Here is a 1,153,433-nt window from a genome sequence, read left to right on the forward strand (position 1 = left end):
ATTGGGGACTCATGTTTGATTGTGTGGTGTTTGCCTGAGGGTTCGTCACTTTGTTTTATTGAAGTGATGAAATATTCCAGTTGCCGATGTTTGAATTAAAGTATGTTTGTTTGGTCTGGTTTAAGTACCGTGGGTGCACAGATAGTTTGTTTATTTGCTACATTTATTGAATTGAATATCTCCAGAGCTGTGGGTGAACAAAGAGGTCACAAAACTAGGGAAAGTAACATGAGCATGGAGGTGGCACCAACGAACCTGGAGTTGGAGCTCGAAAAACAGAAATTAAAGCTGAGGCCAAGACTAATCTAACTGAAAGTCTTTAAAAGGAGTATGAAACAAATGTGAACAAAATTAAAGGTTTAATACCATCAATTAATGATCTTATGAAAATTAAGTGCAATCTCATCTTGAGGACTTGACTAATCTCTGTGAAGCTGTTGCTAAGCAACATTGCATGCTAATCTCATTACTTTCCAAGTCCAAACAAGAAAAATAGAAACACAAGGAAATCTGCAGATGCTGGAATTTCAAGCAACACACATAAAAGTTGTAGATGAACGCAGCAGGCCAGGCAGCATCTATTGGAAGAGGTACAGTCGATGTTTCAGGCCGAGACCCTTCATCAGGACTAACTGAAAGAAGAGCTAGTAAGAGATTTGAAAGTGGGAGGGGGAGGGGAGATCTGAAATGATAGGAGAAGATGGGGGGGGGGAGGGATGGAGCCAAGAGCAGGACAGTTCATTGGCAAAAGGGATATGAGAAGATCATGGGACAGGAGGCCTAGGGAGAAAGAAAAGGGGGAGGGGGGAAACAGAGGATGGGCAAGGAGTATAGTCAGAGGGACAGAGGGAGAAAAAGGAGAGAAAGAAAAAGAATGTGTGTATATAAATAAAGAACAGATAGGGTATGAGGGGGAGGTGGGGCATTAGCGAAAGTTTGAGAAGTCAATGTTCATGCCACCAATGTTCTTCAAACATTCATTGCTATTGCAGTGTATTCACAGAGGATACAAAATAATGGTTGACCCAAACATGTTATATTGAAGTTTATGTTGCTGCAACAAGTGAATACGTGTCTTACCTTCCATCAGACAATGTTTCTTAAATTCTAGGACATGTTTTGACTATGCATAGAGCTGGTGATCCACAGGATTATGTGAAACTGAACGAAAGTGTGTTTAATGTCAGTGCTCAAAGTTCTGTTGCAAGAAGGAAATTTTAAGTATCTACTACCTCCTCTGCACACAACAAAACAGGCTGATTTAGCTGCATTAATTGCACATCAAATTATTGAAGGACAAATGTGTTTGAAGATCAAGGAGAGCATCTAAGGAAAAGGAAGGAGCTGCTATGGAAAAGGAAAGAACAACTTAAATTGGAGGAAGAAATTGCTTCACATATGGCTAAAGTTAATGTGCTAAGGGTTTCAAGCGTGGCAAGTGCTAAAAGTGCTCCAGCAGGACAGTCCTATGGTCTGAGATCCTATATTGAAAAGGCACAAAGAAAAACAAAAACATCCAATGTATATGCTGATTTATTCATTCCTCAGGTGTCTGTGAAACATGCACAACATGCCAAGAGGTAATTCAGGATGTTTACTCTCAGCCTGAGCTAATGAAGCACTCTGAACTTATGTCTTGTCTAACAGCTCAGGGTGCTCATGTAGACATTAACACAGCATGGAAACACTCTCGCTTTAGATGTTAACGGTCAAAATAATACCATTGATATTATGAGGAAGCAAAATGAAATAACAACCTTATTGGTACACTGACAACACCTTTCATCTTTGCCTAAAAGAGAGATTCAAATCTTCTATGGAGATCCATTGCAGTATCATGCATTCATGAGGGATTTTGAAGGCAAGAATGAGAGTTATAGTGACTGCCTTTATTTCCTTGAACAGTACACTCGAGGTTGTCCTATAGAACTTGTCAGAAGTTGTCAGCATGTTGACTCAAAGAAAGAATATCTAAAACCTAAGGCTTTACTACAAGAACATTCTGGTAATGAACAGAAAATTGCATCCGCCTACATCCAAAGGGCTATTTCTTGGGTATCTATCAAATCTGAAATTATGAAAGCTCTTCAAGACTACAGTCTTTCTCTTCATGGCTGTTGTAATGTCTTGGAAGAAGTGCAGTACATGTGCTTGCTAAAATGTTGATTATCATAAAGAATTGCTCTATATGTTTAGGGATAAATGGAGAACAGTGGTCTGTAAGCTGCAAGAAAGGCACAAATATAAGATTATTTTCACTGACATTGCTGCATTTATAGAAGGGCAAGTAAAGATTGCTGCACACCCGATGTTTGGGAATATACATCACCAGCAATAAGCATAAGTCTGAACACAAATCACGATTTCATTATAAGGCTAAAGGAAGGAGCTTTGCCACTATTGTGGCCAATCTGAGAGGTAAAGCTAAAACTCAACCTGAACCTAATGCAAGGGAAATGGTCTTATCGGCCAAAAGGACTTGTCTTTACTGTGAGGGTGAACACACATTGGATTTGTGCCCTCAGCTAGAGAAAAGGGCTCATGGTGAGAAGTTTGCCTTCCTAAAAAAAAATTGGTACCTGCTTTGGCTGTTTGTGTACAGGACACATCAGCAAAGATTGCAGGAAACGTCTTTCATGCAAGGTATGCAGTAGCAAGCACCCCAGCATCCCTCATATTCACTTGAATGAAAAGGGTGCATAATCAAAACAAGCTGTGAAAGAATCAGACACAGGAGTGAGTAATGCCTTGGTATCTAATGGGCTTGTAGGGGCTGGTGATCATTATTCTAAACTTCCCATAGTTCCAGTACAAGTGAAGTTTAAGAAGGGTAACAAGACAGTGGTTCCTTAAGCTTTCCTAGATCAAATAAGTGCAGCAGGTTCTGCACAATGGGCCTCATGAACAAGCTCAACTTGACAGAAGAAAGGACAAACGAGAGAAAATCTGCAGATGCTGGAAATCCGAGCAACACACACAAAATGCTGGAGGAACTCAGAAGGCCAGGCAGCATATATGGAAAAAAAGTACAGTCGACGTATCGAACTGAAACCCTTCGGCAGGACTGGAGAAAAAAAAGCTGAGGAATAGATTTAAGAGGTGGGGGAGGGGAGAGAGAACCACAAGGTGATAGGTGAAACTTGGAGGGGGAGGGATGAAGAAAAGAGCTGGGAAGTTGATTGGTGAAAGAGACAGAAAGCCATGGAAGAAAGGAAAAAGGGGTAGGAGCACCAGAGGGAGGCAATGGGCGGGCAAGGAGATGAGGTGAGAGAGGGAAAAGGAGATGGGAAATGGAGGTGGGGTGTTGGGGGGGCATTATTGGAAGTTTGAGAAATTGATGTTCATGCCATCAGGTTGGAGGCTACCCAAACAGAATACAAGGTGTTGCTCCTCCAACCTAAGTGTGGCTTCATCACAACAGTGGAGGAGACCATGGATGGACATATCAGAATGGAATGGGAAGTGGAATTAAAATCAGTGGCCATAGGGAGATCCTGCTTGTTCTGGTGGATGGAGCACTGATGCTCAGTGAAGCGGTCCTTCAATCTATGTTGGGTCTCACTGATATACAGGAGGCCACACTGAGAGCACCGAACACAGTAGATGACCCCAACAGACTCTCTGGAGGAATTGTTGCCTCACCTGGAAAGACTGTTTAGGGCCCTGGATGGTAGTGAGGGAGGAGGTGTAGGGGCAGGTGTATTACTTGTTCTGCTTGAAAGGATAAATGCCAGGAGAGAGATCAGTGGGGAGGGACAAATGGTTTAAAGGAGTTACGTAAGGAGTGATCCCTGAGGAAAGTAGAAAGTGGGGGGGGGGGAGATGTGCTAGGTGGTGGGATCCTGTTGGAGGTGGTGGAAGTTTTGGAGAATTATGTGCTGGACAGGGAGGCTGGTGGGATGGTCAGTAAGGCCAGGAGGAACCCTATCCTTGGTAGGGTGGTGGGAGGATGGGGTAAGAAGAGACATGCATGAAATGGAAGAGATGTGGTTGAAGGCAGTGTTGATGGTGGAAGAAGGGAAGTCCCTTTCTTTGAAAAATAAGGACATCCCCTTCATCCTAGAATGAAAAGCCTCATCCTGAGAGCAGATGTGGTGGAGACAGAGGAATTGAGAAAAGGGGATGGCATTTTTACAAGTAGTAGGGTGGGACAAGGTGTAGTCTAGGTAGCTGTGAGAGTCCGTGCGTTTGTAATAGACATCAGTGGATATGCTGTCTCAGGAGACAGAGACAGTGGGATTGAGAAAGGGAAGGGAAGTGGTGGAAATGGACCAGGTGAATTTGAGGGAAAGCTGGAAGTTGGAGACAAAGTGGATGAAGTTGATGAGTTCAGCACGGGTGCAGGAATCAGCACCAATGCAGTCATCGATGTAGTGCAGGACGGTCACCAGCGTAGGTTTGAAACATAGACTCTCCCACATAGCCAACAAACAGGCAGGCATAGCTGGGACCCATGTGAGTACCCATGGCTATCCCTTGGATTTGAAGGAAGTGGGAGGAGCCAAATGAGGAATTATTTAAAGTGAGGACAAGTTCTGCCAGACAGAGGTGAGTCGTGGTGGAGGGGAACTGCTTAGGTCTGGTGTCCAGAAAAAACGGAGAGCTTTGAGGCCTTCCTGGTGGGGGATGGAGGTGTATAGGAACCGGACATCCATAGTAAAATAAGATGATGGGGGCCAGGGAACTTGAAATCCTTGATTGTAAATCTTTTTTTTGAGAAAAAAGAACAAGTATTTTCTTACATGCATCAAGGGAAGATTATGAGTAACTACATAGTCTGCCTGTCCACAAATAAAACATTTCATAACAGAGGAATTTCCAGGGATTGTCTCACCTGAAATAAAAGGTTCCAAAGTTCGTTATATTATCAAAGTATGTGTGCAGAATAGAAGTAAGTTGAAAGAAAGATATTAATCGCACCCCCAACTCAAAAAGAAAAAGAAACAAAAATTTGCAAACCCCGAACTTCCCCAACACCTCCCTCGCACCCACATGGGGAAACAACAAGAAGAACATCAAACCCCAACCCTCACATCCTGACAATCGGCAACAAGAAAGCACAAGTTTATTTGCCAGGGACTGATTTAGAAATTGAGCTACTGATAGGGACAAACGTGACCAAAACATTGGAGCCGTTGCAAGTGATTCACAGTTTATGATGGACCCAATGCAAATAGGACAATGCTGGGTTGGACTGTGAATGGGCTACTGAAAGGAGATGATGGTGATGGAAGAGACTGTACACAGCCAGAGCTGACAGTTAACAGGATATCAGTTTTGAACTTGGATGAGTTTTGGCAGAGGCAGTTCAAGGTAGAATTCCCTGAGTACAGTCAGGATGAACAACCTGGTTTGTCAAGAGAAGATGACAAGTTCGTGGAGCTGGTTATGAATTTTGCGCAACTGGTGCATGGCCACTGCCAGATTAGTTTACCTTTGAGAAAGAAAGAGGTTAACATGCAAGATAATATGAAAATTGCTGAACAGCATGCTCTAAATCTAAGGAAGGGGTTTGAGAAGAGTTTGTTATTTCACACTGACTACACAGCTTTCATGAAGGATGTCATCTCCAAAGATTATGCTGAAAGAGTGCCAGTAGAGGATCTGAAACACAGTGAAGGGAACGTCTGGTATATTCGACATCACATTGACTATCACCCCAGAAAAGGGGAACGTTGTGTTGTGTTTGACTATGGAGCGACTTTTCAGAGAATATCGCACAATGCTTAGCTTTTACAGGGACAAGATCTTACTAGCTCAGTGATCGGAGTCATAACCAGATTCAGAAAAGAACCAGTGGTGATCATGGCAGAACTGAATCAATGTTTCATCAGGTTAAAGTACCAGTGGAAGATGCAGATTCACTGAGGTTTCTCTGATGGCCCGATAGTGACCTCAGCTAAGATACGGTGGACTTCAGAATGGTGGTACATCTCTTTGGAGCGACTTTATCACCAAGCTGTGCCAACTTTGCTCTTAGAAAATGCACAAAAAACAATGAAGAACAGCTCAGCTGTGAGACGGTGGATAAGGTTTTGCATTGCTTCTATGTTAATGACTGCTTTGTGTCCTCTGAGGAAGAAATGGTGTCACTCTGTCTCAACCTATTTGTGCTAAAGGTGGCGTTTGTTTTTTCAAAGTGGATAAGCCACAGGCATAGTGTGCTAGCTGTGATACCAGAAGAGCAAAGACTGAAGGACATGAAGGATTTGAATTTGGATTATGATATAGCTTCATTAGAGAGAGTATTGGGTGCGCAATGGTACATTCAGTATGATACTTTCAAGTTTAAGAGCACGATCTAAGATAGACCACTCAGTCGAAGGGGGATCCTCTCCACAGTTAGTTTCATCTATGATCCTTTAGGAATCTTGAGTCCAGTGGTGCTATCTGCTAAGAAGATCCTACAAGATCTGTGTAAGAAAGAGCTTTGCTGAGATGACACTATACCAATATCAGTTGCTAATGAGTGGACAAGCTGGCTGGAAGAACTCTGCCAGTTGGAAGACTTCAAGATTGTTAGATGTTTGAAACCACTGAATTTTGGAGAAGTTACTGCTGCACAGTTACTCCAACCAACATACGCAAGCGAAGATAGTTAGATGCAAGCGAAAATGGCTATGGAGCAGTGATCTATGTTGCACAATACACACTCACAGGTTCACAGCGATTTTATCATGAGAAATCTAGGGTAGCCCCACTGAAGTCAGTTTCCATCCCTCGTATGGAACTCACCACTGCTACAATGGCAAACTGATTGGACATATTGTGAAGGAAGAGTTGTACACACAGCTTCAGGACTCAGTGTCTTGGACTGATAGTACTTCTGTGCTGTAGTATACCAAGAATGAAACGTTCAGGTTCTGAACCTTTGTTGCAAACAGAGTTTCGGAAATTCCCAAGGTCTCACAAGCATCTCAATGGAGGCATATAAACACCTCAAGCAACCCAGCAGATGTGGCCTTTAGAAGGTTGAATGTGAAGGCATTCCTGAAGAATGAGATCTCGGTGTCTGGGCGTCAGTATCTTCTTCAGCCTAATAGGGAATGATCTGTGAATTCCAATTGTTCTGGAGAACTTCTGCTAGATGATCCAGAAGTCAAGAGGAGTGTTACAATGAATCCCACGCAGGATGAAGAGGAGGTGGACACAGTAACACGTATAATCCATTATTTCTCATCTTGGAACTAGTTGAGGAAGACAGTGGTCTGGATTCTTAGATTTAAGAACCTGCTCTTGTTTCTTAGTCAGAAGATGAAGCAAGTGAGCATTGCTCTTGCTCAGTCTGACTTGGATGAAGAACAACAAGTGTATTGTTTGGAGAGAGAGAGATTGAGAACGCCAAAAGTCAGATCAATCAAGATTGTCTCTCACTGGAGGAACTCAGAAAGGCTGAAATGGAGATAATTGGGTTTTGTCAAAGAAAGAGATTTCCAAATGAATTCTCAAGTTTGCAAAGGGGAGAGAGTGTGAAAAGGAACATCCATATTTTCAAGCGTAATCCAGGACTTGAAGATGGTGCTTTGAGAGTAGATGAATGACTTAGTAGGGCAGCTATGCCTGAAGAATCTAAATATCTTGTTATACTGGCAAAGGATCTTCATATCTCAGACATTATTCTGAGTCATGTATATCAAGAGGTGGGACATGGTGGCTGTAACCACGTTATCCAGGTTATGCCAAAAATAATCGATTCCCAGTGCTTGTTCAGCTATAAGAAGGATCCTATCTATGTGTGTTGTTTGTCAATGTTTGCTCCCAGATCCAGGTTGCCAGCACATGGCAGATCTACCTCTGGATAGGGCCTCTCCAGATGAACCTCTGTTTAAACGTGTAGGAGTGGACTACTTTTGAAGTGACAAGCAGAAAGATTACAGTGAAGAGGTACGGGGTCATAATTACCTGTCTAACTATATGAGCAGTTCATATTGAAGTGGCATTTTCTTCAGACACAAATTCCTTTGTTTTCACTTTGACGCTTTACAACAAGATGAGGACACGTTTGTGACTTGTGGTCTGATAATGTGACAAACTTTGTTGGAGCTGAGCACGAGTTGCAAAAAGCCATTGAGAAGTGGAATTAGTCACAAAGTAGTGATGTCCTTCTTCAACAGAAAGTATGTGGATTTTTAACCCTTCAGCTGGCTCACATCATGGAGGAACATGGAAAAGATTCAACTGGTCTGTGAAAAAGGTCCTCAATTCCACCATGAAGGTACAGAATCTTGACGAGAGCATTTCCACACAGTACTTTGTGAAGTAGAAGCCACTATCAATGGTCATCCAATTACGGGTGCCTCCTCCAATATCAATGATTTGGAAGCACTAACACCCAACCATCTGTTGCTTTGGAAGACCTCACTGTCCTTACCACCAGGAAAGTTCCAAAAGGAAGACATTTATGTTCATTGTAGATGGAAGCAGATCCAATACATGTCAAACTTGTTTTGGAAACGGTGGGTCAAGGAGTATTTACCACAGATACAGGAGCGTCAGAAATGGTTAGGTATTTAATGCAATATCCTCCCAGGAGACATTGTATTTATAGTTGATGTCACAACACCTTGATACCTATGGATCATGGGAAGAGTCATTTAAGTATTCAAGTCAAGTCAAGTCAAGTCACTTTTCATGCAACACACATAAAAATTGCTGGTGAACGCAACAGGCCAGGCAGTATCTACAGGAAGAGGTACAGTCGATGTTTCGGGCCGAGACCCTTCGTCTAGTCCTGACGAAGGGTCTCGGCCTGAAATGTCAACTGTACCTCTTCCTATAGATGCTGCCAGGCCTGCTGCATTCACCAGCAATTTTTATGTGTGTTGCTTGAATTACCTCTTCCTATAGATGCTGCCTGGCCTGCTGCATTCACCAGCAATTTTTATGTGTGTTGCCTGAATTTCCAGCATCTGCAGATTTCGTCGTGTTTGCGAAGTCACTTTTTATTGTCATTTCGACCATAAACTGCTGGTACAGTACGAAACAACGTTCCTCCAGAACCATGGATTTCCAGACAGAAGAGGATTTATGCGACAGGCGCACGTCAAGACCAAGACGAGTTGTAGACAGGCCTATAACCAAGATCTGTCTACTACGGGAGGCGGAGATTTGAGTAGCTTCAGCTCCAGAAGCTTCCTGACTTTGACTTGACAGAGAATGGTGGTAAAGATTGCTCAGTACTGGGCTAAGTGCTGGCAGTCTCTGGCCTAGATGACTGTTGCATGACTTGACCAGAAGAAGGAAAAAAAGGACATTTGTATAAATGTTAAGATGTTTGTCGTTGAAGATTTCATGCATCCTATTTTAGTATTTTTGTATTTATAGTGTAATAATGAAGGGATTGGAATATAGGAGCCATGTATCTATTTTCTTTCTGTCTGCATTGTACTTTGAATCAGATTTAAATCACCAGCATACAGTAAGTTGTTAACTTTGTTGCAGCAGTATGTACAATGCAATACATAATATAGAAAAAAATGAATTACAGTAACTTTACATGTATATTAAACATACATATTAAAATAAGTAGTGCAAAAACACAGAAATAAAAAAAATAGTGAGGTACAACGCAGTGAGGTTTAATGTGCATTTAGAAATCGGACGGCAGAGGGGAAGAAGCTGTTCCTGAATTGGCGTGTGTGTGCCTTCAGGCTTCTGTACCTCCTCCCTGATGGTAACAACGAGAAGAAGGCATGACCCCACCACCCCAGACAGTGATGCAGCTAGTCAGAATGCTCTCCATGCTACGTCTGTATAAGTTTTCGAGTGTTTTTTGGTAACAAACCAACTTGTGGCTCATTTATTATGATAATCCATAACGTGGGTCGGTGCGTGGTAGAAGCAAATTAGCATAGATACGTATTCTCGCTTTGTTTTCATTGTTTAATTTAGTCTGGTGGAGAGAGGCTGAAGCAAGGGAATGGTATTTTTTGTTGACCACTTAAATACGCAGAGAACGCTAATTCTGATAACACTTAAGTACGCCAACTTCGTTAATTGAACATTAATTTAATTCGACCGCCAATTACGCTCTTTGATCGCCAGTTGGAACACTTAATAATCGCTAATTTGAACCCTAAAATCACTATATCATTAATTTAGTTTCATTAGTTTTTTTTAACGCTATAGAGTTGCTGGTTTTATAATAAAGGATTCAACATACCTTTGTTGATTTGGAACTTAGTTATTCGGAAGCGCATCAGACAGTGTAGATTACCTCAGTCTCTCATCAGTTTTAGCTTGTTTTCGAATAACTGCTTCACTCTCCTTCAAGTCAAATTTTTTTTAAAAAAACCTATGCTTTCAAAACATTACGAACTATCTCCCCTTTGCAATATCGCAAGGAAATAGAAGTAATTCACCTGGCCCCTCAATCCTACCCTGCCACTTAATATGTTCGTTGTTTATTTACAGTACTGTTCACAACTCTTGTTCTGTATCCATTCCCCAGAAGTGTCAATTCCCCAATTTTTTGAAAATGCATCTATCTGCACTTTAAATACTTCTAAGGATCTTGGTTTCACCACCCCTTGGGACAGAGAACTTCTGATATTCACCACCCTCAGCAAAATGTCGACACACCCCATATTCAGTGGCAATCCCCGGTGGTTTACCTCTAATAAATCCTTGACATGTTTATCTTAATCAGACTTTTTCGTGAATCCCTCTTATCAGTGGTGTACTCCTGCCACAGTACTGGACTGTTCTGAGATTGCAGTATATTTTTCTCCATATACTTCTGAGTCCATAGAGTGCCTTTGAACAGGTAGATGCACCATAGTCTTCTGAAGCCTCTTTATTGTTATCCAGCTGAATGAGACTTCACACGTATCTGGTCTCACCCTTGCCTGGTTCTAATCTGAGATACAAAATGGCTTCCTTTCCCATGGCTGTAACTTTGTTTCTGATGTCCCCAAGAATCAATCTTTGCCTCATTTCTGTTGCCCATTCTACCTGCTGACACTCAGCAACATTATCTGAAAAGACAACTTTACACAGTTACACCAGTGCCATCCAGGTTTACTACCTTATCTGTTCTCTATGCTGTTAGATGATATTGTCCACATCCAATACAGGATAAACAGGGGTTTCCTCCAATACAAAGCCAAAGTCAACGGTCCCTGTCACAGATTCCATTCCATCTAAAATGAAAAGAAACTGCCACATTTTTGTCATTTGAACTTTAAATTTGTACCATTTCTAACAGCACCTTTTGACATCTCACCTTATCTTTACTCATCTGCTGCTAGAACCTTCATTAATGTCCCAACTGCATCTGTTTAGTCCCTTCTCCATAATCTTAAAGTTTATGTAAGCCCTTCTGCTCATACTTCCCATTTAAAGATAAAGATTGTAACAATTAGCTTTATGTACATTGAAACACACAATGGAATGTGTTGTTATATATTATTATTATCTGTTTATTTCTGTTAACTCATTATCTCCATATTTGCTGAGCAATGTTTTGAAAATTCCTATATTTTTTCAAATTCTTCCATTTGCTCACCTCAGTTTAGCTTGTCCCCTTTCATCTAGGCAAGTATTGTCAAGGCCTTAAGCTATGCATTTCTCTGTCACTTTTTCACTCCTTGGGGGAAAAAAAACTCACTAAAACCAAACTCTTTGACCAGTCATTTCATCAAATATCTTAATATAATCTTCTGAAACTTGTTGCTTTTCTTGTTTGAAACTCTTCTATATAAATGTATGAGAAAACTTTTGCCACGTTAAATGTGTTTTATAATTGGAGTTGTTGTTTATAGATCTTCCTTCATGCATTTATAATCTAGGCTTGTAATGAATATAAGAAACAGCATCATTTTCCTTTTTTTTTAAAAAAAATGTGTTTGTTTATGGATTATGTTTAAATACAACATATTGATTCATGGATACCACTAATGAGTTATCAAGTATCCACAGCAGAAATTTACCCGGCTAAAACACATCTATATATTTTGCCGAGATATTACAATTAACGTACTACATTATTATGAACATATTTTTCCCTTTGGCAGTGGGAGACCTAAAGACTTCTTAAAACTGATGCTATACCACCTGTTAAGAGACCATTGACTCGATGATAGTAAAATTAATTAAGAATGATAGATAAAGTGTAACACGATTCTCTTGCCCACAAAAAAAGCTCAGCATTAAATAATAAGACAATTCTGTAAACCTGAAGGTCAAAACCTCTTAATCTACTCGTCCAAATAATGCACTATTTGGAATGTTTTTTTATCGTAAAACAAAATGAAATATGAAGTTAAATATTCGAAACCCTACATATTGCGAACTCGGTATTTTTTCAGATTACCGTCCCAGGATAAAACATTGTGACAAATCGATGAAGCCCATCCGACACTTTTAATTTTAAAAACATTTCCTTTTAAAATGAAACCAACATTGATTTCACAATGTTTTATGTTTATCTCTTATTCTTACTCACAAATTGTGAAGACACTAACAATGGTACAGCACCGGCTACGGGGCCTATTTCCGTTGCCGTAGCAACGAAGCGCACATTATAGTCGCACGGGAGCGTCAGTAACAACTGGGATTGTTGTCAAATATCCTGCTATTTTGATCCTTCAGCTTATGTCGTTGCTGAAATGAATTGTTGGTACTGTTTGCTAGGTCTTTCAAATCCCATTTCCGAGGAAGCATTATTGAAAGTTATTTAGCCAAGCTTGTCGCTTGGCAACATACTAATCGTTTCGTACATACTTCCTCGGGAGTGTGCAGACTGTATTCTTACCGAAAGCCCCATCAACACACAAAATGCCGTTTCTGAGACCTCGAAAGCCAAAAGAAAGCCCCTGGAAAGAATGGGATCGAAACGCGCAGAAAAACGGATTGAGAAGCACTGTTTACACGGTGAACGGGGATGAATACACGGGAGAGTGGCGGGACAATAAGAAGCATGGTATGAATTATAATCATCCTATGCATTTGCTTATAAACATGGTGTTAAAAGTAGAATGAAAATAATTTGCAGCGAGTCCGTGCAATGTTATCTTCCACTTCTTTGTTTTCATTTCTTGGGACTTGGGCGATACTGGAAAGGACATGAACACACACAAAATGCAGGAGGAATTCAGCGGGTCAAGAGGAAAACCCGATGAAGGGCCTCGGCCGAAATGCTGTCCGACCCGCTGAGTTCTTCCGGCGCTCTGCACACATTGACCCAGATTTCCAGCATTTGCAGATAGCCCTGCGTCATTAGAAAGGATATTGTACCCATAAAAAAATGAGTGAACTACCAGGCTGTTTCAGAGGGCAGTTTACGACACCGGTGTGGCTCTGGGATCAGATACTGGTCTGGAAAGGAAAGCAGATACTTTTAATTTTTTTGTTTTCAGATGTGGTGAGCCTATAGCCTCCAGTGCACTCAGCTGCTTTTGATATTAAGTGGACTGAAGCATATTGGCTTAAAATTGGCTCATGCTGTTAGACTCTAAAGTGGATGGATCATCGCTAATGATTTAAGATTCATCTTCAACGATCGTGTGCTGGGTCCTGCAACTTCAGTGGACGAGGATGTATTTGGATTGCCTTATTAGATGTTTAATTGTTCCCTACCATTCACAAATAGATGTGTTGGAACTACAGTATAGAACTTTGACTCGATCCGAAGGCTGTACAACTGGGTTAGTTCTGTCTAGTCACACTGTTTGGCACGGAGGTAGTTCCGTGTTGCGATTTCACAAGGTTGGCACCTCTTTTTTAAGCATGTGGTGTGCTGCATTAGACACGTTCTTCGGTATTCCTCATTGAACTAGGGTTGATCCATGACAGGATTATATTAGTAGCGTTCAAAGTTCAAAGTAAATGTATTATCAAAGTACTTGCAAGTCTCCATGTACCAACCCTTCGTTTGATTAGTTTTCTTGCGGGTATACACAGTAAATCCAAGAAACACGACAGAGTCACTGAGTTATGCGCCCAGCAGGTCGGATAAACAACCGATGTTCAAATGACAACAGATTCGAAAGAGATTAATAATAGACATCAAGAACACGAGATGAAGAGTCCTTGAAAGTGAGTCCATAGTGATGTCCAGTGATGGATTGAGTGAAATTATCCTTTCTGGTTCAAGAGATTGGATTGGGATTGGACAGGCTAGATGCAGGAAGATTGTTCCCGATGTTGGGGAAGTTCAGAACGGGGGGGTCATAGTTTGAGGATAAAGGGGAAGCCTTTTAGGACTGAGATTAGGAAAAACTTCTTCACACGGAGAGTGGTGAATCTGTGGAATTCTCTGCCACAGGAAACAGTTGAGGCCAGTTCATTGGCTATATTTAAGAGAGTTAGATATGGCCCTTGTGGCTAAAGGGATCAGGGCGTATGGAGGGAAGGCTGGTACAGGGTTCTGAGTTGGATGATCAGCCATGATCATACTGAATGGCGATGCAGGCTCGAAGGGCCGAATGGCCTACTCCTGCACCTATTTCTATGTTTCTATGTAAGAGCCTGATGGTTGCGGGGTAATATCTGTTCCTGAACCTGGTGGTGCGGGTCCTAAGGCTCCTGTACCTCCTTCCTGAAGGCGGCAGCAGTGAGAAGAGAGCGTGTCCTGGGGGGTGACGGTCCCCGATGATGGATGTTGCTTTCCTGCGACCACGTTGCTCAGTGATGGGGAGGGCTTTACCTGTGAAGGTCTGGGCCATGTCCACTATTTTTTTTGTAGGATTTTCCTCCTCGTCGTCGTCATCTGAGATTATACCAACAACAGTGGTGTGATTGGCAAATTCACAGATGATGTTTGAACTTTTTGTTTCGCTACACTGTCATGAATGTGGAGAGAGCAAAGCAGAGGGGTAAGCCTAGCTAATGATGATCATTTTATCATCAGAACCAACCTGGTGTCCATGGCTAATTGGTAAGGGTCTATGGCATAAAAAAGCACGGGAACTCCTACTTTAGAGGTAGGCCCTCTGGCCAGTAAATATATATGTTAATTTGTTAATTTTTTTTTGTGGGGGGAATTATCAACCAAGTAAATAACGTTTTTTTTTGCTGTTTCTATCTTCCGATCACTTTAACCACTTCTGCATTTTCAAATGATTACGTATTTAATACTATCATTTTAAATTTAGAGTTAAGAGTCAATGGGTCACTTGATAATGCCTCAGTGGAGAATTGTGGTGAATGCTCAAATGCTGAATATTTTAAAAGAATCAGATTGAAAGCTATAAAAGAAGATAGCATTAATTCCCAAATTTTAAATCATTTCCCATTATTTATATTTTAATGCAAACAGGAAAGGGAACACAAAAGTGGAAATCTAATGGCGCCATTTACGATGGTGACTGGCAGAATGGAAAAAGAAGTGGCTTTGGAACCTACAGCTTACCTGATCCAGTCAGTGGAGAATATAAAAAAGTATATTCAGGCGAATGGAAGAATGACAAAAGACATGTGAGCAGTGTTTCAGATTTAAGCTATAGTTATTTGTTCAAAATACAAACCCCATTTCCTGAAAAGTTGGGATATTTTCCAAAATGCAATAAAAACAAAAATCTGTGATATGTTAATTCACGTGAACCTTTATTTAACTGATAAAAGTACAAAGAAAAGATTTTCAATAGTTTTACTGACCAACTTAATTGTATTTTGTAAATATACACAAATTTAGAATTTGATGGCTGCAACACACTCAACAAAAGTTGGGACAGTGTTAAAATAAGATTGAAAAGTGCACAGAAAAGTCATGCTACTGTGACAATTATAGCCACCTGGGCTTGGGAGTACTTCGGAAAACCATTGTCACTCAACACAATCCGTCACTGCATCCAGAAATGCAACTTGAAACTGTATTACGCAAGGAGGAAGCCATACATCAACTCTAAGCAGAAATGCCAGCGAGTTCTCTGAGCCCGAGCTCATCTCAGATGGACCGAAAGACTGTGGAACCGTGTGCTGTGGTCAGATGAGTCCACATTTCAGCTAGTTTTCGGAAAAAGCGGGCGTCGAGTTCTCCGTGCCAAAGATGAAAACGACCATCCAGATTGCTATCAACGAAAGGAGCAAAAGCCAGCATCTGTGATGGTATGGGGGTGCATCAGTGCCCACGGCATGGGTGAGTTGCATGTATATGAAGGTACCATTGACTCTGAGGCATATATTAGGATTTTAGAGAGACATATGTTGCCATCAGGGTGACGTCTCTTCCCGGGACGTCCAAGCTTATTTCAGCAGGACAATGCCAGACCACATTCTGCACGGGCTACAACAGCATGGCTCTGTAGACACAGAGTGTGTGTGCTTGACTGGGGTGCTGCCAGTCCAGATCTATCTCCTATTGAAAATGTATGGTGCATCATAAAGAGGAGAATCAGACAACGGAGACCACGGACTGTTGAGCAGCTGAAGTCTTATATCAAGCAAGAATGGACAAAATTTCCAATTGCAAATCTACTACAATTAGTATCCTCAGTTCCAAAATGATTAAAAAGTGTTATTAAAAGGAAAGGTGATATAACACAATGGTAAACATGCCTCTGTCCCAACTTTTGTTGAGTGTGTTGCAGCCATCAAATTCTAAATTTGTGTATGTTTACAAAATACAATTAAGTTGGTCAGTAAAACTATTGAAAATCTTTTCTTTGTACTTTTGTCAGTTAAATAAAGGTTCACGTTAATTAACATATCACAAATTTTTGTTTTTATTGCATTTTGGAAAATATCCCAACTTTTCTGGAAATGGGGTTTGTAGCATCATATCTGATAAGGAAAAGGAAAGTTGAATGTAGAGTAATCAAAGCAAGAAATTTAAAAACAGCCAGTAAAAGCTTCTATAGATAAGTAAAAATATCAGCAAAAGATAAGTTTCACAGTGAGATAGTCAGGAAAAATTATATTGGGAAATAAGGAAATGATAGAGAAATCAAACAAGCATTTTGCTGCTATCCCCGCAGGAGAATATACAGAAAACCTCTCAAATAGGAGTAGAGAAAATAAGGAGCTGAAAGAAATTAGCTTTGTATTAGTAGGACCGGAAACCAATAAATCCTATAATTGTGTGCAGGATTCCCTAAAGGTCAACTTGCAAATTGAGTTCGTGGTAAGGAAGGCAAATGCATTAATTTAGATAGGTCTAGAATATAGGAGCAAGGGCTGATGCTGAGGCTTTATAAGGCATTGGTCAGACCACACGAAGTATTATGAGCAGTTTTGGGCCCTTATCTAAGAAAAGATGTGGTGGCATTGGAGAGAGTCCAGAGGTGGTTCACGAGAATGATTCTAGGAACGAAAGGGTTAAAGTATGAAGACTGTTTAATGGGGCCTGGGCTGTTTCCTATGGTGGTTGAGTCTTGGACCAGAGAGCACAGCCTCGGAACAGAAGGACAGCCATTTAGAGATGAGGAGAAATTCCTTTAGGCAGGGTTGGTGAATCTGTGGAATTCATTCATTGACAGCTGTGGAGGCCAAGTCATTGAGTATATTTAAAACGGAGTTTGATAAGTTCTTGGTTAGTCAGGGTGTCACTGGTTATGGGAAAAGACAGGAGACGGAGGATGATAAATCAGCCATGATGGAATGGCAGAGCAGACTCAATGGGCCGAGTGGCCTGATTCTGCTGCTATGCCTTATGGTCTTATCTGACACCATTGTCCTTAGTTTTAACTAAAATAACTTTGAAGGCAGTGGATGCAATGGTTATCCTTACAAATTTTATAGATTTTAGAACTGTGCTCAAAGGTTAGAAGTAGGCAAATATAACCCCACTTTTTAAGTAAGGAGAGAGAGAGAGAAAATGGACAATAATGGATAATTTAGTCTGACATCAGTGGTAATCTAAATGCTAGAATCTATTAAGGAAGAGGGAGGCACTGGAAAATAAAAGATCTAGCAGAATTGACATGGATTTATGAAAGGATGTCATATAGAATGGGATTATTCTACGTACTGTCATAGTCTTGATGGGCCTAATGGCCTCCCAATAGTTTAGTAAAAATAGAAGATCTGTAGGGACAATGTCTCCCCTGGATTGAAGTCTGGAACCAAGAGTCAGTCTCAAGATGAGCTGTTGTCAATTAATGACTGAGATGATAATTTTTTTCACCGAATTAACAGTGAAGTTTTGGAATTACCTGCCCAAGAACTGAGCAGACTTAGTCACTGAGTGAGACCAATAGTTTTGTATAGTTAAAGAGTCAAAGGCTATTGCAGGGTGGAGATATTAATAAAAAAGATTAGCCATGATTTTCCTGGATGTCAGCCATGAAGGGTTGATTATCATTTTGACTTTGCTCTGAATTATTTTTGTATATCGGCAGGGCCTGGGAACCAACTTTTATTCAGATGACGATATTTACGAGGGCCAGTGGTATTATGACAAGAGGGATGGCTGGGGTAGAATGTACTATGCAGATTGCTCTACTTATGAAGGTGAATGGTCTAATGACTTGCCCAGTGGTCAGGGAATGCTCCGTCTTGGTGAGTAGTGTTTTACAAGGTACTTACTAGGATTATTTCAGATGATCACTAATTTTCTAAACTGCACAATGGTAACTTGAATACAGTTTTGAAAAAAAAGTTTGCATTAAGAAAAAAACAATTAAATGAATCAAATTCATTTCTAGAGCTCATCTATGTTTGTTTCATAGTGAATGTCTTTTACCTTTTCCTTTATCTTTTAGCCACTTATACAGTATTCCTCAAAATCAACAGGTGTTTTTTACTAAAGCTTTCCTCCAAAAATAAAACCATTACAACATTAATATTTTTATACTCCTTGGTTCCACGTTACAACATCTTTTTTGATTTAGATTTTCTCAAATTAGAATCGTACAGCACAAAAACCAGGCCATTTGGCCCAATTCATCCATGCCAACCAGTGGGTACCCTTCTGCATTAATTCTGTCACCAGGCACTTGATCCATAGCTTTCTATGCCTCACAAATTAACCATATAACAATTACAGCACAGAAACAGGCCATCTCGACCCTTCTAGTCTGTGCCGAACTCTTACTCTCACCTAGTCCCATCGACCTGCACTCAGCCCATAACCCTCCATTCCTTTCCTGTACAATTATAACAATACATCACCAATAAAAAGTGATATTTCCCTTTTTAATTACCTGCTTTTTGCATTTAATGCACACGAACACTGATATCCCTCTGTACTTCACTCACTTGCAAACTCTCTCCAATTCAAGTGCTTACCTAGACATCTCTTAAATGCTGTCAGTGACCCAGCTACAACCATGCTCTTGGGCAATGCATCTCAGGAATTGCAACTGAATGAAGAAAATCCCCTCTACTGCCTTACCCTAGACCTATGTCATTTAGTTCTATTCACTTTGGATATGGGGAAATTAACTCCATTCTTGCCCCCTCCTAAATTATAATATCTCAATCGTATCCCCTTTTAACCTCCTCCACTCCAGGGAGATGCTGGCCCGTGGTATAGTAGTGTCATCAGCACCGGACTTCGAGGTGAATGGTCTCAGGTTCAAATCCGGCCAGCTCCTTGCACGCTTTCCATTCGTGCTGGGTTGAGCGTTGTGCAGGCGACTTGGCCTCGTAAGAAAAAAAAAGACAGACAAGTGCTAATGAAAAGGCAAGGTTACAAGGCACAGAAGGGAGCAACAACTCCAGGCAGAACAGACTTAGCTTCTACAAACTGATAATTGAACTGTTTCATCCCGGGGTAACATGCAACCAAATTTGGCACTATTCCCTCCATCACTATTACATCTTTCCTATACTTTGGTGAACCAAACTACTCCAGCTGAGATCCGATCAAGGTTTTATAAAGTTGTGGTATAACTTCTCTACTTTTGTATTCAGTGTGCAGACCAAAGGAGGCCAGTATCCCACATGCCTTTTTAACCATTTTATCTATCTGTGTTGCTACCTTCAAGGAGGTAACACATGGACTTGTGCTCCAAGACCCTGCCATTCAAGTTGTATGTCCTAATGTCATGACTGGTCACTTCACATAATGTTTGGATTAAACTCCCATTTCACTAATATCTGCAACCTAATACCTATCACACTATCTACAACGCTGCAAATTTTGTGTCATTTTGTGAACTTATGTATTTTGCCTTCTGTGTCTACATCCAAATCATGCACATATATAACAAACTGCAAGGACCCTTTCACTGATCCTTGCTGATGTTGCCAGGTCTTCACCCTATCTCTGTCAGCTATTCTGCTATTGTCAGTTTATTATTTTGTTTATCATTACTTTGGATTGCACTACAATCTTCACGCTATTCTGCTGTTTTGTGCTCGTTGCTGTATTTATTATAAACCTTGATACCATTTGCTTTGTGGGCTTGCTGCAGGCAAGGGATTTCATTGCACCCTGGTGTATATAATAATAAACTAAAGCAACGAACAAAGTACTGGAGGAACTCAGCAGGTCAGGCAGCATATGTGGAGGGGAATGGGGGCAGTCAATGTTTTGGATTGAGAGCCATCATTTGGATTAAATCTAAGGCTTTGGATCAGACAGATAGGTACTGTATTGATCCCAAAGGAAATTACAATGGTACAGTAGCATTGTAAGTGCACAGATACACAAATATTAGAAGAGAAGTAAGAAAGAAAGAATGAAGAAAGTTACCTCAAACAGTCTAACAGGAGGGGGGGGTCATCACTTCCCCAGCTATAGTTTGATTCATTGTAGAGGCTAATAGCCAAGAGTAGGAATGACCTCAATAGCCGCCTTTGGATCAGCCCCAAACACACATTATATCTGATTTGGTTGTAGCATCTGCCAACAGTGCTTTAAAATAGACCTTGGCAATTTATGAGAATGTTTATTGTAAATTATACCTGCGTGTACCATTAATATAAATAAATGTAGAAAATCCATTTGTCTTATATTAGTCTATCTAGATAATTGACACAAATAACTTTGTTAACATATTTAGTAATGCTATCACTGATTGGGTTTTCCTTTCACACTATGAATGAATGTTTTCATCAAGCTTCTTTCTTGGAAGATTTTAAATGCAAACAACAGGAATTCTGCAGATGCTGGAAATTCAAGCAACACACATCAAAGTTGCTGGTGAACACAGCAGGCCAAGCAGCATCTGTAGGAAGAGGTGCAGTCGATGTTTCAGGCTGAGACCCTTCGTCAGGACTAACTGAAGGAAGAGTGAGTAAGGGATTTGAAAGTTGGAGGGGGAGGGGGAGATCCAAAATGATAGGAGAAGACAGGAGGGGGAGGGATAGAGCCAAGAGCTGAACAGGTGATAGGCAAAAGGGGATACGAGAGGATCATGGGACAGGAGGTCCGGGAAGAAAGACAAGGGTGGGGGGGACCCAGAGGATGGGCAAGAGGTATATTCAGAGGGACAGAGGGAGAAAAAGGAGAGTGAGAGAAAGAATGTGTGCATAAAAATGAGTAACAGATGGGGTACGAGGGGGAGGTGGGGCCTTAGCGGAAGTTAGAGAAGTCGATGTTCATGCCATCAGGCTGGAGGCTACCCAGACGGAATATAAGGTGTTGTTCCTCCAACCTGAGTGTGGCTTCATCTTTACAGTAGAGGAGGCCGTGGATAGACATGTCAGAATGGGAATGGGATGTGGAATTAAAATGTGTGGCCACTGGGAGATCCTGCTTTCTCTGGCGGACAGAGCGTAGATGTTCAGCAAAGCAGTCTCCCAGTCTGCGTTGGGTCTCGCCAATATATGAAAGGCCACATCGGGAGCACCGGACACAGTATATCACCCCAGTCGACTCACAGGTGAAGTGTTGCCTCACCTGGAAGGACTGTTTGGGGCCCTGAATGGTGGTAAGGGAGGAAGTGTAAGGGCATGTGTAGCACTTGTTCCACTTACAAGGATAAAGTGCCAGGAGGGAGATCAGTGGGGAGGGATTGGGGGGACGAATGGACAAGGGAGTTGTGTAGGGAGTGATCCCTGCGGAATGCAGAGAGAGGCGGGGAGGGAAAGATGTGCTTAGTGGTGGGATCCTGTTGGAGGTGGCGGAAATTACGGAGAATAATATGTTGGACCTGGAGGCTGGTGGGGTGGTAGGTGAGGACCAGGGGAACCCTATTCCTAGTGGGGTGGTGGGAGGTTGGAGTGAGAGCAGATGTACGTGAAATGGGGGAAATGCGTTTAAGACCAGAGTTGATAGTGGAGGAAGGGAAGCCCCTTTCTTTAAAAAAGGAAGACATCTCCCTCATCCTAGAATGAAAAGCCTCATCCTGAGAGCAGATGTGGCGCAGACGGAGGAATTGCAAGAAGGGGATGGCGTTTTTGCAAGAGACAGGGTGAGAAGAGGAATAGTCCAGATAGCTATGAGAGTCAGTAGGCTTATAGTAGACATCAGTGGATAAGCTGTCTGCAGAGACAGAGACAGAAAGATCTAGAAAGGGGAGGGAGGTGTCGGAAACGGACCAGGTAAACTTGAGGGCAGGGTGAAAGTTGGAGGCAAAGTTAATGAAGTCAACGAGTTCTGCATGCGTGCAGGAAGCAGCGCCAATGCAGTCGTCGATGTAGCGAAGGAAAAGTGGGGGACAGATACCAGAATAGGCACGGAACATAGATTGTTCCACAAACCAACAAAAAGGCAGGCATAGCTAGGACCCATAAGGGTGCCCATAGCTACACCTTTAGTTTGGAGGAAGTGGGAGGAGCCAAAGGTAAAATTATTAGGAGTAAGGACTAATTCCGCTAGACGGAGCAGAGTGGTTGTAGAGGGGAACTGATTAGGTCTGGAATCCAAAAAGAAGCGTAGAGCTTTGAGACCTTCCTGATGGGGGATGAAAGTATATAAGGACTGGACATCCATGGTGAAAATAAAGCGGTGGGGGCCAGGGAATTTAAAATCATCGAAAAGTTTAAGAGCGTGAGAAGTGTCACGAACATAGGTCGGAAGGGATTGAACAAGGGGTGATAAAACAGTGTCGAGGTATGCAGAAATGAGTTCGGTGGGGCAGGAGCAAGCTGAGACAATAGGTCGGCCAGGATAGGCAGGTTTGTGGATCTTGGGTAGGAGGTAGAAACGGGAAGTGTGGGGTGTTGGAACTATAAGGTTGGTAGCGGTGGATGGGAGATCCCCTGAGCGGATAAAGTCGGTGATGGTGTGGGAGACAATGTGGCCACACATTTTAATTCCACATCCCATTCCCATTCTGACATGTCTATCCACGGCCTCCTCTACTGTAAAGATGAAGCCACACTCAGGTTGGAGGAACAACACCTTATATTCCGTCTGGGTAGCCTCCAGCCTGATGGCATGAACATCGACTTCTCTAACTTCCGCTAATGCCCCACCTCCCCCTCGTACCCCATCTGTTACTCATTTTTATGCACACATTCTTTCTCTCACTCTCCTTTTTCTCCCTCTGTCCCTCTGAATATACCTCTTGCCCATCCTCTGGGTCCCCCCCCCCCTTTTCTTTCTTCCCGGACCTCCTGTCCCATGATCCTCTCGTATCCCCTTTTGCCTATCACCTGTCCAGCTCTTGGCTCTATCCCTCCCCCTCCTGTCTTCTTCTATCATTTTGGATCTCCCCCTCCCCCTCCAACTTTCAAATCCCTTACTCACTCTTCCTTCAGTTAGTCCTGACGAAGGGTCTCAGCCTGAAACGTCAACTGCACCTCTTCCTACAGATGCTGCTTGGCCTGCTGCGTTCACCAGCAACTTTGATGTGTGTTTCTTGGAAGATTGCTGATCACTTTTCTTCAATAAGCACATTCAACCTGATGCTAAAATCTGTCTTTTATTGTTCAGCAAATTCTCCGTTCATTTAATATAGACAGTGCCTTTCATTCCAAATACCACTTATTTTTGTATTGTATAAGGGAAATTTGTTGTGTCTTTGAAAAAAATAGATAAACCAACTTTATTTAATTATGCACTTTGACTTAATTACCTTGTTAAAAGGATCCCAGCTGGGTTATCTATTCTTTGCCAAACATCATTGACTGCAAATGATGATCATCAACTGTCTCTATTTCTGTCAGGTATATTTCTATTGAAAGATATGCCCTATTAAAATTGAGAATTTTCTAAACAAATGAGTGTAAATATTGCAAGCAGTTTTTATAGTTAGAACTCAAGGTCAAGGTAGTCTTGGTGGTAAGGAATTCATGATTACACGTGCCTCCAAGTCTGAAAATTATGGGTACATAGTTCAACACTAATGTTTTGAGAAAACACACTGGCATCACCCTAATTTCTTACTGATGGAATGCTGCACAGTTGCCTGAATTATCTTTTAAATAGGGCAAGAAAGTCCTTTTGTAGCATTAGGGTGGAAAAGACACCAAAGCACTGTTGAAAGTAGATGAAAGGAGCTCTCACCCAAGACTTGGTCAACAGTTGTCCATCAAGCAAATTTCGGAAACATTACCAGGTGATCGTGGCATTACCATCAATGGTTCTTGATTGAGGTGATTTAACTAAGGATAAAGAATTAAATATATCTTTTGGGGTCAACCAATGACCTTGGGTCTCCTGTCTCACCACCAGTCTCCTCTTTATATTTCTCATCTCTCCATTCTATCCTGATGTAGCGACTTTTCAACCTGAAGCATTGACAATTCGTTTATTCACACATATTCCGACCTGCCTAGTCCCTCCTGGAGATTCTTTGTTGCTACAAACACCTGCATATCTTATTTCTGATAGGCAATGTATTTATTGAGTAGATTTGGTGTGTTACAGGAGACTAATGATAAACATTAAAGAACTATTCCCCAAAAATTCAAATTACCCAATTAATACTAGATGACATCTGCCAATTTTCCTTATTTGCCATTTACTAATTAAAATTCTAGTTTTGAGTTTGCAGGCCATTAAGGCTCATTAGGTCTCTAAATGTGATGACAGTATACTTGTGCTATGATGATGCACCCTGATTAAACAGAACTCCTGCTGTAATGCCTAGCATAAATGTTTGTATCATTAGATGTGTAAGATTTACTTTTCCTTTTGGCCAAGCACTTCCATGTACCTATCGTGGATAATCAGGCTTCAAAATCAAATCTGTAATTTGCTTATATTGACTTAATAGAATGTGATACCCTAATGAATAACAGTGGGGTACAATATATGTAGTGGTTATATAATCCTATGACAAGCAATGCTACAAGTGTATTTTATTTATATGTACCACTTAAGTCCTGTATTTATTTAGCTAATGAAAATCGCTATGAAGGTTTCTGGAAAAATGGAAAAAAACATGGATCAGGAAAGTTTTTCTTCTTCGAGAAAGGTCAACTATATGACGGTGTGTGGGTAGACGACATCCCAAAGTGTGGTAAAATGATTGATTTTGGCCGAGAAGATGCTAGTAATCCTACTCGCTATCCAATACCACAGGTACCTTTTAGTTAGCTTACTTGATCTCTCCTCGCTTACTTGACCTGTGCTTTTGGTTGACTTTTACAGACGATGTGTGGCACAGCTATGTTTACCATGCATTCTTCTAGTTCTTTGCTGCTGCAAGTAACGTTTCAGAATCTTTAATGTTGTTTAAATAATTAGTCCATAAACATCTTCATAATTGAGTCAGTTAAATGGATTCTATTACCAGACCATTATGACACTTCATTCCAGTTCCATTAGTGCTAAATTAGAACTTTAACATTTTAATCTTTTGCTGTTTGTTGTACATGTCCAGGCCAAGGGTCACCCCAGTTTAATCAAATTACAATATGCAGAGAAAAAGCATCTAGTGCCTTCCTGGCATATATGACGAATAAACTTTTCTCGGGCATCAACTTCGTGAAAATGGCATTTGCATCAAAACATCGGCCGTAATCGGTACCTGTACCCAGCTGGAAGTCCGAGAAGTGTTTATTTGTACTCTATGCAGATATTCCCTGTGGTTGTGGATGTTCATAGGCCAAGTTCCAAGTCAGATGTGACTTACTTCTTGAAATATAAAAGAGAATGGATCTTACATTTAATGCCTGTAAAACACAGATCCTCTACCAGCCTGCCCTACTGTACATCTCCAGGCCCACCAGAAGTAGTCTACAGGTCCCATATTGGCTTCATCAGCCACCTTAAAATCCACTGAAAGAATCCAGAGAAACTTCCTGAGAATACTCCATCATCATCTGATTATGTAGTAAATAACTTTTCCTTGTACCATTGCATACCACCTGTTGGTTTATCATGCAATATACTGGATTCCTTTTCAATTCAGGAACATTGGAGATGGAACAGGAGACAACATGCTTCACCCTTCAACAAGACCTTGCAGATCTTGATCAGGATCTTCTATCTGACATACATACACTTTTTCACCTATTCCTCATAGCTCATGATTCCGGTCAAAGTGTTAATATCATCAGACTTTTGTACTCAGTATATTTTTGCTGTACTTTAATGCACCGGAGAAGTTTCAAAATCCAGGAACTTTAGAAGGTTGTTATTGAGGATATCATTTCTTTCCAGGCAACATTCTGTAGGACTTCATGATGTTTGGTTGATTTTTAGTTTCTGCATTATGTTGAATTTGTGTTGATAACTTTGGGTCAGTTAAATAGCTGCTTCCTGTGCTATAAATTTGTGATTTTTATTCACATTGTCATTGGATCCCACAATTAGGTCCTTACATTTTTTGTTGCATTCCTATTCTCTACTGGTATGAAGAGCAGTGCAAGGTGCTTAGTGTCTTGCTTAGATTTTCTTTTTGCAGTATATTTATTCCTATCTCTACCACCCAAGGGTTCAAAGTTTACCTATACTTATGTTATTCTTTCTGTCTACAGGTAATTCCTGTATACATTTTTTTTGCTAATTTACTCACTCATCACCAAGTTCTGTTGTCATCCTATAGAGGCAAGTCTCCCATGGTGCTGAGGGCTTGCCTCTGGCTATGCTCCCCAGGGGAAATCCCTTGCCCCACCAGAACAGAATCCTGGCTAGTGGGGTGACCTCATAACTTTTTTGTAAAGAGACAAGATACTGCAGATACTGTAATATAAAGCAAAAAGCAAACTGCTGGAGAAACTTGGTGAGCCAGGCAGCATCTGGGGAGGCAGAGGGGATGGGCAATGTCAAGGCCGTGCATCAGACCTTGTTGGGAGGGTTTCATATGGCATTCCATTAGTCTGAGGCTACGTTCACACTAGACTGGATAAATCCGTAACCGAAGCTTTTTCTCTTCTTGTACCAACTCGTCTAATTGTACTATTTATCTACTTGTACTGACTCATCTAAAAAAGACTAGTTGTAAAATACTGTTAGGTTACTTCCCAAATACTTGATACTCTTAAAGCCATTGAACAAAAGATGTAGCAACTCAGCTTTTTCAACAACTAATACAAGATTTTCAAACTAAATGAATACAGTTTAATAGCCACTCCCTATTTAGATTAACCATGAATGATTATTCTTTTAGTACACATGTGATAATATGGCAATAAGAGTCTTATTTCATTTCTTCAGATAAAGCTAAGAAACCCTGCTGCCATATTAAAGGAAGCCAGATCACACTTTCTGGATGAAAATAATAAGACCTCCAATCAACATTTCATCTCTTCTACAACTTAAAGACCATACAATTCAAGCTTTGGAATGTTCCTGGCATATATCTAGCCTTTGAAGAATGACATTCTGTCTAATCGGTCTTTAAATAATCACAAATAGCGCATTTGCAATTTGTGAAAAGCTTCTGAAATAACGCTAGCAGAATATTGCTGTAGCATTAATTTTGCAACATGGGATAATCTAAAATTTTAACACCTAATGGTTAAGCACTATTGCTGTGCTGAGGATTGACATCGTGTTGGTGGGTTGGTTTGCATTGTGGCTGGTGAACATAATTGATAACCAAGTCTCAACAAGTTTATTTGCAAAGCAAGATTTTTGTTTATGTGTTTCCATTTTACTTGCCTTATTTACTCTACACCTTCACCAAAGTCCATCAGCTATTCATGTGACTAACACATTTCTTTAGGACAATAAGATGGTAGATTTCATGATTTCTTCTAATTTCTTTTTCGGCTTTGCTAGAGTACGAGTTTTTAAAAAGTATTTTAGCACATCATTCCGACAAATAGATTCTTAACAGCTTTCAGTACTAAATTAGAACCTAATTAAGTATTGAAAGCTATGTTTAAATTGCTAAATGCAAGTTTAATAGTTCAACATTAGAGGAAACTATGTTTGAATTGCTAAATGCAAATTTGGGGGGGGGGCAGAGGGAAGGGTGGGACAGAAACAAAAGATCCATTGTGTGTCCTCAATATCCAGTTGGTGTTTGTGAAGGCATCTGTGGAGAAATGTTATGTTACTTGACACAGTGATGGCCATGTGTCGAGAAATCTTTGAAGGATGATGCTATTGAGTGAGCCAGGATTAGCAGGATCAGGTGTTACTGTATAGAGGAAGATAAACACTGATACAATACGAAAAGAAACATTAACCTCAGGCCAGCTGAATATTTTAAGTAGATTAAAATGGACACAGGCAAATACACAAATTTTAAACAGTCTTCAGGATCCAGAAAATGTTTCGAGGGGAAATAAAATTAGCAGTAAATGTCTGTAGAAGAATAACTGGCAAATGCTTTCAAGAACAGAATTTAACCCCACTGTTCAAACAGCACAACCAAAAACATACAGATGGAGATGATTAGCTTTATTTGTCGCATATACAGTACATCAAAACACAGAGCAAAATGCATCGACCAACATAGCCTGAAGATGGTGCTGGGGGCCGCCTGCAAGAGTCACCAGTCTTTTGGTTCCGTGTACAGTAGCACACCCGTAACTCTGGAATTTGTGGGAGAAAACCTGAACACCCAGAGGAAACCCACGTGGTCACAGGGAGAACATACAAACTCCTGACCAGACAGCAGAGGGAATTGAACCCTGAGTGGGTGATTGCTGGCGTAGTAGCTTTGCAATAATCGCTCATGGCAAAGGGGACCGACCAAGTACACTCCAGATAATTTCATCAATCCCAATTGCTCCCCTCACATGCACATTGCCCTCCCACCATTTCTCTGCGATCTACACCATTTACAGTAACCAATTAACATAACAACCTGTATGCCTTTGGTCCAACATAAAATTCTCTAACTTCCGCCATCTCTAATGGGATCCCACCACTAAGCACATCTTTCCCTCCCCCCACTTCTGCTTTCCACAGGGATCGCTCCCTATGCGGCTCCCTTGTCCATTCATTCTCCCGCCATCCCTTCCCACCGATCTCCCTACCGGCACTTATCCTTGTAAGTGGAACAAGTGCTGCATATGCCCTTACACTTCCTCCCTCACTACCATTCAGGGCCCCAGACAGTCCTTCCAGGTGAGGTAACACTTCACCTGTGAGTCGGCTGAGGTGATATACTGCGTCCGGTGCTCCCGATGCAGCCTTCTATATATTGGCGAGACCCGACGCAGACTGGGAGGCCGTTTCGCTGAACACCTACGCTCTGTCCGCCGGAGAAAGCAGGATCTCCCAGTGGCCACACATTTTAACTCCACATCCCATTCCCATTCTGATATGTCTATCCACGGCCTCCTCTACTGTAAAGATGAAGCCACACTCAGGTTGGAGGAACAACACCTTATATTCCGTCTGGGTAGCCTCCAACCTGATGGCATGAACATTGACTTCTCAAACTTCTGCTAATGCCCCACCTCCCCCTCGTACCCCATCCATTATTTATTTGTCTTTTATTATTAATATTTTTTCCTCTCCTTTTTCTCCCTTTGTCCCTCTCACTATACTCCTTGCCCATCCTCTGGGCTTCCCCACTCCCCCTTTCTTTCGCCCTATTCCTCCTGTCCGTCCCATGATCCAATCATATCCCTTTTGCCAATCCACTTTCCAGCTCTTAACTCCATCCCTTCCCCCTCCTGTCTTCTCCTATCATTTTGGATATCCCCTTCCCCCTGCCACTTTCAAATTTCTTACTATCTCTTCTTTCAGTTAGTCCTGACGAAGGGTCCCGGCCCGAAACGTTGACTGTACCTCTTCCTATAGATGCTGCCTGGCCTGCTGTGTTCACCAGCATTTTTTTATGTGTGTTGTTTGAAATTCCAGCATCTGTAGATTTCCTCGTGTTTGTGTATGCCTTTGAGATGTGCGAGGAAATCACAGTATCCCAGGAAAACCCAGGCAAACAACTTACACACAACTTCAGAAGTTAGGATTGAAGCTGGGACGCTAGACCTTTGAGGCAACAGATTCCTTCCTCTCCAGCCCTTTATCTTCCGTACCCACCTGGCCTCACCTATCACATTCTATGCATCCTCCTTCCCCTCCCCACCCCCAACCGTCACCTTTTTATTCTGGCATCTTCCCCTTCCTTTCCAGTCCTGAAGGAGGATCTCGGCCTGAAACATCAATTGTTATTTTATTTCCATAGATACTGCCTGACCTGCTGCGTTCCTCCAGCATTTTGTGTGTGTTGCTTTGGATTTCCAGCATCCGCAGACTTCCTTGTGTTTAACATTACCTAGTGCACCTACAATTTACCTACAAGATTATTTTAAGTGCGTTTCAGGTTTTCTGATTTTTGCCAGTTTATAATTGGGATTAAAGATATGACCAGCACAGGGAAAAAAAAGTCATTCACGATTGTATTGCACTACACATTTGCATTCAGTTACATCTCAGTGTTGATTAGAAAAAGCAAATGCCTCAGAAATATGACAAATATCGAACATTTTATCAAAGATTCTTTAGAAAAATTGAGGCCATTTAAAATTCTGATAAACCTATAATCCATCGTTTGGAAATCTTAATGGTTTGGCATTTGCTCACTGGGCCCTATTTCCATGTTGTTTAAACTCACCTAATATACTTGGAAAGTGTTTTCTTTAGACTAATTAATTATGTATTGGCATATTGAAAGAAGTGATTTGGAACATCTACTAGTTCAGCACCAAAAAGAGTCAAAGGTGCTGGATTATTGGCAGTTCACTATACAAAACACAATTATGATTTGAGAATTAATTGTTGTATTTATATTGAAGCATTTGCTAAACTGCACATTTTAAAGCTGAGTTAATGTATGCTGTAGAGATACAAGTGATCCTTGGAGTCATTCCATATTTAAGACCATAAGATACAGGAGCAGAATTGGGCCATTTGGCCCATCAAGTCTGCTCCACCATTTCATCATGGCTGATCCTTTTTCCCTCTCAGCCCCAATCTCCTGCCTTCTCCCCGTATCCCTTCATGCCCCGACTAAGCAAGAATCTATCAACATCTGCCTCCACGGCTACATGTGGCAAAGAATTCCCGAGATTCACCACTCTCTGGCTAAAAAAATTCCTCCTCATCTCTTTTCTAAATGGACATCCCTCTATCCTGAGGCTGTCCCCCCAGTCTTAGATTCCCCCTCATTCTTCTGAACTCCAGTGAGTCAAGGCCCAGAGCCATTAAACACTCCTCATATGATAAGCCTTTCAATCCCGGGATCATTTTCGTGAACCTCCTCTGAACCCTCTCCAATGTCAGCACATCCTTCTAAGATAAGGGGCCCAAAACTGCTCACAATACTCCAAGTGAGGCCTCACCGGTGCCTTATAAAGCTTCAGCATTTAAGGCAGTGTTCTCCACAAATTACAGAGCATGTCAGAAATACTGGAGTCAGTTAGCATTTGTGGCTGAAGCCTGTCAGGGACTTTGACCTTGACCTCAAACATGTACACTGTTTCTCTTCCTGCAGTTGCTGCCGTGTTTTCAGCATTTTGTGCCTATTTAAGGTTTCCAGGTTCTGCAGATTTTGTTTTTATTTACATTCTTCATAATGTATGTTTATAATAGAAACATAGAAAATAGGTGCAGGAGTAGGCCATTTGGCCCTTTGAGCCTGCACTGCCATTCAAAACGATTATGGCTGATCATCCAACTCAGAACCCTGTACCTGCCTTCTCTCCATACCTCCTGATCCCTTTAGCCACAAGGGCCTCATCTAACTCCCTCTTAAGTATAGCCAATGAACTGGCCTCAACTGTTTCCTGTGGCAGAGAATTCCACAGATTCACCACTCTCTGTGTGAAGAAGTTTTTCCTCATCTTGGTCCTAAAAGGCTTCCCCTTTATCCTCAAACTGTGACCCCTCGTTCTGGACTTCCCCAACATCGGGAACAATCTTCCTACATCTAGCCTGTCTAATCCCTTTAGAAGTTTATACATTTCAATAAGATCCCCCCTCAATCTTCTAAATTTCAGAGAGTATAAGCTTAGTCGATCCAGTCTTTCATCATATGAAAGTCCTGCCATCCCAGGAATCAATCTGGTGAACCTTCTTTGTACTCCCTCTATGCCAAGAATGTCTTTCCTCAGATTAGGGGACCAAAACCGCACACAATACTCCAAATGTGGTCTCACCAAGGCCTTGTACAACTGCAGTAGTACCTCCCTGCTCCTGTACTCGAATCCTCTTGCTATGAATGCCAGTATACCATTCACCTTTTTCACCGCCTGCTGTACCTGCATGCCCACTTTCAATGACTGGTGTACAATGACATCCAGGTCTCGTTGCACCTCCCCTATTCCTAATCGGCCACCATTCAGATAATAATCCGTTTTCCTGTTCTTGCCACCAAAGTGGATAACCTCACATTTATCCACATTAAATTGCATCTGCCATGAATTTGCCCACTCACCTAACCTATCCAAGTCACCCTGCATCCTCTTAGCATCCTCCTCACAGCTAACACTGCCGCCTAGCTTTGTGTCATCCGCAAACTTGGAGATCCTGCATTTAATTCCCTTGTCTAAGTCATTATCATTGCGTCTCAAACGAAATTCACATGATGAACATCAGGCAGGACTTTTTCCGAAAAACAAGATTTTAAATATCAAGAGCATATATAAATTGGAAAATTTATGAGTTCTGCCAATAGACGTCAACTGAAAATACAGACGGAAACCCAAATTCTAATGATCAGACATTTTCATGGAATTGCACTGTAAAAATTGAGTACATTCATTTTTAATTATTAATATGAGAAGAATAATAGGTTAATTTCAGCAAGTACAAATGCAAACTGCAGTGGTACTTGTATTATAAAATGTATCCAAGCTTAGATATTTAAGGTGTAAACTGAAGATTGTCTTGCTGTAAACCCATTTCTATTTTCATAAACTTGAATTCTGGTATATTAAATTATTCAATTTCTGATTGATTGTGTGTTGAATTGTTTTAGAGATAGCTTAGACTTTCCCATTTTGTATTTTTGCCTGCATTGGACAAAAAGATTTGTACAGATAACAATTGAGGTGATATAGATGGGAGTTAGCTAAAGAAGGGGGAATTTTTTTTTTAGCTACTCCTAGCCAACGTTTAAAAAACAAGATACCAACCATTTTGCCGGAAATATAAAACAGAATGGTTTGCTCAGGAGAGCCAAAGCCATAATAATTTGAGAAAGTTAAAAAGCGAAGTAACTAAGGCAGTTGAACTCATTGGACTTGCAAACAGCATGGGACATGACATCCATGCAAAATAAACCATCTTGCATGAATTGTTAAACATCAAGGATGCCATCTCTCTGAAGCATAGATTATGCTTGCATGGTAGAATCTGTTTAAAAACAACTGATGCAGAGTAAATTATAGGTCTGAAGGGTGAACCAGCAGGGGCCTATCTTGCCAGTGTATGCTCTCTATAATTAGACAATGGGTATAAATCAGTGACTGGTCAAGTGGACTTCCACAGACTTGTAGAAAGTATGAATTACTTTTAAGAATCTCAAAATCTGTGCAAAGGGCAAGTCCAGAAAGCACATCGCAAAGGCCCACAAATGACTACTGGATGTATCATTGGAATTGCAGGGTCAGACAAGTAAATGCAAACTATAGCCAAAACGTAAGGTAATATAAATCCTAACTATACTTTAAAAGTTACAATTTTTTAAGTAAAACTTTTCTTGTCCAGTATAAAAGTTTAAAACTGATATCAGTCAATGCCAAATTAGTTAGTGGATTCCGGTTAATTGGAACACATCAGGACTAGTCCATTCTGGCCTAATTAAGTGCCTGTCCCATTTAGCTGAAATTTCACGTAAATAGTTAAAAAGGTATAAAAATGCAAACTGCTAAGCAACAAATTATGTATTTAAATGAAATAGAGAACAAATTAAAATGATATCAATACTACTGGTGGCTGTCCATCGTATCCAACAGTAACAGAAAACGTGCCGGATAATTTTTTTAAAGTGGAAAAGCTGTTGTACTGGGATAATTCCATTCTCTCGATCTCAGAGGTCTAGGTCCAGTGGTACAAGTAGCTGTCACAACTGGGGTCTTCCCTGTCGTGGATGACTTTTGACATTTTCTGTGCTTCGTCATGCCCTTCGCTTTCCAAGTAGTGTTGCAGAACAACATTCCTGACCATTGCATCTCACTGTAGATCTCGTCTGGTAAGTACACCAGAGCTGACTCGGCAAACTAGGACCGGCACGTCCCCATCTCGCTGGGGTATGTGACCCACCGGCTCACCTCGCCTGGTTCAGCCCGCCTGTTGAAACGGTGTATGTGGTGAGGCATGCAAAACAGCTACCTGCAGTCACAGGTTGAGAGCCGAGTGTCCACTGGGGACTAAAGGTAACATTCAAGATGATTGCCGATACAGTACCTTCAAATCCTCCGTTGTTGAAGTAGTGAAATAGTGTTACTTTCCCACCTGGCTGTTTTTGGCATTTCCAAGTTTGAATGCTTAAAACCACAGTGGGCGAAACAGTTCCGAATTGGCTTACTGCTTAGTTCTTGCCAACTGTCAGGGATAAAAATTCCTGCGTTTTGAACACAAACACACCAACTGATCTTATTTAAAAAATGCTCGCTCTAGGCATGGTGTTATGTCTAATGGCCACACAAGCGCACGTGTCCGACGCCAGTTAGAACCTGTCAGGCAAGTCTCCTGACCCAATTAAGCAGCATCATGTTCCAGATAAACAAAGGGAATCCCAGCTATTTGCTCAATTAATTTTTTTCTTCAAGAGTTGCCCCAAATAAGTAGCTGCCCTGATGACCTATGGCCCAGTTAACCGGAATCCACTGTACTATGAAATGTACAAGCTATTGTGTAGTTCCACTCCCCCAAAAGGTACTGAATTAGAAGGTAGAAAAATACTAAGAATATAGTCAATCTGGTATCTAATCATATTCAGCAATTTTAAAGAAAATTTTCCCCAAACATTAATCCTACCTTTGTAAATTATAATCTTAATTAAATTTCACTGTACTTAATATTGTCAAATATTCTCATAGTTTGCAACATGCATATTGATAAGGGAAAGATTTGATTTGCACACAGTCTCAAATTATGCTACGTATTAACTTTTGAGGTATGTAGTGCTTTTACATTAATATCCAGGGCAGGTTTCCCTTTTCTTGCCATAGGATTGTTTGATGCAGAATGGCTTCTGATAGAGCCCTTCGTTATAAATAGCTTGCATTCTTAGAAAAGTGTTTTGCTAAATGAAAATTCAAAGTTGAAAAGACATTTACAATTAATCTCAATATAAAAATTTTGTTGCATTCTAGAGGTCCAAAAATTAAAGCAAAGCAGAATACATTAACAAAAGTATCTGAAATAAATTATATCTGAAGATAAAATATAGCAATTTAATCCTTTTGAGGGACTCAGCAAATGATATACAAGATCCAGTGGGATCTTGACAGCATAAACATTCTCCATTTTTGGAGAATCAAGAACATCCAAGACAGAAGTGAGACATTTTTTTCGAGTGAGTCATAAAATTTCTCAAAAGGCTAGTGGAAACAGAATCGTTATTGGGGCACATTCTTTAACAGCAAGGTTATTTCAAGTGGGAAGGAATACAGAATTGAGATAGCAATATCAGCCGTGATCTTATTAGATAGTGGAGAAAGCTCGAAGCTTGTGGTCTATTCTTGTGCCTCATATGTTGGCTTTACGTATAGAAGGTGGAGGGGGGAGAGGAGGAGCGGGCTTATCACAGGTGAAGATGATCCTAGTGAACTTAATGGTGCTGGCACGAAGGTGGGCATTCTTCCTGTGACTGTTCCTGGGTGGTTGATGAATAAGCTTTAAGGAAGGGCATTGGGGTAGCTCTCTTTGTCTGCTGAAGCTCCTTAAAGGCAAAGCAGAGCTCAACATTTTACACAGTATGGCAAGCTATAGCAGATTCAGATGTGTTTATTGTTCATCACGTGTATATCGAAACATAACAGTAAAATGAATGCCTCGTTTCTGTTAACCAACACAATCCAAGGATGTGCTGGGTGCACCACGTACTCTGACGCCAACATAACATGTTTGCTGAAATACACAAGCAGCAACAGCAAAACAAGCCGCTTTCTCTCCTCACACTGACCCACCCATGCACACACATATACGGACAGTCCTCTAGCCCTAGGACGGGCAGTCTCTCGGCCTGCAGCAAATTCGTATACTCAGAGACATTGGGCCTGGGCTTCAAACTTCAGATTTTGTCGATGAGGTCCCAAGCTCCATTCCTCGATCTCTGGACTTACTGATGACAGGACCTCAAACACCGGGCCTGGAGCTCCAGTCTCACTGACTCGCGTTCCGGGGTGGGGGGGAGGGGACCAGTCCTTGTGCCTCCTACCTCCTATCTGATCCTGGAGCTCACCAACCTGGGGAGAGGAGAGGGGGTGCCTCATCCTCACTGGTCTGCCAGCCCGACATCGAAGCACGGACATCCTTTGTCACACATCCATGTCGCTGCCTTTCAAATACAGAGTGAAAAGCCTAGACTTAGGCCTGACGTCTAACTGCCCTACATCCCCATCCCTAAACATTAAGCTGACCCTTAACTCTCCTCTCTGTCCCCAAAATCAGCACTACAAACCTAAAAAACATCAATCAAGTCTGAGTCATGACCTTGACGGAGACCACAGCAAGGTGTCACCTTGATTGGAAGGTTGACTGGAAAAGAAGACACTGCATTTCACATTAGGGCTGTTATCTTTCAAGGTGTTAACTACTTTCTCTTTATACTAAGGGATTGGTTGGGGCAGAATTTGTTAGGTGTGTCCAGAACATTTTTGGATAATTAGATGTAGGTTTTTAGTTCTAGATAGACCTGTTAAGGAGCTACTTTTGACCTCTCCTTAGGAAAGGAGGCTGAGTGACTGGCTGATGTGTCAGTGGGGTAACATTTTGGGACCGGTAACCATGTTTTTTTTTCAATGAAGTCATGAAGAAGGTTGAACTGACTCTCACGTTGAATTCCTAAATTGGGGCAAGGCTAATTCTGATGGCATTGGAGAGGGACGTCTGGCAAGTGGGAAGTTTATTAAAGCAAAATAGGAAGAGTTCAGATCCAGCATGTTCCCGTTAGACTGGAGTGAGTAGCAAGCCTCCAAGATGAAGAAACCCTAATCAGCAAGGGATAAAAAGACATGTCAGGTATAGGCAGCAGTGATCAAGCAAGTCCTTTGATGTAAGAGTACACTTAAAAAGGAAATTAGGAGGTCAAACAGAGAACACAAGATATCCCTGGCAAATACAGTAAAGGACAATCGTAAAAGATTCTGTAACTATATTAAGAGCAAAAGGGTAATTAAGGAGAGAGTGGGTTCCCTCAAGGAATAGTTTGATAATCTATGTGTGTCATACTTAGGAGTTCCACCGGACGTCCTTGACATTACTAAGCCACAAGGATCTGGGGCCCCATGCTTGATGTATTGGACTCATTTGTCAAAGAGCTCCTTGGGCCTTTACAAGAGGCAGCACTCAGTATCGTTCAGATCTGGTAAAATAATACAGATTAAAACTCTCCTTGGGATACAGCTGTTACCAGACAATAGAACATCCGGGCCACGGAAATTGCTCCTAATCATCATCTTCTGAGAGGGACTGTTCTAAGTGCAGATACTCCCCCGATTATGCAAGGTCTCATCAGGAACGCTGTCAGCTGTGATTGCAAATGTTAAATAGTTACAGGTTAGTACAAATCTTGGTTAAATTTTAGATCTTAAACAGACCTTAGAATATTAATTAGTACAGATCTGTACTACAGGATCCAAAGCACACTGGATCACAGGACTTGACCTATGGAGCAGAGTGTTTCAAACCACAGTGTGATATTAAGCTTACATATACTCTATACACCTGGCAAATTACATAAATGAGCTGTGGATATCACAACTATAAAAGAATGAGCATATCGATAACCTATGTTATAGTGTTTTAATCTGAACATTAACGATTGGGTAATTTTAAAAGTACCCCTTATTTGCTGTAAATATAAGGTTAGCTCTGTCACATGTATATTGAAACATGCAGTGAAAGGCATTGTGTGCATCAGATCAAATCAGCGAGTATTACACTGGGCAGCCCAAAAATGTGGCCACGATTCTGGCGCCAACATAGCATGCCCATAACTCACTAACCCTGGAAGAAACTGAGTGCCTGGGGGAAACCCATGCAATCATGGGGAGGATGTACAGACAGCAGTGGGAACTTTTCCCCGATCTTACAGCTGGTGTTACTGCTACTCTGCTGTCTCACCCTTTGCTAAAACTGTATCAAGTTAGAACCACAATTCAAGTTAACATTCCAGTAAAAGTTGGGAATACTCAAATCAAGGCAGTATACTTGAGAAACAAAATCTATGGGACAGACCAATTTTGGCAAGTTCTCTGGTTTTATGTTCATAGAAAAGTGTGTTTTTTCCTCATACGGTGGCCTTCTGCTTGGATGCTCAATGCCAGTGCATCAGTGTGGATCAGCACAATACAGTGAGAATAGCGCTTCTCCCAGCAAAAGCCAACAGCACTCATAAAATGGTCTTGACAAGATGATCAACTTCAACACCCAACACATATCAACTGTAAAAGTGGTCAATGAACTTGAAACTTTATATCTTCCACATTCAAAAACACTACAAAATATTAAATAACAAAAAACAAAAATAAATTCACATATCAAAAATTAAATATGAAGTAATGAATTGAAGTTAAATTAAGAAGTTCTACTTACTATTTCACTGCTACCCTTTTTCCCTGATCTCAATGGAATTGGAGCTGTGAATTGTTAGTACACGTTGCTGGACTAGATGTGTATGGAAACCCATAGCAGCTTGGAAGGTAGGCTGAGGCAATGAAAGACCTCAGGAGGGAAGCATAGTTAAGTTCTGGTAAAGGCACAGGCATGAGGGGCAATGATCTTTCCCAATGGTCAACTGATTTCCTTTTTTAAAAAAAGTTTTAGAATCTGAATGTTCCCAATTATTTTGTTTCCTTTTACATTTCCAGCATCTGTTGTGCTTTGCTTTGTATGGTCATTTTGGATTTTTAAACAGGAAGCAAAATGCTTTACTCTTACATCATTCTTCTCTTTGCTCTGCCATCCCTGCTGATGAAGTGTGTCATTAACAAAACCACCAGAATCACAATGGTTGGAGGCTGTAGGAAGACTATTTGGCCTGTAAAGCCGGACTAGCTCTGTGCAAGAACAATTCTCCTTTGAAATCCTACTGCAGGTAGGAAGTTCATCAGTTTGGGTTCATCTACATTGAATATCTCTGTCCGATTCACATGCAATCTCCTCAGTTCCAAGGAAAACCATCTCAGTTTCTCCACACAATCATGGATCCTCATTTGGATGATTCTCAGCGATGGGGAAAGTCTTAGAAACAATTACAGTGCCAAATAAGAGTGAGAAAGTTGAAGCCAAATAACCACCTAATTTTGAATTCATGATGGAGTAACAGAAGGCAAGTAAGTTTCTTCTGCATCATCTCAAAGGGCTTTTCATTGGAGACTTGCCCAAGAAACTATGGTTTCTCGATTGTTGCACTTGATAAATGGCAGGATCTTAGGTTCATTCTAAATCTGCCTTGCCAGTTTCAACAATGTGCAAAAACCCCCATCTCTTCTTATACCCCTTTAGAATTGCATCCTCTTCATTTCTTCTTGCAACATTTAACTTTTTCCAGCAATAAAAGTTTTGTCTCCTCCTATATCCTTTCTACCAGCCTGTTTATATTTTCTTGAATATTACTATCCTCCTGTCAATTCACTACACCTCAAAATTTTTTACATCATGTGAAAACTTGGAAATTGTATCTTGTCAGACCAATACTGTTACCAATCCCTGGGGAACTCAGCTGTTCACTTTCCTACACTGCCCATAGGAAACACGACTGGTACTTATCCAAGTCTTCTATCCTTACAGTCCCTTTCATTCCATAGCCTTCAAACTTGATAAGCTTATTAAGTGGTATCTTATGAAATGCCTTCTGGAAGTGCAGATGAACGAGATGCAATTCCTTTAGCTGCCTTCTGTTACTTGATCACGAATTCAAAATTAAGTGATTATTTGACTTCAACTAATCTATACTTTCTCACTCTTGATTTCTAATTTGGCACTGTAATGCTTCTAAAACTTTCCCCATCACTGAGAATAAACTGAATGGTCTTTAGTTGCAGGGTTTTACCAAAACTCAGGCACCACCCACAACACAAGGAGAAAGAGTAGGCTGTTTGGTCCTCATGGACACACTTCACAGTTACACAAGATCACGGCTTATTGTCTATTCAACATTGTCCAATTCTGTCCCCAGCTCTACAGCCTTTGAGGAAAGGGAACCCCATTCACACACACTTCCCTCCTTATAACACTGCTACTCATTCTTAGTTTCCCCTTTTGTTTCCTTACCCAGTTCTGCACTGGCCTGTCATTGAGATGTGGGAGAAAACGAGAACACCCAGTGGAAGCCATGTTGTCATAGGGAGAACATACAAACTTCACGGACAGCATCCAACCATCATGACTGAACCCAGATCCTTGGAATTGTGAGGCAGCGATACTAAGTGCACCACTAAGCTGACCATCAATAATAAAGTCTAACAACCAATTTACCTTCCTCATTGTCTATACGTTGGCGTAGAGATCCCCAATCCCTTTGAGCATCTGCACATCCCAGTTTCTTCAGTTAAGGAATATGCTGCATTCCTGTGTTTACTTTTCATTAGACATACAACTCACTCGCTACAATATCCTCACCCGACTTCTTCAGCATTACTCACATAGCTTCACGTCCTCAGCAGACTTGGTCCCCTTTAGCAAAAAATTGATACAGATTGTCAAAGGTTGTGGCACACACACACTAATCCCTGCAGTACTTCACAGATCACAGCCTGTCAACCAGAACCCTTTTATTACCATTCTACGTCTTCCATCTGTTCACCCATTGTTAGATTGTCTTCAATTCCATACAAGCTAACCTTGCTCTCCATCCTCCTGTAAGGGGCTTTAAAAGGTCTTCTGAGAATCTAATTAACCACATGCATGGTCGTCCCTCATCTACCGTATTAGATCCACCCTTAACCCAACAGTTCTCTTGTCAAAATGGAATGCATCCCATCTGATCAATGAGACGCAGATAGCTTTCCTGTTATCTTGTCTCAAGTACCCTTTCAGAATCTCAATGACTTCTTCCTGAGACTACATTAATCATCATCAAAGAGGTAACTAATGCTGCAGTGTTCATTTGTTACCATGGCTACATCTTCTATCTCCATGAATACATTTCCTTTTTAGTCTCTGAGGAGACCCATCTTCCTTGTGGAAATGTTCTTTACTTGTAGTAACAAAATTACATTTTTTGTCTGCAACAAAATGGAACCCGTATTCTACCAGAGTGCTTTGCTACTAGCGTTAATGCAACATTATTCTGATGAAACCACAGTCCTTAACTGCAGACCAGTGGATTCGGTTGTCGTAAGAATGCCAAGGACACTGATCAAGTAGACAAACAGAATACATTCCATCCTTGAGCTGAAGTAGAGCAGCTGTTTATGCATAAAAAGGGAGTGGCTATACTATACTTTATTTTGAAGCTATCACCGGCTCTTACGTGGTGCTCGTCTTCCCTTGCAGCAAACAATATTGATTCACTTTGAGTTAATTGTTGATTGTTGTAAGCCATTCAAAAAGATACTCAGCACTGTTCTGTGTCCACATGTCAATTTTTATGTATACTGATCACTTATGTATACTGCTGTTTTATCATAATACACTTCCTTTCTTCCTTCCCTCTGCAGCATGACATCTGGCAACAGCCTTGAATAAAGTAGAGGGAGATAAACTAGAAGTTTATGCTCAGTAAGCAGTGTCAAATATGTGAAAAATAAAGTTCTGTAGAGTTAGTTATGGAAGTTTTTTTTCTAGACTAGTCAGGGAATGCAACATGATGACTGTTTTCAGAGACATACAAAGTAATTGATAATGAAGTGGCAGGAGCGGGATTAAATACGTCAGGTTGATTTAATGTCCTGTGTGTGTAAAAAAGGGGAAATCGGAATATCTCAAGAGGTCTATCACAGTTAGGATAGATGTGCTGTATGCAAACAACAGGCATAGGTGACAGTAACAATCAATTTCTTTGGATAAGGAAATAGCAAGCATTTGAGAAGGACAAACAGCCAAGAGACACCTTTGTCACACAGACCAAAGTGCGATTATTTTCCCCCTCACAATTCACCAGCAGATTAACTAATGGCACTGGCTGCTGCTGAAGGCCAGCACTGCATGTCCCATAAATAAATGCTTTATAAATGAAGAGAAACTTGCGTATTACATTAAAAAAAATTGTTATTAAGACATGCCTGTAAAACACACGTACACCCGATTTCTTTAATAATGAAAGTTTAAACAATCCATTTAAAATTCCATACAAATCCAAAGTTAATACATGCACTGTCATTTAATCTGAATTTAAAAGTGAAAACAGAGGTGTTCTCTGCTGGTTATTGACCCAAGGTATTCCATAGTAGTACTGAGGATCAGCTAGCACTTGTAGATTTGTGTAACAGTCATCTCATGCACAAAGTGCTGTAAACTAGTCATAAGGCTATTCCAATAAGCTTACAACTATTCTTATCCAAAATGAGACGCAGTTGGGTGCAACGTGTCCCCTCTGTCCAACTGGTCCTGCAGCTGTACAAGTACGTCCAGTTCTCTTTCAACTCGCTCTGTCTTGTGGCTCACTAACGACCGGTAAAAGTGAACAGCAAATAGGATAAAAATTATTCCAGAAGGTACCATAATTGCTGTGGATGTAATAGCCGCTGCTTTTCCGGGCGATATCGATGTCGAATTATCTTTCGTAGAATCCACAGGAGTCTTCTTTAATGGAAGAAATTTAACCCAACACAGTAGCACGACTTCAGCGAGGAAAAGAAAGGTCCCAATCACGGTGGAGAAAGCCCACGCAAGTTCAATATGCCTGTGCATACGCTCGTGGGGCGACTCGTGGACAGAGTTGAGGTTGTGGACGTTGCTCACGGCCTCGATATTGGGAAGAATACAAGTGCTAATCATGAGAGCAAAAAGGTGTACTGCAACCAGTACTGTCGTACAGGCACTGAAAGCAATCAAGAGACCTTGTGGGTAATCCTGCCCCGATTCAAGCTGTACCTCCACCATGGCTACCTAAAAAAAGAAAACAAGACAATTACTTGGAGTACAGGAGTTAACATTCTGGAACCTGTTTCTGTGCTGTACAACTTCATGATTCCTGAGCCTCTTTGTGTGACGTGTAAAATTTAAAATTTTCAGGTCAAATCCTCAACTCTCTACAGTTCACTGTGTAGTAGTCTCTAATTAAAATACCCCTGCTTCTCCCAGTTTACGAGTCCTGCCCAAGATCTTTAGTGTCCCTATCAGAGAAACGTATACAGTGGCCCTATTTCTCCCAACAAACTGCCAAAATTATCCCGGTTTTCAATATTGCACTTACAACTGTAGTTTTGTTTCTCTCTCATCTTCCTTTCTGGAATTTTAAAACTTTAACACTGTGCCTGCATCAGCAAATGACAAACAAAGGGACGATAATCAAATCCATTTGTGCTCATTCCAATGCAGTTCTCCCGATTAAAAGGATTTAATGCCAGTGTTCACAATTACGGAGACTCTTGATAGAATAATAGTGTGGGGTGGCACGGTGGCATGGTGGTTAGCGCTCGGCTTTACAATACCAGCGACCCGGGTTCAGTTCCCACCACTGCCTGTAAGGAGTTTGTACCTTCTCCCCGTGGCCGCGTGGGTGCTCTGGCTTTCTCCCGTTATCCAAAGATGTTCCGGTTAGTAATTTGTAAACTGCCCCGTGATTAGGCTACGAATAAATCGGGGGTTGCTGGGCAGTGTGGCTCGAAGTGTTGGAAGAGCCTATTCCATGCTGCATGTCCATTAAAAAATAACAAATAAGTAGACAAATGGTAATGAGTTCAAAGGTTCCATTTAATACCAGAGAATGTATGCAGTATACAACCTGAAATTCTTACCCTTCACAGGCATCCACAAAACAAAAACCAGAAAGAATGAATGATCGAAATATCAAAGCCTCCCATCGCTCAAGCAGAAGCAGAATCGACCTCACCCCCACATAGCAAAGCACCGCAAAGAGACCTTGATCCAGAGATCGTTAAAGACTAGCCCGTAACCCAGCTCTTCAGCATCTCAGACAGTCTCTCTCTCTTGCTATCGAGGGAGAGCGAAGTCGCTCCTGCAACGAGGGCGGAGACCAGCAGCTCCCTATTCTGATGTTACAATTTTCCGCATCGCGTCTCCAAGCACCCTTCCCCACCCTCGTCTTGAGAACCCACAGGCTCTCACTCTGCATCAAAAGAGAGAGCGATCTCCTGAGTACGGGTGGGTCATCTTCCGACAGCAGCCGGTGATTAGCAATTAGCAGGGTGCAAGTATAGATAAAATTAACATTTTGTTAACTATATATATTACATGCAATTGTGTTCTATGAAATATCATACAAGCAGGATCAGAACATGGAATTACGATGTTGTGGCCATCACAGAGACTTGGTTCTCACAAGGGCTGCACTGGCTGTTTGATATTGCAGGGTCTGGAGATTGCAAAGGAGATAGGAAGTTTGGTTTAAAAAAAGGGCGGAGGACTGCATTGCTAATCACAGAGAATATATCACAGCTGCAGAAAGAGGACATCTGCTGAGTCAGTGTGGGTGGAAGTCAGAAACAGGAAGGGAACAACTACTCTGTTTGGAGTATTCTATAACCTCCCCCAACAGCCTTGGGAAACTGAGGTGCAAATAAGGCAGCAGATTTTTGAAAGGTGCAAAAGGTTTAGAAGGGGCTGCGTTTGTTAGGTGTGTCCAGGAAGGATTCCTGACACAAACAAGAGAAAATCTGCACATGTTTGAACATCCAAGCTACACACACATACAAAATAGTGAAGGAACGCAGCAGGCCAGGCAGCATCTATGGAAAAGAGTACAGTCGACATTTCGGGCTGAGATTCTTCATCAGGACTGGGAAAAAAAGATGAGGAGTCAAGAGTAAGGAAGTGGGGAGAGGAAGGAACACAAGGTGATAGGGAAAGACCTTTGAGGAAGTGAAGTAAAGAGCTGGGAAGTTGATTAGTGGAAGAGATACAGGCTACAGAAGGGGGAATCTAATAGGAAAGGACAGAGAGGGGAAGCTAATAGGAGAGGACAGAGAGGGCAAGCCAATAGGAGAGGACAGAAGGGGGAATTTAATAGGAGAGGACAGAAGGGGGAATTTAATAGGAGAGGACAGAAGGGGGAATCCAATAGGAGAGGACAGAAGGGGGCATCCAATAGGAGAGGACAGAAGGGGGAATCCAATAGGAGAGGACAGAAGGGGGAATCCAATAGGAGAGGACAGAAGGTGGGGGGGGGGAATCCAATAGGAGAGGACAGAAGGTGGGGGGGGGAATCCAATAGGAGAGGACAGAAGGTGGGGGGGGGGGAATCCAATAGGAGAGGACAGAAGGTTGGGGGGGGAATCTAATAGGAGCGCTCAGAAGGGGGAATCTAACAGGAGAGGACAGAAAGGGGAAGCTAATAGGAGAGGACAGAAGGGGGAATCTAATAGGAGAGGACAGAAGGGGGAATCCAATAGGAGAGGACAGAAGGGGGAATGCAATAGGAGAGGACAGAAGGGGGAATGCAATAGGAGAGGACAGCAGGGGAAATGCAATAGGAGAGGACAGCAGGGGAAATGCAATAGGAGAGGACAGAAGGGGGAATCTAATAGGAGAGCTCAGAAGGGGGAATCCAATAGGAGAGGACAGAAGGGGAATCCAATAGGAGAGGACAGAAGGGGGAATGCAATAGGAGAGGACAGAAGGGGGAATGCAATAGGAGAGGACAGCAGGGGAAATGCAATAGGAGAGGACAGAAGGGGGAATGCAATAGGAGAGGACAGAAGGGCGAATGCAATAGGAGAGGACAGAAGGGGGAATCCAATAGGAGAGGACAGAAGGGGGAATGCAATAGGAGAGGACAGAAGGGGGAATGCAATAGGAGAGGACAGAAGGGGGAATCCAATAGGAGAGGACAGAAGGCCATGGAAGAAAGAAAAAGGGAGCAGCACCAGAGCAAGGCGATGTACAGGCCTGAAGATAAGGTGATAGGGGTAAATGGGAATGAGGAGTCATGAAGGTCGGGGGGGGGGGTGGGTGGAATTACTGGAAGTTTAAGAAATTGATGTTCATACCATCAGGTAGGAGGCTACCCAGATGGAAAGCAGGACACTTGAGAATTATAAGGTAGCCAGGAAGGAGCTAAAGAAGGGACTGAGGAGAGCTAGAAGGAACACGAGAAGGCCTTGGTAGCATTAAGGACAATCTCAAGGCATTCTACACATACGTGAAGAACAAGATGATTACACTGCTCAGTGATAAAGGTGGATAACACGTACTGGATGTGGAGGTGGCAGGGGGCTCCTTAATGAATACTTTGCTTCGGTGATCATCAAGGAGAGGGACTTCGATAATGTGAGCTCAGCGCACTGGAGCACATCGAGATTAAAAAAGAGGTAGCATTGGAGCTTCTGAAAACACTAGGATAGATAAGACACTGGAGCCAGACGGGATAAACCCCTGGTTACGATGGGAAGCGAGGAAAGAGAGATTGCCAACAAGATTTACATCCTCATGGGCACAGGAGTGGCAGTGAAGGATTGCAGGCTGGCAAATGTTGTTCAAGGTAATAGGTCTCATCCAGTGGTGGGCAAACCGAAGGAGAGGATTCTTAGGGACAGGATTTATGAACACTGGGAGAATCATGGTATTAATAGGGATAAACAGCATTGTGTGGTGTTTTGTAGAGATCTGTTCTGGGACCGCTGTGTGATTATTTTAATAAATGTCTTGAGTGAGGAAGTGGAGGGGTGGGTTAAGTCTGCAGATGACACGAAGGTCGGTGTGTTGTGAAGGGTGTTGTAGGGTACAATGGGATATAAACATTGGAATGGAAGGAGGAGTGGCAGGTGGAGATCAATTGGAAAAGTGATACACTTTGGAAGAGCGAATTTGAAGGTGGAATCCGAGATTAATGGCCGGATTCTTGGCTGTGTGGAGGAACAGAAGGGTCTTGGAATCCAGATGCATAGGTCCCTCAAAACTGATGGGGTGATTAAGGCAGCATATGATGTGCTGGCCCTCACTGGTCGTGGAATTGAGTTCAAGAGCTGTGAGCTAACGTGGCTTTAGAAAACTCTGGTTAGACTGTGTTTCGTTCTGTTCGCTTCATTACAGGAAGGATGTGCCCAGATTTACCACGATGTTGCTTGGATTAGAGAGCACGGCTGATGAAGATAGGATGAGCCAGCTGGGGCTTCTCTCTTTGGAGCGAAGGAGGATGAGAAGTGCCTTGATAGAGGTGTACAAGATGATAAGAGGCAAAGTTAGAGTGGGCAGCTACCATCTTTCTCTCCTAGGGTGGCAGTGGCCAATACATTCCTTTAATTCGAAGAAAGTTTGGGGGAAGATATCAAAGGGATCTGAAAACAGAGAGAGCTATGGGTGTCTGGAATGCACTGCTCATGGCGGTGGTACAACGGGGTCATTTAAGAGACTCTGAGGCACATGCATCTAAGAAAAATGGACGGTTATGGACTGTGTCAGATGAGCGCCTGGATTGATCATGGAGTAGGTTTGTATAGATTACCATAACATCGTAGCCTAAAGGGATCTGCTGTACTGTTCCACTGTATGTTTTAATAATTATATAAAGATATATTATATAAAGTAGCATGAAATAAAAAAAAGAAAAACAAAGGGACAAATTGGATTCGCTATTAAGAGACAAAGATTAAATGGCCATCTTCGCTTTGTCACTACAGACAAGACTAAACTGGTTACTAGAAGCCTGGGCCACTCCCCCCACCAGTGCATAACTGCCCCTAAAACTGAACAATTCCAGATCATTAGACCTATTGCTAACATTTCGCAAGATCATTTCCTAACGAAGATCTCCACAAACACAAGTTGGCCTATCCGTTCTAGCCCCGTTCTGTGACTCATTTGGAACTTCCGCCAATCCATTCTTCACCTGCACAAATTTTGCTCTGTGTCTTTTCCATACAGAGTTGCAATCTAAAACTGATTAGCCAATTGTTATAACTGTCTATGCAAAACCTGGGTCTGCATTTCGTACATTTAAGCAAGCAGGAGCTACACTTCAAATTTATGGAAGACACAGTAGCACTATTTAAAAGCAGCCCTTATAACTTCCTGTTAAATGTTTCACTCTGCGTGCAGCTTCACATACTGTAAAGCAAACCATTTCCTGACTTGTGAAAACACCAAAACTTGGACAAAAACACCACCATGGAAATCAACTGTTATCTAAAGATAAGCCAGTGGAGATCACAGCCAAGGGACAGGCTTCATATCAGTATTAATCGACTAAACTCGATGGTTTAGGAGTACATGTTTATCTAAACCCCTGTTCAAATCCAGTGATTGAAAAAATATGCATGCAGTTTTAACAATTATAAGCAATTCTGTTTAGTTTGAAGCTTACAGCACCAACTCTTTTTGCAATGAATTAAAAGTATCTCTCCAATGAACTATAACATCAAATGATATGGCAACACACATCAAAGTTGCTGGTGAACGCAGCAGGCCAGGCAGCATCTCTAGGAAGAGGTGCAGTCGACGTTTCAGGCCGAGACCCTTCGTCAGGACTAACTGAAGGAAGAGCTAGTAAGAGATTTGAAAATGATATGGCCTGCAATATCTTAGCAATGACACACACTGCTCTAAATGTAATCAGGCTGCAAAGCAAAAACACCAATACTTCAGGGGACTTCATTTTGCATTCTATTTTCATTCTAATTAGGTTATTTACTCAATTTCCAGCATTAATTGCTCATGCCCAGTTTGCCTCAGAAAGACAGTGGTGTGTGGGCTTCCCGAATGAACCACTAAGCTTTGTAGACATTGTCCCAGTGTTATTGGGTAGGGAGTTCTGAAATTTAGACCTGTTAGGGTGTATCCTGGAGTTTATGGAAATATAGCAAATATTAATTTCAACAGCAACCAGTCTTCAGATCTGAATGTGGATTGTAGATGACAGTTTAAAAATGCTGCTCAGAACAATGGTGTTCTTGAAGTTGCAGATTGGGAATGATAACACTGCATAGACCTGAGATGTCTGCATCTGCACGAATGCAGCAAAGAGACAGGGTGATTAACATTCATTTTGGGCATCTGGAGTGTGGATGTAAAGATGGAGGTATTTGAAAATTGTATGTAATTCAACGGAAGCACTGTAGATGCACAGTAACTATAGAATTGTCCTGTCATTACCTTTGATCTTTAGCATATAATAGGTGATGTAATGTTGGGTCAGTAAGCCTCTATCCAGAGTGACTCCAATGGATGTCGGCTTGTATGTGCCGAGTAAAGACTTTTATACTACCAGCATTGTGTCTCACTGGTAGCTTTCACTGACGGTCACAACAGACCCAGCAATGAAGAAACGTATTTCTACAGATAGGATCGTGTGAGACTCTGCCAGGGAGCTGTATAAAGTCTTCAGGTAGTTGTGTCCTTGAGCATCCGTTGGTGGAGATTGTTGATTTTGCAGGTGCTTGTCAGAGTAGCCTCAGAATTAACTGCCACACATCTATAGCTATATCGCAGTTACAACAGGTTGGAAGGTGATATGATAATAGAGGGTTTTTAAAAACAAGCACAAATGAAGATTATTAGAACATTAGAACTTCTGCCATCTTCAATGGAATCCTACCACCAAACACATCTTTACCCCCCCCCCCTGTTTTCTGCAGGTATCCCCTTGTCCATTTGTCCCTCCTAATTGTCCTCTCGGCATTTACCCCTGCAAACCCGAAGAAGTGCGACACCCGCCCCACTCACCTCCCCCTTCACCCATAATCAGAGCCCCAAGCAGTCCTTTCCGGTGAAGCGACACACCACCTGCAAGTCTGAAAGGATCACCGACTGTGTTCGGTGCTCCTCAACATCGGCGAGACACGACGTAGACTGGCGGCACCTTTGCTCCGTCCATGACAGGCAGAATGTCCCAGTGGCCAACCATTTTCATTCCAATCTCCATTCCTGTTCCAGCATGTCAGCCCATGGCCTCCTCTACTGCCACAAGATGGCTACTCTTAGGTTGGAGGAGCAACACCTCATATTCCGTCTTGGTAGCCTCCAACCTGATGGCACGAACGACTTGCAGTAATTTCTCCCCCCCCCCACCTCTCTCTGGTGTCCTTCCTCCTTTTTCTCCCACAAACCATTCTCCTCCTCCTCTTCAGCTCTTTACCTTTTCCACTATCACCTCCGAGCCTCTCACTTCACTCTCCTTACCCCCTCACCTGGCCTCACCTATCACCTTTTAGCTTGTACTCCTTCCTCTTACCCCCACCCCCCCAGTCTTGACCCAAAACGTCAGCACTTAATTCCTTTCCTGACCTGTCGAGTTCCTCCAGCATTTTGTATCTGTTACGCTGGATTTCCAGCATCTGCAGAATCTTTATACTTTATTGTCGCCAAACAATTGATACCAGAACATACAATCATCACAGCGATATCTGATTCTGCGCCTCCCACTCCCTGGATTACAAATATTAATTATTAAAAATAGTAAAAATTAGTAAATATTAAAAATTTAAATTATAAATCATAAATAGAAAATAGAAAAATGGAAAGTAAGGTAGTGCAAAAAAAACCTGAAAGATAGGTCCGGATATTTGGCTGCTACTGCCCAGATCCGGGTCAGGATCTGTTCAGCAGTCTTATCACAGTTGGAAAGAAGCTGTTCTCAGATCTGGCCGTATGAGTCTTCAAGCTCCTGCGCCTTCTCCCGGAGGGAAGAGGGACGAAAAGTGTGTTCGCTGGGTGGGTCATGTCCTTGATTATCCTGGCAGCACTGCTCCGACAGCGTACGGTGTAAAGTGAGTCCACGGACAGAAGATTGGTTTGTGTGATGTGCTGCGCCGTGTTCACGATCTTCTGCAGCATCTTCCTTTTTTGGACAGGACAACTTTCATACCAGGTTGTGATGCACCCTAGAAGAATGCTTTCTACACTGCATCTATAAAAATTAGTGAGGGTTTTAGGGGACAGGCCAAATTTCTTTAGTTTTCTCAGGAAGTAAAGGCGCTGGTGGGCCTTCTTGGCAGTGAACTCTGCTTGGTTGGACAAGTCAGGTGATTTGTGATATTGACCCGAGGAACTTAAAGCTTTTGACCTGTTCCACTTGTGCACCACCGATGTAAATTGGGTCGTGCGGTCCGCTACTCCTTCTGAAGTCAACAACCAATTCCTTCGTCTTGCTGACGTTGAGGGATAAGTTATTGTCTTTGCACCATGCCACCAGGTTCTTAATTTCCTCTCTGTACTCAAACTCATCATTACCCGAGATATGGCCTACAATTGTTGTGTCATCAGCAAACTTATATATTGAGTTTGATGGAAACTTGGCTACACAATCATGGGTGTACAGTGAGTACAGCAGGGGGCTGAGTACACAGTCTTGTGGGGCACTGGTGCTCAGAGTGATTGTAGAGGAGAGCTTGTCCCCTATTTTTAAAGCCTGGATCCTGTCTGTGAGGAAGTTGAAGATCCAGCTGCAGATCTGAGTGCTAAGGCCCAGGTTCCGGAGCTTAGGAATCAGTTTATTTGGAATGATGGTATTAAAGGCAGAGCTGTAGTCAATGAAAAGGAGCCTTACGTATGCGTCTTTATTCTCCAGGTGTTCTAAGGAGGAACGTAGGGCCAGAGAGATGGCATCTGCCGTTGACTGTTGCTCCGGTTGGCGAATTGCAAAGCGTCGAGGTTGACCGGTAGGCTGTGGTTGATGTGTGCCATACCCAATCTCTCGAAGCACTTCATAGCAATTGATGTCAGAGCCACAGGTCGACAGTCATTCAGGCATGCCACCTTGCTCTTCTCCGGCACTGGGATTAACGTTTTTATTATAGGAACACCTCCCGTGAAAAATATATGACTAAGCAAGATGCCAGTTTAGACAAAGACAGTGAGGGAGCTGCCAAGGGCGGAGAAGTACAAGACAGAATAATTAATCTCAGAGAGGGAAAGGAGGCCAAGCAAGAATAAAGAAATTGAAGTTGTGTGCCGGAATAAATGGCTGAACAGAAGTGTAGCAGCAGATATCGTGGAGAAGGTGCAGGGCAAGGAATTAAAATTTTGAAGTCTGCTAGTATACAGGGAATGTAGCAAGGTACAAGTTTCAAAGTTCCACTGACCTTACACAAGAGAATAAAATACATAGGTAACCCTTGGTTGTGGGTGTTAGAGGTTGCAGTCCCAAAAAAATTATCCACATTGTGATTTTTGCTAAGCTGCATCTTCTGTGCATGTCACGAAATGCAAGTGAATGTAAGAGTTTATTTACTCCCTTCCCCCACACCAGTGAAAAAGAAATAAGTGCTTTCCCAGCGTCTAAGATGGGCAAACTATTCTTGGGCTTCCAGCCTGGTACAGGTATTGATTCTGACAGGCATTTCGATGATAAACTCTGCCATCTTCATCAGCGATGATGCCTGGGTATGTCTAGTCTGGTGGTATTTACACCCCTCTAGTCCAGCCCTTCTGATTGGTTAGTCCTTATCCAATCAGGTTTCCGCTCTCCCACCTTGTGTACAATTGAAAAAGAACCTAGTGCTTTCCAGGTGTTAATGATGAATAATCGATAAGGTCTGATTGGATGAGGACTAACTAATCAGGAGGGACGGACTACGGGGGGTACAAATACCACCGCACGAGAGATGCCTGGGCATCATGTCAGTTATAATCGATACCTGTACCCGACTGAAAGCCTGAGAAGAGTTTATTCAGCAAGAATGAATTTAATTTTGTATCTCAAATTTGAGTTATAATTTATGAATTTGTAAGGGCAAATTTTCATTACTCCAAAGTCCTAAAGCAGGTGTTTCCTGCATACCATCCGTGGAGGTAAATTTATTAAAACTTCAGACTTCCCCAAGCCTGGATCAAAATAATCAAAGTTCAAACTTCAAAATACATTTATTATTAAAGTACATATGTCACCACATGCAACAGCGAGATTCATTTTCTTGTGGGCATACACAGCAACTCCAGGAGACATAAACAGAATCAATGAAAGACCAAACTCAACAAGACAGACAGCAACAAAAGACAACAAACAGTGTAAAAGAGAGAAAAGAAGTAAATAAGCAATAAATATCGAGAACACGAGATGAACAATCCCTGAAAGTTAGTCCATAAGTTGTGGGAACAGTTTAGTGATGGGCCAAGTGAAGTTATCCCCTCTGGTTCAAGAGCCTGATGGTTGAAGTGCAATAACTGTTACTGAACCTGGTGGTGTGCAAGGCCTGAGATTCCTGTAACTTCCTCCTGATGGCAGCAAAAGAGATCATGTCCTGGGCACTGGGGGTCCTTGATGATGGATGCTGTTTCTCTGCAACAGCGCTCTGAGTAGATGTGATTTTCCATTCAAGGGCATGGGTGTTTTCATACCAGGCTGTTTTGCAGCCGGTTGATATACTCTCCAACACGCATCTATAGAAGTTTGTCAAAGTTTTAGATGTCATGCTGAAACTTGGCAAAGTTCTCAGAAAGTAGAGGTGCTACTGTGCTTTCTTCGTAATTACACTCAAGTGCTGGGCCCAGGGTAGATTTTCTGAAATGATAACACCAAGGAATGCTAACTCTCGCCACCTCTGATCCCCTGACGATTACTGACTCATGGACTTCAGGTTTCTTCCTCCGGAAGTCAGCAATTAGTTCCGTAGTTTTGCTGACATTGAGTGAGAAGTTGTTGTTGTAGAACCCCCACTCAGCCAGATTTTCAATCTCCCTCCTTTATGCTGATTCGTCACCACCTCTGATTCCGCCAATGACAGTGGTGTCGTCAGCAAATTTGTATTTGCGGGAGGAGAAGATGGCAGCGCGAGGCAGCTCTCCGGTGAAATGATATCTTATTTGTACGTAGGATGCCGTGCACAGTTCTGATTTGATGGAGACAGACGTGAGAAAGCACAGAGGAACATCTGGAGAAATTTCTGAAACGCCCGGTTCGCTGCTGCTACTACTGTGTGATCAAGAATCTTCGGAGGGAAGGCCCCAAAATCCCCGGCTTTGCCTGCTGCTGGTGACCGAGGCTGGGGTTGAAGCGTTCAACAGAGATGGTGCTCGGTACTCAGTGTCAGAGGGCTGATCGGAGCTCGAAGTTTTCCGATGACTCAGAGTCGGACTGTGGTCGGGCATGGCAGGGAGAGTTTTCTTCCTTCTCCCGTCTGCATGAGATGTGGGACTTTCAAGAGACTTTGAACTTTTTTACTGTGCCCATGGCCTGTTCTTCATCAAGTTATGGTACTGTTGCACTGTTGTAACTATATGTTATAATTATGTGGTTTTTGTTAGTTTTTCAGTCTTGGTCTGTCCTGTGTTTCTGTGATATCACACCGGAGGAATATTGTATCATTTCTTAATGCATGCATTACTAAATGACAATAAAAGAGGACTGCATGTCCTCATAATCTAATCTAATATGGTATTGGAGCTGTGCTTAGCCTCACAGTGAGAAGAGTACAGGGTCTAAGCACACAGCCTTGTGGAGCACCTGTGCTGATGGAAATTGTGGAGGAGATATTGCCAATCCAAACTGACTGGGGTCTGCAAGTGAGGAAATTAGGGATCAATTGCACAAGGAGGTATTGAGGTCAAGCTCTTGAGTAGATTTGAGAGGATGATAAAGTATATTTTGAAATTAAAAAAAGATAGTACTGAATGCCAAGCCGCAGTTGATAAGGAGTATCCTGATGTATGCATCTTTGCTGTCCAACTGTCCCAGGATTGAGTGAAGGGACAATGAAATGGCATTTGCCATGCAGCTGTTGTGCCGGTAGGCAAATTGAAGCAGATCCAAGTCACTTCTCAGGCTGGAGTTGATATGCTTCATCACCAACCTCTCAGAGCACTTTGTTACAGTGGACAATAGTCATTGAGGAAGGTTACCACAATCTTCTTAGGCAACAGTATAATCGAAGCCTGCTTGAAGCAGGTGGGTACCCCAGACTGTGAGAAGTTAAAAGATATCGGTAAACACTCCAGCCAGTCGATCAGCACAGGTCTTTAGTACTCAGCCAGGTATCCCAACTGGGCCGGATAGTTTCCATGGTTCACCCTCCTAAAAGATGGCCCTCACCTCAGCACCAGAGGCTGAAATCACAGGGTCATCATTGGCTGTGAGACTTTGCCAAGGCTCCTGCAGGTTTTGCTGGTCAAAGTGAGCATAGAAGGCACTGAACTCACCTGGGAGCGAAACCTTGTTGTCACCCATGTCACCTGGTCTCACTTTGTAAGAGGTGATAATATCCAAGCCTTGCCATAGCTGTCAAGCATCAGTGCTTGAAAATTAATAAGTAAGTTTCTACCACCGAAGATAAACTTGCAGAAAAATCATACATTGCACATCTTGAATGCATCAGTTTCAAACAGTCAAAGTGTCCCTTTGAATTCAGAAGCTCAAAATGCCAAATAAAGTGCCTAATATTGGACACTATTTTGATGTATGAAAACATTTCAGTAAAGATGAATGGTAACTGTAAACAGGATCAACGACAGAACAACAGCATTGAAGCCAACAAGCTGTGCAAATGCAAATATAAATAAATAGCAATAAATAATGAGAGCATGAAATAACAAGATAAAGACTCCTTGAAGTGAGATCACTAGTTGTGGGAATATCTCAATAGACGACTGTAGTTATCCTCTTTTGTTCAAGAGCCTGATGGTTGAGGGGTAGTAACTGTTCTTGAACCTGGTGGTGCGAGTCCTGAGGCCTTTGTACCTTCTACCTGATGGGAGCAGCGAAAAAAAAGAGCATGGCCTGGGTGGTGAGGATTTTTGATGATGGATGCTGCTTACGACAGGTACAGCAGGACATACAGTGAAATGTGTCATTGCATCAAATCAAATTCCTAAGGATTGGGCAGACCGCACGTCAGCCCGCTTCCAGCGTTAACACGACATGCCGACAGCTCACTAACCCTAACCGTATGTCTTTTGGAATGTGGGGGGAAACCGGAATACCCGGAGGAAACCCACACGGTCACAGGGAGAATGTCCAAACTTATTACGGACAGCAGCGGGATTTGAACCCTAGTCTTACAGCAGGCGCTCTAAAATTGTCCGCAAACTGCTACACTGCTGTGTCATAACAGATTACTGGGAATGCGGCAACATTACTGCAATGAGAAAAAAAATCAAAATTACTAATTTTCCCACAAAGTATCTTAACGCATAGATATAAACAGCTTCCCAATGCAGAAGGGAAACTACTGTACTTGTATCAAAGTGCTCATTGGAACAATGCCTGCGGCTTGCTATGTTGGTCAACGTGTTCTAGGCCAGCTTGAACCGTTTGCTTTTGGGGGGAAAATACTAATTTAATGGCCTTCCCACAACCACGGACCACAAACGAAATGGTTACAGCCATTAGCCTATGTGAAATAGATGTTGTTGTAATGTTGGAAAATTGATTGGTTAACCACAGTTCAGCTCTAGATGCAAATACAGTGGATTCCAGTTAATTGGGACACATCAGGACCAGTACACTTTCGCCCAATTAACCAAAGTTTTAGGAAATCATTAAAAGGTATATAAAAAGACAAACTATCATTTAACTGAGGAATAATTTATGTATTTACTGTAAATAAAATACAGAACAATTTTAGAATACTACTATCTCCCAACTTGGTGTCCACGGACCCCTCAGTCAATGGTAGGGGTCCATGGCATAAAAAAGGTTGGGAACCCCTGGTTTACGGTACTATAAAACCCTGTATTAGTTCCTAATAGTTATCCATGGAGGAATTCACCTGTCATGATTGCAAGCGAGCAAAATCATCACAGATACCTAGTGTGGATAATAGAGTGCCTTCATACAACGTTTTAAACGATCACATCCTCCAAATCTTCATTTTCATTTTAACATTTGAGATGATTGTCAATACCTTCAAATTCTTCATAATTACTAACTTGACGTACTGAAATTGTTTTCACTCTCAGCCATTTCTGGCACCTCCTAAGCTGAATGTTTGGAACTACAGCAAGCAAAAGAGTTCCAAATTGCCTTTGAAAATGAATAAGCAGTTGGTGTTTCAGACAGAACTTCTTCAGCACTGCTAATGAAGGTTGGTGGGGTGGGGGGGGGGGAGATGTCAGAATAAAAAGGTGGGGGGGAGGGAAGGAGGATTGCTAGAAGGTGATAGGTGAAGTCAGATGGGTATGAAAAGGGCTCAAGAAGAAGGAATCTGAGGAGAGGAGAATGGATCTTGGGAGAAGGGGAAGAAAGAGGGCGAGGAGAAGAGATAAGAAGTCAGAGAGGGGAATAGGAGTAGGAGGAAAGGGGAGGGAAAACATTTTTACCGTAAGGAAAAATCAATGTTCATGTCATTAGGTTGATGGCATGAATATTGATTTCTCTTCCTGGTTTAAAAAAAAGTTTATCCTTTCCTCTTCCCTTTTCTTCTATTCCCCACTCTGACCTCTTTTCATTGCTCATCACCTCCCACTGGTGCCCCTCTCCTTCATCCCTTTCTCCTATGGTCCACTCTCCTCTCCTATCAGATGCCTTCCTCTCCAGCCCTTTATCTTTCCCACCCACCTAGCTTCACCTATCATGTTCCAGCTCTCCTCTTTCCCCTCCCTCCCCCAACTATTTATTCTGGCATGTCCCCACCTTCCTTTCCAGTCCTGAAGAAGCGTCTTGGCCCGAAACATCGACTGTTTATTCATTTCCATAGATGCTGCCTGACCTGCTGAGTTCCTCCAGCATTTTGTGAGCGTTGCTCTGGGTTTCCAGCATCTGTAGAATCTCATGTTGCCAAACTGCCTTACTTCCTATTTCTTGCCAACTATCAGTGACAAAAATCAGTGCTTTTTGAACATGGACGCAACTGACACTATTTTAAAAACTGATCGTCCTATGCACAGTGTAGCATCTAAAGACCACACAGTGTAGTATCTAAAGACCGCACAATTGCATGCAATAGCTGCTACTTAGAAACTGTTTGGCAACAGTCTCCTGTCCCAATTAAGTGGCATAGTGTCCCAAATAATTTAGTCCCGTTCTCTAAGAGTTGTCCCAAACTGATTAACTAACCGATGGCCCAATTAACCAGAATCCACTATATTCTTAATACTCTGTACTAATGGAACCAAAGGGTAATCTGTTTCTATGCACGACTTTACATCCTATATTTTTAGAGAGTGGAAAACATCAGGTTCCTTGGGGTGCAGATCTCGGACAATCTCACCTGGTCCAGGAACACCACTGGGATTGTGGAACAGGCCCAGCAGAGATTGCACTTTCTGAAGAAGCTTAAACAAGCATCACTCCTCACTAACATCTTAACTACATTCTACAGAGGCGTGGTTGAGAGCGTGCTGACCTTTTGCATCACAACCTGGTACTCCAGCTGCAGTGCTGTCGACAAAAAAGCCTTGCAGAGGGTGGTTAGGGGAGCAGAGAAGGTTATTGGGGTCTCCCTACCTTCTGTCCAAGACCTCTTTCAGAGTCGATGCCTCCAGAATACACGGTACATCATTAAAGACCCCTCACACCCTCTCCATGAACTGTTTGTTCTTATGCCATCAGGCAAGCGTTACAGGAGCATCAAAACTAAAACCACAAGGCTACTAAACAGTTTCCTCCCACAGGCAGTCAGACTGCTAAATAGCTGCTCTACCTTGGACACTTTTAACTTGCACTGGACACTTATAACTGATTTAACCGACATATGGCTGTTGTGTTTTACTATTTATTGTTATGATTATCATTTGGTATGTTATGATTGCACTGCCCCTGAGAAACGCTGTCTCATTCTGCCCTGCAGAGCTGATGTATGGTTAGAATGACAATAAAGTTTTTTGAATCTTTGAATCTTTTTGAAGAACTTCAGTACTCTTGTATCATTTAAAAATAATTACTCTTATTTTGATTAATTGCCATTTATAACCTCTGCATTTGCTGTCTTCTTTCTTTGATTCTCTGTCCACCAATTAACTGTCTCTTGTAGTCTTCCACTCTGGTATCATAAATCCTGCCCATATCCTAAAAAGGATTCCTTTCCTGTTCTGGAGTTTCTTATTAATTAATCATTAATTCAGAATTTTCACTTCAACATGTTAATTCAAATGATTTTACTTGCTCTATTCCACAGATACCATCGTTTCCCTGCCAAATTTGCTTTCTATGTTTGGCTTGCCAAAGGAAAAAAGTGAAAGTTCCAGCATATTCAATTTGTGATCTCATACTGCCTCAACTAATTCCACATCATCACACATTAATAGTTTAGTGCTTCAAATAATCTAACTTGAAATTCCCCTCCAGCTGTACATTTTGCTTCCACTTTGTACTTTGTAAAACAGCAATCTACCATTTAAACCCATGTTCTCTACCAAAATCTAATTTCCCTCGTACTCCCTTTTTTAATCAAGTAGCTCACAAATTTCATTAGCTCAGACTTTATTCCAACTGCACAAGTTTTTGAATCAGATTAATACTGTAGACATGAAAGTTCCTTAGAGGAATTTACTCATAAAATTTACACTGCAAGTTTGAGATTAAAACAAAAATCAAAATATCCTTATTCTATCCTCCCTGAGAGACCCCTGTTTTTAACCAAAATTTAGCTTTGGTTGAAATTGTCAGCAAGGTTAAAGAATCTAATTATTTTGCTCAATTGTTGTTATGCTTGAGAGAAAGTGTCGCTCTAAATGAATTTCACAGCAAACATCATTTTACAAAAAAAAATCAAGATTTATCTAGAAGATTAAATTACTACCATTTTCCTTCCCCAATGCTTCACTTTTTTTCCCCCAAAAGTTCAACACATTTAAGTATCTATCAAAAAATATAACTTGCTTGCCTTGATCCTGGAAATTTTAATCATCAATTTTATCACAATTGGTTTCTTCTTTGTGAACCCAAGCTCAAAGTTATAGATTGGATGTTTCAAATTCAATTAGAACTTAGTACAACATGGGATCCAGGGAGAGTTAGCTAATTGGATCCAGGGAGAATTAGCTAATTGGATCCAGAATTGGTTTGAAAGTCAAAAGCAAAGAGTGACAGTGGAAGATTATATTTCAGAATGGAGACCCCCGATTACTAGAGTCTCCTCCCGCCACCCCCCCCCATGCTAAGCCCATTGCTACTCGTCATCTACATCAATGCTGTGGTTGAGAATGTACGAGGCATGGTTAGAAGGTCTGCAGATGACAGTACTAGTTATTGAAAGTGAAGCTAGTTATCAGGAATTACAGAGGAAACTTGACCAGCTGGCTAAGTGGGCCAAGGAACTGCACATAGATTTTAATTCAGACAAGTGCAAAGTGTCACATTTTGAGAACATAACTCGAGATGGGGCATTCAAGTCATTGTTAGGGTTCTTAGGACTGTTGTAGAACAAAGGTATTCGGGGTTATAAATACATGATTCCCTGTAAGTGACGTCACATGCAGACAGGGTGGTGAAGGTAGCTTTTTGCGCTGGCTTTTATCAGGATATTGAGTACTGAAGCTGAGATGTTACAGTGTAGTTGTACAAGATGTAGATGAGGTTGCATTTGGAATATTGCGTTCAGTTTTGGTCACCTTGCTAGAGGAAAGATATCATTAAACAGTAAAGAGTGCGGAGATTTAGAAAGGACGTTGCAATACTTGAGGCACTGAGTTACAGAGAGGGGTTGGGACTTTTTCATTAAAGCGTAGGAGAATTAGGGGTGATGTCATAGAGGTGTATAAAATCATGGGGAGCAGAGATGGAGTGAACATGCACCAGTTTTTTTCTCCCCCAGGGTTGGGGAATCAACAACTAGAGGAATTTAAGTTTAAGGTGAGAGGGGCCCCAAGAGCGAGGAAAGACCAGAGGTGTTTTTAGGCTGAATTGGAAAGGTCAGGTATGGGCTGAATTGAGGTGGCGGACCACCGGCTCGAGAGCGTATTGAAGCAGTGGGGCCTGGGTCTGAGAACAAGGAACAACATGAGGTTTGGACAATTTAAGGGCCGGGCCAGATCGAAAAGGTCAGGGTGTGGGAAGATCCGTTCCTGGATCGGCTGCAGCGGTGACTGGCTTCGTGTCCGTGGACTCCCTTTCATGAACTTCAGTTCTGATTGCTATTTGCTTACTTTTATTGTTTTTTTCCTTCCCTCTCTGCACATTGGGTGTTTGACGGTCTTTTTAAATAGGTTCTATTAGGTTTCTTAGTTTTGTGGCTTCCTGTAAGGAGGCGATTCTCAAGGTTGTATAAAGTATTGGAGGTTGAATTTTAAACTTTTGAGATTTAATTGGAAGCTGAGGGATAAATGGAATGAGCTGCCTGAGGAAGTGGTTGAGGCAGATGGGTTAACAATATTTTTTTTATAAAACGTACTTGGACAAGTACAGGGAAAGGAAAGGTTCAGAGCAGGGGTTCCCAACCTTTTTTATGCCATGGAGTCTTACCACTAATCAAAGGGATCCATGGACTCCAATTTGGTTTAGAAGGAAGGAAGGAACAATGACTCAGACCATGAGAGGCCTGCGTTGGGCATTTTCATGCCTTACAAGGCGCAGATTGGAAGTCTGTGGGGCGCCACTCCTCGCACAGACCAGAGCATTGTGTGATTAAGTGCCTTGCTCAAGGGCACAAACACGCTGCCACAGCTGAGGCTCGAACTAGCGACCTTGAGATAACTAGACCCAACTAGGCCCACTTGCCCCAACGTTTAGAGATATGGAGCAAATGGGCCGAGCTCAGCTCGGAATCTTGGTTGGCATGGATTAGTTAGGCCAAAGGGCCCGTTACTGTGTTGTATGACTAACTCCAAGAAGCCACGGAACGACAAAATGCATCTATGAACATTGGAACTGTTTTGAAAATTTAAAGTCATTGTTAAATACTGAACATTGATGCTATTTGATTTCCTGCCAACAGATGGTGCTGTGTCAACAAACCATTCGCCATCAGGAACAAGCCAAAATGATGTCTCTTCCCAACCCCACCCTCTATTTAATCACACCACACGGAAGGGCATGAATTAACCAATCACACCTGCTCTTTGAAGGAGGTGCCCAAAAGAGGTGCTTTCCATTTCAGACAAGAAGCCCGACAACAATGACAATTAAAGTGTTTACACAGATGGTGAAGTAGGCAAACCCATGTCATTGGAACACTCGAACCTCACACATTGATGTGAGAGGTTTAAAGTGTTGATTGTTGTAAGAGTGTGGGGGCAGGGGAACAAGACTACAGAGAAGGTGGCACAGGTAAGGCCAGGCCATATTGCTGTGTTGGTTATACCTGGCTGATCAGACAGAGGCATTGGACAATGACTGTCTGGGCTGCCAAAGACTGCTGTGGTAAATAACCAGCAAGGCTGTTTCTGTACTGTAGAATGAAGAGATTCAAACTAAAATTTGATATTCAGAAGGGGAAAAAGCATTATTAGAAACAGGCTAAATTGTACTAACATGAGTTAATAAGGCAGTTAACATTCTGTGTGTTATTTGTTTACACAATTTTTTCTTTCCACACACCGGGTGTTTGAGTCTTTGTTCCGTGGTGTTGTTTTTAAAAATGTGTACTATTATGTCTGTCTTGTGGCTGCCTACAGAGAAGATTAATCTCCAGGTTATATACAGCATATGTACATATTTTGGTAGTGAATGTATTTTACTTGATGTGGTCCTAATCTATCTGGTGATGAACAGTTAAGCCATTTCTGTAGCAAAAAAAAACAAATCTGTACCAATGTTAATTTTAAAAATTGGAGGCTCTCATCTGAATCAGGTTGAGGGTTCAAGTCCCAGTACAAACCTTGACATAAAATAGCTTTGATAGTTCTGTACAATAGAAGGGCTTCTACACTATGTGGCAAGACATTAAGTTGAGACCCCATTTTGTCCTGAAGTGAATGCCAAAGCTTTCAATGTACTATGTTAAAGAACAAGAGTCCACCACTACAAAATAAGTTCTATAATCACCAATTCTGATGAAAAATTATGCATCTTAAATGTTAACTCTGTTTCTCACTTTAAAGTTCAAAACTCAAAGTAAATTTTATTATCAAAGCACAAATGTATCTCCTTGTACAACCTCAAGATTTATTTTCCTGTGGGCATACTCAGCAAATCTATAGAATAGTAACTTTAACAAGATCAATGAAAGATCAACCAGAGTGCAAAAAACAATGAACTATGCAAATGCAAATATGAATAAATAACAACAAACTATGCAAATATAAATAAATAGTAATAAATAACAAGAACAAGATAGAGTCCTTAAAGTGAGACCACTGTCGTGGGAACATCTCAATGATGCACCCCAACTTGCTGAGTATTTCCAGCACCTGATTTTTTAAAAAAAGTTTACAATTTCATTATTATTTTTGGAAATGTAGAGGAGTGCCTCATTTCATCCATTACAACAGGGGCTCCCAACCTCAGTTAATGGTCGGGGTCCAAGGCATTAAAAAAGGTTGGGAAGCCCTGCAATAAATGCAGAGACCACATTTCCCAAGTACTTTATTGGCTGCTGAACAATTTAGGATTATCCAAGTACACAAAGAGATAAAATAAATAGAAATCTTCCTCTAATGAAGGAAAGCAATTCCAGAAGGGAAAACTACAATATTTAAAATTCCCTCAAGATGTTATCACATTAGCATTGACCATCTTATCCAAGCGCAAGTAGGGTTAAATTTGATGGACAGGCCTAAGAAATTATTTACAATACAAAACAAATGAAGAAATAAAGGGCTAAAATTTGAGGTTCAGACATCCTGTACCAAGTGCAGGAAATACTTCCATCTCCACTGAACATTTTATTTAGTTACTAAGATACAGCGTGACCCTTTGAGTCGCGCCGCCCAGCAATTCCCCAATTTAATCCTAGCCTAATCACGGGATGATTTACAAAGAGCAATCAACCTACCAACTAGTAGGTCTTTGGACTGTGGGAGGAAACTGGAGCACCCAGAGGAAACCGGAGCACCTGGAGGAAACCCTCACGGGTAAAACGTGCAAATTCCTTATAGGTACCGGCAGGAATTTAACCCAGGTCCCTAGTACTGTGAAGAGTTGTGCTAACCACTACGCTATTGTGCCCGTTTTGTTCTTCATAACTCACAAACAACTGACTTAATTATGAAGCGCATTGGGGTTCACAAAAGAAAACCCCCCCGCAGATAATAAAGGTCATGTATAAAATACTGCAGGTATCGAATATCCAAAACAGAACAGAATACGTTTTGCAGCTGCAGTAACATCTGTGCTGACTAAAACAGAGTTAATATTTCAATCGACAGTAATTGTGCATTACTGTGATCTTCTGGTGCTGCTGCGACTTATTTTCTGCTACTTATCTATTTAATACTGTCTTTCTATTACTGTCTTATTTTTACCTACCGCTTTATTTAATTGCCTGACAGGAAGCCAAACAGAGTTTCATTGTACCTATGTATAATGACAATAAAGATCGTTCTATTCAATTCAAAGTTTTGTTGGAAAATCACCAACCCAAAATGCTGGCTCCGTCTCCTTTATTGGAAATATGTCCCTCCTAAAATCATTATTAAGAAAAATAGTTACACTTAGGAAATTTATATTTAGGAACCTGGGGGCCAACCTTTTTAAAAAAGATTTAATGATTAACTCAACTGTTAAGTTACCTTCAAAAGAACTTGGCAATCCCAATATCCAGTTAACAAACCCATTTATGAGGAATGGTACCAACAGAATTGTTCTCTATGGAAACCTGACTCAATTAACTTCAGAAAGTGAGGGAGAATGGTGTAGTAAATTGAGGCGTTAGGGTCAGATTTCTATACGATAAATATTTTGTACAGCTGGCCAAGCTGTCAATGTTATTTCCATGGTCCAGTAATTGAAAACATATAATATCCAGGGTCAGGAATATTTTGTACAGTCTTTAATTAGAAACATATTACTGTATTTAAAAATGAATTAATGGCCAACATTGTATTTGTTCTGATGTAACGATTGAATACAATCTGTAGAAATGATCAAAAATCCACCGAAAACTTGAAATACTGTGCAAATACAATAAAAAGGCTCTTCCTCCCTGCGGAGATTTTAATTGCTAATATCCCAACCAAAACGATTCTACAAATAGGCTCAAATTAAAAACATGCAAAGACTAAATTAAAATCTCTTCATTTCGATAGAAAAAGCAAAAGTTAAAAATAAAATGAAGGAACTTGTAAATGTATTTGTGGTTCATAGCAGCCGTTTAAAAAGCCAAGTACACACGTGGATATCTGCTGCATTACTGCAGCTTTTTTTTGTTCTGGAGAGGGAATGCGAGAAGAATTACAAGATCGATTTTCATCAATACTTTATCTCCAAATTATTATTTTAAACCTGTCTGCAAATGATACTACATTAAAGTCAAATCTTGCTGATCCCAAAGATTTGGTCCCACAAAACCACCATTCACATTTCCCCAGCTGTGTTAACTGGATTGCACGTTTGCTGTGGACCGATGTCCACATTTTGACGATACAGTAAATTACAGACACTCACACCGCAGTAAATGGTGCTTTAAAACTCCCGTGCGGAAACACCCCACTCCTTTTTACTCAACGCAAATCAAGCGTATGTTAATTTGTAACATTATTAGTGCAGAGCCTATCGCTATTTATAACTGGTCAATCTGCAAAATATGCTCGGAGTGAAGGGTTCTTTAGTGCTTAATTATGTATAAGTGAGTTTACAGGAAAAAGAGGACATAGATAATAAATATTAAAACGGGGGGGGGGAATCAGATAGTTAACTGACATAGCAACTTGGTGAATTCTTCAATCGTTCTGCGGCTGTACAAACTTACCATGGCGAAACCAGAAAGTAAAGCCGACGTCCTGCTGGAGGCTTTGAGTTTTGCCCTGCTGAGATAGAGCTTCCTCCAGGATAGAGCTTGCATTGAATGCTCGTTCAAACTCATTTTTTTAAAGATTAGAGGGGGGAAAAGAAAACACCTCTCCCAATTCAATTCAGGTTATTTCTTCCTGGCACAGTGGGGAGAGAGAGAGAGGGAAAAAAAAGTAGTCCCAGCTACGAGCCAACAGCCAAAAGTCTCTCAGGTGAGGCTTGCGCAAATTTCCTCGAACTCGTAAGTAAAAATGTTGCCTCGCGGTAAGGGTGAATCTCTGCTTCAAGTGGTGTACTGTATCATGAGAGAAACCACAGAGGCCCGCTGCAGACTCGAGAGGAGCTGAAGGAGCCGAGCTCCTGTGCCGGTAGCTCGCCGCGTGTACGTGTGCGTGTGTGTGTGTCTCCCGTGAACGAGCCGAACCCAGACCTCGGCTGTCAATCAAGCAGTCCGGGATCCGGCTGACACTCAGTGTCGCGCCGCCCCCGTGTCGGCCAGATCGATTCAAGGGCTGACCCACATTGCCATCGGTTCGCTGCACAGGACGCCAATGATCCCTTCGCAACCTTCCACCCCCCTCCCTCCCCTCCGCTCCCTTCCCCTCCCCTCCCCTCCGCTCCCTTCCCCTCCCCTCCCCTCCCAATCCAGAGTCATTGGCGCCTCTGCCAGTTTGTGGTAAGCAGCATGCAGAGATGCTGGTAGGAAGGACATTAAAAACTGTTTTGCATATAAACGGCTCCAGAACCTGGTAGTGGCGGGGGTGGACTTCTTTTTTTTAAAAAAAATTTCTATTTTCGCCCCCATCCAACACAACACACAAAAATCTCCCATTGCAGTTCTCATATCAGAAGGAAATCGACCCGCTATCGAAGTAAGTTAGACGATTAATGCGCTTTGGTATATGGTTTGTACACAGGCCTGCAGGCAGTGTCACTTTAAAAATTCACGTAATGAAGGGGGTTAGAGGGTTTAAAACGAGAAAAAAAAACAAAGTTTATTCTAAAGCTTTTTTTCTCCATTTTTGATTTTATTTGGTATTAGAAGTGCGTGTTAACAAATTAGAGCTGTATCAGAAAAAGTTACAAATGGTCGCTTTATATTTATTACAAAATATAGTGACTGCGGGAAGAGGTGGTGGAAGAGAGCATGGCAGGGTGCGGGTTGGGGAACCGTGAGGCCCCCGAAAGAAATCATTGTGGGAAGCTCTTAACGTGTTCGTGTAAATTAATTTATCTTTTTTAATCTTATTGAAGCCATAATTCTCTCTAATAATTTGTCTTCTGAATTTTATCTCGAATCTGTTGAATTATGCTGGTATTCTCACAACTTCAATCTGTTAGCTTTTTTTTGTGTGTGACTGAACGTTTCAGCGTAATATTCATCCCCATCAATGATTGGCTGTAATGTACTGCTGATCTCTAGTTAGACCTCACGGAATATATTTTAATTAGCTCCCCACCCATCCCTTTAATTATTTTCTGCCTTTTATTAAACGCAGTACAAAGGGTAAAAAGGGCCAATGCCTTCATTCTTATGTGTGCCTCCTGGTGCCCAACATAAGATGGCAGCCACAGTGTTGTCTGGAACCCACTCTTTCTCACATGCGGGAGAATCTGGTAGTTAGTGGATTGGCAAGGTAGGGGTAAATTCACATTGTTAATTGTGGGATTATAATAATGCAGTTACTAATAATCTATCCACAGATTTGGATGTGTTTATCAGGGGTCATTAGAGAGTTGACAAAGTTATAAATCTGAAAGCAGTTTAATTTCAACCTTTTTGACACTTTTTCCTGCAGTTGCTTGAAATTCTGATGTTTCATTTGGGTAACAGTTTTTTTTAATTTGATGAACAATCTCTGGCTATCACATCTTTGGTTTTTGTGGGGGTTTTTTTGCTGTTGTTTAAATTGACTCTGGTGATTTGTTTGAATTAAATACTTACAATTGGAGATTTACCCCCAAGTGATTATTTTGCATGTATATTTATAAACGTGTCTCTCCATACTCAGTGTTCTTAACAGGACAGCAAACTCAAGTGCAGTGATCACTGACGAGGTCAGCACCAGATTTCAGAATGCCGAAACTGGTGAAATGGGCAAATAAATGCTGTGATTTAAAGTGGAGAAGTGTACAGCGTGTATTTTGGAAAGAATGAGAGGTGATGATATGAATTAAAGAGTAACAATTTAAAAGGGGATGTAGGAGCAGTGAGAACTGTTGAATGCCTGTTTTCAATAAATCATACTTGTATGTGAAGGGATTTGGTGCAAGTATGAAGGAAATTATATATTTCAGTCACTGTTGTATATTTCTGTGTCCTACGCTCAAGGGAGATGGGTAAATAGATGGTCATGAGTTTCTTTCCAGGGATAACATTGTTAAAGGACTTTGGTTTTATGGAAGGATGGAAGCTGGTATAAATATTAATGTTGATCAGAAGTCGATATTGTTTTGTACAACCGCATTGACTAGTGTGGATCTGAATAGCTGGAAAAGGACAGCTTTCCTGATTAGCGATTAAACCGGAACCATAGTGAAAATGTGCTGAATCCTAAGTCAGATCTCAGCTAAGTAATGTTTTGGATTTGGTTAAAAGGTGATAATTGTATGAATTAATGTGCCATGTGAGGTTGTGTTTCTAGTTTAGCATTTTGCTGATGCGGTTTAGGCTTGGAATAGAATGGATACAAGGCTGAAAGATATTTTTCTATTTATGCTACTTATAAGAAATACTGGAATGCCTGGGAGCAGGTCATACTGTGGTCTCTACTGTTGTTTCAGGATAAATTCATTCATTTGTGAGAGATTAATACATGAGAGAAAATAACTACTTTTTTCTTATCTGGCTTTATTGGTGAAGTCTAAATCTGAATTTCTACTTAATTGTTTTTGTATTTGATTTCTACATGATGGTTAAATGAGAGAGATAATTAGAGGGAAATAAGTGGAAGAATTGGATATTTTGGGAATCACCAAGGATTGATTTTGAATAGTGTTGCACAGACCATGCATTAAAAATATTACTTTTGTTGTGGAATCCAACTTTCCTAACTTTTCTGATAATCTGAAAATGTACACAGCAGTTGGTATTTTAGATTTCAAGATGACTTAGATGGGAAGATGAAAGGTCCCTTGTTGTATACATCACACTGGTTGTTAAAAACCAGTGTGATGTATACAACAACACGAGAGACTGCAGATGCTGGACATCTGGAGCAACACACCCAATGCTGGAGGAACTCCTTGGGTCAGGGGGCATCTATGGAGGGAAATGAACAGTTGATGTTTTGGGTTCAGACCCTTTATGAAGTCAGAACAGTGACTTCTGGTTCTCACGGTGGCATTATAAGTTTGTAGCGGTCTCGTGTTTTCCTTGTGACTGTGTAGGTTTTCTCAGAGGTCTTGGCCGTTGACAGCTACGTGACCACCGTGCGGTTGGGTAGTGGAGGAATCGGAAGGGATGACAGTTATGTGAGAGAGATGGTTGATTACAGGGAAATAAACGGGGGAATGGGACTGCTCTGAGAATTCGTGGGCTAAATGGCCTCTTCCCAGACCACACAGGAAATGTGGGGAATATATGAATGTGTAATACCATAAATCTAGAATTAGAAATTTTTCATAAGCGTAAGATATTCTGTAGATGCTGGAAATCTTGAGCAACACACACATAAAATGATAGAGGAACTAAGCAAGTCAGGCAGCATCTAGTCATAGTCATACTTTATTGATCCCGAGGGAAATTGGGTTTCCTTACAGTTGCACCAACCAAGAATAGAGTATAAATATAGCAATATAAAACTATAAATAATTAAATAATAATATGTAAATTATGCCATGAAATAAGTCCAGGACCAGCCTATTGGCTCAGGGTGTCTGACCCTCCAAGGGAGGAGTTGTAAAGTTTGATGGCCACAGGCAGGAATGACTTCCTATGACACTCAGTGTTGCATCTCGGTGGAATGAGTCTCTGGCTGAATGTACTCCTGTGCCCACCCAGTACATTATGTAGTGGATGGGAGACATTGTCCAGGATGGCATGCAACTTGGACAGCATCCTCTTTTCAGACACCGCTGTCAGAGAGTCCAGTTCCATCCCCATAACATCACTGGCCTTACGAATGAGTTTGTTGATTCTGTTGGTGTCTGCTACCCTCAGCCTGCTGCCCCAGCACACAACAGCAAACATGATAGCACTGGCCACCACAGACTCGTAGAACATCCTCGGCATTGTCCGGCAGATGTTAAAGGACCTCAGTCTCCTCAGGAAATAGAGACGGCTCTGACTCTTCTTGTAGACAGCCTCAGTGTTCTTTGACCAGTCCAGTTTATTGTCAATTCGTATCCCCAGGTATTTGTAATCCTCCACCATGTCCACACTGACCCCCTGGATGGAAACAGGGGTCACCGGTGCCTTAGCTCTCCTCAGGTCCACCACCAGCTCCTTAGTCTTTTTCACATTAAGCTGCAGATAATTCTGCTCACACCATTTGACAAAGTTTCCTACCGTAGTCCTGTACTCAGCCTCAGTTCTATGGAAGGGAATAAACAGTTGATATTGTCTCAGCCTGACACTTCAGCTGTTTATTCCCCTCCCTCGATGTTGCCTGACTTGCAGAGTTCTTCCAGCATTTTGCATGTGTTGGAAAACTTTCAGCGGGTTTACACTTGATTAGATATTTGGAATGGATGTTCTGCGAAGAGAGAAGTGCTTGGAGGGTAACACTCGTGCATCAGCGATGCGTGCTGATGGTTGCGTCAAAGACTTGCTTTTGCGTTGTGTGTTTCACACCAGCTCAAAGCAATTTTCAATTGGTAAAGTAATCTTGCCGTGTTACAATATCAGAAATATGGCAGAGAGTTTGCACAGAGCAAATTCTACAAAGGAGATTATAGTGGAGAATTAACATCTTTTGGTAAAGGTGATAGATGGTTTGGAAACGCAAACATGAGAAATTCTGCAGATGCTGGAAAGGTCTCGACGAAGGGTCTCGGACTGAAACGTCGACTGTCCCTCTTCCTAGAGATGCTGCCTGGCCTGCTGTGTTCACCAGCAACTTTGATGTGTGTTACTAGATGGTTTGGACTTGCTTTTCATCTGAGAAGGCAAGTAGGGCTTTGGCATTACCACTGACCCAATAGACAGCATCTCCAACACTGCTGCATTCCCCTTGTAAAGTACGGGGGTATAAGATTACATTTTTGTGCAACTGGTGTAGAATGTTAAAAGGCATTGCAAGTTAGTGAGACATTAGAGAGGAAACAATTCAGTTCACATAGAATGGGGAAATTTAAATGTGAGGCAAGTGTTGGAAAATTGTGCCATGATACTCATTTGTCATGAAGGAGGTAATGCAAAGTCATCCTTGCCAGATGATTAAGCCTAACAGCAGAGATATTCATGTGGATGTTCAAGAGGAGGAAGGGGGGGGGGCATAAAGCAGCATTGAATGTAGATAATCTTCATTATTGATTAGAGGGAGATGATTATATAGTCAATTTGTTACAATTTTTTTTCTTGCAAAGAATTCCCATCTCCAAAAGTGGTCACAATTTGAACAGTTTGGATATGTCGGAGAACTGTTGAGTGGGAGGAGGTTACTCATACGGGAAGGGGGAGGGCCCAGAGGGATTTGAAAGCAAAGGTGGCCATTTTAAAAGTGAACTGCTGAATAATTGCAGGCCAAAGGAGTGTTGGAATGGTGGACAGATGGCAGTTTTGTACAGTCCCAGTTTTGTAGAGGATGATGTATGGGGAGGTTGAGCAGGAATGCATTGTCAAGTCTGGAAGAAAGAGGCATGGAAGAGCATGAGTCTGACAATGCTACAAAAGGGGGAATAGACAGTCTTAATAATGGTGCAAATGTGCTATCGTAAGTATAATATCAGCAATGGGAGCTGTCCGGCTCAGCTGTGGATATAAAGGCGTGGTCAGTGTCTAATGATGGGAATTGAAGATAGTGGCTTCAGGTTGTGTAACAAGAAGTCATGTAAGTATGGAGGAAGGATTGAAGGAGATGGTGGTAGTGGATGTAACCATGTGCTGTTAGCCTATATCTACAGCATAATATGTTCTAGATGGACAACTTGCTAGTGAGAAATAGTAGAGGGCCAAGGACAGATGCATCATGATACTGGAGATGAGAAAAGTACCAGAAAGAGAAGCCTATTGCAGATAATCCCGTGGTTCAGTAGATGAGAATGAAAGCAGGCAAACTGGGCACTGAAAGAGCTTTGCCTGTTGGAAAAGCTTTTGAGTTTTGCTCTAAGTGATGTGACAGGGGTGGTGTGATTATTTCTGCAGGTTGATTGGGAAATAAAGTAAGAACTTGAACGGTACAACGCCTTCTGCATCCATATCGCATTGCAAGTTTTGACAACCAAATCGGTGTCTGTGTTTTGCATAATGTAGTATGACATCAAGTTATTTAATCTGGTGGAGGTATGAGAAGGAAAATATTGGCCTGGATTGTTGAACTTTATATCCTTATCATGTCTGCGAACTCTGCAGCAATTTGCCCCGCTAATATGATTAATTGAATACTGAGGCTTTGGGACTACTCTAGGCTGATCCGGGGAGTTGGATCTAAGGTTTGGAATGCTGTTGTTGTTGCTCACTTTTATTGTTTGCATGATTTGTGTGTGTGTGTGTGTGTGTGTTTTTTTTTCCCTTTTTCTCTGTGCATAGAGAAGGCTAGGGGTTGGTCTTTTTTTTGATAGGATTCTTTCAGGTTTCTTGCTTTGCGACTGCCTGTAAGCAAACAAATCTCAGGGTTGTATAATTTATACGTTCTTTGATAATAAATGCACTTTGAATCTTGAATCATTTGTATTGTGTTAATGAAATGATTAACATGCTGACAGTTTTGATTAAAATCTTACCCAGTAAGTGCTGCTTATTACAATATTGTTGTATTGTCACCTCAAACTTATTTGTTTAGGCCCTTAGTGACGTGTGAATCCACCATCTCCTCATTTTGTAATTTCCCCTTGGTTAATGCTGATCTGAAAGCAACATATCTGGAGATTCTGATCAATGATTTGAACAATGAATTTGTTTCTGCTACTGTAGGCACTGCCTGAACTGTTGAGTATGTCCTTTTTCAGTTTTAATCACCGTAAACAGTTTGTCCAGCAGTCTGATTATAAAAAAAATCACTTCTTGAGAAGCCTACATATTCTAATATATTTTATTACATTTCTGCTTATTGCTTTAAAATACTGTTTACTCTTTTCTATGTTTAACAAAACATTAGAGTTTTAGCTGGTTGATTTTATTAAATGAATTGCTGTACTTTGTTGTTGGTTATTGTTCCTGATTCCCACTATAAGGAGTATTTTGAACTCCTTGCCTCAGTGGTTCTTCCATTAAAGCAGGGGTTCCCAGCCTTTTTCATACCGTTAACTGAGGGGTCCGTGGACCCAGGTTGAGAACCCCTGCATTAAAGGGTCTTTTGGCGATTCATTTTATTCCAAACTTTGGTTCCTCTAAAAATTTGGAATGTCACAGCCTTCTCTGTTTGAACCACAGAACTCTGATCCTTTTATTTAAAATGCCAGTTTAGGGTTATTTGACGGCCTCCAAAACCTAACAAGCTAAATGTGATCAGTGTAATATATAGCTCCAAGAAAGTTTGTGAACCCTTTGCAAATATCTTGTTTTCTGCCTTAATTACTCATAAAATGCGGTCTGATCTTTATCTAAGTCACAATAATAGAAAAACACAATCTGCCTGAACTAATAACACACATTATTGTACTTCTCATCAGTACTGAGTACCCTATTTAACTAATCTTAGTCTAGGTTTAAAAAAGTATGGGAACTTCTGGGATAATGTCTCCTACAAAAGCTATTTGGAGTGAGGTGTTCTAATCAATGAGATGAAATTGCGGGTGTGGGTTGGAGAGGTGCCTAGCCCTATTTAAAAAAAGGACACACAAAGTCAGGTTACTGACAAAGCCTGTTCTTCTCAAGAAAGATCTGTTTACGTGCACCATGCCTCGATCAAAACAACTTTCAGAGAACCTTAGAAGAAGAATTGTAGATGTGCATGAAGCTGAAAAAGGTCACAAAACACTTCTAAAGACCTGAGTGTTCATCAGTCCACTGTAAGAGAAATTGTCTACAAATGGAGGAAATTTAGTACTGTTGATACTCTCCCAAGGAGTGGGTGTCCTGCAGAGATGACACCAAGAGCACAATGTGCAATGCTGAAGGAGGTGTCAAAGAAGCCAAGGGTAACAGCAAAAGACCTGCAGAAATCTCTAGAACTTGCTAAAGTCTCTGTTCATGTCTCCACTGGAAGAAAATCACTGAACAGGAATGGTGTTCATGGAAGGCCACCATGGAGGAAAACACTGCTGTCCAAAAAAAACACTGCTGTGTGTCTCAAGTTTGCAAAAGACCACCTGGATTTCCACAATGCTTCTGGGACAATGTTCTGTGGACAGCTAAGAGAAAAGTTGAACTTTTTGGCAGAAATGCACACCACTATGTTTGGAGGATAAAGGGCATTGCACACCAACACCAAAACCTCATCCCAACTGTGAAGCATGGTGGAAGGAGCATCATGGTTTGGGGCTGCTTTGCTGCCTCAGGGCCTGGACAGCTTGCGATCGTTGAGGGAACAATTAATTCAAAATTGTTATCAAGACATTTTACTGGAGAATGTCAGGGTAGTGGTCCGTCACCTGAAGCACAATAGAAGGTGGATGATGCTACAAGACAATGATCCAGAACACAAGGGTAAATCAACAACAGAATGGTTTAAAGATTTTAAAAAATTGTGTTTTGGAATGGGCAAATCAGAGTCCACACCTTAACCCAATTGTGATGCTGTGGTATGACCTGAAAAGGGCTGTTCATACAAGGTATCCCAGAAATATTGATGGAACTGAAACAATTTTGTATGGAGGAATGGTCTAAAATTCCTCCTTACTGTTGTGCAAGTCTGATCAGTAGCTACAGGAAATATTTGGTGGAGGTTATTCCTGCTAAAAGAGGTTCTACCAGTTATTAAATATAAGGGCTCACAATCTTTTTCCACCCTGGACTGTGAATGATTAAACAATGTGTAATGTTACATGAAAAGTACAATCGTTTGTGTGTTATTACTTTAGGCAGATTGTGTTTCTCTATTATTGTGAATTAGAAGAAGATCAGAGCACATTTTATGAGTAATTAATGCAGAAAACTGGGTAATTTGCAAAGGGTTCACAAACTTTTTCTTGCAACTGAGTGTATATGTATTAAATGATTCAGCCTGTTCATTGCATTTATTGTTCTGGAATTGCCATGGGATTAGCTTTCTTTTAATGTGGTAATTAATTTTTCATGGGCTCAAGTTGCCACAAAGCAATTCTTTTTGAAGCCTGGGATTTTCCTCTCCTTCATAGCCACCTATACAAAAACATATGTAAATTGGGGTGTGGTTAGACAGGATGTTTTGTATTTGATCAGAAGACAAAATAGTGGCTAGCTGGCGAAGGTGAATTTATGACGATGTTACTGTATAGAATTGCAGATGAGGTACAGCTCAGAAACAGAGTTTGCTTCGTAATTCTACAGGCTGATCTGATCTTGGCCTCAAATCTCTGGAACTCTGGTCCTCTGCCCCGTTCATCCTTGGTTCCGTAGTCCCAGGCCAGCATGGTTGCTGGGTCTCTTGTTTTTCCATGATCGTGCCCTATCTGAATATTGGGTGCAGTGGCTCCGCTCCCAGAACAGGTCTCGTGCCTGGGTCTCTAGCCCCTAGTGTTATTAAATCTGGTTCCAGAGCTCCTGGTCTTGCCCAGCATCAGGTGGACCACAAGGTCCTAGAACTGGGGTTGTATACACTGGAATTTAGAAGGATGAGAGGGGATCTGATTGAAACATATAAGATTATTAGGGGATTGGACAAGCTAGAGGCAGGAAACATGTTCCTGATGTTGGGGGAGTCCAGAACCAGAGGCCATAGTTTAAGAATAAGGGGTAGACAATTTAGAACGGAGTTAAGGAAAAACTTTTTCACACAGAGGGTTGTAGTTCCGTGGAATGCTCTGCCTCAGAAGGCAGTGGAGGCCAATTCTCTGGATTCTTTCAAGAAAGAGTTAGAGTGCTTAAAGATAGCGGAGTGAAGGGATATGGGAAGAAGGCAGGAAAAGGGTACTGATTGTGGATGATCAGCCATGATCACAGTGAATGGTGGTGCTGGCTCGAAGGGCTGAATGGCCTCCTCCTGCATCTATTGTCTATAACTGCAGTGGATGGGACTGGCGAGCTGGACCAGGAATTGGGTGGCACTGGGCATTAAGTGGAAGGTGAGAGGAGTCAAGTACTCTTTAAATCACTTAAACTCAGCAGTCCTCCTGGCTGTTGTTCCCTTCTAATTCAGTAATGATGCCTGCAGGTGCTCCTTTTAAGGAGCTGTGACTGTCCTGGGGACTCCTAGTCCTACCCTCCAGGTATCTAAATGCGGAGAAGTTTCAAACATCTGAGGGGACTTGGGAGTCCTCATGCAAGACTCCCATTAGGTTAATTTACAGGTTGCGTCTGTGGTAAAGAAGGCAAATGTAATGTTGGCATTTATTTCAAGGGGAATAGAACATTTAAAAAAAAAGGAGATAATGCTGAGCCTTTATAAGACACTAGTCAGGCCACACTTGGAGTATTGTCAACAGTTTTGGGCTCCATATCTCAGAGAGGATGTGTTGCCATTGGAGAGAGTCCGGACGAGGTTCACGAGGATGATTCTGGGAATGAAGGGGTTAACGTGAAGAGCGTTTGGCGACTTTGGGCCTGTACTCACAGGAATTTAGAAGAATACGGGGAGATCTCATTGAAACCTACTGAATATTAGAAGGAATAGATGGGTGGATGTGGAGAAGATGTTTGCTATAGTGGGGTTTTTGGAAGTGGGGGGCACAGCCTCAAAATTGAGAGGCCACCCTTTAGAAGAGAGTAAGGGGGAATTTTTTTAGCCAGAGAGTAGTAAATCTGGAATGCTCTGCCAGAGACTGTGGTGGAGGTCAAGTCCGTGGGTATATTCAAGGCGGAAGTTGATTGTTTCCTGATCGGTCAGAGCATCAAAGGATGTGGCGAGAGGGCAGGTGTATGGGGTTGAGAGTGGGATTTGGGATCAGCCATGATGGAATGGCGGAGCAGACTTGATGGGTTCAAAGGCCTAATTCTGCTCCTATCTCTTATGGTCTTGTCTACATGTATATGGGATACTTACTGGTTGTAATGGCAATGGTATTTAGGGCAGCAATGAAGGTCCTCCGTCTCTGGCGGTGTCCGGGGCTTCCTTCATCGTGTCACTAGCTTCCTTTCGGTTTTCACTACTGTAGTCATACAAGTCCCGCCTGGAGACTTGGGGACTACTGTCACACTCAGATGTAGAAGGATTCTGTGTTGCTGTTTCTGTAACAGTTTTGTTTTACCAGTCAGGGTCTGAACCCCCACACCTGGAGGACCGGTGGACCACTCTTAGTCTGGCCTCTGCACTTTGACCTGTTTGGCATTGGTGACCCTTCCAAGGGTCAAAGAATAAAGCCCTGACTCCAGCCAGCATAGCTCTCTGGGTCACTGAGGCATTCAAGTCTCCAAACCACAGCCCATGTTATCTTTTCAAATGTGGAAAATCCTGTACCATATGGGGTTGTTGACTGCCTGATGGTAAAGTTCTTCAAAATCTTGCAGAGTTCAAAAGGTGGCTTCCAACTCCTCGAAGCTCCAATGAAAAATATTGCCCACCCTGTTCAGCCATCCCCCACAATGGCCCCAATTGGTGTTTAAGCTCCATTCAATCTGTCTAGTCTTTTTTGAACCCAGTCATTCACAAGTTATTTGTATCAAGTTTAGTGATAATTTGGAACTGATGCTAATGTAACATAGCACCAAATATTAAGAGAATAGATTAGCTGTAGATTGGAATACTGTTCTACATTGAAAGTTGGTAAATTCTAGGATTTTAAAAATGCTTAGCTGCCTTTAGCAATCTGAATTAGTGCTTCATTGGGTTTCTAATTGGCTTTGTCAGAAAGCTTGTGTCATACACTATGAAAGTAGTTTCATGGAGACACATAATGAAGAATGCATTTTTCCACACAGCCTGGAGGAACAAGATTTTTCTCATAAGCATTTTTTAATCTCTTCTGATGGCCCAGTAAAGTTCTGTGTAACTAAACCACCCAGATGGGAAGATATCAGGTTAAATCTCAGAAATTACAAAATATCTTGCTCGTGGCAAATGTGGATTAGGAAAGGCAAATTACAAAGGTGTTCGTTTATTTGATTTCACAAGGGTTTGAAATACTTATTTTGAGTTGGCAAACAATGGACTCTCTGGAATCTTCATGTTGCAATGTTGTTAAAAATAGTTACAGGACAATTGTGCTAAACATGATTTATATTCCATTGAGGAGCAATGTCAAGCCTATTATATTATTGTGTATTAAGTCAGCATAGATGTTTGGGAGTTGCTGCCTTTTCAATGATGCTTTCAGCCTCTCAACCGTGCTATAAAATTCAGATGTTCAATTTCATGTGGGGAAGTGTAATATATATTTATGTGTGTGTATGTGTATATATGTATGTGTATGTATGTGTGTGTGTGTGTATATATATATATATATATATATACACACACACACAAAATAACAATCTACGTATTGAAGTGTCATAGTGTAAATCCAACAGATTTCTTTGTGATAATTTCTCCTTCTTCTGGAAAGAAAGCATTTTGCCTCTTTTTCTTTTAAAGAATAAGGAAAGTTTTCATCAAGTCACTTGATCTATTAGACCAGGGACTCCAAACCTCTTTAATACCATTAAGCAAGGAGTCCATGGACCCTGGGCTGGGAACTCCTGTATTAGACCATGTTGGGTACCTAGTATGGTAATTGCCTAAAAAGAAGAGAGCTACTGCTCTGTTTTGATTTGGTTGGATAGGAAATTATTACTCCCACCTTTTAGACTGGCCCAAAGTCACAAAACCAAATAAAACTTTTTAAACCACACTGCCAATTCTATTCATTTAAGTAAGTGGCATTAATTAAATGGCATTAGTGCATTCATAGTGCCTTAAGTTATCTTTTCAGTTTGTCATTGATGTGTGAACAATTTTGCACACAGCAATATCCCATAAAGAGCAGTGAGCTAATGACCAAAAAAAAATTTAACAAATCCGATTAAGGGATGAATATTTTCTGGAATTCTCCTGCTATGAGTTTAATAGCTCCCTTGCATCCACCTGGGAGGGCAGGTGGGAACTTCAGTTAACTTCTCAGCTGAAAGATGACATCTCCAACAGTACGATACTTATTCAGTGGTGTATCGAGCTGCAAGTTATTTTCTGTAATGTGACCCATAACTTGGGTGACAGACCTACTACTGACTGAGTTAAGTGTGAAGCTGTAACATAGAAAATAACAATAGACCTTCTGAAATTATAGTCGTAAGGGGATAGAGCACTGAAACAGGTAATCAAATCCAGTCACCACCTACTTTCTCATCAAATTTTATTTTATTTTGAGACTCAGCAAGGTAACAGGCCCTTCTGGCCCAACAGGCCACCCACATGCACCCAGGTGGCCAACTAACCTACTAACCCTTATGCCCTTGGGATGTGAGAGCAAAAGTGGAGTCAGCAGAGGAACCCCACGGGGTCACGGGGAGAACATGCAGGCAGCAGTGGGAATTGAACCCTGGTTGCTCGCACTGTGAGGGATTACACTAACCAAGTTCTACTCCTCACCTGCACACCGGGGAAAACTCGGTGGGCAGTTGCCTTACAAACCTGTAAATCTTTGGGATGCGGGAAGTAATTGGAGGAAACCCAACAGTCACAGGGAGAACGTACAAACTTCTCACTTAACAGCTCCCTTGGGCTGTGCTCTACCTTTAGGGCTGCCCAATCGGTCAGCCTTAACCTTGGGGAAAGTGATCTCACTTTTGATTTTCTACATAAGTTTGGGAATTTTTATACTGGCCATCACAATGAATATTTGACGTCTTAGCTCATCATGAAACGCTTAAATTTAGGGACGAGGATGAAGTTTTCCTCATACTGATGCATAATATGTCCGATATTTACTGGAATTTTTCCAGTACACTTTTCATAAGGAATCTGAATTCATGCTTCATTGGATTTCTGTACTGCTTTTTAAAAATCAATTAGCATAAATTTAACCCAAGCTGAATTTAATTTACTGACGCTGATGTAAGAAGTTACAGTGAAAACCTTCAGCCATCAGTTGTCAAAACATAACCATTGGCTATTTTTTTGGACAGCTTTCATCCAGGAAGGAGGAAAACTGTGATATTTTCAAAAATGTACATAGTTTTCATCTTGAACTTTTAGCACGTGTTGACAGATCTGCAAAGGATAGAGGGGTTCTTTATTGACTCATTTACTCCTTACAAATGTCAAGTTTTAAACAACTTTTGCTTTTTTTCTAGCACACATGGTAAGTATATGATTCATATAAATTTTTTAAAATTGAGATACAGCACGGAATGGGTCCTTTGAGCCACGTTGCCAAGCAATTCCTCCGATTTAACCCTAGCCTAATCATCAGACAATTTACAATGACCAATTAACCTACCAACTGGTTTGTCTTTGTACTGTGGGAGGAAATGGGAGCACCCGGAGGAAACCCACACGGTCACGGGGAAAACACACAAACTCCTTATAGGCAGCGGCGGGAATTGAACCCTGGTCACCTCTACGACAAAGCTAGCGACTATCTATAAATCAATCTCTCCTTACGTTTTTAAACATAAATGAGAAAGTATTCCAGTGTACTATCCAACATCTATTCTTCCTCCAGCATAACTCAAGAAGTTCACTAAAGTCCTTCGGGGAAGACATCTGCATCTTTGCATGAGGTGGCCTGTATCTGATTTTAGGAGCACCATTGTTGATTTTTAAAATGACCTAGCGCACTACTCAGGAGTTTAGTGGACAGACCATAGACAAAGGCTTTGCCAGTGATGTCTGCCTTTCACAAGCCAATAATAAAGCTTAATATAACCTTGATTTTGTACATTGAATTTCAAGCCATGGATTCTGATTGCTTTTTTTTTCAGTAGCCCTGTCAATTCTGGTCCTGAATGTACTGTTTTTGAAAATGCTTAATTCCTTTTATCTGTGAGACAGCAAAGATGTTTTCAGAGTTTTTTTGGCTAGAAAAGTTCTTGTGTTGTTTTCTGATGTGCAAAATGTTTGACAAGGTCAGAGAAACTTCATTCCATTGAAGAAGGTTTTTTATTCTCTGGTAACTGATTAATGTCAATAGTTGAAGGAAATCTTTGGGCAAAGCAGACTCTTCCTAGTATTGGGCATTGTGGCACATGAAAGAACAGGTTTCTTCTCTGCTCATGATGACCTTCCTGCCATCAAGGGAAGATTCTATTCTTAAAATTTTGGTTTCTATGGTTAACAGAAAATGGGCTTCAATATTGAAATAAAATGTTTGGCTGAGACTATTAGTTTGGCTTATAAGCTTGAGAACAACTACACGTGTATGAGGTAACTGATAGCATATTGTGGTGTTTAGTTTGACATTAGGTAAAGAATTACAAGCTTAATATTTAATATTCAATATTTAATTCAATTACACAATGCATTATCTAGTAGCTTGACAGACTGAGCTCTATCACAAGTTTGGTATCTTATTCTTACTTTTTTTTTACTCATTATTTCTAATGTTATCTCTATTTGGAGCAAGAGATTTAGTTTGTGAAATGTTTACGTTATTGAATAAGAATCAGGTTTAATATCACCAGCATGTGTTGTGAATTTTACAGCAGCAGTACTATAAAATACATGAATTTTAGAACTGGAAAAGTTGGAGAAAAGTGCTGATGAAGGGTCTTGGCTCGAAACATTGACTGTTTATTCCTCTCTATAGATGTTGCCTAACCTGCTGAATTCCTCCAGTATTGTGTGTGTGTGTGTGTGTGTGTACTGATGACATATGTTCATTGGTTAGGTAAATTGGTACAATGAGATTAGCCATTGATAGGTTCTTATTTAAAACATACGTTGCCTTCATACTTCATTTAAGGCTGGAAAGTGAGAACTTTTATGTCCTGTCAACGATGTGAAATAAGACATCCATGTTTGTAGGCTGTAAGGTTAACTGAAGGATCTAGAAAAATATCTGGACATTTAGAAATCTATCTTCAGAAGCTGGCTGTTTTTGGACGGGATTCACTATCTCCAATGAAAATGTATGAGAAGTTAAAATGATAGACTGCTGTCAATAGAAAGATGCTTCAAGTTGTGGCCATTACTTTTACAGGTGAATTAATTCCTGCAAACCAGATGATCATGCGTTACTAAGATGACTTATTTTTAGCACTGATTTGATACAATCTGGTCATTTTTGCGTGGAGTTTCAAAGTCTAGCATAGAGGGAGAGTTGCTTAAAGTTGAAATTGTTGTACAGTCATTAAATAATATTAAAACCAGATATGAAGGAGGCCCTGCCCCATGTAATAGTATCAGTGAGATATGGTGCAATCAGGTAGAGAAAACTTGACAGATTTATAGTAGGTTTTAGGTTTGACTTCCTGATGAACCAGAGTTATCCTGCATGAAGACGAAAGAAGTGATAATATTATCAGCAGCTGCTATAGATTTTCAAGTCCCTGCGTATTTCCAATCATCACTTATTTCTCGACTTGTTTTGACAGTAATATGTTTTGATTTTTCAGGCCAAATGGGCCTTCTGTTTTGCAGTAAGATAAATAAATTAAGCCTCTACCCCTAAAGCCAGTCACCAGGAGGTGCTAGCTGTCACCACGACTAAAGTGTCACGAGTATGTGTGCTGCCAGAGCAAGATCCCACATGATGGTATCCATTAATGAAGCAAAAATTGTAAAATAGGTGGAGTGAAAACTATATTAATGCCTAATTTTAAAAAAATCAGTAATCTGTTGTGATTAAATATTCATTAAGAAAATGGAAACTGCATAACTTACTGATATTCAAATTAGTAAATTGTTTTCATTCCTGAAGCTCTTCCAAAGACGATTTTTTTCGTGCTGTCTGACATAATTTTGTTGTTTTCTAAACAAACGTTTCCGTACTGAGACAAAAAAATAAATATTTGCTGCTTCACCACAAAACTTGCTTTGCAACAAGGCCATTACGAATTCATCGACAGTAAATTATTAGGAAATTAAACACGCGTTGAGATTATGACAGTGGCGTTCTCAATACCTAATGTGCCCATGTAAAAGATACTACTTAAAAATGCCACCTCCGCGAAGATTTGAGACTTTTAAGGACGGAGCATTTGTGATGTGCGAAACTTTTGATTTGAACAAAACAATGTAGCGTGAATTCAATGCGGGGGGGGGTGAGAACTATCAGTTATTAATAATTGACATTTACGTCGTAACATTCTCCCACGCCTCAAACGCTCAAGTCCCCCTTCCACGTCTGTATTTATTAAGGGATATCCAGAATAGAGTGTACTTCTCCAGTGTCATTTGATTGTTTAGTTGACCCCCCCCGTCCCACCCACCTGCCCCCGAACACATGCACACAGGTCTGTCATCACACACACATACACAGGGGATCTAATCCTCGCAGGCACACAACACACACACACACGCGTACAGAGCTGTGGAAAGACGGTGCAACCTCTAATCTGGTTCTCCAGTGTCAGCCCGCTGTTCCTGCTCCTTGAACTTGGAGAAGGGGGAAGATGCGGGCGGCCAGTTGGAGGTCGGTGGGCAGTGCGGCATGCGAGCGCTGGGGGTGGTGGAGGGTGGGTTAGGTTGGGGTGGGGGAAGAAGCCGTGCACAAAAAAAAAGCGGCGGCGCTGTGCGTGTGCGTGCTCCTCTCCCACAATCCGTGCCCGACCCGCGGGGACGCGCAAACGCCCCCCCCCATGCAAATGTGTACGGGAGGAGGAGGAGAGAGAAAAAAAAACACAGGGCTGATCCCAACAGCCCGAAAACGGGGCGGAATTTTATTTTGTTTTTTTTTGCAGGTGGGGTCTGGGCGGAAAATGCTTTATATATTAAAAAAAGAAAGGGAAAAAAAGGGGAAAAACGGCGTGACGTAAGGTGTTTTCTGGCTTTGGAAGTGTATGACGTCATATGCAATAGAGTCCTATAGAAAAATGGTGTCTTTTTACACGGGCAGTAGAGTGACTGAAAGTTATTTGGATTCACAAAATCCTGGGTGATGCATTGGTGATTTAGAGTAATGCTCTCTCAAAAATGGATGTAGAGAAAGAGTCTGGACGAAGATTGGTCTGTAGTTTTTTGTAACGTAACGAGTTTTTGTGCCATATTAAAGCAGAGAGAGAGTGAGAGGATCTCTGTGCAGCTACTAGTAGTAATATCGAGGGGAGGGGGAGACGAGTCACCGTGTGACTAAGGCTGAAATGGCCTCTTGTTTTTATTTTATTTTTTGAGTAGTGACTTCCTGTTTGATTTTGAGGGTCAGTGGGGGTGGGAGGAGGGGGACTTTATTAAAAAAAATTTGTTTCCACCTCCCCTCTCCGCACCCCCCCCCCGCCTCCCTCGTTTGTGTGTGTGTGTGTGTGTGTGTTTTTTCCAGCTACGGTTCCAAGTTGTGAGGGAAGTGGCTGAAGTGAGGGGCTGGGATGTGTTTACAGTGTCTGCGGGAGGAAGCGCTGCTTCCCGCTGGCCTCTGCCATCCCACCGCCAGGCTCTTCGGCCTAGTCCTGCCTCCTCACCCAAAACAAAACATTTAGAAATCGCCTCTTCTCTTCTCGCCTCGCCTCCGTGTGATTTTTTCCCCCCCTCTCTCTCTCCCTCGTTTTATTTTGAGGGGAGACGTGCCTCAGAGACGAGCGGAAAAGCCGAATACCGAAGGATTGGATTTGTGCTTTTCGAACTCACGCCTAGCGACGAGAGAGCTGGGCACAAAAAAAATTGTCCGTGTTTACAAACCTCTGGCGCCTAAAATATGCAGCTTAAAATCAGGAAATCGAAACTTCACCTTTCCGTTTTGATTTTTAGTTTTGCATGAAAGCTCTCCCGCCCTCATTGATGTGTAATTGTATTAAAATAATTTCAAATCTTGCTGGGTGAAAGCTCGCCTCGGTTCACATTATTTGGACCAGGCGCCCACTTGGTCCCAAGTCTTTGATGCTTGTAAAAGTGTTTACAGAAAATTGAATTCCAGCACTGTTTGCGTCGCGATTTCCCCCTTTTATTAGATGTAACCGGTCACTTAACGGAAGAGCCAATTATCCGTATTTGTAACACAGCAGGTCTGAAGGTGCCTCGACAGCAGGAGTCTCATTCAAGTTGCTTTTTAAAAAAAAACGGACCACGAGTTATGAAGTTATTCTAAAATTGTAATTTTTGTAACCTTATGGGATGAAAATGCACTTAAACACGATTAAAATATAATTTTACGAAGGAAGGATCCCGGTGGGACGGCTTCATTAAAATTCATATTTGCATAAGAGTTGTAAATGTCTTTGAATTGATAAATGGACGTTTATGAATCTATTATGTTAAAGGAACTTCAAATTCATCTTCAAAGAAGTTAGTGCTAAACATGATATGTTTACATTTGAAGTTCGTTGTGTTCCTGCAGTCAGTGTCTCCGTCTCATAAATGTAAACTGATTATTTGTATAAGTTGATGCTGTTTTCGGGCGGGGGGGACGTGCACATTCATACGGTTAAATTTAATATCTAGGCAATACACATATAATGTTTCATTATAAAATATATTATTTGAATTGGCTGTAGGTTAAACACTGGTGTAGCGTTACATATAGGTCTGGTTCTCTTCTGTTTATAGCGCACATTTTGTAGAAGGCGGTATGACAATGAGGACCTCTCAGACGATGACATAGCCAGCATGAGGACTTTTGATGTGGAGGAAAAGCTTAGTAGTGACTCATACAATTCAAGTTACGTGCAGTTTATGAAAGGAAAAGGTAAGAATTGTAAGAGAGGTGTTCTTTGTTTTTAAAATGTCTGTGTATCCCGTCCAGATTGCGAGTGCAGCAGCAGTACTGCGGCTTGGCTGGTCAGTGGGCTCTGCCTCTCGAATTTCCCGCCGTTCAGGCAAGGGATGAGTTTGACGAGTTTCGTCATGGTCTCAAATTCGCCTCTTATTTACTGTGTATAAAAATATTTTGTTAGGTAAACCATTTCAAAATGAAATGTCATTCGAACCAGAGGGAAGTCGTTGGGAGACGTGTATTTTAATTTAAAAAAACGCTTGCCTGGAAAGGGGAAAATCTAATGTTCTGTATGTAGCTGTGTGGATTGTAAATGATCGTAACCTGGCCACAAAATAAAATAACCTCAAGTAGACCTGCTGATATCGTTTTATTTTCTTTTGTAATTTGCATGTTGTTATCTGACCCGTTTAGATTTACAGAATTTTATTTAACAGGGATTTGGCCAGTGTTAGATGGGAGCGGGGTATAGGGCGGGGGTGGGAAAGAACGAATCACAGCCAAAGTCAATTGTTATTTTAAACAAATGGAAGCCAACTTGTATTCAATGGCGAGATACTGTTAAACAACAGTTGTATTATTGGCTCCGCGGATTCACGATTCGTGATAAGTACTGTTTTGATTTAATATAATAAGACCAAAACTTAGAACCCTGGGTAAATCCCTGTTTAACGTGGTACATGTATGAAGGGTTGCATCTCTTGTTTATAATCATTGTTGGGATCTTTTTCTCACTTCTCGTCCTAAAGTTAAGTTTTACTGTATGTTGCAACAGATTTTACCCTTGAATATGTGCAGAGAGAGACTATCAAGGTCCCCATTATCTTCAGGGACAAAGATGGTTTAGGAATCAAGTAAGTTTGCAAATAGATATGTTTTGATTACATTTACTGTTTCTTAACATTTCAGCAAATGCCATCAATGTGTTTCTTTTTTCCAGCACGTATCAAACACATTTATTAAACACTCAATATGAGAAATTGCCTGAAACCGACGTAATGCAGAACGTCGGTATATTCTGGATCGTTAACGGAGGATCATTCTTCCTCCGCCTGCCTCAAATTATTCTTGACCTAAAGGAGGGAGAACTTGCTTTGCTATGGAAGAGCAGCTAAACAAATGAATACTACCCGTTCTAGAGTAATATTTGATATTAACTTTCCAGGGTGTACCGTATTTCTTTAGCAGGTATGGCTCATTAAGCCAATTAACTACCATACGTCTTTAATACTTTAATAATGAAGATTAAAAATCAATCTTCAGTTGTGAATGGTATAGTTCTTCCAGCTCTGTATCCGTAATGCAGGAACTCTCGTTAACCCTTTGCCCGACTGTCCCCAAGAAAGAATGCCACACGAGGTTGAAAAACGGGAACTTCTCTCCTCTCCATTTTCAACGGACTCGGCAGTTCTAAAAGTTTAACTGTTCTTCAGCATACATTGAAAGAACGTCCACTGGGTCCCTTAAATTCGCAATATGCCGCTTCTCCGTGGGGAAAAAAAGAACTGAGAACGTGATTCTCGAGGAGGGGGGTGGAACACGTTTTGTTTCGCTGACATCTTCACATGTTTCACATCCAAATCGGGCACCCGTTGCGTCCGGGTCCATAATCGGTTCATTAGAGGCCTTGTGAGCATAACACGAATATGATTTGTTTTAAGACGGTGATAATTCCGAATCTTAATTTTTGCTCTCTCGGAAATTAAATTCCCGTGTCTGTTATCCTTGCTGGAGGGAAGACAAACGTTAGTAACATCGGTCTTTGAATTAGGGTTGAGAAAGATCGTATCTAATACGGGGTTACTAACACGCTTCGCAAGCATTTTCATTCGCCTGAAGTGGAGTAGCTTTAAATATACCAATTAAAATATACAAGATGGTTGAAAGTCATCGCAGACTTTGATAGATGTGGTAACATTTAGCTAATGTCCCATCCACTCTCCTGGTAGTTTGTAATTAGAGGGATAACAATTGGCCGCCGCCGCATAAGGTTCTATTTAAAACCTAACTTGTAAGTTTTCTGTTTCAAACGGGTATCTTTGAAAAGGCAGGACGGGGGGCGAAATCTTGTAATGTTAGTACTAAAACAAGCCATAAAGGTATAAAGTTTCGGCAGCGTTCGCAGAAAATCTTAGTTTTGTCAGTGAGAGATCGTGTTTCATTATACAACCCTACGCCAGACAATACCAGTGATGAAGGGCAAGGACAACCAAGCTGAATTCGTGCGACTTAAATACCATAGCGTAAATAGATAGACTTGTACCATTGTCTGAGATGGTACCTGGGTGGTCAGTTTTAATTCATAAAGCGGCCTTTACACATCCTGAAGCTCCCGGGTTCGAAATGGAAACCTCCTATTGGATAAAACACAGCGCCATTAGTGCAATGTAAAATTTTAACATTATGTTGATAGAGGCTTCGTAAGCCTGACTATAACGGTGAACTATGTCACGGCGCATCACTTGTTTTAAAGCATTTTTAGCGGGTAGAATGTGAGACTAAAATTTAATATCTTGTCTTCACCGCAGAACGCCAGATACCGATTTCAGTATCAGGGATGTAAAACTCTTCGTTGGTAAGTGAAATTTGAAGCGTATGAAATTGCGTTGTTTATTGAATTTAATTTTGTTTAATTATGAACTCTGAATGTCGGACGTTTGAGAATACTTAAATGTCATGTCTATAGATACGTTATCCAAGTTTATTTGAACAAAATGGGGTAGTGAAAAATTCTTAAATTATTGTTACAGATATTATTCGAGAAGATCTTTATAAATGATGCCGCTTAAGAATTAACTGGTTATTCATGTTTCAAATGGAGTTTTAATATTTGTATGTACACCAGGAAGGAAAACATCGATATAATCTTGTTGATATGGAATCTTGGCTTTAATAATTCAATAAAAGTTTGCATGCCATGATTTCAGATGTGTATGAACAGTATAAATAATATGGTTTATAGTTACTGGAGATTAGGTTGCAATAAAATAACTGCTTGTGATCATGCTGGATCATCGTCGTGTATTGCCAAATAATACAATACTGGAGCAGGTCTTTCAGCATCTCAGATCTCTTTTGCTCTTCCTGTAGATGAGGGGTTTCCCATCTTTTTTTTATGCCAGGGGCCCCCTCCCATTAATTGAGGGGTTCCTGGACCCCAGGTTGGGCCCCTGGTGGAGATGAAGGCTGGTTGGTGCTTGAGCTCTGAGTTCCACTTCACCCCATTCACTCATTTAATATTCTGCCAAACTCAGTATTGAAAAATCAATTCACCAGAATCCTAGACTTTCTCTACTCTCAATGTTAAAACCAACCGTTTTCGCCCCTAGATGGCTTAGACTCTTATGACTCTTCCTCCACCCACCACCTTCCAATGTATCTGTCATACCAGAACTTTAACCACTCTCTGAGTTATATCTCAATTGTCTAGGCCTCTCCAATGCAAATAACCCTTATAAATAACCCTTATAAATTTACCCAATTTCCCTCGGGATCAATAAAGTATATCTATCTATCTGAATATATACCTTCATATCATTTTGTTGAATTGTGCTGTACTCTTCCTATGTTGTTGCTTTCTGTGCCTTGTGGTGCTTTGGCCGGTAACCTTGCCATTTCTTGAGCGTTTTTTTTTGTTAATATGAGGTCAAGTTGCTAGCTTGATGCTCATCCCAGTGTGGATGGGAAGCATGCAAGGGAGCTGGCAGGATTCGAACCTTGGGACCGCTCGCCCTGAAGTCCGGCGTGGATGCCACTGTGCTTTTTCCATGGCAGTACATTCTTCCTGAAGTTTAATGCCCAAATTGAATGGAAAGCCCCACATGGGATTTGATCAAGGTTATCTGAACCTGAAGCATCACTTCCTCAGTTTTGTGTTTTAACTTTCTTCAGGCGAAGACCAGCATTCCATTAGTCTTTATTGCTATTTAGACAAACACTAGATTTTCTGAATAAAATCTGCATTACTTCATAGTTACTGGTCCACCTCAGCTAAATTTAAGTAAGGTGGTCTGTTTTTCTTCCTATTTTTTTTTCCCCTCATGCTTAGAATGATATCATTACTGGTAGGACCAGGCATTGTGTGTTACAGAGCAGTAGTTTGTTGTGAGGCTGGGCATAAGAAGTAGGAAGGCTTTCCTTTGATCCCCTTGGGCACTTCATAATCTTTTTCCAAGTCTTGCATCCCCTGCTTCCCCCTCTCCTGTACATTTTAATGTGTGTTGCTCTGCTATTGTAAAGATGCTCTCCACTAGTGGATTAGTAAAATTCACCTTAAAGCAGAATCGTGATGACTCCATATACATTGTTTCAGGAAGAAGACTTAATTTCTTTTTCAATATTCTGCTGTGAACTGGTGACCAGCTGAGTTGCGAGTGAACATTAAATTTGCTAGTGAATGTTTAATTTGCTGTGTGTTCAAATGTTCTTAATGCTTGTGAATGTTCTTTAATTGAAAGAGAGAACGCTGGTCCATCCATTTATTTTCTAATCAAAACATTTGGTTGCAAGGCAGGATTCATTCTGTTTTCTCATTTAACCCAATTGCAAGGTTTCAATTTGCATGAATATATTCTTTATTCTATAATTTTCCTAAATGATTGTTTTCCTTTGACCTTTTTGTTTATGTTCTTATGTATTTTTGACAGCCCAGTTGTGTTTATACATGACCAAGCTATTGTACTGAGAAACCAATTCTGAGGAGTAACAGAAATAAGATGAAGCCAGATGCAATGATGAAGTGAACTGAAATTGTAGATTGCACGAATTGTGTGATTAAGGGAAGGGGTGAAGTATGTGATGGTTTTGATATTCTGGAAAATGTATAAACATATTTTCACTGCATTCCAGAAAATAATTCACTCTGTAAAGCGGTTTAATGCATTTTAGCATGACAGACATTGATAAATACCACTATTGTTAAGAATAACTAGTGTCATGAGTGAACTAAGCACAGTGAGGATGCAGGGAGGCGTGGTCTGTTGGATGGTATATAAAAGTTTAAAAATGAAATAGAAAAGAACACTCTAAAGCGTGTTGCCTAGTTGATGTTCAGTAAAGTATAATTAGTAGTGGCAGAAAGCCAATTGAACTTCACTTTTTTAAAAAAAAAGTAAGTTGGGACTGCAGACTCTCTCAGGAACCAATTAATAGCAGGTCAGGTAATTAACTTCAGTCATCTGGGACAAAGTGTTAAATAACATTAGCTGTTGATTTACTTTTGGAAAACAAACGGAAAGTGTTCTATTGGAATTGAAACACTTTTGCTACTTCATTGCGTAAAATTGCATGGTGATGATTTTTGATGTTTGCTTGAAATCTTGAAAAAGCATTCAGATTTTTAAAATTAATGCAGATAGTTAAGCAACTTGATTCTGCCTACACAATTCCATAGTTGTATTAATTGAGAAAGTAACCTTGAACAAATAGTTCTGTATTTCTCCAATGATAAAGAATTTTGAATTTCAGAGTGAGTTTTAAGAGAGATATTCTATTATATGAAGCATGAAGCCAAGTAGAGGCAGTTTTAAGAATTTTTTTCAATTTGATTAGTATCTGAAATGAGGACCACCCCCCCCGCCTCTTGGATCATCTCCATTAATATGATTGCTAATGTGGACGATGATTTAGCTTTTTGTGACTGGTTAGCCTCCTTCTATGTTTTATGGAAATACAGACATTATGTCACTACAATCAGAAGAACAGGAACACCTTAAATTTCAAAGTAAATTTATTATCAAAGTATATATATGTCACCATATACAACCCTGAGATTTTTTGTGCGCGCAATCACAGTAAATACAAAAAAACTTCATTGAATCATAACCTAAGATTGGCATTGGAACAGTGCTTAGCCTCACAGTCGTAAGTGTAAAGTAAGTGGAACACAGCCTTGTTCACCTGTGAACATTTTGAAGATTTTGAAGGAGATGTTGCCAATCTGAACTGACTGGGGTCTGTAAGTGAGGAAACTGAGGATCCAGTTGAAATAGTAAGTATTGAGGCCTAGGACTTGAAGCTTATTGATTAGTTTTGAGGGTATGATAGTATTGAATGCCGAGCTCTAGTCAGATGAAGAGCATTCTGATGTATGCATCTTCACTGTCTAGATGTTCCAGGATTGTCAAGAGCTATAAATCACTGGAGATTGCAGTAAATATAATGACACTGGCACAGCCAAGCCCTTTTCCTGCTTGCCAACAAGCACAGTGTACTTCAGTTGCTAGGGAACAGAAGATAGTAAAAATGGAAATCCTTTGTGCAGATAGGGTTCTTTTTGTATTATATGGCACTTCCTTTGCAACGTGAATGGAATGGACTTCACAGTGCTATTGCTTTGACGTGTTAAAGAACTACTTAAAATATTCTTTTAAGATCTATCATTCGTGGATGAGGAAGGAGAAGGAGTTTTCTTAAAGATGGAATGGAGTGATGTTTGCTTGAAAGAGAAATCAGCAGCTCACTTCCATGTAAGAAGGTTAGTTAATGCTGTGCCCTTTGAAAAGAATCTGAGGGAGCCCTCTGCTTTTCCTACTAGGAATGCAAAAACAGGAAGTAAGTTCATGAACTTTATCTGTCAAAGCTTGCTTGATGATCCATTCTAAATATCTGAATCTTGTGGTTATTTGCTGGGTAGCAGCAAAGAAGTATGTTATTCTACAATTAATCTTTTAGTAGACTCTTGCAACAAATGTTAACATAAGGTCTGTTTTCCTTTGATACAATTTTATAAACAATACCAATTAGTCCAGAGCTTGACTACTTTTGTGTAGTTCTTGTCTTCATTGATCTGAAGTGATTGTAAAGTAGATTTACCAGGGCTGGAAAATTGTTGCTTTGTAGAAAGTTGAATAAGTTATGATTGTTTTCTTTGGAACGGAGAAAGCAGGGGTGGGTGTGCAGTGGAGGAGAAAAGACTTGAGTATATAAAAATGATGAGAGCCAAGGGAAATAAGTAGGAGCTATTTAATTTAGCAGTTGAGTTGAAAAGGTGATTGTTAGGAGGATTAGAAGGCAGAAGAGGAAAAAATGTTTTTAACTACCAGATGGCTGGCTATCAGGAATATGCTGCCTGTAAGAGCGATAGAAGCAGAAACTTTCATTACATTTAAATAGTTCTTGAAGATCCATGATCTGCAGTACTATGGACCAAGAAATGGAAGGTAGCTTTAAATGGAACAGCTCTTTTTTTTAACTTGCGTACAGACACAATGGAGCAAATAGCTTTCTGTATCTTAATTTTTTTCTGATTGTTTGCCACATTCAGAAACTTTACGGTGGTTCAGTTATTACCTCCAGGTCAATAGCTGTGAGATTACATGATCAAATCCCAGTGTGGTATACTGTGAAAGTATCTGTGTAGTGATGTAATAATTTTGGTAACTTGTACATTAGCATTAGGAAAAAAAATCATGGAAGATGTCAGCAGGTTATTTTTTTAAAAAAAGATACCAGGTTCACTATTTTATTTCTATCCAACATTTTTACAGCCTTATTAAAATTTCTGCTTTGCATTACTGTACTTGATTGATACTTAAATACCCGATAAGGGGTGGCTTAATTTGTCACTAGGGGCAGGTAAGGTTGGGCAGCAAATGCCAACTTGGAAAGATGTGTTAAGTTAAAGATTAGAGGCAGGGCTGTGGGAAAGAAATGATAAAAGTGTAACAGGCAGGGTTAGAGAGTACAGATCTAAAAGTAGCTAATGGAGATTATAAAAACATTAAAAGGGAAAAATTTAAAACTGTCTGAATGGGTATAATATCAAAGCAAAACACATGAACTAAAAGTGCAAGTAGAAATGAACATAACGTGATGGCGACCACAGAGTCATGAGTATGCCATGTCTTTGGATCTGAATATTGAAGGCTACCCAACGTTTATTTATTTATTGAAATACAGTGTGGAACAGACCCTTACTGCCCTTTGAGCCACGCTGTCCAGTAGTCCCCCATTTAATTCTAGTCTAATCCCGGGACAATTTACAATGACCAATTAATGGATCAACCAGTATGTCTCTTTGGACTGTGGGATGAAACCAAAGCATCTGGAAGAAACCCACGCGGTTACGGGGAGAACGTGCAAACTCCTCACAGGCAGCAGTGGGAATTAAACTTGGGTTGCTGGTACTGTAAGGCGTTGTGCTAACCAGTGAAGGTCTTCGAGCAAGGGAGATGGGGTGACCTATGACATAACATAAAGTTTGTATCGCTGGCAATGAGAAATAACAGTTCAAGTCACTTGTGGGAGTAATATGTAAGACCCTCTCCCCCCCCCCCCCAAACATGGTGGGACAGAGTACAAAGGGATAAATAATGGGGGCTTATTGGGGGTTTGCGGAATGGCACAGTGGAACTGCAGGTAGTGTAGTTGTTTAATAGCTTTGGCATTCTGGGTTTCATTTTGTTCCCTGGATGTGCTGGTCAGTAAGATAATTGGCTTCTGTAAATTCACCTGGTAAGTGGTTGGAAAATCAGAAGAGTGTTAAATGAGCATGTTTGAGCTTACAGGGAAATGATGGAAGATTGATTCAGCCCATCAGTCCTGTCTGCCGTGTGGCGAAATATGGTAGGTTATAATAATCATGGAAGATTCTAGTCTACATATAGACTGGAAAAATACTTGGATAAAGGAAGATTAGATGTCGCATTCATAGAATACTTAGAGTAATTTTTTTTCAGTGAACAATTATCTAGACTAGAGTTAACTATATTTTGCTGCCAGCAGTATTGAGCAACGAGATAGGCTTAATTAGTGATGTCCAATTGAAAATGCTGCAAAGTAGCAATGATCGTAGCATGACTAAGTTTTACATTTTCTTTGAGCAAGAAGAGATTTGGTTGAAGATTAGTAATTTAAATAAGTGAAAACAACTCGCTAAAACCTGGTAAATTAGTTAGGTTAAGGTAGGTCAATTTGGATGCAGGAGTCAAGATTTGAATGGATCTTTCAGAGTGCACAATGGATATGTTCTGACTAGAAATAAAACTTGCATGGATGGAGCTACCATTTGTAGTTAATTACAAGTTTTTTTTTAAGTAATGAGTTTAAAAAACATAATTGTGCAGACGAATGGCAGGTCAGGAGATTAGACATAAATTAGAAGCAACAAAGAGTGACCAAATAAATCGATGTAAAGAAGAAAAACAGAGTAAAGCTGGCCAAGAATGGAAAAATTAGAGTGAAGCTGGCCTGAAATGGAAAAAACAATAGAGTAATGCTAGTAGAACTGTAAAAACACATGCTGTGTTTCAACTGACCTTCTTTAAAACGAAGACTAACAAAATGAGACTGCAAAATTAATCGTGGAAAACAAGTAGATAGCAAAGAATTCAACAAGTGTTTTGCATATGTTTTCACTGTAGAGTAAGCAAGTACCATACCAGAAATACTGTAAATTGGGGGTAGAAAAAAAAACTTGGAGAAATTACAATTTCTGAGGAAGTGGTACTGAGCAAAATGTTGGAACTGCAAGCTGACAAGTGTCCAGCTCCAGATGGATTTCATTCCACTGTCTTCAAGGATGTAGTTAGTGAAATGGATTTGTTCTTAATTTTCTGAAAGGTTCCATTTGATTGTAAAAAGGAGTTACATTTGCTGTTCTCCAAAAAGGGAGACAGAAAGTACATCAACACACATAAAAGTTGCTGGTGAACGCAGCAGGCCAGGCAGCATCTCTAGGAAGAGGTGCAGTCGACGTTTCAGGCCCAGACTCTTCGAAGGGTCTCCTGACGAAGGGTCTCGGCCTGAAACGTCGACTGCACCTCTTCCTAGAGATGCTGCCTGGCCTGCTGTGTTCACCAGCAACTTTTATGTGTGTTGCTTGAATTTCCAGCATCTGCAGAATTCCTGTTGTTTGCAGAAAGTACATCAGTTAGGTTAACATAAGGAAAATAATATAAACTAAGACGAAAGACGTTATGGCAGACCACTTACAAAATTGAAGCTAATCAAGCAAGATCACTGTGGTTTTATGCAAGGGGAACCACACGAGCATCCTTGGTTCATATGTGGCACTGTCCATAAGGAGGCTTTAATGTTCTCCCTGTGACCGTGTGGGTTTACTCCGTGTGCACCAGTTTCCCTCCACATTCCAAAGATATATGGGTTAGGCAAATTGGTCACATAGGCATAATTGGGTGGTGCAGGCTCATTGGGCCAGAAGGGCCTGTTACCAAGCTGTATCTCCAAATAAAATAAATGATGTGAGGCTTAAAAGTTAACTGGTGGTATCTGAGTTGCCAGAAGGCACTTATGGTTATTAAATGGAAGATTTTATTAAAACTATATAGCTATACTGTTGTGAAATCAGGGTTCTTTAAAAACCCCATTGGAGTCGTTCTCCTGGCACTTCTTGATTTGAGTCTCTAGTTCCGGACATACTGTATCATTAACATTAGAAGCAGTGAAATAGGAGTGGGATAGGTGAAAGTTGCAGCAGAAACTCTCAGCTTGGAAAAGAAAATGTTTATGAATGCTACAATTCTAGTTAGTGAACAAATGGAAATAATGTATTCTCTTTTTGTGTTCACTCAGTACATTTGAAGGGATGTGTTTTAAAATAAGTTTGTGTGGGGATTTTATTTGGGAAGGTCCCTTCCACTCCAAATGAGCAAAAGTAAGAAAGCTCAGTGTGCAATTTGTCTGCAGCATTAGGCCTTGGTGAAAGCTGATGCATAAGAACATGAAATTAGAGGTAGGTGTAGGCTATTCAGTAAGATTATAGTTGATCTTGTATCTTAAATCCATTTTGCCTCCTGATTCCCCCCTATTTCTATTGGTATCAGTCATGGCCCTGGATTTGACTGAGCTACTAGAGTCTAAGGAGGTTTTTCCATCTCAGTCCTGAATGTTGTTCTCTGATCCTGAAACTGTATTCTCTGCTTTTGAGAACCTTAAAGCCAAAGTAAATAATAAATGTTTGGAATCCACTACCCCAGAGAACCATGGAGTCTGCTTATTCGAGTACGTATATCCAAGGCTAAATTTTGGGCTAGACACGAGTCTCTCCATCTACCTAGTCAGTATCTTTCAGAACCAAAAACGGATCAATAAAATTGTTCTCAATTACAAAGGCCACAGGCCAGTCTTACTGATCCAGAAGGCAACTGGCTTATCCCAGGAATCAGTCTGGTGGATCAATGCTGCACTAACCCCAAGGTAAATGTATCCTGCCTTTACAGTGGCCAGAATTGCACAGAGTGCTTCAGATTTGGTCTTCGCAAAGTCCTGTGTGAATACAGTAAGACTTCCTTATACTTCAACCTCATTACATTAGAATACTAACTGTACATTTTTCATTCTGTTTTTATTTATTCAGTGTTTGAGATGTGGGCTTCACTGACAGCTCAGCATTTGTTGCCCGTGTGAGGTTGCTGCTGAACAACATTCTTGAACTATCACAGTCTGTTTGGTGAAAGTTCACTTGCAGTGTCCCCGTTTGAAATTCCAGCAATTAGATCTGGTGATGATGAAGGAATAATATATTTCCTGGTATGGGGGACAAAGTTGATGTTTAGGATTGTAGATAATGTGTAGATTATTCCATCATGGTCCTGACTTGTGCCTTCTAGATTGTAGAAAGGCTTTGGAATATAGTGAAGTAATTTCTATGTTGCAGAATACTTGGTCTCTTATCTTGTAACTATTTACGTACTTGTAAATCAAAAGAAATGACAGATTCTGGAAATCTGAAATGTTGAGGAACCCAATTTGTGAGAACTGAGTTAAAAGTAACTGAAATTGAAATAAGTTTAAGGAAGTTATTGGTTCACCTGAAAGTATTATTAGGCCCATAAATGATGGGAAAGGAAGAGGTAAAATGGTAGGTGTTGCATCGATGGGTGCTGTGAGGAGGGATGTGAGTATTGTGGATTTGGAAAAGGAGCATTATGTGATAGTGCTTGTCTTATTTATGTATTGAGTCTAATTTGCCAATTATTTGCTTGTGCTAATTAATACCATCCTATAGTCATTATTGATTAACAGTTTCAATTCTGTATTATTTTATTTTCAACTACCAGTTTCAATTTCAATCCAGTTGGTAAGTTGTGAACAACAAAGTTTTGGCTCTGATTCTTTCAGAATTGTACTTTCACCACTTCCATATTGCGCTATCAGTCCGAACTCTTTGACCCAAACACAGTTAGGTATTCTGTCTGTTACTTGTTGGTTGAGTCAACAGTGTTGTGAAGCCATGTGAATGAAAGTGGATGGTTATATGGGCTGGGCAGTACAGTCAACAGACATATTTCACAGACTTTTCTAAGAATTTTCAAGCGAAACCTTTTTGTGAATTGGCAAGCCCTTTCCTTGCTTGAATGGTAGTCTTATAAACCATGTGGAAGCTCTATGTTGTTTTTGTTTGCATGGCTGATTTTGGCTTTCCATGCAAAGTAACACAAAATAAGGACTTTGCTGCTTTCATAAGAAAACAAAAAAACAAAAATCACAGGTTAACTTTCCTTTCAACAAAGTAAAATATTCATGCTGGAGTTTTATTTTGGATCAATATTCCAAACTGCCATTGGTTTTTAAATGAGGGATTTATTTTATTGCGCATTTTCAAACATAAATCTTTTAATTTAGATTGTTTATTTCATTGTTGCTGAAGTCTTTTTTTTAGTCAGCTGCTAAACTATTTGTTTGGATGTCATTTAAGCAAAACTACCCACCTCCTGTTACTGTATAAATCATAGGAGATGATTTCATGCCCAATAGTAGACTCCCTGATAACAGTAAGAGCAAGCAACACACATCAAAGTTGCTGGTGAACGCAGCAGGCCAGGCAGCGTCTCTAGGAAGGGGTACAGTCGATGTTTCGGGCCGAGTCCCTTCGTCAGGACTAACTGAAGGAAGAGTTAGTAAATCTCTTACTAACTCTTCCTTCATTTAGTCCTGACGAAGGGTCTCGGCCCGAAACGTCGACTGTACCTCTTCCTAGAGATGCTGCCTGGCCTGCAGCAACTTTGATGTGTGTTGCTTGAATTTCCAGCATCTGCAGAATTCCTGTTGCAACAGTAAGAGCAAGTTTTTTTTAAAAAAGCACATTACTGAACCAGTCATCTTCACTTGCCTACATGCTCTATTAGTTTGTAAAATTATACACATTCTTAAAAAAACACAAATTTCAAATATATATATTGAAAAACTTAATATTTAAGCAACCTGTCAGGTTGTTTTCTGAAAGAGATGAACTATGAAATATTTAGTTTTGAAATATCCATTGCGTTTCTCCAGCCAAGTGGATGAATTTAAGATGTTCTCTCGGGAATTTGCCGGACTTTATGACTCATTAACGGATCCACAGAACAGCCTAGTATGACTGACATTAGATTAGTACTTCACAGTTTCATTTGTCCCCCTCCCCTTAAGGGAATAATTGAATTTAGCAATTATATTTTTGTTAAGCAGTATTATAATTGTGTGTAGTTCCTTTCTGTAAATAGTTTAGTTATGAGTAAATGTAACAGGGATAGAGTTCCTCTTATCCTAACCTGCCACTCCATGACCCTCTGCATTCCAAAACATTATTCTCTGCAACTTCCATCTCCAATGAGATCCTACTATGAAACATATCTTTATTCTCCCCCCCCCCCATTGCTTTCCACATTCTGCAGGGATTGCTCCCTCTGTTATTTCCTTGTCCATCCGTCCCTCCCTACTAATCTCTCTCCTGGCACTTATCCTTGCAAACAGCACCTCCCCATTCATCTCCTCCCTCTCCTCCATTCGGGCCCCCAATCAGTCCTTCCAGGTGACGCAACACTTCACCTGCAAGTCTTTCAGGTTTGCCTGTTGTATCTAGTGCCCCTGATGTTGTATCTGCATTGGTGAGACACCATCATAAATTGGGAGGCCGCTTAGTCAAGCACCTCCACTCCATCCACCAAAAGTGGAATTTTCTGGTGGACAACCATCTTGATTCCTATTCCCATTTCAACATGTTGTTCCATGACTTCCTGTTGTGCCACTCTCAAGGTGGAGCAGCAATACCTTGCATTTTGTCTGAGTAGCCTCCAATCTGATGGCATGAATATCACTCTCTCTTTCCGGGGAGGAAAAAAAAATCCCTTGCCTTTCCCTCATCTTCTATTCCCCATGCTGGCCTCTTGCTTTTTCTCACCTGCCTATCAGCTCCCCCTGGGTCCCCTCCCTCCCCTTCCCTCTCTCCTAAGTTCCACCCTCTTTTCCTATCAGACTCCTTCCTTTCCCACCCAAGTGGCTTCACCTATCATCTAGCTATCCATCTTCCCCTCCACCCACCTTGTTATTCTGGTGCCTTCCCCACCTTCCTTTCCTGTCCTGTAGAAGGTGTTAGCCTGAAACGTTCAATGTTTGTTCATTTCCATGGATGCTGCCTGACTTGCTGAATTCCTCCAGCATTTTGTGTGAGAGACTTGGATAGCTCAGCATTTAAACTTTTATTTTGCGTTTGATGTTGACATCCTCCTACTCCCAGCAGTTGGGCATAACCAGTGCCTTAATATATATTATTATTTTCTGTGTTCAGTTTAGCGGGTTGATGTCTTCAACTGTATTAGTGAGCAAGAGCAAACTATTTATTTGTTCTTTTTGTTTATTGATCGAGGCTTAGAATTGCACATTTGTTACAGTCATGATATGTGATTTTGTTTTAAGACTTATTAGTATTTATATTTGGAAGACTTTTAAAAATGGTCCCTGATTATGTACAGTATTTAACAGATAACTGTCATCCAATACTGGTCAATGTTGTACACTCCAGAAGTGTATTGACCTTTGATCTGGAAGTAATATCTGAAATTCATCCCAGGGTTTGCAGTGCTATAATATATATCTCATTAAAGCTCTTGTAAGATCTTTGCATTTTTCACAAGTAAGAGTATAGCATCAACATGTGAGTGTATACATATCTTCTTGTGCCTGAGAGAAAGTCGACACAGTGAAATGTTTACGAAACGATTGCTTGACTAGCACTGGTAATCATGCAGTTTGACCTAAAGGGGTTGTTGGGAAGTGTTTGGCCTAAGAAACAGATAGTTGATTAGAGTCATAGAGAAGTACAGCACAGATGCAGGCCCTTCAGCCCATCTAGACCATGCCAAAACCATTTAATCTGCTTATTCCCATTGACCTGTATAGCCTTCCATACCCCTACTATCCATGTATCTATCCAAACTTCTCTTAAATGTTGAAATTGAGCTCACATACACCACGTGCTGGCAGCTCATTCCATACTCTCGCAACCCTCTGAGTAAAGAAGTTTCCCCTCGTATTCCCTTTAAACCTCACCTTTCTCACCCTTAATCCATGGCCTCTGGTTATAGTCCCACTCATCTTCAGTGGAAGAAGCCTGCTTGCATTTACCCTATCTGTACCCCTCATAATTGATTTTATTTCGATTGGGCTTTGGTTTTCTGCATGTATTACATGTGCACTTTCCCAGGACCATATCAGCTATATTTTAATAAGATCAATAATATTGAAGTGAATTTAAGAAATAAAAATTATATACAATTGTATGTAGAATGAAAAAAAAATTCATGCCCTCCCTTGCCTGAGGGACTACAGTTTCTTCAGCAATGCATCCTATTAAAATTTTTGCACAGTTTGAAAGCTGTATTAGTCAGGCTTAAGTATTTTCTTATTTTTAAACAGCCACACGCAATCATCCTGCCTGTATTTTTTTAACATGCAACAGAGAAATTGATTTCCTGGTTTAAAGTTACAGAGTCATAGACCATAGGATGAGGCTTCCCAGATTTCTCTCGTGTCTTGACCAATTGTTATCTTCAGTCAACATCACTATAAAAATCACCACTTAAACTTCAAATAATAAGTCCTGGAAAGCAAATTGGGAACAGGCTGTTTATATCATATAATATGTTGTAATGTGACAGAATTAAAGCTATTGAATCGTCATCTGGATACAAGTGATCATACTGTTGGTGGAATTTCACATTGAATTTGCGACACTGGTCAAAAGCTTCTGTCTTAAAACAAATGGAATTACAGAGTCATGAAAATAGAGAGGGTTGAAGTAGACTGGGGAAATGGATTGCAATATATGACAATGGATAAATTCAAAGTACATTTATTATCGAAGTATGTATAAATAATACAACCTTGAGATTCGTCATCTTACAGGCAGTCACAAAGCAAGTTACCTGAAAGAACACAATTTAAAAAAAGACTAATACCCAATGTGCAGAGAAAGAGTGGAAAAATACAAATCATGCAAACACTAGAAAATACAAATGGGAGGCATTTAAGAAGATAATTCATAATTCACAACAAATATATAGGTACTGACAACTGAACAAAAGTAACAACTGAAAAGAATGATTCATCAGTAGGGTGGGTTGTGTGGTCAAAAAAATAAGCTTGTGAACTATGATGAATGGAAATATGAGGTTATCCAGTCTGGTAGAAAGAAGATTAGTGTGAGAATTTGTTTATGAGAGAATATAGAATGCTGTGTTACTGAGGAATCTGACTGTCCTTAAACATAAAACATGAAGGTTAACAAAAAGTCATGAAGGAAAATTAAACTTGTGGCATATGAAGGTAGGGAAGTGCTATATTATAACTGCACATCAAGGCCACATTTGATAGGTTGTGTGCAGTTCTGGTGTTCTTTTTAAAGGAGAGATGATGTTGCATAGGAGGCAAACTTGTGAAGGTTCACTAGGGTGATTCCAAAGATGAGAGTTGCTTTCTGAATAAAGATTAGTGATAATAGAGCTATAAAACTTGTTGGCCTTGTACTCACTGATGTTTAGAAGTTTGGCCTTGGCAGGATAAGATACTAAGAGAATATTTCTGTTGATGGGTGAATCTGGAACTAAGGAAGAATAGTTTTTAAGTAATGAATTGTCCATTGAAGGTAATGAATTTTTCTAACCTAGAGTGCTATGGCAGCGATCAGTGGATATTTTCAAGGCCAATATAGTTTTTTGGACTGAAGTTGAGAACTACAGGGAATAAGTTGGCCTATGTCCTGTTGAATGGTGGAGTGGAGTCTATTCTTGCTTCTATTTCCTTACGTTATTATTCACAAAGCCATTGGTGAGAATGTGTATTCAAATGAGCAATAACTTAACAATCACTAAATTAAAACAACTGACAATGCTTCAAGGAATACTTCATTGTTTATAAATCAATTTGGATGAAATGTTTTCTTAGTGAACCAGCAAATGGTATTGCTTCTTTTTGGAAGCCAAAGTTGTCCGAACATGTTCTCATTTCATTGAGGTTTATTTTTCTGGACATGCTCTTTGTTTTTGGCATTGTGAGGGTGGTTTATATTTTGTAGAGCTCTGTATCTTTACCTATTATTTATGTTCTATTTCCCATGAAGTTATCAAGCTAATTTCACAATTGTGTCATCTTAGATCTATTCTTTTTATTTATAGTAGATAAATTTGTTGTAATTATGACTTAACTGTTATCTATTATTTAATTTAAGGTTTGGAAGAATAAAGTAAAATTATTCCTTTTTAATAATTTGTGAATACTAATTTCAATGGTCATTGGATAGGGTAAATGTAAAATATGGCAAATGCTGGGAAACTGAAAACGTTCAGAAAATGCTGGAAATAGCTATCATGTCAAGCAGCAGCTGTGAAGAGAGAACAATTAGCATCTCAGGTTACTAATCTTTCAGCTGAACTTAGTTTTTTTTGCTTCCCCAGTCATTGAGGCAATTTAAAAATTGGCATATAATAAAATAAATCATAAGTGACTTGGATTTTGTTTTCATGAGCAATTCCTCATAAGGCCATAAGACTTCAGGCAAATGGAAAATTGCTAACCCCTGTGATGGTGGAGTAAGGCTGTAATATGAAGCGTGAAGGAATGGTTCTCTGAGTGATGGGGCATAAACTTACTTCACAGTGCAGAAATTCATTACTTATCAGGAACCGAGAACTTTCTGAACCACTTATTAGATTGATGCAGATGCCTCTCTGTCCTGTTGCTTTAAGACATGGTTAAATCTTCGACCAAGTTTTTCATCGCATCCTAGCCTTGTGTGATTCAATTTTGTTTAGTAATTTCCTGTTAACCACCTTAGGATGCTGTTTCATTGAAGGTATAATGTAAATACATCTTTTTATTGATTCCTGTAACTCCTTTCCGTGGTGCTTCTCAACTTCCCTGGCCCTGTATTCCTTCAGTTTTTCTTACATCTCCACATTTAAGGTGTGATTTGACTAGAGTTCTTGATGTTTTGAGTATAACTTGTAACTTTTCTATTTTAGGTTCTTTATTCAGCATTTTTATGAATTGATTCCCAGTATTTGATGTTGTAAAAAGCAGTAGCCTACTAATTCCTTGGATCATTCATTCTTGTAGATCTAAATTTCAGTGTTTTTCCCTGTGTTCAAAGTTGTTCAATTTTACCATTTACACAGTAGTTTAAATTTATCTGGATGAAGAGTGGAAATAATGATCGATGTAACTAATCTATCACATTGTGTTTCTCAGTTTCTTAACACAGACGGCTGCTTTCATTTCTCTGGTTTTATAGGGTACATGATTCTGTACCCAAGGCATTAAATTAAAAATAGCAACTCACACAAATATCCCTTCCTTGGCTTGTTCTCTGTACTTAAACTTAAGCCAATTTCTGAGTTATTTTGTGGCTTATCTTGAATCAATGCCATTATAATTATAATACAATTGCATGCAATACTTTATCAAAGGCATTTTACAGGATTTTTACTTGGGGTACCATTTCCTCAGGAACAAAATCTATGTTGTTAGCCATAATGTGGTATTTTCTTTTAGAATCTGATATGATTTAACTTAGTAGCTAAAATTATTAAATAATCATCATAAAGCTACGATAAGAAAATTGGATTAAAGATTTTATAGAGTTTTCATCTTTTATCAAATTTATCACCAATATACTTGGCATCTTTATGCTTGGTTCAATATTTTCTTTGCCTGTCTGACCATGTGGAGAGAGCTAGATGTACTTGCACAAGCCATGTCAGAAATTAACGCAAATAATTAGGAGATCTTGAACCTTGCCTTTTATTCACTGTACTTGCACGGTTCCTCCATGGAGAGAGTTAGGAGCACCAAGTTTCTGGGAGTGCACATAACGGACGATCTTACCTGGTCTCTCAACACCACCTCTTTGGTCAAGAAAGTGCAGAAGAATCTCTGCCTTCTGAGAAAATTGAGGCTAGTGAGTCTCCCGCCATTTTAACCAATTTTTACAGGAGCATCATCGCAAGTGTCCTGACCAGACGCACCATTGTCTGGTAGGAAATGACCAGGCATCTGACCATAAAATCCCTACAAAGGATTGCGAGGGCTGCTGAGAGGATCATCGGAGCGATTCTTCCACCCATTAGAGATATATAACAGGAGCGCTGTGTACGCAGGGTTCTAAGTATTGTCAATGAACACCCATTCGTAAAACAATATCTTTGATCCCCTACCATTGGGCAGGATAGGGAAGCAGCTTTTTACCCCAGGCCTCAAAACTACTGAACTTCCCTGCACCACGTATGAATCGCATCATGTATGAAGCGCCTGTAGCATTATACTGTTACATTTTAACTTTCATCCTATGTGCACCTTATTATTTGTTAATTTATTTATGGTAGTGTTGCTTTATGTGTTATGTGTGTGATTTGTATGTACTGTGCACCTTGGTCTGGAGGAACCTTGTTTCATTTGGTACATGTACAGTTGAATGACAATAAACTGAACTGGATCTTATTCTAAGAGAATGGAGTAGAAAAGCAGTGAAGTACACCTGCAGTACTGTGTATTTTTTTCAAGGAAGGAAATACTTGCTTTGCAAGCAGTGTAGAGAATATTCAGTGGACTGCTTCCTGGGACAAAGGACTATCTTATCAGAAATGATTGAGTAGCCTGGGTTTGCATTCTCAAGAATTTGTAAGAATTAGATCTTTTGAAACACATTGTGAGTTGGCTTGATAGAGCATTTTCTCTCAGTCTGTTTCACCTGGTAGGTGTGTCCAGTGTAGTCTCAGGATAAAGAGTCAGCATCTATGACTTAAATGAGGAGGAGTTTCTTCTCTCAATCGATTGTGAATCTTTGGAATTTTCTCTATCAGCAAGGTGCTGATACTAAGATAAATTTTTAGAAGATTGAAAAAATTAAGTAGGAGGACACAGAAATAGGTGAACTTGAGCCCACAATCATGTTAGCTAATATCTGATCTAATGGCACAGCTGACTTGAAAGGCTAAGTAGCTGGCTTCTCAGATTTCTTTTGTATCTACCATTATCATTCCTTGCTATTCTGTCCAGGATGCAGCTTGTCTTTCATTTGAATCTATTAATTAATTTCTTTTTCATTTGGTATATATTTGTTTTTTTAAGATTATGCTCCAGAATTAGGCAGGTTAACCAAAAGAAGATGAGACAAAGTTTGTAGGTTTTGGATTGGAGCAGAAGTCCGTGGGACAAAACTGCTGACGTGCTAATGTACAGAAGTTAATGGATTGTACAGATGCATCAAATTAAATTCAACCTTCATATGATGCCATTTGGGGCAAATTCTGTTGCATGTGTAAGGTCCACCGAGAACATTGAAATGTGTCTTAACCAGAATTGACTACTTTTATCCTTGGCCTGAAATAGCTAATATATTTCATTTTATCTGTGCTGCTACCTGGAACTCCAAGGCATTTATCTTCCTTCAGTTAAGTTCTTTCCTGAACTTTGTATTGTCACAGGTATCTCCCATTCATGTCCTCAGTCTTCTGCTCAAACTGACCCTACCTGTCATATGTGCCCAAAATGTCCACTCTGCCCCCCAACCCCATACTCATTTTGCCTTGTCTGAGTCATTCCTTTCCTAAATCACTTCTTTATAATTGGGTCCTGCCAAAGGGTCTTGGCCTGAAACATTGACTACTTTTTTTCCATAGATGCTGCCTGGCCTGCTGAGTTCCTGCAGCATTTTGTGTGTGTGTTGCTTGGGTTTCCAGCATCTGCGGATTCTCTTTTGTTTGTGATTCACAAATGGCAGACCTAATTTCTTTCCTTGGACTTCAGGTGTAGTATATTATTGTTTTCCCCTTTCATGAATGCTCTCCGATAGAATGCCAAGTCAGGAGTTGCTGAGGGTTGAGGAGATGTTCTATCCCTGATCAATGTGAATCTGTTATTAAGTTGACTAATTCACTGATCCATTTTGAGAGCTATTTTGAAGCAGTGAAACAGTATTGAAATTGCAGGAACTGGAGGATCAGAATTTAAACCAGTTTAAGCACCGGTGTTATTAATTTAACTCAGTACGTGACTTGTTCATGATGGCAGATGGAGTTCAGATTCCAGGATACACAAAAGACAAGGTATCTCTCACTTTGGCTGTCCAATTAAAGCCAGAAATAATTGTGGAGTGTTCATTTATCATTGCCTGGCAGCCACGGTTTGTGATGTTTTGGAAACATCATCTTTATATTTCCTATAGTGAGTCAAGCCTGTAGTGTGCTCTGGAGCAGCCACTGATTTCAAATAGTCCCTTGGGAAAGAAAGCTTAAAAACACAGAAAATATGAAGTGTCAAGAGCTTAGATTCTCATCATAATTTGCCCTATCTATAGCATATGAATACTTGTAAGTCAACTGGTCTGAAAGTTGTCCAAAGTTCCCAACTCCTGAAGGAATCTTTCTAAAGGACTCTGCCAATGTTTTTATTCTCCCATTTTTTAACTTTGACAAATGTTTTCTTTGGCGGAGTTCAGCTGATCTTGTCAGCATCTGACTGCAATAACACACAAGGGAAAAAATAACAAAAGTAAAATCAGCATGGTGTCCAATATGGAAAGCAGACAAAAATGTGAATGTACTCAGGATCTGCTCGTCTTTTTGATAGATACGCATGGACAAAGAAAACCAGATGTATGACACAGGAATTATACACGACAATTGCAACTAATCTTAATGTTGACTTTTAAAATTTTGTTTTTCAAGGTCTGGGTGTTGCTGCCAAGTCCTGTGTATTTGTTCATCCCAAATTGTCCCCGAGTAGATGGTGATGAACTGCTTTATTAAACTGTTGTAGTCCTTCTAATGAAGTCACTCCCACAGGATTGAGTCTCAATGATGAAGGGACTGCAGTATATTTCTAAATCAAGGTGGTGTGTATCTTGGAGATGAAACTGCATGTGTTGGCTAACAATACAAACAGAAAATCTGCTGGAAATCCAAAGCAACACTCAAAAAATACTGGAGGAACTTAGCAGGTCAGGCAGCATCTATGGAAAAGAGTAAACAGTCGATGTTTTGGGCTGAGACCCTCCTTCCGGACTCGACCCTTATTCAGGAATTTAATAGTTTGGTTAGATGCACTGTGATAGGTTGGGTGACTAACTGCAGTGTACCTAGTGGATGGTTGACACTGTAGTCACAGAGTGCCAGTGGTGGAGCATTTAACTCTTGATTTGTGCTTTGTAGAGCTGGTGGAAAGGCTTCAGGGTGTCAAGAGGCACATCATTCAGCACAGGATATCCAACCTTTAACCTGCACTTGTAGCTGTGATATTTATGTTCTGGTCCAGTTTAAGTTTTTAGTCAAAGGTGGTATGAATGCTACTTGCTATGCCTGGCTGGGCCAGGACACTGCACAGAAGTTGGCCTGTTATGATGTATACGAGTTGTATGACTGATCTCCAACTACAACCATCTTTCTATGTCTCCAAACACCAGAGTGTTTTCTCTTTGATTCTCATAGTTTTTGCACTACTCCTTGATGCTGCTCTCCAATCAAATACTACCTTCACGTTAAGAGGGGTCACTCCTGCCTCTTCTATAAAATTCAACTTGGTTCAGCTTGTAAAATTTGTCATTCATTCATTTTTGTATTCAGATTAAAATCAAAATGTATTGATTAAATAGCATGTAAATAATGTGTAACCGAACAGAAAATGCAGGAAATATTCACAAGTCCAGGCAGTGTCTGTGGAAAGAGGAAAAAGCGTGAATATTTCAGGACCAAGACCCTTCCTAAGAATTAGGAAAGAGAAAAGAGGGAAGACCGAAAGGACAAAATGTATAGGATGAGGCCAGGTCAAATGGATTAGTGTGTAAAGCTAAAATGTAATTTCACTATGCCTTTTTGTGGGATATGTGGTGGTCTTTGTTTGTCCAATTAGGGACCCATTCCTCAATTCTTTATCCAGTATATTGGAGCTGTTTTCATACACAATGTAATAGTTTCATTACTTTTGCTGCCAGTTTCCGTCCTGTTGACATGACTGTTGGTCTGATTCTCTTCCTGTTCTAAATGCCTCTGCCTGAATCTTAGGAGGTAGATCATTTATAAGATCCAATGCAAGCTTACAAGCTCCGACAGTAGTTTGACTGTACTTCCACCTACTTGTAGTCCCAGCTCCTCCATCTCTGCTGTATTTGTTCTGATAATGAGATGCTTTCTGCCCTACCATCCATGGACCCAAGAATGATAGAATAGTGATTAATTTACATTCCTTCCAATTTAGTGTACTGCACTCAGTGTACACGATGTGATCTTTATATTATTATCGAAACATAGATTGCATAATTGCTTTGCAGAGCACCAGTTACCACCACTATAATCTCCATCTCATTCCTTCTCAGTCTGTGGCAATGCACATGGTGGAAACTTGCCTTTTTCTCAGAATACCAAACCTGTCCTTTTTTTTTCCAATAAAACAATAAAAGTTTATTGTGTCCAAATCGATAGGATATTTGTACTGATAGCAGTTTTGTTTTACATTACTCAAGGGGCATAGTTCTGAGCTGCAATGCAGATTGTCTTTAGTTATTTGACTAAGGTGGTATCTCACTAGTTACTGCTAAATGTTGATCAAACCTGCCCATACCTGTAGCAGGTCTTACTTACTGAACTGATCCATCACCATAGAATTTGGTAAACACAAAATAATCTGCAGGTGCTGGGATCAAAGCAACACTCACAACACGCTGGAGGAACTCAGCAGGTCGGGCAGCATCCGTGGAAACGAGTCGATGTTTCGGGCTGGAACCCTTCGTCAGGGCGGAAGAGGGAAGGGGCAGAGGCCCTATAAAGAAGGTGGGGGAGGGTGGGAAGGCGAAGACTGGTAGGTCCAGTTGAAAAACCAGTAATTTGAAAGACAAAGGGGTGGGGGAGGGGAAGCAGGGAGGGGATAGGCAGGAAAGGTGAAGAAGGAATGGGGAAAACAATGGGTAGTAGAAGGAGGTGGAACCATGAGGGAGGTGATAAGCAGCTGGGGGAGGGGGCAGAGTGAAATAGGGATAGAGGAAGGGAAGGGGAGGGAATTACCGGAAGTTGGAGAATTCTGTGTTCATACCAAGGGGCTGGAGACTACCTAGATGGTATATGAGGTGTTGCTCCTCCAACCTGAGTTTAGTCTCATCATGGCAGTAGAGGAGGCCATGTATGGACATATCTGAATGGGAATGGGAAGCAGAGTTGAAGTGGGTGGCTACCGGGAGATCCTGTCTCTTGTGGCAGAAGGAGAATTTGGTGCATTGAGCTGTAGTCCACATAAAGTTGTGATGAAGGATCTTGGCCTGAAATGTAGGACTGTTTGTTTCCTGCTATAAGAAGCTGCTTATTGTTGAGTTCTTCCGATATTTTGTGTGTGTTGCTCAATGTTGTTTAAGCCATTTTACTTTCCTAGTAGGGGTTACGAAGTAACACCATCTAAACATATTTTAATGACTTTATTAGATGAGGCTAATCAGTTTAAATGGTTTGGCGTGAACTAGATGGGCAGAAGGGCCTTTTTCTGTGCTGTAGTTTTCTAAAAGGTCATTTTCCCTTTAACTTTAAAATTACAGATATTAGTAGATATAAAGGTTTTTAAAGTTCTAGTTTCTCTCCTGAGTAACAAATACACCTTTGAATTTGTGTGTGTTATTTCAATTAAAAGAATAGTTTCCTCAGTCTTGTACATCTTGTGGGCAGCTCTTCATAATCTTTTAGTAGTTCATCCTGCAATTTCGACAGAATTTTAATAAGGAAGGACTATAAAATACTTGTGCTGCATTTCATCTAAGATGAGGCTGGTGAAAGGATAAGAAGAAAATTCAAAGTAACTGGTGAATTGAATGGGAAGCAGAGTTGTTGTTGGGCAATGAGGAATAGGGAGTAGGGTGTTCGGGAAGTGGATGCGTAACTGTTCTCAGTTTTAAATATGAAAACATCTGGAGACTTTTTCTTGCAATGTGATGGATATTCACTTCTTGGCCAGTAGGCCTCTTTCTCTTGGTTGTTTGCTAATCTTGCTTTCTAAATAGCAGCGGCCTTTTGAATGGTCACAAACAATTGTAAATAACTTTCAACTATATTGAAGCAACATACATCAAAGTTGCAGGTGAACGCAGCAGGCCAGGCAGCATCTCTAGGAAGAGGTACAGTCGACATTTCAGGCCGAGACCCTTCGTCAGGACTAACTGAAGGAAGAGCTAGCAAGAGATTTGAGAGGGGGAGGGGGAGATCCAAAATGATAGGAGAAGACAGGAGGGGGAGGGATGGCGCCAAGAGCTGGACAGTTGATTGACAAAAGGGATATGAGAGGATCATGGGACAGGAGGCCCAGGGAGAAGGAAAGGCGGGAGGGAACCCAGAGGATGGGTAAGGGGTATAGTCAGAGGGACAGAGGGAGAAAAAGGAGAGTGAGAGAAAGAATGTGTGTATAAAAATAAATAACGGATGGGGTACGAGGGGGAGGTGGGGCATTAGCGGAAGTTTGAGAAGTCAGTGTTCATGCCATCAGGTTGGAGGCTACCCAGACGTAATATAAGGTGTTGTTCCTCCAACCTGAGTGTGGCTTCATCTTTACAGTGGAGGAGGCCGTGGATAGACGTATCAGAATGGGAATGGGATGTGGAATTAAAATGTGTGGCCACTGGGAGATCCTGCTTTCTCTGGCAGACAGAGCGTAGGTGTTCAGCAAAACGATCTCCCAGTCTGCGTCGGTCTCACCAATATATAGAAGGCCTAGACGAAGTATATCACCCCAGCCGACTCACAGGTGAAGTGTCGCCTCACCTGGAAGGACTGTCTGGGGCCCTGAATGGTGGTAAGGGAGGAAGTGTAAGGGCATATGTAGCACTTGTTCCGCTTACAAGGATAAGTGCCAGGAGGGAGATCAGTGGGGAGGGAAGGGGGGGACGAATGGACAAGGGAGTTGCGTAGGGAGCGATCCCTGTGGAAAGCAGAGAAAGGAGGGGAAGGAAAGATGTGCTTAGTGGTGAGATGCTGTTGGAGGTGGCGGAAGTTACGGAGAATAATATGTTGGACCCGGAGGCTGGTGGGGTGGTAGGTGAGGACCAGGGGAACCCTATTCCTAGTGGGGTGGCGGGAGGATGGAGTGAGAGCAGATGTGCGTGAAATGGGGGGATGCGTTTGAGAGCAGAGTTGGTGGTGGAGGAAGGGAAGCCCCTTTCTTTAAAAAAGGAGGACATCTCCCTCGTCCTGGAATGAAAAGCTCTTCCTTCAGTTAGTCCTGACCAAGGGTCTCGGCCCGAAACGTTGACTGTACCTCTTCCTAGAGATGCTGCCTGGCCTGCTGCGTTCACCAGCAACTTTGATGTGTGTTGCTTGAATTTCCAGCATCTGCAGAATTCCTCGTGTTTACGTGCTGAACTAGAATCCATTTCTCCAGCTTTGGTTTCTGCAATGGACAACTTGTTTGTTTGTATTTTTGATATCTTTTTAGGAATTGTACCTGTGGTTTGGAAAACCTTTGTCCTCTACATTTATGTTTAATCCTTTGAGTTTTGGAAATGGTTTGTAGGGAGAGGGAACCCTCTGCTTGAATAGTGGGTATTGGCAGCTAAACTCACTGTGGAGAATAAACAGTGAAATAAACTAGTCTTTGAAGATTGTGTAGTTACAGTATAATCTCTGTTTAGTGAAAGTACTCGTGGCTAATTATATCCGATAGGGTTTAGTCTTCATTTGAGTTTAGAACTTTGCAGTCAGCAAACCCAATACCATCACAGCAGGATGTAATGATTGATATCAGGAAAATAAATCTAAAAATAAGAGCTGCCATATTTGTGGGTTGATTAGAAAAATATCTATTTAGATATGTATAATATACCAGTGACACAGTTCAAGACTTTAAAAAGCAAATAAGAAAATCTAGGTTAATGTCGACAATTCTGAAATGTATAACTTGCTTGTTGGCCAGTTGGAGGAAGTAATGACTGAATTGTTTTTTCCTCAACTTCCCTGTACTATTTTATGGCAGTAAGAAAGATGAAATGTACCAGAGTGATTGTATCTCTTTTGTGGTGGAAAATACTTTCCAAAAACAAATGTTTGTATTAATCTTGTTACTTAATTGCATTCTCTTTGTTTGAAAGCTTTAACTTAATAGTAGTGTAATTTTCAAATTGCTACATGTCAAGGCTGTCTGCATTTGCCATCTTGGTGCAGAAACAATGGAACAACGTGTCCTTCTGTTATTTGAACAAAATAGATTTGAGTTAGGTGTTTGGTGTACCCTCTGACTTCAGAATTAATATATTTTAAGCTCTTCCTGTAGGTAATGTGAGTTCTGTCACAATAAGTGTATATGTGTTTGACTCTACAGAGTTGAAAGTTTCTTTAAAGTTGAGCAGATGCGTCAAAATTTGATATAGCAGATAGCCTGCAGTGAGTAACATCTTCCGCCGTCTCAGCTAAAATGCCTTTAGAGAGGAAACTAGCTGACCCACGCTTTCCAAATTTGGATTGTGGTCAATACAATGCTCTCATGCAGCATATTAATATTTTCCTTTGTCTTGATAGTGCAGCGGGTTTTATCAGCGTCTGATAAAACATGTTATGGCTGCCTCCACTTGGCAAAGTGCCAAGGGATCTTTCCGATTTCTATCATGATAAATGGAGTTTTTGCTTGAGCACTCATTCAGGAAAAAAAAATCGCATCTGAATATGAGCCTGGGTGTGATGTTCTTAAGCCTGGGGAATGGTGCCAACGTTAAAATGAATTTGACACCTATCGTTCAGGATTTCGGCAATGATTGAAACAGAGAGAGGCTGCTGGGAATGTGATATCATGGGAGTGGAAGAGGTGTAACAAAGAAGGACCAAATCATGAGCAAGCTCCAACCAGGCTGTTTGAGGTCGAGGTTAGGTCTAATGAGTGAGATTGGTGGCACCTCATTACTGTTAGGAGACAAAGAGAATTAAAAAAAAAATACAGTGAAGTAAATTTTGAAAGCAAAAAATGGTAGCAAGTCAGGCAGCATCTATGGAAAGAGAAGCAGTTAATATTTCAGGTTGAAGACCTTTCATCAGAATTTTGGAAGACAGAAAACAAGGGAGTCAGAGTTGTACAGCACAGAAATAGACCCTTTGGCCCATATGTGTAAATGTTGACTAAGATGTACAGGTATAATTAAGCTTTCCTGGCCCTTGGCCCATATGCCTCTAAAACCATTTGCCTCGGTGTTAACTTTGGGAATTAATTCTTAAAATTCATCTTTTCCAGAGGTATCTGATTTTACTCCATTTTTCCAGCAAATGCATGTTATAAAATTTCATTAAATTTCTATTTCTTCTTAATTTTAGCAATTAACAAGCAATTGGGAATTGTTGCAGCAACCTTGTGACTGATGGAGAAATGATGCTTGGATGTAGTTGAAAGCTTCTAGTTTTATGGGTTAAGATATAAACACACTAATAAAAAGGAGGAGGTAAGGGTGCATAATGAACGTCCTGAGAGAGAGTAGCACTCAGTGATCAAGTACATAATGAATGGTGAGCAAAGAGCATTACTGAAGTACACTGTAAAGGAGAGCAACACAGTAGCTTGTGATCTGCGAGATTGTGCATGGAGCCTAATGGGCCAATATCAGAGCTACTTAAAATACATCAGGCTTGTGATGGTTAAGGGAAATTTGTAAGACTTAATTTTCTTAACTTGGGCACTCCTTATGTCCCTGAATCAAAGATATGAATTCGTAGTGAAACAGAGGAATCCAGCTTATGGCTTGAAGGGGTTCTTGCGTCTACTACTTTGTATTCTGAAAGGGAGCGTTTCCTTAAATCCTTCAGTTGTGAAAGTGGCCACACTGTAGGGTGTCCAAGATTTTTGGCTTGACATGGTAAGTCTGTAAACAGCTGCTTTAGTTTAGATTTTCAAAAGGAAAATGCTGCATCTCTCTTTGAAGATACAAACAAGAAACAAAGATTCAAGCTTGCCAATTCCTGCCAAAACGCAGTACAGTGAATTGTTATGATCTGGAATGCATTCCCTGGGAGATCCTGGGAAACAGGTTTAACAGTAGCTTTCAGAAGAACATGACCTTGAAAAAGGAACTCTTAGAGGGTGATGGGGATAGAGCAGAGTTTTGTGATCAATTCCACTACTTCCAAACCATGGCCGCAAGCAACTCTGGTTTAAACTGCTTCTGTAACTTGTGAAGCAGTCCTATCTGCGGTGATCCCCTGCCACTGTGGATGATGATGACACCATGGTGGGAGAGGATAGCTCATGGAGGTTGTGGTCTCGTAGAGGGTGGGGAATGTGTGTTGGGCATGTGGTGGGGTATGGTTCTCAAGTAGATAGCTAATCAGACATGTGATGGGTTGAGTGAAGGGCTAAGAGCATTATCAGCAGAGTAGGGCTAAGGAGTTGCAGGTGTTCAGTGATGATGGAAAGTTAAAGCAGCAATATACCTGAAGGAGGATACAGTTAGAGAGGCTTAGGTTAGTTGGAGCCTTTTTATAATGCTGAAGCAGACATTAACCCTTAGGTTTGATATTCTCAGGGGCCTCATACACACGATAGGACTGTGATTGCATTCTGTTTTACATCATTGCTTGTGCCAAGTGACCTATGTATGCTAACATGCAGAATTTTGGTGAGTGCCCCAGTCTGAAATTGACCCGTCCAGCACAGATGTTTAGCCACCCTGAACTAATTAGTTAGCCTTTCGTGCCCACACGGGCATAGTGAGTTGATTGGTTTCTTTCTGCACTGCACTGTTTTAATTTTACAAATGGCAAAACAAGATTTTACAATAGATGACTTAAGGTTGTGTTAATCTTTGCAAATAGATTGCCCTTGAGTATTGACTATTGCCAAATGTCATGGATCATATCTTTGCAACCCCGTTCAGTTTGGCCCTTCAGTTTTCAAAGTAATGTCACATGCTGAGCAATCTCCTCAACCTCAGAAAATTGAAGCTATGGTTATGAATTTTATTTACAACTCAGATTTAATAACTCTGGAAAAATAAAAATTGTAGCAAAGCCCAATAGCAGACAAATTGTATTGGCAGACATACAAGTTGACCTTGCAATAAACATTTCAAGGAGAAAGAAAAGGAATCAGGAGGGGTCTTGATTGATGTGAAGTAAAGATGATGTCATACCTGATGCTGATAATTATGGAAAATAGTATTAGTTTAGAAAATGCTGTGACTGCAAGCCATTTCAATGCCCAGGGTTTGATGGATAAATATTGGTGAATAAATATTGGAATATTACATCTTCCAATATTCTATAGATTATTGAACAGTCCCTACAGATTGGAGGGTGGCAAATTCAACTGTATTTAACAAAATTTGTGGAGAGAATTCCAGGAACTATAAATATGTTAGCCCAACATCAATAATAAGAAAATTGCTGGTCTATTTTTATAAGGAATGTAATAACCGCTCACTTGGAAATTATCATCAGGATTAGACAAAGTCAGCTAGATCTCTGAGAGGGAAATTGTGTTTGATTAAAATTTAAAAAAAAGATGAACAAAGTCTTTTGAGAATGTAATTATAGGTTATTTGAAAATAGATAAGGGAGACAGTGGATGTTGAATTTTCAGAATGTCATTTGTATGGTCCAGAGTAAAAAATTAGTATCCAAAATCTGGGGGTAATGTCCTGGCATAGATTACTGACAGAAAACAGAGGAGGAATAAATGGATCTTTTATATGGCGGTATGTAATAATTAGTGGGTACCACAGAGCTGTGAACATCACAATACGGTAAAGCTCCAACAATCTACCATTGAACCATTCAGAAACCCCAATTGCTATTTTGGCGCATCGGGTGCTGATTCCTGTTCTTCCTTTAACCTTCCTGGGGCCGTGGTTCCCATGCTCCCTTTAAACTCACCTCATGCTCTGAAAAATGTATCATTGTAATTGTCCAGAAAATTTGTTAATCCAGCACTATTGTGCGGCGGATGGCACGGTTTCTCTGTATCAATAATATAGTTGTTGTATCTGAATGCAATATTTCAAAGTTTGCTGTCAACACGGGATTAAATTGCGAAGAGTTTGCAAAGTGGATTTTGAATCAGTTTAGGCAAGTTCAGTAAGTGACAAATAGAAGTGGCAGATTTAGATGCTTAGCATTTAAATGTGTATGGATTGGGAAATGTTGATCTTGAGTGCAGCCATGGAGAAGTGCAGCCAGCTGTTCAGATAGCAAGTATTATATTAACATACATTTTGAGTGCAGCAATAGGATTTTTGTGAATATTATAGAGGATCTTGGTGACAACAAATGGATTATACTATTCAATTTTTGATCTCCTTACCTGAGATGGATATACATCTAATGACCACTTATTAGGCACCTCCTGCACCTAATAAAGTGGGCACTATTTTTGTTGCTTTCGGCTGCTGTAGCCCATCCACTTCAAGGTTCCATGTGTTGTGTGTTCAGAGATGCTCTTCTGCACACCACTATTGTAATGCATAGTTGTTTGAATCACTGTTGCCTTTCTGTCAACAGTGATTGAACCACTCTGGACATTCTCCTCTGACCTCTCTCATAGAAACATAGAAAATAGGTGCAGGAGTAGGCCATTTGGCCCTTTGAGCCTGCACTGCCATTCAATACGATCATGGCTGATCATCCAACTCAGAACCCTGTACCTACCTTCTCTCCATACCCCCTGATCCCTTTAGCCACAAGGGCCTTATCTAACTCCCTCTTAAATATAGCCAATGAACTGGCCTCTACTGTTTCCTGTGGCAGAGAATTCCACAAATTCACCACTCTCTGTGTGAAGAAGTTTTTCCTCATCTCGGTCCTAAAAGGCTTCCCCTTTATCCTCAAACTGTGACCCCTCGTTCTGGACTTCCCCAACATCAGGAACAATCTTCCTCCATCTAGCCTGTCCAATCCCTTTAGAATTTTATACGTTTCAATCAGATCCCCCCTCAATCTTCTAAATTCCAGAGAGTATAAGCCTAGCCGATCCAGTCTTTCATCATATGAAAGTCCTGCCATCCCAGGAATCAATCTAGTGAACCTTCTTTGTACTCCCTCTATGGCAAGGATGTCTTTCCTCAGATTGGGGGACCAAAACTGCACACAGTACTCTAGATGTGGTCTCACCAAGGCCTTGTACAACTGCAGTAGTACCTCCCTGCTCCTGTACTCGAATCCTCTTGCTATGAATGCCAGCATACCATTTGCCTTTTTCACCGCCTGCTGTACCTGCATGCCCACTTTCAATGACTGGTGTACAATGACACCCAGGTCTCGTTGCACCTCCCCTTTTCCTAATCGGCCACCATTCAGATAATAATCTGTTTTCCTGTTCTTGCCACCAAAGTGGATAACCTCACATTTATCCACATTAAATTGCACCTGCCATGAATTTGCCCACTCACCTAACCTATCCAAGTCACCCTGCATTCTCTTCGCATCCTCCTCACAGCTAACACTGACCTCCAGCTTCGTGTCATCCGCAAACTTGGAGATGCTACATTTAATTCCCTGGTCTAAGTCATTAATATATATTGTAAACAACTGGGGTCCCAGCACTGAGCCTTGCGATACCCCGCTAGTCACTGCCTGCCATTCTGAAAAGGTCCCGTTTATTCCCACTCTTTGCTTCCTGTCTGCCAACCAATTCTCTATCCACATCAATACCATACCCCCAGTACTGTGTGTTTTAAGTTTGCACACTAATCTCTTGTGTGGGACCCTGTCAAAAGCCTTTTGAAAATCCAAATATACCACATCCACTGGTTCTCCCCTATCCCCACTACTAGTTACATCCTCAAAAAATTCTATGAGATTCGTCAGACATGATTTTCCTTTCACAAAGCTATGCTGACTTCGTCTGATGATTTCACTGCTTTCCAAATGTGCTGTTATCACATCTTTGATAACTGACTCTAGCATTTTCCCCACCACTGGTGTCAGGCTTACTGGTCTATAATTCCCCGGTTTCTCTCTTAATAAGGTATTTTTGCCTACGAAATTACTGCTCACTTTTCTTTTTGTTTCTCACACCATTCTCTGTAAACTCTAGAGACTTGTGTGTGAAGAGGTCAACAGTTTCTGAGATACACAGACCAACCTGTCTGGCACCAACAATCATTCCATGGTCAAAATCACATTCTTTCCCATTCTGATGTTTGGTCTGAACAACAACTGAGCTTCTTGACCATGTCTGTTGCTGCCACATGATTGGCTGATGAGATATTTGCATTAACGAGCAGATGTACAGGTTTATCTAATAAAGTGGCCACTGAGTGTATTTGCCATTGACGGAGTGCAACAGATGTTCACAAACTGGACCCTGCAATGTAGGCTTGCATTCATTAAAGATTAGAATGAGAGAAGATTTCATTGAATTGTACTAAATTCTGGTACAGACTCAGTTGGATGCAGGGAAGATGTCTTTACCGGCTGTGAGGTCTCAGCATACGAGGAAATACATTTTGCATGGAATAATGGAGAAAATTCTTTAAACAGTGTGTGGCAAACTTCGGTAAAGAAATGAGAGTCATCGCCTGGGTTTTTATTGTAAATAAGTTTTATTCTTGACTAAGGTTTGAGTCAATGAATGATTTATTGTAAACATCTTTATTTTGAATAAGGACTGAGAGTCCATGCATGATTTATTGTAAATTATTTTGTAATAATTCAGAATAAAGTATATTTTTGAAAATAAAATTCTCTACCACTGAAGGCAGTGGAGGGCAAGATAGTGAATATATATAAGATGATAGATTGGTTTCTAGATACAAAAAGTATCAAAGGATGTGGGAAGAGAAAAGGAGTATAGTACCGACGTGAAGAGTCAGCCAGAATCGTATTGAATGCTGGAACAGACTTGAAGGACCAAACAGGTTTCTCCTGAGTAATTTTTCTGTGCCTCTATGTCTAAGGTGATCAGCAGGTCAAATGATTGGACAGTTTGTAATAGAAGCAAAAAATGATTTAGGATCAATGGAAAAATCAGAATGCAAGTTAAAACTAGCCAGATAAATGAAAACAGATTTTAAGAGTTTCTCTTGCTATTTTAAAAGAGTTTACAAAGTGAGCATTGTATTTCTGGAAAGTGGTTCTCGTGAATTAATAATGGCAAGCAAGGAGATGTCAGATTTATTAAACAGATATTTTGCTTTGGTCATGACTTTGGAAAATACAAGTAACATTCTTAAAATCCTTGTAAATCAGGAATTGGAAGTGAGGGAAGGACTGAGGAAGATTACAATTAGCAGGAGAAACTGTTGGAGCTACAGGTTGACTCATATTTGGGGTCTGATTGTATGTTCGGACAATAACTAAGTTGCTAATGAAATAGTTTTGGTGTTGGTTTGAGTGTTTTTAAAAATCACTATGTTTGGATTGATTCCATTAGTTTGGAAATCTGAGGGAGTTGCAAGCAGGACATGTTTATTTTCGGGAAATTGTTCAAATCTATTACTTAAGGTGTTATAGCAATGCACTTAAAGGTAATCAAGGTAACTAAGTCTTTGTGATTTTGTGAAAGGGAAATAAAGTGTGGCTCTTTTTTGAGTTTTTTGAAAAAGTAATGGTGAGTTGTGGATAAAGAAACCTGTGGGTATACTCTCAAGTAGGGAAATTATGTTTCAGTTATAAAATATATTGGTAAGCTAATTATATTTGAATGAATTCTGAATTGATTCTGCCTTCTTCCTCCTTCCTTTCCAGTCCTGATGAAGGGTCCTGGCCTGAAATGTTGACTGTTTATTTATTTCCATAGATACTGCCTGACCTGCTGAGTTCCTCCAGCATTTTGTCTGTGTAGCTGTGGAATTCCAGCAGCTGCAGAATCTCTTGTGTTTATATTTTAATTAAAATGATCTTTTAGTACTTGTAGAAGTTGGTTGCTGTTGCACTAACTTTCTTTGCTCTGTTGGAGCGTTAACTGGTAAGAAATTAAAGGGTTGGAACAAATTAGTTAATATGTTGTCTGTTTTTCTCCTGATCCGCTCTTTCCATATTCTAGCCTGTTGTGATGGGTTTTCTCCCTCTCCAGGCTACTTGTTCAGGCTCCTGTTGCCTTTGTTTTACTGAATTTGATCAGTAACTCTGCGGCCATTTCGATCGGTCATTGGCACACGCAGGTGTGTGAGAGTTGTCAAAGCAAGCCGATTGTAAAGTTTGGTGAAGTTCAAGAAAAGGATTTTTTTAACAGATGTATTTCACAAACTCATAGGATATTTTAAAAATAAGCACAAAGACATATTCTTGTTGCATCTCAGAAGATACACAGCACATTTTCAGTGAGGTGGAGCGCTATCTAATGGGTCCATTGCTAAATGAAAAAAATGGCAGAAAAATTATATAAATTGGCTTCAAGTGGTTTTGAAAGAGAAGCATGGGAAATTTGATTTTATTCAGTTAATGTTAAGGGATGTTTGTCATCCTCCTGAATTGATGTAAAGACTAATGTAACATATTTCATGAAGGATGGTACTTCAGACAATCTTAATGCCCTTTGCTGTTGGATTAGGTTGTTGGGCTGATTTCGTGTGCTGTATTCAACGTTGAAATATCCATAACTGAGCCAAGCTGCTGTGTGTGATTGAAGTCGTACATTTTGCCATATTTTCTGGTTCAAGCTGGCAAAATTCAGTGGCATGATTTCTTAAAGCATCAGAAGAGCAACCATTAAATATGAGTTAGAAACTTTTAGAAGTCGGATTACCATCTTTTAAGGATAAGCAGAAATTGGCAGTGATATTTAGCAACATAGGTTGTGAATTGAGTCTTGTGCCAAATGAAGTTCCTTCCATGTTATAAAATAGTAGAACATTTAGGCAAAAGTGAATTTGAGATTAGTTAAGCAACACACATCAAAGTTGCTGGTGAACGCAGCAGGCCAGGCAGCATCTCTAGGAAGAGGTACAGTCGACGTTTCGGGCCGACACCCTCTCGGCCCGAAATGTCGACTGTACCTCTTCCTAGAGATGCTGCCTGGTCTGCTGCGTTCACCAGCAACTTTGTGTGTTGCTTGAATTTCTAGCATCTGCAGAATTCCTCGTGTTTGAGATTAGTTGATAGTTGGAGATCTTTATAAAGGCAAAGGGGAACAGAAAGCTCGGAAGGAAGGGAGCACCATTAATGAGAAATAGCATCCTGTAAGGGAGAAAGGATATATACAGAATTGGGAATACCTCTCAGAAAACTGGAGCAAAAGTCCACTCGGTCAATTACTAAATGTTGACAATACCATCCCTTTGTAAAAGGTACCAAAGCCATGTATTTCATTAGTTTCAGTCGTATACCAGACAAATGCTGGAGCGGTTTTAGCCAGGTTCCACCACTATGTCTTTACTGTCTGCCTCTCAACATAGCTACTTGCTCTCTGAAGATTAAGAACACGCACTTCACCAAGTAAATAATTCACTTTCAGCTGTGTTTTCACCCCCCCATCCCCCCCACTCCACATACCCTGCTATCTTCTCATGCTTTACCCTCATGACTTCTGTGGTTCCAGATGCAAGCACAGTCATGTGAAGCATCTTACATATAGTTATTCATTCCTTCTGTAAGCTTTATGTGACGTAGAAGTATAACTATCATGTAAAAAATGTGAATTTTAATTTCAAATTGCTGCTTTTACCAACTGTCAAACCAAAGATAAATTAGCTGTAAATTTTCAAATAGTCAAGCTTGATGAAATTCATAATCTGAAAGGGAAAATACACATAGTTTTTACTCTGTTGACATTATGCCTGGAATCATCTATTACTTTGTGGTTTAGTCAGTAAGTTTTACAGAAGTGGTGAAGCTGCAAGCTGCTTTTTTTCCCCCTCACTTCTGCAATCCAGGGGCTCAGGGCCAAAGTTACTTCAGCTTCCCTTGCATCCATAACTAATGATTGTAACTTCTTTCATTTTCCCCTTGTTTTCAGTGAGCAGATTTTTTCATGAATTCCACAGCATCATAATGCTTTGCGAAAAGGGTTTTAGAGCACTAGGAAAGAGTTAAAGCTAATTCCTAGCCTTGTGTAAATTACACCGATGACAGTGAAGTCAACAGAATACCAAAAAATATATCAGCAATTCCATTTCATTATTTCAGTTGAGTATAATAATCTTTTTTAAGAAAGTTATTTTGTGCAGCCAGTGCTGTAAACATCCATTATTTGGAGACTGAAGGCTGTACTAAAGGTGATGCAAAATGTTGGGACTCTATTGGAATTGGTGCATGTAAAATTGATAGAACGATACTGATAGTTTGTAAGTTATTAATGCAGAGAGCTTTGTAAGAATGGCTGTGCTAACATTTTTTTTACTCATTCTGCCCCAAAAATCTATCTTCTTTCTCATTGTCCAATTGGGTTGTCTTTTCTGATGCACCACTGAGATCAGAAACTGGATAAACGTAGTGCTCAATCTGTTAAATCATCTTGATTGTGTTCAGTAGATGCATCTGATATAATACATTGGAATAGTTGTGCAGCATATCGTTTAAGTGGCGAGAGACTACTGAATATTGTAGTACAGAAAGCTACCATGCAGTACAGCAAGCAATTAGGCTGGCATATGGAACTCTTTGGAATAGTTATACATTGCATCTTCAAAATTTAACCTATTGGAGGATCATATTAAAATTAGTTGTATCATGGAATGTAAAGCATCATTGCTGGGGCCTGTTATTTACCATGTTAAGGCATATTCTGGAGTTAGGGTATACAGATTTCCCCCGCTATCCGAATGTAGAGCGTTCCTATGAAACGATTCGTAAGCCAAAATGGCTAAAGCGAAGAAGCAATTACCATTAATTTATATGGGAAAACTTTTGAGCGTTCCCAAACCCCCAAAAAAACCTACCAAATAACACATAAAACCTAAAATAACACTAACATATAGTAAAAGCAGGAACGGTATGATAAATACACAGCCTATATAAAGCAGAAATAACGTACGTACAGTGTAGTTTCACTTAACAGAATCGGGAAGTTCGAGCCAAAATTGATTTGTTGAAAAAAATCAGCACGTACACGCATTCGCATGTCATGCATGCACACACATCTGCCTGCACAAGGCTTCATGGTCATGGTAGTCTTGGGGTAAACACAAGTTTAAAGCGAGCGTCTTTTGTTGTAAAAGCGAAAATCCTCTTTCGGTTAACAAAAACATGTACTAATGTAGGTCTTTCGTAAAAGCGAAATGTCGTAAAGAGAACGTTCGGAAAGCAGGGGATACCTGTATAGCATTTGTTAACTTCAGCCATCAATCTTCAGACCTGAATATGGATTGCAGTTTAAGTTTAAAATGCAGCCCTGTACATTGGTTTCCTGGAACTGTAGACACCAGTTGATTGAAAACCAAATAATGCTGATTAACATTCACTTTGGGTGGTGGAGTGTGGGTACGAAGAAGGAGATGTGACAATTATACGTAATTCAAAGGAAGCATTGTAGATACATTGTAACTATAGATTTGTCCTGCTGTTGCCTTTGATACTTAGCGTATAAAATCATGTAATATTAGATCACAAACGAGAGAAAATCTGCAGGTGCTGGAAATCCGAGCAACATACACAAAATGCTGGAGGAATTCTGCAGGCCAGGCAGCATCTATGGAAAAAAGTACAGTTGACGTTTTGACCAGAAATGTTGACTGTATTTTTTTTTCCATAGATACTGCCTAGCCTGCTGAATTCCTCCAGCATTTTGTGTGTGTTTCTCATGTAATATTGGGTCAGGCAGGCCTCTTCCTCCAAGAGTGTCTCACTTTGTCGAATAAAACACTTCTGTACCCAATAGCTTCAGTGTCTCTGGTGACTTTGTTCATGTTACAACAGACCATCTACATTAATGAGTTGGATGAATGGACTTTGTAACTGCTGCAATTTGTGCTGGCGATATAAAAGTAAGTAGGAAAGCAAGATAGAAGGAGAGTGTGGAGTTTGCAGAAAGATATGGGTAACATTGGCAAAAATTTGAAAGATGGAGCATAAAGATGGGTGTGATAGGAAGAATAAAAATGCAGCATATTGTTAAAGTGGAACGACTGCAGAATGCTGCAGTACCGAAAGATTTGGATGTCCTTGTACATGTATAATGTTACCATGCAGTACAGTGAGTACTTAGGAAGGCACATGGAATGTTGGTCTCACTTGAAATAGGGATCGTATAAAAAGAGGAAAATCTTGTTACAGCTATAGAGGGCACTGGTGATACAATATCTGGAGTACTGTATGCAATTTTGTTTGATTTATTTCAGAACGGATGCTTGCAATAGAGAAATACAGAGGATTTTAACCTTTTTGAATGGTGTGAAACTTTCAGATATGTTTCCACAGTTTCTGTATTTATTACCTTGCTGAAAGTAGAGGTCGTGCAGTCCCACAGAGTTGTCTTGATTTAGTTATTATGTAAAAACAGGATTAGCATTGAAAGCTTTCCTGTGTGAGTGCCAAGTCTTCTGTTTTCCTCTTCTTTCTAACTTTTAAAGTGATTATTCAGTATCATAAATCAGAAGCATCTTCTGGAGGAATTTTATTAAAACTTGTACAAAACCTTCCAGGTGCACAGAATATAGTTTGATAGGTCGGTCCAAACTGTAGCATATAGTTAGTAATGCATATTTAATTTGTAAATGATGGTCAAAACAAAGTTACTTGTAACATTTTCTTAATGACTCAAACCCATTCTACACAAGTGCCCATTTTCAATCCCTTTCCTTGTAGGAAATTTGTGAGCAGCACAGACAAATTTTGACTGGAAATGGCAAAGGCAAGTAACTGTATCTGAAGAAATCTCTCGAGAGTTTGCCTGTGAAGCTTTAATATCCTATTTGACTTTTTAGTCCATCATCGTGACCACTCCAATTTCACATTATTTCCAAAGTTTTTTGTATGTTTCCACTTTCAGACAGTTTTGTATGTTCTGCTCATTTTCTTGAATTAGTTCCAATTTGTTGAAAGTGTTGATGACAGCATCCTATTTTAGTTGCTGATCCTGACTATTCTTCCTGTTCTTCAACTGGAATGGTTGTAAGTTCATTCCAGTCCAATGTCTTGCTCCTCCCTTCAGTTCCAAACCACTGTCCACAGGTGTTGACCATTTTGCCTCCAAACTTTAAAATTCCCTTCCTAAATTTCCCTGCTATGTATCACTACAATGTCTATAAAATGCATATCCTCAAAATAACTTATTTTCCTTCCTCTTATTTTCAGATAGCTCCAATAACCCACACGCCTCAGAAAAATACATCATCCTTTTGATAACCAGAAACATTAGTTAAGAATAAATTCCCTTACTGCCTTGTCTTACTTTCTGGTCACACCAGTTCTTTTAGATTTGTTTTGCAGTGCACTCGGAGATTCTAAGGTAAATAAGTTAGTCCTCTTCGGTATTATCATTCTATCCAGAGAGGGGATTGATTAAACCAGGAAGAGCCCAACTGATTAAGTATCATGGAATATGTTTGTTGATGTCAAACTGGATTATGTTCCATTCGATGTGCGTACAGGTACTGGTTCCTAGCTTTATATTTGCTTCTATTTTCTTGTGATAAAGGAAGGGGAAAAATAAACTCCTAGAATCTTAGTTTTGTTTTCTCACATTATAGTTGCTTATTTCTATGTATTTATATTTATATTTGCACAGTTTGTTGTCTTTTGCACTCTGGTTGATCTTTCATTGATCCTGTTATGGTATTTTTTTTCTATAGATTTGCTGAGTATGCCCGCAGGAAAATGCATCTCAGGGTTGTATATGGTGACATGTATGTACTGTGATAATAAAATTTACATTGAATTTTGGATTTCAGTAGGTTTTCATTTCCATTCTATACATGTCGAACTTTAAAGGACTCTTTTAGAGCGGTCCATGTTTTTTGGATTTGTTTTTGTGTAGCCAGACTTGTGCTGCATTTGATTAAATGTTATAGCTTTGAGCAAGTGTTTGAATTTCACGTTTGCCAGTCTTAAGTTTTCTATTATGAGTGTATTTTAACATACCTGTTCAGGTACATTTAATTGAGATTTGAGAACTTTCTCCAATTTTAGATTTGCGTGAAAAGTTGAGAGCTTTTCAATCAATCGTTAAATTAATTTCCAAGAGCTGCTTTGTTTTCTTAAAAATATACAGGAATATTGCGTGAATAATGTAAAGACAAATTTCAATCTGAGTTTATACCACTAGTGTGTGGTTATACTTCCATTTACCTTGCATCTCTGTGTTTTTGTACATTCATTTCTGATTGATCCAAGGGAAATTTGCAGCTACTTAATGAGCCCATTTGCTTTATACAAACAAATTATGCTTCTCAAGGTCAAACTGAATAGTTGCTGATGTCTTGCAGGTCTCTGGGGTTCATCATGTAGACGGTGTTTTCTGTGACCTACAATAACTTCGGTTTGAGTGGCAATTCAATTCACAGAATTGGTGTTCGAGTTAGTGGTGTACTAAAGTTCGGATGAGATCCAGGATCTCATCCGCACTTCGCAGAAGAATTAGTTATTATTATTGTCAGTTATTATTATTTATCCTTGGGCAAATAAGCCTAAGAAAATAATTGTCCCAAAACCTTCTTGGTGCTCCAAGCTTCAGACAGCAGTTACTGTACCTAATAATAGTTTCACTCCCTAAATACTAATTCCATTCGTGAAAGGGTGGTGTAAGCTGTGCATTTGTTTTGGATACATTATGCTCCTAAGCAAAAGAATGCCTGACTGGGTATAGATGGTTCCTGTTTTGCAACTTACCTATTTCATACTGTAGCCTTTAAAATCCAAGCCTAAACATTACAGTAAATAAGGCAAATAGTAAGCAAGATTATAATTGTTAATCTTTTTCACTGCAGCAGGAAGTTAAGTATTTTCGGGAACTGCTGGGAGAAAGAATTAACAATTACATCATAAGCTTTTAAAGTACATAAATTCTGAAAGTTATTGTAAGGTTGAGAGATACTGACTAAATACTCATTACATATTCAGTATTATATAATAACACAAGTGTGGGGTAAAATGTCATCGTGTAAATTTATAGTTCGTTTAACAGGTTATTTACAGAAATATGCACTGCAAAGCTGGACCAGTCAGTATTATTAATATACAGCACAGCGCAAGAAAGAGTTTCTTTTTATGGAATATTTTTATTCCTTTTTTTTAAAAGTCCTGAGTGCTTTGGAAATTTGTTTTAAATAAACATTTAGTTTGCAGATTTTTAAAAATTGATATTAAAGCTTAGTTGTTCATTGATAACACAAGTAGATAATCAGCTTTATAATCACTGACATGATATGACGTTTGTTGTTTTGTGGCAGCTGAGGCAGAAAATTACCATGGATTACAAAAATAAATGTATATTTGAGCCTTCTAAGCACAACATAAAGCATACATTAAGTGTGTAACTGGAGTAAGAGCAAATAATTGGCTATAACTGTACTTAACAAAGCCTGATTGTGCCGAAGGAACAATATATTAATGCTAGATTGTAGTCAAAACCCTGCCCAGGGGTGGGGTATCCCCCACAATAGTCATGGGATCATATAGTACAGAAAGGGGTCCTTGGGCTCCTATGTCCATTGTAGTGGCAAGCTCTAAGAAACAACTGCCATGGCTGGAGACCAATGTTATCATTGTATGATGCGTTCTCCAATCAATCCAATAATAATGTCCAAAAAAACAAATGCATTCAGTCCTTTATTAGCAGTAAGTAAAGCATACACTCTTAAAGCAATAGAATGTCTGAAACTATAAGACGAGTGATATTATATGTACTTAAGCGGACTTAATCGAAGTTAAGTAGAGTTAATCAATTTCAAATGTAATTAAATGAAGTTAAGAAGCATTGGTTAAGTGGGCAACAAAAGGAATGGCATCCATCGGTTCTCAGTACCAGACTAAACTGCGGAGAACAAAGCCAGATACATAATTAAACCCTACGCTTTCGCCGCGCCTCACCCGCGTGACTAGCTGCCATAATAAACGTGCAACAGAGAGTACAATGCAGATAGAAAACCGATGCATGGCTTGTGCACTCATGTCAGCCATTAAGTACTTTTCTACATAGTCCTGCAGCATTAAGCGTGTTGAGAATGCTTATACACATGAAAATAGTATGAGTGAGTTCATTATGCCTCCCAAAGGAAGCTGTAAATTGATTATCCTTTCCATTCCAGGGCTAGAAAGAGAGGTATTTGCACTGGATCTTACTTGTTGGAAATTTGAGGGGCACAAATGAAGGCAAATTGGTCATTGATCGCCTTCAGTGGTCAAGTAACTTGTGAGCACATGCTGTCTACGCTGCTCTCGGATAAGTCCCGGGAAAACCACTTTCAGCAGTTGAACCATAATATCCTAACAGTCAACACTCACGAGAGAGAGAGTCAGGATATTTAGTTTTAAATTACAAAAGATGTTTAGTGTCAAATTTTAATTATGTTCAAAGTAAACCTAATTAATCCAAGTGAGGTTACCTCAATCTTGCATTTATTCAACAGTGGTCCGTTTACCAGTGGCTCCTGATGCAAAGTTTGTTATTAGCTTTGTATCAGAGCTAATGGACTACTTTACATTTATTTCATTGTCAAACTACATTTCTTTATAAATAGGTAATAAAAAATAAGATATCCTCTTTTTTTTTGAAAATCCAATCACTTGTACCTTCTATATATTGGCGAGACCCAACGCAGACTGGGAGATCGTTTCGCTGAACACCTATGCTCTGTCCGCCAGAGAAAGTAGGATCTCCCAGTGCCACACATTTTAATTCCACGTCCCATTCCCTTTCTGATATGTCTATCCACGGCCTCCTCTACTGTAAAGATGAAGCCACACTCAGGTTGGAGGAACAACACCTTGTATAACGTCTGGGTAGCCTCCAACCTGATGGTGTGAATATTGACTTCTCAAACTTCCGCTAATGTCCCACCTCCCCCTCGTACCCCATCCATTATTTATTTATATACACACATTCTTTCTCTCTCTCTCCTTTTTCTCCCTCTGTCCCTCTCACTATACCCCTTGCCCATCCTCTGGGTTCCCCACCCCTCTTTTCTTTCTCCCTAGGCCTCCTGTCCCATGATCCTCATATCCCTTTTGCCAATCACCTGTCCAGCTCTTGGCTCCATCCCTCCCCCTCCTGTCTTCTCCTATCATTTTGGATCTCCCCCTCCCCCTCCCACTTTCAAATCTCTTACTAGCTCTTCTTTCAGTTAGTCCTGACGAAGGGTCTCGGCCCGAAACGTTGACTGTACCTCTTCCTAGAGATGCTGCCTGGCCTGCTGCGTTCACCAGCAACTTTGATGTGTGTCACTTGTACCTTCATTTCACTTAAAAAGTGTACAGTTATTCATAAGAATTTAGTACATCCAGTTTACTGGTATAGGCATAAGATTCTGAAGATGCTGGAAATCTTGAGCAACAGACATTGAAAACTAGAGGAACTCAGCAGGTTAGGCAATATCTATGGAGAGGAAATGAATAGTTGAAGGGCCAAGGTCCTTCAGGGTAACTATGGAGTAGGTATAACTGACTCATTGTTCTACCTGTAACATAGGATGTATGGTCAAGAGCAAAGAACCCAAAATGTCATTTCTGATGTTTAACACCACTTCCGCCCACTCACCCATTCCTTCACACCCTCCACCCACACCACCACTTCTTTATCACTTCCTGTCACAGTCACCCTTGTGTCAAGTATCTCACTTTATGAACATACAAATAACCTATGTGTATAAGTTTTGTTATATACTTATTGTGTTGTTTTTTGGTGCTGCATCAGCTCTGGAGTAACAATTATTTTGTTCTTGTTTATACTTGTGTACGGGAAATGACATAAAGCAATCTTGAATTTTGGGGGGAAAAAATTGTAAGCTTATGGTTTGCTCAGGCTCCAGCAATCTTTTCTCATTTAGTTATTTGAGAAGATAAAATAAATTTGCTGAGAGTTATGGTAGTGAATTGATTTATAGTAGTATATTATAACATCTGAATGTTTTACGTGTTTTGATTCCAGTCATAGCATGCAGTCTTACCCAGCTTTCAGCATGGATGTGGGTGAAGTCAGAGACGTACAGTATGGAAGTGGGCCTTTTGGCTCAACTTGTCCCCATTGACTGTGTTCCCCAGTGAATTAGTCCCATCTTCCTGTGTTTGACTCATACCTCTTCTAACCATGTACTTATCTGCATGTTTTTAAATGTTGTTAATGTGCCGTCTCATACAATTTCTGGCGGCTGATTTCAAATACCCACCACTCTTTGCATGAAGAAGCAGCCCCGATGCCCCTTTTAAATCACTTGCATCTGAATTTAAACCCATAGTAGTGCGGATTCTAGTAGTATTGATTTATTTTTATAATTGTCTTCAGTTTTTTCCTAGGTATTGATAGACCTCTTGTGGCCACACTTAAAATTACAATTCTTTGTTTTTGTAATCTGCTGAGTTTAGAGCATTCATCAGCTCTGAATGTTAAGATATTAATAATTTTTGAAAATTGAGTGCTGATTGCAGATAGGGAAATTCATTAGTAGAGCTCTTGAATACCACTGTTAGGTGGTGACTAAATTAGCATAACTTGAAGCTACTAAATTAATTTAGATTAGTATTTAACTCCCCCCCCCCATCTGTCTGTCCCCCTCAAGATAAAAGAGTATTTGGTGCAGTGCAACAAAAGGTCATCTTATGGAGCAGTTGTCTTAAACTCGAATTGTTTATAATTTCATGAAAAATTGTGATTATAAACATCAAGGCAGGGAATGTGTAAAATACTCATATTGGTTAATATCTTCACAGAATTTATGCTGCAAATGTTAACACAGATGCTATGTGTATCTTATTTTCATTTTGCCATTATTTAAGCCTTTTTAAAAAAAATTAGAGCCATAATTTGCATTTGTAAACTTTATTTGTTACAATTACATAGGCATTTTAGGCAGTTTAATAGGGTAAGCTTTTATCTTCTGCAAATTCAAGGTTGTCACAGTTGTAAAGCCTCATAGATTAAGCAGTTTAAATGAACATTAATAATATTTTAATCAAACACAAGAAAGGCCTTATTAATGCACTGTTTCCTCAAGTGGATTATTGAAGTTTTAAAAATAAAAACTGCAAAGGAAAATTGCTGTTTTTTAATAACAATTAATTGTATTGTGTCTTCTTCCAAAAGCAATCTTTTAAGAGTTGTATTTTTAAGCTAAATATTTTCATTATTTTCTGAGCATTATGTGACTAATGTTCAACATTCTCAGAATACAGTATTTTTTCTCTTTTATTCCATTCGGTGTTATGTTACTATGCATCATTGTTCAGAACAGCAACACAAAAAATGTTAAACAGTAAGTAATTTCTGATCTAGCTAAAAGGTGTTTAATGTTGGTGCCTTTGCATCATCACAAATGATTAGAAGCAGCAAATGTCATAAAGATTGAATTGTATTCAGCTGCAGAAAATACATTATGCATATCAGCAATTACCTGCCTGCATTATAAACTTATTTACTGATATGAATGTACATTAAATGGAATAAATGCATGAGAGATCACTGAGCAATTTGCCAAAAAGGTGCATTTGTACTCAGTAAGTGCAAAGTAAAAACAAATTGTTAGATTGGTGTGATTTCTCATTCTAATGCACCAATTACAGTTTCATGTGTTGCAGAATCATTTTAAAACAAGCCCTGCTTTGAGTGTTTTGTAAGACCCCTGACTGGATAACTTGTCACTCAAAGTCCCGTATGAAAGTGTCAAATTTGCAAAGGGACATTGGTGTCATCTGCAGTATTTTCATTAAGTTTTCAGTGAAGTAGCAATTGTTTGACTTGGGGAGGAAGGCCAAATTCTCCTTTTTTTGATGTTGAATTGCAGGCTGCCCCTGGGTAACAAATGGGTTCCGAGATTGTTAAGTTAGAAAACACAAAAATTGCTTCAGAGCTCCAAAGTTTGTAATGAATGACATCACAAAAAGAAAGAATAATTACTTCTGCGGAGGATCAGAGGAAAGTAGTTCTGATGTTTGTAGAAACGAGCATGTGTAAGAATGTTGGACTTTTGAATTTAATAATATTACGGGAGCGCTTTTGTACGCAAGGACCATAGTTCAGATGTTTGTAACCTAGGGACAACCTGAGCTGTTTACTGTTTTGATGGTTTAATGGGGATCACATCATCCTGGAATGCCCAGGTTTACTTCTCGTCTCTCAAATAGATCATTGGTGACAAAGTGAAGAGTTATACTAGGCCGCCTCCTCCTGATTGTTGAGAACATAGACAAATGAATGTGAGAGTATTGCTGAGCTTATTTTCCAAACACAATAGTTTCTGCAGATGCTGGAAATCCTGAGTAACACACAGATCCCAATGAAAGGTCTCTGCCTGAATTGTCAACTCTTTGTACCTCTCCATCGATGCTGCCTGACCTGCTCCATTTTGTGTGAGCTAATATTACTGATGGATGATTGACACTTCACCAATAAATCAAGATTCCTTAAGTCATCCATCTGCAATATTAACTCATTTTTATCTTTGAGCAACACACATCAAAATTGCTGGTGAACGCAGCAGGCCAGGCAGCATCTCTAGGAAGAGGTACAGTCGACGTTTCGGGCTGAGACCCTTCGTCAGCCTCGTGTTTTCATTTTTACCTTTCCTTATTTTTCCCTCAAGAGTGGATTATATATCTAGCGCTGACCTGTTGGACGTGTCCTCCTCCATTACCTTTCTTTACAGTCTGATGAAAGGTCTTCGCCCAAAACTATTTATTTCTTTCTGTCGATCAGGGGTTCCCAACCCTTTTTATGTCAAAGGCCAATACTATTAAGCGAGGGGTCCATGGACTCCATGTTGGGATCCCCTACCATAGCTGGTGCCTGGCCTGCTGAGCTCCTCCAGAATTTTATGTGTGTTACTTTACATTTCTTTTGTCTAGGTTCTCGCCCTCTAATTGCTCCCATTCACTCATTGATCAGATAACTATTTTTAAACAAATGATCTCCTGATCACTCAGATTTTACCTTGTCAGAGACATTCCCACCCCCCTGTCTTTCTTCAGCTTTACTGACTTGTTTGTTTCCCCTTCTGATGGATGGTCAGCCGAGCTCAAACATTAACCTTACAGCTAGCTTCCTACCCCCCCCCCCCACCTTCTTATTTTGGCATCTTTCCCCTTCCTTCTCAGTCCTGAAGAAGGGTCTTGGCCCAAAATGTCAACTGTTTATTCATTTCTGTAGATGCTGCCTGACCTGCTGAGTTCCTCCAGCATTTTGTGTGAGTTGCTTTTGTTTTTCTTCTTCCAGATGTGTCCTAAACTGTAGAGTATTGCCTGCATTTTCTGTGTTTGCTTTAGAATTTCAGCATCTACAATTTACAGGTTCACCTTTTTTAAAAAAAAATCATGCTGGTTGCAGTAGCATTCACAAACCCAAAATATGGTTAAATGGCAGAAAGTAGAGGGTAGGTCAGGTAATCACATCATGTTGTTAGGACTTTAAGAAAACACTTTGCTTTCAAATTGATGTGCATGAGGATCTGAAATGCTGGTTCAGGGTTACAAAAACTAAACATGCACTGCAGTAAGCAATAAGGAAGGCAAATATTCTGTTATCCTTTATTGCTAGGGATTACACAAGTGAAATTGTCATTTGGAGATTCTAAAGGGTTTTTAAATTCTTATTTTCGGTGTGTAGATTAGTCTTTACTGAAAGAAGAATGCATTTGTCACAAGTATATGCAGTGTAGTTTTGATACTAGTGGGGCTATAGTTTGAGGGCATTATATGTGATTGATATACTTTGAATGGAGTTAAAAGAATGTGGGATGGACAGTGAGGTACTTGATTGAGATTTCTTTCAGAGGCTGTAAAACTTTGGAATGCTCTACCTCAGTGTTATAATTGCTCAGTTGCTGAGTATGTTTTTAGATGTATTTTGGAATTGGAAAACAAAGTGGACTTCCAGGCTCAGCCATAATCTCAATGAGAACAAAATAGTTCTGAGAGTGGAGGAACTCAGCAGTACAGGCAGTATCTATGGTAAAGGGCAAACAGATGGCAATTCGGGCCTAGACCCTTCATCAGGAAGAAGGTCCTGCTGAGTTCCTCCAGCATTTTGCGTGTGTTGCTTTGGACTTCCTGCACTGCAGGTTTTCTCAGTGTTTTTAGTTTTGAGTGGTACATTCATCTTCCGTTTCTTGTATTCTTGAGTTTTCTGTTTGTATTAATGAAAACTTCAATATGGCAATGATGAACCATGAGAGTGTGCAAGAGTTAAATTGAAACTAATAAAGTTGTTTACCTTGTGTGTGATTCAGGGAGTCGTCGTATTGTTGATGTTATGGATGTCAATACACAGAAAGGGATTGAAATGAGTATGTCGCAATGGGTCAAATACTACGAGACACCAGAGGCTGAAAGGGAGAAGCTCTACAATGTCATAAGCTTGGAATTCAGTCACACAAAACTTGAGAACCTGGTCAAGCGGCCTGATGTGGTAAGGAAGTTGTATTTGTAATTAAATTATATTTTAACAAGATTTGATCATTGCTTGATAGTTTGACCATTGTTTCATTACTTGCCTCTTTTTTCCTTTTGAAGGGCTAATCGTTCTTTTACAGAAATGTTATACTTTGTAATGTTTTAACACTGTTATCAACTTCTGAGCACTAATATAGTTAGTGTATTTAATGTGCATGATGATGAAGCTCTTAAATTGAAGAAATTCACTTGTAATACAGTGGATTCCAGTTAACTGGGCCACATCGGGTCCAGTACATTTTGGCCCAATTAAATATCTGGCCCAATTAGTCAAAGTTTAATGAAAATAATTAGAAAGGTATTTTTTTAAAAAAAGACAAACTACAGTTTAACTGAGTAACAAATTATGTCATTTAATGCAGGAGAAATTAGAACACTACCAAGTACTACTACAGTACTATAAAACTGTATTAGTTAATACTGTAGTTAACAGTGGAGGGATTCATGCAGTGTATGCTGCTGTGCTCATTTGATTGACTATAAATTAACAAATCCGCGCAGACACGTAGTGCAGATTATGGACTGTCGTCTTGTGTGTTTGATGATTGTGTCATCTAAATCTTCTTTTTCCTTGTTACATTCAAGGTGATCAATTATGCCTTAATTCTTTGTTGGTTCTAATTTGTTGAAGATTAGTTAGAAATTGTTCGGCAATAGTCTCCTGTCCCAATTAAGTGGCATAGTGTCCCAAATAAACAAAGGGAATCCTGACTATTTTCTGTTGGTTTTTGTTCTTTAAGGGTTGTCCAAAGTAAGCTACTGTACTAATTAATCAATGGCCCAATTAACTGGAATCTACTGTATTTACAAATCCAAGCGTAATGTTGATTAAATTTTAACTCTACACTTTTTGGTTTTAAGGTGTTCTGATAAATCAACTTACTCCCCATTGAAGGTATTTTGAAAATACTTCAAATAAAAGTTATCCAAAGCTTGCAAGCTTCAAAATTTGTAGATGCACTTAACTTGGAAGCGTGTGGATCAGTTGGAGTATTAGCAACACACAAAATAACTGGAAGAACTCAGTGGGTCGGGCAGCATCTTCAGTACAGTGGGAATGTGTTAGACTCAGTTTACAGATGGGTTGTTACATGTACCCCAGTCCCAGCTCTTTCCTCCTCCTGTCTTTCTATCTGTCCATCATCCCCACACTCCTCCCACTAGTTCCCCTCCCGTATAATTCCAATCTCCCTTCCCTACTACCATCCCTTGACTCCTCTTCAGTCAAATTTCATGCTTCGAAATATCAGCTCCTGGCTTCTCATGTTGTTTCCACTCTCCCTGCTCCCATTTCCCTGGCACTCCTTCTCACTTGGATCCACCTATCACCTACCAGCTCCTATCCCCCCCCCCACCTCTAGCTACCTCTCTTCTATCTTTCATATCGGATGAAGAGTTTCGACCCAATACTTTGACGATCCATTTTCCTCCATGAATGCTCCCTGAGCTGCTGACTTCCTCCAGCTTTCAGCATCTGCAGTCTCTTGTGGGTCCAGGAGAGAATTAGCAGGTGGAAAGATCAGATGATGAAATCTAATGGAGAGAAGAATAAAGTGATAAATGTTGGCAGAAGAATAAATCGAGTCAATATAGAATAAAGGATACGTTTATAAAGGAGGTACACCAAGAGAGAGGGAGAAATTGATATGTGAATAAACCTTTTGATGGTGACGTGGTGGGGTTAAAATGATGAATAAAGCATTTTGTATCCCTAGGCTTCTTAACTGAAGATATGGTATGAAAGCAAGTAGATCAGGGGTTCCCAACCTTTTGTATGTCATGGACTAATACCATTAAGCAAGGGGTCCATGGAAGCCAGGCTGGGAAATCCTGAAGTAGATAATTTTGTACCTTGATGGAATTGGTTAGGCAAAACCTGCAAGTTATTTTTGTAATATAAGAAACATACTAACTTGTGTAATTATTAGGCAACAGATTTTAGTAATATTTAGCGGGAGATTAATATTTTCCAGAGCGATGGGTTAATTGAGTTGCTTGTCTTTAAAATTGTACCATGAGATGTTTTATATCCATTTAGGAGACTAGTGTGGGCCTCAGTGTAACAACCCATCTCTAAACCAGTGAGTCTAACACCTTCCCACTGTACTGTATTGGGATTTCAATCTGTTTTATTGCTCAAGTTTCTAAATTGGGAGTTGAACTTGCAGTATGACCAAGTGAGCCACAATTGGTAACCATGGTATTTCCAACAATGCAGCATTGATTCACGACTGCACTGGACTTTATGAGCAAGTCTTAATGTGGGACAGGGGCATAACCTTCTGTTTTGCAAGCTGAGAAAAGTTTTTGTAGTCCCGGTCAATACACATCTACTATTACAATGTCTTCCAACCCCAGGTGACTTATTGAGGTTGGGTCTTTATTTTTGGAGGGTTTTCTTGCTCAGATTGGCAAGGTGGGTACTCTTGGCAATAGATGTTTAATGAGCCTGATATAAAGCATGTACTGTTGAGAGCTTTCTTTCATTTCTTTGAGCCCGGGCAAGCTTCCTGATTGTGCTGAATAAAACTGGTTAAACTTCACTTGTCTCAAACTGTTCTGATAGGTGTCTCCGAATTGAATCAGTAGGATCATTAATCTCATGGAAGTTTTATTATTGCATTAATTTTTGAACACGGTTGTAGCCTGATGAAATCCACACTACTGTACATGGTTGCTCCAGCACATTTAATTTTATTTGGGTTTACTTCCTATTAGTTGTTATGTCTTATTTGTATTTCAAAAAATTGGACATTAAAAAAGGTTTTTAAGCTGGGGGAAAGGTCCTTAACTGGAAAAGTATTTTCAGTTAAATGAATATTGTTTGGAATATTGTTGTAATTTAGCTATAAATGGGATTCTGTAAGGCAGCTTGACAGTCACATGAGAACATACACATCCTGATTTATTTTCTAAATAAAGGGTGAAATTTGCCTTCCAATGGGGGGGGGGGAATATAGTTAAGTAAGTAGTGCAAAAATAGAAATCAAAAAAAAAGTAGTGAGGTAGTGTTCATGGGTTCAATGTCCATTCAGAAATCAGATGGCAGGGGGAAGAAGCTTGTCCTGAATTGTTGAGTGTGTGTCTTCAGGCTCCTGTCCCTCCTCCAGGATGATAGCAATGAGAAGGGCAGAGGGAGGTGTAAAATTCCTTAGGAGCTTTCTTGCTCCCCTAAGGTTCCAAAAAACATAACAGACTATTCCCTTTGTGGATTTCTTCATCAATAAGCAAAGTTAGCATAAAAATGTAAGATTAACTGGCATCCTTGCAACTGTTGGATTACACAGTAATGTTAATATTCTAGAGCTAAAATCTGAACATTAGCTCTGTGTTCTATTCTTTCCAAACTCGAATTAATATCTGAAAAAAAAATCTTGACAAGTTCATTGTGGAAGAACATTTTCTGAATATTTGATTGGATTCCTACTTTCTAATTAAACTGATTATTTGTAAGAATAAACTGTTAAATAAGCTAAGGTCAAACAACAGGAATTCTGCAGATGCTGGAAATTCAAGCAACATACATCAAAGTTGCTGGTGAACGCAGCAGGCCAGGCAGCATCTGCAGGAAGAGGCGCAGTGGACGTTTCAGGCCGAGGCCCTTCGTCTGACGAAGGGCCTCGGCCTGAAACGTCCACTGCGCCTCTTCCTGCAGATGCTGCCTGGCCTGCTGCGTTCACCAGCAACTTTGATGTAAATAAGCTAAGGTGTAATTTTTGACCAGTTTCTTGGATTGATGTCATTTAATGTTTCAATTAAAGATTTAAAAAGATTCATTGATTGTTTCAGGTGGACTTGGTGGACTGGGTCGACAATATGTGGCCACGACACTTAAAAGAAAAGCAGCTCGACTCCACAAATGCAATCGCAGAGATGAAATATCCCAAAGTTCAGAAGTAAGTAGAAGTTTTCAGTGTTGAAAGCAGACAGTGGAATCTGTATATTTTGGTTGTATGATGCAAGATTTGTTGTTTTGTGCAGCAATACAATGCAAGGATATAATTTTACAATAAATTACAAAAATAAGTAGTGCAAAGAATTTGGAATGGTGATGCCGTGTTCAAGGACTGTTATGAAATCTAATGCAGGAAGAGAGAAAACTATAACTTTCTCCATAACTTCCACCATCTACAACGAAATCCCAACCCTAGGAAATCTTTCCCTCACCCTGTTCTCTGCTTTTCATAAGTGATCACTCTCTATACAATTCCCTTGTTCTCTTGCCCCTCCCCTCTGATCTCCTTTCTGGCTCTCACTTCTTGCTCTTGCACCTCCTCTCTCACCACCATTCAGGGGCCCAAACCATCCTTCCAGGTGAGGCAACTAATCCTCTGTGAGCCTGTTGTGATCATCTGCTGTATCTGGTACTCACTCTACATTGGTGAGACCTGACATAGATTTGGTGGGGGGGGTGACTGCTATGAGTGCCTTTACTCTGTCCACAACAAAAGGTGGGATTTCCCAGTGGTTAACCACTTCAGATCAACATCCCATTCCCATTCCGACATGTCGGTCTATAGCTTCCTCCACTGCCACGATGTGGCCTTGCTTGAGTTGGAGAAGCAGCACGATTTCCATCTGGGTAGCCTCTGATCTGATGGTGTGAATATCAATTTCCCTAAGTTAGGGCAATTTCTTTCTCTTCTGCCCCCCCACTCCACCCGCCAGCTTTTTTGCTAAGCCCCATGCTGGATCCCTTCTCACCATTAACTCATCGCATTCCTCTGGTTTCCCGCTTCCTCCCCTTGCTCTCCTATCAGATTCCTGCTCCTTCAACCCTTTATCTCTTCTACCAGTCAGTGTAATGCTGAAGCTCTATAAGGCATTGGTCAGACCTCACGAGGGATATTGTTGGAGTCTTCTTTCATACAATGAACCTTTCTGTTTCTTCAACACAAAGCTAACAATAAATGAAAAACAACGGTTTCAATTGTTACAATAACCTCCTTTAACATTTTGAATAGTAAATTACGGAATTACATATTTACAATGGTAGCACATCAATACTTGTTTCTGTATCCAAAATATGTCCCTTTAGGTATGATGTTGAGCAATGGTTGTGCATTCATGGAGCCAATCAGAAGTTTGAAGCAAAATAGACCTGTCCTAAACTATGCATTAAGTGGCAGGGATATACCTTCAACAATGTGCTAATAGCACGGATGTTAATCATTTGTCCTTAAGTTGATTCAGTGGGACAGAATCAGAATGTCCCATTAAATTGGATACAGGTTTTAGTTCTTGAAGACGGGTTCTTACTTTAGTTCATCCATAATTATGTGACCATAATGTCAGAACTCCAGAATGAAGGTTAAACCAGTTTCAGCCAGTTCAGACAGGTTTTTAGAAGGCTTTTGACGAGGCGGCTAAACAAGGTAAGAGTTCATGGTATGACAAGAGATACTAACATGGATAGAAGATTAGCAGGAGGCAAAGGGTGGGAATGAAGGGGGCCTTTTCAGGTTGGCTACCAGTGACTAGTGGTGTTCTGCAGGGTTTGCCATTGGGAACACTTCATGTTATGTTTCAATAGTTTGGATGATGGAACTGATTGATTTGTGGCCAGGTTTGTAGATGATACAAAGATAGATGTAGGGGCAAGTAGTGTTCAGGAAGCAGGGAGTCTGCTGAAGGGCAGATTAGGAGAATGGACAAAGAGGTGGCAGACAGAATACAGTGTAAAGAATTATAGGATTGAAGGAATAAAGGCATAGACTATTTTCTAAACAGGGAGTAAATACTCAGAAATCAGAGGTGCCAAGGGACTTGGGAATCCTTGTGAATGATTCCTTAAAGTTTAGCTTGAAGTTTGATTTGTTTGTAAGGAAGGTAAGTGCAATGTTAGCATTCATATCGAGAGGAATAGAATATGAAAGCAAGAATGAAATGTTGAGGTTTTATGAGGCACTGGTCAGATTATTTTTGTAGTCATTATTCATGCAGTGAACCTTCAGGAGAGAGAGTCCGAGAGAATTTCTCTCTCCTGACACAATATTTTCTTCTACTTGAACACAAAGATAATAAATTAAAAACAACAGTTTCAATTGCTATAATCACCTACATTTTGAATAGTCAGCTAAATTTACAGCATTACATATTTACAATGGTAGCACATCCCAACTTTGAATATTCGATACTTAAATCTGCCCCCAAGACGTAAGCCTTTAATTACAGTGTTGAGGAATGTCTCCATGAATATACAAATAACTAGAAGGTTAAGGGACAAAACAGACCAGCTCTGAACTGGCTAGCATACAATGTGTGAATAGCAGGAATATTTATTGTCTTTCCCCTAAATTGTTTCAAAGGGACAGAGTCAGAATGTCCCATTAAATTGTATACAGATTTTACTTCTTGAAAACTAGTTTTCATTTTAATTAACCCATAATTATGCTACCTATAAAGTCATAACTCCAGAACTGGCTTTGGTCAATTCAACTGCTTCAAACTGGAGTTTAAGGTAAGGTAACCCTGAGGAGGAAATGCTGTTGTATACTATATTTCTGAAATGTACTTTGTTTTTTAGAATATCCTGAAGGATATGTTGTGATATTTTGTACTAAATTAATCTTGCAGTTGCTTGGAGCTGCCACAATGCTTCTCATTCGTGGGTTCTGAGTAATAGGATTAATTATGAAGGAGAGCTGAACTGGTCATCCAAGTGAATTGAATTTGCAGTACTCTGCCTTGATTGGAGGTGTTTCTCTTTTAGTCATTGTATCCAGATGACTTGGACGGATTTTGATTGAGGTTGAATTCAGCTAACTTTCCATAAACAAGGAATTGATGACAGAAGCAGAGAATGCATAAAACCATGTATTATAGTTCTGAAATTTTGATGTATTGATTAGTCAAATCATATTTCCACTATTGTTGACTCAGGGATTGAGAACGTTAGTATTAATTTCACTTACTTCACTGGTTTCTTGCAGTGAGTTATTAAAGCACAGGTATCTGAAAATATTCTTGAATAACATCACTTTTTTAGCATTACATGCCTCGTAAGTTTTTTTTTCTGGAATGTAATGCAGCAATAATTTTGGGGTCATTTTGCTTCTCTTCAAAAATTTGGCTGTGCACAAGGATGCAGTGGACCTTTGTATGCCTAATGTGATTTCTGCATGACAGGGCAACACTTGTTTTTGCATTCTCAGGACAAGTAGGTCTTCACAACACTGTACTAAGACCTACATTTATATTTTTTTTCATTGGCCAGCCACCTATTGCCAATGCTTTCGTGACTGCCATCTAGCTACTACTAATGCTGTTCCCAAGTCTCACTCCCAACACTGATCCCTTTTCACCCAGTCCCAATCTCCAATCTACTCTGCTCTCCCCCCCCCCATGTGATTTAGTCTCTACTTAATTAGGCTAAACAAACAAGTGAAAATCAATGATGTGTATTAAAATATAAAACAAAATATGAGCATCTAATTTGCCTCTCTTGATGGTTGTAACAGGTTTAAGCTTGTTTACAAGAAACAACTTCTTTTTCAAATGATGCCATCAAAAAGATAAGAGTTCAGAATTTATAATGTTCAAACCTAAAATATAAAATTCTGCTGAATGCAGAAAAAAAAGTTTTCTGGGACTATTTTTCTGCTGTAAATTCTGATTGATTTAGTGAATAGTCATGTCAGTCCTGGTCATATACATTTGTAGAAGTTGTTTGCAGATTTGCGTCTGGGAGCTGCTGCATGTTAGCTCGAGCTCTTCAATAAACTGTAAGACTTTGAAAATTAAGTGAATAAGTTACAAATATTGGGTACAAATTACTAATAAACAATATTAGAGAAATTTACAGTGTAGAATGTGAAATTTGATAAGGCCAGTATTTTTAGACAGCCCTAACTTGTCATCAGTCTGTTTACCAGGGCATTGTTGTTTGGCAAATTGACTTCTACCCCACAATATTGACTGCCAGCTCTTACCTTCTCATGTGCTCTTCTGGGCCATGCTGCCACTGCTATCTTTTGGATAGTCATTGTCTCCATTTCCTCCTTTCCAGGAGCCACAATTGTTTCACCCTGCACTTTCTTATTTTGCTGTTTTAACTCTATTCTTTATCTTCTTATCCATTCTGTTCCCACTTAAATCCATAAAACCTATTGCATCCATCTCCAGATTGACATTTTTCAGTTTCCCAGACAATTTTCAAGATTAACCAATCCCATTGTATCTCCATTACCTTGCCAGGGTTGCCTGAGAATCTTTAATTTCTTGCTTGGAAAAGTAGCTCAACTAGGCCCACGCCAGTGTCCATATTGCATGGAAATTAATATTGGTGCTACTGTATTTTCCAACCTTCTCTTATTTAAGTTGGTATTGAAACTTTGTTTCAGTGCCATCCAGATAGATCATGCCATACATAAATACATTGATGCTGTAAAACAAAACAAGGCAGAATATAGTGCAACAGGAAAACACATGAGGAACTCAGCAGCATCTATGGAGGGAAATGTTTCAGGTGGAGACCCTTCATCTCGACTGAAAGATAGAGGGAAGATAGCCAGGATGAAAAGCTGAAGGGAAGGAGTGGAACAAAAGCTGGCAGGTGACGGGTAGTTTCTTGAATAGTGGATGAGGAGAACTAGTGGGAGGAGTGTGTTGAATATAGCATTGCTACTACACAAAGTGCAGTATGGGCAAACAAATTGCTAAGGCAATGACAAAGTAAGATTGGGAGATCAATAATTCAACTTTAGCATATGAGAGGTCCATTTGAGAGAGTGGTAACAGTGTATAAAAGTCTTTTGAATCTGGTGTTTTGTGCTTGAAGGTTTTGTATCCTCTGGTGGGAGGGAGAAGAGAGAATGATCAGGATGGGAAAGGGATCCTTGATAATGTCACCTGCTTTCCCCAGGCAGCGTGAAGTGTAGACAGAGTCAGTAGAGGGGGAGGCATCTGTGCATGATGGACTGGGTTGCATTCACAACTCGGCAATTTCTTGCAGTGTAGAAAAGAGCAGTTGTTATTCCAAAAAAAAGAATTCATGAATCCAGATAGGATGAATTGATAAGAGTCATCAGGACCGAAGTTCCTTAGCGTTCTGAGGATTTTCCCAATGTGTTCCATATCCAGCATATTTTATCTCTTGCCTTTATATTGTCATTCACCTCCCTCTACTTACACTTCCTCCAGACAGCTAAGCAGAAGTTAACAAGCCTTTCAAAAAAGAGTTAGATAGAGCTCTTAATGATAGCGGAGTGAAAGGATATGGGGAGAAGGCAGGAAAAGGGTACTGATTGTGGATGATCAGCCATGATCACAGTGAATGGTGGTGCTGGCTCGAAGGGCTGAATGGTCTACTCCTGCACCTATTGTCTATTTCCCCATCTACCTTCTACCTTCTTTCTCTCGATCAGAGGGCTGCCTACAGGTTTGTAGGAATCATTCTCAATATCTGTTTTTATGACTTACCTCTTTTTCTGGTACATTGAGTGTATTGGTATTATACATTTTTTTGTTTGAAGAACTTGAAAGTTCCTTCAACTTTCTGTCCTCTCACTTTTACATGGTCCATCTGACACTCCCCTTTTTTGGCTTCTTCATCGCTGTCTTGGATGGAATAGTGACCAATATCTATTACAAATAAAAACACAAAAAGTTGGAAAGGCTCAAAAGGTCAGGCAGCATCTGTGGAAAGAGAAGCACAGAAAAGGTTTTGGGTCAATGATACTTTGTCAAAGCTGAGGCATATAACTCTGCCCCCGCTCCCCCAACAGCTGGTACCTGACTTGCTGCGTGTTAACAGCGTTCTGAAATCCGTAGAGTATTTGAAAGTGGGAGCTTCAGTTATCTCAGTGAAAACTGGGTCAGCAATAGAGTTAATGGACAAAGCTCAAGAGCTTTAAAATATGTCCTAAATAACATTCTAGAATAGCATGTTTTTTTGTCTAGTAAGGAAGGAGGCTTAACTGAATGTGGCTCTGGGTGATGAGGTGAGTCAAAAATACCAAATTTCTGTATGGGTAGATTTGGAAGATGATTGTAATAAAAGGGGCTTTTCTGGTTGGCTGCCTGTGATCAGTGGTGTTCCTCACTGGTCTGTATTGGAACTGCTATTTTTCACATTGTTTGCCAATGATTTGGATCATGGAATTGATGGCTTTGTGGCAAAGTTTGCGGATGATACGAAGATAGGTGGAGGGGTAGGTAATGCTGAGGAAGCAATGCGATTGCAGCAGGACTTGGACAAGTTGGAAGAATGGGCAAAAAAGTGGCCTAAAAGGATATAGTGAAAAGGCAGGTGTATGGGGTTGAGTGGGATCTGGGTTCAGCCATGATAGAATGTCGGAGCAGACTTGATGGGCTGAATGGCCTAATTCTGCTCCTATGTCTTATGGTCTCATAATATCTTAAGAGTTAGGTTTGGTATAGAAAAGGAGAAGGAACAATCCAAAGTTAAAAAAAAATAGTTACAACAAGGTCAATTTCAGAAAGATGAGAATGGATCTAGTCAGTTAAATTGGAACTGAAAGATGACAGGCAGGACTGAAGAAAGACAAATTGGCTGCCTTTGAGGAAGGTTTGTCTCAGGAACAGTTGAGGTATATTGCTGTGAAGTGCAAATTGTGATTGCACAAATCCAGAGACAAAAGAGATTCAGAAGAAGTGAAAAAGGTTGCTTCTGATGGAACACACACAAAATGCCAGAGGAACTCAACAGGTCAAACAGCATCTGTGGAGTGGAATAAAGAGTCAATGTTTCAGGTCCTGATGAAGCAACTTAGCCTTTTTTTTTCTCCCCTCTCTGTAGATGCTACCTGACCTGCTGAGATCCTCCAGCATTTTGTGTGTGTTAGTTTGGATTTCCAGCATCTGCAGAATCTCTTGTGTTTATGGTTATGAAGTGGCAGGTTGTTAGTTTCCGAGAAGAGGAAACTGTAGAGAAGCAAGGAGCTATGAAGAATGTTAGCTGCCAGAAGTGGTCTAAAGGCATCAACCATGCTGAGGTTGTGAGGGTCGAGAGCTTCAGGTTCCGAGGAGTGAATCCGAGTAATGGGATTAATTACAAAGGATGATGATAAGGTGCTAGGTGGAAGGTTTATCAGCCAAGTCTAAGCATATGGCATAAAAGGGATATTGATTACATGGATATGAAGTTGGCCAAGTAACAGATGACAGAATGATTGTCCGGTGGTTGGCCAAATAACGGATAAGGTGACTGGTTTCTTTAGACAAGTGGAAAGGTGAATACTGGCATTCCACGAGATCAGTTTTGGGGCCATTGATTCATCTGATCTATAATAACCTGGATTTAGGGGTCCTAAGATGCAAGTTTTAAATCTACAAGTGACTCAAAGCTTGGTAGAACAATGACAATCAGGAGGATATAGCGGACTAGTGGAATGGATAGATGCATGATGAAGTGGAATGCTGGGAAATGAGGTATTACTTTTGCTGGGAAGTAATATATGTATTGTAAAGGAGACTTTGAAAGGTGCTGCAGGGTCTGAAGGATCTGTGGGTGCTGGAAAGTGGCAGGGCAGATTGCGGAAGTGGTTTTTTGCTGAGGGGAAGTTTGATGTGTGAAGTGATGAGGATCTGGACAGAGTGGATATAAGGAGGTTGTTCCCTTTGCTGGGGTGTTGAGGACTGGAAGACAGAATTATACAATAAAGAGGAAGAAAATTTAAAATGATATGAGGGTGTTTTTTTTTAACTGGAGTTCAGAAGACTCTAGTTTTGGTGTAGTTTGAGGGAATTGGATGAATATGTTGTGGAACAATATTTGCAAGGTTCAGAGAAGGAGGAAGGATTGGGTTGAATTAGTGCATTGTTCTGGTAGAGACAAACATGGACATAACTGGCTTCATTCTGTGCTGTCACCATGTTATGATTCTGGACTGCTTTGATTTTTGAATCCTAGAAAAATGTAGCATCGAAATGGGCCCTTTGACCCACCACGTGCCCACTGGCTATCAATCACCTATTTACATGAATGCTACAATTCAAAAGTGCTTCACTCTGAAAGAGCCTTTCATAAAAAATAGGGGAGCTTGGTACGTCTCCATCGAAGGACGTGTAAGGTTCTCCTTCCCTCCACTAGCCTGCAGGTCACTCTTGTGCAAGGTGTAGCACCTTAGCCCTCCCTTCGCCCCCCCCACCCCCCCAGCCAGGGTCACGTAAAGTGATGGGAGCAGATGTTCGTATGCGCAGCTGGTGCATATCACAAGTCCTGGTTATGCGACCACTGATGCCAGGCAGACAATCTCTGAAGAGAATTAATAATGGCTAGGGATCACTCGTCTTATAAAGAAGAAGGCAATGACAAACCACTTGTATAGAAAAGTTTGTCATGAACAATCATGGTAATAGACCATGATCACATGACATGGCACATAATGATAATGAATAAAAAATGTTTGTATTAGAACTGATCCTCCACATCTTCTGTATTCTTGATATGTAGATTTTGATTGAGAATCAGAATTAACCAGGGCATTTTTGGTGACTTTATTTTGGTGTGTCCAATAACTGAAACAAAATAAAACAGATTCCTTAGGCAAAAAAATAATTTTTGTTGTACATGATTCTCTGTATTTCTTCAGGAATGCATTATTTTATAAAGGATTGTCAATGCTTCAAGCATTACTTAATATTACATTATCTGATGTTAAATAGAACCATTGAATCATTAATATAAGACCAAAAGATATAGGAGCAGAATTAGGCCATTTGGTCCATCAAGTCTGCTTCGCTATTTCATCATGGCTGATCCAATTTTCCTCTCAGCCCCAATCTCCTGCCTTCTCCCCATATTCCCTTACGCCCTGACCAATCAAGAACCTATCAACCCCTGTCCTAAACATTCATGAAGATTTGGCCTCCACAGCTGCTTGTGGCAAGTAATTCCACAGATTCACCACTCTCTGGCTAAAGAAATTCCTCGTCATCTTCATGCTGAAAGGACACTCCTCTACTCTGAGACTCTGTCCTCTGGTCTTAGACTCTCCCACCACAGGAAACATCCTTTCCATATCCACTCTGTCGAGGCCTTTTTCCATTTGATAGGTTTCAATAAGGTTACCCCTCACTCTTCTGAATTCTAGTGAATACAAGCCCAGAGCCATCAAACGCTCTTCATATGACATTTTCGTGAACCTCCTTTGAAACCTCTCCAGTTTCAGCACATCCCTTCTAAGATAAGTGGGCCAAAACTGGACACAATACTTCAAGTGAGGCCTCCCCAGTGCCTTATAGAGTCTCAGCATTACATCCTTGCTTTTATATTCTTGTGTTCTTGAAATGAATGCTAACATTGCATTTGTCTTCCTTACTATAGACTCAACCTGCAAATTAACCTTTAGAGAATCCTGCACAAGGACTTCCAAGTCCCTTTGCACCTCAGTTTTTTGTATTTTCTGTCCGTTTAAAAAAAAGTCAACCCTTTCATTTCTTCTACCCATGTGCATGACAGTACACTTCCTGACACTATATTCCATCTGCTATTTCTTTGCCCATTTTCCTGATCTCTCTGTCCTTCTGTGGCATCTCTACTTCCTCAAAACTGCCTGTCCCTCCACCTATCTTCATATAGTCTGAAAACGTTGCAAGAAAGCAAACAATTCCATCACCTAAATCACAGTCGTAAAAAGAATCGGTCTCACCACAGACCCCTGTGGAACAGCACTAGTCACCAGAAGCCAACCAGGAAAGGCCCCCTTTATTCCCACGCTTTGCCTCCTGCCAGTCAACCACTGCTTTGTCGATGCTAGAATCTTTCCTGTAATACATTAGGCTCATAGCTAGTTCAGCAACCTCGAGTGGCACCTTGTGAAAGGTTTTCTGAAAGTGCAAGTACACTACATCAACTGATTCTCTTTTGTCTATCCTGCTTGTTGTTTCTTCAAAGAATTCCAACAGATTTGTTGGGCAAGATTTTCTCTTGAGGAAGCCATGCTGACTACGGCCTATTGTATCATGTGCCTCCAAGTACCGAGACCTCATCCTTGATGATCGACTCCAACATCTTCCCAAACACTGAGATCAGACTAACTGGCCTGTGATTTCCTTTATTCTGCCTTTCTCCCTTCTTGAAGAGTGGAGTGACATTTGCAAATTTCCAGTCTTCTGGAACCATTCCAAAATCCAGCGATTCTAGAAAGATCATTACTAATGCCCTCATGATCTCTTCAGCCACCTCTTTCAGAACTCTGGGGTGTACACCATCTGGTCCAGGTGACTTACTACCTTAAGACCTTTCAGTTTCCCAAGAACCTACTCTCTAGTTATGATAACTTCATACACCAGAACCCCTGACACCTGGAACTTCCACCACACTGTTAGTGTCTTCCACAGTGAAGACTGATGCAAAATACTTATTCAGTTCATCTGCCATTTCCTGTCCCCCACCACTACCTCTCTCTCCAACATTGTTTTCCAGCAGTACGATATCCACTCTTGCCCCGCTTTTACACTTTATATATCTGAATGAACTTTTGGTATCCTGTTTAATATTTGCTGTTGAATTGACTTTGTTACTTACATCCTTCACATACATGAGGAGTAAAAATCTTTACGCTACATCTTTGTCTAAATGTGCAATTTATAGTAATTAATAATAAATAGTATGTACAACAATATAAGACAGAAATACAGTTGTGTCAGCTTGAATTAACCAATCTGAAGTTGTCCCGGAGCCTGTTGGTCCTGGCTTTTATGCTGGAGTACTGTTTCCTGGATGGTAGCAGCTGGAACAGTTTGTGGTTGGGGTGACTCGGGTCCCCAATAATCCTTTTTACACCCCTGTCTTTGTAGATCTCATGAATAGTGGGAAGTTCATATCTCCATGTGTGCTGCCTGTCCACACCACTCTCTGCAGGGTCCTGCCATTGAGGGAAGTACAGTTTCCATACCAGGCAGTGATGCAGCCAGTCAGGATGCTCTCAATTGTGTCCCTGTAGAAAGCTAGCTTACTTTTGTATTCCATCTTTTCCTCCTTAATGACTTTTTTGATGTCTTCTGTTTGTTTTGAAAATCTTCCCAATCCTCTAACTTCCACTGAATTTTGCTTTATTATATGCCCTCTCCTTTGCTTTTATGGTGGCTTTGACTTCTCTTGTTAGCCACAGTTGTGTCATCTTTCCTTTAGAATACTTCTTCCTCTTTGGGATGTATATATCCTGTGCCTTCCAAATTGCTTCCAGAAATTCCAGCCATTGCTGCTCTGCCATCATCCCTGCCAGTGTTCTTTTCCAATCAATTCTGACCAACTCCACTCCCATGCCTTTATGCCCCTGGAATACTGATACATCTGACTTCATCTTCTCCTCAAATTACAGGGTGAATTCGATCATATTATGATCATTTTCCCCAAAGCGTTCTTTTACCTTAAACTCTCTAATGAATTCTGGTTCATTGCACGACGCTCAATCCAGACAGCTGATCCCCTGGTGAGCTCAACCATGAGCTGCTCTAAAAAGCCATCTCATGGCACTCTGGAAATTCCCCCTCCTGGAACTCGGCACCAACCTGATTTGCCCAATCTACCTGCATATTGAAATCCCTCATGACTATTGTAACAATGCCCTTTTGTCTGCATTTTCTATCTCCCGTTGTAATTTGTAGGTCACATCCTTACTACTGTTTGGCGGGGGGGGGTGCGGTCTGTATACAACTCCCATCAGGGTCTTTTTACTTTTGCTGTTCCTTAGCTCTATCCGCAAAGATTCAACACCTTCTGACCCTATGTCACCTCTTTCTAATGATTTGATTTCATTTTTTAGCAACGGAGAAAGCTGCTTCCTTCCTGTCCTTTGGAATAAATGTGTATCCTTGGGTGTCAATTTCCCAGCTATAATTTGCTTTCAGCCAAGGTTCAGTGATACCTACAACATCATACCTGCCACTCTGCAACTGTGGTACAATTTTGTCTACCTTATTCTATATACTGCACACATTCAAATGTAACACCTTCTCTCCTGTACTCGCTCTTTTTGATTTTGTCCATCTTTTACGTTGTAACTCATCTTGTTGACTGCAATTTTGCCCTATCAACAGCCTGTCCTCACTACAGATTGCCTCAGCTACCTCATCTTCAGCACTAATATCTGCCTTTCCTATGATACTTCTTGCATTGAAAGATACACAGCTCAGGACAGTAGTTGCACCATGCTCAACCTTTTGCTCTGCGACGACACTGGTGCCAAGCTGTATGGGTCCTAATGCCCTTCCCTTGGACAACATTGGTGTCGTGGAGAGGGGAGACTTACAGCATAGGCAACTGCTGGTCTTCCATACGACCTTGCCCAGATCTGCGCCCTGGAGAGTGAAGACTTTCCAGGCGCAGGTCCATTGTCTCACAAGACTAACGGATGCCTTTATTAGAAGTTGTATATGGAATGTTTCTCTTAGACTTCTGCATAAGGTTAGGAGACAATATGTGCTGTTTCTTATGTGATGCTGGACGATATGCGTTCCAAAGAGACTAGTTTTGTATAATGAGTGACGTGCTATTTTGGGAACAAGGTGGAGTTGTGTTACTGTGCAGTCTGTTATGTATAAAGGATTCATTAATTAATTTAAAAATTAAAAGTAATTTTATATACACGTAATTTACTTTAATTGAATTTGGATGAACATTTACCTTTTGTTAATATGTATGCTTTGGAGCCAGCTTAAGGGTTTGTTATTATAAATGTGTAGAGGCCTAAAGAGTGCACAATGAATGAGGGATATAACAAGAGGCAGAGAATGCGTAAAGCCACAAAATTTAATAAACAGATTAACATATTAATGCAAGTTATATTGTTGTTGGAGAGAATTTTGCACATAAGGATGTTGGGCTTGCAATCATTTAGTATTTCATGTGGATTTACCTTTACCAGTGACTCTATACAGTTGTAACATTTTTACAACTGAATATGTATGTATGTATACATTCCTCTTGCCTTTTCTCTGCTCTTTTCATAAACAAGTTTTCTCATTTTAGGACACAGTTTGTGCTTTGGTATTGGACCTAAGCAGGGATTTATTTTGTTTGGTAGGTTGGGGAATGAAGGATAACAAGCTGTTTGATTGTGAAATAGATACCAAGCTGACATCAGGTGGGCCAGCAAATGAACAACAGATGTAGCATGAGCAGATACTAGAGCCGTTGAGGCCATCTACAACCAAAACACTTGGGGCCTGGTTTTACTGAGAATGAAGAATGGAGGTGAACTTAACCAGGACAAAAAACCTTCAGGGGTGGGGCAGTGACGGTGATCTTGATGAGAGTGCCCTCGACTCTATCACGTCAATCTATTCAGTCCAGCATGATAATTGCCCATACTGGGGAAGAGGTGATGGGTGAGATAGTGGAGATAGGATGCTTATTGAAAAGCTAAAGAAGAATGAATACTTTGCTGACTTTCCTCCACACTGCCATCTTCTTCTGAGGATCTTCTTCTCAGATGTGGGTCTTGAGGCTGTAGATTTATAACTCAAGTGTTTTATTGTGGAGTTTTAAATTTAGTAGGGATACCACATTCTTCCAAGGTTTTTTTGTTTGTTATGTGGACTTCCTAACTTGGTCTGGGGTGGTGGAAAGCCTTGAATGGGTAGACTATTTTGTGGTAGAGCTTGAATGCCCCTCTACCATTGATAAGTTCACCTCCATTCTTCATTCTCCGTGAGATTCGGCTTTGGGTTTTCTGATGGTACCTCTGAAGTATTTGGCAGTCAGCTATTTGCTGGTCCTCCTGAACTCTTTTTTCAGTGATGGATTTTCTACTGGAGTACAAACTTTGGATATCTGTAGAGGTTTTGCATTCAGCACTTGCAAGTCAAAGCTCGACAACCAGGCTGAACTTGTCATACAGCCCATTGACATGTTCATGCCAAGACGCAAGCTCTCAAGATATGGATCTCCTCACATATCTTGAGAGCTACTTGTCAGCCAAGTCAGACATCTGTGATCTTTCAGTTTACCAGTACAATTTTCACACCACTAATAAACAGGTAGCTTAAAAATCAGAACCTCAAACCTGATACAAAATTTGTGACTTACCAGGCAGCATGATCCCTCTCCTCTTTTATGCTTCTGAGGCTTGAACAACTTGTGCAGATGTCTCAAGAAATAAACCCACCAAAGCTCCCCTTGCAAAATCCTTGCATCCACAGGAAGGATAAGCAAGCCTGTAGCAGTTACTTGAAAACAAATCAAAACTGCTGAGAGGCTGAGCATGGGAGTTGACACTAGGACACGTTTCCAAAATAACTAAGTTCCAAGTTGAGAAAAGTATTTTTGATCCTTTATTACAAAACCAACGAAGATGGGCAATCTTTCAGCAATTTAAAAAAAAACTAATGAAACTAAATTAGTGCTATAGCAAAATGATAGTAATTAGTTTTCAAATTAGCATAATTAGCAAAATAATGAAATAAGAGTTCAACAAGAAAATCACTCGCTCTCAGTGAATCTAAAACAAGCATGAATACATAACTCATTTGCTTCTACCATGCCCTGACCCACGTGATAAATCACGCATAATAAACACTCAACATAAAATACAATACAGACAGGCAGAGACTAGATTCATGGCTCCTTGACAAGCCAAAGTGACTGTTTTGTCCCAGGGCAACTTGCTGACACTGAGACCTAATTACAGTCTCAACATGCAAGCTACTTCTTTTCAGCCCATACCTAACTCCCCAATGTGTGTGCCTTGTTCAAAGGAAGAGATTATTGTTGGATAGAAGAAGAGATTCAAAATTTTCTAAAAGCTTCCTTTAAAAAATGCAACATCCTTGGCCCATGACTACTTAAAGTGGAGAAGAAGCATTCAAGGTGGCACTGAGTACTTTGGGAAAATGCGTTGAGAGCAGCTTGAATGGAGGTAGGGATATACAAGTTACCCAACTGTGTGTCCTGTCAGATACCTTCAGCCTCATCTGTGGAAAGGTCTACAAGTCCCAGAGAGGCCTCATCAAATACCCGATCGTCAAGAAGCTGCCTAAGAGAAGGCCTGGTATTCCAGCTTAACCAATTTAAATTTTCCATCTTTCATACTGAGGATACTTTGCTCAGTGTGGACTTCCTGGAAAAATGTTTTGGTTCTTTTAAAATCGTGAAAGAAATGTTCCTATAATAACACGTGTGTACAAACTCAGAAGGGACACCATGAGAAATCAGTAAGTAGTCCTCTTTAAATAAATGTGTTGGCACCCCTACTATCTTTCTTGACTTGCAATGGAGTTGATATATTTCCCAACTGGGCCCCTAGTTCATCCGACATCTGGATCTGACAAAAAGCTGAAATGACTTCTAGTTCAGTGTTTTCTTCATTAATATATTGGGTGTATTAGCCATTTGAATTGATTTTCTGTAGACATGTTTGTATTTATTGTGTCAGGAACAGTGTAAGAGCTGGGTAACTTTTTTGAATTGTATTATTAAGGTCCTATTGCTGACATTGATGTATTTATCACTTGATAATGTAAACGACGAATAGGGTGTTTGTATGATAGAACCCTTAATTCCTATTTCCAGCTGTGGTGAGTTATTAAATTATTAAAGTGCAGCAGTTTGTCGATGAACGCGTAGAACATTGCGTACAATGATCTGAACAATAGGATTAAAGGCAGCAGAAACGTTATTTGTCTTCATCCAGCCTTATGAAAGATGCAAGACAGATGGCAGAGTGGCAATAGAGGTGGATGCCAGTGTGTTAACAGTTGTGTTATACAAAAAAAAAACAACAGAAATGTTCAGGCATTGAAACCAGTTTATTTTTGAGTTCTGAACTGCATGCAGCTTTTTCTAGCTATCTTTATATCTAGCTTGGTGTATGTGGTCACGTTATCCCTTTTGCTTTATTTAGAATATTGGATTTCTCAAAATGTTCATTGTTTGGGAGATGGGCATCACTGGCAAGACTAATGTTTATTGTGCATCTTTAATTGCTCCTGAGAAGCTCGCCATAAGCATTTTGCTATCGGCACATTTTTAAAAAATGAAATTCTAAATATTGTTCTGTAAAATTAATGTTATCTGTATACTTATTCTGTTGTTCTGATTACCATTTTAAAAATAGAATTTTGCATATTTTGTTGTATGGTTATAAACTCCATAAAGGTTTCTAAACATTGCCTTTTATCTTGTAATACGAGTCATTAAATTCCAATTAGAATTAAAATTTCAACACTATCACCTGCAAGCTTGCATACAGAGTCTGACTGTGTCTGACAGAGCTGAACTACATGAAGGCTGCCTCTTTAATCATGCCACAACAGAACCTAAAACAGATGATTATGTAAGCACCAGCTTGTTTCCTGAAATAGGTTATGCAGGTTCACACAAGTTGTGGTATGGATGGGCAAGAGGGCTTCTTTGATAGTTGCTTTGCAAAGAACATGGAGGGTCTCCTTAACAAATGTGACTGGGAGAACTGTAGCAGTAACAATGGGGAACAAAGACTGTTAGACCCTGCAAATTGCCCAAGCCGTCTTCATGACATCAGTGCATATCTTTCTGTCAACCTCAATCCTGGATCCTGTTGCTAGGCAGCGGACTTCTCCTTAACCAGAAGCAGCTCTGATCTGCAGACTGCTGCTGTTGCCACCTGGTACAGTCCTTCACAGCCTATCAGCAGACGAGTGTGTGCACAGCCTGCATACTGCCTAGATTCTATCTTTAAAATGAAGGCAATAAATGAAGAGGAGATGAGGCAATAAATGATCCTTAGAAGAGTTCACCAACGCTGACACAACATAACCCACAAAAAGCAACATCGGAGTAATGGTGGGTTCAGATTAACAGCTGAATTATTTGTAAGGTGCATGAGACATCAGTCTGATTCTGCCATTAGTTACAGCTGATGGCTGCTGCTGAATCTAAAAGGACTGGGGATTCATGCAGTGAGTGGAAAGCAACAAATGTTGGCAGTAGGTTTAATTTATTGACCTATAGATTGGGAATCAGATTGTGTATGGTTTTGTTTAGAAATACTTGGGTGTAGATGTTGACCTCTGATGAGGTTGGATGAGTGCTGGAATATGATTACATTGTGAATATCTAGCCTGATTGTGTGATAGCATAAGCAGGGCACTAATTGGCATTTTCTATTCATTTTTGAGACTGAGTACAGCTGTCTTAAGATATGCGATGGCTTTGCATAATATTATTTTCCACTCACAATATGTGTAACAAAGTTCATACGCTTGCGAGCCATACATTTTTGGCTGGATGCTTAAACTAGCGGGGACATGAACAAGTCGAATCTGCGTGTTTACAGAGGGAATTAATTTTATAATAAATCTACTGTTGCCATTTGACAGTACATTACGAGAGCACTTATTTTCCTTCAAAAAGTAGGCATGTTAAAGCTGAGTTTTTTAATTTGAATTTTAGACTGATGGGATTATTTAAGGCTGTTATCTTTTTTTTGGATGCATGCTTTGTAAATGTTAAATTAATTTTCATTTGTCTCTTTAATCCATCTACTTATAAGCAGTAACTAATTCTCATTTGTAAGTTGGTTCATGGTTTAGACATTTTTTTTCCCTAGCATTTCACTCATAGTCTTTGGAATACTGTACACCTGCATTATGGTTCTCAGTGATGCAGCATGTGGCAAACATGATTTACTGTTTTCCTTGGGTGACAAAAATGTATATTGAAATGCAAAAACAAAAGAATTAATTATCATAAAATTTATTAGTGTTAGTAACTGAAGACACAAGACAAACTGCAGATGCTTGAAATCTGGAGCAATGTATACAAACTGCTGGAGGAACTCAGCAGTCAGGCAGCATCTGTGAAGGGAAATGAGACCTTTCGTCAGGAAAGGAAAGCATACAGTAAGTCAGAAATAGAAGGGCAGGGGAAGCAGGAGTAGCACAAGCTTGCAGGAGATGGGGAAAGGTAGGAGAGTGGAGGGGAGGTTGAAGGGGATGATGTGAGAAGCTAGGAGGTGATAGATAGAAATGCAAAAAGCTGAAGAAGGGGAATCTGGTAGGATAGGGTAATCGCCCATGGAATAAAAGGAAGGAGCTGCGAAATCAGAGGGAAGAACATGTTGGTAATGGTGGATCATGAGGATGGGGGAGGGTAAAGTGAATGGGTAAAGGAGACAGAGGAATTAAGGAAAACAAGGGGGGGAGGGGAAACAGAGGGGAGTGATTAGCAGAAGTTAGAGAAATCAATATTGATGCGGTCAAGTTGGAGACTACCGAGATGGAGTATGAGGTGAGTCCCTCCAATTAGCATCTGGGCTCAACATGGTGGTTTAGGAGACTGTGAACTGACATGTCAGTATGGGAATGGGAGGTGGAATTAAAATGGCAGGAGGTTCTGGCTATCATGGTGGATGGATTTCCCCTGATCTATGTCATGTCTCACCAATGTGCAGAGGGTATAATAACCCGATATTTATTTTCAAAGTAGGAGCCTTGCATTAAATGTTCCATTCTTGTTGACCTTCATCATGTCATTAGAGGATATAACTTGCTGCTGTTTTTGGTTGCAATGAATCCCCATTTAGGCTAGCAATTTATGAGTGTTAAGGCTTGAAATTATTAATTGTTAAATGCTTTCCCTGCAGGTACTGCTTAATGAGCGTCAAAGGTTGTTACACCGATTTTCACATTGATTTTGGCGGCACTTCAGTTTGGTATCACGTTCTTCGAGGAGGGAAGGTGAGTAGCATACTTATTGTCTTTCGTTACTTCAAAATTTGATAAACTTAAATGTTGATTGCTTTGTTTATATGTCTTCTTATTTGGAGGGACTGAAAGCAAAGATTTTTTGGAATAATAACAATAAAACAGTTAATTTTATATATAACAAATCAAAACCAAAACCGTTGGGCCTTTCTGCTGGTTAAAGAGTATGCCTGCAGTAATTTTGAACCGTATAGGTCCAGCTTGATTCATAGACACTGCTGGATTGGTCAATTGGTAGCAATTTGAAAGGTGACATGTTTGGACATCAGGTAATAATAGGTTATGGTTGAATAAGATTCTGCATGGTTAAGAGTATTGCCCAAAGCCTCTGATGCTCATTATATAGGTTCTTACATAAAGAATGGTTGGGTTGGATAAGATCTTTTGTGGGATCAGGTGATACTGGGCTGAGTAAATTGTAAACTATCGTTGATCAGCCAAACAGTGTTAAAAATGGGAAATCAAGTGCTGTTCCGTAGCTTAATAGGTGAGTGTTGTGCAGATATACTTTTCTAAAGAATGCGTCAATTACAAATCAGAGCCATGGCAACCTTTGAAGAGTGTTTTCTGTATTTTCAACATATTTACTATATTTTAATATACAAAATAGTATATTAAAATATAGTTGGCTGGTGGCATAGTGACATCAGCGCTGGACTGCGGGGCAGAGGATCCGAAGTTCAAACCCAGCTGGCTCTCCCCCGGCATGCTTTCCATCCGTGTGGGGTTAAGAGCTGGTGAACTCTCTTTGGGGGGGGGGGAGAACTCACCCAGCAGAAGGCAATGGCAAACCACTGCTGTAACTTGCCTCGTACATGAATTCCAACTACGTCAGAACAGCGTGGGAGGAAGTCGTCCGCTACCTGGAAAAATTCCGGATGTGACCTACGTTATTATTATTAATATACAAGAAGCAGTAACAGTATATCTTGGTGGAAACCATATTCTCTAGTACACCTACAAGAGGTTTTGGACGAATATTTTTGGGTGCATGTTTCACAGAGAAATGTAAATTTTCTTTGAAATCAATGTAGCAAATATCAAGCATTTCTATAAATGGACCATTTCCTCTGCCTTTTTCTTTGAAACCATATGAACTGTGCATTAGCCCTCAGGAAAAGGAATGGAATTGATACTCTTGATGGAGATCTGTAGTGAAAAAATCTTGATTGGACTGGAGCAAATGATACTGATCTTGTGTTTCTTCTTTATAATCCTCCAGCCCTACCCCTCAATACTAGCTTGCCACATACCTCACCCAGATTGTAGAACAGAAATTAGTTCTCCTTGAGGACTAATGTGAAATGTGCATCTTGTTTTCTGATGGTATAGTTTAGCATCCACGAGTTTGTTTTGGAAATGGTATGATTCAGTAGCATGCAAAGCAGTGGGATCAGGAAATTGGGATGTGATCTTGCCATTTTATCTATTAAGTTCAGTTGAATATTCTGTTTACTCATGGTCAGAAAATTTGAAGACATGCAGTATTTAATCACAGCACTTTATTGGATTGCGATGTAGAATTGTTACTTGCCTATCTTTTTCTTCTAGTTCAACTTTCCTGTGTTTGCTTGCATTTTTATGTTGCTGTTGTTGTCCCTTTCCCCACCTTGTGGTGCATCAGGCGGCAACTTTGCCGTTTCTTTAGCAAATTTGCCTATTTTTTTTATGATGCTGAGTTGATAGCTCAACCAAGCACGATGGAAAGCATGCAAGGAGTCAGCCAGATTCGAATCCAGGACCGCTCGCCTCGAAACCTGGTGTGGATGCCATTAGACCACTGGCTGGCTGCCATGTACTTTTATATAATCGCCTATGTACATGTAATTGTTCAGTGGATTTTTCAGTGATTATGGTACAGTTGCTTTATTTTTCTAGAAACTTGTTAGTTTTCTGTAGTAGGTGTCACACTAATTTAATCTAGCTATTTTACAGGTGAATTATCACTGGAATTTTGTTAACCCCGTCTGAGGATGAGATGGCCACAACTGCTTTTTCCTTTGTCGTTTCTTTGTTCTTTCCGCTCTTCTTCCTTGTTCGTTTTCTGCTCTTGTAACACTTAATAAAATGATTGTAAGCAATAAGTTTATGCCTCATTCTTGACTTCCGAAGAACTTTTGGATCAGAAAAGTATCAACATCCAACACCGTGTAGGCGAAACTGATATTGGGGAAAATCACATGATATTATTAGGATATTATGTAAAAGTGCCCCTTTGTAAATGTGGCAATTATTCACTTGTACTTCTGAATAATTTTGAATTTAGAACCAGAAAACTATGAAAATTGCCACGTAGAATTTTACCACCTTGTTAAACAATTACTAATTTGTTCAGAGGAGGTTGTATTTTATTTGCATGACTTTGACTTTTAATAAAGTTCATGTACATCAGTACTGCATATCAAAACATTAGAATAATTCTCAAACCTTTTAAATTTGAGCTAATTTTTAATGCAGTGGGAAATTTAATTGTTCTAAAGACACTCAGTTTTACAAGCAGTCTTTCTCCTCAGGTATTCTGGTTAGTTCCACCCACATCGCACAATCTGGAGATTTATGAAGAATGGGTTCTGTCAGGAAAGCAAGGTGATATTTTCCTTGGGGACAGAGTGGATGGATGCCAGCGAATTGAGTTAAAACAAGGATATACCTTTCTGATCCCTTCAGGTAACTGAAGACAGCTGTTATCTATTAATTAAATATTATTTTCATAAGTATGTTAATGGAGAGTAGGATTGTTTGTTAAACCTAACTGAATTTGGAAACAGCAATTTTGCTATGATACCCTTTTAGTTAGGTTGTTAAGTGTGGGGAGGTTTGTGTGTTGCAAATAACTCAGTAAAATTGAAATACCTTTTCCTGTAAGCCATTTATTCTTGAGTAAATAGCATCATCTAATATAATGGGCTTTAGTATAATCACGATTACCTTTGCTATATTTGTATGCAGTTCATGTGCGTACTTAACATCTTAGTGAGATGCATTCTACTTGGGTTACTTGTGATATTCAATTTGATCTGATTTACACTTGAGGGAGGGTCAACCTCTTACTTTCCAGTAGAAGTATGCCTGGAAATTGAGTTTTAAATGAAACTTCATCTGTCGTACTCAATTTGTGAATTTTTAGAAAACTGCTTCTATTATCATTTGCTAGATAGAGATTTGATGTATTTTTAAGTGGCTCATAATGAATAATTCTAAAAGATGATGCTGCTTTGGTTCTATTATATGCACTTCATTTGACATTACTGCAAGACATTATCTCCTTATTCCTCCCCTTCAAACCTAATTTTATAGCTATAAATCCTGAACATTCATCTTGCTGCATACCCTTGTGGCAGGTACAATGAAATATTCTCAACATTCATCTTGCTGCATACCTTTGTGGCAGTTACAATGAAATGACTGATCAGAATATTTGCAGAAATATAAATCTTCTGACCTCACATCAGCATCATGTAAAGGTTATCATTACAGCTGTGTCCTGTTGGTCTTGTCCAATATCTGGATGCTGGCATTGCTAGACTGATGTACCTTGCTGATTTGAGAGATTCTTCTTCTTAAGGCCATCACACTTACTTGGGGCATCGGCCACCAAAAGCAGCTCGCCACGGTCCCGTGGATTCCACGGATTTACGGCTTTTGCTACATGACTTCATAGGTCTTCTAAGTGAAGATCCTTTCTCTCCCAGGGATTAAGGTCTTTGGAGCTTCTTTTGGCATTTCTGTAGCTCTGGGATTTTACAGGCTGTGGTTGATGGCCCCATGCCGAACCCTCCTCCTCTCTCATCTGGACTTGGGACCATCTACTGTGGAGATGATTTGAGAGGTTACAGGTTTTGGTATTTCGAAAGTTTGAAGAAATATCAGAAACTTATGCTGGTGGTTTCAATGTGTATTTAATTAAGAATGTGCTTATTTTTGGTTCCCTATGTATCTATCAAACATCATACAAGCCAGGGAATTGGGTTATTTTAAATCATGACATCCTCTTAAACAACAATGAACAATAAACTGTGCAAATGCAAATATAAATAAGAATCAATAAATAATGAGCCTGAAATAACAAGATAAAGAGTCCTTAAAGTGAGACCTTTGGTTCTGAGAACATCAGAAATAGGATGAGTGTAGTTATCCCCTTTTGTTCAAGAACTTGATGGCTGAAGGGTAGTAACTGTTCTTGAGCCTGGTGGTGTCAGTACTAAACACTTGCACTTTCAACCTGATGATAGCAGCAGGAAAAGAGCATGGCCTGGGTGGTGAGGATCGTTGATGCTTTTCTATGGCAACATTTCATGTAGATGTGCTCAATGGTCAATTAATCTGAGGGACAAGATTAATGATTACTTGGAAAGACAGGAACTAATCAGAGATCGACAACACAACTCTGTCAAGGGCATCTTGTCTAGCCAACCAGAATGAATTTTTTGAGGAGGTAGCAATGTGTAGTAGATATAGTTTACTTAGATTTAACAAGGTTACACTTGTTGACAATAGGGTGATAGTAGAAGTTCTTTTTCTGATTGAATCCCTGTGCCATGAATGATTTGGATGTCGGTGTAGGTGGTATGGTCAGCCATTATGCAGGTAACACTAGGCTGTGGAAAAGAGTCTTAGATTACAGGGTGATATTGATGTATTAGTGAAATGGACTGAGAAATGGCAGGTGTAGTTTAATCCTGATAAATGTAAAGTGGTGCATTTTGTGAGTAGTACTAATGGTAGGATATACACTGTGAATGCTGATGTCTTGGGGTACTGAGGAACAGAAGGATCTTAGTGGGTAAGTCCAAAGAATCTTGAAGTTGGCATTGCAGGTAGATAATGGTTAATAAGGCATTTGGATGCTGCCCTTTAGTTGGGATATTGAATACAAGACCAGTGAGCTTGCGTTCCAACTTGATAAAGCGTTAATCAGACCTCATCTGGAGTACAATATGCAGTTCTGGCCACTTTATTTTGGTCTCATTCAGTTTTTTTTTGGGTGTTTATTTTCTTGTGGCCGATAAGCAAATGGGTGATCTGTTAATTGTGTGTGTGTGTCTGTGTGTGTGTGTGTGTCTGTGTGTGTGTGTCTGTGTGTGTGTGTGTGTGTGTGTCTGTGTGTGTGGGGTTAGGGGTTTTGATACTTTTTTGTGAGTGAGGGGTTTGGAGATTGTTATTGTTGCTGTTTTTTTTCCTGCAGGGGAGGGGTTGGGGATTTGTTGCTATCTTCGCTGTTTTTCCTGTGGGGAAGGAGGTGGGGGATTTTAGGATTTGTGAGTTTTGTTTCTGTTTATCATGCCAGAGGTGGGGGGGGGGGGGGAGAACTTGATGTCTCCTTTCAACAACCCCATGATCTTTCTGCATTTCACGGCTATCTGGAGAAACCAAACATTGGAGTTGTATTGTACATGCATACTTTGACAATAAAATTAACCTTTGAACCTTTTATAGGATGGATGTGAAAGTGCTGGAGAGGATGCAGAGGAGATTCACTTGCACGTTGCATGGGATGGAGTGACATCCCATAATTTTAGTTGTGAGGGTAAAGGCTTGATCTTTTTCCTTTCATCAGAAGAGAAAAAGAAGGAACATGATTGAGGTGTACAAAATTAGGAGGGATGTAGATTGGGTAGACTGCAGAAATCCTTTAACCTTATCAGAGTTAAATAAAACTAGATGACAGAGATTGAGGGGAAATAGTAAGTACCTAGATGAGTGGGAGCAGAGTCTCTAACAATATTTAAGAGGGATCTAGACCAGCATCTAAACTGTCTAATGATAATATTAAAATACAAAAACAGCAACAGAGCAGAATTTGGGCACAAGTAATGTGGCTCACAGAATCGATGTGATGTTACATAAACATCCTAGAGAAGAGATTTTCGACCATTTTCGGCCAAGAGCCAGATGCACATTTCTAAAGAAGGCCAGGAGCCTCAAAAATATACATGAATGTGAAATCCCACGTGCACAAATACAAGACTTGCAGGGACAGAGGTGAGATGCTCTTTACCACACCAAGTAGAATTCTTAGAGAACCGTGAAGACTGCTACAAAGAAAACTGAAACTCTGTATTTGAGAAAACAGGATGCTTCAGTGCACCAAAATATTTAAGATCTTTCTGTTCCAGAAAATCAGTTTACCCTCCCTACTCTTCCTTTACTCTCCTTTTGCCCTGGAATTTCCTTGTCTTTTCTGATTATGAAAAGATGGTTAGGAACTTCAGCGCTGCTGTCCTGAGGTTGTATGGAACTTGAAGGAACTGTAAAGATCAGATCATACGAAACTGTCATCACGTTCAGCCTGCAAACTATTATATTGTAATGATCTGTACTTAAAGATGAAAGTCCTTTTATTTACTGCTTAATGAACTCTAGGTAACAGCAATGTAGCTACAAATAGAATTTTGTGAATATTTCCCAATGTAGCCAACTATCTTCTCCTGTCAGACATGCTATAAATCTTTTGCACCTTTTCCATTTTTCTCCCAGGGCCCTAACTGATCAATGCAAATTATACCCATTGCGTTAGAGCTTTAATAAACCCTCTTAAAATGCCTAATAGCCATTCTTCAAATTGCAACAAACTCAAGTTAATCTGTTTTTTTTCCCCCAGGATGGATCCATGCAGTGTACACTCCAGTAGACACGTTGGTTTTTGGTGGAAATTTCCTGCACAGCTTTAATATTCCCATGCAGCTTTATATTTATGGGATTGAGGATCGAACTCGGGTAAGTCATCTCCGTGGTAATTCCTCTATAATGAATGCAGACTTAAAGCAATTTTTCAACCTTTACTTGTTTGTCCTTATTTCTTTTGAGGTGAATTCTCCATTACCTGCAGCATTCCTATTATCTAGGCTCTCATGTTTTGTATAGTTTGTGATTATTAGTGGGCAACTCAGCTGGTGGGGACCTGGGGCAGGTAGATCGCTTTGCAGTCAACACTGATCCTCTTCTCAGTAGAAGTCAAAGTACTTTGCTGCATTTCACTAAGTATGATTAAAGCCTGTGACATTTAGTTTTTTTTACTCTAATAATGGGAACATTCTGAAAACTCCATTGATATTGTAGCTGTGATTAACAAATGAGATCGACCAAAGAACTCAATGCATGAGTTTTCTTTTTTTTTGTATTGCAGTATGATCCTGGTTGTGTGATTAAATACTGAACACTAAAACTTTGTACTATACGAGGCTCTTTGCTGTGCTCTCCAAATTTTTTCCCAGTACCATGCATCATCCTCTTAAAAGTGGATCACTTTGCTAATTTTTTTGGTCTAGTTGAGCAACGTAATGTTGCAAAATTCTATTTCTATATATGCAGATTTTTTTGTCAGATTCAAAGATTCATATACTATCTGTATTGGTGATTGTGATATTTAGTTCTGCATACTTGGTTTGTGTAAAAAGATGCTCCCTTTTGCAAAAAAAAGTCTTGTTTTGAAACACTTAATGCTGCAATTGGTTTAAAAGTACAGGTTTATATGCTTTACTGAAAATTCTGGTTTGGTAACATTTTTGTTGCATTATCCCAGCAAATGGTATGCTACATCATAGGCCTAAAATTGGAGACCTACAACCTCATAAGACATTCCATTTCCATTTTTATCACATGATACCTGGTTAAAATTAACAAATAATTTTCTTTGAACTTGGTGCTCTTTAATTGACCCTGTGAATAGTGTACTTTGTCGTATGAGAATCATTGAAATTTATCAAGTCCAAAGAACCCATTCTGTCATTTTGGCAACACCAACCAACAAGCGCTGTTCAGTGTACTTCTTCCAGATGTTGGTTCATAAACATGAGGTTCTGGTTTCAAAGGCTTATCCAAGTACTGTTTTAATGCATTGAAGAATTCTACCACTACCGCCCTTTTGCAGTGTGAAGGAGAAGCATTCAGCTATCCTGTATTCACTTATACAGTTCTCGATACAGCATGGAAACTTTAGCTCACCAAGTTGGCACTGGCCATCAGTCTCTCGTTCCTCTGTGAATAAATTTTGTAGTCCTTAGTTCTGAGTCTCATTGCAAATATAAATACACTTGTCCAAATAACTCTGGAGAGCTGGCTCAGTTTTATACAACTCAATTAAATATGTTATCACCCTGCTCTGATTCAAAGAAAACAAGCCCATTGTTTCTCCAAACTAAGATTTTCCTGAAAACATGCTCGTAAATCTCATCTAACCCATCTCTGCATGGAGCTATCACATCTTTCCTTATTGCAATTATACATGGTCCTGGTCAGAGTGCACCTAAAGTTTTGTGTGAATTTTTGGTCTTCTCAGAGGATATGCTAGCCATAAAGAAGCACCTTCTGCTGCAATCCTAAATTTGTTTTCTTTCTTATCAGTGTTGATGTGCGCTAGTGTTGCGTATAGTGCACCAATCCCACTGCAGATCATCATTCAGATGTTTTCATGTGAATGTCTGATGAGATGTGATAAGGTTCAATTGCACATTTTATCACCAGGTTCTTGCATGGGTAGTGACCATCTGATGAAGTGCTAGAAGCCTGCCATTGCTGCTGGTACCTATTCATGCATAACCAGAGTTGATATCTCTGGGAGGAAAGATTATAAATGGAGTTGTTTGGATTATGTTGCAGTAATTTGTGAGAATGACAATTATGATCTAGTACTTTTAAAACTGAATTGTTTCCTCAATTGTTTCCTGCTTCCCCTCTATTTGTGCATGTAAGAAGTGTTACCCTGCTCTATGTACTTAGAGCTAGGCACCTATCTCAAACTGGAAACCTTGCAAATGTTTTTGTACTGTTTTAAAAGAGTAATGAAGTCATTGTAAAGATGATAACTGCAACAATATCAGATGTGGCAATCTGCTAAATTATTCTCACATGTACAGAGGTACAGTGAGAAATTTGCATACAGATCAATTCATTGCAACAGTGTATTAAGGTAGTATAAAGTAAAACAATAACTGTGAGAATAACAATAAGTGTGGAATAAAGTGTGACATATAAGGTTTTTATAATTATCATTCCAGCAAACTGTTCAAAGAGTCTTATAACAGTGTAATAGAAGCAGTCCTTGAGCTTGGTGATATGTGCTGTAAGGCTTTTGTATCTTCTGCTCAGTGGGAGGGGGAGAAGAGAGTATGCCTGGGGTTGGTGGGGTCTTTGATTATGCTCAGTGCTTTACTGAAGCACTGAGAAGTGCAGACAGAGTCCATGGAGAGGAGGCTGGTTTCTGTGATGTGTTGAGGTGTATCCACAACTCTGCAGCTTCTTGCTGCAGTGGGAACAGCAGCTGCCGTACCAAGCCATGATGCATCCAGATAGAATGCTTTCTGTATTGCATTGATTAAAAATTGGAGCGGGTCGAAGGGAGTGGAGATATGCTGAGGAAGCAAAGTGCTGGAGAGCTTTCTTGGCTGTGGCATCAGAATGGTTGCACCAGGACGGGCAATCGAGGATGTTCACTCCGAGGAGTTTGAACCCAGCCCTCTCGTCCTCCTCACCATTGATATAAACTGGAGCATGTATATCTCCCTCCTTCCTGAAGATGATGATCACTCTTTTATTTTGCTGACAGGGAGGGAGAGGTTGTATGCTTCTACTAAAATATCATGCCCACTACCAGATACTGAAAGGCCTCAAAGTAGATGTATAGAGGATGTTTCCATTAGTTGGAGAGCCTGGGATTCGAGGCCACAGCTTCAGAATAAAGGGATATCCCTTTAAAACTAAGATGAGAAATTTCTTCAGACAGGAGATGGTGAATCTAGAGGGCTGTGAAGGCCAAATCACAGTGCGTTTAGGACAGAGATTCACATCTTGAATGGCAAGAGGGTTAAGGGTTATGGGGAGAATGGGCTCAACAAAAATCAGACATGATTGCATAGCAGAGTGGACTTGATGTGCCGAATGGCTTAATTCTGCTCCTATATCTCATGGTTTTATGCAAGTTTTGCTCACACTGCATTAAATTATATTTTTGTACAGGGCAATATGGTGCTGATAAGATCATGTTAGGTCATCTTAGCCACTAAAATGTGCGCTTGCTTTTCCAAAGCAAGATGACAAATGATGAGATGGATTTGCCATCTGTAATTGATAACCTGTTACCAATCTGTCATTAATCATTGTGAATACCAGCTGAAGTCAGAGCTAATAGTGATGGCTTTCACTATCAAACAGACAACCATTAATTATTCCCAAAGTTGTAATGTGATGAATGATGACTAAGTTACCATTTGATATCTGTGGAATTTTACACTGTCATGGTTTGGCCTATAAAGTAATGAACCCATGTACACTACCTTACGATTTTCTTTAATTCTCTCTTGTACTGCTTATTTATTATATATAATACACATACTGCTTATTTAATTTATTATATATACGCACACATATACATACTCACACATACACACACTGCCAATTCCAGTTAATTGGGACACACCATGACCGGTGGATATTGACCCAATTAAGCAGCTGCTCCAATTAGCTGAAGTTTCATGGAAATAGTTAAAAAGGTTTTTCTTTAAAAAAAAAGGACAAACTACTGTTTAACTGAGTAACAAATTAGGCATTTAAATGAAATGCAGATCAAATTAGAATACTACCAATACTACTACAGTACTATAAAACTGTATTAGTCTTTAATAGTTGTCGACGGAGGAATTAATCCTTGATTGACTGAAAATGATCAAAATCAATGCAGACACCTAGTGCAGATAATGCCTTTAAAATAAAATGATTGAAAATCACAGCATTCTGAATCTGCATCAATTGGCCCAAATCGATGTTTGCTCTAAGCACAGTGTAGTGTCCAACAGCTACACAAGTGCATATGACTGACGCCAGTTAGACAACAGTCTCCTGCCCCAGTCAAGTGGTATAATGTCCCAAGTAAATTAGGGGTATCCTGGCTATTTTCTCTACTAGTTTCTGTTATTTAAGAGTTGTCTGAAATAAGTGACTGCCCCAGTTAACTGATGGGCAAATTAACCAGAATCAACTATATTACTGATTGTATTTTATAATTTTTTTTAAATGAAGTATTGCACTGCCGTAAAACAACAGATTTTACAAAAATTGCCAGTGATATTAAACCTGATTCTGAAAACCTGTTAAGTACTTCAAATAGAACATTTTCGATATAGGGTCCCACTGTGATAACTAATGATTCAGAATAATTTTGGCATCAATCACAATGTTATAGTAAGATACAAAAGCTGAGATTAAAAAAAAATTCTGGATAAAATTCCATCGTGGAATTAATACAGAGTTATCTGTTTTGATTAAATACATAACTAATAGACACTCTTCTGGCATAATTTATTTGGTACTTCAAGCAGCCTCTGCCATTCATACGATCATGGTGGATCTTTTATCTCAGTATTCGTGATACCTTTTGTGTGTAAATATCTGCTCACTATCTTGTTGAGTATATTCAGCAATTCTGCTTTAACTGTCTATTGAGTTTTGGATAGTAAGTTTGTGACCTTTCCACCACTTTATCATCCAGACGTTGAAGGGATATCAGAGTGGATGCAGAAAGAGAAAGGTAGAAAATCAGTAGGGAAGGCTGCCTGGATCCAAACTGCTAGGTAGTTTGGCCAGTGCCTTGTCTAGGTTTTTGGTGGCCAGATTGGACACCATCAGTACAGGAGATGAGTAATGTTTTAAATGGTGGTTCAGGCGATTCATTTTCAAACTCCTTATTGCCAGGTGCAGGCATTTAGTTGAGATACAACTGAGCAGAATTCTAACCCTGAAGTGACCGGGATTTTACACTTCAGCAGCACGGTTTTAAGAGCTGTGCTGAAAAATTGATTTAATCAATGAGCTAACTGTATATCACCTCTGATAATTAGTCTGTTTTCTTGTCTCATAGCACGCAAACTCCACCAACTTCCAGTATCATTTGAGTCTTGGGTTTTTCAAAAATAAAAAGTCTATTTCCTAACTTTTAGACATTATTGGCTTAGTTGTATGCCACCACCATCTACCATGCCAAAGAAAGGAACAGAAAAGGACAGATTCTAGAGGAGAGAATATGAAGAGACAGACAAATGTAAAGGGTGAATAGAAGGTATTATCAAAATGACAGATATGTAAGAGAGCCTTGCAGCGCCATGGGAGATTCACCAGTATATGTATTATCTTTTGGGAAACAGATTAAAGGCAAAAGTATCACATCCATACTGTGAAAATCAATTCATCAGTGTAAAATGCCTCTCAGGTTTTTATATGCTTGTCAGATGGGCAGCCTGGTGAGTCTTTTTGATTCTAATCTTCCCATGGGATAAATGCACATAAAATTGTGATATACCATCACGTGAAAGGTAAAATGGAGGCAGTGATTATCCTCGCTCCTTAGGGTGCATGAAACTGATTATAGTAGTTAAGGATCACAGATAAGACTAGTTTGGCTTATTCACAGGATTTTGATAATTTAAATTTCAAATGAAGGATCTTTCATGTAACCTCGGGTCTGGTCTGTATAAATTCTCATGCCTAGTACAACTAGTAAGTTATATTACAGCATTTTACAAAGGAACTGGTTATATATTCAATATTTCAAAACATTCATAGTTTTTTGTAAACCCCTAGGAAAATACAAATAGCATTGTGCTACATCAAGAAAGTGGCATTTCATTGTGAGTATGGTTTTCGATGTGCATATGAGATATAGAATGAGATTTGAGATTAACCTTCATTCTTATGATTGTTTCCAATAATTAATTTGTAAAGAACTAATACAAACAAATCATTACAAGGTTCTGCTATTTGGGAGCCTTGAGGAATGGCTCTAGAGCAGGGGTTCCCAACCTGGGGTTCACGGACCCCTTGGTTAATGGCAGTGGTCCATAGCACCAAAAAAGTTGGGAACTCCTTTTCTGGAGCTTTGACTCATCAGTGTAACAAAGGAACAGTAATTAGAAGCTTATTGAGAGTGCAACAGATAGGGGCAGAGAACAATGCCTTTCAATTTCTCACAACTAAATTACAAGTTAGGGCACTTTGAAGTGATGTACAAAATAAAGGAGAAGTCAGTAAGACTTGGGTAGCAAAGATCGTTTTTGACACTGATCAACAGCAAAGAGTCTTTTGGGCCAAAGTGAAAACAGATTTCTACAAATTATTCTGAATTTATTACAATGATTAAACACAAAATAATTGATTTCATAATTAGTCACCCCCTTCAAGTCAGTATTTAGTAGATACACCTTTGGTAGCAATTACAGCCTTGAGTCTGTGTGAGTAGGTCTCTATTAGCTTTGCACATCTGGACACTGCAATTTTTCCCTATTCTTCTTTACTAATTGCTCAAGCTCTGTCAGACTGCAGGGGGATCATGAGTGAACAGCCCTTTTCAAGTCCATCCACAATTTCTCAATTGGATTGAGGTCTGACTGTGACTTGGCCACTCCAGGACATTGACTTTGCTGTTTTTAAGCCATTCCTGTGTAGCTTTAGCTTTATGCTTGGGGTCATTGTTTTCTTTGAAAACAAATCTCCCAAGTCACAGTTCTCTTGCAGACTGCATCAGGCTTTCCTCCAGGAATTCCCTGTATTTTGATGCATTCATTTTACCCTTTACCTTCACAAGCCTTCCAGGGCCTACTGCAGTGAAGCATTCCCACAGCATGATGCAACCACCACCGTGCTTCACGGTAGGGATGGTGTGTTTTTGATGATGTGCAGTGTTCGGGTTTGGTCTGATGGCCTAAAAGCTCGATTTTGGTTTCATCAAACCTTCTTCCAGCTGACTTCAGAGTCTCCCTCATGTCTTCTGGCCAACTCTAGCTGAGATTTCATGTGAGTTTTTTCTCCCAACAGTGGTTTTCTGTTTGCCAGTCTCCCATAAAGCCGCGACTGGTGAAGTATCTGGGCAACAGTTGTTGTCTGTGCAGTCTCTGTCATCTCAGCCACTGAAGCTTGTAACTCCTCCAGAGTTGTCATGGGTCTCTTGGTGGCCTCCCTCACTAGTCCTTTTCTTGCACGGTCATTCAGTTTTTGAGGACTGTCTGCTCTAGGCAGATTTACAGCTGTGCCATATTCTTTCCATTTTTTGATGATTGACTTAACTGTACTCCAAGGGATATTCAGTGACTTGGAAATTTTCCGTATCCATTGCCTGACTTGTTGTTTTCAATAACCTCTTGCCGAGTTGCTGGGAGTGTTTTTTGTCTTCATGGTGTAGTTTTTGCCAGGATACTGACTCACCAGCAGTTGGACCTTCCAGATACAGGTTTTTTTTACTACAATCAATTGAAATACCTTGACTGCAGACAGGTGATCTCCATTTAACTAACTATGCAACTTCTAAAACCAGTTGGCTGCACCAGTGATAATTTGGTGTGTCATATTAAAGAGGGTGAATAATTATGCAATCAATTATTTTGTATTTTATATTTGTAATTAATATAGGTCACTTTGTAGAAATTTGTTTTCACCTTGACATGAAAGAGTCTTTTTCTGTTGATCAGTGTTTTAAAAAAAGCCAAATTAAATCCATTGTGATTCAATGTTGTAAAACAATAAAACATGAAAACTTCCGGGGGGGGGGAGGTGTTGAATACTTTTTATAGGCACTGTATGTTGATTTCACTAAAAGGATACCTTAACTTTGTTTTCGTCTATAATGTTGGCATTTTTAACCATCGGCTGCAAACCTTTGTCAAATAGAGTTTCAAGCCATATCACTTGAGCATGTAAAAATGTTGGAAATGTCCAGCAGACCATATCACATCTTTGGGGAAAGAAATATAAGCGGCTGAATGGCGTAATTCTGTTCCTATACTGTGTGCGCATGTGTGTTTGTTTATTTCAGGGTCATTAAATTTTTCATCAAAACTTTAAAATGTAAGAATATAGCTTTTAAAACGCAGTAAAAGGGCAGAGAGAAAGAGATGATCTTATCTAATTTTTTTTTTAAAAACTGCACAATAATAAGCCTACTATGCACAAACACAAGAAATTCTGCAGATAACACACATAAAAGTTGCTGGTGAACGCAGCAGGCCAGGCAGCATCTATAGGAAGAGGTACAGTCGACGTTTCGGGCCAAGACCCTTCGTCAGGACTAACTGAAAGAAGAGCTAGTAAGAGATTTGAAAGTGGGAGGAGGAGGGGGAGATCCAAAATGATAGGAGAAGACAGGAGGGGGAGGGATGGAGCCAAGAGCTGGACAGGTGATTGGCAAAAGGGATATGAGAGGATCATGGGACAGGAGGCCGAGGGAGAAAGAAAAGGGGGAGGGGGGGAAGCCCAGAGGATGGGCAAGGGGTATAGTGAGAGGGACAGAGGGCAAAAAAGGAGAGAGAGAAAAAGAATGCGTGTGTGTGTGTGTGTGTGTGTGTGTGTGTATATATATATATATATATATATATATAATGGATGGGGTACGAGGGGGAGGTGGGGCATTAGCGGAAGTTAGAGAAGTCAATGTTCATGCCATCAGGTTGGAGGCTACCCAGACGGAATATAAGGTGTTGTTCCTCCAACCTGAGTGTGGCTTCATCTTTACAGTAGAGGAAGCTGCGGATAGACATATCAGAATGAGAATGGGACATGGAATTAAGATGTGCGGCCACAGGGAGATCCTGCTTTCTCTGGTGGACAGAGCGTAGGTGTTCAGCGAAACGATCTCCCAGTCTGCTTCGGGTCTCGCCAATGTATAGAAGGCCACATCGGGAGCACCGGACGCAGTATTTCACCCCTTCAGCGAAACGAAGCGAAAGTCTGCAGATGCTGGAAATCCAAAGCAACACACACAAAATGCTGGAGGAACTCAACAGGTCAGGCAGCATCTATGGAAAAGAGTAAACAGCCGAGGTTTTGGGCTGAGACCTTACTTTGGGACTGAGAAGGAAGGGGGAAGATGTCTGAATAAAAAGATGGGGGGTGAAGGGGAACGAGGCTAGCTGTAAAGTGATAGGTGAAGCCAGGAGTGTGGGGAAATGTCAAAGGCTGGAGAAGAAAGAATCTAACAGGAGAGGAGAGTGGACAGTAGGAGAAAGGGAAGGAGGAGGAGACTCGGGGGAAGTAATAGGCGGGTGAGAAGAAGTGGAAATAGAGGAAAGCGGGTTGGGGGGGGGTGGGGGAAACGTGTTTACCGGAAGGAGAAATCGATATTCATGCCATTAGGTTAGAAGGCACCCAGATAGAATATAATGTGTTGCTCCTCTATCCTGAGGGTGGTCTCATCTTGGCACAAGGACGCCAAGGATTGACACGTCAGAATAGGAATCAGAGTTTAAACGTTTGGTCACTGGGAAGCCTGTTATGCTGCAGGGTGCGATGCTTATGACAGGATAAAACTGGGGTGATCATGGGGATAACTTGTAAATAGAATCATCTGAAAGGGAGAAGTTATAGAGTGAGAACTTAGACGAACGAACATGTAGGATTTGCCAAATGCAGAGCAGGAAGACATCTGGCAGATCAGACTGGGTATGTCCTCCATTTTCTGAAAGGGAAGAATAAAGAATATGAACTAGCATCACTGATGGATGACATGAAGTTGTGGAAATTAGGTATTGAATTCAGAAAGCTGTAGTATCTCCAGACAGAAGAGGAAGTAGTGTTCAAGATTGTGTGGGGCCTCATTATAGCAATATTCTTATTAAGTGATTAAATCATTTCTCTTTTCCTAATAACAGGCCTTTCCTTGTATTCTCTCATCCTTCACCCCAGTCTCTGTATCTTAAAACTTTTTTTTATCCCCAACTTTCCCTTTTTCTGATGTTACTTGATTTAAGTGTTTCTTGAATATTCTGTTTTCAGTTTCTGATTTCTGTCATCTGTTGTACTCTGGTTTGGTTTGTCTGATCTCATTGTTTATCCTCAGGAGTTGGATTTGCAGAACAGCATGCCTCAGGATATTGCCTTTGACTGCTTTGAGCACTATTGAAACAAGCCTAGGAGAACATCACTTGCTGTCCCTTTTGTCAAAGGGCATCTTTTTAACTTTCCATGCAGTGGAACTGGATTTATCCTTTTGTGCATGTTAGAGGGAGATATGAGTGTCCTCCTTGTGTGTTGTAGATTAAAATTGTAGAGAAGTAGCTTATATTAAAAAGGAAATCCTCTAGATACAGTAAATTCAGAATCAGATTTATTATCACTGGCATGTGATGTGAAATTTGTTAATTTAGCAGCAGCAGTTCAATGCAATACATAATCTAGCAGACAGAGAAAAAAAATACAATAAATAAACAAGTAAATCAATTACGTATATTGAATAGATTATTAAAGAATGTGCAAAGACAGAAATACTGTATATTAAAAAAGTGAGGTAGTGTCCAAAGCTTCAAAGTCCATTTAGGAATCGGATGGTAGTAGGGAAGAAGCTGTTCCTGAATCGCTGAGTGTGTGCCTTCAGGCTTCTGTATCTCCTACCTGATGGTAACGGTGAGAAAAGTGCTTGCCCTGGGTGCTGGGTGTCTTTAATAATGGACGCTGCCTTTCTGAGACACCGCTTCCTAAAGATATTCTGGGTACAGCAAGTACAGAAATCCTTCAATTTCTTTTCACAAGAATTTGATTTTTGCTTGCACCTCTTCAGTTTAAGCAAATGTAACTTTGACATTGTTAAGTGATGTTGCAGTAATATTGATGATTGTTTCTCTTTGGGAAGATCATGAATTCCCACAGAGGGAGATGTTGAGCAAAATCCAGGCAATTATCCACAGATAAAGAATCGCTAGGAAAGATAGTGCATTTAAGCAATGTTGTCACAGGGTAATGGGTAGATCACCTGCTTGTTCTTCTTGATCCAACTACTCATCTGGATAAACTTGGGTAAATCATTGTGTCTCTTCAGTCCGTTGTCCTGCAAGTGAAAATTTTTTGGATCTAATTTTTAAATTCTTATGAAATTGGATACATTCTCTGAAGTTAAATTTTCTCTTATGGACCAATCAATAATTGAGCCTCATGGACCAGAAAGATCCTACTTTTAGTATGAATGTGATTATTAATCACAACTCCAGTAGTATGTCAGTTAGCTTTTGTGACACCAGTTACAAAGGGAGCCCTCGCTCACGATCATGATTGTTGCCAACCTCTTTTATTGGAAGTCTGTGTTGGATGAAAAGAGAATTAGGCTTGGCTGTAATGACTGATAGCATTCAGAAGTTTACAGAAACCTATGGTCAATACTGACTGATAATATTCCTGCCAGATATTAAAGAGCAAGTTTGAATCAAATCCTATTTAGTAATCAACAACTTTGGGAGCAAGAAGTGAAAACGTATGAAGAAGTGAAAATGTGGATTATATATTAATTAAAGATAATCCATGGCTCTGCTTGGAAGATTAGTGTTATCAGTACATTATTAACAAATTTTTAAATTTGGATTTCTGTTTTGTGATATTTAATTGGTAGTCTGGGATGGAAAATTTGTTCTGGAGCCAAGTCAATTAACAAAATAATTGGACATAAAAGCAGACCTATAGTAGACTTTTGAAGTAGTCTGTCAGCAGTGATTAACAGAATTCAGCTTCATTTGTCTGGTAGTTGCAACATTAATCCAAGTAATTAATATAAAAATAGCTCTCTATTGTGCAGCAGATACTGTTGCAAAAATGCTCACAGTTTTGTAAATTATGTTGCTCTTGAATAAAATTCCAATCCAACGTCCCTGGTAGAACCTCCTGAGAATTCTCAATCCTTCATCGACATTTTGAGGAAAACCCTTTCCCTCAACCTTTGAGATTAATCTCTTTCACTCTCTTACATTTTTAGCTGGTACTCCCCTGGAAATTTCATATCAGAAGCTTGTCAGATAGACAATGATAGACGACGGGAATGTTCTCCCATTATTTTTGCTTTGGAACTTTTCCTATCTATCTCTCTCTCTATGTTACTAACTTACCCTCTGCCTATTACATTTTTAATGTGTAAAGTGGTAACTTGCTTGGGAAGTGTTTTATAAAAAAAAAGTCAGGACTGAATTATATTAATTTTTTTTCAGGATACCCTATTAATTTGCATGTCTCTTCAATCCTTCCATATTTTTTATTAGTGAAATATGAATACTGAATGATTTGGGCGGTGGATTCGAGAAAAGGGTCACAAACTTGCATGTAGTATTCTCACATTGTCTTGTATCCAATAGACCAATTCTTGCTCTTAAAGAAAATGGTTGCAAAAAATATAACTACTTTTAGGTCCTTTCAGGAATTATTTGTCATTATAAACTGTTAACCTAAAATATTCACATATAGTAAATATTAACTATTTATTAATCACAGTTATCAATACAATAATGATTAAAATACATATTATTCTTTACCATCTTTTGCAGTCGTTAAGCCTATATTGCTTGTTTTTTTTTCCAGGTTAATGCCAAGTTCCGTTATCCTTTCTACTATGAAATGTGCTGGTATGTCTTGGAAAGATATGTGTTCTGTTTGACAAAACGGTCTCATCTCACCAAACAGTACCAGAGGGAATCGATGTTAATTGGTAAGCAATATTAATGTGTATATTCATGTGCTGTGTTACAGGGTATTTATTTTGTCAGTATTTATAAACACAAAATGTCATGAACAAATTCAATAAAACATGCAGTGTCTTTAAGTGGACTAAAAATAGCTTGATTGTGTGGAAATAATTAATTTAATCCCTTGTCGCCCAGCTGGTTTCTCATGTGATAGTTGATCCATTTTAACCAGTAAGGTTCCTGGAATATACTACGTCTGATCTAGGGAGGGCATAATTAGCCGTTACTCTTGCTCTTTGATGGTGAGTAACCCCTGCTGGCACCTTGTATCCTTGTAATTAGTGTGAATTTAGTAGGATGCTACGACTGAAAAGCCTTGATTTTAAGATGTGCCAATGAAAAGTAGCATCTTGTTCCAGCTTAAAGTAGAGAAAACAAACAAACAAAAAAAAATATATATATACACACACACACACACACACACACACACACACACACACACACACACAAAACTGGGAATTAAAAGAAAAGGGGAAAGATTCTAGTTCAGACAAGCTTTTTAGTGGAGCTAAGATAATGGCATGGGGTAGAAAACACTGGTTGGAGTAAAATGTAGGTCTTCACACAGTTATGATAATGTAGGACATAATATAAATTAGAGAGTCAGGGAGTGTTTAATCTACATATAGACTGAGTTTATAGACAAATATCTGGACCTGCCTCTCGGTTTTATTGCACTACCTTACTTTCTTTTTTCTATTTATGATTTATAATTTAAATTTTTAATGTTTACTATCGACTTGTACTCCAGGGAGCACGAAGATCAGAATCAAATATCGCTGTGATGATTGTACGCTCTGGTATCAATTGTTTGGCGAGAATGAAGTATAAAGTATTCAACATGAACAATAATAGTTTGGAGGATCAATTTACCAAATGTATGAGAGATGATTTTCAAGTTCAGGTTGTTCGGGAAACAATGAAAGAATAGCTCTGTTAGTTCTAGTCTTGTGTAATAAGAAAGAGTCTATTTGGTCTTGCAGTTAAGGGCATTTTTGGGACCAGCGATGATAATAAGTTAAAATTTTATATAAATATTGAATGTGATTTAGTTTAGTCTGGATCTGGGGTCTTAAGTCTGAATATAGCAAACTATGGAGACATGCGATGTGTGTTGCCTGTGGTAAATTATGAAAATAGGCTAGCAGGAAACGAAAACAGATCATAGTGACTCTAATTGGGTAAAAATGAAAAAATTAAAGTTATGCAGGTCATGTACAGACTGACTGAGAAGTTTATATTATACTGTAAGATATGTGAGCAGAATTAGGTTAATCAACTCTTCAAAGTTCAAAGTAAATTTATTGTCAGGGTACATATGTGTCACCTCATACAATCCTGAGATTCTTTTTGTGCAGTCATACTTAGCAAATCTATAGAACAGCAACTGTAAGCTGTAAACAAATTGTGCAAATGCAGATATAAATAGCAATAAATGACAAGCATGAAATAACAATATAACAGAGACTTTAAATGAGTATAGCTATCCCCTTTTGTTCAAGAGCCTAATGGTTGAGAGCTAGTAACTGTTCTTGAACCTGGTGGTGTGAGTCCAGAGGCACTTGTACCTTCTACTTGATGGCAGTAACGAGAAAACAGCATGACCTGGGTAGTGAGAATCTTTGATGGATGCTGCTCTTTGAGTCTGCGCTGGCATTCATTCATAGCTGATTCTTTTTCAAACTCCTTCTCCTGGCTTCTCCTTGTTATCCTTTAACTCCTTACCCCAATCAAGAAACTTCCAATCTCTGCCTTAAGTATACCATATGACTTGGTCTCCACAGACCTTCGTGGCAATCCCACAGATTCACCATCACTGGCTGAAGAAACTCCTTCTCATCTGAGTTCTAAAGGAACATCCTTGTATTCTGAGGCTTTAGCATCAGATGCTGGACTTTTCTAATAATGAAAATATCATTTTCATGTCCATTCTATCCAAGTCTTTCAATATTTGCCGTTTCAATGAGACTTCCCCCATCCTTCTGAACTCCCAAGTACCAGCTCAGATCCATCAAATATTTCTCGTGCATTAAGTGTTTCATTACTGGAGTCATTATGAAACTCCTCTTCAGGGGCAGCATGACTTTCCTTGGATACAGGTCCCAGAAATGCTCACAGTATTCCAAATACTGTATGACCATCACCCTACAAAGCCTCAGCAGTACATCCTTGCATGTATTCTAGTCCTCTTGAAATTAATGCTGACATTGCATTTGCCTTGCTTACTACCAACTCAACCTGCAAGTTCACCTTAAGTGAATCCTGAACTAGGACTTAAGAGCCTCAGATTTCTGCATTCTCTAACTGTTTACAAGATAGCCTACATCTTTATTATCTGTCAAAGTGCATAACTTTCCACTTCCCTATGCTGCATTCCATCTGCCACTTCTTTACCCAGTCACCTAACTAGTCCAAGTCCTCTGCCTCTGCAACTCTACCTGTTCCTCCATCTTTGTATGATCTACAAACTTGGCCACAATGTTATCAGTTCCTTCGTCCAGATTAATGTGAAAAGTTGCGCTTTCAACACTGATTCCTGCACCACTCTGCTAGTCATCAGAAATTACCAATTTATCCCCAGTTTGCCTTTAACCAGTCAACCAATCTTCTATCCGTGCTACTACCTTGCCATGGGCTCTGATCTTGTTATCAGCCTCGTGTGTGTTACCTTGTCAAAGGCTTTCTGAAAATCCAAGTAAATGAAGTCCACTGATTTTCCTTTGCATAACCTGCTTGTAACCTCTTTAAAGAATTCTAACAGATTTGTCATCTCCACTTAACAAACTGTGGTGACTTTACTGTATTTTGTCATGTAATCCCAAGTACTCTGAAATTTCATCCTCAAGAATGGACTCAAAATCTTACCAACTGCGAAAGTCAGGCTAACTCCTGTCTTTTGCCTTTCTCCCTTAAACAGGGTTGTTGTATTTGCAATTTTCCATTTTTCTGGGATACTCACCGACTCCTTTGATTCTTGAAAGATCCTGCTAATGCCTCCGTAATCTCTTCAGAAACCCCTTTCACAGCACTAGGCCAGATGGTTTATCTACCCTTAGACCTTTCAGCTTCCCAAGCACCTTCCCCTCAGTAATAACAACTACACTCACTTCTGCCCCTTGACACATTCAAATTTCTGCCATATTGTTAGTGTCTTCCACAATTTTAGAATGGCCACTACACTCAACTCTTTTCCCCCCTTCCTCCCTCCGCCTCACTTGAGCATCTGCCATGTCTGTGTTTGCCATTATCCTTTTATATCATGTTCCTGAGATGCTATGTCCACTTATGCTTTATATACCTCTGATATATTTTATATGATTGGCTAATTTACCTTCATACTATATATCATCTTTTCTCCCCTTGGGTCTCGGCCCGAAATGTCGACTGTACCTCTTCCTAGAGGTGCTGCCTGGCCTGCTGCATTCACCAGCAACTTTGTGTGTTGCTTTTCTCCCCTTTTATTGGTTTTTAAAGGCTTCCCACATGCATCTTTTCTTTTGTTTTCTGCTGTCCCTAGCTTCCTTATCAGTAATGGTTGCCTCATTCTCCCCTTTGTCTGCTATTTTTTCCCCCGAAATGAAATTCTGCTGTCTCCAGAACTGCTCTCAGAAATTCCCACTGTTTCTGCTCCACTACCTTACTTTCTGGGGTCCCCTTCCAATCAACTCTGACCCTCATGTCTCCGTAGTTACCTTAACTCAACTGTAAACCAGTCGTACCTAATTTTGGCATGGCTGTCTCAAACTGCAGGGTGAATCCCATCATATTACGTCACTGTTCACTAAGGATTCCTTCACAAGCTGCCTAATCAGATGAAGGCTGTCTACCTGAAACATCGACTGTTTACTCTTTTCTACCTGGCCTGCAGAGTTCCTCTAGCATTTTGTGTGTGTTCCTCAAATTCCTTTTCTTGTTTCCACCACCAGCCTTTTTTCTTCCCCCCAGTGTACGTGCATTTCAACATCCTCCACGATCACTGTAATATTGCCTTTCTTACATGCTTTTTCTTTCTTTTTTCTATTGTAATTTATACCTCGTATCCTGACTACTACTCAGAGGTCTGTATATAACTCATTGGGATCTTTGTACCTTTGCAGTTCCTCAATTCTATTCACAAAAACACTAAATCTCCTGGTTTGTTGGTTTAATTTCATTTTTTAACCAAACAGGGACACACCTGCCTACCTTTTTGATAGATTATTTTCTAAATTTCTATTTTTTCGTTCAAACCTCTTCCCCCCCACCCCCACATTGTACTCTGTCTTCTATGATGTTGCCCACTTGCTGAACTTGTCCCTTGGAGCTTTGTCCTATCATTACATTCCCACTTTTGATGGAAGGTTTCAGACCTGAAACAACAGCTGTTTCTCTGTCCCCAGATGCTGGCTGACAGCATTTTCTGTTTCTGTTTCAGACCCAGCATCTACAGTTTTGTTTCATTTGTATTCCTTCTTAGTTTTGTTTCAAACTTGGAAATACATTTGGATCCCTCAGCCAAAATATTGATGTAAGTTGTGAGTAATTGGAACTGAAACACTAATCCATATTTATTTATTTAGAGATACAGCACTGTACCAGACCCTTCTGGCTCAACTAGCCTACAGCAGCCCCAGTAATCGCAGCTTGCAGAGTTGAGAGGAATCCATTAGTTTTTTTTTGTCAGTGCTGTTTTCTTCCCCTCCTTGCTGCCTTAGTCATTTAGTCTTTAGATAGGGTGATGTTGAGATACTTAATTTAAATTCTGTAATCCTTTATGTTCCCCGCTCTAGTTCAATCGACGTATCTTAAAAACATTTTTTGTAAAGCTGCTCTTGAACTGTCCTAGTGTCCGCTTCCTCCCTTTCAACACCTGATTAATATAATTTTGCTATTAGTGAGCCTCCAGAACCATTTTTAGCCTTCAAAATTGTCACTAGTTTTGATGGGGAGAAGATGTCCTATAGTATGCTACTAAAATAGTGATAGGTAACTCTCAAGATCATAAATGTTGTATCTTGAACTTTCGTGAAGTATCTAAATTGATGCTTGAAGACTGCTAATGAATACTTACAAGAAACTGCATTAAGATCTACAAGATTAAGACACTGCAGCTCACTCCTGTTGACATCCAATGAAGAGTAGCAGTTGGTTACGAAAAAATCTATTGCAGCATTTGTCTTCACCAATTTTGAAGATGCCTTGAAAATTAGACACGGTGTTGTTATTTTATTGTTGATGTTAATTGGGTCTGCATGGAGTGAGTAAGTAATTCAGTGGAAAAGCATTCATGTGTACAGTACTTTGATATTTAATCCAGATTTTGCATGAGTGGTGTCTACTTTAATGTTTTATCTAATCTATGCATACAAAACATTTCAACCTTACTATGTAGCCTCTTTGAACAGAGCAGGTTGAGTTTTGATTTGAATTGCTCTGCAAAGAAAATTTGAGTGCAGCTAATTTGAAATGAAAATCAGTTTTTCATGTCAGTTTTTTTTTATCTTAATCACATACTGATGGGCTGAACTGGCAGTGGATTTGCTTTTGGGGGGGGAATAAAAGAGGAAGTTCATCAAAAAAGAAAGTGGGTCTTTCTATCAATTGCTGTGCTTGGCCTGTTTCATTCAAGTTCAATCACTTTTGCTGTGGATTGATGACCATTGACGTTCATTTTTGTTTGCTGCATTACAAGAAGGATGCAGCATAGCCAGTGAAGATTTTAAAATTACTCACTCACCATATGTGGGCAACACTGGCAATACCAGGAATTGATGCCTGAGGCCAATTAACCCTGAACTAAGTAGCTGTTAACGATCAGCCATGACAGTGTAAGTGTACCGTAGTCACACTAAAAAACAGACTAGAGAATTATGGTAGATTTCCCATTCTAAAAGACCTGGTAATCTAGGTGGGTTATATGATTTCCATTACTGATACAATCCTTTAAAATTTAAATTCTAGAGAATAACATTTGAGATTGTTTCAGGATCAAAAATCCGGATTTCTAGTGGTTATTCCAGGAATTTAACCTCAGCAGCTGTACTCAGAGGCACAGATTGATTAGGAAATTGACAGGATTTGACAATCTTAACTCCGTGGATTATTTTTTTTAATGGAGTGAAGTAAACTGACAGGTATGAAGTGGCATCACTGAGTCGTGGCTGAAAGAGGATCGTAGGTGGGAGCTTAACGTCCAAGGACGTTATATCAAAAGGACAGGCAGGTAGGCAGAGGGGATGGGGTAGCTCTGTTAGTAAAAAATGAATGAAAAAGTGAAAAGTTAGTGGAAAAAGTGACATAGGATTGGAAGAATGCGAATCCTTGTGAGTAGAGTTAAGAAACTGCAAGGGTATATAACTCCTGATGGGAGTTATATACAGGCCTCTGAAATTATAATGGGAGATAGAAAAGGCATGTAAAAAAAAACACAATGTTACGATTGTCATGGGGGGCGGGTGTTTCAATATGCAGGTAGATTGAGGGAAATCATGTTGGTGCTGGATCCCAAGAAAGGCAATTTGTAGGATGCCTACAAGATGGCTTTTTAGAGTAGCTTGTGGTTGAACCCACCAGGGGAGAGGCAGTTCTGGATTGGGTGTTGTGTAATAAATTGATTAGATTAAGGAGCATACAGAAAAGGAAGCCTTAGGAGGCAGTGATCATAATATGATACAATTCTCCCTACAGTTTGAGAAGGAGAAGATAAAATCGGATGTATCAGCTTTACAATGGAGTAAAGGGAATTTTAGAGGCATAAGAGACGAGCTGGCCAAAGTTGATTGGAAGGGGTCACTATCAGGGATGGTGACAGAACAGCAGTGGCTGGAGGCTCTGGGTGCAATTTGAAAGATGCAGGATAGATATAACCCAGAGATGAAGAAATATTCTAAAGGGAGCATGAAGCAACCATGGCTGACAAGAGAAGTCAATGAGACCGTAAAAGCAAAAGGGAGGGCATATAATATCGCAAAAAAAAAAGTGGGAAGTTAGAGGATTGGGAAGCTTTTTAAAACCAACAAATTCAACTAAAAAGGCCATAAGAAGAGAAAAGATGAAATATGAAGGTAAACTAGTCAATACTATGAAAGAGGATACAAAATTTTCTTTTCAGTTATATAAAAAGTAAGAGAAATGTGAGTGGATATCGGACTACTGGAAAATGACGCTGGAGAAGTAGTAATGGGGGACAGAAATGGCAGATGAACTTGTTAAGTATTTTGTATTGGTCTTCACTGTGGAAGACGAGCAGTATGCTAGAAATTTGAGAGTGTTGGGGACAGAAGTATGTGTTGTTGCTATTACTGAGGAGGAAGTGCTTGGGAAGCTGAAATGTCTGAAAGTAGATAAATCACCTGGACCAGATGGACACCCCAGGGTTCTGAAAGAGTTTGTTGAATAGATTGTGGAGGCATTAATAATGATCTTTCAAGGATCACTAGATTCTGGAATGGTTCCAGAGGACTAGAAAATTGCAAATGTCACTCCACTCTTCCAGAAGAAAGGAAATTATAGGCCATTTAGCCGAAGTTGAGAAGATGTTGAATTAAGGATGAGGTTTTGGGGTACTTGGAGGCACATGATAAAATAGGCCAAAGTCATTATGGTTTCTTTAAGGGGAAATCTTGCCTGACAAATTTGTTGGAATTCTTTGAGAAAATAACAGGCAGGATAGACAAAGGGAGAGCTTGTGGATTTTGTTTTCTTGGACTTTCAGAAGGCTTTTGACAAGGTGACATAGATGAGGCTGCTTAACAAGATAAGAGCCCACGGTATTACAGGAATGATACTAGCATGGATGGAAGTTTGGCTGACTGGTGGGAGGCAAAGAGTCAGAGTAAAGGGGGCCTTTCCTGTTTGGATGCTGGTGTCTAGTGGGTGTTCTGCATTGGTCAGTATTGGGACTGCTTTTCACATTGTATATCAACGATTTGGATGATGGATTTGATGGTTTTGTAATCAAGATGACTGCAAAGCTAGGTGGAGAGGCAAGTACTGTCGAGAAAGCGGACTTTGTAGAAGGACGGACATATTGCGATAATGGGCAAAGAACTGAAAGATGGAATATAGTGTAGGGAAGTATATGTCATGCACTTTAGTAGAAGAAATAAAGGCATAGGCTATTTTGTAAATGGGAAGAAAATTCAAAAATCAGAGGTGTTCAGTTTTTGTGCAGGATTCTCTAAAGTTTAACTTGCAGGTTGCGTCAGTGGTTAGGAAGGTAAATGCAATGTTAACATTCATTTCGCGAGGACTTGAATATAAGTGCTGAGGCTTTATCAGGCATTGGTCAGACTGCACTTGGAATATTGTAAGCTGTTTTGGGCCCCTTACTTCAGAAAAGATGTGCTGGCATTGGAGGTGGTTCACCGGACATTCATGAGAATGATTCTGGGAGTGTAAGAGTTAACATACGAGGAGTGTTTGACTCTGGGCCTGTACTCAGCTTAAAAAGTCCCTAAGTAATTATCACCAGCATAACACTTGTGGAACCAGAGAAGCCAGCACACTAGACCACTGTTATACTACCATCAAGAATGCGTACCATGGCATCCCATGCCTCACTTTGGAAAGTCTGATCATCTGGCTGTACTTCTACTCCCTGAATATAGGCAGACACTGCAGACCACAACACCAATAGAGAGGACCAGGAAGGTATGGACAGGGGAGGTGGAGGAGCGCTTACAGGAGTGCTATGAGTGGACGGACTGGACAGTGGCTAGGGATTCATCTTCAAATCTGAATGAATATGCCACAATTGTCACTGACTTCATTAAAACCTGTGTAGATGAGTATCTGCCTATGAGAGCAGACCGTACATACCCGAATCAAAAGCTGTGGATGAAACAGGATATTCAGTCTACTCAGGGCTAGACCTGTGACATTCAAGCCTGGTGATTCAGGGCTATACAAGAAGGTCAGGTACAACTGATGGAGGGCTATCTCAAGAGCAAGAGAGCAATTCTGATTGAGGTTAGAAGTGGAATTGGATGCACATCTGCTCTGACAGTGTTTGTGGGCCGTTGCTTCTTATACAACGAAACATAACAACGTGAATGGCAGTCATGCTTCACTCCTAGATGAGCTCAATGCCTTTTCTTCACGCTTTGAAAGGGAGAATAAAACTACAGTTTTGAAGATCCCTGTGTCATCCAGTGGCCCTGTGATCTCTGTCTCAGAGGCTGATGTCAAGCTGTCTTTCAAGGGGGTGAACCCTTGCAAGGCGACAGGCCCCAATGGTATACTGGTAAGGCTCTGAAAACCTGTGCCAACCAACTGGCGGGAGTGTTCGAAGACATCTTCAGTCTCTCATTGCTACAGTTGGAAGTTCCCACTTGCTTCAAAAGGGCAACAATCATACGAGAGCCCCAGAAGAACAGGGTGAGGTGCCTTAATGAGTATTGTCCAGTAACTCATATCTTCAGTGATGAAGTTCTTTTGAGAGTTTGGTGATGGCTAGAATCAACTCCTGCCTAAGCGAGGACCTGGACCCATTGCAGTTTGCCTATCTCCACAGTACGTCTGCAGCGGATGCAATCTCATTGGCTCTTCACGTGGCCTTGGATCATCTGGAAAATACTATTACTTGCGTCAGGCTGCTGTTCATTGACGACTGCTAAGCATTTAACACAATCATTTCTGACCAAAAGACTCCAAAACCTGGGCCTCTGTACCTCTTGTCTGTACGACTTGTCTGTGCAGATTGGAAAAAACATCTCCACCTTGCTGGTAACCAATACTGGCAGATTTCAAGGATGTGTGCTTAGGCCATGGCTCTGGTCTTGTTACTACCATGACTGTGTGGTTAAGTACAGCTCAAATACCATCTATAAATTTGCTGACCACACAACTATTATTGGCAAAATTTCAGATGGTGACGAGAAAGCATACAAGAGCAACAACCTTGCACTCAAAGAACTGATTGTGGACTTCAGAAAGGGTAAGATTAGGCTGCACACACCAGTTCTCGTGGAGTGATCAGGTGGAATGGGTGATCAATTTAAAGTTTCCGGGTGTCATCATCTCTGAGGATCTATCCTGGGCCCAGCGTATTGATGCAGTTGCATTGAAGGCATGACGGCCACTATATTTCTGTACAGACTTTGAGGACATTTGGTATGTCACCAAATAGACTTGCAAATTTCTCCATGTACAGTAGAGGGCATTTTAACCAGCTGCATCACTGTCTGATATAGGGTCGGCGGGGGGAGGGGTGGACACGGCACAGGATTAAAATTAGCTGCAGAAAGTTGTGAACTCAGTCAGCTCCATCATGAGCACTAGCCATAGTGTCATAGTCATACTTTATTAATCCCGGGGGAAATTAGTTTTTGTTATAGTTGCACCATAAATAAATAGTAATAAAACCATAAATAATTAAATAGTAATATGTAAATTATGCCAGGAAATAAGTCCAGGACCAGCCTATTGGCTCAGGGTGTCTGACCCTCCAAGGGAGGAGTTGTAATGGCCACAGGCAGGAATGACTTCCTATGACGCTTTGTGTTGCATTTTGGTGGAATGAGTCTCTGGCCGAATGTACTCCTGTGCCCACCCAGTACATTATGTAGTGGATGGGAGACATTGTCCAAGATGGCATGCAACTTGGACAGCATCCTCTTTTCAGACACCACCGTCAGAGAGTCCGGTTCCATCCCCATAACATCACTGGCCTTACGAATGAGTTTGCTGATTCTTTTGGTGTCTGGACATCTTCAAGGAGTGATGCCTCAAAAAGGTGGCATCCTTCTTTAAAGACCCCCATCACTTCTTCTCATTGCTACCATCAGAAAGGAGGTACAGGAGCCCGAAAGCACACACTAAATGATTCAATAACAGCTTCTTTCCCTCTGCCGTCTGATTTCTGAATGGATATTAAACCTACTATTACCCTCTACCTCACTTTTTTCTCTTTTCACACTATTTATTTAATTCTACTTTTTCTATAAAAAATCCTATATATAAATAATATCAATCGTGTGTGTGTATGCATAGGTATTTATGTGTGTTTGTGTATTTACTATAATTTAGCGCTTTTTATTTATGTATTGCATTGTATTGCTGCTGTGTAACAACAAATTCTACGACATCGCCCGGTGATATTAAACCTGATTCCGATTCTGCACTCACTGGAGTTTAGAAGAATGATGGGGGTATCTCATTGAAACCTCTGGAAAATTGAAAGGCCTAGATGGGGTGGATGTGGAAAGGATATTTCGTATAATGGGTGAGTCTAACACCAGGGGGTGGTGAATCTGTGGAATGCATTGCCACGGACAGCTATGAAGGCCAAGTTATAGTGTCTTGAAAGCTGAGGTTGATAGGTTTTTGATTAGTAAGGGCGTCAAAGGTTGCTGGGAAAAGGCATGAGAATGGGCTTGAAGGGGATAATAAATCAGCTATGATGAAATGACGGAGCAGAAATGCGTCGTTTTGCCCAAAGTCTTAAGGAGATTTAATAGATGTGAATCATATGATTTTATATATTAATTAATTTATTTAAAATCTGGGGGTGGGTCTGGACCTAGATAAGATTGGTTTCCTTTAGCAGGAAAGTCAGTAATTAAGCTAATTGATAAGAGAAGGAGTCATGTATTTAAACTGATTGGTAAGAAAATTAGAGGGAAAGTAAGGAATTTTGTACCACCTGAAGAGTGGCAGGCACTTGCACCATTGTGCCAAAAGAAACATATTACAGAAATCCTTGTTACTAACTCATGGTACAAGCACTTGAAATGTCATGATCTCCAACACTGAAGACTACAACCAGGCAAGTGGCATTAGCCCAAGTATTTTTTGTGTTTGAGTGGCTTAGGCACGTTGCCCTGAATGTACTGGAATTTGTGGTTTTAATTTTGTTTCTAAATTCCTTATAGTAATTGCCTATCATTGTGTTTTAATATAAATAAAATATTTTCCTTTTCTCAATTAATTTTGACATCTTACATTAGAATTTAAATGTTCTCAGATACAGAGAAGAAACCAAATACAGAGAGTCCTTCATCAGATTCCCGACTCGACATGGATGAGGAGTCTTCTGATATGCATGTCAAGGAGGAGAAAGATGAGACAAAAGATAAAATGAGCACTCAAAACACGAAAGGATTTGATGATGATTTGCCTTCTCCAGGCAGTGCACATTCAGAAGGAAACGATAGCACTGGAAAGACACAGAAACCGATGAGGCATTTAAAGCGGACTTTATCTAATGACTCAAACGACAGTACTAAGTCACCAATGCTGACAGACTGCCCAAAGACCCCAAGCGGATCTCCTGACCCCTCTCAGCCGGTATCTGAGGGGTCTAACAAATGGATTCACCTGACTGAGTTTGAACTGAAAGGGTTAAAGGCACTTGTGGAAAAACTGGAATCCCTACCAGAGAACAAGAAATGTGTCCCTGAAGGAATAGAAGATCCTTATGCCCTTCTGGAAGATATGAAGGTTAGTTTTGTAAAATTTTCAGAGGCCTTGACGCAGTCATTCAGCCATTTAGGAAGCAGTTTTATTCAAATGGAAGTTGCCATCATTTCTGATTATGTGGTGTATATTTTGTGTTGTGGGTTATATTTTGCTAATGATATCATTCTAAGTTTGATTAAGTTTAAAGCTTAATGTGTCAGTTATCTTTGAAGATTGACAAAATGAATACAAAATTTCTGTAATAGCTCCATGAATTTGATACAGGAGAGTTAATCTGGGAGAGATAATTAAGAAAACCCCATTAGTACACTAAAGATGGTTGTAAAAGTGTTGTCCCTTATTGCAAGAGTAGTTTGAAGAGATGCATCTGATTTGTATACAGTGGAATTCTTATTTAATACTGTTGAGAATGTATACTTTTCAGGGGTATTTTATAATTGAGGGAAACAATGGTGGCTTACTGTTAAACCCTGTGCAGTTCTTAGCTAAGTGTGACTTTACTGTTTCGTACAAATGCCTTGTGAGAGTAAACAATCAACACCATTGAGCCTATGCTATCACTTGGTCAGGTTATATCTAATCTGTGGGATAGCCTTCGTAACCTGTCATTCTTCTTTCTTACTTACTTACCACCTGTTATGCTGCCGGAGTTTAGAGCAGCAATAAGGTCTCCATCTCTGTGTCTGTCCATACTGTCGCACATGGATATAGAAGGATTCTTCAATGCTGTTTCCATAACAATTCTGTGTTACAAGTCAGGCTTGTTGGTCCTGAGCTGAACCCCCAAACCTGGAGGACCAGTGGGCCACTCTTAGTTTGATCTTTACCCTTTGACTTGTTTGGCAATGTTGACCCTACCAAGAGCCAAAGCATAAAGCCCCAACTCCAGCCAACGTAGCTCCCCGCGTCATTGCGGTATGCACGCCTCCAAATCCTACCACAAGGTTGTGATCTTCTTGGAGGTATTATTCAATGCCCCCTGGACATCTTTGGTTTACAAAAATGAGCAATTAACCTAATATGCTATATGCTGAAGTTATACCAGTTACTGAAAATATGATTAAGAGAAATTTCAAAGTTTCCAAATTATCAGAGAATTGGGGGCTTTTATTCTCCTGTCCCTATCCATAACTTTAGGTGAAAATGCACCTGTTATCTCGCTTGTTAATAAAGGCTTTTAACATTGTACTGATTTCAGCATGCCATGCAAGCAGATGTTTGCAGTAGCTCTTGCGGAGTGGATAGTAATTCCATCTTTGATCAGCTACACAAGCTTCCAGCTGTAAATTATATTTTCCACTCCTGTTGCTTCAGACCAGTTTGAAGCTAGTGGCTAATCCAGAAAATCACCAGTGTCTTAGATAACGCAGTAACTTGGTGTGATTTGGTGTCTGCTACTACTACTACTACTACTACTACTACTACTACTACTACAAGTTTTGCACGATATTGGTGTGCGATGTGATGGCCAACCGGAGCAGAGAGCCACCTGGAATTCACCTGGACTGATGAAACCAGTGGATGCCTGCTTGCATAAAGATAGGCATTCACTGTCTCCATGGACAAATTCTTTACAGAAAGTAACACAGCATCCTTTATAGGAACAAAACTAGAAAATGCCCAAAGTAAATTATAAGTTTTGTTGTTAAATATGTATGAAGTAAGTGTTTTTGGAACATCAGCAAACAGTGGAGAAGGATAATACAGTCTCCCAATTTCAATCTTTTCAACTGTTGCACACTCTGCCTTTAATGCTCTGATTTATTATTGCTTGTCAAAGTTCTTCATTCTCCCTTTGGCATTTCTTCTAAATAAACATTGTTAAAAAAAAAAAATGAATTCAATGTAAAAAGTCTATGCCAGAAGCTCCTTTTCATGGTCATCAACTTTGCTACAGTCTGGTGCTACACCAGATTTTTTATATCTTTGACATTCTTTTTAACGTAAGCTTCCACCACACATCCATTGCATCACGGTAACTTTGCTCATTTCCACCCCTGCCTTATCTCACTGCTACCGAATCCTCCACCCATGTTGCTTCTCAACTCAGTTTTTTTTCCCATTGCTTTCCTGACCAGCCTCGCATCTCAAAACCTGCCATAAACACCAACATTCATAGCTCTATTGCCTGCAGCCTAACTTACACCAAGATTTATTCACCAATTGCCCCTATGTTAACAAAGCTAAAATTGTATTTGTTCTAGTCATACCTTGATTTTAAAATTATACTGCTTGTCTAGGTCTGTAACCTGTTCTACTTATATTTCATGTTCTCTTCAGTACTGATCTCAGACACAGTTTTAAACAGTCCAATTGTGTTTTTAACTTTCTGCATCTTAAACATTAGATTTCTACCCCTCTTTAGATGACTCATTTTTTTTTTACATTCAGTCTCTTAGATTCTAATATACCTATTTAAGCAACAGTAACTTTTTCAGAAGGGTAAGAGATTTTTCTCTGTATATTTTCACTTTGTAGCTATCTCATCAAAACTACTGTTCGTGTGTAATTGACTACAGTGACTTTATAAAGTGATCCCCTTCCATCTAGCTGGAATGTAGAAGAGGTTTCTTCTGAATTCTGCTCACTTCAGTTTCACATCTTAGTTAGAGGTACTCTGGTGACAAGACATGGGAATCACAAGATCAGAAACTATGGTTGGCAGTAGAAACACATTTGAGATGCTAATGGAAGATGTCAGTCATTGTAGTCATTTTTGTTCAGTGAGAAAGGTGCTCATGGCATATTTTGCAAATGGTTATTCTGTTTAGTAGGGAATCTTCAGAAGTATTGGGAGGGTGGTGATTTGTAAATTGATTTTTAATCAACTTAAAGTTGCTCAGATCACAGCTTGGCTGGAATTGTGTCATGATTTCTGTCACAAACTGTTCCAAGTGAGGCACAGCTGAAAAAGATAGCCCACAAAGTACCATCTAACATGATGAATTTTCCCCATTCAAAACGTTGCACCTAACTTAATTGCTCTATTGCTCTCCATTCATGAACGGTTAATTACTGCCGTGGAAAGTACCCGAAAATCATAATGGTGAAAAACATCTGCCAGGTTTGGAAATTCTGTGAATCTCCATTTGGAACTGAAACATGACTAACGATGAATTCTGGGAATTGGCAATGATCATGAGGTGCATCAAAAAGCATAATGCCCACTAGGCATTGATATTGGGTCGTCTTCAAAAACTATCTGCTGTCTTTAGTTGATTATTCAAAGGAAGAAAGGACAGATTTGTCTTCCAGGCAGCCCAGAGCACTTTACAAGCAGTGAAGGATTTTTGAAATGTTTTCACTTGTTTTGAGATACGAAGTTACACATTTCAAAAGGTGCTCAGAGAAAACACATTTCTACTGATGTCTTCCTAGTTCTATGTGTACTCAATTTTTACAGTCTGTCCCTTCAGTTCCTTAAACTTAACTACTGAAATTCTAGTTATTTACTTTTAGTCGGCATCGCCAGCAAAGCCACCTTTCCAATTCTGGTGATGACTCTGCTCCCTGACCTGCTGCAGTCATTCTGTTGTTGTGAGTGTGGATATGCCATATTTAGACTTGGTTACAGTAAAGGAGTAGTGATGGGGTTCCAAATCAGTCTGGTGGTACACTCTAGAAGGGAAACTGTAGGTGAAGATCTGTGTGCCTGCTGATTTTGACTAAGCCCATGTACATCTAGTGAATTTTTATTCATGTCTAGTCATCTCCTGGAATTTAAGATTTAAACTGTTGATTTCTTGATTCATAGTGATGGGTAAGATTTTTTTTAGGGCCCTTAAATCTTGACGCGTATGAAAACCAGTAATTGACATAATATTCTAGATGTACTGAGCAGTTAACCAAGCTGAACTAGGGACTTTGCACAAGGACGTACTTGGCCACAGTCTCTTAGTACTGGCTGTGAGTGCTTAGGTACTCATGACATCAGTATTGCTTTCCATCTCACCAGACTTGGTTGCCATTTCCTATCCAGATAAATTCCATTATATTTTAAATGTCCATGATATGCAGACACATTCCCCAAATGGGTTTCCATGCCTTGAATGACAGTGAACCTAGAGTAACACACACAAAATGCTGGAGAAACTCAGCAGGTCTGGCAGCGTCTATGGAGAGCTCTCTGTTACTCTGGATACTCAGCTTCTGCAGAATCTCTTGTGTTTCTGCAGGAAAACTGATTTTTTTTTTAAAAAAAAAGAAAGGGCTTCTTTTGATCACTCTGAAATTGACTGTGGTCTTTGCTTTATATAAAGCAAAGGTTTCCCAACCTTTTTTTTTTAGCATGGACCAATATCGTTAAGCCTGGGATCCATGGGCCTCAGATTGGGAACCCCTGCTTTATACAGAGGCTGTACCATAATCAAGATCCCTTTAATGAGAAGGTTACCAACTTCTTATCAAACCCAGGATGTGTTCTTGAGTGCAACAGGGCTTGGAGAAGAGGTACAGGAGAATGTCGCTTGGGATGGAACAGTTCAGTTATGAGGAGATGCTGGAGAAACTAGTAGTTTGTTCTCCTTGGAGTCGTGGAGGTTAAGAGGGGAAGTGAATAAGAGGTAGACTACAGGAAAATTTTTTCCATATCAGAGGTAGATAAAGCTATGGAGGTCATAGGTTTAGCGTGGAAGAGACTTAGAAGGGAACGTGGGGGACGACTTCACCCAGAAAGTGGTAAGTACCTGAACTGCACTGCTTGAGAGTGTGGTTGAAGATGGGCTGATGACAGTATTCAAGAAGTGTCAAGATGAGCACTTGAATCACTTTGTCTTAAAGAGCTATGGACCAAGTGCTTGGTGATGAGATTTATACGGAAGAGTGGGTGCAGGTCAGTATGAACGAGTTGGGCCGAACAGCCTGTTTCCATGCTGTATGTTTCTATGATTTTATGACTTGTATCATATATATTTTATAAAGTAGTATACCACGTTGTACCTAGCCAGAGACATTTTGAAAGTTCAGAAATGCAATCACCGAAGGTAATCAATCAACCAATTAACTAAGGCCAAAACTTAAAGGTATTAAAGCTATATTTTGCAATTAAGACTCAAGCTAATAGTATTTGGGGCTGACTACAAAGAAAACAAATTACAACACAGCTTGTGATCTTGATAGCACTAATCTCTTGTTATCTAATGTTGCTTAGGGTTAGATATCATTCAACAGCAATAATGCTGGCAAGTAGACTGAGCTGCCAGTCAGATCAAAGATTCTGCAATACAATTTTTACTGAGAACATTTAAACAGGCAGATGAGTATAAGGTAGAAGTTGAAATAATAGAGAGTGGAGAGGGGTGGGGAGTGAAGATCTCAGCAGAAATGTTATCTCTTTATTCCCCTCCACAGATGCTGCCTGACTTGGTGAATTTTTCCAGCCTTTGGTTTGCGTTTCTCGAGAATTCCAGCATCTGCAGAATCTCTTGTTTATGTGACAAAACTAACATTTAAAATCGAACATATTTGAAATGTGTGAGGGAATTGTTTATTAAATTAGATTTTTAAAACCAGAGAGATTTGTAAGCAGTCAGTATGGATCAGTATATAGTAAAACTGATATGCATCTTGAGTATCAAAACTTTGTCAATCTTTTCGTCTGATTGATGTAGAGAAGAAAGTATGAAGAGAAACTCCCCGGTAACATTTCCCTTCCTTGTTTAAGAGCTGTAATGTGCTTGGGCTTGGCAGCCTGCTTCCCTTGTTTCATAGAGCCATAGTCATAGACTAAATGGGTTGAAGGGCCTGTTTATGTGCTGTAGTGCTCTGTGATGATCTGTTATTTTGCCTAGTCCCATAGACCCATACATGGATCATAGCCCTCCATACCCCAACTATCCAAATTTCTGCCAAGTATTGAAATGAACCTGTATCCAATGCTTCCACTGGCAGCTCATCCCACGCTTGCACCACTCTCTTGAGCAAAGAGTTTTCCCTCTTAGGTTCCCCTTAAATATTTCACTTTTCACCCTTAACCCATGACCTCTAGTTTTAGTCCCAGCCAACCTCAATGGAAAAACGCCTTCTTGCATTTACCCTATCTATACCCCTTGTAATTTTGTACAACTATTTAATCTCCCCTCATTCTCCTACACTTCAGGGAATAAAGTTCTAACCTATTAAGCCTTTTCTTTTCACTCAGATTCTCAAGTCCCAGCAAAATGCCTGTAATTTTTCTCTGTACGCAATCTTATGATTTTTCTTGTCGGTAGGTGACTGGAATTGCACACGATACTCCAAATCAGGTCTTACTAACATCCTATACAACTTCAACATAACATACATAAATTTAATTGAGAACATGAGCATGGCAGGTTTTTCCGTCTGAAGGAGCAGTCTGCATTACATGATACAATCGTAGAGAAACATGATGGTCTTCTGACACTCAGATCGGCAAATCTGGCTTGTAAATTGAGTTAGGCCTCATCAAATGGCAACAAAGCATGATTTGATGTAATATCAGAATCAGATTTAATATCACCGGCATATGTCGTGAAACTTGTTAACTTTGTGGCAGCAGTACAATACATAATATAGAAAAAAACAAATTACAGTAAGTTTTATATACATACTTTCCACAGTAAATCTGTAGAAATTTGCAAGTGTTTTTGGTGATGTACCAATTCCCCTTAAACTCCTAATGAAGTGTAGCCGCTGTCTTGCTTTCTTTATGGCTGCATCAATATGTTGAGACCAGGTTAAGTCCTCAGAGATGTTGATACCTATGAACTTAAAATTGCTCACTCTCTCCACTTCTGATCCTTTTATGAGGATTGGTTTGTGTTCCCTTGTCTTGCCCTTTCTGAAGTCCACAGTCAATTCTTTGCTTTTACTGACGCTGAGTGCAAGGTCTTGCTGTGACACCACTCAACTAAGCTGGTATATCTCACTCTTGTACATCCTCTTGTCACCATCTGAGATTCTGCCAACAGTGAGCTTGGAGGATTAAGTGAATATGAATCAAAAAATTATTTTCTTGTATCTTTTGTTTAATTTTGCTAATTAATCAATTATGATGCCTAGAAGACAGTTCTCAATTTGTGAAGCCATACGTTTCCTTAAAGCATGGGAAGATATGCAAGTCTATAAGATGCATAGGTTTGTGGCTGATGTTGTACTGAAATTCTATTTTTTTTGGTAGGGCCCTGCAGATCGTTTGAATCACATTGTGTCCAAAAACATGTTGACCTCAGTATTGAAGATACTCGGTGGTGATTTCCAACCCTCTAAGATGGAGCATTTCAAAAATTTTAGTCTTTTTTTTAGCATGTGCCTGCATGCGTGCAAGTCTGTGCGTGTGCGTCCGCGTATCTGGGTGTGCGTCCGCGTATCTGGGTGTGCGTCCGCGTATCTGGGTGTGCATCCGTGATGATGGGTGTGCGTCTGTGATGATGGGTTTTTCATGGCATTTCACAAGGCACGGAGCGAGAGAGTGACTGTGTGGCGTTTCACGAGGCACGGAGCGAGAGAGTGACTGTGTGGCGTTTCACGAGGCACGGAGCGAGAGAGTGACTGTGTGGTGTTTCACGAGGCACGGAGCGAGAGAGTGACTGTGTGGCGTTTCACGAGGCACGGAGCGAGAGAGTGACTGGCGTTTCACGAGGCACGGAGCGAGAGAGTGACTGTGTGGCGTTTCACGAGGCACGGAGCGAGAGAGAGACTGTGTGGCGTTTCACGAGGCACGGAGCGAGAGAGTGACTGTGTGGCGTTTCACGAGGCACGGAGCGAGAGAGAGACTGTGGCGTTTCACGAGGCACGGAGCGAGAGAGTGACTGTGTGGCATTTCACGAGGCACGGAGCGAGAGAGAGACTGTGTGGCGTTTCACGAGGCACGGAGCGAGAGAGAGACTGTGTGACGTTTCACGAGGCACGGAGCGAGAGAGAGACCGTGTGGCGTTTCACGAGGCACGGAGCGAGAGAGAGACCGTGTGGCGTTTCACGAGGCACGGAGCGAGAGAGTGACCGTGTGGCGTTTCACGAGGCACGGAGCGAGAGAGAGACTGTGTGGCGTTTCACGAGGCACGGAGCGAGAGAGAGACTGTGTGGCCACTCCTCACACAGACATTTTCACAGCATTTTCCCTTTATTTTACGAGGTCGAATTGCGGTCTCGACACTCAACCTGGCACAGATGGAAAGCGTACTCGGGGGCGGACCCGACAGGTTTCGAACCCTGGAACCTCCGCTGCTGGGTCCGGCACCGATGTCGTTGCGCCTCCAACCGGCCCTTACTCCTCTTCTTAAAGGAATTTCTTCTTCGTGAAGGAGACAGCATTCCCCTTGTCAGTCCCTCTCAGAATTGTGAATTTCTCATTAAGATCACACCTTACTCTTTGGAGCTAAATTATATCTAGCAGAAAGCTTTTTCCCAAATGATTGCAAATGGGTTGAACCATCCAGACTTGCAGCTATGTATTTGCTTTCATGCATGCAGGAGTGAGATGTCTGGGTGATTTTGTTCTAACTCAGTCCCACTGCAGTACTTTAAATTTTAACCGAGGCTGAGAACCCATCCCAGATAGACCTGGCCTTAAATCTGGGGTTTTATTGGTTGGTATTGATGAAATTCATATATTAAAAAAACTTTTGGTGCTCTCCTTTTTAGGATATCCTCAAATACAAGAAAAACTATTGCACTCACAATCAATAATATAGTGTGTGTGTGTAGGAAACTCCTTACTTGATTTATAGCTGATTCTTGTCACTTTTATCCATAGATTTTTTTCTACTTTTGATTCATTGTAGGGGGTACAATGTGCTTTGTCCAGAAGATTGTTGTTCAGCTGTATTTAAGATTTGAAGTGAGGATTCACAATTGTGCTTGATGCGGACCTTGCTCGATAGGTCACTGAACAATGTATATGATTGCTTCTCCTAGCCAGTTTTCTCCTTTTTAATCTAGTAACTAGTGGCCAATCAGCTTCTACTGTACCCTTGCATAGAACATCTCAGCTGATACACACAATGGAGTTCCAATTGAGAATTTATGCTTTTTAAATCTGGCACCTCATGGGGGAGCCTATCATTTTAGGCAACATTGCAGTATAGATAGACTCAGGATCAAACTAGGGTTTAAAAAGGAATTTTTTAAAAAAAATTGTACATTTCACAATATTGTCTCCTTTATTTTCTTAAGCTGATTCAGTTTCGCAATGTTTCGTAAATTACTTAAGTAACTTAAAGTTGGGTACAGTTATTGGATTCTTGAAGCTTCCCAGATCGCTAGCCACTGAATTTCCTGGAAGAATAATTTGTAAAATAGCTGTTGATTCTATACTGGAAACATAAAAGTCAATCATCATTTAGTTCTATAATTTCTTATGATTATATTACTTCATCAATGGCCAGCTACAGCTCAGTTGATTGCACTTTTATTTCTGAATCAGAAGCTTGTGGTTTCAATTCCCACTCCAGATACTTAAGCACAATAATCCAGCTTACTGGTTCAAAGGCAGCATCGTCAAATGTGTTATCATTCAAATCAGTTTTAAACCTAGCATGTGTCTGCTCTTTCGTGTGAATAAAAAGGATCTCATAGCATTATTTTTGAAGATCAGGACAATGGGTCCCTGGTGCATTGTTCATAATTTTATCACCAAGTAAATTGCATAAGGTAAACAGATTTATTTGTAAGAGATTGTTGGGTGCAGTTTGATTGCTATGTTATCTATACTTCCAAGAATTATTTCATCATTACAAAACATTTTGGGATAACCTAAGACCATGAAAGGTTTAAAAACATCTGTGTTTCTACTTGGCACTGATGTATGAGGCAATCAATAAGAAGGCTAAATGAAGATAGATGGACTGTGTAATTTTCCACTACTGATATCGGTAGTTTTGATGTAGCTTATGTATGTAGAGATTTTTTTCTCTTAAAACTATTCTGCCATTATCTAATGACTGAGAATTTTTTGAAAGATGTTGGGCAAAGTTGAGTTTAGACTAGAATGTAAAAAACTCTGCTCCTTGGCTGTACTTGACCGATGATTATTGAACCTCTAAGTAGGCAAGCTTTTACGCTATTGATGAGCTGGATGACAAATGAGTTGTTGAACTAAAGATCACATATTTCTTAAATGGAAGCCTTGAGGACTTACATGATGAATTTGCAAGCTTTGTAGTGTAACCAACAAGGTTATTCTGGAAGGAAAAAAGGAGTGCTCCATGAAGCCACCTCAAAGCCAGCCTGTGCATATTAGGGAAGATAGAGCAAAAAAAATGTCTTGTTCTGAAAGAATTCACAGTGTAAACAGTTAAAACTTTGATTCATGTGTCTCAGCCTGGAATGTTGAACATCCGTTTGCCTCCACTGATGCTATGTTCCTGCAGCTGTCTGTTTTTTGCTCAAAGCTTAAACTTCTAGGATGTTCAGAATATGCAAACGTCAACTAGGGAAGAGAAGGGCAATCAATAATCATAAGAAGCTCTGCTGATTCACCAGTTATTTAGAAGGGACTGGTAAAGGGTGAACTAGCTAAACTGATTCCTATCCTAACCAAGTCTGAGGACTTATTCTTTTGATCTTTGAACCTAAGCTGTACAGTTAAACCATACGTTGAGAAGTTATTTTCTTCGACCGTTTTCTGTGTGACCTGGGTTCTTCTACATAGTTGCAGGCATTCATGTTTTTCCAACAGCAGCAATCACTTTGTAATTTAATTTGTAAAGATTCAGCCCAGCCTGATCCAACCCGAGCACAGGGGTATAGGTTTTGATACCCAACAGCCATCGCTCCATTGGTCTTGGACAGTTGGTATTTACAGGCAACAAAACCTGTATTAAACTTGAACGTGGTTCTCCAGTGAGCTCTGTGTGCTAACTTCACACCATCCTGAAGCATTTGTGGTATAAAGCAATTGATCACTAACACGGTGATATCCATGTGATAAATTGGAATTAGTAGTCTACAGATATTTTTTAAGAGTGTCAGAGAACATTAGGATGAAATAAGACACTTATTCACATTGAGCAAAGCTACTATGACCACCCCAATATTTTCTCTGTTACCATGGCAGCAGTTTCTTAGGTTTATCCTTCAGAATGTTAAACCTCTTACTGTTTGCTCCATTAAACAGCCACTTGACAAAGTACATGCAGCAAAAAAGCTTTTAAGCGGCCAACTGATATAATAACTCAGGCAAAGAAGACATGTTTATATATTGCCTTTCACTTCACTGTCAAGATGTCCCAAAGCACTTTACATTCGGTGTTGTTCCATAGGAAACCTAACAGAAAGTTTGTGTCACCATACTGCCACGGACTGCAATGTGATAATGACTGGATTGGCAAAAAGCGTGTATGTGGAATGCTCAGGAATGTTGCTGAGGGTAAGGCAGAGAGAAAATCCCAAGGAGAGACAGACGAATGGACACACAAAACTGGGGATGAAGAGGAAAATAAGCGACTGAAGCAGAAGGATGCTCAGTTACCTGGGCAGCATTTGGAACAAAGTTGCCCATAATACAATGGTTGAATGTCCTAATTTGTAATGGAAAGAAATAAAGCTGCTTGTTCCCCGTTAATAATTAGGTACTGAAGTTTAGTATAAATTGTTTCAAGAAAGCTGTAAGAAAACTCCCAGCTATCAAAGGAAGAATGGTTCTAAATAAAATAGAGAGCATCTCCCTTTGTAATTTGGATTTATTTAAATAGTGCAGTGCCACTGAAGTCAAATGTATCAAATAAAGTATCATGCTGTGGATAGACTTCGAATATTCCCAGAAGCTGCTTTGGACATAAAACTGATACTGTCAGTACTTGCATTAGTCATTCTCCAGAATTTTATTATGCTTGCGACACACAAAATACTTGAAGTCCTGATGAAGGGTCTTGGCCTGAAACGTCAACTCCTTATTTATTTTCATAGATGCTGCCTGACCTGCTGAATTCCTCCAGCCTTTTGTGTGTGTGTTGCTTTGGATTTCCAGCATCTGCAGACTTTCTCGTGGTTTTGTTCGTTATACTTGCATTTATTTTCTCATTTAAACTATAAATTTTACACAGAAATTCTAAGATATGAACCTCTTGTTCTCTACACTTGTTGCTGCTTCGTGCATTTCATGAGTAAAGACATTCCAAAGTTATTTTTTGGATTTTGGTAATCTCTGCCTGTTTTCTGTGTTGCTTTGTATGCCTGTACAGAATAAACTTAAATTAGCTACTTGGTTTAAGAGCTTGCTGAGATGAAAATTCTTTTTCCTGTATTATTTTTGTACAAGTTCAGAATTTTGTATTCATCTGTTTGAGATTTTTGTTTTGCTCTTTTCTTTAATTTCACCTAGCCAAAATTCTGTCATGTTATAAGTTTAATGCACCTGCTTGATTTCATAAGTTAGCCCACACTGCCTGACATATTTAGAGTGACTAGAAAGCGCAAGGAAAAGAGGAAGATGTAAAACTGATGAATAGCTTAATTAGTTTGTCACTCTTGATTTGGAATCAGATTGTTCCAAGTCAGTACCTAACAATGATCTTTGAGCTTCTGATCCAAGCCATAAATTCACTGGAAAAAGTTGACATCTTAAGTGTTAGACTGAAATCCAACCACATACTGAGATGGGTCTAAATGGCAATGTTTTCTTGGGGGCAGAGAGGGGTCTGGTAGTTCAGTAATTTACTGTGTGCCAATTGGATGCCTCATTTGCAGAATGTCTTCAAAATAATTATTTGGTTAGTGGGTTCTTTCTTGTATAGTGTGGGGCATGGTAAGGTGGTATAAATGTAGATATTGCCATTACATTTTTAGAAAAGTAATCTATCAAAGTTGTTGCAGGAGTAGCACCAAGCTGCTGGACATTGAATCAAGAATATCTAATACCATGATGTGAAAAATGACTATTACACTGATCTCTGCTTTGCTTCTCATAGTTGAGGCAATGGATCCACCCAATCAATGAACACCCTGATGTCTGCTCCATCACCATAAGCAGAACTTTCCATTTTAATTCCAATTCTTGTTCTGACATGTTGGCCCATGACCTTCTTGTGCCATGATGAGACCACCCTCGGGGTGGAGGAGCCACACCTTATATTCTGCCTGGGTAACCTCCAACTTGATGGCATGAATATCGACTTCCCCTTCCAGTAAATAAATCCCCTGCTTCCTCTCTTCCACGCTCTGACCATTTACCTCTTCTCACCTGCCTATCACTTACCCCTGGGTCCTCTCCTCCTTCCCTTTCTCCTACTGTCCACTCTCCTCTCCTATCAGATTCCTTCTTCTCCAGCCCTTGACCTTTCCCACCCAGCTGGCTTCACCTATTGCCTTCCAGCTAGCCTCCTTTCACTCCCCCTACCTTTTTATTCTAGTGTCTTTCCCCCTTCCTTCTGAGTACTGAAGAAGGGTCTTGGCCCAAAACATCAACTGTCCATTCATTTCCATAGTTATTGCCTGACCTGCTGACTTCCTCCAGCATTTCGTATGTGTTGCAAGATTCTCTCAGCCTATTTGAAGAGATTGGTTCATATAGTAATTGTAACCATCACACAATCAAAAACTACTCTTATTTGTATCCATCTCTTTCAGTTTTAGATGAACAAGTGTATTTTTATTACATGGAATAAATTTAGTAGTGGTGATCTGTCAAGAGGTTAAGAAAAGCAAATAAAATGGTGATAGTAGGTTAGCAAGAAATACTGGTAGCACCTGTGAGGAAAAAACAGTGTTACTGTTCCAAATGGCTTTTTTTCGTTTTTTTCAGATTTCCAGCATAAATGCTATTTTGAATTTAGATTAATTCACAAGAAAAAATGAAGGGTTATGACATTGCTATGTGGAGTAATACTGAGAACAGAGAAGGTTTTAGGAAGCAGAATTGAATGACTAAAGAGAGACAATTCATTGTGAGAATGAGTTAGCAAGAAATAAAATATAAACACTTAAAGATCTGCAAATGCTAGAGGAATTCAGCACACACAAAATGGTCAGGCAGCATCTATGGACGTGAATAAACAGTCAACATTTCGTGCTGAGACCTTTCATTGGGACAGGAGGAAGGGGTAAGAAGTCGGAATAAGAAAGTGGGAAGAGGGGAAGGAATGCAAGCTAGAAGATGATAGATAAAGCCAGGTAGGTGGGAGAGGTAGGATGAGGTAGGAAGTTGGGAGGTGATGGGTGGAAAAAGTAAAGGGTTAGAGAAGATGGATTCTGATAGGAGAGAATAGTGAGCAATTGGATGTGAGAAAGGGAAGGAGGAGTGGCACCAAGGGGAGGTGATAAGCTTGTGAGGAGAAGAGGTAAGAGGAGGGCCAGAGTGGGGAATTATAACAGAGTGAAGAGGGAGGGGGAAAATTACCAGAAGTTGGGGAAATTGATGTTCATTCCGTCAGGTTAGAGGTTATTCAGACAGAAAATGAGGTGTTGCTCCTACAACCTGAGAGAGGCTTCATTATGGCAGTAGAGGAGGCCATGGATGAGGATTGGAATAAAAATGGTTGGTCACTGCGAAATCCAGCTTTTTGAGGAAGGGGCGTAGGTGCTCGACAAAGCAGTCCCCAGTCTACATCACATCTTGCCAATGCTGAGGAGGCTGCATTTGGAGCACCATATACAGTAAATGACCCCAACAGATTCACAGGTGAAGTGTTGCCTCACTTGGAATGATTGCAGCAGTGAATGGAGGCGAGAGAGGAGATGAATGGGCAGGCATAGCATTTCTTCCACTTACTGCGATAAGTGCCAGGAGGGAGATGAGTGGGGAGGGACAAATGGGCAAGGGAATCACAGAAGGAGCGACCCCTGCAGAAAACAGAGTAGGGTGGGGTAAGATGTGTTTGGTGGTAGGGTCCTGTTGAAAATGGTGGAAGTTGCGGAGAATGATGTGTTAGAAGGTCATTGGGTGGTATGTGTGGTCAAGAGGAACTCTGTTTTTATTAAGGTGGTGAGAAGATGGTAAGGCAGATGCCCTGGAAATGGAAGAGATGTAGATGAGGGCAGCATCAATGGTGGAGGAAGGCAAATCCTATTCTTTGAAGGAGGATGTCCTGGAAAGGAAAGCCTCATCCTGGGAACAGATGCAGCAATGACAAAGGAATTGAGAAAAAGCAAAAGCATTTTCACAGGAGACAGTGTGGGAGAGGTATAGTCAGGACAGCCATGGGAATAAGTAGGTTTATAAAAGATATTGGTAGACATCATGTCTCCGGAGATGGAGACAGAGATAATCATCCAACCCACAGAAATCCCGTCCTCACCATCAAACCCACAAATAGGGTACTGTTGTAGTCTAGCGGACTGGCATCTACCTTGCTGAGGCAAAGTAGCAACTCTCAGACATCTCCTCTCAGGACTATCAGGACATTGTCTCCGGCATTATTATCAACCTTATCAACTCTGGCCATCTCCCATCCACTGCCACCAACCTCAAATGTAGTTTCCTTACCCAGCACTACTAGTTTATATCTCCTACCTAAGAGTCATTTAATTTGCTCTGCTTGTTTCTACCTCCTACCCAAAACCTGACTGTCCAGGAAGGGCCATTGTTTCCACCTCACTAAACACATGGCTGCATGCCTCGCCTGCACTTTATCCTCCACCCCGCCCCCCCCCGTTCAGCCCCTTTCTAACCGCATCCACAACACTTCACGTGCTCTCGATCTTCTCAAAAGCTTTCAATTTCCTGGCCCAGATCGCCTCATTTTAACGATGGATGTGCAGTCCCTGTACATTTCTACCCCATCAAGCAGGCCTTAAAGCTCTCCATCACTTTCTCGACAACCAACTTGATCAATTCCCCACCACCACCACTCTCCTCTGTCTGGCGAAACTGGTCCTCACACTCAACAATTTCTTTTAACTCTTCCCACTGTCTCCGAACTCAAGGTGTAGCCACAGTCACCCACACGAGTCCCAGCTATACCTGTCTTTTCAATGGCTACATGGAACAGTCCATGTTCCAAGCCTTCCCTGATAATGCTCCCAGCTCTTTCTGCGCTACATTGGCAACTACATCAGTGCTGCTTCGTGCACCCATTCTGAGCTTGTCAATTTAATCCATTTTTTTCTCCAAAGTTGAATTAAACACGGCCCTTAAATTAATTTGACCAATTTCTGACCCACCTCTCCCCTTTCTCAAGCTCTTTGTTTCTGTCCCCGGAGACAAATTGTCCACTGATATCTTTCATAAACCTACTAACTCTCAAGACTATTTTTGACTCTATCTCTCCTACCATCTGCTCTAAATAGGCAATTTTCCCTTTTTTTTCCAGTTCCTTGGCCGCTGCTGCATCTATTCCCAGGATGTGTGTTTTTTTTCCCAGGACATCAGTGATGTCCTCCTCCTTCAAAGAATGGGGTTTACCATTGATGCTGCCCTTACCTGCATCTCCTCCATTTCCCGGACATCTGCCTTCACCTCATCTTCCCTGCTGCCCTAAAATGGATAGAGATCCTCTTGTCCTCATCTGCCATCCATGAAGCTCCGCACCCAGCACTTTGTTCTCTGCAACTTCTATCATCTTCAACGGGATGCTAGCATGAAACACATCTTTACCTCCACACTACTCTCCACTTTCCACAGGGATTGCTCCCTCTGTGATTTCCTTGTCCATTTGTCCCTCTCCACTAGTCTCCTTCCTGCAAGTGGAAGATGTGCTACACCTGCCCATTTTCCTCCTCTCTCACCTCTATCCAGGGCTCCAAATAGTTCTTCTGGATGAGGCAGCACTTCACCTGTGAATCACAAACACGAGGAATTCTGTAGATGCTGGAAATTCAAGCAATACACATCAAAGTTGCTGGTGAACGCAGCGGGCCAGGTAGCATCTCTAGGAAGAGGTACAGTCGACGTTTCGGGCTGAGACCCTTCTTGATCATAAGCGGGCCGAAACTCCTGAAGACAGGTGGCAGATCAACTGATGATCCCACTGGTGACAGCACAGGACAGTTAACATCTTAGTCCATGTGTGTTTTGTAACTCAGCAACCATTTACCTATCATCTCCCAGCTTGCACTCCTCCCCTCCTCCACCTTCTTATTCTGGCTTCTTTTCCCTTCCTTTCCAGTCCTGGAGAAGGGTCTCAGCATGAAACTGTAACTGCTGATTCATCTCCATAGATGCTGCCTGACCTGCTGAGTTCCTCCAGCTTTTTGTGTATGTTGCTTAAGAAATGAAATCTAATCTTTAAACAGCGATAACTATAAAAACTCTAAAAATTCAAATAATGACAGGAAAAATTAAAATTAGGAATAAAAAATGACTTTGACAATAAATAAAAGATTTTGCTCTGCCTTTAATGTGTAAGACTATAAATATGGTGGAAATGAAGAAGGAACAAGGGTTGAATGACAGTATGAAACATGACATTACTAATGTCAAGGAAAAGAAACAACGGCAGGAATTGAGACTGAAAAACATACATGTCTCCAGGGCAGAACAGTCTGTAATTCAAGCTCCAATGGTGACGAAGCAATGATTTTTCAAAACGCTTATGAAAGGAAAAATAAAATTGGTTAATCAAATAGAATTTTTAGGAAATTTAACAAACAAGATAAGGGAGACCAGTCAAAACTGATTTTAGGAAGTATTTCTTAAGAAACAAGATGAAATTCTCATACAGATTAGGACCTTGCATGATTCAGGGTTAAGAGAACCAGTTAAGAGAAAACAAAAACAAAGCATTTTTAAAAAAAAACTGGTCTACTTCTGCCATTGGTGTGACAGAGAACCTGACCTGAGCATTCAGCTAATCACAGTCCATTCATAAAAATTCTTAAAGTACAAATAAGACACGTCCAACACTACAAGGGTAAATTGAAACGTGGGTTGTGAGATTGATGGAGGAGGGTACAGACAGGTTGTGTAAGTCAGCAAGAAAGCGGCAGGTGGGATACAGTCTGACAAAATGTGAGGTGGAAAGATAATTAGATGATTAATAAGGGTTGGTCTATAGCGAGGTCTTGGTAAGCTGACTTGTGATTTAAGACGGCACGGTAGTGGGTAGGTAAAGATCATTATGCAAGAGGTACAAAATTAGAGAAATCGTGCTGTAAATTCTAGAATTTGTCTTTAGATAACAGGTTTAGTCACTTGGAGTTGGTGAGGTACAGATTCACTGGATTGATTTCTCAGAGGAGAGTATTAAACTGTGGGGAGAGCTTTAGCCATTGGGAATTAAGAGAACGAGAGATCAGCATTTAAGGATATACAAAATTCTCAGACAGATTGCCATGGCACATTCCAAAAGGCTGTTTTCCCATCTGATGAGTTGAAAACTAGCATATATAGTCTGAAACTTCTAAATTGAGGAAAATTGTGTTTTCAGAGGGATGGTGACAAGTCCATGGATATTGTGTCAATGTGTGTTCAAAGCTGAAATCAATAATTTTTTGAATGCAAAGATGGACTGGGACAATGGATGAGTTGTAAAATCAGCCATTATCTTTTTTAAATAATGGATGAGGCTTGAGAGACCATATGGCCTACTCCTTTCCTCTCCAATGTTCATGTGTAACTTGAACAGCTTGGTTAAAATAGCACCACGTATATTGTAAAGTATCTCAAGGTGTTTACCGTACATACGCTTGGCAGAAAAATGAAATTGTTATTTTATTGTGCACTTTATGCAGTCCTGGGTAGGTCTGTAGTCTAGTGTAGTTTTGTGTTGTTTTACACAGTTCAGTGTAGGTTTTGTATTGTTCATGTAGCACCATGGTCCTGAAAAACGTTGTCTCGTTTTTACTGTACTAGCAGTTATGGTGGAAATGACAATAAAAAGTGACTTGACTTGATTTGAACCACTGAGTGATCAGGAGATTGGTTGGTCATTGTGGTAGCTTGTCAGATGTATCTTAAAAAGGAGAAGATCGAGGTGCAGGGATTGTGCATAAACAAAGAAATGAAAGGTTACCAGAGAAAGTGGGAATCATAGAAACATAGAAAACCTACAGCACAATACAGGCCCTTCGGCTCACAAAGCTGTGCCGAACATGTCCTTACCTTAGAAATTACCTAGGGTGACCCATAGCCCTCTATTTTTCTGAGCTCCATGTACCTGTCCAGGAGTCTCTTAAAAGACCCTATCGTATCCTCCTCTACCACCATCACCAGCAGCCCGTTCCATCCACTCACCGCTCTCTGTGTGTAAAAACAAACAAACAAACAAACTTACCCCTGACATCTCCTCTGTACCTACTTCCAAGCACCTTAAAACTGTGCCCCCTTGTGCTAGCTGTTTCAGCCCTGGGAAAAGGCCTCTGACTATCCACACGATCAATGCCTCTCAACATCTTATACACCTCTATCAGGTCACCTCTCATCCTCCGTGGCTCCAAGAGAAAAAGGGCCGAGTTCACTCAGCCTATTCTGATAAGGCATGTTCCCCAATCCAGGCAACAACCTTGTAAATCTTAATGGGAAAATAGATCTGAGATTGTGGTCCAAGTAGCTATGAGTTTATGCTGGAAGGTCTCCTGTGAAGTTGAGTGTTTTTGTACTGCTTTCGTGATAAGTCTGGCGCAGTGTGATGTAAAATGAAGACATATGAACATGTCCATTTGTTAAGTTATTTAATAATCAATAAAGATGATGAAACATAATAGGAATAATTTTATATACACTAAATCAAACTTTTTTGGTTGATACACACAAAATGCTGGAGGACCTCTGACAGGGTCAGGCAGAATAGTCACCATTTCAGCCCGAGACTGGAAAGGTAGGGGAAAGAAGCCAAAATAAGAAGGTGAGGAGGGGAAGGAGTATAAGTGTCAGGTGATCGCTGAAACCAGGTGAGGAGGAAGGTGGCTGGAGGAGTGTTGAATAAAGCAGGAAGCTGGGAAGTGATAGCTGAAAGGTAAAAGGTTGAAGAAAAAGAAATCTTATAGGATAGGAGAATGGACCATGGGGGACTCTTTTTTTTGGTCTGCATTTTCATCTAAAGCAGATATCTTATTATTTGAACCAGTCTTTTGTTTTGCTTTTTCTTGTCACTGTGCACTTGTGTCTTTTCCCTCATCCTCACATAGCATTTTGAGCTTGGCCTGAACTTTTCCAGGAGTGAAACTTGCCAAGACTCATAAAGATGTGATTAACTGGTCAGGGCAGAGAAAGGATTCACAAGGATACTGCCTGATCTGTAGGCCTTGAATAGGCTGGAACTGTTTCCCCTGGACTGAAGGAGGAGGCTGAGGGGTAAAAGTCATGAAGAGTACAATTAGGATAGATGATCATCCATTTCCCCAAGTGGGGGAGTCTAAAACTAGAGGGCATAGATTTAAGGTGAGAGGTAAAAGATGTGAAGTGAATCTGAGGGGCAAATTTTTCACGCAGTGGGTGATGGGTATATAGAAAGTTGTCAGGGGCAATGAAAGAGGTGGGTACAGTTGACTGTTTAAAGGTCATTTAGGGAGGTACATGGGTAGATAGTATGACAAATTGGACAGGTTAGATTTGCATCTTGTTCAACATAGATGAGTTGGCCTAAGAGGCCTGTTGCCATGTTATATAACTCTGTGAGTCCTGGGTATGACTCTAAACTGCAACCGGTGATGAGGCTCTGATTGGGGACTTTCAGAGCTTTGGGGAAAGTGGAGTTACCCCTTAGTCATTTATTGCTCCCATGGCTGCTCTGACCCGGAACGGTAGCACCTGCAAGGGTTCCTGCTCAGGATACGAGCGAAGGCCAATGGCAGATCCGGCAGGTTCAGTAACTGAACTTATGACGGAGAAGGCAGATGAGCTAGGACCTCAAATGTCAAAGGCTATAGCATATTTGGGAAGAGAAATGGCAATTTCTTTAGTTCGCCCAACGGTAGGCAATAGCAAACCACCGTTGCAAGTTGCTAAGAAAACCATGGTCAAACTCTCAAAATGTATCACACAACAGCGTACAACTCTGAAGATGTTTCGCTCAGTAGGATTGATTCTGGCCAGCAGGGGATCCCCAACTGTCATCAAGCTACTGCTCATAAAACTCATGTAACACAAGAAAATTATTGCCACTTGGAATGTAAGAACCCTATATCAAGCAGGAAGATTGGACAATGTGATAAATGAAATGGAAAGACTAAAGACTAACATCATGGGAATTAGCAAAGTTCATTGGATAGGTGCTGGAACATATCTGGAACACTAGTTTATTCTTGTGGAACATCCCATACTAATGGAGTAGGAATTCTTATGGCTGAAAACATGGCAAAAAGTGTTTTAGAACATTGGGCAATATCAGAAAGAATGCTCTTTGTTAGATTCAGAGGACAACCATTTGACTTAGCAATTATACAGGTATATGCACCAACAGATGGAAGAAATGAAGATATACAAACGTAGATAAATTTTATGAAGAGCTTTAACAAGCAAAGAATGGATGCAAATCTCAAGATATTGTTATTGTCATGGGAGATCTAAATGCTAAAGTAGGACAAGGTGCTGATGGAAATACCACAGGAAAATTTGGACTAGGGGAAAGAAATGAAAGAGGAGAGAAATGGGTAGAATGGTGCAAGATGAATAATCAGGTCATTATGAATACCTATTTTAAAAGCCATCCAGGACGCTTGTGGACCTGGAAAAGTCCAGGTGATAACACTAGAAATCAAATTGACTTTATTACTATAAACCGAAGATTTAGAAACTCAGTGACTCAACGCAAAACATATCCAGGTGCAGACTGTAATAGTGACCATAACCCAGTAGTATGTCATGTAAAAGTAAAACTTAAAGAACTAAAGCAAAAACCTGAACAATCCCTTGACTACTTGCAATTAATTAAAGAAGAAAACTTAAGACAAGAATTTACAATTGAAGTAAGGAATAGATTTCAAAGTCTAGAAATAGAATCTGTTGAAGATGATAGCAATCATGTAGAAATGAAATTTAACTCTCTAAAGGATGCCTTGGTAGAATCAGCGAAGTCAGTGATTCCTAAAAAAGAAAGAAGCACAAAGAATAAATGGATGACAGATGAAATCAAAAATCTAATGGGAGAAAGGAGATGGAAGAAGGCAAATCCTATAGAATATAAGTCCTTAGATAAAAAAAAGTTAAAAGGTTATGTCAAAAAACCAAAGAAGAATGGTTAAACCAGGAATGTGAGCAAATAGAAAGAATCCCTATTACTGATCCAAAAGGGTTACATCAACAACTCAAGAACATCACTGGTAAAAAGCTGCTCTGTTCTTCAGGTGGATGTTTGAAAGCAAAGGACAGTACCATTTTCATGGAAAAAGATGAGATTATGAACAGATGGACTGAGTATATTCAGGAATTGTTTGAAGACGATCGAGGCGAAAAACCAGAAATTAAGAAAAACATTGAAGGTCCAAGTATTTTAAAATCTGAAGTTCGTAATGCAATAAATAAGATGAAGAAAGAAAAGGCAGCAGATCCTGATGAATTAGTAATAGAACAAATTATTGCCCTTGAAGATTATGGAATTGTAAAACTTCCTGATTTAATCAATGACATTTATGAGACTGGAGTAGTACCAGAAGAGATGAAAAAATCAGTATTTATCACTCTTTCTAAGAAAGCTGGAGCAATAGAATGTGAATTACATAGGACCATAAGTTTAATGAGTCATATCACCAAGATACTTCTAAGAATTTTGATGACAAGAGCTAAAAGTAAGATATAAGCTGAAATAGGCAAAGAACAATGTGGTTTTGTGAAAGACAAAGGTACAAGAAACGCAATATTGATCTTAAGGATGCTATCAGAACGAGCTATTCAAGTGCAAAAAGATTTGTTTGTTTTATCGACTACACAAAAGCATTTGATAAAATGAAGCACAATAAGTTATTTGAAATATTACAGAAAACTCTAGATCTAGATTTGAAAGACCTCTGCCTAATCAGAAATCTGTACTGGGAACAAACTGCCACTGTAAGAATAGATGGAGAAGTGTCAGTTTACGAAAATTGAGTGAGGCATTAGACAAGGGTGTGTTTTCTCCCTGATTTATTTAATGTGTACAGTGAAACAGTATTACAAAAAATAAGAGACATCTTGGGAATCAAAGTTGGCGATGAAAATATCAATAATTTTAGATATGCAGATGACACTGTGTTAATTGCAAGTACGGAGGAAGAACTACAAAACTTAATTGATATAATTGTTGAAGAAAGTGCAGAAATGGGTCCATCTATCAATTGCAAAAAGACAGAATGTGTGGTGATATCCAAAAAGAAGGAGAATCCTGTCTGTAGGCTGAAAATAAATGGGGAAGACATAAAACAAGTAAAAAACTTTTGCTACTTCGGAAGCTGGGTGACATCAGATGGCAGGTGCGACTTGGACTTCAAAAGAAGAATAGGGATGGCAAAAGACACCTTTACGAGAATGAAGAGTATACTGACCAATACTAAACTAGGCATGACAACCCGCCTCAGAGTACTGAAATGTTATGTTTATCCAGTTATGTTATATGCCTTATGCCTTACAAGGCGCAAAACGAAAGACTGTGTGGCGCGCCACTCCTCACACAGACAGTAGGTGGCCGTAGACTCACAAAGAGTTCATCCGCCCTCTGACAGGTTTTGTTCTTAGTCCTGCTGGGTGCCTACACGCCCTCCTCCCTGGTTAACTGAAGTGCACCAGGGGGTGTGCCGGTTGAGAGTCACCGACAACCCGGCCCGAGACAGGTAGTACTGGGCTACGTGGTACCAGTAGCAAGGTAAGGCCCTGACCTGACCTGACGCCGGCCCCCTAGGCCTGAGTTGACGTCGTAGTAGCAGCAGTTATGTTATATGGCTCAGAATGTTGGACAGTATCTAGTAACATGAGGAAATGAATTGTAGCAGCAGAGATGTGGTTTTTGAGGAGGATGCAAAGAATATCATGGACGAAACGAATATCTAACGAGGATGTCATGAACAGAGCAAACACAAAACGAGAAATAATGTATGAGATTATGAGAAGGCAACGTAACTTCATTGGACATGTGATTAGGAAAGAGGAGTTAGAATGCATGGTAATTATGGGAAAGATTGAAGGGAAGAAAGCAAGAGGAAGACAGACAAATGACGATGGAGACAGCAGCCAGAGAACTGGAAATGAATACCAATAAACTGATCCACTTGACCTGAAACAGGAGTGTGTGGGCCATGGCAGTCAAAGCTCAAACTGGGCATGGCACCTGATGATGATGATAATCTCTGATTCTAAACTGGTTTAGTAGGATTCATTTTTAATTTGCATAATTTGCTGAACAAAGTTTGATTTATTGTCCATTGTACAATCGTGCTTCCTGTTCATAATTGCTCCCCGGCAGCCTCTGCAGGAATATATGTTTGCCTAGGTCATTTGAAAGGACTTGGGCAGTGGAACAAAAAAAACTGCTGGAGGGCACCAACCAAGGCCCAACACCAGTCCTAATGCAGGGCCTCAACCTGAAAAGTCAGCCCTTTGCTTCCACAATGGCCCAGCAGTTATTTTCGCCTTAGATTTCTGCATCTGCAGTGTCTGACTAGATGGTAGATTGGGCATGCCTGTGATGCTGATTTCTGTCAAACTCACTCAAATGTAGAATGGCCATATTAGTAAAATTTAAACTGTTGATACTGTATATGAACCTCATAATCTCTTTAATATGATTTACCTTGCTGCTAACTTGCTCATACCTTATCAATTTACATTAATTTAATTAGGGTAATATTGTCAAAGCCATACAGATATTTAATGATAACAGGCATATACAGCAGAGCTGTGTTGATTAATATTTAAATTACGGTGAAAGGGCCTAGCAAGCAAAGATCAAAAGAAGACGGCTGTGGGGAAAATATTTTGGAACATGGTGAGGAGGAGATATGGAGAAACAAGTGGGACTAAGAAAGGTTTTACCCCTTGTGAATTACTGGTTCCAAAACAACATACATACTTCACTTCTGATAGAAGCAGAGACTCAAACTTGGTTAATTTGTTATGTACATTGCGCATTGGTGTTTGAAGTACAAGACAATAAGAATCATTCCTGTTGACAATTTTTTGTGTAAGCTTATGCCAAGCAGATGTGATGGTTTTGTTTCTTTTATGTTAATATTGCCAAGAAATGGAATTTCAAAATAAATAGATTGTGCCCTGGAAGTACAATTGCTTTGTTTTAAAAATTTATATGAATGATTTACAGTACTGAAATTATGAATCAGGTGTATGCTTTTGACCCTGTATATTCAGTCTCTGGTTCTGCACCTGCTTCTTTCAGACTCCGTGGAGCCATTTCTCTTTGTTGCTTAATGGCTTCTAGAAAAGAAGCATGTGACAAACGCTGGATTTGTAATGATGTAGTTAATGTTTTCTTCCCCATCGTATTTGTAAATATAGTAATGTTCTATATTTATCAGGCCAGAGTTCTACTCATTTTAATATACAGTACAAAGGGTACATTGGTGTGGAACTTAAAAGGATGTACAGAGTTCACATTTATCCACTTATCTGCTTGATCTTTGAAATAAACACTCTTGAGGCTAATGCTTAACAACGTGTGGCAGAAAAACAATTTAACACTAAAAATTTCACAAGATAACGATGTGTGGTTCGTAAGAGCATTCAGCCCAGCTAAGATAGTTCAACTGCCAGCTGTGGCATTTTTCGAAGTGCTCTATGTGGAATTTTATACTTAATGTTGATTAGTTTATGTGTGAAGAAAGATCCAAACCTGCACCCTAAAAAGTACCATCCTTTAGGCATCTTACATCTTATATATTAGTCATTTTGAACCCTGACCAGTTTTGTAATTGATTGAAACGCATGTCTAGTCTTGAGCCTTAGTTGTGTTGATAACCTTTGAGTCAGACTGTTGTAGGTTCATTTCCACCCTAGAGACTTAACACTAAAATCAGGGCCAAGAAGGTGCTGCACTGCTGGCAGTTTGTTTTCAGATGAGATGTTAAACTGGAGTCCTGATGAAGGGTCTCAGCCCAAAACATCAGCTCTTTATCCCTCTCCTTAGATGTGCCTGATCTGCTGAATTCCTCCGGCATTCTGTCATCTTGTGTTTCCAACATCTGCATCATCTCTGGCGTTTATGCTGAATTGGAGAGTACATACAATTTAATGCCACGATTTTGATGAGCTGCAAAGTAGTCCTTAGAGTATCCTTGTCAATTTGTACTTGTTAATCAACATCACTACCTAGACAGATTACCTCATCATTATCATGCAGCTGTTTATGAGATCTTTCTGTGCAGTTTGGCAGATACATTTCCCATGTTATAGTCGTCATAGCGCTTAAGTGTCTTCAATGACTGTAAAGTTCTTTGTGGCGTCCTGAAGTTGTGATAAATGTATGTGAATAAATCTTTATCATCATTGTTTATCCACCCATTTTTTCAGGTAGATTTCTATTCTTCAGATGCCAGGGGTAGTGTAATTTCTGTCTTGAGCAGTGAATGCCCCTTCGTGATAGGAACTGGATGCCACATTGAAACCCAGCCTAATAAGTAATAAAATGTTATTATTGTCTCACCATTTGGTTATGTGGTTTTCCATCATGTTGGTTGTCCTGATTGCTTTACTGCGTGAGCTCAACTTGTTCACCAAATCTAATAATCCTCAGTTCCTTTCGCATTTCGTTCATCATTGATATATGTTTTGTCTACTGCTTTGCGCACAGCTTTAATTTGATCTGTATAAAATTACCATTGGTCTGCTTATTTTTAACCATGTCTACCAATATAGACATGGTTAAGAATATTGTATAATTTGCAAAACTTAGCACTTAACATTTGTGTTCTGAATTGTGGCTCTGTGTAAGTAAGAAATAAAAAAAAATGCTCCCAGCATGATTCTGAAAGCAGGATAATAATATTTCTTCTTTTTCTCTTTCCTACTCCTTCCCTAGCTCCATAGATGGGCATTCTTTCTCATTTGTATTCTTGTTTCCTCTCCTTTAACTAGCTCATTACTAATTCATTCTGTTTACCTTTTGAGGCTAAATTCACTTTGCCAAGGGTCTTTTGAAAGTTGGAATACAACAGTATTCCCATGTTGTCACAACTTTGAAATTGAAGAAACTGATCAGGCAGAAATTTTTCTCCTCATTTGAGGAACAATATCAGGGGTTTCTAACCTTTTTTATGCATGGGCCAATACCATTAAGCAAGGGGTCTGTGAACCCCAGGTTGGGAACCTCTGAGTTAGATGGTGCCTGCACCTTGCCTGCAGTGTTTATGTATCTCTTTAAAAATGCATTGTGCCTCAAGGATGATCCGAGCCAAAATAATTCATATTAGTAAAGACGTAAGCAGTTGCAAACAGACAATGGCTTGCATGTTTCTAAACAGATTCCAAGTTGTAGAAGAGGGGGATTGTTTGACTTTTAAAGGAACAGGCTAGATTAAGCATTGCTCTATTTTGAAAGCTACTGTGTTTCAAGTCACCTCCAAGCAATGATGTACTAGCTTCTTTCGAAAAGTCAACAACAGCAATTGCATTTGATGTGAAATGAAATAATAAAGTACCTAAACATTTCACAGAAGGATGGGAACACAATTTTATTTCAGACTCTACCCATCGTTTAACCAGGTGTCCACATGGGTTAACAGCCACGGGGTTCATGAATGAATTGGATATTTTTGTGTGTTACCGTTTGAGCAGTGGAGTTTTTGATAGCTAATTTACAGAAATATGAATGTGGTCAAGGATATGTTAGAAAGGTTGAGCCTAAAGGTAATAAGGCCATGGGTGGGGTTTCAATAGCAGAGGAACTGAGGGAAAAGTGAAAAGTAAAAGAAAAGTCACCAAAATTGAAATAATGTCGTTGAGAATGACGTGTCAATTTACTTTTACTTTCTAGCTAAAATATATGTATATATAATCAAGCTTATTGTGGTTTGATTCCAAAATATTCTTCTCTTTTCTCTGTTGTGAATCTAGACTGTTCTGGAGGAACATGCTGATGATGATCAGAAATTGGCTATTACTGGAGTCCCGATTGTAACATGGCCAAAAAAGACAGTGAAGGTAAGGAGAAATACATGAATAATAAACTGAAAGAAATGCTCAGTTATACTTTTTTTCAGTAATTGTTTCCAGTTGAATTTTTTGTGGTTGTAGAAGAGCAAATGTCTCATTAATATGACCAGGATGTTGTAAATTACAAATAGTCTATTCACAGTCTATGGAATTTGCAAAGCAACATTTTTTTTTGCTTTTGAAAACTCTGGAGTAATTTTGTAAGCCAGTTATGATGTCTTCATTTGAGTTCTTGAGCTGGGATTTATGAAGAAGCATTAAACAGTTGTGATTTCAGGTACCTTTCAAGCTGTGTTGCTTTTTTAAAGATTTTATTTTTGGTAGCACAATTTTGATTTGTGAATTCATAAATTAATGTGATTGAATAAAATATGTTTTATGCAATTTTTAATTTTGCACGCACTGACTTGTACCAACTATTGCAGTGTTAATATATGTTCAGATGTTGTGTTGTTCACTTACACTTTGGGAAAGAATGTAACTCTTGGAGATTGTTAGCTTCAAAAGTCATGGATTCATAATATTGTACAGCGCAAAATGAGGCTGTTCAGCCCACCGTGTTAATGCCATCCTGTTTGTTCAGCTACACTAATTCAATTTGGATTTGTTCTGCATCCTCCTATGCCTTACATTTACAAGTGTCTTTTTAACTGTCTCTTAAACTGAGTGATTGTATCTGGCTCTACTACCAGTATGTTCCAGACATTAACTATTCTCTGTGTAAAGCAAAAACAAAGCTCTCAAATCCCCTTTAAAACACTTCTTGAAGGTCTGTGCCCTCTTGAGTTTGACTCCTTGCCATGGGAAAATTATTATGGGTCTGATAATTTTATATACCTCATTTGGGTTATCTGTTTGCCTCCTTTGCTCCAGAGAGAGACAAACCCAGCCTGTCCAATCTCTTTCCATAATTAAAGTCCTCCAATGCAGGCAAGATCATGGTGAATCTCCTTTGTACTTTATCAATACAGCGGTTGACTTCATTTGTATTGAAATTTACTGAAGGGAATTCTGAGGGAGAAGATCTACCATCACTTAGATAGTCAAGTCTGATCAGTAGTAGTGACAACGGTTTTGTGTGTGGAAAGTCATGTCTGAAAAACCTTTTGGAGTTTTTCCAGAGGTAACTAAGGGAATGGATGAAGCTAGGGTAGTGGATGTTGTCCTTAGGGACTTCATTAAGGCCTTTGACAAGGTTAATCTGGACGGTTAGGTCGCATGGGATTCAGAGGGAGTCAGCGAGGTCAATTCAGAATTGGCTTGGAGATAGAAAGCAGAGGGTTATTCTCCTGGAGGACAGTGATGAGAAGGGTGCCCCATTGGTCAGTATTGCCATCTCTGTTATCCAATATCAATGTATAAGTTTTGGATGTGAATGGACATGGCATGATTAGCAAGTTGCAAATGGATTTTAACTTGGACAAATGTGAGGTGATCCATTTTGGACAGTCAAACCAGGTTAGGACTTGTGTATTTATTTATGGAGATACAGGGTGGTGTACCCCTTTCCGGCCCTTTGAGCCACACTGCCCAGCAATTTCCCAATTTATGGGACAATTTACAATGCCATTATAGGCAACAGCAGGAATTGAACCCCTGTCACCTTTACTATAAAGCATTGTGCTAACCACTACGCTACCATCCTGCCCCAGAGATTGGCAGGGAACCGATGAGCTTGTGGAATGGAGGGGCCTGGGAGTACAAGTACACAGTTCGCTGAAATTGGCTGCATAAGTAAGTAGACAGGGTAGTGAAGAAGGATGCTGGCCTTCGTCAGTTAAGGCATTGAGTTTAGGAGTAGGGACATTATGTTGCAGTTATATAAGTTGCACTTAGAATATTGTGTAGAGTTTTGGTCACCCTGTTGTAGGAACGGTTGCTAAAGAATCAGTTACCAAAGGAGGGTGATGAGCAGCTGTGGAGAGGAGTGGCTGATGATGTAGCAGGGATGGAGTGGGTTAATGGGTGTACACGTAACTGAATTTCTTCACTCCTGACACCGCTATAACAAGTGACTGCATTTTAAGATCTTCATATCCTTCCTAAACTGTGTTGAATAGAATATAACATGAATATAACATCTTGCTCTTAATAATTTCTCCTTTGGCTCCACCCACTTCCTCCAAACTAAAGGTGTAGCTATGGGCACCCGTATTGGTCCTAGCTATGCCTGCCTTTTTGTTGGCTTTGTGGAACAATCTATGCTCCGTGCCTATTCTGGTATCTGTCCCCCACTTTTCCTTCGCTACATTGATGACTGCATTGGCGCTGCTTCCTGCCCGCATGCAGAGCTCGTTGACTTTATTAACTTTGCCTCCAACTTTCACCCTGCCCTCAAGTTTACCTGGTCCATTTCCGACACCTCCCTCCCCTTTCTAGATCTTTCTGTCTCTGTCTCTGGAGACGGCTTATCCACTGATGTCTACTATAAGCCTACTGACTCTCACAGCTATCTGGATTATTCCTCTTCTCACCCTGTCTCTTGCAAAAACGCCATCCCCTTCTTGCAATTCCTCTGTCTCTGCCGCATCTGCTCTCAGGATGAGGCTTTTCATTCTAGGACGAGGGAGATGTCCTCCTTTTTTAAAGAAAGGGGCCTCCCTTCCTCCACTATCAACTCTGCTCTTAAACGCATCTGCCCCATTTCATGTACATCTGCTCTCACTCCATCCTCCCGCCACCCCACTAGGAATAGGGTTCCCCTGGTCCTCACCTACCACCCCACCAGCCTCTGGGTCCAACATATTATTCTCAGTAACTTCCGCCACCTCCAACGGGATCCCACCACTAAGCACATCTTTCCCTCCCCCACTTCTCTGCTTTCCGCAGGGATTGCTCCCTACATGACTCCCTTGTCCATTCATCCCCCCCCATCCCTCCCCACTGATCTCCCTCCTGGCACTTATCCGTGTAAGCGGAACTAGTGCTACACATGCCCTTACACTTCCTCCCTTAACACCATTCAGGGTCCCAGACAGTCCTTCCAGGTGAGGCGACACTTCACCTGTGAGTCGGCTGGGGTGATATACTGCGTCTGGTGCTCCCGATGTGGCCTTTTATATATCGGCGAGACCCGACGCAGACTGGGAGACCGCTTTGCTGAACACCTACGCTCTGTCCACCAGAGAAAGCAGGATCTCCCAGTGGCCACACATTTTAATTCCACATCCCATTCCCATTCTGACATGTCTATCCACGGCCTCCTCTACTGTAAAGATGAAGCCACACTCAGGTTGGAGGAACAACACCTTATATTCCATCTGTGTAGCCTCCAACCTGATGGCATGAACATCGACTTCTCTAACTTCCGCTAATGCCCCACCTCCCCCTCGTACCCCATCTGTTACTTACTTTTATACACACATTCTTTCTCTCACTCTCCTTTTTCTCCCTCTGTCCCTCTGAATATACCCCTTGCCCATCCTCTGGGTTGCCCCCCCCCCACCTTGTCTTTCTTCCTGGACCTCCTGTCCCATGATCCTCTCGTATCCCTTTTGCCAATCACCTGTCCAGCTCTTGGCTCTATCCCTCCCCCTCCTGTCTTCTCCTATCATTTTGGATCTCCCCCTCCCCCTCCAACTTTCAAATCTCTTACTCACTCTTCCTTCAGTTAGTCCTGACAAAGGGTCTCGGCCTGAAACGTCGACTGCGCCTCTTCCTAGAGATGCTGCCTGGCCTGCTGCGTTCACCAGCAACTTTGATGTGTGTTGCTTGAATAGAATATAACATGGTATATTGGGGGTGGGTGGGGGGAGTGGCTAAGGTGTGCGTGTGTGCGCGTACACACATCTTAAACTGTGCAGAAAAAGTGGTTACCCTCTACCTCGTTGGCATGTTTAGTATATTTCACAATCGTACACAATCACATTTCCTTTTCCGGTTTTTGATGCGGATCCTGTTGACAACGTGGAGTCTTCGATGGCTTGTCTGCAGATTTTAGAACTGGCTTATTTATAATGTTTTTATTGAAGAAACTTTTCAGTGCGCACATGTTGTTGTCACTGGGCAAAATATTGCATGGCAGAAGATTTTTGCGCACACTGGTTGTTACAAATTAGAGGGAACATTGGTGTTAACCAGGATTTTATAAAGATTTGAGGGAATTTCTAGCTTTTGTTTTGTATTCATAAAGCCAAGCACCTCATATGTTTTGTTTTTGTCCTTAAGTTATCCTGCCTCATGTAATGATTTGACAGGAAAATAGGGAAAGATAATTGAAGTGTGTTCAAAGCCTAGAGTCATAGAGCATGGAACAAACCCTTTGGCCCAACTTCTCCAGACCGACCAAGATGCCTATCTAAGCTTATCTCACTTGCCTGCATTTGGCTATATCCCTCCAAAAACATTTCCCATCCATGTATCTGTCCAAGTGTTTTCTCAGGTCTCTTTTACATCTTTTCCCCCTCTCGTATCTGTGCCTTCAAACCTTGGACTCCCTAATGACTTCTCCATACGCTCATGATTTTATAAACTCCAATGATGTCACTTCTGTTTCTCCTGTGCTCTGAGAAATAAATGTCAAACATGGCCAGCCTCAGGCCCTCTAGGCCAGGCAGCATCCTCAAATCTCTTCTGAACCCTTTTCAGCTTGACTATCTCATTCTTGACTCAACCGAAAACACTTACCAGGACTGGAAAGGAAAGGGGAAGATGCCAGTATGAGAGATGGAAGGGTGGGGAAGGGAGTACAAGTGAGAAGGGGAATAGGTGAAGCCAGGTGGATGAGGGAGGGGCAATGAAGTAAGAAGCTGTGAGGTGATGTGTGTAAAAGGTTAAGGGCTTGAGAAGAAAAAAAAGCCTGTACGGTGAGGAGAGTGAACCATGGGAGAAAGAGAAGGTGGAGGGGCACCAGGTGAAAGGTGATGGGCTATTAAGATGAAAAGAAGAGGTGGGGGGGCATCACCTGCCTATTACCTCCCCAAGTTCTCTGGCACCCCCCCCCCCACCTCATCTCGTCACCTGCATATTAGCTTCCAGCTTTTTACTCCATCCCCCTCCAATCCCCCACCATCTGGCTTCATCTATCACTTTGAACTCCTTCCCCTCCCCCCACCTTCTAATTCTGGTATCTTCCCCCTTCCTTTCCAGTCCTGATCAAGGGTCTTGGGCCCAAAACGTCAATGTCTATTCATTTCCATGAATGCTGCCTGACCAGCTGAGTTTCTGAAGCATTTAGTGTGTGTTGCTCTGGATTTACAGTATCTGCCAAATCTTTTGTGTTTATAAAGTTGGACCAGCAATGAGAGAAGTCAATACACCTCAAATTTGGCTTAAACAGACTCGTACTGAGTACTTACCAATGCCCTGCTTTCCTGCTTAATGACAAGGAAGCCCAGCCAACTATTGATTATTTGGTGATGTACTTTGAATAGACAGAATATTAAGTATAAGCGAGAGTAAATATGCGATTGGGGAAGCTTTTGTGACTTTGAAGGGGAGGTTGTGATCAAGGTGGAAAATATAGGTGGTTCATGTAACAATTTATGCCAACACTTTTGCTACTGTTTTGCAATTGGTGTAAATTATATAGTACCATTTCTGAGAAGTTTTGATATGAGGAACATTATGTTATTCATTCGCTCCTTAGATAACAGATACTTAAAATGTATCTAGAGCTTAATCTACTACTATCTACTCACCCAGGCAATCCAGCTATTAAAAGTTACATGCAAAGATTATTAGAAATTAACAAATAAGGCTTTGTTGATGTTTAGCTATGTGTGACCTCACTTTTTGACTAGTCAAGAACCTATCAACCTGCGCTTTGAATATACTCAAAATGACTTGGCCTCCACAGCCGTCCATAGCAATGAATTCCACAAATTCACTACCCTCTGGCTAAAGAAATTTCTCCTCATCCCTGCTCTAAATGTATGTCCCTCTATTCTGAAGCTGTGCGCTCTGGTCATAGACTCCCCAACTATAGGAAACATACTTGCCATATCCATTTCATCTAGGCTTTTCCGTTTTGGATAGTTTTCAATTAGATCACCCCTCATTCTTCTAAACTCCAGAAAGTACTGGCCCAAAGCTGTCAAACGTTCTTCGTGTTAACACTTTCATTCCCGGAATCATCCTCGTAAGCCTTCTCTGGACTCTCCAATGCCAGCACATCTTTTCTTAAATAAGGGTCCCAAGACTGCACTCCAAGTGCAGACTGATCAATGCTTGATGAAGCTTCAAAATCACATCCTTGCTCTTGTATTCTAGTCCTCTTGAAATGAATACGAGAAAATCATTTGCCGTCCTTACCTTCTTTACTCAAACTGCAAATTGGATTTTGGATTTTCTCCCCCTTTAGAAAATAGTCTACACCTTTATTCCTTCTGCCAAAGTGCATGACCATTCACATCCGTACGCTTTGGTATCTGATATCTTCTTAAGAAGGCTCAAAGGTTTTCATGCTGTTTTGAATGTATGACATCATATTCATATGACTAAAATTGGTTTAACAGATCTAATATTTTATATTTTTACTAAACGATTTGTTATTTTAGAGGGAAAACAGCCAGGAAGCATACACATGATTAACTTTGTGAGTATTACAGGTTTCCCCCGCCATCCAAAGGTAGAGCATTCCTATGAAACGGTTTGTAAGCCGGAATGTGGTAAAGCGAAGAAGCAATTACCATTTATTTATATGGGAAAAATTTGTGAGCGTTTGCAGACCCAAAAATAACCTACCAAATCATGCCAAATAACACATAAAACCTAAAATAACAGTAACATATAGTAAAAGCAGGAATGATATGATAAATACACAGCCTATATAAAGTAGAAATACTTTTCCACAATCATTGCCGGCACTGTTCTCCGTAGCGAAAATCTCGCGCAAGCGCCGTCGGCAGAAAATCTCACGCAAGCGCTGTTGGCAAAAACACAGCGCAAGCGCTCTCCAGTAACCTTTAAGCTATGAAGCTGCCAAATCATACCAAATAACATGTAAAAATACACAGCTGATATAAAGTAGAAATAATGTATGTACAGTATCACTTACCGGAATTGGGACAACGTCGAGCACACTGATGTTGGAGTGTTAGGCTGAGTCGTCGCAGGTTGGGGTGGTGCAGTGGCCCCACCCTCCAGGCAGCGATCAGATACCGATCCGTGAAGCATGCAGCAGTGCAGCGGTAGCCGGGATGCACACAGCACATCTTTAAGAAAAAAGCCGAAATAAACATGCTAATTAATTAGGTGCCGCCCGGCCCATAAATGTCGGCCCAGATCAGAGGCGGCGCAATTGGCAATGGCCTCTGATCTGGGCCGACATTTACGTGCTTGGCGGCAACTAATTAATTAGCTTGTTTATTTTGGCTTTTTTCTTAAAGATGTGCTGTGTGCCTCCCGGCTACCACTGCATTCTCCGCGAATCGGTATCTGTCCACGGCCTGGGGGTTGGGGTGGTGGGGCACTGAGGTATCATCTCATCGTCGTCTGTTTCCATGAGGGCAGGAAGCTCATCTTCTTCCATGTCTGCCTGCCTCGATGTCGAAGGTCGAGGTTCGTCGTCTGCTGTGGCTGAGGTGGAAGGCTTGCTTGACTGCTGAGCCTCGCGCATTTTTCTATCATACAGTTCTTTGTAAGCACTCAAACCATCTTGCAAATATGCCCTAAACCGACGTACCCTTTCAAAATTAAAGTCGTACTTTATCATTGCAGTGAAAATGTCACACAGTTGCTTCACGTTCAGTTCCTGGACGACTTCACTTTCGCTACTGAATTTGGTTTCGATTGTTATCCTTTCCTCTTCCAATTGCATCAGCTGTTCATCTATCAGTTCTTGGACATGGGATGCCAAAACCTCTTCAACATCATCTTCGTCAGCTTCCACAAGCCAAACTCACTTTGTCCTTACTTCATTCACCACGATCGAAACGCTTAATTATGTCTAGTTTTACGCTAAGTGTAACACCCTTACGAGCTCTTTTAGGCTTTTCCAATAGCTTAGAGCTCATCTTGCAAACGGCTGCTCACAGTCACGTGTTTAAGCAATGCTGGCGAGAATGCCGTTCGGAACCCAGGGGAGAGCGGCTGCTCGGGGTGCGTGCTGCCTTTTATTGGGCGCTGATTTTTTATCGCGCGCTGCTTTTTTTACCGCGCACTGCCTTTTCTCGTAACAGTGAAAACACCTCCTGTTAGCAAAAACAGGTAACTAATGTAGGTCTTTCATAACAGTAAGGTTTCGTAAAGCGAACGTTCGAAAAACGGGGGACACACCTGTACTAGAGTAGGTGTTTGGTTCCCCCTTTTGTTGGATTAATTTATAAATTTAATTGATTAAAGAATTATATTTTTCTCTTCAAACTTATTTCCAAAATTTAGAACTATTGGAACAATCTCTTGTTTCTGTAATTCAGTTGTCTTGTTGAGAAAAGATTTGTTGGAAAGGTTACAGATTCATAGAGCTAAACAGCCCAAAAAACAGGCCCTTCAGTCCGGCTGAGCAAGTTACCTAACTAAGCTAGTCCCATTTGCCTGTGTTTGGCCTATATCTCTCTAAACTAGTGGTTCCCAAACTTCTGGGGTTACTGCTACTTTGGCTTACAAATCACTTCCCCAGTCCCAGCAACATACTTGTCAATCTTTTTAATGTTCTTTTTCAGTTTAAAACCTCCTGTGGTTGACTTTAATTGACAACTACAGCTGGAACCTTGAAAATAAACTATGAGTTTCTGGAAATCTCATTGGTAGCACTCTGAACTAAGATTTCATTCTTTGATACTAAATTGATGAGTGAGAAACGCAGGCAGTCAGGGTAAGTATGTTAGAAACTCGTAGTTACCAGATGAGAAGCTGAGAACTTTTATCCACTGCTATTATTTTCAAATATTCTGTCATATTTCCTTGTGATATGCTTGTCTGACTGCAGATCTGTGTGTAGTTACATTTACAGGCACAGAGTTGAAATATAATTTTCAGTTATGGAAATGCAAACTGATTTTATGAAAAGGAACTAGAAAACCCACCATTTGAGGCACAATTTACCAGCAGTTTTCTAATATTAAATGATGACATTTTATGAGATGGTGGAGTGATTTTTAATACTGAAAATTGTTGTTTTTGGCTTGATATTTAGATGCTTATGGAATCTCTTCTGTTGATTGGTAGGTTTCTCCATTCTGATTGCATTTCTTCTTTCTTTAATTAAGTAAATCTGCATGGTTAATTTAACACCTGAGCAAATCAGAAAAGCATTGCACAGATCTCCTTCATTAAATCTGGCACACAATAAGCATGACTGTAATCTGTAACAGACGTTGTATACAGCTCGTGTATAGATAGATGATTAGGTCAATTAAAAAATCAGTTTTGAATTTCTCTTTCCTTCTTTACGTAATGTCAGTTGAGTACTTGAATTTATTGTTCTGCAACATCCAATATAACAGGTAGTATATAGTTAAAAACTTCATTATCAAAAGAAAAAAAAAGTTATCTTTCAGAATAATACTTCTTGAAGAAAGGCTTTCCATAAAATAAAGTACAATTAAAATGAGACTTGACCCTCATTTTTTTAATCTGTTATTAGCATGCTGATAACCATTTTCTTTACAAGTTCTTTTTTCTCTCTTTAAACAAAGCAGTAACTTTTGCCACCGCTTACATCTGACTTTTGTGAATATTGCTCGTATTTCTAGTTCAGTGAAAGTCCAATGTGCAGAGGGAATGGTGTATAGTATGATCTAAAATTGCTGGTTAAAAAGAATCATGATTCTGGTTTTGTTTTTAATGTAGATATCAGAAATGATCGTCCACAAAATTGCACATACCTAAATAAAGATGGAAATCGGGGAAGTGTCTGACATGTCCCATTCCACCAAAATATAATGACACCCTATCAAGTCTCATTGTTGTTGTACTTGCATAATAAATCCACTGAAAGCTGGCTGGAATGGAACACATTGTCCATGCCATTAAATAAATCTCTCATGGAAATGCGAAACACGTTTAACCCACAAGAGCTTCTAATAGCCTGTAACTTGAATTCTCTACCCATTGTCATTCTAACTTCGGTTTTACGCTTTCTACGTTATTCCAACAAAGCTTGTCAAAGCTAAGGAACACTATGTCGTCTTCTGTTTGGCATGTTTATAGCCTTCAGTTCTCAATTTCAAATTCAACTATTTTAGATGATCAGCCATTCCAGTTTTGACGATGTAAACATTAGAAATAAAAGCATTAGTAAGTCATCAGTACGTCATTGCTGCTCCACTGTTCAGTAAGATTGCATTGAATCTTTATCTCAACACCATTTTTCTGCAGAGACTCCATGTCCCTGGTTTCCATTGCTAGTACTATTAATATTGTATCCCTGTATCCCCCCATTTTTACCATTTCAGCTATTTGTGTCACGTATTTCAAATTCCTTTAGTGCTCTTGCATTTACACCTATTCCAGATGTACCTCTATCCCACTTTCTGCCAGCACAAGGTATGAGTAACTGAGTCTCACCTAGTGTCCATCATATCCTGGACTCCTGTAGTTTTCTGTCTCTTCCCCTCTCTGCAATATGAAATTTGTTCTACTCTTTACAATTCTGATAGTTCTGTTGACCCAAAATGTAAACTTTTTTCTTTCTCTGAAAATGGTGCATAACAGATATTCCAGATTTTCTGTTCTTATTTCCACATTTGTCTGGTTTTACTTCAGATTTTTAGCAACTACATTATTTTGATTTTGGATTGCAGAATTATTGATCAACAACATGCATGTGTTTTTGAATCAGTTTAGATATTACCATGGTATTGGTATCGATAGAAGACTGGTTCACCGGTAGAAGTCAGGGAGTGGGAATAAAGGGGTCCAGAGTTTCAGTGTCCGAAGTAGTCCAGAGGAGGTTGACAAGAAAGATTTCAGGAATGAAGTGCTTAATGTTTGAGGAGCATCTGATGGCTCTGGCCCTATCCATGATGGGGGTTCAGAAGGATTGGAGGGATTTCATTGAAACTTACCTGATATTGTGTGGACAGAGGATGCTTCTATTTGGAGGAGAGTCTAGGATCTGAGGGCACAACCTCTAAATAAGGGGATGTGCCTCTCGAACTGAAATGAGGAGAAATTTCTTTAGCCAGAGGATTGTGATTCTGTGAAATTTGTTGCCACAGAGGGCTATGGAAGTATATTTAAAACTGAGCTTGATAGGCTCTTGATGGATGACATCCATCATTAAGGACCCCCACTACCCAGGATGTGCCCGCTTCTTGTTACCCATCAGGAAGGAGGTACAGAAGCCTGAAAGCACACACTTAGCTATTCAGGAACAGCTTCTTCCTCTTTGCCATCTGATTTCTGAATGAACATTGAACCCATGAACGCTACATCACTACTTTTTTTTATTTGTTTTTTTTTGCATTACTTATTTTAACTGAACTATTTAAAAGACATATATGTATTCAATGTAATTCAGATTTTTCTCCTCTATATCTGTTTATCATGTTAACAAATTTCACGGCACATGCCGGTGATATTAATTCTGATTCTGAGGTAAAGGGATAAAGTCAGCCATGATTGAATGGCAGAGCAGACTCAATGAGCTAAGTAGCCTAATTCTGGCCCTATAATCTCTGGTCTTATGAATTAACTTCTCTAATTGGCATTTCGTGGTTCAGACAGATCAGTTTAAAAAGAATTACATAGTTTCATTCCTAGTTCATAAAGGTTGCAAATCCTGAGTGAGAGGCACTCTACCAAAGTGGCTTTTAAATTACAAGTACTAAAGCCAGCAATGTCTGGGAGCATGTTTGAATACAATACAACGTGGCATATTCATTGCTCTTACGATCAAAAACTCATAGAAATAGGAGATGCCTTGGTTAATTGATTTGGTCATGGATATTTTGTAGATATTCAGCTTTAAGCTACAATGATGGGATTTTGTTGTACTTTATTCTAAAGCTGGCAGTTTATTTTGGAAGGAGAATGGATAGTGGACATGAAGTAGTGCTAGTGGAAAAACCGTGCCCTTTTCTCACCAACACACACTTCGCAAGTAACTGGATAGCTTTGGGAACAGAGATCCTTTTCTTTCCACAACTTAAATTGGTAAATTAGTTAACTGTTAATTGTACTGAGGTACAGAGAGAAACTTGTCTTGCATACAGAGCAATTTGTTACAACAGTGCATTAAGCTAACAGAAGGAAAAACAATAACTGAGTGCAGAATAAGGTATTACAGTTATGGAGAAAAGTGCAGTGCAGGTAGACAATGAGGTGTAAGTTCTTAATGAGATGGATTGAGAGGTTAAGAGTCCATTCTTGTACCCGGGAACTGTTCAATGGTCTCATAACAACTAGATGAAAGTTCTCCTTGAGTCTGATGGTACCTACTTTCAGACTTTTGTACCTTCTACCTGATGGAAGAGGAGAGTTAAAAAGAATGTCCAGGATAGTTGGGTCTTTGATTTTCAATTCTGAAATTTTCACAGTTCTTATCTTCACACTATTCGAAGAAGGAGTCTGAGAGTCTGAGTGGGAGTGCCGAAAAAGAGATTTTTGAAATTTTCGTTTTTTTTTCTCCAACGGCTTTCTGAGAGGCGGGACTGCGCAGGCGTGTGACGTCGGGCAGTGCAGCGCGGCAGATTTAAAAGGGCAGACATCCTGCTTCGGATTTGATTCGAAGAAGGAGTCTGAGAGTCTGAGTGGGAGTGCCGAAAAAGAGATTTTTGAAATTTTCTTTTTTTTTTCACCAACGGCTTTCTGAGAGGCGGGACTGCGCAGGCGTGTGACGTCGGGCAGTGCAGCGCGGCAGATTTAAAAGGGCAGACATCCTGCTTCGGATTTGATTCGAAGAAGGAGTCTGAGAGTCTGAGTGGGAGTGCCGAAAAAGAGATTTTTGAAATTTTCGTTTTTTTTTCTCCAACGGCTTTCTGAGAGGCGGGACTGCGCAGGCGTGTGACGTCGGGCAGTGCAGCGCGGCAGATTTAAAAGGAACAGAGCCTCAGAGAGCGGGCAGCGTAGTTTGCGGGCGGCGGAGTGAGCCGGGAGCAGAGTGAAGACTTAAGGGCTTCGGCTCACCGGGCTTAGGCGGAAGCGGGCGAGGCGAGGAAGGTTTGACATTCATTTTCTGTTGCTATCTGAGGAGAGGGGCATTATGACTGTGAGGGCAGTTTGCTGTTCTCGGTGTCGGATGTGGGAGGCCCTGGAGTCTCCAAGCCTCCTGGACGTCTACATCTGCGCCAAGTGCATCGAGATGCAGCTCCTAAGGGACCGCGTTACAGAACTGGAGCTGCAGCTCGATGACCTTCGTCTGGTCAGGGAGAGTGAGGAGGTGATAGAGAGGAGTGGAAGGCAGGTGGTCACGCCGGGGCCACGGGAGGCAGACAAGTGGGTCACGGTTAGGAGGGGGAAGGGGAAAAGGAAGGTGATGGGGAGTACCCCGGCGGCTGTGCCCCTTAACAACAGGTACTCCTGTTTGAGTACTGTTGGGGGGGACAGCTTACCCGGGGGAAGCGACAGTGGCCCTGCCTCCGGCACAGAGTCTGGCCCTGTAGCTCAGAAGGGTAGGGCAAGGAAGAGGAGGGCAGTTGTGATAGGGGACTCGATAGTAAGGGGGTCAGATAGGCGATTCTGTGGACGCAGTCCAGAGACTCGGATGGTAGTTTGCCTCCCTGGTGCCAGGGTCCGGGATATTTCTGATCGTGTCCAAGATATCCTGAAGTGGGAGGGTGAAGAGCCAGAGGTCCTGGTACATATAGGTACCAATGACATAGGTAGGAAAAGGGATGAGGTCCTGAAAGAAGAATATAGGGAGCTAGGAAGGGAGTTGAGAAAAAGGACCGCAAAGGTAGTAATCTCGGGATTACTGCCTGTGCCACGCGACAGTGAGAGTAGGAATGCGATGAGGTGGAGGATAAATGCGTGGCTGAGGGATTGGAGCAGGGGGCAGGGATTCAAGTTTTTGGATCATTGGGACCTCTTTTGGCGCAGGTGTGACCTGTACAAAAAGGACGGGTTACACTTAAATCCTCGGGGGACCAATATCCTGGCAGGGAGATTAGCGGGGGCTACTGAGGTGACTTTAAACTAGAATGGTTGGGGGGTGGGAATCAAATTAAAGCGGCTAGGTGTGAGGAGGTTAGTTCACAACAGAGGGATGGGAACCAGTGCAGAGAGACAGAGGGGTGTAAAGTGAGCGTAGAAGCAAAAAGTACAAAGGGGAAAAGTAAAAGTGGCAGGCCGACAAATCCAGGGCAAGCATTAAAAAGGGCTAAGAGAGTTGTAAAAGAGTGCCTGAAGGCTTTATGTGTCAATGCAAGGAGCATTCGTAATAAGGTGGATGAATTGAAAGTGCAGATTGTTATTAATGATTATGATATAGTTGGGATCACAGAGACATGGCTCCAGGGTGACCAGGGATGGGAGCTCAACGTTCAGGGATATTCAATATTCAGGAGGGATAGACACGAAGGAAGGGGAGGTGGGGTGGCGTTGCTGGTTAAAAAAGAGATTAACGCAATAGAAAGGAAGGACATAAGCCGGGAAGATGTGGAATCGATATGGGTAGAGCTGCGTAACACTAAGGGGCAGAAGACGCTGGTGGGAGTTGTGTACAGGCCACCTAACAGTAGTAGTGAGGTCGGAGATGGTATTAAACAGGAAATTAGAAATGTGTGCAATAAAGGAACAGCAGTTATAATGGGTGACTTCAATCTACATGTAGACTGGGTGAACCAAATTGGTAAAGGTGCTGAGGAAGAGGATTTCTTGGAATGTATGCGGGATGGTTTTTTGAACCAACATGTCGAGGAACCGACTAGAGAGCAGGCTATTCTGGACTGGGTTTTGAGCAATGAGGAAGGGTTAATTAGCGATCTTGTCGTGAGAGGCCCCTTGGGTAAGAGTGACCATAATATGGTGGAATTCTTCATTAACATGGAGAGTGACGTAGTTAATTCAGAAACAAAGGTTCTGAACTTAAAGAGGGGTAACTTTGAAGGTATGAGACATGAATTAGCTAAGATAGACTGGCAAATGACACTTCAAGGATTGACGGTGGATATGCAATGGCAGGCATTTAAAGGTTGCATGGATGAACTACAACAATTGTTCATCCCAGTTTGGCAAAAGAATAAATCAAGGAAGGTAGTGCACCCGTGGCTGACAAGAGAAATTAGGGATAGTATCAATTCCAAAGAAGTAGCATACAAATTAGCCAGAGAAAGTGGCTCACCTGAGGACTGGGAGAAATTCAGAGTTCAGCAGAGGAGGACAAAGGGCTTAATTAGGAAGGGGAAAAAAGATTATGAGAGAAAACTGGCAGAGAACATAAAAACGGACTGTAAAAGCTTTTATAGATATGTAAAAAGGAAAAGACTGATAAAGACAAATGTAGGTCCCCTGCAAACAGAAACAGGTGAATTGATTATGGGGAGCAAGGACATGGCAGACCAATTGAATAATTACTTTGGTTCTGTCTTCACTAAGGAGGACATAAGTAATCTTCCAGAAATAGTAAGGGACAGAGGGTCCAGTGAGATGGAGGAACTGAGCGAAATACATGTTAGTAGGGAAGTGGTGTTAGGTAAATTGAAGGGATTGAAGGCAGATAAATCCCCAGGGCCAGATGGTCTGCATCCCAGAGTGCTTAAGGAAGTGGCCCAAGAAATAGTGGATGCATTAGTGATAATTTTTCAAAACTCGTTAGATTCTGGACTAGTTCCTGAGGATTGGAGGGTGGCTAATGTAACCCCACTTTTTAAAAAAGGAGGGAGAGAGAAACCGGGGAATTATAGGCCGGTTAGCCTAACGTCGGTGGTGGGGAAACTGCTGGAGTCAGTTATCAAGGATGTGATAACAGCACATTTGGAAAGCGGTGAAATGATCGGACAAAGTCAGCATGGATTTGTGAAAGGAAAATCATGTCTGACGAATCTCATAGAATTTTTTGAGGATGTAACTAGTAGAGTGGATAGGGGAGAACCAGTGGATGTGGTATATTTGGATTTTCAAAAGGCTTTTGACAAGGTCCCACATAGGAGATTAGTGTGCAAACTTAAAGCACACGGTATTGGGGGTAAGGTATTGGTGTGGGTGGAGAATTGGTTAGCAGACAGGAAGCAAAGAGTGGGAATAAACGGGACCTTTTCAGAATGGCAGGCGGTGACTAGTGGGGTACCGCAAGGCTCAGTGCTGGGACCCCAGTTGTTTACAATATATATTAATGACTTGGATGAGGGAATTAAATGCAGCATCTCCAAGTTTGCGGGGACACGAAGCTGGGTGGCAGTGTTAGCAGTGAGGAGGATGCTAAGAGGATGCAGGGTGACTTGGATAGGTTGGGTGAGTGGGCAAACTCATGGCAGATGCAATTTAATGTGGATAAATGTGAAGTTATCCACTTTGGTGGCAAAAATAGGAAAACAGATTATTATCTGAATGGTGGCCGATTAGGAAAAGGGGAGGTGCAACGAGACCTGGGTGTCATTATACACCAGTCATTGAAAGTGGGCATGCAGGTACAGCAGGCGGTGAAAAAGGCGAACGGTATGCTGGCATTTATAGCGAGAGGATTCGAGTACAGGAGCAGGGAGGTACTACTGCAGTTGTACAAGGCCTTGGTGAGACCACACCTGGAGTATTGTGTGCAGTTTTGGTCCCCTAATCTGAGGAAAGACATCTTTGCCATAGAGGGAGTACAAAGAAGGTTCACCAGATTGATTCCTGGGATGGCAGGTCTTTCATATGAAGAAAGACTGGATGAACTGGGCTTGTACTCGTTGGAATTTAGAAGATTGAGGGGGGATCTGATTGAAACGTATAAGATCCTAAAGGGATTGGACAGGCTAGATACAGGAAGATTGTTCCCGATGTTGGGGAGGTCTAGAACGAGGGGTCACAGTTTGAGGATAGAGGGGAAGCCTTTTAGGACCGAGGTTAGGAAAAACTTCTTCACACAGAGAGTGGTGAATCTGTGGAATTCTCTGCCACAGCAAACTGTTGAGGCCAGTTCATTAGCTATGTTTAAAAGGAAGTTAGATATGGCCCTTGTGGCTACAGGGGTCAGGGGGTATGGAGGGAAGGCTGGGTTCTGAGTTGGATGATCAGCCATGATCATAATAAATGGCGGTGCAGGCTCGAAGGGCCGAATGGCCTACTCCTGCACCTATTTTCTATGTTTCTATGTTTCTATGTTTCTATTGATATACATATTGATGTGCTTTGATTTTGAAGATTCTTTTCATATTTTTATTATTTCATATTTTCTCAAACTCATGCCATTTGGCACGTTGGTCCATGCCAGCCCTTACAGCAATCCAGCTCCCTAATTTCCCTGAAACGAATTATCTATAAATGGCCCTCAACTTCACTGATTCTCCTATCACTCACCTACACTTGAGATAACATATAGTAACCAGTTAACCTTCCAACCAACACATCTTTGAGATGATTTAGTAGACTGGAGTACCCAGGAGAAATCCACATGTTCACAGGGACAACGTGTTAACTTCTTGCATATAGCAGTGGATGTCATGTTCGATATTGGTGGCTGGAGCTTTGAGAGAGCCGGACTACCTGTTATACCACTGTGTCACAGCAATGTTGATTCTGTTCAGATCCCATGTTCCTCCAGGTTGTTTCACCTCCACTTTCTTTCATGCCATACTTGTGACTTCTATTATCGAGATGTCAAGTTCTAGAATTTGCTCCCGGTGGCCATTAAGTCTTTCTAACGTGCCTTGACAAAATCTTTTCGTCACCTTTACTGCTTGCATCATTAGTTGCAAATGTGTCTGATGATGCCGTGCAATGTACAGTTTATGCAGTTAATACAGACTGTTTTTGTGGTGATGGATCTTTAATATAGTGTGTTTAGATTTGCAGTGTGTGCACCACCATCATCTTTTGATGTACAATCTAGTTAGGCAATATGGTGCCTATATTCATTCCTCTGAGCTAAAAAACTGCATTTTTAATCCCATCAAAACTTAATGTTTGATTTCAGTTATTAAAATGGTCTTTAAAATGAAATTTTAAAGCCTAGGTCTTACTTGATATGTGAATAGATGCACAAGGTACCATTGCACTATTTGGAAGACGAGAGAAAATTCAATTTGCACAACATTGCTATCTTGGTTAACAACACATCACAGCAACTCGGGGGGTGGGGGGGGGGGCAGGGGTGAAACAGACCTGCTGGTACTTATTGAAATCTGAAGCAAATCTTCAGGAGCTAAAGAACAGATGGTGCTTGGAAAGCAGAAGCACTCAACAATTAGTCTATAACCACAATACACATGCATTCTGCTGTGCTGTCAAGGGCATCTTGAGTTCAAATACCTAAAGACATTCTCTGTTGAAAGCCAATCATAGAAGAGGGCATAAAAGGAATTAGTACCTGCTGGAAGAAGCACTTTGAAAGTTCTGATGAAGGGCTTTGGGCCAAAATGTCAACTGTTAACTCTTTTCCATGGACGCTGCCTGGTCTGCTGAGTTCCTCCAGCTTGGATGTGTTGCTTGGATTTCCAGTATCTGCAGATTTTCTCTTACTTTGAAAGTCTCCTCACTTAAGACTGTTTAATGCAAGTGTACTTGACTCCAGTTCTACAGCACACTGTGCACTGCAGTCTCAGCACTATCCTGAATTGGTAATAGGTTGAGAAGCTCATCTGACAGATAAAATAATGTTCTTTGGTTCCTTAGATAGGTTCCCTGCTAAAGGCCTGAAACATGATGGTTAAGCACTGCTGGAACAAATTGTTAACTTCATCTTCAGTCGGGTGGAGAAGAAAATGCCATGTGATATTAAACTTACTATATCATGATCATTTTCAAGAATTGCAGTAGTCACAGAGAGAGGTCTTCCTGGTGTCTGCCACAAAGAAAATCATCACAAGGATCATCCCCATTGTCACCTCACAGGGATGGAAGGGCAGTTTCCTTCGTCCCACTTCAGATTCCAGCTATCAATGGACATGATTTCCACAGAGATGCAAAAATCAACAAAGAATAATAAGGAGAACGGTGTCAATCATTAAACACACTTTTTTGTTTTAACCTCCACAAAAGTTTTTGACTCCATTAACCAAGAAGAATTTTGAAGAATGCTCTTCTAATTTTGCTGCCCCCAGAATTTGTTTACGTTTTGTGTCTGCTACAGTACATGAACAAGTTAACATGCCCATTACAGACCTAAGCCTAGGCTCAAACATTGCAACATCATTATACTAATCCTTTCCAATCTTTCTTGTAGTGGTGTACCTCACCTCCAATGAATTTGCAATTAAAGTAGAATTAATCTGGGGGACAAATAGTAAATTATTCCGGCCAAGGTTATTTGAATTTTCAGCCAAGGTAACTTGTATATTGTGACATTCAAAGCTTCTAATAATCATTGACTCTTTCATTGAAGAGAACAAGAAGTTGTGTCAAACACTTTAATAGGCATCCGTCTCATGAGACCATGGATTTGCGCCTTGGAAGGTTTCCAGGACGCAGGCCTGGGCAAGGTTGTATGGAAGACCAGCAGTTGCCCATGCCGCAAGTCTCCCCTCTCCATGCCACCAATGTTGTCCAAGTGAAGGGCATTAGGACCCATGCAGCTTGGCACCAGTGTCGTTGCAGAGCAATGTGTGGTTAAGTGCCTTGCTCAAGGACACACACGCTGGCTCAGCTGAGGCTCGAACTAGCGACCTTCAAATCACTAGACGAATGCCTTAACCACTTGGCCACGTGCCAACACTATCAAAGCAAATGACTTCTGTCTGCTTATTCCCACTGCTGAACAGTGTCCACATTCACCGAGATCCATGACAGGACCCTGGGGGGGATAAAATTATCACCTTCCATTATGCCAGAATCACCTCTAAGGAAAGGTAGATGTCAACAACAAAATTTTCCCCTGCTACTTGTGTTCCAGTGGAATCTTCAGTCTACCAAGAATATTCTTTGAAAATCAAGTCATCAAATATGGTCAGAGCACCAGTAATTTCTCCTGTGCTTATGCAGACATGTGGCATGTCAAAACTTTGAAGAAACACTGACACTGTTTCAACAAGATCTTCTAAAACTAGTAGTAGAATTGACAAATTGTTGCTAGCATCCTCTCCCAGGTGAACATTCCCAGAAATTATGTTTTGTTACTCAGTTATGGTAGGCATTCCATACCATCCGCAATGTTGGAATCGTACAAGGAAGCACTGTACCTCAGCTCTGAAGGAGGAGGTTCTCAGGTATGGGAAGTGCTCATGGAGGTTTTGAAAGTCTTCCTGAAGGAATGCCAGATCCTCCTTGATTTATTAAAATCAGTTATCCATCACTGCTCAAAGTGGAGGTGCATTCAGAATGCATTAGTGCCTCGTGTTGCCATGACACGAATATTTGGAGGCCATAAGTAAACAGCAGAAGGATAGCACAACATCTCATTGTACCCAGCTACCCCATCAAACATCTTATGGCACAGTCTGCAGATCCCCTTGCCTTAGGACTGGCAGACAAAGGTTTAACTTCCAGACTCGTAATTCAGAAGCTGATTTCACCTGGCAGCTGTGCAATCTAAATTCAATGATGTCTTTAAAAAAAATTGTTAACGATAATAATGATCATGGAACCACTGAATTTTGTTAAAGGAAACTGGTTCACTAATTACCTTTTGGAGTGGCCTATGCTTAGACTGGCTTGTCTGTGACTCCAGACCCATTGATGGTATTCACTCTTAAATGCTTTCAGTGAAGTGGCCAGTCAGTTCAAGCTTTTCTTCTCAATGACTGCATTAGGACTGGTCAATATATGGTGCCGCTGCTAATGATGCCAGTTGCCCACCCCCACAATAAAATAAAGCACAATACTGGAGTTGTGACAAGTCATCTTCCACCCTGAGAGATAGAGGGAGAAAGAGGAAAAGTGTTTGCACAACTAGGATGTGTTTAATACTGGTGTGCTTCTTGGCATTCAGAGATAGCTCTGAGACAGCTAATTTTCCTTATTAATCTTGTATTTTTTTTCTTTGTTTTCAATCTGAAATTAAATTGAATCCACAGCAATCGTTATTTATAGACTTTAAAATAAATTCGCTTCCTTGCTTTGTCAGCACTTGGCAATGAACTGCTGCCAAACCACTGAAGCTTTATTTCATTTGGTAACTTCGAAGCACCATATTTTGCAGAGAAAAGAATACAGTCAAGCTGCATATTTCTGCTGTATGCTGTAATTTAACCCTTGTATGAGTTGCTGTTTCAGGCGGCAAATGCTGCGCGTAGCAATGTTTACACAATGGCTGAAAGGACACGGGAGTATTTCATTAATGGAAAGACAGATAAAGCTGTAACTGAAGTGTGATTACATCTTCACTCGTTTTATTTGCTCAGTGCATTAAACTCTTTGAGGCTCACTTGTAAATTAGTATTAGTAATTGTTGGAGGTGAAGGGGGCCGGGGGAAGAGCTCTAAACTCATTTTAGTAGGATGATTTGTTAATGTGTCGCGTGTGTGCCCTCACAATGTCATTCTTCCTGCTGACTGCGGAGTATAATCACAACCAGCAGCAGCCCTGTTGTAGGCTTTTCAAAATAAAACATCTGCTTATTTTTGATTGGTCAATTGAAACGGTTCAACCCTATCCTGACCTTCCCTCATGAATATTGATGAATCTTGAATGTGGAAGCTGGGTTTATGGTGGAGGCTCGTTACTACAGCAGTCCAGCCATGTCAGTTTGTTTCTGCCTGGGCCCAGACTGAGAAATGGCCATGTCCCTGAGTGCAGATGATGAGGAGTATGATTCAGACCCAGAGCAGGTCAGCTTTCAGCTTTGATTGTGGGCACAGTGGAAACATTTTCAGTTTTTTTTTAAAGACTGGAAAGCCCTTACTGGGAAACAATGTGAGAGCCTAAAGTAGCTAAGCTGAATCCAGGCTCTGTTGTGCTGAATAATGATGGTGGCTGTTCATGTTTTTTGAGAATAGCTGTCAAATAGCTTGCTTTTTCTTCCCTTCTCCTTCTGATACTGTTACTTTTAAAGTTGAAACGTGTCATTAAAATCCTGTCTGTTTACAGGTATCCGTTACTCAGGTCACAAAGTAAAGTACTCTCATCCTTTAGGGCATTTAGCCTCATCCTTTAGGGCATTTAACATCCATTTTTAGTAAAACTGCCGCTTGGAATTCATAAGCAATACATCGTACTTATCACAAGCAAATCGACACATGCTCTTGCCAGGGATATTTTAATATTCTCTTCACTATGTTTTACATGCTTTATTAGTTCTTTATTTTTTAACAGTATGCAGGGAAAATGCAATATTCTACTGTATTCATCTTTATTTTTGAGATCTGAATTTGTGTTTTCGCGTAAAGCTGAATTTGCAGCGTTGCTTGGTTCAAAGTGCAGCAGTTCCTAAATGTTGGACATAAGGTCCCGTGGCCCGAAGTAGAGGTACAGTTTTCATACTGGATATTACCTTTGAGGAGTAAACCTATTAAACATGAAAGCCAGATCTGTCTTGTTAGTGTATGAATAAAGTGGGGGAGGGGGAGAGAAGAAATCTTAGGGTTTAACAACGAAGAGTTCTTTAAATGCCGTGATTGTGGGTATTGTCTGAATGATGAATGCTTGAAAGTACTTTGGCAGAAAAATGTTAAGTAACTGGGTAGTGTTTACCTAAGTTGACCCCGTTACCCACACCACTGTACTAGTTTGCTGACTACTCGGGCCTAAAACAACTTTTTGTGCCTAAATATTTTTTTCTCTAACTTATCTGTCTAGTATACATAGGTTTATGGCAACATTGCAATAATGTGGGTATTGTGGGAGACGAGCTTCCAGTGCGCAAGTTTCAGCTGATAAAAGCAGGCCTCTCACTTGTCTGTTGTTCTAGTATTATTTAATATTCGCACCGATTTCATTGAAACGTACGCCGCTCTCTTAAGGCCTGGTCTCATGTAGTGTACAATAGCTTCTTTGTAAGTGCCGGAGGAAGTCTGATACCAAGCGCCAGCGTTCCTTTAGCCTGTCCTCATTGGAATCTGTTACCTTAAACACAGAATGTCTGGCCTAGGAGAAGCGCGATGTTGAGGTACTGTACCTAAAACTTATTATTTCCATTCTTTCTTACATCTTTGAACCTATCATTACCATGTGCGGGTTAGAGTACATAGTTGTAACATCGTCGCGCGCTTCTGGAGCCGAAATAAGGTCAGAATTTAAACGCACTTTCTGTTTATATTGCAACTGTGGGTGGCGGTTGACAACCAGCGGAGGTTTGTCTTTGTTGACAAGCTATTATACGCTCGGAGGTAAATGCAGACTCGTAACTCATTTTCTTCTCTTTGTTCCCCGAGTTCCCAACCCTTTCGACAGGGATTACCACTGTCGAAGTTGGCACTTTCGTGAATCATGGAAAACTGTATTTACATTTTGGTGTGCATACGTTGCACAAAAGGAAATTGGCTACCCGACCCCCATCTCGACAGAACCACGACGGGGCGGGTGTTTTTTTTCAGTCAGGGCAGACGCTGCTGACTCGGCTCAGTACTTTATCCAGGTCTGGATGACATACTGCTCTGTGAAAAGTGTCAGACGTGTGAAGTTCGTTTTGCTTCCATTGTCAGCACCCTCCTCCCCCACCAAAAAAAATCACCCCGAAGCGCTGACTTTGTACGGCGGCGCAGTTCGGGATGCCCCCGCAACAAACTTTGACATGAATGACGTGTTCAAAGTTCCTTCAGGAGTGTCTGAATTTGCGGAGTGGGCGGTTGAGGAAGTGAGGCACCCACTGAGGAAATGATTAACTTAACTTACCGCAGTGTGACAAACTGGTCTTCAGGGGTCATTGAAGGGAACCACAAGTGGAGATGTACCCAGGGGTAGGGACGTGTTCAGTATGCTTGAAAGCAGGCCAAAGCGAAAATGAGAGCCAAGAAGGAAAACGACGTTGGGCAGCGTGATGGCAGTGAGGTGATAAATGAGTGGGATAAAATGTAAAGTTCCATTTATACTGTAATGGGATTTTAACTGTAACATAGGTTTACAGTTCAAGGTTCTGCTAAGTGAAGGAGCCAAATTACGATTCTACCTTGGACGATCTCCTGGTTTACTTTCTAAACACAATGATATTGTACTAGGTGGGCGCTGCAAAAAGTCCAGGATATTTCTAAATTATAAATTCTGAATGTTGTCCCTGAGAAAAGATAAGACTGAAATGGTTCTCCTTGCAGGAAAACTTCGGATAAATTTAACTCGTGTATCCGAGTGTATGCCTAGCTAGAGTGTGTGGAAATGACCTATTTTTCCTGTCAGAAAGGTCAAATACCAAGCAAACATAGAATTCAAATAATTTGTAAAAAGATAAAAGGTGAATACAAAGAATTGATAATGACAGAGGCTCTTAGCACATATAAAATATAAATGGATATACACTTGTATCCTGGAAGTGAGATTAAGATGTATTGCTCTGCTACTGGCATGAATGTGATAGAATGAATTGAGAAAACAGATGGCAGGGCGTAGTTTGATGAAATGGGTCAGATTATGCTGGTTTGGCTAGATTCAGTACTTTATCTAAGTCAATGTATAGAAATACTTACACACACAAATTTAGTTTTGTTTTTATTTGTTCTTCCCCACCCCCTTGCCTAAAGTCTTCCTACTGAGCTGCAGTTCTGGAAGCAGCCAGTAGCAGCCTAAACCAACATTAGTGATATGTCCAAATATCTGTCATGGGCAATAAATTTCTGTGATTCTGCAGAAAGATGGAAAACAGTGCAAATAATAATGCTTGGTGAATCACTTGGGTGTCAGCAAGGACACTGACGTTTTGCCAGTTTGAGCAGTGAGATAGGTGGATAGAATCAGGCAGAGGTCTGGATGTAATTGCTTCAGGTTTGCTTATGCTCATTGGGAAATGTCAGGAGGGCATAACGCAATCTAACGTTGACATTGTCAGCACAATTGTATGATCACTGATGGAGGTGAAGCTCATCTGTCAATCAACTGAACATCACACAACGCTTTACAGTATCATTGACCTGGGTTCAATAGCTGTCGTGGCCTGTAAGGAGTTTGTATGTTCTCCCTGTGACCATGTGGATTTCCTCTGGGTTCTCCATTGTTCTCCCATAGTCCAAAGACACGCCAGTTGGTAGGTTAATTGGTCAGTGTAAATTAAACCACGATTAGGCTAGGATTAAATTGGGGGATTGCTGGGTGGTATGGCTCGTCGGGCCAAAAGGGCTGTTTCGAGTAAATAAGCACCCTTGATGGCTGGGGTATGTATGGATGGGCAAATATTGGACAAAGAGAAAAGAAAGTTTGGTCCTGTTCTCATTTGATTTTAACATAAATTTCAACAAGTTCTTGAATGACAGTTGAGGAAAATTGCAAGTTCATATAGCACAAACACCTAGCCAATATACTTATCCACTCCATCAATTGAACAGCCAACTTTTACATCCTTAAAGCTAATAATCATCTTCAATTGTATCTCAGCTCATCTGTTAATACAATCTTGGTCCAGGATTTTGTGATATCAAGGCACAATTATTCCTTCTTGACCAGCCATTCAATTTTCCACTGCCCTTGAATTTGAGATCATCCTAATCTGTATTTTTAATCCCTGTGTTCTGGGCACTTATTGATATTGGCTACCTGCCCCTCCCCTCCCCTCCCCTCCCCCAAAAATGTCTCAGTTGAAACAATTCTCAGTGTTGCTTTCAATTCTCACTGTTTTCGCACCTACCCTTTATGGTTCTTTAATTTCCATCAGTCCATTAATTTTCTGAGATCTCTGAATGTTAATATTCCGGTGTCTTTCTTTATATCTACTTCTGTGATGTTGAACGTGGCTCCAAGGCAGGTTCAACAATTTAGATTTTTTTTAAAAGTTTGCCTTTGGCTGCAGTTTTTAAGAAGCGTGCATTACATACCCTGATGACTCAGCTTGTGAAGATAGTTTGTAGCTTGTTAGTTTATTGAGTAACATGGCTATTAAAATGTTCTTTTGCTATTTCTATTTTGATTCACTTTTGATTACCTAAATTCAGGCCTGACTTTCAGTGCTGATTGTTTACTTCCTGTTATGCCCCTGGCATTTAGGGCAGCAATGAAGGTCCTCCATCTCTGTCTGCAGAGAAGGATTCTTCTTCATTGCTGTTTCCGTACAATTTTGTTTTATCAATCAGGGTGTTGGCCTTGAGCTGAACCCATGACCCTGGACAACCAGTGGACCACTCCTCTACTCTTTGACCTGTTCGGCATGGGTGACCTGCCAAGGGCCAAAGCCACAAGGTCCTAACTCCAACCAACAAAGCTCTTCAGGTCATTGAGGCACGCAAGTCTTTAAACCCTATGGCAAGGCTGTGGTCCTCTTGGAAGGCTGATTGTTCTGAGCTTGAACATTTTCCCTGTGACTGCATTCAATTGCTTCCCAATTCCTAAGCTCCAGAACCTGGGCCTTAGCATTCAGATCTGCAGCTGGATCTTCAACTTCCTCACAGACAGGATCCAGGCTGTAAAGATAGGGGACAAGCTCTCCTCTACAATCACTCTGAGCACTGGTGCCCCACAAGGCTGTGTACTCAGCCCCCTGCTGTACTCACTGTACACCCATGATTGTGTAGCCAAGTTTCCATCAAACTCAATATATAAGTTTGCTGATGACACAACAATTGTAGGCTATATCTCAGGTAATGATGAGTTTGAGTACAGAGAGGAAATTAAGAACCTGGTGGCATGGTGCGAAGACAATAACTTATCCCTCAACATCAGCAAGACGAAGGAATTGGTTGTTGACTTCAGAAGGAGTAGCGGACCGCGCGACCTAATTTACATCGGTGGTGCGCAAGTGGAACCGGTCAAAAGCTTTAAGTTCCTCAGGGTCAATATCACAAATGACCTGACTTGGTCCAACCAAGCAGAATTCACTGCCAAGAAGGCCCACCAGCGCCTTTACTTCTTGAGAAAACTAAAGAAATTTGGCCTGTCCCCAAAACCGTCACTAATTTTTATAGATGCACTGTAGAAAGCATTCTTCTAGGGTGCATCACAACCTGGTATGGAAGTTGTCCTGTCCAAGACCGGAAGAAGCTGCAGAAGATCGTGAACACGGCGCAGCACATCACACAAACCAATCTTCCCCGTCCGTGGACTCACTTTACACCGCACGCTGTCGGAGCAGTGCTGCCAGGATAATCAAGGACACGACCCACCCAGCCAACACACTTTTCGTCCCTCTTCCCTCCGGGAGAAGGTTCAGGAGCCTGAAGACTTGTACGGCCAGATTTGGGAACAGCTTCTTTCCAACTGTGATAAGACTGCTGAAGGGATCCTCACCCGAATCTGAGCCATACGCTCCAAGTATCCGGACCTGCCTCTCGGTTTTTTTTGCACTACCTTACTTCCCATTTTTCTATTTTCTATTTATGATTTATAATTTAATTTTTAATATTTACTAATTTTAACTATTTTCAATATTTGTAATCCAGGGAGTGTGAAGCGCAGAATCAAATATCGCTGTGATGATTGTACGTTCTACAACCCCATTTCCAGAAAAGTCAGGATATTTTCCAAAATGCAATAAAAACAAAAATCTGTGATGTGTTAATTCACGTGAACCTCTATTTAACTGACAAAAGTACAAAGAAAAGATTTTCAGTAGTTTTACTGACCAACTTAATTGTATTTTGTAAACATACACAAATTTAGAATTTGATGGCTGCAACACACTCAACAAAAGTTGGGACAGAGGCATGTTTACCATTGTGTTACATCACCTTTCCTTTTAATAACACTCTTTAAGCGTTTTGGAACTGAGGATACTAATTGTAGTAGATTTGCAATTGGAAATTTTGTCCATTCTTGCTTGATATAAGACTTCAGCTGCTCAACAGTCCGTGGTCTTCGTTGTCTGATTCTCCTCTTCATGAAGCACCATACATTTTCAATAGGAGATAGATCTGGACTGGCAGCAGGCCAGTCAAGCACACGCAGTCTGTGTCTACAAAGCCACGCTGTTGTAGCCCATGCAGAATGTGGTCTGGCATTGTCCTGCTGCAATAAGCATGGATGTCCTGGGAAGAGACGTCGCCTTGATGGCAACATATGTCTCTCTAAAATCCTAATATACGCCTCAGAGTCAATGATACCTTCACATACATGCAACTCACCCATGCCGTGGGCACTGATGCACCCCCATAACATCACAGATGCTGGCTTTTGCACCTTTCGCCGGTAACAATCTGGATGGTCGTTTTCATCTTTGGCACTGAGAACTCGACACCCATTTTTTCCGAAAACTAGCTGAAATGTGGACTCATCTGACCACAGCACACGGTTCCACAGTCTTTCGGTCCATCTGAGATGAGCTCGGGCCCAGAGAACTCGCTGGTGTTTCTGCATAGAGTTGATGTATGGCTTCCTCCTTGCATAATACAGTTTCAAGTTGCATTTCTGGATGCAGCGACGGACTGTGTTGAGTGACAATGGTTTTCCGAAGTACTCCCGAGCCCAGGTGGCTATAATTCACTAACAATTCTCTCACGAATTTTGGCACAAAGGGGTGAGCCACGACCCATCCTTGCTGGCAAAGACTGAGCCTTTGATGGACTCTACTTTTATACCCAGTCATGATACCTCACCTGCTACCAATTAGCCTGCTTAATGTGGAGTCTTCCAATCCGGTGTTACTTGAATATTCTGTGCACTTTTCAATCTTATTTTAACTCTGTCCCAACGTTTGTTGAGTGTGTTGCAGCCATCAAATTCTAAATTTGTGTATATTTACAAAATACAATTAAGTTGGTCAGTAAAACTATTGAAAATCTTTTCTTTGTACTTTTGTCAGTTAAATAAAGGTTCACGTGAATTAACATATCACACATTTTTGTTTTTATTGCATTTTGGAAAATACCCCAACTTTCCTGGAAATGGGGTTTGTAGTACCAACTGTTTGGCGACAATAAAGTATGAAGTATCTAAAAGACCACTGTAAATTACCTCTGATATGCAGGTGACTGATAGGATCCGGGGGAGTTGATTGGAGCATGAGAAGAGTAAAATGGGATTTGTGCAAGTGGGTGCTTGAAGGTTGGTTCAGACTTGATGTGCTGAAAACCCTGTATCCATGCTGTTACTCTCGGACCCTATTTCTTTGTTGGAACTAAGTCAGTAGATCCCATGTTGGACTATGGCAGGATGCTGCATATTCCTTTACTTGTGCTGAGGGAGATAAAATTAAGCAAGGGTTTCTCTGATTCAACTGTGGTCATTGGGATGTATAAGTATTGGGTTGCTATCTTTGGTCAGGAATTCAATATGGTGGTAATATTAATTGGCATCTGCTATTTGCTATTTAAAGACTTGGGTATTGATTCAGAATTTCAATTTGAGGAAGATTCCAAAAAATATAGTGTTCGTGAAACTCATCAATAGCTTAAGGGAAGTTTTTAAAAATCTGTGTTTGCAATTCAAAGAAATTTTATGTACCACAAACCACCATTCTTTTTGGAGTATATAATACAGAAATCTATTACATTGTTGTGTATGGTTATCGTTACAGTAGAAGATGGTAGAAGCACAATTTGAAATACATAGATTTAAAGATGACTGAATTTTGTCATTTTAAGTGTCATATACCTAATGTAATTCTTATATTAATTAATGCTGTGCTTCCTATGAATAGTATTACATGTATTTACCCCAAATACGAAAGATCCAATAGATTTACATGAAAACACGTGATCCAGAAACACGCAACACACATCAAAGTTGCTGGTGAATGCAGCAGGCCAAGCAGCATCTGTAGGAAGAGGTGCAGTTGACGTTTCAGGCCGAGACCCTTCGTCAGGATCCAGAAACACGTATTCCTTTTAGCAGGAATCCAAAGTACAGGAGCATTTAGATTTTAGCTGTTGGTTTATTCATGTTGGAGATCTACTGAATATTAGAAGGGGAGAAAGATGTTAATGTAATATGTTTCATAATATTTTTATTAGCCAAGGAAGTGTTCTGTACCTTCAATGAAAGTATAGCTTGAAATTGCCAGTGAGTAGTATTTGAATTAGTATTGATTTTTAAACAGTTTAAAATTCAGAGACTAAAGATTTTAAATTATCTGAACCAAGATAAAATTTAAATATATATAATTTTGTGTACAAATATAATTTCTTTCTACTGAGTTTTTTTAAAACAAATTTTCCAAAAAAACAAGTTCACTCACAAGAAGCAGCAACATCCTTAGTGTTTGATCTGGGACACAGTAATCTGCTGTTTTTAAAATCTGTTTTTTTATTTTAATGGTAGGGTGCCACACATGGATCCTGATCCTTCTCAGAATCAGGTTTAATATCACCAGCATATGTCATGAAATTTGTTTACTTAGTGGTAGCAGTACAATGCAATACATGATAATATAGAAAAAATAAATTAATTACAGTAAGTATATATTAAATAGTTAGATTAAAAGTAGTGGTGCAAAAACAAAATAATAAAAAAAAGTGAGGTATTTTTCATGGGTTTAATGTCCATTTAGAAATTGGATGGCAGAGGGGAAGGAGCTGTTCCTGAATCGCTATGTGTGTGCCTTCAGGCTTCTGTACCTCCTTCCTGATGGTAACAATGAGAAGAGTCCTGGGTGGTGGAGGGCCTTAATTATGGACGCTGCTCTTCTGAAGCACTGCTCCTTAAAGGTGTCTCGGGTACTATGGAGGCTAGTACCCAAGATGGAGCTAACTTTCTGTAACTACTTTTGATTCTGTGCAGTAACTTCCCCATACCAGATGGTGATGCAGCCTTTCAAAATACTGTCCACGGTACATCTGTGGAAGTTTTCAAGTGTTTTGAGTGTCAAACCAAGTCTCTTCAACTCAATGAAATATAGCTGCAGTCTTGCCTTTTTTATACTGTAGCTGCATCAATATGTTGGGGCCAGGTTAGTCCTCCGAGATATTGGTACTCAGAAAATTGAAATTGCTCACTCTCTCCAATTTTGATCTCTCTGTTCGTGTTACCTCGTCTTACCCTTTCTGAAGTCCACAATCAGCTTTTTGATGTTACTGACACTGAGTGTAAAGTTGTGGCTGCAACACCACTTAACTGGCTGGTATATCTTGCTCCTGTACGCCCTCTCGTCTCCGTCTGAGATTCTACCATAATGGTTGTATCATCAGCAAATTTGTAGATGGTATTTGAACTATACCTAGCCACATAGACATGGGTGTTATAGAGAGTAGAACCGTGGGCTAAGCACACATCCCTGAGTGTGCCAGTGTTGATCGTCAGTGAGGAGGTGTTGTTACCAATCCACATAGACTGTGGTCTTCCGATTAGGAAGGTGAGGATCCAGTTGAAGATGGAGGTACAGAAGCCCAGATTCTATAGATTTTCAATCAGGACTTTAGGAATAATGTTGTTAAATGCTGGGTTATAGTCAATGAACAGCATCCTGACATAGGTGTTTGTATAGTCCATGTGATCTAAGGCCACATGAAGAGCCATTGAGGTTGTGACTACCATAGATCTGTTGTGGCGATAGGGCCCAGGTCCCTGCTGAGGCAGGAGTTGGCTCCAGCCATGACAACCTCTCAAAGCATTTAATCACTATAGATGTGAGTGCTACTGGGCGATAGTCATTAAGGCAGCTCACACTTCTCTTCTAGGGCTCTGGTATAAATGGGATTTTCATGGAAATTTCTCTGTCTGTATCTGGCAAACCAGTTACTGGGCCATTTTATTTTGATTCATCTTCCTAAAAACGTGCTAAGTATATTCACAAACAAGAGAAAATCTGCAGATGTTGGAAATCTAAGCAACACACACAAAATGCTGGAGGAACTCAACAGGCTAATGAGCATCCATGGAAGAGTACAGTTGATGTTTCGGGCGGAAACTCTTCAACAGAACTGAAGAAGGAAAAAAGAGGGAAGAGGAGTCAGTGTTAGAAGGTGGGGTGGGGGGAGAGGGGAGGAAACAACACAAGGTGATAGGTGAAACCGGGAGGAGAGGGGTGAAGTAAAGAGCTGGGAAATTGATATAGGGCTGGAGAAGGAAGAATCTAATTGGAGAGGACAGAAGGCCATGGAAGAGAGAAAAGGGTGAAAGAACACCAGAGGGAGGTGATGGGCAAAAAAGGAGATAAGGTGAGACAGAAAGGGGACTGGGAAATAGGAATGGTGAGGGGGGCATTACCGGAAGTTAGAGAAATCGATGTTTATGCCGTCTCCACTGTAAATGTTCTCAGGATGTCTCAATTCCTCTGTCTCTGCACATCTGCTCTCAGGATGAGGCTTTCCATTCCAGAATGACGGAGATGTCCTCCTCCTTTAAGGAAAGGGGCTTCCCTTCCTCCACCATCAGTGCTGCCTTCAGCTGCCTCTTCCATTTCGCGCAAGTCTGCCCTCACCCTGTCCTCCCACCACCCCACGAGGGATAGGGTTCCTCTTGTCCTCAATTATCACCCCACCAGCCTCTACGTCCAACACACAATTCTCCATTACTTCCATCATCTCCAATGAGATCACACCACCAAGCACATCTTTCTCTCCCCCACTACTTTCTGGTTTTCGCAGGGACCGCTCCATACTCGACTCCCTTGTCCATCCATCCCTCCCCTCTTATCCTTGCAAATAGAACAAGTGCCATACCTGCCCCCTCATTTCATTCAGGGTCCCAAACAATCCTTCCAGGTGAGGCGATGCTTCACCTGAGAGTCTGTTGGGGTCACCTACTGTATCCAGTGCTCCCGGTGTGGCCTCCTGTACATCGGTGAGACCCAAAGTAGATTGGGAGACCACTTCACCGAGCACCTACGCTCTGTCCCGCCAGAAAAACCGGGATCTCCCAGTGACCACCCATTTTAACTCCACTTCCCATTCCTATTCTGACACGTCAGTCCATGGCCACCTCTACTGTTGCGATGAGGCCACACTCAGGTTGGAGGAACAACACCTTATATTCTGCCTGGGTAGCCTCTAACCTGGTGGTAGAAACATTGATTTCTCTGATTTCTAGTAATTTCCACCCCCTCCACCATTTCCCATTCCCTTTTCCCTCTCACCTTATCTCCTTTCCTGCCCATCACCTTCTGGTGCTTCTCCCCCTTTTCTTTTTTCTGTAGCCTTCTGTCCTGTCCTCTCCTGTCAGAGTCCCCCTTTTCCAGCCCTGTGTCTCTTCCACCAGTCAACTTCCCAGCTCTTTACTTCACCCCCCCTGGTTTCACCTATCACCTTGTGTTTTTTTCTCCCCATCCCCCCACCTTCTAACTCTGACTCTTTATTGCTCTTTTTATCCTTCAGTCCTGATGAACGGTCTTGATGCGAAACATGGACTGTACAATTTTCCATAGATGCTGCCTGGCCTGCTGAGTTTCTCCAACATTTTGTGTGTGTGTGGAAAGGCGATCAAACTTCGTCTGTGCAGTATTATTTTTGAGAGACTACTTTGTGAAGGTGGACTTGGAATTGGAAGTTACAAAATGACCCTGTTTCCTCACCTCGCACACAAATAGAACCACTTCTTGCCATTTGATCCCTGCCATCTTCCTGAGAGCAATTGGACTTTGAGAAGAACTCAGGAAAGTCTGGGTTGTTGAGCCTCAAGAGCAAGATCACAAAAACATTAAAGAATATATTTGGGTAGTTAATAAGATAAAGCAGACTAAGTGGAAAAAAGATGAGGATCCGCTCCAAGTTCAAAGGAAACTTATTATCAAAGTACTTGTTCGTCACCATACAGTACTCTGAGATTCATTTTCTTATGGGCATGCTGTGTAAATCCATATTAGAATATTAACTATAATAGAACCAACAATGAAAGACTGCACCAACTTGGGCGTTTAGCTGGTGTGCAAAAGACATCAAACTGTGCAGATACAAAACTAAAGAAATAATAATAAATAAATAATAAATATCATGAACATGAGATGAAGAGTCCATGAAAGTGGATCCACAGATTGTGGGAACCTTTGGTTCAAAATCTGATGGTTGAGGAGTAATAACTGTTCTTGAAGCTGGTAATGTGAGGCTCATGAACCACGTTGTTGATGGCAGTAGTGAGAAGAGAGCATGATCTGGGTGATGGGGGTCCCTGATGATGAATGCTGCTTTCCTGTGACAACACTTCATGTAGATGTGTTCAGTGATGGGGTGGGCTTGACCCGTGATGGACTGGGCCGTATTCACGACTTAATATGGGATTTTCTGTTCAAGGTCATTCGTGCTTCCATATGAAGCTGTGATGTAGTCAGTCAATATATTCTCCACTACACATCTGAAGAAGTTGGTCAGGATTTTAGGTATCACGCTGAATCTTCACAGAAGGCTAAGGAAGTAGAAGAGCTGCTATGCTTTCTTCGTAATTGTACTTGCGTGCTACCCCCAGGAAAGATCCTCAGAAATCATAACACCTAGGAATTTAAAGTTGCTCATGGACATCTGATTTCCTTCTCCTGAAGTCAATAATCAGCTCCTTGGACTTGCTGACATTGAGTGAGAGGTTGCTGTTGTGGCAGTACTTAGCCAGATTTTCGATCTCCCTCCCATGTGCTGATTTAGTGCCACCATTGATTCAGCCTACAACAACGGTGTCATCAGCGAACTTGAACATGGCACTGAAGTTGTGCTTAGCCACACAGTCATAAGTGTAAAGCAAGTAGACCAGTGGAGTGGGGGGGGGGGGGCTAAACACAAAGCTTTGTGGTGCTTCTGTGCTGATGGAGATCATGGAGATATTTTTGTCAATCTGAACTAACTGGGATCTGCAAGTGAGGAAATCAAGGATCCAATTACACAAGGAACTTTTGAGGGCAAGGTCTTGAAGCTTGTTTAATTTTGAGGGGATGATGGTATTGGATGTTGAGCTGTCATTGATAAAGAGCATTCTGATGTATGTATCTTTGTTGTTCAGATATCTCAGGGTTGAGTACAGAGCCAGTGAGTTACCATTTGCCGTGGACCTGTTGCTCTGTAAGGCAGTTCGAAGATGCACATCAGGAAGACTCAACCCAGAAAGCCAATCGCATTTGAAAAAGCAAAATGCTAAAATGAGAAATCTTGGGATTGATTAAAGTTACAAACTGGTTAAGAGATCAGGAGCAGGATGCTTTGAAATATTAGTTACATCGCAAAACAAATATATTCCTACATCTTTGGATCCTGTTCTTGCAATATGGAAAAACTGTTTTTAAATCTCTCTGTGGATTTGTCCCCCTCTAGATGTGCAACTTTGCCTAGACTAAAAACTTGCTGTGACCTCTGACTGTTGTCTTTTCTGGTCTCATGCTCCACTACTGGTGGCGTATACTTCAGGTTTTCTGGGCCTGACCTTCTGATTCTGTCCCACATCTTTGTCTCTTTTTATTTCTTTTGGTTTTACGTACTCTGTCTCTTCCCAAGCCCCCCCACCCCTGCCAATCTCTTAAGATATTGCTCAAAATGTAACTCTGAAGAAGCTTTTTTTTTATTTGTGAAGTCCTGGAGTGATGCAACAAGGTAACAAATGCTAACCACCTCCCATCGAATTGCACTAATCCAACACAGTGTAATTTTTAATTATCCCCACATTCTCACAATTACCTCCAGGTTTTACCACTAGTCTGTTGTAGTAGACTGGCAGTAAGCTTACAGTGGCTAGTTAAACTGCATACCCGCACGTCTTTGGGATGTGCGCAGAAACTAGATCTACTGCCTTTGCAGTGTGTCTCTACACAGCTACATAGCGAGTTAAACAACTTCTCAGAAACCACCTGAGATGGCAACTTTCTTCAGGGTTTTTTAATGAGGTCTTTTACAGTACTTGTGAAACTGCAGAAAGTTGAGTAAAATACATATTAAATTCAATACAGAATCATTGAGCATCTGAATATACCAATACTGTTGATTATTCTCACAAATAGTGTTAACCAAGATAATGCACATAGCCCTGATGTGTAAACAATACCTTAATAATGATAAAAAAACAATACTTCAAAATATACCTAACTAAATGTTTACCAATATTAACAAAAACTTAAGACTTAGATATTGCTGTTTGAAGGGCAAATAAAGAGGATGGAGTTGAACGTCTTTCCACTGAGTGCTTCAAATTGTACCCCACTCAGGCAGTGATATAAAAAGCAGCTTACATACAGGAAGTGATGTCCATACAAAACAAATTGTACCTCCTGAGGCCAGAACATTAGATGTGGTCACGAGAAAAATGTGCAAAATCCACACAGGCAGCACCTGAGGTCACAACTGAAGCAGAGTCTCTAGCTCCTTTGCAGTTTAGTGTGAAATCTGTTGCTTCAGTTTAGCACTCTGTGATGTCTTGCAGCATTAAATATAACTTTGTAGTTAATATTGCTTTACTATTTTTGAATGAGTGTTAAGAGTGCAAAATAGTTACTATATTGTTTTTAACATAAATTGGTGAAATTGAAAACTTGAGGATAGAGCAGTCAATGGATTTCATTCCAAAGGAAACTAATTTTCGGAGACAAAAATTAGCAGGGCACAAGACTGGGATGTTACCAGGCCTTGAATATAATCTATGGAAATCAAAAGGGATGGAAAGCAATAGCTTTAATGACAATTTGAAATTGAATTATTGTTATTGGCATACAGTGAAAAGCTTGTCTTGCATAGTGTACATACAGCTCAGGTCATTACACACTGCAATTAGATAAAACAAGGTAAAACAATAATAGTGTAGAATAAAGTGTAACAACTACAGAGGAAGTATGCGCAGTAAGGTGCAAGGTCTAATGAGAACATTGTTTGGTTATAGGTTCATCTTGTCATACTAGGGAACCATTTAATAGTCTTGTATCAACTGGGTAGAAGCTGTCTCTGAGCCTGGTAGTACATATTTTTGGGCTTTTACATCTTCTGCTTGATGGAAGAAGGGAGAAGCAAGAATGTCCAAGGTGGATGGAGGTTTTGGTTATGCTGGCTGATGTATAGACAGTTCATAGAAGGGAGGTTGGTATGGAGCTGTGTCCACAATTCTCTGCATTTTCTTGACATGTGCAGAGCAGTTGCCAGACCAAACCATTATGCGTCCAGATACGTTACTTTATATGGTACCTAAAAATTGGTGAGAGGAATATCCCAAATTCCTTTAGCCTCCTGAGGAAGTAGACACATTGGTGAGCTTTCTTGGTCACAGTGTGAATGTGGCTGGTCCAAGATGGGCTATTGGTGATGAAGATCTCAACCGCAGCAACATTGACGTATGTGCACTGTATCCCTTCCTGAAGTCAATGATCAGCTCTTTCATTCTCTCTATCTCCTTCCTTGACTCTGACTCATTGCTATTTGAGATGTGGCCCACTACAGTGGAACCATCTATAACCTTGTGGATGTAGCTAAAGCAGAATCTGGCCAGGCAGACATTTTTGGACAGAGAGTAGAGTAGGGGGCTCAGGCACAACCTTATGGGGCATCAGTGTTTAGAATAAGTGTTGAAGGCATTGTTGCCTATCCTGTCTGATTGGGTTCTATTAGTCAGAAAGTTGGGGATCCAGTTGCAGAGGGAGGTGTTGACTCCAAAGGTCTGGAGTTTGGTGATGAGTTTGCTTTCAGTTGCAATTGCAAATCAGTGTTCAAATTGGATATCATAGTTGCAATTTTTATATCGTCCTTGTATACAGTTTGTGCCATGAGGCACTAAGCTAAAGGAGGATAAGCAGGTAATTGTAGAACAGTCGACATGAAGTCATATGTGGGCCTGAGAAAAATGCACTGATGGATAAATTCACTGGAAGGCCAGTAGCATTTAGGTTGCTGAATTTTGTAGCCATTTAGTATAATAGAAGTAATAGAGAATTAAGACAAGCAAATATTAAGGCCACACGATGGCATATTGATTATAGCTTTAAATGCCCCATTCAAGAAAGAATATTGCTCAGGAAGGAAGGTGGCTATGAGAAATGAATTTTAAACAGAGTTGGTGGAGCAAGATTGTTTTGTCATGGAGTACCCAAGGCACAGATCACTGTGTCTGTAATGTACATATAATCAGATGAAGTAGGATGAAGATAATCAGATGTGCGTGTGAAGTAGAACAAGGTGTAAAGCAGGAGGGAAATAATTGGGCAATATTTATTTTGGATTTGACTGATCTTCTGTGCTGAAACTTTTGTTGGTTCTATTAATGTAGATGGTAAAAAAAAGGTTGGCGTGGATAGTGGGCTGAGGGTCTGTTCCTTTGTTGTGTTCAACTCAATGACTTTATGTAAAAATATTTCTTTAAAATCTTACTGATTGACTTTGCATGTGGCTGAATGTGGTAGTTTTGGTCTGTGGCCAGTTTGATGTTTACATGCTTAAGTTGCTCTTTGATGCAATCTGCTCATTTTAAGGTAATTAAAATGTTCTGTCATCAGGGGATGTCATCCACTCAGGCACACAGAAAAGTCAAACAAAATGGGTGTAGATTTTTCATATTCTTACCTGTTATTTTATTATTGTATTGAAATTATTTCAATGTGTCATTTTATTCTCAAAGCATGTCTTTTCATTTTAGTGAAACAACATGATAGGAATATAAAACCCCATTACAGACAGATTGATATTTTTTTTTTAATTTCCATTTTATGCCCAGATTTTCATGTTTCAGTATTGCCTCAATGCATTTAGCAGCCGATAAAGTACTTGTAAAGTCTCTGTTTTGATCAGGGAAGCATACTTGCCAATTTATGCACAGCACTGACTTTCAAAAAGCAATGTGACACAAGCCTTTTTTTCCTTAATTTAGTGGATAAATCTTGGCTAGGATATCTGGGAGTCATCTGGTCTTCTTTCAGTAGTGTTTTGGGAATTTCACATGCACCTGAGAGGATACAGGAATCCTTGATTTGAGGAATTATTTGAAAGATTGCTGCTCTGATATCGACCATGAATTTATTCTGAGCATGAAGTAAAATAATAGGCAGTGATGCAAGACTTGGGGGTCTGTTTAGTAAATATCTAGGATGGCTGGAAAAGACACTAACATTGGTAAGGAATATTGAGGGAAAGAGCGTAGAGGAAGAAGGGAGAAGAGTGAGACTGGAGAAATAATCAAATCAGATGCAAGAAACCAGATGCAGACTGAATGATTGCCTTGCAGTATGTGTCTATTCAATCAATGAGGGAGACAAAGAGCCTTGAGTTTACCTGTTGGTTATCCTATTCTCAATCTTAACTGTGTTCTTTGCCCTCTTGTACTTTTTCAACAAAGCCTGACATAAACTCCAGGAGCAACACGTAATCCTCTGTTTAAACACATAGCAGCCCTCTGGATTTGATGCTGAATTCATGAATTTCACATAACCGACCTCTCTGACTCCTTCATCTTAGAGAGAGGCACCCGACAGGGATGCCCAATTTCTCCTCTCCTTTTTGCGCTATATATTGAACCGCTTGCCCAACTAATAAGACAGAGTGAAATCGTAAAAGGTATCAAGGTGGCAGGGATTGAACAGAAAGTGACGTTATTCGCAGATGATGTTTTGGTCTATCTGAGTGAACCAGAAAAATCATTTATAGGATTGTTTACACTGTTGGATGACTTTGGGAAAATATCAGGTTATAAAATAAATGTAAAGAAAATGCAGGTTATGTCCCTAAATTATACACCATCCAAAAAATTGCAGGATACATACGATCTTAAGTGGGAAGCTAAATCATTAAAATATTTAGGAATAACCCTGCCGAAGGATCTTTCAACACTGTCACAGGTAAATTATGGGCCATTAATCTCAGAGATAAAAGCAAATATGCATAGATGGAATCTTATCCCCTTTTAAAGTTTAAATTCAAGGATAAATACTATAAAAATGAATATTCTTCCTCGGTTATTGTATCTTTTCCGTACTTTACCGGTGGAGGTGGATGATAATCAATTCAGGGAATGGGACAAATGGATTTCCCCCTTCATTTGGCAAGGAAAGAAACATAGAATTCAATATAACACCTTACAGTTAGGGAAGGAAGGAGGAGGTATGGTTCTTCCTTGCCTGAGAAATTATTTTTATGCCTCACAGATAACCCCTCTGTTATATTGGTGTAATAGGGAATATAAGGCTAGATGGAAGGAAATAGAATTTGGATTAGTTGACAGTTTTCCTCTACAGGCCTCAATAGCTGACAAAGGATTGATGGCCCAGTTGGAAAAATTTAAAAACAGTTGGATAAATCTTACATTAAAAGTATGGCAGAAGGTGGTTAATTCATGTGGAATTATTAACATGTTAAAACTCTTTAGATGGTGTGCATATGATACCGAATTCCTTCCCAACAGAGGAGATAAAAGATTTGAGCTATGGATAAAGAAAGGTCTTACAACCTACCTCTCATTTATAGATAAAAGAGTATTACAAAGTTTCCAAGTCCTGCAGGACAAACATGGCCTAGAACACAATGACTTTTTTAGGTACCTTCAAGTACGAAACTATGTTAACCAGAGTTGTAGATATACAGACCTATCAACAGTAGAATTAGAATTTTTCAAGATTCTGAATTCGGCTTGCAGTTCAATACCTAGTAAATCAGTTTCTCGATTATATAATGCACTCTCCCATGCTAAAAATGTAAATACACTGTATATTAAAGAGAAGTGGGAGAAAGAAGCGGAGTTGGTACTTTCAGAGGAGGCTTGGGGGAAAATCTGCAGCTTTCAATGGTCCTCGACTAATTCTTTGACTTGGAGAGAACGTTGTTGGAAAAACATTATAAGGTACTTCAAGACCCCATATCAGGAAAAATATAAAGATACAAACGTGATGTGTTGGAGAAGATGCGGCTCCAAGGAGGCAAATCATTTTCATATTTTCTGGGACTGCCCTAAATTAAGTCTATGTTGGGAAGGTATTCATAGAACATTAGTTAAGGTACTTAGGTCCCAGATACCTCTGAACTTTGAGATGCTCTATTTGGGGCATGTATTGTTCCTTGAACAGAAGGAAGATATAAAGTTGCTGCAGGCCCTCTTAGCGGCAAGTAAGAAATCAATCACTAGAAAGTGGCTAAATCCAATACCACCTACATTAGAAGATTGGCACGAAATTATCTTGGAAGTATTTAAAATGGAAAAGTTGACTTACTCCCTGAGAATTCAAAAAGAAAAATTTTATCAAATCTGGAATAAATGGATTGAATATATAACCCCAATGCGAGCAGACTTTAGATGACTCTCCTAATGATTTATACTGCTCTTCTCATCAACACAGTAATATTGCTAACGTAAGCACCCCTAGTCTAAATGCCTTTTTTTTTGGTTTTCTTTTGGAAAATAGAGAATTAACACAAGTAAAGGGAAAGATTTGGGAAAGGGATAAAAAATGAAAAAATTAAGTAAATAAGTACATAGGGATTGGATAATTATGTCTGCGGGCAGGAGCAAGCATGAACAAATTAGAATATAAACACCTACAATGGTTGTTACATAGGCTTACATACAACATTTTGGACCAGTGGAAATGGTCCAGAAGAGTTATATGGAAACTATTATTACCATTTTTCTTAACAACTAATACCATTACTTAGCCTAATAGATTAGAATTACCACAGTACATAATTATCTATTTAAGTGTCTAATTTTCTTTTATATCATCTCAATGTGTACTTAAGAATGTATAAATAATTATAGTTTTATACATATAAAAAAATGGAAAAGGTTATATGTGTGAAAAAAAGTACATGATATTTGTGAATTCCTTATCCAAATAAAAATAAAATTTAAAAAAAAAAGAATTTCACATAACCAGCTTTTCCAGTTAGTGTCAGGATTGGCCAGTAAAAATGTAATGGTATCCACAGTTATATTAACATGTTTTTTGCTTCTCAAAGACTTGCTGACATTTCTGGCATTCTTGTATTCCTGCAATATCATGTTTTCCTGCAATATTTTGTTTTTCTGTCCTTATTTATTGTGCTCTATTTACACCTCCACCAGACATTTGCTGGGATTGACCATCTCTCTCTCAAAGTACCGAAGGCATGGATTATTTTTGTTTCCACCCTATTGCAGACGTTTTCATTATTTTGCCCACACTTTGTCTTCTTTGCAATGTGCTAAAGTGACTGGAGTGGTGCCTAACATCCTGCACCGTTTTGATTCAGATTGGGTCTCCTGTTCGAAATACCCGGAGTTGATGGGAGTATTTGAATTGATTAGGGTATCATTTAAGGATGAATGATGGAAATTGCTAATAAACTTCAGTTTGTACAAGGGAAGGATCTGATGCCAGTGAACATCCTGTCGAGTGTAGAAGAGAATCCTGGCAGGAGTGTGGAAGAGAGGAAAGAGTCAGGGAGAGTGGTGGTAGGGAAGCCCATCATCTGGAAGAAAGCACCAAAGCAGACACTAGTTTAAGGCATTTACACACTTCATGGTCCATTTAAAGAAAAAGATGACTACTTGTAGTGCCTTCTTGTTTAGCTTATAAATATGCTAGCTTTTGCTTTAGACAAATTTATATTGCCCATCTCCAGGGGGTTGTCCTGACATTGGCTCAATTTCTACTCAATTGAAAACATCCATATAACTCTATAAACGAATTATCTGCTCATGGCTATAAAGCTTTGTATGGATTTATCCCTGGTTCTGTCATTGACATCATCCATATATTGGTAATATTATTTGCAGGCTTGGGGCAAGCTACCTTATGCAGGCTGACTGCATTCAGCTCTTTCTCTTGTGCCTCTGTGACCTAGAAACAGCTCCAACTGTAAGTTGCATCTCATTCAGCTGCAAGAAATTTGGCAGGAAACTGCAACTGAATAGATTTGACATAGGAAGTGTGTTTTGATCGACAGGAAATAAACAATGTTGTATAGTTTATAGCTAATAATAGGAATGCATATTGAATCCCAAAGTCCTCATACTGTGAGTCGTTTTGTTTTCAATTTAAAAAATCTGAAATGAACAGCTTTTGGTCACCTTTCTTGGTTTACACACCCAGAATTCTAGTTTAATTATTACTTGTACAGTGAACTGTGTCGTTTGTGTTAACCTGCACACCCAAAGGGTGTGTTGGGGGCAGGCAGCAAGTGTTGCCACATATTCCAGTGCCAACGTAACAGAACAACACAATGCAACAAGCAACAAAACAACAACAGCAGAAACAAGCCCTGTTCTTCTCTCCGACTCTCACACATACACAGTCCTATAACTCCAAGTTAGTCCATATTCTTCAGCCCCCAGTTGGTTCTGATTCGGATGCAGAGATGCAGACATTGGGCTTTTGAATGCCTCAGCAGACTTACTGAGATTTGCAGAGCAGAAGTTCTGGCAACGGACCTTGACTTGTGGACTTTTGATTCAATCCTTGGCATCAGCTATAGGACCACCAGTTACCAAATACCCAGATCTCGAACTCTGGATTCGCTGACCACAGGACCACAAACATTAGTCCCCGCACTCTGGGCACACTGATTCGCAAACCCAGAGGGTCATCGACCCTTGTTTCTCCTGCTCACACAGGATTCCAACTTCAGAACCACCTGACCCTGGGCTACCCATCACATTTCAAGCTTTCAAAATCATGTATTTCTTCTTACTTTTAATTTTAAGCAACTTCAAGGGGAGGAATGAATTCCAAGGGGAAAGGGGAGTACTTAAGCTTTGATACAGAGTTCCTCCAGTATTTTGTATGTATTACGCTAGACCCAGCATCTGCAGAGTCTCTTGTGTTTAGAAAATTAGCAATGTGTTTTTCAAGATTCTGATGAAAAAGGAAAATTACTTCATTTCACCTTTTATGTGCTCGCTTTCTTTCATGAGGGATTGATACTCCTCGTAATTTCTGACTGTGATTCCTGTGTCTGAGATTACTTGCCATGATTTTCCCAGTAGAGGCAAAACCTAGCAGTTAAGAAATACATTGATGAAACCTTTGTCAGGTAAAATACTGTGGCAGATTTGTTGTACCTTTGCCTAGTTTTGAAGAATTTAGGTAGCATACATTTCTAGGTGTTCAGTCAGTCAGGTGCTGTCCTGTCAGTAAGTAATTGATATTGGACTGCTAGTTAGCCTATTGCCACAAAATGCTGGAGGAACCCAGCACGTCAGGCAGCGTCTATGGTAAAGAGTAAATGGTCGACATTTTGTGCAGTGACACTTCCTCAGTTCTGAAGCAGAGTCTCATCCTAAAACATGACTGCATACTCTTTTTCCATGGATGCTGCCTGACCTGCTGAATTCCTCCAGCATTTTTTGTGTGTTGCTTTAGATTTCCAGCATCTGCAGACTTTCTTGTGTTTGTAAGCTATTGCCAGCTGTTTTCTGAAGGTGCTGTAGAGGCATAATAGTACATTGATCCATCCTCCTATCTTCAGTTCTTTTAATATTTCTCCAACCATGTCATTCCTAAGTTAGCATATTAAATTTTATTCCACTTGTCCTTAAAGAATATTCTTTCTCCATGCTTCTCCCATATATATGTACAGCTGCCAAAGCAATTCCACAAGCATTTTCCAACCAATTCATTTCTGTAGTTCTGCATATAGACCTAGAAAATAGAACTGTAAAGATTTGAACAAACCGAGCTAATTCAAATTTGTTTTGATTATTTACAGCATAGGACAGTAGGCCGGCCAAAAGGAAAGCTTGGAACCTCTGCAGCAGTGAAGCTCGCTGCTAACAGAGCTACAGCTGGAGCACGTAGGAGGAGAACAAGATGTCGGAAATGCGAGGCATGTTTAAGAACCGAATGTGGCAAATGCCATTTCTGCAAGGATATGAAGAAATTTGGAGGACCAGGGAGGATGAAGCAATCCTGTATCATGAGACAGTGCATTGCAGTAAGTCACAATGCTGAAACGTTTCCATATAATTGTCTGTGTAACCCCCTCGCGAGGCTTGTAAGTAAACTTGGGTCAATAGCTAACTCTGTTAACATACACATGGCTCAGTGGTGAGAAGGCCACCTTGACAACAATATACATCTAGGGTTGTTTTAACTTGGGGATCAACAAAACTGGGAAGTTGGGATGTTCCGATCAACGAGTCTGGATTTGAGTGAATGCTGTGTAAATATTGCCCATAGACAGTTAATGGTTGCCAGGAAATGACAAATCCTATACCAGCATAAAATTATAAAGAAAGTATATTTACCAATTTCAGTTTTATCAAACAGTTATTAAGAGAAAGTCTATTACGATTAGACCAGTCTAAATATGTATGTGACCATTGGAGCTCATCTCTTCCAAAAGCTGGGTATAACCGCTACTCAGAGCGCTGAATTCTCATCACCAATCACCAGTAGAACTTCCCATCTTGGACTCTTTCATCTCGTGAAGCACTTCTTGCAATAGCATATTCCCGTTGGATCAAATCCTACAGGCGTCTTTCCGATCTTCTCTTTGCCTCTCCCGCCAAAAGGCCATGAACCATACCACTGTCCATCGCAAATCTCTCTCTCTCTCTAGAACCTTCTCTTGATCCCATTATCCTGATTGGCTGACACAACATTCCTAAGTTGAACAACATGGCCCCTTTAGCCAAAGCCAAAACATTCTACCAGCAGGACACACTGTTTTTACAGAAACTACTAAAATGAAATACTCCACAGCATAGGAGTAGAAACCTTAACCAGGGCATTACACGTATATGTTAATAAATATAAAAAATGACAGGAACCCTTTTGAGCTCCATTGTTTGGACTTTTCTTATAATTCCAGCTGCTCCAGAATGGATTAATAACCTTTGGCATAAAGGTCACAGTATGTTTCAGTGATAGTGAGCATATCCATAAATATTCCACTCCTTCAATCAAATTAAAATCTGAGCATTTTACTTCAGTTCAAACTGACCTTAAAACTATCAAAGCATACCTGACCACTGTGGAATAACAGGTCTCCCGGTTACTTGACTATCCACTGAATTAACAAGAAGTTGGAAATTATTCATGTAAAATGTCAGTGAAGCTAAGTAGCAAATGGTTAGATAGTCTTTAATTCTCAGTTTTGTTTTTAAAAAAAAGCCCAGTCACTGTTAGCTTGTGTAGGCATCTCCTGGTACCCTGATTAGTTACCAGATCTATTTTATTGCAGAGTATCATTTATAAAAAAAAAAGTGAAGACTGACATTTAATACTGAATATCAAAAAAAAAGCTGAATTTGGAAGCCTGAAATACAGACTGCTGGAAATACTTAGCAATTACTGTGTAATTTAAACTGGTGAGAATAATTAAAATAATCTCCCACTTTTACTGCCTCCCTTCAAAAATATAACAAACTGAAGTATTTTCACAGATTTGGGAAAATTTGAGGAATCTGAAATATGCTTTCATGCATCTTTATCAGCAAAACAATTTTAAAATGCCTATGAGATTGGAGAACAAATCAGGCAAGCATCTGTTGAAAGAGAAACAGATAAAACTGCAGGTTAAAGCCATTTTAATAAAACTAAGAATGAAGAGAAACAGTTTAGCTGTAAGTTACTGAGTCATTGAGGGAGGCATGGATAGGACAAATGGAATGCTGTGTATCTGGTGAAGTGATATATCACAACAGTTGATCTTTCAGAGCAATGTCCAAGGCCCTACTTTTAGTTGTAAGTTGGAGCAGGTAGTGACCACGTGTACTAACAGTGGACAACATTAACATGTAAGTTGATAAGTAGCCATTAACATACACATCATGTTTAGGTTTTGGCTGTTTTGAAGGAAGACAACTAACTCTTAAAAATAAAAAAATTAAAATGAATGAAGTCCTTATATTAAACAATTGTTTAAGGTGTATATAAAAGTCTACTTAAGAATTTAAAGCATTATTGAAGAAGAAAGAAAATGCTGGTGCCTAAGATGCGGCAGTTACTCTGCTTGATACAGCTGTTTCTGACTGCAAACACTCACTCTACAGTTGAATGAACTCTTTGTTAATTTGCATTATAATTAAACTTTTATCTTGTCAGTAGCATCAGAAGGGCCAGCTATTTAATGTTTGGGAAACTTAACAACCCAACATCTCAAAGAAGTCCTACAATCTATTAAAATTGGTGTTCCCCATGCATGTGCCTACTTCGATTAACTGGTTATTCATCCCTTGACAGGCATTGCATAGAGCTATGTCTTTTCCTTATCCAATGCTTTTCCAATGTGTATCAGACAATAACGACCAGGAATATCCCAAGTTAAAATTTATCCCATCGTTTCCTCTATCTAAGGGCACTTGATGTCATTTGTAATACTCCATCTTTGCCTTTCCAATGAGTGAACCTGGACAGTTTGCATAAATCAGAGACTTTGTCAGAAAGAACATCACAAAAATTTGCATCGTCTCTAAATTTTACCCTACAGTTATTACTGGTCAGGGTTCCAATCTCTCCTTTCTTCCCTTGCACTCCTATGTTTTATTAAATTCCTGTTCTCAGGCTCTTTAAAACTTCGTAAACTGGTGAGAATAGTTAAAATAATCTTCCACTTTTTCTGCCTCCCTTCATAAATGACAAATTGGTGTATTTTCAGTGACTTGGAAAAATTTGAACAACCAGAAAATTGCTTTCATGGATCTTTTTCAGAAAAACTATTTTTAAATGCCAAAAAGATACCTACCTGATCGGTTAGGTTTCAAATGGAATTAATGTTTTAGGCAACGTTATTATCAAAGTCACTTGGGAAAATATTTGCTCTGTAGTTGAAGCATTATCATAGTAACATTTGCAGGGATATAGGTAAAAGTAGTTGAATAGAACTAATTGGGTTTTTTAAAAAAGTAAATCAAGCACAATGAGCCAAATGTTGGCTGTTATCAATATCAAGAACTTGCAAATAAAATATAATGTGATTTGGAATTTCTGTTGACATTAATTTTCACCTTTATTAGAAATAAATAAACAGTATAAATGAGCGATTGTGATAGTGATGTAATAAAAAAAAGCCATGAGAATTAGGAACAGCAATAAGCCATCTCACCTTCCTAGCCTGCTGCTCCAATCATGATAGGTCTAAAAAGCATTTTTCTGCACTGTTGCCATGTTCCTTAATTCTTTTAATATTCCAGGAATCCATCAAACTATGTTTTGAATGAATTCGGAGAATGAGCATCCACAGGTCTGTGCCTGAGAATTTCAAGCTTCATCATGCTAATGAGTGAAGACATTTCTCATTATTTAAGTCCTAAAAAGCCTACTCTCAGTTCTTGACTCATTAACCAAGGGACTCTTCCTGATTCCACCCTATCAAGCCCTTTAAGAATTTTAGTCTAATCCGCTCAGTTTCTCATGACCAGTTGGCCATTCCAAGTTTAGTGAATGTTTGCTGCACTTTGTCTATGGCAAGTGTGTCCTGTAGAGGAAGAGGCCTAACTGTATGCAGTACTTTCAGTATGGCCCTATATAATTGCAGTATGATTCCTTTACAGCTATACTCAAATCCTTTCACCATTAAGTTCTGCAGCTGCATTTTAGCTTTAGGTGATTGTTATAGAAGTCTGAAGTCCCTTTGAACATTTCCTTAACTGTGACCATTTTTAAAAATGCTCTGTTTTTTGTTTTAGTGTACCAGAATGGCAACTGCTGACGTTATATTAAATAATGGATTCTTTCAGTAGTAATTATCAGCAGAATTAACTCAGTTCCCTGGTTCCTCATGCATAAAGCTTTCTTGTGGTAAAGGGGTCATACTTTCTTTCATATCCCACGGGAGCAGCTACCAAGTAGAGCCTGTAAAGAGATGTTTTACAACGGTTGGCATCCATCCGTATTATCATATAAATGATTAGTTCATTAAATTGCAGCTAACACTTTAAACATTTCCCTCCTGAGCATTTTTTTTCTAATTTCTTACAAAACAGAACCATTGTCAATAATCCTGCTGTTGGCCCAGAACTCGTGATGAAAATCGGGTAAATCAAAAAAATGCATAAGGGCAACCAGATGCATTCGTGTTTAATGCTAAGTTCCCTCGGGTCCAAATTCAGTGAGTTTGCTCCCACATTGGAACACGTGTGGTTATTTTAATTTGTATATCATGCACTTCCATGATAACAATGAAGCCAGGAATTCTCTCTAATTCAATAAATCTCTAATTGTGTAATCTGAGTGTTAAATAGTGTTCAATGAACAAGAGTTTGTAGTTGAATGGGGTAAATGATTCATTGAATGCCTTCATTCTATTACCGTCCTGCTGTATTTGCTCAACATAAAAAAAATCCATAACTGTCATAACCATCGCTAATGTCACTTAATTTGAAAGTATTTTGCAGCATTTAGTGATTAAGACATAGCTAAAGGGTTTTGCAACTTGATGTTCAAAATTGTTGAAATACTCGCTATTTATTTTCTATAAATATTCTCTCCAGTAGACTGAGTCGCAGCACTGGTGAAATTTTACTGAGTGTTTAACAGTGAGCATTCTTTTCACTGAGACTAATGCTAATGCTTTGAAATTTTTGCAACAGCACGATGAAGTTAAAACCAAAATAAAAGTTCCTGTATGTTGCCTTTGCTTTGCCTTCACTTTCAGGAGAGCGATCTCCCACTTTCCTACAACAAACTGCATTCAACACAGTGAGACAGAAGGATACGAAATATTGAAAGTAACTGCGTTATTGTCCATCAAGGATGTTAAAAGTTGGTTTTTAAAGTTGGCTAAATGATGGGGTGGAGAGCTCATTAATGTCTGAGTGGAGAAAGGTGTCACTGCAGAGCTAGCACAAAGAGCTAGACAAGATTGCAAAGCTATATTGGCGAGAAGCCGTGGAGAGAATTGCAAGCAAGAACAGGAATTTAAAATTCAGCCAGCTCATGGTAGGACATGAATGAGCATTGAAAAGTGCAAGAGATTTGGTACAATGAAATGACAATGGCAGCAAACTTAGAAGCAAGTCTAGCCAAAATGATGCAGACCTATATATTTTTATAGTTTCTTGAACCTCATTTAGAATTGAGTGTGCAGAGCAATTGAGAACCACAAGAATTATCTGCACATCTTGATGTGAGTTTTGCACAAAGATTTGTCTGTATCATTCCGTCAGACAAATTAAAGACAAAATACTTGCCAGGAAATGTAAGTAGGGGAAAATCAGTAAGATAGATACAGACTGTAGGAAATAAAAGTACCAGGGAAAATTTTTAAAGTACCTTGGAGTGAAAGTGAACTTAAGGTTCCGATGAAGGGTATCTGTTTTATATTAAATTACCAGCATCTGCAGTTTTCTTGACTTTCGTTTAAGGTTAAGGGATTGTAAAAGAGCTACTTGTTTTAAAGCATACTATGTTAGAGATACTTATCCAGAAAAATGGGAGTCTGGATCTACAGAGATGATACTGAAGTGGAATGGGAATAATTATGGTTGGTCTTGATGAGAAGTACCACAAACAGGATTTTTAAACTAAGTATCTCTTTTCTCTGCAGCCAGTCCTGCCACACACAGCAGTCTGTCTTATCTGTGGAGAAGCAGGAAAAGAGGACACTGTGGAAGAAGAGGAGGCAAAGTTCAATTTCATGCTGATGGAATGCTCCATTTGTAATGAAATTGTGCATCCTGGCTGCTTAAAGGTAAAATAGTCAAAGTTGATTTTCCTCTTCCCCCCACCCCCACTTGCCACTAATCTTATCCTTTTGCTGGTTTTTTTTTCATCTATAATTTGAGTAATGAGTTCCACCAGACTGTCAATTACATTTAAAAAGAAATTGGAAGGAAATGCCTCAAAAATAATCCAAGAATTTCAGCATCAAGTAGAATCTATAGATATTTAAATTGAAATTTAGGCTTTTACTGCGGTGTTTTGATCATCACATGGCATTTTATGAGTAATTAGCTTTCAACTCATCAACAACTTGCATTTATAAAGCATATTCAAAGTTGAAATAGATCACAATAGTCATGGGGATGAGGAAGGAAGAAGAATTAAATTATCTTATGTGAGGTTGATCTAAAGCAGAGTCTATATGTAAATCTATTTATGACTGCATAATTAAATACTTACTTTTTTAATCATAACATCCAGTTATAGAGATTAACAGTTAAATAAAATCCCTTCACTTTACTAAATTACCACATGTGGAGAGGATGTTTCCGGCAATAGGGGAGTCAAAGATCCAAGGACAAAGCATCAGAATAAAGGGACATCCCTTTAAAATTGAAGTGAGTAAGAGTTCCTTCAGCCAGTTGGTGGTGAGTCTGTGGAAATCATTGCCACAGAGGGCTGTGAAGACCAAGTCCTTGGGTTAATTTAAGGCAGAGATAGGTATTTGATTGGTTAAGGGTTACAGGGAGAAGGCAGGAGAGCGGGATCTTAAAAAATCACAGCCATGATTGAATGTCAATGCAGACTTGGCTGAATGGTGTTATTTTGCTCCTATATCTGTGGTCTTATATCTGCTCTGAACATATTACATGCATTTTTAAAAAAAAATCCATTTGACATACTGCTATATTTTTGGGGAGAACTGATAAATTATTCAGATTCAAATGCATTTTATGTTTAACTGAGAATTGGCTTTGATCTGAGATTTGGAGAAGTGTGTATTCTGGACTGGAACTCAGAAATATGACCTGAAACTTATGACACTTTGTGTTCCACACCAGAAGAAATTAATTTAAAACAAATTGGTTAAAGACACTGATGTGAGACATTTTGTAATTAGGCTCATGTACCAAATGATTTGTGAACTGAAACACTCATTTTGTTTGTGAAATGTATTTGTTTTCTGTATGTTAAATTGAGAAATTCCAAATACAGTATACAATGTTTTTATTTTCGCCAATTCAGAGTTATTGTTTAAGCTAGTATTGTTCAACATTGTAATTTTATTCATAAACCAACTGGTTAAGCAGATTTTAGAGCTATATAAACTCCCACTCAGTCTTCATTACTCTAAATAATTATGCTATAGCCCCATTTTTCTTTCTTGATCATGAAGTATTTTTCTGATTCTTAAAATAGTCTGGCTCCTGCAACCTCACCATTGTCAATAGGTCACCATTTTAATCCTCTTTTTTTTTTTTAAGTGTTTTTAGAGCTTTAAAATTACCTGTATTTGAGTCCCTATCACTCTACCTCTAGAAAATGGTATGTGATTTGGCTGCAGCCATGATTCATAATTTTAAAACTATGCGGTTTGAAATGTAGTCCTGTGACCTGTTTGTTTTCTTCTCTGGATACCAAACCTTAGTAATCAGATCATGTTACCATTACATGGTGAATATTATGCTGAATTATTTATCAGTTGCTTTCTTTATATTTTAGAACTATAGTACGTTACAGCACAGAAGCAGGCCTCTTGGCCTTTCTTGGCTGTGCCAAACCATTTTTCTGCCTAGTCCCACTGACCTGCACCTGGACCATATCCCTCCATACACCTCTCATCCATGTACCTGTCCAAGTTTTTCCTTAAGTGTTAAAAGTGAGCCCGCATTTACCACTTCATCTGGCAGCTCATTCCACACTCCCACCACTCTCTGTGTGGAGAAGCCCCCCCTAATGTTCCCTTTAAACTTTTCCCCCTTCACCCTTAACTCATGTCCTCTGGTTTTTCTCTCCCCTAGCCTCAGTGGAAAAAGCCTGCTTGCATTCACTCTATCTATACCCATCATAATTTTATATACCTCTATCAAATCTCCCCTCATTCTTCTATGCTTCAGGGAATAAAGTCCTAACCTATTCAACCTTTCTCTGTAGCTCAGTTTCTCAAGTCCTGGCAACATCCTTGTAAACCTTCTCTGCACTCTTTCAACCTTATTAATATCCTTCCTGTGATTTGGTGACCAAAACTGCACAGAATACTCCAAATTCGGCCTCACCAATGCCTTATACAACCTTACCATAACATTCCAACTCTTATACTCAATACTTAGATTTATAAAGGCCAGTGTACCAAAAGCTGTCTTTACGACCCTATCTACCTGTGACCCCACTTTTAGGGAATTTTGTATTTGTATTCCCAGATCCCTCTTTTTTACTGCACTCCTCAGTGCCCTACCATCTACCTTGTATGTTCTACCTTGGTTTGTCCTTCCAAAGTGCAAAACCTCACACTTGTCTGTATTAAACTCCATCTGCCATTTTTCAAGCTGGTCCAAATCCCTCTGCAAGCTTTGAAAACCTTCCTCACTGTCTACTACTCCTTTAGTCATTGTATCATCAGCAAATTTGCTGATCCAATTTACCACATTATCATCCAGATCATTGATATAGATGACAAATAACAATGGACCCAGCACTGATCCCTGTGGCACATCACTAGTCACAGGCCTCCACTCGGAGAAGCAGTCCTCCACTACCACTCTTTGGCTTCTTCCATTGAGCCAGTGTCTAATCCAATTTACTACCTCTCCATGTATACCTAGCGACTGAATCTTCTTAACTAACCTCCCATGTGGGACCTTGTCAAAGGTCTTACTGAAGTCCATGTAGACAACATCAACTGCCTTCCCTTCGTCCACTTTCCTGGTAACCTCCTCGTTCAGGCTGACTGGAAGTGCACTGAGAGCGGTAAGCGTAAAGGAGTTGGGGCTTCCTGTTGTGGTTAACAACGGATGGTGTAATCCTAGTCATATTACGATCGAGGAACGTGTTTGTAGCCTGGATATTGAACTTTTTGCTGTTGGACTCCGGCCATATTCCACCGAGATACAACACTGGGTATCATGGGAGGTTGTTCCTGCCTGTGGCCGTCAAACTTTGCAGTTCCTCCCGTGGAGGGTCAGACATCCTGAGCCAATAGGCTGGTCCTGGACTTATTTCCATCTGGCATAGTTTGCATATTGTTGTTTGATTGTTTGTGGTTTTTGTATTTCTGTATTTATGCTCTATTCTTGGTTGGTGCAGCTGTAACGAAACTCAATTTCCCTCGGGATCAATAAAGTACGTCTATGTCTTAAAAATTCTGATAGATTGGTTAAACGTGACCTACCACGCACAAAGCCATGTTGACACTCCCTAATAAGTCCCTGTCTATCCAAATACTTGTAGATCCTATCTCTCAGTACTCCTTCCAATAACTTACCTACTACCAACATCAAACTTATTGGCCTCTAATTTCCCGGATTACTTTTAGAGCCTTTTTTAAACAACGGAACAACGTGCGCTATCCTCCAATCCACTGGCACCTCACCGGTAGATACTGACATTTTAAATATATCTGCCAGGGCCCCTGCAATTTCAACACTAGTCTCCTTCAAGGTCCGAGGAAATACCCTGTCAGGTCCTGGGGATTTATCTACTCTGATTTGCCATAAGATAGCAAGCACCTCCTCCTCTTCAACTGTAACTCCGACTTTAGCAACGTCGACTGTACCTCTTCCTAGAGATGCTGCCTGGCCTGCTACATTCACCAACAACTTTTATGTGTGTTGCTTGAAATTCCAGCATCTGCAGAATTCCTCTTGTTTGCGTCCTCTTCAGTCTATGTAGGTTCCGTGACCTCACTACTTGTTTGCCTTATTTCCATAGACTCCATGCCAGTTTCCTTAGTAAATACAGATGCAAAAAACCCATTTAAGATCTCCCCCATTTCTTTTGGTTCCATACATAGCTGACCACTCTGATCTTCAAAAGGACCAATTTTATCCCTTACTATCCTTTTGCTCTTAATATACCTGTAGAAGCTCTTTGGATTATCCTTACCTTGACTGCCAAAGCAACCTCATGTCTTCTTTTAGCCCTCCTGATTTCTTTCATAAGTTTTTTTTTGCACTTTTTATACTCCTCAAGCACCTATTTGCTCCCTGTTTCCTATACATGTCATACATCTCTCTTTTTTTTTCTTTATCAGAGTTCCAATATCTCTTGAGAACCAAGGTTCCTTATTCTTATTCACTTTGCCTTTAATCCTGACAGGAACATACAAATTCTGCACTCTCAAAATTTCTCCTTTGAAGGCCTCCCACTTACCAATCACATCCTTGCTAGAGAACAACCTGTCCCAATCCACGCTTTTTAGATCCTTTCTCATTTCTTCAAATTTGGCCTTTTTCCAGTTTAGAACCTCAACCCGAGGACCAGATCTATCTTTATCCATGATCAAGTTGAAACTAATGATGTTATGATCACTGGAACCAAAGTGTTCCCCTACACACACTTCCGTCACTTGTCCTAACTCGTTTCCTAACAGGAGATCCAATATTGCATCCCCTCTAGTTGGTGCCTCTATATATTGATTTAGAAAACTTTCCTGAACACATTTTACAAACTCTAACCCATCGAGACCTTTAACAGTATGGGAGTCCCAATCAATATGTGGAAAATTAAAATCCCCTTATGTCACAACTTTATGTTTCCTGCAGTTGTCTGCTATCTCCCTGCAGATTTGCTCCTCCAATTCCCACTGACTATTGGATGGTCTATAGTACAACCCCGTTAATGTTGTCATACCTTTCCTGTTTCTCAGCTCCACCCATATTGCCTCGGTCGACAAGCCCTTTAATCTGTCCTGCCTGAGCACTGCTGTAACATTTTCCCTGAATAGCAATGCCACACCCCTCACCCTTCATTCCTCTGCCTCTATCACGTCTGAAACATCGGAATCCTGCAACATTAAGCTGCCAGTCCTGCCCCTCCTGTAGCCAAGTTTCACGAATGGCTATAATGTCATAATTGCATGTGTCAACCCACGCCCTCAGCTCATCTGCCTTCCCCACAATACTACTTTCATTGAAATAGACACACTTCAGAAGATTATTACCACCACACACAACCCTTCTGTTTGTGACTTTGCATGAACTTTTAACATCATTTATTTTCACCCCCGCTCCACTATCTGCTCTGGCACTCTGGTTCCCACCCCCCCTGCAAATCTAGTTTAAACCCTCCCCAAAAGCACTAACAAACCTCCCTGCAAGGATATTGGTCCCCTTGTAGTTCAGGTGTAACCCGTCTCTCTTGTACAGGTCCCACCTGCCCCAGAAGAGGTCCCAACGATCCTGAAATCTGAAACCCTGCCCCCTACACCAGTTCCTCAGCCGTGTGTTCATCTGCCAGAGCATCCTATTCTTATCCTCACTGGCACGTGGCACAGGTAGCAATCCTGAGATTACTACCCTCAGTGTCCTGCTTTTTAACTTCCTACCAAGCTCTCTATACTCTCTCTTCAGGGCTTCCTCATTCTTTCTTCCTACGTCACTGGTATCGATGTGTCGCATGACATCTGGCTGATTACCCTCCCAATTCGGAATGCTGTGCATGCGATCAGAGACATCCCTGACCCTGGCACCCAGGAGGCAACAAACCATCCGGGATTCTCTGTCACGACCACAGAACCTGCTGTCTGTACCTCTAACTATTGAGTCCCCTATCGCTACCACTCTCCTCTTCTTCCACCCTCCCTTCTGCACTGCAGAACCAGACTCAGTGCCAGAGATCCGGCTGCCACAGCTTGTCCCAGGTAAGTCATTCCCCCCCCAACAGTATCCAAATCAGTATACTTGTTGTTGAGGGGAATGGCCACAGGGGAACCCTGCTCTGCCTGCCCTTTCCCCTTCCCTCGCCTGACGGTAACCCAATTACCTGTGCGCTGTTCCTTTGGCGTAACTATCTCCCTGAAGCTACCACCTATAAACTCATTCTCCCGAATGATCCAGAGGTCATCCAGCTCCTGCTCCAGTTACCTAATGCGGTTTGTTAGGAGCTGCAGCTGGATGCACTTCTTGCAGGTGTCATTGTCAGGGACACCAGAGGTCTCCTTGACTTCCCACATCCTGCGAGAGGAGGATTCCAACATCCTGCCTCGCATTCTCTCTACTCTAAACAAACACAACAAAACTTACCGGAACCTACCCTCGCCTCTGCCTGTTCACCCCAAAGCCTGTTGAGCCAAAGCCCGTCCCACTCTGCTCCCTCTCACTCCGCCGCCTGCCGTATATGGTGGTCTTTTTTTTTAGCCTTTGGCGCTCTACGTCACGCGCCAGTGCAGTCTAGCCTCTTTCCCCCGAGCAGTGTTTAAAAAAAAAAGACTTCTCTCTAAGATTACTTCTTCGCTCTCAACCTCTTGCTCTGATTTAAAAAAGACCATTGAAAATTCCTCTGTAGTCAAAGTATCATTCTGTCTTTTCTGTGTTGCTTGAGGATGATCAATTTTAATGGATATTTTTTCCTTTGCTTGTCAGCTACAGGATGGAGATGGAGTTGTCAATGAAGAGTTGCCAAACTGCTGGGAATGTCCAAAGTGCAACCATGAGGGTAAAACAGGGAAAGTAAGTTTAACTAGAGTTTTCTTTCTGGCCTGTCTTGCATTGTGAGGGGATTGTTGTAATCAAACCTAACCCTGCCCCTATACACTTAAAAACAAAGGAAGTAGAAGAAAACCATTTGACCTTTAGATCCGGTACTGACGTTCAACATAATCCTGTGCCGGTCATCAGGGTGACAAAAGCCAGCTTGGAATCTCATTTGCAGTTGTAGTAACATCTCTCTGTTTCTCTTATAATGAAATCTTATCAATGTAACTGTCTTTTGAACTTTGCACCTACACATCAGAGTTGCCTGTGCTTCTACGTTTGGCATACCTGAAAAGGCAGCAGCCGCCTCCTCCATTTAAAAAGTGGTGATAGCAACTGCACTACCTCATGTCTTTCACAATACCTTGCATTCACTCATTCCCTTATTGGTTGTGACTGTAGTGTGGCTAGATCTCTAAATGCACTATCCACGTACCTGTTAGGTTTGTGGATACTCCAAATGAATACATATTATAGTGTACTTAACCACTGCTTGCAGTTGGATACACTCCGTACTCGCAGTTTATTGTCAATACTCCTGCAGGCTATCAGTGGGCCTTCTAAGTTCTCCAATCTCTGCTTCCACACTTTTTAAACTCACAAAGATTCAACTCCTACTCCTTTTAAATTCTCTGGACCTTTGTTCCTCCGGCACTTTTCCCACTTGATTTAAAATTACAGTAAGCATCTCTGGTTTAAAAGCAAGGATGGAAGCTCAGGATGATTCTCTATCCGTTGCAGTTCCCACCATTAATGCAAATCTCTGCAAATTGTTAAACTTCCCCCAGTAATGGACCTGGAAGTCCATTACTGTGCATCATTATGAGAGAAACTGCATCTTAATTTATTGACAAGCTAATATTTTCTTTGAGACCTTTTTTTTAAAAAAATATTTCCAATATGAATTCCAATAAAGTCTTAACTGCTTGTGTTCTACCCATCAATTGAGGATGTTCTCAGTGAAATTCAGTATTATCTGGTTCAGCCAATCAACAACTTCTCTTAAAAATGCCATGATAAAGTGTGGCTAATTCTATCCATGCGAAATTGTTGTTTGTTCTTATTTACATGAGCCTTTTATGATGCACTGAATACTTCTGTGCTGGTTGTGATTATGCATCCTGATGACACTATGTTGGTGTCATAATCCCTTATAGAATCCTGTGTTTGGCACTGTTCCTATATGTTCACATGACAGTTTTCAAAGAGGGCATGTAGTTAGATGCCTAACTCTTAAACATCTGAACAAACCTGCTTATTGGTTAGCTCACACGTGGACTTTGCTGCTGTGCGTTTTGTAGCAAATAATGGATGTGGCACATGGTTCTGTTCAAGAGAGTTTTACTAAATTATGGTTAATCCTCCATAGATCGGCATTTTTCCACTGTGTCTCTGCGATCACTTGTTCTATCAATGTGAAACTAGTAATATCATATACAGAACAGTGAGTGAAATGCACCTATTAAAGGTCATGGATAGTTTTTACCAGGAAATAAGATACGGGTTTTGTCTAATAGTGCTGTGGGCTAATAAGCTCACTGCCAGAAGGATGGAAACAGCTTTATTTCAGGGTGGTGCATGTCAGATTAATTTAGAAGATTAAGGCAGTAAATATTTCTGAAAAGGATAGACCTGTGGCTGAGATTTTAGTTAATGAGCAGTGTGGAGCTTTTCTGTTAAATGTAACTAGATTTTTGGAATAGAGATATGGGCAGCAAATGTTTTGTTAGGACCCAATAGCTATCTTTGACCTGATATACTTTCCAGCCTACTAAATGAGGAATCTGGGATTTTTATTGGATTCATAGAGATTCCGTTGGTTCAGTAAAAATTATACACAGGGCTATCAATTCCCTTAATCAGGACCAAATTATTTTAATGACTAAATAAATCAAGTTTTATTCTAGTTGAGATATTATATTCCTTTAGATTGTGTTTAATGATTCAGTTCTTTGTAATACTTTGAAATATATTCAACATTATATATATTGCAGTGAAACAATAATGGGCCTAGGGGATCATGAAATTGAGAATGTGCATTGGCCTAGTACGTCATGGGTTAAACCCTCCCAACCATTGTGTGCATCTACATGAAATGTTGCCTTAGAAAAGCAGCATCCATCATCAAAGGTCCTCACCTCCTTCCTCGCTGCTGCCATCAGGTAGAAGGTACAGGTGCTTCAAGACTCACACCACCAGGTTCAAGAAAAATTATTACCCCTCAACCATCAGGCTGTTGAACAAAAGGGGATAGCTACACTCATGTAAGGACTCTGTTATATTGATGGATGTTATATTGTTATTTCATGCTCATTATTTATTGCTATTTATTTATATCTGTGTTTGCACAGTTTGTTTAATTTATAGTTCCTGTTCTATAGATTTGCTAAGTATGCCTGCAGGAGAAGAATTTCAGGGTTGTATGTGGTGGTATGTATGTACTCTGATAATAAATTTTACTTTGAACTTTGAAGAATCTGACTGTGGTAGGGATAAGTTTATTATATCGAGCATATGTGAAGTACTGCTGACTTCCGATCATGTAATTTCCTTGCTAGTCAATATGTCTTAAAAATTGGTTTATTGATCATTTCAGAGGTTGTCTCTGGTGCATCTCACTCCCTTCCCACTCCCTTCCTCTTTTCCCAACCATGATTCCCCTCTCCCTGCCCCCTTCCCACTCTCAGTCCACAGTTGAGACTTGTATCAGAAACAGGTTATCATCAACATCATTCACATATGTTATTAAATTTGTCTTTTTGCGGCAGCAGTGCAGTATATAAAATTACTGCAGTACTGTGGAAAAATCTTATGCAACCTAGCTGTATATATGTGCTCAGGACTTCTGCACAGTTCTGTAAAGAAACAGGAAGATGGGACAGAGGAAGAGGTAGCTAAAGAACTGTACAGCAGAACATGCTGAGGTTTTTGTATCATTGGGAAGAGCAAGCAGAGAGAAAAGGGGAACATGATAGGGTGATAGGTTGGTTTAACTGCCCTGCAAGGAGACGTCTGAAATGGGTGGGTATGTTGGACTGCTGCTGATCAGGGAGAACGTTTCATCAGTACTCAGAAATGTTACTGATAATCCTGCCCCCACCCCTCCTTTTTTTTTGCTATATGGTTTTAGTAGTAAATCAGTAATGCACTGTTTTGGGAAACAATATGTATTGTATCTGTGATGAAGAAAAAATATAATTATTTTTATAAGTGTTCACATCTACAAAACATTGCTTCCTTAACCACGGAAGCAGGGCTCGCTTCTTTTCCAAGTATTTTACGATTTGGAAGAGGGGACCAAGTTTAACACATCCAAGTTTGCCGATTGACATCAAATTGAGTAGAAAAACAAATTGTTCAGACGTTGTGTAGAGTCTGCATTGATATATGGACAGCCTAAGTGAGTGGGCAAGGGTCTGGCAGATCGAGTACAATATTGGTAAATGTGAGTTTATCCACTTTGGAATGATAAAATTATCTAAATGGTGAGATATTACAGCATGCTGACATGCAGAGGGAAATGGGTGTGCTTGTGCATGAATTGCAAAAGGTTGGTTTGCAGGTGTAACAGGCTATTAAAGCAACTACAATGTTCAAAGTTCAAAGTAAATTTATTATCAAAGTACAAGTATGGCACAATGTACAACCCTGAGGTTCATTTTTTTGCAGGTGTACACAGTAAAGCCAAGAAGCACAATAGGTTCAATGAAAGGATGGATGTGCAAAAGATAACATACTGTGCAGATACAAAAGAAAAAAAAATAAAGAGGCAATAAATATTGAGAACATGAGATGAAGAGTCCTTGAAACTGAGCCCATTGGTTGTAGGAGCAGGTCAGTGATGGGGCAAGTGAAGTTATCCCCTCTGGTTCAAGAGTCTGATGGCTGAGGGATCATAACTGTTCCTGATCTGGTAGTGTGGGTCTTGAGGCACCTATACTTTCTTCCTGATGGCAGCAGTGAGGAGAGAGCACGTGCTGGATGACGGGGGTCCCTAATGATGGCTGCTCCTTTCCTGCAACAACACTGAGTGAAGAGGGCTTTACCTGTGATGGACTTGGCCATATCCACTACTTTTTGTAGGATTTTCTGCTCAAGCGCTTTGATGTCTCCATATGAGATGTGATGCAACCAATCAACGTGCCCTCTACCACACATTTGTACAAGTTTGTCAAAGTTATAGATGTCACGCTGAAACTTTGCAAACTTCTAAGGGAGTAGAGGAGCTGTCGTGCTTCCTTTGTAATGGCATTTACATGTTGGACCCAGGATGGATCTGCTGAAATAACAACGAGGAATTTAAAGTTGCTGAACCTCTGATCCTCCAAGGACTGGCTCATAGACCTCTGGTGTCCTCTTCCTGAAGTTAATAATCAGCTACTTAGTCTTGCTGACATTGAATTAAAGATTTTTGTTGTGGCACCATTCAGCCAGATTTTCAATCACCATCCTATATGCTGATTTATAACCTCCTTTGATTTGTCCAATGACATTAGTATTGTTAACAAACTTGAATGTGGTATTGAAGCTGTGCTTGGCCTCACCGTTATAATGTTGACTTTCACTGCTAGAGGGATTGTATTTAAAAGCAGAGAGGTTATGCCACAACTGTACAGGGTACTGGTGACAGTGCAGCTGAATGACTGCATTCAATTCTGGTCTCCTTCCTTGAGTCCTTGCTGAGGAGGTTCACCAGGTTGATTATGGAAATGAGGTAGATTGAGTTGGCTGGGACTGTACTCTCTGGAATTCAGAAGAACGAAGGAAGATTTCATAAAACATAAAATTATGAACTGGATAGATAAAGTTGTTTACAGTGGTAGGTGAGACTAGTACTGGGGGAGAGAGCCTCAAGACTCAGTGGAATAGATTGAAGACAGATGAATAGAAACTACTTTTCCCTGAGAGTAATGAATCTGTGGAATTCTTTGCCCAGGGAAGCAGTGTATATTTAAGTGTATCATTAAGTATATTTAAGATGCTGTTTGTTAGATTTTTGTGTAGTTTGGGAATTAAGGGTTCTGCGGAAAAAGCAAGTGGGCAGAGTCCACGGCCAGATCAGCCAAGACCTTATTGAATGGTGGAGCAGACTCAACGAGCCATATAGCCTACTGCTGCTCCTATTTCTTATGTTCTTCTGTGAAGGTGTCGGTTTGAGGCTTTCTGGGTAGAACTGAATAAGAAAGCAGCAAACACTTTCAGATTGTACTGCGGACTTCCCAATAGTGGGAATGAGAAGAAGAGATCTGCAGGCAGATCACAGAAGGTTAGAAATGCAATTAAATTGTATTGGTGGGGATTTTAACTTTCTAAATATTGACTGGGATTTCATTAGTCCGAGGGGTTTGATAGGATAGAATTGGTAAAAAGCATCCAAAAAGGTTTTTTGAAGCAGCATGTAAAGAGTCTTGCATGAAAAGGATAAAGTTGATCCTCGTGAAAACTGGGGAAAGACAGGATCTGGTGTAAGTTGATTGGAAGCAGAGTAGGTAAACCATGTCCCATGTAGAAGGCATTTTAAAGGCAAGATGCAAAGAGATCAGAGTCAACACGTCCTGAAAGGGGAAGTTTAGTGAATCTTAGTTAATAAAGGACGCTGGAGGTTTAAAGGAAGCATTCATCAGGTATGTTGGTATCAACCAAGGCCTTTTGAAGTTTATAGAGTCTAAAGGAGAAAGGTTAAGAATAAAATCAGTAGGGCAAAATGTGGCCATGAAATATTCTTGGCAAGTAGGAGATGAAGAAGATATATTAGAATTTTATATTAGAAGCAAGAGGGTGCCAAGAAAAGAGTCGGCCTTCCAAGGGGCTGAAGGGCTGACCTATATGTGGCATTATGAGCAAGGTCCTAAATAAATACTTTGCAGCAGTCTTCACTTGAAGAGCGAAGGGTGGGGTGCACTGTTACATTGCAGTATATGTCAAAGTGGTTGCTCTGTATATTCTTTCCATTTCAGGAAAGAGGAAGTGATAGAAGTATTGGTGCGTATTATTGTGGATAAGATCTCAGGTTCTGACGGGATCTTTCCTGGGATGCTACGGGAAGAAGGGAGAAGATAGCTGAAGCACTGACAGGATTTTTTATCTTCGTTAGCTAGAGATGAGATACCAGAAGACTGGACAATAGCTAATGCTGTCTCTCAATTCAAAGAGGGAGCAGCCTGGGAACTATAGGCCAATGAATCTTGAAAGTGGATAGAGAAATTTTTGGAGAAGAATCTGATGGACCCGATTAATGTATACTTGGGTAATCAGGGGCTGATTAGGAGGAGACATCTTGTAGCAGAGATCAGGTGGAGGTACTGAAGAAAATTAATGAAGTTAGAGTGGCAGATCTGGTTTACGTGGACTTCAATAAGGTCCCGAACAGTGGGCTGGTCCAGAAGATTAAGGCAAAAGGGATCTGAGGCATGATAATAGTAATGGGAGGCAGAAGGTAGAGAGGATGGATATTTTTCTGTCTCAAACTGTATAAATAACTGATGTAACACAGATATATACTGTGTGTTTTTTAAATATAATACAGTGTATATGTGAGGTGGATAAGAATGTGGATGGTTTGATTAACAAGTATACAGACTACTCAGAAGTTGTGGATAGGGAAGGAGGTTGAATAGGGATACAGAGGGGCATAGATCAGCTGGAAGGTTGAGTGGAGTAGTGACAATTGGAATTTGTCAGTCCTGACAAGGGTGAGGTTTCCCTCCTCTTGATTTTAGAAAGTCAGATTCTGATAGGATACATAAATGGTGAAGTACAAAGGGACATTGGTTTGCAAGTCCAAAGCTTGCTGAAAATGGCGACACAGAGAAGGATGGAGAAGTGGTCTTTTGTATGCTTGCTTTCATAGGCTGAGACTGTGATAATAAGAATTGGAAGCTTGTGTTGCAGCTGTATAAAACAGTGGTTAGACCATATTTGTAATATTGTGTACAGTGTGCTCCTCACTTTGCGGGATGGCTGTGGTAGCCTTGATGTTATCATTTCAGAGGACCTGTCCTGGGCCCAGCACGTAATAGTAATTCAAAGAAAGCCCAGCAGCACCTCTTCTTCCTTAGAAGTTTGCAAAGATGTCATGCTGAATTTAATACTTTGACTTTGAGATGTGTGATGGAGAGTATATTGATTGGCTGCATCACAGCCTGGCATGGAAACACCAATGCCCTTGAATGGAAAATCCTACAAAAAGTGATGGATGTGGCTCAGCTCATCACTAGAAAAGCTCTCCACTCCATTGAGCACAGCTACTTGGACTGCTGTCGCAGGAAATCAGCATCCATCATCAGGGACCCCCGCCACCCAAGGCATGCTTTCTTCTTGCTGCTGCCATCAGGAAGAAATTACAGGAGCCTCAGGACTCAGACTAGCAGGTTCAGGAACAGTTGTTACCTTGTAGCAATCAGGTTCTTGAACCAGAGGGGATAATTTCATTCAACTTCCTTTGCCCCAATACCGAACTGTTCCCACAACCTATGGACTTATTTTCAAGCATTCTTCATTGTATTTGGACCACTGGCCAATCCGGACATCAGAAGTTTTGAGAGGAGAGGGCTTCAATAAGGTGGACTGTCTCTTCTTTATATCTGCTCAGCTAGTGCAGTAGAGATGCCAGGAAGGATAATTGAATGTTTTTGCAGGATGCAGGGAGAAGTTCGGTGTCCCTGATGACTACAACTGCCAGAAGTGCATCTAGCTGCAGCTTCTAACAAACTGCGTTAAGGAGTTGGAGCTGAAAGTGGATGAACCCTGGATCATTTGCGAGGTTGATGGGGTGATAGATAGGACGTATAGAGAGGTAGTTAACACCTCTCTAATGCAAGACACAGGAAACTGGGTGACAGTCAGGAAGGGGAAAGGGGTTAAGGAACCAGTGCAGAGTACCCTTGTGGCCATCCCCCTGAGCAACAGGTACATTGATTGGATGCTGTAGCGGGGGGATGACTTAATGGAGGAAAGTCACATTGGTTGGGCCTGTGGCACTGTCTGCCTTTGTGACTCGGAAGGGGAGGGAAGAGGGATTCGTTAGTTAGTGGAATGGACAGGAGGTTCTGAGGACGAGAAAGAGATTCCCAGATGTTACGTTGCCTCCTGGAAGCTGGGGTCCAGGATATCTCGGATTGAGTCCTCGGCATTCTTAAGTGGGATGGTGAACAGCTGGAAGTCATGGTCCACATGGGTACCAACAACATTGGTAGGATGAATGACAAGGTTCTGCACAGGGAGTTCAGTGTTAAGTTAAAGGGCAGGGTTGTGATTTCGATTGCCACTCTTGCCAGGTGCTAGTGAGTTTCTGAACTAGGAAGATTATCCAGTTCAATACATGTCAAAGAATTGGTGTAGGAGGGAGGGCATAACATTTTTGGATCATTGGGCTCTCTTCCAGGGAAGGTGGGACCTATACAGAAGGGAGAGTTTTCACTTGAACTGGAGGGGGACTAATATCCTAGGGGGAAAGTTTGTTAATGCTCACCATGGGGTTTAAACTAGAATTACAGGGGGATGGGAACCAGAATGCCAGAACAGTTAGTGGAGAGGTTGTGGAGGCAGATGTTGGTAAGAACTCAAAGTCAGGTATCAAAGAGTTGAGTTTGATGTTACTGGTATCCTGAGCTGTGTGTATTTCAATGCAAGAAGTATCATAGGAAAGGCAGATAATGTTAAAGATGAGGTAGCTAGTTTACAAATAGAGGCAATATGTAGTGAGGCGAGGCTGTTGATAGGGAAAAAATTGCAGTCAACAGGATGAGTTGCAATGTAAAAGATGGACAAAATCAAAAAGGGTGAACACAGGACTGAAGGTGTTGCATTTGAATGCAAACAGTATACAGAATAAGGTCGATGAACTTGCAGCACAGTTACAGATTGGTAGGTATGATGTAAACATCACTGAATCGTGGCTGAAAGAAGATTATAGCTGGGAGCTTAATGTCCAAGGAGATGCACACTGTATTGAAAACACAGGCAGAAGGGCAGACGGGGTGGCGTTTCTCTGTTGGTAAAAAATGAAATCAAAATTATTAGAGGTGACATAGGGTCGGAAGGTGTTGAATCATTGTGGGTAGAGCTAAGGAACTGCAACAGTAAAAAGACCTTGATAGGAGTTGTATGGAGCCCCCCCCCCCCAAACAGTAGTAAGGATGTGGCCTACAAATTACAATAGTCATGGGGGATTTCGATATGCAAGTGGATTGGGAAAATCAGGTTGGTGCTGGATTCCAGGATGGGGAATTTCTAGAGTCCCTACGAGATGGCTTTTTAGAGCAGCTCATGGTTGAGCTCACTAGGGGATCAGGTATTCTGGATTGGGTGTTGTGCAATGATTGATTAGGGATCTTAAGGTAGAAGAACCCTTAGGGGCAAGTGGTCATGATATGATCAAATTCACCCTGAAATTTGAGAAGAAGCTGTAGACAGATGTATCAGTATTAAGGTGGAGTAAAGGGAATTACAGAGTCATGAGAGAGGAATTGGCCAGAATTGATACGAAAAAAACATTGACAAGGATGACGGCAGAGCAATAATGGCTGGAATTTCTGGAAGCAATTTGGAAGGCACAGGATGTGTACATCCCAAAGAGGAAGAAGTATTCTAAAGGAAAGATGACACAACTGTGGCTAACAGGAGAAGTCAAAGCTACCTTAAAACCAAAGAGAGGGCATATAATAGAGCAAAAATTAGTGGAAAGTTAGAGGATTGAGAAGCTTTTAAAAACCAACAGAAGGCAACTTAAAAAGTCCTTAAGAAGAAAAAGATGGAATGCAAAAGTAAGCTAGCCAATAATATTAAAGAGGATACCAAAAGTTTCTTCAGATACATAAGGTGTAAAAGAGGCGAGAGTGGATATTGGACCACTGGAAAGTGATGTTGGAGGGGTTAGTAATGGGGGATAAGGAAATGGCGGACAAAATATTTTGCATCAGTCTTCACTGTGGAGGACACTAGCAGTATGGTGGAAGTTCCAGGTGTCAGGGATCATGAAGTATGTGAAGTTACCATAACTAGAGAGAAGGCTTTTGGGAAACTGAAAGGCCTGAAGGTAGGTAAGTCACCTGGATCAGATGGTGTACACCCCATGGTTCTGAAAGAGGTGGCTAAAGAGATTGTGGCAGCAACAGTAATGATCTTTCAAGAATCACCGGATTCTGGAATGGTTCCAGAAGACTGGAAAATTGCAAATGTCACTCCACTCTTCAAGAAGGGAGAGAGGTAGAAGAAAGGAAACTATAGGCCAGTTAGTCTGACCTCAGTGGTTGTGAAGATGTTGGATTATTAAGGAGGAGGTTTCAGGATACTTGGAGGCACATGATAAAATAGGCTGTAGTCAACATGGGAAAATCTTGCCTGACAGATCTGTTGGAATTCTTAGAAGAAATAACAAGCAAGATAGACAAAGGAAAATTGGTTGATGTTGTCTACTTGGATTTTCAGAAGGCCTTTGACAAGGTGCCACGCATGAGGCTGTTTAAGAAGCTATGAGCCCATTGTATTACAGGAAGGATCCTGGCATGAATAAGACAGTGGTTGATTGGCATGACGCAGAGAGTGGGAATTACGGGAGCCTCTTCTGGTTGGCTGCTCGTGACTAGTGGTGTTCCGCAGGGGTCCGTGTTAGGACCAATTCTTTTTACATGATATGTCAATAATTTGGATGATGGAATTGATGGCTTTTTTCAAAGTTTTCAAACAATATGAAGGTCGGTGGAGGGACAGGAGGTTTTGAGGAAGTAGGCTACAGTAGGACTTAGAGAGATATGGAGAATGGGCAAAGAAATGGCAGGTGGAATACAGTGTGGGAAGTGTATGCTCATGCCCTTTGGTAGAAGAAATGAAAGGGTTAACGATTTTCTAAATGGATAGAAAATACGAAAAACTGAGGTGCAAAGGAACTTGGAGGTCCTTGTGCAGGATTCCCTGAAGATTAATTTACAGGTTGAGTCAGTGGTGACGACAGCAATTACAATGTTAGCATTCATTTCAAGAGGACTAGAGTATAAAAGCAATGATGTAATGTTCTATTAAGTACTAGTGAGGGCTCACAGAGTATTGTGAGCAGGTTTAGGCCCCTTATCTTAGGATGTGCTGAAGCTAGAGGGAGTTCAAAGGAGGTTCACGAAAATGATCCCAGGATTGAATAGCTTGTCCTATGAAGATGATGGTTTTGATGGCTCTTCGTCTGTATTCACTGGAATTCAAAAGAATGAGGGTGACCTCACTGAAACCTATCGAATGGTGAAAGGCCTTGATAGGATGGATGTGGAGAGGATGTTTCCTATGCTGGAAGAGTCCAAGACCAGAGGGGACAGCCACAGAAAAGAGGGGAGTCCTTTTAGAATGGAGATTGAGGAGGAATTTCTTTAACCAGAGAGTGTTGAATCTGTAGAATTCGTTGCTACAGGCAGCAGTGGAGGCCAAGTTTTTATGTGTATTTAAGTCAGAGGTTGATAGATTCTTGATTGGTGAGGGCATGAGGGGATATGGAAAGAAGGCAGGAGATTGTGGCTGAGAGGGAAAATGGATCAGCCATGAAGAAATGGCGGAGCAGGCTCCATGGGCCAAATGGCCTAATTCTGCTCCTATATCTTATGATCTTATGGTATGTTCTTGAGATGTATATATTCCCTTTTTTACTTGCACTGTTTGTTGTCTTTTGCACATTGATTGCTTGTCCGCCATGTTGGGTGCAGTCTTTCATTTGATTCTATTATGGTTCTTGGATTTACTGAATATGTCCACAAGAAAACGTATCTGAGGATTGTATATGGTGACTTATATGTACTTTGATAATAAATTTACTTGAATTTTGAATGCACAAGGTATTTGCAGGAAGTTGCCTAGAATGGAGGGCTGCAATTATCAGGGAAGGTCGAATAAACAGTGGGTTTTACTCCTGAGGGGTAACTTCATCGAATTTATGAAATTGAAGGGGCACAGGTAGAATAGGTAGACTTTATTTCCAGTGCAAGGAGTCAAGATTTTGAGGGCACAGGTTTAAGGTGTAAGGGGAGAAATTTGAAGGGGTTCTGAGGGGTAAAATATTCAAACAGGGTGATGATTATCTGGAATATGCTGCTAGAGAAGGTGGTAGAATCAGTTGATTGGTGTGGGCAAGGTGTATTGTGGATCCATCCTTGAAAGCATTCCATTCAGTCAGATTAGGACAACTTGCATACCTAGATCTCTGAAAGGCAGCCAGTGCAATGGAACATCAATTCATCAGAATAAATAATGACTCAGATATGCTTCAGTTTGTATAGATGCATTTTTAGTTTGGATAAGGAGTACAGCATAAAATGCCTGCCGTTGTTGAGGAACTAATGTCACGGTGAAGGTTTCAATGTACCTTTATATTGTAAATTGTATTGTTAATTTCGTGTATTTCTGGGCACACAGTTCCTTAATTTAAAAAGATAGGAAGTAAGTTTTGAATGAGGGTCATTAGTCCAATGAAGTAAACCAATTCCTTTCCCTTGAACAATCATTTTCTATTTTGTTTACCTTTTCAGAGGCTAGTCTTTCTGTACCTTTAACCAAAAGTTCGAACTGGTGACCTTTCCAGAGCTCACTGGCAAGGCTAATTTTAGTCCATTTGCCAAAAGGTTAATCTGGTGGGCAAGGACTGATTCAATTCTTAGCCTCAACTCAGATCTTTTCCCATGTGTTGTGAAAATCCATCATAGCAGAAATTACCAAGTGCTGCTGCTCCAGCTATTTCATGACTTCTCGCTGCATCAGTGAGTAAGTAACACTCAAACAAGTGAACCAAGGAAGGATGGTGGGCATTCTGAAGGGTTAAATGAGTTAATGAACTGAACAGAAAAAATATGATGCCTAATCAGTTTATAGCTGGAGTACAGTATAGTTTCAGTGCTCAAACATGCTTCAGTGGCATCAGCAACATTTAGTTCTGAGCAGTGTCTAACACGTTAATAATTGTTTTGGAAGGACGCATTTATAGTCAGTAACCATGTTGTCATTTGAACAAGTCTATTTCTTTACGGCTCAACAGCCAGAGGCTGGAATTTGATTTGATCACGTATTTATGCTTGATTTCTGAATAGCATGTTAAAGCGATTATTTTGTGTACTTACAGCACATCAGATTTGGCAAAATGGGCAGTAGGTTATTAAATATACTGCTTCAGTTTTTGTCATTGTGCAAGAAATTAATATTTGCAAGCAAGATAGAATATGCTGATATATTTCAATTTAAACAATTGCAGAAAAACGATCGTTGGACTTAAATTCTGATGCTGTAATGTCATTATTTTAGTTTTTTGTTCTATATCCAAGTTGGAGTTTTACATCAATTTTATTTTTAGTAGGTATTTATCTAAAATGTAAATTTCTGAAAACATTAGTTTACAACCAAGACACTAGGAGTAAAACACATTTTGTAACAACCATATTTTTGTTGGGCTGTGGAGTAGAGCTTTATGACTATATTCTGTTTTCAGTTTACTGATCATTTGATTGGTTAAAACTGAAAAGATAATGATTTGCTGGTGTTGACTATACTATATAAAGGATTGTTGATAAATTTGACCTTGATGTAGATGATAATTACATTTCAGTTCTGATGTAAGTACCAAAAAATGTGCTGGTTAATGCTGTTATTCACTTTATAATTGATGTCTGATGTGGTCTAAGGATGCATACGATACTCATCATCAGAGTGCTCTCAAGATTTTATTAGGCTTTGTTCAAAACATTATTTTCTGAATAATTTGGTAGTTCTTAAGCATTTGAACATCTAAAGCTAGGATTTGAGTGTTATACCGAAGACTTAAATTTGTTTTTTTTTAAGGATCCCTTTTTGTCCTTGCACATCTTGCAGGCTCTGTTGGTCAAAGTAATGTTTGAAAGGATAGGTAATCCATTTACAGACTGCCACCATGTGGCATGAAACATCAGTCAGAGAAATAATGTGCTCTTTGCTCCAATTTGGCTAAATGGTAAGGTATAAATAAGTAGAAGGAATGGGAATGACACATGCTTCTGATACAAAATTAATCGTATGAGATGATTAGACATATTTGCAATGCAATGTTCTGATATTGCATATTGCATTTGTATTATCCAACACTGTCACAGCTTAAATAAAATCGGATCCTTGGAGCAGCATGCTCCCTATCTTCAGCCAATAAGTATGAAAAAATGGCTGTATTGTTTGGAATAGTGATTGCTAAGAAGTTAATCCTGCAAATGTGGGAAATGGACTCTGTGCCTACGTACACTCTGTGGCTGAGAGAACTGGCAAATACTTTACATTTGAAGAGACTGAGACTATGTAATGAGGACAGAGGGGACATCTTTGAAAGGATATGGGGCCCTGTATTGGACTTTCTTATGGGGTGAGGACTGAAGTTTTTTGGTGTGGTGCACCTCTGCTGTGTATGTTTACTTTTGCCTTTATAGTTTTCTCCCTTTTGCTGCTCAATATTTAATTTGATTTTGTTAAGGTCGTGGTTTTTGTGGATGTGCTGTATTTTTTTTTGTTTGAAATAAACAAAAATAAAAAAAATACTTTAAAAAATCAGAATTTACTGGACATTCTCACAGATCATGCACTGACTTTGGAAAGAGAAGCAGGTTCACATTTCATAGTAGTTTAACTGTGATCATCGCAGATAGGTCCTTTCTACATTTAGAGACACCAAACACAGATTGGGTCACTGCTTGAACATTCTGCTGGGGTGTTGTCTGCCATTACATTCTCCATCATGTTCTCATCCATCTGCCTGTTATGATAGGGCCCAGTGTAAGCTGAACAACTGCATGTTTCAGACTTCCAGACTTAACGTCGAACTCTACAGCTTTACACACCCTGTATCAGAGCAGCCGAGATCATCCGTCTTTGACATGGGCTCAGCCTCATCATTCACAATGCACCCCTGCATTTCAAACTCCTACATTCCCTGCTTTGTATTCTTAATCTAATTGCCCTCATTTCATAATATTTATGAACAAAGGATCATATTCTCCTTCCATAATTGTCCACATTGACATATCAAATGGATTGCCTGCTCTACAGTTTACTCCCAAGGCAGCACCAGCTTTGCCCTATCACACACATTCACTGTGTTCTATCCACTCTTCCCCCATCCAAAACCTTGATGTTAATTTGTTTTCCTTTTCTGCTATTTGGACAAAGAGAATTTTTAATTAAAAAAAATATATATACATTTTTAAATAATTTAAGAGTATTTCAACATTTTTTATATTTATTTTTAAACTATTGAGAAGACCTTTAACTATCAATTCCATCAGATGAAAGCTCATCAACCTTAAGCACTGGCTTTATATTTCTATCTACAGATGTTAAGTATTTTTACCATTTGCAGTTTAATTCTAAAGAGCATCTGAGTGAACTGGGGTATGGGAGATGCAGGACCATGAGGCATCTCAATGAGTATAAGCTTATATTTGTTGGATAACTCTGCTTTGTGGGACTACTGCATGAGTGAGACTGGGATCTAATTCCATCCCACATACTAAAGTTACTGAACTAAGTGTGGCCCTGGGGTTTGTATGAGGTGCAATTTTGATTGAGCACAAGATGGCTTGTGGTATGTTGGTGGCTAATCTAAAGAATTTCGGTTCAAGACAATTATAAAATGTGAAAAATTCTTAGACTTTAACAGGAGGTTTTCCCCACTTATGGACTCCTAAAGAAATTAGCCAAAGGTTGAACTTTACATCCCAGAGGTGTATGACTGTTCAGTCAACATTCAACATAGAGATTAATAGATTTCTAGATATTAAAGGAATAAAGGGATCTTAGGAAAAGGGCAGGGAGATGGTATTGGAGATAGATCGATCATGACCTTGTTAAATGGTGGAGCATAATCAGTGCAGAATGGCGTACTCTTGCTTCTATTATCTAAGAAGGCTTCAAAGAGTATAGTTAAATCAACTGTTAACTTAATTCTTTCTTCCCTTAGCAAGCCCTGGACTGTGTCATTACTTCAATTTACAATTCCTCATATTTTGCAAGTATGTGTGCAAAGTGTTTTTAATATTTCAGCCGCACTTCCTGCCACTGAAGTACATCTCCATTGTCGATGTTGACATTGGGGATAGGATGACAGCTTTCCGGAAAGCCCCCATTCAGTCTACGGGGGCATCCCGGTGACTTTAATTGTCCATCCCACTCGCACTCTGACTTATCCTCCTTTGGTCTACTGAGGTCCAAAGAAATGTACTATCAACTTGAGGAGTTAACAAGTTATCTTTCAGCTAGACATGTTACACCCTTTGTGTTGACTTAACAAATTCATTAAAATGGCCATTCTTGCTTTTCATCTCACATTTCCAGCTTTCAGCTTTCTTCATCTCCTGAAGGTAAATTTGGATTTCATTTGTCATCTCCTGTTTACAACTCCCCAGATATACATTACGTTATTCACCTGACCACTGCGCTCATTCAGCCAAAGACTCTCTATTTATGTCATTCAATCTTGCCTGATCATCGGCGTATTGCGGATCTTCCATTTTGTCCCCATTTCCTCACCCCCATCCTTTCTACACAGTTTACAACTTTTCACATTTCTGAGAAAAGGTCATCATTCTGAAACATTACCTCTTCTTCCTCTACCTCCACAGCTGAATATTTTATTGCTTCTGCCTTTCTTTTTACCGCTGAAGGAAAGTCCTTCTGTTACATGTTATTTTCTCATGTACAAATAGCCTTTTAAATTTCCTTTTCCTATTCTCGTTTGTACTTTCTGCTTTCAGCTAGGATCCCTATCATGTTGGAAGCCTGACATTTGTGCTCCTTTCTCTTGTATTTTAATTTAATCTTTTTATCACAATTTTGGATTCCTTTCCATTCACCTGTTGGGAGTATTTCTAATTTTAACCATAGAACCGTTCAACATGAAGGTTTCCCTTTGCCTAATTACAGTTTCACTTTCCAATTTTTAATTCCAGTCCATTTGGTCAGATTCCCTTTCATCACATTGGAATTGCACATTTTCACTTTTTTTTTCTTGTTCTCCTCAACCACTCTAAACCTAATGAAATTATTTCTTAGGTGCTCCCCAATTAAAACTGCACTGCTTTTTCTAGTACTAGATTGGCATAGTTTCCTTCTTGTTGGACCAAAAGTTTCAAATCAAGAACAATCTCTTGTGCACCTCAGGAATTCCGTGCACAATGTTATTTTAATCTACTTCCAGAAAAGCTTTCCTTTAATCACTTAAGCATAAGATTCCTGTATCTTTTTGAATTTTGCTTGAAAATTTCTTTCTGACTTTTTCCCCACTATTCGGCACTGTACACCCTTCATAGTTCTTTAAATCTTAATAAGTAGGTTTATATGTTGACCTGGAAAATCTCATTCATTTCCTCAGTTTCTAGAGAGTTGCCACTTGAAATTCTTTATTAGCTTTCTCTTTCCTTTTTCATGAAAATGGCGCCTAGAAATATAACTTGCAGCTATTTTGTGTGATAGTCTGATTTCCTTTATTCCTATTTATATCATAATTCAACTGTACAGACCCCTCTGTATCCACTTGAATTTGAAGCTCTAGGCTGGTGCATTATTTCTCCAGCCACATGTTTTACTGTTTCTATGTTGCTTCACACACAGCACTCCATGAATTCCAGAGATATCCATCTTTGAGGATCTGCTCCTCAGTTCTCAACAATCTCTACAAACTTAGCAGATTTGAACATGTCCTGTTTTTTTTTAAATCAGTGGTTCTAGTATGCACTGGAGTTTCTGTTTTCTTCTGTGGAATATTCTTTAATTATCTGTAATATGGTTTATTCATGTGTGTGTTTATATAAAGGCACTGATAATATGGGGTGGTCTGGCATTTAATTCATTATGAGTTGTGTGGAGGCAGTATAGGACAATTAACATTACATTATGCTGAAGTACAAGAGGTATAAAGTTGTATCTGTTTTTTCTCTTCTGGTCTATAAGCAGAAAAGAGGGCCAGGATTTAAGTATGCCTCCAACCTCCCAGGTTCACTGCTAAAAGAGCAAAGGCAGAACAAAGAGCACAAGGACAACATGGAAACAGTCAAGAAAAAGGGTGAGCGAGAGGAAAATTCCAAGCGGAAATCCGAAGAACATTCCAAGAAACAATCCGATGACTCTGTTCCCAGGAGGAAGTCTGAGGATGGGCTTGTGATACGGAAGCGACGAATTGCAGATAGATCATCAGACTCAATTGTCAGAAAAAAGGTGCAACGTAAAAATTTGACAAATTTGTCTGAAGTTTTTAATATTCCATTATCACATAGCACACATTTAAATCCAGTAAAATTAATTCTGTGATTTTTTTAATATATTGAAAAATAGTAATCAAACAACATTTTCAAAAAGCTTAAATTTTCCAATGAACAGTGCAATGATTTATTTTTCAATAGAATGCAAAGCTGCTATTTATGTGCTATAACATGTAACCATTCTTTAAAAATATCTATTCTGCTTTGTATGGTTTAATTTTAAAAATAACATTAGCAATAAGGTTCCAATTTTTAATTGCTGGTTTACTAAATATTCAGTGGACTCTATAATTATGAATTTAGCAACAGCTGTTATTAAGTAGTCACTGCAGAATAATCGCATCACATCACTGAACAGGTGCTGTCTGCATTAACAGGGTAGCAGGGCAACGTTTCACTCCTGATTTGTATCAAGAGTGAAATGTGGAAATCTGAAATAAACAATGGGTATTTTTTTGAAAAGTTTATTACATATTTGTCAATATTTCTTGAAGCTGACTTTGTGTTCTTTTCTGGCAGTTTAAGATTGGAAGGGAAGAAAAGCTGTTAAGGAGAAAGGTATTTGTGGTTATTCATATTTTAAAACATTTGACCACTGTACAAACGTTTGTTTTCTTAAGTCTGATTTTTTTTCTCTCTCTCTCTCTCTCTCTAAATTACCAGTTCACTCAGAAACATTAAATTTGGATGTCATAGCATTGCTCTGTTCTGGCTGGAGCTTAGAGTAGATTAATGTTCATTATGATGGATTGGAATCTCTCGTCCATTCCACCAAATCCAGTAAAGGCATTTGCTGCTGTTAGAAGATAGCCGTGATTATGTCTTGTTATGAGGAATTAATCCGGTGGATAAATCAGCTCATGCTTGTAGAGTTCAAATTTCCTCATTGTGAAGTATAACTAATCGATTTTTTTTTCTTATGATTTTAATCCCCTTCGATAGACAGTTTTATCCCTTAGCAATGGGGAATTTTGGATATGTTAAGACAAGAGAAGGTGGCTTATTTCTCCTTAAGTAGGAAAGCTTAATGGAAGATTTGGTGGAGTCACTCAAAATTATGTACAATTTTGAAATTCTAGATGGGCAGAATAGTTGGTAAATCAGGGACGCAAATTTGAGATAATTAGCCATGATAGCCCAGAAGGTGGGAATGAACAGAATGCGCTGTCTGAGAAAGTGGTGAAATTGGATTCAACACAAACTTTTTAAGGGAGATAGATATGAACAAAGAAAGAAACTGCAGGGTTATGAGGAAACACAGCAAATTAAATTAAATAGGTATTTCTTTCAAAGCACTGTCATTAGCATGATGGAGCAAACAGCCTGTATATGTGATGCAAGATCTAATAACCCATTCTAGCTTCAATACTACACTAAATACACTTGAGCACAGTGATTAGATTCAGACACAAATGTGACCTCTAATGACATTGCACAGCCAAAATACATTGCGCTTATCATAACTGTATTCTACTGGTTTGATTTTATTTCTTTCCTTACGTTTTGAGGTCCAAAATCAGCTGTAGAACTTTCATCCCCTTCCCTACTGTACCAAGGTCAGTTAACTCTGATCAGAGGGATGAAACAGCGTGCTTTCTAATGCTCCGTTGCCAGACAATGCTACGAGGCAGTGTGTTACAAAAAGACAATGAGCACAAGTTATCTGCTGTTCTGAAGGAATTCAATAGGTACCTGTCGATTGTCACTTTATTAAAAAGTCTTTGTAAATGGAATTGGGGTAAAAGGTAGGGGCAAGATTTCACTTTGGAGCTGTGATTTAGAACAGGCATCAACACCTTTCATAAGTTTGACATATCAGTCCTCAGAATACAAGACTTGGAACATCAGCTGCTATTCTAGAATTTCATGTTTTGCACAATCACTTCACTTCAAGATTAATTTTGATTTCATTACATTTACCACGTTAAGTTATGATGTCGTATCGGTAATTTCAAGATGGTTTTCATCATCCAGAATCTCTACCTGGTGTCTGTTATGGAACCTTGCTAAGTTATTGGCAGAGGATATAATGTCAGGCTTGATGAAAAAGAGCTTCTGTAGTCACAACTCTAAATAATCCTGCTGAACGGTCTTGGCCTGAAGTCAACTGTACTCTTTTCCATAGATGTGGCTTGACCTGCTGAGTTCCTCCAGCATTTTGTGTGGATTTCCAGCATCTGCAGATTCTCTCGTGTTAGCAAATATTTTGTTGTTTTTCCAGTCCCTTGCTTTTTTAGCAGCTTTTATAAATGCAGTACTCATACCAGGTCACATTCACTTTTTAAAAACTACCTTGAATTTCACATTGCTATTTTAGCAATTTTCCTACACATGCTTTCATCGGGCATAGCCTGGGTCAGGATTTATTTTCATTTAGAAATTTAAATTAAGTATGCGCTTTGCAGAAATAAAACACACCGTGTGACATATTAGACACATTTAATACATCCTTTGTGTAAACCTAATCTAATTTTAGATTATTTAACAGATTGATTGTCCTGTAGTAGATGGTAAATCTGATAACAGATGACAAGAATGCATCAATTGTCTCTCTTGCTCCTGGGTAAAACAGCTTGTGCATCTATTTGTTTTGCTGAATTAAATTTCTCTTTAGTCTGCAATGCTGTGATAATCTATTGGGAATAGTTATTTCATGGGTCTTATCTTTAGTTCATGATTTGCATTAGGGTTGATAACGGTTGGTTTCATTTAATAACATGGGGGAAGGGGATAAGAGAAGATATTCACAGAGCAAGACAGCCTAACTAATTATCTACAGCAATCTCTGACAAGATATCTTATTGCTACCTTGTAGGCTTTGAATAACAGAAGTCTGTTGTAATTCACTTCACTGTTGTCATATCATTTTCCTTAGATCTGTAAGTTCTTTGAAATACTAAAAATGTCAAGTTAAGATTTCAATCCATTTACTTTTCTAGAAACGATCCTTGCATCCAACAGATGACCGTCCAACACCTGTCAAATTATTGCGGAATATCAAACAAGAGCCAGAGGATGATGCACCTGAGACTCCTCAGAAAACAAAGGAGAGTGACCAGTCTCGGTCAAGCTCTCCGAGAGCTGGTCCTAGCACTGAAAGTGCAGAATCCAAGGAGAAGAAAAGCGAGAGGTTTAAAGAAAAGCGCAAAAAGCGATTGCACAATAAAGAACTCAGTAAAGAGTTGAGCAAAGAACTCAATCAGGAAATTCATAAAACTGAGAGTAGCCTAGCCAATGAGAATCACCAACCTATTAAATCTGAAGGAGACAGTGAAAAAGTGGAAAAGCCTAAACGACTGCTGGTGAGCAGCGAGCGGCTGCACAAGTTAAATGGAACTCCTAGGTTTAGACACCAGCTGACAACGAGTTTGAGGCGGGCTCCCAGGGTTATTACCCGACCACCACCTTCGGTGTCCCCGACAAAATCCATTCAGATGGAGCGACACGTGGTGCGGCCTCCACCTGTCAGCCCACCCCCAGACTCATTGCCCCTCGACGATGGCGAAGACCACGTGATGCAGAGGGAGGTGTGGATGGCTGTGTTCGGCTACCTCAGTCGCAGAGATTTGTGTGTTTGCATGAGAGTCTGTAAAACCTGGAACAGATGGTGAGTGTTATTTCCTTTGCCCTGATATTGGGATACTTGGGTGGATAGGAATGGGTAGAAAATTAGTATACCTTACTTTAACATAAATTTAAAGAAAGAAGGATTAGCTTTGTACATGTACATTGAAACATAGAGTGAAATGAATTGCTTGTGCAACAACCAACGCCTTTTGAGGATGTGTCGCCATTCTTCTTGCACTAACGTAGCATGCCCATAACTTATTTACCCTAACTGGTGCATCTTTGGAATGTGGGAGGAAACCAGAGCACCCAGAGGAAACCTACGTAGTCATGCGCAGATCATACAAACTCCTTACAGGCAGCAGAGCTGGAAATGAATCCCGATCTTGCAGCTAGTGCTGTAAAGCCTTTCACTAACCACTACGCTACCATGCTGTCGTTTACTATTTCAACTTATTTACAGAATGTAATACTATTGTGAATAAAGGGTACAAACTTACGCCTGAAATGTGGTCATAGTGAAGAAAAGTTGTGCAAGAAAACTGAAGGCGCAAGTTGGATGGTTCAGTGGTTCCATTTGATATCAGAGAATGTATACAGGATACACCATGAAATTCTTATCCTCCGTGGACATCCATGAAACAAGAGAAAAACACAAAGAATGAACGACTTTGAACCCCAGAGCACCGCCCCCCCCCCACATGGACAAGCAGCAGCAAATCATCAACCTTCCCCCTCCCCCGCCTGCCTCAGCAAAAGCATCAGCCTCCCCACCACCACCACCCCCCCGTGCAAGCAATAGCAAAGCCCCCAAAGAAGCCATGATCTAGAGTCAACTGAAAACCACTGTTCATCCCAACGATTCGACAAGCCACAGGCTCTCTCTCTCTTACTAACCAGGGTGATCACGCGAGATAGATAAGTTAACAGGACAAATAGAAATAAATCAGTATGGTCCATAGGCATTACAGAAAGTAAAATAATATTCATAATGTTTGCTGCAATTTCTTGATATAGCAGGGCAGATCAAGGGAAATCAGTGGACGTAGTTATTTTTTTAAGAAAAAAATCATGAAGGTGCCACATTGAAGGTTGTCGTGCAAGATAAGAACACGGGATCGAGAGTAAACTGTTAGCATGGATTGATGGATTAACAGAAGATGGTTGAGGTGAATTGCAGTGATGAGATGGCAGCTGTCTACAGTACTAGGCTCCAGGTTGGAGGAAGGAAATCCTAGTAGTGGAGGCAGTGCAGCAAAGATTGACTTGGTTGATTCCTGGAATGAAGGGATTGATGTGTGCACAAGGTTGATCAACTAGACCATAAGGTTCATTGGTGATTAGAAGAACGATGGGTGATTGTACTAAAAGATAAGATTCTGAGGGGGCTAACAGGGAAAATCTTGAGAAGATGTTTTCATCTAATGTGGAAATCTAGAACTAGTTTCAGAATAGGGCCATCTATTTGTGATGGAAAAAGTAATTTCTTCTGAGGGTCGTGACTCACTGCAACACTCTGTCCCAGAAAGCTGTGGGGAGGCGGAGACGTTGAATGATATCTCGACTTCCTTGTAGTTCAATTTTCTGTCATTCCTTATCCTACAAGGAAGTTGAGTATGGCAAAGTGTTGTTGAGACAAAGACTGATCTTGTGGAATGGCAGAATGCTCGAGTTGACGGGGTGACTCCTTCTGTTTTTAATATTTGGGATGTAGGCTATTTTGCATTAATTGTTAACTCAGATTTCTCTTAAGTTCTGATAGACTTGCTATGTACTTCCAGCATCTTCAGTTTTTATTTATTTACAGATTTTGCAGTTTGTCATTCAAATGTTAAGCTACATATTTCATTTGCATCATTTATTTAGTTTATTTCTGAAGAGATAGAGCATAGAATAGGCCCTTCCAGCTCTTCAAACTGCACCACCTAATGACCCATTAATTTAATCCTAGCCTAATCACAGGACAATTTACAATGACCAATTAACCTACTAAGCGGTCTTTGAAGTGTCTTTGGAGAAAACTGGAACACACGGAGGAAACCCAAATGGTCACAGGAAGGACGTACAACTTTCTTACAGTCAGCGTCGGAATTGAATTCTAAACTCCAACTGTAATAGCATTGTGCTAACCACTACACTACCATGGTGCTCTAACACTCATAAAACTCATAATTGTCTGCCTATTGAGCTATCGTAAATTTCTAAATTAATAATTGAAGACTATTTATACCTAAACCACAAAATGAAAGACTTAATGAATTCATTACTACACAGTATGGTTAAATGGGATTGTGCACTGATGTAATGACACTGCAGTGATACTGTGTTCATGAATTAATTTAGCACGAGACAGCATCTCCAAATAAAATTGCTGAGATATGATGCTTTCCTTAGCAGAGACAGAGCATTCAAAGAGAAATTGTCTTACTCTGTAGATCAAATTGTCTTGTATCAGCAGAGGCTAGGAACAGGTCTACTCCTACATGCACTGCTAAGGTGAATGCACGTTGGTAAGATTCTTACACAGGCTTGAAATGCATACAGAATTTACAATGAATAGAGCTGTGTTTTCAGATAGGAAGCTAAATGATTTATTGCACCCATTCAATTTTGATTCCACTGCTGCCAACAGCATGGTGTTGATATTTTTTTCTAGAATACAATTTGCTGTTGATTGTCAATGAACATTTTAGCCAAATGGTTAACATTTATTAATGAATCCAGGAATGAGTTTGTTGTGCTCTGACTGACAGCGATCCTGCGTAATCATTGGTCTTGTATATTAGGGTTATATTAAGCCTTGTATTTACCCTTAATGATTTATAGTATCTTATTGTACAGTGAGAAAAGAAAATAAGACTAATAGTTTCATGAAAGCATTTTTTAAAACTGAAAAAGATTTACAGTCTCATGCACCAAATATAATTTGTTTATACTGTCCACAAGTAATTAATTGGATCATTCCCAATATAGCACTGCATGTAAATTTCCTGAGAATCTCTAATTTTGTTACACAAATATTCACAGTTTGGCTAAATTCATTATTACATTTTCGTCTTCCTAGGTGTTGTGACAAGAGGTTATGGACCAAGATCGACTTGGGCCGATGCAAGTCAATCACGCCTCTGATGTTGAGTGGAATCATTCGGAGGCAACCTGTAACGCTTGACCTGAGCTGGACAAACATCTCAAAGAAGCAGTTAACTTGGCTCATCAACAGGCTGCCAGGTAAGTGTCTGTAAAACACAAGTACAGTTAAAAGAACTCTGGCTAAAAATGAATTTCATATGGCTTATAGAAACTTAGAAACGAATGAACATGATAAGAGATCAGCACCTTGTGACAACTATGATATTGTTTATGGTAAAAGAACAAAACAGGATACGCTCCATCGTCTGTGCTGGATGACCACAGTCATCCACATGTGTTTGCCTTATTCTCCACTTGAACAGAGTTTGACTGCATCTTTCAAAGTGTGGTTCAGTCTTCACTGTTACAGGTTTCCCCCGCCATCCGAAGGTAGAGCGTTCCTATGAAACGGTTCGTAAGCTGAAACGCCGTAAAGCGAAGAAGCAATTACCATTTATTTATATGGGAAAATTTTGTGAGCGTTCGCAGACCCAAAAATAACCTACCAAATCATGCCAAATAACACATAAAACCTAAAATAACGGTAACATATAGTAAAAGCAGGAATGATATGATAAATACACAGCCTATATAAAGTAGAAATACTCCTCTACAACGATTGCCTGCACAGATCTCCGTAGCGAAAATCTCACGCAAGCGCTCTCGGCAGAAAACCTTACGCAAGCGCTGTTGGCATAAACGCGCTCTCCAATAACCTTTAAGCTATGAAGCTGCCAAATCTACCAAATAACATGTAAATATACACAGCCGATATAAAATAGAAATAATGTATGTACAGTGTAGTATCACTTACCGGAATTGGAAAACAGCGCCGAGCACACTGATGATGATGTATTAGACTGAGTTGTCGCAGGCTGGGTGGTGCAGTGGCCCCCACCCTCCGGGCCACCGACCTGATACATTGCCACAAAAAACGCAGCGGTAGCCGGGAGGCACACAGCATATCTTTAAGAAAAAAGCTGAAATAAACATGCTAATTAATTAGGTGTTGCCTAGCACGTAATTGTCTCTGATCTGCACCGACATTTACATGCCGGGCAGCACCTAATTAATTAGCATGTTTATTTCAGCTTTTTTCTTAACGATGTGCTGTATGCTTCCCGGCTACCGCTGCGTTCTTTGTGAATCGGTACAGTATCTGTCCAGGGCCCAGGCGTTGGGGTGGTGGGACAGGGGGGTGTCATCTCATCGTCGATCAGGGCAGGCAGCTCATCTTCTCCTATGACTGCCCGCCTCGATGTCGAAGGTCGAGGTTCGTTGTCTGCTGTGGCTGATGTGGAAGGCTTGCTTGACTGCTGAGCCTCGCGCATTTTTCTATTACACAGTTGTTTGTAAGCACTCAAACCATCCTGCAAATATCCCCTAAACCTACGTATCCATTCAAAATTAAAGTCGTACTTTATCATTGCAGCGAAAATCTCACACAGTTGCTTTACTTTCTGCATTCGGTTTCAGTTGTTACCCTTTCCTCTTCCAATTGCATCAGCTCTTCATCTATCAGTTCTTGGTCATGGGATACCAAAACCTCTTCAACATCATCTTGGTCAACTTCCACAAGCCAAACTTTTCCGACACCTTAGAACTCATCTTGCTAACGGCTGCTTAATGCCGTTCCGAATCCGGGGCAGAGCGGCTGCTCAGGGCACGCGCTGATTTTATTGCGCGCTGCCTTTCTTCGTAACAATGAAAACACCTTCTGAAAGCGAAAACAGGGTACTAATGTAGGTCTTTCGTAACTGAGGTTTCGTAAAGCGAACGTTCGAAAAGCGGGGGACACCTGTATATTGAGATAGTTCATGAACCAGTGATTTTGTGAACAGGGATTAAAAACAAGATGTTTCTTTCCAGTAAAAGAAGTATGCCATGAACCCCTCCTTTATACCTCATCATCAAAATTAACTGTGAGGGTCTTAAGCTAATTTCATTTAGAGTTTTATGAGATTTTTATCTTGGATTATTTTAAGTGGTTGTGTGGTGGAATCTTTGAGGGTGTTGGCTCTGAGCTATAGAGGTAAGATGTGCATGTGTTTCCTAGCAAGCTGAGTCACTGCACGGTGTGGAACCTGCACTGTGGTGGACAGGAAGGCTCCACAATAGGTAGTCAGAACTATCCAACGCATCACTGGTACCAACCAGCCTGCCTGCCGTCAAGGACGTGTATACAGAAAGGCGTCAGGAAAGGGCCAGTAACATCATGAAGGATCCCACACACCCTGCTCATGGACTGTTTGTCCCACTCCCATCAGGGAGGAGGCTACGTAGCATCCGCACCAGGACCACCAGACTCAAAAATAGTTACTTACCCCAAGCAGTACGGCTGATCAACACCTCCGCCCACTACTTTATTATTTCCCATCAGTCATCTTGTGTTCAGACTAGTGTGACTTTATGGACGTACAATCAGCCTATGTGTATAAACTATCTTATGTATTTATAGTTATTGTATTTTGGGATTATTATTTGCATTCTTTATCTTTTGTGGGTTTTTTTTGAGCTGCTTTGGGTCTGGAGTAACAAGTATTTTGTTCTCCTTATGGGAAATGACATTAGACAATCTTGAATTAGGTTGTACGTCAGTCAGCAGAAGTTGATCTGAACATTCCTGACGCTGAATACGTTGATTGTCAATTCTAGAGTTGTGTGACTGACACAGTGGCACGTAGCACTCCACTCGTACCACTGGAAATCATTGCACTTTGGAGCACGTAGCATTCCACTCGTACCGTTGGAAATCATTGGTACGAGTTGAGGGTCCAAGGAGAAGGAGCCCCATGATCTTCTTGTCAGCTTCCTGAAAACTGAACCATGACCTGACCTTTTCAACTGAGCTCAGCAGTCACCAGAAGATCAAGCTCCAGTCTAACGTCACATGAAATTGTTTAGCATTAGACACATTCAATCTAAGATTAAAGTTAGCTGTACTGTTGATCAGGTAGAAATCAGTTGTCGTTTTTCAGATGAGGCTTAAGTTTCCATCACTAGGAGTAATCAACTTGTACGTTAAGGTGTTAGGTTTCTATATTTAAGTTAAATTAATATGTGGAATCAGTCAAGCTATATAGTTAAGCTTAATTATGCTGCTGAATAAGCATATTTCCCAAACATGTATTTTTAATAAAATATCATCCATAATTTTGAGAATGAACTTGTTGCACAAGTTGATTTTATAAATTTAGCAAAGTAATTAAAGATTGTTAGATTATTTAAAACTATGTGTTAAAGAATCAAATTATACAAATATTTATTGGAAATTTTAAAAAAACTTAACAACTATATTTACCTAATAAGATTGAAGATAAATTTTTAAATGTTTGTCTTTTAATATTTTATCGCCATGTGTGTTCCTTAAATCTTTTGAAGAAAGTAAACTGAAGATATTAGTTATTTTGGGGCATATTATTTAGATTTCCCTTCTGCTTGTGGGAAGCATGTAATCAGTGCTCAATAACAAATTTTATCTTTTTTTTAAAAAAATTATCCGTCCCACATTTTGGCTGTCTACACAGTTTAATAGTCACTTTACAATTATAATAACAGAATTCCAAGTTGGTAAAAACCATAAGATATAGGAGCAGAATTAGGCCATTCGGCCCATCGAGTCTGCTCCACCATTCAATCATGGCTGATCCTTTTTCCCCTCCTTAACCTCACTCCCCGGCCTTCTCCCTGTAACCTTTGATGCCATGTCCAATCAGGAACCCATTAAGCTCTGCCTAAATACACTCAATGACCTGGCCTCCACTGCTGCCTGTGGTAAAAAATTCACCACCCTCTTGTAAAAGAAATTTCTCCACATCTGTTTTAAATGGACACCGCTCTATCTTGAAGCTGTGCCCTCTTGTCTTAGACTCCCCCGCCATGGGAAACATCCTTCCTACATCTGCTCGGTTTTTTAACATTCTCATTGTTCTCATTTCAACACCCGAAAGGTTTCAATGAGATTCCCCCACCATCCTTCTAAATTCCAGTGAGTACAGGCCCAAAGCCATCAAACGTTCCTCATATGATAACCCTTTTATTTCCGAATCATCCTTGTGAACCTCCTCTGAACCCTCTCCAATGCCAGCACATCTTTTCTTAGATGAAGAGCCCAAAACTGTTCACAATTCTTAAGGTGCCTCAAAATCACATCCCTGCTCTTATATTCCAGACTTCTTGAAATGAATGCTAACGTTGCATTTGCCTTCCTCACCACTGATTCAACCTGCAAGTTGATCTCTAGGGTGTTCTGCACAAGGACTCCCAAGCCCCTCTGCATCTCAGATTTTTGGATTTTCTCTCAGTTTAGAAAATAGTCTGCATATTTATTTCTGCTACCAAAGTGCATGACCATGCATTTTCCAACATTGTATTTCATTTGCCACTTTCTTGCTCACTCTCCTAATCTGTCTAAGTTCTTTTGCAGCCTACCTGTTTCCTCAACACTACCTGCCCCTCCGCCAATCTTTGTACCATCTGCAAAACTGGCAACAAAGCCATCTATTCCATCATCTAAATCATTGATATACAGCATAAAAAGAAGCAGTCCCAGCACCTGCGGAATGCCACTAGTAAATGATGCAATTGTGCTTTAATATTGATGGGTTACATGAGCATATACATCTGCCTTGAAAATTATAAATGTAGCTATCGGTAACATTTTGTAAACACGACAAAGTCTACAGATGCTGGAAATCCTTAGTCCTGACGAAGGGTCTCGGCCCAAAACTTTGACTGTTTATTCATTTCTATAGACGCTGCCTGACTTGCTGAGTTCCTCCAGTAACAGTTTGTTACTGCTCTGACGTTCAACATTGTTCCCTTCTTATCCATACTTTCTGATGTGGGAGACTTTTATCATCTCTTAATTAAGGTCAGGGTGATTAACGTAGGACTGCTTCTCTTCCCATTCAAAATGTACAAAGAAATACCTGCATTCCTGAACCCAGTGCGGCCTTCAGTAAGCAGTGGTGGTAAGGAGGGGAAGAGAGAGGTAGAGAAAAGAAAGAAGTGCATTAAGCTGACTGAATGCCCTCCCTCAAGGATATCACTTCAGCTCTACAAAAAATAAGAACAAAAGCTTCTGCTGTGACAATTGGAACAGTTTGTTGAATTGTGCAGTGAGCTTGTACACTTCATGGATTATTTGTTTTCGTAGAGAATGGATTGGTAATGAAAATGATTAACAAGCATAGGAACACAAATTCTAAATTAGGGGTATGGGCTGGAATCCGAAAATTATAGGTTCATTTTAATAAAGGTATAGATTTTGTTTTTGAGTGAGCACTCTTATCTCAGATTTTTAATTCAGAGCAGTGATTTGAATCCTTCCACAGTGGGCCATTTAATGAGGTCAGTGTGACTTCTGCTGCATGAGTCTTTATCAAAGGTACTTTCTTTGTCTGAACCTGTTGTGCTTTGAATGATTCTGGTATCGTGAGCATTGATGTACAGTGAGTCAGTGCGCCTTCAGATGCCATTTTTGTTCTGTTCAGTGAGGAAATATTTTCAGTTGCAAAATACCTTTAGCTATTGTGCTGTATATATGTTTGGTTTAAGGAGCAAATGGATCTTTTTGGACAGGTTTGTATGAAGAGATGAAATTGCAAAGACTGGAAGTTGCTTGTTTTTAATTGACAAATGCTGTGTTATGGATCTTGTCAAAATTTTCTAAGACTGAATGTTGTCTTGAGTATCATATTGAATAGAATAGATATGATTATGAACTTAGTGTAGTAACTGTTGTAAGCTTTTTCCGGTTCCATTATTGAAGGGAATACTTTATTTATGGGATGTGTTGCAGGCAAGGCCACGATTTACTGCCTGTCCTTTGAGAAGATGATGGCCAATTAGAATCCTTTAGTGAAGGTGCTCCCGTAATGTAGTTGGATAAAAGGTTTCAGTGTCAGCAGTATAGTTCCAAGACAATGTGGTGTATAACTTGGAGAGGAAGTTGTGGTCCTGACATTTGTGGAAGGAGATATTGTCAGAGTATTCTTCGTAGTAACTATACATAACCTGTTATATTGCAGCAGTGTTGGGGGGAATTAATGTGCCAGGGTCATGGAGGAAGTCCTAACTGTCCTGAATTGTGCCTGAATGAATGCAGGCAGGTCCAGCAGTATTCAAGTTCAGCACGATGTTTGAGAAATTGGTCATTGAGCTATTGAAGCAGGAGCCTGAGTATTTATATGACTAGTTGGGTTCATCTTTGATCACTAATGACTTTCAGGATGTTGATGATGCAAGACTCTGTGATAATAATGCTTTACTGATTACACCTGGTTAAGACCAGTTTACCAGTGTTAAGCTGAAACCTAGCCTTTTGGTCATGCAGCGAAAATTAAAGACTTTGTATTCTTTACTCCAGCACCTGTTTTATTTATTATCTTTATGCAAATCGCTAAGACCAGCTTTGTACTGTTGTGTTAATCACTAAGTATTAAGAACAGTTCGCCAGCCAGTGGTGTAGTGGCATGTGTACTGGACCTCGATGCGAGTGGTCCCAGGTTTCAAATCCGACAGGCTCCTTGCACACTTTCTATCCATGCTGGATTGAGCGTCAAGCTAGCAACAGTCTCATTTTTAAAAAAACACAAATTCTAAAGAAATGGTGAAGGTTGCCACCCAATGTGCCACAAGGGATCCTGTATAGTGGATTCCGGTTAATTGAGACACATTGGGACCAGTGCGTTTTGGCCTAATTAATCAGCTTCCCCAATTAGCTGAAGTTTCATGGAAATAGCTAAAAAGGTATATTAAAAAATGACTGTTTAACAAATTCTGTATTTAACTGAAATACAGAACAAATTAGAACACTACCAATACTACTGGTTGTTGTCCATCATATCCAACAATGACAGGAAACCTATGCAGGAGAGTTTTTAAAGTGGAAAAGCTGTTGCTGTGGAGTTGTTCCACTCTCTTGGCCTCGGAAATCTGGGTCCAGTGGTACAAGTAGACATCACAACTGAAGTCTTCCCTGATTGTATTGGATAACTGTTACCTTTTCTATGCTTGGTTGTGCCCTTCGTCCTCTGCGCATCTCTGCAGAACAGCCGACCTGGCCATTAGATCTCACTATAGATCTCACCCACCCAGACTGTCAGAGTTGTTTTGCATGCTAGGACGGGCATGTCCCTATCTCACTGGGGTATGAGACCCACCGGCTGCTCTCACCTGGTTTTGGCCTCTGTCGCATGCAAACAGCTACTTGGAGCCACAGGTGAGAGCTGAGTGCCTGTTGGGGACCAAAAGTAGCACTCAAGTTGATTGTTGGTTGATACCTTCAAATTCTTCAGATTTCCTAACTTGTTAAAGTAGTGAAATCACTGCATTTCCAATTCTGAATGCTTAAAACCACAGTGAGCGAAACGGTTCTGATTTCTCACCAGCTTTCAGTGATTTGAATGTTTTCTGAACACAAACACACACAACTGATGCCATTTTAAGACTGTTTGCTCTAAGCATGGTGTAATGTCTTAACTGTCACACAAGTGTACTTGACTAACCCTAATTAGAAACTGTTCATCAACAGTCTCCTGTCCCAATTAAGTGGCATAGTGTCCCACATGAATGAAGGGAATCCGGGCTATTTTATTTGATTAGTTTTTGTTCCTTAAGAGTTGTCCCACCAATGGCCCAATTAACCAGAAACCACTGTGTTAATTATCTGAATCCAAGCTCAGTACTGCAAGGATTCTGACTGCTGCTCATGTTTCTTATCTAATTCTTCCTTGTCAACTGTCGGTTTCCAGAGTTGTTGCTGCCAGTGCACAAAAGTTACTATTTTTATACGTTTTAACACCAAACTTCCAAAATACTCCTCCAAACCCAACTCAGCCAATTAGACACGGGAGCTGTCTGGTTGCTTCTGACCGTTTCCCCATGTGTGTCTCTTGATCATTTTTCCGCATTTCACTATTTTAACCTAGGCCATGGTGTTGCCATAGTAACCAGTTCTTCTGCCACTGCTTAGGCCTTAGATGTTGTGGGGAGCTGTTTCAAAATGGACCTATTGTCTCTGTACCAGCGAGTGACCACTATTTTGTTCGTAATTAGGTCTTGTGGACCTTGAGTGATATCAAATCCAGATAACTCCCCACTGAAAATGATGAGTCTGCCACAAAGCGACTTTGAAACTTTGCTTCTTTATCTGACTGGACTGCAAGAATCGGTGCTGGCACTTCTGTTTGAAACATATTTAAATTGATTTGATAGAAGTCCAGGTGGGTTGATTATTAAGGTGACACAAAAATTTGCAGAGTTGTGGGTAGTGAGGAAGGTTATCAAAGGTTTCAGCAGGACATAGACCAGTTTGAAATGTGGGCAGAGAAATGACAGAGTTTAATCTAGACAAGTTAGAGGTGTTGAACTTTGATCCTTAGGAGCATTGATGTGCAGAGGGATTTAATGCGAAGGAAATGCTTCATTACATCTAAAACTGAGAAGACATTGCACTCAATGGACAGATATACCTGTGGGAAATCAGTTCAAGGAGGAGCTGTGCCACATGAGAATGACCCCCACTGTGTTGCAGAGAGCAAGTGGCAGCTGCAAAAGACCCAACAACTAACCACAGTTATCACTACTATTACACACACTGCACTAGAATATGTGGATTCCGGATCGGCCTCTGGAGCCATCTGAGGACACATCAATAGACAACCTGTTAGGAGAACATCATATTCAACCTGAGGGATCGCACTACTGAAGAGGGTGTACGATATACCTGCCTTTACGGGTGACTGGTATTGAATATAACAGTCAGGAAGACCTGTTGTAGTTGTGTAGGGTACTTTAGTTGGGCCATGTTTGTACAGATGCAAGAAAACATTTGTGAACGCTTTGTAGATACCTGGTTTTCTGCATTAATTACTCATAAAATGTGGTCTATTCTTTATCTATCACAATGATAGACTAATACAATCTGCCTAAACTAATAACACACACAATTGTACTTTTCATGTCTTTACTGAACACATTGTTTAATCGTTCACAGTCCAGGCTGGAAAAAGTATGTGAACCCTTGTACTTAACTGATACAATCCCCTTTGGCAGCAATAACCTCCACCAAACGTATCCTGTAGCTACTGATTATACTTGCACAACAGCAAGGAGGAATTATAGACCATTCCTCCACACAAAACTATTTCAATATTCTGGGATACCTTGCATGAACAGCCCTCTTCAGGTCATGCCACAGCATCTCAATTCGGTTAAGGTTTGGACTCTGACTCAGCCATTCCAAATGACAAAGTTTCTTCTTTTTAAACCATCCTGTTGTTGATTTTCACTTTGTGTTTTGGATTATTGTCTTGTTGCATTATCCAACTTGTACTAAGCTTCAGGTGTCGGACCGCTATACTGACATTTTCCTGTAAAATATCTTGATACAATTTTGAATTTATTGTTCCCTCAACGATTGTAAAGCTGTCCAGACCCTGAGGCAGCAAAGCAGCCCCAAACTCTGATGCTCCTTCCACCATGCCTCACAGTTGGCTTGAGATTTTGGTGTTGATGTGCAGTGCCCTTTCTGTTCCAAACACAGTAGTCGCATTTCTGCCAAAAAGTTCAACCTTAGTCGCATCTGTCCACAAAGTATTGTCCAAGAAGCTTTGTGGAACATCCAGGTGGTATTTTGCAAACTTGAGAATTGCAGCAATGTTCTTTTTTTGGAGAGCATTGTCCTTCCATGAAGATCATTCTTGTTTAGTATTTTTCTTATAGTGGACTCATGAACAGATACTTTTTAGCAAGTTCTAGAGATTTCTGCATGTCTTTTGCTGTTACCTTTGGGTTCTTTTTCACCTCTTTCAGCACTGCACGTTGTGCTCTTGGTGTAATCTTTGCAGGACGCACACTCCTAGGGAGAGTAGCAAGAGTACTGAATTTCCTTCATTTGTAGACAGTTTTTCTTACTGTGGACTGATGAACACTCAGGTCTTTAGAAATGCTTTTGTAGCTTTTCCAGCTTTTCCAGCTTCATGCACAGACTTTATACTTTATTGTCGCCGAACAATTGGTACTAGAACGTACAATCATCACAGTGATATTTGATTCTGCGCTTCCCACTCCCTGGATTACAAATATTAAATATTAAAAATAGTAAAAATTAGTAAATATTAACAATTTAAATTATAAATCATAAATAGAAAAATGGGAAGTAAGGTAGTGCAAAAAACCAAGAGGCAGGTCCGGATATTTGGAGGGTACGGCCCAGATCTGGGTCAGGATCCGTTCAGCAGTCTTATCACAGTTGGAAAGAATCTACAATTCTTCCTCTAAGGTCCCTTGAAAGTTGTTTTGATCGAGGCATGGTGCACGTAAACAGATCTTTCTTGAGAAGAGCAGGTTCTGTCAGTAACCCATATCTCTAATCGCATCTCATCGATTGGAACACCCAACTCCAAATAGCTTTTGTCGAAGGCATTACCCCAGAGGTTCACATACTTTTTAGAACCTAGACTATGGTTGTTTAAATGACATACTCAGTATTGATGAGAAATACAATTGTTTGTGTGTTATTATCTTAGGCAGATTGTGTTTGTCTATTATTGTGACTTAGATGATCAGACCACATCCAGTGAGTAATTAATGCAGAAAAACAGGTAATTGCAAAGGGTTCACAAACTTTTTTTGCAACTGTAGCTATAGGAAGGATGTAGAAATTTTGTGGAAAGTTCAGAGGAAGTTCACTGGGATGTTTTCTGGAGTAGAGAAGCTATAAAGAGGGACTGGACCAACTTGGGTTGTTTTCTCTGGCGTGTCAAAGACTGAGGGGTGACTGGCTAGAAGTGTATAAAAAAGACAGACAGAGTACAAAGTCTTGGTCCTGTTGAGTACTGGACATGTGGCTTTAAGGCAATAGAGAGCAAAGCTTTTTTTTGTCCCCTGGAGTCTCCTTAGGTGCCTGGAACATGCTGCCAGGAGAAGCGGTGGAGGGAGATATAATAGTAATGTTTGAGAGGCATGAATAGGCAGTGAGTGGGTGGATGTAGCCCGAATGCAGGCAGGTGGGATTAGGTTGAATTGGCATCATGTTCAGCAGAGACAGTGTGGGTGTTCCTGTTTTACTGCTTTATGCATTTTCTATTGCATGACGGTCTAGTTTGGTCAGTTGTCCATAGTTTAATAATCACAGATGGCTCCCGAAAGCTATTTCCAATTCATAATTCTGTGATCAAATACTGAGATGATCGGGGGGCGTCACGTGATGACGTGGGATTGAGACGTGTAATTCCAGCTCTCCCGTAAAAAAATCAGCGAAGTACCTTTTAAACAAAGTAAAGTTAATAAATACTTTCCGAAAACTACTTATAAACTTCGTAAGACTACTCTACAATATGCCTCGTAAACCGCAACAGAAGAAGTCTGTTGTTGTGAAGTCGCCGCGAGATGGGAAGAAAAAAGGGCCTACTGCAACGATGGAGCCTCGGATTCAGGTTGGATCTCTTTCAGAGGAGACGCATTTTATCTTTGGCGTAGAAGAACGGGGAGCAATGGCGGCGGTAGCGGTCTCTCGGAAGAAGATGCCGGAATTGCGCATGCGCAAATCGACACAACTTAAACTACAAGAACCGACGGCCACTGCAACTGAAAGTGACTCAGAGTCAGAATTGGATTCCGCAGAGAATACAGATGAAAAAGAGGAGGAAGAACTGGAAGAGACTGGAAGTAAAGGAGACGATGGAGACATAAGAGAGGCTTTATTGCAATTAACGGCTGAATTAAGAAAATTAAGAACAGAGCTTAGAGACATGAAGTTGTGCTATGATAAAGCTATGAAAAGACAGGATAAAGTGGATAAGAAACTTCAGAAGATGGAAAGAACAATGGAGCATATTAACGATAGAGTGGGAAAAACAGAAAATAATGTGCTTGTCTGGAACATGGAAAGAAATTGACTCTTGGAGAAAGTGGACGTGTTGGAAAATTTTAGTAGACGTAATAATATTAAAATTGTTGGTCTTAAAGAAGGTATAGAGGGAGATAATCCAATATAATTTTTTCAAAAATGGATCCCGAAAACCTTGCAAATGAAAGAGGAAGACCGATCAATTGAAATTGAGCGGGTACATAGAGCTCTAAGACCAAAACCACAAGATGACCAATATCCACGATCAATTTTTAAAAAATTCTTAAGATTTCAAGACAAAGAAAGGATTCTACAGGCGGCTGTCCAAGCTGCCAAGAAGAGAAAAGGGCCACTGGTGATAGAAGGGAAGAAAATTTTTTTCTACCCTGATATAAGTTATGAACTTTTGAAGAGAAGGAAGAAATTTAATCCAGTGATAAAGCCCTATGGGATCACGGTTATCAATTTATATTGCGTTATCCTGCAACCTTGAAGATTTTTTTGGCTGGTGGAGAAAAAAGATTTTTTGACTATTACCGGAAAGCGGAGGAATTTGTGCAAGATTCTTTGAATATTCACCAGATACAAGAACAAACCTAGGGGAGCGAGATGGATTGAAGATGAAGACTGGATCAAGGATTAGGCCTGTTGGATCTTTAGGCGGATGAATATATAAATATATTATTAATTATATGAGGGAGGGGAAGAAAGGTTAAAATTTGAGGAATATTAGCTGGGAATAATGATATTAATTTTTCTTATATATATACAATTTTTTGTTACGGGGGAGCTGGAAGAAACACTGACCAATCGCTATGTTATTCATGTGTGCAAACGTGGCAATAGCCACAACCCGCACAATGGAGGGGGGTAGTGTTGTGTACCTTTTCAGTCACAACATTAGTGGGGGGGGTATTTTGTTTTTTTTTTCTTTTTTTTGTATCTTATCTATCTTTTTTTTCTTTTTGCCTGGATGATTGGGAGGGAAACACATAGCAACATGGTGAAGTTCAAAGAGATTCCCCAGGGAACTATGAGAGTTGAGAAGCTAAGTAATGTTTTAGATTTTAAGAGATAAATATGAAACATTTTTGAATATTTGGAGCCCTTATTTACAGCTCCAATGATAAAGATCTTGGTTCCTTGGGGAAAGTAACAAATATATATTAAATTTATTTTTAATCCCGTGGAGCATGTGCAAACCTTCCAATATTCAGGCGGTTCCTTTTTTTTTCTTTTCTTTTTAGGTAGGAGTATATATCGGGAGGGGGAGGAGAGAGGGTAGAAAAGAAAAAAAAAATACTGAGATGATCCTTCCAATTTAGTTGTTATCCATATCTTTGAGTATTCTCAGAACTTTGCAGACCATTAACTGTCTTTGTGCATAGCTTTTTCAAACTGAAAGCACCTTTGTTCTGGGGTTGAAATACAGAAGGGAGACGCTAAGATCTGGAGCAACACGATATACTAAATGGGAATTCAGCACGTCATGCAAGTAGGGGAAAATGCAAAGTCGATGTTTCAGGCTGAGACCCTTGAACGTTGTGGTATTCAAATGAAGGGTTTCTGTCTGGCCATTTTCCCGGGTAGAAGCTGTCTTGCTTTTGTTCTGGGATGGTTGCCTTTACAAATCACCTTTTATACTGTTCTATTTCTCTTCTGGCAATAATGTGGTGCTTACGCTGTAAGGTTAGTTTCTTTCCCATCACGCTGCTGGTCAAGTGGCTACAGTCAGTCTTACATCTGGTATAACTTCTCCATTGTGATATGCTTAAAGATTACACTAAAAGAATTGGCATCTGTGGGAAAGCCATCAGATACTCATTCTTCAGTATCTGAAGAAGTCTTGGCTAATGCAGTTTAACTTCAATAAAATTTTTGGGAAAGGAAAGTTATCCAAAAGTTTCTTTTGATAGAAGGTACTTAAAGATTTAAGTAAAAAGACGAAACATGAAAATATATTCAGATAGCTGTCAAAAAGATGATCGAGAACAAATTACCCTGTTTAACTTGCAATAAACATAATTAAGTTACCTTAAACATAATTAGCTCTGAATATTAGCAAGAATTAATGGATTTTTCAGCAGCACCATAGTTGACCACAAATAGATAGCAACAACAATCTAATCTGAGTTGTTGGTTATAAAATTTATACATCAAGTAAAGTTATCTCCGTCCATTAATAAAACTGTGGTTGGGCATTCATTCAGTGTGGTTCTTTTTGCCATGTGTTCTGTGATTAGCACTTTTTTTTTAACATACTCATCCCATACTTCTCTGCACAATAGATTTAAATTTGTTTATCTTACTGTTCAGGTCTTAAGGACTTGATTGTTTCCGGTTGCTCCTGGGCAGCGATATCAGCACTTTGCAGCTCTAGTTGCCCCTTGCTCAGAACCGTAGATCTCAGATGGGTGGAAGGATTAAAAGATGCTCAAATGAGAGATATGCTTTCACCTCCAACTGACAACAGACCAGGTAGGAAATCTGTCCATCTCCATTGTGTTTCAAAATGTTACATTTATCTGCCAAGTATTTTGTATTACTTAATTGGGTGTCATTAATTACACATTATACACATGACATACTTCATCTTGAGTGAAAACTCTAAATACATCTAATTTAAAACGTTTTTAATTGGAGGTGGCTTTATCTTGGATTTTTAAATTATTTAGAAATAGTTTCTTCAAATGGTTTCATTTCAATTGGTTTTGTCAGAGAATGTATACAGTATACAACCTAAAATATTTAGTCTTCACAGACATCCACGAAAAACAGAGGAACCCCAAAAGAAAGAATGACAGAAAAACAGAGGAATCCCAAAGCCCCCTCTCCCCCCACGCAAGCAGCAGCATCAACCTCCCCCTCCCCCCCAAACTATTTCAGCAAAAAAGCATCAGCAATTGCAAAGCACCCAAAGAGACCATGATCTGCAGTCAACAAAAACTATTGTTTACCCGACAGTTCGACAGGCCACAGGCTCCCTCCTAACAAGGGACAGAGAGATGTCACCCATTTCACAGCGAAAGGGGAGACTAACAGTTGCTTTTTATTCCGAGTTTCTCATGCAAATTGTTCCTCTTTGACCATATGCAAAGTCATCTGTGCTGCAAAGTAGGCAGCCAAGCATTAGAACAACCACTGAGCACTGTCACCTTGTGTAAAAGAAGCAATACAATAATTAATGCTTTAATATATTCATACAAGTAATACCAAGTTCTTTAAATGATAAAAATATTGATCTAGTTTGTCTCATTTGTGTGGTTCAAATAACATTTATTCAGTCCAAATAGAAATATCTCTCATGAAAATTAAGGATTTTTTTAAAAACAGAGAATGTCAGATTTAATATTTTATTGGTGCTGTCAGAGTTAACACAATCAGTTCATCTCCATGAAAACATGTTTTGTAATGTGTTCCATAAACTTTTCCTGAATAATTGGTCAGAGGCAAGTCTAAATTTAAACTTGATTTTGTACTTGGGGGTCTTGTTTGCTGTTGTCAATCACTGAAAGCTCAAACGTAAATTGGTTATAACTTGTAGATCATTGTACTTCCATCTTAACTTTGAATAGCAAACCTTCCTTTTGAGTTCTGTGTTGTTCGTAAATAAGGTAACTGCAACATAAAGCATTGATGCTTTGTTGAGCACTGACATTGGTGTTAAATTGTCTCTCTACATAATGGTATACCTTTTCATTATGTTATTATTTTGGAATGAAAGATCTAAAACGAATGTTGAAGTCGGCAAATAAATCAGTTATCTTGATTGAGATTGTGTAATACAATCTCAAGATACTGCACTAGTCTTTTAATAATTAACAGTGCATTTTTAATAGTGTTAAGTAAAATTAGCAAAATCCGGTCTTAAATGTTGTTCTTTCTTTAAAGGCCAGATTGACAATCGTAGCAAATTACGTAATGTGACGGATCTTCACTTGGCTGGCCTGGATATTACAGATGCAACACTCCGCCTTATTATTAGGCACATGCCGATGCTTTCCAGACTAGATCTTAGTTACTGTAACCATCTGACAGACCAGTCAATTAACCTATTAACAGCAGTTGGCACAACAACAAGAGATTCTTTAACAGAAATCAATCTATCGGGTAAGTGCATTCGATATGACATTTAATAGTGAAATAGATGCATGTATGTCATGAGTGATTGCATATCACAATTTGGAATTTGTGAGCGATTAAGTTCAATGACACTAAACTGCTTTTATATTACTAAATTAAAACAAAGCACGGGGAAATTTTTAAACCAAAATTTAGGAAGGCTTTCTCTGTTTAACAAGATAACAAATATCGCAAATGAGAAAATCTGCAGATGCTGGAAATCCAGGCAACACACACAAAACGCTGGTGGAACTCAGCAGCCCAGGTAGCATCTGTGGAAAAGAGTACAATTGTAATAAACCTACTCCTCAGCTTTTTTTCTCCAGTCCTGCCGAAGGGCCTCAGCCCAAAACGTCGACTGTACTCTTTTCCATAGACGCTGCCTGTCCTGTTGAGTTCCTCCAGCATTTTGTGTGTGCTGCTAAGAAATATGACCATTTTTGCTTTGCCTTTGCCAAGTTTATCTCAGAATTTTACCAGTGTTCACCTTGTTTCATGTAATATTTTATTATTTTGTCCTTAGTTCTGTTAATTTCTTGGGACACTTTGAAAAAAAATATGTATACCTTAAACATTACTTGTTATTTTATAATATTCAAGTTTGAATACTTAACCTGTATATCATGCCCCATTCAGAAACGTTATTTGTTGCATGCTCCACAAAATTGAATGTGAATATTAGTTGAAATGTCAATCTTTGCCATACTAAATTGCATAATATCTTTTTCAGTTTGCAATAAAATCACTGACCAGTGCCTAACCTATTTCAAACGCTGTGGCAACATCTGCCGAATAGATCTTCGTTATTGTAAGCAGGTAACGAAGGAAGGCTGCGAACAGTTCATAGCAGAGATGTCTGTTAGCGTTCAGTTCAATTTGTCAGAGGAGAAACTGTTACAAAAGCATAGTTAACTAAACAAAGAGAAACTGGACACCAAAACAAAAAGAACATTTAATTTCATCACATTTAATTATGACCAGCTCCTTGTTATTGCCACCAGACAAATGGACATGGATGAACTGTACGAAGGACAGAAATGTAAAGGTAGCATAAGCTACTTAACTGAACAAAAAATGTTTCTACACATGAAGAATCACTCAAATTTGAATTTATTTCATAAGTTTTAATAAATGTATAATAAAGACACTGTACAAGTGTTTTTACTTGGTACGTATAAACATGTGACAAGAAGAATATTGATAAAAAACTAAGACTTTTGTGCACGTTTTACAACTGAAGCATGTGCATTGTAAATTTTAATTTGTGTTCTTTTTAAAGATGCCATCTTGATAAAAAAAAAAGGGTTATCTTATAGATAGATCCAACCACACATTGGGATCACTTTGACCATGTTATAAATATTGTTCTGTTTTGTTACAATCTACACATCATACATTATGCAGAAGTATTTTTGTACAGAAATTACTTTATTGAGAGTAATGTGGAAATTTCAATGGTAACATTATTACTTATATACAATTGAAATGCAATTTATTTCAAATTTCCCTATTTGTTACTTGTGGTTTAATCTCTGTATAGTTCCACATGTTTCACGTGGAACAATCTTTGTGACATTTGTACGTGCCATCATTGCATGCCTTTAAGGCAATCATGTTAGCAGTAATAACACTGTAATGAGATGTTGGTTTTCCACCAAATGTTGTTGCCATTTTGTCATTGCTGAATTTGTATAAAAGTTTTGTCTTCAATGCTGAACTATTGGTAAATTCATGGGGAGCAGCATTTTAAACGCTGTACAATATACAAGCCTTTGACAATTTTCTTAACACTTTCTATTCCTATTTTATATCTGCAAGTTGGTAAGCATTGAGAGAAGATGGAAGTGAAGGGTCATGTAATAAGAAATTTATTTCTATAGTGGCTACTTAAAAGCTGAAATATTTTTGCTTTTGGATCTGCTTGATCAGCACAAGTTCAATAGAACAAGACTGGGTTCCACATTCTTGATTGAAAAGAGCAGGTTCATCCTCCCTTGAAAAATGTTTGAAGAAATTCAGCTCTTTGCACCCAGTTCTTCAGTTATGAGGTTGATGTTTGCAATTCCATGAAAACGTCAGTAAAGTTGGGAAATTCATACATTTTGTGATGAATTGTAGGTAACAATACAATGGAGATGGCAAAGAACAGATGAAACCAATATGAAACTGCAGTTATTCACTGCAGATTTCCTGATCAGAAAGGGATTTTGCTTACTCTTACTGTTAGATACTGTAATCTAGTGATACTAAATTGTTATTAACAAATGTTCCGTTAAGTGTAGTTTACCCACTGTAGTCAGGGAAGATATTAAGCAGTGGTGGTTTCAATATGACCACAACTTCTGTTACAAACTTTGAGCTTGATCTAATTTACTTAATGAAGTAACCAGTGAGGACAAGTATGTTTCCATGTTATGTCAATATTGCCACCATTGGCATATTGCATAATGTTCCTGTTCTTGTAAGAATGTTTAAAGTTAGATTGTCTAGTTCTAGTGAAGGCCAAGCATTCTGAATTGAGGATTCAATCGAATCTTTTGACCTTTGGAAGAAATTTATGATCACTTGGCAGATCATAAAATATAGCTTTCCCTTTTCAAATGTTCATTTTCTCAGTATAGCTGATATGGCATCTTAAAATTATGTAGCAAAAACAGTCACTGTACAAAACTTTATTGTGATTACTAAACATGAGTACCCAACAGTTCTATTTCAATTTACACCGTTTTAAATTGCGTAGAAGCCAATATTTCTGTGCATACAGTGCACTCAGCCATTAATGTCAAATAAGCACTTTATTTGACATTGCTTGCATATTGGTACCCCGAAGCAGGTTTTAAACAACAAATTTAATTCTGCTTTGGTGTTGGTGAAAGGATCTGCATAAACTGGTCCGATGGCAGAGAATGACACATTCATCTTCCTCCAGGTAGATGTTGCCTTTTGCCTGCCATCATCATTGTAGCCCACCCCTATCTTGCCACCCAAGCACTCTCCATTTACCTCAACTTCCGTCCTCTTAAATGCTATGGAGAATGAATGAGAGTTTAAGCCACATCAGATCCTTCACTGCTGGAGCACTCCTCTTTGGCAATGCAAGCAGAGCTGATGCAGCTCTATCTGTTGAAAGGGCTATAGGAAATACTTTACTGTGATATAGAATAACATCCCTGCATTAATTATTTTCCTTGGTGCCAAAATTCCCCAATGTCTAAAGGCTTTTATCTGCCAACCTGTGGGATACAGCTGAAGCAAACACATGCTTGGGCTACTTGTGCCTGGGGACTATTGAACCTGTCAACATCTTGAGAAAGCTGCACTTATTCCAGGCAGATTTTAGTATTATAAGTTATAATAGTGATTGCATAGGTAATCACTGCTTAGAGGAATAACAATGTAATTTACATGCAGATTTTTTATACATATAATGTAAATAAAATCTTATTAAATACATTTTAGCATTCAGCTTTGTATTGTTCAAACAATCCCCAAACCAAAAACAAAATGGAATAAAGAGGGACAAAGTTCCAAGTTGGAAGTATTGTAGAACAAGCCAATGAACAAAATTGAGCTGGATTTTCTCTGCATTGATTTTAATCCTATGATTCGTACCAAGTCTGGATGAGAAGAGCTTAAGATGCGAACTTTTCCTTGGTGCTCATTGTGAGTAACATTATTTAAAAAGTGTCTTGCCTCACATGGCATATGTGGGAAGTCATCAGTGAACATCACAACTGATATTCAATTCAGTTGCAAATAGAACAATCCATAGCTGTGTGCAGCAACACCAACATACTGTCCAGATACTGCCTTGGCACTTGTGGCACAGGTATTGCTTGTCCAAATCAGGCAATGAATATCCAACAAGTCAGTCACTCATCAACTCTTAAACTTCCATGACATCTACATTGCCATGTTTCCTACCATCAGTATCCGAGGAGTCCAGAAGGTCAACTAAAAAAGCTACACAAATTTTTGGCAACAAGTGAAATTTAAAGATTGGGATTCCCACAACAAGCAACTGATCTTTATCCAATTCCTTTACAACAACCACAGGTCACATCAGCAGTGTGATGGAACTCTCCCCATCTGGCTGGATGAATGCACCTCCAATAACAAGCTGAACAAACACATGATAATGTAATCATTAAACATCTATTTCCTCCACCCCAAGTTCATAATATTGCAGTTTTTACCAACTACAAATGTACTGCATTAATCAATCTGGCTATTCCATCATCACAAGGGACAAGAACAGCAAATGCACAGGAGTAACCACCAACTACAATTTCCACTTCAAAGTTGTACACAGGCTTGACTTGGCAATATAATTGCTAGTTCATTATTGGCACTGGGTCCAAATCCTAGAACTCAGTACCTGACTCTTCTGTTGGGAGTACCTTAGCAAGTCAAGGCAGTGATCCCTCCCACCATCACAAGGGAAAATTTAAGATGGACAATATCTGTTGGTCTTAACCAACTAGATACCAAAAATTAAAAAAGTCAAGGATCAAAGTTAGATCCTTGCCACTTCCTAAAATTAGGATGTGTTCAGTTCAGGGGTATTTACAAATGCAGTAAACCATCCTGATGCAGAGTCTCAATCCAAAATGCCAGTTCCTCCAGCAGTATGTTTTTGCAAGTTATTAAAGTATAATAAACTTCACAGCTTAGTGTTTCCTCCTAATTTAAGGTTGGATCGAAAGCAAGATTCTGTAGTTTTTTATTTGGAAATATGGACTAAAAACAAAATGCTGGAAAAGATCAGAAAATATTCTGTACATAGCAAAATAATGCTGGCATTTGAGGTCAGTGATCTGGTTCTGTCCTCATGTACTCTGACCCAAGTATTTAAGAACATAGAACAGTGCAGCAGAGTCCAGCCATTCAGCCCACACTGTGCCAACCTTTTAACGTACTGTAAGATCAACAGAACCCTCCCCTCCCCCATAGCCCTCCATTTAATTTAATTCATGTGCCTATCAAGTCTCCTAAATATCCCTGATGTATATACCTCTACCACTCTAGCAGCATGTTCCACACTCATACTGTTTTATATATTAAAAAAATACTTGTCATCCCCCCCATACACTCCTCCAATCTCCTTAAAATTATGCACCCTCGTATTAGCCATTTCTACCTTGGGGGAAATGTCTCAGGCTGTCCACTCTTATGCCTCTTATCATCTTGTACACCTCTCCTCCTCCAATCCAAAGAGAAAAGCCCTAGCTCATTCAACCTATCCTCATAAGACATGCTCTCAATCCAGGCAGCACCCTGGTAAATCTCTTCTGCACTGTCTCTAAAACTTCCACATCTTTCTTATAATGAAAGGAGGACACAATTATCCAAGTCTAACCAGAGTTGTTTTTTTCCTTAAAAAGAGCTGCAACATTACTTCACAGCTCTTGAACTCAATCACACCGAATAACAAAGGACAATGCTCCATATCCCTTAACTATACTATCAATTTGCAAAGCAACTTTGAGCGTAGAGATATGGACCCCAAGATCTTTGTTCTCCAAACTGCCAAGAATCCTACCATTAATTAATCTTGTACTCTGTCTTCAAGTTTGATCTTCCAAAAAGTATCACTTCATACTTCCATATTCAACTCCATCTGCCACTTCTCAGTCCAGCTCTACATCCTCTAAATGTCCAATGTAACCTACACAATCTTCTCCATTACATACACCACCAACTTTTGTGTCACCTGCAAACTTACAAACCCACTCTTCCATTTCCTCATCCTATATATATACATATATATACACACACACACACAGATACATATACACATACACACATACATATACACATACACATACATACACATATATACATACACACATATACATACACATACATATATACATATTCACACATATATATACACACACACACACACACATATACACACACATATACATATACACACACATATATACATATACACACATATATACATATACACACACATATATATATTATACATACACACACACACAGTATGTAAAAAGTTCAAAGAATGGGAGTCCCAGACCATAGCACACCACCACTGGTCACTGATTTTATGTAGAACACTCCATCGACCACCACTCTCTCTCTTCTGTGGTCGAGCTAATTCGGAATCTATGCAGCCAAGTTTCCTGCATCCATTGCCTCATGATTTTCTGAATGAGCCTACCCTGAGGAACTTTTTGGCCTTACCAAAATCCATATACACAACATCCGCTGCTCTACCTTCAATTTGTTTTGTCACTACCATAACCTGCCCCTCACAAAGCCACGCCTAATATCCCTAATCAGACGATGTTTCTCCAAATACTCATAAATCCTATCGTCAAGAATCTTCTCCAAGAGTTTGCCCACTACTGATGTAAGTCTCACTGGTCTATAATTCCCACAGTTATCCCTGTAACCTTTCTTGAACAAAGGAATTTCTAGAATTTTCTATTTTCATTCATGAGTTTAAAGTTGTGGAGTCCAAAACTGCTGGGCTTCTAGCAGCTCTACATAAAATCAGATACACAGAAGCAATGTTGCAAATAATTCTGTGATTACAGTTCTGGCTAAAATTTACTGATGGAAGTACCACTCCATTAAATTAAGTTCTTTATTAGTCAAATTGCATACATGAATTTCAAAAACATACAAAATATACAAAGCAAAATGAAAAAAACTATAACAAGGCAGTTGGCAGGCAATGACACAAGATTGCTCAATCTCCCTTCTATTCAAACTTCGTTGTAGACAGGCTGGGCACTACAAAATACTCAATTCATATCCAGCACACACACTCAGTTAGTAACAGCTTACCAGTACTCCACACCACATGATAATCCACTAAATGTTAAAAGTTTCATGAGACTTATAAAAGTGATAGGAAAAGTTTAAAATAGACTTTGCACTTTTTTTCCAGCATATTCTTGATTTAGTCTGGCTCCAAGTAACTTTAAATAGGCTTAAGTTATTTGCATTTTTTTTGCATCTTAACATATGTTGTGTTTGTTTTTTACGCTGATTTAAGGCTTTAGAAATAAGCAATGATAAATGTTAGTAAATTGAAAGATTCTATTCTTCTACACCATTTAACATAGCCAAAATTATTGTCATTAATACAGTCAAGAATAATGTTCTTGGTGAATTTAATGTATCTTAACAAGAAAACTTTAATTTCAATCTTCTTTCCATCAAACACCACCAAAATTAAGACTTAAAAACGTGCACTGCCCGCACAACATACTGTCGACAGATAGGGCATTCATTCATGCGTTTTCCACATTTAGTGCAGGTAACCATGTGACCACACTCCAGCAGAACACAGTCTATCACGGCATCCATACAGATCCTGCAGAGATTCTCATCACTCCCTAGTTGCATCTTTTCTTCAACTGAAAAGTAAACAGACAAAAGATTACCATGGAAAGCATAAACAATGCAGAAAGCACAAATTGATGTTAGTTTCACAATTTATAGCAGCATAACTTCTCACTAAAGATGTACAGTGTTACCTTGATACATTTAGTCTTAAGTCATTAAGTTCTAGCATTTACTGTACTGGCATGCAATCTCACAAATTTATCAATATGGAAATTAGATTACTTCAATGGTTCAAATCCAACTATGCAAATCCAGTATTTACAAAGACTTCAATTCTCCAGGGAAGGTTATGCAAGTTAGCTAAATTTACAAGTTTGACATCTGGAATATCAGTTGTTAAATGTACCTACTTATAACAAAAACAAATAACTTGAAATCTCAATGCGTATGAAAATGCTCATTTGATAAATAAAAGTTAACTTGCATTGAAAGTTTCTGCATTTTCCCCTCAGTAACTATGAACCCAGGGAGACTCTTGATCATTCTGTCAGTGCAACAGCTCAAAACTCCAGAAAATCATCCTATCTCCAGAGTACAACCTGATTTCCTGACATTTCAGAGTGCCACTAAAACTAACAATGGAAATAACCTGAAAATGTGGCTATGTCCTCATAACAAGAGCAACACTATTTTTTAATGATGTCATGGATGTTGATTTATACAGAGATCCTGGGATTAAGGAAAAACTCAACCAAGAGCTCAGGAAATAAGAACAGTTACATTTTTAAAACATGTTAAAATTCAGAATGTATTTTTATATTAATTTGGAAGTACCCTGATCAAAATATTAGAAAATAACTGGTTTATGGATAACAAAAAAAACTCTACTTGCCGGTAGCTTCAGCTTGATTATTTCCATCTTCCACTGCAACAAAAAAATTTGAAAGTCACATTTTGAATTGCCAATAGGTTTACAAAACTATTTTGCAAAATTTACAAACTTACAATATTTGCGATTTTCTTCCATTTCTCTGAATAACCTGATCACTCTTTCCACCAATTCCCATTTTTCACAACAGCCCGAATAACTGACAAAGTTGCGAGCCAGTATTTCCTTCAGCTGACGAACTGTCAATGCTTCAACCTCATCAGTACTGGATAGATCTGACAGTGAGACTCGTGTATTTTTAGGTTGATTGTCATCACTTGTCCTATATGCCTGCAACAAAAATAGCGCAGAATCACAATCAGGTTTAATATCACTGGTATTTGTTTTGAAATTTGTTGTTCTGCAGCAGCAGCACAGTTCAATACATAATAATATAAACTACAAATTACAAGGAAATATATATTAAAAATAAATAAGCACAAAAAACAGAAGTGAGGTGTTGTACTGTACATGGATTCATTGGCCATTCAGAAATCTAATGGTGGAGGAGAAGTTGTTCCTAAAACATTAAGTGTGCTGTATTTTCTCGTTGATGGTAGCAATGAGAAAAGGGCATACCTTTTGTGACGGGGCTCCTTAATGTTGGATGCCACCTTTTTGAGGCATTGTTTTTTGAAGATGTCCTCGATGCAGGTGCCCATGATGAAGCTGGCTGGATTTGCAGCTTTCTGCAGATTTTTTTGATCCTGTGCAGTGGCCCTTCCATACCAGATGGTGATGCAACCAGTCAGATTGTTTTCCATCGTACATCAATAGAAATTTGCTAGTATGCTTGGTGACATAGCGAGTCTTCTCAAACTCCTAATGAAATATAGCTGCTGTCGTGCCTTCTTTGTATTGTATCAATATGTTGGGCTCAGGACAGATCTTCAGAGATGTTGACACCCAGAAATTTCAAACTGCTCACCCTTTCTACTGCTGATCCCTCAAACAGGACTGGTGTGTGTTACCTCAACTTCCCCTTCCTGAAGTCCACAATCAGTTCCTTCATCTCACAGGCATGAGTGCAGGGTTGTTGATGCCACATCACACAACCAGCTGATCTATCTCAATCCCGTATGCCTCTTCATCACCATCTGAAATTACGTCAACAATAGCTGTATCATTGGCTATGCCTAGCCACACAGTCATGGATGTAGAGAGAGCAGAGCATCCTTAAGGTGCAGCAGAGTTGATTGTCAGCAATGTGATATTATTTCTGATCTGCACTGACGATGAGAAGGTCAAGGATCCAGTTGCAGGAGGAGGTACAGAGGCCCAGGAGCTTGATTAATAATGAAGCTATGATGGTATTGAATGCCGAGCTACAAGCAATAAACAGCAGCCTGAAGTATGTGTTTCTATTGCCCAGGAACCGGAAGCTGCTCATCCTTTCCATCACTAACTGGTATGGGTTATCCCAACTTTGCCTTTCTGAAACCCACAATCAATTCCCTGGTTTTGCTGATGTTGAGTGCAAGATTGTTCCTGCAACACCACCCAACCCATCTCACTCTTTTACCATACATGCAACTGGGAAGACTAATGGAATATTGAAAAGGACATGGAGTATCAAAGTAAAGTTTTGACCCCAGCCAGAGTACTGCAAATGGTTTGGAGTCACCATATTTGAGAAATGCCATGTTTGTATTTGAGACACTGCAGTGTTCACTAGGTTGATGCATGAAGAAAGATTGCCCAAAACCCATTGCTGTATAGGAGGAGGAGACATGATCTTATGAAACAAAATTCTTGGGGGGGTGGGAGTGGAGGGGCGAGAGTGGATACTTCATAAGGGTATTGAGAAAGTGGGGGGCACTATTTCTGAATAAGATTTGCACATTTCAGACATAATTGAGGAGAAATTTATTTCTTCAAGGGATTGTGAATCTTTGGAAATCTCTTATCACCAAAGTCAGACTCTCAATATGTTATGACAGACTTAATATAAAACACTTAATATACTATGATAGACTTTTAAACTACAAGGGAGTCAAGAGATAAGTAAAGAGTAGAAAAATTATGTTGAAAATAAGACTAAATCAATCTTTTGAATCAGTCAGTGGTGAATCTGTGGAATTTGTTGCTACAAGTAGCTGTTGAGGCCAAGTCATTGGGTATATTTAAGGCAAGTTGGTAATTTTTTTAAAAACATTTTCCTTTGCAGTTCCCTAATTTTACATGTTGGAGGCTCTACAGTTGACAAACTTAAGTGGAGTTGAAAATATGATTTCAAATCAAAAAAATTCAATGTACCTCAAAAAAAGATCTTTAAAAAACTCATAAATTTTCAATGAGGAAACTTAAAATTAGGCCTCCTTTGGGCTCTGGGGGTTCCCACTGGCGATTTTTAGAAATGAACATCCTAAGTATAATGCTAGTTCTAACTTAGATTATGAAGACACACAGTCCTCTTTTATTGTCATTTAGTAATGCATGCATTAAGAAATGATACAATATTCCTCTGGTGTGATATCACAAAACACAGGACAGACCAAGACTGAAAAAACTAACAAAACCACATAATTATAACATATAGTTACAACAGTGCAACAATACCATAACTTGATGAAGAACAGTCCATGAACACAGTAAAAAGTTCAAAGTCTCTCAAATGTCCCACATCTCACGCAGACGGAAGAAGGAAGAAAAACTCTTCCTGCCATGCCCGACCACAGTCCGACTCTGAGTCGTCCTAAAACTTCGAGCCTCCGATCAGCTCTCCGACACCGAGTACCGAGCACCATCTCTATCCAAATGACTCGACCTCAATCTCGGTCGCTAACAGCAGGCAAAGCCGGGGATTTTGAGGCCTTCCCTCCGGAAGATTCTCGATTGCGCAGTAACAGCAGCAGCGAACTTGCAAACTTACATGCAAGATTTCAGATTTCTAGTTTATTTCATTACTGAGCTATGCATGCAACAGATGTATTCTGTTATATACAGGTATTTCCTACATCAGAGTTCATATAGTAACTTTCCATAACGTGAAGCTGTGTCATTGTGTACCATCGAGAAATGAGAGTTGGAAAGATGGAACCTTTCCTCTCACCCACCTCCTTCCCTCTCCCCAACACAGAATGAAAAATTTGCTCATGAAATCTATTTCTCAGATTTTTGGAGTGAATTTGTGAAAATGGCAAGGGTAAACTTCCATTACCTGAACAGAAGGGGTGCTGTATCTTTCAATTAGAGTAACAGGCACTTAACTGAAACACATTTATCACTCTGCTTACAACCAAAAATATTCAATAAAGGTATAAGTCAATTTTCTCCATCTATAGGTAACAATTTCTACCTTGAAGTTTTAAAAACACATCTTCACCTCATTACCTACTTTTTAAATTTTAGAACTAAAAGCACTTATTTCAGTGAATCCATTTTCTTCATTAAGTTAATTTGCTCCCAGAAAAAGGAGATCCCAAGAGATGCATGTCTCACACATTAATTATGCTGCAGCCCTTTTTGGGAGATAAAAGATTTGCATTCCTCCTTCTACTCTTGGTAACTTGGTTGAACCAAGTCTGGCAAGGACTGCTCTAAAGGCAACTCATGACATAAATGAAACTGTAAAGATCAATTGAAAGGATATTATCAAACAGGCAAAATCCTGAGGGAATATAGTATGGTGAGTAAACATGTGAAGAACCCTGTCACAGCACTGAAGATCAACACTTCAAAACTAAGCATGCACCAGCCAAGCTTCAGTAATAGTTATAATATTGAAAGTAACTTAGATTTGTCCTGTTCACAAAATCCAACTAGTTATATGACCTTTCCATCTACCTCTCAAATTGATGGAAGATGTCATCAACTATGCTAGCTGGTGGCATTCACACCCTCATTAAGCTGTTCGCCCATCCCAGTTTGAGATATACCAGCACCACTGGCTAAAGACTGCTTCATGGTCCAAAAAACTGAATTCCAAAAATCAGGAGAGAGTGACTGCCTTTGAAGAGAGCATCAAACTGTACTAGCAAAATGAAGTCAACAAGTATCAAGGTACAAAAATGGTTGTGAGCAATTTGATGTATTAGGTTAAGTGCAGTTGCACAGATTTAGTTGTTTTGTCAGTCACAAAAGATTTCACTCCCTTGCTCAAAATAATGTTTAGTGGTGAACCATAATGATTCTGCTCAACATGGTGTTTGGTGGCGAACCACAAGGATTCAGTAAAAACCTTATTCCTGATTGTTTCAAGGACCTACCAACAAACTTAGATGTTGCACTCTTTGTTAACCAGTCAGGAGAGGTCTTTGGTCAAGCTTTGATCCAATTTCTTATGTTTCCTGGGATCTTGGAGCAACGGGGTGTTATATGACCTTTTGGCTTGTATTAGAAGGCTCCTGAAAAGCATAATGGATCTTACCAGCTAATGATGAATCCAGTGGCAATCAGCACCCATCATAGTTCTTGTGATGCATACATGTCAGTTCCCAACCCAACACGTTGAGAAATTAGGATGATGCAGTGTTTTGAACTTTGGCATTTCCAGATCTTTAGTCATCCAATTGCAAAAAATAATTTAGCACATTTGGCAAGGAAACACCCACTGGAATTAGTCTTTTCTGTTCCCTCTTTACCACCACTACTATTCAGAGGTAGACCCACACCAACACTTCCATTAAACGCATAGAGCTATACTACACTCATCCACACTGACCAGGTTCCTAACTGAGTAACTCCTATTAAGTCCCAAGGAGGAGGATCCATCTGATGACCCTCAGGGATCGTAATGAGGACTGAGACTCAAAAAGAGCTCTTTTTATTCTTCCTCAGCACTAAGCGTCGAAGCACTGACAACCTTGGTAACTTATTAGTCAACTTGAGTCTCAGTCATGAAACAACCAGTGCCTTTAGTTGGTAGTTCCAACATCCAAATCTTTATGATTAAAAAAAAACAGTACTGTGAAAGTGCTTCTTATGTTTTACACTGCTTTTTAATAGAAAATGTAGCCTCTGCTCCTTTTCGTCATTATTCCTCCCTGGTCTACCCTGTCTCTCATGCTGTGATGTTGACAGAATGCCACTGCAAGCTCTTATGCAGGGGTTCTCAGCCTGGCGTCCATGGAAATCTTCCTTAATGGTATTGTCCATGGCATAAAAAAAGGTTGGGAACTTCTGCTCTTGTGCATCAATTACTGACCTACATTCCAATGTTTGTGCATTAAAAGCTGCATAACTGATTTTTGTGTTTTGAACTGCAGTTCAGGGATGATTCTGAGATTAGTCAGTCAGCCAGGGTAAGTGAGACAGCCAACATCACAAGTGAAGGACATGTACAGTCGCAATCTTTCTCACCCCATTTTCTTTTAGCTATCTTGTCCTACATTGGCAACCTGCCAGGAATTGCCTCCAAATACTAAAAGGGATAAGAAACATTTTCAACTTTGCCTGTCTCCATGTCACAAGGACATTAATCACTAACTCTAACCAAGCCGATGTTTGTACCGTTATAATAATCAAAGGAACCTGGGCAGATGACTTAACCTCTTAAAATGCACATAGATATCTGAGATTCATCAATAATATCGAAATAAAATTGTTAAATCAATCTGGACCTCATCAGCCTATGCCACCATCATCCATCTAGCTTGATACAGAAGAAAACAGTATTTGTCCTACCTGGATAGTCTTCTTGTCCAGAAATCAAATACTGACAAAGCTATCCTGCATAAAGTCAGATGTGCAAATTCTGCCTATGGGAAGCGAATGCACCATATTTTCAATAATCATGATCTCCAAACTACAATTAAGTTCTGGGCACAATGTTATGACCACATCAACAATTCTTAATGAATTCAAAGTGGTTTTTGAATCATGACCTTGGAACAATATATCAATGCTGCCTCTGACAATCAGAATCAAACAGGACCACATAAATGCCCCTTTTTTCTGTCCAAAGAAAACACTACTAGTATTGACACGACGGTTCTTTAATATCTGTTCCACTGAGCCAGTAATTGTGCACAAATATCAAATGAGACCATTTACAAACAAGTTCTATTCAAGGTTAATCGAGACAAAAAGAACCTTAGAAGCCAAAAGCAGCATTACAGAGATACTTTGAAAAGAATAAAGAATTGTTATTAAATAACATTGAAATTCAGTATATTCAAATAATGCAGAAAATACACAGGGATCCTCCCAATCTGGAGAAATTTAGCTTCTCAGGGATTTTCACCTAAGCTACATGCATATCAACAGTCTTTAGAGCATGCGCAAATGATTCATCAGGTGGTAAGTGAATTATTCAAGATATGTTAAAGATAATTTGATACTTCCTTGTTATTTAGAAATAACATTTTAGAAAGGGTGTAAATTTAATAAACTAATTGAACTGAGTTCAGGTTATCAACCTATTCTCCATTAAATAGTGTATTACATAGAAAACAGGTGTAGGACATTTGATCTTTCGTCCTTGATCTGTCATTCAATATACTAACAGCTTTTCTAAATCCAGTAGCATACTTCCACTTACTCCCAATACCACTGATGATTTGTCTCCTTAAATCTATTCAGCAACTTTGCCTCCACAACTTTCCACAGTAGAGAATTTCGCACATTCACTGCCCCCGGAGAAATTTTTTATCATTTCACGTTTAAATGTTTGTAAATGATAAATAATTATCCTGAATCCTGAGACTGTGGCCCCTTGTTCTAAATACCCACCAGCCAGGTCTGCCAATATATAAAAAACTCAGCATTTAAGTGGTCACTGATGCAAAATCCAAATCTATTACCTGATTTTGTTCTGCTTCAGATCTTCTATCCATTTGAAATGATGCTTCTTCTCTCCCCTGTTTACACATGAATGAGAAGTTAAATATATATCTACAATGCATATATTACAGAAGTTCTACAAGATTGTTCCAGACAAGTTAATGATTGTATCCCATTTGATTATTTTTAGAATTATTTTATAACATGCTAGTGGCATCAGCACCAGACTTCGAAGTGAGTGCTTCCGAGTTCAAATCCGGCAGGCTCCTTTCACACTCTCCATCCGTGCTCGATTCAGCATCATAAAAAACTCACAGACAAAATGCGAAGGAAACAGCAAGGTTGCCGCCCGATGCGCCACAGGACACGGAGAGGAATAACAAATTCTATAACCGGAAAGTAATGTCACCAAAGCTAAACTGTGGCAAGTAAGACTAGACTAGCTTGAGGACACAGATTGCACAACACAAATGTTACAGCTCTGAAGTAGACCAAAACAAGATTCAGGATTTATAAAAAGAAACGTTTATACTATGAAGTAGAAAGAGATGAGAATCCAGTCATCAACATTTATTATGATGCCTTGAATGGAAAGGAGCCTTCACCCAGAATTAGGTTTATTATCACTGTCCTATTAAATGCAAAATTTGTCATTTTGCAGTACAATGCAAAGGCATAAAATTACAAATATATAAGTAATGCAAAATAAAAAGGAACAAGGCAGTGCTCAGGGACTGTATAGATTTAACAGTATAAATATGAGATCATAGCCCATTTAACTCTACACCAGACTAAGTTGTGCACAGTAAAACATAAGACATGTTTATCTAACATCCTGAGTTTTTCCAGTCTCAAAAATCGTTAATTAAAATAGTACAATAATTTGTTTGCATTAAACCTTATTTTTGGAATCAATGAGATTTCAAAAATGGAAGAAATCTTGTAAAATGAATGAGAATTTATATACAGTAATGAAGCAGAACAAAGATGCAATGAACATCAGGACACACCAGAGAACAGGCAAGATAGACAACTTCTATTCTCCCATTTTAAAGTATTTTCAATCTCTGCCATAGCTATGAAAAAGAATATTACCTGGAAGATCATAGATGCAATAACAAAAAAAACCCACAAGTTTCAGCTACAAGCAAGTCATTTGTAAAATAAAATGGTAATTAAAGGCTTATGCTTCTGTGTTTGCATGGGAAGGAAAATTGTAAAGAATGTTGCCCACGACTTTTTTCATAAAACCTGCTGTTCAAGTTATAGTTTGTTTACATTTCCAGGTTCTGAAAAAGATTAAGCTGTAAATTCAGTGAGTTTAGAGATTGATAAAGATCCAAGCACTCCAGACCAACACTCCAGCCAGCCTACAGACTAGATTCTGGCCCTGGCCTCACTTTGAACATGCACTCTCGACTCCCAGCTCACATTTTAGATTAATGAGAGAGCCCACCAGCAAATAATCAGGACTTTCAAACAACTGGATGCCACATTATCAATGTTTTATACATAACATTTACCATTCAGCAGAAGGACCACACAGGTGCACAGGGTTACAGACCCAACCAGCTCCATCACGAGTACAACCCTCCTCACCACAAGAACAGCTTCAAAAGGTAGTGCATCAAGGCGACATCCATCATTAAGGAGCTTCACCATCCCAAACATGATCTCTATGTGGTACTACCATCAGGGAGGTGGTACAGGAGCCTGAAGACCCATACACAATGATTTATAAATGGTTTCCTGCCATCACATTTCGGAACAGTCCATAAACACTACCTCATTATTACTTTTTCTGTATTATTATTTTTGTAGTTTATAGATTTTTATATCTTTGTACTGTACTGCTGCCCTACAGAATAAATTTCATGTCATGTCAGTGACAATACATTATTCATCACATGACTTAGTAACATCCAAAATGGCAGTAAGGAATGAATAATAACTGCTGTACACTGGTGTTGTACACAGCCCTCGGAAATGTACTTTAAATTGATCAAGAATAAAATTAATAGAGAAACACTAAATTACAAAACAGATGGATGTTTAAATATCACACAATTTCAGCAAACTAAAATATTTTTAAAAGAACAAAAAGTACATTCTCAAAGTCTTTCTTTATCAAATTAAAATTGTGGGAAAGAAAAGCAATGAAATACCTGGTGTACCCTTGATGTCCCTGAGCTTGGTCTTTGACTGGATGAAATCCCCTGAGAAGGTGGTGCTGCAGAGGCTGAGGTGGTAGTAGTAGTGGCAGTATAAAATTGTGAACCCTGTGATCTCTGCGAGTGTACACTCTCTGTGTCTACACCATCAGCACCTGATCTATGGTGGCTCAATACAAGCTGCACCAAATCCTCCTTCTCGCAACAAGTGTCTATGGGTATGTTTCTCAAGTTAAGGTACTGACGTAGATCTTTCACCTTTAATTTCATAAGCTCATCATGTTGAAAAGAAGTTCGTTGTAGTAATTCACACGTACAACATCTCCGTAGATTTTCTTGCATCACTGAACAAAGTATACAGAAATTCCTCTTGCAATCCTTACATGTATACTAGTGAAGAAAATAAATGCTGTTAGGCAGTATACATAACCAGAAGACTTGGTGAAGTAAGTTCATTGCTGTTTTAAAACCAAAATTTTCCTACATTAAGATGAAGAGGAAATTCAACAGAGAAGCTCAAAAATTAGACAGATTTCCTTTAGGGGTAAAAGAAAAAAAAAAATCCTCTTATCAATAAGAATCTGGGAAGTTAATGGGGATATAGGATGAATAAAATGACATTAGCACAGATGCACTTGTTGGGTTGAAATGCCTGTTTCTATGACTTATGATTCTAAAGTAATTTATCTAGTTAGTAAATATTGAAATGTCCACTAATCAATAAGTTATCTATTCTGTAAAAGTACATTATCCCCACATACAATGCATTGTATTCGATGATACATGACTAAATGACAAGATATCTTTTAAAATGATTATGAAACACTTCAAATGCCAATTTTTCTGAATAAATCCATATTCCTTAATTACTTTTTTTTTACTATGTACACAAGGCATAGAGCCTTGAAAAAGTGTTCAGCCCCACAACTATTTACACATTGAGCTAATTTACAAAATATTGTTCGTCAAATCATAAGAAAAATTCCACAACTTGTCAACAATTTACTAAAAATTAAAAACCAAAACTGTGAGGCTGAAAAAGTTTTCATCCCCTTTGTAATTACGCTAACTTTCCTCAGGAGCAATATATTACCTTACCAACTCACCCAATTTGTTGATGTAGAAAATTAGACGTAAAAATTGATGTAAAAATTTTCAGTGAATTCACAAGAGTAAATAACCCCTCTCTCTGCAAGGTCTAACAGTATGGTAGATTTTCAACAGACCAAAACAAAATTAAGGACAAAAGAGCATTCAAGACAAGACAGGGAAATATATAGAGAAGCATAAATCTGGGGAGGCCTTGCACAAAAAGGGTGCTTACGGTAGAGTGGCAAAGCAACAGCAGCCCTGGCTAAAAAAAATATCCTTGCCTGTAAAGACTTGGCAAAGCATCCAGTTTGAGACGACTTCAGTTCACACTGTAAAAATGCCAGGTTGCACAGGTATTTTAAAAGCTCAATTCCAACAGGGAAGTTACAGGCTATTGTCTGCCATGATTGTTTACCAGAACATTTGTGATTAATAAAATATTTAGATGTTTTATTTGTGAGTTGAGCTTTTGAAATGCCCATACAACCTGGCATTTTTGCAGTGTGAACTGAAGTCTCTACTGGGCAGGATTTTTACGACGAAGTATGTACAGGCCAAATTGAGGCCACAGAGTCCAGGCTGGAGAGCAGGGAATGAGCCAAAGCATGGCCATTGCTGGAGTGTCCTTGGAGGTAGTTCGATGCGACAGAACCGAGGCGAGGCAAGCAAAGTCAAGGCGGAGTCAAAGTGGAGCCTGGGCCAGAGAGTGAAGAAAGACCCAAGATTTGATTGATTTAAGCATCGAGCTGAATTGTGGTGGCGGGATTCGTGTCAGAGAGCATATCGAAGCGATAGGACAAGGGTTTGAAAGCAAGGAAAGATCTGAGGTTTGGACAGGCCAGACTGAAAAAGATCAGGGTGTTGGGGCTGGAGGTGAGGGATGGGCTGGTTCGGCTTGCTGCTCTGCAAGGTTTACTCATCTCTGCAATGAGCTGAGGCTGTAGCCTGCAACGAACGGGCTTCTGAATCAGCTGTGGTATCACTTTTATGAACTTCAGTTCTGAATGCTATTTGCTTACTTTTATTGTTTGCATGATTTGAAAACATTTAGACATTAAAGTAGTTCATATGCAGTTGGCATAGACCACAGCATTATTTATTGTATACTACTCACATATGGCCTTGTATCCAACTTTCTACTCAAACCTTGTGCTTTCTCAGCTTTAGTGCAAGAACATCAAATTCAATTATGCCCAAGGTATAAAAATATTACCCAATATACCTTCTTCCTATAACGAGTAAATGTCTGACCACAATCTTCACAGACTAGATCTGGAACTTCAGTCGATGGGGATGGGTATGAGGAATACCCCGTGCTGTGGGCAAATCTGAATGGACCTGCACCTCCACCGAATGCAGGCTGCTGGCCGCGCACAGTTCCAGTACCCATTACTTCATTTATTAAACCACAACATGAAGCCCACATCGATGTGGCCCCAGCCTACAAAAACAGAAAAAAAATTCATACTTTACTTAAGTACATTGCTAACAGCACACTGGTCAACAAAATCTATAGTTCAAAAACCTCAAAATTAAATACATTAATTAAATGACATCAGAAATAAAGAAAACACAACATGCAAAGCATGGAAATGTATGATATATAATTCACTTAATCTGGAAATTTTAGGAACTGGACTAAGGAAAATAAATTTAGTAAAAAAGCAAATCAAAATTTGCAACTTAAGGTTGTTCAATTTTTCCCTCTTTATATAATGACATACTTCTGCTCCCAGAGTAGTCAACATAGTAAAACTCCAATAACAGAGCACCAACGGAACCTTGGATTTTCTAGACTATTAGATGTTACTACTAGTAATACTGAAACTTACTTATAATTTCTTTGTGTTATAGTAATATAATAAATTTTGCAGCAAGCTAGGCAGCTTAAAAGGAACTGGGAAATATACACTCAAATCTAGGTTTCAGCTGCAAACCTACTCACATTTTTGAGCCCTATTTCAGACCCCAATCTTAACTTTGGCCACACATTCAATCCACAGGCTAAACCCCACCTGGCAGCACTCCAGGCCCCCAGCTTTCACTGTACATCTCATTTGCACTCTGAACCCTTTCCCCATAGCTCACATTCTGGACCAGATCCTGAACAATAAGAATCTCTGAAGAATCATATGCCAGGTTATTGGAGCGTTGAATAGTCATCTAGAAAACATTGATTTGTAATGCCCAATACTGACCATTCTTTTATAGTCATACTTCACGGAAACAGGCTCTTTAGCCCAACTGATCCATGCTGACCAAGACTGCCATCTAAGTTAGTCCCATTTCCCTATGTTTAGCCCCTATCGCTCTCAACCTTTCCTATTCATGAACTGTCCATGTTCCTTTGAAATGTTGCTAATGTACCTACCTCAGCCATCCTGTGGCAGCTTTTCCAAATATCAATACCCTCTGGGTGAAAGAGTTGTCGCTTAGGTTCCCATTAAATCTCTCTTATCTCACCCTAAGACCACGCCCACTAGGTCTCAATTTCCCAACCCTGGGGAAAAACACTCTGCACATTGACCTCTGTTCCTCATGATTTTTTTTTCCACCTCTAACACAACCCCTCATTCTCTTGTGCTCTAAACAAGAACAGCCCCAACCTCAACCTCTCTCATAACTCAGCCCTCGAGTCCCAGTAACATCTTCATGACTCACCTCTGTACTCTTTCCAGCCTCATGGCATCTCTTTCCTACATCAGAGTGATCAAAACTGAACATAATACTCCAGTTCAGCTCCACCAATATACAACTGCAACTTACATCCTAGCTTCTATGTTCAATGCCTTGAATGAAAGCTAACACGTCAATTTTTATAGGAGTACCATTGAGAGTGTCCTGACCAGCTGGATCACCATCTGGTATGGGAATTGAAAGGCATCTGACCACATGTCCCCAAAAAGGACTGCAAGGACTGCTAAGAGGATCGGCAGGGTCTCTCTTTCACCTATTAGAGATATTTATCAGGAACGCTGCATACACAGAGTCTTAGCATTGTCAATGATCTTTCCCCATCCATCCAACAGACTCTTTGACCCCACCCCCAACCATCAGGCAGGAGGTACTGTAGCATTAGGATAATAATTGTCCAGGCCATAAGACTACTGAACTCCCTGCCAGAACCCAGGTGTCATCATGTGTGAAGTGCCAGTAATGTTAAACTGTTTACTTATTGACTTGTATCTTCTATGCACCTTATTATTGAATTGACTTGTGGTAATATTACTCTGTGTGTGTGAGTTATATGTATACTGTGTTGTGCATCTTGGTGTGGAGGAATTTTCTTGCATTTGGCAGTGTACATATGTATGGTTGAATGTCAATAAACTTCAGCTTGACATCTTCACCACACTGTCTACTGCAACAGCACTCTCAGAGAATCATCTACCTGCATTCCTCAATCTCTCCTTTCTACGATACTCTGCAAGGTCACACAGTTGACTGTCAAAGTATTACCCTGATTTGTTGCCTTTCCAAAAGCAACACCTCACACTTATCTAAAGTAAATTCCATTTGGAATTCCTCAGCCCACTTACTCATTTGATTAAATCCACATAATCAACTTCATTATCTATGATACCACCTATTTTAGATGTCATCTGCAGACTTACTTACCATGTATTCTACATTCTCACCCAACTCATTAATATACAGGACAAGTGACAATGGGCCCAACACCTAGGAAACAGCATCAGTCACAAGCCTCCAGTCCAACAGACAACCTTCCCCCATCAACTTCTGCTTCTACCATCAAGCCAGCCGTCTCTCCAGTTAGCTAGCTCTCCCTGGATTCCAGACAAGATAACTTTCCATATTAGCCTACCCTGTGGAATCTTATCATAGTCCTTACTGAAGTCCATATCTACCATCTTGCCCTCATTGACCTCGTTGGATATTATTTCAAAAAAAAACAAAACAAATTCATGAGACATGATCTGCCACACACATCTGCTATGTTGACTACTCCTAATCAGTCACTGCTATCTCTCAGCTTACCGTGCTGTAATTTTCCCACCACTGATGTTAGGTTCACCAACCTGCAGCTGCTTGGCTTGTCCTTGCAGCCATTCGTAAATAAAGATTTGTTATCAGTTGCTCTTTAACCTTCTGGTATTTTACCCATGGCTAAAGAAAATGCAAATATCTCTGACATAACCCTACAACTTCAACTGCAACTTCCCTGTCCTAGGAAACATTTGATCAAGCTATGGATATTTACCCTAAACACAAGAGATTTCCAGCAGATGCTGGAAATCTTGAGTAAGAGGCACAAAATTCTGGAGGAACTCAGAAAGTCATGCAGCATCTATGTAGGGCAGAAAACTGTCAACATTTCAGGCTGACATCCTTCATCAGTACTGGAAAGGGAGGGAGCAGAACCCAGGATAAGATAGGGTGGAAGGTGGTGTACAAGCTGGCAGGTGATACACGAATCCAGGAGAAGGGAAAGGTGGGTGGGCATGGGATAAAGTAAGCAGGTGGAAGGTGATAGGTGAAAGAGATAAGGGGTTGGAAAAGGACTTTAATAGGAAAGGATGGTGGGCAATGGAAGAAAGGGAAGGAAGAAGGGAATGCAGAGGCTAGAATGGGTAGATAAGGAAAAGGGAAGTGATGGGGGAGAACTAGAATGGGGCATAGAAAAAGAGAAAATGAGAGGGGTAGGAGAAATTAATGCAAGTTCAAGAAATCTATATTTGATGTATTTATCCACCTTTTATGCCTTAAGATTGACAGTATTTCCTCTTTTGCAATATATTCCAATACATCACTATTCATTTTCCATAATTCCTTAGCTTCAGACAGTTTCCATGGTTAAAACAGATGAGTACTATTTATTTAATACCTTTCCCATCTCCTTTGGTCTACACAAAGGACCACAATGATCCTTAAGGGGGCCTATTTCCTTCCTAGTTACCCTTTTGTTGTTAATATAGCTGTAAAATCTCCTGTACCTTATTTGTAAAAACTATCTCATAACCTCTTTTTCCCTCCTGTTCTCATTTTGGATGTAGATCTCTTACTTTCCTCAAATAATTTGTTTGATCGTGGATGCCTATACCTAACAAAAACTTATCTTTCTCCTGACCAGTGCACCAATACCCTCATCATTCAGGGTTTGTTAATCCTGCCAATTTTGCCCTACTGTCTAGGAGGAACTCCTATATTGTTACAGATTGATGATCTTTTCATTAGAACTAACCAGATCCGATACAAATCTGAAAGACTGACTATCTGAAATAGTCAAATTCAGCATTGAACCCTGGGAGTTGTAACATGTCTAGCCAGGAGCTGAAATGTTACTCCTTAGGTTATTTAGACTTCTTTGGAAGACTGGAAGAAGCCAAAAATTGATTCAAAGGGGAAGCAGGCTGAAGAATTAAAGTCCAAGATAATTGTAAGCTTTGGATCACCTTGGTATTCTAAACAAAGCAGTCATACAATCTGCAATCTGTTTCACCAGTGTAAGGAATACCATAATATGCACACCAAATACATGCGCATAAAACCAACTAGTGAATAAATGCTTGACCTGAAGGAAATGCCTGGCTCCCAGAATGGTGGATAGAGGTAAAAGGCAGGCTTTCCATTCCCTGCAGTTGTATGGGAAATGACCACAAGAAGGGAGACAAGAAGGGAGAGTGCATGTTAATGGAGATCGATTTGTGAACTAGGGATTTACAGAAGGAACAGACCCTTCAGTATTCTGAAAACTGAACAGCATAAACAGTATATGGTGGTGACAGCATTGAAAGTGCCACATGATCCATTAATTATGGAGGTTGGTTAGGTGGAAGGCAAGAGTGCCCTTCCCTTGCTCGGGATAGGAGAATGTGAGAACAGAAATATGAAAAGTGGAACAGAAATAGTTGCAAAATGTTTCATCTATTAGAAGGAAAGTCAGGTTCAGGAAGCATGAAGTGGCTAGAGGTATTCAGGGCAATTTCAATTATTGATCATTCTTTTCAAAAATTAGGCAGGTTTTCGGATAAATCTTGGGACCTAGTGCTTTCTAGCATTGTATCCAGTACTATACAACTGTATAACTTTAAAGGCAAGTGTACTGGAATATCTAACAACTTTCTTGATTCAGCAAGTATGCTGGTAGGCTTATTTACTTCAATGTTTCAGTTGTTATCTGGTTTAGAAGCATTTATACTTAATGTAAGTCAAGAAAACCCCATTTTGCTCATAGGTGACAAGGCAAAATAATACTTCTTTGAGTCTACTGTACTGTGGAATTATTTTACCCCAAATTGAGAGCTAATCAGCCAGCTGACTTCAAACATACTCACCAATGTCAAAAATCAATTTCTTTTGGACTCAAAACAATCCCTGCCATTTTAAAAATGTGATTGAAATGCCAGTAAAGTTCTGCAGCTTATTTTGTCTTTCAGAAGAATTTTTGCTTTGCATGATATTCTTAATATGGAGTAACTTTTTCATAGGCCTAATAATACCGTGCTGTCTAGCAATATCTACTCCATAACATACTGCTACTGAAACTCCTTCATGCTTTTTCATGTATGATGAAATATTGCAAAAAAGAGGCTAAATGTATTGAGTGTGTGTTCATTGAATCTATCAAATAGTCCAAGAAAACAGGAAAGCAATAGTAAGGATGAAGCTTTATTCCATCTCAGTCTTGATTAATAACACATACATGACATCAGATCCCTTCTTCTCCAGCCATTTACCTTTCCACCCACCTGGCTTCACCTATCACCTTCCAGCCAGCCTCCTTTCCCTCCCCCCTTCACCTTTTTATTCTGGTGTCTTCCCCCTTTCTGAAGAAGGGTCTTGGCCCGAAACATCAACAGTTTATTTATTTCAATAGATGCTGGCTGATCTGCTGAGTTCCTCCAGCATTTTGGTTGTGTTGCTTTGACCTTCCAGTATCTGCAGAATTTCTTGTGTGCATGACATTTAAGGCCCATATCTCAAGATATTTATTCAATTACCTTCACCTCCCCTTTCAGTTGAAAGATAAAACCATACAACCATAAGAAAGGGGAGCAGAATTAGGCCATTAGGCCCATTGAGTCTGCTCCACCATTTCATCATGGCTGATCCATTTCCCTCTCAGCCCCAATCTCCTGCCTTCTCCCCATAACCCTTCATGCCCTGACTAATCGAGAATCTATTAACCTCTGCTTTAAATATACCCAATGACTTGGCTTCCACAGCTGCCTGTGGCAATGAATTCCAAAGATTCACCACTCTCTGGCTAAAGAAATTTCCCATCTCCACTCTATTTGGATCTCCCTCTATTCTGAGGCTGCATCCTCTGGATCTAAACTCCCCCACATGCCAAAACTTTGTTTATCCATCTTTTCATTGGAAATTGGCTGTTAATACTATTACGGATAAACTCTTCTCAGGCTTCCAGCCAGGCACAGGTAAAAATTTTAACTGACGTCTCGATGACAAACTTTGCCACCTTCATCAGGGATGATGCCTGGACACGTCTAGTCCGGTGGTATTTATACCCCCATGGTCCGTCCTACCTGATTGGATGAGGACTAATCAATCAGATTTCTGCTGTCCCACCTTGTTTACAAGCAAATTCCAGTTCTTACTCAGAGTGAGACCTTCATCTTTGTTAAAATTCTTTTTTATTCTGCTACCACCGATTTCTCCAGGTAACCAAATGGATACACCTCCTGTACTCCTGGAAGCCAGTTTCCACCAATATATGCTGCTGCACATTCACAGGGAATCCAGTATACACCAGCCATCCTGAGTCCCACATCATCTTTGACCCACGTAAGCTGTGACTTGAGCTTCCTTATGGGTTTGTGGATGGTATTAATCCATTATTTCTCCAGAAACCTGGCGATCCTTCCAGAAACCGTGGAAATACAGGGAAGACAGGCGGTAGCGAAGGGTTCCTCCTCATTGTTAGTCCTGCCAAATGGTCTCAGCCCAAAATGTCAACTGTATTTTCTTTTCCCCATAGATGCTGCCTGGCCTGCTGAGTTCCTCCAACATTTTGTGTTTTGCTTTAATAAAAAGTATACAGGATTCCAGCTTTTATTAACAATCACAAAGGGAGTTACAACTAATTTTTAATGCCTTAAACACCAGTACAGCTAGAGTATAGGGAGTATCACAGGGTTCTTTTTCTGAAATCTGTTTGCAACCCAAACTATCGGGGGAGAGGGAGAGGGAGAGGGAGAGGGAGAGGGAGAGGGAGAGGGAGAGGGAGAGGGAGAGGGAGAGGGAGAGGGAGAGGGAGAGGGAGAGGGAGAGGGAGAGGGAGAGGGAGAGGGAGAGGGAGAGGGAGAGGGAGAGGGAGAGGGAGAGGGAGAGGGAGAGGGAGAGGGAGAGGGAGAGGGAGAGGGAGAGGGAGAGGGAGAGGGAGAGGGAGAGGGAGAGGGAGAGGGAGAGGGAGAGGGAGAGGGAGAGGGAGAGGGAGAGGGAGAGGGAGAGGGAGAGGGAGAGGGAGAGGGAGAGGGAGAGGGAGAGGGAGAGGGAGAGGGAGAGGGAGAGGGAGAGGGAGAGGGAGAGGGAGAGGGAGAGGGAGAGGGAGAGGGAGAGGGAGAGGGAGAGGGAGAGGGAGAGGGAGAGGGAGAGGGAGAGGGAGAGGGAGAGGGAGAGGGAGAGGGAGAGGGAGAGGGAGAGGGAGAGGGAGAGGGAGAGGGAGAGGGAGAGGGAGAGGGAGAGGGAGAGGGAGAGGGAGAGGGAGAGGGAGAGGGAGAGGGAGAGGGAGAGGGAGAGGGAGAGGGAGAGGGAGAGGGAGAGGGAGAGGGAGAGGGAGAGGGAGAGGGAGAGGGAGAGGGAGAGGGAGAGGGAGAGGGAGAGGGAGAGGGAGAGGGAGAGGGAGAGGGAGAGGGAGAGGGAGAGGGAGAGGGAGAGGGAGAGGGAGAGGGAGAGGGAGAGGGAGAGGGAGAGGGAGAGGGAGAGGGAGAGGGAGAGGGAGAGGGAGAGGGAGAGGGAGAGGGAGAGGGAGAGGGAGAGGGAGAGGGAGAGGGAGAGGGAGAGGGAGAGGGAGAGGGAGAGGGAGAGGGAGAGGGAGAGGGAGAGGGAGAGGGAGAGGGAGAGGGAGAGGGAGAGGGAGAGGGAGAGGGAGAGGGAGAGGGAGAGGGAGAGGGAGAGGGAGAGGGAGAGGGAGAGGGAGAGGGAGAGGGAGAGGGAGAGGGAGAGGGAGAGGGAGAGGGAGAGGGAGAGGGAGAGGGAGAGGGAGAGGGAGAGGGAGAGGGAGAGGGAGAGGGAGAGGGAGAGGGAGAGGGAGAGGGAGAGGGAGAGGGAGACTAACTCAATAAGTGAGGAAGTGAAACTCACTTGTTGCAGCTGTTGGGGGGGGGGAGCGGAGGATTGTGGACTGCAAACTCTCAGAAATGTCCCATTCCCAACCAGCCGCAGTTCATTTTATTTATTTAGTGACACAGTGCACAGTAGGCCCTTCTGGCCCTTTGGGCCACTCTGCCCACTAACCCCCAACAAACCCAACTAATCCTAACTCAATCTCTGGAAAACCTACAATGACCAATTAACAACCTTTGGACTATGGGAAGAAACTCTGGAGGACCTGGAGAAAATCCACAAGGGGAGGATGTACAGAGATTCCTTACGGAACGGCGCTGGAACTGAACTCTGAACTGTAATATCATCACACTAACCAATACACTACTGTGACACCCACAGCAGCCAGTAAATAAATTCCAATGCCAAGTATGGGCTGGCCATAAGAAAGCTGGGAAAGATCTGTATAGCTTGTTTCTGGGCATCACATTTTAAGAAAAGTGAATAGGTTACAGAAGGGGCAGAAGAGATTTACTAAAGCAATGTGATGAATAAGGGGGATTAATTATTTGGATAGATTAAAGAAGCTCAAGTTCCAGAATCAAGAAGTGAGAACCTGACAAGTATTTAAACCATGACAGAACAATCACAAGGAAACTGAAAAAGAACTAAGAGGAGATTTAAAAAAAATATATAGTGAATGGTTACTATCTGGATTGCTCTGCCAAGGAAAACAGAAGAGGCTTCATGGGCACTTTAATCATCAATACATAATGGACCAAGAATTCCTAAATGAGATACTTGCTGATCAGTACAGACATGGTAGGAGAATGGGTATGTTTCAATGCTGCATATATATCTATTGTAGTCACAAAAGATCAACAGAACTACTTGCTACTCCTATCTCCAAAATATTCAAGTCAATCATTTTTCTGTCTGACAAGCCTAGCATTAAGCTCCTTCTTTAAGACTTTGGGAAGTCAAGTTCTAAAAGGACATATCGAGTAAATGACAGGACCTTAGCAGAGTTGATATGCAGGGGACTTTCGGATGCAAGCCCATGGCTCACTGAAAATGACGACACAGGTGGACATGTTTGTGAAAGAGGCACTCAGCATGTTTACCTTTACAGGCCAATGCACTGAGTATACAGTACTGTGCAGAAGTCTTAGGCACATAGATATAGCTCAGGTGCCTAAGACTTTGAAACAGTACTATATTTGTCAATGTAGAGCAGAGAGCGAGTTTGAAAATCTGGCAGAAGTGAAGGATGTTGGGAATGGCAAGGGTGGAGTGCTGCAGGAGTGGGGCTGGGTTGGGCAGCAGAGGAGTAGCAGGGGGCAGCCCAGATGCAGACACATCCAGCACTGAGACGTCAGGCAAGGTTATTTGATTCCAAACAATTGGTTTACTGATCATTACACAAATGTCTCTCTGGTGCTTCCCGCTCCCTCCCACTTTCTTCCTCCTTTCCCAACCATGATTCTCCTCTCCCAACCCTCTTCCCAATCTCAGTCCACACGAGACCCATATCAGTATCAGATTTACTATCATTCATGTCATGAAATTAGTTTTCTTTTGCAGCAGGAATACAGAGCAATACATAAAATTACTACAGTGCTGTGCAAAAGTCTTATGCACTAATATATATATGTAAATAAAAGGCTTGTGCACAGTACTGTAAGAATTGGATGTCAGTCAGGTCACACTCAGAATATTGTGTGGTAGCAAAAGAAAAAGGACGGGAGCAATTCAGCAAGATACTGCCTGGATTGGAAGGCTATAGTTACAAGGAGGTATTGGATAGGACAAGTTTACTCTCACTGGAATGCAGATGGCTAGGGGTGACCCAAGGCTTATAAAATTATGACGGGCTTAGATGCAGTAGACAGTCCATCTTCTTCCAAGCATGTTGGAATCGAAAACTAGAGAGCATAGATTTAAGGATTAAAGAATATCTGAAAAGGCAAGATGGTCCACAAAGAGAGGTTGCTATAATGGAACATACTGCCAGAGGAAGTAGTAGAGGTACATATAACTACAGTGTTTACAAGTTATTTGGACAGGTACTTCAAGAGGAAAGGAGTAGAGGGATATGGGCCTAAACGTGAGTATATAGGATTATCCTCACATCAACCAAGGGTCTATTTCCTTGCTGGACAACTCTGACTCCGTATGACAATTTAACACTTCCCCAGTCTACCACTAATGGGCAGCATTCAAAGTAAATTATCAAAGTACATATACGTCACCATATACAACCCTGAGTTTTGTTTCCGTGCAGGCATGCTCCACAAGTCTATAACAGAAAAATAACCATCACAGAATCAATGGGAGACCACACCAACTTGGGTGTTCAACCCCGTGTAAAAAATAAATAAATAAATAAATAAGCAATAAATATCAAGAACACGAGATGAAGAGTCCTTAAAAGTGAGTCTATAGGCTATAGGAACATTTCAAAATCGCGGCAAGTGAAGTTGAGTACAGTTATCCACTTTGCTTCGAAAGCCTGAAGGTTGAGGGGGTAAAACTGTTCCTAAACCTGATAGCGAGAGTCCTGAAGGTCCGTACCTTCTTCCTGATGGCAGCAACATGAAGTCAGCATGTCCAGGGTGGTGGGGGCACCCAATTATGGACAATGCTTTGCTGTGACAACGCTTCATGTAGATGTGCTTAATGGTGGAGACTGCTTTACCTGTGATGAACTGGGCCGTATCCACTATCTTGATCCTGCTAAGGATGCCGGTTATCCATAATTAATTATGGAATTTCCCTGTAACTAACATATTACCATTCCCCTTTTGGACATACTTAATTATCCATCCAAAAGCCTTTACACTTATTTTCACAGGCAGCATTCACACATAAATAGGTTCTACGTCTGTGGATACTAATTTGCTTCTCACAAGCTCATTTTATTCTCTACATTTGTATTCTGACCTCCCTCTTGTTATGACAAAAAGCAAGGTGCAAATTGTCACTCCAGTTTAATGATTTTGAGACACAGATTCAAGATGGACATGTGCTACAGAAATTCAGTATACTTTACCACCAGGCTAAGTAACATGGGGTGTTAAGATCTGATTTCTGACATTATGTATGTGATCAGAAAATAAGTCAATTCTACTATATTAAAACAGCAGTGCTTTGAAATGTTGAAAGCAACTGACACAAAATGACAGTTCATATGAACCAGACACAAGATAGACTTGTATAAACCAAACATCTTTCTGACCAAATTCCAATCTTTACACTCTGTTTAAAAAAAGTTCCAGTTTAAAACATTCCTAATTTCATTAGAGTTAGTCCTGACGAAGGGTCTCGGCCTGAAACGTCGACTGCACCTCTTCCTAGAGATGCTGCCTGGCCTGCTGCGTTCACCAGCAACTTTGATGTGTGTTGCTTGAATTTCCAGCATCTGCAGAATTCCTGTTGTTTTCATTTTAATAGCTTGCTTGGACTGCGAATTACTAATTATCGCGGGCAGTTTTAACATTTCCCTCGTATACTTCACAAAAACATCAGCTGTAGTAGACTTGGAAAAATGTTCAGAGATAATGGGAGCCGGGGTTGGATCATATCAAAAACGAAATACGTTGAAGGCTATACGTGCCTACATGACGGTCGCCATCATAAAGTTATTCCATGATTAAAAAAAGACACACAAGGCAGTCAGCATTGTATACATGTCAGAAAACAGGCATTAACATCCCACATTATTTACTCCTCTATCTCCCATTTTCATAAATCTCTATTTTTCCCCCCTGGAGTCCAGTGCAGTGAGCAGTTTGAGGGAGAGGTGGTAGCTGACCAAAGTCCGAGGACGTGAAGTTTTACAATTTCCAGGGATACGCGCGTCCTCTGATAGATATCAGAGAGAGGGAAAACACACATACATACACACACACCCACTCGGGCCTGAAACTGACTGGGAAGAATTCTCCCTCCATCCCTTTGAATAACTCAAGCAGGTACTACGCTTCACTTAACCTGCATTTCAAAACCGAAGTACAACCCCAGCCCGCCTCCTCACACTTCCCCTGCCCACGATCGCCAGTTCCACAATGAGCGGGGCTCCGAAGGCACTGCTGGATCTCCCCAGCCCTCCCAACTACTTCAGGAGCTTCTGCGCACAGTTGCCCCGTGACAGGAGTCAATGAACGACGCGGCCAGGCAGCCTCTCGCCGCAGGGTGCAAACAGAACAGGTACCTTCATGACAGTTCTTGTGCCTCAGGCCCCCGTCCGAAAGCTACAGCAACATATTTATCGGAGCCGCCACCGCCGCCGACAACCTTGCGGGGAGGAGGGGGAACTCAAGCTCGGCGTCCGCTACGCGGCCCGTGCTGCAACGCTCGCTCCATCCGCGTCACGCCTGATTGACCTCCGTCGCAGCCAATCGGCAGGGAGAGCCTCGACCCACAGGAAGTGACGCCATCCGGCCGGCCAGGCCCCGCCCTTGTTCGGAGGTGGTGGCGGCGGGGAGAAAGGTGAGGGCGCCTGGAAAATCCGAGCATGGCGGCGGAGCGAGGGAGCTGTTCTGCTTCGAAATCGAGTTAACTTTGTCTCACTCCCACCTGCCCCTCTCGCTGCTCGGTTGTTCTTTTCCTGACGAAGGGTCTCGGCCTGAAACGTCGACTGCGCCTCTTCCTATAGATGCTGCCTGGCCTGCTGCGTTCACCAGCAACTTTGATGTATGTTGTTCCAAAAAATGAAACCCATTTTTACCAACAGACACATTTCTATGACAACAAGGCTTAGGCTACTAAAATGTTACATCTGGTCAATCTTGCTGTACACTTCCGAGCATGGACTATAACACCAGAACTCCAAAGAAACTTAGAAGCAACAGAAAAATATGGTTTCTTAGAAGAATGCTGAAAATATTGTATAGAGATAGGGTAACTAATGAGACAGTACTCCCAACATGCCCATACAAAAAGATCTTTAATGAGAACACTAAATGAGAGGAAACTTAAATTCCTGGGCCATGTAATCAGGAAGGGAGAAATATAATGCCTTACATTACAAGGCCATGTGCCTGGGAAACGCGGTAGAGGAAGGCAAAGAAAAAAAATATACAGACACTGAAAAAACATGTGCCTTGCATGTTACACCACTTGGGTGATCATGGCTCTTCACATTGAAAGATCCCTCACAACACATGTCAGTGATAGGACTCCGATACTATGACCAAGAAAGCAAACCAGCACCTCTACTTCCTCAGAAGATTAAGGCAAATTAGCAGTCATCATTGATCCTTACCAATTTTTATAAATGCACTGTAGAAAGATCCTATTTGGACGCATCACAGCTTGGTATGGCAACTGGTCTGCCCAAGACCATCATGAAAACTATCCTTGCCTCTTTGGGGTCTGACTACACTTTTCTCTCCTTTGGAAAAGCATCCAACATAAAGACCGTCTGACCCTGTACTTACTCTTTCTCCTCTCTTTCATCAGGCAAAAGATACAAATGCATGGAAACATGCATCATTGGCTCAAAGCTTAGTTTCTACCCCACTGTTATACTACTGAATGGATCTCTTGTACAATAAAGATTAACTCCTGATCTCGCAGTGTACCCTATCATGGACCTTGAACCTGCTCTGCTCTTTCACAGTACTTGCGACATTGTGTTACTTTTTCTCCTTGTACTACTCAATGTTCTGATGTTTTGAAATAATCTGTGTGGCATGACAAAGTTTTTTTTCCACAGTATCTCAATAGATCTAATGATAAATTAATTACTAACTGATCTGTTGACCAAGATCATTCCTCGCCACTGCACTAAACCCTTCTCTTTTTAATAGTGCTATATCACCCACTTTTCCTTTCCTTCCCAAATGTGAAATTCCATATAATATTTAGTTCCCACTTTGAACTATTAAATCATAACTGCTCACTTCTCTTGTGCCTGCAGTTGTTCTGTATTTTAACCTTTTTTTTCGCGGCTCCCTAAGCTTGGCTTGTAGGACCTCAACCTTCTCTTTCCCCGTCCATCCGTACAGATATGGATGACAACACCTTTCTCTTTCATGGTGCTCTGTAGCCAATCAGTGACATCTTCAAACCTGGAACTGGGAGTCAATATGCCACCCCGAAGTTATGTCTAAGGCCACAGAAACACTTTCCACCTAACTCCCGAATACTCAATCATTATTTGCTCTGTCACTCTTCTTCCTTTTGCAGTTGAGGCACAGGGGGTATGCAAGATTGCGAATAACTCAAACCTCTGGCACTACCTACCTACTCCATCTATGACTAATACCCTCTCTATCTGCTCAAATTTAAGTTGCGGCGTGACCACCTTTACACAGCTGTTCTCCATGAAATTCAAAACTGAATGAGCTACAGTGACTCTGACAATTCAGGCCCAAAATGCTAAACTCAAGCGACTGTAGCAGAAGACCGTTTCTGCACGTGGTTGTCTGCAAACACTAGAAGCATACATTCAACATGGTGCAGAAAATGCACTCTATGCAGCCAAGCCGTGACGCTGTTCCTCACCACACTAAATAACCTGCAAGCTATAAAAGTGATGCTGACTCACCACCCACATGCACTTACAGAATATAATTAAACTGAAAGCCAATGTCGAGATTCTCCCGAAGTTACTACTCACCGAAGCCTCCGCTCTGGAGACCACTGTAATCAAAGAACTGCGCCGTGGAAACATCTTATCCTCCCAATTTAAACTGCACAAGTCGCCGTTGGTGAATCAACTTCAAACTGCACGGGTTCAGCTAATTCGCTATTCCTGTGGAGTACCTTCCACCTGTACTGTTAGCTTTTATCTCTCTATTGAAAGTGCTTGATCAGCTGGCCACTTCCCACAGCTCTTTATTTGCACTTCAGTTTTCCGTGCCCTTTTCCTCTCTGTAAATGCCCACATTAATATATCAGCCAGAAATATATCTCCCAATTCTGACTGGTTTTTGTATCTCCTGCACGTATGTTGTGTGGCCTGCAGAGTGTTTTCAGCGTTTTCTATTGTTCACATTTCCAATATCTCCAAATCGTTTTTTAATTAATCTCCACTAGTATTTACCCAGGCGTTAAACGCCAGGTACTTTCGGTGCGCATGCGTGTACTGTGTGCGACATCTGCCCCAGACTGGCTCCCGGGTTCAGCCATCGGAGACGATGATCGAGCGAATCGAGCTGTCGATGCGATCACGCGTCGATTGGTAAGCCTGCCGCCGATGGGTGGCGATTACCCTGTGGAGCGGCAGATTCGTTCGTGTCCGGCACTTTTATAAAACGCATGATAACTCATGGTAGTTTATGGCTGATATACATCAAAACTTCATAACAGAGATGTTGCCAGTTTATTAATGGGAAATGCCTATAAGAAATCGAAGCTCTCTTACATGTACATCTTCCATGAGGCCTAGTGCGGCGCTGGACAACTTGAAGTAGACCTAATTGTTTTCTGTTCTCGCCCCAGTATTTAGTTCCATCTTCTATGATGGCCAGCGTTCACGAGAGTATGTTTTTTAATCCTATGATGGCAAACGGCGTGGTTCACGCAAACATTTTTGGAATCAAAGACTGGGTTACCCCTCACAAAATCTCAATCCTAATTTTGTTGCACGAAATGGCCACTTGTAAGGGACAAGGAACACCTGAGGTTGAAACGAGACGTCTCCAAATGAACAAATTAAATTTACCGTTGCTGCAGGTGAGGGTACCTCTTGGTTATGAATTCATTTCCAGTCTGTTTTATTAATTTATTAAATGTATACATGTCTGTACTTTCGATTTAGGGCCCAGATATGACATTATTTCAGTTGTTGAAGACTATTGGAGCATGTTGCCCTAAATTAGCAAGTTCCGTCAGTACAAGGTAAATTGATCATTTGTTCAAATACATGAAGTATTAAAGAGTTGTGGAATATGGTAGATGTATTGAACAATGAATTGCAGAAATGTGACTAAAGCCAGATCAGAACAAGTTTATTTATTGTTACAGACATATGTCGTGAAATTTGAAGTTTTCTGGCAGTAGTGCAGGCATAATAAATTATACATGCAATAAAAACAGAGCAAAGAGGAATAGCAAGGTAGTGTCCATTCGCCATTCAGAGATCTCATGGCGGGAGAAAAAGCTGTTTCATAAATTGTTGAATGTGGGTCCTCAGTCTCTCATGCCTCCTCCCTGATGGTAGTAAAGAGAAGGAGGCACGCCCTGGATGTTGAGGATCATTAATGCTGCCTTTTGAAGATGTCCTCTAGTGGGGAGGCATGTGTCCATGATGAAGATGGCTAAGTCTACAACCCTAGGAAATTTCTTGCAAACCTGCACATTGGAACCTCCATGTCAGATGGTGATGCAACCGTTCAGAATGCCCTTCATTGCACATCTGTAGAGATTTGCTAGACTCTTTAGTGACATACCAAATGTCCTCCAAACTCCTAACAAAGTAGAGCCTTCTTCATGATTGTATCTGTATGGTAGACCTAGGATTGAGATGTCAACACCCAGGAACTTGAAACTGCTCACCCTTTCCATCACTGACCCATCAATGAATTGATAGAAACTGAATTAAGTCTGTGTTTTTCAAAAATGCTGTGCTGTGCTGTATTGTTGCCATAGGAGTTCTTGGTGTTTATTCCTGATTCTGTGAAATCTCAAGAAATCAGGTCAAAAGGACAAGAAAACCACTTGCAAGTATTCCATAGTGCCTTCCTACACCCAATCAATTATTACTGTACCTGTTGGATATTTGGAACAAACATGGACAAAAGTAAGATAAACAGAGCCAGCCTTTAAGTGTCCACCACTGATCATAGTGCCGAGTAGGTAAAGATGGGGTTTGTAACACTTCTGATATATTAAGTGGGATATTTTAGAAAAAAAAGATCAGGCCTGGATAGCCCAGAATTGCAAAACTTTTGATTGCACAAAAACCACATTCCATCACAATCTCTCACCTCATTGCCCTGAATGTCGCCTGGTCCGCTATTGGCTTCAAGCTAGGCCACTGACCGGAATCAGTGAAAAATGCAGAAGGATGCTCAGGTTTTTTTGCTGTGTGCCAAAGATGTGCATCAGTTAATTGGACATTGAAAATTGCCTCTAGTGTGTAAGTGGGTGTTAGAATCTGGGAGACATTTATGGGAAAATACAAGAATGGGTTACTGGGAAAACTAGGGAATAGAATGGTTCCATAAACCATGACAGACTCAGTAGGCTGAAATTGCAGCCTCCTATATCATAAGGAGGTTGTACCATGTCCTAAATGGGAAATATTGTTCTTTCATTGGATTTGTAGCCTGGAATCCTTTCTCAACAGCAATAGTTCAAGACAGCAGTGGTTCAAGATAGTGACTCATCAGAACCACTAGGGTTATTAGGATAGAAAATAAATTTTAACCTTACCAATGATGCCTGCATCCCTTAAACTAATTTTTAAAAGCTAATAAGGTGGTCATGTGATTTAAAAATAGATTTCAGGTTCAATGGCTCAATATATTTTTTTAAAAAACAGCCATATTAGGATCATCTTCAAATTAGAATCAGGTGCAGGAAATTGCAATATTTATTTTTCAAAACTACTAAAGATAAATTTATTGAAAAATGTAGATTTAGCTTTTCATTGCTAAATGCAATTCAGTAACACTTTCACAATTTGCCCTTCTCAGAGTGAAGTTGATGGCTGAAGGAGAGTTGAAAGACATGGAGAACTTCTTTTTTTCTCTACAGCATGTTTTTAATGGTACAGAACCTGCAGTTCACAAGACAAGTGTCATAGGTATAAATTTTTGAAAGTTGGTTGAAGCATTTCTTAACTCAATGGTCACCAGTGTTATGTGGTCGAAATTTTTGATCGTGTAATTTGCAGTTGGAGAATACTACGTAATTTGAGTAGCTGCACTTATTTGACATTGTGGAGAGAAATTATGGGTTGATGAGTTTGCAAACATCTGTTTGCAATCTTCAACCAAGTATTGCTCATCCTATTTTTAAAGGAATACTTCTATTCACTGAGCCACTATGTTTTAATTTCCTCCATTCACTTTATGTACCTGTATGTTTCCTCTTGCAAAACAAGCCAATTAATTTTGCCTGTCTTAAAAGCATTCCCTATAATGGTTCCACTGTTTCTTGGTGCATATCTTGTACTAGATTTGTGACAAAAGTTAAATTATAATGTAATTGGAACATGATATTTTGTTTGGTCAACCCTTTTTTTGGTTTACTTTGGTTTTGTTTGACTGTAGATCCCTTCTGTCCAGTTCATGGGGGGGGGGGATTCTTGATTTGACAAGGGATAAGGACAGATAAGTGGAATAAAGTTTTCATTCAGGAAAACAATTTACATACTTTTCCACCACATTTGGTGACACACAATTCATCCCATTTTGGTGTGCTCTCGATTGTAATAGTTTAACTTTTGTCCCGCAGTTGTCTTTGAAAAGGGCAATTCTTTCTTTCTTTCTTTTTAAATCTTTTTATTGAATAAGTATACAAAAAGTTAAGCCATAAAGGCACTAATACATTGTTAGAATATAATAAAATTACAGGAGATATTAATACAAAAAAAATGATACAAACAATGTAATTTAAACATAACATACTAAGGTAACATAATAGTATACTAATTTTATATATATATATATACCAATAGAGAAAAGGAAAAAAAAACCCAAAAAAAACCCACCGTGCAAGTAAACTAAAAAGCAAAGCAAAGCAATGGGCTAACTTGGAACCAAGCAGAGTTAAAAAACTTAAAATCACGTCCTCAATCCCAACCTCCATTAAAAACAGTAAAAAAAAAACAAGAAGGGTATATAAATATGGAACAAAAAAAGAGGAGAAAAAAATTACATTAAATGAAAATACTGAATAAAAGATCTCTAGGTCTGTTCAAATTTAAGTGAGGAATCATAAAGATTGCTTCTAATTTTCTCCAAATTCGAGCATAATATCGTCTGAGAAAACCAAAAAAAGGTAGTTGGAGCATTAAGCTCTTTCCAATGTTGTAAGATACATCTTTTCGCCATTAAAGTAAGAAATGCAATCATTCTACGGGCTGAAGGAGAAAGATTACTGGAAATTTTAGGTAGTCCAAAGATAGCAGTAATAGGGTGAGGAGAGATATCTATATTCAATACCTTGGAGATAATATTAAAAATGTCTCTCCAAAAAGTTTCCAGAGTAGGACAAGACCAGAACATATGAGTTAAAGAGGCTATCTGCCCCGGACATCTATCACAAAAAGGATTAATATGAGAATAAAAGCGAGCTAATTTATCTTTGGGCATATGTGCTCTATGAACAACTTTAAATTGAATTAGGGAATGTTTAGCACAAATAGAGAAAGTATTGACTAATTGTAAAATCTGCCCCCAGTCATCCACGGAAATGATAGACCACAATTCCTGTTCCCAATCTACCCTAATCTTATCAAATGGAGCTTTCCTAAGTTTCATAATAATATTATAAATCATAGCCGATGCACCTTTCTGACATGGATTAAGGTTAATTATAGTATCTAAAATGTATGTAGGAGGAAGCATTGGAAAAGAAGGAAGTATAGTACTTAGGAAATTTCTAACTTGTAGATATTTAAAAAAATGTATTCTTGATAAATTATATTTATTAGATAATTGTTCAAAAGACATAAGGGAACCATCTAAAAATAAATCCAAAAACCGTGAAATACCCTTAATCTTCCAAATTTGAAAAGCACGATCCGTAAAAGAGGGAGGAAAAAATATGTTACCTAAGATAGGAATCGCTAGCCCAAATTGGTTAAGATCAAAAAATTTTCTGAATTGAAACCAAAAAGGGCAATTCTTAAGGAAAGAAGTAAAAACATTCTTAAAGATAATGGGACAATGTTTAACAGGATTAATTTTTAGGCTGAGGGAATTGTTTTTATTGTGGAGAACTGATTACAAAGAACCTTTGTTCTCTGGAGTTTGGAATATGAAATGATTATATAAAGTTCTTAAGGGGGCTTCAGAATAAATGTGCTTGCCTCTTCCAGTGGGAAATCTACAAATTGTTCTTATAGTCTCTGGGAAAGGGTAATTATTTATACATAAAATGAAATTTTCTTTTCCCAACCAGAGTTTGTGAATCTTAAGAATTTGCTATAATGTTTTGTCAGTTACAAAAGAATTTTCTTGCATGAGGAAAGTATGATACTTGGCTTTGGACATCAGTTCCTTGAACTCTTATTTCTGCTTGTTATGACCATCTAGACTGAAAGGTAAACTCATAACTTTACAATGTAGAGCCAGAAATATTATTACGTAATTCTAAAATATATTCTATAGTAATTAAATTGTGTGCAGGGCCACAGTTTGAAAATAGGTTCTTCTCAGTGGGTAACTAACGTTTAACATTTCTGCAGGTCTGTTCTTACGGCACATGATCCTAGCTTACAACAAACTGTCCTTCAGTCAGGTTTATAAGCTTTACACTGCTTTACAACAATATTATCAAAGCTATGAAAAGATGTCGCCAAGATGTGCAGAAACAGAAGATACAGATATGGAATTAACATCATTAGATCTTGAAAGAAAAATGGAAAAAGAGGAATTAGAATTTCCATTAAGGTAACATATTTTCAATCACTTAAATAGAATGAAACTTTGGAAGGGAACTTCCTTTGTTAAGCAAAGCATTCTTCTAGATTTTTTTTATCAGTACTTGGTTAAAGTATTTTTAACATATTTTCAAACTTCTGAATCCTCTCAAATCAGTATTCTACTTTCTTGGGATGATGTTCAGATCCTTTGGGTGTAACAGATTGAATTTTTGCAATCCATTTAACAGGCAGCACTGAAAGTTTATTTGATCGATCCTTGGGATAAGGGAATTTTGCCATGGAGATTGATTATGTTTTTTGGAGAAGAAAAAAGCTATTCAAGAGGATCTATAAAAACTAATGTTAACGGATCAAAAATCATTGGCATCTGGTTATTAAGACAGAATTTTATTACTGAATTTTTTTGGCTGTTTTTCCTCCTGATTTCTATGCATGGAATTTGGAGAAGTATTTGAAAACATGCTACAGTTTTTTCACCTACTGTCAATGACCTCAGGTGCCCAGTGGTACAATATTCCTCTTTGCTTGTAACGAAAAGAACTACTTCAAACCCACTTGACTTAGGATCTTGTACTTTACAATTTAGAAACAATATTTGATAAGCCATGCACAATGATTTTAAAGTCAATAAAATATAATTATATATCATTCTGCCTGTCCAAATGCCATAGTTCTCATTCAGTCTAGTTGAACTTTATGCTATGATTATCACATAATTTAGTTATTGGGAACATTTTATTAATTAATTGCAGTTCAAATTTTGCTTTGAGGTCAAATATCTGCATCTTGCAGATTAGCTCATTTGCAACTTTTTATGGAAGGTTTCTAGACTGGCTGCTAAGTCAAGATTTACTTAAAATAAAATAGACATTAAGGTAGATATAGGATAGACAAGTAGGCAGAGGGATTGGGATGGCTCTGTTGATTTAAAAAAAAAATAAAATCGAATCCTTAGAAAGAGGTGACATAGGATCAGAAGATACAGAGTCCTTGTGGGTAGAATTAAAAAACTGCAAGGGTAAAAAGACCCTGATGGGAGTTATATATAGGCCTCCAAACGGTAGCCAGAATGTGGTCTACAGATTGCAACGGGAGATAGAAAAGGCTTGTATAAAGGGCAATGTTGCGATATTCATGAGGGATGTAGATTGCAGGTAGATTGGGAAAATCAGGTTGGCGCTGGATCCCAGGAGAGGGAATTCATAAAATATATACGAGATAGCTTTTTAGAGCAGCTTGTAGTTGAGCTCTCCAGGGGAGCTTATGGTAAAGGAACTGTTAGGAGGCTGTGATCATAATACGTTAGAATTCACTCTGCAGTTTGAAAAGAAGCTAAAATTGGATTTGTCAAATTTCATTGGAAGGGGAGACTAGCAGGGATGATGGCAGAACAACAATGGCTGGAGTTTCTGTGGGCAATTCAGAAGGTGCAGGAAAGATATATTCCAAGTATAAAGATGTATTTTAAGGAGAGCATGAGGCAACTGTGGCTGACAAAGGAGAGGGCATATAATATAGCAAAAATTAGGGGGAAGCTAGAGGGTTGGGAAGCTTTTAAAAACCAACGAAAGGCAACTAAAACAGCAATAAAGAGAAAAGGTGAAATATGAAGGTAAGCTAGTCAATAATATTGAAGAGGATACTAAAAGTTTTTTCAGATATATAAAGATTAAAAGAAATGAAAGTGGATATTGGACCACTGGAATATGATGCTGGAGAGATAGTAATAGGGGCAAAGAAATGACGGAAGAACTTAATAAGTACCTTGCGTCTGTCTTCACTGTGGAATATAACAGCAGAATGCCAAAATATGAGTGTCGGGGCAGAAGTGAGTGTCATTGCTATCACTAAAGAGAAGGTGCTTGGGAAGCTGAAAAGTCTGAAGATAAACGTGTCACCTGGACCAGATGGACTACACCCCAGGTGTCTGAAAGAGGTACTGTGGTAGATGTGATTGTGGAGGCATTATAATAATCCTTTAAGAATCACTAGATTCTGGAATGGTTCCAGAGGAATAGAAAATTGCAAATGTCACTCCACTCTTTAAGAAGAGAAAGAGGCATAAGAAAGGAAATTATAGGCCAGATAGCCTGACGTCAGTGGTTGGAAAGATGTTGGAGTCAGTTATAAAGGATGAAGTTTTGGGGTACTTGGAGGCACATGACAAAATAGGCCAAAGTCAGCATTGTTTCCTTCATTTGGAATTCTGTTGGAGCTCTGTGAAGAAATAACAGGCAGGATAGACAAAGGAGAGTCGGTGGATGTTGTTTATTTGGATTTTCAGAAGGCCTTTGACAAAGTGCCGCACATAGGTACCTTAACAAGTTAAGATACTGTGGTATTACAAGAAAGGTACGAGCATGGAAAGCAGATTGGCAGGAGGCAGAGAGTGGGAATTAAGGGGACCTTTTCTGGCTTGATGCCGTGACTAGTGATACATAGAAACATAGAAAATAGGTGCAGGAGTAGGCCGTTCGGCCCTTCGAGCCTGCACCGCCATTTATTATGATCATGGCTGATCATCCAACTCAGAGCCCTGCCCCAGCCTTCCCTCCATACCCCCTGATCCCCGTAGCCACAAGGGCCATATCTAACTCTCTCTTAAATATAGCCAATGAACTGGCCTCAACTGTTTCCTGTGGCAGAGAATTCCACAGATTCACCACTCTCTGTGTGAAGAAGTTTTTCCTAATCTCAGTCCTAAAAGGCTTCCCCTTTATCCTCAAACTGTGATGTTCCGCAGCTGTTGGTGTTGGGACTGCTTTTCATGTTACATGTCAGTGATTTGGATGAAGGAATTGATGGCTTTGTGGCCAAGTTAGTGGATGATACAAAGATAGGTGGAGCAGCAGGTAGTGTTGAGGAAGCAGGGTGTCTGCAGAAGGACTTAGACATATTAGGAATGGGCAAAAATTGGCAGATGAAATATAGTGTAGGGAAGTGCATGGTTATACACTTCTGTCAAAGTAATATATTTTCTAACTGGGGAACAAATTCAAAAATCAGAGGTGCAAAGAGACTTGGGTTCCTCATGCAGGATTCCCTAAAGATTAACTTGTAGTTTGAGTTGGTGGTGAGGAAGGTAAATGCAATGTTAGTATTGATTTTTGAGGGGACTAGAATATAGGAGCGAAGATGTGGATGCTGAGGCTTTATAAGGCATGCTTCAGACCATGCTTGGTATATTGTGACCAGTTTTGTGCTCCTTATCTAACAAAATATGTGCTGACATTGGAGAACATCCAGAGTAGGTCATGAGAATGATTCCAGGATTGAAAGGGTTAACATGAGTGTGATGGCTCTGGGCCTGTACTTGCTGGAGATTAAAACAATGATGGTGGATCTCAGTAAAAACTATCGAATATTGAAAGACCCAGATAGAGTGGATGTGCAGAGGATATTTCCTATGGTGGGGGAATCTAGGACCAGAGGGGACAGCCTCAGAGTAGAGGTTTACCTATTTAGAACAGAGATGAGGAAAAAATTCTGTTTAACAGAGATAATGAAGTTAGTGACAGAGGACCTTTATCTCAGAAACAAGTTGAATATTTCCTTGTTCAACAGGTATAGTATTCGGTAAATCATTGCCACAAATGGCTGTTATTTGGTTTATTTAAGGCAGAGGCTTATGAGTTCCTCGTTAATCAGGACATCTAAAGGCTACAGGAAGAAAGCTGGAGAAAAGAGTTGAAAGTGCTAATAAATCAGTCATGATGGAATAGCAGAGCAGACTTGATGGGCTGAATGGCCTAATTCTGCTCCTATGTCTTTTAGATTAAATATTCATTGAATTTAAAAAGAAATGATACTACTCGGTTTTTCTGCTATAGCTTGATATCTTAGAAATGCTGGCACAACCTAGCATGGAGCTCAATTAGTGTTTTATTTTCTCTTATCTGCTAATTGCTTTTGTTTTTCCTCATTGCTGTGCTGGTGTGAATTGGATTCTGATCTCAAGGTTCTAGTGATGCTCTTAATTATGTGTGTGTTTTACAGATCAATTAGTATGAGAAAATAGATTTTTTTTACTAACCTTGTCCCTCAATTTCATTACTCTTAGTTCTCTAATTTAGTGGAAAATTACAATTACATCTAAGGAAAATAGTAAGTTGTGGCAGATATGAACAGTAAAAAAAAATAATTTTTGCTAGAGACAAGAATGTTATCTTGTATTTGATCAGTTATGTGGAAACTACCCATTTTGTTAAATTCTTTTAAATTGGATCAGTGCAAATAAAATAACATTAAAGTTGAATTTATTGTAATATGCATATATCCATGTATGCACAGGTGCAATGAAAAACTTAAGCATAAGCATCTGGTGTTATTACGCTACAATATTACGCCAGAGCTGATAAAATGGAAGGAAAAAGTTTAAATAATTATCTGATACTTGTTTTTTAACATTTGTGCTATTTTGTTGTTTAACAGAGATGAAGAAGTTAGTGACAGAGGACCTTTATCTCAGAAACAAGCTGAATATTTCCTTGCTCAACAGGTATAGTATTTGGTCTTTATTCCTTTTTGAATGGTGATGGTTTTGCATTTAATTATTAATGAGAGAAAGTAAAGTTCTAGGATGTCTCACAAGGTGCAAAAGGCCAGGAAACAAGCTTTAGATTTTTCTGGTCTATCTAGCGAATTTGTTTTGAATCCCGATACAGGTTAATGGTTGATACAGCCTTTGTGGTTCATTTTGTGTGATTAACCTTTTAGAATTAAATTCTGCTTGTGTAGAATAAAATAATTAAGCCAATTCTAATATTATCACGATTGCTAAGTTCACCAGCTTTGCTTGACAGAAATAATAAATGCTAATTTTAATATTTTGCAGGCATCGTTGCTAAAAAATAATGAAAACAAGGCTCTTTCGCCAGCTGCTCTCCAGAAAGAATTGAATAATCTACTCAAATTTAATCCTGATTTTTCAGAAGCTGTAAGTATTCATGTTCTTAATCTACCAAATTCAAATTATTTATAATTTTTGTTGACGAGTTTCACAAAGAATTCACCAACTGTCACTAATACTGCTAAGTAAATGTTGAGCCAGTATCATCTTTTGCATGATAAAGCTTAGCACTGATGAAACTCAGGCGGGTAAATGTTTTTAAAATTCATGAACTGACATTTTAATAATTGTTGTGCTTAGTAACTGAATGTATTTCTTCTATCTAAGAATGGTTTGGATTTTGTACAATCAAAGCCATTAATAGATTTTGTTTTTGCTGTGTTCCCAAGAATTGATTTCTTTTTTGCTTTCTATTTTGATAACTACACTAGCTTCTGGTTTGTGGCTATTACACTTAAATGCTTGCCATGTTCCCAACCTTTCACTTTGATAAGTTGTAAAAAGCTTTTTAATAAATTGAAAATCTAGTATGTAGTTATTAAAATATTGAAAATCATTAAGACAATAACTATAATGTTTTAATATTTTTCAGCATTATTTGAGCTACTTAAATAGTCTCAGAGTACAAGATTACTTCAGTGCAATGCACAGTTTACTTCATTATTTTGATCGGCTAATCCTTACTGGCAGTGATAGCAAAAGCAGTGGAGAGGATGGGTTTGGACGAAGTTTGCGATACGCAGCTCTAAATCTTGCTGCTCTGAACTGTAGATTTGGCCATCAGTGAGTATTTTACATTCCACCTTGTTTCTACCTATAATGCACAATAAAAATATTTTACGAACAGTGCTTATGAAAGAAAATGAAGGTCTGATATCTCTAAAGAAGATTGGTGCCATTAAAAATGTATAAAGCAGTCCGTAATTGCGGTATAGAGCACTCGCAAAGTTTACAGAAATGTTTGTAACAAAAGCATTGCCACATAAGCTTCACTTAATATTTTACTCGGTGGTAGTCTGCAAACAGCGCTGATGTACAGTACAGTGCAAAAGTCTTAGGCACCCTAGATTTTTTGTATGAATTGTTTTAGATGTTTTTTGTCTTCTGCATTAGTATGTTGGTAGGAAGGAGCAAATCTTAGATTTCCAAATATATATTTTCCAAAAAATTAAATGTTTTGTATTTCATTAAAGAAAGTAACATATTAAGTAATAGACCACTTTCAAATAAAAACATGATTACTTTGTAGATATACAGCCAGTCCATGATTAAACAAAGATAACAAGCAGGTGCAAATGATCAATGACATAATAATGAATTCTGGTCAGGTCACTGGTCTGAGTGCTACTGGTACCATGTAACCCAGTACTACCTGTCGCATGGTCGGGTGGTCGGCGACTAAACCGGCTCCCCCACCAGGCTTGCCTGGTGAGGAGGGCGGCTAGACACCCTGCAGGATGAGAAACAAGACCTGTCAAAGGGCGGATGAACCGTCTCATAGGGTCAACGGCCATCTAGCAAATACGTGCCGTGAAGCGTGGAAAGGGCATCCCTTGCATCAAAGCTTGGGCTGGCCATTCACTGCAACAGAACTTCCCCCAGCCGTCTTGGACCCCACCATGCCGCTGGATCTGGGAGGGGATGTCAAGAGAGTGGGTCTGGACCTGTGTAACCCCTACTCACCTAAAATCCACTCACGCACACGCTGTTCCTTTCTGAGGAGTGGGGTACCACCCCACTAACTGACTGAAAGGAACCATTATCATCCTATGGGATGGATAGCCAGAGAGAAGTTGAATAAACTCAACAGAAATGGGAGTAGAAGGAATCAAACTGGGTGAAGGACAACCAAACTAAAAGATGAGGGTGTGGCAGATGTGACAATTTAACTTTCAAATCTTTCAATGCTGTCACCATGGCAAGAGTGAGCATAGCAGCAAGACCTAAGTTGTCATGCTGCATCAGCAAGGTCTCTCCCAAGCAAAAATTTCATGACAGACAGGAGTTTCAAGGTGTGCTGTCCAAGCTCTTCTGAAGAAGAACAAAGAAATGGGCAAGGTTGAGGACCAGAAATGCTGTGGTCGTTCATGGAGACTGAGTACAACAGACGCATCAAACTGATGTACTTTCTAAATCAGAAGTCGTCCAGCACTGCTATCAGCTCTGAACTCACAGGAAATACTGGAACCCAAGTACACTCCTCTATATTCCAGGGAAGTCTTGTCAAAAGTGGTCTTCATAGAAGAGTTGCTGCCAAGAAGCCATTCCCCTGAAGTGGAAACAAAGCCAAAAACACAAGGACTGGAGTGCTGAACAATGGCAACAAGTGCTCTGGACTGAAGAGTCAAATTTGAAATTTTTGACTCAAACAGGAGGCACTTTGTCGGTAGAGGAGCTGGAGAGCAGTACCTGGATGAGAATGCCGCCAACAGCAAAGTATGGCGGAGGTTCCCTACAGATTTGGTGCTGCATTTCTGCAGTTGGTGATCTGCAATGCTGAGAAGTACAGCAGATTTTCATCCATCACGCACCATGGGGGCCGCTGATCGGTCCCAACTTCATTCTGCAGCAGGACAATAACTCCAAACAAACAGCCAAAGTCATGAAGAACTATCATCAGAGAAAAGAAGAACAGGAGTTCTGCAACAGATACAATGACCTCCACAGAGCCTCGATTTCAACCTCCTCAAAGCTGTCTGCGATTACCTGCAGAGACAACCAAGTGAGACAGCCAACGTCTGCAGAGCTGTGTCAAATTTTCCAATATGCTTGAGACAACCTACCAGCCGATTTCCTTATAAAAACTGCATGATAGTCTACCTAAGAGGCAAATATTGATTTGATTTAGAGTTTTACTGTCTACTGCTCTTTATAGTAATTTTTTTGATATCTAGGAACTTTATTTCATTATTTTTGAAGCCATCTTCGCTTTGCAGAATTTTTATATTTGTCTAAGATTTTTGCACAGTACTATACCACTTTCAAGGAATTATGGATCTGTATTCCTAGATCCCTCTGTTCCACCACACTCCTCAATAGTCATAGTCATACTTTATTGATCCCGGGGGAAATTGGTTTTCGTTACAGTTGCACCATAAATAATAGTAATAAAAGCCATAAATAGTTAAATAGTAATATGTAAATTATGCCAGGAAATAAGTCCAGGACCAGCCTATTGGCTCAGGGTGTCTGACCCTCCAAGGGAGGAGTTGTAAAGTTTGATGGCCACAGGCAGGAATGACTTCCTATGACGCTCTGTGTTGCATCTTGGTGGAATGAGTCTCTGGCTGAATGTACTCCTGTGCCCACCCAGTACATTATGTAGTGGATGGGAGACATTGTCCAAGATGGCATGCAACTTGGACAGCATCCTCTTTTCAGACACCACTGTCAGAGAATCCAGTTCCATCCCCACAACATCACTGGCCTTACGAATGAGTTTGTTGGTTCTGTTGGTGTCTGCTACCCTCAGCCTGCTGCCCCAGCACACAACAGCAAACATGATCGCACTGACCACCACAGACTCGTAGAACATCCTCAGCATCGTCCGGCAGATGTTAAAGGACCTCAGTCTCCTTAGGAGATAGAGATGGCTCTGACCCTTCTTGTAGACATCTCTCACCATGTAAGTCCTACCCTGATTTGTCCTGCCAAGTGCAACACCTCACCACTAGAATTGGCATCTTGGATGAATGACTATTTACCGGGCCAGAAAAGATTAGAGATGAAATGAGTTTAATGTTGCAGAGGGAACAAAAGGAAAAGTCTGCATTAGTGTGGAGATTAGGAGAAATTGATTGGCACAAATGTTGGCAGTTCTGTCTCGAAAGAGCTAGCAATTTGGAGGATCTGTTGCTAGGAGGAGGCAAATAAAACCTTAAAAGAACAAAAGAGGGTGAGGTTCTAAGGAGAAGGAAGCAATGCTGGCAATGTGAAATAGAGTGAATGAGTGCCTTTGGGGGAATTGAATTCATTGCTGGATGAGATTTGCAAGGGTGAACCTCAGCTTAGAGTTGCCTATAACTTAAAATTCTGTACTTCAGTAGGATCTTTGGTCTTCTATCCTATTTGAACAAAGCTTAACAGAAGCACCTCATCTTTCAATTTGGCATGTCTTAGCCATCAGGACTTAAAATGAATTCAGCGCTTTAAGATAATTATCCCTTCCAGTCACACAGCTCAGATTTCCAGCATTGGATTTTCATTCTCTCCAGTATTTCAAGATTTGTTCCTTTGTTTATAATTCTCCCAGGCATGTCACCACAAACAGTACCACTACTTCTTGTCAGTCAGTCAGTCCCAGGAAATTATAGAGCAGTGAGTCTTACTTTAATGGTTGGTAGGTTGATGGAGAAGATCCTGAGAGGCAGGATTTAATGGTTGGTAGGTTGATGGAGAAGATCCTGAGAGGCAGGATTTAGTGGTTGGTAGGTTGATGGAGAAGATCCTGAGGGGCAGGATTTAGTGGTTGGTAGGTTGATGGAGAAGATCCCGAGAGGCAGGATCCTGAGCAGCTGCATCACTGCCTGATTCGGAAATTGTACCATCTCGGATCGCAAGACCCTGCAGCGGATAGGGAGGTGAGCTGAGAAGATCATTGGGGTCTCTCTTCCCGCCATCAGACATTTACACCACACACTGCATCCGCAAAGCAAACAGCATTATGAAGGAACCCACGCACCCCTCATACAAATTCTTCTCCCTCCTGCCATCTGGAAAAAGGCACCGAAGCATTTGCGCTCTCACGACCAGACTATGTAACAGTTTCTTCCCCCAAGCCATTAGACTCCTCAATACCCAAAGCCTGGCTTGGCACCAACCTACTATACCCTCTACTGTGCCTACTGCCTTGTTTATTATTTATTGTAATGCCTGCACTGCTTTGTGCACTTTATGCAGTCCTGGATAGGTCTGTAGTCTAGTTTTTGTTTTTTTTCTCTTGCGTAGTTTAGTTTAGTTTTTGTATTGTTTCATGTAGCACCATGGTCCTGGAAAACGTCGTCTCATTTTTACTTTGTTCTGTACCAGCAGTTATGGTTGAAATGACAATAAAAAGTGACTTGACTTGATTTATGAACATTTGGAGAGGCATAATAATGATTAGGAATAGTCAGCATGGCTTTGAATTTTTTGAGGAGGTGACTAAACACATTGAAAGTAGAGCAGTAGATGTAGTGTATATGGAATTCAGCAAGGCATTTGATAAGGTACCCCATGCCAGGCTCATTGAGAAAGTAATGGGATCCAAGGGGACATTGCTTTGTGGATCAGGAACTGCCTTCCCCAGAGAAGGCAAAGAGTGGTTGTAGACAGGTCATATTCTGCATGGAGGTCAGTGACCAGTGGTGTGCCTCAGGGATCTGTTCTGGGAACCCTTCTCTTTGTGATTTTTATAAATGACCTGGATGAGGAAGTGGTGGGGTGAGTTAGTAAATTGGCTGATGACACAAAGTTGGGGGTGTTGTGGATTGTGTGGAGGGCTGTCAGAGGTCACAGCGGAACATCGATAGGATGCAAAACTGGGCTGAGAAGTGGCAGATGGAGTTCAACTCAGATAAGTGTGTGGTGGTTCATTTTGGTAGGTCATATATGATGACGGAATATAGTATTAATGGTAAGACTCTTGGCAGTGTGGAGGATCAGAGGGATCTTGGGGACTGAGTCCATAGGACACTCAAAGCTGCTGTGCAGGTTGACTCTGTGGTTAAGAAGGCATACGGTGTTTTGGCCTTCATCAACTGTGGGATTTGAGTTCAAGAGCCGAGAGGTAATGTTACAGCTATATAGTACCCTGGTCAGACCCCACTTGGAGTACTGTGCTCAGTCACCTCACTACAAGAAGAAAGTGGAAACCATAGAAAGGGTGCAGAGAAGATTTTCAAGGATGTTGCCTGGAGTGGGAGCATGCCTTATGAGAATAGATTGAGTGAACTTGGCCTTTTCGCCTTGGAATGACGAAGGATGAGAGGTGATTAGAGGTGTATAAGATGATGAGGGGCATTGATCGTGTGGATAGTCAGAGGCTTTTTCCCAGGGCTGAAATGGCATCAAGAGGGGGCACAGATTTAAAGTGCTTGGAAGTAGGTACAGAGGAGATGTCAGGGGTAAGTTTTTTACGCAGAGAGTGATGAATGCATGGAATGGGCTGACAGTGACAGTGGTGGAGGCGGATACAATAAGTTCTTTTAAGACACCCTTGGATAGGTACATGGAGCTTAGAAAAATAGAGGCCTTTGGGTAGCCTTAGGTAATTTCTAAAGTAAGTACATGTTCGGCACAGCATTGTGGGCCGAAGGGCCTGTATTGTGCTGTAGGTTTTCTATGTTTATAGATTCTACTCCTTTCCACCCCATCAGAGCCTTCATTTTTTGCTTCATCAACTCCAGCATTCTTCATCTGCTACATGTCCAACTTTCCTCAGTTCTGATGAAAGGTCATTGATCTGAAATATTAACATTATTTCTCCCTACATGATGGCTAACCAAGGTATTTCCAGCATTTTCTATTTAATTCAGTTCTGATGATAACCTCTGTAACCCTTGTTAATCCAGTAGAGCTATTATTGGCACTGTGAGTAGACATATTGATCTATTTCAAGTTGACACTCCGAACCACAATGAGCTGAGTTGCAATTGCAGGTGATAGGAGAGCCAGCAAATACTAAGAAACTTAGTGTGCTTTTACAGTGTAATAAATCTTGAGGCAATTTATATCACATAAATAATATATGCTTTTCTTCCTTGATTTTGTATTTGTTGTTTCTTTAGTGAGCAAGCCCAATATGCTTTACAGGAAGCTATTCGCATTGCCCAAGAATCCAGTGACCATGTTTGCCTACAACATTGCTTGGTAAGAGAGGTGGTTAGTTGAAGAAACTGTCCATTTCCATAGCCTATGTCGCTGTATAATTTATTGATAACATAAGTAGCTGGAAGAGTTTTGTTTTACTGAATGGTGGTATCTTAAGTGCAATGCAAGCTTGATGCCTATTGTGACTTTGATTTTAGAGTTGGCTTTACATACTGGAACAGATGAAGGGATCAGATAACACAGTTCTTGTTGAGCACTCTGTGAAAAAGGCTGGGCAACTTGGTCTACCTGTAAGTAAACATTTGTAAAGTAAAACATTTACAGCATTTTATGAGGAAGGTCAAAACAACTATTGTTTAGTAACTGTTTTAATAAAATTTGTGGTATTTAACTGAAACCGTGTAATGAAACTGAAAGTACATATAAAATATTTGCAGATGCTTATGTGCTAGCAAACCTGCAAGTTGAGTTTATATATTAGAAAATAATAGATCATGATGTAGCAAGTAACACTTTGACAACAGATAAAAGATGATGGGTGTTTTTTTTGGGGGGTAAAATTTAACAAGTAGAATGCCAGGGAGATTAATGCTGTGACTTCAACATTTTCTAATTCATACGAATAATTTGGGTGAATAAAATGAAGATGTGTTTGCTGGCTAATGATGCAAAGACAGCTAGCAAAACAAATTCTGAAGAGGAGGAAAGGTGGTTACTAAAGGGATTAAATGAATGGCAAAAATTTAACAGGGCTGATTACCTAGATGGTGAGAGAGAAATGCAGAGGGAGCAAGGTGTCCTAGTGCATTACTTACAAAATACCTATATGCAGATACTATAAGTAATTGGAAAAGCTAATGAAGTTCACACAGGAGAATGAAGATGATTAATCTGAAGTAAATAACAAATTGTTGGAGGAATTCAGCAGGTCGAGCAGCGTCCATGGAGGCAAAGGATAGTGAATGGATGCAGGAAGAGCCTGATCAAGACTATGCTTCAGGACTTCTGCTCATCCCTCTGCCTGAACTGCTGGATTCCTGCAGCAGTTTGTTGTTTGAAACTAATAATGTTACTGTTTGTTTTGAGCTGAAATTATAAAAATAGGGAGGTTGTGGTTCAGCAACACTGAAACCAGTTCTGGAGTACTGTATACACTGCAGGTCTCCTTGTTTTGGGAAGAATGTTAAAATGTTTGAAGCAATTGGGCAAGCTTTACCAAGTTATAACTTAGAATGACTTAGTTGACTTCTGAAGTTCAGAAGAGTGATGAGGGACTAGAATGAAACTTAACAACCTGGAAGATCTTAATAGGATGGATGTTGAGAGAGGATATTTTCAGTCTGGAGAATCTAAAACTTGAGCCATTATTTAAAAATAAAAGTCAGACTTGCCCATTTGAGCTAGATGTAGCCTTTTTTTTTCAAAAAAAGTTGTCTCAGTCATAGGTCTTTGACAAATCTTTTCCTCAAGCGGTGTCGAAATAATCTTTGAATCTTAAGGGAGAGATAGCAAGAGGATGAAAGGTTACCTTAAGTAGTCAGGAATAGCCAATTTCTGCTCTTAATTTTTATCTTGCCATTAAGCCATAAGCTTGTTGAATCTAGTATTTATAGATAATCGGGAAACTGAATTAAATGGCAGAGAATATGATCTGACCTATTTCCTCACTGGACAACTGAGCATTGGCAAAGAATGGTAAGCTCTAACACACCAACAAGGGTCAAGAACAAACAAAAATATATCTCCATTATGTTTGGTTTTTTTTCTTGTAGTACTTGGCTTCTCTGGGCATCCAATCACTAGTACAACAGAGGGCCTTTTCTGGAAGATCAGCAAATAAGCTCATGGATGCGATGAAAGATTCTGACATGTTGCATTGGAAACACGGACTTTCAGAGCTTATTGATGTAAGCATAGCACAGAAAACTGCAATTTGGAAAATGTATGGACAAAGGTACATAACAATTTATTTTGACCTTCAACAATAAGTGTATGTATGTGTGTATTTGAATGACTACTATTAATCTCATATCAATCGATAACCAAGAACAGCTGATGGTAAGCTGCCTCTGGGTCTCAACCAATTCCATTGATTTTTACTCAGTAAATTTTTAGTGTTTTGGAAAAAACTGTTCTCTGGTTTCCAATTAATAATATAAACCAATAATTTCTTGAAATTGCTCTGTATTCTCATAAATACCCACTTGTTAGCATCAGAAAACAAATCTGTTGGTCAAAAGAAGGACTATCACGAGAGTGGTGGTTCCCTATTTCAATATGCATATTTTCCCTCCCTCTTTAGAGTTCTGTATCATTACTCCAGAGTCCAGAGCAGGGTTGATACTGGATTTGCAATCTGGTTCTACATTTGTCCCATGTGGCACTGATTGGAGTTGCCAGAAATATTTTGCTATGATACCCATATTTTAAAAAGATTCTTGCAGTAATGATTTGTTTAATTTTCATCATTGCAGCACAATGGCACTGCAGCAAACGCAACTACTCCTGTATATGCATAGTTTGGAATCTGTAAACATGGATACCCACCAAAATAATACCGAGGCAATGGCTGTGGTGCTTTGCCACTTGGCAGAACTTCATGCAGAACAGGTGAGTTGGCTCTGATGAGGGTTTTTGTCGGCTTTTTCATGCAGGCATTACTTTCTAGATGTACAAATCAAAGATTTTGACTTGGAGGCAGACATGATTGCAGATGCTGGAATCTGGAGCTAAAAATAGATGATCTAGAAATGCTACACCAATCACACTTTGTTCATATTTAACAAGTATTATATAATTTCAAAGTACATTGTTTAGTTAAGACCATTTACTTAAACTAGTCTTAAGAAAATATTGTTTAAGTTTGTCAGATCAGCTGATTTGCACTTCTTGGGTAGTAATTCCTTTCAACTTGGCTTCTGTATTAATGAAAAGAATGACAATCATATAACTTTTCATTGAGACTTCCTGGCAAAGCAGAGCTCCAGAAATGATTTCTTTAGTTAAAATAGAAGCAACTGATCATCAAGCTCCTTTTAATTTAGACCAACTCCTTGTTTTCTCTCTGATTTCTACCTCTGAAAGAGACCTAAGCATCAGGAATGCTGTAGTAATTTAATGTTCGGCATATATTTGACTGTGAGTAATGCAACAGTTTTCTTTTTGGACATAGGGCTATTACTCAGCTGCTTCTGAAATCCTGAAACATTTAAAAGATCGATTCCCTCCCCACAGCCAGCATGCAAAGGTATACTGACAATTTGCTTTTTACTGATTTTTTAAAAAAAGGAATAATTGTCATCGTGAGAGTTATGAATGTATGTATAATTGTTACTCCTGTTCAGATCAAGGAAAATTATTTGTTTAAAAATCTCTTTAATATTTGTCTAGATAGTAAGTAAATAGCCATTGGACATATTGTTCTCTGAACTTGGGAATTCTGACTGCTGAAGGATAGACAGTTCCTCATCTGGCAACTTGATTGGGTCTGCAGATTGCTACTTGTAGTAAACTCTGGAAATTAATGCATTTACTATTTGGCCATAAGACATAGGAGCAGAATTAGGCCATTTGACTCATTGAGTCTGCCCTGCTATTCAGTCATGGCTGATCCTTTTTCCCCTCCTCAGCCCCACTCCCTGGCCTCCCCCCCCCCCCGTAACCTTTGATGCCATGGTCAATCAGGAACCTATCAATCTCCTCCTCAAATACCATGTGACCTGATCTCTTCAGCTGCCTGTGGTAACAAATTACCACTCTCTGGCTGAAGAAATTTCTCCGTGTCTCTGTTTTTAATGGACGCCCCTCTATTCTGAGGCTGTGCCCTCTTGTCCTAGGCTCCCCCACCATGGGAAACGTCCTTTTCACATCTACTCTGTCTGGGCCTTTCAACATTAGAAAGGTTTCAATGAGATTCCCCTCTCCGCCCCCCCCCCCCACCATCCTTCCAAATTCCAGCGAGTAAAGGCCCAGAGCCATCAAACATTCCTCGTATAATAACCCTTTCATTCCCGGAATCATCCTTGGGAACCTCCTCGAAACCACCTCCAATGCCAGCACTTCTTTTCTTAGATAAGGAGCCCAAAACTGTTCACAATACTAAAGGTGAGGCCTCATCAGTGCCTTATAAATCATCAGCATTGCATCCCTACTGTCATATTTTGGACCTCTTGAAATGAATGCTAACATTGCATTTGCCTTCCTCACCACTGACTCAATCTGCAAGTTAACCTTTAGGGTGTTCCGCACAAGGACTCCCAAGTCCCTTTGCATCTCAGATCTTTGGATTTTTTCCCCGTTTAGAAAATAGTCTGGACATTTATTTCTTCTACCAAAATGCATGACCATGCATTTTCCAACATTGTATTTCATTTGCCACTTTCTTGCCCACTCTCCTAATCTAAGTCCTTCTGTAGCCTTCCTGATTCTTCAACACTACCTGCCCCTCCACCAATCTTCGTATCATCTGCAAACTTGGCAACAAAGCCATCTATTCTGTCATCTAAATCATTGATAAACAGCATAAAAAGAAACAGTCCCAACACCGACCCCTGCGGAGCACCACTAGTCACTGGCAGCCAACCAGAAAAGGATCCTTTTATTCCCACTTGCTGCTTCCTACCTATCAGTCAATGCTTTAACCATGCTAGTAACTTTCCTGTAATACCATGCGCTCTTAACTTGGTAAGCAACCTCATGTGTAGCACCTTATCAAAGGCCTTCTGAAAATCGAAATATACAACATCCACTGCATCCCTTTTATCTATTCTACTTGCAGTCTCCTCAAGAATTCCAACAGGTTTGTCAGGTGAAATTTTCCCTGAAGGAAACTATGCTGACTTTGTCCTATCTTGTCCTGTGTCACCAAGTGCTCCATAACCTCGTCCTTAACAATTGATTCCAAAATCTTCCCAACCACTGAGGTCAGACTAACTGGTCTATGATTTCCTTCTGCTGCCTCCTTCCTTTCTTAAAGAGTGGAGTGACATTTGCAATTTTCTTGTCCTCCAGAACCATGCCAGAGTCCAATGACTTTTGAAAGATCATTACTAGTGCCTCCACAATCTCTGCCACTACCTCTTTCAGAACCCTAGGGTGCAGTGCATCTGGTCCAAGTGACTTATTAGGTTTTTCAGCTTTCGGAGCACCTTCTCCCCCATAATAGTAACTGCACTCACTTCTCTTCTCTCAGACTCTTCAACACCTGGCTCATTGCTAGTGTCTTTGTGAAGACCGATGCAAAATGCTCTTTTAAGCCACCTCCTTGTTCCAGCCCCCCCATTATTATTTCTCCAGTGTTGTTTTCTAGCAGTCCTATATCCACTCTCATCTCTTTTACTTTTTTGATATACTTGAAAAAGCTTTTTCTATCCACCTTGATGTTGTTTGCTAGCTTGCTTTCATATTTAATCTTTTCCCGCCTAATGAATCTTTTAGTTGTTTTCTGTAAGTGTTTAAAAGCTTCCCAATCCTCTATCTTCCCACTAATTTTTGCTTTGTTGTTTGCCCTCTCTTTTGCTTTTACGTTAGCTTTGACTTCTCTGGTCAGCTGCTGTTGTATTATTTTGCCATTTGAGTATTTCTTTGTTTTTGGAATACGTCTATCCTGCACCTTCCTCATTTTTCCCAGAAACTCAAAACCATTTCTGCTCTGCTGTCCTCCTAATTTACTTTGGCCGACTCTTCTCTCATACCCCTGTAATTTCCTTTACTCCACTGAAATACTGCTACATCAGACTTTACTTTCTCCCTTATCAAATTTTAAATTGAACTCAATCATATTGTGTTCTGCCCTGTCATCTTCCCACTCTTCCTAATAGTCTGACTACAAGCTTTCTTTGTTTTTTTTTAAGCATCCGTCCTGACTTGGGTCCTGACACCTTGGTTCCCATACCCCTGCCAGAGTAGTTTAAACCCTCCCCAACAGCTCTAACAAACTTGTCTGCGAGAATACTGGTCCTCCTCAGGTTCAGGTGCATCTCATCCCTTTTGAACAGGTCATACCTCCCCAAGAAGAGATCCCAATGATCCAAGAACCTGAAGCCCTGCCTCCTGCACCAGCTCAGCCACGCATTTATCTGCCAGATCATCCTGTTTCTACCCTCGCTGGCACGTGGCACAGATAGCAATCCAAAAATTACTACCCTGGAGGTCCTGCTTCTCAGCTTTTGCCTAGCTCTCTAAATTCTCTTTTCAGGACCTCTTTGCTTTTCCTTCCTATGTCATTGGTACCAATATGTACCAAGACATCTGGCTGCTCCCCTTCTCCCTCCAAAATGCTGTGTACACGATCCAAGGTGTCCCCGACCCTGGCACTTGGGAGGCAACATACCATCTAGGTGTCCTATTCACGTCTGCAGAGCCTCCTGTCTGTTCCTCTGACTATTGAGTCCCCTGTCACTACCACTCCCCTCTTCTCCCTCTTTCCCTTCTGCACCATGGACCCATGCTCAATGCTAGTAACCTGGTCTCTGTTGCATTCCCCTGGGAGGTCATCCCCCACAACAGTATCCAAAATAGTATATTTATTACTGAGGGGAATGTCCACAGGGGTGCTCTGCACTAACTGCCTATTCACCATCCCATTTCTTCTCCTGACAGTCACCCAGCTACCCACCTCCTGCATCTTAGGGGTGACTACTTCCCTGTAACTCCCAATTGATGATCTCCTCACTCTCCTGTACAAGCCAAAGGTCATCCAGCTTCATGAAACTGCAGCTGGGTGCACTTCACACAGATGTAGTTCCCTAACATCCAGCATGAAAAACATACAACAGTCATTTAGACTACACTAAGTACCCTTGACACAGTAAGAAAGAAGGAAACGTAACAAAAATTTACCCGGAACCAATGCCTCTTCTGTGCCGAAGCCTCCATTGAGCCAAAGCCTGGCATTCCCACTGTCACCATTGGCCCGCTCCCAACAATGGCTGCTCTGCTTGTCCCTTGTGTACTTTTATTTACTCCTCTCTGCGCTGCTCCCACTGCGGATTGGCTGCCGGAACGACACTGAATGCCTGCGAAGCTCTCCTTTTAAATGAGCACCACCAACCTGCGAGAAATCTCCTCTCTGCACTGTTCCCGCCGCTGATTGGGACACCGGAATGATACTGGACGCCTGTGAGGCTCTCCTTTTAAACAAGCACTGACGATCTGTGAGAAACCTCTCAGCGTGCTTTTCAAATACTCAAACAAGCCTTGTTGCAGTTTTAACCATCTTTGCAGCTAGGTAGAATTAGACTGCATTTGGATTACAGGTTTCTTACCATGATCAGCCACATTTTCCCCACCCATCTCCCTTTGAGATATCAGAAAAGAAAGAAGCCATTAACCTCCCATCAAAAAGGGAATGAGACTAAGGAAAACTCCTAATACCTAATCTTAACCAAGCAACACAAGGATATGTGTCCATGCACGGGTTATGACTGATGGTTTCAAAGAACAGCTAATTGCAGCTCTACTTCACTTCCTTCTTAGCCATTGGTTATTTCAGTGGTTTTGCCCTGGAAGAAATTGGTGAAATGTAATAAACACTGATATGTGAAATCCTTTTCCTTTCAACTAGTTAGAAACTTAATTAAAAGCTGAAGACCTATTTGAAATAGATTTTGAATTGAGTTTGCAAAGCATTGCACCAATACAGTTATGTTGTTTCTCTACACTTGTGCAGTAATTTAAAATGGTCAGGGTTTCTGGTGGAAACCTGAGATTTTCATTCGCAGTGACATGATAATATGGTAACTCGTGGTAAATTATTTGGGCTGTTCAAAAACAGCATACTTCCAGTAAAATGGTGGTGAGTTTGACTGCAGTGTTTTCTACGGGTCAACCAAAGTAAATAGCCATAAATTTGATGTTAGTAAATAATTGCATTATTAGGATTTTCAATGCCATAAAATATATTGCTATTATTCATCTATAGTTTTGTATGTTGCTTTTAACGCTTTATTACTCTGCCTGAAAGCTTTGGATGCTATTTGAACAAAACATCCAGTTTAATCGAGCTATGTGTGATGGGAAGTACCATATAGCTGACTCCCTAATTCCTGGAATAGCAGCACTGAATGGGCCAGAAGGATTGTATAGGTAAGTGTAAGGAATAGTCAACAAAATTATTCGGAACAACATTAATGTTAATAACTTCATAATAAAATATCATTCACTTAACTAATACTGCACAAGTTACATTTTTGTAAGAACCTCAATTTAAAGTGGAACTCGGTGCAAAATATTTGATCTTTTAAGTTAAAGAGTAATAGAACTCTACAGTCTATCTAGTCCATGTCACACTATTAATCTGGCTAGTCCTATCGACCTCCACCCAGACCATAGCCCTCCGTACCCCTCCCATCCATGTACCTATCCAAATTTCTCTTAAAAGTTGAAATTGAACCCACTTCCACTAGCAGCTCGTTCCACTTTCTGTGAGTGAAGAAGTTCCCCCTCGGGTTTCCCTTAAACATTACAACTTTCATCCTTAACCCATGACCTCTTCAGTGGGAAAAAAACCTGCATGCCTTTACCCTGTCTATACTCCTCATAATTTTGTATACTTCTGTCAAATCTCCCCTCATTCTCCTACGCTCTAGGTAATAAAGTGCTAACCTATTCAGGCTTTCTCTATAAGAAAGGTCCTCAAGTCCTAGGAACATTCTTATAAAGTTTCTCTGCACACTATCAATCTTATTGACACCTTTCCTATAGGTAGTTGGCCAAAACTGAACACAAATTCCAAATTAGGCCTCACCAACATCTTATAGAACTTCAACATAACATTCCAACACCTGCACTTAGTACTTTGATTTATGAAGGCCAATGAGCCAAAAGCATTCTTTATGATCCTATCTATCTGTGATGCTACTTTCAAGGAATAATGGATCTGTATTCCCAGATCCCTCTGTTCTACCACACTCCTCAATGCCCCACTGCTCACAATATTATTCCGTTCCTGGTTTTCCCTCCCAAGTGCAACACCTCACATTTGTCTGCATTAAATTGAATCTGCCACTTTTCAGCCTATTCTTCCAGCTGGTTCAGGTCCTGCTGCAAACTAATAGCCTTCCTCACTGTCCACTGCACTCCCCAGTCTTGCTGTCATTCACAAATTTGTTGATCCAGTTTACTGTATTAACTTCCAAATCCTTGACATAGATGACAAGTGACAATGGACCCAGCACACTACTAGTCACAGACCTCCAGTCAGAGAGGCAACCATCTATCACTGTTTGGCTTCTCCTGCACAACCAAAGACTAATCCAATTTGCTACCTCATCTTGAAGCCAAGCAACTGAACTTTCTTGACCAACCTCCCATGTAAGACCTTGCTGAAGTCCATGTAGACAACATCCACCGCCCTGGCTTCATCAACTTCTTAGTAACTTTCTCAAAACTCTATAAAATTGGTTAGAGTTTTAGCAGTATAACTTTTGAGGTATTATTTGGCTAATTTCTTGAATGATAAAAATAAATTTGTTCATCTTGTGTACCTTTTAAAATAATGTTCCTTCAAATTACAAAAACCTTGTATGTTTTAAAAAGCGGAGTTTTCACGCTGTCTTCTATTTTGTCACCAAACATGAGCACCATAGAGGATGTTATATTGTTAGATGCCACCTGGTCTGTAAATGTCTCTCGAGTCACAACGACAACCTCTCATTCAATGTCAGCAAGACCAAGGAGCTGATTATTGACCAGGAGGAGGAAACTGGAGGTCCCTCATTGGGGGATCAGAGGTAGAGAGGATCAGCAACTTTAAATTCCTCAGTGTTACCATATCAGAGGATCTGTCCTGGGTCCAGTACAAGTGCCATTACGAATAAAGCATGGAAGCATCTCTACCTAGAAGCTTGCAAAGATTCAGGCATCTAAAACTTCGACAAATGTCAGTAGATGTTTGGTGGAGAGTATAATAACCAGTTGCATCATGGCCTGGTATGGAAACACCAATACCCTTGTATGGAAAAACCTACAAAAAGTGGAGGATGCAGCCCAGTCCGTCACGAGTAATGCCCTCCCGCCATTGAGCGAATCTACACTGAGTGCTGTCGCAGAAAAGCGGCATCCATCGTCAAGGACCTCCACCGTCCAGGCCATACTCTCTTCTCACCGCTGCCATCAGGAAGAAGGTGCAGGAGCTTCAGGACCTGCACCACCAGGTTCAGCAGCAGTTATTACCCCTTGACCATCAGGCTCTTGAACTAGAAGGGATAACTTCACTCAACATCACTCACCGCAACGCTGAACTGTTCCCACTGAACCAGACTCACTTTCAAAGACTCTTCAATAAATATTGAGAACATGAAATGCTTATTTATTCGTTATTATTATTTTCTTTTTTAAATTTTTGTATATGCAGTTTGGGGTTTTTTTTTGCACATTGGTTGTTGTCCGTCCCTGTTGGGTGTGGTCTTTTATTGATTCTATTGTGTTTCTTGTATTTACGGTGAGTGCCGGCAAGAAAATGAATCTCAGGGTTGTATATGGTGATGTGTATGTACTTTGAAAATAAATTTACTTTGACCTTTGGTATTGAATATCTCCTCACTTTGGTAGTAGACTGTTTAGACTCTGTTTTAGTGAATTGATCCAGATGTATCTTTTTAGATTGGCATAAAATCTTCATCCTAGAAGTTGCTAGTAATATATTGAAAGATTAGTAAGGAATGTTAGAGCGTTAAGATAAAGGAATATAGAAAAGCTGTGAACAGCAGGTGTTCTAAAGGAAATGCCTGGATTCAGTTTTATTGAATTAAGTTGCAGTTCAGTGAGATTCCACCACTATATTCCTGGTGTGTCTGAATTCCAAATTCCTGTCACTTCATTTTTTCCCATCTCACTATTCCTGTCTGTCTAAGGCGCCTGTACTGTTTTAACTGTAAGTCTGACGTAAGCCTGAGGAGCAGAACCTCTTCACATTGCTGATTTCCAGGCCGCATTGAAACTCATCAGTTGTTGGGTAACTGGCTTTCTCTTGTATGTGTCACACTAGCTTGTTCCACTGTAAGTTGTACATCTGTAATAATAACTTAGTTTTCCTCTCCACATGAACACTTCCTCTAGTTTTGTCACATTTCACAACTTAGAGATGCTCTTCTGTTTCTCTAAATGCCCTCATTAATTAACCAATACCTTTTGTTTCAGATGGTTACCTGTTCAAATATCTGTCACGTTTATCATATTCAACCTAATTTGCTTCCTTTTGTGTAACTAAAATGAAAATGTTAAAATTAACTTTTCAAAATTATTCAATAAAAATTAATATGCTGTTGAGAAATGGGGTTGGGGTGTTGGGGGAGAGGGGTGGGAGGAGGACTGCCCCTCATTTGACACCTTGCTGTTAAAATTGTGGCTTTTGAAAAGAGATGAATTCCTTCAAGTTAATTGTCTTCTGCATATGTACCCAAGTAATTAATGCTTTTTTGCAGCAGCACATTACCTACATGACAAACATAAATTATATATAACTTGCATGATTTCTAAGGTATGTGCACTGAATTATGATGATACAAATTTTAAATGCATTAGATATTGAATATATAAATACATATTTAATAAATATTTTAAATTATCAATTTGCCCTCATGTTTGACATTTTGCTGTTAAAATTGAGGCTTTTGAAAAGAGATGAATTATGTATATAAGTAATGTGCAATGAATACTGGTTTACATTATTCATTTGAAAATTAATACTCGCAGACTTTGACCTTTCAGGACACTACTTAAATACAAATGGTTTCAGTTACCATAATCGGTGATTTTGTGTCACATAGTATCATAATATGCATAAAATAGCATCTCCTCTACTCCAAGGACATAAATTTACTATGTAAACCAGATTATGTTGTATTCAATGTGATGCTGAAAATACGTTAAAATTCTGTTGTATAAGATTAACTTATTTCTTTTGGTCCATAAAGGAAAGCACTTGTTTTGAAAGCACAAAATCAAATCACAGAATCTTACAGGCTTCTGCAAAACCTATTAATCCATTGTCAGAAAAAGAAGTCGACAGAAATGTTGATCAAGTAAGTTAGTGGTGAATACTTGTAAATGATTCTAAGTTCTAAATGTCTCCAAGGTACAAAAGCTTTTTTGTAGATTCCTAGATCTTTGAAGGCAATTTTGTCTCTAATACAATTATGAATACAACAAATGAACTACAAATTCATTCTGATATAATTTGTAAAGATTATATTATTTTGTGATTGTTTGCATGTCTAATTTTGAGTTTTTTAAAACTCAAATTAATATATTGAAAGAAGATGAACGATAAAAATCTGCAAGGGTGCTATCTGGGAGCTAACAATTCAAAACTGTTGATATGTAGTCAAAGTTCTAAGTAAATTTATTGTTTAAGTACCTGAAATCAGTGTCCCTTCCTCCCAAATATTGAAGACATTTTCTCATTCTGTGTTCATTATTAACTCAGTCATTATGTCTACTTTTGACTTGAAAACATAAGCACTTCTGATAAAATTTGAATGCAAAACTGTCTAAATCTAATTGAACTCGGGCATTTTCGGAGGCACCTGTGGAAGTATTCTGAAAATGACTAGATTCAGTACATATGTGGTGTGACATTCTTGTTACTTCAGATTTGGCGACTTTCTGCCTTAAATATTTGTACACCGGTAATTAGTAATATAGATAGGATTAACCTCTGCCTCTGATGTACGGTAGATATTGCTAACTAAATTGTAGAAAAGTAATGAGGAAGGCTGTTCAGCTCTTCCTGGAGCTTCTGCCTGCTCAAGAAGTCCTGATATGCCACTCTATCTCTTTGTAAAACCTGATTTTTTTTTAACTGACTTTAGTTCTTTATGCCTTGACTATTTCAAAGCCATCCTATTTGTTGGTTTATGTGTTGGACTTTGTGATTGAAATCTCAAACTTGCTTACCATAATCAGTTTCTCTGGAAATAACACATGAAGGCAAATTTAGCAATTAAGGGTTTTTTGTGGGATAGATAAGCTGTATACTGAAATGGATTTCTCTATTTTTTCCTAGTTCTCTGTTGCAATAATACACACCTTGATGTAGTGAAATGTATGACCAGGAATTTATAATAGCATCATGCTTAATTTCTTGTTACTTTGAATTGAGAATAATCCTGAGAGATGTTGATGAGATGCAGAATAACCCATGGTCTAATGTCATGGTATTGTTATCAAAATATTGCTGGCTACCTTTTCTATAGATATACTGTAGGTTGAAATTAATGGGCTGCAGTTTAGTTGAAAAGGTTCAGAAAAGTTAGTTGTTGTTCAGCTGTGATTTAGAAATGAAAATATGTATGATTGGCTATATTTCTACTGGAAATTAATTTTTAAAAAACAGTGAATTTCATTTTTTTTTTAAACCTTGTAATTTTAGAGTTCTTATTTTGGAGGCTGAACTTTTCTGGCGTTCGTCGTGTCATGCAGTGGCAGTTCCTTTACTCCTAAAAGCCTTGGCTCTTAGTCGTGAATATCATTTGGAATATCTAACTTCAGAAGCCATCTTGCATTTGGCATTTTCACAGGTGAGGCCTGCCACAAATTTAAACTTACATATATAGCCGTGCATGAGTCAAGGAATGCATATTTTTATTTGGGTTTAAAATGAAAGATCTCCTCCACAAAGGCCATTTTGTACATTATCAAACCCTCTGATTATAGCAGTTTGTCAATGATCATGTACCAACAGCAGCTCATTGTAGAAACAGCATGATGACACAACAGCACTCCATTGCAGTAATGCCATTTTATTTTAGAACACCTATGTCTCACCAAACTTTCGTCCAAGCTTGCATTTTTTTTTAAGGTCACTAAAAGTAGAAGAGAATTTAAATGTTCAGTAGAAGCCACAACTGAACTTGGATGAAAGGGATGCTGTTTAATTTTGCATTATCAGGAGAATACACACTCAGTTATAATCTTAAATTTTTGTACAGGCTCAACATTATATTTGATTTTTTTTTCACTGTGCCCTTTGCCATAGCAACATTACTATTTTTATCCCTGTAGACTTCAGATGAAGCTAATAGTACTCACAATTTACTACTAATCATTTAATAATGCTTATTAGAAAAAGGAAATTCACAGATTTTTGCCCCCTCTGAATTCAGACAATGTGATTATTGTAAGGAAAATAAATTGTGGATGTTTACCTTTGACCTGCACATGGGACATGATTTTATTGTCTGACCCAATAGGTAAAATGCTGGAAGTACTCTTCTTTATAAAGACACAGTTAATGTTTCAGCTCATAAGGATCTTAGAACATTAACCCTCCATAAATACTGTCTAAAAATTGCTGATGATTTCAGCAAGCACTTCTGCTTTATTTTAGAATTCAAGTGTCTTGAATCTTTTGCTTAACTTAAAGACTCTAAATCCAATATACTAATTTTCTATTCTGCTATTTGTAAAACCAGGTTTAATTTTCAATTTATCATCCTTGTTTGTGGAAAAATTGATGTCTGAGCTAAATTATTTAAACTTTGATACTTAATGCACTTGTGAATATTTCTTTAAATGGATGTTTCCCTTAATATTTATTTTTCCACTACACTTATAATTTCAGTCATACTTTTTAAATGAAAGAAACATTTCAGAATTGTATTTTAATGTATTTGAAAATACATTTGTAGCTACAACATTTAAAAATTTCTGAATATTCAAGAATTATTTTTTTTTTTAACTAGCTAATGCTTGGAATTCCAGACCAAGCTTTGAATGTTCTACATATGGCTATTGAACCTATTCTGGCTAATGGAACAGTCTTGGACAGAGGACGTGCTATGCTGCTATTGGCAAAATGTCAGGTTGCTTCTGTATCCCCTTGCTCTCTTCAAGAAAAAGCTGAGGGTAAATATTTGAAATCTTTTGACTTCATGCTTTACAATGTATTCAATAATATTTATAAACAGAATTGAAATGTTTAAGAAGAACATTCTCCAGTTCTGTTGGATTTACTGATATATAATTGTTTGTAAAATCTGTATTTTTTTTTCTGATGGACTGCCTTTTTCATTAACATTCAATTAATATGTGGTTTGAACCATGTATTTTAAACCATTTGTAAAATGATTGTTTTTAAATTCACTTCTGATATTTTAGAAACTGAATATGTTCCCAATAAATGGCGTATTTTCACAATTATTACAGCTATCATTTTGGAGTTGAGGTTAAACCCCTTGGTGTTTCATTCATGACCATTTATAGGGCTTCAGGCATTGAGTCATGCTGCAGGATGTCCACTTTTTAACCTGTACTTGTATATGGCTGATTCAGTTCGGTTTCTACTCAGTTATGATTCCAATGACGTTGATTATGGAGGATTCAAGAGTGCTATTATAGCTTAAAATCAAGTGTAGGTGGTTATAATTGTTTATGGTGGTCATAGCCAGACACTTTTTTTTAAGTTACCCATTGCTTTCTGGGTGCAAACATAAACTCTATCATATCATGTTAAAAAATCACCAAATAATGTTCAAGAAAGTTACTGATTTGAATTTGCACCAATTTCTTAATACAGTGGAATAACTGAAGGCTAAATATTTAAAGGCCCAGTAATTTACAGTATGTTAACATTTTTGATAGTTAAAATCTGTCCATGTTAAAATCTGTATGTAGATAATGGCTAAATATTATAATGCTATGCATTAACTTTGCTTTCAACATGCTTTCAATGCAGCATAATTGACACGCTTTCTTTTTTCTTCCTGAAGCTTTTGAGTCAGCAATTCAAAATCTGAATGAAGCCAAGGTATATTTTGAGAAGGCAGATTCCAGTGAGAGGATTAGAGAAGTCCTCTATTTGCAGGCAAGATTGTTCAACGCTCTGGGCAAGACGAAAGAAAGAAATAAATGTGCTATGATGTTCCGTCAACTACATCAAGAATTGCCAACCTATGGAGTGGCTCTTCTTTCGTAGCATTTCATAAAACCGTAGCTGTAAAATTTAGAAATGAAGCTTCTGAGGACATCTGATAAGTTATTGCTGACTTTGAAATAAATTGAAATTCTGGTTAAAAATGAAGAGCATTGACAGAAGCATGTTAGCAAATTTGCTGTGCTGCTCAGCTGAAAAATAGGAGTTCCTCTGGGTTTATTGTAGATGTAGAAACTGACAGACTGCTTTACAGCAAATTGTGTATTTACTTGTAGTTTACAGCATTGCTGAGGCATAATAAACATATAAGTGCTTGAAACGAACCCTAGTCATTTAAGCAATGTGATCTCCAGTTCAGATTGATTCGAAGAATCAATTCAATCAGCTCTATTTGTTTTAAGTCTAAAGTTGCTATGTGGAACCATTGAAAATGAAATGTAATTAAGTATAAAATTTTAAATTGTAGGCAATGATTGCAGCAACTTCCTTTTACTTTCATAGGCCTCCTGATGTATAACTGTTGTAAAAGTATGGTTCTCACAAGAAATATTGTGGCATAAGTAACATGAATGTTTTTGAAAGGTGTAAATAAGGAATTGTGATAGTCCTGAAAATTAGTTGCTTTATGATTTAAGGCATCTGTTTTTGTTCATTTTTGTAAAGTATATTCCACTCCAATAATCAATTAATTGTTGAATTATTCCAAACCTCTTTCCAACCCTTAAATCTTTCACTCTTTCCCGTTCCCTTAATTCACAATAAATGGGCTTTATTATAATGAGGTGATGCAACACTGTTGTAATTTTAATAATTTTATTACATCTGGTGCATGATGTTTTGTCGTTAACTCATTTTAAGTACCTGTAATTTAAAAATGCTAGTGAGTACTTTCAATGCTATGTTAATCACATGATAAGATGTGCTGTTATGGCAACCATGTTACAAGGCACATTTATATTGTGTGAGACAAAATTAGTTTGATGCAGCATTATATTTTGAGCTGCAAAAATCTACCTCTGAAATAAAAAGAGACAGATAACCAAGCCTGAGACTACTTAATTTAATGATCCCAATCTCAAAATATCAATTGGATTCTAATCACACTTTATTGATAATGTAGTTGCTGATTGGGAAGAATGGAGAATTTGTCACATTACATCAGGTTTTCAGCATCTGCAATATAATACTGCAGTATTTTACTGCAGCGTTTAGTTAGTACCTTTCTTAACCTCTGTCAGAAACATTGCAGCCAGTACATTTACAATATATTCACTTGTATCAAGAAGGAAATACTGCAATATTGAACACTGGAGCAGTTATATTTTTGATAAACTGAAAATATTTTAAAATATCCATTGTGTACCTGCAGTATTGATGCTCAGCATACAGGTGTGCAAGGTGAGCTACAGGAACAAAAGTAGCATTTAAAAGTTTATTTGCAAAATCTTCATTCAGGGAAGTTTCAAAGATGTGATCCTGGTGGACAAATATGTGGTATCATTAGAGGTATGTTGTCGTGGATGCTTGTAAACAGTTGAAATTGCAGGGGTGCTTACACCTCATGGAGAAGGTGTTCATCTACACTCTCCACTTGATTTGGAATCCAAGAATAATACAGTGAAACCCTCCTGAGTGAGGTTCGGCAGCACGGTAGGGGAGTGGTTAACACAATGTTTTACTGCACGGGGGACCTGGTTTCAATTTCCACTGCTGTCTGTAAGGAGTTTGTACGTTCTCCCTGTGACTGCATGGGTTTCCTCCCACATACCAAAGACCGGTTGGTAGGTTAATTGGCCATTGTAAATTGTCCCGTGATTAGGTGAGCATTAAACTGGTGGATTGTTGGGCGGCGTGGTTCAAAGGACCAGAAAGGCCTACTCCGCACTGTATCTCAATTTTTTTTAAACTGAATAAATTTAGGCATTCCATCTGGTTCTTAATTGGTGTGAGGCTAATGAGGAAAACAGGGCCATTATGACATTATGAAACTATTATGACAATATAAAAGATGTTTAATAATGCAAATAAATGACTAATGTTTTTTTCGTATTGTTATTCAAAGGAATGATTGTTGTAGTTTCAGTTTATCAGATATAAGCTTAAATGTGTCAACAACAGATTTAATTGTTCACTCTGACATGTCTTCCATTCATTATTATCCATGGTCTGATGATAATGAATAGAAGATGTGTCACCAGGAAATGATTTTAGCACCCAAATATTTACATTTACATTTAGGCAATCCTTCATTTTGCAAATGGCTTGTAATAACTGGTGAAAGATAAGCTGGAAAATTGTAGGCTGGTGAATCAATGTCAGTAGTGGGTAAATTATTGGAAGGTCTAACTGACAGGATGTATAAGTAACTGGATAGGCAGGGCTTGATCAGGGGAAGTCAACATGGTTTGTACAGTATGTGGTAGGTTATGTCTACTACAGAATTTTTTTGAGGCAGTTACCAGGAAAGTTGATGATGAAAAGTCAGTGGATGTTATCTACATGGGCTTTGGCAAAGTCCCACATGGAGGCTGGTCCAGAAGTTCAGTTGCTTAACTTTCAGGATGAAGTAGTAAATGGGATTCAACTTCGTCTTAGCAGAAGAAGCCAGAGAGTAGTAGTAGATGATTGCTTCTTGGACTGGAGGCCTGTGACTAGAGGTGTGCTGTGGGGATTGGTGCTGTGTCCATGTTTTTTTTTAATCATCCATCAGTAATCTGGATGATAATGTAGTAAACTGGATCAGTAAATTTGTAGATGACACAAGACTGTAGTGGATAGCAAGGAAGACTATCAAAGCTTGCGGCGGGATCCTTTTCAAGAACTCTTCATCTCATGCTTATTTATTATTATTTATTTTCTTTCTTTTTGTATTTACTTAGTTTGTTGTCTTGCACATTGGTTGTACGCCCAGTTGGTGCGGTCTTTCATTGATTCTATTTTGGTTATTGGATTTATTAAATATGCTCACCAGAACATGAATCTCAGGATTGTATATGGTGATGTACTTTAATAATAAATTTACTTTGAACTTTGGAAAAACGGCATCTGTGATTTAATGCAGCCAAGTGTGAGATATTGCACTTTGGAAGGATAAACCAGGAAAGGACTTGTACAGTAAACAGTAGGGCACTGAGGAATGCAATAGAACAGAGGGAGCTGCAAATTCCATAATTTCTTGAAAGTGGTGTCATAAGTAGATAAATTCATAATGAGAGCTTTTGGCTAATTGTATAATACAGTTGGCCAGTTGTATAATATGTTGATGAGGCCAAATTTGGGATATGGTGTGCACCAGGAAAGATAAGCAAGATTGAAAGAAAGCAGAGAAAATTTACAAGGCTGTGGCAAAGACCTGAGTTATAGGGAAAGGTTGAATAGATTAGGACTTCATTCTCTGGAGCGTAGGAGAATGAGGGGAGATTTGACAGAGGTATGCAAAATCATGAGAGATGTAGATGGGTAAATGCGAGCAGGCTTTTTCCACTGAGGTTGGCTGAGACTAGAACTTGAGATCATAGGTTAAGAGTAAAAGGTGAAACATTTAAGAGGGAACTTCTTCACTCAGAGGGTGGTGCGAGTGTGGAACGACCTGTAAGCGGAAGTGGTGGGTGAGGTTTCAATTGCAACAGTTAAGAGAAGTTGGGATAAGTACCTTGATCAGAGGGGCATGAAAGGCTATGGTCCAGATGTGGGTTAATGGGCTGGGTAGAATAACAGTTTGGTGTGGATTAGATGGACCAAAGGAATTGTTTCTGTGTTGTGGAGCTCTAAGACTCTGAGACAGTTAATGTGCTGTCAATAATTGGTTTTTGAGTCTTGACTGCAATTCTTTTCACAAGCTGATTTATTTTTAGAGAACTGCAAACTTTCAAGAATATTGTCTGCTCATTATAAATGGTTCCTGGGCTAAAAGTGGGCTTGGGAGTTTGTTGAGTGTCATGCTAATTTTCTGAATGGAAAGATATCTGTAAGGATGGAGCCATCTGTAAGTACTGGTTTCAGCACTTCAGCCATTATTAATTAAAACTCCAACACAATTTGTGGTTACTACCCATGGATGACACATAGCTCCTGGCTGCATCTGTAATCTGGCTAATGCCAGCTAATCGGAGAAACGTGCTGATTCCAGTTTATACTTTACACTCTTTCTCAGCTAGTGTCTGCATACAAATCCAAAATCATTCCAAAGTAATCTGAGAAATCTAATATGAAAAGAACCACAAAGTCATTTATCATTTCTTATGCTAGTTGGTGAAATGAATGCAGATGCTATGTTATATTTTGTGTCATATGTTCAACAAATGACCATAATGGTGTCACCAGTGCCTTTACTTCCTGGGGGGGGGGGGGGTTAAGAAATTTGGTATGTCTCCTTTGACTCTCAATTTTTATGGTTGCATCATAGAATACGTCCTAACCCGAGGCATCTGCCCACAACTGCAAGAAACTGCAGAGAGTTGTAGACACAGCTTATCACTGAACCCCACTTCCCCTCCATGGACTTGTCTACATTTCTCGCCGCCTCAGTACAGCAACCAGCATAATCAGAGATCCCACCCAGCTGAACATTCTCCTCAGCCCGCCAACCCCACTGGGCAGAAGGTACAAAAATTTAAAAGCACATAACACCAGACTCAAAGGAGACCTTCTAGTCTGCTGTCGGAATATTGGATGGTTTCCTATGACTCTTGCCTCAATCTACCTCGTTGTGACCTAACACTTTAAATCTACCTGCACTGCATTTTCTGTGCACTTATGCACTTCTGCACAACTTATTCTGGATTCTGTTATTTTCCCTTGCACTGTCTCATTTGCACCATTGTATAATTGATCTGTACGGATCTCAAACACGAGAAAATCTGCAGATCCAAGCAACACACACTTTAATGCTGGAGGAACTCAGCAGGCCGGGCAGTATGGAAAACTATAATGAACAACCAACATTTCGGGCAGAGACCCTTTTATCAGGACGCTGGATGCATGTTATGCAAGTTGCTCACTCTACCACGGCACATCTGCTCAGAGATTAGTCTCCGTAATAGCAATCAGATCTTTTCCCCGAAGCATAATAAATTTCCTATTGAAAGTTACTGATAAATTCACTTCAGCTTTCCAATGTGGTTGGCTAAGCCACACCAACTTTCACTGTTCATTACAGTTTTAAGGGTCGCCACTCTGAAATGTTAACTCTTTGCAGATGCTGCCTGAAATGCTTTGTTTCCTCAGCCCCCATCAGACTTGGGTTTTTCTTCTGCTTTTAAGCGTGGCTCTCTCTATTGCGCCCCCCCTCCCATACACACACCCCCCCCTCCGCGGTTCATCCTTCCTGTACGGCGTGGAAGCCCGCTGCTAATTGGCTAATGCAAATGTCAATCAGGCCCCGTTGTCTGGCCGCTGTGCAAGCATTGCAGCACGAGCGGGTCCCCGCCGGTTAACGGAGCTCGAGCTGCTGCCGTCGGCTGCGGCGGGCGGACCGACCGTGTCGCTGTCGGCTCCGGACGGGCACTTAAAAGAACTGCCATGAAGGTATTGTCAGGCTGTTGTTTTAGTACCTGACGCCTGTCACGGTGTCTGACATGCCCTGTAGTTGATGACTGCCGCGGGTAATGCAGCAGGAAGGACTAGGTGTAGTTTCGAACCAGCTTTCCCCTGACTGAGGAAATCCAGCAGCATCCTCAGGCGTCCTTTTGTCGCTGGACTGGAGACTGTGGGCGGAGAAAAAAAAATTGCGAGTGATTTGTACTTCGATTTCGAAACCTGGCTGGTAGCACAAAGCAAAGCATGTTGTTAAGTTAGCGGGGAGACGGCGGCGGAGAGAAGGAGGGAGGGGTCTTTGTTTCAGGCCTAGGATTTTTACTCTGGTCTCTTTATTGAGGCCGTGCCTGTCGCCCAGGAAATTGCAGCTGGGGAGCTTTACAAATAGATCATCTCTGCTTGGTTTGTCAGGTCTTACATGGTCTCGCTGTTCATTCACACCATACGTTGGTATTGAACACTATATACCAACGTATGCTTCATTTTTGCAATATTTTTGTGGATGTGCCCCGTTCATATTTAAATTACCTTCAAAAACAAAGTCTTAAATAAAAATCTCGAGGTGCAGTAACGTATGAATTAAACACATTGGAACTTGTTTTTATATAATTATATAACTCCTTCGAAGTGATATATTATGTTACCTTTTAATTCTGCTGGCTTCTGTATCGCTTTGTTTCAACGGGAGGGTAATGTTAATCTGCACATTTTAATCCTCCCGAGGCGGTTGAGCTCAATGGTTTATCAGAGCTTTCTGATGGGGGGTTTAGTTACACTTCATTAAATCGCGCTGACCAAAATCATCGTACTTCCACGATTCCCCAACGGAGAGTTAAATTTGAGGTCAACTGGGAATCACCGAGTTATTTTAAAACTTTGAGACTAAACGATGTGCATGGCTTAAAGGTCAACGTCCATAAATAAAGTAGCCAAAAAAAACTATTTGCAATTACTTGTAGTTTTGCTGTGAAAATGCTAAACATAAAAATGTGCATAGACATGGAAGGAAAGGGAACCAAGATCCGCAGGCATAGGTTTAAGGTGAAAAGGGACCCGAGCAGCGGATTCTTCCAGTAGACTAAGGGTGGTACTGATACTGAGGGACCTGCCAGAGAAAGTAGTTGAAACATTTACAATAACGACATTTTACAAATATTGAGATAATTATACGGATAGGAAAGAATTAAAGGCTAAATGCAGGCAAGTGGCCTTTATGCAGGCTGATCTGGCCACCTTGGTCAGCGTGGATGACTTGGATAACATGTAGGAGTTGGACCAAAGGGCTATGTTCCCGTACTATAGCTCTAAACATTGTAAAAACATAAAAAGTTACTGCTATCAAAAACACATTGAAACATTGAAGTGTTTTACAGGCATAAAAATATTTATTAAAACTATGCAGGATAAACAGAGTCTTTGGTGGTACTTGTTAGAGAATTGTTTCCAAATTATCTGCCAGCTTGTATTTCAGAGAATGTTGTTTTTTTTTTGATGAGCCTACTGTGTGCAGTGTTTCAATTCATTTTCAGGATTTGGTTGTTTCCCGTCCCTAGTTTATTACCCAAATTGCACGAGAATGTGGAAGTAAGCGGTATTCCTGAATCATCGCAGAAGGTGAATGTTCTCCCACTGTGCTGAGCTTTTTAGTCAATATTTGATATAAGGCTAAAGTGAGGTCAAGAGCTCAGTAATCTTGTTGAAACCCTTCTGGATATTGGTGATGAGATCATTGGAGAACAAGTGCTGACTTGCTGTGTTTATAAGATAGGAACTCCTTGAATTTGTGTTTCGTGAGAGGGGAAGATGAAGAATATCAAAAAAAGGTGCAAGAATATTTTTTAGTAAAAAGATTTGGTGTTACTTAATTGTATACATGAATTTCAATTATTTATTAAAATACATTTTGTATTGCTCTTGGAAGAGCAATTAACATTTTTTGATATTTACCTTTTAACCAATGCTTTCTAATGCCACAAATATTGTCACGTGACATAAAAAGTTTTGTCTGAGAGATGAAACTACAAAGTGATGAAACAAAAGTGGAAGTGGACACACTCTCTAGTAGCAATTGTTTCTCTTGGATCATGCTATTTGCCATATTTGCATGCACACGAATATGTTGTAAATGGTATTGGAGCACATAACAATGGATATATGTTTTGTAATAACAAATAATATACAGCTTGTAACAAAATGTAGTTGCATGCTTGAGTATGTATCTTTTAAAGATACATTTATAGGGAAAACTCCATCGATTAGGTGAGGAATCTTGAAAATAACTAGATTTCTTTGCACTAAGGTTAAAAAAAACAAGGAAGTTGGTGTTTTTTTTTAATTGTCAGGTGTGTGGCATCATATGAAACATTCCATACATTAGTTAAGTAGTGTGCTTAATAATTCTGTACAGTATTATTAAGAACTGTAGATGTTGACATTGACAAAGAACAGACATTAAATGAGATCAGAGTTAAAGCTAAGGAAGTATACATGTAACACACCCAAAATGCTGGTGGAACGCAGCAGGCCAGGCAGTATCTATTGGAAGAGGTACAGTCGATGTTTCGGACTGAGACCCTTTGTCAGGACCAATTAAGAGAAGAGATAGTAAGAGATTTGAAAGGGGGAGGGGGAGATCCAAAATGATAGGAGAAGACAGGAGGGGGAGGGATGGAGCCAAGAGCTGGAAAGTTGATTGGCAAAAGGGATATGAGGCTGGAGAAGGGAGAGGATCATGGGACGGGAAGCCTAGGGAGAAAGAAAGGGGGAGGGGAGCCCAGAGGAAGATGGAGAGCAGCCAAGGAGTTATAGTGAGAGGGACAGAGGGAGAAAAAAGAGAGAGAAAAAGGGGGAAATTTAAAAATAATAAATAAATAAATAAATAAAGGATGGGGTAAGAAGGGGAGGAGGGGCATTAACGGAAGTTAGAGAAGTCAGTATTCATGCCATCAGGTTGGAGGCTACCCTAATGGAATATAAGGTGTGCCTCCAACCTGAGTGTGGCTTCATCTTGACAGTAGAGGAGGCCGTGGATACATGTCCTCTTTGTGACTCTCAAACTGATATCATAGGCTGCACTTCAATATTCCTAATTTATATATGCTAATATGCTCATCAGTTTTAATATTAACAATTTTAGTACTGACCATTCATTTTGGTGACAACTTCAAATTTATGAACTAAGACAACTAAAAAATACTGATTTAGCATTGTTGTTGTATACCATCATTCATGTTTAAGCTTTCCATGAATGTTCTTTAATGGCCAAATACATCTTTTGACCCTTAATGTAAGACAAAGAATTTTGATAGCTACTATCAAATTTTGCTCTGATCCTCTCTTCTGAGGATCTGGGCACTTTTTTTTCTTTTGCAGTTCGTGGTATTGTTGAATAAAATGAAACCTGAGTTTGTAATAACTGAATAGAACATTTCTTTACTATGGGACTGATTTCAAATTGCAAGATGTTTCCATTGTAATTGATAGTAATCCTCACTGGATAATTCATCAATACCTAATGTGATTTAAATATTTTTCCTAACTAACTTACATTATTTGTTTAGGCAACTCTAGGTCATGTGACCTGTCCATTTGGATGATACTAAGAAGGACATCATGTCATCATGTGTCTCAAGCAGATCTACTGCTAGGAGGCCTATTAACAAGGATGAACAATGTGGTAACAGCATCGATCAGCCAGATATTAGTAGTGGTCTATCATCCCTAAACATTGACTTAGGCATGGAATCTTTCATTATTGTAACTGAATGTGATCAGAACGTCACTGACAGTGAGCTAGGACAAAATGGAGAAGAAATGCTGGAAGATGAACCTATGCAAGAGGGCAATGAAGAGATCAGACCATGTTGTGATAAATCTGCAGGACGATTAGAAAGAGCTCAATCAGAAGATGTCCGAGTACCTAGAATTAGGTTAAATATGTCCGATCGGAAGCTATCTCTTCAAGAAAGATCTAATTTGACACAGTCATCAGGAAGCTGCTCAACCATTAATGGACGTTATATTTATCCTTCTTTACCATATTCTCCAATTACATCACCACATTCTTCTCCTCGATTGCCTCGTCGACCAACAGTTGAGTCTCACAGAGTGTCAATTACAGATCTGCAGGTAGGTACATCTTCATTGATGTAGTAATGTAGCAAAACAGTATTTTGCACTAACATGAAATATCTGTTCAAAATCATTGAAGCAGAGTTCTTATTAAAAATGTAATTATAGGTTAGTTTCTCAGAAGTATTCTACTTATCACCAATATATTATTCCAGTTCGGATGACAAGTGTGCAGATGTCTTGATTAAAGAATTGGTGTGAATTATGGAAGTTCCAAAGTTGAGGGCAAAGGATGAATGGTCACCACTAATGAAAAACCACTTCTTTGAATCAATAAGCAGTTATATAATTTTAAAATGTTAATAAGTATTCCAGAAATGAGCTGCTACATTTTTTCTGCTATATGGAGAATTCTGATGCAATTTTATTTTCAGACCTTTAGTAAATGCTTGTATTGTACAGTCTAGCAAAGAACGCAACCAATGGTGCCAATTTGGTAACATTGAATTATCAGTACATATAAAACGTATGAAACAAAACTGGTTCTTGTAGTTTGTTGTAACCCTTGAGTCAGTTATTGACTGGGCAAATGTTAAGTTTTCTATTAGGTGTTGTGAAAGTGATGAATAGATGTGACTGGTAATCTCTCTTATCATATGGACCATAGTGGCTGTGATGCCACACTGCATATGCCCTGTTTTGAAGAGACCCATTATTCTGCAGTTATAAGGTTGAAATACAATTATTTTGTCACTGGAGCACTTAGTCTTCCACACTCCTCCAAGTATTTCACCATACAGTGATTGCTGACAGATAATGTGTACATATTTGATGAGATTTACCACCTAGTTGTCATGAAATCAAGTTCTCCCCCATACAGTCTCAGTTCTGAAACCAGAAAAATCTCACATATTAAATGAATCATGAATCACTTCATTGGTTTCAGCCTTCTTGCTGCTACTCTCAAACTTCATCTAACAAAAATAAATTCAGTTTATGCCTGAGACTAAAATGGAAGTGGGAAAAAAAGTTAAATATCCTTTTGTTTAAGTTTGTGACTATGGGTGGGAGATTTCGGGCCTTTGAGCGATGGGTGGCACTGTGAGATGAGTGGTTCTGTGGAAAAATGTGAAATTCAAATTGTGTTGGAGTGGTGGAAACAATTCCAGATAGGGAATTTTCATTTGTTTAAATGATCCATGCTTTTTTCTTTCCCTGTTGCCAATACGCTTTAACAAATTTTAAATTATTGGGCTGTAATCTGGTAGGTCATACTATAGCGGTTGCCTATGATGTATTTAGGATAAGTAACAAAATCCGTTGGAATAATTCTTTGCTAGGCCTTTGCAACCAACATAGCATAGCAAAGAATTTATAACTATGGGCAATTAAGTAGAAAGACAGAGGTAATTGTTTTAAGAAACACAAAATAATCAGTTTCATGCTCCCCATCCCCATTAAACATAGAAACTTAGAAAATAGGTGCAGGAGTAGGCCGTTTGGCCCTTCGAGCCTGCACCGCCATTCAGTACGATCATGGCTGATCATCCAACTCAAAACCCTATACCTGCCTTCTCTCCATACCCCTGATCCCTTTAGCCACAAGGGCCTTATCTAACTCCCTCTTAAATATAGCCAGTGAACTGGCCTCAACTGTTTCCTGTAGCAGAGAATTCCACAGATTCACCACTGTCTGTGTGAAGTAGTTTTTCCTCATCTTGGTCCTAAAAGGCTTCGCCTTTATCCTCAAACTGTGACCCCTCGTTCTGGACTTCCTCAACATCGGGAACAATCTTCCTACATCTAGCCTGTCCAATCCCTTTAGCATTTTATGTTTCAATCAGATTCCGCCCCCCCCCTCCTCAAACTTCTAAATTCCAGAGAGTATAAGCCTAGTCAATCCAGTCTTCCATCATATGAAAGTCCTGCCATCCCAGGAATCAATCTGGTGAACCTTCTTTGTACCCCCTCTATGGCAAGAATGTCTTTCCTCAGATTAGGGGACCAAAACTCTCGCAGTACTCCAGGTGTGGTCTCACCAAGGCCTTGTACAACTGCAGTAGTACCTCCCTGCTCCTGTACGCAAATCCTCTTGCTATGAATGCCAGCATACCATTCACCTTTTTCACCGCCTGCTGTACCTGCATGCCCACTTTCAATGACTGGTGTACAATGACACCCAGGACTCGTTGCACCTCCCCTTTTCCTAATCGGCCACCATTCAGATAGTAATCTGTTTTCCAGTTCTTGCCACCAAAGTGGATAACCTCACATTTATCTAGACATTTAGGAATAAAATTGAGGCATTTTTTCCTCATTAAAGGGGTTGTGGATGTTGAAGCAATTTGATATTTTCAAGACAGATTGACTAAGTTTTAATAGCTGTGGATCCGAAGCAACTCCAGAGAAAGCAGGATCTCCCAGTGGCCACACATTTTAATTCCACGTCCCATTCCCATTCTGATATGTTTATCCACGGCCTCCTCTACTGTAAAGATGAAGCCACACTCAGGTTGGAGGAACAACACCTTATATTCTGTCTGGATAGCCTCCAACCTGATGGCATGAACATTGACTTCTCTAACTTCCACTAATGCCCCACCTCCCCCTCATACCCCATCTGTTATTTATTTATATACACACATTCTTTTTCTTTCTCTCCTTTTTCTCCCTCTGTCCCTCTGACTATACCCCTTGCCCATCCTCTGGGTTTCCATCCCCCCACCTTTTCTTTCTCTCTAGGCCTCCTGTCCCATGATCCTCTCATATCCTTTTTGCCAATCAACTGTCTGGCTCTTGGCTCCATCCCTCCCCCTCCCCCTCCCACTTTCATATCTCTTACTAGATCTTCCTTCAGTTAGTCCTGACGAAGGGTCTCAGCCCGAAACGTCGACTGTACCTCTTCCTAGAGATGCTGCCTGACCTGCTGCATTCACCAGCAACTTTTATGTGTGTTGCAACTCATGTTTCCATTTAGAAATTGTTCAGCAACAGTCTCCTGCCCCAGTTAAGTGGCATAGTGTCTGAAATAAACGAAGGGAAACCTGGTTATTTTCTGGATTAGTTTTTGTTCTTTAGCATTTTCCCAAATAAGTTCAAACTGGTTGCGTCAGATCAGATCAAGGGATTACATTTTATTTTCTACAGAAGTCTTCTTTCATAAAATACATATTGAACTACCAGTAAATTAGTGTTTTTTTAATATATTAACAATAGGTTATAGAATTAAATAAATTTTTGTTATTGCACATTAATTTCTTAGTGTGAAATACAGTGGATTTCAGTTAATTGGGACAGCTGCTTATTTGGGACAACACATAAAGATCAAAAACTAATCAAGAAAATAGCCAGGTTTCCCTTCATTTACTAGGGATTCTATGCCACTTAATTGGGGCAGGAGACTGTTGCCAAACAATTTCTAAATAGTGAAATTTAGATGAGTGCACTTGTGTTGCTGTTAGACACTACATTGTGCTTACAGCAGACATTTTTTAAATACTTTATACTTTATTGTTGCCAAACAATTGGTACTAGAACGTACAATCATCACATTGATATTTGATTCTGCACTTCACACTCACTGGATTACAAATATTAAAATATTAAAAGTAGTTAAAATTAGTAAAATATTAAAAATTTAAATTATAAATCATAAATAGAAAATAGAAAAATGGGAAGTAAGGTAGTGCAAAAGAACCGAGAGGCAGGTCCGGATATTTGGAGGGTATGGCCCAGATCCGGGTCAGGATCCGTTCAGCAGTCTTACCACAGTTGGAAAGAAGCTGTTTCCAAATCTGGCCGTACGAGTCTTCAAGCTCCTGAATCTTCTCCTGGAGGGAAGAGGGACGAAAAATCTGTTGGCTGGGTGGGTCATGTCCTTGATTATCCTGGCAGCACTGCTCCGACAGCATGCGGTGTAAAGTGAGTCCACGGACGGAATATTGGTTTGTGTGATGTGCTGCGCCATGTTCACGATCTCCTGCTGCTTCTTTCAGTCTTGGACAGGACAACTTCCATACCAGGTTATGATGCACCCTAGAAGAATGCTTTCTACGGTGCATCTATAAAAATTAGTGAGGGTTTTAGGGGACAGGCCAAATTTCTTTAGTTTTCTCAGGAAGTAAAGGCGCTGGTAGGCCTTCTTGGCAGTGAACTCTGCTTGGTTGGACCAAGTCAGGTCATTTGTGATATTGACCCCGAGGAACTTAAAGCTTTTGACCTGTTCCACTTGCGCACCACCGATGTAAATTGGGTCGTGCGGTCCGTTACTCCTTCTGAAGTCAGCAACCAATTCCTTCATCTTGCTGACGTTGAGGGATAGGTTATTGTCTTCGCACCATGCCACCAGGTTCTTAATTTCCTCTCTGTACTCAACCTCATCATTACCCGAGATACGGCCTACAATTGTTACACAAGAATACACAGCAGTTCTGCATCTCCCTGCAGTAGGTGAGTCTCCCTTTAAGATCATCCACCTTGTTCTCTGTGGCTTGCACATTAGCTTGTAGGATGGTGGGCGTAGGGACCCTGAAGCCCCTCAGCTTCAGTCTGACCAGCAGCCCAGCTCTTTTCCCATGCTTCCTTGGTAGGAAGTGCATCTTTCCAGGTCTCCATCGATGCAGTGTGTTGTTGTCAGCTCCTTGAGGTAGCTGGACGCGTCGTCAGATGCTCCGGGTCAGGCCGAGTAACGGGGGAGGCTCCGCTGCCACTTCCAGCTGCCGGGGGCCTGGGCTGTCGATTGGGTCGGGCCCCGAAGCCGACAATTAATCCCGGATGGCCTTAAGTCGAGTCACGGTTGCGGAGGCCTCCACTCCAGCCGAGCCTCGGGCTCCATTTCCGAGGTCGGCGGTGGAGGCCTCACTTCCGGCAACTGTGGATGGCCACCAACGGGGCTTTATGGTGGTTGCTCCGGGGAAGTGTCTGGGGCACCTTGAGGTCTCCGCCGTCACTTCTTTGTGGTCGTCTGCTCCAGAGAGGTCGGAATGGGCCGTGTCTCCAAGCGCTCCGGCACGGTGGCAGACCGCAGGTCTCCAGGAACGTGGTGCGCCTCGTTGGTCGGGTCCAGGTGCGGTCTGGAGTTTAAGAAGCAGTTCTGGCGCAGTGGTCTCCAGCTGGGTCAGTAGTTTCGGCAGGGTGTAGTCTCAGTTGAATGTGCTAGTGTTCAAAAAGTAGCGTACTTTTCACTGATGGTTGGCAAGAAATGGAATTGGGGTGTATGGGATGTCCAGGGAGGGGTAGCACCTCTGGTGAAGTGGTTTGTTGTGTCCTTTCTGGGGCAGTTCCCGCACCTTTGGTCCCCACTGGACACTCAGCTTTCACCTGTAGCTCCAAGTAGTTATTTGCATGTGACAGCAGCGCACCTCGGTTAAATAGGGACATGTCTGTCTTAGCGTGAGAAATAAGCTCCAGTGGACTGGGTGGTTGAGGTCTACAGTACAACACTCCATAGAGAGTGAAGGGCATGACGAGGTACAGAAGAAATCATAGTCACCCACTGCAACCAAGGTAAACCCCAGTTGTGCTTGTTTATACCACTGGATCGAGACTTCTGAGGTGGAGAGACTGGAACTGCCCCAGTGCAATGGCTTTTCCACTTTAAAAATTCTTCTGCACAGGTTTCCTGTTGTCTTCAGACACACCAGACAGCTCCCAGTTGGTGAGAAATAAGCCATATAGCAATTCAGAACTGTTTTTCTCACTGTGGTTTCAAGCATTCAGGCTTGGGGATGCCAGAAATGGCCAGGAATGAAAATGAAACTATTTCACTTCTTCAACAAGTTAGGAAATCTGAAGAATTTGAAGGTATTGACAATGATCTAGAATGTTACAATGTAAATGAAAATTTGGAGGATGCAGTAATCAAAAGCACTGTATGAAGGGAGTTCATAATCTGCACCAGATGTCTGCATTGATTGTGTTCAATTACAGTTAATCAAAAGTACGCGGCAGTGTACACTGATGAATTCCTCAGTCGATAACTGTTAGGAACTCATACAGTTTTATAGTAATGTAGTATTAATAGTGTTCTAATTTGTTCTGTATTTCATTTAAATATGTAATTTGTTATTCAGTTAAATGGCAGTTTGTCTTTTTTTATACTTTTTTTAACTATTTCCATGGAACTTAAGCTAATTGGGGCAGCCACTTAATTGGGCCAAAATGTACTGGTCCTGATGTATCCCAATTAACTGCAATCCACTGTATTTGATTGTTTCAACCTCTACCACCCTGTCAGACAATGAGTCCCAGACTTCTCCGATGCTAGATGGAACCCTTCTTATATTCCCTCTAAATAATTTGAAATTTATTTATTTTATTTAGTGACACAGAGTGGAATAGACCCTTCTGGCCCTTCAAGCTGCACTGCTCAGCAGCCCCTGACAACCCCACTTTAACCCTAATCTAATCACAAGACAATTTACAGTGACCAGTTAACTTCCCCGTACATCTTTGGACTGTGGAAGAATCCGGGAAACCTGGAGAAAACCCACATGTTCCACGGGGAGGACATACAGAGATTCCTTACAGAGGACACCAGGACTGAACTCCACGTCCTGAGCTGTAACAGTGTTGCTCCAACTCCTACATGGCGCACCATTTATGCCCTCTACAGTTTGATATTTGTGTTAAGAAAGTCATCTCTCCAATCCATTCAAAAGAGGGCTGCACTTTTATGCAGCTCAATAAAATCTATTCAGTACCCCTGTTCCAAATAAAACAATCATATTAGTATCACAGATTCTCATCTTACTTTATGTCCAGTTTTATTCCTCATAAAGGAGAGCAGAAGACCAGTTGTGACTTAACTAATGTTTTGTATAGTTCTTCCCTAACCTTGTTTTGTCTTCCAGGACTTTGTTTTGAGGTCTCAAAAGCATTACATTCCTCCTTTAAGTTAAATACTCCGCACTGAATTAGTGTCAGCTACAGAATGTCACTCATGCTGCACTTGTAAGAAAGCAATGTCTCTCAACAAAATGGACACCATTCGACAAAATAATTAATGAATCATTTCTGTAGCATAGCAGTTAACACTATTACAGGACCAGTGACCAGGGATCACTTACCGCTGCTGTCTGTAAGGAGTTTTTATGTTTTCCCTGTGACTCTGTGGGTTTTTTTTGCACGCTCTGGTTTCTTCCCAGATTCCAAAAACACATGGATTAGTAAATTAATTAGGCTGTGCAAGCTTGTTGCGTTGGAAGGATCTGCTACCATGCTGTATCTCTAAAAATAAATAAATAAGTACACTCAGCCTTGCATAATTGGGTTAAATGGAACAAGCATTTACGCTTAAAATCTATTTATAGATTCATAGGTAGTTCCCATGCTTGAGAACCCTTTCTCTTGGATTCTCCTAATTACCTGCTCTAAATATTTTTTGGAGCTAGTCATTAGATCTCTGAGGCTGTAGTGATTCTGAAGAGAGAAATAGAATGATTATTGTTTCAATATTGATTTAAGTTGTTTTGTGAACTAAACAGCAATGTATAAAATGTGCTCAGTCTTCCTGCTGCAAGAATAAAATAACAAAAGGACAAATCATTCCTGTGCTGTACTTGACACCCATTGTGGTTAAGGGTCAGGCTGGAAACAAAAGCTCAGACTTGTGATGAGGAGCATGTGTTTAACTAAATAATTCATCGGTACATTTTTAATGTTACAGCTGTTGGGTAAATCAAGGTAATGTTGGTCAGGTCCAACAGCCCTTCATTTTGAGTGAACTTAATTTAAATAGCTGTTGGTCAATTACAAATATTTACCTTGCAGATAGAATTTTTGTCTTCCACTTCATCCTCATTGTAGCCTGTGTTTTTAAATCTTTCATCCAATCTCTCAACAATCTACTTAGCTACAAATCCAGGTATAGTTGCTCACTAAACAAATCTAATTATTCATCTACCCATACAAGACAGTGTAATTATTCAACGGCATAATCCACATGCAGCCACTGTGTACTGTCATTCTCGCAATCACATATGCCTGTACACAGAAGGACTGGAAAATGTATAAGCATTTGTTATTCATCTGGAGCTTGAGTTATCACTACCCATCATGAGAGCAGGTCTGGGAAACAATGCATGAGCACAATCAACACAGTAAAGAGGAAGCCAAGTTTTAAGAGAAAAGAAGGCATTTGGGATGTCCTGAAATGAAAGAATAGGGGCATGGTACAGGGAAATATCTCTAATGGGCAAATCCATCTCGATGATTTTGTACGGCAAAGCAGTGTTAGTTTGGGTGGCCTACTTTTGCCTCTCTTGTAGAGTAGTGTGATCTATGGTTCAGGAAAAAATGCTATGTGTTTACAGCCCACAGAGTTGAAATTCATGTCCTTTTTGTTTGGTTTCTTGTTCAGTAAGCTGATTACCTCATGAGCAATATGAAGCGTAACTCCTAATTAGGAAATAAGTTAGTCAACCTTCTCTTTAGAGAACATGTTTGGAAAGTGCATATGTGGGCACTTATGTGGCTTGCAAAGTAGCCTTCCAACAGTCCCTCAGCTCTAACTGAGCTTTGTTGTTTTGCTCAAGGTGCAAATGGTGAACCTAGATATGTGGAGTGTGGTAACACAAGAGTTGCTGCTTTCAGATAGAGAATATAGCCAATATTTATATTTTACTATGACATAGGTGGCTATACAGATCATCCTATCTCTGGTGGCTCTCAGAGAAATACCATCAATTCCATTTGCTTAGTTATTGCACCTCATGTCCTATCATCCACCTGAATTGTAGGTAATTTGTTGTAGCCAATTAACCTAATAATAAGCACACATTTGAAATATGGAATGAAGGAAAGCCACATGATCACCGGGAGGACATGCAACAGGTCAGAACTGAATATAGATTATTGGACAGCTATAGTGCCACTGTCTTCCCTAACACTGATCATTAAATATTTTACTTGAGGCTGTAAACACATGTTAATTTGCTGTATTTAAAAAAAAACAATTACTGAATTCTGCAATTAAATCACTTGTTGAGGAAATTAAGTTCTATATTAGACTGATCATACCCTACATCAGTTTACTGATTTGTGTATTAAGGACTTTGTGGTACATTTATCACTGCCACACATTATTACAGCTCAGCAAGGACCTCACCTTTGTCTCCCTTTGCATACACCTCAGTAAGTTCTGTGCCTGCCATGAAGTCGAGCTCTTCTGTCACCTCCGTCTCTGAGCCCACTTCTTTGGCAACAATTCTACACCCCGCTCTGATGCCCTTATTCTGTCTTCAGCATCCCCCCCCCACCCAGACATCCCACTTTGGTTCTCTGCCTGCTCTGGATCTTTTCATCTCAAATTGTCAACGAGCCATCAATTGTCTCGACTTTGGTATACCTCGCTTCCTCCTCCAACCTTACTGTCGCTGAACACACTACCTTCCACACTCTCTGCAGCAATCCCAACCTTATCATCAAACCCACAGAGAAAGGGGGTGCTGTTGTAGTGTGGTGCACTGACCTCTACCTTGTTGAGACCAGGTGGCAACTCTCAGACGTCTCCTCGTACCTACCCCTTCAGGAGGATCACACTCCACATCATCAGAAAACTATCTCTGACCTCATCCACTCTGGAGAACTCCCATCCACTGCCACTAAACTCAGGATTCCCTTTCCCCGTACTGCTGATTCCCAAGATCCACAATTTGGATTGTTCGGGTAGGTCTATTGTGTCTGCCTGCCCCACTGAACTCGTGTCTTCTTATCTTAATTCCATTCTATCCCCCTTGGTTCAGTCCCTTCCTACCTACATCCTCAACACTTATTATGCCCTTGATCTCCTCAATAACTTTAAATTCATCATCTTCACCATGAATGTTCAATCCCTATACACTTTTGTCTCCCATCAAGAAGACCTCAAAGCTCTCCACTTTCTTGACAAATGAACCGAGCAATCCCCATCCACCATTACCCTTCTCTGGCTGGCAGAATTGGTTCTCACTCTGAAGATTTTTTCCTTCAGCTCCTCTCACTTTCTCCAAACCTGAGGGGTAGGCATGGGCACTGGCATGCGCCCAGCTATGTCTACCTCTTCACTGGCTACATAGATCAGTCCATGTTCAAAGGCTTTTCCAGTTATACTACCCAACTCTTCCTTCACTACATTGGCACTGCTTCATGCACTCATGTTGAACTCGTAAATTACATTAACTTTGCGTCTAATTTCCACCCTGCCCTTAAATTCACTCGGTCCATCTCTGACACCCCCCTCCCCTTTCTCGATCTTTCTCTCTCTTTATCTTTGGAGACAAACTGTCAAATCGGCATCTTTTATAAACCTACTGATTACCACTGTTATCTTGAATATACCTCTCCCACCCGATCTCCTGTAAAAATAATATTCCCTTTCCTCAGTTTCTTTGCCTCCGCCGCATCTATCCCAGGGCACGGCTTTCCATTCTAGGACATCAGAGATCTCCTTCTCCTTTAAGAAACAGGGTTTCCCTCCCTCCACTATTAATGCTGTCCTCACCCACATCTACTCTATTTCCCATACATCCGTGCTCACTCCATCTTCCTGCCACCTTAATAATGATAGTTCCACTTGTCTTTACCTACTACCACACCATCGGCCTCTGCATCCAGCACATTATCCTCTGCAACTTCTGCTATCTCCAAAGGAATCCTACCACTAAATGTATCCTTACCTTCCCACCCCCCACCCTGCTTTCTGCAAGGATTGCTCCCTCCATGATTCCCTTGTCCATTCGTCCTTCCATACTAAGTTCCCTTCCGGCACTTAACCCTAAGTGCTACACCTGCCATGCACCTCCTTTCCTGCCCCCATTCAGGGCCCAAACGTCCTACCAGCTGAGGCAATGCTTCACCTGCAAATCTATTTAGTCCAGTGCTCCCGATGCAGCGGCCTCTACATTGACAAGTCCCATCATAAACTGAAGGACTGCTTTGTCGAGCACCCCCGAACTATCCGCCACAAGCTGGACTTTCCAATGGCCAAACATTTTGATTCCCATTCCCATTCCAACGTGTCGGTCCACAGCCTCCTTGTGTGCCAAGATGATGCCACTCTCGGGGTGGAGGAGCAACACCTTATCTGGGTACCTTCCAACCTGATGGCATGTACATCGATTTCTCCTTCCAGTAAACAAACTTCACCGACCCCCCCCCCCCTTATTCCCCACCCTGACCTTTTACTACTTCTCACCTGCCAATTACTTTCCCCCGGGCCCTCGTCCTTCCCTTTCTCCTATGGTCCACTCTTCTCTCCTCTAAGATTTCTTCTTCTCCAGCTCTTGATCTTTCCCACCCATCTGGCTTTCCCTATCGCCTTCCAGCTAGCCTCTTCTCCCTCCCTCCCACCTTTTTATTTTGGCATCTTCCCTCTTCCTTCTCATTCTTGAAGAAGGGTCTTGGCCTGAAACGTCCAGAAACGTCCAATCTATTCATTTCCATAGATGCTGCCTGACCTGCTGAGTTCCTCCAGCATTTTGTGTGTGTTGCTTTGGATTTCCAGCATCTACATACTTTCTCGTGTTTACCGTTACTGATTTTTCTTTGGCTACGTGGAAACTGATATATGAATGGAACCATATAGGATGTCCTTTTGTCTGACCAATAACTCAAGGGATAAACAGACACTGGTAGTGGTTGAATTAGTTTAGTACTGATTCAACAAGTTGGGAACTATGAAGAATCTGAGGGTATTGACAAATCATCTTGAATGTTACAATGAAAATGAAGATTTGGAGGATGTAATTATCAAATCTGTGAAGGCAGTCTGTTATCTGTACTAGGTGTCTGTGCTGAATTTTGTTCATTGATAGTCAAACAAAAGAACGTAGCAGCATAATTCTTTCAATGATTATTGGGAATGAATGCAGTTTTTTATTACTCTAGTAGTTAGTGTTCTAATTCTGTATTTTGTTTAAATATATCATTTGTTACTCAGTTAAATGGCAGTTTGTCTTTTAATATACCTTTTTAAACTATTTCCATGAAATTCAGCTAATTTGGGCATCCACGTAATTGGGCCAAAATGTACTGGTCCAGATGTTATCCAATTGACCAGAATACACTGTATTTCATTAGGAATCTGACGAGATATGGGTTAGGGTTAGAGTTAGATTTGGTATGTCACCAAAGATGCTCACAGATTTCTACAGATGTACTATAGAGAGCATTCTAATTGGTTGTATTGCCATCTGGTATGGAGGGGCCACTGGAAAAATTGCAGAAAGTTGTAAACTCAGCCAGCTCCATCATGGGCACTAGCCTTCGCAGCATCAAAGACATTTTCAAAAGGACATTTACTATGTCCAAAGTAAATTTATTATCAAAGTACATATATGTCACCATATACAACCTTGAGATTAATTTTCTTGTGGGCATATTCAATAAATCCAATGTTATAATAGAATCAATGAAAGACTGCACCAGCAAGGTGGACAACCAGTGTGCAAAAAACAAACTGTGCAAATACAGAAAGAAAGTTAATTAATTAATAAGCAATAAATATCGAGAACGTGAGATGAACAATCCCTGAAAGTGAGTCCATAGATTGTGGGGAACAGTTCAGTATTGGGGCAAGTGAAGTTGTCCCCTCTGGTTCAACAGCCTGATGTCTGAGGGGCAGTAACTGTTCCTGAATCTGGTGGTGTGAGTCGTGAGTCTCTTGAACCACCTTCCTGATGGCAGTAGTAAGAAGAGAGCATAACCTGGGTGGTGGGGCTCCTGATGACACCAGTGATATTAAACCTGATTCTGATTAATTTGTGAAACTCAGTGATTTCTGGGAGATATTTGAGCATTACAAGAATAATAGTTCTCTACTGAGCTTTATGCAGATATATTTATTACGTTGTCATCTCATCATACTACATATTAAGCAATTTCTTTGTTTGTTGTAGCCAGGTTAGTAGCAGCAATAATGGCTACTTATGATAATTGTTTTGTATTATCATAATGTTTTGGAAAAGGAGAATATTTCATAATTAAATGATAACACATTGCTTGAATCGAGTTGATAGTACTTTATATATAGATGACAGTGTCAATAGGATTTAGTGTATGTTTCATGTGTTCATATGATTATGGGGGGGGTGACATATGCAGAAGTTTAGATTTTCTTTTTTAGTCCTTGATTTCAGATGGTGGTCTCTTACATACTTGAATTACCGCTTTCAATCTGTCATTTTCAGTTACTGAGACATTAATTGTTAGTTGACCAACAGCTGCCTTGATGAGAATAATCAAAATCTTGTACAGTAATGGCTACTATGATGTGTGCCATGCATTTAGTAGACTAAAGAGTTAAATTTCAATGAAGAATTTTTGTTATTTAAAAACCTCCCTTTTATAGTTTTCTTATGAACTAATCAAGCTGTTTAAAATTACAGAAGGATTCCATTATATAATCAGAAAATCTCTTTCTCTTATGGTAGAGCCAGAAAACAAAGATTTTTTTTTAATTACCATTGGCCAGACAGGAATTAAATAGAGAAAAACATTTTTTCCTCCCCAGAAATATTTCAGAAACTGGATTAATTAAAATTAATATTGCCTAAGCAGGAAGAAAGTTATCAAAGGATATTATATTATGGAATTCAGTGATAGATTTGTCATGACACAGTGGCAGATAAGCTTGTGTCTAAATGAATGATTCTTTTCCCTCTATTTCTAATTTCTGTACTTTCCTTTCATGCAAACTTAATTCATAATTTTGTACTCTTCATTGTTTTCCTTTGGATTACATCATTTTCTGACAATTCTCTTTCGGTTTATCATCTTTTGTATATTCACAATTTCTGTTGCCTTTTAATATTTTTCTATTTTATTGATTTTTAAAAATTTATAATGTTTTCTCAGATTTCCTTTCCTTCGAAGGATCTTCTTCCACTAGGAGTGTAATTGGTGAGATTTCTATCTTTATTTTGTACTCTGCAGTGAGTATGTTTGAATAGGATATTCTCAGGAAACAGCAATATTCCATTATGTTGCACCCAAATTTCACATCAGAAGTTTGTAAATCTTGATAGATAACTTCTGTTGTGACAACAGGAATGAGATTTTTTTAAAGGCAGGAAAAGATTGTCACTAATCTGATGAATTATTTTCCTCACTTATGGACAAAGACAAACCAATATGATAGCTTCCATGTTTTTAAAATCACTTTGAAGGTGAGTTAATAACTATGGTTACAAATACCATGCTTCAAATATTATAATGGGGAGGTGGAGAGAAATCTAATTATAGTTAACAACGTGTACGAGTATGATGGACATTCTTAAATTAAAATTTAGAAGAGGGGAAAGGGGAAGTCCTATTATATTTGTAATCTCTTGCCTCATCTGTTGTTTCTTTTAAAGACATTGCAAAAAGTGCTTTGTCATCAGAATCGGGTTTATTATCACTAATGATGGAGGGCAAGAAACTGTTCCTGAATTGTTGAGTGTGGGTCTTCAGGTTTCTGTACCTCTGCCCTGATGGTAATAATGAGAAGAGGGCTCATCCCAGATAGTGAGTGCTCATAATGATAGATGCCCACTCTTTGAGGCACTACCTTTTGAGGATGTCCTTGATGGTGAGGTGATTTGGACCTATGGTGGAGCTGGTTCATGCATTTAAATCTGCTTATTTGAAAGTGTATTCTCATGAAGGGTCATTATGAACTCTTTCTCTCTCTCCACAAGTGTTGCATGGCCTGAATACTTCCAGCATTTTTAGTGTCAAGGTTATATTTCTCCCAAGTATTGATATCTGGAGTGGAAAGCTTGAAATTTTCCATTTCTGTCATTTTTATTTTTTAAATCTTTTTATTGATCATAATCTTCTACAGCTATAAAATGATATAAGACTTCAACAAATTGATATATATACAGTTAATAAAGCTGAAGAAAAACTTATCAAAGAGGAATAATATATGATAATAAAAAAGTATATTTTTTATAAAGAAAAGGAGGAAAAAGAGAACCCCAATGAACTAAAAGGGAAAAAACCCCACTAACTACAAGAGAGAGAAAAAGAAAAAAGAAGAAAAAAGAAAAAAAACCATTAGGAACCAACTCCCGGAGCAATATGTCTTACAATCATCTATATATATGAAGAAGAAAAATCGTCAACCACCAATTCACATTTATATAAAATAAAATTGGAAGAAAACCATGTAAATTAATTCAAATTAAATGATAATATTTGGCAAAAGAGCCTCATCTTCTCTCAAAATCGAATAGAAGATCAAAAGTTCTACTTCTAATTTTTTCCAAGCTAAGACATAACATTACTTGAGAAAACGATTGAATTAATGTAGGGACAGAGATGTCTTTCCATTTCAATAAAATAGCCCATTTCTGTCATACAGCGACAGTAAAGACATATTTTCACAATTTTTTTTGTACTTTGAGCCAGCTGTTTCTCTCCTCGCATTCTTTCCTATTTCTTAATTCCAAATTTGCATTATTCCAATAGCGAGTCATTCATTAAAATGAATCACATTTTTTAAACTTAATACCTTTTTATTGAACTTTTCTTCCTTCAAGCACCAAATTTCTTCCTGTTTATCCCACCTTTGAGAGGTCATGTATTTGTTGGGTGATTACTCCATTGGCACCAAGCAACATTTCTTCCTGCCAGAGCCAAAATAACAAATGTCTCTGTATTCTTCAGCTGCAGGAGTTAACACAGTTAGCTAGTCAGGGATTCCCAACCTTTTTATGCCATGGATCTCTACCATTAACCAAGGGATCCATGGACCTCTGAGCCAGGTCCTGTTCCAGGCTGGTGTTTAAACATTTGATTTTTTTTTAACAGCAATAATTATTTAGTAGGAATTCTGATTTGTTTGTTCTTTTCTACTCAGTGACACTTAGCAATTAGGCCACTATCAGTGCCATAGCCATAGTTAGCTCAGCACAAACTTAGTCTGGTGTCCTTTCTAAATATTTGTTCGTGCCAAAGGGAATATGATGATGCTGGAAACTGAACTGATTATTTATGCAGTGGTCACTAGGTGGAGGCAGTGCATTAACTTTTATTAAAAGTGCAATTTCATAAAAGCTTTAGGGAATGGTGAGAAAATGCAAAATTTTCCCCCAGTTTTAACTCTAGTGATTTGATTGAGATTATTAGATCTATTACATATTGATTGTGGAGATAAATCCTACGCGGTTAAATCCAGTGCAGAAGAAGATGACAATAATTCTATTGCAACCAAAATAAGGTGGGGAAATAGAATTTGGAAAAATATATGAATGCTGCTTACATTAAGTAATTTCCTAAAAGATTTCAAAAATCTATTCAAAATTCTATTGCTGTTGAGGTCTACATCATTATCAGGAATTACTTCGTGTTTCTGAGCGGATTGTGTTACAAATATACAAAACCTCGTTATATTTTGTTTACAATATTTCTTGAGTGTTAAACGGGGGTTGTAAAGAGTTGTATGTTGTATTTTCTGATATTTTAAAAGGAGTTACCCTGAGATTCAAGAAAGGTTGTGATAATTTACAATTTATTATTCTGTTTTTTTTAATCAAAGTTCAGAAAATGTATACTCATCTTGAGGATGCATCATGAGAAGGGATATGGCAGTCCTTTGGGTAGTTTGCCACCTTTGGTGACACATCATATGTTTTCTCCCAAAGTTTAACCCATTTTTTCCCACAAAATCAAAAAAACACATAGACAAATAATTTCAACAACTGCTCACTTTAGAGATGCAAACAGAGATTCTCTAGATACAGCTATTTGTTTTAAAATGACTTTTTTCCACAGCTGTGTTGTGGATTAGAATGAGATGCAAAGTCTTTAGGATTACAAGAAATGCTCTTATCCTTCACCTCCTCACAATCCAATCCATGATATTACAAACACTGTTGAAATTGAAAATTGTGCATTGTAAAGTTAAATAAGTATTCTGGAGTTTCACTTGATTACCATTAAAACTATGAATGATTCTCATAGTAGGAGTTTTGCCTGGAAATTTGCCATGCAGTTCAAGATTCTAGATTCACTTATTATCAAAAAATGTATATATTACACAACCTTAAGACTTGCTTGCTGATAGGTGGCCACAAAGCAAGAAACCCAAAAGAACCCAATTAAAGGGAAAAAAAATAAAAGACCAACACTCAATGTGCAGGAGAAAGAAAAAAAATAAAAATCATGCAAACCATTGAAGTGGCTAACAGCAGCAGCATTCTGAACCAAAAATTGCTCGCAGTTCTCACAGATAAGCACAATCCTCCATTAAGTGAAGTTTTCAATAATGGACATCATGATTCAAAGAGCATTTTCTGATACCAAATCACCAATTTTACTTGTAGTTTTATCCCAGTTCAAAGTCACTATTCAGTACACAGATTTCTTTTGTGTTCTGTGGGTTAACGAACAAAGAAACCCCAAATGATGCTGCTTTGTGGAGTTTTGTGTCCTTAAATGGTACTCTTTTGAGAGAACAAAGGGAATGTCTGTGATAGGATGACCACTAAGGTAGCATAGGTGACGCAATATTTTCTGATGTTAATAGAATCGTATGGTAGAAAAACTAGTTTGTTGAGTCCACGAACAGGTTCATAAATTTTTAACTTTAAATTTCATGTATTCAGAAAATAGCTACCTCTAAATAATTTAGATACTCAATGCTTTAAAATATGTACAATTTCAAGAATATAATCTACTATAAAAATAAGTGAGATTTCTAGTGTAAGATTTAATTGCCTGTGCATTATCAAATTGAAAGCAATTCATTGGTCAAGATACAGAATTATTGTCACTCTGGGAGGCAAAGTCATAATGTTTTATTTATTGAGTATTTTTCTTTCACAAATAGGATTGTGTGCAGTTAAACCAGTACAAGTTAAAAGATGAAATTGGAAAGGTAAGCATCAACAAATGGATACAAGTGTAAAATAATTAAACAATTTTCCACTTTTAACTTTCAAACTGTTGTCTGTGATATAGCAGCTACTTGAGCATTCCAATACTGCTGGGAGAGACCAAGCATGGGGAGTTATCCTGTATGACGTGCCTTCAGATCCAATCCACTAATAATAATGTTCAAAGTCAAAGAAATGTATTTGATCCTTTAATAAGCAACTAGCAAAACAAACAATCTTTAAGTGATAAATCTAGTTATATTAAATGTAATTAAACTTAAGTGAAGTTACACATACTTAAGCGAAATTAAGTGGTCAACAAAAAGACATCATACCCAGCTGTATCTAGCTCTAACTGCCTAAACTGATATAGCATGATTACATAACTAAATCCTCCACTTTTACTACACCCCAACCCACATGACTAACTACCATAAATAAACATGCAACATGGAATACAATACAGATAGAAAACAGATACATGGCTCCTACATATGGAGTTGGATGTTTCCATTGAATATTGGAGACAAAGTTGTTTTGTAGAAAGCCTACGTGTTAGGAAAAGTTTCGATAATCTATCGACAACAATGCAATATTTCCTTCATTTTCAAGGACTTTGTTATAAAACAAAGTCAAATACATTAGCAAATTCAAACACAAAATAATCTGCAGATGCTGGGGTCAAAGCCTTCTCCTTCCCACCCTCCCCCCACCTTCTTTATAGGGCCTCTGCCCCTTCCCCCTACAGTCCTGACGAAGGGTTCCGGCCCGTAACGTCAACACATCGTTTCCACGGATGCTGCCCGACCTGCTGAGTTCCTCCAGCGTGTTGTGGGTGTTAGCAAATTCAAGCTTTTTAGCAAAGAAAATATCTGCCTCCGAGGCACTTTCTAGGATGCCCTGCCCTATGACTCCATGCAAACTGCACTGAACAACATGAGTTTGCAAAATGTAACTGAGATCTATTGCTAGAATTTGTTTTCTAATTACGCTTGCATTAATAATCATGACATGTTGTAAGTGACTTACAATCAATTAATTCTATTGTTCCACCAAAGGAGTCTATTTTTATCAAAATACTAATTTGCTCATAGTGAATTTATTGCATGACTAAGACAGCTTTTGGAAATATCATGCTTCTAATTTATGAATTATATTGTACAATTTGTCTTTGTCTTTTGTGTAGGGTTCCTATGGAGTTGTCAAACTGGCATACAATGAAGATGATAACACCTACTATGTACGTGTTGTAGTGCGGTATTTCCTGTTATATGTTTTTACGTTGATAAACAGAACCTAAATAAATGTAATTATTTTCTCACAAGTGTGAGCCGTTTAACATTGTCTAGATAGTGCTTGACCCAATACCTCAGAGCAATCTCTGCGTCTGGATAAACCTTGTCCAGAGGAGTCAGTGCAATTCAAAGCCTCACAAAATGGAGCAGCCTGCAGGTAGCAGTCAGCCCTTTAACAGACGAATCTGTGACCCTGCTCCTGATAGACATTTTAAAAGGTTAAAAATGGTAATTTATTTAAAACATACTTTACTGTTATAAATTAATTAAAATATTCACGCACTAATATTGTGAAAAGAACCATTGCCTGTACTTCTTCCATACAGGTTGATGAACCCATTCAGATGTATAGGGTTGTTCCAGAACATTAACTATGACTGACATAAAGCTGAGGATTAGCTATAAAGGGCATCTGGCTCCTCAGCTGAAAATATTTGTTCCCTACCGCTGAGTTCAGCAGCAAATCCGGTGGTCAGATGCTCTAATGCTCCCTAATTTCTGTGCTACAGTATCTATGCTGGGAAATTAAGTTTACCCAAATTGACTCGGAGCAGCTTACAGATGTTGCTCATCTGAACTGCTAACAAAATCTAAGTAGGCTTCAGTTCATTAACATAATTGCCCCAAAAGCATGCTTTGTAGTAAATATTCATTATTTCATTCTGACAGACTGATCAAATTGTTGTTTTGATTAGTTTAGTTTTGATCATGTTTGTTTTCTTAAAGTTTATTAAAGATCTTCAAAATGAAATAGTTTATTGCATTTTTAATATTTTAAGCATACGAAGAAAGAAAAAGAAGAAAGCCCTTAACTCCAAGTGGAGTCATCGGGACGCCATCATTGGCGGTGTTTTTTTTAGCAGGCTTTCTTGTTTTTACGAGGCCGAGTTGCTAGCTTGACGCTCAATCTAGCACGGATGGAAAGCGTGCGAGGGAGCCAGCTGGATTCGAACTCCAAAGTCCGGTGCTGATGCCAGTATGCCACCAGCTGGCAAAGTATATGAGTATAATAAAAAAAATTCGTCAGCTCAAATTGACCTTGGATATCCAACAAATGCCTTTCAGGCCTGGATCATAATCGGTTTTGTATCAGGATATCTGACATTGTCCAGGCCTTGTTTATAGAGTTCAGGAAGTTTTGGGCCAGCAAGCCACACCCTCCACATGTGGATGTTGTCAGGACAGGAATATAACAACAGACAACAATTTTCAGTTGCTGATGCAAATCATTGATTTATCATTTAATCCAGTAAATATTGCATGTTTTCGTATTATTTCTGAAATTCGGGATAAATATGTTTTTGTCTTGCTGTTTAAGAATGAAATATAAGTTAAAAGATTCACCAATAATTTTCTTGTTAGGCAATGAAAGTCCTTTCTAAAAAGAAGTTAATAAAACAAGCTGGATTTCCTCGTAAGTAACCAGTTTTCTTTAAAAATGTAGTAATGTTTCCACAATCAATGAAATTAGAAAATGTAATGGACTATCTGACCCAATGAAGTTTCCATATCAGCAGTGTGGAAAAGGAAGTACTCATCCTTTTTTTTCCCATGTTGTCCCATCTTTATTCAGTGTTTCAAATACTTTCTCGATGTAGTATTCTGCAAGTCTTGAAATCCTTTGAGGAAATTGTCTATTGATCTGTCCCAAATGTATTTTGTGTTTTCTTTCTGTAATTCTAATTCTATCAGCTTGTTGTTATCTGTCCTATCTCTTAATTATTTTCAACACCTTTATCAAAACAAATATAATTTTTTTTGGTTTGCAAATAAAGTTGATACTCATTGCTATACTGAGTGTTAGAATACTGATTCTATGGCTATTTAACTCAAAGGTTCTCTGTCTTGGGCATGAATTTTAGATCATGTTGAAAAGTGCGAATGTCTTACCCCACATGAAAGAAGGGGAAACCTATTAGTTCCCATGTAAACAATGGCAATGTGGGGACAGTTGTTTGATATGCCTTTTATACTTTGATCATGAAGCTTAAGGGGAAAGAAGAAATATTGTGGATCATTTATATTATGTATGAAGATAATTTTGTGCTCCCAAGATTGAATTATGTGAAGATGTGACAAAGCACTTTGAAGGTAGAAAGGTTGATGTGATACATAAGGATTTTAGTAAGGCATTGGATAGGGTTCTCCATGGTAGATTCATTCATAAAGTCTGGAAGTATGAGATCCAGGGAAACTTGCTTGTCTGGATACAGCATTGGCTTGTTATAAAAAGGCAGAGGGTGGTTGTAGATAGACTATATTCTGCATGGAGTTCAGTGGCCAGTGGTGTTTTGCTTTTTCAGATTAGGCTTGGATGAGGAAGTGAAAGGGTGGGTTAGTAAGTTTGCAGATGACATGAAGGTTGGTGGTGTGGATAGTGTGTAAGGTTGTTGTAGTTTGCAGTGGGACATTGGCAGGATGCAGAGCTCAACAAAGTGGCAGATGAAGTTCATCCTGGAGAAGTGTACAACGATTTGCTTTGGAAGGTCGAATTTGAAGGCAGAATATAGGGTGAATGACAGGATTCTTAGCAGTGTGGAGGACCAGAGGGATCTTGGGGTGTGTAATGTTGTGTAACTCTAGGAACTAATTGAAAGTAAAACACAGGAGCCAGGATTCCTGTCTACTTATTTTATTTTTCCTTTGTTGTTTAGTAAGGTGCACGCATATGACATGGTGACATAATAAGATATGCCATTTATGTATTACTTACATATAATTATGTAAACAAAGAATGTTTAATCAAACAATATACTGTATTTACAATATTGCTCAAATATTACAGAAATATTAAATAAGCTACACTCCTCTCTGCTTAGCTATAAACCAACTCAAGAAAGAATACATCTCAACACAAATATATAACATTTAACTCTCAAGTCACTATATAAACATCACAGCATAGTAATTTTTTAATTGTTCTATTCAGGCCTAAAGATTTAATCACCGTGGAGGATTGCTTACTCTTGCGGGAAAATATATTTCCTGACAAGGGAGATTCTTTCTGCTTGACAGGTGAGACTTGTAGCTATGAAACAACCTGAGGTCCTGGGACCTCCTCCATGGTGAGAAGCTCTTTTGAATGATTTCTTTTAGATTTCACAAACTGAACGATCTCTCAGTGCATCATTAAGTCCATCACTGAACCGAGAATGCTTGGACAATTTATTCAATTCAGCCACATAAGCTCAAGTGGACGCCTCATCCTTTTCATTTGCTTATGGAATCTAAAGCATTCTGCAATCAACAGTAATTTTGGTTTTAAATGTTCCTACATTATATTAATGATATCAGCAAAGCTAATTTCGAATGGTTTGGATAGCGTATTAAACTTCTGAACAAACTGTGTGTTTTTCCACCCACTGCGCTCAGCAACACTGGCACCCGTTTGTCATCAACTATTTAATTTGCTACAAAATACTTCCCAATTCGTTCATTATATATCATCCAGTTATCTGTTGTGCAATCGGATGCATCTGTCTTTCCGAGTAGCCAGCCATTTCTGCTTTTTTAAAATTTATTATTATTATCATCTTGTATTCACTCTTTAAGAATCCATGGCCAATGTTCGTTGCTTGTTAGTTTAGTCCATTTTCTGTCTTTTTTAAACTTGAACGTCTCTCTCACTCCCCTTCTGAAGAAAAATGTGCTGTGCTTCAACAGTAGGTAGTCATCTCGAGTTCATTTTGAAACTTCCTCATCACCACTGTTATGTTTTATAACTCCTGGAAGCAATTGAAAGAAAATCACAGGGGCCAGGATACATACATACTTTTGTTTTTAGTGAGGTGCTCACATACAACGTGCTGGTGCAGTGATGTATGGCACCTACTACTCACATACACTACTTACATATAACCCATAATGAATTATGTAACCAAACAAAGAATGCTTGTTCAAACTATATATTCACAATATCACTGAAATATTAATACACTACAGGGTCCACATCCATAGATCCCACAAAGTTGCTGTGCAAGTTGATAGGGTTGTTGGTGTTTTGGCCTTCATTAGTTGGGGAATTGAATTCAAGAGCCACAAGGTAATGTTGCAGCTGTATTAAACCCTGGTTAGATCACACGTGGAATATTGTGTTCAGTTCTGGTCGCCTCATTATAGGAAGGACGTGGAAGCTTTCGAACGTGTAAGAGGAGATTTACCAGGATGCTGCCTGGTCTAGACAGCATGCCTTATAAGGATAGGTTGAAGGATGAAAGGAGACTTGATAGAGGTGTGCAAGATAATAAGAGGTATAGATTGAGTAGATCCCAAAGACTTTTTCCCAGAGAAGAAATAGCTGATATCAGGGGACATATTTAAGGTGATAGAAGGAAAGTATAGGGGAGATGCCAGAGGTACTTTCTTTTTAAACACAGAATGTATTGGGTGCATGAAACATTCTGCCAGGGATGATGGTATAGGTAGATATATTAGGGGCATCTAAGAAACTTAGATAGGCACTTGGATGATAAAAAAAATAGAGGGTATGTAGGAGGGAGGGATAGATGATCTTAGACTATGTTAAAAGGTTAGCACAACATTGTGGGATATTGTACTCTACTGTAATGTTCTATGTTCAATGATGTCCGTGTTAAATTTTTAAAAGTATGCTCCAAACAGCGCTGCTGTGAGTTTCATATATCAAAATTGCTCCTCTTAGGCAGGATTAAATGTCATTGACCTTTATTCTCCACTGTCAGCATAATTTTGGCTTTTGAATCTGAATATTTTAGTGAAGAAGCTTGCAATACATCAGGGATTAGATGCTGATATATCTGACTTAGTGTTGCACTGCTAGACTGGCCACTGAATCTAGCAGTGGCTTTGGTTTTCTGTGAGCTGAAGACTCAGTAAGATTAGTTTTTTTTTAATGTTTACTTTTTCAATATTTTAATCTATTTTGTCAGTTTTTAAAGGTTTCAAAATCAAAGATTTATAGTGTTGTAAGAAGTCAATGAAGATCATAATACTGGGTGATGGGGCATTTCGTTCCAGAGCCAGGTGCCCAATTTCCAGTTATGGCCCACTGCATCACACAGTGTCCTTCAAGTGGAAGCCCCCAGCACAGCTCTGTCTATAGATGCCATGATACAGTAGAAACCAAGTGCAGGCAGTTGTTGGATTGACTATTTGCAAGGGAGCTCCCTCATTTGAACCCTCAAAAGTAGTATCTTTTTTTCTTAGTTTGGACCAAAAGCATATTTGTCATTTTACTTCTATCATCATTGGACATGTGAACAGCTTTTTTTAAGTAGTGGTTATCTCGTGTTGAAGTACAAATTGTGTGGAAGACTACTTAAGCACAGATACTTTAAGTATGTGGCTACCAAGAAAATGATGGATCTCATCTGCTTATTAGGTCGTCCTCCACCGAGAGGTGCCAGAGCAGTTCCACAAACTTCAGTGCAGCCTAAGGGACCTTTGGATTGTGTGTACCAGGAAATTGCTATTCTGAAAAAGTTGGATCATCCAAATGTGGTCAAGCTTATTGAAGTAGGTTTTGAATATCTTTATTTACTATTTAACAACTGGAAAGGCTATAATATTTGTTAAAAATAGTCTGATTATCAGAATTCTTTTAATCTGCATCCTACATGCATGAACATAATTTGTTATCTTAACTATTTTTAAAATGCTGTATCAGTTTGCAAACCATAATTGTCTTTTTTTCAATCATGCTGCAACAGTTTTTGAAGTATTCATATGTTGCCTTATTTTAGTACTGAAAGATTTCTCCAGCATAATAAATATTTTTGAAACGTTATTCATTTATCCTATTATGGTTTTGTGAAGAAATATAAAAAGTTTGCAGAAATCTGTTTTTCTGAAGAGCAGCTATGTCATGACGCATGAGAAAATATTGGAGGAGGGAATAGTTCATAATTCAGCATGCATGTGAGGCAATTTGCAAAAAAAAAGTATTAGTGTCCAAGGCCCATTAATATGGGGCGGAGTGAAAGTAAGATTAAGTTTTTGTTTTAAATTGTGTTCTGTTTTATATTGTTTATCATAGTACATAGAAATCTACAGCACAATTACAGGCCCTTCAGCCCGTAATGTTGTGCCGACCATGTAACCTACTCTAGAAACTGCCTAGAATTCCCTACTGCATAGCCTTCTATTTTTCTAAGCTCCATGTACCTATCTAAGAGGCTCTTAAAAGACTCTATTGTATACTTATCATTGAATAAGTTATATATTTAACCAAATTTATTTTTACAAGTATTTTAATAATTAGAGCATCTTTTATTTTTAAGTCTTCAAATATTTTGGAGTATCATTACATTCAGAAATATTCAAAATCCCTGAGAGCTGTCAAAGTTTTCATATTATTTTCTGGGCGTCTTCTCCAGTGTGCCCTTCAAGGCCCTGTCACTGCTCATGTTATTAGAACCTGGAATATTTCAAGCCAACAAAGTAAGTTCCCACATCTGGACCAGGTTCGTTCATAGACGTGAAAGAAAGCCCTTATTGCCAAGGTGTAGCTCAATATGACTTTTCTGAGCAGGTTATTACATTTTAGAGTGGATCCTTATTGAAATATGAACATGTTTTACATCATTTCCTTACTAATTTCTCTTTGGGGCCCTTCTGTCCACATCTTTTCCACCACCTTCCAGCAGTTTGTCCTGTTTGGCTCATTCCCCAAGTTGACATTGATTATTTACTGTGTATGTAAGGTTATGTAGATGTTTCAAATCCATCTGAATGTTCAAAACATTAATAAGGCAGTATTGCATGTACCACACTAAGGGCAGAACTGTAACAAGTGGTAAAAGTACCACCTTACAGTTATGCTGCAGTGTTAATCAACCAGAGGCACAATAACTCACACAAGTTTTCATACTTGCAACTGTTGCTTATGAGCATATGGTTAAAACTGAATAATATTTTCTGTAAATGACCACAAAGAGTTCTGCAGATGCTGGAGATCCAGAGTAATACACACAATATGCTGGAGGAACTCAGCAGGTCAGGCAGTATCTTTTAGAAAGGAATAAAATGTCAACGTTTTAGGCCAAGACCTGATGAAATGATATTTACCATCTGCTTTTACACTTCTCCACAGTAAGCTACATATGCATGAAGTAATATATTAATATGCAATTTCCCATCTAGTCTGGTGTAAGCCCAACTTTGTGTAAATTTATAATTATTGATGGATAAACCTTGAATTGAACCTGGACAACAAAAGTACAAAAATTGATTAAAAACATAACCTCTCATCAGAAAGTACTCATCCCTTTAGTGTAAGCTCAGTTATAAACTTAGTCACGGTATTGTTTGCAGATTTGAATACATCATTGGTTTGACTGTCTAGGGAAATAGTATTAATATAGAGTTTCAACTGTACATAATTCATTAAACATCTATTTTCCTATGATCAACATGTTTAGGCATTTTCATTATTGCTGAATTCCATTTTAGTATGAAAGAAGTTAATGGTGATTCTATTTTTATCTTGTAGAATGTTGGAAGAGATTTGTGCATTCAAGATGTAGGAGATAGATTGCCCTCCTTACAGTATTTTCTTCAAACCAGCCATATAGCAAAATTAATCAACTTTGGCTAAAATATTTTCAATTGCTTATACTGGATTAAAGTAATTTTGCTACAAAATTGAAATATTTTCCAGTTCTCAGTTAAACACCCAGAAATATATGCAGTGTGATGATATGTAAAACTATAAGATTTATCAGAATTGACTACCTCATGTTGCAAAGTGTCTTATCATTTAGAATATAGACCTTGGAACATTACCGCACAGTCCAAACCCTTTGGCCTATACTGTACTGATTTTTTAACCTACTCCAACGTCAATATCACCCTTCCCTCCCACATAGTCCTCCATTTTACTATCATCCCTGTGCCTATCCAGGCGACTCTTAAATGTCCCTAATGCTTCTGCCACCACCCCTGGCAGCACATTCCAAACACCCACCATTCTCTGTGTAACATTAACTTGCCTCTGACATCCTCCTTTACTTTCCTCCAATCACATTAAAATAATGCCCCTTCATATGAGCATTTTCAGCCTGGGGAAAATGTTTCTGGCTGTCCACTTGATCTGTGCCTCTTATTAACTTGTACACCTCTATCAGGCCACTTTTTTTTATCTTTTGTTGCTCCAAAGAGAAAAGCCCTAGCTCATTCAACCTCTCTCATAAGACATGCTCTTCAATCCAGGCAGCATCCTCTGCACTTTTTCTAAGATTTCCATATCCTTCTCATAATGAGGCAACGAGAACTAAACATAATATTTCCAGGTGTGATCTAACCAGTGTTTTATAGAGCTGCAACGTTACCTTGTCACTCTTGAACTCATTCCTCTGACCAATGAAGGCCAATACACCATATGCCTTCTTAACAGACCTTTCAGTTTGCACAACAACTTTGAAGGATCTAAGGATGTGAACCCCATGATCCCTCTGTTCCTCCACACTGGTAAGAATCCTGCCATTAACCCTGTATTCTGCCTTTAAATTTGACTTTCCAAAATGTATCACCTCACACTTCTCTGGTTTGAGCTCCATCTGCCACATCTCAGCGCACCTCTGCATCCTACCAATGTACCTTTATAAACCTCGGCAACCTTCTACACTATCCACAACACCACTAATCTTCATGTCATCTGCAAATTTACTAATCCACCTTCCCACTTTCTCATCCAAATCACTTATTAAAAATACTCTGCGCCAGGGTCCCAATACAGATCCCTAAGGAACACCATTGGTCACTGACCTCCAGGTAGAATTTGCTCCATCTACAACCACATTCTGTCTCCTATGGGCAAGCCAATTCACACAGCCAAGTTTCCATGGATCCCAAACCTCCTGATTCTCTGAATGATGATAGAAGTGATATTATTGTAAATATTACTAGTGTTTTGCACAAAGGGTTCAAGTAGGTCCACTTCCATCTTAATGTTTATTTGCTAACAGCAGATAATAAGTGCTGGCTAAAATATTTTGTAGTGAACCCACAGCTTAATTTTTTAATTATGGTTTTGTGTCTTTATGATGTATTCTATATGCTGAGTTTTGACTTGTTCAAAGTATAGGCATATTTCAATGATATTACTCTCCTTTACAGGTGCTTGATGATCCCAATGAGGACCATTTGTATATGGGTATGTCCAATGAAAGCCTTCTGTTAGTTCATCTGCATTCCAGACTAGCTTAGAAATAGTTCATTCTGAAAAGAATTACTAAGTAAAAAATGTCATAAATTTATAAATTATATTCATCATGGTATAATGAATCATTTCAAACATTTCAGTTGTAGGAGGGAGGAGGTTGGATTAGTAAGTTTGTGAATGACATGAAAATCGGTGGTGGTGTGGAGAGGATATAGATCAGTGGGAAACTTGTGTGGAGCTTTGGTAGCTGGAATTTAATCTACCCAGCAAGTGTAAGGTGATGCACTTGGAAAGTCACATGGGGTGAGGCAAATACAGTAAATGCTAAGGTACTAAAGAATGTTGATTAATTGAGAGACCATGGTGCTGAAGTTCATTCTTCCTTGAAAATGGCAACACAGGTGGAGAGAATAGTGAAGAAAACATATGGTATGCTTGTCTTCAAGGGTTTGGGCTTATAATATAGGGGTTTGGATCTTTTGTTGAAATTTTACAAAACTAGTAGGCCACGCTTGAAGAAGTGTGTACAGTTTTGGCCACCACACAAGAGAAATGATATGGTGGAGAGAGTGTGAAGGAGATTCATCTGCATGTTGCCTGGATTGGATTACCTCATTTGTGAGGAGGGATTGATTAAGATGGGTTTGTTTCCCTGAAGTGCAGGAGGCTGAGCCATTGGAAGTAGGTGAGAGGCACAGAGAAGATAAATAGGCAAAATCTTTATCCAGTGGTAGAGGTATCAAAAACAAGAAGGCATAATTTTAAGATGAGAGGCAGGAGGTTTCAAAGAGATCTTATGATCAAGTTTTCTTTATTACAGGGCATAAAAGGATACAATCCCATTTTTCACCTTATTACACAAAGCTCTTCTATAATACTGTATTCAGCAAGTTATTTCTGGAGTGCAATCTCTTATGTGAATTTTAGTCTGTAAATGTTGGCATCACCATCTCCCAAGATAATTTATACCAATTTCAACAAAGTTGATCTATTAAATGAAAAATGAAACACCTTTAAATATTCAGCAAGTCTGACAGGATTTGTGGAGAATGTAGAAGATTGAGGGGAGATTTCATAGAGGTGTACAAAATTATGAGTGGTATAGATAGGGTAAATGCATGCAGGCTTTTTCTACTGAGGTTAGGTAAGACAACAACTGGAGATCATGAATAAAGGGTAAAAGGTGATGTGTTGAAGAAGAACATGAGGGGGAACTTCTTCACTCAGAAGATGCTAGAAGTGTGGAACAAGCTGCCAATGCAAGCTGTGAATGCAGGTTCGATTTTAAAATGTAAGAAAAATTTGGGTAGGTATATGAATGGGAGGGGTATGAAGAGCTATAGTCTAGGTGCAGGTTGATGTGACTAAGCAAATTAATGGTTTGACATGGACTAGATGAGCCGAAGAGCCTGTTTCTGTGCTGTAGTGTTCATCACTCTGTGACTCTAACCTGAGTTGTAAAGAGTTCCTGAAAGTGAGTCTGTAGTTTGTTGAATCATTTCAGAGTATAAGTGAATTAAGTTATCCATGCTGGTTCAGGAGCCTGATGGTTGTAGGGTAATAACTGTTCCTGAACCAAGTTGTGTGGGGCTACGACCTCCTGCACAATGGTAGTAGCGAGAAGAGAATATGGCCTGGTGATGAATACTATTTTCTTGTAGCACAGCTCCATGTAAATGCAGTCATTGGTGGGGGAGGGGGGCATCAATGCTATGATGGACATGGTTGTGTCTACCACTTTGTGTAGCCCTTTCTATTCCTGGGCCTTGGTGTTTCCATACAAGACTGTGATGCAATCGGTCAGGATACTCTCCACTGTGCATCTATAGGTTTGTCAAAGTGTTTAGTGACATGCTGAATCTCAAAGTTCAAAGTAAATTTATTATCAAAGTACACATACAGTATGTCACCATCAACAACCTTGAGATTCATCTTCTTGCGGGCATACTCAATAAATCCATGATAGAATAATAACCATAATACAATCAGTGAAAAACTGCACCAACGTGGGCCTTCAACCAGTGTGCAAAAGACAACAAACTGTGCAAATAAAAAAAGAAAAAATAATAATAATAGATAAACAAGCAATAAATATTGAGAACTGAGCTGAAAAGTCCTTGAAAGTGACTCCATAGGTTGTGGGAACATTTTAATAATAGGGCAAGTGAAGTTGAGTGAAGTAATCTCTAATGAAGTTAGATTAAATTCCCTTTGGTTCAAGAGCTTGGTGGTTAAGGGGTAATAACTGTTCCTGAACCTGGTGGTGTGAATTCCAAGGCTCCTGTGTCATCTTCCTGATGGCAGAAGCGAGAACAGAGCATGTCCTGGGTGGTGGGGGAGGGGGGGGTCCCGATGATGAATGGTGCTTTCCTGCGACAGGGCTTCCTATAGGTGTGCTCAGTGTTGGGGAGGGCTTTACCCGTGAAGGACTGGCCCATATCCACTACTTTTTGTATGATTTTCTGTTCGAGGGCATTAATGTTTCCTTACCTATGTGCGATGCAGCCTGTCAGTTTACCCTCCACTACAGATCTAAAGAATAATCTACGCAAACTTCTAAGAAAATGGAGGTGGTGTTGTGCCTTCTTCGTAATGGCACTTATGTGCTGTTCATTTATTGTTGGAACAGTTTAGGAGGCCCAAGACGGAGTTCAGAGTGGGGGGGTGAATGCAAAATTAAAGTGAGAGACAACTAGAATCTCAGGGTGGTCCTTTGGACTGAAGAGAAATGATTTGAAATGATGTTACCCATTTGAGTTTGGTTTTCTATCTATGGAGGAGATCACTTTTGTGAGTACCAAAGCTGAATATTAAATGTGTAGTATTCTAAATTATAATATTAAATTTAATCCTCTAAATTTGTTAATAGATATTTCTGAGCTTTAAATAAATATGTAAGAAGATATGGAAGTAGATTTATGGCACAGGATCAGCCATGATCTTGTTGAATGGCAAAGCTGGCTTGAGAGACCATACTATTGCTCTTGTTCATTATCTTGCATTTTAAGTAAGGTGTACAATTGGAATTACTAAATTGCATGAAGCTTTAAAAAAAAGTTGCAGGGAAATTTGTAATACTTTGCAGAATGTTTCAGAGAAAAACCATTCCTCTTAGTTGGGATGTATAAAATTTGTATTAATAACCCTAACATAGTGATTAATAGAAATGAATAAAGTATGAAAAACGCGGGAGGAGAAAGTGAACCATAATAAAGGAAACTTAAAAGTTATGGCAGGCAAAATGCATCTGTCTTGGGCAGTAAGTGGAAGGAGAGGGAATCAGACATTGGGTAAATACTGATAACTACCCCATTTATGTTTGTGCAGTTTCTGGGTCATCCTGATATAGGTGGAAGTTTTCTTCTTGAAGTACGCACCAGCTTTCAAAAATCAAAAAAGTAATAATGTTTAGACTAGCATCCTACCACAATAATTAAATGTTTAAAGTGCAGCAGATATGCTTAAAATGCACGTCTGTTTCTAACACCGGAAGAGGTTCACACTTTCTTTTGGAAATATGTTTATAAACAAACAGTGAAAACAGAATTGACAAATATACAGTTGATGTAAATCATATAGAATTAAGATACCAAGATAAACAGCAATGAAAGTGCATTTCTGTGTGACTCGGCAAATAAAATGTAAGCTGATATATTATTTGTATTTCTTTTTCAGTTTTTGAATTAGTGAAACAAGGGTAAGTATCTATCTTACTGTTGACATTCTGCTTTCTATTTGTGCTATTTACGTACATATAAACATAAGAATTAGGCACAGGATTAGAGCAATGAAGTTCTCTGCTCCCTTAATCTTCTTCACGATTATAAGATCACGACATATCTGGTTATGATTTCAAACACATGTTCGTCTGTCTTTCGCCACAATTCCCAATTATTTTGTATTTAATATTTCAATAATATTTGAACAATTTTATACATATTTGATTAAGCATTCTTGTATATTTAAATAATTAGTTATATGTAAAATTGTGATTATCATCATGCTACCACATGATATGTGCATGCCTGGCTTTAAGTAAACCCAAAGAAGACCCATGTTTTTAGACTCCGTATTGTCCTTTGAATTAATTTAATGTTTTGAAATTTCAAAACATATCAGTGGCAACAAGGTATTTTTAAAGCGAACCAGAGACAGTTCAAGAGCAGCAAAATCCAGAGGAATGTCGAGTAAAAGACGTAGTCTAGCATGTGCGACAGTTGGTTGTTTAAAAAAGCAGTACACCACATATTCTTTGGAAGGGAAGACATGATCAAGTTACTTTTAAAAAAAACTTAAAAATCGGAATTCACAGGTTCCTAGAAAGTGAGTACTGGGTGATAATAATCATGAATAAAAGCATTAATGGCCTGCTACATCAGAGAAAGGTCGATGAATTTAATTACACTATGAGTAATTGGCTCATGTATACTGAACTATTGGAACAGTATTTTGAAGCAATAGAAATGGCAAATGAGTACCAATTTTGCGAAATGCATTGCATTTAAAGGCATTTAGTTTGCTTCAATGTTTGACTGCTCCAACCAAAATAGCTTTGCTGCTATTGTAGACGTGATGCAGGAACACTTGGAACCAAAGCAGTTGTTGATTGGAGAATGCTTTTGGTTTCATGAGCAGAATCAGAAAGGACGAGTCCATTTCAGTGAACGTGGCTGAATTGAAGAGATTGTCTGAGCCTTGTCAGTTTGGAAATTGGCTTAATGATATACTGAGAGATTTTTTAGTTTGTGGAATCTTAAGAGAAAGCATTCAAAAACAGCTCCTTTCTGAAGCACAGTTTACATTCAGATGAGCAATGGAAACCGCAGATACAATTGGTTTGCAGTCAGGAACAAAAGGGAGCATGAACAAAATTGCATTGTCTAAACAGAAACCGGCCTGGTTGAATAAATTGACCATTGTGGCAGGAGCTCACGTACACCAAACAAATGCAAATTTAAAGGAGAAACTTGTAGAAAGTGCAACAAAACAGGTCACATACAAAGAGCATGTTAGGCAGACAAAAATAAATGGACTGCTCAAGGAAGAGAAAAAGCTAAAAACTCAAATTGCAGTTTCAAAAAGAAAACTAACCTGCATGATACTGAAAAATCTGATAATGATGAGAGTGACACAGAACTGTGTAGCCTTGAAATTTATAGGGTGAAAATTAATATGGCTTACAAGAAGTGAACGGCAAATTAATTAAAATGGAATTAGACACTGATTCAGCTGTTTCAGTCATTCCATAAGATGTGTTTGAATGGCATTTCAAAGCTACTAAACTGAAGTATGCAGGTGTTCAACAAAGAAATTATACTGGAGAACAGATAACTCCTGTAGGAATGACATTTGTGACTGTGAAATACAACAACCAATAAGCCAGATTGAGTGTGTGTGTGATAAAAATAGACGGACCAGCTTCGTGGGGGTGTGTCTGGCTAAGACAACTATAACTTGATTGGAGATGCATCCACCATTTGCATGCCACATCCTCTGCAATGAAGCCATATGAAAGCAAATTGAGGAAGTTGTTGGAGGATGCCACAACTGTCTCCATGCTGAACACTATGAACTGTTGCCCAACAGAGGACAACCGGGTATTGGTGCCATCCTCTGTGCCTCTGGTTGGAAAGCATATTGGACCAAGGAAGGGCCATGCTGCTCAGAAGACGCGTGGAAGTGACAAAAGCAGTGGTCCAACTACAGCAGTTTTTGTAGGCAATATATCCGAGAAAGCTTCTGATATGTTAATATGTTTGAAAATAGCCTGGTTTTAAAATGGAAGTGAGTTCAAGGGGCTTCAGGAAAGTTGCAAGCATTTGGATTTTGTGAGTATAAAGAACCAGACTCTACTCTGTGTGCATTAATGTTAGTGCATGAACTTCAAGTAGGAAACAGAAAGCTGCTTGTAAAAGTAGATGTAAAGACCAAAGCCTAGCTGGATGAATGGAAGGCCAAAACGAAAGGAGGCAATGGATAGATGAAAACCGAGCACTCATCAGAAGATGTTGTAGATGAGGAAACCAAGAAGACCAGAAAGGGAGCAATAGCAGGATTAAGAAGAGAATACTCCAGTGATCGAAATGCACCTTCCCGTGACCTAGATGCACAAACTAGAAGAAGAAAAATAAAAAAGAAAGGTGACTATCACTACCAGAACCACTTCCTGCAGTGTCAGAGTCAACTCCTACAACTAGCATGGAAGAGGCCCCAGAACCTGAGATTATTTTACAGCCACGTCTTACCTACCAAGCAGTGATATCGTTTGTCAAGAAAGATTATATCCCACAAGATTATGAAATCCTCCACTGTGATTAAATCTTTAAGCCTGAATGGGACAATTTAAAATTTACTATGCTGTGATGTCTGTATATAGTAGTTGCATTATAATATATACTGTGTATATAGTTCAGATGCATTCTATATTGAGTTGGAGTTTATAGCTAAGCAGGGAGGAGTGTTGTGTATTTAATATTTCAATAATGTTTGAGTAATCTTGTACATATATTTGATTAAGCATTTTCTTATGTTTAAATAATTACGGGTTATATGTAAAAATACATTAATTGCATATATCAACAAACTACCTCATGATATGTTCATACCTTGCTTAAAGTGAATTCGAAGAAGATCTGCATTTTCAGACTCCATATCTTCTTTTAAATTAATTTAGTGATGATTTTAAGTTACAAAGCACAACACCTACACCTTTGCAATTCCCACAAAATGCAGGAGGAGCTCTGCAGGTCAAGCAGCATCTATGGGAATGAATAAACAGTGTTTCGGGCTGAGACCCTTTTCAGGATGAAAAAGAACGGGGAAGGTGCCACCTACCTCCTTTATCATTTATCTATCTCTTCCTAACAAGTATTAAAATACTCTATTTTTGTATATGAAGACACATTTTCACTTTTTAATCTCTTGCATGATAACCCCACCCTTTTTTTAAAAAATAGTGACCTCTAGATCTAGAATTGGACACAAGGAAAGCTGTCCTCTCCTTATCTACCCTAACAAAACCACTCAGTCATGTCTCCCTACTCTTCTAACCCTTTCCTCCATAAAGTTAAACTTTTTTAAATCTAATGTATTAATCTAATAAACTTTCTCTGAACTATTTCTAATATTATAATGTTGCATCTATCCTTAAATTGAGGTCATTACCATATACACTGCTCTCATTAATGCTGTAAATGCTAGAGTGTTACCTCACTACTTTTGTACTCAATCCTACTGTTGATACATAATAACCTTTTATTAGTTTTCCTGATTGTTTACTATACCTGCTATCTGCCTTTGAGTCATGCAGTAGGTCATCCAGAACCCTCTGCATCTCAGAGCTCTGCAAGTCTTTTGCCATTAGTTTCCCTAAATTTAGACCCAAAATAAATGAGTTCACATTTTCGTTCATTTGCCACAACTTTTGTCCATTCACTAAATTATTATAACCTCCTTACATTTAAGAGTATTTTTGTGATTAAGAATAGATGCTAGAAGGTATTTGCTAAGATGTTACACTGAATGTTTATGCCATGATTGGAGGTTGTAGTATGTTGATCTGGATTGAAGATTAATTAGCCAACAAAAAGTAAACATAAATGAACCTCTTTTTTTGTTGATGAGATGTAATAAATGATATGGCTCAGGAATCTTTTCTGGGTCCTCAAGATTTTACCACTTTCATAAATGAATTGAGGATGCTGAAGGAATGGTTGATAAATTGTAACGACAAAAGTGAGAACTTTAGCTTTTATTTGCTACAGTAATTTTTCATTGTGATATCTTAGCAAATGCCTTGTGAAAGATGTTGTTTAAATATCTCTTAGAGCTTCTCAGCTGACCACGCTCTTAGCCTAATTTTGCCAGTTTGCTTTTGCCCATCCACTCTGCTTTATTGCACCCATGTTTTATTTTGGTAAGTTTAAAATGCTATTCTTAAAAATTAAATGATTACTTAATGTGTTTGATGCACTGCAAATTGTGTGTAAAAAGAAAGCACATTATAATGTTTCTGGATGGAATTCTCCCAGTCTGGGAAAAAAAAACATACAAATTGTGGCCTCACTTCAGAGAAAGTTTAGGAAAATAATTAATGTTATTTTATTTGAAAAGCCCTGCTTTTATATGATGGTAATTTTTCCTGTAATTCACTATTATTTATATTCCTCTAATCTACAAACCAGTTTGTTTTCCCGTTGATATTTTCCCTTTCATATTGACAGTGTATTTACAATATTGTGTTCTTTGTTCATTTCTACAACTCCACTAAGGGCATCATTTTAATTGTTATCAAGCAAAAGCTCAGTTTGTTTTTTTTATAGTCAGTTGGCTTAAGAGTGGTCATAAATTTAAAGTGGTGACCATGGAAAGGAAGTATAAATTACTGTTGTGTCAAAAGATTTTGTTCACACCATGCATCGAAATCTTGGATCAGTTTGGCACTTTAACTATTGTGCAGAGTCTGGAAATGACATTGGTGATTAATAACTCTGCTAATGATTCTCTCAATCTGAACAAGTGACCTTTCTAACCTCTCTTAAGGACCTGCAAAAATTAAAACTGTATTAGACCTTCATTCACCCTACAGCTCAGATAAATATTGTTTATGTTGGGACTTCAGCTTTACCTGTTTGTTTCCAATTGATTATATATTGTTTCAGCCCTGTGATGGAAATTCCAACTGATAAACCCTTGACAGAAGAACAAGCACGATTCTACTTCCAAGATTTGACCATGGGAATTGAATTTTGTAAGTGCATGATCTATTCCTTTTGTGTGCTTCTGAGTAGAGAGAGGGAAAGAAATGTAATGTCTGGCTGACATACTGTTCACTTTTTTTTAATTCCTCTGTTTCACTGCATCATGTGCACTCTCTAGGAAGTAAACTGCTGAACTTTTTCCTGAGCTATGCTGTCAGTAGGGAAGTGGTCTAAGTATGAGAGTGGTTCAGACTAACGCTCTCTCTAATTCATTCCATTATGCATGTCTGAATTTGGAACTCAGAAGTAGAAAATTATTGGAAGCAATCCAAATGACCCTTTAATAATAATCCATAAACAAAACATTCAACAGTTCTGAGAAAGATAGTTTGAACTGAATTAACATTGTAGTTCAAGGACCTCTTATCAAGAAATGGGGATGGAGATAAGTCGTTTTATGAAGCAGAAAGTGAGGGTAAAGGAGAGAAATGAAAAGAAGGTTGAGATAAAGCAAAAGGCAAGAAAATTAAATGGATAATACATTGGTCGTGCGGGATGAAAGGGGGAATTGCTGAATAACAAAAGAAACATTGGAGGAAGTGAAATTAGGCAAAATAGCCAGGTTATCTGAAATCACCAGAAAATTAAAATTATGGCTGTTTTTAAATGTGAAATGAATAATCAAGAAGTGTAGATTTCCTGAAATTATGAGCTCACTACTGCGTCCAGAAAGCTGAAATGTGTCCAATTGGTTGAAAAATTGTCCCATTAAGCTTGAATTTTATTGGTGCAGTGTAGGAAGACAAATTAGAAGTCAGACAGCAGTGGGCAATTGGAAGTTCAAAGTCATAGCTGCATGTTAGAGTTGAAATGCAGAACTGAAGAGACAGTCAGAGTGGCAATGAGATAGTGAATGAGATAATCAAGAGTAGATTGTGTGACTATTCTGTCAAACCCTCTCTCCCCTCCCTCTCCCCCCCCCCTCAAAACCTGTATATCCCTCTAAAGGGTCACTGACCTGTTTTTCTCTTGATAAATGTTATTTGACCTGAATGTTCTAATAACAGCTTTCTTCAATTTGCACTTGAAATATGGCTTCAGTTACTTGCTAAATTTGACACGATTTTGCTCTGAGCTTGATGTTTAATTATCAGATATGTGTAGGTAATTGCTTTTATTTGTAGTAGGGAAATTAGTTTGAGATATAAAGCATTACTCTGGTCCTCCTGCCCTAAGACGTAGTGCTGCAGAGTTTAACAATGAAAGTAATAATATAAATTTAACAAAATGTTTTCTGTGTGCAGTGCACTATCAAAAGATCATTCATCGTGACATTAAGCCTTCCAATCTTTTGGTTGGAGAAGATGGACGTATCAAAATTGCTGATTTTGGGGTTAGCAATCAGTTTGAAGGAACTGATGCTCTTCTAACCAGCAGCGTGGGCACTCCTGCATTTATGGCCCCAGAGACTATTTTAGAATCCAGAAGGAATTTTCATGGCAAGGTAAAAACAAAAGGAAAATTTTCATTTTCTGCAAAAAAAAAACTTAATTAGCCTTTAAAATGCATTTAGCTGAGATTCTTACATTTGTGCTATTTCCCACTTATTTTACATTAGAACTGAATTTTAATCCTGACAATTGTGTCAGCTATAGTTTGATCATTTTGCCTATCTGTTTTGTTTCAGATGCTAGTAGCAATTTGTAACCCATCCCTTTAAATGGGAAGCCCCTTCCCTTAGCAGTGGTTACTTTTATAATGAGGAATTACTTTTAAAGCAAACTTACAACTATGTGTAATCATTCTGGATCAAAAAGAAATAGTTATGCCAGTTACTATTTAATAAAGCTATAAAATTTGTATTTTGTACACTTAATTTAGTGGAAAAAGTCTAATGGTCATGGAAAAAATAACTAAATTTATTGCAAAAGTGAAAAAAAACACTAATAAAGGAACTTCTACATACCATCAGTTCATTCCCCTGGAAATTTTAATATTGGGAAAATCAGCCTTGGGGCTTTCTTAAATTCTTAACTTGAATGTATATTCAATTATTATGTTTATTTACATGGAGTGTTTTTTCAATATATTTTCTGAAGACTTCAGCTTCAGATATGTAACATGTTGCTGTGTGTTTTAATTTTGATTCTGATTGTGATTTCTCTGATTAGGCTTTGGATGTCTGGGCGATGGGTGTCACATTATACTGCTTTGTTGTGGGGCAAGTAAGTAAAAGTAATTAACACAGCAGTTTCAATAAAGCTCTTTAATTTAACACTTCAATAACTACAGCCAAGCTGTAAGAAAATGGATATGAAACTGATAAAGCTCTGTTTTTATGCTAGTGTCCCTTTATGGATGATCATATATTAAGTCTGCATAACAAAATTAAGAACCATCTGGTGGAATTTCCTGAGCAGTAAGTATTAATGATTAATATTTTTTCTAACTTTTCTGAATTTTGCTGTTTCTAGCTTTATCATTTTTTAAAATTCTTATTCAGTGACTTAGATTTGCAAACTTCTGTGAGTTGAAGTGTGTGATAATTTAATATGGGAAATGTTGCTACTCTTGGTGGAAAATACTTAAATGTCTTTTTTTTCCATTTTGCAAACTAGGTCAGAACTCTCTGAAGAGGTGAAGGATCTTATTTTTAAAATGTTAGATAAAAACCCAGAAACCAGAATTACAGTTTCACAAATCAAGGTAACAAAGGGAAACATTGCTCCTGCAATTATTTGGAGATTTCTTTGCTGATATATGCTTTATCAATATTTTTATAAACATATGAGTAAATTGAAATAAGTTGTTACACTTCTGGTTAGTCTGTAGTTCAGTACACAAAAAAATAATTTTGAGGAGGATACCCATATCATTAAGGAGACAACCATTTCACAGTATGTCCACAGTCAATGAGGGGCAATATAAAATGAATAAAAGCATATGATTGCCAGCTTGTAATTTCAGCTGGCGATACACTTTATTAGGTACAGCAGTAGAATACAGTGTAGTTGTCACCTTCTGTAGCCGATCTACTTCAAGGTTATTATAAGTTGTTGTTCTTCTGCACACTACTGATGTAACTCATGGTTATTTGAGTTACTATTGCCTTCCTGTCAGTTTAAACCAGTTCCACCATTCTCTTCTGACCTGTCATTAACAAGGCATTTTCGTCCACCAAACTGCCACTCACTGGATTTTTTTTTTTTGTTTTTCACACCATTCTCTGTAAACTCTAGAGACTGCTATGTGAGAAAACCTCAGAAGATCAACAGTTTCTGAGATACTCAAACTGTCCCATCTGGCACCAACAATCATTCCACATTCAAAGTCACTTAGATCAGTTGAACAGCAACAGAATCTTTTGAACATGTCTGCATGCTTTTATACATTTGAGTTGCTGTATGTGATTGGCTAATTAGATATCTGCATTATTGAGTAGGTGTACATGTGTACCTAATAAAGTAGCCACTGAATATATTAACTTGGCCTGGATTTTGTAAGATTTTTCCAGAATTTGTGCATGAGTTACTGATACTTCACAGCAGAGTTGCCATTAAGTTTTAGGATTCCTGCATAAATCCCCATGTCTCAAACTATCTCGCCAAGGTCAGCTGGTCATTTTCCATCTCCTGTGCTGTTCTTTAATATTCTCCATACTATGGAGAATTTACACTTGTATTCTGAACCAGATGTAACATAAACCCACTCATTTAAATGAGATGTTGTTTACATACATCTGTTGATGCTTCTGGACACATCTTCAGTGATGTTCCTGGAATCATCGGGTGTTTCGGGTCTTTCAACATCATACAACCTCCTCCAGGTGACCCAGCCGGGGCTGATCAGCCCCCAGCTTGTGTCCAGATGGCTAGCTACTTATGACTCCATGGCTCCCCTCTTTTGAGCCACAGCCATCTTGAGGCCCTCTCCGCCGCATCGGTAGTACTGCGGATGGCTCTCCTCTTCCTCTCTCCCTCGATGCCCAAAATGCTGAAGGCTCTAACTAAAGAACGGGCTATGAATCCCCTACAACCAACCTCCACTGGGAGACACCTCGCTCTCCATCGATACTGACAATAATTGTTGTCATGGCTTGCAGCTTCCTATCAACCCCTCCCTTCGCTGTTGCCTCCAGAATTTGGTTAACATCTTCATTGAACTGCTTCCACAGTGAAGTCATGTTAGCTGCAGGCCATTTGATCCGCCTCCTGTTAGACTTCTTGTTAGAGGGATTAGTTTGCAACACTTGGAGGTTCCGGGCACTATGGGGTGACTCCGGGCCTGGCCCCTCCTTCGTCTCACCAGGTTGGACACCTGCACGTTGTGCGGCTCCTGCTCCTGCCAAACACTTCATCCTCGCTTGGTGGATCTTCAAGCCATGATCGTTCTTGCAGATTTTGCCACATGCACACTGCTTCCTCATCATCGTTTGTTCATTGCCTGGGTCTGATGTCGTTGTGTTCATCTGACTGGGATGCTCATCCTCCTCCCCTCTCGGGCACCCCTGGGGGTATCTTTTCCTTAGATTCTTTGTAGCTTTTGTGGGGGTCCTCCTCTTAGAGGACACAGATTGGGTTGCAAGCCCGTTCTGCCCTGGTTGCCGTCTCTCCGGGCTGTCACTGACTCTCCAGTCGTCACCACTCTTTTCGCGGTTGTCACCCAGTCTTTCCTGGTTGTCACTGATTAACTCAGGGTGTAAGCTGTGTACATACATCTGTTGATGCTTCTGGACACATCTTCAGTGATGTTCCTGGAATCATTGGGTGTTTCAGGTCTTTCAACATCACACACCCTCCTCCAGGTGACCCAGCCGGGGCTGATCAGACCCTAGCTTGTGTCCAGATGGCTAGCTACTTATGACTCCATGGCTCCCCTCTTTTGAGCCACAGCCATCTTGAGGTCCTCTCTGCCGCATCGGTGGTACTGCGGATGGCTCTCCAGTAATGAAGAATCTTGATAGTTAACAAAACTAAAAATGGGGCTTTCCGTACTATTAACAACTCCAAAGAGTGGTGATGGTCTTATCCTGGCCTTTGCACATTAATCCATAATGCAATTCATGGCCTTTCACTCAGGGCCCTCCCATTTGGCTCCAGAACCATTTGGGAAGTGATGTCTATCTTTAGTAGTGAAGGCAAGTTTGGGAAATGAGGGTAGTATGGACTTTATTGCCTTTGTCCCACTGTGGTTTGGAGAAATAGGGTATGTGGAAGAAAGAGGATTGGTGGTAGGATGTGGGGAGTTGCCATTCATGGGATGTGAAGTAGATAAGTTTACCAGCAGGAAAACACTACATCCAGCCCACAGCTTTGCTGAAAAGGTAATGGAATCATCGTGTTATGACAATAGTTCTCATAATATGGTCAGAATAAAGTTTTTATAGTTGTAAATGTAAAACTATTAACAATTGTATATTTTTGTCTGATTAAAAATGTGGTCAATTATTACTATAACATTAAGGTGAATATCCAGCAGTATGCTGAGGAACCTACTTTTGTGGTTATTTTCTTTAACTTATAGTTGCATCCATGGGTGACGAGATATGGTGCTGAAACACTTCCTACAGAGGATGAGAATTGTACGCTTGTTGAAGTAACTGAAGAGGAGGTTGAGAATTCTGTAAAACATATTCCAAGCCTAGCAACAGTGGTAAGCAATAATGTTAATTCAGAGTCACAAATAAGTCACTGCATGTCCTGTAAGTATGGTCCATGCTGATGATACCTGGACCTTATTCACCATATGATGATTGTATCTATTTGCCTAGTCTTCAGCAGGTCATAGAAACAACTTAAATTATGTAAATCTTCTATCACTTGAGCCTCAGATGTCCCTAATAATGTTGGGCACATCCTGGTATGTACTAATAGATACTCTTCATACTCTTCATTGTAGTGTACCATTTCCAGTGATTAAAAATATGGTAATAAAGTTTGTTGTCACATGCAGATCTTTGCTCCACCGACAACTATTTCAGAATTAACTTCAATTCCAAAAGTCAAAGTTACAAAGCACTATTTTTCCAACACTATTTTTCTTTGTTGTTAGTAGTGTTTAAATGTAAACATATAAACAGAACCAGATTACTTTTTATGTAAGTCAGGCGCCCAAGATGTATAAAAAGAACATATTTAATCACATGCTTTCAGATGTAGAACAGTACAAAATTTATGCTTTTTCACTAGATTCTTGTTAAAACAATGTTACGTAAACGCTCCTTTGGAAACCCTTTTGAGGGGAATAGGAGAGAGGAAAGATCTTTGCCTGCATCAGGAAGCATTCTTGTGTAAGTAAACAGATACATTTATTCTTTGTTTTTATGTGATTAGAAATAAGATCCAATCACTTAACTGCATTGCTTAATATCTTCAAAAGCATTGGGTTTTTTTTGTCTGAAGATTTGTGAATTTTCCTTTATTCTGCAATACTATTTAAGCAATTGAAAACTTTGATTTTCTCCACCAAAATATGTGTAAATCTTGATGGAAGCAATTTTATTTAAAAGCATCATGAACCATATTTATTGGATATATAAATGTTAGTACCTTGTAAGAGGGAGGATTTTGAAATTTGACAGGGTAGTTACAGGAATCATGTTACCCCTGGCTGGGGGGCCTCAGTCCAGGAGCCACAGCTTGAAACTAAAAGTTTCAGCCATTCAGGCAGTGAGATGGGATTTCTTTCTCCTTGACAGTTATGAATATTTGGAATGCTCTACCAAAAGGGCCGTGGCAATTTAGCCATCAAGTACATGCATGACATAGATGGAAAGGTTTCTAAATGTTAAAAGAATTAAGAGATGTTAGGTTAGTGCTAGAAAAGTAGAGATAGCTATAATACTGAATCGAAAAAGAGTCACAAGTGACCAATTCCTACTTTTATTTCTTAAGCCCTTATTAAAATAAATATGCAGCTAAATATTAGTTCATGGCTGTTTTTTTAAAAAAAGTATTTCAGTACGTCAGTTCCCATTTTGCCATCACTGGTTTTTACCATGGTTTCTATCAGCATTGTTACAAAGCAAAGTGTTTCAGATGTTATATTGATAAAACGGATTTCTCATTCACCTGTTGTCTGGTAACAGCGTAAAAACACAATATAGCCAGCAGCATGACTGATATCTACCTCAGTGCTTCAGCCTGCATCTTTTCTCAACTTTGCCTAGCTGAACTTCAGATGCATGAGAGGTTTCTTACTGGTACTATTTAATTTTAACTATTTGCATGTAGGTTTCTGATTTGTTTCTTCTACTTAAAACTGTAATACTCCTTAACATTGGTGTAGATGTCTAAAGTTTTAAAAGTTTACATCAGGTAGATTGGAAGTTGCCAAACCAGTTGCTTCCACATACAGATGAATTGCTGTGGTTTCTTAGTGAAAGGGCTTTTATTACCTCTCCGTTATCCTCTCCAGTGTAAAAGTATTCCTAACAACATTTGGAATATGAGGAGTTGTGAGACCATAGCATCAGATATATGTCACGGGTCTGAATATTTTATTGTAATTAGACATTCCCACGCACTTCTCGATATGACATAAATAAAGACATTCTCACTGGTGTTTAGGAAATGTGTAAGGATTAGTTAATTGAATCATTCTGAAGTAATTATTGTTGTTTTGGAGATTTTCTATAATTGACTAAAGATTGAGTTCAGGTAAGACCTGGCTTGTCTTTTAGCACATATATTGTCACTTAAAATATTGTGCTTGAGAAGTTAGTTCCACGCATGTAGCCCGCCTCTGCTCTTCCGGAAATGGAAACATAATGGAGAAAATGAAGTAAGGCCACACTGAGGTGAACACAGAAGGAAACAAAGGCTGTTGATGTTTAGGGATTTTATTTTCTTAACAAAGCTTTACAAACTGCTGAGGACCCATATTCAATAACATCATTAATCTCATTGCTGTTTCCAGAAAGAAGCAAGAGAAAAAAAAGAGGTTTTGCATGGATTGTAGGCTGCCCCGTGATGTAGGATATTATTGGCTGCAGAAATTCAACCTTACAAGCTCCTCATCTGAATTGCATGGTAGTCATCATAGAACTGTATTCAGCCCACTTGATGCCATTTGCTTTGGGGAAAAAAAAACATTGCATCCTCATGTATTTGGATACTCTGGCAGGTTTTTGCAGCTTCAAGCATTTAGTTGTGCTGACTAAGTTATGTAACCGGGGTTATCAAAGTAATCGTCTGATTCCTTCCAGCAGAACTAGTCTGGAACCTCACCCTGTGGCAACATTGCTATTATTTTGAGAACATGTGTTTCCTATCTCAGCAAACAGACCCTTCTATCTAGCTTCTAAAGTGCTTGCATTCAGACTTTAAGTGATGGTTTGCAAGTAAAAAATTGAGTGTTAGTATTTCTTCTTAATTACTTAGGACAGCTTCTCTTACTGGGCAAGTTCCCAGTCCATGGAAAATATAACTGGAATTGGGCTGTATTGAGGAAAACAAGAAAAATATCTTGAGCTTATATTTTTTTTTAAAAAATGAGAGAGCAGATGTATTAAAAATGCTGAGACCTTCATTGATCTTTTCTGTGCTGGCACAATAATGTTCATTGCCAACGTGATTAGTGCTGTTGCCTTCATGACAGTTTAAGCAAACAGGTCCTCTAACATCGAGGTTTTCTTCTTTTTTTTTGTTATCGACTTTTATGTATCACTTTATCCTGCAAGAGCAAAGCATTTGATTGAATACCCTGTGATATCTTTCGGTGTTATGGCTGTTAGGGTTGAGAGTGTAGGAGCAGTGTGGGACTTGAAAAAAAATAGTAGGTATAGGAGGGTGGAGTAAATCATATGAAATAAACAGTTAACTATTGCTTGGTGAAGATTGTTGTCAAGTATATGATGAGTATTGTGAATAAATTACCTGCTTTTTGGCCAATTTAAGCACCGTGCCAGATTGGAAAGGTCGGGTACAGGCCACATGGAGGAGGCAGGGTCGGGGCCTGAGAGCATATCGAAGCAGCATGGCCAGAGAACGAGAGCAGGGAACGGTCTGAGGTTTGGCTGATCTAAGCACCAGGCCAGATTGAATTGATCAGGGTGTCAGGGCCGGAGGAGAGGGACAGGCGAGGTGAACTGAGGCTGCGGCCTGCAACTGACGGGTTCCTGGATCAGCTGCAGTGATGACTGACTTCGTGGCTGTGGGCTCATTTTCATGAACTTCAGCTCTGCGTGTTTTTTGCTTACCTTTATTATTCGCAAGATTTGATTTTTCTGCACATTGGGGGTTTGTCGGTCTTTTTTTTAAATGGCTTCTATTGTTTTTTTTTGTTTTGTGGCTGCCTGTAAGGAGACGAATCTCCAAGTTGTATATACTTTGATAATAAATGTACTTTGAATTTTAAATATGTCTTTGGAGATTGACCCCGCCTTAAGAATATATCTGATCAATATAGTGTTTTCTGACACTTCATCATTCTCAGAAACATTTCTTATGGATTACACAAACTTCAAAATGACATAGAACTTCCAGGTGAGGCAACACTTCACCTTTGAGTCTTTTGGGGTCGCCTACTGTGGTCGGTGCTCCCAGTGTGGCCACCTGTATATCAGTGAGACCTGACATAGATTGAGAAACCGCTTCGCCGAGCACCTGTGCTCCGAATGCCAGAAAAAGCGGGATCTCCCAGTGAACACCTATTTTCAATATACTTCCCATTCCCATTCCAATATATCCCACTGTCATGATGAAGCCACATTTAGGATGGAGGAACAACACCTTGTATTCCGTTTGGGTAGCCTCCAATCTGATGGTATGAACATCAATTTCTCAAATTTCCAGTAATGCCACCCCCCCCACCATCTCCCATCCCCTTTTCCCTCTCTCACCTTCTCTCCTTGTCCACCCATCAACTTCCTCTGGTGCCCCTCCCCCCTTTCTTCCATGGCCTTTTGTCTCTTTTACCAATCAACTTCCCAGGTCCTTACTTCATCCTTCCACCTCCAGGTTTCACCTATCACATTGTGCTTCTCTCTCCCCTCCTCTTCCCACATTCCCCCCACCTTTTAAATCTACTCAGCTTTCCTCTCTAGTCTTGCCAAAGGGTTTCAGCCGGAAACATCATCTGTACTCTTTTCCTAGATGCTGCCTGGCCTGCTGAGTTCCTCCAGCATTTTGTGTGTGTTGCTCTAATTTCCAGCATCCGCAGAATTTGAACATAAAATAGTACAGCATGGTAGAGACCCTTTGGTCCGAGATGTTGTGCTGACCTATGTAAACCTACTCGATGATCAATCTAACCCAACCTTACCATAACACTCCTTTTTTTTTTCTTGTATCCATGTGCCTATCTAATGTCCCTATTGGCCTCTGCCACTACTCCAGGCAATATATGTTTCAGGCACCCACTACTCTGTGTTTTAAAAAAAAACTACCTCTGACAACTTTCCTAGATTTTCCTCCACTCACCTTAAAAAGGTGAGCTGGTATTGGCCACTGCTGCCCCTGGGAAAAGGTGCTGGCCATCTACCGTATTTATGCTTCTCAAGAACCTGTACACCTCCATTGAGTTGCCTCTCATCTTCTGTCACATGGAAGAGAAAAGCCCTAGCTTATGCAATCTTTCCTGTTACGACAATTCCTCTAACTCTGGTAAATCTTCTTTGAAGCTTCCTCATGCTTCCTTTAATGATGTGACCAGAACTGAACACTAGTGTAATTGAACTAGAGTTTTACAGAGCTGCAATATTACTTAGTGGTTCTTGAACACTATGTCCCTACTAATGAAGGCCAGAACACTATACGTTTTCTTAACCACCCTGGCAACTTTGAGGAATCTATGGACCTGGACCCTAAGATCCCTCAGTCCCTCTGTGCTGTTAAGAATTCTGCCATTAGCCTTGTACTTAGTCTTCAAGTTTGATCTTCCAAAGTGTATCACTTCATACTTTTCCAGATTGAGCTCCATCTGTCATTTCTCTGCCTCTCTGTCGTCTATATTCCCATTCTAACCTGTGCCAACCTTCTACCCTATCCACAACACTTCAACCTTCGTGTCATTTGAAAACTTGCTAATTATTCCTCCACTTCCTCATCCCAGTCATCTACTAAAAATTTGAAAGTGCAGGGATCCCATAAAGGTTGCTATGGAACACCACTATTCACCAACCTCCTGGCAGAATGCACTGTCTACTATCACTCTCTGTTGTCCTTGGACAAGGCAATTCTGAATTGTATACTTTTTGACACAGTATCCAGCAACCAACTTGCACTTTAAAAAAAAAAGTATGTCAATTTAAAGTCACTACCTCTAACTTTTGTGCAGGAAGTGAACAGGACTGCATAGAATGTTTTTTGGTTTGCAGAGTTGATGATCAGCAGGTAGCAGAAGCCTAACAAGGCAAACCAACTCAGGAAAAGTGAAAAGCCTGCCAAAGAGTGAAATGTAAACAAAATGTAGATTAATTCCATGTTTAGGAAATTTTAAATAAACTACATTGTTTCTCTTAATATGCTCAGCAAAATGTTAATCCATGACTATTTATGGTAAGTTGGAATTTCTGTTGCTGTTAATTTTTAGTAATTTTTAAATGCATGTTCCTGTCATTCCCTTGCTAATACATCGTTGATTAGAAGTCAGGTATTCAAATTGCAAAACTCTCAATAGGCTGAAGAAGAATCACAGTCTGTGTTACTGTGAGTTCATATGTTTAATAACTTCAACACAGCAAGGCTTAATACTTGTTTAAATAACCCTCAACATAATTTTGTTCCATTAGAAATGGTTTAAATGGTTCCGTTTATTATCAGAGAATGTATACAGTATACAACCTGGAATACTTGTCATCACAGATATCCACAAAAAACAGAAGAACCCCAAAAGAATGAATGACAGAAAGACATTAGAACCCCAAAACCCCCTTTCCCCCTCTCCTGCACAAGCAACAGGAAGCAAAAGAGCATCAACCTCCCCCTGGCCCTGCCCATTTCAGCAAAAAGTGTCAGTGCCCACCAACGACCAAGCAACAGCAAAGCACCCAAAGCGAGACCATGATCTGCAGTCAACAAAAACTATTGTTTACTTGACAGTTCGACATGCTACATTTTCTCTCACTCTCACTCAACAGAGAGATATCACCAATTTTCACAGTGAAAGGAGAGACTGGTCGTTGTTCTGGTGTTACGGTCTACCACGTTGCTTTTTATTCTGAGATTCTCAACTCGAGAATCCCACCCCCATCTAGAGAGAGAGAGAGAGAGAGTGACCACTCAACTACAGAGACCTCCATCCATTTTGCTGCAGCAAAATCCCGCTGTTACATCTTACACGGCGCCTCAGTCAGCAACACCAGCCTGGAATCTGTCGTCCATAGGGCTGCACCCCTGAGGTGGCATCTTCCAAGCTGCACCTGGAGAATGTCGGAAAATGGTTGGCCGACAAGCTTCAGGAACGGGAGCAACACACACAAAATGCTGGAGGAACTCAGCGGGCCAGGCAGCATCTATGGAAAAAAGTACAGTTGATGTTTCAGGCTGAAATCCCTTGGCAGGACTGGAGTAAAAATAAGATGCTGGGGGCCAGGGAACTTGAAATCCTTGAAAAGCTCAAGAGCGTGTGAAGTGTCATGGATGTAGATAGGAAGAGACTGAATTAGGGGTGATAAAACAGAGTCAAGGTATGCTGATATGAGTTCAGTGGGTCTGGAACAATGGGTCTACCTGGACAAGCAGGTTTGTGGATCTTAGGTAGGAGGTAGAAACGGAAGGTGCAGGGTACGGGAACTATGAGGTTGGTGGCAGTGGATAGGAGATCCCCGGGGTCCATAAGGTTGGTGATGGTGTGGGAGGTAATGGCCTGGTTTTCCCTAGTGGGGTACCCCACCCTCCCACCACCCTACCAGGGATAGGGTTCCTCTTGTCCTCACCTACCACCCCACCAGCTTCTGTGTCCAGCACATAATACTCCGAAACTTCCGCCTTTTTGTTTACTGTTTTCCATAGATGCTGCCTGGCCTGCTAAGTTCCCCCAGCATTTTATGTGTGTTGTTCAGATTTCCAGCATCCGCAGATTTTCTCTTGTATGTGTCCAGGAATGGGAACTTAATTACTGTTTCAAAAAAAAAACGCAGTTTGTGTGCCACTTGCAGATCAGGATCTCAATAGAACCCCAACCACCTTGAAAGGGGGAAAAAAAAAGACATTGGAGAGAAGAATTTAAGCTGTTTCTGCAAATGACTTGGCACTATCTTAACTCTGCCCAGAATAGTTGTTCTGTTGAGATGATGGGGAAATCTATTTAGTACAATTGCATTAGACTGTCAAATATAGGAAAGACAGCATCTCTAGGAAGAGGTACAGTCGACGTTTCAGGCCAAGACCCTTCGTCAGGACTAACTGTTAGGACCTTCAGTTAGTCCTGACGAAGGGTCTCGGCCTGAAACGTCGACTGTATCTCTTCCTAGAGATGCTGCCTGGCCTGCTCTGTTCACCAGCAACTTTGATGTGTGTTGCTTGAAATTCCAGCATCTGCAGAATTCCTGTTGTTTGCGTTTTTAAATTTAGGAAAGACCCAGTTTTGTTCGTTCTTGTTTTTAAATCTTCATTGGTTAATTTCATCAAGAATGCTGAAAGACATGGTGTTTATCGGAAATAAAAAGGAAAGTTTTGTCAGCATTCTTAACCTGCAGGAAGTGCAAAACTGGGTAACAAATAAGAATGGATTGACTTCGATTTTAATGGGACCCTCCATCAATTTAACCTACTAATTCTCTCTTCAGTTAAAGCATGAAGATTTGAAGCTCTTAAATTATATTTAACTAACCATGCTAGAGTTACATAATTTTTTGTGCAAACATTGAGGAGGACTGTTCACAATTTAACTTTCATGTCCACACAGTGAGAAATGCCCAATTTTTTTAATGCAATAGATGGGTGTCACAGTGGCATCTAAATACTTTTTTAGTTGCAGGCAGGTTGGAGCAAATTCTTAGGAACTACTGCAAGAGCCTTGCATTTTCATAGTGGAAATGCTGTAGAGCTGAGTTTGAACTAAGGTTAGACTTTCACAAAACTCACAATTTATTTGCCTGTAGAGATGCTGGTTGACCCAGCATCCTTTGGCAAGTTTAGTTTTTGTACCAGATTCCAATACCTGCAAACTCTTGTGTCTCCACAATAGTCTGTTTTGATTATAATTTGGATTTGATTTTTAAAATTTTAACTGATAAAATGAATAAAAAGTTTTCCTTTTTTATTTTCACCGATCAAGCTGCTTACCAGTGAAAAATATTAACAAAATGGTATTTATAGTTTTGGTCTTTTTGCTTCAAGAGTGCAAACATAAAGCGATCAATTCTATTATTTTGCAGGATGTGCTGGCCATTGGTATAGCAGTGGTGATGATGATTGAAAATGTAAAAATACAGGTGGATGTGAGGCATAAAGCAGTGCTTGTTGGTTATACGAAAGAACATATTTTGTCAAAAGAATAATTGGAATAAAGCAAGTACTTATTATTGATTTTAATATCATTAGAGTTAAAGAGCATAGGAAGTAATGAAACTTGTTTATACATGAAACTGAATGCTGGAACCTGGAGCAACAAACAAACTGCTGGAACTCAGTGGGTCATGTAGCATCTATGGAGGCAGAAGAAATGGTTATTGTTCAGAGTTGAGGCCTTGCATCAGGACTAAGGGTGTAGAGAGAACATAGTCAATATACATTGGTCACAAGGAGGGATGAGAAAGAGGCAGGGGGTTAATAGATGGAACCAGATGGAGGAGGATGATAGCCAGATGGAGGCAAAGAGAAAAAGGGGGTATGTTGTGACAGAGTTTGATAAGTGAAAGCTGTAAACAAAGTGGAGGTTGAGGAGAAAGCAAATGATTCCCACGTGGTTCTATCTGGCTATTATCCCTCCCTTATCTGGTTCCACTAGCTTCTGTGTCTACCCTCCCCACTCCCCTTGCCAACACAACACTATTGGCCTATTCTTTCCTTTTTCTATTTATACCTTTCACCTACAAGCCTCTTGTCATCCCTCTTTCTTACTTCTATATATTAGTTATCTTCCTGCTGCTCCCTTAGTCCTGATGCGGGGTCTTAACCCAAGATGTTAAGATCATTCCCTTGCCTCCACAAGTGCTGCTTGACCAGCTGAAATCTAGCAGTTTTTGTTTTGGATCTCTTGAAATTTTGTAATAAACAAAAATAAGCAATTTTCCTATGTTCTAATAAAAAATATCATGCCTAAATCATAATGAATATTTTACAGTTTTGATAAACAATGAGCAACTTTTTATCTGGAATTAAGCATTTAAAGAAAATAGAAATGATGATGCCTCAATCTGCATTCATATATAACTATCGTAGATCTATGATTTTTTTTTTGCTTATCTTTTGTTTCTTTGGCATCTTTTCATATGGCATCTGAAAGATTCAGTCATGCTGATATGGATATGAATTCGAAATGCAAATGCCATTAGATGCTAGTTGTATAAACATTGTAATCTCAAACTTATTTCTGTATGTTAAAATATGTTAGCTTTCTTATAGCAAAGGTTCATAAAAGCACTATCTTGTGTGGTGAGCTTCTCAAATCTCACTGGTATTTTTAAGTGGCTATCTGTTGTCAGATACAAAAGAAACACATTTTCTGAAGCTTGCTTATACAAGAAAATAGCTTATTCTAATCAAAAGGTTCATGTAAAGTATAATATCTATGATTATTAAGTTAATAATGCCACCATCACAAGAGTGTTGAATGCTGTTCACAAATTCAACCTAAAAGCGAAAGTATCAACTGTCAAATGCTTGTTCATTCTTGTGTAAACTTTCCACCAATTTCTAGAAAAAACAAGTCAGGAAATGTGAAATACTGCTATTTGCATAGTAGTCAAAGGTAAACACTTAAATTGAGTATACAAGTCTGCATGTTATATCATGCAACTAATAACTTTAATTGCATCATGTTTTGTGACATAATGTGTGAACCAGGACCTTAAAGGGTATCCATTATGAATTGGTTTCCCTTGGAATTTTTAAAGGTTATGTAAAGAATTCTCATTTATTGATAATGCAAAACATCTCAGAATGTGTTCTATAGATATATTCATAATACATGTACTGGACTGCTTGTGCACATTTGGTCACACTGTGTCACAACTGCTTAAATATGGAGCACATGTGACAAAGTTTAAATTGAATTTCACACTAATTTACATATAAATCCCAAACTAATGGCCCTGGCAAGCCCCGGTGTTCTGATTTTTGTAATGACTTGCTTGCAATCAGCTCCAAGATCAGTACATGGCAAAAGAGGAGTTAAAACTGTATATGCAATTAAACCACCTCATAGATGCTATTATCAGTATTCATGAGCGGTAAATGGACTATTAAATGCTGATATTTAATGTATCTAATATTCCTGATTATTGCACAGTCATTCTGTTAGCAAACTCCAATCAGGTTAGAAAAAAGTCAATTTGCTCCTTTTACCTGATAACTCAATACTGGTAGTTCACTGTTAAAATTTGTGCATTATGGCTAAATGTTATCACTGGTTGGCTGATTTCTGTTGGACAACATTGACCCAAACACTCCCAAGCTATGCAATGGAGAATTCACTCTTAATTAAGTCAACATTGAAATATTCTTTATCCTATTGGAATGGATCACACATTATTTAAGAGGGCAGTTACATCCAGAGATAAGTATTGTGTTCTTTGCTGCATGGTGCTTCCTAAAGCATGCTTGAAATTTTGAGAGGTAACAAATTGTCACAATATTGATAGCATGGTGCTTATTGTGTGCATGCACAAGTTTGTATTTTGCCAGTAATCAAATACACTGAGCAATATCGAAATTAAGTCAGATATACCATTGCGCCAAATTGATTATTATAAATTACTGCAGTTTGAAAGTATAACATGAATTTAATAATTCAGAATTTTGCAGTGTAACCAGGGGAAGTTTGTTTTATCGAATGTATTTTAAAAGAAAAATCTCATTATTTGTTTCCAGTTTTGTTTTGGTTCATTCTGGTAACTTCGTTTTCATATCAACATCACAGGTGACTGAGAAATAAGTTTCATAAATTGTATTTGATTAAGTAAAACATTAAATTTGTCAAATGGTACATGTTGATTTTTTTTTTGTAGGTTACTCTAATTTTCTTGTTGATCAAAAGAAGTTTTTCAGCAATATCCCATTTCTTTGTGTATGTGTCATTTATCAACATGAGTTTGTGTTGTGCTTGATCACAACCAGACAACATTACCCAAGTGTTTTAGTATAGGCTAATATGGTTTAACCACTAATTCCACCCCCCTCCGCCTCCCCCATATATGGATTGAACCAAAATTCCATTTACCAATCATCCCATATGGTATTGAGAATCTATTATATGAACACGCTGGTTCAGGAAGCTATTCAAGAGGAGAAAGAGAAGAGAAGAAAAATTTAGTTGTAATTGGGTATAGTATAGTCAGACACAATTTTCTACCTCAAGGATCAAGAGTCCCAAGGGCTGTGTTGCCTGCTTGGTGCCCAGGTCTGAGACATCTCATCTGACCTGCAGAGGAATTTGGAGTGGGATGGGAAAAATCCGACTGTTGTGGTCCATGTGTGTATCGAAGAACAAGGGGTGTTATGCTAAGAAAATTTGAGCATTTAGGAAAACATGGAACCAAAAAGGTAATAATCTCTGGACTGTTAATTGAGCCATGTGCAAATTGCCACAGGGTAATAAAATCAGAGCTAAATGCATGGCTCAAAGATTGGTGTGGGAGAACTGGGTTTGAATTCATAGGATATTGACACCAGTGTTATGGAAAGAATGAACTATTCCAATGGGCCAGACTCAACATTAGCCATGTAGGACCAGGGCCCAGGCAAATGACAAGACTAGTGCTGTGGATAGGGCTTTAAACTAAATGGTAGGGGTGGGTTCAACAGCTTGGAAAAGTATGGATAACATAAAAGGGAAGGAGAATGCAGGTAAAGAGAGATTAGCTTTATTTGTCACATGTACATCAAAACATGCAGTGAGATGCATTGTTTGCGTCAGAAGCCAACACAGTCTGAAGGTTGTGCTGGGACTATCCTGCAAGTGTCAGCACGCTTCCGGAACCAACATCTTGCTAACCCATAACCGTAAGCCTTTAGAATAGGGGGAACCTCACGTGGCCATGGGAAGAATGTACAGGCACTTTCTAGACAGTGACAGGAAATAAACCCTGATTGGTGATCACTGGCACTGTAACTAGTGTGCTGCCTCCCGATGATACCGTGCCGTCCCCTATTCAAGCGCAGGAGAGGTTACTAAAGTCTCCAGAATAAAGAATAAGACGAAGTCTAGAAAGGGTTAAGAATATAACTGTAGGCAATATGGAGACAAAATTGAGAGGGATAGTGAATACAGGATAGAAGGTATTATATTTGAGTGCTTGCAGTATACGAAATAAGGTAAATGGGCTAATAGAGCAGTTAGAAATTGGCAGGTATGACAAGGGCACCACTGAGTTGTAGCTGAAAGAAGATCACAGTTGGAAACTTAACATCAGTATGGAAAGGACAGGCAGGTGGGCACAGTTGATGAGGTAGCTCTGTTAATAAAAGAATGAAATCAAATCTTTAGGAAGAAGTGATGTTGGATCAAGATGTAGAATCCTTGTGGGTAGAGTTAAGAAACTGTAAGGGCAAGACGACCCTAATAGGGGTTATATTCAGGCCTCTGAACAGTAGCAAGGATGTGGGGTACAAATTACAATGGGAGATAGAAAAGGCATGTAAGATAGGCAATGTTACAATGGCAACACACACAAAATGCTGGTGGAACGCAGCAAGCCAGACAGCATCCATAGGAAGAAGCACAGTCGATATTTCAGGCCGAGACCCTTCGTCAGGACTAACTGAAAGAAGAGATAGTAAGAGATTTGAAAGTGGGAGATCCAAAGTGATAGGAGAAGACAGGAGGGGGAGGGATGGAGCCAAGAGCTGGACAGTTGATTGGCAAAAGGGATACAATACAAGGCTAGAGAAGGGAGAGGATCATGGGATGGGAGGCCTAGGGGGAAAGAAAGGGGGAGGGGAGCGCCAGAGGAAGATGGAGAGCAGGCAAGGAGTAATTGTGAGAGGGACAGAGAGAGAAAAAGAGGAAAAAAAGGAAACATTTAAAAAAAATATAGGATGGAGTAAGAACTGGAGGAGGGGCATTAGCGGAAGTTAGAGAAGTAATTGTTCATGCCATCAGGTTGGAGGCTATCCAGACGGAATATAAGGTGCTGTTCCTCCAACCTGAGTGTGGCTTTGTCTGGACAGTAGAGGAGGCCATGGATAGACATATCAGAATGGGAGTGGGACATGGAATTAAAATATGTGGCCACTTCTGATATGTCTATCCCTGGACTCCAATTAGAAAGAAAGAAGGAGAAGAGGTGAAATATGAAGGTAAGCTAACCAATAAGCTATAAAAGAATTTTCAGATTTATAAAGAGTAAAATTGAGGCAAAGATGGAATTCAGACTGCTGGAAAATGATGCTGGAAAGGTAGGAGTGGGAAACAAAAAAATGGTAAACAAGCTGAATAAGTATTTTGCATCTCTCTTCACTGGAAGACACCAGCAACATGCCATACTTTTGAGAGAGTCAGGGGGTATAATTGAGCATAATCGCTATCACTAAGGTGCCTGCGAAGCTGAAAGATCTGAAGTTAGATAAATTGCCTGAACCAGATGAATGACATGCCAGGGTTCTGAAAGAGATACATAAAGACCATGTGGAGAGATTAGTAGTGATCTTTCAAGAATCACTAGATTCTGGAGTTAATAATATCACTCCACCATTTAAGAAGGAAGGGAGGCAAAAGTCAGCAAATTATACGCCAGTTAGCCTGAACTCAGTGGTTGGTAATATGTTAGAGTCCTTTATTAATGATGTTTTGGGGTACAAGGAGGCACATGATAAAATAGGCTGAAATCAGCATGGTTTCCTAAAGGGGAAATCTTGCCAGACAAATCTGTTGGAATTCTTTGAGGGAGTAACAGGCAGGATAGACAAAGGAGAGTCAGTGAATATTGTTTACTTGGATTTTCAAAAGCCTTTGACAAGGTGCTACACATGAGGCTGCTCAACAAGATAGGAGCCCATGGTATTACAGGAAAGATACTAGCATGGATAGAAGATTGGCTGACTGGCAGAAGGCAGAGTGTGGGAATAAAGGGGGTCTTTTCTGGTTGGCTGCAGTGACTAGTGGTGTTCTACAGGGTGAGCGTTGGGTCTGCAACTTTGAATGTTATATGTTAAGTGATTTGGATGACAGAATTGATGGCTTTGTGGCCAAGTTTGTGGATGATGAAAAGATAGGTGGAGGAGCAACGAAGTATTGAGGAAGCAGGGGATCTGAAAAAAAAGATTTGTACAGATTAGAATTGCAAAAAAGCAGCGGCTGGAATACAGTGTAGGTAAGTGTCTAGCCATGCACTTTGGTACAATGAATAATGGTGTGGATTATTTTCTAAATGGGGAACAAATTCAGAAAACGAAGGTGCAAAGGGACTTGGGAGTCCTCGTGCAGGATTTTCTAAAGGGCAACCTGCAGGTTGAGTCAGTAGTAACGAAAGCAAATACATTGATAGCATTCACTTCAAGAGGGCTAGAAAATTAAAGCAAGGATATAATGCTGAGGCTTTATAGGGAGTTGGCCAGGCCGCATCTGTGAACAGTTTTGGGCCCCACACCTTAGGAAGAATGTGAAGTGAGTCTAGAGCAGGGATTCCCAACCTGGGGTCCACGGACCCCCAGTTAATGATAAGATTCCATGACATACAAAAGTTTGGGAAGCCCTGGTCCAGAGGAAGTCTATAAGAATGATCCTAGGAATGAAAGGGTTAATGTATGACCAGCGTTTGGTGGTTCTGTGTCTGTACTTCCTTGAGTTTAGAAGTATGGGGTTGGGGACCATCTCATTGAAATCTATCAAATATTGAAAGGACTAGATAGAGTAGACATTGAGAGGATATTCCCAATAGTGGGAGAGTCTAGGACCTGAGGGCACAGCTCCAGAATAGAAGAATGTCCTTTTTGGAACAGATGAGGAGGAATTTCTTTAACTGGATCTATGATTGTGAATCTGTGGAAATTTTTTCAACAGACTGTTGTGGAAGCCAAGTTATTGGGTATATATAAAGTAGAGGTTCTTGCTCTGGGCAATGTTATTTATTTGTTCACAATTTACAGTATTACCAACACTTGTACATCCAGCTTTCCTGTTAGCAAAAAATGTTTACCATATAAAATGAGGGAAACCAGATGCTAAATACAAATACAGTGCATGTTAGCAGGTGAGAGGTGTATGGTTCAAGGTAACTCTAGTTACAGTGAAGAAACAACTTTGTTCAGTTGAATCTTCAAATTCTTTCAATATGGAGAAAAAGTTGTAGTTTGTTTGGAAAGTACATAAATTATGCAAATCTTTGAGAATATAGTTGTATTTTGTTTTGTGTTGTTATTACATATTGTCTGCCTAGGATTTATATTCAGTTATGTATTAAACTACATAGCAGTCTGTTGCCAAATATATCTTCAGAGTTACTGGCAAATTCAAACGCTGCATGAAATGAATCCAATAGAATTTCTGTGCAATAAGTGTATTCTGTCTACAAAGTTTTGTCATGTGGGGAAGATTTTTTTGTATAAACGTCATCATGCAAAGATGATGAAGCAGCTGTACAAAGTGATATAAGTGTATCTTGGAACTCAGTCTATTTTCAGTTATGATCTCAGTTATATTATGCAAATATACTAAACTTGTAATATTGTTTAAGCTAGTGTACTGAATTGAGTAACTGAATTAATATAAACCACACCAGACTGTCTTGTCTGTCACTGACTAATTAAAAAAAATCTGTGCAAAATAATAAAACGTATTGAAAGGTTGAGGGGGAAACAGTGGAAAAGTTGGGAGGAATAGTTAGTTTGCACAGAGATATGGTGGAAGTCAGATGGAAGACCATTTGTAGAAGGCATAACCTTCCAGATCGAATTGCATAGGTGAATAACGATAAAGGGCATTGAACGGAAATAAGATCAATATTAGTAAATATGATTAAAACTATTTTTACAGATTGAGGACAAACATACTGACTTGAACTAATTGGGTAAAATAGGATGTTTGCATATTGTATCTTTTAAATTACCCAAAACTGTTAAACAGCAAGGATTTAAATCAAAGTGTGCAAATAATTTGAAATTCGACCAAAGTAAATGAAATGGGCTTTTAGCAAAATGCAGTAAGTTATGTGGAATGTTCAATGAAAGTACACGTTTGGCATTCCATTGTAAACTATGTTATTTCATTTTACTGATACCCTTGCTCCATTTTCTATTTAAGGAAGAAAAATCCATTTAGAGATATTACAGTAGGCCCAGACAAATCACTACTCTGAGTTGTTGCCACAATAAATAATGGGTATTCTATATTCTTATGACTTGCATATTGTTTTCAGTACGACAGTTAAGTGATCATACTCAAACACAGTTCAAAGTTCAAAAGTTAGTTTTTAAATTGTTTTACCTAAGATGTGTTCTTTTAATTTAAAATGTACGCAGTGGTTCATTACCATTGATATCCCCTTCTTTATCAGCATCCATCTCTGTCCCTTTCAGTCCATCTGCTGTTGAATTTCTCATCCATACCTTTAATCATTAGAAGTATTCCAGTGCCGTGCTGGACTATCTAATATATTTCATAATCCTGAAATCACCCAAAGTTATTACTCCCTTTTTAAAAAAAATTCCCAACAAGTCCTATTGCCTATTATCCTCAGGTTTACTGATAGCATTGCCTTGTTTTGAAATTTCCCATCTCTATGTTCGTCTTAGTCGTTCTCCATTTTAATCTCAGGCGCATCCTTGATTTTTTCAATTTGGCATTTGCCCTATTACCTTAACTTCAAGAATCTTCTGTTTTAAGTCCTTCCTTATAAAGCATGTAAAATTTAGGTCAAATATTAGTATTTGTAATAGTTTCTAGTATTGGATGCAAAGCTTCCAAAAGCTACCTTGGGATAATTCGCTGAGTTATAGTTGGCATGTTAACACAACTGTTCAATTGTTCTCAACTGTGATGTATATGAGATACCATATAAAACATTCATAAAACAACAATCTTTGTATAATATTTTACAATGTTTTAAAATGCTATTTAAAACTTTATCATGGTAGTTCTACACATAAATAGTATCCCTCATCTTGAGACCAGAGACTAACAAAATGTATTTAAATTTGAGATCAAATCGTAACTGATGCTTTAGTTGAATGGGACGTACATTTTCTCTCAACAGAAAACAAAGTAGTGGAGATAGTATGAAAAACTCCGAACTACCAGAAGTTGGAGAGGATGAAGTTTTGCCATGAGGTTATATGCAATAAAGGACATGCATATTCTTTGGGTTTCCAAAAAGATTATCAGCTGTTTGATATTTGTAGATGTGTCAGAAACTAAATGAATGCATCAGTATGATACTACCAGCTGCATAATCAACTCACAATAAGTTTAATGTATTTTGTGTTTTCTTTGAAATGCATAATTGCCTGAAATATTGATGTGCTCATTTTAAGTCATTGAGATACAGTAGTTGTATGAGTGCAGATGTTTGATTAATCTTACCATTTTAAATCTTATACAGAATGTTTAAAAAAAAGACATTTTCTATTTGTGGCGCATGTTTTTAAAGGCATTTGGGGCCTAGAATTTCACCTTCAAAAGAGAAAAATGTAGGTACTTAAAGTGATTTTCACATCATGATAGCAATCAGAATGCATATTGCAAAATGTTTACAAAATTCATTTAATGTAAAGGTCTACTATTATTTTTGACTAATTTTTACAAACTATTATAGTTAAACAATTACAATATCAAGAATAATGCACATTATTGATTAATTTTGTAGTTGTAGTATTAGTATTAGTTTATACAGGATATGTAGTTTACTAAACATTATTTTCCTTATAAATCTGTAAAGTATCTGTAGTGCAGACATTTTAATATTTTTATTACTAATTAATGTAATTTTCTCAATGGAAATGCTACATCCATGGCAATTGCTAGTTATTTATGAAGTTATTCATTTTTACAGTGGTTTATTAAGCATATTTATTCATGAAACAAGCATGTATCATTTCAATGTTTCACCAATGGTTAAAAAGCAGATAAGGTTATAAAACTGGCTGTAAAACTATCCTCTTTATGTGTATGTTACCTTTATGTATTTCAATGACTGAACACTCTTTCTTCCCCCCCCCTCAGAGAAGCTATAATTATTGAAAGTAAACAAATGCAAAAACAAAATGCTGTGGTTTCTTAATACATTTCTTTTCCAGAGGGAAAATACCAGTTCCGTGATGCGCAATGTGCATTAATTAATTATATGCATGGGATAGATGCTTAGTCTTTGTTCTGAATTTCCCACTATGTGAATTCTGTTGAAAATGTAGAGGACTACAGATTTTTTTCACTATAATGAATAATAGCTTAAACGTTGTAAGCTTTTGTAAATGCACTAGGAGAATAATGCTTGTAGGTAGTCATATGAATTTGATGCACTGTGCATTATATTTAAATAGAAACTTACAATTTATTATATTAGAGAATGAGGAATAGTGAGCATAATACAGAGAACCCCTTTGTTATCTAGTAACAGTTTAAAATACAAATTTTGGTGAAACTTACTTACTGCTCCTTTAAAATGCTATTTAAAACCTACCTCTTTTAAATACTTATCCTAATACATCCTCTAACACCTGACTGTTAGTTTGTGTCCGATAACCTTGAAGCATTTTGTGTTAAAAGTCACTGTGTAAGTGCAAGTTGCTGATGATAAAAATATCTTCTAACATTTTGAAAACAAAGGACACAGTGGCCTTCTATCCTTTTGTGATATTGACAGTTTTTCAGTGGTCAGATAAAAGTTACAGTTATGATATTGCTGCAATATTTCTGGTGTATTGCCAAATATAACTTGTATATTTACTAAAATTATGTATGGTTATGTTTTATACAGATTATAAATATCTGCATTATGTATTTATGGAAACAATTATATTTAATATCAGTGGTATTCTTGCATACATAGATGTTTTCAACATTAGAACTTTGCTCTGGCTATCTCTTAGTGAACTTATATTTGATATTTCATTCTCAAAAGCTTTGAATTTCTATGTATAGAACTAATGTATCAAATTAAATTAAACTTTACCTAATGTCTTGATATACTGACATTATTTTTGGAGCTGGAAGCACTATAATTAAGATTTAATTATATTAAGTTGCATAATGAAATCATAAGTATGGATACATGCTAGATTTTGTGATAGTCTACAGTTATTAGTGACTTTAATGTTGGTAAGTAATTTGTCTTCAGTTTTATTAAAATGGATTTATAGAATAAGAAAATTGTAATGGTTATTTACACTTATTAAATTGATGTTTACAACAGTGAATACATCCATTATGATCATTTGTTTGATTTTGTAATTTAATTTAGATCTAGTTTCTCATCCAAAACAGTTTTAGTAACTGAATGGCAAATGGTTAGATTTTAGTGTTGTGAGTGAAGTATGTTCATTCATATAGAAATTACAATACAATCACAAGTCATGTTCACATGTTCAGTAGCCCTAATTCTGTATTCGCTGATACCATCTATAAAACAACTTAAAAAGGTATTTACAAGCTATAATCTTTATTAAGTTTGTTCTTCCAAAATAGTGGTGTTTATAGTGTTTATCCAACTGTGTGATAAGGTAAGAAAATAAAAATTTTTTATTGATTCATTGTGCAAATAAGGAGCAAAGAAAGCAAGTTGTTAAAACGTATGGAGAAAACTGAATATCACTATAAGCTTTGTCCATTTTTTCAGAAACCATCCTGGTAAAATAATTTGAAGATCTTTGTATTAGAATTATGCTTAAGCGGCTAAATTACTTCAGAAGAGTAACTTACACAAGTACTTCTGACTTTTTCAAGTTTTTCTATTCAACACTTCTCTGCCCATTCCTAAAGGAAAAAAGCTGGCCCACATTAGCATCAGTTCTTAAATAATTTATATTTTCAACAGGTAAATTTCTATTGTGTTTTCAATAGCTATCTGCATATTAGTTTGTACTTGGTTATTTTTATTTCAACATCAAAATTCATTAGTTAACAGAACACTGATTTCCTCTTTAAGTTTATGGATTAATTTCTTCAGGTCAATCATATTTACAACAATATTTCCAACTTTTACATTGGCATGTTAGTCATAAATCAAGAAGAAAATTTCCTTTGTACAACCGCAGATTCGTATATCAAAAGTCAGTTTGAAGTGCTGGAATTGCATATAGTTCCAAACCCATCTTCTGATTCAATTTCCTTTTAACATGAAAATACAGTTATACACTTCTGGATTTTCCTAACTATAATACATTCTTAAATAAGTTAATGAATTTCTTGTTCATACTACAGCATTATAATGTGATCAGGTTCAGTGGGAAATGTTTTTTCAGATTTTTTTTAATAGTTCACTCTTGGAGATGTGCTTGTAACATTATTTAATGTGGTGCTAAATGTATTGTAGAATTGACTTTACAAGTTTTCCATATTCTGTCCATTTGGATTTGGCATTCAGTACTTTTATGGTATAAACAATTATAGGAAATGAAAATCACCAACATTTTTTAAAAAGGTTCATCAAAATATTTTTGTCATATGTCAGGAAGGATCTTTATAGCCCTGCAAGTACTGCATGTGGCGTATGATAAGTTGTTACTGCAGCATAATATGGTAACTAGGATAACAAAAGCAAATAAATGGTGGGTTGGCGAATGAATGCAAATTAGAGAACAGGAGAACAACAAACAAATGAACCCCTCACATCTCTACCTTTTACCAATTGCACAATTTATCTGCAATACTATAAAATAGGGTTAATTGCTACAAATAATTTGCCTCAAGAGGGAAAAAGTTATACTGACTTACCAATTCATTATCTTTAACATACTTGTATTTCTTTTCCTTGTAGTAATTTTTTTTCTTCAAGAAATTCAAGACAATAATATCACACACAACTGTTGTCTGAAAGGAAACATTTTAATTATACTGAGGCTTTAGAGGGGTTCCATGATCTGAAATGAATTAATACAACTTTTAACTTTTAAAAAATTTATATGCATAACAAATTTTACCTGTGCATTGTAAGTTACCTTTCTCTTTTCAACTGATGTTCATAAATATAGAGTATACAGCACAGAAAAGGACGGGCCTTTTGGCCAACTCAGTCCACATTATTTACAGTTGTGCTAGAAAGTTTGTGAACCCTGTAGAATTTTCTCTATTGCTGCATAAATATGATTTAAAATATGATCAGATCTTCATGCAAGTCCTAAAACTAGATAGAGAACCCAATCAAATAAATAACACAAAAAAACATTATACTTGTTAATGTAGTGAGAAAAATTATCCAATATTACAAGTATTTATTGGAAAAGGTATGTGAATCTCTGGGGTAATGCCTTCTACAAAGCTATTTGGAGTTAGACGTTCCTATCAATAAGATGAGATTGGAGGTGTGTGTTGTAGAGCTGTCCTGCCCCTTAAAAAGACATACAAAGACAGCTTACTGACAGAGCCTGGTCTTTTCAGGAAAGATCTGTTTATGTGCACCATGCCTCAATGAAAACAACTTTCAGTGGACCTTAGAAAAAGAATTGTAGAGATGCATGAAGCTGGAAAAGCCCACAAAAGCACTTCTAAAGACTTGAGTGTTTATCAGTCCACAGTAAGGGAAAATGTCTGCAAATGGAGAAAACTCAGTACTATTGCTACTCTCCCTAGGAGTGGACATCTGACAATGATCACACCAAGAGCACAACATGCAATGCTGAAGGAGGTGAAAAAGAACCCAAGGGTTACTGCAGAAATCTCTAGAACTTGCTAAAGTCTCTGTTCATGTGTCCACTATAAGAAAAACACTGAACAGGAATGGTGTTCGTGGAAGGACAACACAGAGGAAACTACTACTCTCCAAAAAAAAACATTGCTGCATGTCTCAAGTTCACAAAATACCACCTGAATGTTCTACAATGCTTCTGGGACAATGTTCTGTGGACAGATGAGACAAAAGTTGAACGTTTTGGCAGAATTGCACAGTAATGTTTGGAGGAAAAAGGGCAGTACAAACCAATACAAAAACTCTTACCAAATGTGAAGCATGGTGAAAGGAGCATCATGGTTTGGGGCTGCTTTGCTGCCTCAGGGCCTGAACAGCTTGCGATCATTGAGGGAACAATGAATTCAAAATTGTATCAAGACATTTTACGGGAGAATGTCAGGGTAGCTGTCCATTACCTAAAGCTTAATAGAAGTTGGATAATGCAACAGAACACTGATCAAAGAGACACATAAATCAACCGCAGAATGGTTTAAAAAGAAGAAAATTTGTGTTTTAGAATGGCCAAGTCAAAGTCCTGACCTTAATCCTATAGAAGTGTTGCAGAAGGGCCTGAAGCAAGCAGTTCATGCAAGGAAGTCCACCAACATCCCAGAGTTGAAGCAGTTTTGTGAGGAGGAATGGCCTAAAATTCTTCCAAGCTGATGTGCAGAACTGATCAACAGTTACCGGAAACAGTTGGTTGAGTTATTGTTGTACGAGGGGGTCACACCAGTTAATGAAAGCAAAGATCCACATAATTTTCCCAAAAAATACATGTAATATTGGATCATTTTTTCAATAAATAAATGAACAAGCATAATGTTTTTGTGTTATTTATTTAATTGGGTTCTCATTATTTAGTTTTAGAACCTGTTTTAGTTTTATTTAGTTAGTTTTAGAACCTGATCACATTTTAGGTCATATTAATGCAGAAATAGAGGAAAATTCTACAAGGTTCACAAACTTTCTAGTATCACAGTATCAAGTACACATTTACACTTATCCTACACTAATTCTATGTTTCTTTTTTGCCACATTCCCATCAATCCCCCCCTTCCCTCCCCTCCAATTTTTAAAAACCTTTTGCACACTTGGGGATAATTTACAGAATTCAGCTACCATATGATTATAAACTTGACAGGAAGTGGATGTCCAACTACATCTCTTTAATTGGGGAGGAAAATAAAAACCTGAATGATCAGGAATGGAAGATAGACTTTAGCAGATAACTCCCAGATTAAACAACCGAGAGTTGTAAACCGTTGGTGGTTAATTACTCTGTGTGCCAAATACATAACAAGAAAATACTGGCAATCCTGAATATGCACCAGTTGCACCACTAACCACATTTAAAAGCAAAGGGATTAAAAACCACAATCTGGTTGCTTTATTTTATGAATTTAGGTATAATCAGTTTGATTTGTTTCCTTCACAAATTTTCACTTATGTGGATTTACTTGACTGTAATGGAAAAGCAAAAAAAATCATATTTTATTAGGTACCAATAATGTAATTGGTGGAAATCCAAATTCTAGGACCACTTTGTTCTCTTCGCTGTAAAGGATACACAAAGCACGAAATAACTTACCATTCCCAGTAATCCTAAACCAGATCCTATATTTATCATTGTTGGGATAATACTAAATTTTCCAGCCTGTGCAGAACAGAAGTTTTAAATCAATATATATTAGTATTAGAAGTATTGATAAATATTGATGTTATTAACATCTACTTTCAGACTGTAACCTGTGGAAGAAATATTTCAGCACTTTGGCCCCAAGTCTGAATTGTCTCATTTTCAGTAGATATATACCTTCTAACAAATTCACACGAGAATTATAATAGGTCAAAACTTGCCCCAACATTAATGCATCTAAAATTCAATGATCTGCAGTTAGATCTAAAAGTTGAATGATTCCCCCCCCCAAAAAAACACCCCCACCATATTTTGCAAGTTTTAGTTTTCATTTCTAAACATTAATCCATCAATGCATCCATCTCATGTAAAGGCAGAAAAGGGAAGTTGTGGGAAGAACTATTTGTATTTCAGGTTGAAGCGTGCTGCTCAGCCCACTGAGCTCTAATAATTGCTCAAATTCCAGCACTGGTAGTCTCTAGTCTCCAAAATGGAGATTATTTGTAAAATAACCATGACAAAAATTATATCCTACAGATTGAAGGGAAAATATCAAAGGAAATGCATGTAGCACTGCCAGAAGAATATTGACATAAGAAAGAACAAAGAGAGGTGCAAATTAACTACACAGATGCCAGATTGCTGTATAAGAGCCAACAAAATATTAGGATGGTAGGAAACATGAAGTTTAATCAAGGAACATACAGAAGTAAAATATTTCACAGATCCATCAGGGAAAAAAAGGTGGGAAGTATTGGGGAAATGACAAATCATTTACTGAAGACATAAAACAGATGGACATAACATTGAAATATGAGCTATGTGGAGTGCATTTGAAATAGAAAAAGGGGTATAGAAAATAAAATAATGATAACCCCCGGACCAGATGGATTGCATCCACCCATTTTAAAAAATCCATGTGAGAGAGAACACTATTATAGGTACTTAATACTTTCTTAGCAAAAGCTAAAGTAATAGAAAACCAATAATGATGAATAAATATGGAATCACTACTAAAAGATAGAATGCAAAATCTAGAAATGAAATCTATAATAAAAAGCCAACATGGACTTTGAAAAGGAAAGCTTGGTAAGTCTTACTAAATTTTATGAAGGAATAATGGGGAAAGTAGATGATAGTAATGCAGCTTACTGTATTTTTTCTAGATTATCAAAACTTCTTTAATAAGGTACCACATTATTAGTTGGTGAATAAGGTGAGACAATGGAAAATCAGGAGACAAGTACCATTATGGATAATCTAACTTCAAGTCAGAAACAAAGGGGAGGAATAAAGTGAGGAAGAATGTTGGGCACTGGTGTTCCCCAAGGAGTAATGCTGGGCCCACATTTTCACAATTTTAATTTGGAACTGAACAATTTCTAAATGTCCATGTTATAGGAGGGAGCCAATTTTGATTATAACTGTAACAAATTGCAAGCAACATAACTAAGCTTGTAGAATGGACAGATAATTAGCTGGTGAATTTCCAAGGTGTAGGTCTAGATGAGGGACAAAGTGATTTTGTATCACTAGTATGTTAGTAAGGCCATAGATAATGCAAACCAAGCACCTTGGTTGAGTTTTTTTTAGGGACAGAATTAAAAGGTAATGATGAATATGTATTAAATTTAATAATTACTAAATACAGTTTTGATTGCCATGTTATATAAAAATGTAGAAATATTTACATGGATAATATCAAAAATGCAAGTATATCTGTGTTAGAAAAGAATAAACTGACTGGCCGTCTTTGGAATGCTAGGAGTAGCTCAACAGACCTGAGCCTTTTGAGAGTGGATATACAGAGTGAATATTACCAGTTGTGGGAAAGAGTATAATGAAGGATATTAATATAAGATAGTCACTGATTAATGCAATAAAACATTCAGAGGAAACTTCTTTCATTGAATAGCAGTGACAATCCAAAAAAAAATCACTCACCTGACCAAAAGCCTTAATGATGAATCGTATACCAAATGCTTTGTACAAATCTCTTGTTTGTGTTCCATTCTGATTTATGTAGTATCTTGCAAATCTGTTTTAAATTATTTTTAAAGTTAGATATTGTAAAATTAAATACTAGATTGGTAGTTGTACTTTTGGTACCTTAATCATATGCCCAAAAAAACTGAACAATGAAATCTCTGGAGAGACTTATAACTTTTATGCTTCTCTCTAAAACAAGGTTTGCCAACCTGGGGTCCATGAACCCCTTCAGTTAATGGTAGGAGTCTATGGCTTAAAAAATGTTGAGAACCACTGCTCTGAAAGAAGTGTGACTGGGAAATACTGATGTGCAAAGGGACTTGGGTGTCATCATACAATGGTGCTAGGAAGTTTGTGAACCCTGTAGAATTTTCCATATTTCTGCCTAAGTATAACCTAAAATGTGATCAGATCTTCATGCGTCCTAATAATAAAAGATAAGGAGAACCTAATTAAATAAATAACACAAAAACATTACACTTTTTCATTTATTTACTGAGGAAAATTATCCAATATTACATGTAATTGTTGGAAAAAGTATGTGAACCTCTGGAGTAATGCCTTCTACTAAAGCGATTTGGAGTCAGGTGTTCCTATCAATAAGATGAGCTTGGAGGTATGGGTTGTAGAGGTGTCCTGCCCTATAAAAGACATACAAAGTCAAGTTATTGACAGAACCTGCTCTTCCCAAGAAAGATCTGTTTATGTGCTTCATGCCTTGATTAAAACTACTTTCAGAGAACTTTAGAAGAAGAATTGTAGAGATGCATGAAGCTGGAAAAGGCTACAAAAGCATTTCTAAAAACCTGAGTGTTCATCAGTCCACAGTAAGAGAAATTGTCTACAAATGGAGGAAACTCGGTACTGTTGCTACTCTCCATACAAGTAGGCATTTGTCAAAGATCCCACCAAGAGCACATCATGCAATGTTGAAGGAGGTGAAAAAGAACCCAATATTAACAAAAAGGACCTGCAGAGATCTCTAGAACTTGCTAAAGTTTCTATTCATGTGTCCACTATAAGAAAAACACTGAACAAGAATGACGTTCATGGAAGGACACTGTGGAGAAAACTATTGTTCTGCAAAACAACATTGCTGCATGTCTCAAGTTTGCAGAAGATCACCTGGATGTCCTACAATGCTTCTGGAACAATATTTGTGGACAGGTGAGACAAAAGTTGAACTTTTTGGCAGAAATGTACACTGCTGTGTTTGGAGTGAAAAGGGCACTACACATCAGACAAACCTCATCCTTACTGTGAAGCATGGTGGAAGGAGCATCATGGTTTGGGGCTGCTTTGCTGCCTCAGGGCCTGGTCAGCTTGCAATCGTTGAGGGAACAATTAATTCAAAATTGTATCAAGACATTTTACAGAAGAATGATAGGGTAGCAGTCCATCACCTGAAGTTTAATAGAAGCTGGATAATGGAACAAGACAATAATCCAAAAGACGAGTAGATCAACAACAGAATGGTTTAAAAAAAAGAAAATTTGTGTTTTAGAATGGCCGAGTCAAAGTCCTGACCTTAATCCTATAGAAATGTTGTGGAAGGACCTGAAGCAAGAAGTTCTTGCAAGGAAGTCCACCAACATCCCAGAGTTGAAGCAGTTTTGTAAGGAGGAATGGCCTAAAATTCTTCCAAGCTGATGTGCAGGACTGTTCAGCAGTTACCAGAAACATTTGTTTGAAGTTATTGCTGTACAAGGGGGGTTCACACCAGTGAATGAAAGCAAAGGTTCACATACTTTTTCCAACAAATAAATGTAATATTGGATCATTTTTTTCTCAAAAAGTAAATGAACAAGCACAATGTTTTTGTGTTATTTATTGAATTGGGTTCTCTTTTTCTAGTTTTAGGACTGTGTGAAGATCTGAAGACATTTTAGGTCATATTTATGCAGAAATAGAGAAAATTCTAAAGGGTTCACCGACTTTCTAGTACCACTGTATGTTAATACACATAAGCAGCTTACAATTAGAAAATGTAGGTGGATAGTTAGAAGAATTGAGTACAAGGTTAAATATGTCATGCTACAATGATCTAGGCATAGCAACACTATAACCACTCAAATTTGACTTTGAAACATCTGCCTAATATGCATCCACTTCTCCTGTACTTTGTCTGATTTCTTCCATGTTAAAGAAACTCTTATGTTTAGGTTTCTAATTGACTATTGCAAATTGCACTGTCCTCCCCCCCCCCCCCATATAAGTTGGTGGCAGAATCGATGTGGGGTTGCAGGTAAGTGTTTGATGGTTGGTACAGACATTGTGGGCTGTAGGGTGTATGACTCTGTGATAAATAATGATTCCTTGAATTGGTCAAAATACAAACCCCATTGCCAGAAAAGTTGGGATATTTTCCAAAATGCAATAAAAACAAAAATCTGCGATATGTTAATTCACGTGAACCTTTATTTAACTGACAAAAGTACAAAGAAAAGATTTTCAATAGTTTTACTGACCAACTTAATTGTATTTTGTAAATATACTCAAATTTAGAATTTGATGGCTGCAACACACTCAACAAAAGTTGAGACAGAGTTAAAATAAGATTGAAAAGTGCACAGAATATTCAAGTAACACCGGTTTGGAAGACTCCACATTAAGCAGGCTAATTGGTAGCAGGTGAGGTATCATGACTGGGTGTAAAAGTAGCGTCCATCAAAGGCTCAGTCTTTGCAAGCAAGGATGGGACATGGCTCACCCCTTTGTGCCAAAATTCATGAGAGAATTGTTAGTCAGTTCAAAAGGAACATTTCTCAACGCAAGATTGCAGAGAATTTAGGTCTTTCAACATCTACAGTACATAATATTGTGAAAAAATTCAGAGACATCTCAGTGCGTAAAGGGCAAGGTTGGAAACCACTGTTGAATGCGTGTGATCTTCGAGCCCTCAGGCGGCACTGCCTAAGAAACCGTCATGCTACTGTGACAATTATAGCCACCTGGTCTCAGGAGTACTTCGGAAAACCATTGTCACTCAACACAGTCCATCACTGCATCCAGAAATGCAACTTGAAACTGTATTACGCAAGGAGGAAGCCATACATCAACTCTTTGCAGAAACGCCGGCGAGATCTCTGGGCCTGATCTCATCTCAGATGGACCGAAAGAGGGGAGCCATGGAGTCATAAGTAACTAGCCATCTTGACACAAGCTGGGGTCTGATCAGCCCCGGCTGGGTTACCTGGAGGAGATTGTATGATGTTGAAAGACCCAAAACACCTGATGATTCCAGGAACATCACAGAAGATGTGTCCAGAAGCATCAGTAGATGTATGTACACAGCACAATGTATATTGAACAGGTTGTCAGGCGATTTGTATGTAAACAGAGATTGGTAAAATTGCTTTAATCTTGTTTGAGCTGCTTGATTACATCCTTACAATTCTGTCCTACAGAATCAATACCACATAAATAAACCACCTGCCAACTTACTTGCAATCAATATTTTTTTGCATTTGTCTAACCCTGTTGAATTATATCCTTTCATGTATAAATTTTGACAAACCCTCCAATTTATCAATCTACATAATTTATCTATGATAAACAATAGCGGTCCCAGAACAGATCCCTACAAAACAATTTTTTGCTATAAAAATTTTTTCTGTTAACGTGCATCACAATTTTATAACACAGCTTTTTACTATATAAATGTTATGTTTGGCTGCTGTATCATTCACCATATAGCTAGCTTAGAAATTATCAGTATCAAGCTTAAGTTTCAGTGGATGGAGTACTCTTCTAAATATATGATTTTGTGTTGATTTATATCCATGATTGCTTCACCTCTTTCTGATTGATAGATAGATATATATTTGTGCTGTAGGTTCTGTGTTGATTTCATCTTCATCCTCGATTTCCCAAAGCCTACTTCTACACACCAAGCAGGTGGAATTGTGCACTTAGCAAGGTAAATTGTAGTCGTTTAATAGAGTAACCTGATTTTAACTAACTACTCACAAATAAAGAATGGATAAATTCTGGGCAAAATTAGATCAGAAAATGGTTGCACATAACTCAGCTTTAAAAAGCTATATAATATTCATCTCTAGATTATATTACAGAACTTAAAATTGGTGACTTTTTAAAAGACTTTCTCATCTTCTCTCCCTTCTTGACAGAACTAATTCACATTAGTGTACATTTCCATGTATGCTGACAACCGAGTATTTATTTTACTATTGTTTGATCTCTTATTTGACAAATGTTTTGAAGTGAATACATACCTGAAATTATAACCAGGTGATAACACTGTGCCAAAATGTTTGTCAAGTCGTTCAAAGGTATACTTTGGAATGCACTTAGATTCCGATTGATCCAGATTGCAATTCCACTCTATTAAAATACCCATCACTGCACCCTGAAAAAGAGGCAATATTCCAGTATTAAATAAAAATTGAAATGGAGTTTTTATAACTTTTATCTGCTAATTCAATTCTGTGCACTATTGCTATCCAAAGATCTTCTGCAGCTGTCACTTTATTTTGGTAATTTCTTGAGATGAAGAGACAAAAATGGACACTCACAAATCCATACCAACTTGTCTAACCCAAGTAAGTTTTATTTGTTATCCTTGGTCTGTGTTTACCTCGTTTTTCTCAGGGCAGTGGAAAACATTTTCACTGCTCCAATTTTTCCCAGTGCATAGATTGCAATTTCCCATAAGCCTGTTTACCACCCTGCATTTTCCACTAAGAGTTTTTGTAAATAACACAAAGAAAGCATCAGCATCTGCTGTGGTGGGACCTCGTGGGAGAGTTTCTTGTCAACAACAGTTTGGTGATCATTTAAATAATAGTCATCACAAATTAGTGTAATATCAGCATCACACAAGTTGGCTGTTCTCCACATCCCATTCTGCAACTGCAAACAAGTGGGAAAATACAGTCATAAATTCATCAATTGAAAATTCAAATAGAGAAAGAGATGAGATTTACAAGAAGTAAGAAAGAAAAAAAAGAGCACTGAAGTGAAGAGGCTGAGAGAGAAATAAAATTCAAGAATGATAGAGATTAAACTAACCTTTAGAAAGACAAGTTTCCAGCATTTTGTCAGTGATAGCGTTTTTGCATGTGAGGGATTGAATTATTTGGTAGAACCATATTCCAGAATGATTAAATGCCTTCAAGAAAGACGAGGAGAAAAACGACTGGGAAAGGAAGTGTGACTTATTTGACAATTTGTAGTTGTATCCTTTTAACCAAGACTTTGTGTGTGCAGCTCCCAAGGGAATCATGAAGTGTTCCTGTTTAGATCTGCTAAAACTGAAATCTAAACCCACAGACACTACAGTAAGCAACATCCTGTTTAGATCTGCTAAAACTGAAATCTACACCCACAGACACTACAGTAAGCAACATTGTTTCAAGTCATTAAAAAAAAACACTGATCTTCAGAATTTGGCACTGCAGACCACCCAGGGAGTGAGTGCCTCAGTTGGAGACTCAGGGAAGTTGCCATTGTCTCGGGAAACGTGGCTAACAGGGAAGACTGCAGATAAAAGTGAAATGCAGAGCCATAAGCCTAAACCACCACCACCACCATCTTCTTGGCTAATGTTTGGTCTATGGAAAATAAATCTGACAACATCAGAATAAGATTGCAGTACCAGAGGGGCCCACGGGTGCAACACGCTCAAACTTGCTGGTCAATGGGAAACCTATACTAACCGGCGAAGCTCCACACCAGAACAACTATCTGATGATGTTGCCCAGCTGGGTCTGCAAGCTAACAAGCCAGCTCAACGTAAACACAAAATAATCTGCAGATGCTGGGGTCAAAGCAACCCTCACAACAAGCTGGAGGAGCCCAACAGGTCGGGCAGCATCCGTGGAAAAGATCGGTCGACGTTTCGGGCCGTTTCCTGGCAAAGGGTTCCGGCCCAAAACGTCGACTGATCTTTTCCACGGATGCTGCCCGACCTGCTGGGCTCCTCCAGTTTGTTGTGAGTGTAACAAGCCAGCTCGGCGAGCCACTCAACAACAGCATCCTCAGCCCGAGATACAGATCTTTTCCAACATCTTAAAGTAACATATAGTAAATGACTCAAACTTTCTCAACCATAATGATCTTTTTAAAATACCATACTTTTTAAAATGCATATTTTATATAGTATGCCAGTTGTTTAACAATCTTGTCACATTTTTGCTCCACTCTGAACATGATCTTGCAAGATATCAGCCACTTAGTGCTGGGTATGCTATTACAAGCTATTAGATCTACAACTGTGTAATAATACATGATTGAGGTAATTATTACAAACCTCAACAGATAACGTCTGAAAATCTTCTCCTGCTTTTTGAACCATGTATCCCAAGCAGAAAATTGGACAGAATGGGTGAAATTCCTCATCGAAGCTACAAACTTTTAAGTAGCTGGCATTTACACTTGGCATTATATTTCTCCTGAGGTAAGAAAAACAGGTGTCTCTGAGACTTTATACTGTGATGTCTGTGAGACTTTATACTGTGAGCTTATGATGTATAAATGAGTGAACTTACTTTGAGAATTGAAACTTAGGGAAGGTAATACTATTTTTTATTAATACTGTGAAGTTCTCAGCTTTTCCAAGAAGTGCAGGCCTGAAATGAAATATCATTTATAAGATTATATTAAATATCCTTTAAGTTTTATTTAGCCTTCTGAAGCTCTCTTATTTAGCTTAGTTTATTCTATGGAAGTGAAATTCCTATTGTTGGTAATCTATACAGTTTAAAAGTCTTCAAATTAATTTGCAACCAATGATTCATACTTTGATTTCTTTAATGTTTAAAATTAAACATGATTTTTAATGTACTAATTTACATGCTTTTGATGAAAAATTGGAAATTGGCTTAGCTGTTCCACAGTGCTCTTTTTGAAACTGCAACTTGACTTTTTATCTCTTTATCTTCCCTATGCAGTCCCTTTATTTTTACAAGTACAAGAAATTCTGCAGGTGCTGGAAATCCAAAGTGCCAGAGGAACTCAGCAGGCCAGGCAGCATCTATGGAAAGGAGTAAAAAAAAAAATCAACATTTTGGGCAAAGAACCTTCATCAGGACTGGCAAAGAAGGGAGTAGAAGTCAGACTAAGATGGTGGGGGGAGGGGAGGAAGAAGTTCAGTGGGCAGGGTGATAGGTGAAACCGGGAAGGGAGAGGGGTGAAGTAAGGAGCTGGGAAGTTGATTGGTGAAAGAAAGAAAAGGCTGGAGAAGGGGGGAAACCGATGGATAGAAGACCATGGAAGAAAGAGAAAGGAGCACCAGTGGGAGGTGACGGGCAGGTAAGGAGATAAGGTGAGAGAGGGAAACAGGAATAGGGAATGGTGAAGGAGGGGGCAGTTCCTGGAAATTTAAGAGATTGATGTTCATGCCTTCAGGCTGGAGGCTATTCAGAGGGAATATAAGGTGTTGCTCCTCCAACCTGAGTGTGGCCTCATCATGGCAGTAGAGGAGGCCATGGACTGGCATGTTAGAATGGGACGTAGAATTGAAATAAGTAGCCACCAGGACGAAGCAGTCTCCCAATCTATGCCTGATCTTCGTTAAGCGCTTTCATTCTGTCCACAGCAAAAAGTGAGATTATACCAGTGACATGAACATCAATTTCTCGAACTACTAGTCTTCCTTGCCTTCTGTCCTCTCCTATCAGGTTCCCCCTTCTCCAACCCTTTATCTCTTTCGCCAATCAACTACCCAACTCTTTACTTCACCCCTCCCCCTCTCCCAGTTCCACCTATCACCTACCACCTTGTACTTCTTGCTCCCCTCAGCCCACCTTTTCAGCTTGACTTCTTTCCTTGCCAATCCAGATGAAGGTTCCTGGTCCAAAACGTTGACTGCTTACTCTTTATCATTTATTTTCATTTGCCCAACATGCTCTTTGTACTTGTCCTACTTTGTTGCATTTTCTACAAGCTTTGCCTTTAATCCTGCACTGGTCTAGTGTAGGTGAGCCACAATGGTAACACAATTTGTTTGGCCAGGCGGGTTTCTGTTTAGGTGTTGCAATTTTGTTGATGTTCACTTTCATTCCTGACTGCAACTCAATTTCATCTCCTGCTGCTGTTTCCATTAATAAAGGAATTTTAGCTGTATTTTTTAAATGAGAGTTGCGCTTCAGTTTGGAGGCATTTTTGAATGCTTTCTTGTCAGATTCCACAAACTAAATGATCTCTCAGTGCATCATTAACCTAAAGACCCTGGAGAGACTTGTTCTGGAGCTGCTCCAGCCTATGGTCAGGCCACACTTAAATCCCCTCCAGTTTGCCTACCAGCCCCGACTAGGAGTTGAGGATGCCATTGTCTACCCGTTGAACCATGTCTACGCCCACCTGGACAAGCCAGCGAGCACTGTGAGGGTCATGTTTTTTGACTTTTCCAGTGCGTTCAACACCATCTGCCCTGCTCTGCTGAGGGAGAAGCTGACAGCGATGCAGGTGGATGCTTTCCTGGTGTCATGGATTCTTGATTACCTGACTGGCAGGCCACAGTACGTGTGCTTGCAACACTGTGTGTCCATCAGAGTGATCAGCAGCACTGGGGCTCCACAGGGGACTGTCTTGTCTCCCTTTCTCTTCACCATTTACACTTGGACTTCAACTACTGCACAGAGTCTTGTCATCTTCAGAAGTTTTCTGATGACTCTGCCATAGGTGGATGCATCAGCAAGGGAGATGAGGCTGAGTACAGGGCTACGGTAGGAAACTTTGTCACATGGTGTGAGCAGATTTATCTGCAGATTAATGTGAAAAAGACTAAGGAGCTGGTGGTAGACCTGAGGAGAGCTAAGGTACCGGTGACCCCTGTTTCCATCCAGGGGGTCAGTGTGGACGTGGTGGAGGATTACAAATACCTGGAGATACGAATTGATAATAAACTGGACTGGTCAAAGAACACTGAGACTGTCTACAAGAAGGGTCAGAGCCGTCTCTGTTTCCTGAGGAGAATGAGGTCCTTTAACATCTGCCGGATGATGCTGAAGATGTTCTACAAGTCTGTGGTGGCCAGTGCGATCATGTTTGCTGTTGTGTGCTGGGACAGCAAGCTGAGGGTAGCAGACACCAACAGAACCAACAAACTCATTCGTAAGGCCAGTGATGTTGTGGGGATGGAACTGGACTCTCTGATGCTGGTGTCTGAAAAGAGGATGCTGTCCAAGTTGCATGCCATCTTGGACAATGTCTCCCATCCACTACATAATGTACTGGTTGGGCACAGGAGTACATTCAGCCAGAGACTCATTCCACCGAGATGCAACACAGAGCATCATCATAGGAAGTCATTCCTGCCTATGGCCATCAAACTTTACAACTCCTCCCTTGGAGGGTCAGACACCCTGAGCCAATAGGGTGGTCCTGGACTTATTTCCTGGCATAATTTACATATTACTATTTAACTATTTATAGTTTTATTACTATTTAATTATTTATGGTGCAACTGTAACAAAAAACAATTTGCCCTGGGATCAATAAAGTATGACTATGACTATGACTATTAAGCCCTTCACTGAACTGACAATGCTCAGCCAACGTCTTCAGTTCAGCTTTGAAAGCTGAAATGGAATCTCCTTCCTTTAGATTCCAGTTATGAAACCTGAAGTGATCTGCAATCAACAATGGTTTTGGTTCTAAATGTTCCTGCACTACATTCACTATAACAGAAAAACTTATTTCAACTGGTTTGGTTGGAGAAGTTAAATTTCTAATCAAACTGTATGCTTTTCCACCTATTGCACTCAGTAACAGTGTCACGCGCTTTTCACTGGCTATTTCATTTGCTTCAAAGTACTGCTCAATTCATTCAGTATACATCTTCTCACCCAGTTATCTGTTGTACAATCAAACACATCTATCTTTTCAATAGCCAACCATTTCTGCATATTTATTTATTATTTTTTAGTTTATTTATTATCATCTGGTATTCACTTATGAACCCATGAACTTTATCTATTTTCTACCCTTTTTTAAAACTCAAACGTCTCTCTTCCTTGCAAAGGAAAACATGGGAGTTGGGATGCATGTCTTTTCTTTAATGAGGCGCTCACATATGACATGGTGATGCATGCCATTCACATACTTCTTATATATAACCCATAATGAATTATGTAAACATCAAAGAACATTTAATCAATCTATATATTTATAATATTTTTCAAATATTACTGAACTATAAAATACATTACACTCTCCTCCTCTACAAGTCACCCTGTTTCAGCCCCATCTAAACCTGTCTCTGCTTTTGCTTGTATTCTATTCATGCCTAACACTTTCCAATTCTGATGATTAACTGAAAGATCATATGTTTCTGTCTCCACAGATAGTGCCATATGTGTTGAATATTTCCATCATTCCCATTTTATTTAAAATTTCAGCACAGTTTTTGGTTTTGCTTCTTTTTTATATAAGTGACCCAATTATGCAGCATTAAACTTTACATGGCTTAATAATGTTGTAGACAGAGCCACGAGGTAATGTTGCAGCTCTATAAAACCCTGGTTAGACCGCACTTGGAATATCGTGTTCAGTTCTCTTCTTCTCCGCATTCAGTCACCTCATTATAGGAAGGATGCAGAAGCTTTAGTGAAGGTGCAGGGGAGAATTATCAGGATGCTGCCTGGATTGGAGAGCATATCTGATGAGAATAGAGCTAGGGCTTTTCCCTTTGAAGCAAAGGCAGATGAGAGGTGACCTGATAGAGGTGTACAAGATGTTAAGAGGCATAGATCTGGTAGATAGCCAGAGGCTTTTTTGCAGGGTGAAAATGGTTAATAGAAGGGGGCATAATTTTATGGTGACTGGAGGAAAGTATAGGGGGGGATTTTAGAGGTAAGTTCTTGTACAGAGAGTTGTGAGTGCTCTGCCATGGGTGATAGGAGAGGCAAATACATTAGAGTTATTTAAGAAATCTTAGGCACATGGAGGACAGTAAAATGGAGGGTTATGTAGGAGGAAAGGGGTTAGGACGATCTTAGAATAGGTTAAAAGTTCAGCACAAAGCCAATGGCCTGTCATTTTTAAAGTATGTGTAATTAACACTATTTGTTCAGTGGTGAAGACGACATATAAAATGCTGAAATGCAAGTTAGATGCGCAACTTAAGCTAAAACCATGTTGGAGTTTTGTCTGGCTTGATTGGAGCAACCCGTGCAGCTTCAGTTACCATGCGTGGAATTATTTAGAGGGAATCCAAAGTTTTAAAGTCTCTCAAAACTGATAGATGAAGGATATCAGTGACTTTGGTAATAATTAGCAACACTGACTTAAAGGATAACAAATTAACATTTTACTAACTTGGGAATAACTGTGTCATTCTCCACAGGGCACCAACCATACATTTCACAGGTGTTTTTCTCTTTATTGCATGTTCCAGTTAAAATGCCTGAAGTAAAATGAAAACTCAGAATTAGTCATGTTAGTAATTGAAAACTAACACACTCATTTTACAATGGGTTGAACAACGTTTGATTCAGTCCACCAACCAACATTCTGCCACATCTACAGTATCCTTGTGTAAAAACGCAAACCTATTGCCTGGGCATCCCAGTGCCGACCTCAGATGGCAAGGACTCACAATAGTTCACCTACAGAATACCCTGATAACATGGAGCTAGCTGTATTCTGTCAGTTTGTTGACCTGTAATTATTTCTGTCATGTGAAGACATTTTAACATTATTAATATTGTTTAAAATTATATGAAAAAATTAATAAGCAAAGCATTTAAAAAATATTTGAATGTACTATTTTCTTCCTAATGCCCAGATCTTTCCAATATTTTTATTAGTTTCTACATGGAAGAATACAGAGTACAAGAAAGTATATATAAGGTCAAAAAAGATTTTTTAAAACTACCAATTACATTATATCTATTCATAATAACAATCTCATTACCCCTTATTCATGTATGTTAATCAATAGTTATATTGAAATATACTAATTTATTACAAAAAAGAGCCTAACTCCTACCAAGACCGAAGCTGTTTATTAAGGAGAAAAAAAGGTAAGATACCTTCTCATATAATAAAAATTAATAAAAGCCAACATCTGAATTTAAACAATGAATTGAAGATTTTGAAAGTTTTGAAAATAATTTAGAAAAGGTCCCCACAACGTTTGAAAGTCTTGACAAGATTCAGAAATTGAAAAATGAATCTTCTCTAAATCTAAGCATGACATAACGTCGCATAACCATTGAGCCTGATTAGGAGGAAAATCATCTTTCCATTTAAACAAAAGTGCCCTCCTAGCTATAAGAGAACTAAAGGCCAAAATATGTAAATCAGATGTCTTCAGCTTGATCTCGTCCTGCAACAATACCGAATAGGGCCGTCAGAGGATTAGGCTTAAAATTGACTTTGAAAAGTAAAGAAAAAGTTTGATCAGGAATTCCCCATTCAAATGAATGCTTAGGTCTGACTTACACAAGATAATGGATACAAATACCCTGGTATATGGCTTGGAAATCCCAGCATGAAATGGCTGCATCACACACAGTGGAGTTTTGGATGCAAGATCATTTGTGACTCTGCTCATTCCAGACTTATTGTGCAATCAAGAAAATCCAGTATATACTTACATGCAAGCACAAAATATCAGATGAAGGGGTAGGTAGGGTCAGGTAGAACAGTGGTGATCCCCATCAGAACTGCTAGCCACAACTTGCTTAATTTGCCCCAAATAAATTCTTGTCAAGTTATGAAAAAGTATCAAAAATATTTAATAAAAGCAACTGACAAAAAAAGATCAATGGAAATCTTCAGCATGATGAAAAATTCGTACATCTGCCTATTTGATTTTAAATGCCCAATTTTTCAACTCAGTTATTTTCAGATCTTGGCCTCATGAACCAAATGCATGCATGATGAAATGAAAATTTTTTGGCAAGCTTGATGTGCATGAAATTGATGTATTAAAGCAAAATATAATTCAATCAACTTTGTACTGCATTTGTCAATTTATACTATCCACCAATTAAAATGTGAATTGGTATTAATCTCCAGATTAGAAATTTTGATTTTGGATTAAATGATATTACTGCATCCTGTTGCTGCAGGATTTTATTCGTATTTTAAAAAGTCACAAGAATGTCATTGCATTATCACAGTTGGTTACCAAATGAATTTTACTGGAAAAGCAAATAGACTTGAAATTTTTAGATCATATTTTTAATCTATGGGATCCTTCAAAATGATATTTTAAGCAGTTTAGATCAGTTATCTATGAAGATTTTGTGAATTTTTGCATGCTTTTCACCTGTCCTGCCATTAATTTTAAAAAGATTTCTGGCAAAAATCAGCGGCAACAATGAATGAAATATCCCATTTTTTTAAAAATCAGGAAATAATAAAGCATATTTTACATAATCTTAAAAAGATTAAAGAATGCAAAATAAATATTGGAACATAGCTATGAGATTAAGTATAAACAAACTGATTAAAACAATCTTAATTGCATAAGAATTGGAAGTATTTAAATAAGGGAATTACATTGTAATTCACATGAAATAGAATGTAAAAAAAAAGATTAATCTGCAAAAAAAATTAGTATATTAATATCACAAGTGAACCTATTACATTTGAACTTTTTGAAAAAAACAGATACTTGGTCACCTTTTTCTTATAACTATTTACCTCATCTATTTTATTCTTTTGAACTTTTATTACCCTGTGCTTTGGACCTCACTATAATTTTGTAATTTTTTAAAAATTCTGTTTCATAAATAGAATGGGTTCAAAATGGAGTGCTTATACCTGTGGCCAAATTCTGCAAGCCAGAACCTGGCCTTTCATTTTTTTAAATTGTGAAATGTTGGTTTACTTAGTAGTGCATAAATAAGTACGATATCACAATACATGTGCTGTCTGAGATCATTTTCCCTGCATTTAGCTCTTTACATTCTAATGTTCCTGTACTAGAACGTGGATGGAACCATACGAATTGGGAGCAGGATCAGGGGCCACTTGGTTCCCCCCACAACAGAAAACGTCCTCTCCATATCCCTTGAGGACCCCTCAGGGTTCTGTAAGAAACTAGGAACGCACAGTGGCAAACAGAGCAGAATTGAAGCAGCCCTAAATAGCAAGATCATTAAATATGTACGTGTTAAAGCAAGAATTCCTCGGGAGAGCAGCTCAGACCCAATCCAGGTCTTTACTAAGTTGGGCAAATGTACTACTAAACATGAATAAAGAAAATCAATATTATCTAAAATTCGATATCCATAAATGACTTTATTCACACACACAACGCTACTTTGTGGTGTAAAGTCAACACCTAAAATATTTTGAGCCACCACAGAAAAAAATAAACAAAATCATACTGCAAATATTGGGGGAAATATGCTCACATTAATTGGGGACATGTTAATGGACAGAAAACAGGATATTTTTGGATTAGGAGGTTGTTATTTGTGAGTGTTGCAGACACTGCTCTAAGGTTCCAGTTGTTCACAATCTATATCAATGGGTTGGTTAAGGCACTCAAATCTGGTGTCTGCAGGTTCTCTGCTGGCAAAGATAAATGGCAATGGGAAGAATACAGAAAGGCTTGAATGAATGGCTTAACAGAAAAGAGGCAGGAATGAGTCCCCCCATCCCAATCCCACACTCCCCTCCCCTTCCCTTGGTGCCTTTAATTAGGAATCATAATGTCAAAACAAGGGTTCAGCCAATCAGAACACGTGTGAATTTTTATTTCATCCAAAGAAGAATGATTTTGACATTGTCTACTAAAGGGATCTGTGAAGCAAGGGCTTAAAACATTAGTTTTTACAGGAATCATGAAGAATTGGATTAGTGAAAGAATATGATGTGAGGGCACGGTAACATAGTGGTTAGCACAACAGTACAGGCAACCTGGATTCATTTCCCAGCACTGTCTGTGTACGTTCTCCCCGTGACCGCATCGGTTTCCTCCCACAGTCCAAAGATGTACCAGTCGGTAGGTTAATTGGTCACTGTAAATTGTCCTGTGATTAGGCTCGAGTTAAATCAGGGGGTCGCTAAGCGGCACGGTCAAGGGGCCGGAAGGGCTTATTCTGCGCTGTATCTCAATAAATAAAAATAAAATCAAAATAAATAAATAACAGATCAGACAGGAGTTTATTTACTGGTGAATAGCCTTCTCTTGCCCCTCTTTCTAGTTTTCTTGTTTAAAAGAATTCAATACTGGCCAAGTAATCATGATGACATTTTAAAAGTTTGGAGATATTCACCACAGAGGGAGGATGAAAATTTTGGAATACTTAAGGATCTTTGATAAGCAAAAAACTGCAACTGCTGAAAATGTGAAACAAAAACAAAATGCTTTCAAGAGAATGAAAGGTTACCAAACTAAATGAGAAGTTTTTTCCTCTCTTCACAGCTGCTGCCTAACCTGATTTGTATTTCCAGTACTTTTCTGTTTTATCCAGGAGAGTACATGAATATAATAACAAAGTTCCGGGGAAAGAAGGAATTCTTTTTTTTTTGCCTCAGGGCGGATGCAGATCGTCTGCAACTAGTCAAGGAAAAGATTCAAATATATTACCAAACGTGAGCCTTGATGGTACGACAGGTTTCTGCTGAACCTTGCAACATTACTGACTCTGCTCTATCAACTGCTGAGGATGAATGAACCATGACAGTAGGGAAAGGAACAGCAGAAGACAGACAACTTCATAGGTAGGTCTTTGGATGTGATTCCTTCCTAGTGCAGTCCACCACAAACTGGCGCACTAGAACTCCCTGATTCTGGAATCAGGGCAGTTATAAGACTTCTTTTTTCTCAAAAATTCATAAGGATTTGGACATGACTAGCAAAGTTGGCATTGATTCCCTTTCATAATTGCCTCCTTGGTTCAGGGGTAATTAACTCACGCGTTGATGGGGCAGGACCTGAGAATAGGCAGTCCGAGTAAGCATGGTCTATATCTTGACACAAGGGGGAAAAAAAAGTGAACCAGATGCACTTATTCAAAATGCCTTGGTATTTCCTTTAATCTATCATGTTTTACTCCCTTCTCCTTCCCAATTACTTCTTGTCCCTGCAGCATATACTGCATTTTGACCAGTATTTCACTCTATTATGCTATTTCAGTAACATACCATTGCTATGACGACTACGATGTCCCTTTGTACAATCACTGTCTGATTTACATCTAAATTTTTTGATTGGCAACTGAAAGAGAAAAATATTGAAAACTTGTCAACAGTCACTGAATTAATACAATAAAATGGTGTTCTGACAGACCATATACTTTTACAGCATTTACATGTTTGTTTGTTTGTTTATATATATACTGTAGCTATTTACTTATTAGGTTTATTAAAATAAATTGTAAATAATTGAAGGCCCATATCTGATGCTTCAGGCACTTTACCGGTAGTGTCCTTGTAGCCAGAAAGGGACCCATTTATTCCAATTCTTTATCTTAAGCAAATACATTATGAAAGCACCTTATGTCTTATCTTGCAACTAGCGTGGTTTGCCATCATTCTGTATATCATATACAGAAACTCCCAGAGTGAAAAAAAGAATGTTTGAAGCTCTTTCCCAGAGAGCTGTAAGTGCTTATATGTTGAGTGTTTTCAAAATTAATTTTTCAAACATGCAGAAAATAAAGAGATAATAGATAAGCAGGAAGTGGATCAGCCCTAATATACAGATTGACAGACTGGTTTATAGCCTGTATTAGTTCCTTTTTATGTCCTTATAACAAACACAATTAAATCATATTCTTGAAGGATTCTTATAGAGGAACAGGGAAATTATTTGGTGGGAAAGTTTAGGAAACAGTCTACACTTTGTTACTTTACTTGGCAATTCTGCCAAGGCTAATCTGCATGCATTAAGCACCAGAATGTGAATATTTCTACATGATAGTATTAACAATCCACAGAACACCGAGTAATGTGTTTGATGTAGCTCACCATATTAAGAAGAGGTATGGTCACTTTGGAGGAAAGCAATCAAAAGCAGGAAACAAATGGGGATTATCAGTGTAATATTGACTTCTTGAAAATTTGGGAGACTCATGTGGAATAACCCATGGTAGATAGATGTGTATCTAAAAATGTTTTTTTGTGTAAACGATATAGACTTCCAGCAAGGATTACGTAAAGTTCCACATTAGCAAAAGGAGACTGAAGCAAATCTTGTGGCATGTAGAAAGTAAGAGGCAGGGTGTACATCTTACCAACCCCTACACTGGAACGTACGGCTGCCCCCAGTACTTCCTAGCTGTGTTGGTTGTTAATGCAAATGATACATTTCACTGTATGTTTTGATGTACATGGAATAAATAAAACTGAACCTAATATATGGTGTTCTTCAGGTTTCTATATAAATAGAAAACAGGATAAAGAAATAGAATGTTGTAAACCATATTAACGAAGAGGCTGGGTAGGAGCCACAGTAGACGGGAGCAGGAAGTAACAAAGGAACTTCACCAAGTGAGAGGATAAACTATGACAGATAGTCTTCAATTTGGGTATGTGTGGGCTCATCTATTTTCTATCCAAGAAAGATAAAACTGAGACATTTTCTTATTAGTGAAAAATAAGGAACTGTGGAGAAGAAGCAAGATGATCCATGTATAATAACCTTTGACACAAACCATAATCAAATAAGATCAGGGATTAGCTGAATAGGCTTAAAAATTCAACAATGAGGAAATTGAACTTCTCTTGTATAAAACCTTGGTTAAATACTATAGGTCTTGGAATGCCGCCACAGGAAATACATCTTGATCTGGAAAGAATACATCACAGATCCCTTAGAATTATGTGAGGATCTAGGAGTTTTTATATTTAATTATGGAAAGGTTCGATAGTTTAGGCAAATTATTTCCTTATCCAATGAATCAGCACACAAAATTAAAGTTAGGCCTTTTAGGAGTGAAATTATGTGAATTTTTACTGTAGAACATAGAGTAATTCTGGAACTCACCAAAAAACTGTCAAATGGAATTTGCAAAATGAGATGAATGAAATTTGTTAATTGGAATAAAGGCATGGGAAAACATGAAGTACCTATCATTCATAATTAAACAAACATTAGGAAAAGTTTTTGAAGTTATAATTACATTCAGTGGCCACTTTATTAGGTACTTTTGTACCCGTTAACGTGGTCACTTTATTAGTGTGTATTTCCGTGAATCCCATCTTTGACACAACACTGAAAAGAGTGACAATAGGGAAGTCAGAGATTAAAATTTGGTACATGTGGGAGCATGAAAGCAAGAGCTCTGGAACAATAAAAAACTAGAGTATTAGATTCCAAATATCTAACATTGAGTGAAAATTTGTAAAATTCTTATTATCGATATTTTTCTGATGATGAAACTAAAGGATCAAGGGACTTACAACGGTACAATACAAAGATAAATTAACTTATTGTAATGTGACTTGGTGATTAAATCTATGGTTTAATGGGCTATGATCTATTTGAATTGTAAATAATGTATGTTTAGATATAGAATCATCCACAGCAATTCATCATCTGGATTAACTGCTGGAGTCTCACCTCAGGGCATTTGCCTTGCACTTGATTCTTCGTCATAACAAAATTGGTCATAACAAAAAATGATGATGGTTGCTGTTGAGAGAATAAATGTTTTATTACATACATAATCTTAAATAAATTACAGTCAAGTTGCATGCAAATAGGCCCTTCAGCCCACTGAGTCTATGCCAACCATCAAGGCCAATTTATACTAATCCTACTTCATATTTTATTATTTCCATATTTTCATCAACTCCCCCTAGACTGAGCTACTCACCCACACGCTAAGGACAATTTGCAGTGACCAATTAATCTTGGTTCCTTGAGGTTGTTATAGCTGGGAGTGGTAACGGAGACAAGCTCCCACTACCTATTAAATGTTCCCAATGGTGTGCGTCTCAAATAGCATCTGACAACCAAGTCCAGCTCCTGTCCTTAGCTACTAAGCCCAGCAGAACCATTTCTACTGACATGATAAGGGCAAAGTGGGGGTGGGGGGTGGTGAGTAACATCTTAAAACTAGTTGCTTCAGGCAGGTGGGGCTAGTCAGCCGTGGTTGGCAGCTCATCTAGGAGAAGGAAAACTCTGATCTCAGACCAACTCAGCCACTCACACAAAATGTTGGAGAAATTCAACAGGTCAGGCAGCATCTATGAAAATTAATAGTCAATGTTTCAGGCCAAGACCTTTCTTCAGGACTGGAAAGGAAGGGGGAAGACCCAGGATTACTAAGGTGGGGGTAGGGAAGAAGGATAGCTGGGAGGTGATAGGTGAAGTCAGGTGGATGGGGCTTGAGAGGAAGGAATCTGATAGGAGAGGAGAGTAGACCATGGGTGAAAGAGAAGGAGGAGGGGCACCAGGAAGAGGTGACAAGCAGGTGAGAAGAGGTAAGAGGCTAGAGTGGGGAACAGAAGAAGTGAGAAGGCGAGGGAATTTTTCTTTATTGGAAGGAGAATGTGATGTTCATGCCATCAGGTTGGAAGCTACCCAAATGGAATATGAGGTGTTGCTCCTCCACCCTGAGAATGGCCTCATCATGGCAAAAGAGGAGGACATAGACCGACATGTTGGAATAGGAACGGGAATAGGAACTGAAAAGGTTGGCCGCTGGGAAGTTCTGCTTTTGGCAGATGGAGTGGAGGCGCTCGATAAAGCGGTACCCCAGTTTATGACGGGTCTCACCAATGTAGAGGAGGCCACATCAGGAGAACTGGATACAGTAGACAACCCCAAGAGAGTCACAGGTGAAGTGATGCCTCACCTCTAAAGACTGTTTGGGGCCCTGAATGGAGGCGAGGGAGGAGGTAAATGGGCAGTTGCAGCACTTTGACTGCTTGCAGGGCTAAGTGCCAGGAGGGATGAGTGGAAAAGGTAATCATGGAGGGAGCAATCCCTGTGGAAAATGGAGCGGGGTGGAGGTAAAGATTTGCTTGGTATTAGGATCTCCACGGAGGTGGTGGAAGTTGTATGAGGATGCTCATGGGGTGAAAGGTGAGGACAAGAGGAACTCTATCCCTCTTAAGGTGGTTGGAAGATGAGGTGAGCACAGATGTCCAGGAAATGGAGGAGATGTGGGTGAAGGCAGCATCAATGGTGGAGGAAGGGGAACTCTGTTCTTTGAAGAAGGAAGACATTTCTGATGTCCTGGAAAGGAAAGCCTCATCCAGGGACAGATGCAGCAGAGATGAAGGAACTGAGAAAAGGGAGTAGCATTTATACAGGAAATACGGAAGAGGTATAGTCCAGATAGCTGTGGGAATTGGTCAGTTTATAAAAGATATCAGTAGACATTTTGTCCCCAAGAGATGGAGACAGAGAGATTGAGAAAGGGGAGGGAGGTGTCAGGGCCAAATTAATTTAAGGGCAGGGTGGAAGTTGGAGGCAAAGGTGATGAAATTGACAGGCTCAGCATGCATGCATGAAGCAGCACCAATGTAGCAAAGGAAGCGATGGGGAGCATTACCAGGGAAGGCTGGGAATGTGGACTGTTCTATGTAGCCAACAAAGAGGCACGCATAGCTGGGGCCCATGTGAGTGCCCAGGCAGCCCCTTGAATCTGGAGAAAGTGGGAGGGCCTGAAGGAAAAATTGTTGAAGGTGAGGACCAGCTCTGCCAAATGGAGGAGGGTGTTGGTGGAGGGGAACTGGTTGGTTCTTTTGTTGAGAAAGAAGTGCAGAGTTTTAAGGCCTCTTGATGGGGATAGAAGTGTATAGGGACTATAAATCCATGGTAAAAATGAGGTGGTCAGGGCCAGGTAATTGAATTTTTTAAAAGTTTTTGTTTTATTCATTAATAATTTTCTACCTAGACTGAAGCCATAAATAGCTACAAAATTGCTTTTAATTCCTGAACATTTTGAGACATGACTGTAATGATGTAATCTACCAGTGCAGAGAGAGAGAGAGAGAGAGAAACACAGTGAAACAGAACTTCCTTACTCCCTATTCTACAAATTTGAGATAAGTGATTGAAATGAGTGTAGAAATACATTTTAAGCAGAGAAACAGATTCCTGTTGCAACCAAATTGAGAAAAGCAGAGATACGATTTCAATTCTGTTGCCTGAATGTTAAGTGATGAAGGATAATCAATAATCCGATAGGGATCCAGTTCAATTCTTATTCATTCAAATAAATGTAATGTTAGACTATTCAGGATCTATAAATCAAAATGACTTTACTAGTTTATTGACCAGCCAGTGAAGGTAAGTCACCCTTTAATTTACTGTGTAAACCAGTCAAACAAACCACTTCTTGCCTACACCTTAGATACCAGTTTATATATACGCCTCCAGTAGCAGAAAGAATGATTGTATATGCTTCTTAAACTAATGCAACCAACTTCAGCTGGAGAAAGTTGTAATTCTCTTAAAAACCTGAAGACACTCAAAGTTCTGAAATGTAGAGATCTCACACTCAGAAGAAAGGCACTCAGTTTACTATTGCCAATGAATGACAAATGAAAGAGTAAATGCTTTCGCAAAGAGAAATGAAATGTTTCACTCAAAAAAATCTTTATGACATAGCACAAGCTGCTTCCCGCAGTTTTTGATTAGTAACCTGCTACTGCAAAACTGTAGGTGCCTAAAATATTCACAATCTCATTAAAGTATTCCCTTTATTATCATCAACGTTCATCAGCTTTTAGCCTTTGAGATACCTTGGATCCTTCCAGCAGCATGATATCATGGAGTTGGAAGAGCAACCAATCACATTGACTAATCTTCACAGCCAGAAAACCAAGAAATAAAAAGCTCTATCTCTGGAATCATACGGAGATACAACATAGAAAGTCAGGTCAGCTCACAGAGTTCAAACACCCATTTACACTGTCCTACATTAACTCCACCTTTTACTCTCTGTCCACATTCTCATCCACTCCACCCAGCCTCCATCACTCACCGATGACACTAGGACAATTTACGGTGGCCAATTGACCTACTGAACCACATGTCCAAGGACCTAGAGTAAACCCATGTGATCACAGGGAGGAGATACAGTAATGCAAATTCCACACAGATAGCGCCCAGCTCTGGCTGGAACCTGGATTACCGAAAAGAATGAAAAGGTTCAACTGGCTACATGCCACCCTTTTGAAACTAAGTTTTTAATCATTTACAGAGAAGCCAAGGATTAAATCATGCAATATTAATGTGTGGTCTGAACCAGCATAAACTCTTTAAAACCAAATGAAACATGGAAATTTGAAATAATTATTGGAGGAAGTTATAGTGACACATATAAAATGAGTGTTTTAGAATTAGATAGGTTCTAAGCAGTTAACATGATTTAGTGTGCCATTAAAAATGAAGGCTACCTCTAGACTTCATTTTTTAAAAAGTTGATTTTTTGTATTTCTGCTGATTATACCAGGGAAGATTGCAATGGTGAAATCAATGAAATTTCTAACATCAACTTCTGAATTCTTGCACTTAACTGCTCATGTACATATTCCAAAAGTTGATTCCCTCCATTATAAAAATGGGTAATACACTCATTGTTATTTCCCTATAAATCTGGTGCATTCCCTCTGCATTTGAAATACATCCAGTTGTATAGCTTATAATGGAAAAATAGGTACCTTATTAAAGATTTTTTAATTAATTAAAAGCAATTTTGGTAACTCAAACCACCATCATATTAAACACACATTAATGTTCACAGAAGTATTTGATTGTTATGGTACAGGCTGACACTTAACTACAAAATACTTTTACTTTTGTTAGGATTTGGATTGTCTGAATTAGTATTGTATTTAAATTACTTCTTCAGCAAAACGCATATTTGTTTCTTGACCGAATGATGAACGTACCCTACATTGAGGAACTTATTTGCAACCAGCACCCACATACTGCTTCTTAAAATCGTATATATAGAAACCTGACAAAATTGCATTAGAAACTGCATTAAAAGTAGCAGAGAAAAATTTCAACTTCAAATAGCCATACTGGGCATTTGGAACAGGAACACATTGACACTTTTAAAATGAGTTTGATACATAATGGAGCCAGTGTTAAGTATCTAATAATAATAATTTCCTTTCTTTACCCAGTCTTTCCATCCATACACTTATGAATAAAATTAAAGGTGCTGTGGAAAGGGGGGTGACTCCTCTCTGTCCCTTATTAGGGAGGGGTGGGGGAGAGGGAGAGGGAGAGGGGTAGTGACATGTCGGGTGAACAGTTGTTCTTTTTCTTGGACTGCAGATCATGGTCTCCCTTTGGGGGCTCTGCTATTGCTTGCTTGGTGGCTGGTGGCTGCTGATGCTCCCTGCTGAAACGTGGGGAAGGGGGAGGGGTGGGGAGGGTTGATGCTTTGCTACTGCTTGTGCATGGGAGCTGGGAGGGGGGAGGTTTTGGGGGTTCTAATGTTTTACTGCTATTCATTCTTTAGGGTTCTCTTCTGTTTTCGTGGACGTCTGTGAAGAGTACGAATTTCAGGTTGTATACTGTGTACATTCTCTGATGTTGAATGGAACCATTGAAATCGCTGAAGTTCTTGTTACTAGGATATCTGAGATCATTACAAAGTTAATCTATTTCACAGGCATCGAACTATCCTGAATTTACTTAACTAGAGGGAGCCATTTTAAGATGCAGAAGTTAAATGTTCATATTCACAATCTCAATAAGTTCTTCGCCCCCCTCCCCCGAACGTTTGAGACCGTACCTGTGGAGGAATAACATAATCAGCTGCATCCCAAAGATGTTCTCCAAACTCAGTTGAATTTGTAAAGGCAATACCTTTCACTTTGGTGGTGACTGAGGAGAAGGGGTAGTCAAATTCTTGGTAGCCTTTCTCCCATATAAACACCCATCTGAAAAACAGTAACAAATCAAAACGGTCTGGTCAGCATTCGACAAAAATAGTGGATGTTTGGCTATTCTAAGGGAAATGAGTCATGTGTCTACGTACTGCAATAGATTCTAAAAGGAAATGAGTCATATGTACAGTAAACCTTTAGCCCAATGCATTTGAGATTTTGGCAATGCTGGAGTTAAATTTTTTCTGGACTATTAGATGTTGTTGGGAACTACAAAAGAGATTTAATTCACTTTTATTTAAGATTCTGCAGAGTACTATAATAAATTTTTGTCTGAACTAGGGCCCTGGAGTGTTTAAAGGGAGTTCAAAGTTTAAAGTAAATATATTATTGAAGTACATATATGTAACCATATAGTACTTATATGTCACATTTTCTTGTGGGTATACACAATAAATCCAAGAACAACAATGGCATCAATGAAAGATCGCCCCCAGCAGGACAGAGAAGTAACCAATGTGCAAAAGACAACAAACTGGAAATCAAAAAGAAAAGGAAAAAAAAAATGATAAATAAATAAATACATAGCAAAATATATCAGGAACATGACATAAAGCTGAGTCCATAGGTTGTGGGAGCAGTTCAGTAATGGGGCAAGTGAAGTTATTTCCACTGGTCCAAGAGCCTGATGGTTAAGGGGTAATGACTGTTCCTGAACCTGGTGATGTGGACCTGAGGCTCCTATATCTTCTTCCGAGAGAAGAGAGAACATGTCTTGTATGGTGGGGGGGGGGGGTCCTTGATGAGGGACGCTGCTTTCCTGCTATAGCACTCCATGGTGTTTCCATATCAGGCTGTGGTGCAACCAGTCAATATGCTCTCGACCACACATCCTTACAAGTTTGTCAAAGTTTTAGAAGTCATGTCGTATCTTTGCAAACTTCTAAAGAAGTAGAAGTGTTGCCCTTCTTTCTTTGTAATGGCACTTAAGTGCTGGACCCAGGACAGATCCCCTGAAACGGTAACACCAAGGAATTTAAAGTTGCCGACTCTCTCCACCTCTGACTCCCTGACGAGGACTGGCTCACGGACTCCTGTTTCCTCCTCCTGGTCAATAATCAGCTCCTTGGTCTTGCTGACATTAACAATGAGGTCGTTGTTGTGGGACCACTCAGCCAGATTTTCAATCTCACTCCTATATGCTGATTCATCAGCACCTTTCACTCAGCCAACGACAGTGGTGTCATCGCCAAACTTAAGTATGGGATGTGGGATCTTGGGCCCTGGTTTGTTAGACGTTGCACAAAAACTGAAACCCAGTGCATTAAAAGGAATGTGGGAACTAGTTTCTGGTTCCTGTACACATTGCAACATACCAGTGCCCTGGTTTGTGAAAGGGAGAGCAGGAACAAAGGCCTGGTGAGCCAGATGCCAACTGGTCAGTATTTCCAAATAGCTGGAAAGCAGGCTATTGAAGTTTTACGGTATTATCTACGTAGAATTGCTGTGGCTTCTATACACAATGAAATATCAATCCTAGTTGTACAATCAGAGTTATGCACAGAGTTGTCATGAGTATGGCCTAATGGTTACACATGGTACTGGACCAATAGCCCAGATATCTAAATTGAAATTCTATAGTAGCAAGTTGTATTATTAAATCTAATAATTTATTCATCATAACCTCACCAGACAACCAAAAAAAAGACCATATAGTAATTTATCCCAATCATCTTTTTACAAAGGCAATTTACTATCCAAGTCCTGCAGACAATGCAGAGATCACAACTACAACAGACAGATGCGTCCCCCAGAGGATGGGGATGTAGGTTTATCACTCTTGGTCAATCGCTTACCACGTTTGCAGGCACAGTAAGATAGAGTTATTCAAGACTCGGCTAACTTGGTCAGAGGTGACGCTATGGAGCAACCTGTGGTTATGAACACTGGTGTCCCCTACTCAGAGTACATCTTCTGTCTGTGCTATTTTTAGTGCCGCCTTTATTAGGAGGCAGAGGGTGGTGGTGGTTTGAAGGTCACTTTTTTTCTTAGGATGGGTACATTGCACAAGGATTAGTGCTGGGACCCTTTATGTCAGTGATGTACCTCAATGACTTTGATGCATATGTATGAGGTATAATAAATAAGTTTCCAGATGATGCAAAAGTTGGTGGTGGTATAGATGGCAAAGAAGGTTGCTTAAGGCTGTAGCATGCTATGGGTCAGTTGGAAAGTTGGGTGGAGCCATGGAAAAGGGAAATTGATCCTGACAAAGTAATACATTTTGGGAAGGCAGACAAGGAAGGATGTACACAGTAAATCATTGGGCTCTTGGAAGTGCTAATGAACAGAAGGACTTTGGTGGCAAGTCCATTGATCTCTGAAGGTGACGAAGAAGGCATATTGGATGTCTGCCAAGATTGGTAAAGATTACAAGAGCTGGGATGCCAGGTTACAGGTTTATAACACATCGGTTAGGCCTTATGTGGGATATTACATGTAGTTCTGGTCACCACTCTCTCAGAAGGATATGACTGCACCGGAGAGGACAAGAGCTATCAGGCTGTTGTCTGGATTGGACATATGATTATAAGGAGACACTGGATAGGCAGGGTTTGTTTTCCCTGAAGCAGAGGAGGATGAGGGGTAGCCTGGTGCAGATATATAAAATTATGAACTGGGTAGATGGTAAAAATCTTTTTCTCCTAGTGAGCATAGTTAAGAGGTCATGGACTTAAGGTGAGAAGTAAGATACTGAGGGAAAGTGACAGGAAATTTTCACCTTTCAGATGGTGATTGAAGTATAGACGCATTTTCTGAAGCAGTGAAGCTATAATGGCAATTAAGAAGGATACAGAGCAGGAGTTCCCAAATGTTTTTATGCCATGGACTAATACCACTAAGCAATGGATCTGTGGACCCCAGGTTGGGAACCCTTGATCTAGAGAAATATTTGAATTGCAAAGACATAGAAGGCTATGAACCTAATGTGGTAAATGATCTAAGTGCAGGTAGGTATACTGGGTGGCATACAGTGGAAGAAAATGATTCTGAGACTTACTCAACAGCAGAGAAAAGATCATCGGTGAAAATAGCAGGAGGTTCCCTTATCCATTTGTGGAATTCCAGGGCCATTCCTTCTTCCAGTATCCCATTGGAACAGCATTTTTACTGGGTCTGAAGGTTTGATAGATAGAAGGGTTGACTCAGGAGGGTAGGTTGAGAAGGGGTCCATACTCGTTGGTGTTTAGAAGAATGAAATGTGATCTTATTGTCATATAAAATTTAGAGGAGTTTTGCAAGGCAGCTGCAAGAAGGATGATTTATTTTTTTTAGCTCATCTAAAACCAAAGTACAAAGTTTCAGAGGCCATTGCTATCTCCTAGCGATGCGCATCAACAGTCTTCAGTGAGATGTGACAGACAAAAAGGTGTGGGATTTATGTTACATTGAAGATGGGCAAGACTTAGCTTTTAATTTTTTTAATGTTTAGTTTGTAGTGATTTTCTTTCACATTGTGAGATGAATAGGTGTTGAGTGGTTCCAACTGGGAATTGGAATTAAGGCTTCTGGAACTCTATTGTTTTTCATGTAAAACACAAACAAAAAAGTTTTGTCTTTCTTCTCCTTCACTTTCCTCCTTACCCGTCCAACCATCTTGCTATCATGTAGTGGGTAGAATTGGCTGTGCCTTTGTGAACCACAAGGTCACAAATTATGACATCCTCTCTGTTGAGTATAATGTTCCTTCAAATTGGTTCAAGCAGAATATGCTAAGAACAAATAATGTTATCCATTTAGTTTGCTCTGCTGACTTAAATGCAAATGCACAGCCAAATTTCCTCAAAATGAAAGCATCATAACAGCATGATTTGTTGCCTAAAGTCACAAATCAGCTAGAAATTAAGGAACTAGAATTCTTTCAGTTCCCATATTGGATTCATTTTCCCTATCATGCTCAAAAGCATCAATAGCAACCTGCATCTCAGAGAGTTGGATTTTTCAGGAATCCCATGTACTCTCTCTCTGCACGCATAATGGAATAAGATACCTTTGACATGTTTGAAATTTCTCATCTTATATTATCTAAATCTTACCAGTAAAAAAAGTATCCAGGTCTCCTCTGTGAATTCTTCTCTGAGGTTGCAATTATGGTGGTAGTAGGTGGCCGACCAAGGCTCCTATTTGCCCGCATTTGGCCATATCCTTTGAACCTTTCCTATCCATGAACCGGCCTAAGTATCTTTCGAATGTTGTTAATGTAACTGTCTCAACCACTTCCCCAGCAGTTTGTTCATTTTGCTGACTCAATGCCCTCTCACAGTTCATTTTCCCATTTACTTTTGAATCAGCAGTAATTTTGTACACATTGCAATGTTCATTTATTTAAAAACATTAGGACAACTAAGGACCCAAGATTTATCCATGGTACCCTACATAACATTATGCCAAGCTTACAATGACTCGTACTGTATATACCTGCATTATTTTGAGTGGTACCTGAACAGAATGCCTTTTAAAAAATCTAAATATACACTTGCAGGTCCTTATGTACCCAGCTAGCTATATTCCCACAATGAAAATCATTATATTTTTGAAACATTATGTCCCTTCATTAGGTGAAGCTAATCATATTATAATATTCCAAGTGCCATTTTAATGCCTCCCTTTATGATAGATTTTAGGATCTTGCTTACGGCAAATGCAAGGCTAACTGGTCCATAGCTTTCTTCCTGCTCTTGCTTCTTTCTTAAAATTAGTGCTTACACATCTTGCCTTTCAACTCACTGAGTGTGTCTGAAAATCTACAGAACGTTGCTTTCTCTAGAGCATCCTCTGTTAGAATTCTATGACGCAAACTGCTAGCTTGAGGAGATTTGGTTAGCTTTAGTTCCTCCAGAACTTCATTAATTACATCAGTAACTTTTTATTCTTGGCATTATTAGCCCCACTTCTGCCACATTTATTGCATCTTCTACAGTGAAGATTGTGGAAGTTGCAGTAAGGCAATGGCTGAAGACAACATCCAGGCAAGAATAGACTGGGGCAGTTGTGGTCGAGTGAGACCTTTGATGCGAGACTGCTGGAGCCAACCTTGTTTACTGGAAAATGTTCAAAGGTTCATTTTATTATCAGAGTATGTATGCAGAATACAACTCTGAGATTCATCTTCTCCAGATAGCCATGAAATAGGTCATTGAAAGAAAAGCATCAAACTCCCCCACTCGCACAAGAAAGAAAAAGGAACAAAACTCGCAAACCCCCAAACCCTGCAACCCCTCCCTCACACAAAAACTGATCAATTGCCCACCTGGAAAATGGTAGCTAGAACATCAATACCAAACCCCCAACCTACTCCCTCACAAAAAAACTAACCTATTGCCCACAAGGATGAAAAACAGCAAAAATAACATCAACCCCTCAAATCCCTCTCTGGCACACAAAAAACTAACAAAGCTCCTCACGGAAAAAACACCAACAAGAACATCAGACCCCAGATCCCCAATCCCTCCCTCGCACAAAAATTAACATATCCCCCACCAGGACATCAAACCCCCCCCAAACCCCTCTCTGGCACACAAAAAACTAACAAATGCCCCTCACGGAAACACCAACATGAATGTCAGACTGCAGGTCCCCAATCCCTCCTTCACACAAAAATTAACATATCACCCAGCAGGACATCAAACCCCCAAGCCCCTCTCTGGCACACAGAAAACTAACAAATCCCCCCATGGAAAAAAAACACCAACAAGAACATCAGACTCCAAATCCCTAGTTCCTCCCTTGCACAAAAATTAACATGTCACCCACAAACCCCTAACCCCCAACTCACCAATTGGCAACTAGAAGGAAAACACAGAAAATTGAAGGAGACCAATATAAACTACAGTCCACACCAATAATCACATAAATCTCAGAATTGTGATAACATCCTCTGACAGCATCGAGGTAAGTGAGAATGACTGTGACAGTGTGAAATCAACCTAGAAGAACATAGCTTCCCTTTACACAGTAAAAGGTGCCAGAAACAGATGAGATAGAAATAATGTAAGGATGAGAATTACACCGAACAAAGGGACAATTCCTTTACTAACTTCAAAGTGTCATCGGTTGTCAGCTTGTAGTTTCAATTCATTTTTAACACCTGTACTGTGAATGGCAATTGATTTTGCAAGTAACGAATTCAAACGTATACAATTTACCAAATGGTCAATACCCGTAAATGATAAGCCAATAAAAATAGCAGTTTTCTCTCCTGGATTCAGAACAGTGTGGGTGACAGGGGCCATGCTGGTCTCCTTGTGCACAAGTAAGTATGTTTAAGTCATAAGAGTGCATGTGTTCTGGGCCCAGCTGTTTTAGTTGTTTTATTTTAATATTGGGGATGACAGTTATTTGGAGGTTCCATGAAGATGACTAACACTTGGCTTCATTATAAGGGGGAAAGTAATTCAGCTGCTGTAGCCAATCGATCCTAGATCCTAGGCTGCTCATGTTTGGGTGAGGGTCTGAGCCTGCTGTTGGGATACATATTTCCTATCGTGGAGTCATCAAGGTACACCAGCACCTTAGTCAGTCGCCAACATAGGAAAACTGCAGCTGTGGTCGGGTCGTGGCCCGTATTAAGTTGCTGTGGTCTGGGCCATGTCCCGCACGAGGTCGCTGTGGTCCAGGTTGTGTCCTGCACAGAGTTGCAGTGGTCTGGGCCATATCCTGCACAAGGCTGCCTGAGCCAGGTCATATCCCCCGCAGAGAGTCCTGGTCTGAATCAAGTTCCAGAGGGAGCACAGGAACATTTGGTAAGGGTGTGGCTTTTAAAAAGAAGGAATTCCAAATTGTGTTTGTCTGTGTGCGTCTGTGTTTGCACCTTGATTTTGTATGCATAAGTGGCAGCGTAAAAATCCCCTGCCCGGACCTTTAACAGACTCCGGTATCATGTATGTTTGTACATTTTGGACCAGAAAGCATTAAATAGTTTGAGAAATATACTGTATTGACGGAATGGACTAAGTGAGTGTCTGCAGACGTGTTGTTAGAGAAAGGAAAATGTGAGAAGAATGTAGGGTGGCCTGTGATTGTTCAAGGTAGATGTGAAATGCAAAAATTGTTAAGATTAATTCTGTAAAAAAAGCAGAGAATGTGAGCAAAAGTTAAAGAAGAAAATGACACAGAAAGAACAGGCAAAGGATAACAGTGTCTACCTCTGTATTAGACAAGAAACAGTTGGCACCCAGAGTCTGAGGATGAACTAGGTGCTGAGCCCTTACCCTCCCCAGGCACGGTTTCAACAAGGCTCGTGCCAAATGGCGCCTCCTGAGTGCTCGGTGAGTTCAGCACCAGCCGGTGCCCTGCCAATAGCATTACAGGAGACAGGAGGCGAAGGGGTGCAGAGGGGATGAATGAAAATGATTCAAATGTATCTTGAACTGATCTAGTCGGAACTCTAAGAAAATGTTTCCCTCGCACAGTAGATTGGCATAAAAAAGTGTCGGACAGAAGACAATGGTATTAATGAAATGTGGAATGCATATGTAAATGTGTTCAAAAGTATTCTGGATTAACTCTAGAAGTAGGGGTACCTACCTTAATAAATGTTATTGTAAATAAGTTGCAATCTAGGTTAAAGGAAAACATATACAGTACTGTTACTTGTGTGAGATGAGAAGAGTTAAGCAAAATTATGACTATTTTACAATATTGTCCAAAGAAATTCCAACATGAAGGGGTTAAAACTGTTGAGGGGAATAGGGACAATACTTGTATGATAATTCCTGGCTCCTCCACTCTAGCCTCTGGGCAATATTGTACTTTGCTTTAAGAGTATTGCGAAAGCTGTCCCATAATATTATTTTAATTTACAGCTTTGTTTTATATTTAAATAAATTGACAGTAACCAAATATTAACTAATCATTACCATTTTACACTCCTGATAAAATGGCAGCGTGCTTGGACGTAACAGCTTCTAATGGGCCAGCCAAAGGTGTTAGTATCTTTTTAAAACATTTTTTACAATTGCAAGGCCCTGCTAGACATTAAGAACTTACAGTACTACAGGTCTACCCCATCACTGTGCTGCTTGTTGGCAGAGGGAACGAAGGAGCTGGACTTGGTGCGGATCATGCTGCTGCCTGCACCAGAGAGGTGTCGGAAGAATCAGTGTGTGAAGGCAGTGACCAGTCCAACAGCGAGTGATCATCTTAGTCAATTTTCTTGTGATCACAAGACCCTGTTGGACATTATTAATGTGGAATGCTGCAAGACATATTCACTGGTCTATTGGTAGATGGTGGGAGGCTGCGTGGCCTCAATTGTAATGAGAACTAAGCCTCAAACCACAGTGTCGCCTGATTACAGTCACCCAGGAGCGAGGCATCGGAGTTGGTATGCCCCACCAGAGGCAATGTGGTTTGGTGTTCAAACTGGATTCAGTGCTGCCTCCCCAGTGTTAACTTGGCAAAGGACAAGCCATATTGTATTCAAATGCAGACTGTTGCAACATTCATGAACTCAGGGTCCTGGACTATATTTTTTTGTGTGACCGTATTTCACTGCTGTCTTATATGTGTCTTGTGATGTGTATGACTGTTGGTACTGTGTTTTGTATCTTGGCACCAGAATAACATATGGCTGTATTCATGGGTATTTACGTATGGTTAAATGACACTTAATTTGAACTTGAACTTGATTAACTTCTGTTTAAAATTTCACTGTAAACTTTAACATTACCTGCTTTATACACGTATGGCTCACGTAACCACCTGTGACTGGTAATATTTTTGTTTTGAACACAGTAGATATATTTGATGTTGCGGTGTTTGCCAAGCTTGGCAATTAGCTTACAGACATTTCATCACTAGTCATAGTGACATTGATATATCTTAAATTTTAGGTAGCTATATTTTAGATAATGATGTTCTAAATGTATGATTTTATAGTCCTTTGATTCACATCACCAAACATGGAGATCGGATGGTGGACACGATAGGGGATGGGGATATCCACGAGGGGTATGCTTTTGTTTGTAGACAGCCAACCTCGTTATGCCAGTGGACAATTATGGAAACTACTTGGGTTTCTCACCTCTTCAGAACTCCAATAAAATATAGTGAACTAACTATGAACCTTTTCCTGCTTTCCAATTATTTGCTGCTTTTGCTGTTATAAATTATGTGGCTCATACTAACAGGACGGATGACAGAGCAAAGGTTCCCAGCCTGGGGATCGTGGACCCCTCAGTTAATGGTAGGAGTCCATGGCATAAAAAGATCAGGAACCCCTGGACAAGTGGGAACAAACGAGCAGACTCCTTTGCTAAGGAAGCAACAGCAGATCCTTACGGCCACGTAGCACTGCAGTGTGATCAGGCAGGCTGCCAAAGTTTTTCAAGTTCTTTTGACGAACTAGCACAATTACAGCGTGATGTTTCAGAGGCTGAAAGAGCTTTATGGACTAAAGCACACTATGTGCGAGACTATAAAGGATGATGGGCATAATCAGAAAACAGGTTTGTACATTTGCTCCCGTGCGTGTGTGGGTTTCTTCCGGGTGCTCCGGTTTCCTCCCACAGTCTAAAGACGTACCGCTTCGTGGGTTAATTGGTCATTGTAAATTGTCCTGTGGTTAGGCTGGGGTTAAATCGGTGGGTTGCTGGGTGGCGTGGTTCAAAGGGCCGTAGGGTCTGTTCCGCACTGTATCTCTAAACCAATAAAATGAGAGATTCTCGACCATAGCAGGAAAAGTAGCAGCAACCTTTGATTTGCCAGAGACATTGCTGGTACCTGCTGCTACTGTGCTCTCCCACAGGCCTTTTGTACGTCGTGAAACCGACTTCATGCAGTTACCTAAATGTATGGGTTGTGATTACGTACTTGCTATTTTGCTTGTTGTCTCCATGAGTATAAGTTTATCCAACTTAAAGAAATGATGCTGCGACTGTAGCTAATTTTTTTTATCATGAGAACTTATTCCTAGGTTTGTGATCCCTGACAAATTCTCAAGTGATGATGGTCTTTGCTTTACAAGTTATATAGGAGTTGACAAAGGTCTGGTAGGGTAAACATCATTTCACGTGTCCTTACTACCCTCAATCTTACAGGGCAGCTGAAAGACAGAACGAGGCCCAGAAATGCAGGTTATCTGAACTGTGCAATGCGACTGAGCAAAGGTGGCTGGCGCTGCGCTCCAGGCTGTGAAACAGGCCTACCTCCACATCAGACAGTTTTGGGATGTCCCCATGCGCTTGCTAGTCACCCCTCCCTTTTTAATTAGCCAAATGGGCATCCATATTATGAGTGAAAGCATGTTGCGTTATTGTATAGATCTAATATAAGTTCTTAAAGGTTTCCGTCAACAGTTACCTAAAGCTGGAAGATCATGCTGGCTGCAGTGTGTCACAACTTCCAGCCGGGAGATTGGGTGCTGGTGAGAGCCTACTGACAAAAGAACTGCCTGGAACTGCCTGCTGTGAAGGTCCATTCCAAGTGATGCTGACCACATATCCTATTTAAAGGTCCGAGGAACACCTTGTAAATTAAGCCAGCAGACCAGGGAACAAATGGCCAGAAGAACATTGATGATAAGGACTGATGGACTAAACTCTTGATTTGTGCTGTTTGCCACCATAAGTAATCACTATGCATCATAATTTTTGGGTAACCTGGCTAAATGTAGAAGTATCTCACAACACTAACACTCCTAACACTTTTCTTCGCCTTAGTTATCGATATGCGTCGCATACTAACCAGTCAGCATGGATGTGCTCCAGAGATTGTCCATACATTTGGAAAGAGACTTGCCAATGTGGGCTGTACCCCTGAATCATGACAAGTTTGTTTTAAGGGATAGTATTCTGTTTTGTAACTCCAAAATATTAAGCTAAATGAAAGCAAAAAGATGGGAGCCCAGGAAAACTTATGTACTTTCTTTTTTACTTTAAGCAAGACGTGGTAGCATCATTACGTACACAATTCACTTATTTTTACATATAACCCGTAATGAATTATTTAAACAACCAAGAATGCTTTACAATATTACTTGAATTGTACTGAAATATTAAATACACAACAGATAGTATCAAATGACAGACAAACGGACAATGATTGCAAAACCTCCCCTGTTCTGAAGCTGCTACATAGAGATAAGGGTGAAGTATGCTTCATCATGGGACTGGACTAGATTTGGTAACAGTATGTGCACTATCTATACAAGCGATAACTTCCAAATCCGTTACTGTTACGTAATGGGTATGTGGCTGATAAGCCTATCACTAGTGGCTAGGAATACTCCTAAAATGGGATCTATGACCTGAACCAAAGCCATGGAGGGGTTGTTGTCATCTGGCCTACGTGGTACCATAGATGTACTAGCTGCCTCCTCCCTCTCTACATCCTGCTGTGTGGAGCTACCTTCGAAAGACTATGGAAACCGAGTGCTTCTGGATTGTAGTGTTCCTGTTCTGGGAACCTATCAGACTGGTTTGTGACAGCATTAATGGGGGCTCGGTGCTGCTAGAGAAATTGGCTAATGATACACCCTCAGTGCTACATGATACAAGTTAGGCTATCAATGACATTATTGCCAAGATGCTGGCAATCTGCACTGTGACCCTTCAAAATCAACCAGAGCTGGACTTCCTGTTGCCTAAGAGAGATAGTACTTGTGCCATTATTAGACAGGAGTATCGTACATATGTCTCTGAAATCAACAGCCAACAGTCCCTGAGTTTCAGAAACTCAGCACTGTTGAAATTAAGTAAGATTTATATTGTCCTCTACAGGACAAAGAGGAGGGAGTTTGAAAGTTGTGGTAAGGCAAGGATTAAAGACAATGTCCAGGCAAGGATAGCCTGGAGAAGTTGTAGTCAAGTGAGACCTTTGAATTGAGATGGCTGGAGCCAACCTTGCTTACTGCAGACAAGGTAGGTGAGAATGATTGTGGCAGTGTGTAATCAACCTAGAAGAACACAGCTTCCCTTTTACACAGTAAGGGTGCCCGAAACAGATGAGATAGAAATAATGAAAGGATATTAAACACACCCAACAACTAAGGGACAATTGCTTTACTAACTTCAAAGTATCATCGGTTGTCAGTTTGTAGTTCCTGTTCAGTTTTAACATCTCTCCTGTGAATGGCAATTGATCTTGCAAGTAACAAACTCAAACATATACAATTTACCAAATGGTCAATATCCATAACTGATAAGCTAATTCTGTATACAGTTTTCTACCCTGGATTCAGAGCAGTGTGGGTGATGGGAGCCATGCTGTTCTCCCTGTGCACAAGTAAATAAAATATGTTTGAGTCGTAAGAATATGTGTGTTCTGGGCCCAGTTATTTTATTTTATTATCGCCAGTGACAAGACAGAATCCAAATAATTGTTTAATTTCTCAATATTTCATTTATTTCCCCATTATAATTTCTCCTGTTGCTGTTTTCCATGCGTCCCAAATCTACATCATGCTTTATACATTGTAGCAGAATTTCTTACACTTACGTTTCTTACTAATTTATATTCAATCTATACTTTATCAACTTTTGCTGTCAATCAATGCTACTTACTAAAACATTCCAAGCCCTTTGGTTTATTACTCTTGGTGACAAGATTTTAACTGCCTTGAATTATCTGTTAGTATCCATGATTACCATTTGGATGCATCACCATAACTTGCCAGCAACAAGATCCTTAAGTTATGAATAAATTATAAGACATTTAGATCCCACATTAACTGTAGGCATCCGTTAGTCTTGCGAGACCATGGATCTGCGCCTGGAAAGTCTTCTCTCTCCGGGGCGCAGGCCTGGGCAAGGTTGTATGGAAGACCAGCAGTTGCCCATGCTGCAAATCTCCCCTCTCCATGACATCAATGTTGTCCAAGGGAAGGGCATTAGGACCCATACAGCTTGGCACCAGTGTCATCGCAGAGCAATGTGTGATTAAGTGCCTTGCTCAAGGACACAACACACTGCCTCGGCTGGGGCTTGAACTCACGACCCTCAGGTCGCTAGTCCAATGCCTTAACCACTTGGCCACGTGCGAGCTTGAATACCTGAATTGTGTTTGTGGACAAGACCATTAAGATAGTGAAAAATATTGCCTTTTCTTAATAGCAATAATATACAGTAGGCATATTTGTTTCTGGGGGGGGGGAGCAACTTAAGTTACATAAACTTCATAATTTTTAAAACATTATTACCTGCAAACAAGGTTGTTGTCCTATAGATCCTGTGGAAGACAAGTTGCAATCCTTCCATCCTTCATCAGCAACAGGGGAGGAAGTACACAGCACTTTGCACTGATTTCCCAGATCACCTATTTTACTCTGTCTCGGAGCTAAAATGGAAGAGACATTGCCTAGCCGGCTCCATGGCAAGTCCCATTAGGCTAGTTAGTGGTCTTCACTGGCAGCATGGATTAACTCAGCAAGCTATTCACCAGACCTACCATTACACCCTGTCTCCACTCTCTAGCAGATGTTGGCCTGGTTTCTCTGCATCCTATTCCTCTTTCCACCCTTATTTTCATTAACTCTGATCCTCCTTTCTCATTCCTGTTGGACTTAGAGAAATAACACAATTTTTAAAGTTACACAATAACTGTATACGAGGAGCTGGTCAGCAGCTGCTGGAAGCAGGGGTAGAAGGCAAGGTGCGTGCCCATTGAAGTGGGCTGCCGGGGCTCCACTGGACAGTCCCTTCACACAGAGCCCTCAGCTCACTGGGCTTTGCTGGTACACGGAGGCAGCAGAGAAAGCCTCAAGATGGCCCTGGATGAACTGAACAAATCCATGGGGGTCTGCAGCACGTGCATCTTGAAGGCAATTCATGGCTTGATTCACAGCTGGGTTGCTTGGGTGAGGGTGAAAGATCCAGAACACCCGATCATCCCAGGTTACGTCACTGATGATGTGTTCAGAGCTCTGTGAGATGTATTCTTCAGCCATCAGCTCCGAGTTAAATCTAGAATAGAGAGGCAGCACATAGACAAACGCAGATGCTGGATGACTACGGCCATCATTTTAGTCCACAAGGAAAGTAATGTGTCCTGTCTCAAGGAATACTAACCTGAAGCTCTAACATCAAACAGAATGAAGTGCTTTCTAACTTCTGCAGATGCTGGAAATCCAAATCAACACACACAAAATGATGGAGGAACTCAACAGGTCGAACAGTATCTATGGAAGTAAATAAACAGTTGACATTTTGGGTCGAGACCCTTCTTCTGAACTTCTTCACAAAGTGCTTTGAGAGACTGATAATGGCCCACATCAGCAACAACCTCCCAGACAATCTACACCGCCTGCAACTTGCATACAAGATAGAAAAGATCTATAGAGGACACCATCGGATCTGGATCACTTTGACAATAAAAATACATATGTCAGGCTGATCATCATCGTGGCTATCCCTCGAGGTCGAGGATGATGGTCTTCATTCTGTTGATCTACTTATGGGCTCTCAAGTGGCTTATGAGTCCAGTCTTGGCTTTGAAAGTTCTTCTGCATTCAGGACAGGTAGTTCCAGATGGCAGATCGGGCTTTGGTTGTTGCTGCCTCTCTTTCCATTTTCTTCTCTTTTCTTCTAATTCTGCACACCTGTTGGCTTCGGAAGTTGCTGTTCCTTCTCCAATGATGGCTTGCCAGAGTTTCCTGTCCCTGGCATTGGTTTCCCAATTGTTGATGTCGATGTTACATTTCTTCATGTTGGCTTTTAAGATGTCTTTGAATCTCTTCTGTTGTCCACCTCTCTTACGTTTGCCTTCTTTAAGCTGAGAGTAGAAGATTTGTTTCGGCAGACGTTCGTTTTTCATCCACACAACATGACCGCTCCACCTTAGTTGGTTCTTGACGACGCAGGCTTCAATGCTTATTGTTTTTGCTTCATTTGGCACGCTGACATTGGTTCTTCTATCTTCCCAGCTGATATTTAAGATGTTTCGAAGACAGCATTGATGGAACTTTTCATGTCGTCGGTATGTTGTCCAGGTTTCTGATGCATACAGGAGCGTTGGGATTACCACTGCTTTGTACACTAACATTTTGGTGTCTGTTCGGATGTCAGGCTGATATTCATTGATGGAAGCTCAGTATCAACATCCTAATACCTAATACCTAATAAGGTCATCTCTTAAACCCTTGGACCTTAGCTGGGAGTGGGGTTGGAGGAGGGTCTACCACTGGCTTCCAGATGTTGACTGGCAAACCTCAATCGGTTTTAATTGGTTGTAACATTTCATCTATCCCGACCCTGCCCCATAGGCTTGTGTGTTCAGTCCACTGCTCTACTCCCATGTCTGAGTGGCCAGATACAGTGCCAACTTGACCTTCAGGTTTGGTGATGGCTCCACGGTTGTATGCCAATTATTAACAGTAAAGAGACGGAGTACAGGAAAGTACCCTCCCCTCCCCCTCTCACAAGTTGTTGCGAAAGTGATCACAACACCTTGGTCATTCATGCTGGCAAGAGGAAGAGTTGGCTGTTGACCTAAGGAAGTTCAGGGGGTCAGTGTGGGGGGAGTGAACACAACCTGGTCCTCTTTAATGTTGCTGGTAGTCACAGCTTTTATTTCCTAAGCATCTATTTCACCAGCAATCTCCCATGGTCTCTCCACGCTGATGTGGTAACCAAGATAGTGCACCAGCATGTACAATTTCTTAGGTATCTGAGAGAATTCAGCTGGTCCACGAGGATTCTCTTGAAGTTCCACAGATGCACAACAGGAATCATCCTGATGGGTTGCAACTGCTCTGCTCTGGCCTGACAGAACCTGCAGAAAATTGTGCGTTACGGACTTATCACCTCCTTCCCTTCAGTCAGTCATCAGGGTGCATGGTACCAGGAAGGCAGTATGGTCAAGGATGCCCGGCACTCTGGCCATTCCCTCCTGTCTCTCCTACCCCCTGGGAGCTTGAAAGCCTGGAGGACCACACAAAAACAGTTTCTTCCCACACAGCTATCAGAAATCTAAACCTATCACTTCTTTTACATCCCCATCTTCATTCTACCCCATCAATAATTCTGTCATTGAAACTTTCTGTTGTTTTGAACTCGCTGTGCGTTGCATTTCATGTTAATAGTAATAAATACAAAGTGAGCAAACAATTTTATTTCATCCTAGAATACAGTACATTGCAACAGGCTATTCTGAAGCAACATGCAGCACTAAAAAAGCTAGGTGAAGGGTTTAATATTGTGAAATGCATAAACCACAATATAGGCAGGTAGGTAAATTATTGAATTAAAATATGCCACAACCCCACAACCGGTCAGAATTTTACTCGCAAACACGAGGAAATCTGCAGATGCTGGAAAATCAAGCGACACACATCAAAGTTGCTGGTGAACGCAGCAGGTACTTTTTTTAAAAAAAATTAGAGATACATCACAGTAACAAGAGCTTCTGGCTCAACAAGCCCATGACTCCCAATTACACCCATGTGACCAACTAACCACTAACTCATCTGTACATCCTTGGACTGTGGGAAGAAACCAGGGCACCCAGAAGAAACCTAAGCAGTCACAGGGAGAATGTACAAACTCCTTATAGTCAGCGGTGGCAATTGAACCCATGTTGTTGGCACTGTAGTAGCATTGTGCTAACCACTACGCTACTATGCTGCCCCTATTTATTTACCACTGATGCCTACACTGAAGAAGTGAAAATCTTCTCTTCGACGGGAGTTCAGTGAAACCATCTCTCACTGCTCCCCATCTGTAATTTCTTCGGCTCTTCAACTTTTCGACCACATTTTGATTCAGACTCGCTTCCCCTATCATTTAGAATGTCCTCCTCCCCCCTCCCACTTTCTTATCTCTTACTAGCTCTGTTATTCCCGACGAAGGGTGTCGGCCTGAAACGTCGACTGTACCTCTTCCTAGAGATGCTGCCTGGCCTGCTGCGTTCACCAGCAACTTTGATGTGTGTTGCCAGAATTTTACTCCACCAGTGCCTCTAAGATCTCATCCAAGTGACACACTGAACTGTTTTGTAAATATACATAGATTCATTCCTTCTTATAGCAGGTCAAAATCCTGGAATTCCCTATGCAACAACGCGGAGAAAGTAAACTCACCGCTGTCCAGCCCCACCAGTCGTCACCACCGCCTTTTCTACTACATTTAGAGATGGACAAGAAATGCTATCAAAAGGAGCATTCATAAATGAACAAAAATATATTCTAAAATCCGCAACGGGAACTCACAACCATCTCAGAGGTAAAAATTGTTCCAGCTGACAACCCACCAAAACTACATGAGGCGATTTTTTAAAACCGTTTCATTAAAAGTTTCACCGAAATCCGGAGGCGCTCTTCATAAATGTGGATCGACGGCCGAAGTCCATAGGGATTTCGTAAATGATAGTTATTATTCTATCATTAGAAAATCACATTATGTTCATTGTTACAAACACTTTTAACAGGTTATGCGACTGAAAAGTCCGAATGCGTTTCAATATGAGCTCACCCGATAACGTAGGCGAGGATTATTAATTGAACCAGCCTGTTCAAGACTCCAACGGTCCTGTTGTTGATAAGTACGACCCTGGGAGTATCATATTCCAGAACTGCATCACAAACTACGGCGCAGCAGTTTTTCATTGTTCCGTGTCGGGTTAAAAGAGACTTCAAATCCGTCGAACGACTGTGGTCTTAAGTACTTCCCACTGAACGGAACTATTTATCATGTGATTGCATTACTTCGTTCCTCACTGAGCTGTCAGCAACAGCTCAAATTGTAATCGATCCCTTTAAACCTTTCATCTGACACCCCTCCCCTCTGTTAAGTCTGGGGGAAATCGGTCAGTTTTCCGAACAAGCGATTTTATCCAAAGTAAAAACAACTTTTGCTGCAAGTGCTCAACTTTGGAGGCAGCATCCAGGGAAACCTACCCGTTTCTCCTTCCACAGATACTGCCTGAACTGCAGAATGTTTCCAACATTTTCTGATTTTCAGATGTTTTGGGTTTCGGTACCAGACTGTCACCTGGCAACTTATTTTCACTAAAGCAAAACACACAAGATGCTGGAGGTAACCCTATGGAAAAAAGTAAACAGTCAACGTTTGGGCTGAGACCCTTCTTCGGGACTGAGAAGGAAGGGGGGGGGGAAGATGCCAGAACAAAAAGATGGGGTGGGGGTGGAAGAGGCTGGCTGGAAGGTGATAGGTGAAGCCAGGTGGGCAGGAAAGGTCAAGGGCTGGAGAAGAAGGAATCTGATAGGGGAGAAGAGTGGACATTAGGAGAAAGGGAAGGAGGAGAAAACCCAGGGGGAAGTAATAGGCAGGTGAGAAGAAGTGAAGTGGGAGGGGGGTGGAAAGAATTTGTTCACCGGAAGGAGAAATCGATATTCATACCATCAGGTTGGAGGGTACCAGATGGAATACAAGTGTTGCTCCTCCACCCTGACGGTGGCTTTGTCTCGGCACAAGAGGAGGCCTTGGATTGACACATCGGAACGGGAAATGGGAATGGAAGTTGAAATGTTTGGCCACTGGAATGTCCCGCTTGTGGTGGAGGTGAGTGACGAAGTGCTCCCCCATTTTGCGATGTGCCTCACCAATGTAGAGGAGGCTGCAACAGGGGCACCAGCCACGATAGACGACCCCAGCAGGTTCGCAGGTGAAGAGCTGCCTCACCTGGAAGGACTGTTTGGGGCTCTGAGTACTATGATTGCTTTTACCGATACAGTGATTAAGACTATGAAATTAAGAATAGCAATTAATAATAAAAGAACAATGTAATATATCTTGCTTTAAGTGTGATATTGACAGCAATATATAAGACTAGATTGAACACTAGTTAAATCAACAAAAATGGCTTAGAATAGGAATAAATTGGGCTGTAACCAGTGGGGTGCCAGAAGGTTGGAGCTACTTACACTCTTTATTTCTGTTCTTCCTCGCACTTTGTGGTGCACTGGGCAGCAACCTTGCTGTTAGCATTTGTCTGTTGCATTTACAAGCCGAGCTGCTAGCTCGACTGGAGAAAGGGAGGGTTGCCAGCACGGATGGAAAGCGTGCAAGGCGGCGGCCGGATTCGAACCTGGGGGGGTGGGGGGGTGACACTCCCCTTGAAGCCCGGTGCAGATTCCACTACACCACCAGCCAGCTTACACTGCTTATGAATGACTTCAATGATAGGATTGAGTGTGATACCGTATATCCAGGTTTGCTAATGACATAAAACTAGATTGACTGTGAAGAGAATGCAAGGAGGCAGAGGGAAGCTGGGAGAATGGACACAGATGAGCACATGGCAGAAAATAAGGACAAATTGAAGGTCATCCACTTTAGTAGAGGGGAAAAAATGAAGTGTTTTCTTTCACGGTGAAGGGTGGAATAATGTTGGTTTTGACAGAATCGGAATCTGGTTTATTGTCACTGACATAAGTTGTGAAACTTGTTTTGTGGCAGCAGTACAGTAATGACTACAAATTACAATAATAACTAGAAAAGACAAATAGCAAGGTAGTGTTCATGAGTTCCTGGACCATTCAGAAATCTGACAGCAGAGGGGAAGACACTGTTCCTCAAACATTGGGTGTGGGTCTTTCGGTCTCCCAGAACTGCTCCCTGATGGTAGTAATGAGAAGAGGGCACGCGTCAGATGGGGAGGGTCTTTCATAATGGATGCCGCCATCATGATTTCAGTGTGTCCCTGCAAGCCCATAGCATGTAGGAATGACAAACAGTTAGGATATTGTTTTTTTCACACACACAAGATAATTTGAATACAATAATGGAGACTTATTCAGATTACACACCCATTTCTTATTGTATTCTATCCACCAAATATTTACCGACTCTTTTTGCCAAATATTTACCTACTCAATTTATGGTTGGCTGGTGGTGCAGTGAGATCAGCGCTGGGCTCGAGGACGGAGGTTCCCGAGTTTGATCCAGTGACAGACCGCTCCCGTGCGCACTCTCCATCCGCGCCGGGTTGATATCGCGCTCGCAACTCGGCCTCGTAAAATATTACTGCGATATGTCTGTGCGAGGAGTGGCGAACCCACATAGCCATTTGAACTGTGCCTTGATAGGCATGAAAATGCCCAGTGCTGGCCTCTCAGGTCTGAGTCGACGTCATCATTAACTTATGGACTACTTACATCGTCTCCACAGATTGTTTCCCCATCTATCAAACAAAGGAGGCTATAATACACTCAGTCCTATATGTAAATCATCAAACAACACACACAAAATGCTGGTGGAACACAGCAGGCCAGGCACCATCTGTAGGAAGAAGCACAGTTGACGTTTTGGGCCGAGACCCTTCATCAGGACTAACTGAAGGAAGAGCTAGTGAGAGATTTGAAAGTGGGAGGGGGAGGGGGAGATCCAAAATGATAGGAGAAGACAGGAGGGGGAGGGATGGAGCCAAGAGCTGGACAGGTGATTGGCAAAGGGGATATGAGAGGATCATGGGACAAGAGGCCCAGGGAGAAAGAAACGGGGAGGGGAACCCAGAGAAAGATGGAGAGCAGGCAAGGAGTAATTGTGAGAGGGAAAGAGAGAGAAAACAGAGGGAGAGAAAAAAGGGGGGGGAATAAATAAATAAATAAACAAATAAATAAATAAGGGATGGGTGAGAATGGGAGGAGGGGCATTAATGGAAGTTAGAGAAATCAATATTCATGCCATCAGGTTGGAGGCTACCCAGACGGAATATAGGGTGTTGTTTCTCCATCCTGAGTGTGGCTTCATCTGGACAGTAGAGGAGGCCGTGGATAGACATATCAGAATGGGAATGAGACGTGGACCCTTGTCCATTCGTCCCCCCCATCCTTCCCCACTGATCTTCCTCCTGGCACTTATCCTTATAAGTGGAACAAGTGCTACACATGCCCTTACACTTCCTCCCTCAGCACCATTCAGGGCCCCAGACAGTCCTTCCAGGTGAGGTGACACTTCACCTGTGAGTCGGCTGGGGTGATATACTGCGTCCGGTGCTCCCGGTGCGGCCTTCTATATATTGGTGAGACCCAACGCAGACTAGGAGACCGTTTCACTGAACACCTATGTTCTGTCTGCCAGAGAAAGCAGGATCTCCCAGTGGCCACACATTTTAATTCCATGTACCATTCCCATTCTGATATGTCTAGCCACGGCCTCCTCTACTGTCAAGATGAAGCCACACTCAGGTTGGAGGAACAACACCTTATATTCCGTCTGGGTAGCCTCCAACCTGATGGCATGAACATTGACTTCTCAAACTTCCGTTAATGCCCCTCCTCCTGTTCTCACCCCATCCCTTATTTATTTATTTATTTACCCTTTTTTTCCCTCTCTTTGACCCTCTCACAATTACTCCTTGCCTGCTCTCCATCTTCCTCTGGATTCCCCTCCCCCTTTCTTTCTCCCTAGGCTTCCCGTCGCATGACCTCTCCCTTCTCCAGCCTTGTATCCCTTTTACTAAACAATTTTCCAGCTCTTGGCTCTATCCCTCCCCCTCCTGTCTTCTCCTATCATTTCGGATCTCCCCCTCCCCCTCCTACTTTCAAACCTCTTAACATCTCTTCTTTTAGTTTGGCCTGATGAAGGGTCTCGGCCCGAAACATCGACTGTGCTTCTTCCTATAGATGCTGCCTGGCCTGCTGCATTCCACCAGCATTTTGTGTGTGTTGCTTGAACTTCCAGCATCTGCAGATTTCCTCGTGTTTGCATATGTAAATCACCAATGTAGATTGTAAATAATTGAAGACACAGAGCCAATCCTGTGGCCCTTCAATAGCTATAGTTTACCACCCAGAAAAGGATTTATTTTTTCTAACTCTATTTTTGTGCCAGACAATCTTTTTCAAAATCTAGGGAGTTTTGATTGATCACAACCTATGCGTTCACTGTATTTCCAGTCACTTTTTTTTACAAGATCTTTGGATACAGAGCATCACTTTAGAGGAACAGTTAGCTTTGAGTCATAGAGTCATCCAGCACAGAAGCAGGCCCTTCAGCCCATTGAATCCATGCCAAACAATTTAAACTGCCAAGTTGTATCAACCTGCATCCAGACGATAGCCCTCCATACTCCTACCATCTATGTACCTATCCAAACTTCTCTTTAAACATTGAAATCGAGTTTGCATGCACCACTTATGCTGCCATCTCATTCCACACTCATGACCCTCTGAGTAAAGAAGTTTCTCCTCATGTTCCCCTTAAACATTTCACCTTTCACCCTTAACCCATGACCTCTAGTTGTAGTCCCAGCCAACCTCAGTGGAAAAAGACTACTTGCCCTATCTGTACTCCTTATAATTTTGAAATCATCTTTCAAATCTCCCCTCAATCTTCTACATTCCAAGGAATAAAGTCCTAACCTACTCAATCTTTCCTTATAACTCAGGTCCTCCAGTCCAGGCAACATCTTTGCAGATTTTCTCTGTACTCTTTCAACCTTATTTACATTTTTCCTGTTGATAGGTGACCAAATCTGCACACAGTACTCAAATTAGGTCTCACCAATGTCTTATGCAACATCAACACAAAATTCCATCTGCTGTACTCAATGCTTTGATTTATGAAGGCCAATGTGCCAAAAGCTTTCTTTATGACCCTGTTGACCTGTGATGCCACTTTCAATGAATTACGGACCTGTATTCTCAGATCCCTTTGTTCTACCACACTCTGCAGTGCCCTACTGTTCCCTGTGGAAGACCTACTCTGGTTGGTCCTCCTGAAGTGCAACACCTCACACTTGTCAGTTTTAAAATCTATCTGCCATTTTCAGCCCATTTTCCAGCTGTTCCAGATGCTTCTGCAAGGTCTTCCTTGCTGACCACTACACCCTCAATCTCAGTGTCCTCTGAAAATTTGCTGATCCAGTTAGCCATAACATCATCTAGATCATTGATGTACTGTAGATGACAAAGCAAAATGGGCACAGCACCAATCCGTGTGGTACTCCATTACTCACAGGCCTCCAATCAGAGAGGCAACCATCTACTACCACTCTCCAGCTTCTCCCACAAAGCCAATGTCTAATCCAATTTACTACCTCATCCTGAATGCCGAGTGACTGAACCTTTGTGACCATGCGGGGCCTTGTCCAATGCCTTACTGAAGTCCATGTAGACAACATCCACTGCCTTTTCTTCATCAAGTTTCCTGGTAACTCCCTCGAAAAACTCAATAAGATTGGTTAGGCACAACCTACCATGCACAAAGCCATGCTGACTTTCCCTAATTGGTCCATGCCTATCCAAATGCTCATATATCTGCTCCCTTCGAATACCTTCCAATAACTGATGTCGGGCTCACTGGCCTGTAATTTCCTGGTTTATTTTTTTGGAGCCTTTCTTAAACAGTGGAAGAGACTGTCCTCCAATCCTCTCGCACCTCATCTGTCACTAAGGAAATATAAATATCTCTGCTAGGGCCCCCGAAGTTTCTGCACTTACCTCCCATATGGTACGAGGGAACACTTTATCAGGCCCTGGTGATTTATCCATCCTAATTTGGCTCAAGATAGCAAACACCTCCTCCTCTGTAATCTGTATAGAGTCCATGAATTGATGCTGCTTTGCCTCACACCTATAGACTCTGTGTTTCCCTCCTGAGTAAATACAGATATTAAAAAAATCCATTTAATTACTCCCCTGTTGATTTTGGCTCCATGCATGGATTACCACTCTGATCTTCCAGAGGACCAATATTGTCCTTTGTAATCTTTTTGCTCTTAACATATCTGTATAATCTCTTAGAATTCCCCTTCATCTTGTCTGCTAGGACAACCTCATGCCTTTTTTAAGCCTTTCTGATTTCTTTCTTAAGTGTTCTCTTGCATTTCTTACACTCCATAAGTACCTAATTTTTTTTCCTACCTGACTTTACCTGCTATGCATATTCTTTTGTTTCTTAATCAAGGTCCAAATATCTCTTGAAAACCAATGATTCCTAAACCTGTTATCTTTACCTTTTATTCTGACAGACACATAGAAGCTTTGTACTCTCAAAATTTCACTTTTGAAGGCTTCCCACTTACCATGTACACTTTTGTCAGAAAAAAGCTGGCCCCCATGCGCACTTGCCAGATCCTTTCTGATGCCATCAAAATTGACCTTTCTCCAATTTAGAATCTCAACCCAAGGACTGGACCTATCTTTTTGTATATTTACTTTGAAACTAATGGCATTACTATCAATGTTGCAAAGTGTTCCCCTACACAAACTTCTGTCACCTGCCCCGTCTCATACCCTAATAGCAGATCAAATATCTCCCATTTCTACGAACTGATAAAGGAAATTTACCTGAATACATTTGACAAACCCAATCCCATCTAGTCCTTTCACAGTATGGAAGTCCCAGTCAACATGTGGAAAGTTAAAATCACCTGCTATAACAACCTTATGTTTCTTGCAACAGTCTGCGATCTCTACAGATTTGTTCCTCTAAAGACTGCAGACTGTTAGCTGGTCTGTAATATAGCCCCCATTAAAATCGTCATACCTTTCTTATTCCTCATTTCCACCCATAACACCTCACTAGACAAGTTAACCAATCTGTTCTGACTAAGCACTACCGTGACATTTTCCCTGACCAGTAACGGCACACCTCCTCCTTTAATCCCTCTCGCTCTGTCACGTCTAAAACAACGGAAGCCCGGAATACTGAGCTCCCAGCCCTGCCCCTCCTGCGACTAATAGCTATAATATCATAATTCCATGTGTTGATCCACGCCTGAGCTCAGCTGCTTTTCCTACGATACTTCTTGCATTGAAATATACGCAGCACCATGCTCAACATTTTGCTTCCTGTCTTTGAGGTCTTTAACAACATGTCTTCACAACCTCTCCGCTATCTGTTCTGGCACTCTGCTTCCCAACCCCCTGCAGCTCTGTTGCGGTCCTGTGAGTTTGCCCAATATCTTTCCCCTAGCGATAGCGAAGTGCTTTAAGCCAAATTTCTCCATCTCGTGTACTGGACTTCCACTTCTATTCAAAAATGATAATTGTTTTTGTGTCACGATAACGAAATATTCGTTCTCTGCCCTTTCCTTCCTTCCCATTACTAATTCCGCATTCTAATACTCTGTGGACCAACTTCTTCATTGATTTCTTTTACATAAAACGCCCCTACTATATGTTTTTAAAAAAATATTTTTTTGCTCGTTCGCTCTAATAATCCATTTTCTACCTATATTAATTTTATTATCATCCTTCCGTAGGTTCTCACAATTTTTTCTGCCTTTTGACCTCGTTCTGCACAACATGGTATATACCCTCTTTATAAAATAGATAAATCATCTTTGTTTCGCAGTGTTTATCACTTCTCATTTTCAAAGGAGCAAACGAATCTCCCTCTTGCCCATTTTTTAGACAATAAAACTGCCGCGCAGAGATAGGCGAAGCCATATAAACTGTATTAGTTAATAACGTCCTTGGGCTATCGGCCTGGGCTTCTCCCGTTGCCTAGTTACACTTCCTTCCGCTTGTTGCAACGTTACTTCCGGTTAACAACTGATGGTCTCCAAGCAGCTCCGTTTCAAAGAGTTTTTGGTTGTCGTGTCGAAAGATTTGCGTGTAAGTTGTCTCTCATATTTCTTTCTTTAATCTGATAACCTTTTGGTTATATTAAAACAATGCCGTTAAGCCGCTATTTCGCCTCTGGTAACGGAGGCCTCAGGTACCCAATAAAGCATCTGATTGTGTTTATATTTAATGTGCATCGTGAAGGAGCGGCAGATGCGGTTGTCCCGTCAAGACCTTGCAATTCTAAACATGATTTCAAACCCGCTGTTCTTTTGACCCCCGCCTTTTCAGTCAAGATTGTTGAGACCCCTGGTATTTCGCCGAAGTCCGACGTTGGCCTGCATTCAATTCCACCATAAATTTGAAATTGTTAAACATTCCTTGTCGAAGTAAAACAATTATGTGAGCTCGCAAATGGCAAGGGCCATTGTCATTAATTGATGCTAAAATATTATTTATTTAATCCGAGTCACAGTCAGACACAGTTATGGACAATGTTCTGTCTACATTAATGTACTCCCTCCAATATCAGAAGCTCTTTTTCCTTGCAACAATAACCTAAAACTTTAAGCTATATTTATTTTGTTTAAAACCCTACCATTTCAATCCGTGTGAGATTAATTAACTATATGAAAAATAATGACTGTTTAAGTAAGTACAGACGTGATTAAGGTGTAAGGAGGAGGACTGAAGTCTCAGGAACATATAGCCTATAGGTTACTGCTGACCATGAATTTTGTGTCAGGTTTGCGGTCTTATTTTCGAACGCTCGTTTTAGTTAGTGGGTCAAAGGGTGTGCCGGTATACTGAAGGAGATGGTGAATTTCTTTCGATTACTTACTTTGCTGAACTGGTATCTCAAGGCTGAGGATCAAATAGAATGCTTTGACTTCTCACTTTTTAAATTCTGAGTGAATTTAATCTTCACCTGCTGGATTTCATCCCTGGACTACCAAGTGGGTTTTTGTGACAAAGTATAAAGTTCAAAGTAAATTTATCATCAGAATCAAATTTAATATCACCGCCATGTGTCATGAAATTTGTTAACTTTATTGCGGCAGTACAATGAAATACATGATAAATAAATATAGAGGAAATAAACTGAGTTACATTAGGTATATATATCTATTAAATAGTTAAGTTTAAATAATTCTTTACTCAGAGAGTGGTAGCTGTGTGGAACGAGCTTCCAGCAGAATTGGTTGAGGCAGGTTCAATGTTGTCGTTTAAAATTAAATTGGGTAGATATATGGACAGGAAAGGAATGGAGGGTTATGGGCTGAGTGCAAGTCAGTGGGACTAGGTGAGAGTAAGAGTTCGGCACGGACTAGAAGGATTGAGATGGCCTGTTTCCGTGCTGTAATTGTTATATGGTTATATATAATTAGTGAAAAAGTACTTGTATGTCACCATATACAACCCAGATTTATTTTCTTGCAGGCAATCGCAGTAAATACAAGAAACACAATAGAATCGATAAAAGACTGCACCCATCAGGACAAACAACCAATGTGAAAAAAGACTGTAAATACAAAAGAAAAAAATGATAATTAATAAATAAGCAATAAATATCAAGAACATGAGATGAAGACTAAGAGTTCTTGAAAGCGAGTCCATAGGTTGAGGGAACAGTTCAGTGACAGAGTGAGTGACGTTGAGTGAAGTTATCCCTTCTGGTTCAAGAGTCTGGTGGTTGAGGGGTAATAGCTGATTCTGAACTTGGTGGTGCTGGTTCTGAGGGACCTGTACCCTCTTCCTGATGGCAGCAGAGGGAAGAGAGCATGGCCTGGATGATGGATGCTGTTTTCCTGTGACAGCACTCCTTGTAGATGTGTTCAATGGTTGGGGGGGGGGTGCTTTACCCATAATTGGCTGGGCCATATCTACAACTATTTGCAGACTTAATTGGATAAGTTTATGTGCATCATCACTAGTGATGCCATTTTTAGAGCATTTCAGGCAACCTCTAAGAGAAACAGAATTAATGGTTAATTTTCCAGCCTAATATTGTTGTACTATATTTGAACATTTGAACTGTTTCTACAAATAAATAGTTTGTTGATGCAAGTGAAATCTCTTTCTTGCATCTTTGTAGTTGTCATATTCTAGATAGTTTGCAAAAAGCCAATTTGATACCAAAAAAGGATGAACCACGTATGAATTAAATGCTTTTGTTTTCTTTCAGGACAAACTAAAATGAGCGAACAGATCAAATTCATTGTAGAGCAGCTCAATAAAGAGCCCTTCAGGAAGAATTTTAACCTAATCACCTTCGATTCCTTGGAGCCGCTGCAATTGTTGCAGGTTCTCAATGAGGTTCTGGCTGAGATTGATCCTAAAGTATGTATATATGTATAACACAGCTGCTGTAATCTTAACGGGTACACTGAAATGTTCACAAGAGCAAAAGTGCCAAAGGATTAGCATTATATATAGAGAGATGTGTTACTGAAAACGCTACTGTACTGGAAACCTTTCATACTCTGTTGCATTTTCCTGCACTTATTGTTGCTTTGTGCTGCTACGCCCAGAACCTGTGTGGAAAACCTGCGGTTTCCATAAGGTTTCCGTAATTTAAACATATCCTGGAAATACCATATTTAATATCAAATAACAGCATTTTTGTCTTTTCTGCCAGCATAATATTGACATACGTGAGGAAGCACCAGATCAAACAGCAAAGCGAATGTTTAGTCTTCTGGGAATTCTGAAATACAAGCCTCCTGGAAATCTTTCTGATATGTATGTAGCAATATACTGCATTGTTTTGAGAATAATACTTCTTTCATTATTTTTCTCTGTAGCTTTCTCATTTTAGTCTTCCCTTTTCTTAATTGGTGAAATTGGACAAACTATGTATTTTTATTCTTTTCTCCTGTATATGTCCTGTTTTCCACTGTATATTAGCTAATTGTGCATTCACTGTCAATTCACAAGGTGATCTTCTATCTGTGTTGTCAGCATTTAGAATATATACCATTATAGAAAAAAGGAAAACTAAGTCAGCGGTCTGGTTAAAAGAAATACTTTGTTTTTATCAGATCTCAATTTCGGATGTATTTTTTTACTGTAAGGTGTTTCATTTACTAAGTGTTATATGCCAGTTCTCTACCAAGAATCTGGACAGACACTTTATACTGACCACTTAATTGTATTTAGTAGTTTCCCTTGTTATTTTATTAGTACCTATTTCTTTGCCTATTTTTGGAGAAGCACAAAATAGTGATTTTTTTTTTTGACATTAATTGGGCTGTTTCCACAACCAGCCCAGTTGAAAGAAATTAGGAGGAGGGTGTCAATGTCTGCCCAATAAGTTAATTGAAATGGCCACATGGCCACAATTTTGCAGTGTATTCTGGCAGTGTGAGAGTGACTGCAAATTTCATCCTATAATTTGCCTGTAATTCTTCTGGATTGTAGAGGACATTTGTTGTATAACCATATAATATATAACAATTACAGCACGGAAACAGGCCATCTCGGCCCTTCTAGCCCGTGCTGAACTCTTACTCTCACCTAGTCCCATCGACCTGCACTCAGCCCATAACCCTCCATTCCTTTCCTGTCCGTATAACTATCCAATTTAACTTTAAATGACAACTTCGAACCTGCCTCAACCACTTCTGCTGGAAGCTCGTTCCACACAGCTACCACTCTCTGAGTAAAGAAGTTCCCCCTCACGTTACCCCTAAACTTTTGCCCTTTAACTCTCAACTCATGTCCTCTTGTTTGAATCTCCCCCACTCTCAATGGAAAAGCCTATCCACGTCAACTCTTATCTATCCCCCTCATAATTTTAAATACCTCTATCAAGTCCCCCCTCAATCTTCTACGCTCCAGAGAATAAAGACCCAACTTGTTCAACTTTTCTCTGTAACTTAGGAGATGAAACCCAGGTAACATTTTAGTAAACCTCCTCTGTACTCTCTCAATCTTTTTGACATCTTTCCTATAATTCGGTGACCAGAACTGTACACAATACTCCAAATTTGGCCTTACCAGTGCCTTGTACAATGTCAATATTACATCCCAATCCCAAATTGTATAAGATAACAAAGCCTGTATTGTATAACTTTAATGAGAATTTTTGAAAAATAATTCAATTCTTGTTACCATGTAACATAAAATGTTGGAGAAATGCTGCCGGTTAGGCAGCATTATGGAGAAGAATAAAGAGTGTCCCGATAAAGGGTCTCAGTCTGAAATATTGGCTTTTTATTCCTTTCCTGAGACATTGCCTGATCTGCTGAGTTCCTCCAGCATCTGCAGAATCTCTTTGGTCTTGTTACTATGTTCTACTTCTGTTTAATATTTAAAACAAAGTATTTTTTTTTAAATACTCTGCTTTATTTCATAATTTCAGTATACTTTAGAAGTATATCTGCAGCATTTTATTAGCAATATTGAAGTGAAATATCCAAAGTTTTCAAATCAAAGTCAAGTTTAGATATCATTCAACCATATATGAATACAGCCAAATGAAACTGTGCAAAACGTACACAGCACATGAATCAAAATAGCGAGCAGAAAAAAACATAGTCACTCAATAAAGCATATATACAGCTCAAGTTCCTGAGCGGCTTGTCCTGCAGATTGATGGTGCAGATCTCAGCAGTTCATAGCCACTGCAATCCAGTCGGTCATTCCACAGAGTGATCACTGGAGGGCAGCACTGACGGGAGAGTCCAGCCCCCAGCTGAGCATGGAATGCCATGCTACACCGCCTCCGGTGTCTCCTCTCCTGTACTGCAGCAGTAGACAAGCCCGTGGCTTGAGGTCTAGCCTTCGGTACAACCGAGGCAACGCAGTTTCCCCACCACCTGTCGTGCCACCAAACAGGGGTAACATGCCTGCGGCATATTACACTATCACTGTGCAACAGGCTCTTGCGATCGTAAGAGAAATCTCCAAGGCAATCATCCATGTTTACACTGCATGCCATCCTCGTGCACCAACTCTAATGCCTTCGATACCTTCCTGTAGCAGGCAGCAACAAACTCTGCACCCCGTCCAGCCCCTCTGATCAACGAGCCTCTCACTGATGGGGTGGACCTATAGTACCCAAAGTTTTTGGAATCCAGTATTGTCTTGTGATTATAAAAAAGGCATTTAATAAAGAAAAAAAAACCCTTTGGTTTGCCCCTGAGGGGCCGCTGCGTCTGGACACACTGCCATCTTACTGGAAGTTTTGGGTTGAGACTATGCATCACAACTCAGTCACGTAACTTATGCTGGGTCTCAGCATGAAATGATCTTTATCTCTGCAGATGCTATTTGACCAGCTTAAGTTCTTCCAACAAGTGGATTGTTTGCTCCAGGTTACAGCATCTGTAGGCTTTTATGCATTCTTGAAGTGAAATACTGCTTGATTCTCTAAATACGAGCAAATGCTAATATAGAAAATCATTATTCAGATTATTATTCACAAATAAAGGAGTGCAAAAAGTATCATAAAGAAAACTTGTAATTTTGAGTTGGGTTATTTGCTGCCTAGGAACCTAAGTATACATTGCAAGATAAAATCACTAAGAACATTGTGGTGGGGTTGGATGGTTTACTTCTGAGGGCAGTTGATTGAAATATCTGATTGGGTAATTGTGCTCATTCCTCTAGAAATGCCTTTCGACCAGGTCTGGTGACTGGAAGTAAGCCTATAATACATCCCATCTTACATTGGCTTCTACAACGAACAAGTGAGCTTAAGAAACGAGCATATCTGGCACGCTTCCTTGTCAAGGTGGAAATCCCTGCTGACTTTCTGCAGGATGATGTAGTGGCAGACACTTATCGCCAGGTTTGAGTTATACCTATAATTCAAATTATGGGTTGTTATTATAACATGGCATGGACATTTACTTCCATTTATTCTTCAGTCACTCTGACCTGTATCTTGCTCTGAACATTATTCATATAAAATATATGGTTAACATTTAGTTTTTAATTTATTAAAAGTACTAAATGAATAAAACTATCTAGTTTTATTTATAGAATATTGGAATTGGCAGAAATGTGTTTAAAAATCATTCTGGTTTATGTTTACAGTATGAGGAATTAGTAGAAGGGTTCAAAACCTTGCATAAGGAATGTGAACAACTGAAGAACTCTGGTTTTTCAACTGCAGAAATAAGAAGGGTAAGTAGTAAATTACAGCTAACATACAAGTTTAGTCAACAGATTTTTGGTAATCTACCAAAACATGCAAGGGTTTTAAACATGACTGAAAAAGAACTTGTAACATAAATCAGTTGATTCTTATTTAGAAAGAAAAATCAAAATAGTTTTTGCTTTAATATTTTCTTAACTAAGCTACTTTTGAAAGTATGATTGATGTAATTACCTGTCTGGCTTTCTGTTGTGATATCAAGGTCCCACCTCATCGTACATCTTTGCTGCCTTCTAGACTAACTATTGCATTCGATAGCATCAGATAATCTCAAGCAAAAGAAAATCTGCAGATGCTGGACATCCAAGCAACACATGCAAAATGCTGGAGGAACTCAGCAGGCCAGGCAGCATCTATGGAAAATTGTACGGTCAATGTTTCGGGCTGAGCCCCTTCATCAGGAGTGGAGAAAAAAAGATGAGGAGTCAGAGTTAGAAGGTGGGGGGAGGGGAGGAAGAAACACAAGGCGATAGGTGAAACCGGGAGGGGGAAGGGGTGAAGCAGAGAACTGGGAAGTTGATTGGTGAAAGGGATACAGGGCTGGAGAAGAGGGAATGTGATAGGAGAGGACAGAAGTCCGTGACTGAAAGAAATGGGGGAGGAGCACCAGAGGGAGGTGATGGGCAGGTAGGGAAATGAGATGAGAGAGGGAAAAGGAAATGGTGAAGGGGGCGCATTACTGGAAGTTCAAGAAGTTGATATTCATGCCATTAGGTTGGAGGCTACGCAGACGGAATATAAAGTGTTGCTCCTCCAACCTGAGTGTGGCTTCATCACGACAGTAGTGGAGGCTGTGGACTGCATGTCAGAATGGCAATGGGAAGTGGAATTAAAATGAGTGGCCACTGGAAGATCCAGTTTTTTCTGGCAGGCAGAGTGTAGGTGCTTGGCGAAGCGGTCTTCCAATCTGCATCAGGTCTCACCAATATACAGGAGGCCACACTGGGAGCACCGGATACAGTAGATGACCCCCAACAGACTCACATGTGAAGTGTAGCCTCACCTGGAAGGACTGTTCAGGGCCCTGAATGGTAGTGAGGGAGGAGGTGTAGGGGCAGGTGTAGCATTTGTTCTGCTTACAAGGATAAGTGCCAAGAAGGAGTTGGGGAGGGACGGATGGACAAGGCTTCTCCGGCCCTGTATCTCTTTCACCAACCAACTTCCGAGTTCTTCACTTTACCCCTCCTTCCCTCCTGATTTCACCTATCATCTTGTGTTTCTTTTTCACCTCCCCCCACCTTCTAATTCTGACTCCTCATCTTTTTTTTCCCTCCAGTCCTGATGAAGGGTCTCGGCCTGAAGCGTTGAGTATACTCTTTTCCATAGATGCTGCCTGCCTACTGAGATTCTGCAGCATTTTGTGTGTATTGCTTCAGATAATCTGAACTGGCCTCCGTCTGTAATATTTCACAACTGTTACATTCCTTCCTTCGTGTTCTTACTCTTCCTGGCCTTATTTCCGAGCTTCTATATCCCTTTATTCAGATTTTCTCCCTCCATTTGCCCGTATTACTTTTTTGACCAGGCAATCTCATTTACATCTTATCCCCATGGCAACCCTTGCCTCTCAGTCTCAGAATGCCTGTTATTCTTGCATCATCCCTCACCCACTCTACAACTAAAACTGTGTTTTCTATTTTTGCTCTTTTCCATTTCTGACAATGGTCTTTGATCTGAAGCATTAATTTGTTTTTTCTTTGCGGGGAAGCGGCCTAATCTGCTGAGTGCTTACAGTATTTTTTATTATTGAGAATTCCATGCTGGTTTGAAAATTCCTCTTGATTGAGGGTATAACATTTAATCTGGATGAGCTGTGAGCTAAGTTTAGTAAATACTATTGCTTATGTATAAGAAAGTTAAATCTTTTAGATCAACTGCGGAATTTAATTTTAAAAATTGCCCTTAAGCTATTTCTGAGCAAAAAAAAAATATTTTAATAGTCTGACAAATAAAGAAAGGCATTTGTCCCACTTTAACTTCTGTATAGAGAAGCATCTTAAATCTTGATATATTTATTCCTGAGATATTTGTAGGGAATTTCATCTTGCATTTTTCCTTCAACCAGTCCAGATTAAAAAATAAACAATTCATTCCTCTCATTGGGATTTGTCAGATTCTACACAATAAAAATGACTGCAATTTAAAGTAACTTTCTGCACGTTGAGGTGCCTCAGGTGACTTGGTGTGGTGGTATTATGAATATAGTTTTTTTAAACTGCCTGAAATAGTGACTTAACTTTGCTTGCAATTGCTTCCTACAGATACTATTGTGAAGTATTTGTTTCAATATATTTTGGTTTATTTCCCACAAATTAAGTAATTGTCCCAGAATCTTCCAGCCCACATGAATAGCTCCCAGTTCAAATGTGGGAAGTCAACTTCTTCTTGAACTTTTGCCTGAATGCACAAGAATTGAAATTCCTCCATACTCATTTTTTCAGTGCACCAGTAAGATTTATTTTACCAAATTCTTCAACTTTTAAGTTTGTTCATCTTCAAAGATATTTTGATAACATTTTAATGTGGAGGTAACATTACTATTCCTGTACTCTTTTTTTTATTGGTAACAAAAGTCTCAGAATTTTATATTTCAAGATCATCGTATTGCTGCCTTGCTTGTATTGCTGGAAGCCATTAAATATATTTTAGCCTGTTTTAGATAGGTACTTTGTAAAAATATGACCATCTGTCACTGTTCTAAATATCTAACTAGGGACGAGTAGCTCCGAATGTCCTACAACACTACCACCACCCAATCTTTTTGGGTCAGATATTCACTTCTACTTCCCCAATTTTCTAGCTTCCCAGTTGGAAGGTATGCCCCTAACTAACAGATCTATGATGTTTTAATCCCTTCCTGAACTTTGTCACTTCCATACCTTTTTCCTCAGTTTTCAAACTTTTCAACACCTGTCCTGTTACGATCTAAAATAGCTTGAAGTTAAATTAAATTCCTTTATTGTTCTTCCAAAGTATTTTTGGTTTGCATTAAAAGCAGTATACAACTCATATGTCACTGGTTCCACTGATGCATAAATCAGTAAATCAGTCTGTTATTCAAAATATTGTATGCTCTAAGGATTAGTTTCTTGCAGTAATGTGCATTGGGTTTCCGTTGATTTTATGTTACCATTTACTGCTGTTATTCTTCATATCTGGTGCGCTCAATAATTTTATATCTAGTTTTTAACACTTGCAGACATCCCACCTCTCCTGGAACTTCTGGGAGTCTCCCGCATATTAATATTGGCTCCCTGATGCCCGCAAATTATATACAATATCACGGAAATCAACTTTTTTGAGAGCGAGCGAGAGAAAAGCAAGAGAGAGCGAGCGAGAGAGAAAGCAAGCGAGAGCGAAGGCAAGTGAGCGAGAGAGAACGAGCGAGAAAGCGAGGGAGAGAGGGAGAGAGAAAGCAAGGGAGAGAGAAAGCGAGGGAGAGAGAAAGTGAGGGAGAGAGGGAGAGAGAAAGCAAGTGAGAGAAAGAGAGAGAAAGCAAGCGAGAGCGCTTGAGAGCGCGCGAGCGACCACGAGAGAGAGAGAGAGCGCGCCTTTGCAGAGTGTTCCAAAAAAAATACAATGTACGTCACCCCAGAATACACTAAGGTGTACCCCTGCCTAATAGGGGTCAAAATAATGACAGTGTTGCTCGCTGCACTATTTGCAACAGTGACTTTTCTATTGCCCATGGTGGGTTAAGACTGTAAAAGACATGTTGAGGTGAATTTAACAGGTGTCATTCGTTCATTAGCATAGCTAACGTTATTTAAACTAGCTGGCCAGCTGCTAACGAGCTACTCTATTGCAGACATCCCACCTCTCCCGGAAGTCTCCCGCAAATTGATGGTGCTACCTCCCTGAAATGAGTTTTTGCAGGGTGGGATGTCTGCACTTGGTGTTTTGTAGGAATAGACAAACTTACTCTGTTTAGTTTATTCAGTATTTTGTGTTACAGTAGAGGAAAATTAGTAATCATAAAACTGAGGTACTGAATTGTGGAAGAATAGCTTCCATGATTTAATGTATATTTTTGTACAGATTGTAAAAGGGGCTGCCACTGAGACTGGTAGATTCTTATTCTTAATTTCTAAAGACTATTAATAAAGACAATTTTCTAAATGGAGAGAAAATTCAAAACTCTGAGATGCAAAAGGACTTGGGAGTCCTTGTGCAGACTTCCCTAAAGGTTAATTTGCAGGTCAAATCTGGTGAGGAAGGCAAATGTGATGTTAGCATTCATTTCAAGAGGAGTAAAATATAAAAGCAAGGATGTAATGTCGAGGCTTGATAAAGCACTGGTGAGGCCTCACTTGGAATATTTTGAGCGGTTTTGGGTCCCTTATTTTAAGAAAGGAGGGGGTCAAAAGAGTTTCATGAAAATGATTCCAGGATTGTCACATGAAGAGCATTTGATGGCTCTGGGCCTGTATTCATTGGAATTCAGAAGAATGAGGAGTGACCTAATTGAAACCTATCAAATTTTGAAAGGCCTTGATAGAGTGGATGTGGAGAGGATGTTTCCTATGCTGGGAGAGTCCAGGCCCAGAGGACACAGCTTCAGAATAGAGGGACATCCTTTTAGAGCAGAGATGGGGACGCATTCCTTTAGCCAGAGAGTGGTGAATCTATGGAATTCTTTACCACAGGCAGCTGTGGAGGCTAAGTCTTTAAGTATATTTAAGGCAGAGGTTGATAGATTCTTGATTGGTCAGGGCATAAAGGGATATGGGGAGAAGTTAAGAGATTGGAGCTGAGAGGAAAAATGGATCAGCCATGATGAAATGATGCAGCAAACTCAATGGGCCAAATGGCCTCCTATATCTTATGGATTAATTCTATGTAAGAGAAGTATGGAAATATATTGTCAGTATTATTTCTAAAGTGTCACCATGCAGAATATCATATTTAAATATATTATTACTGAAAGGTAGAAATTTCATCTGGCAATTAATGTGTTTAAGGAAGCCTCAACATATTTAAAATAATTTAAAAAAATAAATGCAACAAATAATGCATGATTAAATTTTTGTGTTGAATTGGCAGGATATAAATGCAATGGAGGAAGAGAAGGATCAACTCATTAAGCGGGTTGAACGTCTAAAGAAAAGGGTATGATCATGTTATATTGCAAGGATATTATTTTTATCAGCCATACTTTGTCACATTGAGAAGCATGGATCTGGACTTAGGAAACATGCTTAAGGAATAGATTGAATAACACATTTGAGTAACGGAAACCTTGGAGAGTAATTAATCGCTGCAAGGAGTTGAGTACTTAATGAGTGGATGTTAATGTAATTGGTGTGAATTCCATGCTGTCAGCTGCAGCTGTTTATTAATAGGAGGAGAAAATAATCTCTGAAATATGAGCTTGATCAGATTTTCTTAAGATGCTAATAGTGAAAAGCAATATTTACATGTTTTCACTAGGTTGACACCGTATCAAATCACCAGCGGATGTTGGAAATGGCAAGGCAGCTTCGTGTAGAGAAGGAACGGGAAGAATCTTTAACGCAGCAAAAACAAGAACAGAAAAATCAGGTGTGATAAATGCTTGAAAATGACAATTGATGCAAATCAATGCAGAATTACCCTGAGTAGCTTCAGAATTCTGCTCACAAGAATTAGAATGACACTGTTGTATTAATTTGATCAGAAATTCATGAAAGAAAACTTCACTAGTTTCCTAAATTTAATCCAAAAGGTTGTATACTTACTAACTGCACAAAATATAATACTACAATTATTTTATTGTACTCAATACCTGAAGTCAGTGGGCGGCATATTATCCAAGTTTAATGAAATGTGTTACTAAGCCCTGAAACTGTACTGAATTGTTGATCATACGTGCATCATTTCCGGACTCTATATAAGTAGGAGGAAATCTTTGATGTTGGCATTTGACTGATAGAAGCATATTGTGTACTTGAGTCTGAAGACGCTAGTTTAAAATGAGAAAGGATTATAACTGCACAAACTTGTGCCAATTATTATCCTAACTCAGGATAAGTTGTGCTTTGTTTTGGGACCAGGTTTAATTTTCATTATGAAGACAATGGCTCGGGTACTGCGGTGTAATGGCAGCAGAACTGCAGACATTACATTGAATGTGAAACACTTCTGGAATATACATACCATATGTACTGTACCATTAAACCAGAAAACCAAGTCTGGTCCTTCACAGTTTTGAAGCCATGTCCATTATTATCTTAAGAAATAAGCATTCTAAAAGTAACTTTGGGTCTTTATGAACTATTTCTTTTGGGAGGGAAACAAGAATTCAAAATGCTAAGTTGTGTTACTTGAGGACTAAGATAGTGCTAAGCCATGATTACAGCTAGACAATTGCTCTGGCTTTCAAATTTTATGTATCACTTCTGCCCTATAAAATATTTTAAAAATCAGCAATTTTAAAAATTGATCTTTATGAATTAAACTGAAGTATATAAAAATGGAGGGATTAATTTAATCTTTGTTTTGCACTGTGTAACCTATCAGTTGTAAAATTTATGTCAGACATTTCACTGTCAGTCATTTTATTCTTTTGTGATTTACCTTTAGTTTGGTTAATGACATTGCTATTTGTGGACATGGTTCCTGACAAAAACAGATGCTGGCAAATGGTAAATTTTATACCATGAAAATTGCCAGTTCTTTTTGAGCAGCTTTAATTTGAAGTCAGCAGCAAGTGCCATAGTAACTTAATCTGGGCCAATATCTGTGAAACATGAAAGACTGTTGAGAGTTTAATCTTATGTGAGTAAATTTATGCTTAGCCTTGACCCATTTTAAATAAATATCCTTTTGTCATCTTTTGCCATTTTTATTGTGCTGGATTTTATATGATATATTTAATTTTGCAGTTATTCCATGCAGAGCAAAGACTACAGAGAGCACAACAGCAATTGAAGGACCTCCGGCAGGCTTCAGCAGACGCAAAGCCTGAAAGTAAGTGTAAAACTGAACAGTACAAGCTTACTAGAATGTGTTCAAACTGAAATACCAGGATAAATGTAAACAAAATGGCTACAGAATTGGATTGTTCATGAAACTGCTCTGCCTTGTGGAAAGATATCCTTCTTGTGCAAATCCTTAGGTTTAAGAATAGTTTGTCTCTACTCCAATTCTGAGGAGTGGATAATCCCTTTTGTGATTTTTTTTAAAAATGCGGGATGGTCATTGCACACTTGTTATTGTATGCTATTGATAAAGCAAAGGTTTTGCCCAGTGGACAAAGAAAGCCAAAGTGTTAGGATACTTGGCTCAAATGCACAGACAGTGATAGTTGAGCATACAGTGATGCTAGAAAGTTTGTGAACAATGTAGAATTTTCTCTATTTCTGCATAAATATGACCTAAAATGTGATTAGATCTTCATGGAAGTCCTAAAACTAGATAAAGAGATCCAGATTAAATAAATAACACAAAAACATTGTACTTTTTCATTTATTTATTGAGAAAAGTGATCTAATGTTATGTGTATTTGTTGGAAAAAGTATGTGAACCTCTGGGGTAATGCTTTCTACAAAAGCTATTTGGATTCAGGTATTCCAATCAATGAGATGACATTGGAGGTGTGAGTTGTAGAGGTGTCCTGCCTTATATATTAAAAAAAAAGGACACACAAAGTCAGGTTACTGACAGAGCCTGCTCTTCGCAGGAAAGATCTGTTTATGTGTACCATGGCTTGATCAAAACAACTTTCAGAGAACCTTAGAAGAAGAATTGTAGAGATGCATGAAGCTGGGAAAGCCTACAAAAGTGCTTCTAAAGAACTGAATGTTCATCAGTCCACAGTAAGAGAAATGGTCTACAAATGGAGGAAACTCAGTATTGTTGCTACTCTACCCTGTAGTGGGCATCCGGCAAATATCACACCAAGAGCGCAATGTACAATGCTGAAGGAGGTGAAAAAGAACCCAAAGTTAACAGCCAAAGATCTGCAGAAATCTCTAGAACTTGCTAAAGTCTCTGTTTGTGTGTCCACTATAAGAAAAAGACTGAACAAGAATGGTGTTCATGGAAGAAACATTGGGGGAAACCACTGATCTCCAAAAAAAAAATTGCTGCACATCTCAAGTTTGTAAAAGATCACCTGGATGTTCTGCAATGCTGCTGGGACAATGTTCTGTGGACAGATGAGACAAAAGTTGAACTTTTTGGCAGAAATGCACATTGCTATGTTTGGAGGAAACAGGGCACTGCACACCAACACCAAAACCTCATCCCTACTGTGACGCATGGTGGAAGGAGCATCATGGTTTGGGGCTGCTTTGCTGTCTCAGGGCCTAGACAACTTGCAATCATTGAGGGAACAATGAATTCAAAATTGTATCAAGACATTTTACAGGAGAATGTCAAGGTAGCATTTAGTCACCTGAAGCTTAATAGAAGTTGGATAATGCAGCAAGACAATGATCCAAAAGACAAGAGTAAATCTACAACAGAATGGTTTAAAAAGAAGAAAATCTGTGTTTTGGAATGGCTGAGTCAAAGTCCTGACTGTAATCCAAGAGAAATATTGTGGAAGGACCTGAAGCAAGCAGTTCATGCAAGGAAGCCTACCAACATCCCAGAGTTGAAGCAGTTTTGTGAGGAGGAATGGCCTAAAATTCCTTAAAGCTGATGTGCAGAACTGATCAACAGTTACCGGAAACACTTGGTTAAGTTATTGCTGTACAAGGGGGGGTCATACTAGTTACTGAAAACAAAGATTCAAATACTTTTCCCAACAAATAAATGTAATACAGGTTTCCCCCGCATCTGAAGGTAGAGCGTTCCTATGAAACAGTTCGTAAGCCGAAATGTTGTAAAGCAAAGAAGCAATTACCATTTATTTATATGGGAAGATTTTGTGAGCGTTTGCAGACCCAAAAATAACCTACCAAATCATGCCAAATAACACATAAAACCTAAAATGACAGTAACATATAGTAAAAGCAGGAATGATATGATAAATACACAGCCTATATAAAGTAGAAATACTTTTCCACAATCATTACTGCACTGTTCTCCATAACGAAAATCTCACGCAAGCACTGTCGGCAGAAAATCTTACGCAAGCGCTGTTGGCAAAAACACGGCGCAAGCGCTCTCCAGTAACCTTGAAGCTATGAAGCTGCCAAATCATACCAAATAACACATAAAAATACACAGCCGATATAAAGTAGAAATAATGTATGTACAGTGTAGTATCAGTTACCGGAATCGGGAAGACAGCGCCGAGCACACTGATGATTGTGTGTTAGACTGAGTTGGAGTTTGGGTGGTGCAGTGGCCCCCACCCTCCAGGCCGCCGAGCGATACATTGCCGCGGTAGCTAGGAGGCACACAGCATATCTTTAAGAAAAAAGCCGAAACAAACATGCTAATTAATTAGGTGCCGCCCGGCACGTAATTGTCGACCCAGATCAGTGCCGATTTCCGATTGCGTCGTCTCTGATCTGGGCCGACAATTACGGGGTGGTGGCACCTAATTAATTAGCATGTTTATTTCGGCTCTTTTCTTAAAGATGTGCTGTGTGCCTCCCGGCTACCGCTGCATTCTCCACGAATCGGTATCTGTCCGTGGCCTGGATGTTGGGGTGGTGGGACACTGGGGTGTCATCTCGTCATCATCTGTTTCCATTATGGCAGGCAGGTCATCTTCTATCTCTGCCCGCTTCGATGTCGAAGGTCGAGGTTCGTGGTCTACTGTGGCTGATGTGGAAGGCTTGCTTGACTGCTGAGCCTTGCGCATTTTTCTATCACACAGTTTTTTGTAAGTACTCAAACCATTCTGCAAATATCCCCTAAATCGACGTACTCTTTCAAAATTAAAGTCGTACTTTATCATTACTCATTCGGTTTCGATTGTTATCCTTTTTTCTTCCAATTGTATCAGCTCTTCATCTATCAGATCTTGGTCATGGGATGCCAAAAACTCTTCAACATCATGTTCGCCAGCTTCCACAAGCCAAACTCACTTTGTCCTTACTTCGTTCACCGTGATCGAAACGCTTAATTATGTCTAGTTTTACGCTAAGTGTAACACCCTTACGAACTCTTGTAGGCTTTTTCGATACCATAGAACTCATCTTGCAAATGACTGCTCACAGGCACATGTTTAAGAAATGCCGGCGAGAATGCCGTTCCGAATCCAGGGGAGAGCAGCTGCTCGAGGCGTAGGCTGCCTTTTATCGCGCGCTGATTTTTTTTCGTAACAGTGAAAACACCTTCTGAAAGCGAAAACGGTACTAATGTAGGTCTTTCGTAACAGTGAGGTTTCGTAAAGCGAATGTTCGAAAAGCGGGGGACACCTGTATTGGATCATTTTTCTCAATAAATAAGTAAATGAACAAGTATAATTTTTTTGTGTTATTTATTTAAGTGGGTTCTCTCTATCGAGTTTTAGGACTTGCATGAAGATCTGATCACATTTTAGGTCATATTTATGCAGAAATAAAGAAAATTCTACTGTGTTCACAAACTTTCTAGCATCATTGTATGTATGTGTACCTATACAACAAACATACTGTTTATATCTTTATATGTATATATACACGCACACACTTATTGCACTCCGACCACATGCATTCCACAGTCTTTCTCTTACATCAACTCATTCAGATTTCCGCCACTATGTGGGTGGATAGAGAGAATGCAGATTATGTATGCTTATTAATTTTGCAGAAGTGGGAATATTTCTGGGTGGCAGGGCGGCAGGGTGGAGATACACCTCTACCAAAGAAGGCGCAAGGTGCTCCTTCCTTCTGCTAGCCTGGGCAAGTTGTAGCACCTGCTTAGGCCCCTGATCAGGGTCATGTGAAGCCATGGAAGCAGGTGGTGGATGGCTGTACGAGCAGCTGGTGCGTATCACTAGTTCTGGTTATGTGACCACTGACACCAGGTAGACAATCTCTGAAGATTATTGATAATGACTGGAGTTACCCGTCTTGTAAAGACCCTGCGCAGAAGAAGGCTTCTGTAGAAAAATGTGCCAAGAACAATTATGGTCATGGAAAGACCATGATTGCCCATGTCATACGACACGGCACATAATGAATGAATGAACGAGGAACATTTCACTCTGTTGACATATTAATGGGCTAGGTGGCAGCTTCTATATCTCTCCTTCAGACTAATGTTTGAAATATTTGTATTGCCTTATTCTTAGCCTGTCTAGCTAGTAAGAGCTAATTTTCTTTCAATATTTGCGCTGTAAAGAAGTCTTTAATGTGATATCTTGTGACACCATTAATTATTTTTGATATGTGCAGATGAGTTCATGGAAAAGAGCCATTGAACTGCCTGCTATTTTCCATGGAATTGATATATATTGTTTCACTACAAACATAATTTATCCACTGTAAGTTCTACAATATCAAAGTAAATTTAGGTTGAAATAGAAAATGGAATTGGACTGGCTTATTATTGTCTCGTGCAGAAGTACAGTGAAAAGCTTGTCTCGGATTCTATTCATACAGATCAATAGTGCACTGAAGTAGATAAATCAATAACAGAATGCACAATGAAGTTTAACAACTACAGAGAAAGTGCAGTGCGGGTAGACAATAAGGTGCAAGATCTTAACGAGGTAGAGTGTGAAGTCAAGAGTCCATCTGATCGTACTAGAGAACCATTCAACACAAGAGTAGAAGCTGTCCTTGGGCCTGGTGGTACATGCTTTTGGCCTTCTGTATCTTCTGCCTGTTGGAAAGGGTGAAAGAGAGGCAGGGGTCTTTGATTATGTTGGCCTCTTTACTGAGGCAGCAATATGTATTGACAGTGTCAATGGAGGGGAGGCTGTTTTCCACGATGTGCTGAGCTGTGTCCACACTCTACAGTTTCTTGTAGTCACAGGCAGAGCAGTTGCCATCCCAAACCATTATGCACCAGATAGAATACTCTCTATGGTCCACACATAAAAGTTGGTAGGGCTCCACAGGGATGTGCCGAACTTATGTAGCTTCCTGAGAAAGTAGAGGCATTGGTGAGCTTTTTTGGCTGTGGTGACCACATGGTTGGACCAGAGCAAGATGCTGGTGATGCTTACACCAAGTAATTGAAAATTCTCAATCCTTTCAACCTTGACACTATTTATATGGACAGGAGTATGTGCATCACTCCTCTTAGCTTTGCTGACATTGAGGGAAAGCCTGTTGCCATGACAACATGTTACTGCGCTCTCTATTTCTTTCCTCCAACTGATCGTTATTTGAGATCGGGCCCGTTACGCTGGTATCATCTGCAAACTTGTAGAAGAAACTAGAGCAGAATCTGGCCACGCAGCCCTGAGTGCACAGGCAGTAGGGTAGGGTCTGAGGACGCAACCTTGTGGAGTACCAGTATTGAGAATATTCGTTGCAGGGGTGTAGATAAATTTAGACTGTTATGTCAAAATCAAGGACTAGAACATTGTATTACAGATGCCAACCAGCTGGCCTATTCAGTTTTCCTTCATTTGCTAATCTTCCCACTTCCTATACCTTGAGCGGCTTAATTTTAATCTTCTTAGCTTTAAGTGAAGGTGTGCAACAATCAGGAATTAAGTCATGGTCTCACTGTTGAAGGGTAAAAGGGGAGTGATTAGATATATTCTTATCAGATGGTAATTTCCTGTTATTTATGTTACTGCTGGCTGAAACCTGGATGTTGCTTGGATCTGCTCTTGGGTGATAGTAGAGTGATTACACCAGACAACAAATTTTTTCGGAAGTGTTGTATCCTCAGAATTTTTTTTTGTTCATGATAGATCGTTTGAAGCTGAACGCAAATATAGTTTCAGACTACTTGTATCACATAAGAATTTGGAGAAAAAAGAAATAACTTTTACGAATATAATGTGTTTAATTGCATAATGGTGCTGATGCTTTGCAATAGTTCAACTAAGCTAAAAATGTTTTGTTGATTATATTCATTTGTACTCAGTGTCTGAGGCTTCTTGCTTAAGTGACCAACAATAATCGGCCAGCATTGATGAATTCCAGTTGCCCTGATACCGTTCCTCCATGACCGCAATGTCCTGGTGAAACCTTTCACCATGCTCGTCGCTGACAGTGCCAGGATTTGCAGGGAAGAAGTCTAAGTGGGAATATAGAAAATGAATCTTTAGCGACATGTTACACTTCATGGTTTTGTATGTTTGAAGCATACAAGTATCATCAACCAGCTGCAGATAGTTTGGTGCTCTGTAATTGCCAAGAAAATTTTGAACAACATCCTTGAATGCCTTCCATGCAATTTTCTCCGGTTCCAGTAGAAGTTCGTGAAATTACCTGTCATTGGTGACCTGTTTGTGGACCACAAAAGTGCCTTCCTTAAATTTGACATCAGTTATTTTTCGAATTATATATCTCAAATATCAAAATCCTTAACAGAAATTTATAGCCTTTCCAAAACCTGCCATGCAGCATCTCCCCTGCCTAAGCATGCCCAGTTATGCCTGGACAAGGTAGAAAACTTTTCAGATTACATTTTGAGCAACATTTTAATTCAGTGGTCCTCAACCACCGGGCCGCAAAGCATGTGCTACTGGGCCATGAGGAAACGGTGTGATTTGGTGATATGAAACGATATGAGTCAGCTGCACCTTTCCTCATTCCCTGTCACGCACCGTTGAGCTTGAACACTCCACCCCCCCCCCCCAACCGTCGGCCGGTCCGCAAGAATATTGTCCATATTAAACCGGTCCGCGGTGCGATAAAGGTTGGGGACCCCTGTTTTAAGTAACTTGAATTATAAATTGAAATGCCAAATATAGCCGATTTCAAAAATGCTGCGTGATAGGGAAATTTCATGGTGATATTCAGCAGCTCAAAATCCATAAGATGTACCCAAAAGTATTCAGGAAGCAAAATCTTTGTTGTCTAGTGTCATGGATGGAAAAAAAATTGACAACAAATCTGCATAGAATGTTATATTTTGCAATCACTCGTTGTCTTACAATATTTCATTGCTTCACAGTTTTTCATGTCCTTTACGAGTAAAGGTTAATAGTTCCCATTTTTATTCATTTATAGGAAATGAGTAGTGCTTGTAATGTCTTGCTTTTAATTGTTTTTAAGAAGGTGGTGTTGAGTTATCTTGAGAGAGTATAAACTTCTTGTATAAGGATTTACACTGGATACAAAGTTCTCTGTAAATGAAATCTCATGTTCAGCCTGCAGAAGGCATAGTTGTTCCATGATGAAATGAAAATATTATTCAGTATTTGAGGTGATCTGCCTAATATCCGGACTGTGAGGTTTATTTAAGCCTTTCGATGGAAGTGATGATGGTTTTAAACATTTGTGAATGTGAGTGCTGACAATTGTAGATTTGAAAAATATCCAAGTCCCTGAAAAATAGACCAGCATATTGTAGAATCTATAATAAATATTATCTACAATAAAGATTCAAAAGTTAACATGCTGAGTAATGTGATATGGAATTTTTAAAAAACCAAAAATATAATCTATTCAAAAGAAACAATCAGTAACTGTCAATTAATGTGCCTGGTTTTGTTTTGAGATTAAAATACTTTATTGTCTCTGCTTGATAATAACTGCTTGTTCATTTCAGGTTTGATGAAGAGGCTGGATGAAGAGATCAAATTTAATACCTACATGGTTTCTGACAAACTTCCTAAGGAATTAGAGAGCAAAAAGAAAACTGTTCATTTCTTACAAAAGGTGGCCATGGAACCTGCTATGGGACAATCTGACCTCAATGATCTTGAAGCTAAGGTGCAGTGACATGACAGTGTTTTACATCGCTTTGGATGTTGATTATAGTGAATGTACCTTGTGTACATTCTTTATAATTTTTTTTGATATGGATTGACAACTATGGTGCCCCACGTGCCTCAAATGGACCTAATTTATCACATTCTTAGTGTGTTAAATTATGACCAAAAGACACAGGAACAGAATTGCACCATTTGGCCCATTGAATCTGCTCCACCATTCCATAAGGATCCCTTTCAACTCCATTCTTCTGCCTTCTTGCCTTCTCTCCCCCCCCCCATATCCTTTGATGCCCTGATTAATCAAGAACATATCAACAATGATTTCCACAGATTCACCACCCTCTGGTTAAAGAAATTTTACCTCATCTTTGTTCTAAATGTATGTCCCTCTATTCTGAGGCTGTTCCTCTGGTCCTAGATTCCCCCACTATAGGAAACATCCTCTCTGCATCCACTCTATCTAGGCCTTTCTATGTTCGATAGGTTTCAATGAGATCCCCCCCCACTTCATTCTTCTAACTCCAATAAGTAGAGACCCAGAGCCATCAAACACTCCTCATATGTTAACCCTTTCATTCTGGTTATCATTCTCGTTAACCTCCTCTTGACCCTTTTCCAGTGCAAACACATCTTTTCTTAGATAAGGACCCTAAATTGCTCACAATACTCCAAATTTAGTCTGAGCAATGCCCTATAACATTTCTTTGCCCATTTGCCCAACCTGTCTAATTCCTGCTGCAGATCTCTTGCCTCCTCAACACTATCTGCCCTTCCACCTATGTTTGTATCATTTGCAAACCTAGATACAAAGCCATCAATTCCATTATCCAAATCGTTAACATATAATATGAAAAGAAGAGTCCCAACCCCTGTGGAACGTCACTAGTCACCGGCTACCAATGAGTAAAGGTCCACTTTATTCCCACCCTTTGCCTCTTGCCAATCTTCTATCCATGCTAGGATAATACCATGGGGTCTTGTTAAGCAGCCACCTGTGTGGCGACTTGTCAAAGGCGTCTGAAAATCCGAATACATAACATCCACTGACTCTCTTTTGTCTATCCTGCCTGTTATTTCCTGTAAATTATAAAGAAATACAACAAAATAAAGGGGAAATCTATCCCAATGGAAAAAAGAGATAGTAAGAGATTTGGAAGTGGGAGGGGGAGACCTGAAATCATAGGAGAAAGACATCCTTGCCATAGAGGGAGTACAAAGAAGGTTCACCAGATTGATTCCTGGGATGGCAGGACTTTCATATGAAGAAAGACTGGATGAACCAGGCTTGTACTCGTTGGAATTTAGAAAATTGAGGGGGGATCTGATTGAAACGTATAAAATCCTAAAGGGATTGGACAGGCTAGATGCAGGAAGATTGTTTCCGATGTTGGGGAAGTCCAGAACGAGGGGTCACGGTTTGAGGATAAAGGCAAAGCCTTTTAGGACTGAGATTAGGAAAAACTTCTTCACACAGCGAGTGGTGAATCTGTGGAATTCTCTGCCACAGGAAACAGTTGAGGCCAGTTCATTGGCTATATTTAAGAGGGAGTTAGATATGGCCCTTGTGGCTAGGGGGATCAGAGGGTATGGAGGGAAGGCTGGTGCAGGGTTCTGAGTTGGATGATCAGCCATGATCATAATAAATGGCGGTGCAGGCTCAAAGGGCCAAATGGCCTACTCCTGCACCTATTTTCTATGTTTCTATGTTTAAAGTTAAATTGGATAGATATATGGACAGGAAAGGAATGGAGGGTTATGGGCTGAGTGCATGTCGATGGGACTAGGTGAGAGTGAGTTCGGCATGGACTAGAAGGGCCGAGATGGCCTGTTTCCATGCTGTAATTGTTATATGGTTATATGAAATGACAATTTCTGTCATCACAATTTCATGAAATGTTTGTATTTTTTTGCTACATTTGATGATTGTGTTTAATAGTATTACAGTTTTAGCCATCAAGGTACTCTTTTGTGCATTATGTATAAATTATGAGTACTTTCCAAACTAATGGAATGTTTTGCAACTTTCCCTAACGGCTTACTGATTAAATTAACACAACAGTGTCATTCTGACTCTGTGAAACACAACATGTAACCTGTGAGATAGTTCTGTTCAACCTTCCTTAACGTGAAAACTATACCTGCAGCACTTGTGAGCTTGCAGCATTGTTATCATCAACTAGACTATTTTTTGGGGACTTGTACTTCACTTAAAGGATACACTATCCTTTCTCGCCTGCTCATTAACCCAGACCTAAGGGAAAACGGGTTAATTTACCAGAAATTGAATAGTTCTTTCCAATGAATGGTATTAGGCTTGCCTCTTAAGATGGCACAGCACCAAAGACCTATCTCTAATGTACCTTATTTACAGGCAAGGGCCGACAACTAGTTCCCAGAAGCCAACTACTAATCAGTGGAGTTATACACTGCACTGAAATTTCTGCCAAAAACTGCAGAGCCCCACCTTAAAGGTTCTTCAACAGCTGATTTAAGTCTTTGCCCAAGATTAGTATTAAAATTAAACTTGTATTTAAGCAAACTTAAATAATGAATACACTTACCAATTAAACATATTTCAGTTAATCTGGTTTAAAAATGTAAATTACTTAAACATATCAATTGCTTGGGAGCCATTCTTCTCCGTTGAAATTACTGGGGTTGCTGAAGATGCTGCTGTTTTGGCACCTACATTTCTCAGCATAATAGGTGTGAAATTGCACAAAGTTGGTGTCTGCTGCCTTACTCAATGAGAATCCAGCGGTTAAAGTGTTGTTGGAATGGCAGCAAGCATTTTTCAGGATAGTTCTGAATTCCTTGTCCATTTGGGCAGTACTCAGGAGTCACAGATTGCTAATTTAAGCCAGCCAGGGAAAATGTAATTCTCTGGGTTGGTACCTACTGAGGTGACAACTGCAGCTCCTTGTCTTCAATACCCATTGCTAAGGAAGAGAAAAATATCTGATCCTTATCCAGTCACACATTTTGTTAAATAACAATACTATTTTTTCCCAAACTTTTTATCTAATATTTGTATTTTAATTAAAGTCTTTCCTTTTGAAAACAAAATATTAGGAATTCTAAAATTTGAAAATAATAGCAAAAGCAAGTGCAAAACTTATACAAGGACAAAAGACAGAATTGAAATGAGAGTACCCCCCCCACCCTATCTTCTCATTTTACGCCTGTGTCCATCTAACTCTTTCTGCTCTGTACTTGTATAAGTATCTATGCCTCTAGGTTAATTTTCTAGTCGTTGTGTTTGTGTCCTATAATTAGAACGTTCTCTCAATTTCTTGGTACTTTTTAAAAGTCTGTATTTCTAGAAGCAGTTCACTATTTTGATATGATTGATTTTTCTTTTAGATCCAGGAAGTTAATACACAAATTAACCAACTAATTGAAAAGAGAATGATGAGAAACGATCCAATGGATGACAAACTTTTTCTTTTCCGCCAACAGGTAAGGAAAATGTAAACCATTAGAAAAGGAAGTGTGCTGTCAATAGATTCCCTTCAAAAAATGTTGTAGGTGTCAATATTGACTAATAAATATTTAATGGAGTGCAAATCTTTGGCTTGGCAGTTACAGCCAATTAATATGATAAAGTGCCATTGGTTGCCAACTGGAACTCAGCAAAGAACCTAGTCTTTGGCAGGTATGATAATACTTTTATCAATGGCATATGGGAGCCCATTAAAAACTACCATTGCATGTCATTAAATACCCAATGGACGTGTATAATCTGGTGGCAGAAGCTGCCTGTATAAAGAATAATCAGTCCTTACACAGTCAGTTTAGATTGGCAATAACATCTCTTCCACAATCTCTATCAGCATAGATACAACACAAGGCTGTAGCCCCCTGCTCTACTTGTTTTGTACGTATGACTGTGAGCCTCAGGACTCACACCATCAGATTCAGGGGAAGTTATAACCCCTTAACCGTCAGGCTCTTGAAACAAAGGGGATAAATTCACTCAGCTTCACCTGCCCCATTATTGAACTGTTCCCACACCAATGGACTCACTTTCAAGGACTCTTCGTCTCATGTCCTTGATATTTGTTGCTTATTTATTTTTTTCTCTCTCTTTTACACTTGTATAGTTTGTTCTCATTTGCACACTGTTTGTCCGTCCTGTTGAGTGCATCGACTGTACCTTTTCCTAGAGGTGCTGCCTGGCCTGCTGCGTTCACCAGCAACTTTGATGTGTGTGTTCCAGCATCTGCTGAGTGAAGTCTTTCATTGATTCTGTTGTGTTTCTTCGATTGACTGTGTAAGCCCACAAGAAAGTAAATCTCAGGATTGTATATGATGACAAATATATACTCCGATAATAAATTCACTTTGAACTTTAAACTTTGACTAATAGTGGTAATATGTCCTCCAGCCAGTTTGCATTCCCAAATACCACTTGTAGTAAAAAAAATTCTTTATTACCTCCATTGAAAAAAAAGTCTTTATTGAACTGCTGTTTTGCCTTTATTTATCAAAGGACGTACCAGTGTTGGAGGCAGTTCTAAAGAGATTCATTAAGCTAACTCCTCAAATGAGAGGGTGGTCTTATTATGGTTACTAAAGAAATTAGATTTTCTTTTGGAGTTAAAGGATGAGGGATGATCTTACTGAAACACATGCTATAACTAGGAGTTCAATAGTTCAAAGTAAATTTATTATCAAAGTACATGTATGTCACCATATACAACCCTGAGTTTCATTTTCTTGCAGGCATTCGCAGTAAATAGAAGTAACACAATAGAGTCAATGAAAGACTGCCTCCAATGGAATGGACAACAACTAAGATGCAAAAGTCAGCAAACTGTGCTAATACAAAATGAGAAGAAAAATATAATAATAATTAAATAAACAATAAATATTGACAAAGTTGAGTTGTAGAGTCCTTGAAAGTGAGTCCATAGGTCATAGGAGTAGTTCAATGATGGGGCAAATGAAGTTATCCCCTCTGGTTCAAGAGGCTGATGGTTGTAGGTAGTAACTGTTCTTGAACCTGGTGGCATGGGTCCTGAGGCTCCTGTACCACCTCCTGTAGCTGCGAGAAGAGAGCATGACCTGGCTGGCGGAGGAGTTGATGGATGCTGTTTTTTTTGTAAAGGTGCTTGTGCAGATGTTCTCAGCGTCAGGAAGGTATGAGAGGATAGATTTTGAGATGTTTCCAGTAGTGGGAGAGACTCAAATGAGGGGTGCACAATTATTCTGAAAATTGAACTTAATCTTAAAATTAAATTTAAGATTAGGAGCTTCTTGGGTTGGTATATGTTGGAAAGATTGGGGAATTTAGAGCTATGCAGAACTGGCACAGACAAGGAGATTAGACCTGAGCAAATTAACCAATTTAGGAAATGTACGTGACTATTAATTTTGCCCCAGGTCCCCCACCATCAGAGTTAGAATAGCTTGAAGTTGCTGTATTTACTCTTGCAAGTTTTTGTTTTACACAAAGGTATATTTTGAAATTTTTCAATTTTTTGACACCATCTGAAGAAATTTGGAATTTTATGGTCAGTAACTACAAATTTCAGTCCTTGTTTGCTTGGAACCTTCAAATCTAAACGTAGTAATTAATCTTCTACTGCCAGCCTCTCCAATATATGACCTTTATCTATTTTAGCCTTTACAACAATTTTTATCCTTGGTTGGGAGTATCCTCTTTGGTGATGAAAAGTATTGGCTTGAAAAGTGAAACTGCAGGCAGTGACCTTCGTAACTATAGAGACATTCATTACTCCTGAGTGAAGGTGTATGACCTGAATTTTTACATGGCTGATTGCTGCTCTTGAGACAAATATGTTCCACTGTCAGACTCCTTCTCATAGAATTCAATGGGGAGGTGCTTCCAGTACTTGGGTTGAGAACTGTGTCTGATGAAACTGACTCAAATTCAGGAGGCTCATTCACTAATGTTGAAAGGGTAAGCAAAATTAGAGCACATGTTGTCGATTCAGACTTGGTAATGAACAAAGAGAAGAGAATAGGAATAAGTGAATATTTTTGGGGTTGGGGGTATAATTAGTGGGTGACTGCAAGGGTTGATGCTGAGGGCAGCTGTAAGTTATTTGAATCAATGATTTGAATGAAAGAACCAAGTGTAATATTTCCAGTAGTTCCTCTGGCAGTTTATGTTTTTTTGCTCTGGATCCCAAGCATCTGCAGATTGTTGTGTCAATATTAGAACCAAAATGCCTGTACTGACTCCATGTTAGATCCAACCAGCTAATCATGTTGCCTCTGCTCTTCCTATAGCCCTGTCTGGATATTTTTTTTCTTTTCAAGTTGTAGTTTCCCTTCCAATTAATCCACCTAACCAGCTCTTTCTTGATCATAGCTTGCATAAGAAAGGGTTTCTTCAAGCCCCCTCCTCCATTTTGTTTTTTACCAATCACTTTAACTTTGTCTCCCATTTTTTTTTGCTACAATTCACTCTTTTTTTACAATGTCAAAATCATTCTTGATTTTGGACTGAAAACGCACTGGGCAAGTCTCTTCTAATTCCACAGGCAAGTCTTTTCTGGATTGGAGACATACCAGTAAAATACAGCTTTTCTCTGGTATGTCCCCAATCCAGAAAACACTTGTTGTTGATACTCCTGTCATCATGTGACTCTGCTTGCTTTTGAATACCCAAACTACTAGATTCTTTCAACACATGTAGTTAAGTTGAACAATATAATAGGCAATGGTGTTGCAGAAATAGCACATAATTTTGAAGCTTTAGATTTTTGTCTAGAAGTTCAATACAGTACTTCAGCTTCTGCTGAGAGATTGATGAAAAGGATTAGTATTTTTGCTTGTTTCTGATTTCCACCATCTCCTTTTGAAATAATATATGTGCCAAGCCCTGGTTAAGGTTTTTACTGCTATGCTGTAGGTATTTCATTCTAGCAGTTCTGAAAAAACAGTGCGTTCTTCTTATAGCATGTTTGGATTTCCGGTTAAAGGTAAGGGGCTATGATGTTCAACTTAGTGCTAATCAGGATGGTGGAATTGGGGGAAGGTTCTAGAGAAAGCTGGGTGGAGAGAGATTTGTGACGGACACTGGTGGGGTTCGTGGTCCTTTTGGCGGGAGCTGTGGAGCAGACAGGAGGAAAAATGGCAGAGGATGTCGTGGGAAGCTTCCTCGTTGCATGAACTGCTCTGTGCAAATGAATGGCTTCAAGGAAGAAGGGCCACTACTTCCAAGAAAGAGCCCGTTGTTCGAGATGAATTTCGAGCAAAGTTCGGAGTGTGGTATGTGCTTTCCCACAGACCGTGGGTCCAGCATGTGACAACTTCAACATGAGTTCCAAAGATGTGTACGTTTGGACTGGTTTCAACTGTAATGAGACTTTAGAAATAACCAATTTCTAAAGTAAAATTTAAATTTCATCCAGGCATCTATCATTTCCCGCAAAAAAGAGGCAAAGGCTGAAGAGCTACAAGAATGCAGAGAAGAACTTCTGAGCATGGAGAAAGAGCTGGCACAGAAAACGAGTCAGGCTCGTGATTTTGATGGCACGGAAGTTCTGAAAGGTGATGAGGTAAGATAACTGAAGCAGGTTATATCAATACCATCTCAGCAGTTGAAGAAAGAACAAGGTATTTGTTAGGTGTTGTACATTCTAATTTGATACATGTTTATTGATTCGTGATGTGTGTGTCACACAAGCCAACCTCTAAAGTTCCATTGGTGTTGTAAGAGTACTATTCAACAAGGAGTTAACTGTGATAAACTGAATTGCTTTGCTGCCTTGTCCTGTGGGTTTTCCCTTTAATTGATAAAATGGTCTGGTGCCTTCTTGGAGCTTTATGACCTCTGAGAAAATTTGAGATCTTTTTATAATGAGAACAAAATGCCATAAATGAGCAACACATCAGGCTATATCTGTGGAGAAAGAAACAGATTTAATATTTCAGGTGGAAGACCCTGAAAAGTAAAAGATTGTTAATTTATTTATTTTAAATATTGAAGGTTTCAGTTATTTGTTCTTGTGAATATGGAAGAAAATCAGCATTTGTTTTTCAACCCTACTTGCCTCTAAAAGTTGCTGCTGGTCTTTCTCTTGAGCTGTACAGATCATCAACATATTCCCACAGTTCCAGCAGGAATATTTTTCCAGGATTATCCAATTGCCATGAAAGGGTATTGATGTATTTCAGCATAATATGCAACTTGGAGGCAATAATGTATATTTTTGTTTTCTAGGTGGTAGAATTTATGAATTTTCAAGATGTCTCTAAAGAAATCATGGCGAATTGCCGCAGTAAAACCCAGCAGATACAATCACAAGTGATGATAGAGTTATATGGTTATGCCAGTCCAGTTGTCTGACTGAGCTAGTCCCATTTGCCAGCATTTGATTTATATTGCTCTATCCCTAATGTGATCAGGGTTTCTACCTCTACTATCATACCAAGTTATGAGTTCTAGAGCCCAGCTAACATCGAGTTGGAAAAAAAAAGTACCCTTTAATACTCAGACAACAGGAAATCTGCAGATGCTGGAAATTCAAGCAACACACACAAAAAATGCTGGTGAACGCAGCAGGTCAGGCAGCATCTATAGGAAGAGGTACAGTCGACATTTCGGGCCAGGACCCTTCATCAGGACTAACTGAAAGAAGAGATAGTAAGAGATTTGAAAGTGGGAGAGGGAGGGGGAGATCCGAAATGATAGAAGACGGGAGGGAGGGGTGGATCTAAGAGCTGGAGAAGGGAAAGGATCATGGGACGGGAAGCCTGGGGAGAAAGAGAAGCGGTGAGGGGAGCCCGGAGGGTGGAGAGCAGGCAAGGAGTTATAGTGAGAGGGACAGAGGGAAAAAAAAGAGAGAGAGAAAAAAAGGGGGGGAAATTAAAAAAATGTATAAAATAAATAAATAAGGGGTGGGGTGTAAAGGGGAGGAGGGGCATTAACAGAAGTTAGAGAAGTGAATATTCATGCCGTCAGGTTGGAGGCTACCCAGACGGAATATAAGGTGTTGTTCCTCCAACCTGAGTGTGGCTTCATCTTGACAGTAAGGAGGCCGTGGATAGACACGTCAGAATGGGAATGGGACGTGGAATTAAAATGTGTGGCCACTGGGAGATCTTGCTTTCTCTGGCAGACAGAGTGTAGGTGTTCAGCGAAACGGTCTCCCAGCCTGTGTCGGGTCTCGCCAATACATAGAAGACTGCACCGGGAGCTCCGGACACAGTATATCTTCGTAGCCAACTCATAGGTGAAGTGTCGCCTCACCTGGAAGGACTGTCTGGGGCCCTGAATGATGGTGAGGGAGGAAGTGTAAGGGCATGTGTAGCACTTGTTCCGCTTGCAAGGAAAAGTGCCGGGAGGGAGATCGGTGGGAAGGGATGGTGGGGAACGAATGGACAAGGGAGTCGTGTAGGGAGCGATCCCTGCGGAAAGCGGGGGGGGGAGGAAAAGATGTGCTTGGTGGTGGGATCCCGTTGGAGGTAGCAGAAGTTACGGAGAATTGTATGTTGGACCCAGAGGCTGGTGGGGTGGTAGGTACCCTTTAATACTTCTATGTGCCTTAAATATGTGTCCCTTGGTTGTTAAACTCTCTGCTAAAGGAGCTGAGCCCTTAATATCCACTCTACCTAGGCCTATATAATCATGAATATCTCAATCACATTATTGTCTCCTGTACAAAACAACCAACCCCATCATGGTTAATCTATCTTCATAACCAAAATTATTCAGGCTTCGTATTATCTTTATAAATCTCCTCTGTAGCCTCTCTAGTGTTATAATGCTTCTTTTGAGATAGCAATGAAAACTCTGCAGATTAAACTAGTTATGGATACCCGATTTCATTTGAAGGTTGACCTCCCTGGTCTTGTATTCTCTAGTGTGGCTGCAAAAGAAAAGTACTGGTACAGTCTTGGTTTATTATTGTCACGTTTACTGAGATGCGTTCAAATAATTAGCAATTGAGAACTATTTCTTTGAATTTAACTGGACTTTTGTTTTCAAAATACTTCTAATTAAGCTTATCAAATAATTTTGCCTCAGCAAACTGAACAAATACTATAATAATAATGCAAATTCAAAGTAGTAATGATAAATACATGTGTCTATATTATTAGTGCTCTAAGGATATTGGGATTCTAGGCCATAGGCAACCTGATTGCAAAAGCAAACATGATGATATTTTTATTAGTTATTATTTTTCCTGCTGAGTCATTTACAAATTTCCTGGGAAGGAAATTGGGTTTGGAGGGGTGGTGGAATATGCTGCCTGACAAAATAATGTTAAAATGCTGGATATATCAGATCAGGTGGTTTTAAAAAAAAAATTCAAAATTTGTGGGGACCGTTTTTAAATTATTTTCATAAACTTTGACTTCTTGTGAAAGTACAGAAGTTGGTTAATAGTATATTTTATTATCTGATAAGTTTATTTTTCTTTTTTCCCCCAAACAGCTTTGACTTTGGTAGTAGGTGTAAATGTATTTTTTTAATAAAATTGTTTATATTCTAATATACAAATTAATCTAATCTATATGAATATAGAGTAAGGAGTTCATTAATGTGATTCAATATATTGTATCTGGTATTATATTTTTTCTTTTTTATAATATGTATTCTCTTGGACTCTGTATTCTTCTATATAGAAATCAATAAATCAATAAAATATTGGAAAAAGAAAGAAAAAAAATATGTATGGTGAATACCACCCAATATTCAAATTTGCATAAACAACTCGTCAATATAAATCCCTGATATATACATATGTAGCATTGAAAACGAGATACTTTAATGGGTTAATAAAAAAATTAAGAGATGCCATGTTAATTCTTGACTCAGTTGTATGTTATATTATAACATACTTCTGCCCACAACAAAATCCTTCAATAAACTTCATAGTTACTAAAATCTACATAGGTGGAAAATTTGTACAGGTATTACTGAGGTGAGTTTGGATGTTGTGGTTTTAAATGTTCAGAAAGCAACATTATGAATCAAGTTGCTTTCTGCCTGGGTTGAGTCCCTTAGTGAAACCAGTAACAGTAATGAGAAATGAAATGTGAAGGTTCAGACATTATGCCTTTCTACAGTTTTAGTTTAGTATTAGTTCGCTCATTTATGCTGCTCAGAAAACACAATTAACTACTTTTCAATGACTATTTAATTCAATCTGGTGAATTACATTCACCTCAGCTGTTTATTCAGAAATGTTTTGACCTCTATAAATGTTTGAATTTATCCCCCTAGCCTTGTAAAAAGATGTTTGCTACCATTTCCTCTAAAGAATTGGGGCCTAGTCAAGGCTGAATGTGTTAATGTAAACAGCATGTATTTGCAGAAATCTATTCCAATTACAGTAATCTGACACTGCATAGAAGGATTAGCGTCTTTATAAAATTCTGGTTTTATAAGTCAGGTTATAAAATTCTGCTTCAAGTTGTTCTTCAAAAGCTACTTCAAAGGCACTTTTGTATAATAATTTTGCTAAATACAAGGCTATTTAAGTAATGTATTTTGAAGATGGGGAATGGGACCAGGCTGCTACCCAGCTCCTGAGCAAGACTAATATTTAAATTTGAAGTATATCTTGTTATTTTACTATATACTGAAAAACAATACATCAACATCAATGCTGCTACATTCCATCTTGCTATGTGCTTTGGGATAACCTGTCCCTATCTGTTAAACAAATGAAGATGGTATTGCTCAATCTGGATTGTGGCTACATTGGGAAATGGAGAGGATTGTGGTGAAGATTTTCCACTTTATAACAGTTCATTGTCTCCTCTCTCTCAGTACCGTAAGAAACTTCTGCTCCTGAGTGGCGTTTGCTTGTGTGAGCAGTTTTATATTGCCCTGACAATATTCTCCAACCAGTTTCAAATTGATCTATAAACACTGCAAGCTAATACTGTTGTTGGCCGTGGAGAATTGTATGGGCTGTATATTTATAGCCCTTAAGGTCTTTTGTTAAAGTCTCCATTACACTGGTTGCATCTAATGTTTGTGATTATTGTGCTTAGTAGAATTATTCAATTTTCAAAAGGATAAAAGTCATTTTCTTGCAAGTGTTATTTCTAAGGGTAAATGTGTGTTCCAGTTTAAGCTGTGAATATTATTTTCTTTTTAATTGACATGAGGTGGAGCTGCATACCTATGGTGTAGTCTGAAACCTACAGAGGAGGAAGGCTGAGTGGGTGGATGCTTGTAATCTATTAAGTATGTAGCGCAGCAGCTCCAGTTACCAAACTATGATTATCATTTGTGGCTTGCCAAAAAACAGGTGGCTATGACCCATGACAAATACGTTACACATGTTGCATTCTTTACACAGTATTTGAATAGGCTCCATAGATCTTTTGAAGATCAAAGTATAATTAACATGCAAGCTTCAACAATTTTGTTCCTTATCTTTGTTAGTAAGTCTGCAAATTAAAAATTTTTCAGTAGCTCTTTGATTAGCTTTCTTAAACAAATGCGTGGCTGGTACCAGCCCTACAAATGATGACAGCTTTCTTTTTCTCTTTAATGCTTATCAAAGAATTTTACAATGTGGTTCAGATCATGCAAATTGCAGGCACTTTAACTATATTTTATGAATTTACATGGACACATAAAGCATTCACACAAAGTTTTGAAAGGTTAAATGTATTGATTGAATCAGCTTTGAAACAAATTTGCTGTAGTATTTGAATTTCCCTTTGTTGCATCAGCTGGATTTTTGTTTTAACTTATTGCAATTATGCTGTAGTAAGGAGTTGATTCATTAGGCTGCACACAGTAGTTGGCAGATTTTTTCAGCATGAAATTAAGAACCTGGAACCTTCTCAGTATGGGGAGAAAATTTTATTTTCCTTTCCCTGCTGTTGCCTCTCTCTCCCATGCAGTCAAGACTTTTTTATTTTACAATTCCAGTTTCTGTTAGTTTGTTGCTTTTTGTTATTCTGTGAAAGAGTAATCAGGTAGAATTTAGCAATTTAGCATATCCTGTGTTTGGTCCTCAATAAGTATCTGATTTCAGACAAGGTAGTTGCTGCCAGGTACTACAATGTAGCTATATTTGTGACTAGGATATGGCTAGGATTGGTATTCTGTTTTGAGAAATTATGGTTTGCTTCTCTGCATTACTTGGCTAGCATTGTGTATAAATGAAGAATGACCACGTTGGGGAAGTCTCAGGAGGGAACTGGTATTTCTAGAGCTGTGTTCTACTCCTGTTGAAGGACTCCTGGTTTACTTCAGGGGTAATGAGACTACCCAAGCCTGTAAATTATTAAGTATACTGTTGCTACCAAATCTGGCGTGAAAATGAAGGTGCATTGATTTTCTTTTACTTTAATATTCATAAATTTATTTCCTTCATGACCTTGTTTTGCAGTCTGAGCGGCTGTTGAGACAACCGCCATAGTATCAGGAAATTTGCATCCATCGCTACACTGACCAGGGTGAAGTAGTGAGGTGTCAGACCAGAATTACGACTAATTTTGCATGACTTTGGAAAGTTTATTGAAAGACCAAGGAAGTAATTACACAGCATGAACAATGAATTCATTTACATAATTTGTCATTTCTTGGGATTTTCACATTGAAAACTAACCCAATGTGCCATTAGAATAGAACAAATCTTATGGAAATTCTGGATCTTTACTTATATTTGGGTGCATATCATTAATAAGAATGGGTAAAAGATATATTTTAACGTATTTTTATGGTTGTTTTCTTTCATCTATAAGATCAATAACTTGCTGTGTTTTGCCACAGCAATGTAATTATTTCACCAATGATTAAATGTGTCTATTAGTTTTAGTCTGAATGTGACAACTAGATATTTGGTGGTAAATATGTCCTGGAATAGAATAGTGTAGGGTTATCCCTTATGATCCCAAAAACTGAATTGTAATCAATATCTATTGATAATTAAATTGGTATTATAACCAATATACATTTATGATGCACTAGAGAACGTAAGTTGAGCTCCAGAGAGATTTGAGCTGTTGGTGGAATCTGTCATTCTGTAAGAATGAATGCTCAGTGTTGAGTGGTGCCATTGTAACAGACAACCTGTCCGACTGCTACAAAGACTTGTATTTGCAGAGTACTGGACTGATACAGAGTGCGAAAAAGGTTCCATTCCATTTGGAATTAAATATTAGTATTTAATATACATGAGTTAATACATCATTAACTACAAGAAAGTGCCAAAAAGTGGCATGGTAGCGTAAGGGTTAACACAATATTTTACAGCAGTAGCTGTAAGTTTGGGGTTCAATTTCCACCATTGTCTGTAAATAATTTGTACATTCTCCCTGTGATTGTACGAGCTTTCTCCTGGTGTTTAAATCTACTATATTCCAAGGATGTACACTTAGGGTTATCGAGTTATGGACATGCTATTTTGGAGCCGGAAGTAAGGTGACACTTGTGAACTGCCCAGCACAATTCTCACTGATTTGATTTCATGCAAAATTATGTATTTCACTATATGTTTCAGTGTATATGTAACAAATAAAGCTGATCTTTTTCTTCATAAAATACAATTTGGAAATAAAGTGTAACAAATGTTAAATAGGTGGGTTGCTTGATGCTGTAGCTCGATGGGCTGCAAGGGCCTGTTCTACGTTGTATCTCCAAATACATTTTTAAAAAGTAACCTGGTCAGTTTCTGATTGAGAACATTTAAACTGCTTTGTTATGCCATATTAGTGAATGATATGAATATTTGTTCAATTTCATTGTTATAAGTCATAAATTTACATTTAAGTCATCCAACATAAGTAAACTGTATCTGTTAGATCTTTTCTTAATGGAAATGAAATCTGGCTAATTGATTCAGTGGAAATAGATAGTTTACTTAAATTAATATTTCAGTGGCAAAATCTAGAACAAATTATATTGCAAAGATTGGAGACTATTTGATAATTATATAACATGAAAATTAGCTTTGTACTATAAATGCTTAAGATATTATGTGGATTATGGATCATGTGAATTATGGATCACAGCACCGTCGTATTGAATGTGTTATTATTTTTATGCTTATAATAATTATTCTTGGCCTAGCTGCTGAACTTGTTTTAATTTTTTTTGGTTGGGGAAGAAAGGGTTCAAACTTTGGTATGAATTATTTAAATAAGATGCTTCAACATTTAGCTCCAAAATTAATGGAATGTGTGGTGGAAAGTTAGTGGGTGGGGAAAGCTCTACATGATACATTTTCATGACTATTTTTGGCTTCCTGCCTAGGACTTTTTATAGACTATTCCATGTTGTCTAAGAAAATGAGACTGCCATATTTAGCACTGGCAGTCTCGCTTTTGTTCTGTAGACATAAATTATTGTCAATTCTGAAACTAATAATACCTTTTTTTCAGTATTTTTGTATTGGAGGCAGCAGGCCTCCCAATTTATTTTCAGCACTGACTATATTAACTGGTTCTCATTAAATTTTAGTTCAAACGCTATGTCAGCAAACTTCGTAGCAAGAGTACAGTATATAAGAAGAAACGCCAAGAGCTGGCAGAACTGAGAGCAGAGTATGGTGTCCTGCAAAGGACAGAAGAAATTCTAAAACAGCGGCATGAAGCCATGCAGCAACAACTGGTAATATGAGAACCTTGCTTTCAGTACACTCCAATGCTCAGGTCCTGACCATTCTAAGAAATTACTGATAATTTATCTGAAATGATACAACTTACCATGAAACATTTCAGTCATCCCCCCTACAAGTTCCAGTGCCTTTAGGTAATGCTCAGTGATTACTGAGAAAAGTATAAGTTAATATTAGCTCCTAATTTACGATTTTTATCTTTGAGCATGTAGAATGTCTTTCAGATCATTAAATATAAAGTTTTATTCACATTCTTTACATTAAACCTATTTGTAATTCTTTGCCCTCTTTAAAATTTAAGGTATTGACAGGAGTTAATGTTCTGTTTAAAGTTCAAAGTACATATATGTTATATATGAGATTAATTTTCTTGCGGGCATACACTGTATGTACGTATATCCAAGAAACACAACAGCATTTATGAAAGACTACACCAAACAGAATGGTCAAACAACCATGTGCAAAAAACAACAAACTCTGCAAATACAAAAGAAGTAGTAATAATAATAATAACGAATAAGTAATAAGTATCGAGAACAAGAGGTGAAGAGACCTTGAAGGTGAATCCAAGGGTTATGAGAATGGCTCAGTGATGAGTGAATGTTGATCCCTCTTTTTATATCTATTCCCTCAATTTATATCTATTGATTTAAAAAAAATAGACAAATGTCTACTCGTCATATATTATCATCTGGGGCAAAAATTAATAATATTCAAAAATGAGACTTTATGAATCCATTATTTTGCCTTTGCAGTTGTGTTCTTTGTAACCAGGTGTTATGACACAGGAATTAATTTTTTAATTGCTCAAAAAAAATTTGCTGGTACCTTTTGCAACATTTTTAATGTTGCTTGTTCTCTTTGATAGCATCAATTTTAGTTCAAACTTCTGTAGTATTTGTCCTTGTTACAGTTATCTTTGGTTCTTTAGCTGGGTTTTACTTTTTTTTAAAATCCAAAATATGTAGAATTGAATTTGCTTGGTAATCCCCCATGTTAACTTCCCTAAGCAGTTAAACTCAGCTGATCCTCACAGTAATGAGCACTATAACCTGTAAAATTTAGTTAATCTAAAACTTTAAAATTAAAAGTTATAAATGTTGCAAACTTGAAAGCACTGGTGGAGAGAGAAACCATTAACATTTAAGGTTGATGTCTTTCAACGGAATTTAGATGTCTGTTTTCCTACATTTTGGTGGTAATTGTCCTTGAAAAACATATTAGAATGATTTACAATGTTAGAAGTGCTATCTAAGTACAGGTTATTGAAGAAGGTGCAATTATAATTGATTTAATCAGCACAGGGGATGGGACTGTCATCAGATTGGCTTGTTTTTGGTAGAAATTGCAGAGAATTTTGATATAGGGTGGCGTTGAAAGCATAATTGCCATATTAATTTACAGCTTCATTTCCTACATCATTTTGCCTTTAACTATTATTGTTTTGTACCCAGATGTCAGAAGAGTGGATCCTTTGAAATTTATTTTCCCTGTGAGTTTTTCGACCCAAGTTGTGTGAGATGATGCATAGACAGAAAATAAAATTGATAATAAGGCTTGATCGTTCACAAAAGGCACAAATAAGTTATTCCTCAGATGTAGTCCAAGTGTATTTTAACTAGTGCTTTCATGGTTTATATTTTATGGTCCTTAGCTATAATATATAAGACTTACATTATAATTGTTTAAGATTTATCTTACCGGCTGAGATTCCTATATAGTAATCTTTGTCAAATTGTTTGTGTTTACAGCAAGCGATTGAAGCGAAGCATGGTATTACAGGTTTCAGTGACACTCAAGAAGAGCTGGAGAGAGTATCTGCACTGAAGAGCGAGTTGGATGAAGTGAAGGGACGTACACTTGATGAAATGTCTGAAATGGTGATCCTTTTTAAAAAGACTAAAATTAATTTAGTGTTTGGGTATAAAGGGTTCACAGTTTGTGGGGAACAGTTGTAGTAATTTAAATTATGATAACCATGCTTCTTTCCACTGCTTACCTAATACAATTATAGATTACCAGTGTTATTTGAGTCAAATAACCTTTAATAATAACATTCTCTGAAGACAAATTACTGGCTGAAGTATCTGTATGTTATACATTCCCACTTAGTAATGCTTGAAAATATCCATTGTAGAGCTTTTCTTCTGCCCCCCCCAGATGAAATTGGCCCAGAGTTTGTAGATGGAACAAGAGTATAACTTCCAGCATTCACCACCATCGCTAACAGCAGCTTCTGATGTTCACCTGCATGCAATTAAACACAGAAGTTCGGAGGTTCCCTTGCTACTGCTTGTCATGGCCATGTTGGAGGTCTCAAAGCTAAATCATTAATTTGATGTGAGCTTTTTTATGTTCCTCTTAGTGTAAGACCAATAAAATGTAAGTCCCTAATGAATAGAGTTTAACTGAACACTCAACAGTAGGGTAATTAGAATTGCCAGTTAAATGTGCGTCAAATTGCATTATGAATAAGAAAAATCCATAATTATTGCTGAAATACCTCTTAGTTCTGAAAATCTAACTTTAAATTCATGGATTTTAAAATAAATCGTAAATATAATTTTATTTGATTACTTGTGATATTTCAGCCTCTATACTCTGCTGAATGTGACAAATCTTCAACACAATCCATTTAATGAGAGCTTGTACCAGATGAGGGGAAGTGTACTCCATTCAGCCCTGAAGGAGCAAGCACTGCTGCTTTAGTGTTGATCAAAAAATCCATTCTGTTGATTATTTTATTTTTGTCTGGAGTTAATTCTGAACTTGACCTATACTAAATTCTGTAGCAATTACATATTCAGTATTTTGCACTTCTCAGAGCTATAGATACTTGCATAAAATATCCCATGCACATATTTAAAGGGGGAGTATATAATATTTATCGGTTTCTATGCACTCTTAGTTCTTTTGCAGTGATCCCAGCACCTATTTTTGATGTTGTTTCATGAGAATGAGAAGTGCTAGGGAGTTTAGTCTACCACAGACAGAACATCTTTGAATTTAACTAGTCTTTTATTGAGACTGATGATGACAGCAACTAGTGATTCTCAGGAAGTGTTAAACATCAACTCAAACATTTCAGAAGTAAACAATAAATGATCAAAAGTAACTTGGGTGAAACATGTTGTAAAAATATAATATTTATTGCACATAGTTTGTATTCTGGAGTTGCCTTTAAAATCAGTACATTTATGTTCTGTAAAAATGGGTACATATATTATCTCTTGCGTAAATATTTTATTAATTTTAATTAAATGAACATTGAATGGAATTCATTGAGGTGGGGAAAGTGGACTTCAGAGTGCTCATTCATGATCTCAAGTAGATAATATGACCTGTTAAAAGAGGTCTTAGTTTTTATTCTTTTTTTTCTTGGGCCCCTAGCTCCCAGTGGAGCATAGGCCATTGACCTCCCATCTCCATCATCCAAAGTCAATGGTATGGTTGGAGTCCATCAAAGTTTCTGTAATCCATTGTACCCACTGTACCTGGGATGGGCTTATACAGCTTCACCAGAGCCATGTTGGCCAGCCTCACAACGGAGACGACGCTTTGGACTTTGAGAAGCCTTGATTTTTATGCTGGGAGCAAAAACTCTACTTAGTTAACTTTAGTCTGAAAAACAAAAGTAAGATTGATGTGTTTAGAACCTGTGAAAGAATTGAACAAGTTTAAACAATCTTTCATCAAAGCAATATATGTGTGAAAGCATGTAATAGTAATTTCTTATTAGTCTTAAGCAGTCATTAAATTCAGAAAGGGCAAGTGATTTAAGCTTTTCTGTCAATCATGGTCCTCCAGAGTTATGATGTCTGGAGCATTAAACAATTAGAGAATATTGCAAAAGTTTATTTTTCATTGCTGCTTAATTTCTTTTCCCACAATTTCTGAAAGGTGCCTTTTATTACTGAGAGAGACTTTTCAGTCACCAGGCTATCTCGCCCAAATGCTCATTAAGTTCCTTTGTTCATTTTTCAATAATTTGATCATAGTATTTATATGTAATTATTTTTGGAAAAAGAACATCTAAGCTCATTGAAATTTTAATGAAAGGAAATTACAGTGAATGAGTAATGACACAGTAACTATCAGTATATTTTTTTGTGTTAACACCTTAAACAGAGTGTAAGATTTTTTTTCATATCTTTCTGGTATCTTCAAGAAAAAAGATAGTCAACTAATGTTACTTATTTAAAAATTGTGCATATTTTTCTGCTGTTGTTAGAGTTAAATAGAAAGATAATTAATTTCAAAATTTATCAGATTTGTACCCAAAATAATGTTGATGCCAAGTAGAGCACATTAATTGATTCTGGGAGACTGGCAGATAGGTTTTTGTATGTTAATTCAAATCATAGGCATTACATAAATGACTTGGAAATTGCAACTGTATATATCTTTTTAGTGTTGTACTAAACTTTTAGAAATATGTGCGCATTAATGTGTAATTCCTTAAAATGTTTCTGTTTAAGTTAAGACGAGACCTTTTAAAAATCCTTTTCTTATCTGTGCATGTTGCTTGGGGCCTTGTGTAACCTAGAAAAGATAGTTAGGCAGCTTGCTTTCAGGCAGTGGCAGCAGATTAAACTCCATATTTGCATTAATGTGCTTAGCCTGTGTTCCATGACTATACATGGTATTACACACGAGGCTCGTGATATTCTGCAACATTTTATAAAATAATGGCCCCCAACTTTTTCACTCACTGAAAAAAGAAGCTGCTTGTTCACCATAAACATAAGAAAAAGAATGAGGAGGAGGACATTTGACCCCTCGTGCCTGCTTATTCATTCGATATTTATTTTAGCATAAATTGCATGCATTAATCCTATTTCCCTTGATTCCCTTAAAATCTAAAATCTTCCACAGCCCTACTGAATAAAGAACTCTGAAAATTCACCATTCTCTGGATGAAGAAACAGATGATCCTTACTTGGGGCCCAGAGACATCAGTCAAGGGAAACATCAACACTGATTCTATCTTGTTAGGCCTCATAAGAATTTTGTACATTTCAGAGAGATAACTTCTCAGTCTTCTAAACTCCCATGATTATTAACCCAATCTACTTAACCTCTCCTTGGAGAAATTGTCATTCCAGGGATCAATCTGGCAAACCTTAACTGCATTCCCTTTATCACAGGTATATTCCTCTTTAGTAATGGAGACCTGTAAATAATTCTCCATATTTGGATTCATTTCTTATCACATGTACGTTGAAATGTACAACAAAATGTGTCATTTTTCTCAACAATCAATGCAACCCAACAACGGTTCATGAGGATCCTATTTAACCAGACCTAACCATCACTACCCTTCTACTCAAATTTTCTTGAAATAAATGCCAATGTCCTGTTTGCCTCCATAATTGACCACTGATCCTTTCAGTTAACTAACGGCCGTTAACGTATAAGGATACCCATTCCACCTGGTTGAACATCGCTTAAGTTTTTCAAATCAGAACAATAGGTAGATAGTTTGAGATCACACCTTTACGGTATAACTATTCTGTATTGGGAAGAGGAATATTTACATCAACAGCTTCTGAATTTCCATCCGTGAGTGTGAATGCCTGAAGTTGCTGCCAATTTTGTCCAGAAGTAACATTAAGCATTGTTATTACCATCAGAATGTGTTCCTGCTGCAGGTAAAAGTACATTTTTTTTGTCCTATGTCATATTTGTGATGTCAATTTTTATCTTGTGTGTCTGTGTACTTGTTATTATTTCTGGGTTTGCTTCTACATTTTTTAACCTTCTGTTTCTTTTACCATTTTCTTGTGATTCTTTGTGCTGGCTCAAGTTAATTTCAGTGAAGACCTCAGATTAACAGAAACGAGATTTTCAGATAATTGGTATGGGATTCAGTCTGGTGATTTAAGTGCAAGAGAAAGATATCATCTAAATAAATCTTTCCTTTTTATGAATTTCATTACATAATCCTTCCTCAAGAAGGTCAGTCAAATGGTCAACATTTATAACTGTTTGCCACATTGCTGTTCTTCTCTCCCACCCCCACTCCCACTTTTTAGATTCTTTATAAAATATGTTTCTGCAATATAAGATTCATAAAAGAAGATAAACAAAAAGCTGTGCATAAAACGCATATTATTGGTGAAAATTTAAGTATGTAAATGGCAATTTTGCCAGCTTATAGCAAAAAAGAAGGTAATTGGAAAAGTGCTATAACTGTTAATGCATAGATCTTGTTTGTTTTTTGTGCCAATCTTTCTCCAGATAAAGAAACTTAATAATCTTATTGCTGAAAAAAAATCTGCCTTGGCCCCAGTCATCAAAGAGCTACGACCATTGCGACAGAAATGCCAGGTGAGTGGTGGACTTTAAGCAACAATGAGGGTACTGTCGAAATATGTTGCTTCTCTCCCTTCTGTTGGCTGGTTGCCAGGTTACTGCACTAACTTAGTCAAAACAGTAAGTGCAGTAGCTTCCATTGTGTCAAGTTGGCAGACAACTTGCCATCTTTGTATCACTCACAGAGTAGCTACTAAAGTACAGGAAAGTGTTTGAACAAGTGTTATTTGGAGAACAATTAGCCTTGACCAAATTGATTCCATGCTAAACACCAGGATGACTCCTGCAAGTAACAATATTTCACTCCACATACAAGGATGTGAAGCCACCTGTTTGGTTTACACATGAACTTGGATGTGTAAATTTATTTCAGAATGCAAGGTCTTGATTTGTGATTGACAAGGACATACATTGTTTGAGTGTCGCATGCTGCTAGTTCACAGTTTCATTTACATGACAGTTTGCCCTTTCACATTAGGAACTAACTCAAGAGTATGAAGAAAAAAAAGCACTCTATGACAGCTGTGCAGCAGGCTTGGAAAGCAACCGATCTAAGCTTGAACAGGTAAATAAAGGTCATAATTTAATCCACACATGCAATAACTCCTATGCCCATGTTAGACTTTTTACACTACTTGGATAATTTAGGGGGAACTTTTTAAAGCACTTATGTGCAATGCAGAACATATTGTAAAAATGCAACCCAGACTGAAGGAAAGGATTCGCCCCAGAAGTCTGCTGAATTTTGCTAACTCAGTGCAAGCAGTAATTGAACCTGTGTGTGACTTAGTGTTAATTTTCAAGGGCTTGTAAATATTGATAGAACTGATTAAGAATTGTGTAGTTTTAGTACATCCTTACAATCTCTCTACATAGAATGTTTTAGTTTCTTTTTGTTTAATTCGACAATTATGGGTTAAAGTTTTACTCCTGTAACTTGTGCACAAAAATCTAGGGTAACACTTTAGTCAACAGCTTCCTTTGCTTTAAAAATCCCAAAGCTCTATTTTAAAGAAGCACAACAGGGTCACCACAGTGTTCTGGCAAGAATGCTTCTGCCAATGTAGATCATTCGCTCACTATTTCTAAGATACATTATCTGGTCCTTATCTCGCTGCTGCTAATGGAAGTTTGCTGTGCACCTCTTTGAGTGTAAAGCATTTTTAGGATGTCTTGAAAAGAGTGTGAAGAGGTATCTTGTTGTAGTTCTAAATTCATTTTCTTTTGAAGCTGTGTTTGTTTCTAATATAGTCAGTGCAAGGATAGCTAATTCTGGTCATTCTACTGTTGAGTCTTTTTGTATTGATCAGGCTGAGTTTCCCCAAACTGGAATCTGGTTTACTGAAACAACATCAGGCTTTAGAACTACTATCTGTTATTAGTTCTTGCCTTCTGATGGCATTCTCCAATGTGAAATAACAAACTATTTCTAATAATTTTTTAAAATTTCAATGACCCATTTTTGTCCTAGAATTTCTGGAAAATATCATTAAAAGGTACCGCATCATTTCATCATTTTCTCCTTGCCCAGGAGGGGAAATTTAAATGCAGTTGATTGGCAAGGATTTCACTAAGGTCAATCATTTTCGTTAATATTATTCAATTGTTTGCACCACTTATGGAAAACGTCCACCGATGTTCTCTGTTTCTCGCTCGCAGAACATCACTTAATACAGAAGACCAGACTGTCTTTGTTTTCTGGGCATGTGAATAATGCGCTCATCTAGGTTTATGCCCAGGGCATTATGTAACTAAGATTTCAAGAACTTAGCGTATTTTCTAAGATTTTTTTGTTAGTCATTGTAGCCTGCCCTACGCTCATGTCTTTGACCTGAATACTTGAGAATTCAAAGACTAGGGAAGACCTAGTGCATCAAGAGGCCCTGAGGATAAGATCATGTTGCAAAATTATCCTTGTTTATGACAGTTCATCGTCATTTTATTGCTGAAAAAGAACTGTTGTTGCCAGCTTCACTTGGCCTTCCGGGATATTTGGGTAGTATATTTTGCGACCAAAGGAATTCAAATGTTCTGTTCAGATTAATGATAGGCAGGTTCAGCATATACAGCGCAACCAAATGGAATTGCTTTCCATTTAGGGAATATTGAGAAGGTTTCTGCTTGTCCATTGCTACCAAATAGAGCCACTGTCCATTTGGGGAATGTTAATAATTCTGTGGAGTTACTGCAAAATCATAATTTTTTGTTAGTTGGGAGGATTTAGAACCTTTTGAATAGAAAGCATCTTCCCTCGATTTGCTTGCGAAAAGAGATTATTGTTTTAAAAAAAAATGACATAGCTTTTAAAAGATTTGCTGATTAAAGTTAACTGGCAATTTTTAGGAAGGCTGGTAAAAATATTTCTATAGTTATTGTTTGTAAGTAGGATTTCATTGGGTAAATTATAAATACTTTTTGGTAGGAAAGGTCATATTTTTACTTTAATGATGAACTATATTCAAAAGGATAGTCGACTATAAAATGCGTAATATTGATTGTTTATAATACTTAAAATGTAGTTTGTGATTAAATTTCTCTCAAATAAAGTAATTCTTAAATGAGAACCTTTTTCAGGAAGTCCAAGGACTCAGAGAAGAATGTGCTCAGGAGGAAACTAGATACCATTATACCAACTGTTTGAGAAAGGTATAAAAAAACTCTTGTAATTTCCTATTCATTTCATTAGCTTTGGGAAAGCATTGCAGAGATAAAAGTTGTTTTCTGTTGAACAGATTACTGAAAGACAGCTACAGCGTGCTGCTGATGAAATGAAACTATATGTATCTGCAGATCCACAAGAAAGAAGGAAAGCTAAAAGGTACCTGCAAGTTTAAGTACTTGTGTTTTTATGTGTATGTATATTGGAAATTACCCCTCATTTTTAAATTTCTTCATTTTTTTCTAGCACTTTTTTAACCATACTTAGTTCCTTTATTTGTACATTCTCCCTAAATCTTTGGTCCTCTGGTATTTCTAGTATGCTTGTTGTCTCATTTCACAAAAAGACAGGCGTAACATAATTACTTAGTTCTTCTACCATTTCCTCATTCTCCATTGTAAATTCATCTGCCTCGTCTGTAAGGGATTCGGATTTAGATTCTCCAGTCATTTCGTTTTTACAAACATTAACTCAAGGAGCAGTTTCTGTCAATGCCCAACAATGGCATGGGGGCAGGCCCTACCCACATATCACCATAGCAACTGCTGTCACAGGCATCCTCACCATACTGAGCCATGGGGCAACTCTTTGCTACATCCATACCAGGTGTCTAGGGCAGCCGCAGAGAGGGCAGGAGTTCACTGGCACATCAGTATTGTCAGTTATGCAGCTCTGTCCATAATACTGTAATATTTATAGAGTTGTTTCCACAACCACTCTTGTTCTTGGGAATGCAATTTGAGCACTGCAAGTTACTGGTCTATACTGATTAAAAGTTCTCTATGTTTATCCTCTTACTCTCGGTACGTGCTCCTTTTTCCTGTTTTTTTCCTTTTGCTGTACTCAATATTGCAGCTACTATTTGATGGCTTATAAATAATGCCAACAACGTTGTCAGCCTTTGCTGTTTCCTAAACCTAAACTGATTCCAAGATTACATCATGATATGTTCAGCCAAGATTACTTTTCACCAGTGTAATCTCATTACTAACAGTTCAACCCCACCTCCTTTTCCATTTTATCTTTATAAATTTTGAATATTCATCCAGCATTTTGTGTGTATTGCTTGAACATTCAACTCTCAGCTTTGGGCACCTAGGGCCATGTTTCTATGATGTCAATTTCATCATAGCCATATCCTTTTATTTGTGTCATTAATTCATCCACTGTCTGGAAAATACTATGAGCATATGAGTATCTTTTAATTTTACTGTTTTAAAATTTTAAAGGACTTTGATCCCGTTTCCTCTTTGCCCTTATTTCCACTGTATATTTATTTTGCTTACTTCCAGATTTGTTGCTCTGCCTTTGATGTTCCTGTAGATCAGGAACAATATTAAGACAGTAAAAAGATAACGAGGACTCATCCCTTTTATATAAGATTTCTACTTGTGATACTGTAATAGCACTGAATAACAAATCTCTGTTTCATTTAAAAATACACATTATTACAGTTATTTTCTTTAAAGTATTAGTTCCCACAGAAATATTGTGGCATCCACAACAATTACACTGCTTTCCACTATTTCTAAAAGGAAGAAATGTTTTACATCATACATCTATATGTTGGCGGAATTTCCTTGTATTTTGATGTTCTAAAGCAGTCAACCAGCACTGAAATTGTTGTAAGAGCTTAGAAAATAGCCTTGCAATATGACTGATGTTAATTGCCTGACAGGAACATTCAATTTCTCAACAAAGTACTGATACAATATTGTAGTGTTTCAACAAATTGTTTACCGTACAAGTCAAGTAATAAATTCTAAAGCAAGATATGTATTTAACTTAGTAATTACTTTGCATCTTTCAGGGAGCAATATAATCGAAATATCCTGGAGCAAGAAAATCTGGGGAAGGTGAGTATCAGTACAATAGGCCATGTTGGGAGTGTTGCTGCATGGGGAAAATCTATATTAACTAACGCATTGTTTCTGGCAGACAGCGAAGGATTTAGCCAGCTGTCCAGAGTCCTGGCACAGCAAACCAGAAAGAAAACTTGGCAGATGACATTGGTAACTAATCTCTTGAGAAATGGCAATATCAGCAATTGTGACTTCAAGGAACAGCATGAACTGTACCATTAAAGCCAGCATGTCATTACCAACAATAGTTGCATTACAAGTTGCTTTTGTAACTATTGTGCATTAGTTGTAAATTGTTGGTGCTACGAACACAAGTTATAGATTAAGTAAACAGACTTTTAAAAGCTACCAGGATCTAAATATACGCAGTTGTTGCAAGGAGTTAGGGTAATATTTGTTTGCTTAGGGCAGCATATGATTATTCCCACATGGCTTTGCTGACGCAGGTTCACATACTCTGGACCTCAGACTAATACTTTTCAACTCCATTTTCTTTAAAACTTTTACTGTATGGTTGGTGTTCCTTAATGCAATCTAAATGTTTGCTCAGGTTCTATAATGTGATTGATATAGTTGAAAGTTTCTTTTATATTTAAATGGGAAATGATCTCAAGGCAAGCTCTACCAAATTTCGATGGAAATGTTTAGTATTTTTCACTCTGATTTTATTAGTATTTTGGTGCAATAAATCTTCTAACATTTTCAGAGGTGGTTCCATGGTTATAGTCGATAATCTGGTAGCAGATTTTAAGAATCTTAGATGATACATATTTTTGTTAACTTTTTAATGGTTATTATGCAGTGTTGTAATAAATTTTCCAGTGAACCTTAAAGGGAGCGATGGAAATGGGGCTTTGGTCTATTTAAAGAGAGCATATGAACTGGGGCTTAGTGAGCGTAAAGGGACTGAGGGAACCAGAGCCCTAGTGAGCGGAACAAGCGGAGGAACTGGAACCCCCATGAATTTCAAGGGAACGCAATAAATATCACAGTATACCAAATGGTGAATCACCTGGATTGTTGAAGAGCAGTTTATCAAAGTTTTATTCTATATTTATTAATTTGTTTGAAACAGTTTATTTTAGTTTAAGTTAGCTGCCAAAAAGAGTAAAATTGCCTTAACAGACCAGATTTGTTCTCAATTATGTTGTGAGGTTGAAGAATGGGCAACTGTTATTTTTAAAATCTACATCCATTGCACCAAGAAGCAGATATCGTATTTGTGTAATATAACACTATGAACTTTTTAACACTACTTAAAGTTGTACTTGAAGGTTTAAAATAATAGAACACTTAAGAGCCTACGAGTGGACTGGGATAATGTTTCTCTTTACGCTCCTGAAAACCTAGCTACGGGCAAAGACTCAAGAATGTGTGTTTAGGCATACAATATGTTGCTTCTTATTTTCCGCTTTGCTACTTCAACAGTGGTTATTGTTGTAGATGAAACACAAAAACAAATTTAGTCTATTTGTAGTACCTTATAGAAGTTAGAAATACACTCAGTGGCCATTTTATTAGGTACCACTTTAGCTAATAAAGTGGCCACTGCGTGTATCATCATAGTCTTCTGCTGCTGTAGCCCATTCACTTCAAGGTTTGGCGTGTTGTGCGTTCAGAGATGCTCTTCTGTACACCACTGTTGTAACCACGTGGTTATTTAAGTTACTGTCGTCTTCTTGTCAACCTGAACCAGTCTGGCCATTCTCTTCTGACCTCTTGCATTAACAAGGTGTTTTCGCCCACAGAACTGCAGCTCACTGGATGTTTTTTTTTGTTTTTCATCCTGTTCTCTATAAACTCTAGAGACTGTTGTGAGTGAAAATCCCAGGAGATCAGCAGATTCTGATATACTCAAACCACCCCATCTGGCATCATCAATCAGTCCACAGTCAAAACCACTTAGATCACATTTCTTTCCCATTCTGATGTTAGATCTGAACAACTACTGAATCTCTAGAACCATGTCTGCATGCTTTTATGCATTGAGTTGTTGCCAGATGATTGGCAAGTGGAAAGCGGCCAGTGAGTGAGTGGGCCAGTGAAGGAGTGGAGCTTTGAGGCTTTGACTCGAGAGGCTTCGACGAGAAGAAGAGAAGGACGAGCTTGTTCCCAGTTAGTCTTTACAATGCCTCCTGAGACAGTGATACGCTTTTCGTGAGATGTGGCAGTCGTGGGGGAACTCCCTTCTCCCGCAGAGTCACATCTGCCAGAAATGTATGCGGCTGGGCGATCTGGAAGACAATGTTAGGAATCTGGAGCAGCAGCTGGATGACCTTCAACTCGTAAGGGAGAATGAGGCAGTCATAGATGAGAGCTACAGGGAGGTAGTCATACCTAGGCTGCCAGAAGCAGGTCGTTGGGTGACAGTCAGAGGGGGGAAAACGAAGGTGAGTAGACAGGTAATGCAGAGCACCCCTGTAGCCATTCCCCTGAATAATAAGTTTACTGTCCTGGATACTGTTGGCAGGGACGACCAACTAGGTGTGAACCACGGTGGCAGGGCCTCTGGCACTGAGTCTGACCCTGTGGTGAAGAAGGGTGGGACGGAAAAGAGGAGAGCTGTCGTCATTGGAGACTCTGTAGTCAGGGAGCAGACAGTAGATTTTGTGGATGTGAGAAGGACACCCGCATGGTTTGTTGCCTCCGGGGTGCCAGGGTCCAGGGTGCACGACATCCTGGTACGAGAGGGAAAGCACCCAGAAGTCATGATACATGTTGGCACCAACGACATAGGCAGGAAGAGGGATGAGGTCCTGAAGTGTGAGTTTCGGGAACGAGGCAGAAGGCTGAAGAACAGGACCTCAAGGGTGGTGTTCTCAGGATTGCTGCCAGTGCTACGTGATAGTGATGGTAAGAATTAGAGGAGATGGCAGTTGAATGCATGGCTGAGGAGTTGGTGCAGGGGGCAGGGTTTTAGATTTTTGGATCATTGGGATCTCTTCTGGGGAAGGTGGGACCTGTACAGATTGGATGGGTTGCACCTGAACTCGAGGGGGAGCAATATCCTTGCAGATAGGTTTGCTAGCATGGTTCAGGAGGGTTTAATCTAATTTGCAAGGGGGGTGGGACCCGGAGTGATAGAGCAGTGAAAGAAGTGCATGGAGTAAAGCCAGATCTAACATATCAAGAGGCTTTGAGGAAAGAGAAGCAGAATAAAGGGTGTAAAGGTAAGAAGGTAGAAGGGCTAAAGTGCATGTACTTCAATGCAAGAAGCATCAGGAACAAAGGTGATGAACTGAGAGCTTGGATACATACATGGAATTATGAGGTAGTGGCCATTACAGAAACTTGGCTGGCACCAGGGCAGGAATGGATTCTCAATAGTCCTGGATTTCAGTGCTTTAAAAGGGATAGAGAGGGCAGAAAAAGGGGAGGAGGGGTGGCATTACTGGTCAGGGACACTATTACAGCTACAGAAAGGGTGGGTAATGTAGCAGGATCCTCTTTTGAGTCAGTATGGGTGGAAGTCAGGAACAGGAAGGGAGCAGTTACTGTATTGGGAGTATTCTATAGGCCTCCTGGTAGCAGCAGAGATACTGAGGACCGGATTGGGAGGCAGATTTTGGAAAGGTGCAAAAATAACAGGTTTGTTATCATGGGTGACTTTAACTTCCCTAATATTGATTGGCACCTGATTAGTTCCAAGGGTTTGGACGGGGCAGAGTTTGTTAAGTGTGTCCAGGACAGATTTCTGTCACAGTATGTTGACAGGCCGACTAGGGGGACTGCCATACTAGATCTAGTATTAGGTAACGAACCGGGTCAGGTCACAGATCTCTCAGTGGGTGAGCATCTGTGGGACAATGACCACCGCTCCTTGGCCTTTAGCATTATCATGAAAAAGGATAGAATCAGCGAGGACAGGAAAAGTTTTAAATGGGGAAGGGCATATTATGAGGCTATAAGGCTAGAACTTGCGGGTGTGAATTGGGATGATGTTTTTGCAGGGAAATGTACTATGGACATGTGGTTGATGTTTAGAGATCTCTTGCAGGATGTTAGGGATAAATTTGTCCCAGTGAGGAAGATAAAGAATGGTAGGGTGAAGGAACCACGGGTGACGTGAGGTGGAAAATCTAGTCAGGTGAAAGAAGGCAGCATACATGAGGTTTAGGAAGCAGGGATTAGATGGGTCTATTGAGGAATATAGGGTAGCAAGAAAGGGGCTGAGAAGAGCAAGAAGGGGGCATGAGAAGGCCTTGGCGAGTAGGATAAAGGAAAACCCCAAGGCATTCTTCAATTATGTGAAGAACAAAAGGATGACAGGAGTGAAGGTAGGACCGATTAGAGATAAAGGTGGGAAGATGTGCCTGGAGGCTGTGGAAGTGAGCGAGGTCCTCAATGAATACTTCTGTTCGGTATTCACCAAAGAGAGGGAATTTGATGATGGTGAGGACAATATGAGTGAGGTTGATGTTCTGGAGCATGTTGATATTAAGCGAGAGGAGGTGTTGGAGTTGTTAAAATATATTAGGACAGTTAAGTCCCCGGGGCCTGACGGAATATTCCCCAGGCTGCTCCACGAGGCGAGGGAAGAGATTGCTGAGCCTCTGGCTAGGATCTTTATGTCCTTGTTGTCTACGGGAATGGTACCGGAGGATTGGAGGGAGGCGAATGTTGTCCTGTTGTTCAAAAAAGGTAGTAGGTAGTCTGGGTAATTATAGACTAGTGAGCCTTATGTCTGTGGTGAGAAAGCTGTTGGAAAAGATTCTTAGAGATAGGATCTCTGGGCATTTAGAGAATCATGGTCTGATCAGGGACAGTCAGCATGGCTTTGTGAAGGGCAGATCGTGTCTAACAAGCCTGATAGAGTTCTTTGAGGAGGTGACCAGGCATACAGATGAGGGTAGTGCAGTGGATGTGATCTATATGGATTTTAGTAAGGCATTTGACAAGGTTCCACACGGTAGGCTTATTCAGAAAGCCAGAAGGCATGGGATCCAGGGAAGTTTGGCCAGGTGGATTCAGAATTGGCTTGCCTGCAGAAGGCAGAGGGTCATGGTGGAGGGAGTACATTCAGATTGGAGGGTTGTGACTAGTGGTGTCCCACAAGGATAGATTCTGGGACCTCTACTTTTCGTGATTTTTATTAACCACCTGGATGTGGGGGTAGAAGGGTGGGTTGGCAAGTTTGCAGACGACACAAAGGTTGGTGGTGTTGTAGATAGTGTAAAGGATTGTCAAAGATTGCAGAGAGACATTTATAGGTTGCAGAAGTGGGCTGAGAAGTGGCAGATGGAGTTCAATTCGGAGAAGTGTGAGGTGGTACAGTTTGGAAGGACAAACTCCAAGGCAGAGTACAAAGTAAATGGCAGGATACTTGGTAGTGTGGAGGAGCAGAGGGATCTGGGGGTACATGTCCACAGATCCCTGAAAGTTGCCTCACAGGTAGATAGGGTAGTTAAGAAAGCTTACATAAGTCGAGGGATAGAGTTTAAGAGTCGCGAGGTAAGGATGCAACTCTATAAAACTCTGGTTAGGCCACACTTGGAGTACTGTGTTCAGTTCTGGTCGCCTCACTATAGGAAGGATGTGGAAGCATTGGAAAGGGTACAGAGGAGATTTACCAGGATGCTGCCTGGGTCAAAGAGTAGGGATTATGATCAGAGATTAAGGGAGCTAGGGCTTTACTCTTTGGAGAGAAGGAGGATGAGAGGAGACATGATAGAGGTATACGAGATATTAAGAGGAATAGATCGAGTGGATAGCCAGCGCCTCTTCCCCAGGGCACCACTGCTCAATACAAGGGGACATGGCTTTAAGGTAATGGGTGGGAAGTTCAAGGGGGCTATTAGAGGAAGGTTTTTTACTCAGAGAGTGGTTGGTGCGTGGAATACACTGCCTGAGTCAGTGGTGGAGGCAGATACACTAGTGAAGTTTAAGAGACTACTAGACAGGTATATGGAGGAATTTAAGGTGGGGAGTTATATGGGAGGCAGGGTTTGAGGGTCGGCACAACATTGTGGGCCAAAGGGCCTGTACTGTGCTGTACTATTCTATGTCTAATCATATATTTGCATTAACGGCAGGTGTTCCTGATGGTTCTTATTATTAGAAACCAGGTCAGTAGTTGAAGTTCACTGTTCTGCAGATGTGTTTCGGTAATTATCTGTTCTGCTTAATTCAGTAACGTTTTGATTGGACCATTTTTGAATATTAATACTAAGTAATGATGGTGCAATATATTTATTGTGCAATAATTTGGGTTTATAGTCTTACAATGGAATGTAAAGGGAAAAGACAAATGTGGAGGTGAAACTGGAATTGGGTCAAATATTCTTTGGTCTAGGTTTTCTAAATTTGATGTAATATTTCTAATCTACTATAACTGGGTCATGGCCTATTTTCCCCTAACTTTATTAAGTAACAGGAGGAAAGCTATGAATATTGTCTGCAGCTTTTCTGAGTGATTCAACAGAACCAATTGAATCAAATATTTAGTAAAACTAAAAGATGCTTTGTTTTCTAGGGGAAAATTAATATTTAAGTTAGAATATGAAATATTTACCTTGATTAAAATAAAATAATGTAATTGATGCATTTTGTTTTATAAATTCAATGTTCAAAGTTCAAAGTAAATTTATTATCAAAGTTACATACATGTCACCATATACAACCCTGGGATTAATTTTCTTGCAGGCATACTCAATAGAAACATAGAAAATAGGTATAGGAGTAGGCCATTCGGCCCTTCAAGCCTGCACCACCATTCAGTATGATCATGGCTGATCATCCAACTCAGAAGGCTGATCATCCAACTCAGAACCCTGTACCTGCCTTCTCTCCATACCCACTGATCCCTTTAGCCACAAGGTCCATATCTAACTCCCTCTTAAATATAGCCAATGTACTGGCCTCAACTGTTTCCTGTGGCAGAGAATTCCACAGATTCACCACTCTCTGTGTGAAGAAGTTTTTTCTCATCTCGGTCCTAAAAGGCTTCCCCTTTATCCTCAAAATGTGACCCCTCGTTCTGGACTTCCCCAACATCGGGAACAATCTTCCTGCATCTAGCCTGTCCAATCCCTTTAGAATTTTATATGTTTCAATAAGATCCCCCCTCAATCTTCTAAATTCCAGAGAGTATAAGCCTAGTCGATCCAGTCCTGCCATCCCAGGAATCAATCTGGTGAATCTTCTTTGTACCCCCTCTATGACAAGAATGCCTTTCCTCAGATTAGGGGACCAAAACTGCACATAGTACTCCAGGTGTGGTCTCACCAAGGCCTTGTACAACTGCAGTGGTACCTCCCTGTTCCTGTACTCGAATCCTCTGAATGCCAGCATACCATTTGCATAATAAATAATAAATCCATAATAGAATAATAACAATAATAGAATCAATGAAAGACCACACCCAACAGGACTGACAAATGGCCAATGTGCAAAAGACAACAAACTGTGCAAATACAAAAAGAAAGAAATAGTAACAATAAATAAATAAGCAATAAATATTGAGAACATGGGATGAAGAGTCCTTGAAAGGAGTCCATAGGTTGTGGGAACATTTCAATGATGAGGCAAGTGAAGTTCAGTGAAGTATCCCTGATGGTTGAGGGGGTAATAACTTCCTGAGCCTGGTGGTGTGAGTCCTGAGGCTCCTGTACCTTCTTCCTGATGGCAGCAGTGAGAAGAGAGCATGGCCTGGGTGGTGGGGTCCCTGATGATGGATGCTGCTTTCATGTGATGAACCTTCATGTAGATGAGCTCAGTGGTGGGGAGAGCTTTACCCGTGATGGACTGAACCATATCCACTACTTTTTGTAGGATTTTCCATTCAAGGGTATAGGTTTTTGCATACCAGGCTGTGATGTAGCCAGTCAATATGCTCTCCACTACACATCTATAGAAGTTTGTCAGAGTTTTTAATGTCATGCTGATGCTTCACAAACTCCTAAGGAAGTAGAGGTGTTGCCATGCTTTCTTTGTAATTGTGCTTACGTGCTGAACACAGGACAGGTCTTCCAAAATAATAACACCAAGAAATTTTGAAGTTGCTGACCCTCTCCACCTGTGATCCTCCAGTGAGAACTGGCTTGTGGACCTCCCGTTTCCTCCTCCTGAAGTCAATAATCAGTTCCTTGTTTTTGCTGACATTCAGTGAGATGTTGTCGTTGTGGCACCACTCAGTCAGATTTCCAATCTACCTCCTGTGTGCTGATTCATCAGCACCTTTGATGCGGCGTACAACTGTGGTGTTGTCAGCAAACTTAAATATGGGATTGGAGCTGTGCTTAGCCTCACAGTCATAAATATAAAGTGCGTACACCAGGTGGCTAAGCACATGGCCTTGTAACGTACCTGTGCTGGTGGTGATTGTAGATGGTGGCGATGATGTTTCCAATCCAAACTGATAGGGTCTGCAAGTGAGGAGATCATGGATCCAATTGCACAAGCAAGTATTGAGGCCAAGCTCTTGAAGCTTATTGATTAGTTCTGAGGGGATGATGGCATTGAATCCAGAATGATTTAGGAAATACACAACCTTTGCCTTCCATTAAAACCATGAATTTGAGTCAGGTATGTCTCAATCCTTCATGAAATAAAGCTCCATGACCAGTGCACTTTCTCCCCTATCACAAACATTTGCATCCCTAATAGTAACTGTTCCTGTGACATGTTCAAGTGAGAGTTCTTCATTCCAAGTTTGACACTTCTACTGTAACTAATTTTATGCAAACCCATTATGGCCTGCGAAGAACTTCTCTAATTGCTTATGGTGGGGCTAAAGGCCTCCGTTTGTGCTCTATTAGAACAATTCTCCTCCTGATAGCATTAACTTAGAAAAAACTCTTAAAAGACATCTTATTCATCGAAACAACTATTTTCTGAACAACTCATTTCCGTGTGTGTCACTCTCCATTCTCTTTGAGAATTGAATGAGTCTTGTGTGTCCATTCTTCCCTGGTAATCCAAGAATGGAAATTTGTGTCAATACCTTATGATTTGTGATTAGCCTCACAAATGAAGTGAGAAGGATAAAGTAGATTTTTTAAAATTGCATTAAAGGTGTTGGGAAATAAGGTTCAATAAGTGCTTAAGACCATTGCAGGCAAAATGGGACTGAATTTCCAGGTCATTGTTTAAAATAATAATAAGTGATAAGATAATATTTCATTAAGGGAGTCACGATTCGATGGTTAAATCTATTTTGTTAGTTTTAGTTATGTTGGAGAATTTTACCAGGGCACTAGGGATCTAGACTGAATGCTTGAAAAGATTATAAAGACATTCCATTTGTAGACACTTATCATTTGTTTTGTAGCAATATCAGACAAGGATCAAGAATGTTTACAACTTCATCAACATTGCACCCCTCTTGTGAACTTACCACAATGATACTTTGAATGGCATAGATTTATTATATCAATGCCTTTGGAGACATTGGAGGAAATTCTCTGTGTGAAGTTCTGGTCACCATATTACAGGAACGATGTCAAGGCTTTGGAGAAGGTGCAGAAGAGTTTAACCAAGATATAGCCTTGATTAGAAAGTGTTAGCTAGAGGAGAGGTTGGACAGACTTGAACTATTTTCTCTGAATGTCAGAAGCTGACAGTTGTTATGATCGAAGTATAAATTATCGTCTAAATAGTCAGAATCCATTTTTCCAGGGAGGAAATGTCAAATACTAGAGGGCATACTTAACGTTAGAAGCTTAAAGGAGATTTATGTGGCAAGTTCTTTAAACAGAGACTGATAAGTGTCTGGAACACGTTGCCAGGGGATGGGGTGGAAGCAGATATGACAGCAACATTTAAAAATCATTCAGATAGACACTGGAACAAACAGGGTGAGGGATATAAACCATGTTGTAGGCAGATGTACAGCTTAAATTGGCATCCTGCTTGGCACAGAGACTGCGGGCCAGAGGGACTGTTACTATGCTGTAATGTTCTATGTACTATGTTCTGTGTTCTCCAGTGCTTTGAAGGGCAGGGATTATTGCTGCCCCATCGACAATGAGCTTTGTGCTGGGTTAGAGGTTATGATCTTCAAAGTCAGTCTCTGAACACTCCAAGCAAAGGTATTGTCTGTACGCTGCAGCTAAGTTACTGCGGAAGGGGTACCTCAGGTTCTGGCTGGAGGTAATATGTTGAGCAGCTTCAATTCCTATTAGTCTTACAATTAAATTCAATTGCAAAGGAAAGCTTCTGGCAGGTGAGAATGAGAATAGTATTGGGTGATGATGCACCCTAGCTTGTTGCTGGCTTAGTGGCTAAGATCATGTCTTGCAAGCCATGAAGCACATGTGAGGCAGAGAAGGCTATGTTTAGTGGTTGATGCTGCTCCCAGCATTTCTCTTGGAGTAGACCCATGAAGACCAGGTATACTCTGTCTCTAGATGGACAGAATCCACACTTTGGCCACTGGGGAAAAAGTGGTTGAAGACTACTTGTGATGGACAGCAAAGGAACTGTCGGTAGTTATCACGGGTAGATTTGTCTCCTTTCTTTAAGATGGTCATGATATATAATCTCTGAAGTCAGGGATAAGTTTCTTTTGCACAGACAGTGGATGATATCTGGATTGCACTGCCAGAGGTGGTGATGCAGTGAGATACAATTATTAATTTTAAATGGCATTTAGACTGAGATAGAAGAATATGGTCTGAATGTGGGCTAGTGAGTTAGTGTGGATGGGTAGAAAGGTCAGCATAGATGAGACTGGCTGAAGGACACAATTCTGTGTTGTGTGACTCTATCTGGCCATTTAATATGGATTGGGTTAGAGGTAAGGCAAGCTGTGAGGATGGCATTTTCCTTCCTATAGAGTATTGGTAATAGTTTAGGTAATTTATAATAATGCAGTAGTATTCTTGGTCACCTTCTTGCAGCTGGTGTAATAAATGTTCTTCTGGAGGTGAATTTAGAATATTGCAATGCAGTAGGTGCATCTATAATTACAACTGAAACCAGCTTAAATACAGTACGTGCACATCCACAGACTTGCTTAACCTATTTTGGAGGATTTTTTAAAATGCATGTTATCAGCTTTTATGACAAATTACGTAATTTAGAACAAGTTTCTTTTGTTAAGAGTCATTTATTCAGTGAGGCATGATTATTAGTGTAGTATGTGCTTTAGGGATACACTGGAGATGACAATATTTCATCTATACACTCCAGCTGAACAGTTACAGTATGCTTAATCTCCTGCAGTGAGCTAATGCGGCAACTGATCCACTTTAATATGGCACTTGTATTGTTTACTGTCTGAAATGTTGCCACACAAAAATGTAAAATCATGCTTCTAATTGTACAAAATGTGGGGCTGAATCCTCTGGATAACAGCTTAATGAGTAAGGTTATCTTTAATGAGATTTAATCATAGATGAGTAAGCTTATACATGGATGAGTGAATGCCATCATGAACGTCTTTCAACCAGTTAAAACCTGTTACATGACCCCAGGTTAATTAATTCCAAAATGGAAAATTAGTATATGCTATATTTACTCATTTTCAGTGCAGGGTAGGCCAGTGGGGCATAAATACATTACATAATGAATTTAACAGTGCCTGTGAATTAAATAGCAGTTCAGAAAAACTAATAAAATTGTTTGGTGGCATTAATAGCAATAATTATGATAAATACAATATATAAAACTTATCATTATACATGATTACTACAATTAGTACTTTGCAGCGTGTCAATATGCCCACACTAGCTTATCAGATCTGTTGCCAGTCTGTGCTTTTACAACGCAAGAATCAAGAATGCAGAGGAGATGTGAATTTTTCTAAAAGGGATTTTACATAAGGGACTGTGGAGCATCTGGTCCAGGTGGCTTATCTACCTTTAGACCTTTCAGTTTCCAAAGCATATTCTCCCCATTAATAGGAACTGGTACTCACTGCAGTCCCTGGTACTGTCAGACTTACAGCATACTGCTAGAGACTGATGCTAAATACTTAGTCAATTCATCTGCCATTTCCTTGTCCCCCCCATTACTACTTCTGCAGTGTAATTTTCCAGTGGTCCACTCTTGCCTCTTCTGTACTCTTTATATATCGGAAAAACTTTTGGTATCCTGTTCTTCATTGCTGGCTACCTTCATATTTCACCTCCCCTCCGCCCCACCTGCCCTCATAGCTTTCTGTTGGTTTTTGAAAGCTTCGCAATCCTCTGATTTCTTGATAAATTTTGTTCTATTATATGTTCTCTCTTTTGCTTTTATGTTGGCTTTGACTTTGCTTGTCAGCCACGGTTGCGTCATCCTACCTTTAAAATACTTCCTCTCTTGGAAGTACAGTATTTATCATGTGCCTTCCAGATTGCTCCCAAAAACTCCAGGTATTGCTGCTCTGCCATCATCCCTCCTAGTATCCCCTTTGGCCAGTCCCTCTTTCATGCTTTTGTAATTCCCTTTACTCCACTGTAATCTGACTTTGGCTTCTCCCTCTCAAATTGCAGGGTGAATTTTGTCATATTATGATCATTGCCTCCGAAGGGTTCCTTTACCTTAAGCTCCCTAATCAAATCCAGTTCATTACACAACACTCAATCCAGAATAGCTGACCCCCTAGTGGGCTCAACCACAAGCTGAGACTTCCCTTTCCTGAAGTCCACTTACGTTGAGTACAAGGTTGTTGTTGTGACACCACTTAGTCAGCCAATCTGTCTCAACCCTGTCCGCCTTGTCACTGCCATCTGAGATTCTCCCAACAACAGTGGTGTCATCAGTGAATTTACAAATACCGTTTGAGCTGTGCTTAGCTACACAGTCATAAATGTATACCGAGTAGAGCAGTGGGCTAAGCACACACTCCTTGAGGTATACCTGTGTTGATTGTCAATGAGGAGGATATGCTATTATCAATCTGCACTGACTGTGGTCTTTGGTAATAAGTCGAGGATCCAATTGCAGAGGGAGGAGCAGAGGCCCAGTTTTTGAAGCTTGTTGAATAGTAGTGAGGAGATGATGCTGTTGAATGCCGAGCTGAAATCAATAAACAGCAACCTGGCATATGCTTTGCTGTTGTCTAGCTGTTCCAAAGCCAATGGAGAACCAGTGAGATTACATTTGCTATAGTGTATTGTTGTACTGTCGGTTAGCTAATATGTCTCCCAAGAGCTTTGAGGATATAGAGTTTAAAAGCATGTATTGCTTGTTAATATGTACACACATTTGTGATGTGGAAATGAGGAATATTATACACATCCACATTTGGGAAGGGTTGTGGAACTATATTGACTCCATTTTGAAGTAGGGTACAATTGATGTGCAGTTTGCAGAAACAAATGAATCCCATAACACCAAATAGTACTTCAGAACAGAAGATTTTGAATATGCCAACAATGTTTGGAACGTCTCAAAGCTGGACTCGTGTATCTGTACTCATCAGGAAAAAGGTACAAGTTCAGTACGTCTTATCCAAAACCTTGGGGCTAGAAGTGTTTCGGATTTTAGATTTTTTTGGAATTTGGAATATATTATGACATAGCTTGGGATCACTATCATTTCCAATTCTAAATTTATGTGCTACCGGTAAGCAGCCTTTATCTTATGTGTGTTCATCACATGTTTATTGATGCAGCCGCTCAATGTGTTAAGATTTTAATCAGCGACTATAACTCATCAATTAACTTCTCTCCTTCGTGATCAGCAGACGCTTGTCACCACAAATATTTTAAAAATTTAATGCCGTGCCTTATCTTAAATTTCTACAATCTGCCTGCTGAATATTCACAATTACATTTAATTTTTTGTTTCATGATCAACATATCGTCAAGCAGCATATGTTCATTCTGCTGATGAATCCGTTCTTCTGATACACAATTGAGATCTTTTTTCGCTTTATGCAATATTTTCCTATTTTCCATTAACTTCTGTTAATTGCATATGTGAGGTTACTTCTCAGAACTGTCTGTGGTGTGCAGAGACCTGTGCATTGTGTGGGAACCTTCCCAGCGCCTTGTGGATTTTTCCATTTGTGACATCATGTCAACACTTAAAAAAAAAATTCAGATTCGGGAGGTTTTCACATTTTGGAATTTCAGATAAGGGGTACTCCACCAGTACTCACAAACTATTGAAACATTTTCCCCCTGTATTTGATTCTGTACTCAATTAACAAACAATGTTCCTGTTATCAATGTGGTGTACCTGCACAATTTCCTTTGGTTTTCAGATTATTTGGAAAAATGTTGCAGACAAGGCAGTGTTTGTAGAGGCTGCTTCTTATTTGAAAATTTGGAAACCTCTGATGTAGAAAAAGTATTTGGAAAAATTAAGCCCTGAAAAATAAGGAATTAAGTTGCATCTACTTATTTAAGTTACATTATGTAATAAGGGTTAAAAAAGTTCTGTGAGAGTCTGTCAGCTTTTTCCCACCACTGCAGGCTAATAAGCGTCTCTTATTTCAAGCGTTCTGACATTAACAGAGAAGTGGACTGCATGGTCCCTTAAGCCTGTTCATTATTCTATAAGGTGGAACTGCTCTGATCATTGTCCTCAATTTCACTTTGCAGCTGATTCCTGTAACCTTTGATCTTCTTGTGGTCTAAAATCTCTCAAATGTTCAACACCCACAGCTTTCTGGGTAGAGAATTCCAAACATACACATACCTTCCTGATCTCAATCTTAAATGGCCATTCTCTTTATGCCTTCCAATTTAGATTCCACAACCCTCACAGCATCTACTGTAACAAGTCCCAAAATTGTGTGGTTTCACCTTCTAAATTCCACTCAGCCTTGTAAACAACCTTCCATTTTAGTAATCAATTTTGTGAACCATTTCTGCACTATTTCCAAAAATAGCATGTCATACTTTAAATAAGTTGGTTTGAATAATGTAATACCTGGATATGGATTCCAAGAAGCCCTGTATGATTGTAGCAGAACTTCCCCATTTATCTTCCAAATTACTTGTCATACCTGCATACTAACATGCTGATCTACCTGAACATTCACGGTACGGTACAGTAGCATAGCAGTTAGTGTTATCACTTTACAGCACCAGTGATCTCTGATCGGGGTTCAAATCCCGCTGCTGCCTGTAAGGAATTTGTACATTCTCCCTGTGACTGGGTGGGGTTCCCCTAAGTGCTCTGGTTTCCTCACACAAATGAGTGCTATTGAGTTGTATACATGCTATGTTGGTGCCAGAAGTGTGGCAGTACTGGCGGGCTCTCCCAGCATATCACAAATGTTGACACAAACAACACATTTGTACATGTGACAAATAGTTAATCTCTCATTAGTTTAGCAAATCTATACTTCTCTGCAATCCTCAAAAATGACGTAAGCCTCCAAGGAGACTGAAATCCATGAGTTACCAATCTGCTCTTCTTTATGTTCTTTTAAGAGGCTCATGTGTTTTGGAAGATTACAGGGAGTCATTCATTTGAGCCTATCTTTGTAATCTTCTATAGGTTTATAACATACTGGGAATAGTGGACCTACTGAGTACCCAATTATACTCCTGGTTTTTTAATTTAAGTTGGTGGCCCTGGCTCTGCACTCCTGCATTACTTCAAACAATGCAACAAATTGCATATAATGAATACTCCAAATAATTTGCAATGCCAATTCATGTTAATGGTAATACTTTCACAATTTATTTTCTTTATTATAGCTATGTTTTACTATGGACTGATTCATCTAATTGAAATGGGTGGGATATTTACTGCTGAAGTTATTGTTTCAAGTACGATTTCAATTTTCCTTCAAGTTTGGAATAGACACTTAAGAGAACGCCTGTGCATAGTGCAGTCTAGTTGGTCTGAACATTGCTGTAATTTTTCCTTTTACCTACAGAAACTAAGGGAGAAACAGAAAGCTGTACGGGAGAGCCACGGCCCAAACATGAAGCAGGTTAAAATGTGGCGAGATTTTCAACAACTGATGGAATGCAAGAAGCAATGTTTTTTGAAGCAGCAAAACCAGAATTCTGTTGGTCAGGTGATTCAGGAAGGTGGGGAGGACAGATTGATCTTGTAACTAAATGAATCAGTGGTCCAATTGTGTATTTACATTGCTATATCTTTTGGTGTTAGCCATTTCAGCAGTTACTAAGATTTCTAATTTACTGTAATAAAATTAACTTGGAAATAATTTTAATAATTGTAATGGATCTTCATTTTAAACACACAACAGGTTTTATATTACAACTGTGGATTTCAGAAGGGTAAAGCACAGAAAGAATCCTTTGTCTCGATGACTAAAAACCTCACCCTGTGATTGGAGATGTTGTGTACCGCTCCACAATGTCTTTCATCAGTTGGTGAAGAACTGTATTAATAGGTAGCTATGAAGAACTATGTAGCTCATACCAACGTGAATTTTAATTGTTCGCATTTTCTGTAGTTGGAAAACTGCAACCAGGACATGGTTGAATATTTTAGAAAATTTATGGATGTGAGTAGTTAACAGTCAGTTAAATGAACACCATGCCTTAGATTTTTCAGTCAGCGGGAAGCACAAGCACTTGCTGCTAAATTCATTTAACAATAGGATCAGTCCAACAACGCAATCTGTCCAGTAGGAACTTGTACGTCATAACCTAAGAGGCATTATGGAGGTTAGTTAAAACTATTCCAGACAAAACAATGAAACAGAAATTTAATCACAAACAGAAAGTCTGCAGGTGCTGGAAATCCAAGCAACACACACAAAATGCTGGAGGAACAGCGGGCCAGGCAGCATCTATGAAAAAGAGTACAGTTTTGGGTTGAGACCCTTCAGCAGCTCTGGACATTTTATTCAAATGAAGACATTCTGATCTATAAGTTTTTGCATGTTTCTTCCACTGAAACTGTCAAAATACAGTCTTGCAGGTCATTGGACCAAGAACAGAATATTCTGGTGAGTTTGCACTGAAAATGGTAAGCAATCAACCCAAGTCCATACTCTCTTGCTGAATACTACAATGAATCCAGCTTTGGAGAACAGCCCGGTGGCTTGAATTTTATGCAGCAATAATTCATATTCCATAGTGGAGGTATGTTAGATTTTGCTAAATAGTGGAAAAGAGTACATTAAAATAAGCTGAAAAATAATAGCGCCTCCAGTAACTTTCCTCAGAGCTTATGTTATTTTGGTCACTGTTGCCTTTGTTTCAACTGCACACTTACTCCTCTGACTTTTGGCATGAGAGATGAAGTAGGAGGACCTGGCTATTGCTCATCCTGTGAAACTGAAGATTTCTCCTTGAGGAAGATACTGAACATTAACTCCTTTGCCACTACCTTCCAATCCCAAAGAATATCTAATGCAGAACAGTCCTTCTTTGCTACATTTTTTGAGAAAACCTCCATGATATCAGATTTTCGGATTCTTAGTGTACAGCTACCTCTCATTTGCAACTTACTGTAGAGCCAATTTCTGCAACTTTTCCTTACTGAGTATTTGTTTGTGAGAGTCAAGAACATTATTGTTAACTCTAAGTCCTGATATAGTTGGTTACTTGTACCTTATCCTCAAAACCAGTGAAGTCATTAATGATTTCCAACCATGCTTTCTACTTTAACAGACATCCTGGTGGTTACGTCCATTGTAATGCAATTGAGTGATGTTATAAGACTTCCAGGTGTCATTAATGGACTGTTGTTGCCTACATTTTCCTTGACCAACTAGCTACAGATGCACCAGAGGTTAATTTACTTGAAGGTGTTAATGTTGCACTGGTCCGTGGTGTGTGGAAGGGAAGTTGTGTATGTCAAGAAGAACACAAGTCCCACAGGTGGTGGGCCAGACTGAACTGAAGTTTTCATAGCACCTTTAGGCATTGTTGAGAAGGTAGAACTCTTCAGGATTGATGCCATTATCTTCACAGTATCTTCTTATTGTGGGACAAAATATAGACACAAGACATTGTTGAAAAATGTTTCTGTTATCCAGATTTTCGGATCAACTTCTTAGGTAATGGAAAAATACTCTCTGAAAACTGCCTCAACACTTGTGGTGTTCCAGAATGATAGACAAGGAAGGGCTTCAGTGTAATATCCTTGAAGTGTTGCTGCCCAACTGTGGCAAAGCAGTCTTTGTCTGCTTTGAACCCTGATACGTACTCCTCAGGGGATAAAAGAATGCAATGCAAATACTGCCAGAAAAGTCCTTCTCTACCTCAGATAGAAGCTGAGCCACTAATTCCCTTGATCGGACTCCTTTCATTAGGTAGTCTGGCAGTCACACCCATATATTCATTATTATTAGTGCAACTGAGTAGTTGAATGGAGTTTCATCAGATGCAAACAATAGCAGTATTTTGGTATTTGCTCCAGAATTTCTGGGAGCCATTTTTTCTGCGTTATTGACAATGAAACACAATTACATTTTATCGAATTGTTGGGGGAGAAAACTGATGAGGAAATATGGGCCTTAAGCATTAATTGCCAGTTTGTTGGCATTTTTATTTTGATTTATTAGTTTGAAAGCTTCTTAACACAATCAGTAAAAATCCTTAACAGCTGAAAATAAATCAATCAGTAGGGACCACAGTCTTTAGAAATATTTTAGATTCAGCCTAGTATCAAGCACAGTTGTGACTGTCAATTATTCTTTAGATGAAAAGAAACCTTCCAGGGAATATACTGTCTTCAGCCTACATCTAATTTTATGGAGTTCTTTTTAAATACTTAATCAGTTTACCACTGGAAAAAAATAAGCCCCAAATCTTTCTTTTTTATAAATTGAACAATTAATCTCAAAATAGTTAGTTATTCTTCCAGCATTAATTTTGACACAGAATAAATTAAGTGATGAGTGACAGGATTGGAGTACTACTTCCAGTCTTGCTCAACTGAGCTCAAAATGAGATGCATGATTCCTCATAGCTGTTACTAATCTATCCTACTCTTACTCCCACTAACTTTGCTTGCTGTTATGTTTCAAAATTGTTCTTAAAAGGAAACAGAATTTTAAATGATAAGAGCTAACCAGTAACAGAAATACCAAATTGCCTGATCTGAATTGTGATAGAAGACCTTGGAGTAATTGGACTAATGTAATGTTTATACATGCCCAGTATCTTTTGAAGTCATGATAAGAATTTCTATGGTATCTATCAGCATAAAGCAAAACCATAACCATAAGCAACAACGCTGGGGTGCTGTTAAATTGTCATGCTAAGAATGCAATGTTTAAGCATGCATTTTAATAAGATTCCCTTTGTAGTTTGTAGAACATCTAACAATTTAATTTATATTTTGCTATCCTCAAAAGTGTATGCAACAATCAAATCAAGTGTATAGTTTTCTGACATTGTCAGTAGTATGATTATGAATTATCAACTCTTCCAATTTGAGTGTTCCAATTTCTGAATAAACTGAACAGTTTTTATCACAATGTGTTCTTATATGTCCCATTTGTGCTCTACCAGAATAAAAATTACTGCTTTAAGTAACATTCACTTATGGATATGTTGCTTCAGAAGTATTATTTGTTTTTTAAAAAATCTAAATTTGTTGGATTACTGTGAGTGTTATTGGTAACTTTTTTTGTGCTACTTGGCAATTAACAAATTTTCCGTCAGATAGATCAATTCGGGGAGAGGGCAAGAAACCTTTCAGCTGGGCATCTTATTAAAAATATTAATCAGATATTTAAATGTAAGATTTAAGTGTGGACAAGATGTGTTATTTTGTGAGATGAAAGTGCTGATCTTTAGGATGGCTTGGTGTTGGTTTCTTTAACTCTGTGAACTTAGAAAGCATAAATAGTATCACAGCAGTCATTATCTAGCTTAATATTTTGGAGCAGTCATTTTGTCTAATGACAAGTGTAGATGGGATAAGTCTGCAGACAAATAGTCCATATATATTTGATGATAACCTGTCTAAAGGTAGCTTGTTACTAATAGTGCTTGATTTTGGTCATTGATTTAAGAATGCATCCAGAAGCGTTGGAGAAATATCACACTTTGAGAAAATTACTATTAATTATCTGTAGATTATTAATTACATTCTACGGAGCTACAAAATGTTTTGATGAAGTTTCCCCGATGTGGAAAAGTAACTGTTTCTCTTTCCACAAATGCTGAGTTTTTCTGACATTTTCTGTTTTTAAGCCATACCACCTTTTGGTTAGCAGGTTATCATACCATTGATGTTCCTCTACTCTCATTGCCCACGCCCTTTTTTTTGGAAGAAAAAGATGACGGGTTAGGGTAGTGTTGTCATACTATTATTGAAGAGTACTCCCGATATGTTTTGTGAATGGTGTACACTGTACTGTATCTGGGATGTAGCAGAAAGCAGGTAATAAATGGTTTTCCTTATAGAGGAGTGGATGTTACTGGAGGGGATTCTGAGTGGTAAGATGTAAGTGTATTTGGAATGGCAGGGGTTGATTAAGGGAAAGTCAGCATTGGTTTTTTCATGGGAGACCATACATCACAAATTTGATTTGAGTTTTTTGAAGACTAACCAAGATGGTTGATGATGGCATTTTGGTAGACATAGTCGACAACATGGACTCAAGTAAGGCCTTTGAAAAAGTTCTGCCTTGCATGGGATCCAGGGAGAGGCCTAATTGCATACAGAATTGGCTTGATGATAGGAAACAGAGGGTGAGGGTGAAAGGCTATTTTTGGTGGGGGGGGGGTGGTTGGAGGCCTCTGACTAGTGATGTGCCCTCACTATCCCCAACATGTCCTCTTTTTGCTACAATCATCAGGTACAGGAGCGTGAAGACCTATACTCAATACATCAGAAACAGTTTCTTCCCCTCTGCCATCAGGAACATTGCCTCGTTATACCTTAATTTTTTTTAATTTATAGTTGTGTCTCTGCACTGTACTGCTGCCACAGAACAAATTTCACACATATAAGACAGTGAATAAACCTGATTCTTAACACTTAAGAGTCTTGGACAGGTACACAGATAGGAAAGGTTTCGGGGGAATAAGGGACAAACATGGAAAATCATGTCATGGTCCATATGGAACAGTCAGGCTAAAGGGCCTGTTTCTATGGTCTACAGTCTCTACTGTCACTCACCACAGGATCAGACCTTGGCAATAACCATCTCCAACAAAAGATAGTCTATCCATCAGCTGGTTAGATTCAATTACATTACGATGGACGTCCATGGTGGCTGGTCTCTTCTGATGGAGCTGGTTATTGCCAAGGTCACATGTGGCATGAAATTAATTGCCACTCAATAAACCCATTACTAAATGTTGCCTGTTTAGTCCATTTTTTATGGAGTTGTAAGTGGAATTAACACCGTGTAGTCATTGGCAAACACTTCCATTATTATGACCTAGTATTGGAAGGAAGATTAGGCCTAGGGCACTTGTTCTGAGAAATTTCAGTAGAAATATCCTGTAACTTAATTTTTTTAAATGTTGCTAGCCATTCATGTTACTAGCCACCTTAAGTATCCAGCCAATATTCACAATGGCTGATTACATAGAAACATAGAAAATAGGTGCAGGAGTAGGCCATTCGGCCCTTCGAGCCTGCACCGCCATTTATTATGATCATGGCTGATCATCCAACTCAGAACCCCACCCCAGCCTTCCCTCCATACCCCTTGACCCCTGTAGCCACAAGGGCCATATCTAACTCCCTCTTAAACATAGCCAATGAACTGGCCTCAACAGTTTGCTGTGGCAGAGAATTCCACAGATTCACCACTCTCTGTGTGAAGAAGTTTTTCCTAATCTCGGTCCTAAAAGGCTTCCCCTCTATCCTCAAACTGTGACCCCTCGTTCTGGACTTCCCCAACATCGGGAACAATCTTCCTGCATCTAGCCTGTCCAATCCCTTTAGGATCTTATACGTTTCAATCAGATCCCCCCTCAATCTTCTAAATTCCAACGAGTACAAGCCCAGTTCATCCAGTCTTTCTTCATATGAAAGTCCTGCCATCCCAGGAATCAATCTGGTGAACCTTCTTTGTACTCCCTCTATGGCAAAGATGTCTTTCCTCAGATTAGGGGACCAAAACTGCACACAATACTCCAGGTGTGGTCTCACCAAGGCCTTGTACAACTGCAGTAGTACCTCCCTGCTCCTGTACTCGAATCCTCTCGCTATAAATGCCAGCATACCATTCGCCTTTTTCACCGCCTGCTGTACCTGCATGCCCACTTTCAATGACTGGTGTATAATGACACCCAGGTCTCGTTGCACCTCCCCTTTTCCTAATCGGCCACCATTCAGATAATAATCTGTTTTCCTATTTTTGCCACCAAAGTGGATAACTTCACATTTATCCACATTAAATTGCATCTGCCATGAGTTTGTCCACTCACCCAACCTATCCAAGTCACCCTGCATCCTCTTAGCATCCTCCTCACTGCTAACACTGCCGCCCAGCTTCGTGTCATCCGCAAACTTGGAGATGCTGCATTTAATTCCCTCATCCAAGTCATTAATATATATTGTAAACAACTGGGGTCCCAGCACCGAGCCTTGCGGTACCCCACTAGTCACCGCCTGCCATTCTGAAAAGGTCCCGTTTATTCCCACTCTTTGCTTCCTGTCTGCTAACCAATTCTCCACCCACACCAATACCTTACCCCCAATACCGTGTGCTTTAAGTTTGCACACTAATCTCCTGTGTGGGATCTTGTCAAAAGCCTTTTGAAAATCCAAATATACCACATCCACTGGTTCTCCCCTATCCACTCTACTAGTTACATCCTCAAAAAATTCTATGAGATTCGTCAGACATGATTTTCCTTTCACAAATCCATGCTGACTTTGTCCGATCATTTCTCCGCTTTCCAAATGTGCTGTTATCACATCCTTGATAACTGACTCCAGCAGTTTCCTCACCACCGACGTTAGGCTAACCGGTCTATAATTCCCCGGTTTCTCTCTCCCTCCTTTTTTAAAAATTGGGGTTACATTAGCCACCCTCCAATCCTCAGGAACTAGTCCAGAATCTAACGAGTTTTGAAAAATTATCACTAATGCATCCACTATTTCTTGGGCTACTTCCTTAAGCACTCTAGGATGCAGAGCATCTGGCCCTGGGGATTTATCTGCCTTCAATCCCTTCAATTTACCTAACACCACTTCCCTACTAACATGTATTTCACTCAGTTCCTCCATCTCACTGGACCCTCTGTCCCTTACTATTTCTGGAAGATTATTTATGTCCTCCTTAGTGAAGACAGAACCAAAGTAATTATTCAATTGGTCTGCCATGTCCTTGCTCCCCATAATCAATTCACCTGTTTCTGTCTGCAGGGGACCTACATTTGTCTTTACCAGTCTTTTCCTTTTTACATATCTATAAAAGCTTTTACAGTCCGTTTTTATGTTCTCTGCCAGTTTTCTCTCATAATCTTTTTTCCCCTTCCTAATTAAGCCCTTTGTCCTCCTCTGCTGAACTCTGAATTTCTCCCAGTCCTCAGGTGAGCCACTTTCTCTGGCTAATTTGTATGCTACTTCTTTGGAATTGATACTATCCCTAATTTCTCTTGTCAGCCACGGGTGCACTACCTTCCTTGATTTATTCTTTTGCCAAACTGGGATGAACAATTGTTGTAGTTCATCCATGCAACCTTTAAATGCTTGCCATTGCATATCCACCGTCAATCCTTTAAGTGTCATTTGCCAGTCTATCTTAGCTAATTCACGTCTCATACCTTCAAAGTTACCCCTCTTTAAGTTCAGAACCTTTGTTTCTGAATTAACTATGTCACTCTCCATCTTAGTGAAGAATTCCACCATATTATGGTCACTCTTACCCAAGGGGCCTCTCACGACAAGATCGCTAATTAACCCTTCCTCATTGCTCAAAACCCAGTCCAGAATAGCCTGCTCTCTAGTCGGTTCCTCGACATGTTGGTTCAAAAAACCATCCCGCATACATTCCAAGAAATCCTCTTCCTCAGCACCTTTACCAATTTACAAAAGAAAACAAGCAGCAAGAAATTTCCCTGCTTTCTGTAATGGAAGCAACTGACACAGGTTAATTGTACATCCCCAAACTTGCTTTTAAGAATCTACAAATTCTGCCTGTGCAGCCAGCTAGAATTCCTACTGAGGAAGGAAATGTATCGCAAATAATGCTGAGTCAGAGTACAAGAGGGAGATAGAGGGCCTAGTTATGACAATAAGCTTTCCCTCAATGTTGACAAAGTAAAAGAGCTATGTATTGACTGAGGGAAGACGGGGCAGTGCACATGCTCCTGTTTACATCAAGGTGTCGAGGTTGAGAGCTTCAGATTCCTTGGAGTGAACATGACCTATAGACTGGTCACAGAGACACCATGACCAAGAAAGATCACCAGTGCCTCTACCTCCTCAGGAGGCTCAAGAAGTTTGGCATTGTTCCCTTTGACCCTTTATCCAGACACCATAGAACATATTCTATCCGGATGCATCACAACCTGATACGGCAACTGCAGTGAAAACAGCTCAGCATATCTCAGAAACCAGCCGCCTGTCCATGGACTCTGTCTACATTTCATCCTACCTGGGTAATGCAACCAACATAATCAAAGACCCGTCCCAGAGATTCTGTCCGCACCCTCCCATCAGGCAGAAGATACAAAAGGCTGAAAGCATGTACCACTCAGCTCAAGAACAGCTTCTTCTCCCCCCACCCCAAGTATTATAAGATTATTGAATGTCTCCTGGTATGATAAGACCTCACAATCTACCTTGTTAATAGCCTTGTACTTGTCTGCATACACTGCACTTTCTCCGTAACTGTAACACTTTAGTCTTCTGTTGTTTTATCTTGTACTACCTGACTGTTGTAATGAATTGATCTGAATGTACAATATGCAAAAACCGTTTTTCACTGCACCTTGGTACATGTGATGCCAATAAACCAATTTACCAAACGTTGGATATGCTGAAATTAAGGAATGATTTAACTGACAAGTTGAAATAAAATTTCCCACTGTTGCGCACCGCAGGGTATTTTAAAAAAGAAATAGGCTGTCATGTCCAAGATCAGAATGCGACAGCTGATCACCCTAATTTTCTCCGCAGCCGCTTGACTGGTAACGTTCAGTCCCAGCCAGGAAGAAAATATCTAGGGTTTGCAGCCAGCAGACGGAAAAGGTGGCTCCCCGCTGGCTGCAAAAAATAAGAAAGGTACCTCGCAGTAATCTCCAGTACTTGCAGTAATTCAAACCACTGGTGTAAAAACTCCCAAGACCAGGACTAACATTCCAGAAACCAGGCTCAAGTCCCTCCCACAGCAGCTGAAGAATTTAAATTTAGTTAATAATTTGAAAAATGCAGAAACGAGTAGTGTTAGTAATCATGAATGTAAAAACTACTGAATTGCTGCTAATGTCATTCAGAGTAGGAAATCTACCATTCTTATCCTAGCTGGCCTGTTTGTGACTCTACACTCCTTTATCAGCAAATGTCTCAACTCCACCATTACCACTTTGTTTAGACAAAGAATAAAATGACTAGATCTCCCGGCATTGACTTGAGCATCAAAATATGCACAAACATCTGGTGCCTAAACTTGGAGAAATATCCCACACTCTGGTCAACAACAGCCTAATATTGTCTCAGACTTCTCCATCACGTTCCATCCCAATGGTACGGCAGTCCAAGGCAGAGGTAGTAACCCCGAGAGTCCTTACTGTCGACATCAGACCCTCAAGAAGTATTATGGCACCAAGTCAAAGATGGGCAAGGAAACTTCCTCCTGAATGCCACCCATTGCAGTTCCTCACCTGATGAATCTTAGTGGCTCCTTGTCGAATAACGGGTGGAAGAGGCATTAAAATCAGCACTAACTGAGCTGGCTGTGTGCTGAAGGGTGCTCGTGCCGGCTGGGTTTGAGGTGGCTAGAGGTAACCAAGAGGGGTGGGGTAAACCAATTTGGCCTCATGATTGCCATCCTACCTGCAGTGGTTGCCGTGATGCCACTGATAGATGTGACTGCTGCGCCGTTCAGTAGAAAGCCACACAAGCAGACTGAGGACAATCTACAGTGAGGAGGCAAGAGATTGAGGCTGAGAGGGAAATGGATCAGCCAAGATGAAATGGTGGAGCAGACTTGATGGGCCAAATGGCCTAATTCTGCTCCTATGTCTTATGGTCTAATTGTGTTAAATGGTATAGAAATGGTTGAAATAAATGTGGCAGCTGAAAACTGGGCATCCACGAGGGACTGTGGACCATAAGCAGCAACATAGCCTGATAATCCGTAACCTCATGATCTGACGTATTGCACTCTCTACACTTGCTGTCAAGCCAAAGGATCAATCCTCAAATGAAAATTAGCTCCTTCACATAAGAAATAGGAGCAGGAGTAGGCCATCTGGCCCATCGAACCTGCTCCACCATTCAATAAGATCATGGCTGATCTGGCCATAGACTCATCTCCACCTACCTGCTTTTCCCCCGTAATCCTTAATTCCCCAACTGTGCAAAAATCTATCCAACCTTGTCTTAAATATATTTACTGAGGTTGCCTCCACTGTTTCATTGGGCAGAGAATTCCACAGATTCACCACTCACTCTTTGGGAAAAGCAGTTCCTCCTCATCTCCGTCGTAAATCAACTCCCCCCGAATCTTGAGGCTATGTCTCCTAGTTCTAGTCTCACCTACCAATGGAAACAACTTTCCTGCCTCTATCTTATCTATCCCTTTCATAACTTTATATGTTTCTGTAAGATCTCCTCTCATTCTTCTGAATTCCAGCGAGTACAGTCCCAGGCTACTCAATCTCTCCTCATCTCTGGAATCAACCTGGTGATCCTCCTCTGCACCACCTCCAAAGCCAGTATATCCTTCCTCAGGTAAGGAGACCAGAACTGCATGCAGTACCCCAGATGTGGCCTCACCAGTACCCTGTACAGTTGCAGCATAACCTCCCTGCTCTTAAATTCAATCCCACGAGCAATTCCATTCGCCTTTTTGTTAGCCTGCTGCACCTGCAAACCAACCCTTTGTGATTCAATACAAGACCCTGTTTGCCAATATCATTTTCCCCAAAGGGACACCCAATCTAAAAGGATCAATTTCTAATCCAGCCCAAACTGAATGACTATTTGCAGAAACATTGACTCACTGCTGACTCTCAAGTTAATTGAATCTTAAGAACTTCCAAGAAATGGCTTGAACAGGCTGGATGGGCCAAATGGTCTGTTTCTCGGCTTTACTTTTCTATTACTCTAGCCACTGCAATCCTTCACAAAGAAGTAAAACAAGGCCAACCCACAACGTATTTCTTCACACTTGAAGTGCAAATTTGTCAACCATCGATTGAATTCATTATCAAAACCAGAAAAATAGTTAGATCCCAATGCAGGTAAGTCATCGTAAAGCAACAAACAAGAAGTCTTCTGGCTGGTTATTTTTTATTGTCAAGATATGTCTACACACGTAATTACAAGCCTTCAATGTTACTATATTAAAACAATATTTTACTTACAAAGAAAATGGCCTGACATATCATATGCATCCCAGTCAAGAAGAATAATTGCGATCTTTAATCTTCCCTCATGAGAGAGAGAAAACAGTAAATTCATTTCATTTTTTCTGTACTATTCATTCCTCTTTAGGAGGTTTTGCTGTGCGCAAATTCCCCTGTGATTGTAAAATTGAGTTTATACCAATAATTAATAATTACATTACATACTGTTTTTAGAAAATTCTTAGCCAAATTCCTCATTTACAGTAACACACATCAAAGTTGCTGGTGAACACAGCAGGCCAGGCAGCATCTATAGGAAGAGGTACAGTCAACATTTCGAGCTGAGACCCTTCGTCAGGACCCCTTGCCCCTCCTCTGGGTTTTACCCCCTTCCCCCTTTTCTTTCTCCCGGGCCTCCTGTCCCATGATCCTCTCATATCCCCTTTGCCAATCAACTGTCCAGCTCTTGGCTCCATCCCTACCCCTCCTGTCTTCTCCTATCATTTTGGATCTCCCCCTCCCCCTCTCACTTTCAAATCTCTTACTAGCTCTTCTTTCAGTTAGTCCTGACGAAGGGTCTCGGCCCGAAACATCGACTGTACCTCTTCCTAGAGATGCTGCCTAGCCTGCTGCATTCACCAGCAACTTTGATGTGTGTTGCTTGAATTTCCAGCATCTGCAGAATTCCTGATGTCCTCATTTCCAGTGACATTAAGACTCTGGAAACGGTGCGAGGGGATCAATGGTTGAATTCTCTGTTTCATTTCACTCCCCTCAACATTCAAACCAACGCTAAAATTCCCATCAACATCAAGGGTGCAACATCAATCTAAAATGGACCAGCCACATAAATACTGTGGAAGCAAGACCACGTCACTGGTAAGTGACATCCTCTCTTCCTGACTCTATACCAGAGCAACAACACTGAACAAGCTCAATATCCTTCAACTTCAACTAGTGCTCTTCTCACTGGAGTGAAGGAGGATGAGAGGTGACTTGACAGAGGTGTACAAGATTACAAGAGACAGAGACAAAGTCAACAGCCAGAAACATTTTTCCCAGGGTGAAAATGGCTAATGCAAGGGGGCATGTGATTGGAGGAAAGTATAAGGGAGATATCAGAGGAAAGTTCTTTAGGCAGAAAGTGGTGGGTGTGTGGAACACCCTGCCAGGGTGGTGGTAGAGGCAGATACGTTGCAGGCAATTAAGAAACTCTTAGATAAGCACAGGGATAATAGAAAATGGAGGTCTGTGTAGGAGGGAATGGTTACACTGATCTATAAGTAGGTTAAAAGGTCAGCACAACATTGTGGGCTGAAGGACATGTGTAGTGCTAACATGTTCCATGTTCTATCACTTTATTGGGCCCCAGACCCTTGATCTCAGACATTCACTCCCTCTATGTTGGATATACCATCTATAATTCAGATTGCAGAAACTCACCTTGTATTTCCCAAACCCGCTAAATGCACATATGGGAGAAAGCTGCATGCAAGTCCTGATCCAATCGTCACCAGATCCGAATCCTGGAAATTCCACACCGACCGACAGCGTGGGTGTTCACCGCCACCCTGATGAATAACAGAGTTGGATAATAAAAACCAGTTTTGCTTCGGCAAGCTCGGCTAAAAGAACTGACAATTCAGACCACAAAACTCACCTGCCTCGTGAGTTTTGTAGGAAATGCTGATTTGATGCCAGCATTACCATTTTACCAATTTTTTTTAAAATCCTTGTCCTTGCAGAGCTAATTCAGATCAACAGCAGGAAGGACCTTCTTCAACATCAACAACCTTTGATCTAGTTACTAATAAATTTATGCTTTGAGTTAACTTGTGCTTAGTTCTTCAAAGTATCTATGGCTGTGGATCTAGTATGCCAGGAGCTGAAGTTTAATGCTTCTGTTCAAACCCATCAATCCTAGATAAGGATACGTTGTAAAGAAAGTCCCTGTGAAGGGTCTCAGCCTGAAATAACCATCGACCATTTATTCCTCTCCATAGATGCTTCCTGATCCATTGAGTTCTTCCAGCATTTTGTGTTTGTTCCTCTGGATTTCCAACATCTGCAGAATCTTTGTCCACATGATCAAGGATTTCCCTTATTTTATTCTATGAGACTAAGAATGAAAATCAGAAGAGGAATAAGGCTCCTTGCAGGAGGCTAAACCTATCCAGAGCCTTCATAGACCAATTATTATATAAATCTCCCAGGAAGAGACAATATCTGAATGATACGTGATACTTCAATAAAATGTCCTTACTGAAATATTCCAACTGCCACTAGCTGACTTGTCAGAGCAGGGAGAGGAATAATTTGTCAATGGTTACAACAGTTTGAGGATTTATTCACCTGAACTTAACTATGTTAGAGACGTAATCAAACACAGCATCCAAATCACTGAACTTAGCTCCTGGCACTTAACCTGGTATATATTCCTCTGCCTCTCCACTTTAAGTGGCAAACTGGGGGATTTATCCTTGCCTGTGGTGTTTGGCCTGCCTCTTGGTGCAATCTCCTCCACAATGGCTTCTACCCTGAGGGTCGTGAGAGTGTGGAGCGAGCTTCCAGCGCAATTGGTGCATGCGAGCTTGATTTCAATGTTTAAGCCAAGTTGGCATACGTACTTGGATGGTAGGGGTATGGAGGGCTATGGTCCTGGTGCTGGTCGATTGGAGTAGGCAGCTTAAATGATTTTGGCATGGACTAGACTGGTCGAATGGCCTGTTTCTATGAGTCTACTCTCTGCTATAACCCTTTAAAAGATGCAAATGGGCTTTGAACAGTCTGGACTACCTCAAAGTAGTGAAGCCAGAACTGAAATTGGGCTTGCTACCCATGAGTAAAGACAATCAATTGTACGGTTAGTGCTGGATGCCAAAGTCAATATAATGAGTAGGTAGCTTAAATTTGATGAGCTGCCTTTAGCAGAGAATGGGTTAATCATACAAACAATCTTTGTGCCTATTCACAGGAAACATCTAAGGTAGCTTTTACACTTCAAAGAACTTCAAATGTAGTACAGATCTGATTCAGGTTTGTGAGGTGATGAGGACAATAATTTTGGTCAACAGCTACCTTTAATTAAATGGGATGGAAGGGAGCAGGGTGACAAATAGGTGCGGTACAAAGCCAGATGCAGATAGGGTTTTCAGAAGCGATTTTCCTCCCCACAGATTGGCGCACATCTGAAACGTGGGGCTAGCTCATGCAGGGGCCACCAATTCAGTCAACCCTTTCGAGTGAGGGGTCAGGCAGAGTTGTCAGGGTTAGCCTTACTGAGGTAGGGGTGGGTGTAAAGATGGTGGAGTGGTCGGCAACGGCTGTGCGCTGGTCATACAGGAAAATCAAGGTTTTATTTCCCTAAACAAGAGGAATTCTGCAGATGCTGGAAATTCAAGCAACACACATCAAAGTTGATGGTGAATGCAGCAGGCCAGGCAGCATCTCTAGGAAGAGGTACAGTCGATGTTTCAGGCCGAGACCCTTCCTAGAGATGCTGTCTGGCCTGCTGCGTTCACCAGCAACTTTGATGTGTGCAGTTTTATTTCCCTAATTGGCTTAGAGTTCTTTTTTGTCTTTTCTTCACGTTCTAACAGTTTTTACACTTGTAACAAAGGAGGGGTTTGTACAGTCCATCAAGTACATGCAGACTCCCAAGGCAGTAATCCATTAGTCCTATACTCCTCTCCTATCTCCTATATCCTGTAAATGATTCTTGTTCTCACATGCCATGAACTCCTGTTTATTTTTTAATATAGTTTCAAAGTTTCAATGGTGCCATTTAATATCAGAGAATGTGTACAGTATACAATCTGAAATTCTTACTCTTCACACACGTCCACAAAACAGAAGAAACCCCCCCCCAAAGAATGAATGATAGAGAAAAAACACAAGAACCCCAAAGGTCCATAGGTGCAAAGGACACTGATGATGATTTAACAGTGGCCGTTTGACTATCAGCACATGTTTCATGTGCAAAGAGACACCAGAGCACCTGGAAGAAATCAATACCATCGTGGAGAGAATGTGCAAACACTGCAGAGAGGTTTGCATTGTTTGATGCGAAATGGTGTCACAATTATCTGAAACAAGCTAATTAAACCAGAGTGCCATTTCCTGCTATCAGGAATCTGGATGGTTAAAATTTGAAAAAAGATCAGTTTGCTCCAAAGGTGCTATTAGTTTTTCTTCTTTTGTCTCATTGCCATCTGGCTTAGAAGGGACCTAAAGACTGCTTTAAAGGGAAAGGAGCTCTATATATAGAGTTCAAAAGTGGAAGAAGTCATTTGGCACTGTCTGAATATTACCTTAAAGGGATGGGGATCCCTAGTGATCTCCCTGTTGGTATGCTGACCTTAGTGTTGGTATGTAGAGGGTACATTAAGGAATGGGGAATACTACAAAGAGGTAAGTTATTGCTTGTACTTTTTAAAATTATCTTTACATGGAAACGAATATTAAGTCCTAAGGTTGTAGCCAAAACCTACATGGCTGTGGCACTATTGCAAGATCATGATTTTGTGACGAAGCTATAAACCATCTATAAATTTGCACTGGCTGATCCTGATGTTGCAAAGACAAACATTTCAAAATGTAGCTCTTTATTGTCTTATATACTAAGGGATAGGATCATGTTAACTTGCTTTGAATGCTCACACAAAGATACAACTCGATGCTTGACAAGATGTTAATCACCACCATATTCGTGAACTTCACTTAACAAGCTCAAGTTAATATTTAATGTATTGAAGAGATTCACATGCAGTGTACTTTTCAGAACCAGAACTGAAAATGGCAACTCTTTGTATTGTATGAAAATCTTAATTTACTGTCGACAATGTAGCATCATTTGCAATATAAACCAGATCTAATTCTGTCAACCTGAAGTATTTTCTTGAAACTATACACCCTGTACATATAATATTCAATAATGTACTCATATTACATTTGTATCAAAGTATTTTTGGAAACAACAAGGAAAATGACCTTGGTCAGAAAAGCTTTCCAGTTTAGGACTTCAGTTGGTCGTGGGGTCACTTCATATCAGATTTGCCCCATCAAATCTCACAGAACTGAACAATACTTCCTTTCTGAGGATAAAACCAAGAAAGTGCAATGAATCTATCTAAGGGCATATTATAAATGTTTCATTACTTCAGTGCACAAAATAAATCATTTGTCAATATATGTGTTGCAATTAGCTTGTGGTTTAAAATGTTAACGTGGTAAAGCTTGTGTTTTACATCTATTAGTTTAAGTGATCTGCCTTAGGAATTATATACAAAATTATTCCTCCTTTGTTACTTGGGGAACTGTCGTTCGTTATGCTGATTCAAGAGAGTATTATTTCCAGCTACTAATTATGATTTAGTTTGAAACAATACTTACAATCGGACAGAAATGTCATTAATATTTGCAAATGTCTCTCCCCTTGTCGTGGTCTTATCCTTGCCATGTCCCACTTAGAGAAGCACACAGTTGCTTCCACTTTCAGTCAATGAAAATTAACTTGTCAGAGCTACACGAAACCCTCACATCTCACTCTCTATCCTTTCCTGCTTACAGCACAGTTAAGGCTCAAAGAACACGCCTCGTGTTGTACTGAAGCCAAAGACTTGGACTTCTGTGGTAACAAAGGAAAGGCAAGGCCAGTTACAGGATTTGACAGACAATTAAAAGCCTTAAGGCTTGTTCTCACACTCAAAGTACAGGGATGAAGCACAACCTAAATAATGTTCTACTAACAGACAGCTAATCGCACAGGAAGAGTTGTTAGCAGATTGCTTAACAAGTCATCAACTGTATGTATCTGTTCCTTGAAAACTGAGTTTGGTAATAGGGAAACTGAATTATTAGGGTGGATAATGGAAATTCTATCTGTAGCACAGTAAGAGAACAATGTATTATCATGGTCCCACTTCACTTCCACTACTGCACTCGTTCAACGGTTCAATTTCATATCAGAGAATATATACAGTATACAACCTGAAATTCTTACTCTTCACAGACATCCACGAAACAGAAGAAACCCCCCTCAAAGAATGAATGGCAGAAGAAACATTAGAACCCCAAAGTCTTACAAATGGCTCTCAGATATGTTTGTTGTTTAAGTATAAAGTACTGCAAGATTGTTAACTTCAGCTGTGCAAGTAAACTGCAACTAATAAACCTCTAATATATCACAACCTATACTGTATTTTCCTGTATCACTCCTTAATTATACAGATTACTCTGGTATCATTTCAGAGAGTACTTTGTATATTAAAGGCAATAAATTGAAGATTATTTTCCCCCATGAGGTTTAATCAAACTTGTCATTTCATCCATGATGGACTGATTTTGTTCTGTACATTTCCCTGTATCAACAACAGATCATTTTTCATAACAACTGTTAACAACTGTTCCTATTTTTATGCTGATACATGGCATGCAACTTTATAACTCAATGGATCTACATTACAAGTAATGAAACACAGCTGGAATGTGTTTTTGTTTGGAGCTAGCTCCAAATCAAGAGCAACATGTTATTCTTTTTCAAGTGCACTGCAGTTTAGTGCAGTGCGGGGTTATTTTTTAAAATTCTATCTGTATGGCTTACATCACAATTTTGCTTGCAAATTGGAAATTATATAATTTGCTTAGGCATGAGATGCAAGAAACCCTTGTTTATATTGCACCTTTAATAGAACAGCAGTTTGGAGAATGATTTAAAGTTGCAAAATAGTTTGCAACTAAAGACAAAGTTCAGTAATTTAATGAGAACTTACCATAAGAATATAACGCCTTATTATGTAACGATTCTTATGGCTGACTCAATTTGTTATGATGAAGCTTGAGGAGAGTCGGCAATTGGGAGCTTGCTCTTTCTTCAGTCGCTTATAAAGAAGACAGAATTTCCTCATTCCAGTTTGGCAGCAAAAAGAGCTTCAACAGGGGGCAGTGTAACTGCACAGTACTGGAATATTTCCACATGTAAACACGGCTGATACCAAAGAGAGGCCGTGGGCAGGAACAGGACACGCTCTGATTCCCATTTCAAGAGCGGCATTGAGAATCAGCACACAACCCTGTCTCTTGGACACAATGTAACTGACAGTACTTACTGCCCGTTACACTTCGGGTGTTTAGGACAGCAATGAAGGTCCTCCATCTCTGGCAGTGTTCAGGGCTTCCTTCATCGTGACAGTAGCCTCCTCTCAGTTTTCACCACTGTCCGGGTGGAGACTCAGGAATACCGTCACATTTAGATGTAGAAGGATTCTTCGTTGCTGTTTCCATAGCGGTTTTGTCTTACCAGTCAGGGTGGTTAGCCTTGAGCTGAACCCCCGAACTTGGAGGACTGGTGCACCACTCTTAGTCCGGCCTCTACCCTTTGACCTGTTTGGTGTGGGTGACCCTACCAAGAGCCAAAGCATAAAGGCCCGACTCCAGCCGACGTAGCTCTCTGGGTCATTGAGGCTTGCAAGCCTCCAGACCACGACAAGGTTGTGGTCCGCTTGGAGGACATAATGTAAAGAATGGGTAATTTTGCTGGGAAACGAGGTCAACAGCCAAGAGAGCTTTGTGGCATAAAATATAAGGGATAAAGTATAGGACGTAGAACAGTATGGCTCAGGAAAAGGCTTTTTGGCCCACCATGTTGATGCCAAACTTACTAATCCCCTCTGCCTGCACATAGGTGGTATCCTGTATCCTGTATCCCTATGCATCTCTTAAACATTCCTATCATATCTACTACCACCACCTCCTCCTGGCAGCACGTTCCAGGCACCGAACGTTCTCTGTGTGAAAACCTGCCTTCAAACTTTCTCTCTCTCAGTTTTTAAACCTGTGCCCTCTTGTATTGGCATGTCTGCCCCCGGGAGAAAGATGCTGACTATCTATGGCATGTACTTCTATCAAACAACAGGAATTCTGCAGATGCTGGAAATTCAAGCAACACACATCAAAGTTGCTGGTGAACGCAGCAGGCCAGACAGCATCTCTAGGAAGAGGTACAGTCGACGTTTCAGGCCGAGACCCTTTGTCAGGACTCAAATCATTGCTCAGGCTCCGACGCTGCACAGGAGACTGCCCAAGTTCGTCGAACCGCTCCCTGTAGCTAATACACCCCAGCACAGCCAACATCCTGGGGGATCTGATCTGCCCTGCACCCTCCCTAAATACACCACATCCTTCACATAGTGTGTGACCAAATGTGGCCTGACCAAAGTTATGTACAGCTGCACCCTGATTTGCCAACTTTTATACTTTGTGGCCTGACAAGTGACATATCCTTTACCACCCTGTTCACTTTCAAGAAGCTATTGACCCGCACCCCAACATCTCCCTGTGAGATGGACATGGAGAGGTTTCTGTACGTTACATGAGGGAAAAATGGAATAGAACGGTGTGAGGCCAATGACCATGGAGGGAAAAAAAGAAAGGTGGAATGTTTCTTAAATTAGGAAGGACTGAAAATTGTTGGCATTCAGAAAGCCTTTATATAAGAAGTACATAAGAATTAACTATCTGCCACAGCAAATAATTAGTAAATTTAATGTTATGTTGGCCATTATTGCAAGAGGATTTGAGTACCAAAGCAAAAATACCTTGGTGCAATTACAAACACGAGGAATTCTGCAGATGCTGGAAATTCAAGCTACACACATCAAAGTTGCTGGTGAACGCAGCAGGCCAGGTAGCATCTCTAGGAAGAGGTACAGTCGACGTTTCGAGCCGAGACCCTTCATCAGCACGATGAAGGGTCTTGGCCCGAAACGTCGACTGTACCTCTTCCTAGAGATGCTGCCTGGCCTGCTGCGTTCACCAGCAACTTGGATGTGTGTTGCTTGGTGCAATTATACGGAGCTTGGTGAGGTATTGGTCTGATTTCCCTGTCTATGTAATGGTTGTAATAGGAATGCAGCAAATACTCATCAGATTGATTCCTCGCCCATTCTTACTTCAACCTCTTGTTATATGATCCATAATAAATGTCCGCCTTGGACTTCACCTGTATAACGTTTCATACACAAACACTGCTGGAAAGAAATAACTAAAATGAAAAGTAAATATTTTTGTTCAGCGGCATTGACATTAACAGCTGCTGTTACATACTGTTGGAGGTAACATATTGGCATTGAAAGAAGACTGGCTATAATGTAGGACATATTGAGTATCTATTTATTGATTGATACAGTGTGGAACAGTCCTTTCTGGCCCAGCAAGGCACTCCACCCAGCAAGCCAGCTACTTAACTGGAGCCTGATCACTGGACAACTTGCAATGACCGACTAACCTACTTAGCAGTACGTCTTTGGACTGTGTGTGTGTGTGTGTGTGTGTGTGTGTGTGTGTGTGTGTGTGTGTGTGTGTGTGTGTGTGTGTGTAACCCATGTGCTCTCCAGAAGGATGCACAAGCTTCTTACAGAGGGCGCCAAAGTTGAACTCCAAACTCTGGCACTCCAATTTGTAAAAAGTTTTGCTTTAACCTCTACGCTACACCTGGGTGCAAGTCTCAGGGCTTGCTGGGATGCTGCTGGCCGACCCTCGCCCCAAACATTTACGGGTCTGGCAATCTGCGACCAGAGGGTACCACAGGAACCGATGCTCAGGGTGCAACTGATTGCAGTACATGTCAGTGATGAGGAGGCGGGAAGGTTGGAGGCATCACAAAAACAGCTTGTGAAGGGGAGACCAACAATTTGGGCGGCACGCTAGTGTAGCGGTTATCACGACACTGTTACCTCAGCAGCAGCCTGGGTCAATTCTGCCGCTCTCTGTAAGGAGTTTGTACGTTCTCCCAGGTGGCTGCATATTCTCCCACGTCCCAAAGACATGCAAGTTAGGGGGTCACTTGGTCAGCGCAGACTCGTTGGGCCAGAGAGGCCTGTAGGGAGAAACCACGAGAAGCACCCAGCCCAGATGACATACCCGGTCAGGTACTAAAGACCTGTGCTGATCAACTGGCTGGAGTGCTCACTGAGATCTTTAACCCCTTGCTTCCCCAGCTGCTTCAAGCAGACTTGAATTATACCACAGCCTAAGAAGAACATGGTGACTATCATCCAGTAGCACTTACATCCATAGTGATGAAGCGTTTGAAAGTCTGGTGTTGAAACGTATCAACTCCTACCTGAGAAGTGACGTGGATCCACTCTAATCTGCCTACTGGAGCAACAGGTCCACAGCAGATGCCATCTGATTGGCTCTTCACACAACCATGGAACGTCTGGACAGCAGAGATGTGCATATCAGGATGCTCTTTATTGACCTCAGATCAGCATTCAATGTCATAATCCCCTCAAAACTGATCAATAAGCGCTAAGATCTCTATATGCAATTGGATCATCAACTTCCTCACTTGCAGACCCATCATTTCGGATTGGCAACAACATCTCCTCCACAATCTCCATCAGCACAGGTGCCCCACAAGGCTGTGTGCTTAGACCCGGCTGTACTTGCTTTACACTGATGACTGAGTGGCCAAGCACAGCTCCAATGCCATATTCAAATTTGCTGATGACACCACTGTGGTAGGCCAAATCAACAGTGGTTTATAGAACGGAGATTGACAATCTGGCTGAGTGGTGCTATTACAACAACCTCTTACTCAATGTCAGTAGGACCAAGGAGCTGGTTATTGACCTCAGGAGGAGGAAACCATTGGTCTATGAGAGTCCTTATGGGGGGATGAGAGGTGGAGAGGGTAAGCAACTTTAAACCCCTCAGAGTTATTATTTCGAAAGACCTGTCCTGAGTCCAACATGTAAATACAACATGTAAAGGGCATGAACAACTCTAATTCTTTAAGAGTTTGCTTATCTATTTATTATTATTCCCTTCTTTTTGTATTTACAAAGCTTGTTATCTTTTGCACCCTGGTTGAAGATCCAAGTTGGTGTGGTCTTTCCTTGATTCTGTAACTGTTATTATTCGTGGCCAAGTGGTTAAGGTGTTTGTCTAGTAATCTGAAGGTCGCTAGTTTGAGCCTCAGCTGAGGCAGCGTGTTGTGTCCTTGAGCAAAGCACTTAACCACACATTGCCCTGCGACGACACCGGTTCCAAGCTGTATGAGTCCTAATGCCCTTCCCTTGGACAACATCGGTGACGTGGAGAGGGGAGACTTGCAGCATGGGCAACTGCCGGTCTTCCATACAACCTTGCCCAGGCCTGCACCCTGGAAACCTTCCAAGGCGCGTATCCATGGTCTCATGAGACTAACAGATGCCTATATATATATATAATTCTATGGAGCTATTGAGTATGCTCACAAGACAATAAATCTCAGGGTTGTACATGGTGACATATATGTACTTTGATAATAAATTTACTTAGAACTTTTAACAGTGAATGCTGACCATATTTTAAGGGAGTTGGAGGAAAAAAAATCCAGCGCAATCTTACTGCAACATACAAGGCATTAGTGAGTCAACGTCTAGACCACATCTGCAAACAATTCTGGTCTCCCTACTTACGGAAAAATATTATTTCACTGTGGGCTGTTCAGAGGAGGTTCACTAGGTTAATGCAGGATATGGAGAAGCTACCCAATGGGCATGGGTTAAATAGACTGTATGTCAGAAGAATAGCAAGCAATCTAGTTGAAACGTACTATATATCTTCTGGGCTCAACAGACAAACACTGAACGTTTTCTCTCAGTATTAAAGGGTGCCATGTCAGTCTGATATATAAAGAATTTCTTTTCCTAGAGGATTGTGTGTTTTCAGAACTTCTTGCTACAAGAGACCTGGGGGGTTGGGAGGAGGACAAATCCCTTGGGTCTATAGATTCCTAATCAGGAAAGAGGGAAAAGGTTGTTGGGAATGGGCAGGCAAGTGGCCTTGAGCAATGTCAAACTGGCTGCAGATAGAGTCGGCTTGAGGGGCCGAACAGCCTATTGCTGTTCCTGCTTCTTCTGGTCTTATGATCACAGTTAGTTGTGCTGGAACTCTGGTCTAAAAAGAGTGGAATAATCTCAAATGGGATACTTCACATACATCATTTTTATCCTCAAATGGGTAAGACAGAAAGACATGGTCAAGCCATGAGTAAATAAAAATCTCAGTGCTGTAGAAATTGTTCCTCAGAACCTAATGGATATCCAATAATTTTGTAAATGACCACTTTTTGTTGTGATAATTCTGCCAAACTCTAACAATTTTGTATTGAAAGACCCGTCAGTATATTTATTATCAAAAATATTCTAATGTTAATTTGCAAAAAATGGTTAATTAACCAGTTTGGAAAATGATTACAAAACTTAGATTTTGGGATATGGTCAATGAATGACAAATCCAGTGTAAATTTTTCTAATTTAATTGGCTGAGCGAATATTTTTCTGTTGTATGGAAGATGCTTATTTTATCTCCAGAAGCACATTATATCTTTTGCACTTGTAAATCAACATACTGAAGTGCAGAGTAAATGTCATCGAAACGTCCACAAATTACCAGTACTGTTTTTCTTATTTAACATTAAATCTTCAAGTTATTTCAGCCATAGTACAAATAAGAAAAGGCTTGTGATGAAGCTGCATATTCACTAATAAAATCCTAAAGCAGTAATCACTAAAAGATTAGCAATTAACAGTGAAAACAGAGGAAAATGGCGATCAAACTACCAGTGACCGGCAGTGAGACAGACTGACAGCGGTAGTTAAGTCTCTGATGATGGAAAATACAATGTCAATAAGTTGGCATAGTGGTATCAGCACTGGACTTCAAGGCAGATAGTTCTGAGTTCAAACCCAGCCGGGTCCTAACCTAGACAGCAGCAGTATCCATATGGAAGAAAGGTATCTTGTCATGAAAACCCGACTGAACAACAACAAACCAGGTTATATTGTAGGATAACAATTGGTGGAAACGAACATAATTCACAACCACAGACATTGAGTTGTGTGGGCTGATGAGTTGGTAGAAGCTGGGCTGGGCTGATGTAATTATGTGAAGTTCTGTTACTGCACTTTGTGTCCAGTGTTTTGGAGGACAATAAATGCCTCACACACAGTTTTATTTGTGAAAACCGACAATAGAACACATACCATAACTTTTAGCATGATTTCAAGATTCAAACAGAATAACAGGCCACTGCACATATAGAAAATAGTTTTTTTAATCTACATCTCTGGTTACTGAAAAAAAATCTAAGGAATTGAAACAGTTTGTCATAGGAAACGATGGTATTAAAAAGTTGAAGTTGGTGACAACAAAGGCAGTTTTCTTCAAGAGCTGGGGAGAGGGATGCGGGTTCTTCCACAGTATTACCAATGCCACCACAACTAAGCCCTAAACATTGTTTCATTTAGCGTATGGTTGAGCTTGAATATTGTTGGAAAATAACACTTCCTTCTTTCCCTCCATCAGAAAAGTTTACAGAAGAACAAGGAAAATTTCAAGTAACCCATCAGACTTTAGAAAAGTCATTTAGCTGGGTGTCCTGTCCTGAAAGGAACATCAGAGGCAAATTTCACATTTCAAAGAAAACAAATTTAAGATGTCTTCCACTTTGAGAGCTACTAATTGTTCAGCCTTCAACTTCAATTCTAAATAATTCCAAATTTAGCTTGCTTTTATCTCATAGATCTCGGCCAAGACATTTACAAATCTGCAATGTTAAATCAACATCTAAAAATTTAAATATTTTAAAACATTAGTTTTAGCATGTTAGTTATAAAGATTGAATGTTGTCCTTGTGACCAGGTTTCAGAATGATGGTTAAAAGATAAATTATCAGAATCAGAATCAGGTTTATTATCACCGGCATGTGACGTGAATTTTGTTAACTTAGCAGCAGCAGTTCAATGCAATGCCTAATCTAGCAGAGAGAGAAAAAATAATAAATAAAATTAAAATAATAATAATAAATAGACAAGTAAATCAATTACGTATATTGAATAGATTTTAAAAACATGCAAAAACAGAAATACTGTATGTTAAAAAAAAGTGAGGTAGTGTCCAAAGATTCAATGTCCATTTAGGAATCGGATGGCAGAGGGAAAGAAGCTGTTCCTGAATCGCTGAGTGTTGCCTTCAGGCTCTGTACCTCCTTCCTGATGGTAACTGTGAGAAAAGGGCATGCCCTGGGTGCTGGAGGTCCTTAATAATAGATGCTGCCTTTCTGAGACACCGCTCCCTAAAGATGTCCTGTTATAATCTGTTGACTGGTAATTTTTGGTGGATTATCTTCACATTGAAATAAAACTACTCAGCACAAAAATAGGAATGTTAATTCACAGTGACATGACAATTAGTGTAAAATTTGGCACCTTTTTTTTTAGCAGTACAGGTGTTAATTCTTTGCCAGTGTGGGGCCTGGTATCGGTATGCACATTTCAGATGCAATTCACGCCAGATACCATCTTGGTGAGGCTGTGAGACGTCTGCGCAGTCAGGAGCATGCAGTGATGGCAGATGGTGATATCAATCAGCGTGCATTGCTGATTTAGCATCAGTGATGACCATTTTGGCACATAATGCTCCAGCGAGCATCTCCCACCCCCCACCCCCCCTTAACCTTGCACAGCTGAGCACACATTCAATGGCGGGATAGACCTTCAATCGTAACTATTTAAAGGGACCTTCAATTGCTTTCAGGTGGATTGTTGATTGATTTCTGCTGTCTGTTGGTACAAGTGTTTGCTGCTTTAATGAATACCTCAGAGTGGCAGAGACTGGTGTGGCAGGTGCCAAGGGACTTAGCCCGACTCCTGCGTGAACCAGCTGCTCACAGACCAGAGCGCCTAGACATTAATAGGCATTTCCCTGTGGAATACTACATGACAGGGAGAACGAGCTGAGGACACTCAGCAGCCCCAGCCACTCCGAGGGGAAGAACTCTAAACTGGAGGCCATACTTCAGTGACCAACGTCCCTGAACTGATGGGAAGGGCTGGTGGGACTCCATTCCTCTGTAAGAAGCTTCTCACTGAAATCCGCCACCTGCTCCAAACACGAGTGCAGCTTCGGAGTCAGATTGCAGGTGGCCTTGGCCATGAACTTTTTGTGCGCCTGGCTCCTTCTAGGCTGGAGCTGGAGATATTTGGGAAGTCTCTCGGCCTGCCATTCACCGCTCCACGCAGAAGGTCACCGATGCCCTCTTTTGAAAGGCGGCTGATCATCTATCATTCTTTCCTGCCAGGGAATAGCAGGCAGGGAGCGCACGTCTTGAAAAAAGACCACAGATTTTCCCAAAGGTATACAGGTGCCAATGACTCCACACGTTCGCTTTGCCCACTTGGAAGAAGTATAAGGGATGCAGGAGTGGACTTGAGGGAAATCAGGAAGGGAGAAAGAGGACATGAGATACCTTTCACAGAGAGAATACAAAGAAATTTTATGTATATTAAGGGAAAATTAGTAGAGAATAAATAAGGATCTTCAGGGACTAAAGGGGACACTTTAATGTATTACACTGTAAATATATTCTGGTATTTGTGTATATTATTCACATTTCATTCCATATTTGTACTTTAACCTCTAACTTCATTTCACATAATTATTTATATAACACAAGACAACAGAGATTTTGCTTCCTGAATACTTTTGTGCGTACCTTATGGATTTTGGGCTGCTGATCATGAAAGTCACCATGAAATTTTCCTGTCACACAACATTTTTTTGAAATTGCCTATATTTGTTATTTCAATTCATAATTCAAGTCAGAATAACAGATGCCAAGGTTAAGGAAAGTGTTTTTGTTGGTTCACAAATCAAACAGGTCATCAATTGGCAATCAAACAGGCAATTCAAAGAACTTCTCATGGGACTGGAGAAAATCACATGGAAGGCATTCCAGGAAAAATTTTCTTGGCAACTACAGAGCACCAAACAACTTGCAGCCAGTTGACAACGTGCTTCAAGCAGACAAAACTATGAAGTGCAACATGTTACTAAATATTCCCATTTGGACTTCTTCCCTGCAAATCTTGGCACTGTCAGTGATGAACATGGTGAAAGGTTTCACCAGGACATTGTGGTCATGGAGAAATGGTATCAGGGCAACTGGAATCCATCAATACTGGCTGATTATTGTTGAGCACTTAAGCGAGAAGCCTCAGACACTGAGTACAAATTAAAATTATCAACAAAACATTTTTAGCTTAGTTGAACTATTGCAAAACGTCAACACCGTTATGCAATTAAACACATTATATTCAATAGAAGTTACTTTCTTGTTTCTCCAAATTTCTACATGCTACAAGTAGGCTGAAATTATATTTGTGATCAGCTTCAAGTGATCTCTCATAAACAAAAAAATATTTATGAGGAAGCAACACTTTTGAAAAAGTTTGTTGTCCAGTGATATTGAATGCTATTGTTTTCTTTGCATGTTGCACCAACGCACCACGGCAAATTCCTAATACATGTAAATATATCTGGCAAATAAAGCTGATTCTTAATGATCCTTTTGTGTGGAGCCGCAGGAGACGGCAGAAGGTTCGAAGCAAATATTTCTCCTCCGTTTTTACTGCAGGGAAGGGCATGAAGATTTTGGAACTGGGCCAATGGAGAGACCGTGGGGATGGTCCCTGTTATGGTAGAGGAGACACTGGATGTCTTAAAATATATGAAGACGGGCAAAGCCCTTGACCGCAGTACTCAGGGATGGATTCTACTTCTGCGGAAACGGGAGTTGACACATTGACCACCAGGCACTGTGTCACATTTGGGGCCAGAAATGCGCTGTTAGACCTCGCTTCCACCTCCATGCTAGAAAACAGGAATTCCATCCACAGGGCTCTGCAAGGTTTTGAGTTTTTCACTGAACCTTTCCACCCCACAAAAAATACTAACAAAATGCATGCTCAACTAATCTGATTGATATCTATTGCTCTTACTGTAGGTCCCCATCAGTGTCTCTGCTAGAATCATTTGAAACTGAGTAATGGTACTTTACACTAGTGCTGTCTTCTTCCTCTTCAGTCAATATATGGTCAGGTTGCAGTATCATCATCATCATCATGTGCCGTGTTGTGTGACATCATCACTATGTGCTGTGTTGTGTGACATCATCACTATGAGCCATGTGACGTGGGCGATCATGGTCTCCATGGCCATGATTGTTCTTGGCAAGTTTTTCTGCAGAAGTGGTTTGTCATTGCCGCTTTCTGGGCAGTGTCTTTACAGGTGACACCGGCCATTCTCAATACTCTTCAGAGATTGTCTGCCTGGCGTCAGTGGTCGCATAACCAGGGCTTGTGACGTGCACTGGCTGCTCATACGACCATCCACCACCTGCTCTCATGGCTTCACATGACCCTGATCGGAGGGCTGAGCAGCTGCTACACCTCGCCCGAGGGTGACCCGCAGGCCAGTGGAACGAAGGAGCGCCTTACACCTCCTTTGGTAGAGACGCATCTCCACCCTGCCACCCTGAGTTTGCAGTATGGGGTGTCTAAAACATCAAGGGTAGGCTTGTGATGAGGAGCTGCAGGGCAAGTGAGATCCTAATAAAATCACAAAACGGTGGAGGAACTCAGCAGGCCAGGCAGCACCTACAGAGAAGAATAAACAGTCAACATTTTGGGCAGAGACCTTTCAGCAGGACTGGAAAAAAGAACTGAGAAGTCAGAATAAGAAGGTGGGGGGAGGGGAGGAAGAAGTACAAGGTGGTGGGTGATGGGTGAAACTGGGGGGGGGAAGTAAAGAGCTGGGAAGTTGATTGGTGAAAGAGATACAGGGCTGGAGAAGGGGGAATCTGATGGGAGAGGACAGAAGGCCATGGAAAAAAGTGAAGGGGGAGGAGCACCAGAGGGAGGTGATGGGCAGGTAAGGAGATAATGTGAGAGAGGGAAATGGGAATGAGGAATAGTGAGGGGGGAGGCAATTACTGGAAGTTCAAGAAATCGATGTTCATGCCATCAGGTTGGAGCCTACCCAAATGGAATATAAGATGTTGCTCCTCCAGCCTGAGTGCGGCCTCTTTGCAGCAGTAGAGGAGGCCGTGGACTGGCATGTTGGAATGGGAAAGGGGAGTGGAGTTGAAATGAGTGGCCACCTGGAGATCCTGCTGTTTCTGGCAGATGGAAGGTAGGTGCTTGTAATAAAGTGTGGATTTCGTACCAGCTGCTCGTGAGATACCATGGAATGCATTGGAAGTGGCAGGCAAGGGATGAGAGTATAGTCACCAGTCCCTCCACTGGGGAGAAGGACGTTCAGTTCATCTGTACAGTGTGAATTCACTGCAGTGCCTTCCACTGCACCAGTGACGCGAAGGACAGTCTGCGATAACCCGGGGGATATCAAAGCTGACAGAGCTGCTGTAGAGGCATAGACCAGTCAGCGTTGCACTGTATGCCTGGTGACATCGGGGTTGAGTAGCTCACGGGGTGAGCAAGTAACTCGCGTCTCTGGCGAGTGTTGAGCGTGGACCGGACGTTGGGTTACGATCCGGAGTGACGGCACTTGAACGTTGGGGCTGTGGGGCATTGAGCAGACGCCGGGGGGGTAGGTACGTGAAACCTGATCTGTGAAGATGCTCCTTTAAATGTGACCGTGCTTGTGTGGTCCCTGAATTCCTTACAGAACAGCTTCCATTTCTTCACAGCTTGACTCTGGGTATTGTGGAGTTTATCCGGAGGGCATCTCCCCTCCTCTCCACCAGGACTCCAGCGAAACACGGCAGAAGCTCACAGCTCTGTTCTTAATTTCCAAATCAGAAAGACTCCATGAATACCTTTATCAGAATCAATTCATGTCCTACACCTTGTATTCCCAGTATGATTTGCTTTTGTGTATTTGCACAGTTCATGTTTCACACAGTGGCTGCTTTACGTGTAGTTTGTCACTGATCCTATTGTATTTCTTTTTTCTACTATTAATGCCCGCAAGAAAATTAATCTCAGGCTTGTATACACCGTACGTGTACTTTGATAATAAATTTACTTTGAACCTTTGATTTATGGTTCGTTGCTTTATTTAAGAATACTGGTCCATTTGAAACAGTGCAGGGTAGCTGGTATAAGATTTTTAAAAGCACAGTTAGGATGTATTTAAGCTGCAACCGTTTAAATTTTCAAGCAGCACAAAGTAAGTTTAAACATGAGGAATTCTGCAGATGCTGGGAATCCAGAGCAACACACACAAAATGCTGGAGGAACTCAGCAGGTCAGGCAGCATCTGTGGAAATGAATAAACAGTCGACATTTCGGGCCGAGACCCCTCCTCAGGACCGGAAAGGAGGAAGATGTCAGAATAAGAAGGTGGAGGGAGGGGAAGGAGGCTAGATCGAAGGTGACGGGTGAAGCCAGGTGGGTGGAAAAGATCAAGGGCTGGAGAGGAGGAATCTGATGGGAGAGGAGAGTGGACCATGGGAGAAAGGGAAGGAGGACGGGACCCGGGGGTGGTGATAGGTGGTGAGAAGAGGGTAGGGGCTGGAATGAGGAATAGAAGAGGGGAGGGGGAGGAAAAAGTAAAACTTACCAGAAGGAGAAATTGATATTCACGCCATCAGGTTGGAGGCTACCCAGACGGAATACAAGTTGTTTCTCCTCCACCCTAAGGGTGTCCTCATCATGACACAGGAGGAGGCCGTGGACTGACATGTCGGAACAGGAAGTAACATGTTTGGCCACTGGCAAATTCCACCTTTGGTGAATGTAGCAGAGGTGCTCAACAAAGCAATCCCCCAATTTACAAGGGGTCTCACCAATGTAGAGGAGGCCGCATGGGGAACGGCGGACACAATAGGTGACCCCAGCAGATTCACAGGTGAGGTGATGCCTCAGCTGGAATGATTGTCTGGGGCCCTGAATGGAGGTGAGGGAGGAGGTGAATGGAGGTGAGGGAGGTGAATGGGGGTGAGGGAGGAGGTGAATGGAGGCGAGGGAGGAGGTGAATGGGGTGAGGGGGGTGAGGGAGGTGAGGGAGGAGGTGAATGGAGGTGAGGGAGGAGGTGAATGGGCAGGTGTAGCGCTTTGGCCAATTGCAGGGGTAAGTGCCGGGAGGGAGATCAGTGTGGAGGGATGAATGGACGAGGAAATCGCAGAGGGAGTGATCCCTGCCGAAACTGGAGGTGTGGCGGCAAAGATATATTTGGTGGTAGGATAAATTTGGAGAAGGTGTAAGTTGCGGAGGATGATGTGTTGGATGTGGTGGCTCATGGGGTGGTAGGGAAATTCCTGTTTCAGGAATAATGGGTACAAGGTCGCAGTGCATCAAAAGCCCCACACTCCATTTAGGAGGTAATGAAATTGCCTGCTTGCAGTTTCAAATAAATCCAAAAATACTTAAAAATATTGTCTGCACAGTACAATAGTTAAATCTCCAGCATAGAGTGCAATTATATCTCAGGAAAAGTCGGTATGATTGGTAGTCAACACCTCAGCCCACTCTTATTGGATTTTAAAGGCAGTGTGTTGTGCTTTTTGCTGAGCAATGGAGGTCGAAAGAGGGGAGAAGGTAATCATAAGCAAGACAGCTGATGTTTTTGTAATCAATAGCACAAAAAATCCAGAGTAACACACACAAAATGTCCTGAAGAAGGGTCCCAGCCTGAAATGTCGATCTTTACTCATCTCCATAGATGCTGCCTGACCTGCTGAGTTCCTCCAGCATTTTGTGAGTTAACCTAATACACCGCAGTGTCAGTTTGAACAGCTTTGGAATGCTGCAAATAGAGACCAAACACTGGTGCCGACCAGTTAAAAAATTATTTAAAATTATTGGAGAAATGCTGAGAATTGCAAGTGCTAATTTAAATTCTGGTTCAAATGCACAGGTTATGTCCTTTTTTAAAAACGCAAACAACGGGAATTCTGCAGATGTTGGAAATTCAAGCAACACACATAAAAGTTGCTAGTGAACACAGCAGGCCAGGCAGCATCTCTAGGAAGAGGTGTAGTCGACGTTTCAGGCCGAGACCCTTCGTCAGGACTAACTGAAGGAAGAGTGAGTAAGGGATTTAAGAGGGGGAGGGGGAGATCCAAAATGATAGGAGAAGACAGGAGGGGGAGGGATGGAGCCGAGAGCTGGACAGGTGATAGGCAAAAGGGATACGAGAGGATCATGGGACAGGAGGTCCGGGAAGAAAGACAAGGGGGAGGGGGGAACCCAGAGGATGGGCAAGGGGTATAGACAGAGGGAGAAAAAGGAGAGTGAGAGAAAGAATGTGTGTATAAAAATAAGTAACAGATGGGGTATGAGGGGGAGCTGGGGCATTAGCGGAAGTTAGAGAAGTCGATGTTCATGCCATCAGGTTGGAGGCTACTCAGACGGAATATAAGGTGTTGTTCCTCCAACCTGAGGGTGGCTTCATCTTTACAGTAGAGGAGGCCGTGGATAGACATGTCAGAATGGGAATGGGATGTGGAATTAAAATGTGTGGCCACTGGGAGATCCTGCTTTCTCTGGCGGTCAGAGCGTAGGTGTTCAGCAAAGCGGTCTCCCAGTCTGCGTCGGGTCTCGCCAATATATAAAAGGCCACATCGGGAGCACCGGACGCAGTATATCACCCCAGCCAACTCACAGGTGAAGTGTTGCCTCACCTGGAAGGACTGTTTGGGGCCCTGAATGGTGGTAAGGGAGGAAGTGTAAGGGCATGTGTAGCACTTGTTCCGCTTACACGGATAAGTGCCAGGAGAGAGATCAGTGGGGAAGGATGGGGGGGACGAATGGACAAGGGAGTCGCGTAGGGAGCGATCCCTGCAGAATGTAGGGGGGGGGAGGGAAAGATGTGCTTAGTGGTGGGATCCCGTTGGAGGTGGCGGAAGTTAAGGAGAATAATATGTTGGACCCGGAGGCTGGTGGGGTGGTAGGTGAGGACCAGGGGAACCCTATTCCTAGTGCGGTGGCGGGAGGATGGAGTGAGAGCAGATGTACGTGAAATGGGGGAGATGTGTTTAAGAGCAGAGTTGATAGTGGAGGAAGGGAAGCCCCTTTCTTTAAAAAAGGAAGACCTCCCTCGTCCTAGAATGAAAAGCCTCATCCTGAGAGCAGATGCGGCGGAGACGGAGGAATTGCGAGAAGGGGATGGCGTTTTTGCAAGAGACAGGGTGAGAAGAGGAATAGTCCAGATAGCTGTGGGAGTCAGTAGGTTTATAGTAGACATCAGTGGATAAGCTGTCTCCAGAGACAGAGACAGAAAGATCTAGAAAGGGGAGGGAGGTGTCGGAAATGGACCAGGTAAACTTGAGGGCAGGGTGAAAGTTGGAGGCAAAGTTAATAAAGTCAACGAGCTCTGCATGCGTGCAGGAAGCAGCGCCAATGCAGTCGTCGATGTAGCGGAGGAAAAGTGGGGGACAGATACCAGAATAGGTTTGGAACATAGATTGTTCCACAAAGCCAACAAAAAAGCAGGCATAGCTAGGACCCATATGGGTGCCCATAGCTACACCTTTAGTTTGGAGGAAGTGGGAGGAGCCAAAGGAGAAATTATTAAGAGTAAGGACTAATTCCGCTAGACGGAGCAGAGTGGTGGTAGAGGGGAACTGATTATGTCACATTTTAATTCCACATCCCATTCCCATTCTGACGTCTATCCACGGCCTCCTCTTTTGTAAAGATGAAGCCACCCTCAGGTTGAAGGAACAACACCTTATATTCCGTCTGGGTAGCCTCCAACCTGATGGCATGAACATCGACTTCTCTAACTTCCGCTAATGCCCCACCTCCCCCTCGTACCCCATCTGTTACTTATTTTTATGCACACATTCTTTCTCTCACTCTCCTTTTTCTCCCTCTGTCCCTCTGACTATACCCCTTGCCCATCCTCTGGGTCCCCCCCCTTTTCTTTCTTCCCGAACCTCCTGTCCCATGATCCTCTCGTATCCCTTTTGCCAATCACCTGTCCAGCTCTTGGCTCCATCCCTCCCCCTCCTGTCTTCTATCATTTTGGATCTCTCCCTCCCCCTCCAACTTTCAAATCTCTTACTCACTCTTCCTTCAGTTAGTCCTGACGAAGGGTCTCGGCCTGAAACGTCGACTGTACCTCTTCCTAGAGATGCTGCCTGGCCTGCTGCGTTCACTAGCGACTTTGATGTGTGTTGCTTATGTCCTTTTTTGATTGTTCTCATCAACCTAGTATCTTCCACTGAACTCTGCTGCATTTTAATTTTATCTTAAACTTCCTGACTTACTCACTGCCGGTTACACCGCTGGCGTTTAGGGCAGCGACGGACGGCCTCCATCTCCAGCAGTGTCCACGGCTTCATCGTGCCAGTAGCTCCCTCAGTTTTCACTACCGTCAGTCATGCAACTCCCGGGTGGAGACTCAGGAATACCGTCACATTCAGATGTAGAAGGATTCTTCTGTTTCTATAACAGTTTTGTTTTTAAAAAAAAAATTTTTATTGAGATACAGTGCACAGTCGGCCCTTCTGGGCCTTTGAGCTGCGTTGCCAAGCAACCCCCCGATTTAACCCGGGCCTAATCATGGGACAATTTACAGTGACCAATTAACCCAGCAACTGGTACGTCTTTGGACTGTGGGAAGAAACTGGAGCACCTGGAGAAACCCCACGTGGTCACAGGGAGAGTGTACAAACTCCTTACAGGCAGTGGCAGGATTGTTAACCCTGAGCTGGAAGACCAGTGGACCACTCTTAGTCTGGCCTCTAACCTTTGACCCTACCAAGAGCCAAAGCACAAGGCCCTGACTCCAGCCTACGTAGCTCTCCGGGTCATTGAGGCACGCAAGCCTCCAAACCCTACGGCGAGGCTGTGGTCCTCTTGCAGGTTTATCTTCAGTGTGTAACCATTAAGCTTTCAACCTTCCGGAACATCAGTTTCTCAGCAAAGTAATTTAAAATTACTTGTAATTTTTATTTACAAGATGTCGCCAAAAATCTCTTGCTTTCATTAAACAGTTTTCATTCGAAAATATGGAGAGTCAAACATACACAAGCACAGAAATACTCAGTTTGAAGTTTGAAGTCTTAGTTTCACTGGGAATCAGGTCTTTGGATTGATCCCAGCAGTACTCTGGGACAGTTGAGACAGGAAAGTTCAAAGTAAATTTATTTTCAAAGTATATCTGTATCACCATGTGCTACCCTGAGATTCATTTTCTTGGAACAAAGAAGTACAGTAGAATCAATGAAAAAATATACACAAAGACTGACAAACAAGCAATGTGTAAAAGAAGGCAAAATTTGCAATTTCAAAAAAATAATAAAAATAAATACAGATATCCTCTGCTTTTCGAACGTTCGCTTTACGACACCTTGCTGTTACGAAAGACCTACATCAGTTACCTGTTTTCGCTAACAGAAGCTGTTTTCACTGTTACGAAAAAAGTCAGCGCGCGCCCCGAGCAGTCAAGCTCCTCCCCCGGAACTTCATTCTAGCCGGCATTGCTTAAACACGTGCCTGTGAGCATCTGCTTTATGTCAATTTATTTTGAGCATCCGTTAGCAAGATGAGTTCTAAGGTATTGGAAAAGCCTAAAAGAGCTCGTAAGGGTGTTACACTTCGTGTTAAACTAGACATAATTAAACATTTCGATCGTGGTGAACAAAGTAAGAACAAAGTGAGTTTGGCTTGTGGAAGTTGACGAAGATGATGTTGAAGAGGTTTTGGCATCCCATGACCAAGAACTGATAGATGAAGAGCTGATGCAATTGGAAGAGGAAAGGATAACAATCGAAACCGAATGCAGTAGCGAACAGACCGAAAGTGAAGTTATCCAGGAACTGAACGTGAAGCAACTGCGTGAGATTTTCACTGCAATGATTGCAGAAAGGTACGACTTTAATTTTGAAAGGGTACGTCGGTTTAGGGCATATTTGCAGGATGGTTTGAGTGCTTACAAAGAACTGTATGATAGAAAAATGCGCGAGGCTAAGCAGTCAAGCATACTGTCGTTTTTCAAGCCTTCCACATCAGCCACAGCAGACGACGAACCTCGACCTTCGACATCGAGGCAGGCAGACATAGCAGAAGATGACCTGCCTGCCCTGATGGAAACAGACGACGATGAGATGACACCCCAGTGTCCCACCACCCCAACCTCCGACGACTCAGCCTAACACACTATTATCAGTGTGTTCGCTGTCTTCATGATTCTGGTAAGTGATACTACACTGTACGTACATTATTTCTACTTTATATAGGCTGTGTATTTTTATGTGTTATTTGGTATGATTTGGCAGCTTCATAGCTTAAAGTTACTGGAGAGAGTGTTTCTGCCGAGAGTGCTTGCGTGAGATTTTCGCTATAGTGGACAGTGCAATGATTTCAGAAAAGAATTTCTACTTTATGTAGGCTGTATATTTATCATATCATTCCTGCTTTTACTATATGTTACTGTTATTTTAGGTTTTATGTGTTATTTGGCATGATTCGGTAGGTTATTTTTTGGGATTGTGAACGCTCACAAAATTTTCCCATATAAATAAATGGTAATTGCTTATTCACTTTATGACATTCCGGCTTACGAACCGTTTCATAGGAATGCTCTACCTTCGGATGGCGGGGGAAACCTGTAAATGTGCTTATTCGTTACGTGCCGTGTCACGTTGCTGTGGGCAACCATGGTCTTATGACCATGATCGTTCTTGGCAAATTTTTCTGTAGAAGTGGTTTGCCATCGCCTTCTTCTGGGCAGTGTCTTTACAAGACGGGTGACCCCTGCCGTTATCAATACTCCACAGAGACTGTCTGCCTGGCGTCAGTGGTCGCATAACCAGGACTTGTGATCTGCACCAGCTGCTTGTACGACCATCCACCACCTGCTCCCATGGCTTCACGTGACCCTGATCGGGGGTGGGGGTGGGGTCTAAGAAGGTGCTACATCTTACCCAAAGGTGACCTGCAGCCTCGCGGAGAGAAGGAGTGCTTTACACCTCCTTCGGTAGAGACGTATCTCCGCCCTGCCATCCGTAATAAATAATTGGTGAATAAATCAAATGGAGAACATGAATGGTAGAGTCCTTGTTAGTGAGCCCATCGGTTGTGGGCTCCGTTCAGAGATGAGGTGAGTGAAGTTATCCACGTTGGTTCAAGGGCCTGATGGTGAAGGGTATTAACCGTCTCTCAATCTGGTGGTGTGTAAAATCTAAGGCTCCTGTACCTCCTCCCCGATGGCAAGAAGTAAGGAAATAAAGAAAGGAGAGAAGATGAGTTTGCTTTGGGTTCGTCGGCACAAATTCAGTGCATCTCTGATACCTCAGATTTTGATTCAGATTTATTCACCACACGTAGAATTTGGTGAACAACCAGCACATCCAATGGTGCGCTGAGGGCAGCCATAGGTGTCACCACACGTTCATGGTCCAACGTAGCACGCCCACAATGTTCAAGAGAACAACAGAAGCAGCAAAAAAAAAACAAGATACCAACAGCAGAACAAACACCTTTCGGATGCGAAGAGTTTTGACCCGGACTCGAACTCCTGCCCAGATTCTTCACTAACTCCAACTCCCCCTCATCCCTATCCCCCAAACCCTAATAGTCATAGTCATACTTTATTGATCCCGGGGGAAATTGGTTGAAGTCCCCAAAACTATCTCTATGAACCTGAGAAAAAAACCAACAAGGTCTGAGCCACGAATTTGACGGACATTGCAGCTTTGTACCATCTTGACCAGCAGAGCTCTTTCCCGATTGACCAGTCCAGTGGAAAACCTGCTTACTGGTCACCACCCCAACAATTCAGCACTGTACCAAACTACCTTTTCTCCTTTGACATCTGTCTGAATGGGCCAGAATAGTGGTAAGTGTCAACGGAGGGTGAAGTGGGAGAGTACGTAAACTTGGAACTTCTCTTTGTCTCCTGCGCCCCATTGGAATTAGTGCAGTAGTTCAGCAGAATCTCTGATTGAACTGAAGCCTCAGGCAGTCTTCTATTCAAATTCAGATGTTCCTCTGTAAATGTGCAGCCTGGAAAGTCACGGGAAGTGGAAACTGAATCAATCAGTGCGTTGCAAAGGTAAAGGAAACCTTTCAAGGATGAAATTGGAATCAGCCTGAAGAAATTCAACGTTATGTCTAAGAACTGGGAAGAAAGACATTGCACCCAATAGGCACACCGGGAGGAAATCTGTTCGGGAGGGAGCTGTGCTACACGAGGGTGGCTTCTGCCGTGCCGTAGAGAACAAGCAGCAGCTATGAGAGACCAAACAACCAAAAGACCTGACCACTAACCACGGCCACTGATTACTCTTACCTACACTGCACCACAATATGTGGCTCCCAGATCGGCCTCCGCAGCCACCTGAGGACGCATTCATAGACAACCCCTTAGGAGAAGATCGTACTTGACTTGAGTGGTCGAAGTACTTCTACTCATATGATACCAATGATGGAGAATAACTTGGTGGACAATTGGAAAAGAGCAGGGAATTGCCTTGACCACAGGAAGCAGTCATGGGCCCAATGGTTTCCTCCTGTGCCATAATAATTCTGTCAATGGTGCATATCTATGGTGGATTTCCAGCATCTACAGGTTTTCCCTGGTTTACATCTCTGGTCTGCCTTGCAGCCCACTAATGTTCTAACACTATATATCCAATGCAGCTCCTTTACTCCCTGTATGCCCATGACTGTGTCACCATCCACAGCTCCAACCTGCTAATTAAATTTGCCGACGGGACTACATTGATTAGCCTTATCTCAAATAATAACGAGGTGGCCTACAGGGAAGAAGTCATCACCCTGACACAGTGGTGTCAAGAAATCAACCTCTCCCTCAATGTCGTAAAAACAAAGGAGCTGGTTGTGGATTACAGGAGGAATGGAGGCAAGCTAACCCCTATTGGTATCAATGGACCTGGGGTTGAGGGAATGAACAGCTTCAAGTTCCTTGATATACACATCACCGAGGACCTCACTTGGTCCATACATACCGGCTGTGTGGTGAAAAAAGCACCTTTCACCTCAGACGCTTGAAGAAGTTCAGCATGAGTCCCCAAATCGTAAGGACTTTCTACAGGGGCACTACTGAGAGGATCCTGACAGGCTGTGTGACTGCCTGGTATGGGAACTGTACTTCCCTCAATCGCAGGGCTCTGCAGAGAGTGGTGCAGACAGCCCAACACATCTGTAGATGTGAACTTCCCACTATTTGGGACATTTACAAAGACAGGTGTGTAAAAAGGGCCCAAAGGATCATTGGGGACCTGAGTCACCCCAACCACAAACTGTTCCAGCTGCTACCATCTGGGAAACAGTACCACAGCATAAAAGTCAGGACCAACAGGCTCCGGGACAGCTTCTTCCACCAAGCCATCAGAATGGTTAACTCACGCTGACACAACTGTATTTCTAAGCTATATTGACTATTCTGTCGTATATCTTACTGTACATACTATTTATTACGAATCACTATAATTTGCACATTGCACATTCAGACGGAGACGTAATGTAAAGATTTTTACTCCTCATGCATGTGAAGGATGTAAGAAATAAAGTCAATTCAATTCAATTTAATTCAATTCAGCTACAAAGAAGGCACGACAGTGGCTATATTTCACTAGGAGATTGAGGAGAGTTGGTATGTCACCAAAAACACTCACAAATTTCTACAGGTGTACCGTGGAGAGCATTCTGACTGGCTGCATCATTGACCGGTTTGGGGGAAGAGGGCGTCCTTTATTAAAGACCCCCATCACCCAGGGCATGCCCTTTTCTCACTGTTACAATCAGGGAGGAGGTACAGAAGCCTGAAGGCACACACTCAGCGATTCAGGAACAGCTTCTCCCCCTCTGCCATCCGATTTCTAAATTGAATCCATGAATACTACCTCACTACTTTCTTTTCTTTCTCTTTTTCTTGCACTACTTACTTAACTATTTAAAGTATATATTCATACTGTAATTCGCAGTTTTTACATATTGCATTGTACTGCTATTGCATAGTTAACAAATTTCACAATATATGTTGGTGATATTAAACCTCATTCTGATTCGTTGTACAAAGGAAAAAAAGTGAAATCAGAACTTGCATAATAAAAAATAATCAAACTCATTTGAACCAGGAAGTTTCATGTGTTATTTCTGAACTTATCAGATATTCCTGATAAATCGGGAGATAACTACTGAGGAAAGTATGGGGCAGAAAAGTAATTTTGTTTATGGGACATGTCTTCCTTTAGCACACCAAGTAAAAAAGCTCTTAAAATATCAAAGAATTATACTGTGTAAAATTTGTCTGTTAAAATCACTGAAAGTAATTTCTAGTCTGTGATGCAATATTACTTCACATTACCACATTTCTGAAAATATCATATATTTAAGAAATTTCATACCTTTCCCATCACAGTAGATCATCCCTGGGCATACCACAAACTAAGATGATTAATATATTTTCTTTTCCAGTTTTTCAATATATTAGTTTATTAGTTCTTTTCTGCAACAAAAAGCAATTTCAAGTTGTCTAACCACTTACATTGTGATCCTATTGCCAAATATTGCCAAATATATCCTTCCTTCTGCTTTAAACTTCACTGGCAACTACTTCCCTATTTATTCTCTGCTACAATTGAAGTTCACCTCTGTTCTTCTTCCCAGATCATGGCTCAGGAGTTATGTACAGTTCTTCCATTTATTTCTCCTAATCTAGCATAATGTACTTTAAAAGATCTGATTTTCTCTTAGGGAAACAGATCAGATAATCTTTAACTTACACTTTGTCAAGATCTGCACTTTGTGAAGAACTTTGATATTATATTATCATTTAACAAGAAACTGCGATTCAAGGAAACAAATGTGTAACTTAGCAGCAAACTTCAAGATACTGTCAATCTCCAAATAATTAAATATTTGTGTATATATATGATAGTTATATATAGTCATCACCAGCTATATGCAAATTCTTAACGATTTCAAAGGTGCTGTCAGCTGTCAGAACATACAGCCGATTCCATCATCTTACAAAATACTTACCAGACCTGTATTTCAAAATAGTTTAATACTGAAACCAAAGCAAATTTTAACGTGCTTATTGAAATCTTTTCCGCCCTATAATCTAGCGGGCCCACTCACTCTTTAACAAAATGAAATAGCTTGCAATGTTTTAGAAACAGCCTACTTAGAGACATGCAAGTGGGTTTCTTGTTGCAATGTTCCTGTCGATGCTTTTGGAAGGACATACTTCTCACAGATATTGTGAACCTTGGCCAAATAGTATCATGTGCCAAGCTGGACAATGCAGGGAACTGGCCAATGAGAAGCAACTAGCCTGACTTTCCCAGATATTAATCCATGCACATTGTTCCACTAACTTCATCCCCATCTTTCCTATCTAAGAGATAATCTGGCCAACTACATCATTCCAGGAAAAGGGAGCTAGTGCTATAGCCTCTGTCTGTTAATTGAGCCTTGTTGTGAAGGACAGGAATAGATGGGAATGAAAGCAAGTCAGATCAGGAAATGCAGAGATGAATGTGCACCCTGCTTCTCAAAGATAATTAAACCGTCAACGAGCAGTGATACCACCTCTTCTCTCCCCGGCTTACGACATGTTCCAGGTCACCTGAGAATGCATTTTATATTACCTACTCTCAGTAGTAATATTGGGTAAATCGGTTCTTGTGGAAATTCACGTAGAGAATGGTAAGAGTGTCAACCTTTGTGTTCTATGGTAGTTAAGATTCAAAGTATGTTTATTATCAAAGTACGTATGCTTGGAAGTAGGTACAGAGGAGATGTCAGGGGTAAGTTTTTTTACACAGAGAGTGGTGAGTGCGTGGAATGGGCTGCCAGCAGCGGTGGTGAAGGCGGAAACAATAGGATCTTTTAACAGACTCCTGGATGGCTACACGGAGCTTAGAAAAATAGAGGGCTATGGGTAAAGCCTAGGTAGTTCTAAGGTAGGGACACGTTCGGCACAGCTTTGTGGGCTGAAGGGCCTGTATTGTGCTGTATGCTTTCTATGTATACAGTATACAAGCCCGAGAGACAGCCACGAAACAAAGAAACATCATTGAACTCGTTCAAACAAAACCATCAAACACCCAATGTGCAAAAAAAAAGGACAAATCGCGCAAACGGGTAAAAACGAGCAAAAAACGGGGAATCTCAAACATCGATCACTGAAACAACACACATCAAAGTTGCTGGTGAACGCAGCAGGCCAGGCAGCATCTCTAGGAAGAGGTACAGTCGGCGTTTGGGGCCGAGACCCTTCGTCACTGAAACAGTCTAGTTTCAATGTTTAGTTCAGTTCAGACTGTTGACCGCAGGCCGCAGAAGAAGTCCGCCCCAATGAAGTTTGCACAAAATAGCAACTAAAAAAAAGAAGCCAAAGACCAGAAACACATCTTAACGTGGGCAACAGAGTCCAATCCACACACCGCATCGATTAAACCTCGCCCCAGACTATTACCATTGAAACTAACACGCATAAGGAGATTGCCTCGGCTCTACACAAACGTTACATCACGATATTCCAGCCTTGATCAAGCAAGAAAGTGGCAATCCTGTCCGTATGCCACACATCACAAGTACTTTATAGAATTTTAAAATTAATTTTCGTTTCACTATTGCTGCAAAAAAGGCCTTATGCCTTTAAGTTCCTGTTTGTCGTCATTCAAGCATGTTCACCGCCCAACAAAACAATGACCTTCCAGACCAAATGGCACACAACACAGTACATATATAACTCACACACAACATATGAGGTTACATCACCACAAATAAATTGACAAATAATAAGATGCATTTGCAACACAAGTGAAAAAGTAAATAGTGTATGTCACTGCTACTTCATACACAACGAGACCTGGGTGGCAGGGAGTTCGGTAGACTTACGGCCTGGGGCAAAAAGCTGTTTCCCATCTTGTCCTAATGCTAAGGCACCTTCGGCCTGATGGTGGGGAGTCAAAGAGATTGTTGGATGGATGGGGGAGGGGGATCCTTGACAATGCTAAGAGCACTGTCTTATTTTTCACTCCTGAAAAATATCTCTGCTGGGTGATTCAAATGGTTCCGTTTATTATCAGAGAGTGTATACAGTATACAACCTGGAATACTTCTGTCTTCGCAGATGTCCACAAAAACAGAACCCCAAAACAATGAACGACACAAAAACGTTAGAACCCCAAAGCCCCCTCTCCCCCACCTCCCCTGCACAAGCAACAGGAAGCATCAACGCATCGACCTCCCCCTGCCCCTGCCTGTTTCAGTAAAAAGTGTCAGCACCCACCAACTCTCAAGCAACAGCAAAGGACCCAATTATTCAATATTTTCATATGATGTTACCTGACCTTTCGGAATCTTTTTTTTAAAACTTAAATTATATGAATGGAGGAGCGGAGTTGACAACATTACTGAACGTCTCTGATTCAAGATATTGTCTAGCCCTGTTTTGTTCTGTTTCTTTTTGGGGGTTTTTATCTTTTTCTTTTGGGGGATTTTTCTTTGTTTATACATATATTTTTCTGTTCGCTGTCTCATCCTCATTGAAGATGAGGTCAACCACTGTTGTGTCATCAGTGAACTTGAGGATTCAGTTTGAAATGGATCTAGCAGTATAGTCGTGCGTCAGCAGATTACCTTCCTTCAGGGACCATTACATGAGGCTACTGACTCAGAACATCAGCTTTAATTCACGGGCACTGCCACACTTCAGATTCGGAGCCCCACAACACGGAAACAGAGCTTTCAGCCCTATTGGTCCATGGCAACCAAGGTTCCCAATCAAACTGGTTCCATTTCCCCGTGTTTGGCCCACAAACATTTCCTGTTTTTATTTCCTATTTCCAGCACTTGCAATGGTTTTAAATTGCACATTTTCCAGCAATGCCCAGCCTGAAGAAGTTCTGTTCTTCGTTCTAACTGGATATTGGTTTGACTCTTACTCCTTCACTTTCCGGTGGAAGCTGCCTACCACCAAGCAGGAGATCCGCAGAATAAGAACAAGGACTGTTAAGGCTGATTTATACTTCTGCGTCAAATCGACACCGTAGGTATGGCGTAGTTGCGAACCCTACGCAGATCCCTACACCGTAGCCTGACGTGCACCTCTCCCAAAATGTAGCTACGCGTTGCGGCAACGCAGAACGCAACAACTGTGATTGGTCCACTTGGTAGCATCACATTTCCTCCATCGCTGCAATAGCTTCCCATTGGGCGACTGAAGGGCAGGGAAGGAACTCTGGCTGCAATGCTTTCCATAAAGCTTTACAGACCTCTGAAATTATGGAGGACACATTTCGTTTTTACGAGAAAAGACGCTCGCTTTAAACTTGTTTACCCCGAGAAAGACTACCATGACTATGAAGCCTTGCACGGGCAGGTGTATGCGCATGCATGACATCCCCAAATTGCAGAGCAGCGCAGACACACCAACGCACAAGTATAGACGCTCACAATGCGCGTAGGCCACTTGTGTAGGTTACGGCGTCCATTTGACGCAGAAGTATAAATCAGCCTTTAGGCTGGGTAACAGCTTCTTCCCCCAGGCTGTGAGACTTCTGGGCACCCTGCTACCATCCAGTACACATTATTTGTGACAATGCCAGGAGCATTATGGTTCCTTATGGTTGTTACAGCTGGGGGGGGGGGTAGAGAGGATAAGCCCCCACTGCCTATTAAATGCTCCCAATGGTGTGCATCTCAAATTGCGTCCGACAACTAAGTCCAGCTTCTGGGCTTCACATATGACTTAACTACCAAGCCTGGTGGAACTGTTTCTACTGACAAGAGAAGGGGCAAAGGCAGGTTATTGGAGCCTTAAAAACCAGTCACTTTGGGCAGAAGGGGCTCATTAGTCGTGGTTGGCAGCTCATCTAGGAGAAGGAAAACTCTGATCTCAAACTTCCGCTGCCTTGCGGCTGTACCCACTCATGGGGAAGGCTTCGGGAGTAAACCCTGAGGGAAAAACCTTGGTCAGACCCCACTTGGAGTACTGTGTTCAGTTCTGGTCACCTCACTACAGGAAGGATGTGGGTACTATAGAAAGGGTGCAGAGATTTACAAGGATGTTTCCTGGATTGGAGAGCGTGCCTTAGGTTGAGTGAACCTGGCCTTTTCTCCTTGGAGCGACGGAGAATGAGAGGTGACCTCATAAAGGTGTATAAGATGATGATTGTGTGGATAGCCAGAGGCTTTTTCCTTGGGCTGAAATGGCTAGCACATGGGGGCATAGCTTTAAGATGCTTGGAAATGGGTACCGAGGGGATGTAAATAGATAGGTACATGATGCTTAGAAAAATAGAGGGCTATACGCTAGAGTAATTCTAGGCAGTTTCTAGAGTAGGTTACGTGGTTGGCACAACATTGTGGGCCGAAGGGCCTGTAATGTGCTGTAGATTTCTATGTTCTATGAATGCAGAATATAGTTTTACAGAAAAAGTGCAATGGAGGTAGACAATAAGTACAAGACCATGATGAGCTTGAGTGTGAAGTCCAGATGTCCATTCTGTAATCTTATAACAGTGGGCTAGAACCTCTCCTTGAGCATTCTGTTATATGCTTTCAAACATTAGTATCTCCTGACTGATGGGAGCTGGTGGGAGAGGAAAGAATGTCCAAGTTTATGACAATAAACCGTCCCTGGGAATCCTTTTAATTTATCACCATTTAGTTCTGAGAAATGATCGACTGTGGGATTGACTGCATTAATATTGCACCTTTCTTTCACAAGGGCAGCAGGGCCAGGTGGTTTCAATCAGATGGTTCATGATAGACCACTGATAAAAACGTAACTTGTATGGATTATCAGTAAATCAACCACCATCGCAACCACAACAATAAACTATTTATGATTAAGATCTAGTTACTGAAGCATTATTTGCATTTAAATATATAGGTTACAGGAAGCCTAACCCAGTGCATCTAATATGATTAAAGCAGTGCTCTCTCACTTTATGAGTTCACAAAGCCAGGAGGTTATGTTGCAACTTTATAAGACTCTAGTTAGGCCACATCTGGAGTATTGCACACAGTTCTGGTCACCCCACTATACGAAGAACGTTGAGGCTTTGGAGAGGGTGCTGAAGAGGTTTACCAGGAGGCTGCCTGGTTTAGAGGGCAAGTGCCATCACGAGAGGCTGGATAAACTTGGGTTGTTTTCTCTGGTGGGTCGGAGACAGAGGGGAGATCTGACAGAGGTTTACAAGTTGAGAGGCATAGATCGAGTGGACAGAGGGTACCTGTTTCCCAGGGTTGAAATGTCTAATACCAGAGGGTAGGTGAGAGGGGGGAGGTTCGGGGGGGCGGGGAATGTGAGGGGTCCTTTTCTCAGTCAGAGAATAGTGGATACCTGGAATGTGCTGCCTGGTATGGTGGCAGAGGCAAATACATACTTGTACATCTGATTTTTAAGGTAACTTAATATTTTTAAAAATTTTTTCTTACTTTTGTTCCAATATTTGTATATTCGTGCACTTGTAATGCTACAGTGACACTGTAATTTCCTTTGGGGTCAATAAATCTATCCATCTATTAGAGGCTTTTAAGAGATGTTTGGACAGGCACATGGAGGTAAGGAAGATGGAGGGATAGGGACATGGTGCAAGTGGGAGGGATTTGTGTTTGGGTGTTTTTGATTTGCTTTTTAGCTGGTTCAGCACAACACTGTGGGCCAAATGGCCTGTTTCTGTGCTGTACTCTTCTACGTTCTACGAAGTATTAAACAATCTGCTGGGGGGAGCTCAAAGAGTCGACCAACATCTGTGGAGGATCTCATGTTACTAAAGCATTACTTGGATTTAAAAAGATACAGTAGGTTACAGGAAGACTGCTGGTGTGCTTGATGCGTTTAACTTTACTTGATTAATGTCCTTTGGTAGATTCTAATATATTGTGATTGGTTATTAAGCTGGCGTACTGAAAGTGGTGCAGACTGTAGCAAATTTCCATTTGAAACTCACTGTAACTGCATATACACAGTAGAAACCACAATATCCTACTGCACGAGGAAGAACAGGACTGATGACTCAACTGTAACATATTCAGGACAGGCATGCATTTTCTGAGAGGAATTAAGAATAAACTTAGTCTTTACTTCATTGACATATTAACATTATTCAACGATGGCAGCATCTCCTCCCCAATCACCATCAGCACAGGTGCACGACAAGACTGTGTGCTGAGCCCCCTGCTCTACTCACTTTGTACCCATGCTCGCACGCCCAAGTATTAAACCCGAAGCTGTATTTAATCTGCTGACACAGCCAGTGCTGTTGGCCAAATCACAGGTGGTGACGAATCGGCAGAGAGGAGGGAGACTGAAAATCTGGCTGGGTGGTGCCAAGAAAACAACCCCGCACGGCGAAACCAAAGAGCTGATTATCCAGCACAGAGTGAAGAAGCTGAAGGTCCAGGAGTCAGTCTCCATCTGGGATCGGAGGTGGAGCTTTAATTTCCTTGGCATTACCATATCAGAGGACCAGCAGGTAAGTACCACCATAAAGAAGGCACGACAGCACCTCTACTTTTTCAGATGCCTGCGTGGTTTCGCCACGTGACCAAAAACTTTGACAAACCTCTGTAGATGGGAAATAGAAAGCATCCTAACTGGTTGCGTTCGAGCCTAGCATGGAAACGCCAATGCTGAGGAATGGAAATGCCCACGGAAAGTGGTGGATACAGCCCAGTCCAGCACAGGCAAAGCCTTCCCCACCATTGAGCTCACTTACATGCAGCGCTGTCACAAGAAAGCAGCATCCATCATCAAACACCCCCACCATACAGGACATGCTCTTCTCGTTACTACAGAGGTTCCCAACCTTCTTCAATGCCACAGACCAACACCATTAAGCAAGGGATCTGTGGACCCTAAGTTGGGAGCCTCTGCTCTACCACCATTGGGCAGGAGTTACAGAAGCCTTAGGCTCCACACCACCATATTGAAGAACAGCTATTACCCCGTAACCATCAGGCTCCTGGGGTTGTATGAGAGTGCTGGGGGGGTGGGGGGGAAGGAACTAAAGTTAGCAGAGGTGCACAAATAAAAGTCCCTGCATTTTAAGACTTAGAGCAACAAATTGAACACACAGGATGTTTCAAGTCGAATGTAACCAACCGTGTGGCAAGGTTACCTGCAGCAGATACTGCAGCAACATTTGTTAATTGTGGCAGGACTTTCATATGATGAAAGACTGGATCGACTAGGCTTATACTCGCTGGAATTTAGAAGATTGAGGGGGGATCTTATTGAAACGTATAAAATCCTAAAGGGATTGGACAGGCTAGATGCAGGAAGATTGTTCCCGATGTTGGGGAAGTCCAGAACGAGGGTTCATAGTTTGAGGATAAAGGGGAAGCCTTTTAGGACTGAGATTAGGAAAAACTTCTTCACACGGAGAGTGGTGAATCTGTGGAATTCTCTGCCACAGGAAACAGTTGAGGCCAGTTCATTGGCTATATTTAAGAGGGAGTTAGATATGGCCCTTGTGGTTAAAGGGATCGGGGGTATGGAGAGAAGGCAGGTACAGGGTTCTGAGTTGGATGATCAGCCATGATCATACTGAATGGCAGTGCAGGCTCGAAGGGCCGAATGGCCTACTCCTGCACCTATTTTCTATGTTTCTAATGACAGTTATTGTAATCTGGGGAACTAAGGAAATTGGCAAGTGGGTAGAAACCCAAGTGTGTTTGTTAGGATCCCACCCACCCTGTACACGGACTGTCTGTCACTCTCCCATCAGGGAGGAGGCTACATAGCATCCACACCAGGACCACCAGACTCGAAGGCTGTTACTTTCCCCGAGTAGCAACGTGATCAACTCCACCACCCACTACTTTATTATGTACAGCCTAGCATCATTTTATGGACATACAATCAATGTATATAAATTATCATAATCAGGTTTAATATCACCCGCATATGTCGTGAAATGTGTTACCTTTACAGCAGCAGTCCAATGCAATCTGTGATGAATATAAAGAAAAAACTGAATTACAGTGAGTATATACAGTATCCATTAAATAGTTTAGTTAATAAGTAGTGCAAAAGACAGAAATGCACGAGTTTCAATGTCCATTTAGGAATCGTATGGCAGAGGGGAAGAAGCTGTTCCTAAATCACTGAGTGTGTGCCTTCAGGATTCTGTATCTCCTTCCTGATGGTAACAATGAGAATATGGAAGCTTCGAATGGCGCATAGCTCCAGGTTTGTGCTCCAAATGGGGTTTTTTTCCCCAGGGGTTTTTTTGTTTTAGTTGGTAGGGGTTCTTTTCTCTTTCTTTCATTTTTCCATTAAAAAAAGCTTTAACGTTTTGTTTTTTTATTATTATTGATATACTGTTCAGTTAAGAATTATTAAAATTATAATAAAAGAGCTTCCTTGTTAAAAAAAAATGAGAAGAGGGCATGTACCGGGGTGGTGGGGGTCTTTAATGATGGACACTGCATTCCTTAGGCACTGTTCCTTGAAGATGTCTTGGATACTACAGAGACTAATGGAGCTGATTTTACAACTTTCTTCAACTTTGATCCTGTACAGTAGTACCACCACCCCCCCCATACCAAATGGTGATGCAGCCTGTCAGAATGCTCTCCATGGTACATCTGTTGAAGCTCTCAAGTGTTGTAGGTGACAAACCAAATCTCTTCAAACTCCTAATGAAGTAAGGCCGAGGTCTTGCCTTCTTTATAACTGCATTACTACCTCAGAGATCTTAACACCCAAGAACTTGAGATTGCTCACTCTCTCCACTTCTGATCCCTCTGTGAGGACTGGTTTGTGTTCCCTCATCTTACCCTTCCTGAAGTCCACAATCAGCTCTTTGGTCTTGCTAATATTTATGTAAGATTGTTGCTCCGACACCAGTCAAACTAACTGGTATATCTTGCTCCTGTACACCCTTTATTCACCATCGGAGTTTCTGCCATTTATATTTATTGTGTATTTATGTTTATTGTGTGATTTTAAAAATTATTATTATTGTATTATCATCTGAGTTTTTATTGTGCTGCATCAGATCTGGAGTAACAATTATTTCGCTCTCCCTATACGCGTGTTTAGGAAATGACTTTAAACAAACTTGAATCTAGAAGAACAAGAGTTACAGTACATTTAATTTGGGAATGGAAAATGGCCTAGGGTTGCGACCAAGTTGAGACTTGCATTAGGTTAATGAGTTGAAGTTTTAAAAAACTATGCATAATATACTTAATAGCAGTGGATTGGATGGCAGAAGACAAACAAGATGAACTAATTAAACTGTGAATATCAACCCCATAACCCTTTATACAATTTAAATTAAGACTGAGGTACAATTTAAATTGAGGGCAGCCTGACTGACTGCATCACTGCCTTGTATGGGAACTGTACTTCCCTCAATCGTAGGATTCTGCAGAGAGTGGTGCGGACAGCCCAGTGCATCTGTAGATGTGAGCTTCCCACTATTCAGGGCATTTACAGTGACAGGTGCGTAGAAAGGGCCCGAAGGATCATTGGGGACCCGAATCACTCCAACCACAAATTGTTCCAGCTGCTACCATCTGGGAATGGTACCACAGCATTAAAGCCAGGACCAGCAGGCTCCGGGACATCAGACTGAAAAATTCACACTGACACAATTGTATTCCTAAGCTATATTGACTATTCTGTTGTATATCTTACTGTACATACTATTTATTAAAAATTACTATAACTTGCACATTGCACATTCAGATGGAGATGTAACGTAAAGATTTTTGCTCCTCATATATGTGAAGGATGTAAGAAATAAAGTCAATTCAATTATTGTTCTGCATGCCATCCATGCAGTTCATCGCATCGGTACATTGAGGTAGCACAGTGGAAAAATAACAGAAAGCCAATAAAGTGTTACACTTAAAAAGTGCTGGACAGGCAGACAATAAGTTGCCAGGCTATGACAAGATCAATTGTGAGGTTAAGAGTCCATCTCATCAGACACGTTCAATAGTCCAATAAATAGGTTACAGGAGAAGCAGGAGAATATGGTTAAAGAATCAGCCATGATTGAATGATGGAGAAACAGATTCGATAGACTGATAGGCCTAATTCTGGTTTAAACATTATGGGTTTTTTTTTGTAATCCTATCTGAGCCTGAGATGAACATCCCAAATCATTTCCGCCCACAACACTGCCTGCTTCCACAAGTCCCAACCTCTGTTCAGCTGCTGTCAAGGTAAGACACACAGAAAGCTATCATGAGAGCAAAAAGGGAAATTCTCTGCTAAGTGAGGGACACAATCGGATGCGCGACAGCTGTGGCAGGGTTTGCATACCATTCATTACTTCCCATGAGGCGAAACCCAACAGCATAAATGGCAGTGGTGCTTTACTCCCCGATGAACTCAAAGCCTTTTACGCATGCCTTGAATGGGAGACTAATACCAGGCCACCGTATCTGACAACCCTGCAATCTCTGTCTCAGAGGCTGACACTAGAACATACTTCAAGATGGAGAAACCTTCACAAAGCATCAGGTCCTGATGGAGTATCTGGGAGGGTAATTTAAACCTGTGCCAACCAAATAGCTAGAGCGTTCAAGGACATCTTCAACCTCCCACTGCCGAATTCAGAGTTTGCCCCCCCCCACCCGCCGTTTCAAAAGGGCATCAATCTGTTAGTGCCCAAGAGCAGGGTGAATTGCCATAACCGCTTTCACCGGGCATCAGTCACATCTACTGTGTAACGCTTTGAGAGGTTGGTCTTGGCTAGAACTAACTCCTTCCTAACCCAGAACCTGGACCCACTGCAGTTTGGTTGCCACCACAACAGGTTTACAGCGGACACAATCTCTATGGCTCTCTACCTGGCTTTGGAGCACCAAGGCAACAGCAAAACATAAACGTGAGCAATTCTGCAGATGCTGGAAATCCAGAGCAACACACACAAAACGCCAGAGGAACTCAGCAGGTCAGGCAGCATCTATGGAATTGAATAAGCGGTCGATATTTCAGGCTGAGACCCTTCCTCATGATTGGAAAGGAAGAGAGAAGATGCCAGAATAAAATGGTGGGGGGGGGGAGGGGAAGGAGGATAACTAGAAGGTGATTGGTGAAGCCAGGTGGGTAGGAAAGATAAAGGGCTGGAGAGGAGGGAATCTGATGGGAGAGGAGAAAGGGAAAGGGAAGGAGGAGGGGACCAGGTGGAAGTGATAGGCAGGTGAGAAGCAGTAAGAGGCCAGAGTGGGGGATAACAGAAGAGGATTGGGGGTGAGAATTTTTTTTTCACCGAAAGAAGAAATCGATATTCACTCTGTCAGGCTACCCAGACAGAATATAAGATGTTGCTCCTCCACCCTGAGGATGGCTTCATCTTGGCACAAGAGGTGGCTATGGACCAAGATGTCGCAACAGGAATGGGAATGGGAATTAAAACGCTTGGCCACTGGGAAGTTCCGCTTTCAGCGGACGGAACGTAGGTGCTCGACAAAGCGGTCCCCCAATTACTGAAGGGTCTCACCAATGCAGATGAGGCCGCATCGGGAGCCCCCCCACCCACCCCCAGACACTATAGACGACCCCAGCAGGTTCGCAGGTGAAGTGTAGCCTCACCTGGAAGGACTGTTTGGGGCCCTGACTGGAGGTGAATGGACAGGTCTGGCACTTTGGCCACTTGCAGGATAAGTGCTGGAAGGCAGATGAGTGGCGAGGGACGAACAAACAAGGGAGTCACGGAGGGAGCAGTCCCTGCGGAAAGCAGTAACAGCAAAATATACATCAGGCTGCTGGTGTATCGTTTATAGCTCAGTGTTCAACACCATCACCCCCTCATCAAGCTACAAAACCCGCACCTCTGTACCTTGAAGTGGGTCCTGGGTTTCCTTACTGGGAGAACAGAGTCAATGTAGATTGGTAATAATATCTCCCCGTCGTTGACTCTCGATAGAGGCACAACTCGAAGATGTGTGTTTAGCCCACTACCCTATCCTCTCTACACTCATGATCGTGCGGCCAGAAACAGCCCAAACAAATCTGTTGATGGCAGAATCTCGGATGGCATTGAGGAGGTGTAAACTGAGACAGGTCAGCTGGTTGAGTTCTGAGACCTCTAGTTCTAGTCTCACCCAACCTGAGGGGGAAAACTCTGCATGCATTCACCCTGTCTATACCCCTCATCATTTTAAAAGCCGCTAAGAGGTGCCCTCACTCTCCTGCACTCCAGGGAATAAAGATCTAACCTATTAAATCTTTCCACAAGTCCCAGCAACATCCTTGTGAATTTTCTCTGCACTCTTTCAATCTTACTGACATCTTCCCTGTAGGTCGGTGACCAGAAGTGCACATTTTACTTCAGATTCAGCGTTAACAATGTCCTGATTCCACTTCAATGTAACACCCAGCTCCTGCACTCAGTGATGAAGGCAGATCAGCTTTCTTTATCCACCTGTGATGCCACTTTCAAGGGCTATGGGTAACCCCATGTAATTTCTAAAGTAAGTACAAGTTCGATACAGCACTGTGGGCTGAAGGGCCTGTATTGCGCTGTAGGTTTTCTATATTTCAATGTTCTATGTTTCTATGAATTACGGACCTGTATTCCCAGGTCGCTGTGTTCCTCAGTGTCCCACCGCTCACTGTGACAGACTTTGCCTAGTCTGTACTCCCAATAAGCACTGCCACACGTTCTTCTACATTAAGGTAATGACTGTAAGTAAAGAAGCTATAGCAGATTTATGTCTTCTAGAGTAAGGTTGCCGCTAATAACAAATTTCACAACATGCATCAGTGATAATAAACCCGATTCTGATCCAATCATTCGTAACAGCCAGGGTCGACAACTTCACTGTAGCCGGGCGACACACGACTACAGGTGCTGAACAATAAGCAACCTACTGGAGGACCTCAGCAGGTCGAGCACCATCCGTCAGGAATTGTCGACGTTTCCGATCGAAGCCCTGCATCAGAGCCGAGAGTGGAAAGAGGAGTACGAAGAGAAGGGGAGCCCGAGGTGATTTGCGGACTGGTGGGGTGGGGGAAGGAGGTGACAGAAGACAGACAGGCAATGCCAGGTGATGGGGGAGGGGTTGGAAACGGGGGATACCAGCAGCTGACGGAGACGGATAAAGAGAAAAAAATGAGAGGCAAAAAAAAAGGAAAAAAGTACAGTTGACATTTCAGGCCAAGACCCATCGACACTCTCAGCCTGAAACCGACTGTACTTTTTCCAATAGATCCTGCCTGGCCTGCTAAGTTCCTCCAGCATTTTGCGTCTGTTGCTTGGATTTCCAGCATCTGCAGATTTTCTTCTGTAATTGTGAGGAAGTGCATGGTCAGTCACTTTGGTAGAAAGAATAAAGGCATAGACTATTTTCCAAATGGGAAGCAAATTCAGAAATTGGAGATGCAAAGGAACTTTGGCATCCTCATGGAGGATTCTCTTCTGGTTATCTTGCAGGTTGAGTCAGAAGTGAGGAAGGCATTACAAGTTGGCATTCACTTTGAAAGCAGTAATATATAAAAGCAAGGATGTAATGCTGAAACTTTGGAAGGCATTGGTCACATCAACTTTGAAATATTGTGCGTAGTTTTGGGCCCCGAATCTGAGAGAAGGTGAAATTGGCATTGGAAAGGGTACAGAAGAAATTGACGCGAATAATCCTGGGAATGAAAAAGTTAACATATGAGCAGCATTTGATGGCATTGGCCCTGCTGGAGTTTAGAAGAACGAGGGGGGAGAACATACTGAATATTAAAAATCTTAAATAGAGCAGACGTGGGGAGGATATTTCAAATAGAGGGAGAGTTAAAGTGCACAGCCTCAAAATAGATGGATGTCCCTTTAGAAAAGAAATGAGAGAAGGCGTTTTTTCAGATAGACAGCAGTGAATCTGTAGAATTCATTGCCACAGATGGCTGTGCAAGCCAAGACAACAGGATATATTTAAAGTGGAGGTTAATAGGTTCTTGATTAGTAAGAGTGTCAAAAGATACAGAGAGAAGGCAGGAAAACGGGGTTGAAAGGAAAAGTAAATCAGCCATGATTGAATGGTAGAGCCGACTCAAAGGGCTGAATGGCCTATTTCTGCCCCTATGTCTTTAAATATCTATACTGCTAGCAGAGATCAGGACTAAGGAAGTGTGACACTGTCTGAAATGTCATCTTCCAGATAGAATGTTGCACCCGGGTGGATAGAAAGACTCTGAAGACAATTTGTGAAGAATAGTGGAGTTATCAGCACAACCCAGTTCAATGGTTATTCCTCAATCAATCACCTTCTCAAAACAACTAGAGACAGGCAATTAAAAGCTATCTCAGCCTGCAATGCCCACATTCCTTGAATGAATTAAAAAAAAAATAACCTGGCTATTACCACATTGCTATTTATGGGAGTATGCCATGCAGGTATCATCTATCACACTTCCAACATGACAACAGTATCTATACTTCTGCTGCAATTAATTGGATGTGAAGTGCTTTGGCATGCGCTGAATTTGCAAAAGGTGCCACATGAATTAATTTTGTTTTCTTTTTAAACATTACAAGGGCTTGCTTCACACAAGCATCTCATGATGTTTTACAGTGAAGCCACTGTAAAAGCGCAGGTTTCTGCAGTTGCCCCAAACGCACAGACCAGAAAAGTTCTAAAGTTTGTTCCTGAGAGAGTCGCCATCAAATTAGCTAAATGCAGTTCATCTCCGAACACAAAAGACCAGAGAATGTGAGTGGGATAAGATAGGCAGAGTTTCCATTCCCAACACTGTTAGTGCATGGATTTTAAATGAAGGCAGGATTAGCTGCATATAGATAAAGGCATTCATTCCAGAGGCTCGCAGGATTACTTGAGCGCTTTTAGTACCTATGAAACAGTGACCTGGTAAGGTGAAGTAATTTACTTTTTTCTCAACATTTATTCACAGCCTAAGGGGACTGCTCGCAGTGCTGGCATCCTGTACCCAACCACCTCCAGCTGCTTCAACATCAGTAAGACCAAGGAAGTAGTTGTGGACTTCAGGAAGGGGAGGTCAAGGGAACACACTCCAGTCCTCATTGAGGGGTCAGCCATGGAAAGAGTGAGCAGTTTCAAGTTCCTGGGTCCAACATCATGAGGAGGGCACGTCAGTGCCTATATTGCCATTAGAAGTTTGAGGAGATCTAGTATTTCAACAAAGGTTTTCCACAGATATAATGCGGAGTGTGTACTAACTTGTTGCATCACCATCTGTTTGGACGGATCGCTGCAGAGAATTGGTAAAAGATGCAGAGAGTTGTCAACTCAGCCAGCTCCATCACGGGCACTGGTCTCCCCGCCATCAAGGACATCCATCGTCCAATTCACCACCCAGGACATGCCCTCTTCTCATTGCTACCATCAGAGAGGAGGTACAACAGCCTGAAGATGTACACACTCAATGTTTTAGGAACAGCTTCTTCCCCTCCACCATCAGCATTCTCAAACTTTCAGTAATTGCCCCCCCCCATTCACCATTCTCCTCTCTCATCTCATCACCTGCCCAACACCTCCTGCTGGTGCTCCTCCCTTTCCCTTTCTTCCATGGCTTCTGTCTTCTCCTATCAGATCCCCCCGCTTCTCCAGCCATTAATCTCTTTCACCAATCAACTTCTCAGCTCTTTATTTCACCCCTCCCCCTCTCCTGGTTTCACCCATCCCCCACCACCTTGTACTTCTTCCTCCCCTCCCCCCTCCCCCCTCCTTCTTGTTCTGACTCCCCATTTCTTTCTTCCAGTCCTGATGACCCAAAACGTCCACTATGTATGAGACAATGAGCCTGTTAACACGATCTCACTATCAATAAACACAAAATGCTGGAGGAACTCAGCAGGCCAGGCAGCATCTATGGAAAAGACCATACAGTCAATGTTTTGGGCCGAGACCCTTCATCAGGACTGGAAGAAAAGAAATGAGAAGTCAGAGTTAAGAAGGTGGGGGAAGTACAAGGTAGTAGGTGATGGGTGAAACTGGGAGAGGGTGAAGGGTGAAAAAAAAAGCGGGGAAGTTGATTGATGAAAGGGATAAAGGGCTGGAGAAGGGGGAATCTGATAGGGAGAGGACAGAAGGCCATGGAGGACAGGGAAGGAGGCGGAGCACCTGCGGGCGGTGATGGGCAGGTAAGGAGATGAGAGAGGGAAATGGGAATGGAGAACGGTGGTGGTGGGAGAGGAGGGGGAATTACCGGAGATTTGAGAAATCAATGTTCATGCCATTGGGTTGGAGGCTACCCAGACAGAATATAAGATGTTGCTCCTCCAACCTAAGTGTGGTTTCATTGAGGCAATAGAGGAGGCAATGACTGAAATGTTAGAATGGAAATGAGAAGTAGAATTGAAATGGGGGGCCACCAAGGAGATCCCTCTTTTTCTGGCAGATGGAGCGTAGCTGCTCGGCAAAGTGATCGCCCACTCTACATCTATATAGTCAATGTTTTGGGCCGAGACCCTTCATCAGGACTGGAAAAAAAGAAATGAGAAGTCAGAGTTAAGAAGGTGGGGGAAGTACAAGGTAGTAGGTGATGGGTGAAACTGGGAGAGGGTGAAGGGTGAAAAAAAAAGCGGGGAAGTTGATTGATGAAAGGGATATATACACACACACTATATATATATACACACACAGAGGAGACCACACTGGGAGCACCGGATACAGTAGATGACCCCAACAGACTCACTTGGAAGGACTGTTTGGGGCCCTGAATGGTAGGGAGGCGGGAGGTGTAGGGGCATGTAAAGCACTTGTTCCACTTGCAAGGATAAGTACCCGGAGGGACGAATAGACAAGGGAATGGCATAGGGAGCGATTCCTGTGGAAATCAGAAAGTCGGGGAGAGGGAAAGATGTGCTTGGTGATTCAACTACCTCAAGGTTCTTGCTTTCTTTTTGCACAACTTATTTATGTTTTGTTTACGTATATTATCACAATTTATAGCCCATTTTATATTTGCACTGCTGCCGCAAAGCAACAGATTTGACAGTATGTCAGTGGTTCTAATTCTGCATCACTGTTGAATATCCTTCCATCACAAGCTCGGTAGTAGGGATGCTCATTGATGATTCACAATGTTCCATTCCACTCACAACTGTTGCGCAACTAAAATAATCCATTCAAAAATGCAGCAAGACCTGCATAACATGAAGGTATTGGATGATAAGTGAAAAGTAATATTCATGCCTCAGAAGTGCCAAGTGATGATCATCTCCAACAAGACAGACTGACCACCTACTCTGATCATTCTTAGTATTACATTTCAGGAGTTACCATTGACCAGAGGCTCATATGGACCACAGAGATCAGCATGAACGCAGACCCTTTGTCCTAACAGGTCCACACTGACCAAAATGCCTCATCCAAGCAGGTCCCATTGATATCCTTTCAAATCTTTCCAATCTACATACCTGCTCAACTATCTTTTAGAAGTTGTTATACCTGCCTCAACCACTTTGTCTGGCAGCTCATTCCACATATATACCAGCCTTTGTGTTAAAATTCCCCCTCAAGTTCCTATGAAGGCATTCCCCTCTAATCTTAAACCTGCAATCTCTAGTTTCTGGGGAAAAGATTGAGTGTATACACCACTTTGTCCCTCGCGATTTTATATGCCTCTAATAATGTTTCCTCTCAGTCTTCTAGACTCCAAAGAAGAAAGTTCTTTCCTCTCAAGCATCTCCATACAACTCAGTCCCTCAAGTCCTGGCAACATCCTTGAAAATTTTTTCTCCACTCTTTCAGCTGAGTAACATTGTTCCTAAAGCAGGCTGACCAAAACTGAACACACTTCTCCAAGCTTCACCAGCATTCCCATACAGCCACACCACGACCTCCCTGTTTTCATACTCAGTGCCCTGATCAGCATCCCAGAAACCACCTTCATTATCTTGTCCACCCATAGCTCCACTTTCAGGGAACCATTTACTTGTCCTCTAAAGTTCTTCTATCCTACAATACCCCCCAGGGCCCTGCTATTCACAAAGTCCCACCTGGATAAGACTTCACCTCTCACTCACCTGAATTAAACTCCATCTGCCATTCATTAGCCCACCTCCTCCCCGTGATTTTTGATAGACTTCACCAATGCCCACCAGACCACTTATTTCAGTGCCATCTGCAAACTGACTAATGGCACCTTGTACACTCATTGCTATAGATGACAAACAACAACGGGCCTAGCACCAACCCCTGAGATACACCACTAGTCAAAAGCCTCCAGACTGAGAAACAACCCCCCCCAACCGTCACCATCTGTTTTCTACATCAAGCCAATTCACTAGTTCTCCCTGGATTCCATGCTTTCCTGCAGTCACATAAACACCATCATTCAAAGCCTTTCGGCTATTTACTTCAGGCACAAATGTGATGGAACACTCTCCACTTGACTGGATGGGTGCAGATCCCAAAAAAACTCTTTAAGAAACTCAACACCGCATCATCCAAGACAAAGTAGCTTGCTTTGGTGAGCAACGCACGCAAGATGCTGGAGAAGCTGAGCACGCCAGGTATCATCTTTAGAAAGAAATAAAGAGTGGGCTGAGACCCTTTATCAGGACTGGAAAGGAATGGGGGGTGGTGGAATAAAGACAGAAGAGATGTTTGATTTGTAATCCTTCCACTGCCCCCAAAACTTTTTGCTTCTCTACTAACAGAACACAGTAGATGCAGTATTTATTGCCTTCAAATTATTCGCTCAGGTACCTCCAACAGGGATCTCCTAAGACTTCACCTCTAACCACTGATGGCTTCAGGGCCTACGCGAAGATCGTTGAAGATTATCCCTCTCCAACATCAGTGTTCTGCCATTGTCACTGGGTCTACATCTTGGAAGCCTAAGCCCGGCCGGTAATGGGGGAGCAGAAAGAAGTTGGCCACCACACACCGAGGCCGATATGGGACGCACAATGATGGAGGACGTTCCTGTGATGGCCCAGATCTCGTAAAGTGAAATAAATTGGGGGTGGGGGGGAGAGAAAGAGACCCAACACGATAGGTTTGCAGACCAATCGCTACACTGCTGCGGTAAATGCCACCGAGAGAAGCAAATAAAAGAGAACGAGGTAATGTCGGGAGGCGGGAATTTTGGTCAGGCAGCCTGATAAATCCTCTCAAGGATAGACATCCGCTCAGAAGCGAGAGAAAAAGGCGAATGAATGCGAAGACGTTGGATATTGAAGGCAACCTGTCAGCTACGTCGCCGTCTTTTGAGGAGGACACGAAAAAAAGCACTCCCACAAAAAAAACCGAAAGCCAGTGATTCGCTGCAGCAATCCAGGAAGTGAAAAATTGCTCTAGATCTGATATTAATGAAGTATATTTCCGGTTACAATGGAGGGGGTGGAAGAGGGTTGAGGCAAACACCTGCTTTGTGACAAAGAAACAAGTTACGTAACTCTAGACGGGTTAAAGTTACTTCCCTCTTCGCTTATATAAGAGTTTTATATATAGTATCCCTTTCATTGTAACCACGAGCAAACCCCGAGACAAATGATACCGTCGCATGCCACAGTTGCCAATTGCAAACATAATCCTGCCCGGGGTCCGACTCCACTCCTGCGCTTTTCCCGGGAACTCGGGAACATGAGGAGGAGCCGCCGGGGAGACGTCAGCCCTGTCGGAGTCCTGACGACGGCCAAGCTGGTCCAATGAGCTCTCTCCACATGCGGCCACTCGAAGAACCGCCGTGAGAAAGGCCCCTGCCGCTAAAGTGTTATAAGCGCGTTGCCGCCGGCGCCCGGCCGCTCACTCCCATTCAGATGAGCGAGGCGTCGCGACCGCACCAGTCCAGCAGCTGAGGCAGACAGGCTTCGCTTCCTTCCCCCCTCCGCCGTGTCGCAGTCCAGCTACTGCGGCTCCTCGCTCCATACAACCTTCCACACAAGGCAACTCCATCCCTCACACTACCAAAAAAACAGAGAGAGACAAGAGCACTATTCTTCATTTATATCGTTTGGCCGAGAGAGAGAGAGGGGGAGGAAAAAAAAAGGACAAAGCAGGAAAAATAAATATTTTCCGTGTTTTTTTTTAAATCCCCCCACCCCCCCCCCGACCCCGCACAAGGTTGTCCACTTTCTCCCTTACAGTGCGTGGCGGCTTGTTCCTCGTGAGGAAGAAAGCCTCTTTTCACCTCCCTCCCTCCCTCTCCGGAGAAGAGACCGTGACAGTCAAGGAAGGAAATAATGGAGAACGCTCACACAAAGACTGTGGATGAAGTTTTAGCCTATTTTAACGTCAACGAGACAACGGGTCTTAGTTTGGAGCAAGTCAAGAAACAGAGGGAGAGATGGGGACCTAATGGTATGTGCTGGCTGGGATGGTTCTCGCCAGGGATCGCGGTGCTGCGGTTTTTTCGATGCGTCGGATGTATTTTTCCCCCTTTTTTAAATGTTGTATCTGCTTTCCCTTTTGTGTTGCACCAGGGCCTTATTGTAATGTGTGAAGCCGGCATCCGTGCGTGAAGCAGGCCGAACATGGCTGACACACCGCCTTCCCAGAATTTTAAATTGTATGAAAGTCACATTTTGTGTGTGTCTGTGTCTGCCTGTGTGTGGCTGAGACGTGCGGATGGATCTTGATCCAAACATGTTTTTTTTAAAACAAATTTAAAAATCAGGGATGGCGGAGCTTTGTCGACATTGCAAGCCACAATCATACCGGCGATTTTACTGATTCTATAGATTGTAATTTGTATTCAAGTAAGGGACGTTCAGCTCGGGAAGCATCCGTTTTTTTTATGTAAGTGTTCTTTCACCCTTCTGGGATGTACATCTCCGTACAAGGTGATCGCAGGATACTCGTGTTCTGAAATGCCTTTTTTTTGTTCCTAGCGTGACTTTGTGCCCTTGTGCAAAAGCGCAATGATTGTGCACGTATTAATACATTTTTCCCTCTCTTTCTCGCATATTCCATGGCGGCGTCACTCATTAACAGAACTACCAGCAGAAGAAGGTACAGTAACTCGCAGTAATTCTTTTGATCATCATTTTTTTTCCAACGTTGATTTGCTATTTTCAATGTTGAACTGACAATTCTTGTTCTCTGCAGGCAAATCATTATGGGAGCTAGTGCTGGAACAATTTGAAGACTTATTGGTCAGAATTTTACTGCTGGCAGCTTGTATATCATTTGTAAGTATTTCAACAGATTATATGAAACGTGCTCTGAGTTTATGTAAATTTATTATTAGGGAATTTAGTCTGTGAACTGAATACAAATTAATCTACAGCCTTGTACAATAATCATGCATGGAATGGTGTGTGGAATCTTAGACCGGTCTGTCTTGATAAAAGTAAGGTGACAATTGCAGCTTTTTGACGAGGGACAAGACTGATGTCTGCAAGGATGGTACACTTTAACTGACCAAATTTGGCCAGTGACCTTCATGGGGACATGTGTGGTATCTCTTCTCTCCTTGACTTTTAAGGTTTATAGCACGCCAGTTAAAATGGTTTTTGGGTCGGCATGACAATAATAGAAAACAATGCTCTGTCCTGGATTGGGTTACAGTACTTAATGCAGTAGCTGTACTTGTTGTAATAGTTACCGAATGGCAGACAGAAATAAACGTTCTAGACACATGTGAGTACCAAATGTTCTGCTAATTTAAGTTTTAATTGAAGCGGATATCAGTTGCTACTTTAAAATGCAAAGGACAATCTTAATGAGGTATTTGGATACAAGCACTGTTAGTACTGTCTCAATTTTATGAAAAAGAGGATTAAATACTGAACATCTTGCTGCGCACTTAATTTTGTCCATTTTGTCTAAATTTTTTTTTAAAAGCCTTAGAGATATTTGTAGGAAAATGGGTGATTTTTTTTGTGCGATTCGAGAGCACTTCACATTGATTTCACACCCAGCACTCAAATGTTTCCATTATGAATACCCTTGGTGTTATCTAGTGGGATGTGGTTCACCTGTAATCATAAAATCAAGGTTCAGGAGTAAATGATGTCTGGATCCTAGAATTGAACTGGTTGCCATGCTTGTGTGAGATTTTGGTTTTTGATTTAAGTGTCTATTTCAGTTAATAATCATAAATGCCGAACAAAAGTGGTTGAAAGTATATTGAGCTGCTTTGAGGTTGATAAAGTTATTACTGATGCCCAAGTTTTGGTTTTAATAAAAGTGCAGTTTCTAGCCTTTTTTGGAAACGTATGTTTAGTGGGATTAATCATTTTGAGCAGTGACATAATGTTCTGTTGTTCAGGAGACTGTAAAGAATACTGCATGTACTACATCAGAAGAGTGAGGCAAAATGCCTTGATGGGTCAAGGGAACACATTGACTGTGGGCCAAGGTTCTTGGGACAGTGGTGGTGCTGGAAATAGTCCAGGTACAATAGGCCCAAAGCATTAGATGAGTTTATTTTCGCATGAAAAGGGGGAAGAAGCTGCAAGTCACTGAAAGGTTATTTGTATTGTAGATAAGTTTATGGAAGTTGATGCAACATGCAAGATTTAGTAAATGTCAGTGATGTTCAAGCGATTAAACTTAAAGACCCAGAAGCCTGAGAAACCACCTAAAAAGCAGACATTGTGTAAATCAAGGTGTACTTTTGGTTTATACTAGGGTGTGGCATTTGTGTTGTGGGTTGGACTTTCAACTAGCAATACATTGCACTTTTTATACTGGGTGGAATTTGCCCTGCTTGCAATTCCTGAATTTTCTAGAGAAGAAATAAAAGTTGGCGAGGAAGACCATACTATTGCTCTCCCAATCATCTGTATTTTATTTCCATTTCCTTTCCTTCCAGATATCCTGATGGACATTCACAGGAGCATTTCCCAATTGGCTATTATTATTTTCACATTTCACGTGGGTGGGGGGGGCGGGGGGGGGGGAAGGTTTAGGAACAGGCTTTTTGGCTCATCATGTTTGCACTGACCAATATAGCAATCAGCTTGCACGTTGTCTGTACCCCTCCATTCCTTGCTGGTCCATGTGTCTAAAGTCCTGTTGAACATTACTATTTGTATCTGCTTCTACCGCTTATCCCCAGCTATGCATTTCAGGAAACCACTACTCTTTAAGGAAAAAAACTTGCCTCTCAAATCTCCTTTGAACTCCCCCCTCCCCCCACCTTTGACTTGTGCTCACCAGTCATTGACGTTTCTATCCTGGGAAAAAGACTATCTATGCTGTCATAATTATAGAACAAAAACAAACATAAACTCTCAAAATAAATGCTGGAAGTATTCGGCCAGTCAAGCCACAAAAGTGGAAAGAAAAACAAGTTAATTTTTCGGATCAAGGAACCTTCTTCAGAACTTGGTTGGGGGTGGGGGGAGAGATGGTTGAAGATGGGTAATGGGGAGAGTGAGGGATTGCAGATTTTAAGGCAACACATGCAGTTTTCATGACATGGCCCATACTGTCTATGCCTGCAATCCAAGCATCCCCTTGTTTATTTCCCTTTTCTGCCATGCATTAACTCCCCCTTAATTAAGTCAGGCAGAGCAATAGTGATAGGAGACTCAGTAGTTTGGGGGAATGGACGGCGGATTCTGTGGACACGAAAAGGAAGCCGGGTGCTAGGATCCAGGATGTTTCCAAGCGGATGCAGAAGGATATGAAGAGGGGGGGTGAACAGCCAGAGGTCATGGTGCACATTGGCACCAATGACGTGGATAGAAAGTGGGAAGAGGGAGTTGAGGAAGAGGCTGAAAGCAGGACCTCCAAGGTAGTAATCTCTGGATTACTCCCAGTACCACATGCCAGTCAGGGCAGGAATAAGATGATAGTACAGATGAATGAGTGGCTGAGTAAGTGGTGCAGGGAGCAGGATTTCAGATTTCTGGATTACTGGAATCACTTCTGGGGGAGGTCTGACCTGTATGAAAAATGCCAGTTACACATGAACTTGAGGGGGACCAATATCCTTCGCAGGCAGGTTTACTAGAACTGTTGCTTGGAGGGTTTTTAAACTAAGTTGGCAGGGGGATGGGAACCAGAGTGGTAGGACTGAGGATGGGGCAGCTGGTGTGCAAACCGATGCAGTACGTAGTGAGACTGTTGGAAGAATAGGGCAAAGTTGTAGCCAGTAGGATCAGTTGAAGTGTAACATGGCAAATCAAGACGAGTAATGAAGACAGGACCGAAGGTGTTATATTTTGAATGCATGCCGTATATGGAATAAGGTAGATGATCTTGTAGCTCAGTTAAGAGATTGGCAGGAATGCTGTTGTGGGCATCACTGAGTCGAGGCCTGGAAGAAGATTATAGTAGGGAGCTTGACATCCAAGGATACACATTGTATCAAAAGGACAGGCAGGTAGACAGAGGGGGTGGGGAGGCTCTTGTTTTTTTAAAAAAGAAATCAAATCCTTAGAGGTGATATAGGATGGAAAGATATAAAATCATTGTGGTAGAGTTAGGAAACTGCAAGGCCCTGAACAGTAGCCAGGTTGTGCAATAAAAATTTCAATGGGAAATAGGAAAGGCATGTAATAAGGGCAATGGTCCAATAGTCATTGGGGATTTCAATATGCAGGTAGATTGGGGAAAATTAGGTTGGCGCTGGATCCCAAGAGAGGGAATTTGTAGAACGCCTATGAGTTGGCTTTAAAGCAACTTGTGGTTGAGCCCACTGCGGGAAAGGCAGTTCTGGATTAGGTGTTGTGTAATGAGCCAGATTTGATTAGGGAGCTTAAGGTAAAGGAGCATCAGGGGCCAGAAGTAAGTGTGGTTGTTATTAATAGGGAGAAGATGCTTGGGAAGCTTCAGGGTCTTGACAGTGGACAGGTCACCTGGATCGGATGGTCTGTGTACATACATCTACTGATGCCTCTGGACGCATCAGTGATGTTCCTGGAATCATCGGGTGTTCCAGGTCTTTCAACATCAAACACCCTCTTCCAGGTGACCCAGCCGGGGCTGATCAGACCCCAGCTTGTGTCCAGGTGGCTAGCTACTTGTGACTCCATGGCTCCCCTCTTTTGAGCCACAGCCATCTTGAGGCCCTCTCCACCATATCGGTGGTACTGCGGATGGCTCTCCTCGTCCTCTCTCCCTTGATGCCCAAATTGCTGAAGGCTCTGGCAAAGGAATGGGCTGCAAATTCCCTACAGCCAACCTCCACTGGCAGACACCGTGCTCTCCATCCAGCCTGCTGACATTGGCTGACCAGTCCTGTGTACTTGGAGAGCTTCCTTTCGAAGGCCTCTTCCAAACGATCTTCCAATGGGACTGTCAGCTCCAGCAGCACCACTTGCTTAGTAGACTCAGACACTAGGACAATGTCTGGTCGCAGGGTGGTGGCTGCGATATGGTTGGGGAACTTCAGCTGCCATTTGAGGTCCACCAACAGCTGCCAGTCCCTTGTGGAGGTCAGGATGCCTGCAGATGTTCAGCAGTAGCTGATTGTGGAAGCATTAATAATGATCTTTCAAGAATCACTAGATTCTGGAATGGTTCTGGAGGATTAGAAGATGACACATGTCACTCCACTCTTTAAGAAGGAAGGGAGGCAAAAGAAAGGAAATTATAGGCCAGTTAGCCTGACTTCAGTGGTTGGGAAGATGTTGAATTAAGTCTGAGGTTTTGAGGTACTTGGAGGCATGTGATAAGGTAGACCAAAGTCAGCATGGTTCCTTAAGGGGAATTCTTGCCTAACAAATCTGTCGGAATTCTTTGAGGAAATAACAAAGGATAGATGAAGGGGAGTCGGGGGATATTGTTTACTTGGATTTTCAGAAGGCCTTTAACAAGGTGACATTCCTTGGGCTGCTTAACAAGTTAAGAGCCCGTGGTATTACAGGAAAGATACTGGCATGGATAGAAGATAGGTTGACTAGTAGGAGGACAAGAGTGTGAGTAAATGGTTGGTTGCCAGTGACTATCTGTAGAGGTCAGTATTAGGACTTCTTTTCACGTTATGCGTCAGCAATTGAGATGAAGGAATTATTGTTCTTGTGGCTAAGCTTGCAAAAGATGCAAAGATCGGTGGAGAGGCGGGTAGTGTTGAGGAAGCAGAGGACTTGGACAGATTGGGAGAATGGGTAAAGAAGTGGCAGATAGAATATAGAATAGAGAATTGTAGGCTTGTGCACTTTGTAGAAATGTGTAGACTATTTTCTAAGTGGGGAGAAAATTAAAAGATTGGAGGTGCAAGTGGACTTATGCAAGATTCCCTAAAGGTTGGCTTGCAGGTTGAGTTGGTGGTAAGGAAGGCGAATGCAATGTCAGGATTCATTTTCAGGGGACTAGAAAATTTATTTTTATTGAAAAGCAGTGTGGAATAGGCCCTTCCAGCCCTCCGAGCAGCGATGCCCAGCAACCCCTGATCATGGGACAATTCACAATGACAAATTAGCTTATCAGCCAGTATGTCTTTGGATTGTGGGAGGAAGCCCAGTTGGTCACGAGGAGAAAGTACAAACTGCTTATAGACAGTGGTGGGAAGAGTAAGGATCTCAAGTTGAGGCTTTATGACATATTGGAATATTGTGGCCTGTTATTGAAGAAAAGATGTGGTGGCATTGGAGAGGGTCCAGAGGGGGTTTATGAGAACGACTCTGGGAATGAAAGGGTTAACTTGACCCTGTACTTTCAGTGGTGGGGGGAGGGAATCTTATTGAAACCTATCGAATATTGAAAGGCCTCGACAGAGTGGATTTAAGGAGGATGTTTCCCAGAGTGGGGGAGATTAGGACCAGAGGGCATGGCCTCAGAGTGGAGGGATGTCTATTTAGAACAGAGGTGAGAAGGAATTTCTTTAGCCAGAAGGTGGTGAATCTGTGGAATTTATTGCCTGTGGAGGCCAAGTCATTGAGTATACTTAGGTGGAGATTGATAGGTTCTTTGTCAGGTGGGCAAAGGCTTACAGACAGAAGGCAGGAGAATGAGTTTGAGAGGGATAATAAATCGGCCATGATGGAATGAAGTAGCAGACTCAATGGGCCGAATGGCCTAATTCTGCTCTGATGTCTTATCGTCTTAATTCCTTCACAGCCATCTATTCGTAAAGGATTATTTGCAATACCCAATTAGCTTTAACATCAGGACTTTGGGATCAGGGAGGAAATCTAAGTAGACGGCAGAAACCCGTGTGTTTGTAGGTACAATGTGCAAACTACACACAGGTTGTACCCAAAGTTGGAGTTATGTCCAGGTCATTGGATTTTGCAGCGGTATCACTAATATTGCATCACGGTGCTCAATTAACTTGAAAGACTATTTAATTGCAGAACCCATTATAACTGTGTGTAATTTGTCTAAATCCGGCACTTAATCATTGGTGCTTTCAGAGAGTAACTTGGTTTTGACTTCTCTCTTCAGAGCTAATTGTAGACTTGTCACTGTCATTCCAGTTGTGTCACATTCTGTCATTAAGAAAAGGAATTGCAGCCTTCATATTGTATAGTGACCTTACTTGCGATGGGTATGGTGGGGAAGAAAATTTCCTAGAAAGCATGGTATAGACAGGTTCCTTAAAAACCAAATACTGTATATTTGAAGTACAGAGGAACTTGTGCATCTTATACTAAGGAGGAAGATTGGCTACCTTCATTTATAAAGTGCTAATGCTTTTTGTGCCACCAACTCAAGAAAATCTGCAGAGGCTGGAAATCTAAAGCAACATACACAAAATGCTGGAGGAACTCAGCAGGCGGAAAAGAGTAAGAATTCAACATTTCAGGCTGAGACCCTTCATCGGGACTAGAAAGGAAGAGAAGTCGAGTAAGAAGGTGGAAGGAGGGGGGGAAGAAGTACAAGGTTGGTGGGTGATGGGTGAAACCAGGAGAGGGGGAGTGGGGTGAAGTAAAGAGCTGGGAAGTTGATTGGTGAGAGAGATAGAGATGGAGAAGGGGGAATCTGATGGGAGAGGACAGAAGACCATGGAAGAAAGGAGGGAGAGGGAGAAGCAACAGGAGGAGGTGATGGACAGATAAAGTGATAAGGTGAGAGAGGGAGGCAACTGTGTGGTTTTGGTTGTAAATGATTGGGTGAAATTGAACCAAGTCAAGATTTTAATAACCTCGAAGGAAGAGGGATGGATGAGGTTTTAGAGTACAACTTATTTTTTTATATAAAGGTTTTTTGAGTGGTTGGGCAACTGCAGGTTACCTTTGACAATTGACACTTAATAACAACCAGAGCTGAAAGGAGTGAAACAGTCTATTCAACTAAAAGCAACAATAATTGAAGCACCAAAAAAATGAGTCAGTCTTATAAGAGGCCAACAACCTTCAGGCAAGGACTGTTTGTAAGAATTGTGTTCCAAAAAGGGTGGTACAAAAGCACTACTGCACTATGCAGTACTTGGCTGTGCCACTAGAAGGCATAGCTATCAAAAGCTGCCCCAGTATCAGCATCTCGAGGTACCAATGACTTGAAGCAGCAAAAGCAGATCAGAGGCTGGGTATTCCACTTGCCTTTCCATCTCCTATAAAAGACGGGTTAGAAGCTAGATGGAACACCCTCGGCTCTCCAGAGGCTCAACACCATTTCAAAATGGCCCTGTCCACCACTACCTTTGTATATTGTTCTCTCTAACATTGACTCTCAGTGGCTGCATTGAACACCCACCTTCAAAATACTCTGTGCCAGACTATTGCAACAGGGCTTCCCAAGCACATGACCCTTATCACCAAGAAGAACAAGTGCAGTAGGTACGTGGGAATGCTAGACGTGCATGTTTGCCACTAAATTGAATGCCATTCTGACGTGGAAGCATATCTGAATACCTCGTTCTTTCTGGGTCTGAATCCTGGAGTTTCTAACTCAATAATCCCTTGAGATTGCCTCCACTAAACTATCTACAGCAGTTTAAGGTGGTGGCTCACCATTACTTTCTGAAGGGCAATCATTGATTTTATTTATTTTCCTCTCTATCTATATTCTGAATTTACCCTACTGGTCCTTTGAGCACAGCAACCCCTGATTTTTAACCCGAGCCTAATCACGGGACAATTTACAATCACCAATTAACCTACGAGCCGGTGCATATTTGGACTGTGGGAGGAAACTGGACACCCGGAGAAAACCCACTCATTCCATGGAGAGAGCGACTTGACTCCTTCGAGAGGACGGCAGAATTGATCTCTGAACTCCGATGCCCCGAGCTATAATAGCATCGCGCTAACTTCTATGCTATTACATAAATTTTACAACAAATCCAGATGATTCCTTTAATGGGACGCGGTGGAGAGGGACACCTGCTTCTTGGCATGCCAAATGTACATACAAATCCTAGTTTTGCCAGCAATCCCCAAACCCTGAAAATGAACTTCTGTCAAACTTCCATGAACTGTATCATCAAAGTAATAATCATGTTGGAAATAACTTGGGGGAGGGGGGGTGGGGGTAATGTGTAGCTTGGGTGGTTGATTGTTGGGTTGAGTTGTTCTCCGGCCTTTGCCATTCCATGGTGACGAAACATTTGCAAATGAGTTGCCAAGATTGAAGAGCAACTCAACCCAACCAGTAATTGTGTTTCTTTGCAGTTCTGTGGCTCTTCAAAAAAAAAAGGTTTTAACGTTTGGTTTTCTACCCTGCTGCAAACAGTCCTTTGCCCTCTCTCCACCCCCACCTCCACCTCTACCTCTGTGCTCCCTGCTTGCACAAAGCCATTGTTCTGTACCTCCCTCTCCTCCCAACCTTGGCTCCACGGACTCCTTGGTTAATGGTAGTTTTCCATAACACAAAAAAAGTTGGGAGCCCCTGTGCTATACTATCTGTACATAAGTTGCTTACTTGTATCTTATTGATGTTTCTAAACTAAGGGATACTGTATCTTTTTTCAGAATTTAGTTTCTTTCCCTGACCAGTAGTAGAACTTGGTAAACGTTGACTGTGCTTATCAATATCATTATGTGTAATACTGGCCTAGCGTTAATGGCAACTGGTGTATGCTCCTATAGGGTTCTAACTCCATTATGAGGCAAAAAAAACATATGCAATGGTATGTTTTCCATAGGAATGCTATTATTGCAGTTTGGATTACTATCATCTTGCCCAATATTATTAAATAAAAACTGAGATTGGGTGTAAATGTTGAAATGAATATCTTCCTAAAAATTGAACTTTGGATCTAACTTCCTACCTGGAGATTTTTTATCAGATTACTTCCTACCCAAGGAAACAATCTGTTGACCTGTAATCAAGATTTGGCTTGCATCCAGAAATTGAATAACATTAGAGCAAATACAATTGCGACTTTCGAAAAGGATTCGGAGCCCCACCTTTTGTGCAATACATGTAATAGAGAGTGGAAAATAAAACGTTCTAATACTTTTCATTTCAAGTCTTGTCATCTATAGGATACTGTAAATGTTAATTAGTGGGAATTATGCCAGGAAATAATAACAATTTCAGGAGCAAGTCTGTTCAAATGTGTTACAGGTTTGTTTTCAGTCCACAGCACATCTGTCCTACTTGGCTTTTTGACTCAAGTAGAGATGTTTGTCCTTGGGTTAAACTAATCCATTTTTTTTAACCATTACTAAAGCACATCAGTTTGTCTTTGATTGTCAAGTAATCTTTTTATATAAAATCAATTCATATGGGGATGACTGGTGGGACGAATAGTGACTTAGGGAACAAAAAATTATCTTTTTCTGCAAAGTTATGGTGTTTGATTTCTGCTGTTACCCCGCCCCCAATAAAAATAAAGGAAGGGGCATTTCATTGTCAAGCTTCAAATCGATGTTGAATTTGCAAGGACTTGCCCAGCAGTGTGTCCATGGTATTCAATATGCTGATTGCCTTCAGCACATGGGAGAGAAAAATGGTAGCGAGGCTGCAGTGGTATTTGACAGGGTGGTTAAGAAGGCTTGGGGAGTGTTGCCTCCTTTCATTAGTCTGAGGATTGAGTTAAGAGCTGCAACTCTGTAAAACTGGTTAGACCACACTTGGAGTATTGTGCTCAGTTCTGGTCACCTCATTATAGGAGAGATGTGTAAAACTTTAGGTGATAGGTTGAGTGAGCTCGGGCTTTTCTCTTTTGAAGCGAAGGAGGATGAAAGGTTACTTGATATAAATGTACAGGGTATGAGGCATGGAGTGAATAGTCAGCGACTTTTCCCAGGGTAGATGGGGCTAAAGCAAGGGGATATACCTTTAAGGAGATTGGAGAAAATTATGGGGGTGGAGGGGAGAAATGTCAGAGATAGGACTTTAAATTGAATTGAATTGAATTTATTACTTACATCCTTCATATACATGAGGAGTAAACCACATGAGATCCTTGGTGATGTATATGCCGAGGAACTTAAAGCTGTTCACCCTCTCAGCCCTAGGTCCATTGATGTCAACAGGGGTGAGCCTGTCTCCATTCCTCCTGTAGTTCACAACCAGCTCCTTTGTTTTTGCGACTTTCAGGGGGAGGTTGTTTTCTTGACACCACTGTGTCAGGGTGATGACTTCTTCCCAGTAGGGTGCCTCATTATTATTTGAGATTCAGCCAATCAGTGTAGTATCATCAGCAAATTTAATTAGCAGATTGGAGCTGTGGGTGCTGAGGCAGTGGTGGGTATACAGAGAGTAAAGGAGGGGGCTTAGGACAGAGCCCTGAGGGGGCATCTGTGTTGAGGGGCAGAGGTGAGGGAGCCTACTCTTACCACCTGCCGGAGTAGTATGTGTGTGGAATGCGCTTCCAGGGGCCTTGGTGGAGGCAGATACATTAGGGGAGCTTGAGAGACACTTGGGCACATGGGTGCAAGAAGATGGAGAGCTATATGGGAAGGAAGGGTTACATTGATCTTGGGTTATGTTAAAAGTACCATACAACATTATCTGCTGAATGGTCTGCACTTTTCAAGAAAGCTACTATTTTAACTTTAGCTTGATGCTAAAGAGTATTCTTGATTTTCCACAGGTTATGTGTAAATGCTTTTACATTCTTAGCCTTGTTGGTCCGCTTGTTGACGGATGCTTGCATTTGTTCAGTTTTAGTACTTCTCAATCATCCTTCTATTTCTGCAGTTGTACCTTGGAATTGTAATATAAACTGTTTAATATTCAAACTAAAGTGTAAACATTTGTTTATGTGCCAGCTGTTGTTCTTAGACATGGATTCCATCCAGACAACACCCTGCTGGTGCTGTCTGGTTGTCATTCTTATCAGTTGGGATCACTCTTCTCTCTAAGCTACGTGGCTGCACAGTAACCAAAATGCTTCCACACACATAGCCTTCGTTGCTGCATAGCTGGAATTTGCTCCTATATGTTATTAATGTAATTCATTTTGAAATTATCCTCACATAAATTTGAAATTATGCTAATAAAATGTTGAAATCTGTTTATTAATTTAATGATTTTTCACAATTATATTGTGTTAATAAATATAATCTATACAATTTCTACATTATAAACATACCACAGTCTTTACTTTGAAACATTTTAGAACTTCAACATATTTACTACATTGTCAATGTTTCAAGTTGCAACACTGTAACAAAATGTAACAATAAACACAATGGAAGTTAGTAGCTCATTGTTAATAAATTGCTGACCTACTGAACATTGCCGTCTAGTCGAAACATTGTACTTTCGCCATTGTGTTGACTGCCTGACATCGATTACTTACGTTGTGAGTTGTGGATTGTGTTTGTTTGATGTGCATAATGACCAAAAAAAATTAAGTGCCCCACAGTTTTCAGGCCGTGTAAAAATTTCCTGCTCAAGGTAATGGTTGGTTTGTACAACTGTTTGGAGAGAAAAAAATTAGAGGGAATGCTGGTTGGTGTTTTGAAGGTAACATTAATATTGTTGGTACTAAATAGTAGTTGTTAACCTTTTGGAATAGGCAGTCAAAGATATTACAATAGACTTGATTCTGGTTATGTGGATGTGCATCGATATCTTACAAATTTGCACACATTAATAAGGTGTTACCCTGGCATATGTTAATAGTTTAGTGAACCGGGATGCTTGTGTAACGCTAGCCCCTATTATGAAGGCAACAGTAATTTCCCAGACCATTTGGGACTAAACCTGTTTTGTTGGTAAATGTGTGAATGATATTTGCATTAAGCATATGCAGAGAGAATATATACTGGCAGCAATGATATTTCAGCATCCAAGGAGATTGAAACAGATTTTTTTCCTCTGATTATGCTGTAATGTTTGGCTTGAATTCGGCTTTTGGAAGGAAATTAAGGGGAAAAGTTACTGAGTCGATCTGCCTGCTAGACAGAGATGAAATTTTAAATGAACCTATGCCAGATTAATAGTGAGTGTGCCATTAAAGATATGACAGAGATGAGCTATTCCACAACAGCTACACACACACAAAAAATGCTGGACGAACTCAGCAGGTCAGGCAGCATCAATGAAAATGAATAAACAGTCAACAATTTGGGCCAAGACCCTTCATCATGATGGAAAGGAAGGGGGAGAGGGGAAGGAGGATAGCTAGAAGGTGAAGCCAGGTGGGGAGGAAAGATAAAGGGCTGGAGAGGAAGGAATTTGATAGAAGAATGAACCATAGGAGAAAGGGAAGGAGGGAGGGGTAATAGGCAGCTGTGAAGAGGTAAAAGGCCAGAGTGGGGAATAGAAGAGGAGAGGAGGAGGGAATTTTTTTTAAACTGGAAGGAGAAATCAATATTCATGCCATCAGATTGGAGGCTTTCCAGATGGACTATAAGGAATTACACCTCCACCCTGACACAGGAGGAGGTGGTGGGCTGACATTTCAGAATGGGAACGGGGAATTGGAATGGTTTCCTGCATTCTTCCTTTGGAGGCAACGTTCCCTCTAATATTTAGTAGTCAGTGTGCGCAAAAATCTTATGTTGTGCAAATTTTTTTCCTTTGACAAAAGTATGTGCGCACTGAATGCACACATGCCACAGTTTATGTAGGTTTACAAAATATTTGACATAAAACTGCGCAGAATAACAACAAAATAACACACATATTTAAGTCACTCAGTTTTTTTTTCTCTCTCCTGTCTTTGGCATTTACCCATTCTTTGTAAACTCTATCTAGACTAATAGAACTTCCATCCAATTGATAGCTTTTGATTCTCATTAACATATCCAAATGACATTCACCTAAATGGTTTATCAGCTTGTTTTTGAGTTGATTCATTAGGCTAAAACCTTGCTCACAGTCCGCACTAGATGCACGAAAGGTTCCCCCAATGCCCACCAACTGTGCAAGGTCTTAAAATTGTTCATTTTGAAGTACAAATGCCACCATTTGAGCAAAGTTTGAAATCCGTTTGGATTTAATTTTTTCTTGCATGGAAAATTTGAAATGATTAAACTGTCTAACTATTGCAGTATTTTCAGCTAGAAAATCATGATATTTTAGACATAAGGCATTAACTTGTTCATCGCCAAATGTGAAGTCACAATCTGCAATTGCGGAGAAATCAAAAGCTGACCATTCTTGTACCTCATCTTCAGAAAACCTTTCTTCTAAATGAACGCAAAGACTATTTATAAAAGTCAACAGCGAGCTTGTATCTACTGTGACGTTTTCTTCATGTTGTTGGCTTAGCAAAACTTTAACTTTGTCACTCTACGAAACATTGTCTCCCAGATATTGCTTTCTTGTCTTGTTAATTTTGCCTCACGCAAAGTGAAGTGAATCAGTCGGTGTCAGGCCACTCTTTTGCAGAATCTTGCACAGAGCAGCCAGTTCATCAAAGACATCACTTAAAACCTGTAAAGCTACTTCAAAGTGATGTTCATCAAAGACATCACTTAAAACCTGTAAGGTTCTTTTGCGCTTCACAACTTCACTTCTTTTGAATTCCAAATAGTGAATCAATATTTTTTTCAATAAAAACTTAGTAAGCTAGCTACAGGATTTGAAACAGATCTTTGTAAACTTTACGATATGAACACTGTCCGCCAAAGATGGCTGCCGCCGTGATGCAACCGTACAAACCAGAACAGGAAAGGTGAGGTGAAGTAATTAGTGACGTGCATTGTGGTATTTGAAAAATCAACTAACTAGTTAACAGAAACATTTAGCTAAAAGATTATTTTCAATAAGTATAATTATTAATTACTACATTATTTTAGGTAACTAACCTTTTGTGCGCACATTAATTTCCTTTGAGCGCTGGTTGAAAAACGTGTGTGCGTGCACACATGCGCACGGCTTAGAGGGAACATAGTTTGGAGGTAAATAAGATTCCAAAATAATGGAAATGATGGATCAGAAATGGAAATTTAGACTGGCTGAGTTGGGATTTGCATCAAGATTGGTGGCATTAGAAAGATTATTGAAATTGGGCTGGTGGTGCACAAATCTAATCATTTTAGCTTTGGCTGACTGAAGATGCATATGCATTGAGAAGAGAAAGCCTTGATTTAGATATCATCTATATTTAGACCTTGTGGTCCATATATAATGTATAGTAAAGTCTCTGCTGTGGAACTTTGTCCTTACCTGAGACTGAATCCTGATTGCAAAGAAAGAAGTTTAGAAAGTGTTTAAATAGGTTGCATTCCAGGAGCATAAACCTGGAGGGTTTCTTTTTCTCTCTGTTTTAGCTTCCCTTATTATTTGTGACTTCCACATCAGTGGAAATACTCTCAACATGTGCCCCCACACTGCTGCAGCTCTTGTTCATTATTTGCTTTCTGGGCATGTGTGGCCACGTATACCTGTGCAGGTCTCCTGTTTTTTCTTTCTCATCTCATTGGTTACGAGTTTAAGTAAATTACTCATGGTATGATTCATCAGTTTCCCTCCAGACAGCTCAGCAAGGCTGGCTCCTCGTGCAGTATTCCAGTTTAGCAGTTGCTTTTCAACTTGTTGGGCACGGTTGGTATTTCGTGCTTGGTTCACATTTATCTAAATTAATGATTGCTAGCTTACAAAGTGGATAGATAGTTTCTGTTTTTACTAAAGGAGTAGTGATGCTTCTTCTAGTCAATCCATGGTTAATAAAACATAGAACATAGAAAAGTACAGCAAAGCGTGCCTTTTGGCCCACAATGTTGTGCTGACTCTTTAACCTGCTCTGATTAATCTAACCCTTCCCTCACACACAGCCCTCTACTTTTCTTTCATCCATGTGCTTAAGTGTGTTCCAAATATCCACCACTCTGAATGAAACTTCATTCATCAGATTTCTGAATGGACTTTGAACCCATGAACACTACCTCACTTTTTTTGCAATACTTAATTAATTTAACTGTTTTTATATATTTATTGTAATTCTTTTTATATTCTTATGTGTTGCATTGTACTGCTGATACAAAAACAAATTTCATGACGTATGCAGGTGATATTAAACCTGATTCTGAAGTTCCCCCCCTCCCCCCTTACATTTTCCACCAAACACCTTAACATTATGCTGTCTTGTATTCCACCCTGGGGGGAGTCTCTGGCTATCCACTCTATCAATGCCTCTTACCATGTTGTAGTTGTCTATCAAGTTATCTCCCACTGTCCTTTTCACCAAAAAAGAACCCTACCTTTTTCAATCTATCCTGCCTGCAGGATTTGTAGGGTGGAGAAGCATTGGGCTGATGATGAGTTATCTTTAATTTTGTTTAATGTAACATTTGGGAGCCCTGTGTTATGCACTGAATTATCCAGGTATAACTTCTAGTGGGATAAGATTCTCAGAAAAGATCCAGACTGTGATAAAAGTGAGGGGCAGTAGTAAAGCGACCCGATAAAGGGTAGCTGGGGTAGAAATGTTATGAAATTATTTAATGTACTTAGACGCAGATACATTAGGGACATTTGAGACTCTTAGATACATGGCTGAAAAACGTAGGGTCATGTAGGAGGGGTAGGTTAGGTAGATAGGTCGACCAACATTGTGGAACATTGTGTATTTTTGTATTTTTAAAAATTTTTATCCTCATAAGACATATACTCTGGTCCAGGCAGTATCCTGGTAAATCTCCTCTGAACCCTCTACAATGCTCCTATGTTTGTGTGCCTTGATATGATCAATCAAGGTCTTGCCCACGACCATGATTCTTGGCAAATTTTTCTACAGAACTAGTTGGCCTTTGCCACTTTCTGGGCAGTGTCTTAACAAGATGGTTGACACCAGTTGACATCAGTACTCCTCAGAAGTTGCCTGCCTGGTGTCAATGGTCGCATAACCTGGATTTGTGATATGCACCAGTTGCTCATACGATCATCCACCACCTGCTCCCATGGCTTCAAGTGACCCTAATCGGGGGCTAAGCGGTGCTACTCCTTGCCCAAGGGTGACCTGCAGGTTAGCAAAGGGAAAGAGCGCCTTGCACCTACTTTGTTAGAGGCGTAAATCCACCCTGCCTCCCAAAATCTTCGTACATCCTTCCTATAATGAGGCAACCGGAATATTTCAAGTGTGATCTAACCAGGGGCATTCTGTGCAACATTGCTTCGTAGCTCTTGAACTCAGGGCCTTGACTAATGAAAGCTAACGCACCCATATGCCTTCTTAACCATCCTATCAACTTGCACAGCATCATTGAGGAATCTTTAGGTGGACCTCAAGATCCCTCTGTTCCTCAACACTGTAAGAATCCTACTATTAATCCTGTATTCTGCCTTCAAGTTCAACCTTACAAAGTGAATCACTTTATACTTTTCTTTATTGAACTTCATCTGCCACTTCTCAGCCTAGCTCTGCATCCTATCAATGTTCCTTTGTAACCTACGATAACTTTCTACACTATCCACAGCACCGCCAACCATTGTGTCCTCTGCAAACTTGCTAACCCACCCTTCCATTTCCTCATCCATGTCACTTATAAAAATCACAAAAAGCAGGGGTCCCAGAGCACCACCGGTCACTGACCTCCTATCTCTCTCTGCCTTCTGCGGCCGAGTCAATTCAAAATCCGTGCAGACATTTCATTGGATCCCATGCCTCCTGACTTACTGAATGAGCCTACCATAGGGAACCTTGTCAGATCCCTAAATAAAATCCATATCATCAACTTGTTTTGTCACTACTTCAAAGAATTAAATCAAGCTTGTGAGGCATGATCTGCCCCTCAAACCCATACTGACTATCCTTTATCAACCTATGCTCCTTCAAATGCTATAAATCCTGTCTCTAAGAACCCTCTCCATTGGTTTGCCCACTACCAACATAAAATTTGTGGTCTTCAACTCCAGGACTATCCCTATTACTTTTTGTGAATGAATAACATTTACCATCCTCCAATCATCCGGTACTACTCCTGTGGTCAGTAAGGACACAAAGATCACCGTCAAAAGTGCAGCAATCTCTTTTGCTTCCCACAGTAACCTGTGGTATCTCCCATCCGGCCCTGAGGTCTTACCTATCCTAATGTTATTCAAGAGTTCCAGCACATCCTTTTTCTTGACGTTGACATGTTCCAGCATATAAGCATGTTTTGCAATGTCCTCACTTTTGTCAAGATCACTCTCACTGGTGAACACTGAAGCAAAGTATTCATTTAGGACCTTCCCAACCTCCTCTGACTCCAGACACATTTCCTCTTTTGTCCTTGAATATTCCTACCCTCGCTCGAGTCATCCTCCTGTTCTTCGCATACAGGTAGAACACCTTGGGGTTTTCCTTAATCCTACTCACCAAATCCTTCTCATGCCCCCTTCTAGCTCTCCTAAATCCGTTCTTAGCTCCTTCCTGGCTACCTTGAAATATTTGTCATGAGGCTGAAATCAGAAACTAAGCAACTATAAGTCATAAATAGAATTTGCAAAACACGCTTTAATAATTCATAGGCATCCTGTTCTGGGATTTATCAGGCCATTTGTGTTTCATGTTTTGAAGGGGTAGTGGATAATTCCTGTGGTTTGGATTCCACAAAGGCTAGCAGGATTCTGAGGTCTGGGTTTCATGGGGGTTCTTGGTGAGACTGGGATTACAACAAATTTGATGGAACTGAATCAGCAATTTTTCTAAAAACCACCTTGGCCAAACTCTGGAACAATGTCATGCTGCACTGTTGGAGGCTGCTCTTCTTGGACAAACTGAGCAGGAGCTCTTATCTTTGGCAAATTCTGTGTGTTTAAATGCAAGCGGTTTAAAAGTTCCTCTATGTCAGTATCCGCTAACAAGTGCATTGGCTATGTCCTGGGCCAATTACCAAGAGGAATCCATTTCTCATTATAAAAAAAAAATCTAATATTGGAAGAATTTAGATCCGTCATCTTTCATGACACACGGTTTACTTGTGAATATTGAAATTCATATTGAGTTTAGGATCTCTAGTTTCTATTTTAAAGCCACATAGCTGATTGTTCCTCTCCATACCTCTATAGTGCATCAGTCAGCCTCGCCGTTCCTTAAGCACTTCTGTCTGTTTTTTTTTTAATGAGGCCGAGTTTCTACCTGGGTGCTTAAGCCAGCACAGAAGGAAAGCGTGCAAAGGGCTGGCTGGACTTGAACCCAGGGCCACTCGCCTCGAAGTCCGGTGTGGATGCCACTACACCACCGGCCAGCTACATGGCTGATAGGACCACAGTAATGACATAACATCTGACATTCTTAACTTGCCGTGTTCAATGTGTATAACGGTTTCATTTTGTATAAGTGTTCAAATTGTATATAGCCTTGAAAGTGAAATCTGTGTAGGAATTAGCTGCCTTTAATGTATTCTTAAATCTTTTATGTATTCAAATACCTTAATTAAACTGTAGGTAAAAGAATTACAGAAAAGCTGTGCAAAGAAATGATGTTCTAAACATGTATTGAGATATTTTGAACTTCAGCGCAACAGTTTCGATTATTGCAATATATTTGTTTACAGTAACTGGGAGGGAGGCAAAACTTTTCATCAAAATGCAGTGTTTTATGCTTCTTAAAAAAAAAAAGATGAATAAGCACAGTAAAACTGCAACATATTGAAATATTTCTTGATTTTAAAGCATCAATATATTTGTGTATGCTGTGCATATGTAATATTTCACAAAACTATATCTATATCTCTTCATCTTCAGGTTCTGGCCTGGTTTGAAGAAGGTGAAGAAACTGTAACTGCCTTTGTGGAGCCTTTTGTAATATTATTAATTCTAATAGCAAATGCTATTGTTGGTGTTTGGCAGGTAAGTGATAATTTAGAAATCACTTCATTATGCACTTGCTTAGGAATATGTGGCTCGGCATTTTATTTTGGGAGAAAAAAATCAATGCAAAAGCCCCGAGGTTTTATTGAATTTCTATTCATAAAATATTGAAGTGCCTCCAGTTTATTCATTCTGTCTGTCATTTCCAAGTTAAAGGTGATATCCATCAGCATTGCCTCTGGAAATGAAAATCCAGCAGTAGAAATAAATTCACCTGCTGAAGTCTATATCAATTGTTTCCTTTCCTGAGGCATTTTCATGATGCTTCTAAAATTTATTTTTCTAAGTAATAAACTGAGATCCATAATGACGTACAATTCTGATCAATTTTGTTTTGACATCTTTTGGACAACAGTAGCATGTAAATAAACTGAAATGTTAACTTTTCAAAGATCTGTGAGTGCAGATCCAATTTGTGGCATCGCCACAATTTATGGATCATTGATCCTGCAGTGGTCATCGTGAAATCTCGTTTAGTTTAGTAGTGAGTGGTCTTCAGAGAAAGTTTACTTTTTCTTGTCCCGTCGAGCTGATCTAGACCCAGCAATGTGTTGGACTTTAACTGTGCCCTCAATTTGGGGGAAGTTTGCGATGGATGTTGAATGTTGATATTACTGCTGATGTCTATATGCATTGAGTAATATCATTTAAAAAGATCTAAATTACTCTGTGTGGAGATATTGAGGGAGAGTTGAGCTCTCGTACACTGTAGTCCAGACCTGACTGAACGATGAACTAGGCTGTGAGTGGAATCGTCAGTTTTGAATTGAACTAAGGAGGTAGAAGGTTACGAGAAGGTGACATTAAGGACTGGTTTCGGACTTGATTAGCAGCAGGACACCATTTGGAGTTGCATCTGTATTCATTCTGGTCGCCATGGATTGTTAAGACACATGTTATATTGATCAGCTTATTTTCTATACATGCTGATCTACCATCAAGCTATCTCCATGCTTACTTCCAGTGGGTGCTCATTGGAGAGAGTTCACGTGCAAATGGAAACAAAGTTAATTACTGCCTGTTATGCTGCTGGCATTTAGGGCAGCAAATAGAAATATGGTCTCTCTTATTTTCATTGTATGCATTCCTTTTGCCCTCTATTCCTATCTATCCAGATGTTTGAGCATGAGATTATTACAGGGGATGCAAGATTTCTTGGGGACAGAGTTACTCTCTTGAATTTTCAACACTTCTACGCAGGGGGATTGCAGAATCAGGTTTAATATCGCCAGCATGAAATTTGTCGGCTTTGCGTCAGCAGTACAATGAAATACATAATGATAGAGAATGAAAACAGGATTACAGTAAATATAAATATAATATGTTTTAAATAAGTAGTGCAAAAATAGAGATAAAAAGGTACAGTGAGGAAGTTTTCATGGGTACGATGTCCATTCAGAAATTGGATGGCAGAGGGGAAGAAGCTGTTCCTGATTGGGAAAGCTGGCAGAAATTTACGGTGACTTGGATATCATATCTTGCTTTTGCAAAGTTCAGATACTAGAGCCAACAGAGTTCAGCGATTTAACTGTTCACTTCCCTTAACGTGACATTTTGGAGAAACAAACTGAGCTACACTTTAGGACACAGATGTGCAAAACTTGATGGGGTGTAAACATCTGGTCGACAGGGCCTGCCCCATGGTCGCATTGCAGATAACTATAAAGTTCTCCAAGCTTTATATCCTGAGCCATAAGAGTGATTAAAACCATGTCGCATAATGCACATCCCGCAAGCAAACCTTAGCAAACCAGAAGGTTTGTTTCATGGTAGAGGACCCTCTGGGAAGGAAAGCTGCATCGTATCTGACCTGACTCACTGTTTGCATGATGCCGTTGCACATGTTCACACCAAAAACCAAAGGGATAACCCAGGAAGTTGTAAAACAATTTGATTTGGCTTAGGTGCAAGTAAACAATTAGAGTTCACAGCAAGTCTGGAAATAGGTGAACATATGTAGGAATTTATGTTGACTAAGAGTGGATCATCTTTAATTACAACTGGTCTCAGTGGCAGTTTGCAGCTAAACCATACAGTTAGATTCTGGGAAAACATCTGATTTTAATCTTGCAAATATTGAAGTATGTTGTAACTGCATGACTTGGGGAAGAATGCAGTGAATACGAACAGTGGATTGATGTAATGCAAGCCACAGGTCTGCCACAATGTTTGCTTCCAGTGACATAGTTACTGAGGTGAGGATGGAGGATTTTTTTTATCATGTCATTGAATATCACTGGTATGATGACTTTACCCATGGAATAGGTAACGATTCACACGGTTCTTTGTTCACAGTTTGAACTTCAGACTTCTCACAGGTGTTTTATGTATCTATCAATAAATTGGATCTACTGCACACTGATATTTGAAAAGTCAACTTTTCAGTTTGTTTACATTCTCAAATTAATTTAATGACCCTGAGTTGAGTCAGAACTCTCAATTGCTTTGAGAAGATTCAGAGGCTGTATTGATAATTGCTTTTGACTGTGTGACAGCATTCCATCAAATTTGGTTTGACAAGATCCCACATGGTGGGTTGTTTAGACCATAACATATAGGAGCAGAATTGGGCCATTTGGTCAATCGAGTTTGCGCCACCATTTCATCATGGCTGATCCATTTTCCCTTAGCCCCAATCTCCTGCCTTCTCCTCGTATCCTTTCATGCCCTGACTAATCAAGAATCTGTCAACCTCGGCCTTAATTATTCGCAATGACTTGGCCTCCACAGCCGTCTATGGCAATGAATTCCATAGATTCACCACTCTCTGGCTAAAGAAATTCCTCCTTATCTCCGTTCTAAAAGGACGCCCCTCTGTTCTGAAACTGTGCTGTCTGGTCTGACTCTCCCACCATAGGAAACATCCTCTCTACATCCACTGTTTCAACAGCTTTCAACATTCAATGGGTTTCAATTAGGTCACCTCTTATTCTTCTGAATTCTCGTGAATACGGGTCCAGAGCCATCAAACACACTTCATACGACAAGCCTTTCGATCCTTGGATTACATTTGTGAACTTTGAGCCCTCTCCAGATTCAGCACATCCTTCCTTAGATAAGGGGCCCACAACTGCTCACAATACTCCAAGTGAGGCTTTACCAGTGCTTTATAAAGTCTCAACATTGTATCCTTGCTTTTATGTTCTAGTCCACTCGAAATGAATGCTAACATTGCATTTGCCTTCCTCACCACAGACTCAACCTGCAAATTAACCTTTGGGGAATCCTGCACAAGGACTCCTAAGTCCCTTTGCACCTCAGGTTTTTGAATTTTCTCTCCACTTAGAAAATAGTCCATCCTTTTTATTTCTTCCACCAAAGTGCATGATCATACACTTCCCAATACTATTCCATCTGCCTCTTCTTTGCCCATTCTCCTTGTCTGTCTAGGTCCTTCTTAAGCCTCTGCTTATTCCAAACTACCTGCCCCTCCACCTATCTTTGTATCATCCACAAACTTTGCAACAAAGTCATCCATTCCGTCATCCAAGCCATTGACATATACCGTAAAAAAAAAAGCAGTCCCAACACAGATTCCTGTGGGACAGCACTAGTCACCGGCAGCTAACCAGAAAAGGATCCCTTTATTTCCAGTCTTTGCCTCCTGCCAGTCAACCACTGCTTTATCCATGCTAGAATCTTTCTTGTAATGTCATGGGCTCTAACTTGTTAAGCAGCCTCACGTGTGGCACTTTGTCAGATGCCTCCTGTTCTGAAACTCCAAGTACATAACATCCACCGATTTTTCCTTTGTCTATTGTGCTTGTTATTTTTACAAAAAAATTCCAACAGATTGGAATATAGTGTTGGAGATTTTAATAGTTAGGAAATTATAGATGCCATAATAATGGATTAATTAAAATCAGAAATCAGGTTTATTATCACTGGGATGTGTGGTGAAATTTGTTAACTTAGCAGCAGCAGTTCAATGGAATAAATGATAATATAGAAGAAAAAATAAGTAAATCAGTTACAGTAAGTATATATATTAAATAGATCAAAATAGTGCAAAATCAGAAGTTATATATATTTTATTTAAAAAGTGAGGTAGTGTTCGTGGATTCAATGTCCATTTAGGAATCTGATGGCAGAGGGGAAGAAGCTGTTCCTGAATCGCTGAATGTGTGCCTCCAGGCTTCTGTATCTCCTTCCTGACATTAACAATGAGAAAAGGGCATGTCCTGGGTGATGGGGGTCCTCAATAATGGACATTGCCTTTGAGGCTCCGCTCCTTGAAGTTATCTTGGATATTACAGGGGCTAGTACCAAGATGGAGCTGACTAATTTATGACTTTCTGTAGCTTCTTCCGGTGCAGTAGCCCCTCCTCTCCCTCCCCCATACCAGACAGTGATGCAGCCTGTCAGAATGCTGTCCATGGTACGTCTACAGTATAGAGGTTTTTCAGTGCTTTAGTTGGCAAACCAAATCTCTTCAAAACACCAAATGAAGTATAGTCGCTGTCTTGCCTCCTTTAACAGCTGCATCGATATGTTGGGTCCAGGTTGGATCCTCAGATCTTGACACCCAGGAACTTAAAATTGCTCACTCTCTCCACTTTTAATCCTTCTATGAGGATTGGTGTGTGTTCCTTTGTCTTGCCCTTCCTGAAGTCCACAACCTGCTCTTACGGACACTGAGATCAAGGTTGATGCTGCAACACCACTGCAACTAGCTGGTGTATCTTACTCCGGTACGGCCTCATCTCCATCTGAGGCTCTACCAGCAATGGTTGTATCATCAGTAAATTTATTTGGCATTTCAGCTATACCTGGCCACACAGTCGTAGATATAGAGAGAGTAGAGCAGTGGACTAAGCACACACCTTTGAGGTGCATCAGTGTTGATTGTCAGTGAGGGGGAGATATTATCACCTATCTGCCCAGACTGTGGGAATAATGGTGTTAACCGCTAAGCTATAGTCAACGAACAGCATCCTGACATAGGTGTTTGTATTGTCCAGGTGATTTAAGGTTCTGTGAAGAGCCATTGAGATTGCATCTGCCATAGACCTATTGTGGCAATAGGCAAATTGCAATGGGTCCAGGTTCTTGCTGAGGCGGGAGTTCATTCTAGCCATGACCAACCTCTCAAAGCACTCCATCACAGTGGATGTGAGTGCTACAGGGCAATAGTGACAAGGCAGCTCACACTAATGAGATGCAGTGTTCAGGAAATAAAACTGTTCACCATTGAACTTCAAGCTGATACTTGGCTAGCGAAACCAATCACTGGTTGTGGGACATTTTGGTTCTGTCCCATTTAAACTACCAGGGAAAGACTATAGATGAATATTTAGTGAATGCATTATGTGACTATCTGTATTAACATAAGGCACATCTCTGACACTTAGTGCACAGTTCAGGACAGGTCTGTTTTGTTGCTTAATATTCTGGCTAGATGTAAATTCAGAGCACCATCCCTCAACACTAAGAGAAGGGGTATATTTTGGGTGCTCAGGCACCTTTGGAACAGACACTAGGATTGAATATTTAAAGGAGTTCTGTTGGTTGGGATGTGCCACCATTGTAAATACAGTATGTAATTCTACAAAGTTAAATTCAAAGTTTTAAAGTTAAGTAGGTGATTTTAGCCTTTGAAACTAGTTAATCGTCAATTGTTATCTTTGTGTTTAAAATGTAGAAAACAATGTCAGGAGAGTGAGATTCTTGTAGACGCTGTCTCCTGAAGGTCTGCTGTGGGAATAAAAGTTGATGTTTCCCTGTTGCAGCTTCCATGTGGTTCAGTTTGGTCGGTGTTTTTGTTGGCACATGGGAGATGGTTAAGGTACATAGAATCCAAGGCAGATTGGCTAATTGGATCCAAAATTGGTATGGTGAGGCAGAAGGTAGTGAATGAAGGATTTTCCTTCTGATTGAAAGTTTGTGACTACTGTTTGGTGCTGGGACCTTTGCTGTGTGTGTGTGATATCAATTTTGGATCCAATTAGCCAATCTCCCTTGGATCCTATGTACATAGAATGGTGCAAAAGTCTTGGGTACATGTAAAGAAAAATTCTGTACAACAAAGATGCTTTCAAAAATAATGACTTGAAACATTTCAAAATATCAAAAAAACCTATAAAGAGCAGTAAACAGTTTTAAAAAAACTAAAATCAATATTTGGTGTGACCACACTTTGCCTTTAAAACTGCATCAATTCTCTTACAGTACACTGTTGTGCAGTTTTATAAGGAAAATTGCCTGGTAGGTTGTTCTAAGCATCTTCGAAAACTTGCCGCAGTTCTGCAGACTTTGGCTGTCTGGCTTGCTTCTGTGTCTGCAGGTTATCCCAGAGAGCTTTGATGTTGAGGTCTGGGCTCTGGAAGCCATACCATCTGAAACCATATATTAAAAAAACATAGGGTGCTTAAGACTTTTGCATAGAACTGTATGTGTATATTACTGATCTGGATGTAAATGTAGGAATATGATTAGTGTTGTAGCGTGGATGAAATCACCGAAGAGAGTTACTGGTAGATACAAAGCAGCTTCTTTATTCGACACAACAAGGTACAGCAAGCATCATACGGACGGAGACGCTTTCGGTAGAGAGGTCTGCTAGCCCAATGTGGGCTTGATATTTATATGCTAAACACAAAAGGCAATCGCTGCTTACAAAGTTATAGACAATGCATGGACAATGCTTCCTTTTGAAGCTGCATACAAAACATCACACCTTCTGACTTCATCCTTTCCTCCTGTACTCACAGCCTTTAGGAATGCAAGTTAAATCCACAATACATTTATTTGGTATTTTATGTGCTAACATAGAGGACAATTAATATTTATAAAGTATAGGTAAAACTGTCTTCAAAACTACAGCATCTGGTCAAACTATGGCATCAGCAGCATCTGGTATTCACAGCTTTTGGGAAATGCATTGTTGTGAACTCAATCCACAGTATTTTGTCAAACAGAAGACTGGTGGCCAGAGTCATTTAGTGTAAATGAATCATCTACCCAAAAACTCACTCTAACAATTAGTAAGTTTGTAGATGACATGCCAAGTAATAGTGGTAATACCAGTACCACTCAATTGTGACATTCATGCAATTGTGAGTCATGAGTTGTGGATAGTGACGTCAAATGCATATGTCATGCTTGCCCTCGTGGGTTGGGGCACAGAATAAGAGTGGGGACATCATGTTGCAATTTTACAAAGCACTGATGAGGCAACAATTGGGGTTTTGCCCCATTATGACAGGAAGGATGTGATAGTGTGGAGAGTACTAGACTGGAGGACTTTTAAGTATGAGGAGGGATTGGGTAGGCTGAGCTTGATTCCCTGGAGTGAAGGAGGGTGAGAGGATCACCTAATAGAAGTGTACATGATGATGAGGAGCATGGATAGGGGTAGATAGTCAAGATGCCGTTCATGGTTGGGGTATCGAAGCCAAGAGGGTTAAAGCAGGTTGTTTTCTGTTTACACAGTGGTTGATATTTGGAACAAACTGCTTGAGAGGTGATGGAATCGGATATAACTGCAATGTTTTCAGATATTTACGCAAGCATAGATGGATACGCTCCTACTGTGAGCAATTAAGATTAGTGGAGATGGGCAGACTGGTTGGGATAAGCATAAAGGGCTTGAGGGCTTTGATTCTAGTACTGCAATGCCATTCCTTGGCATTGAGGTGCTTCGGAGTGTTTCTAATATGAGTTGCTGTATGACCCCTGTGGCTGGGTAGATTAAGTTTTAAGATGATGAATGTTGGTGTACCAAAAGGGTGCAAGTTTAATTGTTTTTGAATATTTGCTGTTCTTTGCTGATACTTTAGCATAAATGTGGAAAAAAATGAAGGTAAAGAATGATAACCCATTTTTATTACCAATGGAATAGAAGTAGGCCCTCTTCCCCCTTTCATGTTTGCTCTGGTATAGGGATTTTACTCCTTTACTGATGTTTGGCATGAGTCTCGTAGTAAACCTGACCTGATTAAGTGCTATGGCTTGATTTATTTCATAATGTGTGTAGAAGCCAAATGCCAAAATATAATTCTGACCAACTTGTTTGTCAGGTAGTACAGCAGTTAAAAATACTTGTTCCTTGGTAATTCTTACTTGATATGTGTTCCATGCAAAAAGAGTTGTCATTGCATAGATGGGAAAGAGAAACCTGTTCTGCAATTCACTGAATTGTTTCAACTTGTTTCACACCTATTTATTATGCATGTTTGAGAAGCTAATTTCTGAATCTGGTTTGATATCATTGGCATATTTCGTGAAATCTGTTGTTATGCGGCAACAGTACTTTTCAATACATGATATAGGAAGACAGATTTGATGTCCCTCTAACTGACATTATTAGTAGGGATGTTGGTGTGGAGGGAGGGAAATAGTTTGATAATGCTGTTTGACTGGTAAACTTGCACTCTGTAATTTGGGTACATATCTGTAAAAGCACTCCATTTCTTTTAAGAGGTTTTTTTTTGTGAAAATCTATTGTCTTTTAACATTAGTAGTAAATACTCTTTGCCTTGCATCTTTTCAATTCTGGAAGACTAGTTGGGTAATATAAAATACAGAACATTTATAGGGAGCAAACCTTAGTAGCATAATATGAAAAAATATACCAGTGTATATTTTCATTTCTTATTTACTTTATTTCTGTTCCACTGCCACTCTATCAATTTTTAGCACAGTAGACTCCACTTAACCTGAAGGCTCTTTGGAAACGTTTCCTTCAGGTATTACTATCTCATAAAAGTGTCTTGAAGCTCTCTTTGCTTTCATTTTTCCTCTCAATGTAATAGAAACATAGAAAATAGGTGCAGGAGTAGGCCATTCGGCCCTTCGAGCCTGCACCGCCATTTATTATGATCATGGCTGATCATCCAACTCAGAACCCCGCCCCAGCCTTCCCTCCATACCCCCTGACCCCCGTAGCCACAAGGGCCATATCTAACTCCCTCTTAAATATAGCCAATGAACTGGCCTCAACTGTTTCCTGTGGCAGAGAATTCCACAGATTCACCACTCTCTGTGAAGTAGTTTTTCCTAATCTCGGTCCTAAAAGGCTTCCCCTCTATCCTCAAACTGTGACCCCTCGTTCTGGACTTCCCCAACATCGGGAACAATCTTCCTGCATCTAGCCTGTCCAATCCCTTTAGGATCTTATACGTTTCAATCAGATCCCCCCTCAATCTTCTTCAAATAATATTTGGCTTTGCTTTGTAAGAAGTGTCATAGATTTCTTGACCTTCTCTCCTACTCCCCCCAAAGTCTCGGAGCATTCAGACTCTTAATGATTTTTTTCTTTCAATGCTCTTGATCTCTGCTATTCCTGCCATCCAGACTGTGAATGAAAGAATGCAGATATTTGCCAGTGTGCAGCTCATGAATTCACGCACCATCCAGTTAAATACTGAGGCAGCCAATTTTTTTTTCTGCTGTTATATCAAAGCAGCAAATTCTGGGTGTTGTGAGTTGTCTAAAGTATTGAACAGTTCAAAATGCCCTTGCTATTCAAGTAGTTTTAAGGTGCAGAACCAACTGTTAAAACCAATATTTTAATACAGAATTCCATTCATCGTGCTTTCTTAGATGCTTCAAAGCAGCTTAGAGCAATTGGGCTGCTTTTTAATTGTAGTCGCTGTTGCAATGCAAGAAAAACAGTAGCCAATTTGCACATAGGAAGATGGGATTTAATAATGACCAGAACAAGTTAAATGACTTTGGTCAGGGCTTCCCAAACTTTTTAATACCATGGTCCCCTACCATTAACCGAAGGGTCCACGGACCCCAGATTGGGAACCCTTGGTTGAGAGGATTATTGTCCAAGCCTTCAGTGCAGTCATGGTAAAATGAAGAATGTTTAGAAGATGGATGTTGTGTAAACTGTAGAATGGTGAAACTAACTTGATTTGACAAACTCAGCATTTTTATAATCTGTTCTTATAAGAACTGGTGATTCAATGGGTCTGAGAAATGACACATTGGAATGCACTTTTGGATTGAAAGTAATGGTTTTTTGTCAGTGAAATTATTTTTAGATTCAACAGGAAGTTGGTTATAATTTTTGGCTATTTCTGTATTCCCAGTTCACGTTCATTTGCTATAGCAGTTGCTGCTGAGGATGTATTTTGAGAAGTAAGCTTTTTGGTTCATTTTTTTTTTGCTGGCACTGTACCATATTTCAGAGTTCCAACCTTAGTGAATGGGCATCAGTTCCTAATTCTTCCCTATGTGGGGGTGGGGAGGGGGGAGCATTTGAAATATAGCTACAACAAAAGCTGAAAATCTATTGTTAACATTTTCTAAATACTAAACAACTTCCCACCTGCCCTTTCAGGAAAGGAATGCAGAAAATGCTATTGAAGCCCTTAAAGAATATGAACCTGAAATGGGAAAGGTTTATCGGCAAGACAGAAAAAGTGTACAGCGGATCAAGGCCAGAGATCTTGTCCCTGGCGACATCGTGGAAGTGGCAGGTAAGTTGTTAATATTGTGCAATATTGATGAGTCTCTTGATGATAAAGTTTGAAATTTCTCTGAGTCACATATGGTCTAGCATCCAGAGTGCATGCATGTCATCTTGAAATTTATTTGTACAAACAGAGTAGCATTAAAACATTTACAGTTAAATCGAACAAGACTTGATTCATGTTCAAAATATAAACTGTCTTGGGCTTCAATCTTGCATGGTTTTGTGAAATAGTTTACATAATACACGGAAAGTTTGTGTAACTAAGAACAATAGATTAGAAAGCGATTAACAATCTAAGCAATTGGGCAAAATTTGCGGCAGATGGAGTTCGGTGTGGGGTGATTATCATTCATCATGTATCAAAATATTGTTACTGCTACAAGAATAAGTAAAGGTACTTGGATATCATTTTTCATAAATCAAAATCTTATTTTGCACAGGCTTTTTAAAAATATGAACTATTTGGTATAAAATGAGAAAGCTTTTCTGATGCTCAGTCTGCACAGGCCATCTCACATAGCCTTCAATTGTAAATATTGAACATCAAGAAGGATGTTGGCTCTGGGTAACATTTAGTTCATTGTTACACTGGGGATTAAAACACTGAGTCAATGGGGACAGGATTTAATTTTGATTTCCTCCAAATTTTCAATTGGCAAATAATTGAATTGAAATACTGTGGATTCCAGTTAATTGGAGCACATTGGGACCAGTACATTTTGGTGCAATTAAGTGGCTGCCCCAGTTGGCTGAAATTCCGTGGGAATAGTTAAAAGCGTATTTATGAAAAAGACAAACTGCCATGTAACTGAGTAATAAATTATAATAAATAATGAAATACAGAACAAAGTAAAGATTACCAATATCACTGCAGTACTACAAAGCTGTATTAGTTCCTAATAGTTATGTATGTGGCTGGGTTCTTATTACTGACTGTAAATGAACAAAATCAGCACCTACACCTAGTGTAGATAATGGACTGTGTTCAGACAATGCTGCTAATTATTGCATCCTCAAAATCTTAATTTTCATTGTAATATACTAGATAATTGTCGATACCTTAATTCTTCATACTTCCTAACTTGCTGAAATAATGAAATAGTTTCATTTTCACTTCTGGCTGTTTCTGGCAGCTCCAAGTCTGAATATTTGAAGCCACAGTGAGCAGAAGAGTTCTGGATTGTCTTGTTGCTTATTTCTCGCCAACTATCAGTGACAAAACTCACTGCTTTTTGAAACAAAGATGCAACTGATGCTATTTAAAAACTGTTCCCTCTGAGCATGGTGTGGCGTCTTAAGGCCACACAAGTGTGCACGTGACTGAAGGGAATCTCGGCTATTCCCTCAATTAGTTTTTGTTCTTTAAGAGTTGTCCCAAGTAAGAGACTGCCCCGATTAACTGAGGCCCAAATTAACTGGAATCCATTGTATTTAAATTATTAAGATTGATATTGCAAAGAAGGAAGGAGAATTATAATTGGCCAATTAGGAATGAAATCAGGAAATTCTTTCACAAGAATGACGTTGGAAATCAGGAAGTGTTTTCTCCACAGCACCTACACTTGAAGAAAATTTGGGTTATTCGAAATATGCAAGACTGAGGTACTTTTGTAAGCAACTATTTGGTAATGCATCTATATCAAAGGGAAGGTGTGTAAATCAACTTGAGCTGAAGATCAACCATGATTTAATGGAAAGTTAGAGGCCAAATTCCTGTTTTTTAAGGTCTATGTTCACATTTAACAATAGTGACTTTAGTGCTGGGGTATCTACATTTTCATTTGGGAATCTAAGTGATAGTAGCAGTTCATATTTTTTGTTTGGATTGTTTGTAGCCTAGCGTGGAAGATAGCAGTGAACATTCAAAGTTGTTAAAACTGGTCAATGCATTTTCCCTGTAGGCTGCTGAGGTTCTTGGTTGCTAAGTGACGTAGTTTAGTTTATTGATTAGCTGCTTGTTGCTATGTTATTTGCTTCAATAAAGGTAATGCGACTGACAAGCAAAGCTGCCGAGGACACAAATATGGCAGCTCTGTTCCTGATATTAATGTTCTCTGGTAAATACATCACACTGAATGATACAGACTCAGAAAATAATTGATCAGTACCGGTTGCCATTTAGCATCCCAGGGTGCTAACTTGAAATGCAGATAGAATCCAGGACTGCGGAATGGGAAATGTAATTTCGGTTTTCATCCAGCTGATTGTGGAGGAACTAAACCATTCTCTGTAGCATTTGTTCAGCTACTAGGGTAGAGGAGATGGGGGGAGTTCCAATGAACCTCGTAAAAACCTTAACTGCAACTTCTATAATATAAGTGAGTGAGGGGGAGGGTGGGAAGGGAACCGTGTCTATGATTTTTAGTGATATTTAATTCCGCCTAATGGAGGCTTTAGTCCCAGTAGGTTTTTAATTTTAATTTGCCTTCCTCCATTCATCTTTTGCTGTAGTGGATTCATGCAAAATACACTTGTTTAGTTGAAGAGCATTAGGATCGTTGCAACTTTTGTATGTGTTGACATCAAAATTCAGGTTGTGGAATTTGGGAGCAAAGTAGAAGAGGGAGAAATCAAATCTGTTGAGAAGATTTGATGTGTGATCAGAAACACACACAAAAAAATTAAGGAGTGGTTACTTACAATTACTTTCATTGTATTGCTACTTTTTGGCATCTCTCCATTCATGAGAGACACTTGTTCATCTGGATGAATGCACCAGCTCCTGTCAGTTAATAAGATCATTTACCCCAATGTTAGTCTCCTGCACTAACTCTATATTCTGTGATTCCACTAACATTGTGCACTCTACTAATTTCTAAATGTACAAAGTGACTGGACTTTCACAACCCTTTTTGATAAAGAATGCTGAAGATTCACTCACTTTGGTGATGAAGGAATTTCTTCTCAGCCCCGACTTTCGTGGCCAATCCCTTACGATGATACTTTTACACACCCTTTTCTTTTGCCTGTTACACCACTGGTGTTCAGGGTAACAATGAAGGTCCTCCATCTCTACCAGTGTTCACGGCTTCCCTCATCCTGTCAGTAGCTTCCTCTCGGGTTACTGTCAGTCATGCAAGTCCCGGGTGGAGACTCAGGAATTCCCTCGCACACAGATGTAGAAAGATTCTTCATTGCTGTTTTTTTGTAACAGTTTTGTTTGACCAGTCAGGGTTGTTAGCCCTGAGCTGAACTCCCCGCTGACCACTCTTCTACCCACGGGAGCCACAACCTTGTGGTTTGAAGACTTGTATGCCTCAATGATCCGGAAAGCTGTGTTGGCTGGAATCAGAGGTTTCATGCTTTGGCTCCAGGTAGGGTCACCCATGCGAAACAGTTCAAAGGCCAGATTAACACACCTTGGCCAGAGAAAATGTTGCCCCTCATTCTAGCTTATCAAGCACTAATTGCTGATTCAGTAACATGGTTCTTGTTCTTGAGAATAAAAGCGTTTTAAGCTGTTCATGCTCTTCAACAGAACAAGCTTAGTTCAGTTTATATATTTGGGACACTTGGGCACGTGCACCCTTACTCTCCAGCTTCCAAGTACCTCTCCTTTCCCTGGCAAGTATGGCATCCGGTAGACAACACGTCCTCCAAGATTTGCACTCATGGTTGCAAAGAACACTATCCACTTCTTCCTTTTTTGTTTTTCCAATGTTGAAAGTCTCTCTCTACTACTGTCCTGTGTTGAGTTTGCTTATCCTTCTTCCGATCTCTATTCTCGACCTCGTGCACTGCAGGAACTTCATACCTGTTGGATGTACAAGGGCTGAGCACCTCTACCTCTTGTCTCTGGAACCTGCCTCATGCATGGTCACATTCTCCTGTGTCTCTTAACCAGCAAATTCTGTAGTATTTATTCCAAGGACCGAGGCTCGGAACAAACGAATCCAGGGAACCTTCTGCCACCCCACCTCCCCAATCCACTGTACTTCATCAATGCTGAGTTGAGGCTCTTTGAACTGCAGACGTGCTCAGGATGGTTGCATCTACCACAGCTACAACACAAGTCCTGCCTTGCCTCAGTTTACATGAGAAATTAATCAAATTAATTCTGGCCTTTCTTTGCATCAGTTCCTTGCTAATCCCCACTGTGGTAACATGTACGACCAAAGATTTATATTTGCTGTTCCTAAAAATTCTGACTTTTGTTACCTAGGTTACAGAACCTGTTAACTTCTAGTTAGTTACTGCCTGTTACACCGCTGGCATTTTGGGCAGCAATCAATGTCCTCCATCTCTGCCTGTCCTTGGTCATCTTCTCCATTGTGCCCCAGGTGTGGTTCACTGTCCTCGTTTCTGCCTCTTTGGTCCGGCGCCAAGTTGTCTTTGGTCTCCTGCGTTTCTTCTGTCCTTCAGGAGTCCAGTGGAGTGCTTGATGATAGAGTTGGCCTCTCTTCTCAATCACATGCCCAACCCATCTCCAGTGTTTGTCGCCATGTCTTCTTCGTGACACGGATGGAATAGGGTGTGGCTGGAGGTCTTTCTTGGTCCAGAAAATACAGAGGATCTTCCAGGGGCTCCACAGCGTGAAATGACAACGGCTTGGCAAGGTCGTTCTCTGTCACGCGCCAGCATTCTAACCCATACAAGAGTGTGAAACAGAATACGGCTCTGGTACAGCTTCATCTTGGTGTGGGCACTGTTCTTGGTTGATCTGTTAACTTTTAACTAGTGACATCATTACCTGACAGCCTACAAACAAGTAGTTTGCCAGTTTACTCAACTTGGTTGCCCTTGCAAGTCATAGAAACAAAGAAACTAAATGAAATTTGCCAGTGCAGGGGCAACACCTAGCGCGTGTCCCAATCTGTACTGTTGCATTAAGCTGCCGTGGTAGAATATTTTTGTTTTTCTTTCTATCGGAAGGTTTTACTTTCCATGAAATTCGGTCACGGCTCATCATCAAAGCTTTTTTCAGAGTCACCAGGACAAAATTCACAGTCTATTTGATTTCCCAACATGCCGTAATATCACCGGTAGAGCCATTTTCTTGATAAGAATACTCAAAGCTTCAGTAGCATTGTGATTTGGTTATTTTTATGCTGGGGTTTTCCAGTCCATTTTTTGAGTAGCTCAATTGTACATTTAGAGTAGAGGTTCCCAACATTATTTATACCATGGACCAATATCAATTAAGCTAAGGTTCCATGGACCCCAGGTTGTGAACCCCTAACTTAGAGGAGACCTGATGTTTCACTTAATGATCATGGACGAGCCGTTATCGCTGTTACTTAGTAAATATTTTTGCAACTGTCTAGGTACTGAATTTGTTCACTTTTTTTAATCCTCTAAGGTTTGGATTGAATAAAGACTGATAAATTAAACTTACTCTCTAATTGTAGGCTTTGTAGATGTTTAAAGCTTTGTGAATAAATTGGCCACTTCTTATACACTTTCTTGCACTGTCCATCAGATGGTGAATTTTAGAGTTTCTATCTTAATATAAGGGGTCGGCTGGTGGCGTAGTGGCATCAGCTCTGGACTTCAAGGCAGTTGGTCCTGAGTTCAAACCCAGCCGGGTCCCAGCCTGGGCAGCAGCAGCATCTGTGTGGAAGGAAGGCCTGGCGATCTACTTCCGTATCTTGCCATGAAAACCCTATGATTGATGAGGTCACGAAGAGTTGGTCTCGACTGAGCAATGACAAATTTTAATATATGGGTGGCGGGGTGGAGATGTGTCTCCACCAAAGGAGGTGTAAGGTGCTTGTCTTTCCTTAACCTACTTTTGAAATGATCATGTTGAGCTCCATTTGCCACCATTTCGTTTGTCGTTTAGACCAGCCAGCCCAGCCTGTTGGTTCTCATGATAGCAGGCCATGAGGATTGTCCATCAGGCACAATTTAGTCAGAACTCCCCCCCCCCCCCCCCGTTTGCTAATAGAATCTGCTGAGCTCATACAGCTGTTTCTCCTTTCTGCTTGCTGGAGGAAACAAAAATCTCTGTAAACAAGCATTGCTCAAGCAACTGTGGTGTCACCAGTAAACTGACTGAAAAGATTAACCAATCACTGCAGATTTCCCTTTTAGTTTTAGTCTTTCTGTGTGGTTTTTACATTCTAATTTTCCCTACACCGAACTTGTTAAAAAAATGCATGTTGTCATGTTTGTGCCTTGGGCCAGGGAAATAAAAGAGTGGATCCATTGATGCAGTGTTAAACTAGTAGCCTGTTTTAACGCTTGACTGGATGGCCAGGTAAGGAAATGGGTACTTTGCATGCTTGGTCTCTTTTGTGACCATACTTGCTTCACAACAGACCTTTATAGAGTGAATGTGGAGAGGATGTTTCCTATTGTGGGAGAGTCTTAAGACCAGAGGACACAGCTTCAGAATAGAGGAGCATCTTTTTAGAATGGAGATGTGGAGGAATTTCTTTAGGTAGTGGTGAATCTGTGGAATTTGTTACCGTGGGCGGCTGTGGAGGTCAAGAATACTTAAAACAGAGGTTGATAGATTCTTAATTAGTTGGGGCATGAAGGGATATGAGGGTTGTGGGGGGGGGGGTAGAAAGGAAATTGGGGCTGAGAGGAAAATTGGATCAGGCTTGATGGGCCAGATGGCCTAAATTATGTTCCTGTGTTTGATGGTCTTATAACATACAAGGATTTTAAAATTAAGCATTTTCATTCTTTTATGTTGTCAAATTTCACAGCATAAGTTATATATTTGGAGAAGGACAAAACAGATACTGCCTTTTAATGCACACGTAAATCTACTTAACCAATGTGCTCTTGTTTCACCCTGAGATGTGCCCTTTCTTCCTCCTTGTACTAGTACAGCATATTATCTCTTTTTTGTACTTCTCTATTTATTCTACTCCCTTCTCAAAGCTGCGTTGAATATTTTCCACAGCAGCAGGTTATTCCCAGTGGGCAAGTGTTTCACGCCAGTTTGCTAACAGAATAATTCAGAAACGTGTTTGTGATCCTGAGTGTCAACGTTAACTGCTTTCGCCCTCTTACTTTTGTGCATCTTCCAAAGATTTGTAATTTGTTTTTTTTAGTTCACTAGGAGAGGTCAGTTTGATCACTTTATCAAGAGTGAGCTGCTAATATAAAGGAAGTATGCTCAAAAGGGCCATACATTGGGCAAAGAATAGAGTTGCCCACAGGATCTAGACTGGAAATTGAATCAGTACGCCTGTTTATTTCTCAGAATGAATAACAGTTCCATGTAAAGTTGTACCAGATATGAAATTGGAGCAGGAAATGCTGACATTCTTCATGTTAGCGTCCCCAGTGTCAGGTAGAGGAGTTGGGTCCTTTTCAGGCTGGAGGGATGTAACCTGTGGAGCCACCCCAGGCATCTGTTCTTGGCTCTCTGTGGTTTGCTATTGACCTGGTGGAGGTCAAAAAGTTTGAGCACAGAAAAGTTACAGAAACGTGCTGTACCATTACTAAAGGAGGAATGGAGGGCATGTCTCGGAACGATGTGTAAGGTGTCCAGTTTTGCCAATGGTGCAGAGATGGGTGCGAAGGGAAGTTGTAATGTGGATACGGTTATTCTTCAGCAGGATATAAACTGGCCAAAAGGCTAGAAAGTATAATTTAGTGTAGGGAAATGTTTGAGAACATGCACTTTAGTAGGTGGCAGGCCCAACAAGTAGCTAACAAAGCAGGTGGTATTTGGCTTCTATTGTGAAGAAGTTGGCAATTAAGAATGAGAAGGATTTGTGCAGTTGTCCAGGGTATAGGTGAGGTCACACCTAGAAAACTGTGCACGGTTTTACTCCCCTTGAATAAAGTACAAGATATCAGAACTAGTCCAAAGGAGATTCACCAGTCTAATTCCTGGGATGAACAGGTTTGCCTCTCATGAGTGGCTGGATCTGTACCCCTTCGACTTTGGAAGAGCAAGCGATAAATTTATTCAGACTCAAGATCCTAAAGGGGCTTGACGTTGGGAGATTTTGAGATGCTGCACTGGTCTGCTATTTTAGTTTTCGGTATTTAGTGGGACACCGTGGACATTGAGTTCTGAAGACAGAGTGTCAATGCAGGTCCCTGAAGCAAGGGTTCTCTCCCACCCCCCTTTATATATATTTCATTAGAAAATATATATATGTGTGTGTGTGTGTGTATATGTGTGTGTGTGTATGTACCTCCTCCCTGAACTATACCCTCTCCCGCTCTATTTTGCAAGGCTGCCATCACTGAGGCGTGTTTGTTCTTTGACCAAGAATTTGTGCCAGGATTGCTGCTTCTGACTCTCACTTCCTCTTCCTGGAGTCTTTCAGGCCTTTGCTAGGGCTCACCGCTGCATCTGAGAAGTGACCCAGGCACTGCGTGTGCAAGTAAGTTGTTTAGTTTGGAATACGTCACACATACTCAGCAGATGGGTGACGCATCTGTGGACAGGAACAGAGTTGAGAAGCGTTAGGAGGCAGGGAAGGAAAGGCGAGGCGATTGTGGCTGAATGTCTATGATCATAGATGCACTAAAGGATGAAACTGGTGGTGTCAGCTTGGAGAGGGTGCTGAAAGTTTGTTGATTGCTACTGATTTGTTTAAGGGGGATGTTAATAGAAGGAAATGAATAAAGGCAGGAGAGTTCGGAGAGCCAAAACACCCTGGGTGCTGGAAATCCGGAACAAAACAGTGCTAGAAATACTCTGCAGATTGAGCAACATCTGGGGAAAGGTGAGTTCACATTTTCATTAGAATGAGTCAATTCTGCGGGGAAAGAAAAACTATCTCACGGTGTTGAATTCATTGTCCACTTCAGAGGGCTGGAATGTGAGCTGAAGCAGTATTTCTCGAGCTTACAAATATATCCAACTCCTTTCCACCCCATTAATCCGCAGGTCATTGTGAACTTCGAGAATTCCCTCACGTTGAGTGTCATGTTGCTGCAAAGCATACATTCATCCTCCAGCCCTGTCTGCAAGTCCACTTGAATTCAGAGTAACCCATGAATCCTTGCTCCAGATGTTACAGTGGCTTGCTGCAATGCCTTTATATTTTCCATGTGACATGTTGCTTATTGAATTCAGATCTCTGCACTAAATGTATCTTCCGAAATGCATGTATAAACAATGGGTGTGCAGATCACCTTCATTTAGATTACTTTTGATTATTGCCGCTGCCTACCACGCTGGCAAGGGTTCCCAACCTGGGGTCTACGGACTTCTTGCTTAACGGTATTGGTCCATGGCCTAAAAAAAAGGTTGGGAATCCCCATCTTATGGTGAACTTGATGGGTCTCCTGGCCCCTGTGGCATATTGAACTTCCCTTCTGTCATCCATATCAACTTCCTGTTCCTTGGAGTGACAGTGAGGATGCCTTCCTCTCCCTCTCCCCCCCGCCCCCCGTGGTAGAGTGGGCACATGCGTAGGCAAGTGTCAAGAAAGCACAAAATTGGGTGAAGCTTCATTCAGAACTGTATTGGTGGTCCCACTTTGGAAATCTGTTATCCCCTCTGTGTGTGAACCCCTTACATTGGATTTTGGTCAATTTTGCAAAAAATTGCAGGGGTCTTTATTGATCATTCTTGCAAAATGCAGCCTTGTTTTGCGCACAGAAGTGTGTAGAATCCAACGTGAGTAAATATGCCAATGATATAATGGCTGACTAATGTTCTACACTAACTTGTTACTGGGGTGGCATTAAATATAGAAGGTGGGGGGGAGAGAGGAACTTCCAGGCAATTTCACATGACAGAATTGGCAAGTAAACTTTCTTAGGATGATTTAATGCTTGTACCACACAACTGAGCAGTTCAGACGTGGAATTATCTATCTCATGAGCAGTGATCCTAATTAAAGCTGCTATATTTGTACTGAGGCTGTTCGTGAAACTGATGTTTTGGGTCTCCCCAAGGGAGCTTCAGTCAACATATGGAGTTTGTACTGCTCTCCCAGATTGCAAAAGAGCCTGCACTCAGGATCCATTGCCTGGGGGGAAACTTACAGGAATGAGCTTCAAGTCTGTGTAGATGCTTTTCGCAGCATTTCAGGGAAAAATACTGATTTTGAACATTATTCCCTGGAGCTGGACAGATTATTCTGTGTATATGTAGTGGTCTCACGGTATCGTGCACCTTCCTAGACCTTTTGTTGAACCCTCTTCAGAATTGACTTTGCAGAGAATTTGCAGTACCGTATTGTCTGCGAATGCCCGAGTCCAGAAGAAGAAATCAGAACACTGGGAGAAGTCAGCAGGCCAAGCAATACCAGTGGAAACTTGACCTCCAAACATCAGTTTACACCTCTTGCCTCCACAAGTGCTGCTCGACTTGCTAAGTTCTTGCAGGGTAAAAATGTTGGCATAAGTCCCCTTTTTATTCAGCAGCTGATAGCTGTTGATAAGCTTGGAAACAGCACTAGCCTGAGATGTATTGGAGTACAAGGAGAATAATTTTTAGATAACATCAAGTTTACCAGTGGTAGAAAAATGGAAGCATTGCAATAATCTGCAAGGTTATGAAGTTTAAAGGTAATCAGTCGTGGGTGAGCAATACAAAAATAAAATGAGTAGCAGTTCCCTTTGAAGTCTGTTACATTGATTATTTTTTTAATCATTAAAATCTTCCATGCATCGATGTGTAAGCAACTGCTATGGACCAAGTTCTCAACTTTCCTGCATTCTTATCCCTTCTCAATATTAGAGTCGATGGTTGTGATTTTTTTTTCAATGCAGAAATCCACAGTCCTCACCTTGAGTTGCACCAGATGGCATCTTAAAAACTATTATAATTTTGTGAAACTGAAGAGCAGTCCCTGTGATTGGTTGCTGCAATGATCCAGATAGGTTTTAATAGGTACATTTAATGTCAGAGAAATGTATACAATATACATCCTGAAATTCTTTTTCTTCGCAAACATCCACAAAAACAGAGAAGTGCCCCAAAGAATGAATGACAGTAAAATGTTAGAACCCCAAAACCCCCCTCCCAGGCTCAAGCAGCAGCAAGGCAATGATTTCCCCCCCCCCCAAGTAAAAAAGCATCGGTGCCCTCCACTGAGCACTCAAATGTGCAGCAAAGCATCAATAAAGACACAGACTTGCAGTACCCCAAAGACTACTCGGTCACCCGGTAACTTGACATACGATAGGCTCTCCCTCTCCCTAATAAGGGAAAAAGAGGTGTCCCCGTTTCACAGTGAGAGGGGAGACATGACAAACAACTCACCGATTTATGGTGTTAAAAGTCTGATGTGTTGCTTTTTCTGAGCCCTGTGCCCAAAGAACTCAGGTCTCTGAGCACACAGCGAGCAGCCAGCTCACTGCTTACGATCTTCCGTGTTCTCCCGTGCTACACCAGTCGGGGGCGGCACCGGCCTCGAATCAGCCCGTCTCCAGAGCCACGAAAATCTGGCACCCTGAAGGCACATTCGTCTTCCAGGCCACGTGCTTGGCATATCAAAAAGCGGCTGGTCGTGAGGCCCTGAGAGTGGCTCCCATTCCGGCAAAGAACCAAAGTCAGAGTGTAACTCCAGGTCAGGGTCTTCAAAAGAACCTTGAAAGGGGGTGAAAAAGAGATATCAAAGATGGATCAAAGAACTGTTTCCAAAGATGCAAGCAAAGGATCACTGTTAAACTTCGCCCTCCGTCAAGTTCCAGTAACGTTCAAGACTTCCTCGGTTGATGTACATGAGTTGCAGATTATTGCTACTGGATTTCGCGTGGATGGTTTTTCTGAAATTCATCAGAATTTATGCTGGAGAATCATTTCTCTTCTAGACCCCTTGCAGAGTCTGACCCCATATGTACTGTAGGTCTAGTGAATAAGAGTGAACTATGTAGGAGTCATGTATTGTTTTTCTGTCCATATTGTACATCGAGTCGAGCATTTTTACTGTGGGTTACAGTAATCTGTTACGTGGGTTTGGGTGTGGTAGAAGCAAATGTGCCTTTAACTTTAGTTTGTGATTAGGTGGGGTCATGGATTTTTTTTTCGTTGACCGCTAATTTGGTTATGCCAGCATCACTTATTTCATTATCGCTACACTACTTTTGTTTTTTTTTCACGATAAGATCTTTCATCTTTGCTGGTGTTGTAATAAAGGATTGAACGTGTGTTGTTTTTTGTTTGACTTGGAACTCAGTTGTTTGGAAGCACGTCACAGTGTTAATTCCCTCACTCTGTCTCTGTGTATTTGGTCCGTTTTTCAAGCGACTGCTACAAACTGAAAAGTAAGCTTAAATTTCCTATCCACCCGATCTCTGTCTCTCATGATTGTCTGTATCCATGTCATGTCACCCATCAGCCTTCTCCTATAGGACTATAGACATAGAGGAGCAGAGTGAGGCCATTCTGCCCACTGAGTCTTCTCTGTCATTCCATCATGGCTGATATACTATCCCTCTCAACCCCACTCTCCTGCATACTTCCCGTGACATTTGACACCCTTACGAATCGAAAGAAGTTGCCAATCTCCGCTTTAATATATGCATCGACTTGGCCCCCCACAGGTTCACCACCCTCTGGCTGTAGAAATTGCTCAACATCTCCGTTCTAAAGGGGCGTCAAATGAAACCGTTCTGGCGATGAAAGGGTTAATGTACGATTGGCTCTCAGCCTTCTAAACTCCAGCAAAGCCCTCAAATGCTGCTTGTACATTAACCCTTTCATTCCCAGGATCTTCCTTGTGAAGCTCCTTTGGCCTTTCTCCGATGCTGGCACATCTCTTTCTGAGATAGGGCACCCACAACTGCGCTCAATATTCCAAATGCCTTACAAAGCCTCACCTCGAAGGAGAGCAAATCCAGCCTGTCCAGTGTCTTCTCATTTCAGAAACGCTTCGTTTCAGGTTAACATCTTGGTGATAAATAGCGGCAATCAGAAATACACATACAAATTCAATTGTGGCCTAACCAGCATTTTATAAAGTTGTAGCATAACCTTCCATCCATATTCAATGCCGTAGCAAGTAACTCTAATGCCTTCTTAACTCTGTGTAGCTGCCTTTAGGAATTCTTGGAATTTGTATACTAAGCTCCCCCCTATTTCATAGTGCTCCCCAGGACCCCTACTATTTATCACCTATGTTTTCAAATTCCAGTTGTGCAAGTGAATAAGCCCAGCACTTTGGTGCAGTACTTAAGCAGATGTGCCATCCCTTGCCTTACTGACTGTAGATGGCTTTCCCATGTAGGGAAGTAGCTTAATACCTAGCAGGGTGCGTCTCTGGGTCTGGGATTCTGGGCAGCTTTCCAATGACATTTGTGTGTCCTGGTGAATGTCTTTGTCACCAGATACAGGGCCGGAAGCATTTGCTGAGTTGGTTTCATCTATGTGTCACTGGAGGCAATGGAGAACTATCTTGATAATTGACAGAACACAGCACAAAAATAATAGGAGTTCCTGATTGCATCAATATCACTTGTGACTTGCAGAAAAGAGCAAATCTGAGAGGAACAAGCAGATATTGCCAAATAAGGTTTTAAAGGGGATAGGTTTTAGATATTTTGGAAGTGAAACTTTCCAAAGGTAAACTTGAATAGTACAGAATAAATGCTTTCAACTTTCCTGAGGTTAATTAGATAGATTAAACTCTGCCTCGATGAAAGAAACAGACTTGGATTCCCATTGTTTGAATTGGTAGAATACCTGAGCAGTGCTTTCAAATAGATCTGATAGCTCACCAGGGATTTATTGATAGCACAGAGAGTGCTAGCAAAATGTCAAGCTACTAAAGTACAAAAATACTGCAACAGTGAATGTAGGGACTGCATCTTTCTACATCAGTGTTCCAACATGAAGATATGGGAGCGTCAGTATTTTACTGCATTGAGTAACAAATTTAGATTTGCAAACTTGCTTTTAGAGATTTGGTTGGTAACCATAGACTAGTTCCAGAGCCTAATTTGATAAATTGTTGGCTGGAATTTATAGCCGCTAAAATATTGAAATGCAAGTTTCACGTACATCTCTAGATTGATGAGGAATGTAGGTTTCTATTCATCCTATTCATCTCCCTGAAAGCTTTCCCCAATTGAATCAATGTGGCATTTTCATACTTAATTTCTCTTCCTCTAATACAAGCCAAAAACTTTTCAATTAAAACTTCCTAAACAGAATTCAGGGATTCAATATTAAGCAGTTTAGATTGGTGATCAGAAGTCACATTGTCAGTGATATAGTTAAGTCAACATTTCTCACATCAGTGGTTTTCTATTCTTAATTTATGTATAGGACAGTAAAACTATGCGGGAAAACTACTCTGTTGGAAACCAGAAGTGTTTAATCTGTCGAAACTAAGGTACATAGAAGAAGTATTACTACGAACCTCTCTGTTCTGCCATTCAACAATATTAACTGCTCCTATTCCGTGCCTTTCCTTAATGTTTTTAATACCTTGGATTAACAAAACAAAGGTTTAATGTCAACAATGTATTGTCATCAATTGTTGTTAATGGAAGGATTTACTTTTTTAACCACCAAAAGAAGGAGATAATTTTTAACTTCACCTAACATCACTCCTAAAAAGCCACATCAAGCTTTGGCTGCTCTCTGGTCATAGGTTCCCAAATCAATGGAATGGTTGGTGGGGTGGAGATGCGTCTCTACCAAAGGAGGTGTAAGGTGCTTCTTCCCTCCGCTAGCTTGCAGGTTGCCCTTGGGCAAGGTGTAGCGCCTGCTTAGCCTGCTGATCAGGGTCACGTGAAGCCATATCGCTAGTCCTGGTTATACGACCACTGACTCCAGGCAGGCAATCTCTGTAGAGTATTGATAATGGGTGGCGGGGGGAGGGGGGTCACCTGTCTTATAAAGACACTGCCCGGAAGAAGGGAATGGCAAATCACTTCCATAGGAAAATTTGCCAAGAATGATCATGGTTATACACCATGATGGCCTATGTCATCATGACACGGCCCATGATGATGGTGATGAATTTGAAAACTTCCTCACCTGTCCGAAACCAGGATTTTCCCCACCACCCAGTACTGCTCTTTCCCGTGTGTTCCCTCAAATCTACTGTTTGTCTCTCCTTAAAGTTCTACAAAATTGCACCATACTTTCTAAATTTCAGAGAGTACAGTTCTCACTTCGGTAGCCCTCAGGTAGGCGACAGAAACATCTCTCTGTTAATTGGGGGATTTATGATCAGGGAAGAGCCTAAAACCTGATGTGACTTGTTGGACGTGAAATTAGAAAATGCCTACACAGAAATTTTGAACTCTGTTCTGTTACCAGTAATTGATGCCAAGCCATTTTTAATAATAAATCTTTGTGTTGTTTTATTAATCTAAAGACATTGAGACAAGTATCATTCTGATTTATGTGTGGTGGATACCTACAGAGACCAGAAGTTGTAGAATCCTAAACTGCATGCCATACTCCAGATATGGTTTAATCAGGCACATTAATGCTGAAATGTAACTGAAACACATCCACATCTGCGATTAATTATGTTCCAACTTGTCACTATGGACCAAACCTCACATGAGTGAAAGTTGCAGGGGGAATACAAAGGACACTTTTCATTACTGTGGCATTATTATGGTCTAGTGGGGTGGTGGGCATGCTTTTTATTTTGAAGATTCAAGTATTTCATTTTTGTTGTATAGCCTCTAGCAAGGATACATGATATTTTATTATGAATAAAGTTTTTATTTTTAAAATAGTTATTTTGCAGACATTTTACCTTCATCCTGTTTCCTCCTCCTCCATAGCCTTGGAGGGTCTTGACTTTTTTTTTGCATGATTAATTTTCTTTCTTTTCTCGCTATTTTGAATATGCTGTGTATGTTTTGCGTCTTTGCCCCAGAGGAACGCCATTACATTCGGCTGTATCCATGTATGGTTGAGCGATGATTAATTTTGATTTGAGTTGACAGGTTTTGTTTGCTTGACATTAGATGCATTGTCTCAATGAGTTACTTTTTTTAAGGTTCTCCCTCTGGCCATCTGCACTTTCTCAGTTTTCCCTTCTTGCTAGACTTAGTCACTGCTCCAGAGTGACCTTCTAACTGGCAACAGCCATCAGCCAGTCACACTGGGAATTGAAGAGCTTATGGGTTGGCAGGTGGGCCAAAAGTGAGATTGGCAGAAACTTTGGAAATGATTCCTTCCACCTTTTTGGTCTTTTACATTTAGGTCACCTGTTTAAGTAGTTGCTCTTTTTTTTACTGGTTTTTATTTTGGTGAATTTCTGAAGCTTTTCCCTCATTCAAGAAAATTAATAAATGCAGAAGACAGCAGATTGAAGATTCAAAGTACATTTATTATCGAAGTTTGTAAAAGTATACAACTCTGAGATTCGCCTTCTGCCAGAGACAGCTACGAATTAAAGAGCCATGGCACCCATTCAAAGAAGAAACACAAACATCCCAAAAACAAATCTTGCAAATGTCAACAACAAAAAAAAATCCAACAAAAACATAGGCTATGAAACACAAAATTGAAAGGCATGTAATGAATCTGAAATATAAACAGAAATACTTGGTAGATCTTTCTATGGAGAAGAATAAAATTCATTTCAAGTGGATAATCTTTCATTCGGACTCATGGACCAGAAACTTAACTGTTGCTTTCACTTACACCGAGAGTTTACAGTATTTACTGCTTTTATTTCAATCTGTTGATATTTCTTTGCTTGTGATTAAATTTTTGATATAATTTGTGTTAGTGGCCTTTTAGGAAATTATAGAAGCTTTTTCACGTAGCCTTTGACTTGCATGATTCAAAGCTTGCTAACATTACCACTCACGGAATTGTGGTGGATCTTTTTCTTTTCTTGGTATCCATATGGTTTGTTTTCAGGTGGCATAGTCTAATCAATATTATTTGCAATCGAACAGAAGAGAATTCTGCAGATGCTGGAAATCCAGAGCTACGGACACAAAATTTGCAGGAAAAACTCAGCATGTCAGGCAGCATCTATGGGGAGCAATAAATGGTTGACATTTCGGATGAGACCCCTTCATCAGGACTGACTTTATTTATTGAGGGTCAGCATGGAATGGGCCCTTCCAGCTCTTTGAGCTGCACTGCCCAGCAACCCCCGACTTAGCCCTAGCCTGATTGTGGGTCAATTTATAATGACCAATTAACCTGCCGAGGAATCTGGAGCACTGGGAGGAAACCAACATGGCCACAGGTAGAGCATGCAAACTCCTTACAGGCAGTAGCGGGAATTGAACCAGGGGTTGCTGGTACTGTAAAGCATTGTGCTTACCACTACGCTACCGCGCCGCCCCCACTTTGCATTTTGCGGTTGAAGTTATTTGAAAAAACCTGTTGCCACTTTGTGGCATACTTTCTCAGCTACAAAGTGCAGAAGAAACTTGTGGTAGGCAGCTCCACTTTCCAGTGGAGCTGTTTTCAATCTGAATATCGCGAGACAATCCCAGAAAATGCGGTTAGTTTTGACAGTGAATGCATAATGTCATGTTCAACTCAACTTCAACATAAACACGATGAAGCCAACCAGTATTTTAGGCATGCTTTCATGACGTGGGTCTGAAGCCTAGGCTTCAACTGAACGATCCAAATATGTCTTGGACTCTGCATTTTGATTTTTTTTAAATGAGTATTGCTGTGAAACAATGTTAGCTATGGTCCTTTCCATTGGATAACAGTTGTATTCATCCAATACGCTTAATAACATTAATGGCATCATCTACGGCTTGATGTAGTAATTTTTGAGCCACATCAGGATCATCCACAGGCACTTGTGAGTGTGTAATTTCGGCTTTATTTCAACACTAAACCAGATTATGCATCGCTGTAGTTGTTGAATTTTAAATGGGCCATTGAATTGAGGCCTTCCTACTCACGCAGGTGAATGCAGCCGATTCTGCAGTGCTGGTAAAAGAGCAGGAAAACTCTTCTGTTGCTAGACCAGTTCGTGCCACTCTTTTTGTAAGTCTTTTCGATGTGATACTTGGCTGTAACACTACAGCATTAGGAATGTTAATTGTAAGTACTTGGTTGTCAAAAACGCTATATAAATATAACTTCAAAAGCAGCTTTACAAAACCCTTAACTTTATAAAATTAAATACTAAATTATTAATTAGTATTAAACATTTAATGATGTTAATTAGTATCTGAGAAATTGATGATTAAGATTTTCTTTATGGCTCTGTGCTTTCTATTCTGCAACCTTAATACATAAGTGCCAATTAATTTATCTAAATACTGTGGGATTATAGCCACTTAAAAGATGTGGATGCTTAATGGCAAAGAGTTCATTGTATTACTTTGAACTAAAGCAGAATCTCAAGATGGAAAGTCACTTTTCATTCTGTCATTCTGCCCATTTTAACTTGCATGTATTTACTCCATTACTGATTTTTTTTAAAGAAAGGCTTTTTGGCATTTCAGGTTGTGAATTAGTTTGAGAATTAATTATGTAAGGAAATGGAATAAACATTCAGTAAATAATGAGGGACTTCAGTGACTCCCCCCGCACTGCTGATAAGCAAGTGAAGTGATGTTTGTCAGAACACTACTAGTGCAGATCAGTGATCAACCAAGTACGGAGTCCACACCAAGATGAAGCTGTGTTCTGTCCACACTCTTGTCTGAGTTAGATTGCTGGCGAGTGACAGAGAACGACCTTGCCAAGCTGTCGTCATTCCACTCCATGAGATCAAGAAAGATCTCTCACCACGCTCTGCTCCTTCAGTGTCACCAAGAGGACGTGGCCACAATCACCATGAGGAAACGTTGGAGATGGATTGGGCGCGTGATGAGAAGAGGGGGGGCCAACTCCATCATCAAGACCGTGCTCCACTGGACCCCCAAAGGGCGGAGGAAACGCAGGAGACCAAAGACAACTTGGCGCCTTACGGTAGAGTCAGAAATGAGGACTCTGAGCTACACCTGGGGAACAATAGAGAAGATGGCCTAGGGCAGACAGAGGCTCAGGACCTTCTTTGCTGCCCTAAATGCCAGTAACTCAAAAGAATTGTCGTGTTCACCGGGACCTCAAGTCCAAAGTCCATAATCATCTCTGACGTTGAATTTACTTGGTTGGCACTGTGATGGAGTATGGCCAGTTAGGAGCAAAGAATACCATCTGTTGTGTTGTGTACATGAAACCCCAGTGTAAGGATATAACTTGTGCTAATTTGCAGGGAATGTTACCACTTTTGTTATGAAGGAGATTCCATGTTTTAGAAAGCAGTAAGGGATGGTGAGAAAGGAGCATTTGATAATATTGGTCTACTCCAAACAAAACCAGCTGGTGAATGACTATTTCCACTTATGGAAGCCTTTTTTCAACCATGTTTGCAGCCTTTAATGAAAAGCAATTGCATCCCATCAAACGAGCGCTGTCTCGACTGTTGGGCACATGCTGGTGTTTTTTCTTCCCCCAGATGCAGTGTCTCATTCGTACAGTTCTTGGATATCCGGACTGTCATCTGTTTGTCACTTAAAATACTTCTGTCTTTGTATAAAGATTACTGAAAAGATGGTTCTTTTAACTACTGCGTGGGATCATTTGCATTGGCCACAGCATGGTCTAATTTCCTTTGAAATTCTACCTTGATCCATGAATCTAGCTTTGAGCTTTTACAAAAAAATTAGTTCATTTAAAATTGTTGCATCTATACAAGTGCAGTGTAAATTTTGCAATCTATTTGTGTATCTTTTTCTACTTACAGAAGTCAATACAGTGGATTCTGGTTAAATGGGACACATCAAGATCAGTACATTTTGATCAATTAAGTGACTGCCCCAATTAGCCATGGTTTCATAGAAACAGCTAAAAGGGATAACAAAAACCAACTACCATTTCGAATGATGTGTTTAAATGAAATACAGAACAAACGGGAACACTACCAATACTACTACAGTACTATAACACTGTATTAGTTTGTAATAGGTATCGACAAAGGAATTTATCCAGCGTATACAGCTGTGGTCTTCTGATTGTAAATGAACAGAATTAGCACAGACACCTACTACAGACAATGGACTGCTTTCCTGCCTAAAGTCAAGATGAAAAACAAAATTATCAAAAATCACTGCTTTTTGAATCGTCATCCATCGGCCCAAAGGAATAACAAAGCACAAGCACGCAACTGATGTTATTTTAAAAACTGTTCGTTCCATAGTGTCTAATGGCCACACAAGTGCACATGACTGGTGGTAGTTATAAACCATTTGGTAGCAAACAGTCTCTTGCCCCAACTGAGCAGCATAGTGTTCCAAATAAATGAATTGATTAGTTTTTGTTCTTTTAAGAGTTGTTCCAAATAGTGGCTGTCTTGTAACCAATGGCCTAATTAACTGGAATCCACTACAGTAATAATAGACTTTGAGCTCACTATCTACTATATATATTCAGATGTAGTTCTACAAAATTTGAATGCATTTTCTTCTGTTCCCAGTACCTTAGATCTCAGCAATTAAACAAAAACTGTTTGACATTATCCCAGATTTCTATGTTAACTGGTTATAATTTTCTCTTTTAAATTTAACTATCTGCAAGAAGCTCATGTCACCTCCCCCCCTGAGAGGAGAAATTCAATCACCTGTCGCTTCTATTACAAACAACTGAGTTGCATCAAATCTTAGGCCTGTGTATCCAGCAGGAATGCAAATAAAAATTACAGAGCAGCAGGATGTCTAATGTTCAGTATTGTTAAGCAGAGTGAGATGAAGACATTTTAACATTTTTTTTAAAAAGTACATTTTTAAAAAATGCCTCTGGAGCAATTGCAACACACACACACACTCCATGCACGAGCGCACACACACACTCCACGCACGAGCGCACACACACACTCCACGCGCACACAGTTTTCCAACGTTTGCAGAATCTCTTGTGTTTGTGATTCAGAGCAATTGTCCCAACAGCTTGTGAACTACGTAGTAAAGCATCATCCCATTGCTGCCATGGAATTGTGATTGCTGGAAACCAGCTGCTGTATCTCCACATTTAAAGCTCCTTGCGACATCAGGGGAGCACATGCAAATAGTTTTCCCATTTTTGGCCGTGCTTATTGTCTGTATTGCTATTTGTTCTCTGTTCAAGGGCACAGAAGCTTAGCTTACAATCCAGTAACTACCATCAAAGAAGATCAGAACACATTTTATGTAAAAATGTATTTTCTATATATGGTTAGCTATATTCCAGCTTGCTCATTCACAGTAATCTCCTCAAAAATCAAAATAGCTAAAGTTTTGATTAGAAATCACTCTGAAAAATGCCACTGGTGTTTATGTAGTAGCTTAGTAGGCAATTTGACCTTATTGGGGAAATTTCTTGCGGGACGAGGAGCTGATTGGCAGAAGCTTTGTTTCTGAATCCTGAGTTTTCGAGATCAGGTATTTGTAAATATATTTGTTGCAAAGATCTAGTGATTGGAGCATTTTAATGGTGCTGGGTAATGGAAGTTGATTTGAGGTTCATGCGTGCTTTGTACTGGTTATGACATAATGCAAGTGACATTTTGTGTTGCAGATGTAACAGCTGATGTTGCTAATCTTCCATGTGACATTAGAATGTCCACTGATCTCCGTCCCAATTTCCTTTAAGAATTTATTCACTTCATTAATATTATTTGTGCATTATTTTATTGATTTAAATATTTGCACAGCCCTCCTTTGGTTGTGATTATTTTCGTAGCGCTACTGGCTTCTGAAATCTAACATTTAGCCCCGGGGGGGGGGTCACTGCAGGGTGTTGAAAGGTGAATTTAGCCACTTTAATGATGCACTTAATTCTGCAGTACAGTGAAGAGTGCCCACTTACCTCTGAGAGGGGAACCACATTTTCAGAAGCAATTTTTCATTTTTGTGCCAGTGTCAGCATAACAAGAGTGCCTTTTTGCAATTTGTTAGTGCTCTTTGTGTGCAGGTTTAAGCCTCACAGCTGTAGAATAAATATTGTGATCTTACTTTGATCTAAGGTGCAGTGACATGTTTTAGACATGTACATGATGGATCCCAGTTTTCTGAAGTTGGAATGAGCGTAGACCAGTACAGCACAGGAAAAAGGCTCTTCAGGCCACGATGTTGTGCCTAACTAATTGAATTAGTCATCAATTTTAGGCCAATTAAACTAATCCTCCTGCTTAGACAATGTGCATATCCTTCCATTCATACGGCTCCTGAACACCCCTATTGTATTTGCCTCTGCCATCACACCAGGCAGCACATTCCAAGCACCCACCACTCTGCGTGTAAGAAAGCAATCTCTCTGGGTCCTAACCATTCTGGTATGACAACTGCTCTGCACACAGTCACAAGAAACTGTGGAGTGTTACGGGCCACAGCTCAGCACTTAACCCCCCCCCCCGCCCCCCAAGATTGCCTACACTTCTCACTGCCTTAGTAAATCAGCCAGCATAACCAAACACCCTACCAGCCCCAGACATTCCCCCTTCTCCCCCACCCCTCCGCCGTTAGGCAGAAGAACCGAAAGCCGGAAAGTGCACACTACCGAGTACAAGGGCGACTTCTACCCAGCTATCAGTCTCTCGAACGGACCTCTTGTCTGATAAGATGAACTCTTGACCTCAGTCTATTGCGTTATGAGCTTGCACTTTATTGTTGACTCACACTGCAGTTTCTCTGAAGCTGGGACTCTTTATTCTGCATTGGTGGTGTTTCACCTTGTTCTACCTCAATGCTGATCTGTATGAGGAGTATGGACACAGCAAGCTTTTCACTGTATCTTGGTATACATGTGACAATAATATACCAATAGCCCACAAATCGTCTTTAAATAACTCTTTTGAAATAGCATTTGTACTTGTTTATTACTGCTCTTTAGTTGGCTGTCAGGTAAAAGATGGATATAAAATAGAGCTAGTGTTATAGGACCTACATTTGATCTCTGCATATGGTTTGGATTAACATTTACTAATATTGGGTGGTTGAGAATGTAATAATTCTTGTATTTATTAGCCAGCTGATGACTGAAGAAAGAAAATTGGCACGTCCATATGTAACAGGCAGTAGTGAAGGCTTGTTTCTTTTATACCTTCTGCTGATTGCACTACTACGTTAAATGATGGTTCATTTTAAGATTCTTGTTCAGCTGTAAAATTATATTGCAGCATAGTCATGTATATTCTCCCCACCTTTTTATTTATTATTGTCCAAATTCAAAGTATATTTATTATCCCCAGGATTCGTTTTGCCTATAGATAGTCACGAAAACTAAGGAAACCCTGGAACCCCACTCAAAGATAAAAAGCCCCTCACCCCCTGTGCATAAAAACAAAGCAAAACGTGCAAATGGCAACAAAAAGAAGCAAAATCAGAAAATATAACAAAAAAATCATATGGGTGTATTTCAGTTTAGCTCGAGCGTTTGTTATCTACAGGCTGCCCCGATTCAAAATTGCCCCCCCAAAAAAAAGCACAAAGAAATGAAGCAACCAGAAACGTGAATTAGAGTTCCCATGCCCGCTTCTCCAAGGTCACACAACGTGAAATGGGGTCCACGGTCCACAAGCTGCATTAATTAATAGTTGCTGCTTAAAGCTTTTAAGTGCATCTGCGTTGCAGGACAGCATGCAATGATGGGAGTGATAGGTCTCTTGAGATCGTGTCTGACCTCTGGCACTTCTCAGGGCTCCAGCTTAAGGAGCTTCTCATCTCTCTTAAACTTGGTCCAGAAGTATCAGGCTTACAATTGAAGCTATCTGTGGCTCTCTTTGGGGAAATTATAATCTTTCAATCTCCTTCAGTTTGTTCAGAGAAAATGGTGAATTCTGAGTAGTTTGCAGTCTTGTGCGCCGTCAATGGTTGTGTGACCTTGGAGAAGCAGATATGTGAACCATTGATGGAATTTTGTGTTTGTGGGGAAGCAGAGCCTGCTTTTTATTGGATTCATCCTGGCAGCTTTCTCTGGCAGCTGCAAAGAAAGTAATGTATTTTTAGATGGATGAATTCCAACTGGCCAAATTTGCCTTCTGTTGGTACCGTCATGCACTTGTCTAGCCTGGGTATAAATGTTAATCGTTCACTCTTGTCTTTGTATTTTAATAATCAAGATTTGTTCACATAATACCTCCAAATACCTTCATTTTCCTGGGTTATTAGTGGTTTCAGCTGGAAGGAATATGATTGGTTTATGATAATACCACCTCATCGATAGGCATCGGCACCAGACTTCAAGGCGGATGGTCCTAGGTTCAAATCCATCCATCTGCTTGCATGCTTTCCATCCGTGCTGCGTTGAGCATCAAGCCAGCAACAGACAAAAACGCTAAAGGAACAGCAAGTTTGCTGCCCGGTGCGCCACAGGGTGCGAAAAGGAACAGCATCTTTATTCATGTCCAATAATGGAGAAGCAGAAATTTGCAAATGTTGGCCATTTAAAATGGGGAAAAAAAGAGAGAATACTGGAATTATTCAACAGGTTAGTCAGTATCTGCAGGTAGGGAAATTTCAGGTCTTTCATCAGAATTTTTGGATGTTTGAAGTTTCAGAGAAAAGTGAGGATTAGGGGAAGTCCGTAATGTGTTGGAGTCTGAGCTGGTGGTGTTGGTTGGAAGAGGATGATCGCCATTAGACAAACAACAGATGTTTGTTGATCACTATTTACCTGCCTGGATGAGATGCAAGTTGGGACATAAGTGAGAACAAAGGAGGGGAAAGCAAAACCTGAGGTGAAATTGTGCACGCAGGCCAATGCGTTGGGGAGAGAAGTTGCCTGTGCAGCCCAGAATGAAGGAGTGTTCCAGGGTAGTGCTTGGATCCCGTGCAAGTTGCCGTAGCTACAGATTTGACCTGGATAAGGCAAATGCAGTTAAACTGTTCAATGAGAGAAGTGGTCATGAGTGGAGACTTAGCCCTCTATCTAAGGGAGAAGTGAAGGGTCTCTAGGCCATTCTGGGCTAGTTGTAAGTATTTGTGATGGAAATGGCCCTTAGTGCTTCTATCCTAGGATAGATGCGGGCTGAAGATGACAACCTGGGAATCGTCAATGTGGCAGAGGGCAACAGAAGCATCGAGGATGTTAGTGGAAGGAGAATGAACAAGCAGAGAGCGAATAGTCAAGATGAGTCAAAGCAAGAACAAGGTGAAATCGGTCAAAGTAAATTTGGTGCTTCGTGCAAAGTAACATTTCATGTGCTCAACACTGTTGATACCACGGAGAAAGCTAGTGAAACTGAAGAGAGCTTGCAATTCACAATTGTATCTGGCAGATGTATCTTCCACCATGATGGGCTATGGGTAGAGAGGCCATTGTAAGCACCAAATTACTTTCCCAATGTTCAGATGTGCTGTATTTCTTCCTGGCCCTTCGGAAACAAGTAAACACTTTCACTTCCTGGCATTTACTTTTGCCCAGACCCTCCCTGTCTCCAGAGGTATGCGTACCTTTGTGGTGGTTTTGAGATTACTTCATTTATTATAATGACCCATTATATATTCTGGTCTTGCTGCCGCGGTTATGAATTTCAATTGTTCACAAAGGTGTGAACTGCTAGGATTTATACTGCCACCGCTTTCTCTCAGCCTGCACTAAAGTTCATAGAACCCAGGAAATCATCTGATCTCTGGTGGAATGTTCGATGTGAAATTGAACGTTTCTCTAGTTGTTGAAAGGAAGACTGTTAAGTTTTGAAACTTCAAAACATAAAATTAATTCTAAAGAACATAAGATGGGAGCCCAAGAGATGCGAATGTTAGTTTGTTCTTTACTTTGAGTGAGGTGTGCCTGTGTCATGTGTGTTTTCCTATAACCTGTAACGAATTATTTAAATGAACAAGAATTTGTAATCAAACAATATAGTTGCAATACTACTGAAATATTAAGCACACAATAAAGAGCTCTCTGCTTCAATTTTTTTTCCAGATGTCCCCATTTATGAAGCAGCTTTTTATTATCATTCAATTTCTCTTCAATGCCATCACCCTCCTTCTAAAAGGCCCGTCCCCATCTCCTTCCAATTCTCCTTGCCCTTCTGCAGTCTCCAGAACTAACACTGCCCTTGAGTTAACTGGACCAATTGTCACCAGCCATTTCTACCCTAGGCCCTCACTTCTTCCCTTGCCTATGTACGCTGCTGTGGTACTACGGTCATAAACTAATGGAAATTCTGTTGCTTAATGTTTAATATTGCTTACACCTTGATTAGTTTAGCCAGGGCATGCAAAACTTCAGCAATATTTAACCTTGGATTGAACCTTAAACATCAAAGGCTGTCTGCCCTAAAGATTCACATTCAGAACATTATGACTCTGATTCAGAAGCTTCTGTTACATCTGTCCTAGTTGGTTGACCTCCATATTAAACTCTCTTTTCAAAACAAAATCAACTCGACCAGATGGGAAGTGGTCTCCTGCTCACTGGAGAGACCAAAAGTGCTTTGCACTTCCCCTGTGATTAATCTGCAAAGTGACCCTGAGCTTCCTGTGGCCTGCCAGTGTAATTCTCCATCTCTCTCCCACTCTGATCTCTGCCTGTAGCTTTTCTGTACTTTCCCAGTGAGGCCCAACTCAAATTCACGAGTGGCATTGCATTCTCAAAGCAAGTGACGCTGGAAATCTTAGAGCAAACACACAAAATGCTGGGGGAGCCCAGCAAGTCAGGCAGCGTCTAAGGGGAGGGGAGGGGAATAAACAGTTTTGGGCCAAGCCCCTTCATCAGGACTGAAAAGGAAGGGGGAACAAGCCAGAAATAGAAGGCGGGGGAAGGAATACAAGCTGGCAGGTGATGGGTGAAACCAGGTGGGGGGGGTGTTACAAGGATTAAACCCTCAGTAATAACAATCAGTTGGGCACGGAGAGGATATATATTTACTGACATGTACCTTGATTGGCTCAGCTAACTAACATGAATTTACACAGCTAAATACTTTTGTGCGTATCTACTAGGTTTCCCCAACTCTCCATGGACAGTCAAGAGATAATGTAATTAACTGGGGAAAAAGAGTCAACGCTGGCCAGATGTTCTTCTTGACCTCAATGTAATTTGCCACGTTTCTGACGTGGGGTCAACCACTTAGAGAATTGTTGGTCTCCACAAAGTTGTAACTGCTGGTACTCCCAAAATCTTCCATTCTTACTCTAGTCCTTAGATCAGTCTACGATGTTTCAATTTTGTTGGCTCAAAGTCATCTGACTAATTTGTATCAGCTCTCATTGGATTTTGCCCAGGGCTACAAGTAGCATTGCTTTACGGCCTTTTCTCTCGTGTCCTGCCCTAAGATATTTCCTTCATTTTTTTTTCCCCAATTCAGACAGGTTCAAACCAATTTAACCGGGTCAACCAAACGCTGGGTCCCACATTTTACAGAATAAAGAGCTTCTTATCTGAAGATGGTGTAAGCAGAAAACTCATTGTGTCCATTGTTCACTTGCTCTGGTTAAGTTATCCTGGAGCAATAATCAGTTCACAAAATGGCAGCTGCAAGGGCAGTCTCACAAAATGGCGGTATTCATTCCTGCTATTACATAGCAAGAACAAATGCTTTGTCCGTTTTCACTGCCCTTGTGTCATTCCTGCTCACTGATTTGTAGATTGCAGCCCTTTCCAGCCAACAGGGTAGGTGGGAGGTGGGGACGAATTAAGAAGCTGGGAGGAGATAGGCTAAAGAGGTAAAGGGCTGAAGAAGAAGAAATCTAATAGGGCAGCTAAAGGGAGGTGATGGGCAGGTCAAGAGAAGATGAAGGATGCGAAGATAACCAGAATGAGGTATCGGAGAAAAAAAGAGAGGAAAGGGGGAGAAATGACAGGAATTTAGAGAAATTGATGTTGAATTTTCTGGCTGGGCGTACTGAAGCATCTGGACTGAATATGAAATTCTGCCACTTAACTTGATTTCCCTGTCTGTTAGTCATCCACCAATAATGCCATCTTGTCTTGCATTTTTTTCCCTTTTTTGCCTTGGATTGGAGGACATGCCTTGCCTGCCACAATTGGCTTGTTCTTTGAAATTCAGAGTAAATTTATTATCGAAGTGCATTTATGTCGCCGTATACAGTCCTGAGATTCATTTTCTTGCTGGCATACACAGTAAATCCAAGAAACGTGATAGAATTAATGGATGGGCAAATAACTAAATAAATAATGTGCAAGTGACAAATTGTTCAGTTACAAAATATCATAATAATAAAAGAAATTAATAAATCAAGAACATGAGATGGAGTCCTTGAAAGTGAGTCAGTAGGTTGTGGGAATCAGTTCAGTGTTGGGGTGAGTGTTCCAACCAAATATGTCCTGGAGTTCTCTACTGAGTGTAGCTGTCCATTCTAGTTCAAGACCTGATGGTTGTGGGATAATAACTGTTCCTGAACCTGCTCCTGTGTCTTCATGATGGCGGCAGCAAGAAGAGAGCATGGCCTGGGTATTGGGTGTCCTTGATGATGGATGCTGCTTTCCTGCCTCGTGTAGATGTGCTCAATGGTGGGGTGGGCTTTACCCATGATGGACTGGGCCATATCTACTACTTTTTGTAGGATCTTTTCATTTTAAGGGCATTGGCGTTTCCATACCAAGCCATGATACAACCGGTCAACGTATTCTCCACCGCACATCTTCAGGTGTTGGTCAGTTTTAGATGTCATGCTGAATCTTCACAAACTTCTAAGAAAGTAGAACTGTTGCCGTGCTTTCTACATGATTGCACTTGTGTGCTGTACCAAGGACAGATCCTTTGAAAAGAGTAACACCGAGGAACTGCTGACCTTCTCAACCTCATCCACTGATGTGGACTGGCTCATGGACCTCTGGTGTCCTCCTCCTGGTCAATAATCAACTCCTTGGTCCTGCTGACGTTGAGTGAGAGGTTGTTGTGGCACCACTCAGCCAGATTTTCAATCCCCCCCCCCACCCCCCAAAATGCTGATTCGTCGCCAACTTTGAGTCGCTTACAACAGTGGTGTCATCGGCAAGCTTGAATATGGCATTGGAGCTGTGCTTAGCCTCACAGTCATAAGTATAATGCGAGAAGAGTAGGGGGCTTTCTTCACAGTTGGTGCTGCACCTTTGCTGTCCTGCTCTGCAGTAGGGAACTCCCACATTCTTTTCTCTAGAGTAACACACACGAAATGCTGGAGGAACTCAGCGGGTCAGGCAGCATTTGTGGAAAACATTTCAGGCGGAGACCCTTCATCAGAACTGGTTCTATTCTCTAGGTTCTTTTGTCTTTCCTCTCCTTCAAACTGCTCCCGTTCGCCGCTTGTTTACAGTTTATCCTCATGGTCACCCTGGCTTTATTCTATCAGAGACATTCCTCTTCCCCCATTCATCCCCCTCATCCTCCCGGAAGTTTATTGAGCCTCTTTTTCCTCTGTTTCATTTCTGCCAAATGGTCTTCAACCTGAAGCGCACTCTCTGTTTCTTTTCCCACTGATGAAGCCTGACTTGCTGATGGTTTCCTGCATTTTCTTGTTCTGTTTCAAGGATGTAGTTGAATATTTTGGACGTTCGCAAACATTAGTATTATTGTAGATAGTGTGGAAGATTGTCAAAGGCTACAGCAGAATGTTGATCAGTTAGAAATATAGGCGAGGAGATGGTAGCTGAGGTTCAATCCAGACAGGTGTGAGGTGTTGCACTTTGGCCATCATATACAAGTGGACCGAAGGACCATTAAAATATAAAGTAAGAGAGATCATGGGGTGCAAGTCCATAGCGGAGACACAAGTGGTAAAGAAATGGTAAGGAAGGCCTGTTGTATACTTTTACTGGTCAATGTATTGAGTATAAATGCCGAACGCGGGTCCCAAAATATCGACTGTTCATTCATTTCCATAGATGCTGCCTGACCTGCTGAATTCCTCCAGCATTTTATGTGTGTTGCTTTGAGTATTAAAAGTTGGGAAGCTGTATAAAACTTCTGATTAGGCCACGTTTGGATTATATTGTGCAGTTCTGTTCACTGCATTACAGGAAAGATGGAATTGGAGAGGGTGCAGAAAAGTTTCACCAGGATGTGGCCCGAATTAGAGAGTAATAGCTTTAAGGAGTGGTTGGGTAAACTTGGATTGTTTCCTCTGGAATGTCAGTGGCTGCATTCCTTCTCTCCTTTTGTTTCTTTCGGTGGTATTTACTATCTTTTGTTTGGCCTCTTCTGTGAGCACGTGCTCTAAAGCTCTGTGTGCTTCAAAATTTTTCATAGTATTCAACAAATAGTTGTCTTCCGTTTCATAATTTTGATGCAATTCCTCCTTTACAATTCCATGCATGTAGTTCTTTGTTACTTCTAAAATAGATTATTTAGGCTTTATATATTAAATTGTATTCTCTAGTAATCACTTAACATGATTGTATACTCATATAACCATATAACAACTACAGCACGGAAACAGGCCATCTCGGCCCTTCTAGTCCATGCCGAACTCTTACTCTCACCTAGTCCCATCGACCTGCACTCAGCCCATAACCCTCCATTCCTTTCCTGTCCATATGGCCCTTGTGGCTAAAGGGATCAGGGGGTATGGAGGGAAGGCTGGTACAGGGTTCTGAGTTGGATGATCAGCCATGATCATACTGAATGGCGGTGCAGGCTCGAAGAGCTGAATGGCCTACTCCTGCACCTATTTTCTATGTTTCTATATGTCTATTCAACTTAACTTTAAATGACAACAATGAACCTGCATCAACCACTTCTGCTGGAAGCTTGTTCCACGCAGCTACCAATCTCTAAGTAAAGAAGTTCCCCCTCATGTTACCCCTAAACTTTTGCCCTTTAACTCTCAACTCATGTCCTCTTGTTGAAAAGTCTATCCACATCAACTCTATCTATCCCCCTCATAATTTTAAATACCCTATCAAGTCCCCTCTCAACCTTCTACGCTTCAAAGAATAAAGACCCAACTTGTTCAACCTTTCTCTGTAACTTAGGAGATGAAACCCAGGTAACATTCTAGTAAATCTTCTCTGTACTCTCTCAATTTTACTGACATCTTTCCTATAGTTTGGTGACCAGAACTGTACACAATACTCCAAATTTGGCCTTACCGATGCCTTGTACAATTTCAACATTACAAATTATCATGTAGGATGATAATTCCACCGGGTATGTTTTGATCAGGGACAGAGCACTATACAGAATTTTTGCAGTGAGATTTTTGAGGTGAGTGTGTGCTGAGTTGATTGTAAGTGCAAGTTGAATCTGAATTTCAGAGGGTTAGTACACTTCCTTATCATTGTCTCTCAAGTATAATATGTTGTCGTGTTGAGCTGTCATCATGCATAGAGCAAGATTATATAAAATAGAAATGGGCTGAGCACTATTCAATCATACTGCTTTTCCGATTCAGGTTGAGAGCGGATATTTGTTCGGCACTGAAATGATCCTTTCATCATTGCCCTGGGATGCGTGAAGCATGCAGACAGAATGAGGAAAATTGAGTTTTCAATGCAAATCTTTAAAGATTATCAGGAGTTTCTGAAATGTAGCATTGTTTCTCTGCAATGGCTGAGTTTGTGCCTGTGTCCTCATGTCAAATACGGTAATTGCCTAACCACGTCTTGTATATAGCTCAAAGGAGACCACAGATATTGCTCTGAAATTTAGTGGCTTCTTTGTTTCTCTCTTCACAGTTGGGGATAAGGTTCCTGCTGATATCAGACTGACTGCAATCAAATCAACAACCTTAAGAGTAGATCAGTCTATTCTTACAGGTAATGTGTTTGAAATTGTGCTACAAGTGGTTTTATTTTGACTTTTGCATAAGTTCAGTTTGATGTATCCTTTTTAGTAACTGGAATGCTGTTTTGTATTGGTATGATCTTTTTCTTAACTGAGGGTTAAACTTTTATGTGTATTAAAACTGTAGATCTTAAGATCCGGTAACAGTCTGATCTGAAGCTTCTAAAGCTTTATGAAACATTCCAAATGTTTGGTCCATTCAGTTGTTCTTTTAAACTCTTGAAGACCCTGTATTCGGCCAAGACTCGTCACCATCTAAGCTTATTTGAAATTAGTTGGTCATGACCAAGCAGTTTTTATAAGTTTCCTTTCTAGATATTCAAAAAAAAGACTCTGCTTTTTACTCTGATATTAGGGTGCACCATACTTTTGCTTTTTCTCACACTTGTACTTGGCTTATTAGTCAGAATTAGAATAATGGATAATATCAGTGTTGGATTTACTGACACTTACTTTTGCCATTGAGTTTTCTTTTTTGTGACTACCTAGGATATATTGTGAATGGAGGAAATGATTTTTGGGTTTCCCTATTTTAGGTTTAAAGTTTAGAAGAAACATTAACTTCCCTTGGTTAAATTAAGAATCTTGTCCACAGCCAAGAACAGTTGATATAAATGATGTATAGATGATAGAGAGATGATGCATGAATGACACAAGTAGTGGAGGTCAACTTCCCACAAAATACTTGGCTGATATTTCAGGACGCCAGTGGAGAAATGCAGTTCAAAGAACATGAGAGGACACCGCCCAAAGTGTGGAACGAGCTGCCAGCGCAAGTGGTGCATGCAAGCTCTAGTGATACATTTAAACGAAGTTTGGATAGGTACATGGATGGTAGGGGTATGGAGGGCGATGGTCCTGGTGCAGGACAATGGGAGTAGGGAGTTTGAATAGTTTCAGCACAGTCTAGATGGGCCAAAGAGCAAGAATATATTTTCAGTAATTTTGAAGCAAGTAAAAATAAACTATCCCTTTTTTAAAAAAAACTTGTTTTTTATGTGGGAAGTAAAAGCTATTCTGGGTTTAGCAGTGTTCAATAATTATTTTAACCTTTTGCAGAGAGTTCTGTCTCAGTACAGGAAATGATTTGGTCAAACAGTGGTTATGAGGTGTGTTGCTAAAATCTGCTTAAACTGGTTTGCAGTGATTTTTGTGTTTCAGTGCAGACTGCAACTAATATAGAAGACCTTATATCAAGGAGACAGAGCTAAATAATTATCTATTCTTATTCCTAGGTGAATCTGTATCTATCATCAAACACACTGACCCTGTTCCTGACCTTCGTGCAGTAAATCAGGATAAAAAGAACATGCTCTTTTCAGTAAGTAAATTGTCTGTCTGAGTTTTTAATCTCGTGATACCTGTTGAATGTAAACATATAAGGGCCGCATTTTCTACCTGAAGCAACCCAATTTGATGACTCTTCACTGTTCAATTTAAAATCACTTTGGAATATTATCTAATTATATGATTTAAAATTTGTAGATAGCTACTGTACTTCAGTAACTCAGAGTGGTGCAGATAGGGTAAATGCAAGCAGGCTTTTTTCACTGATGTTGGGTGAGACGAAAACTAGAGGTCGTGGGTTAAGGGTGAAAGGTGAAATGCTTAAGGGAAACATGAGAGGGATCTTCGCTCAGGGTGGTAAGACTGCAGAAGTGGCAGGTGCGGGTTTGATTTCAATATTTAAGAGAAACTTGGATAGGTATACGGATGGGAGGGGTATGGAGAGCGATGGGACTAGGCTAAAATAGTTTGCTCCAGACTACATGGGCTGAAGATTCTGTTTCTGTGCTGTAGTGTTCGACGACTATATGGGGAAGCGAAGTTCGATTTTAAAAGTTTCCTGCTGCAGGGAACGGGAGTCAGTGGCACAGAATAGTTGTTGCACTTAAACATTGCCGTCTTTGCATTCGGAGAGAAGCTACTCTGTGGTGTGAAGAGCATAGCTCTTCATTTCTTGGCATTAGCCCTCATTGTTTTGGCTCAGGATTTGCTACTGTAGGATTGACCTGGTGCCATAATCCTTTGGACAGCTTTCAAATAATGTGCTTGTTAACATTTTTTAAAAATATGTATGTTTGGTGCTGCACTTTATTCAAGGAAGGGGAATGAAAATGATGATGTGTAACTTTTAGAGATCTGTGGCTTCATCTGAAACTATTATGCTTCTGTGTTATCCCTGTTCCTAACTTTCTGGTCTGCCCACTATCAGTAGCATCTCCAAAACAGGTATGCCTTTCAACCACATAGAAATAATAAGTCTTCCCAATTGCTAGCCTTAATCAGGCAGATTATCTTTAGTCTTGCAATAAGCCCTACATTTGGAAAATCTGCTGTTAGAATAGCTCTGGAGTCACTTAAAAGAAGTGTTGTTTTGTGATGCCCTTTCAATGGTTTTGTCCGACTGGATGCGTTTCTACAGCAACAACATAAAAAGGTTGGTGGCAAGCCAAAATAATATTTAACTCCAAAAAGCTGTAGAACACGAGCTGTTTTATTGTGGAACTTATCAATATTTGAATCCTCATTAAAGAGCAAAACAGAGTTGCACATTTCTATCTGGTGGCTCTTAAGTTTTCACAACTTGAATGCAACCCAAATCAGACAAGAAATCTTTCCTCCGCCACTGGTATAAAAGTCTTCATCGTTCTGGCAATCACTTGATATATTGTATGATATTTTTATTCTGTTGATGTGATTACAGGTTTCAATTTCATCCACTGGGGAGTTTGAATTGTAGCTACCCAAATAAATATATAGTTTTTTAAGGCTTCGACAGTCTACAGAAGGGTCTTTCATTCCTTCCAGCTGGATTTGTAAACAAGTCCTTCAGGTGAAAGCGCCACATTCTAATTTTATATTGTGGGCTTGAAAACCACTGAAAAGGCTGATGTTCATGTTTTTGTGCCTCTCTGCGCCTTGTGGAGCATCGGGGGGAAACCTTGTTGTTTCTTTAGTACTTTAGTCTGTTTTTAGCGAGGCTGAGTTGCTAGCTCGACGCTCAGCCCAGCCCGGATGGAAAGCGTGCGAGGAGCCGGACAGATTGCAGTCCGGGACAACTCTCCTCGCAGTTCAGTGTGGATGCGGCTAATTCATATTGTCAGAAGGCAACAAGTACCCGTGCTGAATATCAATTGCAGAACATAAATTCTGCTGTTTCAATTTTAATGGGGAATGAGCCCTCTCATTTCATTATTGACGAGTGGTAATTTTTGTTCCTAGCATTTTGTGTTGTACTAAGTGAGTAAGGACAGAGTTTTGAACCGCCTTTCAGTTTTTACATCTAGGTCAGTATCAGCCAAATGATTTTTATTTATTGTGATAGAGTGTCAGAATAGGCCCTTTGAACCACGCCACTCAGTAATCCACTGATCTAATCCTAGCCTAATCTTGGGATAATCTACAATGAGCAATTAACCTACCAGCTGACACGTCTTTGGACCGTGAGAAGGAAACCGGATCACTCGAAGGGGAGAGCGTACAAACTCCTTACCGGCAACAACGGGAATTGAACCCAGGTCACCTGTACTGTAAAAGTGTTGTGCTAACCACTGCACTATTGTGCCACCCTCTTGAGTTCCATCCAGTTAGTACCATTTGTAAGTTGTAGGTGCTACCCATGAATCTTGCAAGGCACCTAGTTTTGTGGATAACCAGTTACAACTGGTTAATGGGATGGGAGGAGAAGACGGCGGCACGACGCAGCGCACGCGGCCGTTCCGAATGATATTGTATCTGTGAAGTAGGATGCCGTGCACAATCCTGATTTGATAGAGACGGATGTGAGAAGCACGGAGGAACATCTGGAGAAACTTCTGAAATGCCCGCTTCGCTGCCACTGCTACTGTGCGATCGAGAATCTCCGGAGGGAAGGCCCCAAATACTCGGCCTTGCCTGTTGCCAGGGCCGGGGTCGAAGCGCTCGGCAGAGATGGTGGGTGCTCGGTGTTTCGGTGTTGGAAGCTGGTCGGAGGCTCGGAGTTTTCGGACGGGCTCGGAGTCGGACTGTGGTCGGATGCTTCCGGGATGCTGCATCGGCAAGTTTGCAGCGCTGGAGGTTTACCATCTGCGTGAGATGATGGGACTTTCGAGAGACTTTGAGATTTTACCGTGCCTATGGTCTGTTCTTATCAAATTATGGTATTGCTTTTCACTGTTGTGACTATGTGTTATAATTATGTGGTTTTTGTCAGTTTTTCAGTCGGTTTGTCATGTGTTTCTGTGATATCATTCTGGAAAAACATTGTATAATTTCTTAATGCATGCATTACTAAATGACAATAAAAGAGGACTGCGTGTCCTCATAATCTAATCTAATCTAATTGAAGTCAGTTTGCTCGAATTTGTACCTGGGAATATAAACCTATTTTGGCACATCCCTGATGATTAAATTCTATAGAGTAATGACCTTGCAGGGTAGTCTGTTTGTGCAGAGATCAAGGAAGAAAGACAATTCCAGCTGAACCTGTAGTTGGGGGAGGATTCTCCAGTTACGTGGTTCCAGGATTTCTTCGAAATATTTGTTTGATTGTGCCTTAGTGTTAGACTTTCTTTATCTGAGTTTTCATTTGGAGTGGTAAGAAAGTAAGTTTTAAAAAAGAAATTTAAGTTTGCAAGACATTGGGTTATTTAACAGGACTTGCTAAGTGACCCAGCTGACTTCAGACATGTTGGAATGTGGGTTCTGCAAATCTGCCCTTTGACTGCAGGGTGTCTGAAGTGTAAACTTTGAGTGGAGTCTTGGAGGTATAAGTTACGGTGTATGCATATTTAAAAAAAAATTAAATTGTTTAGGTTTCTCCTTGAGCTACATAGAAAGAAGTGTCAGGGCAAGTCAGGCTTGAGAAGCGTACATTCGGCACCCCCTTGGGTGTTTCCCATGGGTAGCGTAGTGGTTAGCACATCAGTTTACAGTACAGGTGACCTGGGTTCAATTCCCACTGCTCCCTGTAAGGAGTTTGCACGTTCTCCCCGTGACCGTGTGGGTTTCTTCCGGGCACTCCAGTTTCCTCCCACAGTCCAAAGATGATTAAATCGGGGGATTGGTGGGCGGCACGGCCTGAATAAATAAATAATAGATAAACGTTCAGGAAATGTCATCTGCTGAGGAGTAAGAGCAGCACTGTCAGTGCGAACATCTGCAATTACGGATGGGACCTGTCAGGCAGCTGAAGAGTGCGGACAGAGACAGATTGAAGAGCAGGGAGGTAACTGCTGAGAAAATCGAGGGCACTTTCTCTGTGACCCTAATACGTTCGGGGTAAAGGGCTCCTCTGGAGAGTGCAGCCAGGGCCAAGACCATAACACCATGGGTGGTTTGATTGTGCAGGGAGTGAGGGGGGGAAAAGCCAGGGGAGCAATAATAACAGCTGATGGTAGTTGAGGGGTGGGGTGAGGGGGGATTCCAGGATGGCAGAGAAGATGGTACCACTGGATAGCAGCAGTATGTTCTGCATGGGAAAAAGTGAATTGTCATAGGTTGTGGGGCATACCATTGCCAATAGGAATAGGATAGAGGTGTTACAGCAGATCTTAAGGAGTCAGGATAAGGGTTTAGATAGAAGTTGGACTTAAAAGGTAGCAATCTTCTTCCCTCCTACAAGTTAAAGTGGTACATAGGACTCATATGTCTAAAGACAAGCTCTCTCATGTTTCTGCAGATATACCTCCTTACTGTGACAGATGTAATAATGGAGAGGCTTCATTAATTCATATGTTTTGGTCATGTTCGAGCCTTGAAAAATATTGGAAAGATGTATTCCAAACTTTTTCTGTACTTTTAAAAGTTAATTTTAGGCTCAATCCTTGACTGCCTTATTTGGTATTGTTGAGGAACGAGCTATCATTTTGGAACCTTCTCAATTGTGGGTACTGGCTTATATTTCTCTTATGGCTAGGAGGGCGATCTTGCTTAAATGGAAGGAGGTTGCCCCCCCCCCCACACTCATGCTCAGTGGTTATGCGATGTTATGTCATGTTCAAATTTAGAGAAGATTCATTGTTCGATTTCTGATTCTAATCAAGATTTTCAAACGCAATGGGGACCCTTTCTGAACTATTTTGAAAATCTTTGAATTGTTATTAAAGTATTAAAATATAGATCATATTTTAATAATATCTATTATTATAAAATACTATATGGTAAAGTACTCTTTTCTCTTTTTTAACCAACCAGCTTTGTCTTGGTAGTGGGTGTAGATTTTTTTAATGATATAATTAACCATATTATTGTATTTCATAATTCAATTTATTTTATTTGATTGATCATGAATATGGGATACCGTGATTGTATCAGTGTGATTCATATATAGTGCATTTTGTCCTACCTTATTTTGGTTTATAATAAGTATCCTTATGAATTCTGTATTTGTCTATATGAAATTTTATTAAAAATATTGGGGAAAAAGGCAGCAATCTTCAGATGGCTTGTGATGCTGTGCACTAACGAGTCCAGAAGTTGGAGGATATTGTTGATGACTGGATGGTTGGGAACATGGTGCAAGAGGGAAGGTTTTAGGTGCCTAGGGTATTAGCATTGGTTTTGAGTAAGGGCTCAACAAGACAAGAATGTCCACCAAATTTTGCATGAGCTATTAAGGAGAGTATAAGCTGGCAGGGCAAGGCAATGGGAAGCCGAGCAAACCTCTGAAAGGAGATGAAGTGTTAAAAAGGGATTATCAAATGAGCCTGTGTTGGTTGAAGTTTAAAAAAATAATAGCCCTGTCACCGTGAGCCTGCAACAGTTCAGGGAAGGTTTCAGGGCAAATTTGTAACATTTTTGACAATGCGAAAGGGCTTTGGAGGCGATTTTGTTCAGGAAGTCCCACTCGGGGCTGGACACGGACTTGGTGGTGTGAGCACAGAGATCAGGCTCCTGGAGAATCCACTTCAACAAGTGTAGTTTCACCGGCTTGCTCGACCCGGGCACGCCTAAAAATGTTTTCCGCCAGTTTTTCTTTTCTTCAGGTTAAAGACAGCGAGTGAATGAGTGACCTCTAAACAACATTTAAATGCGACGTGAATGACACAGTTTAATAGGTCATCTTTGGGTGGTTGGCTACCCTATGTTAGTCTAAGATAAGTACCAGATATTTGCAAGTGTTGAATTTTGTGGATGAACTTCGGGGGCGAAGAATGTCTGGGCTTTGTTGTTGGTAAATCTTTAAAATTTAGCAGGAATACTTGCCTTGAAATTAATCCCTGTTGAATTTGCACTAATATTGGTGAGTTGCAATCTGCCTCCCAAAAATCAGTCTCTTGTAATTAATAGTGTACACCACCTAAATTTATGTGCTATTGTTGTTAGTAAAGCTGATTTTAATTCCGCTATACAGTATATTCATACTTTGCCTCTTGCCAATAACTAGAAGTAACTAACACACACACACACACACACACACACACACACACACACACACACACACACACACACACACACAGTATTGACTTCGGGTGAGGAGAGAGGGGAACTGAAGGATAGGTCCCCCATTCCTTGCAGATCCATCAGCCTCCTGGCCTGAGGGGAAAAGATTAGCTGCATTCATAACTTGTGTTGTCAAAGACAAAATGATGTTTACAGCAGTTTTCTTTATAAATGCACCAGGTGGACTGAATACACATATTGTTAGCTGGCCTAGTCATTCTTGGTTCCTTGAACTATATCTGTTTAGCAAATAATAAAGATGAAAAGAAAATCCCTGAATATTTAAAATATTAATCAACGAATCAGAAAGCAGAATTGTTCTGATGGAGTGCTTCAGCTGAAACCTTAATCCTCCTTTGACAAATGGTAATTAAACTAATGTGAATTTCCAGACACCTGTGCAATTAACATGGTAATTTTTCATATCAAGGTGATTTTTATTCTCTCAATTTCAGGGTACAAACATTGCAGCTGGTAGGGCAATTGGAGTAGCTGTTGCGACTGGCACGGGTACAGAGATCGGCAAAATTCGTGATGAGATGGCAGCAACTGAGCAGGAGAGGACTCCACTTCAGCAGAAGCTTGATGAGTTTGGTGAACAGCTCTCCAAGGTGATTTCGCTGATCTGCATTGCTGTTTGGATCATAAACATTGGCCACTTCAACGACCCCGTACATGGGGGCTCCTGGATTCGTGGCGCCATCTATTACTTTAAGATTGCAGTTGCTTTGGCAGTGGCTGCAATCCCTGAGGGTTTGCCAGCCGTCATAACTACCTGCCTGGCCCTTGGAACGAGGCGTATGGCAAAGAAGAATGCCATTGTCCGGAGTCTGCCATCGGTGGAAACATTGGGCTGTACCTCTGTTATCTGCTCTGACAAAACTGGTACTCTCACTACAAACCAGATGTCTGTCTGCCGGGTAAGTGCTTTCGGTCATTTTTAAGAAAAAATTCAGGTGGAAGAGTAGAAAAATATGCTGCTTTCTGCTCAAATTATTTGGTAGGATGGCAAGAGAAGCTCCTCAGTTGCTTGGCTTGTAATATTTAGGAAGTTTATCCCTCTGCATTTTTATCCTGAGTAATCTTTATCCCTGTCTGTCTTCTGGTTTCTGCATAAACCCTTAGTCTTGCGTGATATCCTCTGGGAGAATTTCAAAGGCATCATGCAAATATGTGAAATCATGATGAAATGCATTTCAGATGTTTACCAAGATTAGTTTTGTAAACGTTATTGTACATGCTCACTGTATTGAGGTTATTAAGGGACTGAAATTTTAAATGGAAATGATTCCCCCCCTTTTTTTTTACAAATAGCATATGCTTGTGATAAATATTGTAATGTTAAAGCAGTTTGAAGTGTTCAAACAGTTTCCACATATTTGTCCTTGCCGTGCCTTTTACAGCTTGTAGGATATGTGCTGGATTTACGTGTGCTGTCAGACATTTGGAATTGGCTGTTAAAGCAACCTGATTGTTTGCCGCGTGGACTAAAAATGGACTCCTCTGGGAATATGTTTTCTTTAGTCCAATGCTGTTTGAGAGGGGGAGGAGAAGAAAAATCTTTTGGCCCACACAACGAGATTGACAGTGCATTCATTGCCTACTGTCATGAGGCATTTAATTATTTTAAATCAGAATCAGGTTTATTATCACCAACATATGTCGTGAAATTTGTTGACTTGGCAGCAGCAGTTCAATGCAATACGTGATAATAGGAGAAAACTGAATTACAATAGTCAAATTAACTAAGTAGTACAAAATCAGAAATTCAAAAAAGTGAGATAGCATTCATAGGTTCAATGTCCATTCAGAAATCCAATAACAGAGGGGAAGAAGTTGTTCCTGAATCATTGAGTGTGTGCCTTCAAGCTTCTGTACCTCCTTCCTGATGATAGCAATGAGAAGGGGGCATGACCTGGGTTATGGGGGTTCTTAATGATGGATGCCACCTTTCTGAGACACTGCTCCTCAAAGATGTCCTGGGTTCTGCAGAGGCTCCTGCTCATAATGGAGCTGATTAAGCTTACAACTCTCTGCAGCTTACTTTGATCCTATGCAGTAGCCCCCAGCTGTATATATTAGATTAGAATGAAATTCATTTATTGTACGTTTTCAAAAAAAAACAACAACTTTGGATGCAAGACAATGCAGTGGACATTATTCAGGTCTGATGTCACTCTTCCACCACAGAGTCACGTTGTGTAAAGCTTGTTCATCAGTTGAACAGTAAGCAAAACTTGAGTTTATATCTTGCTAGCCACCTCAGCTTGCAGTGACCCAACAACTGGTGTGCTATTCTTCACCTAGAGTGTCTGCTACTTTGTCATTCTCCTAGATGTTCATTGTCGACAAAGTTGAAGGTGACCAGTGTTGGCTGAAGGAATTTGGAATCAGTGGCAGCACCTACAGCCCTGAAGGACAAGTGTAAGTACATCTCCTTAAATCTTTTTCAACAAGCAATTGAAAAAGTATGTTTCAGCACTTTGTGTCATAACTTTTTGTTCTGTTTTTTTTTAAAGAGTGTTTGCATGTGTGCACATATATTCTGGCAACAGTGTGTACATTGGATAAGTGAGGCTAAAAAAAGGATGATATTTGATGATGTGCTTATGATGAAGCTTTGCTAAGATTGCCTGCAACATGATGCCATTTTGTTTGGGGTAGAGTGAAGCACATGGAACACAAAGCATCTTTGTTCCCTCTTTCTAATATCTCTCTTGGTCCAATAACAGGATAATGCTTGTGTAATTGGAGATCTGTTGACACACATATCTGTAACCAGCTGTCCATTAGGAACAACAAACTAGTGAAGACCAGATAGTTTGGCTGTAGCTCTATATTATGTATGTTTGAGTCTTGCATTGTCCCCAGAAGCCCAAAAAATCTCTACTCAGGCTGCATATTTCAACAAGCTCCTGGAGGTGACTCTGCCTTTGCTAATTTTAAATATTTTTGACAAGGTGTGGTATCTTAAAGACTACTGCCAAAATAGGATTGCAGTAGGCTTACTTGGTCCATCAATTCAATATTCTGGCATTCTCAAAAAGATTGTAATCTACTTCTGTATTCCTTATTGCTTTTGGTAAATGTTATCAAATGAGCTAAGGTGACCATGCACCAGTTTATACTTTCAGAACAGTTCTAAATTTCTCTGTATTTGGCAATATTTCTGAATCTTACTCCTATAATATCCAGCTCTAATTTTTAGGCCATGTACCAACCAACAGTAGTTTTTCTCTCTATCTTTTCCACCTGATATATTGGATACATTGATCAAATAAATCAAAAGGAATACCCTTAACTTGTGCGACCTTGTGATCTGCACTCCCTCCACTTGTGCGACCTTGTGATCTGCACTCCCTCCACTTGTGCGACCTTGTGATCTGCACTCCCTCCACTTGTGCGACCTTGTGATCTGCACTCCCTCCACTTGTGCGGCCTTGTGATCTGCACTCCCTCCACTTGTGCGACCTTGTGATCTGCACTCCCTCCACTTGTGCGACCTTGTGATCTGCACTCCCTCCACTTGTGCGACCTTGTGATCTGCACTCCCTCCACTTGTGCGGCCTTGTGATCTGCACTCCCTCCACTTGTGCGGCCTTGTGATCTGCACTCCCTCCACTTGTGTGACCTTGTGATCTGCACTCCCTCCACCTGTGGGACCTTGTGATCTGCACTCCCTCCACTTGTGCGACCTTGTGATCTGCACTCTCTCCACCTGTGGGACCTTGTAATCTGCACTCCCTCCACCTGTGCGACCTTGTAATCTGCACTCCCTCCACTTGTGCGACCTTGTGATCTGCACTCTCTCCACTTGTGCGACCTTGTGATCTGCACTCCCTCCACTTGTGCGACCTTGTGATCTGCACTCCCTCCATTTGTGCGACCTTGTGATCTGCACTCCCTCCACTTGTGCGACCTTGTAATCTGCACTCCCTCCAATGACACGTCGTGTCAACCCATCTGTCCCCAAAGTCAATGAGTAGTGGCTAGAACTGCTCTTTTTCAACGAACATTTTTATCGTCATTATACGCCATGTGGTATGACGTGGGCTATCATGGTCCATCCATGACCATGATTGTTCTTGGCAAATTTTTCTGCAGAAGTGGTTTGCCATTGCCATCTTCTGGGCAGTGTCTTTACAAGAGGGGTGACCGCAGCCATTATCAATACTCTTTAGAGACTGTCTGCCTGGCGTCAGTGGCCGCATAACCAGGACTTATGATGTGCACTAGCTGCTCATACAACCTGCTCCCATGGCTTCACATGACCCTGATCAGGGGGCTAAGCAGGTGCTACACCTTGCCCAAGGGTGATCTGCGGGCCAGCAGAGGGAAGGAGCACCGAGCACATTGCACCTCCTTTGGTAGAGATGAATCTCCACCCAGGCACCCAATTGTTGTACAACTGTATTATACAAACATTTGTAAATATATTGAACGGTGAATATGTACTGTTTAATTAGTTGTGTAAATGTCCCATCAGCTCTTTCAACCTCTGTTGCTTCTAACTTTTTACTTAGCAAATACTTTAAATTTTTTAAAAATATAATGTGGTTGACCTCACTGTTTCCAGATTTTAAATTTGCTGTGAGTATTTTGTCAAACATGTTGATAGGTGTTTGTAATTTCTTGCTGACATAAAAATGATCACACTGCCTATCTTTGTCATCAACGTACTAGGCTAGGTGGAGCTTTTTTGAAAAAAAAAGTGTGCTGGAACTGGTATGCCAGGCAGCATCTGTTTCAGAAGATGGACTGGGTATTGAGCAATGAGGAAGGGTTAGTTAGCAATCTTGTCGTGCGAGGCCCTTTGGGTAAGAGTGACCATAATATGGTGGAATTCTTCATTAAGATGGAGAGTGACATAGTTAATTCAGTAACAAATGTTCTGAACTTAAAGAAGGGTAACTTTGAAGGTATGAGACTTGAATTAGCTAAGATAGACTGGCAAATGACACTTAAAGGGTTGATGGTGGATATGCAATGGCAAGCATTTAAAGATCGCATGGATGAACTGCAGCAATTGTTCATCCCAGTTTGGCAAAGGAATAAACCAGGGAAGGTAGTGCACCCGTGGCTGACAAGGGAAATTAGGGATAGTATCAATTCCAAAGAAGAAGCATACAAATTAGCCAGAAAAAGCGGCTCACCTGCGGACTGGGAGAAATTCAGAGTCCAGCAGAGGAGGAAAAAGGGCTTAATTAGGAAAGGGAAAAAAAGATTATGAGAGAAAGCTGGTAGGGAACGTAAAAACTGACTGTAAAAGCTTTTATAGATATGTGAAAAGAAAAAGATTGGTTAAGACAAATATAGGTCCCTTATAGTCAGAAACAGGTGAATTGATCATGGGAAACAAGGACATGGCAGACCAACTGAATAACTACTTTGGTTCTGTCTTCACTAAAGAGGACACAAATAATCTTCCGGAAATAGTAGGGGACCGAGGGTCTAGTGAGGTGGAGGAAGTGAGGGAAATACATGTTAGTAGGGAAGTGGTGTTAGGTAAATTGAAGGGATTGAAGGCAGATAAATCCTCCGGGCCAGATGGTCTGCATCCCAGAGTGCTTAAGGAAGTAGCACAAGAAATAGTGGATGCATTAGTGATAATTTTTCAAAACTCTTTAGATTCTGGATTAGTTCCTGAGGATTGGAGGGTGGCTAATGTAACCCTGCTTTTTAAAAAAGGAGGGAGAGAGAAACTGGGGAATTATAGACCAGTGAGCCTGATATCGGTGGTGGGGAAAATGCTAGAGTCAGTTATCAAAGATATGATAACAGCACATTTGGAAAGCGGTGAAATCATCAGTCGAAGTCAGCATGGACTTGTGAAAGGAAAATCATGTCTGACGAATCTCATAGAATTTTTTGAGGATGTAACTAGTAGTGTGGATAGGGGAGAACCAGTGGATGTGGTATATCTGGATTTTCAGAAGGCTTTTGACAAGGTCCCACACAGGAGATTAGTGTGCAAACTTAAAGCACACGGTATTGGGGGTAAGGTATTGGTGTGGGTGGAGAATTGGTTAGCAGACAGGAAGCAAAGAGTGGGAATAAACGGGACCTTTTCAGAATGGCAGGCGGTGACTCAGTGGGGTACCGCAAGGCTCAGTGCTGGGACCCCAGTTGTTTACAATATATATTAATGACTTGGATGAGGGAATTAAATGCAGCATCTCCAAGTTTGCGGATGACACAAAGCTGGGCGGCAGTGTTAGCTTTGAGGAGGATGCTAAGAGGATGCAGGGTGACTTGGATAGGTTGGGTGAGTGGGCAAATTCATGGCAGATGCAATTTAATGTGGATAAATGTGAGGTTATCCACTTTGGTGGCAAGAACAGGAAAACAGATTATTATCTGAATGGTGGCCGATTAGGAATAGGGGAGGTGCAACAAGACCTGGGTGTCATTGTACACCAGTCATTGAAAGTGGGCATGCAGGTACAGCAGGCGGTGAAAAAGGCGAATGGTATGCTGGCATTCATAGCAAGAGGATTCGAGTACAGGAGCAGGGAGGTACTACAGCAGTTGTACAAGGCCTTGGTGAGACCACACCTGGAGTATTGTGTGCAGTTTTGGTCCCCTAATCTGAGGAAAGACATCCTTGCCATAGAGGGAGTACAAAGAAGGTTCACCGGATTGATTTCTAGGGTGGCAGGACTTTCATATGATGGAAGACTGGATCGGCTAGGCTTATACTCTCTGGAATTTAGAAGATTGAGGGGGGATCTTATTGAAACATATAAAATTGTAAAGGGATTGGACAGGCTAGATGTAGGAAGATTGTTCCCGATGTTGGGGAAGTCCAGAACGAGGGGTCACAGTTTGAGGATAAAGGGGAAGCCTTTTAGGATCGAGATGAGGAAAAACTTCTTCACACAGAGAGTGGTGAATCTGTGGAATTCTCTGCCACAGGAAATAGATGAGGCCAGTTCATTGGCTATATTTAAGAGGGAGTTAGATAAGGCCCTTGTGGCTATGGGGGTCAGGGGGTATGGAGGGAAGGCAGGTACAGGGTTCTGAGTTGAATGATCAGCCATGATCGTACTGAATGGCGGTGCAGGCTCAAAATGGCCTACTCCTGCACCTATTTTCTATGTTTCTATCCTTTCTCAGAACTAGGAGAGGTGGAAAATGTGTTTTAAATAGCAAAGAGGATGGGGAAGGGATAGTATGTCTCTGATAGGGTGATGGCAAAAAGCTGTTGGGAGTTCTCTGGTAGATAAGTTAATAAGGATATGTGGACATGTATGTTATTGAAGTTAGTAGAAGTGAATAGTTGCCACACCAACGTGGATCCTAGTGGAATGTGGCTTGTCGTATCCTGCCGGCTTAAATACCAGTCAATTATTATCTTTCTCCTGCTGCTCAGCCTAATTCCTAACCAGGCCAATAAGTTGTCCTAATTCCTCAAGTTTTGTCTTTACCTATTTTTTTTTTCTTCTTGTGAGGATCTTTATTCACCATTCTTCTAAACATCTAAAATATTTAAAACTGTTCTCTTGAATAGCTCACTTACAAATTCCAGTTTGTCAGGTGTGTTCTGCCCTTGGGCTAACACTCTGCTGAAAGGTTTACCTATCTAGTTTATTCTCTCCATAATTATGAACTGCTGTTATTTCCTGATAATAAGGCACAAGGCTCTCGCTAATCTATAGTTTGCTTTCCTGCTTTATCTTTCTGAAGTGTTTGAATCATGTATGTAGTTTTCCAGAACAGTTTCTGGATTCAGGGGAATTGTATTAATATCCTAAAAGTAATCTTCTAGTGTTCTTATCTGCTGCTTTTTAAATTCTGGGTCAGGAACCATCTGGTGCTAGTCATTTATTACTATTTATTTTGCTTGTGTTAACTTTAGCAAGTTCTTGTCAGCTTACGTGCAGCAAGTACTGTCATGAAAGTGGTTCTGTGGTTCCCTTTTAATATCAGAGAATGTGTACAGTATTCAGCCTGAAATTCTTGCTCTTCGCAGACATCCACGAAAAAAAGAAAACCTCAAAGAATGAATGACTGAAAAACGTTAAACCCCGAAGAACCCCCATCCCCCCACGCAGAAGCATCAACTCCCCCCCCCGCACTTGTTCCAGCAGCTAGCATCAACACCCTCCACCAAGCAACAGCAAATCCCACAAACAGCCCTTGATAGTTATTCAAAGTTTCTGCCCTTCCCACACTAGTTTTCTTGCAGCTTTTGAAAGTGTAGTGTTATCTTGTCGTGTAGTGTAGCACTTCCCTCAATTGCCAGGGTCTGTGTTAGACTTGTCCTACTTTCTTTTAATTTCATGTTGTCTTGTCCCCTTCAGTCACCCTCAGCTGTGGAACTTTTTGACAGAATTCTTCCCTGTATGGGTATAAACTGATCTTAAATTAGTTTATATTCCTTTCTGAACACCTCCCACTTCTCTTGTTTTAGATTTGTCCTGTTTATTGTGGTTGGGATCTGTATCAATGCATGTAAGTCATCTTTGACCTAAATCCAAAGTTCTAGCTGTTTTGCATTTCACTTTTGAACACGATAATGATTTGAACTGAAAATGATTGCTATAATTTTAACACTTTTGGGAGTTTTAACTAAATCTGGCCAATCACCCTACTAATCCTAATATGCTCTTCACTTTTGGTGTAATAGAAATTATCAGGCAAATGAAAAAATAATTTAAGTGAAGTTGTCATATTTCTACCTCATCCAATGATAAATAAAGTATTTGCATTTGTATATCATCTTGAAGAAAACCAGACATCCTTAATCACCAGTGAGGTCTGTAATAAAAAGAACATCCCAGCAACATCCCACTAACAACAGAGAGATGAGAACTAGATTTGTTTTTATTTTCGATAAAGGAAATTAGGATAGTCAGGGGGGAGGGGGAACTTAGTTGTTCAGTGTTATGTGAACTTTCATACATTTCTGCAGGGCTGGAAACTTTTAGTTCAATGTCGTATCTGACATAGCATCCTGAAATGTGCAGCATCCCTTCCTGTATCAGCCTGGTGTCTTGTGTCTCTGTTCCTCTGAGGAGGAAATTGAATTCTCACCTTTTTGTCGCATAGAAGAATGACATTATAATGCAGGAAGAAAATGATGAGAGTTATTTTACTGTTTAACAGATTAACTGAAGCTTAACACTTCAGCCTAACCAGCTGGCTGGGATTTTTGGTGCATGGCAGCTAGTAAAAATTCTTCCTTTCTAGAAAAATAACATCAATATTTCTTGCCTTACTCTTTATGCCCTTTTTAATTAATTGAGTACTTAAAATTTGCTTTTTGAATATTAACATTAGATGAAAGCAGTGCTGAAAATTAAATATCATTTGTTTACCTTGATCTTTTGCAATATCCGCAAATGAAATTTGAGTTAGATAATTCGATTGTAAATTAAAAACCATTATCAATGCTGGCCCAATCTGGTCCATGTGAGTGGATTTCTAATTAATGAGGAAATGTTTTTGTAGGACTCTGCAGTGTCACTAGATTAAGGTTGAAGAATTTTACTTTTTCAATTGCTGAGGTAGAACTAATTCACTATTATTGTATCAATTTCAAGCTGACTTCTTAAAAATATGGCTGTCAGAAATGCATTCGGATTTGTTATGAATGTGCCTGGTTAGTTTCTCCGATATTTTCTTTTACTGGGAGAAGACGATTGAGCACAGTTCTGTGTATGTTCTTCAAACTCTTGCCTTCCCAAGGGGTAGACACATCTGATTTACACCAAACGATCACAAATAACTGAAACACATCCTGCGCGTAACCGACTACGGTGGATGAGGCAGCTGACTTCAACATCATTTCTGTGTAAATAACCCGTGTTGCTGTTAAAATACAATCTTGTAAGCTGAAATATTATAACCAAATCAATAATACAAAGTGACCACATGGGTCTGAGGTTAAGATAATTGTATTTTTGTTTATAATCTGTATTAATTTTCTAAAAATTTCTCTCCTCAGCATCTTATCTTCAGCGCCCCCCCCCACACATTTCCCAGTCACGTACAAAAAAAACTCTACTCATAAGTTGTTGGATAACGTCTCTTTTTTTTTTGCCTCTCTACATGCTGACATTCTTAGGTCTTTGAATGAGCTGTTGCCTCTCAAATCCATGTCCGTTTTCCACAGCAACGTTTGAATCATTTCAATCACAGTTACCAAAGTGATGCTAACAACATAATCTGTCTCACTCCATCTGTTAATATATGGTGGGGAAAGTGATGGGGAGGTGTAACTGGAGTCATTGTGTGGGTGTGAGAGAAATGCTAGGTTGGTTTTCCAAGATCATTACTGAAGTGTAGCATGTCGCTGAGCGACAAGGGGGTGTTGAAGCTGGACACCATCGTACAGGGACAAGGAAAAGAGCCCCACTGAAGGTTATACTCTGGCTCTGGGTAGGTAATGAATAAAAGTGAATGACAAGTGGACAACAAGCGGAGAGGTCATGGAATAAAAATAATGTCAGCCCTTGCTCCATCACCTCTAGTCTGCAACTTCATCTTTTCACGACCCCATCATCGCAAATGCCACCTCGCTTGCTGTCTGTGTGATCTGTAAGTCAGGCATTCGGACCAGCTGGGCAGAAATTTCTTCTGACTAAATTTTTGGAAAACTGAAGTCGTTATCTTTCAGACTTTTTTCCTAGCAAACTGTTTCTTCCATTTTGCTTCCAGCTGTCAGAGACTCTACCAGCTTTTATGCAGCCTTGATGTTCAGCTCCTGACAGCACAGCTGTAGCAACGTGAACAATCACTGGGATCACACATTCAATGATATTGCCAGACTGGGCTCTTTCTTGCCCATTGGCAATGCCCTGCTACACACACACACACACACACACACACACACACACAGTGCTGGAGGAACTCAGCAGGCCAGGCAGCATCTATGGAAAAGAGTACAGCCGACATTTCAGGCCGAAACCCTTTGGCAGTGCTGCCAAGAAGTTGACTGCATTCTTTTCCATGGATGCTGCCTGGCCTGCTGAGTTCCTCCAACATTTTCTGTGTGATGCTCAGATTTTCAGCATCTGCACATTTTCTCTTCTTTGTGGCAGTGCCCCGCTTTTGTACTCATTTCCCCTAACCACTAAAGCAATCAAGGGTGCCCTTCTTGAATCCACCCTCCTTCAATCTAGCAGCAGTCACCAAGTCTGCTTCCTGTGCTTTTCTGCCAACTAAGTTATAGAGAAGGGTTGAATAGGCTATGACTTTATTTTCTAACGTATGAGCAGAGTTTTGATAGGAGTATATGAAATTATGGGTCGTATAGATAAGGTGAATGCAAGTAGGACACGTGGCCAAGTGGTTAAGGCATTCGTCTAGTGATCTGAAGATCACTAGTTCCAGCCTCAGCTGTGGCAGTGTGTTTGTGCCCTTGAGCAAGGCACTTAATTACACATTGCTCTAGTGTCTGTGTGAGGAATGGTGCCCCACACAGACTTCCAATCTGCGCCTTGTAAGGCATGAAAATGCCCGAAGCAGGCCTCTCATGGTCTGAGTCGACGTTCCCTCCCTTCCCCTCCCCAAGTAGGAGATTGGGTGAAAGGTGAACTGCTTAAGGGGAACATGAGGGGAACTTCTCTCAGAGGGTGATGTGGAATGAGCTGCCAGCAGCATTAGGGGTTCGATTTCAATATTTAAGACAAGTTTGGATAGGAATGAGAATGGGAGGGCTGTGGTTCATTTGCAGCAGAGTGGGACTAGGCTCAATAATAGTTTGGCACAGATTAGATGGGCTGAAGGGCCTGTTTCTATGCTGCACTGTTCTTAGACTCTCTGTGACATTCCTTTGGCCCTCACTTTCCTTTTTGTCCGAGCCCCCCCCTTCTTGGCGTCCTCTCGCATCCTTTCTAAGCATCTCTCCAGTGTATCACTGCATTCTCTTAAAAAGCTGGGTTATTTTACTCTGCGTGTTTCCTAGAATTAAAGCTTGTGGCACCCAGTGTGTTCTAAACAATTATGAAAATTATTAACTATGCAAAATATTTTACTCAATTAAGTTTAATCTCTGTCTTGCAGGGAATTGGACAACAAAATCATCAAATGTTCGGAATATGATGGCCTGATTGAGTTAGCGACCATCTGCGCTCTTTGCAACGATTCTTCTTTGGATTTTAATGAGGTATGAATCAAATATTTAATTGCTCGGTGCTATGTCGCAATATTACATTTTGGAACATTTGACTCACTGCTGAAAGGTTAGAGCAGAAGTGAGGGGGAAGATGAAACAAGAACGGGGTAAACATGAGGTGGAAAAGCGAACAATATCTCTGAGGCAAGAAGGTACCAGGAATGGTGAGTTTCCTGCTAATACAATTAATTAAAGGTTAATTTTAAGGAGGCCTGAAGAAGGGTCTCGGCCCGAAACGTCGCCTGGCCTGCTGAGTTCCTCCAGTGTTTTGTGTGTGTTACTTTGGATGTCCAGCATCGGCAGACTTTCTAGTGTTTCTCATCTTCAGTTGGTGGGTGGGGTTAACTGCACTGGAGGGGAAGAAGAGTCAAAATGTTCTCTGGGAGGGAGTTGTGAAGTGTAGGTTGTGTTTGCTTATTGGAAAAATTTATGCTTGGCTGATTTTGAAATCCATGACTAATGTACCTACATAGGCTTATCAAGGCAAGATGATGGAACCTTGCCAATCTTAGGCAAATTATAAAACAAAGAATGGATCGAAAAATTGCTGAAGGTTTCTCGTTTTGCCCTTTAGGAGACTGGTGAGACTTGTGAGATCAGCTTATTCTTTGTCAGCACTTGTAATCTAAATGTGTCTCTTTGGCGTTAATAAACCAGCATTACATCTCTGCCTCACTGGAACTGGCGGTAACTGTGCCACAGCGTAATTCAAGTTTCTTACCACTTTTGATTTTGACTCTAGGGAAAAGTACTTCAGTTATTGTGTTTAGGAACATCAGAAATTACCTGAAAGATGTAATTCTGTTGCTACTCTGCATATGAACAAAGTACAGTGGATCTTTCCCTGTCTTGACACAGTTCTTGAGTTTCCTTCAGATAATTTGTCTAATAAATTTCATCTGTCTTTTTAGACTAAAGGAATATATGAGAAAGTTGGGGAAGCCACAGAGACTGCCCTCTGTTGCCTGGTTGAGAAAATGAACGTGTTTGACACAGAATTGAAGAACCTGTCCAAGATTGAGCGAGCCAATGCTTGCTGTACTGTAAGTTTTTAACTTTGAAATAGTTTACTTCTGTTAGAATTTTGTTTTAATAAATGAAAACTAACCAAATATTTTCATTCCCCAGGTCATCAGGCAATTGATGAAGAAAGAGTTCACCTTAGAGTTTTCTAGAGATCGGAAATCTATGTCGGTGTACTGTTCGCCTAACAAGCCCACGCGTTCATCTGTTGGCAACAAGATGTTTGTGAAGGTAAAGTTGAATTGTATTCCACTTTGTTTCCCTTCTGGCTCTTTGTACCGTTTGGTTCTACTGTGCGTAAAATGTATACGTATTGCTGCTGTGTAAACAGACTGAATGAATTCTAGTCTTGTGTTGTTACTGTTGGGTCTTGGATCAGACCTATATTACGAGACATGGGAACAGAATTAGACCATTTGGCCCATTGAGTGTGCTCTGCCATTTCATCATGGCTGATCCATTTCCCCCTCAGACCCAATCTCCTGCCTTCATGACCTGTCTAACCAAGATTCTAACAACCTCTGCCTTAAGTGACCCGGCCTCCACAGCCGCCTGTGGCAACAAATTCCACCAATTCACCACTCTGGCTAAGGAAATTCCTCCTCATCTCCATTCAAAAAGGATGCCCCTCTATTCAGAGGCTGTGTCCTTTGGTGTTAGACTCTTTTCCTCCCCCCTCCCCCCAAACTAGAGGAAACATTCTCCCCACATCCGCTCTATCGAGGCCTTTCAACATTCGATCGGTTTCAGTGAGATCCCTCTGCAAGCACGTACCCCGTAAGCACTGACTATTACGGATGATGGAATCACTGCCTGAAATTAGTCCCCTCAAACCAAACTTTGATTGTATGTGCTTCCCCAGTTCAAAGTGCAGATTGCTGGAAAGTCACTGAACAATAAGCTCAGTGCAGCCAGGGACAAACAGTAACTGTTGATCTCTTGCTCTCTGTAGGGTGCTCCTGAGAGTGTGATTGACAGATGTACCCATGTTCGTATTGGAACCATTAAGGTTCCCCTCACGAAGTCCCTCAAGGAGAAGATTTTGAGCGTTGTGAAGGACTGGGGTACTGGGAAGGACACGCTGCGTTGCTTGGCCCTGGCTACACGTGATAATCCTATCAGGAAGGAAGATATGAATTTGGAAGAATCTTCAAATTTCCTTAGTTATGAGGTAGGTGATCATTCTTAAAAGATAGCTGATGGTAACCTGTACTTAAAAAGAAACTATTTTCCATTAATTTATAAATATTCGACAGTCAAATGCATTGGAAGAAAAGGTAATTTCCTGTAGCACTAAAATTCTCAAGTAATCTTCAAGTATCTGTGGAGTCTCCTGAATGATTATTATGATTTGCATGTCTCTGTCTTAAAAACATAAGAAATAGGAGCAGGAGTAGGCCATCTGGCCCATCGAACCATTCGATAAGATGGTGGCTGATTTGGCCATGGACTTATCCCCAACTACCTGCCTTTTGCCCATAACCTTTAATTCCCCGACTAATGCACTGTGTGCATTTTTGTTTAAGTTGGACGTTTATGAAATCAGTGTGCTATGGTGGTCCGTGTTCCAAGTTGTCACGGATTTATCAACTCAGATGTGGGTCATGGAAGCAACGACTATACGAATTTTATTTGGGCCAGTGTCTGTACAGCACTGATACCTACAGGGCCTTTTGAAAACAGTTATTTGAGGGTGGGCCTTCAGAAATAAACCCAGCAGGGAGCAGAGTGTGTTGGGTTTTAAATTTTCTCTGGATAACAGTGTCACTTTGGGAATGCATGGAATTCTGTTGTGATAATACCTAGCAATAGACTTTTAGACTTAAAATAAACCCTTCTAGCTGAGCAAATATTAGAAAATTTGATTAATGTGCTTTGCAATGGAATGCCATTCGTAGTCAGCTCTGAATAACTTTACATTGTGGCAATGTAAGAACATTTTTAAAATGCCACTAGAACTAGGAAAGGTTTTTGCATACCAAATAGACCATTTTTAGCAAACACTCACTTTTCTGGAATCATTTTAGAATGGCCCTTGATGACAGTTCTCTTTGCTACTAAATTGGCTGGTAAAGTTTCAAATCCATCAGTGATTGCCAGTCTCCGATTGTCTTCAAAGATTTCTAGACTGGATTGTGGGGCAAAGGAAATGAAATCCAGTTAATATTGAAGAATCCCAAGAGTGTTAGGAGGATTGTCCAATAAATAAGTTCCTATCAGGTTTTGGAAAATCGTGACATTAAATTAGATTTGCATTAAGTGGAGTCGGACAGCACAGGATGGCACAGTAGCATAGTGGTTAGCACAACGCTTTACAGTACAGAGGACCCGGGTTCAATTCCCACCGCCTGCTGTTAGGAGTTCTTCCCATGACCGCGTGGGTTTCCTCCGGATGCTCCGGTTTCCTCCCACAGTCCAAAGACCTACCAGTTGGTAGGTTAATTTGTCATTGTAAATTGACCTGTGATTAGGCTAGGATTAAATCGGGATTGCTGGGTGCCGTGGATCGAAGGGCCTATTCTAATGCTATATCTCAATAAATAAAAAGAAAGACCCTTTGGCCCATCATATCTGTACTGACCTAGATGTAAAGTAAAGGCATCTGTTAGTCTTGCGAGACCATGGATCTGCGCCTGGAAAGTCTTCAGTCTCCAGGGCACAGGCCTGGGCAAGGTTGTATGGAAGACCAGCAGTTGCCCATGCTGCAAGTCCACCCTCTCCACGACACCAATGTTGTCCAAGGGAAGGGCATTAGGACCCACACAGCTTGGCACCAGTGTCGTCGCAGACCAATGTGTGATTAAGTGCCTTGCTCAGGGACACAACACGTTCCCTCGGCTGGGGCTCGAACTCACGACCTTCAGGTAGCTAGTCCAATGCCTTAACCACTTGGCCACGTGCTCACACTGACCTAGATGTATATTCAAGCTAACCCCATTTCTTAGCACCTGTCCCAAATCCCTCTAAGTTTTTGTCATCCACAGAATGTCACTCTAGGTTAGTGATTCCCAACCTGAGGCTCATGGGCCTCAGTTAATTGTAAGGGTCCATGGCGTAAAAATGGTTGGAAAGCCCTGCTCTAGGTTGAGGCATTTTGAGAATCATCTTCTCTTGTGTGCCAAGAATAAAGGTTGACATATATCTATGTAAGTGTTTCCTTGGTGTAACCTTGTAAAGTACAGCTTCAATGTATGTGTACTGTTAATAATCTTCACATAAATGTAGCTGGCTGTTTAATACAAGCACCGATTCCCGTTCCAGGTTGACCTTACATTCGTTGGTTGCGTTGGTATGCTTGATCCACCACGGACAGAGGTAGCTACTTCAGTCAAGATGTGCAGGCACGCTGGTATCCGGGTCATCATGATCACAGGGGATAACAAAGGCACAGCTGTAGCAATTTGCAGGCGCATCGGAATCTTCGGAGAACGGGAAGATGTTGAAAAGAAGGCCTTTACCGGTCGTGAGTTTGATGAACTTCCACCAGCAGAGCAGAGGGACGCTTGCTTAACTGCCCGTTGCTTTGCCCGGGTAGAACCTTCCCACAAGTCTAAGATTGTGGAGTTCTTACAAGCGTTCGATGAGATCACTGCTATGGTAGGAACTCTGCTTTTGAAGTGCTCCAGTTTGCAGTAACTCTTTTACTTTTTAGTCTGTTTAGTTCAGTGACTCACTGTTTATCTTGTAGACAAAAGGGAATGACTTCCCAGGGAGAAGAATGTATTTGGAAATGAGCTTCCCGTGCACTCTACATTTGATTGTTGCATTAATATGCACAGTAATTCAACTACATAAATCATTGCTGCCCTTCCATCTGTTAAGTAAACTTTGCCACCGTGGTGTGATGGCGTTAGTGGTCAGCACAACGCCTTGCAGTGCAGGCTACCGGGGTTCAATTCCCACTGCTGCCTATAAGGAGTTTGTATGTTCTCCCCGTGACCGCGTTGGTTTCCTCCGGGTGCCCTGCTTTCCTCCCACAGTCCAATGACATACCACTTGGTAGGTGAATTGGTCATTGTAAATTCTCCTGTGATTAGGCTAGGGTTAAATCGGGGGATTGCTGGGTGGCACGACTCAAAGGACCGGAAATGCTGCATCTCAATAAATAAATAAAAGATGGTGGACATTTAGCAAGGAGGTTTCAAATCATAATTTAAAAGGCTTAGTTAGTGTTAAATGCTATTGCCACCAGTGTTAGGTATGGAAGACATGGGTTACTCAGATCTTTCAGTCGTAGATTGTAGAATTTCTGTTGACAGAGATCGTTGGTGTGCTACAGAGACTGGAGAGGTAATTAATCTTGGCAGGGATTCTGGAATTGGCTTCGATATCATAGGATTAATTACAAATATTTGACCAAGATTCCTTTTTCCTCATCTCCAAGATGTAAATCCTACTAAATATTACCATGTTCTGAGGCGGCACTGGACTTGTTGATAAAATGACAGCATTCTGGCCCTTATTCCAACTATGCCTTTACATGAAATTTGGAAAGTGATTGTGTTCTGATTTGTTCTAATGGTAAATCATTCTACTCTTTTGCCAAAGTTAAAGCCTAGTCATTACTTTCATAATTTAGACTATTTGTAAATAACTTAATAACTGTCTTTAAGAAGTATTGTCCCTTTCTCTTTATGTATTGAGGGGAATGGATTAAGTTGTAACAGCCTATGGGAACTCCTAATATCAACCATAGAAGAGTTCCTCGCATTGCTGGGTCAGTCTGCTGTGTCGCAACTCAGCTTAGAGATTGTAACCTTGTTAATGTTTCTGAGCACCGTCTGGTCTGTGTGACCACTGTCCACTCTTCCTATCAAATGAATGAGTACCCATTTTCCTCTGCCAAACGTCTGCCTAGTTCACCAATCCAAATGAAAATGGGGAAATAATGTCCTCTGTGTGTGTGTGTGTGTGTGTGTGTGTGTTGTACTCTGTTTGCTCAAAGTACTCATTTTTAAATATTTGGATCCTTGCAGAAAGCTTTTGGATGCTCAGACATATTCATCTGTAGCTTGCTTCCTTTATCAGTGAATATCATAAATGACAGTTCCTATACTCAGCTATCTTTGCTTATCATTTGGTTTTCTTTGGCTCTTTAGACTGGTGATGGTGTGAATGATGCGCCTGCCCTAAAGAAAGCAGAGATTGGAATTGCCATGGGATCTGGTACTGCTGTGGCAAAATCTGCCTCTGAAATGGTATTGGCAGATGACAACTTCTCAACAATTGTTGCAGCAGTCGAGGAGGGCCGTGCCATCTACAACAACATGAAACAATTTATTCGCTACCTCATCTCTTCCAACATTGGAGAAGTCGTTTGGTAAGAAATGATCCTGCTATAAACGTCTGTCATTCCTAGTGCGGGCTATTTCATTAGCCTAATAATCTAACCTGAATTTCTCAGCCATGCTAATTAAATGGAAAGCATTTTGTGACTCACCTGGTGGTATTTTGAATCGTTATTTGTATTGAAGCCGAGGGTGAATATAGATATATTCCTTATCTGTACCATATAAATCACTTGTATCTGAAAGTTACAATTGTAGGTATTGCTCCCCACCCCCCGCCCCCACCAACACCAAACTGCCTGCAGTTTTTAGAGCACAATCTCCACATTATCCAATTAAGCAGGGCTGCCTGGCTTTATTCTTGAATGACCAGTTGGAACCAGTGAGTGGTCCCCAAAGGCTTCCTACTCCTTGCCATTTCTTCCTGAGTCCCATAAGGGTCTATCCTCATCCCCCTCCTCTTTCTCAGTTACAAGCTAAACCACGGCAGCAGCATCTCAGTGCCCAGCATTAGTTTCTACAAATTAGTTAACAATCCCTCGCTCTCTTTGACTCTCAATTCTTTCCCTGTCTGGCTCTGGCATTGGTTGACTGGTGATTTCCTTCAGCTGAAGAGCAGGATGATTTAAAAAAAACATCATTTTTGTTTCATGCGGCAAATTCATTGCTGTCCTTCAGCCTGGGAATAGTTTGTGGCTGAACCAGGAGAGGTAAACCCCCAGGTTCTACCAAACACAGTATGTCTAATTCTGGTCTGTTCTTGGAATGTATGAAATTGTCCTGGATTAATGGTGATTTGTGTAAACACACAGTATCGGAACCACCGCTGTCACCTCTAGTATTAAACACTGAGAAATATTTATAGAAACAAGGTTCTTGCATTGCTACCAATGTTTGGGGAAGAATTTGTGGAATTAATCCAGATTTCAGAAATTGTTATGGACAAGAGACTAGGACAAGGTTCACTAATCTGTAGGGAGCTCTTTCAAGTAGGTATTGATAGACTGAGAAGTATGGCAATCTATTAATCTTTGCTTTATTCTCAATACCATCCATTGATTGTCCTTTTTTTAATAAATGTATCTTATTGAAATAAGGATAATAAAAAATAATACAATTTGGACAAGAAGCTTGTGGGATTGAGAGCAATTAGAGTTTTTTTTTTCTCCCTGCAGTATTTTCCTAACAGCAGCTGTGGGCTTTCCTGAGGCTCTGATCCCTGTACAGCTCCTGTGGGTGAATCTGGTGACTGATGGACTGCCTGCCACAGCACTGGGCTTCAATCCACCCGATCTGGACATCATGGACAAACCTCCACGCAGTCCTAAGGAGCCCCTGATCAGCGGTTGGCTTTTCTTTCGCTACATGGCTATTGGATGTGAGTACTTTACTAGAGCGGGTGAAGGGTTCGCTCTCAGCCGGGAATGGCTTTGCCTCTTTGTTCACCTCCATTAACTGAACTTGGGCTAGATAGTAGTCAGGTCCGGTTTTGTGGAATTTGTTGATTTGCAATAGCAAAGCAGTCAAATACATAAATTAGTGTAAGCGACAATGAGAATTTTTTTTAAATAAGTAATGCAAAAAGAGAGTAAAATTGTAAATTAATGTTCGTGGACCATGCAGAAATTTGATGGCATAGGGGAAGAAGCTGCTCCCAAAACATCTCCTAAAATGGCGAGTGTGCATCTTCGGGCTCCTGTACCACCTCCCTGATGGGTAGTGATGAGAGGAGGGTGTGCCCTAGGTGATGGTGCATCACGATGGATGCCACCTTCTTGAGTCGTCGCCCTTTGGTGAGGTCCTCAGCGCTCCTGTGCCTGTGATGGAGCTGGCTTCAACCCGTGGCGGCCTTTTCCAACCCAGTGCCTTGGAGCCTCCATGCCAGACAGTGATGCAGCCAGTTGGAACGTTCCCCGCGCTGTACGACTGTAGAAATTTGCTAGTCCTTCATCTCAGTACAAACCCGAACGAAAGTTCCTCAAACTATTACAAAGTTTTAACTCCCTTTCAGAAATGCAATCATGTAAATCAGCTTTTTGGACTTGATCTTGTTATACTTTCCAAGGGCCCTTCAGAATAACTTCTGCTTTCCCCTCAAATTAATCTCTTCATTTATAAATAATGTATAATCACAGGAATTATTTGATTTCTTTTTGAAGCTGCAGTCCTTGGGCAGCAAGCAGTTCCATTGGTGCTTGCATAACAAATATGCTAAGAGACTTTTTGTTGGAACAGACTAATTGTGCATGTTGCCGTGTTATGGAAATGTGCCCTGGCAGTTTTCATTAAAAATCCAAAGAGCTAATGTAATCTCATTAGGGCTTTGGGTTGCCTGGAAACACGGCTGCATTAATTTGACGCTTTGGATCCTGATTGTAGCACTTCAAGCACAACAGTAATGGAAACTGTATGGCCATCCTGTCCTAGCTGCAAGTTTTCACGTCTGTAGTACCTGTTATGATATATTAACTAAACATGAAGTCCACTATTTCTAAACTGATTTTATTGGAATTGTTTTATTTTCAGGTTATGTGGGAGCTGCTACAGTGGGTGCTGCTGCTTGGTGGTTTATAGCTGCTGAAGATGGGCCTAGGATTACTTATTACCAGCTGGTAACATATTAGTTATATTTTTTAATATGTAAGCTCTTCATTGTATTTTTTGCCTGGAAATTAACAGCGCACATTTTATCTTCAAGCGCTCAATATAATTGTGGGGTTAGGCAGTAAACTAAAAGTTCTGCATTCGTTAAAAGCTCTCAAATTCAATAATATTTCTCGTATGACATGTACTTTTCGTGCCCAAAATTGAGGCACACCATGTAAAGGCCAGTTTCCTCCAAACAGATTATGACTTTAGAATTCGTTTTGCTCCTTTGTTGGAAGATCATGAGAAGGTGATGCTTGACTCATACAGGCAGTTTCCCAGGACTTCACCCAACCAACTTGAGCTTCTGAGCTTAAATTGACGGGCCTTCCTCTGCATCACGGTTGTACCAATTTTTTTTTTTAAATGCCACGTATATAGATTTTGGCATGTCGCAGGATAATAAAAATAAGGCTATGAATGACTTCCCTCCTGTTCCCCTCCGGCACGATAGTGTCGCAGTTGGCCGATCAGCTGGACTGTGCCGGCCACCCCCGATCTGGGTTTGGTTCTCACTATCCCGCGTGAGGAGTTTTTAACGCTGTCCCCGTGACCATGTGGGTTTCCTCCCACGTTGTGAAGATGTGCAGTCAGGGTCAGTGTGTTGGCACCAGAAAACGTGGCAACATTTGCACAGTCCTCACTGATTTGATGTGACGCAAATGGCGCCTTTCATCATGGGTTTCAATGCACGTGTAACAACTTAAAAGTTAATTTTAGCTGAACGAATCCTCTGAAAACATCAGGCCAAGCTGATCCACTTTGCTGTAATTGGCTAATACCGGTCCAGTTATAACCTATGTAAGTGGCAAAATGTACTTGCCTGTGGAAACATTAAGACACTAAAATAGCTTTGTTGTTCATTCTGTTGTTATGTCTTTGCTTTATTGTAGAGCCATTTCTTGCAATGCAATCCAGAAAACCCAGATTTCGATGGCATTGACTGTGAAATATTTGAATCTCCTTATCCCATGACTATGGCACTCTCTGTCTTGGTGACCATTGAGATGTGTAACGCCCTTAACAGGTTAGAAGCTTTGCTCGCTGACCTTGAAATGGTGGGCTTTCTGATTATGACTGCTGTGGGAAGTATAAACATAATCATGTTAAAATCTCTGCACTTTGTCATGTTGAAGCAGGTAATTGAACACTGTGCACTGATGACTCTTTAAAAAATAAAGTGAATTTATATAATGGTGGCATGCATCATGTTTGAGGGCGTGCTTTAAAAATGTGTTCCTTTGGTAAATACTGCCGGCTATTTTGGCTAGGATGTGTCACTAGAAGTGATAAATGTGCAAGTTGTGAATCAGGCGAATGCTCTACGTTCTGTGTTGGCACTTTCACATATACAGATGTTTAGAAGTACATAGTTGGTTATTCTGTGTAATGTGAAGTAACTTTCAGGTCCTAAAAATAATTTAAAATGTTGGAGCTTGTAAGGCTCCTTTGTGTGGTTGATAGACTTAATGTATCATGTAAGAATGTGATTCATCAACCCCTCAAGTGGTAGTTTTGTTTGGTTGAGAGGGCTAGTGAGGTAGGAAGGAGACATTAGTCAATGTTCAGGCTTTCCATAGCAAACTCTTGAAAGATTAGTCATCATGCATTTGTTGTATATTTAGAACAGAACTAGCTGGCTGATTTTTTTTTTTTGGAGGCCGTTATATTAATGGGGTTGTTGGGCCAGTAATTCACCAACCCAGAGTAACTTGGCAGGTCGGGCAGCATCTAGGGAGAGCTGTCGTTTCATGCTGAGATCCTTCATCGGGATTGGAAAGAAAGGGGGAAGAAGCTAATATAAGAAGGAGGGAGGAGGAGGAGGAGTACACGCTAGATGCTCATAGGTGAAAGCAGGTGTGGAGGAAGGCAGGTGGGTGGGGGATGAAATGAGAAGCTGGAAGAGAGGTGGAAAAATAAAATTCTGAGACCCAGCTAATGCTCTGGAGGTGAGAACTCCAACTGCCATTACAAAATTGGAGAATTTAATTTTTGTATTAGAACAAATCTAGAAGTTTTAAAATACAGTTTGATAAATGGCTTCTCTGAAACCAGCCTATGGCTTGATTTTTTTTTAAACCCATGTGATTAACTAAGTTGCTCTAAGAATGGGGAAATTGTTTTTTTTAAACCTAGTCTGGTCTAAATGTGAAACTCTACCCCTCCCCATTTATTGGCAAACCACTTAATTCAGAAGGATGACAATATATGCTCGCTTTGTGATAACTGCGAATGTTGTAAATAACGAGAAGGATTATCATCAGCTTGTAGGGTCCTGTGATCAGCTGGAGAGTGGAGCAGATTTTAATCGTTATTAATGGAATTAGTTGATTTGTGGTCAGTGGGATGATAGTGATGTGTCTTGGAAGGTCAGGGACTGTAAATCGTAGGGTTCTAGTCAAGGGAGTGCTGATGAACAGAGGGACTTCAGGCTGTCGGTCCATGGGTCTCTGAAATTGACAGCGCTGGTAAATAGTGGCGAAGAAGGAATATAGAATGCATACCTTTGGCAGCTGGGCCAGGTAATGTCGGAGCAGAGTTGTCATGTTATAGCTTTGTATTTCATTGGTTAAGCCACAGCAGAGTTTTGGTTACGGTGCGATCGGAATGAGTTGATTGCTCTGGTGGGGCTGCGCTTTGTCGAATGGATTAGAGCTTTTCAGTTCCAAGGAGGGATTGGATGGACTGGATTTGATTTCCTGGGGTCTGAGGAGTGAACTGATTATGAGGGATGTATAGTGATAAGTCTTTTTTTCCCCATGGTGAGGCGTCTGGAAAGAGGGCCATGGGTATGAGGTTTAGAAGGTATTCTTTTTTCACACTAAAGGTGGAAAGCAGAGCCATTTATGAACCATCCAGAAACACACAAGTCAGCCAGACGTAGAAGGTACAACGGTCGGTATTGACGGTGGTCGGAAGGGAATGGTTCTGTGATTTACAGTGCTATGACTGTAGTGACCTGTGACGCTGTCTTCAACAAATTCATTTAAACAAATAAAATCTAAAGGGAATTCTTCTCCATTAGAAAATGAAGAATGCACCCTAAAAATAGCTGTACAGCTCTGTTTTTGCTGGGAAAAAATTTACTTTAAAAAAAAAAAATCTATAAATAATTCTGTCTCCTAGAACTCCATGCTTTTCATAGTTTTTAAACTGGCCGATTAGTACATTTAATGATTCAACCAAGTCCAGTGGGCACAAAGAATCATTTTAAATAAGTAATCTAAGCCACTTTAGGAATGAGTTAATTTATAATATTGCTTTCCTTTCAGTTTATCAGAGAACCAGTCACTTTTGAAGATGCCTCCTTGGGAAAATGTTTGGTTATTGGGTTCAATCTGCCTGTCGATGTCTCTTCATTTCCTCATTTTATATGTGGAGCCTCTACCGGTGAGTCAGATTGCATTATATATTCCATCTTGTGTCCTTTCTTGATCGTATATAAGTGTTCTGTTTTCTGGAAAGATTCATTCAAGGACTTATTACTTTGCTCTGAAATATTCTGAAAACTTACTTTGCCAGCAAATACTTCACATATTTGATCATGTAAACCATGTTTCTTTTAAACAATTTTTGCTACCTAAGTAGCTACCACATCATCATGATTGCCAGTATTTGTTCCCTTGATACTTAAATGCTTCTGGTGATCTAATTCCCACAAATGGTCATCTCAGTAATAATAGCTTCTTGATTACTTTTACTTATTGATCTGCAGCATGTAATAGGCCTTTCCGGCTCTTTGAACCTTGCTGGGCAGCAGTCTCCACCCCCCCCCCCCCGCCCACACACACACACACAGTTTACCCACAGGACAATTTACAATGGCCAATTCATCTACCAACTGGTACGTCTTTGGATTGTGGGAGGAAACCAGAGCACCCGGAGGAAACCCACTTGGTCACGGTGAGAGCATACAAGCTCCGTACGGGCAGTGGTGGGAACTGAACTCGGATCTCCTGTACTGTAAACCTTTGTGCTAACCGCTACACTACTAATATCATGTCTAATATCATTTTGCAAGAGTGAGAGAGAAAAAAAATCTGACGTGGTTTACTAGAAGTTCCAGTACCAGCCTTGGGGTTTTGCTGGAAAAACCTCACTCTGTATTTCGTCAAACCCTTTCATAATCTTAAGTATTTGTGTTTATTCTGGTCTCTTTATTTAACCTTCCTTCTCATGAACATTTTGTTTGTTTATTGAGATGCAGTGCAGAACAGGCCCATCTTTCCCTTCGAGCCACACTGCCCAGCAACCCCCGATTTAACCCTAGTCTAATCACAGGATAATTTACAATGACCAATTAACCTACCAACCGGTATGTCTTTGGACTGTGGGAGGAAACCGGAGCACCCGGAGGAAACCCATGGGGAGAACGTGCAAACTCCTTGCAGTCAGTGGTGGAAAATAAGTAATGATCTGAATTGTAATTCAGAGTTCCTATTCTTTTTTTTTGGCTTTTGATAGCTAGCCGTTTAGTCTTTTTGATGTATAAAGCACAAGTCCCATTTCCTTCTCTGCAGTCTCATTTTTAATACATGCGTTGAGATGTGATAGTTGATTAAATGGGTGGTTCATTAAATTTGAGCAACCTAACCTTTTCCCTAATCTGGGGAGATTATCTGATAAATGCACATTGTTACTCCAAAGTTTAAACCCTTACTGTAGCTTCTGGGCAGGAGAGATGATGGAATCAAGAATTTCAGACTCTTATAAACCCTTAAGATAGACTGCTGATAAACGAGGAAATTCATCATTGGCCAAGATAATATCAGCTTTTTAACCGCAAAGGTTTAGTCCTTTCCATTGCATCTGACATAGCAGAACATTTTTCTTCCTCTAAATCATGATTATAAAGAAAAGCATTTAATTTATAGTTTTTCATTCTTATGGTGGTAACTAATTGGGGTTTTTTTTTTGCTTGTCAAGCAGCCTTTTACATTTAGTCTTTCTAAACTTTTCTGGAGATGATATATATAATAACCTTCTGCCCTCCCACAACCAGTCTCCATCCCATTGTAAAAATCCGATCGTTTTTCAAGCCGTTCTTCATAATGGTAACCTTTCGCTTTTAGCTTAATTCTTGGCTTTAGACTTTAACAATTGGAAGAGGAGCATTAAGAGTTAAACGTGTAGACCGTTTTTGCAGGTGGCTTTAAAAACAGCCCAAAAGATTTTTATTGTAATTGCCTGTGTTTCAGTAATTAGAATGGAAATTAGGCTTTGTTCTTTGGCTCGTTTTGCAGGTTATTTTAAGCCTCTGAAGAGAGTAAAGCAGTCACTTAATTTCTCGTTTCAGCTCATCTTCCAAATTACACCACTAGATGTAACGCAGTGGCTGATGGTCCTGAAAATATCTCTGCCCGTCATTCTGCTGGATGAGACACTCAAATTTATTGCTCGTAACTACCTTGAACCGGGTAAAGAGTATACTCTGCCTAGTGGCAAACAGTGTGATTTCTCAGCATGTACGGAGGGGATTTCCTGGCCTTTTGTGCTCATTTCTGTGCCTCTGGTTATCTGGCTTTACAGTACAGACACTAATTTTGCTGAAATATTCTGGTCTTGACTGAAATAGAGCTGTCGTGGAATAGTTTCGTGGAAAAGACATGGCATTTGATTAACTTCTACCAAAATTTTTATCATTTAAACACCTGATTCCAAGAGTCTGTTTCTGCTGAATTTCATATGAACCCATGTATGGATGAAGTTAATATTTTTTCCGAACTTAAATGAAACAGGATTGATTTTTACACAACTTTAAAAAAAAATTAAAAAATTAAACTGTGCATTGCCGTGTACAGAGATTAATACTATTTTCTGCAGTATTTTTGTTTTGTAGATGAAACAGCATGTACAGATGTGTTCTGTTTACTAATTTGTTCATCTTTTGTGTATAAATTAAGAACCAGTGCGTCAATGGTTGTGGGTTTTTTTTGGCTGAAAATATGGAACAATTATTTGAGAATGTTAAATTGTTTGGGGGGAAAAATTTTAAAAACAATTCCATAGGTTGTCACCTCATGATTATTTTAGTTGGGTTCTATTTTAGACTTTGTGCCTTCTGTCCTTTTTTGTTTCTTTTTAGTCCAAACTCCTTATTTTCTGTACTCAGCAGAGTACTGCTACCTCAGTCTGCTGTTGGTTTTATTTCCCGTAATCATTTGTGTTCTCAGCTCAATCGTGTCTACAGTCTGCTTGAGGTATGCTGATCCGTCTTTGTGCAGAACACACTGTTTTCCCCCAACCCCACACCCCCAACATTCCCTCACCCAGCCTCCTATTGCTTTTTTTTTTGTTTATCTTCTTCTCCTAGTAAGTTTAAAGAATATTTATTTAAAGCACTAATTGTATATTGTAATGGTCTTAGCAGATTTCTTTTTGCCACTTCACCTTGAATGTTAATAAGTCAAGGGTTAATTCAGATGTCAAGAGAGAGAAAAAAAAATAAAATGTTTTGGACTGAGAAAAAGAATTTCACCATGTTTCTTTCAACCAGGCCGATTCATAGTTGCAATACAGAAACCCCGAATCTTAAATTGTTTTTAGGTCTTATTTGTTAGACTCTTAATATTCACATAAATTTGAACAAGATTTGGAGAAATATTTTACTCATGTGTATTTGAGAACACTTAAGTAGCTGAAAGCTAATTATGTTTAGATGCTTAAGCTGGGCACAAACATGCAACAGCGATATTTTAAAAACTAGAAAATGTAGTTGCAAGCTGTAAGTAGCACATAACCAAATACTCATTTGACATAATGTATAGAACTAAAAAGTAAATTTTAACATACTATCATCATACTAACTTATTACAGCTGTAATAATCTAAATGTTGGATTATAGTGTTCTAAAGCATGTTTTCTAAAGTGAAATTTAAGTGAGGTGGTTTTTACATGTGTTAACAAAACCTAACAATGGTGTTTTCTTCAACGCCTTCCAAAAAAAAACCATCATTTAAAGTGAGTATATTTACATTTTGTAATTGCCTCATTCCAATTCTAGATCTCTATCCTGCGTTTAGTCCAGGATTCTGGTATATTACGTCAATGCATGTGGCTTTATGGATCTTTTAAAGCATGTAGAAATTATTTTTTTTTAAATCAGTTCTTTTTGTTGCAAAATTTAATGTATTTAACGCAGTACTTTTCTGGAAAGAAGTGATTTTTTTTGCTTAGGATTAGAAGTAATTTCTGCTATATGATTAAATTGCTAGTAAATTGTAAAATTATACATTGTCAATGTATAAATAGCAATTGTATCTGAATCCTGGATCAGACCGCCTACAGCATGCTTGTATGGTAACACTTTGCTTTCAAACACATTAATCCAGATGGAGAAATTGGATGAAAGCAGTTGAGAACTTTCTAACAGCTAAATATCCTGGCTTTTTTTTGTTTCAAGAAAAAAAAGAGTAATTTTAAAAGAGGAAACCTGATTTTACTGCAAGCTGTTTATTTCAACGTTCCACAGTTGAAAAGAGGCAGTCACTTCAGCTGCTTTCAGCATTAAAATGGTAACATAGATGGCATGTATCACTAAATAACTCAAAATTATGATGGGCCATTTTCTCGATAATTGAGGTATGGCCCAGTGTGAATGCAAGGTTCTAAAGCATTGACAGTGGCACCTTGAGATCAGTCCCTCCCTCACTTCTGAAAGCCATCTGCATACTTGACGATAAAGATAAATTCTTTGAGCTAATTTTAAATGTTGATCTGGGCTGTTGGTTATTTAGTGATTTGTGAAGACAGCTTGGACCGTAGATTGTACTTAATGAAAACAATTCAATGAATCCAGAAACCATCATTGTAGGAAATCAAAGATAAAAGGCACTCTATGCTGGAAATACCCAGTAGTTTGGGCAGTGCTAATGAAAATGTCAGTGACCTGAAATCTTAAATCTATTTAAGAACCAAAAAAAAAGCAGGAATGATCAATTACACCCGTAGACCTCCTCCTCCAATGACTAATCAAATCCTGTACTTGCACCTCTCTCTTCATTCCCTTGTAGTTTAGATATCTGCCAGAAAGATATATACTCTTTCTGGAATATATTAAATGATTCATCTCCAAGGCTGTCTGGGATAGAAAGCCAAAGGATTGCAGCCCTTTGAGTAAAGAAATTCTTCCTCACGTCTGCTATTGATGGCCCACTCTTCTGTGTGTTCTAGTTCTAGATAGCCCTATCAGGGGAAAACACTTCTCAGCATCCAGTTGGCCAAACCCACTTAGAATTTTAATTTCATGAAATGAAGTAAAATCATTTTGCATCCTTCTAAAGTCTGATGAACTATTGGGGCAATAGTCATCCCAGGAAGCATTCTAGTGAATCTTCTCTCCATGGCATCCAGTGCAGCTATTGTTAAATAGGGAGACCAAATCTACATGCAGTGTTCCAGCTGCAGTCTAACCAGGCCCTGTAAAGTTCCACCAAAACTTCCTCGCCTGTCAGTCATTGTCGTTGCTTGTGTTACCTCCGTGCCAGCTTCTTATGTTTCACATACCTGGACTCCACACTCCTTTTACTCTCAATATTTTGCAATTTCGCAATTTTTAAGTTTGTATGTTAGTCCATGTTATACACCATCAGCCAACTTCCTACCCACTGACTTTAATGTATCAGCAGCCCCTTACAAACTTTGTCGTCCTCACAACTTGCTAAACCTGGCTTTTGTTTTTGTATTATCACCAAATTTTTTCACTACCCTTAGAGTGTAAATAGTTGAATCCCTAGCACAGCTCCTGAGTACCAATCTGAAAATCATCCATTTATCCTACCTGTCTAATTTAACGTTGGGTTAGTTTGCCAACATATTATCCCCAACCCATGTGCTCTTACCTTGTGTGGTAACCATTTATGAATCAACCTTTCAAATGCGTTTGGAAATCCAAATACAGCACATTCACTGTTTCCTTTTTAGCAATCCCCAAAAAACTCTACCAATTATTAGTCAGACAGAATTTCTTTTGTATAAAGGCATATTGATTGTCTGTTTCCTTGTCTAATGATGTTTATATATCCTGCTAATATCTCAATAGTGAATTCTAGCACTTTTCCAGTTATGGATGTGCCTTATAGTGCCTGCTTTCTGTCACCTCATCTTGAAAGGTCAGGGGTTGCCTCTCCTCTGGTCTCAGGAATTTTGGTAGATTACAAAATTTGGTTGTTACCAGGAAAGTTGTTGAAGGCAAGTCAGTGGATGTTGTCTACATGGACTTTAGCAAGGCCTTTGACAAGGTCCCATGTGGGAGGTTGGTCAAGAAAGTTCAGTCACTTGGCATTCAAGATGAAGTTGTAAATTGGATTAGACATTGGCTTTGTGGGAGAAGCCAGAGAGTGGTTGTAGATGGTTGCCTCTCAGACTGGAGGCCTGTGACTAGTGGTGCGCTGCAGGGATGAGTGCTGGGTCCATTATTGTTTGTCTTCTATATCAATACTCTGGATGATAATGTAGTAAACTGGATCAGCAAAGTTGTGGATGACACCAAGACTGGGGGTATAGTCGACAGCGAGGAAGACTATCAAAGCTTGCATCAGGATCTAGATCAGCTGGAAAAATGGCATATGGAACTTGGTGCAGACAATTGTGAAGTATGGCATTTTGAGAGGACCAACCAGGGTCTAACATGGTGGCCGGTAGGGCAGTAAGAAATGAGGGATCTGGAAATACAGATACATAATTCCTTGAAAGTGGCATCGTAGGTAGATAAGGTCATAAAGAAAGCTTTTGGCACATTGGCCATCATAAATCAATGTATTGAGTACAGGAGTTGGGATTATGTTGAAATTGATTAACAGGTTGGAGACGCCTAATCTGAGGTACTGTGTCCAGATTTGGTCACCTAACTATAAGAAAGATGTAAATAAGATTGAAAAAGTGCAGAGAAAATTTACAAGTATGTTGTTGGGACTTGAGGCCCTGAGTTATAGGGAAGGGTCAAATAGATTGGGACCTCATTCCCTAGAACATAGAAGATTGAGGGGACATTTGATAGAGGTATACAAAATTATGGAGAGTATAGGTGGGGTAAATGCTGGCTTTTTCTACTGAGGATAGGTGGTACCACAACTAGAGGTCATGGGTTAAGGGGAACATGAGGGGGAGCTTCTTCACTCAGAAGATGGGGCAAGTGTGGTACGAGCTGCCAGTGCAAGTGGTGGATGTGGGGTCAGTTTCAACGTTTAAGAGAAATTTGGATAGGTATGTGGATGGGAGGGGTATGGAGGTCTAGGGGGGTGCAGGTTGAAGGAATAGGCAGATTAACGTGTTTGCTGACCTAGATGGGCCTGAGCTGTGGTCTTCTTTAACTCTACTGCCATTGCATCCACAATCTCCAGAAGCAGAAAACTCTAGGTCCTTCAGATATAATGGACTAGTCAGCCTTTAATCCCAATAGTTTGCCTAGAACTACTTTTCTAGGGAAAGAGATTATTTTACATTCTACCCTCCCTGTGACCCCTTCATTATCTGCTATCTTTGGGATGCCTTTAGTGTCTCTACCATGAAAGCAGAACTAAAATTACACTACCATTTTGCATTATTAATTCCCCAACCTCCTAAGAAACCGATGTTTATTTAGGGGCATTCCTTTCATGTACTCGTGGAAGGTGTTACTGTATTAATTGTTCATTTAAGTTTTAAACTTCTTATATACATCCTTTAAATTATGTTTCCCCTCACCCAAAGGTTCTGCCTGATCAGCTGAGTATTTCCAGCATTGTCTTCCCTCAAAATAAATAAAAATCCTTTTAAACATTTTTACCTTTCTGTTAGCTCATTCTTTTTTGCTTTGTATAAGAGTTGGGAGGAGTACAGGGAAAGATGAATAGGGCCCTCTGCTTTCAGTACAGCTCTGTATTCATTACACCTTTGTTTAATTTAGCTTTGGTCTGTACTGAATATCAGTTTTCAAACACCCTTCCATCTTTCAATGAAAGGCAGTATTTCATGCAACAGCGGCAGACCAAGCAGCAGGAATAACATAGAAGCAGCTTTTCGTTGAATCCTGCTTTAAGAAATGTTCTGAACCTGAAGTGGAAAGGACGTCGCAGAAATTTACTCAGTTCCCATCATTGAGAATCCATTTTGAGGTGCCTTAACTACATTGACCAGGATATTCTTATTTTTGATCAATATTATGTACTGATTTCACCAGAGTGCTCCAAATGATTATTGGTGAAGAAATAATCTGCCAGTCATTTTCCAACCCCCCCCCCCACCATTTCATTAATATTGGATGTCTGCTAAAAACGAGAAGCCCTACTTGATGTTGAAGTTTGCCTGTAATTGTTTTGAGTGAGGGACTTGAGGACAACTGAAGTATATAGAATAGTATCTGAAGAATCTCCTTGAGTAGTGGTAGGGAGGAATTAAACAGACGTTCAAACTTGAGCGAGAACCTCTACTGTCCAACTCTTGTTTTAGCCCCATTAATGATAAATTCATAGGGTGGAAGGTGAAGAGGTGATACCATAATAAGCCCAGCAGATGGCGTTCAGCACATTGCCTATTTGGCTATTTGCATTGCAGAGAGGAACAAATTTTTAATAGAAGTATGGGGGGAGGGAAGCATATGTACAGCTTGATAATTCTGAAAGGAAAAAAATCTGAAAGAACTGACATAGTGAAATTAGTATAAACTATTATGAATGGGGAAACAAATATTGCATTGCTTTCAACTGGGTAATGGTATTAACAGCACTATTTGCATACGGTGCCTGTATTCTGTCATTCTTTTCTCCCTCCTAGTGTTAATGAAAGTCTTTGTGTGCATGGTCCATTCACTTTCACAGTCCCTTTATAACCTGGTATGTGATGTCTATCTGTAGCACGGTCGCTTTTAAGTGTTTACAAAGCAAAAGTTGCCTGTTCTAAATAATGTGATTCACGTTCCTCAGAATGGCTTGTGTATTATCATCTTCTGTTGGAAATGCTTTCTATCACCGTCGGTAAGCAGTGTCCAGCACTCTGCTTCCTCTTTCCAGAGCAAGCTTAATTACTCTTAAGCAATGCATTATTTGAGCATCTAAGCTGATTATTCTTTTTCATTTTCTCAACAGCTATGGAAGATGAAGAGGAGAACAAGTAATTCCCTTATAACAATTTGCAGAAATCTAAGGTTCTTTTGTTATCGCGTGCATGTGTGTTTTTAAGCACAACTACCAAGACCATTGCATGTATAATGTGCAACGATAGTATGCTATTTGGAGGAAAAGTGTGTTTAAAAAAAAATTTAGGACTTCAGAGAAACTGTACATTTGTGCAATACATCCTCATGAACTTTACAGTACTCCCAGAGAAGAAATGTTCTTTGCTAAAATGACAAGTCACCACCGTGGAGGACCCACATCTGTGTGTAGAATTTTATTGAATTTATAAATTGTACATTGTGGAAATGCACACCTTCTGTTAAGCAACAGAGTCTGTGTATTAGGTCATCAAGACAATGAAGAACTACTTTATAAAGATGGCTATGTACAAATGCAGATATATTTATGAAAAACTTAGAAAAGATACAAATCATGAATGTTTGAACTGTAAATTACATCCTGTAGGTTGACAATTTCATAATTTCAATGTATTTTTTTCTAAGGAAAGTTTTTTTTTCTCTTTGATGTGAGGCAAAATGAGAGAATTCCCTCTTGCACTGTAATTTAACAATTTTAAGTTGTATTGCATTAACAGAACTGTTAGTGCAATCGGAATATTGTGATGCAGATATAACAAGAACCTGTCATTTGCCAGAAAACAGCATGTTTAATGTTGAAAACTGTAAATAAGATCCTATGTTTATTTCAGTGCTGACATTGTAACATGCAACAGACACATTTCGTAAATTCAGGTAAATAAAGTTACTCGACATTATACCCTCTCTGATATTTCCTATTTAAGGGGAAATCGAAGTGTAGTAATATCTTCCATTTCCCTTTCACACAAGTTTTTAAATGGATTGGGGTTGTGGGGGGTGTTATGGTTTGTGGATGGAGGAGAAATTCTTAAAGTAGAATTGCTTGTCCAGAATTCCAAGATATGATCCATTGCATAAAAGTTGAAATACAGGTGAATAAACATCCCTGAAAGATTATAGCGCTTTTTCATTTGGTTCAAATGTTCTGTTTCAGATCAAAATGCATTAAGTAAGGGTGTCTCCATATTTTATTATTGATTATAAAGCATTCAGTAATTATTTGAAGGCTCATTACCCAGATGTGGACGGAAGCCCATGTAACGCTGGAGTTCTGGATAATTCTGGCTGTTCCCACACTTTCCTCTGTAAAGTATTCCCTCGTTCAATTGTTTCTAGTTCTCTTATCTTGTTGAGGCCTCCATCTGGTGCTGTTAAAGAAAATAATGAAACCCAGCAGCAACGTTGAAATGTGAATCTGTATTTTGGAGAAGCAGGCACAAAATCAAATTCAACTTGATGGATAACTTCAAAGTATGGATAAATGCATTGCGTAGCCAAACATGTCAAGTGAGCGTAAAGAACTTGGATTTCATTTTTTTGTTTGTAGCTTAAATCTCGCGGCAAAGGTTCCAATCTGAACACAAATCCTAAGTGACCTTACTGTTTGCCCATTCACACGTTCAGTGGCTTTGAGAGAGAAATGGTTCAATGGTTCCATTTTAATACCGGAGAATGTATACAGTATACAACCTGAAATTCTTACTCTTCACAGACATCCACAAAAACAGCAGAGAATGACAGAAAAATGTTAGAACCCCCCCCAACCCCCTCTTCCCCCCACGCACAAGCAGTAGCAAAGCATCAACCTCCCCCCTTCGCCCCCCACCCATTTCAGCAGATAGCATCAGCGCCCACCACCAACAGTGGCCACAAGTGCCAACTGCTTTCAGCACACCCGCACCCCTTCCAGTTTGTTCAACCCCATCTACAGCTAATCGACAATGACTTTTAATTCTCAAATCGCCGTTCTAATTCACACCCAAGTGTACCAAATAAAGCAAATGACGAACCATTACATGACAAGAATGTGGAGTGGAGGAAGATCCTGTGATTTTGTTTCTGGTACACAAAATACTTAGATTTCATTTTGTGTTTTTAAGTGTGCAGGAATGCTGTAATTAATTTGATATTACTTATGATTATGCCATGTCTGCATTTTCAATCAACTGGTACAAATTGCCTTTTATTGATGAATGTTGGATTCATTTTGGCAGTTGCCCAAAGTGCCAACTGTTTGCAGTTTCCAGTTTGTTCAACCCCATCTGCAGCTAACTGGTTAAAGACCACCTGCTTTTAATTCTCAGATCACCCTTCCAATTCATGCCTGCTCTATCATCTAAAATCCTAAAGGGATTGGACAGGCTACATGCAGGAAGATTGTTCCCGATGTTGGGGAAGTCCAGAACGAGGGGTCACAGTTTGAGGATAAGAGGGAAGCCTTTTAGGACTGAGATTAGGCAAAACTTCTTCACACAGAGAGTGGTGAATCTGTGGAATTCTCTGCCACAGGAAACAGTTGAGGCCAGTTCATTGGCTATATTTAAGAGGGAGTTAGATATGGCCCTTGTGGCTACGGGGGTCAGGGGGTATGGAGGGAAGGCTGGTACAGGGTTCTGAGTTGGATGATCAGCCATGATCATAATAAATGGCGGTGCAGGCTCGAAGGGCCGAATGGCCTACTCCTGCACCTATTTTCTTTGTTTCTATGTTTCTATCTCCTCTCACTGATTTCTATTGATCCAATTGTCTCCAAATCAAATTAAAAATGTCTTCCAGAACTTTTTTTTTCTCTCTGTGACCTTCACCAGCTTTACACACCACCTGCCCCCTCTGCTACAGCAGCTGTTCATTCCTGTCTCCAATCCACATTTGTACTATCTGCATAGAAACTCTCCCTACAGTCCACTGTGTTTTCCTTGACCTTTCCTCCTCAGAATCTGTATTTGATTGTGCCTTGATACTTGTGGTGCTTTGGAGATTTTTAAATGAAGTGGGTTATGGTGATGATCCCGCCTCTCCAGTTTTAACAACTGGAGAGGTGAAGTAGTAACACACACACACACACACACACACACACACACACACGCACGGTCAGGCAGTATCTATGGTAAATAATAGTCAATGTTTCAGGGGGAGATGTCAGAATGGGGGGGTGGGGGAGAGACCAGCTGGAGGGTGATAGGTGAAGCCAGGTGAGTTGGAAAGATAAAGGGCTGGCAAAGAAGGAATCTGATAGGAGAGGAGAAAGAGGGGACCCAGGGGAAGGTGATAGGATTTTATTTTTTGGAGCTGCCCTGAACGTGTGTTTTTGGTTTATCTTTTATTCAGCAATTAAATACCATGTGACCTTCTTGCCTCCCCGCAATACCAAATGAGCAAAAAGGCAGCCCCAATTAGGAAAGAGATTGCCCCACTTTAATTTGTTATCCATATCTTTGCACCTTTCAGCAAGACACTGGGCTGAAATTTCTGTAATAATAATACAGCTACATATCAAATTGGAAGTGGTGGTATTTATTGCAAATAGTTCAGATCAGAAGTCAGAAACTGGTGAATGCATTTAAAATTAAACCTGGCATCCTGACTAGTTTGCTCAGTCATTGACTATTTTCATTTTTACATACACAGGAAGCTGCTCAACTTTATTTTAGATCACACGTGTAGCAAGCGGGGTAGGCTGCAGCTCTGAATCCAATGTCTGCGAGAATCAGTCAGTGCCATCACTGAACTTGAGCTTTAAATTACAATCTCGACACTTTAAAAAAAATTCAGCTCATCGCATGCCTGAAAATCCGAATACTATGACTATTTCAGTGATGGTCCTTTTCGGAGAGTTGACTTGGAACAATATGCCGTAGATTAGAACTACAGTGCATGCAGCATTAAAGCAATTTCTGTGTTCCAGAGTTGCAGTGTTCTGAGGAGTCCTTGTGTGTTGGTAAGTGTGGAACTAAGAGGGGTGCGAGGAACTGTTTTGGGCAGTGTGATGTGGAAACTGGGATTTAAAAGGTGTAACACTCATCAAAGTTGCTGGTGAACGCAGCAGGCCAGGCAGCATCTCTAAGAAGAGGTACAGTCGACGTTTCGGGCCAAGACCCTTCGTCAGGACTAACTGAAAGAAGAGGTAGTAAGAGATTTGAAAGTGGGAGGGGGAGGGGGAGATCCAAAATGATAGGAGAGAGGGATGGAGCAAAGAACTGCACAGTTGATTGGCAGAAGGGATATGAGAGGTCTTGTGTTGGGGAAACATGGAAAGTTGATCTTAATGCACAAGGGCAGAATTTTATATTCTGTCCTGTAAAATACGAAGAGTGTGCTACCTTAAACATGAGAGTATTAATGGTATTGGGGAAAAAATATGAAAAGTGAAGCTGTGGTCATTAGGACCTTAGTGGTCTGTGCAAACATTTCTAATTCATTGTAATCTTGGGGCCTGTGCTTAAAGAAGTTTTCTTCAAATTAGCATGTGTTAAGGACTTTTTTCTTCCCCAACAGATTTGAATTTACAGGTGAAGGGTCATTGCCACTTTAATGAGATGCTAATTTTAGATCAACCTGCATTTTAATTGCTAAACCAATTACTTTGCTTAATTAAAATTTGGAAAATGAGCAATCCATTCCCACTTTATAACCAGAAGTGTGAAAATAAAAGTAATTTTAACATATCTATATGGAAATACTTTTTGTCTTTTTTTCTTAGACCTTTGCCGGACGAGCGAATTGCAGCTGATTTGGAGCAAGACTTAAGGGTCTAAGTGGTTAATACAGGTTTACATTTATCTTAAGTATTTTCAGAAAGTTTATTTTATACCCTGTCCAATATTTCCTTTTAAAGTTTGATGAGTGAAGTGCTATTGGAAAATAAGGATAAAGAAGAGCATAAAGCACTTTACTCAGGATGGTATGACTTTGTTTTCACTCTTGCCTTTTTGTTCTTGAAAGCAACACGCATTGCTGCAATATGTCTGTGTTGGACGCTGAATTCATCAGCCTCCAATTCATACTGAGTTGCAGTATGCGTAAATAAGTGGCAAATTGCGTGCAATGCATATATTCCAATGCATGGTGCATGACAACGCCTTTAAAAAGAAAACATTGTCAGCTTACAACCTGTTCCTCAAAGTAGTTCCTTGGCATGCTTTCAGTCTTAGAGAATTCTCTTTATGGGCCTATTTGACCACTGAGTGGATAGAGGCAGCAACTGTCTGTCAAGTTCACAAATTACCTGCTCACAATGGAAGGAATCAGTCAAGTTTGTCATTGATGCAGAAGTACACTGCATTGTCGGCAGCTCAAGTGGATTACAGAGATACAAGCAGAATAAATGACCGGTGAAAGGTGGCAAATGTAGGCTTCCATTCTAGGTTTTGTTTTGCTTCTCAATACGAAATACTTAAAGTAGTGGAGGGGTCTAAAATCGGTGAATAAAACTCATTAAAATTAAATAAATAAAAAATAACGTGATGGAAATCTGCATCATGTCATTGGTGCAAAACCAATATTCAAAAATAGGGTGAAATGACCCAAAGAAGTACGGCTATATAAAGTCCAAATTTAACTACGTGAGACCATGAGATATAGGAGAAGAATTAGGCTATTTGGCCCATCGAGTCTGCTCTGCCATCTCATCATGACTGATCCATTTTTCCTCCATCCCCAATTTCCTGCGCTCTCCCCCCCCCCCAGTATCTTTTCATGCTCTGACCAATCAAGAATCTATCAACTTTCTACCTTAAATATACATAAAGACTTGGCCTCCACAGCTGCCTGCGGCGACAAATTCCATATGAATTAGGCCAATTTGGCCCATCGAGTTCCACAGGTTCACCACACTCTGCTAAAGTAATGTCTCCTCGTCTCTGTTCTAAAAGGACACTCCTCTATTTTGAGGCTGTGTCCTCTGGTCTTAGACACTCCCACGATGGGAAACATCCTTTCTGCATCCACTCTATCGAGGCCTTTTACCTTTAGAAAGGTTTCAATTAGGTCACCCCTCATTCTTCTAAATTCCAGTGAGTAATCTTCACTCTTCCACAACAGAGTGGGATTTATTGGCTTTGTGAGAGTATATGGGTTTACAGGAACAATTTCTGCAATCAATGGATAAAGTTATGAAGAGTGATTACATGGACAAGATCTGTATTCCCTGTAATACAGAAGGGAAATAGGCATTTTAAATTAAGTCTTCAGGGTTTTCTGATAAACTACAGAACTGTTGGAAAGCCTGGGAACCTGAGCCATAATTTAAAAACTTAGCTGGGCCTTTAAGATATGAGGAAAGAATTGTACAAATTTGGAATCCTAGCCTGCAAAGGACAATTTATGCCAGTTTTAAATCTGAGAGCAGTGAGGCGTCAAGAAATGTAGAGAAAAAGAGCTTATATGAAGTTATGTAAATCAGCTCACATCTGCATTCCAATGTAATTTCTGAAGCCTGCAGTACAGAATCTTAACTCTTAAGCCAAATTGGGTCCGTCAAAACTATAATGTTGTACAGAAGCAGCAGAAAGCTGGAAAATCCCATTATCTTTAGAAGCAATGTATAATCCAGACACAAATAATTTCTGCAATGTGCAACTCCAGTTATCAGAGTACTAACATTTAATATGAAAAGTTTCATAATGATGCAAACTCCTACCCCAGGTACACTTACTTAGATCAAACTTATAAGTATTAAACTAGGAGTTACTCCAATACCACACGTCACAATGTATTGAAACTGGTCTAATCTGCCATGTCTTATGCATGGTATTTATTTTCAAGGCTTGAAACAGCTAATATTCTTCCAGTTTTGCAATAAGCAATTTGTGATTTTTTAAATTAATTTGTGAATGCTTTTTTTTTAAATTTGAGAATTTTGAAAGAAATTTTAAAAGGGTTAATGCTGAATCATCAGTTGGGATCCATTATTGACAAAAAAGACATAGGAGCAGAATTAGGCCATTCAGCCCCATTGAGGCTGCTGTTCACTGTCAGATGTTCAAGCTCTGGTTTGCAAGTTGTGAGTTCTTTTTACGTGTAATAGTACTTAAACAGTAAGCAAGAACATGTAACATGATTGTGTTTATCCTGTGCTGTTGATAGATAACAAAATGAATAATTTTAAAAAGTTTTTTTTATTGAAAAGAGTAGCCTCTCACTACAGCAACTATTTCGATCTAATGCAACTGAACATTGACTCTGTTAAGGGTTTGACTGTACCATTCTCACCATTATGTTTTTGAAGTAATTGTTGCCTGGCAGATTCTACAAAAGACCCAGCTTCAAGACCCAAGACTGTTTTGATAAGAAATGCTGATCTAATTAACTTACCTTTTTTTTCCCCCGCATCATATAGTTGACAACATCCTATAACTCTTTGAAATTAAATTTAAAGTGGGTCAGTGACTTGTGTTTTGCAGGTTCATTGCAAATGAGCAGTGAGAGAGCTGAGGTGATGTGCACTGAGATGTCTATTAGTCCTTTCTTGACTTTTCAAAGCCAATAGTTTGGGACAGAAGTGATAAGGGATTGTGAAAGGCAGGAGCAAGTTGATTCATTTACTGGTTCATTAACTAGAGAATTGGCCACAGATTCAGGAACATGAATCTCACCATAGGAACTGCGAACATGTTAAGTTCAAATACCTACTTCAATAGAATTGGGAATTGTTTTTTTTTTAAAATGACATTGGCACCAACGATGACCGCAAACGTAATTGAAAGCTAACTAGTCATGAATCTCCATGAAGCTGCTTACCTTACCTTAGTAATTCTGGATCCAACAACAGCCCTCTGAAATTGTTTAGTATCCCACTAGGAATGGATAATAAATGTTTAACTTCTTAATAATGCGTAGTTTGAAGAAAGGGTTAAGAATGGAAGTGTAGATTTGTTAAAGGTAAATAACAGCAGAACTTTACACAAGTTCTTTGGAAGTAACAAGCTTAATAAATCTGGTAAACAATGGTAAGAATAGTAACTGATTTCTGTTGAATATGGTGAGAGGAGTTGACATTGTTTTGAGTCAGTGGTTGGTGCCAAGTTCTACAACTTATCATGAATACACTATGGTTGTCACGGACTTCATGAAAGCATTCGTAGATGAGTGTGTCCCCACAAAATCATTCCCAACCGGAAGCTCTGGATGAGGCATGAGATCCACAATCTCCCAAGGACCTGATCAGAGGTATTTAAGCCTGGTGACCAAGAAAGCTACAAGAGGTCTAGGTACGATCTCCGGAAAGCCATTTATCGGGCAAAGTGACAATTCTGGACTAAACTTGAATGGGTGAAGGATACTCGTCAGCCATTACAGGACTTGAATGCTATTACTGCTGTCAAAGTGAAATCAGGTGACATGGGAGACAACAGGGCAATGCTTCCAGGTGAACTCTATGCTCGCTTTGACCATCAAAACAAGGAGGAACCATAACGAACCCCCAGAGCCCCATGGTTCTGTGATTTCAGTCTCAGGCCGAAGTGAGAGCTCCTTCAGGAAGATGAACCCAAATGGGGCACCTGGCCAAGTACTTAAGATCTGTACTGATCAACTGGCTGGAGTGTTCATTAAGATCTTTAACCACTCACTTCAGCAGTCTGAGGTACCCACCTGCTTCAAGCAGGTTTGAATTATACCAGTGCCTAAGAAGAACATGGTAACCTGCCTCAGTGATTATCATCCAGTAGCACTTATATCCACAGTTATGAAGTGATTTGAGAAGTTGGTGATGGAATCCTGCCTGAGAAGCAACTTGGATCCATTTTAATTTGCCTGTTGACACAACAGGTCTACAACAGATGCCATTTCATTGTCTCTTCTCTCCTTACTGGAACATCCGGACAGCAAAGGTGCAACTACAGCTCAGCATTCAATACTATCATCCCCTCAAAACTAATCAGTAAGCTTCAAGACCTTGGCCTCAAGAAAGCATGGCAGTGCCTCGGCCTCATTAGGAGTTTGCAAAGTTTCAACAAGACATCTAAAACTTTGACAAACTTCCTAAAACATTGACAAACTTCTATAGATGTGTGACAGAAATTATAAGAACATAAGAAATAAGAGCAGGAGTAGGCCATCTGGCCCACTGAACCTGCTCCACCATTCAATAAGGTCATGGCTGATCTGTTCATAAACTCAGCTCCATCTACCTGCCTTTTCCCCATAACCCTTAATTTCCTTACTATGTAAAAACCTATCTAACTGTTTCTTAAATATATTTAACTGCCTCAACTGCTTCCCTGTGCAGAGAATTCCACAGATTCACCACCCTCTGTGAAAAAGTTTCTCCTCATCTCCGTCCTAAATCTTCTCCCCTGAATATTGAAGCAACGTCCCCTAGTTCTAATCTCACCTACCAATGGAAACAACTTTTCTACTTCTTTCTTATCTATCCCTTTCATAATTTTGTATGTTTCTGTAAGATCCCCTCTCATTCTTCTGAACTCCAGAGAGTATAGTGTATTGACTGGCTGCATCACAGCCTGGTATGGAAACACCAATGCCCTTGAATGGAAAATCCTAAAAAAAAGTAGTGGATGCGGTCCAGTCTGTCACGGGCAAAGCCCTCCCCACCATTGAGCACGTCTACATGGAGCATTGTCACAGGAAAGCAGCATCCATCATCAGTGACTCCCACCACTGAGGTCATGCTCTCTTCTTGCTGCTGCCATCAGGAAGAAGGTACAGGAGCCTCAGGACTCACACCACCAGGTTCAGGAACGATTATTACCCCTCAACCACCAGGCTCTTGAACCAGAGGGGTTAACCTCACTCAGTTTCACCTGTCCCATCATTAAAATGTTCCCACAACCCATATGGACTCACCTTCAAGGACTTTTCATCTCATGTTCTTGATATTTATTGCTTATTTATTTATTATTATTATTTCTTGTTTTTCTTTGCTTTGAACTTGCACAGTTTGTTGTCTTTTGCACTCTGGTTATCTGCTCTGTTGGTGCGGCCTGCCATTGATCCTATTATGGGTGTTGGATTTATTGAGTATGCCCACAAGAAAATGAATCTCAAGGTTGCTTATGGCAACATATATGTACTTTGATAATAAATTTACTTTGAACTGTGTGATATTTAACAGAAGTATGAAGTCTTGGTTGGAAGAACGAGGTGGGTTTGAATGAGGCAGGAGATTAAGTCGACTGCATTCTAAATGCAATGAGGCAAGAATGCATGTGTCCATCGCCGCCCATTGCATATTTTTTTAAAGTTGTGAAGGAAAACAATTATTTGATTCGTTTTGAATTGTGCAATTGCTAAAGGGTTGTCAGAGTAGAGGAATCCAAGAGGTGTCAGCAAATGTTTGAAGATGGCAGGTATTGTGAAGGGAGAACTTGGTGGAGAGCTTTGCTGCCCTTTATGAAAAGAGACAGAGTACAGATGAAGTTCAAAGTAAATTTATTATCAAAGTGTGTGCATGTTACAATATACTACCTTAAGATACATTTGCCTACAGGCATTTACAGGGGGGAAATGGAATATGGTAGAGTTTATGAAAAAAACTGGACATAAACAGACAAAGATTGGCAAACAACCAATGCATAGAAGACAAATTGTGCAAAAAAAAGTGCAAACATGAGTTGTAAAGAGTCCAAACGAAAGTGAGTCTGTAGTACAAACCACCATTAACCCGTTACTATAAAGTAGTGATCAACAGTGCACCACACTCAAGCAAAAATGTAAAAAAAACTACAGGGTTAATGTGAGAGACTTCAGGTAAATGGAATTGCTTTATTCTCCTTTGAGGAGAAAAGGTTAAATTTCATAGAGTTAGTAGAATTCTTAAAGGAGGAAAATGGTGTTGCAGATGTGAAGGCATGGATTAAAATAATTGCCATTTATATATACTCTAGAAAAAAATGGATCTTGGATGAAATTATCAGAGGTCTGCATGGAAATCATGGCGTTTTTCTGTATACTACCTCCAGCTTCAGGATCTGCATATAAATGGAGAATTCCCAAACTCGCTGGCTGGCATTCATCAGCAACAACTTTGACTCCGATCCCGCGTGGACTGCATGGGGTGCAAACTTGCAGCAATTACAGGACATTTACTCTGGAGAATCTGCCCACTGAATCTGTGCCTGGTTACACGTGGCACACGGACACTGTCTCCATTTATTCAGGGAGAAAGGCCAGTAACATATTCGCAACTTTTGTGTTGTCAACAAGCGCTCACAAGTGTGGTACTGCTTAATTTTAAAAAAATACAAATTTCAATGCTTTATTTCTTTTACTAGCTTTTGAATAGCAATGACATCCAGAAATATAGTATTTTTTAAAGTTTGACACTAGACAACAACACACGTTGCCAGATTTTTCTTCGGCTGCTGAGAGCTCAAGTTGGCAGTGGGACAGCAAAAAGGAAGTTCGTAGTCAGTATATGGGTGTCTTGCCACTGTAAACCAACAAAACAGTTTTAAGCAAGAAGATGACGTCTGGAACACACTGCTCAAAAAAGTAATGGAAGAGGATCCAAGTAGGGGATTGGATATTTACATCAAGAAACGTGCATTGTTGCGATGGACGGAAGAAGGACCACTTAGAGTTCTCTTTCAAACAGACCGATTCTAAATTTCAATTCTGAAAGATCTCCGGCAGTATTGTATTTATTATGTAAACCTATTATGTAGAATGTGTAACTTTAAAGCAGAGGCTGATAAATGCTTTGGTTAGGAAGGGTGTCGAAGGTTATGGGGAGAAGGCGGGAGAATGGGGTTGGGAGGAAAAATAAATCAGCCAGGATCACGTGATAGAGCAGATTCAATGGGCCAAATGGCCTAATTCTGCTCCTGCCATCTTAAGGCCTTGTAAAAAGGATCATATAATGAGTATTAAGAATTCCATGTAATGTAACTCCAGTTAAAGATTAGATTTATTTGTCAAATACCGTTGAAACATCCAGTGTACAGAGGAGATTTACCAGGATGCTGCCTGGTTTAGAGAGTGTGCATTATGATCAGAGATTAAGGGAGCTAGGGCTTTACTCTTTGGAGAGAAAGAGGATGAGAGGAGACATGATAGAGGTGTACAAGATAATAAGAGGAATAGATAGAGTGGCTAGCCAGCGCCTCTTCCCCAGGGCACCACTGCTCAATACAAGAGGACATGGCTTTAAGGTAAGGGGTGGGAAGTTCAAGGGGGATACTAGAGGAAGGTTTTTTACTCAGAGAGCGGTTGGTGCGTGGAATGCACTGCCTGAGTCAGTGCTGGAGGCAGATACACTAGTGAAGTTTAAGAGACTACTAGACAGGTATATGGAGGAATTTAAGGTGGGGGGGTTATATGGGAGGCAAGGGTTGAGGGTCGGCACAACATTGTGGGCCGAAGGGCCTGTAATGTGCTGTACTATTCTATGTTCTATGAAGTGCATGGATTGAGTCGGTGGCCAACACAGTCCGAGGAGGTGCTGGGGGGTGGGGGCAGCCCTGAAATGCCTCCATGCTTCTGGCATGCTAACCCTAACCCTAACCTGTACGGAGTTGGAATGCGGGAGGAAACCGGAACTCCCGGAAGAAACCAGTTGGTCCTGTTGGGAACCGAACCCGAATCGCTGGGACTAGCAAGCGTGGTGCCATCCTCTACGCTATCGCGCTGTTCAGGAGCATTATGCTAGCGCAGGTGGGGAAATTGTACACTTTAAGCTTTCTCTCTTCAGAGTTGGATAAGGCAGCGTCTTCAATGGAGTACCGAGGGTGTGTGTTGTCTTTGGTGCGAGAAGTTGTACCCCCAAAGCCCTTTGTGCCTTAAAAGTTCATGTGGCGCTTGTCTGAAAGAAATTCCATTGTACTGTTTCCTCGGTTGGCTTTGCATAGACTTTCACCTGCTTGTGTGGATGTTGGCTGTTGCAAATAAATTATCATCCTTCAAAAGTGACTTAATAGCTGTGGAAATGCTCCGGTCCGTCCTGAAGACGTGAAAGAGCATCCCGACTAGCGAGGTATTTGTTTTGGCAAGAGAAGGCTGCAGGTTTAATTCAGTAATTTAGACTGATGTTCTAGTGCAGCACTGACGTGTTAAAAGTGCCCTTTTTTAAATGGGACGTTGAACCAAAGCCAAGTTTACTGTCTCAGGTGGATTTAACTATTACATGACAGCATGTTGAAGAGGAGCAGAGATTCATGTTCCCACTGTTCGGGATAGTATTTATCCCCAAATTTATCCTCACTACTCTTTTTTTATTTCTGTTGGTTTTTTTTGCATTAGTTATTTTAGCTTAACCATTTAATAGACATATATATATATACTTACTGCAACTCAGTTTTTTCCTCTATATTTGTTTATCATGTAATTCATTGTGCTGTTGCTGTAAAGTGATCTGATTCTGATTCAAACTGCTCTGGCAGTATGAATGGGCTGCTGCTGTCCCCAAGTGAGAGACACTTACAGCGATTTTCCTCTGGTTACAAGGGGCTTTGCAATGCTCTAACTGGCAAAGATACTACTTTAGTTGTATGAGTCAAGTTCAGTAATAATTAGAATATTGGGATTAAATTTAGGGATTTATTAAATACTGAGATACAACACCAGAGTAGCCTTTCCAGCCCTTCGAGCTGCGCCGCCCAGCAATCCCACGATTTAATCCTAGCCTAATCACCGGGCAATTTACAATGGCCAATTAACCTACCAACTAGTAGGTCTTTGGACTGTGGGAGGAAACTGGAGCACCCGGAGGAGACCAGGAGAACGTGCAAACTCTTCCCAAACAAGAGCAGGAATTGAACCCAGGATGAGGAAGACAATCTGCTTAGCTTGAATTCATCCTTGCCAAAGGATCAACCAATCTCTCCATGCATTACAATCCAGTTTTTAATCCTGGAGTTTTTACCCGTCGTTCATGGAGAATTTCCTCATTAAGTCCTAAGGCCGCCTTTTTATTAGTTTAAAATGCTCTCATTTTCCAATTCCGACAGGTTGAATCGGGGGTTTCCCGACCTGGGTTAACCTCGGTTAATGGTAAGGCTTCATGGCATAAAAAAGATGGGGAACCCCTAAATGAGATGGTTTCAGTCTTGGTATTCCATCTGCTGTTGTATTCTCTCCCATCTCAGGGGCTTCACTGCCGTTGCCTGTCTCTGCCCGTGTCTTAACATTACTGCAACCTTCAGGGTTAATTCTAAACTTGATCGTGCCCTTCCTTTCTTGACTTGTCGTGCACCTTCAAATGAACTCAACCAGTTTTTTTTGTCCATCCATTGACTCCCAATCCAGCAAATCTTCAATTTAGAAACTGAATATGTTCAAATTTATTCTTAGACCCTGCTTCTTTAACAAGCTTCTTAGTCACACTTCCTAATACCTCTACCCTGATACTGCTAATTGAAGGTACAGAGTTGCTATTTTTATAAATACATTTCAGAAGAAAACTAGAGTATAGTTTAGTGATTTTAATCACTATGCAACGGATTTAGAGGACAGATTCTGCAGATAAAAACTAAATATAGTACTAACATATCAACCAACAGCTCTTCAGTATATACATTCTCAAGCTATCTATTTTAAATAAGTGCCTGCTTAAAATGGTGTTGTGCAACGTAAGTGATTTATCTATTGCAGCAAAAAGGTTATTATTCACTGGTCTTTTAATTCAAATAAAATCATGTCTATTTTTGTCCTGTTGAAAACCTTGTACACAATTAGCGAGACAAGAAAAGAGTAGTTATCAAAACTGAATCTTGAATTCGAGGTTTCATCCTAGCTGAACTGATGAGCCACTCTAGGAAACTAAAGACAGCTCAACGTTGAATAGGAAATGGGAATTTCCGGAACTGTGAAGCACCCTGGCCGCCTTCATCTGCACTGAAGATAATTCATGTTAAATGTACCCCATCCCCTAAACACACTTGTTGAGTATGTGTTCGGTTCACCGCAGTGAGGCTACTTAATATAAGGTTTATGCGGCTTATTCACGTTAAACTTAGAATTGCTATTGTCCTTTTCAGTGCCACTTCCAAAAGTGTGAAATTCTTTTGCCGAACAGAACTGTAACTCGGGCTGTGGGTAAAGTGGGAACTGGTAGTTCCAGAGGCATTTGGTAAGTGCTACAGGAAAGGCTACTGCAGAAAATGAAAGTACACAGTGTACCAGATGTCATACTGAAGGGGGAGCAAAGATTGGGTGGCAACCAGGAAAGGGAGAGGAAGCATAGACGGTTCTCCTGGCCGACAAGATGTCATGTGGTGTGCCTTCTCTGCTGGGGCCTTACTCCCCTCACAATTCACAACACGCTGGAGGAACTCAGCAGGTCGGGCAGCATCCGTGGAAACGATCAGTCAACGTTTCGGGCTGGAACCCTTCGTCAGGACTGAAGAGGCCTTCGCAATTGTTATCAGTGAATTTAGTGAAAGCACTAATGACAGCTGCTAAAATAGGTTGGAAATGGTGATAAAAAAGGACACCAGGAAGCTACAAAAGCGAGATTGAAGATTTGTCACATGCACATCAGAGCCTGCAGTGAAATGTGTTGTTTGCAGGTGTGCTGGGGCCATCCGGCAAGTGATGCCATGCTCTGGTGCCAACAAAGCGTACCCGCAGCTTATTAACCCTAACCCTTTCATCTTTGGAATGCGGGGGGAAACTGGAGCACCCAGAGGAAACCCACGAGGTCATGGGGAGAACGTACTGTTATGTTCTGTAACTTCAAAACATGAATTCAAAGGAAGACTCCGGAGGCCGAAATGTGAGTCTAACTTCGTGTTTACTTTCAGCGAGGCGCACACACATCACGTGGTAGTGTGATGATGTATGCAATTCATGTATTTTTACAAATAACGTGTATTGAATTATTTAAATGAACAAAGATGCTTAATCACATATGCAGGATAACTCAAATATTATTGAAATATTAAATACACAACACTCCTCCCTGCTTAGCTATAAAATCCAACTCAGTAAGATACGTTTATAGATAGATAGATAGTCATACTTTATTGATCCAGAGGGAAATTGGGTTTCGTTACAGTGGCACCAACCAAGAATAGAATATAAATATAGCAATATAAAACCAGAAATAAATAATAATATGTAAATTATGCCAGATGGAAATAAGTCCAGGACCAGCCTATTGGCTCAGGGTGTCTGACCCTCCAAGGGAGGAGTTGTAAAGTTTGATGGCCACAGGCAGGAATGACTTCCTATGACGCTCTGTGTTGCATCTCGGTGGAATGAGTCTCTGGCTGAATGTACTCCTGTGCCCACCCAGTACATTATGTAGTGGATGGGAGACATTGTCCAAGATGGCATGCAACTTGGACAGCATCCTCTTTTCAGACACCACCGTCAGAGAGTCCAGTTCCATTCCCACAACATCACTGGCCTTACGAATGAGTTTGTTGATTCTGTTGGTGTCTGCTACCCTCAGCCTGCTGCCCCAGCACACAACAGCAAACATGATAGCACTGGCCACCACAGACTCGTAGAATATCCTCAGCATCGTCTGGCAGATGTTAAAGGACCTCAGTCTCCTCAGGAAATAGAGAAGACTGACCCTTCTTGTAGACAGCTTGTAGACCCTTCTTGTAAGAGAATGCATCTTAGCTATATACAGAGTATGCTATATAATACAACTACTATGTACTGACATCCACAGCATAGTAATTTTAAATTGTCCCATTCAGGCCTAACGATTTAATTGCTGCGGGGGATTTCTTACTCTTGTGACAAGGGAGATGACTCTGTTTCGCAGGTGAGCCTTGTGGCTGTGAAAATAATCTCAGCGTCTGGGGCCACCTCGCTGCAGGTGGTCGGAGTTGACTCGAGACTGCAGGAGGTGGTTCTGACAGCTCTGGCCACCTTTCTTCTCCTTCCTTTTTCTTCTTCTAGTTTGTGCATCTAGATCTTCAGAAGGTGCATCTCAGTCACTGGAGTATTCTCTTATTAACCCCGCTATTGCTCCCTTCACGATCTGATCTCTCCTCCTGGTTTCCTCATCCACAACATTTTCTGATGAGTCCTCTGTTTTCGCATCTCCATTGCCTCCCTTCTTTTGGCCTTCCGTTCATCCAGCTGGGCTTTGGTCTTTGAATCTACTTTTACAAGCGGCTTTTTGCCTCCCGTTTGAAGTTCGTGTGATAACCCTAATACACGTGGAGTAGGTTCTGGTTCTCCATATTCACAAAAGCCAAATGCTTGTAACTTTCCTGAACTCTCACCCAGTTTAAAAACCAAGCTACATTTTGCAAGTAACTGCCTGATTAACATACCAGAAGCTTTCTCGGATATATTGCCTACAAAAACTGCTGTAGTTGGACCACTGCTTTTGTCACTTCCACGCTTCTTCTGAGCAGCATGGCCCTTCCTTGGTCCAATATGCTTTCCAACCAGAGGCACAGAGGATGGCACCAATACCCGGTTGTCCTCTGTTGGGCAACAGTTCATAGTGTTCAGCATGGAGACAGTTGTGGCATCCTCCAACAACTTCCTTAATTTGCTTTCATATGGCTTCATTGCAGAGGATGTGGCATGCAAATGGTGGATGCATCTCCAATCAAGTTATAGTTGTCTTAGCCAGACACACCCCCACGAAGCTGGTCCGTCTATTTTTATCACACACACACTCAATCTGGCTTATTGGTTGTTGTATTTCACAGTTACAAATGTCATTCCTACAGGAGTTATCTGTTCTCCAGCACAAGTTCTGAGTTGTATATCTGCAAGCTTCAGTTTAGTATCTTTGAAATATCGTTCAAACTCATTCTGTGGAATGACTGAAACAACTGAGCTAGTGTCCAATTCCATTTTAATTTGCCTTTCAATTCTGGTGTAAGTCATGCTGCTTGTCTATTGCTAATTTTCACACTGTAAATCTCAAGGCTACATAATCCTGTATCACTCTCATCAGATTTTTCATCAGCTGCATGCAGATTGGTGCTCCTTTTGAAACTGCAGCTTTTAACTTTTTAGCTTTTTCTCTTCCCTGTGCAATCCACGTATTATAATCTGCCCGACATGCTCTTTATATGTGACCTACTTTGTTGCATACCCTGCCACAATGGTAACATAGTTTGTTTGGCCAGGCCAGTTTCGGTTTAGATGCTGCAATTCTGCTCGAGCTCACTTTCGTTCCTGACTGCAACTCTGTTGCATCTCTGCCTGCGGTTTCCACTGCTGCAGCAATTTCAAATGCGGTGCTTCAGTTAGGAACCGATTTTGAATGCTCCCTTGTAAGATTCCACAAAATAAACAATCTCTCAGTGCATCATTAAGACCATTGCTGATCTGCCAATGCACAGACAATCTCTTCAATTCAGGTGAAATGGACTCCCCTTCCTCTTGCTTATGAACTCCTTTGGACCTCTTCTGCTTATGAAACCTTAAGCATTCTGAAATCAACAATGGCTTCAGTTCTAAATGTTCATGTGTTACTTTGACAATATCAGCAAAGCTCATTTCTGCTGGTTTGATTGGAGCAGTCAAACTTCGAAGCAAACTGTACGCCTTTAAACCCAATGCACTTAGCAAAATTGGTACTTGTTTCTCATTGGCTGCCAATAAACAATTTTGAATTTGCTCGGTATATAAAACCGAGTTATCTGTTGTTGTACTCAAATCAATCTTTCCAAGGTAGCCAGCCTTTTCCAATTCTTTTTATGATTGTTATCACCCAGTACCCACTGATAATGAACCCTGAATTCTTCCATTTTCTGACTTTCTTAAAAACTCGATCATGTCATCCCTTCCGAAGAACATGCGCTGCACTGCTTTTTAACCCACTCTGTACATGCGGGATTGTTTTTATTAACTCACTGTTCCTCGATGCATTCTTTTTCAAATTCAAACGTCTCGCTGCACTTCAATAGGTCGGTAGCCGTTTTGGGTTCATTTTTAAAATACCTTGTCACCAATGTTGTGTTTTGGACAATAGACAATAGGTGCAGGAGTAGGCCATTTGGCCCTTCGAGCCAGCACCGCCATTCACTGTGATCATGGCTGATCATCCACAATCAGTACCAAGTTCATGCCTTATCCCCATAACCTTTGATCTTTAAGAGCTCTATCCATCTCTTTCTTGAAAGCATCCGGAGACTTGGCCTCCACAGCCTTCTGGGACAGAGCATTCCACACTTCCACCACTCTCTGGGAGAAAAAGTTTTTCTTCAACTCCAGTCTAAATGGCCTACCCCTTATTCTTGAACTGTGGCCTCTGGTTCTGGACTCACCTACCAACGGGAATATGCTTCCTGCCTCCAGTGTGTCCAATCCCTTAATAATCTTATATGTTTCAATCAGATCCCCTCTCAGCCTTCTAAGTTCCAGTGTATACAAGCCCAGTCGCTCTAATCTTTCAACATATGACAGTCCCGCCGTCCCGGGAATTAACCTTGTGAACCTTCGCCGCACTCCCTCAATAGCAAGAAAGTCCTTCCTCAAATTTGGAGACCAAAACTGCACACAATACTCCAGGCGTGGTCTCACCAGGGCCCTGTACAGCTGCAGAAGGACCTCTTTGCTCCCATACTCGATTTCCCTTGTTATGAAGACCAGCATGCCATTAGCTTTCTTCACTGCCTGCTGTACCTGCATGCTTGCTTTCAGTGACTGATGTACAAGAACACCTAGATCTTGTAGTCTCAAAGTTTTGTAACTTCAAAACATTAAACTAATTCAAAGGAAGACGCAGGAGTCTGAAACGGGAGCCTAACTTGATGTTTACTTTAAGCATATTTATATATAAAACAGGTGAAAGCTATATCAAAGTATATCGAAGCGTTCCAGAAATAGAGCAAGCAAGGAGTTGCTCAGTAATCACAGAAGGAACAGAGGATACTTGTGCTCAAGATGTTGTTTATTTATTGATTTAAATGCAAAGTGCTTTGTTCCATGTAATCCTATTCTTAATCAGATATACTTGAAAGGATACATTAGAGATTAAATGAGTGGGCACAAATCAGGCAATGGAGCACAATGGGGGAAATTGTGAGATGATCCAGTTTGGCAGAAATCATAAAAATAAAGCATATTATCTAGATGGTAAAGATTGCAGAGCTTGGAGAGGCGCAGAGGGATCTGGGAGCCCTAGAGCAAGGTTCACAAATGAATTGTATGGAGGTGTTGCAAGTAATTAGGAAAGCTCATGGAAAATGATCATTAATTAGTTGCACAACTGAGAACAAAAGTAGAGAGGTTGTGCTTCACTAAAAAAGAACATTGTTGGAGCACATACTAGAATATTTGAAACCTCCTGTAAATATTACAGCGTATGCAGCATATGAAGAGGTCCAAAAGGGGTTGACAGCATATGAAGAGGTCTGAAGGGGTTTACTAGACAAAGACCTGGAATAATAATTTGTCTAAAATTGAAGATTTGGACAGGCTAGATCTTTGTCAGAGTGAGAGTGAACCTATTTGAATAAGTGAAACATTGAGGTACTTATCAGGGATGTTGCAGAGGGGACATTTCTTAGAGGGATCAATTCTATGCCTTCCTCGGCAGAGACCTACTGAGTATTTCAGTATTTTTGTTTCTGTTATTTTCACATCGTTCCATCACTTGGATTGTATTTGGGAGTGCAGTTGTGCTCTCCCCCATCAAAAAGGCAATACTCCCTCCTTCTTTTCCTGTCCTCTGTTGCACCTGTTACATCTGTAGCATTGTGCGAGTTGCTCAAGGTTTCCGGCATCTGCAGAATCTCACAGTGTCTGTACAAACACAAGAGATCACGCAGATGCTGGAAATCCAGAGTAACACCCCCAAAATGCTGGTGGAACTCAGCAGGTCAGGCAGCGTCTATGGAAATGAATAAACAGTCGACATTTCAGGCCGAGGTTCTTCATCAGGACCGGAAAGGAAGGGGGAAGAAGGCAGAATAAGAAGGTGAGGGGAGGGGAGCCAGAAGGTGAGAGGTGAAGCCAGGAGGGTGGGGAGAATGGGGAGATGCAGTAAAAAAGCTTGGAGGTGAAAGGTAGACAAAGAAGGAATCTGATAGGAGAGGACAGTGAACAGTGGGAGAAAGGGGAGGAGGAGGGGTACCAGCGGGAGGTGAGGAGCAGAGAAAGAGGTAAGAGGGGAGCCAGAGTGGGGAATGGAAATGAGAGAAATCGATATTCAAGCCATCGGGTTGGAGGCTACCCAGATAGAATATGTAGTGTAGCACCTCCATTCTGAGAATGGACAGTACAGCAGGCCATGGACTGACATGTCAGAATGGGAATGGGGATTGGAATTAAAATGGTTTGCTACCGGTAAATCCTTCTGGTTGCAGACGGAATGAAGGTGCTCGACAAACGTTCCCCTAAGTTGGCCCTCACCGATATAGAGGAGGCCACATCGGGAACAGTACACGACCCCAACAGGTTCGCAGGTGAAGTGTTTCCTCGCCTTGAATGACTCTTTGGGGCCCTGAGTAGAGGTGAGGGGGGAGGTGAATGGACAGGCGTAGACTTCTGTTTGCAGAGGTCAGTGGCAGGAGGGAGACTGGGGAGATAGACACATAAGCAAGGGAGTCACAGGGGGAGTGATCCCTGCGGATGCAGAGAGTTGGGGGGTGTGAGGAGGTAAAGATATGTTTTGCATCTGCTTTCTACATATTAATTGGCCCAGGTAATCTTGTGAGAGCTCCACACTGCCATCTTGTGGCGCATCATTGATTTGATTGCAACGCGCGCAAAATGCTGGAGGGACTCAGCAGGTCAGGCAGCGTCTATGGAAAAGAGTTCAGTCGACGTTTCGGGCCGAGACCCTTCGGCATTGATTTGATTGATTATTTTTCCTACCCAACTTTCAGAATCAGAATCAGACTTCCAATCACGGGCACGTGTCGTGGAAGGTGTTAACTTAGCAGGAGCAGTTCAAAGCAATACATGATAATATAGAAAGAAAAAAAAATAAAAATAAATAACAGCAAGTCTATATATGTATATTGAATAGTGTAAAAACAGAAATAACATATTTTTTAAAAAGTGAGGTAGTGTTCACAGGTTCAATGTCCATTTAGGAATCGGATGGCAGAGGGGAAGAAGCTGTGTCTGAATCATTGAGAGTGTGCCTTCAGGCTTCTGTACCTCCTTCCTGATGGTAACAATGAGAAGAGATTAATAAGGGTCCTTAATAATGGGCATCGTTTTTCTGAGGCACTGCTCTTTAAAAATGTCTTGGGTACTACAGAGGCTCGTAGTAGATGGAGCTGACTAACCTTACGACTTCCTGCAGCTGATTTCGGTCCTGTTCAGTAGCCACCCCACCCCTCCATACCAGACTGATGCAGCCTGTCAGAATGCTCTCCACAGTACACCTATATTCTAATATGCAATTCATTCATTAACAGCATTATGAATTTATACACAGCTTCTAAAGCAAAATTAAAGAAAGAAGACACTTCATGTTTTTTATCATTGGCTCACTAAGTAGTTAAAGGGTGGAATTGGGAGTTTGGCTAAGTGGTTCTTTGACCGAACTTGCAGCTTTTTTGTTCTTTATGTTCATTGTGTTTTTGATGCTGCATCTGATCAAGAGTAACAAATTCATTTCCCTTTGCACATGTGTGCTGAAGAATGACAATGAGTGATCCTGAATCTTGAAACTAGATGAGTTATGGGAAGGGCCTCAGGGAGAAGCATAGCTGATTGAGTGTAGATTTGAAACAGCTAGATTTTGGAAGATTTAATGAGGGGCTCGGGTGAAAGGGGCTCACGGGTGCGACGGCATGAGATTTTGGCGTCTAAGAATTTCTTACTGGAAGATTTGGACCAGGTGCCGTTGCAGCACAGAGGATATTTGCTGCAGGATAATATATCAGCTGCAGAGTTGTGAGGCTGTGAGTTGACAAGTTTAAAGTCAGGTGAGAATTTTAACATATCCAAACTGGAAGCAGAAAGTAGTTACATGGAGGTGTGTAGCAACTGATAGGCGAAGGCAGCAGCAGAGTTCGCCAATGTTTTAGGAATGCAGTGGGCAGTTTTACGATGGAAAGTATGTGGGGTCAAAGCTAAATCAAAACAGATCAAAAAATTCCAGAAACGCGAAGTCACAAGAGGAACACGAGAGATCATGCAGATGCTGGAAATGCACACAAAATGCAGGAGGAATTCAGCAGGTCAGGCAGTATCCATGGAAATGAATAAACAGTCAGTGTTTTGGGCCGAGACTCTTCGTCAGGGCTGGAAAGGAAGGGGGAAGATGCCAGAATAAAAAGGTGGGGGGGGGGCGGGAGGGGAAGGAGGACAGCTAGAAGGTGATAGGTGAAGCCAGGAGGGTGGGAAAGATAAAGGGCTGGAGAAGAAGGAATCTGAAAGGAGAGGAGAGTGGACCATAGGAGAAAGGGAAGGAGGACGTGGTGATAGGCAGCTGAGAAGCGATGAGAGACCAGAGTGGGGAATAGAAGAAGAGGGGGAGGGGGGAAGGGTATTTTTTTCTCTACTGGAAGGAGAAATTGATGTTCATGCCTTCAGGTTGGAGTGTAGCCAGACAGAATATAGGGCATTGCTCCTCCACTCTGGGGGGTGACCTCATCGTGGCACAAGAGGAGGTCGATGGGCCGACCTGTTGGAATGGGAATGGGATTTAAAACATTTGGCGACCTGGAAGTCCCGCTTGTGACGGATGGAGTGCAGCCCAGATGCTGTTTGTTTTCTGATTGAAATGCTAAGTGCTTTGTTCTTAATAACCCCTATTCCCAATCAGCATGCAGGAATGCTGAACTGAACAATGTAATTACAAATACCTGAAAAATAAGCACGGAAAAAATCTGCAGATGCTGGAAGTCTAAACCACCACACACAAGATGCTGGAGGAACTCAGCAGGTTAGGCAGCATCTATGGAAGTGAGTAACCAGTCAATGTTTTGGCCCAAGACCCTTCTTCGGGACTGGAAAGGAAGAAGTCAGCGTAAGAAGTGCAGGTGGCAGGTGATAGGTGGATCCCGGGGTGGGGGGGCGGTGGCCCAGATCACGAACACGAACACGAACACGAACACGAACACGAGAAAATCCGCATCTTGTGTGTGTTGTTCTGGGTAAGGCGAGCAGGTTAATTTGTTAACAGCATTCTCAGCAAACAGTAATTGCAGCCCTCCAGCACCGACACTGATCTTAGTCTCCATACGATCTTCAGAAAATCAGCTGTCGTTAGGTTTGGAATCAAATTTCCTCCCAGCATGGTGATATCCCCGACAGAATGCTGTAATCAAACGCTCGGAGTGCAGTCATAAGGAAATCAGAGGATCAGAGAAATGGGAAATGGGGACACAGTATCTGTGGACTATTTCATATTGCTGCCTTCAAAGAGGATGAACAAAATACCCTGTAGTGAAGGTAGTACTGTACCTCTCTGCCTAAACTGCGGTGGCCGGGATGACAATATATCAGTGTCAAACGACATTGTGGATTCATTTATTAAAAATAGCTCACATCTCCACCTCAGGGAGTCTCAGCAAGCCAGACACTCAGTAAAATGGGCTTGATGAGGGGCGGATAGTTGGTGGTGGGGGGAAAAAATGGATCTCCAACAAGTTGAGTGGGGGGGATAGTTAGACTCCCAAACCAGCACGGATAACCTCACTCACCTCACCACTGAACTGATTCCACAACCTCTGGACTCACATTCAAGGGCTTAACTCAAGCTCTCATTTATGTATTTATATATGTGTTTGCACATTTTGCCTTCTTGTGCACATTGATTGGTTATCAGTCTTTGTATGCATGTAGTTTTTCATTGACCCTATTGTATTTCTACTGTGAACGCCCGCAAGGAAATAGATCCCAGGGTGATACATTTGTACTTTGATAACAAATCTACTTTAAACTTTGAACTTTATCGTTTCCTTTGGTCACAGGCAGCTCTCTGGTCTTTGAAACTTGTTGACCAACTTTTGGTACAAAATCACAGCAGAGATACTCACTCACCCCCAAGAAACCTGACTATAAAATGTATGTACGTAACTTGAGCATGTTTTAATATTGTGTGTTGTCTGTAACGTTGCAGCAAGAAAGTTTTTCATTGCACTGTACTGCACCATAGCTGTGCACATGGTGATAAACTTGATTTGCTGAGAGAATGTCACATGATCAGTCCTCTGATTGCCTCCAGTCCGAGTTGGAAGTCAAATATGCAACTGTTTACAAATGAAAGAAGGCTCAGTTAATTATTGTAATCTTCTTTTCAAGTCTTTTTATTCATTTTTGAAATTATAAACATAATGATATTGATAAGCAGAGAATGGGATTTCATTATTAATAGCTAACATTTGCAAATATAAATTGCTGATAATACAAGTATATTAGATCACCCCAACTCTAAATGTAGTTGAACATGGTAAAAGATAAATGGAAAAAAAACTTTTTAAAAAACTCCAAACTGGAAAAGAAAAAAAAACACACTAAATTGAGCTAAGCAAAACTAAAACAAAGTCAGGCTAGCATATTACATTGGATACAATCATTGATGTTGTTAACTCCACTCCTCTATTCGTATATTTCTACTTTAAAAAAAAAGATTTGAAAAAGGTCAAACTACATCATATGAAAATGTTGAATAAATGGTCTCCAAGTTTCTTCAAATTTAACCAAAGGATCAGAGGTGCAGGAGGACAGATTATTGTAATCTGTCGACCTGCAAACTATTTTTTCCCCCTCTTACAAGCGGTCCGCGGGTATAATTACAGGGTTACAACAAATACGGACAAATAGTCACGTTAGATTCCAGTGACAGGTCTGGCTGAGGCCTCGGCTCTTCCGAACTGTTAAATCTGCTGCTGTATTTCTGAGATCTCCCGAGGTGGGACTATTCGTGGAATATAGGGCAACGACAACACAACTACTTATCTAGCAAGAGGACATATTAATCTCAAAAATTCTCTGTGGGACTAAGGTTTTGAAAAGCCTAGCTCTCTGGGACTCAATTTGTCTAACATTAGGACACTATTTTGGCAGTGACCTCGTTCAGATTGTTAAAATTCCAATTCAACATGTCAAAACATATTTTAAAAATTGCTTGGAGCTCTGAATAGGCCTCATTGAGTGAACTGATACAAACAAGTTTCTTATTTACTAATAAGCTGGAACATGTTCATTTTTGAGGACTGGTCTGCCTTTATACGGTTTGGGGTTGTGCTATACTGTTGTCAGTAGCTCACTCCTACTTTTAACAGGATATGCCTGGTCACCTTCTGTATAACTACGGAGTGTCATTTTCTAGCTTCATACTACATACAAGCCGACAGCATGGTAGTTCTCTATCCTAGCAATGCACCATCTGTTCTACTTGTCCATAGATAAGCCATGGGAAACCTTTCTGGACTTCCTTTTGAATCTGCTTTCAGGATTATCAAATTGATTTTGCACAATAAAAACGAGGATTGGCGAAGTTCAGGGATTTGCAAAATGTGATTATCTTCAATATCAGTGTGGTTCCCAACCTGGCATCCACAGACCTCTCAGTTAATGGTAAGATTCCCTGTTCAGTAGCTCCATTTAATATCGGAGAATGTATACAATATACAACCTGAAATTCTTGTTCTTTGCAGACATCCACAAAAATGGAAGGGTACCCTGAAGAATGAGTGTCAGTAAAAACGTTAGAACCCCAAAGCTGCCCCCCACGCACAAGCAGCAGTAAAGCATTAACCCTCCTCCTCCCCCACTTACTTCACCAAAAAGCATCAGCATCCTCCACCCACCAAGCAACAGCAAAGCCCCCAAGAAAGACCATGAACTGCAGTACAACCAAAACTAATCATTCACCTGATAATTCGGCATACCACAGGTTCTCTCTCTCCCCAATAAAGGTTGCAGAGATGTGTCACACAGTGAGACCGGGTACCGTATAAGACAAAAAACACACACTGATTACGCTGTTAAAGTCTGCCATGTCGCTTTTTCTCCTCAAGATCTCCGACTCAAGAGTCAGCAAGAAACTCTCCTCCATCAACGAGAGCCAGCAATGCGAAGACAGAGGTCTCCCAACAACTGAAGAATACCAACAGAAATACAACGCTGCTGAAACTTGGAAATAAGTTTGTTTTTTTAAGATTCATAAATAATTCCATGACAAAACTTGCCACATTTCCAGTGCCATGTAATTCATGTAAGGGTCTCGGCCTGAAACGTCGACTGCGCCTCTTCCTATAGATGCTGCCTGACCTGCTGCATTCACCAGCAACTTTGATGTGTGTTGCTTGAATTTCCAGCATCTGCAGAATTCCTGTTGTTTGAATTCATGTAAATTGTTCATTTTTCAAACATTATTTGCAAGTTGAAGATTAAATTCACTGTAAGCTTTGAAATGGAATTTCTGACGCTACAGAAGGCAAGGGAACGCAGCGGCTGAATTGTTGCTGTAATGTAATGTCAATTCAACTGATATGAATTAAACGTTTTACCCATTTTTATCTTAAAAAGTATAATTACATTTCCAATACCATTTCAGTATCAACAGTATTCTTCTTGGATATCTGGAATTATGGATTTGAAGTCTTGTTGAGTACGTACATAGCCAGACACTAGTGAAACTGCCAATTTTCCAAGAGAATTTAAACTGCTGCTTCTAAATGCAAAAGGTGTACCAGTACAACCTGAAGATGGGCAGGGTAAATATTTACTCCAGTGTAATGTAAATAATGAACTGGTAAATTGTTCACTGTTTATGACGCTGTACACTTCTCCGAGGATTGTCACCTTGTCTTGGTTGAGAGGTTTGTGAGTTCCTGAGAGCGATGCTGTCTGGAGTTTAGCCATTTGGTGCTTAACTCCTGGTGCAATCACTCATAGTGGTAACGTGAAGGGTCCAGACTAAGTGCAATCCAACCAAGACCTTAAAGGTGGAGCTGGAGGAAGGTGACAACACATCACAATGGCAGTGAAGGGTCCCCATTCATCTTGTATTCCATGCTACTGGACCCTGATCTGTAAGGGAATGTGTGGTGACTGCCCATGCATCAGCCTCCTCACGTTAAACAGTCATGCACAGGCATTCTCCATTGCAGGAATCCATCCTAATATACTAGATAAGTCCTGTGGCAATCAGCAAGTAGCGAAGGGGTCAGAAATGAGAGGTCTGGAAGCCCTCAAAACACCAGAATATTTAAATCCCAGATACAGTAATAAGACCATAAGATATAGAAGCAAAATGAGGCCATTTGGCCCATCGAGTCTGCTCCACCATTTCATCATGGCTGATCCATTTTCCCCCTCAGCCCCTAAAGCTTATAGCTACCTGAAGACCCACCAAAAGATAACATCATACTTGACTGAAGAGATTGCACTATGACACTTTACAATAGAATTAGTGAAGCAGTCTGGGACTGCCTGATGGTTGAGCATTCTTTCTTAATTGGGACTTTGATTACTTTAACAAGCTGATTCAGTTTATTCACAGAGGTCTGACTTCATATTTGCTAAAAATACCAAGCTTTGGCGATAAACCTGGTTTTAAGTTAAATTAGTTACACCGTACAGGGCACTATCTTTAGATTCATCCAAAAATACTCTAAAGAACAAAGTAACAATTCCATCTGTGAGAACTGGTTTATTACGACATTAATTTGTGTATGTAGGTAATGAAATGAACTACAATATACCACCATTTAGCTACATTCCTAATAACACCCAAACTCCAACCTACTCCAGCACTATGGTTTCCATTTCTCCCATTTCCATCTCAAACGTTTCATTGTGGAAAATAACTCATTTTTGCTCTTTATCTTCTCATTCTGGACATTTTGGCTGTGCTTGTTCATGGGGAGAATTGCTGTGCTACACAAATGTCAAAATTACTGATAATGACTGCAAAGATTTACTGTGATCTGGGCCTGGCCAATCAACCAAGTTCAGCCTATATAACATTTGCAGGCTTGTCAGCCCTAGTAAATAAATCCATAACCAAAATAAAAATTCATCACCAAGTCCAGATCAGAACCAGAGGGAGACTTCAAAAAAAAATTCACACTAAACAAACATTTTGTTGAACCAATTTTAGATATTTAAAAAAAAAAATTGAAGGCAAGCAAAAGGTCACAACAGAATGAGATAAGAAGCCAACATTCATCGCCTTCTTCATCGTAATTACAGCGGTGTAGGTATCAGAGTTTATGCTTCAATGAGGGCATAACTGTAAGGAAATGATCCAGCTCTTCAGAGATTGAGATTTTTGTGGTGAGGCATTTGGGGGTGAACTCCTTTATGGCAGGTTTCTTACCAAAGAGTAGTACAGCCAGATAATGTTAGGCTAAAAAATAGTGACGGAAACTCAGGTAAAATATTAAAAGAAACAAATGGTGGTTTTGCCAAGCAGAAGGAAAAACAAGGAAGGTTGGCTGCAAGGGTACAGTTGTTTGCAACCTACTGCAATTGTCTAACCAGATAGTTACAAACACATACTGTAATAAGTTTATTTAATATAGAGGTACGTAAGATCTATGGACACACTGACTGAAATGAAGCAAGTTCAAAACTAGTGCCTGATTGATCTCTGACAGGAGTACTTATTGAGTTTCTGGGTACAAGTGGGCATGAACAACAAGCTTCATGAATGTACCACTCAAAATTCATCAGTCTACATTTAGGCAAATTAGCAGTCAACCAAAAAGAGATCTCAAGTCAAGTCGACAGACATGTGGAAATGCATTTCCTGGTTGTCAATGATGTACATCCAAAACAAATCACCCAATCCCAGGATACTAATTAAAAGTTACCTTAGGTGCCATTTAATTCACTTAAAACTAAGAAAAAGTAGCTACTAACAAAAGGAGGACATCAATTTTTATTTAAAGAAAAAGACATGCATTTCATATACAATGATACTCACATCTACAGTGTATACACTGTATACATTTTAATCAGTACTGAAAAATTTCATTTTAACCCCATTCTTTACAAAATACAATACAGTTATCAAAACAGTTATTGCAAGAACTAGCTGGTGAGACAGCACAGAGCATCACAGCTGTCAAAAGGATTTAATACAAACAATAAGTTATATGATCCACAATGCCTGGTGAAATTGGATACAGCAGTGTGCAAATTTAATTCTTGCATGGTGCAAAAAGAGCGAGCCAGCACCAAAGATAAAAGCAAATCTGGGCCTTCACAGAGTAAAAGTCTAATTGGTAATGGGTCCAAGAATAGTTTAAATCCTTTTTTTTGATGTGGCACTGGAGAGAAATTTATGCTTTCAATGGAAAGACTCAGGTCAGGGTAAAAATTATGGTAGTTTACAGTGTAAATGACTGAACAAATTCATGAAGTCTATCACTTTATATAATCTTGCATCAAGATTTATATATTTTAATGTTTCATTCCTTGGCTGTCCAGTTTTTATTTTAAAGCTTTCATGAAAATTAGCAAAATATTTCAGCAGTCTGAGTTTAGCTTTACCCCAAAAATGTGTAGATTTCATGAAGTCTCATATTTAAAAGGTTAATTTATACGTAACATTACAAAGGTCACATCAGCCCACTCAAGTGTCATTGCGCCAGTTAACGGGTTTGAATAAAATAGCGTGGAGAGCAAGTATTTCTGTAAAACAAAAATACGTACTCTTGTAATAGAAACACGACACGAGACAACAGATCCCTGACTCTGTATTCCCTCTGTATTAGGAAGCTGTGATTATAATTCATTATAAAATCCAAGGTAGCTGGATAACAGAAACTTGGATTCCAAATATGAAAGTTCATTTGAAGAGGCCCATGTGAAGTTTATCATGCTTTTCTTACTGCATGCCAAACCACTGTTCTTGGTCTGCCCACTGTGCAGTCTCACTGTCACTCCCTTCCAGATCTCCTTCTTCCCCACTCCCCTCCATGTCATCTACATCCTCCTCCTGAGCTGCTTCAGTCTGACTTTCTTCCTTCTCCATCTTCTGCATTCCTTCTAATGACTTCTGATCATTGGGATCCAGGCTGCAAAAGATAAAATGAGTTACTTCTGAAAGTACCATGTTCTGGAAAAGAGAATATGATCTAATTGTACTCATTATGAAATTAAGTCAAAACTTAAGAACTTGGTGGAAGGTAGATGTGATTAATTAAAGTTCTAACATCCCATTGTCAAGAATAACAAAGACCAAAATGAACAAGACTTTAAATAATTCAAGAAAAAAAAGGTCATTAAAAGGTGATGTACAGAATATTTATATTGGTTTATTGTCTCATATACTGAGACACAGTGAAAAGCTTTTTATCTTGCAAGCCATACACAGTTTCACTGAGGTAGTAAAAAGAAAGTAGAATATATTTTGTAAGTCGACAAGGTGCAAGGGCCAAGGGCCACAACAAGGTAGATTGAGACATCAAGAGTTCATCTTTTAGTGTGTGAGAAATCCAGTCAAGAATCTGATTACAACTGTGAGATGGAAGTTGTCCTCTTATCTGGCGGTACATGTTCTCAAGTTTTTGTACCTTCTGTCATCAGCAGAGGGGAGGAAAGAGGTTGTTAATGAGCAGGTTACATTATGTAAACAAGTTAGATCTGGAGCATTATTCTAGATAGAAAAGGGTAGTAAGAATAAAAGGTTCTTTTCACTCTGCAGAAATTTTTTTCCCACTACATTTCCCTTTATTCTTCCTTTCAAAAAGACCTCAAGACATAGGAACAAAATTAGGCCATTCAGCCCATTAAGTCTGCTCCACCACTCCATCATGGCTGATGCCCCCCAACCACATACATCTGCCTTCGTGCCATATCCTTTGATGCCCTGACTGATACGGAAATGATCAACTTTCACCTTAAGTATACCCACAGATTTTGCCTCCACCGCAGTCTCTGGCAGAGCATTCCACAGATTCACTACTCTCTGGCTATAAAAAAAAATCCTCCTTATCTCTATTCTAAAAGGTAGCCACCACCATAGGAAACATCCTCTCCACATCCACCCTATCTTAGTCTTTCAACATTCGGTAGGTTTCAATGAGATCCCCCCGCATTCTTCTAAATTCCAGTGAGTACAGGCCCAAAGTTGCCAAATGTTCCTCATATGTTAACCCCTTCATTCCCAGAATCACCTCGTGAACCTCCTCTGGGACTCTCTCCAATGACAACACATCCTTTCTGAGATATGGGGCCCAAACTGTCGACAATACTCCAAGTGCGGCCTGACTAGTCTCTTATAAAGCCTCAGCATTATCTCGTTTTTATATTATATTCCCCTTGAAATAAATGTCAACATTGCATTTGCCTTCTTTACCACAGACTCAACTTGTAAATGAATCTTCCGGGACTCCCAAGCTCCTCTGATGTTTGAAACTTCTCCCCACGTATAGACCTTTGAGTTTGCCTAGCACTTTTTCCTTTGTAATAGCACTCCTGCTCCCTGACACTCACAGACCTTTGGCACACTGCTAGAGTCTTCCACAGTGAAGACTGTTGCAAAGTACCCATTAAGTTCATTTGCCATTTCTTTGTCCCCCATTACTACCTCACCAGCATGATTTTCCAGTGATCCAATATCAACCATCACTTCCCTTTTACTCTGTATACAACAACTAAAAAAACTTTTAGTATCCTGCTTTATATCATTGGTTAGTTTGCCCTCATATTTCATCTTTTCCGTTCTTATAGCATTTTTAGTTGCCTTTTGTTGGATTTTAAAAGCTTCCAACTCATCCAACTTCCCACTCACTTTTGCTACCCTATATGCCCTTTCCCTGGCTTTTATACAGACCTTAACTTCCCTTGTCAGCCATGGTTGCCTACCCCTGCCATTTGAGAACAACTTCTTCTGTGGGACATAGTTCACAAGGTGCAGGATAGAAACCTCAGCCACCTCTGCTCTACTGTCATCCCCAAGATAATTTATGCCAATTTATAACTTAATTTAGGTTTCACATTAGAAGATTTACCATTGATTATCAACGAGCTATGCAGCATTACAGTCAAACCTGCCACTGCCCAAAACCTTGTTGGTAAACCCATCAACTATCATAGACCAAGTACTCTGATGAACCTTCCATCTTGAAGTATGTAGCAGAGCCCTACAGGGAGGAGAACTTGTTACAGGAAGACATTGTGAGGGACATCTTAAGCACTGTGACTTAAGAACCATATTAATCTTAGTGTTTAAAGACAAGCTGATTTAGAAATTTTAAAAATCCTATTTTGTTCAAATTATGAATAAAACCACTTTAATATACGTTTGTACTTGATATAAAAGTACTTTTACTCAATCTAAATTTTTTTTCCCAGATTGCATCATCTGAAGATATTTTGGACATGGATGTGAAACCTCTAGTTTAAAGCTTTGCCTTGCAAATCACCAAATGTTTCTTTTTCTACTTTTCCTAGATTTGCTCACTAGGCTCAAATATTACCAGCCCTCCTTGGAAATAGCAGATGACAATAGATGTCAATTTAAACTTGTTTCAGAAACTAAGTTCATATGCGTTTAACTTCAGGTGCAAGTTCTACAAACCAGTAAAAAGGCAAGATGCAAGAGAAAATGAAACATTCTTACTCATTTACCTTAATGCAATGCTGTATTGGTCCATTGCTTCCTGGTAGTCACTTACAGCTACAAGAAAATCTCCAAGCATCCGATGCAGAATACAAACACTCTGATTTGCCAATGCGTTTCGCAGAAGAGCTATGCCTTCGTCATATTTCTGTTCACGGCCTAGAGTGTTGATAGGGTTTGAACAGTAAACTAGTAAATCTTCAAATATTCAAAAAGCAAAATGTATAGCAGATTCTTCACATCATCCCTTCAACACTGGGTGAGCAAGTCACCAGTTCTAAGGCTTGTGTAGCTTTCACACAGTCTACAGAAGAGGCAGGGCTTTGTTTGCTCTATTTTCCTTTCCCATCTATGCTTTTGCTCCAACCTCTCTCAAACGGATCAACTGAAATTAAGAATCAACCAACTTATGCATTTAATGTCTTCTTGGGTGATTTGTTAGAAACTTAATTTTGTTTTTATTTGAAAAAAAATCATTAGAGCGCTTAGTTTTTCACATGATATTCTAATGCAATGTTAAACACTACAGGTTGACCATCGATTTTCTGGCATCTTCGGTTCCTGAGCCTTGCTGGATTAATGTTTTTACCAGATTAAAAGAGGTCACGCAACAATAATGGCAAAAATGGACGGTAGAAGCTTAAAAAGGATTATTAAACAAAAATTAAATGTAAATTTATTAATTACTGTGCTTACAAAGAATGTTGCTTCTTGGTTATCTTTTTAAACATTTCATCCAGGCGAAGTTGTTTCATGCATTTTGATTTATCCCCGCGTAATTTTTCTTGCATCAAATAAAAATTCATTAGCTCGTTCTGTCACAAAGGTACGTTTGATTAAATCATCCAGTAATTCAATTAACTTGTCAATAGTAAATCTTTGCTCCATCATCGCTGTCATCTTTACCACTTGCAGTGTTTTTAATCAGCATTCAGAACACAGTCTGTAATTTTCCAGTGCAGAAGGTGATGCACAACAGGTGTTTCATCATCAACAATCATTCACTCACATAGATTTCCTTCATCAAGACTACTTGGATCCTCTTCGTCTTCCATTACTAATGTTTTCCTAGGCGTGCATTGTCAGCATAATGTAGTTTCATCTACATCACACACCTGCTCAGGACTGAGGTTTTCATCAGCTATGAGCTTCACAAATTCGTCCATGTACTTGGCAGCTCCTTCACGGTTTGCAGACCGTTCTTCTCCACACACTTTATGCACGGAAATTCCATGGCACTTCTTAACCTTCAAAGCCATCCTTCACGGTAGTCACATGCATGTTCTAATTTAAGAACAACTTAGCTTGGCTTATTATCATACTGCCCAACAAACTCCATCACTCTAATGCTGACGAAACCATTCAATCATCACTTGATCATGCTCATGATTGGGATTACCAATATACCAATATTGGGATTACCACAAGCGCAATGTAAATACACCCAGACCCTGCAAAAGCACTGATTTATTACAATGCAGTTATTCAACTCTTTACTGAAAGTTTTAGAACAATTTTTTTGTTGTTTTTAAACATTTAAAACTTCTCAAGAGCAGCCACCATTACAGTAAACATTCAATCAGCCAATGAGAGTGTTTTACATACGCTCTGAGCCACTCACAGCCAATCACGTATTAGTTCAAGCTCTACCATCCCAGCCTGTGTGAACATTCTTGCTCCCTCGCCAATTTATTTCTTTTTTTTTCCCTCACCCATAATGTCTGGAAAATGGCCTGCAACTTCCATTGAGGGTAGTACATCTGAGATGTCTAGGAAAAGCATTTGCATGGATGTGAAACTTCTTGGATTTCAGGCAGTATCAGTCATCCAAAACATCAGAGACTGGCCAGTGAAGCGGGATTAGAAGTTAATGATGGCAATGTCGAAGAGTGAGAGCCTAACACCTAACAGCTTCGAGAATTGGCAGAGCAACGCATCCTGGGCAAATCTGAGGACACGGATGGAGAAGTGGAAACAGCAGCAAGAACCCTCACCACAAGATTCCTCAGCACTACCATCACTATGATCACACAAATCATGGATCAGTTCATCGATAATGACCCTGACTGGGAGCGAAGAGAGGTGTTTCTCGACATGATTTCCTGCTACCAAGAACTGCTTAATGAGAGGAAGCTTAAGAAAAAACAGTCAGATCTCAATGCTACTTGAAGCAGCAGCCAAAATTAGAAGAGGACCCATAGCCTGGTCCCTCCTCTGCTACTGTGATATGTTGCTGCTCCACTGATGTACAGGTTGGGCCTGTTTGCCACTCCACGAATTACTGTGTACACATAAAATATCATCTAGTGCTGGTTTGCATGTGCTACACACAGTGCCACCTGGTGGCCTGCCTATAAATTACATCTTGTAATTTCATTCGAATGAAAAGAGGTGTCGAACCATCAGTTTCTGGAAAAGTCGATGTCAACTAGTAGCAGCATTGGGTAATTATATGCAAACTCTTTCTGCAATAAATTTAGTATGAAAGCATTTGTGTTTTTATTGGTTACATGGCTTAACATAAAACACTTGGAGTATAGTTGGTAAATTAAGTTTTATAAAAGGCAATAATACAAAGCTAGTTTGGGCTGTTTTTATATTAGTATATCTATCCATCTATACCCCAGAATACCTATTCCATTAAATAATAGCAGTAAATGTTAAAGGATTAGTGGGTCAAAGTATTCTAGACAAAATTTCCAGAAAAATGAACATCACATGCCAAGTTTTTGCTGCAATTTCCCAAAAAATTTCTAGAGGAAAAGTACAGAAATGCATGTTACCTGCCAAACTGAGAAATATATAAATTATCAGATCTGTCAGGCGCCATCTACAGTTGCAAGAAAAAGTTTGTGAACCCTTTGTAGTTACCTGGTTTTCTGCACTAATTACTCATAAAATGAGGTCTGATCTTCATCCAAGTCACAATAATAGACAATCTTCTAAACTAATAAAACAAAAACAATTGTGCTTCTTCTTGTCAAGTACACCATTTAAACAATCACAGTCTAGGTTCAAAAAAAGAACGTAAACCTCTGGGGTGATGCCTTCTACAAAAGATATTCAATCAGGTGTTCCAATCAATGAGATGAGACGGGACGTATGGGTTGTAGAAGTGCCCTGCCCTAGAAAAAGGACACACTAAGTCTGGTTACTGACAGAGCCTGCTCTTCTCAAGAAAGATCTAAAATTGTGCATCACGCCTCAATCAGAACAATTTTCAAGAGATCTTAGAAGAACTGTAGAGGCTACATAAGCATTTCTAAAGACCTGAGTGTTCATCAGTCCACAGCAAGAGAAATGGAGGGAGCTCAGTACTATTGGTAGTCTCCCCCAAGAGTGGGCATCCTGCAAAGATCGCACCAAAAGTACTATGTGTAATGCTGAAAGAGGTGAGAAAGAACCCAAAGGTAACAGCAAAAGACCTGCTGAAATCTCTAGGACTTGCTAAAGTCTCTGTTCAGAAACACTGAACAAGAATGATGTTCATGGAAGGACACTGCTCTCCAAAAAAAAATATTGCTGCACATCAAGTTTGCAAAAGACCACCAGGATGTCCCACAATTCTTCTGGGATAAATGTTCTGTGGACGGTTGAGATAAAAGTTGAACTTGGCAAGGATGCACACGGCTACGTTTGGAGGAAAAAGGGCACTGCACACCAACGCCAAAACTTTATCCCAACTGTGAAGCATGGCAAAAGGAGCATCATGGTTTGGGCAACACACATCAAAGTTGCTGGTGAACGCAGCAGGCCAGGCAGCATCTCTAGGAAGAGGTACAGTGGACATTTCAGGCTGAGACCCTTCGTCAGGACTGAAGGGTCCTCTTCCTAGAGATGCTGCCTGGCCTACTGCGTTCACCAGCAACTTTGATCTGTGTTGCTTGAATTTCTAGCATCTGCAGAATTCCTGTTGTTATCATGGTTTGGGGTGTTACGAGAATACACATAAAATTAAGATGTTTGCTGGCCTGGGCTAGCATCAGTGGCATCAGCAGTTGGTCTGCCACCTGCCCTCAGGGGAAGGAGAGATAAGGAACAATGGAGCAGCGTCTGGAGATGTGTAATGAAGGGATGTGGGAGGGAGAGCTGTCTGGAGCGGCTCCCCCCTTTGAACCCTGAACTGTTTGAAGTGATGGACAGGCGATACCCCAGCAGGGGGATAAAAAGGGACAGGTTCGCTAAGACACACACACGCCACCCGAGGTAACGAGACCCTGGAAGCGGTGCGCTTCTCACGAGTGGGTGAGAAGTACCAGACAACGACAAGGGTGGAAAGGTACGATCAGCGGGAACCCGGTGTGTGTCCACCCTTGCCTGGGTGCCGGGTTCACTGCAGAGGATCGACCGCATCTGGAGGAGGGGTCACAGTCGGTGACCTCAGGTGACATCACCAAGGACCTGCCCAAAAGCTGTTTGTGAGCCATCTCGCTGGTCTGTGAGCCATCCCGCTGGTCTGTGAGTGAAGCAGTGTTCTGAATGATCAGTTGTTCCTATTCTGTCTCTCTTCCCCCACCTTGTCCATCGCCATGGCAACGATTACTGCGAACTGAACTACAAACTGGACTGAACTTTGAGTCATTTTGAAATTGGTCATTTACCCCTAGACAACGATAGAGCTTGATTGATGCTGTTATTTTAATTCTGTGCACATGTGTGGTTATCATTGTTGAATTGTTGCATTTATTATCCTTTCGATTACTGTGTTGCTTGTTTCTTTAATAAAACTTTCTTAGTTCTAGTACTCCAGACTCCAACTGAGTGATCCATTTCTGCTGGTTTGGCAACCCAGTTACGGGGTACGTAACATAAGTGGGGTTCTCCTCGGCGATTTTGAACGCTAAATTTGGGACGGAGTAAATTGATTGGGTTAAAATTCCCGAAAGAAAGAAAAGACAAACAGCAGAAATGGAGGTTGAGGAATTTATAAAGGCGCCGACCTTGGAGGCATTAGAGGATGCCAGGAAATCGGAATTGATAGCTGTGGCCAAACGGGTGAATCTTGCTAAGGTGAAGTCGACAATGAGGAGAGAGGAGATACACAGAGCTATTGTAGAGCACTATGTATCTAAAGGTGTGTTTCCCCAAGGTGAGCTGGGGGAGGTGTCTATTGAAAAACCTGCTGGAGACGCGGTACAGGTACAGCTTGAAAAACTGAGACTCGAGCACGAGTTCCGGGTACGGCAGTTAGAACACGAGGAGAGAGAGTTAGAAAGGCGGGAGAAAGAGAGAGAGTTAGAAAGGCGGGAGAGAGAAAGACAGTTGGAGAGAGAAGAGAGAGAGAGGGACAGACAGTTGGAGAGAGAGGAGAAACAGAGGGAAAGGGAATTTGAGCTGGAGAAGTTAAAGATAAGGGCCGAGCAGGGGCTCGTGCCGAACCAAGGTGGAGGGTTCCGGGCGACCCAGGAGGTTAGGCTGGTTCCCCCATTTGACGATACCGATGTGGATCGGTACTTTCTCCACTTCGAAAAGGTGGCTATAAGTCAGGAATGGCCGAGGGATAAGTGGGTTGTCTTACTTCAGAGTGTACTGAAAGGGAAGGCCCAAGAAGCTTACTCCGCCTTATCCGCGGAAGATGCCCAGAAGTATGAGGTGGTGAAGGAGGCCATCCTCAGGATTTATGAGTTGGTCCCGGAGGCATACCGGCAGAGGTTCCGGAATGCGAGGAAGCGGTGGGACCGCACGTATTTGGAGTTTGCTCGCGAGATGCAAACATATTGTGAGCGTTGGTGCGCCTCGAAAGGGGTAGAGGGGGATTATGACAGACTGCTGCAACTGATTCTGATTGAGCAGTTTAAAGGTTGTGTCCCTGAGGGTATGAGACCCTACCTCGATGAGAAAGAGGCAGCCACGTTAGCTGCAACTGCTAAGTTAGCGGATGAGTATGCGTTGACGCATAAAATGAAGGTTGCCCCGAGTAAAGGCTACCAGAAGGGTAGTCAGGACGGCGGGGAGAGTCCGCCGGAAAAGTCAGAAAGTAAGCCGGGGACTAGTGAAAAGGATAAGGTAGACCGGGAGCAGTCTGGTCGGAAGTCTCCTGGGGTCGTCTGTTTTAATTGTGGGAAAGTCGGACACTTTGCGTCCAGGTGCTTTGCCCCAAGGAAGGAGACGGGGAAAGGAAAAGCGGAAATTTTGAATGGCTGTATTGAGCTGTTAAGCGAACCGCTAGGGAAGGACAGGTCTGAAAAAGTCCAGGAAGGGCGCGAGAGGTTTATCTCGGCCGGACTGGTGTCAGTGAAGGAGAGGTTAAAACCAGTTCCAGTGCGGATCTGGAGAGACACGGGAGCGTGTCAGTCACTAATACTGAAGAGTGTATTAGAGTTTAGCTCAGAGACCCAGACTGGGGAGGTAGAGGTCAAAGGTGTTGGGGAAGGGACAGAGTCAGTCCCTTTGCACCAGATACATTTACAGAGCAACCTGGTCTCTGGACTAGTCACGATCGGGGTGAGGTCCGAATTACCGATGAAAGACGTGGAAGTCTTGCTCGGTAATGACATCGCCCGAGGAATCGTGTTCCCAGTCGTGAGATTGACGGGTCAGCCTGCCAGCATGGAGGCCCCGCCTGCGATGGTGAATTTGGCTGAAACATTTCTGCCAACCTTGTATGAGACAGGGTGTAGTGAGATAAGAGGTAGTGAGGGAGCTGGGACGGACGTAGCAGTAGCCAGGAAAGAATTTGTGCAGACGCAGGAGCGAGACGAGGGGCTGATGGTTTTTGCCGAGACCGCTCTCTCTGACACAGCCTTGACAAGCTATTGTGCGGATGAGGAAGTGCTAAGGAAGAAAGGGAAATCAAGTACAGCATCCGCAGATGAGGAGTGGGGGGTGGTGCAAAAGAGTTATGGGGATGAGGTTTTTAACATGGCCCACGAGGTACCCCCCGGTGGACATTTTGCGGTGCTGGAGGAAACAGTTGGTGGAATCATGAAAGAGATTTACCGGCTGCCCAGGGGGAAGAATGTTATTGATCATGACCGACGCGAACTGAGACGGTCACCAGCTTTTGATATGCTAACAAACCTAGTGGGTGTTAGCGTGGAAATCAATGAAGCTAGGGGCCCCCTGTTAAGAGAAAAGAACCATTTTGAAAAGATTAGGATGGGATCGGTCAGATGGGAGAAGGCTATTGTTTTGGCCAGGTCTACTGATAAGGTCTCTCCCTTAATCCCCGAAGGAGTAATTAAACGACTCGCACCCATGTGTTTGATTGTCCCGAGGAAATGCAAAGAACTGGGACGTTGGGTGATTGTGGTTACAATAGGGCAGCCAAGTAAACAACACCCATATTTTTTGAGTAATTCAGTGACTAAAGGGCTGATGAACACAGAGGTGTGTATTGGCAATTTAACACGGCTGTCTGAAGCCAGCTTGATAGTGAACCTTGAAAAAAATGAATTCGGCCACACGAAGGTCACCTACCTGGGAATTGTGGTGACACAGGGGCAGCTGGCAGCGATGCAAGCTACAGTGCAGGCTATCGCTGACCTCCCAACCCTGACAGACAAGAGGGCCCTCGGAAGGCTTTTGGAGATGGTGGGGTACTGCAGGAAGTTTTGCAATAACTCTGCGGTCAATACCCGTCCCCCTCCTACTAAGCCCTTGCGAGAGAAAATTGAGTCGGAATGGGACGACCCTTGTTGTTGTGGTCCGGGACAAAACCAAATGAGAGGTTACATTGGTCGCAATTCATCAGTGTTTTCGGCCACTATGAAGTTTGCTGAGTTGGAGCCTGGTCTAAGGGATTATTAATAACACGTGTAAAAGGAACAGAAAATGTGATGACTGTCTGTCAAGGTGTTGACAGCTTCAAATTCTCTGTATTAGCTAAATAACTGTTAAAGATGTATATTGTGTATGTATCAGATAATGTAGTCATGTTTGTAATTTTTACCTCCCGGTAAAAATCCTTAAAGGGGGGAAGTGTTACGAGAATACACATAAAATTAAGATGTTTGCTGGCCTGGGCTAGCATCAGTGGCATCAGCAGTTGGTCTGCCACCTGCCCTCAGGGGAAGGAGAGATAAGGAACAATGGAGCAGCGTCTGGAGATGTGTAATGAAGGGATGTGGGAGGGAGAGCTGTCTGGAGCGGCTCCCCCCTTTGAACCCTGAACTGTTTGAAGTGATGGACAGGCGATACCCCAGCAGGGGGATAAAAAGGGACAGGTTCGCTAAGACACACACACGCCACCCGAGGTAACGAGACCCTGGAAGCGGTGCGCTTCTCACGAGTGGGTGAGAAGTACCAGACAACGACAAGGGTGGAAAGGTACGATCAGCGGGAACCCGGTGTGTGTCCACCCTTGCCTGGGTGCCGGGTTCACTGCAGAGGATCGACCGCATCTGGAGGAGGGGTCACAGTCGGTGACCTCAGGTGACATCACCAAGGACCTGCCCAAAAGCTGTTTGTGAGCCATCTCGCTGGTCTGTGAGCCATCCCGCTGGTCTGTGAGTGAAGCAGTGTTCTGAATGATCAGTTGTTCCTATTCTGTCTCTCTTCCCCCACCTTGTCCATCGCCATGGCAACGATTACTGCGAACTGAACTACAAACTGGACTGAACTTTGAGTCATTTTGAAATTGGTCATTTACCCCTAGACAACGATAGAGCTTGATTGATGCTGTTATTTTAATTCTGTGCACATGTGTGGTTATCATTGTTGAATTGTTGCATTTATTATCCTTTCGATTACTGTGTTGCTTGTTTCTTTAATAAAACTTTCTTAGTTCTAGTACTCCAGACTCCAACTGAGTGATCCATTTCTGCTGGTTTGGCAACCCAGTTACGGGGTACGTAACAGGGGCTACTTTGTTGCCTAGGGCCTGGACAGCTTGTAATTGTTGAGGAAACAATGAATTCAAAATTGTATCACGACACTTTTACAAGAGAATGTCAGGATAGTGGTTTGTCACCTGAAGCTCAATAGAAGTTGGATGATGCAACAATTCAATGATCCGAAACACGAGTAAATCAACAACAGAATGGTTTAAAAAGAAGAACATCTGTGCTTTGGAATGGCCAAGTCAGAGCCCAGGCCTTAACCCAATTGAGAGGCTGTGGCATGACCTGAAGAAGGCTGTTCATGCAAGATATCCCAGAAATATTGATGAACTGTAAGAGTTTTATATGGAGGAGTGGTCTAAAATTCCTCCTTCCTGTTGTGCAAGTCTGATCAGCAGCTACAGGAAACATTTGGAGGAGTTTATTGCTGCTAAAGGAGGTTCCACCAGTTATTAAATACAAGGGCTCACAATCTTTTTTCAGCCTGGACTGTGAATGATTAATCAATATGTTCAGTAAAGACATGAAAAGTACAATTGTTTGTGTGTTATCAGTTTAGACAGATTATGGTTGTCTGTTATTGTGACTTAGATGAAGATCAGAGCACATTTTATGAGTAATTAATGCAGAAAACCAAGTAATTCCAAAGAATTCACTAACTTTTTCTTGCAACTGTGTCAATTTTATCTGAAGACGACATTTGTTCTTGATACACACACACACAAAAAAAAACGCTGGAAGAACTCAGTGAGGAGGTGTTCGAGTTGTTAAAATACATTAGGATGGATAAGTCCCCGGGGCCTGACGGAATATTCCCCAGGCTGCTCCACAAGGTGAGGGAAGAGATTGCTGAGCCTCTGGCTAGGATCTTTATGTCCTCGTTGTCCACGGGAATGGTACTGGAGGATTGGAGGGAGGCGAATGTTGTCCCCTTGTTCAAAAAAGGTAGTAGGGATAGTCTAAGTAATTATATACCAGTGAGCCTCACGTCTGTGGTGGGATAGCTGTTGGAAAAGATTCTTAGAGGTAGGATCTCTGGGCATTTAGAGAATCATGGTCTGATCAGGGACAGTCAGCGTGGCTTTGTGAAGGGCAGATCGTGTCTAACAAGCCTGATAGAGTTCTTTGAGGAGGTGACCAGGCGACCAGGCATATAGATGAGGGTAGTGCAGTGGATGTGATCTATATGGATTTTAGTAAGGTATTTGACAAGGTTCCACACGGTAGGCTTACTCAGAAAGTCAGAAGGCATGGGATCCAGGGAAGTTTGGCCAGGTGGATTCAGAATTGGCTTGCCTGCAGAAGGCAGAGGGTGGTGGTGGAGGGAATACATTCAGATTGGAGGATTGTGACTAGTGATGTCCCACAAGGATCTGTTCTGGGACCTCTACTTTTTGTGATTTTTATTAATGACCTGGATGTGGCGGTAGAAGGGTGGGCTGGCAAGTTTGCAGACGACACAAAGGTTGGTGGTGTTGTAGATAATGTAGAGGATTGTCAAAGATTGCAGAGGGACATTGATGGGATGCAGAAGTGGGGTAAAGTGGCAGATGGAGTTCAACCCAGAGAAGTGTGAGGTGGTACACTTTGGAAGGACAAACTCCAAGGCAGAGTACAAAGTAATTGGCAGGATACTTGGTAGTGTGGAGGAGCAGAGGGATCTGGGGGTACATGTCCACAGATCCCTGAAAGTTGCCTCACAAGTGGATAGTGTAGTTAAGAAAGCTTATGGGGTGTTGGCTTTCATAAGTCGAGGGATAGAGTTTAAGAGTCGCATGTAATGATGCAGCTCTATAAAACTCTGGTTAGGCCACATTTGGAGTACTGTGTCCAGTTCTGGTCGCGTCACTATAGGTAGGATGTAGACAGAGGAGATTTACCAGGATGCTGCCTGGTTTAGAGAGTATGCATTATGATCGGAGATTAAGGGACCTACGGCTTTACTCTTTGGAGAGAAGGAGGATGAGAGGAGACATAATAAGAGGATTAGATAGAGTGGACAGTCAGCACCTTTTCCCCAGGGCACCACTGCTCAATACAAGAGGACATGGCTTTAAGGTAAGGGGTGGGAAGTTCAAGGGGGATATTAGAGGAAGGTTTTTTTACTCAGAGTGGTTGGTGTGTGGACTGAACTGCCTGAGTCAGTGGTGGAAGCAGATACACTAGTGAAGTTTAAGAGACTACTAGACAGGTATATGGAGGAATTTAAGGTGGGGGCTTATATGGGAGGCAGGGCTTGAGGGTCGGCACAACATTGTGGGCCGAGGGGCCTGTAATGTGCTGTACTATTCTACGTTCTATGAGTCAGCAGCATCTTTGAAAAGAAAGTTATTGCAAGCCGAGACCCTTCATCAGTACTGTAAACAAAGAGGGTGGGGGAGTATCATACGAGCTGGTGGATGATGGGTGAATTCAGGTGAGGGGTGAAAAAAAAAAGCAGTTATGATTTGAGAATCTAGGAGGTAATAAGTGGAAGAGGCAAAGGGCTAAAGGAGAAATCTGATAGGAGAGGACAGTGGAATAAAAGGAAGGTGGTGGGGGAACAAGAAGGAAGGTGTGCGTGATGGATAGGTCGTAAGGACAGGTGAGGTGAAAAAGGGGGTAAAACAATGCATAGGGGAAAATAAAATGATGTGGGCTTAAAAACAGAGTGGAGTGGCTACCAGAAGTTGTGAGCAATTGATGATGGAGACTACCAAGACAAAATGAGGTGTTGCCCCTCCAATTTGCATCTGGCCTCAAAGTGGCTGCAGAAGAGGCCTTGGACAGACATGCCATTGTGGGAATCGGAAGTGAAATTAAAATGACTGGCCACTGGGAGATCTTGGCTGTTACAGCAGACAGAGCAAAGGTGCAAAAGAAAGCAATCCCTCAATCTGGATTGGTGCATTGGACACTAAATTAAACAACTGACCCCACAGGATTCACATGTGAAGTGCTACCATACCTGGAAGGACTGGTTAGGGCTCTGTATGGTGACGTAGGGGCAGTTGAACACTTAGCATGGAATAAGTATCTGGAAGGAATTGTGAGGAGGGACAAGAGTCATGGAGAAAGCGATCCCTGCAGAATGTGAGAAAGAAAGGGGAAGGTATGTCTAACGGTGGGATCCCATTGATGCTGATGGAAGTTGTGGAAAATAATATGTTGGATGTAGAGACTCTTTATACCAGGACAGAGTAGGGAAAATGGGCGAGGGAAGACATGTGGAAAATGGAAGAGATGTGGGTGAGGGCTGCATTAAATGCATAAGAATGGAAACCCTGTTTTCTGGAAACAAATCTTGGATATCCTGAAATGGAAGAGGTGTAGCAGTGATGAAAGAACTGGGAGAAGGGAACAGCATCTTTACAAGATGCAGGGTGGGAAGAGGAGTAGTCAAGATAACTGTGGAAGTCAGTGTTTGTTAAAAAAAAAAATGTCAGTAGATACCAAGAAAAAGGAGAGAGGTGTTGGAGCTGGAGCAAGTTAACCTCGGGAGGTGAGGGAAGGGGGAAGATGGTGGTGAAATTGATGACATTGATAAGCCCTGCATGCAGGAAGCAGTGACACTTTAGAAAGAATGTTAAGCAGTGTTGCAAGTTTAGATTTGAAACATTAATTGTTCCACGTACCCAACAAAAAGACAGGCGTAGCTGGGACCCTTGTGAGTGCCTATGGCTATATCTTTGGTCTGTGAGTGGTGGGTCTCCATTGGATTCACCCATCACCTGCTAGCTTGCGCTCCTGATGCTCCCCCACCTTTTTATTCTGTCTTTTCTTTTCAGCCCTGATGAAGGATCTCCGCCTGAAACATTAACTGCTCATTTTCCTCCATAGATGCCGCCTGACCCGCTGAGTTCCTCCAACATTTTTGTGTGCTGCTCCAGATTTCCAGCCAGTACTTCTCCCTCAGGTCCACGACAACAAATTCAGAAAAGCTATTCATTTACACCACCACGTGAGAGTTTGTTGTGTGAAAATTGATCACCTTATTTGCTCAAATAAGTAAAATCACTACTCTTCAAATGCAACTTCTGTCTTTAAAGCATGCTTGAGGACATGAAAGGTGTAATATAAATAAATATTTTTCTATAACCAGTCCAAATCTGTATATGCATTATTGGATTTGCTAGCTGGCACAAACAATTTCTGAAAAAAAAACTTATTTTCTCTGTAATGATTAAAAAACTCCTGAATTCCCTAAAAATGATAAACTTCTTTTGGAATGGTAGGAATTGCAATGGTAGGAATTTAATCTCCAAGGTGTTTATAATGGAACACCTAAAAATACTTGTGCCCCATCTGGTGTTTAGCACATTCCACCACTTGCCTATTCTTACATCAAAACACACACGCACACACACACAAAATAAAAAAAAATAAGAGAACATAACTTACTCAGAAGTTCTGCTTTTTTGACTACTGCTTTCAGATAATCAGATTTCTGTGCCAGAGCTTTATCCAGAAGCGTTCTAGCTTTCTCCTGTGTCATCGGATCTTCCAAGCAAACAGTCGCAAAGAGTGTCAACGTCTGGGCATTCGGACCCAGTGTTTTGAAGACATTATTTGCCATAACCATTGCTTCACGAATGCTGTTTGAAGCCAAATAGCATTCAACTAGTCCTAGAGATACAAAGAGCAAAATAATTTTTCTTTGCATAAAGTGCTTAAAAGTAAAATAGAAAGTTGTAGATATTAGTCTAAAGTTATGATGGAACAAAGTTAATACTTTGAAGACATAACTGCATATTGTGCTCTAAAAATATAAACACAGGCGGGAAAATCTCAGCAAATTAGGAAGCATTCATGGAGTGAGAGTGTTCATTTTCTGGGTTGATAACTTGGAAAAACTAGAGATTAGGTTTGGGGTAAAGATGCTGAAAAAAGCAGATGTTTGTGAACAGATGGAAATCAGAAAGGCATGAGCAAAGCAAATGGATAATGTTAAACAAGTAACAAAGATTGAGTCTGCCCAAATGCCGATAGCAAAATTTATAAATGAAGTTGAAGCATTAGATGAACCCGCCACCCAGTCTCACTCTTCCTTTTTGTTTCCTCTTCTTCCCTCACCTTTCACCATATTTTGTAACCATTTAACTTCCTATCTTTTTTCAGTTCTGTGTGAAGATATTCATCCAAAACATTAACAGTTTCTTTCTCCACAGATGCTGCCTCATGAGCTGAGTTTAAGCACTGTTTTAACTTTATCCACAATATTTTACCTGTGGTTTTGAGGTTATGCATTTAAAATAGGGACAGTGTCCCCAATGAGACATTTAAAAAACTAGGACAATATTCACTGGAACACAGGACGAGAGGAAAATCTACGAGTTTTCAAAACTCTGAACTGAGAAGAAAAATACATCAGTGAAACCAATCGCATCAACTCTGGATTCAAAGGTTAGAATGTATTTTACAAAAATTAGCAAAAACTTTGGAAGAAAATATTAGAAAGCATGAAAATAACAAATTTTGTCTTAGGACCGCCAGCTCTAAGTCAGTATAACCAAAGTACATTAAAAAGTCTGTTCAATGTTTCCAAATAATAAAAAGCTTACTGGCAATTAACCATTTACCAAATTGCTTTCCCCTCATGATACCTATAAAAATAATCTAGCTTTTTATTCAAAAATTCATTTGTTTAGAAAATTTTTTAATATAGCAGTCGACCTCCTGAAGCTAGCAGAAACTGAATAAAAACAACAGGAATTCTGCAGATGCTGGAAATTCAAGCAACACACATCGAAGTTGCTGGTGAACGCAGCAGGCCAAGCAGCATCTATAGGAAGAGGCGCAGTCGACGTTTCAGGCCGAGACCTGAATAAAGTCTGGGGTAAGCCGTCTCAGAACTCTTCGTGCATCCTTCATCACATCTCTTTATAACTAAAGGCATTGTTATAAGTAATGGAACAATATATGGGATCTCAGAGTATATAAGACTTTGATAACCAACTCTTGGAACCATATCCAGGATCTGATTCCTGCAGACACTGAAGGAGGTAGAAAAACTAGAGTTGAACATGTCAGCATCTTTTCAAGGACATCCAGCCTAGAGTCATAAGGACTGATGGCGTAGAATACTTTGTAGACAGTGGATTGCTTTTTTCAGTAAACAAAAAGTGGCGTTCAGGTCTGGCAATCAAGTAAAATACAAGAGATCCAGATATAAGCTCTGGAAACCCATCTCACTGTTGAAGTGGCAATTCTAGATCCAACTTAAATCACTGAAGGATGCTCAACAGCTGTGGCAGGGCTTCAATGCCATCACCTCCTACAAAGTAAAACCACACGACATAGGTGACTAGATTTTGGTCCCAGTTGAGTTCAATGTCTTTTATGCTTGCTTTAGAAGCACCTTCACGAACTCCCATAGCCCTGACAGCCCTGTGATTTGTCTTGAGGCTGAAGTGACAGCATACTTCAGGAGGGTAAACCCATAGAAAGCATCCAGGCCAGACAGGGTACTTGGCCAAGTACTGAAGACCTGTGCTGATCAACTGGCTGGGCTGTTCGCTGATATTCTCGCTGCTGAAGTCTGAGGTACCCACCTGCTTCAAGCAGGCTGCAATAATACCAGTGCCTAAGAATGTGGTAACCTGCTTCAATGACTATTGATGAAGTGCTTTGAGAGGTTGTTGATGAAACATATCAACTCCTAACTGAGAAGCAACTTGGATCCATTCCAATTTGCATACCATCAGAATAGGTCAACAGCAGATGCAATTTCATAGGCTTTTCACTCAACTCTAGAACATCTGGACAGTGAGAATGCATACATCAGGATGCTCCTTATAGACTACTGCTTGGCATTTAATACTATCATCCCCTCAAAGCTAATCATTAAGCTCTAAGCCCTAGGCCTCAATATCTCCCTGTGCAATTAGATCCTTGATTTCTTCACCTGCAGATGCCAGTCAGTTCAGATTGGCAACATCTCCTCCACAATCACCAAACTCATAGGTGCACCACAAGGCTGTGTGCTTATTTCTCTACTCTACTCACTTTATACTTATGACTGTGAGGCTAAGCACAGCTCCAAGGCTATGTTTAAGTTCACTGACGACAGTGTCATTGGCCAAATCAAAGGTGGTGAAGAATCAGCATATTGGAGGGAGATTGAAAAATCTGGTGCCACAACAACAACCTCTCACTCAATGCCAGTAAGACCAAAGAGCTGATTATTGACTACAGGAGGTGGAAACCAGAGATCCATAAGCTAGTCCTCAGAGTGAAGATGAAGAGGGTCAAGAGTTTTAAATTCCCTGGTGTCATTATCTCAGAGGACCTGTCCTGTGGTCAGTACACAAACGTCATAACAAAGAAAGCACAGCAGCAACTCGACTTTCTCAGAAGTTTGCAAAGATTTGGTGTGACATCTAAAACATTGACAAACTTCAATAGATGTGTACTGGAGAATACTGTATGTTGATTGGTTGCATCATGGCCTGGTATGGAAACACCAATGCCCCTGAATGGAAATGCCTACAAGCAGCTCAATTTATCACAGGTAAAGCCCTCCCAAACATTGAGCACATCTACGTGGAGCGCTGTTGCAGGAAAGCAGCATCCACTCTCAAGGACCCCCACCATCCAGGCCGTGCTCTCTTCTCGCTGCTGCCTTCAGGAAGGTCACACCGGAGCCTCAGGACCCACACCACCAGGTTCAGGAACAGTTATTACCCTTAACTACCAGGACTTGAACCAGAGGGGATAACTTCACTCAACTTCACCTACCCCAACAGTGAACTATTTCCACAACCTACGGATTCATCTCATGCTCTCAATATTTCTTTCTTATTTATTTTTTTTTGTAGTTTACTGTGAATGCCTGCAAGAAAATGAATCTCAGGGTGAAACGTGGTGACATATACAAGACTGTAAGACACAGGAACAGAATTAGACCATTCAGTCTATTGATTCTGCTCCACTTTTTCATCATGGCTGATCCATTTTCCCTCTCAATCCCATTCTCCCACCTTCTTCCCATACTCTTTCATACCCAAAGTACATACATGTAATTCGATAATAAATTTACTTTGAACTTTAATATGTTGTGAAGTTTGTTTTGTGGCAGCAGTATAGTGCAGAACATGTTTTTTTATATTACAAAGTTACAATAAAAAAATTTAAAAAGTGTTAAACAGGAATAGTGAGGGATGTTCATGTGTTCATGGACTGTTCAGAAATATAACGGTGAACGGAGAAGTAGTCATTTCTAAAATGTCGAGTGTGCATCTTCAGGCTCCTGTACCTCCTCCCGGCTGGTGGTAATGAGAAGATGGCATATCCTGGATGATGAAGGTCCTTAATGAGGGATGCCGTCTTTTTGAAGCACCGCCTTTTGAAGATGTCTTCAATGGTGGGGAAGACTTATGCCTGCAATGCAGCTGGCTAAAAGCTATCCTCGTGAAGACTGGGGTCAAGAAAGGCAGTATCATTCCTCACCGCTTCACCTTGCTTCCAACAAGTCCTCTTTTGGTTTGGAGTTATCTACAAGATAGCTAAGAACTGCACAGTATATCATCTGTAGCCCAGAAACAAGAAAATTTCATTGTCAATAATCAATGTGTCTACACAGACAATACTTCGAAGGAGACCTCCACCAAAATGCCTTACGTTAAACATCTGCTACACACGTTGCTTAGTCCACCACTAATCAAGATCCATGACAAGTCACAGCTCACTTTCGATCACATCTCATCTCTTGCAAATTAAAGCAAACATCCTTCACCACCTCCAGTGTAAAGCACAGGCTCTGGGAGTCTCAGGGAAAAATGCATCAAGACAAAATCCTCAAATCTGATATTAGCCTCTTTGGGGTTCTAGTAGGTTTTACACCCATGAACAAACTGCAGAGGGCACTTTGAAAATCTGCAGTACCACAACGTTACCTGCGCAAAATCCTTCTAAACCAACTTGCACCATGTGCAAAGCACTCTCAGTTTCTCTCACAGGTCAATATTCCCAGCCATAAGGCTCTGATCAATTCCAACGAGCAAGCCATGTGTGTCCATCCAAAAACACTACTTGGAGCGCCATGATGGCTAGGAATCTAGGACTGAGAAAATTTTTCAAGAACTTCCTGACAGTATTCTTGAAAAGTATATAATATCTTCAACAACTAATGGAAATCCCTGGCCCAATACCATTCAAACTGGTAGAGAAGCACTGAGGAAAAGTACTTTGAATCCTGCCAATGCCGAGGGTAAATGCACAACAATCCCATCATCTCAGTCTTCGCCTGTGCCACTCTGTAGATCTCTCATCAGACTCATTAGTCATTTCCAAAGAGCAAGTTATCCTTGACTGCAACAGAATTGTCTAATGAAGACAAATGTTTGTTAACAAACTTAAAATAGCTTGCTAATGAAGAATGTTTACATACCATTAAGAAAAAGACAATACAACTATACAAGAATTAGATGGCCACTGCACTGTTTAAGTCCACTTCAACTGCAAAGCAACTGAAATGCTGCAACTTCAAATAATAATAAAGCTAACAGATCAACATAATTCTGAGGGGCTGTACTTCTCACAATTTACATGTGATTTTTAAAAAATTGTATTTATTAAAAAAAACAAATTTCCTGGGCAGAATTTAAAATATTCATTGTACAGATACAAGAATAGGTTAAGAAACACCTTACCTTCATAGCAATCCATTCTGCAAGGAGAGAGACGCATAGCTTCTCTGAAGTGTATAATAGCTTCCTGGATTCTGCCCAACGCTCGTAAAGCAGCACCTTTTAATAGTAAAGCTTGCACACTGTTGCTATTCAGTTGAATTGCTTTTGCTCCCAGATAAAGTGCACGTGAATATCGTTTGCTGTACAAACACTGATAACTGCAGAGACAATAAGTCATAGGAAGATGAGAAGTAACATTTCCATCAGTGACTTACGGTAACATTTTCATATTTAAAGTAAGAGATGATGTTTTCTGCCAGTCACTTCATGGTTGCTTGACTAGATCATACAATTTAGGAACAGAGTAAGTCACCATTGGTCACTGCCTGTCAAAGTGGACTTCACATTTCCTATATTATAACTCATTTTGTCCGCTCACTAAAATTTGTAGCCTTCTTGTATCCTTTTCACAAGTTATTTTTCAATCTTCCTTTTGGTCATGATCAGAAAAAAACCTAATCCTTTAGTACCTTCATCCAAATCATTTATGTAAACACTAAGTTGAGACCACATTAAAGTGCCTAAAAATAGCATTTACCACCCCCCCAGTGCTCACCAACTCATATTTAATTGTTTTACCACAATGAATCAAAGTGGATTTAATTTGTTTTTTTTTGACACTGATCAACAGAAAAAAAATCTTTCATGTCAAAGTGAAAACTGATCTCTACAAAGTAATCTAAATTAATTACAAATATAAAACACAAAATAATTGATTGCACAAGTATTCACTCCCATTAATATGACATAATAAAAATCACTGGTCCAGCCAATTGGTTTTAGAAGTCACATAATTAGTTAAATGGAGATCACTGTGTGCAGTCGAGGTGTTTCAACTGATTGTAGTAAAAATACACCTGTATCTAGAAGGTCCAACTGCTGGTGAGTCGGTATCCTGGCAAAAGCGACACCATGAAGACAAAAGAACACTCCAAGCAATGCCACCAAAAGGTTATTGAAAAGTTCAAGTCAGGACATGGATACAAGAATATTTCCAAGTCACTGAATATCCCTTGGAGCAGAGTTAAGTCAATCATCAAGAAATGGAAGGAATATGGCACAGCTGTAAATCTGCTTAGAGAAGGCAGTCCTCAAAAACTGAATGACCGTGCAAGAAGGGGACTAGGGAGGGAGGGACCAAGAGACCTATGACAACTCTGGAGGAGTTACAAGCTTCTGTGGCTAAGATGGGAAACTGCATAGAACAACTGTTGCCTGGGTGTTTCACCAGTCGCATCTTGGTGAGAGAGTGGCAAAAAGAAAGCCACTGGTGGGGAAAAAAAACACATGAAATCTCAGCTAGAGTTTGCCAGAAGGCATGTGGGTAACTCTGAAGTCTGCTGGAAGAAGGTTCTATAGGCTGATAAAACCAAAACTGAGCTTTTAGGCCGGACTAAATGCTATGCATATCAGAAACACATCATCCCTACCACGAAGCATGATAGCTGCTGCATCATTTCGTGGGGATGCTCCAGTGCAGCAGGCCCCGGAAGGCTTGTGAAGGTAGAGGGTAAAATGAATGCAGTAAAATACAGGGAAATCCTGGAGGAAAACCTGATGCATTCTGCAAGAGAACTGCGACTTGGGAGATTTGTTTTCCAGCAAAACAGTGACCCAATGCATAAAGCCAAAGCTACACAGGAATGGCTTAAAACAAAGTTAATGTCCTGGAGTGGCCAAGTTAGAGTTCAGACCTCAATCCAATCAAGAATTTGTGGCTGGACTTGAAAGGGCTGCTCACTCATGATCCCCATGCAATCTGACAGAGCTTGAGCAGTTTTATAAAGAAGAATGGGGAAAAAAATTGCAGTGACCAGATGTGCAAAGCTGACCTACCCACACACTCAAGGCTGTAACTGCTGCCAAAGATGCATCTACTAAATACTGACTTGAAGGGGGGTGAGTAATTATACAATTAATGTGTTTAATAATTGTAATAAATTTAGACTAATTTGTAGAAATTTGTTTTTACTTTGACACGAGTCTTTTCTGTTTATCAGTGTGTAAAAAAATTAATTAAATCCACTGTGATTCAATGTTGTAAAACAATAAAACATGAAAACATCTGGGGGGGGGTGTATACTTTTTATAGGCACTGTAACCAATTCCTGTGCCACACCATCGGGCAAATCTTGCCAACTAGTTTTAACACTCATTGAGGCATAGTCACCATTAGATAATTAATCCTCTATCCACATCAGGGAGCCATAAACTTGTGTTGTAACCTACTCACTTGTCTTCCTCACACTTTACAAAATCATATTGCAGCAGAGAAACCAGTACGAGAAGACAGATCATAGACATCTGTTGTGGCCGACCTACCAAAGGTACCAGAAGTGATGTGTAATAGCTCTTTAAATGATTAATAATATATACAATTGGTACACACTTTTAGATAATGATGTAACTGATAGTTCCAACTTCCTTTGTGCACGTTGTATAAATTAGTTACACACTGCAGCATGTAATCAGCATCACATACCTTATGATGTGGGCAATCACGGTCTTTGACTATGATGGTTCTTAGAAAATTTTTCGACAGAAGTGGTTTGCCATTGCCTTCTATGCAGCGTCTTTACAAGACGGGCGACCGCCAGACATTATCAATATTCTTGAGATTGACTGCCTAGTGTCATTGGTCATATAACCAGGACTTGTGATATGCACCAGTTGCTCATATGACCATCCACCACCAGCTCCCGTGGTTTCACGTGACTCTGATGCTGCTGGGGGTGTGGGGGACTACACTTTGCCAAATGGTGACCTGCAACCCAGCGGAGGGCTTTGATAGAGATGTATCTCCACCTCCCCCCCCCCACCCAAACTGTGTAATACAGGTCTTGAAACTTTACTGCTTTTCAGAAGAACACTTCAGGTATTCAGAGTTGTTAAGATAATATCACTTGGTCTACAGATGGAATGTGGACTGGTCCAGCCGCTACCCACCAGCATAGTTGTACTCTCTTCAGCCTTTCACGAACCCCCAAAAGTTCAGTTAAAACATGAACATGGATTAAAATAATACATTGCATTATTTCAGGATCCCCAGAATGCTTTAAAACAAATTAAGCAGTTTAAAAGTCAAAGTAGGAAATTGCAAGTAAATGAAGGCGGTTAAGCCACTGTTCTAATATGCAAATATATGAAGCTTTGATTTGGATATCCAGATCTCACTATTGCTGCTAGGGTGTTTAAATTCAAGCAATTATGGAATGATAAACTAATATTAGTAACATTGACCTTGAAAGTGCCACGTTATCATAAAAACTATTGATTAATGCTAATGTTAATTTAAGGAAAAAATATATCTCTTGAGTCAGCACTATTGGCATCAAAAATTCTGTGGTGAGGACTGAGAAGAATTAAGAAAATTTTTAAAAGCTGTAACTTGTTGAAACCTTATTTAGGGTGGAGTTCAGGCTAAACAGTAGGACATGGTCTTATGTAGCTCAGCTCCAACTCATAGGTCAAGAGGAGCCAAGACTCTACCAAGATCTGCTCGGAAATGTAAAATCAGATCCCTATTTTTCACTCATCAAGAAAACCTTTACAAGCAAAGCAGATGCAAATCTGTATAACAATGTTTCAGAGCAAGATGCATTATACTACTAATCAAAGTACTTATTTACCAGAAAGAATGGTTTGTTTCTTCTTGAAACAATTTAAAACTTTAATACCTACCCTGAGACAACCCAAGGTTCTGCATGCTGATCAGAGATGTTGAATAAACGTCCACCTAAATTTTCAACATCTTCTAGTCTACCCTCACCTGCCAGAAGATACCCATAGACATCCATTCCTAAAAGTGAGGGAAAAATTTGAAAATATTAGGCAGTTAACTATATACATCATGTTCAGTCCTCATGAAGGGTGTCGGCCCAAAACCTGAACTGTACTCTTTTCCATAGATACTGCCCGGCCTGCTGAGTTCCTCCAGCAATGCGTGTGTGTTACACCATGCTTATTCAGCAACTTATTCCAGTTCTTCAAATTACTATATTGTAACAAATGCCCAGTGGATATCCAAACTCTATTTCTACTTTAAAAAAAAATTCAAGACATCAGTCATAACACAAGGAAGTCTGCAGAGGCTGGAAATCCAAAGCAACTCACACAAAATGCTGGAGGAAATCAGCAGATCAGGCAGCATCTATGGAAATTAATAAATAGTTGACGCTTCAGGTTGAGACCCTTCTTCAAGACAGAGAAGGGGGAAGACGCCAGAATAAAAAGGTGGGGGAGGGGAACATCAGTCATGACTTCTTCTGAGACCCAAGATTCAAGCACCATGTCAGAAACTAGGGTGGTGAATAGATAAAATTCTAAACTGACTTTTGTTTTGCATTGTCAAGGAAGTCATATGTTGCAATGAATTACTAAGCAAAGATTCCATCTGTTCTGAGGCAGATGTAAATGATTCTACGGCACTGACTCAAAGAGCTGGGGATTTATTCCTGAAATTCTGGTCAATATTTATTTCTCAAACAATGTGTCTAAGGATTACCTGGTTATTGTTACATTGCTACTTCAGGAAGAGAACAGTGCAAATATAGTGTAAATTTCCTAGATTACAAAATTTAGAATGTGAAAGTCACTTTATAAATGCAAACATCTCTTTGAATATACAGTTAAATACCAGTGCAAGCCTCAACAAATCTTCAAACATTTAGACATGCTTTTTAATGCAAAATTTAGAACTATAGTTATTGAACTAGTGATCATCTTAATGAACTGGAAAACTCAGATTTGTATGAAGTTCAACATTACGTACCCTTAATTATATATGGATCCAGCATCTGAGCTTGCTCAAACTTCAGGATAGCATTTTTGTTGTCACCGACCCTGAAATACAAGTCTGCTAGGCTTCCCATTAAATCCACATTATCCCTCAATAATGACTTCTTCTCCAAGGAGCTGTGGATAAAATGATCGTAGAAGTGTGCTATTAATTACAGTGCAGAAATTAGAAGCCTATCCATTATATTCACAAAATCACCTTACTAACATACCACATTACTTACTTCCAGAAATTCTTTCATGGGCATGATCCTCAAAATGCAAGCAGACTAAATTATGCCAACTTCCAAATGGTACCAATTCTTAATTGAAACGATAAATTAGAATAATTTTCCAGAAATGGAATGCCCTTTTTAAGTTGGCATATACATAAAACACCAACCAGGACGATAATGTTTTAATACACACATAAGTGGATAGTACAAAACATCCTCTTACCAGATAGTATTGATTGCCCTAGTATTGTCACCAGTGTGAACAAAAGCATATGCCTTGATCCAAACAGATAACCAGTCCAGATTTGGAATGCTCTGAATCACATTGATAGTCAGAGATGCCACCTCTGCACCCTTCACTGAAAGAGACAGCAGACCTGTAGAAAAGGAAAGATTAGTAATGTACAAGATGGATACTTCTTGCTTAATTATTTGAACAACCTTTGGGTATTCATTTTCTGAACTTTTTAATATTTGTAAACATGTTAAAAGAATTTTTTTCTACAGTAATCTCAAGATAACTTGTTTTTACTGGACTGGAGAACCCCTTCAGAAGAAAGTTGACCTGAATCTTATTTTACTCTCAAGATAGTAATATTTCCAAACATTAACTTTTCAGTGTAGTTCTACTGGAAGAGAGACCTTGCATGCCAGAGTGCACCCGAGCTCACACAATTCAGAAATAATAGCATTTTGGACTGATGTTGGGCAAGGGGTGTAGAGTGTGGAGCTACGTGCCAATTCAGTGTTGGATGAGTGCCACATACCTGGCAGACCAATGTGCAGCGAGAGGGGACAGGGGGTTTGTTTAGGTTCCCAGCATAGCAGCATCAACTGTAATGCACCACTCTTTACATAAATGCTGTTAAGAACATATTCAGCACTGAATCTATTGGCTCTCTTGTTCCTGAAAACATATCCTGAGCACTAAATGAGGTGCCTGTACAAATCAAATTTTGGGAGAAGCAACAACACATATTAGCAAAGTGGATATAGTAAAAGCTATAAGAAGCTCAAGCAAACCCACAGGGAACAGAGACTAGACCAATCTGCGAAGGCCCATACATTCTGAAGGTATACACACAATGACTGGCAAAAGAATAGATGTGACACAAGGAACACATTTTAAAACAGTTAAGTGGTGGTCCAGAATGTAATCCTAGGGTTAGGGAGTCCTACAGCACCAACACAGGTCCCTTGGCTCATCCTTTCCTTACCAACCGCTACATATTCATCCAGACAACCCCATCTACCAGCACTTAGTCCATAACTTCCTATGCCTTGGGCATTCAAGTGACCATCTAGATACTTCTCAAATGTTGGGAGAACCACCACCCTCTCATTCCAAACTCTGATCATTCCTTAGGTGACAGAATTTGTCCTTGTATCCCATCTAAACCCCTTATGCCTCATCATAAACCCACACACAATGGCTACTTTATTTTGTACACCTGCTCATTAATGCAAATATTCAATCAGCCAATCATGTGGCAGCAACTCAATGCATAAAAGTGCACAGATGTGGTCAAGAAGTTCAATTGTTGTTCAGACCAAACATCAGAATGGCGGGGGGGGAATGTGATCTAAATGACTGAAGGTGTACTGATTTTTGGTGCCAGAGTGGTTAGAGTATCTTTAACTCCTGATCTCCTGGGCTTATTATGCACAACATCCTCTACACTTTAGAGAATGGTGCAAAAAACAGAATACATCCTGTAGCGGCAATTCTTTTGGTGAAAATGCCTTGTTGATGAGAGAGGTCAGAGAAGAATGGCCAGACTAGCTCAAGCTGACAGGAAGGCAACGGTAACTCATAACTACATGTTGCAGAAGAGCATATCTAAAGTGGATGGGCTACAGCAGCAGAAGACCACAAACGTACACTCGTTGACTACTTTCTCCAAATTCCACCCCCCTCCACCTCCAGTGAAAACAAACCCAGTCCACCTGGTCTATCCCTATTATTGACACTCCATCCCATCCCAAGGCAACATCCTGGGATTCTAGAGCAAAAAATTTGAAATACCGGAAAGAACTCAGCAGGTCATGCAGCATCTGTGAAGGCCAAAGATGCATGCTGACATTTCGTAAACAGAAGTTATTAATGTACGAATCAAATAGTAAAGGCTCTAGTACTTAATCCTCGTGTTACTATGTGGGTTCAAATGAAGTGCTCAAAAAGGGCAAGTATCCAATAGGAAAGAATTTACAGGGCTATGAGGAGAGGGAAGATAAACATTACCAATATGTTCTTACATTCGAGACAGTGTCAACAAAGTAGGCTGATTAGCTTCCCTCCATTTTGTATTGACTTTGTGATCAAGGTAAACTTGCATAGCTACTTCGGTTTCTTCAGAGGATCAAAAGTTGATCCATATGTTGTTTCCAAAATTACAAAAAAAAACCAATTTGAGAATAAAATAGTTTTTGACGCAAAATATTTTCCCACTAAAAGATCACTGTTATATGATCTAGGAAGAGGTAATGTGGCAACTCCCAATTTATGGAAAATAGACTTGGGGCATAAACAAGCAAAAAACTCATTGTTATGGTTTGCATCTGCTCCCGTCTGTCTTCCTAATCAGCACCTTTCCCACGAACTCAGTTCTCTTTCTTGTTTGTTAAGTGTACATGTAAAAAAAATCATGGCCCATTAAAAAAAAACCCTACCTAGTATTGCATCCATAGCCAGGGGACACTGTCGTAGAACTTCCTTATAGCTCGTTACAGCTGACCTCTCCTGCCCTGCTTTCTTATATAGATTGGCTAACATCATGTTAATCTGTATAATAGAGAAAAACACTCAGTAATATAAAGTAATTTGCAATTCAGAATAACTTCAAGTAAAGCCATGCAAAGAAGGCATGGGGAAAAAAATTACTAACATTCTAAAAATCTAATACAAGATTATTGGTTCAAAAACCAATATATCAGGGAACCAAATCAACTCCAAACTTTAAAGTCTTTTTTTAAAAAAAAATCAAAATATAGTATAAAATTATTCCTTACAAAAGTGGATGTTTTAGTAAAAAGTTTAGTAAAAACAACTAATTACTAATTTAAAATATTCACACTATATAGAGAAAGCATTTCAATTTAAACAACATTAAATGAAGATTTAATCTACATTGAAAATAATTAATAAATGGGGAAAAATTTTGTTTGTAACATTTTACTCAATTTGCACAAACTTCATATTAAAAAAAACTAATCAATGTTAACCTTTGGAGTACGCTGCCTGGTAGGAATAGTGTCCAAGATTGCAACTGCATCCCTTTCTTGACGCAGCATTGTATAACATTCAGCCATTTTATATTTGACTTCAATCTCTGAAGGTAGACACTAGAATATAAATAAGAATGTTATACACAATTCATTCTTACTTCTATAGTTTTACAAGTTTTCCAGCTATTACTTAGTTCAAGTCTCACAATAAATCACTATGTAGCTCAGAACTTCCAGTATCCTAGAAAAGCCACTCCTAATTAACGGTGAAGAATACATCACTTCCAATGATTTGGAACCACTTTGTCAAACGTGCAGTTGCCTTTAACACTTACTTTCAAATCAACAAACATATATTCAGTGGCCACTTTTATTAGGTACTATTAGGTACAGAAGCAGAGCCCAGTGTGGCTGTACTCCATCCACTTCAAGGTTTGACAAGTTGTGCTCTTCTGCATCTCTCTGTTGTAACGCTTGTTTATTTGAGTTACTAGTCACTTGCCTCTCAGGTTGAACCAGTCTGGCCAATCTCCTTTGATCCCTCTCACTTACAAGGCATTTTTTTCTGACAGAACTGTCGCTTACTGGATGTTTTCTGAGATACTCAAACCATCCCATCTGGCAATAAGTCAAGGTCACTTCAGTCACATTTCTTTCCCATTCTGATGTTTGGTCTGAATGACATCTGAACCTCTTGACCATGTCGGTATGTTTTACGCACTGAGTTGCTGCCACATGATTGGCTGATTAGATATTTGCATAAGCAGCAGGTGTACAGGTGTGCAAAATGCAGTAGACATTATTGACATAATGTGACTGCCCTTATTCCCACAATAATCACTTAGCAGTTGTACAATTATAAGTAGCTGTTGTCACAATTTCCATTTTCATATTCGCCAAGTTTCACCTTTTATTCAAAGGACAGATGAAAATGGAGAGGTGTAAAACTGAGTGTCCAGCATATCAGAATGGAATTTCTAGTTCACACAATATAACAGCAGCAAGTCCTTTTAATAAAGCAACACACATCAAAGTTGCTGGTGAGCGCAGTAGGCCAGGCAGCATCTCTAGGAAGAGGTACAGTCGACGTTTCAAGCCGTTGTTTGTTGTCCTTTTAATAAACCTCAGTTTGCTGTATGGCAGGTGCAGTACAGGCAAAGATAGTCTTTAAAGCGAGACTGTCGTTCCCTTAGTAGACTCTATGAAGTATTTATTTAGTAGATGGAGTCCACTTACATTTTCACTTGTTGGTCGTATTCATATAGCTAAAATGATGATTTTACCGAAATTTTTATTATTTATTTCAGAATATTCCTGTTTTTTTGACTAGGAAGTTTTTTGATCGGATTGATTCTATTATTTTATCTTTTATTTGGAATAATAAAAGACCAAGAATTAGTAAATGTCATTTACAAAAATTGAAAAAGGATGGAGGTCTTGCTTTGCCTAATTTTAGAATGTATTATTGGGCTGTTAATGTGCGATATATGTGTTTTTGGTCATACTGGGTTGATAAGAGTGATCGGCCAATTTGGGTAGACCTGGAACTGATAGTTGTAAAACAGTTTTATTTAACCTCGTTATTGGGAGCTCCTTTACCTATGCAATTAGGTAAAGTTGTTAATTTAACCTTATATCCTGTGATTAAGTATTCTTTACAAATTCAGCTCCAGTTCTGCAATTTTTTAAATCTTAAAAAATTCAAACTTTGTAGTTTAGTTTACTGAAATTAAGCCTTCTTTGAGTGATCTAATTTTTTTACTTTGGAAAAATAAAGGTATTAATTCTTTTTTGGATTTATTTAAAGAAGATAGATTGATGTCTTTTGAACAATTAATTTATAAATATTCTCTTTCATACTCACACTTTCTGCAATACCTTCAAGTTAGACATTTTTTACAAAAATATTTAAGTAATTTTCCTTACATATTGGAGGCTGACCTGTTAGATACTATTATGAGTATGAATCCTTTGATTAAGGGTTCTATTGGAAGAATTTATAATTTATTATTACAATGGGATAAGCATCCTTTATCTAAGATTAAACAGGATTGGGAAAAGGAACTTAATTTGACTTTTATGACGGAGGATTGGATGCGGATATTGAAGCTGGTTAACTCTTCTGCAGTTTGTGCTAGCCATTCGTTGATTCAATTTAAAATTGTACATCGTTATCATTTGACAAAGGAGAGACTTTCTAAAATCTTTCCTAATGTTGATAGTCATTGTGATAGATGTAAAACTGAGATAGCTACACTGACACATATGTTTTGGTCTTGTTCTATATTGGAACAGTTCTGGAAGTCGGTTTTCTCAACAATTTCTAAAGCACTTAAAATTAATTTACAACCTAATAAATTAACTGTGCTCTTTGGAATAGTTCCTCAAAATATTCATGGTATTTCTGTGTCTGACCAACATATTATTGCATTTGTTACATTGATAGCTAGGAGGATCATTTTGTTGAAGTGGAAGGATACATCAGCTTCCACTTTGTCACAATGGTTCTCTCAAGTGATGCTATGTCTTAGTTTGGAGAAAATTGGAAGTCGAACCTTTGAACCTTTATTTGATTTTGAGAAAAGATGGGGCTCATTTGCTCGTTATTATCACTTGAGTTAATTGATATAATTTTTCCACGATCTAATTGTAAATTTTTTTTAGTATATTTTCTTTTCTTGCTGGCGGTTTGATGTTTATTTTTAGAAGCTTTTTGTATGACGCATGGCTCCGGGGTTGTACACCTAATGGGTTCTTTTTTTTTCCTCTCACTTTTCTGCTTAGTAGGTTTTTTTGTTATCACAAAATTTTTTTTCAATCTTTAAGATAATGTTTTTTTTTTGAGGCATTGTAAGTGTTGTTACTTCGATGTACTCATGTTATTTTTCCTGTCTATAACAATAAAAAGATTTGAAAAGAAAATAAAGCGAGACTGTCAGAGACACCTTTGCTTAGTATAGACCAGATAGTCTGCTGCAGTATTACGTGAGCCAAATGAGGGAGGCCTCTGTAGTGAGACTTTTCCTAAAATATAGCGTCACAGGGAGTGTCACAGATGAGATAACAGAAGGAAATGAAACAAACCCAGCTAAAGCTCTGTTCACTTTACTAACTTCAAAATATCATCAGGTGGCCAGTCGCAGCTTTGACTGATTTTAACACCTCTAATCTAAATGGATATTGATCTTGCAAGTTAGGAATTCAAATGTATACAATTTAAATAATCAATATCCATAACTGATAAGCCAATTCTGTATAAAAATAGCAGTCTTCTGTTCACACTTCAGAGCAGTGTCGGTGACAGGGGCTCATGTTGTTCTCCTTGTACCCAAGTAAAATAAAAGGAATGCTTGAGTCGTAAGAGTGCGTGTGTTCTGGGCCCAGTTATTTTAGTTAATACATTTTATTATCTGTGACGACAGTTACTTCAACAACTGCCATCACCATGACAGCATTTGTGTAAACGGATTTTTAAGATGAAAAGCTCCACCGTATGCCAACACAATTTAACCTATACGGAAACAGGAATTCTGCAGATGCTGGAAATTCAAGCAACACACATCAAAGTTGCTGGTGAACGCAGCAGGCCAGGCAGCATCCCAAACAGTCCTTCCAGGTGAGGCGACACTTCACCTGTGAGTCGGCTGGGGTGATATACTGCGTCCAGTGCTCCCGGTGTGGCCTTCTATATACTGGCAAGACCCGACGCAGACTGAGAGACCGCTTTGCTGAACACCTACGCTCTGTCCGCCAGAGAAAGCAGGATCTCCCAGTGGCCACACATTTTAATTCCACATCCTATTCCCATTCTGACATGTCTATCCATGGCCTCCTCTACTGTAAAGATGAAGCCACACTCAGGTTGGAGGAACAACACCTTATATTCCGTCTGGGTAGCCTCCAACCTGATGGCATGAACATTGACTTCTCTAACTTCCGCTAATGCCCCACCTCCCCCTCATACCCCATTCTGTTATTTATTTTTATACACACATTCTTTCTCTCACTCTCCTTTTTCTCCCTCTGTCCCTCTGACTATACCCCTTGCCCATCCTCTGGGTTCCCCCCCACCGTCTTTCTCCCTGGGTCTCCTGTCCCATGATCCTCTCATATCCCCTTTTGCCTATCAACTGTCCAGCTCTTGGCTCCATCCCTCCCCCTCCTGTCTTCTCCTATCATTTTGGATCTCCCCCTCCCATTTTCAAATCTCTTACTAGCTCTTCCTTCAGTTAGTCCTGATGAAGGGTCTCGGCCTGAAACGTCAACTGTACCTCTTCCTAGAGATGCTGCCTGGCCTGCTGCGTTCACCAGCAACTTTGATGTGTGTTGCTTAACCTATACGGTTTCATTTATCGTCATGATCTGCACACACGTAAAACAAAAACAATTTGAGGCAAGTGGACCAGAATTTTGCAAGTAATGTCTATTAGTGCTGTGTATCTGTTCTGCATTTATTGTAGTTAATGATAACTGCTATTTCCCCTATATATCCAATGGAAATCATGAATTTCTAAAAATTTCTGAAGTAGTTAAAGTTTTATACTCCCTTGTCAGTCTACAGAGTAGCACCAGCATACACTGTGCCATCAAACTGACATAGCATGTGAACTATTAGTGATAGGGACTACAATTAGCTCTGCACATTAAAAAACGACCAGCAATTCCTCTCCTCAGCTTCAGAGTGACCCCTGGTGGAAATTTGCATTCAGTATCAGATAAGAGGGGGAGAGAGAAAAAAAAACATCAGGCTTGATAGTAAATATGGTTCACTTGCTCCACAAATGAAAAATGGTCACCTCAGCAATTACTACAGGCCTGCTAGAAGGTTATAGCATGTTATAATTGTAATCTTTATATTTTCTGTATTATATGTTTTACTTTAATACAGGGGCACGGTAGCACAGAGGTTAGGAGAACTGTACTTCAAGCCAAACATTAAATAAGAGTTCAATATATTGGGCAATTTATGGTCATCAAAAATTCATCTTGATACCCATAAGAATTTGTTTCACTGTTCAACACTCAAGTTTGTCACGTGTGCATGGAAATCTGAAGTGAGTTCACCATTAAGCACGATCATACCCTTAGTAATAATCAACACATACCAAAACATGGGTCCCTGTACTTCCCTCTGCAATTGGATCCTTTACCTCCTCATCAGGAGACCATAGTCAGTGCAGATCAGAAATAACATCTCGCTGACAATCAACACAGTCATCCCTCAAGGATATGCGCTTTGCCCACTGCTCTACTCTCTCTACACCAAGGGTTCTCAACCTTTTTTATGCCATGGACCAATACCACTAAGGGCACAGCTCAAAAAACATTTACAGTGCCTATAAAAAGTATTCATCCCCCCCCCCGGGAAGTTTTCATGTTTTATTGTTTTACAACATTGAACCACAGTGGATTTAATTTGCAAACAACAGGAATTCTGCAGATGCTGGAAATTCAAGCAACATACATCAAAGTTGCTGGTGAACACAGCAGGCCAAGCAGCATCTGTAGGAAGAGGTGCAGTCGACGTTTCAGGCCGAGACCCTTCGTCAGGACTAACTGAAGGAAGAGTGGGTAAGGGATTTGAAAGTTGGAGGGGGAGGGGGAGATCCAAAATGATAGGAGAAGACAGGAGGGGGAGGGATGGAGCCAAGAGCTGGACAGGTGATAGGCAAAAGGGGATATGAGAGGATCGTGGGACAGGAGGCCCGGGAAGAAGGACAAGGGGGGGGGGGGTGACCCAGAGGATGGGCAAGAGGTATATTCAGAGGGACAGAGGGAGAAAAAGAAGAGTGAGAGAAAGAATGTGTGCATAAAAATGAGTAACAGATGGGGTACGAGGGGGAGGTGGGGCCTTAGCCGAAGTTAGAGAAGTCGATGTTCATGCCATCAGGTTGGAGGCTACCCAGACGGAATATAAGGTGTTGTTCCTCCAACCTGAGTGTGGCTTCATCTTTACAGTAGAGGAGGCCGTGGATAGACATGTCAAAATGGGAATGGGATGTGGAATTAAAATGTGTGGCCACTGGGAGATCCTGCTTTCTCTGGCGGACAGAGCGTAGATGTTCAGCAAAGCGGTCTCCCAGTCTGCGTCGGGTCTCACCAATATATAAAAGGCCACATCGGGATTTAATTTGCCTTTTTTGACACTGATCAACAGAAAAACTCATGTCAAAGTGAAAACAGATTTCTACAAAGTGATACAGCTATTGTTGGCAGAATTTTAAATGGTGATGAGGAGGTTATTAGGAGTGAGATTGTTCAGCTGGTTGAATGGTGTCGCAACAATAACCTCACACTCAACGTCAGTAAGACCAGGGAATTGATTGTGGGGATTTTAGTAAGGGGAAGTTGAGGGAACACATACCAGCCTTCATCAAGGGATCAGAAGTGGAAAGGGTGAGCAGGTTCAAATTCCTGGATGTCAACATCTCTGAAGATCTATTCTGGACCCAACATAATGATGCATTTACAAAGAAAAAAGGCACAACTGTGGCTATATTTCATTAGGTGTTTCAGGAGACTGTAGAGAAGTGTATCACCAAAGAGTCTCACAAATTTCTACAGATGTACTGTGGAGAGCATTCTAACTGGTTACATCACCATCTGGTATGGAAGGGCCACTGCACAGGTTAAGAAAAAGCTGCAGAAAGTTGCAAACTCAGCCAGCTCCATCATGGACACTGGACACCCCAGCATCCAGGACATCTTCAAAAGGCAATGCCTCAAAAAGGCAGTATCTGCCATTAAGGACCCCACCACCTAGGACGTGCCACCTTCTCACTGCTACCATCAAGGAGGTGGTACAGGAGCCTAAAGACACACACTCAGTGTTTTAGGAACAACTTCTTCCCCTCTGTGATCAGATTTCTGAATTGATAATGAACCCATACCTCACGATTGTTTTTGCTCCCATTCTGCACTACTTATTTAATCATACATATTATATGTACAATATGTACTGGAACAAAGGGGTCTGGAATACAGGTCCATAATTCATTGAAAGTGGCATCACAGATAGACAGGGTCGTAAAGAAAGTTTTTGGTACATTGGCCTTCATAAATCAATGTATTGAGTACAGGAGATGGGATTTTATGTTGAAGTTGTATAAGATGTTTGTGAGGCCTAATTTGGAGTATTACGTGCAGTTTTGGTCACCTACCTACAGGAAAGATGTAAACAAAGTTGAAGGAGTACAGAGAAAATTTACAAGGATGTTGCTGGGTTTGGAGGACCTGAGTTGTAAGGAAAGAGTGTATTCTTTAGAACTTAGAAAGATTGAGAGGAGATTTTAAAGAGTTATACAAAATTATGAGTGGTATAGATGGAGTAAATGCAAGCAGACTTTTTCCACTGAGGTTGGGTGGGTCTAAATCAGAGGTCATGAGTTAAAGGTAAAAGGTGAGAAGTTTAGAGGAACATGAGGGGAAACTTCTTCATTGAGAGTCATGAAAGTGTGGAATGAGGTGCCAGCACAAGTGGTGCATGCGAGCTTGATTTGAAAGTTTAAGAGAAGTTTGGATAGATACAGGTATAGTAAAGATATGGAGGCCAATGGTCCTGGTACAGGTCGATGGAAGTAGGTAGCTTAAGTAGTTTTGGTTTGGACTAGATGGGTCCAACGGGCCTGCTTTTGTGCTGTACTTCTCTAGGACTCCATGACCCACACACATACACTGTCCTTCCACTCCAGGGCAGGCCTCCAGCTTCCAGTGGACTCAGACCTGCAAACACAGGGCTTCGACATCACCAGTGGCCTCGCAAACTCAGTTCCAACCAACAAGCCTTGACTTCTAGACTTCTGATTCAAGCCTTGGGCCTTGATTCTCAGCATCGATCCAGGACACGCAATCAGTGAACAATAGGTCTCGAACTCCAATTCGCAAATCCAAAGGGTCACTGGAACTTGTTCTTTCTGTCCGCACAGAACTCCGACTCCAGAACTCACCGTCCACATAGCTGACATTCAAACACGGAGTGGAGGCTTAGACTCTGGTCTGACCTGTCATTGCCCTAAACCCTAACTTCCCTCTCTGTTATCAAAGTCATTCTTACAAATCTCAAAATCAATTAAAGATTAAACAGTTAAACAAGTAAAAACACAACTATGACTCAACTGAGATCAAGGAGGATACTTTAAGCCCATCAAGTCTATGGGATCACAGCCGAGTCCCATTCCCACACTTATTCCTCTACAACCTATGTTCCCCTCAATGCTCACCTACTTATACCAAGGATAGATTACAGTAACCAAGTACAAAACAATCATGTTTCTGGGATGTGTGAGGAAACAGACGTGCCTGGGAAATGCACCCTGTCACAGCAAAAACATGGCAACTCCATATCAACAACAGTGAAAAATCAGGATAAAAACAAGGATGATGAAATGAACACAGGAACAATAGCTGCTATGATATTGTCCCTTAATAAATAAATTTCAAAATGTTGGGGAATGAATAAAGGACCTGTTCATGGTCCGAGGCAATTTAGCTATTACGATGATTCTTTCCTTACACTTATGAATACACAGTGGATTCCTATTAATTGGGCTGTTAGTTAAGCAGGGCAACCACTTTAGGACAACGCTTAAAGAACAAAAACTAACAGAGAAAATAGCCCCAGTTCCCTTTGTTTATTTTGGGCACTATGCTGCTTTTAATTGGGGCAGGAGACTATTGCCGAACAATTTCTAACTAGCGTCAGACACATGCACTTGTGTGGCCGTCAGACACTAAACTGTGCTTAGAGTGAAGAGTTTTTAAAATGGCATCAGCTGTATGTGCTTGTGTTTAAAAGTGATTTTTGTCACTGATAGTTGCTGAGAAATAAGCAGCAAGACAACTCAGAACTGCTTTCCTCATTTCGGTTTCAAGCATTCAGGCTTGGATATGCCAGAAATGGCTGGAAGTGAAAATGAAACAATTTGACTTCTTCAACAAGTTAGGAACTATGAATAATTTGAAGGTATCAACAATTATTTTGAATGTTATGATGAAAATTTGGAGGATGCAATTGTCAATAGCATTGTATGAAGGCAATCCATTATCTACACAGGGGTGGGTGTGTGTGTGTGTGTGTGTGTGTGTGTGTGTGTGTGTGTGTGTGTGTTGAATTTGTTCATTTACAGTCAAAAGAACATTGTATCCTCCATCAATAATTATTAGGCACTGATGTACATATTGTACTATACAATACTACTGTAGCAGTATTGACAGCGTTCTAATTTGTTCTGTTTCATTTACGTACATCATTTAATTAAACAGTAGTTTGTGTTTTTTTAATACCTTTTTAACTATTTCAATGAAGCCAAGGCTAATTGGGGCAGCTGCTTAATTGGGCCAAAATTTACTGGTTCTGATGTGTCCCAATTAACCAGAATCCACTGTATTTTCATAGAAAAAAATTCTTGCAAATTTTAAAGTTGATATCAGTTTCCAATCATAATTAGCACAAATGTGACCATTATGCATATTTCCTGGCTAGAATGTATGATACCAGCTTGTAGTTCTCTATGCTGGTCTTTTAACTTAAGCAAATGTTACATCTTTATTGCACAGCTGATTAGTAATAAAAATTTGCCTTTATTTTATATTTTAAGTAACTTCATTTAATATTCTCCATTCAAAAAGGCTTGCATTTATGTTGACTTTCATACCCCCAGAGTTGTTAAAGATTGTTTTCTCAGTTTGTTTCACCAAAGATCACGGTATCAAGTATCAAGCAAGATGTTACATAAAGTACACCTACAAAAAAAAAGTTACCACAGTGAACTCCGTTCATAAAGTTTGAAACAGTACTTGCAGTTCCATATGCAATAACCAATCTCAAACTAAATAATCGTTAATGGAAAGGAATTAGTTGTTCAAAAATATAGAGGATATTTTGTTACCATTACAGAAAACATCATTAACACACACCATTTTAAGATACAATTGTTATTATTGAACTGTTAGCCATTTCAAATAGTAATCAGCAATTTTCATGGATCAATGTCTTTCTGTTCATGCCCCTAACACTGAACCTACCTTGATTTTTCTTGTCATACTTATCAAAAGTATCTTTTTCTCAAACATAAAAAGTCATCATAAATCTTTAAAAATTATTGTTCTTTACACACTACCTGTGTTTGTGGTGTTGAGGGGGCGCTCCCACCAGCTGGTCTTACTTTGGTAGTTTTAGTTAGTGCCTTCTTCTGCTGCAAAGCAATTTTGTATTTAGATTCAGCATTACGATATTCCTTATCATGAAATAGAGAATCTGCATGGTAGACAAGTAGCTGGTATTTCTGTACTGGAGAGAAGAATTCTCTAAAAAAACAAAGAAAAAAAACAAAGGAATTAGTGAATATCCAAAACTTCCTCCAAACTTCATTGACACTTTTGACATCCCATGGAGAAGATGGATGCTAACCAAGATCACAAGCACTTACAACCACAGATATTCCCAGATATGCAAATTATTTTCTCAGTCCCAATTCATTTCAAACAAAAAATAGAATTTGGCACAATTTTGTAAACATTAGCTTCATCAGCCTAGCACACCCAAATTCAGAGAGTGCAATGGACAAATAAGTGGGGAAAAAAGCACAAAATAGTCTATTCTAACTATTGACCATAATATTAATTTCAGCAATACAAGTAAAGATTGATCAATTCACTAGACTTGAACAATGTAGTCCTGTTTTAATGGGCTGTTCATTCATGGTCCCATAATGAACCCCAGGCATCCTATGACACAAGGTTCATATAAAATTAAATACTTGCTTCCTTTCATTTAGAACTGACAATTCAGAACTGGAGCTTTGAGTGATTTATCAGAACAGGTTTTGCATGAAGATAAAAATATGCTTTGATTTAAAAGAGATAATTGTCATGTTTTCAGTCTCATTAATCTAGGATGCGTACATACAATAGCCAAAGACTGCTTCAATAGAAAGGAGTGTAGAAATTATCATAGTAAAGATTAACAAACAAAGCTCTTAGTGTTCTTCGACCAATTTTCAAAACCCCCAAAATGGCAGTGAAATCAAAGGACAAAACCAGCATATGTGGAGGTCCAGACTGGTTCTTCAAATTGGAAGGAGATTCTGATTTCAGTTCCATCACACAGGTGTGAAATCTGATCCTGGGCCCTTAATTTGAATAAATTGTAGGAAAGATACAGTAAACCATTAACTCAGTGTTAGATAATGTAATTGTAAGACCACTTGGGGAATTTGGCTATCAGGAATTTCTCACCATGGAATCAGAATATAGAGGGCCTACTTCACCAAATAGTCTATTCTAACTATTGACCATAATATTAATTTCAGCAATACAAGTAAAGATTGATCAATTCACTAGACTTGAACAATGTAGTCCTGTTTTAATGGGCTGTTCATTCATGGTCCCATAATGAACCCCAGGCATCCTATGACACAAGGTTCATATAAAATTAAATACTTGCTTCCTTTCATTTAGAACTGACAATTCAGAACTGGAGCTTTGAGTGATTTATCAGAACAGGTTTTGCATGAAGATAAAAATATGCTTTGATTTAAAAGAGATAATTGTCATGTTTTCAGTCTCATTAATCTAGGATGCGTACATACAATAGCCAAAGACTGCTTCAATAGAAAGGAGTGTAGAAATTATCATAGTAAAGATTAACAAACAAAGCTCTTAGTGTTCTTCGACCAATTTTCAAAACCCCCAAAATGGCAGTGAAATCAAAGGACAAAACCAGCATATGTGGAGGTCCAGACTGGTTCTTCAAATTGGAAGGAGATTCTGATTTCAGTTCCATCACACAGGTGTGAAATCTGATCCTGGGCCCTTAATTTGAATAAATTGTAGGAAAGATACAGTAAACCATTAACTCAGTGTTAGATAATGTAATTGTAAGACCACTTGGGGAATTTGGCTATCAGGAATTTCTCACCATGGAATCAGAATATAGAGGGCCTACTTCACCAAATAGTCTATTCTAACTATTGACCATAATATTAATTTCAGCAATACAAGTAAAGATTGATCAATTCACTAGACTTGAACAATGTAGTCCTGTTTTAATGGGCTGTTCATTCATGGTCCCATAATGAACCCCAGGCATCCTATGACACAAGGTTCATATAAAATTAAATACTTGCTTCCTTTCATTTAGAACTGACAATTCAGAACTGGAGCTTTGAGTGATTTATCAGAACAGGTTTTGCATGAAGATAAAAATATGCTTTGATTTAAAAGAGATAATTGTCATGTTTTCAGTCTCATTAATCTAGGATGCGTACATACAATAGCCAAAGACTGCTTCAATAGAAAGGAGTGTAGAAATTATCATAGTAAAGATTAACAAACAAAGCTCTTAGTGTTCTTCGACCAATTTTCAAAACCCCCAAAATGGCAGTGAAATCAAAGGACAAAACCAGCATATGTGGAGGTCCAGACTGGTTCTTCAAATTGGAAGGAGATTCTGATTTCAGTTCCATCACACAGGTGTGAAATCTGATCCTGGGCCCTTAATTTGAATAAATTGTAGGAAAGATACAGTAAACCATTAACTCAGTGTTAGATAATGTAATTGTAAGACCACTTGGGGAATTTGGCTATCAGGAATTTCTCACCATGGAATCAGAATATAGAGGGCCTACTTCACCAACCTGATTGTGTCCTTTCAGCAGAAAACCAGATTGATGGTAGTCTTGTATACCTTGGTTTCCAATAAGTGTTCCGATAAAGCTATTGGAAAGAATTAAACCATATGGGAGTGACAGGACATTTAGTGCTAAATAGGTAATTATTTGAAATACTTTGAGAGGGTGGCTATTAAGAAACAGAAACAAATGACTTGTATTCATGAATAGGGGAGCAGAAAATTCTAGCTGAGACCACTGCTGTTTAAATTTTTCATTAGTGGCTTAAGTAGTCCTAAATGAAACTATTCTAGATTTAGTTATGATATTAAAATGTTAGTAATTTAGGCTAAATCAATACATCACAGAATATTTTGGACAAGTATTGGACCCATTGGTTTAAATAAAAGCAGTGACTTTAGGAATGGAGAGCTCAAAATGTTTTAAATATGCAAATGCATTTATTAAAGGCAACATATTAAGCAACATAAACTGGAGGTAATAGCATTTCAGAGATTTCATATTTGATTTAGCTACATGGAAAACAATGACATTGTTAGTTATGGTTTAAAGAATAATTGATTTGCAGCAGATACTTTTATTTCTCCTTAGGAGGTCCTCTGGAGCTCAGGATGACTTGCTTTCACTTTAGTTTTATTGCTTTGAGGGATCTTGGAAGCCGGCAGGGAACAGTAGACAGTTCTTTTTAATGGGGTTGATGGGATAAAGAGGTGGATAGTTGATGAAATGGTCCACTCCTTATTAGTGCTCCCTGATGCACAGACTCAAACTTCTCAATGGCATCCTTAATGTTACTTCTCCACTGAGTGGTCATGGGTCAGAGAGATTCCCACCAGTCAGTGGGCATACTGCACTCCTTCAAGGTAAACAAGACTTTGATAAATCAATCACTGAAATAACATCGAGGATCCGGTTCCTGCAAACAGTGAAAGATGTAGAAAAACTAGAAAGGATGCAGGGATCTCCAACTCAAGGACAACCAGCCTAGAATCATAAGCACAGAATGGTTTGTAAACAGTGGCTTATTTTCTTGTATATAAAAGACTGTAACACACCGAGCTGAATGAATTACTTAAGTTAAGTAGTCAAGGTAGACAGAGGAATAAAACCCACAGGTAAACAATGACAGATGGCTTTCTATATTTGTCATATTTGAAGAGCAATTCCTCTGATAAAGCAGCACTCATTAAGAAAGAGTCTTAGGCAAAGGAAACATTCCAGAGGCTTTGGAGGGTTGGGGGGGGGGGTGCAAATGTAAAAAAAAAGTGACAAAGCCTAATCAGACAAAAATAAAGGCTTTTGTGGTGGAGCGTGGAGATAGAAAGAAGTGGCTAGGACTATATATTTAGAAAAGAAATTTAAGGGGTCAAGACTACTTAAAGGAATCTTAAGGCCAGGAGAGACGTGTAGACAACATATTCAATATGCTGGTGCAATCAAACAATGCATATAACTCAGATTACACGTTTATATCTTCCTTTGTAAATTCCACATCTAATTCCAACAGCCAATGTCTACACATTAGGGAAACTTGAATTCACCCTAATTGAGAGGCAACAATACTACAAGGCCTAGAACACTTAAATACAGAGACTTACACCTGCTACGTCTCCAACTTCTAAGTCAGTGATGATAGCAGTTCTTGTGAGACAGATCTCCGTACGATAAACCTTGTTAAAACTACAACTCATTACAAAGGTGCCAACACATAAAGCGCTGTGGGAACTCGGGCAGTAGCTACAGACAATAGACAACAGGTGCAGGAGGCCATTCGGCCCTTCGAGCCAGCACCGCCATTCGCTGTGATCATGGCTGATCATCCACAATCCCTGTTCCTGCCTTCTCCCCATATCCCTTGACTATAGAGGGAAAAACGATCAGTCGTCAACGTTTCGGATCGAAGACGCCCAGAAGAAAGTCGCGGACTATCCGGTTGCCTCCACAAATACTGCCTGACCTACTGAGTTCCTCCAGCGTCTTTGAATATTACTCCAAAACCCAGCATTAGCAGTTTCTCGTGTCTCCATAACAAAGGCATATTTAACCTGGAATGTCAACTTTTGTTAAGGTTAGGAATATTGAAGAAAGGAAGGATGTTACACTTTGGTTTCGGGGGGGGGGGGAAGTTGCACGTTAATTCTAGGGAAGGCAAGAACCCGAAGGAAAGTTCTGAGGAAGGCAGGTAAGGGGCGAGGAAGCTTTCCAGTTACCACTTACGGATTGTTGTCGCTCATGGTCAACAACAAACTGCTAAGTAATCTCACGTTGGAGTAGAGGCCAGCAGCCACCATGTCCCGTACGTGGTCGATAACATTCATTTTAAACCCCACAGCGAGCGAGCGGCCAGCCCGAGCCCAAACCCCGTCTCGGACAGCACCTCAAAAATGGCGCTGTGGGCCTCCGCCACCGCGGGGCGGCCGCCGGCGCGCCTGTTCGCTTCACCCGCGCGCGCCCGATGAAAGAGGGAAGGCCGCGCAAGGGAGCAGTTGCGGTGGATCAGTCCATTTTTTTTTAAATAATTAAAATGCGTAGTGCGGCCGGCGTGCGGGTCACGATTGCGGGGAGAGGCGCGGCGCGGCGCGGGCAGCTGGGCGGGGGGCGCATGTGCAGCCCAGATGCCGGAGCGGGAGGCGGCGCCGGAGGAGCCTCACAGGCCGTGGCCTCAGCCTGAAGGTGGGGACAGTGAGGGCCCGCTGAATGTGGAGCGGCTGCTCCTTACCGTCTATCTCACCCACCTGCTTTACTTTTACTACGTGTTTGCTATACTTTATCTGTGCTGATTCTGACATCAGTAATGACCGACCAGTCCGCTCTGCTCCTCAGGAAACAGCTGGCAGGTACGAGCATCTCAGGAAAGTTTGGCTGAGGATTGTCGCAGTTCAGCATTCACCCTGGCTGATTTTAATTCGACACTTAATCGCTCTTTATGTTTATTCCTTTCGGTTTATGATTTATTTTTAGACCATGTTTACCCATTGCTCTCTGTTATTTTCATAGGCTATTGTAACTTTTTTTATGCTGAGCTCCCCACCCCCTCCCCAGCGCCGCATTATCATTAATTATGACAGACTGACTGTGGCAAGTGTCCGTCTTATGGTCACATGTTTTAAGTGTTTGCAGTTTTTTAACGTCGAGTACTTTTGTAGTTAGGGCGGTTGATATTTTAATTTGTCGTTTATAGTGTGCGTGGGGAAAAAATTGCCAGTTTGTACAGGAGGAAATGGGTTTAACATTTCGGGGTCATTTCAGAACTTGGCCATATCTCACTTTTCTGATGTGATGATGCCAGATCATTGACTTGAAATGTTGGCTGTGTCTTCACAATTATTGCCAGCTGAACCTTATCAGCATTATCTGTTTTCAGCGTCTGTGCGAATTTACTTGCGTAGAAAAATATCGCTCTGCATTGCTGGGAGCTGTCAAATGCAAGGACAGTGGATATTTTTGTCGTCTTATTCATTTCCACTGGATGTGGTACAGTCGTCTGTTAAACGATTACATTTGCTTTGAGCTTCTTCACACCATTGTCAGAAATTCAAAATTCAAAGTAAATTTATTATCAAAGTACATACATGTCACCATTTACTACCCTGAGATTCACTTTCTTGCAGACATTTACAGTAGATTAGATTATGAGAACACTCAGTCCTTTTTTATTGTCATTTAGAAATGCATACATGCATTAAGAAGCCGTACAATCGTACAACACAATAGAACAAAATACAATGGAAACAATCAAAAAGTATAATGTGCAAAAGAAGACAAACAGTGCAAATACATAAAAAAATAAATAAATAATACTGTGAGCATGGGTTGCAGAATGTTTGAAAGGTGTAGTTATCCTTTTAAAGTGCAAATTGCTGGTAATCATTAGGTTCACATTAAAATGCAGCTTTAGAAAAACGTTTTCCTTCAATTCCTATTTACCATGAATTGTAGATAATGTGCTGTAACGGTAAGTAAAATGGAAAATTATTGATTTCATAAACTTAAAATTTAATATAATAGGCTTAAAATAAAGCCAATGTGTGCAATATAAGAAGTGTAAATTGCATGTATTTTTAAATTAGGGTTGGAATCTAATTAATTTATTGAAGTTGAGTTACAGTTTTTAATTATTCTTAGAACAGAAGTAACTTATAGATAATATTTAGTACTTTTTAGTTCAACTAAGATTGTTAAAATTCTTTTTTTCTCTGCCTAAGTGACATGTGTATCAAGACAGTTTCATATCTTAATGTACTATGCTGCCTTTTCTAAACAAGTGTAACTAAATGTGTGTTGATTTGTACAAACAAGTTAATATACTATAATTTTAATGTAAATTAAGAGAGTGTTTGTTTATTTTGTCATTCGTCACCATTAGTCGTTGGCAGCGAAGCTGATGAAGAATTTTCAGCCTGAAACATTAACACCGTTTCTACTTTTTCACAGATAATGCCTGACCTTCATGGTGCTTCCACATTTTTCTGCTTTTGTGAAACTCATTGATTACTGACTGGGACTTGTTCTCTAAACACTGCACAGTGAAACGTGTAACATTGACCGAACACTCCCTGCATTTAAATTAGTTATCAAATGACCTTGGGACCAAAATAGTCTTGAGATGATATTTAGTTTGATAGTTGCTATAAAACTGATAATCCAGCATCCTTGGAATTTTAGTGCCTGACTAGCAACTTTTCTGGACTACTGGAATATCCAAGCATACTTCTTTTTTCCCTTGTTACATCGTAGTATAGTACATTTTTCAATGAATACAGCAAATTCAAACAGAGAGGAAAATATAAAGGCACTCCTTACTTGCCCATCACCTCCCTCCGGTGTTCTTCCCCCTTCCCTTTTTTCTGTGGTCTTCTACCCTTTCCTATCAGATTCCCCCTTCTCTATTCCTTTATCTCTTTTACCAATCAACTTCCGTCCCCCTCTTTCGGTTTCACCTATCACCTGCCACCTTATACTTCTTCCTCCCCTCCCCTTACCTTCTTACCCTGACTTCTCATCTTTTTTGTCCCCAGCTCTGATGAAGGGTTTCAGTCTGGAACAGCAACTGTTTATTCATTTCCATGGATGCTGCCTGACCTGCTGAATTCCTCCAGCATTTAGTGGGTGTTCCCTGACTTCAGTCCTCCCACCGCCAGTTCTGACTGCAAACTCCACTCGTACTCTAGACATTTGCCCCACCGCACTGCTCAGATTCTGGGATAGTGAGTGAAGTAGATACTGAATTTCCAAACAATCAGATGACAATTTATTGGAATTTTACAGGTTTTGGCCTAAGGACCAGCAGCTGAGACGGAAGAGTATTTAAGTATATTTGTTTTGGATTTGAGTGCTGGAATGCCTTGTTCCTTGGGTATTATGTAGGTTTAGTTTGTCCTCAGTCAAATGTTGGGAGGGGTTGTAAGGAGTTTTTTTTCTCTCCCAGGATTGAGGCAAGCTATGATTGAACAAATATTGGAACTAATAACATGGATTAGTGCAGGTCCTTCTATTTACCAAGGGAGTTCGTAGCTATTGTGATTGTGGCTGTATACATCCCTGCTATGCTAATGCTGGGGAAGTACTGTTTGAGCTCTACAGCTCCATCAGTGATTTGCAAACCACACATCCCAGTTTTTTATTGTTGCTGGTGATATCAACCATGCCAACTTAAAAACATTCCTGCCTAAATTCTATCAGCATGTTGACTTGGATTATGGATGAGAGATCGGAATGCTGCCTTCAGATTAGGGATAAGACAGCTCTCAGGTCAGCAATATTCACAAAGAATATACAGTAATTTTTCTGTGCCACTGGAGACATGAGGCGCATGTAGTAGGCCATTCAGTCTCTAATGGACTACCAGTCCACCCTGCGTGTCAACAACATAGATGCCTCTCTTCATGGTGGGCTGAATGTCTTTACGATCTGCTTGATGCATAGAACAATGTGCCAGTGAGGAAGGCCCTCTTCCCTTCTCCTCCCCCCCCCCCCACACACACTCACGAAGAGAAGGCGCTCTGCCTGGCCACAGCTAATATGAGGAAGACCCTAGCCAGGGTGAACTCTCATTAAGCTGTGGGGCCTGATAACATACCTGGTTAGGTGCTGAGGGACTGTGCAGCCCAGCTAACCGAGGGTCTAACAGGCAATCTTCAACATTAAACCAGGACCATCCACTGTCCCCTCAGGCTTCAAGGCAGTGAACATCATCCCAATGCGCAAGAGGGTGACAGTAACCTGCCTTAATGACTACTGTCCAGTGCTGAGGATCTCAACAATAGTGAAGTGCTTTGAGCGGCTGGCTATGGGTCACATTAAATCCCATCTTCCTGCTATGTTGGGCCATTTCCAGTTTGCTTATTGCTTAAATCAGTCCACTGCTAGCACCATAGCTTCTGCCTTCCACTTTGCTCTGTCCCACCTGGAAAATGGTGTCTCCTATGCCAGAATTTACTTCAGCTCAGCGTTTAATATGATCATCCCTCTGAAGCTGGTGGGTAAACCGCCCTCATTGGGTCTCAACACCTCTCTATAACTGGATCCTGACTTCTTAACAGAAAGGCCACAGTCAGTCTACGTTGCCAGAAATATCTCTAGTTCCATCACGCTGAGCACCAGCACTCCCCGGGGCTGTTCATCACGCTGCTAACGCTTGAATGCATTGCTACATCCATTTCAAACCAAATCATCAAGTTCACCGATGACGCTATGGCAAGGCGGCATGCAGAGAGGAGATAGAGTGGCTAGTAGAATAGTGCGAGCACAACAACTTGAGTCTCAATGTGGTCAAGACCAGTGACATGATTGTGGACTTCAGGAAGGTGCAGGCTGATCACTGCTCACTGCACATACACAGATGCTCTGTGGAGAGTTAGGAGCACCAGGTTTCTGGGAGTACACATAACGGATGGTCTCCCTCAACACCACCTCTTTGTTCACAAAAGCACGGTAGCATCTCCACTTCCCGGGGAGATTGAGGTTAGTGATCCTCTCACCCACGTCCCTGCCCTCCATTTTAGCCAGTTTTTACAGGAGCACCATGGAGAGTGTCCTGACCAGCTGCATCACTGTATGGTAGGGAATTGCAAGGCATCTGACCACAAGTCCCTACAGGAGACTGCGAGGACTGCTGAGAGGATCATCAGGGTCTCCTACCTATTCAAGATATTTATCAGGAGCACTGTGCACACACAGGGCCCTTAGCATTGTCACTAATTCCTCCCATCCATCCAACAATCTCTTTTGACGCTCTCCACCCCCACCATATGACAGGAGGTACTGTAGCATTAGGACAAAAACTGTTAGGATGGGAAACAGTTTGGGAAGAAATGCTTTTCATTTGAAACTCTCCCTAATTTTAAAAAAAGTTGATATTTCAAAAATTCTTTCTCTAGGCAACAAAACTTGCAGTCTGTAGCCAGATCGCTTGTGTCAAATGAGAATAACCTAGTAAAAGATTTAATACTGCCATAGCCAAAACTAACATTTATAATTGGATTGCAACACCAAATCAGCATCTAGAAGTAGAAACTAATTTTGTTTCTCTTTAGCATCCCAAGAAATGAAAGAAAACACCAATTTATATGTTCTATTTTGCAATTTCAGAGACCAAACTTGCAGCATATCCTAATGCATTTATATAAAAATGTGGTTTCTATTTAATTCTCTATAACGCTATTTCATTCTGTGTGTGTGTACTTTCTTCCTCCCCAAGAACTAAACAAGAATCCAGTGGATGGATTTTCTGCCGGATTAATAGATGATGACGACATATACCGATGGGAAGTTGTTATCATTGGCCCACCAGATACTCTTTTGTAAGTTTATACCTCCATAAGGTAAAGCTGCCTGTTAACCATCTAAATTTAGTTTTTGGAACAGATGAATTAACTGAAATTTTTAAAAAAAATGAAATTGAAGGGTTTTTTTCAATATAACATCTACATCCTTCATACATGACGGAACTTTAGAAATCATTCCAGGGAAGGGCAATATCATTAAAAGTGTTGCTCTGCTCATGAAGTATCAGGAATTTGGTGCCACATCAGAAAGCGAAACCTCAGTTGTGGTAATCTAGGCTTTGGTAGCTGAGTAACATACAGATTGGCAGTTTACTTCACCACATAAATATTTGCACCAGAATGGCATTGGTTGTGATACGCTTTGATATGTAATGAAGCACAATACAGTGGATTCTGGTTAATTCCATCACGGTTAATCTAGTCAGTCGCTTATTTGGGACAATCCTTAAAGAACAAGCACTAATCAAGAAAATAGCCAGATTCCACCTTTATTTGGGCACTGTGCAACTTAATTGGGCAGAAGACTGTTGCTAAACTAGCGTCAGTCCCGTGCACTTGCATGGCCATTAGATGCAACACCATGCTTTGAGCAGTTTTTAAGTAGTGTCACTTGCATGTGTTTATGTTCAAAAAGCAGCAATTTTTGTCACTGATAGTTGACGAGAAATAAGAATTCAGAACTGTTTTGCTCACTGCGGTTTCAAGCATTCAGGCTTGGAGATGCCACAAACAGCCGAGAGTGAAAATGAAATGATTTCACTACTTCAGCAAGTTAGAAACTACGAAGAATTTGGCAATCATCTTGAATGTTACAATGAAAATGAAGATTTAGAGTATGTAATCATCAACAGCATTGTATGACAGCAGTCAATTATCTGCACTATGTATCTAGGCTGAATTTGTTCATTTACAGTCAAAACGCAATGTGAATGTATTCCTTTGTCGATAAGTATTAGAAACTAATACACAGTTTCATAGTACTGCAGTAGTATTGGCAGTGTTCTAATTTGTTCTGGATTTCGTTTAAATACATAATTAATTACTCAGTTAAACAGTACTTTGTCTCTTTTTTTAATACCTTTTTTAACTATTTCCATGCAACTTCGGCTAATTGGGCCAAAATGTACTGATCCCAATGTGTTCCAATTAACTGGAATCTAATATAGATCTTTTAGTTCTTGGGAATAAATATATATATAAAAGTAAAGGTAGTCAAGAGACCAATTTGACGAAAGCAGGTTAATGAAGCTTTTATTATTGATGGTAGGACAGAAAAGTTTCACTGTTGGGATGATCAACACTTAATAGGGACTATAACCAAATCCTAGCAAAATGGTTTATTTTTTTTTACAGTAGTGTCATGTGGACTTTACATATTGAATAGAGAGGTGTGGCTGGGATAGTTCTCAATGATAAATAGGAAGGGATAAGGGATAGGAGAATGGCTGGCCGAAGACAGAGTGGGAATAAAGGGGACATTCTTTTGTAGGCTGCAGTGACAGAATGTGTGTATTGTAGAAAGGGGAATTGAGAAACAAGATTTAAAATTAAAGACAAAATTCAAATAGATTAAAAAGTAAATGGATTCCGTAAACTGGACTGATTTGTTATGAGTAAATGTTCCCACAATCAGTGGGCAATATTTAGAATATTTATTGCAATACAAACGGGTATCTACTTTTAAAAAGCAAAAGCAGTTAACAGATGAGGTTAGAGGTAATATCAAGCAAAAAGAAAATACTCAAATAATATAATGTGCAAATTGGGTTTGTTTCTCTGTTATGCAACTCAGTGATACTATTTACAAAGGGTAGAATTGAGCAGTCTGGTCAAACAAGGCACTGAGAACAGATAAATGCTTTCCAGAAGGGAGAAAATGTATCTTAAATAGGCTAACATGATTAATGAAGGTAAATTAATTGGCTAAATTAGCTAATTAAAAAGCTGAATGAAATGGGGTGGGGGTTTAGGTATTGCAAAAGTACAGAAGCTTTCATCAGTCTACATATACAAAAGTAACTACTCTAAACAACTAGTTGACAGTACTTTGATTATGATCTGAGAATGTGAAAGGTACAATATAAGATTTAAAGTACATGTATTATCAAAATATGTGTGCAGTATGCAATCCTAAGATTCATCTTCCCACAGACAGCCACGAAACAATGTAATCCATGGAATCAGTTTTTAAAAAGCAAACATCAAACCTCCAACACATTTTTTTAAAAAAAGATCAAATTGTGCAATGGCAAAAAAGAGCAAATAACACAGAATATAAAACATCAAACCACAAAATTATTGAAACAGTCTGGAAATGTTCAGTTTGTTTCAATTCAGTTTAATGCAGCTCTGTCGGTTGTTCACTGCAGGCTGCAGAACCAGTCTGCCCCGCTCAAAATTGTACCAAATAGCAATAAAAAAGGAGTGACCAGAAACCAAAAACACATCATAACATAAACTATAGAATCCACTTCACAAACCACATCAATTAAACCTTGTCGAAAACCCAAGACTCTGGCAGCACTGAATGAAAGGGGGAGAGAGAGAGAGAGACCGATCAAACACTGGTACCTTCCTCTGGGAGCAGCGAGAGAAAGACTGGTGGACTCTGGCACCCTCCGCTGGGAGCAAGAAGCGGGACACTGGAACCTTCCTCTGGGAGCAGGAAGCGGGACACTGGTCAAACACTGGAACCTTCCTCTGGGAGCAGCAAGAGAGACTGGTCAAACACTGGCACCTTCCCCCTGGGAGCAGCAAGAGAGAGGGGGAGAGAGACCGGTGAAATATAAACAGTCACACTGAATACTTCCTCTCATTCTCGTTGATTTCAATCTTCCTCGATGCTTATATTGATGAGAAATGGAGACTTCATAGCAGACAGGACTATACTGTGAATAAACAACCATTCACTTTATGCCTGATTTACGTTTAGTCTCAATATGTTTTCTACTCCTTCCACTGCTGGTTAGACTTGATTCTGTGGCAATACTTAGTATAATAACAGATATGAGGCAATGTTGTCCTTTATAGATTTTTGAAAAGTCAGATCTGAGTAGGAGAAAACTACGATAACTTTTACAGGCAACACACAATACACGCAATCTCTTACTAACTCTTCCTTCAGTTAGTCCTGACGAAGGGTCTCGGCCTGAAACGTCGACTGTACCTCTTCCTAGAGATGCTGCCTGGCCTGCTGCATTCACCAGCAACTTTGATGTGTGTTGCTTGAATTTCCAGCATCTGCAGAATTCCTGTTGTTTGCGTTGTTTTTATAACTTTTACAGGAGTGTCTTTTTAAAAATAAGATGATTTAAAAATGAAATACTACTTTCTGTAAAAGTAAGCTGACATATGTTTTAGCAGTGAAAATCGCAAAATATACTGATACCTTACTGTGTTCATCTCTGTTTTTATAAGTTTGTTTATCTAGAAATGGTAATTATGTACAAATCACAAGGCTGCAAAATTTAATCAATCGTTCAGGAGAATATATAAGCCTCCAGATTTTAGTCTTCAGTTCTTGTTTTTTTGTTGTGAAGTAATATGCAATTGTTTGTAGAATTCCTGGGTTCAAAGTTTGTGCAAAGGTAATGTGTATTTTCTGGGATATTGTTTTATCAGTGGATGTTAAAATTCAGCATAGTCTCTTTAATGTAAGTTTATTTTCCAACTACATTTCTGTTAGCAGTATTTTTTGCAATTCTGTCTTGTGAGGCAGATTAATATTGTATTGTTCTTGCAATACAGACTTTGTAATGTTCTTGGTAGTTATGAAATTTGTTTGGAGAGTATTTGCTGTTTTCTTGGTCATTAAGCAGCATCTTATATGTTATTGGGTGAAAGGGAAACATTTTTATTCATGGTTCTTAATTTGTTTTGCCTAGTGAGGGTGGATTCTTCAAAGCTCACCTGACTTTTCCCAATGACTATCCTTTGCGGCCTCCAAAGATGAATTTCATCACAGAAATCTGGCATCCAAATGGTAAAGTGTGTATTTATGACATCAAATAATAACTGATGAATTACCAGTTTTTAAACCATAAAGTGATAGGTGAAGCTTTTGTCTTTTAAATCACTCAAACAGTGGCAGCAGAGTGTGAGGTGATGTCTATTTAGGTACGTGGTTATTAACACAGACTTCCTAAAGTTGATGTCTACATGAGAGAGCTTATTTGATGGATTAAATCCTACAAACATTTCATGCAGTCCAGTGGATACATGTGGTCAATAATGAAAAACTATGTAACAAAATAATTCAACAGTTAAAGTTTAGGATGTAAAGTACAGTTCTTGCTGTATATATTTTGAGGTTTACGAAAAAACAAAAACAGATCGGGTAGCACCTTCAGGAAAAGATAGAGTTAAACTCTTCAGGTCCAGGACCCGTTATTAAAACTGGGAAAGAGAGAACATTAGTTTCCGTTTGCTGATAAAGTTGGCCAAGGATGAATAGAACACATCTCCATTAGGGTGAGACCAAATGGATTAATGTGACAGTTAAGAAAAATTTTTCTTCTTCGTCGTGTTGGTAGATTGTGAGTAATATGGCTGGAAGAAATGCCCAGCAATCCACAACATAGTGATGGAGAGGGAGGAGAAAAAACTGAGCAAAAACCACAGAGGGATGACCGGTGGAAAAGACCTGTCTGATATAGATGTAAAGGAAGAGTAAGTTACCTGGGAAATTCAGTATCAAGTCCAGAAGACTAACTTGCCAAGATGGGTGTAGTTTTTCAAGCTTACATGGTACATAAGAGGCTACTGTCAGACAGATTAGAGAGGGATGAAGAATTCAGGCAGAAGCTCAGTTCCTCCTGTGGACTGCTTTGTGGCGCAAATCATCAGATTTGTTTGGTTTCTCTGATATGGAGGAGACTACATTTTGGTCACTAATGTCACCATGTTAAATTGGAGGAAGTTTTGGTGAATAGTTGCTTTATCTAGAATGACTGGGTCACTGGATGATGCGAAGGGAAGAAATGAATTGAGAATTACAAATGCAGTGATTGTGTAAGAAAATGTTATTGACAGGGAGTGATTGAAGGGGATAGAGCAGTGGATCAGGGGTCACAAGGAGAATGATTCCTTTGAAATGCTCAGAGTGGAGGGGCACAAGTGTAGTTAAACCTGGAGGAAATTCACAAGATGATCTATTGAATGGAGAAGCTGGCGGGTGAAAGATGAGGATGGAGGATCTGTATTCTTGCTCTGTCAAGGAGGAGAGAGGATAAGAGCAGAGGTTTGTCTCCAGTGACATAGTCTGACCTACAGGGCATATCCCACAAAGAAGCATAACCTGCTTCTAACTATGACATTAGCCCATTTGGTTTCACCCCAACAAAAAGATAGTCCCATTATTCCACCTATCACTTCCTCAACATCTCTGCAAATGAAAACTAGCTTGTTTTTTCCTTTCGCAGTTCTGGTGAAGGGTCACTCACTTGAAATGTTAACTGTTTCTTTCCACAGATGCTGAATGTTTGCAGAGTTTTTAAATTTTATCTGATTTTGGGATAATCATCGTGATACGATGTGCTGAATGTTTCCAGAGTTTTAAAATTTTATCTGATTTTGGGATACCTGTGAACTGATATTTATAGGAAATCTTCCGTGGATGTATTTTACAGAAGGCTGTTGTAAGCTTACAGAAACTGCTATATTTAGAATGAAGCACAGAACACATTCACGTCTCTAATTAAACTATTGACAGTAGCTACGAGAGCTGCACAGAACACATCCACATCTCCAGTAGCTACTGTCATTGGGTTTAATTAGAGCTGCAGCTGAAACGTGAGCTGTAGAATGGATGTTGTCTTTCATAGCTTCGTTGAAACTGTTCATATGTCATTAATAAACTCTTTGGCAAACCGTTCGATTTTTCTTTACAGTTGGCAAGAATGGTGATGTATGCATTTCAATCCTGCATGAGCCTGGTGAGGATAAATTTGGCTATGAGAAGCCGGAGGAACGTTGGCTACCCATTCACACTGTCGAAACTATTCTCATCAGCGTCATCTCTATGCTTGCCGATCCCAACAGTGACTCACCTGCTAATGTTGATGCTGCAGTAAGTACTTTTCCTTGGCAATGTGATCAAGGAAAGATGCTCTACAGCTGGGAATAAAGGAAGCTGTGACCATTCTGGTGGTATTTTGTGTTTCGGAAACCCACATCCATTCATAAATTGGTACACGTTTAAATCTCTCCATCTCTACCTCCCTCCTAACCACCCCCCCCCCACCCCCTCAATCAGTTCTCTTCATCCTTTGGGAATAAACTGAAGTGAATGCCCACTAGAGAATTCCATTAGACTTTTGGAGATGTCAGAGATTAGATCAAAATTTCTGCTTTACTTGCACTCAGTACGATTAATATTTTAAATGGGTATGTTCCATTTTGAAATGCAGCAGTTAATTATAATGAGAGGTTTTTATAAAGTATACAGACATATTGTAGTTTTGAAACAGTCCTAATGTGGAAAGTTCTATCATCTCTGTATCTTCAGGCTCTTTTGGGCAGTTATTAGAATCTTACATCACTTAAACATTAGTTTGTTGCTTATTATAAATCATTGCTTGACCACGTGAGGCACATGCGTTACAGAACTTATCACTGCAAGGGTCACATTGAAATGGATACTGTACTTATTACTAGAGGCAGCTTGGATTTTAAGGAAATACAGTTTTGGACAAAGTATAGGAAATGTTGGAATATATCAATGTGTAATTATTGGAAAAACAAAAGAAAATACTCGTTATACATTTGTAAACAAAACAAATTAATGTTTTGAGTGTAAACTTTTGATATGAAAACAAAGATATACAAGCTTTTAGTAGAATGGGAAGGATGGAGAATTAACCGTCAGGCTAGTCAACAGGAATTTAATGGTTTGGATCTTTTTAGTTGGCGACTACTCGTTTGAAAGAGAGCGCTCACAAATTTACAATAGGGTCTGGTGAATCGGTTGCTGAGAACATATTTGAATGATGCAAATGTTACAAGTATTAGAGCACATGCGAGGTCTTAGAAGCTGAAACTGGTATTTTTTCCTTCCGTTTCTTCTACTTTGAGTATCTAGCCAACATGCCACCCTTAAAAATTTCACTCTAGATTTATTGCTGTTATTTATTTTCCTATATAGAATCATAAAGTTGTTACAGTCCACTAGGGGACTGTTCAGCCCAGTGAGTTTATGCTAGCTCTTTGTATGCCCTCTGTTGCTTAACTGAATAATTCAATTACAGGCTTTGGGTGTCAATGGCCAGGACAGCATAGTTGCTCATCCCTTATCCCTTTTTGTGAAGGTTGTAGTTAACTGCGTTGCTGTAGTTTTCGGACATATTTCCAAGTCACATGATGTATGACTGGGAGGGGGAGCTGAAGGAAGCATTGTTCCCACATGCCCGCTGTACTTGCTGGCAGAGGTTGTGCAGCTGGGAGATGCTGGCAAGTAATCCAGGTGAGTAGTAGCAATGCATTTAAAGTTGGTGTACAGTGCAGCCACAGATGCCAGTGATGGTGGAAGTATCAACATGGAGTGGATAATGTGCCAGTCAAGTAGATTACTTTGGGCTTGACAACATTGAGCTCCTATGAGTAATATTAAAGTTGCACCCAAGCAGGCAAGTGAACAGTTTTCTACCACATTCCTGACTTGTACCTTGTCTTTTGTAGCTTAGATGCGGCAGGAATTGTTGATGCAGATCACCCAGCCACTAACATGCTCCTTATTCATGTGACTGGCCAGTTGACGTTTTGGTTATTCATGATCCCAGATTGTTAACAGTGGGTGATTTGGCATTGGTTCAACTCTTCTAGGAAATAGTCAAAGCTTGGTTGCCTTGTAATAAAAATGCTACTTGCCATTTATAAGCCCGTACCTGAAAGCTGTCAATATCTAGCTGCATGAAGGTCTGGTTTACTTCATTTTCTGAGAAGTTCTGAACAATATTTAATATGTACTGTATCTCCAATTTAACTGCACCCCTGAAGTTGGTGGTCTGCTTTTAATCATGTTCATAGCTATTTTTCCACCATTGCATCTCCCATTTCTCCTATACTTTTACAGTTTCTATCTTAAATTAGGCCTTTCCACCTACTTCCTTGTACTGATATCCACTCTGAAGCCCAGTTCCATACCAAACTGATTTGATTCTGCATTTGTTCCCTAACAGAAGTTTATTATAGCTGCACTTTAAAATTCTAACAGCTTCTGATCTTGCATTTTCCCTATGACCTGGTTTCCGTGTTCTTCATACTGTCAGTCCAACTTTAAATCTTTGGGGTTTTCTTCTGTTTCATGATGTCTGTGAAGAGTAAGAATTTCTGGTTGTATACCTGTGTACATTCTCTGATATTAAATGGAACCACTGAAACATTGAAATCTTACTCTATTTTGAACTTTTGACTACTTCCCACTCAATGCCATTCGAAACCCACACTTGCAAAAGGGCTAAGAGTAGAAAGATTAGAGGGTTTGGTAAAGAGTAGAAAGGCAGGGAAAACTGGAACAATCAGCTTCTTGGGTCTGTTCTTGAACACCTTGGAGAGAAACTAGAAACTGGAAATGTGGGGAGGAACACTGATATACTTGGAAGCAGAAGGAATAGGATCTTTTGAAGGTGATATTTATAAAACTTTAACAAACCTAACAAGTCATGGTTACATGGTTCAACAGAAGATGGTGGATTACTGGAGAGTTGGTGTTTGACCACAGTCATATAAAGTTGTTTTATTACCTTGCAACAGTGGTCCAATATTCAATGGAGAACTGCAAGCTAATGAAATCTTAGTTCTATAAAAAGGGAGAAATTGAGATGAACATCATCACTGCCCTGAAAAGGCAAACAATAAAAGAAAATAGAGGAGATTATCAAATGTATATAGCTAGAAAAAAGAGAACTCAAAATCAAGCTTAATTTGGAATTTGAGAGGAGAAACAATTATTAAATCAGTTTAATAAAAGATGTCACTTGAACCAATTATTTTCCACTGTAAAACATAAACAGTTGTAAACCACAGTCATCCTTTTTTCTTGTAGAAAGAATGGCGAGATGATCCTTATGGTGAATTCAAGAAAAAAGTTGCTCGGTGTGTAAGAAAAAGTCAAGAAATGGCATTTGAGTAAATTCTTCTTCCAACTTTGTGGTAAGCATGAAAACTACTCTATTTTTTTGAATAAGCTATTTAAATTCATTTTGTGACAAACATACTGAATTGTATTTGAACTTTCAAGTTCAACTTTAGTTTACATTTAGTACCAGAACGTAAGGGAGGAGCAGAAGGAAGCCAGACAGTCCCTAGAACCATGTGTGTTCTGGCATTCATCAGTTGTGGTTTCTGCATGATCTGTGTATCCTTGACTCTACCACTAAGCTTCTCTGTATTCATCAGCCTGCATCCACTAGCTGAATAGTATGGAGGATTTAAAAGAATAAATGTTCTCAACAGAAAATAAATTCCTCTTTATTTTAAAGGGATTATTCCTTTTTAAAACAAATTTCAGCTTCTAGTACTTGATTATCCCAAGAGAGGAAGTGTCCCCTTTCAAAGTTTCACTTGCTTCCATCAGATAATTTCTTACGCTTTCAGAATATACCTGACCTGCTTAGCCATACTTCAAATTTGAACAAAGAATCAACCAAGTGAACCCTTCAAGAATCTCCTTTTCGTAGCTGTACACAGTTCTCCAGATGTGCTCTCAGTAGTGCCTTGTACAGTTGCAAAAGGCTTCCTTACCTTTATACTCAATCTACCTTAGAAAACAATTGGAAAGTTAACCTTTATTTCAATTACTTGCAGTAACTCCATGTTAACTTTGTGCTTCATGTACGAGCACACAAGAGATGAGTTTTTCTTTGCCTGCCAAAATTTGGGAATTTCACTTTCCCAATTACGCTCCATTCTTAACCACTTACATGACCTATATTATTATATACTTTGTCTGCCTCGCAACGTTTCCCATTTCTGTGGCTATAGTACTTTCTATCTTTTCAGCTAAGTGATTGACATAGGTTGTCAATTCAGTAAAACTCCACTAATGTGGCATGCTGATGAGTGAAGGTTCCTGCTGCATCCGGTGACCCTGCGATCTTTATCTCAGAGGCCGATATTAGGCTGTCTTTAAAGAGGGTGAACCCTTGCAAGGTGGAAGGCCCCGACGAAATACCTGGCAAGTACCTGGACCCACTGCAATTTGCCTGTCGCCACAATAGTCAATGGCAGTCTCAGTGGTTCTTCACACAGCCTTAGGACCACCTGGACAATACAAGCACCTATGTCAGGATGCTGTTCATCTATTATAGCTCAGCATTTAACACCATCATTCCCACAATCCTGATTGAGAAGTTACGGAACCTCTGCAATTGGATCCTTGACTTCCTAACTGGAAGACCACAATCTGTGCCGATTGGTGATAATATCTCCTCCTCACTGGCGATCAACGTTGGTGCACCTCAGGGGTGTGTGCTTAGCCCATTGCTCTGCTCTACTCTATACCCATGATTGTGTGGCTAGGCATAGCTCACATAGCATCTATAACTTTGCTGACGATACAACCATTGTAGGTAGAATCTCAGGTAGAGATGAGAGAACTTACAGGAGCAAGATATACCAATTAGTGGAGTGGTGTCGCAGCAACAACCTTTGTACTCAACATCAGTAAGATGAAAGGGCTGATTGTAGACTTCAGGAAGGGTAAGACAAAGGAACACATACCAATCCTCACTGAGGGTCAGAAGTGTAGAAAGTGAGCAGTTTCAAGTTCCTGGTGTCAAGATCTCTGAGGACCCAACATATTGATGCAGCTATAAAGAAGGCAAGACAGCAACTATACTTCATTAGGAATTTGAAGAGATTTGGCATGTCAACAAAAACACTCAAAAACTTCTATAGATGTACCGTGGAGAATATTCTGACAGGCTGCATCACTGTCTGGTATGGAGGGGCTACTGCAAAGGACCGATAGAAGCTGCAGAGGGTTGTAAATTTAGTCAGCTGCATCTTGGGTACTAGCCTGCAAAGTACCCAGGACATCTTCAAGGAGCAGTGTCTCAGAAAGGCAGCGTCCGTCATTAAGGACATCCAGCACCCAAGGCATGCCCTTTTCTCATTGATACTATCAGGTAGGAGGTATAGAAGGCTGAAGGCACACACTCAGCGATTCACTCCCCTTTACCATCTGATTTCTGAATAGATACTGAACCCACGGACACTACCTCACTTTTTTAATGTACATTATTCTGTTTTTGCACAATTTTTAATCATTTAATGTACATGTACTGTAATTGATTTATTTTTACTTTTTTTCTTCTGTATTATGTATTGAATTGAACTGCTGCTGCTGCTGCTAAGTTAACAAACTTTACGACACATGCCAGAGATAATAAACCTGATTCTGATTCTGCTCGGGTATGGTAATTCTGTGGGGGTTCTCTGTCCCAGAGAAGCTTAATCATGTTAATTTTGTCTTGTTACACTTGACTATATCTAAAGGTGGTGGTGAATCTTCATCTCGAACTACTGCAGACCTCCGAGTGCAGATAATGCCATATCTTGGTGTATGGGTAGTTTCAGAATTCAGATCCCAGTGACACTAGAGGATCAGCAATGCGTTTCCTTTTTGGGATGTATTGTAAGTTAGAAACCTGCAGGTGGTGGTGTTTCCATGAATCTTTTTGTCCTTGTTCTCCTTGACGGGAGAGTGTTTAGAAATGTCGGAAAGGGCTTAGTCACTAATTATCATGTTGAAGGGAATAAATGCTAAATTGATAGGAAGCCAAGCCAATAACATGGTCTAGATGGGTTCAGATTTCCTGAGCATTGCCCTCATTCAGGCAAGTGGTGAATATCCTGTCGTGCTCCTAATGGAAAAGCCAGTTGATGTTAGTGGATGAGTCACTTGCCACAGCATGCTGTTTCTCTGACATTTAGCCATGATATGATGTGACCAGTGCATCTAAGTTTCTGCTCAGAGGTGACTCTCAGAATGTTGATGTGGGGGGGGGGTGGGGGGGTGGAGAACACTTCACAATGTTTATGCCATTGAATGTCATGGTCAGACGGTTAGATGTCCCCCTTGTGAGAGATGCTGGGATTTTTGTGTTATAAGAATGTGTCCCATCATATTATGGGCTTGTATCCCAAAAAAATGATAATATTGTCTTTTTTTTTTATAAAAGATTGTACTGGAACTATTTTAGTTTGTAATAAATATTAAATTAAGTAAATTGCTAATGCTTTATCAGGTTGTTATCCAGTATAGTTTTAATAATGACTGTGTAAATCATCTGTCTCTTGTGCATCAAGATGTCATAATTGATGTCTACAGTCATAGAAGTTCATCTGAATAAGTTGCCTGATTTTAAAGCTTTAGGCTTTACAAGTTGATTATATTTGGAACCAAAATATCATCATTAAAGAGGCAGTAAGTATAACAAACATGAGAAAATCTGCAGATGTTGGAAATCCAAAGCAACGCACAAAATGTTGGAGGGTCTCAGCAGACCAGGCAACATCAATAGAGAAGAGTAAACAGTCAACATCTCAGGCCGAGACTCTTCATCAGGACTTGCCTCTTTTTTTCCAGTCCTGATGAAGGGTGTAGTTCTTGCAATTTCACCTCAGTTTTGTAGATGCAATTAAATCCCATTATGTTTCCTGGATTATCTGGTGTTATCTGACTAACTTTTTATTATGATAAACATTTACAAAATATAATTAATACAGAATCATCTTCAGTTGTATCCAGTTCTTTAATGGTAAGTCTCTTTGTTGAAGTGGTGAGGTGATAATTTGGCCTTTGAGTCCAAGTTAGTTCTTGGTAAAATCTACCCGGCTAATCCCCTCTAAAACTCTAATCTCATACAAATCATACAACCTTTCCACTGTGTTCTCATCAATCCTCAGTCCCCTAGGTCCATGGCTCTGCAGTTTATGTCCTGCTTTCCCTTATTCACGTAAATCTATTTTGGAACCCATCATTGCATTTGCTTGGACCATTCTTTCAGAGGTAGAATTTGAGATTGTGACTACTTACTGAAAAGCTCTTCTTCATGTCACCACTAATTATTTTGCCAATCATTTAAAACTTAACCTCTCTGGTTCCTCTGCCAATGGAAACAATTTTTCTTAATTCACAATGTCTGGCCCAAATTATTTTGAAAAGTCCATCAAATCAATGTTGTATCTTCTGTGTTAAGGAGGGAAAATCCCAACTTGTCCAGTTTATCCACATTATTAAAGTCTTTAAAGCCAAGGGCATAAATGGCAAAATGTCTCCGCCGAGGTCCTTCCCATCCTCCCTATAGCGCAACAACTGGAAGTGGACACGGTACTCATATTACAACTGAGATAACATAGCATTGCTATTCAATGTAACCATTTTGGTTTTAGTCCTTTTCCTCTATAAACTTCAAGATCCCTCTTTAATCAGTTTTATGAGCTCTCTGTCAGTTTTGAAGGTTTGACCCTGTTTCTCCATTCATGGACACCTTGTAGGATTCTAGTTGCAACATTGCCGCCTTTTCTCTCCCACATATCCCTCAATTCCACCAGCCTGTCTACATATTTTAAAGTTAATTGCTATCCTATGTATTTACAGTACTTACAAATATTGAAATAGTATGATACATACCCAGACAAATTTATTGATGTATAAAGCAGTGATCCTAGTATCACCTCTTGGGAATGTATTTGTATAATGTGTATTGGTTGGCCTTGAAGTTCACTGGATCAGAATCAGGTTTGTTATCATTGACAGATGTCATGAAATTTGTTGTTTTGCAGCAGCAGTGCAGTACATGGCATAAAATTACTGTACATTATTAAAATAAATAGTGCGAAAGGTAAAATTACTGTACATTATTAAAACAAATAGTGCAAAAGAGGAATAATGAGGTAGGGTTCATGGGCCATCCAAAACTCTGGAAGACAAGAAGCTATAGACCCAAAGGGGATAACATCACTCGCCACATCACTCAATTATTCCCACCGAACTGGAGTCACTTTGAAGGATTCTTCATCTCATGCTCTGTATTTATTGCTTGCTTGTTTATCTATCTATCTATATTTATCAACTTTCTCTATTTATATTTGCACATTGGTTGTTGTCTGACCTGTTGTGTGTGTCCTTACTTTGATTCTGTTGTGTTTCTTGTATTTGCTGTGATTGCCTGCAGGAAAATGAATCTCAGGGTTGTATATGGTGATATATATGTACATTGATAGTAAATTTGCTTTGAACTTCTAAGTAATGCAAAGAGGGCATGTCGTGGATAGGAAGGATCCTTAATGATAGATGCTGCTTTCTTGAAGCATCGCCTCTGGAAGATGCCCTAAGTGGTGGGGAGGGTTGTGCCCTTACATCATCTAGTTAGCAATGTATGTTCAATCTGTGTGGCAGAATATGCAGCAGACTTAATTGCTAAGCTATTGAGAGGGAATTTCTCTTGTGGTTTATTTTTAAGTTTCCTCTATTAATTTCCGTTTATCTGAGAGAAGATATCTTTTAAGAAGTCTGCATTCCTCTGAATTCAACACCAGCGATTTGCACATTTGAATAGTTTATATAGTTTTCAATATGTACTAAATTTGTGAAACAAGACCTCGTAAGGAGTTGTTCGAACCCAATAAGTGATTAGGCGATTTTTAAAAATCTATATAGTGTGATTTTATTATTAATTTGAATTCTCTTTTTAGGAGTCATGAGAGAGAACGTACCTCTCTTCTCACAATCGCTGCCCATTACACAATGGATGGTAGCCTGCAGCTCAGAATTGTACGCGAATACGCTCGGATACAAAAAAAAGCCCTCTCCCCAGAGAAATGCCCACTCAGAAGAACTGTGACCCTGCAACTGACATCAACAAAAAAAGTTCAATATACCTTAAGTTTCATCTGTTATTTTCTACTCTTGCCATGAATTATTTTTATATGTTTAAGTATATTTTGGACTGCTGGGGAATCTGTTGTGTTAAGTGAGGCTTGTCTTTGTACTTCTTAAGATTGCTGCTGTGTTTGCCTAAAAGTAATTCACTGAATCATTATATCGCATTATGCAAAAAAAAATCATCTGGATACAGTAATGGTTCAGGGCTCAGGGCAATTAGTGATGATGCAAATTACCTTCCAAGTTCTCCTTTAAGCCATTTTATTGCTGTAGCAGTTTCAGGAAGTGCAGAGGTAGTTGACATTACTGCATTTGCCATATATTTGAAAATTATATGCAAGACCTATTTTTGCTTTATGTATATATTTAGAATATAATAAGGAGACAGATGGGATGTTAATAGCTATGTTTCTTGCTAAAAATATGATGGTAAAACTATTCATCTTTAACTCTTACATTATTTCCATATTTGTTCTGAGCCTAATAAACCAAATTAATTGTAGAAATGGTTTGTGTCACTAATAGTTCTGTCTGTCAAAATCATAAAAGCATGAATATAACAAGGCAGACAAAACGAGTGGCAAATGCAGTTATAAAAACTCCAAGATTAATTTGGAATTTCAGTATTTTAAAATACAAATCGATTTTGATTCAAATGGAAAACTAATCCAAAATGAATTGAATTTTGAAATTAAAATTAATTATATATTTTTAAACAGATTGGATTTATTTTAAAACTGAGGAATATTAGATAGAGCTACAGAGTTTTTTTTTCCTCACTTGCAGTGTGCCAGCTTAGTAAAATGCTCTTTCAAATTTGATGGTTTTTGGATTTTAAATTTGAACTCCTATAGTCTACCTTTTCAGAGCACCAACTGAGACAGCAGTGTCCTGAATGGATCTTTAAATGTAAGGCTGATCTGAAAAACCAATTACATATTTATAGTGCAACAGGACATTTGACTCAAGTGGTGAATAGCAGTGTTTTCCATTGCTAGCTCAACTGGACTTCTGAGATTGCATATTATTTGGAGAGGCAGTCTAGCTATTATTCCTCTCTAATCAAACACTGCAGTTACGTTGAACAACGTTTATTAGTATTTGAAACTGTGCTTATGCAAAGTAGGCTCCCTTGTCAGTTATACCATTTGTCAATTTTTATTTGTGCATTCATTAATGAATGTTCAACTTCTCTGTGTACACTTACTTTAATCTTAATATTTCTGATGAGGGAACTGCCTTTATCCTAGAAACTTTTCTACTCGTAGAAAAGGTTCAAGCTATTCTGGAAAATGTTATCTGTTTCCAAATTATTGATATTTTTCAACAGTAAAACAGAATTCACTCTTGATCCTAATGTTTCTCCTCATAATTATTCTCCCACCACTCCTGTGTTCTCTTGTGTGTTCTGACACTTTGACATCAATTCTTAAAGCAGTCTTCAACACCCGAAAAACTCCATGGCAAGACCAACTTAATCAAATGTATTATACCACATTTCTCTGCTCTCCACTGCTACCATAAAACACTATTGGTCTTGTCTCAATCTGTCTAGAGTCATTTTGATTATTGAACTGAAACCTTGTGGCACTACTCATCCAGTGAATGTGAATTTTTGACTTTCCAAAATGTTAGTTTCATCTCGCAACAGTGAATTGCGTCTAGCACAATAACTCTTTTTTTTGAGTCCTAAAATTAAAGTGTATAGATGCTGGAAATACAAGTTTGTGCAATATTTTGACATTGTTTCTAGTTGACTGACTTTTCAAAATGTATCTAGCAATGAAACCTGAATCCAACTGATATTATTACTGGAACTCAGTTTCCTGACCATGGTCTGCTACGTGCTGCTGCATTTCCAATTGTACTTCTCTATTTTTCTAAAAGCAGGCCTTTTGAAAACTCTCATGCTGCACCCACTTCATTTTTACCTAATTGCCTTACATAAAAAAACGTCAAGTTGGACATGACTATTTAGTGAATCTGTTGTCTGTCCTTGTTTGATTCAGCCACTTCCAAATGCTTTTTAAAATTTGACCCTGAACTAAGGATTCTAAGAGGTATCAGGCTGTCCTTGGTTAACTGATTTATTTTCTGTCCTTGAACTTTGAATTGAGCCCAGAGCTTTCTTTTGTACTACTACCTTGCGTACAGCAGGGAGTATTCTATTTCCTCTATGCATTCTTTCCTACCATTTGTGGACTCTGCTATTTATCTCCTCTATATAATTTTTAACCTGAGTTTTTTTCATGTTATCTATTTAAGAAATCTTATTTTTAGATTTGAAAGCAGTGACCAAATGAGTGGGACATGGTTAACCAAGGTAGTTGTGATGTATTAAAGAATACTTCTATTAGGTAAAATCTTCTAGCGATAAGTTTTATCGCAGGACATTGAAAAGATGGTTAAGATTACTTCAAATTACAATGTATAAACTATCGTGAATTTACTCAGTACCAATAGCAGCAGGTAGTCTACAAATCAGAACTAGTCATTACTTCCAACAATGCCTTATTATTGTAGTCTTATTAATCTTATAGCAGCCAGGATTTTTTTTAGAATAATCCTATGGGAGAGTGTTTGCCCATGGATTAAAAATGCCAAGATTAAGCTAAGCATACATTTGGAAGAACATTTGGTACATTGAGAGACAATAGATAGGATCACCACCAATTTCAGTTAATCATGCATTTCTCCTCCTCCTGTTGATCAGTGCCTTTAGTTTAACAGACCAACTGTTGAGATCTCCCTCCCCAAAACCAGTCACAGCCCTCAAGATCTTTAAACCTCACCTTTTTGGCCGAACATTTTGGTTATTTCTCCTTTCACATGCTCTTTATCTTCAGTACATAAATTAAGTACCTTGAGATATTTTCCATATTAAAAATTCATCATAATGCAAGTTCATTATTTTTATTCTATTCCAGCGGGATTAAAGTGTAAGGATTATGCTTATATTTGCTCAAATAAAATGGGTACATTTAATTAAGTCTTAAAAGTTAAATTTACAAAGCCAGCTCCGGTTTATATTTTTTTAAAAAATGCATCTACATGCAGCAAATGTATTTACAATTATCAAGTGTAAGGGACTAAAGTGACTGTTACTCTGGACACTCGTGCATGTAACCTTATGAAATTTACCTGGATAATGAGGAATAAAGCTTTTGTTGCAAGGACTGCTGTATGTAAGCATTTACTTATCGGTATTAGCGAGAGCTCTCCAATTATTATTGGCTAGCCAGTTGCATTTTAATCACATGGGTTCCTACGAATTTGTTTAATACATACAGCCAGTTTATCCTCATGGTTCAGCTGAACATGACTGGCTTCAACTCCACTTTGCCTGAATTCCATAACCCTCTATTTCCCTTATAATTCAAACCACCTTAACTCTCAGGAAAATATTAAATGGATTTCATCCTAAGACCATGCTCTTCTTGATTGCCCCTACCAAGAAACCAACTTCATTTACCCTGTCAAGCCAACTGAAAATTGGCAGAAAATATAGGCCAAATATTCTTCATAGGTCAATCACATCATTCTGGAAGTCCACCCAGTGAATCTCTGCTGTGATGCCTTCGTGGCAAGTATATCCTTTCTTAAATGAGACAAAACAAATTTCAAGTCTTACACTTTTAGCAACTTCGCTACTTACTCCAACCTGTTTGCAATAAGAGCAACTTTCTAAGAGTGTACCTATATGTCAATAGTTTTTCTGTATAAAGGTTTGTAGGTACTCTGATCACCAAGTCTTACACTTCCATATTCTGCTTTTCGATTCTTCCTACCAAGGTCGGGTTTGGAGTTGTGTCTTGTTTTGTGGCAGCAATACAGTGAAGGCATAACAAATTACTAAAAGTTACAATTTCAATAAATAGTGCAAAAGGAATAATTAGGTAGTGTTCATGGACCGTTCAAAAATCTGATGGCGAAGGAGTAGAAGCTATTCCTGAAACAATGAGTGTGCATCTTCGGGCTCCTGTACCTCCTCCCTGATGGTGGTAACGAGATGAGGGCATGTCCCAAACAAAATCACTAACTTCCTCAGGTTATATCACTCCTTGGTCCATTGTGCAGAACTCATTTGCCGTCTGTCTCCTGATTTTAACTTCTTTGTATCATCAGCAAACCAGGCTACAAAATACTTAGTCCATTCATTCAAGTCATGTAGTTGTAAGTAGCTATGGCCAGAATATTAATTCCTGTGGCAACCCAATAGCCACAGCTTGTCATTTTGAAATTGACCCATGTTTCAGTACGCTGTATTGTCACCTACCCAATCCTCTTATTAATGTTAATACCTAACCTTATATTACCATGAACCTTTGTGCAGTAATGTTTTATGTAACAACTTACTAAGTATAAATGTACCACATTGACTGGTTTCCTTCTGTTCATGGTGATTATACCTAAATAAATTGGCAGAAAGGATTTCCCTTTCATAAGAATAGAATATCTTTATTGTCATTGTTGTGGAGCAATGAAACACAGTTTAGCAGCTCAATGTTTTGCAGCATGACAAAGAATATGTACATAAAATAAACTCTCAAACATCAGGAGTGCAGTCCAAAATTAATAATATATGGATGGGGGGAGGGGGGGTAGGACTATTGCACACCTGCCATTCCTGGAAGTGTGATGCATTTAGCTACCACCGTCTTAGGAGGGAGGCAGGAGAAGGGAAGGGGGTGTTATACATTTCACTGCTTGTGGGTAGAAGCTGTTAAGGAGTCTCTTTGTTTTCATCCTTAATGCTCTGTATCTCTTCCCAGAAGGTAGAGGGGAAAACAGGTGATGTCCAGGATGAGTGGGATACTTTGAAATACAAGTAGCCTTCTTTTGAAGTCTGCCAGTATAAATGTCTCTGAGGGAGGGTAATGTTGTGCCAATAACCCGTTCTGCTACCCTCACCACCCGCTTCAAGTCCCTCCTGGTCTGTTCTGTGCAGCTGGCAAACCACACTGCACAGCATATGTCAGGAGGCTCTCTACAGTTGTCCGATAGAAGTTGATCAGCAGGTGATGAGGGAGGAGAGCGTGCTTTAGCTTCCTTAGGAAGTAGAGCCGCGGTTGGGCCTTCTGCACCTGATAAGAGATATGGGCAGTCCAGGTGAGGTCAGCCGAGACGTGGACACCGAGGAACTTGAAACTCTCCACTCTCTCCACCTCGTTCCCATATATGTGCAGAGCAGAGTGCTCGACGCGCTTTGACTTCCTGAAGTCTACTATCAGCTCCTTGGTTTTTGTGATGTTCAAGTCCAGGTTATTATGACAACACCATTCTGTCAAATGCTGTACCTCCCCCCTATAGGCTGTCTCATCACAGTCTGGTATGATACCTATTAGGGTGGTATCGTCAGCAAATTTGACAATGGTGTCGGTGGAGTGAATGGTAGAGCAGTCATGGGTGAAAAGAGAATAGAGGATGGGGCTGAGAACACACCCCTGTGGTGTACTGGTGTTCAGGATGAGAGTAGATGATGTGTACTGACACTTTGGGGTCTGTTACTCAGAAAATCCAGTATCCATGAGCACAGTGACCCACAATGACTCTAACTGTAATATATTCTAATGTCCTGTTACCACTTTCTCAATAATAGACTGAAGTATTTTTGCCACTTATTTTATAAAACACTCTTTAAAAAGACTTGACATGCCTGGTCACATTTTGTATTCTGGTAATAACCCTGTAAGTTCTTCATGCCCAAGTAGCTCTCCAACCCTCTTAAAATTATGGAATCAGCTTTCACAAACTTTCAAAAGAATAACAACACACTTTTCTTTTGGAACTTCCTGTCAATTATTTTAAATTATTGACTCATTTACCAGAAGGAGTAATTTACTGGGGGGGGGGGCGGGGTGAGAGAAAGAGAAGAGACTTCAATTAGGTCATTTTTTAGAAATTTACCTATAATCCTAATGCCAATAATTTCCTTTCTTTTCCTATATCCCAAGATGTGCTTGCATAGTAAATCTTAGAACCTTAAGGATTCCAATTTTTTTACATCTTTCTTGAAAGACAAAGTCTAAAATTGTAACCAGTGATTCCTGTTAGTCTGGCATCCTTTCCTGCTCCATTCATATTTCTAAGTAACCCAAATGTGCTTTTTTTAAAACCAAGATACCTACATCCCTCCAATCTTTAAATACTCCAAATTTCCTCTGCCTATGACTTTACAAAAATCAAACCATTTACACTATACAAATCTTGTTTTAGAATGAAAATACCCAAAACACTACAATTCCCACACTTCTTAAAAATCAGGTAAAGTAAATCATAAAACATTGGAAAGTTCTAACAGGTGTTCACTGCAATATTATTTGTTACACAATTTCTGAACTTCATATTCACATGGTCATAGCATCAACTGAGGAAGGGGCTGTATTGTTACATATAGTTTGAGTTTTAGCATTCATACTTAAATAAAAATTTCAGATACCTGTCAACAACTCTCACTTCATGAATAACTTCAATAGAGCCCAGTTGATATTAGCATTTTATTTGCACTATTTTTTTAAATCAGCTAAATCTTTGCCAAACCTTTATTAATCTAAAAGCTTTCAATTAATTCTTGCTTTTATACAATTTAGAAAATAATGTTTAAACACCAGAAATGTAAATCCTGTAACTAATATAATCAAACTAATTTCATGTTAGCGTTCCAATACCAGTTACAGGAGCGGAATTTTTATCATTAATACGAGCAAGTAGCATATAAGTAGCATTAAATGATAACGTACTCTGATCCAACATATGCGATATGAGAGCATTAAATGAGAATCAAGACACAGCTTTAAACTTACCAAGGATAGCAGCTTTTTTTGTTAACTGAACACTGTTTAGGCACCAGATTTTGCAGATACAATTACTAACACCAGCCATTAAGTAGAAGCTTTCAAGTAAACAACATATCAAGCAGTCAACTTTCAAATGAAAATTTCTTCAGAATGACACTGTTCTTTTATTATATCCAAACCCAGTATAAAATCTTACAAGACAAGACAAAAACTTTGTACATCTTGCTGCGTGACATATTTGCATGACGTTTTGCATTTATAACATTACTGTCCTGGTGCTGATAAGCTCTTGTTCATGAATTGCTTCTTTATAAAGCACGTCCACCACTGGAAAAATCAAGAACAAAAAAAATCACTGATGTAACATTAAATCACGGTGCATATAATCATATCTGAACTATTTCTGCTCTGTTCTAAAGTCTACCATACTATCCAATCCAAATTTCAACTTAATGTCAATTTTCCACCATTACCTTCTAATCCAGAACCTGGAGTAAGTTTCAGTACTTATTACTCATTTCCCTCCTGAAAGTCACTTGCAAGTTTTCATTTAAAATTCTTTCATGGGATTTTGGCTTTGCAGGCTGAGTCAGCACCTTTGAGGTGGTGGCGGTGGTGAGCTGCCTTCCCGAACAGCTGCAGATCTTGAGGTCTAGCGAACCCTTAATGCTGTCAGGGTGAGTGTTTCAGCACTTTCACCCAGAAGGAACAGGGATGTTTCCAAGTTAGGGCTTGGGGGCAACTCTAGGTGGTGGTACTCCCATGTCTATGCTGCCCTTGTCCTTCCAGCTGGTAGAGATCATGTATTTGAAAAGGTCCTGTAGGCCATCAAACCTGGCCTTTTTAATACCCTTGTAGTTTTCATGCAAACAGCTTCGATCTCTGCCTCAGGGACGTCACAAGTATATTCCATAACATAAATAATTCATTTTGCACTCATGATCTTAAAATCGGATTGAAGGAGATGAAGATAATCTGAACCAGCTGTACAATGTGTAAGCCAAGCAATCCAAAGCAGCAAAAATAAAACTGGAAACTTGCATCAAAACTGATTTTAATTCTAATCCAAATTCAATGCTCTAATTTTAATCAATCCAAAAGTGTTAAAGTATTATTGATTCTTAAGATTCAAGGTTGCTTAGTGTCATTTCCAGTGCACAAGTGTAAAGGAGAACAATATCATTGTTACTCCACATACAATTTTGCGTGCGCACACACATACACATATTAAGATAAACAACACAATAATAACAAAAACACAGTAAATACAAACAATAAGCTATCCTTTTGTATATACATGTACACAAGGTCCTGGCTTGGATGCTATGTTGCCTCTTCCTTGATAAGAATAGAACATGCAGTCCATCAGCAGGGCGGCTGGGCCCTTTCACAACACTGCCGGCCTTTCTCCAGCATCTTTCTGTTCACATGTCCTGGTAGGGAGGATGTGGTGTTGGTGATGTGTCCGGCAGCTTTGAGTACTTGTAGTAAATTCTTCCTGTCCAATGCAGTGCAGTTTCCATGCCCTGCAGTGATGCAGCATATTAGGATGCTCTCTACTGCGCATCTGTAGCAGGTTGCAAGTACTGATAAGCATAATCCAGCTCTCTTCAGCCTCCTGAGAAAGCAGAGGCATTGGTGAGCTTTCTTGATTATGTAGGATGTGTTTTGGGACCATGAGAGGTTGTGCAAAATGTGCACTCCCGGGAGAGTGAAACAGCTCGCAGTTTCCACGGTTGTACTGCTCATGTAAAGAGGGGTGTGGGTGCTACGGGTTCTCCTGCAGTTGATAAACATCTCCTTTGACACTGAGGAAGAGGGTATTTGCCTGGCACCAGCCCTCGAGCTCTGCCACCTCCTCTTAAAGTTTCAATACTGCAATTTCCAACAAAATTCATCAACGTCTTAGATAATGTTTGCAAAGATTCTTACAAATAATTTAATTTTTAGTGCACGGAAAACCAGCACTACAAGGTGATCCCAGGTGACACCTTTGGGCTCTGCTTACTGCAGATAACTTCAGCCTGGATTTGCTGGAGGAACCAGGGTGGCAGTGTGTGATAAGCTGTTGCTAGAAGGGCCAGGTTTAATAGCTTATATTTATGCAGCTAAGTGACTGACTATCACTAGAGAATTAAGTAACAAGTACCGAAACTGTAACCCATGCAATAGCAAAAATCACACACACAAAAAAAAAAATTAGGTCTGGATGGTGTGGCAGATTTTGGACCACTGCAGGCAATTTTTACATTAAACACAGATAAAATGCCATGTTTTAAGTTGTTGTAAGACAGCAGCAATACACTTGCATGCCAGACAATACATTGCTCTTTAACCAAAGTACATCCCCAGATTATAAAAGGCCACTGAATTATTTGTAAGGATAATATGTAACACAGTTTGAAAAGTGCAGGGCAAAACTTGTATGCATATGGTTGTTCCTCTCCATGTCTTGTAGCATCAGGCGGGAACCTTGCCGTTTCTTTAGTATTTGTCAGTTTTTTCTTAAAATGAGATCAGGTTGCTAGCTCGACACTCAGTCGAGCACAAATGGAAAGCGTGCGAGGAGCTGGCTGGATTTGAACCCGGGACCACTCTCCTCGTAGTCCACTGCAGATGCCAATACACCACCAGCATATAGATATCCTTAGCACACAAGAGATCAGTCTCATTTTAAATGAACCAGAAGACTGCAGTTAGTGGAAACATTCACAAAGTGTTGTTCTGAAAATTATTGTCAATTCCAGTAATAGCAGGGCAGAAAGCACTTTGCTTTCACATTGTGTGCACACAACAGTACTTCGTTTAATGACATTCCCAAAAATGATAATCAATCAGCAAATGAAAAATAAAATAATAAAATTATTAGAGCCACTAAAAATATTCTGGAAGTTATATTAAATGTTACACTCTACATAATAATTTAACAATCAAGAAAGAAATAGGTTTCTTAAAAAACTTAATTGCTCATGATCATTCATGTATAGTATTTTGGCACTTCCCAATAATTCTTTTGACTTCACTGAATTATTAACATTTTTGGCGAATCCACTTTCAGAAGCAACACCAGTTTAATCTGAGTAATGCTAGAACTCAGGAAACAGATGTCTCTGTTCAATAAACCACCTATTCAACAGAGAAACCACACACATTAACGCTACACAAAATCTGCAAGCGGGTGTCATTTGAGAAGATAGTGAATAGGTTAAATTTAATAAACCACTGCTAGGACAGCAATGTTTAGTAGTTTTCAAATAGTTATTTTATACATTATTTAAAGCAGGATAGTTGAAAAACTGCAGATGCTTATAAACTAGTTCAAATTTGAAAGGACAGCATGAAATTTCTGCATTGGAATGCAATTTTAAACATCTTGACTCACACAACTGCCACTGGTGGGTGTTATTACACTTTTGCTTTGCTTTTTTATCAACAAGGTAAATCATATGCCAATATGTGTGTTTTAACCAACTGCTTGAAAGATTTCAGTTTAGACTCAGAGGTACACTCCTCCCAGGATAACACAGTTATTCAATATTCTTCTCCTGGCCCAAACAAAATGCAGCATGCTGTTATAAACTGAAAAATCCAGGCAAGTTTAATGATAAGACCAGGAGATTTTTTCTAGTGATGAGTCTTAATAAACATTTTAAAACCATCAGCTGTGATTAAACTTTACTGGACATTATTTATTGTTTTAATGTGTTTATAAGAGAATGAAATCCTTTCTTAAAAGTCACAACTAGATCCCTTACCTTGCTGGGCTTGTCAGTCTGTTGATCAAACACTTTTTCACAAAGTCTCAGTCCAGTTTCTTGCCTGATCTGCTGCAAGTAAGCCCTCATCATTTCTGTAAAAGTAACCAGAATTTTCAGGATCTGGAACAAATCTGTTCTCAGGACTTGTACTATACGGCAATAAACTGGAACAACTGTCTAGCTATTTTTAGAAGGAGCAACTTCTGCACAGGCACAACTGATAAACCAGTACCTTCATACTGTGAAATAATTTCTAAATCCCAATGAGGTGTAGTTAGACTATTCAAAGCATTTAAAATATAATTTTGATCAACTTCATTACTAATATCGTTTCCACGTACCATCTTCCTGCTTGTGTCCAGGCTTTGCATACATAGCATTGAGGGGAAACCCTGGCTCTCCAGGAATGGGAAAGTTGGTTATTCCCAAGGTGTACATTTCTTTCTCCCCTTGACTTTTGGAGTTACACTATGTTGAGGGAAAATATAAAAACAAAATGATCAAGTCCTCAAAGATGAAAATAAGTCGGACTGTTTTACATTACAAAGAAAACTATCCAACAACTTGACAACTGATTACGAAACGACATCAGCAACCACAGCGGTAAAGAGTTCCTGGGGTTGTTCTAACTTTAACCTAGATAGAAGGAAGTGATCAATTTTCAAACAAATGCCTCACAATACAGAGCCATTTCAACTTCTGTTCCGCCTAATAGAAATCACTTCCTGATGTTATGAAGCAGTTCACGAATCGCATCATCTCAAGCAGCAATACAGAAGTTAAGCTGTGTAAACTGCCCATACCTTATAAGGGCAAAGCAAAGAAAAATGAAGCACACATCAGTGCTCCCTACCTTTTGCAGCTTTTTCAGGCATTCAGTGATGTAAAGGGTGATATAAATTAAGGTTCTATCAGCTTCATTCTGTAATAAAAGCACCAGAGTGTTAGATAAATATGGTGCACAGTGTTGAAATAGAAACATATAGTGTATGTATCACTGTTTAATTAATTCCTGGCTGATCTGTATTTTAACTTCATCGCCCTGCCTTAATTCAGTGACCTTTACTTGCAATGTCTAAGGAAAACCATTCATAGTTTGTGGATTTTCATTTAATCTAATCAAGAGCTGCAGATGATTTTATTTTTATAACAACTTACTGTACTCAAGATACACATTAAACAGGACATTCTTAGTAGATATATTTACTGGTTAAATCTCCAAAATGATTCAACACAAAATGTAAAATGACTTAGAAAGTTTTGTACCAGCTGTTAGACTAAGTAACAGAGGGTTACTCTGTATAACAAATGTACTTTGGCCTTATGGCATGTAGTCTTATTATGTCCCTTTTCCAGTTTGTTTCTTTTTCCCTGCTTTTGATGCCCACATTGTAGAGGGTTTTTAATTTTACATCAGTAACAGAACAAGGAGAAGTCATAGTCATACTTTATTGATCCCGGGGGAAATTAGTTTTTGTTATAGTTGCACCATAAATAATAAATAGTAATAAAACCATAAATAGTTAAATAGTAATATGTAAATTATGCCAGGAAATAAGTCCAGGACCAGCCTATTGGCTCAGGGTGTCTGACCCTCCAAGGGAGGAGTTGTAAAGTTTGATGGCCACAGGCAGGAATGACTTCCTATGACGCTCTGTGCTGCATCTCGGTGGAATGAGTCTCTGGCTGAATGTACTCCCGTGCCCAACCAGTACATTATGTAGTGGATGGGAGACATTGTCCAAGATGGCATGCAACTTGGACAGCATCCTCTTTTCAGACACCACCGTGAGAGAGTGATTCACCCTCAGACTTCTATGCTTCTTAGGATTCTAACTTGGCTTCTTCCCACCCTGATCTCAGGAAATCATAATGAACAACAGCCAGTGCAAAACCAAATTCCCTCATTTTACATCAAAGTGAATTCACTCTTATCATACTCTATAATTTCCATTATTCCCTTCAATACTTTGCAGATATGACAATTTTCTAAGTTGGCAAGAAGAGGAACTTACCTTTATTTCATAGTTTTTAAAGAAAACATTTGCCTTAAAATAGTAGATAGCTTCATCAATTACATCAGTATCTTTGGCTGGAAGAGAAAAGTAGCAATGCAACAATAATCAATAGGCATGCCAGTATCCCCGAAGCCAATAATTAATCATTTTTGTCCTCCCCAACCTGAATTCTACTAAAGCAGAATACCCCAACAGCTAATTAGCATTCTCTTTATTAGCAAACTAAAGAAGAAAATATACTGAGAGAATACGAAAGAGTGAACACATTACTAGGATTCATAGTTTGGTTTCCACAGTTCCATTGCCCCCTAAGAATGCAAGATATTCCCTAACCTACTTATTGCTTTAAACTGAGTGAATTCAGTACTCTTTTAATAATATGAAACAAGTCCTCACAGGAGATGAAAACTGCATTTTTGATTACTTTTAGATTCAAAAGGCACTTGTGCACAATAATCGTTTCCAGATAATTTCTTCACCCAGGCATGCTCACATCTTTCTAGTGAGGCTAGGAAGAACAATTCACTTCATAACCATGCCTTACTTTCTCTAAGGAAATTAGTAAAGACTGCTGCTAACACCACTATTACCAAGTTTAGACAACAACAAGATTACTTGCCTTGTAGTTTCTCAAAATATTACCAATCATTGTCTTCAATTTGTTTAAATTATTAGGTTCTCCGAGAATGAAAGACTTGCACTCAATAAATGTAGCGTCATGTTCTCGATGTGTTACTACAGTAACAAATTAGTAATGCATATCTGGACAAATGCCCTGTGGCTCAGAAACTTTAAGAGCAATACACTGCCATACATATGCTTAAAATCTATGCATGCATATAATGTTTTGTTTGTAAAAGAACAATGATGTTTGTTGGCCAACAAGTCTTTTATTATCTTAATCAGGATGACGCCAAAGACAGATTTGTCTGCATTGCATGCAATATTTTATGTATGTGGCTATAACTTCTTGTCGGTAGCTTTAATTTCCTGTTTGCAGCATGAGCGTTTAGAAATTACTGCACACTTGCCTCGCCCTCACTAGGAACTACCTCAAAAATAACTTTACAGTTATTAAACAGAGTTAGATTACAACACTAACATTTATCTGTATTCTTTAAGCACAACGCTACAAGTGCATAAGAGCACTGCACTGAAATTATGAAGTTCAAAACTTACTTTCCTTTGGAGCTGGTCCTTTGAATTGAGTTTTCAGCGGCAATAATGCCATATTTCCAATTAGTTTTACATCATGGTCCATGAGGGTTGAATGATAAGCCTGAGGAGGAAAACAACGATTTGCATTCGTCTTGAATGTTCAAAATTCATATTCCCAAATTACGACACGGGAGATTTTTTTTTATCGATCTCAAGACGCAGAATAACCCAAATAAAGATGCAGGATATCAGCAGTTAATATTATGAATCTGCATTCATTCATTTCAGAGCGATAAAGGCGAAGGCACACACAAAAAAGGCTCCCAAAATAATTTTAACATTGTTTAGGCCTCACTGGCCTACTTCCTGATCTCTCGCATTTATTTATTTGACATTTCGGTGTGACGGATTAACATACAGTCACGGCAGCTTAAATATAGTGCAATAAGCACAAATAAAACACAAAATGATATGTAAAACTTACCGGCATTTTAGAAATTTCAATAGAGCAACCAAATATTTCTGTCAGATTCTCTCGCTTCCGCTAGTCCCACCCTACCGGCTACGAGCACGTCCGGCCCCGGGAGCGAGCACGTCACTCCTACCACGTGACGCGCGGAGACGCCGCTCTGCGTTTGCGCGAAGGACAATTTTGTTCAAAGTTGGGTCAGCTCGCTTTAGGATGTTTGGAGCGTTGTGTCCGTTTTATATGAAGTGCGCAGATAATACTGTACGGGTTTGGTAAATGCATTTAACTGTCATGTAATGGAAAAGTATAGTGATTATATTCACATTTATACGGATGGTGCGAAGGAACTTGAAACAGGCGTGACAGGGTTTGGGGTGGTAATACCAGCAAAAGAAATTGGAATCAGCAGAAGAACATCTGATAAGTTAGGGGTGTTTACAGTGGAGATGCTGGCAGTGTTGGTTGCGTTACAATGGGTGCAGAAAGCCAGACAATTCAAAGCATTGATAAGCTCAGATTCATCCTCAGTTCTAGCAAGTTTAAGGTCTTTTCACACAAACAGTCAGCAAGATGTACTTTATGAAGTCCTTCAGTTAGTCGCAAGAATTGCAAATCAGGGAGGTCAGGTAAAATTTCTATGGGTTCCAGCACATGTAGGGGTGAAGGGGAATGAGAGGGTGGATGAGTTGGCAAAGAGGGCGTTAAAGAAAGAAAACATAGAAATGCACATTAGTATCAGTAAAGCAGAGGTTAAGTGTGTAATCTGGGAAAAAAATCAACCGAATGTGGCAAGAAAGATGGGACAGGGAGGGGAAAGGGAGGCATTTATATCAAATGCAAAAAAGTGTTGCAGGTACTAGGGTAGGTAGTGGAAACAGAAGAGAGGAAATTGTGTGGACTAGGTTAAGGCTGGGACATTGTGCATTAAACAAAACATTGAAAATGATAGGGAAACACCAGACAGGATTGTGTGAGGAATGTCAGGAAGAGGAGTCAGTAGAACATGTAGTTTTGTGTTGCAGGAAGTATAGGATACAGAGAGAGATGATGAGAATTAAACTAAGGGAATTGGTGGTGCAGGAATTCACATTAAAAGGGTTGCTGGGTATGGGTGAGAGAGAGCACAGGTTAGGGTATTTTTAGCTTTCTTAAGGGTTACAGGGTTTTTTATAGGATATGACGGATAAACCAGGAATAGGGTACTAGGATGGCCAAATATGGGAGGATAAAGTGTAGGTTAGGGTGTGTGTGTGTGTGTGTGTGAAGGGTGACTGTGTGAGTGTGTGTGTGTGTGTGTGAGAGAGGGGTAGGGTGACTGTGAGTGTGTGTGTGTGTGTGAGAGAGAGAAGGGTGACTGTGTGTGTGTGTGAGAGAGAGAGAGAGATGACTGTGTGTGTGAGAGAGAGAGAGAGATGACTGTGTGTGTGTGTGTGTGTGTGTGTGTGTGTGTGTGTGTGTGTGTGTGTGTGTGAGAGAGAGAGAGAGAGAGAGAGAGAGAGAGAGAGATATTGGGTGAAGGGATTTAGAATGTACGTCTATTGCACACTCCGGAGCAGAAGGTGGCAGTAATGCACCATTAAGCTGGGTGCCAACCGCCATAAAACGAGACAGACAGAATATTGTACGGGTTATCCACAATGACTTCACATTCAGTTCTTGCACAAGGTCTTCACTGTGAAACGTCGCCTCTTTCTCGCTCCACAGATGCTGCCTGACCTGCTGTGTATTTGTTTTATATGTAATTCATTTTCATGGTTCCCCGGATCACTCTTACTGCTTGTAGAAAAAGGTATTTACCTTTAACGCCCTAGCACCTCCGCAAATATTGTGCTTTGGTCTACATCTGCCAAGAGTTTTTGGAATAACCTTCGAAATCTTTAACTATATTTGTTGTTTAAGAACTAAGCCAGTGGCAAAACTGTATCAGTCTCCGCCATTCCCTTGGATTCATCAGCTGCAATGGAGAGGGGGAGCTTGCTGTATGGATAACAGTTCACTCTCCATATTGTCCTGTTCTGGTTTGCGTATCACGTAGACAGTAGGGACGCAGCATCCATGGTCGACCCCGACCAACGCCAAGACTCAAAGAACTAGGCTCCTACCAGAATGAAGATGGCACTTGAACTATGCAATTCCCTCTCGTTAACCACCCCTACTCTGACTGAGTCACTGGAGGCTGAAGTGGCCTTATTCGTCACAAGGATGCATTCTGTTGAAGTAACTCTGCATGGAATCTCTTCTTTTCTTTTCCAATCTTTTTACTAATATCAAAATGTTAAACATAACATAGTATTAATACAAAGCTATTGGGATTACATTGTTAATAATTAGCATATATAAATATAAACTCAGTGAAAAAAGTTCACTCTTATTAAGGTTCAATTTATAACAAGAAAAATTACTAAACTGAGCCAACAAGGATAAAACTGCAGGAATGGATTTCTCAGGATTGGAAATATATAAGAAATCGTCTGCATATAAACTCTGCAAAGAATCTCCCACTCAAAATATATATTCACACCTTCAAGAACAAAGATAGCAGAGATTCAATACAATTTTGAATAGCTACAATAACACTGTTTACTTCAATATTCAGAATGACAAATGGTTCCATTGTATTACATATTTACAGTGGAAACATTGAAATCAACAAGACACCTTTGAATGTCCAGATACCTTTGCTGGGACAAGTATTTCACAGGGATGTTCGAAAAGCTTCTGTGGATAGAGAACCCAGTCAACAGTATTTGTAGTTCTATTTGTCCTCCAGTTCCAAGGTCCTACATCATAAATAACCTGGTTAAAAAAATTACTGCAGCCATTTAGCTATCTCTTCCTGACTAAGTTAAGTCCCCTCCCTGGACAGTATTCAGCACTCGAGTGGCAGAATATCACAGCTCATAGGGTGAAGCCTTGTAGTTACACTGATCTACCTCAATGACTTCTGGCATTTGCAGCTTGTTGTGACTGTGGGTTTTGTCTAGATGTCCCAGTTTCCTCTCACGTCACAAAACAGTCTCTGAGTGTGTGAGTTTAAAGGGAGGGATGGTACAAGGTGAATGTGGGAGAATAAACTTAGGGTAGGATTAATGAAATGAGCAATGTTTGATTATTAGTCTGAAGGGCCTCTTTCCGTGCTGTATTTCACAAAGATTCCCACAATCATCACATCCCCCCCAAAACAGGGGTTTCCAATCTGGAGTCCATGGACCCCTCCGTAAATGATAGGGGTCCAAGGTATTAAAAAAAAGACCATATGACATGGGAGCAGAATTAGGCTATTCAGCCCATCAAGTCTGCTCTGCCATTCCATCACGGCTGATCCTGGATCCCACTCAACCCCATATACCTGCCTTCTTGCCATATCCTTTGATGCTCTGACCGATCAGGAATCAATCAACTTCTGCCTTAAATATACCCAGACTTGGCCTCCGCGGCAATCTGTGGCAGAGCATTCCACATATTCATTACTCTCTGGCTAAAAAAAATACCTATTTGCCTCTGTTCTAAAGGGCCGCCCCTCGATTTTGAGGCTGTGCCCGCTAGTTCTGGATACCCCCCACCATACGAAACATCCTCTCCACATCCACCCTACCTAGTCCTTTCAACATTCGGTAAGTTTCAATGAGATCCCCACACCCCGGCGTTTTTCTAAATTCTGGTGAGTACAGGCCCAAAGCTGCTTAATGCTCCTTATATGTTAACCCCTTCATTCCTGGAATTATCCTTGTGAACCTCCTCTGGACTCTTCCCAATCAGATATGAGCCCAAACTGTTGACCCCTGCTCCAAAGGTTATTTGTACTTAACAGGCCTGTTATTAGTTACATTTCATCGACTATCTGTGTTTACAGACCTCTCACCTTTTGCTGCATTCCCACAATGGAATGTGGTTGCTTTAGGAACAAACTTACAGCTCCTCTATACCCTGGAGCTATTTCATTGATTACTTACCTGGAGTCACAGGTCAATTAAGACTTTCCACCTGCACTGTCATGAATATTGCCACCAAGACTGTACAATTTGTGACCGTGTTATCTTCAGGAGAATATTCCAGTTAGTTATTATTTGTGCACCCATCTGGTCTGACCTGTTTAGTAAGGTAGGATCATTTGTCCTGCGGTAGCACACTTCATACCAGTTGCATCAACCTTCCAAGTACAATTAAAATATCTTCTAAACATACTCCGTGATCCCAGAGTATGCTTCATTTAACCAAACCACAGATATCATTCTCGGTAATGTGGGAGAAAGAAGGATAATATTGAGCTTATCCCCTGTAAACACAAAAGTCCATCACCATCCTCTCTGCTTCACAGTCATTGCTTTTGAGTAAGCACACAAACCTTCATGGTTAATGATACAAAATAAACTTTATTGATAGAACAGGGATGATAGACTGAAACCAACACTAAGACTGCTGTTCAGTTTTTAGTTCTACCTTTGAACGCCCGAGTTCAGAAGAACCATGCTGCTTTATAAATTATATTTTACCAACATTAAAACTATATCTCACAGATAAGGTGCTTCAATCAAGCCAGGATTCAAGGTAATTACGTGGAGTAGCTAACAATAGTCTTTAGTCATATGTAAACACTGTAAAAAATTTCTAATTAAAATATGCTTCAGTTTGTACCAAAATATGGAATTATGAATATTAATATCCCACAATTTTATAGTTGTAACATATCATTTCTCTCACTTTACACTTACACCAGAAATTCAGGTGCTGCTTTGTGCTAATATTTGCAACATGAAGTCTGAAAACAGAGAATTACGCTTTTATTTCCATATAATACAAAAAAAATCAAAATCCATCTTTGCTATGAATGTATCTGTTAACATAGTAACAAGAGAAGGAAATCATCTTCAGTCTTTTGCCCCATTCATTTACGTTAAGCATGGTCTGTACTTCAATTCCATTCTATGACCTTTGCTCCATATTCCAAACCAATCTGTTTAAAATCAGGTTTTATATTATCTTTAAGTTAGAACTAAACGTAAGAAATATCTGCTGGTTATTTCAACATTATATAAACATTTGGTTGTAATCTTAATATGATTAATTTTGTCCTCTTTTAAAGTTTTTGCTGTGCAGGCATAATGGGTACTTTGTGTGAGACATCATACATCATACTGATCTCTGCTAAACCACATGACTGAAGCTACACATGGTGCAGTATTTGGCGGAAAGAATTTTGGAGCACACAAAATGAGATATATTAAGATAAAAACCATCGCTGTTCACTGTACAACTTCTGACAGGTCTCATTTTACAACAGTTCGAAACAACATTTCAACATTCATAAAGTACCTGCAGAGATAAGCAATAATTTAATGTGAAAATATAAAGATTCTCTACGAGTAAACAAACCTTTAAGTCCTGATCTTTTAAAACTGGTCTGTCACTCGTCATTCCAAACATCAGTGAATGTTATTAGTACCATAAAAGGAAGGGCACTCAGCAGCGGGTAACTTACCAGCACATAATTATATCTAGTAGGTTCAACAATCACTTTCAAATACAAATTGGAAGATTTGAATTAATCTTCACACAATATAATAGTGCAAACAAGCTGAGTTCTCACACAAGGTTTTAAATTGTGTGATATCAGGCATCTTTAGGAAGGCACCTAATGTTTAACTGGGCCCAGATGCTTGGTTAGATCCAGGAATTCAGTCAGCAGTCGCGCCTTGGAAAAACTGATGACTTGTGCTCGGTGCATCAAGCTCTTCATCTTGCTCCTGTAATGAAGGATTTGTGACTGAATTATGCAAGTAAACCCTGAAAAACGTCATTCTTTAGTCACTGAATAAGGCATTCTCTCATTACTTGTTACATATTATCACAAGGATTTTTATTTGACATTCAATACCTTTTAGCTCTGAACTCTTAAGGAAAACAAAGCACAGTACAGGAAAGATCAGAGTCAGGATACTTGAAACAACAGTATTCAGTTACTGGTCTACACATAGATGATGAGAGGCATTGATCGCGTGAATAGTCAGAAGCTTTATCCCTGGGCTGAAATGGCTAACACAAGAGGGCAGTTTTACAGTGCTTGGAGGTAGGTACAGAGGAGATGTCAGGGTAAGTTTTTTTTTAATTAACGCAGACAGTGGTGAGTGCGTGGAATAGGCTGCTGGCGACGGTGGTGGAGGCGGATACAATAGGGTCTTTTAAGAGACCCCTGGATAGGTACATGGAGCTTAGAAAAATAGAGGGCTATGGGTATAGGTAATTTCTAAAGTAAGTACATGTTCAGCACAGCATTGTGGGCCGAAGGGCCTGTATTGTGCTGTAGGTTTTCTATGATTCTATCTCACTTTAACAGCATCAGCATTTGAAAACTGCTGTCGTAAAAGAATGCATTTGAAAATCAATTGTGTTGTTCTCCCTTCTCCCCTGGAGGAAGTGGCTCATCCTGGAGCCTCACGGTTGTCAGAAACCCTGCGACAACAGATCTCTAAGAACTCATTCTTTTATGTGAAATTGTGTATTCTTTTCAGTTGTAGAAGGTAAAGCACAACCCTACCACTGTCTAAAAAACAGCCTTGGCTTGAAAGGTACAGATTAGTTCACAAGTTAGCCAATCACAATAAATGATTTTTTGATGTGGTTGCAAAGGTGGGTATTCACGTTAATTGAGGAATGCAATATACTTGAACACATAAGTTGTGTTATATACCAAGTCATTATGGAATGTCTGTGGCTCACGTTGACTAGGCTGATGAAGACTGAGTGATGGGCAATAATAAAGGACTTCCAGTGTCACTATTAAAGGGGACTCGGCAAGCAGCGCTAATGAAAATCCATCATTCAAAATGCTGGAGGAATTCAGCAGGTCAGGCAGCATCTACGGAGGGGAACAAACAGTTGGTGTTTTGGGCTGAGTTCACCAGGACTGGAAAGGAAGGGGGCAGAAGCCAGAAAAAGAGGGTTTTTTTTTAGCGTGTCGCACCAGTCAGCCATTCTTGTCTGGTGTGTGGGGTCAGGATTGGTCTCCTTTCAGATTAACCGGGTCACAATATGAACGTTCCTGACTTGACCCCTTTTTTTTAAAAAACAAGGCCAAGTGGCTATCTCGACGCTCAACCCAGCACGGATGGAAAGTATGCTCAGGGGGTGGCCCGACTTGGATTTGAACTTGCTCCGGAGTCCGGCGCTGATGCCACTGCACCACCAAAGAAGAGGTGAGGGAGTGAGAGTAGAAGCTGGCAGGTGAAAGCTAAAACCAGGTGAGGGGAAGGAAGGTGCCTGGGGGTGGGGGGATAGGGAATGGTGAAGTACAGAAACTTATGAGTTTATTAATGTCACTGGTGAAATCCCACACAGGAAAAGATTTGCACTCACCTTTGGTTCTTTGACTTCAAAGTCCTCTCCATACTGAATGGAAAAGTCGATGTGTTGCAAAACTATGCTAATACATTCTTCATCTGAACGGTCAAATGGCAAAAAACGAACCATGCTGTAGTCATCAACCTACAGATATTTAATAAATATAACTAAAATGATTTTAATATCTAATCCTCCAAATAGCTTATAAAATTCTGTATCCCCCAATTTTACTACAAATAACAGGATTTAAGCCAATATTTCTAACACTAAATATGCATACACAAAAACAATTTGAAAAGACTGCTTTAGAAATGTTGGAGGTTCATTAGCACTTTTGAGAAATATTAGTTTAAAAATCAAATCTGATTGTCAAAGTGTTTATATCAGAATATTCCCTAAATATGAATCACATATTAAAGACACCTATACAAAATACAGCATAATTTTAGCTAAATATCTACAGAAATAATGTTTTAAGGTTTAAAACTTCCTAAATTATAAACTTTCCTATCAGTTTGTCAGTAGTAGTTTCAAAGAGTCAAAGTTCATTTATTAACAAAGTATGTATACATTATATGACTATGAGATTCATTTCCTAACAGGCAGCCATGAAACAAAGAAACCCAAAAGAACCCATATAAAAAAATATTGTTGATCACCCAACGTGTGGAGAGAAAAAAAACATCACGCCCGTACCAAAATAAAAGTACCCATTAAAAAAACTATCGAACTGGGACCACAAAGACCACTCTGCTGGGATCATTACTAAAACAGTGAGAATTCAGATGCTCTCTGCCCCAAAAAATCAATGCTCGTAATGATTATAAATTTGCATCCTTTGGATACCGTCCTTTCTGCCGGTAAAAACAGTTTCTGTTTGCATTCTGTATCAAGCATTCCTGATTTTGAATATCAAATAACCTTTTAATTTTCTGCATGAATATTAAACTCCATACCCAATAATCTTTCATAAATGAATAGATTAAATAACTTGTGGAAAGACGGATGAATGTATATTGATAATTTAATATCTGGTATTGTTTCAAACAGAGTGAAACAGAGCATCCTATTAATCAGTCAAAAATACTTACCAATCCACAAATTGCTTTGGTGAGTTTCTTAAATTTCTTGCTTTTCCAAATATCAGAGGAGTCCTGCATCAGTGAATACATATCAGGGTCCAAATACCTTCATGAAAGGAATTAGAAGGATGTATTATTGATATTGTCAGAGAACATTTTCTGTAAATAACACACAACTGTATTGATATACAAATGTTTTGCAAAGTGGATCTCCAAGTGTTACTTCCTGTTATGCTGATAACTCAATACGATGGCACGAACACAATTTAACAGAGGAAATATGAGAAAGTTAACAGACTTTTAGGCATTTTCTTTCCAAATGCCTTTATGCTGTCCAATAATAAGCTGCACAGTAAGACAAAATTGCAATCATCTCTATTAAAACAACATTCCAACATAATGAAGGGTGAATTTGCCTGTAAGCATTTAGTTATCAGAGCAAGTGACACTTGACCTTAAAGGAAAGATGAAATGGCAAGTAGTTCACTCTATAAAGGGAACACCATAAGAGACAGAAGCAGATTTAAGCTGTTAGATACATGCGTTATGACCGAAGGAAGAAAAACGGCTGGTCTCGCTTACCACTTCAGTGCAAGGCTGTTTATTAGGTGCGTCAAAAATCAAACTTGCAAAAATTAGCAAAAATAGAGAAAAGAAAACTGCCAATATTTACAAAAAGTTATCTACCAGAAAACACAATAGTTCTGTACTTGTACTTGACCAGTGTGAACTGCTGGCAACCCTGAACTCTCCTACTAAGAGCGAAGAGGCCCGTTTATTAGGCACCAGGACACACCATCTTTAAGAACCAAAGGTAACTTAAGACTACACATAAATTAGAATACGATGCACCCCACAATGTAGTTATAATCATATTACAAAACAAACGGAAATATCTACCTGAAATACCGTATACAAACAACATATATCCATTTACACATCCCCACTACTAAAGAGATGAAACATTGTGAAGAGTGTGGTGGGAAAGGCACCATTCAGCAAATCCAATAAGAAAATATACCAGGGGAAGACATTGAAGCGTGCACACTTGGCGCAACAACAGAATGACGGGGGGGGGGGTGTCTGTCTCCGTCACATAGGCCATTTGGTCCATTGGGTAGGCTGGCAAAAAGGTAAAAATGTATATTCCAGGGACCAGAAAAAACCAATGGAAGGATGGAAACTGAGCATCTCAGTCCAGCCAACACTGCTTGCATGACAAATGCCAACAAAATACCCTTATCCTGAGCTGCCTAATATTACTGTAGAAGCATGTAAACTAACATAAATTGTCTTACTACACTAATGCATATGCCTATCAAGATGAAGGGGTAGTACTGCTAGGACTGGCCCGCTGTACAACTAAATCTTGAACTATGTTTATTTCCAGTATATTGCTTTAAACACAGAAGTTTGAAGTAGGAATTTTACATACATTATGATTTTCCTTTTCTTTAGTAAATTTAAAATTCAATCCAGCAAGGCTTGAACATTTATTTGGAAGTTATATTGTGGATTTGCCTTACAGTTGGAAAAGAAAATTGCAGGCAAAGTAAGGTCAGTATTTAGTGTCCATCTCCAATTCCCAAATCATTTCAGATGGTGTCTAAGAACTCATGGGGTAAGGAAAGTCATTTCCTTCTCTTAAGGACATAAGTGATCCACTTATATTTTTATAATTAAAAGGTATCTTGAGGAGTTCTCACTTATTATTTTAACCACGTCCTCTCTGAGCAGTTGTACTTCACTGACTTCAGAACATCGAAGAGTACAACACAGGAACAGGCCATTCAGCCCACAATGTTGTGCTGAACCTGCTAAAAAGCAAATCAAAAACACCCAAACGCTAATCTCATCATCTTCCTTATATCTATGTGACTACTCAAACATCTCTTAAAAGCCTCAAATGTATTTACCTCTACCACCATTCCAGGCATCCACCACTCTGAGTAAAATAATTTACCCTTCATATCCCCTTTGAACCTACCCCCTCTCATCTACAATGCATGCCCTCTGGTATTAGACATTTCAACCTTGGGAAACAGATATTCCCTATCTACTCTATGCCTCTCAATCTTATAAACTTCTATCAGATCTCCCCTCAGCCTGCAACACTCCAGAGAAAACAATCCAAGGTTGTATAGCCTCGAGATAGCACATGCCCTCTAAACCAGACAGGATCCTGATAAACCTCTTTTGCACCCTCTCCAAAGCCTCAACATCTTTCCTATAGTGGGGTGACCAGAACTGTGCACAATTCCCAGATGTGACCGAACCAGAGTTTTATAAAGCTGCAACACAACCTCCTGACTTTTGAACTCAGTGCCTCAACTAATAAAAGTATTCCATAAGTCTTCTTCACCACTTTATCAACCTGTGTAGCCACTTTCAAGGATCTGTGAACTTGGATCCCAAGACCTCTATGGTCAGCAACACTGTTAAGGACCTTGCCCATAACAGTGTACTGTCTCCTCATATTGCCCTACTGAGGTGCAACACCTCACGTTATTGGAGTTAAACTCCATCTGCCATTCCTCAGCCCAAATCTGCAACTGGTCTGTATCATGCCATATTCTTTGCCAGTCTTCTACACCATCCACAACTCCACCAATCTCGGTATCATTCGCAAATTTACTAACCCACCCTCCCACATTTTCATCCAGCTCACTTATATACATTACAAACAGCAAAGGTCCCTATGGAAGTCCACTAATTACAGAGCTCCAGCTTGAATAACTACCCTCTGTCTTCTATGCGCAAGCCAGCTCTCCCATCATTTTATGGCTACACCAACACATTCAGAAGCATCATCAAATCTTTTTCAAGTATGTACTGAACTGTTTCAGTTACGTCCATTTCTTTAGTTGTACGGCACTGGAAGAGTCCAGAGTATAGTTACTTCCGGGCCTTTTTTCAAGTCTCTGTACATGCTTAATATGAATTATACTTCAGATGGGGTTGACAGGTAGCAATCTTTGACGGTCTGTGGGCTTGAGTAAATATTCCCAGTAGAAACTTCAGTGCAACTCCAGCATGGACGGTTCCAAGCCTGGCTGTGGAAAGAAGAGGACTGGGCACGGGGCCAGCAACCCCCGTCCCATAAAGAAAGTGCTACAGAAACGCCAACAGAAGCTGTAAAGACCTCGAGGACTCTGGCAAGCTGCTGTCGGTAGCCTATGCCCCAGTCGGGGTGACAGGCTTAAGTAATTCATGTAAGAAACACGAGAAAATTTGCAGGCGCTGGAAATTCAAAGTGACACACACAAAATGCTGGAGGAACTCAGCGGGTCAGGTGTGAAATAAGGTTTCACTTACTTTTCAATTTCTTTCTTTGCTTTCTTGTTAAGTAAGTCCATTTTTGTCATGATGTTGACCTGCGGAATTTCCAGAGAGACCATGGCGCTGAGAGCTGCCATTACTCCTGACACAAACTAAGAAAATTATGATGTTACATATTTCATATTTTGCAGTGAAAGACAGAATTAAGCCATTCATATACAAATAATAAAACTCATACAGAATTTAAGTTTGTTGATGGAAAGATTTGGACTAAATATGCAATATAAAATCACAGATTTTATTTGTAATCTGTTGATTCTGATCATCTCAGCTGGTGCAATACATCTTCTTTTGTGCTAATGGCCCCTATCAGGAGGGTGCATTACTGCCACCTACTGTTGTGGAGTATGAAAGGAGCCATGACAAGGATCAGATTCTGCCTCCCAAACCTGTTTTACTTACAAAGTTCCCCAGGTCCCGACACGACTTAACTGTCTCTGCTTCAGGTGCCAGAATGTCTCGCAAACTAGGCACTCCCGTTCTGCCCAGTAGTTGTCTCAACAGCTTCCTACATTCCAACGAGTACATGTGGCACACCGTGATCACGTCTTTACAAAAATAAGACCACCCGTTCCCATGCTTACCAACAAACGCCACAGTGGAGTGCAAACCCAGACGTCCAAACCAGTCTTGCTGACCACACATCCTTCCCAAAAGCAACCCCCCACCCCACCCCCAAACTGACGGAAACAAATTGTTATACCACCTCCCTGGTGCACCCCATCCCACAATTTCTGCCATTTCCCAATCCCAGCCAACCAAATACAAGATCTGGCTTCTTACTTTCCCATAGTGACTATAATATCTACCTCCGACTTTGTAAGCACCTGCTCGGTTATAACATCTGCCCTTTCATTACCCGACAACCAAGAGTCAGTAGGAAATGACCCCAATGTTTTTAATCTGAAATGAGGAAAAATTCTTTGGAAATTGATCTCATGAAAAGCCCAGCCGAATTAACTCGTAGGGACCTGTATCAGACAAAACTATTGCTCTTTAGTCAAATAGCCAAATGGTATTCATGATCTAATCCTTAAATTAATTGTTCTCCACTTTGTCAAAAACTTTAAACTAAATGTAAACAAAGGAAAATAAATCTGGGATCAAATTATATTGCACTTTATTCTTTTACATGTCACTCACCTTAATAAAAATCTGCATATCTGATAACATGAGTTTCTAATAAGGCAGTGGCATCAACCTCAAATATTGAATTCCATAAAATGGAGGCCATTACCTTAAATGACTCCACCATAAATTGAGAATCAACAAGAAATACACCACAAACACGGAATTCCCACTGCTGTAACTGTTCGACAAGCTGCTTCATTATTGGCAGGTGTGTATATAGCTCAATCTGTCCTGTAAATAACAAATAAAGACACATTAGTGTAGACACCATTTGTAGATCCAGCAATCAAATCATAAAGGGCTCTATTACAAAGTGAGTCTGGAAATGCAACTCCTGAGGGGTGCCTACTCACAGCCCCTATCACGGTCAATTTACAACAGAGGTGCTGCCTCCCCAACAGCCTCCAAATTGACTGGCATTATGGGCAATTCATTGAGTGACCTCTCCCAGGCCAACATCAAGGCTCTGATTATGCTCAGATGGGCAGGCCACATTAAACTGCAGACTTCCAAGCCCAAGATTAACTACTCCTCCAAGCTCCCACATCATTACCATTTCTCTGAGGACACAGAATACACTTCAAAGGCTCCTTGAAGAAATATGACATCCTCACTGAATCACGGTAATTCCTGCACTGAGACTGTTCTACGACATAAGAGCATCGAAGGTACTGAGCAGTTCATGTTTCTTCAAAAGAAGTAAGAGGGTGTGCAACAATTGAAATAACCAATACTTTCACACCATCAAAACATCTAACTTGTTATTCCTCTGTTTTGCAGAAGTTTTATGTAATTTATAGATTCTTACTGTATGTCTTTGCACAAGACTGCAGCCAGAAAACAAATAAATTCATGTTACATGTCAGTGAGAGTAAATCTGATTCTGCTGCTTTGGTGATGTCTGTTACCCCAGAACCCACGAAGCAAGTCAACCTCAATCTTGAAGCTCCACCCAAAGTAATCTCTAGACCATTGGAGAAGATAAATGTAACTTGCTGCCTACCTGGACAGTCGAATAGTATATAATCATCTTCCACGTGGCCAAGGCAATCTGCCAACCAATCAAAGTTGTTGGCAAAGTATTCCATGCAGAAAATGAGTCCACCGTTTGGGCCAAACCTTAACGTTTCATCCTCCATCACATCTTCCACTTGGATAAGCTCCCGGATATCTGCATCCATTAACAGTAGAAAGATTAACGCACTGTGATATTTCAAGTTCAAAGAATTGCTATTTTAAAACTGGGCATTACATCAAAATAATGATTTCTAAACAAGCACAATTCAACGAATTGTATAAGAATGTTGAAAATAGAATTTTTAACAAACTAAGTTTTAATTTTCTTTTATAAAAACCAATCGTTATGACTATGAAATAAATGTCATGACTATGAAATAAATGTCATAGAATCAGGATTAAATATTTTAATTTGGACCTTTCAGGATTATTAAGAATATTGATAAAAATTGAGAGGGAATTTACTCAATATTAAAGGACCACAATGTCAAAATATTGAAGAAAGTCATCGGATTTTTCAATAGATATTGTCTTAGACTTGAGAGTAAATCACCACAAAATGAAATCTGAAGTATTAACCTATTTAAAGTTATTTGAAATAACGTATAACATATTTGAAATTTAAAGTATTAGGAAGGACCAGCTAAATTTCCCAGAAGGGAAAGGGATTGAGAGATATCAAGCTTAAGTGGAATTAAGGTTAACCTGTTTACTGGATACTGTGATAAGATTTCCTATTAAACATTATTCCAAAGACTTTCCTATTGTATAATATATTTTGATACATTTCAATAGATTACTGTGAGTTTTTACTACTAAGGTATAATTGTTTGCATAAGACTGTCATGGATATTCACTGTCCAGTGGAAGCAGGGGTGTGGGGGCTTTCTTTCTGAACACTAGCAGCTGACACTTCAAATAGTCAGAGTGTTATTTTTGGGTAAGTTAAACTTCCAACCAATATCCTTTGTTTACCTTCTGGTCGTAAGTGGGGACCAGTCTTCAGTGCTTAATTTAAATGGCAGTAGAGCTACTAGGACTTGATGTTTCAATCCCTATGGTAAGTTGGCACTCTCGATGTTGGCAGTGGGTTTGGAGTGGTGACAAGAAGGGAGGGTAGGTACGTCATCGGCGTCATCAGGTGGGCACCCTCCTTCTTTGACGTTTCGTTGATACGTCAAAAGCAATAGTAGGTTTCAATTTAAAAGGACAGCTTTGCAAACAAGCACCATCTATATAGCACAGGATGCTGGCTCACAGCACGGGGCTTACTACTCAAGAGGTGCAGTATAAGACAATGATGTTATGTTAATTGGGCTTATATCAAACCAGACAATGCTGGCTAAGTTATTTAGTTTGAGGAAACTTGCAGACCAAATTGATAACATCACTTAGCATATCAAAAGGCGGATCTGTTAATAGTTGGAAGGTTTATGTACTCAGGGAATCAGCTTTGCAGAATTAATTGTGGGTACCTGGGACTCTGTCTCCAGAAACTTTTAAACCACCTGTGTGAAAATGTATCTGAAAAAAAATCACGAGTACGAAGTCACAGAAAAAGTGACAGAAAAACATTATAAATAGAGAGAGCAGTCCAGGCTTGTCGGGAATGGTCCAATAACATCATGAATAGCAGAAAGATGGGGGCAAGGAGGACTATAATTCATTCCACTGTCTTGAATTCCCACAACGGATGAATTGGTTGCCTGCAGCCCACTGTACCTGTGTTTTGGAAATCCTTTGTGTTTTTACAAATGGTTTGTAATTTAGAAAGCATTTGTAAGATAGAAATCCTCTATGTTCTAAGTTTTGTTTCAATAATGTTAAAATTTAAACATAGTTCACTGAAAATAAATGAACTGTGTAAATGAACACAAGAGATTCTGCAGGTGCTGGAAATCCTGACTAACACACACAACATGCTGGAGGAACTCAGCAGGTCAGGCAGCATCTATGGAAATGAATAAACAGTCGACACTTTGGGCCGACACTCTTCTTCAGGACTTACTGAATGACTTTGTTAGTTGGAAGCATCTTCTCTTTGGTAGCGAGGGGGTTCAAAAAGTGAGTAGTGGCAGCTAAACTCACCATGGAAGATAAACAGGGAAGTGAACTAGATTTTGAACTTTGGGTAGTTACAGTACAACCTCCTTTTAATGAGAGTACCTGTGGTTATCTATATCAGGTAGGGTTTAAGGTCTTTGAGCTCAGAACTTCACTGTCACTAACACAATACCATCACAAGGCTACGTTAGTTGTTTAATGCACAATGATTAAGTACATTTGTAAATCTCATATGTTTTTAAATGATCATTTTAAAGGTATTTTGCAAAGTCAACTTACCTGCCAGGACAGGATAGTCAAAGTATTCAGCAGCAGGGTCAAGATTTACCACTTGTACTGACCGATTCAACACCTCACAGTGCTGCTGCAGGGTAGAACAGTAAGTACTCTGAAATTAAAGAGCAACTTTTACACACCTCACGGTAAATACATCAATTAAATAACACAGAATTCTCAAAGAGACTGCAGGGGAAAAACATAAGATTGCTGAAGGATGTCAGCAGGTCTAGTTGTATCTGTGGGTGGGGAAGGAATCGTTGACCTTTCAGTTTGAAACCCTGAATCAGAATAGGTGCTGCATCTGTATCCAAAATGTTGACAATTCCCTTCCCCGCACAAACTCTGCTTGACCCACTAACTGCCTCCAGCTGTTGAAGGCCTTTTTGCATTAAATTTTTCTATGTCTTGTCACATACGACTTGAAATTTGCGATATTGTGAAGGATTATTTCAGAAACATACCACATCAAAACCCATTGATAGTCAATCCAAAATTATACATTTAGGTTAACCATAATTTCCTATTAATTTTATAGAATTATTTTCCCATGACTACATAATCACTGTCACAACCTATCATACAGTACTGTAAAGAAAATACAGCTGCAAGAACAAATTTGTGGACCCTTTGCAATGACCTGGTTTTCTGCATTAATTACTCATAAAATGTAGTCTGATCTTCATCCAAGTCACAATAACAAACACAATCTGCCTCAAGAAATAACACACAAACAACTGTACTACTTCTTGTCAATACTGAGTACTCTATTTAAACAATCACGGTTCAGGTTCTCTGAATCTCTGGCGTAATGCTTTCTACAAAAGCTATTTGGAGTCAGGTGTTCCAATCAATGAGATGAGATTGGAGATGTGGGTTGTGGAGGTGCCCTGCCCTATATAAAAAAAGAAAGTCAGATTATTGACAGAGCCTGTTCCTCTTGAGAAAGATTTGTTTATGTGCACCATGTCTTGATCAAAACAACTTTCAGAGGACCATAGAAGAATTAGAGAGATGCATGAAGCTGGAAAAGGCTACAAAAGCATTTCTAAACGCCTGAGTTTTCATCAATCCACAGTAAGAGAAATTGTCTACAAATGGAGGAAACTCAGTACTGTTATTACCCTCACTAGGAATGGGCATCCTGCAAAGATCACGCCAAGAGCACAACATGCAATGCTGAAGGAGGTGACAAAGAACCCAAAGGTAACAGCAAAAGACCTGCAGAAATCTCTAGAACTTGCTAAAGTCTCTGTTCATGTCTCCACTAGAAGAAAATCACTGAACAGGAATGGTGCCCGTGGAAGGACACCACGGTGGAAACCACTTCTCTCCAAAAAAAAAAACCAATGCTGCACTTCTCAAGCTTACAAAAGACTACCTGGATGTTCCACAACGCTTCTGGGACAATGTTCTGTGGACAGCTGAGACAAAAGTTGAACCTTTTGGCAGAAATGCACACCACTATGTTTGGAGGAGAAAGGGCACTGCACACCAACACCAAAACCTCATCCCAACTGTGAAGCATGGTGGAAGGAGCATCAAGGTTTGGGGCTGCTCTGCTACCTCAGGGCCTGGACAGCTTGCAGTCGTTGAGGGAACAATGAATTTAAAATTGTATCAAGACACTTTTACAGGAGAATGTCAGGATAGCGGTCTGTCAGCTGAAGCTTAATGGAAGTTGGTTGATGCAACAAGACAATGATCCAAAACACAAGGGTAACTCAACAACAGAATGGTTTAAAAAGAAGAAAATTTGCGTTTTGGGATGGCCAAGTCAGAGCCCAGACCTTAACCCAATTGAGATGCTGTGGCATGACTTCATGCAAGGCATCCCAGAAATATTGATGAACTGAAACAGTTCTATATGGAGGAATGGTCTAAAATTCCTCCTCACCATTCTGATCAGCAGCTACAGGCAACATTTGGTAGAGGTTATTGCTGCCAAAGGAGGTTCCACTAGTTATTAAATACAAAGGCTGTGAATGATTAAACAAGGTGTTCAATAAAGACATGAAAAGTAGAATTATTTGTGCATTATTAGTTTAGGCAGATTGTGTTTGTCTATTATTGTGACTAGATGAAGAACAAACCACATTTTATGAGTAATTAATGCAGAAAAGCAGGTAATTGCAAAAGGTTCAGAAACTTGCAACTGTACATCAACAGATGTAGTGTAATGGTTAGCACAGTGCTTTACCGTACAGGCGACCTGGGTTCAATTCCCACTGCTGCCTGTAAGGAGTACGTTCTCCCCGTGACCACAGGGGTTTCCTCTGGGTGCTCTAGTTTCCTCCCACAGCCCAAAGACGTGCCAGTTGGTAGGTTACTTGGTTATATATATGATTAGGCTAGGGTTAAATCAGGGGATTGCTGGGCAGCGTCGCTCCAAGGGCCTATTCTGTGCTGTATCTCAACAAATAAATAAATGCCTGTTATAACTTAAAGTGCAAAAAGATTTTATCAAGTATTTCAGATTAAGCAGCAAAAAAAATGAAGTATACATTAAGATGTCAAAACTTTTGTACAAAAAATGGTATTCTTGGAAGACTAATGTAAATACAGCCACAAAATTTTGTCCATGAGCTGAACCTTTTGTTATTATTGATCTATAGAGTGGACCAAGAATAAATGAAAATTAAGAAGTGGTTTTAGGTTCCCTGTTAATAAAAAGTTGAACATTTTTTTAAATTATAAGGGATCTAATTAGAAGTTTGCTGTTTGATACCCTGGGGAATGAAATGAATCACCAATAAAGGTTAACAGAAAGGTTAAAATACATTTCTTAATGGCGTTGTGAAACACGAAATGCTTTGGGTCAAGGACCATTGCATCTTTAATGGCTCTTTGCTGCATAAATGCTACAGTCTGAGTCTGAAGCCTCGAGGAATTATCTGCATCTCAAACATCATTAAATCCACAACAGAATAACTGGAAAAAGGTTTGTTTTTGTACTGGGTTGGTAGTACTTGAACAAAAGCACGAGGGAAGGTCCAGTTCACAGCGAATTCAGGCCCAACTCCTCCACTCAACTTTGGGGAGCTGCGAGTTTGAATATCCACTCTCCACGAAAGTGCGCCATTTGCCGGCGGAGTCGGTAAGTACCTTTCCACTGCCGGCGGGCCCCATCACGAGCTGGGCGTATCGAGGCATGCCGAGCCGTTCAGCGGGGAGAGCCGCTTCACCGTCCGGGGCGCCTACCTCCAGCACCGACCGCGCACCATGACTTCCAGCTACGGAAGCCGCTTGGTGATGACATCAACACAAGTGCGCATTTCGCAATATTCGGCGTAATCGCGACTCGGAACAGGATCGCCCTCAACACCCGCAGCTTTAACAAATCAGAACAATTTGCCACTGCATTCCGCGTCTAGTTCTTATGTTACATAAACGCATAAGCTGTTGGAAATGCTCCGGAGCCTCTATAGATACGCAAGTCAGAATTAATTTTTGAGGTCAGTGAACTTCCCTTAACGTATGAACTGAGTTTTCCAAACAAAATTGACGCAATATATGATCCAATGTCCCAGGAGTCCAGCTGCCAATGGAAGGACAACCTCCATTCTCCAATGTAGCCGGCGACGGAAGGCCGGCTCACACGACCTGGTCAGTCATTTGTCCGCAGTGTACTTGCATTTCCCCTAGGTCAATCAGTTGGCCTTAGCTCCACAACGCTTTCCTAGTAAACACCAAAAATGTGTCAACCACTAATTTGTTCCCCACCCTAGCATAGGCGTTCTCTTCATTCATTCCATTTAAACAGGACCATTTCCTCATGAAAATTTAGCTTTTACCTCAGATGCTGCTTGACTTTCTAAGTCTTTCCAGCATTTTTAAATTTGTATTGAGGAGACATATTTTGCATTGTACATAAAAAAGCTGTAAAGTTGCCAATGCCTGGACTCGCCGTCAACTGCAGAAGTAGCTTTCTGTAATATACCCTCCACATTCCTCACAATGCCTCATAGCTGAAAGTAAATGTATTATCAATATGTATATGTCACCATAGACAACCCTGAGATTCATTTTCTTGTGGGAATATTCACTAAATCTGATAACTATAATAGAATCAATCAAATACCACACCAACAGTGTGGACAAACAGGATAGTTATAAATTATCCTTCAGAGCAGGACAAGACACAGAAGATGTCCTGGTCATCCACTGCGCCTAGTCCCATCTCCAGCCACCTCAACTCTTGTCTTGCCACTGGATCCAGATGGGAATTGGGAAGAGAGAGTGAGGCTGACGCTGCGCAACTCTCCCTCACTTAAATCCAAATCACGCGCTAGTCTCGACACCATCATAATGGTGTTGAGGTCCTCATCGATGTTGATAATGGGCGAACACGTTCAGAGATTCAAAGACATTTATTATCAAAGTATGCAGTATACAACCCTGAGATTCATCTTCCCCACAGACAGACACGGAACAAGGAAAGAAGACATTGGAACTCCTTCAAAGGAAAACATCAAACCCCCAAACGTGCAAAAATATAATAAACTACACAAACAGCAAAAAAAAGCGAAAAACGAAGAATATAGAACACCAAACCACAAATCATTAAACCATCGATTGTTCCTCCCACACCTCATTTGGAGTATCAGGCGGCAACTTGGCTGTCTCCTTAGCATTTGTCTGTTTTACCAGGCCGAGTTGCTAGCTCGGTGCTCAAACAGGAGGTCCCTCTTGGTAGACCATTTCGACGAGTACCTTCATTCCGTCCGCCACAAAAAGTGGGATCTCTCGGTGGCCACCTATTGCCATTCTAATTCCCATTCCCATTCTGGTCCATGGCCTCCTCTGCTGCCACAACGAGGCCACACTCAGGTTGGAGGAGCAACACCTTATATTCCAAACAAGAGAAAGTCTGCAGATGCTGGAAATTCAAGCAACACACACAAAATGCCAGAGGAGCTCAGCAGGCCAGGCAGCATCTATGATAAAAAGTCCATGGATGCTGCCTGGCCTGCTGAGTTCCTCCTGCATTTCGTATGTGTTACCATATATTCCATGTGGGTAACCTCCAACCTGACGGCATGAACATCGATTTCTCAAACCTCCAGTAATTGTCACCCCCTTCACCATTCTTCATTCCTGTTTCCCTCTCTCACCTTATCTCTTTACCTGCCTATCACCTCCCTCTGGTGCTCCTCCCCGTTTTTTTTCTCCCACAGCCTTCTGTCCTCTCCTATCAGATTCTCCTTTCTCCAGCCCTTTATTTCTTTCACTGATCAACTTCTCAGCTCTTTACTTCACTCCTCCCCCTCTCCCGGTTTCACCCATCACCTACCACCTTGTACTTCTTCCTCCCCTCATCCCACCTTCTTACTCTGACTTCTCTCCTCCCTTTCCAGTCCTGATGAAGGCTCTCAGCCTGATATGTTGACTGTTTCCTCTTTTCCAAAGATGCTGCCTGGCCTGCTGAGTTGCTCTGGCACTATGCTGTGGTGAGAATAAAGTCACAGTATTTTCCCTCCCTTTCAACACAAGTGCATGAGTGGGTGAGTGACCCTTTCTCTGAATCTTCTGCTCAGCCTGAGAACTTGACTTTGAGAGAAGATCAAGAACTTTGTGAGCTGCACTCTGATCTTGCACTCAAGATGAGATTTACTGACGTGCACCTGGACAAGTTCTGGATTTCTATGAAAAAAGGGTATCCTGCCATTCATAAGAAAGCAATGAACATTTTGCTGCAGTTTTCAACTTCTGACGTATGTGACCAAGCTTTTTCTCGTTTAACAAGCATCTTCAAGGACAGAAATCATCTCATTTCAGTTGAAGGTGAAATCCATGTGTACTTATCTCAAGTTCCACCCAGAACTGAGAAATTTATTATGTTTCCCTTATGAGTTTTTAAGATTTATGGCGGGGAAAGAAAGAGATTAATTTCAAGAGAGGTAAGTAAAAATTCGATATCTACTCAAAAGAGCATTGACAATTATTTTTTCGATTATATCTACAACTTACTGATCACGCTAACGTACCGTTAGCTGTAGATGTAATAACTTTTACGCAGGGTTTCCCTGAAACCTCAAAATGATTTCAAGGGTTCCGTCAGGGTCTAAACCTTACGTTGTTTACATTCGGCTTGGAAACATTGTTTCAAAATGTTCATGGGGACATGCTTGTGCGCATGCCCACATTGAATCCCCTCTCAGCAGAGACAGGGACTGTCACTAGAGACTCGGCCACTTGCCTGACGCTTCGTGCATCAGGTGCCCGGCTGGGCTGGGAGAGCCATGTACCCCAGGAAACAGGTTACCTTTCAGGAACGAGGGTCGGTTTGGCAGGATCTACAGGAGCCACCCAAGACTAGCGGAGCAAGAAGGTAAGGAATACATCTATAATTTCTTGCTCATTTTTATTCTCCTCCGGGCTGTGCCTTTAACGAGATGTACAGGGAATCAAACGGAGGCTGTTGCTTATCCTCGGAATACATCTGTGGATTCCGCTTTTGAAACACAACCGGCGCTTTACTTGCTTTCCTTTTCGCAAGATTCGACTTATTTGATTTTTAAAAAAATTATTTTTGTATTCGAGAGGAATCGTGCTGATTCTCAGCTTCTCAGTAGAATGTTTTGCTGGGCAACTGTTATTTTTACACTTAGCACCTCCCTGCTTCAGTTTTTTACCGCGCAGAGCGCTTTCTCCCAGGCCACTTCGCACCCCTTTCGTGTCCCGTGCCTGTGTGCTGGGATCACGAAGTATTTGGCTAGTTTTGTTACGGTTTCCCACAAGTGAAGAGGGCAGTGTTTATCCAGTGATGACTGCACTCTAGCATTCCCGTTGGCGACGGAGGACGTTAACATCCAGGAGGCGGATAACGAAGTTCACTTTCGCCGCTGCGGTGCAGTCACCGTCACGGTTTCTCGAATTTCAGGTGTCTGGTATCAGTGCCAAGAACTTAAAATCTGTGACGAAAATCCAAAGTCGTAAATCTATCCATGCAAAACCAAAAAAAAAACAAAACAAACACAAAATTCTGGAGTCACTTTTGTTTCACCCGCAAGCATTAACATTATAGAACGGAGATGAAGGGGAATTTTTTAACCAGAGATTGGTGAATCCATGGAATTCATTGTTCACAGGTTGCCGTGGAGGTCAAGTCTTTGGGTGTATTTAAGGCAGAGGCTGATAGGTTCTTGATTGGCCAGGGCATGAAAGGGTTACGGGGAGAAGGCAGGGTACTGGGGCTGAGAGCGAAAATAGATCAGCCGCAATGAAATGGAACACTCGACGGGCCAAATGGCCTAATTCTGTTCCTCTATCATAAGGTCTTATAATGCAAGTATTTCTAGATGGTTGAAAGTAATTGGTGTTTGAGTTCCAAGCTGCCTTTCTCCAGGATCAGATTTAGAATTCCACTTATTCCCTGTAAGATATAGCTTTCCAATATTTTCTGTTTAAGTCCTTTGAAGAAAGACAGCTGTGGTTGTCCGCTCCAGTATTAGAAATCTGAGCATTCATTCATAAGTAGAAATAGTACTGTATTGCAAAGCGTTGTGCTAACCACTACACAACCGTGCTGCCCTGAGGGCCTAGATTATCCAGATGCAGATAATTTTGTCATAATATATTGTTGCTTGTGGGAGCTCATTGTGCACAAATCAGTTCTCACCTTTACTGCAATTAGAGTTGACCAAAAAAGGGTCTTGGAAAATGTTTGAAAGTGCTATGCAAATGCAAGATTTTAATGAAAATGTTACATCAGATTAATTGTTTTCTGCAGTTTGCTCCGATAGGAATGCCATTTGGTTCACTCCCCCAACAGTTCCAGTGCAAACTTGTAGCCTCCTGTCAGAGCGTTCAGTACTGTAGTTTGAACTGACAATCTAACTGCTACACATTCTGCATGTTGGAAACACCAAACTCTTGCTGAGTTCTATATCTGACCTTCATTAGTCTGAATGAGAACCCGCAAATCAATAACCAATGCAATTCCCGTCCCTGCCTGTAAGGAGTGTGAACGTTCTCCCCATGACCACGTGAGTTTCCTCCAGGTGCCCTGGTTTCCTCCCACAGTCGAAAGACGTACCGGTGTTAGGTTAATTGATCACTATGAATTGTCCCATGATGAGGTTAGGATTAAATCAGGGGATTTCAAGGCAGCGCTACTCAAAGGGCCAGGACTATTCCACACTGTATCTCAGTTTAAAACAAAATACAGCAATGACAAAATCCGCAAAGACAATTTAGTGAGAATCTAAGAAAAATGGATGAGGAGAAATTTAGAATTAGTAAAAGAATAAGATAACTTCCATAATACTGATTTTATTATGCTAAGTCATATATTATTAACAAATGTCAGATTGGTACAAATGTAGGATTTCATTTTGCATTTCCCATTCCATTTTCTTTCACTGGAATACTCATGCACTAGATGTAATATTATCTCAAAATGTTGTTCATTTTAGGGCACCAGGATTTCAAACTCCAAAACTTCATGATTCAGCTGGTAGGTAGGCACTTCTGCTTTCCTGGATGCGTCAAGGTAATTTAATCATTTATGAAGGTGACTTGGTTACCTTTGTAAGAGTTGACTCATTTGTTAGATTTGATAAATAAGTATGTATTCTCTTGGCTTTGTAGCTGAAAACTGATGTGCTGTTTTATTTATTATGCCTTAGCTGCTTTAGTGGTTCTGTGTTGATGTCAAGAGTGGGATATATGGATGTTGATTATAGGGGTCTCCCCACCATCTGCTGGGGACATAAGACCATAAGATATAGGACCAGAATTAGGCCATTTGGCCCATTAAGTCTACTCCACCACTTCATCGTGCCCAAACCAATTTTCCTCTCAGCCCCAATCTCATGCCTTCTCCCAGTATCCCTTCATGCCCTGACCAATCAAGAATCTATCAACCTCTGCCTTAAATATACATAAAGACTTGGCCTCCTAGCTGCCTGTGGCAAAGAATTCCACTGATTTACCACTCCCTGGCTGAAGCAATTCCTCCTCATCTCTGTTCTAAAAGGACACCCCTCTATTCTGAGGCTGTGTCCTCTGTTCTTAGACTTTCCCACCATAGAAAACATCCTCTCCACATCCATTCTATCAAGGCCTTTTTCCATTTGATGGCTTTCAATGCTAGTGTCTTCCACAGTGAAGACTGATGCATAATATTTACATAGTTCGTCTGCCATTTCCTTGTCCCCCATTACTACATCTCTAGCATCATTTTCCAGCAGTCTGATATCCACTCTTGCCTCTCTTTTACACTGACTCCAGAGCAGAACTAATTCCAGCCATTGTTGCTCTGCCGTCATCCCTGCCAGTGTTCTTTTCCAATCAATTCTGCCAACTCCTCTCTCATGCCTCTGTAATTCCCTTTTCTCCATTGTAACACTGATATATCTGACTTTACATTCTTCTCAAATTTCAGGGTGAATTCGATTTTGTTATGATCACTTGTTCCTAAGGGTTCTTTTACCTTAAGCTCGCTAATCAATTCTGGTTCATTGCACAACACCCAATCAAGAATAGCTGATCCCCTAGTGGGCTCAACTATTAGTTGTTCTAAAAAGCCATCTCATAGCCACTCTAGAAATTCCCCATCCTGGAATCCAGCACCAATCTGATTTTCCCAATCTTCCTGCATATTGAAGTCCCAGACAACTATTGTGACATAACCTTTTTGGCATGCATTTTCTATCCCCTGTTGTAACTTGTAGACCATGTCCTTACTACTGTTTTGTGTTCTCTATACAATTCCCATCAAGGTCTTTTTACCCTTGCAGTTCCTTAGCTCTATCCATTCTGATGATGACCGCTGTTCTTAGCCCTGCCTGCCTTTAATTTCCTCTTGCTAATCAATCCCAAATGCCAATTAGTTGCTGGTCTAAACTCATTTTCGCTGTAGTGACCCGCTGCTGGCTATTCTACTCGGACAGTGGACATTTATCAGGGGCACTGCGTGTGCAGGGCCTTTAGCTTATCAAGGATCCCGCCCATCCATCCAGCAACCACTCTGACTTACTACCATCAGGCAGGAGACTCCGATGCAGAAAAACAAGAATCACAATCAAGTTTATTGTCACCAGCATGTGCTGTGAAATTTGTTAACTGAGCAGCGGCAGTACAATGCAGTACATGATAATATAGAAAGAAAACAAATAACCAAGTAAATCAATTATGCAGTGTATATAAGGTAAGCACTTCTGCTTTCCTGGATGCATCAAGGTAATTTAATCATTTATGAAGGTGACTTGGTTACCTTTGTAAGAGTTGACTCGTTTGTTAGATTTAATAAACAAGCATGTATTCACACAACACACACACACACACACACACACACACATATATATGTATAGTGAATAGATTAAAAGTAGTTCAAAACCAGAAATAATATATATTAAAAAAAGGAAAAAAGTGAGGTCGTGTTCATGGGTTCAATGTCTATTTAGGAATCTGATGGCAGAAGGGAAGAAGCTGTTCCTGAATCACTGAGGGTGTGCCTTCAGGCTTCTGTACCTCCTTCCTGATGGTAACAATGAGAAGGGGGCATGCCCTGGGTGATGGGGGTCCTTAATAATAGACGCTGCCTTTCTGAGGCACCGCTCACTGAAGATGTCTTGCATACTATGGAGGCTAGTATCCAAGATGAAGCTGACTAATTTTACAATTTTGTACCTTCTTTTGGTCATATGGACTAGCACCACCCCCCTTCCCCCCACCATCACGTACCAGACAGTGATGCAGCCTGTCAGAATGCTCTCCCATGGTACATTTATAGACGTTTTCGGGTGTTTTAGGTGACAAACCGAATTATTGTGTGGCTGCTGCCCATGATTGGAGAACAAAGCACGAGAGGGAGAACAAAGCACGAGAGAGAGTTCCAAAGTTTTCAGGCGTTTGTAAAGAAAGTTCTGATAAATCGGGCAGTGTGGGCTCTCTGGATAAATATAAGTTCATATCTGGCAAGTGCACTGAGAGATTGTTCTCCTTTTTCTGCTTCTGCCCTTTAGGGCTGGTGTGTCTACCGACGGTAAAAGCATCTGAAACAAAGGAATGGAAAGCTAAGGAGAATCATGGCATGTTGCAGCAATTGTCACTCAGTCCACAGCTGAAAACGATACACATTCCCAGATCAATGGAGAAAGCCCCTTTTCTGCAGGTGTCTATTCAATATAACAGTATGCTTCTAAAGCCAATATATGCAACAACTTCTTAATCCCAATAACTTGGAAATGTACTTGAGGATTTGGGGCATTTTGCAAACATATGAGAGCGAGGGTGTGTGTGTATGTATACAGATATTTCCCAATCAATTGCTTAGAAATTGAAGGCAAATAAATGAAAGTTGTGTTAATGAAATTGCAATAAAAAAGATCTGCAGATGCAGGAAATCTAAAATAGGAACAGAAAATGCTCGGTAGGTAACTGGTTTATTATTGTCACATGACCTAAGATACAGCGAAAATTTTTGTTTTGTGTGTCATCCATACATATCATACCAAACATAACCACATTGTAGTAGTACAAAAAACAAAGCAATAAAATTTTAAATATAATGTTTCTGATAACACAGAAAGTGCAGTGTAGGTAGACAGTGTAGGGATAAGACAAGAAGATTGTGAAATCAAGAATTCTCCTTTATTGCAGGCTGACCTTGAGCCTGTTGGTTCATGTTTTCAAACTTTTGTTATCTTTTGCCCAATGGAAGTGTGGAGAAGAGAGAGATTAGCCAGGGTGGGAAGTGTCTTTGATTACGCTAGCGGCTTTGCTGAGGCGACAGGAAGTGTAGTCAGTCAATGGAAGAGAGCCAGGTTTTCGTGATGAATGGGCTGTATCCACAGCCTTCTGCAATTACTTGCAGCCTTGGGCAGAACAGTTGCCATACCAAGCTGAAATGTGTCAGGAAGGATATTCATAAAAATAGGTGAGGGTCAGGCATCTTTGGAAGGAAAAACATCTAACATTTCAGGTCAAGATATTTCTCACATTTTCTGTTTTTTTAAATTAATGAAGGATCTAACTTTGTTAACATGATGAGTGCTGCACTTTGGGGTCAGGATAAAGGTCTAGTCCTTACTATGGGTGCTGTTGACATACCAGTCTTTACTCCAAAACAAGAGAAAATCTACAGATGCTGGAAATCTGAGCAACACACACAAATGCTGGAGCATTTTATGTGTGTTGCTCTTACTCCAAAAGTTCCTTGGGTTGACACTTATTGAAAAAAAAGATGCACACTTGCATGGCGGCTCCTACAAGTTCAGGCTTTAGAATCATTGAAGAAGTTTTTAAAGTGTAGTTACCTTTGCGATATAAGATGCACAAAACTGACTTTCATCTGGAGTATTGCATACAGTTCTGATTGCCCCACGATGGGAAGGATGTTGAGGCTTTGGAGAGGGTGCAGAAGAGGTTTACCAGGATGCTGCCTGGTTTAGAGGGCATGTGCTATCATGAGAGGCTGGATGAACTTGGTTTGCCTGCTATGTGGTCAAGGTAAATACATTAGAGGCTTTTAGGAGATGTTCAGATAGGCACATGAATATGAGGAAGATGGAGGGATATGGACAGTGTGCTGTGCTCTACTGCCCTAGGTTCTATCATCTATACCAACCTTCTGTTTTCCACTTGTTAATTCCTACTCCAATAAGTTGTAAATCTTGTACAATAACTGCTTGTTGGGTAGTGTATCAAATGTGTTTTTTCTCTTCAAAAATCAGATATACATCTCAGTTAATTGTCAAACAAAAACGGCGTAGACTTGCAAGTGCTGATGTTCTCCCTCTCCTTCATCAGAGTTTATTGTCACGTGCACAAGTATATATCTGTAAAAGTGCAATGAAAAACTTGCTTACAACAGCATCACGGGCACGGAGCATCACGTAAGCAACATTCACAAGAAAAACTTAAGTTGAACAAACTTTACAAGAATTTCTTAAACATCAAGGGTACACTTGTCATATTCCAACCCATAAGGGCTCCTTTGTAATTAAAGGATTTTTTACAAGAGCAGAAGCTGTTAAAGGAATGAAATTAAAGGAATTGTTTTAAGAGCAAAATAGGTTCACCAACTCTGCAGCCACCCCTTTTAAAACCATTACTTTATGGTAAGTATTTTTGATGGAATGACATAGAAAATAAAATAGGCTGTTAGTTGCACAATCTGAAAAATGTGTAATACAATTAAATTTCCAGCTCACTTCATATTCTGAACTTTTTCTAGGCTTGCTGAATGGTGTCATCCATTTTAATGAGCTTAGCAATGAATAACTCCTCTAACATAGTGATCCATTCAATGCTGTGCCTATCTCAATAGTAGTGGTAAACAAAACAAATAGACTTCATGCACTGTGTAAAGAAACTTAATGTATTCAATTATATTTTGGACAATCTTTTCTATGCTTATGTTCAATACATTTTGTAAAAATGTGTTGCAAGATTTGGTTAATACACCTGGTACAGGAGTTCACAACCTGGGGTCCACAGACTATTTTGTTAATGGTAAGGCTCCATGGCATAATAAAGGTTGGGTAAATTTATCTACAAAAGTACATGCAGACTGACATTTCTTAAAATGAATTCTATACAAGGTCCTTTGAGAAATGAATAATGGCTCTGGTGAAGTCACTATTTGTACAAATTTATGCTTATGTCAGCTTTGTTTGGGTGGGAATACTTCCTGAATTAGTGACTGTGAATTTAAAGCCAGTATAGAAACCGAACACAGAGTCTGGCCTGACTCCTCAGTAGGTGCCAAGGGAGTGTTGCATCGAGTGGGGGTGCCATCTTTCAGATATCAGGTGTATTTGCTCAGCTGGACATACAAACTCTTCTGGCACTGTCCGTAGGGTAGAAAACTATCCAGGAATAAATCTTCAAACAACACCATAAAATAAATTAAATTGTCCTTAATCTCACTTTTTTTTATTTTTGTGATCTACAAATTACATTGCAGTCAAAATGTTAACTGCTGATGCTCAGGAGTTATTTATTGGTTACCAAGTTTCTTGAGATGCATTGTGGATGTAAAAGTATTAGTGATTAATATTTATCTATTGCAGTACAGCACAGAGCAAGCACTGCCCAGTAACCTTCAGTTTAATCCGAGCCTTATCATGGGACAATTTGCAATGACCAATTAACTTATCAATTGGTATGTCTTTGGATTGTGGGAGGAGGCTGGAGCACCTGGAAAAAACCCACAGGGTCACGGGAAGAGTGTACGAGCTCCTTTCAAAGGGTGGTGGGAATTGAACCCGGGTCGCTGGTACTGTAAAACATCGTGCTAATTGATACGCTACCATGCCGCCCCCCCCCCATTCAAATATTTAAGCTCATGATTGTAATTTGCTCCGTTTCAGAAAAAGCTACAAAATAGTAACAGAATTAATCAAACATAATTCCATTATGCTTATTAAGTTATTGCTTCAGAATACGTTTGATGATTTGCTGAGAAGTGTGCAATTGTAAAACTTAGTGAAGGACCAGATGTTCCTTTCAGGACTTGCTAGGTGGAAGGTCACATGACTAAAATAATTGTTTAATTGATGATTTTTGATGCCAAGTGCAATATCTGGGGTTGAAAACCTGTGGAAATAGTGAATATCCTATAGCCTTGCTCTTTGTGAAATGAATGATTATGTCCTTCTGGTTTTGGCTTTAGCCGACTGTGGTTATAACGCCACCTCCAAATTGATTAACAATAACAGATATCCATTGCTAGTGTACTGTATTTGAAGTGATGCGGTGATCAATTTAAGCATTTTTAAATAACCAAAGCATTCTTCCACTTTTGATTTTCATTCGCATGATCGATGTTTAATTTGTAATTTGGTTCTCCTCGATGATAAGCCAGCACCATTGGTCAAAAGAAAGAAGGGTAATATCATCTGTTATAATACTGTTATAATATTGTCTAATATTGTCCTCTACTACAACTTGATTCTTTCTTCAGAGTGATACTGAAACCAGTAAGTATCAAGAGTTGGATGGTCTTTGCAAACACAGGCATTGTTGAAGTTGCATTCCTTCATGTGAGATGATAAAATATATCCGACTACTTCAATACTACCCCTGCTGTTCTATGCTCTAGTTCGAATGGGGGCTCAGTAGATGCGAAACACTTTTGGACATTCCTGAGAGAGACAAAGGTTTTTCATTTTATGCAATCACATTCAGAGGGAAATAATGGTCAATAAGGAAGATTTCTGCCTTTATTTTTATTAGTGGATAATGGAACCTATACTTGTTCAATGTTACAGAATTTTAATGTGTATTAATTAAAATTTGATTAACTTGGGGTTTGCTGCAACTGGTTTAATTTGTGTTCAGGCTAATAAGAATGGACTGATAGTTCTGAAAAGGAATGAGTCCCTTTAGCATATTGTTGTTTATATTCCAGCACCCGAGCTTGAAAACAGGGCAGAAGCGATATCTATTTAGTATTGCTAACATCTATAACACAGATCATATGCGTAGGCTGATGGAGAGGCAATACTTAAATATGCTGCAATGCCGCACAAAGCTTGGTAAGTAATGAACATGTGACAATTAAGAAGCATTTCCTGTGTTTTATATCAAAATTCAAATCAACTAATTTGAGGGGTTTTTTTGTACCCTGTTGTCTAAGTATACACTGAGCTTGATGTTTGTGCAACTGGAAAGGCAGAAAGCGGAAACATGAGAAGCAAGAAAGGTTCCAGTTGGTAAGAGGCAGAGACCAAGGTTCACGAACTTGTGTTCAAATCTATTAGTTGCACAGATGGGTAAATTAATTTTCTTTGATTTGTTGACCATTTAAGCTGATTGCTTTACTGTGCTTGATCCTAATCTTGAAATTGCATGCAGTCTTAGTTAATCGTAAAAAATTTTGGGAGAGTTTTTAAAGTGTTTATTGTGAAGGATCATGGCTTAGGAGCGGAGATACAATGAATGCATTTTAATTCCATTTGATTTTAGTTTTATTTATTGAGATACAGTGCAGAATAGGCTGGTGACCGGCCTTTTAACTCTAACCGAAGGCCAATTAACCTCCTCACTAGTAGGTCTTTGGACTGTAGGAGGAAGCCAGAGCACCCGGAGAAAATCCACTCATTCCACAGGGAGGACATACAGAGGATGTTGGGATTGAACTCTGAAGCATGCAAGGAGCTGGTTGGATTCGAACCCGGGACCACTCACCTTGAAGTCCAGTGCTGATGCCACGACACCACCAGCCAGCTATGCTGGTTGGCACCTGGTTTTTTTAACATGTACTCAATTAATTTGATTATGCTTTCTTATCTCAGGGTATATCACCTCACATCAATCTCAGAAATACTCTAATTATATCAGAAAGCAATCCCAAAAAGAAACTTGGAGGCAAAATAAGAGCAACAAGTCATCTACAGCTCAGAGCTCAGGGAAAGAGTCACCTATCTCGCAACCCGGAAAACCAATTTCTCTCCCCCCGCTGGGAGGTAGCAGTCAGAGGTCTGCATAGCTTACATTAATTTCATGTTTGTCTTTGCATCTTAATGAAAATTACAGCATAGAACCTGTGGACAATTAAGAATTACAGGTTTTGAATATCTCAACTCTTTGTCTGATGTTCCGGATCTCAATTTCAACACTGCCGGCTGATTGAAAGGCAGAGTATCACCAAGTTGAGGCTTTTGCATGTAACACCCTCACGTGCACCACGTTGTTAGTTGTTCAATTGATCTTGTAATCTATCTGGTTGGTGGGGATTGAAGCATTTGTGAGTAGTATTGGCATTTGGAATCCATGTCAACTCTTTATAGAACAAAACATACCTATTCTGCCTATCAATTAGTTACAGATGTGTAATTAAAAAGCTTTGTAATCAGAATTAGGGACTATTTATTTCAGGATCTCTAGTTCTGACCAACCTGTTAATGAACTTTAATGTACTGCATATCCTCAACTGCTGGATCTTTGTCATAGAATTAACATGAGGTTCTATTAATCCATTTGAGAAAAAATTAACAATATCATTATTGTTAAGGATACTAATTAGGACAGCCACCCCATTACAGCATCACTGTTCCTCCTAAGGCAAACTACTACATGATTCTTACTCAAATAAACTTCAGGCAGAGAAATTGTGATTTAGTGAGTTTATGAAGATAGGTGGAGGGGCAGTTAGTGTTGAGGGAGAAGGGAGTTTGCAAAAGGACAGACAGATTAAGAGAATGGGCAAAGAAGTGGCAGGTGGAATGTAAAGGAAGGCAGTGTATCATCATGCACTTTGGTAGAAGGAATAAAGGTGTGGACTATTTTCAAAACAGGGAGAAAATTCAGACATCAGAGGTGCAAAGAGGCTTGAGAGTCCTCCTGCAAGATTTCCTAAAGGTTAACACTTTAACGTTCAGTCAGTGGTAAGGAAGGTAAATGCAATTTTAGCCTTCATGCCAAGAGAATGAGAATATAAAAGCAAGAATGGTCCGACGGTGGTGAATCTGTGGAATTCATTGCCACAGACAACTGTGTAGGCCAAGTCTTTGGGTATATTTAAAACAGAGGTTAATTGATTCTTGGTTGGTAAGAATGTCAAAGGTTATGGGGAGAAGGCAGTTGAGAGGGATAATTAATCATCCATGATTAAATGGCAGCAGACTTGATGGGCCAAATGGCCTAATTCTGCTCCTATGTCTTATGGTCTATATTGTGAAGAAACAAGAAGTCATGAAAAATCAGGTAATGTTATATTTAAAAGAACTCACAAATTTTTATGTACATTTAATCGGCAAGTAAAGAGGAAAGTACAAAGTTCAAAGTAAATTTATTATCAAAGTACATATGCTGCTTTATACTACCCTGAGATTCATTTTCTTGCAGGCGTTTACATGGAAAAAGAATACAATAGGATTTCATGGAAAAACTATACATAAACAAAGACGGACAAACAACCAAAGTGCAAAAGATGACAAACGGCAAATTAAAAAATACTTAACTTGAGTTGTAAAGTGTCCTTGAAAATGTGTCTGGAGGTTGTAGAATTAGATTGCACCTGTAATGTTAAGATATTAAGGTGGTCCCTGAGATTGACAGAATTTACTTCTATTCCAGTTGGATTCAGACATGACGCTCATGGCCGATGACAGCCACTCATTTTACAACAGCTGAGACAACAGACGCTCCAGTAGATAGGTGGTAGTTTCCTGAGATAGTGTCCTCCTTTCACTGTTTACACCGGCTTCTCTGTGTATGGAAGAGGTTCTTAGTAACATCCTGTACATTCTTTCTCCTGTTTTGTGAGTCTGGTATTAGATGGGCAACTTAGCTTATCCAATCAAGCCAACAGTGCAATTCAGGGCTCGATGCAGGTTCTCCCACTGAATTTGGAGCATTTTACAGCAGTAATGAATTTTATGGTGCCGTATTTGCTAATGCAAGAATCAAAAGCTCACAGGAGGGCAGAGGTTTTGGTGCTGAGTTGAGTCTTGATCTCAGTTTCCAAAGGCTTAACAGACACTAGATTTTGTCAAGATTCTACTTTATTGAGATAGTAAGACCAAACTATTAAAAATGAGTGGATCGCTGCACAACACGTTACACGAATGCAAGGGCACCCTTCAGTGTGGTAAAGTTCTGTGTGTTTCTGGTACTGTCATCACGGATCATACCTATAAAGGCTAGAGCATTTTGATTTTTCAGAAATAGACAAGATATGGTGTAACAGAAATAAAGGAGTTGCATTGTTTCAAAGTTACAGGTTGTATTTTGGAACTTCAGCCATGGTTAAAGCAACTAAGATCAGGTCCAAATGACATTTGAAAATGTAAGTAATCACTTAGTGCAAATGCAGTTATGTTGAAAGATAAAAAAAAGTCCGAAGTTGGTGATGCATGCTAGATAGAAGCAGAAAATCCCCTCAAATCTGCCACATACGATGAAGTAATTTGCTTCAATGTATGTGGCAACCTGTCCAAATGGCTGACAAATCAACATACATGCGCTCGTACTCTCTCTCTCTCGCGCGCGCACACACACACGCACACACACACACACGCGCGCGCGGGCGCGCACACACACACACACACACACAAACAAACTAACATTAGTCGGAAGTTAATCCAAGTTGTCATTGCATCCCAAGTTTTTAAAAAATCAGCGTACAAATATGCCTTAGTTATTGCTTCCTTACCAGTACAAAACAGAAAAAAAGGGCTATCTGCTAATACATAGAGGTATATTAGTACAAGTAGAAGGGTGGGGGAAGAGGAAGGTTACTGAACTGACTCGGGATTAATTTTCTAAAAGTAGTTAAAAATAATGGGTCATTTTCTCAGTCCCTAGCAAAATATTCAACTGATATTGAAACACTTTAAAACCACAATCAACATCTAGGATATTCTCAACTGTAATGATTGACAGTACCTAGCATCTTAGAGAAATTCTCGCTTCCCACAAAACTTCCTGCAAAAGTTGGTAGCTAACAGTTCATGAGTCTGAAGGTTTGTGTGGCAGAAATTATGCACTAATGTGGTGCTTCTCACTCCTTCTTTTCTCTTAAATTCAGTTCTCAGCTGGATGGTTATTGAACTAGGAACAGCTAGATATCAGTGAAGAAAAGTAGGAAAATTAAGATTATTTAACAGATTTGTTCTTCATTGGTCCTGGTTGGTATCACTGCCAATCACCATTTTATCAAGTTCACACTTAGTTCTTGTAATAAATGTATTCTTTTAAACTGGACAAAATGTTATATTTTTATTACGTGCAGTTTGAATGTATGTATCTATGGAAAAATTTAAACTAATATTTCTTTAGTCCTTACTGCCCAATTTAATGTTGATACAACAGGAGATGAAGCAAATAACCAGATTCTCCATTTCATGTTTGAATAAATATTCCATGAATCAAAGATTGAAATGCAAAGAAAATTGAGTTCCCAAAGCATAACCTCAGAGCTCTTGAAACAGAAGTGACTTTTACATATTTGTACCAGAACATGAGTTTGTAAAAAAGTTGACTGGGAATATTTAAGACTGTACACTGCCAAACATCAGCGAATTCCAAGTTTCTGGTTACTTTTCCAACTAAATGCAGACCTAAATATAGGTCAGAAATGTCTGTTATGTGTAGATTTGGAGCCATTTGAAGTACTACCAACAGAAACTCAGCAACATTCATAAATAGATGAGTTATTTCTTGATTGAATTGCTGAATTGATGTCTTAAAACAAAAAGGGCTGTCTGCAATTGACATTGATTTCACACACAATATGCATTTCAATAGCACTTTGTATATTTAAGATTTGTACATTAAGCTTCTCTATTCTCACACCTAATCTGTGCTACTACTTCGCTTTCATATGCAGTTTCAAAATCTATTTTCTTTCAGTGTTTAAGATGGAGAGTTCAAGATCAAATAAATTTACAAAAACAAATCTTCACAGAAAGTGATCATTGGTGATCTTAGGTCTTCATCCAGCTTCTGATCAGCATCAAAATAGAATTCCAAATGGACACAAAGAAGAGGACTTGAAGCACAGTCAAGATGTAAACTACTCTCATAATTGGACTGATTTCTTGTGATGCATTTTGGAGAACATCGCCTTGTTTTAATTCTAATTGTTACTGAACTTGAACTTTTCAATCGCATATTAAATTTGGAAGATTTTACTGCCCAAAAAGATTTTTTTTTCCTATTTTGGCTCACTGATGAGTTACAGCTCAGATTGTGAGTGATAATGAAAGAGAAATTAGTTAAGAAATACCCTGAATGTAACCATTAAGATTGTCACAAAACAATAAGCAATCAAGCTGTTTAATCAACAGGGGCAGCAAGTTTATTCAAATGCACAAACTCAAGCCTAGCATTCAAAGTTCGTTTTGAATGCTCAAATATAGATTTTAAATTACCATAGTATAAAAGACATATTGATTTTCAAGATATTTTGTCATCAGATCCTCTCACAGTGCTTTCTACTAACAATTTTGTCCCCAGCAGGCATGAAGCTCATGGCAGTTTGCAGCTTCTTGACAGCCTCTACAATATAGCATCCATCCTTTTAGGTTCAGAAACACCCAGCCCGAGGATGTCCTTGGGGCAGCCCACAAGCGTCATACATGTTTCTAGAGTCAATACAGCACACCCATCATGTTCAACAGAACCACACAAGGCAACAGCAAAATAAGCCCCTTTCCCACCCAACCATCCACTCCCTCACAGACAGACAGACCTGTAACCCCAGGACAGGCTGCCTTTGGGCTTCCTGTGTCTTAAGGTTAAGATGTTTGAACACAAATATTCCAATCTGTCCTAGTCGCTGGATTTTGATTTCAAATCAAAGTTCAAAGTAAATTTTATTTTCAGAGTACATACATGTCACCACATACAACCCCGAGGTTCTTTTTCCTGTGGGCGTACTCAGCAAATCTATAGAACAGTAAATATAACAAGATTCAGTGAAAGATAAGTAGAGTGCAGAAGACAACAAACTGCAAATATAAATAAATAAATAGCAATAAATAAGGAGAGCATGAAAAAGCAATATAAAGAGTCCTTAAAGTGAGATCATTGGTTGAGGCAACATCTCAATAGTCAGGTGAGTGTAGTTATCCTCTTTTGTTCTAGGTCCTGACAGTTGAGGAGTAGTAACTTTTTTTGAACGCTTTTTGAACCTGGCCTCCAACCTGATGGCACAAACATTGACTTCTCTAACTTCCGCTAATGCCCCACCTCCCCCTTATACCCCATCCGTTATTTATTTATATACACACATTCTTTCTCTCTCTCTCTCCTTTTTCTCCTTCTGACTATACCCCTTGCTCATCCTCTGGGTTCCCCCCCCCTTTCCTTCTCCCTGGGCCTCCTGTCCCATTATCCTCTCGTATCCCTTTTGCCAATCACCTGTCCAGCTCTTGGCTCCATCCCTCCCCCTCCTGTCTTCTCCTATCATTTTGGATCTCCCCCTCCCCCTTTCAAATCTCTTACTAGCACTTCCTTCAGTTAGTCCTGATGAAGGGTCTCGGCCCGAAACGTCGACTGTACCTCTTTCTAGAGATGCTGCTTGGCCTGTTGCATTCACCAGCAACTTTGATGTGTGTTGCTTGAGATCATGGAGGAGATGTTTTTGCCAATCTGAACTCACTGGTGTCTGCAAGTGAGGAAATCCTGGATCCAATTGCAGAAGAGGTATTGAGGCCCAAGTCTTGGAGTTATTGATTAGTTTTCAGGGGATAATGGTATTCAATGCTGAGCTATGATCGATAGAGCATCCTGATGTACGCATCTTTGCTGTCCAGATGTTCTAGGGTTGTGTAGAGAGTCATTGAGATGCCATCTGCTGTGGACCTGTTGCTCCAGTAGATAAATTGGAGTGGATCCAAGCCACCTCTCAGGCAGGAGCTGTTATGCTTCATCATCAGCCACTCAAGACACTTCATCACTGTGGATGTAATTCCAACTGGGCGATAGTCATTGAGGCAGATACCATTCTCTTCTTGGGCACTGGTATGATTGAAGCAGGTGGGTACTACACATTAACACGAGAAAGTGGTCCTAATGAAGGGCCTCAGCCTGAAACGTCGACTGTTTACTCTTTTCCATAGATATTGCCTGACCTGCCGAGTTCCTCCAGCATTTTACGGGGTACTACACACTGCCGAAGCGAGAGGTTAAAGATATTTAGTGGGTACACCAGCCAGTTGGTCAGCACAGGTCCTCAGCCAGGTACCCCTTCAGGTCCAGATGCTTTCCTTGGATTCACCCTCCTGAAGCAAGCCCACGTCAGATGTGAGGATTTGCGATGGTTCCTCCATGTTCTGACAGTCAAAGTGAGCATAAAAGGCATTGAGCTCATCTGGAAGCAAAACCCTGCTGTCCCCCAAGTTGCTTGATTTAACTTGGTAGGAGGTTATAGCATTCAAACCCTACTACAGCTGTCAAGCATCCCTCATTGGTTCTAGTTTGGTCCGGAATCTCCACTTCACCTGTGAAATGGCTTTCCGGAGATCATACTTCCACCTCTTGCAGCATTCTTGATCTCCTGACTTGCCTCCGATTTGGCCCTCAGCAAATTTCGGATCTTACGGTTCATCCAGAGCTTCTGACTGGGGAAGATGCTGAATGATCTTTTGGGTCACACTCTTCTACGGCTGTTTTAATAAAGTCTGTTACAACCCTGGTGTCGTCGTGCAGGTCCTCTGACGAATGCTTGAACACGACCCAGTCCAAAGACTCAAGGCAATCCTGTAATTGTTCCTCAGCCTCCCATGACCAGAGTTGTCCTAATCTCTGAAGCTTTGCTTTTTAGGCTGTCTGTATGCAGGTAGGAGGACAGGGAAGTGATCCGAGTTACCAAAATGTGGTCTATGCAAGGAATGATAGGCATACCTTATCTTAGTGTAGCAGTGGTATAGTGTAATAGGACCTCCGGTGCTAAGTCTATATGCTGATGATAAATGGGCAGGGTGTTCTTCGAACAGGCCTGGTTGAAGCCTCCTGAATATAATTTGAAATGCATCGGGGACCGGTGATTTCTTGTCTGCAGTGTCATGACTGCTTGCTTATAGTTGGCTGCTGGCGATACATAAACTGTGGTCACAATCACAGAGAAAAACTCTCAAAGCAAATAAAATGGTCTACATTTGATCAATACGAGTTCCAAGTTGGGGGAACACGAGTTTGACATAATTGCCACGTTGGATCACCAACAAGAACTGATAATAAAACACACGCCACTTCCCTTTGCCTTACCAGCATCTCAAATATTGTAAGAGTAGACTAAAGAAGTTGTAGCGTACTTTTTTTTCTTGAGTGACATCTTTTGAAGCTGTTCACTGTGCTCATGATTCAACAAGTTCCCCAATTCTCAAAAACCCTCAATAATAACCATTACAATAAAAGTATCAGAAGAGCAAAGCTCAGTCAACATCTTCAAAAGTTGGCATTCTTTAGTGTACTCTATTTGAAATCAAAAATCAGTAACCAGGATATTTTGGAATACTTGTATTTCAAAGTGCTAAAAAAACAATTTTCTCAAGAATAAACAAATGCACAAGAGTAAATAGAAATGTAATCGGATAAATCTTCATCAAGAAATCAGAATCAATATTAAGAGCTTGAGATTACATTTATTTGTGGAATGGTAGACAAGCATTTTATATGGACCAGTAGGGCTTCAAAAAGCAGAAACAAAAAAAAAACAATGGCTAAGAATGTCATGCATATTAATTACATGATCAACTACACCATTTCTGAAAGGAAATATTTACAGGATTGAAAACCCTTTCATTCAAGAATGTGGCACCTTTTTCCATCAAGGATCTAAACTATCTTTATATCAGTTTGTTCAATAAAGTTCCTTTCATATTGCTGGAATAGTTAACAACTAGTTTTAGTGGAAATTAAACATACAATTCACATACATAATACAATTAATTTGATCAAGGTTGAAAAGGGAAATAAAATTGAAAGGGAAAAGGAGTGAAATTATACATATAAAAAACAGCTGACAAAAAATTAGGACTTCTTGTATTCAATCCGTTCTACTTTTACATCATCAGAAATCAGCTGGTAAACATAAGTGACTACTGTGGATGCCTGAATGTCCATTAGTACGAATGAAGGGATGATATTTCTGGAAAAGAAAACAAATTAGTTAGTCTCTATACAAACGAATCACCATTTTTCAACTATGCACAGCATGAAAATTAAATGCAAAATTGCTTTACTCAAGTTTTTAAGCATCAAACCTCAGTGAAAACTGGAAATGAATGTTGCGTTCAACTTCATCAAGGCCACTATGAACAAATGAATACTAAGAAAATATTAACTATCTAACTTGGTATCTCATTAAACTATATAAGATACAAAACTGAAGTTGTCTTTGAGTTAGTTATTAAATGAGCAGACCAAATTTCATTCTTGACTATGCCCATTGATATTTCATCTTATCTGTAGTATCTTCTGAATTTTGAATGAATACACTAATCCATCTACATTTTCAAGGACCAGAATGTAAGATGAAGGAAATTTCCAATATTTCATAATTGGCTTTATTTATATGGCAATTACTGTTGTTATACCTTCATTTTATTAGGTTCTCTTCACTAATGAAATGGGATCCATGTCAATATTGTACATTATTTCATCTTGGAAAATTCCACAGATAAACGCCTTTGAAATGCCAGAACTAATTAAACACAACAGCAATGTCCCTCAAGCTTTTCTTCTTCTCAGACAGTCCGTAAAATGAGGCAGATATTGACTAATGGGGGCAGGCAGGCATGTAGTGTGGCAATTTGCTGCTTCCACAGGGCCTCTGATCTCCTGGCATATGGACTGCTGGGACTCAAATCTATCCCACATATTTTTCCATTTCAAGCACAAAATGGGCCACAGATTCCCAAGGAGGAATAAAAATATTTAGCAGCAGCAGTATAATGCAATACATAACAAAGTAAATCAATTACGCTAAGTATATATATTAAATAGTTAAATTAAAAATAGTGCAAAAACAGAAATAATATATATAAAAAAAGTGAGATGGTGTTCAAGGGTTCAATGTCCATTTAGGAATCGGATCACAGAGGGGAAGAAGCTGTTCCTGAATCGCTAATTGTGTGTCTTCAGGCTTCTGTACCTCCTTCCTGATGGTAACAATGAGAAGAGAGCATGTCCTGGGTGATGGGGGTGCTTAATAATGGACACCGTCTTTCTGGGGCACCACTTCCTGAAGACGTCTTGGATACTATGGAGGCTGGCACTCATGATGGAGCTCAGTATTTTTACAATTTTCTGTAGCTTCTTTCGATCCTGTCCATTTGTTGCATTTCTTCAAGGAAACTTTTACTGCCACAGATCTCTTTTTCCTTTGTCTACTTGGCAATCTTTCCCTAACAGAGCTGAGAATAGACTGTACATTTTTGAGTGTGGTAACATGGCTGCCCAACATAGTTGCCCGAGTATAGCGAAAGCCTCAATACCAGTGTTGTCGGCCTGATTTTAGGCTGCTGCTTTCAGTGAGTGCAAGGCCTATCCTCTCACAGTTCAGTGAAAGTGATAATGACCTAGATAACTCATTGTTGCAGCAATAGCCATTTCTGCCAGTCTTTTGTAATTTTTGACTCAGATTTCCTTTATTAATATCATTTGGCTTGCTGCAACTACCAAATTAACCCATTTAGAGTCATTGTATGAAATATTCCCTTTCTTCTACCCATTCCCATCTCCACCTTCTCTGCAACTGAAAACCAACAGCTTTCTCTTGTTCCCAGTTTAGATGAGGGGGTCTCAGATCAGTTTTGTTTCATCCCCCACACATGCTACCTTATCCGCTGAGTGTTTCAACATTTTCTGTTTTTAATTCCAAGTTTCTGGCATCTTTTTTTTTTGAGATTTTCTTGATACTTTCGGATGTCCACTTGAATCAGAGGATTTGCAAATCCATTTGTAAACTTTCAAAAGGTGTGCTAACTGAGCAATGTCAACATAGGTTGTTTGAATTAAAGCTTCAGGTTATCCAGACATTAGAAAGTCTAATGACACAGAAGAATGCAAATCTACAGTATATGAACGGTATTCATGTTTGACTAATATTAAACTGCAAGCTAGAATGGTGACTGCTTCCTTGTGGATGGGGTACTTGGAATTATCATTTTTCCTCAACTGTAGCCAAGAGCAAGATTCTTCCTTTATATGGGGAACTGATCATCTTAACACCCCCAACCCCTCCCAGAATAAACTTCATGACTTTATTTAAAATTTTCACACAGCAGTAACTAGGAACTATTATGGATAACTTATTTTCATATCATTTATTTTATCCTACATCCAAATGTACTTACCCTTCCAGTGCGTTACCGGCACCTGTGGCTGAGCCTGGATTGATATAGAACTTGCTCTCTTGTTCAAAAGCCTCAAATTTGTGCGTGTGTCCGGATATGAGGATATCGACATCCAGCTGCCGCTGCAGTAGAGCCAGACTAGTCATGTCTCCCCAGGGAATCACCTGGTGACCATGGATCAATCCAATTTTGAATTGCCCCACTGTTACCACCTTCTGCTCTGGATAATTCAAATTCTGAAATGAAGACAACAGTAAGTGTTTACCTGACAATCATCCTTAAATGTGAAAAGATGAATGCCAATACACACAACGTCATAATCCAGTTCTTCAGCTCATTTACTTATCATGATGGAAAACTCACCAAAGAAAATGATAGAAAGGATAGAAAAAGAAGAGATGATTTACTCTTCCTTGTTCTCCTCTGGATATGAACACAAACTTATTGAGAAAAATTGCAAACTCAAATATGCATGTACTATTTTGACATGTTATTCATTGCTATCTGCTTTATGATTATTAGGCAAAGAGCATGGAAAAAATGCCCAGTTCTTTTACAAGCTCATTATTTTCTTTAGCCAGCTGATTGTACGTACCCAAAAGACAGTTCAAAGGAAAATAATATGAAACAATTTTAACATGCCCCTAAAACTGCTTATAAATCGGTAAGTTATAATACTGTATGGAGTGTCCAGCAAGGGGTAGCCTCTCTGGTGAAAGGGCTTTCGTGTCCTCCTTGGGACAGCTCACCCACCCTTGGTCCTCACCAGACACTCAACTCTCACCTGTTGCTCCAAGTAACTATTTGCATGTGACAGTGGCCACACCCTCGTACACTGCTTGGACAGGCTAAAACTAGGTGGGGTGGTCTGTTTGCCTCAAATGCTGGTGAGATAGTGAGATAAGGAGATGCCTACCCTAGTACGTGAATTCAGTTTCAGTGGACTGGGCAGATGAGATCAACAGTGAGATCCAACAGCCAGGAAGGCAGTTCTGCAGCGCTCCGTGGAGAGCGAAGGGTGTGCGAGATACCGAAGACTTCATGGTCATCCATTGCAAACAGAGAAGTCTCCAGTTCTGACGATAACTCGTACCACCAGAATAGGTTGAGAGAGTGAAACTAACCCAGTGCAACGGCCTTTTCATTTTAAAAGCTTTCCCGCACAGATTCCTATCATCATTGTTGAAATCAACGGATAACCAACATATAATACTGCAGATCTTTCCATAACGATGAGATGAGTTGTGTACTTGATAAATGTAACTTGTTAACAGCCTCTATTTATAATTTGGGTATTTTGCAGAAACAATATCTGGCAGAAAAAAAAGGATATTCCATGCACTTGCACCATCCACCTGATATTAAAAAAAGTTAGTACCGTGTTGATTTGAAAATCTTTTGTCTAGTATGATACTTATCCAGAACACTAATCCCAACAGGATCAGTGTGCAATTAGAAAACTAACATTTGAATGATATTTTTAAGTACAGATTCTACAAGTTTGCTCATCGTGTTTTAGTCACAGACCGATGAAACAATTTACTAGAATCTTGCAAGGTGAAGCAATATTTTCAGGTACAGTATACCGTATTGCACAAAGAAATTAATTAAAAACGAGAATTATTCATTGCGTATCTATTCTGTCTGAGTGCATGAATGTCAATTAAAATATAAATTGCCTACAGTTTGGATATTCCAGCCTTTCATGGGAAAACTAGTAGTTTGGTAGAGAAAACTGGGATTTTGCAATGTTCTATGATATCAGGCAAAGAAGCAGCAATAATGAAAATTAGCCTTGCTAGGTAACACAGCTGTTCTGCATTACAGTCAGCTGTGTTGGTTGTCCCAAGTTTCCAATGGCTGCAGAGTAGCAATTTGCTGTAATCCAGCTTCTGATCTCCCACAGACAACTCAAAGGTTAAATATTGCAACTCTGCAATACAAAAGTTAGCATATACCCACTAAACAGGAAGAGTGAAGTAGACTGAATTTAATTTATACACAGAAACCTAAATTAAGCTTGGGAAGGAGGAATAGGAATTTTTGTATGTGAAAATGACGGATTGATACAGGAGTTGTAATTTTTTAAATATCTCCAATACCAACTTCTGAAAAAATGAAATGAAAAATATTTTTCCACAACTAGTGAAACGTTTTGCAGTTTTATTTTTTACCAGTAAAATATTTAAGCTTAAATGCATCAATCTTATTTCTGGCATAGCATGTATGCCAATTAATCCTACAACTTCCTGGCGTTATATTTAAATCTATGTGTGTAGACACTACAATATTATGTAATAAGGTTTACTATTGTTATAAATCCAAATCTTAGGGCAATGAGGAAAATCCAAAGCAAACAACCACTGATCATGTTAGCATGGTCCTAAACAGAATGGAGTGTTCCTAATGGTGGAACATCTTATCCATACAATTGGCAGAGATAAAACTGAAAAAGTTTTGAGAATAAATTTAGAGGGGGGAAAAACGTTGGTAAATCTCATGTGAGCAAAGGATATTGGGAATGGTGAAGGTGGAGTGCTGTGGGGGGGGGTATGGGATAGGTGGCAGAGGAGTGCCAGGGTGGGGGGTGGTGCATGCACAGGCACACCCAGCCCTGAAACACCAGGAAAGGTCATTTGATTTCAAACAATTGGTTTATTGATCATTACGTATGCATGTGCTTAAGACTTTTATCATAGTACTGTATGTCTAAGTGAGCTGATCTTTGTAACTAGAACTTGTTCATGAAAATATCACTGAAAAACATGCAGAAATGCTAAGATCTTTACTCGTAAGGGTGAAGGATATACTGTCATAATTCTGAGGTCAAATACCCATTTTACAAACTACTGAGAGAAAAGAAAAAGTTCTGTGATATACCAACAAAGAATCATTGTTTGAAGGGAGACTGACGGCATGAAAATAATTGTTTTACCAACATGATGCCATTATATTCTTTCCCATTAATTGTTCAGAGATGATGAATTTCTATAGCAGCCAAAAACTGTGACATTTAGCATATCCCTTACCTCATCAAAGTCTCCTCTGACAATGTGGACATCTCCAGCCAGTGTTTTAAGATAATCATAGCTCTCTTTGGTGCAAAGATTTCCTGTGCATAAAATATGCTGGATTTTACCAGGTACCAACAATTTCTTGAACTTGGCTGGCAAAGTGTTACAGCGGTGAGGAATGTGAAGGTCTCCCAATACCAGCACCAACTGTAGGAAAAGTGAAAAACAAGAAGTTTTTATAAACTCTTCTAAACATGCATATTAGCAAATAGAACAGGTCAGTACATTACAGAAGGCCCTGTGGCCCATGATGTCGATTTAAAGTGCACAACTGCCTGCATGTTGACTGTATCCCTGCCTGTTCATGTGTATCTAAATGCCTCTTCAAACATTATATATGATTTTATTGTAAGGTTTTAATAGTAAAATAACTATAATGAACATAATATATTGCTTCACAATGTAATTCAAAATCTAATTCCTGCCACAAATGAATAAATCACACAGTGCTTACAAGGCTGCTCTTGGCAATGATTGATATCAAGTCTTTCTCATCACCTTGACAGTAACAGTAGAAAGAGTTCACTCTCAATAATCAGTTCCTGGTTAACAAAATCATGCTTGGAGAAATACACAGTGGATCCTGCATACAATAGGTTAGGAAGTCAATTTTTGATGCTAAAACTTTTAGTTGTTTATATTTCACATCACCATCAGGATCAGGATTTTCCTCATGAATTTTGTATGACACTTACTTGATCAACTCATGGATATGCAGTTAACAGTCCAAAGTAGCGTTTAAGCCATTCACTCTTTTCCAGGTCCACAAAATTCACTTTCCAGTTTCAGCATACCGTAAAAGGTCTTTAACATTTTCTTCATCAGACAATTGCACCCCATAAACTTACAGTGAGAGCTTTTAAAGTTGCCGTCAGGCTGAAGAACTTCAACACCTTAATCTTGATTTGACAAACAGCATAGTTGAAATTGGTTGCTTCTTAATAGGACAAGCATTATCCAATTTTCTTTTTTTTTGTTAGCATTTTTCTTTTTTTAAATTTTATTTTTATTTGGATAAGGAATTCACAAGTATCATGTACTTTTTTCACACGTATAACCTTTTCCATCTTTTATATGTATAAAACTATAATTATTTATACATTCTTAAGTACACATTGAGATGATATAAAAGGAAATTAGACACTTAATGTACAGTTGAAATTCTAATCTATTAGGCTAAGTAATGGTATTAGTTGTTAAGAAAAATAGTAATAATAGTTTCCATACATCTCTTCTGGACCACTGCTACTGGTCCAAAATGTTGTATGTAAGCCTATGTAACAACCATTGTAGGCGTTTATATCCTAACTTGTTCATGCTTGCTCCTGCCCCCAGACATAATTATCCAATCCCTATGTACTTATTTACTTAATTTTATCATTTTTATCCCTTTCCCAAATCTTTTCCTTTACTTGTATTAATTCTCTATTTTCCAAAAGAAAACAAAAACAGTAAACATTTAGACTAGGAGTGCTTACGTTAGCAATATTACTGTGTTGATGAGAGCAGCATAAATCATTAGGAGAGTCATCTAAAGTCTGCTCGCATTGGGGTTATATATTCAATCCATTTATTCCAGATTTGATAAAATTTTTCTTTTTGAATTCTCAGGGAGTAAGTCAACTTTTCCATTTTAAATATTTCCAACATAATTTCGTGCCAATCTTCTAATGTAGGTGGTATTGGATTTAGCCACTTTCTAGTGATTGATTTCTTACTTGCCGCTAAGAGGGCCTGCAGCAACTTTATATCTTCCTTCTGTTCAAGAAACAATACATGCCCCAAATAGATACCTCTCAAAGTTCAGAGGTATCTGGGACCTAAGTACCTTAACTAATGTTCTATGAATACCTTCCCAATATAGAATTAATTTAGGGCAACCCCAGAAAATATGAAAATGATTTGCCTCCTTGGAGCTGCACCTTCTCCAACACGTCACGTTTGTATCTTTATATTTTTCCTGATACGGGGTCTTGAAGTATCTTATAATATTTTTCCAACAATGTTCTCTCCAAATCAAAGAAATAGTCGAGGACCACTGAAAGCTGCATATTTTCCCCCAAACCTCCTCTGAAAGTACCAACCCCGCTTCTTTCTCCCACTTCTCTTTAATATACAATGTGTTTACATTTTTAGCATGGGAGAGTGCATTATATAATCAAGAAACTGATTTACTAGGTATTGAACTGCAAGCCGAATTCAGAATCTTGAAAAATTCTAATTCTACTGTTGATAGGTCTGTATATCTACAACTCTGGTTAACATAGTTTCGTACCTGAAGGTACCTAAAAAAGTCATTGTGTTCTAGGCCATGTTTGTCCTGCAGGATTTGGAAACTTTGTAATACTCTTTTATCTATAAATGAGAGGTAGGTTGCAAGACCTTTCTTTATCCATAGTTCAAATCTTTTATCTCCTCTGTTGGGAAGGAATTCAGTATCACATGCACACCATCTGAAGAGTTTTAACATGTTACTAATTCCACACAAATTAACCACCTGCATTATCCAATTTTCACAACTGAAAATGCAGGACTGCCTAATAAACAAAGCATCTTTTTGTACACTGAGCAGTTTCAACTTCATCTGTGGATTGATAACACTCCTTTTCAGTGTGTTAAGTGCTAAGAATGTTTTTGCATCGATATGGACCTCTCTGGACATTTAACTACCCAGAAAGGGAACATGTCCATAGTCTAAAACACATAATCCCTGATGACAACTAGTGGAGCTGGACAGGCTGAAAGATTACTGCCATCCTTCTAAAATCAATTATCATGCTAACTTTCAGGAAAGTAATTGCATGATGGCTTAGGATTGACGTCAAATCATCTTGGATGTGGTCCAAAAGAATAAAAATAAGAGTTCACCAAGTTCATTCAATACCTTCATTTTAGATGCTAGACCAAGATTGAACAGCCAGTTTTGAATATGATCTTAACTCCCATTTCAAGATCATTAAAAAACCTCTGAAAAACACACATAAAATCCAAAAGAATATCTACACAAGATTATTCAGTAAAACTGTCCCTACAAGTAGTCATTTTACCTATAACTAGTCCCAATATTGACTGATTAATTAACATTATTTGAGATATAGCGCTGATGGGTCCACAATCTAACTCCAGAAATAACACTAATCACACCAAAAACATCTGATAGCTAATGGATGCATCTTCCTTGACTGGTATTGGAAAACATGGCAGAAATATTTATGTACATAAAGATATTAAATTCAATTTACTAACATTAATTATTCCCAAAAAATGCAATTTAACAAAATCATATTTAAATACCACTATGTAAAAGATTTTTTAAAATAATGAAATAAATATTGCTGATAATAAGGCCATAAAGACACACATTTGGCCTATCAAATCTGCTCCAACATTTCATCATGGCTAATCCAATTTTCCTCTCAGTCCCAATCTCCTGCCTTCTTCCTGTATCCCTTCATGCTCTGACCAATCAAGAATCTATCAATCTCTGCCTTCAGTATACCTACAGACTTTGCCTCCACAGTTGCCTGTAGCAATGAATTCCATAGATTTACCACTCTCTGGCTAGACAAATTCCTCCTCATCCCCCTTCTAAAAGGATACCCCTCTATTCACAGCCTCTATTCTGAGGCCGTGTCCTCTAGTCTTAGACTCTCCCACCATAAGAAAATCCTCTCCACATCCACAATATCAAGTCCTTTCACCATCCGATAGGTTTCAATCATCAAAACCAACTATTAACAAGGTAACTACAGTAGTGTCAACATGAAACCAATAACACCTTACGTATGGGGAGTTAAATTAAATTCCCCTGACCTTGTAATAGCTCTGTTTACACGTGTAACTTTCAATTATTTAGCAATTAATTTTAAGCAGACAGGAAAGCTTACTTCCCCCAAAGCATTATGGAGGGGGTTAAAAGGCCTACAATGATACTTCATTTTACTTCCTGCAGCATAAAAAGGCATATTCTACAAGGTTTCAAGCCTTAACCTTTTTTATGCCATGGACCAACACCATTAAGCAAGGGGTCTGCGGACCCCACGTTGGGAGCCCCAGTTTAAGTCAGGTCAAACTACGGAATATGTTCCGCTTAAACGGTAAATAAAACAATTAAACATTCTAAATTGGCCATACTTTAATGGATATTCCTGATTAATAAAATAGCATGACAATTCTATTATTTTTTCCAACACCGAAGACATATAGTCGTTTAATAAAATCGCATTATCAGGGACTGACTATTGCACAGATCATTCATAAAACATAGGAAGAAGGGGAGGCACCCGGGCTGTCGCTGCTGGATGGTACCACCGCCACTTGCCTGTACAGCCCCTACCCCCGAGCAGAGGCTCGTCCAGTCCAGCTGACAGGCATCATGTGACTGCCCCAAACTCACTTGCAGGCCCTAGACACCAACCACCGCCCCTGGACAATTTCAAACCCTCTGCTCGAACATTAGGCACGTTAAAAGAACCAACGCGTTGTTGTTTATCAAGACAACCAGACAAAAGAAAAACAAACGACAGCACTGCAACGCGCGGCTCCCGAGCTCCGTAAACTCACCATTTTCCAAGCGTATGGACGAAGACCAGCTTCTCAATGAACAAACGCAACACCTAGTGCAGGGGCAACCAATCAAATTGCAGATTAGGAACCGGTCCCGACGGCGCTGCCAACAGGACAATCTTTGAAATTAGAATTTATTGTTTTGAATTTTAAATTTCTTTTGCTTAGGGTTTGAATGACAAGTGATGGTAGTGTCAGTTGAATTAATTTTTTCTAAAGATGCTGGAAATCTAAAATAAATATACTGGCAAAATATTCAGCTGCTATTTTGTTTGTTTCTTGCATTTCAGTTTCTCTATAACATCATTTCCCTTTACGTCTTCACTATTTGTAGTGTCCAATTGCATTTTACAGCACTTTTCATCTGTAGGAAGACTTGTCAAAGTACTTTATATTGAAAAGGAAATTAATGCCAAGCAGAAAACGAAGTGAGGAAACTGAGAGCTCCGGGTTTGGGATAAAGCATAAAGATTGAGTTTATTCAATTTCAGTTTGGGGTTAGGAAAGACGTGGGACTAATCGGTGAATTTCTGATATTGTTGAACTGACACGATTGAACAAGGGTGGTGTTGTTTGGTTGTATTTGGAAATCAAATAAAGTGGGATAAATTTGAAAGAGGGATTGAAATTTTATACAAATTTAGATAGGCACAGATTGACAAAAATATATATCTTTTAGTATGCCATGATGTCTCAATTACAGATAGTACTATAATCTATTGCCATTTTATGAGGCATTGATCTTAATGCCAATCAGCTGCTCTTTGAGGGACTGGAACCTTTTGAAGTTAATGTAGATCTCAAAGTTGATATGCAGCACTCACAGTGATACTTGCACAGTTGATGGCATCTTACACTATCTAATCCTGGTAAAGTTGTGTGCTTCCTAACTCTCCCTAATAAAATGGAATTAAAGCGGTGCCGCAGGAAGGCGGCGTCCATCATTAAGGATCCCCACCACCCAGGACATGTCCTCTTCACACTGTTACCATCGGGAAGGAGGTACAGAAGCCCGAAGGCACCCACTCAATGATTCAGGAACAGCTTCTTCACTTGTGCCATCCAATGTCTGAATGGACATTGAACCCATTGTGGTAAACCATGTATATAGGTTGTAACTGGGTTACCTGTCTGGACATGCCTGGACACGTCCCTCTGCTGACTGCTCCTGTGGCTCCTCCCACAGACCCCTGAATAAAGGCGATTGTGTCTTTGCTCCTGCCACAGTCCAGGACAGACATACAGAATGGATGTGGATCCATTTTACTGTTAATAAAAGCCTTTCAGTATTTAATTCCAGTCTTTTGGAGTAATTGATAGTGCATCACACATGAACACTACCTCACTACTTTTTACATTATTTGCACTAGAGATATATATACTTAATGTAAGTCAGTTTTTCCTGCATATTTGTTTATCGTGTATTTCATTGTACTGCTGCCGTAAAGTTAACAAATTTCACGACACATGCCAGTGATATTAAATCTAAGTTTGATTCTGAAAATAAGTCACATCTGTTGGAATGGAGAATATAAGACAAAATGCATGATACTGTAAGGTGTTATGCTCACCCTGACAACCAATGGCAATGTGATATTTGCCCTCCTGGGAAACATTTCTTCCAACTAAGAATGAAAAGACTTTAGTTACATTTTCCATATTGGAGGCGCAATAAAGAGTTGGTCTTGATACACAGAAATGTAAGGAGATGGCAAATGGCAAATGGCCTGCAGTTCATACTCCAACTATGAAATAATCTGTTTGCACTTTGCTGAGTGGGAAGGGTCACTCATTTGGAGAAACTTTGAAGGTGCGATTATTTTAGTTTTCTTTCTTCACTGCTTCATCCTGCCTAACATTCTCAAGGCCTTTTTGTTTTGCACACAGCAGCTGGCAATATGGGGCTTCAGGAAACAGTATGTGCTGTCCATGTTTGTGAGAAGGTTCTTGTTTGTGGAAAGGCAGTATTGCTTTCTTCCATAGTTGTTCATGTGAAAGTTCTTCCAATGATACAGTCATTAAAAAGGACATTCAGTCTTCTCCCCAGCATTCTAGTGTATTCTTAATGCTATCAGTTGCTTTGAGTCACCTCATCCTGTCTGATGCCAAATAGGATTTCCACCTTGTTTAATTGGCATTAAATTGAACAAGGTAGATATCCCGCTGCTGCCTGTGAAGAGTTTGTACATTCTTCCCATGACTGCATGGGTTTCCTCTGGGTGCTCCGGTTTCCTCCCACAGTCCAAATACATTGGTAGGTTAATCAGTCATTGTAAATTGTTTCATGATTTAAGTTGGGGGATTTCTGGGCTGCACGGCTTGAAGGGCATTCTGTGCTGTATCTCAATAAATAAATATAAATAAATAAATAAATAAATAAATAAATAAATGCAAACTTTCTACCCTTTGCTTGTCAGGTGCTGAGTATCATCTGCACTTTCTGCATCTCATCTTGCGTGAGTTATCAGCTCCCGGCATAGTATAAACATTCCAACGTCAGAAAGTGGTGACACACTGATAGTTCCTGATCAATTTGAAATTTGGTACTTTATTCGTTTCCAATGAGGCAGAACTATCAATTGGAGGAAGTTCTTTCTGTGCAGACTGTTGCAGAATGATCTGTTGATTCCCTCTATCTCGGATTCTGCCAGGCAATCCTTTACTCGAGAGCTGGAATGAATCGGTTCACTGTATTCAACGTGCTGCTTATTTTGTCAATTATGTTGGCTGGAAATGGTTTTGTACGTAGGAGATATTTCCATCCCTAATGATATGGTGGGATCGCAGGTATGTACTCCAGACAATGTCTTCCCATTCACACCACAGAATTCCAACACTACTTCAGGAGACTTTAGCATTCAATACTGCACAAGTTGAGTGTGGAATTAAACATTTGGTTAATTTTCTGAGGCAAAAGATAAAAACAGTTATGATTAATGCCATAAGGCTTATCTTCAAAACAGTTCCCACAGTCAACTACCTCCCTTGATCCCCAGTCTCATTCTTTATTTGTTCAGAGGATCATCTGATCTTTTCACTGCTAAATCAAAGCACATTAAATGACATATCAAAGGCACACTGCACAATCAATACTTCCCCAGCTGTAGCATTTACCTTTGATGTGTCTTTAGTTCTGCCTACAATCTTAGCAGTATAATTTAGGCGCAACATATTTGAAGTAGCCGGAAATTGATAATGCCCATTTTTATTCTCTGTACTGAGAGCGTGGGTAGATAATTTTTGAAATACTTCAGTTGGCAGTTAAAAAAAAACAAATTGAAGTTTATGCCCCAACTTCAAAAATAGAGAAAAAAACACGTCAAAGAGCGTAAAAATTACAAATGTCGATTTATTGCACATCTGGTATTGGAAATGGACCAAAAGCCAGCTGTTACATTGAGGGAAATTGGATTTAATAACGTGTGAATGAAATAACACTACAAAATGCAGACACGTCGTGTACCTGGTTGTTCATCCTTCGTGAATTTATTTTAATTCCTTACAACATGTTTGATAAACTGGTACCTAACTGACTAGTCTAATGGCGGAAAGCAACCCGCGGAGGGAGGGGTGTACAGGAATACTGTCGTTTCATTCCGCGTGGAGTTAGGGTAGGGGTGGGTTTTGGAGTGGATTGTCGCAAGCCCTGAGGGCCTGGGCCAGCTGATGAGCCCGCTGACCGGCGACATGTCGAACCTGGCCTCACTCTGTGGAGAAGTCGAGTCGACGCTCGAAGCCCGTGCCCGGGCGGATGGCGCGAAACTCTGAGCGTCCATCACGCCCGTCCTCTCCATGAACAGTATCCCGGGACCAGGGAAAATGCTCATGTGCTGCGTAGAGAAAATACAACTCCTCATTTAAGATTATTATTTCAAAACCATTTTACTGTCTCACTTGTTAAAATCAAGCGTGATTTGCGTTAGTGACGGGTGAAACCAGATAAGGATATTACCATGAAATGCATCATTCCCGCAAACAACCTGAGAGGTAGTTTCTAAACATTCACTATTTTTTTTTGTTAATGTAACAGATATCTATGTTTTAACGGCATATTTAGTCAGTTTACCCTTATTCAAATAAATAAATTGAATAAATGTGGACGGATTGTATTTAATCACAATTTTGTTTTCAGACCCTTTCATTCTCTAAACTTCTGTACCAGTCATTTTTTGAATATAGCGTAGGCTTTTTAGCTTTCTAGATGTTTGATCAGAATTGTCAGAAGTATGGTTTTCATTATCATCATTAAAGGTAAAATCTTAAGATTTTTTCCTCATCTCTCTGTGTTGTTTTTGTTTGACGTCTGATGTAATAGAAATAAAACTAAACTTTCAATAGCTTAAATGATTTCTTTTAATCCTATAAATTAATCATCCAGGTGGTGGGCAAAATAATCTGGTTTTCAGGTCAGCTGTAATTGCTGTAATTAATCATGCTATATTATGTGATTTTGTTTCATAATGCTACATATGAGTATGTTAAGCAGTGAAGGAAAATGAAATGTTAATTAATGTTTAATCATGAAAAATGCTATCTGTACTTTGCAGCATTTGGAAAAGCAATCCATGCCCTTTCCCGAATTGGCGATGAATTATGCTTTGATCCTTTGCAAAACGGTGTAAGTTGTAGAAATTAACAATATGTTTATGAGCCTTAACTTTTAGGAAGTGTTAAAATTGGATAAAAACATACTCTTTCTTTCAGAATGTTCTGATTTTAATCTTTTCATATATGTAGTGGTCTCTTAATTATTGCATTGTGGGGTGGGTGCAATGGATGACAGATTGGCTAAACTTTCTCCTGCTGGTTCAACTTAATAGGTAGAGGAATTGGGACCAGAATTGACCCAAGTAAATAAATCGTATTAAAAATTTTACTTCAATAGTCATGCAGGTTAGGAGGGAAATTAAATAAACCATTTTCTTGTTCCCCTTTCACCATCATGGAGCATTTTAAAATCTTTTGAGCAACAATCAGCTAGACTGCTTGCCTGAGGACTTTGGTGATGATATATTATATGATATTTTCTTTAGTGTAGGGCAGGAATTTGAACAAAGGCGTTTTTAAATTTCTTTGCTGCTTGTTGGCATGTTCAGTACTTCGTCAAAGTACTTTCATAACTTAAATATCTTCAAGGTATAGTGGCTCAGCCATAATATCAGCTGTTTTATGACTCTGATTGGAAAACACTATTTATATTAAACTATTCCAAAGGGGGTTGGCACTGAATTTCATTATGGCTCAGGACCTTCAAAAGAGAAACAAAGATTAAATTACATTTAAAGAAGAGAAAAGAAAATTGATAAGGGATCACTTCCTTAATTTTGAAAAATGGCAAACTCCTTTAAAATTTTAGACCCCGAACATGAATCTTTTTAAGTAAAGTAATTGTTTTTCCTATTTAATAGGTCAAAGAGCTTTGAATATTCAGTTGTATTCTAGAATAGTTAATCATTATTGTTTTTTTTTCCCCACAGCTTGCACTGAGATCAGTTAATTCTTCTGCATCAGCATATGCTTGTTTTTTATTCTCCCCCCTCTTCTTCCTGCATTATAGTCAGGATAACAAGCAGCAGCAAGATTGCACTGAAGCTGAGGTTGTACCCCTCAACTGTAAACTAGCAGTTAAGGTACAGTTTGTGTTTTCACAGCCTACAGGTTAAAATGGTTGACAGAGACACCTAAATAGTATTTTTATTTAAACAAGATTTAAAGAAGATGACAACTAAATAATATTTTTATTGAAATAGAATTTAAGTGCATTTCTTAATACACTGTGCAAAATTTGTTCAGTGGAAAGATATGTCGGTACAACATTATGTTAATATTGTTTCTTTGGTGTTAGCTGGAAGGCAGAAAATCTGAGATGTTAATGTTAGACCAAATGCATGGTCTTTATTCAGTTTATAAGAATTCTATTGGCTTGAATACAGTAATGGAAATCACAATATGCCCGCTCTTGTGGTGAAATATGGAATTGCCTAAGTTGGAAAATAAACTTCTTAATCTTTATTGTCCTTTATTTAGAAGGCAGCAGACTGATCATCTTGGTGTCACTGATGTCTAAATTCAAACCATATTCAGCAAGAATACAGTTTACACTTGTTACTGAACGTTTTCATTTCCTCGGTAACTTACCACAAAGTAATATCCCATAAAATGTGGCTTTGCAATCCTCTGTATTCCACTGATAATGCACTATTTATGTTTTGCTCTCATTGCTTGACATAATTTAGTAAAGTGTGAGCAAATGTGAAAATGCAGAAGTCTTCAAATACAATTTTTAAAATAATCATTGAATTCTTACAAGCCTGATTCTATTGGGCAAAAGCATTATTTAAGAGTAAATTTCTTGCCCATATTTTGCTCCCTTTTAAGAGCAGCTTGAAAATGATTTTGTATATGTTCTTACCAGTGTCTTGTTATAGTTTTCAAATCATACTAATGATTTGATAGGAACCTGTATTTGTAATCTACCTTTCAAATGACACACATCCAGAACGCACGTTACCGAGTTTATTCATTATGATAGATAATTTTATTACTCTTGGCTCTCTGGGCTTTTTTTTCTTTTTTATTTAGTATATTCTTCCTATGTTTCGATGCCTAACTACACTAGAGAGGAGTGTGGAAAAATGCAAGATTTATGTAAATTCAGAGGACTGCCGAATAGTTTTTCAGTTCTGCTGTAAACATGGTAGGAAAATAGTTAATTAATCTGTCTTTAGATTTAATTGTAACTAGTTTTATGATTTTGTAGAGGTAAGGATAGTATTGGTAATTAATACTAGAGTAGATGCAATTTATTATGAAATGTAGAGAGATGTGATGGTCAATTCATACAAAGCAATTTTCCACAGATAAATGATTTAATGAGTAAGATATTTTTAAATACTGTTGGCTGATGTCCAAATATAATGAAAGGAAGACTACTTGTATGGTATGACCTTTTTCACAATCCTGGTTCACCCTGAAGCACCTTGCAGTCATTGAGGTATTTACTTTTTGTGATTGGATATCTGTGACTAGTTGTGTTCTACAGGGTTTAGTGCAGGGACATGTGCTATTTGTAATATCATAAATAAATTGGATTTGGTCGTAGGAGACAAGATCAGTAAGTTCACGAAGATCTGTGGAGTTGTTGATAGTGTGTAAGAGGGTAAATCAGAAATCAAAGGTGCAAAGGAACTTGGGAGTCCTTGTGCAGGATTCCTTAAAATTTAATTTGTATGTTGAGTCAACGGTAAGGAAGGCAAATCCAGTGTCAGCACTCATTCAAAATTCAAATTCAAAGTAAAATTTATTATCAGAGTACATACATGTCACCACATTCAACCCTGAGATTCTTTTTTTTTCTGTGGGTATTCTTTTACCTGCAAATATAAATAAATAGCAATAAATAACAAGAGCATGAAATAACAAGATAAAGAGTCCTTAAAATGAGATCATTGCTCGTGGGAACATCTCAATAGGTGAGTGTAGCTATCCTCTTTTGTTCAAGAGCCTGATGGTTGAGGGGTAGTAACTGTTCTTGAACCTGGTGGTGCAAGTCCTGAGGCACCTGTACCTTCTGCCTGATGGCAGCAGCGAGAGAAAAAGCATGGGCTGGGTGGTGAAGATCTTTGATGATGGATGCTGATCATGTCAAGAGAAATAGAATATAAAAGCAAAGATGTAATGCTGAGGCTTTATAAGTCATTGGTCAGACTGTACTTGGAGTATTGTGAGCAGTTTTGGGCCCCTTATCTAAGAAAGAATGTGATGGCATTGGAGAAGGTCTAGAGGAGGTTCACGTGAATGATCCCAGGAATTAAAGGGTTTGATGGCTCTGGGCCTGTACTCACTGGAGTTTAGAAGAATGAGAGGGGATCTCATTGAAACCTATCGAATATTGAAAGGCTTAGATAGAGTGGATGTGAACAGGATGTTTCCTATAGTGGGGGAGTCTGGGACCAGAGGGCACAACTTCAGAATAGAAGGACTTCCCTTTAGAACAGAAATGATGAGGAATTTCTTTAAGCTGAAGTGGTGAACCTGTGAAATTCATTGCCACAGATGGCTGTGGAGGCCAAGTTGTTGTACATATTTAACGCAGAGGTTTAATGGATTTTTGATTAGTAAGGACGTCAAAGGTTATGGGGAGAAAGGAGAATGGGGTTGAGAGGGATAATAAATCAGCTACGATGAAATGGAGAAGACTTGATGGGCTGAATGGCCTAATTCTGCTCTTGTGTCTTACGATCTTATGTTGGTGAGATGGGCTGAGAAATGGCAGATGGAGGTTAATCCAGATATATGCGAAGTGATGAATTTTGAGAGTACTAGTGAGGGTAGGATGTACATCAAGAATGGTAGTGTGGTAAGGCGTATTGAGGAACAGAGGGATCTTGGTGTACAAATCCAAATATCCTTGGAGATGATAGTGCCAGTGGATTATGTGGCTAAGAAGGTATACGGGATACTGGCCTGCATTAGTCAGAGCACTGAATGCAAGAGCATGGAGGTTATGCTCCAACTCTGTATCTTATTGGTTGAACATTACCTTGGAGTGGAAATCGTCAAAAGTTAACATGATTGAGGTATATACAATTGAAGGGTATAGAGCAAACTGCAGGAAACTATACCCCATATCAGAGAAAACTCGAGGACATAGATTTAGGGTCAGGGTGAAGAGATTTAGAGGGAATCTCTGAATAGGAGAGGAATGGAAAATCACCACCAGCCCTGACAGCCTCCAGTGCACCTGTACCCACAGTCACTGTTGCAGATGTCAGATCAGTCTTACGGGAGAGTCAATCCATGAAAAGCATCTGGCCCAGGTGGAGTTCCTAGTAGGGTCCTTAGACCTTGTGCAGATCAGCTGGTAGGGTATTTGCAAACATTTTTGACTCCTCCCTACTTCAATCTGAGGTTCCCACTTGCTTTAGGAAGACCACTATCATCCCAGTTCCAAAGAGAAGAAAAGGTAATGTTCCTTAATGCCCAGTGGTTCACTGCCCAGTTCCATCATGAAGAGCTCTGAGAGGCTGACCATGGCCTACAGTAGCCCCAGCCTCTCAGAAAGCCTTGGCCCACTGCAGTTCACCTACTGACAAAACAGGTCCATGGCAGTCACCATCACCCAGGCCCTATGCTCATCTCTGGAACAACTGGATAGTAAAGACACCTATATCAGACTACTATGTATTGACCACAGCTCCACCTGTAATACCATAATTCCAAGAAAATTAATCTCCAGACTACTATTAGATAGGAGCTGCTGACTCACAATGGGAGGTAACTTCCATCTTATTGTAGTAATACTGCCCCATTCATTAGATAAAAACTGTACAACCAGAATCTAAGTATCAAGTAATTGATGCACTTTATTTCTGGTAAGAAATAAGCTGTGAAAACTTATAAGGCAATTTATTCTTGTAAAATACTTTATTAAACAATGTAACATCCATTAGTACTTTAAAATCATCTGAACTATCCATTGGATTTGGGGCATTCTAATTCAGTACCATTAAATCAGTGTTCATGTTAATCGCCCCCTCATTGAAAGTATTAAATTCTGAGAAATCAGTTTACGACTGTGTTCAGGAATGGAATCCTTGTGAAGAATATCTGCACTTTGCATACACTGCCTGAAGCAGTTTTGCTAGTCAAAGGAGGCAATTGGGTGGGTTTAATACCAGTGGATCCCCACTGGTTGGCATAGGCGTGATGGGCCAAATGGCCTGTTCCCATGCTTTATGACTTTATAAATCTATTGAAGAAATGTAGGTACTGTCACAATACAGGGAATGCACAGCATGCCAGATGAACAGCAATGTGAAAAGACTGTTTAATCTATTTTACTGAAGTTAATTAAGAGATAAAAGATTTGCCAGCACTGGGGATATCTATGCTCTTATAAGCAATGCCATTTTAAAAATTCCCCAACAGGGGCATGACTAAACAGTTTAGCTAAAAGAATAGTACCTCACAACCCTCTCGATAATTCATTGGAGTATTTTCTAAAATTTGTGCTCCCAGTCTTCAGAATGGGAATTCAGCTGACAGTTTTCTGATTTGAAGATGGAAGTGTTGCCAATGAGCTATGGGTGGTCAAGAAAGCATGAGAACTCAGTTTAGCATCTTATATGAAAACTGGCACTGTGATCAGGGAGCATTTACTTATTAATACTTAGAAACATCAGCCTAGATTATGTACGGGTCTCCAAAGTGATGCATGAGGTCATGACGACACTTCCAAGGGTACTTCATTTGCCGTGAAATGTTAAGGAGTATTCTGAGCTTGTGAAAGCTACACTTGGTAATTGCGCATTTTATTTCTGTTAGATTCTAGAGATAAAATTACGCGTCTCTGTTGCATAATCCGTGAGAAGATGTCAGTCTGTCAAATGATATCTTGAACTTTTTATTTTACTTTTTCACTGGATCTTGTTCCAAATAACTTTCTATGTTGCTGCTTGCAGGAATTATTAAAGCTCACCATTTGGCATTTCAGGAATGTGAGTCCCTTCAGGCTGTGTTTTCGACGCACTTAAGCCCAAATATAGTGCGATGTCATGCAAGGTAGGAACTACTGTACCTTCCAGCTGGAATAAACTTGTGGGTGAAGGAGAACATTATTATTATCAAGGAAATTTAAGATGAATAGCAACAGACTTCATGTGGTATTTTAGTAGTTCTGTAAGTTGGGAAGTTGACAGACAAAAATATTAGCTGAAGCATTCCAACATCCCTAAAGGATCTGGCACACAAACACTGAGATAATTATTTCTTTATTAACATAATAGCTGTAAATGATAAGATGTTTTATCAATGCTTCAAAACAGAAACAGACCCTAGACTGAAACACTACTGGAAGAACAACAGATGAAATTAAATTGGTAAATTGATTTATGTTGTCACATGCACTGAGGTAGCCAGCTGCTGGTGTAGTGGCATCAGCACCGGACTTGGAGGTGAGTGGTCCCAAGTTTGAATCCGTCTGGCTCCTTGCACGCTTTCCATCCGTGCTGGGTTGAGCGTTGAGCTAGCAACTTGGCCTTGTGAAAAACAGTCAGATGCTATGGAGAAGGCAAAAAATGCTGCTGATGCACCACAAGGCGTGAGAAGGAACAACAATCTGCTGAGGTATAGTGACTTCTGTTTCCCCATCCCCACAGGTGATTTCATCACAACAGTGCAGCGAGATAGCACAAGAGAAAGAACGCAGAATAAAGTGTTATTGTTACAGAGAAAGTGCAGCTGTAAACAATAAGGTGCAAGGTCATAAAGAGGAATGTTGAGTCCATCTTATTCATATAAAACGGGGTTTAGAAACTGTCCTTGAACCTGGCAGTATGTGCTTTCAGACTTTTGTATCTTCTGAGGGGAGAGAAGTGAGAATGCCGGTGTGGGTCAGATCTTTGATTAAGTTGGCTGCGTTACCGAGGAAGTGAGAAGTGCAGATAGAGTCCGTGGGGGGAGAGGCTGGTTTCTGTGATGTGCTGAGTTGTGTCGACAACTCTGTAGTTTCTTGCATTCACGGGCAGCACAGCTGCCACACCAAGCTATGATACATTAGATAGTATGCTTTTATGGTGCATTGATAAAAATGGGTGAGGACCAAAAGGGACATGCCATTTTTTTTTTAGCCTCTTGAAGAAGTAGAGGAGCTAGTTACCTTTCTTGGCTGTGCCATCTACATGATTGGCCAGCATAGGCTGTTGATGATGCTTACTCCTAGGAACTTGAAGCTCTCAGCCCTCTTGACCGCAGCACCGTTGACACAATGAGTAGTGTGTGTACCAGAAGTCAGTGACCAACTCTTTTGTTTACTTTAAGGGAAAGGCTGTGGCCATGACACACGTCACTAGCCTCTCTATCTCCATCCTGTACTCTGACTCATCATTATTGAGATACGGCTCATTATGGTGGTGTAATCTGCAAGCTTGTAGATGGTGTTGGTCACACTGTCATGAGCGTAGAGGGAGTAAAGTAGGGGGCTGAGGACGCAGCATTGTGGCACACCAACGTTGAGAATAATCGTGGCGGAGGTTTTGCTGCCTATCCTTATGGGTTGCAGTCTGTTGGTCAGGAAACCAGGGATCCAGCTGCAAGGGGAAGCGTTGAGTCCCATTCTAGGAGTTTGGAGATGAGTTTGCTTGGAATTATAGTATTGAAAGGAGAAAACCTTAAAACAAAGTAATTCATGTAATTTAACTTTTAAAGGCTTCTCTCTGACATAGCCGTTCATTTTCCAATGTCTCAAGAAGAAATTACTTTGACCGTAACTCCTTTGAAAGTGTTGTTCAAGAGCTATGTAGATGAAGACAAAGGTAAGTTAATTTCAATCATTACTGTAATTCAAAGGAAATAGAGTTCAAATATCAGCTAGGGGAGATAATTCTCTTTTTAAATTCTGTCCTCACGTTGACTTTTTCTTGTTAATATATAGATTTCTCAAAAATAATGCAAACTGAAGTGAGCTTAAAACCCAGTGAGTTTGAATATCTGCAGGTTGGAGTTGACGCTGAGATAACATTCTGCTTGAAGGAGCTTAGGGTATGGAAAATTATTTTATTGTAGTACATTGATATTTCTGAATTTAGTGTTACAAAATCACATATTGTAAAATTCAATGCAGTAGAGCCAAAATATAGACCAGCGTTCTGTATATCTGAATCACAGATTGCTTTTAATTAGAATATATATGGAAGGATTAGATACATTAAGAATACATATGTCGAGGAATTTTGTAAAAGACAGTTTTATTTTTTCCTTAAAACAAAGACCTTCTAATTCTATTCTCTTGTTACTTGCTTTCTGCAACACTTGCTCTCATTATCCCTGAGCTTCAGGTCTCTACTGCTGAGACAGACAGACTGGCATTCATACTCTTTAGACAAACAAGCTTCCTAAGTGTAGAACTAGAATAATGGCAGCGTGTCCAAACATGCATGATGCCCAAGGGACAATTGTGAACTGAAATGGGAAAGTGAAACTATGATTACACCACAATGCTTTATGTAAATAATTAGTATGTCACTACAGAAGTTTACGACATATTTAAAAATAATTCATAATTTTTACAATAATGACAATTTTAATTCATGGAAATTATGAATTATTTTTATGTACAAAGGTAAACAGCTCTCTTACACCACCATCATTTGCTCATTGCTCACCAGTTTAAAAAATACATCGGATAGCATAGATAATACATAGCCTTTTGTGGTTTCCTACTGATAATGGATAACCTCACTTGTTCCTACATTATACACGATCTCCCATTTACATACGCAAACACGAGGAAATCTGCAGATGCTGGAATTTCAAGCAACACACATAAAAGTTGCTGGTGAATGCAGCAGGCCAGGCAGCATCTCTAGGAAGAGGTGCAGTCGACGTTTCGGGCCGAGACCCTTCGTCAGGACTGCAGTTGATGTTGACAAAATGTCAACTGTACCTCTTCCTGGAGATGCTGCCTGGCCTGCTGCGTTCACCAGCAACTTTTATGTGTGTTGCCCCTATTTACATAGTTCGTCTATATCCATTTTTGCACCTTCAATGCCATTTATACTGTCAGTTAGCTTCATGTCATCAGCAAGCTTGGGAATGTTACATTTGATCTCAGCCAAACTGTTGATAAAGATTGTTAAGCTAAAGCGCAAATTGCCATGGTAGCTTACTCAAAACAGCCTACCAGTCTGCGAAGGACCTTTTTATTTCTACCTTGTTTTCTATCAGTTTGCTGCTTCCATATTTCTTTATTATTCCCTTTGTGCGACAACCTTGTGTGGAAATCTTATTCACCAACCTTATTTTCAACAGGATTTTCATGAGGTCCTTAAAGAACCCAAAAACTCAGTCACATTTCTTTCATAAATCCATGTTAACTCTGTTCAATTTTATCATTTTCTAATTGTCTTAACTTTACATTATCTGTGATAGATTTTAGCATTTTTCAGCTACTAAAACCAGGCTAACAAAGCTCAGGGTGTTTGTACTCTCTCTGTATTAAATAGATTTGCTAATCTACAATATACACCATTCCAAAACCTATAGAATTTTGGAATATGGTAACTGGAGCATTCACTTTTTCTATTACTGTCACCTACAAGACTGAAATACAGATATTTTTGTTCTTTAGATTTATCATTTTTCACACACTCCAATTAGAATTTTCTTTGCTAATACTAATTCCCTTTACTTCCTCATTTGCATTAGACCTTTGGCTTTCCAGTATTTATGTGAAAATGTTTTTGTAAGCTACAGTGAAACAAAATACAAAATATTTAAAAACGAGGAAATCTGCAGATGCTGGACATCCGAGCAACACACACAAAATGGTGGAGGAACTCAGCAGGTAGCATCTATGAAAAGGTGTGCAGTTGATGTTTTAGGTACTCTTTTCCGTAGATGCTGCCTAGCCTGCTGAGTTGCTCCAGCATTTTGTGTGTGCTGATACAAAGTACTTAATTCCTTTGCCGGTTTTGTATTCCCCATTTTAAATTCTGCTGCCACTGTCCTTTACAGTCCAACATTTGTTTTTACTAGCCTTTTTGCCTTTATTTACTGAGAAAACTTACAGTCTGCCTTATGTTTCTCATTAGTTTACTCTTGTATTCAAGTGTGATTGGACTGGTTTTCTTGTTTGTTTATCTTCCTTAAAGGAACCCAGTTTGTCCTGGCAAAATCCAGTCTGGGATTTGGCAAGGGCATTATCAAAGAGAATGTACCACTTGATAGCACAGTATCGATAATTTCTATTATTTTGCATGTGATTGAGGGGAGACTGAGTGTTAACTATTGGGATAGGAATTGACCTTTTTAATGAACAAGAATGTATTTGGACATTTTTCAACAGTATACAGTACTGTGCAAAACTCTTAGGCACCCTGGCTATATATATGTGCTTAAGACTTTTGCACATATTTGTCAATGTTGAGCGGAGAGTGAGTTTGTAAATCTAGCAGGAGCAAAGCATGTTGGGAATAGTGAGGGTAGAATTTCGCGGGAGGGGTGTGGGACAGTTGGCAGAGGAAGAGCACTGGGGCGGGGATTGGTGTGGGTGCAGACACACCCAGTCCTGAGACACCAGGCAGGGTCATTTGATTCCAAACAATTAGTTCATTGATCATAATAGAATGTCTCTCTAGTGCATCTCGCTCCCTTCTCTCCCTTCCCCTTTTCCCAACCACGGTTTCCCTCTCCATGCCCCCTTCCCACTCTCAGTCCACCATAGAGACCCATTTCAGAATCAGCTTTATCATCACTCACATATGTCATGAATTTTTTTCTGGCAGCAGTACAGTGCAATATATAAAATTACTCCAGCACTGTTCAAAAGTCTCAGGCACATATATATAGCCAGGGTGCCTAAGTAGCATGGCTAATGGCACAACTTATTTTGGAGTACAAGTCTTTAGCGATGCATACAAGATCTTGTCTGTAGTCCAGGAATCAATTACCAGCTCTTTTGTTTTGCTGATGTTGAGGGAAAGATTGTTGTCTTGACACAGTTTCAGAAGATTTTCTATCTCTTGTCATCATTTAAGATTTGGCCCACTATAGTGGTATCACTTCCGAACTTGTAGATGGAGTTAGAACAGAATCTGGCCACACTGTCACAAGTATTAAAACTTTGAGATGTATTGTGTACCGCATAATTTTTACTGTCAAGTATAACCAACAGCACTCTTAGATTTACGCTCAAAGATATTGATCGTAAAATGCCATATTAAAATGTGTATTGAAAGAAAAATGTCACATCTTGGGTACCCTGAGGCAATTGTTTTGATTGTATAGCATTGTATGTTGAATGCTTTATTTATTAATGCACTAGATAAAACAGATAATGACACTGTACTGTCAAGTGGTAAGAAAAATAACATGGTTTCTTGGGATCCTGAAATGGAAAAATATCAGGATATCTCCTTTTTAGCAAGGTAGCGTTGAACAAAAGAGAAAAATAACAACTTGAATGTTTAGTTGGAAGAATTGGCGTGTGCATCCAGGCTATTTTATTCAATTTCCAAAAGTGCTGCAGGTGATTTATTTGTAAGTTACTTGCTCAGATGGAATTCAGAGTGGATGACACATAATGATTCAGAATGTGGCAGAATTTGAAAATCCAGAGATAGCAAGCTACGTAATGATATCAGCCTGTGCTGAAAATGGGATTGAAAAGGATGCTAATTATTGCTGACTGCATGAAGCTGCTTGCTGATGTCTGTGGAGCAGCTCCCTGAGGAGATTGGTCTGAAATAGAGTGTTTCTGTGAGGCATTGTGAATAAGGTTAAAATTAAGCTTTGTATTACAAGGTAGGAGACTTTTTGATTTTTTGCTAGTATACTTTATACTGACATTACGGCTTTCTTTTAATTATGTAGTTTTTGTCATTTTAATTAATACCCACAGGAGTAAAGTAACAAATGTGTTAAAGCTCCTTTTTTAATTATCCTACTTTGCATATTTCCAACCAAACCCTGGTATTTAAATCAATATTTGTCATTTAGAATTGAATTAATGCAAGCTATTTTAAGCTTCCACTCCATCTAAAGGAGTGACTGGTATGGAAATGTTATGGTGGCACCTTAGATATCTTTTTGATGCCTAAGGCCCTCTTAAGTTAATTTGAGTAGGCCTTTCAATTAATATTGTATAAAAGAAATTGCTTTCTTAGTCATGTTAGCTATGCGACAGTTCTATGGGTGAAAATGTCTTGTTAATGAGATAGGTCAGAGGAGAACGGCCAGACTGATCCAAGATGACAGGAAGGTGACAATAACTCAAATAGCCACCTGTTACAATAGTGGTGTGCAGAAGAGCATCACTGAATACATAATGTGTAGAACCTTGAAGTGGATGGGGTTCAGCAGCAGAAGACCACAACAGGTTCCACTCCCGTACCTGATGAAGTGACCACTGAGAGTATTTGACTTGACTTTTGTTAGTCTGAGCTTTTGTGAAAAGAATGGCAACATATTTACAAATTCTAAAAATTTTGGAGCATAAAGTCACAAATTTCAAAGCTGAACAGAGTTCTGTTCTTTCGACTTTTTTATTCATCTTGTGCTTCTTTTGACATATCATTTATGTGGAGGAGCTGCCTTTATTTGTGACTGGCTTTCTTCATTAAAAAGAGCCAAAGTTTCCTATTTTGGAAAAGGCTTGTAGATTTCACTCTAGTGAAAACACGTTATTAGCAAAAAATGCAACATGATGGATAGCATTCTTCTAATGGGCTTGATAATTTTTGACTGGCGTGTAGTCAGTTATATTGTAAAACAAGTAATTTATACATGTTAGAACTGTGTAATTAAAAATGTGAGATAATTGTTTTAAAGTTAGCGAGTGGGCTGGAAGATGTTACTGAACTTCCTCAGCTGGGGATAAATTGGAGAGGCAGGATTTAATACATCAGCAGAGCTGCCACAGTAGTGGCCGTATCAGTAGTCTCAGTCGATGACAGATCCTTACTGCGGAATTCGACGGGAACCCGGCGACCTCTGTCATCAACAAAAACAACAGGAATTCTGCAGATGCTGGAAATTCAAGCAACATACATCAAAGTTGCTGGTGAACGCAGCAGGCCAAGCAGCATCTATAGGAAGAGGCGCAGTCGACGTTTCAGGCCGAGACCCTTCGTCAGGACTAACTGAAGGAAGAGTGAGTAAGGGATTTGAAAGCTGGAGGGGGAGGGGGAGATGCAAAATGATAGGAGAAGACAGGAGGGGGAGGGATAGAGCCGAGAGCTGGACAGGTGATAGGCAACCCCTTTTGCCTATCACCTGTCCAGCTCTCGGCTCTATCCCTCCCCCTCCTGTCTTCTCCTATCATTTTGCATCTCCCCCTCCCCCTCCAGCTTTCAAATCCCTTACTCACTCTTCCTTCAGTTAGTCCTGACGAAGGGTCTCGGCCTGAAACGTCGGCTGCGCCTCTTCCTATAGATGCTGCTTGGCCTGCTGCGTTCACCAGCAACTTTGACCTCTGTCATCATCTGTTACTCCCTGCACAACTGCAGCGAGGAGAAGGAGGTGGAGGCCTTTGACAGTAAACTTCACAAAGCTGTCACTTCAATACTGGCACATAACTTCCTGGCTGTGCTCGGCAACTTTAATGCCCGGGTCGGACTGGAAGATGTTCCATACTCATACCAAGACTTTATCAACAGAAGTGGACAATATCTAGTTGATTTCATCCAGGAACACAGTCTCATTGCCGCCAACACACAATTCAAGAAGCGAGCTGGTAAACTGTGGACATATGAAAACCGAGCCTCCATCCACAGGAAACAGCTTGATTACGTCCTCGTAAGAACAAAATGGCATAATTGTGTGATCAACACAGAAGCCTACAGCACCTTCAACTCGGTCAGTTCTGATCACAGAGTAGTGTCAATGCAAGTGAGACTGAGCCTGCGGCAACCCAAAGCCACAGGTCCCAAGGAGAAGATTGACTGGAAGGCATTCTCCTCACAACCTGTTCTTCAAGCTCAGTACACAGTGGAGGTGAGAAATCGCTTCGGCCCACTGGAAAGGGGGGAGGAAGAGACTGCCACCGACCGCTATCAACAGCTCATAGACGTACACACAGATGCAACAAAGAGTTTGCCTACTGTGAAACGAATCAAGAACAGTCGGATCACGAAACATCCTGACGTCGTCTCAGCAAGAGGTGTGGTCAATGCTTGTCATGCCGAACATAGAAGGAGCGAAACAGAAGAGCTAAGAGACAAGTTCAAGACAGCAAAGAAGAATCTCTTTGCCACCTACAACCAACTGAAGGAAGAGGAACTAGCTGAGAGGATTAGAGAGATAAAAAGCTGCTAATGAAGACATGCAGCATGGAGAAGCATGGCGCCTAGTCAATGAGATCAGTAGACGGAAGAAGTCCCCATTAGGTCAAATAAGTGGTAAAACAGCAGAGGACCGTGTCCTGACATGGTTTACCCACTTGAAGAACTTGTTGGGAAGTCCTCCAACGATCACGGAAGAAGAAGAGGATATACCCACAATACTAACGCAAGTCGACATCGATGACGGCCCATTCACCATTGAGGAACTGAAGAAGGCCAAATATGCACTCAAACAGGGCAGGAGCGCTGGACCAGATGGGATACCGCCGGATGTCCTGAAGAACTGCGACCTGGACGACATCTTGCTGGACAAATGTAATACGGCACTGATGAAAGGCGACAAACCAGAACAGTGGTCACACTCAAACATTATCTCAGTCCCCAAGTCTGGATCCCTTACAAAGACAGATAACTACCACGGTATCAGCTTGACCTGCATCTTAGCAAAGCTATACAATCGGATGATCTTGAACAGGATTCACACCGCCATTGACCCTAAGCTAAGATTCAATCAGAATGGTTTTTGGCAGAAGTGCACAACAGTAATGCAAATACTTGCTCTCCGTAGGATCATCGAGGAAGTCAAGAAGAACAACCGACCAGCTGTGCTTACCTACATCGATTTCCACAAAGCTTTTGACTCCATTCACCGAGGTAAAATGCTGAAGATCCTGAAAGCTTATGGAGTGCCAGACCATCTACTGAGAACAATAGAGTCCAGCTATACCAAAACCATGGCGAAAGTTGTATCACCAGACGGAGAAACAGCAGTGTTCGAGCTCCTAGCTGGTGTGCTGCAAGGAGACACTCTGGCACCCTACATCTTTATAATCATCCTTGATTACGCTCTGCATCAAGCTACCAAAGATCATGAGAAGCTTGGTTTTACCATAAAACCAGGGCGACCCAAAAGGGTCAGACCAGTTACACTCACAGATCTCGATTTTGCAGATGACATAGTCCTGCTCTCTGACCAGATGGAGGAAGCACAGCAGCTACTGACAAAAGTGGAAATAGAATGCAATAAAGTTAGACTTCACCTAAATGCTAAAAAGACACAGTACATGGCGTTTAACTGCGACAAAGGTACTCTCAAGACCGTAGACAATGATACCATTAAGAAATGGTACCATTAAGACTACAAGTACCTTGGGTCAAGAATGAAAAGTTCAGAGAAGGACATAAAGATATGGAAAGCGCTGCCCTGGAGGGCTATGAGCGACATGAAGGAAATCTGGAAGTCGAATCTGACCAGAGGGCTTAAAAAGAGGATTTTCATAGCAGTCTTATAGTCCATTCTCACGTACGGATGCGAGACGTGGACACTCACCAAGACGATGCAAATGCCTCTAGATGGTTGCTATACACGAATCCTCCGGATGGCTCTTGATGTGAGTTGGCAACAGCACATGACGAACGTTGAGCTCTGTAACAACCTACCGATGCTCCCCACTAAAATTGAGGTGAGAAGACTGCAACTAGCGGGGCACTGTCTATGCCACCCTGAGCTACCTGCCAGCCTAGTCATCATCTGGGAGCCCAATCACGGGAGGATGAACCCTGGGCGCCCTCCAAAGACTATGGTCAACATGCTCCTAGAAGACAGCAGCGCGGCTAATGTAGATGAACTGAACACACTGATGAGGAAGAGGGAGAAGTGGAGAGTCCGTCATCGTGCCCGATGCCGGCCCCCTAAGCCTGAGTCGACGTAGTAGTAGTAGTAGTAGAGCTGCCACAAAGGATGCTGACTTTAAATGGCCATTTAATTTCCGTTTGTGTTTACAGCTCTTATACAGTGTTGTTGCAAAGTTTGCTCTTTGAACAAAGCAAAACATGCTTCATTAATATTTCCATTTTATGTCCTATCAAGACCATTTAAATTAATAGCTACACACTTACTATTACATTTATATTCATTTCTGTTTTTATACTACTTCTGTCTTGAAAGGATTTACAGGAATCTACGTATTGTAAAAAACATTTTACAATCATGAATGCCATGCAAATTGTAATGTGGTTTACCATTTTATTAAAATTTTCATATTCTTTTATCTCATTTCTACAGGCCTACATAATAAATATGCACTAAATTTAAAGATGTAAAGTTTGTGTTGCAATAAATTATGGCTTTAGAGATAATTTGCTAATTTTGATAGTAACTTGTCCGTTCAGCTCTTTTAGTCCCCCAGAGATGTTAACTCTTATTCGCCTCCAGTACCTTACACAATTATGCGTCATTCATACATTCTTATATACGTGCAAAAATGGGTCAGGATATTTGACTGGAGAATCAGCCATGGTCAATACCTTGCATAAGTCTTAATGTTCTACGGCAGCTTTCAACATAGATATTATGACTTCAAAATGTCCTCTTCATCAGTTGATCTTCTACCATAACAAAAAAATTGACAAGTAATTGGTTTATTTCACCAAAAGTATTTACATTACTGCATTATACATATTAATCCAGCAGTTTTATTTTGAAATAGATTTTCAATTGCCAAAATTTTAATTGGTCATCCAATGTTTACTAATGCATGGTTGGGAGCTGAGAAATGTAGTCTCTAAAATTGAAAAAATTACATTTATCTTGGTTTAAAATGTTCTGTTATATTGTTTTGCATTGCACTGCTAAGAAAAGCACATTATTTTAAAGGTCTGTGCTATTATATTTCGCTACAGATAGTTTTTTTTTGTATTTTAAGGGTCTTCTGGCATTTGCAGAATCAATGAGCCTTTCCATTTCAGCCCATTTTGGAACAGCTGGGAAGTGAGTTTATTTTCTACCAACAACTTTATAGTAACAAAACCAGCAATATTTGTGCTTATTTGTAGGTGCTATAAGTTGTGATTATCGTAGGCTGTGCTTGCTGTATAACAATATGCGTATTTCCATTTATATAGCATATTTCTCTAAAAATTATCCTGAAGTTTCTCACAGAAAGGAGGAGCTACAAAAACAGATGACTAAAAACTCATCTAAAAAGATGAATTTCAAAACAGGTTGATTGAATTGTTGATGTGGATGCATTGATGCAGGTGAAAGGAGGGGGTGGTTGGAAGTTTAGAAATACAGTAGATGGCACAGAGGTAGACCATTTTGTTTATCATGCCATTCTGGCTAAAAAGAAAATTTATTTAGACCAATCTGTCTGTGGTCGTTGATGTCATAGTACTTCAGCACACATCCAGATATTCTGCAGTCACGATGTAGACTTTTGCTTCCTCCCCCATTTCAGACAGTGAATTCTGTATTACCGCTACTATTTGTTGGAAAAAAAACTAATCCTTGAGCCTGATATCTCTAAATGGAAAAATGTCTTCCCAGTTCACATAGTCTAGTCTTTGTACAATTTTATGCAACACAGTTAAATCTCCCTCAAGGCTTCTTCGTTTCAAAGGAACAAGTTAGTCTTTCCTCGTATCTGAAATTCTCTAAGCTTAGCAAAATTCATGTATTGTGGCTAGAGCGTACATAGTACCTTAAACTGTGGTCTAATGAGCATTTTAGTTTTTGCATAATCATGGAAAGTAACATATTCTATAGCTTTCTGAACCACCTTTTCTGCAAGTTCTGAAGTAACCTGCAACCTGCACAAAACTGTTCGAGACCTGTTGTATACCTTGCCATTTCCATAAACTTCAGATTAAACTCCATTTGCCCCTTTCTTGCTTACATAACCAATCCATTGATATCTTGATTATCTTATACAGCAGAGGTTCCCAACTATATGTCATGGACCAATACCATTAAACAGGGGGTCCATGGACCCCAGGTTGGGAATCCCTATTATAGAGCAATTATAGAAGTATCAATACTTGATCAGAGCAAGTACCTGATATCTGGAATCCTTGCCACAAAATAAGCAAATCTGATTTTATGTATCTTTTGAAACATTAAGACTTCTTAAGCCAATCTCTGTTCATAAGGACAGTTTGTTCAAAAAAGATAATCTTTCTACTAATTACATAATATTGAGATATTATTTTCTAAATGATTTGCATCTAAACTCAAGTCAGGAGATATTGCAAAGCTTCATATTCATGAAATTGTAGTCTTTTCATCTATTTGATTTTACAGGCCAATTGGATTTATCATTGATAACATGATGCTCGAAGCTATTTTCGTTCTGGCTACGGTAATTGACATAGGAACTCAGTCATCATCACAGCATAATCAGAACTCAAAAACCTTTGTCAATACGAGGTACAGCTTTGTAGACATACTTTTGGATGTTAAAAATATAGAATGTAGAACAGCACAGGAACAGGCCATTCTGCCCACAATGTTGAGCTGAACCAGCTAAAAGCAAATCAAAAACACCCAAACACTAATCTTACACCATTGTCCATATCCCTCCATCCTCCTTACATCCATGTGCCTATCCAAATGTTTCTTAAAAACCTCTAATGCATTTGCCTCCGCCACCATACCAGGCAGCGTATTCCGGGCATCCATGACTCTTGAGTAAAGAACTTAGCCCTCACATGCCCCTTGAACCCACACCCTCTCACCTTCAATGCATGTGCTGTGGTATTAGACATTTCAACCCTGGGAAACAGATACTCTCTGTCCACTCTATCTAAAGCCTCTCATAATCTTATAAACCTCCATCAGATTTCCCCTCAGTCTCTGGCGCTCCAGAGAAAATAATCCAAGTTTATTCAGCCTCTCATGATAGCATATGCCCTGTAAACTAGGCAGCATCCTGGTTATATTATACAGTTCACAAATATCCTCTGAGATGCTACATTCTCTAACTAATATTCTCACAATATGATCCTTCTGTTTCACTGATACATGCACCTTTGATTATCATAAATTGGCAACTATCTGAAGTGATTTAATTGAACTCCATTAACTAAGTATTAGTTATTTAAACGAAATATTTAGCCTTTGGTACAACACAGGTGCTCTTTATAACAAATGTTTAATGGAGTGGAGAGGGGGTGGTATTGTGAAGCAAGACTTGTGGATCCTTGCTATAACCATATTTTTCTTGTGCATCTTGCAGGTAACAATAATCTTATTTCATGCATGAAATATCTTTCACTTTGTTCTTTCACTTTAGGATACAAGCTTTTTATGTTGATCCTTCTTCACTACTTAACGTGAGGTTTTCAGTCTCCCTGTTACAAACAGCTAATCATGTTGAACTTATGATAAAATTCCAGACAACCATAAGCACTGAATTCCTATGTGCATGCGAAATGGTGTGATTTTTCAAGTTTGCCATCAGTATATTTGGAACTAAATTTCTCTTGTGTTCCACTGCCCACAACTTCCCATTCATCACTTTTTAACAGGTTTTTAAGCTAAAGATGTACAATTCTTATTGTTTGGTTATTTCAGTGCAACAGCACTCAGCCACTTGGCAATGCTTACTTTATTTCAATTTTTAAAAGAGTAATAGCTGAAGTTATGGAATCATACCGGATTTACAACAGGAGGAGAGGTGTTATCTGTTGCCAATCCAAAATGCTCTTCTGCTAATCCCAGCCGTAAGCACTTGACCTGTAGGCCTGCAGTTTATATCTCAAGCACACAGTGTATGCACTGTGTATGTTTACAGTTTATGCCAACGATCTATATAGACTATAAATTCCAGACTCTTACACTCTCTGAGTGAAAATGCATTTGATCTTTAAAGTCTTCTTACAGTTTCTATAAACCTATGGAGCATGGTTTTTAATCCTTGTGCTAATGGAAATAGATCCTTTCTATTTTCTCAATTTAGGGCTGTTGTTTTTGCAATTACCTCAATTAATTTACCCTTAAGCCTCCTGTTCTAAAGAAAGCAAATTCAAATTTCCTTAATTAATTGATTACAATTTTCAGTGCAAAATACTCCTAAATTTCCTGTGCCATGTCCAGTGCAATCACATCCTCCCTGTATCAGACTGTATGCAATACTCAAGCTGTGGTCTAACTAGTGTTGTACATAGTTCAAATATTACCTTCTCAGCCTTACCTTTTAAAGGTAGGTTTCCAAAATGCTTTTCTGACTAGATCACTGAACCATTCCTGAGTATACCAAGGTCCACACCACTCAATATCCTCAATGAATGTGTATTTCCAACATTTTTGAATCAGAAATAATTTTTACTGTATTTTTTCATTACTGTGGAATGGTGAAAATCAAATTTTAAAAATCAAATATTTGTGATTAAAAATATAATTTGCAAAATTGATTCAATGAAAATTGGATGTCTCTTAGTTTTTAGGAAACTGATACCTGTAACTGGATTCAGACCGGTGAATAAACTTTTAAGATTTGTGAACATGTAAGCCCAGTTCTTTTTAAGTTTGCTGCTGGATCTCATATTTAAGTTCTTTGATATTATACACCTGTGTATTAATATAAATAATTTTAACTACTAGGATCTTACTAACATTCATCTACCAGCAGTGTTAATCTGACAGACATTCAGATTGAAGATGTGAATAAATTGATTACTGAAGAAATCAATGCACCAGCTATAACCATGGGAACCACTTTACAAAAAGATGCTCAGTGCCAAATTCAGGATGGAGAAGATAACTGTAGGAGCCCTAAATTAACTGGAGAGCTGAAACAAAATGTCAAAATATTCTCTGTATGTAACAGTTGTTCAGAGGATGGAGTTGAAAGTGAAATGCTGCCTGGAACACCACCAAATAAAAAGGTAGAGTATTGATTTATAGAATATGAAATGCTTTAGTTGAAATAAATTTACTTTGAATTATAAATTGTAAAATATTGCACTTCAGACAATTTAAAATTATACTGTTGATCATCCCTACAACTGGCTTAATTTAGTTTTCCTAATGACCTATGCTTACCTTTTCCCATGTTTTAGTCCTCTAAAAACTTTTTTTTCAACCTGAAAGTAGCTGTTTTTCAACAGGTTCTGAATCTAGAAAAGCTAGCACAGAAAATATTCCATTCTAGTTATTGGGCTGGAATACCCATCAATGTTCAGCAGTTTCCAATCTCCAGCACTGCTTTTCCCCCAGTTAGGAAAAAAAAGTATTCTACTCTAAGCCATAAGTAAGATTAGCTGTCAGTACCCTAGCATATCTTGGCCAAGAGCCAAATATTTCATTAAACCCAAATGGTAAGGCTTACTTATGTTTATATAAATAAAAACAATCAACAGGAATTTTATTTCTTTTCCTTTTCCTGTCGTATTTCCTGGCTAGATCTTCTGAATTTCACCTTTGGATCCTCTGTTAAGTGACTTGTTCCTGTTTATTATTTCTCCACTAGCTCCCTTTCCAGTATTTTTCTGCCTTTTGTGTTACAGATGCTAAATTATACCTTATGGCCTACATTTTTTATTAGAAACATCATGATATACATGATGATCAACACTAAATTAAGAACATTTTATGATTTAGAAAAGACTGATTGCTACTGTTCTGACGCTTATCAATTAACTCCTTCAGGATCAGCGTCCTTCAAGGGTGGAAATCTGCCATCCTTACCTAGTTTTGCCTTTTGCCACTATAGACCCAGAGCAACATTAATTCTTAACAATTAATTCTGAAATGGCCTAAGATTCACTGAACTTTACTTTCCTTTTGCAATTTCACCTTGGTTCTATTTCACCAAGTTTCTGACTTCCATAATCTGTAATTGTTGATTATGCAGATATATTCACAATGTACTTGAAAGAAAGACAGCTCATGGAATATTTCCTTACAATTGGAGTTGGTTTATTATTGTTACATGTACCAAAGTTTCAGTGAAAAGCTTGTCCTGCATACTGTTCATACAGATCATTTACATAAAACAATGCAGAATAAAGTATCACACACAAAAAAATGCTGGTGAACACAGGACTAACCAAAGGGTCCCGGCCCAAAATGTTGACTGTACTTCTTCTTATAGATGCTGCCTGGCCTGCTGCGTTCACCAGCATTTTTTGTGTGTGTTGCTTGAATTTCCAGCATCTGCAGAATGAAGTATAATAGCTACAAATAAAGTGCAGTGCAGATTAAACAATAAGCTATGAATTCATAACACAGTAGATTGTGAGGTCAAGAGTCTATTACTACGTAATGGACTCTTGTAGGGACCATTTCACAGTATTATAACAATATGTGTAGCTGTCCTTGAGTCTACTGGGTCATGCTTACATGCATTTTGTACTTTTTGCCCGGTAGAAGAGAGAATGTACAGGGTGGGTGGGATATTTGATTATTCTGGCTGCTTTACTGAGGCAACAAGAAGTTTAGACAGTCCACGGAGGGGAGGCTGGTTTCCGTGATGTGCTGAGCGGTGTCCACAACTCTCTGCAGTTTGTTAAGGTCACGTGCAGAGCAGTTGCTATACCAAGCCATAATGCACCCAGACAATACTTTCTGTGGCTATTGGTAATGTTCACTTCTAAGAACTTGAAGCTCTCAACCACAGCACCATTGAGGAGGATGGGAGAATGTGCACCACCCCCTTCCTGAAGTCAGTGACCATCTCTTTGGTTTTGCTGACATTGAGGGAAAGTTTGTTGTCTTAACCCTATGCTATTAAGCTGTTTATCTCCCTCCTATACTCAAGTCATCATCAGGACCATAAGATACAAGAACTCGATCAGGCCATTTGGCTCACTGAGTTTATGCTGCCATTCCATCATTTCTCTCTTAGCTCCAAATTCCTGCCTTCTGTCCGAACCCTTCGTGCCCAGACTAATCAAGAATCTATCAATCTGTGCCTTAAATATACCCAATGACTTGACCTCCACAGCTGCCTGTAGCAACAAATACCACAGATTCACCACACTCTAGCTAAAAAAAACTCCTCTTCATCTCTGTTCGAAATGGACATCCCTCTATTCCGAGGTTGTGTCCTCAGGTCCTAGCCTCCCCCACCAAAAGAAACATCCTCTCCACATCCACTCTATTGAGGCCTTTCAACATTCAATAGGTTTCAATGAGATTCCAACCCCCACCCCCCCCCATCCTTCTGAATTCCAGTGAGTCAAGGCCTAGAGCCATCAAATGCTCCTTGTATAAGCCTTTCAATCCCAGAATCCCGGAATCATTTTTGTGAACTTCCTTTGAACCCTCTCAAATGTCAGCACATCCTTTCTTAGATAAGGGGCCCAGACTGCTCACAATACTCCAAGTGAGGCCTCACCAATGGTTTCTAAGGCCTCAACATTATATCCTTGCTTTTATATTCTAGTCCTCTTGAAATGAATTTTATCATTTGCCTTCCTCACTACTGACTCAACTAGCAAATTAACCTTTGGTGAATCCTGCACAAGGACTCCAAAGTCTCCTTGCACCTTAGATTTTTGAATTTTCTCTCCACTTAGAAAGTAGTCTACACTTTTCTTTCTTTCACCAAAGTGCACTTTCCGGCCATCTTCTTTGCCCATTCTCCTAATTCTGTCTAGGTCCTTCTGTAACCTCTCTGCTTCCTCAACACTACCTGCCTCTCCACCTCTTTGTATCGTCTGCAAACTTGGCCACACGGCCATCAATTGCATCATCCAAATCATTGATATAATGTAAAAAGCAGTCACTGGTAGTCAACCAGAAAAGGCTCCCTGTATTCCCACTCTTTGCCTCCTGCTGATTAGCCAATGCTCTATTGATGGTAGTGTCTTTCCTGTAATACCCTGTGCTCTTACCTTGTTAAGCAGCCTCTTGTGATTGTCAAAGGCCTTCTGACAATCCATGTACATATCCACTGGTTCTCCTATGTCTATATTGCTTATTACTTTCAACAGATTAGTTAGACAAGATTTTCCCTTCAGGAAATCATGCTGATTATGGTCTATTTTATCATTTGCCTCCAAGCACCCCAAAACCACATCCTTAACAATCAACGCCAACATCTTGCCAACCACTGAGTCAGACTAACTGGCCTGTAACTTCCTTTCTTCTGCCTTCTTGAAGAATGGGGGGACATTTGCAATTTTCCAGTCATCCAGAACCATGCCAGAATCTTATTGATTCTTGAAAGATCATTACTAATGCCTCGCCAATCTCCTCAGCTACCTCTTTCAGAAATCTGGCTGCAGACCATCTGGTCCAGGTGATATATCTATCTTCAGACCTTTCAGTTTCTCACTCACCTCCCCAGTAAGAGCAACTTTACTCTCTTCTGCCTCCTGACACTTCCAAACTTACAGTGTACTGCTAGTATCTTCCACAGTGAAGACAGTTGCAACATACTGATTCAGTTTATCCACCATTTCCTTGTTCTCCCTTTACTACCTCTCCAGCATAGTTTTCCAGCGGTCCAGTATCTCATCTCATCTCTTTTACTCTTTATATATCTGCAGAAACGTGGTATTCTCTTTAATAATGTCTAGCTTATCTTCATATCCATCTTTAGTTGCCTTGCTGGTTTTTAAAAAGCTTTCCAATCTTCTAACCCCACTAATTTTTTGCTCTATTATATGCCCTCTCTTTGGCTTTGACAGCACAGTGGCATCATCCTGCCTTTAGAATACTACTTATTTGGGATGTACCCATCCTGCACCTTCCAAATTCCTCCCAGAAACTCCAGCCATTGCTGCTGTGCCATCATCCCTACTACTGTCCCCTTCTAATCAATTTTGGCCAGCTGCCATATTGTGCCTCTGTAATTCCTTTTATTACACTGTAATCTGACTTTAGCCTCTCCTTCTCAAGTTGCAAGGTGAATATCATATTCTGAGATACAGTCCACCACCGTGGTATCATATGCAAACTTGTAGGTGGAGTTAATGGAGATATTACTTTAAAGACTCACTTGATTTGTATGTATTAATCATATTTGTATTCTTTCCAAAAAAAAGTTGTGTACACTATTCTTCAACGACGTGCTGTCTAAATATCAGAAGAACAATCATCAATCTTTAGCGTGCCTAGCAAATGACAGTGAAGAGGAGGAGGTCAAGGAAGGAAAATGCAGGCAAAATTCTAAGAATTCAGGAACGGCAGCCTTGGCAATGTCTTGCTAAAGGGTTTCTGGATCTCGAAAGCCCAGGGGCAGCAAAGCATCTAAAGCAAAAATCTTGTAGTGCTTTATTGCAGTTCCAACTATAAGATACAGACTTTGCTGTTCAATGAGTTATAAAGGACAGAAAGCAATTCAATTATCATATTCTAAAGCATCACAGCATTAACAATAGCAAGTTCAATGCCACAAGTTATCAGTTGATTACATTAATCCTTTATAGGGTTAACAGTACAAAATATCCGAGTGTGGATTCTTACCAGCCTGCAGATACCATTTTAAATGCCAAGTTCAAATTTCTTTAAAAAATTTGAAATGGCAATCAAATTTAAATGTTAACTTATTGCAAATTAAATTCCTTGATCCATACTTAGACTAACAAGAAACCTGGAAAAAATTTCTATGCAATTGCTTTCATGACTTCAACTTTCTATTTAGTGACATTTCAGTAAACTTTCTATTTTGGAAGATAGCTAATGTAGAACCTTAAACTGCCTTTTGCAGACTAAAGAAATAAACAAGACTTATTAAGAATAGTTTAACTTATAGTAAATCTTTGAAGCTCAATATGTGATTTTTTTTTGTACACTTTTTCCATGTCTGTGTACTTAGTCATGCAGTAGTACATACTAGCTCCCACGGTAGCGAGATTTCAGTAACCAAGGCAGTACAGCAAAATGTTAAATGATTTACATTAAACCTAAGTATATTTAAATCCTTGAAATGGTGGGAAATACAATAACTAGCTTTTGCTGGAGCAGTTTAGCAGGGTTCAATGCATTTCTAAAATTTCAGTATTGAGATTCGTTGACTTGTGTTTACAGTCCCACATTGCAATAATCTCAGCATAATACGAGTGGTTTACTGGATGACCAATAAGTGGAAGCATGTTTATGAATTATACACTCAATGTTGAATTGCCAAATCATTTTTCTACTGAGCTTGTAGTATGCCTGATTGTAATAGTCAAAACAAGATAGCTGTTAATAAATATCCAACATGTTTTGTGAAGCATGGGATTTATGTTCTGAGCATGTCAAAGTTTAGGTAATTAATCTGTAGAAAATTCTGGCAAATAAGCTGTTTCTATGAATATTTAAAAATCAAATCAATGATGCTTACAGCAGTGGATGCCATTTAGCCTATTAAGCATACAGGCTTTGCCAAAGGGGGAGAAATACAAAACTCCCAGTCTGAAAGTAACATGATATCTGGCAGTACCAGTGAAGCATTAAGTTTGTTAAGCACAGCAGGAAAGATTATTGCCTATATATTGTACTCAATTTACTAATTTAATAAAATTCAAATACTTTGTGAATATCTGTGATGTAGTTGTATCATCCATATTTTGTCAATGAAAAATTAATGAAATATAAGAGTTGACTATTTGCATATACAGCATCTGCACATTTTATAGTCCATAATATTCTCTTAAAGTGCTTGCAAGGATTCTAACAGTTGACAAATCTGAGTATTAAATAGCAAATGGAAAAATCTGGACAAAAAGAACCAAATATCTAACCTTGAAATTTCACTAATCCATACTTAAGTGTAGCATTTAAAATCACCAACTGGCTAAATATGAATATGTCAAGTTGTAATTGAAATAAATTATATATTGGTGCGCAAAGCTCTCTTTTTAGAATTTAAGCTACTGTTTAGATTACAGAAATGTTATTCTTGAAAACATTGCATTCAACATTAAAAATATAAAATGATGTAGTGTTTGATACTGTAAACAGCATATAATGACTGCATAATGCTGGTAGGCATGTTGAACTAGGATGTGCTTCAATATTTGAAATGCGAAGGAGGATTTCTTCATAAAGGCATAACATTTTCAATACACCTACTCTGAAAGGCATCCCTGGAAATTAGTCCTGTTTATTCCCAAGAATTTGTCTCCAAATTTAAAATAAAGCATTCCAAACTCATCTCTAATTCTGGAAATAAGTACACAAATCTAATCATCCTTTTGAATATCCCCATCACATTTGGTATTCAGAAGGTATGGCAGATATATTTTCTGTCTGGCTACTGGAAGAGAGTATTGTATTCTTCTAAAACTAAAATAAATACAAGAGTTTGAGGGACAGTGTGCTGGGACATTGATTTGTGGAGATGTGCAGTACGGGGGGGCGGGGAGGGGAAGAAGAGGAAGTGAGAGAGGAATGATAGTATTAACCATCGGCGTGGAAAAAAGACCTGGGATCAGATATGGGAAGTTGACATGTTCCTTATGTTTAATAATTTGGTGGAATGTCAGTGGAAGAAAAAATTTGTGTTTGTATGTTCATGGATCTTCAAGTTTTATAATTCTTGGTAATATTATATTCCCATTTGTATTTAGTTATGGCATACATTAGACCAGACATTTGCAGTCTTGATACATTTTTCCTGGTTTTTATATCTTGCTCCTGTTTTGATTAGTTTTTACCTTTCTTTCTATGTAGGATTCAGAGTACAATGATGAATATTCTACTGTGCTTATTTTAGACCATGCCACTTTCTACTCAAGCTTCCCATCACCCACTCTTAAGGGCTAACCACCATAAAGCCTTATCCAGCAATCTTCTCTAGCAATCCCATTCCAGAAAGTGGAATTATAAATTGTCCTATGGCAATTGTATTAGTTGGGCTGCTATGCCAAAACAAAAAGACATTAATACAAGTTTTATAATTTGCATTTTGAGAACAGTGTTGTATTTGGAATGTGGCTTGATGCTTCATGTCCTGCATCTTCTGCGGAATAGGTCTCATGCTGTAATCTTCCTCCAGGAAACTAACTCCCCTCAAGGTTCTTTCCAGTTATACATGTTCTCTTACAAACTTTTGTTAATCAATTCTACCCAACCCCAAGGGTAAACTAGTTTCAGCCCACTGATTTTTTTCTAACATTCAATTTAAAAGTGTAAGATTGATTAACCAAGTGTACAATTAAAGCAAGAAATAAGTTTTATGTGTATTTAACTTAATAAAATTAAAAATGCAAATTACTTTTGCTGGTCCTCCTCAAAATGGAACTGCTTTATGAAATAGTACATCAAATCCACTGGTGAATCATCAGGGGAGTCCAATGGAACACAGAAGAAATCATCAAGCAATCAGCTGCACAGAAGTTCTGAATTTCCATTTGCCCCAAGTCCCAAACGCCTATACAGTTGCAGAAACAACCATTCCTACAGGTGATGTTTTGGGGCATGTTTTAACAATTTGAAAACTGCAAATTAGTAAGACATTGCAATGCTTGCCCATGCATTTCTTCACCCATTCTTTCCAGTACAATAGATTATGTAAAAAAAAATGTTAAGTGATAGGTGTTTTTTAACTATGCTATGAAGAGATCTTGCAATTTCCTACTTCTCACACAAGGGAAATGTTTAGATCCAATATTTTTATTAAATATCGGGACAGTTTTCAACATGTACACAAATATTCCTGCATTTACATTACAGTTGAAGCATATGATAGTTACAGTTAATTACATGATCAGAACACACTCCATTATTGGGAGGGATTGTACTCTTTCACCAAGTTACTTATCTACACAGACCAATTAAAATTTGGTTTAGTCCAAAACAAACTTGAAGGACAATGAATTTTCACAATTTCAACAATAATTGTGAGAATTAAAGTTAGTGTGCCTTATTGTCAAAGGCCTGTAAACATAACTGTCCAATTATTTTGTGTGCAAGGAGCATTTTTTTGTTTAAAAATATGGAGATTTGCTTCAGTTGAGCATTATCTCATTCAAATATAGTAGTGCATTATAGAACATACTCTAAAATTAAAACACTAGCCCAAAGCAGGTATTTTATAACATCAGTACAGTATTGCTTAAAAAAGTGGAGTTTGCACCAGGCCAGGGAAGAAAATGCATTCTGGTCTTTGGTGTGTACTTGGGACCATAAAGTTTATTTTCCCACTGGTAATAATACAATTTAATTTTATTTTGTGATTATCCATAAGTGTGGCAGTTTTTCTTCACACTTATAAGTGTTTATACTTGGATAACTTCATACAAAAATATCCATTTGAAATAAAGCTCATTTTGACCATCTTTCTAGTGGATTCTGACACACAGCCGCCAACTCCTCCTACCCCAATTTTTTTTTTGGTAAAATGTAAGGCCTCGTTGTCAATACTACATTAATTTTCTAACAAGGTGGAAACTTGCACAATCTACAAAGAAGCACAAATAACACAAATAATGGACTGTTGCTACCTTTGTTTTTGCATTGTTGGGAAATCTACACAAAAAGTTGTATTAAGCAATTAGGAAAATTCAAAACATAATTCAGTGCACACAGCCAGATAAAGTAACTCCACAGAGAAAATTGAAATCAGAAATAAGAGGAAGACCATTATGGAATTGTTTTGGAGCTCTATTCTGGCTTGAATGAAATTTGAAGATATTTAGTAACCTACAGAATTAAATTTAAAAAGGACAATTATTTAAAAATTTAGTCCACAGCTCAAAACTTTTCCCCTAAATTTTAATGTGAGCTGCAAATGAGTCACTGCTTTTACAATTTTCCAATCTGAATATTTTCAGTATCAGAACAAATTACAGTCAAAAAATTAGTAGCAAGTCACATCCTTCCTGAAATTAGCAAGCTCTGATAAAAATGTTTCCTGAATAATTTAAGTAGTAATAATATAATCATAAGCAGACAAAAAGCTTGAAGTATCTATCATTCACCAAAATACTGTATTTAAGTAGTAATTCTGTTCCAAAGCATTCAGACATCCAAAATGTAAAAACATAATAGGAACTCAAATTCAACCTCCATACATAAATGCAAGCAATGTGCAAAACCTGTGAGAAAGTACAAAGTATTCTAGTTTATGTGACTAACAAAAAACCAAACAAGATGCCTGTTACAAGCATGTTTAAATAGGAAATTAACATGTACACAGTACATGTAAATAAATTAAATCGTATTATGTACAGTATACATAATGAAATAGTAACCACCATATAGGAAGATGGTAAAACAAATTACACTAAACACCTTCCTCAAAATTTACCCGATTTACTATGTAAAGTTAGACATGGCTTCATGGCTTTAATCACTCCATGGGGGGGCTGCATGCCTTAACATTTTACAGCCAATTGTTCTGTACACAAAACCGTTCAGAACAGCTATGTTAATCCACCCTCACAGTTCCCTACATCATCCAGCCATCAGCAAAATTAATCTCAACTATTTGAAATTAAACATTCAAGTTGTTCAGTAGCTGGGCAAAAGGGAAAAGGTTTTGATATGATGTCATGTGCCATCATCAGAAAGTAATTTTGAAAGTTGAATTCAGACAACCCCTTCCTGCATTTCCATGCCTTCTTAGAAAATGGTCTGCATCATGAAGTCCCATCAAGAAATACTAATTTAAGAATATATTTGTTCCCCACAGATTCTGAGAGCAAATTCTATTCTATATCTCAAATGTTTTGGTTCTGATTTGTTAATTCTGTAAGGGCAAGTTTCCATTACCCAACAACTGTAACAGCATTCATCTGTATTCTACTGCTGATGCCCACATTTACATGCCATCTAATCAAACGATTGACAATTTATTTAACCACAATACTCTTACAGACCCAGGCATCAAGTAACAGGCTAACATCCCTTCTGAACTACTGCCCTATTGAAGTACTGCTGGAAGAGGTGTGCATTTGCTTTCCTTTGTATAATTTAGAATATCTTGCTGGCATTTTTGTTAAAGTATCAAGCTTTTGCTTGAACAAAGGAGGAATTGTGCTGTGAGAATGACTAGCCTTTTGAGAAGTTATAGTCAAGGAAACGATGTCCTGCCAGCAGGAAATAGTGGAATTGGATATTTAGGTAAAAAGTAACCACGCCTTTGAAGAGGTTAGTCTGTATATTCCGCTACTATTGATAGTAGAACAGTGATGTCATCTGGTTTACCTCCTGGAAAACAGCAACAAAAAAAAAAATTGCACTGTAAATATCCAGATGGCTAATCATCAATTTTATTAACATAAGCACAGGGAATATTAGTTCTTTAACCCCAAAACTTAAGAATATCCTCTGTCTTTTTTATTACTAATTTTTTATTGCAACACCAACAAATTACATTCAATACAACCAATTGCCAATTACATTTTGACTGTTTAACTCAGCCATACCCCCAACCTTCATCACCATCCCCCCTCCACCCCCTCTTCCCCCCCACCAACCAACTGAATAGTAGTGCATACACAGACAAAGCATTCCCACTTTAACAAAAGATCTTTTAAGTTAGATATCAAATTTGTCCACATTAAGATTGTATTTGGTCGTGCATTATTTACTCTTGCTGATGAAAGTCCCAGGTTAAGAAATGTCCAAAAAGCTCCAAAGCCAGTGAGTATTTGAAATATCATGGAGAGGTTTCCAACGCTGGACTACAATCTTCTTAGCTACAGTCAAGCCTGCCAGCCAGACTTAGCATGTTTTTTCCGTAAGGGAAAGATAGGAGTCATCATTTAGAAGATGTTTCTAATTCATCTGTGTTGCACATCTTCCCCTGGATCTGTTATTGTAAGTTGGTGGTGGAGCTCTGAGTTACCCCCTTCCCACCCTCCCTCCCATCACCCCTCGCATTCAACCCTTTACCTTGTAACATCTGTGAGTGTCATTTAGCGATGTCAGACGCTGAAAATTAACATTAACTGCCCCCCTCTAGCACCAACAAATTAGAAAGGCAAAGCAGTTCTCATAGACAATCATATCAAAGAGACAAGGAAAAAACTGAACAAACCCATTAACCTATGTAATTAAAACCATTTCCGTCTCAAATATAGTATAACACATAATCAAGACCCCAATAGAACTCTTGTGAGAAACTGTTGTTTTAATAGACTATCGCTTAGTGATGGCGCCAGTGACATCTTATCTGGCACCCAGGAACGTAATCAAGTCTACTGGAGACATACCGTTCTAAAGTTATTCAGAACAAACTGCTGTTTTTCAGCTTCATTCTCGATGAAGTATGGCATTTGGGTATATTGAGCATCACCTAGGACATTAACTTGCCCGTGCCTGTTAGATTGCGCATACAGGCTGTTCTGCGCATACAGGCTGGTCCGAGCTCTTAACGCAGTTCCATTTCCTCCCGAGGGGCGTGTGGACTTTGCCCAGGGTCTTCTTCCATATCTCCCAGCACCGATGATTTCAGAGCTTCTTTCGCTTCCTCTGCCGAGTTAAACGACATCTTCATGCCCTTGATATTCACTCTCAAAATCGCCGGGTATATGAGGAACGAGTCGATCCCCTTCTGTTGAAGCTTAGCACTGATCTCCTTGTATCCCTGCTGTTCCTGCAGTCGGCGAAGAACTGCAGCGGAGTGCCATCAGGGAGAGTAGGTTTGGCTTTCCTCACGCCCTCCAGGATTGCCTGCTGGTCAGTGTACTGTAGAAGCCTAAAAACCATGGTCCACGGTCTTGAGGTGTTGTTGGAAAAGATCCTATGTGCTCTATCGATCTCCAATGGAGTGCTGTGGGAATTCTTGAGCGCTGGAATCCAATTAGGCAGCATCTTCTGGAGATAACCTCTTGGATCGTCGCCCTCAGCACCTGTTGGTAAGTTGACCAGCCGCACATCGTTTCTCCTGGATCTATCCTCCAAGCCATTTAGCTTCTTCCATATCTTAGTCACCTCTGCGAGACAGGAGTTAGTAACTTTCTCATTCTTGCATAAGCAAACCTGAATGTTGTCTATTTTGTTGAAGACCACGCTAAACTTTTTAGCATGAATGTCCGCTTACTCCTTTAACGACCAGAGAATGTTGCCATTCTCTGCCATATGCTTCTGTATGGGGTCGAGAGCCTTTTCCAGCGACTCCTTTAGCATATGGGCTACGGTTTCTGGCAGCGATTCCACCTCTGTTGTCATCGTTTGCTTAATTAGCATAGCTATTTCCTCGGATGAATCGCTAGCTTGGTGTCGTCTGCTGGCATCTTGTTTCCTGGTTGAATTTGGATTTTTTTTGGAGGTCATGTCTTTAATTAGATCTTTCTCCAACTCAACCTGTATTAAGACCATCTATGAGCCCTAAAGAACTTGAAAAAGGAGGGTTATATGTCAGCGCTCAGTGCTGTGCTGCCACCTTGCCTCGTGCCTCACCGGAAGTTAGTATACAGACACAGACTATATCTTCAGATTTTGATCCCATTCCTTCCCAAAACCAATGGCTTCTGCTGTTATTAGAGACAGATGTCATAGCATAAAACTTCCCATTTTTAGTCCTCTGAGCAACTAAAATGTTTTAGTCAAAACGGAGGATGTTCAGCTATATTTTCTAGTCATCGAAAAGCACAATTTAACTGAAACAAAGAAAACTACAGGAGCTCTACAGAAACTCAAGTGTTGAGGTCAAGGATGCATAAACTAGATCTCTACAAGTGTCCAGAATATGATTACAATGAATTATTTCAGACACTTAAACCAGTTATTTTGACTGGAATTACCAATTCATACAAAGTTAGAATACAATATTGTATATTCCTAAAACTACTTGTCAAGCTCATTTGTGTAGTATTTCATACTTATGCCAAAGCAAATCTAATGCATGGCATGAAAACACCAGAACTGTACATAACAGATCTGTTGGGGTTATGAAAAAAAAAATCAGAATAATCTCCATCTACCAAATCTGCATGGTTGAACCCCCACGGTGTATGCGAGATACTTCTTTCAACCCTCAAATACCGCATGTGCACAAAACTTAAAAGTATTAATTCCAATTGTTTCTGCTATACATAATATTTCACACCAATATCTACTTACCTCGTACATTCAGTCCATTATCACAAGCAAACTGTGCAAATGGTGACATATAATTTGGGTCATAAGCTAGTTCATGAGCCTGTTCTGCAATGCTCCTTGCTGTTTGCTGAATACTCTCATAATTTGTTTTCTGCAATTACATTGATATAAATAGATTAAATTACATCAGTTATTAGGAATACATTTCAAAAGATACCACACACCTAGCAATATGACATTTTATATTAGTTGGTATAATCATGTATATACAACTCAAATTCTGGTAAATTGAATCTTGTACATCAGAAATGAATTACATAACTCACCCAAGTTCATTTAGAATCTAGACATATTAAACAGTTCACTAAAGTTTGCTTTTGTACAACTTAAATGGCTCATAATATTCAGCAATTATTCCATTTCCTTATCAGAAGACCTACAGAGATACAGTACAAGATAATGCCCTCAGACATGCATGTATACCTGAACACCTGTTTTCCATTTTGGGTGTTCATAGCAATATTACAATTTATTAAAGAGCATTTCTTCTTTAAATACAATCAGACAAAATTTAGCATTGCTCCAGAGATGAATTTTCAATTCCTTTTGTTCTATTAATGCTTAAAATGATTGTGAAGCACCAAGTTTTGTGCCTCTTCCCCAATTTCTAAAAGAACCTTGGATTAAAAATATCAAAATCCAACATCATGCAACATTTGTGAACAGAAAAAAAATTATTAACATTTCAGGTTGAAACCCTGCATGAAAACAGAGTGGAGAGGTGAGATAGCTAGCATAGAAATTGGGGAATGGGTAGAGATGACTGGGGATCATATTAGAATCAGATTTAATACCATCAACATATTTCAAGAAATTTGTTAATGGTAGCAGTACAATGAAATCTATGGTAAGTAAATATACAGAAAAAACTGAATTAGTATATATACATATACACATATTATGTTAAGTTAAAATAAGTAGTGCAAAATAAACAAAAAGTAGTGAGGGAGTGTTCATGGGTTCAATGCCATTTAGAAATAGACTTCAGTACCTCCTTCCCGATGGTAACAATGTGAATATTGAATGAATTCCATCAGAAGATCTTCCTTCTGCAGCCTCTAATCAGTGACTCAACCCCGCATTTCCCACTTCTGTGTGTTACCCAAGACCCTTAAAACCAGACTGTTCTGGCATGCCCCATTACTTCTGTGATTTTCCCACTTGCATGTGTTTTTTTTTAAACATGAATATTCAGCCAGGGTATATTCTAGGCTAAGATTTTTGATCTCTTATGGAAATAAAAATGAGGGTTGAGTGTGCAATTGGTTGACCATAACCTTCAAAATTAAGTTTGCTAGAAACCTAGAAGCTGACTTTTGCCTGGAAAAAGTACTTCACGATACAAAAGTTCATTTTTTCTCTACTGTTTCACAACAAGTTTGGACAATAAACTCTGAACATTTACAAGAAGCTATTACTTTATAACTGAATACATCATTGAAATAATTTCTGGAACACAATGAGTTTAGTATTAAAATGTGAGAAGAACCCGCAATGGATTTTTTTTTCCTGTACAAGCCAAGGATTAGCAGTCTCTAGTATCTGACTACATTCATGAGATGCTTGTGTCAGATCAGGCTCCAAACTTGAAAATTCAAGAATCTAATGTTTTCCTGTAATTCCTCCTATCCTCTACCCTCTGAACAAAGCTCTGTCTGTAATCATCTAGATCATCCTCTCCCACTTACAACAGTACAGCTTCCTATTTCTAATCTCCAACTCCACTTTATTCTTCAACTGTCAGTGGTGCATTTGCTCCAGCCATGATTGGTGGTCTTCTCAGCTCAAAAGTCCATATCAAAAATCTTTTGCCTTACCATCCATTCCACTCCCCCACTGCCACCATACCACTTCTGGCATTTCAGATTTCATGGATTTATTATTTGAATCAAAATTGAAAAATTAAGGTGATTTGTTCACAAATCTGGTCATCTATATATTCTCCATAACAAACAGTGTTTGATCCACGAACCAAACTTTCACTTCTCTTATTTCTTCACAAGCATCTTTATCTATGCTGTCCAGTTTGAATCAATTAATCCAACTGATACCATTTAAATGTTACTGCACCAGGAACTATTTGGCTATATTCTATGCTACACAAAAACCATTCTTGTTCTGAACCATCTTTGCTAACCGTCCTTCTAGTCCTCATCTACTGTGCTATTTGAAATGTACCTGTGACAAAGTTTTCAGCTTATGTGATGGATTCTTTGGATAAAGATGGTTAAAATAATTACATCTAAAAAAGCATTGTAATGTAATATGAACATGCACCACATCAAATGAACAAAGAGTTTTTAACATTAAACCATCTATCCTCAGAAGGATTCAGCCCAATATCAATCAATATTCAACGTGGTAATGTGCACAATGCCCCAACATGAATATAAAAAAAACATGATTAAAAATACATGAAAATACCTGTGCATTTAGAAGACATGGAGTTATAAGATTGATCTAAGAGATATCTAACAGACAAAAACCATAAATAGAAAACAATTTGTACAGTCATTTCCTCCCTTGAAGTCTTCAAAGCCACTGAGGATAAATTGTATTTTGTAGAACAGCCCTATGAACGCTTTAGCTACCTTCAGATTTCAAAGGTTTTAAGTGACATCATGAAAAATGTTTTTTTTAAAATAACACTACTTGCAAATTGGTTATTTCCACAATATAGTATGATGCACTTCAGGGATTTAAAATTTAACCATTGATGGCTTTCACTAAATATGTCACTTCGAAGTGGATTGGATTAAGAAAATAGATACCTTTAATTTCTTTAACTCTTGCAAGATCATGTAGTCAGGCATGTTATCAAATAAACCATCAGTTGCTGTCAAGATGATATCGCCTATTTGGACATCAATGGAAGTACTGTCGGCAACTTCAGGGCTGTGAAGACAGATACATTGAAGTTTCCAGAGCATCAAGAATAAATGGCAGTGTAGCTCATTTCAATTTCAACTGATGGAACCAAACTTGCAAAATTTACTATTGTTCAAACTTCAAGTGCCAGCCACATTCAAAATATGTTTTGTTTATATAGCACTAAATTGATGATTTATGGCATTTCTGGTTTTAATTATTCACTTATGGGATGTGGGATTTGTGGGGCTGAGCCAGCACCTAATACTCACCCCTAGCTTCCCTTGAGCAGAAGCTGCTTTCTTGAACTGTGAGGAAAGAGCACCATACTAGGAGGGAGTGAGTTCGAGGATTTTGGTCTGGTGGCATTGAAGGGTCATTGATAGATACATTTTTAATTCAAGATGTTCTACTTTGCTGTAGAAAAGCAACATCCAAAGTTCCTCACCACCCAGGCCATGCTTTTTCCCCCTCATTGCCACCAGGTAGAAGGTACAGGAGCCTCAGGACTCACACCATCAGGTTCAAGAACAGTTACTACCTCTCAACCATCAGGCTCTTGAACAAAAGGAGATAACTACACTCATTTAAGGATTTTTATCTTGTCATTTCATGCTTGTTATTTGTTATTTATTATCTACATTTGCAGTTTTGTTTAGAGTTCCTGTTCTATTGATTTGCTATGTATGCCTGCAGAAGAAGAATCTCAGGGTTGTATATGGTGACATGTATGCACTCTAATCAATTTTACTTTGAACTTTGACTTGGAGGGCAACTTCCAGGTGGTAGTGTTGCATTCTTTTGCTGCCCTTGTCCTACAAGCTGGTAAAGATGATGGGATTGAGGTTTTGGTGGGTTCTGCAATGATAAATTGTATGAATGATGTTATGCTGTTATGTCTAGTACAGAATAGAGCTTCAGGAGCTGTTAGAGCTGCTCTCAAATGAAGAGATTCCATCATACTCCTGACTTGTGTTTTGTAAGATGGTGGGCAGGCTTTGAGATGTAGGAGGCAAGTAACTCATCTCCTTATTTCTAGCCTCTTACATTGTGTATATGGCAACTCCAGTTCAGTGGTACTTCCCCCAGAATACTGATAATGCGGAGTACAGGGATAGTAATGATATTGAGTGGCAGGGGTGATATTTGGACGTTCTCATGTCAAATATCGCTAGTGCCCGGTACCTATAACACAAAAGTGACTTGTCAGCAGGATACCTTCCAGGTTGCTTCATTTTGACGTGGGCAGCTTTTATTACCTGAACAGCTGTGAATAGTATGAACATTGTGCAATCAACAAACATCCCTACTTCTGACCTTACAAATAAATTAATGTTATGTTGAAGCATCTGAAGATGGTTAGGCCTAGAACTACTCTGAGCAACTCCTGCAGGGATGCCTTGTGGCCAAGATTGGGTCACAATTTTGCTAAACCAGCACAGTCCAAAGTCCAGGAAGTCAGATCTGACTGGCATGAAACCAAGGTAGAAGACAAACCATTGAATCAAACTGCAAGGATCAACCTAAGCTAAAGATATGATGCAGAATATAAAGATACTTGTGCGAAGGATAAGTAAATCTCAAATAGTTGAGCTATCAAATAGATGAATGCTGCCAAGCTGACTTTTTAAACAAATGAACTGCCAGCAATAGTTACACAATGACTAACAAAAATATTGCAGAGAAAATATAGTATAGCTATTTTAAAAGGACTTAACCTGCCCTATATTTGAACTTTACTTGTTGATTTTTTCCCCCCCCAGACATTAATGTGATAATATATCTATTGAACAAGTACTTGGAGAAATAATGCAAATAGTATACACACACAATTTCCAGTCAATTGTTGTGGGAAAATACTTAATTCAGCAACAGAAAAACTTTAATTTTCTCCATAAATATACGACTTGATTACACAAATCAACTGTATTCCAGTAACCTAGTTTTTGGCACATTTTTCTATTTTCTGCATAATTATTAATACCACATGGAGCCTTGTAATACCCTCTTCTCGATTTCCTCATGCATACTGGAATACCATCAGATACTATTTTAATTGATTCCTGGCTGTACACCATGTGCTGCTGGCAAACTTTAGTATCCACCAGAATACATGTGACATATGCAAGCAGCCCTCAGCTACTTGGGTATTGTAAATCTTTTGCACTTGCAGTTGTAGAGGCGGGGATTAGGAGTGAGTAGTGGAAGAGAGGATTGCAATACTTTATCATGGATGGCATGACAGTGTAATCGTCAGAGCAATTGCTTTACAGCACTGGTGATCGCAGATCAGGGTTCGATTCCAGCTTTTATTAGGGGTTTGTGTATTGCTTTTGAATGCCATGACAGCATAGTGGCTAGCACAATGCTATTAGAGCTCTTGACATTTTCAGAATTCAGTTCCAGTGCTGGTCTATAAGGAGTCTCTGTACGTCCTCCCGTGGAATGCATGGGTTACCCCGGGGTGGTCTGGTTTCCTCCCATAGTCCAATTCATACCAGGTAGGTTGATTGGTCATTGTGAATTATCCCGTGGTTAGTTTAGGTTTAATCAGGTCGCTGGGTCAACATGTCTTGAAGAGCCAGAAGGGCCTACTTCATGTTGCATTGCAAAATAAATAAATATAACAATTGCAATAAACTAAAATACAGTTAAATCTTAGGACTTTCCAACCAGCTCAGAATACACCACACCGGGGGGTGGGGGGGGGGAGAAGAGGGGTCGGTTACTTTAGAACATAGAATAGTACAGCACTGTACAGGCCCTTCGGCCCACAATGTTATGCCGACACTCAAACCTTACCTCCCATATAAGCCCCCACCTTAAATTCCTCCATATACCTGTCTAGTAGTCTCTCAAACTTCACTAGTGTATCTGCCTCCAGCACTGACTCAGGCAGTGCATTCCACGCACCAACCACTCTCTGAGTAAAAAACCTTCCTCTAATACCCCCCTTGAACTTTGCACCCCTTACCTTAAAGCCATGTCCTCTTGTATTGAGCAGTGGTGCCCTGGGGAAGAGGCGCTGGCTAGCCACTCTATCTATTGCTCTTATTATCTTGTACACCTCTATCATGTCTCCTCTCATCCTCCTTCTCTCCAAAGAGTAAAGCCCTAGCTCCCTTAATCTCTGATCATAATGCATACTCTCTAAACCAGGCAGCATCCTGGTAAATCTCCTCTGTACCCTTTCCAATGCTTCCACATCCTTCCTATAGTGAGGCGACCAGAACTGGACACAGTACTCCAAGTGTGGCCTAACCAGTGTTTTACAGAGCTGCATCATTACATCGCAACTCTTAAACTCTACCCCTCGACTTATGAAAGCTAACCCCATAAGCTTTCTTAACTACCCTATTCACCTGTGAGGCAACTTTCAGGGATCTGTGGACATGTACCCCCAGATCCCTCTGCTCCTCCACACTACCAAGTATCCTGCCATTTACTTTGTACTCTGCCTTGGAGTTTGTCCTTCCAAAGTGTACCACCTTACACTTCTCCAGGTTGAACTCCATCTGCCACTTCTCAGCCCACTTCTGCATCCTATCAATGTCTCTCTGCAATCTTTAACAATCCTCTACATTATCTACAACACCACCAACCTTTGTGTCGTCTGCAAACTTGCCAACACACCCTTCTACACCCACATCCCGGTCGTTAATAAAAATCACGAGAAGTAGAGGTCCCAGAACAGATCCTTGTGGGACACCACTAGTCACACTCCTCCAATCTGAATGTACTCCCTCCACCACGACTCTCTGCCTTTGGCAGGCAAGCCAATTCTGAATCCACCTGGCCAAACTTCCCTGGATCCCATGCCTTCTGACTTTCTGAATAAGCCTACTGCGTGGAACCTTGTCAAATGCCTTACTAAAATCCATATAGATCACATCCACTGCACTACCCTCATCTATATGCCTGGTCACCTCCTCAAAGAACTCTATCAGGCTTATTAGACACGATCTGCCCTTCACAAAGCCATCCTGACTGTCCATGATCAGACCATGATTCTCTAAATGCCCAGAGATCCTATCTCTAAGAATCTTCTCCACAGCTTTCTCACCACAGACGTAAGGCTCACTGGTCTATAATTACCCGGACTATCCCTACTACCTTTTTTGAACAAGGGGACAACATTCGCCTCCCTCCAATCCTCCAGTACCATTCCCGTGGACAACGAGGACATAAAGATCCTAGCCAGAGACTCAGCAATCTCTTCCCTCGCCTCGTGGAGCAGCCTGGGGAATATTCCGTCAGGCCCTGGGGACTTACCTGTCCTAATGTATTTTAACAACTCCAACACCTCCTCTCCCTTAATATCAACATGCTCCAGAACAACAACCTCACTCATATTGTCCTCACCATCATCAAGTTCCCTCTCATTGGTGAATACCAAAGCAAAGTATTCATTGAGGACCTCGCTCACTTCCACAGCCTCCAGGCACATCTTCCCGATTATCTCTAATCGGTCCTACCTTCACTCCTGTCATCCTTTTGTTCTTCACATAATTGAAGAATGCCTTGGGGTTTTCCTTTACCTTACTCACTAAGGCCTTCTCATGCCCCCTTCTTGCTCTTCTCAGCCCCTTCTTAAGCTCCTTTCTTGCTTCCCTATATTCCTCAATAGGCCCATCTAATCCCTGCTTCCTAAACCTCATGTATGCTGCCTTCTTCCACCTGACTAGATTTTCCACCTCACGTCACCCATGGTTCCTTCACCCTACCATTCTTTATCTTCCTCACCGGGACAAATTTATCCCTAACATCCTGCAGGAGATCTCTAAACATCGACCACATGTCCATAGTACATGTTTAAAAAAAGTTATTGCATCCCAAGGCAATTCCACTATATCCAGTTCTTTCTAGCCTATAAACTAATTTCTTTAAAAGGTAAATCACCTGTATTTCTTAAATATACTACAATTGTAATTGTTTCCCAATATTGTTGCATACTTAGATTTTTTTAGGCTTGATGTGGAAAGCAGTATCATGGATTTTATCTAGTTTTATGAACTTATCTAGCTTTGGAATAAAGAGTCACTCATTTCAGATCAAGATGAGGAGGAATTTAAAAAAAAAGGATTCTGTATTTAAATACTTATCACCTCAGATCTATACATTTGGAAATGGTTAAAACAGAATCAGATTTAATGTAACACCATAAGACACAAGATCAGAATTAGGTTACTCAGCTCATCGAATCTGCTTCATCATTCCATCATGGCTAATTTATTATCCATCTTAACCCCATTCTCCTACCTTCTCCCCATAACATTTGATGTTCCGATTAACCAAGAAACCATCAATCTCTGTTTTAACTATAATCAATGATCTGGCCTCCACTGCTGTCCATGGCAATGAATTTGACAGATTCACCACCGCTTGGCTAAAGAAATTCCTTATGTCCGTTCTAAATGGACATCCCTCTATTGAGGCTGTGTCCTCTGGTTCTAAACTCACCTGTGATAGGAAACATCCTCTCCACATCCACTGTATGCAAGCCTTTCAGTATTCAGTAGGGTTCAATGAGATTCCCCCTTCATTCTTCTAAACTCCAGCAAGCACAAGCCAAGAGCCATCAAATGCTCCTCATACTTTAACCCTTTCATTTCCGAAATAATTGTTGTGAAGCTCCTCTGGACCCTCTCCAATGCCAACACATACTTTCTTAGATAAGGGACCCAAAATCACTCACAATATTCCAAGTGTGGTGTGACCAACATATCATAAAGCCTCAGCATCACATTGTTGCTTTTGCATTCTAGTCCTCTCAAAAATGAAATTTGTTGTTTTGCAGCAGCATTACAGAGTTAAAAAGTTATACAACAATGCATATATTGAAAAATTAAATTAGTTCAAAAAAAAGGTGAAAATATGAAGTAGCAATCATGGATGGTTCATTGCCTGTTCAGAAATTTTATGGTGGAGGGGAAGAAACTGCTCCTAAAACATTGCGCATGTTCCTTCAGGTTCTTGTAACTCTTCCCTGTTCGGAGAAATGAGAAAAGAGCATGTCCTGGGTGATGGGAGTCCTTAATGACAGATGCCACCTTCTGAGGCATCATCTGTTAAAGATGTCCTCGGTGCTGGGGAGGCTAGTGCCTATGACGGAGCTGGCTAAGTTTCAAATATACAATGCCAAATATCTTGGGAGAAATTGCCACCTCTAGGTCCCTTCTACCTTATCATCTTGAAACTTGGATTTGTTTTTGTCCCATGGAATTCATCCAGTTACCTCAGCAACTTTTCTGATCTCTCTCCACCTTCTGTTTACCCAAAACAAACTTTCACCTAGATCCTAAACTTGAATTTTTTCATTTACCTTCCAAGTCGTCCACATTCTTCCTGATCTCTTTCCTGGAAGCCACCCTTATTTATCAACATCTCTAGCAACAGATTATCTTTCTAACTTCTAACCTTCTCCAGGTAACCCCCAAAAAGTTACCTTAGATATATCTTTTACTTCTAGCAACATCCACAAATTTAGTCAGCTTCCAGCTGCTTACTGATCCAATGTGCCATCAACTTCTCACAAAATGCTGCTATTTTATCTGGCATAAACTAATTTACACAAGCTAAAATTGAGTGTCGAGATTCAAAATGTCAATACTCAATGAACCCAAATTTTTCCTTCTAATTCTTCCTCACTGACCACTTCCTTCTTTAATATTACCAAATCAGTATAGAATGCATCAAACAAGCACAATTTTCTTACAATGAGGAAAAAAGCAGACAATAGTATCTCTTTTATTACAATGTTTTTAACCTTACAAAAATATATAACCTGAAGCAATAACTGTTACAAAATAATGCCCATGTCACTTTACTGAAAACTTTGCAGCAACCCTTATGCCATTCATGCTATCTGTAGCAACCACATGCTCTATTCCATATTATCTGTCACAGGTGTCGTTAAAGTTATTATAATCAATTGGTATCCCTACAGCATACAGAAGAAAAAGATTAAACCATTCCTGGAATGCAGAATATATACATTAACATTAGGATTTCATTCATCTGCAATCTAGCTATAGATTAATACAAAGCTAAGGCAAAGCATAATGGTTCATATTCCAGTAGACACTTTATGGATAATAGAAGAGCGCATCCAATTAGATTGCAATTGGACACATACTAGATAATCTCATGCTACATTTCTGATAAACATTTAAGACCTGTGTTTTACCTGTCACTTAGAACTACACCTTCTGCTTCAGGTGGTGGTATAGACAATTGGAAAGGGGTGTTAAAATAATGCTGTTGTTCATCTGACCGGTGAACCACTTCACCACCCCGGACCACCAGAAAGCCGGAGTCTCCTAGGTTCGCTGTGTGCAACCGATGACTACTTCGGTCCAGAACTACTAAACAAGCAGTACTACTCCCTGCAAGGGAATAATGGAGCAAATTAATCAGAATTCTGAAAGGGGTGTAAAATCTGGTTAAAAGGCAAAGATAAAATGATTACAAATAAATTCAGTTTATTATAGTAAGGTGAAAAAGTACATTTTGCTACCTGCTCTGTATTAGTTGGAAGGTACACAGGGTATGTATTTGTTCAAAGTATAGAATTACAATTTGTTTTAATTTGAGCACAATTAGATACTCACATAGCAAGGATGGAATAAACCACCATTTCAACACACATGTACAGTGAATTCCATTTAATTGGGTCATCAGTTAATTCAGTCAGCCACATATTTGGGACAAGTCTTGAACAAGAGCTAATTGAGAAAATAGCTGAGATTCCCTACCTTTATTTGGGACTTTATGCCCCTTAATTGGGAGAGGAGACTGCTGAAGAACAGTTTCTAAGTAGCATCAGTTGCGTGAACTTGTGTGGCCATTAGACACATCGCGCTTACAGCAAACAGTTTTTAGATAGCATCAGTTGCATGTGTTTGTGTTCAAAAAGCTGTGATTTTTGTCACTGCTAGTTGCCAAGAAATAAGCAGCAAGATAATTCAGAACTGCTTTGCTCACTGCAGATTCAAGCATTCAGGCTTGGAGATATCAGAAATTGCTTGGGAGTGAGAATGAAACAAATTCACTGCTTCAACAAGTTAAGAGCTATGAAGAATTTGAAGGTATCAACAATCATCTTGAATGTTACAATGAAAAAGATATTGAGGATGCAATTGTCAATAGCATTGTTTGAAGACAGTTCATTATTTACACTGGGTGTCTGCACTGAATTTTCTCATTTAGAGTCAAAAGAACGTGGTATCCTTTGTTGATAACTATTCAGAACTAATACAGATTTATGGTACTGTAGCATTCTAATCTGTTCTGTATTTCATTTAAATACATACTTTGTTAGTCAGTGAAAAGGTAGTTTGTCCTTTATAAACCTTTTTAAACCACTTCCATGAAGCTTTGACATTGGGGCAGCCACTTAATTTGGCCAAAATATACTGGTCCCGATGTGTCCCAATTAACCCAAATTCACTATTTGTAAATTACAACAAGTTTTAGAGCTGTTATAGGCGTGCTGTGTGAAGCAGCTCTGAATAATTTCTTAGAATATAAAGCAACAAGAACTGGATATATAACCTAAAGAACCTATATTAACTAAAATTAACCTCAAGGTTGGATGTCTATCAAGCATCGCCCTGAATGGCAAGTGCACAGTATTTCAATACATTCTTTGTACTCTGATGTGTAAAATAATTGGGGTGTCAGAAGGAAAGTCACTTAGTGGGGGATACCAATCCTGTAACCTGTCCTTGCAGCCACAGTATTGATGTACCCTGGTTCAGAGTAGTTTCTGGTAATGAGGACACCCTCAGTGTTGATGGTAGGGAACACTCTGGCATTTATGATTAATTTATGTCTATATATTCTTTAGGTTTTCCTTTACATAGGCAGGCTACTTCATTGAGCAAGTGTACATTGTGTACACTTCATATGGAACGTTCAATTTATCCTTACAAGAGGGCTAATGAAACAACTGAAAATATTAGGACCTAGGTTATTTTTCAGGTATCTGCTCTAATCTACATAATCAAAATATTCATAGCTACACACGATGACCTGATGCAGCATCTGGCAAAACTGAAAACAGTTTATTACAGAACATAGAACTTTGCCTTATAAGTAACCAAATTCTAAGGAAAGAAAAATAACAGCTTTGAAAATGTCTTGTACATCGTAGTATATGACGATTGGTATTTTAGTAAATTAAATAGGAGGAATGGCAGGGAAGAGAGAAACAGGGCTGTATTACTGATTAAATTAATATTGAAAGTTACATTTGCTTTATTTAAATAGTATAATTTGTAACATTCATGGGTCTCTGGTGGTAGTTTCAGATGAATTGTACAATTTTAGGCCACAATCTCAAAAAAACTTCCTGCAATCTTTTTACACAAGAGTGCTTTATAGGACGATCAACATAATTGAAAGGTAAAATTTTCTTAATGTAAAATTCACTTTATTCACATTACTTGGTCCTGAATGCATATGTACAGTTAATACGTTAAAATTGTTATTCCTACATCAAAATCATTTCAATGATAGTTAATATTTTCCATTTGTGTGCAAGAGAAAATAACACATGCATGCATTTGAAGACAATATCCCACACATGGCTTAACTATTACTCAAGTTCCAGATATTATAATCAAGAAAAAATGCAAAATATAACAATATTTATTAAGACAACCAATTACTTTTTTTTAAATTTTATTTTTATTTGGATAAGGAGTTCACAATTATCATGTACTTTTTTCACACATATAACCTTTTCCATTTTTTTATATGTATAAAACTACAATTATTTATACATTCTTAAGTACACATTGAGATGATATAAAAGCAAAATAAACATTTAAATAGATAATTATGTACTGTGGTAAATCTAACCTATTAGGCTAAGTAATGAAATTAGTTGTTAAGAAAAATGGTAATAATAGTTTCCATACAACCCTTCTGGACCATTTCCACTGGTCCAAAATGTTGCATACAAGCCTATATACCAACCATTGTAGGTGTTTATATCCCAATTTGTTCGTGCTTGTTCCTGCCCGCAGACATAATTATCCAATCCCTATGTACTTATTTACTTAATTTTTTCATTTTTTTTATCCCTTTCCCAAATCTTTCCCTTTACTTGTGTTAATTCTCTATTTTCCAAAAAAAAACAACAACAAACATTTAGACTAGGGGTGCTTACGTTAGCAATATTACTGTGTTGATGAGAAGAGCAATATAAATCATTAGGAGAGTCATCTAAAGTCTGCTCGCATTGGGGTTATATATTCAATCCATTTATTCCAGATTTGATAAAATGTTTCTTTTTGAGTTCTCAGGGAGTAGGTCAACTTTTCCATTTTAAATATTTCCAAGATAATTTCGTACCAATCTTCTAATGTAGGTGGTATTGGATTTAGCCATTTTCTGGTGATTGATTTCTTACTTGCCGCTAAGAGGGCCTGCAGCAACTTTATATCTTCCTTCTGTTCAAGGAACAATACATGCCCCAAATAGAGCGTCTCAAAGTTCAGAGGTATCTGGGACCTAAGTACCTTAACTAATGTTCTATGAATACCTTCCCAAAATAGACTTAATTTAGGGCAATCCCAGAAAATATGAAAATGATTTGCCTCCTTAGAGCCGCACCTTCTCCAACACATCACATTTGTATCTTTATATTTTTCCTGATATGGGGTCTTGAAGTATCTTATAATGTTTTTCCAACAACGTTCTCTCCAAGTCAAAGAATTAGTCGAGGACCATTGAAAGCTGCAGATTTTCCCCCAAGCCACCTCTGAAAGTACCAACCCCGCTTCTTTCTCCCACTTCTCTTTAATATACAGTGTATTTACATTTTTAGCATGGGAGAGTGCATTATATAGGCGAGAAACTGATTTACTAGGTATTGAACTGCAAGCCAAATTCAGAATCTTGAAAAATTCTAATTCTACTGTTGATAGGTCTGTATATCTACAACTCTGGTTAACATAGTTTCATATTTGAAGGTACCTAAAAAAGTCATTATGTTCTAGGCCATGTTTGTCCTGCAGGATTTGGAAACTTTGTAATACTCTTTTATCTATAAATGAGAGGTAGGTTGTAAGACCTTTCTTTATCCATAGCTCAAATCTTTTATCTCCTCTGTTGGGAAGGAATTCGGTATCATATGCACACCATCTAAAGAGTTTTAGCATGTTATTAATTCCACATGAATTAACCACCTTCTGCCATGCTTTTAATGTAAGATTTATCCAAGCATTATTAAATTTTTCCAACTGGGCCATCAATCCTTTGTCAGCTATTGAGGCCTGAAGAGGAAAACTGTCAACTAATCCAAATTCTATTTCCTTCCATCTAGCCTTATATTCCCTATTACACCAATATAACAGAGGGGTTATCTGTGAGGCATAAAAATAATTTCTCAGGCAAGGAAGAACCATACCTCCTCTTTCCTTCCCTAACTGTAAAGTGTTATATCGAATTCTAGGTTTCCTTCCTTGCCAAATGAAGCAGGAAATCCATTTGTCCCATTCCCTGAATTGATTATCATCCACCTCCACTGGTAAAGTACGGAAAAGATATAATAACCGAGGAAGAATATTCATTTTTATAGTATTTATCCTTGAATTTAAACTTAAAAAGGGGATAAGATTCCATCTATGCATATCTGCTTTTATCTCTGAGATTAATGGCCCATAATTTACCTGTGACAGTGTTGAAAGATCCTTCGGCAGGGTTATTCCTAAATATTTTAATGATTTAGCTTCCCACTTAAGATCGTATGTATCCTGCAATTTTTTGGATGGTGTATAATTTAGGGACATAACCTGCGTTTTCTTTACATTTATTTTATAACCTGATATTTTCTCAAAGTCAAAGACAACCAATTACAATATCTAAAGGGGAATCAAGAAAATTTATTGAAAACTGAGATATTTCGGAACGAGTTCTATAGCAGAAACTGTCTCCTTCCGAGTTTAACTAGCTATATAGTTCTAGGAACAATTTATTGAAACATAGAAAGGGTCACTATTTGGTTGAATTTCCAGAAGGATGGCTTTCAGGAACTGAAAGCTAGGATACTAATATCCACAAGGCACATAAAGATATGATTCTATACATCATAGCAAAAACCACTCAGTTCAGAACACTGACCATTAAAGAATATGGTGAATGTGGAGCTAAACAACTTGCAGGCTTACTTCAGAGCTCAAATAACATGAGTTAGGAGCAGGCTTGAGTTTCTTTCTACCCACTGAAATATGTTAAGGGTTAGCTTATATGTAAACACTATCTTACCAAGGTCTATTGCTATGTTAAAGCAAAATTTATCAGCAAGAATATTAAATGATCTTTCAATAAAGGATTACTTCCATTTGTAATAAAATGCAAATACATGCAATGAATTTTAAACCAAAGTTGTAGCGTCTTTAAGAGGTACAAGGAATAATGCCTTTTTAAAGTCTAAAGTAATCTAGCAAACCTCAGATCCTTACCTAGCAACGGTACCTTGTTCTGTAATAATTCATAATAGCTTGCAGCAAGGATTCCTACAGGATTAGTTGGTACAAAGCGCCCTTCCCGTACCAAACGCTCACATGTTCGCATCAGGGTCCCTGAGAATTGGGAAGGATCTACTCCATAATCTCTCCAACCTCCAACTCCATCTGCTACACCTGAAAGAAAATCAGTTGGTATATAAACATAAAATTTGTTCATTCATCAAAAATTGTAAAACCCATGCAGTAAACAGTCAAATCAAACTTATTTTTGTGTAGAACCACCCCTAACCCCATTCCCCCCCCCACCTTCTGTAACATTTCCAGCAGTTATTGTTTTATTGTTTAATTTCACTTTATGGGATGGGAGAAAGTTTTGAATTGGAATAAAGTACTAAACTAATTCTGTTTCCACTAAATTGAAATTAACAAAGAGCTGGAAGCATGGATACAGTTCTATTTTAGCTACATCCATTTTTAATGGGAAATAAATTTCAAAAGCTATTATTTTACTGAAATATTTAAATGAAATTTTGCAGCATGCCTCCAATTTTTGGAATTACAGTACAAATATACTGGGACACAGTATATCTATATGGCTTTGTGTTGTACCTTGACTTATTCAGGAATTGTTACTTGTATGGCAAAACGCTGAAGGTGGATGCATGAGTTAACAGGAGTTATCACTAATCCTTAAAAGAGGATATTTGCCTCAATCATATCCACTTTAGAGAATGATTATAATTATTCCCAGTTCATATCTGTGCACCAAGAATGCTTCCAATAATTTTTTTTTGGAGTACTTAGTGATCTGAAAGGCAAGATAGTAGCCATTCAAATGAGTAAATACCATTTTTACCGCATATTTTGAACACAAGTCAAATTTATGGTTAAGTTTGGGGGGGGGGGGGTCTTAAAAACTAGGCCCCAAACAAGTCACAAATCTACCCCTTCCTTGAATTATACACATTGTTGGAAAATTGAGAGTAATTACAGATGTTTATCAGCTTCAATGGCCATGCCTTGTTAGCAAATTTTCTTGATTACAATAGTCAAATTTTCCAACACTGCTTTCCAACACAGACAGTGGATACTTGCAAAGCTTTTGATTTTTGAAATGCACATGATCGTGTTCAACAACTCAGTTATGGTTTAGCATAATTTAGTAACTGGTCTTTCAATCTCTTTCCAGCAAAGAGCAAAGCTGGTTACTGGAAAATCACAAAACACCACAACATGCGAGTAGTTGTCCATGATTTGCTTAAATATTTCAGAAAAGTTTTCCAGCATCAAAAAGCTCAGATCCACTTATGTAACAATTTAGCCTCATTACCCCACAGTTCTTATGGTTCAAAGACTAGAAATTAATATCAGAGTGCCCACTGGATGGAAACAGCTTTCATATTGCTGGACAAATCCAGGAAACAATGTTTCATATTTCAGCAGATTAATATGATCTTTGGTACACAGTTGTCTAATAAAGTGTAATTGTTGCATTAATTAATATTGTTGCATCTCGGATGAGTGAAATTGTTTCCAATAACATTCTGCAAATTGAGTGTTAACATTAATCAATATTTCTAGTTTGTTAATTACAAATTTGAAGTATTTTAGAACATAAATAGGAGTACCCGTGGGCCAGACAGGTTGCTTCAGCATTAAGATCATGGTTGGTCTAATCCTGGCCTCAATTCAATTTTCCTATAAATTCACCCAAGACAATAAGACCATAAGATTTAGGAGCCGAATTAGGCCATTTGGCTCATCAAGTCTGCTCCACCATTTCTTCATGGCTGATCCAATTTTCCTCAGCCCCAATCTCCTGCGTTCTCCTCATAAACCTTCATGCCCTGACCAATCAAGAATCTATCAACCTCTGACTTAAACATATATGAAGACTTGGTCTCCACAGCTGCCTGTGGCAAAGAATTCCTCAGATTCACCACTCTCTGGCTAAAGAATTTCCTCATCTCTGTTCTTAAAGGACACCCCTCTATTCTGAGGCTGTGTCCTCTGGTCTTAGACTCTACTAACTAAGAAACATTCTCTCACATCCACTCTATCAATGCTTTTCACCATTCCAAAGGTTTCAATGAGGTCATCCCTCTTTCTCCTGAACTCCAGCAAATACAGGGCCAGAGCCATCAAGCACTCTTCATACGACAAGCCAAGCAATTATGCAATCATTTTTGAAAACCTCCTTTGAACCCTCTCCAGGTTCAGCACATCCTTTCTAAGGGGCCCAAAACTGCTCACAATACTCCAAGTGAGGCCTCACAAGGCTTTATAAAGACTCTACATTACATTCTTGCTTTTATATTCTAGTCCTCTTGAAACAAATGCTAACATCGCATTTGCCTTCCTCACCACAGACTCAACCTGCAAATTAACCCTTAGGGAATCCTGCATAAGGATTGCCAAGTCCCTTTACTGAGCCTTAACCAAATTAAAGCTGTTATTTTCAGCCTCAAACATATCTAATGAAGGCATCCAGAATTCTCATGAATTGAGAATTCCAAAGATCCATAGACCCTCAAAAATTCTTCTGCAGCTACAGCTACAATTTTAATTGGCAAGTCCTTATCCGCAACTCAATTCTGGATTTTCCCAGTAGAAAATATAGTTCCTTTCTCAAGCCACTATTTTACATTTCAATAAAATCATCTCACAACGATAATATACCCAACCTGCTCAATCATTCCTTACACACACAAAAAAAAAATCCTTTTTATCTGGGAATCCATCCAATAAAGGTTTTCTGAACTGCATCCAACGCAGATATTTACCTTCTTAAGGAAGGTAAATATCTTCTTTAAGGAAGCAAACAATGCAGTCCTCCAGGTATGGTTTCAAAGATGCGTATAGTTATAACAGGATTTATCTATTTAATACTCTCATCTCGCTTGCAGAAAGACCATCAATCCATTTGTCTATTTTACTTGACATAGTTCATGTACAAGGACCCCAGATCATGCTGGACAGCATCTCTTTGCAAACAATATTCTTCTTTCCTATTCTTTGTATCAAAATGGAAATATATTACCCACCTGACATTTTTGAACATTCTTCTAGATCAGGGGTTCCCTCTGGGTTCATGGACTCCTCAGTTAATGGCAAGGGTCCATGGCATTAAAAAGTTGGAAACCCCTGTTCTATATCTATTTACACACTAAGAAAGAGAACTCAATCTAAAATTCCAAGAAAATTTTGTTAAACCATTGAGCTACATCACCTATAGTTAGGGATAACTCAAACGACGAGGCAAAATCCTAATCACACTATAGTTTAGCACACTGTGATCATCTTGGTTTTGCAGATTGAAATAATTTGACAGAATGGAACATGCAATACAGATCTAGGATTTGAACAAAAAAGTGGAGAAAAAATGGTCAAGGCTAATTATACTGAAAATATGCAAATGCATCGATGATATTCAGTAACTGTGCTAAGAGTCCTTAATGCACAAAAGTTTAAAGCACCCATTAATAGACATTATAGAAAACTAGAGGGGAGGATGGGGGAAGGCACTCTAAAAAGGAAACCTGGATTGGATAAATAGCAACTGAGTGGAGTGTTAGTATGATAACTAGCACTGATGTAGATCTCACAGATTACCTACCTATAACAGTAGAGAAGGGTATTTGACCTTATAAATTGAGCTGACATAAAATCAAAGGCAGTCTCCAAAGAATATAAAGGGAGTTTGTGAAAAAGCAGTAATTCGTAGTTAGTTAGTGAAAGAGATGTGTAGGTAGGAGAAAAGGGAAAACAAGAGCAATTTAAATTCTCTAACTCATGTCTTCCATCAGAATGCTCTTTATTGATTACTGCTCGCCATCAACCCCTCAAAACTAAGCAGTAAACTCAAAGTCCTGGGCCTCAACACCCTCTTGTGAAATTGGATCCTGGATTTCCTCACTTGTAGACCCCAGTCAGTTCAGATAGGCAAAAATATCTCCTCCACAAGTTTGCTAACGTCACCACTGTTGTGGGCTGTACCAAAGGGGGTAATGAATCAGTATACAGGAAGGAGACTGAAAACTTGGCTGAGTGGTATAATAACAACCTCTCACTCAATAAGACCAAGGAAATGATTGTAGACTTCAGGAGAAGGAAACCAGAGATCTATGAGCCAGTAATCAGAGGATCAAAGGTGGAGAGGGTCAGCAAATTTAAATTCCTGGGTGACATTATCCAAGAGGAGCTATCCTGGACCCATCATAAATATTGCAAAGGAAGCAAGTCAGTGCCTCTACTTCATCAAAAGTCTGCGGAGGTTCTGCATATCATGGAAATGGAAAACCTTAGCAAACTTCTACAGATGTGTGGTGGAAAGTGTGCTGACTGCCTGCATGACGGCTTGGTATGGGAACGTCAATCCCTTTGAGCAGAAAATCTTACAGAATGTAGTGCATTCAATCCAGTACATCATGGGTAAAACTCTGTCAACCATTGAGAACATCTACATGAGATGTTGCTGTAGAAAAGCAGGATCCAAAGATCCTCACCATCTAGGCCATGCTTTTCTCGCTGCTGCTATCAGGTAGAAGGAACAGGAGCCTCGGGACTCACACCACCAGCTTCAAGAGCAGTTACTACCCCTCACCTATCAGGCTCTTGAACAAAAGAGGATAGCTCTGCTCATTTAAGAACTCTTATATTATTATTTCATGCCCATTATTTATAATCTGCATTTGCACCGTTTAGTTCCTGATGTTTAGTTACTGTTCTATAGGTTTGTGGATCTCAGGGTTGTATGTGGTGTCATGAATGTACTCTGATAATAAATTTTACTTTGAACGAGGTTCATTAAATTTGAAAATGGAGGCCAAACTACAGACAGAACAAGATTTGAAAAAAATCATACTGGTCCTCCCCAGAAAAGAACAACCATAAACCACATGGTAGAAGATGCCTTCAGCACTACAGCTATTGGCAAATCTATACTGCCAGTCTTCCAAACACTCAAGCAAATATTCGTATGTACATAAGTTAGGAGTTCGTAAACTAGGGAGGACATGTGTTGAGGAATTGGGAGTCAGCTAATTTGGAAACAGCGAATCAGGGCAAGTCAGTTTCAGTGTTCAGAAAGTAGATATAATGATTTTGGAACTTGAAAGAAAGATAGGTTTAGAGGAGGAAAGTGCTTTCCGTGCAGCTGCTAGAAGAAATAATGACATCTATACTGTCGCAAACACGAGGAAATCTGCAGATGCTGGAATTTCAAGCAACACACATAAAAGTTGCTGGTGAACGCAGCAGGCCAGGCAGCATCTCTAGGAAGAGGTAGAGTTGGCGTTTCCAGCCAAGACCTGATGAAGGGTCTGCTGCGTTCACCAGCAACTTTTATGTGTGTTACATCTATACTGTATTGTGACTGTCATCTGAGTTACTGGCAAGACATTAATGCTGCTGATATAAAGGTCTTTACAAGGGGTGATTGATAAGTTCGTGGCCTACGGTTGAAGGAGTCAATTTTAGAAAACCTAGCACATTTATTTTTCCTACATTTACACACTTAATCCAACGGTTGTGGAGCATACGGATCCCTTTGGTGTCTTGGACCTCCAGAAGTGGTCCACAGCAGGGGTGATTGATAAGTTCGTGGCCTAAGGTAGACGGCGACGAGTTATTAACTTCAAACTTTCTGCATTTTCACTCAGAGTTGAACTGCACGTGCATGTAACGAGAGCTGTATAACTCATCTCCTTCAACCTTAGGCCATGAACTTATCAATCACCCCTGCTGTGGACCACTTCTGCAAGGAAGGGATCTGTATGCTCCACGACCACTGGACTAAATGTATACATGTAGGAGGGGACTATGTTGAAAAATAAATGTGCTCGGTTTTCTAAAATTGACTCCTTCTACCTTAGGCCACAAACTTATCAATCACCCCTCTATTTATCACAACAAGTAGTCATATCCTTAAGATCAAAGGTGATTTAATGCAATTTCAATAGCTACAATAACTACGTTTGACGTGCTAAGTGACAATATCAGTCTGGGCCACAAGCTTCCTTGAACTTGGTCACAATTGTGCAAATTAACAGCCGATGTTGCCTGGTTTGATGTAGCCCAATTAACATAACCGCATTGTTTTACGTTTGACTGATGTAATTGAGAACGTTTCACCATCACTTTGCACTGCAAACCATGTCCTGAGCAGCCAGACTCCTGCTGTGGGCCAGCAGCCTCTGCTCTGTAGACAGTACCGTTTGCAAAGCTGTCCTTTTAACTTCAAACTGATTATTGCTTGCAATTTACATTAAGGAATGAAGACTGTTTCTTCTTTGAATTATTAAGTGCTATATTCACATAATTCCTTAACTTCAAAATATTGCCGAACATACTGCATCAACTCCGAGAATGGGAAGATTTGAAGCATTTTGGAGGATTTTGTTTTCAACCCTTATGATAATAGTCATGAAGTGAATATAAAGTTAACAAATAAAGCATGAACACAAATAGTTAAGAATATGGGAATGCATTTGCAATTCATAAGAGGGGTTATGAAGAACCACCCCCCCCCCCATCCCTCTAAATCTGCCACAATGGCAGAGCAGATGGAGCTGCTATTCTCAGTTCCACTAGCACATGCTCAATCTTCTGGTGTTGGGTTTGCATATTTTCCCGATGACAGCATGCATTTCCCCAAGGTGCTTCAGTTTCCTACTGCATCCCAAAGCAGGTTAGTTGTCTACTGTGAACTGCCTTTAATCCAGAAGGCTCACAGGGGAATTGGGGGGTGGGTGGTGGGGGAATTCTCTGAGCCAGCAGACTTGAAGGCAAAGTAACCTCTTATCAAATGAAAGCCATCAATTGTAATTTCAGAATTTGATCAGCTGTAATTAAATGCAATTTTCAATAAGCCACTTCTAGTACATAGCTATTTCACACAAGGATTACTTTTTAAATAGGATTTTTAATCACAAAAATATTTCATGCCCAGTAACAAAATCCAATATGTTTGTGTTTGGAACACAATGGACAGTTGTCTTAGAGAAAAGCTGAACAAACCAGCCTACCACCTCAAGGACTTTAGAAAGGCAAGATGAAATTTGATTGAAACATACAGCATTCTGAAAGGTCTTGACAGGGTGGATGTGGAGAGGATGTTTCCTCTTATGGAAGAATATGAAACTAAGGTTAAGTGTTTAAAAATAAGAGATCACATATTTACGACAAAAGAGATTAATCTCTTTCAGTGGGTAGCAAGTCTGTAATGAAAGGGTTAAAAATAGACTTACTTAAATTGTTGTCTGCTCAGTGCTGAGTGAGCAGGCAAGTATTACGAAGTTAAAAAAATCATGCGGCCTTGATTCACAGGATCCAAGAGGCCTTGAAACAAGCAGAAATGTAGCAGAAGATAAATTTGTTTTGTGGCAATGAGTGACATTGGCTCATTTGACAATGTACTGAATGGTCTACGTATGTGTCATTAAAACTGACTAGCTTTAGTAATATAATTAGCATATATTTGTAGATTAGGAAAGCAGGGCTTTTTGAACATACAGCATGGGTAGTGAGCAAGCTCATCAGATTTCTCTTCAAACCAGAAATGTGATTGCTGCCAAGGATCTCTCAAGTTCTTCATCCTTGCTGTCAGAATCAGGTTTTATATCATCGGCCTATGTCGTGAAATTTGTTGTCTTTACAGCAGCAGTACAATGCAATACATAGAGAAATAAATGTGAATTATAAATAAGTATGCAAAAATAGAAATTAAAAAGTAGTGAGGTAGTGCTCATGGGTTCAATGTCCATTCAGAAACTGGGTGGCAGAAGGAAAGAAGCTGTTCCTGAATCATGCAACCTTCAGGTTGGTAATGGGGGTCCTTAATGATGGATGCTGCCTTTTTGCGGTATCACTCCTTGAAGATATCCTGGATCCATGATGAAGCTGACTAAGTTTGCAACTCTCTGCAGTTTATTTCGATCTTGTGCAGTAGCCCCCCCCACCCCCCGCATACTGGTGACGCAGCCAGTTAGATGCTCTCCATGGTAAATTTGTGAGTGTCTTTGGTGACATGCCAAATCTCCTCAATCTCTTAATGAATTATAGCCACTGCTGTGCATTCTTTGTAGCTGTATTTAGGTTGGGTCCAGGATAGATCCTCAGACATACTGACAGCCATGAAGCCAGACAGTCCCCAGCAAGCAAAAGGGCACGAGATTTGTTACTTCATTTATCTTTATACTGTATTTTAGTCTTACTGTTTTGCTAATCTTCATGTCATTTACTATACATTAACAAAATACCCTGCTGTAACCTTAGCAACACACACAAAATGCAGGAGGAACTCAGCAAGTCAGGCAGCAACCAGGGAAAAGAGTAAACTGTCGACATTTTGGGCTGAGACCCTTCATCAGCACTGGAAAGGAAGGGGAGAAGTCAGAGTAAGGTGGAGGGGGGAGGGGAGGATGTAGTACTAGTTGGCAGGTGAAACCAGGAGGGGGAGGGAGGGAGAAATAATGAGCTGGGAAATTGATTGGTGAAAGAGATGAAGGGGTAGAGGAAGGGGAATCTGATAGGAGAGGATAGAAGACCATAGAAGAAAGGGAAGGGGGAGGAGATCCAGAGGGAAGTGATGGGCAGGTAAGGAGATAAGTTGAAAGAGGGAAAACAGCAATGGGGAATGTTGAAGGGGAAGAATGGGAATGTGCCACTACTGGAAGATAGAGAAATTGATGTTCATACCATCAGGTTGGAAACTACCCAGATGGAATACAAGCTGTTGCTCCTCCAACCTGAGTAGGCCTCATCGCGGCAGTAAAGGAGGCCATGGGAATGGTGAGTGGGACTGAAATGGGTGGGTACATGGAAATTCCATTCTTTTCTGGTGGACAGAGCGTAGGGGCTCAGCTAAACAGTCTCCCAATCTACAATGGGTCACAATGGTATACAGGAGGCCACACTGGGTGCATTGGATACAGTCGATGAGCACAACAGACTCGCAGATGAAATGATGCCTCACCTGGAAAGATTGGGTCCTGAATGGTAGTGAGGGAGGAGGTGTACATGCTGCTGTAACCTTGCAGTGTTCCTTCTTCATTAACCCAAATCCTCAAACTTACTTTATTTCCATCATAAGGTTTTAAGACTTTCTTCCTCAAAAGGATAGAAGCAGTCTGAATATTTTTGATGGCAGAGGTAGATAGCAAGGGGGTGAAATAATATCAGTCAGACAGAAATGCAGCATTAAAATTGTAATCAGATCAGCCATGATTGTATTAAACAACAGAGCAAAGTTTAAGGGTCTGGGTGAACTACTTGCTTCTAATTTGCAAGGGCATATATAACCATCAGCAGTTTTCAATAAGGCAGAAAAATTGCAAGGAGCACCACCTACCACTAAAACATCCTTCATTGACTTCACAAAAGCCTTTGGCTGTCTATTGAGAGAGACTGTGGTTGCCTTAAAAATTTGTGTCCACGCTACATCTGCACGATGGCAATGTATTAGTGATCCTCAGTGATGAGTTCACTGGGGACCAAATTGCAGTGTGGCATGGGGTCAAGTAAGGCAGTATCATTATATTAATTCTCAATTTTTCTCTCAACAATATTCTACCTCACCTCCACCATGCTTCCTGCTGTAGCAGAGTTAAACTACAAGCAAAATGAGAAGCAGTTCAAACTATCTCACCTCCATTCCAAAACGTAACACTTCCAACTTCAGTGTGTAGATAACACTTTAGAACAATCACAGTCAACCCCAAATTAATGGCTCGCTCACTTAAGGATCAGGGAGATGGGTCTTTCACTTAACACTTAAAACAACTCTCCGAACAATACAACCCTGCCATTAAATGAGCATGACATTAAATGTTCACAAGATGATCTTGGAAGAATCTGGGTCATTTCATGTCTCAAGATTCAAAGAATGCATAAATTATACAACCTTGAGATTTGTCTGCTTACAGGCAGCCACAAAGCAAAAAACTCGAAAGAACCCAATTAAAAGAAAGACCAACAACCAATGCGCACAGAAAGAAAAACACACAGATCATGCAAACAACAGGAGTGAACCAAATTGTGTCCTTAGATCCAAATCCCCAGAGCAGCCCAGGGCAGGCCCAAAGCCTCCATCTCAGTCCATCATATAAGCGGGGCAAACCGCCAAGAAGCTCGCAGACACAAAGCACAGCAGCCGGAGCAGTTCACAGCCTCCACCTATCAGCAAAGGCAGAAATCTAGCACAAATTGAAGACTCACCAGCATCAGCAATGACTTCACTTCAGAGACATGGTCTATTTACAGCAGGCAACTGAAAGCCACCTTCACAAAAACCTCTAAAGTCTAATGGATAGGGTAAGCCAACTTCAGCATCCTCAGCTAGGCCATGTCACTTTCAGGCCAGGCATAGGATTCCCAACTCCAATCTCCAACATTGCAATGGAACTGTGAGTAAAATACTGACATGGATAAAGAATTGATGGGCAAACAGGAAACAAGAGATTAGTAATAAATAGAATGCACATGTGGAAGACAGTACTTAGCGGAGTGTCACAGACTATCGTCATGGTATGAAAGCTGGAGTCAGGAGCAGAAATACTACAGCACACGCAGATGTATGTGCTACTGAAATAGGAAAAAAAAAGTCACACAGGAAGAATGCACACAAGTTTGGTAACCAGTTTACCCCCACCCCTCCAAAAGCAGTAAGAATGCTTGTTTAAAATTAAGCATTTTAATTTGGAGTGTTGATTAAATGGAGCTGAAACCCAATTTGCAGACACTGGAAATCTTAAAAATAAAAACAAAACATTGGTAATACTCAGGTTAGACATCTTCTATGGAAAGTGAATAACAAAAAATGTTTCCGATAAATGACCTCTCATCAGAACAAATTTTCTGCCCAATTCTTTCCAATACTCAGCTACCTGCCTGAAATGTTAATCTTTTCCCTTTCCCTCGCCACAGCTTCAATGTTTTGTTTTTATTTTGAATGACTGTAGTTGGAAACATTCAAACTGTAAAACACAAAAGCTACATAATTAGGAAAATATAACTTTGTTAACTATACAAAAAGTAGATATGTGGGCTAAAGGGCATAAAAATTTGCACTAACAGGAAGCACTGTGGAAGATAATGATAATATTGCAGCAACTATGGAGCACAGAGGAACATGGCTCTGGGCTGCAGTAGCATCGATGATCTAGATATGTATAAATTCCATCGAGGCAATTTAAATTCATTAATTTAAATAAATCTAGCAAAGAATATAGCTAATGATAACAATGAAACTACCCTGCAGTGTCATAGCAAATCATAAACATGATAAATTCTGCAGATGCTGGAAATCCAAAGCAACACACACAAAATGCTGGAGGAACTCAGGTCAGGCAGCATCTAGGGAAATGAACAAACAGTCGATATTTCAGGCCGAAACCCTCCTTCAGGACTGGAAAGAAAGGGGGAAGACATCAGAATAAAAAGGTGGGGTGGGGGTTGGAGGAAGGAGGCTAGCTGAAAAACGATAAGTGAAGCCAGATGAGCGGGAAGGGTAAATAGCTGAAGGAGGAATCTGACAGGAGAGGAAAAGGGGAGGAGTAGTGGTACCAGGCAGAGGTGATAGGCAGACGAGAAGAGGCAAGAGTCCAGAGTGGCCAGAGTCTTAGCAGTCCACCTGGTTCAGTAGTTTAAATCAGGAAAGGCAACTTGTTATCCTATAGGTTCTGACCTATATGTGACTCCAGACATACAACCATGATCCCTAGCAACTAGGGCATCAAAAGTCATTAGTAATAGAGATCATACTTTGAGCAGATAAACTCTCTACAAGGAGACCGAAGGCACTCAAATGTAGGCATTTGACAGGAAAAACCAGTGAGGGGGGATGGAACATAGAAACAATAATGTACTGAATTAAACTAGTGATTAAAAGCCTCACTAAATTTGCTCCTTTAGCCCAAGTCCGCATTCCTCCATTCTCTACGTAAAGAGAATGGTTACTCGCCATTTCAATTCCCCTTCCCATCATGACGATAAATACTGGCTGTGGTAGCAACACCAGATCCTGAAAAATGAATTTTAAAATCCTTTACAATATTTAGCCGTTTCTTTTGACAGCATGGCTAGACTGAACTGACAAGTTTCACAAAGAACCACCAGCTAACTACAGTGTGCATATCAGTGAATTCTAGATTTCTTTGCTTGTGCTACCAAAGTATCCAAAACGCTGGAGATCAGTTACATCAGCTCTCCTGTTCCATCCTGAACTCAATAGAGGCCAAGGATTTTACATCTGGCCCATCCAGCCTGTTCATTCATTTTGTAAGAGTTGATGACCTTCATTATAAAAGAAAGCCTCCCCCAGCTTGCTTTATTAATTCGATTTTCATTTCAAAGTCAAAGCAGCTATACGTTACCACATAGTACCTTGAGATTCATTTTCTCGCAGGCATTTACAGGGGGATAAAGGAATACATGAAAAACCATATGTAAACATAAACTGACAAATGTGCAAAAGATAAATTGTGTAAATACTGAGAAGAGTTGGGAGAGCACTTGAAAAAGAACATTTACATGTTGAATGCAATTTAAATGCAGTTATTTAAATTGTCTACTGTCAATGAGATATTTATAAACAGTGGAAAAGACCCATGGCAACATTAGCTGTCAGAATGCCATCAGGGCGGTCTGTTCCTTTCCGTTGCTTGTGGCCTAGCAAGGGCTCACACATTGCTCCATCTTGCGGAATGGCCACAACAACGAGGCCGGCAGAACATTGAATGCGTTTGTGAAGTTCAGCTCATTGGATCAAATGCAATTAAATGAAATTAACTTTCGTAACGAAGTTGAAGGAATTCGCGTTCATATTAAAGTCGATAGCATTCTCATTTAAGTTATATAAACTGATATCCAACATGCACTCTGCTTCATTTGAATTTATAAATGCGGAAGTCATGCTCAGAACTCAAGCCTAAATGAAAAAATATGTGGTTTGAGTTGCAGTATTTTAACTGTTGAAATGCTCAGTTAAAACATTAAGGTCATGCGTGAAAACAAACACCTCGGCAAAATTATATCATATCATAATCTAGATGAAGAAAGGCGAGTACTGGCTCAGCCAATTAGAAGCTATTCTAGTATTTTGGATCGTAGGTCTTTTTAAAACGAGAAAGGACAAGATTGTGAAATGGTTAAAGTTTGCGTATATGAAATATTACCTACAATCTTTGGTCCCGGAATGGCAAGAGACCTCGGGACTTGACCGTTGGCACAGTGACTTATAGGTTAACAGGTTATTTAAAGACAAACGACATTTTAGACGGCGTTACAACCGTAACTCGTTACATTTAGTTTTTCTAAGCCCGATGATATCGAACAGGCCTGTGTATTTTGCCATGATAGAGGTCACTCTGGAACCAGTTTTGCTTTCATTTCACATGGGATTTCCCTTTCTTCGATTTAGTCTACCGAAAAATAAGTCAACAACAAAAAAATAAGTGACTCGCTCACCCAAAACATCGGCACTCTTGTGCTTGGCTATGAAACACGCGTCGTCTCCGTAGCACATTCCTTTCTTTAAGATCCCTTTCCTGAAGTCCTTCCCAAAGCCGCAACTGGCCGTAACCAGACTATAATCCCGAGAGTCCGTCTGGGAAAGTCCTCCCAACACCGCCCTGGCCACCAGTCTTCCACAGGACAAAACCGAGAACATCCCCGCAAGCCCGGGACCTCAGCAACCTTCCTTCCAGTCCACAGTGATTTTCCTCAGGGTGGGTGGGGGGACGACACACGAATGGGACCTCGCTGGCCCACGCAGCCGACTCGCTCTCCTTCCACCCGCGTGCTCCTCCAAACTCTTTTGCCGCTCAAAGTCTCCGATCAAGGTGGGTCGCGCCGCCGAAATGCCGCCTGGCGATCGCCATCTTCCTCACACGGACACGCACCTCGGTCTCGACCGGTCCTCGCCTGAACTGTAACCGCTCACGCTCGAGCTCGCCGCTCTCGTGACTCCCTGACGACGTCACTGGAGGGGACCCTGCGTCATTCGCCGCTCTGACGCAACCATCGCCTCCGCCTGACCGCCCGCCTGGCTCCAAAAATCAGTCAATCAAGATCTAAAAGCCCACCAACGTGTGTGTTTTTTTTATCTTAATGCTAAAATTTAAACTAAGAATTTCCTTGCCGTCGAAAATTCCTGACGAATTGCTTTTTAAAAAAAACACGAGCAGGTGTTTCCTCACATTAGCATAGCACTAATGGCTGTGATTTATTTGTTCGCTTTGACAAAACTTGTGTGGAAGTGGTGTCGTTTTGTGGTAAATGGACGATTATCTTTCGTTTTCTCTCTGCCAGTCCTCCCGGCGGTGTGCAGGAAGCGGATGTTGGCGGTTGTTTAATGGTTGCCCACAGCGATGGAGGGGTCGGTCTCCCTGTGGATGGTTTGGGGATGGTTCCTCGTCCAGGGGCCGCCCGGCGCGGTGCTTGAAGTGCGAGCTGATAAATTCGCGGAACGAACCAGCACTTCGAGCCTCTTCGGCCCCATCTCCGGCAGCACCGAAAATCCCACGCATCCAACAAACCCTAAACCGACCACTCAAGTGGCCCCAAAGGCGGCTCTGCCCCGGACAAATACCTTGCCAGATCTTAAAGTAAACGGTAGGAAACTTTATGGTTTTATTTAGCTTGCCTGCTCTTAAGAGTCACTTCACTGTCAGCAGATTTTCGCGAAATTCGCTGCAAGTCCTACTTTTGCTGTGAGATTTTGAGATAGCAAACATGATTCGTAGATTGCCGGCGTTTTAATTTTCCAATGATCTCTCTCCTTGGCCTCTTAAGTTCCAGTAACATTTCCCAAACAACACATCATCTCACCTTACACGTTGTAGTTTTCAGGACTCAACATTGAGTCCAACCATTTCAGATCATCAACTCTTCCAGTCTTTGATTTCCCGCTATGATTCACAGCGCTTATGCGCCCACCGCATGGACATTTTTATTCACTAATTCCCTTCCACTGTCGTACTTCGTTTGTACAGTCACCCCAACATTTACTCCACGATTGCTGCCTGTTTGGCTTTCTATTATTGTTTAACAAAATTTGCTCGGGTTCTTTGAGGATGGAATTGGGGAGGGCGATGGAAGGGAACCTGAAGGTGTAGAATATTTAGATTTCCAAGAAGCTTTTGACACGGTGCCATATGAGAGGTTATTGCATTTATTAAAAGCCTATGGCACTGAAGGAAGTGAGTTATAATAGATTGAAAACTGACCGTCTCAGGCAGTTGGAATACATGGGTCCTTTTCAGACTGGAATAAACGAACTAGTGTACTACAGGATTAGTTCTTGGCTTGCAGATGGTCACTGCTTGCATTAATGACCAGGAGGAAGGAACAAAAAGGTAAGGTTTCCAGATTTGCTGATGACACAAAAATAGGTGGAAGGGTATGGTGTGAAAAGGATATTGAAATCCTGCATATACTGTAGATAGATTGAGTGAGAGAGAAGATGGAATTTAATTCGGGGAATTGTGAAATCGTGTACTTTGGTCAGAGAAATCAAAGGCAGATAACGACTTAAATGGACTGCAAGGGAGTGAAGAACAGAATGATCTAGATGTTCTAGTACGTGAATCACAAATGCTATCAGGCAGGTCCAACATGCAGCTAAGAAGGCAAATACATGATCATGGCTGTTCCTCTTCTCTGTCGAGAACGTTGAAGTTTAAAAATGGGGAGGTTTTGTTGCAATTTTACAGGGTGTCAGTGAGGTCTCACCTGGACTGCACTCAGTTTTGGTCTCCTTGTACAATAAAGAAATGTAGTGACATTGGAGGCTGTAGAAAGGAGATTCAATAGGCTAATTTCTGGGATGAGAGAGCTGCCCTACCAGGAGAGTCTAAATAGTTTGGGCCTGTGTTCCTTGGAGTTTAGAAGAATGGAGTGAATTTATTCAAGCATATAAAATCCTAAATGGAATTGATCGGGTAAATATTGGGGTGTATACATTCACAGGAGAATCTCCATAGAGGCTATATAACTACAAATATCTGATTACTTAAAGGTGAAATACAATATGTAGAAATTTCTTCTCACAGAGGGAATTCTTGGTGGATGGTAGAAGCTAGATCGTTAGAAGTAGTCAAAACGGAGGTGGAAACGTATTTGACAGGAATAGATGGTTATAGAGAAATGGCAGAGAAGAGGAGGCCAGCATAGGTCACCCATGATCATATTAAATGGGAGGGCTGCCTTGAAGGACCTGATGGTTTGTACCTGCTCCCATTTTCTTGTACTATATTTCTAGAAATTTTTATCAATATTTTGTTTTTATTTTGGTTTGGGTGAGAAAAAGCTTTGGATAAGTTCTTGAAAGGAATGTAATATTCCTCCCTGACTGTAAATATCTATCACTGAAAATCTGTACCATCAGAGACATTTTTAATGTTTCATATATCTACTCATGATGCTGCTGAGAGGTACAACTTTAACTTTGAGTGAAGGTAGTCGAAGAAATGTGATCTTAATGGTGATGTTAACTTGCATGTATGATGTAGGTTCTATATTTAGTGAAATAATATTCTATGATATACATTTCATTTCATGGAAAATGTTGTGTTAGCCTGATAAAGTATTTTATACATGTTATTTTAAAAAAAATGTCAGTTGTACAGTACTGTGCAATAGTCTTAGGCACCCTATATTTTTATATAAATGTTGTTTAAGATGTTTATTACTGTATCAGTAGAAAATAGCAAACTTTAGATTCCCAAAATTTCTTTTTCCAAAATAAATTAAATGTTACAGAGAAATGTTTATGTTTTGTTCATGAAAGTAACATTTTAAGTAATAGAATCATAAACAAGGGAAAATCTGCAGATGCTGGAAATCCAACCTACACACACAAAATGCTGGAGGAACTCAGCAGGCCAGGCAGCATCTATGGAAAAAAAGTACAGTCGACGTTTCAGGCCGGAACCCTTAGAAACCATAGAAAAACTACAGCACAGAAACAGGCCTTTTGGCCCTTGTTGGCTGTGCCAAACCATTTTCTGCCTAGTCCCACTGACCTGCACACGGACCAAATCCCTCCATACACCTCCTATCCATGTATCTGTCCAATTTATTCTTAAATGTTAAAAAAGAACCCGAAGTTACCACCTCTTCTGGCAGCTCATTCCACACTCCCACCACTCTCTGTGTGAAGAAGCCCCCCCCCCGCCCATGTTCCCTTTAAACTTTCCCCCCCCCACCCTTAACCCATGTCCTCTGGTTTTTTTTCTCCCCTTGCCTCAGTGGAAGAAGCCTGCTTGCATTCACTCTATCTATACCCATCATAATTTTATATACCTCTATCAAATCTCCCCTCATTCTTCTACGCTCCAGGGAATAAAGTCCCAACCTATTCAACCTTTCTCTGTAACTGAGTTTCTCAAGTCCCGGCAACATCCTTGTAAACCTTCTCTGCACTCTTTCAACCTTATTTATATCCTTCCTGTAATTTGGTGACCAAAACTGAACACAATACTCCAGATTCGGCCTCACCAATGCCTTATACAACCTCATCATAACATTCCAGCTCTTATACTCAATACTTTGATTAATAAAGTACCAAAAGCTCTCTTTGCGACCCTATCTACCTGTGACGCCACTTTTAGGGAATTTTGTATCTGTATTCCCAGATCCCTCTGTTCCACTGCACTCCTCAGTGCCTTACCATTAACCCTGTATGTTCTACGTTGGTTTGCCCTTCCAACGTGCAATACCTCACACTTGTCAGTATTAAACTCCATCTGCCATTTTTTAGCCCATTTTTCCAGCTGGTCCAAGTCCCTCTGCAGGCTCTGAAAACCTTCCTCACTGTCTACTACACCTCCAATCTTTGTATCATCAGCAAACTTGCTGATCCAATTTACCACATTATCATCCAGATCATTGATATAGATGACAAATAACAATGGACCCAGCACTGATCCCTGTGGCACACCACTAGTCACAGGCCTCCACTCTGAGAAGCAATCCTCTACTACCACTCTTTGGCTTCTTCCATTGAGCCAATGTCTAATCCAATTTACCACCTCTCCATGTATACCTAGCGACTGCATTTCCCTAACTAACCTCCCATGCGGGACCTTGTCAAAGGCCTTACTGAAGTCCATCATGTCTCCTCTCATTCTCCTTCTCTCCAAAGAGTAAAGCCCTAGCTCCCTTAATCTCTAATCATACCTTGTTAAATGTATAAAACATGTCTGCATCAGTGTTATCTTGTATTTCCATACAATGTTACATTAGGCTGTTACACATCTATTGTCAGAAAAGTACTTGCATAAATAAGTAAACCACCTCCATATAAGCAAGGACAGAAAACAGGGCAAAGTGAGTATACTTATTTATTCAGTAAGCTATGGGTCAAACTATTTGGTGAGTACATTTCTAACTCTTCTGGTTTCAGTCTTGTTGCCATCTGTTCTGAAATTGTTAGGTTACGTGGGGGGTTGCGTTCAAGAAAACAATGAAATGCCGCGCTGCGGCCATCTTTTCTGGCACGTTTTGACAGCGTTTTTAAATAGTCAAAAAAGCTCACTTTACAATTTAACTCTCACGCCGTTCACACCGACTGCGTGTTATAACAGCCGTACAGCAGTGCTCGCGCAGTACCAAGCAGAAGCAGAAAAAGCATCGTTGTTGTGGTGTTGTCATGACAGCGTTTTTAAATCTCTCCATTTACCCCATACACACTACAACAGATATTAGGCGTTTTCAGATTTATTCACTCTGGAGACAGTTTCTGAAAATCTCCATTTTCGGGGGATGAAAATGCCGCTTTAGTGTGGACAGAGGGTCAAAATGAAGAGAAAAAGCTTCGTTTTCAAAATTATCCGGTGTAGTGTGGACGTAGCCTCAGTTTGATTACTTTTACACACGTTTCTGTTTCAGTTAATCAGTTTAGTTCATTCAACTCATTGTGCACCTCATTTGTACCTTTTGTTATCTTTGTTTAATCATGCACTGGGCTATTTACCTACAGAGTATCAAGTTTGTTTTTATATTTTCCATTAGCACAAAAGAAGAAGTTATTTTTATTTGAAATGTGGTCTATTAAATCTACTCCTCAGCTTTTATTTTTTCCAGTCCTGCTGAAGGTTACCAGGAAAGTGGATGAAGGGAAAGCAGTGGATGTTGTCTACATGGACTTCAGTAAGGCCTTTGACAAGGTCCTGCATGGGAGGTTAGTTAGGAAAATTCAGTCGCTAGGTATACATGGAGAGGTGGTAAATTGGATTAGACATTGGCTCGATGGAAGAAGCCAAAGAGTGGTAGTAGAGGATTGCTTCTCAGAGTGGAGGCCTGTGACTAGTGGTGTGCCACAGGGATCAGTGCTGGGTCCATTGTTATTTGTCATCTATATCAATGATCTGGATGATAATGTGGTAAATTGGATCAGCAAATTTGCTGATGATACAAAGATTGGAGGTGTAGTGGACTGAGGAAGGTTTTCACTATAGGAAGGATGTGGAAGCAGGGGAGATTTACAAGGATGCTGAGCTCTTTCAGGCTTTTCTGATACCTTAGAACTCATCTTCCGAATCTGGGGGAGAGTGACTGCTCGGGGTGCGTGCTGATTTTTTTTGTAACAGTGAAAACACCTTCTGTTAGCGAAAACAGGTAACTAATGTAGGTTTTTCGTAACATTGAGGTTTCGTAAAGCGAACGTTCAAAAAGCGGGGGACACCTGTAAGCTAAATACGTACAGTTACCTCTAGTTAAGTTGCATTATGTCTGGCAAACAAAGCTAAATACTCTACAGGTACCTGATGGGCCAGGAACAGGATTCTTAAGTTATGAAGCAGCACTACGACAGATGGCGTTTTTAAAGACTTCTTCAAGTGTCATCCATCTCATTAACATAAGTTTATGTCTAAGCAGTCTCCCTCTAACTGAGTAAACTGCCACAATCTCTTGCTCACTGATAAATGCACGTTGTTCAAGACCAGCAATTAACTTGAATTGAGTGATGTCAGCTGTTGGCGCACCAAACAAGCCTTGTTACGACACGCTCCACACTCCACGAGAAAAACTTCAGTTTTCAGAATTTCGGATAAGGGATTGTGGACCTGTATTTCTTTTGATATTTAGAAACTTTTCATTTCATTATTTTTGAAAGCATCTTAGCTTTACAGAATCTTTTTACATTTGCCCAATATTTTATTTTTGCCCAGTATTAAAATTTTTGCACAGTATTGTAGCTGGTAGCACTTGTGCTTTGCCAAGACAGCCAAACTACAATTCTCAGGGATCAATTACCTTTATCTGAGAATAGGTGGGGTGTTGGCTTAATCACCCATCCAAAAATGAGCTCTTTAAATAATGCAGCACAGTCTTGGGAATCCAATGAAGTATCTGCCAAAATATATGCTCAAATGTTTGACTAAGCCTTGAAGAAAGTGTAAGTGCTACCAGCTATAACTGGATTATGGCTAACAGTTATTTGTTTAAGGTTCAGTGTTGCTTAACTTATAAAAATCATTGCTAAAGTAACAGCAATATAATTTTGCTTTTTCAGTTCGTACTTTGTGTGTCTGTAACTTACTAGTTGGACGATGTGATATAAATTGCTGCTGTGATCCAGACTGCTCATCATCAGATCTGTCTACTTTCTCAACCTGTGATGTTCATATTGTCACGTAAGTTAAACTGGGAAATGGGTTAATTCATCTAATACTTACACTTGTGCTGAAAGCAATTACAGCATTTCTACTTGTAACCAATAAATATAGTATATCATCAATATAAAATGTAATTTGGATTATTTTAATGATGTATTATTCTACAGGCTGGAATGAAATGACTGAAGATGCTCACAAGGTGTCTGTGTGCCTTTGCTTCAGTATCCACTCCCATCTCCTGCCATCTAATTCTATGTTGTTCTTTCCACTTTCCATGTCACCATCATTATTGATTTATGATCCTTTCTGGAGTCTCCAAATCTTGAAGAACTGATAAGACATTCAAAACCAATTTTTTTTTTCCGAATAGATATTGTTAGAATGAATCAGTGTTGAAGTTAAGCATCTCAATTTATTATAACCTGAAAAATCTGTCAAGAGTCCTTTGGATCTTTGGGCAAGTTATCTTGCGATTGTGAAAGTGTAGGCTGATGTAAGGTGGGTTATTTTCTATGCATTGAATGTAGATTCAGGATTAAGTGGGAATTCAAAACTCAGTACTCAAAAGCGTGGCCACTAATAATGTAATTCAAATCAGGTATTAATAAAAGTGTCAGAATTGAAGCACAGAGGTTTCAAGAGCTTATAGGGATAGAGGAATATATGGAATAGAGAGATGGGGCACCACAGCGGTGTAGCGGTTAGCATGAAACTATTACAGCTCGGGGCATTGGAGTTCAGAGTTCAATTCTGGCGCCCTTTATAAGAAAGTTTATACATACTTCCCATGTAGGCATGGATTTCCTCTGGATGCTCTGGTTTCATCCCACAGTCCAAAGACATGTGGGTTAATAGGTCATTGTACCTTACGTAAGATGGTAGCACGTTTGAATGCTGCAGCCTCCCGGGAGGCCAACCAAAGTTTTTGTCTTTTTCAGCTGTCTTTTTTACGATCACTAGACAATGAGAACATTAAGAACTTTAAGTACTAAAGATTTAGCCCATCAGCGAGCTGCTTGATGGTGGAGGAACTGGACTTGGTGCAGACCGCGTTACTGCCTGCTACAGGAAGGTATCAAAGACATCCAAGTTGGTGCATGAAAGCAGTGTGTACTCTAACAGCAGGTGATTGTCATGGATATTTCTCTTGTGATCACTAGACCCTGTTGGACAAATGCTACAAGTCAGTTTTCCTTGTTTATTGGCATGACAGGTGATTGTAGTGAGGACTAGGCCTCAAGCCACAGGCTTCCCTGTTGCTGAAGTCCAGGAGACAATACGCCAGAGGTGGTGTAGCACAGTATCCATGCTCGGTTGGGAGCTGGCCTCTCCCATTCGGTGCTGCCTTCCATTGTTCGACTGGTGGAATGACAAGCTGGATTGCATGCATGTGTATGTACATTCATCTGTAGACCGCTGAGGATGCCTTTTTCTTGCCAATAGCACCATCAATTTAAAGGACATGTCACTCAGAGACTATTTTTTGTGTGTCTGAATGTTTACTCAATCACGAGAAAAGTCTGCAAGTGCTGGAAATCCAAAGCAATACACAAAATGCTGAAGGAACTCAGCAGGTCAGGCAGCATCTTTGGAAAGGAATAGACTGTCACCCTTTCAGGCAGAGACCCTTCATCAGGACTGAGAAGGAAGGAGTTAGATGCCAGAATAAAATGGTGGGGGAAGGGGAAAGAGGCTAGCTGGAAGGTGATAAGTGAAGCCAGATGGATGGGAAAGGTAAAGGCCGGAGAGAAGGAATCTGATAGGAGAGGAGAGTGGACCAGAGGAGAAAGGGAAAGAGGAGGGGACCCGGGGGAAGTAATAGGCAGGTGAGAAGAAGAATTAAAGGTCAGAATGGGGAATAAAGGAAGGGGGGGAGGAATTTGTTGGCCAGAAGGTGAAATCGATATCCATGCCATCAGAATGGAGGGTACCCAGGTGGAATATAAGATGTTGTTCTGCCATATCTTGGTACAAGAGGATCGGCATGTTGGAATGGGAATTGGCCACCGGGAGGTCACGCTTGTGGCAGATGGTGCGGAGATGCTTGATGAAGCGGTCCTCCAGTATATGGCAGGGCTCACCTATATACAGGAGGACGCATCAGGAGCCCTGGACACAATAGATCACCCCAGCAGGTTCGCAGGTGAAGTGTTGCCTCACCTGGAAGGACTGTTTAGGGCTTTGAATGGAGGTGAGAGAGGTGTTTTATAGGCAGGTGCAGCACTTAGAGCACTTGCAGGGACAAGTGGAAGTACATGAGACAATCGGCAGATTCTGTACTTCTACTCCCTGAGTATAGGCAGAGACTGAAGACTGCAGTGCCAATAGTGAGGACCAAGAAGGTATGGACAAGGGAAGGACAGGAGCACCTACAGGACTGCTTTGAATCAGTGGACTGGACTGTATTCAGGGATTCATCTTTGAACCTAGATGAATATGCTCCTGTTGTTACTGACTTCATTAAAACCTGCGTGGATGAGTGTATGCCTACAAAGACTTACTGTACATTCCCAAACCAAAAGCCATGGATGAACCAGGAGGTACATCGTCTGCTGAAGGCTAGATCTGTGGTATTCAAGTCTGGCGACCCAGGCCTGTACCAGAAAACCAAGTGTGATTTGCGGAGGGCTATTTCAAGGGCAAAGAAACAATTTCGAACGGGGTTGGAGGCGACACCGGATGCATGGCAATTCTGGCAGGGCCTGCAAGACATTACTTCCTGCAACGTGAAACCCAATAGCATGATAGCATGAATGACAGCGATGCTTCACTACCAGATGAACTCAATGCCTTCTATGCCCTCTTTGAAAGGGTGAATACAATCACAGCTGTGAAGATCCCTGCTGCACCTGATGACCCTGTGATCTCTGTCGATGTTATGCTGTCTTTAAAGAGTGTGAACCCTCGCAAGGCGGAAGGTCCCGATGGAGTACCTGGTAAGGCTCTGAAAACCTGTGCCAACCAACTGGCGGGAGTATTCAAGGACATTTTCAACCTCTCACTGCTATGGGTGGAAGTTCCCACTTGCTTCAAAAAGGCAACAATTATACCAGTGCCTAAGAAGAATAATATGAGCTGCCTTAATGACTATCGCCCAGTAGCACTCACATATGCAGTGATAAAACACTTTGAGAGGTTGGTCATGACTAAACTGAACTCCTGTCCCAGCAAGGACCTGGACCCATTGCAATTTGCCTATTGCCACAATAGGTCAATGGCAGACGCAGTCTGAATGGCTCTCCACACGGCTTTAGACCACCTGGACAACACAAACACCTATGTCAGGATGCTGTTCATCGACTATAGCTCAGCATTTAATACCATCGTTCCCACAATCCTGATTGAGAAGTTGCAGAACCTAGGCTTCTGTAACTCCCTTTGCAATTGGATCCTCGACTTCCTAACCGGAAGATCACAATCTGTGCGGATTAGTGATAACATCTCCTCCTGGCTGACGATCAACACTGGTGCACCTCAGGGGTGTGTGCTTAGTCCACTGCTCTACTCACTCTATACCCATGACTGTCTGGCTAGGCATAGCCCAAATACCATCTATAAATTTGCTGATGATACAACCATTGTTGGTAGAATCTCAGGTGCTGATGAGAGGGCGTACAGGAGTGAGATGTGCCAACTAGTGGAATGGTGCCGCAGCAACAACCTGGCACTCAACATCAGTAAGATGAAAGAGCTAATTGTAGACTTCTGGAAGGGTAAGACGAAGGAACACATATCAATCCTCATAGAGGGATCAGAAGTGGAGTTTCAAGTTCCTGGGTGTCAAGATCTCTGAGGACCTAACCTGGTCCCAACATATCAGTGTAGTTATAAAGAAGGCAAGACAGCAGCTATACTTCATTAAGAGTTTGAAGAGATTTGGTATATCAACAAATACACTCAAAAACTTCTATAGATGTCCCATGGAGAGCATTCTGACAGGCTGCATCACTGTCTGGTAAGGGGGTGGGGTCTACTGCACAGGACCGAAAGAAGCTGCAGAGGGTTGTAAATTTAGTCAGCTCCATCTTGGATACTAGCCTACAAAGTACCCAGGACACCTTCAAGGAGTGGTGTCTCAGAAAGGCAGTGTTCATTATAAAGGACTTCCAGCACCCAGGGCATGTCCTTTTCTCTCTGTTACCATCAGGTAGGAGGTGTAGAAGCCTGAAGGCACACAGTCAGCGATTCAGGAACAACTTCTTCCCCTCTGCCATCCGATTCCTAAATGGACATTGAACCCTTGGACACTACCTCACTTTTTAAAACATGTATAGTATTTCTGTTTTTTGCACGATTTTTAATCTATTCAATATACATATACTGTAAACACGAGGAATTCTGCAGATGCTGGAAATTCAAGCAACATACATCAAAGTTGCTGGTGAACGCAGCAGGCCAGGCAGCATCTATAGAAAGAGGTACAGTTGACGTTTCGGGCTGAGACCCTTCGTCAGGACTAACTAGGGTCTCGGCCCAAAACGTCAACTGTACCTCTTCCATTAGATGCTGCCTGGCCTGCTGTGTTCACCAGCCACTTTGATGTGTGATACATATACTGTAATTGATTTATTTATTATCATTATTATTTTATTTTGTGTTTTTTTTCTATATTATGTATGGCATTGAACTGCTGCTGCTAAGTTAACAAATTTCATGTCACATGTGGGTGATAATAAATCTGATTCTTATTCTGCTGGAAATCCAAAGCAACACACACAAAATGCTGGATGCATTACTTGCTGTCTTGTATGTACTATATGTGCCTTGTGCTGTGTATGTTTTGCATCTTGACACTGGAAGAGTGCTGTTTCGTTTGGCTGTATTCAGGTATGGTTGAATGATAATTGAACTTGTAAATTGACCTGTGATTAGGCTGGGGTTAAATTGGTAGGTTAATGGGCAGTGTGGCTCAGTGGGCCGGAAGGGCCTGGTCCACACTGTATCTCTGAATGAATTTTTAAAAATACAAATAAGTGACCGTAGCGCGGTTTAAAAATAACATGGGTTTTAAAACTGAAACATTGTTATAAATGGTTACCCATAATGGGGTCAGGCAACAGCGTTTGGATGAGCACAAATTAATCACTAAATAGAAGAATGGCTAGTAGAGCATAAATATAGTTTAATCTATGGATGTCAAAGGTGTGGATTAGAATGAGGCAAGATGAGCTGAGGCAAGTTTAAAGTCTGGAGTTGTTTACTGCCTTATTTCACTTTCTAAGTAAGTCAGAACTTTAAGGGTTACAGTAGGAGGAGGAGGTTACAAGGAAATTAAAGGAGGTAATGGAAAAATCTGAACATGATTGAGAGCGGGTGAATGTTGTGCTATGGATGTAATGGTGATGGACAAGTGGATATTTTTCATTGAGTAGCATTTCATTAGAAAGAGATTTACTTTGCACTTGTGTGGTACATAAGACATAGAAGTAGAATTAGGCTATTTGGCCCATCAAGTCTGCTCAGCCATTTTATCATGGTTGATCCAGTTTTCCTCTCAGCCCCAATCTCCTGCCTTCCCACCCACCTCCCCCCCCCACCCCCAGTATCCCTTCATGCCTTGACCAGTCAAGAACCTATTAACCTCTGCCTTAAATATACATAAAGACTTGGCCTCCACAGCTGCCTGTGGCAACGCATTCCACAGATTCACCATATTCTGGCTAAAGAAATTCCTCCTCATCTCTGTTCTAAAAGGATACCCCTCTATTCTGAGGCTGTGTCCTCTGGTCCTCGACTCTCCCACCATAGGAAACATCCTCTCCACATCCACTCTGTCAAGACCTTTCACCATTCAATAAGTTTCAATGAGGTCACCCCTCATTCTTCTGAATTCTAGTGAACACAGACCCAGAGCCATCAAACACTCTTCATAGGACAAGCCATTTAATCCTGGAGTCATTTTCATGAGCCTCCTTTGAACTCTCTCCAGTTTCAGCACATTCTTTCTAAGATAAGGGGCCCAAAACTCTCACAATACTCCAAGTGAGCCTCACCAGTACCTTGTAAAGGGTCAACATTATATTCTAGTCCTCTTGAAACGCATGCTAACATCTGATTTGCCTTCCTCACCACAGACTCAACCTGCAAATTAACGTTTAGCAAATCGTACACAAAGACTCCCAAATCTCTTTGTGTCTCAGTTTTTTTGTATTTTCTCTCCATTTAGAAAATAGTATACATTTTCATTTCTTCTACCAAAGCGCATGACCATACACTTCCTGCCACTTTTTTGCCCATTCTACTAATCTGTCTAATTCCCTCCATAGCCCCTCTACTTTCTCAATACTACCTGCTCATTCACTTATCTTCATATCGTCTGCAAACTTTGCAACAAAGCCATCAATTCTGTCATCGAAATCCTTGACATATAAAGTAAAAAGAAGCAGTTCCAACACAGACACTTATGGAACACCGTTAGTCACCAGCAGCTAACCAGAAAAGGTTCCCTTTATTCCCACTCTTTGCCTCCTTCTAATCAGCCACTGCTTTGTCCATGCTAGAATCTTTCCTGTTAAATCATGGGCTCATAACTTGTTAAGCAGCCTCATGTGTGGCACCTTGTCGAAGGTCTTCTGAGAATCCAATCACACAACATCAACTGGTTCTCTTTTGTCTATCCTGCTTGTTATTTCTTCAAAGAATTCCAACAGATTTGTCAAACAAGATTTTCCCTTGAGGAAACCATGTTGACTACGGCCTATTTATCATACAACTCCAAGTACCCCAAAACCACATCCTTAAGAATTGATTCCAACATCCACGTTATTTTAATCCCTTGATATCTGTTTATTCAATAAAAGTTAAAACATCAATTGATAATTATATCAACATTTTTTGGTTTCTGTGCAGGGGTGACAATGAACTTTGCAGACAAGATGCAGCAATGTACTCTACAAATAGTAGTGAAGTTGTGACTTTGATCAACCCCAGCCTATTTTGCATTGAGACAAACAACTGTAAGTGTATTTTTGGACAGTGTGTGGTGTATTTCATAATTGTTTTGTTAAAATGCAATACAAAATGGCACTTCTGCACTTATGGTTATTAATAGTGCCACATAACTGAATTATCTTGTTTTTATGTATGGCAATGAAACACAAGATTTCATATTTAAGATCTTTTGTGGAAACTAATATGCTCAACTAGTATCGATGATCTATTTGTGCTTCATTTATTAAATATACACTACATTACAAATAATTATTGGAAAAAACATTGTAATTTTCTTTAATTGATCTAATTGAAAATAAATTGACTTTTAAAGAATAACTGAGGAAGCAATTTCTGCACATAGCTTATATCATGCCTCCAAATTCTCATCTGCTTTTACTGAGGCTCTTATCTTTGCCTGTGTAGATGATATGAATAGTATTACTGTATATGAAATATATATTGTTGTCATGTGGCACTGTTTCATGTGTAATTACAAAAATATTGTATGATAAGTTATTCTAGCATACTGATCAGTGGTTGTGGTATATTTGGATTTTCAGAAGGCTTTTGACAAGGTCCCACACAGGAGATTAGTGTGCAAACTTAAAGCACGCGGTATTGGGGGTATGGTATTGATGTGGATAGAGAATTGGTTGGCAGACAGGAAGCAAAGAGTGGGAATAAACGGGACCTTTTCAGAATGGCGGGCAGTGACGAGTGGGGTACCGCAAGGCTCAGTGCTGGGACCCCAGCTGTTTACAATATATATAAATGACTTAGACGAGGGAATTAAATGCAGCATCTCCAAGTTTGCGGATGACACGAAACTGGGCGGCAGTGTTAGCTGTGAGGAGGATGCTAAGAGGATGCAGGGTGACTTGGATAGGTTAGGTGAGTGGGCAAATTCATGGCAGATGCAATTTAATGTGGATAAATGTGAGGTTATCCACTTTGGTGGCAAGAACAGGAAAACAGATTATTATCTGAATGGCGGCCGATTAGGAAAAGGGGAGGTGCAACGAGACCTGGGTGTCATTGTACGCCAGTTATTGAAAGTGGGCATGCAGGTACAGCAGGCGGTGAAAAAGGCGAATGGTATGCTGGCATTCATAGCAAGAGGATTCGAGTACAGGAGCAGGGAGGTACTACTGCAGTTGTACAAGGCCTTGGTGAGACCACACCCGGAGCACTGTGTGCAGTTTTGGTCCCCTAATCTGAGGAAAGACATCCTTGCCATAGAGGGAGTACAAAGAAGGTTCACCAGATTAATTCCTGGGATGGCAGGACTTTCATATGATGAAAGACTGGATCGGCTAGGCTTATACTCGTTGGAATTTAGAAGATTGAGGGGGGATCTGATTGAAACGTATAAAATTCTAAAGGGATTGGACAGGCTAGATGCAGGAAGATTGTTCCTGATGTTGGGGAAGTCCAGAACGAGGGGTCACAGCTTGAGGATAAAGGGGAAGCCTTTTAGGACCGAGATTAGGAAAAACTTCTTCACACAGAGAGTGGTGAATCTGTGGAATTCTCTGCCACAGGAAACAGTTGAGGCCAGTTCATTGGCTATATTTAAGAGGGAGTTAGATATGGCCCTTGTGGCTAAAGGGATCGGGGGTATGGAGAGAAGGCAGGTACAGGGTTCTAAGTTGGATGATCAGCCATGATCATACTGAATGGTGGTGCAGGCTCAAAGGGCTGAATGGCCTACTCCTGCACCTATTTTCTATGTTTCTATCACTCTCGCTCACACACAGGTTTTTAAAAGCAATTAAGGAGAAGACAATGATTTTGTTCTTCAGTTACGTTTCCAAAAGGAAACTGAAAGGAGACTTAGTTTTTAGATTTTATGCAATACAATAATTTTTTTTAGTGAACCCAGTAAATTTCAAAAGAATGCTGGAAATAAAACTAGGTGAGTTTGAAGTGAGCATTGGAAACAAAAGGGACCATGGGTCCTGGTGTGTGAGAGGGACTGAGGGAGGCCCAGGTACTATGCCATTGAAGTTTCCATGTAGTTGAATAGCAGATTGTTGTTTTTCTCTATTTAGGTTAGATTTTTTCACTTGGTTTATGTATTACATTATGTATTTATTATTTGATGAATTGTGGCAAATAGACTTATTGGTCTAGAAGATAAGACCAAATTAGAACTATAATTGTATTTTTAGTAGAACTAATAGGACTTGATGTTTCAATCCCTATGATAAGTTGGCACTGTCGATGTTGGCAGTGGGCTTGGAGTGGTGACGAGGAGGGTTGGTACGTCATTGGGGTCATCAGGTGGGCACCCTCCTTCTTTGACGTTTCGTTGTTAAGCCCACGACGTCTCCAGAGGGCTCAACGGTGCTACCTGGCGTCCCAGATACACCCCCCTCAGTTCCATACCCTCCTGTCTTCATTTTGCAGCCCAGTTGTTGTCTTTCCTTTCAATCCAAATCCAATTACTGCTTTCTTCTGCTGCATTTGTCAAGGACTTGATTGCTTGTTGGAGGGAGTGACCCCTCACTCCCATCTTCTTCAATAGACTGGTCATAGATGTAGCCACGAATCCCCTGCATCCCACTTCTACAGGGAAAATCTTGGTCTTCCACCTGTTCTGGGCAGCTTCAGTTGCCAGTTCAGAGTACTTGGTCTTTTTCCTCTCCTAAGCTTCTTCGACACCACCTTCCCATGGTACTGTCAATTCCACAAGATATGCCAACTTGGCTGTTGTGGACCACAGGACCATGTCTGGCCAGAGTGTTGTAGCCGCAATGTCTGGGGGAAACACAAGCTTTTTTTCTAAGTCCACGTCCATTTTCCAATCCCGAGCAACCTGCAGAATGCAAAATTAATGAAAACTTAAATAATTGTAATGGCACCATATAAACCTTTTATAACTCTAGGTACAAAACAGAGAAGAAAAGCATCCTTTAGACACGAGAAGTGGCAGATGCTGGAGTCTGAAGCAGAACAACAAAGTGCTGGAGGAGCTCAGCAGGTTGAGCAGTGTCTGTTAATGTGGGAGAAGGGGCAGGACAATCATCAATGTTTTAGATGAAGGGCAGGATCTCACAGCAAAATGCTGCTGGACACAGCTTGTTTTTTTGCGCCAGCTTCCAGCATCTGCAGTCCCTTGTGTGTTCAAGATAAAGCATCTTATCTGACCAATGTTTGCACTTTTGTAAATGAAGGCATATGGTTATAGTTTTCACCATTTCTTTCTGAAAAGCAATATACGTGTATATTTTTAACATATTAGTTTGTTTTCAAATGTTCTAATCTACCTTTTTTTGTTTGCATGTTTGTGTTTTAATCCTCAGATAAGAAAGGCTCATCCTTTTTTGCCCCAGAAGTGCCAAATACTAGTAATTTTAACAGCTTAATGAAACAGTTTGGTGGTTTTTCCTTTAGTACCGATAAAGCGCCTCCAACTCTGTCACCTACAAGTGCATCCAGTTCAACTTCAAGTAGTTATCAGGTAGCAATATCTAGTCTTCTGCAAAATAATACTAATTAGGTTTGAATTTTGCCTTTATTCTTGTCTCCATTTTTTGAGCTTTGTACTAACAATATCAAAACAGTTGCAGTTGGGTTTCTTGATTCTGACTATCCATTTTGTTTCAAGTATGTTCCTTAAAATTGAGCACTTGATTTTATTTTTGCGCGAATTGCAGAGCGATGCAGACACACCAACGCACACACACCAACGCACAAGTATAAATGCATAGGCACTGCGTAGGGTTCGCGGCTACGCCGTACCTACAACATCAATTTGACGCAGAAGTATAAATCAGCCTTAAGTCTTCAACTTCCCTCTTGGCTTTCAGTTATCTGCCAAGGGAAATATATCCTGTCTGTTCATCCTATGTAGGCCATTAATAATTTAATCATGCCACCAAAATCTCCCCTCAGGCACCTCTGTCCCAAAGGAAACAAAATCCCAGCCTAGTCAACATTCCTTATAACTGAACCACTCCAAGCTTTGCAATATCCTTGAAGATCATTATCTGAGCCTGTTTTAGCACGTTTTCCTTGTAATGTGGTATACAGTACTCTGTGGCTTAACTAGCATTCTACACCTCTTGCAAAGAGAAAGAAAGAATGCCATATAGCTTCTTGAGCTCTTTATCTATTTGCCATGTAGATATATCAAAGTATCTTTAGGTTTCTTTCCTTTAATATCTTCCATAATTCGTACATTCCATTAACATTAACGCACATGAAGCGCTGTCGCAGGAAAGCAGCATCCATCATCAGGGACCCCCACCATCCAGCTCATACTCTCTTCTCACTGCTGCCATCAGGAAGAAGGTGCAGGAGCCTCAGAACTCACGCCACCAGGTTCAGGAACAGTTATTACCCCTCAATCATCAGGGTCTTGAACCAAAGGGATGATTTCACTCAACTTCACTTGCCCTATCATTGAAATATTTCCACAACCTATGGACTCACTTTCAAGGATTCTCAATTTCATGTTCTTGATATTTATTGCATATTTATTTATTTATTGTTATCGTTATTTTTCTCTGTTTGTATTTGTACAGTTTGTTGTCTTTTGCACGGTAGTTGAACAGCCAAGTTGGTGCAGTCTTTCATTGATTCTGTCATGGTTATTATTCCTTGAATTTATTGAGTATGCCCACAAGGCAATTAATCTGAGTTGTATATGGTGACATGCATGTACTTTGATAATAAATTTACTTTGAACTTAATTAGATCATACAGCATTTCTACGGATTGAATTTCATTAACTGCGTTTCTCCCACTTAACCCATCCATTGATATTTTCCTGAAGCCTATAGCTGTTTACGTTGCATAAATATTTTGTATCATATACAAATATATTTATCATTCTCCTTTTTTTTTTAATCTGTTATTGATCCACTCTTATTTTTGAACCCCAGTATGGTATGCCTATTAAAGTCAGAGGAGGTTATCTGAAGCTTCCTGCTCCTTTGGTAACAGCTACATGCACTGACAACAACCCTGCAGGTAAGGGAGGGACAGGGCAGTTGAAATGTGTTTAAGTTAAAAACAGCTATTTCTAAAAATCATTCAGTTATTGTAAAATTGGGATGATCATTTTAACTTTTTTGGAACATTGAGTCAGAAATATGTCACTGGGGAACAATCCATGCTGGATCATTCTTGTGAACCTCCTCAGGATCTCCTCCAATACCAACACATCTTTCTTGGATAAGGATCCCAAAACTGTTCACAGTACTCCAAGCGTGGCCTGACTAATGCCTTATAAAGCCTCAGCATTACATCTTTGCTTTTTTATTTTAGTCATCTTGAAATGAATGCTAACATTGCATTTGCCTTCCTTACCACTGATACAACCTGCAAGTTAACCTTTAGGGAATCCTGCATGAGGAATGTTCCTTTGCACCTCTGATTTCTGAATCGTTTTCCCATTTAGAAAATAGTCTACACCTTTATTCCTTCCTCCAAAGGGCATGATCACAGACTACCCAACATTATATTCCATCTGCCACTTCTTTGCCATTCTACTAATTAGTCCCGAGTTCTAGAGACCCCCCCCCGCTTCCGCAACACTGCCTGAACCCCCACCTACTTTTGTATCTACTGCCGTCTTGACCACAAAGACAGCTATCCTGTCATCCAGATCATTGACATGTAACGTAAAAGAAGTTTTCCCAACATCGACCCATATGGAACACCACTGGTTACTGGCAGCCAAACAGAAAAAGCCCCCTTTATTCTTACTCTTTGCCTCCTGCCAGTCAGTCAATCTTCCATCCATATTAATATATTTCCTGTAATACCATGGGTTCTTATCTCATTTAGCAACCTCATGTGTGACACCTTGTCCAAGGTCTTCTGAAAATCCAAGTAAACAATGCCCACAGATTGTTCTTTGTCCATCCTGCCTGTTATTTCCTTAATGAATTCCAACAGATTTGTCAGGCAAGATTTCCCTTTAAGGAAACTATGCTGACTTTGGCCTATCTTATCATGCACCTCCGTGTATCTCGAAACATCATCCTTAATAATAGACTCCAGAATATTTCCAATCACTGAAGTCGGACTAATGGGCCTATAATGTCCTGTCATTTACCACCAAAACTTTCTTAAAGAGTGGAGTGACATTTGCCATTTTACAGTCCTCCAAAACTATTCCTGAATCTAGTAATTCTTGAAAGATCACTACTAATGCCTACACAATCTCTTCAGCAACCTCTTTCGGAACCCTGGTGTATATCTGGTTCCGGTAACTACTTACCAGCTTTCCAAGTACTTTTTCCTTAGTAATAGCAATTACACTTACTCCTAACCCCTGACTCTCTTGAACTTCTGACATAATGCTGTGGTGCCTTCCACAGTGAAGACTGATGCAAAACTACTTTTTGAATTTGTCCACCGTTTCTTTGACCTCCATTACTACCTCGCCAGTTTCATTTTCCAGCAACCGCTCTTGCCTCTCTTTTATTCTATATATATATAAAAAACTCTATCTTCTGTAATGTTATTGGCTAGTTGCCTTCTGTTGGTTTTTAAAAGCTTCCAATCCTATAGTTGCTGTTAAGTGCTATCGAGTTGTAGTTGGCTCATGGTAACCCTATGGATAGTTGCTCTAAATGAGTTTCGATCCTCGCAAAGGCGGCTCATTGTTGATAATGTTGCGTTCACAGTTGTCCTTTTTGTGTCCGTCCATCTGATTATCAGCCTGCCTCTCTTTTGTTGATATTCCACCTTGCCGAGCATGATATCCTTTCTCAGGGAGTTGTTTCTTCACATGATGTGCTCAAAGTACAACAGGCAGAGTCTTGTCATTTGAGCCTCCAGAGAGAGACTTAGTTTGATCTTGTTTAGGACCGATTTGTTTATTCCGTGAGAGGTCCATGCGATGTGCTGTATTTTTCTCCAGCACCACATTGATACGTTTCCTATTCTTCTTTACCATCTGACTTTCACATCTATATAATGTCGTTGAGAACTCCATCACCTGCACACGCCAAATCTTTGTATGTAGAGATGGATTCCTGTTCCCAAAGATCTTCTAAATCCTTCATGGCTGCTCTGCCAAGGACGATTTTTCATTAGGTTTCTTGACTGCTTACCGCTTTGGTGTTAATCATTGGTTCAAGAAAGTTGAAACTGTCAACCACTTCAATTTCCTCTCCATCGAGATGGAAATTGGTTGTGCTGCCAATAGTCATAATCTTATTGTTCTGTAGGTTAAGATGCAGACCCATTTTGAGACTATGTTCCTTGATGTTGGTTAGCAATTGCTTCAGGTCTTCTTCGTTTTCAGCCAGTATTGTCATGTCATCAGCATAATGAAGGTTATTGATGATTTTGCTGCCAATTCTCACCCCTAGATTCTCCTTGTATACTCTTGCTTCTCTGAAGATTTGTTTGACTTACAAATTAAACAGGCAGGGGGAGAGAGAACACAGTCTTGTCGTACCCCTGTACAGATGCTGAATCATTCTGTTTCTCCTTGTTCCGTTCGAACTGTTGCATTTTGATTGATGTAAAGATTGCACATATGGACGACCAAATTTTCTGGTACAGCCATGTGGTTTAATGTGATCCAGAGTTTGTCATGATTGCCGCTGTCAAAGGCATTGCTGTAGTCAGTAAAGCACATATAGATGTCTTTCTGGTATCCTTTCGTCTTCTCGAGAATCCATAATATTACCTGCAATGATGTCTTTTGTTCCCCTTCCTTTCCTGAAACCTGCTTGCACTTCAGGAAACTCCCACTCCAAATAAGGTCGAAGTCTTTTCTGAATGATCTTTAGTAAAATCTTGTTAGAATGAGGGCGATTGGACGATAATTTTCACACTCTGTCGGGTAAAAACACTGATTTCCTCCATTCGCTTGGCCATGGCGTTATCTTCCGGATCAGCTGACAGAGTGTTATCAGTATTGCAACAGCTGAGTCTGATTTCTGTGGTATTTCAATTAGAATTCCGTCAACGCCAAGATTTTTGTTCTTTGCTAAGGCTTTTATTGCTGCTTCAACTTCTTCCTTCGTCACTGTCAGCTCCTGATTGTAAGATATAGGGTGATATTCTTGATCCAGTTGATCTTACTGTATAATGACTCACAGTATTCCTTCCATCGTTGTTTGATCTTCTCAGATTAATTGAGCATGGCACCATAAGCATCTTGTAGCATTCCTGTGCGAGGCTGGAATTTTCTCTTCAGTTCTTATAGCTTTAAGAACACTGATCTTGTCCTTCCTTTACAACAGGAATTCTGCAGATGCTGGAAATTCAAGCAACACACATCAAAGTTGCTGGTGAACGCAGCAGGCCAGGCAGCATCTCTAGGAAAAGGTGCAGTCGACGTTTCAGGCCAAGACCCGGGTCCTGGAGATGCTGCCTGGCCTGCTGTGTTCACCAGCAACTTTGATGTGTGTTGCTTGTCCTTCCTTTCTTATTTTCCATTTCTACTTCACACTTGTTATTGTAGTAGTTTTCCTTGTCTCGCCTAGTGGAATATTGGAAAGCGACTACTACCCTTTTTCCCTTAATTTTGGCTTCCTTGTGCGATTTTCAGTTTCTTCACTCATCCATTTCAATCTCTTCTGTGTTTTCAGTTTATGCGGGGTCCTTTCATACTCTTCACGTACAGCATCTTGGATACTTCTCCACAGTCCCTCTGGTGTACTTTCGGCTATGTTTAGAGCAGCAAAACGATTGTTCAGGCCATCTTTGAATTCTGGTGGTATACTTTGAAGATCATGTTTTGGTACTCTGGTGAAAGACTTGCGCTTCTTCAACTTTACTTTGAGTTTGCCTATTAGTAGTTGGTGGTCTGAGTCACAGTCGGCTCCAGGTTTTGTTTTCGTTAACATCATAGAACTTTTCTATCGCTGACTTCCGCAGATGTAATCGATTTGGTTTCTGTGTAATCTGTTGGGAGAGGTCCAAGTGTACACAGTCTGCACTTGTGTAGTTGGAAAAACGTGTTTGAGATGAACAAGTTGTTGGTTTTACAGAAGTTGACTAAACATTGTATCTAGCATCATTTCTGGTACCCAGTCCATATTTCCTGACTTCTTGATCATCCTTTGCACTCCTGACTTTTGCGTTCCAATCTCCCATAACTATCAGTACGTCTTGTTTGCGTATTCCATTAAGTTCAGCCTGCACTTGCTCATAGAACTGATCTACTTCATCTTCCTCTGCATCTGTTGTTGGTGCATATATTTGTACGATGGTAGTGTTGGTAGGTCTTAATCGTGGATGAACTGAGATTAGGCGATCGCTGACTGCATTGTATTTCAATACAGCTCCTGCCAGTCTCTTCTTGACTTTGAATGTGACACCATTCCTCCTGTAATTGTCATTTCTGGCATAGTATATCCAGTGTTGATTGGATTGAAAGTGTCCCATACTATTCCACTTCAGCTCGCTGATTCCGAGCAGGTTGATTTGCAAGTGTTTTATTTCATCTTTCATCATCTCCAGCTCTCCTTGATTCATGCTGCGTACATTCCATGTACCCAAAAATCAATATATCTTTGTAGCCTCTGACCCTCATTTCGTGCGCTTGAACGTCCCGAAGGCTTTACTCCAACGGCATCATACATCTTAGCCTTACTTCAAAGGGTCATCAGCTCTTCCTCAGTAGCTTGTTGTGTGTCTTCCAACCTGGAGTTTTCACCTTTCAACATTATATCTTACTTTGTTTTCATTTTACTGTAGCTATCCATAGGGTTTTCATGGCAAGATACGGAAGTAGATTGCCTGGCCTTCCTTCTGCGCAGATGCTGCTGCTGCCTAGGCGGGTGGTTTATCTTAGTCTGACACCTCAGCTGAGATCTGTCCATCATGGGAGACCCTGCCAGTAGATGAACTCCGGACGGCTTAGCTCTCGGTATCATTTATTCACACAAGCTCTCACAGCATGACAAGCCGACAAACCATGTGAGAATCAATCCTATAGCTTCCCACTATTTTTGTATTTTGTATCCCTTGTCAGCCACAGTTGCCTCATCCTCCCTTTACAATATTTCTTCTTCGTGATGAATCTATCTGTGTCTTCTGGATTGCTCCCAGAAACTCCAGCCATTGCTGTTCATCCGTTGTCCCTTCTAGTGTCCCCTTCCAATCAACTTTGGCCAGCTCCTCTCTCATGCCTCTGTTGTTACTTTAACTCCACTGTAATACTGATACATTTAGCTTCTCCCTTTCAAACTCCAAGGTGAATTCTAGTCACTGCCTCATTAGGGTTCCTTTGCCTTAAGCTCACTTTGTGTGCCATTCAAGAGCGATAAGCTTATCTAAAGCCATTTATGTAGGTATAAGGAATGCATTGTATAAGGGTACTTGTGAAGTTAAATGTTGCTGGACCTGCTGAGTTTCTCTAGAAGACTGTGATGAGGAAAGTATATAAAATTCATTCCTTATTTTGAAATTAACACCAACAATTAAGACTCAGAAAAATGGGGCTCTGAGGGAGTTTTGTTGGCCATTATTAAACAGCATGATGTCAACAAACTATTTACCATGAAATGGATCAGCTTGAACCCTTTAGGTCTAGTATAGTGTGTATCTATCACATAAGCAGAGTAATTTCATGCCCTTCCATGTATTTCAGTTTTGAATCTGTCAATGAGATACTGGTTTTCCACATAATCTAAGGTTGCAGGGTATCCAAGAAAACAAGTCTGCATTAAGATGTATTTATAGTGTTTTAGTTAGTGATGTTTGACTCTTATTTCTTTGTATCATAGCTTTTTTGATAGATCAAACAACACATTGCAGTCGAAGGATACAGAAATCAACAAACTGCACAAGTCTTCCAGCATTCAGTATAAACAATTATCTGAATGTAAAAATTCTTCCAGTAAGTTTTCCACAGTTTGATGTTTCACATTCAGTGGTAGTTCCAAAATGATGTACAAACTAATTGGATGAATATCACTGAATTTTGATAGTGCTCCCAATGAAAATTTTAGAGTTCAGTAATTAAAATGTTTGTAAGTATGAGACATCAGACATTCATATCCAGGATTTATTGAATGTTGAATGTTGCCTGTTGGCTGCATCTGGCACACTGCTTCATTATTGGGCAGTACATGGAAGCCAATCGTAGAGCCCAGGCTTACTAAGATTTCCAACTTTGTAGTGATCTACAAAGGAGGAAGATGTGCTTTTTAAAATGTTTTGCTTCTATTTAATGTTTTAAATTTGTATTATATTGCTATTGTTATTGATTTCAAAGCCCTCAAAATGCCTTGTGGTCGCCACTGTTGGCAAAGTCCAGCCGCAGCTTTATCTTCTGTCATGCTTGGTGATCTCAGCAGTAGTGCCAGTCCCACAGTCTCCGAGTTTACCCAATCACTATTTTGATCTTAGCATTGACCTTGAGAGTATAGGGTTGCTAGCAGCCCAGGTAAGTATGGGCACAGTGGGGAACACGAATGGTGACTGTGGGCAGAAGGTCAAGCCTATCAAGATCTGGGCCAATATTCATTAAATAACTAATTCATTATTAATATTAATTAATAACCATTAATTATTCATGTTGAAATGAACTCAAGTTCCGTATGAATCTATATATACAGTGGATTCAGGTTAATTGGGCCACTTTTAATCGGGGTAGCTGTTTATTTGGGAAAACTCAAAAGAGCAAAACCTAATTGAGGAAATAGCTGGGATTCTCTTTGTTTATTTGGGATACAATGCTGCTTAATTGGGACAGGAGACTGTTGCCAAACAGTTTCTAAACAGCATCAGTCACGTTAGAGCAACACACATAAAAGTTGCTGGTGAACGCAGCAGGCCAGGCAGCATCTCTAGGAAGAGATGCAGTCGACGTTTCAGCCCAAGACCCTTCGTCCTGATGAAGGGTCTTGGGCTGAAACGTCGACTGCACCTCTTCCTAGAGATGCTGCCTGGCCTGCTGCGTTCACCAGTAACTTTTATGTGTGTTGCTTGAATTTCCAGCATCTGCAGAATTCCTGTTGTTCAGTCACGTTAGATTCTACATTGTGCTTAGAGCAAACAGTTTTTAAATAGGGTCAGTTGTGTGTGTTTGTGTTCATAAAGCAGTGATTTTTGTTGCTGTTAGTTGGCAAGAAAAAAGTAGTAAGTCAATTCAGAACTGTTTTGCTCAGTGCAGTTTCAAGCATTCAAGCTTGGAGATGCAGAAATGACCAGGAGTGAAAATGGAACTATTCCACTACGTCAACAAGTTAGGAACTATGAAGGATTTGAAGGGATCAACAATCATCTTGAATGTTACATTGAAAATGAAGATTTGGAAGATGCAATTGTAGAAAGCATTGTATGAAAGCAATCCATAATCTACACTCGGTCTCTGTGCTAATTTACAGTCAATCAAAAGGACATGGCAGCATACAGTGGATAAATTATGAACTTCTATATAGTTTTATAGTACTGTAGTAGTATTGATAGTGTTCTAATTTGTTCTGTATTTCATTTAAATACATAATTTATTACTCAGTTAAACAGTAGTTTGTCTTTTTTATTCCTTTTTATCTATTTCCATGAAACTTTGGCTAATTGGGGCAGCCACTTAATTGGACCAAAATGCAGTGGTCCCGATGTGTCCCAGTTTACTGGAATCCACTGTTGTGTTTGTATATATAAATTGACCATGGGAAGTACCATGTTGTTTAGTCATTTGTGTCTTGGGAAGTTGATTCTGAGTTCATAAATTAAGGTAGAAGGCTCTGTGTAATGTACACAGAACATAGAAATTTACAGCACTTTACAGGCCCTTCAGCCCACAGTGCTGTGCCGAACATGTAACCTACTCTAGAAAGTGCCTAGAATTTCCCTAGCGCATAGCCCTCTATTTTTTTTAAGCTCCATGTACCTGTCTAAGAGGCTCTTAAAAGATCCTATTGTATCTGCTTCCACCACTGCCACTGGCGGAGCATTCCACACACCCACCACTCTCTGTGTGAAAAATTTACCCTTGACATCCCCTTGGTACCTTTTTTCAAGCACCTTAAAACTATGCCCCTCGTGTTAGCCGTTTCAGCCCTAGAAAAAAGCCTCTGGCTATCCACACGATCAATGCTCCTCATCATCTTCTACAGCTCTATCAGGTCACCTCTCATCCTCCATCTTTCTAAGGAGAAAAGGCGAAGTACACTCAATGTAATACACTCATACGTGTAGAGAGTTTCTCAGCTGTGAATGTATTTACAATTTCTGACAGAAATATATTTGTGATTAAACTTTATGAAAGTATTCTTTGAACCTAGAAACTAATATATGGAAATATATTATATTTTGCAGAGCCCTAATGCAAATTTGAATAGTGGAGTAAGTATATAGTTTTTACATCTTACTAGTTTGTGTTCTTACATTTTATAAAAGTGAACAGGGATAAAAGTATTAATTCTGTGACTTACTAGTGTTGCTTTGGAGAAGCTATCGATCCCACATAACAAAGTTGCAGGAAAACTGAAATTACTGATCTAGAATCCTGACATTTTGGTTAAAAGGAGAAAAGGAAGTCTGATTGAGTGTTCTTCTAAATCATATACTGTATGTGTTGGTAGAGAAACATTTTTCTTTTTTTTATTTTATTTTTATTTGGATAAGGCATTCGCAAGTATTACACAAACTTTTACCTATAAAACCTTTTCCATTTTTATATATGTATAAATCTATATATATTTATACATTCACAAGTACACATTCAATGTTTGCTCTTACCCACAGACATACTTATCCAATCCCTGTGTACTTACCTCATTTTATCATTTTTTTCCCAAATCTTTTTCTTGTATTAATTCCACGTTTTCCAGAAATAAAACAGTGAACATTCGAGCTTACATTAACACTATTACTATGTTAATGAGGAAAGCAGTATGAACCTTTAGGAGAGTCGTCTAAAGTCTGTTCACATTGGGGTTATAAATTCAATCCATTTATTCCAAATTTGATAAATTTTTTCTTTTTGAATTCTCAGAGAGTAAGTCATCTTTTCCATTTTAAATATTTCCAAAGTAATTTCATGCCAATCTTCTAATGTAGGTGATGTTGGTTTTAACCACTTTCTGGTGAATGATTTCCTACTTGACGCTAAAAGGGCCTGCAGCAGCTTTATATCTTTCTTCTGTTGCAAAAACAATACATGCCCCAAATAGAGACTCTCCAAGTTCAGAGGTATCTGAGTCTTAAATACCTTAACTAATGTTCTGTGAATACCTTTCCAATATAAACTTAATTTAGAGCAATCCCAAAAAATATGGAAATGATTTGCCTCCTTGGAGCCACACCTTCTCCAACACACCACATTTATGTCTTTATATTTTTCCTGGTATAGGGTCTTGAAGTGTCTTATAATATTTTGCCAGCAGTGTTCTCTCCAAACCAAAGAGTTGGTTGAAGACCACTGAAAGCTGTATATTTTCCCCCAAGCCTCCTTTGAAAGTACCAACCCCGCTTCTTTTTCCCCACTTCTCTTTAATATACAAAGTGTTTTCATTTTTGGCATGAGAGAGGGCATTATATAATCGAGAAATTTATTTACTTGATATTGAGCTGTAAGCCAATTTCAGAATCTTGAAAAATTCTAATTCTACTATTGATAAGTCTGTATGTCTACAACTCTGGTTAAAGTAGTGTCGTACTTGAAGGTACCTAAAATAAATAAATAAATAAATAAATCATTGTGTTCTAGGCTGTATTTATCCTGCAGGGATTGAAAACTTTGTAATGCACTTTTATGTGTGAATGAGAGGTAGGTTGTAAGACCTTTCTTTATCCAGAGTTCAAATCTTTTATCTTCTCTGCTGGGAAGGAATTTGGTATCATAAGCACACCATCTGAAAAGTTTTAACATGTTGTTGATTCCACATGGATTAGCCACTTTCTGCCATACTTTTAGTGTGAGATTTATCCAGCTGTTTTTAACCTTTTCCAATTGGGCCATCAATCCTTTGTCCGCAATTGAGGCCTGTAGAGGAAAACTGTCAATCAATCCAAATTCTATTTCCTTCCATCTAGCCTTATATTCCCTATTACACCAATATAACAGAGGGGTTATCTGTGAAGCATAAAAATAATTTCTCAAGCAAGGAAGTGCCGTACCTGCTCCTTCCTTTCCTAACTGTAAGGTGTTAAATCGGATTCTAGGTTTTTTTCCTTGCCAAATAAAGTGGAAAATCCATTTGTCCCATTCCCTGAATTGATTATCGTCTACCTCCACAGGTAAAGTCTGGAAAAAATAAAGTAATTCGAGGGAGAATATTCATTTTTGTGCTATTTATCCTTGAATTTAGACTTAAAAAGGGGATAAGATTCCATCTATGTATATCTGCTTTTATCTCTGAAATTAATGGCCCATAATTTACCCGTGACAACATTGAAAGCTCTTTTGGCAGGGTTATTCCTAAATATTTTAATGATTTAGCTTCCTACTTAAGATCATATGTATCCTGCAGATTTTTAGATGCTGTATAATTTAGGGACATAACCTGTGTTTTCTTTATATTAATTTTATAACCTGATATTTTGAGAAACGTTTTTCACACTGGTATGTGGTTCTATAGAATTATTTGTATTATCCACATGCTACCTTATTTTCCTATATAATATTTTACAAAAACTTGTGCCTTTTTGTGTAATATATCTACCTATTTCAGAACTGGAAAAAATTGAACATATAACAGACTGAAATATCTTTTGACTTTTTGACAAATAATGCAGAAAGGATAGATGTCATCTTTTGATTTTATTCAGCTTAAACTCCTTTAAGCTCACAGATTTCATAAGCTCGTGATGGCCAAAAGTAGCGGTGAAAATTACAATGTAATTAAGATATTGGGTAATCATTTGTCCAACACAATGCCCAAAATGTTTTTGTATAATGATTGGGATAATCAATCAGCTGACATAAACAGAATAACCAATGAGCAATATATTTAATAAACAAATGGCAAGTTGTTTCATAGATTACCATACTTAGATGATTTACCATTAAGTGTATTTGTTTAAAATTTTTAATTCTTTGACAGCAGGATTTGGATCCCTTGCTGCTACTCTGAGATTGCAACATTTCAGTCTAAAAGGATGCCACTACTGTATTACAAATTTGCGCTTTGCTTGAATATTTATTCAATAATCTATATCCTGGCATGCAGTTTGTTTGAAGAAAGCAGAAATGTACTCTGTATTTAACATGGTGCAGAGTCAATGGGCTGATTGGTCTAATTCTGCTTCTGTATCTTACGGTGTTACAGAATATTGTTTCTGATGATTTTTTTATATGAATTGTGCTGAAGCCAATACACCAGGAAAGATTTTTTTAAATGCAATTACCACATGTATAAATATCAAAAATGCATTCAATTTTAACATGCTTTATAACATGAGGAATCTCAGTTGTTCAAAAAAATACATATTTAAGAACTTTGATTTTTGGTTTTTAGTTTTAGGGACTTAATTTTGCACTTAAATAAATATTTTAGAAATGAGCCTACAATGCTTAAAAATGGATAAAATACGAAGTTTAGATATATTCACTTACTAATTAATTTTGGCTTTCTTCCAGATCCCAGTCTTTCTTAGCTCTATAATTTTGAAATCTCTAAATGGAACATTAATACGCCTGAAAGACTTTGCTGTTAATAACTGGTTACCCAACCAAGATGTTAATATGTGCAGAAATATTGTGCTAGAGGTAAGTTATATGATCGCTCAAGAAGGCCTTATTGTGCGTCATACCTTTTTAGCCTCATCATTGCTTCTAAGTACTGTAGAATGCTTATGTACGTATGGACTTTCAAGTAAGCAATTCTGTATGATTTCAGTGATGCATTGTTCTTTATTTTATTGGTAGGTGGAATATATTATTGTGTATAACAGTAAAGGGACCATTGTAAATGCATCGGCTGCTCTTGTTCTTGGAACTATTGAAAGTAGCTTGGTACCAGTGCAACAACGCTTCCAGATTAAATTCATTCAGGTACAATACTTCAAAATTATTTTGATATTTGGAAAAAACAGAATTGACTCAATGATGACCACTGCAAATTACAATTTTTTCAGTATGTTTTCACAAAGATATTATTGAAACCTCAGGACCATTGTAGCAAAAATACAGTATATTGAACAGTACAGTATACTGTATCTCAAATTCAATATTGTTTAGTTTGTCCTACATAATTTTTGTTCTATTTTCTTCCCTCCTTAAATTCTCCAGATTTCTAAGGTCAGGCTTATTGTTTAACTTGGGGAAATTTTATGAGCAAAAACTGTTTTAAGACCAAGGTGATGTGACAAAAAAAAGTCATTATCAGAATTTCACTACCTAAAGGAGTGGTGAAAGGAGACTGATTTGTTATTTTGAAGAGGAAAATGGATAGCTATTGGAAAGAAAAATAATTGTAGGACCATAGGGAAAGCATTAGGGAGTGAGACTAAGTGGACTTCTCTTGCAACTTTCTGGTGGGCATTGATGGGCTGAATAGACATCTTACATTCTGTTACAGAAACATGATTTTGCTTGGCCCAGACTCTTATTGAGCACCAAAACTGTAGCATTTTCCACTGAGCTCATGCATTTCAAAGATATTTGGGCACATACATGAATAGGAAAGGTTTAGAGAGATGCAGGCAAATAGGCCCAGGTCATGAAGAAACCTTGGCGGCACACATCAAGTTGGGCCAAGGGGTTTGTTTCTGTGCTGTGCATCTCTTTTATTAAAAAAAAAAAAAAAAAATCCTCTCCACAACCATCCTGCCAAGGCTTCTTAGCATCTTGTATGTTTGTATCATTCTCTTTGATTCTTCCAAAGTCTAGTAGGTACAAGTCTAGCCTGTCCAGCCTTTCCTGATCAGACAATCTGATCATTCCAGCCAGTAAATATTCTTCAAACTGTTTCCAAAACACTCACACCTTTCACAATAAGGCAACCAATACTGTACATATGAATCCCCTGGATAACCGAAGTAGAATTCTCCTTTTGTATTGCCCTCACTGTAAGCAGTAACTTACTGTTAGTTTCCTGAATTATTTGCTGTGTTTGTTTGTTAGCCTCTTGCAAATTATGCACCTGGATCCCGCTTGGATAATAGGTTTATTTATTTGTGCAAATGGGTGGAGTGAGTTATCATAAAAAGTTGAATTCTGTATCCAGTCCTCTAAACCCATCATATCTGCTGTGATATTGAGAGCTTTTACATTGGTCTGAGATATTCTCCTTCCTGAACTGTGGATTCCTCCACCATAGTTGACAGAGACTATGACCCACTTCACATTTTCTGCACCTCCTGACAGAGCAAGGATGGAGATCCTTTGGTTCTTACTTTCCACCCCACCAGCCTCCACATTCAAAATATCATTCTTTGCAATTTCTTCAGCCCTCAACGAGATTTCACCACGATTCTCAATTTTCCCCAACCCTTGCATTTTCAATGCTTTGTTTTTCCACAGATGTTACCTGACATGCTGAGTGCTTATAACTTAAGTTATAAAACAGAATTAGAAATGAGTAAAGGATTCTCTAAAGATGATCTTCCTCTAAGATTATGAAAGGTCATTCTGTACCCACCTTGAAAGTCTAACCGCACAGACTTGTTCTTGGATCTTTTTAATAAATAGGCGAGTTGCAAAAACGTAAGTATATTTTTATTCCTGATGTATAGAAAAAAAGTTAAAAAGAAAAACTCACTTTTGCACTTGCATCACATTTTATCTGCTTCCAGTGGTCCCAAAGTACTTCACATGCAATGAGTTATTATTATGTAGGAAAACGTAGCAAAGTGAAGAAACAGAGTTCTTCAAGCAGTAAGGAGATGAATAATACATTTTTCATGATATTACTTCACTGGTACAATGGTGAAGCTCTCACTTTACTGTTGTGGGGTTGCCATCATTAATATCAAACTAAAGGACAGCAACTTCATTAGTGCTTTCCTTATAACTGTATTCAAGTCCTGTGTGGAGCTCGAATCTATTATGTTATGCCCCTGAATTTTAAAGTTTAAAAGCCTTGGATGACCTTCACTCGGAGCTCCCCCAATATATTTGTGCCATTTAAAGCCTACTGAAAGAAATTGTTAATTGACTGACATTATTGAACTTGTATGTATTTTACTCTGAAGAACAACAGCATTGATCCTTTTAACAGACCAACATCCAGCTTAGTGTACTTATTGTAATTTTCAATGTTGTCACATTTAATGATGCTTTTTAAGGATTTTTTTTGTCTACTCATATATGTCCTTTTAAATTGTAGGAAAACACAGTGGGGGTTCCCTTCAGTGGGAATCCTGGCTATGTTGTTGGACTCCCTCTAGTGGCTGGATTTGGACCAAATGCCACATATCCTTTCCATACAAGTTATCTTTTATAAACTAAATATACATGATGAAGGCCCACTTGAACGTGCTCCTATCAACCATTATTCTGATTGTTTCTTGAATAATTCATTTACTACCCGTTACGCCACTGGTGTTAAGGGCAGTAATGAAGGTCCTCCCTCTGGTGGTGTTCAGGGTGTCCTTCATCATGTCAGTAGCATCCTCTTGTTTTTCACTACTGTTAGTCATGCAAGTCCTGGGTGGAGGGTTAGGAATACCATCACACTCAGATGTAGAAGGAATCTTCATTGCTATTTCCATAACAAGTTTGTTTGACCAGTCAGGATTGTTAGCCCTGAGCAGAACCCTTGAACCTAGAGGACCAATGGACCACTCTTAGTCTAGCGTCTACCCTTTGACCTGTTTGGCATGAGAGACCCTACCAAAAACCAGAGCATAAAGCCCTTACACCAGCCAACGTAGCTCTCCAGGTTGTTGAGGCATGCAAGCCTCCAAACCCTACAACAAGGTTGTGGTCCTCTTGGAGGTTGAATAATTCAACTAGAGTTTTTCTCCTTTGAAGACTGTATAAAGCAGCTCCTGCCTTTTTACCTTCTTCCTTTCCTATCAGACCTCAATGTTTCTTCCAGATTATCATGATTATATTGTAAATTGTTCAATTTAGCATCTAGCACTCACTTGTTACAATGCAGTCTCTTGCCACAAATGTTGAACTTTTGATGAGTTTGCGAATATAATCCTCAGTTACTAGTCACCAGTTGTTTTAATTCTCCAACCTATTCCCAATCTGATCTCTCTTTGTGGTCCCCTACACTGTTGTAATAATGCTTAACAGACTCTTGGGAAAGAATACCTTCTATTTCAGGTGTGCAAATTGTAGCTTTAAGTTCAACAATTGGACATCATTACGATGTCTCTTTTTTTGTTGGTAACAATTCTGCCTTTTGCTAATTACAGCTCCTCTTAATCTAGGTTTTGTTTATTTGCTCATCTCAGTAATTCTGCACTAATGCTGCTGAGTATTTCAATCATTTTGTTTATATTTCAATTCTATCAAGTTTTGGAATTTTGATTTGGTGATGCTTTCTTTGATGTAGTAAATTTTTTCAGTGTCATTCTATAAAACTGCATTGCTTTCAACCACTTGCATAATACAAAAGTAAGTCATCTCCTTCTACACTAAGTTGCTAAACAATCTGACATCTATATTTGTTCCTCAAACAGGAATACTCCATTCAATAATGTGTGGAATAATGGAAATTTGTTTGAAAGTTTTGACAACGTCAAATCAAGATTACTCCATTTATCGTTTCCATCCAAATAAGCTGGTTTATCTTGTTTTTTTTTGGCTTCATTTTAAATTAATTCAATTTTATATTTAACTTTGGGAAGTAAGCAGATCCGTGCCATTTTGCCCAGAAGACCACGACAAAATCTTTAAATTAAAAAAAAATATGTAGGTATTCTCAAAGCAAGCATGGTTTACAAACTGATATATCAGGGCTTAACTAAGCTTTCCAAAGCTGCAATGTTTGGCGTCCTACAATTTTAATTAAGAAGGATTCATTTTAGTATTGTTCGAGAAATCCCATTTTTCCTTGCTTTATTCAAATATTTTTTCTTAACTGGGTCTTTCCACTGTTGGTATAATTCAAAGCAGAAACAGATTTGGGCAGCTGACAGTCATGAAGAGTTCAGCCAATCAAGATTGTCTACAGATGGTAGGGTTCCGGACGCCGGTACTTTTTGGATACAACTTAAACTCTGGCTGCATTATGCGGTAGGTCTGGTGGAATCATTTGTTTTTTTCTTTAACACACGTCAATGGACATACAATCCTGGCATTTATTCAATGAAATACCGTTTATAAGTCTGTAGAAGCACACGCAAAATGCTGGAGGAACTCAACAAGTCAGGCAGCATCTATGGAGGGGAATAAACAGTCAACATTTTGAGTCCTCTTCCTTTCCAGTCCTGATGAATGGTGTCAGCCCAAAATGTCAACTGTTGATTCTATTCCATAGATACTGCCGTACTTAATAAGTTCCTACAGCACCTTATGTGTGTTGTTCACGATTTCCAGCATCTGCAGAATCTCTTGTGTTTAAAAGCCCATAGAATATGTTTCTTTTTAAAATGTAAAATAATTTTCATTGGGTAAACTAATACAAACTTCCATGGAAACTATAATAACTATAAATCAAACTCTTGGTGAAAAGACTTGTGTATTTAATATTTCCAGTAATATTTGAGTAACTTTATAAATATTGGTTGATTAAGAATTTGGTTCTTTAAATAATTTATTACAGGTAATAAGTCAAAGTACATGAATGGCCTATGTCATAGTGCCACCTTGTCATAATTGGGTTCCTCACTTCTCCTGGTCTCCCCAAGTTTTTCTTTCGATTAGTTTTATGTTTTGGAGTTACAAAACATAACAGTGGTGACAAATAAGTTTTAAAATGAACCCAAGATAACTACCTACCTGTTGAAGCACAGCGAGATGTTTTATTTTTCTTCACAAGGGAAGAGGGACAGTCTAGTTAAAACAAACCACAGCATGTATCTCTTCAGAAAAGGAGACAGAGACGATCAAGGTTTAAAAAAAATAAGGCAGAAAACTGATGAAATTCACAGCTAAATAAACAGTGAGTACTGGATGATAATAAAATATTTTTTTTAAAGCAGAAGTGCCTGGCTGTATTGGAAAGATAGATGCCTTCGATGGCACAAAAGGTAACTGGCTGCTGAAAACAGAACAAATTGAGCAATATTTTGAAGCAAATGAAATAACCAATGAGAAGTGTTTGCCAGTTTTGCTAAGTGTAATAGTTGGAAGTACTTACAGATTGCTTAGAAATTTAACTGCTCCAACCAAACCTGCCAAAATTAGCTTTGCTGATGTTGTGAAAGTAAAGTGGGAACATTTGGAATCAAAACCATTGTTGATTGTAGAACATTTTAGGTTTCATAAGTGGAATCAAAAGGAAGGGGAGTCCATATCAGCTGTGTGGTTGAACTGAAGAGATTGTCTGAGCATTGTTATTTCAGTGATGAGCTTATCAATGCACTGATAGATTGTTTATTCTGTGGAGTCTTACAAGAAAACATTTAAAAACAGCTATCTGAAGTACAACTCACATTTTAAAAAGCAGTTCAAATCGCTGTAGCAATGAAAAAAGCAACTAGAAAGTCAACTGATTTGGAATCAGGAATGAAAGTGAGCGTGAACAAAATTGCAACCTCTAAGCAGAAACCTGCCTGGCCAAACAAATTGTGTTACATTTGTGGCAAGGGCTCACATACACCATAGTAATGCAGGTTGAAAGGCAGAACTTGCAGAAAATGCAACAACTTAGGACACATACAAAGAGCATGTCGGGCAGACAAAAATAAATGGACTGCACAGGGAAGAGTCAAGTTGCAGTTTCAAGAAGAGCACTAATTTGCATGTTGTTGATGAAAAATGTGATATTAATGAGAGTGACACAGGACTGGGTGGCCTTGAGATTTACTATGTGAAAACTAATGAGATAGGCAATATAGTTTACACCAGAAGTGAATGGCTAATTAATTAAAATGGAATTGCACAGTGGCTCATCTGTTTCAGTCATTAAACTAAAAGAGTTTGAACAGCATTTCAAAGATACTGAACTGTAACCTGCAGATACCCAACTAAGAACTTATAACTCTGTGGGAGTGACAGTAATAACAGTGAAATACAACAACCAACAAGCCACTTTGGGTTTGTATGTGGTAAAAACACAATGGCCAGCATCATGGGGCTATGAGTGGCTGAGAAAACTACAACTTGATAAGAGATCCATCCACCATTTGCACGCCACATCCCCTGTACTGAAGCCATATGACAGTAAATTTAAAAAAGTACTGGATGATACCATAGCAGTGTTCAAGGATGGCATTGGAAAACTCAGACATAGCAAGGATAAAATAGGGTTAAATGAAAATGCCACGCCCAAATTTTACAAAGCCCATCCGGTTCCTTATACTATCTGTGATTTTAAAAAAAGCCAGAGAGCTAGATAGCATGGAGGCTAAAGGAATTCTTTCTAAGGTAGAATAGAACCCAAGGCAACACCAGTAGTCCCAGTAGCCAAGAAGAATGGATTTGTCATAATCTGTGGAGATTTCAAGGTTACTATCAACCCAGTACTGAAAGATCAATACCCTCTGTCCAGAATGGAGGATATTGTATATCTTTGCAAACCTTTCTAGATGAAAACACTTCAGCAAAATGGGCTTAGCTGAGGACGGAGCTAAGATGGAGATGGAAAAGTTCAAAGTGTTTCTCACCATGAACACTCACAAAGGGTTTTATTGCTATAATAGGCTTATTTTTAGAGTAGCATTTGCACCTGAACTCATGCTGAAAGCAATGGACTAGGTGCTGCGAGGCTGCCCAGGCACGCAGTGTTACCTAGATGACATTATTGTTATTGGTGAGGATGATAAGGAACATCTCCAAAACCTCAGGACGGTGTTAAAAAAAGTTAGAAGATTAGGGGCTCAGAGCATGATGCAATAAATGTGAATTCTTTAAACCAAACATTACTTACTGTGGTCACACAAGTGTGCTGAGAAAATTCAAGCAATAGTGGATGCCGCAAGGCTAAAGGACATGTCACAGTTGTGGTGTCTTTTAGGAATTGTCAATTACTATAACAGGTTCCTGCCAAACCTGGCTACTGTGCTGCACCCCTTGAACGGATTACTACAGATCGGGAAGAAATGACAATGGACAAAGCAGTGTGAGGTGGCTTTCCAAAAGGCAAAGGGAATGGTGACATCAGACTCTGTACTCACACATTGTGATCCACATCGTCCAGTGAAGCTTGCCTGTGATGCCTTGCCTTATGGTATTGGTGTAGTCATGTCACGTTATGAGTGATGGAAATGAATGTTGCATTACATTCCCTTACCACTGCAGCGAAAAAATACCCACAGACTGACAGAGGCCTCGAGTCTGGTTTGGGATGTAAAACATTTCAACCAGTACTTGTATGAGAGAGTGTTTACCCTCATTACTGATAATCAACCACTAGTGTCCATTCTTGATCCACAGAAGGGTGTGTTCCACTAACAGCGGCAGCACATGTGCAGAGATGGGCTCTGTTTCTTGGAGGACTCAAGTTACAAGGTAGAATTCAAGAGGACAACCAATCACGGAAATGCTGATGGATTGTCCTGTTTACCCTTGGAAATACATGAAAATTTTACAAAAACGGACACTCCTTTTGACGTATTCTCCCTAACACAAATCAAAAATCTCTCTACCTTGGCAGGGATGATCCAAAGGAAAACCAGAAAAGACCCTGCACTGTCTCAGATCTGCATGGACACCCAAAATGGCTGGAATGTGCAGCAGAAATTCCAGTTCCCCCACTTTTGCCAGTGCCAGGATGAACTTGCTCGACGCGAGTTGCCCTATGTGGAGAGTTGTTGTACCATCCAAGCTAAGAGCTAAGGTGTTGAAGGAGCTACAAGCTAGTCATCTAGGTGTGGTCAAAATGAAAGCTTTGTCTAGTGGCCTAGGATAGATAGCAGATCGAGCAGTTTGCCATGCACTGTTCAGGATGCCAATACGTCCAGAAGAAAGGTAATCAGAACTGTCAGAACTACTTCCTGTAGTCCCAGAGTCAACTCCTACAACCACCATGGATGAGGGCCCAGAACGTGAGATCATTTCACAGCCACAAGTCTCTCCTGCCAAGCAAAGCAACCTCCCTTGTCAGGAAAGACATTATCCTACAAGAGTAAGAAATCCTTCACAGCGATTAACTCGTTAGGCCTGAATGTGGCCATTTCAAATTTGCTATGCTGTGGATGTCTATATAGTAGTTGTATGATATAATATACCATGTATATTGTTGAGAAGAATTCTATATTGAGTTGGAGTGTATAACTAAGTAGGGAGGAGTGTTGTGTATTTAATATTTGAGTAATATTGTAAATATTGTCAGATTAAACATTTTTTATTTGTTTAAATAATTAACTGTGGGTTATGTGTAAAAGTACGTGAATGGCTTACGTCATGATGCCACCACGTCAGAAGTGGGCACCTCACAAAGTAATAATGAATCATGCCCCCGGTCTTGCTGTGTTTTTCTTTTGATTAGTTTTATGTTTTACAGTTAAGAAACATAACAAGACCTACCACTAACTCACCGACAAAGCTGAATTTTCCTCCTATTATCTATGTTAGGGATATATCTAGCTCACCTTTCTCAGGTAAAACATCAGCAATGGAAGGAATTAAGAGAGGAGGCACAGCTTTCTGTACAATTTTACCAGGACATCCACAGCCAAACAGTGGAAATGATAGTAGAATTGAGACACTCAATTTACCCATAAATTTACACAGAATATCCCTTGCTATTCCAGTATGGTTAAAAGCACCAGCAAAGGCTCCAGTCTTTACCAACTACCTCTCACTATTTGTAGCTCTTCTAGCTGAGCAACCTTCCTGTTCCTCTTTGTTGCAGCAGCTTTAACAAGTACTTCTGCAGCATCACCACAGCTTATTTTACACCAGAAATCTTGTGAGCCTGCTGTGAGTGTGTGATATCATCTAATCCCAGGAAAATCAAAGTATATTACACCTGTGCTGGAGGGGCTCCATTACTCAACAGAGAAAAAGAGTGAGATAATGTTTCTAAGCTTGAGTTGTGCTTGCCTCCCTCACTTCCTTCCTCTGCCAATGATTACCCAAGGTAGGTGGAGATGAACTGGTTAGATATAGCACCACTGCATATGGAGAAGTAAAATATGCTTCACTCGGGCTTGGTGGTAGGCCTTCCTACCAAGAGTTTGATTTGCCGAGCAGCTAGTGTATACAATGAAAAATTTTTAATGGATTCATACAAATTTATAAAACACATTTCTACGTTTGATTTGCTTGGGTGTTCTGTGATGGAATTCGTGAGTAATGCTTATATTGTATTGCTCTGTGATAGTTATTTCTGTTATTTTAGGAAGGTATCTATCATATTATGCGATTGTAGCATGTAGCAAAGAATGGTTAATAGGCAAGGGATGATGATGTAAAAGAAGTTCTTAATGGGAGAAATAAAATTAAGGTTTAGAGGACTGTACAAAACTTGAATTGAAGTAGCATTAAAGACCAAAGACAAGCAATGGGGAATGTGGGATCATAATTATAAAATTAATAGGTCACTGAAAACCTAAATATTTTGGGCCAAGTCATTGTGACATAGTACTGACAATTGAGTTGAAGTTTTGGACTATGGCACTATTAAAGATTGTTACTCAACCTCAAGTCTTGAAGCTCATTGGGAGGAGGGATATGCTCAATAATAATAGACCAGTAATGTTCTGATTTAAATGAAAACTTTTGTGGATCTCTGTACTACATTAATCTCCATGCTTTTTAAGGAGTAAAACACATATTCCCTGTTTGATTATTTCAGGGAATGCACCATCTACAATACACATCAGGAACATAATGGAGTAACCTCCACCAGCCTAGGTAACTACAAGCCCAGCAACACTCAAAGATTTCTTATCTGTTCAGGACATAACAACTTATTTGATTGGAGCCATTGTTAAGCTCTAACTATATATGCCTTCTGCACTGATGCATGAAGATTGTGATGTGTACCATCTGCACAAATTGCTTTTAAAATAACAATGTATCAACTAAAAGCATAATATTTGAAAATTAGAATTTATTGATTGATAGAGAAAAAGGAAAATAACATCCTTGTATAACATTTATAACAAGTTAACCATTGGAGTCCTTTGAAGATATCTAGTACACTAGATAGTGTATTTGAATTTTGTTATAAAGTCTACACAGGATGGTGATGACAAGGTTACAGCACATGGAACCCAGGGCTTATGTAACTGCATACATTGGAAGTTGGTTAGCAGATGGTAAAAAGTAGAAGTGAAACAAGTCCTTTCCACATTCACAGGTTGCAGTTGGTGGGGGTATTACAAGATCTTGTGTGTAAGAACCCAACTATTGACAATCAACTGTATACCAACAATTTGGTTGAAGAGATTAAATTTAACATCGTGAAGTTTGCTAACAGCACAAAAATGTGATAGGTACCATCTACACATGTGAAGTTGTTACTCACCTAGGCTTCTGACTGCAACTTCCAAACATGCAAACTCTGCTACCAAGAATGGCAAGCTGGCAGATGTGTGGAAGCACATCACCTTCAGTTTCTCCTTTAAGCTCTGCACCATTACAATTTGGAAGGCTAGTTTATCTTGCAAGGGCAATAAGGATTGGGAAGAAATACTTCCCTTGGTGAAATATGCTGGCCTTGCTAATAACTCCCACTTAACAAAACAAATAAATAATAAGAATCTTATTGGCAAAATTTTCCATCCAATCCGAGGGAGCAGAAGCAATACAGCCTTTTTGACAACATTCGTGGATGAACCACTGAGGTTTCTCTTATTTATCCCTAAAGAATAACCAACGTCACAACATGCCATCAATGGTCACGTATCATCAAAAATCTGTTAATTGGACAAAACTTTCCTCAAAGTGTGGCATCGTTTGGAAACACTCCAGTGCAGAATGTGAAAGACTGGGTGACCATCCAAAAAGCTACTTCAATAATTCAGGTAATAACCTGGAAAAATATGAAGAAGTCAGTTTTTAATCTACGTCTTGATGGAAAGTATCAGTGTGATAATATATTCATCTGCTCATAGCAGCAACAAAATATGGCTAGCAGGATCACATGGACTGAAAATGTTTCTGCTTAAACACATTCAAAAATCACTAATCAAATATGCTTTTTGCAACAAGAAGTTGGAGAGGTACATGGGTTAGAAAGGTTTAGAAAGTTGTGAGCCAAATGCTAGCAGGTGGGATTAGCTTAGAGGGGCCATCCTAGTCATGTGATAAATTGGGTCGATAAGGACCTGATGTTTAAGTGCTGTATGACTGTGACTCTGAGGCAGACAGGTTTTAAAGATCAGCAAGCATTAGTTAGAATATTTAATCATATCTGGTTGTAAAGCCAAATAAAAGCAAGGAAGATTGAGCTTAAAGATACATTAAAAAGTGATTCGATACATTTTAGAAAGCACAACGATAATTTAAATTTGAAGGAAAGAGACTATGGTTGTCAGTGTTTGCTTTTGGTGCATGGAGGCTGTTTGGCAGTAGTTAAGACATGACTTCACTTTAATAAAAGATTAGATTACACAAGATCCAGGGAGAGCTGGCTAATTGGATACACAGTTGGCTGGATGGTAGAAATCACAGCAAGATGATAATAGTAGGTTGTTTCTGAAACTGGAGACCTGTGATCAGTGGTGTACCTCAGGGTTCAATGCTGGACTCATTATTATTTGTCATCCAAATTAACGATTTGGACAAGAATGTAGCCAACATAGTTAATGCTGCAAGATAATTGCATTTGGGAAAGTCAAATCCAAGTAGGACTTTCACAATGAACAGCAGAGCCCTGGAAGTATTGCAGGACAGAGGATTCTGGACTACAAATACGTGATTTCTAGAAAGTGGAGTCACAGGCAGACAGGGTGATGAAGGCAAATGACATTGGGAGATTATGGTACAATTGAGCAGGACACTGGAGAGACCACACAGAGTATTGTGTTCAGTTTTGGTTGCCCTTCTACAGGAAAGATGTTATTAAACTGGGAAGAGTACAGAAAAGATTTACAAGGCTGCTGCCAGAATTTGAGGGACTGAGTTAGGGGGAGAGGTTGTACAGACTTAGACTTTTTTCCTTGGAGTGCAGGAGGCTGAGGTGATCTTTTACTGGTGTATAAAATCATAAGGGACTTGATCCCCCAGAACTAGGGTATCGAGAACTAGAGGGCATAGATTTAAGGTGAGAGGAGAAAGATTTAAGAGGAACTTGAGGGGCAACGTTTAAAAAAAACACACAAAAGGTGGTATCTATGTGGAATGAGCTGCCAGAGAAAGTAGTTGAGACAGGTACAAATCACAGTTTTTAAAAGACAGGGGGACAGGTACATAGACTGGAAGGATTTAGAATGTTAAGGGCCAAACACTGACAAATGGACTAGCTTGGATGGGACATCATAATTGGCCAGTTTCCTTGCTGTACAACTATGACACAATGTTTTGATATGTCATTTTCTAATATTTTTATGTTGACAATTTGCATGATCTCATTGCTTGTTCCAACCAGCAAAATAACTGAAGTACCATCATCTTACAGAGATGTGGTTGTGAAGTTCCTGAATCTTTAGTGCTGGAGGTGAAGTGGACAAAATATGGTTCCTTAATAAACCCACAAGCTAAAATTGTAGCAGTCACACAGACAATCAGAGAAACATGCATTTTGGTAAGTAGTAAGTTTTCTTGAAGAAAAACATTGTTTAAAAAAATAACAATGTATCATCAACTCAAGGCATAACATTTGAAAATTAGAATTTATTGATCGACAGAAAAAGGAGAAGAACATCCTTGTATAACATTTATAACAGTTTAACTATTGGAGTACTTTGAAGATAGAGTGCCATGCAAAAGTTTGGGTACCTCTGGTCAAAATTTCTGTTACTGTGAATAGTTAAGTGAGTAGAAGATGAACTGATCTCCAAAAGTCATAAAGTTGAAACATTCTTTTCAACATTTTAAGCAAGATTAGTGTATTATTTTTGTTTTGTACAATTTTAGAGTGGAAAAAAAAAGGAAAGGAACACCATGCAAAAATTTGGGCATCCCGAGAGATTTGAGCTCTCAGATAATTTTTTACCAAGGTCTTGGACCGTATTTAGCTTGTTAGGGCTATGACTTGTTCACAGTCATCGTTAGAAAAAGCCAGGTGATGCAAATTTCAAAGCTTTATAAATACCCTGACTCCTCAAACCTTGTCCCAACAATCAGCAGCCATGGGCTCCTCCAAGCAGTTGCCTAGCACTCTGAAAATTAAAATAAAGATGCCCACAAAGCAAGAGAAGGCTATAAGAAGATAGCAAGCCGTTTTCAGGTAACCATTTCCTCAGTTTGTAATGTAATTAAGAAATGGCAGTTAACAGGAACGGTGGAGGTCAAGTTGAGGTCTGGAAGACCAAGAAAACTTCCCAAGAGAACTGCTCGTAGGATTGCTAGAAAGGCAAATCAAAACCCCCGTTTGACTGCAAAAGACATTCAGGAAGATTTAGCAGACCCTGGAGTGGTGGGGTGCACTGTTCTACTGTGCAGCGACACCTGCACAAATATGACCTTCATGGAAGAGTCATCAGAAGAAAACCTTTCCTGCATCCTCACCACAAAACTCAGCATCAGAAGTTTGCAAAGGAACATCTAAACAAGCCTGATGCATTTTGGAAACAAGTCCTGTGGACTGATGAAGTTAAAATAGAACTTGTTGTCCACAATGAGCAAAGGTATATTTGGAGAAAAAAGGGTGCAGAATTTCATGAAAAGAACACCTCTCCAACTGTTAAGCATGGGGGTGGATCGATCATGCTTTGGGCTTGTGTTGCAGCCAGTGGCACGGGGAACATTTCACTGGTAGAGGGAAGAATGAATTTAATTAAATACCGGCAAATTCTGGAAGCAAACATCATACCGTCTGTAAAAAAAAACTCTAGATGAAAAAAGGGTGGCTTCTACAATGGGATAATGATCCTAAACACACCTCAAAATCCACAATGGACTAACTCAAGAGGCGCAAGCTGAAGGTTTTGCCATGGCCCTCACAGTCCCCTGACCTAAACATCATCGAAAATCTGTGGATAGACCTCAAAACTAGAACTAGAAGCCTTTTGCAAGGAAGAATGGGTGAAAATCCCCCAAACAAGAATTGAAAGACGCTTAGCTCTTGTATAGAAAGCGATTACAAGCTGTGATACTTGCGAAAGGGTGTGTTACTAAGTACTGACCATGCAGGGTGCCCAAACATTTGCTTTGGGCCCTTTTCCTCTTTTGTTATTTTGAAACTGTAAAAGATGGAGGAAAAAAAAGTAATCTTGCTTAAAATATTTTAAAAATGTGTCATCTTTAACTTCATGCCTTTTGGAAATCAGGTCATCTTTTATTCACTTAGCTATTCACAGTAACAGAAATTTGACCAGGGGTGCCCAAACTTTTGCATGCCACTGTATCTAGTACACTAGATAGTGTATTTGGATTTTGTTAACGTCTACACAGGATGATGATGAACAAGGTTACAGCACATGGGACCCAGGGCTCATATAACTGCATATATTGAAAGTTGGTTAGCTGATGGTAAAAAGTAGAAGTGAAACAAGTCCTTCCCACGTTCATAGGCTACAGGTGGTGGGGGTATTACAAGATCTTATTTGTAAGAAGAAGTGTGCTAACAGCACAAAAATAAATGGGAGTGTTAGCTATGAGCAAGCACAGAGGCTGCAAGGAAAGATGGATGAGCTGAGTGTGTGGACAGCAACCTGGCTGTTGGAATCCAGTGTGGGGGTGGGGGGGAATTGAGTTCATCCACTTGAAGACAACATGGAAATACTGAGTATAACTTTTGAAATTGTAAACTTATGTTTAAAGCCATCCAGATTTGAAAGCTGACAAGTTGATGTAGCAAGTTGTTAAGGTGGCAAATGATAACCTTCAGTCCAAAGGATTTGAATAAAGGAGTAAAAATAGCTTATTACAATTACCTGAAGACCACACCTGGATCATTGAGCACAATTTAAGTTTCCATACCTTAAAATATAAAAGTAAGTAGTGAAGATTCACTAGACCAGTTAGTGGGATGCTAGCTTTATTATAAGGGGAGAAATTAAAAGAGGATGAGTTTTATTCTCTAGGATTTAGAAAACTGAGTGGTGATCTCACTGAACTGTAGAAAATTCTTTGCAGTTTGAACATGATAGAAATGGGATGGATATCTTACTTGACTAATGAGTCTAGAACTAATAATTCTTAAAATAAGGGGTATGATATTTAGTTCAAAATTCAATGGAATTTTTTTCTCCCCACGCCCCCTCCCCCACAAATGCAGGCATGCAGAGGGCAGTGAATCTGTGGGATTCTCTAACACAGAGGGCTGTGGAGGCTGTTATTTACACTCAACACAAAGATTAATTGTTTTCAGATTTAAAGAAATCAGGTTCAGCTGGGAAAAGAGTTTGAGGTAGACAATAAGCCATTTTTAAAAATTGCATTGCAATCTGAAACAGCCAAGTAGCCTCTTGCCCCCATTTCTTTTTTAGATTTTCTGAATTGATTCAGCCTCATTATCAACGTAAACCATTCATGATTTTCAACGCATCCCATCTCGACTTCACTTCATTTTTTAATCTTTGCTGTCCTTGTATTCATGTCAATATTCAAAAATCACACTACCTTAATGTTTTGAAAATGCTCATTTCTGCTTTGACCTGAAAAGGTTATGATTACCAAATAATGTTTGATGTTTATTTTATGGAGAGATTATGAACCAAAAGAAAATAAATATGCTTATTTCAGTATGATAGAATGAAGTCAACAATTCAACAAATTGTGGGACAACTGGATTCCATAATGTTTTTATCTCAGAAACTTGGGTTGATAAATTACAGTAAGTGCTAAATCAACTGTTTAGTAACAGAAGGAAATAAAGTCCACAGTATTGCTTCAGAAACATGTTCCTGAGGTTCAGAGAATTGATTGGCATGAATGATATTCAAGTCAGTGACATCTTGGATTTGTGTTGTAGTGACCAAGGAATTTAAGTGACAATCTTTTTAGCAAAAAGCCAGTGATCTGGGAGTTGATGACAAATAGGCAGAAGTTCTTGGAAATAACATCTATGGAGTTTTGCACCACTTGGTTCAAAACCTCTCAGTTGACTAAATCTAGTTGTTTTTAAGTTAGAGTAAGACTTGTGACAATTACGACTAACAGCCAATTTCATGATTTTTGTAATTCAAGTTGCCAAATTCTACAGAAGCCTTTTACAGATTTAATTTTACACTGCACAATTGCAGTTAATTTTTGCCTTCTTTCTCTAGAGATCTTTGAAAACTGCAACAAATTTGTACATCTCTACCTCAGTTAAGTTTACAGATGTGTCTGCATCTGCCCAGCCTGGATACAAAAGCAAACCAATGCTTTATATCAACTTACCTTATGATTTCTTCTTTCCTTTTGTATGAAATACTCTCAACTATTTTTTTGTGTGGATCTGGAGTTATAATGAAACTATACCATGAAATTGTTTAAATAATAACTGCTATGTATAGTAACTTACAGTAGATGTACTGATTTGTAATGGTGTTAAACTATGAATTGCAATTTTCTCAAATACTGTTTTGTATGTAGTCATTTGCTTTTATTTCAACCGTACATATGAATACCTGCTTCAGCATAAATTTCCCAATGGACTGCATTTACAGTACAATTAAGTTTATTTAGATGACTGAAATACATTTGCACTGAAGATGAAGAGCTGGAATTATTCAGCAAGTCAGGCTGCATTCGGTGGAGAGAGCAAAAGACCTAATATGTTAAGTTACACTGCATCAGAACTGAACCAATGAAGAAACAGATCTGTTACAACTCAGAAGGAAACAAGTGCATAGAATATATGTGAAGCCAAAAGATTGCCAGTAATATCTATCAGATAAGGCAGCATCTTTGGAGAGAAAGAACGTTCTTCACATCTGCCGAGTTCTGCCTCTCAGTTTCAGCATGTTCCTGGCTTTATTCATTCTTTATTCTCATTCATGTATAAATTTAATTTCTCCAAAAGTATTGTGGAATCTAGACAACCCATGTCCTTATACACAAACATTCCCTTTGTTTTCTCTATGTATCACTTTTTTGCTGCTTAAAACACACTGGTTTTCTCATTCTGTTTGGTTCAGATAAAGGGCTACAAACCTGAAAAACCATCTTTCTCCCCAGAATGCCATCTGCCCCACTGATCATTTCCAAATTTGTAACATCTGTAGTTTATACTTAGTTTAAATGCTAAAGATAATGTGTTTTATTACTTGGACTGGTACCAATATTTTATGCTTTCTTAAAAAAATAAAAGCTTCATATGGAAAGAGAATTAAGCCTCATTTATTATTTATGCATGTTGAAACTATATACAGATCCTCCCCACTTTATGAATGCTTTGTATGTTGAGCCCCACATACAAGTGTGTTTGGGGAATGCATTTATCAGCTGCTGTGGGGCTATAAATGGTCATTCTTGAATGAGTTGGAATTTTGCCATATTGAACCCAAAAAGAACAATTCCATGTCCTTTTACACGTTCTACTTAAGGCATGTCACCTGCTGTCCTTTTAAAAACTATCATTAGCATTTAACACACCATCTGCAGTAAAATCTTTTAAAGAATATCATGAGCCTGAAATAGGCTTGGGCTAAATTCATTAATAGCAGCTTTATCATTAGAATGGCAAAACTAGATTTAAGATGCTTCTGGAGACTATCCATTCCTATGGGGCAATTCACCTCTGCAGGCATCCTCCGCCTTATAGAAACTCTGTAGCTGTAGCTGTTGCTGTTTGGGTTGCTCAGGAACAGAGCCCTGTCATTACCTAGGAAGAACCTACACAGTATACTTTTAGCTGTGTGTAATGGATGGGGAAAATAGGGTGCTGGTTGAAAACGAAATGCAAAAATACTGCTGTACACTACAATGTTCTAATGTATAACCCTTTAAAATAAATCACCAAGCTACATTTCCTTAGTTTTAAATAATGTTTTACATGGCAATTCTATATTATAAGACTAAACAATTAATGTAAAATACAGAAAATGAATGACCATACTCCTGACATGAAGTACCAAATAGTCAAAAAATTTTGCCGCTAATCAGTCTACAGTTCTTAATATGTGTTTATTTTGCATAGCACTTGAAACAAAATTCACGATTTGAGCTAGTTTTCATAAAAAGCAATTCAGTCTACCATAGACACACATCACCCGGGCCAGACAGTTTCCTGAACCAAAATTGGTGCAACTTGTTCACTATATCCTGGCTACCCTACATTCACAAGTCAAAGGCTTAATATTCTCAAAGATGTTTGCTGTTTATCTGAGAATTTTACTTCCTATATAGTGGATAAACAGCAGTTTACTATTCCCAATTTTTTTTAAAAATGTGTATATATTCCAAAGGAAAAGACATTTTATAAATCAATGTATGACAATCTACTTGATGTGAATCTTGTAATGCGAATTTCCATAATGTTTGGAAAGTTAACATTTTAAACAATGAACCTGAAAGCACATTAATGAAACTCCCTGAATTTATTAGAATTCAGATTTCCAGGTCAATATTCACTATGAATTATGGCAAACTAATGAAAGAATATATGTAATTATATTTAAATACAGGTGGCATGTCATTTATTTTGCAATGTTCTGTATAAGCCTCATCACTCACTAGTCAATAATCACAAACAGATTGATATTCAGTATTGAAATGCCCTAGTTTTGAAACCCATTCACTAGAAAGCAGTATATTTTCTAAACAAAGGGACACAACTCTTCAAATGGAAAGCAAAGTTCTACATCCGCTCTTCACCTTCCCTTTCTGCAAAGTATTGAGAAAGCAAACTTAATCAAGAGTCCAAAGGAGAAAATACACAGATGGATTTCACACAACTGAAAAAGGCACCAATTTTCCAAGTGAATATCCTGATGGATTCTAAATTGCACTCTTTAAAAAATTTGACTGTTTTGGAAGCTTAAAATCAGTTTGGTACTTTAAAGTCCATCATGGAGACTGCAAATACATTTCAGTTGCATCATGTAACTGAGCTACATTGCTGAGAAAGTGTAGATACAATTCTAGATCTGCTCAATAATATCCAGTTGTTGGTGCAATGACTTGCAATTAATTGCACTATCTCAAGGTTACACATGAAATACTGAGGATAATTACTGCTGTGATAATTATTCCCCTGAAAGGAACTGCATCTTGAAGGTACTTGGATGAGTCATTCTTTGTAGAGAGCACACATCCCTGTTTACAGGGAAAAAATAAGTACAAGGCAAAGCTCTGACAGAAATTTAGTCACATCTGGTAATTTACCAGAAGTAACAAAGGGAGAATAGCGCATCTGACTCCAGATCAAATCAAAATGCAAATCACTTGTTATTGAAATAAAAATAGCCCTTAATAAATTGTCATTTTAGTTATGGTGGCGACAAGGAGGATGTAAAAGAGGCAGATACAATTCTAAAGGCATTAGGACAGATACTTGGTTAGGAAAGGAATTCAGGGATATGGGCCTGTCTGTGGATTGGCTTCATAGCTGGCAAAACAAGTTGGGCTGAACATTTGCCACTTCTGTGCTCTAAATGCCGACTCTATTGAAATAACACACTTGGCATTGTAAAGAACAGGCTGCTAATCAACATACTGTTTGATAATACTACAAATTACCGGTAAATAAAACTGTCGCTGTCAAGTCTTTGGTTTATTTTGAAATACAAGGTTAATTAACAATTTATGGTAATTTTGTTTTCTTGGAAAACTGGAACGTCTCAGTTGATAGTCTGCAAGATACTGTTACAAAGTAATTTCATCTGCTGTTCTTAATGCAGTCTTCATTTAACACACCTTTAAAGAAGTTTCTTCATTGATCTGATAGTTTATTCTGTGCTCCTGGAGCAATCGACAAAGTCTCTCAACTTCTTGTGTCTGCAAAAGGAATGACAATTTAAAATCTAGTCATTTAAAAATGAACACTTTTCTTCAAGGTGGATGCTCTTACCAGTTCAGTGCACTGACTTTGGAGCTCACCCACTTTCTGACTGAGATTGTTGTTGGCACGTTTCAGTTCAATTTCTTTCTTCTTTTGCCGTGACTTCATAGTCAGAAAGATTCCTTTACAACAAAAATTGGAAGATAATTATGAAATTCACACAATGGTCAGTTGTCCTTACATTTTAGAAGCCATATCCAATACGATATAATCCGAGTAGGCAGCGATTATAACAACCTCCCTGCAATACAGGTGATTTACAAAATTGACCCAACTCCGTTTGGTCAGCCTGAAAATTTTAACTTTACTGTCCTCGCAGTCTTCTCATGAAGAGTCGTGGTGACTGGAGGCACCACGTAAAAGCCTCAGCTTGATCAATCAATTCCTTTAGGACATTAAAATTTCAGGCACAAGCCTCAAGAAAGTTAGAATTTATAATAAACCTAACAGCAGCAAATACACATCCTGTTTTTACATTTAAAAATTATATTTTCAGTCAAGATGGTAAAAATACATTAAGCAAAAAATGATTCAGTATTCAAATTACATTATTTTATATAGTGTCAAGAGGATTAGAATATAAAAGCAAGGATGTATTGTTGAAGAATTAAAAGCAGTGGTCAGACCACACGAGGAAGTATTGTCAGCAGTTTTGGACTCCTTATCTAAGAAAGGATGTGCTGGCATGGGAGAGGGTCCAGAGGAGGTTTAGGACAATTATCCCAAGAATGAAAGGGTTAACATACAAGGAGCACATGTCGGTTCAGGACCTGTACTCTCTGGAGTTTAGGAGAATGAGGGACGATCTCAGTGAAACCTACTGAATATTGAAAGGCCTAAATAGAGTGGACATGGAGAGGTTGATTCCAACAGTGGGGGAGTCTAGGACTAGAGGGCATAATCTCAGAATACATGAACATTCCTTTGGAACAGAGATGGAGGAACTTTACCCAGAGGTTGGTGTATCAAATGGAACTTATTACCATGGACAGCTCTGGAGGCCAAGTCATTGGGTATATTTAAAGCGGAGGTTGGCTCTTGATTAGTAAGGGAGTCAAAGGTTACATGGAGATGGCTGGAGAATAGGGTTGGGAGGGATAATAAATCAGCCACGATGGAATGGCAGAGCAGACTTGATGGGCTGCATGGCTGAATTCTGCTCCTGTTCTTGTGGTATTCTGCAGTCTATGCCAAGTGAAAATACTTATAACAAAGAGATCCATTTCCCCACCTCTTCCCTACATTTAAAGATACTCTATAATAAAATGTACCATTTATTATTCTTGCCACTCTCCATAGTCGTAATAGTATGAGCAAGCCCAGACCATCAAAAGCATCTTCCCGGGAAATGTAGACAATATCGAGAATGAATGATATAATTACTATGACGCCATCCAGAACTTCAAATTTGTGCCAGAAAAATTCTAAGCGGAAGGCATACAATTTCCCAGCTAACTCCAGAATAAAGACAGTCAGAATAGTAATACTCAGGTAGTGAAACACCTGTAAAAGACAGAACATTATTAAATCCACGGCAAAAAGCAATTAAATAAAAGAATACCGATTTGGAGCAAAAAAAAAGGCAGATCGTCTTACTGGCAGACATTTCATTACAACGTACATTATCTTCTCTGTTTTCTTGTTGCCATCGGCGTGACTTGCAAGTTTTTTGAGGGGAGGGATGGGGGCATGATGTTCTTGTTGCTGTCTGGTGCGAGTTGTTAGTTTTTTTGCGTGGGGTGGGGAGTTGATAATTGTGTGGCTGTTTGCAAGATTTGTTTTTCTTTTAATGACTTCCATGCGTTGTTTCACGGCTATCTAGAGAAGACGAATCTCAGCGTTCTATACGCTTGGATAATAAATGAACCTTCAAACCTTTTTATTAATTTAGTAATGACCTTGACAATCCACTGACAAAACAAATAATCACTAGTTTTCTCATTCCCCATAGAGTAAATATACAAGTGTATCAGTTGTTTGTGGCACAGTCTACGTTAGCAAAATCTTAATATAGTGAGTGACATCTAAACACTAAATAAAGCTTCGGCTCGAGGACCCCAGTCGCAGGATGGGTTGAATAGGTTAGGACTTTATTTCCTGGAGCATAGGAGAATGGGGGGGGGGGGAGATTTAACAGAGGTACAGTATATAAAATTATGAGTAGCCTTTTCCGCTGAGGATGGGTAAGACTAGAACTAGAGGTCATGGGTTAAGGCTGAAAGGTGAAATGTTTAAGGGGCACCTGAGAGGGATCTTCTTCACTCGGAGGGTGGAGGGAGTGTGGAACGAGCTGCCAGCACAAGTGGTGGATGCGGGTTTGATGTCAACATTTAAGAAAAGTTTGGGTAAGTACAAACCCCATTTCCAGAAAAGTTGGGATATTTTCCAAAATGCAATAAAAACAAAAATCTGTGATATGTTAATTCACGTGAACCTTTATTTAACTGACAAAAGTACAAAGAAAAGATTTTCAATAGTTTTACTGACCAACTTAATTGTATTTTGTAAACATACACAAATTTAGAATTTGATGGCTGCAACACACTCGACAAAAGTTGGGACAGGGGCATGTTTACCATTGTGTTACATCACCTTTTAATAACACTTTTTAATCGTTTTGGAACTGAGGATACTAATTGTAGTAGATTTGCAATTGGAAGTTGTGTCCATTCTTGCTTGATATAAGACTTCAGCTGCTCAACAGTCCGTGGTCTCCGTTGTCTGATTCTCCTCTTCATGATGCACCATACATTTTCAATAGGAGATAGATCTGGACTGGCAGCAGGCCAGTCAAGCACACACACTCTGTGTCTACAAAGCCACGCTGTTGTAGCCTGTGCAGAATGTGGTCTGGCATTGTCCTGCTGAAATAAGCATGGACGTCCTGGGAAGAGACGTCGCCTTGATGGCAACATACGTCTCTCTAAAATCCTAATATACACCTCAGAGTCAATGGTATCTTCATATACATGCAACTCACTCATGCCGTGGGCACTGATGCACCCCCATACCATCACAGATGCTGGCTTTTGCTCCTTTCGCTGATAACAATCTGGATGGTCGTTTTCATCTTTGGCACGGAGAACTCGACGCCCGCTTTTTCCGAAAACTAGCTGAAATGTGGACTCATCTGACCACAGCACACGGTTCCACAGTCTTTCGGTCCATCTGAGATGAGCTCGGGCTCAGAGAACTCGCCGACGTTTCTGCATAGAGTTGATGTATGGCTTCCTCCTTGCATAATACAGTTTCAAGTTGCATTTCTGGATGCAGCAACAGACTGTGTTGAGTGACAATGGTTTTCCGAAGTACTCCCGAGCCCAGGTGGCTATAATTGTCACAGTAGCATGACTTTTCTGTGCACTTTTCAATCTTATTTTAACTCTGTCCCAACTTTTGTTGAGTGTGTTGCAGCCATCAAATTCTAAATTTGTGTATGTTTACAAAACACAATTAAGTTGGTCAGTAAAACTATTGAAAACCTTTTCTTTGTACTTTTGTCAGTTAATTAAAGGTTCACGTGAATTAACATATCACAGATTTTTGTTTTTATTGCATTTTGGAAAATATCCCAACTTTTCTGGAAATGGGCTTTGTACATGGATGGCAAGGGTATAAAGGGATATAGTCCAGGTGTGGGTCGATGGGACTAGGCAGAACAACAGTTCAGCACAGACTAGATGGGCCAAAAGGCCTGTTTCTGTGCTGTCGTGCTCTATAACTCAAACTTTCAATTCAACAGCATATTGATTTTCAAGGCTGTAGAGTTTAGATCCACGTACTAGACCACATGGGGGACAACAGCAATAATGAAATTATTTTTCAGCATGTGCTCAACTGTTTTGACTTTCCTTGGCTCCATATTCATCAATCAGGCAAAAAAAATTATAAACACACACAAAGAATTTACTGCACTAGTTGAAAATGGAGACTAGCATGAACAAATTTGACAAGGATTGGGATTATTTTTAAATAGATTGAAGACTTTTAAAAAAATTTATAGTTAATAGCAATAGAATTTAAACAGTACACAGTGACGCCTTTGAGATAAATAAATTTGTGAAGTGGAGTCCGGAGTATTGATGATGGCAGCAATGTGCTTTTCAAACTCAATCATTTGGACTCCTGAAATGGTTTTCATTAGATTCAACTGCGGAAGGGCAAGAGAGTTGAAATCAAATGCTAACATGAATATCTTCAGTAAAAAAAAAACAAGGTAGCTTCACATTGACTGAAGTTGGAAATACAATTAGTTCCTCATCACTAGTCAATGAGTAAGATGAGGGGTGATCGTAGAATGCTGGAGAAATAACTTCAAACGAAGAACCTCAGTGCCTCTGGACAACATCACACAGGGACCGTGGGGTGGGGTGGGGAGGGGGGAGGATGCTAGCAAGTATAAACATGGATCAAAGAAGAAAAAGAGACTGCAACATTGTTCTAATTATGTACAAAATAACCATCTAGGCTCAGTTCTATTTTCTTGTACATTTGAACACATCTGTTTTCTTTTGCTTTGTTTATCAAAATAAAGAATTTGAATTAGTCACTTTTCATTTCAGCTATTTACAGCTGTATATTTAAAATGCCTTGTGCTCCAGTGATGAGTTAATTTGAACTCACCGTTTAACTTCAATTGAAATTTCCACCATTAATTACGCTACCACGAAATTAACAGATTTCACGATATGTGCCAGTGATATTAAACCTGATTCTGTGTTGTAGACCAGTGTCTGTCTGTTACATTAGAGTTTCAATTGAGTGTCAGCAGTTTAAAGCTACAACAGCTGTGTGATAGGCCACCTTCCCATTTTCAGTTCAGAAACTGACTTCCTACTAGCTGATAAAACTTAGATTGGGGGCAATACCAGAAAATTCAAGGATTCAAAGTAGATTATCAAAGTATGTATACAGAATACTACTCTGCTATCCGTCCTCCTGTAGGCAGCCACGAAACAAAGAAACACTATGGAACCCGTTCAAGAAAACATCAAACGCGCGGAAAAAAAAAACAAATTGCGCAAATGGCAAAAAGCGAGCGAACACAGAACATCAAAGCGGGAGTCCAGTAGCATTTAGTTTAGTCGATTCAGTGCCGCACCGCCAGCCCATCGGCAGTGCGACTCACAGAACTGTACAAGTGGAGGTGAGATAGTGGAGAACGCTCATGGCCGTTTCAGAGATGGGACATGAAGAAAACACAGCAATAGCAATAGATAATAAATCACAGAATGGATTGGGATTGTGTGGGGAAATGGAGAAGAGTTTTTATTGAACTAAAGGAAGATTAGCAAATGCAAAAGTTGCCAGGCTGACAAAAGTAATACAGCTTTATATCAAATTGACAGTAAATCAAGGTAAACATACAGGAGATAGAGGGCACCCATACAAAGGAGCCTCCAGAGGGCCTAAATTTGTTGTGGTTTGGAGGCTTATGTGCCTCCGAAAGATGGGGAGAGCAATGTCGGCTGGAGTCAGGGCTTTGTGCGTTGGCTCTTGGTAGGGTCACCCGTGCCAAACAGGTCAAAGGGTAGAGGCCAGACTCAAAGTGGTCCACTAGTCCTCCAGGTTCCGGGGCTCAGCTCAGGGCTAACAACCCTGACTGGCAAAACAAAACCGTAATGAAGAATCATTCTACATCGGAGAGTAGTGGTGTTCCTGAGTCTCTACCCAGGCCTTGCATGACTGTCGGTGGTGAAATCCAAGAGGAAGCTACTGACATGATGAAGGAAGCCCTGAACACCGCCAGAGATGGAAGACCTTCATTGCTGCCCTAAATACCAGTGGCGTAACAGGCAGTAAGTGCACAAAAGAAAGGGTGATGAAAAGTCAGAATGTTGTCCCCAGAAATTCTGAGCAGCTGCCACTCTGACCCCAGACTCCTGTGTGCATCTCCACACCACAGTAACTGACACCCAGTGGGGTTCCATCCTTCAGCTTTTTCACTTCTGTTATGTGCTTCAATGGTTTATAAATGCAAAGCATTACTGTGGAAATCAGATATAATAAAAAATGTATTTAATCATACCTGGGGGGCTATTTTCTCCTTGTCTGCCTCAACAATCGATAAATCAATTAGCAACTCACAAAGCACGAACAGGGCATCCAAAATGACCAAACACACAACGGCAATCTATTTATTTAAAAAAAAATCAAAATTAAAGTACAATGTATCAAGCAGGTACAGCAAACATGACCGTCACACACTGTTTGAGCTAATCCTATTCAAAGCAGGCTTTTAACTTCCCTGCTCAAGTTCAATGTAATCAACTTCTTTGGCTGCCTGGAAACAGAAGACAGCTTTAGAAATTTTTTTTTTTTAAATATCAATATCAATGATAAATCTGATTCCAATTCCTGTCTCTACAACCTTAACCATTTTTGATCATTGAGTAATTTAAGAAACACCGAGTATATTCAAGGCAGAGATTTAAAAAAATAGTTACTGACAAGATTAATGGATATGGGAAAATAAAACAGGTGAACATAATCTTTTTTTAAAATTGTTCAGTAAGCTTGGTATTCTCTGGTTATTCACTTCCACATTTCTAAAACGTTAATTTCAGTTCTGAATAATTAACGTTTCATCGCCAGCAGCTAATATAAGAAATTAAAGTAGTGGGTACACAGATGGCCAAATTCAGCTCCATTTACCTTAATTTTTTTTTAATATTCTTTAGTGATGAGGCAGCTTACTATCTTTTTAAAATATTATCCAAAAAATAGTGCTGGCTATAAAACATGGCCATCATTAGAAAGTTTAATTGGTTGAAGGCTGTTTAAAATCTCTTCTAGTACCAACTACATTGATCTTTAATATTACTGTCAGTGAGGTAGTAAAATTACATTAATGTTCAACATTTGAGAAATAAAGGTAATTACATTTTTTGTTATTGCATCACAAGGCCAAACTCAGTGTACAAAGAACCTTCACAAAATACTGGGTGCTAACTTCGCACAGGCAAATAATTTCAATGCAGCCTAGTGCATAATAAGTTAATCTGCCACAACTGAAGCACCGTGTAGAATTCCGGTTGCCACAGTTTGGAGAGTTTCAGAAAAGACTTTCTGGAATAGTTCTGGGGAGGAGGAATTTTGATGATAACTCTAAGCCAGGGTTCCTGAACTTTTATGCTGTGGACCCCAGATTGGGAACCCCCGCTCTAAACAGAGAGGGTTCGCTTGCTCTCAACGGAGGAAAGGCAGCAGAGGGGAAGATTTAAGAGATGTACAAGTTCATAATGGATTTTATTGGTTAAAACAGAAAAAACATTAATGAATTAGAGCACACAGATTAAAATGTAAACATACTTTGTTTCAAAGTGGTTTATGAACTACAGCTTACATAGTACTTAAGAAATAGAAGCTTCAGGCAGAACAACATCATTCATGGAGTCAGGCCTCAACTCCTGTCCTGCCTAAACCTTTTAACCGTACATTTCTCCAAAATCCTGTCAACTTTATGCTTGAATACTTTGATTCCTAAGGTTGTCATAGCCAGGGTTGGTAGTGGGGACAAGCTCCCACTATCTCTAAAGAGCTCCAAATGGCATGCGACTCTAACAGCCTCTGACAACCAAGTCCAACTCTTGGCTTTCACGTGTGGTTTAGCTACTAGGCCCGGCGGAACTGTTTCAACTGACAAGAGAAGGGGCAAAGGCGGACCACTGGTGCCTCAAAACCAGTTGCATTGGGTAGGTGGGGCTCGTCAGCCTTGGACGGCAGCCCGCCTAGGAGAAGGAAAACTGATTTGAAACCTCCACTGCCTTGTGGCCATACCCACCCTGCTGGAAAGGGGGGAGGGGAGGGAATGTCGACTCAAACCATGAGACGCCTGCGTCGGGCATTTTCATGCCTTACAAGGCACAGATTGGAAGTCTGTGTGGGGCGCCATTCCTCACACAGACTAGAGCAATGCGTGATTAAGTGCCTTGCTCAAGGGCACAAACACACTGCCACAGCTGAGGCTCAAACTAGTGACCTTCAGATCACTAGACGAATGCCTTAACCATTTGGCCACATGCCCAACACTACTGTTGGAAAGGCTTCGGGAGTAAACCCCGAGGAAGAAATCTGGAGCCAGGGTACGGGTACCCAACACACATAAAAGTTGCCGGGTCTCGGCCCGAAACGTTGACTGTACTTCTTCCTAGAGATGCTGCCTGGCCTGCTGCGTTCACCAGCAACCTTTATGTGTGTTGCTTGAAATTGCAACATCTGCCGACTTCCTCGTGTTTACAGGTACCCAAGGCAGTTTGATATTGTTTACAACTTCACTCTGGCAACCTCTGCGATGACACTGGTGCCAAACTGTATCAGCGCTTGCCCTTCCCTTGGACTACAACAGTGACGCGGAGATGGGGAGCCCACTGCATGGGCAACAGCCGGTACTTCAAATCACCCCAGCCAGGCTCGTGCCCTGGAGAGGACACAGACCACCAGAGGCGCAAACCCATGGTCCCCTGGGATTGACGGCAACCTGCTACTACATTCACAGAGAGAGAAGAACTAGTATAATATTTTATCCAATCCTGGACACCAGGCTTTTGGATGGATGAGAGTCCTGGAGAGTGCTACATCAGAGCAAGTCAGAACCGTACAAGAGTACATAATTGGACAGATGCTTGAGAGAATATAATTTGCAGGGCTACTGGGGGGTAAGAGCATGGGAACGAAGTAGACTAATATATTTGTACAGACACCTACCACTCAACAGACTAAAGAGCCTCCTCTGTGATGGTAATCACCCTTCCCTCTAAGCTGCGTGGGTGCGCGGCCACACAAGAACTGAAGTGCTCTATGCACATAGCCACTGCTGCTGCGAAGCTGAAATTTTCTTTTGTATAGTGTTAATATAATTTTTAAATTACGCTAATATAATTGTGAAATGCCCTGTAATTAATTATGTATTAATGAATATAATCCCGCTAGCTAAGGACGTTTCTATTCATCTGTTTTAAAATAGACATCCTTTCCACATCTACTCTGTCTAGGCCTTTCAACATTTAAAAGGTTTCAATGAGATACTCGCTGTTAATTAAGAGTCCAGCAAGTGCAGGCCCAGAGCCAAATGTTCCTCACATGGTAACCCTTTCATTCCCAGAATCATCCTTGTGAACCTCGTCTGAACCCTCTCCAATGTCAGCACGTTCTTTCTTAGAAAAACAGCCCAAAACTGTTCACAATACTCAAAGTGAGGCCTCACCAGTGCCTCATAAAGCCTCAGCATTACATCCCTGCTCTTATACAGTATTCCAGACCTCTTGAAATGAATGCTAACATTGCATTTGCCTTCTTCACCACCAACTCAACCTGCAAATTAAACTTTAGGGTGTTCTGCACGAGGACTTCAAAGTCCCTTTGTATCTTTTTAAAAAAAATTTTCTCTGCATTTAGAAACTAGTCTGCACGTTCACTTCTTCTACTAAAGTGCATTTTACAGCATTGTATATCATTTTCCACTTTCTTGCTCATTCTATTAAAATGTTCTCCATATACAAAAATCTGCAGCTTGGGAACAATGAAATGTATCTGACAAGCTCTTCTCTTTCCATGTATTAAATGGTGTGAATGACCCACACTCCATTTGTAGAAAAGGACAGGTCAAGGGAATCAATCCGATTTTTGTTACAGAGTCCGACATTTATTCCAGCATCAATTTTAAAAACAGACATTTAAAATAGTGATTAATATTACACCTGACTACCATAAAAATGCATTTTGTTTTATGAGTAGTCATAGTCATTGATCCCGGGGGAAATTGGTTTTCGTTACAGTTGCACCATAAATAATTAAATAGTAATAAAACCATAAATAGTTAAATAGTAATATGTAAATTATGCCAGGAAATAAGTCCAGGACCAGCCTATTGGCTCAGGGTGTCTGACCCTCCAAGGGAGGAGTTGTAAAGTTTTTGCTCCCCTTGTAAATTTGCTCCCCTTATTTGTGAATGAAAATTAAAATGAATGGACGTCACTGACAGCTAAACAAGAAATATTTGCAGATGCTGGAAGTCCAAAGCAACACCCACAAAATGCTGGAGGAACTCAGCAGGCCAGGCAGCATCTATGGAAAAGAGTAAACAGTCAACGTTTCAGGCCGAGACCCTTCATCAGCCCCAAAATGTCGACTGTTTACCCCTTTCCATAGATGTTGCCTGGCCTGCTGAGTTCCTCCAGCATTGTGCGCACGCTGCTTGGATTTCCAGCATCTGCAGATTTTCTCCTATCTGCAAAACCACGACTAAGCGTCTTCCAGATTTATAGAAAGCTTGCTGGTGTGGAATAAAGCATTTAACTGTTTGCAGCTTCAATTTCCTGTTTCATAACCATTGTTTTCAGAAAGCTTGTGTAACGCACAATGAATAGGGTAACACAAGAACAAAAACTGTATTGAGAAAAAAGTCAGTCCATCAGATAAATAATTCAAAGCACCTTGGAATCAGTCTCCCTACTTTAATTTCCTGATGAAGCAAATAACCCCAATGATAAAGATCTTTTCCTAGTCAAAAAAAGCAGTCTTTTATCCAATATCACACTCTAGTGTGCACTGATGTTGCTCAACTCTGACCGACTGCATGCTACAGCTGACCTTTACATTGTATTATACATTGCTGACTTCAATTCGACTTTTAGCCAAGTCATTTAAGGACAGTAAATCTCCACTATGTTTGCTAGTTTGGAAACACATTTCAAACTTCATTTTCTACAGAGTTAAAAAGTGCTTTCAAATATCACACATTACTTCTTTAATCATTCCATCCCCCCAACTGCACATCTGCAACAATAATGCCAGGCCAGTCCAGCTAGTAACAGTAGATCAGCCAATGGGCGGCACAAGTATGGTTAACACAACGCTTTACAGCACAGGCGACCAGGGTTCGATTCCCGCCACTGCCTAGAAAGCGTTTGTATGTTCTCCCCGTTTCCTCCCACAGTCCAAAGATGTATCGGTTGGTAGGTTAACTGATCATTGTAAATTGTCCCCTGATTATTAGGCGAGTGTGTGTGTATATATATATGTATGTATGTGTGTGTGTGTGTGTGTGTTTGTGTGTATATATATATATATATATATATATACATACATACACACACACACACACAGTGTGTGTACTTTATATATACATAAAACAGGGAATTGCTGGACAGCACAAATAAAATTGCTGGACGGCGTGGCTTGTAAAGCCTACTCCGTGCTGTAACTCAACAAGTAAATAAATTTAATGATAATATCAATCTGGAGGGAGGAGAAGATGGAGGGGCGACTCAGTGCGTGCGGCCACTCCAAAATGATATCGTATGTGTTAACTAGGGGGCCGTGCACAATCCTGATTTGATGGAGACGGATGTCAGAAGCACTGAGGAACATCTGGAGAAACTTCTGAAATGCCTGCTTCGCTGCTGCTGCTACTGCAATTTCTGGAGGCGAAGGCCCCAAATCCTCGGCTTTGCCTGTCGCCGGGGCTGGGGTTGAAGCGCGCGGCCGAGATGGTGCTCGGTGTTGGAGAGCTGGTCGGAGGCTCAGAGTTTTCAGACAGACTCGGAGTCGGACTGTGGTCGGGTGCTTCCAGGATGCTGCATCGGCAAGTTTGCGCCGCTGGAGGTTCACCGTCTGCGTAAGATGATGGAACTTTCGAGAGACTTTGAGACTTTTTACTATGCCTATGGTCTGTTCTTATCAAATTACAGTATTGCTTTGCACTGTTGTAACTATATGTTATAATTATGTGGTTTTTGTTAATTTTTAAGTCGGTTTGTCCTGTGTTTCTGTGATATCATTCTGGAAAAACATTGTATCATTTCTTTATGCATGCATTACTAAATGACAATAAAAGAAGACAGCGTGTCCTCATAATTTAAAATCTAAAAATCCCACAATCAATTTTTAGTAAATTTGATAAAGGCACTATGCAGTTAATGTGCGTCAGGTTTCACATACTAAGGGGAAGGACCTTTCATCCTGAAGAGTCCTTGAACTACAGAAGCTTGTGCAACTTGCTCCTGGTTTAGGCAACCTTCACGAAATGGCTTGAATCTCACTTTCTAGATTTTAAAGAATTGTGCGCCACAGTTAATACAAGGGACCCAAAAAGAATTTTTCCTTCTCCCCAGATTAGAGCCTGATAAAAGACAACAATGTAGTGTAAACCAACGCCACAATTAATGCATTACCAGGCAACCAAACCACTGCAGGTTATTCCATAATCCTGTAACTATCTGTGTGCATTTATTGAACAGCACACAATATTTCTGCAACCCTAAGATTGTATATTTCAAGATCAGTTGAGGATAAACTTAAAAGGATTTAAGATCAGTAAAACTCCTGTACTTCTAATTCTCAATCCTTGTGGTTAAATGCAAATAGTACCTGGAACTTCTTGTAGTTAAAAAGCCACTTAAGAACATCCCTGAGAGAACTGAATTTGGAAGGAACACTTTCTTCATCGGCATCTTCATCATACTCATCTTCTTTTTGCCACTTCTGGTAGTCATCACCCACAGTGGTAAAGTATCTTAAGATCCTTGCCATTGATTTAAAAAAATGTTAACAATAACTTCAGTCCTATAAAACAAGCAGATAAAATGCTTCAAAATTTGACAGCCTACCTCCAAAGACAAGCTAAACATTCAGGCGTATTTACAGATTACAGAGCACAGAGACAGAGGAAGTAACAAAGAACTTTATTTAATTTTAACTAAAACATCTGCATTCAACAGGTGCCGTCTATTTTATAGTTTCTAAGTTTGTCAAAAACAACTTCAATCTGTAATAAAAGAGGTTAAAACCACATCTTAAAACTGGGAAGCACATAACTCCAAAATAACAGTGAGGCGTTTAAAAAATAACTGTCAGCCGTTTTCATTTGTCTGAGATAACGCAGCCAATTCCACCGTGGATTCAACTGTAAGGAAATGCATTAACTTGCCCCCCAGCAAACAGCTTTTGGGGAACAGAAATTGGTGGTTTAGTGACTCAAACACGCAACCAATAACACGCACTGATTAAAACCACAAGCCTGACACAACACTGAAAACGCGGCTACTTTCAGGATACCAGCGGACTGCCACGCCAGGTAAAACCCAGTTTGCTCTTGGTTGGCCCCAGAGGGTCCTTGGTAGACTTGTCATTCCAGATTAGCCACAAAAGTATTAAAAAGAACGCTGAAAGGTGCACCTGTCTGTAAAGGAGTCCAAATTATGGGGGGGAAAAGTTTACGGAGCTCTAGGAAATGTTCACTCTTGTAGGAAATGTGACCACAGCAAATTCACACAGCTAGTACACTGGCAAAGACCTTCCAGCGGTGATGCTGATTGAGAGGTAGGGCACCAGGTACAGTAATATCTCAGCAACGGTGCAATAATCCTTCATTATAAACTGCCTTCCGCACTAATTAGGGGCGAATTAAACAACTCACCGGAGCTGCTGTTGCGGGAAAAGCTCTCAGGATCATATGACCGAGCGGAACCAACTCGTGAGCCAAACCCTGCCACAAGCAACTTTTAAGAGTCAGGGCCGTTTATCTGAACCCAGACAGGACCTGTGAAACTCTGAAATGTTGCCCCGCACTAAAAACAGCCGATTTAATAATTTTCACCAGTCACAAGAGGATAAATTCTAAATGCGAATAAAGCACACGCAGAGATCAAAAACGGACTGTAATTACTCACAAGGGGCTTCAACAAACATTCCACACTTTTGGATTTTCAGATGCACTTTGACCCAAATACTGCTCACGCTTTTCCCGAACCTAACCGTTTCCTTCCGCTTTTCGTGACTGAAGCCTTGAAGTTTGTCGTCTTTCCCTTCACCTCCAGCGAGGCTGAGGTTTCGCGAGGCAATTTCACGCACCGGGACCGTGTCCTGGTGGCGCCTCCGGTTTTGTTCTTTCCGACCCGCCGGAACAAGCGGCGCGGCCGCGTCCGCTACCGACTGCTTCAAACCTCGCCATTACCTCTCGTTCCAAAAATAAATTTTATTCATCATAATATATATTCACACAAAAAACAGCGTTTTATATTGTTAGTGTCGTTTGCGCGATACACCGAGAAGCATTTACACTTTCTACATCAGTGCCACCTACTGATTTCGATGAAGTTTTAAACCAAAACGAGCGGATGCAAAGCTCTATAAAGAGATCCTGGCTACTTATAGAAACAATATTGTGTTGAATTCTGATTTTTTTTTGTAAAATACGACCCTAGAAAGTACGCTGAGTTGAGCTGGACTCGAAAGGTGGACTTTTTTTTCCAGCCGGGAGTTGTATTCCAAACTCCGGGCCGCTGTTGTCAGTAAAACTCTGCCCCGGTACAGTAATACACCATTTTTTAAAAAAGGATCCATTCCTTTCCCTGGAGGCCGATGACTGACGTTGGGAGAGCGGTGACCACGAACAGCCCCACTGTGTCCGTGAGCCCGGTTTTCCAGCCTCTACGTACGCCGTGATAAAGTTCTTTCCCGGCTACCACTCGGCCCATCGGGTCCCTGCCGACCATCAGTTACCCATCCATAACATTACCAGCTCCTGGTCCTTTGCCCTCTGTGTGTTCAGCTGCTTGTTTCCATCACCAATACAATGTGTTCCAGACTGCAGCTATCCTCTGGGTGAAGAAATTCTTCCTCAGGTCCCATCTAAACATTTCCCCTCTTACCCCGAAGCTAAAGTGGCCATCATGGACTAGACTACTGTGTGACCTGGACTGCCCTCTCTGGTATCTCTCGTTCTTCTTCCTCATTGCAAATTATTCAAAGCAGGCATGACAAAAAAAAACCCGCAGATAGAACCACAGAACATTACAGCACAGAAACAGGCCTTTTGGCCCTTCCTGGCTGTGCCGAACCATTTTTCTGCCTCGTCCCACTGACCTGCACCTGGACCATATCCCTCCATCCACCTCTCGTCCATGTACCTGTCCAAGTTTTTCTCAAGTGTTAAAAGTGAGCCCGCATTTACCACTTCATCTGGCAGAAGCCCCCTCTAATGTTCCCTTTAAACTTTTCCCCCTTCACCCTTAACCCCTGTCCTCTGTTTTTTTTTCTCCCCCAGCCTCAGTGGAAAAAGCCTGCTTGCATTCACTCTGTCTATACCCACCATAATTTTATATACCTCTATCAAATCTCCCCTCATTCTTCTACGCTCCAGGGAATAAAGTCCTAACCTATTCAACCTTTCTCTGTAACACAGTTTCTCAAGTTCCAGCAACATCCTTGTAAACTTTCTCTGCACTCTTTCAACCTTGTTAATATCTTTCCTGTAATTTGGTGACCAAAACTGCGCACTATACTCCAAATACGAGAATATCAATATTAATACGAGAATTCGAGGTTAAAGACCGATGTTGGAAATCTTACAGGGATTATAACCCCCAAAACGTTGTTTCTCTTTCACAGACTGTGTTTTCCCACCTCAGTTATGGGGGAAAGTTTCCCACTATCACCCTCCTGGTCTGTGACCTCGTGGTTTATGTATCACCTCAGTCAGGTTCTTCTCTCAGCCTCATCTGCTCCGGGGAAAAAAAAACATAACTCCAGTCCTGACATCTCGGTCCAAACGTCGACTGTGTATTAATTGCGACCCGACCAGCATTTTGGGTATGTTGCATCCAGTCTCTCTGATCTTTCCTCGGAAATGAAACACTCCATTCCAAGCAACTGCTTACTGCATCTCACCTGCACTCTCTCCAGTACAATCACGCCATTCCTGTTGTGTGGAGATCAGAACTGGACACAGCACAAAAACAATGTTTCATTATGTTCTACCGGGACCTTCCTGCTTTGGCTAATGAAAGCTGGTATCCTGCATGCACTCACTCCTTACCATCTTGTGGGATACTTGGACTTTGCTTTTCGATTGTTTTTTCCTTCCATAGGAAGGTAATCTCAGAATTTCTCACCTGATACTCCGTATGCTAACCTCTTGCCTACTCTTCTTTGTGCTCACCTCACAACCTCGTTAGAACATCTATCATCAACTCTCATATCAGCTACAAACTTACCAATCATACACCCTGCCTTCCTATCCAGATTGGTAGTGTATGTGACAACAGTGGGAGTCCCATCACCAATTCTAAACAAATTATATAGAAGCAATAGTTAAGAGAATGAGAGGAAATGATCAAACATGATAAAAAAAATGTTAAGAACTTATGATGTTATGTCTTAGTTTGGAAAAAATTAGTAAGTCGAACTTTTGATCCTAAATTTGACTTCGAGAAAAGGTGGGGTTCTTTTGCCCGTTATTATCATTTGATTTGAGTTAATAAAGATGGTCCTTTTCTGATGCTTGGTTGTATGGATTTGGTTGGCAGTTTGATGTCTTTTTTTTATGGAAGCTTGTATGGCGCATAGCTCTGGGTTTGTGCTCCAAATGGGGTTTCCCCCCCTATTTTTAGTTATCAGGGGTTTTCTCTGTTTTAGTTAGTAGGGGTTCTTTTTTTTCTTTCTTTCCTTTTTTTCCATAAAAAAAGCTTTAATACTTTGTTTTTTGATTATTATTGATATACTGTTCAGCCTGGTTAATAGTTTAACTCTTACTCTACATATGGATATGTTATCTCGATTATTTTGATGTATTTTTCTCTGTTGTTGATTTTCAATAATAATTAATAAAAAGATTTAAAAATAACTTTTACAGGTGTATATAAAAAGAATAGCTGAAGCAAACATTAGTCCTTTGGAAGATGAGGCTGGGGAATTAATAGTAGGAAACTGCAGAGATTCCTCTGGATTCACAACAGAAGGCACTTTCAAAGCGTTTGGGGTAGGTGAAGGGCAGTTTAGATAAGGGACTGGTTAACAGAAAACAATCAGAATAAAGAGACCATTTTAAATTAATAATCAGTAACCATGGGGTATCCCAGTGCTACGTTCACAGACTGTTAACGAACTGGGTGAAATGGAAGAGAGACCAAGCATACCATAGATGCAAAGATAGACGTCTGACGAGTTGTGAGGTGAGCACAAAGACCTACAATAGGTTGAGTAGGCAAGAGGATGGTATACAGAGTATCAGGTGGGAAATTATGAGGTTACGCCCCATGGAAGGGAAAAAAAACCCAAAAAGTATAAACTTAAGAGATTCTGCAGATGCTGGAAATATTGTGCAACACAACGCTGGGGGAACTCAGCACCTCAGGCAACATCTATGAAGGTTAATAAACAGTCAACACTTTGGGCTGAGATCCTGCATCAGGACTGGAAAGGAAAAGGGCAAAAGCCAGATTTAAGGAGGTGGGGGTGGGAAGGAGTACAAGGCAGAGTAAGAGTGTGGGGAGGGGAAGTAGTACAAGATGGTAGAAGCTCCCAGCTCCTCATTTCATCCCTTTCCCCCACCCACCTACCTTTCCCCTTATTTGGAAACCAGTAAGAAATTGGAAAGTGTTAGGTGGAAGAGGGAAAGGGTGAGGGAGTCTGATGGGAGAGGACCGTAACCAGGAAAGAAAGGGAAAGGGGCGAAATCAGAGGGAGGTGATGGATGAGGATAAGAGAAGGGAACCAGAATGAAGAATGGAGAAATAGAGAAAGGGGAAAGCATGTGGAAAAAGAAAGAAGGGGCAACAAGAGAAAAGCATATTATTGTTTGTAATGGATTATAAAACGTCATGCAAAAACACCTAGGATGATTGTAGGAAATGCAATAGGTTGTCATACATTAGAACAAAGTTAGTGAAATGTTGGTAATTATTACTAGCAGTATAAAAATTTGATACAACTATTAAGGGCGCTGGTCAGACTGTGAATGGAGAATTGATCAGAGATTGTGAAAGACGAGGGACAGAGTCAGTCCTCTTCAGTGGATCAATATATACCCCACCCTAGACTACAGGTTTGTCTCAGCACCACAAACTGTTATAACAGCATAAACTCCAGAAAATGTACCCAGAATAATTTGCGTATATGTTTATGGTAATGTAAGTCATATTTGCAAATTCATACATACTTTAAGAAAGAAACAGTAATAAAAACTGAAATTGCTCCACCTAGCACATCAGATAGTATCTGTGAAAGGGTAATGTACATTTCCAAATTAAGTTGGTGTGCTGTCAACATGTACTTGATGCCCTTTTCTTTTTAGGTACGTAGACAATTTGTGGAATTGCTGATGGACTATGGTGCCTTCCTATGGTTTTGTCCAGGAGATGGCACCCAGCGACTGTAGCTGGAGAGTGCACTGCTGTGAGGAGTGTACAGTAGCCTTTGAACACCAGAACCATCCCTCTGGCAGTGCCAGTGGCCAAACATGGCTAAGCAATAAAAAAAATAAAGAAAGCTTGAAAAAAACTTCGGTCAGGAGGGTCTGTGAAGGAGAAACATTGTTTTGGGGGGTTAAAATCCTTGTAAGATTTCCACCATCTGCAGTTTTTTTTTTGTTGTGCCTGCTTTGAATAATTTGCAAAAAAAAAATTAGAGACACCCAGTCCCACATTTTCCCATGATGGCCACTTTGGAAAGCCTGAGCTAGCAAATATATTTCTCACCAGAGGTCCATTGAGGTTGTGGTGACTCTGAAGAGTGATTGGGTAATACGGCTTTGTAGAGGGACACATCAGTGCTTTAGCCATGAGGTTCCAGAACTCTTCTGTGTAACTAGCTATTGACTTGGTACCTTAGCAGTTAAGTGCAAGATAAAGCTTAATTACACTATGGACTTTGGAAATTGCCTAATAGGCCTGCACTTTGTATCGAAGCTGTAAAACTGGGTATCCAGTGTCAGTGGCGTCCCTTTAAAGAGCAAGAAACTCAATGTACTTCTGCAACATGTGCCAAGTTGATTTGGAAATGTTCCACATCAACTTTGTGTGGAGCTTTGAGCTTCAATTGTTGTCAGTATGAATAGAAATGTGCATTGTCTGTGAAGTTCCAATGGGAGGCTTGTGGCAGCCATAACCCAACATCAGTTGACGGCTTCAAGAAAAACCATTGTTTATAAAATACCTGCATTTTAAAGAGTGAACACCAAAAGTAGATGTAAATCGACTCCTCTGAAACTTTCATATTTGGATTATTAACATTTTCTGCTTTATATCAAGGAACCAATTTCAGCTCTTACTTGAGGATTCTCCATTGCTTCCAATGTGCCAATGCACACCAAAGAGGATTCTCCTTTGTAACTCAAAGTACACCTACTGTTTAAGCAATAATTTAGTCTTCATAGTCTCCATGGTGTATAATTGCTGTCTTCATAAAACAGCTCATCCACCAATCCTGTACAGCGCAGATATTCTGTGGCACTGAGAAAATCAGGTAGGCTAAGAGTTGGTGGAGGCTGTATTTGAAGCTGCAATTTCAGTACATTATTTTTGAAATATAGTTAGCATGAGCTCAGCAAACTGGAGAAAACAGACAAGGGTTTAAACTGTTAGGTGTTTGAAGTCTGGAAGCAAGTTTTGGAAGGGTTTCAGACAATCCTTATGGGAAGGACTGGTATCTGGTGCAATACTCAAAAGGAATTACAGAGATCAGAGGCATAATCTTCTACTTCAGGGTTTCCAAAGCTTTGAAACAAATGTGATATTTTTGAAATATGCCTGTATATTGCAATAAATAGGCAATTCATACAATCTAAATGTCATGAGATAAAATGTTTGAGGCATTGCTCTAAGAAAATTGACCAGTACATCAATGCTCAGATTTGAAGTTTCAAATACTAGTAAAAGACAGGGCTTCAGGTAACATCCCCTTGCTACTCCCCAATCTAGGAGCATTGGTTGAACTTGAGTATTACAAGTTCAAGTATTGAGTAACTTAGCCAGGAAGCATCATGATCCCAAATGAATGCAATGTAGGGGGCAAAAATAATCTTGCTGATGAAAGCATTTAACTCCCAAATATTCAGCAAGACAGGCAGTATTTCTGGAGAGAAAAAGGTCAATGATGCTTCAGAAACACGAATAAAAGTCATAAAGGAATAGATGGAAAGGATAAAGGGAATACCTTGTACAGTGCCTATAAAAAGTGCCCACCCCTCCCCTTGTAAAACAAAATAAAAATTTCCAACATTGAATCAGTAAATTTAATTTGGCTTTATGACATTGATCAACAGGAAAAGACATTTTCGTGCCAAAGTGAAATCAGATCTCTACAAAGTAGTTACAAATATAAAACAAAATAATTGCTTAAGTATTCACCCCCTTTGATATGACATTCCAAATGATCATTGGTGCAGCCAATTGGTTTTAGAAGTCACATAATTAACTAAATGGAGACCATAGTGTGCAGTCAAGGTATTTCAATTGATTGTAGTAAAAAAAAACACCTGTATCTAGAAGATCCAACTGCTTGAGAGTCAGTGTCCTGGCAAAAACTACACTAGGAAGACAAAAGAACACTCCAAGCAACTTAAAAGCACAAGATAGATAAAAGAAAAATCCCAAGTCACCGAATATCCCTTGGAGTGCAGTTAAGTTAATCATCAAGAAATGGAAATATGGCACAGCTGTAAATCCATCTAGAGCAGGCTGTCCTCAGAAACTGAGTGACTGTGCAAGAAAGGGACCAGTGATGGGGCCACTAAGAGACCTATGACAACTCTGGAGGAGTTACAAGCTTCAGTGCCAGAGATACGAGAGATGGTGCATACAGCAACCGGTGCCCAGGTGCTTCACCAGTCGCAGCTTGAAAAGAGAATGGCAAAGAGAAAGCCACTTTTGGAAAAAAAAATTGACATGAAATCTCAGCTATAGTTTAACCATATAACAATTACAGCACAGAAACAGGCCATCTCGGCCCTTCTAATCTGTGCCGAACTCTTACTCTCACCTAGTCCCACTGACCTGCACTCAGCCCATAATCCTCCATTCCTTTCCTGTCCACATAGCTATCCAATTTAACTTTAAATGACGACGTCAAACCTGCCTCAACCACTTCTACTGGAAGCTCGTTCCACACAGCTACCACTCTGAGTAAAGAAATTCCCCGTTACCCCTAAACTTTTGCCCTTTAACTCTCAACTCATGTCCTCTTGTTTGAACCTCCCCCGCTCTCAATGGAAATAGCCTATCCACGTCAACTATTTATCCCCCTCAATATTAAATACCTCTATCAAGTCCCCCCTCAACCTTCTACGCTCCAAAGAATAAAGACTCAACTTGTTCAACCTTTCTCTGTAACTTAGGAGATGAAACCCAGGTAACATTCTAGTAAATCTTCTCTGTACTCTCTCAATTTTGTTGACATCTTTCCTATAATTCAGTGACCAGAACTGTACACAATACTCCAAATTTGCCCTTACCAATGCCTTGTGCAATTTCAACATTACATCCCAACTCTTATACTCAATGCTCTGATTTATAAAGGCTAGCATACCAAAAGCTTTCTTCGCCACCCCATCCACATGAGATTCTACCTTCAGAGAACTCAGCACCGTTATTCCTACATCTCTCTGTTCTACTGCATTCTTCAATGCCCTACCATTTACCATGTATATCCTACTTTGATTAGTCCTACTAAAATGTAGGACTGAAATTGCCAGAAAGCATGTGGGAAACTCTGAAGTCTGTTGGAAAAAGGTTCTATGGTTTGATGAAACCGAAACTGGCCAGACTAAACACTGTTTGGCACAAGCCAGACATCGCACATCAAAAACACACCATCCCTACTGTGAAGCATGGTGACGGGGATACTTCACTGCAGGGAAATCCTGAGGCAGTCTGCAAGAGAACTGTGACTTGGGATAAGATTTGTTTTCCAGCAATACAATAACCCCAAGCATAAAGCCAAAGCTCACAGGAATGGCTTAAAAATAATGAAGTTAATGCCCTAGAGTGACCAAGTCAGAGTCCAGATCTCAATCCAATTGAAAAATTGTGGGTGGACTTGAAAAGGGCTGTTTACTTGCAATCTGACAAGAGCTTGAGCAGTTTTGTAAAGTAGAATGGGGAAAAATTGCAGTGTCCAGATGTGCAAAGCTGATAGAGACCTATCCATAGCCTGGGGGCTGTAATTGCTGCCAAAGGTGCCTCTACTAATACTGTCTTGAAGGGGGTGAATACTTACGCAAATATTTTGTGTTTCATATTTGGAATTAATTTAGATCACTCTGTAGAGATCTGTTTTCACTTAAGTTTTTTTTCCTGTTGCTTAGTACTGAAAACATTTATTCATCTGCCCAGACAACTGTAACCATAGCTAAACTGATTCCTGCAGCAAAATGATGGTATACGCACACAGGAAAAAAGATTTAAATGACTGACACCAAAAGAGCTCAGAAAGACTAGAAAATCTGCCCTTCATGTAGCATCTTATCTGATTTGCCCAAGGCGCAGAAATTACAGTTAAGTGTCCAACTCTGTAATTCCAAAATAAGAATGCAATCTAAAGGCAGGGTGAAAATTAAACGAGGTGATCACTGAAGAGCCCAGAGAAGCTTGATTATAAGGAATAACACCAATAGGTTTTACCTCAAAATATTGGGACGAATCAAATGGGTGGTCACTAAAATGTAGCAACTTTTATGGATAACAAATACAAGATAGTGATTTAGGCGATGTTTGGATGAAATGGAACAGAAAAATAGCAATCTTGAATAAAATATAAACATACAAATAAGCACAAGTAAATCAATGCAAAGTTTTTCCCCCATAGCATTGTAAACTTTCAAGTTGGGTCCAAATCAAATTAAATAAAAGCAATTACAATGGCATTATGACAAGAGTTGGCAAAACTGGAATAGGGAACTCAAAATGGGTAACTTCGTAGAGACCAAAAGGCAGAATTAATAAGTAGCCAGCAAGAGTTTCGACAAGGTATAATCTCTCTTTTATACTTATTTCCTTAAGGGTAATACTGCAGAATCATTCGTGGAAAATATTAGTGGATGGAATTCTGTATGTTTTATTTGGAACTTTAAAGGATACTAAACCATCCCAGTAATAATAGATGGCCTGGTGGCAATGAAGAGTAAGAGTAGAGGCCGTTAGAGATCAAGAACAAGTTAAGTAAACCAAGCTAAAAGCCAAGTTTCCTATATGACTCTTCTCTTGCACCTCGTTCAGAATCATTCCAGAAGAATTATGAAGCATCCACACACAAACATCACAGGAGTCTAGGTTTGTAAAAAGGATTTATTTTTCTTCCCAATTTTGATCTTGAAATTAACTTACATAGTTGACAGTACAGGCATTCAAATAGATGCCCAGGGATCTGCCACTGCCACATTTAAACCAGCCACAAGGCTGAAGTGGATTGCCCAATTTTGAACTTCCCCAGCATGGTAGTGGAGATAAAGAAAGCCAAATCAGTATCTCCTCTTGAATGCAGTAATGTTGACAAAAAGTGTATGGACAAGGTTTTGTACCAAGTGAGAAAAGGCAAAAATCTTGGAGTATGGGAGGAGAGGGGATGACTAAATAAAGGGAAACGAGTATCGTATCTATTCACCTTTAAGAAATTTGAACGCAATGAAGGGGAAAAATGTCCATTGCATACAAGTGACCTGAAAGAGTTTAAAACCTTATGCTCTCAGCTACAAATACATGGTGAGAAATGTCTAAAGGGAAGTTTAAACATTGAGCATTCCAAATTATTTTTCACCTAGTGGCCAATTGTCTAATGACACAGATCCTCAAATTGCTTGCTTGGCTTCAAGGCCAGGGATGATAATGGCATGGAGGAATAGGGAAATCTCCCAATCCCCATTCTAGGAATGAGTGAATGACAAATAAAAGTTCATTAATATTCTATGCTAGACATACCTTAATCTGTTCTCCACCATCTTTGCCAGAAGTTAACTAATCCGTGTTAGCCATTATAAACACAAGGAAGCTAATATTTGACAAATCAAAATGCCAAATGTAAAATAATGGCTTTTATTTCATCATCGAAAATATAGTACAGGAAGTGTGCTTAATCAAATTTACGTCATTTTCAGTGGTGCTGGCAGAGTGGAGAGGCAGATCCTTCTAATCGTGACATCTATACAACAAGACAGTTGTTTATATGACAGGCATGAAGACTTGAAAAAGCAGATGCATTCCTCTAAATAAAAAACATTAAGTACAAAAATTTTTGAACTATAACTTGGTTTTATAAACAGTATGCCACTTCCTACATTTAGCGAATTTTGTTTTCCAAAAAAAGTAAATTACCAGGCTCAAGCACCTCTTTGGGCCTTTAAAAAAGGGAAAACTCAACGTTCTTCACATTGCATTTACAATACTTTCTGAACTGTACCAAAAAAGTCAAATTTCTCTCAACTACTAACCCTCAATTATCCCCACCCTCCCCACGTTGAAGCCTACTGTGGAATAACCAAGTGCACACTATTGTTAGCAGGCTATGCTAACGAGTAGGAGCACCAGTGCAGGTTAGAGAGCTACTGTATTTTTAATAATCTTCCATCTCAGGTGGCTGACTCATGTTTGTTGCTCTGCAGCAGCAAATATGACTCAGCATATCACAGCAGATAAACCACAAGTCAACAAGTAGTAATCTAACCCAAGCAAGCTGACAGGTACACTTTACACAAAAAAAAGTTAAAAATGGAGACAATCCGGTATAATACATGTCCGAATAGGCAACACCAGAATTCCTGGTTTTATTTCTTGGCTTGTTTTGTGATCATGCTCCTTGGTGGCGTTACAGGCCGGCTTGTATTGGGTTTCTTTTTCTCTGCTGGTTTCAAAATCTAAAAAACACATGGTTTAAAGATTTCCTTCAATCTTTCAATATACAATAGTAAATTAATGCAATGAAATAGGAAATACACTCGACTTTAACCAGCACAAATTAAACTTTTTTGTAAGAACATGAATAAATTAAAAATAGCATTACTATCCCACATTACAAACTTCACATTTAATGTAACATTTAGATCAGGATCTTTAACAATAGATTATTGGATATTAACACGCCACTGAGAATTCTGGCTAATTTGGACACACCAGGACTAGTATATTTTGGCTCAATAAGCGGCTGCCCCAATTAGCTGGAGTTCAAACACAGGAGCAGTATCAGACCATTCAGCCCAAGTCTGCTCTGCCATTTATATCATGGCTGGTCCCGGATCCCACTCAACCCCATACACCTGCCCTCTCACCATATCCATTGATGCCCCGACCAATCAGGAATCTATCAACTTCCGCTTTAAATATACTGATGGACTTGTCCTCCACCACAGCCTCTGGCAGAGCAATCCAGAGATTCACCACTTCAGCTTTAAAAAATTCCTCCTTACTTCTGTTCTAAAAGGTCACCCCTCAATTTTGAGGTTATGTTCTCTAGTTCTGGATACCCTACCAGAGGAAACATCCTTTCCACATCCACCTTTATCTAGTCCTTACAAACATTCAGTAGGTTCCAATGAGATCCCCACACAGTCTAAATTACAGTGAGTACGGGCCCAAAGCTGCCAAACACTCCTCACATGTTAACCCCTTCATTCCTGGAATCATCCTCTGAAACCTCCTCTGGCCTCTCTCCAACAACATATTCTTTCTGAGGCATGGGGACCAAAACTGCTGACAATACTCCAAGTGCAGCCTGACTAGTGTCTTACAAAGCTTCAGCATCATCTCCTTGTTTTCATAATCTATTCCAATTGATATGTGTCAACATACCTTCTTTACCAGACAACCTGTGAATTCTCGCATGAGATCTCCCAAGTCCCTTTGCACCTCTGATGTTTGATTTTCTGCACATTTAGATAACTGTCTGCACTACTGCTCCTTTTACCAAAATGCATTATCATACAATTCCCAACACTATTCTGCCACTTTTTTTTTTGCTCATTCTTCCAATTTGTCCAAGTCCTGCTGCAGGCGCATCGCTACCACAGCACTACCTACCTCTCCACCCATCTTCATATTATCCGCAAACTTTGCCACAAAGCCATCAATTCCATTATCCAAATCACTGGCAAACAATGTGAAAAGTAGCAATTCCTGAGGAATACACTAGTCACTGGCAGCCAACTAAAAAAGGCCCCCTTTATTCCAACTAGCAGCCTCCTGGCTGTCAGCCATTCCTCTATCCATGCCAGTATCTTTTCATAGGATTTTATCTTTTTTTTTTATATATAATTTTTATTAAATTTTCAAAAAGAATACATGAAAAGATAAAATCTACCCCCCCCTCCCCTTAACCCTGCCCCCCCCATATACAGTCCCGGATTTTATCTTGTTAAGCAGCCACATGCGTGGCACCTTATCAAATACCTTCTGAAAATTCTAGTAAATGACACCCACTGCCTTTCCTTTTCCACCCTGTTGCTTCCTCGAACTAACAAATTTACCAGGCAAGATTTCCCTTTATAGAAACCATGCTGACTTTGGCCTATTTTATCATTAGTCTCCAAGTACCTTGAAACCTCATTCTTAATAATAGACTCCAACACTTTCCCAACTACTGAGGTTAGGCTAACTGGCCTATAGTTTCCTCGTCTTCCTCCCATCCTAAAAAGTGGAGTGACATTTGCGATTTCCACTCCTCAGGGGCCAAGTCAGAATTAAGTGATTCTTGAAAAATCATGATCAATGCATTTGTTATCTCTTCAGCAAACTCTCTCAGGATTCTAGGATGTAATCTATCTGGCCCAGGTGACTCATCCATCTTTAGACCTTTGAGTTTGCCTTGCACTTTTTCCTTTGTAATAGCAATAGCACTCACTCCTGCTCCCTGACACTCACAGACCTCCGGCACACTGCTAGTGTCTTCCACAGTGAAAACTGATGCAAAGTACATATCAAGTTCATCTGCCATTTCTTTGTCCCCCATTACTACCTCCTCAGCATCACTTTCCAGTGGTCCAATATCAACTCTCACCCCCTTTTTATTCTTTATATAACTGAAGAAACTTTTAGTATCCTGCTTTATATTATCGGCCCACTTGCCCTCATATTTCATTTTTCCTTCTCACAGCTCGTTTTTAGTTGCATTTTGTTAGATTTTAAAAGCTTCTCAATCATTCAACTTCCCACTCACATTTGCTACCTTATATGCCTTTTCCATGGCTTTTATGCAGTCCTTAACTTCCCTTGTCAGCCATGGTTGCTTAGCCCTGCCACGTGCATTAAAATACAGCATGCTCGATCCTGCACCCTTATAAATTCTGCCACTCCGTGATACAATTGAACTCCTTGCCCTGTCTGCAGTTGCATCCAATTGTTGGCTTGTCCATCCTTACATTCACTTTACATACACTTGTAAACCTGCTGGCTCATCCTCAGCTCTATCATACTAGCTCCCACCTCCCGCCATATTAGTTCATGGATATAGTTTAAAAGGACAAACTACATTTAACTGAGTCAGAAATTATGTATTTAAATGAAGTGCACAACAAATTAGAATACTATTAATATTACTGTCTATTAGTTCCTAGTAGTTATCAACAGAGGAATTCTAGCACAGACACCTAATGCAGGTAATGGGCTGACTTTTCATTGCCTTCCTGCATGAAGCAGTGTCAAATATCACTGCTTTTTAATTCGGCATCAGTTGGCCCAAATGAACCGACACTATTTAAAGACTGTTGGCAAATTAGCAGAGTGTGGTGGTTACCAGCCACATGTGCATGTGACTGATGCTAATTAGAAACTGTTCAGCAGCAGACTGCTGTCCCTATTAAGTGGCACAGCCCCAAATAAACAAAGGAAACACTGGTTATTTTCTCCATTCGCTTTTGTTCTTTAAGAGTTGCCTAAATAAAGTGCTCAACTCCGAAATCTTATGTACTTAAGTGGACAGTGTCTGCAAAAGCAGTATTTGCACATACCAATCTTACAAGCCTGTACAATCTAACTATTAAGTTTGAGCAATACCACACAGTACCAAAAGCCAGGTTTAAAATTAGGTTACATATTTCAAATTCAATCTGATTAGCAGACCAGATACTCAACTAAATGTTCTAGCATCCACACCCTTACATTTTATTCAGTACAGAAAAATTAAGATTAGATTTGAAGATAGTCTTACCTGAAAAGAGCACATCAAGGTTTCATCTACACTCATCATAGCACCTGCATTATCAAACTCCCCACAATAATTGGGTGCAGAGAATAAAGTCACCAATTGTCTCTTCGCAAAGAACTCATACCCATCTTCTACAACCTGTTTCAGTAAACAAAATGAACATGAATCTTCACATATTAACTATGTACTTCATGTTAAAGATTATTGCTTACTAATACACATTCCAAATCACTGGATCTGTTAAACCACATTTAAGGTCCTGACTTTTTCCATAACACCCTTTAATTTGAATAAAGTTAAGAGTTGACGGCATATAATGGAGAAACAAGAGCCCATCGCCTCAACTTGAATCAATAGCTTGTCAGCTACTGGATGACAAAATTTGGTAAGGCAAGATTAACTCGATTTGTCACATGTACATTGAAACAGTTGTTTACATCAATGACCAGTGCTGGTGGCATTCCACGTACCTTCAGCGCCAACCTAACGTGCCACAACTTACTAACTTTATTGTCTTTGGAATGTGAGAGGATACCATAGCACCCAAAGGAATCCCACATGTACAAACTCGTACACAAAGCTGCAGAATTGAAGAGTTTGCTGGTGCTATACTAATATTACACTAACTGCTATACACCTGTGTACAGGACAATTATCTTTCCCTACAAACCTTGATATTACACATCTACATAGTAATTTTAAATGACTATATTCCAAATGAAACAATGTTAAACTCAAGTGGAATATGGGACACCTATTCCTAATTCCAAGTCTCCTGGTTATATTCAGCATGATAACATTGTGTTATAAAACTAATCATCGACATTTGCATTCAGCCTTCTCTATTGATGAGGGACATTTGTTCAAATCATGAAGTTGAGTATCTGGAGCAAACTCTATGGAAAATTTACTCCAATTAAAAGTAATCCCTGTTCAATAGACTTTACGACTAGATTTCCTCATTATGCTAAACCACCAATGTTCATTGTGAAATAATGACTTTTGGCCTGACTACAAATCCAACCTTGGGCAAGTTGAAACATTAAACTTGAGCAAGAGATTCAAATTCAAAAGGAAGTGATGTCTTCACATTACAGCACTGTAGCCATAGAAACAGTGAATATTGGGAAATAAGATGAAAGTCTGGTAGTATATAACAAAAGCAAGCAGACAATATGTAAACTGACGTAGACTGGATTTGAGTTTACGAAAAGCTAGAGCAGCTGCCTCATGTAGTTCAGCAATCCTACTCTTCAGATCACAATGACAAGATCACCGAGGAGACGCGAATTTTCTGCGCAATTCAACTGCATCCACAATCCATGTTATCCTTTACAGGACGAAAGGATTGACCTAATGCCTCATATTTATAGCTTCCCTTTCTAAGAAAAACAGAATTTTACTTTTGACTTGAGTTTATCAGTATGACTGAATTACGTTACATGAGATTTAAAATATTTAATTTTATATTCTTTATATTTCAACAACAGCTGTAAATTCAGGCTGTCAAAATGAACCCTCCATACCATACCTGGTGGGCTCTACATATCAGATCCAAATCATGTTTATGAAGGAACTTTGCAACTACTTCTGCCCCAAATGTAAATGAGACACCTCGATCATTTTCACCCCATCCCAATACATCTTTGTCTGGATCAGACCACAAAAGATCACAAAGAAGTCCTTGGTCAGGCACGTCAGTGGGTCGCATGATTCGTCTGATTTGTTCCATGGACTGAAGATCAGGTGACAAACCTGATTAAAACCACAAATAAAGTTGATCAGTACTCACATTTTATCCATCATTTGATACTAATATTCCATAAATGCACAATTTAAAAATGTAGTTCTATTTCAGCATTTCAGATGTGGTACACCCCAAATATCAAGCATTTACAAACTTTAGAAAAAAGATTAGTCAAAGAGGAAATGTGACCTTTGTACATAAATTATACATACCACCATGGCAACAAAATATCTTTTCATCCACAATGGCAGCTATTGGTAAGCAATTGAAACAGTCTGTGAAGGTCTTCCACAATTTAATATTGTACCTCCTTTTACCTTAAGGGGAAAAGTAATAGAATTAATTGATAACATGGCTCTCAAAATAGGGGATTAGTATTATTTCTGAGGCCTCTTATTTGCATATTGGTAATTTGAAAATAAAAATACTAAATGTGGCAGGGAAAGCTGAAGAAAATATCTGCTATAAATATTCAGGACAGCCAGCCTGTATAGAAAAAAACCAGAAAGTTTTCAGTTTAAATTCCTTTCAGAACCAAGATAGAAATCAAAGTTCCAAGGGCTACAGAGAAAACAAACACCCGTGATAGGTCAGAGACCAACAGAAACCCAGTTGGGTGGTACAGTAGCACAGTAATATTATTACAGAGCCAGTGATCTGGGTTTAAATTCCACCACTGTCTGTCAGGAGTTTTTACCCTTCTCCCAATGACTGTGTGGGTTTCCTCCAGGTGCTCCGGATTCCAAAGAGGTACAGGTTAGTGGGTTAATTGATCACACTGGTGTAACTGGTTGGCATAGCTCATTGAGGGCCAGAAGGGCCTACAACATTGCTGTATAAAAAAGTGACCGTGATGCTGACTGAGAACAGCAAAGTCTTGTTAACCATATACTGGAAAGGTATATGGAAGAATGAACAAAACAATGCTGTAAATGCTGGAGATGGGGAACTTACAACTTTCTTCTTCCATTCCCACCAGAGACCCACACACACCTGTAACTCAAATGCACCCCTTTCAATTAGTTCGAGGGTACTGGAACCAAGCAAGCTAAATGGCCATTTTACAGAATAATTCAGTTTGCTATGCAAATATGATATGGATCTTGTTGTTGGTCACTTTAATTCTCCATTGTACCCTTTCTCTGCACTTCTGGTCACTAATTCTGAAGGATGCTCTTCTGACTTGGCATATTACTACCCTCAGGACAAACCAAATTCAAGAATTTCAGGAAAAAGCAATTTCAATGTCATCAGAACAGTCAACATTTCTTCACAGTGACAGCCCAAATTGCTAAACATTCCTAGCAATCTAAGCTTTTCAATTCAGATTGTACTGTATGCGTTTGCAGTCTTTTTTTTTGCGGAGGGGAAAAAAAGCACGTGTTGATAAGGGTAATGTAGCAAAATTACTGCACTTTGACCGCATTATTTGCTTAAAATAAAATGAGCCCAATAATCTAATATTCAAAAACCTTCTGAATTCTAGTTGTATGACAACTATCATGGAAAGTTTTACATTTATTCTTAAATATAGAATACATTTTAAAGCTTCAATCAAAAAGTCAAGGCAGCATCCAGCCAAATGGATCGCATTTTAAAAGACAGAAATTAGAATATTTAGTTTAACTTATTATGGCCTTGCTTAGCACAGCACCAATTTGGAATTTAAAAATTTCTAAGAAATAATTAACTTCATACAAATCGGGTCACTTTTGAACTGTGCCTTGAAGTATTATTCAAGTCACTGTTTATCAAATGACTGTCCCATGTACTATACACTACTTAAACACCCAGCAGCTTCATCTTCTAGAACTGTCCTAACAGGAGCACTAGAATCAAAATTAGTCAGTGAAATGCTTTTGATTATTTTGAGAAAACAATTAGGCCAGTTCCAATGTTCACTTTTGACATGAGAATGAAGGTATCCAATGGTGTGGTGAATGTCCCGGTACCAATGTAGAGTCTAATTTATTTACCCAAGTAATGATGGTAAAATGTTGGCATTCAATTTGATACGACTAGTAGCCAAACCACAGATGGTCATGTTTTGCCATGTACTTAAGTGATTTCTTCAATTGTTTCCAAATATATTACAATTGAAACCAATGCTAAGCAGATTCATCTCAGTTTTTGCAAAAGTAGATTAGAGAAGTTTGCTTACATTCATCATAAAATCCATAAATTCTGTTTATACTGGCACATTCATGGTTTCCACGCAAAAGGAAAAAATTTTCTGGATATTTAATTTTATAAGCCAACAGCAGACAGATAGTTTCCAATGACTGCTTCCCCCTGTCCACATAATCACCAAGAAACAGGTAATTGCTCTCTGGTGGGAAGCCACCATATTCAAACAGTCGAAGCAAATCATAATATTGGCCATGAATATCACCTGGGAAAAGAAAAAAGAAAAGTTAGAGAGAAAAAAAAATCACAGTGAAGTGCAGACTAGATGACCTAGTTAACAAATTGACCATTCTATCTAAGAGTGGTGTTGGAGGGAGGATGAGAGGAAGAAATGGCGGGCAATTTTGTAGATGGCCTTACTGCAACATACAATTAAGAGCTAATAAGCACAAACACAATAATGGTGTAACATACATCAACAAACCATAAAAACCATTTCCTGAATCTGCATTATGGACTGAATTGTTGAAAACTTGCAATAGTATAGTACAATCAACATATCTGAAGTTGAATATGCTTTTTTCCCCATATATCTGAAGAAAATGTATTGATAAGGCTGTTTACTAGAAATGGAAAGTTAAATCCCTATAGATTTCTAAGTAGACAACAAAATCACATGCAGCATAACAGAATCACAAAAGGCACATTTCAATCCCAAACAGATCTGATAAGATAATTAAAAGAGTTTACCCATGCTCCAAATGAAAATAAAGGTCAAGCTTCTCACCACCTTCGAATAACTCAATTGTGCAAACAGACAGGTTAATTGCACTTGTTATTTTAAAGTTACATGCAAATGCCTCATCTAAAAATAAGCCAAAATGTAATAAAACATGATACTAAACAAGCAACTTTGGCTCTAATCAGGGCACATACCATAATCATAACAGCAGTACTAAGTTACAAATTTCATTGTTAATTGTTTGCTTCTAAGTGCATTCAAATGATTTCACAGATAAAAGGCAATTTTCGAGCATAAATTATAAAGGTTACATTTGAACATCTTAAGAAAAATGCTTAAACCCAAGTAAAAGGCATGAAGCTTCCTACCACAAATTTTTAATGGAGCCTCGAGTTCTAGGAGAATAGGTTGACTGAGGAAGATTTCACGTGATTTGAGACACAAGCCTCTGATCTCATTCTCCTGCAGCTGCACATTCTTTCCAGGTTTTGAACCTCGCACTAAATTGTGGAAGAAAATTAGTCAATTAACTGCTGGTATGCATGTGATTTTGTCACACAAGCTCTAAAACACATTTTGTTTGAATGGCTCTGCCAGTTTGCTGTCCCCACTACATATACCAAGATAGCGGCAGTTTCTGAAAACATTGCAACACCAAAGACAGCTATGCAACTATACGTCCTCTACCAGCGGACAGATAATTGCTGAAAATTATTCCTGCTTTGAACTCCACAGAAAACAAAAATCCAAAACATGAAAAGTATTCACTTATGCTGATGTGCAATTGAAATGACCAGCAGTTATGGGTTCAATTTACCATTATCCATTAGCAGTAGAACTGAAGTAAAATAACTTAAACAGGTCTATATCACAACCATCCAGCATTTTCAGCCAGGTTGACCCGGCTGGTGGCGTAGTGGCATCAGCGTCGAACTTCAGGACGCAAGGTCCCAAGTTTGAATCCAGCCGGCTCCCCTGCCACTTTCCATCCGTGCTGGGTTACGAGCTGGTGATCTCTTTGGAAACTCACCCAGCAGAAGGCAATGGCAAATCACTGCTGTACCTTGTCTCGTACGTAGTTTCCCACTACGTCAGAGAGGGAAATCGTCTGCTAACCGGAGAAACTCCGGATGCGACATACCTTTCATTTCCTAAAACCAACTTACTCTTGTTTAATTTTACAGAAAAAAAGCTACAAACATTGAAATTTTCCATTTTTCCTACGCACAATAAAATCATGTACTTACTGTCAGTAACGTTCTCCAAGACAAAATTTCACTTAATAAAATTCAAGACAGCACTGTCATACTGGAAGTGGGGCTGTCAAGAGGGCGTTAAACAGCGAATCCTTTGCTTGCATCTTCGGAAACAGCTCTATTTCTTTGACATCTTTTTTTTCCTCTTTTCAATGTTTTTTTTTGAAGACCTTGACTTGGAGTTACAGGCTGAGTTCAGTGCTTTGCAGGAATGGGACCTGCTCTCAGGGCCTCACGACCGACTGCGTTTTGATATCCCAAGGACGCAGCCTAGGAGGTGAGCGTGCCTTCATGGTTTGGATCTTCATGGCTCTGGGGACTTGCTGATTCCAGGCCGGTGCCCCTGACTGAAGCGTTGTGGGAGAACACAGAACATCAGGAGCAGTGGGTTAGTTGCCAGGGTTGTGTGTCTGGAGAGCTGTGCCTTTTTGGTGCCGACTCTCTGGTTGCAGAGCTCAGAAAAGGTGAAGCAGCAGACTTTTAACATCGTAAATCAGTGAGCTTTTTGTTAGGTCTCCCCTCTCGCTGTGAAACAGGGACACCTCTTTCTCCCTTATTAGGGAGAGAGAACCTGTGGTATGTCAAATGACCGGGTGAGCAAGTAGATTTTGGGGCACTGCAAGTCCGTGTCTTTATTGATGCTTGAGTGTTTGGTGAAGGGTGCTGATGCTTTTTTGCTTGTGGGGGGGGGGGAAAGAGAAGAGGGTCGCTACATTTTAACTGTTATTCATTCTTTGGGGCACTGTTTTCATGGATGTTTGCAAAGAAAAAGAATTTCAGGATGTATATTATATACATTCCTCTGACATTAAATGTACCTATTGAAACCTCCATGTATTACCTACATTTTAAATGCAGATATACAAGGCCAAGTTTGTTAAGATGTATTTGCATACAGAAAAAGGTGGGTAATTCAACTCAAGGATGACAATCAAGGTGAGTGAATAATGATCCATTATAGGTATACACTTATGAAAGCTTCATACACTTTTTTCATAACTTTTCCTATGACATTAGCAAATGACCCATTATGTCTATCATATCTTCTAGAAAAACCCAATTCCAAATTTAGTGCTCTAATTTATTCCTTCACAGGCCAATTTATACCATCTTCATCCCCATTGCCCTAGATTCTCTCACCAGCTACCACAAGGGATAATTCAGTTTGGGGTATACCATTTAACCTACTAAACACCATGTAGTTGGGATATAGAAGCAATCCCAGAGAATCCCCACACTGGACCAGACGTCAGATTCAAACCTGGGCTGATGGAACCAAGTCAGGGAATGCTCCCCTGTGTGTAATGCCTCTTACATTAATAAACATCAAAATTTGGCCTGGTATAAATGCTACAATCACTCAGGAAATGAAAGCTGTAAACAAAAAAACACCCGCGAATAGAAGAAACTCACATGGAAACCTAACAATTGTGCTTGTTTCCAAAATTCCTCCAATATGGGTACAAAGACATTATTGAGGTCTTTCCCCAATTATCGATCACCAGCAGTCACAAAGGCATCAAAAATGAGTTGATCAAATCCCAAAAGACAGTTGCTAGAATGAATGTAAAGCAGGCAGCTTTACCAAAGCAATTGCCCATGCATTGCCCCATGACACCATTATAGAAATTCCTTTTCTTTGAGAAGCCATGTGTGCATCACTACCATCACTAAATTGAACAGACCACAGTTTGCAATGGAGGTGGAAAATTAAACAAGCAAATACAAGTTAACCGAGGTAGCTGTTTATTTGGGACAACTCCTAAAAAGAAAAACTAACTGAAGAAATAGCCATGATTTCCTTCGTTTATTTTGGACATTATGCCACTTGTTTGGGACAGGAGACTGTTGCCAGTTTTCAACTAGCATTGGTGGCGTACACTTGCGGCCATTAGTCACTACACCGTGGCTAGAGTGAACAGAAGTGTCAGTTGCTTATGTGTATTCAAAGAGTGGTGATTTTTGACATTGGTGGTTGACTAGAAATAAGCAGCAACACAATTTAGCAGTGTTTTGCTCACTGCAGTTTCAAGCATTCAGGCTTGGAGATGCCAGATATGACTGGGAGTGAAAATGAAATGATTTCACTACTTCAAGTTAAGAACTATGAAGAATTAAGATACAATCATCTTGTTCATTACAATAAAAACAAATATGGAGCATGTAATTGCAAAGCATTGTTATGAAGGCAGTCCATTATCTACACCAGGTATCTGTACTTATTTTTACAGTCAAAAGAACACGTCAGTACATGGGATGAATTCCTGCCTAATTGAGAATTAGTTTTGTACTTCTGTAGTAGCAATAGTGTTCTAATTTCTTCTGTATTTCATTTAAATACGCAATTTGTTACTCAGTTAAATGGTAGTTTTTCTTCACAAATTGGGGCAGCTGCTTATTTGGGCCAAAATGTACTGGTCCCGATATGTCCCAATTTACCAGAATCCACTACATTTTCCAGGACTTTGACATGGCCAATATTTGTTGTTCATCTTTCACAACCCTCATGAAGGTACGGCACACCACAGCCTTTTAGTACTGCGTGGTGAAGGTACTCCCAGATTGAAACCCAGTGAGGAAGGATCAAGAATACATTATTGTGTACGATGAAGAAGAACCTACAGGGAAATTTATTATGGCAGGAAATTTCTGAAGCAGCTGAGGATGGTTCAGTCTAGGGTACTGCCCCAAGGATTGATGCAACATGACTGCAAATACTCAATCATTTTAGAGCTCACACACTGGAAATCATTGAGAATAGCACAATTCTGGAGCCTCCTCCAACCCCCATTAGATGTTTAATTACCCACCAGATGCAGAAGTGTTGAAATGTTTCAAGTTGATCTGCTGGTTTCAGGATTGCTAAAAAGCCAATTACACACTGTTTAGCATACATGTTGACTAAATTGCATTCCACTAGTCTAGCACCTGATTGTCATTCAAGCCAGTGGAATATGCCTGGTTATGTAATTATAGCTAAAATACATTGCTAGAGCTGATAGTTGACCATGCCTTGAGCATGCCCAGTTCTCGACTCCTAGATCTTGTTAATTTCTCCTTATTTAACACATTTGCTGTGCCACAGTGGTGAAGTTTTTCCTTAACCAGATCCATTGTGAACATACATCAACGTCAACACAGACAAGTTTTTGCCAGTCTTTGGCAGATTTACAAGGGCAAGCAGGTTCACTCACTACCTGCCAGAGTGCATAAGAAATATTGAATGGATGTTTCATGTGGAAAAATACAAGACCAGATAAAGTAGGAAAATCCAATTCAGCTAACTGCAAAGCTATCTGTGTACTCTTAATTAATGGATGATGTCAACAGTGCCATTAAGCACCAACCTTGATCAATGTTCAGTTTAGATTGAGCTAGGACTAACTCAGAAGCAAGCACTGTTGTTTTAATTCAAACATGGACTGAAAGCAGAAATCCAGAGTTTAGGTAAGAAAATTTACCTAGACACCATTTGCTCATAAGGAGACATTAAAAGAGTCTTGATGTTGGTCAAACAAATCCAGGGGAAAACTTTTCAACAATTTGTATTAAAGATAGCTCTGGTTGTTGACAGTTAACTATCTAAGAACCGCGACAATACAACAAGACATCTTCAAGGTTACAGGCTCAACCATCTTCAATTATCTAACTTCACACTAGAATAAAGTTTGTTCAATCATTCATACTTGTCACTTAATAGACGAATATTACCTAGATATAGCACAAGTGTACTCACAAACAAAAACTATCTCCAATATAAATTTAACCACTCAAACAATATTGTAATACCACAGCTGTGGCCCCAGCCATCGAAACCCTGAAAGGCTCAATAATCATCGACCTTAACTTTGTCAACAACTTTAAACACCATGCCTACACAGCACAGCCTGGGTACCTGATAAACAGAATTTTAAAAATTCATTCTCAATCATAAAGCCAGTCCATCATTTATACAAGGCAGTGTGGTAGAGTACTCCTAGCTTCCATCAGTGAATACAACTCCAACAAAGATTGAGCACAAGGTAACCTGTTTGATCAGTTCATTATTCATCATCCTAAACATTAACTGCCTAACCCTTGGCAGATATTTACCGTCTCCAAAACGCACTTCAGCAAGTCACTGTGGTTCCTTCAACAGCAGTTACAGAGTGCATGAACAGAATGACAGTCAGAGGGAGTCAAGTAGAAAGCATTAATTGCATATGGTGAAATACAGATTCAAGTGCAATAGTACTGAAATGAACACTTAATGTAAAAAAAAACAACTCCTCAGAGGAAATTAATAGATATGGCAATGAGCAAGCAGAGTAGAATTTACAAGGGTTTCATGAAATTAGAAGACTCAAGGGCATACATATATAATTAGTTCTGTTAGTGACTTTCAGCAGTAAACTTTGAACATGGAAAATTAAGTAGACAGAACCACAGATACAAGTTCTGTAACTTACCAAAATATTTTTAACAGAAGAGAAAGTTCTCAGTAACAGATCTCAAGTTATGGCAGTGCTCCAAAAAACTTGCAAGGTTTCATTGTATTGAGATTGTCAAAGCCTGAAAAGTTAACTGCTTCCATAGTTTCTCCCTAGCCTGCTAAGATTTTCCAGCATTAATTCCAGATCTTTAAAAAATATTTTTGATTTATTGCAGGACACATGTTAACATATGGGGTAGTTGCTGCTACTTCCTGGTAATGTCCTGCACTCACCATAAAACTGAAAACCAAGTAGTAATACTGCTGGCCCACCCAACAGTACTCACAGGCAACCTCTTAGCTGTGATTTGTCAGTGCACCAGTAGAGAGCAGGGATCTATGCAACATTTGTCAGTTAAGTTTCTTTTTAAAAGCACAAAGGAAAACATCCATGAGTGTTTAAACCGGAGGACTAACTTTGCCTAGCTTCAAAAAATCAACACCGTGGTGCAATATTTAATAAGTTACAAGGGTACAATAAAATTAGTCCTCCATCTCAGCCACTCCTGTAACTTGGCACCCGCCCATCCTACAAACCAATGAATTCAGGGTACCAAGAAAACACTGGAAAATGTACAAGGTAGTCTAAAGGACCAAATCTCTCTAAACATAACTTAAACGTTAAGGTACAAAACTGTCAACAGAAACATTACAAACATGAGAAAATTTGCAGATGCTGCAAATTCACCAACATGCTGAAGGAAATCAGCCAGCTAGGCAGTATCTATGAAAATGAATAAACAATCGAAGTTCTGGGCTGAGGCCCTTCATCAGGACTGGAAAAAAAGAGGTGAAGTCAGAGTAAGAAGGCGGCAGGAGGGAACATTAACTGCTTCCCCTTTCCAGAGATCTACCTTGACCTACTGAATATACTCAGCATTTTTATTTCACTTTTCCAATATCTAGAGTTTTGATTTGCACTAAGTATTTAGAGTTTAAGCTTCCAGAAATGAATTACCACCTATTACAAAAATGGACAATTATGCCCACTTCATCTGCAACCCATTATATTTTTCGATAATCAAAGTTCAATAGATATGATTTAAGAGCAACAGAACAGACTTGTTCCTTGTATTCAGCAGTATCCAAAAATCTCAATGGAAAGGTATTTATAGTACAACAGTTGTTGCTCTCATTCAAACAAAATTCATCCATCTCTTTTGCTTTGTAGACAACATGCTTGAAGTTTCGCAACAAATTGATTTTAGATTCAAGACTTTACAAAAGTTGGTTTCTAACATAATTCTAGTGCTTAGTTTACCCTAATCAATGTTCACCTTATCATTTTGCCCTCTAAAAATTGCTCCTACTACTGCAGGAAATGGCAAACCAATCCCACAGATCTTTGCAAATAGTTCTCATTTATACTCCATAATAAGCACTGAATAAATTTCAGGAGGTTCAACAAACCATTCCACCACTGTTCTAAAGGACCCACATAAAGCATGGCTAGCAGGAATTATGGAAATAAGATTTTTTTCTATTCTAGCAATGCCATTATGGCAATTAGCTAAGTCAAAGGCTAGAAATAATTAAAGATTCTAATTCTGAATTAATTTCACACAGTGCACCTCACATTAACTTCTGCAACTTAGTACAATTTGCTGATGCACACACTTAACATTATAAGCACCAAGGCCATTATTAAAATTTATCCTGTTCAGGAACAACATACTGTTAGTTGATCAAAAAAATATGCAGGAAATACTCCTCAAATTAGACAGCAGCTGGACAGATAAAAAGCTACATTTCAGCTTAGATTTCATTTTAGGACGTATTAGAAATGTTTTAAGTGGTGAAAAGGCAAGAGGGTAAGGGAGGAAAAAAGTAGCTAAGACATTGATTGACAAGTGTTGGTAGTGCCAGCACATAGGGGATGGTGAAAGCTTTTTGTTAGCAGCTGGTCTATCTGGAAATGTAAACAAGGAGAGAGAGATATATATAAATAATAAAAAACAGGAGACAATATTGCTGTTACTTTGCAAAGGCTGAACAGCTCCCTCAATATGCCCAGCCTACTTCCACCTCCTTGCAAGATCCAGGAGCATTACAATAGAATCACTATTTTCATCTACTTTTCACAGAACTTATTCTTTCCTTGTCTATTCTTTCCCATTGTTTAGTCTTTTTCCACTCGTACCTGTGAGTGTGATGCTTTAGAACATTAACAATTTCCAAAAAGAGGATTTTAAGGATCCCTCTCTTGCTCTATCCCACAGAGTGGGCAAAAGTTTTAAAACACAAACAACAGGAATTCTGCAGATGCTGGAAATTCAAGCAACACACATCAAAGTTGCTGGTGAACGCAGCAGGCCAGGCAGCATCTCTAGGAAGGGGTACAGTCGACGTTTTAGGCCGAGATCCTTCGTCAGGATGCTGCCTGGCCTGCTGTGTTCACTAGCAACTTTGATGTGTGTTGGTTGGGCAAGTTTTTCTTGTTTCTTAGAGGGGCCCAACCAAGATTCCTTTATCCAACTGAATTTCTTTACACAATGAACACCTCCAACTCAATTCACTATCTGCAAACTGCTAGTGTAACTATGGAAATTACAGAGCTATGTTGGACTGACTCTTCATGGGACATACTCCAAATAAAGCAACCATGTTAAAATTTGGAAAAGATGCACACCACTTCCACCAAAGCCCTTCAAACTCAAAGCAGTTTTCCACGAGCAATTAGCACCTGAGATAACATGTCACTTCATACCTGGGTATTAACAGTGAGAATGTTACCTTGTTCTTGGATGCAGCACTCAAATGCAAACGGCATACCAAGGCTTATAGCTTTCCAGACTGTGTGAGATCATTACCAAAATACTGTATACACAAGATGTGCAGAGCCAGTTTGCCCAGAAGTTTTACTGGACAACAGCAAATACTAGTCTTAACTGGAATGACAGAATACAAAATTGAGACTACCAGCTGCGAAATGACTTAGTAAATTAATCAAGGATTTGCTCATTTAATCAGACTTGGTAAACTTTGAATTTAGGTTTCAAAGCAGGCATTTCTTAGGTTTTAAGACAAATTTCCAAATTTCACATTAAATGATCTGTTACATTAGGTATCGCCTCATGTGGTACATCATGGTTTGGCGAACAAAGCTTCAAACAATTCAGCAGTCATCTAATTTGGAACAGAGGAAGTGAAGACCTGAGTATTTCTATGGAAAACAAAAACACCCAACATGACTTAAAAGGCACCTCCAAATCCAAATCTTGGATTTCAGTTAGACTACTACTTCATCGACTCAGGCCTAGGGGGCCGGCTTCGGGCACGATGACAGACTCTACACTTCTTCCTCATCAGTGTGTTCAGTTCATCTACATTAGCCGCGCCGCTGTCTTCTAGGAGCGTGTTGACCATAGTCTTGGGAGGGCGTCCAAGGTTCATCCTCCCATGCCTGGGTTCCCATATGATGACTAGGCTGGCAGGTAGCTCGGGGTGGCGTAGACAGTGCCCCGCTAGTTGCAGTCTTCTTGCCTCGATTTTAGAACTACAGTTAGAACTACAACAAAATGGTCAGGGAAGACCAACATGACTGACAGAAAATAGATTAGCTTGCAAGTATTGATCCACTATATAAGGGCAGAATGCAACGCAAGACTGAACTAAGTTTATGCAATAAACATCTGAAGCCCAGCATGCGTGTCACAGGATGCAAAGAGCTTTGGAACATGGATGGTGCTGCTATAAAATTGGCCCCACTTAAACTGTGACATCGAACTTTATTGTTGAACCACAATACCTGCAGAGTGCCAGCTATTTATTTCAGTACTTGTCTATGAAAAATTTCCATGATGTTTAAACCCCCAAGAATACAATTACCCAAATCTCTTTTCACAAAAGGCTGCACATACAGGCTACAGCTAAAATACATTGCAAAGGTTTTCCTCATGGACATTAAAGTTCATCAGATCCACAAAGATTACAGACTGCACAAGTACATTTAACGTCAAATACTTATACCAATGCAGTGGGGACCTACAAGTACCTTGGGGTGCATCTGGATGCCAGTCTTGAGTGGAGCACCGACACAGAGCCTGTGTACAAGAAGGGACAGAGTCACCTCTACTTCCTGTGGCGACTGAGATCCTTTGGAGTATGCAGGCCTCTCCTTCACATGTCTTAACCAGTCTGTTGTCACCAATACAATCTTCTATGTGGTGGTGTGCTGGGTCAATGGCATCAACACAGATAATGCCAACAGACTCAAACTGATCAGAAAGGCCGGCTCTGTTATAGGAGTCAAACTGGACACTCTGGAGGCTGTGGGTAGAACAAAGGATCCTGTGGAAAACCCTGCCAATTCTGAACAATGTTTCTCAGCCTTTGCATGCCACCTTGGCTGAACAGAGGAGCACCTTTAGTAATAGACCAAGACAAATGCACTGCTGCAAAGAGTGCTATATGAGGTCATTCTTACCCTCGGCTCTATGAGTCAACCTATAGTCAGGGAAGTGATGACCTCCTCCTGTTAGACTGTTTGAGGCAATTTATTTTTTATTCTTTCTACTTTTCTTCTAATACTTGTATATCTGTGCACTTGTAAAGCTACTGTGACACTGTAATTTCCTTTGGGATCAATAAAGTATCTATTTAATAATTTGCACAGAAAAACTGGCTGCCCCTCACTGTTTAACAGGTGATTAAATTCCAAATATAGAATATTCAATAAACCTAATCGTAAAAACAGATTCAACAAACAGCCACCCTGAATCACAAGTGACTACTTTTCGTTTGGATGAGGCTTCATTATTTTAACTTTAAATGCTGGTTAAGCAGCCAGTTTCTAATCTTAATGAAAAAATTACTATTTCAACAGATAGTTGAAACTAAAGTTAACTCAAAATTCAGTTCCCTGGAACCATTTTACTCAAAAACACAAGATAAAAAAAAATAAGGAAACTTTGCAACGTCTAGAAATATCCCCAGTTCTGTTATTTACAGACCTATTGCTCAAATCAATAATTATTTTCTCAAAGTTGATCGATCTGCTTAAGATAAATCACTAAATAGATTGGCAAGTCATGTCACTCCCATCTACCAATCTGAAATTCTCTTCAATTTTTACCTCACTTCCTCCAAGAAAGTAAATGCTTGGCCATTCCTTTCACCTCAAGATCAGCATCCATTTGTTCCACTAAATGAGACTTTGGGCGAATATTCACATTTCTTAAACACAGTAAACATTATTATTTACTTCAGACCTCACAGCACCTAATATTTTGTAGAGATACCACCTCATTTTAGTACATTCTCAGAATGACCTATAACACCCAACTCCTAAGTAATTCCTCAGGTACAGGTAACTTTCTTTGAGCCAAGATACCACAGATATCTTGAGATAAACAGAGCTGCAGTAGCTGTGTCCAAGGTGCAGAAAGAAGAAAATGATTAAATGTATCCAACTCTCAGCAATGCATTGCAAAATCCCTCAATGCACTGAGATTTAAAATCACTTCATTCTTAAGAGGTCATGGAGTTAAACAAGATGTGTCCTTGGCCTGATCAAAGATCCTACAAATAACAGTGCAACTTGGAAGGGAGATACAGAAGGGGGGTATTGATCATAGCCAGGGGGGGACCTCCCCATCGTTTAAATAGCAGGCTTGTATAACAGCATACTCTACTGATCACGGCTGTAATGTGGGAAAAATAACATGTACAGATTTAATGGTCACATTCTATTGGAAGGATGCACACAAATAAACACATTGTAAAGATTTCCATTGAAGTGGGAAATCAAAATTCCGACAATGTCTAACTCGCTAATCCAAAACACTGATTAGGGAATGGGCTCTTCAAACAAAAAGTGATCGTCTTATACCAGAATCTTATATCATTCTGATAAAAGTGTGGACCTTCCAACGACGTAAAACTGATCAAGTTTTATACAGGCCAGTTGAAAAAGAAACCTCCATGGTTATCTGGTTACTCTCCAAGTAATTCAACCACAAAAGGGGTAACTTTATCTAACGCACAAGGTTGCATTTGATTGCTGACCTACATTTCCACGGAAAGGATGGGTGAGGGCTCTGAAGATCCTTCCTTTTGGAAGAATATGCTCCGAAATTATTCCTGGTAAAAGATTTACTAGGCGGCAACAAAAATAAAAGTCAGTTAAATTTTAATCCCTTTAGTGCGGTGGGTAACTCAACAACACGAATTCCAAACTAAAACAATTACAATCTTATACCACAATCTTCATTATATCCTGTAATTGCATGGACTTTCCACCGATAAAACATCAATTACATATCATAAAGGTCGCGGAAAGAAACAGATGGTTATTCGGTTACTCTGCAAGTAATAGTTAGCCTGCCCTACATTTCCAGAGATAGGGTGGAAGAGAAACAGTTGTCTTCCAAACATAGAAGGTGAGAATGCCATCATCAGTGGCTCTAGGGCGTTAAGTAATAAGCCATATATATACACACCTTTCTTTAACCAAAAGAACACCGGCTTGAAAGTAATCCAATTCTACAGATAATCGAAAACGGGGTAATGGTGAGGAAGCAGAGAATTGTTGTAAGGGTCGATAATGGATCTGGGTTACATACAGCTCATGAGTGGTGAAATTTACCATAATCACTGTGCTCCGCCATTTCGGTGGCAGTTCCAGCCCCGATCCCACCACAGCCCCCATTCCCCGCGCACTCACTCACACCCCTCCCCCACGACATTAAACTAGATCCCCATTCTGTTCCCTCCGATGAGGGGCCGGGCCCAGCACAGCACGCCGGCCCGACTCGGGCGAGGATGCGGATGCGAGCAGGGCCGGGGCCGACCTGCTCAACACGGGGGAAGCCAGGTCACAACGCGGGGCTGGCCTTGGGACCCGGCCTGCCGATTGAGGGAGGGCGGCGGCGTTATTTCATTTACACACGTAGGCCGCGCCGACCGCCGGGGAACCGGTGAGGAAGCGGCCGGCTGTAGGAGAGGCGCACCCCTGCTCCCTCCCCCCACCACCCCCCGGCCTCGAAACCGCCGCCAACCTCACCTTCTAACAATCTCTGAATGATGCTGTCGATGTTGAGCTTGTCGACATCGGCCATGGTTTGGGGCAGTGCCTCGGGGTGGTGGTGGTGGTCGGTCCCTCGCCTTCAGCCGCTTCTCCCCGTCTCCTCCCGAGCCTCCCTTCCTTTTTCAAAAAAAATCCTCCAGAAAATGGCGTCACCGCTCGGCGGAAGGATACCAGAGCGGGCCCGCGGACTATTTATTCGGCCCATGACGTACTACACACGGTCAGCTTTTCTAAAAAAAATCGTTTATACGTCCGCGCGGGCGAGTTCTCTGCACTGGAGCAAAGTCCTTCTTTGTGTGATATTGTGGTCATAGTTATCACCGCTAAATGTCATTTCATGCCTTGATTGTGCAACCTTTGCACTTACCATGCCAGGAATATCAAGATTCTCGCACCTTAGGCAAAGTTAAGCGATCAAAAAGAATGAGTCTCAGCCGGAGATGCCTACTGTTCACTCTTCTTCATAGATGCTGCCTGACCGAAGCAAAGAGGTCCTTCTGCAGCTGTACAGGGCCCTGGTGAGACCACACCTGGAGTACTGTCGTAGTTTTGGTCTCCAAATTTGAGGAAGGACATTCTTGCTATTGAAGGAGTGCAGCGTAGGTTCACAACGTTAATTCCTGGGATGGCGGGACTGTCATATGTCGAAAGATTGGAGCGACTGGGCTTGTATACTCTGGAATTTAGAAGGCTGAGAGGGGATCTTATTGAAACATGTAAGATTATTAAGGGATTGGACATGCTGGAGGCAGGAAGCATGTTCCCACTGATGGGTGAGTCCAGAACCAGAGGCCACAGTTTAAGAATTAGGGGTAGGCCATTTAGAATGGAGTTGAGGAAAACCTTTTTCACCCAGAGAGTGGTGGATATATGGAATGCTCTGCCCCAGAAGGCTGTGGAGGCCAAGTCTCTGGATGCTTTCAAAAACGAGATGGATAGAGCTCTTAAAGATAGCGGAATCAAAGGTTATGGGAATACGGCAGAAACTGGATACTGATTGTGGATGATCAGCCATGATCACAGTGAATGGTGGTGCTGCCTCGAAGGGCTGAATGGCCTACTCCTGCACCTATTGTCTATTGACTGGCTGAGTTCCTCCAGCATGTTGCTTTGAAAAAGAATGGACTTTCAACTGAGGGTCAGACGATAACCATATTACAAAGAATGTGGAGTGAGGCAACTCTGGGTGCCTTAGAATGCCCGACTTGTCCCTAAAGGCTTCCAAGTATTCAACTTCGTGACACCGTGGACTGCAGATGCTGGAAGCTGAAGCAACAATCTGCTGAAACAATTCAGCAACTTGAGCAGCGTCTCGAAGCTCAAAGTACATTCATAATCAAAGTACGTATATGTTATACAACCTCGTCTCCTTACAGGCAAAGAAACCCAAAAGAACCCATTTAAAAAGAAGACCGTCAAGCATGCAATGTGCAGAGAGAGGGGGGAGAAAACAAATTGTGCAAATAATAAATATAAGCAAATAGCATTCAGAACAAAGGCAAGTTCATAGACATGAAGCCTGGAGCAGGCTGCGTCCTCTGCCTCAGTTCAGTGCAGAGCCGAGCCAACGTAGCAAAACAGTTCGACACAAAACAGCGAGCAGAACTGGCCCAACCCTTGCCTCTTGTCTCGAAACCCTGTCTTTTCAATCCACCTGTGTTTTGCAACTTGGCCGTAGAGGAACAATGTTTCATTTAGCTGTATACACGAGTAAGGTTGAATGAACTTGAACTTGAAATTTGCTCACAATACTCCAGTGATTTATAAAGATTTAGCACAACTTCCTTACTCAGACCATTTTCTTTTAAACCCTCTCAACTTCTCCAGTCACTTTCAGAGCTTCATGTATGTCCGTTTAAAAATCATACCGCTCAATGCATACCATTCAAAGCTTGTAGTTTCCCTTATCAAAATTTCTATCATGGTCTGTTTTGGGACAGCCTCTCCCATTTAATGACAGCTACTTTGGCTAGTTACCTGCTAAGAAAACTGACTACATGGATCTGAAAGAAATGGGTGTCTGCCTACATACAGTAAATGTGGCTTGAGCTTGTCACAGGAGGCTTTTGCATGCAATGCAAAATATTGGATCCCTACAATGTTCCCTCTTTTTTCACAGCTACATGGACCAACCATTGCTTTGAGCAGAAAATTTTTACACGGCCTGAAAACTGCGTGGCTCTTTAAATGTGTCTTTTTTTGTAATATGAATACTATGAAATTTTAGAATGAAAATTTAAAAATCATATTCTTTGATTTTATTTATTAATTGAGGGATATAATGAAATACACTATAAGAAAGAAAATCCTGCTCATTTTGTTTTTCTACCTGCGTCCAGTTCCTGCTGCGTGGCAACAAAGGCTATGTGCATGGGAGCATTTCAGTTATTACGCGGCCGTGCCCCTGTGCAGCTCAGAAGGAAATGTGAACCCCTGAGCATTTATTTGTGTCCTGACAAACCTGTGCTGCATAATTTAGAATTTTCACCATTAGCTCCAATGCATGATAGACATGGGGAATTGTGTCAGTTTTGGAAATGTTTACACCATTAACACAAGAGATTCTGCAGATTCTGGAAATAAAAATAATAATATGTACTTTATTGATATTAAGTGGGAATTTCCAGGGCGCAGGCCTGGGCAAGGTTGTATGGAAGACCAGCAGTTGCCCATGCTGCAAGTTTCCCCTCTCCACACCACCGATGTTGTCCAAGGGAAGGGCATTAGGACCCATACAACTTGGCATTAGTGTCGTTGCAGAGCAATGTGTGGTTAAGTGCCTTGCTCAAGGACACAACGCGCTGCCTCAGCCAAGGCTCGAACTAGCGACCTTCAGATCACTAGACGAATGCCTTAACCACTTGGCCATGTGCCAACACTAGCAATAATAATAACTGTATTAATAGTAGCTAATAATAAAGTTCAGAACAATAAAATACACAATAATATTTACCAATGTGCAATAATAATGTACAAAATTATAAAACAGAGACTACTCTGATGTGCATTCTCCTGTCGCATAGAGATGTACTTTATACTTTATACTTTATTGTCGCCAAACAATTGATACTAGAACATACAATCATCATAGCGATATTTGATTCTGCGCTTCCTGCTCCCTGGATTACAAATCGATAGTAAATATTAAAAATTTAAATTATAAATCATAAATAGAAAATATAAAAATGGAAAGTAAGGTAGTGCAAAAAAACCGAGATGCAGGTCCGGATATTTGGAGGGTATGGCCCAGATCCAGGTCATGATCCAGTTGTGTATACTTATTGTATCTGGTAGGAAAGATTTTCTGTAACGATCCTTGTGACAGTGGAGCTTAATGTGCTTGTTCGAAAGGGTGCTTTGCCTCTTATTCAATAGGTCATGGAGAGGATGTGCCTGATTGGAAATCTCAAACAAAACAAAGTGCAGGAGGAACTCAGACGGTCAGACAGCATCTACGGAGGGGAATAAACAGTCCACATTTCAGGCTGAGGTCCTTCATCTGAACTAGAAAGGAAGGGGGAAGAATAAGAAGGTGGTGGAGGGGGAGGGGGAGGAGTACAAGCTGTCAGCTGATAGGTGGAAGCAGGTGAAGGGGAAGGTGGGTAGGTAGTGAAAGAGGGGGGGCCATTGATGTAAGAAGCTGGAAGGTGATAGGTGGAAGACGTAAAGGGCTGAAGGAATCTGATAGGAGAAAACAGTGGACCGGAGAAACAGAAGGAGGAAGGGCACCAGAGGGAGGTGATGGACAGATGAGGAGAAGAGAAGGAGTGAGAGTGGAACCAGAATGGGGAGTGTAAAAAAAAGGGGAGGGGGAGAAATTACTGGAAGTCAGAGAAATCGATGTTCATACCACCAGGTTGGAGACTACACAGATAGAATATGAGGAAGTTGCTCCTCCAACAGGAGTGGGGCCTCATCGTGGAAGTAGAGGAGGCTGTGGACTGACATGTCAGAATCGGAACAGGAAGTCGAATTGAAATGGGTGGACTACTGGGGAAATCCTGCTTACGCTGTTAGCTTTGTTGCTGTCTGGACATTAATCTAAATATTATCTGAACTCTGGTGTTTTCTTCTGAAGTATTAAGATTTTCAGGATGTGGTGGTGGTGATGTTAATGGGACTGACAACCACTGCAGAGAAGATGGCGGGTGGCCACCTCCTTGAACACCTAGAGTCTACATTGTGATTGTGGTACGTCCAGGATTCTTGGAGCATTTTGACATAAATCCTGTGGAGAAATGGGTGAAGTGTGTGCAAATCAGGATAGCGTAGTGGTTAGTGCAATCACTTTATAGTGTCAGCAATCATTGATCGGAGTTTGATCCCCATTGCTGGCTGTGAGGAGTTTGTCCATCCGTTCTCCTGTGACCATGTGGGTTTCCTCTGGTGCTCCAGTTTTCTTCCACACGGTTAGAGTTAGGGTCAATGAGTTGTGGGCATGCTATGCCAGTGCTGGAAGTGTGGTAACACTTGTGGGCTGCCCTGGCACAATCCTCAGACCGTGTTGGCGATTGACACAAAATGGTGCCTATCACTGTATGCCATTTCCACGTACATGTGACAAATAAAGCTAATCACACCTTAGTGTATGACTTAAAAGGTGCCTTGCAACACCTCCCCACAAATTTGCTTCCCTTTCTCTTCCCATTTCTTTGAAAGTGCAGTGCAGGTGAACAGTAATGAGTAAGATCACAGCGTAGTGAACTGTGAAGTCAAGAGCCCAACTTATCTATCTATCTATCTATCTACTTATTTAGAGATACGCAGACATCCCACCCTGTAAAAACTCATTTCAGGGAGGTGGCACCATCAATTTGCGGGAGACTTCCGGGAGAGGTGGGATGTCTGCAATAGAGTAGCTCCTTAGCAGCTGGCCAGCTAGTTTAAATAACGTTAGCTATGCTAATGAACGAATGACACCTGTTAAACTCACCTCAACACGTCTTTTACAGTCTTAACCCACCATGGGCAATAGAAAAGTCACTGTTGCAAACAGTGCAGCGAGCAACACTGTCATTATTTTTGACCCCTATTAGGCGGGAGTACACTTTAGCCTAGTCTGGAGTGATGTACGTTTTATATTTTCATTTTCTGGAACACTCTGCCATAGCGCGCTCTTTCTCTCTCTCTCGCTCTCTCGTGGTTGCTCTCGCGCGGTCTCTCTCGCTCGCTCTCAAAAAAATTGATTTGCGGGATATTGTATATAATTTGCAGGCATCAGGGAGCCACTATTAATATACAGAAGACTCCCGAACTTCTGGGAGAGGTGGGATATCTGGATACAGTATGGAATAGGCCCTTCCAGTCCTTCAAGCCATGCAACCCACTGATTTGACCCCAGCCTAATCACGAGACAGTTTACAATGACCAATTAATCTACTAACTGGTACATCTTTGGACTGTGGGAGGAAACCAGAGCACCCGGAGGAAACCCACACATTCCATGGGGAGGGCGTACAAACTCCTTACAGAGGACGCTGGGACTGAACTCTGAACTCCAACACCCTGAGCTGTAATGGCTTTGCGCTAACCGCTACACCGCCGTGGTTTATCGCACTTAGGAAACATTTGAAAAGTCTTATAACAGCGGGGTAGAAGATGTCCTTGAGCCTGATGGCACGTATCTTCTGCCCGATGAGAGTGGGGAGAAGCAGATGTAAGCGTCTGACTTGCTCAGCTCGTGTACATCCAGGAGAAGTGCCCTCAGCCCCGCCAACCTGGGTAATCAAATGTGTGTGGACGCTGTGTAATGTACAGACCCACAATGCAAAAATCAGACAATACACAATAAGCCATTAAATGATTACACTTTATAAATCCTACTGTGACTATGTGGTTAGTGGGGAAACAAAATATAAAAGAAAAAGGTGCCACACTTATCAGAGTTAACCAGTTCGTGCACAATCATTGGAGCTGATGAAACAGGGTCTTCTCTCTACCATTCGATCTCCTCCGAACTCCTCGACCCTCGGACTGGGACCAACCACGGTGGTCTACCAGAGCGCTTCCCGCACGTCCTTCCTCCTCGCCTCTCCTTGCCGAGATTCCCACGCACTCACTCAGGTTCCCACACATACAGATAGAATAACATGACTTCCATTAGTTAGTTCCCTGTTATCTATAATTATAACCCAAACATTTCAGCTATAAAAAAACATTACTTCATCAGTTAACATTACAGAGAAGCCATTTCATTATAACACTACAGAGAAGCCATCTTATTATTGGCAGTTAACAGTTAACAGTTAACATTACAGTTAATACTACTGAGAACCCTACACAGGAATGTCGAGGGTGGGATTGGATTGTTGATCATGCTGGCTGCTTTACTGGGGCAGCAGACAGAGTCCATGGAGAGGAGACTGGTTGCCATGACGTACTGAGCTGCATCCATAACTTTCTTCAGTGTCTTCCAGTCACGGGCAGAGCAATTGCCACGCCAAGCTGTGGTGTATCTGGATAGAATGCTTTCTATGGTGCATCTGCAAACACTGGTGAGTGTCAAAGGAGACATGCCCAATTTCTCTAGTCTCCTGAAGTAGAGGCGCTGGGAAGCTTTTTTGGCCAGGGTGCCGACGTGGTCGAACCAGGACAGGCCATTGGTCACGTCCACTCCAAGGAACTTGGAGCACTCAAACCATCCGACCTCAGGATCATTCCTTCAGCGTGTAAACAGGAGTATGTGCAGGTCAATGGCCAACATTTTGGTTTTGCTAACATTGATGCAATCGTGAAGAAGGCAGGCCAGGAGCTCCACGTCATTTGGGAGTTTGAGAAGAATTGGGGTGTCGCCAAAGATGTGCAAATTTCTATGGATGTATGGTGGAGAGCATCCTGGCTGGTTGCATCGCAACTGGACAGGGTCATAAGAGGCTGCCGAGCGTTGTAGACTCAGCTAGCTCTATCATGGGCACAGCCCTCCTTGCCATCGAGGACATCTTTAAGAGGCGGGTGTCTCTTAAAAGCAGCATTCATCTTTAAAGATTCTCACCATCTGGGACATGCCTTCTTCTCATTACCACTGGTGAAGAAGTCTGAAGACCCACACTCAGTGTTTTAGAAACAGCAAAGCTGAATGAAGGATAAATGTTAACTAATGGTGGAAATAACTCGGTTGAGTTGTTCTCCAGCGTCGGTGATCCATTTGCAAATGTTTTGTCACCACACCAGGAGACATCATCAGTGAGAATGAACAGCACCTCAGGATTGAACAGCTTGTCTTGCGAAGGGTGTTTGATGGCTCTGGACCTGCATTTACTGGAATTCAGAAGAATGAGGGGAGACCTAATTGAAACCCATCAAATGGTGAAATGCCTCGATGGAGTGGATGTTTCCTATGGTGGGGAAGACTCAATGGGCCAAATGGGCTAACTCTGCTCCTTTATCTTACGTTCTTATGGTCTTATTAACCCATGCACTCAGAATATCTGACCTGCTCTTTGAAATAATGGGATGCAAGCTTTTATATCCAGTGATGAAGTTATTAGTCTAATATTCAGAAGCCTAAACTGTTGATCTATAGATGAGTTTGAATTAGCTGGCAGATTTAAATTAAAGTAATTAAATGAATCAGAATTAAAGTCCATAATTATGACCATGAAACTATTGGACTGTTATTAAAAACCTATCCATTTCACTAATGTCCTTCATGGGAAAGAAAGCTGCCACCATTATGCAGGCCAAAAACAGAAAATGTTGGATCAGGTAGCCTCTGTGGGAAGTGAAACAACGATATTTGAAGGAGCTGACTGGTGACCACAATCAAGAAAGGGTCATTGACCAGAAACGTGAACTCTCTTTCCGTTCTCATAGATACCGCCCGCTCTGCTGAGCACTTCTGCGTTTTCTGTTCTGTTCTCGGTCTTCCCACATCTGCAGTTCCTTTGCTTTCTAATTATTCAGCCTAGTTTGTCTGTGCCTGCAGACCCACGCAGACTGGTTTATTGGGAATTGCCTGGCAATTTGAAGGAGGGTTAGAGATACTAATCTGTGGCCTAAAGACCCACCCCAACATTTTAGAAATAGTTTCTCCTCCTCCTCCACCAGACCTCTCAATCGTCCTGAACCCATGAACACGGCATTGTCGTTGCTCTTTTGCACAATATATTTGTAACGTACAGGAAGTTCTTATGTGTCTGCACTGCTGCTATAAAACCACACGTTTCATGACATACGTTAGTGATAATAAACCTGATTCTGATTTTGATTATCCTTAACCCCGTGTAACATTTCGCTGCTCCGCTAGGTTTACTCGTCCCTGCACAGAACGGAGGAAATGGCCTGCAGCTAACGGGCTCCTGAATCGTCTGCAGTGATGACCGGCTTCGTGTCTGTGGGCTCACTTTCATGAACTTCAATTCTGAATATAACTTGCTTACTTTTATTGTTTGCACAATTTGTTTTTTCCCCCTGCACATTGGGTCCTTTTATTTTAACGGGTTCCAGTGCGTTTCTTTGTTTGGTGGCTGTCTGTGAGGGGACGAATATCAAGGTTGAATAAAGTGTACAAACTTTGATAACAAATGTAGTTTGCACTTTTTAAACTTTGAGTCAGGGATCAAAGGATTATAAATTCTGAGGCTTTTGCTGCATTGAACTGAGCTGATTGTTTATCGCTAAAGGTTCAGAACTGTGGTATGCAACAAGGCCAACTGTTTTCAAGTAGCCAGGACACCTTCGAACTACAAGGGGAGAAAGCAGGGAGGTGGTGTTGAGGCCAAGATGTGAACAGCTATGATCTAATTAAACCATGGTGCAGATTCAAAGAGTTGATTGGCCTGCTCCTGTTCTAATTTCTCATCTTATGTTCCTATGAGTGCAGGTAACATAGAAAGCAGTTACAAACAGGAGGAAATCTGCAGATGCTGGAAATCCAAAGCAACACACACACAAAATGCTGGAGGAACTCAGCAGGCCGGGGAGAATCGGTGGAAAAGAGTGAACAGTTGACGTTTATGGCCGAGACCCTTCATCCAGGAATGGAGGAAAAAAGAAGGGAAATCAGACTAAGAAGGTGGGGGAGGGGAGGAAGAAATACAAGGTAGTAGGCGATAGGTGGAACTGGGAGAGGGGAGGAGTGAAGTAAAGAGCTGGGAAGTTGATTGGTGGAAGAGGTAAAGGACTGGAGAAGGCGGAATCTGATAGGAGAGGACAGAAGGCCGTGGAAGAAAGGGAAGGGGGAGGACCATCAGTGGGAGGTAATGGACAGGTAAGGAAATAAGGTGAGAGAGGGAAATGGGAGTGGGGAATCGTGAAGGAGAGAGGAGGGAGCAATTACTGGAAGTTCGAGAAATCGATGTTCATGCTCTCAGGTTGGAGGCTACCCAGACGGAATGAAAGGTGTTGGTCCTCTAACCTGAGAGTGGCCTCGTCACGGCAGTAGAGGAGGACGCAGACTGACACGTCGGAATGGGAAACGGGAGGTGGAATTAAAATGGGTGGCCAGTGAGCGGTCACTCACCTTTGATCCCCCACCAGACACCCAGCTCTTGCCTGTGGCTCCAAGTACCTTCTACATGTGAGAGCAGCCACACCCCGGTACACCGCTTTGACAGGCCGCCTGAACCAGGTGAGAGTAGCCAGTGGTCTCGTACCCCGGTGAGACAGGGACATGCCTGTCCCAGCGTGTGAAGTTAGCTCAGGCGGACTGGGCGGGTGAGATCCAACGGCCAGGAAGGTGGTTCTGTAGCACTCCATGGAGCGTGAAAGGCAGAAGATGTCATGGTCATCCACTGCAACCAAGGAAAATCCCAGTTTTCTCTTCCTTGTTCGTACAACTGGACCCGGACTTCTGAGGTCAAGGGAGTGGAACAACCCCACTGCAAAGACTTTTCCACCTTTAAAAACACTGGTTGGCACGATGGGCAACCATCACCACCTGACTCTAGCAACCTAACTCGGGCCTGACAGGATGTGACTATGAGTGATGGGTCAGGTTGGGTTTAAATCCTTGGACCAGTTTGAATTTGGATTGGTTGCGGTCATGCGAAGCTCAGGTTGAATTTGTATTTTATTCAAGAGTAGATGTCCAAGGCTCATCTCTTATCTTGTAATCCATAGTTGCCTACTGAAGGTCACTGAGACTGAGTAAATGCAAAAAAAGACGAATGCTATCTCCGCTTTTGTCAGAGGAAAACTGGTGGTGCGTGCACCAGGGTTTGCAAGGAATACGGACTTCCTCGCGCTGCAGCGTGTCGTTGAATGCACATATCTGACTCTATAGGCACTCTATATCTACCTTGACATCACCCAAACCAAAAAGGATGTCAGGCCCCCAAGTGTAGCTGGTGTTCGACCACAGTCGAAGTGTGATATCCTCAAGCAATCGTACACTTGCTGCTCTTCTCTCGATTTCAAACACCACAATAATAGAACTGCAGATGGCGGAAATCTGAAACAAGAGTAGAAAACGCGAGAATCGCTCAGCAGGAAAGGTGTTTTCTGTGAAGTGAGGGAGAATTAACACTTTAGATGCTGCCTGACTCTCTGCTCTGCTGAGTGTTTTGTGACGACTGTGATGGTTATTGAGCAACAAGGGTTAACCACTCACGGCACGCTTTATGATTGGTGCAAATCCCATGCGTACGCACACAGTCGGCGAATGGCAAAATGCTCGGCCATGAGAAATCTGACATCTTGTGGTTCCAGAACAATCACTTAGGAGAGGGAAGTGGCTCTGTGACTGAGTCAGTTTCAGGCATCGCATAGCTCACGTCCTTGCTATCACAAGAAAACATCTGGCCATTAGTCATCAACATTTATCACACTCCCAGGGCAGTGCTTTGCTAATCCTAGAGGTCAGGCTGTGAGGCTGGTGGGACCCCACAGAAACTCCCTGGAACAGTGGCTTCCCGAATCGTGACCGCACGATTCTGAGCTTCCACGTCAGAAAGCTGAGATGGGAAGGCAATGCGGCTGTTGTACATGGGATCAGAATCAGAATCAGGTTTAATGTCACCGGCATATGCTGTGAAATCTGTTAACTTTGTGGCAGTACATGATAAATATAGGAAAAAAGACTGAATTACAGTAGGAGTATATATATATGTATGTGTGTATATATATATATATGTATGTGTGTGTGTGTGTGTGTGTGTGTGTGTGTGTGTGTGTATATATATATGTATATTAAATAGTTAAGTTAAAATAAGTAATGCAACAACAGAAATAAATGAAAAAAAGTAGTGAGGTAGTGTTTATGCGTTCAATGTCCATTTAGATGGCTGAGAGGAAGAAGTCATTCCTGAATCACCTTGAGTGTGTGCCTTCAGACTACTGTACCTCCTTCCTGATGGTAACAATGAGAAGAGGGCACGTCCTGGGTTGGGGGGGTGTCCTTTATACTGGATGCCACCTTCTTGAAGCACTGCTCCTTGAAGATGTCTTGGATACTACGGAGACTAGTACCCATGACTAATACTGCATTATAGTTGGCTCCACAGATGAACCGATGGGGGTGTCTACAGATTCTCTATTGGAAAGGGTGGACTGCCGGCTAGCGGCCATATTAGTGTCAATTTCTTCTGGATACTTATTAACATTAAAGGAAGGCATCTCTGCGCATCACATTTACTTATGTAATGTTCAGTGTTTCCATTTAATATACAGTATACAGCCTGAAATTCTTACTCTTCACAGACATCCACAAAGTAGAGGAAAACCCTAAAGAATGAGTAACAGAAGTATGTTAGAATCCCAAAGCCCCTCCTCCCCCTCCCATGCACAAGCAACAGCAAAGCATCAACCCTCCCCCTCACCCACTTGTTCCAGCAGGAAGTAGCAGCACCCCCACCCCACCACCCACCATGCAAGTAATAGCAAAGCCCACAAAGAGACCATGAAGTAAATCCATCAAAAACTACAGTCCATAACCCAGCACCTTGCCGTGCCACAGACCCTCCCTCACCAGCGAGGGAGAGTGAGCTATCATGCCTTGCACATCGAGAGGGGAGACCAACAGCATGCTGCTTTTGATGTTGCCCATCAATCTTCTGTCCCTTAGCCCATAGAAGTCATCATTTGAATTCTCCCCAGTCGAACAGATGTCTGACCCGTGCATCCATTGAGCTTCATCATTGCTGCCTCGTACTTTGTCTGGGAACAAGATGCTTGAGACCATTGTATCAACGTGGATGCATTTTGTCACTCTCTTATCCCCTAAAATTATATGTCGTATCAGTTTCTGAGCTGGTGACTTTGAACGTATTGGAAAGGCAGCATGTTTCTAACTTGGGTAGAGAACAGAGCTGAAAGTGAAAATTACATGCTTACACCATTAGAAGCTTTAAAATCAGTTAAGGAAAAGTAATATGTAAAAAAAAAGATGGACCAGGTTCCTTCAAATTTGGTGTCTTCATCTCCATGGACAGCCGTAACCCCATCGATGACGCTCAGCACAATGGCCAACAAATGGTCACTTCCTCTGGTGGATTATAGCATGCTGGTAATCGTCCTCCAATATGGTTAGTTCCTGTTACCTGCCGCAGAATCAGGAAAGAGGCCATTCAGCCGCTTATTAATGTACTATCCCTCTTGTGTTTATAATTCTTGTTACTAAAGATACAGTATCCTCCTGCAACCTACAGGCGGCGGCTAAAGAGCAAGACCCCATAGATAAGGACAACAAAGAGGTGGTCGCAGGAGGCAGGGGAGCATCGGTGTGATGGCCTCAAGTCAGTGGACTGCGCCATGGCCAAGAGCTCATCAGAGGATCTGAACGAATCCAACACAGATGTCACAGACTTCATAAAAGCAGTCATAGATGAGTGTGTGCCCACAAAATCATTCAGCTTTCCCTGGATGATCAAAAGCCATGGATGAACCAGAAGTCCATAATCTGCCAAGGGTCAAATCAATAGTGTTCAGGTCTGGTTAACAAGTAAAATATAAGAGGTCCACGTACGACCTCCAGAAAGCCACCTCACTGCTGAAGTGGCCATTCCAGACCAAACTTGAATCAGAGAAGGATGTTCGACAGTTCAAGCAGGGCATGAGTGCTATCACCTCCTGCAAAGTGAAACCATGCAACATACCGAAGGTGATAAAGCTTTGCTCCCAGATGAGCTCAGTGCCTTTTACGCTTGGTTTGACCATCAAAACGTGGAGGTATGAACTCCCACAGCCCTCTGTGATTTCACTCTCTGAGGATGACTTAAGAGCATCCTTCAGGAGGGTGAACCAATAGCATCTATCTATGATATAATTATGAAATTACAGCCAGGTATATCTGATGAAATTAAAAATGAATGGGAAAGGGAACTTCAACTTTGCCTACCTAAAGAGAAATGGGATAAAATTTTTCAATTAGTCAGTATTTCCTCTATATGTGCTAAACATACCCTAATACAATTTAAAGTAGTGCATAGGGCCCATATGTCTAAAGATAAATTAGCCCATTTTTATTCCCATATAAACCCTATTTGCGACAGATGTCACTCTGAGTTGGCTTCTTTAAGTCATATGTTTTGGTCCTGTCCTCTTTTGGAAAAATTTTGGAAAGATATTTTTGATATTATCTCAATAGTTTTGCGTTTTGATTTACAACCCCATCCTATTACGACAATTTTTGGTTTGCCAATGGTAGAATATAGATTTTTATCCTCTTCAGCCTGTTGGGTGATCGCATTTGTTACTTTAACGGCCAGAAGATCCATTTTATTGAACTGGAAGGAGACCAATCCTCCCACTACATTCCAATGGTTTTCCCAAACTATATTAAGTTTAAATTTAGAAAAAATCAGAAGTGACATTTTTGATCCTTCGGTTAAATTTGAAGAGACTTGGAAACTATTTATTCAACATTTTCATATGATGTAATTTGACCTTTCCGAATCCTTCTTATTAACTTAAAATATATGAATGGAGGAGCGGAGTTGACGACATTATTGAATGTGTTGGATTTAAGATATTGGCCTAGCCTTGTTTTGTTCCGTTGGCTTTTTTTGGGTTAGTATTTATTTATTTATTTATTTATTTGTTTATTTTTGTTTCTTTTGGGGGTTTTTCTTTGTATTTTTTTTCTTTTTATTTCTTTTTTCACTATGATTAATTATATTAAGAGTTTGAAAGTCTATTATACTTGTATTATTTGAAATCTTTCTTTGTATATGCTTATCAACAATAAGATTATTCCAATCTCTCTGTATCAACATTGTTATTCTGTTTATAATTTTGGAAAATTAATAAAAAAATTTAAAAAGAAAGAAAGGAGGGTGAACCCACAGAAAGCATTCGTCACAGACGGGGTTACTGTTCGAGTACTAAAGACCTGTGCTGATCAACTGGCTGGAGTGTTCACTGAGATCTTTAACCCCTTGGTTCAGCAGTCTGAGGTACCCACCTACTTCAAGTAGGCTTCAGTTATGTTGGTGCCTGAGAAGAACGTGGTAACTTGCCTCAGTGACGACCGTCCAGTAGCACTTACATCCACTGTGATGAAGAGCTTTGAGAAGTTGGTGATGAAACATATCTATTCCTGCCTGAGGAGTGACTTGAATCCGCTTCATTTTGTCTACCATCACAACAGGTCAACAGCAGAGGTCATTTCTTTGGTTCTTCACTCAACCCCGGAACATCTGGACAGTAAAGATGCATACATCAGGATGCTCTTCATTGACTACAGTTCAGTATTCAATACTATCTTCCCTCAAAACTAAAGACCAATCTAGACCTAGAGACTAAAGAACTCCAAGACCTTGGCTTCAATAATTTCTTATGCAACTAGATCCTCAAATCCACCTGCAGACCCTAGTCAGTTTGGAATGGCAACAGTATTTCCTCCACAATCACTGTCAGCACAGGTGCACAATAAGGCTGTGTGCTTAGCCCCTGCTCTACTCACTTTACACTTATGACTGGTTGGGTAAGCACAGCTCCGATACTATATTCAAGGTGGTGATGAATCAGCATATGGGAGGGAGATTGAAAATCTGGCTGAGTGGTGCCACAACAACAACCTCTCACTCAATGTCAGGAGCTGATTATTGACTTCAGGAGGAGGAAACCAGAGGTCCATCAGCCAGTCCCATCAGAGAATGAGAGGTGGAGGGGTCAGCAATTTAAAATTCTTCAGTGTTATTATTTCAGAGGGTCTGGCCTGGGCCCAGCATATAAATTCCATTACGAAGAAAGCATAGCAGTACTACTCTTCTTTCTTAGAAGTTTCTGAAGATCCGTCATGTTTTCCAAAACTTTGACAAACTTCTATAGACGTGTGGTGGAGAGTATATTGACCGGTTGCATTGTAGTCTTTTATGGAAACGCCAAAGGACTTGAGCAGACAAGCCTACAAAGAGTAGTGGATATGACCCAGTCCATCACAGATAAAGCCCTCCCCGCCAATGAGCACAGCTACATGGAGTGCTCTCTCAGAAAAGCAGCATCCATCATCAAGGACCCCTACTAGCCAGGCCATGCTCTGCTCTCACTGCTGCCATCAGGAAGAAGGTACAGGAACCTCAGGACTCACACCACCAGGTTCAAGAACAGCTACTACCCCTCAACCATCAGGCTCTTGAACCAAAGGGGATAACTTCACTCAACTTCACTCACCCCAGCACTAAACTCTTCCCACAACCTATGGACTCATTTTTTCTCATGTTCTCAATATTTATTGTTGAATTATTTATTATAATTACTCTGTTTATTAAAAAAATTGTTTATTTGTATTTACTGTGAATACCCACAAGAAAATATATCTCAGGGCTATATATGTGACATATACAGCATGTACTTTGATAATAAATTCACCCTGTACTTTGAACTTTGACTAACTCACCAGTTATATAACCATATAACAATTACAGCACAGAAACAGGCCATCTCGGCCCTTCTAGTTCGTGCCGAACTCTTACTCTCACCTAGTCCCCACCTATCCTTTCATCCTTTCTCAGTGGTCTTTTGAATGTTTCTCCACCATATCTTTATCCATTTCTCTTTTGAAGGACACAGTGAAACCTACTCGGTCATAACCACCAGATGCAGCTTTTCCTCACGCTACCTATCCCTTTCCCCTTTATTCCTCTGACCAACTCCTCTCTACCAAAGGGTAAAACCATTCACTAATCCACTCTGTTCAGAAGCCAATAGCAGCTTCCCCTTCAAAGCAAACAATCTGACTTCTTTAATCCGTCCTTGAGACTGTGCTTCCTCATCCTCGGAAACATTTGCATAAATCTTTTATGGACCTTCTCTAAAGCCTCCACGTTACTCCAGTGGTGACCAGAATTGAACACAATATTCTGGCTGAGGTTAGAGCTGTGTTTTTTAAAAATGATTCAGCGTGACTTCACTGATTTTATGCTTTATGTCACTGTTGATAGAGCCTAGAACTGGTCTATGCCTTACTAATTGCTTTCTTAACCTGTTCTGCAACTCTCGATTATTTGTGCACACACATCCCTCTGGTCCAACACTCCATTATTCCCACAGTATCCTTTATTCTACATTCCCGTTTTTCTAACCAAAATTTATCCCCTTTCCTCGGTGTTAAAATTCAGCTGTCATTTTCTGCCCTTTCCACTATCCCGTTTACAACCTAATGCAATTGATCAAGATTGTCTTCATGGTTCGCAATATTGCCAAGTTTTGTGTCATCAGGATGGGGTTAGGAGTATCCAATCGAGCGTGGTAAAACAGATCAAAAAAAACGAACAGCTCAAATGTTTATTTATTGAGATGCAGCACGGAATAGTTCCCTCCGGCCCTCTGAGACGTGCCACCCAGCAACCCCCTGATTTAATCCTAGTGTAATCACAGGACAATTTATATTGACCAATTAACCTACTAACAGGATTGTGGGAGGAAACCAAAGCACCCGGAGGAAACCCATGAGGTCACGGGGAGAACGTGCAAACTCCTTATGGGCAGCAGCAGGAAATGAACCTGGGTTGCCTGCACTGTGAAGCGTTGTGCTAACCACTATGCTACCACCCCATATCCGTAGGAAGGTGAATAATGCCTCTATTCACCGTCTTACAGTCAGACTATAACTATTCACCACAACCCTGTTTGTTAGTTATGTTGTGACCGCAATCAACATCACTGGAGAGACACTGGACTTGTGCGTATGATAGTCTTTATTGATCACAACAAATAGACAATCTCGTGGCAGAGTCCCCAAACATATCATATTATTATAGCTTTAAGATCAATAGGTGATTCAATAACATTTCAATAGTTACAATGACATTATTTGCTTCAATACTTTGAGTTGACAATGCTTCCTTTGAATTGTATATCTATAGTGGACGACACCTCTGTATGTCTAAATACCTTGGCTCGTGGAAGAACAGAGTAACGGGTGTTGCCATGACGAGAGGCCTAGGCGAGGACGGTAAGGACCCAAGTGGTGGAGTATCCCAGACCAGAATCGATTTCAAGACTGAGACAAGAACAAGGTTCTTGACCAGGTGCTAGATGAGAGCCTGATGACACCAGATGAGAATCCAAATGAGACAGAATCCTAAACGCAATCGCAGACTGAACCAAAGTTGGGCTGACGATCGAGCACCAAACCTGAGTTCAAGTGCTCTTTAAATATCCAAACCTGGACACCAATTAGTGGAGCGGGTATGAATCTTTAAAGGGACCAATCCAGTTATCCACACTCCGGAGAACTGGAGCGTCTGAACCCCAGAGGTTTTCCCATTAACAGACATATGCTGATTTGTCTCAATCAATCCATTTTCCTCTAGGTCATTCCCAGACCTGTCCTGGGTAAATATTTGCAGAAATTATCCCAAGATGTAACTGACCAGTGTCCAGTTTTTGGGCTGATCCTCACCTTCACGTTTGAACAAAGGATCCCCTCACATTCTCCAGTCCTCTGACATCATCTCTGTATCCAAAGAGGTTTGAAAAGTTATATTAGTGCCCCCAAAGTTTCTTCCTCTGTTTCCTTCAAAATTCCAGTGTGCATCCTAGTGCTACTGGTGACCTATCTACTTAAAGATTAGTCAACTTTCCTAGTAACTCCAGGCTATCAGTTTTGAATGTACCCAGTGATGCAATTGTTTCCATTAGTTTTCAAGCACTCTCCTTCAAGGGTTGCCAACCTGCGGAATCACAGACCCCTTGGTCCTGACATTAAAAAGGTTGGGAGCCCCTGTTCCTAAAGAAGATGGATGCAATGTCTTAACATTCAGTTCCCTAGCAGTTCCTTTATTATCCTTGTGCAAGTTGTCCAAAATAGGCCTCACTCCTCCATGGGTTACCTTTTCCTATTTACATACTGTTGGAATCAGAATCAGGTTTATTATCATCGACATGTGTTGTGAAATTTGTTAACTTAGCAGCAACAGAACAATGCAATACATGATAATATAGAAAGGAAAAAAAAATTAATCAATTTTATATTAAATTGAATAAAATAGTGCAAAAACAGAAGTAATATAAATTAAAAAAGTGATGTAGTGCTCATGGGTTCAATGTCCATTCAGAAATCGTATGGCAGAGATGAAGAAGCTGTTCCTGAATCATTGAGTGTATGCCTTTAGGCTTCTGTACCTCCTCCTTGATGGTAGCCATGAGAAGAGGGCATTTCCTGGAAGATAGGGGTCCTTAATAACGGACGCTGCCTTTCTGAAGCACCACTCCTTGAAGATGTCAGAATCAGGTTTATTATCACTGGCATGTATCGTGAAATTTGTTAACTTAGCAGCAGCAGTTCAATACAACACATAATATTGAAGAATAAATAAATAAACGTATTGCAGCATACGTATATTGAATAGATTAAAAATCGTGCAAAAACAGAAATAATATATCTTTTTAAGTGAGGTAGTGTTCACAGGTTCAACGTCCATTTAGGAATTGGATGGCAGAGGGGACGAAGCTGTTCCTGAATCACTGAGTGTGTGCCTTCAGGCTTCTGTACCTCCTACCTGATGGTAACAATGAGAAAAAGGCATGCCCTCAGTGATGGGGGTCCTCAATAATGGACACTACCTTTCTGAGACACCTTGAAGATGTCCTGGGTACTTTGTAGGCTAGTACCCAAGATGGAGCTGACTAGATTTACAACCTTCTGCAGCTTCTTTGGGTCCTGTGCAGTAACCGCCCCCAACACCATACCAGACAGTGATGCAGCCTGTCAGAATGCTCTCCACGGTACAACTATAGGAGTTTTCAAGTGTTTTAGGTGACAAACAGAATCTCTTCGAACTCCTAATGAAACATAGCCGCTGTTTTGCCTTGTTTATAGCTGCATCCATATGTCGGGACCAGGTGAGATACTCAGAGATCTTGACACCCAGGAACTTGAAATTGCTCACTCTCTCCACTTCGGCTCCCCTCTATGAGGATCGGTTCGTGAACTGCCATTCATTCTTTGGGGCACTCCTCCGTTTTCATGGCTGTTTGCAAAGAAGAGGAATTTCAGGATGTATATTGTATACATTTCCCTGACACTAAATGCACCTATTAACCTACTGACCTATTGAATGGAGGAGGCCCTCCGGCAGGTGATCTGACAGCAGAGTAGAATTGCACGGCAGGTGATCCACCAGTCTCTCCGATTCCCTCTCACTAAACCTCCTCACCCTCATCAAGCCAGCCTTGTGGAAGTAAACAGCACTCTCCAGTAGCTGGAAGAGTGCTGGTGGTGTTTGACATTTGTGACCGTAGGGGCCCACAATGTGATCACAACTGTGTGCCTATGTGCTGTCACCTGTCAGAAGCACACTGGAGCTTTTCTATAGTACTTACTGTTCCTGAAGCAGTGTAACATTACAGAAGGAAGCCTGGTAACCTGTCTGTAAATGGAATTCTGCAATGTTATGACCTCCAAGTTCTAAAGCACCATCAGAGAGTCATGCAATACCGATTTAATGGCAAAAAAAAACAATATAAATGAAATTCTAGCCCTGAGTGTCAAATTTTGTTTAATACAAATTCTTGTGAAGGTTGTCAGGCATTTTGCTACGTTTAATATCACCGCTGAATATGTTCTGAAATTTGTTGTCTTTGCAGCAGCAGAACAATACAATAGATAATGATAGAGAAAAACGGTGAATTACAGGAATACACACACACACACACACACACACACACACACACATATTAGTTAAATTAAGTAAGTAGTGCAAAAATAGAAATAAAAAAAGTAGTGAGGTAGTGTTCATGGGTTCAATGTCCATTCAGAAATTGGACAGTAGAGGGGAAGAAGCTGTTCCTGAATCACTGAGTGTGTGTCTTCAGGCTCCTGTACCTCCTCCCTGATGGTAGCAATGAGAAGAGGGCATGTCCTGGGTGGTGGGGGTCCTTAATGTTGGCGCCACCTTTTTGAGGCATCGCTCCTTGAAGATGTTCTGGATACTACGGAGGCTGGTGCCCATGATGGAGCTGACTAAGTTTACAACTCTCTGCAGTTTATTTCGATCCTGTGCAGTAGCGCCACCCCAACCCCCGCCCCCCCCCAGCTCCCGTATCAGACGGTGATGCAGCCAATCAGAATGCTCCTCGCAGTATATCTGTAGAAATTTGCAAGTGTTTTTGGTGATGTTCAAAGGCTATTTTATGGCAGGCTGTTTTATATTTGATAAGAAACTCACACTTGCACAATACCTTTAATTTAAAGAAAGACCAATGGTGTTCAGAAATATGTGTGAAGAGTCCAATCATTTCTAAAGTAACTCTTGTTTGTTTCAATTCTTAATAAGTGACTACATTCCAAAAAAAAACCAGATACTGCCAATGTGTAAATCTGAAATGAAAACAAGAAATGTAACAAATGCTCAGCAGACCAAGCCATATCTGTGATAGAGGAACAAAGTTCATGTCTCTTTTCTTCCCCCCCCACCCCCCATGGATGCTGCCTGATTTGCTGAGCAATTCTATCATTTTCTTCTTTTAACTTAAATGATTGTATTTGTGTGAAAATAATCAATAATATTGAGGTTTGGAAGTCAGTGCATTCAGGGTGTTTAAGAGAACAAATTTCTACCAACCATGACATTGTATGTCTAAAGAACTGTTCGTGCTCTGAAGCAGTTCAAAAAGACACCAATCTATTACATTTGGGATTTTGTTCTCTTGCCTTGCATGAAAGAGTACTAGCCAAAAATGTGCTTACAATGCTCTGTATTCAGAGAGGTGACTTGTGAAAGGGATTAATCGTGATTTATTGGTGCAATTCGCCAGCAATACTTGAAGTGTGGACAGTATTTAATGCAGTTAAGCATGGCGGTCAACATCTGTGCAGTAAGTTCCCACAAGTCGTAACTACAGCAGCTTGGAAATAAGTTACTGGAATCACAACCGTGTCACAATTCCACAAAAGTTTAGAACAAACTTCTCTAAAAATAGCAGTCTTCTGACAATAGAACACTTTGTGAAGGTCCATAATGTGTTCCATCTAACCCAGGCCTTATGCTCTTTCCTTGTCATTGCCCAAAATGCCCTAACCTTTGGAAGCCCCATGGAATAAGTTAGGCTGCAGGCATCAAAGTTGCAGCTGTTCTGTGAAGTGAGATAGTTCACAACACTCCAACACTCCCACCCTCAATCTGCCAGATGACTTTTCTGACAACTTTAAAGACTCCTAGTAATGAAGAGCTTTTCAAAATAACAAAACAATTTATGAAGTACATTTATTATTAAAGTATACAACCTTGAGATCCGTCTCTTTACGGGCAGCCTCACAACAAGAAACCCAAAAGAACCCATGAAAGAAAAGACCGGCAAACATCCAACGTGCAGAGAGAGAGCAAAAAAACACACAAATCATGTAAACAATAAAAGTGAGCAAATAGCATTTAGAATGAAAGTGCGTCCTCAGACATGGAGCCCAGAGCAGGCTTCACCCTCAGTGCAGTGAAGAGCAGAGTAAAGGTCGTGGAGCCGTGAGCTTAACCCTCACCTCTGGTCCAGATACCCTGTCTTTTCAATCTATCTTGTTCAGTGCTTTTATTGATCAAACTTCGCTTCTCATATAGGTGGAAGGGCCCCAAATCTGTCTCTCCTCCGCCTCCAACTTTGCTCTGCTCACCTCTACTTCACCTCATATTTTTTTAGATTAGATTAGATTATGAGGACATGCAGTCCTCTTTTATTGTCATTTAGTAATGCATGCATTAAGAAATGATACAATATTCCTTCAGAATGATATCACAGAAACACAAGACAAACCGACTGAAAAACTGACAAAAACCACATAATTATAACATATAGTTACAACAGTGCAAGCAATACGGTAATTTGATGAAGAACAGACCATGGGCACGGTAAAAAAGAAGTCTCAAAGTCTCTTGAAAGTCCCATCATCTCACGCAGATGGTAGAAGGAAGAGAAAAAAACTCTTCCTGCCATGAACCTCCAGCGCCGCAAACTTGCCGATGCAGCATCCTGGAAGCACCCGACCACAGCCGACTCTTGAGTCCGTCCGAAAACTCCGAGCCTCCGACCAGCCCTCCGACACCGAGCACCGAGCACCATCTCTGCCGAGCACTTGGGCCCCGACCCCGGCAACAGGCAATAGGCAAAGCCGAGGATTTGGGGCCTTCCCCTCCGGAGATTCTCGATCGCACAGTAGCAGCGACAGCGAAGTGGGCATTTCAGAAGTTTCGCCAGATGTTCCTCCGTGCTTCTCATGTCTGTCTCCATCAAATCAGGATTGTGCACGGCCCCTAGCTAACACATACGATATCATTTCAGAGTGACCGTGCGCGCTGCATTGCGCCACCATCTTCTCCTCCCCCTCCTGTTATATATATATATTAAAACATGAATTTTAAATAAATTACTTGCATAAACCCTTTCGATTCAGTTGATCAATAGGGTTGCTCTACATAGCTGGTAACAAAGATAAGGGATCGCACAGAAGTGTACCAGCTCCCTCAGCTCTGCGCTCTGAGCCATCCCTAGGCTTACTGCATCCGCGCCTTCCTGATTTCCTCGCGGCAGTGTACAGGCGTGGAAGTCAGGAACACACTGACCGATAATGCTATTAGCTAACGATGTTCTGTGTAACCACGAGCTGCAGTTCAGAATTGGGTTTAATATCACCGGCACCAAGTCGTGAAATTTGGTAACTTTGCAGCAGCAGGACAATGCAATATATAATAATGGAGAAAAGAACTATTATATATTATTATATTATATATATAATAGTCAAATTAATTAAGTAGTAGAAAATAGAAATTAAAAAAAAAGTAGTGAGGTAGTGTTCACGGGTTCAATGTCCATTCAGAAATCTGATGGCACTGGGGAAGAAGCTGTTCCTGAATCGTTGAGTGTGTGTTTTCAGGCTTCTGTACCTCCTTCCTGAAGGAGGCAATGAGAACACGGCATGACCTGGGTGATGGGGGTCTTTAATGGTGGACTTTAATGATGGTCTTTAATGATTTACACTACCTTTTTGAGGCATCATTCCTTGAAGATGACCTGGATACTACGGAGGCTAGTGCCTATGATGGAGTCGACTAGGCATAACCCTCACCAATACTTTATTGCTCAGTTTTTATTTACAGAAGTTCATTTTCAATTACAATTCAGGTACAATTGGTCCACGTTAAACCTGCACTCTCTTTCATTCAGGATCTGCCACGGCGGAAAATTCCAGGATTTGTAACATAACCTTACGTAGTTTTGTGATTCTTGCAGGGAAGGCTAGGAACAAATCACCAGATGGCTTGAGCAGAGAAAGATATAAATTATGCAGTGAAAAATCTGTAAATTGTTTATTCATTGAAAGTAAAGCCAGATTAAAATACACAGTTCATGATTACATGATGTAAGAGACCGAGACATTTATCCATTGTAATTCAATAAACTAATTTTGTTCAATAATTCAGATAAGTCTTTCAAAAGTGCATTATTGTGATTGATGTCTCAACATATTAGATTTGCAAGCTACTTAATTTTATATCTTTAAAGTCTTTCTCGTATCCTCAACTCTTCCCTTACAGAATAAGGGAAACATTCCCAAGCTGATTAATATCTAAGAACCTAAGGCAGAATACCCTTTCCATGACAAAAAAAAATCTTTATAACAGCTGAAAGGATAATTCGTCCTGTGAGCTCCGACAAACCACACGCTGAGGGTTAGACATCCACACTCACCAGTGTTGTAAATCCCACCGGACAGCAAGCCTGAATGCAAAGCTAGTCCGAACGCCCAAGTCTCCTGCCTGCTGATTCAGAGCAACCGATGAGCTAATGGCATGCTAGATCTCTGCACTTGAGGTGCTGTTGGAAGATTAGTCCTTTGTTATCAGAATCAGGTTTAATATCATCGGCACATGTCGTGAAAGTTGTTGTCTTTACAGCAGCAGTACAATGCAATACAGAGCCACAGAGAAAAAAACTGTGAAGTACAGTAAGCAAATATTTATATCAAATAGTTAAATAAGCAGCGCAAAAATAGAAATAAAAATGTAGTGAGGTAGTGTTTACGTGTTCAGTGTCCATTCAGAAATTGGGTGGCAGAGGGGAAGAAGCTGTTCCTGAATCGTTGAGTGTGTGCCTTCAGGCTTCTGTACCTCCTTCCTGATGGTAGCAAAGGGAGCAAGGCATGATATCGATGATGGGGGTCCTTAATAAAGGCCTTAGATTACGGTTCTACCTCCCAATAATACATCTTCAGCGTTCCAGTTTCCTTTTGTTAATCCAGCAAATCTATATAATTTCCTTCCAAGACTGCCATTTCTGCTTGGCGTTAAGGAAACAACTGGTGAGAAGTATTAACCTGAAATTGATCTCAGTGGATGACCTCGAGAAGTGAACTCACGCATGGCTGGAGCAAACTTGATTTCCCGGGCAACAAACAAATTGCTCAGTCAAGCTGCATCGGGAGAGGGAACTAGGCAGACACTGCTTTGGTTTGAGGCCTTTCATCTGGATTGAATCGGCTTGTTGCTGCCGATTACGGCATCTGCATTCTGGGTGTCTCCACGCTCTGGTTCTCATCCAGGTGTCCAGTTTTCCGTGTTGTCCCTGATAATCAGCTCTTCACATTTGCAATGAAAGTGCAGTGAAGCTGAGCTGCCAGTCCACAAGACTAATTCCAGGATAGCCATTCCTCGGATTTTCCCTCCTTTTTTTGCATCAGACAAGTTGCTTACTCAATGCAGACTTAGTCCAGATGAAGAGTTTGTCTAGTTTCCTCATCAGATGCTGCCTGGCCCATTGGTTTAGAAAGACCAGAGTTTAAGATACTTTGATATTTACAATGTGGAACCATACTGCTTGAGAATTAGTGTTTTATGGGAAATATTGCCAAGTATATCTATGGAAAAATTCACACGTACAGTACTGTGCAAAAGTCTTAGGCACATATATATAGCCAGGGTGCCTCTAAGACTTCTACACAGTGCCATATTTATCAATGTGGAGCAGAGGGTGAGCTTGTAAATCTTGCGCAAGCAAAGAATTTTGGGAATGGTGAGGGTGGAGTGCCATGGGAGGGTTGTGGGACAGGCGGCAGAGAAGAAGTGCCAGGGGACGGGGAAGCAGGGGAGGCGCGGTGATGTAGGTGCAGACACAACCAGCTCTGAGACACCAGGCAAGGTCATTTGATTCCAAACAATTGGTTTATTGTTCATTACAGAATGTCTTTTTGGTGCTTCCTACTCCCATCTCCTTTTCCCAAATGTGATTCCCCACTCCCTGTCCCCTTCCCACTCTCCGTCCAAACTAGAGACCCATATCATCACTCACATATGTCATGAAATTTGTTTTTTTTTGTTGTGGCTGCAGTACAGTGAAATATAGGTACATAAAATTACTACAGTACTGTACTTGCCAGCATGCTCTGCTCCACTAGGTTTGCAGATTCATAGACTCATACTGCATTGAAACAAGCTCTTGGCTTATCATGTTCGTATTGACCATTTAGAATCAGAATCAGGTTTATTATCACCGACGTAAGTTGTGAAATTTGTTGTTCTGTGACTGCAGTAGAGTGTAGGACATAAAAATGACTATAAACTCCTATAAATAAGTAAATAATACTGGGCGAAAGAAGGATAGTGAGGTAGTGTTCATGGGTTCATGGACCATTCAGGAATCCGATGGCAGACGGGAAAAACCTGTTCCTAAGATGTTGTATTGTGAATCCTCCAGCCCCTGTGCCTCTTCTCCGTTAGTAGTAGCGAGACGAAGGCATGTCGGGGATGGTGATGGATGCTGCCTTCTTGAGGCATGGCCCCTCGAAGATGTCCTCAACCATGGGGAGGCTTGTGCCCGTGATGGAGTTGGCAGAGGCTACAGCCCTCCGCGACCTCTTTCGATCCTGCCCGTTGGAGCCATCATACCAGGTGGGGATGCAAACAGTCTGAATGCTCTTTGCTACGCATTTATGGAAATTCCAGCGGTGATGTACCATAAGATGTTAAGACATAGGAGCAGAAATAGGCCATTCAGCCCATTGAGTCTGTACTGCTATTTGGTCACGGCTGATTTATTTTCCCTCTCAACCCCATTCTCCTACCTTCAATGCCTGTACTAGTCAAGAACCTATTGACCTCTGCTTTAAATATACCCAATGACTTTGTCTCCACAGATTCATCAGTCTCAGGCTAAGGAAATTCCTCCTCACACCAAATCCCAAATATCCTCAAACTCCTAATGAAGTATCACCACTGGCATGCTTTTATTGTAAATGTATGAAAGCCTTGGGCCCACGGGTAGATCCAGTGGTGGCCCAGTCATAATTAATCCCGCTTCCAACTCCTGGCCCATAGTCCTCTATTCTCGGTGATTTATCAAGACGCTTTGTAAGTGCTGTAAGTGATTTTGCTTCCAGCACTCCCTCATGCAGTGTATCCCTGGTATTCACCACTCCCTCAGATCTTCTCACAATCTTCTACCCCTTACCCTAATTCCAGGTCCTCTAGTTTTACCGACCTTTGATCTTGGGATTAGTTTCCTGTTGTCTACCCTGTTCATAAGCCCCATAACATTGTACACCTGAATCACACCTTCTCTGCTCTAGGGACACAGATCCAGGTTCTCCAATCCCTCCTTCAAACTGAAATGCATCATTCCAGGCAATGTTCTGGTCAGATGGTTCTGTACCCGCTCCAGCACATCTTTTCTATGCTGTGATGACCAACACAGCCCGCAGTACCCCAGCTGAAGGGTCACTGCCTTTTATAAAGTTGGACCACATCTTCACCGACCTTGTATTCAACTCTTGTGAATACAAATAATCCTCCACCCAGTGTTGGGCAATATTTGACCCATCTTCGAGGGAGCATAAATTAAAAATAATTCTTTGCTTTCTATTACTTGTGGTATTTTGATCACATTAAGATGCACAAGCTTTTTATTCCCAATTTTAAGCCTAATTTGCATGTTTTCTATACTTGCAAGTTCTCCCATTTTCTCACACTCCTTGTGATTACTTCAGCTAATCACACTTATTTTTCTCTCTTTCCATTATGATCTTCGAGACAATCCAAAGAGCATTTAATTGGACTCCACCCCACCTGATGTATGGGGTGTCCAGGGAGGGGCAGCACCTCTGGTGAAGGGGCTTGCCGTGTCCATTCTAGGGCAGCTCACTCACCTTCGGTCCCCACTGGACCCTCAGCTCTCACCTGGTAGCTGTTTGCATGTGTTACGAACTGTAACATTTTGAAATAAACCAGTGGCAAGAGATTTCACACTGAGTCAGATTTTAATGTTAAAACCACTATCTTTATTAGTACACTATCTACTTATAATATTGTAACTCAACCAAGGTAAACAAATGTTAACAGTGTTTTGTGTATATATGTGTGTAATACAGCTCCCAAACTAAGTTAAGCTTGGGGAAGCAAAGCTGAGAGTCTTGATATGGTAAACTACGAAAGTTCAGTTCATCCACGGAATGTATGAGAGGAGAGAGATATTTGTAATCCAGGGTGAAACGTAGAGAAAAGGTGGTTACATCGAATTCCATGGGTAAACGTAAGTATTCCACAGATTCCATGATGGTAAAAGGAGATGATAGTCGCTGTAGATCTTGTCCGTCGTGTTCCAAATCCACATATGAATTATCTCCGAAAGTGATCTGTCACGGGGACATGGTCTTCAAGGGATTACCACACATCATGCCCAGGCAAGGGTTAACACATAAGTGGTCTCCACAAGATATCCCAAACAAAATCCACTCCTTTGGATTATACGAAGTGACAGACCCCCATTCGTAGTGCACTGTGTGCGGATATTTAACCCACCCTTGTGGGCATAAGAGAGTTTCAAACCATCGCAGTGACCAGCTGAAGTTTCATCAGCTGATCGCCTTCTCTCTCTCTCTCTCTCTCTCTCTCGACTGTCTCTGTCTGTGTCCTTGTCTTAAAGTTAAACAAGCTGCAAGTCAGTCAGTGAACAACATCGTAGTCCCGCCTCATTTAGGCACTCTTAAAGTGACAGTCCACAGTCAACGAAACCTGTGGGTTCGTAACATATGTGACAGCAGCCACACCGCTTCAACAGGTGGGCTAAACCAGGTGAGGATAGACGGCAGCCTCATAGCCCAGTGAGACTGAGACACGTCCATCCTAGCATGTGAAGTCAGCTCTGGTGGACAGGGTGGGTGAAATCCACAGAGACATCCGACAGCCAGAGGGTGGTATTACAACGCTCTGTGGAGAGCGAAGGCATGACAGGGCATGGATGGTCATCCATGGCAACCAAGGAAGACACCAGTTTGTGACACTTGTTCGTACCACTGGACCCATGCTTCCGGGGTCGAGAGAGTGGAACTCTCCAAGTGCAATAGCTTTTCCACTTTAAAAACTGTCCGATAATTCAAACAGAATTAGGCCATCTGGCCCATCAAGTCTGCTCTGCCATTTCATCATGGCTGATCCATTTTTCCTCTCAGCCCCAATCTCCTGCCTTTGCCATTTATCCCTTCATTCACTGATAAATCAAGAATCTATCAACCTCTGCCCTAAGTATATGTAAAGACTTGGCCTCCACCTTTAGGGAATCCTGTCTCTTTGCACCTCAGTTTTTTAAAGTTTTCTCTCCAGTTAGAAAACAGTCTACCTTTTTATTTCTTCTACCAAAGTGCCTGACTATACACTTCCTGACACTATTCCATCTGCCTCTTCTTTGTCCATTCTCCTATCGTAGGTAGTTTAGTTGATAAGTCTCAAGATATATGTGAACAAGAACAGTGTAACAGTAAATTCTTTCTTGTTGGGGATCTCAAATGGTCTGCAGCACCAATTCATCAATGATCAACCACTGACAGTATGCTGTGTTTTTTATTGAGGGAGAGTGCAGAGCACGCCAGGATACTTAAATGTACTTTATTGATGACGCTGCTTGTACAGTATGTGAACTCCTCCCACATGGGAGTGGCTAACTGAGTGTCATGCCACCGCAAATATTGATTTCTCCTTCCAGTAATTTTATTTCCCTCCCTTTTCCTCTTCTTTTATTCGCCACTCTCGTCTCTTACCTCTTCTCCTCACCTGCCTATCTCCTCCCTCGGTACCCCTCCTTCTTCCCTTTCTCCCATGGTCCACACTCCTCTCTATCAGATTCCTTCATCTCCAGCCCTTCACCTTTCCCACCCACCTGGCTTCACCCATCACTGTCTACCAAGTCCTCTTCCTCCTCCTCCCACATTTTTATTCTGGCGTCTTCCCCTTTCTTTTCCAGTCCTGCAGAAGGGTCTCGGCCTGAATCACCGACTGTTTATTCATTTCCATAGATGCTGCCTGACCTGCTGAGCTCCTCCAGCATTTTTTAAGTGTCGCTGTGGATTTCCAGCATTTGTAGAGTCTCTTCTGCTTAGGTTAGACCAGATTAAGGTTTATCCTTCCGAGACAGGAAAATGATCTTGGGGATTACAGAGAAGGGGAGAAGAAAGGGAGAGTGACTTGAAGACTAACTCTGCAATATGGTAGGGCTGGCAACTAACTAGAGAGATTCAACTTCAAAGGGACCAGGGGAATAGGTTTAGTGGACAGCAACATGTTCTTGGACTTTAGTGATATAAATTACCGGGAGGGTTTAAAATCCAAGAGAATGATTGCAGGTTTATAGAGAACTGGGGTGGATAATGACACAACCAAAAGATAGCAAACTGAGCAGTCCAGTCCCTAGAGTGTATGAGAAGATGAATGAGAAGGATTAACAAAGAGCAAATATCACTATACACAACCTAAAATATTAATGAGCTCACCATCAACAACATTGTGGAAGATAAATGCCCACCTCATCCTTGAATGACAAAACAATCTGGAGGGAACTGCAGGGGGATGGAATTATTGAGGTTATTTTGAAGGATTATATGGTACAATGATTGGATCTTTATTTCAGGAAGTATACAAGTGCTGAATTTATCTCAAACAATTTAATAAAAGCCCAGTGATGTAATGAGAGAATTCTGGCCAGGATTCACTGCCTGATTTTGGCAGCAGATTAGGCTTGAGAAAAGATTGAATTCTCCATTCAAAATTCACTTCTCGCTAATGGGTCTGACATAACAATCAGATAATATCCCTGTGTATGTTATTATTATATAATCAAATTATGATTAGACACTAATCTGAATTTTTCAAAAGGGTAAACTCAATAAATGCTTCCTTTGGAAATTGGATTCATTAAAATATATTATTTACAGAAATGAGTACTTTTTTTGGTAAGGATTAATACAGATCAAACAGATGAGATTTTTGTTACATAGACTGCTAAGGACTGGCCCTACGGTATTCGATCTAGCATTTCTCAGGATCCTTGGTGAGGTTGCAGAACATCATTTTTATTGGAGACGTCCACTGCCATTGGAATGGTGAGTGGTCGAGGGTCCGGAGGAGGAGGAGGGTGATATACATTTAAGAAAAATAAACCAGGAAATTATAGGCTGGTGAGCCTAACATCAGTAGTGGGTAAATTGTTAGAAGGTATTCAAAGGACTGGATATATAAGTATTTGGATAGACATGGACTGATTAAAGATAGTCAGAATGGCTTTGTGTGTGGTAGATCATGTCTAACCAATCTTATACAGGTTTTTGAGGCAGTTACCAGGAAAGTTGATGAAGACAAGGCAGTGGATGTAATTGACAAGGTCCCGCATGGGAGGGTGGTCAAGAAGGTTCAGTTGCCGGGCATTCAGATGAGGTAGTATTTTGGATTAGACATTGGCCGTGCGGGAGAAGCCAGTGAGTGGTATCAGATGGTTGTGTCTCTGACTGAAGTGCCCCAGGGATCCACTGCTGTGTCCATTGTTGTTTGTCATCCATATCAATGAGCTGGATGATAATGTGGTTGACTAGAACAGCAAATTTGCAAATAACGCCAAGTTTGGGGGTGTAGTGGACAGTGAGGAAGGCTATCAAGTCAAGTCAAGTCAAGTCGCTTTTATTGTCATTTCAACCATAACTGTTGGTACAGTACACAGTAAAAATGAAACGACATTCCTCAGGATCATAGTGCGACATGAAACAACACAAAACTACATTAGACGTCAGACCTACACAGGACTACATAAAGTGCACAAAACAGTGCAAGACAGTACAATGATTAATAAACAAGACAATAGGCACAGTAAAGGACAAATTACAATATAATAATAAATGATGTAAAGGTAAATGTAAATGTAAAAGTAAATGTAAATGTAAACAATGTAAACAATGTTTTAGCGGGAATTGAGAAAGAAATGAGCAAAAGTTGCAAAGGAGTGGAGTGGTGTTCAGTTGAGTGTGTGTATATGTGTGTGTGTGTGTGTGTGTGTGTGTGTGTGTGTGTGTAGGTTGGTGACTAGACTCTGGGAATTTCAGCAGGATCTGGAGCAGCTGGAAAATGGGCTGAAAAATGGCGGATTGAATTTAATGCAGACAAGTGAGAAGTGTTGCACTTTGGTAGGGCCAGCCAGGGTAGGTCTTACACATTGAACAGTAGAGCACTGAGGAATGTGGTAGAATAAAGAGATCTGGGAATACAGGTCCAAAATTCATTGAAAGTGGTGTCGGGGTAGATAGGGTCATAAAGAAAGCTTTTGGCACATTGGCCTTCATAAATCAATGTATTGAGTACAGGAGATGGGATGCTATGTTGAAGTGGTATAAGACATTGGTGAGGCCTAATTTGGAGTATGGTATGCAGTTTTGGTCACCTACCTACAGGAAAGATGTAAATAAGGTTGAAAGAGTACAGAGAAAATTTACAAGGGTCTTGCTGGGTCAGGAAATCTGAGTTATAAGGAAAGCTTAAGTAGGTTAGGACTTTATTCCTTGGAGCGTAGATGATTGAGAGGAGAGTTGATGAAAATGTACAAAATTCTGAAAGGTATAGATAGGGTAAAATGCAAACAGGCTTTTTCCTCTGAGGTTGTGTGGGACTACAACTTGAGGCCAAGGTTTAAGGGTGAAAGGTGAAAAGTTTAAGAGGAACGTGATGGGAAATTTCACTCAGAGGGTTGCGAATGTGTGGAATGAATTACCAGCACAGGTGGTGCATGCAAGCTCCATTTCAATGTTTAAGCAAAGTTTGGATAGGTACATGGAAGGTAGGGGTATGGTCCTGGTGAGGAGCTACTCTCATGGTCCTAATGAGAGCAGGTAGCTTAAATAGTTCAGCATGAAGGAAGGCTGAAGGGGTTGTTTCTGTGCTGTACTTTTCTATGACTCTCTAAGGAAGTATGGAGAATGAGGAAAGGAGGGGGAAAGCTATTTAGTTCCTTCCTTGCTGGCTGACTCGTGAACCTGTCACCCTCCTACAATAAAACAATCAGAGTCTCAATTCTCCATGAACTATCAGTTATCAATTGATGTTCTCTCTTACTGGGCATGACAGCACCCATGGCCACAAAGAGAAAGAAAAACCTCGAGCGTTCTAAACAATAAAAGGGAAAGGCAATGGAAGCATGTCATATAACATAGAAACCAGCCAATCACCCTGGAATAATTCTCTACGTCTGCTTTCCAAGTACCTCTGCCTGCCCTGGTGCCCTTACACCACGCGTCACCAGGAATCGAAGCGTGGCTGGTCCCTACGAGTAGACTTTCGGTGGGTAAGAGCGCTGTCACCCTTCAGAGGATGAACCCAAGCAGTTCCAGAATTTGGAGTGTGCAGCAGGGGTGTGGGCGGGCTGGTTTATGGGCAACAATAAAAGCAACGAATGTGAATGTGGGAAATGCGACTGATGAGTTTGCAGATGACACAGAAGCTAGTGGTGGTGTTGTACACAATGAGGAGGGCCGTCTTTGGCCTTAGAATGATATTGATCAGTTAGCAAGAAATTAGTATGGAGATACATGATGGCTGGTTCAGATACAATAGGCTCAACAGCCTATTTCTATGCTGGATGACTATGCTATGACTAAATTAAATAGATGCTGCTGGACCTACTGAATTTTCTAACATTTTCTGCTTTTATATTATAGTTAAACATAGTTCAGATAATGGATAGGTTTGATAAATAAGAAGTGTAAGAAGTTTCAGTTATCCATAAAATTGGTTTGTTTGTTCTGCTCCATTTCAAATGATGCGGACGATCATGGTCTTTCAGTGACCATGAATGTTCTTGCAGAAGTGGTTTGACATTGCCTTCTTCTGGGCAGTGTCTTTACAAGATGGGTGATCCCAGCCAGTATCAATACTCCTCAGAGACTGTCTGCCTGGCATCAGTGGTTGCATAGCCAGGACCCGAGATATGCACCATCTGCTCCCATAGCTTCATGTGACCCTGATCCGGGGAGGTTGGGTGGATGGGGGCTAAGCAGGTGCTACACCTTGCCCAAAGGTGACCTGCAGGCTCACCTTACATCTCCTTTGGTAGAGACGTGTCTCCAGCCAGCCACCCAAACTTGAGGTAGTTAAAACAATTGGTCCTAGAGAGATACACCCTGAGTGCTGAGGGAAGGAAGGATAAGAATTGCAGAGATATTGGCCATGTTCTTCCAGGTACTCCTTGATATGTTATGACTGTCTGAGGACTGGAGAATTGTAACTGTTGCACAGTTGTTCCAAAAAAAGGTGCAAAACTACATGCAGCAATGACCCTACCCTGTTTCGTCCTAACGGTGGAGAAATTTTTTGAAACAGTTATGGGGCAGAATGAGCATTCAATGGGCAAAGGTGGATTGATTGGGAAAGCTAATACGTTTGACCAACTTGGTAGTTATTTTTTGAAGAGATAACTGGGAGGGCAGGTGATGAGGGTAACGCAGAGGATACGGACTTTAAAGAAGCGTTTGCTAAATTGCAGCACGGTAGGCTTGTTATGAAGAATTAATAATAACAGGACGTCAATTGTGTTTTGCAGAAGTGGATTTACAGTATGTATGAATCTGTGCTAAAGCCATAATTATTCTCATTGTTAAAACTAACATTGGTGACAGCCTAGGAACCCACATATACAAATCATTGATGACATAAGGACTGGCAGTATTGTAACTATTATGAACAGTAGTGTTAAATAAGAGTTATCAACTGATTAAGTGAATGGAGAAAACTACGGTCAACTGACTTCAATGTTGGCAAATTCAGTTTGGGCTTAAAAAGGACAGAGCATTGTATTTTCCAAGTGATGTATGGCTTGATGCACTAAATACCAAAGAGATTTAGGGTTCAATGTGTCAGTACCTCCAGATGAACTCTCTTTCTGTGTGTTTTACCCCTAGCTGTCAATCTGTGGTTTTGTATTGCCATGTGTTCCTGTCTCTGTCCCTGCTCCTGCTCTACTCTGGCCCCTGTATTACTGAGTAATACAGGGATTGGTTACTCTGTACTGTCAGGATACCAGAGCAGGGATCCAATCGCAGACCCAGTACTGTACACACAGTGATATTAATTGAGTAACAAATCCAAGGTGCAAACAAAGTCAGCATCAAAGTTCAGGCAGAGATCAAAATATCCAGAGAAATCCAAAAACCAGAATCGGGAAACAGGCAGAGTCGATATTCAGACAGACAGAGTACAGATACAAATCTGGAAAGGCTCAGGAAAATTAACTGGCACAATCTGGCAACAAACAGGTGAAAACACAGGACTGAAATACACTGAGCAGTAAACAGAGAGGCAGATGATAGGTGGAGCACAATGAGACAGAGGGGGCAGCAATACAGGTAATAATGAGAAGCAGGTGAGAGACGGAGTACTCAGTAATACAGGGGCCGGAGTAGAGCAGGAGTGGGGACAGGAGCACTTGGCAATACAGAACCACAGACTGACAGCTAGGGGGAAACACAAAAAAAGGCAGAGTTCAACTGGAGGGACTGACACAATGTACATAAATAACTACAATTACACAGAGAAGTAGTCAAAATAATTAAAGGTGGTAAAAGAATACTGTTCTTCAAATCTTGACGTCTGGAGTACCTGTTACATTACGGCAATAAAAGCTCCTGGTGTGCCATGGGCGTTTCTGTATAGGAAGAATAGGTTGATCTTCATGGGAAAATCAGATATATTCACCAGAATGACACCTGTTTAAATATGAAGATAATCTGCACAAACGATGCAGCAAACAATGTGCTGGAGGAATGCAGTGGGCTAAGTAGCATCTGTGGTAGGAAACAAATTGAATCCTGATGGACGGTTCTGCTCTGTGGGGCAGCCTGTGCTTTTAGCTTCGATTTACTGCTTTCTATTTACATTAAGAACTGAAGACTGGTTCCTGCTTGAATTACTATCTGCTATATTCACATACTCCCTGACAAGCCCTTCCTGTGATTTTCAGGTAGTATGGATAATAAATAAGAATATAGGAGTAAAGTTAGTCAAGACCATTACTTGCAGAGGATGGTGTAAATTTAGAACCCTGTAAAACATAATTAATGCCAATCCATTGCTAATTTTAAATCTGAACATTTTCCGAACTAAACACAGGTATGTGGAGGCAAAAAAAAACAAGCTTGTGGAATTATTTCACAGAGCAGTCAACATATTAAAGAGTGAAATGTCTCCAGGGGCTAATTAGCATATTCCTCTCACAGTGTTCTTAACTTAGAGCGCTCTGTAGTCTTTACTTCGGTAATTTAGTTTCTCTGTTAAAATTTGCATATACATTAGATTAGTATTTTCACATCCACAGTATTTACAGCGATGCATGATTTGAAATTCTACCTGACCATTCAGTGACATCCTGGGCACAGTTTCCATACGCACCAAGGACACCTGCAACACAAAGTAGTACTTAAATTTAACAAAATGTTGTAATTATACATAAAGGAAAGTCTTGAAAGCTGCAGTTTCTTTAGTGCTGCACTGTCAAAACTTTAACTCATGATGAGATCCCGTAGTCTCTCCACAAAAGCAAGGTCTCTTGCACACTGATTCTTCAAACTTTTGGTTACCATGGTCACTCTGGAATGGAAGGCACAGATGGTCACATCATAATGGCCAATAATGATGGGAACAATGGAATTTAATAACTTCAAACCTTGAGAGGAAAAAAACTTCTACTTGTGAGGCCTTTCAACTTGATTTCTCTCCCTTTATAGCAGGGTTTAAGTAAGTCTTTCCAATGTGATTAGAATGTTTTTAATAATTTTATCTTCCAGACTTCTGGAAGTATTGATAAGTTGAGACTACTTGGTTCAAATCAGTAGATGATCAGTAAATGAAAGATGAGTTAGTTTTTGATGTGAATTGATAAGGTGAAGATGTAAATAAAATGAAATGTTGCCTGCATAAAGATTATTTTCCACTCACACATAATGTATAGTGATCTGTGGCTTTTCTGATGGTTGTCGCATTGTGCAATGACAAAGACAATCATTGTTATGCGGTTCCACTGGACTTCAATTGGGTGTTTGCTGACAATGTGTCATGGTCCGGATCGGGGTCCCTTTAAATTTACCTTGTTTATGTTACGATCCAGACCGTTGATTCCTTGTTTTCCCGTGTCCCTCGACTTTGGTGATTAGAGGCAATTAATGCTTGGCTGAACCGTTAGTTTATAGTCTCCGGCTTTCAGCCGTTCGGCACGAGAGCGTCTGCAAAGTCATCAAAGGTACGGTGTGCCGATGTCATCTGGCCGGAGCAAGTCTAGTCTCTGCCCGAAGCGAGTGCCGGTAATTCGCCCTTCCTCACCGGAGCAACCCTGTCCAGTTACCTCGCCGAAGCGAGCCTGCAAAGTTTCCTCATCAAGGTGGGTCCATCAGTTAACCCGCCAGAGGGAATCAAGAACCGCTGTCTACTGATCCCGGGTTGAGTCGAGAGCTCACCACTACCTGGAGATTCCAAGTACCACTTCCTGGCCCTGGCAGCATTCAAGCACCACGTCAAATTCTGGCCCTGGCGGCATTCAAGCACCAAGTCAAGTCCTGTCCCTGGTGGCATTCAAGCTCCAAGTCAAGTCCTGACCCTGGCGGCATTCAAGCACCAAGTCAAGTCCTTACCCTGGCGGCATTCAAGCACCAAGTCAAGTCCTGGCCCTGGCAGCATTCTAGCACCAAGTCAAGTCCCGGTCCTGGCGGCATTCAAGCACCAAGTCAAGTCCTGGCCCTGGTGGCATTCAAGCTCCAAGTCAAGTCCTGACCCTGGCGGCATTCAAGCACCGTCAAGTCCTGGCCCTGGTGGCATTCAAGCTCCAAGTCAAGTCCTGACCCTGGCGGCATTCAAGCATCAAGTCAAGTCCTGGCCCTGGTGGCATTCAAGCTCCAAGTCAAGTCCTGACCCTGGCAGCATTCAAGCATCAAGTCAAGTCCTGGCCCTGGTGGCATTCAAGCTCCAAGTCAAGTCCTGACCCTGGCGGCATTCAAGCACCAAGTCAAGTCCTGGCCCTGGCAGCATTCTAGCACCAAGTCAAGTCCCGGTCCTGGCGGCATTCAAGCACCAAGTCAAGTCCTGGCCCTGGTGGCATTCAAGCTCCAAGTCAAGTCCTGACCCTGGCGGCATTCAAGCACCGTCAAGTCCTGGCCCTGGTGGCATTCAAGCTCCAAGTCAAGTCCTGACCCTGGCGGCATTCAAGCATCAAGTCAAGTCCTGGCCCTGGTGGCATTCAAGCTCCAAGTCAAGTCCTGACCCTGGCAGCATTCAAGCATCAAGTCAAGTCCTGGCCCTGGTGGCATTCAAGCTCCAAGTCAAGTCCTGACCCTGGCGGCATTCAAGCACCAAGTCAAGTCCTGGCCCTGGCGGTCTGTGATTCCTGTCCTACCCCCTTGTCTAAATCCCTTCTCTGCCCCTCTCGCCTCTAGCCCTCATCTGCAGCCCCCGCCTGCACTTCGGTCTAGTTCTATCACCGGAGCTAGATAGGTACTGTCTCGTGTTCATTCGTGTTGGTCTTGTCTAGTCTTGTCCTCGCCCCCATGGGGTAAGTCTGGCCATCCTGCCATTGCCCCGCGGGGGGTCATGTCTTTTGTCTTGTCTTGTCCTTGCCTCCGTGGGGTAAGTCAGGCCGTCTTGCCATTGCCCTGCAGAGGGTCTTGAGTCCCGGCCCTATGTCCTGTACCCAAGGAGGGGTCCCGGCTCTCTGTTCTGTGTGTGAGTCCCGGCCCTATGTCCTGTACCCAAGGAGGGGTCCCGACTCTGTGTTCTGCGTATGTGTCCATGGTTCCATGTATCTGCTTTCCTGAGACCGAGGCTCGGTTTTCCATGTTCCTCCTCTCCCTAGCCCATGTCATATCCATGCCTGGTTCTGGGGTCCGAGCCCGAGGCAAGACCCAGGTACTGGGTCCTTGTCCAGTCTCTGGCTTGGAGTCCATACCCCAGCCTCTTCATGTCTCCTCTAGTTCTGGGAGCCGATTCAGAGTCCAGGCCCAGTCCCTTGGTCCCAGCCTAGTCGTAGTCCTGACTCCTTGTCCAGTTCGCTATTTCCTGCTCCTGCCTTGCTCTCCTGGTATCAAACAATAAACTAAATCTAATTAACCTCACAAGATGTGTCTTGCATTTGGGTCCACCCTTGCTCCCAATCCCCCACCATTGTGACAGAACGCTCTCGCCAAACATGGACCCAGCAGACACAAACTGTTTTTTCCAAACTCTTTTCAGCCTGAAAGTTAAGGTGTTGTTGTTCTGTTTTGCCCGCCAGCCAAATCCCTCCCACCCACCCAGGTCATCGATAATACAGGCAAATCTGTTGGTTGCCTGGAGGCTCCCATTGGGAGGGGGGTACTGTCATGGTCCGGATCGGGGTCCCTTTAAATTTACCTTGTTTATGTTACGATCCGGACCGTTGATTCCCTGTTTTCCCATGTTCCTTGACTTTGGTGATTAGAGGCAATTAACGCTCGGCTGAACTGCTAGTTTATAGTCTCCAGCTTTCAGCCGTTCGGCGCGGGAGCGTCTGCAAAGTCATCAAAGGTACGGTGTGCCGATGTCATCTGGCCGGAGCAAGCCTAGTCTCTGCCGAAGCAAGTGCTGGTAATTCTCCTCTCTTCACCGGAGCAACCCTGTCCAGTTCCTCGCCGAAGCGAGCCTGCATAGTTTCCTCATCAAGGTGGGTCCATCAGTTAACCCGCCGGAGGGAATCAAGAACCGCTGTCTACTGTTCCTGGGTCGAGTCGAGAGCTCGCCACTACCCGGAGGTTCCAAGTACCACATCCTGGCCCAGGCGGCTCCCAGTTTTGAGTCAAGTCCTGGCCCTGGCGGTCTGTGATTCCTGTCCTACCCCCTTGTCTAAATCCCTTCTCTGCCCCTATCGCCTCTAGCCCTCGTCTGCAGCCCCTGCCTGCACTTTGGTCTAGTTTCATCACCGGAGCTAGATAGGTACTGTCTGGTGTTCATTCGTGTTAGTCTTGTCTTGTCTTGTCCTCGCCTCCATGGGGTAGGTCAGGTCATCTTGCCATTGCTCCGCGGGGGGTCATGTTTTGTCTTGTCTGGTCCTCGCCTCCGTGGGGTTAAGTCTGGCCATCTTGCCGTTGCTCCGCGGGGAGTCATGTCTTGTCCTGTCCTCGCCTCCGTGGGGTAGAGTCTGGCCATCTTGCCGTTGCCCTGTGGGGGGTCATGTTCTGTCTTGTCTTGTCCTTGTCTCCGTGGGGTACGTCAGGCCTTCTTGCCGTTCCCCCGCGGATGTCATGATCTATCTTGTCTTGTCCTCACCTCCGTGGGGTAAGTCAGGCCGTCTTGCCATTGCCCTGCGGAGGGTCATGAGTCCCAACCCTATGTCCTGTTTCCAAGGAGGGGTCCCGACTCTGTGTTCTGTGTAAGTGTCCATGGTTCCATGTACCTGCTCTCCCGAGACCGAGGCACTGTGTTCCCATGTTGCTCCTCTCCCTAGCCCATGTCATGTCCTTGCCTGGTTCTGGGGTCCAAGCCTGAGGCAAGACCCAGGTACTGGGTCCTTGCCCAGTCTCTGGCTCGGAGTCCATACCCTAGCCTCTTCATGTCTCCTCTAGTTCTGGGAGCCGATTCAGAGTCCTAGCCCAGACCCTTGGTCCCAGCCTAGTCGTAGTCCTGACTCCTTGTCCAGTTCGCTATTTGCTGCTCCTGCCTTGCTCTCCTGGTATCGAACAATGAACTAAATCTAATTAACCTCACAAGATGTGTCTTGCATTTGAGTCTACCCTTGCTCCCAATCTCCCACCATTGTGACACAATGCGAGTTCTGTAAACTTGCATATCACTCAAACTGGGCATAGAATTGCACTGGACTGTTAGCACAGATCTTGGCCACTGTAGAGTGAATTGCATGGTTCAACAACCCCTTCTTCACATTCTTATTTTTGGACTCCACATTCAGAAAAATCTTTTCCATCCAACTTCATTTGCTAGATCTCCTCATTCCCTTAATTGCTGTACTCCTCTTATTAAACACAGCCACCTGTATTTTTTTTGTTTGTTTTCCAAACTTTATTTGTTCTGGCTTCCAAATTGTCTCCCTGATTTTCTGTTTTCCATTTCCAACTATTTAGATTAGATTATGAGGACATTCAGTCCTTGTTTATTGTCATTTAGAAATGCAGGCATTAAAAATGATACAATGTTCCTCCAGAATGATATCACAGAAACACAAGATAGACCAAGACTAAAACTGACAAAACCACATAATGATAACATATAGTTACAACAGTGCAAAGCAATACTGTAATTTGATAAAGAGCAGACCATGGGCACGGTAAAAAGTCTCAAATCCCGATAGCCCATCATCTCACGCATTCGGTAGAAGGGAGAAACTCTCCCTGCCATGAACCTCCAAGTGCCGCAAACTTGCCGATGCAGCACCATTGGAAGCACCCGACCGCAGCAGACTCTGAGTCCGTCCGAAAACTTCGAGCCTCCGACACCAAGCACCGAGCACTATCCTCTGCGGAGCACTTCGACCCCGCCCTGGCCGCTGAGCGACAAGCAAAGCTGAGGACTCGGGGCCTTCTCCTCCGGAGATTCTGGATCACACAGTAGCAGCAGCAGCGAAGCAGGCATTTCAGAAGTTTCTCCAGATGTTCCTCTGTGCTCTCACATCTGTCTCCATCAAATCAGGATTGTGCACAACACCCTGCTTGACAGATAACAGCTATCACCACTGGAGTGGCCGCTGCGAGCTGCGTCACGTCGCCATCTTCTCCTCCTGCCTTTTCTTTCCTCTTTTCTAATAGTCAAGAATTGAGAGCTTGGGACCAGGTTTTATTTATCACTATAATAATGATTTGTGCAGCTGACCACTTGCGTTTTTTTTTTGTGACAAGACATTGTCTGTGAATTACACAGTGAATGGTAAATATGTTAGGTACAGTTCTTTTTCAAGAAAGTACGATGATGTCATGTCATTGATGGTGCCCCATCTGCTGTCCAAGCAAGGATGTCACTGAAGCAGAATGTCCTCTTTAAAAAAATTGCTCAACAACCAAACATGTTAATTCTCCCTTCATATTTGTTAATAGTCCCCTTGCAAATAGCAACTCTTGAACCAGGCTTTCATCTTTTATGAAGTGAACAAAACCAAGAAGCAAAGATGTGCTGCTTAGTAAATATTCATTGCTTGGAAAAGTTGACTCGGCCAACTGCAGAGAAAATTCTGCTATCCTAAATATGCTGCACAATGTGTCTCTGACATTTCATTTATTCATCTTTGAACAGATTCGTCACTGAGTGGAATCATTTAATTATTTGGTCTGGTGACTTACGTGAAACCATTCTCAGAATCTCCCTTTTTGCTGGCAGAATCATCTATTCTCCAATTTTATGGGCTTTCCAGATTTAACAATGAGTGACAAAATGTTGTATGAAGCACGGAAAGCAATTTTGTTGTGAAATGTTGGCAAATATGCTTTGAAATGTTTTCCGTTTCTGAAAATTTTCAAGAATTGACTGAAAATAAGCCAAATTCTCATTTGCTTTATCAGAATATATTCCCTTTAAATGTCCAAGGAGTCTTCAAATGTGGTCAAGACCATTCGTAAAGGCAGTTTCTGAACTTTACCCCATTGAACGAATTCCCATAACCGAATTCACAGGATTAGAGAATGGGATTCGTTTTAGTTAACCGTACTACAGTAGTGAATGGCAAGAATGCATGAGTGAGGGCCAGAAACAATACAATTTCTTCAGTCCAGCTTTCTCATGATATGCCAAAAACGGAAGTGTCACATTGCTTTTCAACAACTATAACACGATTCAAACGAAGTCTAGGAGAATGGTGAGGTGATTACGTGATCATTGTAATCAATTCTGAGGCGCTGAAGATCAAATGCTTATAATAAGCGATTCTTTTCTCAAATTGGGTTGTAATCCCTCAGCTGCCCCCTTTCGCTACCGAGCACCCCCCGCTGCCCCCTTTTCTTTATCGTTCCCTTCGAAACCCCCACTGCCCCATGGGGGTGGGGCAATATTGCCCACTTTGGCTCTATATCCATTAAGTGATAGAGCACAGAAGCTTTTCCTTCAGTCCAACTCAACCACGAGGACCAAGATACCCACTTACGCTAGTCAATCTTGCGTTTATTTGTCCTTAAATCTCTGGAAACCTTTCCTATCCATATTCCTGTTGAAGTGCCCTTTAAAAGTTATTATATTTCCGACTGCACCACTTCCTCTGGCAGGTGATTCCATAAACACACCACCCTCCACATTGCAGAAGTTGGCCCTCAGATTCCTTTTTAAATCCTTCTCACCTGAGGAAATATTTCTAGTTTTTGATATACTTCCTTGGGAAAGAAGACCATGCTATCTCTACCCCTCATGGTTTAACACGCCTCTATGATATTCCATCTCAGTCTCCTACGCTCCAAGGGACAAACTCCTGAGGAGGGGTCTCAGCCTGAAAGGTCGACTATTGATTCATTTCCATAGACAGTGCCTGGCCTGCTGAGTTCCTCCGGCGTTTTTTGTGTGCTGCTTTGGATTTCCAGCCGTCTGCAGACTTTCTTGTGTTTATAATAAAGTCTCAGTCTGCCAAAACTCTCCCTGTAGCTCAGGCCTTCAAGTCCTGGCAAGAGTATCATACTCTTCTTTTGGTTTAATGATGTTTTTCCCAAAACAGGGAAAACAAAACTCCAGGTGCAGCCTCATCAATATCTTGTGCAATGTCCCAGTATACCAAACACCTTCTCCGCCATCCTGTTTACCTATGATGTCACCTTCAGTGAACTATATAATTAAGTCCCACTGTAGCACAACACACCATTCACCGCGAAATATTCCTTCCAGAACAGACTTAGAGAACTGAGGGGCCTACTCTGATACAACTTTTTATTCCTCAAAAAATGAGACAAGTGTTTTAAATAATTATTTTGTGCAGCTGTAAAATTAACTCATCTTCTGTGAAGAAATAGTGAAAGTAAGAATCAAAATCTGTCTAGCATATGTTAGTCTTTTGTTAATTAGCAGATTACCAGCTTTCAAATTATTCATCAGTAAAATGCATTGAAGTCCTGACACTCATAATGTCACAATACCCTGTGAAATGACACAAATGTTTATTGTTACATAAGCAATGTTTCCAAGGTACTATTGAGATATCGATTGTTTGGTAACACGTCAGTATTTTATAATATCCTAAAGCTGGGTTGGATGTCATCTGTGAAAACAAGCATATCACCTTACATTCAATCCAGACATAGAGAACCTGTTCCAAAGAAATAGAGATCTGCGACAATGGACACATCAAAGAGGTAACTACAACTCATTCAGATGGGTTTCTGAAAGAGCTGAGGCCACAAGAAGGAGATTCCTGAGGGAGGTCTGCTGGGGAATGGAGGTGACCGTTACGTTTTGTAACTTAAAACGCATTAAGGAAGACATGGGAGTCTGGGAATGCGGGTCTAACTTTGTGCTAAGTGAGAAGCACACGTATCGTGTGTGATGACGTATGCAATCCGCGTATTTATACGTACAACCATAATGAATTACTTTAACGAACAAGAATGCCTAATCGAGCAAGATAACTCAAATATTATTAAAATATTAAATGCGCAACAGCACAAGGACTGAATTTTGTGGGTGGAAGGGGGTAAGGTGGGGGATAAGGAGATGTACAGGTTAAATTATAGAGATGGGAAATGACAAGGCTGTAGTGGAACTTAAAGTAAAATAATAAAAAATTTGATGATTGAGGAGCTTAGAGCTGAACTATAGAACAAAGAAAGATAGGAGCACCAGATGACTGGAACTAGAAACAAATCTGCAAAAAGGGTGTATGTTTCAGTATCTATGTAGATAAAGATAAGGACTAGCAAAGGTTAGTTGGCTGACATACAGACTAAATGGGAGATCTGGCAGAGAAAGGAAACAAACATTTCATACCTGCATTTGTAGAAGAAGAGGTTGAACATCTCCCACACACATCGGAGAGCAACAGATTTGGGGGAATGAGTCCATAGGAATTGGCAATAGGGTAATATCTGTGGAAATTAATGGAATAGACAAACCCGTAAGGATGGTCACCCTGCATCCTAGGCTTTAGAAATAGGCAGCCACGTACACAGTGGTTTATCGAGTGGCCACAGCATTTCCCACAGATTGGAAGGTAACAAATAGAGCTGTGCTGTTAAAGAAATCGAAATAACATGACTTACAGAGCACTTGGCTTGACACATATACTGGGCGTTATTACCAAGCAAGTGATAATAGGGGTACTTGGATAATAAAAGGATTAGGGAGTGTCACCTGGGATTTATGAATGAACACCCTTGGAGAGAATAAGCCTATGGAAAGGGCAACACTGAGGCAGTAAGAGCAGGTAAAACTGTTTCAGTGGAGAAGCTGAGGTAGGGGTGGAGAAATTTAAGGTCAGGATTGAGTTACAGGTTGTGATCAAAGTGTAGGCACCATGAACTAGCAGCCTGAGAGTAAATCCAACGAGGAAGTCATAAAACCTCTGTTCTATAGAATATAGGCCATAGAGCAATAAGGCAAGGCCCTTCAGCCCACAAAGTTGTGCTCACCTTTTAACCCACTCCAGGATCAATCTGACCCTTTCTTCTCAACAAGTCATCCATTTTCCTGCCACCAATGTGCTCATCTTAGAGTCTCTCAACTGTCCCTCATGTGTCTGGCTCCACCACGCATCCCCGGCAGTGAGGTCAGTGATGGCTATCTTTTCCCCCCAGAAGTTACGAAGCTAGGAAAAAGTTATGAAGTTAGGAAAACGGTCCTCTTAATATCAATATTGAGGAAAGGCCAATGCAAAACTCGCGTCCTTTTGTGTTGACACTTCCATTGCGCGATGGTAAACCGTATTAGTACTACCGCTGGGATTAAAAACAAATTCAATAAAAGTTTGCTGGGCTGTGTTCTAATTAAAAAGCAGGATTATTTATTGAGGTACAGCGCAGAAGAGGCCATTCCGGCCCCTTGAGCCCCACCACCCAGTAACCCCCCAGTTTAACCCTAGCCTAACCACAGGACAACTTACAACCCACCAATCGGTATGTCTTTGGACTGTGGGAGGAAACCGGAGCGCCCGGAGGAAACCCACATGGTCGCAGGGAGAACGCATGAACTCCTTACAGGCGGTGTTGGGAATTGAACCCAGGTCACTGGTACTGTAAAGCGTTGTGCTGACCCCTACGCTACTGTGCCTCCCCATGCATGTCAGCAAATTTTGATTTACCGATATACATGACCAATAAATTCAAGAATCTAGACAAAATTAATAGGGTCTGATGGCCCTTTCCCCAGGCTTTGGAGGGGACAGTTGAAGTGGTTGGTGGAGTTTTACTCAAAGAGTCCTGATAGAAGGTCTTTATTCCTCTCGTAGATGTTGCCTGACCTGCTGAGTTCCTCCAGCGTTTTGTGCGTTGTTGCTCAATCAGCGGCAGTTCCAATGAAGAGGCTTGGGTCCAAGTATATACTTGAGGTAGTTTGGGAACTGGTAAGGTTCCCAAGTGGGGTTTGATGGTGAGGAGAGGGTAAAGATAAACAATGGTTGATGAGTTGAGGGTTTATGAGCTCAGTTATCGTGGCTAAGGCTGAAGGAAAAATGCACCTCCCAGTCTACACACAGATTAAACATGAGAAAATCTGTGGATGCTGGAAATCCAAAGCAACACACATACAAATTGCCGGAGGAACTCAGCAGGTCAGGCAGCATCTGTGGAACTGAAAAAGCAGTCGGCATTTCGGGGCGAGGTCCTTCTTCAGCACTGAGAAGGAAGGGGGAGGATGGCAGAATTAAAAGGTGGGGGGAGGGGAAGGTGATAGGTGAACCCAAGTGGGTGGGAAAGGTCAAGGGCTGGAGAAGAAGGAATCTGATAGGAGAGGAGAGAGGGCCATAGGAGGAAGGGAGGAAGGAGGGGACCCAGGGGAAATGATAAGCAGGTGAGAAGAGGTAAAAGGTCAGACTGATGGATTGAGGAAGTGGGTGGGGGGGGGGTTGGGGGAGATTTTTTTTTACCGGAAGGAGAAATCGATGTTCATGCCATCAGGTTGGAGGCTACCCAGACGGAATATAAGATGTTGCTCCTCCACCCTGAGGGTGGCCTCATCATGGCACACGAGGAGGACATGGATTGACGTGTCGGAATGGGGATGGGAAGGCGGCAGGAGGATGGGCTGAGTGTGGAACACACAGAGTTGAGAAGGCGCTGCCTGCACATACAGCTCCTGTTGCCTCTTTTCACCTGATAGGTTCCCTGGGCTTTGGAAAGAGTTAAGAAAAAGCCTAGCAAGCTGTTGGTTGCAAGACATAAATGACAAACCCGGTTCCTGCAACTGAACTGATAGCCTCACTTTGCCTTTGGTGAAACCAAATGGGTTTAAAGTGGGTTGAGTTCTGTTTCAAATACTTGGAACTTTAAGCTTTGGTCCAGTCCTAACACATCCAGTTCAAATTCAGCTTGATATTGTAGATAGGCAAATTCTTTAGCTGAGGTTCTAGATGTCATAGAGTCATAGTAAAACACAGCAGAGAAACAGGCCCTTTGGCCCTTCTAGTCTATGCTGAACCATTTGAGCAGCCTACTTCCATCGGCTTGCACTGGGACCACAGTCCTCCATACCCCTCACATCCATGTACCTATCCAAACTTCTCTTAAATGTTGAAATCGAGCTCGCATGCACCACTTGTGCTGGCAGCTCGTTCCACACTCTCACAACCCTCTGAGTGAAGAAGCTTCCCCTCATGTTCTCCTTAAACATTTCACCTTTCACCCTTAACCCATGACCTCTGGTTGTAGTCCCACCCAACCTCTGTGGGAAAAGACTGCTTACATGTACCCTATCTGCACCCTTCATAATTTTGTATACTTCTATCAAATTTCCTCTCAATCTTCTATGTCCTAAGGAATAAAGTCCTAACTTATTCAATCTTTCTTTATAACTCATGTCCTCCAGACCTGGCAACATCCTTGTAAATTGTCTCTGTACTCTTTCAACCTCATTTACATCTTTCCTGTAGGTAGGTGACCAAAACTGCCCACAAAACTCCAAATTAGGCCTCACCAATGTCTTATACAACTTCAACATACCATTCCATCTCCTGTACTCAATACATTGATTGATGGGGGCCAATGTGCCAAAAGCTTTCTTTATGACCCTATCTACATGTGACACCGCTTTCTATGAATTATGGACCTATATTCCCAGATCCCTTTGTTCCACAGTGCTCCATTGTTCACTGTGTACAATTTAAAAACTAAGAAGTTCCAAAAGTACTGCTCTAGTGTGCCATTTACAACAGCACAGTATTTGAATTAAGTACAAGAGAGAAAGGAAATCCAACTGAGAATTTGCCTAAGGGATAATTTTGCTTCTCTGTTTCAGTAGCGTAAGCAGCATGCAGGCAACTGAGAGTTTGCTGTTAGACACCGAGACAGAAACAGAAGCAATAGCAACCTCGGTCAAAGACAGACTTTTGTATCAGCTACGCAATTTGGAAGGCGACCAGCGGGCCTACCGTGAAGAGTCTGAACGTACCATCACAAGGCAATTGTAAGTTCTTCAGCAATTTCATGCAAGAGGGGAGGAATTCATGATGCATTGAAAGCGAGGTAACTAATGTTTAAAGTTAGCATTGACAGAGTGCAACTGTTTAACAATGCTGACAGAATTACTTCTCACTAGGGATGATGGCGCTGTTACAGTCTGTTGCGTTTCCATGGTAACAGGTATCATGACTAATACTACCATCTGACAGCACTGAATGGGGACGTAATCATTCAGGGGAATATGGCAAAGAGCAACTTGCAGCAAAAACAAAACTAAAGTTGAGGTTTGTTTGACCATAAGGGCAGCTATACGACTTAGGAGCAGAATTAGGCCTTTCGGCCCATCGAGTCTGCTCCCCCATTCCATCATGGCTGATTTATGAATATACTCAACCCCATTTGGGTGGTGGGGTGGAGACAGGTCTCTACCAAAGGAGGTGTTAGGTTCTCCTTCCCTCCACTAGCCTGCTTAGCAACCCCCCCCCCCATTCAGGGTCACATAATGCCATGGGAGCAGGTGTTTGATGGTCGTAGGGGCAGCTGGTGCATATCACTAGTTCTGGTTATGCGACCAATGCCAGGCAGGCAATCTCTAAAGAGTACTGTATTGATAATGGCTGGGTCACCCGGCTTGTAAAGACAGTGCCCAGAAGAATGGCAAACCACTTCTGTAGAAAAAATTGCCAATAACAACCCTGGTCATGGAAAGACCATGATTGCCTACGTCATATGACACGGCACATAATGAATGAATAAACGAATGCCTTCTCCCTGTAACCTTTGACGCCTTTACTAATCAACTTTCACTTCAAATATACCCAATGGCTTGGCCTTCACAGCCGTCTGTGGCAATGAATTCCAGAGCTTCATCACCCTCTGGCTAAGGAGATTCCTCCTCATCTCTGTTCTAAAGGGTTGTCCCTATTTTCTGAGGCTGTGCCCTCTGGGCCTAGACTCAGGCTGGTTTCTCAGCCTGACACTGACATCTCTACAAGGTGCATGCTGTTCCTTCAGGCAACTTCTGCATCAAAGTAAATTATTATCAAAGTATATAGATGTCACCATATACTACCTTGAGATTCATTTTCTTGCAGGCATTTACAAGAAAATAGAGACATAGAGAATTTATGAAAAGCTATCAATAAACAAAGACTGACAAATTATTCTTCCTCATAATCTCATTCCACTCCTGAAGAACCTCCAATTCCATCCGGGAAGGAAGCAAATCAAATAAGAGGGAAGAGAGAGAAGTTTCATGACAAGGCTAATGTTAATAAAGACAAACAGCCTGGGTAAAAACGCTAGCACATATTTATTCGCAGGACGCTCCTGAAGTCACGGCTTCAGCTTGACACGAGCGCACGCCACCAGCTCACCAGTGCCACTTCCGGTTCCGGGTGAACCGCCTGCATTGCACACTGGGAACTGAAGTTCTTTATTATGGACACACATAGTAATGCAGTTAATTCATATGCTGTAACGCTGGGGCAACCAGCTGCCAACCAGCAGCACTGCCAGAACCCTGGGCACTCCAGGCCTGATGGTCAGCCAGGCCAGTGACCCCACCCCCCTCACCCCCAAATGTGTCCACTTACCAGAACGATGGTCTTCACCGAGCTGCTGGGAACAAAGAATCTCCATTGCCAGAGATCCGACTGCCACTGAGAATTTTCAGCGTGACAGGGGACCTCCTGCCAAGTGATTCTGATTTCCAGTCTGCAGTATCTGGATCAGTCTGGGACTTGGAAAGGGGCTTGGTTGGTGGAGCTCTCTCTCTCTCTCTCTCTATCCCTATCTCTATCTCTTTCTCTCATGCCCTGCCTGACCAGCTCAACTTATTCTCCTGCTCTGTATTTTGCAACTTTCACATTCTTTTGTCCGTTCTCAGCCTCTAACTGGTTCCGCTCACCCCTTAGCATCATTGGCAGCTTACCCCCATGGTTATCCTGGTGCTGCCCCATCGGAAACATCCCCTCCCCCTCCCCCTCCCCAGATCTCCCTACCAGAACAACACACACAAAAATGCTGGAGGAACTCAGCAGACCAGGCAGCGTCTATGGAGAGGAATAAAGAGTCGATGCTTCGGGCCGAGATCCCATTGCAGCTTTACCAGCTTCCTTTGTCTCCCTAATCTGATGAAAGGCTCCCAGAGTGAAACATTCTCTCTGTTTCTCTTCCCTGATTTGCTGAGTATTACTCATCATACTCGGAATCTTTTTTAGAACATAAAATTGCTGTGCAAAAAGGTTTTCATTGCAATTACCACTCTGCATGAGAGAGTTGTTGCACTTACCTGAAGCAAAAGTAATGCCTTATTCATCAAGCTGTTAATATCACATTTCAGAATGAAACAGCATCACACAGAAAAGGACAGCTGACGGCGAAGGGAATATAAAGCTGACAATATTGCCTGGCTGGTACCTTCTGACCGATGTTCTAACAAAAGTACGATATCTTTAAAAGCAAAGATGGAAACCGACGAGCTTTATTTGTCACGTGTACATCAAACGTACGGGGGCAGGGTGCGGGTATCACTGTGCTCCCAGCACCAACGTAGCACGCGCACAATTTACTAACTGCATGTTTTCATAATGCGGGCGGAAACCGGAGCACCCGGAGTGGTCGGGGACAGCGGTGGGAATTAAACCTGAATGGCTGATGCTGTAAGCCCAGACTGCTACGCAACTCTACCGTCTGGCTTCCATTAAATGCTTTAGTCCAGTGCCTCCATTGAATACACAGAGCCAGTCAGGCTGTGTATGGGAAAGGGTTTAAGTCCTCGTGCTCTAGGTGGAACAGGCAGGTTTGCAAATTTCAGGGATCAACAGCATTTCTTTGACGACGATGGAGACATGCACAGGCATGCTCTGCTGTGTTAACGTGCTGCTTTTCCAGTTATCCGGCCTGGCCTCTTCGCTCGGGCCAAAGCAGAGGCGGAGGCGGGTTGCACCCCGGGGAGTTGCCGAGGCTGTCCTCTGCCTCATGCACCCTCCGAGCTCCCTTCCTCCACGGCGAGGCTCCGACTGGCCACGTGTGGCCAAAGCCTCTGCTTTCACTACCCTGATGGTACCGTACCCTGTGGATCGAGTGCTTCATTCTGTTGTTGCCATGGTGACATCTCGGTCACCAGACGGGGCACTTGGAATGAATACTTCTTGGGGATTGAAGCCCCCGGCATTCAGACAGACACTACACTGCTTATGGGAGGGGACTGATCTTTATGCACAGGCAGCCTGGTATGCGGGCATGTGGGTGATATTACACTGACAAACACATACTTTTTTCTTAGCATTTCTCTTTGCAGATCTTCGCACTACCAGGTATTGTTTTTTTTTGAATGGGCGCTGCAAGTCTAAACTCATTCCCCACACAGCTGCAAAGTACAGAAGGTGAGGCAGATTGTGCCTGTTTTAATAACCACAGCGGTGAAAATATACTCCGTGGCCACTTTATTAGGTACCTCCTGTATCCAGTAAAGTGGCCACTGAGTGTGTGTTCATGGTCATCTGCTGCTGTAGCCCATCGGCTTCAACGATTAATGTGTTGCACAGTCAGAGGAGCTCTTCTGCCCACCACGGTTGTAACGCGTGCCCATTTGAGTTAACGTCGCTTTCCTGTCAGTTTGTGCCAGTCTGGCCATTCTCCTCTGACCTCTTTTATTAACAAGACATTTTTGCCCACAGAACTACGTTCGCTGGATGTTTTTTGTACTTCACCTCATTATTTGTGAACTCTAGAGACTGCTGAGTGTGAAAATCCCAGGAGATCAGCAATTTCTGAGATACTCAAACCACCCGGTCTGGCACCAACAATCATTCCATGGTCAAAGTTGCTTAGACGACATTTCTACCCCATTCTGATGTTTGGTCTGAATAACAACTGAATCTCTTGACCATGTCTGCATGCTTTTATGCATTGAGTTGCTGCCACATGATTGGCTGATTAGATATTTGATTTATTGAGCTGGCCATAGAGTCATAGAACACCACAACACCGAAACAAGCCCTTCGGCCCATCTAATCTGTGCTGAACCATTAATCTGCCCAGTCCCATTGAACTGCACCCAGACCAATACCCCTCCATACTCCTTCCATCCACATACCTGTCCAAATTTCTCATGAAAGTTGAAATCGAACCTGCATCCACCACTTGTGCTGGCAGCTCATTCCACAGTCTCACCACCCCCTGAGTGAGGAAGTTCCCTGTTAAGTTCCCCTTAAACCTTTCAGCTTTCACCCTTAACCCATGATCTCTAGTTCTAGTCTCACCCAACCTCAGTGGAAAAAGCCTGGTTGCATTTACCCTATCTATATCCCTCATAATTTTGTATATCTCTATCAAATCTCCCCTCAATCTTCTATATTCTAGGGAATAAAGTTCTAATCTATTTGACCTTTCCTTATAATTCAGGTCCCCCAATCCCAGCATCATCCTTGTAAATTTTCTCTGCACTCTTTTAACTTTATTTACATCTTTCCTGTAGGTAGGTGACCAAAACTACACACAATATCCATATTAGGCCTCATCAACATCTTATACAATGTCAACATAACATCCCATCTCTACTTTGATACATTGACTTACAAAGGCCAGTGTACCAAAACCTTTCTTTACAACCCTATCTACCTGTGACACCACTTTCAAGGAATTATGTATCAGTATTCCCTGATCCCTCTGTTCTACCCACTCCTCAGTGCCCTACCGCGTACCATGTAAGATCTACCCTGGTTGGTCCTACCAAAGTGTAACCAAGCGTCCTCCCAATTAACAATGCAGTTGAATGGATCCAAGATGTCCCTGATCCTCGCATCCCGGAGGCAACATACCATCTGGGAATCTCGCTCTCATCCACAGAACCTCCTTTCTGTTCCCCTGACCAATGAATCCCCTAACACTACAACTCAACTCTTCTCTCCCCTTTTCTTCTGAGCCGCAGAGCCAGACTCAGTGCCAGAGACCTGACTACTGTGGCTTTCGACTGCTAGGTCATTTCCCCCCAACAGTATATCTGTTGCTGAGGGGAATGGCCACAGGGGCCACAGTACTCTGGGATGTATGGGGTGTCAGGGAGGGGTAGCACCTCTGGTGGGGGAGCATGTTGAGTCCTTTTCAAGGAGGTTAGTCCACCTTTGGTCCCCACCTGGGACTCAGCTCTCACCTGTGGCTCCCCGTAGCTGTTTGCATTTGACAGCAGCCACACCCCGGGCAACAGCTTTGACAAGCCGGCTAAACCAGGTGAGGGTAGCCGACGGGTCTCAAACCCTCGGTGAGATAGGGAGTTGTCTATCCCAGCATGTGAAGACAGACTCCAGCAGATTGAGCAGATGAGACCAATGGAAGGTCCAATGGTCTCTGCAAGCATCGTGGAACGTGTAGAGCAGGACAAGACACAGAAGACATCCTGGTCATCCACTGCGCCTAGTCCCATCTCCAGCCATCTTGACTCTGTCTTGCCACTGGATCCAGATGGGAATTGGGAAGAGAGAGTGAGGCTGACGCTGCGCAACTCTCCCTCACTTAAATCCAAATCACGCACTAGTCTTGACACCATCATAATGGTGTCAAGGTCCTCATCGACGACGATGGACGAACACAAAACTCTGCACTGGCTGCTTATCCCCTTTCCCCCTCCTGACGGTCACCCAGTTACCCGAGTCCTGCACTTTGGGTATAACAACCTCCCTGAATGTCCTGTCTATCAACCCCTCAACCTCCCAAATAATTCAGTGTTCACCCAGCTCCTGCTCCAATTCCTTAACAAGGTCTGCTAGAAGCTACAGCTGGGTGCACTTCTTGCAGATGTGGTTGCCAGGAACACTGGAGGTCTCCCTGCCTTCCCACCTCCCACAAGAGGAGTATTCCAGTATCCTGTCTGGCATCCCCACTGCTCTAAACGTGCAAAACGAGAAAAAAGTACGAATAAATAACGAAAAGAAAATCTGCTTCGGACCTACACCTCTCTTCGCCGAAGAACTGATGAATCAGATTCTCAACTCCATCTCTTTCCCTCTGCAATCCAATGTCCCCTGGGGAACATACCTGTGTACCTAATAAAGTGGACACTGAGTGTAGGAAAAGTATATAATCACTTTGCAATTATTTAACTCTATAACAATAAAACAAGTAACAAAATGGCAACACTGGCAGTATAAATTGGTGAAGTAAGAGACTGATTTCTCATTCCGCATGTTAAAGCTGCGATTTTAGACAAAGTTGTAATTAATCTAGAATATTGATCTTTTTCAAGGAAGTATGTTATTCATTTAGCTTTAAGCCGAACTGAGATAAATTAGACACGGTTCATGCTCCCTGCTATTTTTATTCATACGGCAGAATCCAATTATATACTGTATATCTGTTTTCGATTACTGACATGCAGTACTATCTAGTGTGACTACATATAATCTAAAGGGGATAATTTGTATCAGTATCTCATGTTTATTCTGGATTTCTTGAGCTGTTCCTAGGCATTCAGTTAGTTAACTTGAAACTGGATCCTATCTAATAAGCTTCCAATTTGAATTGCCTCTGGCATTTCAGAGCACCAGGTAAAAAAGTATGTAAAGAAGTAGAGAGCGGATAAAATTTATGAACATCTTTCCTTTGCTATTTTCTTAGATCTCTGCAAATAAAGAAGACAAAATAATAAGATTATAAGACACATCAATAAAATTAGGCCACATGGTCCATCAAGTCTGCTCCACCATTCCATTGGTCCCTAGTTCCCATAGAAGATGAACGCATCATTGGAATGGTAGATGTAAATGAGTAAAGTTTGGTTTGGAACTATAGATTAGGAAAATGTAAAATCAATGGAAAGTCAGCTGCCTTTATTCACAGTGGTATTTTGTCGGTTTTAGTTCCAATTTGATCATCGGAGAAGGCTGGATTTTTATGCATTAAACCGTTCCGGTTTCCAGGATTTAAGGTTACAAGGATTAATGATAAGGTGATGGCATTAATTTGCTTCCAGTAGCAAGTGAGCTGGTGATAAGAGAACGTATGTTTCAGGTCTATGCCAAAGATGTGGGTGTGTGTCACATTATGCTGAAAATGGTGACAAGCATTGTTCATCAAATCTTGTAGCGGACTAAGTAGGGGAGTAAAATATGACGAAGTACCAAAGAGAGGAAAAACACTCTTCTGTTGAAATGCTCGGCAAATCACCTAGTATTATGGATTGTTAGCTAAATGGAGAAAGATTGAAAATCATCAAAGTACAGAGGGACCCGGATGCTTTTCTGCATGAATGGCAAACTGGTGGCAGGTCAGGTCAGCAAGAGGTAAGTAAGGAAATGGAACATCAGTTTCTATTGCAAGGTTTGGGGCTGGAAATAGGGAAGTAAGCAGACTTTGGGCCCCACACCTAAGAAAGGATGTGCTGACACTGGAGAGGGTTCAAAAGAGGTTCACGAAAATGATTCCAGGATTGAAAGGCTTGTCGTATGAGGAGCATTTGATGGCTTTGGGCCTCTACTCGCTGGAATTCAGAAGGTGATGGGGGATCTCATTGAGACCTATCGAATGTTGAGAGGCCTTGATAGAGTGGATCTAGTGATATGGTGAGGGAGGCTAGGACCAGAGGACACAGCCTCAGAATGGAGGAACATCCATTTAGAATGGAGAAGAAGAGGAATTTCTTTAGCCAAAGAGTGGTGAATCTGTGGAATTTGTGGTCACAGGTGGCTGTTGATGTCACGCCACTGGTATATTTAAGGCTAAGATTGATAGGTTATTGAGTAGTCAGGGCATGAAGGGATATGGGGAGAAGGCAGGCGATTGGGACTGAGACAGAAATCAATTGGGCATGATGGAATGGCAGAGCAGACTTAATGGGCCAAATGGACTAATTCTCCTCCTATATCTTATGGTTTTACGGTAAGTATGAAAGGTATTGATGTGGTTACAGTCTGGGTCCCGATATTTTAAAAAAATATATACTAGCACTAGAGGAGGTCCAACAGAGATTCATTAGGTTACTTCCTGAGGTGAGAGAGTTATCCACCATCAGTGTCTCAAGAAATTAGAGCTAAATTCTTTGGAGCTTAGAAGAATGAAGTATAATCCTGTTGAAACACATAAGATCCTAAGGAAGCATAGCAAGGGAGATGTTGAGATTTGTCCACTACTTGCAGCGTCTCAGACAAGGTGACATATTTACCAGATGGTCATTTAAAATTGAGGTATGTAGAAGCTTCTTCTCAGAGATAGGGAGTTTCTGGAATTCGTGTACTTAATGAGGAAGTAGATATATTTTTTGGGGAATTAAGGGTACAAAGATCTGGCACAGAGGAGGAGATAAGACCCATTATTGATCATTATAATATATTGAATGGGTAGGCTGCAGAGGCTTAGTAGCCTACTCCTTGAGAGAGAAGCAGGGAGGAGGTAGTTTCAAGTAGTCAGAACTGGGAAAAGTTAAAAGTGAGAAGTTGCTGGGGATGTTAAATGGGTTATTCTACTCTCTTCCCCTCCAATTTCTTTGCAATTTTTAGCTAATTTCATCTCTAAAACTTTTCCCATTTCCATAGAAAGACCATAAACACTGAAGCATTCAAATTCTTGCTCCTGATGGTTGTGGATTTCTAGTGTTTCCTGCCTATTATTTCAGATCTCCAATACCTACATTATTTTGATTTTGTTTGCCATTCAATGATTTTACAAAATCAATTAAGAAAAACTTGTGTTTAAACTATCGCTGGGTCACCTGCATTTTTGAAATTGGGGGTCAGTGTTGTAGTATTTCCCCGAATGTGATTTTTAGTTAAGTTTTACCTATTATTTTCTGTTCTGAGAAGCTGGTGGCAGACTGTCTCCAGTTCAGGAGGGCAGCCCACAAGGACCTTTTCAATGGCAATAAGACTTACTTATGCCAATCACACTGCTGGTATTTAGGGCAGCAATGAAGGTCCTCAGTCTCTGTCTGTCCATACAGTCACACACAGATATAGAAGGACTCTTCATTGCTGTTTCCATAACAATTTTGTTTTACCAGTCAGGTTTGTTAGCCCTGAGCTGAGCCCCCGAACCTGGAGGACTGGTGGATCACTCTTAGTCTGGCCTCTACCCTTTGACCTCTTTGGCATGGTTGACCCTACCGAGAGCCAAAGCACAAGGCCCTGACTCCAGCCAGCATAGCTCTCCGGGTCATTGAGACATGCGAGCCTCCAAACCATGACAAGGTTGTGGACCTCGAGGAGGATGGCAATAATGGACGATCAATAAATACTGCATTTGACACAGACACCTGTGCCCTTTGTACAAATGAATAAAAATAATTTCTGGAAATGGTTGCCTTACAGTATTTATTTCTGAGCAGAGGATTTAAAAAATCTTCATATGCACTTGAGTGATTTATAGCTTCAGATATGTTAAAAGAATCATGGACTTTAAGATGCAATTTAAACAGGAATCATTGTACTATATATATAATTTTATTGCAACAATTAAAATTCCATCTCTCAATAAAGACACCCAACGATTGTAGGGAATAGAAAAGAAGAAATAATCAGCTAGAAAGCAATCTGTCCCAGAGAAATGGGCTGAAGACGTTAGAAATCTGACTTTGCATTTTTGTATACTGCACTGTAGGCAAGAAAATCGGGAAACCTTTCTAAATCAGCACTGTTTTGGGGCTTCAAAGGACTACAGCAGCAAATAAGTTCCCAAAGGAGATTGTGCTCCGCATTAATCAGAAAAAGCAACTCCTGGGTTGAAGACTGTGGCCACGCTGTGAAGTTTGCACTGACAAGATCCAAAGCTTTCTCTAAAACCATTTTTTGTTCTGTGTACTGGCAAAATGTAAGGCTGCTATTTGAAAAGAGGAAAGATTTTTGTCCTGTGTACAAGCAAAATGGAAGGCTGCTCTGAAAAAAGAGGAAAAATACTTCCAAGTTTACTTTCAGTCTCATTAAAATTACAGTAGTATTGTCATACTCCAGAATCCATTTAGCAGAACAGTAAACTTTTATTTTTATGTACCATAAACAACTTTCAATTAACAGGTTGCTTGGCACAGAACTGAAAGTTTATAGGTTTAAGATTGATTCTAGAGACTTATACCTGCACCTTCTGTAACTCCTCCCTGAGTAAAGGGCATTACGAAATGAATATTACACTTTTATTTTGGGTGTAAAACTGTATTAGCTGACCTGCAATCCTTCCCAGGCAACCCTCATAATAGTTCTGATGTGCATTGTCTGAATAGGCTTCTGCTGGGGACTGGTTGGCTCTGATTCCCCTGTATCAGAATCAGATCGGTATTGGCATATGTTGTGAAATTTGTTGTCATGTGGCATAGTGCAAAAGAAAATGTAGTGAGGTAGTGTTCATGGGCTCAATGTCCATTCACAAATCAGATGGCAGTGGGGAAAAAGTTGTTCCTGAATCACTGAGTGTGTGCCTTCAGGTTCCTGTACCTCCTCCCTGATGATAGCAATGAGAGGAGGGCACGTCATGGGTGACGGGGGTCCTTAACGATGGATGCCACCTTTTAGAGACGTCGCTCCTTGAAGATGTCCTGGTTTGCTGGGGAGGCTAGTGCCCATGATGGAGCTGACTGAGTTCACAACTTTCTGCAGCTTATTTCGATCCTGTTCAGTAGCCCTCCCATACCAGATGGTGATGCAGCCAGTTAAAATGTTCTCTGTAGTACATCTGTATAAATTTGCAAGTGTGCTTGGTGACATACCAAATCTCTTCTAATGAAATATAGCTACTGTAGTTCCTTCTTTGTAAGTGCATTGATATTCTGGGCTCAGGTTAGATCCTCAGAGATCTTGACGTCCAGGAACTTGAAACTGCTCACTCTCTCCACTTCTGATCCCTCTATGAGGACTGCCGTGTGATTCCTCATCTTTTTGAAACTCACAATCAGTTCTGTGGTCTTACTGACGCTGACTGCAAGCTTGTCGTTGCAACACCACTCTCCAGCTGATCTACCTCACTCCTGTACTCCTCCTCGTCGCCATCTGAAATCCTGCCGAACGACATCAGTGCCGTCAGGAAATTCACAGGTGGCATTTCAGCTGTGCCGAGCCGCACAGTGATGGGTGTAGAGAGTAGAGCAGTGGGCTAAGCACACACCGCTGAGGTGTTTCATTGTTGATTACCAGTGAGGTGGAGACGTTATTTCCAATCCCCACGGCCGGAGTGAGTCAGATGAGGATCCAGTGCAGAGGGAGGTACAGACGTCCAGGTTCTGGAGCTTTTTTGGTCAGCTTTTATTAAACACTGAGCTGTAGTCAATGAACGTTGACATAAGTATTAGTATTGTCCAGGTAATCCAAGGCCACATGAAAGGCCAATAAGATCGTAACTGCTGTAGACCTATTGTGGTGATGGGCAAACTGCAGTGGGTTGAGATCCTTGCTGAGGCAGGAGTTGATTCCAGCCATAACCAACCTCGCAGGGCACTTCTTCACCATAGATGTGACTGCCACTGGACGATAGTCGTTAAGGCAGCTCACACTACTCTTCTTGGGCACTGGTATGAATGTCGCCCTTTTGAAGCAGGTGGGAACTTCTGACTGTAGCAATGAGAGATTGATATTGTTAATGTTATTACCATTAATCTCAAAATGTATTTGGAACGTGAAAGTACAGCGACGAGGTACAGCATGGCATATCTAAAAAGGGGATCGAGCGGGCACTAAACTTAAACTTGAGACACAGAGTCTGAACTTTTCAGCTTCTGTGGACACGTCATCGTTTTCAGTCAGTGTCGTGAATTGAGTCAGAACTGGATCAGCAGGAACATGCTAGGATGAAACTCACTAGTTTTGAGTCATAGAGACGTAGGGAGATACAGCACAGAAACACCATTCAGCCTCATGAGTTCCATTTGCACTATTCCTACCCTAACTCATCTCAACCCCACCATATTCCTAGTAACTCCCTCTACCCACATCTAGGTTCTCCCAAACCTTCGCGCAACCCCCGATTCAATCCTAGCCTAATCACGGGACAATTTACAGTGACCAATTAACCTACCAACCGGTACGTCTTTGGACTGTGGGAGGACACCAAGGCACCCGGAGGAAGCCGACACAGTCACGGGTAGAACATATACAAACTCCTTCCAGGCAGCGGCGGGAATTGAACCTGGGTTGCCTGTACGGTAAAGCGTCGTGCTAACCACTACGCCACCATGCCCAATTAGCCCACAGGTTATATACAGGTCTTATAGTGAGAGCTGGTCAACTTGGTTGCCAACGTGCAAGTTTTTGGGACAGGGTGTGGTAAGTGGAGCAGCCAGAGGATACACCCATGCGAACTCCACATAGACAGCACCGGAAGGGTTAGGCTTGGACCCAGGACACTGGAGCAGCTGGTTCTGTCACTTGTTTTCCAATTTATTATAAAAACTGGATGTTGTTGCCTTGGTCACAAGCAAAAGAACATCTGCAAATGCTGGAAATCCAAGCGATACACACAAAATGCTGGAGGAACTCAGCAGGCCAGGCTGCAACAATAGAGAACAGAAGGGTCCTGCCAAAGAGTTTCGACCCGAAGTATTGACAATACTCTTTTCCATAGATGCTGCCTATTATGGTTATTATCCTAAGCTGGATTTATTGAGTATGCCCACAAGAAAATGAATCTCAGGGTTGTATACAGTGACATGTATGGTCTTTGATAATAAATTTACTTTGAACTTTGAAAACTATTAATAAAGTAAATCCAAGCGGATTATGATGTTATGAGCTTTCTCTGTCTATAATTTGCTAGTATTGTCTCATAAACTGATCTATCAATTAAATTTCAGTCCTAATATTCTGAACCTTCTAGGCATATTTCTGTAACTTCTAGATAAAAGTGCTATTAAAGAGGGAAGTCATGGCTTTTGTTCCACTTGCAAGGGTAAGTACCAGGAGTGAGATCAGTCGGGAGAGACGAGGGGACAAGGGAGTCACGTAGGCTTCCTGATCGACCCCAGTTCTTCACCTCTGCACTAAGTGACCAGGTTAGCAGGATCCTGAAATACACTCCTTCAACTTTTCCACCTTTCCAGCTTTATCTTCTCCTTTAAGAGGCTCCAACATGAACTCCCACTTTGACTTATCACGTGGTCATCGTTACCAATATCACTTGTCATATCCTTGTCAATATATTGTGCTTGGCAGCCACCCTCTGCCACAACTGGGGACATTTTAGTGCAGAGAAAGTGAGGTACGAATACAAACTGTTGTTATTTAACGTTACAAAGTTTAGGATTAACTTTCTGTGGGGGTGCAGGGGCAGAAGTTCTTGTTAATGGAATAAAATCGATTAGCTAAAAAAAAGGCTTTCGTTTCAAATGCAGAGTTATATTTTTGTGCGACTGAATTTGAAGACACATCTTCCTCATGATATAATGCCATCCCTGCTCCTCTTCAGCTCCACCGAAAGCCTCTGATCAACAAGAACAAATTGTTGGTTGTCCAGTGGTCGGGAATTAATTCATATTCATTACTTGCGTCCAGGAAGCTGCAGTTCCTGATAAATGTACAGCTCACGTGTTGGGAAATCTATGCAAGAGTAAGGTTAAATGTCATGACCTTACAGAGGTGTATAAAATCATGAAGTAGGTGGGGTGAAAGCTTGTTTTTTCCCCCAGGGTAGGGGAGACCAGAGGACATAGTTTTCTAGCGTGAGGTGAAAGATTTAAAAGAGATCGGAGAAGCAATTCCTTCATTCTGTGAGAGGTATGTATACTATGTGGAATGAGCTGCCAGCTTTAGCAGCAGAGGCAGGTACAGTGTCAGTAACCAAAAGATAATTGGATAAGTACACAGATTGGAGGAACTTTTAGAGGGATATGGGGTCAAAAACGGGAAAATGGGATGATAAACAAGAGAAAATCTGCAAATGCTGGAAATCCAAGCAACACACACAGAATGCTGGAGGAACTCAGCAGGCCAGGCAGCATCTATGGAAAAGAGTACAGTCGGCATTTCGGTCTGAGACCCTTCAGCAGGACAAGGTTCTGAGCTTGGATGAGGTAACTTGATCAGCATGGACAGGATGGGATGAAGGGCCTGTTTCCCTGCTGTATCACTTCATGACTTTGTGACTCTAAATTGAGGGGAGTCTGTGCCCCACCATTAGTTACGGAGACGATGACACACTACTGATCTTCAAAGTTTCAAAGGTTCGAAGTGCATTTATTATCAACGAATGCATAAAGTATACAATCTTGAGATTTGTTTGCTTACAGGCAGTCACAATGCAAGGATCCCGAAAGAACCCAATTAAAAGAAAATAAGACCAACCCCCAGTACCCACAGAGAGAAAAAAACAAAACAAATCATGCAAACAATAGAAGCAGACAACAACGACAACATTTTGAACCAAATTGAGTCCTTAGATCCAAATCCCTGGAGCAGCCCAAAGTAGGCCCAAAGCCTCGGTGTTCAGTTCATCATATTAGCGGGGTAAGTCGCCTCAGTGTTCACAGACATGAAGCACAGCAGTCAGGGGGCAGTCTTATAGACTTAGCATCGTGGAGAGAGGAGCCCCCAGACTATCTGGGCCGGCGTTTAAATTGTCCAAACCTTGCACTAGGAACTGGGCCCTGCCATGGTGAATTGCTCCGGGCCAAGAATTCGCTGCTGAAGAAGCAGTTCTCAACCTCTCCAAATCAGCTCGGTGCCTCGCCTGATCCCTGACACCCTACCTTTCTGGTCTATCTGGGCTGGTGTTTAGATTGTCCAAACTGTGTATCACACTTTGCGTTAGGACCCAGGCTTTGCCATGGTAGAAAATCACTCTGGGTCTAGAACGTGCCGCCCAGCGATTTGATTCAGGCCTGGATTTAGCTGCTGAAGAAGCCGTACTTGACCTCTCCAAATGGGCTTGGAACTTAGAGCCATCCACCCTTGCACGCGGGTAAATCGGACGGGCATCGGAACTCCTCCATCTCGTCTTTTCCTCTCCGAATCGTCCTCTCCAACCAGCACAGCTCCAGCTCCAAGCGCATTGATTTTGCAGTGCCCCAGCAGGTAACATCTCTCGAATTCGCTTTGCCCTCACTTGCCTCGTTATTGTTTGCGGAGATAGTTTACCACAATTTACTTCAAAAAAAGTGCTATTAGTAATGTCTTTAATCAAGTTCCTTTGCTTTCAAACCACAAGTAAGCCGTTGCAGATCTTCAGTAATGCCATCTTAAAACCGGAATGTTCCAAGAGCTGGAGGAGAATGGTGGCGTTTCCATTGCTGTGCACGACAGCTTTGAAAAGCATTAATTTACCTTTTTACACAAGGGAAAATGGCACGGTGTTGTGCGGTTAGTTACATAATCAGGGTTCAATTCTCCCCATTGTCCATGAGGAGCTTATGTGTTCTCCCGGTGACTGCATATGTTTCCTCTGGGCACACCAATCTCCTCCCACGGTCCAAAGATGTACCGGTTAGTAGGTTAATTAGTCTTATGGGTGTTATTGGGCAGCACAGGTTCGTTGGGGAAATGGACTTCAATAATAATTAGACATACTTGCCATGAAATAGGTCAGGTCTCACATATATGAATGTATCTGTATATAACACAATGCAGTTGGTGTGGAAGACCCACACAAGGGACCAGTGGCTTATATTAGTCCTGGCTGGTAAAATGGAGCCCTTTTTTCCAAAATACCTTTGGACTTCATGTTTTCTTTTACAGACGAGAGCTAAATCAATTGCAGCACGACCGCAATGCCCTAGTGACGAACTTGGCCCTTGTCACATCGTCTCAGAGGGTACAGAAGGACATTAACGATTCAACGCTGATAAGGACTTTGATTCAGAGCAAAGAGGAGTATGACTGCCTTGCTGAGCAGGAGAAGAACCTAATTGCTAAGCTTGATGCTCAGGTACATTTCTAGGATGTAGAATGCATTGTTGAAGGAATGTCTCAAGGATTAGAAATGGGAAAAATGATGCCAAAATAGCGGATCCTTTATAAGTGAAGCAGATTTAGTTACGAGTTTCCTTTAGTTGATTCTGGACATCATTTAGTGGTGAATATTGGCAGCTTGGGTTGAGGCATCTGATGTTGCGATATTTACTGAGCCAATAGGTCAAAGGTTAAGTCAAGTTTATTGTCATTTAACTACATGCATGTATACCGTCAAATGAGACAACTTTTCTCCAAACCAGGGTGTAAAGAACTGTAATACTCATAACACATAATAACTTCTGAAATTAAGGATGACACCTACAGATGGATTACACATAAACTAAAGTGCATAAATTAAATATTGTGAGCTAGTAAGTAAAGGCATCCGTTAGTCTTGTGAGACCATGGATTTGCACCTGGAAAGTCTTCACTCTCCAGGGCACAGGCCTGGGCAAGGTTGTATGGAAGACCAGCAGTTGCCCATGCTGCAAGTCTCCCCTCTCCACAAGACCAATGTTGTCTGAGAGTGGCGGGGGGAAAAATACCAAAGGAGGTGTAGGGCACTTCGTCCCTCTGGTAGCCTGTAGGTCACCCTTGGACAAGGTGTAGCACCTACTTAGCCCCCTGATCAGGGTCACGTGAAGCCATGGCAGCAGGTGGTGGATGGTCATACGAGCAGCTGATGCACATCATAAGTCCTGGTTATGCGACCACTGACACTTGGCAGGCAATCTCTGAAGAGTATTGATAACGTCTGGGGTCACCCATCTTGAAAAGACACTGCCCAGAAGAAGGCAATGGCAAACCACTTCTGTAGAAAAATTTGCCAAGAACAATGATGGTCGCCCACGTCATATGACACATGATGATGAAGATTTTTATAGAACTTTACTTTAGGAATAGTGAATTATTTATTAAAGTTAAAGCAGGAAGGATTTTATTAACTTCTTATTGTGTATTGCTGACTTAAAGAAAATAAAAATACATAAAAGTAACCAAATTCTGCTGAATTTCCAGTATTGGTCAATCCAATATATTAAGAGAACACAGTACAGGGTACTTTACAGTACACTATGAAACATAAAAACAGATTGAAACATCTTCTACATGTTTGTAATAAGGAAAAGAATTGAAAATGTTACTGTAGGGCCCTTATAGACTGAGCTGGGAGAGATTATTTGGAGAAATAAGGATACAAATACTTCAGCTGCAAGTCTGGATGAGCTGCACAGCTGAAAGAAATTATCAGTCGTAAGGAAATTGGAGAAAGTAACATGACTGAAAGCCAATAAGTTCCTGGGCCCAGATGATTAACGCCTAACGGTTTCGAAGGAGATAATGGAAGCATTCTCTGTCATCTTCAGCATCTGCTGTAATGGTTTCCACAGATTTAAAAAAAAGGGGCAAAGAAGGTCAACCAGTCAAGACTGAGGTGAGAAGAAATCTCTTCACTTGGAGCAGGGGCTTCCCGACCAGGATGATGGTAAGGCTCCATGATATTAGAAAGTTTGTGAACTCCTGGCCTAGAGAGAAGTGAACGTTTACGGAAGTTCATCTAAAACAGAGACCGATAAGTTTTTCGATTTTAAGGGAACCAAAGGATTTAGGGTTAGTTTAGGGAAATAGCACAGGATACAAGATCAGTCATGGTTGTCTTGAATAGGGAATGAGTGCAAGGGTCAGAATGGTCTCCCTGTTTTTTTGTAGGTCTGCCACTATAAAACAATATGTGGCCTAACCACTTTGTAACCTGTTGGCAGCAAACGTAACAAATTATTTCACTTGTTACTTTGGAACAATTGCAGCCAGTCAGCATTCACAGGAATAGGCCGAGAACTCAAATTGCGCACCTTGAAACGTGTCAGTTTCGTTCTATCCCGTTGAAAGTTGGATCACCCAGATAAGAGCAAATCCGCACACATCTCCAGGTATCCTGTTGCTTGGAAGTGCATCTTCTTGCATTGTGTCACTCTCAGCTTCCTGACCTTGGACGTCCCAGGCTGCTGCTGACCGCAGGTTGCTGCTCACTGCTGCCTTCGGGAGTTCACCCAAGGTCCATCTTCAAGGAGAGGAGCTCCCCTGAATTTACCACCAGCCTGCTGGTGCAGGCAGGGTGAGCAGGGTACTGGTCTGCACTGACGTCTTCCCCAAAGTACAGCCAGTCATCGGCTGTCCCCAAGTGTCTTTCATCAGGCAAGATCTCGCTTATAATATATTCATTATTAAAGGGATTGTGTCACAAATTTTCTTTACAAAGTCTGCTTTCAGGCCACTGAAATAAGCAGAGCCTGTGGCTCACGGTTACCAGGGTTTCCCCACCCCGTTCTGGCCCCCTGGGTCGCCTCTGCTCAGCTCAGTCGTGCGACCCACGCTTCAAATTTTAAACCAGCTCTTCCTTGGTTTAAAGTAAATCAATGGTGTTTCAGTGACATTTACTTTTTGTGAGGGTTGAAAGTCTGCAGATGCTGGAAATCCAGAGCAACGCACACGAAATGCTGGAGGAACTCAGCAGCACACATCGAAGTTGCTGGTGAACGCAGCAGGCCAGGCAGCATCTCTAGGAAGAGATACAGTCGACGTTTCAGGCCGAGACCTTTCGTCAGGACTACCTGAAGGAAGAGTTAGTAAGAGATTTGAAAGTGGGAGGGGGAGATCCAAAATGATAGGAGAAAACAGGAGGGGGAGGGATGGAGCCAAGAGCTGGACAGGTGATTGGCAAAAGGGGATATGGGAGGATCACGGGACAGGAGGTCCGGGAAGAAAGACGGGGGGGGGGGAACACAGAGGATGGGCAAGGGGTATAGTCAGAGGGACAGAGGGAGAAAAAGGAGAGTGAGAGAAAGAATTGTGTGTATAAAAATAAATAACACACATATACACACATTCTTTCTCTCACACTCCTTTTTCTCCCTTTGTCCCTCTGACTATACCCCTTGCCCATCCTCTGGGTTCCCCCCCACCGTCTTTCTCCCCGGATCTCCTGTCCCATGATCCTCTCATATCCCCTGTCCAGCTCTTGGCTCCATCCCTCCCCCTCCTGTCTTCTCCTATCATTTTGGATCTCCCCCTCCCCCTCCCCCTCCCACTTTCAAATCTCTTACTAACTCTTCCTTCAGTTAGTCCTGACGAAGGGTCTCAGCCTGAAACGTCGACTGCACCTCTTCCTAGAGATGCTGCCTGGCCTGCTGCGTTCACCAGCAGCTTTGATGTGTGTTGCTTGAATTTCCAGCATCTGCAGAATTCCTGTTGTTTGAGGAACTCAGCAGGCCAGGCAGCGTCTATGGAAACGAGTACAGTCGACGTTTCGGCCTGAAGCGTCTGTCTCTGTAGATGCGGCCTGGCCTGCTGAGTTCCTCCAGCATTTTGTGTGCATTGTCCCTCTCTATTTCTGTTTATCTATATTCGTTTAAGGATCGGAGTGTACATAGATAGACAGATAGATAGATAGACATACTTTATTGATCCCAAGGGAAACTGGGTTTCGTTACAGCTGCACCAACCAAGAACAGAGAACAAACATAGCAATACAAAACCACAGACAATCAAATAATAATATGTAAACCATGCCAGACGGAAATAAGTCCAGGACCAGCCCATTGGCCCAGGGTGTCCGACTCTCCAAGGGAGGAGCTGCAAAGTTTGATGGCCACAGGCAGGAATGACTTCCCATGATGCTCAGTGCTGCATCCCGGTGGAATGAGTCTCTGGCTGAATGTACTCCTGTGCCCAATGGTGTAAATGATGTTACACGCCGACATCGGGTTGGCAGAGGGAGGGATGTACACAACAACCACAATTGCATGTGAGATGTAGGGTTGATTTTAATCTCTTATCTGCTGCTTTGAAAGCAATACCTGAAAGTTCAGGCTTCTTGTTGTCTGTGGGAAGTTCCCTAGACACAGCTTATTGCTTGGAAGTAGTAAACATAGAAACATAGAAAATAGGTGCAGGAGTAGGCTTTTCGGCTCTTCGAGCCTGCACCACGATTCAGTATGATCATGGCTGATCATCCAACTCAGAACCCTGTACCTGCCTTCTCTCCATACCCCCTGATCCCTTTAGCCACAAGGGCCCTATCTAACTCCCTCTTAAATATAGCCAATGAACTGGCCTCAACTGTTTCCTGTGGCAGAGAATTCCACAGATTCACCACTCTCTGTGTGAAGAAGTTTTTCCTCATCTCGGTCCTAAAAGGCTTCCCCTTTATCCTCAAACTGTGACCCCTCGTTCTGGACTTCCCCAACATCGGGAACAATCTTCCTGCATCTAGCCTGTCCAATCCCTTTAGAATTTTATACGTTTCAATCAGATCCCCCCTCAATCTTCTAAATTCCAGCGAGTATAAGCCTAATCGATCCAATCTTTCATCATATGAAAGTCCTGCCATCCCAGGAATCAATCTGGTGAACCTTCTTTGTACCCCCTCTATGGCAAGGATGTCTTTCCTCAGATTAGGGGACCAAAACTGCACACAATACTCTAGGTGTGGTCTCCCCAAGGCCTTGTACAACTGCAGTAGTACCTCCCTGCTCCTGTACTCGAATCCTCTTGCTATGAATGCCAGCATACCATTCGCCTTTTTCACCGCCTGCTGTACCTGCATGCCCACTTTCAATGACTGGTGTACAATGACACCCAAGTCTCGTTGCACCTTCCCTTTTCCTAATTGGAAAAGTAGCACAACTTAAATCTGGTACTAACAAGCACTGGTGTTCAAAGATGCATCCCACCATTAACATGCACCTTTGCATTGTGCCTTACACTGAGATAATCCATTTAGTGGTCCAATATGTGCACATAAGCTGCATTTCTTTCATATGTCTGGTCGCCATCTTCCACGTTCAGCAATATGAAAGAAAATATTTCATTTCTCACCGGTTATATCTACCAAAAATGCACTTATTCTGTGGAAGTGTTTGTAGCCTGGCACACAATGCACGTGGCCAAGTGGTTAAGGCATTGGACTAGCGACCTGAAGGTCGAGAGTTCGAGCCCCAGCCAAGGCAGAGTGTTGTGTCCCTGAGCAAGGCACTTAATCACACATTGCTCTGCGACGACACTGGTGCCAAGCTGTATGGGTCCTAATGCCCTTCCCTTGGACAACATCGGTGTCGTGGAGAGGGGAGACTTGCAGCATGGGCAACTGCCGGTCTTCCATACAACCTTGCCCAGGCCTGCGCCCTGGAGAGTGAAGACTTTCCAGGCGCAGATCCATGGTCTCGCAAGACTAACGGATGCCTTTTAGAAACAAGTCAAAATGTTTTGGTGCAGTCGCATATGAGATTCTTGTTACGGTGCAGATAAAAGAACAGGAAGAAAAAATTATGAAGCACAAGATGTCCACCGGTGGTATAGCGAAAGTTCAACAACGGCGAAGATATTTACAGAAACAGATACAAACTTTGGAGAATCAACTAAACCTGGTAAGCTTTAGTTATGATAAACACTTGTTATTGTAACGGCTTCAATGTTTTAAGAAACTGTAACTAAAGGTTTTGGCTGCTAGCAACCCTTGCATCTGAACATTAGACAATGCTGGCGATGAAGGCCGGTTGTGATACAACTTTGCCTTCTTTCTATGGGATTGAATTGAATTGACTTTATTACTTACATCCTTCATATACATGAGGAATAAAAATCTTTATGTTACGTCTCCGTCCAAATGTGCGATTTATAGTAATTTATAATTGTATGTACAACAGGATAGTCAATATAACATAGAAATACAGTTGTGTCAGCGTGAGTTAATCAGTCTGATGGCCTGGTGGAAGAAGCTGTCCTGGAGCCTGTTGGTCCTGGCTTTTATGCTGTGGTACCATTTCCCAGATGATAGCAGCCGGAACAGTTTGTGGTTGGTGTGACTCAGGTCTCTAATGATCCTTTGGGCCCTCTTTACACACCTGTCTTTGTAAATGTCCTGAATAGTGGGAAGTTGACATCTACAGATGCGCTGGGCTGTCCACACCACTCTCTGCAGAGTCCTGTGATTGAGGGAAGTACAGTTCCCATACCAGGCAGTGATGCAGCCAGTCAGGATGCTCTCAATCTTGCCCCTGTAGAAAGTTCTTAGGATTTGGGGGCCCACACCAAACTTCTTCAACTGTCTGAGGTGAAGGAGGCGCTGTTGTGCCTTTTTCGCCACACAGCCGGTATGTACAAACCACGCGAGGTCCTCAGTGATGTGTGTCCCGAGGAACTTAAAGCTGTTCACCCTCTCAACCCCAGATCCATTGATGAGAATAGGGGTTAGCCTATAGGGAAGAAAACTGAGTCAATACCTTCATGAAAATGTGTCACACTTTCCTGATGCGTCAAATTTTGCCAGAGGTTCTTGATAGACACTTGGGAGTCTCTGGTTTGACTCAACAAGAAGCAACTGAACAGAAAAGGAGGAGGGAAGAGGGTGGAGCTGCCTGGCTTAAATATCGATGGGTGTGGATCACATGTGTGAACCCTGCATTACAAGGGCTGCATACCTGTACGATGGGTCATATGACAATTATCCACAACGCAAGACTGCATGGTCTGCGCAAGTGTCAAGAATGCAAGTTGAAATATGATGTTTCTTTTCTTAAAATCTGCAAGAGCACAACTTTTATTTCGTGTCCCAGATATTCTTGGTAGCATTTTCCAAGATCTATATGGAAGAATTGAAGTTGACATGTATTAATCCTGCAAGTGGGAGAGCCTTTGAAGACTGACACTCTTTGGGTTTCTGAAAAACTATGAGAAATTACGGGGCACTTAGATCTTTACAGGGGAGCTGCAGGTATCTGACTGGTCAAACATAGAAACCTGGGCTTGTCAGGCATCTCGGCTGGATGTGTTCATCTTTTTCATCTGGGAGTGTTTGCTCTGCGGTGAAATGTAGGTACTTGTAAAACCAACATGGGGAGAGAGGGAGGACAACAAGTGAATTCGAGAAAGGTGTCTAACAAACCTTTGCACTCAACAAATAGTTTTAACTTTGCAAAAACAATTCTTCCTGTTGCATTTAAGTACCTTATTCCACCAATGAATGGCACTTGTTGCTTTTTAATAAATAGAAATGAAAAATTATGTGTTATGTAAAGACTGAAACCTTAATGAGGCTGGTCCAAGAGGTGGGTTCAACTACTCTGCCCCCTCCCCCAGCTGCCTATCACCTTCCTCATGGTTCCGCCTCCTTCTACTACCCATTGTGCTTTCCCCTATTCCTTCTTCACCTTTCCTGCCTATCATCTCCCTGCTTCCCCTCAATCTTTCCCCTCACTGGTTTTTCACCTGGCACCTACCAGCCTTCTCCTTCCCACCCTCCCCCACCTTCTTTATAGGGCCTCTGCCCCCTCCCTCTTCAGTCCTGACGAAGGGTTCCGGCCCGAAACGTTGACTGATCGTTTCCACGGATGCTGCCCGACCGGCTGAGTTCCTCCAGCGTGTTGTGAGTGCTGTGGGCCCACCAGATTTAGTGGGGGACTGATACTATGGCGTGGAGTGGGACTGCTTTAGGATATCAGGTGTCGAAGACTGAGCCGTTGTTTCTGTGATGTTGTCCTTGGCCCTAGTAACAGAGACATTTTATTGGCAGTGTTAAAAGGAAATTGAAATTAACCAAACCAAAAAAAAAGTCTTGGCAGGCTGAGATACGACCTTCTTCAGCATGTTTACATACAGGAGGTAACTTGGCTGGCTGTGGAGAGTGAATGGCCAAGACGACAGGCTGCAGAATCAAAATGTTAAAAATATCTATTCGTCCTTTAAATTTATTGTCCTGCCTGGGTCATCTGTGCAATGTATGCTTCCAGAGCAATCGCTCATTCTTTATTAGTACATTTTGTTATGTGAAATTGCTTGATGTACAAATTTAACCACAAGAGGTTCTGCAGATGCTGGAAATCCAGAGCAACACACACAAAATGCCAGGGGAACGCTCGATGGCTACTTGCTTACTTTTATTGTTTGCTCCATTTGTTTCTCTCTCTGCACATTGGGTGTTTGTCAGTCTTTTTTTTATGGGTTCTTTCTGGTTTCTTTGTCTTCTGCCCTGCCTATTAGGAGACGAGTCTCAAGGTTGCATAATGTATACATACTTCGATGATGAATGTCCTTTGAACTTTGAAGTCAGGCAGCATCCAGGGAGGGGGACAGGTGGTCGATGTCTTCATCAGGACTGCAAAGGAAGGGGAAAGAAGGTGGGAGAGGGAGCCCAAGCTGGCAGGCGATAGGGGAAACAAGGGGAGGAGGAAGGTGGGTGGGTTGAAGTGAGAAGCTGGGAGGTGATAGGTAGACGAGGTAAAGAGCTGAGAAGAGGGAATCTGACAGAAGAGGACAGTGGACCATGGGCGAAAGGGAGGGAGGAAGGACACCAGAGGGAGCTGTTGGGCGGGTGAGGAGAAGAGGTTTTCAACAAATCATTTATTCCTGAGTGTGTACTGCAACATGCAAAATGTCAATATTTGATGAAATGTGCAAAAGCCCTACATTCAAAATCATTGAAACTATGTTCCCCTATTCAAAGGCGAGCAGAGAATTCTCCTTACAGCAACCATGGATTGCAGAATACTTTGAGGGCATTTGGATAGGTATGAAAACTGCTTTATGATTCTTTTGCTATTCTCGATGACAAATTTTATGCTCCCGGGGGCTCACTCTAAGTTTCTTTCCCCAGTACAACTCTATTTCTTCCTTGAGGTTCTGCTCTACGTCACATTGTCCCAAACTTTTCCACCTCCAGGAATGTTTCCTATGTTCTACATTTCTATGTTGCTATGATATTTATTTATCCACACAATAACACTTGAAATTGTCTAAAGCAGGGGTTCCAAGCCGAGGGTCCATCCACCCCTTGCCTAATGGTGTTGGTCCATGGCATAAAAAAGGCTGGGAACCCCTGGGCAAAGAGATCTGTCCTTCCTCATCCGTGCATTACCGTATAAAATTATCCACTGATAGGGATCGGGCCTTTATGTAGGCACCTGACATCACCTCACCATTGACCACTACCTGATTCTAGGATCTTGTTGCTGTACAGATTTTTCTCCAAGGGAAGTGTAGGCCATGTGCTTTAATAAGCTTATTTTATTCCCTTTCAGAGCCTCTCAGTGCAGCTGAGGGGTCCTCAGTGAGCTCAGGCCACTTCATGAGCTGCAAACTGGCTTTCAAGTTTCTATTTATCTCTAAATCATCTTACTTCCACTCAAATAAACACTGCCAGCCTCCACTCCCAGCTAGTTATACAGCAACTGTTGTCAAAACTCTCACCGGTGGTTTTGGTTCTAACATGCCAGGGTCACCCATAATCCTGCACCATCCTCGCGTCGAAACCATATAGCCATATAATAACCAATTACAGCACAGAAACAGGCCATCTTGGCCCTTCTAGTCCATGCCGAACTCTTACCCTATCCTATTCCCACCGACCTGCACTCAGCCCATAACCCTCCATTCCTTTCCTGTCCATATATCTATCCAATTTAACTTTAAGTGACAACATCAAACCTACCTCAACTACTTCTGCTGGAAGCTCGTCCCACACAGCTACCACTCTCTGAGTAAAGAAGTTCCCCCTCATGTTACCCCTAAACTTTTGTCCTCTAATTCTCAACCCATGTCCTCTTGTTTGAATCTCCCCCACTCTCAACGGAAAAAGCCTAACCACGTCAACTCTATCTAGCCCCCTCATAATTTTAAACAATTTTAAACCTTTAACAACCTACCACCTCAGCTGAATTCACCCCTCACGTGCCCTCCCTAACCTCCCCTGACTTGCCAGTACATTGAATTTAACATCCTCAGACTCACCTTTCCCCCTTCACTTAAGTTAAGAAACCCCTGAAGTGTTTTAGAATCAGAATCAGGTTTATTACCAATGACATACATCATGAACTGTGTTGTCTGTGGCAGCAGTACAAGCCCATTACGTAATATACTATAAGTTACAACAAGAAATATATATTAAAATATTAAATGAGAAACGTTCATGAATGTGAGGGAGACGGAGGGATACGGACATTGCACAGGTAGGAGGGGGTTTTTGATTTACCTTTTAGCTGGTTCAGCACAACATTGTGGGCCGAAGGGCCTTGTTCCTGTGTTGTACTGATCTATGTAAATAAGTGGTGTAAAAACGAGAGCATAAATAGTGAGAAAGTGTCCGTGGGTTCATGGACCGTTCAGAAATCTGATGGCAGAGGGAAAGAAGCTGTTCCTAAAACATTGAGCTTGTATCTTCGAGCTTCTATACCCCCTCCCCCAATGATAGTAATGAGAAGAAGGCACGTCCTGTCCCATTCATAACATCTAGATTTCCAACTTAGTCATTATCTTCTGCCAGTCCATGTGGCAGAAAGCTTATGGGGTGTTAGCTTTCATAAGTCGAGGGATAGAGTTTAAGAGTCACGATGTAATGATGCAGCTCTATAAAACTCTGGTTAGGCCACACTTGGAGTACTGCGTTCAGTTCTGGTCGTCTCACTATAGAAAGGATGTGGAAGCATTGGAAAGGGTACAGAGGAGATTTGCCAGGATGTTGCCTGGTTTAGAGAGCATGCATTATGATCAGAGATTAAGGGAGCTAGGGCTTTACTCTTTGGAGAGAAGGAGGATGAGAGGAGACATGATAGAGGTATACAAGATAATAAGAGGAATAGATAGAGTGGATAGCCAGCGCCTCTTCCCCAGGGCACCACTGCTCAATACAAGAGGACATGGCTTTAAGGTAAGGGGTGGGAAGTTCAAGGGGGATATTAGAGGAAGGTTTTTTACTCAGAGAATGGTTGATGTGTGGAATGCACTGCCTGAGTCAGTGGTGGAGGCAGATACACTAGTGAAGTTTAAGAGACTACTAGACAGGTATATGGAGGAATTTAAGGTGGGGGCTTATATGGGAGGCAGGGTTTGAGGGTCAGCACAACATTGTGGGCTGAAGGGCCTGTACTGTGCTATACTGTGCTATGTTCTATGTTCTCCTCTATCCTCTTACCCCACCACCTCCACCAGGCCTCCCCCTCTGCGCCTTGGAGTAAATCATTCACCATGTCTTCCATAAACTGCTTCCTCTGCCCATTCTGGTCTCGGAACTCCCACTTTCCACCAAGTAATCAGTCATGTCCCCCCACCACTGCTTGGTTCCCCGTTCGGAAGAAGTGAAACGGAGCAACACACACAAGACGCCGGAGGAACTCAGCACTTGGCAGGTCAGGCAGCATCTGTGGGGGAGGAGGGGTGCTGTGTGGGGAATAGACAGTCCATGTGGCAGGCTGAGATCCCTAATCAGGAACGGAAGGGGGTAGGGGCGAGAGTAAGAAGGTGGGAGGTAGGATGGGGAAGGTGTACACGCCAGAGAAGTAACATAACCTTTGTATGATGACCAGAGATGTGATATTAAAAGGAGGCTGTTATTACTGAGCACCTGTTCCATCTCTGACTCATCTTTGCTCTTTCATTAGAATTAAGCCTATACAGTGTGTGCAAACATCGAATGACAAAAACCATTAGTCTTATAACTCTGCAAACATTAACCACTTCAAAAATTATTTGCTCAAGTCTAGCTGTTGTTAAACGCCGTGAAGACACGCGAAAACTTAACAGAGGAAGGAACTACCATAGGATTCCAGTCAGTGTTCATTTTCCACACGACCCACATTTCCACATATCCCTCGTCGTCACCATCCTGATGAAGGAGGTCATCCTGAAACATCGACTGACCCACTGAGTTCCTCCTGCATTCCAGATATCGTGCTCAATTTCCTGAATGATCCCTTTGCAATAATTATTTCAGGGAATGTCTAATACTTTGACTGACGTCTATAGATGTGTAGTGGGGAGTGTATTGACTGGCTGCATCACGGCCTGGGATGGAAACACCAATACCCTTGAACAGAAAAGCCTACAGAGAGTAGTGGATACAGCGTAGTCCCACATGGGTGAAGCCCTCCACACCACTGAGCACATTTATAAGGAGCGTTGTTGTAAGAAAGCAGCATCCATCATCAGGGACCCCCACCACCCGGGTCATCCTCTCTTCTCACTTCTGCCATCAGGAAAAAGGCACAGGAGCCTCAGGATTCACACCACCAGGTTCAGGAACAGTTACTACCCCTCAACCATCAGGCTCCTGAATAAAAGGGGATAACTACACTCACTTGCCCCATCCTTGATATGTTCCTACAATCTGTGCTCAGTTCTGGTTGCCTCTCTACAGGAAGGATGTGGAAACCATAGAAAGGATGCAGAGGAGATTTACAAGGATGTTGCCCAGATTAGGGAGCATGCCTTATGAGAATAGGTTGAGTGAACCCAGCCCTTTTTCCTTGGAGCAACAGAGGATGAGAGGTGACCTGATAGAGGTGTATAAGGTGATGAGAGGCATTGATCGTGCGGATAGTCAGAGGCTTTTACCCAGGGCTGGAATGACTAACACGAGAGGACACAGTTTTAAGGTGCTTGGAAGTAGGTACAGAGGAGATGTCAGGGGTAAGTTTTTATGCAGAGAGTGGTGAGTGCGTGGAATGGGCTGCCGGCGGCGGTGGTGGAGGTGGATACGATAGGGTCTTTTAAGAGACTCCTGGATGGGTACATGGAGCTCAGAAAAATAGAGGGCTATGGGTAACCCTAGGTAATTTCTCAGGTAGGGACATGTTTGTCACAGGTTTGTGGGCTGAAGGGCCTGTATTGTGCTGTAGGTTTTCTATGTTTCTGTGTTTCTAACCAAAGACCTCGCTTTAAGGACTCTTTATCTCATTATCTCAAGTTCTCGTATTTGTTGCTATTTGTTTATATTTGCGTTTGCACAGTTTGTTGTCTTCTGCACTCTGGTTGATCTTTCATTGACCCTGTTATAGTTACTCTTCTATAGATTTACAGAGTATGCCCACAGGAAAATGAATCTCAGGGTTGTATATGGCGACATAAATGTACTTTGATAATAGAATTTACTTTGAACTTTGTACTTTTTTTTGTACTTTGTAATATTTCTTGACAAATTCTTTTTTAGGTGACCATAAAATTTAACTCTATATTGGCTGAAAACTGCAAACTCCGTGAAGAAATTAATAGCCTTAGAGCTAACAAAGAGGTTTACACAAAACTATATAACAAACTCAGTGCAAAATTACAAGAACAAAAGAAGATAATGAAAGATATTGTTGAGGATTCTATACAAGCTTACGACCAACGGTAAACATTCATTTAATTAGTACTGCATTAAGAAGGTAAATGGAAGTAAATTGACATGTTGAAATGTTTGGAATTAAGTGGTTTATTAACTATCTGTGCTTATCACGTAAAATGGATTAATTCATTCTTTCAAGCACCAAGATAAAGATTTTCACAAAATTAGGAAGTTTTTACAGCCACATCAATTCTGAAGCAGCAGATTTAGCCAGCAATGCCAACCTGAATTACAGTACTGTCACAATTTGCTGGATTGCGCGGACGAGACCAATGGAAGGTCCAACAGTCAAGAAGGCGGTCTCTGCAAGCGTCATAGAATGTGTAGAGCAGGACAAGACACAGAAGACCTCCTGGTCATCCACTGCGCCTAGTCCCATCTCCAGCCATCTCGACTCTTGTCTTTCCGCTGGATCCAGATGGGAATTGGGAAGAGAGAGTGAGGCTGACGCTGCGCAACTCTCCCTCACTTAAATCCAAATCACGCACTAGTCTCGGCACCATCATAATGGGGTTGGGGTCCTCATCGACGTCGACGATGGACGAACACTGTCTCAATGGTCACTGGCAGGACTGAATCCAGTTGCAGAGGGACAGCAGGACTCTGTCATGGTGAACGCTGGCCACGAGTCAACCCAGGAGCAGAGGAATGGCAGATTCCCAATTAAGAGACGGAAGCGAGAGGTTATACATTGGAATATCAGCAGAGTATTGGAGGCATGACCAACAGACAGGCCATTCTTCACAAAAGCACAAGGACTCTGCTCCAACACTAAATGAGAATCCCCTTTGAATGATCGTAGGATGTGGAAAACCCGCGCCAGTCACAATTAACCTGACAAGATTAAACCAAAAGCCCAGTGCTTGACAGCTCTAGTTAAGATAGTAATTAGTAAATACAGGCGCTAGAGAAACCTAGAAGTCCGACGTGGTCTATGACAAGCCATGGAACTCATGACGATTACTATGACTTTTGCTCTTGGCTTTCAGTCAGAAATAAAAGGTGATTAAGTTCGGGCCGGCTGGTGGTGCAACGACACCAGCGCCGGACCTGGGAGCAGAGGTTCCCGGGTTCGAAACTAGGCGGGTCCGCTCCCGAGTAGGCCTTCCATCCGTGCGGGTTGGGTGTCGAGACCGCAACTCGGCCTCGTAAGACAAAGGGAAAATACTGGCAAAATGTCTGTGTGGGGAGTGGCGCGCCACGCAGTCTCTCTCTCTCTCTCTCGCTCTGTGCCTTGGAAAAAGCCATGGAAAATCCATCATCATGGACGCACTCACGTGCATGCGGATACACACACACAGATGCGCACGCACGCGCAGACGCACGTGCACAAACTCGCACGCACGCAGGCACACACACACCCAAAAAAAGTGAAAGTTCAACGTTGCTGGTTACCCAAAGGATACCCAAAGTATGGGTAAAGAGATATAACTTATTTGAACGTTTTACTAACTATGTTTGGCCTTGGCTTTCTGTGTAGCGGAGGATACATCTTGCTTTGAAAGGAATGCAGAGCAGGTTTACTGAACTGATTACTGAGATAAGGGCATTTTCTGGCAAGGAGAGTTTGATAAGTTTGGGCGGAGTTTAGGAAAATGTCAGGTGACGTTCTTAAAACATAAGCTACTCTACAGAGGCCTTGACCTACTGGATCCTTGAGGGAATCTCTCTGATGGGACAGTTTAGCAGTTTCTCAGGAGGTGGGTGATGAGGCAGGATTTGTTCCTTTGGGGGTGCTGAGACATTAGGATTGTGCCTGGCTGAGGTAGGTGATGCCTTAGGTTCCACACCACCAGTTTCAAGAACAATTGTTACCTCTCAACCATCAGGCCCCTGAACCAAAGGGGATAAACTTCACTCACTCCAACAATGAACCGATTCCACAACCAATGGCCTCACTTTGAAGGCCTCTACAACTCATGTTCTCAATATTATCTATTTATGTATTTATTATTATTTTCTTTTCGTATCCGTACAGTTTGTTGCCTCTTGCTCATTTGCTGTTTATCTGACTGATTCTGTGCAGTTTTTCATTGATCCTATTGTCTCTCCTTGGACTTACTGTCAATGCCCGCAGGAAAATGGATCTCAGCATTGTATATGGTGACATATGTGCACCTTGACAATAAATTGACTTTGAACTTTGAAGAGTGATGGGAAGGAGACGGAAGTGGAGATGGGGATGATGTAGTGTTGAGGAGCAGAGGGATCTGGGGGTATATGTCCACAGATCCCTGAAAGTTGCCTCACAGGTGGATAGGGTAGTTAAGAAAGCTTATGGGGTGTTAGCTTTCATAAGTCGAGGGATAGAGTTTAAGAGTTGCGATGGAATGATGCAGTTCTATAAAACTCTGGTTAGGCCACACTTGGAGTACTGTGTCCAGTTCTGGTCACCTCACTATAGGAGGGATGTGGAAGCATTGGAAAGGGTACAGAGGAGATTTACCAGGATGCTGCCTGGTTTAGAAAGTATGGATTATGATCAGAGATTAAGGGAGCTAGGGCTTTACTCTTTGGACAGAAGGAGAATGAGAGGAGACATGATAGAGGTGTACAAGATAATAAGAGGAATGGATGGAGTGGACAGCCAGCGCCTCTTCCCCAGGGCACCACTGCTCAATACAAGAGGACATGGCTTTAAGGTAAGGAGTGGGAAGTTCAAGGGGGATATTAGAGGAAGGTTTTTTACTCAGAGAGTGGTTGGTGTGTGGAATGCACTGCCTGAGTCAGTGGTGGAGGCAGATACACTAGTGAAGTTTAAGAGACTACTAGACAGGTATATGGAGGAATTTAAGGTGGGGGGGCTTATATGGGAGGCAGGGTTTGAGGGTCGGCACAACATTGTGGGCTGAAGGGCCTGTACTGTGCTGTACTATTCTATGTTCTATGATGATTAGCTCAACCGTGATCGTGCTGAAAGATCACTCCACCTTCCTGAGTTTGGTTGCTCTGGTTTTTCTCACAAGCGTCGAGGCTCAAGGTCACGATTGCAGAATCATTCCTGTTATTTTTTTTTTCATCTTGAATCTGAATAAAGGTCATTCTGTCTGTGTTTCCAGAGCACAATGAATAATGAATTTTCTCCTCAGCTTCATCCTGTACGTATTTAATCCAGACACCAACTACCCTGATAAATAAAGAGCCTTAAAAAGAATTATTTTGCACCAGTTTTTAAACCCCCAATCTCTATATCACCATAAGATATAGGAGCAGAATTAGGCCTTTTGGCCCATCGAGTCTGCTCTGCCATTTCATCATGCCTGATCCATTTTCCCTCTCAGCCTCAATCTCCTGCCTTCTCCCTGAATCCCTTCATGCCCTGACTAATCAAGAATCGATCAACCTCTGCCTTAAATATATCCGATGACCTGGCCTCCACAACCGTCCGTGGCAACGATTTCCACAGATTCACCACTCTCTGGCTAAAGAAATTCTTCCTCACCTCCATTCTAAAAGGATACCCCTCCATTCTGAGGCTGTGTGTTCTGTTCTTAGACTCCCCCACCATAGGGAACATCCTCTCCACATCCACTCTGTCGAGGCCTTTCTACATTTGGTAGCTTTCAATGAGGTCACCCCTCATTCTTCTGAATTCCAGTGAGTAGAGGCCCAGAACCATCAAACACTCCTTGTATGATGAGCCTTTCAATCCCGGAATCATTTTGTGAGCCTCCTTTGAACCCTCTCCATTGCCAGCACATCCTTTCTTAGATAATGGGCCCAAAACTGCTCACAATACTCGAAGTGAGGCCTCACCAGTGCTTTATAAAGCCTCAACATTACATCCTTGCTTTTATGTTCCAGTCATCTCGAAATCTTCCTCACCGCTGACTCACTCTGCAAATGAACCTTTAAGAAGATTACCTGTCCAGTGTTGCCTCTCACCGGAGTGCACCTTTTGCTGGAACACGCTTGTACCTGGCCGCTTGTCAGACTCTGTCTGTGGTCAGCATGGGAAATAGCTTTGAAGAACATTGGGCATGAGCCGCCTGGTTTCCAGCTCCTGTTCGGAAAATGCCACCAGCAGCATCTCCACATAATCCTCCAATTTCACCAGAACTTCATCATTGTCTACGTCTCCTCCCTGCACTGAGGCACCAATCACGTCAACACGAGTTGGCGGGCTTTGTTGCTCACGTGCCCGTCACCAGTTTCCCAGGCAGACATTCTGTATGGGAATACATGACCATGTGGACAGAGGACAAGATTCAAGGTTTGAAGCCTCCTTAAAGAAATGTAATGTCCCTATTGACTCCTGGCAACCTTTGACCCGTGGCCATTTGATGCTCAGACAAAACGATTGGGATGCTATTGAGAATCTCGTCATGATGTCCTGTGTAAGCAGTGGAAGCTGTGGACCACTCATTGAGATCCACCCAATTAGTCCATCAGCCACCTCGTGCCCCACGGAGGAAGAGTCTGCAGTTCTAACATTGGCCTCACTAGACACCCAGAACCCACAAAAACAGAGTGGAAGAAGGTTATCTTCAATCCTGTTGAAGAGCACTTTGATATGTGACTGACTTGCAGCTTTAGACCAGGGGCACTCAACCACTCTTCTTCTTTCTGTCCGCCGGTTGGAACTGATCAGTGCCTTGTGCAGTTCCGTTGAACACCAAGTATTCACACAGTTGCACTTACAACCGCACCACTAGGGGGAGCCGGAACGTAGCGATACAGAAGATGATTCCTGTTCCAAACTGACTGCAAAAGGTGACCAATTAATTTCTTCTGTCCATCCGCTGTCTGAAGTCAGGAACCAGGTTACTTTGCCAGCTGTAAAATTTAGAATTTCTCTGATGTAAGCAGTGGGAACCCTTTATAGAAACAGTCTTTTTTCTTTGCAGGTAAAAATCTTTTGCCTTTTTTTTTGAAAGGAAATTATTCAGACTCGCAGCCTTGCCCTGCTGACATGATAACAATTGAAAGGAGAGATCTCCTTGCCAGGTATTCCGCGTTGAAGCTGTGATAAAGGACTGCTACAACAAGCAGTGCCAATTAAAGTTTAGCCAATGCATTATTGTTCAATAACTTACAGTCTGCATAATTTTTTAGTGTTTCGGAGGTTCCAAAGATTAAACGGATCTTTCTCCTTCCCAGGATGGAGGCAGAGACGAGGATAAATGCTGTGAAAGAAAAAAGTGCGAAAGACCTCCTGCTGTACAACACGGAGATAAAGGAACTAATGCGTATTATTGATCACGAGTCAAAACTTAAGGAATTCATGCTGATTAAATTCCGACAATTTTCAAAAGAAGGTAGACTATTTTATAGCCTATAAAGTTGAAGAATGTTATATGCTGAAGGGAGTATAATAAATATCCAATACCTGAGACAGTAGAGCACTCCTTCTAATCCTTGCCTAAACTCTCAGCTAATTTTGCTTATGGATAGTGAGAATTGTGGACAGAAATGACACGAAACTTCTTTAACCAGAGTGTGGTGAACCTGTTAACTAGAGGGTGGTGAACCTGTGGAATACATTGTAACAGACAGCAAAGCCGTCGGGTATATTTATGTTGGAGGTTGATACGTTCTTAATTAGTGAGAGCATCAAAGGTTATGGGGAGAAGGCAGGAAAGCAGGGTTAAAGCAAAAATAAATCAGCCATATTTGAACGAAGGAGCAGACTCGATGAGCCAAATGGCCGAATTCTGCTCCTATGTTTTATGGTCATGTGGTATAATCCTGGCTGGACCTTTTTGTCCTGAGTAAATTGTGGCGGGTTTTCTCCAATAAAGCTACAGTCCTGAACGCCGAATGTGGAAACACAATCCTGGAGCACAGGCGGAGTTATGCTGTCAACACCGTGTCGGTGTCAGGGAGCTGTAGCTTGGACGTGAGGTTGACCGTCATGGTGCCACAAGCGGGCGCAGTCGTGGAAGCCGGGAAACAGCGCAGAAAGCGCTGGCGGAACTCAGCCGGTCAGACACCTATGGAGGGAAATGGACAGCTGATGTTTTGGGTCAAGGTGCTTCAAGTGGGTTGGAAAGGAAGTGGGGAGATGACCAGTATAGAAAGGCGGATGCAGGAGCTGGCAAGGGGGTGAAAGTCAGGTTAGGGAGGGGCAGAGTGGGAACGGCGCCAGGCGCTGGGAGGTGACAGGCGGCAGTGGCAAAGGGCTGAAGATGAAGGAATATGATGGGAGAGGACGATGGAGCATGGGATAAAGGAAGGGATGCGGGGAGTGTGTTGGTGACGGGCAGACGGGGGAAGAGATAGGCTGACAGGGGGCCAGTTGCATCGAGGGGTGAGAGAAAAGAAAGATGGGAGAAAAAGAACAGAGGGGAGTGATTCCCGCAATTTGAGAATTCGCCGTTCATGCTCCTAGACTGCAGACCGCCCAGGCACAATATGAAACGCTGATCGCGGTTTCCAGGTGACTTCAGTGCCCTTACTCATCTCACTGCTAGGGATATCCAGAAAGGGAAATGGTGTTAAAGTAACCTCTTTAAGTCTTTGTAGGTTGCAAACAATAACACCAAAATGTGCGAAAGATGCGGAGGTGAATCCTGAATCTTCAATTAAAGCACAATAAAGTATGTTTTTCTTTAGCATCTGCCTAACTTTGATTCTTTGCATGTAGATCGTAGGTCTAGCTAGTGAGCTACTTTGTAACCTCGTTTACACGTCCGATTGTTTGCACGAGGAGAGCTTTTTTTGGTGTGCGAATGATGTCTGAAGCTAGAGTAACACACACACACACACACACACACCTGCAACACACACACACACTCACACTCACACACACTCACACACACACTCACACACACACACACACACAGACACACACACTCACACTCACACACGCAACACACACACACACTCACACACACACACACACACTCACACACTCACTCACACACACACTCACACACTCACACACACACTCACACACACTCACACACACACTCACGCTCACACACGCAACACACACACACACACACACTCACACACACACACACACTCACACACACACACACACACACACACACACACACACTCACACACACACACACACACACACACTCACACACGCAACACACACACACACACTCACACACACACACACACTCACACACGCAACACACACACACAGACACACACACACAGACACACACACACTCACACACACACACTCACACACACTCACACTCACACACTCACACACACACAGACACACACACACACACTCACACACACACACACTCACACACGCAACACACACACAGACACACACTCACACACTCACACACACACACACACTCACACACTCACACTCACACACACACTCACACACACTCACACTCACACACACTCACACACACTCACACTCACACACTCACACACACACTCACACACACTCACACTCACACACTCACACACACACACAGACACACACACACACACACACACACACAATGCTGGAGGAACTCAGCAGGTCAGGCCACATCCATGGAAAGGAGTAAGCGGACACTGTTTCTCCTGTGTTAATGATGGAGCTATACCTCTTATTGAACCACTCGGTTACTGTTCCATTAGTTTTGTTTCAGGATTATAATTTGTGAATGTTCCAGCCAGGCTTAGCGTAGGTGATGCAGAGCAGACGGACCTCCGCCTGCACCTGGCTGATCTTCTACAGTCACCTGGGAGAGCTAGCCACTGACATTTGTTACTAGAAATAGAAATGCTTAGTTCCCTAAACACTTAACTGCAAAATGATTATGTACTGAAGCGGGTGATGTAGAAGTCTTTATTCAGTACAACAAGCAGGTATCATTCTGCATCATTTCAGTAGAGGCTCTCAAACCCAAAGGAACATCACATTTTTATACACTCAAGATCAACGTTAACAGTAGCTGATACAATAACATTGTTTACTTCAGTATTTTGGGTTGACAATGCTTCCTTTGAATTATCTACAGTGACCTACACTTCTGAATGTTCAAATACCTTTGTCACAAAGTAATTCACACAAACAGACACCCAAAATCAATGTTCTCGGGGCTGCCTCTGAGTTCACAAATATCCCGAATGCACAAAAACTCAGTTGTGCACTGACAATGGCTTCTCAATTGGGGCCGAAACATCTGCAAGTGTTTCGCCAAGCTCAGCGATCAACCCAACTTCCAAACACAAAAACTATTTGCAGGATCTCCCAGTGGCCACACATTTTAATTCCACATCCCATTCCCATTCTGACATGTCTATCCACGGCCTCCTCTACTGTCAAGATGAAGCCACACTCAGGTTGGAGGAGCAATACCTTATATTCTGTCTGAGTAACTTCCAACCTGATGGCATGAACATTGACTTCTCTAACTTCTGTTAATGCCCCACCTCCCCTTCATACCCCATCCGTTATTTATTTATTATTATTATATATTTTTTTCTCTCTCTCTTTTTCTCCCTCTGTCCATCTCACTATACTCCTTGCCCATCCTCTGGGCCCCCCCCCTCCCACTTTCTTTCCCCCTAGGCCTCCCGTCCCATGATCCTCTCATATCCCTTTAGCCAATCAACTTTCCAGCTCTTAGCTTCATCCCTCCCCCTCCTGTCTTCTCTTATCATTTCGGATCTCCCCCTCCCTCTCCCACTTTCAAATCTCTTACTATCCCTTCTTTCAGTTAGTCCTGACAAAGGGTCTTGGACCAAAACGCCGACTGTACCTCTTCCTAGAGATGCTGCCTGGCCTGCTGCGTTCACCAGCAATTTTTATGTGTGTTGCTTGAAATTCCAACATCTGCAGATTTCCTCGTGTTTGCGTTTTTAAAACTATTGACCATGTTTGATATGCTAAATGACAGCATCAGTCTGGTCTGCCAGCTTGAACTCAGTCACAATGGCATAAATAACAGCCATGCTGCCTAGTTTGATGCAGGCCAATTTACACAACCCCGTTGTCTTAACTTTTGACTGATGCATATACAACCTCTTAGCCTGTGGGCCAGTTTAACTGCTTGCAATTTCCAATAAAAACTGAAGACTGGATTTTGCTTGAATTAATATCTGCTTAATTCACATAACTCCAGGATAATCACTGACAAAACAAAAATAAGTTGGGGTATCTACTCAGAAATGAAAATTCGCATTGGTGCAAACGGGTCTCAAAAGATAACTGAACAAATAGAAACTATAATTAAAATCACTTTTTTCTGCATTTTTAGATCAATCTTCGGATAAAGTTAGTAAGAAAACTGCTCAAGAAATTGAATATGAGGCATATGAAGAAGTGTATAACCAACTTAAATATCTGACTGGCAGAGACGGACTTTACAGTTTGGGCAATGAGTTTATCGCCAAGGAAGAGAAAAATTATGCCCTGTTTAATTTTATAAATGAAATTAATATTCAATTGGAACACATGCAAGAGAAGATCCAGAATATTAAGGTTTGTAAAGTATTGTTGCAAAAGATACGGAAGAAAACACCTCTGTCCAGGGTTCCTTTGTCAGATCTAATATTGAACATTAACAATTGCAGATTTTGTTTTGGTAATTGTTTTAACATATTTTTATTCCACAGAGATATTGCAGTTGTGTGTGTTCTAGAGTTTGTAGGTTACATCACAATGGATTATTTGTGGAAGAAGACTTGTCAAGTGGTAAACTTTATGCTTGCTGAAGACAAGCTTCAAAGTTCTAAAGTTCAAAGTAAAATTTATTATCAGGCTACATACATGTCACCACATACAACCCTGAGATTTTTCTTCCTGCAGACTTACTTACCAAATCTATAGAACAGTAACTGCAAACAGGTTCAATGAAAAACAAACTGCGCAAATGCAAATATAAATAAATAACATGTATGAAATAACATGAAATGAAAGAGAATGGAATAACAAGATAAAGTGTCCTTCTAGTGAGACTATCGGTAACACCAGAAATAGAATGAGTATAGTTATCCCCTTTTGTTCAAGAGCCTGATGGTTGAGGGGTAGTAATTGTTCCTGAACCTGCTGGTGCAAGTCCTGAGGCTTTTGTACCTTCTACCTGATGGCAGCAGCGAGAAAAGAGCTTGGCCTGGGTGGTGAGGCTCCCTGATGGTGGAGAGGAAACGATGGAAGTTTGGTAAAGGGTCTCCATTTAACACTGACATGGATATAATTCTGGATTTGATAGGATAGGCGTGGGAGCAGCATTGCATCAAGTTTCAATCTTGATCCCATCCAACTCCTATCATCATTTGTTTTAAAATCAAACCTCTAGCCCAAGGAATGGAAAGCACACAAAACGAGTAGTTTGATACAAAGCTTTCCCCGGCAGAGTAAGTGTGGTAATGTGAACAATGTCACCGGAGAGAGGCGGAAGCTTGTGGATATAGAAGTGTTTTGTTCAACAAAACAAGCAACAGACATCCTATTGAGACCATTTAGGAGGAAGAGGCCTGTTTGACCCAATATTACAGGACATTTTATATGCTAAAGATCAAAGGACAATTCTATATTTTCAATGACGTTCAGTGCTTCCTTAGGATTACATATAGTTTTCACACCTCCTTCTTTGCACCCACACTCCAGTCACTTCCTGGTTCCTCTATCCACTGCTGTCCACAGTCTCAGGAAACCATTGTCCAGAGATGCATTTAAAATTTAATCTACAATCCATGTTCAGGTCTAAAGATTAGTTGTTGAAGTTAATATTTGCTATATACCCTAACTCCAGAATACGTCCTAACCGGTGTAAGGTTTGAAATTTTGTCTTGTTGAAAGCAATAGATCTTTATTGCTATCTAGGCTCAGTTTTACTGAACTTCTTGTGAAAGTAGATGTGACAGCAGAAACCTGAAGATTATGACGGAGAAGCACACTTATGTACATTCATTTCGATAACATTGAGCAGTGGGCGCCACGGTAACGTAGTGGTCAGGGCGACACTATTACAGCTCAGGGCGTTCTGGAGTTTGCGGTTCAATTCCGGCTCCACCTGTAAGGAGTTTGTACGTTCTCCCTGTCCACGGGGGTTTCCTCCGGGTGCTCCGGATTCCTCCCACAGTCCAAAGACGTACCGGTTAGTAGGTTCATGGGTTATTATGATTAGGCTAGTGTTGGAGAGGTGGGTTGCTGGCCTGGGCTCGAAGGGCCTTTTCCGCATTGTGTCTCTAAATGAAATCTGGAAATCTGTCACCGACTGAAGTTCGCAAGTTTCCGTTTAGTTTCTCCATGCCTCTGAGAACTGATGCCGAGGGACTCACTGACATCCAATGGAGTCTGCTTCCGATATTTTAATTTGTGTTATACATTACACCTCTACAATAGGGACACTCTTACAGGAACAGGTTGGAGCTTAAAGAGTCATTGCCTGCCCAGCAGACCTGCCAGTAGAGTCTTCCTCGGCCACGAAACAGAACACTATACAGTCACAACCCCAACACCCCCAGCACAAACCTTCCCGGCCTTCTCCGGGTCAGGACCCCATGTAAGACATATTGCACGCCTGGAATGATGCTGTCTGGTTTCAGTCAATACGTTTTACTGCCTCCCTACTGTTAGTAAGGAGGTAGATTAATTTAAAGGCGTGTTTAATAGACCAGGGGTCCCCAACCGTTTTTGCACCGTGGACCAGTTTAATATTGACCATATTCTTGCGGACCAGCCGACGGGGGGTGGGGGAGGGGTGTTCAAGTTCAACGGTGCGTGACAGGGAATGAGGAAAGGTGCAGCTGACTCATATCGTTTCATATCGCCGAATCATACTGCTTCCTCACGGCCCGGTAGCACATCTTTGCAGCCCAGTGGTTGGGGACCACTGGAATAGACAAGGAATATTGTGCAATCACGACCTACAAACTGAGAAGGATTAAACTAGTTTTACGCCGCCAATGGTCAGTTCAACTCCTTTATGATCTCAGTATCCCCATATGGAGAATTGCTTTCCGAGCAACTGGTTATAATGACACCCATCTCTCTAAATGGTGATCCTCCCCAATGTCATAAACGGCTGAAGCATAGTTGATGCCCTCCCTCCCTCTTCTTCCTAGAGAATGCTCAGCGACCCACAAAACAGGCACAGGAGTAGTGCCTTTGCGGGCAATAAGCCTCCGTTACAAATAGGGGCAGGGCCGCAAAGCATCTGATTGCCCGGCACATCGCCATCATCCTGCTTCCCCGGGCATCCAAGAATTTCCAAAGCCACAGAACCAAATGCGACTGTACTTTTTCAGATCCTGATTTCAGGACCTAGGGTGCTCTCTATTATTGAACCCACCAATAATTTTGCATTTTTAAATGTGCAGGATGAAATATTACAAATCCAAAGCCAGCGCAAGCAAAGCGAGGAAGAAATGCACAAGGTGATAAAGGAGATAGAGGCAAGTATGTTCTATTTCAGAATGTCATTAAAACGTTTTGAGATGTTTAATTCATTAACAGGCTTTGGACATTATTGACAAGACCAACATACTGATCAACCATTCTGGTTAGCTCCCCCGTCTCCTTCTGTCTTTTCCTCATTCACTACACTGCACGGTAAACACTTTAAACCACTTCTTACAATGCTATTTACGTTGTAAGTAATGCTGGTATTTATGTATTTATGCATGTTTTATTCTATATCCATACTTTAACCTCTAACTTGATATATTATTTGGCCTGTCCCCTAAAACCCTCACTAATTTTTATAGATGCACTGTAGAAAGCATTCTTCTAGGGTGCATCACAACCTGGTATGGAAGTTGTCCTGTCTAAGACCGGAAGAAGCTGCAGAAGATCGTGAACACGGCGCAGCACATCACACAAACCAATCTTCCGTCCTTGGATTCACTTTACACCGTACGCTGTCGGAGCAGTGCTGCCAGGATAATCAAGGACACGATCCACCCAGCCAACACACTTTTCGTCCCTCTTCCCTCCGGGAGAAGGCTCAGGAGCTTGAAGACTTGTACGGCCAGATTTAGGAACAGCTTCTTTCCAACTGTGATAAGACTGCTGAACGGATCCTGACCTGGATCTGGGCCGTACCCTCCAAATATCTGGACCTGCCTCTCGTTTTTTTTGCACTACCTTACTTCCCATTTTTCTATTTCTATTTATGATTTATAATTTAAATTTTTAATATTTACTAATTTTAACTATTTTTAATATTTAATATTTGTAATCCAGGGAGTATGAAGCGCAGAATCAAATATCGCTGTGATGATTGTACGTTCTAGTACCAATTGTTTGGTGACAATAAAGTATAAAGTATAAAGTATTATATATTCTTTACCGTTGTTGAATGTTGCTTTTCGTTGCATATTGTGTGCTGGCCACCATTCCACAGCAAATTCCTAATGCATGTAAATGCATCTGGTGAATAAAGTTGATCCCTCGTCTTTACTTGCCTCGAAGATGTTGGTTGATAGCCTTCTTGAGCAAGTTGGAAAACACACACAAAAAAAATCATTTATGGTAACCATATCTCCACAGTATTTTAATGAATGGTATAGAAAGCACGTGAGACTGAGAAGAAAGGAACATTTACTAGGAATGGTGAGAGACAGCAAACTAGTTCTGTTGTTCGCAGGGGCAAACAGAAGTATGTATATTGGCAGTTTGAGTTTAATAATATTATGCGAGCTCCTTCATACATACAGGGGTCCTTAAGTCAGGCATTTGTAACCCAAAGGTAGACTGTAATGGCGCATTTCAGATTCTGTTGCTGAGAATGAAAACCGGATTCTACTTTATCTGCCTTATTGTTTCATTGATTCATTGACAAGTAAACTGAGAATATATTCAAAGTGCATTTATTATCAAGATATGTGTGCAGTATACAGCCCTGGGATCTGTCTTCCCACAGACAGCCATGAAACAAAGAAGCACCTTGGCACCCGTTCAAAGAAAACATCAAACCCCCAATGTGCAAAAGAAAAGAACAAATCACGCAAACAGCAAAAAAAACGAGGGTAAAACACACAGAATATTAAACATCAAACCGCAGAGTCCACGAAGCAGCCTAGGAATGTTCAGTTCAGATCAGTTTTGTGTCACTCATTGACTGTGGCCATAGAGCCAGCCTGCCCCAATCAAAATTGCACAAAATAGCAATAAAAAAGGAGTAACAAGAAACACATATAACATGAATTGCAGAGTCCTTTTTTCTGACTGCATATTTTCCATTTTCTACAGCACGTCCTTGAAAGTACAATTGAACAGACGAATAAGTATGAAAAGATATACACACACAGGAACAAAACCTTGGATCAACTGAAATCCAGCGTAGAATCCCTTGCCAAGAAAATACACTGTGACTTAATGCCTATCGAACAGAAACTGTGTGGTCACGAGGGCATCTTAAATTTCAATGCACTGGATTACTTAGGTGAGTGTTCCTGATCAGAACGCGAGGTTTGACTGGAATACTGGGAACGATATTCCAGGCACGTCTCACGCAAGGAAGTGACAATGGGATGAGGGCAGCAGGGGAAATGTCTGGTTAAGGAGAACGAAGTCTGAATTGACTCACAACAGACGTACATCAGAAATGTTATCTTTAAATTTAAAAGAAAACTGAGCAAATTTAGATGTTTAAATGCAAACATTGAAGTGTCCTTGCAATGTGAATTCCTGATGACTTCCAT

At 40.3% G+C, this 1,153,433-nt stretch overlaps 21 protein-coding genes and 2 long non-coding RNA genes across 54 annotated transcripts in view; 12 read left to right on the forward strand and 11 right to left on the reverse strand.

The window, feature by feature from the left end:
* The first annotated feature begins 12,513 nt into the window (after positions 1-12,513).
* morn3 (MORN repeat containing 3) lies at positions 12,514-28,133 on the forward strand. 2 transcript variants are annotated; one of them, XM_063034335.1, is made up of 6 exons: positions 13,803-14,037; positions 14,687-14,816; positions 15,260-15,417; positions 18,279-18,438; positions 25,116-25,300; positions 27,380-28,132. In XM_063034335.1, exons 2-6 carry the CDS (start codon positions 14,789-14,791, stop codon positions 27,482-27,484), a joined length of 636 nt encoding a protein of 211 aa, XP_062890405.1. In that variant the 5' UTR covers positions 13,803-14,037; positions 14,687-14,788; the 3' UTR covers positions 27,485-28,132. The 2 variants fall into 2 exon arrangements, with proteins under 2 accessions (XP_062890404.1, XP_062890405.1); XM_063034334.1 differs by lacking the exons at positions 13,803-14,037; positions 14,687-14,816 and adding an exon at positions 12,514-12,922 and having other exon boundaries at positions 27,380-28,133.
* A 10,614-nt stretch (positions 28,134-38,747) lies between these two features.
* On the reverse strand, positions 38,748-66,657 carry LOC134338478 (calcium release-activated calcium channel protein 1-like). The gene is made up of 2 exons (XM_063034317.1): positions 66,073-66,657; positions 38,748-43,348 (listed from the first exon to the last, which is right to left on the reverse strand). Exons 1-2 carry the CDS (start codon positions 66,184-66,186, stop codon positions 42,794-42,796), a joined length of 669 nt encoding a protein of 222 aa, XP_062890387.1. The 5' UTR covers positions 66,187-66,657; the 3' UTR covers positions 38,748-42,793.
* A 110-nt stretch (positions 66,658-66,767) lies between these two features.
* Positions 66,768-321,045, forward strand: kdm2bb (lysine (K)-specific demethylase 2Bb). 6 transcript variants are annotated; one of them, XM_063034449.1, is made up of 22 exons: positions 66,768-66,985; positions 85,904-86,042; positions 86,845-86,923; positions 88,598-88,644; positions 135,526-135,704; positions 139,538-139,644; positions 158,278-158,371; positions 160,912-161,065; positions 165,000-165,115; positions 177,707-177,833; positions 189,815-190,290; positions 218,075-218,161; positions 262,630-262,854; positions 268,411-268,554; positions 275,105-275,191; positions 293,135-293,407; positions 293,971-294,009; positions 296,391-297,058; positions 300,083-300,246; positions 314,321-314,482; positions 315,896-316,114; positions 316,857-321,045. In XM_063034449.1, the coding sequence occupies exons 2-22, from the start codon at positions 85,964-85,966 to the stop codon at positions 317,036-317,038; spliced, it is 3,708 nt and encodes a 1,235-aa protein (XP_062890519.1). In that variant the 5' UTR covers positions 66,768-66,985; positions 85,904-85,963; the 3' UTR covers positions 317,039-321,045. The 6 variants fall into 6 exon arrangements, with proteins under 6 accessions (XP_062890519.1, XP_062890521.1, XP_062890520.1 ...); XM_063034451.1 differs by lacking the exon at positions 66,768-66,985 and adding an exon at positions 67,730-67,750; XM_063034450.1 differs by lacking the exon at positions 66,768-66,985 and adding an exon at positions 83,718-83,840.
* Positions 321,046-322,728: 1,683 nt separating this feature from the next.
* Positions 322,729-350,664, reverse strand: LOC134338577 (E3 ubiquitin-protein ligase RNF34-like). Of its 3 annotated transcripts, XM_063034508.1 has the most exons (8): positions 347,823-347,981; positions 345,862-345,908; positions 335,586-335,804; positions 333,266-333,661; positions 331,121-331,177; positions 324,455-324,668; positions 324,342-324,374; positions 322,729-323,520 (listed from the first exon to the last, which is right to left on the reverse strand). In XM_063034508.1, the coding sequence occupies exons 2-8, from the start codon at positions 345,895-345,897 to the stop codon at positions 323,336-323,338; spliced, it is 1,140 nt and encodes a 379-aa protein (XP_062890578.1). In that variant the 5' UTR covers positions 345,898-345,908; positions 347,823-347,981; the 3' UTR covers positions 322,729-323,335. The 3 variants fall into 3 exon arrangements, with proteins under 3 accessions (XP_062890578.1, XP_062890577.1, XP_062890579.1); XM_063034507.1 differs by lacking the exons at positions 345,862-345,908; positions 347,823-347,981 and adding an exon at positions 350,235-350,664; XM_063034509.1 differs by lacking the exon at positions 345,862-345,908 and having other exon boundaries at positions 347,823-347,972.
* anapc5 (anaphase promoting complex subunit 5) lies at positions 348,071-384,376 on the forward strand. 3 transcript variants are annotated; one of them, XM_063034505.1, is made up of 18 exons: positions 348,071-348,100; positions 351,059-351,292; positions 351,378-351,457; positions 353,257-353,366; positions 355,977-356,181; positions 360,606-360,672; positions 361,009-361,110; positions 361,616-361,806; positions 367,791-367,872; positions 368,031-368,123; positions 369,606-369,787; positions 370,308-370,443; positions 371,006-371,080; positions 375,797-375,918; positions 379,749-379,856; positions 381,206-381,353; positions 382,518-382,680; positions 383,544-384,376. In XM_063034505.1, exons 2-18 carry the CDS (start codon positions 351,077-351,079, stop codon positions 383,747-383,749), a joined length of 2,286 nt encoding a protein of 761 aa, XP_062890575.1. In that variant the 5' UTR covers positions 348,071-348,100; positions 351,059-351,076; the 3' UTR covers positions 383,750-384,376. The 3 variants fall into 3 exon arrangements, with proteins under 3 accessions (XP_062890575.1, XP_062890574.1, XP_062890576.1); XM_063034504.1 differs by lacking the exon at positions 348,071-348,100 and adding an exon at positions 348,107-348,304; XM_063034506.1 differs by lacking the exons at positions 348,071-348,100; positions 351,378-351,457 and having other exon boundaries at positions 351,226-351,292.
* A 4,718-nt stretch (positions 384,377-389,094) lies between these two features.
* LOC134338538 (calcium/calmodulin-dependent protein kinase kinase 2-like) lies at positions 389,095-455,736 on the forward strand. Of its 4 annotated transcripts, XM_063034432.1 has the most exons (17): positions 389,095-389,233; positions 392,803-393,370; positions 411,108-411,155; positions 412,340-412,393; positions 413,811-413,862; positions 417,808-417,941; positions 421,542-421,578; positions 425,263-425,284; positions 430,248-430,336; positions 431,591-431,790; positions 432,458-432,511; positions 432,632-432,705; positions 432,905-432,992; positions 435,810-435,938; positions 436,475-436,575; positions 446,091-446,141; positions 453,583-455,736. In XM_063034432.1, the coding sequence occupies exons 2-17, from the start codon at positions 392,855-392,857 to the stop codon at positions 453,653-453,655; spliced, it is 1,722 nt and encodes a 573-aa protein (XP_062890502.1). In that variant the 5' UTR covers positions 389,095-389,233; positions 392,803-392,854; the 3' UTR covers positions 453,656-455,736. The 4 variants fall into 4 exon arrangements, with proteins under 4 accessions (XP_062890502.1, XP_062890505.1, XP_062890504.1 ...); XM_063034435.1 differs by lacking the exon at positions 446,091-446,141; XM_063034434.1 differs by lacking the exons at positions 446,091-446,141; positions 453,583-455,736 and adding an exon at positions 439,184-440,002.
* p2rx4a (purinergic receptor P2X, ligand-gated ion channel, 4a) lies at positions 414,726-503,622 on the reverse strand. Of its 8 annotated transcripts, none has more exons than XM_063034444.1 (13): positions 503,029-503,622; positions 485,470-485,617; positions 480,324-480,395; positions 477,905-477,977; positions 473,114-473,201; positions 468,343-468,423; positions 468,105-468,246; positions 466,069-466,202; positions 461,789-461,882; positions 459,797-459,862; positions 457,257-457,352; positions 456,243-456,296; positions 442,393-442,478 (listed from the first exon to the last, which is right to left on the reverse strand). In XM_063034444.1, the coding sequence occupies exons 1-12, from the start codon at positions 503,160-503,162 to the stop codon at positions 456,276-456,278; spliced, it is 1,149 nt and encodes a 382-aa protein (XP_062890514.1). In that variant the 5' UTR covers positions 503,163-503,622; the 3' UTR covers positions 442,393-442,478; positions 456,243-456,275. The 8 variants fall into 8 exon arrangements, with proteins under 8 accessions (XP_062890515.1, XP_062890511.1, XP_062890514.1 ...); XM_063034442.1 differs by lacking the exon at positions 442,393-442,478 and adding an exon at positions 443,681-446,086; XM_063034445.1 differs by lacking the exons at positions 442,393-442,478; positions 456,243-456,296 and adding an exon at positions 414,726-416,173.
* Positions 503,623-510,989: 7,367 nt separating this feature from the next.
* On the forward strand, positions 510,990-574,477 carry ift81 (intraflagellar transport 81 homolog). 2 transcript variants are annotated; one of them, XM_063034232.1, is made up of 20 exons: positions 511,020-511,082; positions 512,472-512,675; positions 513,217-513,371; positions 513,670-513,773; positions 516,645-516,825; positions 517,074-517,163; positions 522,238-522,303; positions 522,625-522,735; positions 524,058-524,142; positions 531,736-531,899; positions 535,265-535,360; positions 539,287-539,433; positions 547,311-547,460; positions 549,219-549,347; positions 553,708-553,797; positions 554,261-554,347; positions 556,357-556,428; positions 556,515-556,600; positions 558,252-558,297; positions 574,067-574,477. In XM_063034232.1, the coding sequence occupies exons 3-20, from the start codon at positions 513,228-513,230 to the stop codon at positions 574,247-574,249; spliced, it is 2,031 nt and encodes a 676-aa protein (XP_062890302.1). In that variant the 5' UTR covers positions 511,020-511,082; positions 512,472-512,675; positions 513,217-513,227; the 3' UTR covers positions 574,250-574,477. The 2 variants fall into 2 exon arrangements, with proteins under 2 accessions (XP_062890301.1, XP_062890302.1); XM_063034231.1 differs by lacking the exon at positions 512,472-512,675 and having other exon boundaries at positions 510,990-511,082; positions 574,067-574,474.
* LOC134338426 (uncharacterized) lies at positions 549,366-592,503 on the reverse strand. Its single transcript, XR_010016224.1, has 3 exons — positions 592,373-592,503; positions 587,046-587,173; positions 549,366-551,088 (listed from the first exon to the last, which is right to left on the reverse strand). It is a non-coding gene; the product is annotated as an uncharacterized LOC134338426 (long non-coding RNA).
* Positions 592,504-634,860: 42,357 nt separating this feature from the next.
* LOC134338504 (sarcoplasmic/endoplasmic reticulum calcium ATPase 2) lies at positions 634,861-738,836 on the forward strand. Of its 3 annotated transcripts, none has more exons than XR_010016232.1 (21): positions 634,861-635,630; positions 636,264-636,281; positions 636,378-636,460; positions 655,182-655,286; positions 665,599-665,737; positions 697,151-697,231; positions 698,495-698,580; positions 705,140-705,604; positions 707,020-707,108; positions 716,694-716,796; positions 717,717-717,848; positions 717,934-718,059; positions 718,781-718,999; positions 721,090-721,425; positions 722,928-723,148; positions 724,292-724,494; positions 725,643-725,728; positions 726,656-726,789; positions 729,035-729,152; positions 731,059-732,722; positions 737,825-738,835. XR_010016232.1 is itself a non-coding variant. In XM_063034370.1 (21 exons), exons 1-21 carry the CDS (start codon positions 635,513-635,515, stop codon positions 737,851-737,853), a joined length of 3,012 nt encoding a protein of 1,003 aa, XP_062890440.1. In that variant the 5' UTR covers positions 634,867-635,512; the 3' UTR covers positions 737,854-738,827. The 3 variants fall into 3 exon arrangements, 1 of the variants encoding a protein (XP_062890440.1); XM_063034370.1 differs by having other exon boundaries at positions 634,867-635,630; positions 731,059-731,179; positions 737,825-738,827; XR_010016233.1 differs by lacking the exons at positions 634,861-635,630; positions 636,264-636,281; positions 636,378-636,460; positions 655,182-655,286; positions 665,599-665,737 and adding an exon at positions 696,871-697,059 and having other exon boundaries at positions 737,825-738,836.
* A 3,612-nt stretch (positions 738,837-742,448) lies between these two features.
* On the forward strand, positions 742,449-764,967 carry LOC134338543 (uncharacterized). The gene is made up of 3 exons (XR_010016251.1): positions 742,449-742,490; positions 762,492-762,585; positions 764,544-764,967. It is a non-coding gene; the product is annotated as an uncharacterized LOC134338543 (long non-coding RNA).
* Positions 764,968-767,404: 2,437 nt separating this feature from the next.
* anapc7 (anaphase promoting complex subunit 7) lies at positions 767,405-812,903 on the reverse strand. Of its 2 annotated transcripts, none has more exons than XM_063034420.1 (11): positions 812,635-812,903; positions 807,907-808,093; positions 797,786-797,905; positions 797,234-797,345; positions 794,787-794,940; positions 794,323-794,465; positions 793,233-793,350; positions 789,513-789,709; positions 784,264-784,488; positions 771,112-771,262; positions 767,405-768,554 (listed from the first exon to the last, which is right to left on the reverse strand). In XM_063034420.1, the coding sequence occupies exons 1-11, from the start codon at positions 812,733-812,735 to the stop codon at positions 768,365-768,367; spliced, it is 1,698 nt and encodes a 565-aa protein (XP_062890490.1). In that variant the 5' UTR covers positions 812,736-812,903; the 3' UTR covers positions 767,405-768,364. The 2 variants fall into 2 exon arrangements, with proteins under 2 accessions (XP_062890490.1, XP_062890491.1); XM_063034421.1 differs by having other exon boundaries at positions 812,628-812,740.
* A 125-nt stretch (positions 812,904-813,028) lies between these two features.
* Positions 813,029-837,497, forward strand: ube2g1b (ubiquitin-conjugating enzyme E2G 1b (UBC7 homolog, yeast)). The gene is made up of 6 exons (XM_063034423.1): positions 813,029-813,254; positions 818,117-818,219; positions 822,089-822,186; positions 824,093-824,271; positions 827,245-827,351; positions 832,902-837,497. Exons 1-5 carry the CDS (start codon positions 813,212-813,214, stop codon positions 827,329-827,331), a joined length of 510 nt encoding a protein of 169 aa, XP_062890493.1. The 5' UTR covers positions 813,029-813,211; the 3' UTR covers positions 827,332-827,351; positions 832,902-837,497.
* Positions 837,498-839,574: 2,077 nt separating this feature from the next.
* arpc3 (actin related protein 2/3 complex, subunit 3) lies at positions 839,575-847,433 on the reverse strand. Its single transcript, XM_063034422.1, has 7 exons — positions 847,307-847,433; positions 846,844-846,943; positions 845,662-845,738; positions 844,500-844,568; positions 843,988-844,114; positions 843,644-843,738; positions 839,575-840,215 (listed from the first exon to the last, which is right to left on the reverse strand). Exons 1-7 carry the CDS (start codon positions 847,310-847,312, stop codon positions 840,153-840,155), a joined length of 537 nt encoding a protein of 178 aa, XP_062890492.1. The 5' UTR covers positions 847,313-847,433; the 3' UTR covers positions 839,575-840,152.
* A 4,213-nt stretch (positions 847,434-851,646) lies between these two features.
* On the reverse strand, positions 851,647-866,821 carry gpn3 (GPN-loop GTPase 3). The gene is made up of 8 exons (XM_063034291.1): positions 866,644-866,821; positions 863,542-863,650; positions 861,185-861,352; positions 860,288-860,412; positions 859,027-859,142; positions 855,721-855,817; positions 854,645-854,773; positions 851,647-853,035 (listed from the first exon to the last, which is right to left on the reverse strand). Exons 1-8 carry the CDS (start codon positions 866,689-866,691, stop codon positions 852,967-852,969), a joined length of 861 nt encoding a protein of 286 aa, XP_062890361.1. The 5' UTR covers positions 866,692-866,821; the 3' UTR covers positions 851,647-852,966.
* An 88-nt stretch (positions 866,822-866,909) lies between these two features.
* LOC134338467 (protein FAM216A) lies at positions 866,910-882,216 on the forward strand. 4 transcript variants are annotated; one of them, XM_063034294.1, is made up of 7 exons: positions 866,910-866,993; positions 869,700-869,869; positions 871,956-872,032; positions 874,509-874,657; positions 878,900-879,026; positions 879,786-879,969; positions 881,338-882,216. In XM_063034294.1, the coding sequence occupies exons 3-7, from the start codon at positions 872,023-872,025 to the stop codon at positions 881,363-881,365; spliced, it is 498 nt and encodes a 165-aa protein (XP_062890364.1). In that variant the 5' UTR covers positions 866,910-866,993; positions 869,700-869,869; positions 871,956-872,022; the 3' UTR covers positions 881,366-882,216. The 4 variants fall into 4 exon arrangements, with proteins under 4 accessions (XP_062890364.1, XP_062890363.1, XP_062890362.1 ...); XM_063034293.1 differs by having other exon boundaries at positions 871,956-872,000; XM_063034292.1 differs by having other exon boundaries at positions 871,956-871,996.
* Positions 882,217-887,827: 5,611 nt separating this feature from the next.
* Positions 887,828-898,048, reverse strand: vps29 (VPS29 retromer complex component). Its single transcript, XM_063034253.1, has 4 exons — positions 897,935-898,048; positions 893,327-893,518; positions 890,298-890,533; positions 887,828-888,088 (listed from the first exon to the last, which is right to left on the reverse strand). Exons 1-4 carry the CDS (start codon positions 897,935-897,937, stop codon positions 887,971-887,973), a joined length of 549 nt encoding a protein of 182 aa, XP_062890323.1. The 5' UTR covers positions 897,938-898,048; the 3' UTR covers positions 887,828-887,970.
* Positions 898,049-902,447: 4,399 nt separating this feature from the next.
* On the forward strand, positions 902,448-928,315 carry LOC134338413 (cell cycle checkpoint control protein RAD9A-like). The gene is made up of 10 exons (XM_063034217.1): positions 902,448-902,555; positions 903,415-903,567; positions 904,520-904,634; positions 908,401-908,500; positions 910,145-910,251; positions 910,371-910,477; positions 919,482-919,546; positions 920,858-920,983; positions 923,187-923,442; positions 927,550-928,315. Exons 1-10 carry the CDS (start codon positions 902,448-902,450, stop codon positions 927,712-927,714), a joined length of 1,302 nt encoding a protein of 433 aa, XP_062890287.1. The 3' UTR covers positions 927,715-928,315.
* Positions 928,316-931,094: 2,779 nt separating this feature from the next.
* On the reverse strand, positions 931,095-965,868 carry LOC134338631 (protein phosphatase PTC7 homolog). Its single transcript, XM_063034626.1, has 6 exons — positions 965,350-965,868; positions 951,880-952,059; positions 946,596-946,794; positions 939,313-939,436; positions 936,503-936,632; positions 931,095-933,643 (listed from the first exon to the last, which is right to left on the reverse strand). Exons 1-6 carry the CDS (start codon positions 965,549-965,551, stop codon positions 933,585-933,587), a joined length of 894 nt encoding a protein of 297 aa, XP_062890696.1. The 5' UTR covers positions 965,552-965,868; the 3' UTR covers positions 931,095-933,584.
* A 9-nt stretch (positions 965,869-965,877) lies between these two features.
* Positions 965,878-1,013,736, forward strand: LOC134338630 (tectonic-1-like). Of its 3 annotated transcripts, XM_063034623.1 has the most exons (15): positions 965,878-965,970; positions 966,193-966,495; positions 972,401-972,521; positions 979,353-979,459; positions 982,742-982,899; positions 984,326-984,413; positions 990,140-990,252; positions 992,679-992,705; positions 995,944-996,072; positions 996,232-996,357; positions 998,633-998,714; positions 1,000,353-1,000,497; positions 1,007,183-1,007,339; positions 1,008,935-1,009,060; positions 1,012,689-1,013,732. In XM_063034623.1, exons 2-15 carry the CDS (start codon positions 966,252-966,254, stop codon positions 1,012,830-1,012,832), a joined length of 1,767 nt encoding a protein of 588 aa, XP_062890693.1. In that variant the 5' UTR covers positions 965,878-965,970; positions 966,193-966,251; the 3' UTR covers positions 1,012,833-1,013,732. The 3 variants fall into 3 exon arrangements, with proteins under 3 accessions (XP_062890693.1, XP_062890694.1, XP_062890695.1); XM_063034624.1 differs by lacking the exons at positions 998,633-998,714; positions 1,007,183-1,007,339 and having other exon boundaries at positions 1,000,375-1,000,497; positions 1,012,689-1,013,736; XM_063034625.1 differs by lacking the exons at positions 1,007,183-1,007,339; positions 1,008,935-1,009,060; positions 1,012,689-1,013,732 and adding an exon at positions 1,003,801-1,006,015.
* Positions 1,013,737-1,013,799: 63 nt separating this feature from the next.
* Positions 1,013,800-1,035,088, reverse strand: hvcn1 (hydrogen voltage-gated channel 1). 3 transcript variants are annotated; one of them, XM_063034628.1, is made up of 6 exons: positions 1,034,884-1,035,088; positions 1,028,777-1,028,971; positions 1,022,436-1,022,540; positions 1,017,679-1,017,910; positions 1,016,417-1,016,529; positions 1,013,800-1,016,343 (listed from the first exon to the last, which is right to left on the reverse strand). In XM_063034628.1, the coding sequence occupies exons 2-6, from the start codon at positions 1,028,936-1,028,938 to the stop codon at positions 1,016,254-1,016,256; spliced, it is 702 nt and encodes a 233-aa protein (XP_062890698.1). In that variant the 5' UTR covers positions 1,028,939-1,028,971; positions 1,034,884-1,035,088; the 3' UTR covers positions 1,013,800-1,016,253. The 3 variants fall into 3 exon arrangements, with proteins under 3 accessions (XP_062890698.1, XP_062890697.1, XP_062890699.1); XM_063034627.1 differs by lacking the exon at positions 1,034,884-1,035,088 and adding an exon at positions 1,030,078-1,030,417; XM_063034629.1 differs by lacking the exon at positions 1,034,884-1,035,088 and adding an exon at positions 1,029,825-1,029,854.
* Positions 1,035,089-1,039,453: 4,365 nt separating this feature from the next.
* Positions 1,039,454-1,061,847, reverse strand: ppp1cc (protein phosphatase 1, catalytic subunit, gamma isozyme). Its single transcript, XM_063034469.1, has 7 exons — positions 1,061,657-1,061,847; positions 1,049,295-1,049,426; positions 1,048,219-1,048,449; positions 1,046,270-1,046,374; positions 1,045,842-1,046,065; positions 1,044,314-1,044,448; positions 1,039,454-1,041,029 (listed from the first exon to the last, which is right to left on the reverse strand). Exons 1-7 carry the CDS (start codon positions 1,061,709-1,061,711, stop codon positions 1,040,940-1,040,942), a joined length of 972 nt encoding a protein of 323 aa, XP_062890539.1. The 5' UTR covers positions 1,061,712-1,061,847; the 3' UTR covers positions 1,039,454-1,040,939.
* Positions 1,061,848-1,143,563: 81,716 nt separating this feature from the next.
* LOC134338383 (coiled-coil domain-containing protein 63-like) overlaps positions 1,143,564-1,153,433 on the forward strand; it is a 16,065-nt gene continuing 6,195 nt past the window's right edge. The window contains exons 1-7 of the mRNA XM_063034172.1: positions 1,143,564-1,143,587; positions 1,143,722-1,143,821; positions 1,143,975-1,144,132; positions 1,144,616-1,144,798; positions 1,148,042-1,148,265; positions 1,151,109-1,151,183; positions 1,152,982-1,153,174. Coding sequence (XP_062890242.1) covers positions 1,143,787-1,143,821; positions 1,143,975-1,144,132; positions 1,144,616-1,144,798; positions 1,148,042-1,148,265; positions 1,151,109-1,151,183; positions 1,152,982-1,153,174 — 868 coding nt within the window. The 5' untranslated portion in view covers positions 1,143,564-1,143,587; positions 1,143,722-1,143,786. The remainder of the gene's footprint in view (positions 1,143,588-1,143,721; positions 1,143,822-1,143,974; positions 1,144,133-1,144,615; positions 1,144,799-1,148,041; positions 1,148,266-1,151,108; positions 1,151,184-1,152,981; positions 1,153,175-1,153,433) is intronic.

The sequence above is a fragment of the Mobula hypostoma genome, chromosome 27 (genome assembly GCF_963921235.1).
Source record: "Mobula hypostoma chromosome 27, sMobHyp1.1, whole genome shotgun sequence".
NCBI lineage: Eukaryota > Metazoa > Chordata > Chondrichthyes > Myliobatiformes > Myliobatidae > Mobula > Mobula hypostoma.

Bases quoted from the DNA above. Each gene is read 5' to 3' on its own strand.
- morn3 (XM_063034334.1), top strand. From the start codon at position 12,778: ATGCCGTTTCTGAGACCTCGAAAGCCAAAAGAAAGCCCCTGGAAAGAA. The intron at 15,418-18,278 runs GTGAGCAGTGTT...GTATATCGGCAG, and splicing joins GGAAGAATGACAAAAGACAT to GGCCTGGGAACCAACTTTTA. The intron at 18,439-25,115 runs GTGAGTAGTGTT...GTATTTATTTAG, and splicing joins TCAGGGAATGCTCCGTCTTG to CTAATGAAAATCGCTATGAA.
- LOC134338478 (XM_063034317.1), bottom strand. From the start codon at position 66,186: ATGAGTTTGAACGAGCATTCAATGCAAGCTCTATCCTGGAGGAAGCTC. The intron at 43,349-66,072 runs GTAAGTTTGTAC...TTCTTTTTTTAG, and splicing joins TACTTTCTGGTTTCGCCATG to GTAGCCATGGTGGAGGTACA.
- kdm2bb (XM_063034446.1), top strand. From the start codon at position 84,341: ATGGATGTAGAGAAAGAGTCTGGACGAAGATTG. The intron at 268,555-275,104 runs GTAAAATAGTCA...TTTGCTTGTCAG, and splicing joins TGCATCCTGGCTGCTTAAAG to CTACAGGATGGAGATGGAGT. The intron at 275,192-293,134 runs GTAAGTTTAACT...TTTTCTCTTCTG, and splicing joins ATGAGGGTAAAACAGGGAAA to GTCTATAAGCAGAAAAGAGG.
- LOC134338577 (XM_063034507.1), bottom strand. From the start codon at position 350,288: ATGTTTCCACGGCGCAGTTCTTTGATTACAGTGGTCTCCAGAGCGGAG. The intron at 324,669-331,120 runs GTAATAGATTTG...TTTTTGTTGCAG, and splicing joins CTGAAGCAGAACAAAATCAG to GCATATAGGACAAGTGATGA. The intron at 324,375-324,454 runs GTAAGTTTGTAA...TTTTTGTTGCAG, and splicing joins GGAAGAAAATCGCAAATATT to TGGAAGATGGAAATAATCAA.
- anapc5 (XM_063034505.1), top strand. From the start codon at position 351,077: ATGATGGCCAGCGTTCACGAGAGTATGTTTTTTAATCCTATGATGGCA. The intron at 351,458-353,256 runs GTAAATTGATCA...TGCCCTTCTCAG, and splicing joins GCAAGTTCCGTCAGTACAAG to AGTGAAGTTGATGGCTGAAG. The intron at 353,367-355,976 runs GTATAAATTTTT...ACATTTCTGCAG, and splicing joins TCACAAGACAAGTGTCATAG to GTCTGTTCTTACGGCACATG.
- LOC134338538 (XM_063034432.1), top strand. From the start codon at position 392,855: ATGTCATCATGTGTCTCAAGCAGATCTACTGCTAGGAGGCCTATTAAC. The intron at 432,993-435,809 runs GTAACAAAGGGA...TTTAACTTATAG, and splicing joins TTACAGTTTCACAAATCAAG to TTGCATCCATGGGTGACGAG. The intron at 446,142-453,582 runs GTAAACACTTAA...TTCTCTCAACAG, and splicing joins TATTTGCATAGTAGTCAAAG to AAAACAAAGTAGTGGAGATA.
- p2rx4a (XM_063034437.1), bottom strand. From the start codon at position 503,162: ATGAAAAACTGCTGCGCCGTAGTTTGTGATGCAGTTCTGGAATATGAT. The intron at 480,396-485,469 runs GTACGGTCTCAA...TTCTCTCAACAG, and splicing joins ATTATGTTATTCCTCCACAG to CAACCATCATCATTTTTTGT. The intron at 457,353-459,796 runs GTAAGTTATTTC...GTTTCCTTTCAG, and splicing joins GTTTAGGATTACTGGGAATG to ACAACAGTTGTGTGTGATAT.
- ift81 (XM_063034231.1), top strand. From the start codon at position 513,228: ATGAGCGAACAGATCAAATTCATTGTAGAGCAGCTCAATAAAGAGCCC. The intron at 556,601-558,251 runs GTACCTGCAAGT...TGCATCTTTCAG, and splicing joins GAAAGAAGGAAAGCTAAAAG to GGAGCAATATAATCGAAATA. The intron at 558,298-574,066 runs GTGAGTATCAGT...TTTTACCTACAG, and splicing joins AGCAAGAAAATCTGGGGAAG to AAACTAAGGGAGAAACAGAA.
- LOC134338504 (XM_063034370.1), top strand. From the start codon at position 635,513: ATGGAGAACGCTCACACAAAGACTGTGGATGAAGTTTTAGCCTATTTT. The intron at 707,109-716,693 runs GTAAGTACATCT...TCTGTCTTGCAG, and splicing joins TACAGCCCTGAAGGACAAGT to GGAATTGGACAACAAAATCA. The intron at 724,495-725,642 runs GTGAGTACTTTA...TTTTATTTTCAG, and splicing joins TCGCTACATGGCTATTGGAT to GTTATGTGGGAGCTGCTACA.
- anapc7 (XM_063034420.1), bottom strand. From the start codon at position 812,735: ATGAATGTTATCGACCACGTACGGGACATGGTGGCTGCTGGCCTCTAC. The intron at 794,941-797,233 runs GTAGGGTTTTTT...CCTTTTCTACAG, and splicing joins GGCTATGGATGCAATACTAG to GTCTGCTGTCTCTTTCAGTG. The intron at 768,555-771,111 runs GTAAATGAGTAA...TATCTTTTGCAG, and splicing joins CAATACAGCATTGCATTAAG to CCTGGATCCCAATGATCAGA.
- ube2g1b (XM_063034423.1), top strand. From the start codon at position 813,212: ATGACCGACCAGTCCGCTCTGCTCCTCAGGAAACAGCTGGCAG. The intron at 822,187-824,092 runs GTAAAGTGTGTA...TTTTCTTTACAG, and splicing joins AGAAATCTGGCATCCAAATG to TTGGCAAGAATGGTGATGTA. The intron at 824,272-827,244 runs GTAAGTACTTTT...TTTTTCTTGTAG, and splicing joins CTGCTAATGTTGATGCTGCA to AAAGAATGGCGAGATGATCC.
- arpc3 (XM_063034422.1), bottom strand. The intron at 844,569-845,661 runs GTAAGTTCCTCT...CTTTTATTACAG, and splicing joins TTAAAAACTATGAAATAAAG to AATGAAGCTGATAGAACCTT. The intron at 840,216-843,643 runs GTAAGGGATCTA...TGATTTTTCCAG, and splicing joins AGACTGACAAGCCCAGCAAG to TGGTGGACGTGCTTTATAAA.
- gpn3 (XM_063034291.1), bottom strand. From the start codon at position 866,691: ATGCCTCGATACGCCCAGCTCGTGATGGGGCCCGCCGGCAGTGGAAAG. The intron at 855,818-859,026 runs GTAAGTGAAACC...CCTTTCATGAAG, and splicing joins GCAAAGAAAGAAATTGAAAA to GTATTTGGACCCTGATATGT. The intron at 853,036-854,644 runs GTGAGTGCAAAT...CCTTCATTACAG, and splicing joins TTGAAGTCAAAGAACCAAAG to GAGCAAGATGAAGAGCTTGA.
- LOC134338467 (XM_063034292.1), top strand. From the start codon at position 869,781: ATGTACCCCAGGAAACAGGTTACCTTTCAGGAACGAGGGTCGGTTTGG. The intron at 871,997-874,508 runs GTAGGTAGGCAC...TCTGCCCTTTAG, and splicing joins AAAACTTCATGATTCAGCTG to GGCTGGTGTGTCTACCGACG. The intron at 879,027-879,785 runs GTAAGTAATGAA...TTCTTATCTCAG, and splicing joins GCAATGCCGCACAAAGCTTG to GGTATATCACCTCACATCAA.
- vps29 (XM_063034253.1), bottom strand. The intron at 890,534-893,326 runs GTAAGGGATATG...TCTTCATTTCAG, and splicing joins TCAGAGGAGACTTTGATGAG to AATTTGAATTATCCAGAGCA. The intron at 888,089-890,297 runs GTAAGTACATTT...TTTCTTTTCCAG, and splicing joins GCCGGTAACGCACTGGAAGG to AAATATCATCCCTTCATTCG.
- LOC134338413 (XM_063034217.1), top strand. From the start codon at position 902,448: ATGTTTAATCATGAAAAATGCTATCTGTACTTTGCAGCATTTGGAAAA. The intron at 908,501-910,144 runs GTAGGAACTACT...TAACTTTTAAAG, and splicing joins ATAGTGCGATGTCATGCAAG to GCTTCTCTCTGACATAGCCG. The intron at 920,984-923,186 runs GTACAGCTTTGT...ATCTACCAGCAG, and splicing joins AAAACCTTTGTCAATACGAG to TGTTAATCTGACAGACATTC.
- LOC134338631 (XM_063034626.1), bottom strand. From the start codon at position 965,551: ATGTTCTCGGTTTTGTCCTGTGGAAGACTGGTGGCCAGGGCGGTGTTG. The intron at 946,795-951,879 runs GTAAGGATCTGA...ATTCCCTTGCAG, and splicing joins GAACAAGGTACCGTTGCTAG to GGAGTAGTACTGCTTGTTTA. The intron at 933,644-936,502 runs GTAAGTAGATAT...GCTGTTTTCCAG, and splicing joins TAATGGACTGAATGTACGAG to GAGGTAAACCAGATGACATC.
- LOC134338630 (XM_063034623.1), top strand. From the start codon at position 966,252: ATGGAGGGGTCGGTCTCCCTGTGGATGGTTTGGGGATGGTTCCTCGTC. The intron at 979,460-982,741 runs GTAAGTGTATTT...TTTAATCCTCAG, and splicing joins TTGCATTGAGACAAACAACT to ATAAGAAAGGCTCATCCTTT. The intron at 992,706-995,943 runs GTAAGTATATAG...GCTTTCTTCCAG, and splicing joins ATGCAAATTTGAATAGTGGA to ATCCCAGTCTTTCTTAGCTC.
- hvcn1 (XM_063034628.1), bottom strand. From the start codon at position 1,028,938: ATGGCAAGGATCTTAAGATACTTTACCACTGTGGGTGATGACTACCAG. The intron at 1,017,911-1,022,435 runs GTATGATTAAAT...TGTCTTTTACAG, and splicing joins AGGAGAAAATAGCCCCCCAG to GTGTTTCACTACCTGAGTAT. The intron at 1,016,344-1,016,416 runs GTAAGAGCATCC...TTCCTTTTGCAG, and splicing joins AAAGTCAGTGCACTGAACTG to ACACAAGAAGTTGAGAGACT.
- ppp1cc (XM_063034469.1), bottom strand. From the start codon at position 1,061,711: ATGGCCGATGTCGACAAGCTCAACATCGACAGCATCATTCAGAGATTG. The intron at 1,048,450-1,049,294 runs GTAGGAAGCTTC...TTCTTTTCCCAG, and splicing joins GGCTCCATTAAAAATTTGTG to GTGATATTCATGGCCAATAT. The intron at 1,046,066-1,046,269 runs GTATGTATAATT...GGTTTTAATCAG, and splicing joins GATATTTTGTTGCCATGGTG to GTTTGTCACCTGATCTTCAG.